This window comes from Podarcis erhardii, assembly GCF_964252035.2.
Source record: "Podarcis erhardii genome assembly, chromosome: 9".
NCBI lineage: Eukaryota > Metazoa > Chordata > Lepidosauria > Squamata > Lacertidae > Podarcis > Podarcis erhardii.
In genome coordinates, this window is record NC_138512.1 from 24,629,733 (window position 1) to 25,783,165 (window position 1,153,433).

Consider the following 1,153,433-nt stretch of genomic DNA (forward strand, 5'->3'; position numbering starts at 1 on the left):
TGAGAGATAACTAGAGCATGCACCAGTCTGGCAAGACAGTCTGCGGGCATCATGAGATTGTGATATTCAGCTGGTGATATACCATGATGTTGAAAACCATATACCACCCAGCCCTACAGGTGACTAGCAGCAGCCCTGTACAAATGCTGGTTTGACAAATGCTGGGTTCACTGCCCATGGAGGTGCTAAAAACTATGGCAGGTTGTCTTCCTAGCTGGTTTGGGGGTTGCCCTGTGTTCTGGTGCAGATCAAATAAATGAGCCCCTGCCTCCCTTGTTTTCTTAGATTCAAGCAGATGGCTAGGGCAGCCAAATGAAAGTGTGTGCAACGGTAAAGGCCTGGCTGGAAAATTTGAAGCCTGACATCACTACATGAAAGACAGACTGAAGAAAAGAACATATGAATTGGCCCTGCCCCATTGCTTGACCAATCATGGCTAGGAGAAGCTAGACAGAGTCATAGATCTATTTTTAAAAAACAACGTGTAGAGTCGCATCCGCTGGCCAGCTTCCATTTTGACTTGAAATCTTCATTTTGGGCTTCTCAAAAGTAGGTAAAGGCAAGAAGCGGTGGGGAGGAGAGCCCTGGCCCGCAATGGTGCCCAACCAAGAGGTGCTGGAACTGTGCTTTGGTTCTGACATTTAGCAGGAATTTCAAAACAGTCTCAGTTACCCAAGAATGTTTTATCTGTTTTTGGACTGCTAAAAAAATAAACACACAAACTTTAGTATTGGTGTGTTTGCCACCCTGGGTTCCTTCAGGAGGAAAGGTGGGGTGTAAATGGAAATAAATAATAATGATGATGCATTTTTTTCCCCAGCCACTGTCTTGCTGTGCTATAAAAAGCTTCATGTTTAATCTTCTGCATGATAGACTGCTGTTAAAGGCAAAACAGCAGGTTGACAGCTCCTAGGTTGGCTGTTACCACTTGGCAGAAGATTGCTGCCTGCGTCTCCTGAGCCAATTTCACCATGAGCTACAGTCCAGAAGTGTGTGTCTTTTTGGAAGCATCCGTTGGCCATTTCTGCTTCTTAATTGATCCCTAGTCTGTGGGTTCTAATGAATAGTTGATGGTAACTTAAAACCCTCCTGTGTGGAGGCAAAATCCTGTCAGCTGCCACAGCTCCTTTGAAAGTTAAGATGCAAAGAAGTTAAGGGAAAGGTTTCTAAAGGAAAGGGCAAAAGAGAATGCCAGGTTGCAGTTTGTACTGAACATTCGTGCACAATGATTTATTTTTTTATTAAAAAAATACTAATTAGTGGTGAGCAAGAAGCACTCTGTGTTCTGAAGAGGGGAAGAGATATAATTTGAAATGAAGGGAAATTCCAGACTTCAAAAAAGGGATATAAATGTCACTAAGCTTTTTCTCAGAGTTATGATTTGGCTACTAATACGGACAGTTAACTGCCCAACAATATCCATTATAATATAATATGGAACTCTGATAGTTTGGGTTTATAAACAGCCCACGGCCAGTGGAAAAGAAAGTAGGGAAAGTAATAAGAGAAATGGTTGTTAGAAGAAGATGTTTCTGAGGGAAAATGGGGAAATTTGAGATGGTGGCATTCATAAGAATTATTATTTATATACCACTATTGCGTGATTGTACTCAAGAGTGACTTATAGCACATGGATAAAAACTGTACAAATCAATAAAATGAGAGAATGTTACATATATAATACATCCAACACTAAGAAAAAGTGACAAAGCTAAAAGAAATGCTGAACAAAGCAAAATCTGCAGGCGCTTGCTCAGCTAAGACATAAGGAGTTTCAAGCGAAACTTCAGAAGGGTACAGATAAATTATAATCATCATCATCACATGTGAAACTGGCATGGACTAGAAATAGACAGATCTGGACATCCATTGCTTAAATTAGTTGAACCTAAGAATCATTGGAACAAACAGAGCAAGGCTGGATCTACACTGACCTTTTAAACATTATTAGAATGATATTAGATATATCGTTCTAAAATGTCACAGGGCATACTGGTAAAATAAAAACATTCCTTACCTGTTTCCTCCGTAACAACACAGTTTCCTCTGCAGCGTCCTCTAGTGTCATATTTTAATAACGCATTATTAACGTTACAAGCAAAATGTAGGATGTCCATTACATCATGAAAATCATTCCTTGATCCTTCCTTGACTTTGTAGACGTTGAGTGTAGATACGCCCCAAGTTAAGTCCTTTCCCCACCCGCCATAGTGAGAGTTAGTAATTAAGTAGGGATGTTAGTAATTAAGTAGGTATTTCCAGTCCATTCTAATCCATTTTCAGTTTAATCTACAATTTTTAAGTGCTCACAACATATGTATTTAATAGATGCATATTTTCTCTGAAAATAAATATCCTGCACTGCATACTTTAATCCATGGTTTGATACCTTCAAGCAGCTGCAAACTATGTCAAACAACATTCAGAGAAGTGTGAAATCTACTGGATAGCTATGTTCTGTGCATTAGTCCTTGGGTGTGGATCAGGGTGTTTCGTATGGAAATCTGCAAACATCACAGCCCTCCAGCACCCCTAGTCACGAGTAATTTTATTTGTATTGGAGTCCTAAGAGGGGGGGGACCTAAAATAATTCTGGCGTGTTGTATTTGTTCCCTTTCAAATCACAATGCTCCTTTTGCAAAACACATTTTGCTTTATTAAAAATTGGGGGCAGTTGGGTAGGTTGCGAGGGGGTCCCCCCTCACTTTCAGTGCAAATATTGCAGAAAGCAAATGTAACATTTAATTAGTAATATGCCAAAGCATTAGGGGGAAAAGAGGTACTTGTCTGTCTTCTGGCAGAGACTGAGATCATAAGGTGACCTAAATTCACAAACTAAGAACTGCAAACTCTAAAAATACTCCACCACTGAAAATATATATATAAAGAAAACTTGGAGAAAAGATTTCTGTACCAAGAAGAAGGAGCGAGTTCTGTAAATAGAAGTTGGTTTTGTGAGGAAATGGGGCTGTCCAAATCATAGGATTTGTATAGCTGCTTATTCCAGAGGAAAAAGCTACCAGAGAAAGACTTTGTCAGGGAATGAAGGTGATAAGAGATGACAGGGAGATGAAAATTCTGTGAGAGACAAACCGAAAAAAGAACATATATTAAAACGTGTGCTGAAGGGAAAAACAGCAAAGCCACTTGTGACAGAAGTGTCTCTGTAGGCTGAAGAACTTTATGTTGCATTAGATGACCAGAGCTGCGTTGACAAAGGAGTCAGAGCCTCTGTCTATAATATTTGAGAATTCTTTAAGAACGGGTTCCTGTGGGCTGGAGGTGGGAAAATGTTGTCCCCATCTTCAGTAAGGGGGGGAAAGGGGACCCAAGTAACTACTGTCTGGTGAGCTTGCATCAATACCAGGAAAAGTCCGAGAACAGATAATTAAACAGTGGGTATGTGCACACTTAGAAAAGGATGCTGTGATCACTAAAACCCAGCATAGGTTTCTCAAAAACAAGTCATGCCAGAGGAAACTCATTTCTTTCTTTTTTTATAGAGTTACAAGTCTGGCAGATCAGGGGAATGCAGTGGATGCAGTGTAACTTGGTTTCAGTATGGCTTTTGAGAAAGTTCCCTTCATGAGAACAATACCCTCCAGATAAGACTTGCACAGGACGGCAGACTTTCTAGAGAAATCCCAGTCCAAAGAGGAGTTAGACAAGGATGCCTATTAGCCCCATTTTATTTAACATCTATGTTAACTCCCTGGTCACATGCTGCCGTGAAATCGAAACCCACCCCCCCACCCCGTGTTCTCTAACGGCAGAAAAGTACCAGTTTTAATGTATGCAGATGACGCTGTTCTTCTCTCTCAAACCAAAGTGGGTCTGAAACGTGCCTTAGGAAAGTTTAGTGACCAATGTAACACTGAACTGTTAACAATTAACTTTGCCAAAACCAAAATTGTACATTTTAACCGCTCCTTCAGGAAAGATAATTGGAGCGTAAAGGGAAACGCCATTGAACAGACTAAGACCTTCCAATACTTAGGCATTACTTTCTCTTATAATGCCAAATTGTCAACACACCTGACCACAGCAGCTATATCAGCAGGAAGAAGTGCAAATGCCATCCTTAGATTATTCAGAAGGAAAGGAGCTGGCTTCCTCCCGATGGCCCTAAAAGTTTTTCAGGCAAAATCTTTAGTCCAACTCCTGTATGGCACTCAAATTAGCCCCTCTGTCAACCTTAAGACCCTTGAAACAGTACAATCAAAATTCTTAAGATCACTATTTGCTACCCCAAAGTGTACACCCAATGCAGTCTTAAGGCAAGAGGCAGGACTACCCAGAGTGGAATTAAAAGTCTGGGAGCAAGCAATATCCCTCTGGCTGAAAATCCATTACAATCCTAAGGGACTGCTACCTTGCTTCCTGGCCGCAGTTCCCTATCCTCCTTGGCTTATGCAAATAGCTAACAAGATCAAACAAATTGGCCTAAACCTTGAAAATCTTTTTCTCGGAACTCAGAACAAGGCAAAGGCAATGATCATTCAGAGACTTTACGATGTCGAATTACAACAAGAAGACGCTCTACTCCCGGAGACATATAGATGTTTAAAAGCTTGGCCTAACTTTGCAGCTGCCCCTTACTTAACTAACATCACTAACGAAGCTTATAGATGGGCTTTCTCTAGAGCCCACTTTGAGACAATGCCCTCAGCAGTGCTGTACGGCAAATTCACGCGGGTACCAATGCATGCACGTCTCTGCCCCTGTATGCCTAATAAGGTAGAATCTGTCACTCACATCCTTCTATTTTGCAAATTTTATAGTGAAGAACGAGCTCAACTCATTTTGCCGCTTTTATCAAAATTTATACCCCTACAACATTATTTGGAATCCTCCCCCGAAATTATACGAAAATACCTTCTGGAAGATTCCTCAAGCTCAATATCATATGAGGTGGCCAAATTTTGCACTTTAGCAATCAGGAAGCGTAAATTTCTTTTGTTGAGTGGCACACTGCGAAGTTCCCTTGTGTAATCTTTCTTCTTCTTCTTCTTCTTGATGTTGTTGTTGATTTCTTTTTGTTTGGTATTGTGGTGTTTGGTGTCGCTGGCTTTTGTCGCAGTAAAACTTGGTCTGGTTCACAGGAAGAGAGCCCAGAAGTCACATAGTCAGTCACCAGATATTGCGCTGCCATGATAGATATCTGACGAATAATGATCTATGCTACAATTCAATCCTAAACTGAAGGCCCATATTATTAGATCCGCACTTCTGAAGCCCAACCCATATAGCTGTGTTAACTGATCTTTTAATCTTTTAATCTTTCTTATAAATTTTTAGACCCATTGTCTATCCTTAATTAAGTACTCTATGTATATGTTTAAATCTACGTTTGGTTCTAGCTCCTATTTATTTAATAATTATTCGCCTGGATTCATACTGTTATACTATCTATGTATATGTTTTGTTTATGCTGGTCTATGACCGTAATAAAGTACTTGACTTGAAAGTTCCCTATGATATTATTGTGGAGAGGCTGGTAAGATGTGGCCTGGAGGTGGTAACTGTTAGGTGCATTTGTAGCTGGTTGACTGACTGAACCTAAAGAGTGCTCCGAAAGGGTTCCTTGTCATCCTGGAAAAAGTGGGGTGCCACAGGGTTCTGTCCTATGCACGTTGTGGTTCAGCATCTTTATAAACAACATGGATGAAGGTATTGAGGGGATGTTCATCCAATCTGCAGATGATGCCAAGATGCCACTACAATGGTACCTCTGGTTAAAACTTAATTGGTTCTGGAGGTCCGTTCTTAACGTGAAACTGTTCTTAACCTGAGGTAACACTTTAGCTAATGGGGCCTCCCGCTGCCGCCGCGCGATTTCTGTTCTCATCCTGAAGCAAAGTTCTTAACCCGAGGTACTATTTCTGGGTTAGCGGAGTCTGTAACCCGAAGCATATGTAACCTGAAGCGAATGTAACCCGAGGTACCACTGTACTAAAAAACCTACAGGTCCTCAAATATAGTGGCGGTGGGGGCGGAGGACAAAGAGCTTGGAAAAAAGCTGGCTTTACAGTTGTTGGTGATGTCACTGAGTACAAGCTTGCCAAAGAAAATATCCTTTAGAAGCCTGAAATGAGAGGTGATCTGTCACAACTCCAGTGATATGAAAATGGTATAGTATTTTTATTCTATAGTAGAGCATTTCTGTGTTACTGAAGGTGTGCTCTTTCTTAACAAAACACTTATTCAAAGATGTGTGTGTGTGTGTGTGTATTTTTAACACACTATCTTATCAGCTACTTCCTTCCTCTTCAAAGTCAAACACCAGAGAATTTTGCTATCTCTCTTTTGCTGCACCAAACCAACACCACAAGAAATTAATACAGTTTGTAAAAACTGGGGTGTTAGAATCAGAGTGAACCCTAACGCACCTCCAAAGGGATGAAAAGATTCCACCATTTCTACTGAAATTTCTGAAGTAATCAAAACTATTGTCTTGGCTGATGTTTGTGTGCAGGGAGGCATGGTTCAAGCTCAGTGTGTGTGTGGGGGGGGGTAGCATTACATGCAAAAGGTCACAGGTTCTTGGGGGTCCCTTCCAACTCTACAATTCTGTGATTCAATCCTTGGCATCTCTCAGTGGGATTGAAACCCTGTAGAGTCCCTGCTGATCAATGCAGACAATGCTAAGCTGGATGGATCAATGGTCTCATTCACTATGAGGCAGCTTCCTATGCTCCTAAGATGCATCAATGCTTTCTCTTCTTATTCCACACACAAACATTGCTCAAGGAAAACAAATTCACCTCACAGAGCTGCTGGGAAATGAAGTGACATGGTTCTTTTTGTTTGTTGAATATGCCACTAGCGCTGCCACATTTCAGCAGGACCAGCCCTCCCATTAGGCAGAATAATAATAATAATAATAATAATAATAATAATAATAATAATAATAAATTTATTTTTTATACCCCGCCCATCTGGCAGGGTTTCTCCAGCCATTCTGCAGCTGCTTCAGGAAGCAGATTTGGGGTGTCCTCCCCCCAACTAATTCCCCCCTCCCACAAACACACATAATTATGGAATCCATAGTTTTGCTCATTTCCCTTCGAATTCACATGTTAACCCAATGCCTATAGTTAAAAGGGACTGGGTTATAGTTCATGATGTGTTCTCATCTTATTACATAACTATCCTAATTGTTTCTATCCTAATTGTTCGCTTTAATTTGTAGCCTACAGTATTTTGAAATGGTAGCAATCCAGAGGCTGTTGGGCTAAAACTCCCATCATTCCTGACCAGTGGTCATGCAGGTGGAGCCAATAATCTATACAATTCCACAGGTCCTCCATCTCTGATTCAGACACTGAGTGTGCTGCTGATGTTGCGAATCCTTTAGAGCAGCTTCACGGCAAATTTGAGTGTCCCTTATGCACTCAGAGAAGAGCTAGTCTTAATAAATTTGGTTTCTCTCTCCCTCACTCACTCTCTCTCCCTCCCTCCCTCCTTCATACATACTCCCTTTGTAATTGCTAAATACTTCTTTATCGAGATCTGGTGGCGGGATTTATTTTCATGAATTTGGGTCCTAAGCCTGAAGGAGCTATCTAAATTACTTTAGCCCAGGCTAATGCTTTTAAAATGAACTTGAAACTCGGCTCCACTGTGGCTTCTTTTGTTGCTGACTTGAGTGGCATAATGAATTCTAGGATGTAATGATGATTTGATTTGAGTTGGTGGGTTGATACTCAGATATCCTATAATTAGGTAAGAAAAAGACTGAAATGGGATTGTCTCACTTGTGTGGCGTCAATCAAGCAGGCAATCTGCCGGATATATGCATACACAATCCGTTATTAAAGGATCGTAATGACTTCCTCCCTCCTCCACCCATTTCACTTTTCTGGATGAGTCAAGTGCTCCGTCTTCCACGATACAGAGTGCGTGTGACCTCACCAGTTCCTCTTTTCCTGCATTGCTTTTTGGAGACCTTAATTTCCCTCGATAAGAATCAGTTTCGTCAAGTGACAGCAGAAGTAATTAAAACATTTTCAGTCCATTGCTACTGTCTCCCTAAATATCTAGCAAGTTGAAGGACGGCGGCGACAACACTTCGTTTTTATATGAATAATGGGAAATTAGGATCACTTTATTTGCCCCAGCAGACAAAGCATGATATCGATAGCCAGATGACCGAGTTGTGCGGAATGATCTAAATTTACAGCCCACTGTTGGCTGCTGCTGTCCTACCGAAAACAGATGAAAGAATAAATAGTATAAAATTAGTGTGGGGTGAACTGGCCATATTGAGCCACTGCACAGCAAATCAAATCAAAACCCAGTAAGTCAAATGAAATGTTGGTATTTTAAAAAAGCACACACACACAGATTAACATTTGAGCGCAAAAATATACTATTTGCCTAGATTCACTCAAACAGGGACTAGCTATTTAGCTATAAGTCGAACCAGAAAGTTTTTATTTGGGGATGGGCAACCTTTGTCCCAACTTTTAAAAGCTATCTACAAGTACAGTGGATGCTCGGGTTGTGAACGTGATCCATGCGGGAGGCACGTTCGCAATCCACAGCATTCGCAACCCACAGCGCTGCATCTGTGCACGTGTGGGTTGCGATTCAGCGCTTATGCACAAAGCATGATTTAGCACTTCTGCACATGCGCAAACGCCAAAACCCGGAAGTAACCCGTTCCGGTACTTGCGTGTTTCGGCGCGTCTGTAACCCAAAAAAAGCCAACCTGAAGCACCTGTAACCCAAGGTATGACTGTAATCCATTCAGGCAAGAGTGATCTATCCATCCATCACTGGGCAGGGAAAAAAGCAGGGCAGAGGTGGGAAGGGGATAACCAGGTGTCAGAAAGAGGGAAAAGGGAGAGGAGAGAGATGGGGTGATCTGTACACAGCAGCTGTGGCCCCACCCACTTCTGGCTTTGGTCCCACCCACAGTCAACACCAGTGGTGTGTAGACAGTGGATCAGGGGGACTAGGCTAGTCCCCTAAATGTTCCCATGGTGCCTCCTTCCCAAAGCCTGGGAAGCTTCTGCCTGGCTCAGGGAGGGGGCACGATGGCCATGAGTACATCATCAGGCTATTGCAATGTCATTCCCCCTTCACCCTTGCAAACTGGTGCCTCTGGCCCTAACTGGGTTTTTTTTTTTTTTTTTAAGTAATAATTATTACTTTTAAAAGAAGAGAAAACAGAAGCAGAAAAAAAACTAAAGAAAAATAGTACAATACAATACAACATAAAAACAGTACAAAACACAACCTAAACCCATTAAAGTAAACACTATGAACTAAACTAAACAGAGCCCACTCCCTAACCCTAAATAAAACAAATCAAAAACAATTTTTAAAAAATACATCCCCCCTTTTCAAAACTCTTTTGTTCCCTTGTTTCCTTGACCTCCTCTCACCTCCCTTTTAGTTTTCCACTTCTACTAGTTGTTTCAGCAAATCCTTTCCATCTTTCTCTATTCTCTATCATATTATACATAACATATTTTTTTAACCTTATTTTAACATTAAAACTAAAATACTTATATATACTTAACTCCTTATAACAGTTCTGCTAAATCCATAAAATATCAATCCACCATTTTTCTATCTGGCCCTAACTGTTCCCCTGTGAAAAAATTCACCGCATGCCAGTGGTCAACATACAGAAGCCTCGGAAACAGACTTCCTATTGTGCCATAATCGAAGGGTCGTACACACGTGAACATCATCCATTCTTGCAGCTGGCACCATGTAATGAACGAGCCATCACACTCATTTCCCCAGCTTTTTGTTCTTCAAGGATAGGTCAAAGACATATGCGGGTCGTATGAAGGTATGGCACACACAGGGCCGGATTTAGGTTTGATGAGGTCCTAAGCTACTGAAGGTAATGGGGCCCTTCATATGTCCAGCTGTCCTTTGTCAACAACAAATTGTCACTGTTTTTTGTGTTGAATATATGCTATATGGTAATTTATGGACCTAATAGGTATCTAAAGCCATTTGCATGTGTTGCCATGCAACCAGTCCATGCAGAATGTAGGCACCCTATATATAGAAATGAGCAAACCAGTGATATTTTAGGGAGCAGACTAGCAGGCGGGACCCATTACTTACATCATAGGAGCCTACACAACTCAAAACACTGTTGCTGTATGTAGGTATATTTTATTTGTTTTTTATCTTATATTTGGAAATGTACATCCAGTTTATTTCCTTTAATTGGGGGGGGGGGCATAGCTGTCAACTTTTCCCTTTTCTTGTGAGGAATCCTATTCGGAATAAGGGAATTTCCCTTTTAAAAAGGGAAACGTTGACAACTATGCCAAGAGAGTGAGGCCCTAAGTTATAGCTTGTTTAGCTTATATGTAAATCCGGCACTGGGCACACAGGCTCTTACAGTGATGTCTAAAATTATGCTGTAGGTTTTCTGGAAATTTATATGCCATATTGTGGCTGAAAGAGTCCTTGAAAAAGAGTAGATTGCTGGAGTTGAGAGAATCTTTAAAATTGTACTTTCTGCATTAACTGATTCACTCTCACTTTGATTTTTAAATAGCTTCTCCTGGCCTGACGGGTTCTGAATACGAGCCCTTGACTGAAGAAGTTACAGGAAAATATGCTGACGAATTCCGTATTATAACAAAATGAGAATCCCTGTCCTTTTTTCTTCTCTGTTACAGAAGCTGCTAAACATTATGCTTTGAGATCAATAAGGCGGAATGGAAATTTGTTACAGTTACTGCCTACAAAACCAATTTTTCATCATAAAGTACATTATAGTTAACCTGAAAATACTGTGATTTGTTTTTGTTTGTTCGTTCCTCTCAGCAGAGCACATATGACTTAGTCTGTAAAATGCAATGGCAATCAAATTGATCATAGCTGCAAAGTTGTGACCCAGTCAGAAGCATTGCAGCTATTGAAAAAACACAACTTGTGCATCCTGAAAACTAGAAAACATTTTTTTTTATCATATTTTCCTTTCAAGGAATATATTTTCTTGCTCCCAATATTACCTTTTTCTTCTACTTTCCATTATACTTTTCTTAACTGGCCAGCAGCTCTCTTCTATAAGCTTGGGGAATGAGTGGAAATGCATTTCTTGTTCATTCACCACCTATATGACAAGCTAACTCTCTGTATAGAACCTCTATACAGAAATCACCTATTTCAGAGACTTGCATTTTTGCTGGTTCTTGTTCTGCATTTTAGTTCAGGGCTGCTTAGTTTTAGAAAGGAGATTTGTGATCAATATATTATTATGTAATTCAGATGGGCCATGGGTTCCTTCTCTGGTGTCCACTTGAAACGATGCTTCCTGCATGCAGTATGATATTATATTACAGTGGACGCTAGGGTTGCGAACATGTTCCGTGCAGGAGGCACGTTCACAACCCGCAGCACCGCGTCTGCACACACGCGGGTTGCGATTCAGCCAGTGTGGTGTAGTGGTTAAGAGTGGTAGACTCATAATCTGGTGAACTGGGTTGGCGTCTCCGCTCCTCCACATGCAGCTGCTGGGTGACCTTGGGCCAGTCACACTTCTCTGAAGTCTCTCAGCCCCACTCACCTCACAGAGTGTTTGTTGTGGGGGAGGAAGAGAAAGGAGAATGTTAGCCGCTTTGAGACTCCTTCGGGTAGTGATAAAGCGGGATATCAAATCCAAACTACTACTACTCCTCCTCTTCTTCTTCTTCTTCTTCTTCTTCTTCTTCTTCTTCTTCTTCTTTGCAAAGCGCAATTTAGCGCTTCTGCACATGCGCTGAAACCTGGAAATAACCCATTCCGGTACTTCCGGGTTCGGCGCAGTGCGCAACCCGAAAACATGCAACATGAAGCGTCTGTAACACGAGGTATGACTGTATATTAGGGATGGGGAACCTGTGGTCTCCAAATGTTGTTAGACTACAACTCCCACTATCCTTGACCATTGGGCATGCTGTCTGGAGTTAACAAGAGGTGCAGTTCAATAACTTCTGGGGAAGCCTACAGGTTTCCCAACTCTGCACTGTATAATACCATAATATTCTGAGATCCAAAGCAATCTTGTTGTAACATGAACTTGTAGGCATTTTTGAAAGATTGATTGAGCCTTTCTTCTCTGCAAAAATAATGTTAAATTCTGTTGTCCACTAAAAGCCTGCTTAATATCACCTACACCTAGAATTTAACCAGGTGGCATGTGAAAAGCCCTGTAACTTGCTCATTTGAAACAAAGAGCATTCCAAAGCTGCAATACTATAACAAATTATGCAAAATCAAATACTATAGCTTTGAGGTAAATAACACAGGTCAATACACCCAGAGTGTAACAACAACAAAAAAGCCTCAGAATGCCATGTTCTTCTCCATGCCTTAAGGTAATGTACCTCAGAAATTATATCACATGTATGAGGCCTCTCTCCTTACTTTTCAATTAAGAGATCTCTACTTGTCAAATGATCCAAGACATGGGCATTTTGTATTCAGATCATTCTCATATTTGTTGCTATAGTTAATTTATTTTTGCATCATTTAAGCAAAGCCCCGGAAGCAGTGAATGATAAACTAGCAAAGTATAATGACACACACACACACACACACCCTCATGAGGGAAAAAAAAAGATAAAACAAAGTAGGACAATACCTTTATTAGGCCAAGCAAAATATCACAAAATACCATGCAAGATTTTGAAATGCAAAAGCTTGTACACTGTTTTGTGATATTTTGGTTGGCCTAATAAAAGACATAAAAATATGGATTTCCTCATATTATATAAAATAAGAACACCAGCAGAGCAAGATACCAAAGGGAGCCAAATACAAATTTCTAACTGGCAAACAAGTACAAATGTCTCCAAGTGGAAGCCTCGCCTGAATAAAATGTTCATTACAAGTCTTTGGGAAAGAAAAGGGAAGAGTCTAGGTGAGGGTCCCATGGGAGATAATTCCAAACCTTGAAAATAAGAAGAAATCCTATGCCAGTTATACTTCAGATGATGGTGGTGGAATGTGGAACAGGACTCCCCTGGGAAACCTGAAAGGGCAGGCAGGAACATGTGGCAGCAGGAAGTCCTTTAAGTATCCAGGCCCAAACTGTTTAGGGCTTTGGAGTAGAGAGTCTTTGATTTGAGCCCAGATTGAGGCAGAATGAATAACAGGCCTGTCCAACCGGTCGATCGTAATCTGTCGGTCGATCGCGAGCTGTCCCATTGATCGCCTCCCCCCCCCACACACACAAAAAAGTGGGAGTAGATCGCAGTCTCTTGGAAGTTGGGTACCCCTGCTTTAATAGGTCCCCACGAGCAGTTTGCTCCATCAGCTTCAGTTTCCAAGCACTTTTCACAGATAGCAGCACACAAGGTGTCTTGCAGTCATCTAAAGAGGATGTGACCAAGGCATGTGTGATGTTGACCAAACCCTTCTTCTTTGACCAATGGTCAAAGAACACTAGCTGAAGACCAGCAGAGATGTTCTTAACCACAGGACCTAACCATCCAGAATCAAAGCTGGGTCCAAAAGCATTCCCAGATTACTAACTGGTTGTTCAGAGAGAACGCCACCCCATCCTAAACAGGCTGTATCACTGACCCAGGATTAGCTTTCCTGCCGATCAATAGAATTTTCACCTTGTCATTAAATCTGTTTGTTAGCTCACAAAATGAGACACTGAATGAAACTGCAACCCCAGCAGCTGTGATAAATGAAGTTGTGATACTGATCAGAAAATCTCATAGGAGACAAATGGAGCAAATCTAGGACTGTAGCCTAAGAGAGTAATACTTATTAGAAAACATATTAAGTGTGTGTGTTTTTTACAACTATGTTCATTTATGTATTACTATGTTGGTTTTAATTGGAGTTAGTAGGGCTTTTTGGGGGGGTGTTAATGTAAAAGAGTATATGTTGAATTTAGACAAATCCCACACTGAAGTGGGGTGCCTCAAGGGGATCTTAGACTTAAAGAAGTAATGTATACAGTGGCATGAGCCAAAATGGATAAAAATGTACCTGAAGTGCTTCATCATGCCTTTGTGATCCAGATGTCTGTCTGTCTGCCCCCCCTCTCTCTCTCTCTCTCATACACACACACACACAATGTTGCAGAAAGCAAAATAAAATTTCTTATGGAGAACATCAGGGTGGGGTGATAGGGGAAGAGAGAAGAAACACTAGTGTGGGAAGAAAGCTGAGCTGATAATCAGAGGGGATGGTTTTACTTTGAAAACAGAACCCTTCTTGTTTCACCTTTCCTTAAAATCAATTTTAATGGTACCTGGTTCAGAAGCCCCTAGATTTATTCGTCTCCAATTTGGCAAGTTTCCTGTCCACAGGCATTTCTCACTTGTCTGCAATTTTCAGAACAATTTGCCTTGAGAGAGAGAGAGAGAGAGAGAGGATTATATTTTCACCCACACAAAAACTATAAGGTTGCACTTGCAGATAACTTGAAATTTAACAGGATCCATGCCCTGAGAAGGGATGCACTTGTCTACAATTTCATCCACTTCTGCTCCAAAATAACGATAATAGTAATAAATAGACATTTCATTTAAAAAATAAATCAAAAGTGCTCAGAACAAATACCTCTGGACCTATTTGCCTGTAACCTGGCAAACTTTATCTGCCCTGAAGAGACTACTGTGCCCACAAATTTAATCCACTTCTGTCAAAAGAAAAAAAAGTCCTAGTCAAGTTTGTTTGTTTTGTTTTTTTAGTTATGAGGAGGGGGTACAGCAGATCAGATGGATCCCAAGTCAAATTGGCCTATTAAGTTCTTTTGATGGAGGTGGGCTGTTTCCCAGAGTCCTGAATAAGGGTCTGAACAAAATATTATGGACAGTGTACACCCCTAATACTTAATGTTAGCTTTGATATTATCTATGTAGCCAAAAATGCAACACTTTTGAGCCTGGCTGATTTCAACAGGAGACATATGCAATGCAGTAAGTTATATTATTCTATGAGGGCTTACTTCCAGGACAACGAAGAGAAATGAGGCCGGGGAGAGGCTGACGCTGCAGCATCAAGGCTGCTAGACACGCCCCCCCCACGGCACCTGATTGGACGGCCACCGGGGGGGCGTGAGCGCCAGCCAGGTGAGCTGGAGGCAGGGGGCTACGCCCCCTGCTAGGGGCGGTGTTCAGGCTCCCGCCCACAACCACTCCCCTCTCTTTCAGGGAGGAGAGTCCTTATAACATATTTCTTTTCTTGAGATAGTTCAGTTTGTTCGATGTACAGTAGTCCAACGCTGGGGTTGCTAAGCAAACAACATGAAAATTTTAATTTATTTCCAGTTATTTAATAATCCAAAACTATTCCAGAGAAGACTACAATATTTTCAGTGCAAATTTGTTCAGAGACATAAAACATCTATGCTCCATTACCTGCTGTTGATTCCGTACAGCAAATTGACAGAAAAAGCTAGCAATGGTTTCCTTTGAGCTTTATAAGGAAGTAGAAAACCAAAAAAGAAGGTTTGATACCTGTTGAAGATGTGATTGCCTGCCTTATACAGATTTTTAAAATGTGCATTATGTGTTAGTTTTTAAAGAAACACCATATCCCACTTTTCACCACACTTCGCTCTTAAAATGATTTCGGCCTCATTGATATGAACTGTGTGTCTGGTAAGGCTTTCAGGGGAAGCTTTTCAGATGGCATCTTGATTGCAATATTAGATTTTTTTTTCTCAGCTGAAATGATCTCAACCACCTTGTTGGTCTGTGGGTAAAAAGGTAAAGGGAGCCCTGACCATTAGGTCCAGTCTTGACCGACTCTGGGGTGCAGTACTCATCTCGCTTTATTGGCCGATGGAGCCGGCGTACAGCTTCTGGGTCATGTGGCCAGCATGACTAAGCCACTTTTGGCGAACCAGAGCTGCGCACGGAAACGCCGTTTAGCTTCCCGCCGGAGCGGTACCTATTTATCTACTTGCACTTTGATGTGCTTTCAAACTGCTGGGTTGGCAGGAGCAGGGACCGAGCAACGGGAGCTCACCCCATCGTGGGGATTCGAACCGCCGACCTTCTGATCAGCAAGTCCTAGGCTCTGTGGCTTAACCCATAGCACCACCCACGTCTGTGGGTAGTAGGTTCATTATCAGACAGTGTTTATAAGCCAAAGTACCTTTACGTATATCAAGCACCTTCCTTCACAAATAGTCAAAGGGAGAAAAGGCCAGGCAGTAAAGAAAAGAAAGCTGCCTGATCAACATTTTGATACATTATGTTGTGTACATGAAAGGCTCTGGTGTCAGCTACCATGTGAAGTGATTTATATACTGTTGGCTTTGACCACTGCCATCTTTACCATTAAGAAGGGTAAGGACACACTTCTTATTTAAAAGATATGAGGATCATACCTTTGTCCCAAATTGGGCCTAGGTTTTTTCTTTATTTTAAGTGGTAAACCTGAAGGTAAAGGTGTACACATAGAACCTAGAACATCAGGAAGAAGGTTAGAACAGAGCCTTTGACTCTTACATTGTTGGTTGATGAACACCTTGCGACTCAAACATTTTGGCTCCCGAAGCCAAACGTCTTACGCAGCTTCTGATTGGCTGCAGGAGCTTCCTGCAACCAATTGGAAGCCATGCCTTGGTTTCTGAATGTTTTGGAAGTCGAACGGATTTCCAGAACGGATTCCGTTCAACTTCCGAGCTACCACTGTATATATATTTTTAACGGAGATGGGTGCACTCTGTGCGAGTCCATATTTGCATACCCAAGATAAGAGTTTTATTTGTATTTAAAATGCTTAATATTCAAAAATAAGGTGTACAAAAATAATAAAAAACAATACAGTGATTTAATAAAAACAGCAGAACAGCATTATAAAAGCAGGAGGATAAAAACAGGAATTTATAAAGGTAGGGCAAGCCTGGGCAAAGATATGTCACCTCCATGAAAGATTTGCCACCTCACTGAGAACGAGGCCTTGGATATGGAAATACATATCAGAGCCCCAATCAAAAGGGATTGCTGTGTCCAGCCTGGATATGACTGTACATATCCAGCTATCCTGCTGTTTGGCTTTCAGCCTTTTCTTAAGCTCCACCAAGAAAAAGGTGCAGGGGAGTTTGGGGTCAGGTTTACAGAGGATGAAACCAGAAGGTTTTTAGTTGACAGTTGAGTCCTGTAAGAACTAGGGCCATCCTTTTAATAATGCAGCTGAGGTAAATAATCAGGCTGTGTGCTGAATGCTTCTTCACTTCTTAGGGTGGGCGAAACAAGAGTGCAATATTCTGAAGAGAAAATGGAAGGGGGGGAAAACCTGCCACAAAAATATATCTGCTACAACAGAGGCTTCTAACATCAAAATCTTGGCACTACGTGCTAACAAGCAGAAAAATGAAGACAGGGCCCAAAGGTCACCTTCAAACTGCTTTCTACTCTTCAAGGAATAGTCCTGTGGGAGCCCCCCGGACCTCAAAAGACAACTAATTCTTGACAGTTCAAGCCAGTGTCAGGTTAAAGAGAAATAAAAATATGAAAACTGGCGGAAAAAAAATTATCTAGAGCTCTGCAGGCATAAGAAAAGCAACACATTTGTAGAAACTACAGAGAAGTTGGAAGTAGGCTTTCAGGTTTGAGATCCTGTGGTGTGTTGCCTCAAGTAGGCTATATTGTTACCTACAGACATGTGACAATATCACAGTGAGACAATAGGACTGTCAGGGTTGCAGCTCCAAACAAGGGGTTCATCCTTCCCACGGAGAAGAATCCAAGCCAATTCACACTGTTAGGTTTGTTGTACAGGGATTGCAGTTGTCACATGAAAGTTTCATGCTCATGCAAGAGCAATTGCAAGCCAGGAATTGAAGAAAAGAGCTTTTCCCACTCAAACTGGCAACACCCTGTCAACAGGAACAAGCCCTCCTGAACTGCCCTACTAGTAGATCTTACACACATATATCATTGCTTGCCTTGCCATCAGCCCAATTGATTACATTTATATCTTGATGGGCTCTACCTCAGCTTTGCTGCAGCGTGGCATTTTATTTTAAGAGCCTCAGACAGGAGCAACTGGATAGCAGTTTGGCCAAGACACTTAGCATGTTGAATATAAAGTTGTGCTCTATAAACAACAGTTAATCCTGTCTCCATATTTTGTTTTCATCAAAGGGCCAAACTAGACACGATGTTCAATGCATCTGCATAATTTTTGTGTGTTTTTAAACACGGGTGCGGGGCAGGTTAGGGATGATAATTATCAAAATGATAGCAGGTCGGCAAGGAGGGGGTTTAACCCAGTCCTTCTCTGCTGTAGTTTAGACCAACATTTAACTTCCAAAGATGCTACTCAAAAAGTAGCAAAATCAGTTTAAAATACATATTTTAGGAGAGAATTATGTTCAGAAATGCTTTTTCTAAAGAAGAAATGCATTTACAGTGCAATCCTATGAATATTTGCTTAGACCAGTGATGGCCAAACTTGGCCCTCCAGCTATTTTGGGACTACAACTCCCGTCATTCCTAGCTAACAAGACCAGTGGTCAGGGATGATGGGAATTGTAGTCCCAAAAACAGCTGGAAGGCCAAGTTTGGCCATCACTGGCTTAGACGTTAGTCCCACTGAGCTCAGCTGGACTTACTCCCATGTCAATGGATATAGGATCTCCACCTTAATGTACATATTTAAAATATTTAATTGGAAATGTTTATGCATCAAACCACAGATTAAAAACAGAAATGGGACCAGACTGGACTAATTCCTCCATCCATGCAAAATTGAGTGTTCTGTCCACCTCTCAATTCTATGCATGTGCTGCAGCGATTCAGTTCTGATCCCCTAAAGACTCCATGCTGCACATAGGCTCAAAATATTCATGTGTAGAACTGAACGTGACACATTTCAGCACAGATCTAGAGGACAAGTTCTTTGGTTCTGGGGGAACTGAAGTAGAAATACATTTCATGGGGGAATCAAAGCCACACTAGGTTCTCTTTTTTTATTACCTTTTTCAGAATTTTTTATAAAACCCCTAGGCTGCTCTTAAGATTGTTGTGTGGCAGTATTAAGCTATGGCCTTGACTTGCGTATTCTATATGGATGTTTATATGGCTTGCTTCCAGCAGAATCTGAAGGAGCGATTATGAACATATGCCTTCTAGGCTTCCAGGCAGAACATATAAATCTCGGTTAGACAAATGTAAATACACTTCCATGCATTTTAGAAAGAGTTACTTTAAATATTTTTTTTGCCACACTAAGTGATAAAAAATCTTTCAGATTTTAAATGGGCCATTATAAGTCTTTTATCCTCTGAGAATAGAATTTAATCAGATTTTAGTAAGATAGTGGTGACAGACAAGGTTATTTATTTAGTGGCAGCAAATCCTTTCATCTTTGGAATGTACCATGCTCCTCAATATTAAAGAATATAACAGATTTGAACTTTTTATTTATGTATTTAAAATACTGACAGCCCCATTCTTCATTACCATAAACAACTATTTGACTTTTAAAAGACATCTACAGGCAACATAAATGCCTAATGTTTTACAATTTTTTAATGTGCTGTAAGTCACCCAGAGTGGCTGGGGGAAGCCAGCCAGCAAGATGGACAGGGTATAAATAATAAAATTATTATTATTACTACTACTACTACCAAAAAGGCATCCCACAACATTACTTCTTTGAAGCATAAACATAATAAACCCTAAAAGTAAACAGCAGTAAAAAACACAAAACTCATCAGAACAAATTAGCACTAACACAACTCATCCAAAGGCTGGCTGAACAAGTGGGTCTTTAACCACTACTGAAAACACGTAATCATTGATACCTGTTTTCATTGAGAAGGGAGGTAATTCCATTATTGGGGCATTTGAAATTAGAATGCCCTCTTTCCCTTAGTAACATAACGAATTTCAGCAGATCCTAAAGTATGGGCAGGTCTGTATGGGATGTGCTGTATCTACTGTAGGTCCCAAGATGTTTTGGGATTTGTATAAGGTAAAGGTAAAGGGACCCCTGACCATTAGGACCAGTCGTGGCCGACTCTGGGGTTGTGGCGCTCATCTTGCTTTATTGGCCGAGGGAGCTGGCATACAGCTTCCGGGTCATGTGGCCAGAATGACTAATCCGCTTCTGGCAAACCAGAGCAGCGCACGAAAATGCCATTTACCTTCCTGCCGGAGCGGTACTTATTTATCTACTTACACTTTGACGTGCTTTCAAACTGCTAGGCTGGCAGGAGCAGGGAGCTCACCCCGTCCCGGGGATTCGAACTGCCAGCCTTCTGATCAGCAAGTCCTAGGCTCTGTGGTTTAACCCACAGCGCCACCCGCGTCCCTATTTGTATATAAATTTGTAAATCTGGCATAGTAGCAAATAGGCAACCTGTCCTGTTCTTTCAACACAGGTCTAATATGATTCCAGCAGCTGTCCCAACAAACACAAATACCACAAAGGCCTCCAAGGCAGCCTAAAACTGAATACATTGTGGTAGTCCAATCTTGACTACACAGACACTTCCTGTCCAAGAATGGCCATCGTTGGAATACCAACCAAAAAGGGCAATTAGGTGCTCCTCCAACAACAGTTGGAGGTCCTGGATCCAGGAGCTCACAAACTATGCATTCATTTCTGTAGAGGGAGTGCAACCCCATCCGGAATGAGCAACCTACCCAGTTCTGAGATCTGGGAAATACCCAACCACAGAACCTCTCATTTAACAGAACTTATCCTCGGTTTATTGGCCCTTACCAAGCCCACAACTGTGTCCAGGCACCAATCAAGAACCTACATGGCCTCTTCTGACTCAGATGTCCAGGGTGGAAATGTGGAGTGGGGAAGCCTCTCTGGCCTATTGGACTGTCAGCAGGGACATCCTTACCCGGGTCACATCCTCCTTGAGTGTGTTTGCCTGGCTGGAATGGGTGCTTGAACTGAGACTGCCTCTTGCTTGCCTGGGAGGAGAATGGGATGTGTGTGTGTAGGAACCTGACTTCTACATAGCCCGGATGTCACTTCCATTGCTCTGCCTACTTTTGCCTCCAGGCCCACCCCACACCAGTATGTGGCCCCCAGAAGGGAATGTGGCCCTCAGATTCAAAAAGATCCCCTGCCTCTGCTTTAAATGGTAGTATAATATAATAACCTCATGTGAACCTACATCTTTAAAAAGAATGTACAGATGCTAAGTGTGCTGTAGCAAAGCAAAGGTAAATAATATGTTTAAGAAAGAGTCCTGAAGTTTCTTTCATGAGACTCTTCACCTGTTATCACATGTTGCCTTAAGATGCATTATTCCTGATTTACAATATTCTGACGAAGGGGAGAATTGGGCCTTCTATTTCCCTCAGAAGTGGCTGGGGGGTTGCAGCTCCGTGATTACTCTTGAAGACGAAACAAAATATAATCAACAGAAACCATCTCAGCTGAGTGTTTTTCATAGCTAACAAACTCCTGCCACTGTTCAAATAAGCTTTTTAATTAACACACTTTATTGAGGTCACCGAAAGCATCTAACTCTCTTGCTCTTCGGTGACATTGGGCCCTCGTTTCAAATCTTTCATTGGCCTTGGGATCGCATGTTTGTGAATTCTCTTTCTAGCGCTATACTGTGCCGTTCCTGATGCCTATCTATATTTTCTCATTTAGCGAGGTAGCAGATATCCCTGCTAAACTGTGTTTTTGTAAGGTGAAATGAACAAACAAATCTCAAATAGGTTTAAGATGAATTCATTGCTCTTTGGTTTCCGATTTGCTCAAATTGTTTGAGCTATATAGATCTTGAATCTCTGACACACATACTAAATTAATTCTCTGTTCGGAACAAAATTAGTTGGGCAGGGGCTTAATGTCCCTAATTATCTGCTGTTCTCTCTAAATATCATGCCCTTTGCAGAGGGTTAGCAAAGTGTCCTCCAAGAGGTAAAAATGACAGAGCATGGAAATCTGTTTCACCTGTGCATAATCTTAACTGTGCCTTTATAGAGTTCCTTCGGGGATGAATCTATGTAGTATTTTTAATCTCCCCCAAGTCTTGCACCCTGACCCAAGCATGTCAATTTTTAAAGGGCTCCTGTGGTTTTCAAACTGCATGTTAGGCAAAAGTTAAGCAGGTGCTGTTCTGCAAAAATTTAGCTATTTACTTACAGCAAAAGTAGCCAGTGTGGTGCCCTCCAGAGGTTGCTGGACTACACATCCCACAATCTCTGACCATTGGTCATGCTGGCTGGGAATGATGGGAGCTGGAGTCCAAGAACATATGGAGGGCATCACACTGCCTACTTTTGTTGTAAGTAAATAGCTAAATCTATAGCAACAAAGAGATAGCTGCTAGGAGTCTGCTGGCACAACTCAATTCTTTTGGTGGAAGCACGGCTGGAAGAATCAAAGTCATGTCCCTCCATTAGCCAACATGTAAAGTTGCTGCCTGGCAATATGAGTAGGTGAAATCACCCAACTTGCTCAGAGAGAGAGAGAAAGGTCACTCTTTACTCATACAGTGGTACCTCAGGTTAAGTACTTAATTTGTTCCAAAGGTCTGTTCTTAACCTGAAACTGTTCTTAACCTGAAGCACCACTTTAGCTAATGGGGCCTCCTGCTGCTGCCGCACCACCGGAGCACGATTTCTGTTCTCATCTTGAAGCGTATTTAACCCGAGGTACCACTGTACTGTTCAAACCAGTGGTGTAGGAAGGGGGTGCAGTGGGTGCGGTCTGCCCCGGGTGTCATCACTGAGGGGGGTGACAAAATGGCAAAAATGTGACTTTAATAATAATAATAATAATTGGGCTCACGAAACTTTTCAGTTCAGTTTACAAATGCAACGAAACACAGCAGGCACTGGGCACCACACCACGGGGACCGGCACTTACCATGGGGCCTGCAGCATGCCCGAGCTACGCATCTCTCCTGGGAGTGGCTTGGGTGCTTGCAGGCTCCACACTGCCTGAAACGGCAGCATGGAGCTTGTGTCTGCCCACCACCTCTCCCTCAGCCGCCCTACAGCTGAGGGTGAGGCAGTGGAGAGGCTTAGCGCAGTGCGCCCTGCCCTGGCTCACCCCACGCCCATGGGCGGCTCACTCTGCCCCTAGGTAATAGTAATAGTAATAGTAATAGTAATAGTAATAGTAATAGTAATAGTAATAGTAATAGTAATTTATTATTTGTACCCTGCCCATCTGGCTGGAATTCCCCAGCCACTCTGGGCAGCTTCCAACGAAGATTAAAAATACATTAGAATGCCACACATTAAAAACTTCCCTGAACAGGGCTACCTTCAGATGTCTTCTAAATGTCAGGTAGTTGTTTATCTCTTTGACATCTGATGGGAGGGCATTCCACAGGGCGGGAGCCACTACTGAGAAGGCCCTCTGCCTGGTTCCCTGTAGCTTAGCTTCTCGCAGTGAGGGAACCGCCAGAAGGCCCTTGGCCCCAGAATGATGGGGGTGGAGATGCTCCTTCAGGTATACTGGGCTGAGGCCATTTAGGGCTTTAAAGGTCAACACCAGCACTTTGAATTGTGCTCGGAAACATACTGGGAGCCAATGTAGGGCACCGAGCAGCTAGCTGTGCCGTTGGTCCAAACACAGGAGAAGGGTCCAGGGAGCCTTACCATTAGCTCCAAAAAGAGGCAAATGAGTGTGATATCTTCCTCAGCTCCACCAGGCAGCAGCAGAGGAAGCCATCGGGCCCCCATAGGGGCAGGGTGCACTGCGAGGCCTCTGGAGTCTGCCTGCCTCCTCCCACTCAGCTGCCCTACAGCTGTGGGAAGGCAGCGGGTGGACTGTTTGGGTAGCATGGAGCCTGTGAATGCCCAAGCCACCGTGTCTTACCCTGGAGAGACACGTGGCTCAGGCGCACTACAGGCCCCTTGGTGAGTGCCACCCGGCATTTTGTCACCCCCCTCAGTAGTGACACCCGGGGTGGCCCGTCCCTACTACACACCCCTTCCTCCGGCCCTGCAACCAGGTCTTTACTGGGTAGATGTGAACTGCCTCCAGACCACAGAGAAGTCAACATGGTATCCTCCAGATAACACTGGACTCCAGTTTCCATCAGCCCCAGCCAGAATGACCAGCGATCAGAGATGGTGGAAGCTGTAGGAGAAACATGTTTTGGGCACCTTGTCATGAAGGAGTAAGAAAAGCTGCTGGATTTCCTCCTTCTATACAACTATGAAATGTACAGGAAGTCTGCCCTTTCCTGCATCTTGTCACCCAGCCAAGTCAACTGGACTAGGTATGATAGTTTAAGAGTTCAGAAGGAGAATAAATGATCTCCTCATACTGTGGTTGGATTTAGTAACAATGTGGGAAGCTGTGAAGCAGTTAATGGAACCATGTAAATACTCCCAATTAGTCTTTTTCTCACTAATGCCCTGATGAAATGATAAGGTCACTCAGAACTGTCTCAAAGCTATTATTTCACATTGCATTCTCAGAAACCATTAGACATCATAACCCTTGAGGTCAGATTGTTAGAGATTTCCTTTGAATCCCCAAAAGGCTAAAAACTTTAATTATTGTTAATGGAAGTTTTACTTTATTCAGAGACCCATCAATCTGCTAGAGATGATGTTACTGTAGTTCAATAAAAGAACCTCTTGCCATTCAGACACTGACTTCAGGTATGCCACTTTTCTGAGCTGAAAAGCTTTTGTTTTAGTTCACGTTGCATAGATGTTCTTTTCCAACCCTGTAAAGCGCAGTTGAATGCATTTTAGCGCTTAGTAGAAATGATGTCAGTTAAACAGAGCTGAGCTCTGACAGTTTCCAAGCAGTCTGGTAATTTTAGAGTCTGAATTTGATGGCCTTATGGGAGCCTCACTCTTATGATGATGATGTTTACTGTGTATGTGGAATGTGGAAGGGCAACCCTTCACTGTTTTCCTGCCCCCCCACCCCCCATGCTACTCATTCTGGCAAGACTGTGGTTTACTAAGACCCCTAGATCCTTTTCATATGTACTAGTGGAAAACCAGGTGTCCCCCATCTTCTATTTTTGCCGCTGGTTATTCCTGCCTAAGTGTAAAACCTTACATTTATCTCTCTTGAAATTCATTTAAAAAAAAAAAAAAAAGTTTTGGCCCAGTTTTCCAATCTGTTAAGGCAATGTTTCCCAACTTGTTTCTGACTGTGGCCCCCTTCTGACCTTGTTTCCTTTTTGTGCTTCCCCCTCCCCCCCCCCCCACAGCTGCAACCCAAATAAGAAAAAAAATCAATACAAATCAATACAAATCTGAGGCTCTGCACCCCCTAAAAAAGCCTGCCCCCTAACAAAAAGCTTGGCTAGGCCCATTGCACACCCGCCCATCATGCTGGTAGAAAGGTAGCTATTTAAATATTTTGTTTGCAAATAGAGTGTGTTTTATTTATAATTTTTATAATTTATACAAAATACGATTACATGAAATGATAGGAACATGATGAAATATTGTTGAAGTAGAAAAACATAGAATCATAGAGCTGGAAGAGACCCCAAGGGCCATCAACTTGCTCATAACAACTTGCTCATAAATACAAGGAAGACAAAGGAGCTTGTGGTGGACTTCAGGATACAGAAGAGCACTGTCCAGCCACTTTTGATTGATGGGGCCTGTGTGGAGAGGGTAACAACGTTCAGATTTTTGGGTATTGAATTACAAGAGGATCTGTCCTGGAGTGTCAGCACAAGGGGGCTTGTGAAGAAGGCGCAGCAGAGACTGTACTTTTTGAGAATCCTAAGGAAAAACCATCTTCCGCAGAAACTGCTGCTTGCCTTCTATCACTGTGCCATTGAGAGTGTGCTCACTTATGGCTTATGTGTGTGGTACGGAAGCTGTACTACCCAGGACAGGATGGGGTTGTGCAGAGTTGTTAAGGCAGCAGAGAGCATTGTTGGCTGCCCACTCTCCACCTTAGAGCAGATTTATGCCACAAGGTGCCATAGGAAGGCACTGGACATAGTAAAAGATCCATCGCATCCTGGTCACTGTCTCTTCGAGCTCTTGCCATCGGGACGGAGATACAGGACGATGAAGACAAGAACGAGCCGTCTCAAGAACAGCTTCTTCTCCAGAGCGATCTCAGCCCTGAATGGGAAACCTGGACTTTGAAAGTCATCTAATCTTCCTTGCTGTATTATACTGTATTGTTTTAATTAGTGTTTTTATAGTTGTTCTGATTTTGTGTGGAGTGCCCTACCTGGGTGAATGGAGCAGACAAGTAATTTTCGTTGTCCCCAAGAGGGGGCAATGACAATAAAGATATCTATCTATCTATCTATCTATCTATCTATCTATCTATCTATCTATCTTTCTAGTGCAGCCCCCTGCAATGTAGGAGACTCAGCTAAAAAACATCCAAGACAAATGACTATCCAACCTCTGCTTAGAAACCTCCAAGGAAGGAGAATCCAGAACTTCCCAAGAGAGATCCATCTTCCATGTATTATAAAAAGTAAACAACACTTACTTGACCCCAGTTATTTGACACAGAGGGGGAAACCTACAGAGATAGTCCAAAAGGTGCACAGGGAGTTCTGTATATATGGGAGAATTTTAAAAGGCAAGTAGTCCTCACTGGCCTGGTGCAAAAAGATCTTGTCATCCGGAAGAGCCCTGGCTGCCTAGATAAAACACTATAGCCCCACATATCCTTACCTGGGAGTGAGGCCCACTGAACTCAATGTGGCTTTCTTCTGAGTAGACTTTTGGTTATTTACTAGATGCAAGTTAGCAGCACCAGATGACCCCACTCGGCTAGGCGCTGGGGTGGAATTCGCCCCATGCCTTGCAGTGCCGGGCCAACACTGCCGACAGACCCTGTGCCCCTTGGCAACATCTGAAGGCCCTGATCCCCTAGGCCTGATCACCCTTCACCTTGCCACCTGGCCCAGCAATCGCAGCGGCAGCAAGCAGCTCCATCTTGCCCAGCCCTACCCGTTGCCATCCCTCCACTGCACTTACCTGAACTGGGGGTTCTGGATTACGGACTCTACTGGTCAAAATGGTATCCTCGGTGATCGCCCTCTCCCACCGGAAACAAACCAGGGCTGCTAGAAGAAAACACATGTGGCAAAAAGCAGCATTAGGCCCTTACCCGTTTGTGATTGGCCAAGCACATGGGTAGGCAAACTAAGGCCCAGGGGATCTGGCCCAAGCGCCTTCTCAATCCAGCCCGTGGGCGGTCCAGGAATCAGCGTGGTTTTACATGAGTAGAATTTTATTTTATTTCCTTTTATTTTATTTTATTTTATTTAATTTCCTTTTATTTAAAATGCATCTCTGGGTTATATTATTTATTTTTAGTTCAGCAACATCTGGAGGGACAAACATTTCCCACACCTGCTATAAACCTTGTGTGGTGCTTGTGAGCGGTTGTTATTGAGAGAGATGTCAGAGGAGGCATGCTTTGTAACCAAGTACATCTATGTATCTATTATTTCCAAATAGTTTACCACTGTCACTTCACAGCTTCTAAATACAAATAATGTAGGTTTCAGCTTTGATATGGCTGTGCTAGCTTGATTTGGTCATAGCTAGATGTGCATTTAGTAGGTTGTCAATAGAAGGTACACAATGGAAGGATTAAATGTCAGGCTCATGAGTGATAAAAGAAAGGTTTCTATATATCGCCGGTCAGGAACTAGAATAAGGTGTCAGACAGACTTGAAAGCCTCTCACAAGGTAAAGAATTTAGCAATCCATGTTCAGTGTAACAAGGAAAGAAAAAGGTTTCATGCTGCTTACAATTATGTTCCACAGAGAGTCAGTACCGGACAACACAGGTACAAAACACAGAAAAGGGCTGATGCTTGTCAGCAGCTGAAGCGCTACCCTAGATGAAAGGTTGTAAGGAAAGCAAAAGTTGGGAGGGGTGCGCAATAAAGCGCAAAGCTGTACTGCAATAAACACAAAGCAAAACTCTATTAGATAAACCCAGGGCTGCTTAAATTGTAGAAGCGCCATAGAAACTCTGCACTGCACAAGCTTAAATGGTGAATGGACAATACCTTTTAAAAGTGATTTGCAGAATCCTGTCTGTTACTGTTCCCTGAAGGAAATGCAGTCAGTGTTTACACAAAGTGCTGCTGACCATACCAAGCAAGGGTGCGAGAAGATGATTTGAGACAAGTGGTTGTTTCTTGTTTTGGTTTTTTTAAAGGATGAATAATACTTACTTTGGAAAACAAAACAAAACAAAACAAAAACTGGCATAACAAAGCAAGCATTGCTTTTGTAGTTTCCCCTAACTCAAAAGAAACCCAGTCTGCAAATTCCTCTTTAAAGTAATCCACCACAGGTCTACTGAGCTTCACCATTTCCTGAAAATACAGAGAATATAACTCTGTGACGTAGGTCCTCCAACCGGCTGCATTTGTTCTTGCTGTTGTAGCACCTGCGACTCCTTAAATTAGCCACAGCTGGCCTAGTTAAGGCCTTAATAGCTGCCAAATGTCAGAAAGTTGCTGACACACTAAGCTCTTTTCTAGTTCTCCCTTCTGATAAAGCCAGCAAAAGAGAAAAAATGCTATTCTTTATCCCCTATCAAAGACAATAGGTTGTACCACAGAGACCAGTAAATGAAAGGTGGAGGGAATATCCTTACGCAGATAGATGCTCATCTTTTAGCTGGTATGCTGTTTCTCAGCAGAAGCCTCATTAACCCCTTTGTGGCAAATGTGAAAATGAGAAATGGCTTCTCATTCTTGCTGTATTATTGTGTCAGCATCAATATACTAAGCGCTGCGCAATTTCTGGCCAGTCTACTCATTAAAAGTGTGACAGGAAGAAGAGGGTCGTACAAGCATTTCCTGTACTTGTGCTTGGGACCTGGTTACTTATAAGATCACCTGTCCCCATATAGACCTGTAAGGTCACCTGGATAATCTGGGGAAAATTTACTCAGGGGCAGTCACCCGAAAATTGGCATTTTGTGCTATTGTCCTTGGACTGTGGATGCTCTTTCTTTCGCCATATATGAAGCATCATCTGTTAGTTCATGGATAGGCAAATTAAGGCCTGGGGGCCAGATCTGGCCCAATCACCTTCTCAATCCGGCCCGCAGACGGTCCGGGAATCAGCGTGTTTTTACATGAGTAGAATATGTCCTTTTATTTAAAATGCATCTCTGGGTTATTTGTGGGGCCTGCCTGGTGTTTTTACACGAGTAGAATGTGTGCTTTTATTTAAAATGCATCTCTGGGTTATTCGTGGGGCATAGGAATTTGTTCATATATTTTTTTCAAAATATAGTCTGGCCCACCACATGGTCTGAGAGACAATGGACCGGCTCATGGCTGAAAAAGTTTGCTGACCCCTGTGTAAGTTGCTTCAGACAGCTTATGAATAACTAAGCACACAGAAGAACAAGCCCCGCTGAAGCAAAGGCAGCATGGCTTCTGCAAGACAAAGTCCTGCCTCACATACCTATTAGAACCCTCTGAGAGTGTCAACAAGCATATAGATAGCACTGATCTGGTTGCTAAAATGGCAAAATGCAATTCAATGTAAGCAAGTGTAAAGTGATGCCTGCTTGGGGGGGGGGTCTCAATTTCACATACACAGGGTCTGAGCTGGAGGTAACAGAGCAGGAATGAGACCTTGGAGTCATAAGATATACCTCAATTAAAATGTGGACCCAGTATGAAAGAGCAAGGCTCAGGTCTCTTTGCTCCTATTTTCCCACTCTGTGCAGACAAGACAAGAGTTTAAAGGATTAATTAGCAGTAACTAAATCCTGAATATATGCTCTAAAGTGTGAAGTGTTTCTGTGACTTGTCTTATTGATTGCCAGAAGGAGAGTAAGAATGAATCTGGGATTGGTATTTATTAACCTGGAATAAGACTGATTATGTGCAAGGTACTTAACAGCGCATTGATGTGAGATGCCCATTAATCTGATTAAGGGGAAAGCAGATAGTTTTTACAGCAAATATCTACAGCTTCAGCACCATGTACTGACATGGGGCCTGTTCACACTTCCCCACTTCCTGAACTCTTGGAAATTCTAGTGAGACTGTGTTGAGAAATAAGACCAAGAGCACATATTGATATAGGAATGTATTAGATAATATGTAAAGAAATATACAATAATAAGACTACATTCCTTTGTCAAAAAGGAAGATACAACGGGGAAGACAGGAAGTCTAGTGTGTTGGTATGTATATGATTTTTGGAAAAACTTGTTTTTGGTTTTTCTTCTTTGTTCTTTTTTTTGTTTCATTTTCTTTTTAGGTATATAAAATTTGTATATACCGTATTTTCTGTTCTATAAGACTCACTTTTTCCCTCCTAAAGAGTAAGGGGAAATTTGTGTGCGTCTTATGGAGCGAATGCAGGCTGCGCAGCTATCCCATAAGCCAGAACAGCAAGAGGGATTGCTGCTTTCACTGTGCAGCGATCCCTCTTGCTGTGCTGGCTTCTGAGATTCAGAATATTTTTTTTTCTTGTTTTCCTCCTCCAAAAACTAGGTGCGTCTTGTGGTCTGGTGCGTCTTATAGAGTGAAAAATATGGTAATTTTTGTATACATGTTGGAAATTATATTATAGTAAGTCCTGTAATGTAATATGACAATGTTTACCGATGTAATATAAGAATGTTAATAAATAAATAAAATGGAGGGGGGAGGAAATTCTAGTGAATGGGTGGAGAATACTCTTCTGAGCCACTCCCTTCATCAGTCCTGGTTTGCACCCTCCTTGAATATTTTTGTCTAGTTGGAACATGTCCTTGAACTCTGCTTCTTGTGTGCTTAGATAGAGGATAAAAAATGGGTATGAAGAACCATACAAAAGTTTAAAGAAATGTATTTGTTGCTCTGCCTGCTTTTGGTTCCCCTGTGGCATTTGGGCCCCAGAATGGAATGGAATGGAAATAGAATGGAAAGTTAATTATTATTCTGAAAGTGGTCCTTGGGGGTAGAAAGTTCCCCCACTTTTTCCAGAGTCAGTTTCTCTATGAGCTGACGCTACTGTCGATTCTTGCGTTGCCTTCTCAATACCTGCTTATTTGCAGAGATATAAATTAGGCAAAGGGTGAACCACCCTGAGATCATTTGATGAAGGGTGGTAAACAAATCTAATTAATAATAAAATGATAATAATGAAGGACAACAGGAATGTCCACCCAAAGCAGCATGCATTACCAAGCACACAAATAAAGTTCTGCTTCTTCCAGTTAATAATAATAATAATAATAATAATAATAATAATAATAATAATTTATTAAACCCCACCCATCTGGCTGTGTTTCCTCAGCCACTCTGGGCGGCTCCCAACAGAATATTAAACAGGAAAAAAACTTCAAACATTAAAAACTTCCCTAAACAGGGCTGCCTTCAGATGTCTTCTAAAGGTCAGGTTAGCTACAAATCTCGGATTTCTGTCTCCTTTGCTTGAGCGTGTTCTCATTAAAAGAGAGCATTTGTTGCGGTTGGGGCCAGCCAAGCCACCCCCTCTGTTGCCGGGTCGGTTAGGATAGATGGCCTCTAGCAGGGATTGGTTGTTGGTGTTGCTGGGGTAAAATTGATGTTGCCATTTAGGGGGAGGGAACAAAGGTTTTTTTAAGCAATGCACACAGCATGAGAGCTTTCACTTTTGCTGCGTGCAACGGATCACCCGCCCTCCCTTATTTGGTTATTGGGTTGACCTTGCTATGCCTGTCTTGGGGTTGTCTGCCATTGGGGCAGGGGCCTGGGAGGAATTTTGTCCATTTGGCTGATTGGCTGGCACCATTTGGTTTTTGCCTACTGCGTAGCAAATTGTCACAACTTGTAAGGTTGCGGTTAGGCATTGGTTAAATAATTTGTTGGAGGAGGGGTAAGGATTGGCTGGGCCTGCCCCTCCAATGGTGCTGCTGCAAGGGAATTCCGTTAAAGGAATTCAGGGGCTTGCCATGGTTTCATCCCAACCCCTAGAATCGGGTTTGGGCCGCGTAAGCCCCTGGGAGCATGCGGGGAGAAGGTGAGGGCCTGTGGCGCAGCTCCACTTTCTCCCCAATATTTTTTCCCCTCACTGACTTTCGCTGGAATCTGGAAGTCAGTTCTGTCCCCAGGCGGGGGGACAGATAGTCATAACCAATGCCTAAGCAGCCATTCATATCCATGTATATTAATAAAGTTGTGGCCAAAATTATGCCAAAAACCTTAAACAAAAATTCTGTGTGATGTGTGTGTTATTTGGGGGGTGTCTTGGGGACCTCGACACGCAACTACATGCCCTACTTCCAAGTGACTAGGGAGAAGCCAGAGTTAGTAGCCATCACCCTTCAATGCTCATTAATGGAGCACTACTATGCCCCCACGATTAGTTAAAAATAAGGCTAGAGGAAAACTCACCTACCTATTTGATAGTCATGATACTATTGATTGATCTACATATCCATTCATTCACTTTAACACTAATGCCCTTCATTATTATTTTTTTAGAGTCAACTTTTTCGTTGAGTTTCTTTTTTAAAGTAAATTTTCAAGTTCTCTCTGAATATATATTAGTTAAATTAAAATAAGTTTCAGAAGACTGGAAAGATCAAATATACGACAACATTTGTGCCAAATGATTTGAATTCATCAGGAAGCAGAATTGGAAGTCACAAATTCAATCTGCAGTGTTTGAAGTCTTATCACAAAGTGGCAATCTTATCTAATGCTCTGTTTTGAAAAGATAATTTTTACAGTCTGAACTGCAGCAATGTATCCCCAAAAGTAAGACGCTCTTTGTTCAACCCCAATCAAAATCAGCATGACAGTTCAAAACAATTTGAATTAAACTAATTCAGTTGGAAATTCTAAGTAGGACAAAAGCTTTTGCATCCTCAAAAATTAATAAACTTTTAGTGAGTTTGATGGACCATTCATTTATTCCATGTACAAATCACAATACTTATTTAAATGCATCATCACTTAGTGACCTTACTGTACGAGTGGGGAACCTGTGGACCTCCTGTGATGTTGCTTTCATAATCCTTGACCACTGGCCATGGTCCCTGGAGCTGATGGGATCTGGAATCTGACAACAACTGGAGGGCCATAGGTTCTTCTCCCTTGTTTTGGTAAGGAACTCATGCAGGATATTTATATTTTAGATTCTTTTTAATTGAGTTATCCCCCAATGAACTGTTCCATGCCTATCAACTTAAATGTTTCCTAGATTCCTTTCTGGGGTTTTTTCTATCTTACTAGAGTGTTTTGCAACCCCAGATTCCAGTACCTCCAAGCAGGAAGCAAAAAATTGGAGGTTTCTGAGACTACTGGGGAGCAACTATGAATTAAACTGTGTGACTGAGTTTGGCCTGATGCATCACAAGTTGTGGAGGCCAGATCTAGTGGAAGCTGTACTGTGGGTTGTCTGTCTCAGTGGTGTGGAACTTGTGACACTATAGATGCCATTGGACTCCAAGTCCCATCAGCTCCAGCCAGCACAGACAATAAACAAGGATGATGGGAGTTCTAAAATAGCAACATCTGAACTGCCACAAGTTCTTAACCCCCTGTCTAACTGAATTTAATCCAAATGAATATTAACGTATTATTCACAACTTTTAAAAAGCATTATGCCAGCCAGAGGGAGGGAGTGTTCATTCCCATTAATGTGAGATATATATTCTCACAAAAATGCATCAATATGTTAATCTTAATTTTAAGAATTGTTTCCTGTCTGACGTCTGGGGGGTTACAGAGGATGGTCTCTTCTTTCCTTGCCCTATCAGAGAAGTGTGCTCTATAATGCAGATAGTCTAAGAAAGTAATCAGAAGACTGACATTCATTGTGAATTTCAGGCATCTTAATACTTGCCTAGACTGCAAGTACCTTAATGCTAAAAGGGGCTCAATTTCCAAAACATTGCAAATAGCCAGAAGGCATTTGAGGACTTGGTGCATAGAATATTTTACTCATTTATTTTAGATTAGCAGACGAAAACTTTATCTACAGTATAGTAATGACCATATTGCTGAGAAACCTGCACAACGTCTGATGGCTATAATGAGAATAATAATAATGGTGATCGTTTTATTAAGAAGATTTTTAGAGTGATGTAACTTTAAAAAAAACTGTTGGGTTGATTTGCTTCTTTAGAAGCATAAAAATGTATTTTTGTGAGGATGGGAAATTTTCATAGTAATGTAATTCAGTTTAAATGGTGAGGCACTGCTACATTTTATAGAACCCAGACACATTTTATGGCTCTTACAGAGTATACTAATGTCTGGCTGACCATCCAATAGGTAATAAAATCCTCCTTTAATGTAATGTATCCCATATAAAAAGAGAGATAAAAAAGAAATACCAAAAATGTTTTTCTACTGAGGTTGCCACCTTTTGTTTTGGAGGGGTTTTTTTGGGGGGGAGGGGTTACAAATGACTACAAGGAATAAAAATATAAAAAATAGAGTCTGGACATTAAAACACTGGCTTGGTCAGCATGTAACTCTCAAATCAGTGGAATATAGTTATTACCCCAGGCCTGTATCAGACCAGAAATGTGCACTCTGCAAACCTACAGGGATTCATAGAATCATAGAGTTGGAAGAGACCACAAGGGCCATCGAGTCCAACCCCCTGCCAAGCAGGAAACACCATCAGAGCACTCCTGACATATGGTTGTCAAGCCTCTGCTTAAAGACCTCCAAAGAAGGAGACTCCTCCACACTCCTTGGCAGCAAATTCCACTGTCGAACAGCTCTTACTGTCAGGAAGTTCTTCCTAATGTTTAGGTGGAATCTTCTTTCTTGTAGTTTGGAACCATTGCTCCGTGTCCGCTTCTCTGGAGCAGCAGAAAACAACCTTTCTCCCTCCTCTATGTGACATCCTTTTATATATTTGAACACGGCTATCATATCACCCCTTAACCTCCTCTTCTCCAGGCTAAACATGCCCAGCTCCTTTAGCCGTTCCTCGTAAGGCATCGTTTCCAGGCCTTTGACCATTTTGGTTGCCCTCCTCTGGACACGTTCCAGTTTGTCAGTGTCCTTCTTGAACTGTGGTGCCCAGAACTGGACACAGTACTCCAGGTGAGGTCTGACCAGAGCAGAATACAGTGGCACTATTACTTCCCTTGATCTAGATGCTATACTCCTATTGGTGCAGGCCAGAATTGCATTGGCTTTTTTAGCTGCCGCGTCACACTGTTGGCTCATGTCAAGTTTGTGGTCAACCAAGACTCCTAGATCCTTTTCACATGTACTGCTCTCAAGCCAGGTGTGACCCATCTTATATTTGTGCCTCTCATTTTTTTTGCCCAAGTGCAATACTTTACATTTCTCCCTGTTAAAATTCATCTTGTTTGTTTTGGCCCAGTTCTCTAATCTGTCAAAGTCGTTTTGAAGTTTCCAAACTACAATCCTTTCGGATTGGAAAGGACTATGAGGGCAAATAGGCAGTTCTGGTCTGTTGACCAGGCAAGGGTATCTATATGGCCAGTCTCAAGGTTTCACAGTGTATTTACCAATTGGAAAGAAAATACTGTTTACTGGAAATGTTTAAAAAAGAGAGAACATCATGTCAAAGGAAGATGGGACTTGAAGGGGAAAGTGTGCTATGAAAGAGGTGGAAGGATGTTTGAGGCATTGTAGAGCCAAGGTGGGGGACCTGTGGCCCTACAGGTGTTGCTAGAATACAACTCCTGTGACGCACTATTTAATTGGGATCTGCCATTATGGGATAGACCAAGTTGCAGAGATAAATAGTCATGGGGGAGGTGAGCTCTTAATTTGTTATTATATCTGTATTTCAAGTCCGATTTGGCAAACCTCCTCTGGAAAGACTAATGTTTGATGCAACCTGTCTGAGAAAATTAATGAGCAAACGTCTAGATTTTCTTTCATCGGAACTGAGAGAAGATGGCGTCTGCCACTAGAGAAGGACTTTTGGATTGATTTGACATAAACACCAGCGTGTGAGGACATACTGCAAATAATAGACTTACCAGATGCAAAAAAAAAAAAAAAAAGGAGAGTCATACAAATTTCACACAGAAGCATATTATTGCTCACTTCAACTCGCCTGTGGAAACAACTCAGAGGCCATGAAAGAAGGAAGGGTAACAACAGGAAGGTTTAAAGAAGGAACTATTGGAAACTCAAGGCAGTAGAAACCTAAGATGATTGGACCCCACTGAACTTGAAGCATGAGAAGCCCCAACAAAAATTTATAATTTGGCAAAATATTTGGACTATATGATATGTATTTGTATAAATTGGAATACTTAATGTGATCTGATTGGATTGTTAAAATTGAAAACTTAATAAAAATTATTATAAAAAAAAATAGAATACAACTCCCATCCTTCTGGCCAACTGTCTATCTTAGCTGGGACTGCTGGGAGTTGAAGTCCAACCACATCTTAGAGGGGCACAGGTTCCCCATCCCTGTTGCAAAGACTGTCTTGGAAGAATGAGACAAAGGATAGTGACCCTCAATGTGCCAAAAGAAAAATAGTTGAATATTGTTGTGAAACTACCAGCACAGTTAGAGAATGACAGTGCAACAAAAGAAAAATCCCTTTACTTTTCAAAAGCACGCTACAAACTAAACCAATCCAGATAACTTTATTGTACTAGCCATTGGCCATGACAAATCTGAATCAAAAATAAATACAAGCAAAAGGGGTGTTGCGCCACAAACAATTGTCTCTGTTTAGATCTCTTCGTCTCCCTTACAGTTCGCTGCTATATTGTTCAGAGTCTTATTTCTGAACTTTTTGGCTGCCAAAGCAAAAAGGGCGACTTTATGAATCACTGAAGCGTTGACATCGCTAAGAATCCAGGATCTACTCTGCCAGGGAGAGACATATTTCCTGTATGGATGGTAAAGTGAGAAATCGCCTCCTAGGTCCAATGTATAGTGGGCTATATAGTAAATAATGAAAGATGTCTTCCACTTGCGGTTGCTCACATATACAAAGTCTGTCTTTGTATGGTACCCCCTAGGGCAACGGAGGGCATAGCTTGAAAACGCAGCTCAGTTTGATTTCTGCTGCTATTTGTTGGTAAATCTCCACCGGGATGGATTAGTTGTTTTCAGGGGATTTGTGTAGATGCATCAGATATTCAGAGGCTAGGGTCTTTTGGATGTTGTCACTTAGTCTCAATGGCCATTTTAGTCTTTTTGCACCCATGAGCTTTCTGGAAGCAATTGTTAACTCTGGTGGGGGGAAATATTCTAACAGGGGGTAGACTGTAACAAAAAAACGGGAAATGGTCTCTTTCTGCTATCTTTAGCACCTCAAAAAAATTCACCGAGTAGAAAAAAGATGGCGACACTACGATGTAGTTGTTCACAAACTAAACACTAACAAATGTTTTGTGTACACCTCCCTGCAGATTCTCCACAGATCCATTTTTTGTTTATTTCTTCAGACACAGATTTGGTATATACTTTGAGTAATTTGAAAACACTAGCCTAAAATATGCATGCATTCTATGCATGTGAATGTTGCTCCCAATCAGCTATCAATTGTTTAGATGAAACTGGATGGTTAATCCAAACTTTTTTGTGATTCTTTCACACTGTGAATGTTCATCTTCTATTGCCATTCACCACTTTGTGAAATGGACTCTTAATGGGCCTAATGTTGGCAGACTTTATAAAAGTTACATAGATAGCTAAGATAATTATACCCCAATTCCCAATATAAGGGTCCATTTCAACTGTGGCGTGCTCACCTGGCTTATCTATTATTGGGCCATTTTTTTACACCACGGCCTAATTAGTCTTCGGTTCTTTAAAACAGTAGACTGCGCAATAATCCCATTGCCTTTGAGGTTAAAGAGTTGAACGATAGGTAGTCATTTAATGGATTATAGATTAGTCCTTGCGAGTTTATATCTCTAAATGTCTTCTATTGGCTGAAAGTGAAGGTTCTTGCAAGTTCACTAACAGAATAATTTATTCAGGGCAGTCAAATGGGAGAGACACCATTGACTGCCCACCTTGTACCATACCCAGACTTGCACATACACTATTCCTGATTTGGCTACTAAGTTCTTGGAATTCATTGTCTAACAATCTGCATTCAGTACATGTTGATATGCTGGGGAAGGCCTGTATAACAACAGCATAATGGAATCAGAAAATCCTGGCTTCAGCCCTGTCAGTAACTGAATCACATCTACAATTTATGGAAGATCATTATGTTAACAGTGTTATCCTACTAATAGATTTAAATGTGTGTGCATGTTTATAGGGCTTTTATGGCAGGCAGTTATAGTCCCTTTCTGCTGTTGTTTGATTTCAAGGCACCTATATTTAAGTGCAATTGTCTGGGGTCCGATAGCAAAATAGCAATCCCAGTTATCAGTGAATTAGATGACTTTAGTACAGATGTGTTGCCCTGATGTCAGTCTTTAATCTCCCTGTTTTTCCTTTTAGGCACTTTCTTTCTCAAATCATTAACTTTCACAGTATGCTTGAAGCTTTTGGCATCTGCTTGTTTCTCAAAGTAAAACAGATTTTATCCACCATAATCTACAACTCTCAAGTACCCTGAAATTGGAAGCTATTTTTGTTATCCTGGAAATAATAACAAACATTAGATTATTTGCACCAGAAAATTCAGTTCAGGGAAACTGCTGTTTAGAAACAGCTCTTTGATCATCATTATTTCTCATAAACTGTGTGACAGAATATCACCCTTTCAGTATAAATAAACTGACAATAAGAGCCAGAAAATAAGGGGTGGTTTTTGCGTGGACAGGCGGAGTCCCCAGATCCCGAGTGGTCCCCCCGTCATGTGGAATAACGACTCTAGACAACGTGCTATGGGATTAAATTGGCCACAACTTTATTAAATTTCAAATGTGGGTAGACCTTGGCTCAGGCATTGGGCGTTCTCCCTCCCTAGTCCCCAGCCGGGGACCTAGGGAGCATCAGGGTTATCCAGTGTGTGTGGGGGGGATGGGCCGGCTCTGGAGAACATATGTTCAAGCAGAGATAGCCGCCCCCGTTACGCCGCCGCAGGGGAGAGCAATGACGACCTTTCGGCGTACGGCCAAAGCCTCCCTTCAAAAACCCCTTTAACGGGGAACCCTGGTATCGCCGCCGCAAAGAGGAAGATGGACTAAAGGATTCCGCCCAAGGCCTGATACCGCCAAAGTTGTGACGTTTTGCTACGGGAAAGGCGAAACCTGCCAATGCAGGGAAATTCCTTTCCGGTCCTTTAACAGCGACCTTATCGTAGCAGCGCCCGCATACCTGTGGAGACAGGTTAACCTGCAAAACCTATGAAAAAAAAAAAAGTTAACCTGCAAAAGAAGACATTAACTGAGGGTGGGTAGGGTGGGAGAAGCTCTGGAGCCAAGTGAGGATTAACAATTAAGATCCACCCTCTATTGTGTGGGCAGGTAATCCCTCCCCTTACCTGGCCTGGTTTCCCTGGCAACACTTCCCCCAGGTGGGATTGGACAACTCGCTGGGGTAGGCGGGGACCTCCAGGTATCCCACCTGGGGGAAGGCAAAGCCTATGCTGATGGGGCCACTCCAGATCCAGGGCTGCACGCGTCCACGCAAAAGGCGCCCCCCGTTTTAAGTGGGGAGCGGTCATTCTTATTTTAAAAATGGTGTTAAACCATGAATCTTGAGGAAATGTATGGAGAAATACATTTTTATATAATCCCTTGACCCAATGAACACTATTTCCATTGAAACTGGCATTCCTGCTACTCACAATTTATGCAACGCTTTCGGGACAGGATCTACCCAAACGTAAGTACTTCTAATTGATTTCAATGAAGACATTTAGGCACATACAGTGGTACCTTGGTAGTCAAACGGCTTTGCTCCTGAACAAATTGGCTCCTGAACGCTGCAAATCCAGAAGTGAGTGTTCCAGTTTACGAACGTTTTTTGGAAGCTGAACGTCCGACATGGCTTATGAGGCTTCTGAATGAGTGCAGGAAGAACCTGCAGCCAATTGGAAGCCACGCCTTGGCTTTCGAACCATTTCAGGAGTCAAACTGACTCCCGGAACGGATTAAATTCGAGAACCAAGGTACCACTGTACTTAACTATTTCACAGAAATCAACTGAGCTTAGAAGTGCATACCTTTGCCAGGATCGTCCACTTAATTTTCAGTTCTGCAATCACGACTGTTTTGCCCTCATTACAACCTTGCAAGGTAGATTGCTATTGTTCACAATTTGCAGTTGAACAACGGTTGCAAAGAAGCTGTGATTTGTCCAAGGACAGAGAATGAAGATTCCACAGCAGAACTGATCCTTTAACCTAAATATCACAGCTCCAAGGACTTTCCCCCACTTCCATCCATTCGGATTGCTGCATTCAGATTGCACTTTATTCCGTCTTCACCATGTTTGCTTCCCTGTTCCTTTTTGCATTTGGAATTATCTTATGCACAACGTAAAAGCCATTTCTGGGAATCTAGTGGAAGTCCAGCACTCATTTCTGTGCTGTTTCCAGGGGGTGGAAATCCACCGGCAACCCTGTTAACTCAGAAAATCATGTCCCACTTTACATGTTGAAGCAAACGCTTCAGTGATTCATAAAGTCACCCTTTTTGCTTTGGTGGCCAAAAAGATCAGAAATAAGACTCTGAACAATATAGACTCAGAGATCTAACTAGAAACCATTATTTGTGGCGCAACACCCCCTTTGCTTGTATTACCCTGGGAGTAATTCTCATTGAACTCAATGGGGCTCACTATGTGATAAACCTTCATAGGATTGCAATGAGCCTCATGTGCATTGTTGAATCAATTCCTAGTACACCTTTCTGTGGAAAGGTGCAGTGACTTTTTTATAAAATAGTTTTATTAAAACTTTTCAACATAGAAACGAGAGAAGAAATAAGAAAGAAAAAGCAGAAAAAGCAAACAAGCAAAGAGATAAGAATAACAACAGAAGAGAGAGAGAGAGAGAGAGAGAGAGAGAGATAAAAGTGACTTCCAACTATCCACCTGTCAGTTGTGCTTGCAATAGTCCAATTTTCAATCAAGAGTTATTCCTCCCCCTGCTAGCTGATGTTTTCCCAATGATCAATCCAGGCATCACAGGTTCATTTCTTTTCCTTTCCATCCAAGAAGTCCAAAAGGGTTTCTCCAATTATTATCCATAAAAACCAGCCATAATATCCCTCAGTCCAACCTCATGACTTTACCTCCAGATTTAAGACAACCTTATCCAGGCCTTATTCTTTGTTCCTCACAAATTTCTTCACTGTGTTTATAATAAGACAATATTCATAATCGATTACAAATTATTTAGGCATTAAACTGCACCAAGAAAGGCATATCCGTCTCTGCTAATGCCATTTCCTGTTGCCATGGTCTTCCGCCTTTGTCAATTAGAACCCCCCCCCCCCCATTTTCTGTATATCCATTCTTTCAAAAGTATTGCAGGAGGCTTGATCACTTTTTTCTTCTGAAACCATTACAAATTGTACACACAGTCCTTTGACCACCTCTCCTTGAAAGACGTGATTGAAGTAATGACCAAAGTGATTGTGTGGCTTACCAGTTAATTCCCTATGCACAGGCCCTTAACCCATGGGTACCCCCAACAGAGGCCTTCCCAGAGGGTCCCATCCCTCTAGCTGAAATGAGTCTTGAAAGGTCAGGCTTGAGGGAATCCTGTCCCTCCCATGCAGGCAGCCAAGAAGCAGATAAACAAGGAGGAGATCTTACCAAGCAGTTTATTCAATATTCACAGAGAGAGACGAAGGAATGCGATCTCTCGTAGATAATGGCGTTGCTCCAAGTAAAGTCCCACCCCCTCCATCTCTCCTATTCCACATCATCCCTGTGCTGGCTGATCTGTGCTTTCTGCCTCTGAGCTTTCTGTTCTACTACTCTCAATGCACGCTTGGTCTTGGGGGAGCGGGTCAGGAATGCTTTCTACAGACACTGAGTCTGTCAGCTGTCTCTCTTCTTCCTGCTGCTCTCCCAATCTTTCCCAGCTTCTCCCCTCTGCAGCCTCTGAACTATGACCTTCTGCAAACCACTGTTCTAAATCTAGATTGTCCGCCTCTTCTCAGGAAGATGCAGGAAGAGGGGGTGGTGGCCCCCACCCACCCATCCTCCTCAGTCCAGTCCCTGACATGAAAGAAGTATTCTAGCAAGAAGAATAGGTTGTGGTATGGTGTGAGGGGGGCAGTCTACAACACTTTCTGCCCTCCATGAACAGCCCCTGGACTTGTTCTCAGTTACACCTTGCCTATTTTGAACACACCTTGCATATCACAGCAGAGAGACAAAATATTGATGAGACGAGTCTTAAAATCCTTTTTTCTGATTTCTTTTTCCCATACGAACAGAAACAGAAACAATGTCAGTGGCATATCTGCTGGGCTTGGCAAGGACTTGTCTCCTGCAGAGAATTTGGCAAAATTCACCTGTGATGCCTTTTGTGTAGCGTGGGTTCATATCAAATCTTTCAGTGCAATTGTTTGGATAGTCTGTTCTTGCTCGCGTAATACAAATTGTTTGTGAAGCTTGCCCATACTCATACATTTTCCTATCAGACCTGCAATTGCTTCTGATCTCTTGGGAACTCTGCCAGCCAGGCATTTTGTCTTTATTTTATTAACCACTCGTTCATTCAGCCTATGGGCTTACTCAGCCATAGATGAAATACAGACAAAGGCATACAATTATGCTGTTTGTTTCCCTATCAAGAAGGAGGCACTTCTGTGATTAATAAATAGCTCATTCTTCTCAATGGTCCGCAAACGTAGTATGTTATCAAGATGAAGCATTATGATTTCACCAAGCTCCAGGTTTCAATAGGCTCCAGATTTTTTTGGCTCCTGGACATGAGACCAGCTATGGGTCCCTTTCTCTCCTCCCCCCTCCCTCACCAACACACACACACACACACACACACACACACACGTAGTTGCTGCTGAACTAGACTGGTAGGGCTCCCTAGTCTGTGCCCATGTGGGTACAACAGGGAGGTGGGTATGAGAAAGTGTCCCACAGAAAGGTGTCCCATGAACATCCACACAATGATCAGGCGAGCAAGACTTAGGAGTGTCAGGTTGTATAAGAAGCAGACAGAACCTCTTTGGAAGGCAGAAGGAACACACACACACACACACACACACACACACACACATCCATGTAGGGACTAGGACAAGTCTGTGCCTCTTTGGAGACCCACAATCAACCATTCCTTATTGATTAGCAGCTACCAAGAACATCACTCCATGTACCCCTTTGAGTTAGCCTATACAGTGGTACCTTGGGTTACAGACGCTCAGGTAACAGATGCTTCAGGTTACAGATTCCACTAATCCAGAAATAGTACCTTAGGTTAAGAACTTTGCTTCAGGATGAGAACAGAAATCGTGAGGTGGCAGCGGGAGGCCCCATTAGCTAAAGTGGTACCTCAGGTTAAGAACAGTTTCAGGTTAAGAACGGACCTCCAGAACGAATTAAGTTCTTAACCCGAGGTACCACTGTACATGATTATATTAAGAGGATATTTTTCTGAAAGTATAAGGTAAAAGTATCAAGTAAAAAGTATTCTGAAAGTATCAAGTAAAAATAACATCTCTCACCCCTTTGATATGTTGGCCTTGGGTTCCATATAGAATTTATTTTGTTAGTAATCGGAAGCATTATTACCCCAGTCTTTAGCCAAATATCTCCCAGAGCAGCTTACAGTAGTAAAACATTCCCTGCCATCAGACTTGCAGTCTAAAGGTTATGACACACAAGGAAATGAGAAAGAGGAGGGAGAAGAAGAAGCAAAAGCTCAAGAATCATTTCTTAAAGTTCCGTTTCTTACCATGGCCAGTAGGGATGGAAACACCTTCATTTTGTTTGTTTTCTGGTTTTTATCTACTTTTAAGGGAATATTATTGGATTCCCCCCTCCCATAAGCTGCCGAGAGACTTTTATTCTATTAAGTGATCACACACACACACAAACACACAGAGACGATTGTTCAGGCACTGATTTCACTGATTGTTCACTGAAATGGCTGCCACTAGGTGACACTTGAGGGAGAGTCAAAAGCAGCTGGCCCCTCAGGCAGGGGCTATTGAATAGCCCTGCTTTGCATCTCTCCCACTGTTCTGCAGCCTATAGAGTGAAGGGCAAAGGAGATTTACTTGTCCCAACTACTGACAATATAGAAAACATATTGTCATTAGTGAGCATAAATCTTATTTGTGTGGGGAAATCTATGAATGCCTCACTTCCTCCCCATCCCACCTAGTTTGTTTTTCCTCTTACATAGCCTGCCTTTTTGTATTTGACAAATGAGGACTGTGTGACCCTGAAAGCTGCTGTATTCAAATTGCATTCTTGAAAATGAAAAATTAACTCCACAGCTAATGCATCTGTTTTTCAAGGATCAATATGTCTACAAGACACTTTAGCATTCGATTTTAAACTCAAGAGCTTCCATAAATATTCTCCACTGATCCCCATAATAGGATTTTGCTCTCCATTAAAAACACCTGCAGGATCTTTGCAATTTCTTCTTATGCATTCCCATGTTGAAATATTTTGCAGTCTCTTGCAGAGGTGAAACACTGTCTCTGCTTAAATAGCCCATTATTCTGATCTGCCAATACGTCAATTCATCATTGGAATAAACATACACGCTGTAGGAGACATCTCAATACCTGATGATCGTAAGTCTGGCTTGGAGGAGGAAAAATCACCGGTGGCTTGGCTTCTCTAGTGAAGTATGAAGCCTTTAATGTATTCTGTTTCCTCTCATGCTGAGCCCAATGAGTTTATTAGGTAGTAAAAGCTTACTAGAGCTGAGACTTTCTACTATCTATACCTAAGATGGCACCTGCCTCTTCCATGCAGTAGAAGTCTACCAGACTTCTCCCAGACTGACAGTTGACTCTTCAGCTGGAATACCTTCCAACATTCCTCAAATGAAAATTGGGACATTTCTCACTCCTCACAACTGACCCACCCCCCATTTTTGTGTCCCTCCCAGCATGTCCTATCAGAAGGCGGTGAGGGCCACCACCACTAAACCAACAGGCCACAGCACATCCTGAGAAGACCCTTAATCCTGAAGCCTCTCTTCCTACTTGCCTGCTCTCCAGGGAGGAGGCTGGTGGAAGCGGCCATGGAGAGGCAACAGGATGCTCCATCACTGCCACCAGCGCTCAGGAGAAACACCAGCTCATCTTCCTCAATGGCAGAAGCACTGTTGGGGGAAATAAGGACATTCTGGGATCAAATCAGAAGCCAGGATGGCTTTCGTGATTCCAGGACTGCCCCTGGAAAACCGGGAAAACTTGGAGGGTATGAGCTGGCTAGCCTAATGGCTGCATGACTCACTGCATGGCTCAAGCTATCGGTCATGCCTGGCTGTGGCTGATGGGAGTTGTAGTCCAACAATATCCAGATTGCAGCACATCGGCTACCCCATCCAACAGGGAAGAAGAGTAGCTGCCCAGCTTCACTTTGTGGAATTTCCTGCTGATATATGAGAGGAATCATGGCAAAACAGTGTCCCCAGGATACCCTACATTTAAAGCACATGATTCTTCCAAAGAATCCTTGGAAGTGCAGTTTACCCTTACAGAGCTACAGTTCCTAGCATCCTTAACAAACTACAGTTCCCAGGATTCTTTGAGGGGAAGTCAGGTGCTTTAAATGTAGTGAGCACACAGCCTCTCTCAAGGAAGGTTTTTATCCATCGAGGTGTGGGCCATTCACTTTAGCCACCATATCTTCAGTGACTCATAGCATAGATGTGAGATGGGGATATGGGGAATTAGCATACAGGCTTACCTTCGGAGACATGTTCACTGAGGCTTTCCACTGCTCTCCAGAAACAATTAGGTCGATTCCTTTTTGTTGTTTTCATAGGTGAAAAGCTCCCAGAGAAAGCAATAGGGGCACCTTCCATCTCTTGAAACTGATTCTGTTTCCGTGGCATCATTAAGAACTGAAATGAGAACATAAATAAATCCAAAATGTGAAGTAAGCTTTAATGATGTCTGGATCTTTGGCCAGCTTTGGATTGGCAAAATCACTTTTTATAGACTTTCCCCTGCTATTTTCCCGAGTGTTAAAATTATTTATTGTAACTTGGGGAGGCGTGTGGTTGTAATGGCTACAGCAATCTGCCAGAGCTTTCTTCACTATCAAACATGGGCCTTCGGGGGACTGATGTTTGCTAATAGGTTTAATGAGTTTTATAAGAAGTTTTTGCTTAAAAAAGGGGGTGCATTCTTTGCTTTGAATTTCAGAATAATAACCATAGAAAGAGAAGCACATCCATGTGGAAATGTAGCTTTTTTATTTTTTTTTTATTATCAAACCTTTATTAGGCATTATGCAAATAAAACCATAAAAGAGAAAATAACATATAAAAACCTTGAAATGTATATAAAAAGGCAGCAGATGGTTACATACATATATATATATATACATATAAAATCAGTGGTTTTCCTTGTTAACCTGCTCCTTGGAGGACTGCTGCCAAAAACTCAGCTACCCCCGCCGTTACCCTTTGGTCAGCGTCGGATAGGTAAAGTCCCACACATTTACCTTGCTGGAACCCCAGCAAGGTAAATGTAGCTTTTTAACATAAGGATTTAAACCGTCTGATCGCTGCAAGTTCCATGTTTTCTAATCTTGGTATCTCTGTCTAACCTCTGAGATGCATTCATTGGTTTATTACTCTAAGTAATTAGGATGCTGCTTTTCAGGATGAAGCCTTCTCAGGACATCTTATAAAAGATAATTTTAACAATTACAAATCATAAAATGTGAATATGTAGAATCCTTCAAAATACTCAATGTTCCCCCTTTTTTTAGTTTATTACTCAGTCTAGGGCAAGCATTACTGATACTGATTTCTCTAGGTGTCTCTCATTTGGCAGCTTCAGGTTACAGACTCCGCTAACCCAGAAATAGTACCTCAGCTTAAGAACTTTGCTTCAGGATGAGAACAGAAATTGTGCTCTGGCGGCACAACGGCAGCAGAAGGCCCCATTAGCTTAAGTGGTACCTCAGGTTAAGAACAGTTTCAGGTTAAGAACAGACCTCCAGAATGAATTAAGTTCTTAACCAGAGGTACCACTGTACACAGTATTAAAAACAAACTGACTTTTGTGATTTTAGTCTCTAGTCAATCTTTTCAGTGATCTGCATAGCAGCAAAGTTTTTACTACCTTTTCACCTTATGCAATAATTAAAATGGCTGACGCGTCTGTGTGTGTGTTAGGTATGCATTTATTCAAGGTGATAGTTGAATATCTTATACAATAACAGGGTTTCAATACTTTGGTGCCTCCTCATTGGTATTCAACATCCGCTTTTTGGTTAACCAACAGTGTAGTGATAGGGGAGGGGTTAGCAACTTTCCCCAGTGGAGAGCCAGTGTGGTGTAGTGGTTAAGAGCAGTAGACACGTAATCTGGGGAACCGGGTTCGCATCTCCGCTCCTCCACATGCAGCTGCTGGGTGACCTTGGGCCAGTCACACTTCTCTGAAGTCTCTCAGCCCCACTCACCTCACAGAGTGTTTGTTGTGGGGGAGGAAGGGAAAGGAGAATGTTAGCTGCTTTGAGACTTCAGAAGGGGAGTGAAAAGCGGGATATCAAATCCAAACTCTTCTTCTTCTTCTTCCCCCTCCTCCATAGCAATATTATTCTGTAATGTTATTTATATGCAAGTTAATGAAATTTTCCCAAGAAACTTTTAGCCATTCAGATTTATGACTGAAATTATTGCAAGATTAATATCCTGCAGCAACAATGACACAGACAAACAGGTAAGAAATTAAATTACTTATTAGGAAAGCACTTTATAATATGGATGCCATAAAATATATGCTTAAGGATTTACTGGGATTGTCATGCTAGTACCTTTACACTTATCACTAAGTTGTTGTCTGGATTGGACTGAAATGTGGTTTGAGATGGGAGGGGTAAATATATCTGAAAATACACTGTTCCAATATTTTCCATTTAAGTGCAGATGGATGTGGAAATGGGCCAGAATGGCCCTATGAATTAACTTATCCATCCCTACCTGTAAAAGGTAAAGGTAAAGGACCCTTGGACAGTTAAGATCAGTCAAATTCAACTATGGAGTGCAGTACTCATCTCTGCCTTCAGGCCGAGGGACTGCTTTTCTGGGTCATGACCTAGATCCCTACCTGTAGGTGGAAACTAGCAGAGAAAGGAGTAGGCTGTGTTCTGATTGTGGTTTGTTTCTGCTTTTACTTACAGATGCTTTTTGTTTTGTTTTTTACATGTAAAGGGTAAAGGGACCCCTGACCATCAGGTCCAGTCGTGACCGACTCCGGGGTTGCGGCACTCATCTTGCTTTATTGGCTGAGGGAGCCGGCGTACAGCTTCCGGGTCATGTGGCCAGCATGACCAAGCCGCCTCTGGCGAACCAGAGCAGTGCACGGAAACGCCATTTACCTTCCCGCAGAAGCAGTACCTATTTATCTACTTGCACCTTGACGTGCTTTTGAACTGCTAGGTGGGCAGGAGCAGGGACCGAGCAACGGGAGCTCACCCCGTTGTGGGGATTCAAACCGCCAACCTTCTGATCGGCAAGTCCTAGGCTCTGTTCTGGTTCACCAGAAGCGGCTTAGTCATGCTGGCCACATGACCCAGAAGCTGTACGCCGGCTCCCTCAGCCAATAAAGCGAGATGAGTGCCGCAACCCCAGAGCCAGTCACAACTGTACCTAATGGTCAGGGGTCCCTTGACCTTTACTTTACCCTACCTCTTGCAATGAACTTTCCTTTGAAAGAAATTGTTTCCCTCCCACAAGACCAGGAGGGGAGAAACCTCCACATAATTTTGTAAGGGACAAATCCATCCCTTTCTCTGCTGAGAGGGGCCAAAGAAATTGTAAACAACAATGGAAAAGTTTAAGGGTCCAAGGAAGGAAACTTATTGGACTGTTAATGAGTAGCATGATTAGACAAATCAATATTTCATTGCCAGTTTCTGACTTCATTACCCAGCCTTATTTCCGTCAGGAGTTGTCGCACACTTTGATGCCTTTTGCACTTATGGTCTTATTTGTATTTGCCAATTCGGGAAGAAATTGAAATGGCTGGTCTATATGTGTGTAATTGCCAACTGCTGAAATGAGTTTGCTCTCAGATGAAATCAATTGTAGCAAAATGTATATGTACTCAAAAGAGGGGAAACGAATGAAAGGGGATACAGCTATGCCTTATTAACATATATAAGCTTCACATTGGTGCAAAAATATTCATTCCTTGTAGAACGCATAGTGAAATAAAGCTATTTTCTTTCAATTATATTGAGCATACTTCTACAGGAATACCTTTATGGTGAATGCTTCCAAGAAAAAAATAACCCCTATTAGGCTGAAATTATATTTTGGTCATTCTTGTCTGCTCAATGTTAAGGATGAAAAGAATGGAAGAAGTCCTAATATGTCCAGCATCTTTTTTTCATGCAACAGCCAAATAGTTTCTTATTGGAAGCCCACAAAAGCTCTTCCTGTTCTTGTTCCCCAGCAACTGATATTCAGAGGCATACTGCACCCAACAGGAGATCTTCACAGCCTTGTGATCCATTAATTTGTCTGTAGACGAGGCCTACAGGCAACAGGTGTACTTGAGTGGGGAGGGTATACACCACCATGTGAACTAAATCTGTCATTATTATTTCTGCATGACCATTGTCAACATCTGTACAACTGCTTTTCAAAAAACCTTTAAGGAACACTATACCACAATTTCTCTAGATACTAGCTAACATATTCTCTTGCAGCTTCTTTCACTGGGAATTGCATCTATGACAAGGGACTCTTCTACTAGCCTTTAAGTTGGGGGTGGCCCTCCCAGTATTGTTGGGCTAAAAATTTCTGACCAATGGCCAGGCTGTCAGGGGATAATGGGAGCTAGAGTTTAACAGCACCTGGAGGGTCAAAGGTTCCCCGTCTTTGCCTTAAGCCAACACAAGTTGTATACTTGTTTTGCAAGTGGCCATAATGATTCATAGATGCAGTGCTATTTTTCTATATTAAAAAAAGAGGTGTCGGAACTTACCATGAACTCCTCCCTTGTTCTCCTAGAATGGCAATGGGCCCCACCTGAAAGGTGCCGGAACTGAGTTCCAGCTGGAAAAAAAGCCCTGCATAGATGTAAAGGGATTTTTGCACTGTTTGAAGATGACAAATAAGAATTTTATAGAGTCAACTTTATAGAATCCTAATAAATGCCCAGCTTGATTAAGCACAGGTCTAGTCAACTGAGCATTTAAAGTGCCATGATCAAGTATGTTTGATAGCAATGCTTAAAAAATGTGAACCACTGGCTTGCAAGTAGTCCCCATTAATATCAGTATATGTATAAACATTATTATGCAAGGGCTTTAGAACTTCATCCACTGAATCTTAACTATAAATTAGCCAATAGGGAGAGTTGAATAACAGGCTATATATTTCTTACACTCATGTTTCAAAGTTGATAGCCTGAAGGAATTAAATCCATGCATAAACACAGACAATTAAACCTATTTATAACCCGTGTCCTTATTTCAGTAAGATCAGCTTGAGATTCTAAAACTATAGAGAGTGTATACACAGAATTATAGGAACATAGTTCCACCTTATATTGTGTCACACCATTGGTCCATCTAAATAGGAACAGTCCACAATGACATAGAGTAGCTGTCCAGGATTTCAGATTGGGGTCCCAGCCCTATCTGGAGAGACTGAACTTGGACTCTTCTGCATGCAGATCAGATGATCTTCCAGTGAGCTCCAGCTAATTATCACTGGACAACAGTTGCAAACTATATTTTGTTCTTTAGAGAAGACATCTCTTGGTATCAAGATCACCTACCTTGTCTGATCCCACAGTCAGTCCGTAGCATCACTATTTAAGACTTCTCAAGTAAATGATATCTGGGAAGGTTCCCTTTTTTGAGAGCTGTTTCACTCAGAGAATACTATTGGAGGAGATGGCCACTGATCTGACTCTGTATAATGCAGGCATCCCCAACCTTTGGCCCTCCAGATGTTTTGGACTACAGTTCCCATCATTCCTGACCACTTGTCCTGTTAGCTAGGGATCATGGGAATTGTAGGCCAAAATATCTGGAGAGCCGCATTTTGGGGGTGCCTGGTATAATGTAAGGATAGGGAGCTCATTTCTCTGCAGATGTTGTTTGACCCAAACTCCTATCATCCACAGCCAAATTGGCTCAGAGATTATGGGAGTTGTAGTCCAAGGCCATGGGGAGGAGCACAGGTTCCCCACAACTGGTGTATGATGAAACCGCAAGCTCCTATATTCATATTATCTGCCAGATAGTCTCCTTCTTTTTTGTTCTTTGCAGATGTCAAATTATATCAAATTCTAGAAACCTCTAGCAGTGAATTCTATGACTACCAACCTCAGCATGATCATATCAAGGTAATTGACCCCCCCCCCCCCATATGTGACCATTAACGAAATCACATATAATGCTGCATTAATGTACCCATACCAGCTAATGCAGCAATTGTTTGGCTTCCAGCATTTTTATTAACAATGAGTAGGACTAAAAGAGGAATCTGAATCATTTAATAGATATAGTTCCCCAGAGTACTATGAGTGAGCAAGAACAAGACTCCATCTTTGTAAATTAAAAAGGGTAATCTGGAAGGAGGCTTGTCTCAACTTCTCAGAACTCAAATTATTTTCTGGTTGAAGGCATGTTTCTTTTAGCCATTGCTTAGTTTATCAACCAGCAGGAGTAGAAAAGGAAAAAGTATCTTGGATAGATTCTGACTTTAATATATTAAAAATTTTATTTCATTCCTTTAATATGCACTTTCACCCAAAGGAATCTGGAGATTGGGTAAAAGGCTAAGAATTGTATTTGCAAGATCTCTACCTTCCCCCAGTACTTCAGTTCTCAGGATTCCTTGGGGAGAGAAATTGATTTTTAAACCCACATACCTACGAGAAGAGATGTGGGGAATTGATTCAGGTTGTATTTAAAAGTGAGCCAACTTCATTGACACTTCCTCAAATCAAGTGGACTGAAATGCTTTGAATATTGCAATGCTGTTCTCCAACAAAGTCAAGTGTACAAGGTTCCATACACTCAGACAAAGTGTGTATGAGAATGTATATATGCATGGGAAAAGCTTACAAAGATGCATTTTATTAAGGAAAACTGCACACCAAAATGCGTATAATTAGGAGAAAATTGCCCTATGATGCTGGCAACCCAACCAAATGGGCAGAGGTACCTCAGGTTAATTACTTAATTCGTTCTGGAGGTCTGTACTTAACCTGAAACTGTTCTTAACCTGAAGCACCACTTTAGCTAATGGGGCCTCCTGCTGCTGCCACGCCACCAGAGCACGATTTCTGTTCTCATCCTGAAGCAAAGTTCTTAACCTGAAGCACTATATCTGGGTTAGCGGAGTCTGTAACCTGAAGCGTATGTAACCTGAGGTACCACTGTAAATATAATCATCAGCATTAGGAACTTTTTTAAAAAATCACAAACTAAAGTGGAATTGTAGGAGCAAAGGTTGAGGGTGGGGAAAAGAGAAACAGAAAGAAACCTAAATTGACGGATCTGCTCATCTCTATCTGGGAGTAAGACTCACTCAAGTCAATATAACCTACTTCTGAGCAGACGTGTACAGAATTCCCTTGTTAAGCCAGCTCCATAGATATGCCCAAAGAAATAGATGTATACTTGGCACTAGTCATTAAGCTGACTATTCTCCTAAGAATTTTACATATCGTCTTGTATCTTATACACAGTTCCCCCTTGCAGTGCTTCATTACACATAGTTGCAGAGGTACAAAACGTTCATGCAAATTAGATGCAGAGTTTTCCATCTGTGCAAGTACGAAACGTATTGCAAATGTCATGAGAAAACTTGTTCTCATTATTTTTTAACCCCGTTCTTGGAAAGAGTGGTTGAAATGGATGAGTCAACTTCTATGTGTAACCTTCCTGTCAAGGTGGAAAATAAAATAATAATAATAATAATTTTATTTATACCCTGCCCTCCCCGGCCAGAGACTGGCTCAGGGCGGCTAACACCAGTAAAATTACAATAAAAACATAATAGGGGGTGGAGAAAAGAAAAGAAAAACCAATTTAAAATATGGGTTAAAATACAATTTAAAATGCAGCCTCATTTTAATAGTACCCTATGGATCAAAACCATAAGGGGAGGGAAACATAAGGGTCAGACTGAGTCCAAACCAAAGGCCAGGTGGAACAGCTCTGTCTTGCAGGCCCTGTGGAAAGATGTCAAGTCCCGCAGGGCCCTAGGCTCTTGTGACAGAGTGTTCCAACAAGTCGGGGCCAGTACTGAAAAGGCCCTGGCCCTAGTTGAGAACAATCTAACCACCTTGCAACTTGGGACCTCCAAAGTATTGTCATTTATGGACCTTAAGGTCCTCCGCCGGGCATACCAGGAGAGGCGCTCCCAGAGGTACGTGAGTCCTAGGGTCCTAAAATGTGTTTCACTCAGTCAAACCACTAGTCCTTTCGTGTCCAATCCATTCAAAAGATTTACCATCCTAGATTTTAACACGAATGTTTATCTTTTATGGTACTGCACAGGAGCAAGATGACAGTAGATGAAATGAATAGAGATGCATTCCAGTTCTTTCAGTGAATTATACCGTCTATGGATGAAATTTGTACACAGATGGTGTTGTTCTTCATTATATCAAATCTAATCATATTTTTATTTTACCTTTAAATGGAGGAGTGACTTTTCATTTCAAACATGAAAGCGGCCAATTTTGGGTTGAGTTGCTGGCCATAGCTCAGAGGTAGAGCATCTGTCTTGCAACCAGAAGGTCCCTGGTTCAGTTCCTTACATCTCCAGGTATGGATGGAAGAGATTCCTGCCTGAAATCCCCCCAAAGCCTCTGCTGGTCAGTGTAGACAATACTGGGCTAGATGGACTAATGGTCTGACCCATTATAAGGCATATTCCACTCACTTCTTTGACCAGGGGCCTAAACCAGGGATGAGGGAAAGAATCTCTGCACCATGATTTGTTGAATTTGTTGCATATATGACTCAGTGAGATAACAATACCAATCCAACCAGAGATTGAATTTCCCATGCTCAGAAATGCATTTAATCTCTATTCATCCTGATTGTGATAGGATGAGGATGGGTAGGTATGTAGCCTTTTCTTGTTTAGCAAGCAGTAGAATGTATTTTTAAAAATGTATTTTTAATCTCTTGTTAGAAGCCGCCCAGAGTGGCTGAGTAGACCCAGCCAGATGGGTGGGGTATAAGTAATAAATTATTGTGTGGACAGGCAGAGTCCTCCAAACCCTGGGTGGCCCCCGTGTGGAATAACAACGTGCTAATTGGCCACAACTTTATTATGCTTCAGATGTAGGTAGACCTTGGTTCAGGCATTGGGTGTTTATCCCTCCCAGTCCCCCGCCGGGGATCTGGGGAACATCAGGGTAATCCAGAGTGTGTGGGGGATGGGCTGGCTCTGCAGAACATATGTTCAAGCAGAGAGAGTCCGCCCCCGTTACGCTGCTGTCACAGGGGAGAGCGATGACAACCTCTATGCATACGGCCAAAGCCTCCCCTCAAAACAACCCCTTTAACGGGGAACCCCGGTATCGCCACTGCAAAGAGAAGGGGGGGTCACTGCTACACCCCCACCCCCATTTAGGGAAGATAGACTAAAGGATTCCACCCAAGCCCTGAAACCGCCAAAGTTGTGACATTTTGCTACAGCAAAGGCAAACCTGCCAATGCAGGAGAATTCCTTTCCGGGCCTTCAACAGCAACCTTGATGTAGCAACACCCGTGTACCTGTGGAGAAAAGGCTAACCTGCAAAAGAAGCCCTAACTGAGGGTGGGAGAAGCTCTGGAGCCAACCAACGATTCCCAGGTAAGATCGTCCCCCTATTGTGTGGGCAGGGTGGTCCCTCCCCCCTACCTGGCCTGATCACCTTAGCAATGCCTCCCCAGGCGGGACTGGGCAACCGGCTGAGGTAGGAGGAGACCTACAGGTATCCCACCTGAGGAAGGCGAAGCCAAGCCTGTGTTAATGGTGCCACATAGAGTCCCGGGGGTTGCATGCGGCCATGCAAAGGGTGCCCCCCCATTAATGTGGGGAGCGGTCATTATCAATAATAATACAAAGTTGAAGATCTCACACAACTGCCACAAAGCAGCTGCATTTTAAGCAAGGAATGCCTAGGTAAAGGTAAAGGGACCCCTGACCATTAGGTCCAGTCGTGACCGACTCTGGGGTTGCAGCGCTCATCTCACTTTATTGGCCGAGGAAACCGGTGTACAGCTTCCAGGTCATGTGGCCAGCATGACTAAGCCACTTCTGGAGAACCAGAGCAGCGCACGGAAACGCCGTTTACCTTCCCGCCGGAGAGTGCGGTACCTATTTATCTACTTGCACTTCGTGCTTTCGAACTGCTTGGTTGGCAGGAGCAGGGACCGAGCAATGGGAGCTCACCCCATTAAGGGGATTCAAACCGCCGACCTTCTGATCAGCAAGTCCTAGGCTCTGTGGTTTAACCCACAGTGCCACCCGTGCCTAGCACCGTCTAATTATGTGATAAACAAAAGCAGCATTAAATTTCCCCAGCCTTTAAATTATGGCCGCTTCGCACAATGACACCAACCTTCCACAGCCACAAGGGCAGTGAAAACTCTGTACACAGAGAGAGCTGCAGTGATTCCAGTTATTGTAGTATCTGGGGGGAAACGCTTTTGTGATTGCATAAAATTCTGCCATCTATATCTTTGCATTGTGTAACTCGCAGCCCGAAGGCTGCATTCCCTTCAGTCAACCTTCCTCGTGCTGGTGGTGGGCAGAGCCACAGGCAAAACAGGGCACAGCAAACTAGGTTAGTTACTTCACATTCACACACCATTCTCTATCCTCCAGCCAGGCAAGCAAGAAGCCTTCAAATATATTTTCCAGCTAGGTAGACATACTCAAGGAGGGTGCAAAGCAGGACGGGTGTGGGGTGTGGCTCAGGAGAGTGTATGGCTTGAGGAATCATAGAACTGTAGAGTTGGAAGGGACCCTGAGGATCATCTATTCCAGTGTTTCCCAACCTTTGGTCTCTAGCTGTTTTTGGACTACACTTCCCATCATCCCTGACCACTGGTCTTGCTCGCTAAGTATGATGGGAGTTGTAGTCCAAAAACAGCTGGAGACCCAAGGTTGGGAAACACTGATCTATTCCAACCCCCTGCAATGCAGGAACGGCAGCTGTACTTATGAGGATCAAACCTGAAAACTTGGTGTCATCAGCACCATGCTCTAACCAACTGGGCTACCATGCTTGGGCCTGACAAAGAGGCCTGGAGAGCAGCATTTGGTTCCTGAGCCTGAAGTTCCCCTGTCCTCATCCAATAATATATAAATATACAGTCCTAAATTCCTAATAAATTTCATACAGTTTTTTTAAAAGAAAGAAAGAAAGAAAGAAAGAAAGAAAGAAAGAAAGAAAGAAAGAAAGAAAGAAAGAAAGAAATTTATGCACTGACATTCTGTCTATTGACCCACATTTTTTTTTACTTGGTAAATACTGCAACTTTTCTTTCAGCCTTTTATCCCATATGACTCTTGAGATAAACTCAGCTGGTAGAGCATGAGACTCTTAATCTCGGGGTTGTGGGTTCGAGTGCTACGTTGGGCAAAATATCCCTGCATTGCAAAGGGCTGGACTGGATGGCCCTCATAATCCCTTTCAAGTGTACAGTTCTGTGATTCTGGACACTCATACCATTATGCCAAAGAAAGAAAGAATCCTTCCCAATGTATTTTGTTTCAGCTCAAGGGATGTCATGATGAACAATTTTGCCATTTCTCCCCCGTTTAGAATGCATCATTGGCAAACTGGTCAGCCCACATTATTTGCCCATTTCCTGCAGCTGGTGAACAAACAGGTGTGCCATCCCAAGAGGCCCTGAACAACTTTGTACCCTCAGGAATGTTCTCTCCTCCTCTTCTGAAGCAACTCCACTTGAGGGGAGCTTGTCATCAGCCTCTCTCAGGAGAGGAGATATCCCACAAGTTTAAGAATCCAGCTTTGACTAGGATACTTGGATTTGGGGAAGCTTGTTCCTCTTTACCTTATCATACAAAAGAACTCTGTTAAATAGGAAGATGATTTTTTCCCCTCCAAGTATTCACACTGTAGTAAAGTATACATTAAATATCTAGCGTGTAATGCTGGTGCTCAACAAAATAGGTTCAAAGACTATCTCAAGGCAAATCTATAAAAAAAAGTAGTATAAACACTAACAATTGGGAAACACTGGCCTGTGAGAGCTCCAACTGGAGAACAACCTTTACCAAAGGTGTCATGGGCTTTGAAGACACTCAAACTCAGGGCGCAATGGAGAAACGTGCTAAGAGGAAGACACGCTTGGCAAATCCACACCGTGATCAACTCCTGTCCGGAAGCTTATGTCCCCACTGTGGAAGGAGGTGTGGATCCAGAATTGGCCTCCACAGTCATTGTTACGGACTCATTGTTAAAACCGTGTTTATGGAAGACAATCTTACTCAGCTACGAGTGATCGAAGAAGAAGAAGAAGAAGAAGAAGAAGAAGAAGAAGAAGAAGAAGCAGCAAACTGTGTTTCAGCATTATTTGCCTTCCAGGCTTTTCTCAGGAACAGAACTACAAAGATCAGATAAAGGGTCTGTGTGTTTGATCCAAGAAGGAAGATCTTGGATCTTCCTAGAGAGCACCACCACTGTGCTCTCTAGTCCAGTCATAACAGAGCTGTTTGTGCATTCATCTGTGTGCAAACACGGGGGGCAAAGCAAAGGTGGCTATAGGACCACATTTGCTAACTTAGGTCCAAACCTGTGAGCAGACTAGAGTGGCAACGTACACATTGCTAAAAAGGAGGGCGTGGATCACCAAAAAAGGACACAGATCTGCATAAAATTTGCATATGCTATTTAGGCATTACTCAACAATGTACAGGCTTGTTCGGATACAGAATAACCCAAGTGAGACCTGCTCAGGTTAACTCCCTGCACCTTTTGCTTCCTTCCATCTTAAGTCCTTCAAGGCTCAGAGTTTCATCTTCCGCAACAGTAATTTGCCATCTAGGTATTCTCTGTTGCTTCTTGTCTCAAATGGTTCTTCCTCCTCCTCCTCCTCCTCCTCTTCAGTGTAAAAAGAGACCCTGCTACCATCACCTACTAGCTATAGCATTCTCACTCCTCAGTTTTAAAGCCTTGTAACTTGCAAGAATTTCCACAGGATATCCAGCATTCTCAAAGACTTCCCCCCCCCCAAAAGACAGCCCCCAACGGCAAATTCATAATGCCCAAGCTATTATGTTTGTGAAGGGTAGGTTCTTTTTCATCTCTGCACCTCAAATATGCTGGAAATTTCAAAGATTTGACTGCAGTCTTTCATAATTGTCCAGCTATGTTGAGCCTACTTTGTAACCCAATCCGCTCACATTTTTTTCAGAATATACCTGTTACCTCTTACGTTCAAATCAAGACAATGTTTATATATTGCCTTCATTTTTCAGCTGAGATGACAAGTACTTCTGCTTTATACATCACATTTTCTGTGACTATAGGCTTTAAATTAAAGTATTAAAACATTTGAAACCATTTTATGAGTACAGCATTGTATAATTTAAATTAGCAGCGGGAATATGTAAAGAAAAGAATCCGGACCAATTTTGATTTTGGTTGTTTCTTCTTCCTTTCTTTATAATATTTTACTTGCTGACAGGATCCAAGGTCAGGCCAAATGAGAGACAGTCTTAGAGCAGATAAGAGCTGACAGGAAATGTAGGCAAAGTAAATAATATGCAACTGGTGATAATGGAAATGTCACTGAACTGGAAATTACTGTATGTGTGAAGGATGTTCTTCCCCTCCCTCCCCTCCAGTCTCCAATTCCAAATACTTCTAAAAAGTAAAACACTATAGCCTGGTGAAATGATAAATTGGGGAGGGGAAAACTATAGTAAGAATGAAATCATATTGTGACTGGGAAAATATTGCAGCCATTAACTGCTCCAATGATTACATCAACAGGCCTATCCATTTTTGATATTAGAAAAGAGAACTGTTAATGTCATTTTCAGTAAGAAGACAGTTTTGTTTCTAAGGCAGTTAAAGCTTCAATCTGTTCATCTCAATGAATTTTAACAAATGCAAAAATGCTGCCATTTTCTCATGTTTTCGCCTTCTCAAGCTGCAGTCCTCTGCATACCTAGAAGGGATGGTTGATCCCGTTATAGTCCAGTCCACCCTATTTCTAAAAGGGGAAAGGACTTCATCCATGCCATTCAATTTTCACACATATTTTAACATGTCCTGTGTAGAAAGATAGATTAAAAACAATAAGACATGAGGGGACTTGTGAGGTGATCCAATGGGTTGCAGTTCTGCCTCTGTTATTGATATTTTTTAATCATTTTTACAAAGTCCCAGAAGGGGAGGAGACAAGCCCGACCAAAGAAGAATGGCAGATCAAGTTGATGGACTATGCCAAAATGGCAAGACTAACTGGGAAGCTCAGGAACTAAGAAGAAATTCTAAAAAGAATGGGAAATGTTTATAATGTAGATACAAGATCATTGTAAACAGGTCAAAACATTAGCAGGATTTAAAATACACTTGTAATGTAATAGAAACTACAGATAATTTAGGAAGGTGAATAATTTGGAGAAGTATTAATATGCAGATGAAAACAGACTTAAGAGGACCCATGGATGGGATGGGATGTGGGGGAGTCAGGATATTCAGAGTAATCTCAATACACGAATGTGCATGACATTTTGATGTAACTTTATTCTTTTTCCTTTTCCCCCTTTCTTTTATTTTTGAAAATCAAATTTAAAAATATTAAAAAGAAAAAAACAAAGTCTCAGAAGGGACATTGGCAGCCTGAGTAAATTAAAATTAAAATGTATAGCTGCAAAGAGGAAATTGGGGAGCAGTGAAGTGGACTTTGCCCAATGTATATTCTCAATGAAACCGTCAAGTGGGTCTTGTGCAGTAATTGTGTCCAACAAAACTTTTAACGTATCAGGGAAGCACTATTGGTCTGAACTCACATTGGTGAATTAATGACGTGCAACAACAGGGATAATAGGTGTATAAACTCTGCAAAAATAAGACACATTGCACTCTGTTTTGATAGCTCAAAATATTTGTATTAAATTTAATACACATCCAGATCCATGTATAAGGAGCAGAGCATTCTAAATGGCTGTTTGGGTCCATTTGTTCCCTTAAGTGTTGATTTTATGAATGTAGTCAACTGGTGAGCACACAGATTTTGTGGGCATAACTCAGGCACTGAGGTCTGAAAGCTTAGACTCCATGTATTTTAAGTGAAATCTGTTCTCAAAATGGTCAGGGCTGTTTAGTTTAATGAAGCATACAAGATGGAGATCAAGCTTTGGGCCTATCACCTTTTCACTTTATACAGTGGTGGGTTACACTTGCTCAGCGGGTAAATAGCATTCCTTGAAAACAGTGTTGCCATTTCCCTTTGGCAGTCAAAATCTCTCCTCCTGATATTTCAGTTTCTTCCATTCTCAAATGCCCAGATGAATCCATTCCCCCAAGGTTCTAGCTCTGCTATGCTGTCTATCTAATAATACCTGTGCTTTTCTGTTTGAATTTCTGCTATGAGCTGACTTTAGTGTGTCTTGGGAAAATCCCAGCAAGGGGTTTTTCTGCTTACATAATCCCACCTGGGAAAAGAGAGCCCAATTAACACAGCATTCTTGCACATTAACAGAGAGACTGAATTCCCACAGTTGCTAATCAGATCTATTCTGGTGTGATAAGAGACCAGGTAGTTGCCTGTGTCAGGAGACAACTACCTAAGGAATAATGAACTCTGACTAAAAATATTAGTTCTTGCCTTTACAAGGTACCTCTTTATATATGAACTTCCAAATTCACAGACTGGAAGAAACCTGTGGTTCATTCCCATCAGTATCGGGGACATGTAGAAGAAACAGACAAGTTCGTGTGCTTTGCTTTGCTTCCATTATTCAAAGTCACTTGTGTGGAGCTATCACACCTTTCAACAGGGCATGCATCCTCTGATTATTAGCTACTGAGACTTGATCTGTGAGTTTTATTGGGTTGATTCCATCAATGATGTCTCCGAAAAACTTTACACATCACTTGGGAAGACAGGCGAACTAATACCAGTGTACTGGAAGAAGCAAAGATCACCAGTGTTGAAGCAATGATTCTTCAACATCAACTTCTTTGTACTGGTCATGTTGTGCAGATGCCTGATGATCGTCTTCCAAAGCAACTACTCTATTCCGAACTTAAAAATGGAAAGCGTAATGCTGGTGGTCAACAAAAGAGGTTTAAAGACTGTCTCAAGGCAAATCTTTTAAAATGTAGTATAAACACTGACAACTGGGAAACACTGGCCTGCGAGCACACCAGTTGGAGAACAGCCATTATCAAAGGTGTTGTGGGCTTTGAAGACACACGAACTCAGGACGCAAGGGGAGAAATGTGCTAAGAGGAAGACATGCTTGGCAAATCCACACTGTGATCAACTCCCACCTGGAAACCAATGTCCTCAACTGTGGAAGGACGTGTGGATCCAGAACTGGCCTCCACAGTCACTTACGGACTCACTTTTAAAACCGTGTTTATGGAAGACAATCTTACTCGGCTATGAGTGATCGCCAAAAAGGAAGAAGAGGAGGATATGGAGTTTGGACAAATCTTGGGATGAAGCAGAATGCCTTGGGAGGATTGCAGGCTTGCGTGAGATCTCTCTGGGGCAGCACAAATCAAAACAGGAACTCCTGAAAAAATTGAAGGCACCCCGGTGATATAAACAGCAAACTAGTGCCACAGGCAAGCATCTGCTGAAAGTGAAAGGAATGCCAAACACCATGGTTGTGATAATGGAGGAAGGGTGAGCAAAAGCTACAGTGGGGAGAGAGGGCACAGAGAAGGAGCTGCTTTGTGACCGACCAGCCTAGCTTCAGAGGAAATGGTTTTACCACTGCTCTCCAGTCACAGTGCTTTGAGTGAAGAAGCAGCTTTCTCTAAGATTAAGGGAAATGCTGGCGTGGGGGAGAAAGAGCTCCATCACATGAGACTGACAGGTCTACCTTGTAACCAGTGGGAAATATTTTAATCAGTAGCAGGTGGGGTTAGGGTCACCTGACCTCCTGACAGCTGACTCCCTGCTGCTTACCAAGAGTGAGAGTGGTGGGGAGATCACTTTAGTGCAAATGCAGGAGTACAAGATTGGTTCCATTGGTGTATTTGCACCATGCCAGCCTCCCCACTGCCTCATGCCTCCCCATTTGCTTCCTAGTAATCACCAGCAACTCAGCTATTAGGAGGTCAGGTGAGTGTCACTGCCCCACTACTGGTTTCAACTTGGAATGAGAATCCCTTTTAGTTCTTCCCTCTCCAAAGTCCACGTTAAAGCCCCTGGACCTCTTGATGTGTAATTTGGCAGGTTTCTTATCCAGGGCCACATCTCTCACATCTTTAATTTTCAGACCCAAAAGACAGTTCTGAGATTGCAGGGTGTATGTGTGCTATAGATATCAGGCTACACATCTAAAATTCTGGGAGCAAAAAAAAAAGAAAAGAAAAGAAAAAGAAAAAGAAAAGAGCAATTATGGTTTTCCAGAAGTTAGTCTCTTCTACACCATAAATGAAAACCACAGGTTTCTGGGTGAACAGCAGGCAGAAGTAAAGAGAAACATTGGCAAAGCCATAGACTAATTGTGGATACTGTACTAGAAGCAGGGAACAGGCATTGCTTCATTATGTCAGAATCCTTGGCATGTAACCTTTTATCTTTAGCCCCTGGGAGGGACATATTCAGTCTCCAATCTCTAAGAGATGACCTCACTACTATATCTGCCTAATGACTTTTCCTTTGTCCTCATTTTTTCCTTATCCCCTTCACCTACTGCTTGCCTGGTGAAGAGCTTTGGGGAAATTGTGCTTTATTATTTTATTTTTATTTTTTCAATGTAGAAAGAATCACTCTGACGTAGGAAGTCTAACTCATTCTTATAAAGAGTTACAGCCATCAGGTTGTGTTATTCTCCAAAGCAAAGGCAATCAAAGGGGAAATATTTAAGTGGCACGTGAACAACCCTTTCGTCGCGAAGCTGCTTGATCTTTAATGGCAGGCTAGATTTCCAATGCATGCATTCAAAAGGAAGCTTTTGGCTTTTAAATTTTGTTTGGCTTCTGTTTGTTATTATCAAAATCTTTTTTATAAAAACCTAAGAAGGGTATATGAGGAGTCATGACCTCACAGCATCTAGATCTGGGCATCAATGATTAAACCAGCACCCAGATGGCAGCTGCCTCCAATACGTCAGTACTGCATAGCTAAACCAGAAACACTGCAAATGGAGCCATGAGGAAGAACACTAACTAGAAAATAAATAATAAGTATTATAATTTTATTATTTATATCCCGCCCATCTGGCTGGGTTTCCCCAGCCACTCTGCTTGGCTTACAACACATAAAAAATTGTAAAACATTAGACACTAAAAACTTCCTGATACAGGGTTGCCTTCAGATGTCTTCTAAAAGTCAGATAGTTGTTTATTTCCCTGACATCTGATGGGAGGGCATTCCACAGAGCGGGTGCCACCACCAAGAAGGCCCTCTGCCTGGTTCCCTGTAACTTGGCTTCTCACAGCGAGGGAACCACCAGAAGGCCCTCGGAGCTGGACCTCAGTGTCCGGACAGAACGATGGAGGAGGTGGAGGCGCTCCTTCCGGTATACTGGGCCGAGGCCGTTTAGGGCTTTAAAGGTCAGCACCAACACTCTGAATTGTGCTCTGAAACATACTGGGAGCCAATGTAGAACAGAATGGAAGCACTGCTAGTTTGGGATGCTGCGATTTTCACAGCTAGGAAGAAACTTCAGTTTCTTGACTGACAGATATCACAGCCAGAAGGAAAGTGTGGAAGAAACTTTTCTTTGCTTCGTTGTTTGGCATAACTCATGTGGGGCTATTGCTCTGTAAGCATGACAGATCTCCCAGGGGGGGAAAACAGATTTCTCAGAATTCTCTCATTTTGAGGAGCAGTATTAACATGTAGCATTACTAAATAAGGAGCCCTTATTTTAAATAAGTTCCACAATCCTGATCTTCCCTACCTCGTACTCCACACCCAACAGCTACTGGCATGCAGCGCCCAACATATTGCCTCTGGGGAGACACATCCCTTGACAAAAGAAAGTTCACTACCCCTCTAGTACTGGAATGGGTAATGCAGTAAGAATGTTTCCACAGAGATATTGTTGCTGAAAGACACATCAAAGGATCTTATATGATAAATCAGTTGGATGTCGATGATAAGACACATATCTACAATTACAGCTATTTTGACTATTATGAAAAGGTGGCTTTCCCCTTTGTTTTTCTGGTTTACGTTTTTTGTAAGCTTGTCAGTTTAAAAAGCACCGTGTGGCTAAAATAATTACAGGTAATCTGTTTGGCCAGATTAAGCAGTAAGCATAATAAAATCTTTTCAAAGCACATCTATAAACATTAGATAAGATTGTTATCATTTGATACCTTATGTGTCTGGGATTTTTTGTCTTTTGTTATCTTGCCTTGAATTGCAAGAAGAAATGTTAATGTGTCCTAAAAATATTTGTCAAATAAATAATATTCATAATCTTTTGGGAAGAGACAGCAGTCACATTAGCAAGCTTTGACTACAAAGTGAACAGTGTGTAGTCATATGAAAGTCTACTCAGAAGGAAGCGTGATTGAGCTCTATAAGGCAAATGGTCAGGTTTGTAGGATTTTAGTCTAAGATTACCAACTATGTGTGCTGTGAAAAATGTTTGCCCTTTCCTATAAAAAATGTTTTTGTTGTTGTTGTTGTTTGTACTGTTAACAATGGATCGTTTCTAAATCTGGTAATTCTTAGAATAGACCTAATGAATTGTGAATTTTGTATTTTTGAATGGGGGAAATACTGCCATAACTCCAGCTGAGCCAAAGGTGAAGGAGTTGAACCAACGTAGGATCTTGGGAACTACAGAATCTCATCTGGAGTTCTGTCAGATCCTATCCTGCTTATAGAATTGTTCCCTAAATGAACAACGCAATGTACAGAAAAGTCATATGGTGTGATGGAATTTTCCAATACATCCTATGCAGCCTGACTTCCTAAATGATGCTTCACTCAAGACCTGAAAACGCACAGTAATGTCACGGCAATCACACTGTATTGCAGCCAAGGATTACGTCTGATACCCCAACTGCTTAAAAAGAAGAATGGATGCTTTTACAGATTTATCATATAAAAGAATAGGGGGAGGGGAAAATCAATGCATTGTGCCTTTTTAAATGGATGTTTGGGCTTATAGTAGTGGCAAACTGACTTTGCAATTCATCCAGTTCATAGGGTTTGAACTGCATTCTTATTAAATAATACTCAGGTGTCAGGTTTTATATTTCATTTAAAATAAAACAATGGCACAACCTCAAGGCTTTGTTCCTTCCACTGTCCGACTCTTTGTGACCCCATGGACCAGAGCACGCCAGGCACTCCTGTCTTCCACTGCCTCCCACAGTTTGGTCATAAGCACCATAATTGCATGTTTATAGCTAACCTGTTAATTACTATTACCATAATTTTTTAACTATAGTTAAAAATAGTTAACTTGTGAGTGTTGTTAGCTTACTGTGAGATAAGAGGAAGAAGAAGCAGAAGCAGAAGCAGAAGCAGAAGCAGCAGCAGCAGCAGCAGCAGCAGCAGAAGAAGAAGAAGAAGAAGAAGAAGAAGAAGAAGAAGCAGCAGCAGCTTGAGTTCATGGCATGCTTCTGCATTAAGAGCCAGAACTGTGTTTTTACAGAAGTTGCAATGTTACCCCAAAATCTGAACCTTTGAAGCCTTGTTGATTTCATTGGGAGAGTTAAGCCCATGGCTGACATTCCTCTTGAAACAAATAGATCTTAAAGTGCTTTCTTGGATGACGCCTAAACACGTAGTTACATCTGCACCTAGATCTTATCGTCCACTCTTGAGCCCAGCAAGTATCAGATTGCAAGACATAGGTGTCAACTTACAGATTTGAAAATAAGGGACCAGCATCCTCGAAAATAAGGGATCAGCAGCCAAAATAAGGGATCAACAATTACTTCGATAAAACACATATTTTGTTACGTGCAAATGGCTTTAGATACCTATTAGGTCCATGAATTACCATATAGCATATATTCAACACAAAAAAGCAACAATTTGTTGTTGACAAAGGACAGCTGGACATAGAAAGGGCTCCATTGCCTTCAGTAGCTTATTTAAGGGACATCATCAATAAGGGACAGCAGCGGGACATGGCGCTGGGATAAGGGACTGTCCCACCAAATAAGGGACGCTTGACAGCTATGTTGCAAGATTGTATTCTTCCTAAATGCTAGTTAAATCACTATCCACACTATCCACTAATTTCTCAATGAAATTGGAAGGGTTATAAAGGTATGAATGAATTGATTTAAAATCAGGATATTATTCCTAACATTTGTTTTGTATTCTCTGGGGATCAAATCTGTAACATATAATTTCTTTGTGTAGTCTCTTGATAATGTGCTTTATTTTATGAGGTGATGGCTGTGAAAGGTTGTACAGTTTTTTCTCTTTTCTAATTTTATTTCCTATTTTTTACTGAATTATTATTTTAAGTTCATAATATAGCTTTGAAAACTATTTTAAAAATCAGGATATTGTGATACAAAACTAGCAGTCTCTTTGTTGTCCAGCGATATAAGGAAAAATTAAAATTGTAGTGAATTATTAGTCTTCTTAACTTCAGTCATTTAGCACACCGAAGGCATTCACTTGGATGCATAAATTTATTTTAAAAAAAAAAAAACAGCAGACAAGGCGGCCAACCAAACAGCATTAAAAAAATAATGGGGAAATTGTAAGAAGCCAAGCCAACACACTACAACAATGATTTGCTAGAAATTCACAGGTGCAGGACATCTTGTATTCCCTCTAGTGGTCATTTGTAGCAAATCCATTACTGAGCAGGTCTCTGTTGTTGTTGTTGTTTAGTCATTTAGTCGTGTCCGACTCTTCGTGACCCCATGGACCAGAGAACGCCAGGCACTCCTGTCCTCCACTGCCTCCCGCAGTTTGGTCAGACTCATGCTGGTAACCTCGAAAACACTATCCAACCATCTCGTCCTCTGTCGCCCCCTTCTCCTTGTGCCCTCCATCTTTCCCAACATCAGGGTCTTCTCCAGGGAGTCTTCTCTTCTCATGAGGTGGCCAAAGTACTGGAGCCTCAGCTTCACAATCTGTCCTTCCAGTGAGCACTCAGGGCTGATTTCCTTTAGAATGGAGAGGTTTGATCTTCTTGCAGTCCATGGGACTCTCAAGAGTCTCCTCCAGCACCATAATTCAAAAGCATCAATTCTTTGGCGATCAGCCTTCTTTATGGTCCAGCTCTTAATTCCATACATCACTACTGGGAAAACCATAACTTTAACTATACGGGCCTTTGTTGGCAAGGTGATGTCTCTGCTTTTTAAGATGCTGTCTAGGTTTGTCATTGGCTCAATGGTCTGACTCAATTTAAGGCCGCTTCCAATTTTGTGTTTTTGCTCCAATGGAGGTAGATAGGCTGGACCTGTTGAGTTCATATATTTGAGGTGAAAGAAATGTTCGCAGCACACCTCACATGGGAGAGGGTGTACGCTTTTTTCCAAAATGGAGGTGGTCTTCATGAACCACCTGCAATGTAGCTCTATAAAAGTCTTTAAATAGATGGAATTTCTCTGACATGGTTTCAAAACCAACAGCTAATAGAACCCGCCATGCAATCCTCAAAATTTACTTTATCAAATAAGCTTATGATTTATTCATTTTTTTAAAAAAACTTGCCCTCTGGGTGTCCCATATGTTTATAAATTGTAGTCACTTTCCGGTACAGTGAGTGAAGGAGAAGGCTGCCTTTTCCCTAACATTTATCATGGAGTTTAGTGAAATTCTGGTAAGTCCTGATTCCTGTGCTAAGATTGCCTGTCAGAAGCTGCCTGCTTAATGTTTTTTACAATCCATTGTGAGATTCCAAGGCCAGCTTTGGAGGATTAAAATCATGCTTCTGGTTTTTATTCCCCCTCCCCATCCTTTCTTAAGGCTTTTATCTATGAACATTTGTTTTCCAGCTTATACATTCAAAGGAAGTAAAGATGCCTATCTCGCTTTCAGACCAGGAAAAAGAAAATGATGGACAAAATTTTATACTGCTAAGACTCCAGCAGAAAACACCCAGAGTAAATATGTGACATATTACAAGTAGTTAATAATGTTGAGCCAAATCAGTATCATTCTAATAGCCCATCCCTTTCCTTGTGCCCTTGAGACAGTTGAAAAGTCTTAAGCTTATATGACTTTATATTTCCAGACCCCATACAGTGACTCTGATTTGTGTAAGGAATTAGTGTTCCTTGACAGTATATTCTGATACTATCTTTCTTCGGTCTCATTTTGCATGGATTTTATATATCCTTTTCAGAATTATCAGATCTACAGTGTCCTCTTTAAGCAGCAGTAATGTTTAGCAATAGAGCTTGTCCTTTTAGGTTATTATATAGGTCATATATATTTCTCCGCCGCTGTCTTGTTCGTTGCTCTTATTTCTCCTTGGACCATTGTAGACTGCAGATGTTTTTGCACTCCAAAATTTATGTTCTTTGAGGCAGCTGGCTTTGCTTAGAACAGCTCTTTAGAGTTATGAATATCTCAGGTAATTCTGCAAAGTATATATTGCAAAGATAAAGATTACTTAGTGCCTCTAGGCTCAAATTAGGATTGACATTTCATTATAAAATGCTCCTTAGTGAGGAACTTTGAAATCCTTACAAACAGCCAGTAGCCACCGTTGGCACAAATGTGTCAGGACTAGGGGATGGAGAAGAATTTTGATTCAGTGTGCATTTAATAGGGGAATCTATGAAATTCAGACTTTCTTCTGCAGCCACAATCCTATACATCTTCCACATACAATGGAATTTTTTACTAATAGGAGAGGAAATTTCTGTGGAAATGCATCACAGAACTGAAGTTTGGAGCCTTTCATAGCATCCCTTCTTTGACAACTGAAATAGAATAACTTCCCTTTCCCCCAAATCTTCCCCCCACCCAGGCCAGATTTGAACTCTACCCATTTGCCTCCCTTTCTCTCCCATAACTTGCCTATGACATGTCACATATATATATACAGAGAGAGAGAGAGAGCATGCACATTCTCCCAGTGCATCACCTTTAAAAAACTATTTATATAATGTTTCCCACGTTCTCCGCACAAACATTTTTTGTTAAGGTGCAATTTATGCGCTCTTGCGCAAAGAGGTTGGGGGTGCTGTTGGCAAGAAAGTGGGAGAGAGTAAGGGCTGGATGCCCCATCTGGAAGCTAGATGCCCCATCTCAGCACACACCCATGCTGACATGAGACACATATGAAGGAAATGTTGGTTTCTCAAATGTACACGCCTGGACTTCACCACAAATTGAACAAAATGACAGCTCTCAAGTTGGACCCAACATGGCTAGGGAAGAAACCCATCAGACAGCAGTATTTCACAAGAAGAAGAAGAAGAAGAAGAAGAAGAAGAAGAAGAAGGGGAGGAGGAGGAGGAGGAGGAGGAGGAGGAGGAGGAGGAGGAGGAGGAGGAGTTTGGATTTGATACCTCGCTTTATCACTACCCAAAGGAGTCTCAAACTACAGCATACCTTTGGATTGTGACTGACATCTTGTATACATAGACTGAAAAACCACCAGTGGGAAAATGCTGGAGTCAGAGTAAACAGCAATGTGTATACAGCCTAATTCTACTCAATCTGACTTTTAACCAGATTCCTTGGGGAACAGCAAAGAAACGTGCTTTTAAAAAACAGCGTGGAGATTTATTTATTTTACTCTCCCATTTCTCGCAACTGGTGCATGTGCTAGCAAACATTACTACACTTGAATAATCTCATAAGCAAAGTATAAAGGTAAAGGGATCCCTGACCATTAGGTCCAGTCATGGCCGGCTCTGGGGTTGTGGCGCTCATCTTGCTTTACTGGATGAGGGAGCCGGCGTACAGCTTCCGGGTCATGTGGCCAGCATGACTAAGCCGCTTCTGGTGAACCAGAGCAGCGCACGGAAATGCCGTTTACCTTCCCACCGGAGCGGTACCTATTTATCTATTTGCACTTTAACGTGCTTTTGAACTGCTAGGTTGGCAGGAGCAGGGACCGAGCAACGGGAGCTCACCCCGTCATGGGGATTCAAACCACCGACCTTCTGATTGGCATGTCTTAGGTTGTGAGCTGCTAAAGAAAGATGGATGGCAGAAGGTTAGATCTAAAGGTTCCTTCCTCCAATGTCAGGAGCGTGTCCACTAGAGGGAGTTTCCTTTTCTTCATGGAAGGGAACTCACCCAAACCCAGATTGTCTAGCAAAGTTATGTAATGGGAAAAATTTTTAAGTAAAATGGAACCCACTGACTTCCACATCATGGTATTTAAGAATACAGTGGTACCTCAGGTTAAGAACTTAATTCGTTCTGGAGGTCCGTTCTTAACTTGAAACTGTTCTTAACCTGAAGCACCACTTTAGCTAATGGGGCCTCCTGCTGCTGCCACCGCGCCGCCGCTGCGGGATTTCTGTTCTCATCCTGAAGCAAACTTCTTAACCTGAGGTACTATTTCTGGGTTAGCGGAGTCTGTAACCTGAAGCGTCTGTAACCTGAAGAGTCTGTAACCCAAGGTACCACTGTACTCTTCTGAGCTGATAGGATACAACTGTTGTCATGGTTTCGAGGTTTTTCTTGTACAATCAAGAATCTGAGAAAATACTTTTCCCTGCATGAAACTGGCAAAACATACAACAGATTAAGACCGCAATCCTGGGAGCAAGCCAGGCAACTTAATGAGACTTACTTCTGAGTAGACATGTGCAGGATTGCACTGCCACTTTTGTACCTCAAGCCCTAAGTATTACCAAATTAGTTTCGTCATTAAGAACACAAGAAATGATACGTTTTTCATTTGGGGCAATGAAAGCTCTTGGAAGTGAGTAGGATTACTGACAGATATGTATTCCTGGGTGTAATTGTTAGCCCACTTCTCGTGTGTGTGTGTGTGTGTGTGTGTGTGTGTGTGTGAGAGAGAGAGAGAGAGAGAGAGAGAGAGAGAGAGAGAGAGAGAGTCCCCAGTGCTTTTTTTCTTTAAAAATGTTTAGGGGTACTCTCATTTTGACTCAAGAAAAATCACCATTTTATAGTTCAAATCAGGAAAAAACAAATACAGTAAATTGACAAAAGTACAAAGATTCACAAAACATTTAGGGGTATGCGTGAGCCTGCGTCCTCCCAGAAAAAAAACACTGTATATGTCTATTACCAAATCAAATCTCGTTTAACCAAGCATGCAGTTCTAAGCATGTTTTACCAATTGTAAAACTTACCAAATGCCAAAAAGAGAAAGCTGGCAAAACCTGAGGCTCCCTTTGAGCTTGAGGCCATAGGCAAAATGGGCTCCTATCCACATCCCACCCCCGATAGGCCCTGTTCAGTATTGTCTCTGCTGCATTGGCAGCATCTCTTCAGAGTGTTCCCCACCCTAACTTCAGGTGTTAGGGACTGAACCCAGGACCTTCTGCATTCAGAGCATGTGCCCTATGGCCTTTCTCCAAGTCAGTCTTTACTAGACACTGAAATGACCAAAAGGTCCATGCCAGGTACAGTGAGGTGCCACTACTGAGAAGACCATCATTCCTATATAGTAGGCCTTTCATTCTCTCGTATTTCCAATGCAGCATATCCTTAATATCTCCACTTAAAACTCCATGGGTAATCATCTATTCCCACCTGCTTCTGGCTTGCAGAGAAATCTCCACCTCACTTCCACTGCCTATTCAGATGTCCACTGATGTCCACCTCACTTCCACTGCCTGTTCCACTGCCTGTTCAAAAGTGGGTGGTTCAACCAAGGTAAATTTTGCCTTTATCCTATAGTATAAAGGCTAGTTTCTACACTCACTCGATCCCTCCATCCAGGCAGGCAAGAGGGGATATTTGAGTTCAAGGACACTTTCTATAGAGTCAGGCAAAAACACTCAAGGAGAATATGAAGCAGGGCCAATGGGGGAAAGGATGTGGCTGAGGAAGGGAAAGCCCCAAGCACTATGGAGAGATGCTTAGGGAGCAGCCGCATTTGGCCACCAGCCCTGAGGTTCACCACCCTTGCTCCAGTCAGTGGTGCAGATGGGCCAGGAAGGAAAAGGCAAGCAAGTGCACAGCAGAAACCATGATAGAAAGGAAGTTCTACACAGGACGTTCTTCTGATGGCCTCTCTACAGCTCAGCGGTAGAGCATCTGCCAATGGTCCCAGGTCCAGTCTCCAGCATCTCAGGTAGGACTGGCTGAGAAACGACTCCTGCCTGTCACTATGCAGAGCCAATGCCACTTTGCTCCAGTTTAACATAATAGGATTGCATTCCTAATACTGAAGTGCTGCTGTTCCGAAATCATTACTTTATCCAGGAAGAACTGAAAAGCGGCTTGTTTCATGGCCTGAGTGGCTTTGTTGCTTTCTGTCCTTCCCCTGTAATAGGATGTTTGCTACAGGTAAGAGTTCACATTGCTCACATAATTGTACTGGCCTTATTCCAGACCTCCCAGAATTTTTAGCACCTCACCAGATAGAAATCCCCAATTGTCTCCTGCCATCCATGTTATCTTTACTTTTTAAAGAAAGGTGTTTTTGCGGTTCACTTCATTCCATAATCTTCTAATGCACATTCATGCATAGCTGAACGGTTGGCATACAATTTGGATTCTCCCCCCCCCCCCCTTTTGAGGCAGACTCCTGAAAAATGATGTAACTGTCTACACTTGTTAAAATTAAAGCCTGCGCTATGTTGCTTTATTACCCAAGCCTGCATCTGAGGAGCTGGGTTAGTATTTCAACTTGGTACAGTGGTACCTCAGGTTACATACGCTTCAGGTTACAGACTCCGCTAACCCAGAAATAGTACCTCGGGTTAAGAACTTTGCTTCAGGATGAGAACAGAAATCGTGCTCCGGCAGCGCGGCAGCAGCGGGAGGCCCCATTAGCTAAATTGGTGCTTCAGGTTAAGAACAGTTTCAGGTTAAGTACTTAACCTGAGGTACCACTGTATGTGAAATTCAGCCCCCTGCTAGACCAATGCAAACTGGACTCAAGGACCCAAGCCACCCGTAAGTCCGATACGTGGCAAATTACTATTTATTTAGTCTAAAGGAAACGAACATAATAGTGATGTTCCACTAGCACAGTGTGGTATACAACTTTAAAATGATGTGAAAAATTCCATGCGCTATGGATGAGCTGCAGATTACACCTAGGATCATCGCCCATGTTGCCTGTGGATGTTACAACTGAAGGGCACCACATTGTCTACCCCTTTCTTTAGGATACTTTCCTAAGGATACTCTTTAGGATGTGTTCAAACATGTCTGCAGATGGTGAGGAGAGGCTTGCAGATGGCTTCAGTACCACAAACATATTGTGCGGGTTATAAAGCATCAATGGGAATGTTCAGAAATATCCATCCCTTTTAACCATCCTTATCATTTAACACAAGTATAGGGAGCTGGGGACCAATTGACTTCTGTCCTGAGCTGCACTCCTTCTCTGCAGGCCATGCCCCCTGAACAGCCCTCCACACCCTCTCCAAGTGCCATTTCCTGGCTGGAAAGTGTCTTTCCCAAAGCAACTGGCAAGATGCCTCTTCACCAGCCCCCACACTTCACAGGCCATGCTCTGAGACCTCCTTGAGTGCCTGGCTGGTAAGTGTCATTGAACTCTAATAACGCTTCTTGTGTGCCTGAATGAAGAATGGAGAAGCATGAAGAGATATATGTGTCTATGTATGCAAAGAAACCTCTGGCTTTTGCATGGCTGGAATGTACCAATTGTATACAGGTAAGAATCACATCCCTTGCTCCACTGGGGGGGGGAGTAGAGCCCTGCTGGATCAGGCCATTAAGTGCTCTATCTTCCATGAGTTTGTCTAACCATCAGCTTTTAAAGCTGTATGTGTTGGAGGTTGCCACTGCCTCCTGTGGGAGCCATAGCCACTTTTGTCTTAGGCAACGTCCACCCCTGGTATACCCACACCCAAGGTTCCCCATGATGATGATGTGTTGTCCTCAGACTGAAACAGACTCCCCTCTCTCAGTTTAATCAACATCACATTTGGAGGGGAAATTTCCAAACACATTGTGACTTTGTTGTTGTTGGACTGCCTCTCCTGGTATGTCCCACGGAGGACCTAACGGTCTTCAAACAAAAACATCTTGGAGGTCCCGGGCCACAGAGAGGTTAGAGGTTAAAGGTAAAGGTAAAGGGACTCCTGACCGTTAGGTCCAGTCGCGGATGACTCTGGGGTTGCGGCGCTCATCTCGCTTTATTGGCCGAGGAGCCGGCGTACAGCTTCCAGATCATGTGGCCAGCATGACTAACCCACTTCTGGCGAACCAGAGCAGCGCACAGAAACGCCGTTTACCTTCCCGCCGGAGCGGAACCTATTTATCTACTTGCACTTTGATGTGCTTTCGAACTGCTAGATTGGCAGGAGCAGGGACCAAGCAACGGGAGCTCACCCCGTCACGAGTATTCGAACCGCCGATCTTCTGATCAGCAAGTCCTAGGCTCTGTGGTTTAACCCACAGCATCACCCACGTCTAGGCTGGCCTCAACCAAAGCCAGGACGTTTTCGGCTGTGGCTCCGATCTGGTGGAATGCTCTGTCACAAGAGACTAGGGCTCTGCGGGACTTGACATCTTTCCGCAGGGCCTGTTCCACCAGGCCTTTGGCCGAGGCACAGCCTGACCCCCTCCTTTGGTAATTCTTCACAGAACTCTAGCCCAATGGTTGCCATCAATTTGATTTGAACTGATTTTAGAATGAATTGATTTTAGAATGCTGCATTATTTTACTGTTGTTAGCCGCTCTGAGCCCGGCTTCAGCTGGGGAGGGTGGGATATAAATTATTATTATTATTATTATTATTATTATTATTATTATTATTATTATTATTTATTATCTGCCTGTCTCAAGAGACAATGGAATGGGACTCCTGCATTAGCAGCACCAAAGTGACCTCCCTGGGGTGTATGGCTAGGGACACTGCTACACATTTGTGTAGGGTTTACTCCTTAGTCCTTTTCTTCTCCTAAAGATAATCCCGCAAAGCAACAAAGGTTTAGCATCAGACTTTTCCTTCTCCTAGATGGACTACCTTCCCAGATTGATGAACCCCATCTGCCCCTCACTCCCCTTGTGCAGAAACCGCCTTCTTGAACAGTGGACACACTATTGGTGACTAGTAAGATACAAAACTGCAAGTCACAACATATTCTTTGGGAAAGAAAAGTATATTAATCTAAGCCAGGTAGGTCCAGATGCCAAGAGTCTGTGATCTACTCCCAGTATATATATAAAAAAAAAATGGCAGTGATCTACCCATTGTATCCCCAGTTCCCAGCAGGAGATGCCAAACGACCACCCCCACTTGACGCGAAGGAGGGACAGAGAGAGGGAGGCGGAGACATTCATTCCACAGCTTTTCTCATCCAGCGCTCGATAACGGTCCCGCAATTGACCACGAACTCCCAGAGATCTACCTGTCAATCACGGTCGACTGCTTGGACATCTCTGATCTAAGCTATTGCATACCAATGAAACTAGTAGAGAAGGGATTGCTCTCCATCAGCACCAGAGTCAATTACAGTGATACCTCGGGTTACAGATGCTTCAGGCTACAGACGTTTCAGGTTACAGACTTTGCTAACCCAGAAATAGTACCTCAGGTTAAGAACTTTGCTTCAGGATGAGAACAGAAATCATGTGATGGCGGCGTGGCGGCAGCAGAAGACCCCATTAGCTATGTGGTACCTCAGGTTAAGTTTCAGCTTAAGAACGGACCTCCAGAATGTATTAAGTTCTTAACCCGGGTACCACTGTACTCCCTTTGGATCAGTGTGATAGTCTTGGTGGGTTGGAAGCTACTGCTTGATAGTGGTCTGATAATAATAATAATAATAATAATAATAAATAATAATAATAATAATAATAATAATAATAATAATAATAATAATAATTTATTATTTGTACCCCACCCATCTGGCTGGGTTTCCCCAGCCACTCTGGGCAGCTTCCAACAAAGATTTAAAATACATTAAAATGTCACACATTAAAAACTGCCCTGAAGAAGCCTTCAGATGTCTTCTAAATGTCAGGTAGTTGTTTATCTCTTTGACATCTGATGGGAGGGCGTTCCACAGGGTGGGCGCCACTACCAAGAAGGCCCTCTGCCTGGTTCCCTGTAGCTTTGCTTCTCACAGTGAGGGAACCGCCAGAAGGCCCTTGGCGCTGAACTATATAACTATATGGACAGGGTGTATTAAGAATACATTTTTAGATTAAAGGCAGATCCTGGGCCTAAAAAGGTTGAAGACTACCACTATGCATAGAGGACCTTTAAGCCTCTGTGCTTTATCACTTACAATTCCCCTTGATAATAAGACTATGAGTAGAAGCTTGTACCGCAACAAGCAGGCAAACAGAGTTGAGTGTATAGCTCTATGAAGCCTCCCAGCCTAACCACCATTAGCTCCAATCCCAAAGCAATGCCGCAATCCACTCCTGCCTACCACTAAGAATGCAATACACCACACTATGTCATTTCCATTTCACCTGGACAACAGTGATAGCAGCAGTCAATGCATTTCCTTCTAATGAAATGAATACAAGGCCAACCATATTAGAGGAACGTTGGTCAGTTGACGGATCAAATATTGTCAATATGCCAACCACAAAAGAACGGCTAAGGGAAAGTGTGGGCGGCTGCCGATATGAATAAATTAACAGACACTGTAAAGAAGAGACATTTGTCTAAACTGTTTTTTTTAAAAACAGATGGATGAATGGATTCTATTTATTACTGGACTCAGCATTGTAGAGACACAGACCTATCTGGCAAAGAAACATTTTTATATTGCTTGCTTAAGAAGAAAGCTCCTTTTGTTGAGAAATTAACTAGTCAACTGATTAATTAGCTGTCAAATATTGTCAACCATTTCATGAAGCTAAGAAAAGAATTCCTTTGTATAAGTAGCAGGCTACTTTTACAAAATTGTGTCATTGTTTCATCTTGTAGTGAGAGTGAGAAATCTCTGGTTTCTGCAGGAATGGGGTACACACACATTTCACTTAGGATCAATTCCTTCCCACTTAAAGCCAGTTTAGACATTAAGCAACGTATAAACCAACAAACAACAACAGCAGCTAAAACTAAATAGGATTGGGTCATTATGTAATTTTTCATTTTTCCCATTATCTCATTCTTCCAGTTCTTCACATTTCCACATCCATTTGTAATAAAAATGATAATAATTTAATGTCATCACACAAAAATCAGCCTTTTATTGCAAATTTCTCCTACTATATGGAGATTTTTGTATGCAAACTTGCCAAATATTTCTGCCAAGCAATTTCCCCTAATACAATGCATTATCGCATGTTACATTCACTAAATTATACATTTCTATGCACATTTTATGGTAGTATGTGCATTTTTGTACATTGAAAAAAAAATGTGAAATTTTAAAGAATCTGTTTCAGTTTGCCTATTTCAGAAAGTGTGAATTAGTTCACTTTTAAATGTGAACTGAGTTTCTCTCTCATCCATAAGAATAGCTTGCATCATAGTTGCCTCATAGCTTTACTTCTATTAAATTTAATTTCATATCTATTTTAAAAGTTTGTCACTTTTTGAGTTATCCCTGACATTCTGAGGCAAAAAGTCAAGCACTGTCATTCAGCATCTTGAATGTCATTCACATGTAAATGACATTCATATTTTATGTATTTAATTACAATTTATGTATGGTCTACTGCCCATGATTACAAAACAGTAATAGATTCCCCCCCAAAAAAATTGAATTTAATTTCATCTGCTCATTTATTCTGGTCCTCCTTACAGAGATGAGTGAACTTGATCTTTGCAATGGCCAAAAGCTTTCAACCTTTTAGAATAGATAAACTTGACCATTGTGTGCTAATATTTGACTGCTGTTTGACTGATCAAACTATCCACTTAAACACAGGTACTCTAAGTCAATGGCTGTGAAGGCTCTACATGTCAGAACCCCACAGCTTAATAAATAATAATAATAGTAATAATAATAATAATAATAATAATGGCACAAGGCATTCCAATTTAATAAACCACATCTTTCCCAAGAGCAGGCCATTCACAAATTTAGCATAGTTAAGAAACTTCCCTCTACAATCCAAATGAGCATAAAACCATTCATAAGGCTGTTATCATTTTTGAACGTTTAAACTAGCTCATTTTTTCCCCTGCAGCAAGACAGGTGGATGTTTTGTAAGGAATTTTACAACTGGAAGGAGAAACATGAAGCAAATAGATGTAAGCCACAGAAGTAGACATAGAGTACTATGGTATCATCTACTGAGAATAAAAACAGCCTCCATTGTCCTAAAAAAACAAACCCAAAGCTTTATGTTCAGAACATCTCACAAGGACTGAAAAAAAATATGTCCTCAATAATAAACCTAAGGGGACCTTGGAATATCTCTGTTGCGTTAAGAGGACTGACCTATTTTTTACTCTTTTTTAAGAAGAGAAATAAAAGAAGTCATGGGAACCTCTTCAGAAGGGCATAAAACTAAGTTAGGATGGCCAAATTCCTAGCTTGTCCATGCAGCTGTGTTTTTAACAGCAGCTTTGTGTCCACAACTTAGTTGGCGATAGGGCTTTTCTACATGCTGTGAAAAAATCTGCTTGTTTTATATCTGAAGAGCTGTAAGCATTGCAAAACCAGGCTGAGACAATGTTTTCTGGGCAGTTGGTAACTCTAGGATCAACACCCCAATGTTCTGCTACAGTAAGAGAGAGGTAAAGAGGACCCCTGACCATTAGGTCCAGTCGTGACCGACTCTGGGGTTGTGGCGCTCATCTCACTTTATTGGCTGAGGGAGCCGGTGTACAGCTTCCAGGTCATGTGGACAGCATGACTAAGCCGCTTCTGGCAATCCAGAGCAGTGCACGGAAACGCCGTTTACCTTCCCGCCGGAGCGGTACCTATTTATCTACTTGCACTTTGACGTGCTTTCAAACTGCTAGGTTGGCAGGAGCAGGGACCGAGCAATGGGAGGTCACCCCGTCACAGGGATTCGAACCGCCAACCTTCTGATCAGCAAGTCTGAGGCTCTGTGGTTTAACCCACAGTGCCACCCGCATCCCTCTCTGCTACAGTACGGTTGCCATATTTCAAAAAGTGAAAATCCGGACATAGAAGTTGTTGAGCTTTCTTTTGGCCAAACCCACAGGTTTTTTTAATTGAAATTTGCAAAATAAACCTGGGTTTTTGTCATGGGTTGCCAGATTTGCCCAGACATTTAACCAGTTCTCACCCTGACACTATTTTCAACAGCCAAATCCATCAGTGTCCAGAAAAGACGAGACGTTTGGCAACCCTATGCTACAGTTTTGTGGTTTGCTTTTTTTAGAAAAAAGAAAAGAAATTTGGCGCAGAAGATCCCTGGCTCGTTCCTTGTTCTGCAGTTCCATGATGTATCATTTTAATTTGGTTGCATTAAAAGCCTGAAATATTAAAAGAAAGGCTAATAGGGCCAATTGAAGGCAGCGTCTTGTGACATTTATGTCCTTGTTCCCAAGATGAAATGCACAATCAGCTCCATCCCAGAAGGTAACTTTGTTAAGAAGGAAGGACACATACTTTTCTGAGAAGGGAAAGGAGAGAAAACCTAACACATCTTGGCTTGCAAAAATGGCATTATCAGCAAAGCCAAGTGTTTCTGAGGCATCTCCTGAGAGCCAGTGTGGTGTAGTGGTTAAGAGCGGTAGTCACGTAATCTGGGGAACCGGGTTCGCGTCTCTGCTCCTCCACATGCAGCTGCTGGGTGGCCTTGGGCCAGTCACACTTCTTTGAAGTCTCTCAGCCCCACTCACCTCACAGAGTGTTTGTTGTGGGGGAGGAAGGGAAAGGAGAATGTTAGCCGCTTTGAGACTCCTGAAGGGGAGTGAAAGGTGGGGTATCAAATCCAAACTACTACTACTACTACTACTCCTCCTCTTCTTCTTCTTCTTCTTCTTCTTCTTCTTCTTCTTCTTCTTCTTCTTCTTCTTCTTCTTCCTTGGGTTGTCAGGTCTGTGCAAGTACAACTGTGCCTCAACCAAACAGGAGCTGTTGGTGCAAATCACCCCCTTCAAAAAGAAGAAAGCACTGATGCATCTTCAATTGCTGCCCCAGTGGAAGCTTCACAACTGTCCTGCTCCTGAAGACAACATCAAGGCAACAATGCCCACAAATTGCTTCTCTGCCCTTTAGCTGATCATACCAGAACAATAAGTGGGTTAAGAAGATATATATATATATTTCCATTTCTGGTTGAAACTGTGCAAATCAAGAATCATGACTCTGCCTTTTCCCTTTAGGTGGATGCAAATATTATGTGTCTCTTGAAAATGTAGGTCAACAGATATCCAGCATTCACTGCTATGAAATGCTGAATGTTACCAAGAAGTATGGCTAATGTATCATAAACCTCAAAAAAAATGGTGGCGAAGATGCTAAGAAACATGCCATGATGATGCACAGTGGCTATAGAAATAATAAAAAGGATCATTGCAATAGAAAAGTGTTGAGTCAGGGGAAAATATAAAAATCTGCTAGAAAAAAGAACACTTTTATGGTTATCCCTCATTGAAGCAATTACAATTAAGAGAGTTAATATGGGTAGATAATGGGTGACTTACAGGGAATTGCTGGACTTTGCAGAAGGTGAACCTAAAATGAAACCTATGGAGAACTTAAGGAGCCAAGTTACGGATTGATTACAATACCACCAGATATACAATATGTTTAAGGTAGAGAAAAAATGGGGTTGTGGACCAAAATTCACTATTTGAAACTGTTACAAAATAAGGATAAACATCTGTCTAAAATGTATAATTTCTTATTAGAATGGGACACAAAAGATGAGCATCAATGTCACATTGGGCAATAGATATAGGACACAATATAGACCTAAACCACTGGGAGAAACTTTGGAAAAGTGATTTGAAATTTACTGTGTGTTATTCTCTGAAAGGGAACAATTTGAAAATGATTCACAGATGGTATTTAACTCCCAGTAGGCTGGCTAAGATGTATAAAGCAGAATCAGATTTGTGTTGGAAATGTAAAGAAATGGGAGGAACTTTTTCATATGGGGGGACATGTAGAAAGGTGAAAGAATATTGGGAAATGATTTATAATGAGTTGAAAAAAATATGCGGAACGTATATTTAAAGAAGAGTGGAAAATATTTATTGACTATATGGAAAATAATTGTACACAGCTGAAAACACTGGCAGCATTAGGATAAATTCCGCAGAGTAAATAATATATGATTGATGTAAAAGTGGAAAATTGATTTGAATGGTTATGGTAAAATATGCAGTAAACTATGATATGTAATATGAACCATGGAAGGAGAAGGAGGGAAGTCATTGGTTATTTTAAAGTTTGTAAAATGTATAATTTGATATGTAGAAAATTGAAAATTCAATAAAAATTATAAATATATGAAAATAAAAGTGCCTGCCATTAGCATGGGTATATCTTGAAGGGATCAATGCCACCTTCAGGACTGGACGTTCTGTCTTGTGGGCCCCATGCAACATCAATGTTCTCCCACAAAATTGGGAAGCTGCCCTTTTCAATTCTCCACAATGCCCTGGAGTACCTGATGGAGGGTCAAATACTTGCTCCAGCTGCTGCCTAGTGGAGTTTAATGGAGTAGCAGAGTCATTTCTAGATTCCAGTCAGGGTGGCAGGTGGCAGGCAGGCAAATCGCTGCACCGTATGATGGCAATGGGGTGACCTCAGAATCCAACAGTGTCCTGGCTCCATCTTTGAAACGTCCCATTATTTCTGCTGGCTGCCACCAACATCTTCATGGGCTTTGGAGAGTATGACACAGGTGATGGTGGTCGATGGCTCTGTTAATGTCCTTCTGGGAAATTTCAGGAAACATAAAATGGCGGCTTCCCAGTGCGGGCAACCTCATGCAGGGCTGGTATGCTGACAATGGGCCTTGCAGAGCCCCCTCAAAAGTATCCTGGACAGTGGAGGCCTCTTTTGATTTCACTACACCAATGTTCCCAAGTATTTTTTGGCACTTTCATTTTTACTCAAGAGAACAGGGAAAGCATCTACTTCCAGCTAGGTGAAAATAAAAGGAAAACACAAAGGTTTTTAATGCTCAGAAATAAAACCTGCTCCTGTCTTTGCACAATGTAGTTAATGTAGTTAATTTGCATAGTCCCTGCCCACTTTCTGTTCTTGAAGTTTTCCTAATCACTCCAGAATGTGACAGAAATTTTGTGGGAGAGTGACAGAATATTGACAACTGGATGAGATAAACAGATGACAGCCAGACAAGCCTCAGGTGGGGGAGAAAAACATATGGACAAGGAACAGATTAGCTGCCATAATGTTAGCATTATATCTATCTGGAGTCTCTGGGTATTATTATTTATTTGTTTTACTTATCATTCAACCTCCCCGCCTTAACCATGGTTTTCTGGGCAGCAACAATTAAGACATAGCCACAAATCAAAACACTCTTTAAATAGCAGCACAAAAATCCTATTAAAAATAAATAAATCAAAGCAGAACTTCACACAATTTTAGCTACAAACAGAGCTTATAAAACAGAGTCACAAAACATCCTTGTGGACCTAAGAGCACATCCAAAAGCCATAGCAAAATGCCAAGATTAAGATGTTCCAAGACAGGATTTTCAATTATTTTTAAAGGCCTGGAAAAATTAAAATTCTTTGCCCAGTGCAGAAAAGACCTGAGAGAAACAACCCAAGGCACAAAAGGTGTGTTTTTTTCCCTTCCTCCCAACCTCCCTGCTAGACTTAAAAAAATACCTCCAATGGTTTTAGTCGGAAGGAAAATTGCTACATCAGCTCCAGGGATGGGTTGTTCGTCTCCCTTGTTAGGGATCCATCCCCAACAACAAATTCTTTCCTGAGGAGCAACGACAGAGGAGATTTCTACCATTGCAACAAGAAGGCCTCCGGGGGTGTACTTTCTTTTCCTCCCACAGATGTGGCTGCTGCAGACTGCCCTCCTTCCCAAGAGCATAGGATTTCTTCCTCAAGCAGGTAGCCGGCATGTCTTTCTGGGAGGGGCATTCCCAACCACCAGAGAAGAGGGCCTTCTCCCTTGCAACTATCCTCCATATCTCAAATTGTTCTTACTCAAAGAAGCACCTCGGTTTATTATCTCAGGACATAGGGGAAGAGGGGAACCTTCAGATCCCTAGCCATGAAGGGCTTTACAAGTCAAAACCAGTACTTTGAATACAATTACTGGTATAATGTGTTCATATCACCCAGTCCTAGTTAGAACTCTTGCTGATCTATTAAATTTACGCTCTGCAAATATATGTGTAATATTGGCTTATGAAATTTGCACCAGTTTTGCATTTCTCTGCTTTGATTCATAACTGGGGTCAGTAAGCCTCATTACTTAAAACACACACACACCTGCCAATTTGTTGATTGACCAACCACCGATATGAATCATGTCCTGCTCCTAATGATGTAATTGGGAATGCAATAGAACCCAATCCTTCATTTTACCCGATAGATGTGGCTGCTACTATAGCAAGAGAAGAATGGAAGAAATCTCACCTCTTCCCCTTTTGTGCTGGTAACAACATAGGTGCCAGGAGCCCTGGGGAAATGATATTTCCCAGGGATCCTGATGCCTTGGCCACTGCAGTGGTTCTCCAGGTCCCAAGAGAGACGAGCCAGTGAAAAGGCCTTTCTTTCTTTTATACCTGTTGCCTCTAGAGGAGCAATCAGGTAGGCAGGTGGGTAGAAGTTCTTTTCCACCTCAAATTAAAATCTAAACTGGAGAGGAGCTCAGGAGTCATAATGCTCATCTCATATTTAAGGCAACTAGTACAAGTAACTTCATATTCCAGCACCATCACTAGTTCCAAATTGGAAACTACATCTGCTAATCATATCAAAACTCTTTTTGCTTTTCTCTCTCATGCTTCTTCAGACAGCTCACCCAGATTCTCCTAAAAAAAACACCTGCTGCAGTTGAGATTTGGTGCAACTTTAGTACGCCCCCATTCCATTTAGAATACACACAAAATTTGGATGTCTCTATATTGTTCTTCACGAGCCATGATGTTGCATGCCCTTTTCCTGGTGCTTTGAGCAGTGGTATACAACATCTTTGCTTGCCTTAAAGAATTCAAATGATGTTCAGCTTGAGCATTGTGAAATCCAGACAGAAAATAATGTTGCCTCCCATTTGCAAGAGAGCAATCTGAATTAGGTGCTAAGTTTAGCAACCTTGTATTCACCTGAATAGCTCCTATAGTAGTTACTTTAAACTTGCGAGATGCAAATTTTCTTTACGATGCAGACAGAGCATCTCAAACTACTTTGGAGTTATTCTGCCACCTGCAGGAAAAATGTAACTGAAGCTGAATTTAGAGCGGCCAATATGAACTCTGGTCCTTGAAAATACGTACAGCTGGGGAATAATAAAAATTGGCAAAGTAATAAAAATATAGACCTTGCCAATATTTTATTAAGTGTTCCAGAGGAGAAGGAAAGGTTACCACGACCAGCACCCCAAAGTCTCCTGGTCACACGCAAGGATATTAGGCCATGTCAGCAAAAAATTTTCATCTATTGAATAACCTTCCCTTGAGGTAATGAAAACAAAAACCCAGTTACATATAGTTACATTTTAAGACCAGCTTGAAGAAACTATATATAATGTCATCTATTATTCAGTACAATTTACTTCGTAGCAAGAGAATTGCTTGTTAATGTTACCTAGAAAACTTGATCCGAAAACAGCATTTGGGGGTAATGAAGACTGAATATACTCTAAGCTGTAAACATCCGGTTTTGAGGACACCAGCCATCAAAAGCGCAGGTAACAACACAATGCCTGTAGGGTTTGGGTTTTGTTTTTTTAAGTGACTTGACAGCACTCCCTGGTTTGCTTTGATGTCACCATTTTTCTCTCTGCTTGCTTAAGATATTTATATCCTGCATTGCAATTTAGTAGAAAAATTCACGAGATGAGGTAGCTTCAACATTAAAACCAAGTCGTGCGTTCATAAAATACAAAACTACCTCTTGGACTACTGCCATGTGCTCCACATGGGGCTACCTTTGAAGGTGACCTGGAAACTACAACTAATCCAGAATGCGGCAGCCAGACTGGTAACTGTGAGTGGCCGCGGGGATCATATAAGACCGGTCCTGAGAGATCTGCATTGGCTCCCAGTATGTTTCCGAGCACAATTCAAAGTGTTGGTACTGACCTTTAAAGCCCTAAACAGCCTCGGCCCAGTATACCTGAAGAAGCGTCTCCATCCCCATCGTTCTGCCAGGACACTGAGGTCCAGCTCCAAGGGCCTTCTGGTGGTTCCCTCATTGTGAGAAGTGAGGTTGCAGGGAACCAAACAGAGGGCCTTCTCGGTAGTGGCGCCCGTCCTGTGGAACGCCCTCCCAGCAGATGTCAAGGCAATAGGTAGCTATCTTATCTTTAAAAGACATCTGAAGGCAGCCTTGTTTAGGGAAGTTTTTAATATTTAATGCTGTATTGTTTTTAACACTAGATTGGGAGCCGCCCAGAGTGGCTGGGGAAACTCAGCCAGATGGGCAGGGTATAAATAATAAATTATTATTATTAATTATATTATTATTATTATTATTTAAAACTATGGAACAATCCACATAACAAAATATAGCAACACCAAAAGCAGAAACCACTGAGATGGGGAAGGAAGCTTTCCACTGCTCTTCTGGCAGAAGAGAGAGGGTGGCCATCTAATTTTGTGTGTGTGTTTGTGGTTTTGTGTGTGTGTGTGTGTGTGTGTGTGTGTGTGTGCGCGCATGCGTGTGTGTGCGTGCGTGAGTGTTTGAGAGAGAGAGAGAGATGCCACCTCTACCCAGGCCACACCCCTCCCCAGCCCTGTTTTGAACCCTCCTTGGCTTGAATGTGTCACTGAGTTCTTGCTTACTGAAATGGAGGCTAGGGAGGGGTGGGTGAATCTCAGGGATTCCCAAGGGTCATCTAGTCTAGTCCAACCCCCTGCAATGCAGGTGAGTCAGTGTCAGAAACCAGCCCACTGTACAAAGGTAATATTCACATACCTTGCTCCTCCCACTTTTGCATCTGGACCAATCAACTCACCCATCCCCCCCATGGAAGCAAAATATTGTATTGAGGGGATATCTGGCAGGGTCATTCTTGTTTTCTTATGAGCGTGAATGCAGTGTAGCGGTCAGGATGTTGGACGGGGACTTAGAAGACCAGGGTTCAAATCTCTGATCAGCCATGAAGGCAAGTGGGTGACCTTGGGTCAGTCACAGCCTCTCAGCCTTGGTGATCTCAGGCAATTATAAATAAGTTGCTACACCTCTGCTTTGCTATTTACATTGGGTACTTTTGTACCAGAGTTCAAAATGCAAAGTATAAGTTAGCCCTAAGGGCTTCCTTTCACTTTGACTATTTGCAAGATCCTCTTCTGCTAATCGCATTTGGCCTGCAACTAATTCATTAACTGTTTGTCAAAACGGATCATTTTGGGCAGAGCAAGTAGCGAGCAATTGACTTCTTGCTTTTCTGTGCTCTTGGATGAAAGAGAGTGGGGAAAGTATGGGGGAAGTTTTTTTGTTTAAAAGAAAATCACCAGGTAACACGTACAGACATTTAATTGTAGCAATTAATTCGCCTATGTAACCCAGTGTACTTTTAAATGGCTTTTTTGATTGGAAAGAAATGCCGCTCTAGAGTTAAATGTTGCAGCCAGAAAGAACAAAATGCAACAGAATAATAAATGACATCAAAGAGGGTTTTTCTTGCCGGGGGGGGGGGGGAAGAGTCCAATCTGCAAGTCTCAAAACAAAAGAAAGTAAAGGAATTAAAACTTTCTTAACCTGAAACTGTTCTTAATCTGAGGTACCACTTTAGCTAATGGGGCCTCCCGCTGCCGCCACGCGATTTCTGTTCTCATCCTGAAGCAAAGTTCTTAACCTGAGGCACTATTTCTGGGTTAACGGAGTCTGTAACCTGAAGCGTCTGTAACCTGAAGCATATGTAACCCGAGGTACCACTGTGTGTGTGTGTGTGTGTGTGTGTGTGTGTACAGTGGTACCTCAGGTTACAAACGCTTCGGGTAACAGCCTCCACTAACCTGGAAGTAGTACCTCAGGTTAAGAACTTTACCTCAGGCTGAGAACAGAAATCGTGCGGCGGCTTTAGGAGGCCCCACTAGCTAAAGTGGTACCTCTGGTTAAGAACAGTTTCAGGTTAAGAACAGACCTTCGGAACAAATTAAGTTCTTAACCAGATGTACTACTGTATATGGCTTAAGCATCTAGTATAGCTCAGTTGCTAGAGCATGAGACTCTTAGGGTCATGGGTTCGAGCCCCACATTGGGCAAAAGATTCCTTCATTGCAGGGGGTTGGACTAGATGACCCTTGGAGTCTCTTTCAACTCTACCATTCTATGATTCTAATGTGATTGTTTCTCCCACACTTTTTGCCAAAAGTAAGTCCCATGGAGCCTGCTCCCAGGCAAACACCACCCATTTTGCATGTCAACAGCAGCATAAATGTGGTGTATATATCAATATGTGTGCACTATACATTGCTTATTGAAAACCTGATATGGGTCTATTATTTGAAGCTACAGAAACAGCTTGCCAGGAGGAAAGCATTATTTCCTAAAGGCAGCTGGACCTCGTTCAAGGTAAATAAAACAACAGTTGCCTGCCAGGTTTTGTTTGCAGAAGGGCTCCTTCAACTCTCAAATTAGGGTTAATTTGTTTATTTAGAATATTTTCATCCTGGTTACCAGCCCAAAAGATCTGCCAAGGTGTTAAGAGTAAAATAATAAACATTAAAAACAAAACTACAATAAAGGAATGGCTGGATCTCAAATCAACTAATATATAATATATAACCCAAATGCCTGCTGGTGGGAATGCTGGGTTTGCATTGCTTCCTGAAAGCATGGAAGAAAGCTTTGCTGCAACTTAGGGGCCATGTCTGAAAAAGCCCTGTGGCTAGTGATTAGCCAACTGCCTCAAATAACAGAGGAATGCAGGGCAGGGACTCTGAATTGAACATATAAGGAGGTTGTTTTGGGAAGAGAAAGTAGCTCAGATGTCCTAGACTCTGTCTATTTAGGGATGTAAAAGTCAGTACCATAGAAGGCTCTTTAAATTAGTCTCAGAAACTAATAGCCAACCAGAGAATATGGAATAATATTGGAGTTATATGCTAGCTACTGCCCACATCAGTTACCAAGCTGGCCATTGAATTCTGAGCCAATTGTAGTTTCCAGATGCTCTTCAAAGGTAACACCGTGAAAAGTGAGTTATAATTATCAAAACTGGAAGCTGTCTTTTAACAAATAAAGCTATAAGGGCTGTAGCTCAGTGACAGTGAATCTCCTTTGCATGCAGTCAGGCCCAGCTCAATCCTTGGTGTTTTCAAGTAGCCCTTGGAGTGACTTCCTGAAACCCTGAAGAAAGACCGTCAGTCAATATAGACCATACTGACCAAGATGGATGGGTATTTCCTAGGTTTCTAGCTCAGTACTATCTACAATGGGGGTGTTTCAGTCATGAGTCCTACTTGGAGATTTCAGGAATTGAATTTGGGACATTCTGAAGGCTAAGGATCTATGGCTCTCAGGTGCCCTGGCCTACCTGGCAGCAAGTCAGCACGTCCTGTCCAAAGTCCACATCTAGAGGTCAAGCCATATGCACGCCAAGTCCAAATGTCAGGAAGCACAGTCCAGGGTCAAGCCAAGTAGCCAAGCCTGAAGTCCAGCAGTCAGAACACAGTCCAGAGTCAAACCCAAAACACAGTCCAGTAGCAACATGGGCAGTTGAGCAGACACAGCACCTCAGCTCTGCTTCCCTTTTGACTGCTGATTGCAGCATCTGGGCTTGACGAGGCAGGTGACCCTCACCTGTTCCAAGCCTACTCCATCTGAGGAATCACCTCCCTCCTCCCAGAGCTAGCGAGCCCCACCTGGCCAGCTAGGGAGCTGGGCTGTGGGCCCTTTTCCTGCTTCAGCCTCCTAGAGCACCACTCCTGCAATTCCCTCAGTTTCAGTTTTGCCAGCAGCCGTTACACACATAAAAATAGTAACAACAAGAATACCGCCAGTAATAGTGGTTTGCCTTTCTACTGCCCGACCTTTACGGGATAAATCATTCCCCACTCCCTCTTTAAGTTTTATTACGCAAATTTGTAAAGCCTTGGCAAGAAATTTGGATGTTCTAAAGGATATATACCTATCTATATCAGACAACAAAAAACAGGTCGTTGCAAGAGACTGCTGCTCCCTATGCTTCAGAGGAACAGGGAACCCTCTCTCTGGTGATGGGTACAGCTGCTCTGGTTCCAGTGCACTGACCCCCCCCCCCATTCCCTCAGCATCGTCCGTCACTCTGTGAATACTTCCTTCCCCATTCCCTGCTTGCCCCAGTACTTCCCAATCCCGGCTACTCCCCTCACCAGCATCCTCTTCTTCAGGCAGCAGCAAAGCTAATTTACAATGCTCCTGCCAACCAGAAACACCTGGGTAGCATCTGATTCAGGACATGGTTTGTGAACAAAACAAAGAAATTTGAGCACAGACCTAATCCAACCTTTCAACATATACCTACAAGGTCCAAAAGGATGGTTGTGCAGACTCCTCTGAAACCTGACAGCAGTTCCAACATGGCTGATGATATACGGCGGCAGCTCAAGGTGAGAGAGAAGTTCATAATGCAGCAGTTTAAACTGTGAGCTCGAAGAAGGCTCCTGGAGCTTTGAATCTGCTTTTAAGGGCAGCTGAATGCTAGTAGACCTTAAGGTTTGATGTACTCAGCCCTTACCTGGATTTCAAATTGGATTGAGGAAAGAGATTTGCCATTAGTCCATTTTTAAAAATCAATATAGGAAGTAGAGCTATTTGGCAGATCTTTGGCATAAGCATTAAGCATCTTTAAATTCCATGATCCGGTGACCCCACCATACAAGGTAACAGTTAAAAACAATTGCATGATTGTTTACAAAAACCAGCAACCCTGAATATAGACATGAGTATTTGCTAGCATTTGTGGAATGATAGTTTGGATGTGTGCTTTACAAGTCAGGCAGCCAATCATCCAAAATGATATGCTGTAGACTAATTATTAGTGACATGATGCATGCAATATATGTTTTAGGGCTTTCTTGGTAATGATGTTCTCCCTTCAGATGTCAAGGAGATAAATAATTGCACAACTTTTAGAAGACATCTGAAAGCAGCCCTGTATCAGGAGGTTTTTAATGCTTGGTGTTTTTATTATGTTTTTAGATATTCTATAAGCCGCCCAGAGTGGCTGGGGAAACCCAACCAGATGGGCAGGGTAGAAATAAAAAAATTATCATCATCATTATTATTTGATAAATGGATGAAGACAAGGATGGCAGGTGACTTGCATGCTGTGATATAGTATATAGCTTTCTTTCAGCCGTATTACATACAGTCAAAAACAGACACACATGTACTATTTAGGTCCTACTCCAGGCAGGCCCTATGTATGGGGCAACTTTGTCTGGTGGCATGGGGACCCTGTTGGTGTGAGGGCAGGAGTTTTTCACTCGGCAGTGCTCTGGTAGGCTTCCACAGAACTGGTCTTGACAGCAAATGGTTCAGGACAATATTGTTCTGCAAGTTTCCCAACCTATCATTGGTGATAGAGCAGGCGTCCCCAAACTCGGCTCTCCAGATGTTTTGGGACTACAATTCCCATCATCCCTGACCACTGGTCCTGTTAGCTAGGGATGATGGGAGTTGTAGTCCCAAAACAGCTGGAGGGCCAAGTTTGGGGGTGCCTGTGATAGAGCCTCACTTTGTACTTAACAGGGCTGGAAATGATTTTTTCCCCTCCCAACCTCAATCTTGGTTGGAAGGGTTTTATCTTTCCCTCAGTGAAATGCTTCACGTTCAGATGCTGGTAGCATCCCAGCTAGCTAGACTCTCTGCCCAGTGGCCCAATAGTATTCTAGGCACTTGGCTAGCACTATGCCATGGTCCAACACAGGCCAACTTCCAAGGTGAAGGCCTGGGTGCTTCCAAACCCTGAGTGGAAGACTGTTCCATCAGCAAAGAATTGACCCTTGCTGTGTTGCCCAGTGAATGCTTACTTACTTGCTGTTTAATCAGTGAAGCTCTGGTGTGCCATCTGAGCTATTTCCACTGCACTTACAAACCACATATCTAGGGAATTTCTTCTACACTATTCTTTTGTCCTACTAGATGAAACATGAACTATTTGTGACTTAACGTGCAAAGGGTTGGCTGCGGGGGGGGGGGGGGGGACACAAGCACAGTAACAATAATACTGAAACACCATTTAGTAAAGGAAAGGAAGGCAGTTCTTCCCACCAACCATTTTAGACCATGTGAAATATCAGGAATGCTTGTAACTCTCTTTAAAAAGTGATTTGTGCATTTTGCCTGCCTGTTTAAGACACAAGCCAAGAACCTGCAAACGTTCAGGCACAATAAACAGGGTAAAGAGAGAAAACATCATTGACAACATTGCCATGGCTCTTCTGAGCCAGTATACACAAGAAAATGAATGGCCGTTGACAAGAGAGCAACATTCTTCTACCATTTTATGTGTTCCCCAACATCTTGACTCCAAAAGGTTTCCAAAGGGTTTGGATGGATAAGTTATTACAGGTGTGTTCACAGGCAAGTATGGTAACCATTATATTTTGAGCTGGGTGGAATGTATCCTTGTTGAAAACGCACTCAGTTTTTTGTTTGCTTGCTTTTACAAGATCCTTCCACACTATATAGGATACGTCTGAATCTGAACAGACCTGAATTTTAGATACTCATGCTAGAAATATTCCACAGCCTGGTTGCATTTGACATGAGCTTAACTTGCAGGTACAGTCCTGTCACTGCATGTATGTATAATCCAACAGACTTCAAAAGGACTTATGCATGAATAACCAGATTGCAATCCACATTTTTATTTTCATTTGTGACCTTTCTGTTTTTCTAAGAAGCAGTTGGATTGCTTAACCTAACTGTAAGATCATGAGGATAAATTCAGCAGATGTAGGGTCTCTGCAGACAGATTGGGATGAAATTAATTTACGGTGTATTTTCAAAATGCCTACATGGTTAAAACCAGCACTATTTTGGTTGGGTTGCTACCAAACGGTGATTAAAAGCTCAACAAAAGAAGCGTTTTTATTTTCTCTTGCAAGCTGAACATGAGACAGCTAGATATGTATTGGAAAATGATGCTCCAGAGACAGAACTTTGGATAAATTATATTTTTCACAGACAAAATTATCAAAAGAACTCAGTATGTTGTGCACCAGTGAGACTGTGTTTTGGGGGGAAATACATACACAGTGATTTGGACTGCAGATGCATATTGTGCTGCTTTATGCAACCATGCCCACAGGGACTTGGCGCAGAGTTCGATATTCAATATATACCTTGTGGTAGCATCTCTCTGTTCCCCTGACTGCAAGCTGCCTCAGGAGACACCTAGGATCTGTGGATTCTTGGCAGACGATGCAGGGCATAAAGGCGACAACCCTTCTCAGAATCTAGTATCCAAGAGCATATGGTCTTTGATCGTCCCTTAATAGCTGTTGATAGACTTCTCCTCTGTGAATTTGTCTGCCTGTGTAATGAAAGAAGCCTATTTTGGTCAGACATCCTCTGTCATTATCTCAGTGCACTTCCCACCCTCTTTGTGCTAGCATCGACTTTTGATTTTTGTCTGCCTCTGAACCTGCAAGGCAATGTCCAGCCTATTGTTGAGACTATTGATCTGCTTTTGATATGAAAGAGAAGAAGATAAAGAGCTCCTAATTACCCGGGAGCTGCTGCTGCTGCTGCTTCCTCTTCTCCTTTCCTTTGCTTCAGTTTCTAATTAACATGCACAACTGAGAGATTAACATGAGCTACAAACTACTGATGAGTGAATAAACAATGCTATCCTGCCTTTGGAACCGAACTCTACCATTTGCTGTGGTTGTTGTCAGTAAACCCACCAAATGACAGACAGCAATCCAGCTACAATTCATGGTTTCATGTTGTTATTTATTTTACATTTAAATGCCCCCTTCCTTTAACAAAAGGATTTTTTTTTTCCACTGGAGGAACACCCAACCCTGTGTTATCAGAATTATGAGAATAGATTTAAATCCCTTCCTAACTGTATACTCTGACAAGATTTAAGTAGCATTAAATAAATATTTCTTTTTTCCGAACGCAGAAGTAATTATTGAATTAATAATAATTAATAATTGAATTAATATCAATATTATTAATCATAATACTATTCCTCACCTTCCACATAAGCCCCAATGTAATGAACAAAATATAATGACAGTTACAGAACAGTTACAAAAACAACAGAAGATGAGTTCAAAACAAAAAACATCTTCAGTTGTTTCCAAAAAGTGCAGTTAATGAGTGCCTGTCGTATCTCAGCAGGAATTCTGTGCCATAGAACAAGGGCAGCCACACTGAAAGCCCTTCTCCAAGTTACTTTGGTGTGGGCTTTTGATATCCTTGAAACTTGAAGAAGAAACTCTCCTGGATATTGCATTCATGACTTTGTGGGGAGAGAGACTCTTTCTCTCAATTGACCTTAGTACCAATTTGTCTGAGTTAATTGGGCAGAAGCCCAAAAGATGGATTTACTGCCGCACCTTTAATTTCAGTTGATTTGCACTTGTACTTGCTGAGGTGAATGAATATCTCTTCAACTCAATGAGGATGCTCATTAGATTCTGGCACACAAGATATGTTATGTTCTTGTTGAGAAGACCTAAAAACGCTTAAATCACCAATATCCAGAGATTCATGAAACAGTCCTGACCATTCCTTTACAGCCTGCTGGGTGTCCTCTACTCATTCCTGTCACCACTTGCGGCCTGGTCATTTTTTGAAAAGTGGCAGGGGATGGTGAAAAAATTCATTGTGGGGTGTGTTTCTTTTCACACCATAAGATAAACTGCCTGATTGCTTTTTAACATGCACATTTGGGGGGGGGGGGAATGCAAATAACATTTGGGGGAGTGGCCAAGCAGTGGTTGGAACCACAGAGAGGGGAGACAGAGTTTAACCCTTCCCACAACTGCCACTGTCTCCACAAAACTTACCCCTCCCCAAAGATGCTGCTTGTATTTATCGTGAGGAAATATGCCAACGGTAGTTTTTCTCCTGTCACAAAGACAAGTTCAGTGGGTTGCTGGCAAGGGGAAAAGGACAAGTTAATCTCTCCCTTTTGACTCTTCTTGGTCCTACAAAATTGATACAGAGTGTAGAGTTGTTGCCAAATTTAGCCAAATTTAACATTTCAAGGCAAATCTGGGGAAATATTCAAGGGAACCAAATAGAATTATGAAAGTGCTTGGGCTAAGGGCTCTTCTTCTTCTTCTTTGGCGATCACTCGTAGCTGAGTAAGATTGTCTTCCATAAACACGGTTTTAACAACAAGTGACTGTGGAGGCCAATTCTGGATCCACACGTCCTTCCACAGTGGGGACATTGGTTTCCGGGTGGGAGTTGATCACGGTGTGGATTTGCCAAACGTGCCTTCCTCTTAGCATGTTTTTCCCTTGCGTCCTGAGTTCGTGTGTCTTCAAAGCCCATGACACCTTTTAAAGCTGTTCTCCAACTGGAGTGCTCACAGGCCAGTGTTTCCCAGTTGTCAGTGTTTATACTACATTTTTTATGATTTGCCTTGAGACAGTCTTTAAACCTCTTTTGTTGACCACAAGCCTTATGCTTTCCATTTTTAAGTTCGGAATAGAGTAGTTGCTTTGGAAGATGATAATCAGGCGTCTATCTGCACAACATGACCAGTCCAACGAAGTTGATGTTGAGGTGTAGTGGTTAAGAGTGCTGGATTTGTAATCTGGGGAACCAGGTTCACCTCTCCGCTCCTCCACATGCAGCTGCTGGGTGACCTTGGGCTAGTCACACTTCTCTGAAGTCTCTCAGTCCCACTCACCTCACAGAGTGTTTGTTGTGGGGGAGGAAGGGAAAGGAGAAAGTTAGCCGCTTTGAGACTCCTTTGGGTAGTGATAAAGTGGGATATCAAATCCAAACTCTTCTTCTTCTTCTGGTGATCTTTGCTTCTTCCAGTACACTGGTATTAGTTCTCCTGTCTTCCCAAGTGATGTGTAAAAATTTTCGGAGACACCGTTGATGGAATCTTTAGAGGAGTTGGAGATGGAGTTTATAAGTGGTCCATGTTTCACAAGCATATAGCAAGCTTGGTAGTACAATAGCTTTGTAGACAAGCATTTTGGTTTCCCTGCAAATGTCCCAGTCCTCAAACACTCTGCACTTCAATCGGGAGAAAGCCACACTCGCAGAGCTCAGGTGATGCTGGATTTCAGCATCAATGTCAGGCCTTGTGGAAAGATAAGCGCCTGTGGTCCAAAGGAAAGCAGAGCAAAACTTTTGGCACCAACTTGGCTGCAGAAGTTGCCAGATAGAGACATACAATCCAACCATCTTAGGGACTCCACTCTGGATCTCTGTGTAGGGTTTACACCTTAGCCTTTTCTTCTCTTGAAGGCAACAGAGATTTAGCTTCATTTCTCCTGGATGGGCTACCTTCCTAGGTTGATGAGCTCATTTCCCCCCTCACTACAGTACATGCAGAAACCACCTTCCTGACTGTTGGACCCACTATTGGTCTCGTCCGCTCAACCTGTCTTTACATGCAGGGGAAGTCCCTAATTCACTGAGGGTTTGAGACCCATTGGCTACCCTCACCTGGTTTAGCAGCAACTATAAGCCCATTGGGATGCGGGTGGTGCTGTGGGTTAAACCACAGAGCCTAGGACTTGCCGATCAGAAGGTCAGCAGTTCGAATCCCTGCGACGGGGTGAGCTCCTGTTGCTCGGTCCCTGTTCCTGCCAACCTAGCAGTTCGAAAGCATGTCAAAGTGCAAGTAGATAAATAGGTACCACTCCAGCGGGAAGGTAAACGGCATTTCCGTGCGCTGCTCTGGTTCTCCAGAAGCGGCTTAGTCATGCTGGCCACATGACCCGGAAGCTGTACGCAGGCTTCCTTGGCCAATAAAGCAAGATGAGCGCCACAACTCCAGAGTCGGCCACGACTGGACCTAATGGTCAGGGGTCCCTTTACCCATAAGCAGGGAAAACTTCTGTTTCAAGGGAAAAATTACAAATTATAATAGAAAGGTGGCAGTCCTGCATCAGACATGATGAGAACTCTGCAAATTGGGAAACTTTTACTTTCAAGTCTTCTTTTTAATTATCCCTTTCTGAGGAAAGTTTTAACAATTTCTGTGATGCTCAAATATTGCCACAAGATGTCTCTATTTGTTCAGTTTTGGGCCATTTCCATTTTGTTCAGTACTTCTTTGGATCTGATATGCAAACCCATGACACATGAACTGTGTTCTTTTTGTGATCTAAAACTGAGTGAAAAGCAGATATAACATCTTAGAGCCTTTTTGAATGATCCAATTTTGTCCAATGAAAAGGCCCTTTTGTTCTGCAGGGCCTGCACAGTTTTTCTTGAGTTCGTGCTTTTGCGATGGGATTCTCACAGCCTATCACAGTTATGTTTGCTCTGTTGGAAGTGCTTGCACAAATGCCACCGATATCTATTGGATATTCCCTACAATATAACTGGTAGCAAGCCTCACAAATCTCAATGCCTCAATACTCAGCCACTCTCCCAACACAACCTTTGCTTCTATCATTACTATTATTAAAAGAAAATACTGGCTATGCAATTTCTTCTGGTACAACCTCTGCTGTACAGAAGCTCCTAGTTCTTCATCTGTGGGGTTTCTTGTTTTTCACCCTCTTCTGCTTTTTATTTAAGGTCTGAGGATGAAGGGAAGAACCATATGCTCTAATTTGATATAAAACAGAGCCCCTTCTACCCAAGTTTAAGAAAGAAAGATGGAATATTACAAATAAGCCATATATTAAATAGCGGCTGCCTCATCCTTCTCCTCTTCATTGCAATACCCTGCCTTTCAACAAATTCTGTGGGCATCTTGCAGAAAGTAAAACAAGTTCTGTGGGCATCTTGCAGAGAGTAAAACCAACTATAACAAAACACTGAGGCAGGAATACTAAAACACAGTATAAAAGAGAAGCATATGGACAGAAAGCCTCCCTCTGGAGCCCATGGCTGGATGCGACCACCAATAGGTCCTGTCCTCTGTGGTCCCCTGATGCTCTGCAAATTGTACCCAAAATCCCTTTCAGCACGCTATGTGTTTTAGAACTATTAGATATGGCCCACACTTGCTACACAATGCTAAGGGGTAAGAGAGACTGTACCCCTTCAGACAGCAGGTAGCAAAATACCATATACAAATATTCATTGCTCTTGCTCTTGTGTAGGACCACTGAGCAAGGGGGAGAAATTTGGTTAACCTAATTCACTTTTGCCGGAATAATGCACAAACCAAAGCACAGCTGTCCTTGGGAATTTGCAGCTCTCAGACTTCTGCAGACTCTATCCCACCAATGTTTCCAAAATGCACACATTAGGGGAAAGAGTGCATAAAAATGCATACATTTATTAAAAAATAATCCATGATGTTATGGGAAATTACGCACAAAAATGTGAATATTAGGAGAGATGTATTGAAATATTGATTGATTCTCATGCTGACTTTAAAAAAATCAGACAAAAATATGGAAAACTGAAGATTGGGGCGGGGGGGAATGGAGAGAAACCAAAACTGACACATTTCATCATCTAAACGGCTACTGGGGTCATTGGAGCTACTCAGTGCTAAACTTTTGGGATTAAAGAATAAATCCAATCTGGATTGTTTCACGGAATTGCCAGACATGATGTACAATCAGTATACACAAAATAGCCGAGCTTCCACAAATGTACCCCTCTTTCCCACAAACAAATGCAGATGTGTAAAGAGAAGTCGTACCTGTGTTCAGTATAACATGTGAACAAGCCCAGGGGATAGGTGCACAAAGGCAGAGATAGATTTTGGGGAGCACAGCGAGTTTGGTCACACTGGGCATGGAGCCTTGGGGGTGCCACAAGTATTATGTAGAATGGAAGGCGAGAGTCGGGGGCACAGAATTTTGGTATGACACACAGGGCTGCTGAAATTTGGGGCCCTAAAGTCTGCCACTGACAAAGGGGAGAATAAGGTCAAGGGACATTGCACAAGCAACTTCAGGGTTCCCTATAGCCATCCCATAAGCAGAAGCAACAATTGTCTCATCCCAGATAATAATAATAATAATAATAATAATAATAATAATAATAATAATAATAATAATTTATTATTTATACCTGCCCATCTAACTGGGTTTCCCCAGCCACTCTGGGCAGCTCCCAACAGAATATTAAAAACACAATAAAATATCAAACATTACCTTTACCTTTACCAGTAATGACCGCTCCCCACTTAAAACGGGGGGCGCCTTTTGCGTGGACGCGTGCAGCCCTGGATCTGGAGTGACCCCATCAGCATAGGCTTTGCCTTCCCTCAGGTGGGATACCTGGAGGTCCCCGCCTACCCCAGTGAGTTGTCCAATCCCACCTGGGGGAAGTGTTGCCAGGGAAACCAGGCCAGGTAAGGGGAGGGATTACCTGCCCACACAATAGAGGGTGGATCTTAATAAGTGGATCCTAATGATCCCACTGGCTTTTCTGAGCATGCCCAAGTCCATGCTGTCTTCTCCCTCTCTTCTCCCTCACACTGTAGCTCCATCTCAGAGGAGGGGGCCAGCCGTGCAAGGCCTGCTCTCTGAGCTTCCTCTCAAGTTGCCTTGCATCGCTTATGCTGCGACTGCCCCTTTTTGGCCCATCAACCAAACGGGGAGTGGGAGTTTTATTAACAACTCGACTGCAGAACAATGACTTTAAATGTTCTGGGTAAGTTATTAAATATGTTAAACCAAGTGATTAAGTGAAAGTAATAACCTGTGCATACTTTCAGACTTCCAAATACTTCAGAAGGAATTTTGGCAGATGTGGCAAGACTAGAATTCAACACTGCGTGTCCCAAACCGGATGATTATCCTATTAAACTGGAATCTCGTATTCATCATGCCCTTTCCCAAAGGGGTTTGATTTCACTGAAACTATATCAGTGTGAGTGATAAGTAGTACATCACTCCCCAAAACTTGGAATCCAAAATAAGACTTGGAATCTACGAGTCTCCCTGTAGTCACTATCATTAAGGGCTTGTCCTCCAAAGCTTGTCCTTTCATACAGCCCCATGAAAAATGTGATTTTATTCAGGTTTCCAAAAACTCTATTCTACCCACTGCTTTTTCTGTTTGGGGGGAGGGCTTGCTTATTTTTCATTTTGGTCCATTTTCTCCATCTTGGTAGGGTCTTGTCTGGGTTTTGGGGGGAACACTTTGGGCTAATCCTAGGTACATTAGAATCTTATATTTCTCCATTGGTGCCTTTGGCAGCTCCGTCTTCTATCCCTGGAGACATTTGAAAATGGTTTCTCAGTATGAATTAAGAAATGGCTTATTCAGACAATGAGTTTTATTCTATGCTTTAAAAAAACAAACAACAACAACAGCCATGTTTGATTTACAGTTCTATCCCTTCTCAATCTTTCAGAGTTTCCTTCCCACTGACTTTACTGGGTCTGTTTTAGGGGTACCCTCCTTAGGGTTTCCCCACCTAATGATTCTCGGGGCTACCCCAAGTCTGTTGATACTTCATTCTTCCTTGTGAATGTGATTTTGGCTACATAAACATTGGCACTCAGAAGACTCAGATCACTATAAGAAGAAGGGTGTTCATTTTCACATAACATGTACCTGTGGCTACTGCACCCTGAGGAACAGTGGATCTGTTTTGTATCTGTTTTGAACCAGGCTATCTTATCCTTCATGGTGGCTGCACACCATGCCTGAGATCAGAGACACTGTGCCTCTGAATACCAGTCTTTGGGGAACAACCGTGAGAGAGGACTCATGTCATGTTTGTGGACTTCCCATTGGAATCTAGTTGGTCACTGTGCAGGGAAAGTGAGCCACTTTGTGCAGGGCCATAGCGTGGGTGAGGCGATGGCCCTGGTCCATTTTGGGGTGTGGTGCAAAGAGGATGCAATAGGCATACACCCTTCAAATCACACCTATTTGGACCAAGTGAAAAGTCTTCATCTTTGTTTATGCATTATGCCTGAACAGGAAATATAAATCGATGTCAGGGGCACCTAGCTACACATGCCAATCTCCTCCCAACATACATTTCCCCACACACTCAGTCCTCAGTCTTTCCTGCTTTATCAGAGTTCCTGCTTGCCTTCAAGTAACCATGGGCCTATTCCAAAACTTGCCTCCTCAACACAGAAGGGTTGAGAATGGAGAGCATGGGATTGGGCCTCTACAGGAATGTTTGGGGCTGCACAGGAAGCCCCAGGGCCCTTAACACAGATGGTTACAGGGGCATAGGAAAGGGGGTGTAGGGGGTGGGTCACCCCGGGTGTCACCCTGAGGTGGGGGTGACAAAATGGCGGGCGGCCGAGCACTCGAGCGGCACCGTCTGTATCAGCATCATGCGTACACCATCCGTATCAGCACCACGCATGCGCCTCCAGGCAGTTTGCCCCGCCCCTCGACACTCCACACCGGGTGCCGGAGAGCCTTCCTTCGCTCCTGGATAGTTATTTCCCGTTTGTGCATACCTCCCAGGGCGTTCATAAATGTGCTATCCGAATGTCAAGTTTTATTATTAGTACTTCTCTCCTCTTCATCCAAAGGTCCGAGAATGGGTTACAACCATTTAAAATTCATTTTTAAAAAAATAATATTTATTGAACATTTTCAAATATAACAGAAAAAAGAAAAGAAATAAAACATCCATTTTATAACCTTATTTTCATTAGCATCTTGCCAGGACTTCCCCACCCCACCCCCTCTTATATTCCAATTCCTTCAAATAGATTCAGGAAGTTCTTACCCCAAATTTTAAACTTATTATAGTTAACCCAATGTTAAGAATGTTTTTCCATCCCCTAAAATCAACCCCGCTCCCTTCCACGAGTTCCCCTCTTTAATATGCAGAACAGATTAAAATAAAAGAAAATAGAACAAAGAATAAAATATAATTTAACACCCTTTGGATTCCAAATTTCCCTCCCCCCTTTCCCAGTTGCGTTCCCCAATGTCCATCAATGCCTGTTGTCATCCTGGAGATCCCACATCTAGGCCGAAATCCTTCACAAGTCCACTTTGCCGTCTTTTTAATAGTCTTTGCCGTCTTTTTAATCATCTTTAGTTTCAAGCGTCCAATCTTGGAAAAGCTCTATCTCAAAAAGGTCCATTTTTTCCATCCAGATCTCTGTATTTAAGAGTAAAAACTCCAATTTTGTTTCTTTAGACCTTTCAAATCTGGATGTCCCAAATGTTTGGGACTCAGCTTTGTCCAATTCTTGTTGTTCATGTTGTTCTTATTATTCTCTCTCCTCACTTTCCTCTAGTTTCTTTTCCTGCTCTCCTGCAAAAATGTTCCAATTCCAAAAGCTTCTAAATCCCCTACAGAGGCTTTGTTATTCAGGAACAAAACTTTACGTCAAGTCCCTTCCATTCTTCAATAGATAAATCTATTGTCTCCTTTAGTGTAGAGACCTCTGTAGACAAAATAGTGTTCCATTTCTGCAGTTTCCCAGGAGATAAAAAGTCCAATTCAAATTCCATGCCAGCAATACTTGTAGTGTCCCACAGCCCCTCTAGAGGGATTATAGTAACTCAGTTTCCTTCCAGATCGCACCCAACAGTCAAAGTAACTTGTTATTCCTTGTTTTAAACAATTTATATCTAATTTGTAACAAATGTAACCGGCAAAGTCCTCATAACAAAGTTCTCTTTTTATTCTTCAGCTTTGACAGCTCCTTTGACAGCTGTCAAAGCCTCTGTTTCTCCTCTCCCGGCGCTCACGTGAATCGCTCCCGGTTCCCGGGGGGGGGGGTTGCATTTTAGCTCACGTTCTACTTTTCTCCTCCAGCCCAGTCTTATAATTTTCCATCATGAAATTAGTGACTTTATCAAAATAAGGTAGCACTCGATCTTAGTTGTTAAATCCTTTGCTTTAAATCCTCTACGACAGGGGGGAGACTGACTTCCTTTTTGCACCTCCCCCGCTCGCTCCGAATTTAAAATTTTTCCCTTTTTAAGTCCACTTTCCAATTACTCACGGGTTGTTCTTTTTAATCCGAATTCTCAATGGAAGAAGTCAGCGCTCTCTGCCAAATGGCATGCGGCTTCGCTCGGCAGGGGAAGCGGAGGACTCATAGCACCACACACCCCCCCCCGGCACCCGCTCCGTAGCCTTTAAAAATGCTCCTTCGCGGGTCGGGGGCACAAACGGTGCCCGCCGAGTCACCATGCCCATGGGTTTCAGCGCCCATGGTTTTTGAGGGTCGCCGCGACGCCGACGCGGTAGAACACAGCCCCTGCCGAGCAGGCTCCCTCCGGAGCTCGGAGGGAGTCCGCCATTCGGCGATGGCGCCAACCCGGATGTCCCTACAACCATTTAAAATTCAATCTTAAAAACATTTTGAAATAAATTACAGTCACAGGAATAGGGTGGGTTTTGAAAACATATATCTCAGGTGTCAGGAGACCAGAGCATAGATGTGCATCTTCAGCATATGATAGAAACTATACACTCAAGGTGCCAAATATACCCTTGTGGGGAGGGAATGCCACAGTCTGGGACCTGCCACAGAGAAGGTCTTCTCCCGACCACCACCACCCAAATTTCTGAGGGTGTTGAAACTACCAAGAGGGCCCTCTCTGCTAATCTTAATCTTTCCGTAGGAAAAGAAGCAGTATTTCTGTTACTCCAAAGTAAATATGGTACTTTTTTTAAAAAAGCCCTGCAATGTTTTATATTGGAATTAAAGTTATACAATAGCTATGCTTGTAGCAGTAATATATTAGCAAACCTCCTCCTGATGCAAAGTTCTTATTCTTTCTCAAGCTTTAAACAATAAGTGTTTTATAGATCCTAAGAAGGAATTTCATGCCTTTTGTCAGATCATTTTAAGATATCTTATATTCAAAATATAACCCTGAAAAAAAACCAAACTGTTGAAATGGGGTGTATATGCTTGCTCATACCATCTGGCAGAAAAGTTTCCTAGGGGGAATCGAAGAAATGTAAAGTCTTATGTGAAAATCAATTTGGCATACACAACCACAAATAAAGAGGCAAAATTAAAATAGCAGATGAATGGACAAATTCCAGATGTCTGCTTTCAGCATAACCATGCTTTAATATCTATAGCTACAAAAATCTAGCAAACCTTGAGAGCCAGCCAAATGTATACTACACATAATTGCATACCCCTTTATGAAATACAAATGATTCTATTGTTTTATATTTGTGCGTGTGCGTGTGTGTGTGTGTGTACATTCATGTATCTGTATATCATTTCACATTCCTCCTCTTCTGATGCAACTGACTGCTTGATACATATGGCCTAATTAATCAGCAGTTGTACCAATACAGTGTCAGTTGCAGCAGCCATAAAATTGCACTCAGTGGCACCACATGGCATGGTCAGGCAGACAGCTGTCAAGAACCTGGCACTACCTCCTTCCCATTGCTCTCTCTTCCACCATAGCCACAAGACCCCATTCACTTCCTGCATTGGCACCACTCTTGGCAACACCTCATCTTCTTCCTCTTGTTCCCCAATATCTGCAGTTTGTTCCACCCACTCATGTTTGGATTTGATATCCCACTTTATCACTACCCTAAGGAATCTCAAAGCGGCTAACAATCTCCTTTCCCTTCCTCCCCCACAACAAACACTCTGTGAGGTGAGTGGGGCTGAGAGACTTCAGAGAAGTGTGACTAGCCCAAGGTCACCCAGCGGCTGCATGTGGAGGAGCAGAGACATGAACCCGGTTCACCAGATTATGAGTCAACCACTCTTAACCACTACATCACACATGTGCCCTTCTGTTTGAAAGCAGACTTTTTATAGGAAGGGAGTTTGGAAAACAAGAGTTGGAGAATCTGGTGCCTATTATTGTGGGAACGTTCCTGGGTGGAGGGGGGCAGGGAATGTCCCAAGGACCCACACCGAAACCTGAAACTGGCCTGCATAAAATATACCCCAAGAATGGCACGTTTTGTTTAACAAAGAAACATCTTCAACTTTTAATTTGCCACACGGTCTAGTCATATGTAAACATAGTCAAAGTGCTAATTATAGATAGAGAAATTTGATTCAGTTCTCATGTCTCGGTGAATCTACCCAAGTTATACTTTCCAAACCGGAACACAGACACCCTTCGAAACTTGCGTTTCTCTGAATTTTGCAACGCAGCGAAAGAAGCCAACCAGAAATGTGGCAAGCATGTTTTAATAATAATAACCATCCCATCCATTTAAAAAGTATAAGTAATATATAGCTAATATGAAGGAAAAGCTCACAGTGTATCTAGTAGAGTTCACTCACACGAATAGCGAAGCTCACACAAATAGTGAAATGAAGAAAGGAACAAACAGCAAAGCTGTTCAGGGAGCCTGGTGCATGAGCTTTGCTACTATGTAGGTGTGACCTTCAAGGTAACAGCACTGGGATGCCCAGAAAAGATGTATTGGTGATTGGCTCTCCCATAGCAGCACACCTGTTAATGGAACATACAGTGGTACCTCGGAAATCAAACAGAATCCATTCCGGAAGTCCTTTCGACTTCCAAAACATTCAGAAACCAAGGCGCAGCTTCTGATTGGCTGCAGGAGCTTCGGGTTCCAAAGAACGTTCACAAATCGGACCACTCACTTCCGGGTTTGAGGTGATCAGGAGCCAAAATGTCCGAGTCACAAGGCGTTTGTCAACCAAGGTACGACTGTACTGCAATTGGATTGCATAATGGCAAGAGGAGAAGTGTGGGGGACTGCACAACTGGAGCTAGGAGCTAGTGGCTCCAGTAAAATGTGAATCTACATGGTTTTTCTGCCTGGAGACAGAATCATGGGACCTCCTAACCATAGCAGTACTTTGGGATCTAAATTTATTTATTCCATTTATAATCCACCCTTCTCGCCTTTCAGAGAGCCAGTGTGGTGTAGTGGTTAAGAGCGGTAGTCTCGTAATCTGGGGAACCAGGTTCACTTCCCCACTCCTCCACATGCAGCCGCTGGGTGACCTTGGGCTAGTCACACTTCTCTGAAGTCTCTCAGCCCCACTCACCTCACAGAGTGTTTGTTGTGGGGGAGGAAAGGAAAGGAGAATGTTAGCCACTTTGAGACTCCTGAAAGGGAGTGAAAGGTGGGATATCAAATCCAAACTCTTCTTCTTCAGATTGGCTGAGTAGTGTAGAGAGCTGATTGGCCACAGAACAGGAGATTTACAGACATGTCTCCAGAAACCTCTCTTAAATTTAAATGGATTATGGAAGGTTGTGTGGGACTTTGAGATTATGGGCAAAACCTTAATAAAAAGGGGCTTAACATTTCAGTTGGTAGGACTATGCCCTGGTTGCTCTAATAGATCAGCTTCCACTGAATACATGCATGTTTTTCTATTTTCCCTTATGAACGAGACTCCTGTTAGCAAATGGGTGTCCAGATAATGAAGTCCTCCATGTGGGTGTTGGAACGATTTAGTACTTTTTGAAGGCTGAGAACGTACTCATAAAAACATCTGGTGAACATAGTCTCAACTCTCCCCCCCCCCCCAACGTTTTATTTTATTTGGATAATTACCCAATCAAAAGCAAACGTAAGAAGTGGGGAATTTTCTTCTGATAAAGAGGCTGGAGGTAACCAGAAATAACACCAATTTATACGAAGTGAGTCAGAAACGTCTGTAAGCTGCTCCAGTGAATCACTTAACTGTTCACTCTTTGTGTGATCACAATGGAAATAAGTTGCTTGAGTTTTGTTTTTGTTTCCTTGGTGGGGGAGGGGGTGCTGTCCTAAAAACTTTAAATTTGCACTTTGTTACTTTAGGCCACACTTTCCGGAAAAGAAGTTCTACTGAACTCAGTGGGGCTTACCTCTGAGTAGATAAACGTAGAATTGCAGTGCTGTTGCATAAAAATTAAAGCAAATCCTTTTTTAAAAAAACAACATCATCATTTTAATGGTGCTTAATGCTAGATTTGAAGTTAAATGTCAAAGGGTGACATTTAGTTTGCGGGCACATTGCTGTAAGCTGAAATGGGTAAAAAGTACTGGAAAAGGAAGCATGTGATATAGCAAAACATGAATGCTTGTGACTTTCAGTTTAGTTTCGTCACATTACCCAGATACATACAGTGTTATAAATGAATGGACAATCATTTCTTTTTCTTACAAAAATGTATTTTCCCTCCTCCTTATAATTCCTGTTTATCATAAAAGTTGTCCTTTGAAAATCTGTAGTGTGTGTAGTATTTAGATTGCAAACTCAAGGAAATATTTATTATTATTATTATTATTATTATTATTATTATTATTATTATTATTATTAATACCCCATCCATCTGACTAGGTTTCCCCAGCCACTCTGGGCGGCTCCCAACAGAATATTAAAAACACAACATTTTGCTTATACTGTAAGCCAATGCATTAGCTGGTGGCACTAAATAAATAAATAAACAATAAATAAATAAATAAATCTGTTACACCTATTTATATATGAGTATAATAAAGCATAGCATGCTTTTAAAAATAACCATCCCCTGAACTGCTGGGAAAGTTAGATAATTTTAATTACACAATCATGCCCAAACAAATATGTTCTTCCTTTCTTTGTAATGATGCCTATTTTGTGCGGCGCTTCTGAACTCCAATCCTGTAGACTCCCTTACCTATCTCCATAGAACTTCCTTCTAAGACATGCATAGCATTTCTCAGTTAACTATAGTGACAGGGGTTTTGAATTCCATCTTATGACACAATACCCAGAAGCCTTATTGAATGAAGTCTCACTAATTTAAGTGCAGTCGGGTTTTTTCCTTGCGACCCTGCGTTATGAGTGAGTTTTAGAAAACTTGCTGCTTACAGTTTTTCAGTTTGGTTACCTGAAATATACTCAGAGTCGCAAAGTGATTTCATGCTCTTTATTCAGCTCATAGTGGTGAGGAGGAATGAATGGAAGTCCCCTCAAAGTATCTGCTTTATATACATTATTTACACAATGGGCTGCACATGATTGGCTAATTCTGGAATTCTACTGTAAGCCAATCAGGTTGTGGATTCACTTATATCTGGAGCATGATTGGGTGGTTCCTGCCAACCAATCATACTGCTGCATTGTTCTAGGACCAATCAGGCTGCTGCATTCTGAATCCTATTGTTTTAGGACCAATCAGACTGCTGCAATTTGGATCCTATTGTTCTAGGACCAATCAGACTGCTGCAGTTTGGATCCTATTCAACTCACTACATAACACCACCCCTTAGCCAAAAAGGACAATGTGTGAAGCTAAGAGAAAGTGCTTTGTGCACATGCAATTTTGCAAGAGCAGGTCCATCTCCATTAGCAGTTCACAGATCAGAGGTGGAATGAAATGTTTCTGCAGTTCTGATGCCGAATATTGGCGGGTTTATTCATCTCCCCAAGAAATGCTCAGGCTGTGAGGAATGGAAAGGGTACCTTTGGCCTTTGCCTGCAGACATGTCCTCCTCTGGGCTTAGAAGTGAAAAATCACCATTTTATAGTTCAAATTGGGAAAAATAGATACAGTCAATGGACAAAAGTACAAAGAACATGCATTACCTCATATTAGACAGCTGATGGCTCACAGTAACCTCCACACTGGCATGAGGCTGTGTGAAATACTGCCCCTCAATGAGGCCAAACTTTCATCAGTAAAACACCACACATCCACATTCTACACTGCTTCACACATTAAGTGCTCGCTTCTGTCTGAGACTCAGGAAACACCGGGAAAGGAAAGGAAGCCACCATCGGAGGTGGTAACAATGAAAGTGACCAATCACCATGCTGTATTCCAACTCCTACTTCACACATTAAACACCCGCTGCTGAGACTCAGGAAACACCATGACAGGAAATGAGGCCGCCATCAGGGGTAGCAATGGAACTGCTGATTCACCGTGCTAGAGAAGAAACTAAAAAAATTAAAAATTTTAGTTTCTTCTCCCATTAGATTCACAGAATGTTTAGGGGTACGCTTACCCCTGTGTCTCTCCAGGAAAGAAAAAAAAAACACTGATTAATTTTGTTTTTAGAGTTCCAACAGCCACTGCTATGATTTCAAAATTCCCTGGAATCTCACAAACCATTGTGCATGTCAGTCTGCATCCTGACCCATAGATATTCACACAAATGAACTGCAGCAGCGGTGGCAGCAAACCAGGCCCTAGGGAAGAGATGGTGCTAATTTCTACTTACAGGTTCCAAACCCCTGGCTAGTCACTTCAGACTACTTAGCATTTTACAAAACTCGCTTCTGTTTACCAAAAGACACTTTCCATTTCTTGAACCTAGTGCATTTGAAGGTGAAATATATGCAGATCACTAGTGAACACATTGTCCCTGCCATTAAATGGAAAAGAAAAACCTGCCCAGTTCAGTATCTCTGCAGCGGTAACCAGGAATAGAGCTCCATATAATTTATTTACATCAGGGGGAAAATGACCTCTAGCAGTTAATGCTATTACCTCTTAGAGTGATCTGGAAAGTGGAGGGGGAGGGAGATGGGGCAACTAGACAGTAATTTAATACAAGCACTATCAAGATCCGGGGGATGAAGCTGTTTGCCACCATTTAGGAGAGCAATAAAAGAAGGTCTTAAATTAAAATAGCATGGCTGATCGGGGGGGGGGGGGGAGAGATTATTGGAACTAACCTGTTTTAATGGTTCTGAGCACAGAAGCAAAAGCCTGTTGTAATAGCCTAATGTGATTAGGGATGGTTTTGTACTAAGTAAAGTGTTTTGTTCAGAATGATATTGAGGGATACACTGTAAATGCAAAGTTAATGCATGTTATAGAAAACCAACAATGGCCAAAAAGCAATCAGAAGAAAGCTATTTCAGTGGTGGGAACCATAGGTCATGGAAAGCTTGTCTCTACAGAAAAAAATCATAGCCTCTGTTTTGCTTCTTGTCTTCCCTTTTTATATCCTTATAAATTTATTTCCTAACAATTTTGATGGATTTCAAGAAAACAGAACAGAATCACTTCAAATAACCATACATAACAAAATCCAGTTATAGACACAGATTACTGAATACCTAGTACATAGACACATCAAATGATATTACCTGAAAAGAACCGTAACCAGCTTTAGCTTATTATTATGTTTCAGTAGAGCGCCTCCAAATCGAGGTGTGGGTATTGGGAGAGCCTGAGAATTTTCATTAAACCTTTTTCTTAATATATTGAGATAAAAGAAGCTAATCTAAATAAAAACAAAAACAGAGAGATAAAGAGAAATATAGAGTCCTCTCTCCAAAGTAGCTTTTAACCCTTGTATCACACAGAAAATAGTGAACCCTCCCAGCTCTCACCTGGGAGCTTTCCATGCTTCTCCCAGTCAGCACCCCAGGAGTTCCCTTCCACCAACCATCTGCTACCTTCATGTATGTGTAATCCTAGGACCCCCAATAATAGCCCAGAAGTTTGAGTCAAGTACTTTCCTACCATGGAATACCTGTGGTCTCCACATCCTTTATCTCTCTCACAGCTTTATTTCAGAAGGAAGAGATACTGGCCTATGAATGTACTGACTGTTAGAATTCCTGATCCATGATTGCAGTCATGGGATTTTTGTCTATCTCATGACGGTGTAAGTTTTGACTCCACAGAGTGGGAAGTGACGGAGACAGGAAGTTTGTGTTACTGCGTTCCATGAAGTGGGACTATTGTCCTTTGTTCTTTTTCTCTTTGCTGTCTGATGCTAGAGAGAGAGGGAGCCATGTTGCAGTGCTCCGTGTGTGCTTATATGTAAATAAAGTAAATTAGCCAACATGCTGAGTTGATGAGGTCTGTTATGCAACTGCACAAACTCTGCGGATCCCTAAGTGTGCCAGTGTCTGTTGGCATCAGTCGCTGTGATGTTCGGGCTGAAGAAAGCTTATGAAGCTCCCGAACGATCGACCAGGAGGGAGGGAACATGCCATGTGTCTCTGCCAGAGTCCTACTCAAGTGTAGGCTGAACTTCTGACACTGACATGTAAACAAGTAAACATCCTTTTCCTTTTCAAAATCAAAACATTCACCACCTCTGCCATTGGCAAGATGCAACTTTCCTTGTTGCTGCTTTAAAATCTACGACACAGATACAGATTGTTTTCAAAACTTGCTTTGACATGTTTCATTTCATGGCATGATCATCAATCATAATGGAGGGTGGAAACAAAGCTATATGCACCATGGTACAAGTCACTGGGAGCAGTTCAAGTCTTGCCCCTGATGCGTCAGAGGGGACTCTAGCTCTCACTCTTTAACCCATCTTGCTTACTGGAGTAAGCAGCAGAGATGTGGGCTAATGCCTAACAGCCTTTCTCAACCTGTGGGTACCCAGATGATGTTGAACTACAACTCCCATCACCCCTAGCTAGTAAGGCCAGAGCTCAGGGATGATGGGAGTTGTAGTCCAACAACATCTGGGGACCCACAGGTTGAGAACCGCTGGCTAGGAGCATTGCTGAAGCAAAATAATATGTCTCAGATTATTCATAAGGTAATATATGACCAGTGCAAATTGAGACATCTTTGTTTATCCCATGTACTGCATCTTCCTCATTTGGATTTGGACCTGAAAGACCAAGTAAAATTATGGGTGCATATGAGCAACCAGTTTGTGATACTGCACAGCATCATTGCTGTCAGGGAACTGCCATCGGAGCCAAGGGTGGTGGTAAGGCTCCCTAATGACGCTGGAGAGGGAACCAGCAAGGAGAGAGGGAGAGCTCCCGCTGGGGAAGGAAATAGACGTGACACCAGGGAGAAAGGGGAGGCTGAGGGAGCTTCGGAGGGAAGGCTCCAGGATTCTTCCAGTGAGACCAGCGGGGAGAGCACCTCCCCTTGGGACGCCCACTCTGTGCAGAAAGCTTCCGCACAGAGAAGCTAGGCGGCGACTTAGTGTCAAAGAACTTTTATGTCGGAAGAAATTCAGGAAACGCCCACTGACGGATTCTGCCGTGATTGAGACAGTCACGGAGTACTGACTGTCCAGCCAGGGGAAAGTTTTAACCAAACTACTCAGCTTGGAGCAGTTTGCGCCTTACGCACAAGCAACCCCAAACCCCATTACAATTGCTGATCATGGAGCATATGTGTTAAGGCAACCACTATTAGAGTTATGACCATTAGAAACTTGGCTAGTGGCTACGCAGAGCAGGTCCTTTTTCGGTGGTGGGCCCTGCCTTCTCTCTAGCAAGGTTTAACAAGGTGCAAGCAAGGTGCTCAACACTTTTAGGGTTGCCATATTTAAAAAATAAGTTGTTAAGCTTTTTTTTGCAATATCTCCATGAAGTTTTTTACCTATTTCTTAGGAAAATTGACAAAAAAATCAACACTTCTGAAACATTTTCTGCTTCCTACAGGGGTGGGGGGTGCCATGCAATATACTCCCATAGACCATACGTCCCATAGAAGGGACATGGGTGGTGCTGTAGGTTAAACCACAGAGCCTAGGACTTGCCAGTCAGAAGGTCGGCAGTTCGAATCCCCGCAACGGGGTGAGCTCCCGTTGCTCGGTCCCTGCTCCTGCCAACCTAGCAGTTCAAAAGCACGTCAAAGTGCAAGTAGATAAATAGGTACTGCTCCGACGGGAAGGTAAACGGCATTTGTGTGGGCTGCTCTGGTTCGCCAGAAGCGGCTTAGTCATGCTGGCCACATGACCCGGAAGCTGTATGCCAGCTCCTTCGGCCAATAAAGCGAGATGAGCACAGCAACCCCAGAGTTGGCCACGACTGGACCTAATGGTCAGGGGTCCCTTTACCTTTACAGGGGTGGGTGTGGTCAACCCATCTTCTTTTAAAGGGTTTGGATCATAAGATAGAAGCTGGTCCAATTTTAATGCTATTCATATTCTTCTGCTGTCCATTTTGCATGTTAACTTGCTCTATCGAAAGCCACCCTGTTCAGTGTTCCAGCCGAATGCATATATTAATAAAAATAAAATAAATAATAAACATTGCATGGCTGTGTGGGTGGAAGCTGAAGAGCCAAAGTGAATTCACATGGAATTGTGAATTGATCTGGAGACTCAATTTGCAAATGCACCACCCAGCATCCTCTCACTTCTACAACCTGAGATGCAGCTTAATACCACAAATAACAAGAGCGAAATACAGAATTCAAGAGCCTTGGCTTCAATTCCTAGTACAAGCTGATTGAATCAAATGTATTAGGTAAGATAAAATTGCATTAGATAAGACCATTCCTGTGGCTACAGCCAGGCCAGATTTAGGTTTGATGAGGCTCTAAGTTACTGAAGGTAATGGGGCCCTTTATATGTCCAGCTGTCCTTTGTCAACAACAAATTGTCACTGTTTTTTGTGTTGAATATATGCTATATGGTAATTTATGAACCTAATAGGTATCTAAAGCCATTTGCACATGCAGAATGTAGGCACCCTATACAGTGGTACCTTGGGTTAAGTACTTAAGTCATTCCAGAGGTCTGTCCTTAACCTGAAACTGTTCTTAACCTGAAGCACCGCTTTAGCTAATGGGACCTCCTGCTGCCGCTGTGCCGTCGGAGCACAATTTCTGTTCTTATCCTGAAGCAAAGTTCTTAACCTGAAGCACTATTTCTGGGTTAGCAGAGTCTGTAAACTGAAGCATATGTAACCTGAAGCGTATGCAACCCGAGGTACCACTGTATATAGAAATGAGCAAACCAGTGATATTTTAGGGAGGAGGCTAGCATTACTTACATCATAGGAGTCTACACAACACAAAATTGTAGGTAGGTTTTATTCTATTTGTTTTTTATCTTATAATTTGGAAATGTACATCCAGTTTTTTTCTCCTTTACTTTTTTTTGAGGGCCCCCAAGAGAGTGGGGCCCTAAGCTACAGCTTGTTTAGCTTATACGTACATAAATCTGGCACTGGCTATAGCCTCAAGAATGTTATCTTTCTCAAGTCGGTGATAGACATTGTAGTATCCTTTGGCTGTTGTGGACTACAATGTCTATCATCCTTGATCATCAAGTATGCTGGCTAGGACTGATGGGAGATGTGGAGGGCACCATCTTGACTACCCCTGTCTTAAGTATATATGTCCAGTATCACAAAATGAGTAGCATCAGAGTTTTCCTTCATCACAAGCACATTGACGTCTTCTGCCTGGTCTGTGCTTCTGCACACAGACATGCACATGCAGCGTACTTTAAATCCAAATGCTTGTACAATAGATGGAGTGTGGTTTCCTTTTCTGTAACAGCAGTGTGTGTGTGTGTGTGTGTGTGTGTGTGTGTGTGTTTTAAAAAATGAAAAATTCCCTGGTGAATTCATTACTACATTGGAGTCCTACCCCTTCCAATCACTATAGACACATAACCGGATTACTGCTGAAGAGTTTTCTGGGATGTAAGTAAAATTATTCCAATCAGTCCGAAGCCAGCATCAGTAGGACCAAGGTAAGAGAATGTCTTGCTACTTTGTATCTTAAATAAGATGTTGAAATCTAGGCAATGTTCACTGCAAGCCTGATTAGCTGACTGGTTTTAGTTCAGTTGTAATGGAAACATATTCAGCAGATAAAAATAAATAGATATTCAAGTTGTAAATAGATAGATGAATAGATGGATAAGATAGCTGATAGATAATTTAGAGGGACTTATTTTCATGGATTCAAGGATGCATTTTTTTATTTTTATCGAAGAACTAATGGAGAAGTCATATGAATTTATAAGTAGAAAAGAATATATATCCTTAGAAGCAAAACTGTTACTCGGGAAAATACTGTTTCTAGTTCATTGTAAATGTAGCCTTAGATAGAAACGTTGCACTGGAATTGCAATTGTGATTTTGAAAGGAAGGCTTTGTGAATTTGTTTATTTTCATTTAAACAATAATAACTTCAATTTATTTCCCAGTAAATCCATGATTTAAAAATGTATACATCAATGAATGTAAATAAACTGCATTGAGGCGCTAAATTGGAGAGCTCTTTCATAACTCTTTCTTGAGATACAGTATTTCTTTTTTAAAAAAATAAAAAAAATCTTATCATGTTCTTAGCAATTAGTTAATGCACTGAGAGCCCAGCATCTTTCTAAGAAAGTAAATTAGTTGTGCTTAATAAGCTAATGGCTTGGCAGTCCTTGCAAAATGTAGAGCCATCTAATCAATGTGGTGACAAATGGAATGATCTGTGGTCTTGAGGGTGAAGAGTTAATTGAATGAACAGACAATTTTTTTTTTTTACATCTGCTCGTATATTCCTAATGGGTACCTTGGTTTTAGCCTCCATTGAAGCAATAGCACATTCATTGTTAATTTAAAGTCTCTATGTTTTTCATCCAGTTGCTTTTAGCCAGGGCAAAGGTCTCAGGTGTTTATACTTCGGAGATTTACATTGTCAATATGATGTATAAGTGATTGAAAATCATTATGCATCTTGTTAACCTGCACTTGGAATTGTGACCATACTTATGAATGAGAAGCGTTAAGTAAAATTCAAGCAGTATAATAAAGTTGGGGTGGTGTTGTTGTTTTAAGATTACACTTTCCATATTCAGGGTCAAGAAAATCATTTTTGGAACTTCGGGATGAAATGCCATGAGTGACAGTCATCCATCTTCAAAAGAATGAAAAAAGAGTACTATTTCATTCTCTTTCATCTCCACGTAAAGAAACACCCTAATGTGTAGATTTGTCATGTGGTAGGTTATAACAGCAAACAATAAATTGATGTCAAAATAAAGGGCAAAAATTGATTTATAGACTGCCTTTCATATCAGATCAGTACAATAAACTGTAAAGGTAAAGGGACCCCTGACCATTAGGTCCAGTCGTGGCCGACTCTGGGGTTGCAGCGCTCATCTCGCTTTATTGGCCGATGGAGCCAGTGTACAGCTTCTGGGTCATGTGGCCAGAATGACTAAGCCACTTCTGGCGAACCAGAGCAGCACATGGAAACACCGTTTACCTTCCCACTGGAGCAGTACCTATTTATCTACTTGCACTTCATGCTTTCGAACTGCTAGGTTGGCAGGAGCAGGGACCGAGCAATGGGAGCTCACCCCGTCGCGGGGATTCGAACTGCCAACCTTCCGATCGGCAAGTCCTAGGCTCTGTGGTTTAACCCACAGCGCCACCCACGTCCCACAATAAACTGTACTTTTTAATTTAAAAAAAATCCACACATACTACAGCTATCTAAAATTTCTAATAGAGCCATTGCTAAAAATCACTGCTCCAGAAGACTCGGGACCCACTTATATTTGCAGGATTTTGGAGATAAGGCCGTGGCAAGTCAGAAGGAGGGTTTCTGGGAAGTTACAAGCTTCAGTGGGGACTCAAAGTTCTTGGGGGTTGGGCAAGGTGACAATTGGGGGCAATGGCTGATTAAGGGGCTGTGACTGGTGATGTGTGGACGGGTGTCACAATGCACTGAGATGATGAATGGCCTTTTTAGAAGCTGACCACTGAACTCCCAGTATTTCTCAAACTTAGGTCACTGGCTGTTGTTGGACTACAACTCCCATCATCCCTAGCTAGCAGGACCAGTGACCAGGGATGACAGCTTCTGTAGGTGCAATTTTGGGGAGCAACTAATCCTTTGCCTCAGGCAATAAATGGTCTTGAGTCAGCACTAGCCATACAGAACACTCAAGGCACAACCCCCTATGAATTTTCTCTCAGTTTTGAGTCATGTGACTGTCATGGAATTTTACTCAATATTGATCCAATGTATAGTTAGCAGAGTAAAAACTTAAACACGTTGCAGGATTCCCCAAAAAACAGACCTGAGGCAATTGTGTTTCATCCAGCAGAGCTTTACTGCTACTGAAAGCAAATGAGCATAATGGTCCCATATCCAATACATTCAGGATTGGCACTGTCCATAACAAATCCAGTTGCAGCAGACTTAACTTAAACTGACAATAACTTATAATAAGTCTGAACCTTAACACTAAGCATACCATGTACAAAACACCACACCAGAAAGAAAAGAGATAGAAAGAGAATTGAAACCCAGGCTCCTTCTGGCCTTACTTTTATGGTTGGCATGCCTTGACAGAAGAGATAACAGAACCAGTTTAAGCCAGCTGTACTCAGCTTCTCTGAATGAATAACCCAAACATCATGAACCTTCTCCTTGTTTCTTTCACACAGCGAAGCTTGCAGAACCCTCTTGAATTAATTAGAATAGGAAAGATCTCTACACATCAGATCAATACTTTCTGTACTAAGAAATGCAAACTGACAGTGACCTGGGTCTTTCTTTATGTGGCTAGAAGGCCTCTGCAAGTTAAAGCAACATTACCAATATAGTCTACATTCTAGTTTTAGCTCAACGGCTGCCTGATCCATTGGTCTAGCTAGCTCAGTTCTTGGGGGTTTCAGGCAATGGGCTCTCCCAGCCCTACCTGGAGACACTAGGGATTGAACCTTCTGCAAGCAAATTAGATGGTCTTCTACTGAGCTGTGGCCCTTCTCAATGGGAGAAATGTGGAAAGCATTAATGCTGCCAAGGGAATGATGTTCTTTCCCACCCGCATCCCTGAAAACCATAGCTGTCAAGTGTCCCTTATTTGAAGGGACAGTCCCTTATTCCAGCGCCATGTCCCGCTGCTGTCCCTTATTGATGGATGTCCCTTAAATGTCCCTTAAATGATGTCCCTTAAATTTCAAAGGAAGCAGCTCCTCTCCCTCCCTCCCTGCTGGCCAGGGAGGAGGGAGGCTCCAACTGTGTTGCTTGGCTGTGTTGCTCACCCAATAAGAAGTCTAAGAACGACTGGGGGGTGGAGCTTGCATGCCTTGTGTGTGGCTAGTTAATGCAAGCTGAGGGGGTTTTTGAATGCTGGGCGCCATTTTGTTGCACGTGCTGCAGCAAACTTCGCAGTGCAAAGCCAGGCCAGGGAGCCATCTTAAGTTGAGGCTGCATAGGCCTTGTGGTGCATGTGATTCAGATTCTATTCAGTTGAACCTCTGGTTACAAAGTTGGTTGGACAGTGTTCTCGAAGCTACCAGCATGAGTTTGACCAGACTGCAAGAGGACAAGAAGACTGGAGTGCCTGGAACAGGTGAGGCTGCAGGTCCCTTATTTTCAAGGCTGCTGGTCCCTTATTTTTAAGGCTGCTGGTCCCTTATTTTCAAGGCTGCTGGTCTCTTATATTCAAATCTGTAAGTTGACAGCTATGCTGAAAACACAAAGATATGTATGCAGAAAACGTTGGTTCTCAAGGAACCATAAGCTTCACAGCTGCATATAATTCATTTGGGGACGAGGATTCCATCAGCAATTATGCAATTATATACTTTACCCATGCACAATATATTAAAGACTAATCGTGAGCAAAGTCAGACAGCGGGCATTTTAAGAGAGAGATTTGTTTTCCTCTCCAAAATGTGGTGTTTCCTGCACAAATGTGCTTCACACAATGGCCTTGCATAGTGCAGGCTGCATCCTTGGCCAGTGACATCCTTTTCATACCTTCAGTGAGGTAGAGAACTTGAAGAGTGAGCAGGACTTTCATTCAGTGGGAACAAGATACTCCCAGGTTCCCAGTGGGGCCTTGCATTTCCTCCTAGACCAGGAAATACTTGGACTTTGATGCATCAAGTATGCTACTCAATTGCCTGTGGAAAGAGTGGATCACATCTGGAATACACATGTATTAATTATACAGTCTGCCTCAGCATCCTGCGTTTTTGCACTCCTGTTATTTAAAACAGCCTGACTTTCAAGTGGGAGGAATAAAGCAGTTCCGCTCATATGAAATTTTGATCTGATGTGCCTTCCTCAACCCAATCAAATGATACCTTTTCCTGTCATATTACTTTAATCATTGTCTTAGCTAGCCCTTTTAAACCAGATTGACTTTATGATGCTTCCACTGCCCATCTTCAAAATATTAAAAGTTGTATAGACGGTCAATTTCCTTCTGATGATATTACCTTATTAGGAATGATTTGTGTACAAAATATTTAAGCTCCTTAAAAGGCTAGCATTTCTTTCTTCATCCTTCTAGAAGAAGTGTTGTAAAACTTTCAGTTGTCTCACCGACTTGAGAGAGCTCTTGACAAAACAAAATGCTTGTTGGTGACTAAACTTCTGGTGTTTCCCACACTTGGCGATGATATGTTTGCTCTTTGGACTTCACTTCACTTTATGCTAACAGTTTTGTTTTGGATGGTCAAATCAGAGGAATTATATGGTTCCCCAGAAAACGTCAGGAGAGTTTTATTTTAAGGAGAACTGAATCGACAAAAGGCGCTATGACACTATTTTAAAAAAACCATGTCACACGTGATATACCTCACTGTCGCATTGTGTGCCTCTCCATACATATACAATGCTCAGGGAAAATACCTTTTTGAAAACTGCTGTGGAAGAAAACCACTTGACCAAATTGTCTTATACAGCATAGTTATGTGGTATATCTTACATAATAGCAACCTCAGTACTCCTATAACACCAACAGAAATGGAGTCAAAGCAGAACCACTGAGAAACAAGAGGGAATGATCAGCTTACCAGGGAACCCCAAGGTTTCCAGAAATGCAAATGGTATTATTTTTTACAGAACAGCCCAGTGAGGATTGAGCATGCTCAGTGATCTCCAAGAGCCATGGGACATTGTGTGTCAGCTGGAGAAGAAAAACAGAAAACCATAGAATAGAGTTTGGCGAGAAATTCAGTTCAGCTTGGATTTCAATGTAGACCTTACTAGCTTGCAATTTCCAAAAATTATTCAAAGTGAAGCACAGCTATCCTTTGAAATTTGCACTTCTCCAAATACTGTGGTGTTATTCTCCAGCCAAATAATCTATAAATAATATAGAAATGTCTTATCTTAGAGGAAATTGGTTGTAAAAATATCTATAAATTGCAAAATTATATTATATACAAAAGTTCATATAAGCCCAGAGTGGCTGCGGAGGCTTGGCCAGATGGGCAGGGTTGAACTTCTTACAACTTAAACTAAGCCTCATAGCAGGGGTCACCAACCATTTTGACCAGCAGGGACATTTTGAACTTTGAAAAAGTACTTTGGGTGCCAGTCACAAAATGGCTGTCACGAGGGTGTGGCATAACATAAAATGGCTGCAGCTGGTGGCCATGCATAGCACAAAATGAGAGAGAATGCAGTCAACACTGTTCACCCTGTCAACCATGGAGATCATACAGTATTGATTGCAGCCCCCATACACACACACACTGATGCTGTTGTTAGCTAATAACAATAAGCATACCTGGAAAAAATACACAAGGTGCCACACCACATTCACTCCCTCTTACACAATCACCATACACAAATAGGCCATGGACACACATGCATATCTCTCATACATCTCAAATACGCACAAGCACATTTTCCCCTCCCTCTCTGCCCAAATGTATCTCCCTCAATTACACACATGCGGAGAGCATACATGCACACATTTAGAACATCCCTTCCATGGGTTTTTGCTTGCCACAAAAAAATAGTAGCAATTAAGTGCAAGGACCACCAATGTGGCAACCATGGGTGTCATGAGACCAGCAGATGCCAAGTTGCCAATCCCTGTCTTAGCATTCCAGAGGAAGGTATATCTGACCGGGTAGAGTCCTTTCAATTCCATCAGTTATGGAAACATTTAACTGAACAGCATTAGAGATTGAGTACGGGTAACTCACACTTCACACTTACTTCACTTACGCGATTGCAGCTGTCAGGAGTGCGTGCAGGAGCCAGGCCCTGTGACCAGTAGGACTTTGCAGGACTGGGGCCTTCCTAAGTTTGTTCTGAAGAGGCAAGGTGTGGCCACACAGGTGAGGCCAATTGGTAACTCACAGCACCTGGTGGCAAGAGCCAGGAAGGGATATAAGGTCAGCATTTCCCTTTGGCTCTTTGCCACAGCAACGCATTCCCTGCCTTCCTGTGTTTGGCTCCTTGATTCCTTGCTTCTTGATCCTCGGACCCCTGACTTTGTAACTCCTTGCTTCTTAATCCTCAGACCCTTGACTTCGTGACTCCTTGCCTCCTGACTCCTGGCTTCTGGACTCCCATTCCTGCTCCCACCACGCCATCTTGCCCCCGGTCCCAACTTCCCCAGCCAGGACTTTGATCACCCGTGAACCGGACTGTCACAGCAGCTCTATGTGGGTTGCCCAAAAATAAATGAATAAATTAAAGAGACTGATTTGGGGGGAGGTAGAACCCAGAAGGGCTGTCCGAGGGCTTGTGGGAGTCCTATAAGTGATCTGGGGGGCTTAAAATCTCTCTGTCTTGCATGGCTGGGGTGGCAAGGCAAAGCACCGGCTTTGGTCAGGTAGAGATGGACGCTTGTGGGCATTCCAGGGATCATTCTGGCTTTATGTGATTTTGCTTATATGCACAATAGCCAGGAACGTAACCCCTGCATAAGATGAGATCTACCTGTATCCCAAGCTGTTACACAGATTGGGAACCTGCAGCTTTCCTGATGTTGGTGGACTCCAACTCCCATCAGCCCCAACCAATATGGCCAGTGGTCAGGGCTGATGGGACTTGTAGTTCAAAAAGACCCTAGAGGGCTACAGGTTGCTCATCCCAGATCTGTCATCTTGCATCTGCTTTTGATAGTCACTTTCAAGTCTTGTGTCACTTGTGACGAAACCATAGGGGCGTACATTTCAGTCTTTCCTTTGCAAAGGTTTGAACCCCTTTGTTTATTACATTTGTATCTCACCTTTCTTCCAAGAGCCAGCATTGCTGGAAGAGACCCAGGGAGGGAATTGCTTAAGAATTTCTGCATCGTTCTACACAGCTCTGTACTCCTTTCTCCTCCCTGCTTCTCACACCAATGGTGCAGGAAGCTGCTGTCTGGGCACAAGCTTGGGTTGTTAGTAAATACAGCCTTAAATACTTGGAACCAACTCTTCCAACAACTGCATGTATAAACATTATGGAAATACCAGGAAAGTGTTGCAGGCAAGGAGCCAAAAATTCTGCTCCCTCCCTGCCAAATGTTTTCCCTCTCCCTCGATCTCAATCCAATTTAAATAAATGTTCTATGTCAGTTTTATTTTTGGGATCTTGCTGGCTTTTCATGGAAAAACTGTTAAAGAAAGAAACTCCCCCAGCACAATTAGAAACAAATCTACAGTCAAGGAACACATACCAAACATGGGCCCTAATTTAGAGAAAATGAACCCTTTTCAATCTTGCAATCCTACACAAGCTTACCTGGAGGTTCATCTGGTAGGCTGGGCTCCCTTCGCTGAAGACCCATGTGTAGGATTTAATTATATGTCTGTGGAAATCAGGGGGAGTCAGACATTACTGACTTCCACTGGTCCAGGACCAGGCTATGGAAAGACTGACATGAGCAAGTGGACAATAGCTGGACATCTGGATGAGCTTTGAAGGGCTGATCAGTTTTTTCATAAACTGCTCCATTATGGAAATCACTGTGTTATTTGAAATGTGGGTTAAATATATGAGAGAGAGAGAGAGAGATCCTTAAGCTTGAAGCTTCAGTTATTAAAAGCTCATTGAGTTGCATGGATCTAAAATAGAGCCCTTTTAAGTACAGAAGAGTCCTTCCATGAGTGAAAGGATTTTTTTAAAAAATCTCTGTGTGTGTGTGTGTTTCTTCACAGGTGCAATCATTATTGCTGGATGAATAGCACATGTAACTTTATTTGGAATGGTATCCCTACAATAAGCTTGGAAATGGGAGAATTTATTGTGTTTATTGTGAATAGCCATGTAAATATGCATGCACCATACGTTATGGAGTGCACTGCTCATGTATTTTGCATTTGAAGTATGTTTTTTTTTGTATGTTTGATGTCAAAATTTAAAGGATGGCTATTTATTTATTTATTTATTTATTTATTTATTTATTTGAAGCATTCTTATCCCACCTGTCAGCCAGAAATGCTCCTAAAACAGAGCGTTGTTACATAATGTGAGTACGAACAGATAGTCCCTGCCTGCAGGAATAACCCCGAACTCCAGAAAAGAAAAGAAATGGCACAGAAAGGGAAATGATGAAGAGGAAAGCGCAAACAGTTTGTTGGTCCCCATCCAGCCTATCACAGTTCCCAGGCACTTGTCCAACACCTTTATAGCCTCTCTTGATTGTGGTGGAATGCAGACTTAGAGCTGTGCGTCATCAGGATACTACAAAGCAAAGGGTAGGGCTGCTATACGTCTGGTGGTTTCCTAAAAATAAAAGCTCAGCCACTTTCGGGGTGTCCTGGTTTGTACTTTTTGAAATCTGGCAACCCTAGCAAAGGAGATAGTATGGGCAATTGTGGGACCCCTGAACTCAAAAGCCATGGGACCAAGCAGCCATCTCCTAGTACAGTGGTACCTTGGAAGTCAAACGGAATCCGTTCCAGAAGTCTGTTTGACTTCTAAAACGTTCAGAAACCAAGGCATGGCTTCTGATTGGCTGCAGGAAGCTCCTGCAGCCAATCGGAAGCTGTGGAAGCCGCATCGGACGTTCACGTTCCAAAGAATGTTCGCAAACCAGAACCCTCACTTCCGGGTTTGCGGCATTTGGGAGCCAAAAGTTTGACTTGCAAGGCGTTTGGGATCCAAGGTACGACTGTGCTACTTTCTGGTCATAAGACTTCAGGAAGGAACAGTAGCACTCTACTACAGTCCCACAACTCCCACCTCCTTGAGTCGTTCAAAATGACACTAGGGTAAATTGCGTCAAAAGCCACTGAAAGGTTAAGGGTCACACACACCATTTCTCTCCTGATAACAGTCTTCAATGAGGGTGACCAAGGCTGTTTGGGTTGCAAAAGCAGGCCCGAAACAATACTGAAATGGATCTGTTTTTCCCCCATACATTTTTATTATTTTCTTTACATATTCTTTCTTATCATACTTTAAACAACATATACACCTTTTTGCTCTGCCAAGCTTGTGACTTCCCTCCCTCCCTTCAGATGGTATCCTTTATTAAATCCACTCGCGTATTTTATCTTTTCACATCTTATCTACATTGTAGGAGTTACTTCAGTCCTGCTAGTGTTTTTAAGTTTTTACAACTGTCCTTTAAATAGTCAATAAATTTACTCCAATTGTCCTGGAATCTCCGATTGTCTTGATCCTGAAACCTTCCAGTCAGTTTGGCTAGCTCCACATAGTCCGTCATCTTCGACTGCCACTCTGCAATGGTAGGAACTAATACTGGAATGGATCTAGATAGCTTGCCAGACTCTCCTGCAGCTGGCTGACCATCACCTTTCCCATCACATAGTAATTGGAAGGAGTATTAGATAGTGGACAGTACTATCTATTCAAGGAGGACCTCTGCACCAACATCTCTTTCAAGACCGTGGACATAACCCTCTCCCTTATGGATGGATTCCTGGAATCATCCAGCCAGTCCACTCATACTGCATTTTATCCATCATTATGGGCAGCGATCAAGAGGGCATGTCGCAGCCTCACCGCCTCAAGTGGCCTGACCACATCTTTAGCCTGCAACAACCGAAATTGATACTGCAAAGCATAATATGATGGTGCTCCACGCCGGGCCTCCAACACACCTGAGCCAATTGTGGCATCTTGTCCAGCAAGGAGTAATTTCACCCTCAAAGTGTTTTACAACTCTTTCACAGTATGACATGTAGTTTTGCTGCTACTGGTGGTTCCAGAAGTGTAGCTTCCTTGTTTGCACCAAAAGACGCATCCCACCAATTCAACGTGATGCTTGGATGAGGATTGAGATTGGGGTGGGCATCCTTCCAGAAACACATTTGCAAACACATTGCATGTACGCAACACACACAGAAGCATGCTGTCTAGCTTCCAGGAGGAGCAAGGCCGCTATATTCACCATAAATCACATTATATTCCTCTAATAGAAGGTGCGGGAGTCCCAGAATTCTATCTGGGCAATTTTTCGTTAAGAAAGGGGTAGGCCCGTATTGTTGAAATGGAAAACCTATTGTTTCCATATAGAGCCATCTTGCTTATATTAGAAATACCAGACATAAAAGCTGTGAAAATGCCCTTTATTATTGCCTTCCTTCCTTCCTTTCTTTCTTTCTTTCTTTCTTTCTTTCTTTCTTTCTTTCTTTCTTTCTTTCAAAATCCACTGCAGCTGTGAAGCTCCACACAGTCATGGCAGTGAGAGAAGTAGGAATCTGAGAGGGAGAGGAAAGAGAGAGAAACCATCTTAGTAAGCAAAATCTGGAGGAGCCTATTTTGTTTGAAAATACCAAATGAGAACCAAGGATTGCCAAGGAAAATAGCAAGAATTTTCAAAAGAGAAAGAACACCAGCAAGCCATGAATAGAAGACTTATTCTTCAATATGGGCAGCGGAAGTTCTTTGAGATGAGAAGCCGCATAGGATCCTATTTTCAATATAAAATCAACAGGGCATTTCAGCAAAGAAATTTTATTTTGGAGAGCAGTGTTGCTTCCGTAAGGTAATACCAGCAAATTAGAAGTATACTTTCCCCCCCGAATGCTTTTCTCTTCATAGGCCAGCACAAGCTTCCTTTTATCACTTCTGCTGCTACCTTGCCAGGGTCAGTGAAAGTTTCTCCTACAGTCGGATCATGCAAAAAACACCCTTTCCCAAATCCCTTATAACCGTGCCTTATATCTAATCTTTTATTTTCACTCATGCAAAGTCTTTGCTGCCGCCTTTGTAACTCACGGGCCATTTCTGACCACAAATGCACATTGTATATGCAGCTTTTGCTGGGCACTTTAGAGAAATGGATTTCTCGTTGCCATGGGTAGCTGTATATCTACAGCCTATTTCTGCGCCTGCTTTGTCTTGCATGGATAAGCAGGGATGAAGCAGACCTCTACACAAACAGCCTCTAAGTCCTCCACCCTATTTGTGAATAGAGACACTTGGGGTGGTGCTGTGGTCTAAACCACTGAGCCTCTTGGGCTTGCTGATTGGAAGGTCGGCGGTTCAAATCTCCACGATAGAGTGAGCGCCTGTTGCTCTGTCCCAGCTTCTGCTAACCTAGCCGTTCGAAAGCACACCAGTGCAAGTAGATAAATAGGTACCCTGCGGCAGGAAAGTAAACGGCATTCCTGTGCGCTTTGGCACTTGTCAGTATGTGCCAGAAGCAGTTTACTCCTGCTGGCCACATGACCCAGAAAGCTATCTGTGGACAAACGCTGGCTCCCTTGGACTGAAAGCAAGATGAGCATCGCAACCTCATAGTCACCTTTGACTAGACTTGGCCACCCAGGGGTCCTTTACCTTTATTTTTTCCAAATGTTTCCAGCACGAAGAGAATCCCTCTGCCATTCCTTCATTTTCATGGGGAAAGAGTCAAGCAAATTGGATTGATGTGCATGCAGCCATGTCTGGAGCAGATCATTAAGCAAACAGTCTGTGATCATTCTGGATCAGATCATTAAGCAAACAGTCTGTGAGCACCTAGAAAGGAATGCTGTGATCACCAATAGTCAGCATGGATTTCTGAAAAATAAGTCGTTTTTTTGACAGAATTACATCCCTGGTAGATGAAGGGAATGCAGTGGATGTAGCCTACCTTGATTTCAGCAAGGCATTTGACAAGGTGCCCCATGATATTCTTGTAAAGAAGCTGGTAAAATGCGGTCTTCACTATGCTACCACTCAGTGGATTTGTAACTGGCTGACTGACCGAACCCAAAGGGTGCTCATCAATGGTTCCTCTTCATCCTGGAGAAGAGTGACTAGTGGGGTGCCACAGGGTTCTGTCTTGGGCCCGGTCTTATTCAACATCTTTATCAACGACTTGGATGATGAACTCAAGGGCATCCTGCTTAAATTTGCAGATGACACCAAACTGGGAGGGGTGGCTAACACCCCAGAGGACAGGATCACACTTCAAAACGACCTTGACAGATTAGAGAACTGGGCCAAAACAAACAAGATGAATTTTAACAGGGAGAAATGTAAACTTGGGCAAAAAAAATGAGAGGCACAAATATAAGATGGGTGACACCTGGCTTGAGAGCAGTACATGTGAAAAGGATCTAGGAGTCTTGGTTGACCACAAACTTGACATGAGCCAACAGTGTGACGCGGCAGCTAAAAAAGCCAATGCAATTCTGAGCTGCATCAATAGGAGTATAGCATCTAGATCAAGGGAAGTAATAGTGCCACTGTATTCTGCTCTGGTCAGACCTCACCTGGAGTACTGTGTCCAGTTCTGGGCACCACAGTTCAAGAAGGACACTGACAAACTGGAACGTGTCCAGAGGAGGGCAACCAAAATGGTCAAAGGCCTGGAAACGATGCCTTATGAGGAACGGCTAAGGGAGCTGGGCATGTTTAGCCTGGAGAAGAGGAGGTTAAGGGGTGATATGATAGCCATGTTCAAATATATAAAAGGATGTCACATAGAGGAGGGAGAAAGGTTGTTTTCTGCTGCTCCAGAGAAGCGGACACGGAGCAATGGTTCCAAACTAAAAGAAAGAAGATTCCACCTAAACATTAGGAAGAACTTCCTGACAGTAAGAGCTGTTCGACAGTGGAATTTGCTGCCAAGGAGTGTGGTGGAGTCTCCTTCTTTGGAGGTCTTTAAGCAGAGGCTTGACAACCATATGTCAGGAGTGCTCTGATGGTGTTTCCTGCTTGGCAGGGAGTTGGACTCGATGGCCCTTGTGGTCTCTTCCAACTCTATGATTCTATGATTCTATGTCCTTCCATCGCACATTATCTTATGCATGTGTGCACATGAAATGGCCTGCCTTCATTCTCAACATTCCGGCAGGTACATGCCACTGCTGGGTGAGGCTAGTGGTGAAAAGTGATCAAAGCACCGGATGTGATTCTTATCTTTGTACTGTAGGCCACATTCCATCCACACAAAAATCAGGGTTTCTACAGCTCCATCCTTCATCAAGGAAATCAAGAGTCATTATCATAGCTCAAGGACATGTTCCAGCTATCCGAAAGCAACTGGGTAGGGCAGAGAGTGGTGACAAGTGTAGCTTCGGGGTGGTTGTGGACCTGGGTAGAGTCCCAAGCGCGAGAGCTGCATTTGGCCCCGAGGCCACAGGTTCCCGACCCCTGAACTGTAGAATAGCAAAATACTCTTTGCTTCACATGAAGTTTGGAGTGATTGAAGTGAAACAAGATAATCACTGTGACGGGTGGAAAGGACTGTCAGTTTGCATTTCTTAGTGCAGAAAGTATTCATCTGATGTGTAGAGATCTTTCCTATTCTAATTAATTCAAGAGGGTTCTGCAAGCTTCTCTGTGTGAAAGAAAGAAACAGAAGGTTCATGATGTTTGGGTTATTCCTTCAGAGAAGCTGAGTACTTAACTGGTTCCATTATCTCTTCTGTCAAGGTCATGCCAACTATAAAAGTAAAGCCAGAAGGAGCCTGGGTTTCATTTTCTCTTTCTATCTCTCTTCCTTCTGGTGTGGTGTTCTGTACATAGATAAGGTTTAGTCTTATTAAAAGTTATTGCAAGTTGATGTTAAGTCTGCTGCAACTGGATTTTTTATGGACAGTGCCAAATCATGAATGTATTAGATATATGACCATTACTCTCATTTGCCTTCAGTAGCAGTAAAGCTCTGCTGGATGAAGTATAATTGCCTCTGGTCTATTTTCTGGGAATCCTGCAACGTGTTTAAGTTTTTAACTCTGCTGACTATATGTTAGAGTTCTACTCTGGATCAATATTGAGTAGAATTTCCATGACAAGGACTACATGTCCAAAGCAAAACAAGCAGCGGCAAACAATGATGTTGAATCTTAAATGATGACTATTTTGACAATATTACCTGGTAGCACTCCACTCTACATCAGTGGAGAATGATATAAATGGGTGGTATTCAATGGTGGTTGTCCAAGGACTGAAGGAACGCCATCAGTTGAACAGAAAAGGAAATCATTTTCTGCAATCCCCCCTCTATAGTGCACTGCACTCCCTCTAAATCTACTCCAGAGGATTGAGGGACCCTTCCATGCAGATTTAGGGGGTACATGGTGCTGCAGCAGGAAGTGAGGTCACCAAAAATTGCCTCCCTCCCCATTCCATTGACAGACTCCTTTCAGCCAGTAGACAGACATAACTTAATGCTACTTTATATGCTGTTGTTGTTTAGTCGTTTAGTCATGTCCGACTCTTTGTGACCCCATGGGCCAGAGCACGCCAGACACTCCTGTCTTCCACTGCCTCCCACAGTTTAGTCAAATTCATGCTGGTAGCTTTGAAAACACTGTCCAACCATCTCATCCTCTGTCATCCCCTTCTCCTTGTGCCCTCAATCTTTCCCAACATCAGGGTCTTTTCTAGGGAGTCTTCTCTCTCATGAGGTGGCCAAAATATTGGAGCCTCAGCTTCACAATCTGTCCTTCCAGTGAGCACTCAGGGCTGATTTCCTTAAGAATGGATCGGTTTGACCTTCTTGCAGTCCATGGGACTCTCAAGAGTCTCCTCCAGCACCATAATTCAAAAGCATCAATTCTTTGGTGATCAGCCTTCTTTATGGTCCAGCTCTCACTTCCATACATCACTACTGGGAAAACCATCATTAAATACACACATACATACATACATACATATGCATATGCATATACATATATATTAAAAGAGTTAACATTCATGCATAAAGTTTATCAGGAGCTGCAATTGTCTCTTATGAGGCAAATCAGAGGCCCCAGGTGAAGTACATCAGGTCTTTTTAAACATCTGTGCGTAACAGCCACTTGTATTATAAATCTATTAAACCTAACTCACAAGAAAGACATAAATTAATACCATTAAAACTAAACCACTCTTGTAGTGAGTACTCCCTTTCAGGAAGTTTAAGGTCATCTGTGGTACAATGTAAGCATAAATTAAAGTGCCTCTTCTATTTTTAGTGCATTACTAAAATAAGCTCTCCATTTTCAGCTTGATTCAAGATTATCATCCTATCATACCAAAGTTCTACATGTATACATAAAATGTCTGTTATGGATTTTAGGATAATTTTATTATGCAGCTCAGCTATTTAATGAACAGTTAATGAAATGGAACTGAACTCCTGGGATTCTTCAGGCATGATGACCTTAATCCGGAGAAAGTTGGTTACATTATATTCCAGTTGAACTCAATGGGGCACATGCTTTGAATGAAAAACTCCCTAGGTTCCATCTGTGGCATCTCCACGTATAGTGAGGAAACCCTTCTGCCTGAAATCCTGGAAAGCTGCTGAAGGCGAGTGAAGATAATACTGAACTAGATAGACCAACAATCTGAGTATAAGCCCTCTTCCTATGTTCCTGTGAGGAGACTGGTTTCCATTCCATTCATTTCAATGGAATTTAAATTCAGCTTTCTCTGGTTTGGATCCTAGATCTATGCACAGTAAAGAGTAAGAATCCTGAGCAAGTGATGGGAATCGTCTTTGCACAAAGCAGAATAAGTTTAATAATCATACTATGCCTTCCTGTCATGGGTTCTCAGAATTCACAAATGAAATTATTTTCTTGCCTTTTCAGTTGTATACAAATGTTTTCCTATTTGATACAGTGAAGAATATGATTGTGAATTATATCATTGTTCACTGTTGTCTAATTTATCGGAAGAACTTTTCAGTATGTTGACATATTTTTCATATTACCTAAAGAGGTTGCAAACAGCATTATACACAATGTCATTTGGAAGTTGTTCTCTAGCCCTCCATGTTACTATGTGGTGAGTTGTTCATGAACTGCAACTCAACATATGGATCAGAACTTTTTTATCATGTCATGCTAAACCATTATTTTTGGAAGTTTCGTGTCAACATAGTGAAAGATGGGTGATCTCTGCAATAAATTACCTCACAACATGGCAACAGCCATCACATGGGCCGATTTGAAGCATACATCACATGTAGATCAGCCCTTAACTCAAAATTCAGCATCTTTCAGGGGTAGATTTTACATTATATGAGTGGTATGGTTGTCACTTCACCATGGTTCAGTTCTAAGCCAGGATAACATTAGAGCAGCTTTCCCTCAACTGCTGAAATGTTTTGACTACAACTCTCAGCAGTCTCGGACAGCATAGCCAGTGTCCAGGGCAATAGAAGTTGAATTCCAGAAAAATCTGGAAGACACCATGTTGAAGGAAGCTCAGTTCGAATGAGACTTGTCATGTGGGAGGAGCTGGTGACACCACTATTTTTCATTCTAGTGTGTCCTATAATCAGTCCTCAAAAGTGGGATAATCTGGGGAACCATATTAGAAAATACATTCTCCAGCAAGATGACGCCCAGTAAAGAGGAACCACAAGTTTCTAAGTTTGGTGCCACTAACAGTAGCAAAATCTGTCAAGGCTGTGGCTGCTTCACCGATTTCAACATTGTTTATTTCGTACGCTGCATGATTGTTAACAAATCTCAAAGCGGTATAGGAAGGAATAAAAGAATAACGTTATCATCACAGGCTATGTTAAATATTCAAATTAATAAAAACAATGACAAACAGATCAGGATGGTACCTACACACGGATTAATTAAGCCAGTTCTTACCAACTGTGAAGGAAACTCCCCACAAGTCAAGTCCAGGGATTTATTTATTTTCAGCCGGAACTCGCCGGAACTCAGTTCCAGAGCCTCTCAGATGGGCGCCATTGCCATTATAATAGAATAAGAGAGGTGCTTATGGTGAGAGTCCCAGGACCTTTTCCCCCCTAGCAGAATAGGCCTGATCAGGTCTGAATTATAAGACTCTTGTAAACTCCTTGAAATGGTTTTGTCTGTTGAACTGTGGAGGAGCATTAGATATCATAATGGGCATACAGGCATAGCTTTATTCCAGTACCAATTTAATGAGCTCTCTTGCTCATGTCCATGTGTGCCACAAGCCCTGTTGCCTATGGTAGAAGTCAGGGGTGAATTTAGGGCAGCACAACTGCTTCTCTCGCCAAGCGTTGCAGCTATGATTCGGTGCATGCGCACAACAGAAGGCAAGAGGTGGGGGCACCAAATTTTGGGTTCGCACGGGGTGCTGTTTAAATTTGAAAAACCAACATATGATTTCTTCTTAAAGTCAAATTATTCCAGTTTTCCTTCAGAAGGTATATTCCCTTCCACATGAGACTGTGAGTCACTTATGACGCTAATGAATATTAATCCATCTGCACTGTATTATGCTTGGCTGGGCTCCCATCCCTCATGAGAAATGTGGTCACTTCAGAGTTCATCTCCTGCTACAAAAAAGGGGGGGAAAGTATGCAAAAGAGGAAAGAAAAAAAGAGAGAACTTTGTGTTTCAAGCAGTTTATGAATAAGAGTTATGGACCAAAAAAAAGAAGAAGCAGCATAAAACATAAAGGGACTGTGTGACAAAAGTCACATTTTAGCCTTTAGCCTTAGAATAAGAATACTTTCAGCCGAGCATGCCTTTGTTTTTGTCACTGATATTTTTGGGAAGGCTTGAGCCATTTATTTCTCAACTTAAAAGAGAAGCCCATTTAGATGAAACTGGCTTCAGACCAGTTGCTGTGAATAAATAGCCCTATTCAAGCTTTCTAAACCCTTCATGGAGTGAGGGGGTGAGAGGAATGAGTGTGCTAGCTCCGCCTACCATCCCCTCCATTATCCCTCCATCAGATAATTGTGGCAGGAAGAAGCCTGCTTTAGTAATGAAGGTTCTCCATGCAATTTACATAGAACCCTGTGAAATCATAAAATTATCCCTCCAATTTGTAGAAGCTTGGAAGGGCAGAGCTAGCCCACTCTCCCCTTTACTCTCCCTCATTGCACGAGCGATTTAGAATCCCTGAACAGGGCCGAGGCTATCTGAAAATTTGTTTCTGCATCATCTTCTTTTCCAGATACAAGTGGTTAGTGTGCGAAAGCTAGACTTGGCGACAGGACCTCTTGTTTGAGTTGCTTGTCAGCGTCTTCACTTCAGTCTAGGCTGGGGCCTGTAGGGAGATTCTCCAATCAAGTTCCCACAGCAGAAAGCTTGAGGCCTGCTCAAAGTATGCACATCTGAAGACCTCACTTTATGCACCAGATGTGCCTTACAGTTCATAAGCGCTTGGCCTCTGAGAGCATTGCATCAGTGTTAGGACAAACTGGAGAACAGCAGAGCGGATGGTGCTTACATTTTAGAAGCAGCCAGCTATTTGTTAAGTCCTTCAGCTTGTGATAGCCATGTGAACAGGGTGCTGTCCAAAAAATGAAACGGGCTTGGAACAGAAAAAGGGATGATTCTGGGTCTCAGAGGAAACGCTGCATGCTGCAGATGGTCATATCCCGCTGTCGTCCAGAAAGCGAGGAGAGAGGGAAGGTCAATCTCCCTTCATGCTTAACTCATTTCAGGCCACCACAGATCAGCCTCATTGTCTCCGTGGGATATTACATAAGAAATGTTTAAACAACTAGACCCACGGTGGTTCGTTGTTCCAAGGTCATTTGGCAGACATGTCCGGTTTTATTTCGCACACACAAATTGTTAGCATGGCTTATAAATCAAATGGAGATCGAATATGTGCTAAACCTTTTTTAAAAAACAAACACACACAAACACTATACTTAGGGGCCTGCCTGTGGATTTGCCTTTGGGTGTGCCACAGTTTGCACGTTAAACTCAATACAGTAAAATGGCGGGGAGAGGTTATCTTCTGATTAGGGCTTGCAAAAGGCAAGTGTATAAATGCCAGATTTACACAGGTGAATTCCCTTAACAAAATATTAAGAATTAGTATTAGAAGCAACCTTGCATTACTTTTGGAAGTAAGCCTGTGTGTGTGTGTGTGTGTGTGCGCGTGTGTGTGTGTGTGTGTGTGGTGTGTGTGTGTGCAATTAAAAACCAGGTTAATTAGGGGCCAGTTTAGATGAAATCCCTTTTCGATGTCCCTGCTTTTCACTTCGTCATCTATTTTACTACAGAGCAGTCCAAACCGGAGCATAGCAGTATCACTGGGGGAGAGAGTGTTTAACTTTTTCCACTAAGCCATTTACCCATCTAAACCATACATCCCTCTGTCCCAAAACTGCTGTTTTACCATCTGAGGGAGAGGGGGAAAGGGATATCTGCCTGTTTTTCCTTGTGAAGCAAATGCGTGTTCATGGGTGGGAGATCTGCATTGTGAAGGGAAACAAATAAGCACCGTGTCCCCCAATACGTAACAGGTCAGCTGTACTGACTGGACTTTGCATAAACCTTCCCTCTACCTGCCCAACAGATGCTCTGTAATTTCATTGCTTCCAGGTTAAAATAACCCATTCAATTGTCCAGTGTGCAACATGAAAAGCTTTGCTTTGGCTAAGTGTACGTTAGCTTCAGAAACAATCCAGCCCCTACCTATGAATTATGCTATCAGATTTCACATTGAAGGTCTAGAGCAAAATATTGTCATAAAATATAAAAACAGAGCACGTGTGGATAATCATTCAAGATACTCAGCCTTTTGGCTCAGGTCCTCAGCACTAATGCCACACCCTAAAATCATCGATCCGAGTTGTGCTTGATTCATTGGGACAACATGCAGATGATTTAAAAATCACACTTCTTTTGCAACCACAGAAATCCCATGATTTGCAGTGATCCTGCATTTACAAAACTGCAACACTGTCCCTTTTTTTCAAAACTGCAACACTGTCCCTTTTTTCCTGGATTTACAGATGCCTTTCCGGTTTCTGATTTGATCCTGGAATGTCCCTATTTTCATTGGAAAAATGTTGAGTGGTATGGTAGGATGTCCCTATTTTCATCAGAGAAAACACAGTCACATTTTTGCATGTAATAAACATGTTTGCAAGTGGTTTTCTCTAACATAATGCCTCTTCTGTTACTTTTAATAATATATGCATTTTAATGTGCATTGCTCATGCACACAGTTTTGTACACAACTTCTGGTTTGAAAGCTGCATCAAGAAATTTGGAGAACTGTAGTTTTGAATGATAGCTGTTTTCCATTTGTGTTTTGCTTCAGTATGTGTGGATTGGGTATATGTGAATCAAAATGGGAACTGAACCCCTTCCATCCATATACAATGCCTATCAGCACCCATCAGCATAACCAATTGTCAGGGATGATTAGAGCTGTTATTATGTTGTATACTATGATGAGAGTTATATTATGTTTTTATATGTGTTGGAAGCCACTCAGATTGGCTGGGGCAACCCAGCCAGATGGATGGGGTATAAAATCAACATCATCATCATTGGCCAGCAACATTTGAATGGCATCACCTTGGCCACCACTGACCTGTGGTATATGGATTCCTGTTGCAAATGGTAGGGTTGTTTCACAAGCATGTGTCTCTAGACCATGAAGAAATGTGTCCTTTCTTTCCAACTTCTACCTGGGGGAAACCTGGGAACAATGATCTGAAATGAAATGTTCTTAGCAGCTTTGCAAAGCAGCATTTCCAAGAGTTAAAAAACAAACAAAAAACAAACAATCAGTAACAGGTAAATTCATTTAAAATTATCAGCACTGATTAACCTATGTCGATCAGCAAATGTATCACTGAGGCTAATTGGGACTTTTATTTTGCTGAATGGAATACATTTTCCACCTGTCCCAGATACAGTAGTACCTCGGGTTACAAACTCCACTGACCGGGAAGTAGTACCTCGGGTTACGAACTTTGCCCCAGGATGAGAACGGAAATCGCGTGCCAGCAGCGCAGCAGCAGCGGGAGGCCCCATTAGCGAAAGCGCGCCTCAGGTTAAGAATGGTTTCGGGTTAAAAACGAACATCCAGAATGAATTAAGTCTGTAACTCGAGGTAGCACTGTAATATAAAAGTCAACTTGTTGTATTAAATCAAGTGTCCAGGAAGCCTCTCTCTTGATCATATGCAAAAGATGTGCAACTTGCAAGCAACATTGTATTCAGACTTCTATTTCTAGTGAAATACACCAAAGATGGCCATGCTAAAAATCACATATGGTTTGCAGACCTTTGCAGATTGGGAACTCTTTGACCTCATTTTAGGGTTAGATAGTCGCTGATGGAAAGCAGCAGATTGAAAAAAGCCAGAAATACTTTCTGCAGATCACATACTTGATCCATGTCATTTATTTGTTTGTTTGTTTAGTCTGCATATTTGGAACCCACCCTTCGCCATACAAAATCAACCCAACAATTTTAAACATAATATAAAACATCCATTAAAACCACAATATAAAACCCATGAATTAAAATGGCAATCAAGAACAGCAGTTCCTCAGTATGTGGGGGCAGGGGATTGTATGCTCATTTCATTTCCATCCTCCACCCCCAAAAAGTTATTGAAAAGCATATAATAATGGGACCAGGTACACCTCAGAGAGATGTGCAGATCTTTAAGAACAAGAAAATTAGTGTTTGCATTTAAAGCACTTAAAGTGACATTGGAAAACAGAATGAAATAACTTGTAGGCTACAATCCATGCAGGAGGGGCCAAAATGCTGGGACAGATCCATGCATTTTCCCCAGACACCAGCGTCACAGAAGCTTAGCTGGATGGGACTGGGGTGGGCCAGAGCACCAGCCAGTGTGTCTATGATGATGATGATGATGATGATATATTTATATCCTAGCCACTCTGGGCGGCTTCCAATACAATATTAAAAATACGATAAAACATCAAACATTAAAAACTTCCCTAAACAGGTCTGCCTTCAGATGTTTTCTAAAAGTCAGGTAGTTGTTTATTTCCTTGACATCTGGTGGGAGGGCATTCCACAGGGTGGGAGCCACCACCAAGAAGGCCTTCTGCCTGGTTCCCTGTAGCTTCACTTCTTACAGTGAGGAAACTGCCAGAAGGCCCTTGGAGCTGGACCTCAGTGTCCTGGCTGAATGACGGGGGTGGAGATGCTCCTTCAGGTATACTGGGCCGAGGCTGTTTAGAGCTTTAAAGGTCAGCACCAACACTTTGAATTGTGCTCGGAAATGTACTGGGAGCCAATGTAGGTCCTTCAGGACCGGTGTTATGTGGTCTCGGTGGCCACTCCCAGTCACCAGTCTAGCTGCCGCATTCTGGATTACTTGTAGTTTCTGGGTCACCTTCAAAGGTAGCCCCACGTAGAGCACATTGCAGTAGTCCAGGTGGAAGATAACTAGAGCATGTACCACTGGCGAGAGAGTAGGTAGGGTCTCAGCCTGCATACCAAACAGAGCTGGTAGACAACTGCCGTGGACACAGAATTGACCTGTGCCTCCATGGACAGCTGTGAGTCCCAGGCTCTGGGAAGCTCTGACCTTGCCATCGCCCTCCTCCCAGGTAAGCTGTAGCAATGATGGTGTTTAGAAGGCAGCGCCATGACTCTGTCCTACCGCACTAGCTGCTACTGATTTCACATTGCCAACTTGACTTCTCATAGTGCTTCTCAGATGTCGTGGGGGGTCAAGCTAGAAGATCTGTGTGTCAAGCCCTGAACCTTCTGTTTGTAAGCATGTGATATCCTACTAAGCTTCTTGCTGAAAGATGCTGCCATGGTATCCATTTGGATTCACCTGCCCTTCCCCCTGTTATGGATGCAGAGGAATGGTGAGGGGAACCAGCTAGGGACCCACCAAGGAAGGGCAGAAGGCTCAGAGCCAGGGGAGTGGTAGTGGGACAACGACGAGTGGTCAGAAGGAGAAGAGCGGGAAGAGAAAGTGTCAGAAACTGCGAAGGGTAACAGGGCTTTGTGAGCTGGAAGAGTCTATGGCAGAGGGGAGTCAATAATCTGAAGCTGGCAAGTAGGAGGAGGCAGGTTGAGATACAGGCTGGTGTCACAGGGGTCTTCCCCTCCTACTGCAACAACTCCCCTCTCCCCCGGCTGCCAGAACCAGGAGAGGCATGAAAAGGGCAGAGGAGAGATTGGCTGCAAGCAGGCACAGTCTCTGATTGCTTGGAAGATGCCCTGGAGAGGAGGAGACATAGAGAACTTTGGGAAGGTGGGGACCTTTTGTCTCAGCAACTCATGGTGTAAGACACACCGGGAATGAGCTCTTGTGCTCATTAGGCCTGACACTCAGCCAAGTCTGTGTTTTTGCCAATAAAGAGTTAACTCCAACTTTGAGCTGTGGGACTTACTGACTGACAGGCTCTGTGACACACGCCCCACATTGGTTCTGATCACTTGACTCCACCAGCCTTTGAACAAATATTAGTGATATTTGAAATAATCTTATCTTGCCCAGCTGATCATTTCTAAAGCATTCCAGGGGAAATCTCTGAAGACACATCTTCATTTCATTTGTAAAGGCAAAATAGTACTCCTTGACTTGGTATGTTTTTAGAAGAGAGGCTTAGCCAATTATCTACTGTTTTCAGGTTCACACTCTTAGCTCCAGGATTAATATAATAATGTGGCGTGCTATAAATATCATGTGGCTTTTTCTACTGGAGTTGCGTATCAAAAAGGGGAGATCACATAAGGTTACAAGTTTCTTTGAAACAGTATCTGCAGCCTCACTGCGCCTATTGTTTGAAAGTTTACAGACTTGTTTTTCCACTCAATATTAAGCTACTGGCCTTGTGTTTGACATCTTCTTTCATATACAAAAGAATACCAAAAACATTTTTGTTACACTATGTCATTGCAGTAAAATCTACAGTTTGAAAAGGAATGGGCTAGGATCATAGAATTGTAGGAATTTCAGCTGAAGCATCCATGACGGATGGCCATCCAACCTCTGCTTAAAAATGTGCAAGGAAGGAAAGTTCACAACCTCCCAAGGGATACCATTCCACTGTTGAACAGCTCTTACTGTCAGAAAGTTTTTCCTGATGTTTACTTGCAACTTGAAGCCATTGGTTTGAGTCCTACCCTCCAGAGCAGGAGAGAACAAGCTTGTTCCCTCTTCCATGTGACAGCCCTTGAGATATTTGAAGGTGGCTATCATGTATCCTCTCAGTCTCCTTTTTTCCAGGCTAAACATACCCAGCTCCCTCAACCATTCCTTGTAAGGCTTGGTTCCAGACCTTTGACCATCTTCCTAGTGATCACTTTTGTGGGAGGGCCTGTAGTTCAGTAAGGCATTTGCTCTGCATTCAGATGTTCTCTGGTTTGATCTCTAGCATTTCCAGATAGATCTGGCAATGACTCCTGTCTGATACACTGGAGAACAAACCAATACTGAACTTGATGGACCAGTTATCTGACTTCCTATAGTCCCCTTTGCCTACTCAAATTTATATAACATATTTTTCCGTGTATAAGGCGCCCCCATGTATAAGACGGCCCCTATTTTTTGAGCCCCAAATTAAGAAATAATTAATTGCAACATTCCATGTATAAGACAACCCCCCATTTTAAACTTTTAAGAAAACAGGGGGAAATATGGTCTTATACACGGAAAAATACAGTATTTTTCACTTAGCATTTAACATCTCTGTGAACAAATGCGATGAGTAAATTTACTGTGGATTGTGCCTGCTGGAAATATGCCAAGGGTGCAATGGAAGTCCAACAGCTTTCAAATGCAGGCCATTCTAATCAATTTCTCACTCATCCAGAAGAAATAGGCTCTCATGAATCCAACCTTCATCACCAGATACTGATTTGTCTATAGAAAGCCCTTAATGATTTCATTGCCACAGAACAGGGGGGAAGGACCTGTGGCCCTTCATATGTTTTGGGACTCCAGCTCCACCCCATAGGCCCCAGCTGGTATGGTGAATGTCAGTTATGATGGAAGTTGCCATCTAAGAACAGATGGTGGGCCACAGACCTCACATCCTTGCTCCATGGCAATAAAGTCATTAAGGGCTTTCTCTACAGAGTATCCTCTTCCTACCACAACAGCCTGGCGTGCTCTGGTCCATGGGGTCACGAAGAGTTGGACACGACTAAACGACTAAACAACAACACCACAACAAAACACCAAATCACCTCTCAAACCCTGATGAATGTGTTGGGCTAGATGGCAACTAGAACAGCTCCTTGATTGTTGTAGTGGCCACGAGTTCCTGAGCAACACTCAAGAAGGTGGCCTTGTCACAATAGATGAAATTCACAAGGACTTGGGGTTTTCCTCTTTTTTAAAATTAATTTTTATTAAATTTAACAGTTTTTTACTCATCACAATAACATTATCTTAAGGAATGCCAAACAGCAAGAAAGAAAAATACAATCCCATCCCCACAACCCAACTTCGTTCAACTCCCTCTTCTGGTTCATTACATATTAACTTCTCCTGCTTGTTTTAATATACAGTGGTACCTCTGGTTACGTACTTAATTTGTTCCGGAGGTCCATTCTTAACCTGAAACTGTTCTTAACCTGAAGCACCACTTTAGCTAATGGGGCCTCCCGCTGCTGCTGCGCTGCCAGAGCACGATTTCCGTTCTCATTCTGAAGCAAAGTTCTTAACCCGAGGTACTATTTCTGAGTTAGCGGACTCTGTAACCTGAAGCGTATGTAACCTGAAGCGTATTTAACCCGAGGTACCACTGTATCTTAATACAGTCATGCATTCTTTAAATTGAATATTGTTCTGATCTGGTCATTTTTATATTATAATTATTTTCAGATCGGCTCTTACACTTTGTTATTTTCCAATTGTTACATCTTAATATCTATATTTGTTTTGTTAGTTGTAAGTGTTTAGTCAAACACTCTTTTTAGTTTTTTAGTTTGACAAAACTTGGGGTTTTCCAGTATGACTTTTCACTCAGGAATCTGTAAGACACTGGAATGATTGGGGTTGTGCTCATATATTGATAAAAGCTCTGTGGTGCCAGCACAAAATGGCTGCCATGGGCAGCAGAACAAACAAGAGAGAGAGGTGAATACTACCACAAAAAGGCACCTGACCTGAGTGCTTAAATAAAATACCGAAGCATAGCCTTGATCAATAGCTCAGTGGTAATGCCTCAGCCTTGCATGCAGAAGGTCACAGGTTCAAACCCTGATATCTCCATATAGGGTTGAAAGTGACTACCAGTCTGAAACCCTGCTGCCAACCTGTGTAGACAGTATTAGATGGACCAGTGTGCCTGACTCACTATAAGGCAGTTTCCTGTGTTTCTATCCCCCAAATACCTATAAAATTAGTTTTGGTACACCGTAAGTGAGTCAACAGAGTGCATACTTTGTGTAGCCTCAAAAACTTAATAAAACTCAGCATCAGCACTTCTTCCAAATTACAAGCAAATCAGCCAACGCAGCTCTGTCATACTGTTTGGCATTCCTTAAGAGAACTTGCCTCTTTGATTCTTGTTGCTAGAGCTTAAATTTTTTTTTTATTAAAAAAAAAGCAGCTCTGAGGTTTTTTTAAAAAACACGACAACCTAAAATAACATAAGTTATTATGCTCCTTAGAAATTACCTCAAGAGCTCTGGTAGCATTTGTTATGTGAATAGTTAACATTTATTATTAATTGATACTCTAATTAAAGCCATGCCAGTGCTTTCCATTAGCTTACTCTCAAATTTTTACAGAGCTGTCTGTCTGGTTTTAATCAAAACCAAATGGCAGTCCAAGTTCCCAGGCTGGAGCAACTGGGAGGAAATCATTCAGAGGAGGCAGAAGAAAGCAGAAAAGATAAACAGCAGATAGCTTCACCAAATCTGTACAGAATAGAGGATGTAGATTCTGTGGGCTGCTCCAGAGATATGATTCAGGCACCCTGTCAAACAGGGAAAGCATAGTTACAAGTGTTTTATGTCAGCTGAGTTCTAATATGATCAAGATGGAGTCTGTCCTCATGCTTTCACAGCCCTGAATCTCTGACACACTCTGGAGAATTCTCCGTAGAGGTAATGTCTTGTGTTTATCTCTCTCTCCCTATGCACACTGTTGCCTTTATATGCAAATAGCTCTCTGTTCTCATACCTCTCATTGGTTAAAATGCTCACTGGCAAAACTTTGCCTTTACCTTTTATTTGCGTATTTTACTTGCCTTGCATCTTGCATCTTTCTTGCCCTTTCCTCCTTGTGCCTCGTTCTTGTGCTGGTGATTACTTGCTTGATACTCTAAAGAAAAACTGCCTTTGAAGAGTTGCCGTATATTAGCTGAAGCCAACTTTCCTAGCCATTTGCTTGTTTGTTGCTCAAGAGAGTAAAACAAAAATCTGAAATGCTTTCAGAGTTGTGCTAGCGTTTGGCATGGTGGAGGTGGGGGTGGAGCCAATGAAATTCATATGAATGTGTGCATTAATGTGGGAATTGCCACAAATTAGGGAACAGGGTCCTATCTCAAATCAGAGTTTTATTGTGCACTGTTTCGGGATTTTCTTCTCTCTCTCTCTCTGTCTCTCTCTGTTTCACATGCCTACTACTCAACAGCAGGAAATACTTTTCAAGCAATCTGGGCCTGGTTCTGTGAGGCCCCCGTCTCACAAAACATCAGTCTGCATTTAGTAGACAGAAGTAACTAGGGAAAGCTTGGTAGAATTCCACTTAGACAAGGCTCCCTCCAGCTGCAGAACGTGTTTCGGTCAGAATCACACATATAGAGCAAAAGTGCTGAGAATAGAGCAATGATCTCAGCAATGAAATCTGAACTTTATGCTTAGTGGAGGTTGAGTCGGATTTTGGGTTCCCACCCCTTCCCTCTCTTTCTGTATACACAGGCAAAGTATTTAGAGAAGTAATTCTGGCTACTTCTACCTTCTTGCCATCTCTGTGAGGTAAACCTGGAAGGCTTCTTTTTAAATTCTTTTTTTTGGGGGGGGGGGGGAATAAAGCTTATTTGAGATATACAGACATTTTCTGGAATCGGTTAAACAAAATGCCACTGCTCAGTAGTGAAGCTTTCTGCACTGAAGATTCGAACAGTGTAACTGGGATGGAAAAAGTCGCAGTAAGTGGATGATTGCATGCCGGCTGTGTCTTTTAACTATTCTGTATGCAAGCTCCAAAGCAAAACTTTGCTTTCTAAGGTTTCCTTTGTAAAGATGCAAACAATATGCTGAAGTATCTGTTTATACGAATGACGCTTGGAAGGGATTGACTTGTGTGTTTTGCAAAGGCTACAAAATCAAGAAATGTGCCTAAATCTTCTCATTACCTTCGTGATCAATAGGCAAAAATCAGCACCCAGCTGAAAACCACATCTCCCTTAGGTGAATACGCTGGTTTATATCAGCTGTATCTCTCTTGGGCTTGGTCCCAGAGAATTTTGTGATATAGGGATACTGTACTCGAAATGAGAATGGCTGGGCATGAAGTTACCAAATGTATCAATCAAGAAGCATCAACTGTCAGAGGCATACTAACTAGAAATAAGAAAATGTTTTGTGATCGTCTATCCCAGTCGTTTTAAGGGAAGGAACAATTGTCATAGAGATAATCTTGCCTCTAATGCAGCTTAAAGTTTTGATTCAGGACACCGTGTGAATTCTTTCAAAGGGCAGAAAGTTGCACCATATCAACTTTTTATGTGAAACCACTACAAAAACAATATCGCACAGCATATATAAACTGGAGCCACATGGGAAATACACATAGGACTCCTAATCAATTATGTATACTGGATTGATAAAGTGTTAGTATATCATATAGCATTAGCTGAATTGCTGGGAGAAGCTTCAGACCATAACACTGGCGTTTAAAGGCAGATGAAAGGTCTGGGTAATAATGCCCCTCATATCCCATGCCCCTGTTTGCTTAATATGGGCAGAAAATGTATTACTCCCTGCACATTAAGGCTGCAGTCTGACACATACTTATCTAGGAGTAAGCCCCATTGAACTTTGGGAAGATACACATGGGATTCCATGGTAAAACAGTACAGTGGTGCCTCGAGTTAAGTACTTAATTCGTTCCAGAGGTCCGTTCTTAACCTGAAACTGTTCTTAACCTGAAGCACCACTTTAGCTAATGGGGCCTCCTGCTGCTGCTGTGCCACCGGAGCACGATTTCTGTTCTTATCCTGAAACAAAGTTCTTAACCTGAAGCACTATTTCTGGGTTAGCGGAGTCTGTAACCTGAAGCGTATGTAACCGAGGTACCACTGTATTGCTAGTGGACAGCTATTAGACCACTGCATGAACCAAGTGAAGAAGAATTTTTTTCTGTCAATGCTGCATCGCATCAGAGGAAATATTGCGGGGAGGGGGTTGCAAGCACTGGGTGGGGCTAAAGCCAATGTGGACCAGGGCCAGATCCAAAGTGGGTGGGTGGGATCAACGCTTTTCTCTTCCTTCTGTGACCCTGAGCTCTGTTACTTTTCTCCAGCCTATCAAGTGTTCTTGTTATTAAGCAGTGTATAGCTCCAGCATCATAGAACATTGTGAAGACAATGATGAGCTAGGTGAACCAATGGTCTGACTTGCTGTAAGGCAGTTCCCTGTGATCCTATGCCTGGGATAGTCCAGGGCTAAGCAATGTGACTTACTGAGTCAAACTCTGCTGCATGTTAGTTGTTGTGGGATATGCTTCTGCCACTTGCCTAGGATGGCACCCTGAGTCGGTTGCAAGTTGTGTGGGACTCAGATAATCCAATGAGCACAGAGGTTGGCATGGGCAGCAACTTCCTCATTCACTTCCGTGTTGATCTGAATGGTGCTTTCTATTTCCTTCTATCTGCAGCCTTGCACTGAACACCACAAAAACCATCTGCATGCAAGCCAGAAGGTTCCTAGTACAAATCCTAGTTGACCGAGACAGTTTAGGGTTTAGGATTTAGGACTCATTGAGGAACAAGTGCATTCACACTTGCATGAGTTTGCTGTACTCTTAAGGATACATTACAGTTTTGCACAATGGAATTGTGAACCTTTGGGACAGAACTGGTGAATCTTCAGTTGCATAAAACTACCATTCTGCTGAACTGCAATGGCTGCTGTTCTTTTTGTGTGTGTCCACCTGTACCTATTCTCCACATCTTTTCCTTTCTCCATTCCCTTCATGTATTCTGCTATTCTGCTAGTATGTTTCAGACATCTTTCGTATTGTAAGCCAGATAAATCATAATTGTGAATTGTAACCAGTGGAGGCATGCCAATGTACTTAGCTTGTGTAATTTATTTTGAATGTGCAATTTGGATTTCCTTGAGGCCAAATCTGAATTATTTTGGCATTATCTCGACACAGGCCTGAATCGTGGGAGCTTTCTCTGTAGAATGTGTAAAAACGGTTGGTTCAGTCTGTGGGTTGAATTCAGTGTCATGGAAATAGATCCTGTTTGCCTGATAGAACAATCTCTCCTCTACTCCCCTGTGTGCTGTTCTGGAGAATCTTATACATGCATCCCAAGCCAGTTGAGGGGCAGGGGCATGTGGTGGAAGAGCAGTGTACCGCTGGAACTCTGCACTGGCTTTCACTAGCACAACTATTTAGTTGACTCAAGTACTAGAGTTCTAGTTACAGGTAGGTAGCCGTGTTGATCTGCTGTAGTCAAAACAAAACAAAAAATAAGACCCTTATATATAGTGAGAAGGTGAGGAGGGGTATTACTCAGAAGGGTGGTGGGAATGGGTGATTGACTGATAGGTGTGGTAAACCTACGGGTCTGGTGACTTCTGTTTCAGTGTATCTGAAGAAGTGTGCATGCACACAAAAGCTCATACCAATAACAAACTTAGTTGGTCTCTAAGGTGCTACTGGTAGGAATTTTTCTTATTTTGTTTCGTACTAAAGTTCTAATTCTACATAGAAGATAGGTATAGACAAACTGATTCAGAAGTTAGCAGAGAAGATGGTCAACCATCATCTGCTCTGCCAACCTCTGAATCTTTGTCTATATCCTTCTTCAGCCATATGGGATATATGTCCTATGAGAAAGGATTGAAGGGATGGGATAATTTAAACATGGGGAAGAGAAGATTAATGAGAGACCTGATAGCACTCTTCAAGTACCTGACAGGCTGCTGCACAGAAAAGAGCAAGGACTTGTTTCTCTGTGAGCCTCGAGGGCAGGGCTTAAGATACAGGATGTCAGATTTCAAATGAACATGAGGTGAGACCTCTTAATGAGAAGAGCAGTTGAATACTGGAACCCATTGGCTAGAAGCCTGGTGGGCTCCCCTCATTGGAGATCTTCAAGGAGGTGCTAGAAAGTCATCAGTTTCTGTGTGCTCTAACTCTGGATGTCCTGCATTGATGTCATGAACTGGAACGACAACTGGAAGGAAGAGGAGGAGGAAGAGGATCCTGGTGAGGGGTTTAGGCAGGACTGGGACACACCAAAGCAAGCTGGGGTTGGGGAAGGAGAGGTTGGTGTAGGAAGTACTCACAGGGTGACAGAGGGGATGATGGTCAGTGCACAGGAACCAGAGAAGCAGGACCCATCACCAGAACCAGAGAGGCCTCTGTCCCCACAAACATGATGCAGTGGGAGGGTTGCTCCAGGAGGCTGAGGCAGGCAAGGGCCCATAGCCCAGCTCCCTAGCTAGCCAGGTGGGGCTCACTAGCTCTGAGAAGAGGGGCGTGGTTCCTTAGATCAGGCATGGCCAAACTTGGCCCTCCAGCTGTTTTTGGACTACAACTTCCATCAACCCTAGTTAACAGTGCAAGTAGTCAGGGATGGTGGGAATTGTAGTCCCAAAACAGCTGGAGGGCCAAGTTTGGCCATGCCTGCTTAGCTGCTTAGCTGGCTTGGAACAGGTGAGGGTCACATGCCTCATCAAGTTCAGATGCAAAATACAAAAGGACAGCAGAGATGAGATGCTATGTCTGCTCAACTTGCCCCTGTTGATGGACATGAGCTTGGTTACTCCAGGATCTCTTTGGGACTGTGCTTTGGTTTTGGACTTTGGACATGTGGATTGACCCTGGACTGGGGACTTGAAATACTGACTTACCACCAGGTAGCCATGGGTTCAAGACAATTGATCTAGGGGCTGATTCTATCCTTTGCCTGAAGTAGTGAAAAGAATCTCAGATAGTAAAGCTGGAAAGGTTAATACTTTGGAGAGTCACTGCCAGTTAATCTTATTAGGTTAAGTGGGCCAAAGCTTCTCAATTTAAAGCAGTCTCATATGTTGATGTGAGTCTTCATTACGAGGAAATAGTTCACCCCCTGTGATTACAGGGGATGCCAACTTCATCCCTCCTCCAGTTCAATGATAACTGCTTAGGATACACACACACACTGCATTTGGAGATTGTTGGTTAATTGAGGTTCTCACCTCCATCTGCAACTATCCCATGTATTTGCATGGCTGTGGTCAAGACCCTGCCATATTAAATGCTTTTAACTTTGGGTTCTTATTTTTATTTTACTTTCTAATGGATAAGCGCTCATGTAGTTCTTTACAAGAAAAGAGTGTGATCATGGAAAAGGTCCTGCTCTCTCACAATAGCACTTACCTATGTCATAAATGGCATTGATATGAAATAATCTGCGTTTAATGATGCTAGATTCACCTTTCCCCTTATACAGTGGTACCTCGGGTTACATACGCTTCAGGTTACATAGGCTTCAGGTTACAGACTCCGCTAACCCAGAAATAGTGCTTCAGGTTAAGAACAGTTTCAAGTTAAGAACAGACCTCCGGAACGAATTAAGTACTTAACCCGAGGTACCACTGTACAGAGTTAATAAGATTAAATGGGCAAATAGTCTTTCCCCTGCAAGGACAATCTTTGGTAGCAAGTCTCTCCTCATCCCTGTGTTTGCTCAGCTGAGTGCTATGTGAACAACCCTGATGCTCAGACATTTTCCACCTCCTGCCCCCTCTTCTGGAGCAGCTATGATGGGGAGAACAGAAGCATTCCATTTTCAGCTAACTTTTTTGTTTAGCCCAATGGTTTGTCCAACTATGGTTTCAACAAACAAGCCAAGATCAACCCAAGCTTTCTGATTCTGAATGGTTGAGATAAACCGTAACTAAACTAACCACAGTTTCCAGTTCTGACAAGGGTGGAAACAGATGCTTCCAATCTCCTGCTCAGAGCCACACCCAGAGGAAAGGGAGGGAGGATTGCTGGATGTTGCTGGATTTGTGTGCAGTCCCTTGGGTAGTGAATCATTGAAATGCAGGTGGCAGTTTCTCAGAGAAGTACATTCAGACTCTGGATTTACCCCACCCATCCAGGCCATCAGAAAAATTGTAAAAATGCTTCTTGTTCCAGATGAGCCATCCTTGAACACGGTCTTCCTGACATGGCATGTTCCCATGTTCTCGAATTCTGGGCTCTTGGATTGCTTCTCAACCATCCCTCCTGGTTTGCCCTACAGTTCTGACTTCAGTCCTGACTACTAACTGTTTCCCACAGAACCTGGTTGCCCGCTTCTGTTTCCTCCCCACCCGAGCATGGCCAAGCTAGCCATGAAGGAAGGTGAAGCAACTGCCTCAGGTAACAGGATCCACAGAGGCAGCAGATCTGACCTCCAGGGAATGCATCAGCCACTGCTGCTGACGCAATGCATTCCTTGGAGACCGGATCTGCTGCCTCCTCAGAAGCTTCCCACAATGCTTCTCTACAGCGGCCTCTTGATGAACAGGAGGCACTGCTGGTCTCCCGCTACCCTTGTTTCTGATGTAGATCTTCCACTCACCCCTACTTCCCATTTTGTGTTTTGCCTCAGGTGCCAAAGTGTCTCAAGCTGGCCCTGCTCATGGCTCAGCCCATAGGGAGCAGGCTCATGTATGTAATACTAAACTATGAATTAGCAATACAGTGGTACCTCGGGTTACAGACGCTTCAGGTTACAGACTCCACTAACCCAGAAATAGTACCTCGGATTAAGAACTTTGCTTCAGGGTGGGAACAGAAATCGCACGGTGGCGATTTCGGTGGGGAGGGAGGCCCCATTAGCTAAAGTGGTATCTCAGATTAAGAACAGTTTCAGGTTAAGAACGGACCTCCAGAACGAATTAAGTTCTTAACCCGAGGTACCACTGTACATTCAAAACAGGCCAGTGGCTGTAGCATAGGTGTTTGGGAGTTGCTAGCACTAGGAGCAAATTGGGGTCACAAAGAGCCAGACATGACTAAATGACTAAACAGCAACAAAGACAGGAGCAAATTGACTATTGTTACAGGGCAGAAGGGAAGCGCCCTCATGGTTTTGTATGCATAGCCTCCAACATTCCTCAGATGAAAATAGGGACATTTCTCACTCCGCTCCAACTGACCCTCCTCAACCCCCTACTTTCTGTTTCCACCACCACACACCAACAGGGCTCAGTACACACATTCTCCACCATCCTGAGAAAACTTATTAATCCCAATTTTATTTCAGAATTCCGGTACTATCCATGGAAAATTGGGGCACTTGGAGAGTATGGATATGTATAAATAGCATGATGTAATAATAATAATTAATAATAATTTATTATTTATACCCCACCCATCTTGCTGGGCCTCCCCAGCCACTCTGGGCGGCTTCCATAGAAACCAAAAATACACTAAAATATCACACGTTAAAAACTTCCCTGAACAGGGCTGCCTTAAGATGTCTTCTGAATGTCAGGTAGTTGTTTATCGCATCTGCTGGAAGGGCGTTCCACAGGGCGGGCGCCACTGCCAAGAAGGCCCTCTGCCTGGTTCCCTGTAGCTTTGCTTCTCGCAATGAGGGAACCGCCAGAAGGCCCTTGGCGCTGGACCTCAGCGTCTGGGCAGAACGATGGGGGTGGAGACGCTCCTTCAGGTATACTGGACCGAGGCTGTTTAGGGCTTTAAAGGTCAGCACCAACACTTTGAATTGTGCTCAGAAACGTACTGGGAGCCAATGTAGGTCTCGGCGGCCGCCCCCAGTCACCAGTCTAGCTGCCACATTCTGGATTAGTTGTAGTTTCCGAGTCACCTTCAAAGGTAGCCCCACGTAGAGCGCATTGCAGTAGTCCAAGCGGGAGATAACCAGAGCATGCACCACTCTGGCGAGACAGTCCGCAGGCAGATAGGGTCTCAGCCTACGTACCAGATGGAGCTGGTAAACAGCTGCCCTGGACACAGATTTGACCTGTGCCTCCATGGACAAAATGACTCCCAGGCTGTGCACCTGGTCCTTCAGGGGCACAGTTACCCCATTCAGGACCAGGGAATCCTCCACACCTGCCCACCTCCTGTCCCCCAAAAACAGTACTTCTGTCTTGTCAGGATTCAACCTCAATCTGTTAGCCGCCATCCATCCTCCAACTGCCTCCAGACACTCACACAGGACCTTCACCGCCTTCACTGGTTCTGATTTAAAAGAGAGGTAGAGCTGGGTATCATCTGCATACTGATGAAAACCCAGCCCAAACCTCCTGATGATCTCTCCCAGCGGCTGCATGCAAATGTTGAAAAGCATGGGGGAGAGGACAGAACCCTGAGGCACCCCACAAGTGAGAGCCCAGGGGTCTGAACACTCATCCCCCACCACCACTTTCTGAACACGGCCCAGGAGGAAGGAGCAGAACCACTGTATGACAGTGCCCCCAGCTCCCAGCCCCTCAAGACGGTCCAGAAGGATGTATTGAGCTGACAACTGTTGGCATTCTCACTGTTGGCATTCTCACTTTTTTCTTTCTAAATACACACACACATAATATAATTTTTAATAGTCTTAAAAGTCACTTCCTCATGTAATAAAAATTGATTTAACTGCTTAAAAACAAAATAATATGTATAAGTAGCCGTAATGTATATGTAGATGCATTAGAAATGCTTAAAGGGCTAATTTCATCCAAACAACATTTTCCATCGGCTATGTCCTCCCGTAGCGGCATTCCGTTTCGCAAAGTTCCCAGGCATCAGCATTTCTTCACTTGCATGGAAATGGGGAATTCTGGCCTTCCTTACTGGAAATGTTAGCTTAAGCCTCATCTCCACGAAGCAGCAAAGTCCATTTTGGCAACTGTTTTCAGTAATCAGTTACTTCAAATTGGTTTTATTAAAAGGTTTAGCTGTTAGTGTAAATGCTGTGAATACATTCTTGCCCTGTCTGGAATACATGCAACAGAAATATTTGAGAACCAAATGTCAATAGTGTTTTCGGTAATGATGTGTAGTGCAGTTCTTCCCCCCCCCCCCCATGCTACCAGTGGAGCCATTTTCAACGTCAAGTCAACACAGGTGATGACAACAGTTGTCAGCAAGGTTTCAGTTCCTTGGTGCATCATAAGACCACATTGTACAAGTTTAGGAAGTATATGCCTGAATAAGTACAGATTTAGGAAGCGCACGCAAATAAATTGATTTCAGCAACTGGGCACATGCAGGCGTGAGCTTTTACCATTCGGTTATGATTTAGTATTTCTTTTGGAATACGTTGTGGCCAGAGTATTCTAAGTGCTTTTACCTTGATAGAAATTCAAATGAACTTGTAGCTAGAGTCAGCTTTAGTCCTGAGTTCCTTTAGAAACTGGTGAAATAATAATATATATATATTTGTTAGTTAGTTTGTTAAGGGTACTGTGAATTGTATCTCTGTGAGTTCCTAGGTTTCTTTGGGGGAAGTCACACGCTTTAAATGTGCTCTGGGTGTGCTTTAAATGCGTAGTGTGGTTCTTCCCACACACTAGGAAACACAAACATTCACCACAGTTGATGGATTTAGGGGATTTCCAGACTATCGCTATTTTGCAGGAGCAATTCAAGCACAAACCAGAACTTTTGATTTGCACAGATGAAGTGGATTAAAGTGCTCTGCTCCCCTATAGGGTGTGCTGAGGGGGGCCAGGCACCCCCAAATGCTTTTCCCACCAAAAGTGGCTGCAGGCTCCATAAATGTTTTTACACTGGCAACTGGGAGGACTCCCACTCCAAAGGTGGCAGTGTTTTTTGTGTGTGGCAGGAATCGCAGTGCCAGAAGCAGTGGAGAGCTTGTTCTCCAGATGCATCCACACAGTGTGTGGTGTGTGTGTGTGTGTGTGTGTGTGTGTGTGTGTTTCTCTCAGTCTCTGCCTTTGCTGAGGAAGAGGTGCAGAGTCAGCCTGGGGTCTTGCCTCAGAGATGACTCAGAAGCTATAAAGCGTAGGTAGCAACCAGGGGATGTGTATGGGATGAGCTGATTGGCTGGGGTCTCTTGGGGTGTGTGCCTCTGGCTCCACCCCTTATTTTTATCCCCTCCCCCTTTGTGTGTATGTGTGTACACATAGGTATCTCTTAGTCTGCTTTTCTCCTGCCTTGCACTGACTCTCTTTGTTGGGCTGCATAGCGAGAAAGGTGTTGTCATTTAATTTAATTCCCTGGGTGCACACCCTAATGGAACATGCTGTGCACAACTATGGGCTAATGGGAAGCAGTGTTTAAACACCTTGCAAGCAAATCAGGATGAAGGCTGCTCATTGTCATATGACCACCCCCCAAACCAATCAGAATGAATGCTCAGTAGACCAGATATAAAATCTAGCTTTGGTGTCAGCATTGTACAAGCAAATCAGGGTGAATGCTCCATAAACAGTTTGTATGGAGGGGCCCACATAAACAGGCACACAGAGAGTTTGATGATCCAAACTCTAGGCAGGTATTAGTATGAATGTGGTGGGGGGGAGAGAAGTGGAGATGAGGCAGGGGCACTCTTTCAAGCCTCACCCACCCACAACACCCCTGTGTGCACTATCTCCATCAGAGAAGGAGTTTCAGAAAGGAGATTCTAAGTGTGTCTCCAATAATGAACACACTTCCGATACGATACGATACGATACGATACGATAATCTTTATTGTCATTGTCCCATACAGAACAACGAAATTGAAAAAATCTACATCAGACATTCAAAAACCAACAAGCCTGCTATCCCTGCTATCCCAGCCTGGTTAACCCCCTAAAAACTCTGATACCCCATAATTAAATACAATATACTCCAATAGACCATACGTCCCATAGAAGGGACGTGGGTGGTGCTCTGGGTTAAACCACAGAGCCTAGGACTTGCCGATCAGAAGGTCAGCGGTTCAAATCCCCATGACAGGGTGAGCTCCCATTGCTCAGTCCCTGCTCCTGCCAACCTAGCATTTCGAAAGCATGTCAAAAGTGCAAGTTGATAAATAGGTACCGCTCCGAGGGGAAGGTAAACGTTGTTTCCGTGTGCTGCTCTGGTTCGCCAGAAGCGGCTTTGTCATGCTGGCCACATGACCCGGAAGCTGTACGCCGGCTCCCTCGGCCAATAAAGTAAGATGAGCACCGCAACCCCAGAGTCAGTCACGACTGGACCTAATGGTCAGGGGTCCCTTTACCTTTACTCCCATAGAGACTACCTTACACTGCTTTTAAAACCAAAAATTGCATTTGGATAGAAACTGTTTCTCAGGCGGCTAGTCCAAGTCTTTATAACCCTGTACCTTCTTCCAGAAGGCAGAAGCTGAAAGAGATCATTTCCGGGGTTCACACTATCCTGCACTATCTCTGCAGCTCTCTTATGACACCTGGAATAATGAACAAGATTCCAAGCACATGTTAGCATGGGGTTGCATGTTTGTCCCTGGCTCCTCTCTGCTTTTAGCCCACAGAGTTGAAGCAAACTGCACCATCTCAAAAGCTAGTGCTGTTCTGGGGGCCGTTTTGGTGTGTCTCAGGATAATGCAGGGAATCTGGATACTGCAGGTAAACAGGCTCCCTGATATGCCTCGCACCACCAACAGGGCAGTGATAGGAGGGGAGCTTTCCACTACCCCACTGGGAAGACTCCAGCAGTAGACATGTGATCCCATCTCCCTCTCCACCATTTGAGCAGCGATTCCTTTGCAGCCTATGGTCCCTCAGCTGCCCTGCTGGGAAAAATAGGCTCGACCCCTTAATCTATCCTGTTTTCATTATTTTAAAATGAAATACGACTCTCCAGTTTTATCTTTCTATCAGCTACCCAGTTAGAAACATGAGCTATTGCAATGTCAAATAAATGCATTGCCGTAGAAGCTCTACATCCAAAAATGAAAACAGAGCTCTGTTGCCCACGTATATATAAATATATGTATTTAATCGAGATGGAAATAACACATTCACCACTCTCCTGTTCTTGACCTTTGACCATATGGGCGTGCATGAATGTCGAAGACTGTGCGGCACGTCACTTCAGAACTATAGCTTCCAGAAATTCTCCTTAAACTTGACACCGGCACACTGTCAGCCTCTAGGGAATTGTTTATCCTGTCTTACCTTATATTTCCTGTCTGCATGTAATAAAATGAACCACGCTACTGTTGTCTGGCGGACTGGCTTGTTTATGCAGTGGGCTGAATTTCTCTTGATGGACACTTGGGGTGTGAAACTATTTAACCGTAATTATTTATTTCAGCATTTAGCAAGGGTCCAGCAGCTGGTCAATGTTTGAATGTAGCCATCTCCTTGGAAGCATAAAACTCAGTTTACAGAAGAGAAAGAAAACAACAACAGTATTTTAGACAGTAACTCTCTTTGCCTGGTAGGTGTTAAATTTGCTATTAAATTACCAGTGTAGATAAGGTTTATTTAGCAGTACACCTGCAGTTTCCGATTTAATCCGTAGCCAAATCATGCGCTACAGAGTAGACTGAAATGCCAAGAGTTGCCTCCAGATCACCCAGTGAGCTTCATGAGTTAGCAAGTGTTTGAGCCCTGGGCCAAACAAGATATAACACCACTTGCACAATGTGACAATTTCCCTTGGAAGTGACTTGGAAGCTGCAGATAGTGCAAAATGCAGCAGCCAGGTTATAAAGCAGATCAGCCAATGAGAGCCATATCACTGAATGGAAAGGAGTTGCATTGGCGCCCAGCACGCTTCCCTAAATTTATGGCGCTGATGGTTATTTTTAAAGCCTTGAATGACCATGGGTCCTAAATACCTGAAGCACGTGCCCTGTGGAACGCCCTCCCACCAGATGTCAAAGAGAAGAACTACCACCAGACTTTTAGAAGACATCTGAAGGCAGCCCTGTTTAGGGAAGCTTTTAATGTTTAACTGACCACTGTATTTTAATGCTTTGTTGGAAGCCGCCAAGAGTGGCTGGGTATAAATAATTATTATTATTATTATTATTATTATTATTATTATTATTATTATCCCTATATTGTCTTGCCTGATCTGCCAAGGAGGCTCTTCTCAATGTCCCACTTCCAGGATTTATGTTTTATGCAGAAGGTATTATGTTGTGGTAACCCATTTGGGGAATGCCCTTGCCCCTGAGATATGGCTGGCACTGGTGCTTTTTTCCATACCAAATTATACAGGACAAAGCAGGGCTTCACGTACTGGCAGCCTTGATTCAAATTCCCCCTCCCTTTCCATAACATGACTTACCTCATGTCTTAATGCCATTACCATGTGAATTTACCCAGCAACACTACCTTGCTAGCTGTGAAATGGAGTTGAGGAGATGCATAACATAATGATGTCAAGACATGTCATAAGCCTATTGGAGGCAGGGTCATGGCTGTTTGACTAATTTTGCTTTGTTTGTAATTATGCAGTTATTACTTTTCATATTGTAAGCCGCCTTGAGCATAGCTTTGCTATGGAAGACTGCATACAAATGAAATGATGTATGTATTGTCAAGAGCTGCAGATTTCAGCAGGTTCCCCTGTTATTTCTTCGTGCTTATGCCATGCATAGCAAAAGTGAGTTTTGCTCATTCCCTGTTTATCAGGTCCTTTTTCTTTTCTCCTTTTTTGGCTACATCTTTCCTTGAGAGAAGGTTTTGTTTCACCATCCTCATCCTCATGCAGCCGGCAGTGAATTCTGTTAACCCTTGCGCATGCAGGGTCCTCTTCTTCAGCTTTGTAGACATGGAAAATATGGTTGTGAAATAGGAGCAGGCTGGACTTAAAAGGGAGGTTAAAGGCCTCTGAGCATGCAGACGCTCCATTGTGAAAGTCACTTTGTCAAGGCGTAATTTATGGAGGTTCAGTTGCTCAGCTATAATTCTGCAATTCTTTCAGGCTGCCTCCTTTTATACCTTCAGGCATGTGATTTGTCAGGACAGCCTTGTGGTCTGGGTGTGCAATCGGAGCTTCCCTCGGTAGACTGAAATGACCCAGAACAAACTCGGTAGTTAATCTTCTTTATTGCTGAAATCAATAAGCAGATCCATGCTAAGTGCTGACAGTTCCTATGTAGGGAGTGAAAAGGAGAAGTGGCTGTTCCTTGAACCTGTAATATGTTACAACCCAGAAATTTCCTTTATTGTCGTTGCTGTTATTTAATAAGGAGTTCCCCCTCTGATGGTGTATATATTGAAAAGGCATCATTTTATTTCCTTTCACCTAACGGGCCATGAAGAAATAGATATAATCCTGGCATATAGAATCTGTTTTTCCACATGCACTCATTTTACACATACACTTTAACATACATGGCTGCACATAGATACATTACAAATATATGTACTCTTCTCTCTCAGAGTTTTCAAAGTGATGCACATATATAATTCCATTAACCATTACAATAACCCTGTAAGGGAAGCCAGTAGTACTTTAAAGGGAAAGGTAAAAGTGACCCCTGATCATTAGGTTCAGTCGTGACCGACTCTGGGGTTGCGGTGCTCATCTCGCTTTACTGGCCGAGGGAGCCGGCGTACAGCTTCCGGGTCATGTGGCCAGCATGACTAAGCTGCTTCTGGCGAACCAGAGCAGCACATGGAAATGTCATTTACCTTCCCGCCGGAGCGATACCTATTTATCTACTTGCACTTTGACATGCTTTCGAACTGCTAGGTTGGCAGGAGCAGGGACCGAGCAGCAGGAGCTCACCCCGTCGCGGGGATTCGAACCGCCGACCTTCTGATTGGCAAGCCCTAGACTCTGTGGTTTAGACCACAGCGCCCCCCGCATCCCATATAGTAGTACTTTAACATCTTGCAAATAAGGAGAGGCAGGGGAAAGATAACAATTTGCATCAGGAGATGAAGTGAAATGAAAATTTGAGCTTTTCTTAAGAAAACCAACCCAGTTGTTGAGCTTCTTTTAGGAAAATCTGATTTATTTATTTTTACAAATACGCAATTTGACTTGCCTAAAATCCAGGACAAAACACCACCTTGCAGAAAACTAGGAGAGCATCATGTGAACTACCCCTGCTCCAAAGGGGTTTGAAGCATTTCATTGTTATGTATGATTTATTATGATAAAATATCATAACTTGGTCGGCTTCTCAATTTATTTATTTTTTTGCAACATTGTGTTGTTTGCTTCCTATGCTTACATGATTCTGAATGATAGCGTTGTCATAAATTCCATAATAAGTCTGCACAGCAGCCTCTTCTAATGACTCAGAAGCCTGGCACAGATCATCGTATCACACGAGGCTCATTGGAAAGATAGGCAGATGAGAAGGTGGCACGCAAACCATAAGCAATCACTGGCAGACATCCTTTGCATGCGACATTTGTGATGTGGTTGCCATCATGAACCCAAAGCTGACAGACATCTCTTTATATGTACATCTATGGGCACATGCCGTTCCAGATGATGTCAATCATGCTAGGGAGGTCCCTGATTGGGATGTATTTTGCTATTTTGGCATGATTCATATTGTCTCGAATGGGGCATGTGTCACTTGACATGTGAGTAATTGCAAACGCACTCGCACAAATCAAGTTTCCAACAAGCTGTTGGCATCCTTCCTGTCTTGAGAGACAATGGAGTGCACCTCCAAGGGAAATGTCAAACTGAAGTGACCTCCCTGGGGCGCAAGCCTGGGCAATTTGTATGGAGGCCCTGAGCTGCCCAATCAACAAGACACCCCCCCCCAGCCTCACTTATATGGTCCAAAGGGCAGCTGAGCATTATGTTTTGCGCAAGCTTCGCTTCAGGAGTTGCTGGAAGGAGGCATACGAGGTGCCATCCAACAGCCTTAGAGACTACACTCTGGATTTGTGTAGGGTTTACCTCATGGGTAGGCAAACTAAGGCCAGGGGGCCAGATCCGGCCCAATCGCCTTCTAAATCCGGCCCGTGGACGGTCCAGGAATCAGCATGTTTTTACATGAGAAGAATGTGTCCTTTTATTTAAAATGCATCTCTGGGTTATTTGTGGGGCATAGGAATTCGTTATTTTTCCCCAAAAAATATAATCTGGCCCCCCACAAGGTCTGAGGGACAGTGGACCGGCCCCCTGCCAAAAAAGTTTGCTGACCCCTGGTTTACCCCTTAGCCTTTTCTTCTCCCAAAGATATCCTGCAAGGCAGAAGAGGTTTAGGACCAGAGTTTTTCTTCTCCTAGATGTGCTACCTTCCCTGGTTGACGAGCCTTATCTTCCCCTATTCAATTCAAGTTTCCAACAGCATGCGTGCTATTTGGATAGCCTATGAATTGGGCCACAGAGTCAGCAATGGTTTCTCCCGTCTTACTAGAGGACACCTCCATGCTGAAGATATCATTATTCAAGTATGCTGGGACTTCCAAACTCAGGGACACTCGGAAACACAAAGACCTGCAGAAAAATTGCTGGAACAACCCAAGGCCCATTAATCAGGCCAGAGGACTGTGTAATGCTTGCTGGGATTCCCCCCCCCCTCCATTTATATTTATGAATTATTGTAATGTGCTGGCTTTCCTATGACAGAATTGCAGAATCTTTTACTGTGTTCTTTGTTTGTTCACCTCTGATTTTATCTGTTCTCCACTTCATTAATCCATGTTTACAACAGACAGCTGCTTTAAGCAGATGAACAAGGCCAGTCACTAACTGCCTATTAATCAGGCGATTAAATGGATCATTTGTATGTCACCTTTTATTTTGTACAGCAGAAGAGCTGCGATTGGGAACATGAAACCAGAACAAAACAATGGGTGGTTCACTTAATTACTATAGACTACAAGCCCATGCAAACAATTAAATTACCCCTGAGTGAGTTTTCTTGTCCTGGAGTAACTTGGGACTCAGCTACATTAGTAAAAAAGAAACCCAGCATTTTGAATTCATAATAAACATGCAACACCAGTTGGTGCCGGAGAACAACATAAAATTTCTTTGTGGTTTTCCATAGTGGTCCCCCCCCCTTTTGTTATAACAATTTAATTTCTAACTTATTTATAGCGTTTTTTCCCCTGGGTGTGGATCCACCCTTAGTCAACAGTATCGTCCTATCAAATGATAAGGAGAATTATTCTAACATACATCAACTACCAATGTGCTGTAAAATGTGTAGTATAATGGGTTCTGAATTATCATCATCATCATTTATTAAATTTATATACCGCCCTTCATCTGAAGATCTGAAAATGGTTCACAAGATAAAAAAAAAAAAAACAGGATAGAAGCACAAAATGAATAGTTGAAACAAAACAGTAACCTCCCTCCCTCAACCACATTTAAAAGGCCATAAAATATAAATTAGCCAAAGGCCTGGCTGAAGAGGAATGTTGTTCCCTGGCGCCTAACCATGTATAGTGAAGGTGCCCGGTGAACCTTCCTGGGAAGAGCATTCCACAAATGAGGAGCCGCTGCAGAAAAGGCCCATTCTTGTGCTGTCACCCTCTTGTGGAAGAGCCACATTAAGAAGGGCCTCAGATAATTATCGCAGTTTATTGGGAGAGAAGCGGTCCTTGAACTATTGTGGCCTGAATGGGTTCTAAGAGTGACATACTACACTCCTAGCTTCAAGGAACATCAGTACCTTTTAGTTAGCATGCTGTATTTAAAAAATCAAGAAGGGACAATAAGGGAAATCCCATAGCTGTGGTATACAGCACATGCTTTCAGGTCTCAGCATTTAGTAGCAAGCCTGAGAAGGACCTCTGCTAGTAGGATCAATGAGGCCCTCTAATCAAGTAGACTATGTTGGACTGTAAGGCAACTTTATATGTTTATATTCAGGTGTGTGGGACTGTTTCAAGCATATCACAAACTGAACACAACTCACATTTAGACAGCCTTCCAGTGATCTTGTAAATAGTCTGGTCATCTGAAAAGCTCCAGTACCTATTCTAAGAAAACCATCTACTCAGTAAAATGTTTCTGCCTTCTCTGATAGTGACAGTGAAGTAAGTTGGGGAACACTAAACTGTCCTTGGAAATATTCTTCTTAAAAATAATTAGGGAAGATAATAGTTCTAAATATGTTCAGCCTAGGGTCTAAATTTACCAATGTAACAAAAAAAAAATGAATATTCTAGAATGTATGAATAGTTCAAAAGGCAGGCATTGAAATTCAGCCTTTGACAATAATGTGGTGCTTGGTTATTTTCATGAATAGGAAATGTGGACTTGTGTTGTGTACAAAGACTCACAAGACCAATGGCTTTTAAACCCATGAAAATAGCTGTCTCATGACAGAGGCAGTGATGAGAGACTCATTGTCAGTTTTTGGCTTATGGAACCTGTTGTGTTCCCATAAAGTTCTTTATAGCATTCTGTTTACTTCATTTGAGGGAGTAATCAGCAAGGAGGCTATGCTAGATTATAGCTTTTGCCTTTGTTGGAAAATGATTAAAGTTATTCTGCAAAACATCTTTCTAAACTCTTCATAACTCATGCACTTACTGTTGCTTTTCCATACTTCCCTCCCCGCTAGATGCGCTTCTGTTACTTACATTGAAACGATAATTTATTTCTTCTTCTTTTTACAGAAGATATGCAAGAGGTAAAACCATTTCATCCTGCAGAGAATTTCATGGAAGTCATAATGTTTCCTCTGGCCCTCTTTGCATTACACTGTGGAACCTGTTGCTAAAGTACTATGACATGTCTCTAGCAATCAGAAAAAGAAGCTGGGAAGAACACGTGACCCAATGGATGGGCTTGCCGTTTGGGTCTATTGATTCTAATATATTATGCAGGCATGGCCTAGTAGCTGACAACTTGCAAGCAGGTATGGAAAATGACAGACTTCGGAGCGAAAGCCAGAAAGAAAGAAGTGCTTCCTTGCCGGACTGCTGTCATGGTGGAGAACTGGGAGGTTTCCCCACAAAGCTGCTTGGTAATGTTTCCAGAGAGGTAGATGAAAATGACAATCATCAAGAGGAAGAAGAATTTCCCTCCCTAGAGGCTAGCACAGAAACATTGGTGAATGTTTCCATTGGTGGTGATAATGATGCCGAGGACAATGACGTAGAGCTCTCTTTGGAGAAAGTCAACCACCAGCTTGGTGACCCTGAAGAAAAATGGTCAGCTGAAAGGAACCAGTCAGAAGGAGGAGCAGGACTCTTCATGAAGATGGACCCAGGTGTGGAAGCAAAGGAAGACTCCAGTCATGCCTTGGATTCTGCTGGGAAACTTCATAATGAGACAGATCCCAAAGCACTGAAGGAATATATTTGTGATAGCAGAGAAGAGAGACTAGAACTTTGTTACAACAGCTCCAATGAAAATGAAGAGACCCCAGAAGAAAACTTCTCTGAGCCTCCAGATGAAGGAGAATCAATGCCTGATAAGAAGATGGCCTGTGATATTGTAGCTGCACAGAGGCATGAAAAATCGAATGCTCCTAAAGATGGGAATGAAAAAACAGTCTGTGGTCAATTATTTGATGAATTTTCTCCTGGTCCGTGTAGTGACCTAAATGTAGTTATTGCAGACTCCAGAAATGTTCTTGTGCCATCACCTGGTTCTTGTTTTTTATCGGAGGAAAATGTTCTGGATGAAAATGGCTTTGCGTGTGCTCAAGACAAATGCATCAAAAGCACATCCCTGGTGGAGCGTATAAGTGATTTCAAGAACAACACAACCACACACGAGCCTACGGACGGTCAAGTCATTTTGCGCAAAAGAAAGGTAGGACGTGTAAAAAGAAAAAGTGTTGCTGTTGTTTTCAGATTTCCTGGGAAATGTGTGTTCCTAGGCAGAAGCTGACAGTTGAAATAGCTTGGGGAATGACTGGGTGTAATCCAGTGTCAAATTAAAACTTAGTCAATGAGACCTCAGTAAGCTGAAGGCAGCGGTGTGAAACCTCTAGCCCATGGGGCTAATTAGGCCTGCTAGGCCTCAGAGGTTGGCCCACCAAGGTATTTTTGGTAAGCCATGCTGACCTTTCCCCCTGCATGCTGACAGAAAATGGAGGCAGTTCAAAAAGCATTGAATTTGGCCTACAAAGAAAGACTCGGGAGTGCACTTAGAGTGCAAATCTGCTTCTTCCTTCAAGCCATAGCTTGAAGTGGTTCAAGCTGGGCAAAGGAATAATCGGCGGCTCAAGAGTACACTCCAAATTCTTCCTTCGCAGCCACAGACTGCATGCATATCATATGACGACAGGTGATTGACAAGTGAGTGACCCCACCCATCTGTCAAAGTGTCCCATGTAGGGTTGGACACCTCTGGATCCCCCTCGCCACAGCCTAACTTGAAGGCTTCAGTTGGCATATTAGAAGAAATTCAAAGTTCACAGTCAGTCTAAATTAGCTTGGGGCTGGAGAGGGATCCAGTTAACTGCTTCATCTGGCCCTAGGTGCAACCTGAGATCAGCATAGCACTTAGTGGAGTCAAAATAATTCTAGTTAGTGTGATTGGCAAAACGCCTCTATAGGGCTTCACGCTTTTCTAAGTTATCACAGTTTTACCTACATGGGAAATGGAGGGGTATTTGGAAGACCCTGCTCAGGTGAACAACCAGCACAAATCTGAAGGGAAGTGGACATTCAAGAGAAATGGGTGATTCAGGGTGGACAAGAAACTGCACTTTTTCACACAGTGCACAGTTGAGGTTCCCTGCCACAACTTGTGGTGATAGCCACTGTGGTGATCACACAGGGTCCCCAGACATTTAACGGTCTATTGATCCCTGTGTCACCACTGTGCTCACTTCCCCGCTGCCACAACCCGTTACTCTCAGGTAAAACACTGAGTCCAGACTGTTGTTAAAAGTGAACCAAATAAACAAGTTTATTTTATAAACATTAACAAGTTTATGGTTTCTCAGATAATATTCCTGTCAGTTTCTTAAATTTAGTTTCTTTACCAGCCTATACCTTCCTAATACCTTCTGACTGATTATATCAACTGTTTGACTGACTCCTCTTAACAAATTCTCTCACTCTCTCACACCAGACTAGCCCAACCCACAGACTTATCTTCTCCGTTTCTTCTAACTCCAGATTGTCTTCTCAGCCACTCTAACTCTAACTCCTAACTCCCCCCAAAACCCTCTGTGCTTAAACCTTATACACAGTTAACTCTGCCCCCTTGGGTTCCCATTGGTTAGTCATTTTACAATAAGTTAACCCTTTCCTTATGAACCTAGTATGATGTCACACCCCTAGGAGGGCAAACGCCACAGCCACCAACCTAAGTAGCTTTAAAATAAAAAGGTAAAGGTACCCCTGCCCGTACGGGCCAGTCTTGACAGACTCTAGGGTTGTGCGCTCATCTCACTCTATAGGCCGGGAGCCAGCGCTGTCCGCAGACACTTCCGGGTCATGTGGCCAGCGTGACAAGCTGCATCTGGCGAGCCAGAGGCGCACACGGAAACGCCGTTTACCTTCCCGCTGGTAAGCGGTCCCTATTTATCTACTTGCACCCGGGGGGGCTTTCGAACTGCTAGGTTGGCAGGCGCTGGGACCGAACGACGGGAGCGCACCCCGCCGCGGGGATTCGAACCGCCGCCCATGCGATCGGCAAGTCCTAGGCGCTGAGGTTTTACCCACAGCGCCACCCGCGTCCCAAAATAGCTTTAAAATAGTAAGAGACAAATGTTGGGAGAATAAGGCCATCTGAGATGGCTGTTGGGCCCACGTCCTTCTTGGGGCTTCCCATAGGCGTCAGAGGCTGTGGGAAACAGGATGCTTGACTTAAATAGGCCTTTGGCATGAGCCTTACATCCTTAGGAAAAGGCTTTTAATCAAATTAATGAAATTTCTCTGGGATGTTTTGACACTTCTTGATACGAATGTTCAGTAAGTGACTTTTGTCTAGAGACAGACTGTGCATTCCCACATTGCTGGCTCTGGCTGGGTGTCTCTAGGGTCAGGCATCAACCAGGTCACTCCCCTCTGCTCTTCTCATATCCGCTTGTACTAATTGGCCCGAAAAAGGGCAAATTTATGTCAGTATTGATTCAGCAGAGCAACCCCAGGATTAGCCTCCTTTTCAGCGCACCTGAGACTCCTACGGAATGAGGAAATGACTTATGTGAGGTGCTAGCTGGGGTGCGCATAAGACAGTTACAGTCACATTTGAAAGCAATTTCTGGACAGCACAAATAGCCCTCCCCCAGCCTGCCGCCCACAATTCTGACAAAGGAACGGCAAGCGATTTTAAATCCCTTGTGACAAGAGTCCTCCCCAGTCCCCAAATCCTTATTCATGAGGTAGGATTAATTTTGCTTGCAGCTGGGCGTTAGGATTAAACTGTAAATGTCGCTTTTTCTCTGGCTATGTTGTTAGCTCTGTCAAAGTTAGACAGTGCCTGTGGCGAAAATCTTCAAAGCCTCCATATTTGACAGCAGCGGCTAAAGTGGAATGCTGACTCTCCCATTTTCCCTGTTGCTAGGAAGCCTATGCAGAGGAACAAGACCAGGCCTCTGTGTCTGCTGCTTTCTATAAATTGTAGGTGAGATCACCAAGCTTCTCGATGATTCAGTCCAAGCAGGCCAGCCACTGGAAGAAGAATCTGTAGGCCTTTCCAAACTGCTGCTTGCTGCCTCAGTAAGTTGCCCTGCTTAGACATCCAGAATAGTTAGGCTGGCCTTCCCTATCTTCTGGAAGACATTAAGATTTTGTTATGGTTGGAATCCATTGATCCTTTGATGGAAGATTCTAGAATCCCTCCAGCTCTTGTAAGACTATAAACTCTCATCCATGAATGTGGGCCATGATGGCTAGGGCTGATAGGATGTCCGAGTCCAACAGCACACCTGGGTTTCTTATCGCTGCTATGAACAGGACAAGCACCTTCACAGATAAAATCACATGCTCCCAATCTTATACATATTTACTCAGAAGTAAGTCCAACTGAGTTCATTGAGACTTCCTCCTAGACAGGTGACTGCAGGGTTCAATTGTATGGATACATACCTGGGAGTAAGCCCCAATAAGCATAGTGAGACCTACTTTTGAATGAATACACACACACACACACACACACACACACACACACACACACAGAGGTTTGTAGTTCTCATCACCATCACCAGTGGAGGGACATTTATGACATATCCTTTATCTGCACTGTACATTGAAAATGGTATTAATCTACGCTAAACAGTCACAACTTCCCCCAAAGAATCTTGGGAACTGTAGGTAAATTTTTAAAAAGCCACTGTTCCTAGAGTTTCCTATGAAGAGGGGAGAGGGAATCACTCTGAGAACTGTAGTCAGAGATGAGAATAGAAGTCTCCTAACAATTTCCAGCATACTACAGTTCCCAAGATTCTTCGGGAGAAGCCATGGGTGTTAAAAGTGGTATGGTACTGCTTTATGCAAATAGTGCAGGTGGGGTGTAATGGTTCTAGGGGTTGCTCGTGCGTAAACCGGCGCCATACCTGGCTGGGTTGCCTGAGTGAACCTTTTCTGTCCGGACAGCCACTCGCCCGTGGCTGTCTCAATCGCTGGCAGAATCCGTCAGTGGGCGTTTCTTGAACTTCTTCCAGCAAAGAAGCTCTTTGACGCCTAGTCTCCGCCTACTCTCCCTGCGCGGAAGCCTTCTGCGCAAGGAGGGTGTGGGCAGCGGAGGACCCGTGCTCTCCCCGCTGGTCCCCGGCGAGGAGTCGTGGGACCGCCTCACCAATTCCCCCATCTGCCCCCCTTCTCCACTGGTGCTGCACTGATTTCCTTCCCCAGAAGATGGGCTGCTTCTCCCCATCCCGGGACGCTCTCCGGAATCCCTCTGGAGCCCCCTCTCTCCCTCTGGCCCTGATGGCAGTTCCCTGACATGGGGCTTTAGCTAATGAAGCTTATACCAAAAGCATAAATGACAAACTTATCAACAGGGAAAAAAAGCAGTGGAAAACTCACAATTTTGTTGCACTAACTTGTTTAATTAGAATTTATGCATTGTGGTGTTCTTCGGTTTAATTTATTTAGATTACTGTGTAATTTGTACTTGGAATTTACGCAAACACCATCATAAATATTATCTCTGTCCCTTAGGAAGCTATGGAATGCTATCCCACAGACTTCTGCCATGTTTGGATAGACCCATGATAGATTCCAAACAATCCAAAAAGAATTTAAAACAAGTGCTGAGCAAAACAGAGTCACTAATGGGATGATTCGAGGCCATGGCAGTGCAACCTTTTATGCAAATTTAAATTTTGACACATTTTTGTGACGGCAGGCAGCTATAAATTTTAGAAGCTGCCAATTTTGTCTAGACTGCAAACCCGAGAACCATACTGCAACTGCTATGCCTCAAGTCAGGAAACACTTGGGTTTCAGCTGCCTAAAATGGTAATAAATGCAGTTTTATATATGACTTTATAACCGCTTGCCAGCATCTCCTTGACTAGCATCATGGTGCTAAAGTAATTGATGTACAGTAGATTCCTCTTTAACTAAATCATCAAAACCTTTTATTTTCCCAGAAAATAAACTATAAACTATGTTGATGTGAACCTAATAAAAAAGTCCCTGTTCTAGAGGTGGATACCTTAAATCAAGAGAGTTATTCATTTAGGAACAAAGTGATATTACTAATCAAGAGTTCTCAGTAATTTCGGAAAATGAGTTGCAGACACAGATGGGGTTCTTCTCCAATTGCGCTCTAATATTGTTCTCTCTCCCCCCCCCCTTAACTCCCTGCCTTTTCCAATCTTACTTTCATCAAACCTCTAATTCTCAAGCCACTTCCTACTCTATCCACATTCTTCAGCTGCCCTGCCACCAATCCCAGTTGTCCTTACTCGTTTATTTTCCAGTTCGTCTTCCCATTTAGATTCCTAACCCTTGATGTCACTGCTTATCAGCACATCACACATCCTTCTTTGCCTCTAGGGCTGTGTGAAGATTTCCATAGCCAAACTGGTCTTTGCATATCTTACAAGAGTTATCATCACTTCTTGGGATGCTGCTGCTCACACTAAGCAACTAGAATGCTTGTGAACATTCCTTGGGACTCATAGAAGCCCATTGGTAAGAGGAGTATGACAGCAAGGAGAGAGGTGGCAAACAACTATTGGCGTTTAGCTTCTTATATCCAACCTTCAATACTGCAGAATTTTCTTTTGTGCATGCGTCCACATACGCAACACTGATGCTGACGACCATAGCTTCCAGTTTTCAAGCTGTGCGTGTATATCGCCAATGCCGTAAGATTCTCTGCGGGTAAGAATCCTAGCTCAGGATCACACCTTCTAATGCTGAACTCAGACCCAGCATGGTGACATTGTGCAACCCCTGAACAATAAGACTGAGGGATCTGCATATTAGGGACGCAGGTGGCACTGTGGGTTAAACCACAGAGCCTAGGGCTTGCCGATCAGAAGGTTGGCGGTTTGATTCCCCACGACAGGGTGCACTCCCGTTGCTCGGTCCCTGCTCCTGCCAACCTAGCAGTTCAAAAGCACGTCAAAGTGCAAGTAGATAAATAGGTACCGCTCCGGCAGGAAGGTAAACGGCATTTCCGTGCGCTGCTCTGGTTCTCCAGAAGCAGCTTAGTCATGCTGGCCACATGACCCGGAAGCTGTATGCCGGCTCCCTCAGCCAGTAAAGTGAAATGAGCACTGCAACCCCAGAGTCGTCCGCGACTGGACCTAATGGTGAGGGGTCCCTTTACCTTTTACCTGCATATTGGGGTGAATCCCACAGATTGCAGAAGTGTTTTTTTAAAAAACTTAGGGGGGAACCCCCAGCCAAGAAAACCCAGAAAGTGGGCAGGTTGTACATGTGTGCAGCCATCCGAAGAAAAGAGAGTAAAGGAACATATAATGAAAGTGAAACTTAAGCAACTTCTTTGCCCCTAAGGGGCTATATATCTACCTGTCTACGTACCAACCTATAGATTGCCCTTGGCCACATGGACAATTCTACTGAAGATCCACTGAACTCACAAAATGTTCTTCAACAAAAAGTAATGTGAGTAATGTCCCCAAGCCTGTACATTTATCTCTTCAGATCCAGAAGAAAATTCCTGGCCAAAAAAAAAAAGATCCCATGGTTTCATTGTCCTTGTTTCGGGGGGGGGGGGATGCCTTCAAAAAGACACTGAAAAGACTTCTTTTCATTTTCTTTTTAACGTTGTCAGCGCTTGGAATTTCAGAAAGGGAAAAGCAACGCTAGGGAAAGTGTATCACTCAACACCGAGCAGTTCCAGGACTGCCTTCTCATCGTGGCTTGTTTATTTCTAGAGCACTCATTCATACCAACACACTGATGCTTTGTAATTTACTGCCAGAGTAGAGAAAGAGATGAGCGAGAAGAAAGACCAAGGAAATATACAAGCGGAAATAATGTTCGGCCTCGTATGATTTGTTGGGTCATTGCTAGACTGGGCTTTGTACCTTGATACCATGTTCCTTTTTCATGTTCCATTCCCATCTGGCTCAGTTCCCTGGACATGACAACTCAAAAGATAATCTGGATGATAGATCTGGAAGCAAGGGCAGCATTTGGACTGAGACAGAGAAGCCTGTGATTGTTGTTGTTGTTTAGTCATTTAGTCGTGTCCGACTCTTCATGACCCCATGGACCAGAGTACGCCAGGCACTCCTGTCTTCCACTCCCTCTCACAGTTTGGTCAAACTCATGCTGGTAGCTTCGAGAACACTATCCAACCATCTCGTCCTCTGTCGTCCCCTTCTCCTTGTGCCCTCCATCTTTCCCAACATCAGGGTCTTTCCCAGGGAGTCTTCTCTTCTCATGAGGTGGCCAAAGTACTGGAGCCTCAGCTTCACGATCAGTCCGTCCAGTGAGCACTCAGGGCTGATTTCCTTAAGAATGGAGAGGTTTGATCTTCTTGCAGTCCATGGGACTCTCAAGAGTCTCCTCCGGCACCATAATTCAAAAGCATCATTTCTTCAGTGATCAGCCTGTGATAGAGGAGGCTGAATACTTGCTAATTTATACAGTATATATTTAAATATGAGTCCATACCTGGCGCTTTCTATTCTTCTTTTGCTTCCTTAATCCTTTCCAGTTTCCATGAATGTATTCATCGTTCTCCAATTCTTAGGTCATTCTGTACTGCCACTTAACAGATGCCAAAGGCAGAACCAGCCCAACTGCTGGGCAAAATGAGGCAACTGCCTCAGGTAGATTATGTTGCATGGCAGCATGGGCAGCCTTCTGGTTGAGCCTCCTAAGACCCCACCCCTTGTCCTGAGGCATTCCCTCTGCTGGAGGATAGGATCCTGCTCCCCTCCAAACTAGACTGATGCTTCAGATATAGTAGAGGATGATATCCTGTCACCATTGTTTCTTTCAAAGATTTTCTTGTGTAACAAAACAAAGAAAGAAACAGAGAAAAGTCTCCACTTTCAATTCACAAAGTCTTTTTCACAGTTCCTTTATGTTCAGTATGAGTCACTGTTATCATAGACATTGTGAGGTTGGTGGGAAAGAGGGGAAAGAGAGAGGGGAGAGGGGGGAATAGTGATCTTTCATTGTATTGCTTAGTGTTTGTGCAGGGTTTTTATTTCTTCTTCTTTTTTGTTCACTAAGGAAAGATACAAATACACTTTATATACTTTACAAAATAAAAACCATATTCACCAAAAGAAAATTATAATATATATCTATGTGGCTTCCCTCCACCACAACTCAACATCCTTTATACTATAATGTCTTTTTTACATTGTGTCTTTATATAAATCAATTTATATCCATTGATAATTTTACTCTAAAAATGAATCGTGTTTGTGCAGGGTTTTTGTGTCAGCTTCACATGGGTAGGTCTCTCTCTCTCTCTCTCTCTCTCTCTCTCACACACACACACACACACACACACACAGCATTGTTGAAGTAAGATTAAACTGCCAGCCAAGGCAGCTTTTGTATGTCGAATGAGGAGGGGCCGCCATCTTGTCTGTCTTCTCAGGCAGCAAATTGTCTTGGACCCAATGCTTCCATACCTGGGTTGCGACTTTGAGCTCAAGGTGCATATCTGTCTAACTATTTGACGCCACCTGTACATAAGCTGGCATTCCTGCTTTTTGAGGTGTGAACTTCCTCCTACCTCCTATATTAGGCATTGTAATGCTCTGCCCAGTTCTTAAATAGGACTTTTGTGTGTTAAATCCACTTATTTTCCCTTTGTTGACTTTCTGTGCTAAAGCTGGAACTCATCCACCCCTGTCTTTGCCAACATTTGTGAAGTCTGTCCTTCTTTCCATTCTTACTGCCAACAGCCCTCTCTCTCTCTCTCTCTCTCTCTCTCTCTGTCTCTCTGTCTCTCTCTCTCCTTACACCTCCATAGATGTAGTACAGTGTTTGCTGACCTGAAGCTCTCCAGATATTTTGGACTACAACTCATGTTGGTGCCAGCCAGCACAGCCAATGATTGGGGGGATGATGGGAGTGGTAGTCCAGTAATTTCTGAAGGTTCTCCAACCCTGGGTTATGCAGTCAAGTCAATAACATCTCCTTACCTGCTTTCTCTGGTGCCTTAGATATATGTAGGATAGGATATAAATATCCCTGGCTAATTTGCTTGATACACGGTGAATAATAATAATAATAATAATAATAATAATAATAATAATAAATTTATTTTTTATACCCCACCCATCTGGCTGTGTTTCCTAGACACTCTGAGCAGCTTACAGCACATAAAAAATTGTAAAACATTAGACATTAAAAATGTCCCAATACAGGGTTGCCTTCAGATGTCTTCTAAAACTCAGATAGTTGTTTATTTCCTTGGTATCTGATGGGAGGGCATTCCACAGGGTGGAACGTTAGTGTTAGTCACCTATTTGTAATGGCATTAATTAATATTTTTAAAAAATCAAACAAATACTTTCAAAAGCAGTGTTAGAAACTGAGATATGAAAGGCAGGAGCTAAATGGCACCTTAAACCTAGGTTATAGGCACCCCATGGAGTGTCTAGGCGTGCTTTTTATATAACAAGAATACAAAACTGAAAATGAATGAACTGCAGCTAAAATCTTATGTTCATTTTTCACATGTCTGTGAAGACTGCAAAAAAACAAAACAAAAAGCCATACTTCCCCTGCCCACCCCCCTAATATTCTTATGAGGGTCTTCATAGGGTCTTCAGAGAGTGGGTGGAAGTGAGGAGGCAGAAAAAGGTCCTCCTTTTCTTCCAGCAGTGGCAATTTTAATCTGAAATCTTAGGCTCAGTACTGTACCCAGAGCTCAGAAACAGCTTACACTAATGAACTTCCCTGTCACAAAATGCATCTGGAACAATGGGAGTTTTGAACACTGATCAAAACAGTTTAGTAATATAAGTCCTTTCATTGCACAATACAGTGGTACCTCTGGTTGCGAATGGGATCTGTTCTGGAAGCCCGTTCGCAACATGAAAAGAACGCAACCCGCAGCGGTGCGCCTGCGCACACACGGGTTGAGATTCGCCACTTCTGTGCATGCGCGTGACGTCATTTTGTGCTTCTGCGCATGCACAAGTGGTGAAACCCAGAAGTAACCCTTTTCAGTACTTCTGGGTTGCCGCAGGGCGTAACCTGAAGGAACGTAACATGAAGCGGACGTAACATGAGGTATGACTGTATAAGAAGGAAGGGAATTTAATTTAGCTACCTCTGTTTTGTAGCCTGCTTTAACTGTTAACATATAACAGCAATTTAAGTCTGAAGGAGAGCAAAGATCACCTGGTCCTACCAAAGCTATGATAGGAAGAGTGCAAAAAATTATTAAAGTGGTCAAGAAAATTACCGGCAGATGAAAGCTCTCACTAATATAAAAAGTAGATCAGGTGGGGGAAGAGCCAATGGAGAGCAATAAGGAAATGCCGGTCTTAAGTAGGCACACAATCTGCAGTGTTCCTTCTCCAAAATAAAGATGTATGTTAGAAAATGAGGAATTTACATGTTTTGAAGTAAAGAGTTGACTGAGATATTGCTTGTAAGACTGCATTTGTATGCAGTTATATAATGCAACATCATAGTTCTGTGACTTCACATATTCATCCATAGCGGGCATACCTGGGAACTATAGTTCACTTCTTACAAAGTTACAATTCCAATGCTGTTAACAAAAGTCAGTTATTGTCAGGCTTTAGGTAAATGGCTTCCTCCCTCCCTTTGGCCGTGGATAAACAGAACAAAGCAAAAAATAATCTCTTACCATTTAAAGAGATTTTCAGGATCACTGCGAAAGAATAAAGAGTCCATTCTCGGAGTAAAGGTGCTCCCAGTTAAGGTTTACACCCCGAGTCATTTCTTCATCTTGCAACTTATCTGCTTGTTATGACCTTGGGCTGGGCAGATGTAGGCTGTCCAGCGAGAGAGAGTCTGTTAACTCTCTCTCTCCCCCAGTTCTTCTTCTCCTAGCTGTTCACCACCCAGTTCTTCCCAACTTTTGTCTTCTGAACTATGTCCCTCTACAAACCACTGTTCCAAATCTATACTGTCCCTCTGCTCCTGGGCAGCTTCAGGATCCTGACCAGGAGCAGGGGTGGGGGGAGGTTCCCACCACAACCCCTTTGTGCAGCCTTCCTCAGCACGGTCTCTGGCAGTTATAGGATTCTCTGAAGGAAGGAGGGTGCATTCGATACATGGTGTGGGTGAAACCAGTGGGGATGTATTTGTTCGCCATATGTTTTCATCCCATGTGCTAATCCGATGGACAGTTTATATTTCCTGATCTATTGTAGTACGCAATCTGCAAAGCTACATGTTTCCTGTCTCACCAAGTTATAATGTTGGAATTTAACATTGCTGCTGACGTCTTGCCTACTGATGGCTTCTCACATATGTGAGAATATACAGTGTTAACAACACTGTTGTATCTATCTAACATAATTTCCAGTACTGCTGATATTATCTCCATGTGTTCTTCAGTTGTTTTCACTCACAAATAAATGAGCCTTCCAATTGCCCATCAACTAGCCCAGTTATTGTCAGTAAGGGGCATGAATGATGAAAGGACATGAATGATGGCTGGGGGGTTTCCTCCTCACAGTGAGATGGTGAGACTTCCTGAGCTGTGCTTATCAGAATTATTATTTTTAAGCATTTTATAATGCTGAAGCTGAACGGAGTAACCTGTCTTGTAGCTGTGTGTGATTGTGATGCTGAGAAGGGAAGACATGGAAAGTTTACTCCAACTGCAACTTAATTGTTGTGAGCTGCAGTGTCATGAACCATGGCAAACCTTGCTGTGTTTTTCCTAAAGATGTTTTTCAAGGGTTGAATTGTCATCCATGAACTGCTGACCTAAGTCTCAGACATGCATCTGACCGTGAGTAACTGACTGACATACTCTCTAGTCCTCAAGCGTTCAGCAGCCACAGTTACAGATATGTTCAACCTTGGGGCTGGGTGTATGAAGAAGACTGGCAGTATCGGTTCTTAGTTTTTCATTCCTAAAGTATAAGGAAAAATAATCTATGCTGAGAACAATACGATAGTTTGTGTGGCTGGAATAAAACCAAGATTCCAAAGGTGAAAGGACAACTGGATATAGCTCACTCAACCATTTCCTAGTAAAGTTAAAAATACGTTTTGCTGGCGGGAAAATGGCATTTGTCATTTGAGAAAATTGCTTTATTTCAGGAGCAGTCACACGTAGCAGAAATTTCTTTGCCATGTGTGTAGGTTTTACAGTGTTTCCATCGTAATAGCACTGCTGAAATAGAGATTTTCAAGGATACACTTTCCAGAAGCTACCACTTCAGAACTAATAATTTAAAGACTTTCGCATTCTCTTGTGATCTCCAAGTAGGAAACACCAGCAGCTTTTCGTCTGTCAGGAAGTAGCCTACACTGATGTCATTGCCATGTTGCCAGAGCAAAGCCCTCTGGGAACCTAACTGAGGGCTCTCAGGAGTAATATCTGAAAGGAAATGTGTATCTTTTCCATTCATCACTGCAGTGTTTGCTTGAAGTCACTACAAAAGCAGCCTTCAGAGAAATTACTTTGCTCAATATTTGAAGGCCAATAGGCTTTGCGAAGTTTTACAGCTGTGTGTCTTGCCTGTTTCTTTGAGGGGGGGCGGGGAGAGAAACAAACTTGAAAAGAAAACCATGTGGGTGGAAGGTTTTGCTTCTGCTTTTTAACAGAACACTGAGGGGGCAATCACAAAGGTACCATCAACCGAAAATAATAGATTTTCACCATGCGATTGTCACCTACCAGGAAGAAGAAGAACCCATGTGATTAGCCCTGAGCATGTGGCGGCAGACCTTGAAATTGCACATCCGTGCGATAGGATGAAGTATGGAAAAGCGGCTCCTTATGTTGCTGACGTAATCTCTAAAGAGCATCTCAGTCACTGTGAAAATGAAACAGAAAGATGTCCTGAGCCATTCAAATTGCCTGTATTAGCATAAGCCTCTTACCAAATTAAGTTTGATGAAAACAATAGGAAATTATGCAATGCTGCTGGGGACTCTTAAGGCCCCACCCCAGTTGAGGTGAGGAGAAATTAACACTGTGACGGCACCAGTGGTTGCAGGTGCTTGTAATGAAATGCTGATGGCATTGATCAATTGTCCACCCAAGGAACAAGCGTGTTTGCACCAATGCAGACAGATCCTAATATCCCCTCATAATGCAATGGGTATATAAGGGAGTAAATGATTTAAAAGAGTAAAGGGTAACTTATGACTCAGCTACACTGGCAAAGAAAAAGCACATTGTATGTGTTATATATGCATTATAACACTGTGGCACCAGATGGCGCTGTGGAGTTCCATATTTTGCCAACCCGATTTCTCATACAAAGTTTATAATGTGTTGAACTGAAACGCTTCTTTGATGTGTCTAGATCCAGCCTTAGTGTAGTTTTTTATCCTCCAGATCACTTTAGCTTATCTCTTTATTTTGCCCTTTGCACCCAATCCTGCTTCCTCATCATAATAACTGCAAAATAAGCAAACTCTTACTTCTTACTCCAGGCAAACACCCTTCTTTATTGGTAGCTGTGTATAGAACACAACTGAAACCGAAAAGCAGAGCAAATAAAAGTCCCCTGGGTGGGCTCCAACTCGATCCCATAATACAAAGTTCTAATATTTAACTCTGCAAGGTGATGGTACCATACAGTGTGCTTTTTTTGAGATCGCTTAAGACTCCTGAAAATTTCATCCTTGGCCAGGGAACGTCTTGAGATAATGGGGACGGCCCTCTGTCAGATGAGTCCATTATTGTGCATGCACCTTGCCTTATTCACTGAATTTTTCGGACTGTTAGAAAACATTCTTTAAGCAGAGGCTGTCATTGTCTGTCACGTCACAAATTATTTTATTTTTTTAGTCCTAGGGGAGGCGAAACACAGCTCAAGGGGTGTGTGCACCAATTTGCACCACCTTGGCCACAGGGCTGCCTATGTTAATTAATATATATTCACACACACAAAATAGAACTAATGACTAATTTAAATACGGATGCCGTGGTCACACCCACACCACACATTTAAAGCATTATTTCACAATTATAAAATATCATGGCTTTGCCAGAAGAATCATGGGAACTGTAGCTCTGTGAAGGTCTACCTTCTCAGACTTGAAGCTCACTCAGTGACCGTGGACCTGTCACTGTCTAGGACCTTGTTGTGAGGGTAAAATAGGGAGGGGAGAACCACAAACACCAAATTTCAGTTCCTTGGAGGAGAAAGTGGTATACAAATGTAATAAATAAATAGAAATTTTTTATTTTTAAACTGGTTTTGGACTGGGCAGCCCTTCAAACAGAGAACATCATCAAATGGAGGGCTGTAAAGCAGTCCAAAGATGGGATCACAGTAACACAGAAGGGTGGCCACATGTCCACCCTTCTGTATTACTGTGATCCCATCTTTGACTGGTTCCTATTAATCCGTGACATTTCTGAAATTTGCTTTTCATACCATGACCGAAGCATTAAATGTCGCCATCTTTCCACACATGCTCCGAGTCCTGGATGCATGCGGATGGCATGGCGATCCACATGTAAATCATTTTTGACAACCTGGATTTTCGTTGTTTTGAAACTGTATCACTTTGCCTGGCCCAGGAGGGATGTGGGCTTAATAGCCGTTCATTTGTTCCAGGTCCAGCAGGTGTTACAGGAGGATGTGACATGTGTGGATTACTTGGCACATTGTGAGGATGTTCAGAAATATTTGGTGTGGAAAAACATATTAAATGAACGGATTCATACGGGGAATTACTGGCAACGGTGCTTGCTTGTAATGAAGCTCTTTTCAACTTGGGAAGTTCAGCTAGATAACGTGGATGTCGAGTTTCATTTCTCAAAGGGAAAAGGGCCTCCTGTTTTCAAAGAGCCTTTAGAAAGCATTCTCAAGGAATGGCCAGCAGCCCATCAAAGAACATCTGGAGTGTATTTATGGACAGTTATTTACTTAAGTGACTCACATTGTTGTTGTTTTTGGAAGCGTATAAACCAAGGCTGGGGAACCTGTGGCCCTCCAGATGTTGCTGAACTACAAGTGATGGATTGTGAGTGCTGTGGGAGTGCATGCAGGATTCCCATAGGGATCTAGTTGGCGACTTTTAAGAACAGGATGCGGGACTAGGTGGGTCTTTGAGCTGGTGCAACACACGTTCTTATGTTCCCATCATCCCTGAGCATTGGCCATGCTGAATAGGGCTAATGGAAGTCAGAGTCTAACAACATCTGAAGGCTCATAGTTTCCCCACCCAGATATAATTCTGTTACCGATCTGGATGTTTAGCATTCATCAGTTTGGACCATATTTCCATATATATTTTTGGATTTCCTCACACTCCTTCTGTAATATCAGGGTTCTATGGTTAGTCCCAGGGAGGTGAACGTACAATCTGTTTTATACTGTTTGATTCCACTCTTGATTTTGTGGGAGTTTCATTTTATGTGTCAGGCTGAAAAGGTAGCTGACACCTGACCAGAACCATTTGCTGTAGCAGAACTTGAACCACAGTATTTTTTGTTTCTCACCAAACAGCTGTTTCCGAACTAGTTCAGTCTTTTTGTTTTTGTTTGCTTGAGCAAACGCTGTATTACTGAGAGACCTGCAGGGTGGGTTCTACCATACCTGTTTCAGCATACAAATTGGGTTGTAACAGATGTTGAAACATGGGGAGCTCACTGTTTCTCATTGCTGATTATTTTACACTGGTACCTTGGGTTAAGAACTTAATTCATTCTGGAAGTCCGTTCTTAACCTGAAACTGTTCTTAACCTGAGTACCACTTTAGCTAATGGGGCCTCTTGCTGCCGCCACACAATTTCTGTTCTCATCCTGAAACAAAGTTCTTAACCTGTGGTACTATTTCTGGGTTAGTGGAGTCTGTAACCTGAAATGTCTGTAATCTGAAGCGTAAAAAGAAGTCTCAAAGTAGCCCAACGACAGGATAAAATGCAAATAAAACCAATTAAAGAAAGACCCAGAAAAGAAAAGAACAACTTCTCACATTCATGGTGTCACTGCATTGCTCCATCCTGCCTCGCATCATTGGCTGGGGACAAGATATCAGTGGGTCTCTTGTTCCCTCCATCCAACCACTCCTCTCCCTTTTGGCCCCCCTGGCTGAGACTCACAATTTGTTAATATCTATGGGGTGGGATGAGGGATAGATTTGAATGACCTGTATTCATTCTTCCTCTAAGGACTCAGTACCATAAATATGTAACATGGCAGAATAACATAAACCAATAATACAGCAGAGTGTGTTTTCTTACCACTGTGGGAAACCACAACCAGATCCCACATATTTTAAATAAGAAAACAGGGTTTGCGCCATTGTGCATTTCTATTTACAGAATGAGCCTTGCATGTAAATAGAACGTGTTTAAAAATATAGGAACAACAGTGCTAAAATAGCATTTCTGATTCAATCTGTACTATATAGTTTGTGTGCATTGTAGCCCCAAGTGTGGCATGAAGGTAGGAACATCAAGCTAGGAAGATGCAGTAGATCCGTTTTGAAAGTCAGAGCCCCTTCCAAAATTACCTTTACTGCCCAAAGCCAAGTGTAGAAGGACATAAAGATTACATAAGAATAGTCAGCTGGATCAGAGCAAGGCCCATCTAGCAGAACATAAGCACAAGAGCACTTTCCCCTCTCACAGTTTCCAACAACTGGTATTCAGAAGCATAGCTGTCAACTTTTCCCTTTTTTAAAGGGAAATTCCCTTATTCCGAATAGGATTCCTCGCAAGAAAAGGGAAAAGTTGACAGCTATGTTCAGAAGCAATGCTGCCTTCAACTGTGGAGTTAGAAAATACAATCAGATCGGGCAAAATTGATGATGATAATAATAATAATAATAATAATAATAATAATAATAATAATAATAAAATGTTTTTTATACCCCGCACTCCCCAGCCAAGACCAGGCTCAGGGCGGCTAACACCAGATATAAAAACAATTGATTAAAATACAACTTAAAAACAAGATTAAAATACAACATTAAAATGCAGCCTCATTTCAGTAGAAACTCAAATCAAAAAAATTTGGGCGATGAAAATGTCAAATCTTCACCAAGGCCAACTATCCAGACTGGTCCTACGTGGGCCAGAAAAAAGCCAGGGAAATCCCCAAATGGGAGTTCCAACACAGAAGGAGAAAGGAAAGAGGGGAAGGGGATCAAGTTGATTCCAAGCCAAAGGCCAGGCGGAACAACTCTGTCTTACAGGCCCTGCGGAAAGAAATCAGATCCTGAAGGGCCCTAGTCTCATGAGACAGAGCGTTCCACCAGGCTGGAGCCAGTGTTGAAAAGGCCCTGGCTCTGGTTGAGGCTAATCTAACTTCCTTAGAGCTCGGGACCTCTAAGGTGTTGCTATTTATGGACCTTAAGGTCCTCCGTAGGGCATACCGGGAGAGGCGGTCCTGTAGGTTCCTTCCTTGAGAATTGACCTGGTGCCAGCTTTCCTTCGAGGAGCTCAAGGTGCATACATCGTTCTCTCTTCCCCACCCGCCATTTTCTCCTCACAACAACAACCCTGTGCAGTTGTTAGGCCGAGGGACAGTGACTGGCCCAAGGGGATTTAAACGCTGATCTCAAGGGTCCTAGCTCAACACTCTACACACTGGCTCTGCTATGAGGAAAAATGAGCAAAGAAAGGGCATGATAGCAGTTCTCTGTTTCTCGTGATGCCTTTATAACAGGGTTCGACTTCTAGGCTCCTTTCTGAATGTTCAAGCTCCAGAAAGAGAGGTAGCCACCTTGGAACATGTCATCTGCCACACAGCTGTGCAACTGCGCTTGTTGCAAACCTGGAATTAGGAGTAGAAGCCTCCCGGCTCATATGGCAAGAGCTAGATTTTTTCTTTTTAATGCCAATGTAGCAGAAAGAAAAAGGGGAGAATAAAAACAATTGCTAGCTATCTTTAACAATAAAAATATTTCATCAATCTTAATTTAAACATACAGATTGATACAGGCAGTCCGCATGTCTAAACAGGTATCTAAATGAAATTATTATTATTGTTGTTGTTATTATTATTTGTTAATTAATTAAATTTGTATACCACCCTTCATCCATAGACTCAGTGTGGTTCACAACATAAAATTACAACATAAAAACCACAAAATGCATCATAAAATTAAAAACAATGACAAACCAATAACCCCCTTATTTAAAACACATTTAAAAGGCCATTGGATGTCAATTGACAACAGTATAACACGTGTTCAAATGTAGAAAGGTAATTGAGATTTTCAAAGCAGAATGGCCATTTAGCCTTCCAGCCTTGTAATATAAGTCTGTCTGCCATGCTAAGATCTCCTACACCCACTTTTGTTGGCCATCTGTTAGTCCCCACACTATTTCATTAGCTTGTGAACTTGGGTTTTGTTTTTTTCTGGGCATGGAAGGTAGAAATTAATGGGAAAAGAGGAATACAGCAACTTTAACTTATAAGCCAGATAGCTGTGAGCTGGAGGAGGAAGGTGACAATGATATTGCCTTCTCATTTGCTAACAATTCCTCTTTGCCCCAACCCAAAAATATACTAACAAATCCTGCTATTTGCTCCCTGCTGAGTGTGTTGCATCACACCCCTCTATATAGTTCTTAGTCCATGGGAAAATGACTAGCAGGGGATCTGGGAGAATTTTATAAAGCAGGGGGAAGTGGAGAGGAAGAAGTTTAAATTTCACTTGAATAAACTGCTCTTCATTCTCAGGGGCTCCTGTGACTAGCCGGCCTCAACAAAATTACATTGCAGTGGAATTTGCTAAGCAGAAAGCTAATCCATGGGTCCTTGATGGAAAACTCAAAAGATCTAGTAATTAGCTCTCAAAGGACTCAGCTGGTTGTTTTACAGCTGCGAAGAAAACACAGCAGAGAGTTTATTTATTGACCTAACTATCTGATAAATCAGGACAAGAGCAGAGTCTTGGAATCTTTTTCAATAGACCACCTCCTGATCCAGATGAGGTCAACACCCCCACTCAACTTCCTGTCCCAGAATGTGGGGAAAGTCTGGTAAACATAAAGCTGCACAGGATTTTAAAAGTCTCCAGAGAGAAGGTTTGTGGAAGTGGGTGACTTTTAAAGGAATGGTCCTTTTGTTAGCCGTAGTACACTGGGAATTCATCAAAAACACACAAAAACTGGGCTTTATATATTTAGCACGTCAATAAAACTTTTGGAAATAGCAGGAAATGCGAGATTCAGTGGAGTAATGCTTCACTTCTCTTTCTCTCTCACACACAAACACCTCCTGTTTACATTAAAAAAAAACTAGTTCATTAATGCCACCACCCCCACAAAATTTGCTTTATCTTCAAGATTGACAGACTCGTTGACCAGTTTCCATGCACGAGTAATATGATTTGTTTCTCAGTAGGTCACATAAATATATTCCACCGTTTCCCACCATATATGGCAATAAACATTGTCCATTTCTTTGAGAGCAAGTTTGCTGTCAAGTAATAGTATGCAGCCCTCCCACCCAGCTAGGGTTAATATTAGTGGTTCCCAATTAGCTAAGTACAGGGGAACCCCTGTTTTTCAAAAACCAATCCATGGATCCCCTTCCCTTGATTTTTCCTGCCTGAAACTGTGGCCATGATTAAGGACTCCTACCCACTGGGGACGTTCACTCAGAAATGATCTTATAAACAGCAACATAAAGCAGCCTTTGGAGGAGCTGATTCAAGGTACCTCAGTACCCACTCACAATTCTCTTAAAGACATTTACCCTGAACCATGATTAGTTCCTGAAAATCTCCTGGATAGCTCCTGAAGTCTATTGAAATATGACTCCCATTATGCTAAAGGATAAAGAAGTTATGTTTTCCTCCTTTGGCCTGAATCGCCCATTGTCTTTTTCTTTTAAGATCAGGAAAACATATTATATGAGAGTTATTTTTGTTATGGGTACCCCTACAGCTGCCTAGTCTGTCGCTTGTTTTCAGCAGTACCTTCTGAAGGCAGAGTGATATAATCGAGATAACAGGTTTACCAAGTTTAAATGATGTCTGGTTACCCTTTTAGCAACATCCAGACTGAAGTCTGACGCATTGTACGGGATGCTATCATTCCCTCTGTCTTTATTGCAGCTTTGTGGCAAGAACCAGGTGTTTTAAGCTCCCACCATGTAGTCTTGGCAACTTAAAGCATGCATTTCCTTCTGTTTTGTCTCTATTTTTATTTATTAGCTAAACTGGGAAACTTAGGTATCATGTTCCTCACAGCTGTTAGGGTGTTCCCTTGTTGATACATTAGCAGCACCTTTTAAACTTTTTACATCTGTGTGTTTTGCTTCTTCTTCTTCTTTTTTAAAAAAGCTAATCTTTGTTTTCATTAGGGTTTGAAAGTGCCTATTTTTATCTGATTCCACTCCATACTTATTCCGGAAACATAACTTGTGTAAAATGTGATAAACATTCAAATTAATACAGAAGTGTGTGTGAAAATTACTGTGTGTTTATCTCACCCTTATATGTTTCCAGCTTTGAGCATAATTGGATTAAAATTTACCCCAATGTATGGATGAAGAAGGTGTTGCTTGATCCTTTGGCTTGAATGATTTGTGGCTATTTTAACTCCTGGCAACTTTTCTAACTTTGGCAGATGAGCCAAGAGATACCATACCCTCCAACATTTCTCCAATGAAAATAGTAAAGGTAAAGGTAAAGGTACCCCTGCCCATTCGGGCCAGTCTTGCCAGACTCTAGGGTTGTGCGCTCATCTCACTCTATAGGCCGGGGGCCAGCGCCGTCCGCAGACACTTCCTGGTCACGTGGCCAGCGTGACAAGCTGCATCTGGCGAGCCAGCGCAGCACACAGAAACGCTGTTTACCTTCCCACTAGTAAGCGGTCCCTATTTATCTACTTGCACCCGGGGGTGCTTTCGAACTGCTAGGTTGGCAGGCGCTGGGACTGAGCAACGGGAGCGCACCCCGCCGCGGGGATTCGAACCGCCGACCTGACGATTGGCAAGTCCTAGGCGCTGAGGTTTTACCCACAGCGCCACCCGTGTCCCTCCAATGAAAATAGGGACATCCTATTCCATACTACTACTACTACTGAACAGCCCTGGGACCTCCAGATTTAGGGCTGTATATAAATTTAATAATAATAATAATAATAATAATAATAATAATAATAATAATATCCCACCCATCTCACTGTGTTGCCCCAGCCACTCTGGGTAGCTTCCAACATACTTAGAAACATAACAAAACATTATAAAAAAACTTCATTATACAGGGCTGCCTTCAGATGCCTTGTACAGTGGTACCTCGGGTTAAGTACTTAATTCGTTCCGGAGGTCCGTACTCAACCTGAAACTGTTCTTAACCTGAAGCACCACTTTAGCTAATGGGACCTCCTGCTGCTGCCACGCCGCTGGAGCACGATTTCTGTTCTCATTCTGAAGCAATGTTCTTAACCTGAAGCACTATTTCTGGGTTAGCAGAGTCTGTAACCTTAAGCGTATGTAACCTCAAGCGTATGTAACCCGAGGTACCACTGTATAGTCACTTATCTACTTGGCTCAGGGGGTCACATAACTCTATAGCCTCCAACATTTCTCTAATGAAAATAGGGACATCCTGAGGAAAAGCGGGACATTCTGGGATCAAATCAGAAACTGGAATGGCTGCTGTAAATCTGGAACAGTTCCTGCAAAACAGAGACACTTGGATGGTCTGAGACACCGCATATGAACCTGCTACTCTCCTCTGGGACTCTTAATTTCTGAGAATTGGAAGGGAGGATGCTCTCAGCGGCTTCCAGCTGGTTGCCCAAGAAAGTATAAAGACAACGAAAAGTTTCTTACCATCCTTTTTTATTTAGGTCTTTACAGAGAGAGGCGATAGAAACCAGCCTCTTGGATAATGGCATTGTCCCAGGTGAATCTCCTGTCAGCATGCAGAGGGCCGGGAGGCCAGCTGGCAAGCCCCAGCTGGGCCGTCTCCTTCCAGCCATGCCGCTGAGAAGACCATCACTTCTGCCCGATGTAAATCAGTGACCCGGGCTTCACAGCCCGGGCACACTATCAGCAGATCGAACTGCGCACACAGAATAGGCCTGAGGCTTGTGGAAGCATACTACAACTACAGATTTATTAAGCATAAATCAGGACAAAGAAACATGTCGTCTCTCTCTCATGTTGTCTCAGAGAGAACAGCTAAAAGCAAAAGCTATACACACAACGGAAGTTCCCAGCATACTGTGCTGGAATGTAAACAGACATGTGACATGCAACAATTCCACATGCCTGTTCCTTAAGGTGGAATGGAAATCTCAACATCTCCACCCCCACCCCTGTCTCTCCCACGTCCTCATTTGTCACTTCTACTGGTGCTGCTACATGCCTTCTTTCTCTGAGTCTTTTGCTCTCCTACTTTTAAGGCTCACCAGGTTCTGGGAGAGGGAAGGTCTGGAATACTTTCTAGTGACAATGTGTCAGCCAGCTGCTGCTCCGGCTCTGTCTACTCCTCCTCTCCCATTATTTCCCAACTTTCCCCCTCATCTGCCTCTGAGCTGTGACCTCCCGCAAACCAGTGTTGTAAATCTATACTGTCTTCTTCCTCCTCCTCCCTGGAAGGGTCAAGCTGGGGAGTTGGTGTCCACCATTCCTCCTCTGCCCAGTCCCAGACGTTACCCCCTGCATAGCACCTCCTGTCTCTGCCACCAAACAGCTCTTACTGTTGGAAAGTTTTTTCTGATGTTTAGTCGGAATCTCCTTTCGGAACCTCCAGCCTCAGAAAGGAAAATAAATTAGCAGGATCTGTCACCACTGTGTCACTTTCTTTGGGTTGTTCCCAATATTTAAAACAAGAATTCCCCCTTTCTTCCAGTGGTCATATGTCATGTAAAAATGCTTCCAATAATAATATATTTCATTCAGTATAAAGATCAAGGGTGTTCTATGAGTTGGGCAATTTTTCATGTTTTTGTAGCATGGAAATAGATCTTACTAGATTATGCTTATTAATTTTTAGTTTCTCAGTATGTACAAATAACACACCCAAGGCTTGCATGAGATGATAGAAACTGCAGAACAGTTTATGATTTGTCTAAATTCCAGACTTTTACAAAGTCTCATTCAGCCTCCTGGTATTTATGAATAATTCCTAAAACTCGTGTTTTTAAGCTGTGGCATCTGATAAAAGACAGATGATATACTGTAGTGTCTTTGGGAAGCGCAAATTAGGTCTTTGTTGCATGGTCTCCCATTTCAAAGTTTAGGTCAAAATTAGGTATCAGAGAGGGCAAAATATTTCCAGATAAACTCTGAATTGCAAGATGTTCACCTTTTTATTGTGTCTACTGCCATTGTTTCATTTTTCATTGCTTCAGCACCCTCCCCACCCATCCATGTCTCATTGCTACATCTTCCTGATTGGACAAATACAGTATGTGGTCCGATACAGAGGGCCGTCTTAAGTATATCCGGCGCCATGGTGCAAAGATCCCTCCGGTGCCCCCCCCCCCATTTCCCAGAGTTGCTGACCTTTTTATGGTGCTGCCGGAAGCTTTGTGGGGCTCGATGAGGAGGGCAGCAGCTGGAGGACAGCTCCTCCGGCAAGGAAGAGGCAGAGGCTCCGGGCGCAGTGCTGCTTCAGTGAGGCAGGCGAGGGCGGCAAGCCAGTGTGGTGTAGTGGTTAAGAGCAGTAGACTCGTAATCTGGTGAACCGGGTTCGCGTTCCTGCTCCTCCACATGCAGCTGCTGGGTGACCTTGGGCTAGTCACACTTCTCTGAAGTCTCTCAGCCCCACTCACCTCAAAGAGTGGGGGAGAAAGGGAAAGGAGAATGTTAGCTGCTTTGAGACTCTTAGGGTAGTGATAAAGTGGGATATCAAATCCAAACTCTTCTTCTTCCCCCTCTTCCCTGGCACCCGTGTCGTGGTGGCCATGGCAGGTGGAGGCTCCAGGCATGGCGCTGCTTCGGCACAGCATGGTGGAGGTGGGTGATGCTGGGAGGCACCACGTCCAGCCTCCGCCTCTTCCCTGGCGCCCTCCAGAACTTGGCACCCTGGCGCCCCACACTACTTGCCTCTATGGGCAAGACGCCCCTGCCGATATAACTGTAGATTACATAGAGAACATGATGGTGCTTCATGGTCAGTTGGATTTGCTACATCACAACATCAGATGAGTGCCCCCCCCAAAAAAAGCCCACTGAGAGTGAGGGCAATGTCTCCTGGATCATTCGCAGGTGATTCCAGCCAATTGATAAGGATGACGATGGCATGACTATACAGTGCTACCTTGCCAGTCATGCTTGGCTACGTGCTTATGTCACTTTGGGGGAAAAGTTCAGAGTGACAACAATATTTTCTGAGTTGGTGGGCACTTTCTGCCGCCTTTTAAAGCAATCACCAATGAAATAATCAGGGCTTTTCAATGCTGCCACAGATGTTTGCAAAAAGTGGATCCCACTGACTGAGGGCAATGTTTTAAATGCAATCGGATAACTATAAAACTGACTACAGTTTTCTATGGTTTCTATTTTCAGGAGCTGGGCAAATACTGTTCACAGCACTAAACAGCAATAAACATTCCATATAACTTTAAAGACTTAACAGAATCAAACTATATTGGCTGTGACCAAAAGTGCAGCCTTTCATCTACGATATTTAGAGCTTTTAAATGAGATGGAAGCACATAATCAGAACAGTCACTTTAAAAACAAATAAAACACATTGCACATTGTTGTGCTTTATTAAGGTGCATGTCAGTTTGTTGGGGGTGGATGACAATGGACCAAGTAAATGAATAAAAAAGAAAATGCAAAATATATCAGATTGATAACCAAGGGTATAGGTATGTAGTTCCAAGAAAGAGGAAGACATCAATGGAGAAACTTGTCCAATCAGCAAGATACACCTTTGAGGGGCTACTAAATGTAGGGGTTCCCCCCCCCTTCTTCCTTTGCACATCCTTTCCCAGTGTCTTGTGTGAAGAGTGGTGTGCATCCTTCCTATGGAGAGATGTATGTTCTGGCCCCATGTTGAAAAACACACATCTTCTCCCTTGCATTGAGTCTTGAGAGAGGAAGCACAAATCTCTCACGATTCATCTGCTGACAGTTTTCGAAGCATTCTGAAGCCGCTGTTGCAAATTTGTTCTTTTCCCCCAAACTGCTTGGCCGCATGGATGGCTGTGAGAGAAGCGGTAGAAGGGGGAAAGAACTTCTGGACATCTGATTTAGTTTAGCAGTGTGGGAAAAATTCCTGACAAACTGGGAACCAAGGAGAACAGCCTTATTGACAGCACCTTCCTGGCTACAAGCAGTTACAGCGCTATGCTACCCATCATTTAATCAAGTTAACTTTTTTTTCCCTATTGCTCTCAAGTCTGCAGGAAGCCTCTAAATTCCAGCACAGGGTCCAGTTTCTAATTCAAAACACACAACCCATTTCCACACACAACACACATTTTGAAGGTTGTTGTGAAAGAGGCTGTGACATTTTGGTTACTGAGGCAGAAAATCCAAAGGGTGTTTCCCACAGTGGTGAAATAACAAATGACAATGGAATTTTAAAAAACACAAAAACTTGATGATGGCTGCCCTTTATAGGTACTCCAGAGTCTGATACCTGAGCCAGACTGTGCCATCTTGTACCAGTAAATAACCATGGAGAGTCACCACCCATAAGGAATTAGGGAGAAGATTGACTTGAGCCCCAGCATCTAATTTCCTAGACATTAAGTACTGTGTTAGATGATCATGATGTATCTGTCACAGCCCTACTGTGCTAATAGCCAGTGGTGCAGTTAGGTAATTTTAGCCTTTGGACTTACAGAGGGTTGATCTTTAGATGGTAATGTGTATATGATAAGTCAGCCCTGCTAGGTTTTACATCCCCTCCAACATTTGTCTGATGAAAATAGGGATGTTCTGATCCATTATTATTATTATTATTATTATTATTATTATTATTATTATTATTTACTATTTATACCATTCCTCATTACATATCTATTTTTATAGGGTTGCCATTTGAAAATCATTACACATTTGCCTGGGAGTAAGGCCCACACAACTCTGAGTAGACGCATATACTGTAACTTGTTAATATATCAGTCAACTGAAGCATAGATTGAATTTGCCTCTCAATTTATTCAAACAGGTGAAATTGAAGGGCATAGCTCAGTGTTAACATCAGAGAGCTATTAGCTCTCCTTGTTGACGCGCCAAGTTTTTCAAAAAGGGGGAAATATTCTATATTCCCAAGGAAAATAAAATAGATTACCTTTCCTTTTGGCAATGAATGGAAACTTCTGTTGTGAGGTATCTCATATGTAAGAGAAACTCTTGTCTTTCAATAGCCTCACAAAGAGAGTTGTGGTTATGAAGACTGGGGTTTTGATGATATGCACATTTTATTTGCATTTGAATGAGTATTTTGTGATATAATCCAAAGTCATATGGTTAGTCAACCCCTGGCCACAATCCTAAACACACTTATTGTGGAGAAAATTCCATAGAATTCAGGGGGATTCAGTTCTGAGTAAACCTGTTTAGAAGCAAGGCATCATATCTGTAATTTTGCATACAGTTAAGTCTCCCTAAATCCCAATTGGGTTTAAACAGCTTAATTGGGGAGATAGAATGGCAACCTAGAGTTTTAATCAGCTGACAACCTTTGATACATGGTAGAGACATTTTGTAATTTATTTATTTTTTTAAGACAGGTCATGGGCCGTTATGGTGCTGCCATAGAAACAGATGGAAATGCATTTGAAACGATTAGGGATTGCAAACCACAGGCCAGAGGAACTGGGGCCATAAAATTGGAGAGAGAGCATGAAACATAAAGCAGTTCGATATTTATGCTTTGTACAAACCAGATGGCGCAGTAACTGGAATACTTAATACCAAGTCCTCATATGATGACTTTTGCAAGGTCAACCAAGGATTGCTGACGATTGCTGCCCTCACATGACATTCAACTCTGCATGCTGCAGCATTCATTCTCTCTAAACAGCACTCGCTGAGTAAATCCAGAGCCCGTTCTGATAAAATAACAGGTGTGTCAAATGTCTCCCAGAGCAGCTAACATAAGATGAGTGCAAGGTCAACTAGATAGTTCTTGCCTGTAGACTTATCATCTAAGAGAAATGATGCAAAAGGAAGGTGGAGGGAAGAGAAACAAGCAAGCTTGCCCCCAGCTCTAATATTTCAAAATTCATATAAAGACCAGATGGAACTGAGAGAGTTGAGAGGGAGGAGGAGCCAAAAGGAGCTGATCTTTCAGCAGACCCAACAGAATGGCCCTGCCCCTCCTTCTCTTTCTCTGTTGCAGCCAGGTGGGAACTGCATGTGACTGATGTCATGCATAGCTTAAGTCCAGACCACAACGCCCAGCAAATATGTCAAGTTATGAGTCAAGCCACAAGGACATGTGAAAGCACCCAGAAGGTGGGAGCAGAATTACTGTATAGATCCCAAAATGAGGATTAAAAGGAAGCCAGTGAGTGCAAGAGAATTATTCTCTTGCTGTCACAATGCATAATATGAGAAAGAGTTTCATGAAATCACCACTGATGAATTTGGCTCACAGAGCAAAAACGCCCTTTGAAATTTGGCTTTCTACGCAGTCAGCAATTTAATCTGGAGACTAATGAAGTACAATCACTCCTATTATGACACTTATTTTTTTCTCTTTCCTTCTCGGTCTCTTGTTGAGGTTCAGGTTTGATGAATCCAAATTAACTCTGCCAAAACCACTAATACCACCTTTCACGTTTAATTCTGGGAAAAATCACTATGTGTCTCATCCAATTTGAGTGAAAGAAACCATGAATAGCTTCAGGTTTGCTAGGTGTATCCTGAAGATTCAAACTCTACTGACCTATCGTTAACCTTCTCTGCATTTCTAGTTAATAACAAACAGCGCTCTTAGTACCTACAAATAAATCTTCAGTAAGCTGTGCCAACTGAAGAATCTTGCAGCCTCACAAACCAGAACATTAAACTAGCAGAGTCAAGAAAGCCCTGTTAATTTAAGGAGAAGGCTATCACATCATGGCCTTTTTCTCAAGTCCATACTGAGATAATTAAGAAATAAAACTAAGGATATATTTATCTACATACAAATAATTTCATGGACTAGGGTGACTAAATTAATTACAGTATATAAATAATTATATAAATAATTATAGTGCTTCTGCCGCACTATATCTGTACGTTTTTAAATAAACATATCACAAAGACACTCTAACAGTGCAATTCTAACCACGCCTACTCAGAATGTTAAGTTCTACTGAATTCAGTGGGATTTACTCCCTGGTAAGTGAGGTTTGGGTTGCACCATTGGTCTCTCGTACTCTGGGAAGCCTGCCTTGAATTTCTGACTGCTCCTGGAAAGGAAAGTATGAAATCATGAGGAATGATTTTCTAAAGTCCTGTGACCGTTCTAGGCTTTGGCTGTTCCCCAAACATTTACAATCAGAAAGGGATTATCTACTGCATTGGTTTTCCTCAGCCTTGACCCTATCATACAATTGATTTCATGGTTTGCTGCACAATGGAGCAGAGCTAAGAGGCAAGAAGACAGGTGTGGGAGGAGGCTAAATGCTGGACCAATGTCAATATTCCATTTCTGAAGACTTCCTGAGTATCCCTTTTCTTGAAAACCTGTACAACAAAGCAATACACTTGCACTGCATAGTATTGGTGCAGGATCATCGGTTGCAAACTCTCTCATGGGCCCCTGCTCTGGTTACACAAGGTGGTCTGTTGAATATTTTGGACACTATCACCATGGCATCTCTTGTAGTACACTGTAATAAAATAATATCTGAATGCCAAATCTGTGATTTTCTGGAGCAGCTGCCCACAGTGACATGACGTTGGCCGATGATCAACCCAGACTGAACCAGCTTTTTAAATTTCAGAGCTGTTTCATGTTACAAATGGTTGTTGGCTACAGTTCTTCTGATATGGGCAAATCTGTGCTTATCTCAGAAGTTTGGCATAGCATTCAGTGATTAAATGTAATTCTGAACGCTGAACAGCCTGGACTAAATAGTTACCACATTTTCTTCAGTCTCTTGAAATATTTTTTCCCCATTCATGCTGTTGTCTACAGCTATCTTTACAACATGGATTCAGGTGGAATTGAGTGGTAGGAAGGAGCTGTTGTGAAGATGAACAGAAAACAATAATTTCAAACCACCCATAGAATGACATTTTAAGAGTGCTTTGGCTAGCTGATACCTTTTCAACCAACAGGATGCACCCTATGAAGGGTGAGACTCTGCCAACCCTTCTCTAGAACATGAAGGTAGCAAGCAGCATGACAGTAATCCTGTGGGAACATGTCTGTGCTTATCCTGGGAAGCATGTCAAAGGGAGTTGCATATAGCCAGTTCTGATACCAACCCCAAGAGCACCAGTGATGCAAGCCACACTCCTATGCAAGCCATAGATGATAGATAGATAGATAGATAGATAGATAGATAGATAGATAGATATTGGTGTATCAGAAGGAGAGCATCACAGTATGTTGTTTTCATCTGAGACTTATGAGAGAAGGAGAAAGGCATGTCGGTTGGAGACTGGCTGGTTGGCTTTTAGCAGCTCAAATGAACCCAGGGTTGTCACACAATGGAGACTGAGATTTCAATCTGTGTTGGTCTCCCAGATGAGAGCAACCACAGAGACAGCTAAAGCCAAGAGGTCTGCCCAACCTGGTTTATGACGCAAGGGGGCTTTGAGCCAATCACTAGAGCTCTTTGACCTTCAGAAGAGCCTCCTAGATTAGGTCAATGGCTCATCTAGTCCAGCATCTTGCTCTCATATTGGCCACCCAGATGCCTGTGGAAAACCTTCAAGCAGGGCCTAAGCAAAACAGCACTCTCGCCTCCTATGATTTCCAGGAACTGGTATGCAGAAGCAAAAGGACATGGGTGGCGCTGTGGGTTAAACCACTGAGCCTCTTGGGCTTGCCGGTCGGAAGCTCAGTGGTTCGAATCCCCACGATGGTGTGAGTTCCCGTTGCTCTGTCCCAGCTTCTGCCAACCTAGCAGTTCAAAAGCACGCCAGTGCAAGTAGATAAATAGGTACCACTGCAGCAGGAAGGTAGATGGCATTTCCATGTGCTCTGACACTCGTCACGGTGTTCCATTGCACCAGAAGTTGTTTAGTCATGCTGGCCATGTGACACGGAAAACTGTCTGTGGACAAACACTGGCTCCCTCAGCCTGAAGTGAGATGAACCTCATAGTCACCTTTGACTGGACGTAACCATCCAGGGGTCCTTTACCCTTTTTTTTTTTACCTTATGCAAAAGCATTACTGTCTCCGACCACGAAGGCAGAGCGTAGGTATCATGGTTAGCAGCCATTGATAGCCTTACTCTCCAGCTTTATCCTCCTCACTATCACCAGCCATACATCCTCTCCCTCTGGCCCATGTGCACTCGCTCTCTCTCTTTCCAAAAAAGCAAAAATAATTTCCAAAAAAGCAAAAATATATATATTTTTTTTAAAAAAAGCAAAATAATTTGTAGTTTGGGCACACCTGCCTGCCTGATGCATTAATTGCACACTACAACAGCCACAGTGACTAAGTTCAGATGATCATCTAAACCATAATACAGGTAAAGGTAAAGGGACCCCTGACCATTAGGTCCAGTCGTGGCCGACTCTGGGGTTGCGGCGCTAATCTCGCTTTATTGGCCGAGGGAGCCGGCGTACAGTTTCCGGGTCATGTGGCCAGCATGACTAAGCTGCTTCTGGTGAACCAGAGCAGCGCACGGAAATGCCGTTTGCCTTCCCACCAGAGTGGTACCTATTTATCTACTTGCACTTTGACGTGCTTTCGAACTGCTAGGTTGGCAGGAACAGGGACCGAGCAACGGGAGCTCACCCCGTCATGGGGATTCGAACCACCAACCTTCTGATCAGCAAGTCCTAGGCTCTGTGGTTTAACCCACAGTGCCACCTGCGTCCCTCATACCATAATATAATGGTCCCTCAAACCATAACCTAAATTAATGCAAATAAATGGCGGCAATTCTTGGGCTCACATTCTCACTATACTATCTTATCCTCCTCAAGCATAAGCTCTTTCACTTTTTAAAATAACTAAATCAGTTTCCTGTTACAAATGAACTTGGAAAACTGGTTTATTCTAATTCTAGCCACTTAAAAAAGCAGGGTATAGAAACACAGTAAAGGTTTAAAAGTCCAGACTCTACCATATATCCTTTGTGAGGAAGAAACTACAAAGAAAGCTGTAACCTTTTCTTTGTTTTAATCTGTGAAAATGCTTGCTTTTGCTATCTTTTCATTTGCTTTGTGAAATACTGCATTATTAGTGCCTAATATGAAATTTAAACTTCAGAGGGAGATTAAAATTCCCACGCCAGTTCCCTATTTTATCATGTTGCAAGGAAGAAGGACATAAACCAGGTTACCTCTGATTTATAGAACTGCTTGCGAAAGTCAGCAGATAGTTCGAGAAATGGGATGTATTGCATTATGCTCAACCTTTCTTGTCAGCTCAGATGAATGACTTCACAGTAGATGAAAAGAGACCTGAATACCTTTCTATTCTGCTGGAGCAGAGTGTTATTTCCCCCTTTAAACAAAGCAAGACATGGACTAGGACTTTAGGATCCTATGAAATGTATAACATTAATGTAAGATTTTAAGCTCAGTCCAACTGGCCCCAGATCAAAGGCGCGGAGAGGAATTTTGCCAGCTCTCTTTGTAAAAGGACCCTTTCTTCTGTGGGTGGGTGAGAAAACTCGCCTTGCCAGTCCAGCAAAAGAGGCTGCCTTTAAAACTGAAGGCTATGTTACAGCACAATCTCTTGCATGTTTTCCCAGAAATAAGTCTCATTCAGGCTTACTCCTAAGTAAATGTGTTTAGGACTGCTGCTGCTGCTGGAGGACAAGGGCTGTAGCTCCAGAGAAAGAGCTGTACCCTAACATCCTCAACTAGGGCTGGAAGAATCCCTTGTCAGACATCCTAGACCACTGGTGCCAGTCAGTGTGTAAATAGATACTGAGCTACATGGGCCACTGGGCTGACTCAGTATGATTTTACCATACTGGTTCTACATCAAAGGCAGATTTAGGGAAGCACTACAAGTTTGCCCGCACTGGGTGCCAAGCTGAGACAGTGCCACAGGGAGTGCCACAATGTTGTAGAATGGAAGGTGAGAGGTGGGGGGACACGGTTGAAGTTTGAAAGCCCAAAGTCCACCACTGTCTCTGTGATTTGCACCGGCTGCCGATTTCCAGGCTCAATTCAAGGTGCTGGAGTTACCGTATTTCTCTCTCTATAAGACACACCAGACCGTAAGACGCACCTAGTTTTTGGAGGAGGAAAACAAGAAAAAAATATTATGAATCCCAGAAGCCAGAACAGCAAGAGGGATCGCTGCGCAGCGAAAGCACTGATCCCTCTTGCTGTTCTGGCTCCTGGGATAGTTGCGCAGCCTGCATTCGCTCCATAAGATGCACACACATTTCCCCTTACTTTTTAGGAGGGAAAAAGTGAGTCTTATAGAGCAAAAAATACAGTAATCTTTAAAGGGGTTAATGGCTTGCGACTTGGTGCTGAAGGAACCACCTTTTCCCATGTGTTCCTCCTTGCATTCTCTGATTGCCATCTCAGTCCCTGTTCCAAACCCATAAACCTCAGGAAGCAAGATTAGTGTCAACTAGGAATAGGGCCTCCTATGTTGTGGCGCCTGTCTTATGGAATTCCATGTTCAGCGAGGTCTCTTAGGCCCCATTGCTGTACTGCTTCAGTCAGTTGATGACAACCTTGCTTTCTTTTAAAGGCCTTTGCTTATATAGTATTTGCTGGTTCAGTTCCATATTATTTTTGTGCTGGTGGAGCTTGTCAACTGGCTTGGATAGTCTTAACTTATTACTCTGAATGCACATTGGTTTAAAAAGTTATACATTTTTTCTCTCTTTTCACTACCATTTGTTCACCACCCAGAGTCTCTTTGGAGAAATACGTGGAATAATTAAAAAAAAAATTATAATAATATTTAATCCCATGCCACTGTTGTGAATTCCAGAACCATGTGCATGGGTCCAGTTGCCTGGGCCTTTCCAACCTGATGCTCAGGTGATATATCTGGTAGGAAACATCCAAGCAAGTGATTGTTGCCATCATCAACATTGTTTTGGCATCAGCATGAGATCACAATATGGAGGAGTGCTGCCATGCCACAAGGGGCTAATGTAAATGGGTCCTCAATGTACTACATTTGAACATAAACTGAAGAAAACGAGCTCATCATACGTGAGCTTTAAAATGTCATGCGTCAACATTTCATAGTAATTGATGCTACAACAACCACATGCTTCCAATGAGGTTATTAAGGCTCTCAAGAAGGCTATATTAATGGGGCAATTTGCTTTGCTTATTGTTTATTTATTCCCTTGGTGTCCCTCACTTCCTCTAAGGAGTTCTGGGCAGCATAAATGGGGTTTTCCGATTTTATCCTTGCAAGAAACCTGAGCAGTAGGTTAGGCTGAGTTACTGACTCGGGGTCATCTAATGATCAGAGAGGGAACAGAACCCAGATGTCCCTGGTCCAGGTCCAACACACCTGCTTCCTGCCAGTATGCCCAAACTGCCCTTGAGCCACACTGCCTGAAAATAAGACAACACAAAGTCATCAGGACTCCCTCTGTGCCAGGAAACTAACCCTTTGGTGGGTGCTCCTGCAACTTCCTTTCACTTAAGAAAATAGGGAACACAATGGGAAACCAGAGCTATTACAACCCCTTTTGAGTGGCTTCTAAATTGCCACTGAGAGAAGTATATTTCAGCAAGTAGCACATTTCTTTAAATTTCTCTCTAATCCTGGCCTGGAGAATGGCCCCCTGAAGAAATGCATGCATAATCCATCACAGTATAGTTTCCCTCCCCCCCCCAAAAAAAAACGCTTATCGAAGCCTTCCTCAGCCTGCTGTGCTCAAGACATTTTGGACCACAGCTTCCATTGACTCTGGTCATTGGGCAGCCTGACTGAGGCTGATGGGAAATGTAGTCTGAAACATCTGGAGGGCACCAGGTTGGAGAAGATTGGCTTGTTTTTGTTTCTCTCCATTTCTTTTTCCAAACTTTTATCCTGTTGTCTGCATTTCTGCATCAATTTATTTAAAAAATTTAAAAGTCCTGCTGAAAATTCATCAGTGTATTAATATACATTTGTCCTAATTTTATGCATTTTTGCCTAAATATCCACATTTTTGCAATCAATTTTGACTGTTGCAATACATTTTATGTTAGTCTAGCTAAAACAGGCATTTTATGAACAGTTTTCCATAAATATGCATTTATGCACACATTATCTGGTTAAAGAATTGAATTGCAAAATTCAGGGAAATGTGATTTTCAAAGCATAGTTGCATGTTGGGTTTGTGTATTGTTCTGGCAAGTGTGAATTAGCTAGATACCCATTAAAATGTGAACTGAACTGAATTTCTCTCCCTTTCCTACTTATGGAGTAATTTCTGAAAGCAAAGCAATGTCTACCAAGTGTTACATCAGAACCAGCACTTTATTTAAATATAGGAATGCCAAAAAAACCTCTGCTAGCGCGTGCCCAACCTAGTTCCTACATTTATAGTAATCAGAAGTGACATTCTTAATATCAATATACGAATCCTGTTTCAGGTCTTTAGCTTAGGAAAATATGTGTTGTGCAGAGTCTTTTCCAGAAAACCATACCGTCTAGAGCTTCTTCTTTGTCACATGTATTATATGACATTTAAAGTTGATGAAACCATCTGTAAATAATCTGAATTGATGAAATGTTGGGTGGATAGAGAAAGGGGGAGGAAATGTCAAGTTTAAGCTGCAAACAGGTCAGAGGACCAAAAAAGGCACATTCAGGAACATTCATAAGAGACAAAGACCTTTGCATGATTATGGCGACACAGGAACAGAGTATAAACACAGATGAATGATATCCCTTTCAGTGTCCTGCTCTGTGATGGCCTGGGATTCCGATTCAGAGGATGAACCAGAGGAATCCCAGCCTGCACAGGAGTCCCCGCCTCCAGGGCCGGCTGAACTGGGGCAAGGCCTAGATGCTGAAGAGCCTGCACCTGTGACAGAGCATCAGGAGCTGGCCCCAGGTGAAGCCCTTCTGGCCCCAGAGGGGCTTGACGACTCAGTGGCCACAGGTGAGCCTCCTCCAGGGCCCAGTAACCCTTCGGCCTCTCCTGATCTGCAGAGGCTTAGGGCAGAGAGGCGAAGGGAACTGGTTGCCCCCAGGAGGAGTGCTCGCCTTAAGGCCAGAGGAGGCGGGGCTCCTGGGGGTCGGGACCGCCCCCGGCCTTAGAAGAGGATAAAAGCCCAGTCAGCCTGGCCCCAGGTTGCGGGAGCAACGTCGTTGTTGGCTTTGGACCTTCCTGTGTTCCTGATCCCTGCTTGGCCTCCTGTTCCTGACTATCCGGTGTTCCAGTTCCCAGCTCGGCCTCCTGTTCCAGCGTACCTGTTCCCCGCCCGGCTCCCCGTCTTGGACCTCGCCCCTCTTCGTGTGGACTCTGCTTACACCCACGGTACCTTCCCCCGGGACCAGCACAGTTTGCTCCCGCCACACCCGCACTCCCCCTTCGTTGGGGTGCGTTCGGGAAGAGCCAGAGGCCATGGCTGACCAGGCGGCTGCGCTGGTGGCATTGGCCCAGGAAAACCAGGCCTTGACCCACACCGTTCAGCAGCTAAGCGATGTGGTTGCGGCGCTTCAGCAGCGGTTGGAAGCCTTTCCAGATCCTGGGGCCGACGCCCTAGCTCCAGGCAAGTACCCAGTGGCCTTGCCAGAGAAATTTGATGGGACCCAGGCCAGTTTTCCCATGTTCCTCGCCCAGGCCAAGTTGTACATTCAGGGGCGAGCCCGGAACTTCCCTGACGACCGCACCAAGGTGCATTTTTTAATCAGTTTGTTAAAGGACCAGGCGGCCAAGTGGGCTTTGCCACTGCTCCGGCAAGACTCTCCTTTGCTAACGGACTATGTGGGGTTTTGTAACCACTTAGAGACTGCGTTTGGTAACCCACTGAAGGAGAGCCAAGCCAATCGGGCGATTCGTCGGTTGAGACAGGACAAGTCCACAGCCGCCGCCTACGCCACAGAATTTCGGCTGTTGGCACAAGACTTGTCTTGGAATGACTCTGCACTACGGGACCAGTATCTTGAGGGACTGTCGGACGAGATACTGGACCAGTTGGCCATGATGGATCGTCCCACCACACTGGATACCCTCATTCAGCGGAGCCTGCAGATAGACGATCGGTTGGAGGACCGTCGCCAGACCCGGGACCGCCAGCACTCCCGACTCCTGGCGCCAGTCCTTCCCAGCAGGTCCACGCCCACAGCCGAGTTGCCAGTCGAGCCAACGCCGCTCGGGGCTGCGCGACCTCGGCTCTCCCCCTCGGAGAAGTCGCGGCGTCGGGAGGGGAACCTGTGCCTTTACTGCGGTGGGGGTGGACATTACGCCCGTTCCTGTCCCGAGAAGCTACCAGTCGCAGGGAAACCGCCAACCTCGGTAGCCGAAGGCCCTAGCAACGTGGGGTCCCAAACCATGCAAGAAGGGCCCTCACCAGTAGAATTGCGACATCTCATGGTACCGGTGCGTCTCTACCCTCCAGGTGGGCCCTGGATTCTTACCCACGCTTTGGTAGATTCGGGGGCAACCCGCTCCTATATGGATGCTGCCTTTGCCGCGCATCATCAGGTGCCACTTCAGAACAAACCAGAACCGGTACAGGTGGAGGCAATTGACGGACGGCTCCTGCGTTCGGGTGCCGTCACTCGGGAGACCCAGCCCTTGGTCCTGTGTCTCCAGCAGCACTGGGAGGTGCTAACCTTGGACATTGCCTCCATGCCCCGGTTCCCCCTGGTGCTCGGAATGGACTGGCTAGAGGCTCACAACGTTCAGATTGACTGGGTCAAACGGACCGTACACTTCCCAGATCCGTGTTCCCATGCTCAGTCGCAGATGCTAGCGGCCGCACCCACGGAGGAGGCAGCACCCACGCTCCCAGCCGTGTACCGGGACTACCAAGACGTGTTCGAGGAACGGGGGGCAGACCAGCTGCCGCCGCATCGGTCTTTTGACTGCGGCATAGACCTCCAGCCCGGAGCGTCCCTACCGGTGAGTCGCTTATACTCTCTAACAGAGCCAGAGCGCGAGGCTTTGCAGGACTTCTTGCGCAAGAACCTGGAGCGTGGGTTCATTAGGCCTTCCACCTCGCCTACTGCGGCACCAGTGCTCTTTGTTAAGAAGAAATGTGGGGAACTCCGTCCTTGCCATGATTACCTAGCCCTGAACAAAATCACCATCCCAGACCGGTACCCCTTGCCCCTTATTTCGGAGTTGCTGGAGCGGGTGCAAGGGGCACAGGTGTTCACCAAGCTGGACCTCCGGGGGGCCTACAACTTGATTCGGATCCGAGCCGGGGATGAGTGGAAGACAGCGTTTGGGACCCGGTACGGGCAGTTCGAATACTTGGTTATGCCTTTTGGTTTATGCAACGCGCCTGCTGTGTTCCAACGCTACATCAACCACGTGTTCCAGGATTTGTTAGATAAGTACGTGGTGGTGTACTTGGATGACATACTGGTTTACTCCCGTGACCCGGCTCGCCATGAGGGACATGTCCGGACCGTGCTGCAGCGCTTGCGTGAGCACCGTTTGTACGCAAAGCTCAGCAAGTGCGAGTTCCATCAGCGGACTGTGGACTTCCTTGGTCACCGGCTCTCTCCAGATGGGGTGCAGATGGACCCTGGGAAGGTGGCAGCGGTTCGAAAATGGGCGGCACCCCGGAACCGCAAGGACCTACAGCGTTTCCTGGGGTTCGCCAACTACTACCGGACCTTCATCGCAGATTATGCTCATCGCACCACCCCGTTGACCCGGCTACTGCGCCCAAAGACGCCGTTTTCCTGGGACGAGGAGGCAGAGGAGGCGTTCCAGGGATTGAAGGCCTGTTTCCAGAGGGCGCCGATCTTACAACATCCTGACCCCTCTCGACCCTTTGTGGTGGAGACCGACGCCTCCAGTACGGCTCTCGGTGCCGTCTTGTCTCAACAGAATGGACCTGAAGCGCCACTCTTGCCCTGTGCCTTCTATTCCCGCCAGCTCCTACCAGCGGAGCGTAACTATACTGTGTGGGAGCGGGAACTACTGGCCATCAAGGTGGCCTTTGAGGTCTGGCGCCACCATCTTGAGGGGGCACGACATCCGGTGGAGGTGAGAACCGACCACCGGAATCTGGAGTACCTCCAGACCACCCGCAAGCTGAACCAAAGACAGATCCGGTGGGCGTTGTTCTTTTCCCGGTTCCAGTTCCGGATCCGCTATATCCCTAGCTCTCAGAACCAGAAGGCGGATGCCCTGTCCCAGAAACCTGAAGACAACGCAGACACGGTACAGCAAGCAGAACCCACCACGATCCTACCTCCAGCTGCGTTCCTGGCCACCCAGGAGGCGGAACCACTGCAGGCTCGGGTGCGGGAACAGCAGCGGGTCGACGCTTGGGCCCAGGAACGACTCCGGGAGCTGGCTGAAGGGTCCAGCCCACAGTATCCGGGGCTGGTCCTGCATCAGGGCCTTCTGCTGCACCACGGCCGTCTGTACATCCCGCCAGGGCCACTGCGGCTGGAGGTTCTCCGGATGGCCCATGATGCCCCAGCAGCGGGGCACTTTGGACGGTATCGGACCACCCATCTGGTCAGTCGTGAGTTTTGGTGGCCCCGCCTGAAGGCCGACGTGGCTCGCTACGTTGCTGGTTGTGATGTCTGCCAGCGCGCCAAGGGTCCTACCGGGCGACCCCCCGGCCTACTTCAGCCATTGCCAGTTCCACCGCGCCCTTGGCACACGGTTTCGTTGGACTTTGTAGTGGACTTACCCCCGTCTCGTGGCTGTACCTGCCTTCTAGTGTTCTCCGACCATTTCACCAAGATGGTGCACTGCACCCCCTGCCCATCTGTACCCACAGCCAAGGAAACCGCTCAGCTGTACCTTCAGCATGTCTTCCGCCTGCATGGCCTACCAGAGCGCGTGGTGTCCGACCGGGGCGTTCAGTTCACATCCCGGTTCTGGCGAGCATTACACCAGACCCTCGGGACAGAGGTCTGCCTCTCGTCAGCCTACCACCCACAGACCGATGGCCAGACGGAACGGGCGAACGCGGTGCTGGAGCAGTACCTCCGGTGTTACTGCAGCTACCAGCAGGATGACTGGGTCGACCACCTGGCATTGGCGGAGTTCGCCTACAACAACGCGGTGAATGCATCCACCCAGCAGACCCCGTTCCAGGCCAGTTACGGTTATCATCCACGGCTGTTTCCAGATGTGCTGCCGGCATCTGCGGTCCCGGCGGTGACGGAGTGGCTTCAAGAGCTCCAGTCCCAGCAACAGCTTTTGGTGGAGCAACTGCACCAGGCCAAGGAAGCGTACAAAGCCCAGGCCGACCGCCACCGCCAGGTGGGGCCGGAACTTCGCGTCGGTGACCTGGTTTGGCTCTCCACTCGCCACCTCCACCCCTCTCGACCTTCGCGGAAGTTGGACGCCCGCTTCACCGGCCCATTCCCTATCGTGGACCAAGTCTCTCCTGTAGCATTCCGTCTCCGGTTACCCGCAACCCTGAAGGTTCACCCGGTCTTCCACAGGTCCCTGCTGAGTCCGGTGGCCCCACCCGACGAGTTCCACCCGAACCGTCCCCGTCCGCAGCCAGTGTTGGTTCAGGGAGAGCCTGAGTATGAGGTGGAACGCATCCTGGACTCCCGATACCGCAGGGGAAAGCTGCAGTATCTCATTGACTGGAAGGGGTATGGACCGGAGGACCGTTCCTGGGAACCAGCGGCCAACGTCCACGCACCTGCCTGCCTCCGAGAGTTCCATGCGACGTACCCCGGCAAGCCGGGTCCGGACCCTCGGTTGAGGGGGGGGCCTGGGAGGGGGGATGGTGTGATGGCCTGGGATTCCGATTCAGAGGATGAACCAGAGGAATCCCAGCCTGCACAGGAGTCCCCGCCTCCAGGGCCGGCTGAACTGGGGCAAGGCCTAGATGCTGAAGAGCCTGCACCTGTGACAGAGCATCAGGAGCTGGCCCCAGGTGAAGCCCTTCTGGCCCCAGAGGGGCTTGACGACTCAGTGGCCACAGGTGAGCCTCCTCCAGGGCCCAGTAACCCTTCGGCCTCTCCTGATCTGCAGAGGCTTAGGGCAGAGAGGCGAAGGGAACTGGTTGCCCCCAGGAGGAGTGCTCGCCTTAAGGCCAGAGGAGGCGGGGCTCCTGGGGGTCGGGACCGCCCCCGGCCTTAGAAGAGGATAAAAGCCCAGTCAGCCTGGCCCCAGGTTGCGGGAGCAACGTCGTTGTTGGCTTTGGACCTTCCTGTGTTCCTGATCCCTGCTTGGCCTCCTGTTCCTGACTATCCGGTGTTCCAGTTCCCAGCTCGGCCTCCTGTTCCAGCGTACCTGTTCCCCGCCCGGCTCCCCGTCTTGGACCTCGCCCCTCTTCGTGTGGACTCTGCTTACACCCACGGTACCTTCCCCCGGGACCAGCACATGCTCAAAATTTTCTACATACTTTCGTTTTTATGGGTATAATTCTTAGGTTTTTATGAATACATTTACTAGCTGCTTAACTCTGCAATATACTGTGTGGAAAAGTAATAAATGCACAAGATTTGTTTTAAGGCATAGTGTAATAGTCAAATAAAAACCAAAATACTTCACAATGTACTTGACTTGGTGATTGCAGACCTAAATTCTTGAGTGCCTTGGTCCACACCCTCAGTATGAGCAAATTCAAAGCACAGTCTTTTCCGTACTACATGTGCAGCACCCACCTGTGTGCGCAGCTTTGCATATGTGAAGAGGTGCCCCATAGGCTTGCACTCAGCCCTTCCTTCGCCCCCTGCCTGCTTCAGCCAGCAGGCTGCACTACCACCATGCAAAGCTTTTGGGCATCTCAAAGAATGTGAGGCCCAACCACACCCCAGGTACACTTCTCCACACCGCTCCATTCCCCCGGTATGCAGCATAATCATAGTTGTGGCACACACAGTTTCAACCCCTTGCTATTTCCCAGCAGACTGCTGCCTCTGGTGGCTGCTTGGCTATGTCTGATGGTAGGACTAGCCCTGAGATCAAGTCACACTTGGTAGTTGTCAGGAGCTCATCCTACACTCTAGTAGGACCCGGGCAGAGACACATGCCCGACTGGCATGTTCTCTCCCTCCTGGTCGTTCGTTTGGGAGCTTCAAAAGATTTCTTCTGCCCGAACATCACAGCAACCAATGCCAACAGACATCGGCACACTTAGGGATCTGCAGAGTCTTCGCAGCTTGCGTAACAGACCTCAGCGTAACAGACCTCAGCAACTCGGCATTTTGGCTAATCTACTTTATTTACATATAAACACACACGGAACACTGCAACATGGCTCTCTCTCTACCATCAGACAGCAAAGAGAATGAACAAAGGACAATAGTCCCACTTCATGGAACACAGTAACACAAACATTCCCACTTTGTGGAGTCAAAACATATACCATCATGTGAAAGACTGCAATCACGGAGCAGGAATTCTAACAGTAGTATGGCATCAGACTATCACTTGCCAGAGTGTAGCATGCTCTAGTTATCTCCCGCTTGGACTACTGCAATGTGCTCTACATGGGGCTACATTTGAAAGTGACCCAGAAACTACAATTAATCCAGAATGCAGCAGCTAGACTGGTGACTGGGAGCGGCCGCCAAGACCATATAACACTGGTTATGAAAGACCTACATGGGCTCCCAGTACATTTCTGAGCACAATTCAATTCAAAGTGTTGGTGCTGACCTTTAAAGCCCTAAACGGTCTCCGCCCAGTCTCCACCCATATTGTTCAGCTCGGACACTGAGGTCCAGCTCCGAGGGCCTTCTGGTGGTTCCCTCACTGTGAGAAGTGAGGTTACAGGGAACCAGGCACAGGGCCTTCTTGGTAGTGGCACCCACCCTGAGGAATGCCCTCCCGTCAGATGTCAAGGAAATAAAAAACTATCTGACTTTTAGAAGACATCTGAGGGCAACCCTGTTTAGGGAAGTTTTTAATGTTTGATGTTTTATTGTGTTTTTAATATCCTGTTGGAAGCCGCCCAGAGTGGCCGAGGAGGCCCAGCCAGATGGGTGGGGTGCGGTATAAGTAATTTATAAGTAATAAATTGTTGTTGGTGGTGGTGTTGTCGTCATCATCATCATGCCTCGTGGGCAAGGAATGCCTACAATAAATCAATGAGAAGCACTTTTACATGTTCATTGGGAGGGAAAGAACCATGTCCTTAAACTTGCATAAACTAGAGCACAATTTCCCACCATGAAGCTTCTTTAAAGCTCACCTGATTCTAACAATAATTAGCCATTTTCAGATATTCAGCATGTATTCAATTAACATATTGTGGGGTGGGGAGACCATGTCTATCGAAACCTGCACACATTCCTTTTGCTATCTGAAAAGCTGTACATGTGGAAAGCTCTTCTCTACATATTTTGGAAAACTTGGAAAAGCAGACGTGTCCTTCTGTCTGTGCGTGTTGCCATCTGAAAATGTACATTGTGAGTTAAGTCTGGGTTTTGATATTTGGTTCATTTATGAACGTTTTTTGGCAATCAGCAGAAGGACTGGGACTCAGTCCTGAGGGAGCAAGCTTTGGATATCAAATTCCAAAGGATGGTGTAACTTCACTGTGACTGAGGCAGTGTTTGTCAAGTCACCACAAGACTTACTTCTGAGCAAGCATGCATTAGAGGAATGTGCAGTGTAGCGGTCCAGCTCCAAAATCTGCAGCACTTTCTCGGTGTGGGCTGAGAGAAGCCGCAAGATTAACTGATATTCATCTAGCCTCTCTGCTCCAACCATGAGAGGCAGGACCTCACCAGCATTTGGGCATGCATGCCCGACACACGCATAGAAATACAAGGCTTCTATATGGAATTCCTGAGTATTTGGTACAAGACCAAAATGTTTTGAGTAGAATGCTTTGCTTCTTCCAAGGGAGTATACTTCCTTTTTCCTCTAGACATGGAATGTATAGAAAAATATGTGAAGGAAAGCCTGTGAGGTTTCCTGTTCTATATGCAGGAATGCATATAGCATAGCAAACAATATGGCCTGTATTTATTATGGTGAAAATAGAATTTGGTATTACAGTAAAATTGTACCGTTGTGACATAAATCCTGCAATGAAAATTTGTAGGTCTGGAGCATTGCTGGCTGCAAGACGTGGAGAGAGTTGGCATATTACAAGTTTATTTTTATTAGCACACATGCAGATACAATCTATCATCTATCTATCTAGTTAATATTTTTACATCAAGTTTCATTACAAAAATATCAGTGCATAACAGCCCTTGATTTGCACTGTTCATGAAATGGAAAGAGAATTTTATAACAAAAAATCCATAAAACAGTTTTTATTTATGAATATTTAGAAGAAAAGTCTTCTTCCTTTTCCAAGTCATTTGATCCACAGATAGTTTTATACGTTATCCATAATCAGAAATGTCACCCATAATCAAAAAAGAATAAATTCATCAACCACAAAAAGAGAGCAAAAGAGGAGACAGATTTACATCAAATTGTCCCTGCTCCCACCCCAAAACATGCAAATAGAGGCTCTTACTTTTAAGTAAGAAAGAAATCATTATTCATGTGAATACTGTTAGAGGTTCAGCAGCAGACACAAGGTTCAAGAGCCATGGTGCAGGAGTTTAAGAACAGGTCAAGAAGATCTGAACTGGATGGAAGCAACAAATATGCCCCAACAAGTTTCCACACCCCACCCGCCAAGCTTTTAAAGATGAGGCATTGTGCTCTCGCTCTCAATTTGATGCAAGACTACACCTTCTTGGTTTGGTGACTGTCCAGTATGTATATAAGGACTGTAATTTGTATAGAGATGCACCTCATCATAATGGGGAAGACAGGGACCAGACCAGGTAACTTGTCAGCTTGCTCTTTCTGCTGCCTAGGTGCAGTAGATAGGCTGGTCTTCACACCCTGGTCTTCCATCCTATGGTTGCTTATATTGAAAGTGGATGTGGACCAGACAGACTTTCAAAGGGAGAACTTCAAATCCTGGCCAGCCCAGGGCATTTTTCTGCCTGTGGGAGAGCAGCAGGTGGTGCCTGCTCCCAGCCCAAATGAAGATGAAAAGTTACTTTGGCACCTGGGGCAAAACAACAACAACCCTCAGAAGCATCTCTTCCCTGCTGGAAAAATAACAACAGTAACAAACAGGAATAGCTAGCAATGTGCCGTATTTAAGGATACCCAAAGTTTGTTGTCTGGGGTACCACAGCAGAGCCACCCTTGATTCAAACAGAAGACTGACCTATGAGAGTTCTTCAAACAGACAACCATCTTCTGTAAAACAGGGCACACAGCCACCTTTCACAGTGGCCCCACCACCTGCTTTCTGTGTCAGGAGAAACTCTGCACCCACCCTGTAGTGAAACTCTTGAGACCGGGGGTGGGGAAAACCATGTCATCGTCTCCAGCACTTGTTCCAGAGTTTGGTGGGGAAGGAGGAACCTTGAGAAAATGGCTGCAGTGTGTAGACGTTAGAAGCGTGTGTGTGTGTGGGACATCTTAGGAGCGGCTGTCAGTTTGCACTTTTGACAACAATGAATTACTATCAGGCATGTGCCTTCCTTTGCTGGGGTAGGGGGACTCGGGACAGTCATTCCAATCCCCCCCCCATCCGATAGCACTTAAAACAATGCCCTTTTCCCATTTGCACAGTTTTCGAGCAGAAAGGTATTTAAGATTCATGCAATATTCTTCTCAGTCAGTAAGTCGAGCCTTCGCAGTGAACAACCCATTGATGAGAGAAAACAGTGTGTTGTGGTTTTCTCCACCCATCCCTCCTCCCCACCCCCCACTGCAAATGTGTGTTTGCTGCCTATTATTGAATGCTGTTTTGTTAAATTAGGGAACAGAGAGTTTTTTATTCTTTCCCAGAAGTGCCCTTTCAGATTCTGTAATTGCATGTTCTAATCCCCAGGAAGTGAGAGAAGATCACTCGCGATTGGACTCCATGGTGCTACTCATTCTTAAACTGGACCAGCTAGATCAGGATATTGAGAACGCTCTCGGTTCAGCATCCTCGCCTTCCAGCACGCCGACACACACACGGAGACTCATACCTGTGAGCTTGCTTGTTTACTTATCTTTTATCCCAGTTGCGTATTTACCTCTGCTGCTTCTTCCTCACCCTTCCCCTGAATGTGTACACACCATGCACTCAACGTGCTTGTAAAGCACATCCCCGCCAGCAAAGAAGCATGGAAACTGTAGCATATCTCTCACAGAGCTATAATTCCCAGCACCCTTAACAAAGCACAGTTCCCAGGATTCTTGGGAGGGAGATGTGCTTCAAATGTATTTTAAATGTGTGTGCAGCGTCTCCCACTTTTTCCTACTCTTGTTGGTCTTTCTGTTTCAGCACATGTAATTTCTCCTTTCTAAAAAAATAAAAGGTGTGTGTGTGTGTGTGTGTGTGTGTGTGTGTGTGTGTGTGTGTGTGTTTGTGTCTGTGTGTCTGTGTAATGTTCCATTTCCTAGCCTCCAGCTACTCATTTATTCCTTCTTGGCCTCCCTCCACACTGGGAGAGTTCTAAGAACTACTAAAACCAAAGCAAGTGAAGGGTACAAAATTCAAAAGATATTGGACTCCCCTGTCCCCTGCCAAGCTTCTCCGTGTGTTTTTTAAAGGCAATCAGACTGGGGTTAGAGTCATGCCAGCACAATGGTCTGATGCAATGGGTGCTGAATTTGCAAGAGAAAGTGTTGAAATGTTGTGTTTTTTATTGGGTCCACATTTCAGTAAGACCCAGTGCCCCAGGCAAGGAGGCATTTATGGGCTGCTTACAAATTCTGCCTTGGTTAAAATAATATTCTGACAACAAAGCATTGTTTGTCTTTTTTAGATAGTTTTATTCAATGGGAGTATATGTTGTGATATTGGAAAGGATGAAGTAAAACACTATTCTGGCAATACACACACACACATGCAGACCGGTTAAAGAGCACTTTTAGGGGCAAAATCCTCTTTTTCCCCACAACTCCCCTTCATTTCAGTGATTCTGGTATGGAAAACATAGTGTTGTGTCGTGCGTTGGTCACTAAAATTGCAAACCTATGCCCACTTGGGACATGGGTGGCACTGTGGTCTAAACCACTTAGCCTCTTGGACTTGTCGATCAGAAAGTCAGCGGTTCGAATCCCTGTGATGGAGTGAGCTCCCGTTGTTCAGTCCCTGCTCCTGCCAACCTAGCAGTTTGAAAGCACGTCAAAGTGCAAGTAGATAAATATATACCGCTCTGGCAGGAAGGTAAACGACGTTTCTGTGTGCAGCTTAGTCATGCTGGCCACATGACCCGGAAAAACTGTCTGCGGACAAACACCAACTCCCTCAGCCTGTAAAGCGAGATGAGCGCCACAACCCCAGAGTCGTCCGCGACTGGACTTAACTGTCGGGGTCCTTTACCTTTAACTTTTATGCCCACTTACCAAAGAGTAAGCCTTATTGAACTCAGTGGGACTTTTGAGTAAATGTATAGGGGACTGCCCTGCAAGTTATTTTTACCCTTTATTTTGTTTATCCCTGAAATAAGCTGGATTTTCAAAAAAACAAAATCACAGTAGTGGCATGTGGTGACTAAATTTATGAGATTTGCTAAGCCACTGCTATATATAGATATATTGCAATGAGATGGGAACAAGGTGGTAGATGTACTGTGGCATTTCAGACAGCAGGTGAAAATCACCTTTAAAAAAAAAAAATGATGCCATTGACAGAACATTCCTTGCAAGTAGAAAACTAGGGAGGGGGTTGAGCTAAAACCTGTCCTCCTCGTGTGCTAGGATTTTTTGCTCACTTTTTTTCCAAAATGGGTTAACAGTCAAAAAATAAACATGAAATCCGTATTTCCAGTCCAAAGTGGCAGAATCTATTCTACCGCTTCCTGCTACGTTTATAGACCCATCATCAGACTTATCTGGGGCTCCTTAATAAGAATATTAGTAGCAATATTATTGTATATTACATCATTATATTATATTATATTATATTATATTATATTATATTATATTATATTATATTAATTTGTATACTGCCCTATATCCATACATCTCAGGGCAGTTCACAACAAAAAGTTACAATATACGAAGAACAAAATACATAATAAAATTAATCAAAATAAAAACAATAAAAACTTTAAAATAGACAGGTGATAGACAAGCTTCACGGAAAAACATCTTGCCTAGATATATTGATCGTCCTCTTAATGTGTGCTCATAAGCGAGAATCAGATAGGTTGTTGATTGAAGTCTCACTTTATACTGAGCAATAGGCCTGGCCATTGTGCTACGGGAACTTCATGCTGAAATCATTTCAGCATGCAGAAGTCCTTAGGTGGACCGCTTGAAGTGGAAAGGATTCTTTGAATGTGGGAAATGAAAAACAAACCAACCAACCACTGAATTATATAAAGGCAGCTCATGATCTATAAACGTCACCTCTGTAACCCATCTTACTTCAGAACCAGAACCAGTAGAAAAGATGGCAAGCCTTAAACATGCATATACATGTAACATGTAATGTTCACATTTCTGAATTCATATATATAGCCTTAGGCTAGAATCCAATACACAGTTACAATATGTAGTTTATATGCTTAGTTGTTTTCCATAGGAATTCATTGTGCATAACTACATACTGAATTGTGGCCTCCTCTGTAAATCAATGATGGGGAATTTGTGGCTTTCCAGGTGTTATTGGACTACAACTCTCCCCATCCCTGATCATTGGTCATGATATCCATAGCTAATGGAAGTTTGAGTCCACACATTCCTCAGCCCTGCTGCAAATATTACAAAAAGTTTGAAGCATTGAGACATGCATAGGGGTGAGAGGGAAATTTGATTCAGTCTGCATTAATTAGTGAACCTACCTGATTCACAATTTCTGAAACAATGTACAAACCGAAACACATTTACCCTTTGAAATTCACACTTCTTTGAATTTTGCAATACAGTTCTCCAGTCAAGTAACTTGTGGAAAAGGGCATAAGGCAAAGTGTGTATTTATTAGTGAAAGCAATGTACCCAAAATGCATTTTATAAAGGAAAACTGCTTTGCAACAATGTTAGGCAAAAGTGCGTACAGAGGCAATTTTAGGAAATGCTGCTGCGTTTTCATAAGGAGATTTTTATTATTATTATTTTAAGCAAACTGATGGAGAAATGTGAGGAACTGAACTTAAGAGTGGAAAAAATAAAAATTGAGATAAACTAAAATTGACGGATTCCCCCATCGCTAGACATGGATGTTACCAAGTTTTTGTTTACATTGTAAGTTTTAAGAAACCACAAGAGGTTTCACCTGCACAAGGGTTCAAATGATGATGTCACTCCAGCTGCATAACAATTTCCACATGGTGCTGGAGGTATCAGATGCTTCCAGAGACAAAAGGTGCGGACATAATCTGAGATGTACAGGAAATACAAGGAGAAAACGTGCCAGACTTCTGAAAAAACCTGGCTCGTAAACAAAGGGTTTTTTTAAAAAACAACCCAAAAACTTATTTTAGGGCGTTGCAGCTTTGATCTCAAGGTATATTACAGTGTCAGGGAACAACAGTGATTAGATCATTATTATTACTTAGAACAAGAATGTATAGGAATGTAGAGAAAGTTGCAAACTTTTTTTATAAAAAAAACAACATCAATGTGTGATTTAATGTATTTCCTGTAGGTAATAGAATGGTAGCCACCTAAGGAATATGCACATCCCTTAAAGAGATTTGTCCTTCTTTTCTTTAAAAAAGGATTTGGAATTGCATCCTGATTCTAGAGTGGACATTGCTATACTGAGCCACCAGCAAGCAAACGTACCACCCCCACCCTCTCCACCTCTTCCGCCGCCCTATGTTGCTGATCGAGCATTTTCCACACCAATGACTGGTTCTGGAGCTAAACCAAAGGCTGGGGTGAGTCTTAAAATTATTCTATGGTAGCATTGGTTTTCGTATGGGGAGAACTGGGAGAAAAACAAGTAGCCAAGCCCTGCTGCCTTTGGAATGTGGATTGCCATCAAGATCTTACAAGGTTTGTTCACATTTGCTATTTTGCAGGGGAGAAGTTCCAGGGATGCTCCCGGTGAAATCTGAAATTGAGTGCTTCTAAGTTGGGGGGTGGTCATGGGAAGGCAAGTCCCTCAATTAAGCAGGATTTGGTTTCATGAGATGCTCCTTGCAGTGTCTGATCAGAGAAGACCAGAACATGAGACCTGCTGACAGAGAAGGTGGGTCTGCCAGCAGATCCTCCCAGTGGGAGTCCTCCTCCCTAGTAAGGGAGTAAAATGTTTAGCCTGCCAATTCACACGGCAGGCCTAAGGTCAAACTGCATGTGATGTGAATGGCCTGCACTGTGCCTGTGTCTTTCCCCTCCCTTGCTTATAGCATTTCCAGGAGAGATTTGCATTGGAGAACCGCTGCAAGGGCAATGGGTCAAGCTTGCTACAACCCAAATCTCTCTCAAGCAGAGAGCTGCTTGTGGGAATGAGGTGAGAAAGTTGTGCCCCTCCAGAGATTGTCGATCTCCATCTCCCATGACCCCAGCCAACAGGGCCAATGATCGGGGATAATGAGAGCTGTAGTCCCCCAACATCTGGAAGGCCACACAGTTTTGTTTTAGGAGATCAAATATGATGGGAGATCTCAAGTAGCATGCAGCTGGCCCTGGGCCAGAAATGTGTGAGCAGTTCTTCTGCTCTTTGGTCAGCGGTTCCCAACCTTTTTTTGGGCCATGCCCTGCCTAAGCATCTCTGAAATCCTGATGCCCCCCACCAATGACATATAATTCTTATTATTCAAAAAGTGAACTCCTATTCATGTGGAGGAAGCCTAAAAGGCCATTAACTGTTAATAACTCATTCTCGAATTGCCCCCACCTCTTAAAAATCAAATTGCCCCCCTATGGTGTGTGTGCCCCACGTTGGGAACCACGGGCCTAGGTGAAATGGAACTGAGCAGCCGTGTGACATCAAGAAGAATAGAGGGCAATGATAATAACTTCTACTTTCTCCTCTTGAAAAAGACTTGGTGGTGTTCACAGATGTGCAGTGACACTCATCCAAAATGATTCAATAGGGCTGGATATGACCAGTTGTGTTGCTCTTCGTTCAGCCAAGGAGTGCTGGTTCCAAATGGTCTGGTTTCTGTTTAAATCCATTGGACGCATTTCCCAACACTGTCAAAACTGCATGCTTCAGCTGGCCAGCTGCGGAGGATATGTGTTGTGGAATGTTATCATGTCAAACTGAGTAGAGAACAAGGTGGATTTTATGCTTTGTGTGCCAGTGGAGTATCTGTGTGAGTTACACAGACCACAGCAAAATGTGTGACGGAGGTGAACAAGGGGCTCCCCTTTGGACTAGGAACTCAACTGTTAGCGGATGCTCCATGTGACGATTTCTTGAGTTCTCAATTCTGATATACCACTTCCTGCCTTGTAAAACGATATTTTAGAGGTAAGGATCTCTGGTGATCATGCATGATTATACTTGAATGCATGCATTAGTGGCTTTGGATTCATACATGCTAGAAGGTATATAAGAAGGTGCCTTATACTGAGTCAGATCTTTAGTCATTCTAGACCAATACTGTCTAAACTGACTGGCAGCTGCTCTGCAGGGATTCAGACTCCCCCAGCCCTACCTGGATATATTGGGGATAGTACCTTGGGCTTTGTGCATCCAAAGCAGATGCTCTACCAGCCACTGAGCTATGGACTCTTGGAATTAGCATCTCAATAATTTCCACCATTAAAGATTATGGGAACTACCAAGAGTTTTATTACCTGTCAGGGGTGGCTTCTAACTGGAATATTTGGAATAAGATTGCCGCAAGAGAAATCTTTCTCAGAATGTATAGTTCTGTATATCTCACTGGCCAACCTGTATTTCATATCTGCTCATTGTTGTTATATTTTGTACAAATTCTGAAGCCAGCCAAGGATCAATAAAAATGGATTAATATGCTTTAAAAACAATAACATTAGGAGCAGAAATGTACTAAGGTACCCAGCTAAGGGTAATTTGGTTTGTATTTCCTGGGTGAAATGAGTAAGGACACTGAGGTTTGTTGGATAGTGAAAGTCAAAAAGTAATTAAGTCCTAAGACTCAGCAGCATTTATTGCGGTTTTCAGTCAGAAGTGAATTCAGAGTTATAACTGTCCCAAATTACCCTCAATGTGAAATTTAAGCGGAAAGATATGCGTCTCCCATAGCAAAACCCAACTGGGGAAAAATCAGGTCTACAGAATCTAGTTAGTTCAGCCCAGTAGGATGTTGTAGGTCACATCAAGCATGGGTTTCATTATTAATTAATTCATTTGTTGCATTTATATTCTGCTTTTCTTCCATTATGGATTTTATACCTGAATGTAAACATACATAAGGATTCCAGATGGTCTCCCATCCAGGCACTGCCAGACCCATATTTAGCTTCAGCATGATTTCTGCATCGTATATCTTCAAGCTGACATCCTAAGATGTCATTTGTTGGCAGAACCAGGAATGAGAAATGGAGATGAAAGTCTGAGCAAGTTTCTTAATGGAAAGTCCAAGGCTGCCCACGCTTTTTTAGTATCAAACTCCATGGTTCAGTCCATCCCTAGGCTACTTGGGCCAAAACTCATCTGCAATTTAGAATCCCAGCAGCCAAAAAACACTTGTTCCAAATGATCTGGTTTATGTTTAAGTCAATTGGAAGTTCTTTCCACCACTATTGAAACCACTAATCTGGCATGTCTTATTTAATACCATGCAAAAGTAAGTTGAGCCAGACAACTCAGATCATGAAAAGAAACAAAAGGGGAGCTGGAAAGGGTTCATCAAAAAATTGGATGTCCATCAGTGGCTACCAGGTGAATCAAGCAGAGCAACAATAACAATGTGGAAATCTCTTAATAGCATCTCTTATTTATTGGAGTTTATTGTCCATTGCTATCTTAAAAATAATAAAATAAAGGTAGATGGCTACTGAGAGCTTTATTTTATATACTTTCACTCTGGAAAGTTGGACTATGTATAATATGCCCACTTAAGATATTTTATTTCGTTCTTGTGAGCTGCTATTGTAATATTTTTGAGACCAGTGGGAGACCTTTTTTTAGAAGGGTCAGGGAATGCATTTATTAATTAATTTTATATAGAAAACAGTGGAAAGTCTCAAGTTATATGAGGGAATGGATAAATATAATACACTGTTAATGCATGGTAAACAGTAAGATAATAAAAAGTGATTTGGTAAAGTGATTGATCTTACTACTTTAACTTCTGTGTATAAATCATTTTATTCAGAGTAAATATTAGGTGCCTATAGGGATGCGGGTGGCACTGTGGGTTAAACCACAGAGCCTAGGACTTGCTGATCAGAAGGTCGGTGGTTCGAATCCCCGTGATGGGGTCAGCTCCTGTTGCTCGGTCCCTGCTCCTGCCAACCTAGCAGTTCCAAAGCACGTCAAAGTGCAAGTAGATAAATAGGTACTGCTCCAGCGGGAAGGAAAATGGCGTTTCTGTGCGCTGCTCTGGTTCGCCAGAAGCACTTAGTCATGCTGGCCACATGACCCAGAAGCTGTACACCGGCTCCCTCAGCCAGTAAAGCGAGATGAGCGCCGCAACCCCAGAGTCGGCCACAACTGGACCTAATGGTCAGGGGTCCCTTTACCTTTACCTTTAGGTGTGCCCAAAACTGATAGTATCAGAAATTGAAAAATTCTGAGGTATTGCATCACTAGATTCCACAATCAGTTTCTGGGCTGGGTGTTCCTCCTCCTGAGTAGCTGATAGACCTGGTCCGTGTTGACACATACAGGGGCCACATCTGCACCAAACATTTAGAGCACCATAATACAACTTTGAGTCATGGATTCCCCCAAAGAATCCTGGGAACAGTGGTTTGTTAAGGGTGCTGAGAGCTGTTAAGAGACCCCTATTCCCCTCACAGAGCTACAATTTCCAGAGTGGTTTAGAAATAAATCCCTCTTTCCAGGAAACTCTGGTAATTGTAACTCTGTGAGGGGAATGGGGGTCTCCTGAGAACCCTCAGCACTATGATGGAGTAGGTGTTGCCAAAATTCTCTTGGGTGATAATTTGACTTGATATCCCAACCAACAGACCAAATTTCTGTTCCATTTATACAGAGGCTGTGTGTTTGTGTCTTTAAGTACATTTAATCTGTTTTCTGTTCATAGTTCAGTGCATTCTTGTTGAAGTGAGGATACATACATGCATGTACAGCAGATTAAGAGCATAGCAGAGAGTGTGAATCCATTTCATTGTGGCTGAGGTGATAAAAAAAAGAAAGCATTCATTCTGTGAAGGCTCATTCATATGTGAATGTAATTCTGATGTGTTGCATCTCGCCTGTATCTGGAAGCTAAGGAGGTTTTTCACTGTGGCTGCAAAAGAGGTGCACCACAACATGGCTGTTTGGTGTGGAATGTGCTTTTGGGGTCATCTGTAAGTTATTGATTTCATCAGTTCAGGCTTTTATTTGCCAGCCTCTGACACAGACGCTGATTTCTAAACTTTTAACTATACATTTGGCAATTGTAAGCCACAGAGGAATGTAAATCAGTCTGAAAACACAACAGTCAGCAGTCCTTTCCCCCAGTAAGTATGAGAAACATGAAGAAAACTAAGCTAACAAGGAGAAAGGGGAAGGAGTTAAGTATGCCAGATGTCACTGTCTGCTGGAGAAACTGATGTCACCCTCATCTGGGGGCAACCTCCATAGCTGTCTACTCACTGCATCCAGCAAAATGTAAAATGTCCATGTGACAGTCAATCTGCAGTTTAAAATCTTGTAACTGAGTATTTAGGGAGTAGCAACAAGCAGGAATCCTCCAAGCCCACCACAAAATACTTGTCTTTGACTTTTGCAATGGAAATTGGCTGAGATTTGTATACAGCTGTGGAGAGGGGGAGGGAAGACAAGTACTGGCAATGGAAGTGAAAGGCTGTCCATTTTCTGTATTAATTTAATGACATAAAGAAGCATTCTGTATTTAAAGGATATATCATTACAATTGTATATTCCAATCCTCCCATATCTGTCTGTTGATGGCATTTGCCCAATTCATGGCTCAGCGTTCTTAAAATAACAAACAGCCTTGTTCGATGAGCCCATTCCTACAGATATATATCTGAAATATACTTGGAGTCCTGTAGTGATTTCATGCTCTTTATTGCAGCTTGTAAAACAGTGATTGAATTGCCCCCCAAACCTCAGGCTTTTATATACATTATTTATACAATGAGTCCCATCTGATTGGCTGATTCTGCTTCCCTCCTGGAGCCTGATTGGTCTTTTCCTGCAGGCCAATCAGTTGTTGCATTCTACGATCCTACCAGCCTAATAGGCTGATTAACTTCCTCCTGGAGCCTGATTGGTCTTTTCCTGCAAGCCAATCAGTTGTTGCATTCTAGGATCCTACTTGCCTATTGTTCTAGCATCCAAGCTTAGTACATAACACCCCTCCCCTCTAAGTTCCCATTGCACCCAGAAGGTGAGGATTCATAGTTGTTGAGGTATCCCAGTTGCCTACGTATGCGTTGTGGTCTCGGGGGTCTCTCGGTAGAGGTTCCTGGTTCTGGCTCTTGTTCCGGGGGTGCCAGCTGTGATGGGGCCGTTGGGTTGGGTGCCGCTGGTCCACTCAGTCGTGGTTCTGGTTCCTGTGGCTGCTCGGACTTCTCAGTTCTGCCTCCCTTACCTGCTCCTCCTGCTCTATGGGCCTCACCCTTCTGCTATCCCCTTGGGATTCCTCTGTCCAGCCCTCTTTGCAGTTTCCCCTGGGAGTCGTTGCCATAGTTGATTGCAGGGGCGGTGCCAGGCTTGCCCCCCGTCCATTAGCACCTCATATGACACGGGGCCAGTTGCCCTGGTGACTGTGGCGGGTACCCATGCCAGGCCCGCTCTGAAGTTCTTTGCGTACACTGGGGCACGGGGCTGGAAGGTCCAGGGGTTCCTACCTTCCCCCACTGCTGCCTCATCATGGGCCCTGTTGAGGTGAAGGTGGCCCAGTCTTGTTGTGAGACGCCGGCCCATGAGTAGTTCCACTGGGCTCTGGCTGGTTGTTGTGCTGGGGGTGCTATGCTGGGCTGGGAGAAATGCAGCGAGGCGGTACTCCCAGTCTCCTTGCATCATGCGGCGGAGGGCACATAACAATATCTTTAAGAAATTTAGGACCTTTGGTAAGTTTGTTATCATTGATCTCTGCATCAGAGAACTCAATGCCATTTCTTTCAACTAGCAACTGAGGTGTTGATGAAGAAGCTCAACATAAACATGGGCCAGGAATCCTTTCAATTTAAAAACAACGCTTTAGATTGCTTCCATGGGGACAGAATGCAGGAGGCGATATCAGCCCTGAGTTCCTGCTGCAGGAGGGCACTGCAAGACTCATAGCTGACTGCTGAGACTTTTGCCCTAGTTCAGGCGATCACATGGCATTTTGAGGGAGAGAACCTTTGCAGGTGGGGGGGGGGGACTTAAATATTCTCAGACTGACTTGCCTTCCAAAGCAATGCATGTTTGCACAATTATGTTGCTACCTGTTAAAGGTATTTGATGTAGTCCAGCTGCAGTTAAACACTGTGAAGCTGAGTTGATTTCAGTGGGGAAAATTACAATGGACAATTACATCACTGCCACTGTTGGTGTGTGTGTGTGGGTGTGTGGGTGTGTGGGTGTGCATATGAGTTTGTTTGCTTGTTTTTGCTAGGTGCTACTGTAATGCAAAAAGCTTTAAAAATTGTGTATATGATGCATACATGATTTGAATGTATGCATAACTGTTATTGCATTAAGCAAGGTCATCTTTCTCCACCAACAAATATTAGGGTGCTTTCTGCAACAGATTTTCTTTGTCCCACATATTTTCTGTGAATTTTGTGCTATAAATCTGAAACATCAATATGGATCTCAAGAATTAAAACATCAGATGAAATGCACACAATAACAACACAGTAATATAGCAGCAAGCATTAATATACAACTGAAACGTCTCATCAGCTCTCCACAAAAGCCTGGGCAAAGGTAGTGCCCCCCCCCAAAAAAACCCCAGCCAAATAATGTCAGCACCAGCAATATCTCAAGGACAAGGGAATTCCACAACTCCAAAAAAAAGACGATATTCTCTATCATCATACTGTAGGTTTTCCCTGGCAGTGGGATGGCAAGAAAGACTCTCTTGCAGATCTCAATGCTTGTGCAGGCTGATATGGCAAGTGTTGCTCTTTCAGATAACGGGGTCCCCAGTTATTTAAGGCTTGGTAGCACATACAACAAAAACAGTTTGGCCAAACAAATGTTCAGTGGATTTTATAATGCAAACCAGACCAATCTTTATTTAGTTATTTTACTGATATATTTCTTTACCTTTCAGAAAGTCTTATAGGGAAGCTTAGAAAAATATATTAAAACACTAAAAATCTCAGTGACAATAAAATCAACAATGAATCTTCGCAGCAAAAAGGATTTATAAAAGCAAGTCAGCATCTACAGATTTTCATTTTAAAAGATGAATGAATCAGCCAACCCAAAGCACCTAGCAGATTAACCTCAAAGATCTTTCCCGCTGCAAAAACTCCTCCCAAATTTGGAAAAGACTGCCAGATGCAGATGCATCTATCATCATTCATATGACGCAAAACGCAGCATCTACCCCCTGGTCTATTGCTACACTCTGAGCTACACTCAGTGGTGGAAAACACACTTCACATGTAGAAATTCCCAGGTCCCATCCCTGTCATCTTCAGGGCAAGCTTAGGAAAAGACTCCTGAGAGCAACTGTCAGTTGGAATCAACAGTGCTAAGCATGATAGACCAAAAGCGGCTGGCTTCCTGTGTTCCTATTGCAGCAGAAATGCAACCTGGTTGGCCATAGCCATCTGTTGGGACCAGTACCGGATTTGCATTATGTTTCTTGACACAGCTGTAAATGTGTTTCAGGGCCTCTCACTTTTCTTGGTATGGTACTCCATTGCGATCCACCTGGGACTTCTGGGAAATAACAGGGCAATTTTGGTTTGGTACACACACACACTGAACTTGCTCTTAACTCCATGTACCAATCAGATCAAGAACCTCATTTGGTATCCATCTCATACTAATAGATCATTTAGAAAAATAAGGAGAGGAAGATAAAGTCCCGCCCAGAGACAAATGGTTGATGAAGATGATGGACTACGCCGAAATGGTGAAAATGACCAGGAAAATCAGAAACTAGGAAGATAGAAACTTTAATAAGGAATGGGAAAAAATTACAATTTACTTAAGATAACACTGTAAACAACTAAAAACTTTGGCAGGATTTGAGTAATGCTTGTAATGTATTAAAAACTAAGGTAAAAATGGATTACCTTAAGAAAAATAGGGAGAATATATGATGTAGTAGAAAAAGTTTGATAATGGAAACCATGGAGAGGTGGAGGGAAGTATAAGGATTCAGGGAATCCTAAATGTTGATGGTTATGATTAATGTTTGAGTTCAAATGTATAGTGTAAAATTGAATAAAAAAGATTTTTAAAAAATAATAGAAAAATAAAGAGAGCACTGGACCAAAATACTTTTCAGATGGGCGAAAGCTGCTGAACCCCAAAAAGAGCAGAAACAAACATTTGAAAATGATGAGTGAAATAAAGGAAGTGACTGCGGAATGGAACACAGAAGAACATAGCATTGATTAATTCACCTGAGAAGGACACCCTGGTTGGTGTCAGGTGCTGCTGGAATCTATGCCCCATGTGGTGAACCACTGAACTGCAGGAAGAAGCCATCTCAGTGAAGAATCATTTAGATTTACTCTGCCCACCAAGGCTGACCACCAAAACTTTCTGGGCAAAAAGGAATACAGTTAGCTCCCTTATCCAGTTGGGCCTTGCTCGAACAGCAAGGTCTTCCTAAACTCTGGTACGTTGCTGACTCCTGACTTGTTCTTCCTTTGTTCTTTGGTTCTGACTCTTGGCTTATTTCTGGTTTGTCCTTTGGTCCTTCCTTGCTCATCAGTTGTGACCACTAGCCTGCATCACACCTCCTGGTTCCAAGTCCTTGGCTCATCTTGGACTCATCCCCAAGAAACAGGGAGATAATGTGGAGCAGGAAGGAGAGGTGGGCACAATACCTTGGAGGTGTCCCCTGAATAGGTGCAATGAAACTGAAACCTGGATAAGCTCATTCTTTGGATGATTGTACCACTAAAGAGAATAGTACACCTGTATTGCTATGGTGACAGAATATTCAAACCATGCCAATTTCAAACATAACATGGTATGCTTGTATACAGCCTGTGAGTATTGCATACAGAAAAGCATGTCAGAAAGGAAGTGTCTTTGCAGCCATTTCAGCTGAGATGTACATGGACACTTATGAAACTTAAAATATTGGCTTAGTAGGACCACTCTGCATTCTAACCGTAGCATGTAGTCTAGCTTTCTGTTGGGTTCAGTTAACTCACTGAATGCTGCCATCTACTGCTTGCATCAAGAAAATCTATGGTGTGCAAGATACAAAAGCAGACAGAAAGGATGAAGGATGTTAAGGATCCCATTTCAAAGTCTGTTTGAATCATTTTCTTAATAAACCACACATCCCTGTGCATGTTGAATTGGAAGTAAGTCCTAATAAGTTCAGTGGGGCTTACTCTCAGGAAAGCATTCATCAGATTACAGCCTCTCTTAGTAAAATTAATTGGTCAGACAATGACTAGAATTAGTGGGCAAATACCCATTAAAATATGCGTAGAAACTTAGAAAATATGCTTAGAAAACTACATGAAAGCAGAAAGAGGTAAGTGAATGTCTATAGAACAATTTTCTGTTTCCCCCCAGTTAAGGGTGATTGATATTACATGCAGAAGTAAACTGAATAGCTTCGTTCTCTTCCTGTATTCAGCAGAATCTCCAAGTTAATTATTATGTATAACAATTTATTTAACCTTTTTATTCCTGGGTTTATAATACATTGGTTGGGCTTCATTTGTTTCCAGGTGACAAAATACATAATAGAAATAATCGGTTATGTCCAGTTAAATTATGCTCAGAGTAACCTCGTTGAAATTAATGGATCTAGGTTAGTCATGTCCATAATTTTCAATGAGTCTTCTCTGACCCATTCACTTCAGATAGTTCTAAATAGGAAATAAGAGGTATAGTTGGCAGTGACATTGTCACAATAGTAAGCAAAATACACACACACACACCCCTCCAAAGGTCTTATGTGCTGGTTCACAGATGTATTTCATCTGGTCAAACAATGAAATAAAGCACCGCCAGAATTTTCATTCAAAGTTAAGCAATTTCTTTTTGAATAAATAAAAATTTTGATTGCTTCCTTCTGCTTTGAATTAGGGTCCATCCCTTCATAAGAAACAGGTGGCAGGGTTGTCTGCCATTCAAGTTTCTGTAGGTTGTTTGATGAATAAAATCTAGCTAGAAAAGGCAGCTCGGCATTGCAAAATGTCAGCAGAAGTTTTATTTCCCAAAACTGAACAAGTAGTGGTCTGTATTTCATTTAAGCATCTAGAATATTTTTTAAAAAAATATTGAGGCAGATAAATGACTTGCTATCCATATGACAGCTTTAATAACTCTACTGATATTGTGTGGAAGTTTTTGATGCTACAAAATTAACCCATGAATTACGGCAGATTTTGGGGACCTGTGGCCTCCAGATGTTATTTGGTGCACTATATCTGCAAGCCCTGACCGTTAGCATGCAATCTGGGGCAGATGAGAGTCCAACCACATCTGGAGGGCCACAAGCTCCCCACTCTTAAATTCAAGGATCAACAAGTGGTGCAGTTGAGTCTAGCCACCACACTAATCTTGGCCATCCTTGCTGCGCAACATTCAGAATTTGATGGTGGTGAACACAGCGTATATGAAACCATGTATCTAAGATCCAAAGAATTTAAGGCATGGATAATAAAATATACTTTAGCTGCTATCCTAACCCCACTTACCCATTGAAATCAATATGACTTATGTCTGAGTAGACATGGTTAGGATTTCACTGTTAGTCTGCCAAGCACCAAGAAAGGTTCTTAGATGCTTGAGGTTATTATTTGTCCTGGCAAATTGTATTACTTGCAACACAGCACTGCGGCATCAATGTGATAAGCAGTCATGACCCCAAAATAAATATCCAGGCTTCTATCACAAACTCAGGCCCTGATCAGGCATGCCCTCCATAAGTTATCTGCATGTAGGAAGGGGAAAGTGGTGACATGTCTAACAGTTCCTTCCACCTTCACACCAGTCTCTGCACATAGAGCACAAAGATCAAAAGGGGGAATCTTTGAATAATCAGCTGAATGCACTTAGAGCCCTGCACATAAGCAGGAACCCTGTATCAGTAGGCTCTCATTCACATGGAAGCTTCTGAGTGTGCGGTCAAAGATTTCCTCTTCAGGTCTTATGACTCAAAGCCTGAAGGTCAGTCATGGAGCCAGCAGGGATGCAGACCAGGTGGGGTGTGCTAGCACATGCAAACCCTCCCTCCATACATTCCGAGAACTTATGAAAGAAACGCCTGAGTGTGCTTGACCAAAAATACTGCACGGGCCTTGGGTCCTCTAATAGCTTTCGCTTTCTTGACTCCTAATGCATTCCCAGCTTCCAATCTCTAGTATCTGCGGGTGTTATTAGTCAGAAATCAGATCTGTCAGATTATTTTAGAATTCAATATCTTTACTACGTTTCAGGTGTCAGAGAATATAATAAAACAGGAAAGAAAGCCCGCCCAAGCTTTCCAACAGTTTAAAGAGAATGATTAATCTTAAATGAGGAAGGGCAGTAGTGTGATGAAATTGACATGAAGGAATAAGTCGGATGGCTAAAAGGGGAGGGAAATCATAGCAAGTTATATCAGCAGTAAAGATTTATTTATTTTATTTGTGTTCCATCTTTCTTTCCATCATGGATCTTGTAGTGTACATGGGATTCCCTGACTGTCTCCCATCCAGGCTCTGACCTGAGACCCACTTAGTGTCAGTGTGAATGCTGAATCTGTTCAGTAAGAGAGAGGTTCCTTCTCTCTCTCTCTCTTTCTATATATATACCGTATTTTTTGCTCTATAACACGCACCAGACCATAACACACATGTAGTTTTTAGAGGAGGAAAACAAGAAAAAAAATATTCTAAACGAAATAGTGGATATATGATTTTTGTGGTTCATGCTATGGCCACAGACATGTGATCTGACAGTGAGTTTGGAGTAGCCCAATGCAAAAATCCTGAGGATCCATGTGGATCCATGCTTTGTAACCACGGAGGAGAGAAGGAAGGGGAACCATGGATCCTCTGCTCATGACTGCAGCAGATCCCCCCCCCCCTGCCATCCGCAGGCATTCGCTCCATAACACGCACAGACATTTCCCCTTACTTTCTAGGAGGAAAAAAGTGAGTGTTATGGTGCAAAAAATACGGTATATAAAGTTTAAGAGATATGTTGCTCTTCATTGGCCAGAACTAAGAAAAAGTATTATTATTGCCAGTTCCAGCAGCAAACTTTAATCCAGAGATTCAGTTCATATGGCCACTGGTGTTTGGATACTGGCCACACCTCAGAGAAGTGGACAGGTTGGGAGGTACTAGAAGCTGGAAGCTTGAGGGGTAGCAAAGAGGCAGAAGCAGGCAGGTGGTCCAGCACTGGGCAAGGTGATGAGGTCTCCAGTTTGGATGCAGGCTCTGATGGAGATGTCAGAGGGGAGCCAAACCCTGCAGCTGCCCCACAGATCCAGCTTCTCTGCTGATGGCTCTCTGGCCCCACTTCATGCCCTGATGTTGCACTTGGCATCACTGTCCATCCCAGCATCAGATACTTCACTGCATGTGAGGCGCAGCCTAGGAAATTTGAGAAGACATCCAGATTTGCAGCCGAACCCACCAGGTTCAAGTAAATCCAGCTTCTGCTCTGGTTTGAGTCCAGTACAGGCAGAGCCACAAATATGCCGCTAGGCTCTGCCTTCAGTGGAATTTGGTGGCATATCTAACAATTTCCTGATACATTTACCTCCCGGCAGACTGTTACCCACAGCAGAGAACATAATTGAGTTTAGGGGGAAGTTTACAAAAGCACTGCCATGGTTTGGAGAACACGATCTTACAGACTTTCAGAATGAGTTATTCCAAATTTTCATTGATGTTGAGGTTTCCCTTCCTAAGATAATGAAGAAAAAATTGCAGTCACTATGCCGCAATTTAGCAAGACTGAAATCTGGTCTGATTAACATAAGGCAATGAGAAGAAATCCAGAATTATCCGAGTGACACTGGACACATCAGCCAAGAGTTTTTTGGGCAATCTTCAAATGTCAGATCAGCCAAATTCATCTCGAAACATTATTCCAAGATGTTTGATCATTCCCATAGACCTCCATGAATGACAACACAAAGCCACTTACATGTTAACTACAGAATAATCCACTTTTTAATCCTGTTCAGCCATGCTGAATACAATAGCCGAGGAAAGTTCCCCCCGCTCACATGAATCACAGAGCGATGCATACTAATGAGCTCTGGAAATTGGCTTCATTAGCTTAATAAATTCTTCCATTTACCTGCCAAAGTTTGACAACAAAACTTCTATTGATATGGACTGCAAAGTATTTTAGATGAGGAAATGGAAAATTCTGTCATTCTAAGAACATTGCCAGGTTCAGATCTGCTGTGAGCGTCAACACTGGAAAATCCTATCAATGTTGTAAATATATCCATCTCTCAAAAGAAAAAGTGAACATTAAAATTACATATGCATGCATGGGGTTTTTGATGGATTTCTATTGAGAGTGAAGAAAGTTGCATCTGTACACAGTGTGTGAATTTGTTATTTTTAATTCCTAAAGTTATTCTCCATAAGGTATGTATGGGGAAGGTATGCATGCAGAACGTCCAGGCATCTTCAGAAAGAAGAATCAGTGCAGACTGTAGACAATACTGAGCTAGATGGACAAATTGGACTGATTCAAAATAAAGCAGCTTCCCATGTTCCAAAATCTGTGTCCTTAGAAAGCTACACAGTAATATGCAGAGTATGGGGAAATAAGCATGCCTGGAAATTCAGAAGTGAGCAGTTATAATATTGCGACACATGCTGGTGGTACTGTACATTTCTGATTCCACTGCTCGGTTCCATTTCTTATTCCAGGGTTTGATTCCAGATGCTGAAATGTCAATGCATTCACAAAACGCCCAACTCCCAGACTGGGTTTCCATTCATTTCAAATTAGGAGGTGGTTGCCACATGGCTTCTCTTGCACCGAATAATTGAGAACCTCACATGTGCAAACAATCTAGGCGTGTATGAGAAGCACATGGATAGGGGAGCTGGTTTCTCATCGTTTTAGAGGTTACAATAATTTTTGGATCTTTGCAAACTTGTTCTTCTGCGAATTATGGTGTTACTTAACCACCGAACGTGAAGAAACTTGCAAAAGAGTGTTCTCACATATATTTCTGGCAGCCATTGTACATTTTTCTATGTAGCCACTGGTGTAAAGGTTGTCCTTACTGAAGACGTGTGTATTAAAAAAATAAATATACAATGCACCGATACACATCAGTGAATAAAATATCCTTGACATAAAACTCACAGTTGGGCAAATAAAAAAACAACAAACTGGGTGGCCAGAGTCAGGCAAACTGGCTGAGGTCTGCGAGTCTAGAACCTAATACTCTAATAACACTAGTAAAAGGTAAAGGTAAAGGTAAAGGTAAAGGGACCCCTGACCATTAGGTCCAGTCGTGGCCAACTCTGGGGTTGCGGCGCTCATCTCACTTTACTGGCTGAGGGAGCCGGCATACAGCTTCTGGGTCATGTGGCCAGCATGACTAAGCCGCTTCTGGCGAACCAGAGCAGCGAACCAGAAATGCCATTTACCTTCCCGCCGGAGCGGTACCTATTTATCTACTTGCACTTTGACGTGCTTTTGAACTGCTAGGTTGGCAAGAGCTGGGACTGAGCAACGGGAGCTCACCCTGTTGTGGGGATTCGAACGCTGAACTTCTGATTGGCAAGTCCTAGGCTCTGTGGTTTAACCCACAGAGCCACCCGCATCCCTAGTAACACTAGTACATATCATCAAAAGGTGGAGCTTTCATTCAAATTGTAGGAACATTGGAAGCTGCCTTATACTGACTCAGATCATTGGTCCATCCAGTTCCATCCTGACGACACTGGCAGTGGCTCTCCAGGGTTTTGAGTTCCAGGTTTCTCTCCCATTCCTCTGGAGATGGCATGAACTGAACCTGGGACTTTCTGCATGCAAAGCAGATGGTCTGCCTCTAAGCTACATCCCTTCCTCGTAGTCAAAAAGAGAACTGGGAAGAGTTAATTTGCCAATGCTTCTAAATGTCTTTTCAGTCTGTTCCTAGGCTGTGCAAGTGAATCAGAGTTGGCGCGCTGTGCATCTTTGCCACACACAGCCAGGCCACATTCTTTCTTCGCAAGGCAAGCTAGCCGTTCAGTGCCAGCTATGAGTGAGGTTCGTTATGATGAAGCTTAGCAACTGAAAAAGTGACGTGTTGTTTCAGCGTGTGTGGGGAAAACCTACTGAAAAGGATAGGTGTTTTAGGAAACAAGCCATTTTTATAAGAGAGAGAGAGAGAGAGAGAGAGAGAAAGAGAGAGAGAGAGAAATAGGTAGGGTCATTCCAGAAAAGATATGGTGGACAAGGACAATTTTTTTCTGGATGTCTAGTGACTTTTCCAGCTTCCTTTCCCCTGCCTCGTTCAGAATCTCATCAGATTCCACAGTTCAAATTTGACAGAATCTGGAACATTCCATTGGCTCCAGGGTCATTATTCCTCAGTACAATAGGCCTTAGCATATACATACGGATAGGTCTCCACAGTGGTGCCTCAGTCTACAAACAGCCCAGTTAACGAACTATTTGGTATAGGAACTCTGCAAAACCAGAAGTAGGGTTCCGGTTAGCGAACTTTACCTCAGTCTACGAACGGAAGCTGAACGGTGGAAGGGCACCAGCGGTGGGAGGCCTCATTAGGGAAAGCGTGCCTCAGTTTAAGAATGGCTTTGGTTTAAGAACAGACTTCCGGAATGGATTAAGTTCATAAACCGAGGTACCACTATATAATACTGTGTACTGATATCACTGCCATTGTTTCTGTGTGCCAGAGAATAAAAACTAAGTTTTAGGTGTCTGATTGCCTACAGTTATGTCCTGAATATGGAGACGCTTTGCATAGGTGTGTAAGTATTCTGACCCCTCCCCCCTTTTTCTTCTGCTATTACAGAGGATATTGATTCAGATTGATTGGAAATGTTAAACAGCAGAGCCGGCAAGACTTTGCTGTGTCACTGAAGGTTCTGGGATGCTCTGCAGCCGTGTCAAGCTGAGATGATTGTTGCTTCCGTTCAAGACAGCAGGGCTGTCAGCTCCTTAAGAAAGCACCTGAACTTTTGCTCCCTATTTAGTCTAGGTAGCTTAACGTCTTCCAGTCCTTCCTTATGCCTCCCTGAATAGCCTTGTCTGGGTTCTGCTCTGCAGTTGTGCTGGAAAATGTCCCTGGACACCTTTCAAATATTCATGAAATGTATAGCTCTTCTTCCCTATAGGCCTCGCTTGAGACAGCACATTTTCGCTCCGACAGACAGATGCAAGCATAACAGTTCTCCTCTGGGGCGACTCCCACAACCACATTATTCTCGGCTATTACCACTTTGTATTAACCCCTGCCCCACCCTATCTCTCACTCACCCACCCATATGCATGCTGTTCTACATAATGATGATGATGATGATGATGATGATGATGATGATGATGCCTGTTCTGGCATCCATAAGGAAGCAGTGGATCCAACTGAACAGGTTGAGAAGGCATGGACAGCTGTTTTGTGCATGAAGAAGCATGTACATTGGAGCATCCTAGATCAATGTCTCTTCTCTAGGAGGAGAGATGTTGAGCCTTCCAGGATTCATGACCAACCAGGCCGAAGTAGGAAAGACAGGACTAGATTACCTGAGACATGTTTCTCAACCCTTGGAAAAAGAGTTTTCCCTCTTGCTTCTGCATATAGAGCTCTCCAGAGGTTTCTGGACTCCACCTTCCACCATCTTTGACCACTGGCCATGCTGGCTGGAGTTGAGGAAGTCCAACATCACCTGTGGGTGCAGAAATTTCCCACCCCTGCTTTAGATAGTACCAAAGCAGCATTCCTCATTATGGGCTGAGCCAGTGGCCCATGTTTACCTGGGCAAGTTAGAGAATATCTGAGAGGAATTGTCTGGAAGAGAGACCATTCTGGTTGTTCCATGTAAGAAACAAACCTTTCTACTTTGTACAACATTTGATCATGGTGAGCTGTAGACTCATCCATCCACTCATGCCTACCTTTCTGATCTTATGTTGTTAGCAGTGGGATTGTGGTGGTTTCTTCAAGAAAATGGCTGCAATATGTGTGGCAATTTCTGTTGGAATCAGAGGAAATGGAAAGCAAATGATAAATTTGAGTACAACCTTTATTCTATGATGTGATATTGCTCTAACACATGGTTGTACCACCTCAGATTTCAGGTGTGTGTGCGCGCCCCCTAACATTTTAATCTATCTAGGAGAGAACTAGAACAGAAACCTCCTCTCTGGTAGGCAAGCTTTTAATTTGAAGCATTATTTGGATGTACTTGACACACACACTTCTGAAAGCTGAGCTGGACTTTACCATGTCAGACAATTGGCCTTTGCATTGCTTCTCTTAACTGAATTCCCTCCATAGGCTTTGGACTACAACCCCTATCAGCCAGAAAGCATGGCCAATGGTCAGATATTATTGGAGTCCAAAACATTTGGAGGGCACCTGGTTGGAGAAGGTTGCCCTAGAGAATGGTTCTGGGTGTTGATTTTTCTTTCCTAGTGTCTGAATTGGCCTTCAGATAACAAATTCTTATCTGAGTGGTTGTTAAGGTTGCTTTTCTTTCCTATCCTTTAGGCATACACTGGGGTGTGAAATTGTGAAGATGCAGGATATTCAGTGTGGAGGAAGACTCAGAGGTCATTGAAAACAGTTGAAATGTTACTTGGGATTTCACAATCTTTGTTAAATCACAGGATTAGTACCAAAGGCAACATAGCTACAGGGACCAAGTAGGAATGTCCCTGAGATTGTAGAACAATTGCTTTGGGTTTAGCTTGGTTGAACTTTAATTTCTCCAGACCATCTCCTGCACAATGCGACTCTGATCAGATTGTACAAAGTTATCCTAGTTTCATCAATATTGTTGGTGAATGTGGTTTTCATAATTCCATATTCATATGACTACCATCCAATAATTCATGAGGGCAGACAACAATGTATCAATTATTTTAGCTATGCATTGTAGGAAGCTAGGGACGTGGGTGGTGCTGTGGTCTAAACCACTGAGCCTCTTGAGCTTGCTGATCAGAAGGCTGGTGGTTCGAATCCATGCGATGGTGGTGAACTCCCTTTGCTCTGCCCAGTTCCTGCCAACCTAACAGTTCAAAAGCACATCAGTGCAAGTAGATAAATAGGTACCACTGTGGCAGGAAGGTAAACATGTGCTCTGGCACTCGTCACAGCATCCCATTGTGCCAGAAGCAGTTTAGTCCTGCTGGCCACATGACCTGGAAAGCCGTCTGTGGACAAACGCTGGCTCCCTTGGCCTGAAAAGTGAGATTAGCGCCACACCCCATAGTCGCCTTTGACTGAACTTAACCATCCAGGAGTCCTTTACCTTTTACCTTTTTTACTTGTAGGAAGCTACTCATCTTTCTCATCTGTCCTCAGCTAATATGATCTGTAAAACAATTTGAACAGCAGCAAGTGTGTGTGTGTGTCATAATGATGATGTTGGTATGGGAGCTATGTCTCCATTGGTGGTCCCAGTTTCTTGGGAGTTTGCTTCTCCCCAAATAGGGGTGGACAGATATATCAATTTTGGTTACTCTCAGTTTCTCACTTGTCTAGTTTTGTCCATGACATTTCTGTATCAGCCTTTTAGTACACATTTTCCCTAATATACACATTTCTGAACGCAATTCTGCCTGATATAATGTATTCTGTTTGTTATTTACACCAATAGGTGCATTTTTATGCACACCTCCCCCTAGTGTATGGATTTTTGCATACATTTTTGGGTTAGAGAACTACAAAATTCAAAGAGATTCACATCTTGATGGGTAGCTGGAGAATGACGTGCATATTGCTTTTGGAAATGTGGCTTTTGCATTTTCTCCCCCATCCTCATCCCCCAAAAGACTTGCTGATTGCAATCCAGTCCCTAAACAACCTGAAGAACAGCTAGGAACCAATGAAAACCGAGCCCGTTCTTGTTTGCGTAGCAACAGCTTAAATTCTATTGTGATTGTGCTACTGATAGGACCCAGAAACTAGGCTGGCTTATCTTGGCATCCCCAAGGCCAAACAAATTCAGCAGATGAGCCCCACTGAGCTTCTGTTCACACCAAGCCCATCTGCCTATCCAAATGCAACCAGTTTATTGGTATATTCAGACGCAAGCTTTTTTGTTAAAGTTTGTCATCTTTACTTGTTAGCAGGTTTCAGCAATGAACTTGCATCAGTGTGATTTTTCCATTGCAATGTCCTGCAAAACCACTTTTCAAGGCAATTGCACCATGATTATGATGGCGTGATTATGATGTATCTGATTACTGTTTTCTCTTCCCCCTCTTGGCCATTAACACTAATTCAGTGCTTATTTCACAGAAAAAGGCGGGGGGACGGGGGACTGTCAGTGGTTCCACACTCTGCTTACTACCTGATTTGTGATGTTTGCCATGGATGTGGTCTGCTGGCATTATGGACTATCTAGATTCCTCCACAGCCTCCATTCTGATTAAAATAAATTCTGAGAAGCCCCACAGCATTGTCTGAAAGCAGCTGGAAGAAAGGAAAAGGGGAGAAGGATGAACTAAACCACTGTCTGATTGCACCCTAAATTGTTCTCATTTATGAAGCCACAGCAGAAGTCTGATAAATGTAACAGGCTTCAGCCAAATACTGCCTCCCCATAATTTTCAGTGTGACTGGGCTTTTTTAACACCAAGGCATGCAAATGAATTATGTCACTCTTCTCCCAAACCCTGCGTTGTGTTGTGATTCTCTGCCAACAAAAAAAAAGGCAGAGAAATAAAATAAAACCTCTTTTTAGTGAGGGTAAAAACTGTCACACATTTGCATTCCCTGCTGTCTTGTGGTCTAATAATATTATCAGCCAGTTAGACCCATGAAATTCCATAGGATTGCCTTGCAGAATGACAGGTGGCCCCCTTTGCTCTTAATAAATCATATCGCACAAACCCACATGGAATATGGGACTTATTTTACAAAGCACAAGAGAAATTCTTTCATAATTGCCTTTGGTTTCTTTATGTGCCTATCCCAAGTTCCCACAGAAGCTGTGAAAGCTGTTAAATTATTTTCTTATTGTTTCTACTGCACGTCTGGTGGTTTGATGCCTGCTAACTAGCAATCACACTGTTTTGTGTTCTTTTCTCATAGTCTCAGTGGGAAAATTAAAACAAAGCAAAGCTCAGCACTGGTTCCACCAGCCAGCACAATTATGGGAAGGTCTAGAATAAAGCCCTCAGTCCACCTGCATGCTTTGTAGCCCCAGTGAAGTCAAGAGGATTTATGAGATGTAACTTAATACTGCAATACTCCACATACTTGCTTGAGAAATGTCCCACTGAGGGGACATAGGATATTTCCAAACACAGTACTAAAAATGTGCCTTTCAAATCCTCTGGAGATATTTGTGTGCACATGTGAATGTTGTGCGACTGGAGAGAAAAACACACAGGAGAGCTTTCTTTCTTTATCAAGCATTGTGTTTTGCATCCTAAAGGTTGTTGTATTGCAGATCGCTTTTATTGTTTGCTTTGTGGACCAACTAGGGATATATGAAACTCTGTCCCTTTGTTTGCTGTGGATGTTTCCACTTTACTACATGCCAGTATCACATGTCTGAGAAACTTAGGTGCAAAAGGAAATCACAACTGTTTCAGGTACCACCTCTGCATGAGCACTGGCTGGCTGTCAGCCTGGAAACAGGCCCAAAATGCTCTCATGGGGCCCCACTGTAATAGGACTCTGATGCAAACACTGGCTCTATTTTGTTGACTAGGGATGGGGGGCGGGAATTGGATTCTGGGATGGGGAGACAAACCACAAGGATTTCAAGCCAGGGATTTAAATATGCTATATCCAAATGAATTCCTCATCTTAAATAATGTGTATTAAGGTAGAGATGTGGTGTGGATACTGCATAATGCAGAAAGCAGTGTCTAAATCTAACCAGCAGGTGATGGACCTTAGTTAAGGCACTATAGCTGGAGGTGTGCAGAGTGTCCCATTCCCTCCAAGTGCCCCAATTTTCCAGGGACCATCTCAGGAATATGAAAGCCATGCCGGCTTCTGATTTGATCCTGGAATGTCCCTGTTTCCCCCACCAGTGCTGCCAGTGCCGAGCTCAGAGAGGAGGATGAGCTGGCACTTGTCCCAAATGGCAGCAGGGCAAGCAAGCATCCTGCTGCCTCTCCATGGCTGCTGCGGCTGGCTTCCTCCCTTGGGCAGCTCATAGCAGCTAGCGGACAGTGGATGAGGAGGAAGAAGAAGAGTTTGGATTTGATATCCTGCTTTATCACTACCCGAAGGAGTCTCAAAGCGGCTAACATTCTCCTTTCCCTTCCTCCCCCACAACAAACACTCTGTGAGGTGAGTGAGGCTTAGAGACTTCAAAGAAGTGTGACTAGCCCAAGGTCACCGAGCAGCTGCATGTGGAGGAGCGGAGATGCAAACCCGGTTCCCCAGATTACGAGTCCACCGCTCTTAACCACTACAACACACTGAAGAGGCTACTGTCATCGAGGCCCAGCCTGGGCAAGAAGAAAGGGGAGGTGGAGTAGTGCAGAAGAAGTCCAGATTTTTGTTTAAAATGCTTTGTGTTTCCACCTCCAATCTTGCCCCTTTTCAGTTTTCATTTATTGGTGTGTGTGTTTGTAAATCTACCAAAAATTAAAATAGAATTGGGATTAAGGGATTTTCTCAGGGTGGTGGGGGCTTGTCCCATTGGTGATGGGGTGGTGGCATTCACATTTCTTCTTCTGGTAGGAAATGCTCTGCAGTGGGGGGGGGGTCAAGAAGGGTCAGTTGCAGGGAGTGAGAAATTTCATCTGAGGAATGTTGGTTAAAAAAAAAAGGTGAAGGACCCCTGGATGTTTAAGTCCAGTCAAAGGCGACTATGGGGTTGCGGCGCTCATCTTGCTTTTCAGGCCGAGAGAGCCAGCGTTTTTCCACAGACAGCTTTCTGGGTCATGTGACCAGCAGGACTAAACCATTTCTGGCACAATGGAACACTGTGATGGAAACCAGAGCGCACGGAAATGCCGTTTACCTTCCTGCCACAGCGGTACCTATTTATCTACTTGCACTGCTGTGTTTTCGAAGTGCAAGGTTGGCAGGAGCAGGGACCGAGCAACGGGAGCTCACTCCATCATGGGGATTCAAACCGGCAACCTTCCGATCAGCAAGCCCAAGAGGCTCAGTGGTTTATAACACAGCGCCACCCGCTCCCAGGAATGTTGGAAGGTATGGCAAAACCAACTATAGGAAGCAACTTACACCTGCTTAAGTTCTACCAGCCTGAGCTCTGCTGGTGTAGCTCCAGCTCAGCAGACATGAGCGATTGACTCCAGCATAGCCTTGGCTCTACTGGAAAGGACCAAGATGACCAGCATCAAACCTTCCCAGACTAGCAGATCTGGGGTTTGAATGGCAACTACTTCTTATGTACCTTTTTGTATTTCCTACACAAATGTATGCTTTGGCTGAGTGGGTGACCAAGAGCACTGAATTATTCTGCTATTCCCATTCAAAACCCAGGCAGCAATTCCCCACCAGGACTGGGTGGGGTCCCTTTCCTGATCCTCACATCTGTATACTCCAAAAATCATGCAGCCCTTTTTGTGGTCTTGCTCTTTTCTTATTTCTACCATTTTCCTTTACAGGAACAATCCAAATCAGTTCTCTTAGCTTAACTTCTACAGTCATCTGATCCACGCAGCGTTTTCCCCTAAACATTTCCATATTCTGTTATAACTGTTAACTAGACAGATTCGTTGCCAACCTCCTGCATATTCTATCCAGAGTGCAAAACTTTCAGAGCAGCTTTTCGTGAACACAAGGCTCGGCGGTGAAGTAATATTGCTAAAAACTTGGGAAATTGTTTGGTTTTGTCTGAATGGGATGTTACACACAAAACAGGTGCTGGTGATCGGACCATCCCCTTCACCACAAAAATAAACAATCATTGCTCATCCAAATGAGGACTCATCCAAGGTTCCTGATGTTCTAGGGTTGATTGTTCTAGGGTTCTGCATAATATCGAAGCCTCGCCAAGTAGAGGAGGATTTGTCCCTTCAGATAGTCATTCCTCCAGCTCAAAGGGTGATGGAAACTGGGGGCAGAACTAGCATGGCTGTCCCTGCACCCCACACCCCCATGTTACTTTCCCCAGTTATAGGAGGCCTGAATAGGGCTGTAGTAGTAAAAGCTAAGGTTTTCCCAGTAGTAATGTGTGGAAGTGAGAGCTGGGCCATAAAGAAGACTGATAGCCGAAGAATTGATGCTTTTGAATTATGGTGCTGGAGGAGACTTTTGAGAGTCCCATGGACTGCAAGAAGATCAAACCTATCCATTCTGAAGGAAATCAGCCCTGAGTGCTCACTGGAAGGACAGATCCTGAAGCTGAGGCTCCAATACTTTGACCCCTCATGAGAAGAGAAGACTCCCTGGAAAAGACCCTGATGTTGGGAAAGAAGGAGGGCACAAGGAGAAGGGGACAACAGAGGACGAGATGGTTGGACAGTGTTCTAGAAGCTACTAACATGAGTTTGACCAAACTGCGGGAGGCAGTGGAAGACAGGAGTGCCTGGCGTGCTCTGGTCCATGGGGTCACGAAGAGTCGGACACGACTAAATGACTAAACAACAACAACAACATGATGATGACATTATCCACTTAGACAAACAGTTCTTCTTAAAGGGAAAACATACAGTGGTGCCCCGCAAGACGAATGCCTCGCAAGACAGAAAACCCGCTAGACAAAAGGGTTTTCCGTTTTGGAGGTGCTTCGCAAAACGAATTTCCTATGGGCTTGCTTTGCAAGACGAAAATGTCTTGCGAGTTCCTGCGGGGGTTTTTTTTTCCTTCCCCCCCCCCTTTTTCTAAGCCGCTAAGCTGCTTATCTGCTTATCCGCTAAGCCGATAAGCCACTAAAAGCCGCTAATAGCGCTAATCCGCTAAGCCGTCAATGGGCTTGCTTCGCAAGACGAAGAAACCTCTAGACGAAGAGACTCGCGGAACGGATTAATTTCGTCTTGCGAGGCACCACTGTACTCAGCAAATGCTGGAGATCACAGTGGGGCAGAAGGGAGGACATGATCTCCAAGACATGGTACCTAAGACAATTAGGGATTTATGGGTTTTAAGCAACACTTTGAATTAGTGTGGCCAGGTGAAAAAGAGGACGGGGCTCCTGTAGCTTTAGTAGTTATGTGTAACAGCAGTTAAAGGTGCAAGAATCATAGAATTGTAGAGTTGAAAGGGACCCCAAGGGTCATCTAGTCCAACCCTCTGCGATGCAGGAATCACAGCTAAAGTATCCATGGCAGATGGCCATCCAACCTCTGCTTAAAACCTCCAAGGAAAGAGAACCCACCACCTCCCGAAGGAGATTGTTCCACTGTCAAACAGCTCTTACTGTCGGAAACCTTTTCTGTATGTTTAGTCGGAATTTCCTTTCTCCTTTCAATAACTCTGCCCTTTTTTCTTTCTTTCTTTTTTGTCTGGGTGCCCCACTTTGAATTGTCTTTGAAAGGGAATAGAGGGTAGATATCTGTGTACAAAATGCTTGTGACCCCCAGTCCTTGGCAGATGCTGCACTAGCCACAGTGCTCCAGTGTCTATATCTAGATATGTATATCTCAGTCTCTCCAGCAAGAATTCTGACCTCACCAGGCCAGCTTGAATTGCTGGGCAGAATTTGCTTGTATGTGAAAAGCAGCCAGCTAGTTGTTCAGGCAGCAGCACTAGATAAAATTTGTAGAAACGGAATTTGTCTAACTTGCAGTCCAGCCTTTTGTATTTCTTTCTTCCCAGAGAGAGCAGACTACCAAAACTAAGATCTGACATGTTTTCCTTAGAAAGGGACTGTCCTCTAGAGACCTAATGCTTTTCATCCATCAGCGAAGGTTCTGTTGGGGTTCATTTATGCAACAGCAGGTCTTTTTCTCCTCTCAAGCTAAGAGTCATTAGTTTAGCTAATGTTTATCTTGCAAAACCTTTTACAATCACAAACACATTAATAAAACCCCAAAATCTGGCAAACTTAATTGCTAGAAAATAAAAAGTCTACTTGTATCTTAAGGGCTGGTAATTAAAATCTCATGTTCCCTTCTTATTTCAGCAACTACAAATGTGATGTTCTCGTGAAATCTTTAAAGTTTATTGCAAAGCCTCAAGAGTACTTTACACATGGTTCAGACATGACTCTGGTGATTTGGGCTATTTCTATTGCCTCATGAATGAATATCTGTCTTGAGACCAGAAATGGTTGTTTCATGTTATTAAAATATATTCATAATCCACAATGCCATTGATCTGCATCTGCTTCATATTTAATATTAGAACAGCTGAGGGGGCAGGGATGAGGGTGACTCATAGATAATATATGCTCCATGTTTCCTCCTTTATTAGATGGCTAGTCTAATGTGCCTCCTATATGGTTTGTTACTCCAATATGACTTATAGAGAACCTAGTCTTCTATGGAGCTTGCATCTGTACATTTAAAGCAGTATTAAACCATTTAATACAGCCATGGCTTCCCCCAAAGAACCCTGGGAAGTGTAGTTTGTTAAGGGTGCTGTGACTTGCTGGGAGTTCCCTGTTTCCCTCATAGAGCTTTAATTTTCCAAGTTCCCTGGGGAGAGGGATTGGCTGTTAAATTGTAGCTTTGTGAGATGAATAGGGGTATGACGCGGGTGGCGCTGTGGGTTAAACCACAGAGCCTAGGTCAGCGGTTCGAATCCCCGTGACGGGGTGAGCTCCCGTTGCTCGGTCTTCTCCTGCCAACCTAGCAGTTTGGAAGCACGTCAAAGTGAAATACCTTCCAGCGGGAAGGTAAACGGTATTTCCGTGCGCTGCTCTGGTTCGCCAGAAGTGGCTTAGTCATGCTGGCCACATGACCCAGAAGCTGTACGCCAGCTCCCTCGGCCAATAAAGCGAGATGAGCGCTGCAACCCCAGAGTCGGCCATGACTGGACCTAATGGTCAGGGGTCCCTTTACCTTTACCTTACTGCTTTAAAGGTATAGAGTAGATGGGGCCTGAGTCAGACCATTGGTTCATCTAGCTCAGTATTGTCTACACTGACTGCCAGAAGCTCACCAGGGTTTCAGTCTTGGGTACTGCCCAACCCTTACCTGGAGATGGCAAGGATTGAACCTGCAGGCAATACAGATAATCTGCCACGGGGCTCTGCCTCTGGCCCCTCCCCAGTCCATCTTTGTCGCTTGATTCTGGCCAGCAATGACTTTTCTGACTTCCATATGCTGACCTTGTCTGTTCTTTGACAATGCAGACAAAGTTGCTGTAAGGAGCGCTCAGGTAAATGCTAGACTACTGCAATGCAGTCAGTGTGGGCAACCTATTGGAATGTGTTCAGCAACTACTGCATGTCCAAAATGTTGCAGCTGTGTTGCTGACATAGCTAACACCTAACTCCAATTCTCAAGTAATTGTACTGGGTACCAGTAAGTTTCTTGGTCCAGTTCAAAGTGTTGTTTTTAACCTTTTGACCATAAATGCTCTGGTCTCTGGAGATCTCAAGGAATGCCTCGTCATGGAAATGGGTGGGTTGGGGGATCTCTAAAAGAGAGGCAAACAATTAATCACAGGATTCTTTAATTGCCAAGAAGGTCTTGGCAATTAAAAGGTAAAGGGTAAAGGGACCCCTGACCATTAGGTCCAGTCACGACTGACTCTGGGGTTGCAGCGCTCATCTTGCTTTATTGGCCGAAGGAGCCAGCGTACAGCTTCTGGGTCATGTGGCCAGCATGACTAAGCTGCTTCTGGCGAACCAGAGCAGCGCACGGAAACGCCGTTTACCTTCCCACCGGAGCGGTACCTATTTATCTACTTGCACTTTGACATTCTTTTGAACTGCTAGGTTGGCAGGAGCAGGGACCGAGCAACAGGAGCTCACCTCGTCGTGGGGATTCAAACCGCCGACCTTCTGATCGGCAAGTCCTAGGCTCTGTGGTTTAATCCACAGCGCCACCTGTGTCCCTTGTCTTGGCAATTACATCAACATAAATCTGATGTTGGAAGCTGCCCAGAGTTGCTGGAGAAACCCAGTCAGATTCAGATGGGTGGGTATAAATACTACTACTACTACTACAGCAACAACAACAACAGGACATCCCTATTTTCATTGAACAAGTGTTGGAGGGTATGCACAAACTCTCATGTCTAAGAACCACTGTTAAGGCTTTCTTAACAGCTCATTAGAGGCATTGCAGGTGGTAAACTCTGTGGTGTTTTGTGCTCTCGCAGGTGGCCTGAGCACTGAGGCTAAGAAAAAGCCTTCTGTTTTAGGAAGGCTTTTATGACTTAAATATTCTGTTTCAGCCAGTTGGGTTTTAAGCTTGGCTCTGCTTTATCATGCCTTTAGTTCTTGTTTTATGATCTTGTTTTTATCATTTTTATTGTCTGTACTTTGCTTCAGGGGCATCTTTGGCTGGGAAGCAGGTGAAACGATAGATAGGACTGCCTCAGCTGTGTGATGAATACTTTCTGGAGGAAGCAGAGCTTCTTAATAGCTGCATGGCAGGCAAAAATAAAATAAGATGCAGGTTTATCCAGCATGGGGATGATGCCATCTCAGAAAGGTTAGGCCTGCTCAGTTTCTATATGTCATATGCAATAATTCAAGGTGTGCACTGAAGATGGCCATCTGAACTGCATTTCCACAATAGAGTTGCCTATGGAGCCATCAGACTGGTGTTCTATTGAAGGTATGTTTAGGGTTCCTGACACCTGCAAAGTTGTTAAGCTTCTTTTGGAAACCTGACCCAAAATTAGTGATTTCAAACTTTTGGGGCTGTTTCAGCTGCTTTTTCCATTGCCGTACATCCAGCTTTCCCCTAACGTTTTGCCGATTCAGCAAAATTCCCCCTGGCGCCATTTTTACACCTGGAAACCAGGGTATATCAGGAATTTTCCTGACATATGGCAAGCCTAGTGTATGTTCTGCAGCATGGTCTTGACACAATAATAGCACATTAGTGATGGGTTTATTCTGCTTCAATTTCTTCTGCAATGCTACCACATTATTGCTGTCTGGAGGGACAACAAAAGTGGGACAAGAACAAACCAGAACATTTGTGGTTTTAAAAAGTTAATAGGCTTCACATCCAATAACCTCCATTTCCCCAGGACATCGCTGATTGACAGAAGCCACCCCAGCTTCTTAGATCAATCTGTGATATCCCACTTCCTCTGCTGCTGCCTCTGCCAGGTCTCTGCCAGGGAACGCCAGCTCTGCAAGGCCTCCACCAGACCTCTGTTGAAGCCTGGAGGCCCTCTGCTCCCATTAACATGCTTCAGGAAGCCAGGCAGCACTTCCAAAAGTGCACTTCCCGTGTGGCACTGGCTTCAAGAAGTGTATCAGGAGCCTCACTGGGAATCATCGAGCTTTGCAGCGACAGTGGCCTCGTCGTGGCAGTGGCAGAGGAGGGAAATGGCACCTGTCGGAAGTATTCAGTAATGTATTTAAAGCAAAATTGACTATAGTCAATTCAGAAGTCGAACAGAATCTGTTCCAGAAGTCCATTTGACTTCCTAAGCATTCAGAAACCAAGGCGTGGCTTCCAATTGGCTGCAGGAAGCTCCTTCAGCTAATAGGAAGCCACAGAAGCTGTGTCAGATGTTTGGGTTCCAAAGAACGTTCAAAAACCAGAACACTCACTTCCAGGTTTGTGGCATTCAGGAGCCAAAATATTAGACTTGCATGGGGTGCAAGGTACAACTGTATTTCGTTAAATGGTCAGACGATTAATGAACTTTTTTTATTATTATTTAAAAAATGGTTGACAACCCTAATAGTTACTGTGTGGTGTTAACTAACTGCAACAGATATGAACAAAGAGGAATGAGCGGTTTTAAATAGTGACGACATAATTAGTAATTTTGTTTTGAGTTTCAGTGTCACATGTGTGAAATAGAAAAGATCTAGAAGAAGATTCTTTTAAACAAAAGTGTATAATTTGATCATGTGGAAGTTATTAGTACAGTTCTTTTGTTTCATCAGGAGTTTGGAATAAGGCGAAGCTGCACTGGACCCATCTGGCTGAGCAGGAAAATCCCATTTAATTGCTCTTTTGCCAAAAATGTTAAATCACTTCCTGGGAATGCATTTAATTTAAAGCATATGGAAACTATCGAGGAAGGTCCATAGTGAATTCAAAGCTATGTTTTAGCTGCAAGCATTTTTCATAAGTTACAGTAAGGCATGTTATCCTGCTGGGTTGATAGTATGTTAGCAACCCCTTCCCCACACAAAAAAAAGCCCTTAAGTTTTATGGGGCTTGCTTGCCTGAAGAAGTGATGGAATAATATGTTTTCACTCCTTATTGTGTTTTTAAGGGAAATAATACTTATCCAGTAGTTTGGTTGATATTCTTAGTTCTTAAGGAAAGCACATATGGGCCGGAGAAGGGAGTAACATGTTGTCATTTCAACAAATGTTTGAATAGTTGATCTTTTTGACATTTCATTTGCTTGGTCTAAATGACGCAATATACTATCTTATTTTCTGTGTTTCATGCTCAGACCTTCTGACCTCAACTGGTTCAATAAATTGGTTTATTGACTGGAAATGTTAAGGTCAAATTTGGCGTTTTTTGCGAAATAGCAGGGGAATTTCAAAGGAACAACAACAAAAAAGTTTTCATTAGATGTACGGTGGGAGGCCTACATGCCCCTGAGGGCAAAATTAGACTGTACTCGAGACATGTGGTAGCTACTGAAAATTGCAGCCCAGTGTCTGCTCTTCTCTGCACTGTAATGTGTGACACAAATATTGTGCTCTCCGCTTAATTGATAAGCCAGTGAAGAGGCAAATGAAGAAAAACCAGAGTTGTCGTGGCTGTATTTTGTCTCATGGGGCACCTGTAGCCCACCAGACATTTCTGGACTACAACCCACATTAACTCTAACCATTAACCATGCTGCCCAGGGTTTCCTATTCCTGCTTTAAATGCATAGGCATAGTGTTATGTACTGAAGTTCTCACCCTGGGCCAGCAGGGGGATACCGTAGATAGTTATGCAAATGAAGGATCAAAAGTTCAGTGATTGGATAGTTTTAGAAAGTTGCTACAGTAACGTTGTACTGGAGCTCTATATAAACAGGCTGACTGAGCCCTTCAGCTCAGTTCTGTTCTGGCCTCTGAATAAACAAGAGCTGTTTGAAGAATCGCTGTGTCGTCTGATATGTTCACCCACAACTTAACACATAGTATCTGGGTAATGATCTGTCACCCAAAGGAGTCTGAATGACGTGTAGAAGTATTTTGGAGTTTTGCTCAGTTTACAATGTGTCTTGTTTTATAATGGGAAAATCAAAATGGATTAGCAGTCGCAGAGACTGTGACCTTCTGCCCACAAAGTAAAATATTTAGGTTCCCTACCTCACACTGTTGCGGTGTGAGAGAGAGATCTGCAACATCCGCACAAGTAATCCATTCAGCTTTTTGTGTCCCAATATGCTAGCCCCACCTTTGTCAAATATAGAGGGCGGGACTATATTAGTCCCAAGACTATAAATACTTTGCCAGGAGGTGTGTGTTTTTTTTATCTCCCCCATTCTTCCTTCAATCTCAGAGCAATATAGAAACTGTTCCGCTTCAGAGATTAAACTGCATCAGGTATCTTCCAGCAATTCTATATGTTCTTTTACTTATGTACTTACATCCCTCACAGATTGGGAGCACCTCCCATTTTAAAACAATGAAACAATAAAATATAAAATATCAGAAAAACACTAAAGCAGAGGCTCAAAGAAGTAAATGGCAGCAACTTACTGGTAAATGCAGATGGAACTGAAAAAGGCTGAGTATATTTTAAACAATTAAGTCTTTGCCTGATGCTGAAGGAATTAAAGACATGGCACCAGGTGTCTGGAAAGTTCCACAAGTGGGGTACCACCACAGAAAAGGCTCTTTCCCCTGTCACTTCTTGCCTTGCTTCAGGAGGTGTGGGCACTTGAGAAGAGGCTCTAGATTTGTAATCTATCCTGCTTCAGTTTAGGAACTGATTTGTTAAGCTACCTCGATCCATTTGTCTATGGCAGGACTGGAGAACCCTGTGGGAGACCAACAACTCTTCATTTGCCATGCTGACCAGGGAGTTGGAGTCCAAGAATATTTAGAGGGCCACAAATTCACCTTCCATGTTTTATGTGGACTATTGAGCAGGAAGTTCATGGAATCAGCTTCTATTGTGTGTCAGTTTTAGAGTATGCTCAAAATATTATAGCTTTGAACTAAATTACTAGAGTTTCCATACCTTTTTTATGTTGAACCCTTTGTAATACAAAGAAAGAATTTAAGACTGCAGTCCTGCATCCACTTACCTGGAAGTAAGCCCTACTGGATACAGTGGGACTTACATTCAAGTAAGCATACATATCACAGACATTGGCCAATGTGAATTTATGAATGTCATGTTTTGGTGCAGCTGAGGACATGGGAGCAAAATCTGGTAATGACTCACTGGAGAGAGACTATGGGAGAGAGAGATCTGCTCTTATTCAGATGCTAATCCACATATTGGGAGAGAATAAGCATCTACACCATTATAAATCACTGTTATCTAGCACAGCTGTATATATATATTTTCTTGGGCTGCCACAAGCAGAACAACGGTGCCCCATCATGTGCAATATTTTAGCTTCGTTAGCAGACACATCTGCGCAGGAGGGCTTTGAGAAAGAGAAAATAAAGCTTTTTAAAGGGTTTTTTTTCACATTGGTTTGTTTGTTTGTTTGCTTGTGTGCTCTTATGAGATGTCCGGGGGGATGGGGGTGAACCATCGCTCTGTGGTGGAGCACATGTTTTGCAATCACAAAGTCTCAGGTTCAGGTCTTGGCAGATCCAGCTGGGAAAAGATCAGGTATCAAGTGAAGCGAAAGATCTCTGCCTGAGACCCTGGAGAGCTTCTGCCAAGCTAGATGGACGAACAGAGAGCTGCAGGCAGACAAATAAGCAGGCGAAGGTATTGTTATAGATTGGGGGGAGGGGGGACCCAAATGAACTAATGAACATGCGTGGGTGGTGAGCAGAGACTGCCTCATGATGTCACTCCTAACCAGCAACTGTGTTAATTTTATCTCATATGGATGTCTGAAAGAATACTGAGAGGCAGAGATGCATGTGTGATCATTCATCTCCATTTTTTAAATTCTGTTTTTAGAAATGTAACATCTTTTCCTTCCTTTGCAGGCCATGCCAATTTTTACAGAAAAGGAGAAGGCTGGTAAGTGGCGGGACCCCCCCCCCCCCCGTTTGTTTTTATTTTCTTTTGGTCTCTGCCCCTAACTTAATTTTTGTACAACGTTGGTTTGCATATCATCATGGAAAGAGCTGAGCTGAAATTTCAGCAGGTGGTGGAAAAACAAGAAACCCAAGAAATAATATTGTCCAACTGCAGGGTGTTCATCAGCAGCAGTGCTATTCCATGCCAGGGGAAAAGGTAGTGTCTGATTGTAGCAAAGATTTGTGAAAAGTTCACAACATGAACGGTTTTGTTAAACTGATATGGTAAGAGGCAATATGGTTGCTGCAAAAAAATTATATACTAGGATCTTGCTTTCTTATTGGTCAGTCTTTGATATTACTTGGTTGGCTGGTGGCTTAGTACTTCGGTGCTTTTGCCTGATGTGGCAGGCGAGGGGGAATTAACGGTGAAAAGGATTGGCACCCACTTTCAGAAGACTGGATGGCAACTGTTTGTGATCAGGGTCTATTCTCCACAATGTTGTACACAATATTTTAGACCCTAAATTTAGAGGCTCTTTGTGGTCAGAGGACAGGACCCCAAGCTTTTCATATTCCATCTCTTCCCCTCTTTGTTCATTGAGTGTTCATCCTGATTTGTTTGCACAAAATTTGTGGATAAGCTAGATGATGTTGACTGTTGCTTCTGATTTGTTTGTGGGAAGTTATATGACATTTGTTGCCTCAAGCAGTTGTTGTCTAATGCATTTTCCCAACACTTTCCTTCTTGCAAAAATCTGATTTTATGAAGAAAAGCAAGCTTGTTGTACATGAGTACTAAATCAGCTTTACTTGCAGTGAATCTGCTGGTATGTGATTGAAACTTTTTGGAAACAGTAATGTTCTGAAAGTGCCCAGTCCGTAGATAACGTAGGGTAACAGTAGCTCGTGTCTGTTTTGACTCATTTTGTTGCTTACTACATTGTTCATTGTATCTACAAGGCTAGACGATTTTGTAAGATGTTGCCGTTTTTTCTGTAAAAGGATATTTTCATAACCTGCTTGTTTAGCACAATAGCAGTTCCCTGCCTTTCCTTGCAAAGATATTGGAGTGGTGTACATTTTATTATTAACAGGAGCTGGGTGACATCTAGTAGATAGAGACTTCCACAAGACCACCCAATGAGCTTTATGGCTGACCATGGATTCAAACTTAGGCTCCCCAACCCAAGTCCATCTGCTGCCCTACATGGGTTCTCAGTAGACACTAGCATCTTGAACTAGTAATTTTCTGTGACACCTTTGATCTGCAAGTAGAAAAATACAGAGGCAATTAAAAGGGATCCTTAGCTGTTGGAAGCTTCTTCTAGTCTCTGATTGCAGCATCAGGCACTGTATGATCCTCACGATGCCACCAGATGGTGAGAGGAACTGAAGACTATAAAGTGACTGAGTGATGACAAGATGGGTCAAGCCGCAGTGTGTGAGCTCTCAGCAGGAAGGCCTTTTAAAAGTCACTGCCGACATGCTCCTCTGTCAGTAAACAAGATGCTTTTTTAAAAACTGCCTGGTGAGCCAGAATGCTTTAAACTTTGATCTAAGTGGAACTCTAGTAAGAAAGCATTAAAGGCTGCAATAGCTTTTACAAAAGTATTTTGATTAAATTCCCTGTCCTTTTCCCTTCTTCCAGTTGATTTTGGCTTATAAGGTTGGTAAGAATCACAAGCGTTCTGCATCCACAGTATTTTCAGATATCGCCAGAAGAGCTGATTTACTCTTTAAAGAAGTTATCTTCTTTAAGCAGGCACAGAAAATGCAAGGGATTCTGCTAAATAAATAAAAAATGTCTTTTCTCTCGGATGGAGCTAAGCACAAATGTACACGTCTTCATAAAGAGACAGAAAATTAAGACTTCAGTCAGCCTCGGTTCTTCCTCAGTTGCTTTCACCCCAGCCCAGAGTGCAGATGTGGAACAACTAGGGCAAATAGCCAGGCATATTTATTGGATATAGTGTCGTTTTATTGCTCTGGCTTGTGATAAGTGCTTTTGGCTAGCTGTAGTATATTTTTAAATGTTGTTCTTGTAATTTTAGAATTGATGATGATGATGTTTTAATGTTTATATGCTACCTTGAAAAGACTTGGTCCAGAAAGGCAGTCTAGCAATTAAATCAGACTTCCTCTTTGAAGAAATCTTTGATCAACATGCACATGTTCAGTATGGAGCCACAGTGATGGCACTTCATTCACTGATGCAGGGATGAAGTGACGCAGCATTAGCCCCCTATCACTTGCCACTGCAGCATTACATCTGTATGGAGCCAGGAGGCACAGTCCTGTTCCCCCTCCATATGCTACACCTCCATGCATAGTGCTAATATCTACAAAAAGCTTCAATGGACTACAAATGTATAAGCAATGCAATCACACTTAGTTATTTTTAAGAGCATTTCAGGTCTTGCATGTCTGCAAAAGACCCAAAACATATACAGTAATACCTCTGCGGACGTCTGCCTTGTCTAGTGTCTATTCCGGTGAACGTCCACGGCAAACCCGGAAGTACCAGAACAGATTACTTCTGGGTTTGCCACTTCCGCATGAGCAGAAGCGCTAAATCATGTGCATGCTCCGTGCATATGCACAGATGCAGCACTTTGCCCTGCATCCTTTTCAGCTAGCGGCCAGGGCTCCGGAACAGATCCCGGCCGCAAAATGAGGTACGACTGTATGCATTTCCTTTCCAAAAAGAAGATGATCCTTTCCCACTTCTCCTAGTTTTCTATACTGTTACCGGCAGTGGCGTAGCGTGGGGGTGCAGGGGGGGCCGGCCACACCGGGCGCAACATCTGGGGGGGCACGCTCGCCGCCTCCGGAGTTGCCGAAGAGCCTCGGGCGCAGGCTGTAGCAGAGCCCCATGGCTCGCGGAGCCGATGAGCTGTGCGCGCGTCTGGGCTGAAGGCCCAGTTTAATACAGTGTCTGTTAGGCAAAAAAACACACTGCATGAGCATTACATGTCAACAATCCAGATACATTTTGATTGAAAAGATTAGCTTGCTTGCTCTCCCCTCCCTTATCTCATCTTCCTTCTGTGAGTCTGATCCATGGAGGGGGCTTTCCCAGTGAGCCAGCATGAGCTATAAAGTTGGGTTGACAGCCCTGAAGTCATAGGCAGGTTTGCTGGGCCTCTGTGACTTCCTGCTTCACAAAGAAAGTGGGCAGAGGGACCTCGAGGGCTTTGCTTTGGCTGAAGGAGAGTGGCAGATGAGGACAGTGGCAAACAGGCTCTGCAGCAACACCTTGGCTGGCATGAGCAGGCCAGTGGGCACTGGGCAGGGGCACCAACTTGAACAAAATATTGTGGGGGCCCAGGTAACCCCCACCCCGCATCATTGATCATATGATGCAGTGCACACACACCATTTGAATGGGAATGCCCATCAACTTTGTGGCGGCCCAACCCCCTTTATTATGGGGGCCAAAGTTGGCTCCTATGCAACTGGGATTACAGCTGGCCAATGTAGCCACAGTTAAGTATGGAAAGGCAGTGTGAGGGGGGAGAAGAGAATGTTAATTATGTGCTTCACAATGGAAGTAATGCAGACAACAGTCTAAAGGGGGTCCCCTTCCCATAGGACGATTAACATTACTTAGATGCATCACTGTAAAGAAGGCATCAAGCATTTTTTTCTCAGACTTGGGCTGCCATGGCAGCAACCACAGAAACATCAGCACCCATACTGTTAAGTGTATGTGCAGAGGACTAGGATCAGGGAGTCCTCGACTGAAGCTTATTTGAAGGTTTTAGGCCAGGGGTGGCTAACCTGTGATAGCCCTCCAGCTGTGATGGACAACCATATCCATGAGCTCTGACCATTAGTCATGTTGGCTGCGGCTGATGGGATCTGCAGTCCCACAACACCAGCTAGGCCACAGATTCACACCCATGCTCAGAGCAAGTCATAGTTAAATCACTGTATGCTATTAGGAGGATAAAATGTGACAGACCCGGATATGTTGCCCTGAGGTCTTCACAGAAAAAGTGAGATGCAGATGTGTTACATAAACAATGGGCAGTCCCTAGAAGAATCCAGTATTTGGGAGAGAGGCGAAATGCCTTTTAGCTGAGCAACACCTTTCATCTTCCCAAAGCATTGACAAAGTACTGTCTTTGATGTGTGGTTAACATCTTGTTTGTTTGCACGCTACATTGAAAAGGCTGTGAATATAGCTTATGCATACAGATGTAGGCATTCTGTTGGCCTTTTGGTGAGATGGTTTGCATTTATTTATTTATTTATTTATTTATTTATTTATTTCACTGGCTTATATACAGTGGTACCTCAGGTTACATACGCTTCAGGTTACAGACTCTGCTAACCCAGAAATATTACCTCGGGTTAAGAACTTTGCTTCAGGATGAGAACAGAAATTGTGCTCTGGCGGCAGTGGGAGGCCCCATTAGCTAAAGTAGTGCTTCAGGTTAAGAACAGAATCAGGTTAAGAACAGACCTCCGGAACGAATTAAGTTCTTAACCCGAGGTACCACTGTACAACCTACGTAGGTCTCATCCACAACACACCTTTAAAGTACACCCCCCCCAAAAAAAAAAAAAATTCCTGGGAGCTGTAGTTCACCCCTCACAAAGTCACAGTTCCCAGCAGCATTGACAAACCACAGTTCCCAGGGTTCTTTGGGGGAAACCATTTGTTTTTAAATGTGTTTTTACATGTTGGTGTGACTATATGACTCTTCTCTGCCTAATGATGATCGTTAGAAAGGGCTTTCCAGCGAAATAGGGCAAGCAAGCATAAGATTTGTTTTAATACATAAATCAGCATATGACCTGTGCTACTGACTCTGTTTGGGAAGGTACCCATCATAACTGCATTGCCAAATCAAGTTGAGCGGTGGGGCTTCTCTTTCTTTACCATCAGTTATGCTGTCCTCCTTTTTCATGCACCCTGAGTTCTCCCAGAAGTCTAACAAGGTTTGTTCAATGCAAGGAAGGCAATAATTGCTACCAGGAAAACTACCTTTGATGTACCATGCTGTCTTGTCTTTGAAGCTTTCTGCTTGAGTGTTGTACGCTGAACAGAAGCAGGCTTGTGTTCTACATTCATGCACGCTCATTACTGAGAATTGTGCCTGGTGGTCATTGTTGGCCTGGGAATATTCTCAGCTATGTTTCTCCATCAAATCCAGATGGTCCTCTAGGGCATCTCTGTGTGTTCAGAATGTTTTCATCCTCTGCTTGCTTGGAAGAAGGAAGCCTATGTCCTTCTTGTCATTCAGTGCTAAAGCAATAATCAGGACAAGAAGAATGCAGTTCTCTATTGCCCAGAGCCCAGATTGGGAAAGACTGTTTGCCAAATTTCTTCTCCCCTGACTAGAAATATGAATATGCTTCCTTGTCCAAAGCAGTGATGTAACTAGCTAGCACTAGGTAAAATGAAAATATGTATATGCCCTCAGGTTCCGCATGGTGTTGGGGAATGTTTTGGGAATACACATATGAATGACAAATCCTTCTTTGGTTTACGTAGGACCTGGGTGAAGTTAAAGATGGCATGTAGGTTCATGTTGCGACAATTTGCAATGGATGCCTACCCATAGCTGCAGTACTGCCAGCCATAGCTCAGTCGCAAAACACGTCCATTACCTGGGAGAAATTCCCGGTTTGGTCCCTGGCAAAGGGCTGGGGAAAGACTCCTGTCTGAGAGGCTGGAAAGCTCTGCCAGTCAATGAAGACTATAGATGGACAACCTGTAGTCCTTGACCTAATATAATAAAGGATGTCAGGCTCACCTTTGGCCCCGCCCACTTGTGGCATGTGGCATGCAAGTGATTACGTCAATGGAAGGCAACCCTCAAAAGAAACAAATGATTCCCAATCCCAGGTGTAGTCAACACTGAGCTAGAGTGACCAGCAGTTTGACTCATCCGAAAGCAGCTTCATATGTCAATAACTGTTGCTGGTGTCAGTCTGTCTCAGGAAACAATGGAGTGCTCTTCCAGGCACTACACTGGCAGCACTGAAGTGACCTCCCTAGGGTGCAAGCCTGGGCAGTGTGTATGAAGATCTGGGCTGGCCAGATGACAATACCCTTCTCTCAGCCTTGCTGAAGTGGTCCAAAGGAAATCAGAGCATCAGCTTGGTTGCAGGGGTTGCCAGAAGGAGGCCTACAAGGCACCATCCAACTGTCTAAGGGACTCCCCTCTGGATTTGTGAAAGGTTTACTCCTTAGCCTTTTCTTCTCAAAGATATCCCTCAAGGCAGCAGAGGTTTCAGATCAGAGCTGTCCTTCTCCTAGATGGGCTACCTTCCCAGGCTGCCAAGTCCCATCTGTCCCTCACTTCCCTCTACAGCATGTGCACAAACTGCCTTCTTGATCACTCGACCCACTATTGGTCTTGTCCACTCTGGAGCTTGTCTTCACATGCAGAGGAAGTCCCTAACTCACCAGGCATTTGAGACTTATTGGCTACCCTCACCTGGTTTAGCCGGCCAGTCAAAGCCATTCCCAGGGTGTGGCCACTGTCACATGCTAACAGCTTCTAGGAGCTACAGGTGAGAGCTGAGTGCAGGGTGGGCACCAAAGGTGGTCAACTACTTCCAAAGGAGGTACACACCAGAGGTACTACCCCTCCCACAACACCCCATATGCCAGTAAGTATTCTCAGAAAAGGAGGTGTTGGGGGCATGGATCTTGCGTGGCGAGATCCCGCCTCCCACCAGTAGAAATAAAGACACAGGACACAGTAATTTGGGTTAATGGGCTAAAATTAGGCCACAACTTTATTGGTTACAGGTGATGAGCGGTATTGGTATTGGCTTAGGCATTGGTCCTATCAACTATTCGGCTTCAGCCTGCTTGTTTGAAGACCGGGAAGGGTTAACACCAGCAGGGGAGCCCTGCTGATGCACATCAACTAGGCACTCCCCCAGGGTCACCGCTCGGGGGGTGCCTTGGGCCCTGGCCTCCATAGGCTTCGAACCGGGCCACACACCCCAGAATCCTTTACCGGACTACCCTTCAATATCCGATTGGCTGGCCCAGGGATGACGCGGCCAAGGATTTCCCAGATTGCGCGGGGCTAGGAGCCAGCCTCCGCGCGCATGTTGGGGGCGTGATGCCCGCAACACCACCTCCTCCTGAGGTTGGAAGTGGCTTTATAAGACTGAGAAGAGGCTCGCAGGATCCTTTGGATCTCCCTCCCTCCTAAAAGTTTTCTCAACTCCCTGGGTTTGTGTTCTTTTCAGTATTGCCTAGTTTCATGAGTGAATGCTTGCCGGTACAAGATTTTCCCCTGAAATATCTGTTTGGCAGAATTGTCTCTTTCACTTACTTGGTGGTTTTTTTATTCTGAGTAGTAAATGTCAATGGGAACTCCTAGCCGAGAATTGGAGCAATTGGAGTGTGTCAAAGATGCCAGAAAAGTATGCATTTGGCAGCTGAGACTGGAGCACTGGAAAGGTGGATAACTTTTCCAAAAAATGGCATGTCAATCAAATTGGAAGGAAATAATATTGGATTCTAATGAACTCCAGATTCAGAGCATGAAGGAAAGAAGAGCCCAGCAATCAGAGAGGGGTGGAAATTCAGTTCAGAACTTACCTAATTCACACTTTCTGAAACACATATGAGAACCGAAACTCAGCTATCTTTCAGAATTTGCACTTCTCGAAATTTGCAATGCAATTCTGTAGCCAAGTAATGTGTATAAAAATGCATGTACTAGTGTAAAAGTGTGCCTTAAAATGCATATTTTAGTGAAAATAACACGTTTTACATTACAGAAAATTGCTTTGCAGAAATATACATACAAAGCAACATTGCATACAAAATGTGACTACTAGCAGAAATTCACACAAAAATACTGTGAACCTCTTCTCTTGTAATATAACTTTCTTGTTTTCCTCCTCCATCCTTCCCCACACACCCAGAATCTTCTCCCAATGCTCTTGGGCCAATTTGGGGGTAGGGGTTGTATCCAGGGGAGTAGCGGAAAGAGATGTCACATTGCATAGTCAGAAGTCTGCTACGCTGGTGCAAGGGCAGCGTTGCATACAGGCTCATAGATCATAATACTCAGAGCTTCCTGCCTTAAGTGCTGTTGTTATTTACTGATCCCTTTAGATGAGGGGTGGAGGACTTTTCTTCTGTTGACGGCCATATTGCATCAGAGGCAATCTGTTGGGTGAAGTGTGATGGTAGTGGGCAAAGCCAGAAGTGGGATCTGTGATGTTAACATATGAGAGTGCTGGAGGTGAAATAGTTAAACAAGCTACCCAATCAGAACCCTGGGGGTGGAGTCAGAGGGACTATAAAACCAGCTCTGGGAGGGGTGAAGGGAGAGTTCATTGGGAGTTGTGTGGTGGTTGGTGTGGGAGTGAATTGGGATAGAGTCTATGGGTAGGTTGAGTTAGTGTAGCGAAATAAGCTGAGTCAGGAACAGTTAGGCACTAGGAAGACAAGTATCGTATTTTTTGCTCTATAAGACTCACTTTTTCCCTCCTAAAAAGTAAGGGGAAATGTGTGTGTGTGTCTTATGGAGCGAATGCAGGCTGCGCAACTATCCCAGAAGCCAGAACAACAAGAGAGATTGCTGCTTTCACTGCACAGCGATCCCTCTTGCTGTTCTGGCTTCTGAGATTCAGAATATTTTTTTTTCTTGTTTTCCTCCTCCAAAAATGAGGTGCATCTTGTGGTCTGGTGCGTCTTATAGAGCGAAAAATACGGTGAATATCTGAGAGGATGTGTAGTAAGAGCAGGTAGTGAAAATTATAGGTCTGGATAGGCACCCCATGATTGTAATTGACCGATACCACACGCTTGTTAAACTGCAATAAATAAACAGAAGTTTATGTTCCAATTTAACCCTGACTGGACTCAGTATTGTCCCAGGTAGGGCCTGGGTGGTGGCAGCGAGAAATAAAGTGGTGGCACAGGGATCAATAGACGGTGAAACGTCCAGGGACCCTGTGTGATCGCCACAGGGTCAGTGGCGTAGCGTGGGGGGTGCCAGGGGTGCCGGCCGCACCGGGCGCAACTTGGGCGGGGGCGCACTCGCACTAGCAGCTCTCTGCCCCTACTAAAATCCACGGGTTAGGGAGCCCGCGCTCGCTCGGCTTGGCGAGGAGGTCACAGAAGGGGGAGAGCAAAGCCTTCTGCCACGGGCAAAAAAAGGAGAGGAAGCCGGGCTGGCTGGCTGGCTGGCTGGCTGGCTGGCGGGGGTCTGGCTGCGCCTGCTGCTGCCGTTGCCGCTGCTGCCGGGCTTTGACAGCTTGGCGAAGCGGAGGGAGAGGAGCTTTATGGTAATTGCGGCTCTCTCTCCACTGGCCTGCCTTCTGGGTAGCGAGCCGAGCCGAGCAGGGAGTCTGGCAAGGGGGCGGGAAGAGACTTTCCCCCCTTTTTTCCACCTCGCCTGGTCAAAAAGGAGAGCGGAGTCTCCTCAGGGCGCCCTCAGGCAGGGCAGGGCAGGGCAAGGCAAGCAGAGCGAGGAGGAGAGAGAGGGGAAGGGGGGGGGAAGCAGCCAGGAAACGCCGTGGTGTGGAGGGGGAATCATTTAAGGAGAGAAAGCGAAAAGCCTTGGAGAAAGGGAAAAAAGGAAACAAAAGAGGCAGCTCCGGGAGAGCGCAGGGGAAAGAGAAGCCTCACTGCTGCTGCTTGGGAGAGTAAATTACTGTACTTGCCTTGCCCCGGGTTAGGGGGCGCAAATTACTTGCCTTGCCCCGGGTTAGGGGGCGCAAATTACTTGCCTTGCCCCGGGTGCTGATAACCCACGCTACGCCGCTGCACAGGGTCCTCCCCGTTTCTCTCTCCCTCTTCCTCCCAACCCAGTGGGCTGCTGTGGGGAGGACAGATCACTCTTGCCAGAGATCTGGACTGGCCGCTTACAGAGAGCTTTTTTCCTCAGCTGTCCTTCCATTGCACCATTCTTTTTTTTTTTGCTTTGTCCCCCATTCTCGCCACCACTGCCTCTTGCCTTCCTTGCCCTTGGTTTGGAGTCAGAGTCGCTTGATATAGCCACCCAGCCCATGGATCCACTTTGTAGGGTGGAGAAGAACACTAAGCGGTGTATTCGCTGTGAAAAAAGTTGTTAAATGGGGTAGATTTCCTCCGTACTCTGCAGTATTATTTCTAATGAGGCAATGAATACCACACAAAAGAAATCACAGGGCTGAGATGGCAGGCTTGTTTTCATAAAGCAAGCTGGAATATAAAACCTGAACAGAGTCAATTACACTTAGATAGATTAAAAGTCTGCGAGAGTATTTTTACTTTATTTTTATTTATTTTTTTGGTCAAAGCTAAATGTTACCGTTTAAGTAAGCCAAGCTAGCTCTCTTGATCCCAGGAAAGAATTCCACATCTGGAAAATCTTTACTGCATCTGTGTTGGGTTTGAATGCTTTTTGTTGCTTTCTCTACCAGTTCCCATGACTCCCTTACCTCTGTCCTGTTTTCTTAACAGGAAAACATTTTGTTGCCCAAGTACACTCTGGTGCAACTAAAAATAGCATCATCATTTCATTTCCTGGGATTCTGTTACTTATCCTCCTTACCGATGTTTAAATCTAATTAGAGGGATACAACTTCCCCCCTTTCCTTTCCAGAAATAGGAGAGACATCCTTTGAGATTCATCAGTGCAATATGATGCAAATCATATTAATATAGGCAGTTACCTTCAAGGTAGGTTTTTGGAGGGTTTTTTGCAGATATTTACAATCATAATTTTAACAACTGATGATGATCTATCCTTAGGCAGGGATTCCTGTAAGATGATAAAGAATATTACTATGAATAATTTAAATAGTCCCATATAAGTTAAGTCACTACATTTGTGGTGAAGAGATGTGCATGACATATCATCTGTAGTTTCCCAATATTAAGATATAAATAATTTGCTAAGATTTTTATTTCCTTTTGAAAGGTAAAAAAAAATCAAACCTTTGTTCTCCAACACAGATAATGATGAGCACATCCATACCACACATTTAAAGCACATAGTTTGCCCCCAAATAATTATGGAAATTGTAGTTTGCCCCTCACAGAGCTATAATTCCCAGCATTTTTCACAAACTACAGTTTGGCAGAAGATGCATGTTTTAAATGAACATTGAATATATGGTGTGGGTGTGACCATTGTTCTGTAAAAAAGCACATCTTGTTCACCTTTGTGGCGGCAAAGATTTTAGCTATGTATGTGGTTGGCTTTTTTTTTTTTTTACAATAACTGTCTGTGTGTTTGTGTGTAAAATCCTACTTCTTTTGTGCTTTTCCGCTTTCTGGAAACAATGATTTTGTTGTGACATACTAGTATGGGCTGAACAATAGCGTACTCATTCAAAATAGAGACTGAAATGGATACACAGCATAGCAAAGACTTGACTAGAACCAAAGAGGATTTAGACAAAATGTGAACAGCCTAGGGACATTGTGGAGCTGCCCTTCTACAATGCTCACTGGATAAAAACCACACACTGGGAATGGTGTCCACAGATGTGGTTATCTAAAGCTGCAAGAAACACAAATGTCCTATCCCAGAATAATTCCTTAAAAGATTCTATCGGGCTCCTCTGAAACCAATCCAGACAAACATTTTGTTTTTGTTTAGCCTCATTGTCTAAGCAAAGAATCGCTTCTGTTGTTGCAAGGTCTCCTTTTACCAAAAATGGACAATGATTTGTGTTGTGCAAGAGAGGTCCAGGTGGTAGCTTCACCTGGGTTGTCCTGTACATCCTCTAGCTATTTTTCCTTCTATTATGCATTCAGTGGAGGAAAAGGAAACAAAACACTGCACCAAAACACCAGCTGAACCAGTCATCTGCTCAGCACTTTCTGACATTTTCAGAAAAATGCAGCCAGAGATTGTGTATGTGGCTCTCTTTCAATATTGGGCTTCACCTTGGCAGCTGGAGAAATATTAATGCAGTCTACAAAACAATTCTAGTTCCTGATCAATGCAAAGGTGTAATAATTGTTGTAAGGAATACACCAGAGTATGCACCATGGAGATAACTGGATAATCCAACTGGTGTTGGAAACACCAAGTGTTGGTGCTGACCTTTAAAGTCCTAAACGGCCTTGGTCCTGTATACATGAAGGAGCGTCTCCACCCCCATCATTCAGCCTGGACACTGAGATCCAGCGCCAAGGGCCTTCTGGCGGTTCCCTCATTGCAAGAAGTAAGGTTACAGGGAACCAAGCAGAGGGCTTCTCGGTAGTGGAGCCCGCCCTGTGGAACGCCCTCTCATCAGATGTCAAGGAAATAAGCAGCTATCCTATTTTTAAAAGACATCTGAAAACAGCCCTGTTTAGGTTAGGGAAGTTTTTAATTTTTAATGTTGTATTGTTTTTAACACTCGATTGGAGGGGGGGGAGAGAGAGAGAGAGAGAGAGAGAGAGAGATTGTTTATATACCTGAGTGGTTGTGGGTTTTTTTACAGCAGCCTAGCAGGATACATAGACATTATTTATCCCCAATAAATATAGTTGAGAGATTAAGGCTTGCCTGAGGCCCCTATGATAAAGATGAAATTTGCTCTTGGGTCTCCCTGGTTCAAGGCACAGTCTCTTAGCCACTGTGTTGCACCAGCTAAATGGAATATGTCAACAGATTTCAACTATTATAAAGGCTGCTATAAAGAAAATGGGAAACAGTTTCCCTCAAAGACATATGGCTTAGAGTGCTGGAGTATAGATATAGCTAACATCATTTTTCAAATAAGCTTTGACCATAACTGATGGACAGAGGAATAAGTTGCTCTAGGAAGATAGTAGCATCTCTCGTGCTTTAGTCTAGATCTGCATCTCTGTGGCCATTGACCTCTGTCATCCCTTCCAGCCTGATGATTTATGTCTCTAGAGCCTAACCATCTGATAAGGTTTAGACAAGGGATGAGTTGCTTCAGCCTATCTGAAATGTATCTTAATTTCTCTGCTAGCCAATCTTGTTTGCTCCCTCCTGTCAGCCGCCACCCTTTCCACACCAAATTTCGTTGTTTCTCTCAACATATGGAGTATCTGTTTACACCAGGCTTGTGTAAATTCTTCCAGGCAAACTCTACGTACTATATAAGTCTTCCTTGCAAAGCTGCTCAATTGCCTGGATCCAGTGTTAGAAAGTGAGATATGAAAGCTAGGAGCTAAATGACACCTTAAACCTAGGTTATGGGTGCAACAATGGAATGTCTAGGCACACTTTTTTATAACAAGAATACAAAGCTGAAAATGAATAAACTGCAGCTAAAATATTGTGTTTATTTTTCACATGGTCTAGTCCTTTCCCTGACCACCCCCCTAATATTCTTAAGAATATCTCTTCTCCAGTCTTCAGAGAGTAGCTGGAAGTGGGAAGGCAGAAAAAGGTCCTCCTTTCCTTCCACTCTGCAGTTTTAATTTGAAATCTTAGGCTCAGAGCTCAGAAAATGCTCACACTAATGAAATTACTTGTCGCAAAATGCGCCTGGAACAATGGGAGTTTCAAACACTGCCTGGGATCATGCAGGTGTGGTTCAGGTCCATGTCCACCTCACTTCAGCAGTTAGGCACTAATGTATGGTTTTCAGAGCACTCTGTAGGCCACAACACACAGTCACTGGACATGCGCTTTAATATACAAATTGCCGTGGGCTCATGGCAGTGCCTGTCTTTCTCAGAGTACTGTGTTTATCCTGCTCTGCCTCAGGGTAACCTTAAACGGCTTATGACTTCAATACCTCAAGGGCTTCCTCTCCCCTTATAAACCAACCCAGACTCTGCAATCATCATCTGATGTTCTTCATTGTGTGCCCTCTCCCTGAGGTCCAGAGGGTGGCAACACAAGAAAGGGCCTTTTCTGCAGTGGCTCCCCGTGTTTGGAATGCTCTCCGCAGGGAGAGGTGCCTGGTGCCTTAATTATACATCTTTAAGTGCCAGGCAAAAACATCCCTCTTCAACCATGCATTGGCTAATTAAACAATCTATAGCTTTTTAAATGTGCTTGTGGGAGAAGGTTTTTGGTTTGGTTTGGTTTTTGCTTTAACTATTCATTTTGTGCTTTTATCCTGTATTTTTATTGTCAGGGAACTGCCATCGGATCTCAGGGGGGTGGAGAGGCTCTCGGATGCTGGGGAGGGAACCAGCAGGGAAAGAGGGAGAGCTTCCGCTGAGGAAGAAGGGAAGGAGGAGGAGTCGGAGGGAAGGCTCAGGGACACTTCCAGCGAGACCAGTGGAGAGAGCTCAGGACCTCCCCTGGGGACGCCCACTCTGCACAGAAAGCTGACGCGCAGGGAATCCAGGTGGAGACTTTCTGTCAAGGAGCTCTTATGTTGGAAAAAGTTCAGGAAACGCCCACTGATGGATTCTGCCAGTGATTAAGACAGCCACGAAGTAAGGGCTGTCCGACTAGGGAAGGTTTTAGCCAACTACTCAACTTGGAGCGGTTTGGCGCTTACGCACAAGCAACCCCTAATCCCATTACATTTATGTTATGAACCACCCTGAGATAATTGGATGGAGAGCGGTACAGGTGGAAGCCATTGTGCATGGGGGTTCTTTTCCTGGCCCCTCTGCATGTTGGCAGAGTATGATAAGCCCGCCCCGTCCTGCCATGCCCTGCCCCATTTTTTGCTTGATCCAGCAGGGCTCTTCTCTGTTTGCTTGTTTCTACCATTTTCACGTGCTTTTGGATTATGGTGCTGAAGGAGACTCTTGAGAGCCCCATGGACTACAAGAAGATCAAACCTATCCATTCTTAAGGAAATCAGCCCTGAGTGCTCACTGGAAGGACAGATCCTGAAGCTGAGGCTCCAGTACTTTGGCCACCTCATGAGAAGTGAAGACTCCCTGGAAAAGACCCTGATGTTGGGAAAGATGGAGGGCACAAGGAGAAGGGGACGACAGAGGACGAGATGGTTGGACAGTGTTCTTGAAGCTACAAACATGAGTCTGACCAAACTGCAGGAGGCAATGGAAGACAGGAGTGCCTGGCATGCTCTGGTCCATGGGGTCTCGAAGAGTTGGAAATGACTAAACAACAACAACCATTTTCACATTTTGCTCCTTACATTTCTCATATCCTGTTTATTGGCCTGTTTTCTCTTTCTACTCTACAACTCTTCTTTAAGCAGGTTCATGTCTTTGCGTACACACCATACATTTAAGGCCCATTTCCCCCAAAGAATGCTGGGTATCATAGTTTGCTGGTCACAGTTGCAGTTCCCAGCACCCTTAAACTACATTTCCCAGGATTCTCAGCCTTAAATGTGTTTTAAATGTATTCTGTGTATGCAGCCTAAGTTTCTCAGCCAGGTAATATTTCATTTGTCAGCCCTCTCTCCCCCTTCCACCATTCAGTTTGGATTTATTTCTATTTTCTTTCACCTAATTTTTCCTATCCTTTGCATCACCTTAAGTAATCTAATTCTGTGCATTGGTTTTCTTTTTCTTTTTTGGAGGCAAGGTAGTCTTCAAAATGCTTGTAGACGCTTATCATTCCTCCTCTGCCTCAACTCCATTAGCTGTCATTTGGCTAAGCTGGGCATATTTTGCTGGGTTAATGCTCCCTAGTAAATCAAACCTTTCAGCTTTTAAATCATTTATGCTGCTCTTATCTGAATTCCTTCTAACTTGTTGACATCTTTGTGGTATTGAAGAGCCTGAAAGCGCACAGTGAAATCTAGGTGTGGCTTCATTTATGCTCAGGGTGCCCAGCCACATTTTTCCCCCTTCAGGAGGAATGCTCAGTATTTTCACTGCAGCTATTTCATCCTGCCATAACAGTGGGTGCCATGGGAATGGGGCTCTCGGAATCGACAAAATAAAAACTGGTGTATGTCACAAAGAATATAGCATGCATACAAGGGATATATAAGCATACACTAATCTACAGTAGTACCTTGGGTTACAGACGCTTCAGGTTACAGACGCTTCAGGTTACAGACGCTTCAGGTTACAGATTCCGCTAACCCAGAAATAGTACCTCAGGTTAAGAACTTTGCTTCAGGATGAGAACAGAAATTGTGCTCCCGCGGCGCAGCAGCAGCAGGAGGCCCCATTAGCTAAAGTGGTGCTTCAGGTTAAGAATAGTTTCAGGTTAAGAACGGACCTCCGGAACGAATTAAGTTCTTAACCTGAAGTACCACTGTACTTGCCTTGCAGGATGTGTTCAGGAGAAGAAAAGGCTACGGAGTAAAGCGTACAGAAATCTGGGGTGGAGTCCCTAAGAAGGTTGGGTGGGGCCTTGAAACCCTCCTTCCAGCAAATCCAGCAGCCAAGCTGGTGCACAACCTTTGCTCTGCTTTCCCTTGGGTCACATCAGTGAGGCCAGGAGGGGGATCTTCTCATCTGGGCAGCCCAGAACCTCCATCCACACTGCTCAGGGAGGTCCCTTTGGTGCTGCAAACAAAGTGGTTTGACTTCATCCCCTGAGGCACACGCCATTGTATCTCAGGACAAATGGATGCTAAGCTCTAACCGTACAGTTTTGCTTCCCTTTGGGAGGAGGTCACTGGGGATTAGTTGCCTATTGCCGTGTTTGCATTTATTTACAAACATACAGGTTCAGTGTAGGTGGGGACACAGTTTAAGCACCCTCAAAAGGAAGCCAAGGACCACTCTTCTCTTATCTCTTCTTGAGGGAGTCAGGCAGCACCTTAAGATCCTTCCAGAGCTCAAACCTGGCTCTTTGTCTCTCATCATCTCATTCAAATTGCAGTCTGTCCTTTATTTCCGTACATATACACCTATAAACACCTTGCTACCTCCCCCTGGGGGAATCCAGATGAGTAATCTCAGCCACCACCTAGATTTATTGCCCATTTTAGCTCTCATGCAGACGCATTGTTTGAATTTTACAAGTTGTAAACACTCTTTGGCCAAATCTAAGAGGATGCTCAGGTTTTGCTTCAGAGTAACCCACACCGATAGCCCTACCTGCAAAAATATAATAGAGTACATATGATTAAAATATCACCCCTCTCACACTTCTGCTTTTATTTAAATTGGGTGTTGCAGACATTGGACCTGGGAGCTCTGGTCTTCTCTAGCCAACTGCTCTGGAGCAGGATCATCCCAGAAATTATACCTCAGTTTCCCCCATACAGTGGGCAGAACTATGTTGTCGTTGTTTAGTTGTTTAGTCGTGTCCGACTCTTAGTGACCCCATGGACCAGAGCACACCAGGCACTCCTGTCTTCCACTGCCTCCCGCAGTTTGGTCAAACTCATGTCGGTAGCTTTGAGAACACTGTCCAATCATCTCGTCCTCTGCGGTCCCCTTCTCCTTGGGCCCTCAATCTTTCCCAACATCAGGGTCTTTTCCAGGGAGTCTTCTCTTCTCATGCAGTGGTCAAAGTATTGGAGCCTTCAGGATCTGTCCTTCCAGTGAGCACTCAGGGCTATTTCCTTAAGAATGGATAGCTTTGATCTTCTTGTAGTCCATGGGACTCTCAAGAGTCTCCTCTAGCACCACAATTCGAAAGCATCAATTCTTCGGCGATCAGCCTTCTTTATGGTCCAGCTCTCACTTCCAAACATCGCTCCTGGGAAAACTATATAGCAGAACTATACAGGCTGAAATATATTCCTAGCAGTAGACAGAAAACACTTAAGCAATAAAGCTGGAGACTCTGGGTCATTCTTCCTACAGAGTCAATCTGGCACTCGCACCAGTGCACTTGCATAGCCCCAGCATTATCTCTCCCAATTTGTGCAGCTCTGACCCACCAGATAAGCCAGTTGTGGATCTGGTTCTACGGTTTCCTGACTCCCATGAGCATCAACAAAGGGACTCACGGTGCTTGTCCTAAACTATAGAACTGAAATGAAGAATGCTTAGAGTAACCAGGAGTGGAATTTTTTATGTGTGAAAGGGCTGTGAACTCTTTTCTGATCACTCAAAAAATATTCCTGTGCCTGGAGTTTTTTTTATTCTAAGTCTCTGTCATTTCCACTAGTCCATGGATGGTGCATCGGTCAGATGAGTGGGTTATTATTATTATTATTATTATTATTATTATTATCATCATCATCATCATCATCATCATCATCATGGAATAGGACATCCATATTTTCATCTGAGAAATGTTGGAGGGTGTGAATGTGTAGGTGAGCTGCTGTTTCCATGTGTGCAGCTCACCTACCCTGCATGACAAATGTTTTTCTTTTTAATACAGCTATTTTGTGCAAACGCAGCTCTGCACAAAAGCACTGTTTTAACAACAGAAGTACCATGAAGATGCCTTCAGCAACACCCAGTGGAAAAAGGCAGGCTGCATCCTTTCCTTTTGGCTGATGAAGAATAAAACAGCCACTCAGCGAAACATCACTGCCCATGTAGAAATATTCACCCACACAATGCACTTCAGTACATCCACAGTTGAGTAACACGCATATTTGTATGGGGTTTTCTTCCCTTATTGGATTGGGAAAATATGAATTTAGCATGGGGGTACCACTTGGGCACGGGTGGCGCTGTGGGTTAAACCACAGAGCCTAGGGCTTGCCAATCAGAAGGTTGGCAGTTCGAATCCCTGCGACAGGGTGAGCTCCCATTGTTCAGTACCAGCTCCTGCCAACCTAGCAGTTTGAAAGCACGTCAAAGTGCAAGTAGATAAATAGGTACCACTCTGGCAGGAAGGTAAACGGCATTTCCGTGTGCTGCTCTGGTTCGCCAGAAGCGGCTTAGTCATGCTGGCCGCATAACACGGAAGCTGTATGCTGGCTCCCTCGACCAGTAAAGTGAGATGAGCGCCTCAACCCCAGAGTTGTCCGCTACGGGACCTAACGGTCAGGGGTCCCTTTACCCTTTACCTTTACCACTTGGATAAGAAGGACATCAAGAGGACACAGTGCAAAACAACAAACAAAACAAAACTAGAGACACAAACAGCTTCAAAACCACATCAAACTCCAGTGCAGATGCACCCACAAAATCCTAAAACAGAAAGCACTTCTATACTGAAAAATACATGAGGACATAGATCATGTATGATGACCATGCATGCCATTTTAATCTCTTTCTTTTCCTTCATGAAAGAACTTTCATTGTAGGAAATTGAAAACCTTTAAATCAGTCTGCATTTTTCTTCATGCAAACACTGCATGGATATGTTCAGTTGGTGCTGGGTATAGCATTGCTCATAATCACTTTATTGTGGGTAGAAGTACATTTTCTAGCTGATGTGATAATCACTGTATTCGTTTTAGGATAATTGCCTCTGACTCTTAAATGGTTCAGTGTGGATCTTTGCTATGCTAACCTTACTTGAAAGTGGGAAAACACATTGTTTACCATGAGAAAAATTAGCTTTAGGAATTTGTTTTCCATAAGCATTTAGCATAAGTTTTGGCTGAAAAACTAGAGCATGTTTGGATAACTCAACTCAGACGCAGAATGTGTGCAATCCCTCTAGACAGCTTAGTTTGTGCTTTCTCAGTTCTATGCATATACTGTACAGTATTTTGCAAACCTGCTCAATGAAGCTATTTGCAACAAAGTGATTTCAGCACTCTTACAGTTCTTCTTGTAACAGTTTTGCTCTTTGAATGAAATTGATGCACAGTTTTGTAAGCTCATGCTGCTTGGAGAATGCAAAAATAGTTTTTATTTATTTGTTTAGTGTTAAGTTGTGGGCGAACATAGCAGACGACACAGCGATTTCTCCAGAGCAGCTCTTTATTTGTAAGCTGGACAGAACTGAACAGCAAACAGCTCAGCCGGCCTGCTTTTATAGGCAGCCAGCTGTCAACATTGTAGCAACAACAACCCAGGGTTTCTTGCCTAAAATAACTGGCGTGGACCTGAATGAAAACTATCTACAGTATCCCCCTGCTGGCCCAGGGTGAGAACTTCAGTACATAACATTTACGATCATGTCTATATTGCCTAATGTACACAATGTCTCTCAGTGACATTAAACATTTAAAAACTTCCCTCTACAGTGGTACCTCGGGTTAAGTACTTAATTTGTTCCGGAGGTCCATTCTTAACCTGAAATTGTTCTTAACCTGAAGCACCACTTTAGCTAATGGGGCCTCCTGCCGCCGCCGCACCACCGGAGCACGATTTCTGTTCTCATCCTGAAGCAAAGTTCTTAACCCGAGTTACTATTTCTGGGTTAGCGGAGTCTGTAACCCGAAGCGTATGTAACCCGAGGTACCACAGTACATGGTGCCTTCAGATGTCTTCTAAAGGTTGCATAGTTACTTTTCTCCTTGCATTTGGGGGGGGGAGGGGTCACATAACTCAATACCCTCCAACATTTTTCCAATGAAAACAGGGACACCCTAAGGTAAAGTGGGACATTACCGGATCAAATCAGAAAGTGGGACAGCTTGTGTAAATCTGGAACTGTCCCTGGAAAATAGGGACACTTGGAGAGTCTGGTTTTGGTATTATAGCTTACAGCCAGCGCTGGGCCAATCCTTTGCTGGGTTTGAAGGAGAGGGGAGAAAAGTATTTCCTTTTCCCCTTGGAAATAGGTGGCTTGGGATCTTTAGAAAAGTGGTGATGAGGTGGTGGAAGGGAAAGAGCATGACCCTACTTGAAACCTCTTTGGGACTGAGCTGTGCGGCTTGTGGGAAGTCCCATTGAAGTCCCAATGAAACAATACACCTTGGCTGAAACTCAGCCGCCCGGCTCTGTTTTAACGCTGCTTTTGTAGGTGAACGCACTCCAATTCCACTGAAGCCGTCTCCGCCACACATGGCTTAAATGAATGAAGTTTTAATAACTTCCTTCCTGTTTCAAGGACCCTGTTTTAAGCTGTGGCACCAGTTTTCAATAAATGTCCCATTTCCTCTCATTAATACACACAACTTCAAAAGCGACTGCCAGCAATTTGGGCAAAGCTAAACGCTTCTAATTGTTTGAGGATGGCTTAAGACTAATTACATGAGAGCAGCAGGTGAGGCCACCGGTGAGCCAGGCATGAAGGAAATCGGCAGGACAACCTGACTGGCCTTTATAAAGAGTTCGAGGTTTGTCGGGAATGTTTGGTTTGTGTTTTTGTGATGGTGGCCTTGCGGCAGTTTCGCCTTCCTTTTCAGCTGCAGTGCAAAGAGATAGGACCATCTTGCCATGTAAATCATTCAGCCCGTCCATCAAAATTAGGCAGCAATCCAGCAGAGCACTTAGACAACAGGCTTCTTTCAATGGGGTTTCTTAGGCAAAAAAATAATAATTGACGCTAATCTTTCGCCTTGGCAATGTATCGAACTAGCACTGTGGAATATGCGGTTGATAGCATAGAGTATAGAAAGTGATGGAGGCTTTCTTCTGGCGCATTTGGAGCAGGGGATGGCAAAATAGCACGAACTGAAGTGCTCTTTGGCTCTGACATCAATCTACCATTTGGGGTTTAGCAGAGAAGAAAAGGTAATTATACGTACAAAAATCTGCCCAGGTGGAATGCATGGAGTGAATTGGGTTTGAGCATTTTGCCAGGATGAGTGTGGCAGTCTGGAGACAGAACTGACTTTGAAAGAGAAAGAAAACAACCAACCACAACTTGCAGCAGTCTCGAGGCCCACCGCAAAATGCTGCTAATGGGATAACCCCAGCATTGTTTTTCTGTAAAGTTAATTATAATGATTTGCATTCAGTAGTAAAGAAACCGACAATCTCTGGTGTTTGCACGTGAATGAGTGGGTATGGAAAATAAAGTCTCAGAGCGTGCAGCATGCGGAGGAGTCACGTGATACTCAAGGATTCAGATGCCCAAGGATGTGTGTGCATTCCTTACATGGCGAGCGCATTGCTTCAACAGGAGCGGGAAGAATGGAGTGTCATAAATACTTTCCTTTACTGCGAGGGCTTTTAAAGTGGGGCTGCTCAGAGAAAGCAGGCTGTGTGTTCTGCCTTGCACTTTAAAACATACGTATTTTTGTTATATTGAGGAACTTTTCACTGGATAACTATAGGCAGGAAGAAAGGAAAAGCAGACCGCCATCAATGAGACCTGAAAATATGTTTGTATGCTTTGCTTCATTGTTAACTGGGAAACCAAACAGTTAAAAAGAACTTTTTACTGCTGCTCCAAGGCATTTTCAGAGGGGCAGGGAGGGGCAACTGAAGTTTTTTTCTGTGGCATGGCAAAACCCATCTCATCTCATGTTATTTCATAGCCAGAATAACTATATTATATAAGCTGTATTTAAGTTGCCTGGCAGAGCTACAAGCTATGCAGGTATTTTTCTGCAGCCTACTATATTTCTGTTTGCAACTTGTTGGACGGGATTTTGGTGGATGAATAACCACCCACCCCACACCTTTACAGCTGGCTGTGGGAATAGATGCTTAGTAACAGCAGAATATTCCCTTTCTGCGGCATGATTCTTTCTGCCTGCTAGAGTGGAGAACATCTATCTGTTGTAATTTGGAATGAGGAATAAATTTGATTCAATTTGCATTTAAAAGCGAATCTTCAAAATTCACACCTCTCAGAATTTTGCAGTTCAGTTCTCTAGCCAAGTAACGGTAGGACAATGCATATACTAGGGGAAAGTGTGCCTTAAAATGCATGTTTTAGAGAAAGCAACGTGTAAAAATGCATCATATTAGGGGAAATTGCTTTGTAAAATGTCTATAGTAGGAAAACATGTATGCAGTAATGTGTATATTCGGAGAAATTCACACTAGAATTTTAATGAGGACTTTTGCAACAAATTTTTGCAACAAAAATTGCAAACCAATGTGAAAATGGGTAGTGAACTTAAGATTGGAAAAATGAAAAACAGGGAAACCAAAATTGATAGAACACTATAGATACAACGTGGGTATTTCTGCACCCACTTTAAAAATAGTTTTAAAAACAGCATAGAACTACAGTATACTATTTTAACGATTGCTGCCATTTATTGTCAGTGCAAACTGTACCTGGGACCTGATCAATAGAGTAAACATGTGTAAAATTTGCCTGTTGACATGAAGGTCCTTTATGACCCTGACTTGTGATATGTTGCAAAACTGCATACTCCTCTCTGTCCTCTATCTAGGTGTTGTAAGAATTATAAGTTCCCAAATATAAAATAAACGTTCATGAATTTACAAGGCAAACGCATATGGAAGAATATAAACCATGTGTCTAAAATAGTACAGGAGAACAATCCTGAAGTCATTTTGACTTTCCCAGTGGCTTCAAATATTTCTCTGCAAGGAGGAAGGAAATGGGGAAGCCTCGCCATTGTCTTTTGCTTACCTGTCTTAAGGGTGTACTTGTGTGGGTGAATAGGGTGAGCCTGTGACCTGGATTCAGGAATTAAAGTATTTACCATCACAAAAGAAGGGCCAGGCTGCCCAGGCCAAGCAATCAGTGACCATTAACAGATATCCTGGCAAACAAGATTTCTGCTGTAGACCGCCTCCTTCTGTGATGTATGTATGATATTTGGGCTGGTGGTCTCTGGCTACAGGGTGAGCAACTTCAAAAGTCTATATAAGGGCTTGCGCACCATTGTTCTGGGTCCCCTCCTGCCTCCAGCATGTGGTTGTGAGCACCCTGTTGCAACAGTTTAATAAAGATCAGGCTTACTAGCTGCTTTGCTTCTCAATATTCTCTGGTTGGCCTCTGTTATTTTCTCCTACCGATAGAGAACCTACATAAGGACTCTATACGGGCTCTTGGATACCCCATAAGGGATAAAGGAGCAGGGTTTTTTTTTTATAACATAGGAAACCAAAAAGTGTTATCAGAATTTAAGGCCACAATCCAGCCATGCAAAACAGAAAAACTTCTCAAGAAGGACATGTGAGGGGTGTGACCTGGGTAAAATTCAGAGGGCCCCACACCTGAATTTCCTTGCTCCTGTTTTTGTGGTTCGCTATCCTGAGTGACTACTGGTTTTCCCAGTAGTGATATATGGTAGTGAGAGCTGGACCATAAAGAAGGCTGATTGCCGAAGAATTGATGCTTTTTAATTATGGTGTTGGAGGAGACTCTTGAGAGTCCCATGGACTGCAAGAAGATCAAACTTCTCCATTCTGAAGGAAATCAGCCCTGAGTGCTCACTGGAAGGGCAGATCCTGAAGCTGAGGCTCCAATACTTTGGCCACCTCATGAGAAGAGAAGACTCCCTGGAAAAGACCCTGATGTTGGGAAAGATGGAGGGCACAAGGAGAAGGGGACGACTGAGGACGAGATGGTTGGACAGTGTTCTCGAAGCTACCAGCATGAGTTTAACCAAACTGCAGGAGGCAGTGGAAGACAGGAGTGCCTGGCTTGCTTTGGTCCGTGGGGTCACGAGGAGTCGGACACGACTAAACAACTAAACAAGAATCCTGAGTGACAGAAGAGCAACTGAAGCCATCTTTTTGTGGTATTCATCTGTTTACTTTATTCATTCAGAACCCTTTAAAATTCCATGTGTAGTTTAGGCATTGGTAGCCAATGAATGATATTTAATGAAATGAAAGCTTTTAAATGCTGCTTTAGTGAGATATACGTTTTCGCCGGAAGGACAAACAACAGCTTTTGGAGAACGACTTCATTCGGGAAAATGATATGGGAGTGGGAGAGAAGGGAGAAGGGATGTTGGCCAGAACTGAAAATCCTTCCACCTGCACCAATATTAATACAATCTCCTTTGTAGATCCCTGTAGCATATCAGGTTTGGCTCTAATATAATCAAGCCTTGATGTGCAGCAATGGATGGCATATCCATTTTACCGCTATATCAAAGTGAGTGATTGGATTATATTGCCTTTGGACAGATGCACTATTTTTTTGAATTATTTCCACAGGGTAAGCAAGCAAAGGCACTTTCATTAGGCTCCAAAGACTTGACTCTATCTTTTGTCTCGATGGAGTCATCAGGGATTGCAGGCGACATCTGTAACTAGGATATTGCTCTTGTGGTTCACCGTCTGGGCGGCAAAAAGGCCACTCTGCATCTGTGAGTTTGCTTGCTTGCTAGCAAGCTTATTAAAAATGCAGTTTTGCTCAGAATGCTTTTTTTAAAATCCTTCCAGGCTAAGGGGAAAATAAGATTTTGTTTTCTGAATGGTGAGATAATCCTGACAAATCACATTAAAGTTTCTCCCCACCAAAAGAAAAAGAAAATAAATTAATTGGATTTTTAAACAAAGGAGGGAAATTTGGAGCATATGTACAGAACTTATATTCTGCCTCCCAGTCTGTCTCGCTTCCCACTCCCTTAAACTACATGCTTATCACAGAATAAGGCCCATTCTTTGTGTCAACTGCAAGTAGAGATGGCCCTTTCTGTTTCAGTCCCTTGGTTGATAGGTGAAACTTGGCTTGCTCGGAGATGGAGTTTGACCCTGGGATATGTGAAGTAATAATAATGAGGGGAAAGCCTTTGAGCATGTGCAGAGCGCCCACCCTCTCCACTAATCTTCCCCACGAACCCTAGATCTAGGGCTTCCACAGATGGGCACATTCACACCATCATTTCAGCCTACAACACCCACATCTATAAATCAGTCCTTAGTGACCATAGCAAAGGTGCCCTATACTTCACCAGACTTTTGGTGCATCTAGTATACCCATGTGGTGTAGTGGTTAGAGTACTGGACTGTGACCTGGGAGAGCAGGGTTCCAATCCCCACTGGGTGACCTTGGCCAGTCCCTGCCTCTCAGCCTGGCCTACCTCACATGGTTGCTGTGAGGATAAAATGGGAAATAGAAGAAAAAGAAGTATGTATGCCACCTTGAGCTACCTCAGAGGAAAGTGAGGGTATAAATGTAATCAATAGAAATAAATATATCCCAATAGAATCATAGAATTCTAGAGCTGGAAGGAACCTTGGTGATCTTTTTGTCCAACCTCAGAAAGGAGGGGATGGATATAACCAGGGTGTTGTTGTTTTTTTAGCAGGGGGTTCCCTTATTTTTAAAAAATTAAATAATTTTATTTGGGGGGGGGCTGGTTGGGGCTGGAATAAATATACACCCAATGCCTGAACCAAAAATCCACGTATATCTGTAATCATTGTCTGCTTGAGTTAATTCATGACATCTTACATTTAACCACTGCCCTGGGGCAGGGGGTGGCAGTGTGACTGAGCCTGCAATAAACTAACTAACTAACTACAGTGGTACCTCGGGTTAAGTACTTAATTCGTTCCGGAGGTCCGTTCTTAACCTGAAAGTGTTCTTAACCTGAAGCACCACTTTAGCTAATTGGGCCTCCCACTGCTGCTGTGCTGCCGCCACACAATTTCTGTTCTCATCCTGAAGCAAAGTTCTTAAACCGAGGTACTATTTCTGGGTTAAAGGAGTCTGTAACCTGAAGCGTATGTAACCCAAGGTACCACTGTAACTAACTAACATTGTGGTGAGTTCCTCCACCCTTTTTTTTTTAAAAAAAGGAGCACTGGATATAACTTTAATAAATAGGAATACAGTGGTACCTCAGGTTACAGACGCTTCACGTTACATACGCTTCAGGTTAGAGACTCCGCTAACCCAGAAATAGTGTTTCAGGATGAGAACAGTTAAGAGCTTTGCTTCAGGATGAGAACAGAAATCACGCAGTAGTGGTACGGTGGCAGCGGGAGGCCCCATTAGTTAAAGTGGTACTTCAAGTTATGAACAGTTTCAGGTTAAGAACGGACCTCCAGAACGAATTAAGTTCTTAACCAGAGGTACCACTGTAACAGAAATGAAGCAGTGTGGTCACCCCAAAACTTTTGCGGGCGCAAACAGTAGTTGAAGGCGGGATTGCATATGGCCGCATTGCGAGCAAAGATCACGAAGGTGCCGTGGAAAGGACATCTGGGCAAGGAACCTCAGCACTGCCAGGCACTCTGATGCTTCAGAAAAGAGGACCCAAGCCTGGAAGACTGTGAGAGGCGTTTCAAATCATGTGGAAAGAAAGGAGAGAGGGAGGTGGGGGGAGACCACGAGAAGCAAAACAAACAGGCTGTAATCAGGAGAAGGCCGGCGCTTCCTATCTCTTTCTCTTTTAGTGCCCACCTCCCCTTGGAAATGAAAGATCACCTGAACTGTCAGCTTTTGCAGAAAGGCCTTTCAGAACGGGGCTTGTGTGAGAAAGCGACGAGCCCAGCATGTTTTGTTTCCCTCAGCCAGGAAGCCTGAGACCTCTGGCTATTCCCCCTGCTAAAGCTCCAGATCTAAATGAGAGTATCATCTCATTAGCTCATTGGTAAGCCTTTCCAGATGTGGTGGGCAGGAGCGGCAGCAGCAGCCCTGACTCTGGCAGCTTGCCAGTAGGTTGCCTGCTGCAGTCTCTGCGCTTCCCTGTGTCTGCAGCGAGGGGAACTGCAATGCCTGAATCTTGAAAGGGGGGGGGAGGAGAGAACGGCTGGTGGTAAACCTTTCCTGAGCAATGGACCCACCTTACAGAAAGAATATCCGGGAAATAGCTAAGCAGAGACTGTCCCTCTCTCCTGAGGCCCGACTGGAAAGATGGTGATGTATCTTTTTCTGTTGTGGACGTGACATTTTCTTCTCCGCATTATGGATCACCACCCAGTGAGAGCTCCTCTGAGGAGATCATTCAGTGATCATATCAGAAATTCTACGACCAGAGCCTTGGACGCTATTTGGAAGACCACAAGAGACCGACGTCTGGCAGGTGAGGGGGGGGGTGACTGGAAACTATTGTAATCACCCAGGGGAAGTGTCCCTAAGGATTGAAAGGAGGTGCTATTGACTATAAGAGAGAACATCACTCTCACTCAAACAAAATTATATATTTCCACATCCCTTCCCCCCCCCCGAGCCTTATTGATTATTTTTGCATCAGAACAAGATTGCAATAGTGATTTTTCTTCTTTCTTCTGTTAAAAAGAACAAGCCGTTTTCAAAGCTTATACCTCTGCTTCTTTCACAGCAATGTGAGGTGAAGCATTTTTATCTTTCAGGGAAGTCCGGCTCCTGGGCCGCTCCCTTGGCATGCTTTGGGGATTGCCTTAGGGGCTGTTTCCTCATCCAAAGGGAGGTGTTAGTGTTTTGGCAAGGTGGTAAAAAAATTGCTGGCATTTTCTCTGGCGGGGCTGTCCCTACTTTGTGGTCCAAGCACTTGCGGTCCAGGACACTGCTGAGGACTAGGAATAGAAACAGAGTCAAATACCTTGACCACCTTATTTTGGTTTGCAGTACTTAAAATGGCGAAGCCGGTTTGTTGTGTGCCCTTAAGAAGAAGATCATAACCTTGGTTTTTTTTATTTCTTAACCTTTCTGAAATTAACTTGCAAGCTGTACTGCTGCTCATTTCAGTTTTTTAAAAGTTGCCACAACATTTGAAAAATCTGAAGAAGGTGGGTGTGGTCCCACACATGATGGGTGAAGATGTCGTTGATGATCCCGAGCAAAGTGGGTCAACTAGCGCATCTAGAAAATGAGGGTGGTGATAAGAACACTTTGTTTGCGATGCTTCACTTATCCTGGAGAGGAGGCAGTTTGCTGTCAGGCTGCGTCACAGAGGAAAAACAAAGCAACACACCTGATTCAGGAGGGAATGCATGCTGAATGTTATTGGGTGCATTTAAGCTGCTGATCTTCAGCCAAACAAATTAATGCAAGTTAAATGGAGTAAATGATTTGATAGCAGTGCTTTATGCCTGGTGATGAGAGTGGATTCAGCTGCCCACCCCCAATAGTATTTTGCTACGATTATACAATTTTAATGTAATTGAAATGCTTTTCTCCCCGACACTCAAATCGTGATATTCTGGTTCCTCACCCCTGTTCTAAACTTACTTTTAAATCACATGTTTGCTTAGAAGTGTTCAGTCTGAGTTCAGTGGACCTTACTCAATGGGTAAGTTATGAGGAGGAGGCTAAGATAGCTGAACTTGGATGTCATTGAAATCAATGTGAAAAGTTGGTTGTCATGGCTGAAGCCTCGTTGATTTCAACGGGATCAAAATACAGTTAACTCCAAGTCATAGAATCATAGAATTCTAGAGTTGGAAGGGACCCTAAGGATCATCTAGTCCAACCCAGGAATATGCAGCTGTCCCACTTGGGGACTGAACTGCAACCTTGGCATACTCTAACCAACAGAGCAGTAAAAAGTTTGTCATTATGATAGATCAAGAAGGGGGAGGGCTGTATATCCGTGGGATCCTAGCTAGTGAGCTCAGGCTTTTTAAGGAAGATCAGTTCTCCCCTCCCCAAATGGTGGTGCGTATACATATATTTACATATATATGTACATTACTCTGAAAAAAGTGGCACTTAAAGTAACTCAATACACTCATCCCATTGGCTTTCGAGAGCTGGTGACCAACAGAGCCTGCTGCATTTTTTTCAGCCCTCATCATCACCACTCCATTTTAATGTGCCCAAATCAGAATAATGCAGTTACAGTGGGGAAACAGACAAGAATTCCCACCTCAGAAACCCAGTAACCATGTGACGCCTTGGCTCCCTAACCCAGGCTTCTTCAACCTTGGGTCCTAATCTCAGATGCCGAGATGTTGGACAACAAGTGCCATCATTCCTAGATGGAGCTGATGGGAGTTGTAGTCCACCGACATTGGGGAAATCCAGGCTGAAAGGCACTGCCCTAAAAACACAGCATCCAGCCCCCCACTCCTCATCTCGTCTTGCCTGCCTGCCTGCTTTTGACCTTCATGTCATGTTGTCGCAACCCTGCTTTCTCCTTGGCGTACCCTTTTCTGAGCTCTTGTCTCTATCACCCATGGTTTCCTAAGGTAGATGCTTTCCATATCTTTCTGCAGCCACCCTGTCATTCACCCACCACACTTTTTCTGCACTTCAATCACTCCCACCCCCCAACAAACAAACAGCGTTCAGCCTCATCAATGTGACATTTCAGCAAGGCAGAATCAATAAGTTTTGGTGGGGACAGCGAGGAGATACCAGAGTTCAGGGACACATTCTAGCCAAACAAGAGGGATTCCTTCCAATTTTTCCTACATTTCATCACTCCTGTCCCCTGCCCTTGAAGACAGATAGCAATCAACCACCACTCTGTCCAGGTTCCACTGCCATCCCAAAAAATTCAGGGACCTGAGTCATCGTCCATAATAGGCATTTATACATTCACAAAGCACAATTTGATGTTGCAGTTAAGTTAGCAGAATCAAAGATGAAGCACAGAAAACGTTCCTATATATTAACTGTCATTATTAAAAAGGTAAAGGGGCCCCTGACCATTAGGTCCAGTCGTGGCCGACTCTGGGGTTACGGTGCTCATCTCGCTTTATTGGCCGAGGGAGCCGGCGTACAGTTTCCGGGTCATGTGGCCAGCATGACTAAGCTGCTTCTGGTGAACCAGAGCAGCGCACGGAAATGCCGTTTGCCTTCCCACCAGAGTGGTACCTATTTATCTACTTGCACTTTGACGTGTTTATGAACTGCTAGGTTGGCAGGAGCAGGGACCGAGCAATGGGAGCTCACCCCGTCGCAGGGATTCGAACCGCCGACCTTCCGATCGGCAAGTCCTAGGCTCTGTGGTTTAACCCACAGCGCCACCCGCATCCCAACTGTCATTATTAGGTGGCCTTTTATCCAATGTTGGTGTTTCATCCCACCTGACTAGGCAGCATTCTATGAAATGCTTGATTTAAGCCAGAGGTAGAGTGAATGGATCGCCCAAGGGGGAGAGTCTGGCCTTCCTACTTATCTCAAAAGACAGACCCACCATTCTTAGGTATTATCTTGAGGCGTCAGTAAATATAACCTTTGACTTGTTTTCGGTTATTGAAATATTTAGAAAACTCAGTTTCAGTTGTTTTGTCCAAAATATTATTTAGACATCCCCAATAAATAGAGCACAGCAGGCTCTGGAAAAACCTCAGAGTTTATGTCCTATCAAAGAATTGTACAGATGGAAGGGACCCCAAGGGTCTTGGCCTGCCTGCTAAATATTGAATGACAGGTCACGAACAGCCGGAATTGGACAGAATGTCTTGGTTGCCATGTGTCAGAGGTAGGGGCGTACCATCCTCTTGAGTTGGAATTCCACCCCTGGGTAAAAGCTGTTCTGTTCACAGCTCACTTTAACTAGCTGTTGATGTCAACAGTTTCCGGGAATATCTGCCCAGCCTCTGAAAACACCCGTTTACCACTTCTCCTAGCAAGCCTGGCTCCTTGCTTTCCACTCTGCACTTCACACGCAGGAAGATATGCAATTGCGCATGTAATCTGTTCTTTTGAACCTGGTGTGACATACTTATAAAACATGGGAGGTTTTATCAAAAGAAAACCATCATCAGTGTCTATATATTTCTTCTTTCCTTCGTTTCTCCCCTCTAAGGCTGAGAACTATCAGAGGCAAGGATGACTGCTAATTATATTACTTGAGACTGTTGCATTCCTAGAAGCCAGGAATGAAACTCAAGCGCCCCCCGCCTTCCAATGCCTCTTAAAATACACTGATAAGGATGGACATGTTTATATTCTTGATGGCAGACATTTACGATCAGTCACAGGTTTTTCTTTTTCCTTAAAAAAAAAAAAAATCTGCTTAGAGATTAGCTGTTGGAAGGCTGTAAAAAAGTAGTGAGCGTTTATTTTCCAGAGTCAGACAATGATCTAAGGTTGACAGGTACAATAGTATGCCTGGATTGCTTTAGCTGAATAGTCATATGTCATTTTCCAGTGGGGCACCCTTGATCCTCATTCTAGCGTGTAAATGATGCTTGAAGTATATCCAAATATATTTATTTGTTTAATCTACATCCTATTTCATTTCTATTCTACCTTTCCTCCAAGATGCTCAGAACACTGTGTGTAGGATTTCTAGTTTTATCTGCACGTTGGGAAGCTAGGCTAGGAGACGATTCATGGCTGAGTAGCAACTGGAATCCAGGTTTTCCTATTCTAAGACTAAGACGCTGACTGCTACTATCTCACACTGGCTCGACCTGGGAGTTATAAACCATTTGCTGTGGAGGGAGGCCAAGAAAACATTGTCTTTGTTCAGGATCTTCCTTTTGACTACAACTCACATTTGATCCAGAAGATCACTCTTTTTTAAAAACAACAACAACGACAACAACTTGTGTGCATCTTTCAGTATGGGTAGAGAAAGACACGTGCCGCCCTTTGCTTCATTCAAATGAAACACTTCTAGGTATAATCCTTTAAATTATCATGGCTGTTTGCCACATCACTTTCCAAGTTTGCAAGTTTATTCCAAAAAATACATTAGAGGCAAGAAGTTCTTAGGAGCTTGCACACTCAAGTCCAAAGTAAATGAAATGCTTGGAGAGCTGAGATATTGGGGGGGGGGGCTTAAAGCAGACACTGAGGAAGCAGAGCTGGGGAAGAGCATTGGAGGATGAGGTCCTTAGCTCTTCATACACATGATTTTCCCAATCTAAATATCCCCCCTTGCCTTCCATGAAGCCAGGCATGGCCAAACATGGCCCTCCAGCTGTTTTGGGACTACAATTCCCATCATCCCTGACCACTGGTCCTGTTAGCTAGGGATGATGGGAGTTGTAGTCCCAAAACAGCTGGAGGGCCAAGTTTGGCCATGCCTGCTTGAAGCTGCTAATTGTCACACAGGGAAAAGCATACAGGCACCAAAGCAGCTTTGGGAGGAGGGTGATTTAGATTAGGGAAATGGTGCAAATGAAAGGATTAAGTACCTCCTCCCACAGCAACACTCCCTTGTACGAAACTGTACACAGCCACTTAACAGCCATCTTGTTTGGTGAAGCTACATCTGTGAAAGAGAAACGAACATCTCCAAATATTTGGGAATATGCAAGAAGTGCGCGTGTCAATGAACCATGATTGGCTCTGATGCACTGATGCATGCCCGGTGTTTGTTATGGAGATTCATATCTCTACCTCGCTCTTATCTGTTTATTTTTGCAAAGACTTGAGTAGCTGTGGCAAGCACGATTGCAACACCAGGTGCAAAGCAACCTTCAGCTGACACATTCCCAGTATGCCAGTTGTGGTAAACAGGTTGTTTCTCCTTGAACTAAGTGCTCTTAACAATAAGAAGAACACAGAATGTAAGAAGAGCCTGCTGGATCAGGCCAGTAGCACATCTAGTCCCGCGGTCTGTTTTCATGGTGTCCAATCAGATGCCTATAGGAAGCATGCAAGCAGCACCTAACTGCAAGCACACTCTCCCCTCCAATGGTTCTAGCAACTGGTATTCAGAAGCTTACCAGCTCAGACCCTGGAGGCAGAACTTCACCATCAGGGTTAGTAGCTATTGATAGCTTTATCCTTCATGAATTTGTCTAATCCTCTTTTAAAGCCATCCAGGTTGGTGGCCATCGCTGCCTCTTGTGGCTACAAACAATAAAGGCTATAAAAAGATTAGCAAAATATTTGATAATGGTAAAAGACTTATGATTACAGATTGTAAATGCAAGTCATGCTATATGTTCAAGTTGACTTTTGTATTAGTGCTTGGTGTGACATCTCTATGGCCTTCGCCATGTATAGAAAAATTCTAAAGAACTAGAGCCAGGGCTTTTTCGGCTGTGGCTCCAATCCAGTGGAACACTCTGTCACAAGAGACTAGGGCCCTGCGGGACTTGACATCTTTCCGCAGGGCCTGCAAGACAGAGCTGTTCCACCAGGCCTTTGGTCAGGGCACAGCCTGACTCCCTCCTTTGGCAATCAGCACAGAACTTTAGCCTAATGGTTGCCATCAATTTGATTTGAATTAATTTTATAATGAAATGATTTTAGAATGTTGTACTATTTTATTGTTTTTAGCCGCCCTGAGCCCTGCTTCGGCTGGGGAGGGCGGGATATAAATAAAATTTATTATTATTATTATTATTATTATTATTATTATTATTATTAAATACAGGGTTACAGACGCTTCAGGTTACAGACTCCGCTAACCCAGAAATAGTACCTCAGGTTAAGAACTTTGCTTCAGGATGAGAACAGAAGTCGTGCGGCAGCAGGAGGCCCCATTAGCTAAAGTGGTACGTCAGGTTAAGAACAGTTTCAGGTTAAGAACGGACCTCTGGAACAAATTACGTTCTTAACCTGAGGTACCACTGTAGTGGTTGTAGTATTCATGTAAGAGCTTTTATTTGGAGAAGTTTTTATAGGCAGCTGCCAACACAGAAACCGAAAGCTCTTATTACCTTGTGACGGTTTTGAGAAGAGTGCTAAGGCAGGATTCACCACAAAACTACGGAGAATACTTTCATGCTGTAAGAAATATGTGTTTAGGCTAAAGTGTGTTGCATGATAACAAGAAAACATCCAGCAATAACTGTTCCAGCATCTTATCACAAGCAAAGATGTCATGGTGACACAGTGATAATACAGAACTGATGAGAGGAGAAGAGTCTGTATCCATGTTCTTTCAGCTGAAACCCTATTTTAAAATGAGTAGTAGTAATGTACACCAACAGCACATATGGCATTTATACATGTATGTCACTAAGAGCAGATGCAACTGATATTTTTGCAGGCATCTCCAGCTTTCAAGCACACACAAACATATACAGGGGGGGGAGAGAGAGAGATGCTGAACTGGCCATTGCTACCCAACCTGCAGCTAGAGTAGGGGTGAGGAGACCTTCCTAAGGACTCCCAACAGCCCCAGCCAACATGGCCAATGGTCAGGGATAATTGGAGTGCAGCAACCTGTGGAGAACCACAGGTTCCCCACACCTGAGTTAGAGAATCAAGGTGTTTCTAGGTCCAAGCATCTTCTCACCTGTATAATAACCATCAGATATTTTCAAGAGCATTTGCCCATTATAGAGGTTTAGCTGCTGTGAATGAAGAAGAGGCTGGCTTGACTGGAGATTGAAATCTCATAGAGGGGGCCAATGTGCTTGGAGGGGGCATGAAAAGCTTGGTGAGGCCTGGGCAGTACTTTCATACAGGGTATTGGGTAGGAGGAGTGGGGAGCTTGCCTATCGAGGAGGCTGATCTCAAGCTTTAATGAGAATCTTCAGAACCAACTCGAAATAAAAACTTGTCAGATTCCCTCTGTCACTCTTCAGAGCTTTCCAACACTCCTTCACATTTTTCTCTTGCAGAGGTTGCGGTGCGAGTCTCATGCTGTTTATCTTCGGCTCTTGGAATGTTTTCTTTTTCAGAACCCTTGCCCTTCTAAATTGAAGGCTGATATGTGACGTTTCTACTAGCAGCTACAGCACCATGCAACCAGCAGTGCTGTTGCTTTATCACAGACACTATTAATGAGTATCTAGCATAAATGGCTAAAGGCTGGCTGAAAGGAGAATGGTTAGATGGACAGATATTGGTCATTTTCTGTAATTTTTTTAAACACTTGTAATGTAAGAAGTGTAACAGAATGACCCAATTCACACATCACACTAAACCATCGTTTTAAAGCAAACGATGGTTTAATGCAAGCTGGTGTGTGACGCTTAAAAGTTTTCATGGCACTCCTCCCTTACTCTTCTTGCAGTTGCACAATAAGCAAAACAAAGCAGAGTCACACCAGTACAGTGGCACCTCGGGTTACAGACGCTTCAGGCTACAGATGCTTCAGGTTACAGACTCCACTAACCCAGAAATAGTACCTCGGGTTAAGAGCTTTGCTTCAGGATGAGAACAGAAATTGTGTGGTGGCGGTGCAACAGCAGCAGGAGGCCCCATTAGCTAAAGTGGTACGTCAGGTTAAGAACAGTTTCAGGTTAAGAACGGACCTCCAGAACGAATTAAGTTCTTAGCACAAGGTACCACTGTAGTTTGTTTCCCCCAACCAAACCATGAGCCGTAAGGCAAGGACAAATCTTGGTTGCCACTCATGGTTTGTTTAGAAACAAGTGAACCACAGCCCCAGGTTTGGACAATGCAACAAGCTGGAATCTGTCTTCTTCCAACCATGGAAGGCAGCAGCAGTAGTGGGGGAGAAATGAAAACACAGGGAGAAATGAAAACACAGGGAGCTGCCTAAGTCAGACCAGCCAGCCATCTTGCTCTGTATTTTTGACACTGACTGGCCACAGCTCTCCAGGGGTTTCTCTGAGTCTTACCTAGAGATTCAGCCTTCTTCAAGTTGAGCAGATGATCTACCACAATTTTGTGGAGCTCTTTGGTGGTGGCTAAACTACAGGTTCCATAAAATTTGACCATCTTTGACCATTGGCCATTCTGGCTGGGACTGAAGGGTGTTGGAGTTCCACAATATCTGGTGGGCCACAGATTAGCCACCCTTGATCTAAGTGGATCCAACTCCCATTAGTTCCATGGACACCTTTGAGCAGTGGTCACCAGCAGGCTTCACATTAAACCAGAAATGTGCACAGGCACATTCAGCCCACAGGGAAATTAGGTTTGAAAGAAGCATTCTTTTCTAATCAAGAAAACAGGATGTAATGTGTATTTGCTTGTGGTGTATGTGTGGTGGTCACGCACTTCCCTGGTTGGCCATGGACCCACAAAGCTTGGTGATCCCTACATTAAACCCTAGTGTGTTTTTAAGCTGTGGTTTATTGTAATGTGTCAAACCAGGCCACTATAAGCTATAGTTGTCCAACAGCAAAGCTTTCTATTTCAAGAACACAAGAAAACAATCCATTATGTTGTGTCAAGAAGCCAGTGCAAGAAAAAGTTGCAATCCTATACCTACTAATCTTAAGTCCTATAGAATGTAATGAGACTTATTTCTGAAACCTGTATAGGATTGCACTCTAAATTCTGCCCATCCATCATGAACCATATATGAACTTAGTCTTGCATGCAATTCTGTGGACACTTATCTCTGAGTAGGTATTCACAGAATTGTGCTGTTCATTACTTCCTAGAATTCTGGATAGAAGGAACAAATGAGCCCTTTGAAACTATGTTTGCGTTGGGAGGCAGGAAACACAGTTATTATAATACCATATTTAACGCATGTCGTCAAATTTATTTATGCAGGAAACCCACAAGAGCCAGAATGCGCCACTGTCCATAGTCAACCATGCTAATTAATTTCATTGGCGAATGACATCAGGTATACACAACACATTAATCACACCCTGATTTGAAAAGTTTATTCTGGCAGTGTCAGTAATGGCATAGCATCAGGGTCTGATTTTGCCCTGGGGCAGTGCCCAGTTGTCCCTCTTCTGGGAATGTATATCTGGCCTGTGCAACTTTATACCTACCAAGTAAAACACAGCCTTCCAGGTATGATGACCTGCTTGAGAAGTGTCCTGTTTTTGGAGCAGAGTTTTTGTGTTTTGAGCACTTAGGAGACCACAGTACATATTTAAGGGGTTGCGTTGGGCATGAGGGACCACAGTTTTTGCAGACGTAATCTATATTTCTGCACATTTACATTTTAAGTCCACTCCCAATGTAATTTTTCTTCTTGGGGAACCTAATGGCAGGTAGAGAATTCATAACAAGCATTCTTAACAAGAATGTCATGCCCATGTATACATTTGTTAAATGAAGAATACACATGCATGGTACCTCTGTCCTTAGCCAGCCACCCCTTATATGACTGCAGACTGCAAATGCTACATTTTATGCAGGGTTACAGATGGTAATGTTTGAAGGGATGTTGGAGGCCACCCCTTTGTGAAAATCAGTTTGTTCCATGGTTCAGTTAACGAAGGAGCATTCCTGACGGGACAAAAGATAACCTGCTAGGCTTTAGGTACACAGTGTTGCCTGAACACTAGAAGACGTTTCAACTGGCAAATCGTAGTTTTACAAAAAGCAAAACGTGAAACCTTGCCAGTGCTGGGGATGTGCTATGTGTTTGAATAACAAAGTTAGCTAATAGATTTACGCATGAACAATTGCTTAGAAGAGAAGGACATCACTATTCTACTACAAGAAATAAGCAGCATGTTTACTTATGGAATGCATATATCCAAAAAACATGCCCAAGACAGCTTGTAATAAAAGCGACAACAATTAGACACAATTATATAACAACTTTTTAAAATATCTTGAAAACAGCGCAGAACAGCCAGTTTTAAGGTTCCAAGCCTTACAAGATATGTCCAACCATGCTCATACATTTTTTAATGTGTTTGCTGAGGATCTGCTGAGCATTCCTTCGAATTTTTTCTCAACACCCACTTTTCTCATAAAGCTTTTGCCAAGCTGTCTGGTACCAATACCTCGGCCCAGTATACCTGAAGGAGCGTCTTCACCCCCATCGTTCTGCCCAGACACTGAGATCCAGCTCTGAGGGCCTTCTGGCAGTTCCCTCACTGCAAGAGGTGAGATTACAGGGAACCAGACAGAGGGCCTTGTCAATGGTGGCGCACGCCCTGTGGAATGCCCTCCCATCAGATGTCAAGGAAATAAACAACTGTCTGACTTTTAGAAGACATCTGAAGGCAGCCCTGTTTAGGGATTTTTTAATATTACTATGATGATGTTGATGATGTACCGAAGAGTAAGTCTGAGAGTAATTCCAGGGACACAACACTTACCCAGGTTTGACTTCCTTCGGAAGGAGGTCATGTGGGGGGTGGGGGGGCATCATTAGCCTTCTGTATTTCTGTGGAACTGTGAATTTCTGGAATTAGAAGGTGGAATGTAGGGAAGAACCACCAGATACAGTACATGAAGCATCCCTTCCTCCCCGCTGCTGAGTCCACCCTAAACCTTCACTCTGTATTCCTACGTTTGTTTTTTCTTGGCAAACATGACTTTGGGAACACATTTGCCAATATAAAATATATCATCACCCACCAAGTCAGTCTCTTTTTTGGTTAAATCTCCCACTCTTTCTTGAAGAGAAAGTGTTAAAATGCTTCACACATCAACTTAGTAAAAGCCCTTGTTCAACAAATATTACAAACCACTACAAAACAGCAAACATCTGACAACCTCCTGACGTCACTAGTTGCATGATGCCTTCCAGATGTTATGACTTATTGATGTTTTGATTAACTTCTAAGCAGCACCGTTTCAATGTTTTGTTTGCCGCGTCCAACTTCTTTTGCACATGAGTGTTATTGGAAGGGAGTGGGAAATGAAATTAGTGTTTGGCACCAACCCAAAAGGAGCTGGACTTCCCTGTTATCATGCACATTTTCAGTTCTGCTACAGGATATGCAGCCTGTGGGAAGGTCAGTTCTAAGATAAGGAGAATTTTCTTTCTGGATTGCGAGTTTCCATTTTTTAAAAGAAGCTGTGGATTTGGCTAATTCTGTGCACAATTGAACATCAAGCTACCCAGACAACAGGAAGCATAGGAAATACGAGAGTATGAATAGATGGCATTCTAACCATTGTTACACAGCTTGCTACCCTGATGCGTGGAGCATATTGAAGAATTATGAGATGCTTTTCAAGAGCAATTTATGATCTCAGCTCCAAATGAAGAATGTTTGCTTTCCTCCTCTCCCTTACTGCATCTTACATCTGGAATTCCCTCCTAAAGCACCTAGAGTGGTGCACCATTCCTACTTTCCTTCATATCTCAGCTCAAAACCATGACCGATTTGCCTGGACCCTTCGGTTGCCATTCCCCAAAGAATTAAGACCTAAGTACAGTGGTATCTCACATTAAGAACTTAATTCGTTCTGGAGGTCCATTCTTAACCTGAAACTGTTCTTAACCTGAGGTACCACTATAGCTAATGGGGCCTCCCACTGCTGCCACACCGCCACCACGTGATTTCTGTTCTCATCCTGAAGCAAAGTTCTTAATCCGAGGTACTATTTCTGGGTTAGCGGAGTCTGTAACCTGAAGCGTCTGTAACCCGAGGTACCACTGTACATGTAAATGTCATGGCTCCAAACTAGGCCCCAGACTTTGGAGGCAACATCCTCAAGGAACTGCAGCTCTGAGGAGGAGATGCATCTACTCCCTGGTCCATCCCTTCTGCATTTCCAGGAATACCAGAGCCCAGGGACTGCTAAACTCCAATGGCTGAGCCACAGACTGCTCAGGGGATAGATAGATAATTTATTACGGTCGGAGACCAGCTTATAAAACACACTCAGGGGTACAGTCACAGTAGGAAAACAAACAATTAAAACAATGTACAACAATAAATTTAAAAACAATGTACAACAATAAATTACCGCAGAGTCACCCATGGAACTGAGTTTGGGGGTTTTCTTAACGAACTAGTTTGAGTTGGGAGATGGTCTGCACCTACAGATCTGTACACAGAATCTGACGACCATCCGGGTCGTCTTCTGATCTTTGCCTAACAGAAAAAGGTCGAATTTTTGCTTTTCCGGGAGGTCAGCAAGCCTCACCAGTAGGGGATCAATGGTCTTACTAGGTCCCTCTTCATAAAAGGGACATCTAAAGAATAAGTGTTCTGGGCTTCCTATCTCCCCCACTGAACAGGCGCAAAGTCTCTGAGCATATGGGCCTTTATAAGAGGCTCCTTCCAGGACCGGCGAGGGCAGAGCCGAGCTTCTGGCGAGTGTAAAGGCCCTTCTTGCATTTTTAGACTGCTCAGGGAATTAAGAGAGCCCGGAAGAGTTATCTGCGCAGCTGGAAGCCCCATTATCCCCAAGGAGCCAGCAGCTGCAGAAGAAGTCACCAGCCTTTCCACTGGCTATGAGGTAGCACTGGTGGGGCCACCAGTAAATGACTACCTAGCCCAGCTATAAACCCCAGACAGTTATCCCAGGACCTTGGTGAGATCACTTGGGTGTTTGGACTCAGCTTCAGCAGCACTACGTTGAGCCTTCACCTTGAACTCTCTCCAAGGTGCTGACTCCCACTCCACCCTGCCCTCCTGCTTGCCTGGGAACCAGGAACCTAGTGGTAGGTGTCCTTGTGGATCCTCCTCTCTTTTTTGTTTTCTTCCAGCACCCCAGTCAAAGTACAGATTGTAAGCATGTTATATAATGTAACATGTAAACAAACAACGGGTAACATTCAACTAGGTTGCACTTGAAGTAGACTCACTGAAATCAATCTACTGAAGCTGGTTTCCCCCCAATAATTTTGCATGCATACTAGCCAGCTGGTCCATTTCCAACACAATGCATCATTTATGTCATGTTTTGAAGGCCAAGCATGATGGAAATGGACCGAGTGCTTTTGGTGGGTAGGTGCCAGGAGGAAATAAAAGGCTTGAGAAAGCAGTCAGGGACAATGAAACATGGGATACTGGGAGGAACATATAGCTAGAGAGACTGAGGGAGGAGTGGAACCCTCCTTTCATTCTATCCTGTATAAATTTTGAGCCATTGGAAGCGGGGGGAGGGTAGTTGAGAGAGCCGTGTGAATTTTGACCTTTTTTTGTAATCAGAAGTTCTGCGTGCACTTGGATACACTTCAAAAATTTACTGCTGCTTAAAACAGGGTGGGGGATCTTCCCCTCTCTTCCAAGGACAGCATTCTCTCTAGGGAAGTGATAGAAAGACACATACCCCAAACTTAGTGTGGCTAAAGCACACTCTTTTCACTTTACACATCATATTCACACAAACATATGCCTCTGACACACAAGCACAACCACACACACAGTCCCCTGTTCACCACTGCTCTCAACGTCTAAGGGTGCTAATGTGTGGTGTGATGTCATCATGCTGCAACAAGGTAATGATGTCATATCCTGTGCTTTGTATCATAAAACATTTCCAGGCAAAGGAAAAGGGCAGGATGCAAAGCTGCTGCTTTCAGTGGCAGCCCCTGTATCTGTTCTAATGTTTAGTTCTGCCTTTAGATGCTCACCTGCGACAGACTCTCAGAGCAGGACATCTTGAAGTTCTGCAACAGAACTACAAGACACCAAACTATCCATTTAGGAGGAAAAAGTATGAATGGGATGGATCAAAAGCCCTGCAGATATAAATGCCTTTCATCCAAGAAACAAGTGTTACTTGTGCTAAACATTAGGCTAGGTGTGCTTCCATCACTTTTCTCTGTCCCTTTCAAACAATCTGAGAAGCAGTTCAGAATGTGTTTTTGCATCTCGTTTATTACTGTTCTTGCCCTGGAACTTTAAAACCCAATTATCCAAAGTTTTACAAACTGAGGCTCCAAATGTCTTAGCCTCCTAAAGAGCTAGGATCCTGATAGCCTATTAGCAGCTGACTGAATATGTCAGTACATATTGAGCCAAGGATATGATGTTTTCTGTTACATAAGGAAGATGTTTTTGTTTGATTGCATGCAATCGCTGATCTAGCTAGCTAACCTCTACTTAAGTCAATCAAAGGATTTGCTCATACAAAAGCAAGGCCTGGCTGAAACATTCATTTTTTTCATCCATTTGCTTAATTCTGCCACAATCTGCAGCTTTAGGGTGCAACCGGCACCCAAAATTAAAGTTTGGCAAAATTCCCATTGACTGGCTCTGAATTGCACTCTTATTCTAATTTATACTGCAGCAGTGTAAATTACTAACATATTTTCTCTCTCTTACTTGGATTGGCGTGTGTATATAGTGGGTTTTTATTATTAGACATGCTTTGTGGAAGAAAGGGATAAGTAATTTGAAAAGATAAATTGGTTTATTAAAGAAACAGGCTTCGAGCAGTATTCTTGGCACACACACAAATAGGATGTTTGTAGTTGCAGTGAATGTCTGCCAACTCTGGAAGGAAAGCAGATTTTCTTAAGGTACAAAATGTGAGAACAGTTGCATAAGGCTTAGTAGGACAGCAGCTTTCAAATTACTCCTGGAGGGAATGATATGTAAAGAAGAAAAGAGGGGGGAACACAGTAATAGTTTTCTCTGCATATCAGGTACTCTAATATTTATACGTGCAGTGTGATAATAGAACAAAAATTATACATTTGCTTTTATGAACTTATTTGCTTCCCAGTAGTTAGTCTCTGCTTCATGTGTTTTCCCACCCTATGCAGTTGCTGGGGGCCATTCTGACATAGAACATGAAGCAGTCTATTGAGCAACTTGCTGATAAAATGTTGCTTTGCACTCCCTGCTTCCCTGACTCCTAGGATGTAAAGCAGAGGTGATTATGTTTCTGTCTTGTGTGGTCTCCTTTTTCTTCTAGAATCCCCCAAGTCCATCAATGGGTTTTAGATTTACAAAGCAAAAGTGGCACTCAAGATCTCTTTTAAGTTAAGGTAAAGTGATGCTAAGTATGCAGTCTTGCTTAAACGCCTAAAAGGTCATGCTGGATCAATAGGCATACATTGTGCCAATAGCAGCAAGCATTGAAATTGGTCCATGGTTCACTGAATGTGCTTTCTACCCACCTCTGGTGTAAAAATAAATAAATAAATGGGAGGATCATTAGTAGCAAAAGTGCTTGTCGGATTTCACTGTAGGATGGTCATGATTTTCTTGGGCTGCCTTACATAAAATTGACCACCGCTAACCCTGTGGCCTTCACTTTGGCAGATTTTGACAGGTAGTCTGGCCATACCTGTAGCAAGAGTCCATTCAATCTCATTTCATTCGTGTGCAGCTTGGCGTTTCGTTCATGTCAGGGAATTCTGGTTTGGCAACAGCTGCTGCAAACATGGATTTTATCATCTTGAGGTTGTGCAGGAAGGAATGTAAATAACACAGCAACAGCAGCATAGGACATAATTGCTTAAAAGGAGCAAATAAAGCATCAATCACTGAGCCAATTGGGAGAAAGAAAGCAGTGGGGGGGGGTCATATGTTTGTTGGTGTCTAATTTAATTTTAATATGCAGTACATGCATCTGGAAAATAATTCTTCGGTATTTTGCTCCTTTTTAAAACTGGTTTCAAATCTCATTCCAAACTGGTTGCAAATCTCATTTGGACAGGCACCCGATCCCAAACAATCTTGCCATTCTTAACATTCTGTCAACCATGTTTGCTAACAGTCGGGAAGATCAAAAGCAAGATGCCTTCTTCTACTTCTTCACATGGCACATAGTTAAACTTTGAAATTTGCTACCACGCGAGCTGGTGATGGCCACCAATGCTAATTCATGGAAGGCAAGGCAATGTTCTGTCTTCACTGTCCGAGGTTGTACGCCTTTGAATACCAGTGAGGAGAGTGTTGCTTGCTGGCTTCTCATAGGCATCTGGTTTTCCAATGTGAGAACAGAGTGCTGGACTGTATGAGCCATTGGCCTGATCCAGCAGGTTCTTGTGTGCTTTTCTTGCCAAATTTGCCTTCACTCTTGTCTTGTGGTAGATGATAGATTAGATAGATAGATAGATAGATAGATAGATAGATAGATAGACAGATAGATAGACAGATGATAGATGATAGATAGATATAGATGATAGATAGATGATAGATAGATAGATAGATAGATAGATAGATAGATAGATAGATGATAGATAGATAGATAGATGATAGATAGATAGATATAGATGATAGATAGATAGAGATGATAGATGATAGATAGATAGATAGATAGATAGATAGATAGATAGATAGATAGATAGATAGATGATAGATAGATAGAAGATAGATAGATAGATAGATAGATAGATAGATAGATAGATAGATAGATAGATAGATGATAGATAGAGATAGATGATAGATAGATAGATAGATAGATAGATAGATAGATAGATAGATAGATGATAGATAGATAGATAGATAGATAGATAGATAGATAGATAGATAGATAGATGATAGATAGATAGATGATAGATGATAGATAGATAGATGGATGATAGATAGATAGATAGATAGATAGATAGATAGATAGATGATAGATAGATAGATAGATAGATAGATAGATAGATAGATAGATAGATAGATGATAGATAGATAGATATAGATAGATGATAGATAGATAGATAGATAGATAGATAGATAGATAGATAGATAGATAGATGATAGATAGATAGATGATAGATAGATAGATAGATAGATAGATAGATAGATAGATAGATAGATAATTTATTACGGTCAAAGACCAGTTCACATAACACAATAAAAACAGCATTCATAAAGATAAAATATACAATCAGAGCAGATTGCAGCAATAGCTCATGAGTTAAAATTGAGATATATACATACACCCATACAACTGAGATTTGGGCTACCATAAAAATTGGCCCTGAGGCACCCCAAAGGGCGATTTCCCTAGTAAGCTATTTCCCCCTAATGGGCAGGCGCAAAGTCTCTGTGCGTACGGGACTCTTCTATAGGAGCTTTCCAGAACCGGTGAGGGCAAGGCCGAACTTCTAGCAAGAGTGAAAGCCCTTCTTGCGTTTCTGGATGTGAGGAAATAGAGATATGTTGCTGGAGCGGCTACGTATCTCCCGTTTTCTATGATTTTATAATCGGGGACCCTTGTACAGTCCTGTTGTCTCTCTATGTCCATGATTCTTTGCCTAACCACGGTGTCTTGTGATATATTCCCCATCACTGTCCCCATCTTCTCAGTCTTCCTTCCTTTTGCTATGCTTCCCTCACCAACCATTCCTCCCACTTGCATACCATACCAGAGATTTTGGGGGGGAAGCCATGCCTCCCCTAAATATATGGTGTCGATGTGATTCAGATTTGTGATCTCTACCTATACTCCATTTTAAGACTGTGGTTATTATATGCAGACTTGGTGGCTTCTACATCAAACCTCCTTCATGTTTGTTTTCTCTCCCTACCCTGCTTAACATCTAGCCAGATTAAGAGTTGTGGAGAACTCAAAAGCTTTGCAAACTATTTCTTAAAAGCTGGCACACGGTTTTGCGGCATTTCGGTGGCTCCTGATAAAGGTATTGCCTGATGGTGGGTTTTGAAATTTTTGCTCACAAGGCATCCTATGTTATAATCCATCTTCAAACAGACCATTTGGAAATTGAAACCAGTAGTTTCTGAATCCTAGCAGCCAATGCCAGGTTTTCACTAAGACCTTGTGAACTGTTCAAGAATTATAGAGGTCACCGTTTTGTGTGTGTTGGGGCTGTTTGACTAAATTAGCTTGCAATGGTGGCCTGTTGGGTGGTGGGAAGCACATTTCTTTCTGTTTTATTGGACTGTCATAGCAAAATGTGATCTTGCAACCACTGAGGTTCAATATCAAGCAGCTGGGTTAAATTCTCTCAGCAGAAAGAGTTCTTCTGCCTTGGCACTTGTGCTTAAAAACTGTGTATTTAAGTGTAGCCAGTTAATAATTTTTAGATATGTGGCCTGAAGTATTTGTATATATAGATAGACCACTTATGTTCTCTATGTGATCCTTCTTGTCTGCTAGATTCCATGGCGAGACATCAGAAGTTGCACACAGATTCAGCCCAGAACTTGCTACTTCTGTGATCATGGCATACGATTGTGGGAATGTGCATCACCCAGAATTGTTTCAAGCGCATAGTTAGGAGGAGCGTTTGATTACACAAATTGGAGGGCCCTTGTCTTAAGCAATTTCTAGTTCAAAGAGAGGTACTATCTCTTTATGTTATTAGCCTGAACTAAGGAGCAAGTCACATGTGGCTTGCCTCTGAGTGCAATATTTTTTCTTTCGCAAACAGCTGGTGCAGCCTTCCACATGCAGCTATCTCCTCTAAAGCCAGCAATACATTGTGTGCAGAATACATGCTTGCAATTAGCAATGAATCAGACTGGCAAGTAGATCGCATTAACAACAACATATGGCATTTGTGTTGTTGGCGGGGAACACCCTACATCTCAGGGGTTTGTAGCTTGAAATAAACTCAAGTATTTACTGTAAGGCACCTAATTAGGCAGATCTCAGGAAATGTGTGAGGTGCCAGAATTGTGCCTTGTGGGAGAAGGGATAAATAGTGTCCAGAATTAGTGAACTTGAGAGCTATAAAGGCTTTAAATAGACTTCTGAGAAGGGAGACATCATTCAGTTAAACGAGAAATTTAATTTCAGGCAGCAGAGAAGGGCCTTCATTTAAGTATACAGCATTACTGTGGAAAAATCATCTCTTGGAGTATCTCCTGACTTTCAGACCTGGCTTATTTGGCTATTGAGCTAGTAGAATTGCCACATCCTTTACATGCTGTTTTCATGAGCAACGTCACATGCCAAGGAGATTCCTTCCATACTTGAAGAGGGAGTGCAGCATCTGAATAGAAAGTAAGTCTTTGGTTGGAGGCGGGGCGGGCGGGGGCAGTGGTAGAAGGTGAGGTGAAAATCCTGTTTTATGTCTGGAGGCTGTTTTATCTGTTCTGTACTTCATGCTCCCACAATGTAAGGATAGTGCTCTGTTTTCAGCTATAGGCTTTCAGGCAAGGAATGCAATCTCATGTGTGCAGGTGGTGGTGGGGAGCTGTACAGCAAGAATTCCCACGTTCAGCTTCTGGGTGTGAGATCATCACATGGGCCTAGATTAATATGGTCTACTTGATATGTTTCCTATAGGAGAGTGCAGACCCTCCAAGTGTCCCTATTTTCCAGGGACAGTCCCAGATTTACAGAATCCATTCTGCTTTGATCCTGGAATGTCCTGCTTTTCTTTAGGTGTCAGGAGTCCAGGTTCCCAGCTTGATAACACAGAATTACCGTAGGTAATTAAAAAGGTGGATTTATTGCAAAAACAAATAGATTGCTCCGGACAGCTCTGACAAAGCCTCCAGCATCATTACTCAAGATGACCCTTCTGAAGACTCCTTCCGGCACCAACAGAAGATATTGAACTTGCAACCCTTATGTCTCTTGTTTTGCTTCCTATCTAGCAGCCCTCCCATTCGTCGACTCTTCAGACTTAGTGGATCAGCTCCAACCTCTTCCTGTTCTGAGAGGCTTTCTCTGAGTGTATTTGCACCTATTTGTGCTTCCTGTGAGCTTTGTCTGTATTCTAGCCTGCTCTCAGCTACTGCCTTATCAGTCTGCTAATCAAAGTCAGGAAGAACCTAAGTCTGCAGCTGCCTGACTAACATCTAAGCCTCTCTGTTCCTGGCTGCTTTCTGCAGTTGGCTGCAAAACTTTGCTTGGAGCGGGCTCATTCCTGACATTAGGACATCCCTATTTTCATTAGAGAAATGTTGGAGGCTATGGAATAGGACATCCCCAGGGCTTTTTTTCCCCAGCCAGAACTCAGTGGAACTCAATTCCGGCACCTCTCAGGCAAGTGCCATTGCCATTCTAAAAGAAAGAGAAAGGTGTTCATGGTACGTTCTGGCACCTCTTTTTCTAGAAAAATAGCACTGGAGTCCCCTATTTTAATTGGAGAAATGCCGGCGGATATGAGAGTGCCTTTCATGTAATTGGTTTCTGTGACTGTTGAAGTATCTCTGAGCATAAGGATGCGGGTGGTGCTGTTGTCTAAACCACTGAGCCTCTTGGGCTTGCCAATCAGAAGGTTGGCAGTTCAAATCCCCATGATGGGGTGAGCTCCCGTTGCTCTGTCCCAGCTCCTGCCAACCTAGCAGTTCAAAAGCACACCAGTGCAAGTACATAAAAAGTACCGCTGTGGTGGGAAGGTAAATGGCATTTCCGTGTGCTCTGGTTTCCGTCACAGTGTCCCATTGTGCCAGAAGCGGTTTAGTCATGCTGGCTACATGACATAGAAAAGCTGTCTGTGGACAAATACCGGTTCCCTTGGCCTGAAAGCAAGATGAGCGCCGCACCCCATAGTCGCCTTTAACTGGACTTAACCGCCCAGGGGTCCTTTACCTTTTAGCTATCTCTGAGCATACTCACAACAAGATCCCGAGCAATTTAATAGTACTTACTCTTTAGAAAGTGAGTTTAAGACCACAGCGTCAGTATATGTATATTTCTTAGGATACGTCTGCATGATGAACGCTTTCTAATTCAATAAGATTGGCTTTTGAGTAAACATGCCTGCACTGGACTACACTGTTAATGTGGCCTACTAGCTATCCCATCTTTCTAAAGAACCCTGGAAATGTAATTTCTTTACTGAGTTGGAACCTGGGGCCTTTAACACCCTCGGCACCCTCATAAAGCTACTATTCCAAAGAATCAATGGGGAAGCCACAATAACTCAAGCAAACTAATGTAAGTCTGTGGTACGTAGATATGCAACTTAGAATATGAAATAAACTCCATCCTTGTTACTGCAGTTCTTTAAAAGCAAAACTCCATCATGTATGCCATATATGGTGTGCAGGTATTTGCTATAATTTGCACTTTCCTTGAAAAACCTTGTAATTAAGATAGAGTAGGAAAGATAAGATGTTACAACTTTGCAACAGAAATCATAGGCCTGTCAATAGGTAACAAGGAAAACAAATAGCTGATTATTTGACTCTTTTTATTACTTTCCCCAAATACTTGAGAGGCAATAGCAAAACTGAGAATCCAGGGAACTTGGTATTTAGACAAAGGCCAACAAAACAGACAAACAGGAAGGAATGTAAACTAATCTACTTTTTCCTGTCTTTAATCTGTTTGTTCAAAGATTCCTTACAGCAGTTTCCTACTCTGTACAGACACTAGCACATATAATTCAATAAGAAAATGCATGGTGGAGATGAAATGTCAGTTTGGAAAACCCAGCAATTTACTTGGTGGTGTTGTTGCTTCTTAACCAAGTCAGATGATTGCATCTAAGTATAAATACATGTTATAAAGTTCCATGAAGGTGCATTTTTAAAGGATCTTGGATGAAAGGGGCTGATTTATTGAAATATGACAGCAACTCGTTCAGCGCAATGTAGGCCTGCTATAGAAATCTGTGAGGCAAGTTCTCTCCCCAAATACGTTAAGATCACTTACTCTGGGTCACGACTTTATTGCTTGCATTTCCTCAGCCCCCACAAATTGGAGCCAGTGATCTGCAGGAGGTGAGCTGGGAAACTCATAGCATGGTGAATTGTGATGCAGCTCAAGCAATCCTACACATTCTGGAAGAACAGAGGAGAATGTAACCTAAGGATGCTGTGTTTGGCAGCAAGACTCACATCAGAGTGTATCATGTAGTTCCCCCTTAAGAAACTTGGTTTTATCACAGTGCAGGAATCTTGGCTTTAGCAATCAAGATGTGAATCACAATGTAATGTAGGCTGGAGAGCAAACTTCAGTTCTTGAAACCCATCTCCCTAAACTGGGGCAGGGCAGAGAGGAAGCATAGACTTCCTCGTGGGAACTAGTAAGCATTCCATGGTCTTCTGCAATTCTTCACTTGTTACGTGAGGTACAGTGTCCAGTTCTAACAAAAAATTCCTTCCAGTAGCACCTTAAAGACCAACTAAGTTAGTTCTAGGTATGAGCTTTCGTGTGCATGCACGCTTCTTCAGATACACATGCATGCACACGAAAGCTCATACCTAGAACTAACTTAGTTGGTCTTTAAGGTGCTACTGGAAGGAATTTTTTGTTTTGACTATGGCAAACCAACACGGCTACCTATCTGTAACAGTGTCCAGTTCTGTTCAGCATCATAGACAAATTTCAAGGAGTTCAGCAGATGCTGTCAGGATTTTGTAGCTCTGAATTTCCTGCATCAAGCATGTGGTTCGACTGGGCTGCCTAGAAGGCTTCCTCCAACTCCATGGCTTTATATCAGTGTTTCCCAAACTTGGGTCTACAGCTGCTTTTGGACTACAGTTCCCATCATTCCTGACCACTGGTCCTGCTAGCTAGGAATGATGGGAGTTGTAGTCCAAAAACAACTGGAGACCCAAGTTTGGGAAACACTGTTTTATATGATTCAGACTCATCCTCTTTTATCATTTCTTTACTAACCCTTGATATCCAAACCGGTTCTTGGCCATGGATCAAATGTAGCCCAAGGTTAAATGATGATACGCTAAACATGAAGAGATCCCCCCTTCTTGTAAAGGAATGTGTATGCTATTGGCACGCTTGTTTTGAACACGACGGCCTTGCCCCTGCTCCGAGATTGAATTCTGGGATCAGCTCAACCCAGGAATCTTGAGGAGGTAGAGAAGGAAATCTAGAGATTCTCATTCCACTTGTGGGGACTGCTGATAACCATGCCTGACTTTTGTCACGCATGACAAATTATAACTGAGCAGAGTCCTGCTGGGAAGGAAATCTCTTTGGAAAGGAAGGAAGAGGAGCAATGCACAAACAAATCAGAGCTTTATAAGTATAGCAGCAAGTAATATGATGTAGTCACTGCACCATCAATTTTATACTTTAGAAAAAAAGGGGGGATCAAAGCATACCTCAGCTTGCCTCTCATTTACGTACTCATGAATATGCTTCTGAAAATCAGCTTATTGGCATTTCTGGAATTCAGACACTACCAGTCCTTAATAACCATCTTGAATCTGTGCCATTTGTCACTTGGAAAAGCAGATTTTTCAACCAAGAGAACAGCTCTATAACTGTATACAGAATCCTCAACAATCTTCTCAGTGCACATTGGCCAGGGTAAGGGCTGTATCCCAGTGGTTAGAGCACCTGCTTTGCATGCAGAAGCTCCTAGGTTCAATCCCCGTCATCTCCAGGTATGGCTGAGAGACACCCCTGTCTGAAACCCTGGAAAGCCACTGTCCATTGGTATGCACAATACTGACATAGATGGACCATGATTCAGTATCATGCAGCTTCCTATGTTCATATGGGTAGTGGGAGGAAGATCACAGAACATGGGGAAAGGAGTGAATTGTATTCCGAGGAAACATTTCCTCCAAACTCTCTCAGTTGCTGGTTTTCTGGTCCCACCTTGCAGGAAGCGAGTCTGTAAGCCTGCAAGGGTAAAAACCGCCATGTGCAAGTTACAAGAGACATGGGAAGCTGCCAGATGTCTGCAGTTAGTTAGACTAGGGGGCTAGGCTAGACCCCTAAATGGTCCTGGTAAATTAGAATACAGCGGTACCTCGGGTTACAGATGCTTCAGGTTACAGACGCTTCAGGTTACAGACTCCGCTAACCCAGAAATAGTACCTCGGGTTAAGAACTTTGCTTCAGGATGAGAACAGAAATTGCACAGTGGCAGCGGGAGGCCCCATTAGCTAAAGTGGTACCTCAGGTTAAGAACAGTTTCAGGTTAAGAACGGACCTCCAGAACGAATTAAGTTCTTAACTGGAGGTACCACTGTATTAAAGTACTAAAGCCTCGTGCCTCCTTCCCCAAGCTTGGGAAGCTTCTGCCTGGCTTGGAGAGGGAGGCACGATGCTCTGAAAGGTCCAAGAGCCCCTCCCCCACCTTCCCAAAGCCTTCCCTGAAGGACGGCTCCAGCATCATCTCAGAGGGCTGGTGCCTCATTCCCAAAGCCTAGGAAACTCCTACCCAGCTTAGGGAGGCAGGCGGGATGTTCACACACACACACACACAACATTGGATTTCCCACACACACACCCATTGCCTTCACAAGCTGGCACCTCTGGCCCTAACTGTTCCCCTACAAAAAATTTCACTCCACGCATTATTAGGCCATCTATCTAGCTCAGTATTGTTACAGACTGGCAACGAGTCAAACAGGAGTCTTCCCAAGCGGAATCTGCCAATTCCAGGGACCTTTTTGCATTCAAAGAGTGTGCTCTGCTGTTAAGCTACAGCACTTCCCCAAACAAGGAAACGGCAACAGACAGTGCAGGTTAAAGATTCCCCTCACCCCCATCCAGTGCAAATCAACCCCTGAGGATGCTTTTTACAACAGGGAAGGATCCAGCCCTTTGTTATGTGGCTGTGCTATTTGCCCCTGCTTGCTACCCTTCCCACGCCTTCTTGATAGGTTTTAACACAGTCTTACATAGGTGCAGAGCTATCTAAAGTGGATTAAGGGTTTATTTGCAGCAGATTTATACACTCAGCCCAAGATCCGTATCTACTTTCCGCCTGTCCTCCGCGCATTGCCTGACCTCTCTATTCCCCCATGTATTTGCTAATGTTTCCAGCACAAAATTGTTTTCATGTGTGAAATGTTTTATGTGTCCACAGAGCCTGAAGCCATTCCAAAGATTACATAATAAAGATCATGGGAATTTGGGGTAAACTGGATACAGAAAGAAATAGCCTCCCAACTGTTCTGTGAGCAAAGCTACTTATTAGAGCTGATTTCTTTAGACATTCTTAACATTTCTTAGGAAATCTCTCTCCCCTCTTCGTTCCACCCCCCACAGCTTTGTTTCTGTTTCTACCTCATAACAGAAAACCTTGCCATATTGATATCCCAGAGTTATATGCTAAGTAAAGTAGTACTCTCCACTTTTGGTTAAATAATTACATATTTTGGCTCTGGCGCACAAATATGCATAGCAAGTGCACAGCATTCAAAGATCTATGCATGTATATCCACCAAACACACATCTGGTGTGGTAATAAGCTTTGGTGGCATCAGTCATCTATTCAGGAGAAGGTAGTCACCCCCCTCGCCTCAAACACAACGTGAGCCATCTTTTAGAATCTGAGATCAGGATCCTCATCCATCAGTGGACATCTGGTCAGACCTTCCAGGTGTTTGGGTCTCTTCCCCCAAGCAGACCATCCTTGTGAGACCACATCCACAACATACCTTTAAAGCACATTCAGGCTTCCCCCAAAGAATCCTGGGAACTGTCATTCTAAGCACCGTTAACAAATAAAGAAATTCTTGAAATGCTTATTGGATGTGCTTTCTGTGTCTGGTGTGGAGGTGATCTAGGTGGAAGAACCACTTTGGCAAAGCAAGTGACTTAGGAGGACCTAACCTACACCCTCCAACATTTCTCTAATGAAAATGTTGTTGTTGTTTAGTCCTTTAGTCGTGTCCGACTCTTCGTGACCCCATGGACCAGAGCATGCCAGGCACTTCTGTCTTCTACTGCCTCCCGCAGTTTGGTCAGACTCATGTTTGTAGCTTCGAGAACACTGTCCAACCATCTCGTCCTCTGTCATCCCCTTCTCCTTGTGCCCTCCATCTTTCCCAACATCAGGGTCCACTCCCAGGGAGTCTTCTCTTCTCATGAGGTGGCCGAAGTATTGGAGCCTCAGCTTCAGGATCTGTCCTTCCAGTGAGCACTCAGGGCTGATTTCCTTCAGAATGGATAGGTTTGATCTTCTTGCAGTCCATGGGACTCTCAAGAGTCTCCTCCAGCACCATAATGCAAAAGCATCAATTCTTCGGCGATCAGCCTTCTTTATGGTCCAGCTCTCACTTCCATACATCACTACTGGGAAAACCATGGCTTTAACTATACGGACCTTTGTTGGCAAGGTAATGAAAATAGGGACACCCTATTCAATAATAATAATAATAATTCTTGCTGTTGTTGTTACTGCTGCTGCTTCTGCTAACAACTGCTATTATTATTGCATGCCAAGGCCCCAGGCCCCACAGTTCCCCTATATAATCAACACACTAACACAAATGTTTTAGGTTAATAGGACAAAATAGGCCACACCATCTGGTTACAGATGTGAGCTGTTTGGCTTAGGCGTTGGGTGAAACTAGACTACATCCTGACTCCTGCCTGTCTGCAGAGAGTCTCACTAAGGGTAAACCACCAGTAAGGAGAGCCCTATAACATACATCAAATTGGGGCACCCCCAGGGTCCCCGATGGAGTCATAGCATGGCCTTAGCCTACGTCTAGGCTTTGGACAGGATCCACACCCCCGGATCACTTTAGGAGGATGTCCCCCGGCTGTGCCACAGTTTAAATGACCTGCGGTCACACCCCCAACTGCGTTGATTGGACGGCCAGGGGTGTGATGTGGCTAGGAGTCCCCATGATGTGGGCAGCATCCCTCTACCCTCCAGCCAGGTCACTGGGAGGTCCCAGGTGCTGAGCTGCAACACCGCCCACCAAGGAAAGTGAGCAGTATTATTATTATTATTATTATTATTATTATTATTATTATTACCCCACCCATCTGACGTGGTTGCCCCAGCCACTCTGGGCAGTTTCCAACATATATAAAAACATATAAATACGTTAAGCATTTTGCAAAAAACAAAACACTTTCCTAAACAGAGCTGCCTTCATATGGCTCTGGGGTCAGATAACTCCATGCCCTCCAACATTTCTCTGATGAAAATAGGGATGTCCTAAGGAAAAGCGGGACATTCCGGAATCAAATCAGAAACCATGACAGCTTTTGTGAATCCATGACTGTCCCTGGAAAATAGGGACACTTTGAGGATCTGCTAACTGCATGTGCACATTTTGGCTAAATGTGCTTGTCAGCTTAGAGGGTGAATATATATATTGATCACTAAATGAAGTATGTAGGGGATGGGAGCAAACCCCAGCTCCTCCCTCACCTTATTTGGGAGGAAAGGCTGGGGAGAGAGGAGGGTTTCCTTCCCATCCCCAACACAGGCCATATACTGGGGGGAAATGCCCTCCCCCTTCATAGCCAAACCAGTAAGCATGTGTTAAATAAACACACCCATGCCTGGTTTGGCCCAGATCTTCAAAATAAACCCAAACTCCTGGCAAGACATTGCATGAACTGGCTTTAGAATAAGTTAACAATCTCTGATGCTCTTCAGGATTAATAATAATTTGCTTCTTTTAGGAGCTGTATCTTGCATTTTGCTTGTAAAACTACCGCTCTGCTTGCTTACTGTGACTTACAGCCAAGTAATTTATCTGCTGCTCAGATTCCTAGGACAAAATTCTATTCTAACTTCCGTACATTTCCCCTCTGACCTTTGGCAGAGTTGGTTACACTTGGTTTAGGCTGCGAAAGTGAGAGTAGAATGTGTCCTTTGTTTTGTCTAAATTGCCCCAGAGACCTTCAATGTTAAAGAACACGTGGCACGGACTGACTACAGGGGCTTCATCTGAAATATGCAACAGCCCATTGGTATTCAGGCAGTGTTTGTCTGGCAGGGGAGCTGAAATCAGCGTCAGACCAAGGGCTTGTGCATTTCCCTCTATATCTCCAAATAAGGTCAAGCAGTTGCTGTCAACTGTACGGAATACTGTGCGGAATTTGAAGATATTTTGGTCTTTCTCTGGATGTGCCTTAGGAGTGACGACTCAATAATTAATATACTGTAGATACTACTGTTCAGCACCATCTCAATAAGATATGTAGGATAAATCTGCAGCTGCACTTTCATATTGCAATATCATCATCATCATCATTATTTATTACAGTGGTACCTCAGGTTAAATATTTAATTCGTTCCGGAGGTCCATTCTTAACCTGAAACTGTTCTTAACCTGAAGCACCACTTTAGCTAATGGGGCCTCCTGCTGCTGCTGCGCTGCCAGAGCACGATTTCTGTTCTCATCCTGAAGCAAAGTTCTTAACCTGAAGCACTATTTCTGGGTTAGCAGAGTATGTAACCTGAAGCGTATGTAACCTGAAGCATATGTAACCTGAGGTACCACTGTACTTATACCCCACCCATCTGGCTGGGTCTCCCCAGCCACTCTGGGCAGCTTCCAACAGGAGATTAAAAATACATTAAAACATATATACCACTTTTTATCAGAATAACCCAGAATGGTGTACAGCATTAAACATCAATGATAACACATGATAAAAACATAGTGAAAGGCAGCATCATAGTAATATAATCATCATAATAACAGTCCACTTCCCGACACTTTCACAAGCCATAGGTTATTTAATAGCCTGGGTAGAGAGGAATATTTTTGCCTAGTGCTTAAAGCCCTGTAGTGATAGCGCCAGGCGAAAGCTCTCTAGGGAGAGCACTCCACAATCAGGGAGCCACCACAGAAGAGGCCCCTTCTCTTGTTGCCACCCTCCGAACTTCTCTGGGATGGGGGACATATAGAAGAAACTCAGATGACAAGTGCAGGGTTTGGGTTAGAGAGGCAATCCATAAGGTATTGAGGTCCTGAGCCATGTAACGCAGTATTTCATCAGAAGCAGCAGGAAAGATATAGGATAGATGTGGGTTGTGGCTAATGTTGTGTGTACACCACTTCCCTAGCCAACAATAAGGTAGGTAAAGGTAAAAGACCCCTGGACGGTTAAGTCCAGTCAAAGGCAACTATGGGGTTGCAGCACTCATCTTGCTTTCAGGCCAAGGGAGCCAGTGTTTGTCCACAGACAGCTTCCCAGGTCATGTGGCCAGCATGACTAAACCGCTTCCGGCACAACGGGACACGATGACTGAAACCAGAGTGCACAGAATACTGTTTACCTTCCCGCTGCAGTGGTACCTATTTATCTACTTGCACTGGCAATTGCACTGCCCAAGAGGCTCAGTGGTTTGGATGTAGAGGAAATGGGAATGTGTACACTGCCATTAAAGGACGCAGGTAGCGCTGTGGTCTAAACCACAGAGCCTAGGACTTGCCAATTAGAAGGTCGGCGGTTCGATCCCCGCGACGGGGTGAGCTCCCGTTGCTCGGTCCCTGCTCCTGCCAACCTAGCAGTTCGAAAGCACATCAAAGTGCAAGTAGATAAATAGGTACCACTCCGGCGGGAAGGTAAACAGCTTTTCCGTGCGCTGCTCTGGTTCGCCAGAAGCGGCTTAGTATGCTGGCCACATGACCCAGAAGCTGTATGTCGGCTCCCTCAGCAAGTGAGATGAGCGCCGCAACCCCAGAGTCGGCCACGACTGGACCTAATGGTCAGGGGTCCCTTTACCTTTACACTGCCATTAAAATCAGTCAATTGGTGAGAAAATTGATTTTGGAAAACTGTTACAATGATATACATTGAAATTCAGCCAGGGGGATTTGAGGAAGTCACTTAATAATGTTACTAAGATTGGATCAAGTACAGTTAAGATGTATGTATGTGTGTTGGTTGGTTGGTTGGTTGGTTGGTTGGTTGGTTGGTTGGTTGGTGTGTTGGTTTGTTGGTTGGTTGGTTTAAATTTTTTGGGAAAACCAATACAATTTTTTGAAAAAAATAAAATCAAATCAGTCAATTGGTGTTTTGGAAATGCTAACCTTAAGATGCCCACACTTCCCATGTCATTACACTTCTGTCTCTTAAACAAAAGAAGGAAGGGTGTTCATTAAACCCAACTGTGAGAGATTTCTAACTTCTGGACAAATGCTATTTGGCTCTAGCATGAATCAGCTCACGCTTGTTGGAAGCCATTGGGCATTTCATCACTCCATCTTTTGTTTGCCCTCGCTGACGTTATCAAGCCCACCTGACAGTATCAGGTGCAGCCGTCAGGGCTCCTCTCAGCAGCTGCTCTCCTTCACACTTCCCAGCCCTATCGATTCTCATGGGAAGGATTAGCCAGCAGGCTTTCCCTTCCCTGCAGTCCAGCGTGGGCGCCTTCCGCTGGCCTTTGGCGATAATGGAAATAGCATAAGTTATTAACGGGTGCTCCATTTGGTTCCTCAAGCCAAATTATACATTGATTCTGGGAGGATTATGATTGGAGTGAAGCTGTTTTGTATTATTGGGTGTGTCTTAGTCAATAACTGAGACTCCCCGGGTATAGGGCAGTACAGTCATACCTCATGTTATGTTTGCTTCATGTTGTTTTTTCAGGTTGCGTCCTGCGGCGACTCGGAAGTACTGGAAAGGGTTACTTCAGGGTATCGCCGCTCGCGCATGCGCGCAAAAATGACATCATGCACAGAAGCAGTGAATCGCAACCCACGCGTGCGCAGGCGCACCACTGCGGGTTGCGTTCCTTTCATGTTGTGAATGGGCCTCCGGAACGGATCTTGTTCGTAACCAGAGGTACCACTGTATATAAATTCAATGAAGGAGGAAGAGGAGGAGAGATGATGTGGGTATCTTCTGTTATTGAGTTCTACGCTCATATCTTGAGTGAATTATCCCCCTGAAATTGGCCACAGTCTTATGTTGTTGTTTGTTAATTTGTGAATCTCCCTGCCGCGTATATGTCTCAAAGCAATTTGCAGACAAAACAATGTTTAAAAAGCACAAAAACAACAGAGTATAGGTTATAAACACAACTAAGAGTTATTGTAGATGAGATAATATGCTGATTCCTGGTGGTGCAGGACTCAGCTGCTAGGAATTGAGGTCCCTTCGCCCATATATATATATATATATATATATATATGAGGAGGCCACCCCCACCCCCACTGATGGGCATTGACATTCAAATGATGTTGGGACAGACACCGCACTGTCCCAAGGGTGCATTTCAGCATTTTGTTGGTGGCATGTTGGGGTGCAAGTGGGCATCTGCGTCATAGAGTAACCTGCCTGGTGAAAGCAAGCAGTCCCCATATGGGAAGCCACATTTGGGCCAAACAGACATGCTTAATTGATGTGTAGGTGCCACGTTTTCTTCTATCAGCTGGCTAAACAAGCCAGAAGTTGTGGATTGCTTTCTGCTGCAGCACACGGGCAACACCCCAAAGTCAGCAAGATTTGTATTTCTAATGGCTGCCCAGATTTTTTTATTCAAAAACATTTCGGTTCTCATAGTAATCTGTAGCAGCCGCCACCCCCGCCCCCTAACAATTGCCATACAAATTTGATTTGTATTGTTTAGCTATGGGCTGGATTGTTGTAAGTCAGAAAGAGTTTCTGGGTGTTTACACATTTCGTTTGTGTAACCAGAAGTAGGAGAGGAACCTCTTGTAGTTTCTCATGCGCAGCCCAGCTGTTCACATGAATGGATTTTATGGTGTATAATCCATGCATACAATTTTTAATAATAAAAAAAAAAACTATATAGTTTCCATACCATGGTTTGCCAGTGTTTAACATGTGATCTTCATTAAAGATTTACTGTGGAATGCTGGCATATACAGCATTGTTCTCCTCGTAGGATTAATTTTCCTGTGAGGAGTTCATATAGATTTATACTAGGTTTTTTGTTTTTAATATGCGGACTTAACTTTTATATGTGGAATGCAGCACAGCTGCCATGTTGCTGATGCATAGCTTCTCTTGGTAACCAAAGGGTAAAAAAGAACAAGCATTATTTCTGACCACTCTCTTTTTATCATAGAGCTAACTGCCTTTCACTGTGCAAAGAGTAATTTGGCACATTGCTAAATATTTTGCACACTTCCCAAAACACAACCCAGTTAAGCTGGCTGCTAGATTCTTGTTTAGCTCAAGTGGTCTAAGGCCACGCATTGCACAGGTTCACATCTGGCATCTGAATCATAGAATCATAGAATCATAGAGTTGGAAGAGACCACAAGGGCCATCGAGACCAACCCCCTGCCAAGCAGGAAACACCATCAGAGCACTCCTGACATATGGTTGTCAAGCCTCTGCTTAAAGACCTCCAAAGAAGGAGACTCCACCACACTCCTTGGCAGCTGTCGAACAGCTCTTACTGTCAGGAAGTTCTTCCTAATGTTTAGGTGGAATCTTCTTTCTTGTAGTTTGGAACCATTGCTCCGTGGTTCCAAACTACAAGAAAGAAGACTTGAAGAAGTAGGCAGTGACAAAAGCTTGGGCTGGATTAAAATCCAAAATTGCGAAATTTCCAATGGCCATTGCTCTCCTGTTGGAATCCTTCCTTCAGTGGATTACAGTTGTAGTCTTTATTTCTAGTTGCCAGATTAGCCAGAAGCAGCAAATGGTTACAAACTTCATATGAACACACAAGAAGTTTTTTAGAAGTTTATACAGCTGTACCTCGGGTTAAGTACTTAATTCGTTCCGGAGGTCCGTTCTTAACCTGAAACTGTTCTTAACCTGAAGCACCACTTTAGCTAATGGGGCCTGCTGCTGCTGCTGCCGCGCCACCGGAGCACGATTTCTGTTCTCATCCTGAAACAAAGTTCTTAACCTGAGGTACTATTTCTGGGTTAGCGGAGTCTGTATCCTGAAGCGTATGTAACCTGAAGCGTATGTAACCTGAGGTACCACTGTACTAACTTCACTGCACTTTCAGGGGTGCCAATTTGAATAAAATATTGGGAACAGGTAAGCCCTGCACTGAATAATCGATCACAAGATGCAGCACATGGACATTATTTGCATGTCACTGCCCATCAATGGGGGGGAGCTGGCCTCCTCAAATATTGGGGGGGCGGCGAAGGGACCTCAACTCCTAGCAGTTGGGTCCTATGCCACCAGTAATCAACATATTATCTCATCTACAATAACTTTTAGTTGTGGTTCGAGGACCCGACCCCGCGAAGTGAAATGAAGACACAAGGACACGTGATATAAGGTTAATGGGCTAGAAAAGGCCACAACTTTATTGATTACAGCAATGAAAAGGTATTGGCGTAGGCATTGGATCGAAACAAGTGGGTTTATTCACCAGTAGGTGGAGCCTGTTGATGCTGATCCAACTATAGGCTCACCTCCTGCTGTCACCGAGGGTCGTGCCATGGCCTCCCGCCAAGCAGGCATCGGACAGAATACACGACCACCAGATTCCTTTAAGGGAATACCCCTAAACATTGAAGGCATAGGCGATGGCCACACCTAGCACTTCGACACACCACAACACATTATTCCAATGCCAAACCGCCACCCGAGCCGAAAGGCTCGCCGCCAATACCTTCAAAGCTGTAACCAATCCCAGATGCTTTTGCTGACACTAGCTAACCAAATGTCGTTCCCCAGATCCGATAGGTGGACACCGTCATTCCGGTATAAAGCTTCGTCGCCGATCCAGATACGGTCATGATAAATGACTCGGCCATACAGAAAGTGCACCCAACGGGCTATTGCACGATTTAAGAGTTTCCTGGACTTTTCAATGGCCATACAGTTCTGTACACTGCATCACACAATTCTCTTCAGGAAGGAGGACCAGAACACCGTTGTTCCGGGACACAAGGCAGCCACCTCATCCAAATCTCTCTTTATGTGCCACGACAAGTCCACACTTCTGGTCCACTAAAAGTCCACACTTTTAGTTGTGTTTATAACCTATACTCTGTTGTTTTTGTGCTCTTTTAACATTGTTTTGTCTGCAAATTGCTTTGAGACATATACGCGGCAGGGAGATTCACAAATTAATGAACAACAACATAAAACTGTGGCCAATTTCAGGGGGATAATTCATTCAATATAAGGGAGTATAACTCAATAACAGAAGACACAAGCAGCTGCTTTTGTTTTATTATGCTATTCATGGTTTATTTGTTGCATTATACACATGTTTGGACTTGTTATAATATAAAAATTACGTGTGCACGCGCATGTGCAATCAGGGAGTAAAAAGGGAACAGGAGGACACATTCCTGATTGTGGCTCCTGATTTGCAAACCATCGTTTGCTGAAAGCCAACAATACATCTTCACAGAATTAATCACCAGTCTTAAGTGTGCCTGAATTTATGTTGGTTTGTGGTTGATGGCTTTCTGCCTGAAGCTGTAATTTCTTCCTTGTGTGGGGTACAAAGCAAACAGAAATCTTTAAGTACCTGAATGAAGATGTTGTGAGTCATATGAAATCAGATTGGAATTATCCCGCATCAGTGGCCAACTATTTGTTTTAGTTATAAACCCACCTTGGCAGCAGTGGAATAGAAGTTTCAAAAATCTGCATCCTCAGCAGAATAAAGTACTTGATTGGTTCTGGAAATTGGTGGAGACCATGATTAATAATCCAGGAAGGGGGGTTGCTCTAATGTTCCTGCATCCACAGCTATTTATTTCTAGGTAAAAAGTCAAAGGGAAGGAGTTTGAGCTTTGCCCTATCTAAACTTATCAGCTAAACACGCTCGGATGGAGTTTGAAAGACAGAAACAAATAGCATGCTTAACCTTAAGAGATGCTTGGGGTTTTTCGCTAATCTCGACCTGCCACATAGCTGAAAGTAGAAGCCTTTGAAATGGTTTTACAAAAATATTTACTTTTTATTAAAATTAGGGCTGGGGAAGATTAGCATGGATTCCCCTTTCCCTTTCTTTTTAACCTTGCAAACAGTTTAGTCACAAAGAGCCGCAGGTCGGCATGTTCTGTTGTATTTCTCTGATAACAGAAGAACGAACTTCAAATATTTCAAGGGCTTTGCACTACTCAGTCCTCCCTTCTTAATCAACAGAATGGAGAACTGCCTTTCTCCAAAGATATACATGACTAACAGGTACTTTCAAAACAACAGCAGCAAAATGTTCATGGGTAACCCATCTGTTAGTACACATGGATTTTCCCCTCTTCTCCTTTAGTTCTGCCTGGACCCAGAATTGCTTGATTATAGAAGGAAAGTTGATAATTACTGGCACCAGCGTGGTTGAAGGGCACATGGCTCGATGCCATGCATACTGAGATCACAGGGTCAAATCTCACGAACTCCACCAAAGTTAGAATCGTAGGCCCCATCTGCACTATACACTGACAGCAAAATCAAACAAATTTAAACAGTCCTGGCTTCCTTCAAAGAATATCGGGGACTGTAGTTTTTCCAAGGGTGTGGAGAGGCCCCAGGGGCAGTTGCCCCAGGCACAAAATTGTTAGGGGTGCAAAATTTCAACACCCGCTGTTGCCTCAATACAGCTGCGCACTTCCATCGCTGAGCTCCATTGAAAACAGTTTCTCCATGTGAACCAGGAAGTGACCTCTCCAGACAACTGAATGATTCTTCTTTTCTAATCTCATTGGATGTGATCTCCTGGGTAACGCAGACACAGGCAGTCAAATGTGCATGTGTACTCCACCCATTTCCCTCCCTCCACCTTGCCCTCTGCATGGCCCAGGCACTGGCAACCCACGCTACACCACTGTTTAGGAGACCCCTGTTCTCACAGAGGTCTCTTGGATTGACGGTTTAGGAGAAATGTGCTCAAATGTTTAGGAGAAATGTGCTCAAAATGAGGACAGCATTGGACTGTATGGATAACAAATCCTGTGTTCATTCAATTCTTTGGCTCTCTTGTAGGCCCACTGACCTTTCTGCTACCTTTAGTCCAGAGTGTATTTTTATGTGTCTTCATGACAACCCACTCTGTTTCCTCCACACACAGAGATACACACACACAACATAATGTTAATGTTTCTCATCATCCAAGACATGTTTCCCCTCCTTTTAAATACCTGTCCCACAAGGATCGGGAAAGACAGAAGCAAAGTTCAGCCTCCCTATAACCTCTACACCTTTCATGGTCTGTGTTCTTTCCATACGCTTCACAAACAAGGATGTACCTGCACTCTGTTCAGGTGATTTGTGCCAATCAAGCTCGAAATAATCTAACACACAGTTAAGCTCACTTAAGCCTGTTGGAATCAATGCTCTTAATCATGCCTGACTGCATTGGATTTAAGCCTTAGTCTCCAAGATCTCAGGCAGATCCTTTTGCCTTTGAGTTGAGTGCAACTGATGACCCTCATTGCAATCTCGTGAAATGTGGCAATAGCTCACACGCCTTCACAGTCAGCCTTAATTCTCCTTTTGCTAATGCTTTTAAGTGCCATATATTGGCGAAAGGCCATAGCTTTGCATGCAAAGTTCAATCGCCAGGCAGGATTGGGGACAGGTCCTGCCAAGGCTGTGCCACTACTGGGGTTCTTTCAGCAGAGGGTTGGATATACTTGAAATAAAAATCAGCCCCAAAGCCTGATGCTAAGAAGCATGCATTCACCTTGTCTATCACTAACAGTGAGTCCTGTTTCACCGCTTGAGGCAAAATGGGAAGTGCTGTGCTGCTGCTACCACCTCCACTCCCGCTGCCACCAGACATCCTGCTGCTGCCGCTACTGCTGCCACCTACACTGCCTGCTCTGCCACCACCATATGCCCTGCCACATCCACCCCTGGTGGAAAAGCAGCGCCAAATTCAGGCAAGATCACTCCAATTCTGGGTGAGACCTTGCCTGAAATTGCATGAGCTCTTGCACCCTCTGATCTCTCATGAGAGCTTGCCCAAGATGCGATCTCACCCCAAATCATTCCCCAAGGTGCCAATACATGAACAAACCCATTGTTTTTGCAAAAGGTCTGCTTTCTCCAGTGATTGTATTCATTGTAAGCTCAAACTCTCAATGTCATCTGATAAACTATGCCTTACTACATTTGAAGGGGCTCTTGTTTTCTTCCTCCCTTACTTGATGCATTATCCTTATCAAATTTGCCTGTGACCTTTTCCTCTTCCAGTGTCTTCTCAGGTTTCTTCTTATTATCCTCTCTGGGGGGAAAGCGAGAGCTCAAGGAGGCTGAAACGGCTGAAGTTATTCTCTGGTTGTGAAAGAGGCAAACATTTTTAGTTGTATGGAGAGTGTAAACAACAATTCAGTGTGTTCTGTGCCACGTATTAGGGCTGGGTTGAAAATCTTGAATTTTTCTTTTGGGGGTGCCTGCTACTGGGAGACATATTTCAGGGGAATGGGTTTTGTTTTGTTTTAACCTAAGACGAGTCACCCGTTTGGGAGTCTTGGTGGAGCCAGAGCTGCTTCTGGTGGCAGGTGACCAATAGACTCTTCAATGTCAATAGACTCTTCAATGTCGATCTTTCTGAAGGAGTCAAAACAAAACAAATTCCTTCCAGTAGCACCTTAAAGACCAACTAAGTCAGTTCTTGGTATGAGCTTTCGTGTGCATGCACACTTCTTCAGATACACTGAAACAGAAGTTTCCAGACCCTTCTATATAGTGAGAAGGTGGGGAGGGGTATTACTCAGAAGGGTGGTGGGAAACTTCTGTTTCAGTGTATCTGAAGAAGTGTGCATGCACACGAAAGCCTTCTGAGTAATACCCCTCCCCACCTTCTCACTATATAGAAGGGTCTGGAAACTTCTGTTTCAGTGTATCTGAAGAAGTGTGCATGCACACGAAAGCTCATACCAAGAACTGACTTAGTTGGTCTTTAAGGTGCTACTGGAAGGAATTTGTTTTGTTTTGACTATGGCAGACCAACACGGCTACCTATCTGTTTCTGAAGGAGGTTTGCTGCCCCACAATTACCACCACAAAAACCAACAGAAACGAAACATTGATGCTTCCCAGCCAGCCTTGTTAAGTCCGCCACTCCAAAACCCTTTTGACTCCAGCCTCAATTTCATCAGCTGCAAATGGTGGCAGTGAACTTCGCAACAACCCTGGCACATATCCTTCCTCCATACTGATGCAGACCACTCTCAAAGACAAGATTTTAAGCAGGAAGAAGCATTGGCGTGATCCCCTATTATTTAGCCTCAGTTCTGAATTTAAAGACTGTTTAATCTTATTCTTCTCCATAACTCTTGTGCTTCTCCAGAACCACACGAGTTAGTTTCACATTTATTTATTTTTGAGGGTAGAGGTGAAGAGAGATCTTTTCTCCATGTGACTTATTCATTGAGCATTGCTCCTGGTTTCCTTGCACTAAGCTTGCACCAAGGTGGGACTGTGCCCAGCCTTTCATTAGCTTTTGTTTTGGGGACTGTGAAATGAAAATGGGCATTCGTCCTGATTTGCTTGTAGGGTGTTTATGCATCTTTCTGTTAAGTGCTTGTTCGTCCCACACTTTTCAACATGCTGCCCTTTCACTTTCCAACCACAAAAAGTATGTTTCCCTTTTTAAAATGAGGGTTTGTTGTGCTTCAATTGCACAAGCCTAAATTTACAGTGTGTACTTCAATCCCTCCCACACAATAGTGATAGCCTGGAGGCACCTGAGGTCTATCGCCCATTGCTTCCTACTGATTAGGTGACGCGTGTCCGGCCTAGTGTCAACCACCAAGGTGGCTCTACGTGGGAGCCCACAATTGACCCAGGACAGTTGGAATTTATGAAAGAACTAGGATAACTTGGGTGGGGGGGTGGAGAGAGGGGTAGGAATTGCAAGTCAGGGCCTGGTGCAGCATCAGAGAAAAGATAACGAACTTGATGGCATCCAGGTGGTCCACATTCTTTGAAGTCAGTCCTGTTCAGTAAGGCTGCCTTTCTATGACCTTCGGTTCCAACAGAATCAGATTACGTCCAAGGAGGAGTATGTGTGCGTCTGTGGGAGGATACAGTGGTTTGCTGACCAGTCTCTGGAAAAAGAGCAGTGGGCAGAATTTGGAATTTTCAGGAAGTCACAAACTGTTTATGTGAGAACATGGAACAAGTTATTCAGAGGCACTAGTGTGGCCTTGCTGCTAATTTTAAGCTGTGTGTACATAGATAGAACCTGGAGAAGCTGCGCAGGAAATGGACGCATCATCATGTATGCAGCAGCCCTAACTCTAAATGTAGAATACAACTTTCAGATGGGGACAAATGATGGTCACAAAGCGGCGTTGTGAAATGGGAATTGCAAAAGGAAGCACTTTATACACTTTGCGTACTGTACAAAATTGCTCATTGTGATATTATACATAATTGCTACGTATGGCACTATAAGTATGAAGTAATATTGGAGGGATCTATTTGCCTTTTTTTCAAAAAGAAGGATTCTGTTATTCATTAGGGATTTAGGAAGCTACCTTATACCATCTAGCGCAGTCATGCTCACCAGACTGATGGCTCTACAGAGTCTCAGGCAGAGGGTTCCTTCACCTCACTCGATCCTTTCTCAATTCGAACCTGGGACCAAGTAACCAAGTCAGCCTTTTGTCATGTGGAACTACAATTACAGGCAACTCCCTGATTGCATGGGGGTTGCATTTTGGGTCATTGCACGCAGTCACACATAACTGCTTCCATCCTGTTCCGTGCCCTTTCTGGTCCGAAAGCATTGTGTGCATCAGGGGTCATGTGTCAATCGGATACACACAAATTGATCACCACCTGTACAAGGAAAGCTTCACCTGTTTATAGTCTGTCTGTTGGGCATCTTAATACTTGTATGTGGCCCCTGGTTTATTCTGGGGCATTGTTCCCCCCACTTGCCAAAGAGAGTACAAATTTGATTGTGATTTAAAGGGTTCGCAAGTTTTATGCAAATTTATGTCTTCTTTGGCATCTGTGGCAGAGGGTCCATATACCTTTTACCTTTATACATAGAACACCAGGCCCCGGAAATCCTTTTTGCTCCCCTGGTTTTAGCTCTATTCCCAGGGTACTCCAGGTTTAAGAAGACACACTCCAGGTTTGGATTTAGATACTGGCTCTGTACATATGACCAGCTTAAAACACAGGTAGATCATTATTATTTTTCCAATTCAGATTGAATCTGTTTTTTGGGGGGGACACATCAAGATGCAGCATTTCCTAAAAAACAACAGGAGATGCAGCATAGATGTGGATTGTGGTTAATGTTGTGTTTACCCTGTTTCCCAAAACCGTAGTGGTTTTGCACTGGAGTAGAGTACATGGGAGTGTGTACGCAGGCACTGTCTCCCACAGCCCAGGGCTGGCCCTAGCAAGTCTTAAGTCTGGCAATGGCAGCAAACGCCTGAAAAACGAATAAGAATATAATTCAGATTTACGCCCAGTCCCTTTGCCAAAAATCACATTTTTGTCCTCTGAATGCATCCAGAATCTTGAGATCAGGTGTGTTGGCTCATACTCGGAGCAGCATTTGTAGAAATCCTGGAGCCGTTCCAGCCCGTTGGTACATGGCTGTTCTATTGCTGCTCTGGGAATATCAGCTGCAATCTAACAGAACATTCTTTATGGCAATGCAGAGTGCTGCTGTAATATTTTATTCCAGAGAAGTTTGTAACATCGTGCTCAAAGGTGAAGGGATGAATTATGGTCATACGTTGAGCTCCCAAGGAAATTTCTAAAGCTGATGTTTTATCCCCTCACAACTAACTATGTTTGTGAACTGGTAAGCTTATCTGAGGCTGAAACAGTGGTCCCCTAAGAAGATTTCTTTCCCCATCCACCCCACCCTCCGAGAATGTAACTGGATGCTAGCCACGGACGTTCTGATTCATTTGGAATAGAGATGCCTTTTCCAATAGATTTTGGACAATGTCATAATTTTTTAGTGCTAGCCTCCTGCAGAAGTATTTGCTTTAGCAGCCAATCCAATAGCAGTTGAGCAGATGCTCAGCGTGATTGATATCAACTGAGTGGATGTTTTGAAAAGTAGAGCATCAGCTATTTTTTAAAGTTCTTATGAATGTCTGCTAATAGCATCTGGTTCTACCCTAAAAGTTATGGGAAACCCATGCTTGCCACTGAAAACAGCAGCTGGGCACCCAGCAGTAGATGGTGTGGTGGAGCTGCCCTGGTCACCTGAAATGCTTCCATCCAGGTCACCTCAGCATGCCAAGATGGAGGAGGAGGCGATATTGTTGTTGTTGTTGTTTAGTCATGTCCAACTCTTCGTGACCCCATGGACCAGAGCACGCCAGGCACTCCTGTCTTCCACTGCCTCCCACAGTTTGGTCAAACTCATGTTTGTAGCTTTGAGAACACTATCCAACCATCTCATCCTCTGTTGTCCCCTTCTCCTTGTGCCCTCCATCTTTCCCAACATCAGGGCCTTTCCAGGGAGTCTTCTCTTCTCAAGAGGGGGCCAAAGTATTGGAGCCTCAGCTTCAGGATCTGTCCTTCCAGTGAGCACTCAGGGCTGATTTCCTTCAGAATGGATAGGTTTGATCTTCTTGCAGTCCATGGGACTCTCAAGTCTCCTCCAGCACCATAATTCAAAAGCATCAATTCTTCGGCGATCAGCCTTCTTTATGGTCCAGCTTTCACTTCCATACATCACTACTGGGAAAACCATAGCTTTAACTATACAGACCTTTGTTGGCAAGGTGATGTCTCTACTTTTTAAGATGCTGTCTAGGTTTGTCATTGCTTTTCTCCCAAGAAGCAGGCGTCTTTTAATTTCGTGGCTGCTGTCACCATCTGCAGTGATCATGGAGCCCAAGAAAGTAAAATCTCTCACTGCCTCCATTTCTTCCCCTTCTATTTGCCAGAAGGTGGTGATTATTATGGTGCAAATGCACCATCAGAACCAATCTGGTGTTTCTGCTGCTCCATGTGGCCCCTCGCCCTTTTATATCATAGTATGCTGCAGTGACTCAGCCAGATTAAGGCTAGATGAACAGCACAGCCCCACTGCACTGTACGCCACAGCTCATACCTGCTCAGGGAAGTGTAGCTCAGTGTATCCCTGTTTTGCATTCCTAGGGCCAATCCCTGGCTTCTCCCCTCCATCCATACTCCACTGGAGTAACTGTCATTTGGGATGGTGGTGCAACCCAAAGTATGATATCTGGGGAAGAACCTCAAAAGAGGTGGGTGGAGCAATGAATGGGATGCTTTGGATGCCATGATCCAAATATGCAAGGGTCAAAGGTTTCTATGGACACCAGGGCTGGCCCAGCCATTAGGTAAGATGGAGTTGCTGCCTCAGGCGGCAAAAGCCCCTGGTGCCTCTGCCTGTGGCAGAGAAGCAATGCTAGCATTGGCACCAATTTCAGGCAAGATTGCGTCCATTTGGGACATGATAGCACCCAAAATTGGCACCAATGGTGGCAATGCTTTACCAGCAGTGGATGTGGCACGTTGCATGCTGCAGGCAGTGGTGTCAGAGTGGGCAGTGCAGACAGCAGAGGCAGGTATGGTGGTGGCGGGAGCAGCTGAAGTAGCGGGTGAGGGCAGCACTTCCTGTTTCCCCTCAAGCGGCAAAACAAGTTGCACCACCTCTGATAGACACACACACAATATCTTTCTATCTTAACATATAGGCAAGCAAGAGGCAATGTCAAGGTTCTAGGGAGCATTCTGGCCAGCCAAAGTGCTCAAAGAAGGTGCATAGCAAGACTGGTGATGTGTATGACTTGGGGATAAGGTGTGTGGCATAGGAAGAATCTTGAGGGCCAGATAGAAAAGGCTGGAGGGCCACACATGGCTGCCAGGCCTGGGGTTCTCGTCCTCCACTCTCAGGAGTCACACAGTTATTCCTACTCTGAAGACTGGCTTGATTTTGTTCAAAAAACATGGAGGAGGAAAACATGGAGCATTGCTCTCTCTCCCTCTCTCTTTAACTTGGGCAATAATATTGCTATGGTAATTTAAGAGGCAAAGGGAGCTGGCTGGTTTGCTGCATGGTTAACAATACCCAGAAGCCTATTCCATTCTACAGCTAATTGAACATAGCACTGTCATCAAGAAACGGGAACAAATGGTTGGACTGCTGCTGCTGCTATGGGATGCTTAGTAACCACTTGGTACAGGGAGAAAGCCAAGCCAAGTGTGGCTGGCACTGCTAATCCTAGCAGGGACTTCCAAGTTTAAGTGAAGTGTTTGCTTCGCAGGCATATGAATGGTCTCTTACTAGCATGTTATTAGGTCTCACAGTATCAATATCTCCAAGAGAGGTTGCTTTTCAGGGGAGCAAGTTCGCACATTTGGTTGCCAGCCATCAAGCTCAGTGGCAGCAATTGGAGGGGGGTAATTGTGGGAGGTTAAAGGGGGCAAGTTAATACACTATCTGGTGTATTAACCCTCCCCAGACAGAAACGTCACTCTCTCTTTCAGATGACTGCTGTAACCCTAAACATACTTACTTTTGAGGGAGATTGCACTGATTTCAATAAAGATCCATCTTGATATTACATGGACTTCCATAATTGGAATTTCCTATGTTTTATTTATTTCCTTAAAAGGAGCAGGGGGCAATTTGAATCAGGGTAGTGGGGGGGGGGGTTGCCCACCATCCTTTCCCCTGCATCTCACAGCCCTGTTCCCAATAGCCCCAGTGAAATATACTCGGAGTCGAGAGTGGATTTCATGCTCTTTATTCAACTCATAGTGGTGAGGAGGAATGGAAGTTCCACCAGAATGTCTGCCTTATATACATTATTTACACAATGGGCCCCACGTGATTGGCTAATTCCGGGATTCACCTGTAGGCCAATCAGGTTGCGGATTCGCTTCCACCTGGAGCTGGATTGGGTGGCTCTTGTGGACCAATCAGGCTGCTGCATTCTGAATCCTATTATTCTGGGACTAATCAGACTGCTGCATTCTGAATCCTATTGTTCTAGGACCAATCAGACTGCTGCATTTTGGATCCTATTCAACTCAGTATATAACACCCAGGCTTTTTAGGAAAGGCCTTCACTGCAAGCTATTAACCATGGAATAAAAACTGATGGGCACAAATTGTGCCTGCATGTTTCTCCCTTTCAGGATAGCTGGGGAAGATTCTAAGTAATGAAATAAGCATGGGGCAAAAGGTTAGGCATTCCTCTTTTTGGCCCCAGTACAAATGCCTTCCCACAACTACCTTTTAGGAGAGAAAATAATGAGGGGACTTCTACATGTTGGAATTTCTACAGATCACAACCATAGCATACATGTAAGGCACATTCAAAGTACAGTGGTACCTCGGGTTAAGAACTTAATCCATTCTGGAGGTCCGTTCTTAACCTGAAACTGTTCTTAACCTGAAGCACCACTTTAGCTAATGGGGCCTCCTGCTGCCGCCACGCCGCTGGAGCACGATTTCTGTTCTCATCCTGAAGCAAAGTTCTTAACCCAAGGTACTATTTCTGGGTTAGCAGAGTCTGTAACCTGAAGCCTCTGTAACCCAAGGTACCACTTTACATGGGTTCCCCCCAAAGGATCATGGGAATTGTAGTGTTTCCCCAGACCTACAGTTCCCAGCTCCCTTAACAAACTGCAGTTCCCAGGATTCTTTGAAGGAAGCTATTATGCTTTAAATGTATGTTGTGGGTGTGACCTTAAATCCAGTTAAGTATGTTTAGGATTGTGGAATAAATGGTTGTTGTTGTTTTTAGTCATGGGGAAATATCAGGCTTGGGGATTAAAATACCTTTAAAGTAACAGATAGACCACCTATTAAGTTTGTGGCGGAGGTGGGGTTTTAGCTGGAGACTTTCTGGCTGTTCGCCATGAAACCTTCACTACCCCCAAAAGTCTGATGGCTCAGCGGCTTGGAGAGTTTGAGAATCTGAATGGAGAAGAGCCATGAATGGGATTGCAAGTGCTTCCCCTTACATCTATCACATTGCTTTCCTAGAACACCTTTTTTTTGGAGAGCGCCAAAATATTTAACAGGGCTTTCCAAAAGCAGCCATATTAGTGTTGCATCTGTTTCATCAAACAATGACTGGAACAAGGTGAAATGAAAACTAATGAGGAAATTACCAGTCAGTTGCACCCTATGAGAGGTTTGTCCACTGCCATGTTTTAATTTTCCTGCACTGGTAAATCAAATCCAAGAGTCATGCTGATCAAAATATATATTTGATTGTTTTTTTTAAAAAAAAATCTACCTTACCATAAAAAAACCCACATTGATAACTAAAGACTTTTTTTAGCATTCCTTGTGAAAGCACACCATGTTAATTGGATTAGGAATATGGCCTGGGAGTGGGAATCAACTTCCTCCTCCACTATCCCAGAGACAAAGCATTTTGGTAAAAAGCAGCAAAAATGGAGAAGGAAGAGTAGTGTTTGCACATATCTCAGTTGGGTTAGGATTGATCCATACATTGCACTACATAATATTTGCCTTATCCTACTCTCCACCATTCACCAGAAGGCACACGGTCTTGTTAGGACGAACACAACTGCCTTACATTGTGGGTGTTGGCCTTTATTTGCATGAGAATCAATGTTTGTGAGGTGGCTACAACCACACAAGTAGCCCTCCATGGGTAGGACAACTGGGAATGAAGCCTTTGGGCTGGAAACTCTAGAGCAAGTCTAAAGTTTCCAGGGTTTTGTTTTGTTTTTTCCATTCATCCTTTCTGTTGCCCTTTTCCTAATACATTTATGAGATGACACCTAAATACTGAGATTCAGTTCGCCAGCAGATTTTTGGTTGAATTATGGGAGGGGAAGGAAAGCCTCCTGCTATTAGAAAGAGGAAAGTAGCAGCAGTCCTAAACTCACATACTAGTACCAGGGTGAGAAACATGTGGCCCTCCAAAGGTTGTTGGAGTCCAGCTTCCATCAGTCCCATGCAGTGTGGCCAATGATCAGTGTTGATGGGATTTGTAATCCAACAAGGTCTGGAGAGCCATAGATTCCCCAGCTGTGTGTTATAGATTAATAGTGCAGTCCTGTACACAGTCCTATATGTGTACTCAGAAGTAAGTCCCAATGAGTTCAGGAGGGCTTGCACCAAGGTAAACAAGTACAAGAATACAGCCTATGTCCCATGCAATTTAAAGGGAATCACTTCTGAATAGTGAAGTTTAGGATTGTACTGTATAAGATGCAACTATGAAGCAACTAGCAAGCTTAATCTGACACAAGCGTTGTGCAGAGAAACAAAATTCACTCCACATTTGCCACATTTCGTTACTCAGAGTATGCAGTTCATAGTATAACTTCTTGTTTCTCTGAGTTATTATAGTCAAGACATTGCTTCAGTCTGCTACATCTAGCCAAGATATTTTTTTTACCAATTTTCTATCACAGCACACAAGCGCCTTAAGCATCAATCATCTCCATACTGAAAATTTCATTCTTGAGGTATGATTAGCCACTCCACCCTTCTCTCTCTCCCTCTCTCTCCCTCTCTCTCTCTCTCTCTCTCTCTCTCTCTTAAATTCAACCCATTTATAGAACATCTGGTTTTAGGTGGGATGAGAGGGTGGAGTTGAGTGATGTCTTGAAGTGGTCATACTTGCTGACAACAGAAGGTTACAGTTTGCTTTCTAGTAGAATTGGCTCAAGGAAGAACAAATTTTACTTTAAATGTACGGTTTTGTGAATATACCATAGTGTATTTGAAAAGGGAAGTTACTTACAGAAACACACACACACGTTGAAAAGGTAAAGTATAGGATATGCTGCATAAATGAATTGATTTCAGTTTAGGTTGGATTTTTTAAAGTTTATCAGAACTTTGAGTAACATGTGAGCAGACTCCCTTTCATGCAATGGGACTTCCTGTTCCTCACATTCTTCCTGCAGGCTTCCATGTCTTTCTGAAAATCTACTGCCGAGTGTCCCCCAACCCTTCTGTAGCAGATTTTGGGGACACATGGCTGAAGCTCAGATAAGAAGAAAGGGAAGTCCCATTTCATGAGCAGAAGACAAATCTGAAAACGGGCTGACACTCTTGGAGGTCACCCCTTCTATTTGGTGTTAACCTACAAGCCCTTTGATGATTCATATGACATATGAAAAGGAATTGCATCTTTTCAACCATAATTTTCATAAGATGTGGAACCCAATTTTCAGCTGCAGTGTCATTTTTTCGTCATGAAAACATACCCAATAGACATCCTTTTCTTTTCATTCCCTTATGGCAAGAAATGGTTGCGTCTTTCCCAGCTTCGCTGGTGTGCTTTTTGAAAAGTCTGACGCACCATCACTACCCAGTTTAGAGGCCTCCACTCATAGAAGCTCCCAGCATAAGGAAATGCTTATCATGGCAGTGGTACCCAATACTTCATCTCTGAAATGATACTCATTCCAGAGAGGCATCCTGGAATTTCCCCCCTAAAGTTGCCACTGTCCTCTCCTCCATGAACCAGTCTACAGACATTGGGAGGCCTGACCACTCCCCAAAATCACAGCCTTTCTGTCAGGATGCAGTGCCGTCACCCCAGCTCAGAAAAGCCAGCAATTTAGCTGATGCCTAAAATTTGTCAGTTTCAATTATCGTCAGCCTAAAATAACTGGACACCTGTCAGCAGCGAATGTTGTTTTCAGAGAGCTGCAATGTTCAAATGGCTCTGAAATGCTGTACACAGCACCCCTGAATTCAGAGAGTTATTTCTGAAAGCCAAAGGCAGTCGAAAATGGCATAGCTTCATTTAACTATAATAATTTTTCATATAGGATTTCAAAAACAATGTAGCCCATCAACCAAGACACCTGTCTTTCCAAGAAAAGAAAGCCGGGCGGGGGGGGGGAAATAGCTTTAAAAATAAAAACTGCTCGGAATACATGCCCTTGAAAACATGGAAATACAATATTTTACATTCAGGCCATATTTTTTGCCTTCTTGACATCGTAGAACTCTAATAGCTTGGCTGGAAAAAACGGTATTTGAAGAAGTGGGTGCTCAATTGGCTAGAAAATTTAGAATGCAGGAACAAGGGTCTTGGCAGATCATTATTAGAGTAGGAAGGTTTGGATGATGTAGACAGTCTTAATACACTGTGACTGAAAGTTGGGGGTGCAAGTGGGGCAGAGGCTATATCTGTGGGAGCACCCACTATTCCTTTCCACTTTTAAGGCGCTGCAGTAAAGGTAAAGGGACCCCTGACCATTAGGTCCAGGTCGTGACTGACTCTGGGGTTGCGGCGCTCATCTCGCTTTATTGGCCGAGGGAGCTGGCGTACAGCTTCCAGGTCATGTGGCCAGCATGACTAAGCCGCTTCTGGCAAAACAGAGCAGCGCAGGGAAACACCATTTACCTTCCTGCCGAAGCAGTATCTATTTATCTACTAGCATTTTGACATGCTTTCGAACTGCTAGGTTGGCAGGAGCAGGGACCGAGCAACGGGAGCTCACCCCGTCGCAGGGATTTGAACTGCCAACCTTCTGATCGGCAAATCCTAGGCTCTGTGGTTTAACCCACAGCACCACATGTGTAGTATATGCGGTATATGATAGCAAAGAAAGATAGCTGATAATATAGATATTGATCCAGCACTAGCAGGAGTTAAATTACTAAATCCACACACGAACTTGCCCAGAGCTTTGGCAGGCTATAGGAGACTCTGATGTTTCACAACATTGTAGATACTGATAGATAGGTTCTTTCTAGCTAGGAAACAAAGATCTCATGGTTAACTGCACTGAAGAGGTGGAGGAACAGATTAGGATAAGCCAGTTTATCCACAATTGGCTGCTCTTTATCTAACCTTCAACTGAACTTAAGTGTCCATGCACTGGCCAGGGCCATTTGTTAGGAATTACATCATTTTGGGGTGGTGTTTGTTGTTTTCACCATTAAAACATGCTGTGAGTGGATGGGCCTTGATTAAAAAATCGTCAAAATACGTGTTACATAACTATTGGAATACCTCATCATAAAGACTTTGCAAATGAAGAACAAGGAATATGTCATATTCCCAACTTCTAGCTAAGAGTCAGAAATCTAGGACACTCATCTTGGCCTCTCAGTTGCCTTGTTTGTTTCCTCTTGTCAAATGAAGACCAAAAAAACCCACAATCACAAGTAACTGTCTTGTGGGAATTGCTTACTGTTTTAAAAGCCCTCGCTTAGGTAAGTGAAAACAAACATCAGCCAATTTATGTCTCTGCAAATCACTGTTGAGTTCCCTGGTGGTTGTTGTTGTTGTTTGGGAGGGGATTTTAAAATAGAACTTTTTGACATGGTGTGACTTAAGATTCCATCCTCTACAATTCTGTGCCATATCTATGGAAAGTTTAGGATTTATGCAGCATATATTTGCATAGGGACATCTGAGACCATTAACCATTTGTAGCAGCTTGTTTTGCAAGGGATTGTAGAAACTTTTCCTTCCACTAATTCCCATCAGATGTTTTTGCTCTGCCGTGTGCTCAGCAAAGGAAATGAGTGATGATGTCACATGGGTATTTGTAGTATGTTTTGACATGTCTGCTCATTAAAAATAAATAAAATGGGAAACTTGGAATTATGTAAATAATACCCTGCCCTTTTGGCAAAAGGCTTGGTGAGTTTCTTTAAAACTTTAATCAACATTTTCTCTGGCATAAAGAAATCCTGAGAAATATATCTGTAGCTGATGGCAATCACAATAAGCAAAACATTCAGCTTTCCAGGAAACCCAATAACATAAAGATGCTATTGCCTTGAAACCTAATCCTCTACCTACATTTAAATCAGAAAGGCAATCCCACCCACAATTTAGGGTCCCATCTCATCCTTAACTCATCACACATGAAAATGTATGTATAAAATATCTCTGACTTAACAGCATCAGTCATTATAATCTTATTGGTGTGTATAATTTTTTTTTTAAATAATAATAATAAGCATCATGTTTTCCGTTAAATGAGAGCCACTATGGTAGAGTGGAGTTTTGTACTGAACTCACATCGCAGAGCAGGGATAGTCAACGTGGTACCATTCAACTTTTATTAGCCCCAGCCAGCATGGTGGGATGAAGAGGATACCGCTGCTGTGTGTGGAGAGTCCTAATTTCATAGCCCCATTCTTCCATAAAGCTTACTAGACAGCTGGCCTCTCAGCCTTCGCTACTTTCTAGTGGTTTTGTGAGGATGAAATGAGAAGAAGTCTATGCCCCTTGAAGGGAAGTCAGGAAACAAAATGAGATAAGTAAAAGGATTACAACCCTCACCTCTGGAATAATCTTTCTGTGGGACACTCTTGGCAACAATATTCTCCAGAATTACGCCATCTGCTTGCCGATAAGCCTCACCTTGCTCCTTTAGCAGCTGTGCAACAAAGAGCCTCAGAATGGGAGTCTAGCTGTCACGCTGCCCCCCCCCTCCCTCACCTAATTGAAGGCCTAAACCTAGCCCCAGTTTTGACAAAGGAATTTGCCCTCTTAGTAACTTTTATACAGTCCTCCCCAAAGCATAATAATCTGGTGTTCTGGTAGGTCAGCTGCCCACATGGCTGCATCAAAGGACTAGTGACTGAATGTTTTTTAGAATACATCCCTGTCAATGCCTTATCATTCTACCAGCTGATAAAGGCCAGAATAAGGTCAATGCGCTGTGGTCTGGCACCTAGGAGACCAATATAAGAATTTATGTCCTTATATTTTTGTATGTTCTTAACTGGTTTATTGTACTTTCATTGGCAATAGCCTAAATCAACAGATGCACACAGAAGAGTTCGGTGTTTGCTAAAGGCCACAATAAAGCAAAGCAGATCTCTTGCTCATCTTATGCAGTTTCCTCAGTTAAGATTCTTCTTTTTTGGAGGGTCCTGGGAAAGTCAATACTATACCTCATCAAAAACAGAGGACCAGCGAAGATGAAGGGGGGGGGGGAATCTCCCATTCTGTCTTCTTCCATACTTCTGTGGAGAAATCAACAGGACTTCCATAGCTTTGCCCTCAATGTTATTTCACAGCCCAGTAGCTCCCTGTGAGGAAGCTCAACTGAACTCAGAATGAACCAACCAAGTCTTTACTTTAAGGGTTCAAAAAAGTTCAATTCGCTTTGATTTGTTTTTCTTTAATTTCCATCTGCCTCATGCTTCCTGGTGTCAAGCCAATGGGAAAAATACAACAATTCTATAAGAAAGAGGCCCTTTATGGTATTTCTGGATTAGTCAAAACTAGAAGCCCAAGGAAATTGCTTGAGGAATCGTGTTGTTAGGTTGTCCCTCTGATTCCACATCAGAGAAGAGAGGGCAAGCCTCAAACAAACATTAGAAAATGACCTTATCTGAATCCAGTCTTTTGCAGGCCAGTCATCTGTTGGGCATGAGAGTGCCAAACCAAACTTGTCAGACTGTTGTAAAATTCAAATGCTTATGGCCGAGGACTCCACTCCACCATCCAATCAAAATTAGGAACCGGCAACTAACTCATTAGATTCTCCAACAATCTAACTCCTGAAGCCCTACCCTGGCTCCATTTAAAGTCCATTTAAACCCCCATGGAAAATAACTGTTTGGCATAGCTGGTGAGTACATTTATTTACATACTATCCTTTATGTGCGCCACTCATTCCAGATTGGATTAACTTCAGGGATAAAACAGTGTCATCTGCCTTCATACCTATGCAGCTGGTCACCATGGAACAAGTCTGATTCATCATAAAGTCAGGAAGGAACCATGCAGTACCATATTTGCCCTTACTGCAAGTGTGTGGTTCTCCAGATGCTGTTGCACTACAATCCCCATCACCCCTGCTGACTGGGGCTGATGCAATCCAACAACATCTAGAGCTCCACAAGTTCCCCTCCCCTGCCTTGCTGTGACTTATTTTGGCTTTGGAAGCAGACAAACAATCCACACTGGATATTTAGGTGTTCTGTTCTGCTCCCTAGTCATGAAGGCCTACTGGGTCAGTTTGACCTAAGTTTGACCTTCGGTCAGTTTGACCTAAGGCTTGGGATGCACACAAAGCATCCTGTTTATTATCCTTTTCCACACCGGTTCCAGCCACGCTAGAGAGAAAATGGAAGAAGGAAGATGGTAGCAGCAGGCAATGTTCAAAGGACTGGAAGCAAATACGGTAAGTGGGTGGGAGAGAATGGAATGAGGAAGAGAACCGGAGAAAATTAATTTGGGTTGCTGAGTAATAGATGGAGAGGAGACTGCCGGGCACATGAAGGTTGTTGTTATCATCTAGCTCAGGAAACAGGCAAAAGCCCACAGTAGTCCTTATCTGCCTTTTTGTGTCTTCCTGTATCCATTAGGACTTCCTACTGTCCCAGCTAATTTGGGGCTACTTTTAATAAACTGGCAGGAGAAAGGACAAGTTTAGGTACTGAGGTGTCCTCAGTATAAACAGGAAAGAGCCAGCTCATCTTTAGGGTTGAGGAAGTTTTACATTGACCAGTAAGCTACTTATGAAGCAACTATAGGGAAATGAACAGGTAAAGAGCAAATATATCTCTATATAGATATGGATCTATAACTATATATGTTTTACTTCTTATTAATGGGAGGTCTATTATTTTGTCTTCGCATCAAGTGATTCCTGTGTCTCCAGGTCTGTGTACAAGTTGATGCATGCTTAGTAGTCTTGACAGCTGCTGGAGCCTAGTCACTGGAGACATCCCCAATATTCTTGGGGAGTTTTGCAATTGTGGCCAAAAAAAAAAGTATTGCTGCTGGCTGTCAAGGCAGAATTGTGGGCATGTTGTTGGGAGGGGGGCTTTAAAGACCACTCTTGTCGCTCTTGGGTCCCTGCTTACTTCATTATGCTTACATTGTAAACAAACAAACACACAAGTACAAAAATTATCTCATGAGGAAAAGGATGACCCTTGAATTTCATTCTGCTTGTGGAAACAGGAATGCAAAATCTTCAGCAGAAGCTGGATGGCCATTGCTGCAACAGCAGATTTCCTGCATCGACGGGGGGTTGACCAAATGACCTTTGAGAGACTTTCAGCCTCTATGATTCTATAATCCACTTGTGAGTGGATTATCAAGTACAAAACAGAAAATAGCCGTAGTATGTAAGTTGTATGAACCACATCTTTCTTTTCAAAATACTCAGGCGAGATCCAATCCTTTCCTGATTACAGTTGTGTGCTTGCTTTGCTTTGCTTTCTGAGAAATAGCCATACTTGCAAGCACTGATCATATAAGCAGCAACAGTAACAGCAATGAGAAAGTCCCACATACATAAGTGTCTTGTTGGATGAGCTATGAATGGAAAACATTACACAAATGTGTCTATCCCTAATTATTGGGAACAGGAGATCAAAGAAGGAGCTTATCAGAGCTGGAGACAGTTTGTTTCCATCTTGGAACAAAAGACAAAAGACACAGTGTCTTGTCTTTTCTTTGAGGTTCCTTTGTCTGTTCTGTTACACTGTTTCCCGATTGGCTGCTGGATCTTGACAGTACACCTATTGAATAACAGCATAATGATCAATTTGTGGGGTATGTCAGCTGTACTTTCACAACAGGAACAATAGAAATAGCAACACATTCTTCTTACGGGGTGAAAGCCATGCTTATAAATAACCAGTTGCATTTTCCTTGATGAACCATGTGGTACAATAAATGGGATTTAATCCAGGAAAAGCTGTCACTTTACAGACATATCCCCACCCAGCGGTCAGAGATTTGACTCACCTTTAGCCTAAGAAACAATCATAATTGGGCTCCTGGAACTACTTTTAGCTGGACTGGAAATCTCAAATTAATTTGTTTCCTTGGAATGTAACATTCCTGGGAAAACAGGAAAAATACTTTCAACATCAGGGTCATGAAAATCTGATTTGGAAATAGGTCCTGTTGACTTCAGAGGAGTTTTCTACCTACATCCATGCCCTGATCCTGATCTTCTCTGTCTTCATTGATAATTTTCAAATTCAATTTTCTTTTCTCATTAATTGATAGAGAATTATTATTTTTTATAAAAAATGTGGGGAAATTTTTTGGCACAGCTGTCTACTAAACCATTGCTTCCCATTTACTCTAAACCAGAAAATTATAGTTACCAGCTTTAGAACCAGTCAGAATATTAAACCACAGTTTGAAGTTGGTTGAATACCTTGACTTGCTTCAAAACTGTTAATGCAAATTCCCTAATTTGGACGAAATAGGAAACTATAGTTAATTTTAGCTTGCTTCCTGGTTTAATTATAGCGCATGCAAAGGGAAACCCAATGGGGTTCCACAGACAAGCAAAAGAGTTGTGCATATCTCATATTAATAAACCAAGAGATAATAATCTGAACTGGCTGTGTGCAGGTTCATAATACATTTCTGATGTGGTCCTATGCCATGAGCCCCATGGAAATGTCTTGGTGGAAATTGTTTGATGGTGAGGAGCAACGGGAAGAGCTCTGTCATCTGCTGGCATGGACAAACTTTGCATGCTCCGCTTACTGAAAGGAGTGTTGGCTTGCTTGCCCAGTCCTAGGGCTCCAGATGTTCACTTCGCAAACATCTGCGCCTGCCCCTCTCTTCCAAAGGAGAGTTTTGGGGATGTCAGGTGTTGCCTGTCTACATAGGCAGCATGTTCCTTTTCACTGCTAGAGGGGAAACAGGAAGTGCTGACCTGCCACTGCTGCCACACCACTGCCACAGAATCATCCTTTCCTAGGTTGCACACTGGTGGCACAAACCAGTGACGATGGTGGCAGGTTCCAGTGAGATCTTCTGAGATCTCACTGGAATGCTGCAAGATCTTGCTGGAAATCTGTACCAAAGCTGGCAGCAGAGGCAGCGGGGGGGGGCGTACACATGGGGGTCCACCTCAGGGGCTTCCATTGCCTAAGAAGGCTACTTCACCCTGCCTCTTGAATGGGACAGCCCTACCTATCTAGCCATGCACCTTAGGGTTCTGCTTTACCTGCTAACTTTGTAACCCGCCGTATGTTTGGACACTGTACTGAGAGTCCAAGTTCCGAGTCAACTGGTGGGAGCAAGGACACACTCTGTGCTCAAAAAGCTTTTCAACCTTACTTGAAATCAGTGGTGGCAAACTGGCAAACTCCAGATCCCATCAGCTCCAGCCAGCACAGCCAATGTTCAGTTGGAGTTGGAGTCCAGCAACATCTGGTCCCCATCCCTCCTTTAAAGCATGCATGTGTTTTCGGTCCACACACAACATATATTTGTAATAGGATTGTGGTGATGAACCATATAATAATAATTTATTATTTATTCCCCAGCCACTCTGGGAGGCTCCCAACAGAATATTAAAAACACAACGAAGCATCCAAACATTAAAAACTTCCCTAAACAGGGCTGCCTTCAGATGTCTTCTAAAAGTCAGATAGTTGTTTATTTCCTTGACATCTGACGGGAGGGCATTCCACAGGGCGGGCGCCACTACTGAGAAGGCCCTCTGCCTGGTTCCCTGTAACCACACTTCTCACAGTGAGGGAACTGCCAGAAGGCCCTCAGAGCTGGACCTCAGTGTTCAGGCTGAACGATGGGGGTAAAGACGCTCCTTCAGGTATACTGGGTATATAGAAGAGAATGCATCCCAGAGGCTGTGTTAGTATTCATGGGCCCCTCAGATTCAATGTGGACATTCCACTTTAAGGTTGACTGAGGTTATAGACATTCAGATAGGTGCAGCCTATTTTAGAGCCTCACAGACCAAATAAACAGGGCACTGTGGAAGCCTTCTTTGAGACAAGTCAATGATTCAATGCCAGGGGTTATTAGAAATTCATTTTCGGAGCTGACACGGTGACTTGCCGTGCTGGGATAAAGGCCATTATGAAAAGCCCTACTGTTCTCGAGATGTGTACTTTGATTCCTGGCATTATCGAGCAGGCATGAAGTAGCAACAATGACTGGCCAGAGGATAAGACATCAGCTCTCCTTCGCCAGGGAAAAATATAGTGGAAGAAATGAGTTTCTTAATCTCAAAAAAATCTTTTAACTACTGTATACTACAAGGAAGAAGAGGCATAAGCAATGAATTAAAGCCTGCATGGACCCAGAGAGATTTCACACAGACACAAACACTTGCCTAATGACCATCTCTAGGGTGTGGCAATTCCCATTCTCTAATTAAAACTGATAAAAGTTTAATATTTAATTGTAGTCAGCTTAATGGCTGAGCAAAATTTTTAATAATTAAGGGCACGCTTGCTTTCTTTATATTTTAGGCTATTTTGGTCTGTCTGTTATTGTAATAGGAAGAAAGGGGGAAATGCTAAATATAGCTTTTCCTTCTGACAACGAGTGGTAGCTTTTGTTCACTGAATTGCAAGTGATTTCGCACTTTCTTCAATATCTCAAAATGCAGCTGACATTGAAGTCTGGCTATGTACAAATTTAAACCGCTCAAAGTGTGCTTTGCATGAATAAGACCAAAAGTTAAATCTCCAGCATTTCCAGGTAGGGCAGGTACAGGAGACTTTGAAAAGACAGAGGAGCTCAAGAGCAATTCTCTGCCTTCACTTCTGCCTTGCTGAAAAGAACTTAAAAGGACATTGGATCAGGATTTCCCAAACTTGGGTCTCCAACTGTTTTTAGACTACGGCTCCCACCATCCCTGACCACTGGTTCTGCTAGCTAGGGATGATGGGAAATGTAGTCCCAAATCAGCTGAAGAACCAAGTTTGGGAAACCCAGGATTAGATGGTGAACACACACATACCCACCCTTAGGATTGCTCTTCGTTATTAATCCTTCCTAGTCCTATTGCCTGAGGTCTTTCCACTGGAGATGCCACTGACTGAACCTTCAGATTTATGCAGAAAAAGCATGAGCTCTTCCACTGAGTTCTGCTCCCTCTAGGGCAGACATAGGGAAAGTTTGGCCCTGCAGAAGTTCCTGAACTACAACTCCCATCATCCCTGGCTCTTGAGCTGGTGGAAGTTGTAGTTTAGCAAAATCTGCATGCCCAGAGGTTCCCCACTCTTGCTCTAGAGGAAAGCAGAAGATGTCAGATAATCCAGATTTCACTTCGGGATCTCCTACACCTTAACAGATTCCAGATTTATGTCAGCCAGTAGGAGCGAGGCCCATCCAGATCCTCTTAATTCTTTATGTTTCTGACCCTTCCCTCAGGTTGATATGCTATTCTTTCTGCAGACTTAGCATGGCCTTTGATTTGCACCTCAACGGCCTGAGAGGCATGTGTTCCTTCTCTTACAGCTTAAGGTAATTAAGTTTGTGAGGTCAATATGGCATGCATGACGGATTCTAAAGAGCTACTAGTAAATCAGTTGGAAAGGTCTACATACACACCTTTCAAGTCATTGTTTACACTTCCTGCCGGGAAATCAGATCTCCGTCAGTGCTGTATAATCTTGGATGGTTTTAATAGACCCTGGAGGGGGGGGGGTAGAATATGGTCTCTTGGCAAAGAAATAAGACTCTTTTCCTACTCCCAGTGGCTTTTCTAAGAAATATAAATCTTCTGTTTGCAAGCAGGGGAATCTCTCCTTTCCAAAAGGCACGTTTGGGTTTGGTATGGCAGCACAGGAAAACGCTCAGCGCTAATTCTACCATGGGTAATCACTTGCTTACTGGCCTTATGCAAGGATCTGCACTAAGTTTACTCTTCCTCCTTGAAACTGTGAGGAGGAAAAATGACCAGATTATTCAGATTAGATCTCTTTATCCTCCCATCCCCTTTTTAGTCATCTCTCATATTGACCCATCACTGCTCTCTGTAATGGTTTTCAGTAACCACTGCCCTACACTCAAGTTCCCTCTGAAAATATCACTACCTGTCTGTAATGCTCTGCAAACTATTGAGTAGGATCCAACATACTGCATCAAATAGATACTGACCCTTTTCCACATATGAGAAATAATGGCCCTTACCTGTATGGACTCTGCAGACATGTTCTCCCAACTGCATGGTGTTTCTTAACTTCAGTCTACACCTTGTGGACATTTATATATCAGGTAAAAAGGTAAAGGGACCCCTGACCATTAGGTCCAGGTGTGGCCAACTCTGGGGTTGCGGCGCTCATCTCGCTTTATTGGCTTCCGGGTCATGTGGCCAGCATGACTAAGCCACTTCTGGCAAACCAGAGCAGCGCACGGAAACTCCGTTTACCTTCCCGCTGGAGTGGTACCTATTTATCTACTTGCATTTTGACGTGCTTTCAAACTGCTAGGTTGGCAGGAGCAGGGACCGAGCAACAGGAGCTCACCCCGTCACAGGGATTCGAACAGCCAACCTTCCGATCGGCAAGCCCTAGGCTCAGTGGTTTAACCCACAGCGCCACCCGCATCCATATATCAGGTGGTTATTGCATATATCCCTGTCACAGAGCGACAATTCCCAGAGTTTTCTGGGAAGAGGGAGTTATTGTTAAACCACTCTGAGAACTGTAGCTCTATGATGGGGATAAAAAGGTAAAGGTAAAGGTACCCCTGCCCGTACGGGCCAGTCGTGTTCGACTCTAGGGTTGTGCGCTCATCTCGCTCAAGAGGCCGGGAGCCAGCGCTGTCCGGAGACACTTCCGGGTCACGTGGCCAGCGTGACTAAGCGGCATCTGGTGAGCCAGCATCAGCGCTGCACACGGAAACGCCGTTTACCTTCCTGCTATAAAGCGGTACCTATTTATCTACTTGCACTTAGGGGTGCTTTCGAACTGCTAGGTGGGCAGGAGCTGGGACCGAACGACAGGAGCTCACCCCGCCGTGGGGATTCGAACCGCCGACCTTGCGATCAGCAAGTCCTAGGCACTGAGGTTTTACCCACAGCGCCACCCGCATCCATGATGGGGATAGGGGTCTCCTAATAACTCTCAGCAGCCTTAACAAACTACAGCTCCCAAGATTCACTGGGGGAAGCCCTGACTGTTTAAAGAGGTAGGATACTGCTTTAAATGTATAGTGCAGATGGGAGCTTACAGTATTTTGGCCAACAAGTGCTTGAGAGAAACACTACAAAAGGCAGCTCTGAGTTCTTAACAGTGTGGTGGCCTTTTCTATACCTCCTGGTAAAGGGGAATTCATAAATCTGTTTTCTTTAGAGCTGTGTTACTGTTTCCTTTGTGTAAATGTCACTATGCAGAAGCTTTGAACTTAAGGCTTCTCCTTTCTATGTGCTAAAATGTTTGGAGCTGGATGATTCTGTGTCTTTGCTTTTGGAATTGCTTCCTTGTTTCCATATTTGCTAGTGTAAGTGCCACCAGGCGTTTAGCTATTTATATGCCATCTTTACATTTAAAAAAAAAAATGCTTAAGGGAGCTAACAAATATGTGCTTATAAATATGCACCTATAAAACCTGAACAACGTACTAGAGAAGCCGTGGCCTTAAAATACAGCATACACGCTGAGCCTGACTATGCACATGCCTTGAGGAATGAAACACACAAAATATGAATAGGTGAGCACTAGACTTATTAAAAGAACAAACAAACAAAAAGCCAAACAGCAACTCTAAAGTTCGTCCAGAAACAGGAAAGGCTTTACATACATCCTGAATGCCTGCAAGTTAGGAACAGAGTCTAGGGAGAGAATAGAGTTCCACAAAATTGGGGCGATTACATGTGTTTAAAATGTGTGTGTGTTGTGGGGGTGGGGGTGGGCTATAGCTTTGTTGTTTTTGTTTTAACTACTTATTTGTGGTTTTATCTTGCTTTTTTTCTTGCGAACCGCCCTGAGATCTTTTGATGAAAGGCAGTATATAAATATAAATACAGTGGTACCTCGGGTTACAGACGCTTCAGGTTACAGACGCTTCAGGTTACAGACGCTTCAGGTTACAGACTCCGCTAACCCAGAAATAGTACCTCGGGTTAAGAACTTTGCTTCAGGATGAGAACAGAAATTGTGTGGCAGCAGCAGGAGGCCCCATTAACTAAAGTGGTACCTCAGGTTAACAACAGTTTCAGGTTAAGAACGGACCTCCAGAACAAATTAACTTCTTAACCCAAGGTACCATTGTATATCAGCAGCAACAACAGCAACAACAACAACGGGCGACACTCTTAATGGCAAATTGTGCATTGCCCTCAAAACTCACAGCTTTTTATTTTTATAATGAAAAGAACCTTCAAGAGGTTGCATTTTTTGAGAAAAGGAACAGCAGTGGTCATGGTAGGAAGCCATTCAGTGCTTTCCTAGCCAGCTATTGGATTTTGTTTTTGCTCACCATTGCCCTCAAAAGTGATTTCCTGCCATCTACCAGGGAAGGACTAGACAAACTTTATGAGGAAGTGATCTGATCACAAAATGGAGAGGCACCCACTACCATCCTCTCCCTAGACCTCCCCCCCCTTTTCCATCCAGAGCAAAAACCAAATTGAGGGTGTCCCTGCCCTGTGTATCAGACCAGTGAAAACTTGGGGTAGCCTCATGGTTGTCATGGAGGCTATGAAGTCCTGAGCTGGAACCCTGCAGGCAACCTAGAACCTATTGTTCTGGGTTCCTTCCACACCGCACCCAAGACCAGGGTTGGACATTGGTAATATTTCATAATATGGCACCATAACCCAGCACACACAGGCTGGTGGGCACTGGCAGATGAGCAATGAAGAACCTGTCCATGGGAGTGGTGGGAGCAAGGAACAAGGTATAAATAGACTGCCCTAGGTTCAATCCCTTGAATACACAGGTATGGCTAAGTAAGATTCCTGTTTAAATTCTAGACTCAAGGGCCTACAGAGCCACTAGCAGTCTGTGTAGGTGATGCTGAGCTGTATAGACTAATGGTCTGACTTGGTATAGAATAGCTTCCTATATTATAACTGACCATGATGGGCAACTTCTGACTTCAAGCCAACTTACGAACCTGGAATTTTATTAACATTAAAAAAATATGCCTGCTCTGCATTTTCATCATAAGTCCTTTTGCCTTAAGGCCCCTGAGCTTCAATATAAATAACAGTTCTGCAGGCTAAAGCTTGACATTAATATACTACGCAGTGACAAATCTGAACTCTTCAGTTTGCTTGTAAAGTGATACGACTGGAAAAGATGTAACCGGCAAACTAAAAAAAAAAATATTACAAGATGGAGTTGACACGGTAAGCTTAGAACATGTTTTATGTGTTCCTTTTGGCAAACATATGTCAGAGTATATATTCTGACTTTTTAATAACTTCTTATTGATGTGCCTGAGACAGAAACTTGTCCAGATATTTATTACACTGCATACATAAATAGTACCATAATAAATTAATCTCATACTTTCTCACTGAAGACAAAAACTCCAAAGACGAGTGAGAAGGGCTCAAATTCTGCTTAATGGGTGTCAGTCTTTCATCACTGCGCTTGCCTTCAAATCACCATTTCTAATTATGATGTTGGTGTGACGTATTTTGAGGCTCTTAGTAAAGTATGTTGTCTTTCCTTTTGTAAGCCTGCTTCATTGTCACTATGTACATAATGGTAGAAAATCTCACATTATGACATTTCCATCATGCATTTTAGTGCAGCCTTCCTCAATCTGGTTCCCTCCAAAATTTTTGGACTGCAACTCCCTTCAGCACTAGCCATCATGGGCAGTGGTCTGAATGATACGAACCAGAGCCGGCCTGTCCATGAGGCAGCTTGAGGCAACTACCTCAGGTGATGGAATCCAAGGGGCACCACTGTTGCTGCCAGACAAGTGGCTGCAGTGGCTTCCTGGTTCCAGCAAGATCTTGCAAGGCCTTGCATGACCTTCACAAGACCCCAGTAAGTGAGGACCAGGGAAATCAGAAACCAAGAAAAGAGGAACTTTAATAAAGAATGGGGAAAATTTACAATGTACTTAAGAGAATACTGTAAACAACTAAAACTTTGGCAGGATTTGAGTAATGCTTGTAATGTACTAAAAACTAAGGTAAAAATGGTCTATTTAAGAAAAATAGAGGAAAATATGTGAGGCAGTTGAAAAAGATTGAAAATGGTAACCATGGAACGGTGGAGGGGAGTCTAAGGATTTAGAAAATCCTAAATGTTGTTGATGATGTTTAATGTTTGATGGGACATGTAATCCAGAACATCTGGAGGGCACCAGATTAGGGAAACCTGTTTAAATGTCCATAATGCGGAACTCTATTTACAGTTATTTTCTCATGGAGAGATGGTTGGGCAATGCCTGCCCCTCTATTCAAAATCATTTCAGAGACCGTGAGAATTAGTGTTTACTCTGACGAAGTATCACTTTTTCCTTCTGAGGGACACTTCCCACAAACACCTCCTCACACAAAAATGGCATGGTAAACAGTGCACTACCGGTGACTGGAGGAGGGCAGGGTGTGGAAACAGGGTTTGCTCTCTGCATGGTGTTATTGGCTCTTGATTGGTGTATCTCGTTCAGTCCCTGTTTGTGTTTACAGGCAAAATATAGTGCTTCTCAATCCTTCTCTGAATGAACTTGTTTCTGCTTTGCTTCAAGACTGAGCCTCTGGTTCAGCAGGAGGAACATTCTGCTGTAAATGTTAATTATGTTGTGGCTCCCATTTCTACTGTGTAGGCACAGCCGCAAAGCAGCCCACTGTGGCGTCACTTGTGTGCTCATTTTAAGGAACAAGTGGGTGTTGGGGAAATTTCAAGGAGATGGGAAGCTCTTGTATTTTTTATACAAAAATGAAACAATGGAAAGAGGTGGTCAGTGAGTAAGAAAGGGTAACAGGAGGGGGTTTATGCAGCTGGCAAAACAGAAGCCAATGTCCACATCCCTTAGCATAGGTGCCAACTCCCTGGGGCCCTGGGTGCCTGAGCACCCACAGCCCCAGCCACCCATGGTTGTGGGGCCAAGTTGGCACTCCTGTCCCTTAGGGATGGATCATGTATTCTTTCAGTGTGTAGGATGCACACATGGCAGGGTGCCATCACTGCTTGTAACAACTTTTGGAAACGGGGACAAGAGATCCTGACTTTAGACATTTATTTATTATGTGTCTAGGGCAGCTGTTTACCAGCTCCATTTGTTACGCAGGCTGAGACCCTACCTGCCTGCGGACTGTCTCGCCAGAGTGGTGCATGCTCTAGTTATCTCTTGCTTGGACTACTGCAGTGCGCTCTACGTGGAGCTACCTTTGAAGGTGACCCGGAAACTACAACTAATCCAGAATGCGGCAGCTAAACTAGTGACTGGGAGCGGCCGCCGAGACCACATAACACCGGTCTTCCAAGACCTACATTAGCTTTCAGTACATTTCCGAGCACAATTCAAAGTGTTGGTGCTGACCTTTAAAGCACTAAACAGCCTCGGTCCAGTATACCTGAAGGAGCGTCTCCACCTCCATCGTTCTGCCCAGACACTGAGGTCCAGCACCGAGGGCCTTCTGGCGGTTCCCTCACTGCGAGAAGCCAAGTTACAGGGAACCAGGCAGAGGGCCTTCTTGGTAGTGGCACCCGCCCCGTGGAACGCCCTCCCACCAGATGTCAAAGAGAAGAACAACTACCAGATTTTTAGAAGACATCTGAAGGCAGCCCTCTTTAGGGAAGCTTTTTAATGTTTAACAGACTACTGTATTTTAATACTTTGTTGGAAGCTGCCCAGAGTGGCTGGGGAAACCCAGCCAGATGGGCGGGGTATAAATAATAAATTCTATTCTATTATTCTATTCTATTCTATTCTATTCTATTCTATTCTATTCTATTCTTTTCTATTCTATTCTATTCTATTCTTTCTTCCTATCCTATCCTATCCTATCCTATCCTATCCTATCCTATCCTATCCTATCCTATTGCCTTTATAGCTCACCTTTCCTCCAAGGTGCTCAAGGCAAACATGGTTCCCCCCTCCATACTTTGTTCACAACAACCCTGTGAGGCAAGTTAGGCTGAGAGTTGGTGATTCATACAAGGTCACCCTGTGAGCTTCATGGATGAATGGAGATTTAAACCTTGGTTTCCCAGGTCTGACACTCTTAACCACTACACCATGCTGTGTCTTGTGGGTGCATCTCAAGCACCAGAACAGCTTTATGGCCCCATCTTCAAATTCTTCAGATTTATATCAGCAGCATCTCCACAAATGCTGGCATTACTTACACCAGGCCGATGTGTTGGCACTGGTAGAGACAGAAGAATCAATCCGCTTGTAGTCTATTACACTTTCACACGTTTTCTCCCACAAGTCCATTTCAATTTATTTCTGTTTCAATGTGTTTTTAAAAATCTGCATGAAAATTCACATTTCTAAAACTGTTTTCTCTCAAAATAAGTATTTGTCAATGTATTTTCTCACTTTTAAAACTATTAGAGAGAGAGCTGGATACAGCTGGGAAGTACAAGATATATAGATAGATAATTAAGTTCTGTTCTATTAACACATTAGCCTAGCAGGCATAGAACATGATCAGTTCATATCAGTATTCACAAAGATTGAATTCTTCAAGCATCCCTACTTATGAATTGTTGTTGTTTTGCCCGTTATCTTTATGCAGGAACTTTTCTTTTCTTTTAATCTGCTAGCTTTATGTAACTATTCCCCACCCATTCTTCAAGTTGCAATAGAAAATTCATAACAGCAGTATTCGCCTATGATTAATGCTGTGACGAAACTAGCCACGCAAGGGGGCATGTTCCAGTTACCATAGTGAGTGTGCTTTATTGAGTTATTGGTTTAAAATGATTTCCTCTGTCCTGCCGATTCCCCCAGAGGCTACAAAGGAGCAGCAGCCTTTCCTATAATTGGCCAACTGGGCCAGGTGATGCTTATGCCTATTTCCTCCAGAGGAAATAAGCTTAATGAATGAAAAACTCATTTGACTACAAAGAATTTGGTTGTCCATCATGATAAAAAGAAAGAAAATGACCAATCCCAAATGGAAACTTCCATGATTACCCGTAATACCTTAGATACTATTAACAAATCACAAACCTGCCTCATATTCTTGACCCAGGAATTGCAGCAAGGCACACACTCAGGAATTCCCAATTCAATGCAAGCCAAAGTGTGCACACTTTAGGTTCGATCCTAAAATGACAGCCATTTCAGATGGTTGTGACCAAAATGACAGCCATTTCAGCTGGTTGTGACCAAAATCAATATAATATTATACAGTTAAATCAGTTTTTAAAAATAAAAAAGGAAAGCAGGGAGAGCTGGAAAATCATTGTTTTTCAGTTTCCAATTACTTCAGAACTCTATTTAATAATAATAATAATAATAATAATAATAATAATAATAGCAACATCAAAGCCATAGCTGCAGCCACAGAACTGGCATTAGGGAAATGTACTTTAAATCAGTGTGGGGAAACTGATACAGTAATTTACAGCATAATCATTCATATACATGAAGTTGGGCGATCTGGAGAAATCATTGTTTTTCAGTTTTCCTGTAATATACAAATTAGATAGATAGATAGCCTGTGGAACTCACTGAAAATAGACACCAGCAGTGGTGAAACAGAACTGGTGGGTTAGGAAGATGTAAGAGTCATGTAAAGGGATGTTTGATCCACTCCGGGGGCGGGGGGGATGTGTTTGCTGTCTTGAGTGGATCAGCATGGAGTCACATTTTTCAACCCTTATCTGATTATCCTTTGCTTCAGACATAGCCAAAGAAATCTTTTTATTATTATTTTTAATTCCTCTTGCAAGCCTGAGCTCATCATGAGCTTTAGCCCACCTGACCTTCACCCTGCAACTGTTGGCTACTTGTGTATACGCCTCCTTTGTGATTCCGTCTCAATTTTTTGCTCCGGGTGGAAGAAAGGGTGGTCTAGGGAAAGGATGGGAGTGGTTGTCATGATCAGACATCTGCTTTGCCCCTGTCTTCACAGCTGAGCAGTTCAGCCTTCTCTCTGTCGCCCAATAGCATTTCTCTGTCTTCTCCATACAGCTGATCTATCCCTTGCTTGTTCTTCCTCTTGACTGGGGAAATCTGAACTTACGGTGGGGGGGGGGGGAGCAGCATAAGAGCTGATTGGGAGGGAGTGCCCTGTGCACAGCGCTACTGAAACAGGAGCACAAAACATCTTCAGATGCAGATTAAACTTGGGTGTAGACAAAACCTAATTCTGCTTATGATAAGCATAGTCTCTTCCAGCCTTCCAGCATAGTCTCTTCCAGCCTTCCAGCATAGTCTCTTCCAGCCTTGTCTGGTTCTGCAAGAGAAAACATCTACTGGGATCTTGGGCTGGATTCCTCTGGGTCAAAGGTAGCAACAAAGCACCCTCAAGTCAGATAAGTGCTGGCAACATGGACTCTTCAAATGCTGGATTTTCTGGGGTCAGTGGAGACATCTGGGTCAGGAGGGACCTTGGGGTCATGACAGAAGCCATGGCTTCCTTGTCTCCTGATTCAGCCCAAATGTAAAGGCTTACGCAAAATCTCCATATTCTGACCTGATAGCCTTACTCCTGCAGAAACTGAAAAAGAGTTTGAAGAAGAGTTTGGATTTGATATCCTGCTTTATCACTACCCTAAGGAGTCTCAAAAGTCACCACCTTGAAGGAGAAAGTACAATATCATTTCTAAAGAGACGTGACCTTTTTCAGATCAGATTGTATTAAGTTGCTCTCTTCTCTGTAGTGAAATTAAGAGATGAAGCAGTTTCCTATTTTGCCAAAGTTCACATGAATAACAATTGTTATAGCAAGCTTAAGAAACAGATTATAGTAGTCATAATACTTCTGGACAAAGAAGGTTTGTGCTTCTGTTACTGCCTCGCTTCTCTCTGTCCAGGCCAATTTATTCAACCTTGAAAGAGTGCTGAGATGTGCATTGCCGGCATGCACACTTCCAGTCATGCTTTTTCAATATATATGAACAGTTTGTAAAACACTTTGCAAATCAGCAGCTGAGACTGTCTCCCTTCCTTGTGCAGGAAGAGAACTGACACTGAGGCAATTAATTCCTGACCTACCTCCTGCAGGAACAGAACTGGAACTGGGGCAATTAATTCCTTACCCCTACTTACCAGAAAGAAAAAAAGGGGGGGATTGAAATCTACAAGGAGAACTTTCAACTAACATGGCATGGAAGCTTTGCTGAATGACTCATGAGAAAACAAAAAAGGATCTTGTCTATTGGAAAGGGAAGCTTTGTTGGACAACAACAGCTGTAGCTGGTTTCCTTGGGGAAAGTCTATATATTTTGAAATGCCACCCAAAGATAAGGGTCTCCCCTTTAGGTCACTCCTTTTGGGTGTGTTGAGGGCACTTCCCATGGGCAATTTATTGTGGGTAGGCTTTCTCCTACTTCAGAGATTGGAGCACCCATGTGTGTGAGAGACACTTAACCTGGCTTCCAGTGAGAGGTGGAATGCTATGCCTGTGGTGAAAACACAAATGTAGATCAGGAACACATATTTGCTGTGTAACTGGTGGACATTTTGTGATTTTGCTCTTTTATATCATTTTGGCTGATCTATTGTATTGTTGCTGCATCTTTCTTTTGTATTAATATGCTAATCACCGCCTGATGAGCCTGTCAGCCAAAAAGCAATGTACAGTGGTACCTCAGGTTACATACGCTTCAGGTTACAGACTCCGCTAACCCAGAAATAGTACCTCGGCTTAAGAACTTTGCTTCAGGATGAGAACAGAAATCGTGCGGCAGCAGCGGGAGGCCCCATTAGCTAAAGTGGTGCTTCAGGTTAAGAACAGTTTCAGGTTAAGAACGGACCTCTGGAATGAATTAAGTACTTAACCCGAGGTACCACTGTATAAACAAACCGTAAGGTAATGCCATATAACGTAACATAATACTGCCCTTTTCAACCTGGCACCCTCAAGATGTTTCGGACTATAATTTCCATCACCATGCTGGAGTTTTAGTACAAAAGATCCAGAGAGCATCAGCTACAATATGTTGTGTGGAACCTTCATTTTAACTCTCTGCCAGCTAATTGAGATAGGGAAAGGCCTTTAGTGTCTAGAAAGAGCTCTAATGTGGAAGCAAAGCTGGTGGAAGCTGGTTCAGGTTAAGCTGTGGTCTAGCATTGCTATTTTTCTAGGGGAAAAAGAGGTGCTGGAACTTACCATGAAAAAGAAAGTGTGGTTCAAGAGCTTATAATATTTGCTGGAACTCACCCTTATTCTCTTAGAATGGCAATGGCACCCACCTGAGAGGTGCCGGAACTGAGTCCCGGCAAGTTCCAGCTGGAAAAAAAGTCCTGGAGTCAGGTATGTTTTTTAGTCTCAAAGAAACAAAGAATCTTGTTGCATCTTTAATATATCTGTTTATGGAGGGTTTTTTTAAAAAAAATAACTTCCTCCTTTTCAGCATCTAAATAATTTTTTTTCTGTCAGAAACATCTTCTGCAGGGAAGTGCTCCTTTATGTAATACTCTACTTCCTGCCCCCCCCACCACCACTGTGAAGGGAAAGAAAAGAATGGTGCTTTTGTTGTCGGATGAAATGTATTATCAACAAATGAACACAAATATTATAAGCTCCTGAACCACATTTTCAAGTTGAGGGAGGAAGGTTAGAGGGAAAAGGTTCTTCAGAGTTCAGTCCAGCAAACTGGAGCGAGAGGCCTTATATCTCGTGCACAGGAGGGGTGCCCCATAATCTATCATGCTGTTTGCTGGAAGGATATTTATACCAGCACTTGGCTTTACAATCCAGGGTTTGTGTGAGCGAGTCAGATGGCCTGTTACAAATTGTGACTTCTCTGTACCATTCTGTTTCAAAGAGGCAGTGACAGAGAGAATGCAGCTAGCAATCTGGGCACTTGGACCTTGGAGGGAAAAAAGAAGACAATGAAGTCCTTATTATCAGTCCCCCATCTTGCAAATGCAGTTAAAAACAGGCAGAATACACCTCTTAGAGCGAATTGCTGTGCCTGTGGGGCAAACTTTCACAGATACTTTGCCATCCATCTTGAACTCTTTGACTCCATTACACACAGACCCTAAAAAAAGGATCTTCCTTCTGTTAATAGGCATGCCCTCCAAATCAGTATATGATCATTAGGTTTCCTTCAAGGTTTGGCCCTGTGACCCTTATTTAAATTATATTAAATGGTCAGAATACAGGGTGGGGTTGGGTGGAGGGTATATTTAGTCCTGACTTTGTTCAGACACAAGACAATGGTAACTGCGTTGTCCTGGCGGTTGCTGTTTTGTAAACATCCATACTCTAAACAGAATATTCCCTGATTTTCGAGTAATCCAAAACTGATGTCCACTTTGAAAACATACTATTCGCTTTGGCTATGCCACAGTTAAAAGTGACTGCTAGGCAGACTGGAAGTCTCCAAAAATTGATAATGAGGGGGAAATAGAGATCTTATGGAGAAATGCAGTCTGATGGGGGATCAGAATGCATACAAGGAAGGTGTGTGTAGAATCATCTAGACAAAAGTCTTGAGAGTGCACAGTTGCAAACATACACAGATACACAACAAAGCATGGAAGCTAGAAGGCTTAATAGTTGCCTTCCAGAACATAGCTGCTGCTACAGAACAAATGATACAGAACAAATATTATACAACACTTGCAAACATGCTGCTTCTGCAAATTGAAGCAGTAGAGCAGGCCTATGTGAAGCAAGAACACCACCATCCATGATCATTGGCTGTGGTTGACCAGGTTTGAAGTCCAAGTTTAAAGAGTTATAAAAGGAGGCCTTAATACCTGGGGGAGGGTCAACTTTTAAACTGCTAATTCTGGGTATGAACTGAATATTGCTGGTTCTAATTATAATAATAGTAACGAACTTCTCATTTCAGTTCATAGGAGACAACTTTTAGGGATCAAGGGGGCTTCACTCCCCCCCAAAAAAAATATCAAGGAGTGATGGACATTGCCATTCAAATGGTGTGTGTGCACCACATTATGTGATTGATTATGCAGGGCAGAGCTTACCTGGGGGCCCCAATATTTTATAGAAGTTGGTACCCCTGTTTCAGTTCCTTGAACTGCTTGGTGTCTGCTTGTATGGCACCTTGGAAATGGACCTCCATCATTTGCTGAGACTTTCAGTGGACTGCCTTCACTTCCATTTTTTAGCCAACACCAACATGCTTCCTGGATCAGACCAGGACCCTGTTTTCTAGAGAGACCAACCAGATGCCTATGGGAAGCCCAGAAACAGGAGAGAAGGGCCATTAGCCCTCTGATGCTGTTAATCCCCACCAGGATGAGTGGCCATTTCCCCCAGGAGTCCTTGTCCAGCTTGGTATAGTGAACAAGATTCTACACATGCACTGTCAATGTACGGTACATTGCTGTGCTCTGCTGAACCCACCCTGGGTCCATTCGAAACCTGGCAGTGTTCATACGTCTCATCTTCGTGCTAGGCAGTTGCCAGCAAGCAGCTGTGAAAAGGCGGCATCTGCATTCACTGGAACTCAAAAGAATGCACTCAAACTATGGCTCCCAGGGCACTGTGTAAATAATGTGTGTGAGAGAGACACCCTGTCATCATGTATCCACCAACATTACAATGGTACCTCGGGTTACATACGCTTCAGGTTACAGACTCCGCTAACCCAGAAATATTACCTCGGGTTAAGAACTTTGCTTCAGGGTGAGAACAGAAATCGTGCTCCGGCGGCACAGCGGCAGCGGGAGGCCCCATTAGCTAAAGTGGTGCTTCAGGTTAAGAACAATTTCAGGTTAAGAACGGACTTCCGGAACGAATTAAGTATTTAACCCGAGGTACCACTGTACAAGCTGGAAGAAAAGACAAGCCTTTTTTTTTCCTCAACACTTGCTGAGAAAGCTTGTTAGCCAATTCTGAATCAAGCCAAGTGGAGTTTGCCCATCACTAAATGGAAATTGATTTAAAGAACACTGCAAATGCTATGGACAACTTTGCAGATTCAACAATTTGGGAGCTGTAAAAATGAGATAAAAAATAGTGAGATCGACATGGTGATTCCCCTGATTTAAACAAATTGTGGGGCAGCATCAGAATGGATAAAGTGACAGCACCAGAATAACAGCATCAGAATGGATAAAGCTTGCTTTACATGCCTGAGTTGAAGGGGAGGTGTGACTCCTTGCTCTTTACATGTCAGATTAGTATTGGCAAATCCTTAAAAGCTGAGTTATGCTGAAAGTATGTGGAGCAGGGAAAAGGTTGCCTTATGAATCAGATCCAGGTTCCTCGCTGCAGAAGTTCCACTATGATTCAGAAGTGGATGTGTACAGCAAGGAACCAATAGGTAACGTGGAGTAAATTTCCATAGCATAGGAGTGGTTGGCTGAGAGGCTGACTGGGTGGGGCTGAAGGTACAACATGCCACTGCGAATTGAAGTGAGACACGCTGCAAAAATGCAGGTCTGTATTTTTGAAGTATTTTTGAACCTGTACAAAAGGCAGACTAAATTTCCATGCAAAGGTTTTGTTGTTGTCGTTTCCAACTCCTCCTAATCAAGCCAAGCATTGGGTGACAAGACTAGATTATTTCCCCAGAGGAGAACTCCAAGGATAGCTATAGCAGAGGTGGGGAAACTTTTTCAGCCCCAAGGGCCACGTTGTCTTCTGAGCAGCCTTCTGAGGGCCACACGCCAGCCATGGACATGACCAGAGGCAAAATTGGGTGGAGCAACCCTTATTCCACAGGGCCACATTTACATACCGCCCTGTAACCTCTATGCGGACAAGCAAGAGACATTCCAGCCAGGCAAACTTTACTTGGGCACAGAGCTGGGCCAATGAAGGGTGTGACCAGGGCCTGGTTCTTGGCCCTTGGATGTTAGATTCCCCACCCCTACCTTTGAGGAAGGGACGCGGGTGGCGCTGTGGGTTAAACCGCAGAGCCTAGGATTTGCCGATCAGAAGGTTGGCGGTTCGAATCCCCATGACGGGGTGAGCTCCCATTGCTCAGTCCCTGCTCCTGCCAATCTAGCAGTTCGAAAGCACGTCAAAGTGCAAGTAGATAAATAGGTACCACTCCAGCGGGAAGGTAAACGGTGTTTCCGTGAGCTGCTCTTGTTCGCCAGAAGCGGCTTAGTCATGCTGGCCACATGACCCGGAAGCTGTATGCCGGCTCCCTTGGCCAATAAAGGGAGATGAGCGCTGCAACCCCATAGTCGGTCACGACCTGGACCTAATGGTCAGGGGTCCCTTTACCTTTACCTTCGAGGAAAGGCTGTAGCTAAGTGGTGGAGCTTGGTGGCACTGGCTGGGGCTGATGGGAGTTCTACTTCCAAGCATCTGGAGGAAAGCAGATTTGGCAAAACTGCTTTTCAATCTCCAGGTGAGCTTGTCTCCTGCCTGAAACTCTGGACAGCAGCTTCCAGTCAGTATGCAGAGACCACACGGAGCCAGATCAGCTCCGAGAGCAAGCCATTGGAATTCGGGGAAAGGCACCCGAGGGGTGGGCGGTGGGCGGTGGGCGCGGCTTCCCCGGCTTGAGCGGCGTCGGCGAGGAGCCGATGCTTATTCTAGTAGCCGGAGCGCGCCCTGCGACGGAGTGTCTGGTTCCTTCGAAGCGCCGCGCAGGAGGCGCCCGGAGACTTCCTCTGCCGGATCTCCTCCGCGCAGCAGCCCAGCGGGGGCGGGACGGGAGGTTAGGGACGCTTCCTCGACGGGAAGGAACCTGGAGAGAGAGAAGGTGGGGCGATGGCTTCGCCGGCCAGGCGACGCAGCAGCGGGAGCAGCAGCCGCATTTGCCTGCCTGGCGCCTGAAGGGCTCGCAGCTTAGACGGGCGAAGGCGGCGCGGAGAAACATTGCGCTCCCGGGAGGGGAGGGAAAGATGAGCTGAGACGCTGCCCGGAGGAGCTATCCGGGGACGGGACGTTCCCCTGACCACCACCCCCCAGCCTGCAGCCTGGCGGCGACGTTCCTCCGTCCGATGTGCAAAGAGAAGCAGGAGATCATGATACTAACACGTAAGCTTCCGCCGTCTGTTCGCGGGTGAGACGGGACGGGCTCGGGGAGCGCGCAGGCAGACGCGCTGCTTTCGGCATATACTGTCTTCTGAATGCGCCCTCGGCTTGGCTGCCCAAAGGGGGCGGGCTCACTCCGGATCCCGGAACCTCGACGGCGAGGCCGAAAGCACTCTGCACGCGCTCAGTGGAGGTGCTCCCCTCCGTTTGTTGCTTCGCGTGTTCCAGGGCGAGCTGGGGAACAGGCAGGGAGCTGAAATGAAGGAGGATTAAGACGGAACGATTTTGCTGGAGCGCTTGCCTGAGAAGTAAATTCTCTTGCGAAGGCACCACTTCGAGGGTTGCATAAGCTCCTCGGCTAATGGGGCTTCGGCCGTGCTTCTCTTGCGGAGAGGGCGGGAAATTGACTTCAGAGGTGCATGGAAAGGCAAGCTTTGCTTTGGAGACGGTTGTACAGAGATGCTTGCCGAGGTGCGATTTAACACACACATGCACATACTTTGGCTACGAGCAACTCGCAGTCTCTAGCTTGCGGCAGATTCCCCATCGGCAGAGGAAGATGTTTCTTTTTCGCGATCAGCCGATAAGATCGACGTGGCTCGGCTCCTGCTTTTGTTATGCTGGGGGGGGGGGTCTCGAGCAAGAGGCGAAAGGGCAAGAGAGCGGAGCAAGAGACCCTTATCTTTGCACGTAGGCGAGCTCTTTGCGAGCCGTCGGGGAATCTTCTCCCCCGTCAGAAATGTGGGGCATCTGCCTTTCCCTCCGATCTGGTTTCTTTCATGTTCATCGTTTCCCTCCTGCTCAATCTCCAACTTCCTTGCCTGACATAAAGTGCTTTTGTCTTTCTGCGTTTCCTCTCAGTAGCGAATTCACATGGTATATAAGGGACTGCTTCATTCCACTCTCATTTTACAACATATTTTCATTCTTCCCTGAACTTTCCCTCCCCCAATGCCCACTGTAATTTCACTTAATTATCGTCCCAGTTGGAAGACGATTATCACCAGTAGCACACCATTCTGCTATTGGGGTAATATTATTCAGTTTCCCAATTTAGCAGCATTAACATGGGAGGGAGTCTCATTTAAGTGTATTCAAGGTTGCAGCCGAAGGCTCCTAGGGAAACAGGAAAAGCAGAAAATCCTTGAATTGTTGAAGCCATGTGGCAGCCTTTCCTTGAAATGTGTTTTCAATTAGTTGAGTCGCTGCTGCCGCCCCCCACCCCCCCCCCGCCCAGCCAAATGCTGTAAGATGCAATGCCTCACTTCGTGAGCAGCTTGTGTACATAGGTATGCCTTAAAGGGAGCAGCAGATGAAAGGGTTAAGTTGGATGTGTGTTTTGAAGTGGCGAAGAGAAGAGGAAGCTTGAATTCCCTTTTGAAGTTCTTCAATAATTAGTGTGGTGGCTCCTAGGAGCCAGATGCCCTCCCCTTTGAGCCCTGGTGCCCAGGCTCATGATGTCATGGACAGCCTTTGATCCTTTTTAAGGAGCAACACCCCCTGCCAGTTGTAAACAATGCCTTGTATTTCTAGCACAAACAGAAAACAAATTCTTTTTGTTGTCTGGCTACCTTAGGTACCACCCTCCCTGTCTCTCTTTTTCTCTCTTCACAAAAACTTGCCAATGGCATGCTTGTAGCATCATTGTGAACCAAATGTTTCCATTAAGCTAATGGAGACTGTGCCTAAATGGCCACAAATTGGGTGTGACACATTTAAGTTAATTCTCTCTAACATGTGGGTATTGCTCCCCCCTTTTTTTTTTAGTAGTCATCCATAGGTTGCTGTTGGTACAGTGGTACCTCAGGTTACATACGCTTCAGGTTACAGACTCTGCTAACCCAGAAATAGTGCTTTGGGTTAAGAACTTTGCTTCAGGATGAGAACAGATGATATCGTGCTCTGGCAGCACAGCAGCAGCGGGAGGCCCTATTAGCTAAAGTGGTGCTTCAGGTTAAGAACAGTTTCAGGTTAAGTACAGACCTCCGGAACAATTTAAGTACTTAACCCGAGGTACCACTGTATTGTCATCCTTGATCTTTGCTTTCAAAATGTACTGAATACTTAAATGTCTCTGGTCAAATGAGTATGTGAATGAGGGCTGAATTCCTGTGTTGCACTTATTTGGGAATTAGTTTATTGAACATTGTGGGTCTTACTTCTGAGCAAGCATGCATAGATCGGCACTGCCTGATTAATAGCATACCAAGAGCAAGAGTTTGCTCTTTTAGCATCCAGTTTTAAGGAGGTTTGGGATAGGATTGGTCTTCTATCCAGAGAATGAACAAGAATGAACATCTCCTACTCTCCAGTGTGCACATGCCCACAATTCAGTATCTGTCACCTTTGCTGGGTAAGGAGGGCACAACTGAACAGAGGAAACTGAGCCAGACCATTGCTCCATCTCCTCTAGTATTGCTCCCCTGGCTCTCAGTAGATTTCCAAGGTCTTGAGTGGAATCTTTCCCAAGTCCAGATTTCTGAGGTTCTTCTGGAAATGCTTGGGGTTGCACTTGGCATGTTTATGCAGGCAAAGCATCTACTCTGCAGCAACCTTTCACAACCTGGTGCCCTCCAGATGTTTTTTTTGGGGGGGGGACTACAAGCACATCATGAGGCTGGCTGCAGCTGATAGTTGTAGTCCAACAACATCTGTGCAAGGCTGCTCAACAGCTTAGCTTCAGTTGTCCTCCAAACACTTTCTAAGCTATGGGTCCCTGGCATTATTATTATTATTATTATTATCATCATCATTATCATTATAATTTATTAAATTTGTATGCTGCCCTTCATCTGAAGATCACAGGGTGGCTTGCAACAGAAAAATACAAAATAAAAATAAAATAAATCAATAACTCTCTTCCCAGAGATATTGGGCACTTGAACCTATAATCACAAAGATGCAACTCTGCAGAGACTGTATAACTGATACTACAAAGCCATCTGTTTGAGTTTCTAAGATCTGCATTGGCTATCAAAGGTGTGCAACAGAGTTCATGCTTTTTTGGCCTGGGGGAAAGGGTGTCTGTTTCCACCCACCCCTCCCCATGACTGATTTGCATTAACTTGCCAGCTCAGTAGCTCAGGAAGATGCTGAGCAGACAAGTCTCAAGAAATGCATCCCTCAGCATTAGGGAGTAGGATCCAATATGATGGATGCGTCTTAACTTCTATTAGCACTCATGATTTGGTTACTCAGCTAAAAAGTGCCCACCCCCTCACACATGTACCGTATTTTTCGCCCTATAGGACGCACCGTCCCATAAGGCGCACCTAGTTTTGGGGGGGGAAATAAAGGGAAAAAAATTATTTCCCCCCCAGGCGCGGGGCTGGGGCGGGGGAGGCCCGCCCAAGCTTCCCCCGACCCCAGCCCCCAAACAGGCAGCTCTCTGCAAGCTGTGGGAGCCCAGCGCTGGCTCCCGCTGCTTGCTGAGAGGTCCGTGAAGCCTGGACGCGCTGATCTCAGCACGCGCAGGCTTCAGCACGCAGGCAACTCTCCGCAAGCAGCGGGAGCGCTCCGGCTGCTTGCGGAGAGGTCCGCGAAGCCTGGAGAGCGAGAGGGGTGCATCCTATAGGGCGAAAAGTGCATCCTATAGGGCGAAAAATACGGAACATGAACACAACTCAAAACCTGCTTTTGAATCTCCCTTCCAAATTAGACCCAGAAGCTGCTTAAAGGGGGGAAAGCTATCACTGATGTCCCCCCCCCTTTATTTCTCCTTTGAAAGTCTCTCTCATCTAATTCTTCAAATGGATGTTTGAACTGGCATAATTTAAAGAACAATTTGGAAAGGGGAAAGGAAGCTGTAGAGAAGTGTGCATGGTAAGTACCCATCTAAATCCTGCTCTCTGCAGTTCACTTCCTCTGGAGCCTGGTGCCCTTCAGTCATCCTCTGTGACTTGGAGTTCCTTCGGCTTTGCCTGGTTTGCTAGCTATAGCCTGGTGACTGGAGTCCATGTGCTTGTAACCTCAAGGCTGGATTACTACAATGTCCTCTGCATGGGGCTGCCCTTGGGCCTGGTTTGGCAGACCCAGCTGGTGCAGAATACAGCAGGCAGACTGCCGATTGGGGAACATGACCAAAAACATGGCTTGTTAAAGCATCTGCACCCATCCACTACTGATCCAAGCTCGAGATATTTGTCTTGATTTGCAGAGCCCTGAACAGCTTACCTGAACCCCTATATCCTAGCTCAGTCACTTGAGATCATCTGCAAGTGTGTCATTGCTAGTCCCCTGAGTTAGCAAGGCTCAGTCGACATCAAGACAAAATGGAGCCTTTAGTGTCATCAGCCCAGTCCTGTGGGATGTTCCACCAAGAGAGATTCAGCAGTCAGCCTTGATTTCAACTTTTCAATGCCTGCTGAAAACTTTACTATATCTCCAGGCTTATACTGGCAGTTAAGAACACATCCTTCCATAGTGGTTAGCTGATGGTCTCTGATTCTAATTTTTATGCATTTGTACTGGATGTAGATATTATTGTAAACCACTTTGATATTTTTATGATATAGTGGTATACAGTTGACTCCCAACTGATGCGGTGGTTGCATTCCGGGGATAGCACATAAAGCCAAAATCTTGCATAGTCAACACACACTCTGCCTGCATCTCCAAATTCTCTCCCAAGGCAACTGCTATGACTGGTGGAATTGCTAGCTCCCCCCCCCCACACACACACCCAGGATGTCTGCCCCCCCCCTAAGTTTTTCGGCCAAGCACAGGAAGCACAAGTTAAGCGCACATAATTTGTGAGTCGTCTGTAGAAATGTTTTTATAAATAAAATAACCGTTGGACTGTCATGGCCACCATCTCGTGACTGTTGCAATGCTGGCTGAGATGGATGGGAATTGTAGCCCAAACCAGGTTGTAAAAGGCTGCTCTAAAGCAGGGGTAAACATCATGGCCAGAGCTCAGGGATGATGCCTATTGTAACCCAACATCTGGAGCTCCCCAGGTGTTGCTGCCCTACAGTAAATAAATAGAAGTGTCCTGAAACATGCAGGTTGTGTTGATTATAATGGAACCAGACTGTGGTGGCCCCAGGCAGACCAAAGAGGTCCCGAGATAAATGACCTTGTCCGGCTAACATTCTGCTTCCTGCTCCCCAAAGATGAAATTTCAGGCAATCGAGCAGAATGTTTTGCCTGTGAGCAGCACGCCCCAGGTTTTGACTTACGCCTTATCTAGCAATACGAGCGAGTTTGCTTTCCTTTTTCTCCCCCCAAGCGCAGATTTTGTGGTTTTTGAGGTATTGTAACTTTATCACGGTCATCAGTTAAAAGAATTATTTTCTGTCTTGAGCCACTGGGAGCTGCTGGGTGTCTCAGCTGGATCAAGGAATTCCCAACAGTGCGGATATTGTGTCTCTGATTACACTTGCAATGCAATTTGTAATGAATGAGAAATAAGGTAATAGCCAAGCAGATTGAGTGCTTTTTCTTAAAGTGTCACCAGAGCTTGATTAGGTCAGCATTTCTCTGGCCAGTAAGCAACCAATAGGCTTCATGTTGCCTCTTGTTTTCATTTGCTGAGCTTGGTATACTACGTTACCTTTCTGTTTGGAGCAGATGGTGGGAATATCTTTGAACCCCCTGTCTGAAGAACCTTTTTCATACAGCAGAAAGTTCAGTGGCTGATTGTCAGCCCTGGAAATAAGATCACAAAGGTTACTTGCCTCAGTGCACCTATACCGGTCCTTTCTGGCCTAATAGTTTGGCTTGGGGCAAGAACCAGGGGTCCTTAGTTGCCGCAGAAGACTAGGAGACATACCTATTGATATGCATGGAATATATTGTCCCTTTCAAATGCTAAAAGATTTCCCTAAAATTATTGCTGGTGGCTATGGTCTTCTGTTCCAGGCTTTTACTTGAAATGTACATGATGGAAGGTACGGTATATGGATTGGTGCTGCTTTGGGCCTGAGTATTTAATAGGTCAGAGCACTTGGCTCTCTTGTATCAGTTGCTTTTGACAGAGCTATTCAGTGTTACAAGATTCAGGCAAACCTATATTATCAAAACCGGTTTGAAGTCCATATCGTGATATTGGTTTCATAGTTTTTGATATATCGTGATTCATGGTGTGTGTTAGGGCTGGGCAATATATCATCCAAAACTGGTTTCAAGCCCATAGCATGGTACTGGTTTTGTAATTTTTGATCTCGCAATATATTGCGAATCATAGTGTGTGTGTGTGTGTGTGTGTGTGCGCGCGCACTATGCAAAATCACAATGTGGGAAACCCATGACGCCAGCCAATGCCTCTCTGTAGCTCCATCTGTATTTCAGACATTGTGATATATCCATATATCATGAGTTCATGAAATTCCTTGTTAAAAATAGGTCAGACAATACTGGCTAGATGGAAATGGTTGGACTGATTCTGTTTAAAGATGTTTCATGTGTTCCTGCATCAGTTTGTACGTATGATGCTGATCCTTCACACACAAACAAGCGTCATATTCAGAATGTATGGGTTGGGGCAGGTGTGTTTTGAGTGCCATGCAACATAAGATCTTTTGAGCCTCATCTGCTCTAGTGTGAAGCAGTATTGCAGACTGTAGCTCTGAGATGGGAAAGCTCTCTAGATCCTGCTGTCCTACAATTCCTACTTTCCCTGACCATTGGTCATGCTATTTGTACCTGAATCAAGAACAACAATATCCAGGTGGCCACAGGTTCCCCATCCCTGTTGTACCTGGATTTATTGGGGGAGGGCAACAGAAATTGAACCATGTAGACTTCTGCCTGGGACTTCAGCAGGAGACAACTGCAGTTTTTCGCCTATTCAGGGGGATAGGAAGAATGAAGGCTTGTGTCAAACAGGATGGTCCCATATTGTAAACAAAAGTTTCTCATACTTCACTAGCAACAGGAAGAAGGAAATGAGGCTATGCGGCAGAACTGACAGGCTCCAGACAATACCAGACCCACCCCAGCATTTGAGCTCCATTGCCAAAAGACCTAAAGACACAAAAATAACTTCAGATGTTTCCGCTTCCTTTTTATGCTTATTACAGAAGTATAACCAAATCCAAGGCAATGTGTCTTGCATACAGTCTTCCCTATAAAATGACATTGTTGTGAGGAACGATAAGAGGTCCAGAGCTATTAGGACAAGGGCTCTGCTGCTTCCCTTGTGCACCCAAAACATAACTAGCAGATAGTGAGAGATCCACAAATTCCTTCCTTGCACAGAAGAATGCAAAGCCAAGAACATGCATTTCTTAAAGTGCCAATCAAGCCTCAGTAAAAGCCTCAAGGTTTCTTTTTAAGAGGATTCATCAGGGTCCTGGACTTGGCCCCAGAAGTAAGAGGCTTAGATTCCTGGTGGACTTTTTTGGGTAGCATTGGAGCCAAGATTTCTTTTGGCCTCTTGTTTCTTCTCTGTGTGAAATGGAATTCAAATGGGCCTTGTTCGTTGCTTTCTTGTGTAGGATGTCTGCTGCAATGGAACACGGTCGGCTCTAAACTTTTCTAGAAGCTAGCCCAAGACATTTCGTGTTGGCTGCACTACATGGTGGTAACACGCCACCACCCTCTGAAATTGCAAGGGAGACCTTAAGCACACCTCAGAAATTGTGTACAGCTTGCATCAACATCCTTATAAACAATGGCATTCCCAAACAAGTGTTTATATGCCATTCCGCCAGCCTCTTTCATCTGTATGCTTAATTTTTTAAAAGGTATAACCTTAGCTAGAACTTTCATAGTTTTCTGAACATTTTAAAGCTTAGAATCCATGTATTGACCATGAGTATTGAGGCAACTAACTCCCAATGAGATAAGCCATTCCAGTCATGTTTCTTACCTTATTCCTGTGCAAGAAGGGTCAGGGTGGCTTTTAAATAATTCTGTGTGGTGAAGGATGTCAAGATGTCTTGTTTGCTTTTGATTCTATGGCTGATAAATATCAAGGAATGTGAAGGCTGATGTTTTTGCTACAGGGAGACCGTGAATTAGCCGGATGGGTTATGCTATTTAGGCCAAGGCTACAAACACAATTCTTGATCTGTTCTTTAGTCCAGCAAATACCATCTTTCCAATAATAATGTGCTTGGAATAAGGGGTGGCTGTCTTCAGTAGGATTTTCGCTTTAAATAAAAGACGGATAAGTTAATGAATATACCCTATTCCGCCATTCATGGGAATCCATTTTATTCATCACCCCGTACAAGAGAATTCTGTTGCCACGCTATACAGTCTTGCATTCCAGTCCTTGGGGGTTCCACAGCCACAACACACTAGATCCTCAGATTCCTTGTCTTTTAGGCATGGCTGTTTGTATTTTTTTTTTAAAAAAAAAGAATGGAGATTCTGTGCCAAAGCAGTTCAAATTCTGCATCAAGAAAGCTGAATTTTCCAACCTGCATAAAGTATGCAAATACTGTGGTGTTTCCTATTGCATCATTTATTTATGGTTTTCCTCTTAATGGGAATGTGCAAATCCCAACGCATGGCACTGAAGCTTTGATCAAGCCCTAGAAATCTTACTCTCCGCCTCAACTGCCTTTGGAGAGTCTTCTGCCAGCATCAGACATCCATTTTGAAGTATGCAGCTGTAAAGACTACAACATTCTCACTGAGCTGAATTCCATGTGATCATTATTCCAGGATTGGCCCGATAACATTGTTCTGACTGATACGGAGCAGCAAGGAGAGGCACATATTGCCCTAGACCCACTGTTAGAAACTCAAATAAATAAGCTAGGTGTCAAACAGCTCCTCAGATCAGGGTTACACTTGGCAAAACAGAATGTCTTGTTGCCGTTTGGGGTTAGACTGCTCGAAAGTCGCATGTGACTTTTTGGTTCCTGAAATTTGTTCTGATTGTGCAGATAAAATATGGGGCATAGAATTCTAAAGGATGTGTTGTTAGTGTGTGAAAACAGACAACATCCAAGGATCACTGGGCATGCATCTCCAGATGGTGGAGACATCAGGCGCCATCCTGGCATCCAGGTATCTTCACTTGGTTGCAAGCGGCTGATAGCCAAGTGCAAAATGTCCTTGGTGCCTGGCGTATTTCGAATGCTGCCATTCCCCTGCCAAGTCGAGGCACATAGTATCCTAGGCCAGTCAGGGGTTTTTGCTTGGGGGTTTTTGGGCAGCTGAAGCAGATAATCGCAGAAGCACCTCTCCCCTTCCCTGGCAAGAAAAAGGCAAGAAAAATATACCCTGCCTAAAAGTACAGTGGTACCTCAGGTTACATAGGCTTCAGGTTACAGACTCCGCTAACCCAGAAATAGTGCTTCAGATTAAGAACTTTGCTTCAGGATGAGAACAGAAATTATGCTCCGGTGGCGCAGCGGCAGCAGGAGGCCCCATTAGCTAAAGTGGTGCTTCAGGTTAAGAACAGTGTCAGATTAAGAACGGACCTCCAGAACGAATTAAGTACTTAACCCGAGGTACCACTGTAGTGCCAATCCTGCACCACTTTGAGCACCTTATGTCTATTTATGCGTGCTCTTAGCTTTCAGGAGCTGTCCAGATTCCCTGGAATCATTGCTTCTGACATGCATACGAGTTTAAAAAGCTATGAAGCTACCCTTGTACCCCTGCGAAAGTTAGGGGAGAAGTACCTCAGCACAGAAAGTGTCTGTGCAGGAATTGGGTGTATGAATTGTACCATAGCATTTGCTCATTCAGGCCTCTGAAGTACTGGGAAACATGCCAATGTGATGTGGAGAACCTTACCCGAGCTTTCTTCCCTCTCACATTGTCTTGCCGGCTTATCCAGCTGACTGAGAGGCCGACAGCTTGCGATATATCTCAGATCATCAGTGCATCCACTTGAAAGCCTCCTGGATTCCAGTGAGAAGTAGGCCTGCGGCTATGATCATGATGGCCGCTCTGCTTTTGCTCTTGTAATAAATAAATGCAGTGTTTGATTCTTTGGGACTCGACCAAATACCGTTCTCACTGAAGGGTCATGAGTTTGTCTATGAAGCTTGCCCACTGTCGCCTTCTCTCAGGCTTCCCCTGGCGTTGCTTGTTGAAGCTCAGCTGGCAGAACAAGATCCTGCTTGGATTCTGGTTAATCTCTGTGTATTTGTGGATGCTGTGAGCTGGAGCACTTGGAGAAGGAAATGGCTGTTCCTCCTAACTTGTACCGTATTTTTTGCTCTATAAGACTCACTTTTCCCCTCCTAACAAGTAAGGGAAAATGTGTGTGCGTCTTATGGAGCGAATGCAGACTGCGCGGCTATCCCAGAAGCCAGAACAGCCAGAGGGATCGCTGCTTTCGCTGTGCAGCGATCCCTCTGGCTGTTCTGGCTTCTGGGATTCAGAATTTTTTTTTCTTGTTTTCCTCTTCCAAAAACTAGGTGCGTCTTGTGGTCTGGTGCATCTTATAGAGCGAAAATACGGTATTTTCTTGTCCTAAGTACAGAGCACTAGAGTCAGGGGCAAAACTAGGCTTTATTTCACCTGGGTCAAAAGACCCAGTTTGGCATCTCCCTCACGGTATTTTGCGCGTGCGCGCACACACACACACACACACACACAGAGGCTGGGAGCCTCGATGGGGCCTCTCTGGAGGCTTCACCCGGGGCAAAAAAAACCCAGCTATCCCCCCCACAAACAATAGCTACAACTCTGACTAGAATATTCTTAATCAGGCAAGGAAGAGAGGCTGTAGAAATAAGGCCATCTGCACTCTCTAATCATAATATGAGATAAAGTATGCATTTAACAAGAATTCACCATTGTAAAGTTGTTGTTGTTGTTAATCAAGATATAAAACTGCAAAATACCTAATAAAAATTAAAAAGCAACCCAATAGGCCACCCCCCCCAAAAAAAACACATTTTAAAAGGCCATAGGATGTAAATCAAATCAAGCAAAGGCCTGGTTAAAAAGGAATGTTTTTGCCTGGCGTCTAAAGGTGTACAATGAAGGCGCCAGGTGAACTTCTCTGGGGAGAGCATTCCACAGATGGGGAGCCACTGCAGAGCAGGCCCGTTCTCGTGTTGCCTCCCTCTGGACCTCTCAAGGAGGAGACACCCGAAGGAGGGCCTCAGAAGATGATCTCAGGGTCCGGGAAGGTTCATGTGGAAAGAGGCGGTCCTTGAGGTATTGCGGTCCTGAGTCATTTAAGGCTTTATAGGTCAACACCAGCATTTTCAATTGGGCCCGGAAACTAACTGGTAGCCAGTGCAGTCGGGCCAGGATTGGTGTAATATGCTCAAACCGTCTTGCTCTGGTGAGCAACCTGGCTGCTGAATTCTGCACCATCTGAAGTTCCCGAACCGTCTTCAGAGGCAGCACTATGTATAATGCATTGCAGTAATCTAACCTTGAGGTTACCAGAGCACAACAACGCCATGGACCCACTTGGGAAACCTCACCAGGGTTTTTTAACCTAGGCTATCCTTTAAGGTAGGACCATTAACAAAGTTATAATTCAGAGTATGGTAGGGCTGGTGAGGAACCTCCACCTATACCTGCAAAGCGTTCAGCACAAGATGCAACAATCAGCTGATTGTCAGGTCCTGTCATGTGACCAAGTGAAGATGCCCGGGCGTCAGGGATTGCTCCTGATGTATCCACTATGTGGAGGTTCATGCCTGGGGATCCTTGGTTCTTGACCGTTTTCACACACTAGCACTAGTGAAAAATCTTCTCAAAGGCCACTTGCTTAATTGTCATCAAGTGTATTATCTTCACCCTAAATAAGATGCAGTTTTTATTTTATCAAGCCTTATTTCCAGTCCTTTTAAGGAGGAGAGTTCTTTGTGTGTGTCCTGCATGCAGGAAGTACAAATAGCAGAAGTTCCTCACATCATGTGTTAAGTTGAGCTGTCCTGTTTTGTTTGTTTCTTACTGGGCTTTTAGAAGATTTTTCACTCTTAATAAATCTGATAGTTCTGGACTAAGGATCAGACAAAGAAGACAGCTCCCCATTTGATCTTTCTGTTTGTTCTCTTTAAAAACAAAAAACAGTATGTACATGTCAAGTCAGCAGCTAATTCCAGAGAGTCCTAAGTAACATTTTTATCTTTACACAGGAAGTAAACTACGTTGCTAATCTGTTTTCTGTAACAAATCGGAGAGAGGTGCGCCTATGTTTTTGGCAATGCCAACTTGATTATCTTCAGCAGGAATTGGCAACATAGTCCATTTAAAAACAAAATCCTTGTTAAGATTCATATTGGCTACACTTCTGTAGAGGCAAAATCTGAATGTACTGTAAAGCCATCCTGTAAAGTGCCACTGAAATATATTTAAATATATTTAAACTGTTTAAGCTTGCTGTCAATTGCTTAAGTCCCATGATACAGGAGCAGGCATGGCCAAACTTGGCCCTCCAGATGTTTTGGGAATCAGCATGTTTTTACATGAGTAGAATGTGTCCTATTTAAAATGCGTCTCTGGGTTATTTGTGGGGCCTGCCTAGTGTTTTTTACATGAGTAGAATGTGTGTTTTTATTTAAAATGCATCTCTGGGTTATTTGTGGGGCATAGGAATTCGTTTACTTTTATTTTTATTTTTAAAATATAAACCGGCCCCCCACCAGGTCTGAGGACCGGCTCCCTGCTGAAAAAGTTTGCTGACCCCTGATATAAGCAAATCAGCATATGGGATGACACACCACTTCCTTTAGGTAGTTGGTTTCTGGAAACAAGCTCTTCAGAGATGGTACAAAGTTCTCTCAGCTGGCTAAACCCTCATAAGTAGTTGCTCACGGGTAAAGTGTACGTGTGACACAGTGTATGTCTATAATGCATTGTAATATGAGACAAGAATGCTCTCTGAATTCAGAGGGCCTGTGGAGATTTCCACTGGTGAGAGCGGCCACTCCAAAGTTCATGAGTATTCTTTCAGATATTACACATACTCATGCAAGTAGTCCCATCCACTGGGGCCAACTGAACCGCATCTGAACCAGATAGTAAGTCAGAACTGTGAGCCCTCCTGAAATGCTTTCCTTCTTGGTTCAGATTGAGCTGGCCCTCTGAATACTCAAACATGGAGCATTATTTTTATGGACAGACAGGAGCATTCGGACAAGCAACCTTAATGAATTTTTTTTACATGGTACAGTCACATCAAGATTGTACCACCTTGGCTGCAGAGTGGTGGTGGTGGTAGGAATCATTGAGGAAATGTGTGCAGTAGATGAATAAAAGGGTTGTTTCCTACCCGAAGGCAGGCAAAAGATCGAAATAATGATCTTCTTACCACAAAATGGATTCCAAAAAGCCTGTTCTTTGCATCTATACTTCATTCATGTACTTTAAATTTCACACTTGTCCTCCGTTCTGCCCCTAGTTCTAAGTAGGATGTCATATTTTTAATTAATAATGACTCTTTTCTCAATCCTTTTTGATTGGATATAATTATCTTTAGCTGTGATTAATTGTGTGAGGTGTCCGGATGGCTCTCAAGGGCCATAATATAAATGCAAAAGATAAAATTAATGTATTCTTTGTGGTTTCTGGAGGCACAGTATAGTTTAAACATGATTGCATTCTAATTTATCTAGTGAACACATTTCTCACCGTCCACAGCTTGCAAAAATCTCTTCCCCTTCTTGGGCACACCATTCTTTCAGTCATGTTTGCTATATCATCACGAGACGCTTGAGTGAATTTAATTCTTCCTTCTTCTTTTTGCCATCCAGGATTTTTCTTGCTAGAAAGCAAATTTGATTCCTGGAAAACACCACACACTGCTAACTAAGGGAGGAGAAGTTCTTTGAAGGAAGAGGGAATATGCCTTAATTATGTTTGGCAAGAAATAGAGAGAAAAGGCCTCAGTGGAGGCATCTGTCTATTAGTTTGACTTCACTACTGAAGTATGCAAAGCTTATATGGTAACTGAGGAACACCTGGCTGGTTGGTAGAATGACACACTTTGAAATACACTCTTTGAGTGTGTGGAAGAGATGGAACCAATGAGACAAAGGTGTTATGTTTATTCACATCACATCTTCAGGCTCTGTGGCAATGTTTAAATGTTGTGTCCTGGTGTGCATTTAGTTTTCAGAATACAGAGCCATTATCTCAATGAAAGCAAGGGGCAGGCATACTGTACTGTATATCAATTCTCACCTTCCTCTCCCCTCAGTGCTATGGCAAAGTCTAGACTCACATCTTAGTTAAGTGAGGGGTAGCCAGCATGTTGCAGGACCCTAACTTTTATCAGGGACAGTGATGGAATCATAATGGAGTTGAAGGTGAGGACTAGCTAGCAAAAACTGCTTGGATTCACCACAGTGGCAGTCCATCCAGGGTAGTCTGCAGGCACACAGATCAACCCAGATAATCAGGACTTTGAATACACAGTTTCTGTTTGCCTTGAGGGGGGAGTTGTTGCTGCTTTTTTTAAAAAAGAAAAGCTTTAGGTGTCAGACCTGATAGCCAAGACTTTATCAAATGAAAGAAAAAGTGAGAGACGCTTAGGAATTCCTTTCCATAGTGTCTGTTTTGGAAACTTATGGTGCCATAGGAAGCAGCATATGTAATGGTACCCAGCCATATAGCAGAGAAGCTGGCCTTTATTTCAACATATAGACCAGCTTTTGAGGGCATGGGAGGAGAAATTGAGCTGTTTCTGCTTTGTTCCTGAGGGGAAAACAAATCTCTCTTCCTAAGCTGGAAGATTTGCTTAGGGGAGTGCTACTTCATGCACACAAAAAGAGTGCAGTATGGGGATTTAGGCTGGATCAGCTTGGTCATGTGATCTAGCAATCCAGAACTGGATCCTACAGTAGGATCTCAATTTATGCTGATTTTACTTATGCGGCTGCAGCTTTACGCTGGTCACCAATAAATGAATAGAAAGGGGGCTAGAGAACCTTGCATACCAGGCTCTGGGGGCTCTCGCGAGATCTTGTGAGGCTGTCCAAGATCTTATGGGATCTCAAGACAGCCTTGTGGGTTCTTCCAGGATCCTCCAGAACCCTTGCATAACCGCCCAAAAATCTAGTAAGCAAGGCAGAGAACTTAAAGACACTTTCTGTGAAGGGTTACCAGGCAGTGGCAGGCAGGCTTGTGAAATCTCAGGCAGCGGGTATGGCAACAGGGGCTGTTCTGACTTGCCCCTGCTGAACGGGGTTTGGATCTTGTGTAACTTTATGCCAGCTTCTTGTGCATAGGATTGCTCCTTAATACTGGAGCAATCATATCGAATCAATGTAGCTTGCAAAAGGGTCTTATAATCTTTGCCTCCTTTCTACCTAAAAGTGGCCAAGGATGGATATAACCAGCAAGTTTGATTGTTCCCTTCCAGAATCTTAGTGACAGGTGCCTTTATTAACCCGAAACGTTTCTGAGCAGAAAAGATTTCTCGTGGAACTTAAGGAATATTTATAAACAAATTTTAAATTCTTGCTTTGTATACAAACTAATACTTGGGGAAAACTTTTTAAAAGTCCCAATTTTGTTTTGCATGTCATCTTACCCGCCAGTTGTCTTTGCATTTGTTTGTTTGTTTGTTTGTTTGTTTGTCTGGCTGCCCAGTTTAGTCAATGCACTTACAGTAGAGCATGAGACTCTTAATCTCAGGGTTGTGGGTTCGAACCGCATATTGTGCAAAAGATTCCTGCATTGCAGCGGGTTGGACTAGATGATCCTCGTGGTCCCTTCCCGCTCTGCAGTTCCATGCATATTTCCTCAGAAGTAAATCCTGCAGGGTTTTTCCTGGGGTTTACTCCTAGATAACACTGCATAAGATTGCAGCCTTAGTCACTTAAAAATATTTTAGGGCTGTAAACCCAATAAATAATCGTATGTGATAAGAAAGGAAGTTGTAGAAAATTGCTACTGGCAGCTGGGTGTTTTGTTTCGTTTGTTTAAAAATTAACTCTCTAACATGGGAAGCTTTTATGATTTTCCATTCTGAGATAAATGAAGCTTCAACTATTTATGAGCCTAATTGACTTTCAGAGAAGATCAGGCCTGAAGCTGGTTGCTGCCATATTTCCTCCCCCCGCCCATATTTTACTCCTACTTGACCCCCTCCACACTGGCCCATGTGTTTCTCTAAGAGCATAATTAGGAATTGTTCCCAAAAAATGGAACAGACCCCAGTTATGCTGCTGGAACTAGTATCACGGAAGACCACCATTGTTATACTTGAAAGGTCATGTAGATTTTCCAGGAAAGATCCACCCATTGTTTACTAGATCCTTGATGGCTTCTGTTCACGGATCTTTGCTAGAAAAAAAATATAGATTTACACTTCCAGAGTAATGTTATCTTCTTCATGGAAAGTCTTCCTGTAGCACTGCCATGAAGGAGAAGGAAAAGCTTCGTAAATGGGGGGTCTTGCCTGCCTTAAGCAGGCATGGTGAAATTTTGTCAGGCAGGCAGCCATGTTCACTTCTGGGCAACCTGGGGGACATGTGAAAGTGCTGGGCAGGGTTAGAGACAAAAGTGAGCCAAGCAGTATTCGTGACATATCTGTGGGCTAGTTTCTACACACACCATGAATGCATGATTAGCATCTAAGGGCACATTCTGTCCAGACAAAAGTACCTCAGGAACATAAGAAACAGGTCTGGAAAGAGAGAGTGCAGCCTGAGAAGAATCCCAGAAGCCTGAAGGGCCAAATTAGGTCCTGAGGCTGCGCACCTGTGGTCTTAGCTGAGACTGATATGAGGGGAAGGTATAAAGAATATGCCCAACCATAAAACCTTTAAATGGCTCAAGGTGCCAGATTTTAGCCAGATTTGGGGGCCCAACTACACAGTGCATAAATTGCATTACTTACAAGCCACATCAAGGGATTTAGGCTGTGTACTTATCATACCTTTAAAGCACCCACCCCACCCCCAAAGAACTGTATTTCCCCCCTCATAGACAGCAATAGCAGGGTGCAGGTTGGGAGCTCCGGTTGCCAACTGAAGCGCAGGGGCAGGTCAAATTTCCATTAGGAGCATGACTAAAACTGCCCACAAAAAGGCCCTCAAATACTGTTTCCTGGGCCGAACCCCCATTAGATGTCTGGCTGCCATTTTCAGATGCCCTGTGTGGGTTTGAGTCCTTTCAGCTGCGTCTCCAATAGCTGGCACAGTTGGCATTCTGTGTCGTAGTTTAAAAGGGAGCAAAAATATCCTTTTCTTTTCTTTCTTTTGCACCACCTTTTTGTTGGAATTGACTTAAATTTCCATTAAGTGCTGACTTGGGACCTTGGGAGAGGTTCAGTACAACCAAGGCTCCTGAGGGGTCAACTGGAGCTTTCTTATTTTCTTCAGCTAATCCAAGTTTTTTACCTGTCAGCCTTCGTCTGTATCCTGGAACCAGAACCCAAATTAATTAGACGTGTTGGCATGCTTGATAAGAAAACAGAGCATGTAACTCAACGATCTGCACGTATTCCCTTTCTCCTGGCCTCCAGTGCATACTTGTGAATGGCTGTAGCCTGCCAAATAGTATATTTTCAAGGAGCGAAGTGCAAAAAATATATATACTTGGAGCAAATAAGCGGTATGTAAACCGAGTCACTCGTAAATGCCGTGGAGACCTCCAGTCTTCCTCCACTTTTAACCTGGGTAGTGAACATGTGGTTGAGCAAATGTAAAACAATGTGCCACTTGTTCTCAGGGTTTAGATTTGTCGGTATTATTTACACGATGCAAAAAGGATGGTTATTGGCTTCACTAAGTATTTCAGTCTGAAAAATCGTGGCATCAAAAGTGACATGATTTGTTGAATGCTGCTCATTTTTATTTGGAAGTTTTCAGTGGTGTTAAATTAGCCGGCATTATCTAATTTTTTAAAATACATATATACTTTTGCCAAGGTTTCTTTCTGCAAAGAAGTTACGAGCCAGCAATTCAGACCCAGCCCAGGTACCCCAAAAGACAATGAAAAGCACCTCTTTTACTTTTGTAGCTCTGTGAAAGCACTGTGCTAGCACCAATGCTCTGGATTGCAGCCATTAAGCACGTTGAAAATTTAAGGTGTCACTTCAGGTACATCTGGAGTAGCGTTCTTAAGTAGTAGAATTAAGCTGGGAAAATATACAAGGAAATCAAAACTTGAAATAATAGCACTTGGGAAATAATTTCTGCTGCTGAATCTATGCATATTTTCGAAGCACAGTTTCTCTTTTTAAAAAAATGAATGGGAGGGGGAAACATTTTGCTTTGCACATCTCAACTATGAATTGTCTTCTCTTTATCTTCCAGAGATTGAGGCCAAAGAGGCTTGTGATTGGCTGCGGGCAGCAGGGTTTCCACAATACGCTCAGCTATATGAAGGTAAGCAACAGTGCTGCTTTCTGTGTCATTGCTCCTCTAAAGTGATTTAGGCCCATCTCTTTTATTTCCAAATAGGATAGATCAGCCTATCTCTCTCTGCATCTCTCTAACATATTCTCTCCCAACTCCCATCAGCCCCTGTCAATGGGGCCACTAGTCAGGCCAAAGCATTTGGAGGGCACCCAGCTGGGGAAAGGCAGGACAGATCTTTGGTAGGTAAGTAAGAGGCAGAATCAGGGAGCTGAATTCACTGCACAGGTGCACATAGGTGCATTTTTTCAATGCATCTGACAGAAGTTAAATCTGTTGGTACTGTGTCCCAACAGATTTGCAAGAACACTTCGGCATCACTTCATCCCCCCAGCTGTTCGTTATAACTGCATAGTGATAGTTCATTATTTAGTGGTGGAAGTTACAGCAGTGCGAAGCATGTTCTTGATGAGCGATTGAGAGAGGCTTTAATTGGCAACTGCTCTGGCAATTGGTGGCGCTAATAGCACTTGCAGAGACAACACTTGGCTATGCTTTTGTTTATCTGTTTAGCAACTGAGTTTCCTTCTATTGTGTTATTCACATTTGGTTCTGACACAGAGCCAAGAAAATTCCTTTTTAAAAAAAGAAAATCAGCATGCAGGATAGCTCTTGCTATTGTCCAACTCCTTTGTTCAAAATCCTATATTTGGACAAGTTTGGTTTTCTTGAACACTTTGATTCCTTTTCTCTGCCAAGGTGCATAATCTCTAGGAAGCCTTTCTCTAATGTAAGGATGTGCACACATACTAAACCTCTTGGTTATTATTTTCTTAATTTAAATAAATAAAAAGCTCCCCCATGAAACCTAGTTTCATGGTTCCATTGCCACACATGGCATTTCTAGCTAGCTAGCTTGTGGTCGGTCTGAGAGGCTGATGACTCACCAAGGCAAACAGAGCCCACAATTCATGGCTTGTGGCTCCCAAGGTGCCTTGTTTTTGTGGTTCTGGAAGCATAAACAGGAGGTTTCTTGAGTCCCCCCGAAGGAACCATATTTGGCTTGGTGAGTTGGAAGTCATGCAAGCCTGGCTTAGGACTTCAGTAGAGAGGGCTGAAACTTTTTGTCTGAATCTACATGGTCTGGTTATAATGATTTGTGCATAAAGACATAATATTTTTATAGGAATGTTCCTGTAAGCAATGTCAGTGATGCAAAATTGAGAAGGTCCATTTGGCGGTGCCACATTTTGGCCTCACACAGGGCGCTGTATCATGAAAGATTACCAAAGTCTGTTTCTGGATGGAGAACCTCTGTTGGGATGTTGTTGGACTCCTATCATCCCTTGCCATTTGCCATGCTGGATGCAGTTAATGGGAGTTGGAGTCCAGCAGTCCAGCAGCATCTGCAGTGCCACAGACTGCCCATTTTTACACTATGTCAATGCTAACTTCCCATTTAAGAAGAAGAAGAATTTATTTTATCCTGCCCATCTGGCTGGGTTTCCCCAGCCACTCTGGGTGGCTCCCAACCAAATAGTAGTAGTTGTAGTAGTAGAAGTAGTAAAGTGATAAAACATTAAACATTAAACATTTCCCAAAACATGCTTTCAGATGTCTTCTAAAAGTCAGATAGTTATTTATTTCCTTGACATCTGATGGATGGGTGCCACTACTAAGAAGGCCCTCTGCCTGAGTCCCTATAACCTCACTTCTCGCAGTGAAGGAACCACCAGAACGCCCTTGGCTCTGGATCTCAGTGTCCGGGCTGAACGATGGGGTTGGAGACATTCCTTCAGGTATACTGGGCAGAGGCTATTTAGGGCTTTAAAGGTCAGCACCAACACTTTGAATTGTGCTCAGAAACGTACTGGGAGCCAATGTAGATCTTTCAGGACCGGTGTTCTATGGTCTCGGCGGTGGGCCACCCCTAAAGTCAAAAGATTGTCCCTTCACATGATAGAAATTATCATACCAATTCTTGGCATGCGGGAGCCGCAAAAGATACCTTGATCTGCATCAGGTAAACGTTTACACAATAGAGTATTCATGCTTGTCAAGCAATGGGGCCTGGGGGAAAAGCCCTCCTGAGATGTCCTACATAGAACCATTCGCTGTAGCAGTGGGGAGTTCTGGCTGTGTGAGGAATGTGGAATCGACCCATCTGCCGGTTCAGGAATCTGTAGAGAGTGGCAAAAAAAAATTTGTCTGTTTCAGTTGCAGAGCAGCTGTAGATTTCCAGACTCCAGCCACTGCTGTTCCTTCCTCCTTGCTGCCACCCCAAGTATTTATCTAAGACAGGTCTCCACAACTGAGAAAGCAAACACAGCCCATCAGCCGCCTATTGCGGCTTGCCAGGTGCTTGACAAGCCCCTGTTTCTGCAATCCCAGACAGGCAGCACAAACAGGAGAGGCTTATCCAGCCCTTTTGTGGACCACCAGACACGGCGGATGGGTGGTAGGTCCCCAACGTGCAGGCCTGGCCTGCTGCATTGTTTTCAGGGAATGGGAAACAACACGAGGCTCCTAGCAGCTTGTTTCTCCCCTCTGTTCAGTTCATAACTCTTCATAACAGAGTGTCAGTGTCAGTTTATCCAAAGATAGCTGCTTGGCTACTCGCAAGGCTGTGTTTTATTTCTCCACATCATTGCCTTCCAGTGCTTTTGGAATTGCTAACCTATCGCTTACATGCAGCACATGCCGACTCCTGGAAAGCTTCCTCAAAACGTTAAATTGTTTGTTTTAAAGTTCAGTAAGGTTTTTCTCTGCTCATGCAGTTGTGGACTTGGTTTGCTCCTCTGTGCTTTGCTCCCTCTCCCTCCGCCCCTTTTCCTTCCTGTGACACATGGGAATTTTCAGTTGCCAGTCCTGTGTGTTAAAGGTTCCATATGAGAAGCAGGCTCCTGTCACACATCCAAGGCAGTATATGAAGGGAAATTTATCTTGCAGGAGCCGGTCCCTTGCGTCTGATGTCTTGGAGACAGCTGGTTGCTTTGAAATAAGTTTTATCTCTGGGAATAGCATTCTTTTTGATTGCCCATCCATCTTGATTCCTGCAGATCTGATATTTCCCATTGACATTTCTTCGGTCAAGAGAGAACATGACTTTCTGGACAGAGATGCTATTGAAGCTTTGTGCAGGTATGTGGGGGAAAGATTGCTTCAAAAAAAAGAGGATACTTTCAAGTGGAAGGATAGGGTCAGCACCAGTCTTTTTATTGTCGGGTTGTCAATTCCAAATATTCTTCGAATCCAAAGCATTTGTTGCTATATATTCATCGTAAATGAATGCTGGGTTCCTGTCAGGGCCAGATTTAAGTTTGATGAGGCCCTAAGCTACTGAAGGTAATGGGGCCCTTTATATGTCCAGCTGTCCTCTGTCAACAACAAATTGTCGCTGTTTTTTGTGTTGAATATATGCTAAATGGTAATGTATGGACCTAATAAATATCTAAAGCCATTTGAACATGTTGCCATGCAACCAGTCAATGCAGAATGTAGGCACCCTATACAGTGGTACCTCGGATTACAGACTCCACTAACCCAGAAATAGTACCTCGGGTTAAGAACTTTCCTTCAGGATGAGAACAGAAATTATGCTCTGGCGGCGCGGTGGCAGTGGGAGGCCCCATTAGCTAAAGTGGTGCTTCAGGTTAAGAACATTTTCAGGTTAAGTACGGACCTCCAGAACAAACTAAGTACTTAACCCGAGGTATCACTGTATATAGAAATGAACAAACCAGTGATATTTTAGGGAGCAGGCTAGCAGGTGGGGCCCATTACTTACATTGTAGGAGCCTACACAACACAAAACACTGTTGCTGTATGTAGGTTTTAATTTATTTGTTTTTTATCTTATATTTTTGAAATGTACATCCAGTTTTTTTCCTTTAATTTTTTTTGGGGGGGCCCAAGAGAGGGGGGCCCTAAGCTATAGCTTGTTAATATATACATAAATCTGGCACTGGTTCCTGTACTTGGAATACCATGGGAAGAAACCATCTTCTTGGATTCAGCTTCATGGACAGTCACCACTTCTGCCTCCAGCTAAGAAATGCAAGACCTGACTCAGAACTACTGCGGGGGCTTGTTTGGGACTTGAAAAATGAATAGGGCAGGATGTGTTCATTCAAACTGCCACCATGGACTCAAGGCTAAATGTGTGTGATTGCACAACCTCCCTCTGAATCTCTCATGCACCCATTCAGCCCCAAAGCAATCAAGTTAGGGTGTGCCATTTTAGGGGGCGAAAGTTAATTTTTGCAAATTTCTTCAGTGAGGAGTCTTAAAAACACGTTTTTGGATGTGAGCATGCAATGCTAAATAATAAAACCAGTCATTTTTAACAGGATACATAAATGCAGGTGTGGATTTTGCATGGTTGTCAACCCTTAAGAAAAGGAAATAATTTTTCTTTCCTTTTAGGGAGGGTGGATTGGGGAGAAATGTATCTGGAGAACCCTTTACTCAAGGAAACAACATTCAGAAGACATGCTTATATTCTATTTGGTGAAACAAACAGTATAGGTAGCCGTGTTGGTCTGCCATAGTCAAAACAAAATAAAAAAATTCCTTCCAGTAGCACCTTAAAGACCAATGAAGTTAGTTCTTGGTATGAGCTTTCGTGTGCATGCACACTTCTTCAGATACACTGAAACAGAAGTCACCAGACCCTTCTATATAGTGAGAAGGTGGGGAGGGGTATTGCTCAGAAGGGTGGTGGGATTGGGTGATTGGCAGATAGCTGTGATGAGCCTGTTGATGACTCTTAATGACTGCAATAGGTCTTACAGGAAAAAGCAAGGGGTGAGAAGGTGAAAAATGGCTTTGTCATGTATAATGAGATAAGAATCCAATGTCTTTGTTCAGACCAGGTCTCTCCATGGTTTTAAGTTTGGTAATAAGTTGCAATTCAGCAGCTTCTCTTTCCAGTCTATTTCTGAAATTCCTTTGTAATAGAACAGCTACTTTGAGATCTTGTATAGAATGTCTTGTATAGAAAGCTATAAGGAACACCATTTCAGATAAAACCACAGCGGACTTTGCTACCAAACTCTGCCAATTTGTCCTTACCCACAACAACTTCAAATTCGGTGATGACCTGTTCCTTCAGATCAGCGGCACAGCAATGGGCACCCGCATGGCCCCACAGTATGCCAACATCTTCATGGCGGATTTAGAACAACGTTTCCTAAACTCCTACCCACTCAAACCTCTCTTGTACCTGCGATACATTGACAATATTTTTATCATCTGGACACATGGTCAACAGACCCTGGACACTTCCACCAGAAATTCAATGATTTTCACCCCACAATCAACCTAACAATGAATCAATCTATGCAAGAAATACATTTTTTGGACACTACTATAAAAATACAGGATGGGCACATAGACACCACCTTATACCGTAAACCAACTGACCGACAAACATATCTACATGCCTCTAGCTACCATCCCAAACATACCAAACAGTCCATTGTATATAGCCAGGCACTACGTTACAGCCGCATCTGTTCCAATTCTACAGACAGAGACTCTCACCTAAGAGATCTACAGCAAACCTTTTTAGAACTAAAATACCCAGCAGATGAAGTTAGACAACAGATCAACAGAGCCAGACTGATACCCAGAGAGAACTTGCTGCAAGACAGACCCAAAAAAGAAAATAACAGAACACCTCTAGTCATCACATACAGCTCCCAAGTTAAAACAGTACAACGCATCATCAGAGATCTACAACCTCTCCTGGACAATGACAGTTCTCTTTCTCAAGCTCTGGGAGGAAGACCTTTCATTGCCTACAGACAGCCACCCAATCTTAAACAACTCCTAACCCACAAAAATACTACAACCAGACTTAACACGGACACTGGCACCAGAGCCTGCAATAAACCCAGATGCCAACTTTGCTGCCACATACACCTGGACAACACCATTACTGGCCCCAACAACATCACACATACCATCTCGGGACTATTTAATTGCTCATCGTCTAACATTGTGTATGCCATCAAATGCCAACAGTGTCCTTCAGCTCTCTATATTGGACAAACAGGCCAAACCTTACGCCAAAGAATAAACGGACATAAATCTGACATCAGGAATCACAAGACAGAGAAACCAGTAGGAGAACACTTCAATCTCCCAGGACATTCTATACAAGATCTCAAAGTAGCTGTTCTATTACAAAGGAATTTCAGAAATAGACTGGAAAGAGAAGCTGCTGAATTGCAACTTATTACCAAACTTAAAACCATGGAGAGACCTGGTCTGAACAAAGACATTGGATTCTTATCTCATTATACATGACAAAGCCATTTTTCACCTTCTCACCCCTTGCTTTTTCCTGTAAGACCTATTGCAGTCGTTAAGAGTCGTCAACAGGCTCATCACAGCTATCTGCCAATCACCCAATCCCACCACCCTTCTGAGCAATATCCCTCCCCACCTTCTCACTATATAGAAGGGTCTGGTGACTTCTGTTTCAGTGTATCTGAAGAAGTGTGCATGCACACGAAAGCTCATACCTAGAACTAACTTAGTTGGTCTTTAAGGTGCTAGTGGAAGGAATTTTTTTATTTAGTATTGACTTCCTATTGTTACCATAATTTGCAAAATGTGATTTGCAAATTAATCCAAGGGGGTTAGTGTTTGGAAAACTGATATTGTCAGACTGTGGTTCTGAGCTTGTAGCCTTTGTGGTTTATCTGGTGATCGCTTGCAAGACAAGAATATGTTGTGCTAAGTTTGAATGTCTCTAGGATGCATTCTAAATTTGTTTTCAGCCAAAACAGCAGCAACAAAAGTGAAATGTTTGTAAGTCAATGGATTGATTCAGTGTATGTAGGTCTTAACATTTTGCTGAAAACCCCCATCATAAATGGGTTTAGGAGTTTTTAAAAAGAAAAATCTTTAATAATGTGTCTCATCAATTGCAAACAGATTGTGTTTCCAAGTCTAACCAAGCATTGGCACTCTTCATTCAGACAAGTGTGTTACAGGACTTGATTTTGCTGCTGTAAACTTGATAGAATGAATGCACTTAGAAGGTGCTTCACAAGTTATGCACAGGCATTTTGCCTTTCCTCAGCTGAAGAAAGGGCAGCAGCAGTAGCGAGTGGCAAGGTCCCAGACTGAGGGCTGGACCAGTATTTGATTTGCTGTTTGGGGTGCAAATTTCTTTTAAACACTGAAACCAGAAGGGAACTGGGTTTGCAGTGTGGCTGAGGAATTCCATTGTGTGCACTCCCCCCTTCTGTTAAGTTTGTCTTCTCCATGAAATAACATTGGTATAAATACCCCGGCTTGGATTAGGAATAATCAGATACCTCAGTTTTCAGGATTGCCTCTTCAGGCATTCTGTTTTCTTTGTGATTGTCACTTACCAAGGGACGGTGGGCTCAGGCTGTCCCCGTTGTCTTGGTCCTCTTTCCTCCCTCCCTCCCACCAAAGCTCCCTAGAAGTTTAGGATAGGGTAAAATTCTGAAGCGGGGATCTTCCCCTATTCATCGGGGGTGCCTGCATGATTTAAACACTTGATTATGCAGGATTCTAAATCACTTAACACAACGGCATGCAAACAACATGAATCTTGTGGGTTCTTGTTTTTGTCAGGATTCCAGATTTCTTCCTTTTTTTTCTCTAGAAGCCAGCTTCCAGCCAGTTGCTGTGGTATTTTTTAGATTCTTAGGGTTAGTAGAAGGCAAAGTTGTTTTTTAAGCCACGTGGATAAATGTTTTTGTTGTTAGGCTACAACCCTGTACCTGCTTCCTTGGGAGTTGACCCCACTGAACTGAACTGAACTTACTTTGGGTTAAATATGTCCAGGATTGTACTGCTACGTCCATTTCAGGGCGTACCAGATTACCCCTTTAAGTGTGCACAGCTGCTAAGCAACATCCAAATACCTTGCTCAACCAACAGTTGGTCTCCATGCACTTAATATGTTAGGGGAAATGAAAATGTCCTTTAGTTAGTGCTTCTGACTGTAATGCCACCTCCAGTATCATCATGTTGCTGGTGGTGATTCCCAAATAGTATAGCATCAATTTTGAGATCTTTACACATAATGATGTAGGAAATTGCCTTCCCTTCTTCTGCATTAGACCATGGGTCCACCTAGCCTAGTATTGGTCCATTGGCCCATCTAGCCCTACATGGACTGCTTGTGACTATCCAGGATTTCAGGCAGGGATCACTGTCACACTACTTGGGAGATACTGGGAATTGAACCTGGACCTTCTGCGTACCAATGAGATGTTCTCCTACTGCACTACAATCTTCCTCTTATATATGCAGTGTGTGTGTAGGTATATTCTGAATCAGGGTTTCCCAAACTTGGGTCTCCAGCTGTTTTTGGACTACAGTTGCCATCATCCCTGACCACTGGTCCTGCTAGCTAGGGAAGATGGGAGTTGTAGTCCAAAAACAGCTGGAGACCCAAGTTTGGGAAACCCTGCTCTGAATGTTCACTCTTAAAACTGGGATCTTAAAATTAGGCTTACTATGTTGTGTCCTTCTTTCATTTTAAAGGGTTGTTTTGTTTAGTGTTCTGCTTCTTTTCCGTTTGCCTTTCTGCAAAGTGTATGTTTAAACTTCTGAAGGTACCTCCAAGGAAATAGTTTTCACCGTCTCTACACTTATCTATTTCAGCTGCCTAAGGGTCTTATTTTGAGGAGCAGGCTACAGATAATCTTGGTGAAATCAAAGCTCTTATCAGGCCAGCTGGAAATATGTTTTCTCTGACAGATCAAAGTGGTTGGGCTGGTTAAATGCAACAGGTTGAAACTAGAGAAAACTCCATGTGGGGACCAGTGTTGTAAAATGTGCAAATGTTTATGTAAAACAAACCTGGAGATCCAAACTGGGAGATTCTTTCCCTTTTTTCCATTATTTTTAAGGAGGAAGGCTTGCACAAGCCATCTTAATGTTGTCCCTTAATTTCATTTGATGTATCGGAAGCTTAAAGGTAAAGGTAAAGGGACCCCTGACTATTAGGTCCAGTTGTGACCAACTCTGGGGTTGCGGTGCTCATCTCGCTTTATTGGCTGAGGGAGCAGGCATTTGTTCGCAGACAGCTTCCAGGTCATGTGGCCTGCATGACCAAGCTGCTTCTGGCGAACCAGAGCAGCGCACAGAAACGCCGTTTACCCTCCCACCGGAGCAGTACCTATTTATCTACTTGCACTTTGATGTGCTTTCGAACTGCTAGGTTGGAAGGAGCAGGGACCGAGCAACAGGAGCTCACCCTGTCACGGGGATTCAAACCACCAACCTTCTGATCGGCAAGTCCTAGGCTCTGTGGTTTAATCCACAGTGCCACCAGCATCCCATATCGGAAGCTTAATTAGTTATTTTATATAATTTTTGAAATTATGTGTTTGGGGATTCCTGGAAGGGAGTCCCTGTGGGACACCTCCTGGGTTGGGAAGCAGACCTTGGTCCTCTGTACTCTCTCCTCCATGCCTCTTACTTGGAGAAGAAGTGAAAAACGAATCAGGAGATCCTGCATTTATTTAACTCCAGGTTCCTGCTTGACCAACATAGCCAACATTGTACTCTCCAAATGTTGTTGGACTCCCATTTCCATCAGCCCCAGCCAGCATGGTCAATGGCTGATGAGAGGTTTTAGTCCATCCACATCTGGATTGGCTGGCCCTGCTCTAGACCTCTTGAGATTAAGCCCTCTTGCCCCCATATTATCTCAGTGTAGGATCTCCTGTTTATTTTTCTCTCCAGTTGGTGAAGCATACATGTGTGACTGAATGTGGCCTGCCACAGGGCCCCTGTGACAGCTGGTTTCTCAGGTTTGCAAATGTGCCCATGGACCCAAAAAAGGTTGCCACCCCTATGCTAAACTGTAGCTTAGTGTTGTGTCCTACTGGGGCCAATGTGATGTACTGAGTAATGCTGGAATTGAGCCAGGTCTCAGGTACTTTGACCCCAAAGCATTGTGGTCAAGTGAAATGTTTTGGCAAAAGGTGTTTAAGGAGATAACAGAACTCACAGGGTTAAAGCTGACGGGAAGTCCAGAGCTAGCATTGTTATCAATTTATGACAGGGTGGATGGCACGCAGGCTATGAAATACTTGCTCACAAATTTATTGACAGCCGCACAAGTTATTATAGCTAGGAAATGGAAGGGGCAAGTTGAATATCAAATGGAAGAATGGTATAAAGAGGTGTGAGATATAGCTATTAATGATAAATTAATGTGTGCTATCAAGGTAAGACAGGGAATATGGAGGAGGAATGATTTTGAAGAGATATGGAAGGTATATGTACTAAGAAAACGGAAAGGGGTCAAACCATCGCAAGAGGTGCTGAAATTTTGGGAGGTTAGATAGTTAACAATGGAGTGGTCTCGAGGGTGGGGTGCACATTTTTATTTGTAACTTGTATTATTTAATAAAAATAAAAAAATAAGGAAGAAGTAGTATCTTTACTGGTAAGCTTACTTTAATTAACCACTTGCGCTTAAAATAACAACCCAGCAATCCTTTTTGTTTCATTTTTGTGTGTTGGTGTAAAATTATGAGAAAAATTGTACAACCTTGAGAGAGAGAGAAAAGTAATCTGATTTTCTTCGTTTTGGGAATAGATTAGCAGAGTTCTCCCGGAGCTATACTGAAAATAATTATATTACAGACTGAAAAGAACAATCTAGGCACCTGATGTGTGGGAAATTAGTTTTCTTCTTTGAGGCTTTAGCTTGGTAGGTGGGGGGGGGAGGAAATGAAAACAGATTCAATAAGCTGCACCACACAAAGACATACGGGTAGAAGGATTCCATCTGATCTGGTCAAGAAAAGAGTGATTTCCCCTCTGCCCCAGGATTTTGTATGTACAGTAATACTGATGATAAATTACAATTATTGTTGCCTGTTCCTTTGTTGCTGTAGCTTCTGATCATTTAAAATGGGTGTGTGCCCTGGAGAAATTAGGCTTAGAATCATAAAACTGTACAGTTGGAAGGGACCACGAGGGTCATCCAGTTCAGCCCCCTGCAATGCAGGAATCTCTTGCTCAACGTGGGGCTTGAACCCACAACCCTGAGATTAAGAACCTCATGCTCTTCCTATCCCAGCTGGACTTGTTCAGATGTTACACTGAACACTGATACAAGCTGCCTCAACACATGTGAGCAATCCTACAAACCCTTCCACATGTTCCATTCAACGAGTGTGCAATATGTGTTCCTGTGTACGCAAATAGTTTGGCTGTTTATTCGTACAGTTGTTCACATTAAGCATGTGTACAATCTGCATACACAAATCATTGAGTTGTACAAATCAACAGGTTACATTCACACCAACACTTGTATGTGCATACATAGAGGCAGACAACTGGTACTTCGGTTACACAGACTCTACACATGTTAAGCATTACATGTGAATAATTGTATGGCCCAGCTGTTGTATAAACGTATTGTACACTTGTTCAAAGTAACATGTGAACATTCCTTTTGCCTTGGTTACAGTAGGGACTACGGAGATCTGGAAAAGATGAGTTTTGAGGAGAGAGCTAAAGGAAATCAGGGAGGTGGTCACACAGAGATATTCTAGGAGGCAATTGAATGGATAAGGCTAAACAGCAGTAGCAATTTCTCCATCTCTCCAAGTCCATTTTGAGCCAGCTTGTGTGAAATTGCACCGTATTAAGGGGAAATGGCTGGCAGTTCTCAGGTGTTCTTTTTCAATTCCGATGTCTCCTTAAGGCCATTTGAGCACCGTGCTAGATGCAGACGGTTTATTCCAAAATATCTTAACTCCTGCTTGCATGCATAGAGTGCAGCATTCCAAGAAAGTTCAGTCTCTGGAAGGGCTTGGTAGTTTTCCATTAGAAAAACAAGAGCCACACTCCAATTACCCACGTTTCATGGTTTCTGGCTGAACAAGCTCTCCTTTATGGTCCTGACTCATAAGGAACTGCTTCAGGACAGCATTTTCTTACGCTTCTGCATCTGCATCCCAACCACTCTACAGAATCTGGTCTCCAGCTGATGTAACGTGGTGTTAATTAAACATATGTGCTATTCTGGGGCTCTCCTTTGGGGCATTTGCATGTAAATAAGCTTAGTGAGAGCTTCCAAGATGATCTTTTATTTGAAATAGTTAGTTTCACAGAATGACAGGTTTACTGTTAATCTTGTTTTGTTTTTTCCCCTCCCTGCATAGGCGTTTAAATACTTTAAACAAATGTGCAATGATGAAGCTAGAGATCAGTCCACACAGGAAGCGGGTAAGTGCCCTTGACGAATCTGTCACAGTACTGTAAAGAATTGGTTGATATTCTGGCTTCCTGTATATGTTTACTTGGAAGTAAGCCCCCATTGATGTCAGTGGGTCTTATTCCCTTGCAGGTGTGCATGGGATTCAGTCTGCAGCCCTAAACATACTTACTGTGTCTGCACCATTCAACAAAATGGCATTTCTTTCCAAGTATAAGCGTGCATAGGATGACATTGTTCATTCTCTTCCCTTATCCATGTGGCAAACAAAGGCATCATTGGTCAGACTGATATTCTTTCAACACCAGACTGTCTGTTTTAATGGGCACAGAGTTGTCAGGATTAAACTTGCCTTTCTGGAAGCTTCATGCCTGATGGTCCTTATTTTTCAAGATGGAATCTGAGTTTTTTCATCTCCATCAAAGCTGTTCATTACAAAATGGTGGTAAAGATCTGTTAACTGATATCCTGGTGCCAAATCTGTGTGAATTTTGGTGCTTTTGCATTGAATAGGTTTTTTTAATAATAAAAAACACAGCTGCCAGAGATGTCAAGTATGTGAAATGTCAACATTTTGTTTTTCAGTCATCTTGACAATCATCTACAGTTTTATAAGGCACATCGCTATGTTATATAGGCTGTTTTTGATCAGTTGCTTAAAGATGGCCAGTACAGATAGACCTCTGCCCCCAGGTGGGGTTTGCAGACTGGGCAGAATGAGTTGGCCTCAGTATTACATGAGGAGTTGTTGTTGTTGTTTTATTTGTATGTCACCCATCTGACTGGGTTTCCCCAGCCACTCTGGGTGGCTCCCAGCAGAATATTAAAACACGATAAAACATCGAACATTAAAAACTTCCCTAAACAGGGTTGCCTTCAGATGTCTTCTAAAAATCAGATAGTTGTTTATTTCCCTGACATCTGATGGGAGGGGATTCCACAGGACGGGCACCACCACCGAGAAGGCCCTCTGCCTGTGCAATCCTCTGTATGCAGTCTTCCGAATGCAACCATAGGACCATTCCAAAGTGTCACTGTTTTGAAAATGTGCTTGTTTACAAATTTTGTAACGCTTGCTTTTGACTCCCCAAAGTAAGTCCCCAAAGTGGCTGGCAATAATAAACCAGTTTTTAAAATATCCACATTTAAAGCAGTAAAGTACATTGGGTTGGATTGAGCAATATGCCAACACAAGACATTCTGGCAGAGATATTGTTCTGTGGACTGTTGTGCAAGAACAAGATTTTGCTACACAACTTGAATTTAGCACATTGTGATGATCTTGTGCAAGACTTCATGTACATGACTGGGCAACACTCTATATCGTACATCTATTCTGCATAGCCTCAATAACTACATATAAACCTTCTTTATACATTTTTCCATCTGAAACATTAACATAGCTACCCAATCCTAGAAACAGCAGCATGAACACCTGAACTTCCTCTGTTCCCAAATGCCCAGAGGAATGAAATTGACTTTACCAGCGGTTGAAATCTGGTATCTGAAATAGATTTGAAACTGTTACATTCCCATTCATTTAAGGGGAAAAATCAGTCTAAACTTTCAAGAGAATTGAACATTCCCCAAGAAAATGGGAGAAAGTAAATGGAGGTAGGTAACAGAAATTCCTTTCTTAGCTATACCCCCTCATTAGTCCTCCTTGGTCTATTCTCCCCTACCCCTTAAAAACAGACTCTTAGCTTTGTTTGGTTTTTATATTGTGCACCAGTGTGTGAAAGAAATGCCACAAATAAAATTATTAAGACAGTATAGCAACTAAATAAGTAAGTTACGCACTGTACGTGCTGTTCCATGTCAGCAAAAAGTGGAGGAGCCACTTCTGCAGTCTTGATGCTGCCCTAGCTTTCTAGTTTTAAAAACTTGAAGCGGATCTTCCACGTTCAAAATCTCATTTGAGCACCGCCTGGAAGATAATCAGCGGACGCCATTGTCATGTTGGGCGTGCATTAATCTGCACCCTCAGCCGACTTCTGCTTCTCCCGAGTTCCATGAAGTCAAATATTTAAAATGCCTGAAGCAATGCCTGAAAAAGCATCTTCTCGAGGTCCTCACATACTGATGGCTGCTGAGTTGAGGGAAGGAGGCGACAAGATATGGTAAGAGGCCTGGAGGCATCAACCTGCAGCAATCTCCCACATGGCCTCATTAGTCACACTTGAAAGACCTTTAAGATCAGTAAGGAGTTAAGCTGCTACAATTCAGAACTGCCTCTTAATTGCATTAGGGAAAATAAACAAGAGAGCAGGGCTTGGATGGTCCTGCCCTCGCTGGCACCAGTGGAACATTTTATGCATGCCGCACTTTTCCACTGATCTAAATGGTATCTCGTGTAACTTAATAGAACATCTACAGGGGCTAGTGGCAGCACATAGAAACCGAAAGATTTGTGTAGTTCCTTCTGTTTTGTAAAGCTGTTTTCTTTAAGTTTCAAATGCATAACACATACACACACACACACACACATATCTCAGCACCTTGTCATGGAACACACTGCTCTGTCTTCAAGCACTTTGCTGCTTCTGAAATTCATGACTGTTTGTAGGGAAAGGACCACATTGTTGTGATACAGCCCTCTATTCTGTAGGAATGCCCACCTCCAAGTGGCAGATTTCAAAAAGTAGGTCTTTCCCCACCTTTTAAAATCCTAGTGAGGGAAAATCTAGCCTTTAGGAAGGGTCTTCTACCCATTAGTCCATCAGGCCGTTAGTCCATCTAGCTCATTGTTGTCTATGCTGGCTAGAACCAGTTCTATCGCAGGATTTCAGACCTGCCTGAAAATGCCAGGGATTGATCCTGGTGTCTTTTACATACAAAACTTTTGTTTGGGGTGAGGAAATACCAGGCATGGCGAAGATGAACCACCCCCTCACCCTGCTGTTTCTTCGCTCATAATCTGCCTCTCGCCCAGCTGCTTTTCCTCCTTTTTCAAAGCAGTTTCATGTTGAGTATAGTTTTTATTTGTTGCATACATTGGGTTTCATTATTTATTATTTTTATTGTTAGTTATCATTTTCACACAATGCTGATAACAGTAAAACGCACGAAACCCCAACTCCCCACCCTCCTCAGGAGATGAGATTACATACAGTGGTACCTCAGGATGCGAACGGGATCTGTTCCGGAGCCCTGTTCACATCCTGAAGCGAATGCAACCCGTGAATGCGCATCTGCACGTGCGTGGGTCATGATTTGCTGCTTCTGCGCATGCGCGTGACATCATTTTGACCGTTTGCGCATGCGCAAGTGGCAAAACCCGGAAGTAACGCGTTCCGTTACTTCCAGATCGCCGCGGAGCGCAACCCGAAAGCGCTCGACCTGAAGCATATTCAAGTGTATGACTGTATTACCATGAGGCCAGCAACCCTTACAACAACACAATTCCAGTCAGTTGTCCAAATGAGTAAATAAATTATAGCTTGAAATTACACTAGCCAGAAAATTTTGTACAGGCAGACCTCGGAGCGATTGTGGGTTCAGTTCCAGACCACAGCAATAAAGCAAGTCGTACATTTCTTTTGGTTTCCCGGCGCATATAAAGTAATTTTTGCACTATACTATTAAGCCAGCTCCCTGCCCCCCCCCCCCGACTGCAGGGGTGGGAGGGGAAAACCCCAGGTCCAGGCCTAGGCAGTTCTACTCCCCATGGCCAGAAGTGGGGTGGTGGTGGAGGGGGGGATTTCCTTTCCTGGAAATGACTGGCATGCCTGCATCCACACCCACATCCTCATGAGGAGCACTATCTGCAAAGCACAACAAAACGAGGTATGGCTGTAATGTGAGGGAGATTCTGCCATGTCTTCTTTTGCTGTAAAGGCAGCAACCATTTTGTGTGTGTTCAGTTGACACACAACTGCTGATATATGGGTCCTTTTGGATCTGGAAGAGAGTAGAAGGGGGACATGGGTTGCCTGCAGACATAATAATAAAGCTATACCCATCTGTTGTAAGTGCATTCTTTTGTTCCACACCCCTCAGAAGCTTTAATTCTTAGAGCCACTTCTGCCCTCCAGAGGAGGTGGGGTTGCGGGCTTCACGCTCCCATCACACGCGCGGTGGCTAGAGACCAGCCCCCGTGCGATTGGGGGAATCCCTGGGCGCGTCACCCCTGGCCAGCCAATTGGCTGGCTTTGGGGGGGTGGCCTGACCTATTTAAAGGGAGCACGGCTGGGGATCTCCCTCTTTTGCCCCTTCCAGCTGATTTTCATGTGGCAATTGATGCTTTCTTTAAAATAAAATAAAAAAGTCGATAGGACTCCACTGTGCACAGTTACATGTAACATACAGCCAACATCTGAGTTGGGATATGAACCCTCGTCTCACAGACAGAGGTTGATACTGCATGCACAACTCTACACTGGCTCTGCTCTTCTAATGATCTTCTTGGATTATCACACTGACATGAAACCAGCATCCACTGGCTTACTAAAAAGAGCAGAAAATACTAAAGTGTTCACATCAGTAGGTCATTGTTAGTTGGGATAACATTGATTTGAAATGAACTGTATTGCCATTGGAAGTATTTTATTGCCATTGTTTTTTGTAATCATTGGGGATGTCCTGTTTCATTGCAGAGCGAGGATTCGGATGAAGATGAGCCTTGTGCCATAAGTGGCAAGTGGACCTTCCAGAGGGACAGCAAGAGGTGGTCCAGGCTTGAGGAATTTGACGTCTTCCCCCCGAAGCAGGATGTGAATCCTTCATGCCCAGAAGCGGCTCATCTCAGCAGTGCAGCTAGTCATGGAGGCCTGCTAACTGACCACACCGAACATCAGGAGGTAGTTTCCATTCACAGCATCAGCAGCCACCCAGATGCCTCTCAGAGCGAAGCGCCCACCACCAGAACCAACTCTGTCATCAGTGTTGGCTCCTCTGCCAACCTCGTGGCAAACGAGGACTCCTTCAGCAGCTTGCCCTCTCCTAAAGAGCTGTCAAACTTCAATTTCAACGTGAAAACTAACGAGAAGAATGCCAAGTCCAAAACGAGAAGCCTCTTGAAAAGGATGGAGAGCTTTAAAATAAAAAGCTCCCATCATGGTAAAAGCAAAGCTCCTTCAAAGCTTGGTCTTATCATCAGCGGGCCTATCTTGCAAGAAGGCGTTGATGAAGAGAAACTGAAGCAGCTGAACTGCGTGGAGATCTCCACCCTCAATGGCAACCACATCAACATCCCTATGGTACGTAAAAGAAGCGTCTCCAATTCCACCCAGACCAGCAGTAGTAGCAGCCAGTCGGAAACAAGCAGTGCCGTCAGCACCCCAAGCCCCATCACAAGGACACGCAGCCTCAGCGCCTACAATAAAAGAGTGGGAATGTACCTGGAAGGCTTTGATCCTTTCAACCAATCAACGTTCAACGATGTCATGGAACAGAACTTCAAAAACAGGGAGGGCTTTGCTGAAGACACAGTCTTCTTCATTCCGGAAGACCACAAGCCTGGGACTTTCCCCAAAGCCCTCTCCAATGGTAACTTTGCTCCCTCGGAGAACAGCACTTCGGTCAACTGGAGAACGGGGAGCTTCCACGGCCACAGCCACCTCGCCCTCAGGAGGGAGAACAGTTCCGACAGCTCCAAAGACCTGAGCCTTGGGAAGAGGCGCAATTCTTCCAGCTCCATGTGCAGCCGCCTCAGCATTTACGACAACGTGCCAGGATCTATCCTGTATTCCAGCACGGGGGACCTGGCTGGCCTTGAGAACGAAGACCTCTTTCCTGAGCTCGATGACATCCTGTATCATGTCAAAGGCATGCAGAAAATTGTGAACCAGTGGTCCGAGAAGTTTTCAGACGAAGGAGACTCTGATTCAGCCCTAGATTCAGTGTCCCCATGCCCTTCGTCTCCCAAGCAGATCCTCCTCGATGTGGACAATGATAGGACAATACCCAGTGATCTTGACAGTACAGGAAATTCCTTGATTGATACGGAAGACTCAACAGGGATCCAGGAAAGAAGAGACTCTGGGGTGGGAGCATCATTAACACGTTCTAACAGGTCAGTAAACACAGACTTTACCATGGTACCTTGGTTCTTGAACTTAATGCATTCGACTCCCGAAACGGTTCGAAAGCAAGACTTGGCTTCCAATTTGCTGCAGGAGCTTCCTGCACTCAAGCGGAAGCCACGTAGGATGTTTGGCTTCCAAAAAACGTTCACAAACCAGAACACTTCCAGGTTTGCAGCATTCAGGAGCTGTTTTGTTCTGGAGCCAAGCCAATTGACTACCAAGGTACCACTGTATATATATTGGTGTATATGCATGCTTGTGTGGCTATAGATACATATATATGTTTGTATTGATACAGCGTACATAGGAAGTGTGATGCTTTTCAACAGCATGTTGGCTTTTATATTTGAGGATGGGATATAAAGAGGAATCTTAATTTTATTATGTGTTTATTTGGCCTGTTAGTCACATACTACGAGAAGTATTCAACCAATGTACAAAAAAGGCTAAGGAGCCCAAAGGGTGTAGCATATAACCAAAACAAGACGTTTCAGTAGAATCCTTTCCATAACTCTTAAAACCCATTTGCATAAAAACTCCTCATGGCACTTTTCCGTTATAAATCACAAACTGCGATTTTCACAAAATGGCATGCACAAAAGTACCGCAAATAAAACCAACAACCAAAAAACATGGCAGAAAGGCACCAGCAAGCTATAGAATAATCGGCAGGAGCAAAACTTGTTTCCCAAAGGCCTGACAATAAAAACCCTTTTTACAACATTCCTTTTTTAAAAAATGCAGTCCTATTATAATCATGTTCTGAGTTGAAGATGCAGTTTTACTCTTGAGCGCTGTATATACAAAGAGTGACTATAGAATCCTAAATACATGTGGTAGTGACTGGAAAATTCTACATAGCTCTGTGTCTAGAAACACGTTTTCTGGACTGGTTTATGGCAAAAAATAATAATACCAAAACAAAAAAAAGAAGCCCAGTTAGCCCAACTGAGGAGTTATAGAAAGTGCCCTGTCAAATACCCACAAATCAGAACAAGCATTTTTCCTCTTCTGCATCATGGCTTCCTTGAATGAATCCTAGGAACTACAGTTATTTTAAGGGTTCTAAGAGTTCTTAGGAGACCCCTATTTCTTACAAAGAGTTACAATTTCCAGAGTGGTTTGGCAATCAATCCCTCTTCCCAGGAAACTCTGGAAAGTGAAGCTCTCTGAGGGGAATAGAGGCAACAGACTTTGGCAAATTTAGCCTTGCAATATTTTACACACACTGTGCATGCTGTACTTAAGTTCCAAATGTCATTGACATGTGAGATCTTGCAAATGGTACAGCAGGTGCCAGGCTTTCCATTTACTCTGACTTCTAACCATTAAATGTCTCTCTTTCTCCCTCTCCTGAAGGCACAGAATGAGGTGGCACAGCTTTCAGAGCTCCCATCGACCCAGCCTAAGCTCAGCACTGCTACAGATCGACTGCCAGTCTGTGGCACAGATGAACCTTCTGCAGAAATATTCCCTCTTGAAGTTAACTGCCCTCTTGGAGAAATATACACCTTCCAATAAACATGGCTTCAGCTGGTAAGGAGCTGCAAACATCTCTGGGAGGCTAGTCAGAACCTACAAACAGTAAAACATAAAGTGTTCATTCCTTTCTGCCAAAAACCAGTTGATTTTTTTTTTTTTTAGGTGTGCACTGCCTTTGAAAGTTGCTTAGACTTGGGGTTTTGGCATGGGTGAATGGGTGATAGGTAAAATTGAGAACACCCTCTTAAGTTTATCTTTAAACTTTGAGTTGGACCATATTCATGTCCAGTTACCCCTTGCCAGATAAATGCTTTTGAAAAACCCTGCACTGCCTAATCTCTATTGCTGGTTCTGTAGGATTCTGAAGCAGTCCAAAGTACAATATAAGTTCTGTGGGGTGGTATTGGTGTGTGTTTTTTTTGTTCCCAATTCTACATTTCTACCATCTGGTCTTTCTCCTCCTTCCTTTCCCTGGGAGTCACAGAGAGTATTTAAACTCCAGCATCAAAGCTCCTCCTGTTCAAAGACTGTTATTATGGGAGCTGTGCTAAATACAGAAGTTGTTTGTTCTGAAAGACAGAAATAAGTATTGACCAGTTTATCCCTGCATGCTTTGGATTCTCTGCAGATGTCGTAATGTGTGTTTCTTTTTTGCATTCCGCTGCTGTGTGTTGTGACAAAATGCAAACTATGCGAGCACTCGGGTCAATAGCGCCGTATGTTAAAACCCCGTGGAAATACAAATGGGGGGGGTATTTGCACGGGGAGGATTAGTCATTCATAAACATAAAATGCTGTTTACGTAGCTATAGTGTGAATTTAGAATTTTATGGGTTTTGCCTGCTATGCTAGTATTTGCTTTGCACGCCAACTTGCTTCCTAGCTGATCTCAATTTAAAACTCAGAACGGTTTTATTAAGTGAAATAGCAGGGCTCTGGAATTCCTGCGGGTAGATTTTTCCTACTCGTCAAAACCAAATGGAAAGGCCTTTTACCAAAGTGGGTGGGTGAAGTGATAGAGAAGGAAGGTGCTGGGGTGGGGTGGGGGGGAGAAACACGCCTGAAAGGTCATTTGTTGAACTGAAACTTGTTGCTGGCAAACGCCAGCTTATTACATCAGTTTCCTGCTGCGACACAGGCTGGTGGGTGGTGGGACAGGGTTTGAGGGCTTTCTAAAGCGAGTGGTTAACATACAAAAAGCTCATTGTTCACATGTCTATCTTTCCCTAGAGCCCTAAAGAAGTCAGATTATAAAGGGTCATTGACTGCTAGATTTGCGTTTGACTCTTACAGGGGTTGACATGGCCACCCTCATTCTGCCTGGTACCTTTTAGGCACGGCAGATTCTGGTACACAAGGTTAACTAATTAACTGAAAAGATCCATCTGCTAATGGAAGGATTCGTCTATTTCGTTGATACTATCAGATTTATTCTGTAGCTGCACAGTTAAGCATGTTTGATGCAGCCAACTTAAATAATTTGACATGGCCATATCCCCAAGGAGTTGTCACCTAGTTGGCATATATCAAATGGTTTTGCAGCAAGCGATGAGAAAGATAAGAGCTCCCACCTGCACAGAAGTGTTGTTGCTAATGCTGATCTTGCGAACATTTTGTAATACCTTTTATTCCGCCAATCTGATGGAAGTTGATTTCCCAAATAAGAGAGGAAATTATATTAACTGGGATGCAAAGACGTTGTCTCTGTTGACGTTGGAATGTTGGCTACAACTTCTTTCCCAACTTGACTCATGAGTCAACTGGGGGGTAAAAATATAGGAGCGACCTAGGATTGGAAGATTAATCTCCTAAAAGCATTAAATTGGTGGGGGTGCAAAATAAGGGCACATTTGTTGTTTGTTTGTGGTGACTCTTCCAATATGTTACAGTAAAAGAGAATGAAAAGCCATTCAAGTTGTTATTCTAAGTGAAATATAACTTTTGTTTTGTTATATCTCACTTCCTTCAGCATTTGGGATGGGGTGGTAGTTCTGATCAGTATATAGGTGGAATCCTACATACACAGCCTTGAGCTCCATGCTAGAGGAAATGCAGTATATAAAAATGCAAAAATAAGAGTAATAAAATGCATGTTTATTTAAGTTTTAATTTAATAAAAAGCAGGTGTCTAAATCAACTATATTCTTTGTTCGCCTGTCTGTCTATATTCTTTGTTCGCCCATAAAACCCCTTAAAATCTGTTAATGGTTCTTCTCCTTACCTTGTGTCTCTCCCCCCCATTTAACATAATGGAATGTCAACTCAGTGCCACAATCAAGATTTCTATATTGATATTCTCAGTGAGTCAAGTCGATGTTTTCTGGTGTGCTACTTATTCGACAGCCCGCAGATAGAAATAGAAATGTGAGATGTTTTGGAAAGAGACAGCACACTTGGAAGGTTGTTAATCTTGACCGTATTCCTTCTCTTCTGCAGGGCTGTGCCAAAGTTTATGAAAAGGATCAAAGTTCCAGATTATAAAGACCGAAATGTGTTTGGCGTTCCCCTCACCGTTAATGTCCAGCGTACAGGACAGCCTCTTCCTCAGAGCATCCAGCAAGCCATGCGATACCTTCGCAACCACTGCCTGGATCAGGTTAGATTCCTTGCTCTACTCCTGGGTTTCAGGCTGCCTCATGATCCCAGAACTTTATTTTCACAGCTGTTCACAAGACCTTTTGTCTTCTTGTTTAAGTGAGTCAAACAAATAGGTTTGGAATTGGACTATGAGCTTCAGACTCAAAAACAATTTCTGCCATTCTCCTCCATCCTATATCAGTGTATCCAACAAAAATAGCTGTGTTGTACTACTTCAGACTCTGGGGGGGGGCAGGGGGCAGCGGCATATTTGCATGTTCTTCCACATGTGGATCAACTGCTTACCTTTGGAAAGGTTTTGATGTCCAGGAAAAGCTTGTGTGATACCTTCTTCCCTGATTGTTTGACATGGCAACTAGAATTCTGGTTTCAGAATCCTCACGCATTATTAACTGCAAGCACAATATACCCTCAAATGAACATCCCTGTTCTTTTTGTCGCATAGGTTGGGCTTTTTCGAAAATCTGGAGTCAAGTCAAGAATCCAGGCATTGCGACAGATGAATGAGAGCTCAACAGGCAAAATAAATTATGAAGGGCAGTCTGCCTATGATGTGGCCGACATGCTGAAGCAATATTTCCGCGATCTGCCAGAGCCACTCATAACCAACAAACTTTCGGAGACTTTCCTACAGATCTACCAATGTAAGTCCTGGGTTGTTCGTAGTTTCATTTGTAGCCATTCTCAAGTAGCCACCTCTCCTTGCAATGCAGAGCATGTCCCATTTGGGACTGAAATGAAGTGCGAGCCCGAGATTGTAAGCAACAATTGTAAGCGACGCAAGTTGAGTGCTGCGTTCTGGTGGGTGAGCGATTTTCGGCATCGCCCCCCCCCCAAAAAAAACAATCAAGCAGCCAATCGCCGCTTACAATCTCAGGCTCACACCAAAAAACCATTCGCGCATCCCCCCCCCCCCAGCACTACCCGTGTATAAGACGAGCCTACATTGTGAACTTCATTTTTGGGTCAAAATTGCTTGTCTTATACACAGAAAAATATGGTATGTAGTATCAATGTGCATACTATGAAAAATTCACATGCCCCATGATGTGAGGGGCAGGCAGAAGTGGCTATTCCTCATTTGTTTGCATAGTGCTATGATCAGATGTATCTTGTATCATGTGTGTTTGCCCAGAGCAGTCTTGCCCAGCCTTGGCTCTTGTCCACCATCCCAGCCAGCTTGGCCAATAGTAAGGATGGTGGACATTGTAGTCCCAACAACAATGTCCTGGATTGGATAAGGCAGGTCTAGTGTTCCTCCTGCTTTCCCAGCTTGCCCATCCTTTCTGAGCCTCCTCTGCTTTCTGCTGCACCCCAGTCTGGTACCAACCATCTAGGCAGTGTGTGACCTCCATGCTATGTATCCATCGTTTGTGGATTGGGGCACTAATCCCACATTGGTGTTGGGAAGAGGAATAAAATATGACGTCTCCGACCCATCTTAAAACACACAAGAACAGGAAAACATAACCTCATGACATCAGCTTGGGCTGATATGGGTCAGGTGGTGGGAGCACCTGCCTTCATAAATACAGTGAGAATTCTCTACTACCGGACTCCACCATCATCATCTGAGGCTCTTCTTCATGTGCCTTCTCCACATAAGGTCCGGAGGGTGTCAACACGAGAGCCGGCCTTTTCTGCAGTGGCCCCTCATTTGTGGAATGCTCTCCCTGGGGAGGTTCATCTGGCATTGCTTATACTTCTTTAGATGCCAGACGAAAATACTCCTCTTCAACCAGGCCCTTGGCTGATTAATATTCTACAGCCTTTTAAATGTGTGGGACGGTGGGGTTATTATTGTTTTGTTGTTGAGAGCCAGTGTGGTGTAGTGGTGAAGAGCGGTGGACTCGTAATCTGGGGAACCGGGATCGCGTCTCCGCTCCTCCATATGCAGCTGCTGGGTGACCTTGGGCCAGTCACACTTCTTTGAAGTCTCTCAGCCCCACTCACCTCACAGAGTGTTTGTTGTGGGGGAGGAAGAGAAAGGAGAATGTTGGCCGCTTTGAGACTCCTTTGGGTAGTGGTAAAGCAGGATATCAAATCCAAACTCTTCTTGTTTCTGTTTTAGCTATCTATTTTTGCTATTACAGTGCTACCTTGGGTTACATATGCTTCAGGTTACATACACTTTAGGTTACAGACTCCGCTAACCCAGAAATAGTGCTTGAGGTTAAGAACTTTGCTTCAGGATGAGAACAGAAATCGTGCTCTGGCTGCGCGGTGGCAGCTGGAGGCCCCATTAGCTAAAGTGGTGCTTCAGGTTAAGAACAGTTTCAGGTTAAGTACGGACCTCCGCAACGAATTAAGTACTTAACCCGAGGTACCACTGTATCTCATGTTTTTATCTTGTGAACTGCCCTGAGATCTTTTGATGAAGGTATCTAAATCTAATAAATCAAATAAATACTAGCGAACATTTGGCCCACCCCTTTGCGTCTTGGCTGATGGTGAGAGGCAAGAGCTACTTGCCTCCAGATCTCATCCTTCCCTGGATTTTTGTGTTCCTTTCTTGCATGTACGCAACTCCCCCAAGTAGCTCTTGCATACTCCACAATTTGAGACCACTTCCATGATTCCCTTGAGTGGCTTTTGTATATTTTTCAACCCCTGGTGCTTCAAAACAAATCAAGATCTCTTACTATTTTGTCAGTTGTCCCCCCGCCGCCACCGGCCGTATTTTTTATTTTTTTAAAAAGGACATTTGCTATTGAAAGTATTTGTTGTACTCTGTAGCCATGGATCTGTGCAATGGTATGTGTCGGTACATTAGGGATGACTCCCCACCCAGTCTTCACTGACTACATCATTGTTCGATGAAGCAATCCTCTCTGCTTATTGAAGTACCGTCTGGATATTTTGTGGTGCCAAAGTTGGGAACTGTTTTTAAGGGCTATTTATTTTAATTGCCTCCCCAATTGAGGAGCGTGTTTCACTGGTGTGTATGAATTTTTGCTGGAGTCCAGGTTGGCTGAGCTTAGTGTTTGCATTTTCGTCGCCACCCATGTTAATAAATCGAAGGAGGCCCACCCCCCATCTAATTTAACAGCCCTTTTAGCGAGTCTGCAGAAGTGTATGGCTCTCAAAATGAAATTCTAAATTTAACTCTGGAATATGCACAGCTTTGTTTTACTGTTGAGTCTCTTGCTAGGCAGGAAATACCTGAGGGCAGTTAAGCTGTTGACTAAAAAAAAAAAGTGTGGGGGGGGGAGGGAAATCCAGTCTTGTGCCATGAATGATATGCAGCGCTCTGAAGGAAATCGCTTCAGACTCGAGTCAGAAGTATTTGAAGCTAAGAGTTTGCTTTGGGACGCATTCGTGCTATATGTGTGGAAAATCAATGACTTGACGAGAGGGTTGCTAATCTTGTGCAGATGTGCCAAAGGACCAGCATCTCCAGGCGATCAAGGCAGCCATTATGCTTCTACCAGATGAGAACAGAGAAGTCCTACAGATCCTCCTATACTTTTTGAGTGACGTCACAGCCGCTGTGAAGGAAAACCAGATGACGCCGACAAACCTGGCTGTGTGCTTAGCGCCTTCGCTTTTCCACTTGAACACCCTCAAGAGGGAAAATTCTTCCCCAAGGCAAGTCTCCCAAGTAGCTCAGTCCTCTGTTCCTTCCTGGCGTCCTCGCTGGTGGTTTGTTGAGCACTTAAATAAGCCTTTCCTTAAGACGCTTTGAACTCTTTCCCCCTTTTTTAAAAAATCAGTCTACCTTTGGGCTAGTGCAAATTCTTCCCACTGAACAGTGGAAACAGGTTGAGGGGACTTTTAAGGGAAAGGTCTAGTGATTATGCCTGTGATGATCACGCAAGTCATTTTTTAAAATTCTGCATTCAACATGATGATGAACACGTGTGCTAAATTCATCTGGCCATTCCATTACATCGTTGAAAATGAAGATCACGTTTAGATCTAGAGCGCAAGATTTATTGTCAGCGTTCAGGTGTGGTCCCTAGCTTTTTCATTTCATGTTGCTTCGTTCACACAGGAAAGCACACCTTGGCGCTCCCAATATAGTCCTGACAACTTTTCTTTCATCACAACTAATTAATGGTGATTGCGTTGACAGGGTGATGCAGAGGAAACAAAGTCTGGGGAAACCCGATCAGAAAGATTTAAATGAGAATTTGGCTGCAACGCAAGGTCTGGGCCACATGATTGCAGAGTGCAAGAAGCTGTTTCAGGTGAATATTCCACTATATACGTCTTCCTTGGGTCTTTTAATATCATGCAATATGCTAAATTGCATTGTCTAGTTATTGACCTGATAAGACTGGCAACCAGTCTTATAGTGAGTCATCGTGTCTGTAGTTTTGAACCTTCCAACCATTTTATCCTTCTTGTTCCCATACCCTCAGATCCCTGAAGAAATGAGTAGATGTCGGAATTCCTATACGGAGCAAGATCTTCGGCCTCTGAGCTTGGAAGAACTAGGCAAAACTAATAACTCTGAACCTGCCGACTACCGTTTTTACATCCAGGACTGTATGGATGATTTGCTTAAGGAGATTAAGGATAAATTTAAAGGCTGGGTCAACTGTTCCACCACGGAGCAAGCAGAGCTTGCCTACAAGAAGGTATATTAGCACAACTCCAGGACTGTTGTTAAATCTCGATGTATTTCACATAGAAAGTGAAATCACAGAGAGAGTACATTTGGAAAGGGGGAAAATAATGACTGCCTTAAACTTGGCAAACTTCAAATAATATTCCCACTCACTAGGGCTTCTCCCAAAAGTGAGAAAGATGGAACAAACTGATCTGATCTGAAATCATTTTGCAGAGCTGATTGCCAGCAAAATGTTAAGCTTGAGCCAATGATGAAATCATCCAAAGTTATTAACATTTCAGAGAAGGTCAAACCAATGTAGCATTTTATGGGTGAAAATGATATGTGGACTGAGGGGCAGTATAGAATTTAAGGCAGAAAATTCAGGTCTGGTTTATACATGGAGTCAGAAGCCTCCAGTTGACTGCAGCAGAGATATTCCAGCTCTCCTCAAGAACTGCCACCATGGTCTACTTGCTCACCCTCTAGCAACAGTCCTGCTGGCAGGATCAGTAAAGACAAGGGAACTGCAGCCAAAAGGAAGATAGCTGCTACAATCATCGAAGGGCTTCTGACCCCACCATTTCTTATGTGGTCCATGGGTTGCACTTAGGATCTGTTCACCCCCTGCAATTCTTTAACAGTGCAGTCCTAAGCATGTCTATTCAGAAGTAAGTCTTTTCGTACACAGTGGGGCTATGTTGTTGTTTAGTCGTGTCCGACTCTTCGTGACCCCATGGACCAGAGCACGCCAGCCACTCCTGTCTTCCACTGCCTTCCGCAGTTTGGTCAGGCTCATGTTGGTAGCTTCGAGAACACTGTCCAACCAGTGGGGCTTATTTCCAGCTAATTAGAATTTCAGCCTCAAGAGACTGAAGTCAATAGGTCACTTCAAAATAAGTGCTTTGAGGACAAATTCCCACAGATACTATCCACCAGACATAACTTAGACATTTGCACAGTAACTAAGGTAAAGGGACCCCTGACCATTAGGTCCAGTCGGGACCGACTTGGGGGTTGCGGTGCTCATCTCCCTTTATTGGCCAAGGGCCAATTGTACAGCTTCTGGGTTATGTGGCCAGCATGACTAGGCTGCTTCTGGTGAACCAGAGCAGCACACGGAAACACCATTTACCTTCCCGCCAGAGCAGTACCTGTTTATCTACTTGCACTTTGATGTGTTTTCGAACTATTAGGTGGGCAGGAGCAGGGACCGAGCAACGGGAGCTCACCCCGTCGCGGGGTTTCGAACTACCGACCTTCTGATCAGCAAGCCCTAGGCTCTGTGGTTTAACCCACAGCGCCACCCGCGTCCCTTGCACAGTAACTACTATATATTAAAAAGAGGCTTGATCCCTTTCTTTGTTTTCAGCTTGGCTTAGTTTTGAATTTACACTTTCAAAATTAAGCAGGCTTAAAGGCCTAGCTTGTCGAGCATAGTTAACTGTGTAAGCATATATAGCTACTTATGGTGACAATGCTTTCCAGGTTTCCGAGGGTCCACCTCTCCGGTTATGGAAATCCACGGTTGAAATCCCTGCAGTTCCTGAAGAGATCTTGAACCGTTTACTTAAAGAACAGCATCTTTGGGATGAAGATCTTCTGGATGCTAAAGTGATTGAGACTTTGGACAGCCAGACTGATGTATACCAGTATGTACAGAACAGCCTGGCACCCCACCCAGCCAGAGACTATGTCGTCCTAAGGTAATCTTGCAGATTTCACCCCTGGCAGATTTATGAAGGACAGAGCCTGCAAAACCCTTTTATCAATACAGCTAGCTAAAATGTAGATATATTGATTCATCTACTGATTTGTTTATTTTTTAAATACCTCCATTACCTGAAATGTATGAAGCCTACATTTAAGCAAGCTCTTCATTTAAAAAGAAATAGGTCAGTCCGCTATGTTAAAATTAATGGTTGCTGGCTGATACATACAAAGTTGTTTTCTACAGGGTAGATTTATATGTACTTGTAGCAAGAATGCTACCACCTACTTTTTTTTTACTGCCAATGAGATTTAAATGTAAATTATTTGGAGACGTTCAGAATTTTAAACTTTGACAGCTTGCATTTCTGAATGTTTATTTGTTTTTAACGTCCTCTTGGATTTACTTGTTCTGTAAGTTACGTTGTAAAGGCTATTGGCGGCAAACAATAAAAACCTGGCTAGCTGGCATCTACGCAGTCTTTTGTTACAAAGCTGTTCTTGTTCCTAACAGGACTTGGAGGACGAATTTATCTAAAGGCGCTTGTGCACTTTTAAGCTCCTCAGTGGACCATGACCGTGCTGCAGTCCTTGGCGTTAGAGTGAATGTGCTCTTGTCCAGGTATCTCATTGAACCTTCTGGATCAGGAAAATCCAAACTCACCTATATGTGCAGAACTGATTTAAGGTAAGCCTTTTTTCTTCACTTTTTCCTCTTCCGTTGTTTTAACTTCCAATCCCTGTTAGAAGAATTAACTGCCGTATGGCCCAGAATCAGTGTTGTCCTTCCCCTTCCTCATTTGCATAGTGCAGAAGAGATGATGATTGGTTTTAATTGATTATTTTAAATGGCCAACTTCACAAATGATTCACACAAGAACTCCTTGCAATCCCACCACAGAGATGTGCAACATGTTTGTAATGGGGTATGGGGTTGCTTGTGCGTAAAGCGCAAACTGCTCCGAGCTGAGTAGTTTGGACAAAACTTTCCCCCCAGGCTGGACAGTCAGTACACCATGACTGTCTCAATCACTGGAAGAATCCGTCAGTGGGCGTTTCCTGAATTTCTTCCAACATAAGAGTTCTTTCACACCCAATCGTCGTCTCCCTTCTCTGCGCGAAAGCTGTCTGTGCAGAGTGGGCGTCCCCAGAGGAGGTCCTGTGCTCTCCCCGCTGGTTTCACTGGAAGAGTCCTGGAGCCCTCTCTCCGCAGCTCCCTTGGACTCCCCTTTCTCCCTGGTGTCACCTCTATCTCCTTCCCCAGCGGAAGCGTCCTCTCTCCCTCTGCTGGTTCCCTCTCCAGCATCATCATTAGGGAGCCTCAGCGCCACCCTTGGCTCCGATGGCAGTTCCCTGACAATGTTCAAAAGCAATTCCTCTTGGAAGTCTGGTCCCTACATCACAAATTCCAACCCTCGCTTGTGGATTTGGGGTGCTTTCGTTTGCACTTCCATTTATTTTGTTTACAGTTGGTGTGCATATTTGTGTGAATGCATACCCTGCCCAGAGTTGCACTATAGCATGCGATGTGGAATCTCAAATCATTAACAGAACAAGAATGTGGTTGTCAAAGATCCATTGTCAGCTTAATGGTAAGACACCTTCGCTGCATGCAGAAGGTTCCAGGTGGGCATCTCCAGGGAAGGCAGGGAACGCCCCCAGTCTGAAATCCTGGAGAGCGCCTGCCAATCACTGTAGACATTAGGCAGTTAGATGGACCAATGGCAGCTTCCAAAGTTCCCTATCCCTGCTCCCCAGCAACTGAATACTTGTTCCAGGGATTCCTGTTCCATCTCTTGTTTCTTCCAAGTTACGTCTGCTATGACCAGCTTCAAGCATGCATTTTCTTTCTTGGAAACAGGGGCCACAAACCCGACTGGTACACAAAGGCTTTTGGACACATATGTGCAGCCGAAGTCATTAAGATCAGAGACTCTTTCAGTAATCAGAACCTGGAAACGAAAGAAGCAAAGTCCAGGTGACGATTGAAGCAGACCAACATGGCCGCAACGCGAATAGATACTTCCCAGAACTGTTGATTGTTAGAGAACGGGCCACAGGGTGGCCTAATAAGTCTTGCCCTGAAGAAAGTGTGTCTGGAATGGGCCCGGGATTCTCACTTCCAACGTCTGTGGCAAACAGTACATTTTCAAAGCTGCTTCCTATCGGTATTAGGCCTCTACTGTAGGCCTTGACTGGAATATATTGGATGGTGCAACCTTTTTTTTCTTTTTTTCTAATAATACTATACTATGTTGCTTAGACAGTGTGAATTGCTTCTGAGAAGCAAAACCCTTAAGACTTTAAATATATATTTCTGGATTGTAGTGGAAATGATTCTTTCCTATATAATGTTAGGTTTATTGTATGTATCTGTGTGCCATTTGTTGAGGGACTGTTGCATCCACTGGATTTGTTGGCACTCATCCATGGGGTCTCGCTAAAGCAAGTGAAGGAAGGTTTGCACAGAGGCAGAGGTGTGAATGACTGTGTAATTGTTGAGTGGAGTTGTAGAAAACAAGAGTAGGGGAATTGGAAGTGTCTGGGACACTCAAGAGCATTTGGGAAGATTTTAATCTGTGAGGGGGAGGTAGGCCTAGGAGTTTTTTGTCTGTCCAACAGACCATCGCAAGCTAGTCTTTGCTCATGTGTACTGTTATTACTTGTGTATATCAGAAAAGGAAAATGGAGGAGCTGCCCCAAACACGGCAAGGAAAGTTGAAGCTCAACACTTGCAAATGAAGATAGCTGAAGCAAATAAAATGAATGCCTGATGCATTTCAACCTGTGTCTTTTGCATGGACCTTGGGTTGTATTCCATCATGCAAGGACTTCTGTTTGCACGACAGAACTTTGCCTTCCTCTTTTCTCCCTGCACAACCCCCCAAATCTGCTCCAGAGAGTTGGGGGAAACCCCAGAACAGATTTGGAGCGTGTATGGGGAGGGGAGAAAAAGGGGGTCCATTGCACTAGCAGAAATCCTTCATGAATGGAACAATTTTGTTGGATACCAACCCAATCCTCCTAAAGATGAGTTTCCTGTTTTAAAGTTCTCAGAACCTTTTCACCTGCGTTACACCCAGGTAAATCTGAGTCTACAAAGAGTGTGTGTGAAACCTGGAGTTGTGGTTGTTGACAGCTTCCTCAAAAGTGCACCTGCAGAAGACCTGTATTTGCCATGCTCATGTTTTATATTGGGGTTCTTCAAGCTTGGGGTCCCAGAGTTGAACTGCAACTCCTATCACTCCCTGCCAGCTAAGCCACCAATCAAGAGAGGAGAGGAGTTGTAATTGTGACAACATCTGGGGACCCAAGCTTGAAGAACACTGCTTTCCGTTTGCAGGTGCACTCAGTTAGAAGCCTCTTGGGCACATGTTTCAAAAAACGAAATGCGTGTGAAGTTGACAGCACCCATATTTCTACTTCTCTGGTGGAGAATGTCTTGAGTTGAGGTCCTTGAAAAAGATATACGTTGAAAGGTATTGGGTATTTTTTTACTTTTAAACGCAAAGTATTCTCCACAGCCACCTTCCTGCACAAGTACCTGTTGAAAGTCCTGGCCATGGTCTTTTAACAATCCTCTCTTTTGAATGAATCTCATAGGAATGAACGGAAAGCTTGTGGCATGAGCTGGAACTGCTTTCAGTGGCTTGAAAAGTCAGCACTGGAATACATCATAACTGGAGCATTCTCAAGTTCTAAAGCGATTCATTGTAATAGAATACCGTGTTAGGAGTTCGAAAGACTTCATATAGTCCACTCCACTATAACCATATAACCTCATTTTATCCACTTAGTTTGAAGGGAGGGGACCTCTAAAACATTCAGAGGTTGGATAATAAAGGATACTGTGGCTATCGGATTATGTGGTGTAAAGGACTGCAGGTTAGGATAAATGGGAGGGTCAGAGTGATGAGGCCTACCATGCCTCAGGTCAACCACCTTTACAAGAAACCTAGACCTATAAACTCTAAACATCCTCTTTGGGGGAAGCAAGATAGCCATAATAAAAGAGTAACGTTATCTAGGAAAGATGTGTATAGAATTGTGCTGTTATTTTGCCTTCCTTAGAAGCTGTAGATGCAATTGTCTGGTGCTGAGGTCATGTTTGTTGGCTTCTCTTAGGCATCTGCTTGGCTGCTGTGAGAACAGGATGCTGGACTAGATAGGCCATTGGCCTGATCCAGGCAGCTTCTTATGTTCAGATACAGTTCAATGCATTCTAAGGGGTTGGGTTAAATGACCCTTTGGATCCATTCCAACTCTTCCATTCAATAATCTTGCGTTTCTGTGAATGTGAAATATGAAATACAGTATCCCCCAAAGCAGGGCTTGGACCCTTGCTGGGACTATTGCCTTCTTACTACCAAAACCCAATCTAGAGTCCCATGTAGGTCGCAGGTTCAATCCCCATATGGAACAGCTGCCTATTCCTGCATTGTAGGGGGTTGGACGAGATGATCCTCAGGGTCCCTTCCAACTCTACAATTCTCTGTGATTCCATGTGTTGTTCTTTGATGTAGAAATGCAGTATTAGCACAGAGATGTGCTGAACCAATGTAAGGCAAGACTGGGGGGTGGGGATGTAGATTGGAAAGTGATTTTGTTCAAAGCAAAGACTTTTTATGCAGTCGTCCATAATATCTCTACACTCGGACTCTGCCCCTAGAATCCAGCCTTTTAGCCCTCCCTGCAAAAGCTAGAACAGGCTGCTCACGCACACACAGGTGAGTCTTACGAAAAATGGAGTGACCTGCTGGACAGTTGGTTCCATTTTGCTCACCCTCTCAACCTAGGAAAGCCCTTGTGACCTTGTGGTTGCCTTCTTTCCCCATCCCAGGGCAGTGATGCAGCTGGAAGCAGCCCATTGTTACCATTGACAGTGTTATATTATTATTTTTTACTTTTTTTAAGGGGTTGTGTGATGAAGAATTATGGTGTGTTGGTGGATTGTGTCTTGTTCCTAGCAATCGCCTATGTCCACATTACTGGCCCATTTTTATTTCATTGTGTTTTATGTCACTGTGTCTCTCGTTTGCATCTCTCTGTTCATGTTCTGTTCTTTGCATGTTACAGTAGGACACGCATGCAAAGATCAGGTGAGAAATGATGAGAGAGAGAGAGAGAGAGAGAGAGAGAGGGGGGGGATTTGCAGTGAGGGACACCCGGGGAACTTCTTTGTGTGTTGATCTGCTTGCAGCATTTCAGGGAGAAGTTTCCAGGGAGAACAGTCCTTGTGATATCTCCAGAAATCATGAAGAACGTAGCAGGGATTTTAGTAATTCTCTTGATGTGGTTTGCGTCTCTGTACCAAACCCAGAGGTTAAACCCTTTGCCCTTGCAAGGAATACTGCCAAGGATCAGATATGGATTGGAACCAACTGTTTCAGATGTGACCTGAGGGAAAAAGCTGTGCTAGATCAGTAGTCTTCAACTTTTCAGACCCAGGACTAGCTTTTAACCCAAACACGCATGTGGAGACCCATTGCTCTCTCTCTTTTTAGCTTATATTTTGATGGTGTTAGTGCTACTATTGCAACCCACTATAGACCAGGCCGCAAGCAAGTAAATGATCCCAACCCGCCAGTTGAAGACGACTGTTCTAGATCATACCTTTAACCCTTATCCTGGGAAGAGAAACCCAAAAAGTTTCATAGGTAGTAAATCCAGTTGAGAGATTACTGCCGTGTGTGTGTGCTAAGGATTGCACCAGTAGCATATCTCACCAATAGGGAAGCCTTGTGTATTCTTTGTATACTTTTTAAATGTTCAAATGTGTGTGTAAAAAAAAAAAGTATGTTGTACATACCAGTCTGTTGTAAACATGTACACTTGCTCACAGTTTATTGTCCAACATAGATAAAGCATGAAAATAATTATTTAAAATATAGTTGTATTTATACCTCAGATATTCTTTTGAGGGGCAGGGTATTTGTACCTCAAGTTGGCTACCCTCCCCCCTCCCCTGTAAATACGTTCTATACGATTAAGGTCTAAGTAAAAGAAGAAAAGGTTTATAACTTGCTATTATATGTCTGTACAGAATATAATCAATAAATGCACTATTAAATGTTCATGTTTGTGAAACACCTCTTTTCTCCACCGCATGGTGGATAAGCCTACAGTGACTACTAAGCTGCTATGGCCTATGTTCTTCCTGTACTGTGGGAGGCAGTACATGCCTCTGTATACCAGTTGTTGGGGATCTCAAGGGGCAGTGCTATTTTTCTAGAAAAAGAGGTGCCAGAACTGAGTTCCGATGAGTTCTGGCTGGAGAAAAAGCCCTGTCAAGGGACCCAAGGGCTGTTTGCACTCAAGCCCTGCTTACGGCTTCTGTTTGCTTGGCCACTGTGGGAATAGGATGCTGGAATAAAGGGGACTTTGGTCCAACAGGGCTCTCCATGCACTCTTACTCATTTAATGTTGCCTATTTTTCTCACATGCTGTGAAAAGCTGCTCCCTAAACCAATGACAGGCAACATCCCAAATCTACTGTGCAGGCCATGTCTAGCTGCTCATAGTGAGCAGGCTGTTTATCCAGCTATGCAAAAGAAAAAGCCTGTTATAGATACAGCTGGTTTTCGTCTCTTCATGCCCATCTAGCAGAATCCCCTCCTATTTTGGTTTAATGATCTATTGAGGCCTTCAGTTGACAAGCACTCTTGTGTGAATCAGCCCTTTTAAGTATTAAGTAATCTATGGATCAGATTGCGAGTTTCAGTTTATCAAACTGGGTCAACACAACATTACATGAGGGACTTACTCCAGCTAAACTCAGGGCAGGCTATCTCACAATTTAAGGATCCCTCCGTATCTCCCAATTTAATCTCCCTCCTTTACTGGCAGAGCTGTTAAAGAGGTTTTCACAGCAGAGAGGAAAGGCTGTTGTCCTGTCCAGGAAACATGTAGGTTCCTTCAAAACAAAAGGGACAAAAGACCAAACGATAAATTGGAGAAAGTTTAATGTTTGCAAAGGAAGGAAGTCGAGAACTGGAATGTTGGGCTTCGTGTGTCACTTTGCAATGCTGTCAAAGAAAGTAGTCAATTAAAACGCCACTTTTGTGCCTCCAGAAGGAGAGATTCCATTTTTGTCTCCTCCTGCGGTAACATCCTGAATGCCACATCGATAATTAAGTAGCTGCTGCTGTGCAGCAAAAAAGGCATCTCCTTTTGCAGCTGTTCTTCCAGCTGTGAATCCAAAGAAATGTCAGTGCATCCTCTTCCCCCACACACACACACCAGCACCACACCTCCCCATCATTTCAATGGGATGTTATGGAATTATAAGGTCTAAGATATAAAATAAATGTACCAAGGGAAACACATACATAAATATATAAACCGCATGTCTGAAACAGTACAGGAAAAAGTCCTGAAACCATTTTGTCTCTCCCAAATGGACCTCAAATGTTTCTCTGCAAGGAGGGAGGAAATGAGAAAAACCTCCCCATTGTCTCTTTGCTCGCAAATCCTGCCTTAAGGGCACATTTAAGATATGAATAGGGCGAGCCTGTGACCTGGACTCAGGAATTAAGTATTTATCATCACAAAAGAATAGCCAGGCTAGCCAGGTAAACCCATCGACAGGTCAGACAGGATTCTGTTGTAGACTGCCCCTTCTCTGATGCATGTATGATGTATTGGGGGGTGGTCTTGGGCTCCAGGGCGGGCAATTTCAAAATGTCTATATAAGGGCTCACGCCCCAGTGTTCTGGGTCCCTCCTGCCTCCAGTGTGTGGTTGTGAGCACCCTGTTGCAACGGTTAATAAAGATCAGGCTTACTAGCTGCTTTGCTTCTCAATATTCTCTGGTTGGCCTCTGTTATTTTCTCCTACCCATAGAGGACCTACAAAAGGACTCTTTATGGGCTCTTGAGTACCCCATAAGGGAAAAGGAGCAGTTTTTTCTTATAACAGGGACATATCCTCCTAACAGAGGAACTCAGCAAGGCGACACGGGAAAGTGGTGACAGGTGTCCTAGATGGGTAGCCTTTTAGAATTAATTGTAATTACTTGGAAAGAGGATTCTGTTGTGCTATAAAATGACTTCACCATTCACATAATTGCACTCATCAATCTTTTTTCAAAGGGTAAACTTGATGCTTCCAAATGGGCAGCAACGAAATTGTAATAATGAGCCTTTATAACCAGTTTGGGAGAGTTTTGTGTTCCTCAGCTGGATAAGTGGAGCACGGAGTCTTGTGCAAAAGGCGTAAGACCTGGTGCAATGGCAGGGCATCAGAAGTCCCCAAAAGGAACTGTGTTCATCACCATGATGTCACAGGCCCCACCCAATAGGTCAAGAATGGGGAACTGGATTAAGCCCATAGGCCAGATCCAGAACTACTACCCCTCCACCACCCACTGGCCACTTTGATAAAGGCCGCCCACCTGCCCACCTGCAAAGCAAGAAGGGGGAATAGCCTCGTGCTAGTGTGAGCTCTTAAGGCTGATGTTCTAATACCTTCTGAATTAAATTTACTGAACTAAATTCTAACTTATCTCTCTTGTATATTTTTGTGCCTGGGAAAAACGGTCTCTTAGAGAAGAGCCGTATTACAAATCCTCCTGAATAGGCTGAGCACCCTCTAGTGGAAAATGATGTCTGTACCTATAACTGCTGCCCATAGTTATAAAACTGCTAAGCTGTTGCACTTATTACTACCCAAGAGAAAGTGTTTCCTATGAGCTGGCTCTGCACACTTGTGGCGATTGGCATCTATAAATGAACTTTCACATATGCTGCTCACACCATAGACGTAACTTTTCAGACCATGCCCCAAACGCAATGCCGTTTCATTATGCACGTGTTCATCTGTGAGTTGTTCAGTGCTGACTGGCAAACTGGTGATAAATCAAGTTATTTACATGTAGGTGTGAACCGCTCTCATATTATTATGAGCAGGGTTTATTTTTGCAAAATTGTGGTCCGGTGACTAAACACTAGAACTATGGGAAGAAACTAAATCAGCAAACAGATGTCTGCAAAAGCTTCACTGACAGACAACCTATTCGGGTCGGCATTCCGGGTCATCCCAGTTTCCAGATGGACAGTTGTTTTTTCATACCAGAGGTGAGGAATCTGTTGCCCTCCAAAGATTATTGGACTCCAACATGCATCATCCCCTTCCAGTGGCCATGCTGGTTCAGGGTTGATGGACATTGGAGTCCAGCCACATCAGAAGAGCCACAGATTCCCCATCCATGGTCTGTACCAGCAAAGAATCCTATTGCATCTTTAATGCATTGTGACTGACAGCATATGTAAGTCATAGTTGCTACCAATGTTTTTAACAAAACACACATAGACTCTGATTCCATGTATGTGTATTTTTATGGTTGCAAAAATTTGGGCATGTCTGGGTGCCACTGAGCATGGGTTTCTTTCCCCCAGGTAAGTGTGTGTGTTTAATGAGGATAAAACAACAGTACCCAGTAATACAGGAAGCCCACAACTTATGCAGGGTTTGTGTTTGAGAGATTGTGCCTAAAGCCAAAATTCTGTATAGTCAAAACACATTGAGTTCAATGGTGGGTGGGATGGCCAAAGTCATTTTCCCCAAAACCCTGCTACCTTTCCACCTTCTTTTTAATTTGTTTACATTTTTGCCTCATGTGTAAAGCTGAATGCGCACAAGTTAAATGCAAATAAGCAGTGGACTTACTTTAATAGCAAACATGATTTTTATAAATAAAATAAAATAAAATCTGATTTATGCTGGAAATGAAAAATGGTATTTCCATCCCTTTGTTGGTGGACCTGTTAGTATACAGAATATTTTTGGAAGACAATATTGAAAGCAGTTAAGGTCATCGTGGAAGATTCTAGACCCCCCAAAATATTCATATTAAAAGGAGCAGTGTCCAAATAAAAAGAGGAAAGGTTTTTCTGAGACAGCAAGAAGAACATGCTAAATATTAGGAGACTTCTCAGATGGCTAAATTAAGAGAATAATACAGGTAACTTGCATCTTATGCTTTATCATAATTATGTGACCGCAACTTTTCCTGGGATCGGTTTTCCTGGGAATGCAGGGAGCAGCAGAACAAGAAGAAATGTGGATAACCCTGAAGTTAATACTGAATTTTAAATTCTTGCAACCCACCCTGGGATCTGCTGGTGAAGAGCAGGTAACAAATACAATAATAAGCAACAACACCATTCAGATATCATCTGTTGGCAACTCCACCTTTTTGTGAGAAAAGCAGTGATTTATTTAAGGGTATCCAATTTGCAACTGCCCTGAGGGCCACACTAGGCTTCAGTACTATTTGCATTTAACAAATTGCATAAGCAGAGTGTGGGTGTGTGGGTGTGAGATGATAGGAGCAGGCATGAGAGGGACGACTTAATCCTTCCCTTCTGAGGTCTTATGGGGAATCTCTCTTCCAAAGGTGCCGTATGCTTGTGAGGCCAGATGCAATGCCAATAACTTTCAAACAGCAGCACTGGCTGATGCTATTTGCATTAAACACACACACAAACAAACATACTGCATTATTTACACCAAGATGCATTTAATGTCCTGCCCAGTTTGATCTTGATGCACTCATATTTTGTACTCAGCTACTTGAAGTAGCCCTGGGGGAGCAGGAAAATGCTCCTCATCACCATTCCAAATTATCCTCCTGCAAACCTTGGGTATTCCTGCATTGCAGGGGGGTTGGACTATGAGGCCCTTGTGGTCCATTCCAACTGTACGATTCTATGATTCTATGTATTTGTATCTTAGTAACTTTACCATAGATGATGTTACGTTGACAAGATCCACATTTCTGCACGAAGGAAGCCTGTCTCAGATGCTGGTGCGAATTCTCCTTTGCCCAACGACAACTAAGAATTTATCAGTGGGTTGGGGGGGGGGGCTATTAAATATATACAGGTCTCTTTTCAACTCTCTTCCATTGCATCAACGCTATTCTTGATGCTAACCTAAAGCTTCTTACAGGCCTCATTCTATATTTTCCCAGGTTAAATAATGAGCTAAAAAGGACAAACAACCAATTTTCAGCTGTCCTGTTTAGCAAATGTACCTTTTCAGTCCAGAAGAGGGCCACCTAACATTAAGTATCCCTTTGACTTGAAAGCTTATGCTGTGCTACACATGCCTCGCAGAACCTCCTGACAGCAGACTAGAGCCACCAATTTTAGCCACCATCACCATCAGATCATTTCCAGCTGCTAAACATCCAGAGCATTTCTACCGGAAGCGCAGGACAACTGCCGAATCACCTCTTAGGTCTGCAATCCAGGTGTGTGCATGGAATAGTCTTGCTTTCAAGCCCAGAGTTCTAGAGGAGTTCGCTGCTGTTTCGAAGCCCTGAAACAAACGTGGACAAACGCTTTTAACAACGACTGAATACAAGTCCCCTGGATCAGCCAACAAAATGATAACTCACCCAGACACACATTTATTTATTTTATTGATAACATAAATAATCTTTATTAACGTACCATGGAATAGTTGAAAACCTGGACATTTAAAGTTCAATTATGTATCATGTTCTAAATGTCAGTGCGGACAATTACAGTACACTATTTGGTATGAATTACAACACTGAATAGCTGCCAGGCTGAGCACAAGGCAAAGAATAAAATGTAATGCATTGACATTTAGCTCCAAGGTTTTATATTATTAATTAAAGTCCACACTTCTGCTGCGTTACAGGTTAATGAATATTAGCTTCTATCAGTGCATTGCTTGACCCTACAGGGTCTAGTTTAATGTCCAACTGGGTTTCGTGCCCAGTAGTGCAAATGCAGTTGCCAAAGTACAGCGAACAAAACCAAGCCCAATTGTTCATTAGCACCGCCTATACCTCACAGCCACAAAAGAACTGCCAACAAGCACATGATAAATAACAAAATGTCAACATATTGCACAAGGAATAATTGCAGCTTTGACAGCCTATTTGTGCTTTCAAGATCATCTCCCTCTGCAGCATGGAGGGAACCAATTTAATTGCATGTTGCAGAAAGCCAATAGCTTTCCTCACGTGTAAATATGTACATCTACAGTTTCATTAAAAGTAATGTAATCTGAGATTCGACATCGGTTATTCTGAAGGTGAGGTTTGTTCCACTCTAACCAAGGATGCTTTTATTGCAAGTGGCTCTTCTGGGTGAGGAAACAAAAGTAGCTTGGGACAATGAAGACAGACCATTGCTGATTTTGATTAATATATTGCCTTTTAAGCTCAATTCAAAAAGCTGATCCCAATCTAAAAAAACCCCAAATATTCCAGGTCCAGCAGATTCAGACATCACTTCCATGACCCACCATGCTCTCTTAAATACAACATATACCAAAATAAATGCCAAAGGGCATGCAGAGAGGATACTGGCACATAAGAGGCAACTTTGGATTAGCATATTGTTCCCCTGGGACAGGGCAGACTATGCCAGATAAATACACACACTGAAGCAATACATTGAGAATAACCAGTATGCCATGCTAGCAATGGGGACAGCATGCCAGGCTCCTGTTATCATGCAGGGTGTGTAGCCAAGGAAGCACACTGAACAAAGGGCATTTCCATCCAATGGCAGGAATCGAGGTGAGCTCCAACTAACATCAGTGGAAGAAGCGACATGACCCTGCTCCTTTTTGGACAGGGGTGCCCAAACTTTTTTCAAAGAGGGCCAGATTTGATGAAGTGAACATGCATGAGGCCCGACCAAAGCTGTTGAGCTTTTTTTTACCATTTTACCCCAAAGTTGAGCTTTTTTTTAGGATTTTACCCCAGGACATATACTGCCACGGGGGCCAAATTAAATCGACCGGCGGACCTGATTACGCCCCCAAGATGGACTTTGTGTCATGTGACAAAGACACATGAGAGCAGAAGCAGCAAAGCGGGCTGGGAAGTGCTGGGACTGCACAATCATTTGGGCCTACTAAAGTTATTCAGGCCTAACTGCTAACCGTTGAGTCGCTCTGACATGTGACTTAGCAGCCATTTTCTCTTTTGTGCTCTCTGTAAGATTTCGTCAGAGTCTGTCTGCCTCACCTGTGAGCAGAGTCAGTATGTAATCTCAGTCAAACTGTTTGGAACCATGTTGTTTATGAAGAAGTTTATTTTAATTCAGTAAAGCTTTTATTCTTTAAAACTCTGCGTTATTAATTTACGCTGCGCGTCACTTTGGACATGCCTGCTTTTGGACATCGGGATGGCATGCGAAGGGATAGGTTGCATATCTCATGACAACTCCTGCATGCCCATTGTGTGACTCTTGAAAAATGAAGTCAGAGCACTATTACTCCAGCAGGGCTCCCAACACACAAAGAACATGAAGTAAAAGACAGCAAAACGCTAGCCATGGTGCTCTGACTTCATTTGCACTCACTTTCTGCAGCATTGCTAAGGATAAAGGTAAAGGAGCCCTGGACGGTTAAGTCCAGTCAGACTTGACTATGGGGTGCGGTGCTCATCTTGCTTCAGGCCAAGGGAGCCAGTGTTTGTCCACAGACAGCTTTCCGGGTCATGTGGCCTGCATGACTAAACCACCTCTGGTGCAACGGGACACTGTGATGGAAACCAGAGCACACAGAAACACCATTTACCTTCCCGCCGGAGTGGTACCTATTTATCTACTTGCACTGGCATGCTTTCAAACTGCTAGGATGGCAGGAGCAGGGACCGAGCAATGGGAGCTCACCCAGTCGCAGGGATTCAAACCACCGACCTTCTGATTAGCAAGCCCAAGAGGCTCAGTGGTTTAGACCATAGCACCACCCGTTCCCTTCGGGACATGCCTTCAGTAGCAGCAGACCTACAGGCATTTGCTAATAGACCTCACTTCTGAGTAGGCAATGCATAGAATCACACTGTAAATTGAAAATGAGACTATATGGCTATTATTCTGTAAGACTCACCCATGGAAGATGCTGCCTGTTAACTGCGGGACTATCTCACAAAAACGCAACAGGGGCTTTCGACAGTTGATGATGTGGGAAGATGTAACATATAAAGGATGTGGCATCAGTTTGATTAGATGGAGGCACTCATCAGAAGGGCATTTCTATTGCAGTAAATCTCCATTTTTTAAAAAAAAAAAGTAGGAATGATATGAAGCAATAGCCCATCAAATTGTCAAGTATCATTCAGCCATTGAAAAGGCAGTTAAATCTCAGCTACCTATTAGAGGAGCCTTGCAGAGATGGAGGTCCTGGAATATTTAACCTAACTGATTTTAAGGATCCCACTCTGGGATATAAAAGCACCGGCAATCAAGTACTTCTTCACATTTATGCAATCAAGTGCTTCTTCACATTTATGCTAGTCATCACTTCATTGCCCAAAAAGTACTATCATAATGTACAGGATGACTGAACAAGCAAAGCAAGAGTTCATGTGAGTTTTAAAAAGGGGAAAACTCAGTCTAGCTGGACTAATGGAAAAAGACTGCAGAGAAAAAACACATCCGGTGGTATTCAACTACATTTTATTCATAGTAAGCCCACTGAAATTTATGGACCTAACTTAGCCATATTCATTTATTTTAATGGCTCTACTCTGAGTAAAACTGAACATTGCCTACTACCTACATCCATCCATGAAATTTAAGGAGTGTTTTGTTGAGCACTACATGGAGAAAAGATAGTCAAATGCTAGTCTACTAAGAAACCAATTCATCAGCCTCCCTTAGGAAAGCAGAAATGTTTTAAGGGTCCATTTAAAGTATGGAAGACAATGTGTTAAGGACTATGCAGTCCAACTGCTAGTCTGTTTAGGGGAAATCAGCCTGGGTCCAAGCAGCAAAACAGGCCTCTTAGGCTGTTTCCTTCATCATTATTTGAGTGAATATGATGAGCACAACCTATAGCCTCAGTTTATATATGCATCACTTCAGGAAACAGTGAAGGACACTCAGAAAGACACTCCTTCTACAGGTCATGTTTGATTTTCTCGGACTCTTTTTACATCTCTTTTATCCCTCTTGTTGTCTTGATTTTTCAGTTCATCCCTGGCTCTCACCTCACGTGTCTCTAAGATCCCACAGGAAACAGCACCTGAAACCCTCGTTTTACAGTGTCCTTTACGCTACAGTGAAAAAGTATCCTATGTATGTACAGTCTATTTGGATAGCAACATTAAAAAAAGAAAAAGAAAACAGAAAAGCAACATAAAAAGCAAAGGCCTTCAGATACGAGGTGTGTGCTCCTCTAAGCAAAAGTCCAGCAAGTAAAATGCATGCAACCTATTTCAGTGCCAATATCCTAAGGGTTGATCTTTTCATCGGGTGAACATTCATTCATTCATTTATTTTTGGGTAACTAAAAAAAATGCCTCGTTCATCTTACAAAAGGCTTTATTTATAAAATGTTCTTAAAAACGCAAAACAGATTTCCTAAAAGCAATATAAAACTATGATGGGTGTTTGCAGAAAGCCTGCATTTCGGCAAAATGTCAAGTACCCTTTTTCACAATGACATCCTTATCCGCACATTTGTTCCCACACACACAGAATGGGAGATCAGATGGGGCGGGGGGGGAGTCTCTAAAATTCCACAGGAAGCAATTTCTGAAGCCCTTGATTTCCAGAACTACGCATGCTGTTGTTCACCTGCTTTCTTCACTATAATGCACCAGTTACCATGATCATAGCTTGAACTTATTATGTGAACCTCAGGAACATTATCCTCAAGCAGAGAGCACAGCTCCCCTTCCCGAAAAACATGGTAATAGCGCATGAAGGCTTTTGTATCCTGACCACAAGCAACTCGGTCTCCCACAGCCACAGCCGAATCTACAATAGATTCACTGGAGCTCGCTGATGAAGTCCTTTTAAAGTGTTTGCCCGCAAAAGAATGACTATTGCCTGGCGGGATATAGCCGTTGTTTACGTTTTCCACAGAGCTATCCAGGAATGACATTTCCCCATTTTTGCTTTGGACTAAAGCAGGTGGCTCACCATTGAAATCTCTCAGTGATCTTGAGGCCGCCAGCCATTCCAATCTTTTGCACGCCATATGCTTCATAAACACTTCATCATAACTATTTAGTTGCTGCTCTTTCAGCAATGGTCCTCGACAGCCTAAATCTACACTGCAGTGCCTTGATGGCTGAACAGAGACGGCGTTGTTTGTCCATCCAGCTGTGCTCTTCAAAGGCTGCATCTTCTCATTCTGCTTCCCCAAGGCAGACTCGTCTAGTGATCTGGAGGAAAACCAGGAACGGAAAGATCTCCCAAGAGCACTGTAAACTCGTTTCTCTTCCTCTTCAGAGATCTTCACACAACAGGCTTCAGCTAAGCAGTTGCCAGTCCTCTGGGGATGTTTCTGGTCAAGGGTAACAGGGTAGCTGTAGTTGGAACCCATTAGCTGGTCCGGGGGCACGGTCTGAGATGTTACGGTATGAGCTGCAAGCTCCCTCTTACACGCATCCTTGCTGCGTTCAGAAAGCAACCGGGAGCAGAGCGCTTTGTCCCATGGAACAAACACATCTTGCTTCTCAAAATGCCGATTCTTTTGTTCCATGGCCCACACGTAAATCATCATCTGGCCTCCAGGTACTAGCACCCTGGCCATTTCTTTAATTGCTTTGATTCGTCTTTGTTGTGTGGAGAAATGGTGAATCACTGGGGAGAGAAGCAAAACGATATTTTAACATTCATGGATGTGGGCACTCTGTGCTAAAAATATTAAAATACTGTGCCTTTTACATGTGTGTCAATGCAACTTTACAAGTGAGATTACAATTTTCACACTATTTTTGCCCCTAATGAATAATTTCTATAATGCTGAATTTAAACAAATGTTTTAGATATGATGTTAAAAGCCCAGCATCTTGTACTCTTGACCTGTAGGCTCTATCTCATGCAAGGCTAGAAGGAGCATGGGGAGTGGTCTGAAAAACATCCAACCATCTAGTCTAGGCTCAGGTTCTTGGCTGCTGTGTCACAAGGCTTGATCCTCAGCCTATGTTAATGACACACCAACTAGCCATGTTTATCTGCAACACACCTAGGAACATGATCCCTTTCCCCTGCTAGTATATCAAGCCAAAGCCTCTCTCTTCACTGCTCCCCAAAACAAAATGAATTATTCTGTGCTGTTCAGGTACGAGGAGGGAATTGCACAGATGGCAGCAAAAATAATTTAGTGTTGCAGAAATTTCCAGATTCAATCCATGGCACTTCCAGTTAAAAGGATTAGATCCCCTCTATTGTTTCTACTGATTTTAGAAGAAGTTGCTAGGAGAGTAAGAGAAAACGTAGATATAAAAGGGGTGAAGGTGGAACATCAAAAATATAAAATAAAAGTGTTTGCAGACGATGTGGTTTTAACATTGGAAGACCTGAGGAGTAGTGTAACTAAGTTTCTATGCAAACTCATGCACCCTTCTGTATCCTCCATCCACAGAAGGAAGAGCCATTATCAGAGTTCTGGGACACATTCCAGCCAGGGAAAAACACTTGGGGGGTGAAAAAGGACTGGTAAGGGCTGTGGCCTGGAGAGAGGTCCAAGGGCCAGATAAAAAGGCCTGGGGGCCATATTCACCTCTGGACTTGAGGTTCCCCATCCCTGCTCTATACTATTCTTCATATTCTGGACAAAGTGAGCAAACAGCAGTGCAGAAGCACACATTGTATAGTGAACATATTTTACTCCCCCCCCCCCCAAACATCCAGACTCTCTTACCTCCCACAGAAATGATTGCGTTGAAGCACTGGCCCCGGAAAGGAAGATTAAGGTTATCACAGATCATCACTTCGCAACCGTTGTTTCTTGCAATCTCTACCAAAGAACCGCAGTAATCACATCCAAGATTATACACCTGGCTATTGACACCAAGGTATTTTCCAGTCCCACAACCTTTAAAAAATAAAAACAAACACACTCACACAAACACCAAACAAGGTTACAGAGGGACAAAACAATCTCTATTGTTCAGCTGACATTGGAGCAGAGTAAAACTGTGTGTTCTCAGGTTGAATATGGACCACTGAAACAGACAAATACAGTGGTACCTTGGTTTTCACACGTAATCCATTCCGGAAGACTGTTCGAGTTACAAAACATTTGAAAACCGAAACCTCAATAGCCAACAGCTAGGCCTCAGGATCTTGCATTCAGCGGAAGCTGCGTGGCACGTTTGACTTCCGAGGCGTGTTCGAAAACAGAGGCATTTACTTCCGGGTTTACGGTGTTCAAAAACTGAACTGTTCGACAATGGAGACATTCGGAAACCGAGGTACCACTGTTATCATTTCTTACAAGAATCGCCAGTAAAGTTAGGTTTAGATTGCTAGCATCTTGTTAATGCTAAAGCTGTCTTCTTCAATCCACCTTGCACTTACAACTTTAGGGGGACCCAGCATCTATCCACAGAAGCAGCTGGAGTCAATTCCTTACCTATAGCTCTCTTCATTCTAGTGACATTCTATGTAAACAGCAACCACATTACTACAAGTGTCATTCTGAAGGATACTTCAAAGCTACATGGACAAATAACTGAATTTTAATATGACGTGTATGACATTCTGCCCTAATCCAGCTCTAGTCATGGATTATGACTGGGATGGATAGGATGTAGATGAGCATCCCTATATGCACTCAGAGATGCATCCCAGTCCATCCTATGGATTGGGATACAGATGTGCATTCAGATTAACATTAACAATAATAAGGCTGCATGAAGCCTCCATCACAGATCTCTTGTTGCTGGATTGCAGCATTCTTCCATCAAAATTACTGCTACTCATATGTTAAGCTTTAGGAGTGACTACAAAACATATCTCCTTCTTGTGCGTAGGTTCAAATCCATAGCCAAGAAAAAGTACCACTCTAATGCAAAACCATTCAAAGAAACCTTTTCAAAAAGAGTTTGAAAACTGCTCCAGGCAGTCAGCAGGCGAGTGATGAAGAATAATTCCTGCCAATTTTCAGCTGGAGAGATGCAGGGAAGCAGCAAAAGGGACTAGTTTACTATAAGGAATTCAGATGAAATGCTTCCAATTGCCTTAAGAAACAGCCCTGAGTCTTTCTGACCTGCTAATAGTGTTAACGAAAAAAACTGTCTCCCAATCACTACAGAATGACAATGGAGCATCTTAAATAGTAAGAAAGCAAACGTTCAAAACAGAAGCCTGCATACTTCTTCAAGCATACTGTACTATTCAAAAACGAAGGCTGCAATCCATCACACAGTAGTAGTCATTGTCATAGTAATATGATAATATTTGGCATTTATAGAGCACTATGGGGGATATTCAGTCTGTGTCAAATGTTTTCATAGTTGTTCAGTTTGCTTAGTGCTGGGTAGGGGTGAGGTATTGGGGTGGAAGACAAGACAGCTCAGCTAACAGGGAGGATGGCTGGACAGGTATAAGCTACCCATCATTCTCCGAGCCTGGGATTTCCTGGTTGCTATGTCACCAATCCATCAGTTCTAAAATTGCAGGGGTGTTCCAGGTCAGTAACCAGCAACCATCTTCCATCCAAGATTTAATCCTAGAAAGAGACGGCCAAACACCACCCTGCTCACCTCAAACCCCATCTGAATTTTGCAAGAATCCCCACATGGTTTCGCCCACCCCGCTTCAAAAGCAAAGAAAAAACTTACCATTGCAAGGAGGTAACCAGAAACAGGAGGCAGCCAGGCTACTGGTCAACAGGCCGGCCAGCCCACCCGTTCAGCTGCAGAAATTAACTGATGCTTCTGGGCACACTCACAGAAATTTATCCATTAACATCACCAGAGAGTGGTGTGTGTAAAAGAAATGCTTGCATCGAGCTGTTCCCTTCATCAAAGTGAACACGAAGATATTGTGGACTCTCCTCACCACATCAGAGCTCAGGGCTGGAATTTATGTAACTTGTGGTGGATAAATAAACAAACATATAGTCTCTCCCCCTCCCTCCTTTTTATTGGACTCAAAATTTAATAGATATACAGTGGTACCTCGGGTTAAGTACTTAATTCGTTCCGGAGGTCCGTTCTTAACCTGAAACAGTTCTTAACCTGAAGCACCACTTTAGCTAATGGGGCCTCTCGCTGCTGCCGCGCCGCCAGAGCACAATTTCTGATCTCATCCTGAAGCAAAGTTTTTAACCCGAGGTACTATTTCTGGGTTAGCGGAGTCTGTAACCTGAAGCCTATGTAACCTGAAGCGTATGTAACCCGAGGTACCACTGTATGGCAAATCCAAACTTAGTGGTAATGTGTACATAACAGGATGTAAAATCATCTCCTCCTATCTTCTTAAAGTTATAAGGATTCTTCATGCTGTCTGTCTATCTGTATACACATACATACATGCATACATGCACACAAACATATACGTACCTATATCAGCAATGAGGCTGCCTGGCTTTTGCTCTAGGAGAAACTGTCGGACGCGAGGCCATGCTTTGCCCTGCAGATCATTGAAATAGGCAGCTGTGCTTTCATAGACGTTATGCACATGTTTCTTTTCTAGCTGGGAAGCCTCATGTTCCATCCTTCAAGAAACAAACAGACCAAACATGCACTGAACAACATGTTCCCGAGTTAAATTCCAAGAAAGAACAGCCATGAATAGAGGTCCAATCTCGATATACAGCAGCAGAACAGGCTCTTGCGAGAAATCCCCGTTGAAAAGTTACAAGGGAAGGGACCACAACGCACTCAATGCACCACAACGTCTCCATTTGCTACTATTTTGCTCATTTCCTATGGTGGCATAGTTGTCCCTATGTAAGTCAGGCTTCCACACCACTGCTATAAGATACCTACATTCCAGCCACAAACAGGGGAGTCCCCGCTTAAGTGGGGCTTCCATTCTGGGCTGCTGCACGTGTCATCAGGATGTCCACAAACAGGGATTCCTCTGTTCCACCCTTGCCCCCTTTTGGGTGGGGATTTCCCTGTACAGTCACTTGGACTGTTTGATAAGGAGCTACTTTGAAGACACTGGTGTGGACAACTCTCCTAGTTGCTACTTCCCACTGCCTCTCCTCCCATCCATTTGCAGTACCAAAGTGACCTCTCTGGGACTCCACTCCAGAGTTGTGTAGTGTTTACTCCTTAGCCTTTTCTTCTCCCGAAGATGTCCTGTAAGGCAGCGGGTATGGATGGTTCTTTGGGGTTTACTCCCAAAGCTTTTCTCACAAATGCAAGGCAGCAGAGGTTTAGGGTCAGAGATTTCCTTCTCTTAGATGGGATACTTTCCCAGGTTGACAAACCCTATTTGCCCCTCATTTCCCTTTACACCCCATGCAGAAATGGCCTTCTTGACCATTGGACCCACTACTGGCCTTGTCCACTGAATCCACCAGAGTCTGTCTTTGCATGCAGCGGAAATCCCTAACTAAGCCATGGCTGTTTCTTCTTTTCATCTATTCTCCAAGAATGAGCTGAGCAAACTTAAGTTTATTTCATGGAGCCTGAGGAGTTTAAATACCAAAGAGCCAGGGCTGCAAATACTTAACTGGAGCTTTCTTTCAGTGTTAAAAAAGGTCGAGGCTACAATTGCCGCTTTACCCTAGAAAAGCCAAAAGCATAAAAAAGCCACTACTTTTCTTTGGCCAGAGAAAGCTAAAGCTTGTTTACCCAATCGTCTCCAAGGAATCCAACAATACATAAAGAAACACAGGGGAGGGTGTGGCTTTCGGGAATTATGCAGAAGCACTAAAGCATAAATCATGTCTTAATTTGCAGAGACCTCCACAGACTGAACGCCTGGAACCATATTTTTTTTAAACTCCTGTACTATCTCCACTGCTGCTTTTATAGTCCATTAGTGTTACAGTTTAAACTAGCACAACCATCAGAAATATTTGATTGCTAAGGGTCCCCTAAGCAAGTTTGCAAGACTCTTGGGCTGGGGTATTGTTTAGGAATGAGGGGATTCAGGGGGTGTTATTGATATTATTATTTTTTGTATCTTATTGATAGGTCTTATGATTTATGTGAAAACTGTTCAATTTGGTTGTGCTTTTTGATGCTTTATTTATTGTGTTATGCTTGTTGTTAGGTTTTTTAAATGTAAAGCTGCTTTGAGCATGGTGGTAACTCTGGAAGGGCAGCATACAAATAAAATTAACGGCCTCAGTCCAGTATACCTGAAGGAGTGTCTCCACCTCCATTGTTCTGCCCGGACACTGAGGTCTAGCGCCGAGGGCCTTCTGGCGGTTCCCTCGCTGTGAGAAGCCAAGTTACAGGGAACCAGGCAGAGGGCCTTCTCGGTAGTGGCACCCGCCCTGTGGAACGCCCTCCCACCAGATGTCAAAGAGAAAAATAACTACCGAACTTATAGAAGACATCTGAAGGCAGCCCTGTTTAGGGAAGCTTTTAATGTTTAATAGGTTATTGTATTTTAGTGTTTTGTTGGAAGCCACCCAGAGTGGCTGGGGAAACCCAGCCAGATGGGCGGGGTATAAATAATTTTATTATTATTATTATTATTATTATTATTATTATTATTATTATTATTTTTGCTTAGAAGCAAATCTCACTGATTTCAATGGGACCTATTCCCAAAAAAGTATGTAGGACTGAAGTCTTCTGTCTGGTTCCCTGTATTTTCACTTTTTGCAGTGAGGGAACTGCCAGAAGGCCCTCAGAGTTGAACGATGGGGATGGACAAAACAAAATAAAAAAATTCCTTCCAGTAGCACCTTAAAGACCAACTGAGTTAGTTCTAGGTATGAGCTTTCGTGTGCATGCACACTTCTTCAGATACATGTGTATCTGAAGAAGTGTGCATGCACACGAAAGCTCATACCTAGAACTAACTCAGTTGGTCTTTAAGGTGCTACTGGAAGGAATTTTTTTATTTTGTTTTGACCATGGCAGACCAACACGGCTACCTATCTGTGATGGGGATGGAGACACTCCTGCAGGTATACAGGACCAAGGTAGTTTAGAGCCTTAAAGGTCAACACCAACGCTTTGAATTATGCTTGGAAATGTACTGGTAGCCAATGTAGATCCTTTAGGACTGGTGATATATGGTCCCAGTGGCGGCTCCCAGCCACCAGTCTGGCAGCCGCATTCTGGATTAATTGTAGTTTCCAAGTCTCCTTCAATAGTAGCCCTGCAGTTTTCACATTCAGCGTAATTGTAAACCACTTAAATTTTCCTGTGCCAAGCCTGCTTGATCTCAACAAGTTTGGTAAGAATAAGCCTTCATAAGTGGTTTGTAAATAAAACGTGTTGTTTCCACTGCTTTGGAACCCTTTCCTTTCATCCATGCATGTCTTGAACAAGAATAGAAAGCGCATAACTGCAAACCACTTTACAAAATTGCCAGCTTCTGCCAACAATGCATTATACTATCTTGGCTGAAGGTTAAAGTTTTCAAGCAAAGCCCAAAGTCAACACAAACTTGATCCAAGAGCATACACTGGAATTTCCAGAAGAGGGGCGGCAGATCTCTTTGGGAAGTATGGGAAGCCAGCCTCAGTGGATTCTGATCAACTGCAGACTGCGATGAAGGGCAATTGATGAAAGGCACTGAAGGAGAGTATGACAAAATTATTGGAGAATCTCAGCTATAAATTACAACAAAGTTCCTCAACTACAGATTGCATGACCAAAAGCTACACAGAATTAAAGCAACAGAAGCTTAGAACTCAGTCTTCAGAACTAGGCGGCTTGGACTTCCCTGAAGATCAGATGTGACACATGATATTCATGAACTGGTTCTTCTAAGATACTTTTTTAAAGCAACTGCAGGAGGACCAATTTGGATTTGGACCATAGTGCTGGGAAAGCAAGGTTTAACCCTTCTCCCCTGCTATGGTTGGGACTAGTCAAAACTGAAAATTGGCTACCTCTTGTTTGTCATATATTCCATAAGGTCAAGTGTAGGTAGCAACTTAACATTTTTAATGAATTATGGAGAATGGGGAACCTACGAGCTTCTAGATGTTGAATTCCAGCTCCCACCATCGCTGACCATGCAACTGGGGCTGGTAGTTGTCATTCAGCATATTCTGATTGTATTCTATGAACTGCCCTGAGACCTGCGGGTATAGGGCAGAATAATAATAATAATAATAATAATAATAATAATAGACACCAGGTTGGCACAGTTTGTTCTACACTACCATCCAAGTAGAGTAATTTTGGCTTAGCTCAGCAGCCAGTCAATATTCTTCCTCCCCTCGCCTCTCAGTACATGACAGAAGACTCAAGAAAGGGAGGAAACTGGTTCCTCATATCAGGCAGGGCTCTCTGCAGCAGAAAAAAGCAGGGCAAATTTATGGCACAAGAGGGTGGCAGGGAGTTTGGTTGTCTCTGTCACATTACACTTTGGAGCGGGCAGAACCTTCTAATGTTTCCAAAGCTCAGAACAGTGTAAGAGATCTTCCCCAACAGAGAACTTGGGGCAGGACGGTGTGCTTCTGAGCAGCATCTGACAATGTCAAATGGCATGGGGCGCTTGCCTTCAGCAAACTGGCAAGCAGGGGTGAAAGAAGGCTAACCAACCCCCAGGGCGGGGCAAACCGCCGGCTGCGCACGCGTTGCGCCACTACGTACAATGCATGCGTGGCACTGCTACGTACGACACATGCGTGGCGTCGCTATGTAGGAGGAGATGAGGAGTTTGGATTTGATATCCCGCTTTATCACTACCCTAAGAGTCTCAAAGCGGCTAACATTCTCCTTTCCCTTCCTCCCCCACAACAAACACTCTGTGAGGTGAGTGGGGCTGAGAGACTTCAGAGAAGTGCGACTAGCCCAAGGTCACCCAGCAGCTGCATGTGGAGGAGCGGAGACACAATCCTGGTTCCCCAGATTACGAGTCTACCACTCTTAACCACTACACCACACTGGTGTAGAGTGTAGGGCGCATGTGCAGCGTCAATACGTACAGCGCATGCATGTGAAACCACACATGAGTTGTACGTAGCGGTTTGCCGCTGGCGCCACCCGAGCGCCGTACGGATGGCGGTGGGATCCCTCCGTCACTGCTACAGTCGCAAGCGGAGGATCCCTCTGCCGCCACTGCAGCTGCAAACAGAGGATCCCACCACTGTCTGTACGGTGCTCGGGCAGCGCCAGTGGCAAACCGCTATGTACAGCGCATGTGCAGCGTCGCTGCATACAGTGCATGCATGCAACACAATGCATACGTTGTATGTAGTGGTTTGCCGCCAGCGCCGCCCAAGCACCATATGGACAGTGGTGGGATCCTCAACATGCGGCTGCGGCAGCGTGGTGGCTGCTCAAGCCACCACGCCCAGGGGTTGCAGGGCAAGCACCCCGCAGACATGGCACCTGGGGCACACTGCGCCCGCCCCCGCCTCCCTGCGACGCCACTGCTGGCAAGTGAGTTTGAGAAGGCTTGCTAGTGGCCCTCCCTGAAACTGCTGCTCTACAGGAACCACCTTCTCAGTTGAACCAAAATTTGCTCTGTTGCTTACTTGCAGACCATTTCCCTTGCTGTTCCCCCTATCACTTTAATGTGGCAACAAGGGTAGAGAATTGGAAGTAAGGTTGAAGGGCATTCAAGTGCCCCACGTCTTAAACAAGCCTTCTGGTAGAACTCATCTCAGTTTGAATTTTTAAGCCACTTATTGGAGCTCATCTTATTTTTATACAGTGCCTATTGGTTTCAGGGACAAGAGGATAATGATTAATTATCAGCAGCTCGTTCCTTTCAGACAGAAGTCTTTAGTGGACTGAAATGCTTAAGGACATTGTTCACCCGAGAGCTCTTCCATATCTTCTGATATTCTGTTTCCTTGTTTATTCAAAATTATTCTATGAGTCGGAAAGGGAAAGATGTTTAGCCTCTCTGTGAAATAAAAGCACATTTAGTAGCATGAATACTGTTAATATTTGTGAGGCTTTTCTTTGAGGAAATGAGTCATCAGGCCTCAATGTGTAATTATAGCAGAAATGCATTATTCTTTGTTCGCTGAGAGGCTATAACTACATTTCACCTCTCCCTGCAGAGCTTTTTGGGGGCGGGGATTAAAAAACAAAACTTACCACTAAATCCCTAAAAGTTGGAACTGTAACTTCATGAAATATCAGTTTCCCACAGGAAATCATTCTGCCCATCCCCACCTCCATTAAAGTTTAAATAGCTTAAGTTTCAAAGATGCCTCTTTAAAAATACGTATTTTTAAATTTTTGTTGGCAATTTTTTTGTTGTGAAAGAAAGGTGCATTTTTCTTTTTAAATTAAATAAATATTAAATTTATTATGAATAACATTAACATGTGTGCATTAATAAACCTACTTAGTATCTTAATTAAAGTGATATCCTATATACAATAATTGTGATATGCATAATTTGTATTGTTTATTATTATCTTAAGAAGATTACCTTTCAGTGTAATCAATTCCCATTGTTCCAGGTGCATTTTGTGACAGGAAATTTCATTAGTGCGAGCAGTTTCTGAGCTCTGGCCGCAGTACTGCACCTAAAAATTCACATTAAAACTGCAGTGGAAGAAAAGGAGGACCTTTTTCTGCCTCCCCACTTCCAGCTACTCTCTGAAGACGGGAGAAGAGACTCTCTTAATAATATTAGAGGGGTGGGCAGGAAAAGGATTAGATCATGTGAAAAATGAACACAACATTTTAGCTGCAGCTCATTCATTTTCAGCTTTGTATTCTTGTTCTGGGGAAAAGCATGCCTAGACATTCTGTTGTTGTGCCCATAACCTAGATTTAAGGTGCCTTTTAGCTCCTAGCTTTTATATCTCAGCTTCTAACACTGTTACCTTTGTCTTCATGCAAATCAAGAGCAAAGACTGTATTTCACCCAGTAAAATACATGGTTTTATTGCATCTTAAACGTCATTATTCCAATACAATAATAATTAAAATGATTCCAATTCTCTGACAAGAGGTCAAAGAGAAATAGCATCCAGGACAATTAAGAAAGATGGGAGCTCCAGAGTTTGGGAATGCAGATTAGGCTCTGAAAGAGGGGTGAAGGACGCATATACAAGACAGGATCTCTCCCTCTGCTGCCCACCTGGAACAGCTCACTGCTATCATTGTACCAGAATACCCTACGTGAATAGAGAAGGATATTGGAGATCTGAATTCCAGGAAGCAGTGATTTCAACCCATGATCCTTTTTCTTACCCATCTCTGACACGAGCAGGTGCCCCAGTCCAGGTGACCAGCAGTGTGTTCAGCTTTTGTGGTACAGGAAGGAGCTAAGGCATACAGTGCTACCTCAGGTTACGAACTTAATTTGTTCCAGAAGTCCGTTCTTAACCCAAAGCCACGCATACCCTACATAGGCCTCCCGCGGCCCCGGAAGCAGATTGCGTTCGTATCCCGGGGCAAAGTTCACAACCTGGGACACCTACTTCCAGGTTTGTGGAGTTCATAACCCAAAGCGTTCGTAAGCAGGACTGTTCGTAACCTGAGGTACCACTGTAATTTAAACACCGCTTTGCAGCAGAGACTTGATGCAGTTATTTAAAACTCCATGATGGAGACCAAAAAGAAAACCTTGCTGGCGTCTGCTCATTATCATACCGACTTCTTCAAATACGTGAGTTATAGAGCTTTGGTTATCAGAGTTTAGATAATCACACTCACAGAGGTGTATACTGCACTCCACTTTGTGAATTGGGAATACTTTAATGGTTTTTTCCAAGCAGAGGTCACGCTCAGAGCAGAGAACACTGTTGAGAAGTTAAGGCCAATTGAGGAGGATGATTCATAGCAGTTGCCTTTAGAAGCCAGCTGCTCAGTGTTTATGCTCTTCAAGAGGAAGACTGCAGTTCAAAATGGTCCAAGACTCTCAGGCTACAGGACGATAATCGTTATTCCCCACAAGTCAGTCCTGGGGCCCTAAACCACTCCATTATGATCTATGGTGAGTTTTGCCTTGGCCAGATCTGGATGGATCTCCCACACAACCCAAGGCATTGAAGGAAACTTAACCCAGGGCATAGATGCTAAACTTCATAGAAATGATATGTAGGGATGCAAGTTTAGGATTTAAATATTGCAGAAAGGCCAGTGAAGTAATTTTCAATGCAAAACACCCCAGATGAGTTCTACCCTGTTTTGGACATTAGATAAAGTCCTGTCTCAGATGAAACAGGGTGACTCTGGTTGAGATGTAGGGTGGAAATCATTATGTTTCAGTTTGGTAATAGAAACCATTGAAAAGAGATTGACTGTCCAAGCCCGACCTAGGTTCCACCTTCCCATTATCCATGAGTGCCTCAGCCTAATGGCAAAAACAAACAAATTAATTGAATTAAACTGCGCCCCTTGCCCTTTAAGGGCCTTCACATTTTCTGCCTGAGCAACTTCATGATAGAACCAGCTGCTCTCAACTAACTCCACTTACAGGATTCCAACTATGATACTATCACTTTTTTCATAGATCGGTCTTTTTCCCACTGGCTCAGGTACTCAGGTACTGCTACCCCTGGGAAAAGATCCAGCCTGTTCTGATCACACCTTCTGCTAGCTCACAGAACATCACAACTCTGTCCAGAATTCCCAGAATTCAACCTTTTTTTGGAAGAATTTCTGTGTCTTCAAAGGGTTAAGGAGTGGCAGAAAGCTAAACTGCACAGCTTTACTCATCACTCCGGCTGGATCTAGACACATCAAAGATGTGTTTCAGTTAAATGTGTTGTAAACTCATACAGGGAAATCCAGTTGGGAAAGATGGGACTCCTTTCCACAGCGCCGCCTGGTGTCACAACGTTATATCACATATACAACACATATAAAACGCTTTTTTTTAAGCTGAGTCCTCCGTCTCTATGCTGGGAAAACCTGCAATTCTTTGACTGCTGCCAGTTCAGCTTTAAAGTCACATGATGAGTCTCCTTTTCACTGAAGTGAAAATCCAGTAGGAATTTTATCAACATACAAGTTTAGAATCGTCCTAAAGCCTGCCTGTCTGCTAAGATTCTTAAAATTATGGCATGAACTGCATTTCTTTCTTTTTTAAAAAAATAAATGATGAATTACATAATTGATGGGCTTTATTTAAAGCAGCAATTATAGTTGGTGCTTAAAAAAAAAAAAATTTCATCCTGTTCACAGCAAGATTAAAAGTACTGTGATTATTCTTTGATGTTGCCAGGCTAATTAAAAGTGTACTTGCCGCCACTGACTTTTTAATGCGAATGAATATATTACCTCCTGTGGATGAATCATGTATTGAAGTATCCATCAAAACTTCCAAACCATTCCATTGTTTCCTGATTAGATTTTTATTATCCCATGAACTAAAATGGAATTAAATATTAACAACGCAGCACTGAATTTGGTTCTCTATCAATGAATTATTCAACACACTATTGTGTATCATTATAGATACATGGTAACATTTACCAGGTTTTGGATACAATCTTGGACTGGGTACCGTAAATCTAACTGGAGGACTGGTGGAACTGGGATGGCAGATGCTGTTGAGAGAATTCAACCTCCTCTAGCAGCCCAGGTGGGATGGCTTTACAAGATTCCCTTTACACTGTGCTTGAAATTCCAGGTTGTGGTCGTACCCTTTCCAGCAATTCCAATCACACCAAAAGGCTGGGATTCAATTGCTAACAAAGCGATTATTCCATGATAACAATTTTATTATTTACACCCCGCCCAACTGACTGGGTTTCCCCAGCCGCTCTGGGCAGCTTCCATATATATATATATATAATAATAATAACATCCCTATTAATATGTAGAGATCAGGAGTGGAGCCAAAAGTCTCCCACTCTGTCCCCCTCCCCAGTGCATACATACATTTTTATACTGTTTTACCATCTGTGCAGGGCTTGAGACATATCTTGAGCAGAAAGCAGAATAATGGTGTAAAGTGCTAACCCCGAGACAATCCATCATTTGACTACATCTGCCCTCATGTTCATTTCATAATGACAGTTATCCAAAGCCGTGCAACAGTCAGGCTTGTGAATTATATGAAGTTGGACAGTGATGTCCCTGCCGCAGGGGCCATTGCTAGTAATTAACAATTCTGGTGAAGATTCACCCAGCAACGTAGTGAGCCTGCTAATTCCAACTGATTAGATATTTTGGCATTTTTACCAGAGAAGCGACAGGACATAAAGAGTCCTACGATTTTCTATTCCCCCCCCCCACACACACACACCATTTTTTTTGTCTCCTGCTTAGAACATGAGCAATTATAGGAAAGCATTGATGGTTTATTTTCTTTTTATATATTTTTTGGAGATAGGTTTTTAGCCTGCTTTTGCAAATACTCTCACGCATTGCTTGCCTCTTTTCCATGCCTGTTTTGGAGTCCTGGTTCACACATTCAGAATTGTAATCAGCTGCACGGTTCACATCACTCGAGGCAGAGGCAAAGTAATGATGGCGCAGGAGGAATTTTATCCTCCATACCTTATCAGCCCTAGCAGCAATTCTGAAATTATTCTGCTCACCTCTTCACTTGCGTATCGGTGTTGGCAAGGTGTTTATAGGCCTTCTCTCCTACTGTGGAGCAGAAAGGTCCTCCTTGCCTTTTTGTCTTCAAAATTTCTAGAAGATAACTGGGCAGGAAGGACACAAGAATCCCATAGCCAGAAATGCTGTGATCGTGGAAAACCAAAGCCATAAGTGTCCATTTTGTGTCCATTTTGGCTCCCCTGCCCCTTCCATTAACACAGATCAGAGTGACTGCTTGTAGAGAGATAACACCTCCCATTACTTCATCTGTTTCAGCTCCATCCATTTCTGGTTTTCTCCATCCTAGCCTCCCTCTCTCTCCTGGATCTGCCCCAACCACACAGCTCACCACAATACTGGCTCACCATGTAGCAACCATTTCTCCTCTATATCTCTATCTCTCACAAACAGAGAAGAGGCAGCAGTTCTCAGAAAGATAGTCCAGAGAGCAAGAGTTGTGTGCCCACAGTCGCCTTCGATATTTGCCAGGCGCAATTTGCGCCTGGTTACCAGCCACTTGAGACCGAGTGAAGACACATGGGCCACAGGATGGGATCTGGTGCCTTCACCATCTGGAGGTGCAATGCTTGGATATGGACTGTTTTCAGATACTATCAATACATCCTGTAGAATTCTATCTGTGATATCTTACCTGTACAATCAGAATGAATTTCAGGAACCAAAAAAAAATTGTATTGGAAAAATACAACTTTCGAGGCATCTTGCCCCAAAATGGCAACTAGGGATTCTGTTTTGGCAACTGTAACCCTGGTTTAAGGAGCCATTTGGTGTCTAGCTTATATATCTGAGTTTCTAACACTACCCACAGCATCCAGAGGTCCACATGAAATTGGGCCAGTGGCTCTATGGCACATTTAAAGGGGGAGCAATGCAAAATAGCAAAAATCTAACTATAAAGTAGTCTTAACATGATACAAAATTACATCAAATAATATTAGTACAGTGCAAAGTGTTTGGCAGTCATTGCACACATTGGCCAGGACATTAGCAGAAGCAGCAGGTTTACCTCTGAGCAAATGGATAGAAATCTACCTGCACAGTTTTCCATAGATGGCCACTAGCTTAAAAGTGGGCAGAGACAGGAGAGAAATAAACTACATTTTTATAAAAATGCTGATAATGCAGGCAAGGTCTACATGTATCATGTTCTGCATTAAAGCTGAACATGAAAAATGTCGCCCATTTACTTCTGTCTTTATTTATCAAGGCATTTCTTTATTGCACTTTTGCAAAACATCAAGACAGTGTGCAACAATGTCAAAACATTCAAAAGCAATACAAAGCAATCATTAAAATGGCTGGCTGCTCCAGAGTCATTTTAAACAACTGCATAGGCCTGTTGCCATTTTAAAAAAAAAGTCCTCAAGAGACACCTGAGAGTCAAAAGTGAGGATGCCTTCCAAATCTCTGCTGGAAGAGTGTTCTGCAGTGACACTCAGTTCCTGACTTCTAGATGAGGCCAGTCCAGGCTTTGTGGCACAGAGAGCAACTAACAGTGCTCCTCTGGATGATCTCGGTGATCAGACCAGAACAGAAGGGCTCGGGCGGTACATAAGGTATGCTGGACCCAAGTTGTTCAAGGCTCTGTAGATCAACTCAAGAACCTTGGACATGACACAGCAAGGTATGGGCAGCTAGCGAAGACCTTGTAGCAAAGGTGCTACATGTTACCAGCTGTTTGCCCCCATCAGCAGTCTAACCACCGCATTCTGCACAGGCCCAAGGGCAGCCACTCATAAAGTGTGTTGCAGGAATCTAGTCTCTAGGTAATCAATGCATGGACTCCAGTGGCCAAGTTATCCTCATTCAGGAACAGATGTAGGTGGCATACCAGTTTAAAGCTCACAAAAGACACTCCTAGCCACTGAGGTTACTTGGGCCCCTAATGAGAAAGATGTATACAGAAGTACTCCCAAGCTATGTCCCTGCTCCTTTAGAGGGAGTTCAGTCCCTTCCAGAACAAGCAACTACCCTATCTTCCACACACAGGAACAGCCCACCCACAGAGCTTCCCAGGCATCAAACACAGTTTATTGACCTTTATCTAGTCCACCAATGGTCCAGAGCTTCCACAGACTCTCCTGATTCATGGAGAAATAGAGCTGTGCATCATCAGCAAACTGATGCCACTGTGCTCCCAAACTCCTAATAACCACTTATTTGATAAATACTTCCATTACGTTTATGAGATCAGGTCTTCATAAGATTAGATTGGTCTTCATTAGATTGGTCGCAACTAGGGCCAGGGCCTTTTCAGTACTGGGCCCAACTTGGTGGAATGCTCTGTCACAAAAGACTAGGGCCCTGCGGGACTTGACATCTTTGACATCTTTGGTTTATTGAAAACAACCACAACACTAAAAAGTCTACCATTAAGCCAAACAAAGAGCCAAGTTCACTTCCCCAAAGTCCTTCCTAAATAGAAATGTCACCAGAGAACCTGGGCTGTGTACACACCATACATTTAAAGCACATTTGCACATGACTTCCCCCAAATAATTCTGGGAAGTGTAGTTTGTTAAGAGTGCTGGGAATTGCTGTTCTTTAAGGGGTGTCCTGATAATTCTCAGAAGTATCAACAATCTACAGTTCCCAAGATTCTTTGGGGAGAGTAATGCGCTTTAAATGTATGTTGTGTATGTAGACCTGGTTGGCAAGATTCTCTGAAATTGAAAGGGCCCTACTCCTCAGAACTGAACTTTTTACATCCTTGGAACTGTAGTTTTTATATCCACAGGACCAGATGTTCAGAGCATGGCAAAAATACCAATTACAACTATAGTATGAGAACCATATAAATGAATGTATCTGTTTTAAGTCGGCAAAGGAAGAGAAAGCACCAGAAAGATTTTTTTAAAACAACCATAATGTATTATTTTTAAGCACTGAATTTAAAGAATTTGCTGAGGGAGAGAAATCTGAGTTAGGGAATTCCATCCCGCTCAACAATGAAAGCAAGGGACCTTATATAGAGTATTTTAATAATATATTATAACAAGATGCAACAAATGTTTTCCTAATTCTAGAAGCCACTATGCTCAGTCATCTAGTTATGCACAGTTTCATTATAGAATAACTATGTATTGTTTTAACTATCTACTGTCTCAGATTTATTGGTTTGCCTTTAACAAATTTCCTTTCACTGCTCAACGATTCCCCACCACACCCAATCAGCTTAACAAATATTTCTCCCCAAACAGGATGGTTTAAACAGAAGTGCTGTGAATCAGCCTTAAAAGAAAGAAAGGAGATGGAAATACAGTATATAGCTGCTGATAAACTGGATGAGCCAGGCACAAGTTAAGACGGGAGCATATGGCTACCATGTTCTATGGAAGGGAAATGTATTTGGTGCACAGATATGCAAACACAAAAGTGCAGGCTAGCAACAGAAGGGGAAGCCAGCAAGCCATCACCTGGCCACCTGCTACTCCTGGCACAAACACACCCACATGCACGCAAGATCACTATCACATTTCTGTCTGGAAATAAAATCCCACCACTAGACTGGGTGAAATTATTGCACCTGGCTTCTCCAGCTGGACTAGATTTGCATTCCCTTGGCACCTCTCAGGATGACACTGCTGATAATTTTCATACATGAATATCACTTATGGGGAGCGGGGCGGGGGGAACGACACATTCACCATCGCATGCAGCAAACCTGTGCCCATTCTGGCAGCTGTAAACATGTCAATACTGGCACGTGCATTCATTACACAAGAAGGCATGAGTGTAACCAGGATTTTTGTTGCGGGCAGGCAGGCCTTTTGTTGGGGAGAGCAGAACATCAGTTTGCTATGTATTTTTATTTTTATTGATTGATTTGGGGGGGTGCCAGCTGCCCCTCTCTGCCCCCCCCCCCGGGCTAAGCCCATGCAGGAAGCTTCACATCTTTTCCAATTCATATGTAATATCCATGCTGGGAAATCGGCAGACTTCAGGAACAACAAAGAGGTCAAAAGAATGAGACAAAAACTGAAGGTAACCGAGTGAAGTTCTCCAAGTCAGCTGAGAAGGCTGAGGCAAGATCAGAACAGGGTGGTTGCTTTTTTTAAAATAATAATTTAAAAAATAGTCTCCAGCCATGAGGATGCTAGAGAGCTTTAAGAACAAAACAAGCGAGCCACTAGGCAAGAGTTACACCCCCACCCACTTCACTTCAAAGATCTGGTCTATTTTAAGGTTTATTTATTTATTTGTTCGTTGCAAAATGCAAAACAGCTACAAAGATCAAAGGAGGGAGGTTGGGCCACTGCTGCCGCCCGCATGAAGACCTTCCAGCCCCAAACAGCGGAGAGGCGTCCAAGCAAGAGAAAAGGGAAGAAGTTGCGCCGAGTGGGATGGCATCTTAAATCAGCATCTCTGTTGAATTGCTGGACAGGGGAATAAAAGGGAGTTTAATGGACGGGTTTGAACATGCACCAACGACGGGGATCGTCCTGCTCGTGCGGTGTGCATAGGCAAGCACAGTCAGATTTATTCTTAAGCCAAACCGACAATGTCTCCCACCCCCACCCCCTTTCCCCAGCCCGATCCTAAACATGTCGGGAAAGTAAATCTTGCTGCGTGCAGCGGGACTCCCCTACCCGAGTCCGCTTGGAACGGTCACCCCAACTCTTCGAAGCGGGAGAGTCGGGAGGGCGCATCGCCAAATGGGGGGCGCGGGATTATACAACGCTTCGGTCGCTCTACCGTATGCATCCTAAGAGAGCCGCGAGAGGCATTGCTGAGAAGCCGCGGTCTGCCTGCCTGCCTTGCCTGGCAAGCGTCCCGAAGAGCCGCCTCGTTTCCCGCCCTCGCCCCCGTTTACCTGCACCCGCCGGTAGGAGGCAGGGTGGGCGAGAGCCGCCTCAGACGCCGCCTCTATCCGCCGCGAGCAGCAGCAGCAGCACCGCCACCAGCCGCCGCCGCTGCCTCTGCATCCTGCCCGGGGAGAAGGAGGAGGAGGCGGCGCTTAACTCGGGCGACGTCGGGGGCTGCGAGGCTCCCCTCGGCTGCCGGGCTCATTCCTCCTCTCTCTGCCCCGGCTCTCCCTTCTTAGCGCCTCTCCGCTGGCGCGAGGGGGCGCGGAAGCTTCTGCTGAGAAGATGGGAAGGTGACGGGGAAGCGGGGGGGGGGGGGATAGAGAGGCGAAGGCGGCTCTGGCGCTTAACGAGCAGGTGAGAGCGCGCGAGGAAAAAAGGTCCCCTTCGGCACGACGACGTAGGCGGAATGGCGCGCGAGAGGAATGCGAAGAGGCAGCCGGGGAGGCTGCGGGGGGCGGAGGGAGACACCAAGGGCGCGCCGGGAAGGGAAACCGGAGGCAAGGGCAACAGACTTTGGGGGCAGGAGGCGAGCCAGGACAGACCCAGGGAGGCGAGACCCAAGGCATTTGGGCACCTGAGGCGGACCCCACCATTGCTCCCTGCCAGGGAATAAGGGGAAGGGAAGATCTACATCAGGGAGGGGTGAGGAAGCGTGACATCGAGATCGGTTGTCCCAGTGGGTCCTGCCACCTGAGGGGGTCACCTCGCCATGCCTCATGGGTGGGCCAGCAGAGCTGTCTTTAGCATATTAGCCACTGGGGTGCAAAGATCCGCCCAGCGCCCCCAAATTTAGTTAAATCCGCGCGCACGGCACCGTTGAGAATGACAAGCGCCACAGTTGTGAATGTCAAGCGCTGGCGTGGCAGGTCTTTGGTAAATGGCCGCACAAAGTTGAAAGTCCTTTAGTGAAACAGTAGGCGTACATTTCGGTGATACCTAGGTATTTTGTTTTTCTAGCTTGATCAAAATTATTTATTATTTCATAACAGGTAGATAGTTAAGAGGGACGCGGGTGGCGCTGTGGGTTAAACCACAGAGCCTAGGACTTTGCCAATCAGAAGGTCGGCGGTTTGAATCCCCCCGACGGGGTGAGCTCCCGTTGCTCGGTCCCTGCTCCTGCCAACCTAGCAGTTCAAAAGCACGTCAGAGTGCAAGTAGATAAATAGGTACCGCTCCTGCAGGAAGGTAAACGGTGTTTCCGTGCGCTGCTCTGGTTCGCCAGAAGCGGCTTAGTCATGCTGGCCACATGACCCGGAAGCTGTATGCCGGCTCCCTTGGCCAATAAAGCGAGATGAGCGCCGCAACCCCAGAGTCGGTCACGACGGGACCTAATGGTCAGGGGTCCCTTTACCTAGATAGTTAAGACCTTAGGTGGCTTCAGCGGCTGGCGTGGGCACCCCCCAGAATTTGGCACCCAGGTGCCCCACACTCCTGCACCCCTGGGTAAAGATGGCCCTGTGGGCCAGCAAGCTGCCCTGCCTCACTGGGTTGCCGTGGGACTAGCTTGCCAAGCCGCCATTTTGTATTACTGGTTTGCATCCCTCCTTTTTCTCCAAGGAGCTCCAGCTTCTCCCCCTCGTGATTTAATCCCTCACAACCAGTGCTATTTTTCTATAAAAAAAATTGGTGCCAGAACTCACCATGAATGCTTCCCTCATTCCCTCACATTACAGAGCCCACCTAAGAGGTGAGTTCTGGCTAGGGGGGAAAGGCCTGCCCACAACATTTAGGCTGAGACACAGGAATCAGGGCCTGGTCATCCAGTGAGGTTCACGGCCCTGTGGGGATTTGAACCCTGGTCTCCACACACACATACCCCCAGGGCCTAGTCCCTCACACTGAACACTATAGCACACTGTGGCCCTGCAGGCAATTCTACATGAGGAGCGCTGTGGGAAATTGTGACACCTAGGCATGCGGTGGAGCTAAGGCAAGCACCATGCCTGATACCCGTAGGTTTGTGACAGACAGTGGCGTAGCGTGGGTTGTCAGCACCCGGGGCAAGGCAAGTAATTTGCGCCCCCTAACCCGTGGATTTGCACCCCCAAACCCGTGGATTTGCGCCCCCAAACCCTAACCCCCAGATGTTGCGCCCGGTGCGGCCGGCCCTCTCTGCACCCCCCACGCTACGCCACTGGTGACAGGGCATTTTTCTTGTGGCTCTACATTTGGTCCCTCACCTGTGAGTGAACCCCTATGTGCTTGGCCCTCATTGGGCTGAATGTTGTCCATTTTTATTATATTTAAGCAATATGATGCAGTAAGTTGATTTTATTTTTACAAATATTTCTAGACCACCCCTCATGCAAAATATGCCTTTAGATTACAGTCTGTCATAGTTACCTGTAAATCCACTAAAAATCAATCCTATATCTTTGCAGTGCAATAGAATCCTGTACAGCAGTAGTTCCCAATTAGCTAATTGCAGTAGACCCCTTGGTTTGTTTGTTTTTCTAAAGTCAAGCCATGGACCCCATATTTTTGAAAATGTTGATACCTCTATGGTAGTTTTTGTTATGTTAATGGTGCCACAGACCCCATGGGTGGGTTGTGCAGACCTCCTGGGGTCCACAGACCACCAGTTGGGAACTAATGCTGTTCAGGTTTACTTGGAAGCAAGTCCCACTGTGTTCATTGGGGCTTGCGTTTAGCAACTCTGTTTGAGATTGCAGCATCCTAACTGCATGTAATAGGCCAGGGAGTAAACCCTGTTAAATGGAACGGCAAACATGCATAAAATTGTGCTGTTAGTATTGGTGTTCTGAAAGGCACCAGATCACCTTAGCTACTCCTACAGAATTACATGTTTCCTGCTGCAGTAAACTGAGCTGAAACGTACTTACAGACTTTGAGAGGAATAAGAGGGCATGAAATTTGATGCCGAACTGGGGACCAGTTTAAAGGAAAGCACTTTCATCCCAGATTCTGAATAGTGGATTTCATTAAGATATCTGTGTGAGAGAAAGTAAGAGAAACAGAACCTAGACTATTTACATATAGCAGGCAGGGGTGGGCTTTGGTAATATGGTGCCTTGAGTGAGGCAAAAATTCCCCCCCCCCAAAAAAAATGTATCTTCTCAGTTATGTATCTTATCAATTTGGCACCAGCTCAGCACCCTGTTTGGGGGAACTTCTACACTGCCCTAAATCTGATGCTGCAGCAAGGAAGGAGGGAACCTGTGGTGCTCTGGATGTTGTTGGGCATTTCAGCATGATCAGAGATGATGGGGGATGCAACCCAACCACAGCCAGAGGTCCACAGGTTCGCCACCCTGACATGAAGCATTTAAGGATAGAAGCAGGCTTGGTTCTCAATGGCTACAATCTGGGACACAGTTGTGGGGAGACTAAATCTGCCTCTTACCCCAGAGAGTAGGGCCAGTGAGGAATATAGTTTGAACCATACCTCATATGCAACCCTTTGGTTTCTCTCATATAAGTCAATTGCCGCCATTCCCTTGGTTAAAAAACTTGACATTCATGGGAGAGTGGGGAGGAGATGTGGGGAAAGGAAGTGCTGCCTTTGTAGACAACACTGCCGTGTCTCTGATTTGATTGCCTGCTGTGTTTTCTGTGACCCAGACACCTGACAGCTTCATGAATAATCCTTTTAACAAATGAGAAGCCACATGTCTGACCTAACGTGATACTGAAATACATTGCAAGAATTCGTGCAGAAACAAAGAAGAAATGCTTTTAAAAAAATCTGTAAGTGTTGCCCTCATGTTCACTGCTGGTGAATATCATGCCAGGACCCTCTGCTACAACCACTCTTGGCACACATTTAAGCATGGCAAAAGATACCCATAAACATCTACAATGCATGCAAAACATTAATACCCATCCATCAACTGGAATGGTTGTGTCTTTCAATGGCCCTGTGTCTTTTTCATCGCATAGTGTACCGCTGTAGCAACCTCCCCTCTTCATTGGCAGTTTCATTGTTCTTGACAGGGACACTGTGTATCAGAACCTTTGCCCAGCGTAAGTTCAGACCTGGTGAGGAAAAGATATGACAACCTTTTGTTAGAGATAGAGTCTGGTGAAATCCAGAATTCTGCAGCCTTGGGGACTTCAGACCAAAGCAAATGTGGGTAACTTCAGCCAATGAAGGTCCACTGGTTAACATGTTAGCATTATCCTGTCTCCAGTGTTCAAAACTCCCATTGTTCTAGGTGCATTTTCAACAGGGGATGTCATTAGCGTGAGCAGTTTCTAAGCTCTGGCTGCAGTACTGCACCCAAAATTTCACATTAAAACTGCAGAGTGGAAGAAAAGGAGGGCCTTTTTCTGCCTCCCCACTTCCAGTTACTCTCTGAAGACTGGAGAAGAGACCCTCTTAAGAATATTAGGGGGGTGGGCAGGGGAAGGACTAGACCATGTGAAAACAGAATGTAATATTTTAGCTGCAGTTCATTCATTTTCAGCTTTGTATTCTTGTTATAAAAAGCCCATTCAGACATTCCGTTGTTGCACCCATAACCTAGGTTGAAGGTGCCATTTAGCTCCTAGCTTTCGTATCTCAGTTTCTAACACCGCCTATCGCTACTGAATCCTGAGTGGCTTCCAGACAACCTGTTTATCTGAGCATTCATCCTGATTCGTTTTAACAAGGCTTGTGTGGAATTTATATGATGCCTGCTCTTTATTGAACAAGCATTCATCCTGATTTGTTTGTGCAGAGGTTACAGGTCTCCCTGATAATCGATTGTTAATCCCACACTTTTTAGTGTATTCTTTCAATCACTTACTTCAAAAAGTCTGGTTTGTTTAGGGCTTTTAGGTGGGTTTGTTGCATTAGAGCACCACAATCCACATTGATCGCACAAACCTAAATTTACTGGTGTGTACTTTAATCCTCCCCATGAAATAGTAACAGTCTGCAGGCTGTTGTGTCTTTCCTGCTTTGGGGACATTAACAGGAAATGGTCAGAAGCTTGGTGTCTTAGGACAGTGGTTGGGAACCTTTGCCCCTTACTCCCATCAGCCTCAAGCAGCATGACCCATGAACCATAGGTTATAGGAGCCATAGTTCTAAAACATCTAGAGGTGATTCCTGCCCTAGGATACTGGTTTGAGAAGTTACCATAAACCTGAGAATATGACACATTTTCACTCCACATTCTCATAGAGCTAAGTCACCTTGCCACCTGACTGTCACCTTGCTGTACACTGACTGAATTAAAGTTTTGTTTTTTTTAAAGACTATCAATGTCTTTATGATCCAGTGTCATCTTAATGAACCCAAAGCAACATGTTGGTTAAACATGCATTCTACTAGTGAATAAGGCAAAACTTATTTCACAAAGAAGTGTTGGAACAGGACAGAACATTTATAATGGCTATGCAACTCACAGGAAATAATATATTTTACTGATCTTCTTTCATCGCATGGATATTGTGACAACTGAAGGGATAATGATGCTAACAAGATTTGCATGCCTGTTCTACAAATCGTGCAACTGTGACTATAAGCTATAGATTAAATGCATTTCCCTGTTTTTGATTAAGAGCTCTTAATGACTTGAGCTCACTTCATTCTTACAAAGGCCATGAAATAACCAACCTCTGAACAGGAAGGTGTAGTGTTTTGGAAGTTTTATCATTATAGTATTTATCAGTATAGTATTGGAAGATCTCATGGTGAGGTTATTGTGGTTGCAAATAATCTCATGTTTACCATTTGGATTCTCCTCTTAAGAAGTGAAATGAAAAAGTGTTTATATACCTGCTTTGATTCTGTTATTTGCAGAGTTGTTATGTTGTTATCAATTGGCATCATTAGTAGTTTCAGTTTCCTGCTTTGCATTTCCTCTCCTAGTCCAAGTTGCTCCTGGTTGCATAGATTCTATCTTTAACAAGTTTTTCTTCTTCAGGGGGCTTTGATGATGAATGCTGACTTTTATACTTGGTTCTTTGTAACTATTCAGTTCAGCCAGATAACTTTCCTTATCTGTTCTGAAATAGGTGATATGTCACTGAATCAGACAAAGTTGAAGGAAGGAGGCCAATGCTTGATAAGGAGTTAGAATGAATGGGAGCTGGAAGATGGCTAATGTCCAAATGCAATCTCACATTTCAAGAGCTGTGAACTTTACCTACTCCCCTCCTCTATCTATCTAGCTGTAGTATTTTAAATACTTTTAAAATAAGATTTCTTACCTGCTCTTCACAATATAGGCCAAGGCAGATTACAGGCAATATAATCATATGGATATAAAAACAAATACAAAAGATGCAATCATAAAAACAAGTAAAACAGTCCCAACCAAAACAAAACAGTATAGATTCAACAACAAAAAGCTGAAACTGTCAAAGGACACAGTAAAAGGGTACATCAGTATACTGAAGTAGATGTGAAAAGAGGATGCTAGACACATTTGAGTAGCAAAGGAGTTCAATAATTTAGGGGCTGCCACCAAGAAATCCTTCTCCCCTCTCCCAGTACTTTGATATTTTGGGGGTGCATCCCATTCTTTTCCAGACATCTTACCCCTCCCTCAATGATGACCCATGGTAGCTGACATATCTTCTTTCTCCTTCCTTAAATTTTAGCTAGATTCCTCCTTGTCTCCTCCTTCCCCGTGTTCAGAACTCCTCCTCCATTGTCTCTTCAGGAATAGTCTGTTCTCATCTCAGCAGAAAGGCCACTTGCCACTTACATTCCCTCAGGGTAAATCTTTTTAACCATATTAAACCCCATATAAAATAAAGTGAGACTAATTACAGGGAAGCATGCATTTTCGCTTGCTTCTCAGTGGTTCTGGGGCATGATCTAATAGGTCCTGTGAAGGGCTGGGAGTCCTGGATGAGCTGCTCTGTGCCTTGCTTGCCTTTTCCCACCTGGCCTGGGAAGGCAGGGTCCTGACTGACTCCAGCTACAAAAACTAAGGCTGCTGAACTGACTCTTGTGCTGGGGTATTATTTAGAGGGAGGTTGTTGCAGTTATTGATATTATTTTTTTGTATCTTTATTTTTAGATCTTATTAATATTTATGTGGAAATTTGTTGGTTGTGTCCTTTTTGATGTGTTTTATTTATTGTTTACAATTATTTTTGTTATGTTTGTAATTATGTATTTTTTCATGTTGTAAACTGCCTTGAGCCTGGTTTTAACTATGGAAAGATGCCTTACAAATAAATAATGAATGATTGGGGATGCTAGCCCCCAAGGAAACAAACAAACAAAAAAGTCACAACCAACTCAGTTGTGAACTCCTGGCCCCATGGCACTTCTAGGTTATGCTAAAAATAAAAATAATCCAAGCCTTTTTTCTACCTGATTTCCCTCCACCATGGGAAAAGTAAATGTGACCTTTCCCACGATATTTTAAATGTTTTAATTGTTTTATTGCATGGTTTTATGGTTTTACTGCTTTAAACTGCTTTGATATATATTTTTATGACATAGTGGTAAATAAATATCTTCATAAATAAAATTTTCTTTATTCTTATCATCTTGTCCACTTTCAGGCACTCTAGAGAAAGAAAAAAACTGCTACCTTGCATGTAACGTTTTCTCTTCCTGCTCTTCCACTTTCCTCACAGCAAAGTCAAGTCTCTAAGATGCCACCTCATAATTCCATATAAGGCCATGCCCCACCTCTGTTATCTCTGCTCTATAAAATAGCAGTTAAGCATATGGTCCAAATAACATGTGGGTGGTTTATAAACCCATTCTTCTCTGTATGTATCTATACTGGTGTTTCAAGCTGTAAAAGATAATGCTTCTAAATCAGTGTGGACCATTGCCATGTGATCTTATCCCTAAACCCCATTACTCTTTTGTAAAGAGCTGGCCTCGCAGAGTAAGCACCCTCATATTTTGTTCTTATTGGTCAGTGCTAAATGCCCCAGAGTAAGCAATCATAGCCAATGCATGTTTTTTTCCGTGTGTACACAATTGTATCCAGTAAAGATCCCAAGATGAGTATTCTTCGAATTAGAATACATACGTTAAGTTATAGGTTAGCGTGCATTTGTGTACAGATATGATAGCAAATCTAGTAGCAGTCCATAAAGCATATTTTGATAACTACCAACTGCATAGGGTATTTGAAGACATTAAGGAGCTACCTAATTTTTACCCTGAACTAGCTGGCTATAGTACAAAACATAAGGAAGAGATCTATTCCTCTTCACTTGGCACGAGAGAATAGCATAGCACAGCTTGTAATAATAACCTGTTCTTTGAAAGTTCCCACAATTACTTTGAAGCAAGTGGCACAAAGTGGGGGGAAATATACCCAGGATGCTAACCAAGTCCTACACTCTTGCTTGCATCACTTGATAGGTGTGTGGATTTTTCTAAAAGTATTTTTGGCTTTGGCACCTCTTAGGACGATGTATTTTTCACACAGGCCAGATTTGTTGTTGTTGTTTAGACGTGTCCGACTCTTTGTGACCCCATGGACCAGAGCACGCCAGGCACTCCTGTCTTCCATTGCCTCCCACAGTTTGGTCAGACTCATGTTGGTAGCTTCGAGAACACTATCCAGCCATCTCGTCCTCTTTGTATCCATCTGTTTTCCCTAAACACCTGTGTGGGATTTATATCTGGGGAAAGTTGTGGAAGAAAAGGGTTAAATTTCATCTTCTCCAGTGCAGTGGTCCCAATACAATGTAGGGGTTCCAACAGCTGTTTTAGAGGAAATATTATATATATAAAAAACCAAGAAATTATCCTAGATCATCCAGGCTGGTTCTTATAAACAGAATGCCTATATGGCAGCATCCTGGATACCCATTTGGGCACTATATTGTGACATGCACTCCAGTGGTGAGAGATTTTATGGGTGCATTGTCAATGGCAATGTGTAGATCACTGCCAGTTTGTTTTTTATATACTGGGAGTAGATGGCAGTCTCTCGGGAGTTGGATGGGCCTGCTATAAAACAACAACAAGCAGTCGTGTAGTCTCATGACGTGTGAATTATCCCCTGGCAACCATACGACTTAGCAAGAGGAATCAGCATTTTGAAAGTGCTGCTTCATACAACGAAGAAAACTCCTCACAGTTCCATCATTCACACAGCACATCTTTGTTGTTTGAAGGGTGCATGCTAAGCACATCTCCAGAAGCTGAAATGGGCCAGAGCTTTTGGGCATATGGTGTTTACCATGATTGCTCCAGATTGTGGCTTTGGATATTCTGAACAAGTGTGGGGAGAGGAAACACACCCCATATGTCCTGCCTTTGCCTCTAGTTGTTAAGAATATTCACAGCCACTCAAAAGCTGCAACTCTAAACATGCTTCCTAGTCCCACACTGAATTCAGTTGGATTTAGTATCAAGCAAACATGGGTATTCATAGTATTTAATAGGAAACCTCTGCAACCAGGCAACTGTTTTTGTTGTCTGTTAGAGGCTGTTTTATTGGTTAAGTTAATAAATTATTTTCCTTCTTTCTGTAATACTTAAACTATTAGGAGAAATAAATGTGAAAGCATGTTGAAAGCACTGGTCTAAGCAACAGTGAAGTGTTTTAGTTTATGTGCCTCCTCATTCCTGGAATTCAACAGAGATTCCTCCATTTCTGGCAAGGCAGTTCCAAAAAAGGTTTGTCTTGTAAACATGCTTGAGTTTTGAAAACACATAATGGTAAAGGGACCCCTGACCATTAGGTCCAGTCGTGACCGACTCTGGGGTTGCGGCGCTCATCTCGCTTTATTGGCCAAGGGAGCCGGCGTACAGCTTCCAGGTCATGTGGCCAGCATGACTAATCCGCTTCTGGTGGACCAGAGCAGCACACGGAAACACTATTTACCTTCCTGCCGGAGTGGTACCTATTTATCTACTTTCACTTTGACGTACTTTCGAACTGCTAGGTTGGCAGGAGCAGGGACCGAGCAATGGGAGCTCAATACAGTATATTAAATCATACTTAGAGCCAAGCTTTTGCCATCTGATTAAGGCTGACAATTTTTTAGTGCTTTCTGTATGGTAAGAATGTTGTATATCTAGTTTTCCTTTTCTCTTTTGAGATGCTATATAAAATCACTGCAGTTTTGAGTGCTGCATTAAAGCATAATAAAATCAAAATCATGATTTTCTTTTTGCAACATGTACACTTATTATTTAATAACTGTATTGCTTCTCAGCTGCCCCCTTTCAGTTCTGCCCACTGGAATGTTAGAATCTCTGATCCAATTGATTTTGCAAACTTCTGTGCCATCTTGAAGAGGCTCTTTGGTTTCAAGTCAGTGTTCCAAGTGCATAGATTGGCTTCTGACTACTTTGTATGTACGGGAGGGTTCAGAGTTTGATGGATTTCCCAGTTGGAAAGCAATGACTAAAATATGTCAGCCGTGACCAGGGAAATTTTCAAGACTTCCCACTTTAGAAGGAGGAGGTTCCTTATCTGAGAGCAAGCCCTGTACTAGCAGTCGGCCAGGCCAGCTACTGACAGCTCAGAAGGGCCCCTTGTCAGCTTGACCTGACTTCATGGCCTTGCTGCAAGCCCTCACTCCAGGGTGGCTGTTTTAGCAGTGAGCACATGGTGGTGCCACTGTTGAAAAAGAGCGAACCTCTGTAGTGGCCGACTGCCTGTCTAATTTGCCCAACATACAATGTCCTGGTCTGTCTCAAAAGACAATGGAGCGCGCCTCTGGGAATGAAGTCAAACCACTGGATAATCACAGCGCCTGCTGTGGCTGCAGAGGCTGATCCATCTATAGATCTATAGTCGGGGTTCAGCTATAGACAGAAATATGTGTTGCTGCTGTTAAAGAAACAAAAGAAGATAAAGAGCAGCCACTGTGTGAGAGAGGGGGCAAGACAGTCCCATGCCAAGGACCCCCTGAGGTCTGGCAATGGGAGTTGGAGTCTAGCAATACTTGGAGGGCCACAGGTTCCCACCCTGCTCTGTCTGGTCACCACGCTGGTGAGTTCTGTTGACCTCATATTGACTTCAATAAGTTGTGTTGACTTATTGAACTAGAGCAGTTCAATAAGTGGTACCTATCTGGGTTGCCAGAGTCTTGTCTAGCACTGTGACAGATTAATGAATCCTGACTCTCACAGTCCCATGACACATGCTTCCTACTGCAGCTATGAATGTAATTCCTTATTTTTCTAATGCAGCAATTTGTTTCCTTCCTTCGTAATCTGATTTTTCAATTTCCGCAGAACTATCTTGAAGGGTTAAGAGCATTAATAAAGTTCAAATGTTTTTAATAAAATGGGTGCCTTTAATTATACCCTTTATTTTGCACTAGAAATTATGACTCTAATAAGAAGAGGAACGGTTTGAAAATGAGTGACTCACGCTCCCTGGTTTTATGGAAGTTTACTAGTTGGTACGTTAAGTCGCTGAGGAATAAGGAAACACTAATTATATTGTCTGAGACTGACCGGCCTCATTCTTCAAGCAGCTAACTGAGTTGCTTTGTGCATTTATATCTACAATAATTGGATTCTGAGACTCAGAATAGATGCTTTAATTAAATTGTAGAGTAAGGATGGCTTTTTTTTAATGTTATACAATGTATCACTTTTTTAAATACATGAGGCTTCTACATTTGCCTCCCAATAGTTTTATAGGTCAAAGCCTCGTTTGAAGAAGCTAAATGCCATGCATGAAATGAAATAAAGCATGCCCAAACTTCCAAACACTCTTGTCAGTTGACTTGATTTCCACATTACACATGCTTCCTTATTTAAAGGGGTATTTGGATTTTCCTCCCCTATCCATGAAGGGAGCAGTGCCTTGCTTATTCAGGCTGCCTCTGCTTTCCTCTTACTTATCTCTCCTCTGGTGGTGAGTCACTTCCGCTTTGAGACTGCTAAACCTGCTGCTCTAAGGACGGGCTAATATCTGGCAGCTCCTTCTCCTTTCCATGGGGGCATAGATCAGGGGTAAGGCCCGGGGGCCGGATGCGGCCCTAAGGTAAGTGATACCTAAGGCCCGGGGGCCGGATGCGGCCCAATCACCTTCTCAATCTGGCCTGCGGACAGTCTGGGAATCAGCGTGTTTTTACATGAGTAGAATGTGTCCTTTTATTTTAAATGCATCTCTGGGTTATTTGTGGGGCCTGCCTGGTGTTTTTACATGAGTAGAATGTGTGCTTTTATTTAAAATGCATATCTAGGCTACCGTATTTGTGGGGCATAGGAATTCGTTCATTTCCCCCCCCCCAAAAAAATATATAGTCTGGCCCACCACATGGTCAGAGGGACAGTGGACCAGCCCACAGCTGAAAAAGGTTGCTGACCCCTGGCATAGATATTGGGGGGGGGGGGGAGGCAAGAGGTAAGATGATGCCAAGCGCCTTTTCGCCTTCCTCTGCCTACAATTGCTGATAGGAGAGTGCCTGTCACTGTCTTGTGGATTGTAAAACACAGTGGGAGCTCAAATACAGAGGCTCTATCCAACATGGGTGCCTAGGGCTTGCTGATCAGAAGGTTGGCAGTTCAAATCCCTGCGACTGGGTGAGCTCCCGTTGCTCGGTCCCTGCTCCTGCCAACCTAGTTATTCGAAAGCACGTCAAAGTGCAAGTAGATAAATAGGTACCGCTCCGGCGGGAAGGTAAAGGGCGTTTCCATGCGCTGCTCTGGTTCGCCAGAAGCGGCTTAGTCCTGCTGGCCACATGACCCAGAAGCTGTACACCAGCTCTCTTGGCCAATAAAGGGAGATGAGCGCCGCAGCCCCAGAGTCGGCCACGACTGGACCTAATGGTCAAGGGTCCCTTTACCTTTTTATCCAACAATTAGTCATACTCTTTTACATAGTGCATGTGCAAGGTTTTTGTGTCAGTGGTCATGTGGGTAGGTTCTTTCTCGCTCTCTCTTGCCTCTTCTCTGCTTCGCCAATCTTATATTGTCTATAACAAAGAATATCTCACATAGAATGTAACAGATCTGATGAAAAGGTTCTATGAATGGAAAACAGAGACACTGTATGTACTTTTGTAATTCAAGAAAATCTTTAATGAAAACATTTTTTTAAATACTTACACGCTTGGCACTATGACCGTTCCATGCTAAATGCAAATTGGCAGAAATTGCACCTGCATGCCTGGTTCTCACCCACCCACCCATTTCTGAAATGTCTTGTGCAAACTACACCTGTCTTCAGGTAACAGCTTACCATGTTCTCCCAGCAGTGGCAGCCAATTATTTGGAGCAGGGTGAGGAACTAAAGAGTATTCTATAATTGCGTCCCAAGTTATATTATCCATGATGATGGGAGGACCAAGACACACACGGCTGTGGTTTTCAGCAGCAGCCACCCACACATGGAGCATCACATTCAGTTTGGCCCTAGGGCAAATTTAAGGCAATGATGCAAATATACATATTTGCATACATACATACATATACATACATACACACACACACACACAGAGAGAGAGAGAGAGAGAGACATATTGGCTGAGAAGTTGCAATAGCATGCAGTGCATTATGGGAGGTTATGCTTCTAACAAAGTACAAAATTTGCATACAAACTGCTAGGAGCTGAGCACTAAGGAGAAATAACAGGTCAGATAATGCAAGTGAAGTATGGACTATACCTTCTCATGCCATTATTAGTAGCAGGTTATGTGACACACTGCTGATTTGAATGTATTTGCCCCTTTGAAAATTCACTTTACAGCAGATGTTAAAAAGAAAGCCTCTGTGGTGCACACAGAAACAGCTTTTTACAAAAACAACGCAGTCAATAGCCAAAGTGCTCTGATTCCCAGGAGGGAATTACACAAGAAGTCTTGAATAAGAACATACAGAGCTAGGCTGTAATCACTGGAGAGAGAGAGAAAGAAAGAGAGAGAGAGAGGTGAAAGCTGATTTGTATGAACTCTTAGCCCAGAGGCACTTAAGGGCTTTCCAACTTTTTCTGTGGCCTGGTTACATTTCACAATTCCTGTGATGTTTAGATGGAGAACACCATGTAAACAGAAGTCACACAGTTCACCTGCTCCAATACAGTAGTTCACACAAAAAGAAAAAAGCAGAGTTTGTCTTGCTCAGAACTCAGAGAGTCTTTGCCAGGGCTGGCCTAAGATATTTTGGTGCCCAAAGCACAGCAACACAGCAACAAATGGCATCCCTCCAAGCCAAGGGACATAAATTACTTGGGTACCTGTGGCCAGTGTTAGAAACTGAGATATGAAAGCCAGGAGCTAAACGACACCTTAAACCTAGGTTATGGGTGCAACAACGGAATGACTAGGCACGCTTTTTTCAGAACAAGAATACAAAGCTGAAAATGAATGAACTGCAGCTAAAATATTACATTCAGTTTTCACATTATCTAGTCCTTCCCCTGCCCACCCCCCTAATATTCTTAAGAAAGTCTCTTCTCCAGTCTTCAGAGAGTAGCTGGAAGTGGGGAGGCAGAAAAAGGTCCTCCTTTCCTTCCACTCTGCAGTTTTAATATGAAATCTTAGGCGCAGTGTTGCACCTAGAGCTCAGAAATTGCTCGCACTAATGAAATTCCCTGTCGCCTAGAACAATGGGAGTTTCGAATAACTGCCTGTGGCAGAAGAATTACACAAACACATATGTCTCTTGCTCCCTAGCAGTAAAAATGCAATGATTATTACTGCTTGTGCTGCTATATAACTAACCATTTGTATACACTGATATAGGTGCAATCCAAGCCCCTGGGAAATGTGCACAAATGAAGCAACCACATGAAATTAAGTAACCGCTATCAAAGTAAAAAGAGGGACTCAGGTGGCGCAGTGGGTTAAACCACAGAGCCTAGGACTTGCCGATCAGAAGGTCGGCGGTTCGAATCCCTGTGTTGGGGTGAGCTCCCGTTGCTCGGTCCCTGCTCCTGCCAACCTAGCAGTTTGAAAGCACGTCAAAGTGCAAGTAGATAAATAGGTACCGCTCCGGCGGGAAGGTAAAGGGCGTTTCTGTGCGCTGCTCTGGCTCGCCAGAAGCGGCTTAATCATGCTGGCCACATGACCCGAAAGCTGTATGCAGGCTCCCTCGGCCAATAAAGCAAGATGAGCGCCGCAACCCCAGAGTCGGTCACGACTGGACCTAATGGTCAGGGGTCCCTTTACCTTTTTATCAAAGTAAAAAGGAAAAAGGAAAAAAATGAAGAAGAGAGAGGAAGAGAGTTTGGATTTTATATCCCGCTTTATCACGACCCGAAGGAGTCTCAAAGCGGCTAACATTCTCCTTTCCCTTCCTCCCCCACAACAAATGCTCTGTGAGGTGAGTGGGGCTGAGAGACTTCAGAGAAGTGTGACTGGCCCAAGGTCACCCAGCAGCTGCATGTGGAGGAGCGGAGACGCGAACCCGGTTCCCCAGATTACGAGACATAATGAAGTAACCACATGCATCTTTCCCACCCAATCAGCACCTCAGGAACAGCTGGTTAAATCAACCTGCATGGTTGTTTAATTCATATAACATCATGTGATCACATAATGTGATAATGGTCTCCTGAGATGGGCATCTCTGTGCAATTTATCTAAGGGTGCTGATCATCCATCCATAATAATGTGTGAATATAGGGAGGGGCTTTATCCTCTGTCATTCAAACCGACAGGTCTTCTCTAGGGTATCAGGTGGAAGGCTTTCCCAGCCTTACTACAAGACTCCTTTAACCAGCAATGCTAGCAGTTGACCCAGTCTACATGGGCTGGATGTGACCAGAAATAGTGAGGAGTTGGTAGGGTGTTCACCCGTTCTTTTTGCCTTGGATTGGTGTGCCACTTTCTTACTTTCTTCATATAAAACTTTGTTAACACCCTTAATTATTAGTATTAATAATAATTATTAGTAGTATTAATAATAATCAACACCCTTAAGAATTAACACTTTTCCTTAATTCTTTAATCTCTTCCTATGTATCAGAACCATTCAGAATAATTCACTCTAAAAGGGGAACTTGGGTGGTTGAGTCTGGGGCCCAAATTAAGTTAGTAGTTAATGAACTTCAGTTTCTTCACCTTTATCTTAATTCACTTGTTCAGACCTTGCATAGCCTCACCCACCTCTGGAGGAAGGTGAAAGACAGCTGGATGCCACCAGCATACTGACAATTCCTCATCCCAAATCACCAGGGCCCAATCTCTCCCAGCACTTTCATGAAGATATTAAAAAGTATGGTGGGCAGGATTAAATCTTGCATAATAACCCATTAAGGTAAAACAAACAGAGCAGAGCGGCAGTCCCTCAGCACTACTTGTGACCCAGCTGGTCACTTAGATCTCCACAAGTAACACTCCTACTAGTGCTATATGGTCCCAAGTTTTGTCTTATGTCTGCCAAAACCAGGGCTTTTAGTGTGGTGGCACCTGCCCTTTGGAATGAACTTCCAGTGAATGTCAGCCAAGCAGTTGCAGTATTGGTAATAAGGTGTTCGCTTAAAATTCATCTGTTCACCTAAACTTTCCTTGAAGGGAGATCTAGCTAGGCTTTCCTTGAGGAGAGATCTAGCTATGATCTATTGATTTTTATTATTATTATTCATTACAAATAAAGATCTCTGTCGTTGTCACACCCTGTGGAACACCCTCCCATCAGATGTCAAGGAAATAAACTATCTGACTTTTCGAAGACATCTGAAGGCAGTCCTGTATAGGGAAGCTTTTAATGTTTGATGTGTTGGAAGCCACCCAGAGTGGCTGGGGAAACCCAGTCAGGTGGGCGGCATATAAATAAATTGTCGTTGTCATTATTTTATCAGTTTTTATTGTTAGTTTTATACTGTTCACCACCATGGTATTTTTTATTTTATTTTTATTTTCTTTGCTAATGTTGGCTGTGTGTAAATGACTGAAAGTAAACAAACAGGTATAGACATACACAGAACTTCTAAAGTTCACTGCCTCCAACTCCCATCTCCACTAAGGTACCCAAAAACGATGCAATGCTCAGTATTACTTAGTGAATTCTAGTACTCAGAATATTCCATTCTTACACCTATGTAGGCCGAATGTCAAACTGGCTTAAAATAAAAATATCTAGAAGGAGGAAAGGGCAGGTCTGGTGTTTCTGTTTACAATGCCATGCAGTACAATAATATGTAACCTTTTTGGTTTAATGTGTCTGTCAGGGAACTGCCATCGGAGCCAGAGGAGGAGGGAGGGCTCCAGAGGGATGCCGGAGAGCATCCCAGGAGGGAGAGAAGCAGCCCATCTGTGGGGGAAGGAAATCAGCGTAGCACCAGTGGAGAAGGGGGGCAGATGGCGGAATCGGTGAGGAGGCTCCATGACTCCTCGCCGGAGACCAGCAGGGAGAGCACGGGTCCTCCATTGCCCACACCCTCCCTGCGCAGAAGACTTCCGCGCAGGGAGAGTAGGCGGAGACTTGGAGTCAAAGAACTTCTTTGCTGGAAGAAGTTCAAGAAACGCCCACTGACGGATTCTGCCAGCGATTGAGACAGCCACGGATGGGTGGCTGTCCGGACAGAAAGGGTTCACCCAGGTGACTCAGCCAGGTGTGGCGACGACTTACGCACAAGCAACCCCTAGAACCATTACAGTGTCAAATGAAAATTGGATGTAGTAATTTAAACAAGCAAGAATAATATATCCATATGATTAGCACAGCACTGTCACCTTCATCTTGTTTTAAGAGAATTGACCCCAGTACTTCAAAAACACTTCAAAGGTGACATTTAATTTCTTCCACCATGCTGAGACAGAGTTTATTCAAATACATTGGAAAAGACTTGAGATGATTGTCAAGCGGGAAAGAAGCCACATTAAATAAATAAATATGTAATCTCAAAGCCCACTGTGCTCATCTACTCTGCTGAGACATCTGTTCTCGAATTCTGTTGCTAACAAGCTGTGAGTACAAATAAGACATTTCAGCCTGAAATAACTACCCTATAATTGGCATCCACACTGCTGGGGCTGAACTTGAACATTAAGTTAATTTCTTTTAAAAAAAGAAGAAGAAGAAGATAGCCATATTATTAAAGCCTCTCTGATAAGCCTATAGAAATTATCAACTTTTCTATGGTGTTTAATTACTGAGAGAAAGACAGATTCATTTTTAAAACTTTTATCTCTTTGCCTTATTATACATGGCATTTATACCCCACCTTTGAGTGAAAAAAGGCTCCGAGTGGTTTGCAAAAATCAGCTTACAATTGTTTTAAAACACAGGTTTATACACACCATGCCCCAAACAGGCATTTTTCAAGCTTGCTATCATCTCATAGCTATTTTCCCCCCATCTGAGGCAACTGTATAATACACCCAGCCAAATATATTGGGGACCATTCACTGGACACTACTGTGACACAACCTCTGTTTATTGGAAACTGATCTGCATAAAAACATAGCTGATATTGATGAAGGAATAGGTCTTGGCAGCATAAACCTGAACTCAGTGCAAAGATAGGACCCAAACCAATGAATGTAAATTACAAAAAAATGAATTTAGGCTAAAAGTTAAGAATCCACCCCCCACCCAATCTTCCAGAAGCTGTTCAACAGTGGAACAGAGCATACCTTGTTGGAAGATGATGTACGGTCCTTCATTAGATGTCAGGGACCGTGCTGAGGAGGGCTGCACTGAGGAGGATATGGTGGGAGCCTCCCCCTCCCCCTGATCCTGATCCTGAATCTTCCCAGGAGCAGGAAGACAGTATAGATTTGGAACAGTGGTTTGCAGAGGGGCATAGTTCAGAAGGCAGAAGCTGGGAAATTCTGGATGGGGAACAGCTAGGAGAAGAAACACTGGAAGAGAGAGGGTTAACAGATTCACGGTCTCTGGACAGCATTCCTCCACTCAGCCCAAGGTCAAGAAGAGCTCAGAAAGTCTCAGAAGAGAAAGCACAGAGGGTACAAACTCAGATTACAAGACGTAGGAGTGACGTAGATTAATAGGGACGGAAGGGGGTGTGATCCTTAATTGGGAGCACCTCCATTTCTAAAAGATGTGCTCTTTGTTCTCTCACTGTGATTATTAAAGTTTCTAACTGGTAAGACATTCCTTTCTTTGATCTTCTTATCTACTGCCACAGGGGCAGAGGTGGGGGAGGAAGCTGATTCGCCGAAGCCTGACATTAGAGATTTTAAAGCAGGTTTTGGGATGGCCACCTATCTGAATTGCTGCAGAAATAGATCTCCTACATCAGCCAGGAGGTGGTGGTGGACTTCCCACACTATTATTCTGTTTACCAGCAATCCAACTAACAAAGGAATGATTAGCCAGCAGCTGTAGCAATATGTATCATCACTTCATATTTGAATTCTCCTTGGATTTGCACCTTTAAAAAAAAAAATTCTGGTTATTGTCAATGTTTTAATGTTGACGTTTTATTAGGCTTTTAATATTTTGTTGAGAGCTGCCCAGGCTGGCTGGGGCAACGCAGTTAGATGGGTGGAATATTATTATTATTATTATTATTATTATTATTATTATTATTATTGGCTCAGGTCACCAAGTGCCACTAGCCTCCAAAGAATTTAATACACCAGGTAGGCCATACTGCTGATGGCATCAAACATAAGAATCTGTTCTAGCTGCAAAAAATTCAGTAATCTTCCATGCTGAGCCTTTTGAAACTTAACAACACTGTGCTGCTGCTACTTGTATCTCTATCAGAGCTGGCAACCTTTCAGGCACCAAATCACAAGAAAATACTACCTCCAATTGATTTGTTTACTTAAGATGTTCTTGGCTCCTGTCACCATAAGCCACACGGTACTTAAAAGCAGCCACATTTAAATAAGTTTCTAGGCACCAAAGCCCTCCAATCTGGACACTTCTGAAGCCTGATGATTAAGTGCCAAACCATTATTGTTCCAACATGTCCTCACAGATGCAAACTTTGGATAGGAGCCTCCCTTAATTCTTGGCAACAGAATTATGGGTTTACGCAGCTTTGCTCATCATGGCCAGTGATGTGGGACAAAAACAAAAAAAAGATTCCGCAAAAAAATTCCCAGCAGAAATGCTTTTCCAATTTCATAAGTTCATTAGTAATGATGAATGGATTGCAAATACAACACTGGCAATCATGGCAATTTCAAAGATTCTAGCTTTGCTTGCTAAATCCAAGTACAATATCCTGTAGTTAAGGCAGGTGACAAAACAAGTTTCTGCCATCCTATGTCATATATGAGCAAGTTTGTTTGTTTTTCCTCGCAGAATTCATTCTTAAAGCTAAAGTAGCTCGATGATGCTCAAGTTCATGCAACCTATAGCAGGGCTGGCTAACCTATTGCTCTCCAGATATTCTTGGACTTCAGCTCCCATCATCTCTGACTGTTGGCCATGCTGGCTGATGCTGATGGGAGTTTGAGTCCAACATTATCTGGAAAGCCATCTCTGCTCTATAACATTGAAGCCCTCGCTGCTAAACCATGCCACATTTACCACAGAGTCTGATCATTCATTCATGAGGGAATTGGTTTGTTGGCAAAATACACTTCAGGCTCCCTGCCCAATGCACAGATAATCAGAAGACCTGTTCTTTCAGGTAACAAAACTGCTAGCAATCTTTTATGCAAATGTTTCTCCTCAGCTGATAGCTGATGCTGAGCTCTCCTGTGTTGGGGATAGTACTAGCAGATGCTGCAACGCAACAAAAGGTCCCTTGACACTAACAAAACAAGCCAATTCTGCCTCTGAAGCAAGCACAGAATTCGATTTCTTCCCACCTGTTTCTTCCCTTGTGATAATAGTCTGAGTTACAAGTCTCAACAGATCTTTCCCTTTCACAGGGCTGAAAAGGCAAGATCAAATTACATGCTGCCAACAAAGTCAAAGGTCTTTTCCTTTGAAAGAGATGCAGCACGAGACTAATATGGTTTGTCCGTGGACTGGGAGCTTTGAGCAAAGCCGTCTGATGCATTTTAAAAACCCACCTATAGCTGTTCTCATGAAAAAAATGTAATGTTGCCTCGCATTTGTAGGCTGCAAATCGTGTAGGCTGGATTAAAATCTCCCTCCCCCCCAAAAAAATATTATCTTCCTGTTAAAACAGGGCCCAATTTTCTCATGCTTTTATTTTCTTTGGCATTTTTGTGAGGGGGGTTTCCACTTATTTTACAGGGTCTCACCTGGAAGTGCAGCTAGTATGAATCTGTGGAAAGAGCCACTCAGCCACTTCCCATTGACTCCACTTTGTTGAAGGCTGTGATGCGGTGTCACTCCCAATACATTCTGTGAAGCGCGGTTGGTGGTGAAATAAATAAATTAAGGTCATATATATATATATATATATATATATATATATATATATATATGATAAATGTTCATAAATGCACCAACCAAGCACATACATCAATATATAAACCACATGTCTGAAACCCCACAGAAAGTCCTGAAACCATTTTGTCCCTCCCAAATTGACCTCAAACATGGAAAAGCCTCCCCATTGTCTCCTCCTTCACAAATCCTGTCTTAAGGGTATGTCTGTGTATGAATAGGGTGAGCCTGTGACCTGGCCAGGAACTAAGTATTTGTCATTACAAAAGACTGGCCAGGCTCCCCAGGGTATCCAATCAAGTGACCATTAACAGGTCTGCCAGACAGGAGATAAACAACGCACTCAGATTTCTGTTGTAGACTGCCCTTTCTGTGATGTAGGTATGATGTATCTGGGGGGTGGTTTTGAACTACACCCCTTCTGTGATGTATGTATGATGTTTCTGGGGGTGGTCTTGGACTCCAGGGCAGGCAATTTAAAATGTCTATAATAAATAAATGATTGAAATAATAGAAAGTAAAACAAAATTATTATAAAAAATGTACAACCAGTTGCTTGAGTGGGACACCAAGGACGAAGAAGTAAAGGAAGTGATGGTGAAGTGGGCGGTAGACCTAGGGTATAACATAGAGTTTGACAAATGGAAGGCATTGTGGTGTAAAGATATGAATTTCTCAGCATGCACGACACTAAAGGAAAACATGTATAAGATGATGTACAGGTGGTACATAACGCCAGTAAAACTACATAAAATGTATAGAACGGGTGATAAACTGTGTTGGAAATGTAAGAGCAAGGAGGGCGATTTCATCCATATGTGGTGGACGTGCGAGATTCTCAAAAAAATTTGGGAATCCATCTATAATGAATTAAAAAAAATTCTTAAATATACGTTTGTTAAAAAACCCGAAGCCTTCTTGCTGGGGATAATTGGTAAGGATATCAAAGAAGAAGATAGAACCTTTTTTCAATATGCAACAGTGGCCGCCAGAACCCTCATAGCACAGTACTGGAAAACACCAAAAATCCCAACACTAAAGGAGTGGCAACTTAAACTATCCGATTATTTGGAGTTGGCTAAATTGACACAGAAAATAAGAAATCAAAGAAGTGCAAAATTTAACAATGAATGGAATAAATTTAGGATATATATGGAAATAGAGACAAGGGGAAAATCAAAATGTTGATCAGAAACACATATGTACTTACAGAAATCACAGTAGGCATGAGATAACGCTTACTACGTAAAAAGTTTTATTAAGGAATAGACACAGCAGATAGATAAACAAGGCAATATTTTCCGAAATCGAGATAAAGGGAAGTCGATCAATGTTTATTTAAAGTTGTATGTATTTTGTGTTTTTCTCTTTTTTTCTCTTTTTCTTTTCTTCTTCTTTTTCTTCTCTTTTTCTGTTTTTTCTTTTTCATTTTGTCTTTTGTACGTTTGTGAAATATATTTATGTCAAAATTTAATAAAAAAAAACACACATCAAGCAACGTTCGGGAGATAAGACTGCTGATTAATGGATCTCTGTGACTGGAGTGACGGGTGGATAAATAAATCAAGTGATGAACCACCATTAAGAGACTGGTATGTTTGGAATGAAAAAGAAGGGGGGTGGAGGAAAAAACTTTTCTTTTCTTTGCCTTATGTGATATTAATAACCCTCCACCCCAGAAAGAAGATTGTTGTGTTTTATTAATCACAAGCAGGAATTCAAGAACTGTGTGGAGTGGATGATGAACTGTGTGGATGTGGAGTTAAAGAGATGATTGGTAAACAACGAGAACGAAGGAAAATTTTATGACGCAGCTTAAAATGGCGTCTCGCTAAGACAAGCTTGCCTGAGAAAGAAAGACAGGGGGAGGAGAATCAGGACCATTGGAATGTGAATGATGATTGGAATGTGATCTTAACCTGACAGAGCCCTCCTGATATACTTGGCAAGCCTGAGAAAATTAAAGGACAGACCGAAGATAATTTTTTTATGGAAACATGGAATGGCGGCTGTCCCTAAGTGATATAATCTTTGGGGAGTGCAAAACCCACACAGAGGATGTCTGTCTCTAATCCGATTGTGAAGATTATCAGAGATCGCAAAGAAAGGAATATATGATGATAACAACAAGAAGATGAAGAAAGTAATAAAGGACTATCTGGATTGAACTGGATTGAACTGTTTAATTAAAGCAGCAATATAAGTGATGTTTGGACATGTTTGGAGCTTGATGTATGGGTACCCCCAACAAAATTTAAAATTTGGCTGTATAATTTGGAACTAATTTGATTTGGATAATGTGATGTGATTGGCCTGTTAATAAAAATTATTTTTTTAAAAAAAAAAAAAGAAGAAGACGACCATGTATGGTGTGTTAAGTGTGTTGCGACTTGTTAAGTCAATGGGCTTCCTTAGTACCATGCTTGATTGTGAGCCATACTTACTAGACCCAACACATATTTCATGTATACATTGCTAATATCAGTCACGACAAATTCTAGGAGCTGTTCATGGAAGAATAGGCCCCTGTTAAGCCTACAGCAAGTATGGTAGCTTTTATAGATGCTTTATTCATAGAAGGCCTTAAGCCTTCTGTAATAGCTTCCCTCTTATATTGTGTTGGATTCTTTCCAGGCCCCTGTTAGCAAAACCACACAAAACAATCAATGATGTGAATGAAGGAAAGAAAGAGAAGGAAGAGGGGAAACCAGCACAGGACCCTGTAGCTATATTAATTGAAAGCAAGAGCTTCATTTCTGAAAAGTTAGAAGAATTCTTTAAAAAAAAAAAAAAATCGTTCACAACAGCTCTCCATTACAGACAGTTGCTAAGGCAACTGCTGCTTTCAGATTTATTATGCTCTCCAAAACCTATCCAGTATAATATTACAAGCCCCATAGGTGGCAAGCTGCTACATAGCAAGATTCCGTTTTGTCCGATAATCATTATTTAATTGGCTCACATGAGAATAGGAGCATCAACCTGAAGTCCAGTGAGATTTGTTTCTTTCTTTTTCCTATAGAAGAGTTAAGCGCTGGCCTAGGCAGTTTTTTACAGTATAGTAAGGTACTATATTTCAAGTTCCCTAAGGAAACTTCTGTGTACACTTAGAACTGCTGGTTTATTTTTAAGAGGGAGGAGTCTTTTCATGCAAATAACCAAAGACTGAAGAGAGACCAAGTATTCATCCAAATGATTGTAAAAATTATTCCAATATGTCAATGTGTAGAGCAGGGCTTCCCAAACTTGAGTCTCCAGCTGTTTTTGGACTACAACTCCCATCATTCCTAGCTATCAGGACCAGTGGTCAGGGATGATGGGAACTGCAATCCAAAAACAGCAGGAGACTCAGGTTTGGGAAACCCTGGTGTAGAGTATAAAAACATCCGAGATTCCATTTAATGATGTACTAATGCTCATGCGAGCCATTTAATGCGGGTGGCACTGTGGGTTAAGCCACAGAGCCTAGGACTTGCTGATCAGAAGGTCAGTGGTTTGAATCCCTGTGACGGGGTGAGCTCCTATTGCTTGGTCCCTGCTCCTGCCAATCTAGCAGTTCGAAAGCATGAAGTGCAAGTAGATAAATAGGTACCGCTCCAGCGGGAAGGTAAACGGCGTTTCCGTGCGCTGCTCTGGTTCACCAGAAGCAGCTTAGTCATGCTGGCCACATGACCCGGAAGCTGTCTGCGGGCAAACGCCGGCTCCTTCGGCCTATAGAGCGAGATGAGCACCGCAACCCCAGAGTCGGTCACAACAGGACCTAATGGTCAGGGGTCCCTTTACCTTTAATGTTCATGTGATGATACCACAAAGTGGAGTATTGATACAGGTAGCCATATTGGTCTACCGTAGTTGAAACAAAATTTAAAAATTCCTTCCAGTAGCACCTTAGAGACCAACTAAGTTTGTTATTGGTATGAGCTTTCGTGTGCATGGAATTTTATTTTTTTTATGGAGTATTGATGTGAGTCTATCTCAGGCAGAATAACAGTGCAGCTTGCCTGGGATTGCTTGCTACTCCACCTCATCCTGACTCACTTCTTTGCCTTCGATAGCATTCTGACATGAAAATATTTAGTAGCTTTCCCCAAATCCCACCACATACCCAAACCCAGAAGCGCTTAATTCCTGCAGATGACCACACTGCTAATGGCACAGCACCAGGGCCTAGTGTTTTGGTTTTTTGAAAAGTTGGGAAAGCTACACATAATGCAAAACTGATGTCCTCAGCATGATGCTCAAATGCACAATGGCACCCATGAGGCTGCTGTATTCCTCCTCCATTTTGATCTCCCCCACCCCCTCTTTGGGATTGAGGATGTCTGGAAGACTACCAAAAGTTGAGAGACAAAGTAAGAGAAGTTGATAGAGGAAGTGTGTTATATTGTAAGCCATCTTGAGGTGATGGCTTACAATATACTTAGGGGAGGGCTGAGAGCAGAGTCAGTGCCTATGGATTGTGTGCAACTTGTTTCAACAGGATTGCTCATCTCTTCCATTCTAGAAAGAAGAGTGATGAAGCTGATTCCTCTGTCTGGACTTCTGCCAATCACATGACAAACACTAGTGATTGGACTGGCTTCTTCCTTTCCCAGTATCATGGCTGGATGACAGCGTGGTTTAACATTTTTATATACACCAACCAATAATGGGGCACAAAGGCAGTCAGGAGGCCACAGACTGGGGAGTTGGTTGCCACCAGGAGCTGCAAAAGAGGTGAGAGGTTTGGGACAACAGGGGATGGCATCTATGAGGGCTCTGCAAGCTTCAGACCTCCAGCCTCAGGCTAAGTATCAAAAGGCTGGTCCAGCATTCCAGCTGGTGGTACAGTAGCCTTGGACTCAGCAAGCTCCTCCTCTTGCCTTAAGATAAATTCACATGTGCTTTTTGGAGTTTATGATCATTTGGGCAGTGCATCAAGAGACACAGTGATGGCCGTTACTTGAGATGGCAATGTAAAAGGTTTTAAAATATTCATGGAGGATTGGACCATCAATAAGTTCTTAACCATGGTATCTACATTTATAAATATTAAATAATAATAACCAACAAATCTCGGCATGTACCTCTCTCAGTTTAAAATCTTGTAGCACCGTAAAGGTAAAGGGACCCCTGACCATTAGGTCCAGTCGTGGCCGACTCTGGGATTGCGGCGCTCATCTCGCTTTATTGGCCGAGGGAGCCGGCGTACAGCTTCCGGGTCATGTGGCCAGCATGACTAAGCCGCTTCTGGTGAACCAGAGCAGCGCACGGAAATGCCGTTTACCTTCCCGCCAGAGTGGTTCCTATTTATCTACTTGCACTTCGTGCTTTCAAGGTTGGCAGGAGCAGGGACCGTGCAACGGGAACTCACCCCATTACGGGTATTCGAACCACCGACTTTTAACCCACAGTGCCACCAGTGTCCCTCAAGCACCTTAAAGGCAAACCCTTTTATTGGGACAGAAATGGATTCTAGCCCACAAATTGTATGTCGTGGAACTTTGTTGATCTTAAAGCAACTACGAGATTCTTTTGTTATTTTCGCTGCAACAGACTGACCTCCCCAAACCGTACATTTAAAGCACATGGGGTCCCCAAAGAAATCCTAGGAGCTGAAGTTCATTAAGTCTGCTGATAATTGTGGGGTGTGATCTACAGTCCCCATCATTCTTTGCGGGAAGCCATTACTGCTACTAAGTGCTATAAATGTACGTAGGGGATGTTGAGAATAAACAACCACAGAAAGACCACTCCCTCCATGCTGTTCTCGTGAGCTTCCAGAGGTATTTATCCTCCTGCCGGACTGAGCAAATCTTGCTAGCGGTGGAGCAGGGCAGATGCCTTGTTCTTCACTATACTGCCAATTGCATGTCCAAATGAGTAAAATGTACCCAATTCTGGCCGCACTTAAGAGCATATAGAGAGACTGCTGAATAGCTCTTCTGGTCCAGCACCCTGTTCTTACAACCAGATGCCTGTGGGAAGCCTGGAAGCAAGACATGAGCACAACATCACTCTGCCTGCCTGCAATTCCTAGCAACTTGTATTCGGAAGCATACGCTTCTTTGGATGCCCTGCCAGTGTAAGGTCATGGCAACATTTCTAGATTTTCTCTTCTATCTCTCACTTTTTATACATTTGTGAGTCACACGAAAGCCAAAAGAATGTAAGTAGGTGAGTTTGGGTTAACAGCATGGGGATGACAATGTCTAACCTTTAGTCCTCCTTTTTATATCACTGAGGACAAAAACAAAAAGAAGCCAGTCAGACAAACCAAAAGTGATTGTCCATTACAGTTTTCCATTACAGTGGTACCTAGGTTCCCAAACTTTTTTTTATTATTCATTTTTCTTTTTCATTCATTACATACATCTCAGTTTCTTAACATTCACTATATATTCCTCCCTCCCTCCCCTCCCCTCCAGGGCTTCCGCCAACTTCCGCTTCTGGTTTGTTTCTCTTTTCACTCACTTTGCTATCTTCTAACAGAAAAAGTTATTAATAACATAACCAAACATAATCCTGTTCCAAGACCAAAGCGTTCTAAAACCAAGGCATGTTTCCCCATAGAAAGTAATGCAAAATGGATTAATCCGTTCCAGGCTTTTAAAAACATTCCCTAAAACAGCAATTTAACATGAATTTAACTATCTAACGAGACCATTGATCCATAAAATGAAAGCAATAATGTACTGTACTATAAAATAAATAAGACAGTATTGTAGATGATAAAAAAAATGTTTAAAAAAATCTTACATGCACTGATGATAGTCATTGTTTGGATGGGGGGCTTTTATCCATCAGTCAGTAGCTGAACTGGGTTCCACACAGTCACAAAAACAAGTCACAAAAACAAAGTCACAAGCCACAGTGACAAGTCAGTCCCATAAAACAAAGAACAAGTCACAGTCAAAACAAAAACAAAAAAGCCACACAAACCAAAATGCAAAAACAAAAGCTCCAAATATCACCTCTGTGTTGCATGGATGCTCAGGACTCAACAGCCGACAGACTCAACAGGAAGCCTCTGATTAGAGAAGGAAACTCAAATTACAAATGGAACACCTTCAACAGGAACACCTTCTGCTTCCAAGGCAAAGTTCACAAACCGGAACATCTTCTGGGTTTGCAGCGTTCTATTTCCAAGTTGTTCATAAACTAAGCTGTTCTAAAACCAAGGTACCACTGGAGAAGCATTAATGCATCATCCTATATTGGGAAATATGTACTTGTTATATATTTATACAGAAATAAGGATCAGCATGACTTACTTCCTGGTAATTATGCCTAAGATTGCAATCTTAGTTTTATTTATAGACCATCCTGCCCCAAGGATTTACAGCAGTCGGCAACTATTTCATATAAAATCAGAAGGATACTAGACATAAAATCAAACACAGAGAACTTCTGACAAGTTTAATGTGGGGTGGAGGGAGGGAAATACTGGGTTTATGCATTATATGTCCACTTCCAGAACTATCTGGCTCTCCTTAGACGTCTAAACCACTCCACCAATTTCTTTCAATTTCAGTCAATATTTAGCTTAGCTTTACATAAGGTTTGTTCATGTTAATCTATTGCTCCATTTCCATTAAGCAATCAGTGGTGTGGTTCAAAGCTCGAAAGGCCATCTGTGGCATCAGCTGAGCATGAGCATGATGGCTAATTCTAGGGTGTTTGCCGTCTCTTATTCCGGTGCAGCTCCATTCAATTTCAGCAGAAGCAAAAAATGGCCCTGTAGATGTGTCCAGCACTGTGTTAAGCTACATACTGGACTGCAGTGAGGGCAGGGATTGGGTGAGAGCTCTGTTTCCCGAAAACTCTGTAGCTCAATATCAGAAAGCAGCTCAACTTTCCCCCCATGTTAAGGTGAAACAAAGCAGTACAAAGCCATTGGGTTAATTTGTTGCAATGATGCGGGTCCTCAAGTTGGGGGCTACAAAAATGTTCTTTTAAAGGCCCAGTTTCTCCTAAATTTGAATACAGCAGTTGCCTAAGCTTTGCACTGAGCGACACACAAATTCTGTAGGGTAGCACGATGTCAGGATTTATTTATTTTTTACTTTGCACAAGGCAGCCAGGAGGTAGCTGGACCAGCCTAGCCACTTATTAATCTGTTACTTTGCCAGGCACAGGACACCAAAGAAAGGCAGCCCAGAAAGTTTACTAAAATGACATAATTCAACCCAAGCTAAGCACATTTAAGTGTAATTGATTTTAGCAGGAGAAAATTAAGCACGGAGCTTCACTTTGGCAAAAAGTGATGTTGCTCGCATGCAACGCACAAAAGCCCCCCCCCCAAGTATTGCAACAAGTATCAAGGGGGCCCAAAGACATTTCGGCCCCCTAGGGTTGGCACACCTGATACACATCTATTTCTTCTTGGTTTCTTTGGGGAAGACTGTAAAGGTAGTGCTACCAGTAATGTATATCATTAGAAAACCACTACCAAATTCCAGAAAGGCTAGCAATAAAATTCACAGCTTGCATCTGAAACACACACACAAAAAGACCCATTCTATCAATGTTTCATTATTCAGGATTTTATAGTTCAAATATGAAAGAAATCCATATTGGCAGGCACAAGAGGTACTCCTGGGCTAGAAACCAGCCAAATTGCAGTCAAATAGGTCCAGGGGCTTTTGTGCTAGGCACTGTTAAAGTTGATTTGGCGGGGGTAGGGGGAGAGAGCTGAAAGGAATTTGTTTTCCAGGTAACATCATTCCCTCAGATTAGAAGCCTGGCCCATGGAGCTCTCTGTGTCCCCACTCTGGTGGTTTTTCTCCATTCCACCATCACCCCACCCTGGTATTATGATAAGCTTAGAGCAATTGTAAGAAGTTAGATGAGGATCTCTGAGTCGGTGATCTGCCATAGATCAGCAAGGGCTTCTGACACCCAAGTATCTAACAACAACAACAACAACAACAACAACAACAACAACAACAACAACAACAACAACAACAACATATTTATACCCCGCCCATCTGGCTGGGTTTCCCCAGCCACTCTGGGCAACTCCCAACAGAATATTAAAAACACAATAAAGCATCAAACATTAAAAACTTCCCTAAACAGGGCTGCCTTCAGATGTCTTCTAAAAGTCAGATGGTTGTTTATTTCCTTGACATCTGATGGGAAGGCGTTCCACAGGGAGGGCGCCACCACCGAGAAGGCCCTCTGCCTGGTTCCCTGTAACCTCTCTTCTCTTAGGGAGGGAACCGCCAGAAGTGTCTGGGCTGAACAATGGGGGTGGAGATGTTCCTTCAGGTATACTGGGCCGAGGCCATTTAGGGATTTAAATTCAACACTTTGAATTGTGCTCGGAAACGTACTGACACATGCTGTGTACACACCCAAGTGTATTTAAAATACAGGGAAGATCAATTTCACCCACACATCTAAACCAACTGTCTCCTGCTTTCAAAATAACTTGCTACATTTCCACTCATTTTCTAAAAATGGCTCTATTTGTAAAAAGAAATGTGCTTTGGCCTGTCTGGAAGCATTGCTCTCCGACTCAAAGCAGCTGAGCTGAGCTGTGCAGGTGTGAGGTGTGGGATCACACTTGCCGAGAAGCTCTCCTTCTGTACACTTGTAGAGGCAGCTCCTGTGAACAACCCCCTTATGAGGCAGGAAACCTAGGTTTGCCACTCAGCATGAACTTAATAATAATAATAATAATAATAATAATAATAATAATAATAATAATAAATTATTTATATCCTGCCCTCCCTAGCCAAAGCTGGGCTCAGAGTGGCTAACAACAGTAAAAATAGCACAGTTTACATAAAATCCCAGTCAATTAATTGAAATACATTATTAAATCAATTCAGAATCAAATTAATGGCAACCATTGGGCTAGAGTTCTATGAGGATTACTAAAGGAGAGAGGGGGGTCAGACTGTGCCTTGGAGGAACAGCTCTGTCTTGCAGGCCCTGCGGAAAGATGTCAAGTCCCGCAGGGCCCTAGTCTCTTGTGACAGAGCGTTCCACCAGATTGGGGCCACGGCCGAAAAAGCCTTGGCTCTGGTTGAGGCCAGCCTAACCTCCCTGTGGCCCAGGATCTCCAAGATGTTTTTGTTTGAAGAACGTAAGGTCCTCCGTGCGACATACCAGGAGAGGCGGTCCAGTAGGTACAGCGATCCTAGGCCACAAAGGGCTTTAAAGGTTAAAACCAGCCTGATCCTGTACTCCACCGGGAGCCAGTGCAGCTGGTATAGCACTGGGCGAATGTGATCCCGTGGTGAGGACCCCACAAGGAGTCTTGCTGCGGCATTCTGCACCCGCTGGAGTTTCTGGGTCAGTCTCAAGGGCAGCCCCATGTAGAGTGAGTTGCAATAATAAAGCCTGGAGGTGACCATCACGTGGATCACAGTGGCTAGATCAGGGCTAGGTCAACAGGGAGATGCCGCCAACCAGTGTGGTGTAGTGGTTAAGAGCGGTAGACTCGTAATCTGCGGAACCGGGTTCGCATCTCTGCTCCTCCACATGCAGCTGCTGGGTGACCTTGGGCCAGTCACACTTCTCTGAAGTCTCTCAGCCCCACTCACCTCACAGAGTGTTTGTTGTGGGGGAGGAAGGCAAAGGAGAATGTTAGCCGCTTTGAGACTCCTTCGGGTAGTGATAAAGCGGGGTATCAAATCCAAACACTCTTGGATGTGCCAGTTGTAAACCTTTCCAAATCTGTTTATCTGACTCATGCAGAGAACTAAAATATATAAAAGGCAAGGTGGGCCTTGGCTCAAAACAATGATGTTCTACACTTACAGCTAAGAGCCACATATGTCCCCAAATCCAAAGCAGTTGAGGTCAAAACTTTTAAAACTAGCAGGAGACATCATCAACAGTTTATGTAAGATAGAAGCAAATAGAAGTTTCAAATCTGTGATATGACCTTCATCACCATGGGATGAGAAGTATAAAATACCACTCCGTGCTAGTATGTCAGCAAAACACAATTGGACTCAGAATTTATTTCTCCTGTATTCTATATTTGCCAACCCTCCTGCATGCAGGTACGACCATCCAGGTTCATTTAAAGACCATAAATGAATATATATGTGGCAATTTACAAATCGAGCTCCTGAAAGCATGCATTATTCATGCATCAGACGGTACTGAGTCATGCCCGGTATAAACTGGAAAACCGAAATGAGAAATAGGGCACGGAAGGAGTTTTCAGACACCCAGAGTTATTTTTAAATTTAATCCTGGCCTCGGGGGTTTGCAGTCTTATTTTATGTTTTACGTCAGAGCAGAAGCATTTCACGCAGGAGAAATGGCTTCTTGCTGACTTACTTTGGGAATTATCCTCAGCCTGGCTTGCAACGCTGACATTGTAGCAAGTGAACAGCAAGGGGAATGGATTCTGCTTTTTTAATGATGCTGTGCCTGCATAATATCAGGTCAGGATGGCAAATGAATATTTTGGGGGGGGGTGGAGGGGAAGGACAATGGCATATGGCTCTCGGGAGTGCAGTGCAATAAGAAGAAAAATGCATTTTAGATGTATGCAACTGAACCAGAAGTTTGCAAAGCCCCTTTAGCTTATGCAACCAAAGAAGGAGCAAGGTGGCAGGGGGGGGCCTTTTTAAAATTTGCGTTATATTGATTTTTAATTATTCAATATTTTATTGTGCTATTAATTTGTATATTTCTCCAAGCACCATTTGTAGAAGACTACAAATGTAAGAAATTAATAAATCTGATAGATATATGTATGAACCTTTGTGCAACTTTCTTTTGAAATGTCTTTACATTTTCAACTACAGTCTTTTTCTGAAAGCTGACGTGAGACCGACTTTGAAATAACAGTATATAAAGCAATAAACAAACATTGGGGAAGGTGGATCAATAAGGCATAAGAGCAAACAGCACAAAAATACCTGTTTGAGTACACATATTTTTAAAAGCCCAGTAACAAATACACGTCTTGAAATCAATAACATCTGTGTGGCATTTTTCATCAACAATAAGCCATTTAGATACCAGCAACAATTTTTTTTATATAAATCATCATTGAATATTGGATTGGCTGTCAGTTGATTTTAAAAAAACTCATCCATGGATAATGTTTCCCAGAGCTTATTGTATCATTATTTGACAGTAAGTTGTCTATTTTTCTATTTAGCTACCTTTTTTAACCACTATTACAAGGAGAGAAAATCAACTCTCTCCTAATTTGTAATAATCAAAAGGCACTCAGGATTTTGTGATTTTCTTAATGTGAGCAAATATTCTTACTTAATATCTCTGAATTTTAGGTCACCCCCAGCAACATTCATTTATTAAGGTAAAGGTAAAGGGTAAAAGGACCCCTGACCATTAGGTCCAGTCATGACCGACTGATCGGCAAGTCCTAGGTTCTGTGGTTTAACCCACAGTGCCACCCGCGTCCCATATTCACTTATTACTTTATATCTAAAGAGCTCCAGGTAGCATACATGATCCCAACACCAGCATTTTATCCTGACAACAGCCCAGTGAAGTTCGTTAGTCTTGAGAAACAGCGATTTGGCTCTAAAGCTGCAAACCTATACACAATGTACACTTGTTGAGCTTATTTCAGAGTAGGCATGATTAGAATTGCAGTACTAGAGGGCTTTGTGGCCGAGTGGGATTTGAATCAGAGCCTTGCCACGCCTAAAATAAATTTATTGTCCATAAGCGTTTGAGGACTCAAGCACTTCTGTCAGATGCACCACTCTGTAGGATGTTGTAGTTGCATCCTGGACTGAGCTGAGACTCTTCCAAAAGTTTTCTTCAACCTTGGGGGTTGAACTGCAACTCCCATCATCCCCAGCAATCATGGCCAATGGTGGGATGATGGGAGTTTAGTCCAACACAATCTGGGGACCCAAGCTTGAAAAACGCTAGAGGGCCGCCAAGCCAACATCCCTTCATACTTTCATTATTCTATACCAGGAAGTAGAACATGTTTTGAGATAAGTCGTGCCCCTTATATCTCTTTCTACATACAGTGGTACCTCAGGTTAAGTACTTAATTCGTTCTGGAGGTCCGTTCTTAAACTGAAACTGTTCTTAACCTGAAGCACCACTTTAGCTAATGGGGTCTCCTGCTGCTGCCGTGCCGCGGGAGCACGATTTCTGTTCTCATCCTGAAGCAAAGCTCTTAACCCGAGGTAATATTTCTGGGTTAGCAGAGTCTGTAACCTGAAGCGTATGTAACCCGAGGTAACACTGTATAGCTTTCAAGAGAGGATTATAAATCAGTATAATCTTTAGCCCCAATCTTGTTATCGGAATGGAAACAGAAGGCCCCTTTCCACATTTTTAAACACCAGGCTATATTCCTACAAATTTCTTGAGTGTCTAAAAATGTATTATGGGAAGATAGGAGTATACAAAGCTGATCATTGGGGGTGGGGTTTGTTTCATAGTTTATGAGTGTAGAACAGTTCCTGTTATTCTTCTACTGCATCCCATACCACACACAAAAAAAAGATGTGCTCTGATGCAGCTGGCTCCAGCTAGAAGGATCATAAACAATCAGCAGCATTAAATGGATCTTGACTAATGTTTGAATTGCTGAGAGACTCATTTGGAGTAGCTCCATATTGTGAATATGCCAGCCGTGTGGCTAACAAAACAGCTGACTGCCTCTGAGATTATAAAAATCTGTTTGACCCATTTTATTTTATTTTTTAAAAAATCAATGTAATCCCAACCAGAGCAAAAAATAAAAATCAAATTTATTTTTGTGACTTTGGCACTTCTGCAAACCCTGTACATAAAATAGTCCTTTAAAATCAGTCAGTACATATATAATACCTTCTCACATGACTTGGGGCAGGGGACCACCCTTGTGCTACATGGGAGGTGGTCTTTAAGCCACCAAGATTGATAGTAGTGGAGAACATGCAACACTTTCCCACAAAACTTCATGTCTGTTTCAGTTATAGAAACTAGCAGGAGTCATAGAAGTTTCATTGTCTGAGTCATAGAATCATAGAGTTGAAAGGGACCCTGAGGATCATCTAGTCCAACCCAGGAATATGCAGCTGGGATTGAACCTGCAACCTTGGAGTTATCAGCACCACACTCTAATGGTTAACCAACTGAGCTATCTCAGCTTTGATACTGGCTCATTCTATGTTATTAAGTCAGACTTCTTGGAAGAATTCTGAAATGTCAGGCTAAGAGATTCTGATACTCCCAGGACTGGATGAGAATCAGGTATGTCCAAAGTCCGTTTTGGGGGCCTAATCCTGCCTTTGGGTCAGTTTAGTCCGGCCATCACGGCAGTTAATTTCCTGGGATAAATCCTAAAAAAACCTCAATCCTAAAAAAAAGCTCAACAACCCTAAAAAAGGTCAACAACTTTGGTTGGCCCTTTGGTCAGCCCTTACGGCCCTTCATGTCATCAAATCTGGCCCTCTTTGAAAAAAGCTTGGACACCACTGGTACTATGCAAATTACCGTCACCTGATGAACAAACATGCAACTATTCTTCATTTCTCTATCAAGCTTTTTTGTCTCCAGATATTATACATTTTGACAAGATGGGGGCCTGTATCCAAGCAGAAGTCTTCCAGATGGAGGAAGAACTTGTGTAAAGCCTAAATTTGTTGCATTTGAAAGTACGGGCACAATCCTATCAGCACAGCACTTTTTAAATCCACATCGTTCTCAGTTGTAGATTTAAGAATGTTTTTAAATCCCTCCTGCTGAGAATCAGTAGGACTTGAAAAAATATTTTGGCTGGACATCTTCCCTAGGTAGTGAGAAATTTTAAGCCCCAGTCAAGTCTTACTTTATAATTTGAGAAAGTGGAATATATACCAATGGCAGGGTGGGGAAATTGAAAGGGAAAAGGGAAATGGATTTCCAAATACACTGAGATAGAATCATAGAATTGGAGAGTTGGAAGGGACCACAAACGTCATGTCGTCCAACCCCTTGCAATGCACAAATCTTGCCCAACATGGGTCTCAAACTATCCCAGAAGGCATCTTTTCAACCTTACAAAGAATTGGGGTCAGTGTGTGAAGCCAACGGCCACAATGCCATTCACACAGATCCCTTGTATTCCCAAAGATCTTTACAGGACTAGGAAGAATCATATTGGTCCTTTGCATCACACTGAGCTGGTAGCTGCTTTCAGTTATGGTTCCCTGTTCGATACCCCTGATTCTTTACATCAATATATATGGCGTACCCATTGCTTACAGAAACCATTCTCGGCAAGAATTCATTCTTGCGCTGCATCCAAACCACCAAAGGAGATGCTCCCTGATTCATCTACCCTGAGTCAACTCATAAGGATCATAAGCATTCTGAAGCGTTAAGTGGTTTTTAACTAACGCTTTAATAACAGCACCAGATCATGCATATGCCAACAGCATGACTCATAAAATGCCTGGGGGATGTTTAATATTCGACACGGCCCATTTAAATTGACAGCCCAGCCCAGCCCAAAGCAGAGCAGAACAGACAAAATTGGTTTTGTACAGCTAATTTTGTATATCCTTTACTTATCACACTCATGAGAACGTATAGCTAGCTTTGGACAGTCACAGATCACCTGCCTGAACAGCTTAGATCTCCCTTTCTGGAATACCGTAATCATTTGTATAGTCTTTGTTCCAGTAATTCAGCTCTTGAGGAGAGCATAACTCATCATCCACATGCTGTACTGTAATTCACATGGACTGTATAATAAACAAGCTATAGCTTTCCAGAAATTGCCTAACATTTCCGCTTACCAAAACATTTGATTAACCACACATGTCAGATGTCCTTCAAGGATGAAATTCCCGGGGGCAGCGATGGACAAGCAGCCCCTCATTTCAGATCAGGTGGTTTTTTTTCCAATGTTTCTGGTCAATTTGAGGCATCTAATCATAAGCCTGCATGTTTATCAAAGCTTCTATATATTTCAATCAAGGCTTGTATTTAAAAATGAGCTTAAAAAAAGGATTTTCAAATGTTTCATGCCAGGCAAAAGACCAGCTGCCTAAAAGAACCTTGGCAAGATGTTTTTCCTCCTAACACAAGAAGGGCCCCATTGATTTATAGTAGAAAAACAATTCTCAAAGTCATAAAAAGGGAGAATTACATATGCTGCCCCAAGGCTGAGAAAACACCATTAGGAATGGGGAAAGATAATACTAATGTGCCTCCCAGTAAAATGAGCCAGATCTTCTTTCTAAGGTTGAAAGGCCAGGAGCAAATGGAAGGAAAAACATTTAGCTAGAAAGAAAGAGAGCATTTTTGGGGAAGTCTCTTCTAAAGCTGTTTCTTAAACTGAGAGAGTTAAAAAAGGTTAAAATGTGTTAAATGTTGGAAAGGCAACTGGCTTGGCAGAAGAAGCAGCTTCTTCCTATTTTATTTTGAGGCTGGAGAGGAGGGGGAAAGGGGGAGGTGCAAACTGAAGAGGCTTCTTTTAAAAGCTGTGTTTTATTGAGTTCCTTCCTTTTCACTTTGAGAAGCTTTATTCTTTTAAGAGGCTACCTATGATAAATGTATGAAATATATTAGCTTAAATATATTGGCTTAAATGTAATTATGCAAAGGATTTAAGGAATGCTAGATTCTTATTTCATATGGTTGTAAGAGTTGTATTTATCCTGAAATTAAGTCAGCCACCAGCCCCCCCCTTGCCAGACAGAAGACGCCATCCGGGCAGTCTTGATATATAGTTGTCAGGCATTTTGTTTAGAAACATTAAATGAAGGAAATCTTTCAATGTTGATGTGAAACTCAAGATCCTTGACATCTGTTGAACATAAAATGTAAGATTAAACCATTTGTTTTATAAGGCAATAGGGCAAGAAGGGCAAGAGGTGAGCTGGTAATTAAGATTCCATGTAAGATATATTATTACTTATTTGTCATTTATATATAGCTCTTTGTCTCCCATATAAGGGCAAGGAAGTGGGTGTATCTTTTGTGGGTGTATCTTTTGTGATTGGTTCTAGCAAACAGCCAATAGGAATTTCAACCAGGCTGATTGGACAGAGGCAGCCACAGGAGGAGCAAAGGGGGCTGGATTAAGGGAATATAAGTGCTGGCCAGAATGGCAGGAGGCCAGGCCAGAGCTTGGTAACCACGTACCACTGAGCCTCTTATTTATTTGTCTGACAAATAAATTACTATTTTAATTTCTCTATTGCTGCGTTGAATATTTCATTCCAGCTAAGCGTTAACCACAAGCAGGGTGCTACATTTTATGGTGCCGTGACTCGGATAAGTGGTCTGCTGGAACGCAGCCCCTTCGCCCTACTGGGCAGGGTACAAGAGAGAGGACAACTGCTTACCCAAAGCGCGCACTGGTAATTTTTTTCCAGGGGGAACGCAGAAGACTCGTCTGTCTGATACCCTGCTCACTGGCGGCGACGGACCGGGGGAAACAGGGAACCAACCAAGGGTAAGTGCACAAAGGGATTTTTGGCCCTCCAATTAATTGGGAGGAAGAGAAGTCTTGATCAAACTTCTGCGTCTCAGTAAGGGGAAACTGAGTACGCTAGGTGGTTGGGTACATCAGATGGTGATCTGGTGTAGGGAAAGGGAAGGATTGGGAGGTAGAGTGTGGTGAAGTATCCAGCGCATTGTATGTGTGAGAAAGTACAGAGCAATCTGTAGCTGACCCGAGTGTGGAGTGGGCAGTACTTCGGTTCCTAGTAAGGCGACTTCACTAGGCAAGGAAACCCACGAAGCGCGTCTGTGAGTGACTGAGTGGATACTTCACAGGGCCATACAATGGGAGTTGGGGGTTCAAAGGGGGAAAATACACCTCTTGAGTGTATGTTAAATAATTTTAAGAAAGCCTTCTCAGGGGCATATGGAGTCAAAATGACGCCAGAGCGCTTGAGAACGTTATGTGAACTAGAATGGCCAAAACAAATTACTGGATGGCCATCCCAGGGAACCTTTGATATAAATTTAGTAAGCAAACTTTGGACTGATATCACCAAAGAAACTGGAGGGTGCCCAGAACAATTTCCATATATAGATTCCTGGCTGAGCACATTAAATAAAAATCCTCCATGGATAAGGGAATGCAAAGTCAAACGATGCAAATTATTGGCTGTAAAAGCCGAAGCTAGGAAAGGAATCTTGCCAAATAAACTCAAACCCATTTTTGAGGGGCCAGAGGAAGAGGTGCTTCCACCTCCACCCTATGCTCCACATCGAAGGGAGCTTAATCCAAACACTCCACCAGTTGTAACCCCAAGGCAAGAAACTGGAATGAATAATGGGAGTGGAGTCACAGAGCTTGATTCCTTGATAGATTATGATAAATATCTTCAGGAGGCATTGGAGTCCTATAATAAAGCCCAAGCAGAACTGGTTATTCCACCTGTGACTCCTAATAGACCTCCATCTACAGTCTCCTTTAGTGGAACAACTGATTGCCCACCCCAAACCCCTGTACATCCAAGTCCCAGAGAAATGTTACAGAAGTTACAGGGAGACCTTGCTCGGTCAGCAAGCAATACAGCCAGGCGTATAAAGCTGCTAAAAGAACGCCTTGCGACAGATACCATCCCCTATGATTTGAGGCCCCTAGAGCAAAGTGAAGAGAAAGATCACGTAGTAGCCCCTCTTAGAAGAGTATTTGATGCACTTGAGGAGCCTGCGCTGGTTAATGGGCAACCCGGACCACGGCCACCTCGAACTTCGACCCTGCAATATATTCCATTCACAACTACAGATCTGATGAATTGGAAAACACACACCCCATCTTTTGCAGAAAAACCTCAGGCTATGATGGACTTGGTGACTTCAATAGTAAATACTCATAGCCCTACTTGGACAGATTGTCGCCAGCTCCTAAATACTCTGTTCACCACTGAGGAAAGGAGAGACATAATTGAAAAGGCACAGATATATTTGCGTGAGCAGGCCAGAGGGGGAAATATTTATAATATTGACCGTCATCTCCAAGATAACTTTCCCTTGGAAGATCCTAATTGGGATCCAAACAATGCAATTCACCTGGCCAGACTTACCACCTACCGCCAGACACTTGTGCAAGGTATCCGCAGGGCATGCCAGAAGCCCACTAATATGTCTAAAGTCTCAGAAGGGTAGATGTGTTACCCATAACACTGTTTCGTGTTCGGTGTGCACCCACAAAAAGACTTAAGTTGTCACCTTTTGAGCTCCTGTATGGGAGACCGCCCTCCTTTGTTCAGGATATTCCAGCTGACCTTAAACAAATAGGAGACCATGTGACACAGGAACAAGTGCAATCTCTCTCCCGTGTTTTTGTTTCTCTTAACAGGTGGGCCCTCGAGCGCACGCCGTGCAGCATTGCCGAGCCGATTCATCAGTTCCAGGCTGGCGATAGCGTATGGGTGAAAGAGTGGAAACGCGATCCACTTGCACCTAAGTGGCGTGGACCTTACACCGTCTTGCTCTCTACTCCAACAGCGGTGAAGGTAGCTGAGGTGACCCCCTGGATTCATCACTCTCGTTTGAAGAAGTCTGAAGGCAGTTGGACGTGCAAAGGTGACCCCTCTAATCCTTTAAAACTAACTCTCTCCAAAAACCCCTGTATCTAGCCCTACCGGGAACGGGCTAGGTCACGGGCAACATTTGACGACCGGCCTGCTGCAGCCACAACCTGGAAGCTGGCTGACCTGCGCACGCCTGAAGCTTGAGGAGCGTCTGAACCAGCGACTGTGAACGGAAAGATTCTCTAATACAATTGATTGACTGCCCCCCCCCTTGTGGAACAATTATCAGAGATATTACTCATTGGGGATCCTCGGGATATATGTTTTGGTCTTGGTGGTTCCCCATTTCTGTCACTGGGGGAATTATATTGGGGCTAATAATTATTTGCTATCACAATAAGGTAATCTTTTGTGGAAGGAATGCATATAATAGACATCAACATGATTTTATTAATCCTGATCCCTTGGGAAGGGGAAGGGTCCTTGAATCTGACCAAATTGGCTAAATATGGATTCAGCCATGACCACAATATGTGGGTAGGTTTAGCTGAAATGGTAGCTAATGTTGCAAATAGGACCAATTGCCTTGTTTGCTCTCTTGGGCCAGATGATTCAGAGGGAGGTATGCCCTTATTACCGATACCATTAGATGCTATTGGTATGGTAAGCGAAATGCCACACCAAACTGAAATACAGAATTTCCCCGGATGGAACTCAACTAAACCATTACGAGTTATACCTGTACAAGGGGAATTCTGTGTACATAAATCATCAGATGCAGCTGATTCTCCCATGATAGGCTCTTCTCATTGTCACTATACTTGGGATTATAAGAAGAATAGTCATACCTGGGCACACGGTACTACCTATCGAACTCGGAATGCCTTGCCCTGTGCACCTCCTTTTATTCACGCATGGAAAGTGGTGTGGAACATAACTGTGACAGAAGAAGGCAATCTAACATACTGCACTGTGAACTCTCTACCCCTTTTGGTATTTCGCCTTCTGTATTCCCCGTACCAAAAACCTCAGACCCGATGGTTGTGGTGGATATGTGGAGAATGGGCATACAAGAAACTCCCTTCCAAATGGAGTGGGACTTGTTTCTTGGGTTGGGTATTACCACCAATGTGGATTATGCCCACTAGTTCGGCCAGGCGAACACGAAGGAATGCTGATATTTCTCATATAGCAGGAGGAAGTACCCAAAGTTGGAGCGGTACTGATGATTGGCCGCCAGAGCGCATTATAGCCTATTATGATCCTGCCTCCTGGAATCCTGGTGAGCTCATACAAGGGGCACGGGATCCTATTTATAATCTAAACAGAATAATTCGATTGCAAGCAGTAGTGGAACTTGTAACCAATGCAACGGCCCAGAGTTTGAGACTTATTGCACAACAGTTGGATGAAAGTAGAGCCGCCATTTTGCAGCTGAAAATGGGAATGGATTATGTACTTGCCAGGCAGGGAGGCCTATGTGGAGTCTTGAACATGACAGGGAATGCCTGTTGCTTTAACATTTCTGATAATGGTGAGGCAATCCGTGTGTTGGCCACAAAGATGGAGAATATAGCACATGTCCCAGTACAAACATGGGAAGGATGGGATATGGGATGGCTCACCAATTGGTTACCTAATGTCACAGGACTCAAAGGGATACTATTGTCTTGCTTGTTTTTCTTGACAGTAGTAGTATTGGTTTTATGTATGATGCCATGTATCATTTCATGTTTTAGAAGTACAATTAGCAAGATGGTTTCAAATGAAACTCTACCTCATATCATGGCCCTATACAGAGCTTTACCTCAGGAATATGATGAAGGTCAAGCTATCAAGGACACTTGGGATGAAGGTCCTTGAGCTTGAAAGGGGGGAATGAGGCATCTAATCATAAGCCTGCATGTTTATCAAAGCTTCTATATATTTCAATCAAGGCTTGTATTTAAAAATGAGCTTAAAAAAAGGATTTTCAAATGTTTCATGCCAGGCAAAAGACCAGCTGCCTAAAAGAACCTTGGCAAGATGTTTTTCCTCCTAACACAAGAAGGGCCCCATTGATTTATAGTAGAAAAACAATTCTCAAAGTCATAAAAAGGGAGAATTACATATGCTGCCCCAAGGCTGAGAAAACACCATTAGGAATGGGGAAAGATAATACTAATGTGCCTCCCAGTAAAATGAGCCAGATCTTCTTTCTAAGGTTGAAAGGCCAGGAGCAAATGGAAGGAAAAACATTTAGCTAGAAAGAAAGAGAGCATTTTTGGGGAAGTCTCTTCTAAAGCTGTTTCTTAAACTGAGAGAGTTAAAAAAGGTTAAAATGTGTTAAATGTTGGAAAGGCAACTGGCTTGGCAGAAGAAGCAGCTTCTTCCTATTTTATTTTGAGGCTGGAGAGGAGGGGGAAAGGGGGAGGTGCAAACTGAAGAGGCTTCTTTTAAAAGCTGTGTTTTATTGAGTTCCTTCCTTTTCACTTTGAGAAGCTTTATTCTTTTAAGAGGCTACCTATGATAAATGTATGAAATATATTAGCTTAAATATATTGGCTTAAATGTAATTATGCAAAGGATTTAAGGAATGCTAGATTCTTATTTCATATGGTTGTAAGAGTTGTATTTATCCTGAAATTAAGTCAGCCACCAGCCCCCCCCTTGCCAGACAGAAGACGCCATCCGGGCAGTCTTGATATATAGTTGTCAGGCATTTTGTTTAGAAACATTAAATGAAGGAAATCTTTCAATGTTGATGTGAAACTCAAGATCCTTGACATCTGTTGAACATAAAATGTAAGATTAAACCATTTGTTTTATAAGGCAATAGGGCAAGAAGGGCAAGAGGTGAGCTGGTAATTAAGATTCCATGTAAGATATATTATTACTTATTTGTCATTTATATATAGCTCTTTGTCTCCCATATAAGGGCAAGGAAGTGGGTGTATCTTTTGTGGGTGTATCTTTTGTGATTGGTTCTAGCAAACAGCCAATAGGAATTTCAACCAGGCTGATTGGACAGAGGCAGCCACAGGAGGAGCAAAGGGGGCTGGATTAAGGGAATATAAGTGCTGGCCAGAATGGCAGGAGGCCAGGCCAGAGCTTGGTAACCACGTACCACTGAGCCTCTTATTTATTTGTCTGACAAATAAATTACTATTTTAATTTCTCTATTGCTGCGTTGAATATTTCATTCCAGCTAAGCGTTAACCACAAGCAGGGTGCTACATTTTCACTGGTTCTACACAATGAGTAACTATTGTTATGAACCATTACATTGTACAATAATACACATGCTAGAGATGCACATCTCCCTTTGGTTAAAAAACAAACCACGCACCCCAAATGTTTACCTTGAACTGATACGATTGCTATTGTTTTTATATAAGTGTGGTGATTTATGCAGCATAGAAAGCAGGAAATGCATCATTTGAAAAGGTAGCGCACAAAAGATGACAGATTTGCATAGAATCATAGCTTTGGAAGAGACCCTGAGGGTGATTTATATGTATGGAAACATAGTGAGGACGACTGAGCTGTAAGCCTGCAAAGTCTGCTATCCAGGCACAGTTGATGAGCAACTTCAAGCCCCCTGCTCCTTCTTGCGTTTCTTTAAACTGGACTTGGACTCGCCATCCCTTCAAATAGAGAATGCCTATTGTTATGTACTGAGTTGAATAGGATTCAGAATGCAGCAGTCTGATTGGTCCACAGGAGCCACCCAATCCAGCTCCAGGTGGAAGGGAATCTGCAACCTTATTGGCCTACAGGAGAATCCCTGAATTAGCCAATCACGTGGGGCCCATTGTGTAAATAATGTATATAAGGCAGACATTATGGGGGAACTTCCATTCCTCCTCACCACTATGAGCTGAATAAAGAGCACGAAACCACTCTCGACTCCGAGTATATTTCACCTATAAACAGAGCAGGGGTGGCAGGCTTGAGGCTTGCCTGATCTACTTTGTTTTTTACTAGAACCCCAGCAGATCAGATTCCGTTCCAAGATGGCGGCGTGTTCATACGCTGTGGCTCTGAGCTCCCACTGTGTAATCTCACTGTATACACAGTGTACAAGTGACAATAAAGTATTTCAGTCTACCAACCAGACCACATGCAAAGGGCATGCAGTTAGAATTTAAAACAACAGGGTGCCTCTGAGCACTGAGCATAGGAATTTGTCTCCAGCCTCGGAACCAAACTGAGCTTACAGTTCCTTCATGCAAAAGTCCACTCCTTCTTAGCTTTCAGTAGCCTAATCTGGGTCATTTTGGCTGTGTACACACAGAAATTTAGTGGGTTCAGTGCATCCCACATGTGCCTGTTTTGCATGTTGACCACATAACATTGTCTTCATCCAAGTGAGAGTCCACACGCCACCCCCATTTATTTAGGATTTTCCCAATCCATAGATAAAGCAGAAAGTGGGTAAATCCAACATAAAATCACATGCTACTGGGTACTTTGAAGTGCATTGTGTGGGTGGTTTTTTTCATGCATGGTGATGTTTTGCTGAGCGAGATCCACCACCACGTCCCCTACTTCTGTTGTCAACGTGCTCCTCAGTGGGCTGCTGGTGAGGGCAGGAGGGACACATGCTTTTTGTTTTTTAACCAGCTGTTTCACGCATATGTGGTACAGTGGTACCTCTAGTTAAGTACTTAATTCGTTCCGGAGGGCCGTCCTTAACCTGAAACTGTTCTTAACCTGAAGCACCACTTTAGCTAATGGGGCCTCCCGCTGCTGCCGCGCTGCCAGAGCACGATTTCTGTTCTCACCCTGAACCAAAGTTCTTAACCTGAGGTACTATTTCTGGGTTAGAGGTTTCTGTAACCTGAAGCGTATGTAACCCGAGGTACCACTGTACATTGCACCTCCAAAATAAAATAACCTGACCACAGGCACAGATAATCAGACACCTGTGTACAGTGCTTTTTTCTGGGGGGATGCAGAGGTACGCATACCCCTAAACTTTTTGTGAATCTTTGTACTTTTGTCCGTTTATTTATTTCCCCCCAATTTGAACTATAAAATGGTGATTTTTTTGAGTCAAAATGAGAGTACCCCTAAACATTTTTTTAGGAAAAAAAAGCACTGTGTGTGTACATGCCCACATGTGTAGCACCCTGCTTGTGGTTAACGCTTAGCTGGAATGAAATATTCAACGCAGCAATAGAGAAATTAAAATAGTAATTTATTTGTCAGACAAATAAATAAGAGGCTCAGTGGTACGTGGTTACCAAGCTCTGGCCTGCCCTCCTGCCATTCTGGCCAGCACTTATATTCCCTTAATCCAGCCCCCTTTGCTCCTCCTGTGGCTGCCTCTGTCCAATCAGCCTGGTTGAAATTCCTATTGGCTGTTTGCTAGAACCAATCACAAAAGATACACCCACAAAAGATACACCCACTTCCTTGCCCTTATATGGGAGACAAAGAGCTATATATAAATGACAAATAAGTAATAATATATCTTACATGGAATCTTAATTACCAGCTCACCTCTTGCCCTTCTTGCCCTATTGCCTTCTAAAACAAATGGTTTAATCTTACATTTTATGTTCAACAGATGTCAAGGATCTTGAGTTTCACATCAACATTGAAAGATTTCCTTCATTTAATGTTTCTAAACAAAATGCCTGACAACTATATATCAAGACTGCTTAGATGGCGTCTTCTGTCTGGCAGGGGGGGGGGCTGGTGGCTGACTTAATTTCAGGATAAATACAACTCTTACAACCATATGAAATAAGAATCTAGCATTCCTTAAATCCTTTGCATAATTACATTTAAGCCAATATATTTAAGCTAATACATTTCATACATTTATCATAGGTAGCCTCTTAAAAGAATAAAGCTTCTCAAAGTGAAAAGGAAGGAACTCAATAAAACACAGCTTTTAAAAGAAGCCTCTTAAGTTTGCACCTCCCCCTTTCCCCCTCCTCTCCAGCCTCAAAATAAAATAGGAAGAAGCTGCTTCTTCTGCCAAGCCAGTTGCCTTTCCAACATTTAACACATTTTAACCTTTTTTAACTCTCTCAGTTTAAGAAACAGCTTTAGAAGAGACTTCCCCCAAAAATGTTCTCTTTCCAGCTAAATGTTTCTCCCCATAGCTCCTGGCCTTTTAACCTTAGAAAGAAGATCTGGCTCATTTTACTGGGAGGCACATTGGTATTATCTTTCCCCATTCCTAATGGTGTTTTCTCAACCTTGGGGCAGCATATGTAATTTCCCTTTTTATGACTTTGAGAATTGTTTTTCTGCTATAAATCAATGGGGCCCTTCTTGTCTTAGGAGGAAAAACATCTTGCCAAGGTTCTTTTAGGCAGCTGGTCTTTTGCCTGGCATGAAACATTTGAAAATCCTTTTTTTAAGCTCATTTTTAAATACAAGCCTTGATTGAAATATATAGAAGCTTTGATAAAAATGCAGGCTTATGATTAGATGCCTCATTCCCCCCTTTCAAGCTCAAGGACCTTTATCCCAAGTGTCCTTGATAGCTTGACCTTCATCATATTCCTGAGGTAAAGCTCTGTATAGGGCCATGATATGAGGTAGAGTTTCATTTGAAACCATCTTGCTAATTGTACTTCTAAAACATGAAATGATACATGGCATCATACATAAAACCAATACTACTACTGTCAAGAAAAACAAGCAAGACAATAGTATCCCTTTGAGTCCTGTGACATTAGGTAACCAATTGGTGAGCCATCCCATATCCCATCCTTCCCATGTTTGTACTGGGACATGTGCTATATTCTCCATCTTTGTGGCCAATACACGGATTGCCTCACCATTATCAGAAATGTTAAAGCAACAGGCATTCCCTGTCAAGTTCAAGACTCCACATAGGCCTCCCTGCCTGGCAAGTACATAATCCATTCCCATTTTCAGCTGCAAAATGGCGGCTCTACTTTCATCCAACTGTTGTGCAATAAGTCTCAAACTCTGGGCCGTTGCATTGGTTACAAGTTCCACTACTGCTTGCAATCGAATTATTCTGTTTAGATTATAAATAGGATCCCGTGCCCCTTGTATGAGCTCACCAGGATTCCAGGAGGCAGGATCATAATAGGCTATAATGCGCTCTGGCGGCCAATCATCAGTACCGCTCCAACTTTGGGTACTTCCTCCTGCTATATGAGAAATATCAGCATTCCTTCGTGTTCGCCTGGCCGAACTAGTGGGCATAATCCACATTGGTGGTAATACCCAACCCAAGAAACAAGTCCCACTCCATTTGGAAGGGAGTTTCTTGTATGCCCATTCTCCACATATCCACCACAACCATCGGGTCTGAGGTTTTTGGTACGGGGAATACAGAAGGCGAAATACCAAAAGGGGTAGAGAGTTCACAGTGCAGTATGTTAGATTGCCTTCTTCTGTCACAGTTATGTTCCACACCACTTTCCATGCATGAATAAAAGGAGGTGCACAGGGCAAGGCATTCCGAGTTCGATAGGTAGTACCGTGTGCCCAGGTATGACTATTCTTCTTATAATCCCAAGTATAGTGACAATGAGAAGAGCCTATCATGGGAGAATCAGCTGCATCTGATGATTTATGTACACAGAATTCCCCTTGTACAGGTATAACTCGTAATGGTTTAGTTGAGTTCCATCCGGGGAAATTCTGTATTTCAGTTTGGTGTGGCATTTCGCTTACCATACCAATAGCATCTAATGGTATCGGTAATAAGGGCATACCTCCCTCTGAATCATCTGGCCCAAGAGAGCAAACAAGGCAATTGGTCCTATTTGCAACATTAGCTACCATTTCAGCTAAACCTACCCACATATTGTGGTCATGGCTGAATCCATATTTAGCCAATTTGGTCAGATTCAAGGACCCTTCCCCTTCCCAAGGGATCAGGATTAATAAAATCATGTTGATGTCTAGTATATGCATTCCTTCCACAAAAGATTACCTTATTGTGATAGCAAATAATTATTAGCCCCAATATAATTCCCCCAGTGACAGAAATGGGGAACCACCAAGACCAAAACATATATCCCGAGGATCCCCAATGAGTAATATCTCTGATAATTGTTCCACAAGGGGGGGGGCAGTCAATCAATTGTATTAGAGAATCTTTCCGTTCACAGTCGCTGGTTCAGACGCTCCTCAAGCTTCAGGCGTGCGCAGGTCAGCCAGCTTCCAGGTTGTGGCTGCAGCAGGCCGGTCGTCAAATGTTGCCCGTGACCTAGCCCGTTCCCGGTAGGGCTAGATACAGGGGTTTTTGGAGAGAGTTAGTTTTAAAGGATTAGAGGGGTCACCTTTGCACGTCCAACTGCCTTCAGACTTCTTCAAACGAGAGTGATGAATCCAGGGGGTCACCTCAGCTACCTTCACCGCTGTTGGAGTAGAGAGCAAGACGGTGTAAGGTCCACGCCACTTAGGTGCAAGTGGATCACGTTTCCACTCTTTCACCCATACGCTATCGCCAGCCTGGAACTGATGAATCGGCTCGGCAATGCTGCACGGCGTGCGCTCGAGGGCCCACCTGTTAAGAGAAACAAAAACACGGGAGAGAGATTGCACTTGTTCCTGTGTCACATGGTCTCCTATTTGTTTAAGGTCAGCTGGAATATCCTGAACAAAGGAGGGCGGTCTCCCATACAGGAGCTCAAAAGGTGACAACTTAAGTCTTTTTGTGGGTGCACACCGAACACGAAACAGTGTTATGGGTAACACATCTACCCATCCCAATCCCGTTTCCTGGGTTAATTTTGCCAATTGGGTTTTCAGAGTCCGATTCATTCTTTCAGTTTTCCCTGAACTCTGAGGCCTATATGCTGTATGCAGTCTCCATTTTACTTGTAGGACTCGACATACATCTTGTACTACTTGATCAATGAACGCTGGCCCATTATCACTTCCAATGCATCTAGGTAATCCAAACCTTGGGATCAATTCAGTGAGGAGTCTTTTAGTTACCTCTCGTGCCTTTTCAGTTCGGGTGGGAAAAGCTTCAACCCATCCGGTAAAAGTATCTACAAACACAAGGAGATACTTGAATCCCTTAGAAGGGACCAGCTCTGTGAAGTCCACAATTAGGCTTTCCATGGGGACGTATCCCACATGCTGAATTCCAGGAGGTTGTACCGGTCCCTGCCTGGGATTGTTTTTAGCACAAAGAACACATTTCTGTGAAATGCAAGTTGCTAATTGTGATAGATTAATAATATACAACTTCCGACTGAGACTCTCTCTAGTTGCAGTACCGCCAAGGTGAGTAGATTCATGATAATTTCTTACAATTGTGCCTGCTAGATGATGAGGTACATAAATCCTATTGTCCGGCAGGATCATCCAACCGTCCTTCACAACTGCTCTTTCCTGTTCAGCCCACTTCCTCTCTTCTGGGGTATAGTGAGGTTTAACATCTTCTGGAACTACCTCTGGTATGAGGGCTGCTATAAATCCTCCCACAGGCTTTTGGGCTGCCTCTCGGGCTGCTTTGTCAGCAGCATGATTTCCTCTGGTTATTGGATCCCTTCCTCGTCCATGACCTTTGCAGTGCATTACAGCAATCTGTTCTGGAGCCCATACTGCTTCTAACAGGATTTCTACTTCAGGTCCATATTTCAAAGCCTTCCCGTGGGCTCCGATTAGACCTCTTTCTTTCCATAGAGCTCCATGTGCATGCAGGGTTAAGAAGGCATATTTTGAATCAGTATAGATGTTTGCCTTACATCCGGCTGCCAATTGCAGAGCTCTAGTTAAACCTATAAGTTCAGCCTTTTGTGCTGAGGTGCCAGCAGGCAAAGCTTCAGCTTCCACAACTTCCTCATTGGTGACCACAGCATATCCTGCTCGTCTGGCACCTTCATGCAGGTAACTGCTACCATCAGTATAATATACAACATCTGGATTTTTTAATGGTTCATCTTTCAGATCAGGTCTACTGGAATAAACTTCATCCATTATTTGGAGACAATCATGTGATTCCTCATCATCTACCTCTGGTAGGGGCAGCAAAGTCGCTGGATTGAGCATATTCACTACTCGTAGATGAATCCTGGGATTTTCACACAATAGGCCTTGGTATCTAGCCATCCTTGGGTTCGTTAGCCAATAACTACCCTTATATTCCATGAGTGTCAGAACAGCATGAGGTACATTCACATACATCGTCTGGCCAAAGGTAAATTTATCAGCTTCTTTGACAAGGCTCGCAGTGGCCGCTACTGCCCTTAGGCATGGAGGCCATCCTTTTGCTACTGAGTCCAATTGTTTAGACAAATAAGCTACTGGACGGTTCCAACTTCCTAATCTCTGGGTCAGGACTGCCGCTGCAATCCCATTCTGTTCATGTACATACAGCTGAAAGGGTTTTTCCGAATTAGGCAATCCAAGGGCTGGTGCCTCCATAAGTCGCTGTTTGATAACTAAAAAGGCTTGTTTCTGCTCAGGTCCCCATACGAATGGGTCCTTTTCTGCACCTCGAGTGCTTTCATGTAAGGGCTTGGCCAGACTACTGAAATCAGGTATCCATAGTCTACAAAACCCCGCTGTTCCCAGGAATCCCCTAAGTTGTTTTCTTGTGGTAGGTTCCTTGATAAGGCAAATAGCTTCTTTCCTCTCTGGTCTCAATGCTCGTTGTTGGTGTGAGATGTCAAAGCCCAAATATTTGACCTTTTCTAAACATAACTGTGCCTTTTTCTGGGAAACTCGGTAGCCAGCTTCCCAGAGCAAGTGGAGCAGTTCCTCTGTCCCTTCTTTACAGGTATCAAAATCCTTTGCAGCTAGTATAAGATCATCCACATATTGCAGAACCACCTTTTCTCCCGGTGTTGAGGGGTAACTTGTTAGATCCCTCGCCAAGGCAGTGCCAAATAAAGTTGGGGAATTTTTGAATCCTTGGGGCAATCTTGTCCAGGTTAGCTGGCCTTTTGTTCCTGTCAAAGGGTCTTCCCACTGGAAGGCAAATATAGGTTGGCTCTGTGGTGCCAGCCGGCAACAGAAGAATGCATCTTTCAAGTCCAATACAGTAAAAAATGTTGCTTCTGGTGGGATCAAACTCAGCAAGGTATATGGGTTTGGTACATTTGGGTGCAAGGTCTCGATAGCCTGGTTTACGAGCCTCAAGTCCTGCACTGGCCTGTATTCATCTGTCCCAGGTTTTCGAACAGGCAAAAGGGGTGTGTTCCATTCTGATTGGCAAGGCTTAAGCAGACCATATTTTAATAGGCGGTCCAAATGTTTCTGGATGCCCTCCGCTGCTCGCCGGGGTAAGGGATATTGCTTTACAGATACAGGGGTAGCCATAGGTTTTAGGGTTACTACAATTGGAGCTATATTCTTAGCCATTCCTGGTGGGCTATTTTCAGCCCATACTCCTGGTGGCACCTGTAGAGTTCGGAGGAGCTTGTTTAATTCTGTATCCAATGTGGGTTGGACTTGCAAGGCTGACATTAGGCGCCATGATTGTTCCTTAGGTACTGAGAGGGTAATTATTCCTGCTGCTTTTGATGGCAGTTTCATTTCTGGACCTCGAGGAGTGAAAGTGATTTGGGCCTGCAATTTGGACAGCATATCTCTACCTAAGAGAGGTATTGGACACTCAGGTATATACAAAAACTGATGGGTTAAACGATGTCCCCCAATCTGGCATTCCAAAGGTTGGAGGAAAGACCTCTTAGCTGACTGTCCAGTGGCACTTTTAATGATTACACTTTTGGATGCCTTTTTCTGCAATAGTTCTGGGAGTACTGAGTATTCAGCCCCAGTATCAATCATAAAGTCTATTAAATGGCTCCCTAATTGAATCGTGACCGTGGGCTCCTGGAAGCCTAACTTTATGGAGTCCGGTCGTTCCTAGTCTTGGGTAAAATCCTCTTCTGCCAGTCCAATGAAATTGTCTCTACTCCGTCCCTGTCCTGGTCTCTGATATCTTCCATCTCGGATCATTCCCCGTCCCCGTCCCTGGTTTCTTGGGCCGGAGCCGGAGCCTGGGCCTGGGCCTGGGCGTACTTCTTCCAACCTCAGGGGTTCAGGACACTCCCGCTTCCAATGACCCTCCTTCTTGCAATTTGCACATTGATTCCTTCCCAGTGGTGGATTCCTTCCTCGCCCTCGCCCTCCATTTAAGGGGCGGTGGTCTTGCTTCACTGCTGTGGCTAGCATTACCATCTTTTCCTTCTGCCACTTCTTCTTCTCTTGCTTCTCAGCCTCATCCCTATTCCGATAAACTCGGCGTGCAATGGCCATAATTTGGCTCATCAGCATCCCTTCCCATCCTTCTGATTTCTGAATTTTCTTACGAATGTCAGAAGCGCACTGGGCCACAAATGTAGCAGTAATCATTCTGCTGTTTTCAGGGGCTTCAGGGTCAAAAGGAGTCCATATACGATAGGCTTCTTGCAGCCTCTCTAAAAAGTCTCCCGGACTCTCATTTGGTTTTTGTTCTACTTCTGAGACTTTAGACATATTAGTGGGCTTCTGGCATGCCCTGCGGATACCTTGCACAAGTGTCTGGCGGTAGGTGGTGAGTCTGGCCAGGTGAATTGCATTGTTTGGATCCCAATTAGGATCTTCCAAGGGAAAGTTATCTTGGAGATGACGGTCAATATTATAAATATTTCCCGCTCTGGCCTGCTCACGCAAATATATCTGTGCCTTTTCAATTATGTCTCTCCTTTCCTCAGTGGTGAACAGAGTATTTAGGAGCTGGCGACAATCTGTCCAAGTAGGGCTATGAGTATTTACTATTGAAGTCACCAAGTCCATCATAGCCTGAGGTTTTTCTGCAAAAGATGGGGTGTGTGTTTTCCAATTCATCAGATCTGTAGTTGTGAATGGAATATATTGCAGGGTCGAAGTTCGAGGTGGCCGTGGTCCGGGTTGCCCATTAACCAGCGCAGGCTCCTCAAGTGCATCAAATACTCTTCTAAGAGGGGCTACTACGTGATCTTTCTCTTCACTTTGCTCTAGGGGCCTCAAATCATAGGGGATGGTATCTGTCGCAAGGCGTTCTTTTAGCAGCTTTATACGCCTGGCTGTATTGCTTGCTGACCGAGCAAGGTCTCCCTGTAACTTCTGTAACATTTCTCTGGGACTTGGATGTACAGGGGTTTGGGGTGGGCAATCAGTTGTTCCACTAAAGGAGACTGTAGATGGAGGTCTATTAGGAGTCACAGGTGGAATAACCACTTCTGCTTGGGCTTTATTATAGGACTCCAATGCCTCCTGAAGATATTTATCATAATCTATCAAGGAATCAAGCTCTGTGACTCCACTCCCATTATTCATTCCAGTTTCTTGCCTTGGGGTTACAACTGGTGGAGTGTTTGGATTAAGCTCCCTTCGATGTGGAGCATAGGGTGGAGGTGGAAGCACCTCTTCCTCTGGCCCCTCAAAAATGGGTTTGAGTTTATTTGGCAAGATTCCTTTCCTAGCTTCGGCTTTTACAGCCAATAATTTGCATCGTTTGACTTTGCATTCCCTTATCCATGGAGGATTTTTATTTAATGTGCTCAGCCAGGAATCTATATATGGAAATTGTTCTGGGCACCCTCCAGTTTCTTTGGCGATATCAGTCCAAAGTTTGCTTACTAAATTTATATCAAAAGTTCCCTGAGATGGCCATCCAGTAATTTGTTTTGGCCATTCTAGTTCACATAACGTTCTCAAGCGCTCTGGCGTCATTTTGACTCCATATGCCCCTGAGAAGGCTTTCTTAAAATTATTTAACATACACTCAAGAGGTGTATTTTCCCCCTTTGAACCCCCAACTCCCATTGTATGGCCCTGTGAAGTATCCACTCAGTCACTCACAGACGCGCTTTGTGGGTTTCCTTGCCTAGTGAAGTCGCCTTACTAGGAACCGAAGTACTGCCCACTCCACACTCGGGTCAGCTACAGATTGCTCTGTACTTTCTCACACATACAATGCGCTGGATACTTCACCACACTCTACCTCCCAATCCTTCCCTTTCCCTACACCAGATCACCATCTGATGTACCCAACCACCTAGCGTACTCAGTTTCCCCTTACTGAGACGCAGAAGTTTGATCAAGACTTCTCTTCCTCCCAATTAATTGGAGGGCCAAAAATCCCTTTGTGCACTTACCCTTGGTTGGTTCCCTGTTTCCCCCGGTCCGTCGCCGCCAGTGAGCAGGGTATCAGACAGACGAGTCTTCTGCGTTCCCCCTGGAAAAAAAATTACCAGTGCGCGCTTTGGGTAAGCAGTTGTCCTCTCTCTTGTACCCTGCCCAGTAGGGCGAAGGGGCTGCGTTCCAGCAGACCACTTATCCGAGTCACAGGGCACCATAAAATGTAGCACCCTGCTTGTGGTTAACGCTTAGCTGGAATGAAATATTCAACGCAGCAATAGAGAAATTAAAATAGTAATTTATTTGTCAGACAAATAAATAAGAGGCTCAGTGGTACGTGGTTACCAAGCTCTGGCCTGCCCTCCTGCCATTCTGGCCAGCACTTATATTCCCTTAATCCAGCCCCCTTTGCTCCTCCTGTGGCTGCCTCTGTCCAATCAGCCTGGTTGAAATTCCTATTGGCTGTTTGCTAGAACCAATCACAAAAGATACACCCACAAAAGATACACCCACTTCCTTGCCCTTATATGGGAGACAAAGAGCTATATATAAATGACAAATAAGTAATAATATATCTTACATGGAATCTTAATTACCAGCTCACCTCTTGCCCTTCTTGCCCTATTGCCTTCTAAAACAAATGGTTTAATCTTACATTTTATGTTCAACAGATGTCAAGGATCTTGAGTTTCACATCAACATTGAAAGATTTCCTTCATTTAATGTTTCTAAACAAAATGCCTGACAACTATATATCAAGACTGCTTAGATGGCGTCTTCTGTCTGGCAGGGGGGGGGGCTGGTGGCTGACTTAATTTCAGGATAAATACAACTCTTACAACCATATGAAATAAGAATCTAGCATTCCTTAAATCCTTTGCATAATTACATTTAAGCCAATATATTTAAGCTAATACATTTCATACATTTATCATAGGTAGCCTCTTAAAAGAATAAAGCTTCTCAAAGTGAAAAGGAAGGAACTCAATAAAACACAGCTTTTAAAAGAAGCCTCTTAAGTTTGCACCTCCCCCTTTCCCCCTCCTCTCCAGCCTCAAAATAAAATAGGAAGAAGCTGCTTCTTCTGCCAAGCCAGTTGCCTTTCCAACATTTAACACATTTTAACCTTTTTTAACTCTCTCAGTTTAAGAAACAGCTTTAGAAGAGACTTCCCCCAAAAATGTTCTCTTTCCAGCTAAATGTTTCTCCCCATAGCTCCTGGCCTTTTAACCTTAGAAAGAAGATCTGGCTCATTTTACTGGGAGGCACATTGGTATTATCTTTCCCCATTCCTAATGGTGTTTTCTCAACCTTGGGGCAGCATATGTAATTTCCCTTTTTATGACTTTGAGAATTGTTTTTCTGCTATAAATCAATGGGGCCCTTCTTGTCTTAGGAGGAAAAACATCTTGCCAAGGTTCTTTTAGGCAGCTGGTCTTTTGCCTGGCATGAAACATTTGAAAATCCTTTTTTTAAGCTCATTTTTAAATACAAGCCTTGATTGAAATATATAGAAGCTTTGATAAAAATGCAGGCTTATGATTAGATGCCTCACATGCACTGGCGGAGGAAGAGGAGTGCGGGGGGAGCGCACCGCCCCCGGCGACGCAATCCTGGCAGTGTGTCATTGCGGCTGTCCCCCCCCCCACCGCCTGCGCTGGGCGCCACGCCCCCAGGACACATGGCAGCCCCGCCCCCACCTGCTCTCTGCCCCTCCCCACAGTGCCGGACCATGAAGCTCCACCACAGCCCACATGGAGGATGATGGCAGGCTGGCAAGGCCCCCTAGATTTAGAGGCCCAAGTTTCCCTGCCCTTGCCTGAAGTCTTGGGTTTGCAAATTTGGGAGAGGGGAGGTTGCCTGCTGGGGAGCGGACAAGCTGGCGAGGCCCCCTAGATTTAGAGGCCCTAGGCTTCAGTCTACTTAGCCTATACCAGGGGTCAGCAAACTTTTTCAGCAGGGGGCCGGTCCACTGTCCCTCAGACCTTGTGGGGGGCTGGACTATATTTTGAAAAATAATAATGAACGATTTCCTATGTCCCACAAATGACCCAGAGATGCATTTTAAATAAAAGGGCACATTCTACTCATGTAAAAACACGCTGATTCCCGGACCGTCCACGGGCCGGATTTAGAAGGTGATTGGGCCAGATCCGGCCCCTGGGCCGTAGTTTGCCTACCCATGGCCTATACATAAATCCGGCACTGGGTAGCAGCTACCAAGCCTGTGCTTTTTAAAAAGAAAAGAACATTTTTCCAATAGAACTGAAGCACCACTAGGTGTCAGCACTTACACAAAGATAATGCAGTAACTCAGAGCTAGGGCAGAAAAAGAAGAAACAGGAGCAGCTTAAACACTGACTGCATTGAGAAAGATCAATACTGAGGAGGTTTTGAGGAGGTATTGATAAGATTATGAATAATATGATGGCAAATAGATTAAATCAATTCATTTCTGGGGAAATGTGTCAAAGATGATCATGCCAGATTTGTGAAAAGGAGAGTCTTAAGAATAAAAATAGTGGTTAATATAATTTATGAAAACCATTTTTTAAAAAATCAACCAGCCATTTTGCCATTGTTAAAAGTGGAGAAGGCCTATGACAGAAGTGGTCTCAAAGTAGTAATGAATTAAATTAAGAAGATATGTGCATCTAAACATCCTGGGAACAATAATTCTGCTATTATGCCACATCCGCACCACGTATTTAAAGCACTATTACACCACTTTCATTTTTTTTTTTTAATAAATATTTATTAAAGTTTTTAAATATAAATGCACAAACAATAAACAATCTTACTTCTGTCACAAACATAATTTCATCACTTCTTTGGACTCCCTCGCGTCTCCCGCTCCCATTTACATCGTTAAAAGTTTTTTCCAAACAAATTATCAACTTGTTTACAATCTCATGTCCACTCATTCAAATAAAATCTAGCACTTCTTCCAAAAAATTTTATATTTTCTTTAGTCTCACTTATCATCAAATTTAAATCTAGTTTAGTGGTGGCCAGTTTTTTATAATCTAGCATCCTTCTTAACATTCAACCAAATTACAATGTTTTTGTAGATACATCTTGAATTTCTCCCAGTCTTCCTCCATCTTCTCTTCTCCCAGATCACGGATTCTGCCAGTCATCTCGGCCAGTTGCATATAGTCCATCAGCTGCATCTGCCACTCTTCCAGTGTGGGTAGATCTTGAGTTTTCCAGTTTTTTGCGATGAGTATCCTTGCTGCCGTTGTTGCATACATAAAGAATGTTCGGTCCTTCTTTAGCACCTTCTGGCCGACAATACCCAGAAGGAAGGCCTCTGGTTTCTTAGTGAAGGTATACTTAAATACCTTTTTCAGCTCATTATATATCATTTCCCAGAAGACCTTCACCTTAGGGCATGTCCACCAGAGGTGAAAGAATGTTCCTTCATTTTCTTTACATTTCCAACATTTATTATCAGACGAATGGTATATTTTGGCAAGTTTAACTGGGGTCATGTACCATCTATATATCATTTTCATTACATTTTCCTTCAGAGCATTACATGCGGTGAAGTTCAGCCCAGTGGTCCACAACCTTTCCCAGTCCTCAAACATAATGTTATGCCCAATGTCCTGTGCCCATTTTATCATAGCCGATTTAACCATTTCGTCTTGTGTATTCCATTTTAACAGCAAGTTATACATTCTGGATAGTACCTTAGTCTTTGGTTCTAACAATTCTGTTTCTAACTTCGATTTCTCCACCTGGAACCCTAACTTTTTGTCATTTTTAAAAACTTCTTTAATCTGAGCATAATGTAACCAGTCTCGCACCTTATCCTTCATTTTCTCCAAACTCTGCAATTTCCAATTGTCTCCATCTTTTTCTAATATTTCCCAATATTTTGGCCATTTGGCCTCCATATTGGGTCTTTTTCGGGCCTTAGCCTCCAGAGGTGAAAGCCACCTTGGAGTTTTATTTTCCAATAAGTCTTTATATTTTGTCCAGACATTAAACACTGCTTTCCTGACAATAAGGTTCTTAAAGGCCTTATTGATCTTAACTTTGTCATACCATAAGTATGCATGCCAACCAAAAGCATTGTTAAAACCTTCCAGGTCCAGAACGTCAGTGTCTTCGAGAAGTAGCCAGTCTTTTAGCCAGCAGAAAGCTGCGGCTTCATAATACAACTTTAAGTCTGGCAGGGCAAAGCCCCCTCTTTCTTTCGCATCTGTTAATATCTTAAACTTAATTCTGGGCTTTTTGCCCTGCCAGACAAATTTAGATATATCTTTCTGCCACTTCCGGAAGCACTCCGTTTTGTCCACAATCTGTAGTGTTTGAAACAAAAATAACATTTTTGGCAATACATTCATCTTAATAGCAGCAATTCGGCCTAACAAAGAAAGCTTCAATTTTGTCCAACTATCCAAGTCTCTCTTAATTTCAGACCAACATTTTTCATAGTTATCCTTGAATAGACTCAGATTTTTTGCTGTTATGTTTACCCCTAGGTACTTTACCTTTTTAACCATAGTTAGTTCTGTTTCTCTCTGAAACCGTTCTGACTCTGTGTCTGTCAAATTTTTTCCCAGCACCTTGGTTTTCTGTTTGTTTAATTTAAATCCCGCCACCCGACCAAAGTCCTGAATCAATTGTAATACTCTTTTCGTACTAGATTCTGGCTCCTGCAGGGTCAAAACTAGGTCATCTGCAAAAGCTTTAAGTTTGTATTGTTTCGCTCCGACCTGAATCCCTTCCACCAACCGGTCCCCTCTGATCATGTTCAAGAGCACCTCCAGAACCGAGATAAATAACAGAGGGGAGATCGGGCAGCCTTGTCGTGTTCCTTTTTCAATTTTGAACTCTTCTGTAACCACATTGTTAACTATCAATTTGGCCTTTTGTTCTGAATATATTGCATCAATCCCATTCTCAAACCCCCGTCCCACTCCCATTTCTTTTAAATTTCCCTTCATAAATTTCCAAGAAATATTATCAAAGGCCTTCTCCGCATCTATAAAAATTAACACTGCTTTTGTATTTATATCTGTTTGCAAAAGTTCCAAAATGTCAATAATGTTCCTAGTATTGGCAAACATATGTCTACCTGGGAGAAAGCCTGCCTGGTCTTTATGAATTACTTCATTAAGAACTCTTTTAAGTCTACTTGCCAAAATGTCTGCAAATATTTTGTAATCCACATTCAGAAGGGAGATGGGACGATAGTTTTTGAGTTGTGTCTTTTCAGTTTCAGATTTTGGTATCAATGTGATAAAAGCTTCCTTCCACGATTCCGGCGCCCTCTTCCCCTCCATAATTTCATTACAGACCTCCATCATTGGTTGGATCAGATAGTCTTTTAATGTCTTATAATACTTGGAAGTCAGGCCATCTGGCCCTGGAGATTTGCCCAATTGCATGTTCTGAATGGCTTGTTCAATCTCTTGTTGTGTTATTTTGTTGTTCAGGATTAATCTGTTTTTTTGTGACAACTTTGTTAGTCCATTTCTTTCCAAAAATTGTTTAATCTCAACCTCGTCTTGCGGCCCTTGAGTATATAATTTTTTGAAGTATCTCTGGAAGCACTTTCTAATTTCCATGGGGTTCTGAATGTTTCTTCCTTCGATTTCTAGATTTGTAACTGTGTTTAATTTCTGTCTCTTCTTCAGCTGCCATGCAAGCAGTTTCCCACATTTATTCGCCGATTCAAAAGTTTTTTGTTTCATTAATTTAATCTTCCACTCTATTTCCTGGTTTATCAATTTAGAATATTGTGCTTGGTATAGTTTAATTTCTCTCAGAATCGGCTGTGACTTCGGATTTAATCTTAATTTCTTCTCCAATTCTTTAATTTTCTGCAAGATCTTATCTTTCCTTTCATTTTGTGTCCTTTTCTTTACGGCGTTCTGTTGTATCAAGAACCCCCTCATCACAGCTTTGCTTGCGTCCCAGATAGTTCTTTTTTCCACCGTAGTGTTCATATTTATCTCGAAGTAATCCTTCAGAGTTTTTTGGGCCTTCTTAATAATCTCCTGATCTCTAAACAAATTGTCATTCATCTTCCATCTAAAGGAGCCGGTTGGCAAAAGTGTCATATCCATCTTCAGCGCATTATGGTCGGAGCAGGTCTTTGGGCAGATTTCCACTTTTCTAACCTTGGGTGCCAGACCTCTAGTTATCCATATTTGGTCGATTCTTGTCCAAGTCAGCTGGGCTTCAGAGAAGAATGTTCCCTCTCTTCCCAGGGGGTTCTTAGTTCTCCAAATGTCAATCCAGTCCATATTGTCTGTCATTTCAAAAAAGGTCTTTGGTAGTCTGCCGTCTTTTGTAACATTTTGGTTTTGTGACTTATCCATATTAGTCGATACGACCCCATTCATGTCTCCCATCATAATGATGTTGTTGTAGTCCAGATAGTCCAGCATAATCTCATGCAACTTCTTATAAAATTCCGATTTCCCGTCATTTGGTGCATAAATTCCTAGTATCAGAATCTTTTCTCCTTGATGTTGTATCTCAATTGCTAATATTCTTCCGTGTTCATCTCTGAATAAAAATTTAGGTGACAGGCTCTCTTTTGCATATATCACCACTCCTCGCTTCTTTACTCTGTCCGAAGATATAAATTCTTGACCAAGTCTTTTATTTATTAACACCTTTCTATGGAGCCTAGTCACATGTGTTTCTTGTAAGCAAATAATGTCCAATTGTTCTTTTTTTAATATATGAAAAATTTTCCTCCTTTTTTCCGGGATGTTACAGCCATTAATGTTCCAACTCAAAAGTTGCAGAGACATCCTGAGTAAATCTGGTTATTTTTCAAGGGGTGGTACCTTATTCAAAGGATCTTCAGGATCCAAGGGTGCAGGTACCTCTGGTATTTCAGGCCCTGGAAGTTGATCAATTCCTTTGTGAAGGTCCTCTCCGTGTACGTTCAGAAATTTATCTCTATCTTCCAATGTTCTGATTTTGATCTTCTTCCCTCTAAAGGTGAAAGATAATCCTTGAGGGAATTCCCACCTAAAGATGATTGAGTTGTTCCTTAGCAATCTTGTCAGCTCCAAATAGTTAGATCTGAGATCCAACAGTTGTTTAGGAATATCCTTGTAAATCTCAATTCTTTTGTCCAAAATGTCCAGTGACTTTCCGTAGTGTAGGCCCAAAATCTTGTCCCTTTCCTCCTTTGACCTCAATATTATCAAACAGTCTCTGGGCTTCTCTTTCTTTATAAGTCTTCCAAGCCTGAAAGCTGAAACAATTTTAAAATCCTTTTCCTCTAAGCTCCAAAATTTGGAGAATTCTTTGGTCAAAAACTCAGCTAGGTTGCCTTCTTCCACTTCTGGTATTGCCCTTATCCTTAAATTGCTCTCCCGGTTCCGCAGTTCAATCATAGATAGATAGGTCTGGTGTTCACCTACTTGTTTGCAGAGTGGTCTTACCTCTTGTTCTAAATTTTCAAGTTTTTGGCTGGTATCTTCAGCCAATTTCCGATTTTCCCCTGCAGCCTCCTTCAATTCTCCAATTGCTTGAGTATTCTGTGCAACTTGTCCAGATAATTTATTTAAACATTCTGTGTTTTGGTCAATTTTATATGTTTGCTCATCGGCCTTCTTGTCCAAAGATTCTACTTTCTTGTCCAAAGATTCCAATTTTTCAAAGATTTTCTCTAAAATAGCAGTGCTTGCCCCTGAGGCCATATCTTCCAATTGTAATTCCTCAGTTTCTCCCTCCCCTGCCCGTGGCAGAGAGGCAGCTTCTTCCTCAGAAGGCAAAGTAGGCACAGATGATCTACGTGCCTGTGAGGCTGCGGTTAAAGTTGTCAAAGTTGTTTGTTTAGCTCTTCCTCTCCTTCTTACACCACTTATTCCAAAGTTATCTAAAAGTCAAGGTCAAGCTGAGTTGTTCCCATGAGAAAGCAGCAGCCCAGATGGTAACTGTCAACATAGGGCCGGGAAAAGGAAAGTAAAATAAAAGTCACTGCTGTAAGTCCCAAATCCTCTAGGGGGAGTTTAAAATATTTCAAGGAAGAGATCAATTCCAATTAAAATAAAGTCAGATTTCAAAGTCCAAGAACCTTCAATAAAAAATTTTTCAGCAGAGTTAGGGTTTAATACAGCAACAGTGTTTCTGATGGTGCAAACTGGTAATCCAAATGCTTCAGAGTAACAAGTTCAGACTCTCTCAGATTGTTTCAGATTCAAAGTATCCATACTGCAAACTGCAAACTGACAGCTCAATTTCTCAGGCAGCTCCAGCACCTGGGTTTTTTAGTTAAAATGTAGCTCCAAGAGAAGAAAGGTATCCCCATGCAGCTAAAATTCATAAAGTCCAGCACATGAAATTATTATTCCACTTAATGTAAAGTTCAATGGGTGCTCAGATCAGATAGTTTAAAAGATCTCTCTTTGCCTCCACTCCTCCAGCGCTTTGCGTTCAAGTTCAACGGGAGCGGAAGACGGACTTCCTGTTTTTCGTCACTCCGCTTTCAGCCAAATTTAGTACTTTAAAGTTCCAAATTGTATAGAGTCAATTATTTACTCACGGGTTGTTGTTTTCAAAGCAAAAATTTCAGGAAGAAAGGTCAGCGCTCACTGGCAACAGCTACGCGGCTTCGCTCCGTTGATTGCGGAACGACCCTCAGCGCCGCTACCCCCTCCGCGATCCGGAGCCCCTTACGGGGTTCCTTCAACGCTTTGAGGGCAGCTCCTGGCGCCCGCCGGGTCCCAGGACCGCAGGCTTCTGCCGCCTGCGGTTTTCCGATGTGGGTCTCCGCTTCGCCGTAGCGGACGACCCTTCTCAGCGGAGCTACCCTCTCCCGGTTAGAAGAGGGCAGCCATTGCCTTTTCGCGCCGCCTCCGGAAGTCTATTACACCACTTTCACACCCATAGCTTCTCTGAAAGAATCCTGGGAACTGTAATTTGTTAAGGGTGCTGCGAGTTTTTAGGAAACTCTTATTCCCCTCAGCAAGCAAGAGTGGATTAACAATCAATCTCTCTTCCCAGTGAATTCTAGAAGTTGTAGCTTTTGTTGTTGTTGTTTCATTACCTACTCAGACTGTGGTGATCAGTTAAAGGGTAAAGGAGACCCCTGGCCATTAGGTCCAGTTGTGGCCGACTCTGGGGTTGCGGCGCTCATCTCGCTTTATTGGCCGAGGGAGCCAGCGTACAGCTTCCGGGTCATGTGGCCAGCATGACTAAGCCGCTTCTGGCGAACCAGAGCAGCGCACGGAAATGCCATTTACCTTCCCGTTGGAGCGGTACCTATTTATCTACTTGCACTTTGACGTGCTTTCAAACTGCTAGGTTGGCAGGAACAGGGACTGAGCAACGGGAGCTCACCCCATTGCAGGGATTCGAACCACCAACCTTCTGATCGGCAAGTCCTAGGCTCTATGGTTTAACCCACAGCACCACCTGCGTCCCTTCGTGGTGATCAGTTAGGAGCTTTTAATTGTGGTGGAACCAAACCTTCCAATTCTGGGTAATTCAAGTTGGGCAATATATTAGGATAATTTTCAATCTGTAGTTACTGTGTTCCAGAGATTCTTCAGAGAGATTAGACAGAGGAGGTGGATTTACTCATGGTTTACACAAGCCAAACTGACAACAGAACCCAAACTGCTCCCTCACATGTTCGTAAGGCATTGTATCAGATGCTAAATTTCAGAAACTTTGGCTGCAATCCTAAACACCTTTGCCTCCACTGAACACAATATGAAATATTTCTGAACAAACATGTAAAGAAGTGCATTGCACAAGGTGGTATTGTAGAGCTATTATTTCATGTGGCAGAAATAGCTCTGATTAAAATGGCTTCCCAAGCTTCACCTGCCATCTGACCAAGGCAATGTATCATTATCATCACTTTGTAATCCACCTCTCCAAAAGTCAAGGCAATTTACAATATAAAATAAATAAATAAATTGCACAATTCGCTCTAACAGTTACAGGAATGACAACGTTTAAATAGACCTAAACAATAAGCTGGTGAAAACATCTCAGCAAAAATGTACAAGAAAATGAAGGTACCCACATAATTCAGAACAGCTTCTAGCAAAAAAATAATAATCTTGGAAATTTAATCTTGATCCCAACAAAAATTCTTAAACACCCCAATCTGATAGTGTCTAGACATTTTGAGCAGCAGGTTTTTCTGGATTAACAGCAAGATGGTCAGCAGTAGTAGACTCATTCGTCACCCTCGCAGGCAGAAATAGGTGGAAATAGGCCAGTAGAGTCATAGGTAACAGAGACGGTTTTAGGGTAGTGTGACCAGTTTGGCTGCACTGAGCAGTCCCGGCAAGACACGCCACAACAATGCTATAGAACTGAGCATGAGAAGCGGGGGGGTGGGGGGTGACGGATTTTAGCGTGGCACAGGGCACTGCTGAAATTTGAGAGCCCAAAGTCCACCACTGCAGGTGAGATGGTTTCTAACCACTCAGTTGGCTTTTATAGAACTTGGGCGGCAGGTGGGAATGGCTGCAGTTAGGAATTAACAAAAAGGCCGTTTGTCTAGAACTGGGTTTCCCAAACTTGGTTCTCCAGCTGTTGTTGGACTACAACTCCCATCATCCCTTGCTAGCATGGCCAGTGGTCAGCGATGATAGGAACTGTAGTCCAAAAGCAGCTGGAGACTAGGCAATAACTGGTTTTCAGTATCATGATATATCACCAGCTAAACACTGCAATGTATTGATATATCACGATATCTGAAATAAAGAAGGAACTATGCAGAGGCGAACAGGACAGTGTCCTGGCAACCGCTACTACTTAAGGGTCTAAAACTGCTAAATGATGATATTATCAATCACCTCACGGTCACTTTCAGCAGCAGGCAAGCCAAAATGCATCCAGATTAAGACTTTTGGTTTGGAGCTTGGCTACCAAATGGTGGTATTCTGGACAATCCAAAGTACAGTAATAAGTCATAGTGAATACAAATAATCTGCGACTGCCAGACTGTCAGCCGGCCTACCAGGTGGCAGAAGCGGCGGCAGCTCAGTGGCGGCAGAATCAACAACGGGGGGGGGGGGGCAGAAGCAGTATGATGAACCCGTGAGCAGGATTCAAGCTATGAGCAACAGAACTAATTAGATTATAATATTGTGGTTATGATTTGATAGGAGATAGGGGGCAGCAGAAGGGGAAAAACAACAACTCCATGGGAAAGGGGGTGGGAAGTCAAATAAATAAGAGAAAAGATGAAATTGTGTTTTGACTGTACAGTGGTACCTCAGGTTACATACGTTTCAGGTTACATACGCTTCAGGTTACAGACTCCGCTAACCCAGAAATAGTGCTTCAGGTTAAGAACTTTGCTTCAGGATGAGAACAGAAATTGTGCTGCGGCAGCAGGAGGCCCCATTAGCTAAAGTGGTGCTTCAGGTTAAGAACAGTTTCAGGTTAAGAACGGACCTCCGGAACGAATTAAGTACTTAACCTGAGGTACCACTGCATATGTCAAAACTGTTGAAACTTAATAAAATATAATCTAAAAAATTAAAAAAGTAAATGTTGATAGTTGTTCTGTACCATGTCCAATCAGTGTCCTCTTCAACTTCCAGCAGGAACCTCCTTGTCCCCCTCAAAAGCCTATCCCAATATCTCTGGAACCACACCCCAGGACAGATGAGTGATGCCCAAATAAAATATCCTCCTCAAAACAAACATGTGCTGTGTGTAAGCTGGCCTGATTTCACTCAGTAATGCACTTTATGACCTAAAACTTGAGATGAATACTTCTTCTGTTTTTATTGTTCTTCCCCGAACCATATAAATATCTGGTTTATTCTAGTGGTTGCTATGAAAAGAGCAAAACAGCACAATAAAATGGGGGTGGGGGTGGTTTTCCACAGGATTGCGAAGTAAACCTTGCTGCAAAAAAACCTTGTGCAAAGATAAATACGTCGCTGCCAACATGTGGCGACAGAACTGGCATTCTGCAGAATTGGGACGCAAGGCCTGTGCTTCATATTTTAAAAGTTTGGCAGGAACACAGCAAAGAGTTGGATAAGGACTCCGGCAAGAGCCTCACAAACATAACAAGTTTAAACAGGATTCAAGCAGGCTGGTGGTTTGCATTGCATAAGCATATTTTATAACCACGAGCAGAAATTGTTTAGACTCAAGGACGACAAATAACACAGGCCTTCTGTGAAGCTGAAGATACAAACGGTGATTCATTTATACCTTGGCAAAACAATAACGACTTAACGGTGGGCTAAAGGTAAAGGTAAAGGGACCCCTGACCGTTAGGTCCAGTCACAGACGACTCGGGGTTGTGGCACTCATCTTGCTTTATTGGCCGAGGGAGCCGGCGTACAACTTCCTGGTCATGTGGCCAGCATGATTAAGCCGCTTCTAGCGAACCAGAGCAGCGCACGGAAACGCTGTTTACCTTCCCGCTACAGTGGTTCCTATTTATCTACTTGCACTTTGACATGCCTTCAAACTGCTAGGTAGGCAGGAGCTGGGACTGAGCAATGGGAGCTCACCCTGTTGCAGGGATTCGAACCGCCGACCTTCTGATCAGCAAGCCCTAGACTCTGTGCTTAGACCACAGCGCCACCCACATCCCGTTAACGGTGGGCTACTCATCATTAAATATGAATATACGGTAACTGGATGAGGCTTCAGAAAAAGCTACATAATCACAGTACTTAACAGGGAAGTAGCCTTTTCAGATTAATGAATTGGGAAATAAAGCCAGTGTAGCTCATTTGAAGAGAGGAAGAGGAGGTTTTCTTCACCAAGGTCCTATCTTCTTTAGCCCTGTTACTGCACCAGGTACATTGATGGCACAAGTCAATGATTAAAAACCTACCAGTTTAAGACCGGAGTTAAGGCTATCTTACTATGGCTCAAGCCCCACAAAGCAAGGAAATTGGAAGATAAGGCTAATGGCTTAAGAGACATGCCCCATGATCAACAAGGATATTGTATGATGTAATGTGCTTACAGTTTCCTGTGGTCTAAACCACTGAGCCGCTTGGGCTTGCCAATCAGAAGGTCAGCGGTTCCTATCCGGACAATGGGATGAGCTCCCATTGCTCTGTCCCAGCTCCTGCCAACCTAGCAGTTTGAAAGCACAACAGTGCAAGTAGATAAATAGGTACCACTGTGGCGGGAAGGTAAACAGCATTTCCATGCACTCTGGCTTCATAATAATAATAATAATAATAATAATAATAATAATAATAATAATTTATTTATACCCCACCCATCTGGCTGGGTCTCCCCAGCCACCCTGGGTGGCTTCCAACAAAGCATTAAAGTACAGTGGTCTGTTAAACATTAAAAGCTTCCCTAAGCAGGGCTGCCTTCAGATGTCTTCTAAAAGTCTGGTAGTTATTGTTCTCTTTGACATCTGGTGGGAGGGCTTTCCACAGGGTGGGTGCCACTACCGAGAAGACCCTCTGCCTGGTTCCCTGTAACTTGGCTTCTCGCAGTGAAGGAACCGCCAGAAGGCCCTCAGCGCTGGACCTCAGTGTCCGGGCAGAACGATGGGGGTGGAGATGCTCCTTCAGGTATACTGGACCAAGGCCTTTAGAGCTTTAAAGGTCAGCGCCAACACTTTGAATTGTGCTCAGAAACATACTGGGAGCCAATGTAGATCTTTCAAGACCAGTGTTATGTGGTCTCGGCAGCCGCTCCCAGTCACCAGTCTAGCTGTCGCATTCTGGATTAGTTGTAGTTTCTGGGTCATCTTCAAAGGTAGCCCTGCACTGCAGTAGTCCAAGCGAGATTGTTGGGTGTTTGGTTGCACCAGAAGCAGTTTAGTCATCCTGGTCACATGAACCAGAAATCTGTCTGTGGACAAACGCTGGCTCCCTCAGCCAGAAAGTGAGATGAGCACCGCAACCCCATAGTCACCTTTGACTGGACTTAACTGTCCAGGGGTCTTTTACCCTTTTTTTATCTTCCATGCACCCACACTTTTCCTTGGTCTTTCAGGCCGAAATCTAGGTGGGGAGGAAGGGAGTAACTGAGACCAGCCAAGATGCCCCTTGTTGTCTTTCTCCTGCATTGCCTTAGGAAGTAACTCAGCCCTACTGTACTGCAAGAGAAGTCTGCCCGTGAGTTGACCCATGCCTGTAGGCTCCTTATGTAAGTTAAATGTGTTATTTCTGAGTTGTGGTTTGTGTGCGTCTGGGTACGTAGGGTTAGGGGTATGGGAGTTGTCAGAGCGTGTGAAGTTAGTGTGTGTTGGGGTGTGAGGTTGCAGGGGAGTATTGGGGTTGTGGGTATACGTGTGTCAAGGTATGGGGGGGCTGAGGGACGGTGTGTCAGAATGTGTGGGGCTGTTTACAAGGTTGCAGGAGGTTCTGTATTGGGGGTGGGGTGGCTGGGAGTGTTTGTTGGGGTGTGGGGTTGCACTGGGGGGAGTTGCAGGGACAGTAAGGTGTTAGAATTCCTGCTCCATGATTGCAGTCATGGGATTTTTGTCTATCACATGACGGTGTATATTTAGACTCCACAAAGTGGGAAGTGACGCGAGGATGTTTGTATTACTTTCTTCCGTATTGTCCTTTGTTCTCTCTCTCTTTGCTGTCTGATGCTAAAGAGAGAGGGAGCCATGTTGCAGTACTCCGTGTGTGTTTATATGTAAATAAAGTAGATTAGCCAGAATGCTGAGTTGCTGAGATCTGTTACACAAGCTGCGAAGACTCTGCAGATCCCTAAGTGTGCCGATGTCTGTTGGCATCGGTCGCTGTGATGTTTGGGCTGAGGAAAGCTTTTGAAGCTCCTGAACGAAAGACCAGGAGGGAGAAAACATGCCAGCCGGGCATGTGTCTCTGCCAGGGTCCTACTCGAGAGTAGGATGCGCTCCTGACATAAGGGGCATGTGGGACTGTAGCAGGTGCCCCCTCCCACAAGTTTTCTCATGTTTCCATATATGCCCATGGGCCCAAAAAGGTTGGCACCCCTTCATCTAACCACTGTACCACATAGTTATAGTATTTCATAACTAAAGAAATAGGCAATGCCTCTGCAACCATTGAAATACTGGCAAAAATCATACACCAATGCTGTGTATGCACCATATTATTTGTCCTTGCTGCCATAACTTTAATGGATAATAAATTGGCAGTTTTGCCGTCCCTGCCAAGTGGATGGCACCACCTTTCAGCTTTTCTTTCTTCATCTCAGTGTTGGCCTTGTATTTTTCAGCGAGGAAGAAGATGGGGACAAAATTAGAATTAACTGGCTCCATCTCTCGTTAGGTTATGCCTGTCTTTGGCTCCGTCTTCACCACTGCTGCAGGTTTTGCATTCGAAGAAAGAATTATAGTTTCTCTGCCCAAAACTATTTCAGTTCTAGGGACTGGGAAATGTGGTGCTCATCAGTGCAAAGCAATTGCTTGTAGGAAAGAATCTGGATGCGACACAGCCAGCGAGTAACAACTGCAACATGTTTCTGTTGCATGTAAAATTGCTCAAGTGGTTAAAGGCTAGCCTCTCCGCATACCAAAATAACAGCTCCCTCCATGGCTCTGTTTCCGTTTCTGTAGCCTCTGACTTTATCAGCCAGTCCACTTTTTGCATGCTTAGCGTGTGGAAAGGATTATACCAATAAACCAATTAAAGGATTGGAAGTGAAGGAGCAATGCAGAATGAGCTAAATTGGTAGTTAACGGAGTAGCAGGCTTTTTATACACTGCAGGAAACATCTAGGAATAAGATTCTCTAATCTAGTACATCGGCATTATGCAAGAGATGTGAACTAGTTCTGTCCCTTTGGTGGTGGCAAATCAAACTCAGATGCACTGCAGCTTTCAGGTTCTCCATTCACACAGAGTGAGACCATCTGCAAGATGTGACCTTGTTGTAGCAGGCATGCCAAAATAAAATAATTTACTAAAGCATCCTCCTAAATGTTACAGTGTTCAGAATTCCAGACACTCTGTTCCATTCCTCCCTCGCAACAATCAACAGCATGCTCTGAACTCACTGAACTGTTTTGCGAGCCTCACAGCTGAAGTTTTCTCTCTTTCTCTCTCTCTCTCTCTCTCTCTCTCTCTCTCTCTCTCACACACACACACACACACACACACACATCTTGGGGTTCCCGCCCCCCATGCCTGCTGCTGGTAATGCTGTTTTGGCTTAATCAGGAACAGCATGCCGAGAACTGAAAACACTATTAGTGTACAGAATGATGCCGTAAAACAGCAGCATTGATATTTTTCTAATCAGTTTGAAAGCCTTTGGTGTGCTGTCTGGAAACTTATCAGACTAAGGGTGGATCTACACTCACCGTTTTTAACATTAAGGAATGGTTTTGATAATGCAGATGGACACATGACATTCTGCTTTTTATGTTCATAATGCGTTATTACCTTGTCTTTTTTATCGCTTAATTTTTAATCGTTTTATGCTGCTATATTGGTGAAACACTGCTCATATGTCCCTATGTAGTGCTTTACCTTTGCTTAGTTTTTTTACTTCATTCAAATGCCAACTCCCCTCCAATGCTATTCGAGGGGGGGTGTTCCTTCTTCAGGAAGGAAGAATTAAAATGTGACACCAAGAGGGTGGAGCAGAGCAAGCCGCGATCAGCCGCAAGGAAAGAAACAGCATTTTGGGAAATGGTGTGACCGGGTATTACTTTACATTTGTTGGGGAGGGGAAATCAAAGTTAAGAATACATTTTAATTAACAAGTATGCCCTGTGATGTTTTAGAATGATATATCTAATATCATTCTAACAGGGGAAAATAATGTTAAACAGGTCAGTGTAGAACCAGCCTAAGTTACAAATGAGCAACCCTGGTGAGAGCATTCAGTAGTCATGATGCCATTACTTTAAAACCCCTTTTCTCCAGTTGCTATCCATAGAATCTTTGACAGTGCAGTCTATAAATTATTTTATAATTCGGAATGTCTTTAATGTGGCCTTTACTGGATTGTTAAATTGGAAAACTTAATAAAAAAAAATTTTTAAAGACAGTGCAGACTCGCAGAGAAAGGACTCTGGTTAGTATCTTAATGTAGTTTCAAATGGGAGGTCATATAACTTTTTAAAAATGTGTTTGTTTATTTTCTTGCTTGCTCTTCATTAAAAATAATCACAGAGTTGGTTAGCAAAGATTAGAAATAGCCAGCATTTACTGACCACTGCCACCTTATTAAACAAGACAATTTTATAAGACTGAGTCTGAGCAAAAGGACCAGGTTCCTGTTGTCCAATTGGATAGACTTCTATGTTTCAGAGAGGGATCTGTGGTGCAGTCCTGTGTGTGTCTACATCAGGCACCCGCAACCTGCGTCCCTCCAGATGTTTTGGCCTACAACTCCCATGATCCCTAGCTAACAGGCCCAGTGGTCAGGGATGATGGGAATTGTAGTCCAAAACATCTGGAGGGCCAAAGGTTGGGGATGCCTGGTCTACATGGATGTAAACCCCACTGAATTCCGTGGAAAAGAAAGTGCATATAAGAATGCAGTCACAATCCACTGAGCTGTTCTCTTGTGCAAACCTCAGTAAATGAGAGCAAACCAAGAGCATGGTTGTGTTGATGTGCGGAGAAATTTTGAGCAGTGTTATGGAGCCCAAAGGAAGGCGGTGCTTCGAACCACTGAAAGAGTATACAAAAGTCAGTTTAGAAGCATGGCCAAGGAACTGAAACGCATTCTGAGAATGGAATCTGTCCGCATCTGTCGGAGATTGCTCGGGGCATTTCGGTGCTTGGAGAAAATCCACGGCAATGAAAATATGATAATAAGGTGAATTAAAGGATGGCCAACTTTCAGTCCTAAAGGTAGGGTGGGGCCCTGGTTTCAGGTGTCTCAGGAGTCCTCAGATGACTTTACCACCCAAAGAAGAAATCAACACTGATAGGCACATTTTAATATTTTTGTTGCTATATTTTACATTTAAAGTTCTCAAACGTTCACAAAAATAGTGCCATTCAGATGTTCTAATGCACACACATTGAATAGCCATGGAGAGGGATGCGATCATGACTGCAAATGGTACCTCTGCTGTGCAATAAAAGCAGGACTCCCCCCCCCCCATCATGTGTACGAGCCTGTACAGTGCAGTGTGTAAGCACACGAGCAGGCTGCAGATGTGCAAATTAATACCTTAGCATGGTGATCTTGCCAAAGCAATTCTGCTCCTCCCTGCACTGTGCATTGTCTATCGTAATCTTCATCCAGGACAGTTTTAAAAGCACTTCTACTGAGGTGTTGCAATACGTAAATTTGATTGGTGCACTTGGTGGCCTTCAAAGTGTGTTTCAGAGAACTCTGGGAAGGGGGAACCACTGGAAGCTTAGCAACAAAATCAGAAGTGGCAGATAAGCGTCCCTGAAAGACAAGGTTGCCTACTGAAGTGTAGGTGGGTTCCCACGAGGCAAGACACAGCAAGAACTTTTATTGAACAAACAGAACTAGACAACAGGGGCAAAGCAACTGCTTATATACATTTCCAAAGGCCTGGGCCACTCCCACTCCCAATGTGATTGGCTATCTAAACTTCCAAGCTGCGAATCATAACTCAGAGTTTAAGGGCCAATGGCAGAGGCCCAAATCCTGGACTGGATATCATGTATCAAATCAGAACACAGGGGCTCAGAATCCTTAGTCCAGACTCAAGCTCCGGCAAACACAGACTACAGTCACACCTCGAGTTGAATGTGCTTTGGATTGAGCGCATTCGAGTTGCGCTCCACGGCAACCCGGAAGTAACGGAGCGCATTACTTGCGGGTTTTGCCACTCGTGCATGCGCACTCAAAATGACGTCACGTGCATGCGCGGAAGCGGCGAAACACGACCCGCGCACATGCAGACGCACCGTCGCATCTTGCGTTCCGTTTTAGGATGCGAACGGGGCTCCGGAACGGATCCCGTTCGCATCCCAAGGTACCACTGTACAGTGGTACCTCGGGTTACATACACTTCAGGTTACATACACTTCAGGTTACAGACTCCGCTAACCCAGAAATAGCACTTCAGGTTAAGAACTTTGCTTCAGGATGAGAACAGAAATCGTGCTCCGGCAGTGCAGCAGCAGCACCCATTAGCTAAAGTGGTGCTTCAGGTTAAGAACAGTTTCAGGTTAAGAACAGACCTCCAGAATGAGGTACCACTGTACAGTGGTACCCGAGGTACCACTGTACAGTACTGAATACATGCCTACCACCACCAAGGGTCTCCTAAAATGCAAGGAGTTACGGGGAAGCGTTAGGTGGGCTTTAGGGTGAACTTCATGTGGAGCAATAGTCAACTCCAGAAGGCCAGGCTATGTGTAAACTCAAAACACATCCTAAACAGGCAACACTCCTTCTTAAAAGATGACTGATCTGGTGAGTGGAAAGGAGGGAGCAGTGCTATTTTTCTGGAAAAAGAGGTACCTGACCTCACCATGACCATCTCCCTTGGTCTCTTAGAATGGCAATGGCACCCACCGGAGAGGGACCAGAAGTGAGTTCCAGGGACTTCCAGCTGTAAAAAAGCCCTGGGAAGGAGTGATTTCAGTAGAATAGTACTGATGGTTTCGACTACAACACCCATCGCCCTTAACCATTGGCTATGCTGGCAGGGAATAACAAGAGTTATAATCTGAAACAAGAGGCATGAGGCAAGGGAAGGCTGATATACACACTTACTTGAGAGTAAGTACAATTAAACTTAGTTGGATTTACTTCTGAGTAGACACCCAAAGGCTTGTTCTGTAAGGCTGAAATTGTAAACATACTTATTAGGGAGCCAGGCTATTAAGACAGAGTGGAATTTACTTCCAAGTAAAAATACATTGGATTGCACTGTAAGGCTGCAGTCCTATGCATTTCTGCTTTGGACAGTTGGACTTACTTCCAAGTAGATATGTATAGGATTGGACAGAATATAATATTAGTAGTCTATGGCAAGATTGCCCACACTAGCTTCTAATATATTTTCCTTCCCGTGTCTTATAAAACATATTGCATAAAGAGTTTTGCAACTGTGTGTGTTATTCAATGAACTGGAACAATCAGAGTACAGAAAATCACACCACAGTTATGGCCTAAAACGTTGTTAAAAACAGGATTTTTTTTATTGATGATAGTGACAGTAAGCAAAGGAGGTCTGGGAAATCACCTAAAGAAGGTAATGATCCCAAGAATATTCAAAAAATAAAGCAGAAAAGCTTAGTTAAATTGTTGAGAGGGCAGGACCCACTCAGTTAGCAGAGAAATCTGCAAAACAAATCCTTTACAAGTGAACAACAAGAACATTACGTCCAGTAATGTGCTTCAAGGCTACACCTCCTGAGCAATGTTGCAAACGTCGTCACAATGAAATTTATTGTTTACTTTTTAGTAGGGGTCTGAGACAAAAGATGCCTTCCAGTAGAGCGTAAGTGGAGTTTATCAAACAGATTTGTCACAAGGACAAGAGGTAGAAATAAAACATAGGGCCTAGAACTTAAGGGAAAGTAAAGTGTTGTTCAGCTACTCAAGACAGTACACGCAATCGTTTATTTTTAACTTGGTCAAATAGTACATGCTATCGTTTATTTTTTACTTGGCCATTGTGATAAAATCTCTCTTCTTGGTTATGTAACCTGTTCATATGTACGATTCTTTTTTCCTCACTAAGATTTTTATTTAAACAAAAGTGTAACCACAGAACAATACTGATGGCCCAGTGATTCACCAACCCTCCTTCTCACCTGAAGTGGGAAGGTCTGGAGCAATATGAGGCCACCATTTTTCTGAAGCAAAGCAAGCCTATGCCTAGGCTGTGCCTGGGTAAGCAACTGCCTGGGAACCATCTCTGTCACCCAGGGTTGCTTCCAATCATTGCTAGACTCCAACTCCCATATTCCCCAATTAATGGCCATGTTGGCTATGGCTGATGGGAGTTGGAGTCCAGCAACATCCAGAGGGCAACACATTGGCTGCCTCTTAAATAAATTAAAGGCCAGGGAGGGAAGGAAGGAAGGAAGGAAGGAAGGAAGGAAGGAAGGAACTGCAACAGCAAAGTAATCCAAGTAGCAATGGAGTCACCTCTCAAAGAGACAGCTAAAATCATGCCATATATAACTAGGAAGATGGCATTGATTATAAGCAACCATTTCCTTACAGTTTTTTTGACATCTGTCTGCCTCAAAAGACAATAGAGTGTACCTCCAGGGGGTGAAGTAACTTCCTCAGGGCACAAGCCTCAGCAGTGTGTATGGAAGTCCTGGGCTGCCAGATGACAAGACATCCACTCACTGATGTGGTCCAAAGGAAAGCGGAGCAATACGTTTGGCATCAGTTTGGCTTCAGGAGTTGTCAGGAGGAGACATACAAGGTGCCGTCTAACCATCTTAGGGATTCCACTCCAGACTTGTGTAGGGTTTACTCCTTAGCCTCATCCTCTCCTGAAGACATCCTGCAAGGCAGTGGATGCCCAGATTGGAGTTTTTCTTCTCCTAGATGGGCAACCTTTGCAGGCTGATGTCTGTCCTCTCTTCCTCTTCTGTCCTCACTTCCCTCTAAAGCACGCGCAGAAACTCCCTTCTTGACCATTGGACCCACTATTGGTCTTGTCAGCTCAATCCTTTGGAGCCTTTCTTCACATGCAGGGGAAGTCCCTAATCAGCTCCCCTTACCTGGTTTAGCTGGCCAGTAGAAGCCATTCCCAGGGTGTGGCCACTGCCAGAAGGAGCACAACATGTCCCTCACCAAAGTTACTACCCATCCCCTAACATCCCACACATCCTTAAATATTTAGCATACCACTAACCTAGAGGTCCACTGAGGGGAAAACATGTTCCAATACAGTGGACGCTCAGGTTGCAAACATGATCCGTGCAGGAGGTACGTTCTCAACCCGCGACCCACACGTGCACGAGTCGCGATTCGGCACTTCTGCGAATGCGCAAGTGCTGAAACCCAGAAGTAACCCATTCCAGTACTTCCAGGTATGGCGTGGTGCACAACCCAAAATCACGCAACCCAAAGCGTCTGTAACCCAAGGTATGACTGTACTATGAAGACAATCCTTTTTGGCCACCAAAGCTGCTCCAGAGCAGATGATGTTAAGGGTGTGGCCAAATAACAGGTATCATATCCCAGCATTAAAGTATTAACTTTGTGGTTTAGTGAAGAAAATGATTATCTATATCATTGACATCCTCAGGATTCAAATTTTGTGCAAGTGAGCCTACCTAGATCAAAACAGGAAAAGGTCAAAATGAAGAGTGAAGGTAGGCAGAAATATCCGTTGATGTTGCTTGTTTTATATTTCCTGTCTGGGAACAGAAAAGGTAGAAAGATCCATCATGCAGATGGAAAGAAAAATACTTGGAGCAATGAAGCTGAGGGAAGCATTAGGTCGGGTGAGGAAATATCATTCCCACTCAGCCATGTGCACCTACTGATAGAAGATTTCCTATGTTAATCAGGTTAGAAAAATGTGGCTTCCCACATAATGTTTAATTTGGCCCTCAATTTTTTTTCCATTTTAGAAGTGAAAGCAGCCAGTAGTAGAAATGCTCACCTACATTTTCTGTGATGTCATGAAAGGCTGTGGAGTAGTCACCTGACACCTGTCTAAGCAGAACTTGCCCTGCTTGTCATAACTGCACAGAAGCCAAAAGTGTATAGGGAGCTCTGCTTTCATCCAGAAGCAAACCTTTCTGCAGAGAAGCTGGGGTCTGCAGAGCAAGTTCTACGTTTAACTGGGTTTGTTTGCTTTTTGGCGAAACTTTTTTTGCTAAACCACAGAGCCTAGGACTTGCCAATCGGAAGGCTGGCGGTTCGAATCCCCGTGATGGGGTGAGCTCCCGTTGCTCGGTCCTTGCTCCTGCCAACCTAGCAGTTCAAAAGCACGCCAAAGTGCAAGTAGATAAATAGCGGGAAGGTAAACGGCGTTTCCGTGCGCTGCTCTGGTTCTCCGAAGCGGCTTAGTCATGCTGGCCACATGACCCGGAAGCTGTACGCCGGCTCCCTCGGCCAATAAAGTGAGATGAGCACCGCAACCCCAGAGTCGGCCACGACTGGACCTAATGGTCAGGGGTCCCTTTACCTTTACCTAACTTGCAGAAGAAGTCTGTAAATGGGCTTTGTTTGGAACTTAGCAAGCCTACAATTTGCAGTGTTTATTTGCACTGCCCTATGTTTATTGATTTTATTTATTGTATTGATGGAGCGCCTTACCAAGATGTGATATAAAGCAAAAAAAAAACTAGGAATACACAAACCAGGGAGGTTCAAAAACTATGTCTTGCCATAGACTTATGGATGGCTTAGAAATATGCTCTTGCCTTCTCTCTACATTCAGATCTGTCTGGCAGCCTTTTCTCTCTTCTCCTCCTTAGGGCAAGATGGTTCTTGATTTGCCACTGGGAGGGGAGGGGCTGCCTCACCTAGAAATAATAGTGAACCTCAATGAAGAAATAAATGGGGGATTTTGATTCAACTGTTGGAGGGGGGGACCCAATGCAGAGCTGAGGGACGTGGAACAGATCAAATCAAAGTTGCAAGGTAGTAAGTCTTAAACACACACACACGCAAGTGTACATATTGCATAGCGGTTGAGTGTTACGCAAAAACAGTACAGTGGTACCTCGGGTTAAGTACTTAATTCATTCCGGAGGTCCGTTCTTAACCTGAAACTGTTCTTAACCTGAAGCACCACTTTAGCTAATGGGGCCTCCTGCTGCCGCTGCACAATTTCTGTTCTCATCCTGAAGCAAAGTTCTTAACCTGAAGCACTATTTCTGGGTTAGCGGAGTCTGTAACCTGAAGCGTATGTAACCCGAGGTACCACTGTACTAGATCATGTGGAACACACTGTCCTCTCTGCATCCTGGACCTACAAGTCATAAGATAGGGATGAGGTCACACCTAGTCTACCATCTACCCATACAACCTTATATAGGCTCATAAAAAGTATGTGGTACTGATGGTGATTGTGTTTAATGCTCACCGTTAATCAAAAGAGCCCAGGGCACATAGTTCTCTGTCTCCATTTTATCCTCACAACTGCCCTATGAGATATCCCAAAAGAGATAGTGGCAGACGCCATTGAACATAATGGCTGAGTAGAAATCTGAAACCGGGTTTCCCTGCTCCTAGTCTGAGCCTGGGGGAATCATACAGCTGAAAACTCCCACGTTAAAAAAACCAAAAAGAAACCACTTCACACACACACAAACCCTAGCATGCTATGGGTTAAACTAAAGAAGAAGCTTCCACCTGACATTCTATTTTTCCACACTGATGTTGGAAAATATTTAATCATGTGATCCCTCACATGCATTATGAAGTGGCCATAATCCCCAGAGGGCTGTACCATGTGGTTGTTTTGTTGTTTTCCAAACTGGCAGATCAGCTGTAGTAACAATGCTTTTAAAACCACGGCTCTTAATGGTATGCTTAACAGCCTTGTTCCTAAACCAATGAATCCAAAATATTTAGATTTCCTGGAATATACTTGCCGTTTTTTCAGAGGTTGCTTAAGAGGCTAGCCAATCTGCCAGTCGGTGATAAATGAATGGATTTACAACATAGGATTACATTTTTAAATACTTTGGGAATCAGGGTGGCTATTCAAGAACATTTCTTAAAATGTTGAGGCAGGAAGCAAAAACAAGCATGTTTTCTACACGGGGGTGGGGGGAAATGCTTCTGTGTAGCCTTTAATCATTGATACAAAGGTTATCAAAGGTTGTTTTGAGTTTAATCCGGGCAGCCAGAAGATCACAGCAAAAACAAAAGTCTCATTTTTTATTATTATTACTTCCTTATGTAAGCGAGTGGCAGAGATCCAGCTCTTCCCTTCTAATACATTCCTGAGTCAACAGTGCATCAGATGCTTTGGAGAAATTATAAGAAAAGAAAAGAAATGTGCAATCATCTTCAAAAAAAAAAAATTCTGGAAGGGAGATACTTTGCTTCTTATGGCGGGGGGTACAAGGAGGAGGGAACAGGATATTTTCCATAGCAGGCCAATTTATACGTTCTCTCTCTCTCTCTCTCTCTCTCTCTCTCACACACACACACACACACACACATACTTTTAAAACAGGATGTTTCCCCCAAATGATCCATTCAGATACTGATTTTAATGCCAAATGGCAGTAAAAATATATATATTGGGGTGGGGGAAGAGATGGAATCTGAGAATGATTGGAAGAACCTGGATAAAAAGGATAGAAAAGAAGAAGCAAGAACTGCTAGCGGGGAAAATCTTTGGCAGTGAATTCAGGCTCTGAAATAACAAACTTGCGAGAGTTCTGCATCAACAACATAAAAACATACTGGTTTTATTATTGTAGAGTAGAAACAGCTTAGGCATGCATCTCATCTAAGTAATTCTATTACTGAGACACTGACAACATCAGATTGTGTACCATACAGTGTGGCAGAGAGGACACAGTTTATCTCCAAAAATAAATAGAATTGTCTAGAACAAAATATGGAGCACATATGCAACAGCTTCATTTAGAAACACTCAGCAAATCTCTTGACCATATCCCTATAGTGAAAAGGTTTCCAAATTTGAGAAACTTTCATGGGTACACATGGGTACTTCCTGCCCAAAGAAACACCCAAACCCACTCCCAGACCCTAAAAAGTGTCCCTATTTTCCAGGGACGTCCATGATTTGGAGAAGCCGTCCCAGTTTCTGATTTGATCCCGGAATGCCCCTCTTTTCCTTAGGATCCCCATTTTCCTTGGAGAAACGTTGGAGGGTATGGAGTTACCATCTTAAGGTAATCCTGTATAGGGAAGGTTTTTTAATGTTCAATATTTTATTATGTTTTTATATATGTTGGAGGCTGCCCAGAGTGGCTGGGGCAACCCAGTAAGATATGTGGGGTATAAATAGTAAAATTATCATTATGGAATGGGATGCCCCTAGTTTCACCAGAGGAATGTTGGAGGGTATGCACTCCCAGAAACATAACCAGGCAACTTCCTCTCACCCAAACATGACCAAGCAATATGCATCCCAAAGGACAAAACCCACACAAATACACTCAGATAATTCTATACTGTAGATCCAAAAGCCACACTACTAAACAGGCAACACTCTTCAGTGCTTCCCAGGCTTCCACCAGCCCAGGCACCAGAGGATTCCTTTTTATTATTATTTCCCCTTTCCTTCATGCTCTTAAAAACCATCCCCAGGAATTTATACAGTACTATGGTTACCAGACATCCCCGTTTCCCGGGGACAGTCCCCAGATTTACAAATCTGTCCCCAGACAAAATCCATCCCCGGAACGTCCCCGGATTTCATTTAATGTCCCGGGATTTATATTTTAAGTGTTGTAGACTTATTAGTAGGGAATGAATGTTGTGTGATTGGTTCAACGGCACAAAACACATCATATGGGGAGTTCCGGCGAGGCAAAATGGCGGGCGCCATGGCAGCGAGCAGCTCCTGAAGCCAGCCAGAGCCACTGCACTACCAGGCTGGCTCCGGGCTGCTGAGACTGCCGCTGCCACTGTCGAAGGGGAACCAGGGACGCCTGGCGTGTCAACTGGGAGAAGCGCTGACCGCCCCGCGTGACCCAAATCGAGCCAGGAGCGAGAGCACCTGGCCACGCAGCCAACTGCCCAACGGTGCTCTGGGGCCAGTAAAAACTGGAGCTGATGCAGTGAGAAGGAGGAGAGAAGGAGAAGGGAGAGAAAGAAAGAGGAAGGAGAAAAAAGAGGGGAGCCCTGACCTTGCCGCACCCCAGCCGCTGCTGCTGCTGAGGAGGAGGAGAGGTGGGGAGCACCAGGAGGGCAAGGACCCATGGCCGAGGCCCGGCCTGACCCAAGCCTACTCCACGGCAGCTAGCACTCCAAGAGAGCATGCTGAGGCCCAGAGGAAGGCCACGTGACACAGGAGACCAAGAGAAGATATTACTTCTTTATTTATTTATTTATTTAAATAATTTATAAAAATATTCCCCCCCCCTTTTCAAAAAAAAAAAAGTGTCCCCGGATTCCTTGAAAAAAATCTGGTAACCTTATGCTATATCACGTTCCTTGCTTTCCTATTGTCAAGAGTGCCTCTGAGCCTCTGTATTCTGGGGAGAAAGAGGGGAAAACTCACTGAGTGGTTGAAACCCGGAGGTCCCCCTCCCCACCTGCACAAAAGTAAAAACAAGCAAACCAAGAACAAAACTTTTTTAAAAAAACAAAACAAAACACTAAAATAAAAATGATCAGGATGGGCAGCAGGCCTATGGAGGAAGGGGACACAACCAAAGGAGATCTCTTATGGGGCTTTAAAGTTTCCCAGTCAGTAGTTAGTACTGATTACCTGATTATTAATGTCACAGGTTCATAAGGGTTGGGTGGACAGACGAGCCCCTCGCATATGCCGATTCCAGCCGTGTTGAGCAACTGTTTCTGTACAACTCTGTACAACTTTGCCTGGGCCAATGCCTGGGAGGGCATTAGGTCCCAGCATTACAATATCAGTGCTGGGATTCTCATATCTGGTCCCAGGAGGTCCAGTGCTTATGCAACAGCTCACAAGATCAATTTGCAAGAGTTTCTTTGGACATTAAGATACTCCTAGCCACAATTGCTTTGTGTTTCCAGAGGTTACATTTACAGAGGTAACATTTGAAAGGGAATTTGTTCAGATAAGAATCACCGCTTTGAGGGTTGTTTTTGGGTGTGTGTCCCCCCAAAAAACAGTAAATAAATAAATAAAAGTGGGGTATATACATCTGAAACTTGCAATTTTCTCCTGTGCAACTCCTCCTTTGTAGTTGAGACTACAACTCAGTTGCAATGGGGAATTTAGTGGCTGAAGGTGCTCTAAGGTCACACCATAAATCTAAGCACTATGATACCATGGCTTCCCCTGAAGAAATCTGGAAGTTGTAGTTTAAGGGTTTGGGGAGTTGTTATCAAGCCCGATTCCTTTTCCAGAATTACAGTTCTCAAAATTCCTTGCGAAGAGAGATTGACTGTAAAACTACTCTGAGAATTTCAGCTCTGTGAGATGAATAGAGGTCTCCTAACAACTCTCAGCACCCTTGACAAAACTACAGCTCCCAGAATTCTTTATGGGAAGCCATGACTGTTTAAAGTGGTGTCATAATGCTTTAAATGTACAGTGGTACCTCGGGTTACATACACTTCAGATTACATACGCTTCAGGTTACAGACTCCACTAACCCAGAAATAGCCTCTGGTTAAGAACTTTGCTTCAGGATGAGAACAGAAATCGTGCTCCGGTGGCGCAGCAGCAGGAGGAGGCCCCATTAGCTAAAGTGGTGCTTCAGGTTAAGAACAGTTTCAGGTTAAGAACAGACCTCCGGAACGAATTAAGTACTTAACCCGAGGTACCACTGTACAGTGTGACTGTGACTTAAAACAGCTACGCAGTCTACACTGTGCCAACTTGTTCTCTAATGGAATCATTTTCTCAAATATGGTTCAACAGCTGGTTTTTATGCAGAGAATAGGTACTCTTTTACAGTTTTGTAAGAGTTAATATTATATCACACATTTTAAAAAGATGCTTATGTAAAAGGAAATTAGAATGCTTAAATATGCACTCCTTGCCTGTTTTACCTGATAAAAAGCCTTGAGTGCATTTTGGTTATGTTTGAGTGCCCTGTACATTATGCAACCCTGCTTCAAAGGAAATAAACCATTTGTATGCTTTATATAACAGAGCGAAAAGCTGCAGTCTCAGTTGACAGATCTCCATAAATGAATTGTATTCTGATTGTGAAGCAAAATGGTTAGAAGTTAGAAACTGCTCTCTTTATGACATATACATACAATCTTAATTCTTCATGTAGGGCTTGGAAGAGAGGATGTTGGGGGAGTTCTCTACGGGATCCAAAGCTTCCCCATTCACTTGAGCTGACCCGGGCAAAGGGAGAAAAACTACACCATCCAAAAGAGGGGGGGGGGAGAAATCGCCATCCCTCCCACCTCCCGCTCTAGTCACCATGAGCCTGGCAGGGGTTAGGAAGTGGTGATTCATTTACCAATGACACACACACCCGGCCTCCATGGGATTGCTCTGTAAATGGAATTCTGGCAGCACTAACAGACTGAAGTGTGTAAAAAAAACAAAAGCATGAATGATACTTAATAGGACTGGGCACAGGTATGGTCCTAACGTAGTTGGAATGACCAACCAAGCAGTAAACACATATATATGCACACACTCCCCACTAGTCCAGATTCAGTTATGAAAATGAATTAATTTAGGACCAGTGTGACAACTGACATAATTCTGCAAATATTGCTCATGACATTTCCATGTGCTAGATTTTGTTAAACATTAAAGCTGCCTCTAAGGATTTTTCTCTGTGTGCATTATCATTAGTAATGTCACAGACACTATCCAATAGGTGCTCATGATAGTCAGAAGTATTTGACACACAGTGGGGGCTAATTTTGGCTCTCTTCCTCCAGAGGACTGCTTGAACAGCAATTTACAAATAATTGTAAAATGAAACTATGATAGGGCAGAAAAGGGTGTGTTTTTTCCAACTTTCTACTGGCTAATACTAACTTCAAAATGAGGGCCTATCAATTAAGACAGAAAAAAAATATGATGGAGGGAATTTTGCCTTCCTTTTCTTCACTTTCTCATGGAGAGAAGTTGGTCATACATGACCATTATGGGGCAGGAGAGGACACTGGGCTTGTTTGGGTGTGTCGATCCTTGGTTCACACCATTTTTGTTCTATGGCAAGCCTAAGGGCCTGATAAAGTTTGTATTTTGTTTTTAAGGGTTTGAATGTATAGCTGGAGTTACAGGCAAACACAAATAACAGACAAAAATGTTTTTGATACTTGCTAAAAACATAAACATTCTGGTTGCTTTAACCTTTCATTTTTTTCAAAAGTTTTAGAACATAAGAAAAGCCATGCTGGATGAGGTCAAGGGCCCATCTAGTCAGGGCACAATGTTCTCACAGTGGCTAATCAGATGCTCACAGGAAGCCAACTAGACAGATCTGAGTACAAACATTTTCAGTGGCTAGTATTGCTTCACACTGTGGCAATGGAACATTTTCATTGCCAGCCTCTTCCTCCACGAATCTAATGCAAACTCTGTGGCTTAGCTAAACGTTGTGCAAAAAGTACTTTCTTCTGCCAATTTCGAATCTGTCCAAATTCAGCTTCACTGGTTGTCCCCTATTTCTAATATTGAGAGACAGAAAGAAATGTGGATGTCATTCCTTCCCAAGGACAACTCGAGCTGCCATCTCTTTTCTGGCAGGGCTCTTGTGTGTGGCAAGACAAATCCTACAGGTTGAGCTTTTCCTGCTGCAAAACTTCTGTAAATGAAAATACAGTAATAATAAAAAGGGGCATCAGTTATTCCCCCCCCCCCGCCTTTGCATAGCGTACAGCGCAGGTCCCAACCCCTGCGTCAGCGGATCATTGCGCGTGGGAATGCAAACTAGTCTTCAGGAAGTCAGCAGAAAAGGAGGAGGAGGAGCGCTAAATTCCTACGACCCACCCTTCCCTATCAGGGCCGACCATCCCGCCCGCCCGCCAGCCAGCCACGCCCCTCACCGCTGCCATCCGGCAAAGGAAAGTTATGGAACGAGCGCGAGCACGTGGCCTTGTTTTATAATTTCCTCGCCCCGCCCCTTTCCTTTGTCGCGCTCCTCGCGGCGGCCCGCCGGCCAATGGCAAGTCAGCCTTGCGCGGAAAGCCGGATGACGCTTCGTTTTATGTAAGGCCCTGGCGTCGCCCGCGACGCTCTCGAGCTTACAGAGAAAGAGAGAGAGAGAGAGAGAGAGAGAGAGAGAGAGAGAAGGTTTGGTGGGGTGGGGGGCGCGGAGGCGGGGCACGTCGGCGAGATGGAATCCGGACCTTAAGGTTGGGGGGGGGGGGAGAGAGTGCGAGGTGCGGTTGAGGTGACTTGAAAAGAGGGCGGAGCCTCCCGCGAGCGCGCTCAACCGCCAACAACGTCCGAAAAAGCCTGTCAGAGGAAGGAGGGAGTTGAGGGGCTGCGCGCGCCCGCCCGGCCTCGTCAACCGCCAGCCGGCTCCGTCGTCGGTGCTGTTACCTCAAGAGAAGCGGCGGCGCTCGGGGGTCGCGCGCCACACCCCCTCCGGTGAGGCGGACGTGGAGTGGAAATGGCGTCCTCGCCGGTTCCTGAGTCGGCCCCGGAGCCGGGGGCCAGCGGCACTCATTCGGAGCGGGAGCTCCTGCTCCGTCGCGGGGAGCTCCTGGCGCTGGGCAACCACCTGAAAGAGGCTCTGGAGACTTACTCGGCGGCGCTGCGCCTGGGCTCGCCCAGCTCCCGCCGCCGCCTGGGCGCGCTGGTGGACTGCCTGGTGCTGCACTACCGCCTCCGGCAGAGCGGCCAGAGAGCGGGCGACGCGCCGAGGGAAGGCGGCGGAGGGAGAGCGGCGGCGGCGGCGGCGGAGCAGCAGCTGCAGGGGACCGCCGGCCGGGAAGACGGCTCCTCGGCGGCGGCGGCGGCGGCGGCGGGGCTCTTCCGCTGCCCCGGCTGTGAGGGCTTCCTTGGCGAGCCGGTGGTGGCGCCGTGCGGGCACGCCTACTGCCGCCGCTGCGTCCACGAGCACCTCCGCGCCCGCTGCCGCCGCTGCGGGGACCCGCTGGCTTCGTCGCCCGTCGCCGTGGCCCTGGGACACCTGGCGGAGAAGTGGTTCCCGGAGGAGTGCAAGAGGGCTCGCACCTGGCGGCGCCTGGGAGAGATGCTCGGGCAAGGGCAGCTGCGGGAAGCCAGCGAAGCCGCCAGCCAGGCCCTCCAAGAGGGTAAGAGCCACGGCCGCTGCTCGGGCCTCTGAAGCGGGGGTGGGTGGCTGGGAAAGGGGGCAAAAAGGGCCCTTTGACTACAATCGTGCGCTTTGGGGAGCCGGATCGAACTCGAATGTGCCCAGCGCTGGGCTCCAGACGATCGGAATCGATCCCGTGAAGGAATCGGGGGGGATCGTGCATGTAGGCATGCACAGGTGTGCACGCTTGCTTCGTACCCAGAAGCGCGCCGGTTACTTGATGGCTTGCAAGCATAGAGGACCGGTTTCGTAAAGAGGCCAGATGCTCCATATCGCCCTAACGCAATACTTCTGGGCGAGCTGAAGTCACGCATTCAGCCGGGAAGTGAGTGTTGCATAACCTAAGCGTGATCCAGATTCCTGTATGTGAAACAGGCCCTGGCGCGCTTCAGTTGGAAACTGTAGCTAGTTTTCCAGTGAAATTGTGCACATCAGATTGCGAATTTAACGTGGCCCTCAAAGGTGGCAACCTGTATGCAGGACTTTTGGAAGTTCCTAGAGAGTTGGCTTTTTGCAAGAATTTCACAACTGAAACTCATACTGCAGATTGTCTTCCACCGTTTCACTGAGTACTTAAGGTGAACCCTGATGGTTTCTAGGGGGCATTATGGGTTTGAGGTATCATGTTGGTTATTTTACATAATGTGAATAAAGGCTTTGTTGTGAGTGACCTGAAGAGAGTCCCTACCTTGAAGCTGTGAGTTTCCTGTTACCCTTTGTTTTCTAGGGAGGTAAAAATGCTTGTTTTGTTTTTCTGATGCTCTTTCCGTAAACTTTTCCAGAGTTTACAAAAGCTGGCATTTAGATGTACAGTGGTACCTCGGGTTACATATGCTTCAGGTTACAGACTGCTAACCTAGAAATAGTGCTTCAGGTTAAGAACTTTGTTTCAGGATAAGAACAGAAATTGTGCTCCAGCGGCAGCAGGAGGCCCCATTAGCTAAAGTGGTGCTTCAGGTTAAGATCAGTTTCAGGTTAAGAACGGACCTCCAGAACGAATTAAGTACTTAACCCAAGGTACCACTGTATAAGCAAAGAGGAATCTTTGAAGATGCATTCTATGGGATTAGCTTTGTTAGTTGATGAAGTGCTATGGGACTGTCATTTTCTGAAAGGTAGTGAAAAAGTTTCAGCTTCTAAATTTTGGAATCCATTTTCAGAGTATATTACATAAAAATAGGAACCTTGAATAAAAACCTGTATTTCCAAAAGAAGGGATGCAGGTATGGGTGAAGGAGCACTCATTCACTTGGGCTTAGCAACTGTGTTTGGGAGGTGGTGGTCAGAAGAGGCTTGGCTGTGAAACCTGTAACACTGAGGACCAGTAATTACTCATGATGAATTCACTTTTACCAGAGGCCTATTTTCAGTCTCCTAAAGTGTTACTGAGACAATTCGCAGGAGGCAGGCTAGTTGCATAAGCAGATGGGGGCGTGGAAGGGGAAAAGGTTGTATAATGCTGGTGACATCACAGATGGGAGTGTTGAGTCTTTCACAACACTGTTTAGAAAAGACTTGTATGGGGAGGTCTAGAGATATGACTAAGTTAATATTCTGGAAGCACTTCACAGGATGTTCAATACTGAGTACTACTTGTAACACTGTATGAAATAAACTAAGGAAAATTTAATTCTGCGCATGCTTTTATATCTCTGAAAGATGTTGAATCTGGGCTTGGTGATTGTGACCTTTTGTAACTATTCTGGTTTTCTGGCTGTTCAAATCATAATAGGCGTCTAAATTCTACTTCTTTGAGAACACTATATTCTGTCCTGCACTTGTGGTTCTGTGGTCCTGGTATCTTTCTTTTGAGATGCAGAGCAATGACCAGCTAAAACCATTGGGCTTCCTAGTTTCTAACTTGAAAGCCTAATCCAAATATGTTAGTACTACTTTCTGATGAAAGTTTTATCATTGTTTGTAAATTGTCTAATTTGTTCGAGAGACAGTAATATTCTTCTTTTACTACACATCAGACCAAGGACATTTGCCTGAAATAAAAATGGGTGTGTTGGAAGGATAGTTACAGGGAATGAAATGTTTATTTTACTTTGAGACAGAAACTTTGCAGAGTTAGAGGTTTGCATAGTGCACCACATGTCCTTAATTTCAAGTCAGAATATGGGAGTGAACCTCAAGGCCTAGTGCAAAAGTCTTACTCTTGATGCTTTCATCCAGTAGGCTAGGCTAAATTTGGGAAGTGGCCTATTGTGCCGTATTTATATGACCTTAGATTCAGTTCCTAATCTCCAGCATGTGACTTGATCAGCAGAAGTGTCTGAGTACTATGTGGGGCATCTGATATAATGGAGCTATAAACAGCCATAAAGAATTAGAAAGGACTTCAGCTGGACTTGTTTGAGTTGTTTTTGGTCTTGCTGTGGACTACAAGAGTGTCTCACTGTCCATTCAGATGCATATGAATACACAGGATGGGAAATGCTAGATACCAGCATTAATTACTGTATTACTACAGGCAAAACTAGCAACTTTTATGCTCTAGTTCAGCACGGAGTTGAATTTTTGATGTTTAGGTTCTTGGCCTGTCTAGTGCCTGAAGTTCATCGTGCTAATGTTATAAACTTGTCTGCTCCCAGCCAGTACCTCATGAAAATGCTACTGTATGACCCAGGAGCTTCTTTTCTTTTTCCTTGTAGTCTTTCCCACCCTAAAAACCACCCCGCCCAATATTTTCTAGAGGGTTATGGGACCCTTTGGAGCAGATTTGCGGAGCTGTTAAGGGGCAGAGAGGAAGCTGAAATCTAATCACATGAGAGGACACTTGCACAACTTTTAATATACATATCTACAGTATGCTGCGGGTCTTAGCAATGAGCTGATCTTTTAGACTGTGTGCTACTCAGTTGTGCAACATCAAAGTGGGGTTAGTTTCCTTTTTATATGATCTGTGTTGGCCCCTTTCAGTATGTGCAAACTAGCTATTAAACACTGGTGTGGCATATTAATTTTAGTAATAATAATTTTTTGGAATTGAATTTGCAAGTCATAGAAAGGAAGGCATCACAGAATTGGGGCTTAATCCTTTATGAAAATTGGATAATTATTTTAGGAGAGTTAATTTAGGAATTATTTACACACATACAGGGAGCAGGGGATAACAATTAAATATTTTTTAATATGCCACCTTGGTGGTACGTTTGCCTCCTAGATTTAAAAATGTTATTATAACTCATTCTACAGTAATTAGAAAAAGCATACATTAATATAAAATAATAATCATAAAGTGTGTTTACTCAGCACCTTGCCCACATAATCAAAGAAAAGAGAAACTTGGAAGCAGTTGATCTACTTTCATAATTACATGATGTGCCTAGATGCACTTTGGGGCATGATTAAAATGTGTCATAAGATGTTTGGAAAGCTGAGACCATATCCAGTCAGCGTCTAAAACTCTTGAGGTATTTCAAACTGTTGGAATGTAAGGGTTAGAAACCAAAAAGTTGACATCTTGCACAAAAGTAGTGTTGTCGTCTTGAACTGTCAAGCTCTAAGGGAGTTAAACAGGCAACTAGATGTGACAAGGAGATATCCACAGTCTGTGTGGTTTCAAGTAGTTCATTTTGTTTTCAGAGTGGAAGATGTGATTACAAATTCACCGATGTTGCATCTACTCTGGCCGTGCCAATATTATCCCTTTAAGCTTGTAATCAGTCAATATCTTTGCTTTCACGCCTAAGTAAACTTTACTGCTGCAAGCATAGAGGCTTGAAATACAGTGCCAAAACACTAGTAGACAGAAAACACTGAATTCTGTCCTTTTTTGAGGGCTTTCTTTAATTTATTTGTCCTATAGACTAGGGTGGTTCAAGGATTTGCAGACTGCCCAACTTGGGAGAAGAGTGAAGGAAGACTGGTCTTGTCTTACAGACTATGTCTGTACAGATTTTAAGACCACATTGGGTCCACAAAACCAACCTAAACTTCAGTTTGGGCTTTGGACTAGCATTCAGATATTTTTATTGGTCTCTAAGCATATAAACAGTTCTTGTAGTTAGGTTAATTGCATTAGGGTCTTTCAGGATCTTTACTATCACCTTATTTGCAAGGGTATTTTAACATTTAGTAAGTCACAAATCTTTACTAGCAAGTTTGTCCACATCAACAGCATGAAATAATGAACTACTTCTCTTCAAACTTAGAAAGCTTTTTTTTGGGGGGGGTCTGGCTTTTTGGAAAATGTTATTTTCCATAGGTGCATATCTATTTCTAAGTCTGCACTGCATGTGTATTTTGGATTATAAAAACATAAGCAGTTTCTATTCAGCTACATGACAAAGTCATTGGTTTTTATTTTAGATCCTAGTGATTTGATACTACGGGTTTATAGAGCTGAATCCTATGCTGGCCTCCAAGAATTTAAATATGCCCTGGATGACCTGAATGCTGTTACTGCTAAAATGCCAAATTGGTCTGAGGTAAGTCTATAAAGTGTAAATGCTTAAGATAATATCCTATTAAGTCATCCACGGAGTTGACTTATTAAAGTTGATGGACTAAAGTCCATTGATTTCAGTGGTCTTACTTTTAAGTATGACTGATATTGAATATCACATACAGTGTACTTGTATTATGAAAAATACAAAAACATGATGCTAGAAATTGTGTCAGCATTTTCAAACCCAAACCCACTTTTATCCCAGGCATGCATTTGGGAACCATTTCTTATTTTTTCCCATGCATTTGCATGGTGGTAGTACTGCTGTTTTGACGCACCTTGGATCAGGTTCACTACGTGGATTGAGTCTTTCAGCAGGCATAGTACTGCACATTTCTAGCAGAAGCCCTGTTCTGATTGTAATTATGTTTTCAAGCACAATTGTGAAGTTGAAAAGCTTTGTCAAGATAAAAAGGCGGGAGTGTTTAAGCTTCATTATAAGCACTTCAAGTCAAGAATTAAATGATCCCTCCACCCCCAGTTCTGCAACTGATTCTGCAGTTGGTTGGCTTTGTCTATGTGCACATGCACATACATATAATTTTGCATGAAACAAGAATATAAACTGCATTCACACTATGGATGAATAAATCAATTTTGCATGGTGCAAACAGGTGCTTTTCAACAGTAGCTGTACGTATATGGTGCAGACTAAGGGCTTGTTCACTCTTATGTTTGATCTGTTGCTTTCCCTTGGGGAAACCTGCAGTTTAGTGCTGAATCGGAGCAAATGGCAATCTGGTTTTCCGTGGATTGCCACTTGTTCTGATTTATCACTAAAGGGGGTTTTCCAGGGGAAAGCAGCAGGGCAAAGGTAAAACAGCTCGAACCTGTCCCTAGAAAGCATGGGATAAGCATTGCTTTCTAGGCACAGGATAAACAGAAGTGTGGATGAGTGCTAAGTATGAAAGGGTGAAACAAGGTCTGAAAGAAAAAGTGAATGGCGTTTGTTATGTCTGTATGCTGTTTATTCCAATTGGTTCTATGGACTGGAGGAAGTAGTGATGGTAGAATGCATAGGATGTGTAATCCTTTTGTTTGAGTTCTCTGCTGTTGTTCTGTCTCATTGCATAACATCAGGTATTACACTAACTCTTAAAACTATTAGTGCCATTGTAGGTTCTATTGGTTTCACTGAGGCTTTCTTCTATAGCAACTTGTAAGATCCCAATCAAATAATTCAGTGGCATACATAGCTACAGGAAGCAAAAGCTCTATTGTACCCAGTGGGGCTAACTTCAAAGGAAATATGCTTAGGCTCAGGCTTCTAAATCTTTCTGTGATGCAAACCAAATGATTAACATTTAAATACCTTTGAATCACTGTTTTTTTAGGTCTACTTTCGGAAAGCAAGAATACTTAATAATGCTGGGTCTAAAGATGATGCCTTACAGCTCCTTCTTCACTGCCTAGCCCTTGATGAAGAATTTATTCCGGCAAAACTAGAAGTTGAGAAGGTATTTATATATTTTAAAGCAATGCTTAGTTTTTGCTTTCAGTTCTAATACTTTTCAAATGTAGTTACTTCCTGTGAAGAGGAAGTTACCAATGTTCATGTAGAAAACAAAACTTGCATTACAGTTAATTTTTCCAGAGATCTGAAGCCTGGTGAACTACTTAAAAAGCTCAGCTGGTTCACTGTAGTATGTTAAAAAGTTAGAAGACTGGGATGATTGGATTTACAAAAATTTAGTAATAGCTGGCTTATTCCTTAATATTGTCCATTTCACAGATGCTGTGTGATTTGTTATCACCAGAAAGTGTGAGAAAGAGTCTGAAGGAATCTGCTATGAATTCTTCGCATGTTCGAAGTAAACCATTTATACATGGTTCTGAAATGGAAGAGTCTTGTGAAAATTTACAGCATGGTTCAGAGCCAGTAAGTAATAATTATTTTTTCCACACATGATATTTCAAATGTTGCTATGCACAATATGTAGGTTGTGCTGTTGACTTGCTTTTTGTTTCATCTTATTCTAGTTTGATGCCATATAATTTTGATATTTCAGGGTTGATAGGGAATGTGGAAAGAAGCTAGAAAAATGTTCAACATTGTAGAGATAATGCTATTTATATGCTAATAAAAATTATGGGAATGGTTTTTAAAATGACAATTGTGAAGCAATACTTTAAAAAAAAGCTTTTCCTGTATGTGCTTCTGCTCCCACAGTCAGAGTTGTTTAGCGGTGCAAGTTAAGCAAACAATGACGCAGTTTAGAGCCAGAATTTTAAGTTTGCTTGAGTTCTGGATTCCAAATAGTTCTTTGTGTCTAGGAACTCCTGAGGTTCTATTTCAGCACAGTAGAATGTTGTGCAAGTCTGTATTTTTAGGAAATTGCTTTTTATACTCCCAGGTCTGCATTCACACACGGAAGTTGTGACATGGTAAGGTTCCATCTAATGATGTGCCTAGTTTCATAAGTGAGAGTGGAATTAGAATTTTAGAAATACAGAATGACAGCTAATATTCAGCTAGGACCAGATATTATTAGTTCCCTGCAAATCATATTAATAATGTGAAACATCCTGAAGTAGTCCACAGAAATTTCAAGGTTGCCCTTTGCACTAGGAAATGTGCCTGTTCTGGATAATGAGGGTTCATCCAAAAAATTGTGATTCTGCTGGCGGATATTGTTGCCAGTTTATCTGAAATTTGATAGAGATTCCATTCCTCCCACCCATTGTTTTTTGGTAGGATTTAGAAATGCAAGAGCCTGTTGGAGGAAGCCTGCATCGTGCACAGTCTGCCCATTCTCTCAACTCAACAGAAACAAATGCCAAAGATGATGGATTAAAAAGGGTTTCTTCTGAACCTCTGCTTTCCAGCCAAGATAAAGGTGCTTTATTAAAAAGAAAGTGGTCCCTTTCAGAACAAGATGTTAAAGTTATTGAAGATGGAAGGAATAAACATAAAAAACAAGGAGGTAACTATTTAGTCATGCATATTGATGATGTCTGATAAATTCAGTATTTCATGCTTTGATAATATCCTGTATTGTTTATTTAGAAACTACAAAAAGGGATACCACCTTTCCATTCAATTATGGACCAGTTCCAGAGGATTTGATTGATGTTTCAGACTTTGAGTGTTCATTGTGTATGAGGTAATACAGTGGTTTCTTTAATCATCCTTTTTATTACCCATTTGATCATCTTTGTCTTTGATCTCTTCTCCATCTTAGGACAGCTTTTATGTTAAGATTCTTGCTCTAAAGCTGCTGAAAATTGCTTTTGTGTGCAAATTGCTCCATGCTGTGCAAAGAGAGAAGCACAATGTTTGTGTCTTGCTACGTGTGCCAGCCTTTTAGCTCCCAAACTGTGGTCCTTAGACAACCAGTGATCCATGAACTTAATTCAAGTGGTCTGTGGCATGTCTTTGGAAAACCAATAACAAAAGCAATTAAAATAATACTGCATGTAACACAGCACATTACAATTCCTACAACAAGCATTAAAATTAGTAAGTGGTCTGACAAGACAGCAATGTTCCATCAGTCCCATCAGTTAAAATGTTTGGGAACCATTGGTAAACGATAGTGTTAATGTGCATTTTTGGCTAGTTCCAATGAGTGAACTTTTCACTCAATCAGGTTGGTACACATGGTGGAAGGCTCACAAATATTTCTCTTTGGCAGTAATGTGTTGTTTCATAGACATCATAAGGGAATGCCTGCAAGAGAGTTAGGGTTTAACCAAATGGCCCCCTAATATTGCCAAAAGTACAGTTTTGGCAACTGCTTGTCAAGCCCTGTCAGGAACATAAGTCTGGTTAACAAAACATAAACAGTCAAGCCTACAGGTTCTGTGCAATTGGTTTGCATCTGACTGTCCAAGACTCAATCAGGTTGGTACACTCCATGACATTTGCTACATTTATTTGGCACTTTTTTGCATCTTGGGGGATGCATGTATGGAACATATTGAAAGCTGCTCTTCAACCCTTCTACCACACAGACATTTCATAGAGGACTGTCTTCTTGGAAGTCTAATGAACATGCATTGTCACTAATGCCAAATGTCTGCTAGGAGGAATAACAGATCAATCTTATTTCTTAATTATTCTAAGCCTACAACAGCCAAGGTGGTTACAAGATAAAAGCATCCAAATGGTTTCTTTTGTTCTGACGTGGCTTAATTTACTTGTTTTAATGTTTGTCACTAAAGTGACTGTAGCATGATTAACTTCTTGAAATTTTTTTCAGGCTTTTCTTTCATCCTGTGACAACACCCTGTGGCCATACTTTCTGTAAGAATTGTTTAGAACGATGTTTAGACCATTCTCCTCAATGTCCTCTCTGTAAAGAAAGCTTAAAAGAGGTAATATTTACCATACACGACATTGCTGTCTTCTAAAACAAGTATTTGTAATACAGAATATATACCATTAAATAAAAACTTGGTGGAAGCTAAGTCTTTGTTCGGATGTTTTTCTGCAATGGAAATGGTTTTCAGTATTCCAGTTTCAGAAGCTTCTTTTGTTCAAAGTATCATCAGTAGGAATTAGGGCTGCTAAGTTTTGCTCAAGAATAATACATTTTATTAGACATAGAAAGTGAGTGCACGTGGTAGTATATGTGATTTATATTTTTGTTTGTAAACTGCCTTAACTATGATTTTATCATAGAAAGGCAACATATAAATGGCATCACAAAAAACCCTGATGTCAGTTGCCAGAGAGAGAAAAGCAAACAACAACAATTTTATTTATACCTCGCCCATCTGGCTGAGTTTCCCTAGTCACCCTGAATAGTAAAAGCACCCAGCAGAATAGTAAAAGCACAATAAAACATTAAACATAATACCTTCCGTAAACTTCCCTTTTCCCTATGTCCATCAGAAGCCAGGTAGCTGATTTGAGTGTGATTTAAAAATGTATCCCTCACTTTTCTTTGTAAAGTTCGCCTGTCCACATTAATGAACACAAGAACAGTCTTGCTTGATCACAGTATGGTCGCCTAACCCAAATGAGTGGCAGCATATGTTCTCAGCAACAGCCAACAATTTCATACACAATAAACTGCTGCTGCCTCTCTTCTCAGCCTTCCTGCAGAAATGGCATTGCCTACCTTGCAAAAGAAAAATGGTCTCTTTTAACTCTCACTTCTGGTTGAGCTAGCTGAAGTGCAGAGCCAGAAAGTGAAACCTTAAGTGTGCATTGTGAGGTTTATGCTACAAACAGGTTGTTGCACAGAATGGCCATATATTGGGCCAAAAATTTGATTGAGGCATAACTTTTTAATTGATTGAATTGACTAATTATCATGTTGCTAATTAACCCTAATTAACCCTAGTAAAAGCTCTGTTGAAAGAAAATTTGAGGTGCAGTGGATTATTATAAATAGTTCTAAAGGAAAAACTGTATTCAAGGGAAACAAAGTGGTCAACGCAGGATTGTTGTATCACCCTGTTTTCTGCTTGATATCTAGAAATTGAATGCTAGTATAAAATAATAATTTGGATTAGCGACATCTTTGCAGTAATTAAGCTATAATGACTTAAGATTTTATTTTTTACTTCTAGTATTTGGCAAGTAGACAATATAGAATTACACAGCTGCTGGAAGAACTAATAGTAAAGTATTTACCTGTTGAGCTATCAGAGAGAAAAAGAATTAATGATGAAGAAACAGCTGAATACTCCAGGTAAGTTTATAAGCTGACTTATTAACAAGTTTAGGAACAAGTACTAAATCTTTTCAGTTGTGCCTGCTTTTGAAAAGCTTTCTTCCCTCAACTATTTTTATTTACCTCATTTTTTTGAAGTGTAGTCTCGGTCTACTTCTAGATGGATTTGTTACTGAATCACCTCACTGAAGAGAGCAAACAGAATAACATGAATTTGGTACAAGCAGGTACACTGACCTGTTTGACACTTGCAAGTGCAGGTGGTTCTTCCTGCTTTTTCTTGCAACAGTTCCTCTAAAGGAGCTCGACATCATGTGTTATCCTCACAGCAATGATTCAAAAGAATCAGTGAACTTTATAGCCAGGTAGCTATATCTCGGGCCCAAGCACTACATAATAATGGCATATTTTTTATTTTTAAACACAGATCTATTCTAATAATGTATAGAGCAAGGACTGGGGGCTTGATTTTAAGAGCAAAAGGTATGCATAGAGCAGGGGGTGTGGAGTCTCTCCCTGTCCATAGCTTACCTCCTTGTTGCCAGTCCTCTGGTGTCCCAGCCAGATTTCCTTCTAGTATTGGATTCTGGCTCGAGGGATGGAGAGAGAACACCTGGTGGGAAGGGTCCAGCACATCCTGACCATACACTTCCCTTTCTAAATCATATTCTACCTCCTTTTTATACATGGTTGGCGTATCATCACATAGATGTTATTAAAAAGCTTTCTTTCCTGTTGCTTTTTGCTATTGCTTAGAAACTTGACTAAAGTAGGGTTGTGATTTTTTTTCCTTTATTACTGATTTATCTTTTGTAAGCCACCTTAAGCTTTTTCACAGTGGTGTCTAAATTTTTTGAAATAATAATGATAATATAGTACTTTGGTTTAGAATTGCAACAAAAACAGATGAGAGAAATTTTTATGCTAATTGAATTTGGATGACTTAAAAGAACTTGAATTAAATTATTTACATAAGTCTCAACAGTGCTTTTTTGCTGGGGGGGACACATACCCCCAAACATTTTGTGAATCTTTGTACTTTTGTCCACTTATTGTATTTATTTTCCCGACTTGAACTATGAAATGATGATTTTCTTGAGTCAAAATGAGAGTACCCTTAAACATTTTTTTAGAAAAAAGCACTGAGTCTTAAGCCTTATTTCTCTTCATATTGTATACATCTTCATGCCTACTGATTTCAGGCCTTGTGCTATAGCTTAGCTTTTGTAAGAGGTTAAGGGAGTATATATGTACAAAGCACAACCTACTATTTACCTGTATCAAAAGAGAACTGTTCGGGCAATGTAGGTTTTAAAAATACTATTATATATTTTTCAGCTTGACTAAGAATGTTCCAATCTTTGTTTGCACTATGGCCTATCCAACTGTGCCTTGCCCCCTCCATGTGTTTGAGCCAAGGTATCGACTGATGATTCGAAGGAGTGTGGAAACAGGGACAAAACAATTTGGGATGTGTATCAGTGACCCTAAAAATGGGTATGTATGTGTTCCACAGTGTGTGTGTGTGTGTGTGTGTGTGTGTGTGTGTTTCCGAAGTGGATACTGACACAGTGCCTCTTTTTCTAGCTTTGCAGATTATGGCTGCATGCTGTACATTAGAAACCTTGACTATCTCCCAGATGGACGGTCTGTTGTTGATACAGTTGGATTAAGAAGATTCAGAGTTCTGCAAAGAGGGATGAAGGATGGCTACTACACTGCAGACATTGAGTATCTGGAAGATATAAAGGTATTGGATTTCACATTCATGTATTGCTTAAAACAGGATTTTAATAATTCATTTTCTAAACATTGGATGTGCAGATTATAGCCTACTTGTTCAAATGTAAAGCTACTTTGTATATAAAGCATGTGCATTTAGCATCCCCTTGTTAATTAGAATGGAAACTTGCAATTTATAATGCATGGTAAGAGGTTTTAATTCTAGATTTTAGGTGAAGACATGTTTTAGATTAGCGTTGCAAAAATAAAAATTAGGGAGCAGATGTCCACTTCTGCTCGAAAAACTTGCTTTTCTGCCGTGTGGTTGATTCTAGCTATGAAGGAATTGTTCTCCTTGCAGCCCAACCAATTTCTAGCTTTAATGTTGAAAGGAACACACATCAAATGAAACAGGTGGTCTTACCATTTGAGTACTTTCGGATACGTGAAGAAAGGGTTATTGCCACTTTAAGCATATGTATCGCAGATTATAGTTTTAGGTTACATTAAATGTGTCTTAAAACACTATTGATCTCATTCAGATATAAGAACTTTCATCTTGAAAGTGCTGTTTAGGTGCAACCATCCCTTGTATGCATGGAGAGTTGCTTTTGACATTGGAGCTCATGAACTTTCATGAGAACTCTGTGTTTTACCTTACACATGGAACTCTGAATGTGAAAGACCTGGCTTATTTAGACAATCCTCCAGGCTATGGTTTTGAAAAATCACAGGTTCAAATGTTCTCCATTCTTTTCTATGCACAGCTTAATATGTTGTTTTCTGGTCTGTTTTCCTGTTTGCCATTTTACCCAAACAAACATGCTATGGTTTCATCTTACTCTCCCAAATAGGGTTGCAGACCACTGTTTGATCCTAGTTTGAGAGGCATCCTGGAACCATAACTTGTTTAGATGTAATGGCTCTCATTTGGATTGATTATTTAAGGCAGTAATTTCTTAAGCCCATGCATGAAGGCAGTGGGGGGGGTGTGCTTGGGCCTAGGAGCTGATACCCCAAAACATGGTTTGAATTATTGACCCAATCTAGTTTTTTGTGTGAGATGCTTTGCTATTGATGGCAATATTTTGATGAACTACTTCAGCACTGAATTTTCCCCATTCTCTTTAAATATAGACTGAACTCAGACTTTTGCTTTTTTATGCAAATTAGCTATGAAAGTCTTCACATATACAGCTTGTTTTGTTTTGTGACTATACTGCACTTTCTTCATTCATAGGTTGAAGATGAAGGTGAGATGAAGAAACTTGGAGTGCTCCATAATTTTGTATATAGCCAAGCTTGCAGTTGGTTCCAAAGCTTAAGAAACAAATTTCGTAGCCAAATACTTCAGCACTTTGGTCCAATGCCAGAGAGGGAAGGAAACATACAGGTATTCAGACACCATACAGTATCTCTTTAGCAATTATTAGCATGATATGGGTTGCTTTGTTAGCAAAGGAAGTAGTAGAAAGATTGGTAGAGTAACTGATGTGGCGGTGGTAATCATTAGGGGGGGAAATGGACAGCAGCTAAAAGAGAGAGAAGCCAAGATGGTGCCGATTAATAACCCAGTGTGTATTTTAAATATGTGGTTGTGTCGGACAACAAAACCAGGCTTTTAAAAAGCCAGTTCTTGAACTCCTTCCTCTAGAAGATTATTCTATTTACACTTAAGGAATAAATCTTTCTCAACATTATTTTGAGGCTGTGAATAGGCAGTAGGCAACACAGCTGACAAAGCTGCATGTCCCTAGTGGGATGGACAAGTGCTGTTGTCACAGTGAGTGTCAGCGCAGGCAGACTGAAGCTTTGCATTGCCGAGCGGCTTTGAGATGTCCAAGACATTTCAACTAAAACATCTGATGGATAGTGTCAACCTGTCTATACTGTAATGGTAGTGAAATTTACAGCAGGGATACGCTTGCCATCTTGATCTTGTGCTGTAAGACACAGCTGTCTTAGGGCAAACACTTTCAGTCACTGACATAGAAGACAATATTTAAAACTTCAGATCGAGATTACTGCTGAAAGTTGTTTTGTGTAAGCTAATAAAATCACCTCAGTTTACTTTATCAGGAAATCTTGAATTCCTAGGACCTGGTGGTTGATAATGGCAATGGAAAATGAAACAATGTATTTAGATCTCTAGAACCTGTTCATTTCACATCTGTGTTGTAAGCCATTTGTTATCATTAGTACATTCTAATTTTTTGTTCCTTATTTTTAGGAAATGGCTAATGGACCTGCATGGTGTTGGTGGCTTCTAGCTGTCCTGCCTGTGGACCCTAGATATCAGCTTTCTGTGCTGTCTATGAGATCTTTGAGAGAACGACTAATAAAAATTCAAGATATATTGATGTATTTCTCTAGAAACCAGTCCAAATGACTATCCGGATCTAACGGAAACAATACCCTATTCTAGCTGTAACTACAGCTGGAGTTCTTGCAGCATTTGCACTTTTAGTACTGGTCTGAGAACTGTATCAGAACTGCTTTCTTTCTTCCTTTATTAATCAGTTCTTCACATGGGTCCCCTCAACTTGAAGGGCACCACTAAAATTGCACACAGAAAAATTAAATCCGGGGGGGAAAAACTATGGGAAAATTCTACTTTATTTGCACTATATACAAGTGAGAATGTATCATCCTATGGTGTATTTCCACTGATTAGTTAAGAAGCATTGGAAAGTGCAAGATTTAAAAATGTCCAAGTTTACAATATTAAGGATGCATTCAAAATCTTGCAAATCAGAACTTGCCTCTGATACAGCACCCTGTTGCTATTTGCACAAAATATTTAAAACGTAGTATTGAATGTTGCTATAAAAAACTTGTTTTGTGAGTGTCTTAACTATAAATATGGCACAAGTTAACTTTCTTGCATACTTTCAAAATAAAAATGATTGTATGAATTTGGAGCCATGTTAAAAGAACAATTGAAAAATAGGTTGGTCAAGAAGTTATTGAAACTGTGAAGACATTACCTATAACTGTGCATTGTGAAAGACTGGATTAGATACAGATGACTACTAGATGACTCTTTGGAGTGGTTGCTTTGAGCACTAGTCTTTCCAATACATAACAAAAATATGATTTAATGCACTAAGCATACAACAGTGATTCCTAAACTTCTCTGACAAATGAGCAGATTTGAAAATACTATCAGTGACTGCTTCTCTTTGCTCCATGAGTCAGCTGCAGCTCACTCACCATACCCTTCTAGGCAACTCATGAAAGTTTGGGAACTACTGAAGCATTGCTACAAAAGTTAAGGGTCTAACTAGTTTTTGAAAGTTCAAAAACATTTGGTGCAAATAGGACTTCCATGCCTTATTCATATCGCTATTACACAGCAATGCAAAGGTTAGCATTCTGCTTGCCAATAGGTACTTTTGTAGTTTTCAGTTTGTGACTGTCTGACTTGTATGTGAAATCATTTTGTAAAACTCTTGCTTTTGCTAATATTTAATTTTCAATAAACCTAAAACTTATATTTTTTTTAACTTACAACTATTATTTTTTTCTGTCTCTGTTGGGCTATTGATATAGCACCTCTACCCTAAAGGATAGTTATCAGAAACCTGAATTGTTATATATGGATCACAGTAGTGTCCGATCCCTACAGCTTGGCTATGTTCTCTTATTGGCTCAACATACGAAAAAATATTTGGGGTGGGAATGGAACAGTCTTTGGATTCTGTTGTTAGTACTTCATAATCATTAAGGACCTCTTCCTGTGTAAGCCCATATCACTGTTTTGAGACATATATTTGATGAATAAATACACTATCCTGAAATATTAAGGCCACATCCATACATAGCTTTGCTGCAATCTGGGAGTCTTGGAACTATTTGAGTGCCATTCAGAGGACACACTTGATGTTGATGGAATGGTCTCTTGGGAGTACAGTAATCTCAGGAAATGCATGTCTCTGAAAGTGCAATGGAATAGATTGGCGTCAACTTTTCTGGATAATCTGCAGTGAGCAGGTTCAAAGAACAATTGCAGTTCTTGAAACAACCCCATTTGGCATCATACCTACTGTTGCAGGCAGAGATCGAAAGATAAATTTGGGCTTATTCCAGCAAGCTGAGTCATGATAATGTTACGCCTCTGCTTATTGTTGGAAGAACTTGGAGACAGGTACCTGGATCAGATTTTTTCTAGTTCATATCTCGTGCAGTTATTTTGTATCCTTGCTAAATAGAATGAGATTATTTTATCCTTCCACCAATCCTAATGGGTAAAGTCCTTTATGATGGAGCAGGAGCATATGCTCCATTTTAGAGTGCATTGAACTTCTCATCCTATAATGTTGCTCTTAATGGAGTCCTTTGCTACTGAATGAGTTACCATCAAATATTTCTAGGTGCCAACATGCTATTCAGTAGTAGGTGACATGGAACTTGCTGTCAGCCATGATGTTTTTTGCTCCCAGTCTTCAGAGAGCAACATGGTGGCTTATACTTTAATTCAAAACTAATGATGTGAACAAGTTTAAGTGGAGCTAGGTAAGCAACTTGACCCTTCTCATGCCACCTTGCCAGCTGCTACGATGCATGCCCCATGGCTTACTCTTCTGTTGCTCTTGCTCCTGCCCCTTGCATGTGAGCGGAGAGATCATGGTAGCTGCCTCTTAGTAGCCAACAAGGCCCAATCAGACATGTGGCCTTACCTTGTTGGGTCTGTTGCTTTGTAGTCTTGACTCCCGGCCCATATCCCCCAAGTGCAGCCACCCAAGCCTTTAAAAGCATGTTTTAAAGTTTAAGGGCCCTGGATATATGATTCTTCTGTTGAGGCTGAGCAGATTAAAAACAAGGCAGCCCTAACGTTTGAGCGGACCAAACCAGAGTCAGCAGTGAACCCTCCCTCCAGGTGGGCCTATTATGTCTGCACTGTTCCCGTGGACTCCAGTGACTTCAAAGTCCCTCCATCACCCACCTGGGGACAGGAAATGCCTTAGGTTTTGTTACAGGGAAGAGGATGCTACCATGAGACCTGACATAATGTATCATTTTGACTCTCTTCAGACTTCCGGTGAATTTAGTAGCTTCTCTGCTGTTCCTGCCCTTTCGCCCAAGCAAATTCCTCCTGCTCCTGCACCAATAGTCTCTGCAGCTTGCTTCCATTGTTCTGCTTCAAATCAAGGGAGGCCCTACTGGGTTCTATTTCCCCTGAGCTGTTGCAGGCTGCATCACAGCCACCTCAGGTGTTGTCAGCTCAGTCTTCCTTACCTATGGCCTCCCCATCTCCCAAGTACCTCTCAGCTTGTGCACAAGGACAAAGATGGTTCAGGGGTGTGGAACATAAGGGGGTTCACAGCATAAGCTGCAAGCAGTCTTCCTCACCCTTCAGGATTTCAGTTGGCTTCTGGGTTTTGTTAGCTTGTTTGCCAAGTCTTGGTCCCTACAGTCAATAGGACAGGCAAAGGCACATCTGAACATCTCCTTGTTTGACCAAAGGCCTATCTCTTTCCCTCAGAAGCCCAACATACATAAGCGTATATTTTCTAAGCTAAGCATAGCCAAACTGGTGCATTCCAGATGTTGTGAACTACAGCTGCCATCCCTGATAAGTAGCCAGGGTGGCAGAGGCTCATGGGAGCTCTTATTGAAAACATCTGCTGGGTTCAACATTTGCTACCCTTGTTCTTCTAAGCACTCTTTTCCAAGGAAGATCTGTTCCGGAGCCCCATTTGCAACCTGAGCAGAACGCAACCTGCGTCTGCACATATACGATTTGCCACTTCTGCACATGCGCGTAAATGCGGAGTAACCCATTTCGTTACTTCCGGATCGCTGCAGAACGCAACCTGAAAAGATTTAACCTGAAGCGTCTTTAACCCGAGGTATGACTGTACTGTAAGAGAAAAAAAAATACCACACTAGTGAAAGCTTCTTTTATTCCTATTTGGTAAACACTTTCCCTCCAAATACAGATTTCACAATACTATCTTGAAATAATGGCTAACCTTTCTTTCCTCTGCCACATTGTTGAACAGGTTCTTAATTAGAATCTAGGTTAAGACAGTTGCTGTTATTGCTAGCTGTTCAATAGAAACTTTGAGAATTAACATTCTGTTCAGGATTACAAATCAATACAGGTAACTAGCTCTGTTTAATAAGCTATTGAGATGGATCAGTAAAAACTACTCCATAATACTGGTAGCGTTTGTGAAGTTCTACAGCTTTCAGAAAGCCAAAGATTAACCGTATGTGCTTGGAACCTGCAGGCTCATCTGTTTATGATAGAACTGGTGAGTGTGTTCTCGAGTTAGAAATGGTATGCCATATTCTGATAGCTGGCAGAACACAGAACGAAGAAGCGGTTTATAAATTGCATTCTCTCATCTTTTTGTCAGCCTGCTTGAGCGAGATCCATGTATTCAGCATACTTGAGCGCAACTTGGCCCACACAAAGTGGTTATTCAACCCAAATATCTGAGCAGCAAACTGGGCAGCACCTTCGGGTGAAAGAATTGTGGAACAGCCAAGACCTGTTTAAAAATAAAAAGGGAAATTATAGCCTTTGTTTTGTCCATCTGTATATGACTGCAGGCAAATGCAGTTACCATAATTAAGCTAAACCCTGAATTTTTCAGTTATAACCAAACCTCAGAAAAGTGGGTTTGGGAGGAAGAGATTTCCAACCACTAGAGGGCAGTACAACACTACTCAAACTTGTCCTGGTCCAATTCTAAAACTCTTCTGAAGAGCCATTATGTATAATTTTAACTTAAGTTTTGAGTTGTACAGTGCATCTAGTCTAACGAAGATCTGAAGACTCTGAAAGTCCCGCTTTTCTGTTTGTCAAGGATATTTGGAGCCCTGATAGCTCTAGATATTTTAAAAATGTGCCAGAAATATGCTTAACTGCTCAGACTAGGTATGTTTTCAGGAAATGCACTGGGAGACTCTCTTCAAAAAGCTCTCTCTCTTGCTGTCCTGCTCCCCCCCCCCCTTTCCACTCCAACCACTATTCAACACAATTCGTAAACTACGCAGAATTAAGTAGATATGCCTTATCAACATGATTGGAAAAGACTGAGCAGAATATACACAACAATGGCTAAAACTCTAAAATCTACAGTTGGGCAATACCTTTTATTAGGCCCATTAAAAGGCCATAGATTGCTTAATTAGCCACAGGCCTGGGAGAAGGAGGTAGTTTTTGCCTGGTGCCTAAAGATACGTAGTGAAGGCGTCAGGCGAGGCTCCCTGGAGAAAGCATTCGAAAAATAGGGAGCCACCCTAGAAAATGCACATTAACTTTGAAGTAAGCCCCCACTAAGTGACAAATGTGTCTGGAGTGAGTAGTTTTGATCAAATTACGGGCAACGGCATGCTCTGACCTTGAAAAATGTACTGCCTCTTTGCAAACAGCAATTTGTTTCAAGGGCAGGTACTTACCACTGGGCAGCCTCAGAGATGACCATATATCCTGAGCACCCCAGTCGGCCGAGAGTGGAGGACAGTTTACAACAGGATATGCTGTGTTTCCAGACATCACAGGTCCCAGACCATTGCTTCTTCCAGCTACTGCTACAAACACTGTAGGAATTCCATCACCTAATAATTGACACAAAAATACCTAGCATCAAACACTATGCATGCCTTCCTTCACTCTTTTCCCAGGAAAACTGTTTTGTTACAGGAATAGACATAACCTCCCATGTTAGTTATTGTCAATTGATTTCAATGGGTCTAAGCTAGGTAACAATGACTATCACTCTAGGTTTAAACAAAATCAGTTTTACCTTCATATTCAGCTTTGATCCTAAGTGTCTCATCTGGTCCTTTGTGAGCAGAGGTCACTCGTAATTCACAAGGAATGCCAAAGTTCCCACAAGCCTTTTTTATTTTTTCGCAGTGTACAAGATCTGAAGTGGATCCCATTAGCACAACCACTCTGCCTTGGCTCTGTGGTTTCAACAAAAGCTAGCAGAAAGGAAAGTCAAAGGACAATTTTAAGTACTTGCATGAGAGGCAAAGAGAATTATCTGTCTCACGCAGGCTAGTGCCAATACCTCCACTCTTTCAGCTACCCATTCAAAGTTTCTCTTCACCATCTGCAGTGCTTCAGGAGTCACTTCTTTCAGATCGCGGTAAGACTAAAAGAAACAGGAAACAAAATACATTCCACTGGTTACAGCATCTGACTATGAAGGCAAGCCAAGTTGAGTCTTAATTCAATTGAGGTGCTAATAAACCAGTTTCACATATTCGCACTAATGTGTTTTATTTATCATTGGTAAATTTGAATTAACAACATCAAATGAATTCCGTACATTTAAAAATTATTTTCACATTTATTTCACTATAAAAAAAAAATCAGTTACTCACATGGGATTGATAATACCAGTATTTTATTAGTTACATGAGGGTCATTTGGATTTTTTAAATAACCAATTATGAAAATTACATTTGATTGTGTGGAATTCATGACATTATGATTATTTTAAGCTATACTCCCACAATCAACAGCCAATCCTGCACCCCACACAGACCTTGTACCCAAAGTTGGGTCACTGGGTACGAAGATAAGAAGAGTTGAAATTCAAAACCTCCGTGGATTTAAAAGCTGGGGCTGGGGTTAGCATCCTATTCAGTTTGTCACAGGTGCCCAAGATAATAAGGACGTTTCTCGACACAGCAAGAATAACTGCTTTAAAAGACGGTGCCAAAACACAAAAAGCCAGCTTGCTGTTACGACACCAAGCAGAGGATTTTCAATCATTGTGAGAATAGAGCTTCATGGTGCCTTCACTCTCCTTTCTCCCTTTAAATACTTTTGGAAGACAGGTGTCTAGTGCAGTTTCAGTGGCACAGCTCTCCCCCACGGAGGAGGCTATGTACATTCTGGACCCATGCTGAGAACATAGTACTCTCTTTATAATGTGCCATACAGATCAAAGCATAAGTAGTTCCCTTCACTACACAGTGGTACCTTGGTTCTCAAATGCCTTGGTACTCAAACAACTTGGAACCCAAACACTGCAAACCCGGAAGTAAGTGTTCCTTTGAGAACTCTTTTTGGAAGCTGAATGTGCTCCATAACAGTGTTACGCTTCCGATTTGAGTGCCATGCTTCCGTTTTGAGTGTTATGCTGAGGTCTGTCTCTTTTTGCTATTTATTTTTAGTTTTTGCAGCTCTTTTGTTTTTGTGACTGCGTGGAACCCAGTTCAGCTACTGATTGATTGATTGTGTGACTGCAGTACATTGTTTATTGCTTTCATTTTATGGCTCAATGGTCTCGTTAGATAGCAAAATTCATGTTAAATTGCTGTTTAAAGGGTTGTTTTTAAAAGTCTGGAATGGATTAATCCATTTTGCATTACTTTCTATGGGAAAGTGTGCCTTGGTTTTGGAACGCTTTGGTTTTAGAACAGACTTCCGGAACAGATTAAGTTTGGGAAGCAAGGTACCACTGTACTTAGGGCAATCCAGGCTATGAAGCTGCAAGCACAGAGTTTCTGCAGCAGTAGGGAAAGAGCAAAAGACAGCTCAGAATACTGGCTTAATAGTAAAAGTAACAAAAAACAAGCAAACCATAAGCATAGAATTACCTGCTTGTCTTTCTGCTGTTTTCTGTCTCCAGATGGCCACAATCGCCAAGAATCATTATCAATGACATCAGCAAGAACAATCTCTTTTGTAGCTACATTCACACCAAACTCAACCTAATAATATCCCAAAGGAAAGTGGGGAAAAGTTGAAGTTAGCTAATTTATTGTTGCTTTCAAATTGACACACACTTTTAAAAGATCACTTCATTATACCTTCATGTCCACTAAAGTACAGTTCAGGGGCTGCCATGCTTTTTCAAGTATTTCAAAAATGGCTCGAGTAGACTGGGCCATAATGTCAACTTCAGTCTGTCCAATTTCAAGGCCTGCAAATTTGAACTTAACTTCAATGAGTTGCTCTTCAGACCACTGTGGATCATTGGCTGCATCATCCTGGTAAACAAACAGTGCATTTTATTTAGAACAGCTTCACATTTCCACCAGGCACCCAGTTCAAAAAGCACACCCCATCATTTTGGGGGGAAAGAACTGGAAATTTCTGGAATGTGTTATTGACTCAAGTACATTGTTTTTACTTGATGCATCAACAAGTTTATTTTGAACAAATCCTTAATCTGTCAATACCTAACAATTAAAAGCCACCATCAATCAAAATAATCATTCTGACTCTGACAGCAGTACAGACACATCCATCATTCATATTTATTCATTATCTTGCTCTTCCTCTCAAAAGAAGTACGGTATGTTTCTGTGGGAGATTTATAATGGGAAGTTTAGTTTTACCACAGTGGTTCCCAGTTAGCTAAGTACTGTAGCCACCCTGTTTTTCAAAGGCCAAGCCATGGACCCGCTACTTTTGAAAAAGTTGTTATCTCTGTGTTAGTTTTTGTTATGTGAATGGTGCAAAACCAGACCATGCATATTCCATGAGAGTCACATGAGCACCCCTCCTCCCCCCCAAAATCCAGGATGTCCCAGTCAACAGGTATGTGCCACGGACCCCCTTGGTGGACTACGCGGATCCCTGAGGTCCACACAGTGCCAGATTTACATATAAGCTAAACAAGCTATAGCTTAGGGCCCCACTCTCTTGGGGCCCCCAAAAAAATTAAAGGAAAAAAACCTGGATGTACATTTCCAAAATCTAAGATAAAAAACAAATAAAATAAATCCTACATACAGCAACAGTGTTTTGAGTTGTGTAGGCTCCTATGGTGTAAGTAATGGCCCCCGCCTGCTAGACAGCTCCCTAAAATATCACTGGTTTGCTCATTTCTATATATGGGATGCCTACATTCTGCATGGAGTGGTTGCATGGCAACATGTGCAAATGGCTTTAAATACCTATTAGGTCCATAAATTACCATATAGCATATATTCAACACAAAAAACAGTGACAATTTGTTGTGGACAAAGGGCAGCTGGACATATAAAGGGCCCCATTGCCTTCAGTAGCTTAGGGCCTCATCAAACCTAAATCTGGCCCTGCACGGACCACCAATTTTACCATGTCATGGTTTTAACATATTACTGAAATAGAATGACTTCAGTCATTCCGAAAAGTCTATTAGAATCAGCTGATGTCTGGTATCCCATGACCACCATTACAGCCAAGCCATATCTACATTACCCACCTTATAAAACATCTCAATCTTAGGTGGGTTAAAGCGGTAGCCTTCCTCGACGCCAGGGTTTCTCTTCAGGAAAGAACCTGTAGCAATTCTTCTGCAAACCCATTCAATTGGAATCATTTCACAGTGAGCAGCGATGAATGCCGTGTCACTGTGTTTCCTCACAAAAGCAGTTTTAATTCCTGAAAAAGGAATTAAACAGCACATTAGTCCTATGACTGAAACACGCTTCTAAATCCAAGAGTGGTGGTGGTGGTGGGGAAACAAAATCTATACGCCTATAACACAGAAAAGACATTTCAAGAGTTTGGCACAGCAATTTCAACCTGCACAAAATTGATGGGCGAAGCATACAGAAATAAGCAATGTTAGGAGACAAATACTATAGATATAATAAGCAAATAGCAGCTGGGAGAGACACAACTTGGGAGTGGGAAAAGAAAATTTACTTTCCCTCTTTAATCTTTGTAATGTCTGGAGTACAGTTATGGATGGTTCGAAGCCAAGGAGGTTTTATACAGCAACTTAGAAGCCCATCCCATGAGCTTCACTTCCACATGCATAGGATTTCAGCCTCAGCATTCCATGCAAGTTAATACAAGATGTTTGGCAACCACTATGGCTCTCTGAACTCAAACCTGTTAGTTGCTGTCAAGGACCAGGTAGCAGGAGAATATTATGAATCTTTGAGAAGGAGCAGGTAGTATAGTAAATAAAGCTTTAGAGCCAGTACAGTGGTACCTCAGGTTACATACACTTCAGGTTACATACGCTTCAGGTTACAGACTCCGCTAACTCAGAAATAGTACCTCAGGTTAAGAACTTTGCTTCAGGATGAGAACAGAAATCATGCTTCAGGGCACGGCAGCAGCAGGAGGCCCCATTAGCTAAAGTGGTACCTCAGGTTAAGAACAGACCTCTGGAACAAATTAAGTACTTAACCCGAGGTACCACTGTATCAGTTGGTGGAAACTGGGGGAGGGGAGAAAACTCATGTCCTGCTTGTGAGTTTCCCACAGGCATCTTGTTGGCCATTGTGAGAACAGAATGCAAGACTAGATGGACCATTGGCCTGGTTCACCCAACTCTTATTAGGTTTTTATGCTCTTTGAGGAAAAGTGGGGGGAAAGGTTAAATGACGTAGTTTACACAGCAATCTCTTCCCAAAAGGAACACCATCACATATTCTGGGAGCGCAGCATTTAGTTCAGCTTGGGAATCTGCAGCACTAATCTGGAAGAGATACAGACCTTCTTGCCTCCAAAAAGGTAGGCAATGTTTAAACCAGCAAAGTTTCGATGGTTCAGGGGGGTTCACTTTGAAGCAGGAGAAAGGGCTCTAATCGAGTTAATTTTTAAACCAAAGAGCTTGCTCAATACAGCCATTTCCTCACAGCACACTGGCCTGAAGTTCGAAAAGCTCATTCTAATATAATTATTAGAACTTTTGAATAACCTATAGTTTGCAAGGGCTATTCTTTGTCCCACAGACTTTAATGTACAAAGGTTGTAATACAAGGCTACTGGCCACAACTGCAATCATGGCCCAAATTCTTTGGAATAATCCACACACACTCAGATAAGGCATAAGGAGACTCATAACACTCACATGTGCCACAGAAATTTGCCTGTGCAATGGGATATTCAGTTTCTTTTCTCGCTCCTAAAATCTGCCCCAGAGCCTCCATCAACCCTTCAGATATGGGGGGGATACACCAGGTGGTGGGAGAAGCCTCACTGTGCTAGTGGATATTCAACTGCACTGGCATTTGGTCTCACCTGAAGTGTAGTAACTGGGGAGTCCCTGGTTCAACTCTCACCTCAAGCCACAAACTCACTAAAAGGTAAAGGTAAAGGTACCCCTGCCCGTACGGGCCGGTTGCGTGCTCATCTCGCTCTAGAGGCCGTGAGCCGGCGCCGTCCAAAGACACTTCCAGGTCACGTGGCCAGCGTGACGAAGCTGCAGCTGGTGAGCCAGCACCAGCGCAGCACACAGAAACGCTGTTTACCTTCCCGCTATAAAGTGTACCTATTTATCTACTTGCACTTAAGAGTGCTTTCAAACTGCTAGGTGGGCAGGAGCTGGGACCGAACGACGGGAGCTCAACCCACCACGGGGATTCGAACCGCCGACCATACGATCGGCAAGTCCTAGGCACTGAGGTTTTACCCACAGCGCCACCCGCGTCCCACAAACTCACTAGGTAGCTTTAAAATACTTCCCCCTCAGCCTCTGCTATCTCCCCATTAGCAATATTTGGATAATACCAGGATACCTTCTATGGCGTTTGTAAGACTTAATGTATGTGAAGTAGTTTGAACACTCAAAATGTAGTATGAATACATTTAGGGTTGCCTCTGTTTTGAACAGACAATGCGGAATGCTTTAAACTGCTTAAAATTCATTTGGTCACAAATAAGGGGCAAATACATGCTAAAGCCTACTGCCTGAGCAAGGCCTTTAAATGTCATCAGTCGAACTGGAGGACCCAGGCATTCCATGTAACCTATGTGTAAGGAATGAGTAGCTTTATCATTTTTACATGGGCGATTTCCCCCAGAAACGTTGGTGTTGCAATCTTGAGAATGAATCCCATGTGGTCAAAATAGTACTTAACACATACTAGATTCCCTATTACCAGGTGGATAGTGTATTCATAAGTTGCAAAGCGATGTAGCCTCATAGTGGCTGATTATGGTTTTATTGCTATACACTGTTTTGCCAGTAAGTGGTTTCCCCCAATGCAGCTCCATAATTCCCACCACCTACCAGCCTCCTGGAGCAACTGAAACACACAGCTTGTTGTTGTATTTGAGATTGCGGCCTTCCCTTCCATGAGATCCCTTCTAGCTGCATTTCCGGCCGTTATCTGGTCTTTCGATTGAAGCAGAACACATCCCGGGAGACTTGGCAATTCATAGACTTCTTTTGTTTTCCCCTCATTTATTTTTTTGCCAAGTTTAAGTTCTGGAGGGGATAAAAAAATACAATATAAATTGTTAGGTTCTGAAAGCAGCTTTGCAATACAATTAGGAAACCTAGCAACTTACTACCCTTCATCTTGGAACCCTATTGTATGTTTTTCCCCCCAGAAGTAATTTGCACTTTATTCAGTGGATCTTACTGTGAGGTAAACCTCAGTCCCTCCACAAAAGCAGATGCAAATCGGATGGCAAGGATCCCAGCTCAACTAATATGCATGCAACTTTCACTGCAAGGCTAGCTGCATTCACATTTTCGGATACACAGTATTCAAAACGATAAAAGAGACAAATATTAGAGACTATGAAAACTTCCCTGGAGCAAGACCTTGGGCAGAACTTGCTTATAACCATACGACTTAACAGCAGATGTAATTCTGAAGATGGTCCAGAAACTGCAATTAGTTCAAAATATGGCTGCAAGGGTGTTAGCTGCTATTGAGTGTTACAGCCACATTGTACATGTGGTTTGCAAACTACACTGGTTCCCAGTTTATTTCCAGACTCGCTTCTGGAAATAAAGTTAGATATTGAGTAGGCCCTTTAGATTTTCCTGCCGTCTGACATACAGAGGATGGCTGCAGAGGAAAGGGCCTACTTGCTGATAAAACCCTCATTATGAAATGCTCTCCCTGGGGGGCTTACTCTGATGTCATTTCAGCACCAGGGGCCTTTTATATTACCAGGTTTTTAATAATTTTTTAAAAAATCATTTGTACATTCCTTTTATTCTTACTGTTTGTTTCTATTCCTGATGCCTGCTTTTTTTACTATTAATTTAACATTAGCTTTACTCAGATTTTAACTTTTCGTCCACACTGGGAACCTTCAGAAGGATGCAGTATAAATCCCTTAAACCAGGCTTCCTCAACCTCGGCCCTCCAGATGTTTTTGGCCTACAACTCCCATGATCCCTTGCTAGCAGGACCAGTGGTCAGGGATGATGGAAATTGTAGTCTCAAAACATCTGGAGGGCCGAGGCTGAGGAAGCCTGCCTTAAACCAAATTACCGTATTTTTTGCTCTATAAGACTCACTTTTTCCCTCCTAAAAAGTAAGGGGAAATGTGTGTGCGTCTTATGGAGTGAATGGAGGCTGCGCAGCTATCACAAAAGCCAGAACAGCAAGAGGGATTTCTGCTTTCACTGTGCAGCGATCCCTCTTGCTGTTCTGGCTTCTGAGATTCAGAATATATATTTTCTTGTTTTCCTCCTCCAAAAACTAGGTGCGTCTTGTGGTATGGTGTGTCTTATAGAGTGAAAAATACGGTATATTGTACAATAGAAACTCCATTCTACACGTGTGGATCCTTATGAAGTCCATTAAAACTTGGCTGGCTGGAACTCAGGGCATGAGCGCTCCACACTGCAACGTTGAGAGACACATTCAAATTCCAGTAATATCTATGAAAATGCCCAAGGGCATTTAAACCTGCACCTCCTGCACAGAAAGCATGCAGAGGATCGCATGCAGCACTACATGCATCAAAATAACTGCATGCACTCCTTGTTTTATAGCAAATTTCAGCTGCTTGCCCAGCACACACGGACTGTGAAAACAATCTGAGGCATGTGAAATCAACACAATTGCAAGTGTTGCTTCTTATACAAAGGAACTGGGGAGGGGGGAGCAGTGCATTATTCACCTTAGTCGTCAGTAGAGCTTTTGACAAAAAGACAAGCACAACTGAAGTGAAATCTGACTAAGCAACATAAAACTTTTGAAACTCCCCTTTCTCAAGCAGCAGATCTGTACAGTGCCCGCAGAAGAATCTCAGGAGAAAATGTCCTCCATGAAAAAAGGAATCTGCCTATATAGGTGTAACGCAATAAGGCTGTGTACCAGTTTCATCCCGCAAGAAACTTTTGAAACAAAGCCCGGGGGGGGGGACCGAAGACACGATTTCCCTACAATCCACATGGGGAGGTGGGATACGCGGGCAGGTCCCTGGCGAGGGGCAACTGCTGGACGCCGCTGCCGCCAGCTCTTTCCCTCCGGCAGCGCGGGCGAAGCGACTCACCTGAGCGTATGGGAGGCATCGCAGAGACCGCCTGGAGAGACGCCTAGGAGAGAACAAAACCAAGTTAGCAGCGCGCGAGGGAAGCGACCCGAAAAAGAAGCGCGTTCGGAGTCCGGAGGCACTTTTGGGGCTGCGTACGAGGGGGGGGGGGACAGCGGAAGGGGGCGGGGCGCGGTTGCAGAAACCCGCCAATGCTCCCACCTCATTGGAAAGGGAAGGGGTTGGGCCACCTAAAACTCTCCGCCGGGGCCACATCCTGCCTTCCAGCCCCCTTTCCTCCACCCACGGAGGGAGGGATGTTTTTAACCCCCCCCCCTCCGCTCACAACCCTTTGGTGGCGTTTCTCCAATCTGAGGCGAGCGCCCGCCGACGCCCCCTTCCCCTGCTCAGTCGCGCAAAAACCGAAGTCTCCTCCCCACCCCCTATTCCCTCAAACCCCGTTTCCATAAGGGGGAAAAAATAACCCCTTCCGTCGCGCGCAGAGCCCAGCTCCCTCCGCCCTTCGCGGTCTCCTCAGCACTTCAGCCACCCATTTCCAGTCACAGAGCCACTGGGCAAAAACTCGCCCTCAGAAGCGCGTGCGCGCGCAGAGAGAAAGAGAGGGGGAAACAAAGTTAACTTGTGGAGAGCGAGAAAGAGCGAGCGGGAGCTAACTTGTGTCCAAAGGCAGATACAAAGTAGCCCCCCCCCTCCGCCCCGAAGGCGACCTCTCTTGCTCCTCTGGGGTGGGGGAAGCAACTCCACCAGGCGGGCGCGCGGAGCAGCCCCTTCGTAATGTATGCATGTAAATAAGGCGGGCGCAAGGGGTGGGCGCGGAGAGGAACTCGCGCCTCTGAGGCCGCCGCCTCCTTCTCCTCCTCCTCCTCCTCCGCCCCCGCCCCCCCCCCAAACCCAGGCGGCGGCGGCAGGAGGCAGCAGTGGCAATAACAGAAGCAGCTGCGCTGACAACAACACGTGTTCGCTCGGGCACCATGGAATTCGAGGAGCTGGGGATTCGGGAGGAGTGCGGCGTGTTCGGGTGCATCGCCTCCGGCCTGTGGCCCACGGAGCTGGACGTGCCCCATGTGATCACGCTGGGGCTAGTGGGGCTGCAGCACAGGTAGGGGACACGGCGGGGGGGGGGCAGGTGGTCTGGGGAAGCGAGGGGGAGGGTGGGTTGCTTGGAAGGCCTGGGTGCAGGTTATGGGGGGCTCGATGCACCCCGTTAGGGCAAGCTCCCTACAAAGGCAACTGTTGCATGCAACCGCACGCCAGTTCTGTATGCAACTGCTGGGGAGAAAGTGCATTTAAACCGGTGGGAGCGGGATTGGGGTTTTGGGGTTGTGCATTCTTAGGATCGGGCTGCGCCGAGAGGCAGTAAAGAAGCGCACAGCCGTGTCCCACCTCCATGCACGCGTGTGCTGAGTGGAATTGATTTCCTGGGTTTTGCCTTTGTAAATGTATGCAGGATTGCATCCTACGGCCCTCGCTTTTTGCTGCAGTTCCCTACATTAAAGTCCGGTAGTTGCAGGTAAGTTTAAAACTGCAGCGGTATGCAAAACCAGGGCTGGCATCAAACTTGCACGGCATCCAGATCCTAATTATTGTCATACTCAGAACCGTGTGAACTCCCATTATATCCTGCCACAAACTCTATTGTTTCGCCTAAGCACTTGGAACAGCTTAGTTTCCTGCTTGGCTAGTGCATGCTAGAGCACAAGCACTCTGGTTTATCTCATGATGTTTTTACATATATAGATGCAGGGCAGGAACTATGCAGAATGCATCATTGTGACTGTGAACACACCATGCATTTAAAGCCCATTGCCTCCCCCAAACACGCCTGGAAACTCAGATTTACCCCCTGGCAGAGCTACAGTCTCCAGCACCCTTAACAAGCCACAGTCCGCAAGATTCTCAGAGCTACGAATCCCGGAGTATTTTAACAATCAACCCCTCTTCTGAGGGAACTCTGGAAATTGTAGCCCTGTGAGGGGATTGGGGGGGTCTCTTAACAACTCTTAGCTTCCTTAATAAACTACAGGTTCTAGAATTCTTGCGGAGGAGAGAGCCATGACTGTTTATAAAGTGGTATAGAATTTTAAATGCAGGGTGTGACTGTAGCCCAATTGCTGCTCATGGGAAATTAGACGGGTGCGAAGAGAGATACGTAAAACTGTAGCAACAGTAGCTCTAATTCTTCTATCCAGAAGAATTCTTCCAACCAGAATTGCACTTCCAATGCGCTGACCATATCTGACAATGGCTCGTAAGGTTCTGAGCACCTGAACACTGCAATCTTATGCACATTTGCTGGGAAGCAAATCCTAGAAAAGTCAGTGGGACTCGACTTCTGAGTAAATGTGCATAGGACTGTGCTACACATCTCTGCTTGGGGCTTGCTTTGTCATCAAAATACTCGCTAAGCATTGGCTTGTCTCATCAAGTCAAATATGACCAAACACCCAGAAAATAATAATGGCACACACCACAGTGGTAAAAATAGAATAATATAATAGTTCATTTTGTGTATGTGCTAATTTTACCCTAAAACCGAAGGTGAGCTGCATCCCTCTATTGATAGGCCCTACCCCTACATATGAGGGACGTGGGTGGCGCTGTGGTCTAAACCACAGAGCCTAGGGCTTGCCGATCGGAAGGTCAGCAGTTTGAATCCCCATGACGGGGTGAGCTCCCGTTGCTCGGTCCCAGCTCCTGCCCACCTAGCAGTTCAAAAGCACATCAAGTGCAAGTAGATAAATAGGTACTGCTCCAGTGGGAAGGTAAATGGCGTTTCAGTGCACTGCTCTGGTTCGTCAAAAACAGCTTAGTTATGCTGGCCACATGACCCGGAAGCTGTCTGTGGACAAATGCCGGCTCCTTCGGCCTATAGAGCGAGATGAGCGGTCAACCCCAGAGTCATCAGTGACTGGACCTAACGGTCAGGGGTACCTTTACCTTTACCACTACATATAGCTCACACTTCCATAGCTGCCTGACCTTTTCTCCTCTCTTCATTCTTGTGCATGGACCATTTAATTTGTCATGTCACCCTGAGGTGCCTTGAATGATAGGTACCACGGGCAACATTGGCCTCTGTCCCTCTTTCCTTCCCTTCCTCCTCTAATGTCCTCTTGCATCTCTGCCTCCCCAAGACTTGGCTATAAGCTCTGCACACCTGGCTATAAGCTCTGCAGGCGAATAGTGCCTCTGGGAGGCACCTCTCTTTGGGGCGAGGGGGGGGGCAGCTCAGAGATCATGGGCATGAGCAGTAGCTGCCCAGAGGACTCCCAAGGAGAGGAGAGGAGGCTGAGGGAACACTCCATAAGGAAGGGTGTTTGAAAAAGCGTGAGAGGCTGCCAGCTCTGCAGGCAAGGGGTGACATAACAGGGGTGCTGCAGAAAGAATGTAGTTGGTTAAGGGAGCCATGGACTCAAAAAGGTCAAAAACCTCTCTAGTAGAGTACATGTCAACTTGACAGAGTAATGTATCCTTGGATGCATTCACACATTACGCCAAATCATAGATTAGTACCCCCTGCACAAGAAACAACACTAGCTTGGTTTGTGTGACACAGTAAGCCAAGCTTTAGTTTAGCAAGAGCATGTGGACTCCTAGAGAGGAGCTCACAGACACTTTGCTCCACAATCCCCTTTGCTGCTGTCTTACACTAGGTCAAGGTTTAGTTTAGCATGCACACCATCCAAACAGGGACTCATGGTTAAGCTCTGTTCCCCAACCACAAACTGGTTAGCGTTAGCCATGGTTCAGGAAAACAAAATAGTTTCAAACAGTGGTTAATGGTCCTGGCTTGTTTCAGTTTCCTAAACCATAAATTACCTTGGCCGTATTTCTTGGCTTGAACATTGTGGTCTGGTTTAAATGATCGTTCCATGATTTTTAAAGCCAAGAACAAGTATTGAAGCAGACAGCCCACCCCCTTACTTTAGCACTTCATCTATGGTTTGCATTAAGCCAGAATTCCCTGTTAGCCCAACCTGGGGAATTCTGACTTAGTATCAGGAAACAGACCAGGAATACAAACCAGGATGGTGATGCAAGTCCGAAGCAAAGCACCAAAGAGGTGCAGAAGGGCCTTATCGTTTTAGTGGGGCTTGCCCTTGGCCCCCAGTGCTCATTCCAGGCTTCACAAGCAAGAAGAGGCATCTGGGGGCGTGCATAAGCCCAAGGCTTGTGCTTGCAACACTAAACTGTGACTTAGTATTACGTATGAATAATCAGGCCAATACGTTTGCATAGTTTTAGACATCAAGACATTTCGTTTTTGGCAACAGTGATGTATTCACATGAATCGGCACTAACAATCTGATCTGTAAAAAGAGTATACAGGAGGTGGGCACCCCCCCCTCCTGTTTTTCACCTCCCTGCTGATGGTTGGTTCTCACTTTGACAGTGAGACAAGAACAGAGAAAAGAGCCTGGAGCGGTGGGTTGAGTTACGGTGAAACAGGATGGGACGGCTCTTGCATGGTACTTTTACTGTCCAAGACCCAACACTACCTGCTTGTTTCATATGTGACTTGAGCAGAGAAATGAAAGGCAGTGGCCCCGTTGCATCTAATTTGGCCCTTTTGAATGAAGTCAGCATGCAATTTGGAGAAAGACCTCTTAAAATCATGCTGAAAATTACCTGTTGTATATGTTGCTGTTTCACACAAAATGGCATTGGTTCTGCCATAAATCATATGATTAAACTGAAGATAGTGAAATGGGGAAGGGGACTTTGATGACATCTGATTTGAGAAAGGCACATTAAAAATAATGCTTGCTTAAGTGTCCAGAAACTTTTCCATACGAGATGACAAAGGTTTCAGTCTCATGAAGTGAGTGAATAGGCCTTTCAGCCAACAACAGTGTTGGATTAGGAAATCCTTCCTAAAAATAATATGATACTTGAGGTTTGGTATGTTAGGAACCTTAGGACACATTCCCACAACGATTAGTGTTTGGCTTCACCATGTACCTTATAATGGGTACATGGGTAAGTCCTTCTGAAGTTTTGTGTTGACAAAAAATGTCACAGGTCTCAACCATGTACAGGCAATAACCGATTTATGTGCATCCAATTTATGCATGACTGTGCATGCGCGCATCATGGTCGACCTGGAAGTGGCCAGAAAAAGAGGTGGGATGGGCTTATGCACAGTCCACCATTGTGCATGGTGACCCAGAATGCAACTCCCATGCAAACAGGGAGTTGCCTGTACATTAGGATGCAACTTAACATACTTGCGGAGTTCTTGGGGGTACCCTAAAGCAGTGTTTCCCAACCTTGTGCCTCCAGCTGTTTTTGGACTACAATTCCCATCATCCCTTGCCACTGGTCTTGCTAGTCAGGGATGATGGGAGTTGTAGTTCAAAAACAGCTGGAGGCACATGGTTGGGAAACACTGCCCTAAAGCCTAAATACTAATAACATCCTTTATAGAATTCATGCTTCATGCATTCATATACAAAAGCTGTCTGTTCCAGTGCCTGAAACATACATACTTCATCTGCTGTGCAAAACCACCGCAAGCTGTTAATCTATCAAATCTAGCCTTTTTGTTACTTGCAAACACGAGATAGGGTTGGTGAGTTATAAAACCTGTTACAAAACTAGGCTGTCCAACAAAGAAAGAAGACTGAGCAATATTATGAATATCTTGATCCAGTCACTTAATCCATGTTAATTAATAAAAGTTTGGGGCGGGGGGGAGACGTCATGTGAGTCCTTGACCCAGGCTGTTCTGCAACATGCCTTTTGGAACAAGCTTTGGGTTTGTTAATTTTTTTCCAACAGACGCTCCATTTTGAGAAATACTTTGGCAGGAATGGGATGTCCACAGACTATGGGAGTTTCTGAACACATTCCACTTACTCCCAATCAGAACATTTGCGAGGCTGCCTCCCAATCTGAACATCTGGCAGTCAGCATGCATGGTAACATTTTAATGGAACAGCCATGAGATTCGTTACAAGGAAAAAGGAGGGAAGCGGAGCCCTCACAGTTTGCATTAACCACTGTTGCAAAATATAAATAATTCTCAGAGGGGGTTTTTTTGTTCTTTATGTTTTGGCCCTTTTTGCTTTCTGTCGTTGTAGAGTATATAAAGAGTTACTTCATTTCAAAAGATAAGATTTCTCGTGCTTTCAGAAAATGTGCTTCATCAGTTCATTTCTGGAGAATAAAAATCCTCCCCTGACCTCGCCTACATAACTTTTCAGGTCCTTGGGGAAATGGCTACAATTTTTTCCTCTGGCCTGATTTTTAGAGGGTCGTTTTTGAGATTAAGGGTGGTGTCCAGGATTTAAGTCCCAAGCACTGCAACATTTCCTTGTAGGGGAGTCGCTCCACCCCTTTGATCATTTGGGTTGTCCTTTTCTGAACCTTTTCCAACTCTACAATATCTGTTTTGAAGTGAGGAAACCAGAACTGTACAGAGTATTCCAAAAGCAGTCACACCATAGATTTGTATAGTGGTATGATATCAGCAGTTTTCAATTACTTTCCTAATTATCCCTAACATGGAATTTGCCTTTTTCGAAGCTGCAGCACATTGGGTTGATATCTTCATAGAGCTGTCCCCTATGACCCCAAGGTCTCATTCCTGGTCAGTTCAGACCCCCACGAGCATATATGTGAAATAAAAGATTGTCCCAATGTGCGTCGCTTTAAACTTGCTTCCACTGAATCGTGTTTTCTATTTTACCACCTACAGAAGACTGTAGTCTGAGACCTTTGAATTACTGTAGTATGGAAAATTTTACTAAAGGATGATGTCTCATAGCATATAATGGAAAGTGGGGTGCTGGAAACAAATTTAGACGTGCATGGGCTTCTGACAAACTAAAGTATTTGAAATTTTAGGAATGCAAAGCACAGAGCAGTTTTGTTGCGATAGCCTGTGTAATTAACAGCAAAACCAACAGTTCACTGGCAGCTTAAAGACTACAAAACTATTGTGGCACGAGTGACTGTGTGAAGTTGAACTGGCTTTGTCAAATGTGCTTTTTTGTGTGTGTTTTCTGATCCATGAAAGGTTCTGCCAGGATTCTGTGTTAATTCCTTATTTAAACAACAGACTAGCACAATTTACTACTCTGTGGAAAAACTACAGGAGAAAGCAGGGATTTCTTCATTTTTATTAATTTTCTATGCAATTAAGTTTGTTAATCTGGCCAATAATTTCACTGTTTATCTGGCAGCAGGTGTGTGTGTGTGTTTGATTTTGGATCATGGGCTACTAGCTTTTCATTGCTGTCAACCAAGAGTCGCTTTACTTCTAAGCATCTTTTACCAGCTGTGCAAAAGCTGGAACTGTTCCTGGATCAGGAGAACTTGACCACAGCAGTTCAAGCATTGGTGACTTAAAGATTTGATCAATGCAATGCACCCTATGTGGGGCTCCCCTTGCTTCAGAGATCTGCACTCACTGCAAATCTGTTCCTGGGCCAAGTTCAGCTATTGGTATATAATTCCCCTAGCAGCTTGGGACCAATTGACTGGCAGGATTGCCTTACATCATACGTGCCCACTTAATGGTTTTGATGTGTGGACCCAGCACTGTTACAAATGCCACATAATACTTCTTCCGTACTTAATAATAAATTATTATTATCATTCTTTTAGTGTAGTAGCACCTATATTCGCTGCTCCCTGGCTATTGACATCAGGGAGATAGCTTCGCTGCATTCTTTTTGGCATGTTCTTTAAATGTTTTTCTTGTTTTCAACTGTTTGCTATTTGCAACGCTAATGTTTCTAGTAAACTGCTTAGAGAGGTTTGCAACTTTCTTTTAACAAACATGTTTATCTTTTTTTTGGGGGGGGGGGGAATTAAACCAACCTGTTTCACTGCAGGGATGCTGCTATTCATCTGTGTTCTGCTGGTATCTTGCATTTCTTCCTGCTTGTAAAATCTCTCTAGAAGCATCCTTCGGCTCTTGATTACAGTATGCATGCTGTCAGACACACTTTGCGACTGGATTGTTAAGTTATCAGAAACACTTTTCTTAAACTGAATGGGTGAGGGGTCTATAAAAGGGAAAAAAGCAATTTAAGAGATTAGTGACAATTTGAATTGAAGAGATTAACTCATTTGAATCTAGCATGCGTCAATAGTCAAGTCATGAGGACCAATGGAATGATGTATTTGTTAAACTTGCTAGAGGGTGAACAGTAACATTTATTTATCACAATTGTATCCTGCCATTCCTCAAAGGAGCTCATAGAGGTAGGTACATGGGATACTTTTGTGAGTGGGATCTTCAACGAAAGGTTGCCGTGTGGACTGCTCATGTACAAAGTGCCTGCCAGCCATAGCCCTTCCATTCCCCTTCTCCCTAGTTATCTGTTTCTTCCCCCCACTGGCCAGAAATCTGTGGCCATGAACATGCTCAGTTCTCCTTAGGTTATGTTGGGGTTATGTTTTTTCTTTTTAAAAAATAAATATATATTTTGTACTTCTGCAAACTTTGGGATTTTATGTTGGTATGCCATTGTCTTTTTGAGCTTGCTTGTTAAGTTAGTTGCATCATTGATGTAAATCACTGCTGCTTATATAGCTTCATGGCTGCGTTTGCATGTACAGTGGTACCTCGGGTTACATACGCTTCAGGTTACAGACTCCACTAACCCAGAAATATTACCTCGGGTTAAGAACTTTGCTTCAGGATGAAAACAGAAATTGTGCAGCGGCGGCACAGCGTCAACAGGAGGCCCCATTAGCTAAAGTGGTGCTTCAGGTTGAGAACAGTTTCAGGTTAAGAACGGACCTCCGGAACGAATTAAGTACTTAACCCGACGTACCACTGTAATGCTAAATCATGGTTTTTCGTGCTATGTGCATGAGTACCAATGAGTCCAAGCAAAGTACTGGGCTCACACATTACACCCAATGCATTTCCTCCCAATGCAGCAAAGAGGTAGATTTCTGCTGACTTTATTTGAAGACTCATGTCTTAACATTATGGACCCGGCTGTGTAAGGTGGGGAAGAGGGAGTGTGCAAGCCTGGCACTTTCTTGGGCATGAACCAGTGTATACAGTGGCTCTAGACAGCATATGAAGATAAGCGTTTACATTTGCTGTGGAAGGCAGAGGAGCATGTGCACCATCTTTTGTATTCTGCAGGAATGATGTGGGCTGGTTTGGATAGGGTTGCATGTGATTACAATTCAGCCTCATGAATCCATAGCTATGTTTGTCAGGTAGCTTACCTGCACGCACAATAGCATCCTTTGCAACCTGTACACACAAAAGGCAGATTTCTTTATCCATCCTTTTTTCCTATCCAGATGTTTGTTCTCTTTAGGTTTAGTGTGCACAAAGCACTTGACACAGATGAAAATGAACGCATTAGAGATTTATTCTCTTGTGAATTTGTGTCATCAGTCTACCCTTCAAAATAGTGTAACAATGCAAATAAATTCTTACCATCTTGAGAGGCTTTTCTTTTGACGCTCAGTAGCGCTGTGTCTGTGGTAACTTCTGTGGCTGTCTCTTTAAAAAGACAAGAAGTGTTCTGTGACAAAATGTTAAGAAAGATGGATCCTAATAATAAACACATAGCTAAAGTGTTAGCTCGAAGAAGACAACTTGAAGCCCTAAGGAAGAAGCAGGCTGGGACATCAGTTTTTATTAGTATAATGGCAAAATGAATACCATTCTTATTTATATGTAATACTGTTGGCCCGTATAGTAAAAGCTATGGTCTTCCCAGTAGTGATGTATGGAAGTGAGAGCTGGACCATAAAGAAGGCAGATCGCCGAAGAATTGATTCTTTTGAATTATGGTGCTGGAGGAGACTCTTGAGAGTCCCATGGACTGCAAGAAGATCAAACCTATCCATTCTTAAGGAAATCAGCCCTGAGTGGTCACTGGAAGGACAGATCGTGAAGCTGAGGCTCCAATACTTTGGCCACCTCATGAGAAGAGAAGACTCCCTGGAAAAGACCCTGATGTTGGGAAAGATGGAGGGCACAAGGAGAAGGGGACGACAGAGGACAAGATGGTTGGATAGTGTCTTCGAAGCTACAAACATGAGTCTGACCAAACTTCGGGAGGCAGTGGAAGACAGAAGTGCCTGGCGTGCTCTGGTCCATGGGGTCTCGAAGAGTCGGACACGACTAAACGACTAAACAACAACAACTGTTGGCCCAAGTTCAAAATGTAGCCAGACAGATTCTCAGTGTAAAGTGAGGTGGGTCTCTCTTCCTACAAGTTTTTTCTTAATATGCCAGTGAACTTGAGGGAGGGCCTGAATCTTTTCCATCTATACAGAAAACCTGCAGTGGGGAAGGTGGATCTCTCACTTTGTGCTCCAGTCTGCTAATGCTGAACCACAACCACATGCCTAAACTCCAGCTTTACTTGTTTGTAGCTTTATTCTTACAAAGAATGGGCTGGTTCAGACAAACACAATACCCCTAGATAATGTAATCACAGCGAACCCAGGCACTGGAGTTAGTGCTAATCAGACTTCCAGCTTAACCCAAGATTTGAGTAAAGTGGTGAGCAAGATTAATTCAGCTTATCTGGTAGCTACAGGCAATAAGTAATTCCATTCCGTGAGTGGGTTGATTGAGAAAGAACAGATATCAGGATTTCTCTTTCCCAATTCCATTTGGTTTCCATGCTGGGTGTGGAGAAAGGGAAGCCTGTCCCTCTGATCTACTCTTCCTCTGCCAGCTGCTTAGTAAAATGATTAATGGTCTGTTTGTAGGCTATATAACCATGCTCTCATTCTTCTGTATTGGTCATTGAACTACAACTTACTGTCACCTTCCTGTAATATTAACTTGTATGAGGCATATAATATTCAAACGAACTTTTACACATTGCTGCTTTAGTTAGTTATGTCCTCGGCGTCTTCACCTAAAATTAGTTTTATCAGTTCTGCAGATATGCTTACCTGAGGGCTGGCTTCTCAAAATGCAGTCGATTTCATCGTAAAACCTCATCCTCTTTCTTGCATTGCCAACCTGGTCGTTTTCTTTTTGCAACGCACGATACTCATATTTTAAGTTTTTGTATTTTGTGCGGCACTGCTTCCAGTCTCTGTCTATTCCAACCTTCATTAGCCTTCTGGCAATCTCCTCAAATATTTCTTTATTCCTTGTTGCTCCTTCAAGCATTTGCTGTATCTCCTCATCGGACCAAATATTTATCAGAGCTTTGACTTCATTGTCACACCAGTGCTTTCCTGCTCCTGTGTCATTAATCGTAATAACTCTAAAGTGATTCTGTGCTTCGTTTAAGGACATTTGATGGTCTGAAAGTTCAAAATAAAATAACCAATAATAGATTAATATTCGGAAACTAAAACAACCACAACTTTATTTTTCCTTTTTAAAGCAGAGGTAAAGTACCTGTGGTCCTTCAGATATTGGACTACAGCTCCCATTATCCCTAACCATTGGGGCTGATGGGAGTTGGAGTCCAACTGCATTTAGAGAGCCACAGGTTCTCTACCCTTGTTTTAAAGCAGTGTTTCCCAAACTTGGGTCTCCAGCTATTTTTGAACTACATTTCCTATCACCCCTGACCACTTGTCTTGCTAGCTTAGGATGATGGGAGTTGGAGTCCAAAAACAGCTGGAGACCCACATTTGGGAAACACTTTAAAGGTAACAGGAAATGTTCTGAATTAGATCCATCGTTGTATCAACGCAGGAAAGATCCAAATGGGAAGAGTAAACTTGCTTTCTGAGTGTGCTGTAGAATATTGTATCTTGTTTGGCATACTGTATTACAGTACTTTGGTACAGAAATCTTTCCGTATTGAACATGCTGCTTCTGACTTTGGCTATCCATATGCGAGAGGGGCATAGAAGGCTGGAGTGCATTTTGGTGGTGAACCAATTGTCCAACCATAGCATATGGCCAGGTTTTCAGAATCCGAGCATCCGCCTTAACATGGTTCCTAAGAGTTGGTTCACAAAGGAGAAACTGGGAAGAATTAAGGGGATGTGCAGCCACAGCTATAAGTACTTCTCTTGCTCATTGACATACTCTACTTTGCAGGGGTGGGGAACCCCAAAAGAATCAAAGCTTGTATCCAAGGCTGCCAGTACAACCCTAGCCATGTTTACTCAAAAGTAAATCTCACTTTGTTCAGTGGGGTTTACTCTCTACATGTGTGTTAAGTATTGTAACTTTCCAGTTATTCAGAAGCAATTAAGCTTTGTCAAGTTGAGCGAGACTTAAGTCTCAGGGAAGTGTGTCTAGAACTGTGGTCTTCGTGTCTCAGAAAGCTCCTTCAGACATGTAATATAATGTAACAGGGGGGACGGGATTAAATGTGACTTTATAGATATTCCCTAATCATGATAATGACTAGAGTTGAGTGTGTTTCAGGGCAGCAGCAGAATTATAAACTGCCCAGGAATCTAGAATCCTATTTGAAAAAAATTCAGATTCTGCATTGGGAAACATGCATGTTAACACTGAATGTTGCAACAATTTTGTCTGTTACGAATGTACAATACTGAGAACTAGGAATGTGTAGAGGCATAAGACCAGGGACCAGAATCCACGAAGGAGGGTCTTGACAGCCTCCTCCTCCCGCTGCCCCTCAACCCAAAGCAAAGGACCAGTCACTTACCTGCCCCTGTTCTCTGTTTACACATTGAAAACCCAGGTGTGTCCTCTGAGGTTGTACTGATAGAATCATCATCTATTTTTAAAAAGACAAAAAAAAATTTAAAAATGAAGCATAGCTTCTGTTATTGGGCCTTTCTCATCAATCTACATCTAGAATTGCAGTTAAAACAGCAATAATCAAAATAAAATTTGAAGCTGGGTTTCCCACACTTCTACATTAATATTATTGAGCAGGATGAGCAGTTTCAGAAAAAGACAGGAATGGTAAGCATGCCTCCTTTTGATTCTCTCCATAACTTTCCCCACCTTCTTTTCAAAATGTTGACCTGAACATGCAAAGTTTGTAGGTACTATCATATGTAGGCACAACCTGTTATTTCAAAAATAATTTCTCCACCTTGCAGCCTTTGGCAAATAGCATCATAAGCTAGACAGAGGGCTGCCAAGTGGCCCAGCTGTAGGCCTGGCATCCTACAAAAGGCTGCATTGCAAAAAGCCAGTGAGGTTCCTACAACTGGGCAGAGCCGCAAATAATGTCCACAACAGTTGTGTGTGAGTGGAGCTATAGCCTGGACTGTCATGGTCAGGCTTAATTTGTAGCTCCATGGCAGCCTTCACTCTTCCTTTGCATCCCTTTCACTTGTAATATTTAATAATAATAATAATAATAATAATAATAATAATAATACCCTGCCCATGTGGCTTTGTTGTCTTGTAACAAAATTTCATATTTCATTTGGTAAACAGCTGCTTTCTTAAAAATCACAAAGCATTACTATTACTAATCTGGTCTGAATCTAACCTAAGAGTTTTGTGCAGCCCAATCCAATCTATGCATGCTTACTGGGAAACAACTCCTGCTGGATTCAACTGGATTTGCTCTCCGTTCAGTGTACAGAGATCTGCAGCCTTAAACAGATACCTTGTCTTACCCTTTTAGAGGGTCATTATTTTCCAAATTTGCCTACATTTCTGATCTGATTATAACAAGCTCTGTTATTATGCTCTTTGTATGATACAGTGTATGCTTGATTTCAGTATAGATGTCCAAAAGGGTTTCTGGCACATGATGTATGGTTTGTCCCTTAGGAGGAGAAATCTGTCTTTCAAGTTGAGCTACTCAAGTGTAGGATACTTCAAAGCACCAGAGTCCAATTAATTGCCTTGGCTAAAACATTCAAAAAGCCTCTGAATGGTGTCTTGATGACTTTTTGTTTGAAGCTTCTACTTCTCAGAGTAGCTGAATATAAAAAACAACAACACACCAGTATTTGGGGGAAGGCTAGAAAACCCACTTTTCATTCAACTCACATCTGAGTTCACATTAATCTGTCTGAATAGAAACATCTTATTTTCGTCTACTCCCAAGTACACAGGAACTGTGGAAACAACTGGGGGGTTCCTTTCATGAGCAGAATGACACTGTTAATGTATAAAGTAAATGAAAATATTGTTTCCCTGTTAAAACTATCCCAAACAAAACAATATTGGCTGTGAGTCCTGAAAGACCTGCTCCCTGCCTTGCAGGCCTTATCCCCACCTGGCCTGGGAGGGCAGGGCAGGGCCTTGACTGACCCCAGTCACAAAAGCGGAGGCTGCTCAATGGACTTGGGTTGGGGTAATATTTGGGGGGGGGTTGTTTAGAGTGTGTGTGTTGCTGTTTTTAATATTAATATGTTTTCTCTTCCGCTACTTGCCAGAATTTCAAATGCAAACGTTGCAATTTGGAACAAAACATGTAAATTGTGTAACATTTACATAAGCCTTTTAGATTGCATAACCAAATTCAGATGCTTTTGGCATATGATATATGCAGCTTCAGTTATACTGCTTCATAACTTCTGAAATCAGGACAGAGGAAGGCATGCACAGAAATAGTCACAAGTTAGGCGTTACAGGGAGAAGCAAAGTTACAGGGAACCAAGCAGAGGGCCTTCTCGGTAGTGGCCTCCGCTCTGTGGAATGCCCTCCCATCGGATGTCAAAGAATTAAAGAACTATATGACATTTAGATGACATCTGAAGGCAGCCCTGTTTAGGGAAGTTTTTAATGACTGATGTTTTAATGTATTTTTAATCACCTGTTGGAAGCTGCCCAGAGTAGCTGGGGAAACCCAGCCAGATGGGCGGGGTAGAAATAATAATAATAATAATAATTATTATTATTATTATTTTATTATTTTTATTAAGGATTTGTTCATATAATCACCCAGGCATGGACAGTACTTTCAATTTTGTTCTAGATTACACCATGTGTATGTATGGTGGACATGAATATAACTTTACAGTCCTCCATAAACCTTCCTAAGTGGCTTGGGAAGTGTTTAAAACAGCAGTTTGTACTTGTGACAGACAGCTTGTTCGCTACGCGTTGGGTGTAATCTGGGCCTGTATAAATTAAGTCTCGTGGCCACTCAGCACAGAAGCATTCAGGAACTAGGGATCCATCTACATTGGTACCTCGGGTTACATACGCTTCAGGTTACATACGCCTCAGGTTACAGACTCTGCTAACCCAGAAACAGTACCTCAGGTTAAGAACTTTGCTTCAGGATGAGAACAGAAATCGTGCTCTGGCAGTGTGGCAGCAGCGGCATGCCCCATTAGCTAAAGTGGTGCTTCAGGTTAAGAACAGACCTCCAGAACGAATTAAGTTCTTAACCTGAGGTACCACTGTATTTGGGAACCTCAGATCTCTGCTACCTCATTTCCCACTTCATTTTGGTGCATGGGTAGAACAGGTCTCTTTTGTAATATGAGAAGGGGCTTGGGGCTCTTGCCTGGGTGGAGAGATGTGTGAGTTCCAAATATCTCGGTCCTCTCACAGATTTTGCTCCACACTCTTCATATGGCACAGTAGAAGTGGCACTTATTTTCCCACACTTGCAGTTCCCTGGCCTTGCTGCACTGTGTGCCTTCATACCACGCTCTCCAAGTCAAGACCATTAGAGATCATGTTGGCAAATATATGGTCCTGACCACCTCTTTTCTGAAAATAATTGTAGATTGTGGGCCACTTATAGGGGGGAGGACTGCAAAGAGGAAGAGCTTCAAATATCTCCCACCCTAGGGAAGGCTTTCTCCATGAAATGCTTTTGGTTTCAGGACCAAGGTGGTGGGAGGTATGACAGACTGCACCAGGGGAAGGCATTTGCAGAAAAGAATTGGTGAAGCCTGCTGACTCTCCTTTGCAAATCCTTCAGCCCAGCCTACATGTTTGCACTATGAATGAAATACAGGTCTGGGCCCCATGTTTGCTTTGTAAGATTTTGTTTAGCCTTCAGTTTTAGAGCCCAGAACGGGGGTGGGGGGGATACTTGGCTTGTTCTGAAGTACTCAGTATTTACCCTTTTTTTGAACTACTACTTATCATTTCTTTGGGCAAAGGGATTTGTGTGCTGCTGATTTCATGCGGCTAATTTCCTCAGATGGAGTGTACATGTCCAAAACAGAGCAGGCATTCTGCAGAAAGGGAATCAGTTCACATGATACTTTATCATTTGCATTATCTTTACTACTGTGTGGAATATTTCATTGCACTCATGTGATGTGATTCCTTCTTTCAACTTGCACAGATGTTGTGTTCCCTCTATGGAAGCAAGGCTGCATTGAGTCCAATGTTTCCTTCACTGAGCTATTTTAATGTGGTATTTCACCATAGTATTTATGTGATCTGTACACATTGCTTATTTGGTTGTCCCTAAAAACACCAAATTTGTCTTTGCGGTCCTTTCACCCTACATCAGTTCCTGGATTTAAGGGGTCGAGAGACAATAAATATAGATAGCAGAGTGCTGTATTGTAGATCCCTAATCCAGCATGCATTTCTGTGCATGTTTGTGTGGAAGTAAAGTTGATGGCATGTACAGGCATCCTCCCACTTACGGGCAATTGGCTTGTTTGTGACCACATATACCTGCGGTGCCAATAAATAAATAAATACCAGGAAATGGGAGAGAGCTGGAGAGTCCTTGTGGCTCACTAAGAGACCCTCCCCAGAGCCCAAAGAGGATTTCAGTGAAGGCGGAGGAATCCCCAAAGAGCCCTGAGAGCTACTCAGCCTCTCAACCTAGCAGCTGAAGCTCAGGGGAGCACAACCACCACTGCTCATGTGACCTCCAAACTCCAGCTGGTCCCAGAGCTTCAACTCTGGTTCTCCACTTAAGCGGTTTTCACCTATGTTGTGCGGAGGCCCAGCACGTAACTGTACAGTGGTACCTCGGGTTACAAACATAATTTGTTCCAGAGGTCCATTCTTAACTCGAAATGGTTCTTAACCTGAGGCGTGCTTTCACTAACGGGGCCTCCCGCTGTCACTGCGCCGTGGTTTCTGTTCTCATCCTGGGGCAAAGTTCGCAACCCGAGGTACTACTTCTGGGTTAGCAAAGTTTGTAACCCAAGGTACCTCTGACTCCTTTAGTAAGTGTACTTGGGGTTGAAGATTAAGGTGTCTTGCATGACCATATTTAAGGTCTCTCAGTCTTGATTTCCCCTGGAAGTTCACTTCAGAAATTCCCTGAGGTCATGAACAGAATTGTCACAGACAGCTAAGACTTAGAAATAGTCTTGATCATAGGTGTGAAGTTTGCAAACGCCCATTCTTTGTTCCTTTAGCCCAGGAGTGGCTCACCATTTTTGTCCCAAGGGCCGCATTTGCTCTTGACCAGTGCTCCCAGAGTCACATGGCTGAAGTGGGTGTGGCCCACTGTAAACCAGGGTTACTGGTTCACACATAGTGCTAAGCCAAGATTTTTTGAAACTGAAAGAAAACTCAGCAGAAATCCTCCTGACGATTTGGAACGAAGATAAGGAAGGGCGATTTGCTGAGGTTCATCCACATACCGCTGAACCACAGTTTAGTGTTGCATGAGAAGCACACTGAGTTATACATATAAAAAAGCTAAATAGTTAAAGCTGCCTATCTTTTAAACCTCTGTTCTGAAATGAGGATGGAGTAGTTTACAAGTTCACGTGGCAAATGGTAGACTTACCTACGTCAATCGGCTCTTGCTTTATGTGTGTGAGCTCTGTACCTTCGGGAGTACTGTGGATGGAATCGTCATCTTCCGGGATTTCTGTGCAAATTCAAAGTAAACTTTAGAAATGTATTTACTTATAATTATTGGGTCCAGGATAGCATATGAGATTTCTAGGTACTTTTGTATAGCACATTAGACATAACCTTTCCACGTGGGACTAATGCCTGCATGTGATGGGGTCTCAATATGGCCTTAGTGCGCATTTACCCTCTCAGCATCAGCATGCAATCAGTGTGCCAGACTGGAGACTGGAAGACATAGGGTCGTCTCCCATATAGCCTGTCCAGTTCTCACTCATGGCTCACCTGCAGGTAGTGGACTGCGCATGGGTATGGGATATGTACACAGAGTTTCCAGTTTCCTTAATAGTTTGGTGTCAAGGTGGGAGGGGAGGGGGGAATTTGGCTTTGTGATGATGACATATGGGGATCTTCCAAAGAAGTGTTGGAAACTCAGATACATAAGCTAATTGCCTAATGGCACCTTAAACCTGGGTGACAGTTGTCACAACAGAATGTCTAGGTGTCATTCCCCCCCCCCGTTATGTTTGTTGTTGTTATTGTTGCTGTTGTTATTTGTTCACTTTCTATGCTACTATAAAAAACAACCTCAAAGCAGTTTACAACACATTAAAACATCAAATAAAACAATCTGGAATAAAACAAATTCAAGCTTCAAAGGGAATATTTCAGATCCTTCTCTAAGTGACATTTTGCTTTCCCTATACTTATGTACCTGCTTAATTTATATAGCTTCCCCATAGCAGAAGTATTCTAGGAAGCCAGGGTGGTGTGGTGGTTAAAGTGTTGGACTAGGATATGAGAGAACAGGGTTCAAATTCCCACTCAGTCATGAAACTCACTGCGTGACCTTGGGCCAGTCACAACATCTTAATTTACCTCATAGGGTCGTTGTAGGGATTAACTGAGGAGGGGGGGCGAACCATATACCCCTTGGAGGAAAAGGTGGGATATAAATGCCATAAATAAGCTCTTCTGCTTCCCTGCTTAAGGAAGTTGGAGGAGGCAGCCTGGTGGAGATGTCTGTCACCAACCTGGTATCCAGAGATCTCCGCAACTGAACCTGCACCAGTCACGAAATGCACCTGGCTAATTTCTAACAGTCACACAAAGTGAAGTTGTTGTGCATAGAGAGTCCTGGTTTGCATGTCATGCTGAGCCAAACCATGATTTTACTCATGGCCAGGTAGCAGCAGGAGGACCAGGTGAGGAATGCAGTAGCCTCATGCTCACAGCTTTGTGCTAAGCAAACCTGATCATCGAAATGGTTGTGTCCCCAGAATTACATTAATTTAGTAAATGGACCAGTGTGTTATTATGCCTTTCATTTCTGGGGCGGAAACCAAATGGATTGTGAAAATCATTTTATTGACTGCCAGAGGTGTCAACTTGAATAAAAGGGGGCGGGTAAGCCCCGTCCCACAAAAAAATTGATCACCTGACACAGGACATACACATCATTTGAATGGCAGTGCCCATAAACTTCGGGGGGTAGCCCCCTCAAGTCTTTTATTGGGGGGAACCGAGGACCCCTTGGCCCCTAGGAGTTGGCTCCTATGTTGACTGAAACAGGTTGGAGTCACCATCAGAAAAAACACAGTATTCTTCCAATATTGTAGAGCTATACTCCTGCATCTTTTGATAGCACTGATGACACTGAGAATGCTCTAATGAGATAATTAATTGAAGGAAGACATTTTGGCAGCGCAATCGCAGTTATTCCAAATTGTTTGCCTCTTTCTCTATGCTGTGGGCGTTTCATCACGGCGAAGTGGGTGGAATGCTGACCTTTAATGTAATTGGTTTCTGGCTGTTTGATGATGCTCCCCTTGTGATAGATAGGATGCGACGGATCATTTTGTCAGTTGCGTCAGCAGAGGCTGACCCAGCAAAGAGGTAAATGTCCAAGGCTGTGCAGAGGGGTCAGTGACTGCGTTATCTAACTCCAAGCCATGGTCTCGGGCTGTTAGATAATGCTGTCAAACATTGAGCAAGAAAAGATCACTGGCAGCCATAAGCATTTCACTAAAGGAAATTACTCAAATCCTTTTCTAAATAAGACCTTTGATAAATAATTGCTGAATTTGGTATGTGTTTAAAAGGCATTGCTTAAATTGGTTTCTTACCTACTCACTGACAACATGGGATTTCTGAAATTGTAGCCAAGTTTTGCTGTCATCAGTTAAAGTTCCTTCACACAGAGCAAACAGGCAAGCCCATAGTTTTTTCTCTTGCATTAGAAGAGTGGGACAGTTATACAGATTTATAGGTTGTTATGGTAAAGTAATTTGGCACCCTCTGCTGGTGCCAGCATGAGGCTGTTTAAGTAAACTATGTGTAGTAACTATGCTTTTTTTTTTCTTTTGGAGAAGTATCTCAGAAACCTGCTGTGTTTGTAGGAAAATTTGAAATGCAACCAGGTTTTGGGGGACAGGAAACATATTGTATGCTCCAATATAAACACTCAAGGGCCTTCTGTAGCCTCTTAACTTATCTTTGGTGTTGGTCAGGCACTGACTGGCAATTATTGGTCAAATACGAACTAAAGAGATAGACTTCATAACCATAATAAACAGTAGCATTCTACTGAGTGCTCATTGCCAGCTAGGATGCATGATCTTAAGAGTAGTAAATAAAATTTAGGGTTGATATGCCTATTGCATGCATTCTGATTGGATTCTCTCTCCCCGTCTGGTTTCTCTCTTCCCGCCCCAGGTGGCTTCAAAGTTTTACATCTCTACCCTGGGCAGAATTACAAACAGTGTGGGGAAGGGGGAGTGAGAGTGGGGATGCAAACTCAAATTGGACATGATACATAAGGCAACTTGTGACTGTTTGAAAGGTAGTGTTTAGAACCATAGGAGAACATCTAATGATTTATGCCACGTTCAAAGGTAATGAAAAGCCTGACTTACCGTGATTTACTGTGACTGAGCAGTGTGAGATGCAACCAGCCTAGTTGCTCTCACTTTGCCCTTCCCCTGACGTGAGTGGGAGATACAAGGAAGCCACATTTAAAGCATGTCTTGTTTTGGCATCTGAGCCAGTGATCCTGGTGTTCCAAACAAGCCAGGATCATAAGCCATCTGGAAACCTTGATTTAAGCCTAGTGAGCCAAACCAGGGATCCAGGTTCAGAGAGCCTAACAAGCCATGTGTAATTTCAGCTTCATGGTTTGTTCACACAGGGGATGAGCAAAGTGTTAAGCGATCAGGCTGCATGCATGAGCATGATGCTCATTAACAATAAACCAAGATAAGCCATCAAACCTGGCTTATTGTTACAGGCAACCTTTACATGCAAAAGATTGCTCTTTAGGTTTTTCATCACTTGACCTCCATGAAGTCTTTGTTTCTGCTATGGACAAAGTATCCCCATCAGGATAGCTAAGAATGAGACTCTTATCCTCAAGGTTGTGGGTTCAAGCCCCATGTTGGGCAAAAAGATTCCTGCATTGCAGAGTGGTTGGACTAGATGCCTCTAGTGGTCCCTTCCGGCCCTACAATTCTATGACTCTATCGGGTGGGATTTGTACAGGTCTCCTCCTTGCCCACCTTTATTGTTGGCCATTGAATAAGCTTGGGCTTGGCTCACAGTTTTAAATTGTCACCTTACATCCTCACATTTAACCTTCTGTTGTTGTTTAGTAGATTGTAACTGAATGCTGCTCACCTAAGTCAGTAACTTCTTCTTTTATGTCTTCCTTCACATGTGTGGTAATGGGCTCTTCCAAATCTCCATTTAGATAATTAGTTCTGTCTACTGCACTGTGGAGCACTAGACGCACAAAAAGAGATAGTTATGCAAATGCTGACATCCTACTGCAGTTATATTTTACTTGTATTTTAATCGAGGGATTCATAAACAGTATCTCTTTGTTTACCTGGGTCTTTCACTTTCCTTGTGTCTGTGAGCGGCAGATCTCCTGACATACTACTAACAGAATCTTCCGCACCTGTGTCTCCATGTAATTCTGAGTGAAATGTTACAGGTTATGACATTAGGTTGTGAAATTATTATAAGGAGTCTTACTGCAATTATTCTAAGGAAACAGCTTTTTAAATAAAATAAAAAATAGTAAGATGCTTAGGCATTTTCTAGATGGCCCCCAGAAAATCAAAAGTGAGTTATCCAGTTTTATGTAGCACCAACCATGTGGCTTAATTCTGCAAAGCAACTTAAACAAAACCAGGACTCTTGTCCGTAAGGTCCTTGCAACTACATTTAAATGAATTAGATACATCGGAGTGAGGAAAAGAATGAAAGAAGCAAAGATAACAAGGGATGGGACTTTCTATTAGACAAACCTCTATTGTTCCCCTTCTAGTCCCTGCTAGCTTAATACTACGTAAAGTATAACTATTTATCTCTACTTTGGCCTCCAAGCCATTCTGATAAATAAGGTTTTGTCTCTCAGTTGAATCATATGCTCTTGCAAATGTATTACGTGGAGTTCAGGAAGCACAGAACTGTAGCTAACTATTTATACTGTAAATACTTGTGTTTTTCATTGCCTTATCAGTACATTGTAAATGTGTTTCCAGCAAATGACCTCTGGCATCTCCATTTTTAAAAAGGGAATTAAAGATATTTAAATATTCCCAGGTGCTTCACACACTCAAACATCCTCCACACACAGAGTTTTTGTCAGTTTCAGACAGAAAAACCAACTGGCTGGCTGCATTCATGTCAGTGAGCCACAACTTACTCAGGACTGGGTGGCGAGGAAATGGGGGTACAATGTAGTTTGGTAGCAGTGGCCCAAGGCTCCACCCCCACCCCAACAATACTTGTGTTTCCATACAATCCACTAGAGACCATTTTAAGAGTACAAATTCTACCTTATCAGCATATCATTGCGCTTTCTGACATTTGGAGTTATCATAAACAGTAGTTTTGTATTTCTATTCAGATCTTGTAATGGAATATCCTCTTTAGGGCACTAGGCAAACCTCATCACAGTTCACATTCCTTCTTATTTTTTGTACTTACGGTTTTGTTTTGTTATCTTCTTTGACCTTTTAATTATTAGTTTTAATTTATTTGTACTTTGTACTTTGAATTAAACACACTTTCATATATAAACTTTCATATGTATATATATTTACTAGTGCAAAACTGATAAAACTAATTTTGATGGCTTAGAACTCTTACCTCTGAAATTCTTTTCTGTTTTAGTTTCTACCCATTCTATAGGCTTCTCGCTGTCATCATTATCCGATCTGCTTGTTTTATCTGCATTGCTGTGGCCCAGAATAGCATCCAGCTCTCTGAAAAACTTCATACTTTTGCTTGTGTTGCCTGAATATTGGGCATTTTTTACACTTTTATATTCATGCTTTAGATTTTTATATTTTGTCCTGCACTGCTTCCAGTCCCTGTCGATTCCAAATTTTTGGAGTCTAGCAGCAACATGTTCAAATATTCTTTTGTTTCTCACCGTTCCCTCGAGTTGTTGCTGGATGCTTTTATCTGACCAGACACGTATTAGAGCTCTAACTTCATTAATAGTCCAGTGTTTTCCTCCTTCATTTGCTACAGATGGAATGTATGGCAGACTTCTGGTCGCATCTAGTATTGGGGTTGGGTTACCTGCATCAGGCAGAATAGGGGAGAGACTCAGATATGTGTTACCTGCATTGAGTGGGATGGGGACAGGATAAGGTAAAATAAAGGGTGGGAGGAGAGAGAGAGAAAAAATTGTTTTGGTGAACTTTTTAATTCCTGTGCACATTTAGGCTGCAGTCTTATACCCACTTACCTGGGAGTAAGGCTCAGTGAGTTTTACTTCTGGGCACTGTTATAAAAATAAATTCAAGGTAGAAAACAAATTGGTTTAGCATATAACAGGGTTTCCCAAACTTGGCTGTCCAGCTGTTGTTGGACTACAGCTCCCATCATCCCTAGCTAGCAGGACCAGTTGTTAGGTATGATGGGAATTGTAGTCCAAAAACAGAAGGCCAGCAAAGTTTGGAAAACTCTGACATATAAGTTCTCTGATTTAACAAAAGCCAACATTACATACATTATCAGAGCAAAGCTGTACTGACTGCAGAAACAGAATCTGAGATAATGGCGCAGACCCTCCAAGCGTCCCTATTTTCTAGGGACGTCCCTGATTTAGAGAAGCCGTCCCAGTTTCTGATTTGATCCCGGAATGTCCCGTATTTCCTTAGGATGTCCCTACTTTCACTGGAGAAATGTTGGCGGGTTATTGAGTTACCCAACCCCCGAGCCATCTGAAGGGAATCCTGTATAGGGAAGTTTTATTATGTTTTTATATATGTTGGAAGCTGCCTCGAGTGGTGGGGCGACCCAATAAGATGTGTGGGATATAAATAGTAAAATTATCAATATGGGATGGAACGTGCCTATTTTAAACAGGGAAATGTTGGAGGGTATGATGGCACCAGATTATCAGTGGTACTCTCATTCTTCTGTGGGGGTCATGGTTTTAGAATATAATATAATATAATATATATATAATATAAAGTGCGAAAGATCAGTGCAGTTTAGAAATCAGTGGTAACAATCACTACCATTTTGAAAGATTCAGAGCACTACCCTAATTCAAAATGATGTCCAATTGTATCCAAACATAGGTGAAGACCTGCTCCTTCACTTCAGGAACATAATTCAAAATTTGGTTAAGATATCTTATGTGATGTCCAAATTCATAGCACGCAAACAACTTTCCAAAACATTTTAAGTGGAACTTAGTGCAATGCTAAGGCAATCATTCTGGCAGCACAAGGGTATGCTGTGGAAAGTTCTCCTCCGAAATCCATTCTAGGGGTTCCTTCAACCCTATGGAACAGATTTGAGGAGTGGGTGTGTGGCATATGTAGGGAGGGGAGGGGAGAAGTCTCACTGCACAAGCAGAAATTATTGTGCTGACAAGGACTTGTTGGTGGAATACCACCCACAGTACATAAGAAATAAATTTACTCCTTCTATCATTTGATATGCACCTGAAAGCACCATTTATAGTCTGATTCCTATTTCATAGTTTGTTCCAAAAACACACTAGATTGACTTCTGCTTCAACAGAAGCCTTCTACCAGATGGCTCTTGAAGAGCCCTGGAAAAGTCAGAAAACCTTTGCAGCAGCTCCCTTAAGAGGTTTTTTCCTGAAACAATGAAAAATAGACACACACACACCCCTTATGCTTGTGCACACAGAAGCACTTGCACACTCACACATAGTCCTCTCTGAATCTCAGCTGATGAAACAGAAGAGTTTGACAATTTTATTTCATAGCCTTATATCAGTGCCCATGAACTGCACGTTGAGTTGAGTTTCTACTTCCTCTGCCTTCAAACCATGTTCTTGTTTCCAATCAAGAACCGAATTGTTGCATAAAATAAATAATTTACGGGATCTTCGCTGCGAGATCACATTCATCCGGTGCTATACCAGCTGCACTGGCTCCCGGTGGAGTACAGGATCAGGTTTAAGGTGCTGGTTTTAACCTTCAAAGCCCTATACGGCCTAGGACCCTCGTACCTACGGGACCGCCTCTCCTGGTATGCCCCACAGAGGAACTTACGGTCTTCAAATAAAAACATCTTGAAGGTCCCAGGCTACAGAGAGGTTAGGCTGGCCTCAACTAGAGCCAGGGACCCTGCAGGACTTGACATCTTTCCGCAGGGCCTGCAAGACAGAGCTGTTCCACCAGGCCTTTGGTCAGGGCGCAGCCTGACTCCCTCCTTGGCAATCTTTACAAAACTTTAGTTTATGGTTGCCATCAATTTTGATTTTAATTAATTTTTATAATGTTGCACTGTTTTAGTATTGTTAGCTGCCCTGAGCCCAGCTTCGGTCGGGGAGGGCGGGACAGAAATAAAATAATTTATTATTATTATTATTATTATTATTATTATTATTATTATTATTATTTTGTTTTCTTGTGTTTTATGTAGACATTAAAGCAAACACCACAGAAACTGTGCAATAAGAAACCATCCCTGAATGCCCTAACTTTTCCAACTTATTTCTTTTGTCCCTCTGACACAATAATATTCCATTCTTAACGAGTATGAGAAACAGAGAATTTGCTGTCTCTCGTTTGCCATCCTTTGTTACCTAGTTGAATGGGCCTGCAGTGGGACATAAAAAGTAGTGGATTTGCAGGAGGATCTTCCTCCTCTTCCAGCGTAACTGCAACTTCACCTGGGATGGGGGGGGGGGAGAAAAAAGAATTGTTATCCATAGGAAAGGCAACAAAGATATTATCATATGAATTATGACTTGCTATAGATATTTCTAATGCAAACTTCCTATTGAAGCTACAACATAGATTCACAGTCATCAGATATCCTCAGCCAGGCTAGTACCTTGAATATATTAATTTCAAATAATAGTTACAGCAAAACTTACCCTAACATAACACAGCATTTTAAAATGTAAAACTGAAAGAAGAAGAAGAGGCAGAAATAAAGGGTCATTAGATATAGATAGATAGATAGATAGATAGATAGATAGATAGATGATAGATAGATAGATAGATAGATAGTTAGATAGTAAGTAGATGGTGTGGTTATAATCCAAAGAATCTTGAGCAGAACTCTGCTCCTGAGATGGGGCCTTATCCAAGTGTTAGATCCCAGCCAGTATTTTCTACATAGCAATTTAATGATGTAGGCCAGGAAAGGACAAGATCACACAATCTTCATCTAATGAAAAGCTATTTAGCATCTGTGCATTTTTATTTTTTGCAGTACAATACCAGTGGGGGCTTACTAGTTGGGAAGTGATTACAGTGGTACCTCGGGTTACAGATGCTTCAGGTTACATACGCTTCAGGTTACAGACTCTGCTAACCCAGAAATAGTACCTCGGGTTAAGAACTTTGCTTCAGCATGAGAACAGAAATCGTGCTCCGGCGGTGCAGTGGTAGCGGGAGGCCCCATTAGCTAAAGTGGTGCTTCAGGTTAAGAACAGTTTCAGGTTAAGAACGGACCTCCAGAACAAATTAAGTTCTTAACCCGAGGTACCACTGTATAGGATTGAATCTGGAGTGGTGGTGCTGTTAGTAGTAGCAGCAGCAACAGTAGCAGTGGTTGTTGTTGCTATTGTATAGTTATTTATACTCTGCCTTTTTCCCTGACCCAGACTCAAGACGGCTTACAGATAAAATAAGAACAGCTAAAACATATATATATATATATATATATATATATATATATATATATATGAAGATGACGAGTGAGACCTCGTCGAAACGTCGCCTAGACACCCCAACTTTTACACGGGAAGACACCCGAGGACACCAAAACCTGCATTCCTGTACCCGTGAAAATCTACGAAAGCATATATATATATATATATATATATATATATATATATATGTTTGTTAATATCCATGCAGTTACGGGACATCGATTTCTGTGGTACGGGAAACACATGTAAGCAAAGCAAGTTGTATCACGTTTTAAAAGGAAATAAAAACTACAGCACAATTCATTGTTAGCCAAGACTGATACTCTTACTTCCCACGTACTGGTACTTCAGTAATGAAAAAGCTAGAAGAAAGATCCAGTCTTCTATTTTCCCCACAATATTTATGCATTGCAACAAATTTATTAAATATGAAAGTAATAATTTAATTATTCAAATATGTTCTAATCCATGTAGCATTAAACTATGGCTCAGTGTTGTGTGTGAATGCAGCCCTGTGTTTATTTCGCTGCACACTTCCTACATGCAACATGTAGGAAATTACAATGTATGAAGAGACTAAAATAGAAAGCAACCTGATGGCTGGTTTTCAAAGATAACTGGCCATGTTCATCTAAATTGCTGTGGTAGCAGACAGGAATTTCCCCTTGTTTCCCCTCCCCACTTGCACCCCGTGGTAGAATCTATGTGGAGTACAACAACTCGCTGCCTGTTGACTAGACTGTGGGACTTAAAATGGGGGAGGCAACAAGGTCATTAACTGATTTTATAACAGTCACCATATCTCAGAGTAACCTCCCTAACAAGACTGTTGTGCCAATAAAATGCAAGTTGCCCATAGCTTCTTAGAGGGTCAGTGGGAAAATATTATTATCATTATTAATTGGATAAAAAAGGGATATCAATAAGTTGGTGAGGGTTTAATTCCTGTTTATTTTCCATTAAATCTCTGTGAATATGATATATAGTTATAATCCTTTTAGAGTGCGGGGAGGCCAGTGTTTTCTTCATTATCATCACAAAATAATGTTTCGTACAGTGATTAAAATGTGCCTGTGAAAGCAGAACAGGAAGATGTTGGTGCTGTATTTCAAGCTAGAAAAAAAACCCTGATAAGAGTTAGCTAGGACAGATGCTCATTGTCCATATTTATTGTTGTTGTTTATGTATTTTCAGTGGATGTTGGCTCTCTTTGGGGTGGGCAATTCTTGCGTCACACATGCCCCCCTTGCAAAATTTAAGATTATTTAAAATTTGTTTTTTAAAGTCATTGTAGTGAGTTTGTCCTTTTTGCATTTAATATAAATATGCGTTGCAGAGCATTTGGGGGGGCGTTTCTGGCCTTACTGCTATCAGTGATTGGACTTAAAAAGATAAGATAGTGCTTTAAAATACTGCTGCTCAGACATCAGAATTCCAGGAGACTGAAATCACCCTGTAAGCCTAAAACTGGCTATCTGTCTCTTTTTCTGTCTAAACTGCAGTCTTCTCACACAGACACCTGAATTATCTGATTATTAGTTGGGAAGGAGGTCTGCCCCCCCCAATCTTTACCTATTCCAAACGTTCAAGGAGCAATTGTCTAACTATTTAGTTTCCACGGCAACGCATCTCTTGTTATTTACATAACAAAGGATGTGCCTGGCCAGACCTGGCCAGCAGGTTTGACCAACTTTAAGCATTAAACAGGAGAGGCCCATTAACCCTCTCCTGTAGAACCGCCAGTCTCTCAACTACATACAAATTTCCTTTTTTATATATAATAAACATACTTTCGTATTGCAGATTGTATTTGCAACGTTTGGCCTTTCCAATTTTAATTCTCTGATTTCAAGGGACAAGCAAAATATATCACATATCATCATACAGGCCTCTGGAAAACATATAATATTAAGCTGCCTTGCAATGCATATTACTTACTGCTATTATTTAAAGCGTTTTAAGCCACTTTTTAGAGCTACAAGCTCCGAAAGGGACATACAGAGGAGCGACAGACATGGCACAGATATTCACAGCTGAACAAGTTAATAGGAGGAGCTGTTCTGAAGATTACAGCTATTTTTATTATCACTGTGAAAAGGAAAGAGACTCTCTCTCTCTACTGTATATATATTTATCCAAAGGAATATTCATTAACTGCTACTTCAAAAAGGGACATCCTCTTTCCATCACTACAAATATGTGTCTTTCGACCTTGGCCCTTTTGTTTTCATTCCACCTGAGCATAAATGCATCTATGCAGCATTTTAAATTCTATTTCAATAGCACAGCTCGTTCCACAATTATTATTTCCCTTTGGTATGAGCTAGATAGCTGCAAAAAATGTATATATTATTATATGAACAGTGACAGATAAATCCCAATTAAAAAGCAATAGAAGTTTGGAAGCCCCTGCTCTGAGGTTTTTGCTTTCCTTTACAGCAAAGGCCTCATGAGTCTAGCTAGCTCCAGCAGCTGGTTTAACTACCATCAGGCTTATGTATTTATAGAAAAGCTGGTGAGCAGAACCGCCCTCCCCGCCCCCCTTTCACACATACATACACACAGATAAGGAGAGAGTGCATTAAGTCAGTTTGTTCTTCCAACTGTGCCATCTGTGGTGCAAAGTGGGGATTGAACCCTAGCAGCCTCTTAATTTATTTCAGGTAAAGATAATACAGAAACGATTTTCATATTTTTTTTTTACCTTCATTGTTCTCCCTGGTGGCATTTATGATGTCATTTGCTGAACACCTGATGTTTTCTTCCTCTGTTAACTGTGTGACAGGTTCGTGTTGCAATATGGCATCCAATTCGTGGAAAAACTTCATGGTCTTTGTAGCATCTCCTGAGTTGTGGGCATATTTAACTGTCCTATATTCATATTTCAGGTTTTTATACTTTGCACGACATTGTTTCCAGTCTCTGCAGATCCCCAGCTCCTGTAGCCTTTTAGCAATGTAAATAAATATTCCTTTATTCCTTAGTGTTCCATGGAGTTGCTTTCTGATGTTTTTTTCTGACCAGACGCTTAACAAGGCTTTAACCTCCTCCTCAGTCCAGTGCCTTCCTGCTCCACTCTCCATGTTGAAAGTGACCTGGAAATGATTCACTATTTCTAGCCAAGATTTTGTTTCCTAGGAAACCAGACGGCTGGTTGTCAGTAAGCTCCACAGAGATGAAAGGATCTAGTTTTACTGGCTCAAGCTGCCTGAGGGGAGTAACTTGAGAAACTGCCAAATAAGCAGGTTCTGTATTAGAGGCAGGAAAATAAAGCAGCTCAGGCACAAATGATTACAAAGTATGTTAATAATTGGCACTCAGAATAAGCTGTTTTCTGCTTGACAAAATGCATTCTTTAACCCTTGTTGTGCGCAGTGCTTTAAAATGAAAATTGAGACTCTAAATATATGCTGCAGACTGAATTGCAATAGGTTTGGACCCTCGTGCTGTAATACTTACTAGCAAGTAAGTGCCTTTGATTTCAAAGTATGTTCAAGTATATTAGGATCGTTGCCATAAGCCTGTGATTCACAATTTGGCATGTTTCTACGTACAGTGGATTGATGTAGTCTAACTGCAAATTTGGCAGTTTAAGTAAATTCTGTATCCACATGTTTAGGCATTTTGTGATTTGTAGCAAACAGAATGGTTGTAGTTTATATTTTGAAGATTTAAAGGTACAGTGGTAGCTCGGGTTACATACGCTTCAGGTTACAGACTCCGCTAACCCAGAAATAGTACCTCGGGTTAAGAACTTTGCTTCAGGATGAGAACAGAAATCGTGCTCCGGTGGTGTAGCAGCAGGAGGAGGCCCCATTAGCTAAAGTGGTGCTTCAGGTTAAGAACAGTTTCAGCTTAAGAATGGACCTCCAGAACGAATTAAGTACTTAACCCGAGGTACCTCTGTATTGATAATAATTTCATGTGGGTGACATTTATTTGAGTTTACCAACAATGCACAAAAATGAGCAACCAAAAAAATAAGAACAAATTAGTCTCGGAGAAACTATATTAGACTTTTTTATTGTCCAGAAAAGTAGATTTGTCTTTTCCAAATAAAAGCTTTGGTTTTTCTTAAAAATAACAAAATAAAAAATACATATTGTATTGAATTCAGACTTAGTCACACTTAGAGTTGACCCATTAAAATCAGTGGAACTTAAGCTGATCATGACTAACCTGAGTTTCATGAATTTCCACAGACCTACTCTAGCTATGGTTATGCCTATATCCAGCCCATAAATGTTGGTTGTATATAATTAAAACTACTTTAAACAGCTCTTCATTTTATTTTTATACATTCCTGTCACCGTTGCTCCATGTAGATACAGTATTTTGCAGTAGGTTTGTTTTCTCCCACTTAATTGTCAACATGCACACGTGAGCAATTTAAAAGATGCTTCAATACCTGTAGAGCCAGTTGCATGTTGCAGATACTGATTATAGGTGATATTGCTATGGTATGGTTTGTTGTTTCCAAATCTTCTCATCTGTTCCTGAGAAGGGTACATGTATATTTTATGTTCTTGCAAATGCACAAAGGTTTCTAGGGACACACTTGGGTAATCTTTGATAAGCTGGCACCCTGAGCAAGGCCAAAATTTGGCGCCCCAAAATGGATCTTCTCAATTATGAATTGTCTCAATTTTGCTCCCCTTTCGCTTGGCACCCTGTGTAGGGGAACAGCTCACTGCCTTAGGATTCCATCCCCCCTTAAGATTCTTTGTGCTTTCGCAAACCTGGCACTGTGGGTTTGTGATGGGTGAAATCATTTCCTGTTGGGTTGTACACGTAAGTCTAGCAAGAGAGTGACCTGCTTCAGGCTATACCTTGAAGAGTGGGGTGATAGATGAAGACAGGAATTGTTGCCTAAATGGCCTTCTTGCAATATTTAACATGGTGTCCCTACCTGGGATGGGGGATTTGGACAGTGTTCCAGGGAGCAAAACATCTTGAGTCACCACTGGTAATGAAGGGGATGCCTTGTTGTCAGACAGTGAAAAAGTCAATGAATGCAGGTAACAACAACAACAACAACAACAACAACAACTATTATTATTATTATTATTATTATTATTATTATTATTATTATTAATTACTTATACCCTGCCCATCTGGCCGGGCCTCCCCAGCCACTCTGGGCAGCTTCCAACAGGATATTAAAAACACAACAAAACACCAAACATTAAAAACTTCCCTAAACAGGGCTGCCTTCAGATGTCTTCTAAAAGTAAGGTACAGGTAGTTGTTTGTTTCCTTGACATCTGGTCTGAGGGCATTCCACAGGGCGGGTGCCACTACCAAGAAGGCCCTCTGCTTGGTTCCCACAATCCTTTTGTGGAAGCTAGGTGCTTTCAATGTTTGGTGGATTTGGCAGCCTTTATGGCCTCGGTAAATGACCAGCTGACTGAGCTACAACAGGGGTGGGGAAAATCGAGTCCCGATATTGGTTGGGCTCCAGTTTCCACCGGCTGCAGCCAGTGTGACCAGTGGCAAGGAATGATAGGAACTATAGTCTAGGGTTGCCATATTCCAAACAGTGAAAATCCGGACAGAAATTTTATGGATAATCAGCAAAGAATGACATTGCCAACATGGGCTGCCATGTGTACAGATTTTACTGGACATTTTGCAGATTTTCTGCCCAGACGCCACTGCCGACTGCAGCATTCCAGATATGTCTGGGAAATTTTCAGACGTATGGCAACCCCACTATAGTTGTGTGACATCTGGAGGGCCACAGGTTCCCCATTGCTGAGCTACAGTCTGGAGAGAAAATATTTTTATTTTACTTTTTTGAAGAGCCCAAGGAAGGGCTGTCTAAAAAGAGGGACCACTGCCTATGGTACGTTCCGCTCTCACATCTGGCAAACAGGTTTGGCAGGGTGTTCCAGTTGTCTCAAAATCCTGCAGAACCTTCCCAGAAGGGAAGACTAGGACTAAAAATGTGGGTACACCTTGGGAAGTAAAACCTTCAAAGCCATGGGCATAGCCAAAGGGGGGGCAGCTGTCCCCCCCATCAATAAAAATAAAAAAAATACATAGCTAACTGAGGTTCTGCCCCCCCCCCAACAAAAGGCCTACCCTGCCTAACAAAACCCCTGGCTACGCCTATGTTCACAGCCCTGCAATTCCTTTTTAGAAATGCCACACTTCTTCATCCTTAGAAAAGCACAATACAGTGCAGTGCAATATAGACAAGAAAGTGTATTGGTGTCTCCAGAAACAAATACAAATTAAAAACAAAACAAAAGCATATTACGTATCCGCTATCACACTGAACTTGTTTGTAAGATTTTGTGTTTCTTTGTGTCTCCACCCCCATATTGTACTTCCTTTCTGGAACCAGAGCCTTGTACCTGGATTTGGTGGTTGATGAGGGAAGGTGAAATTCAGGAGGATGGGGTTTCTCTTGCTGTAGGATTCCCCCCCCCCCCTTATGGTTATCTGTTTGCATACAAGTATGTTGTCTAGGCATTTTGATACTTCCATATTGTGTGTGGATGGTGCTGTTTTTGCTACATAGGAATCCACACTTGGGTAATGTGAATATATAAATACCATTTTGGTACCATCATCTGCTTTTGCTTTTCTCCTAGAGGCCAAGAGAGTGCTGGGATTGTGACAAGTGATGGCGAGTCAGCCCATTCATTCAAACTACACAAGGTAAACTGGGAAGCTTGTTTACTGTTTATATAGTTAAGAGAAGGTGTGGCTTTCACAAGTAGAAACTATAAAGTAGGGTAGCCAACTTTCTCAGTTCTACTTTGTCCCTGCCTTAAAAAGCTTCACCTTTTGTCCCTGCCTTAAAAAGCTTCTGATCAGCAAGCCCAAGAGGCTCAGTGGCACAGCGCCACCTGTGTCCCAGTATTGTGCTAGATGCACCTCTGTGAAAAGGGAGTTCCACAACTTAGGGGCTGCCATGGAAAATGTGTTTTCCTAGAATGCCACACCCTAAGCTTCTGAGGGTGGTGGAACAACTAAGAGGGTAACCTCCTATGATCTTAGCATCCCAGAGGTTCTGTAGGAAAGGGGGTGGTCTTTCAGACATTTGGGGCCTGAATCTTTTTAGGGCTTTAAACAAGAACATGAGCACCTTGAATTGGGCCAGGGAAAGAACCGGCAATCCATGCAGCTGTTTTCATACAGGGCTTATACGAAATGTGAAGGGAATCTCAGCCAGCAATCCGGCTGCTGCATTTTGTGCCAGTTTTAAGTTTTCGAGTCGTCTTCAATCTGGAAGTTTGGGGACAGGAACTTGTTTGTGTTTGCGTGCACATGTAGATTAATTTTAGCTTGCTAAAATATTCTGGGCAGTATTGGAAACTGCTTTTAAGAGCATGTAATCATTTCCCATTCTTGTTTTACAGGGGATGGGTCTGGTTAATCATGTGTTCAGCGAAGACAGTCTGAAGAAGCTGTACATTTCAAATCTTGGAATTGGCCACACAAGATACTCTACCTCTGGAGTCTCTGTCTTGGATAACTGTCAACCATTTGTTGTGGAAACTCTGCATGGGAAGATTGCTGTAGCTCACAATGGGGAGCTGACAAATGCTGCACGACTGAGAAGAAAGGTACAAATTTCCCAACCTGTAGTTCTTGTTGTCTACAGCTCTCAAGGCCATTGGTTTAAAAAGATGGGCAGGGCCGGCCCACTCATGAGGCAAGGTGAGGTGACTGCCTCAGTGGGCAGGATCCACAGGGCAGCAGATTCCGATGTAGATCTTTATCCCCCCCCCTTGTTCCTGATGTAGATCTTCACTCACCCCTTCTTCCCTAGCTGGGATGGGGGGGCACCAAAAGCTCTTGGGCAGCCCTGAAGATGGCACATGTAGTCCCACAACATCTGGAGGGCACCAGGTTGGAGGAGGCTGGCCCAGGATTCAGGATTCTAAGCATGAAGAAGCAGAACATAATAGTAAATTTGCATTTATAAGTGGCACATAACCAGGTCTTTGTTATATTTGACAGTAGGAAAATAGTCAAAATCATTAGTATGATAAGCATAAATGTGAACAACTGTTTTCGTGATATTGAGATCATCCACAGATCCCAGGGCAAGTGCCACAAAGCCACATTGCTAATTTTGAACACCCATCCTTCCCCTTCTGCAATGTACCAGATCCTTAGTTGTCTTTTATTTGCACCTCAGTTGATTTCTTATCCTCTTGTAGTTCATCCACTACCATATGCACAATTTGTGGTATATAAGCATAATAGTTTACAGCAGTGTTTTGAGAGGTACTTTCCCCCCTTCCACGACTTGCTCATGATTACGAAGGAATAATAATAATAATAATAATAATAATAATAATAATAATTTTTATTTATACCCCGCCCTCCCCAGCCAAGGCCGGGCTCAGAGCGGCTTACAAGCAATAATAAAAACAAGTTGAATGATTACAACTTAAAAACAAAATTAAAATACAGCATTAAAACATTGAAACATTAAAATATTAAAATGTAGCCTCATCGCAGGAGGAGAAGGAAAAGAAAAAAGAAAGAGAGGGAGGGAATCAAATTGGCTCCAAGCCAAAGGCCAGGCGGAACAACTCTGTCTTACAGGCCCTGCGGAAAGAAATCAGATCCTGCAGGGCCCTGGTCTCATGAGGCAGAGCATTCCACCAGACCGGAGCCAGAGTTGAAAAGGCCCTGGCTCTGGTTGAAGCCAATCTAACTTCCTTAGGGCCCGGGACCACTAGGGTGTTGCTATTTACGGACCTTGAGGCTCTCCGTGGGGTATACCAGGAGAGGCGGTCCCGTAGGTACGAGGTTCCTAGGCTGTGAAGGGCTTTAAAGGTCAAAAGCATCACCTTAAATCTGACCCTGTACTCTACCGGGAGCCAGTGCAGCTTGAAAAGCACTGGTTGAATATGCTCCCCTGACCCAAGGACTGGCTTATTTTTCACTACTGAATACGGAATGAAACAGGGTTATGATTTTATACCATTTTATATTCCAAGGGTTCTTCACAGCATTCACAGTTTAAATCCTGGAAATACGAAGAGGAAGCTGGAATACCAAAGTGACATGCAAAAATAAATGTACACCTACCGCCCATCACCTCTTTCTCTTATCTATATTATACCCCAAATTTAGTTAAAGTACCCATCTCACTGAAGAGCTGATCCCTACACTTAATTTAGTAGCTCAATCTTCCTTCCCTTGCCAAAGGTGCAAACAGCTCCTTCCTCCATGATTCCTCCTCTGAATGTATAGGATTGCTCTATTAGGCTCGAACTTTTAAGTAATGACAACTTCCTGCAAAAAAATCGTAGTGCTCAAAAGAATCCTGTTGTCAGGTGTGTGGTTCTCCCTCTCTGAAATTTTCTTTCCCAGAACTACTATTCCTAGTATTACCTCAGAAGAAGGAATAACAGTTTAACCAGTTCAAATGTGTGGTGTAGATGTCTTCTTTGTGCCCTTCCCCTTTGGATACCACTTCTTTTGATTTTAGAGAGCAGAAATTGGCCTGCGTCACTTCTGTTTTCTAGACCATTGGTATAGTTATGCATGTACTCATGCGTGTTTCTTCTACAGATGAGAGTTGCATATAGTTGATTAATGCTGCATTTTGTCCTTTGTTTAATAGCTAATGCGCCATGGAGTGGGACTGTCTACCAGTTCTGACAGTGAATTGATCACTCAGCTGCTGGCATTCACACCCCCTTTGGAGAATGACGACACCCCAGATTGGGTAGCAAGGTAAAGCAATTGGTTTGAAGGGAAATAAGTGAAATAAGCAGCACTAAGCAAAGGAGTACAGTGGTATCACTGGTTACGAACTTAATTCGTTCCGGAGGTCCATTCTTAACCTGAAACGGTTCTTAACCTGAGGTACCACTTTAGCTAATGGGGCCTCCCGCTGCCGCCGCACCGCCAGCGCGCAATTTCTGTTCTCATCCTGGGGCAAAGTAATTAACCAGAGGTACTACTTCCGGGTTAGCGGAGTCTGTAACCCAAAGTGTTTGTAACCCGAGGTGTTTGTAACCCGAGGTACCACTGTATATTAAAAGAGCTCTCATGTTCCAGGATAAAAAATCTGATGAATGAAACACCCACTTCATACTCGCTTCTGATGATGCATAAAGATATTATCTATGCTGTTCGTGATCCCTATGGGAACCGTCCACTCTGTATTGGCCGCCTTGTTCCAGTAGGTGATATTAGTGGAAAAGGTAAGACTTCATATTGTGTTTTAATTTGTTGGGAGCCACCCAGAGTGGCTGGGGTAATTGTTGGGGTGGTGATGGTGGTTGTTTAAATCTCTAAGCTTCACTGAGTTCCTGTTAGGGGAAAAGGTGGGGTATAAATAAATATATCACTATCATCATATTTGATATGTTATATGTGAGCTATGCTTTGAGTTAACTGCATCACTGTTCATTTTGAAACACTTACCACTTGTACTCTTTATGCTTTTAATGTTCAACTACATAGATAAACATTGGACTTAGTGGAAGAACAGCAATCCTACATGAAAAGAGGAAACACAAAGTGGAAAAAATACATAACTCAGGAGAAAATAGGGTTCTAGTTACAATGAATGCAGTCTTAAGTAACAGTGATAAAAGCCTAATACAAGTTGCTATTATATCAAATTACTAGGGTTGCCATATTTCAAAAGGTAAATGGTAGAATAGAGGAAATAATTTTATTTCTTCTGCTTAAGTTTCTGGCTCAGTTCGCTTGTGATTGCATCATGAATGTTTATATAGTATACACCTGAAATAAAATATTAAATTCTGGGTAATAATGTTATTCATCCATAACACCTGAGATATTAGGAACATATAGGCAACCAATAAATACAACAAGAATGTGTGTCTAGTTTCATAGGTACATCTTCAGAAACACTGTAAAGATTAATTCTAAGCAGCTCAGTCTAGACTGAATTTTTGGGACATCTTTTGGTAGTTAGATCAGCCATTAACTTGTGTTATTATGTTGGAGCAATGTCACACTTTACATAGCAGTTGTGTTTGCTGCGGTTACATCCTGTGTTGCATCTTGCAGTAACCATGAAAAATGTGAAGGAAATATTAATTCCTAAACAGACAGTTGACATGTGCTGATTAGCTATGGTTGTGTCATGCTTTCACAGACAGGCCCACTGCCTATTTATGGCTGCATTTCTGCCCTTCACAATATATATATGTGCTGTAGCAAACACCAGTACAGTTTACAACAAACAGAATTACTGTTGAATGCATGACTTGAGTTTCACGGTCATATCACTCGTGGTTGGCCATCAGTCAGATAAGATGTTTTACAAGCAATGTCACCACTGGAGTAATACTTTCAGATGCTACATTGATAAATTATCCACAGTATTCTATTTGACCGTTGTCATTTGAGAAAGGTAATGAGCATTTGCAACAGATTTTTAAAGAGTAACAGAGTTAAGAGTAACAGAGTTAAGAGTAACAGAGTTAAGTTGGTACACTGTTCTACTGTTGTTACTTTATTCTGCAACTCTCTATTACTTTTCCTTTGACAAAAAAACGTTTTTTTTAAATGCTGTTATTACTGTTTTAAACTCTGTTACAGGGAAAACCAATGCTGAAACTGAAGGATGGGTAGTTTCTTCAGAATCGTGTAGCTTTTTATCTATCGGAGCAGAGTAAGTTCTTTTGTTACGTATAGCTCAGTTGGTAGAGCATGAGACTCTTAATCTCAGAGTCAGGGGTTGGACTAGATGACCCTAATTGTCCCTTCCAACTCTACAGTTCTGTGATTCTGTGTTTCCTTACACATGAAGTCAAACCAAATTATTTCTACTATTTTGTACTATAGCAACTTGCAGAAAATATATTGTTGGTCTGAAAATTAAACTTCCATTGAAGTCAATGACCCATTGCTTTGAAGGGAGCTGAATTGTACACCATCCATAATTAGAAGACAGAACACTGACAAGTGATCTTTGACAACCAACTATTAGCCAGTTAATTATTTACTTTTTGTTTTCATGCTTTTGTATAAGTAAGTTGCATTAAAGAAAGCACTCATCATATTTTTGTGTTCAGAGAGCCATGGAATCAATCTCTCTCTTGCTCCCCAGACTTCTAAGGGTAGCAACAAAATGTGTCTTTAGAATTTGGGGAGAGAAAATGACAAAAAAAAATCTTTTGTTAATGACATGCAGAATAATGACCAGCAGTTTGTGAGAAAAGGTAAAGGCCATTTAGATTTCGCTAGGTATCTTTTCCATTTGGGAAGAAACTGCACATTACAGGAAACATGGGATTGCTGGTAAACACTGCATTCCTGACTTGAATTCTTCCCTTGATCCTTTATAATAAGTAACAACACTTCCAAAATGACTTCTCAAGTTGCATCTTTCTCTGCCTCCACTAGCCTACAGGTGGAATGGATGCAGAAAAATGCACGGCACCATGACATAACACACAATAAGTGACACATTACAACAGTGGGAATAGGAAAAAGGGGGAAACCAATATTTCACAAAAGAAGCCTGTGGGTACCTGGAATTTCCCTGTTAAGGCACCTGTTTGTTGCCAGATTTTAGAAAATGGCAGACATGTTTAATTCCATTATGAACTATTAGTCTAATAGGAACTGACAATATACTTGACAAGTCTGCCATCAGGCAAGCATGAAGGTGGCAGCTATAAATAGATTATGAAAGAAGATAAAAACTGATTTAATAATGCCACTATTTTCCAAAGACATTTTGACACCTTCAGTCAGTTCACATATGACACTAAACATAAGTCGTGTTGCATAACTGAGCCTTGCTGTCGCCAGCTCCCTCCTTCTCTCTCATGTCAGCTGAATTTAGTTATTTCCTGGTTTTTAACAAGCTTTACAACCAGACACCCAACTGTGGGTTGCATTTATCTTCCAAATCAGTTTCACATTGTGATCTGCAAACCTGGTTGGACGGCAGCAAGAAAACCCTCATAGGTTAGTGGTTGGCTGCAACACAAAGTAAGGGAGAGGAGGGATCACACTGTCTGCATTCAAACAACATCAAACAATGGTTTGGCACTGCATGTGACCCAAACCAATGCCTTTCAGTTTGCTCGTGTATTAGTCAACTTTTAATATTCAACTTTTGCTTGGTTAACAAAACTATTTTGTGAAACTCAGGATTTTTTTTTACTCTGAGAGATCAACATTTAGAGTATTATGATGGTTTATTTCTCTAAATCGCAGTAAATGTTAGTTATAGTTACATATCTCTACAATATGGGGTAATTAAAATTAAAAATTTTCACCAACAAAGCTGACTTTGGTGTTCTGTATACATTTTCCAGATTGATCACATTTGTTCTAGTTTTCCTAGTCAATAAGGAGATACTGAAGGATACTAAAGGCCTGCCTCTAACCTCTAGAAATCTCATTAAGTGTAATCTTATGCACATATACTCCAGAGTAAGCCCAATTAAGCTCAAATGGACAGTGTCAGTCATTTTCCTGCAACTGAGATTTCAGGTAGTACTGCTTGAAAACATTATCTTCACAGCTACAAAAGGACTGGAAACTGAATTTTTCAAATGAGATTTCCCAAAATCTTAGTTCTAGATCACATTCTGAACTTATTTAATATGTCTGCGAAATTGTTGAACGCACAATATTATTGTGATTTTGTTAGCCTCCAAGGAATGCACATGCCTCCAGGCTTTTCCAACTCAAAGGCACAGTGTCTATAATAACTAATGCTCTTACAATTGCAATGTTTTTAAAGATCGGTTTTATGAAGATTTACAATATCTAACTTTATTTTCCAGATATTACCGTGAGGTAATGCCTGGAGAGATTGTGAAGATATCCAGATATGATGTCCAGACATTGGATGTTGTGCCAAGACCTGCAGGAGATCCATCAGCATTCTGCATTTTTGAATATGTGTATTTTGCGAGGCCTGACAGCATCTTTGAAGGCAAGCTATGAAATTTGGTTTATCAGTCGTTCTTTTAGATTGATAAAAATTATACCCACGTATTTGAATCAAGATCCACAAAAGCTTTGGACAATTTTTTTCAGCAATTCAGGGTACATTAGCAAAGTCTCAGAAGATCGATTTTATGGCTATGTTTAATTGTATTGTGAAATCCAGTAAGGTCTTCAGCATCTATAGGGAGCAGAGTAGGGTTACTTGGAGAGCTGAGAGCTTTCCTTACAGATTCTATACAGGGACAGCAAAATAATCTTCATGATTTTCTGCTAGCTCAACTCGTAATAACACAGGTTTTTTTCAGTGTAGTACCAGAAGCTGTACTGTGGTACTTTGTGGGTGGGTAGCTGGGTTGAAAATGATTTTTTTGGACCAATGCCCTGGTTGCCCATTTGCACAATACATTTTTTAAAAAGATAAAACAGAGTAAACTATTTGGTCAGATTGCAGAGCATCATAATGAGTGGAGTGTATTACCCTTTACAATATCTATGGTCACACACATCTTCCTACTTTTTATTTGAATGTTGCTTTATTTGTATTATTTAAAAAATCATTTCAGTAAAAGGAAAGAAATAGTCCTTGTTAACAGAGCAAATGCTGAAGAGATTGGGTAACAGCAGTGAGCCAGCAGTAAATCAAGGTGGGCCTTGGGTAAAGGTAAAGGGACCCCTGACCATTAGGTCCAGTCATGACTGACTCTGGGGTTGCGGCGCTCATCTCACATTACTGGCCGAGGGAGCCGGCGTACAGCCTCCGGGTCATGTGGCCAGCATGACTAAGCTGCTTCTGGTGAACCAGAGCAGCACACGGAAACGCCGTTTACCTTCCCGCCGGAGCGGTACCTATTTATCTACTTGCACTTTGAGGTGCTTTCGAACTGCTAGGTTGGCAGGAGCAGGAACCGAGCAACGGGAGCTCACTCCGTCGTGGGGATTTGAACCGCCGACCTTCTGATCGGCAAGTCCTAGGCTCTGTGGTTTAACCCACAGCGCCACCTGCGTCCCTAAGTCAGAGTTAACTATTAGCAAAAACAGGACCTGCGCAGGAGTGTCAGGCCTATTGAGCACAGCAACGGGTCTGGCCTCCATGAAGCAGTTGTTGAGAAAGAAAGTCGCTGCCTCCCCACAGCTGCCAAAGTCTCAAAGGTTTTTCCCAAGCAATCTGAGACTGTGCCTGCATTAAGCCAGCTTCTCCTCTGCCCTCTTTGTGCCTCTCCTGGTTCTGGGAGACCGGGGGGAGGGGAGCCTGTCACAGCAGGAGGGGGAGAGACCCATGCCTCTTCACTAGCCAGACTCATCTCTGTCTTTTGGCCTCCCTCCTCTTCTGCCTCAGCTTCTGCCTCTGATCCTGGTTTTCCCTCTGCCACAGACTCCCCCTCCGCCAAGCCCTGTTACTTCTCCAGCTTCTGATACTTCCTCCCAGTCTTCTCCCTCTGACCACTCATTATCGCCCCACTACCCCTTCCTGGGCTCTGAGCCTTCTTCCCTGCTGGCTCCTCCTATCATTCCTCTCCATCCAACCAGTCCATGACACTGGGTTTACTCTTGCCTTGGATTTTTAAAGGCAGCAGGGAAAAAATCAGTTGAAGATGCTGGAATCAAAACTGTACAGAACTAATTCAATTTTTTCTCATTCTCCACAGGTCAAATGGTCTATTCTGTGCGGAGGAGATGCGGCCAACAGCTTGCGATTGAAGCCCCGGTGGAAGCTGATTTGGTTAGCACAGTCCCAGAATCTGCAACACCAGCAGCCCTTGGATATGCTCAAAAGGTAATGTGCCTGATTCTTCCCTTTAATCTGAAATCTCATATTTTTGTTGTAGGAATACGTTTTTTTTTATTAAAAATTTTAATTGACATAATACCAACTTGTACACCAAACATTTTAACGCAGATGTTTATCTTGTAGCACTGAAAGTTTAAATCTTGCCTTCCTGAGTGCAGTTCAAGCTAGCTTACAGGAAAAAGACAAATACATCAAACTAATGAATTACTTTTAAAAACAACAACACAGCATTAACATAGACTATAAATACACATGCAAATAAAATTCAACAGTCAGAGAAAAATATTACCGCACCCCCTCACCGCCAACCCTGTGTGAATTACTAGCTTTTTACCATTTTCCAAAGAAATTCCCCAGACACCAGTGAAGTTCACGTTTTCTCCAAGAGATTGTATAAGTTTCTTTGGCTGTTGTAGCTGAACTGTTCCCACTTAGTCAACTCTTTTGTGTGTAGAAAAGAAAAGGAATGATGATGGAGAATTGATCTTAGCCACTTCACTTTCTATGCTACTTTGACTTTTACATTCTCTCTTTTTTCCTAGTGTGGACTACCATACATTGAAGTACTATGCAAAAACAGATATGTAGGAAGAACTTTTATTCAGCCAAACATGAGGCTAAGGCAGCTCGGAGTGGCCAAAAAATTTGGAGTCCTGTCAGACAACTTCAGAGGGAAGCGTGTTGTCCTTATTGACGATTCTATTGTACGAGGCAACACCATTTCACCCATAATTAAACTACTGAGGGAATCCGGTGCTAAAGAGGTAAGAAAGTATTGCTGTCGGTTTTTGAGAAAGGCCTGACTGAGGGACAAGACTGGTACAGTTTCAGCTTTATAATAGTCTCTCAAGTGTCTTGATTGAGGTGCAGGTAGTACTCTGCTCTTCTCCTAAGAGCAAAGCCAGATTTATTGGCTCTGTTGCTAACCAATCAGACCTCACTCCTCCTTGTAGTGACTTTGAATTTTGCTGGTGCTGCCTGTTGGAATTGTGGGTGGTGAAGTGGGTATTGTTTTTGTTGGTTATTAAGATATGCATTTTGTGTTTTTATATTGTTAATCACCATGTGATCTTCAGATGAAGGGCAGTATAGAAATTACATAAATAATGGTAATAATACAAATGCATGGCATAATTGAAACAGTGTCAATATCATAATAGCATTCCACCCCTTCCTCCCTAGGTGCACGTTCGTGTAGCTTCGCCTCCAATAAGATTTCCTTGTTACATGGGAATAAACATTCCAACAAAAGAAGAACTCATTGCCAATAAGCCCGAATTTCATGACCTAGCCAACTACATAGGTAAAACATTATATTTTCTATCATTGTCAATAAAGGCATACATAGAAACATGTGTTAAACAGCTTGGGTGGTGACTACCCTCTGGCAGAAGCGAATCTACCTGTGAAACAGGGAGAGAGACAATTGTCAGCTATGCCTCACCCTTTTTAAAGCTGCAGTAGGGATTGGAAGATCCTCTGGAGCAGATTTAGGGAGGGTATAGGGTGCTTCAGAAAGATCACCAAAAACTGCCTCCTTTCCTATTCTGCTGACAGATTTCCATCCGCTAGAGGACCTCACTATTGAGTACCACCTTCTTCATCTTTAGGGTATGTACAATGGTGCAGCATTTTTTAAAAAATATTTATTGTCTTTTTTCTCCTCCTAGGAGCTGACAGTGTTGTTTATCTTTCGGTTGAAGGATTGGTATCATCTGTGCAAGAAAGCATCAAGGCAAAACAAGATAATGAAAACAACCTTAAATCCAACAAGTTTCGGGCGGGGAAAATTGGCCATTGCATAGCATGCCTTGTTGGAAAATACCCTGTAGAGCTAGAATGGTGAATTTCCAGAATACAGTTACCACTGAAGTTGGAACTGACAAGATGGATCACACCCAAAGGTGTGCCGTAAATTGCTACCAAGGAAGTTATCAAACCACTCATTTTAGTTAAATCTTTATTTGGGATAGTGAGGACTGTTCAAGAACTTGAAATAAAATGCAAAAATTATGCAGTATGATAAACATTAGAGCTGTAACTTGGGGTGGCAAAGTTTCTTGATTCCTTAGCTGGCCTAATCCTGCCAAGAAACTTGATCTCTTCTCAGGCTTTTATTCACAGCCTTGGTTTATTACAAATGACATTCTGAAAGAAACTGCGAGCCATTAAGACATTTCAATTTTTTGAACAGGATTCAACCAGGGCGGGCGGGCGGGGGGGAGGGATGTGAAATTTGGTTTTATATACAGTGGTACCTCTGGTTGTGAACGGGATCCGTTCCGGAGGCCCGTTCGCAACATGAGCGCGTCTGCACACGCGGCGAAACCCGGAAGTAACCCTTTCTGGATCGCAGCCTGAAAACACGCAACCTGAAGCAAACGTAACATGAGGTATGACTGTACATGACAAATTCTGAATTCATAGAATTCTGAATTCCATGCTTCCCTAGAAATTTTTATCTAGCTGTTTGAGTTCTGTTTAAGAATGAAGTAAGTGCCTGTATTTTTGCTTATGTAACTAAATTCATGTGTAATAACTTGCTTCCAAAGAGACTGAATATTATTTTTATACAATATGTTGCTGAGACTGGGAGACTCAGGGAAGTACTAAACCAAAATTCTCTAATACCTTGAGCCTTAATGAATTCAAACCTGAATATATATATACTGTCTTATTGTGATTTCATTGTGTGTCAAAGGGATTTGACAGGGGAAATTAGGCTGATAACCATCCTGAGTGCTATGATTTATTTTGCTAATTTTCTTCACTATGTTTTCGTTGTGAATACTTAACTGTAATCTGAGTGAATGTTTTTACTGAATGTAAGCCTTCAAAGAAGACTCAAAACATTGAAAAATTATCATGTGGACTTATTTTGGTAGAGTATTTTAATGTATGGTAGTGTTATATATATATAACTCTTTAATGTATATATATTACTGCTTTGTTCAGTGGGGTGTTTTTTTTTAAATGTTGTGCTTTTGTGAATGAAATCTAAATAATTCTTTGGTGGTTGTAAAATGGTGACCTAGATATCTGAGTTGAATTAGAATTGCAGCTAATTCTAACCCAATTCAAAAATCACTGCTCATGCATTGAATTGACACATGTGCAGACCTGCTCCTGGTGTCACCTAGCCCATGGCTCCTCAGAGTGAACATGCATGTCTGTTTGGAAATCTTCATATAGCATGAAGCCTTTGTACATTCACACAGAAGTCTGTGCATGCAGCCTTGCCTTAACACATGAAGCCTTGACTTTTCAAGACGCTTAAGAATTGCCATGAATGCAGAGCTTTGAGCTTAGCATACTGTTGCAATGTGGCCTGTGCTGTGCCAAAAAGTGACCTCTTCCCCCCCCCCCTTTTTTGAGAGCAGTCTCAACGTCCTGCAGGGACATGGTTTATTCAAATAGAACAGCCTTCCTAACCAGTTGCTCAGCAGAACGGATAGTTCGAAAAGGCTGCCAGGAGGCACATTAGAAGAAAGCTTATATACACAGCACACAAAGACTCATAAAATGCCACAACACTCTTCCACTTGAATCAAGAAAGGTCACAGGTCATAGGACGCCTGGCTTAATGCGGATATCGACTCCTCTGAAATTACCTTGGGGTGTCCCAGAGTGCCCAGGTCATTTGGGTCTCATATGTCTCACTTTGACACCATGCCCATGGCAACCAGGACTTCCATGGGACTGCTGAAAGCGACTTCTTTTTACCATTCTCCCATCGAGTAATGAGTAAAGAAACTGCATTCAAAAACTGGCAAAGAGGGAAGCTTTTTCACATCTGGAAGGGCAGGCAACCCAGTAACCTTTCTTCAGCACTTTGCTTTTCCTGGTTGCCTGCCCTTCCTGATGTGAAAAAGCCCCGAGGCTTACCTTATGGCAAAAACCCTACACCTCACCTTTCAGAATTACAAAAATTAGCTCCCCTCTTTGCCAGTTTTTGAATGCAGTTTTTGAATTACTCGATGGGAGAACGGTAAAAAGAGCTCACTTTTTTGCACTGCACCACCAGATTTGACCCTCTTTACTTTCCCTGTCAACTTCCTTTTTTAAATCAGTGCCTGCATTTCTGAGAAGTTTCCTCTTTTGAAGTCAAATGTGGCTGTACCAGACCTGCTGGGCAAATGTCCACTTATATATATGTTGAATTTGACAGCACTGTGGCCACTGACTCCTGTAACGACACATCTCACACCAGGTCCAGGACTCCACTTACGATGCAACCAAGGGTTGCTTCCCCTCTGGTCAGTTTCAAGACAATTTGGTTCTAGGGCTAAGTCACTTAGGGTGTTTAATATTACTTTCTCATGACAGCAATCTGCATTTATTTTTCTAGAACAAACACACAAACATGTTAATAGAGAACCAATGGGCAACAGCATATTTTACGAATATTGTTCCAAACAAATGGAGCGAAGATATAAAGGATTGAAGTACCTATGTTAGGAAGATGACTTTATACCAGGTGGCTTTATTTGTCCATCTTGTAGAATCCAAGCATATCAGCCAAGAGACTTTTCACACTACCTCCTACTGAGCCCTTTTTTAAAAGGGAAAATGCCAGGGATTAAGTCAAGCACCTTTCTTCCTGCAGAAACACGTGTTCTATCACAGAAGTATGCCACCTTCTTTGTAAGGTTATATCTCTACTGTATTAAAGGGCTATTCCTAAAGGTTAAGGGTCTTGCTTGCTCACTTATTGCCCTTGAGAAAATAAAGGCTAGTTGTTCCCATTTTACAGATGAGAAGTTGAAGTTTACTCAAGGCTGCCATGATTTTCCCTAATAAACCTACGGCCGGGCTGTGATTTACCGGTAAATGTTAACAGTACTCCTGAAGTTATGACATATTAGCTTTAAACCTAAATAATCCATGATAGTTTCAGGGATCGTCTCTTCCTCTTCCCTGCCTTTGCCAGATTTCTTCTGTTTGGTTGAAAAGTACTTCAAAATGTATCATTTCTGTGTTGTAACAAGGAAAAATAGTAACTAGTGGAACATTAACACATACTTCCCTCACCATTGTTTCATCATGTCCAGAAAATTATACACCTCCAAATGTTATGTCTGACAAATATTCTTGTTGGACGTAGAATTCACTTTGAGGCTTAACTGAGCAGACATGTATGGGATTGCACTTCACAAGAAACAACTACACTCCTAAATATGCCTACTGAGAAATAAGCTCCACTGAATTCCATGGGGTTTACTCCCTGACCCTGTTAAGTTTATAGGATCGCAGTCTATACTGGTTAATCTTAAAGGCACTATAGAAGACTGTTAACAAGAGACCTATTAAGCTTCTAGCCCATGTGGAAAACACCACCACCGCTTCACTTCTATATCTTTTCAAGAATGTGGAGTAAGGTGGAAATATATTAAGCGGACTAGGAAATGGGGAAACAAGGATTCAAATCCCCACTCAAGTCACAAAGCTCCCTGGGTGACCTTGAGCTAATCACTACCTCAGAATTGTTGTGAGGCTCAAATGGGGAAGTGGACAACCATGAATGCCACCTTCTGGTCCTTGGAGGAAAGGTAGAATATGAATGACAACCATCCAACCTCTGCTTAAAAATCTCCCAAGGATCAAGCACAAGATGAGTGATAGGGGGTGGGGATGGAGGCAGCAAAAAAGCAAAGGACTGGGGTCCCAGCAGAAGTCAGAATCCGTTCTTGATTTGTGGCGTGGGGAGGCAGAAGAGGGCTGCCCAAGATGTATAATCCCACAGCAGAAGCGAAAGGGTGTGTTTGTTCTGTCCCAAGCAGGAGAGCTAAAATTCGTTAATGTCTTCATTGAGACTGACCATCGGGGCGCTCCCTCTCACGGTAAAAGGAAGGCTGCTAAATTTATTTTTTAAAAAAAATGATATTTATTAAAGTTTCCAATAAAAACATATAAACACAGACAACAATAAAAACATACATAAACCAACAAACCAAAAACAAGTATAAATTCAAACCTTATATTCTAAACCTAATTTCCCCGACCTCCTCACACCTCCCCCTTCTGTATTCTAATCTCATTTATCTTATCAGCAAATCCATTCCCATATTTCCCATAGTTTTTGATAATTCTATTCTTTTTCCTTAACGCCCCTGCAAACCACTAATTTTTAAACCCATATCTTTCTAGCCTTCATTAATTTTATAATGTTTATTAAGATAGTCTTTAAACTTCTTCCAATCTTCTTCCACTGTCTCTTTGTCTTGGTCTCGGATTCTGCCAGGAAGGCTGCTAAATTTATGCTCCTTGCTGCTTCTGATGCAACACGGGGAAGCAGCAGGACAAACGTTACATTGGAAGGCAGCAAGGCCAACTCTTCCGCCCAGAGCGGTCCGCACGCTCGCAAATAATTACTCCTGGCACCACTTATTTAATCGTTTATTTATTACACCGCTTGATTAAAAAAAACCCGAACTGGTGTACAAAAATATAAAGCAATAATACGTATGAGAAAAATTCACAGCCGTACTTTAGTACAATGTGCGAAGTTAAAATGCTGCAACAGATCAAAATTTCCTTTGCTATTTAGGTGGGCTTGTCTAAACAAAGATTTACTTATTTTTTGCGGGCGCCGAAAGAAGTGCAGCGCAGGCGCCCGCTTGATCTCAATCAGACGTGCAATCAGCCTCGAAGACACGCGGGAACCCCGCATTCCGAAGCATCGGCACAACGCATCCGGGTATCCTAGGGCGGGGAGGGGGCAGGGAGACGGGCGATAAGTGACGGCAACCCACGCTCCTCCTCAGAACGGTATGGCGTCACGCCCTCCCAGCCGCCAGGAAGGTGCGCGCCTCCACCCAATCAAAATGCGGCCTTCCCCCTCAACCAATCGAGAGACGCCGCCGCTGCGGAAGAATTCCATTCCGGTCTTGAGGACAGAAACTGCCCCATGGGGGGGGAAATTGACCAATCGCAGCAGGGCCTGTTAAGTACGGGGCGGGGCAGAGTAGTCCCCTTTCAGTTCTTGTAGTTCGGCGACAGAGCGATTGCAATGGCTTGCGGGGGCGGGGCGGGAAAGAGGAAGGAGCAGGCGGGTGCGCGCGCAGTTGCCATAGGAACGACAGAGCAACTCGAGGGCCGGCCAAGCCGTGTTACAGGCCGCATAATAAACGGTTCCCCGACGGCTTAGCGTTCACTCTGCGGCTGCCATCTTGTATTAAGCCGGTGGTAGTGAAGGCGGCTCTTTCGTTTTCTGAACGCTGCTGTTTCGCCGTGAGTCATAGGGAGAGGGAGCCTCCTGTAGGTCGAAGTTGCGCAGCTCCCCTCTCTCCCTTCTTGACAAGAGAGTGGATGTGCTTTATAATCATAGACTTGCGGAGTTGGAAGGGACCACGGGGGGGGGGGGGTCATCTAAACCAACCCTCTGCAACGCGGGATTCGAACCCAGAACCCTTAGGAGTAAGAGTCTCATGCTACTACTGAGCTATCTCCCATGCTTTGTTTCTCTTTTTTAAACGACCAAACAAACTTGTGACTATTATTTGATGTACAGCTGCTGGTGGTTACATGTTTTCCTGTTCTTTTCGACAGCTGCAGTTTCTTAGAAAGACACTACAGTACAGTATTGTCCAACCTGTGAGATGGCCATGCCCACTGCTGCCGTGTACAGGCACCCCTTTGAAGAATTTATCAGGAGGAAATGCACCGTTGGCCTGAAAAACTTTCCCTACCACTAAGGTAATAGGACTGGGCCGGCTGTCTCCAAACAAGTATCCAGGTGAAAGCATTTTGCAGCAGGTGAAACTTCTGGCAGCCACCCATGGAGCGTTGGGCCTTTTACTCACAGCACCTCCTTGACTGAATTAGTTGTTAATTTACATGGGTATCCCTTCCTTGGATTAAAAATGTGTCCCAGGTTGGAATAGGTTGAAGACTATTAGTTTAGGGTTTCATTTAAAATACCCTAGATACGCAGAGATAAATATTTGTATATGCATTTGTGAAAATGCTTGTTTCTCTCTTTTAAAATTGCAATATAGCTTTCATGTTTTCTCCTTACTTGGAAGAATAGATCGTATTTAAAGCATCTCAACTGTTCTTTCAGAATGGCAAAAAATGTTGGGAGTGGAATTGGGATAATCATCAGAATTGATAAATGGGTATTATGTATATTTTGTGAAACAGGCATGCCTCCACATTCTTTCAAATTTATATTGAGAGTATGCTGTGTTTTACAAGGGTTTTTTATTAAAAATATTTATTATTTCCTATTTTACAGGTATGCAGTATAAATATTGGCAATGACTCTTCACGAGATTGTTCAGACTGCAGCCAGTTTATATCCTGAGAGAAGAGCAGTATGCTTTGATGAATGCATCAGTAAGGTTCCAGTTATCTACACTTACAAAACGGTTATTAACCTAGCCACAGAACTTACTGGTTTCCTGAAGAAACATTGTAATTTCACCGAACGATTTGAAATAGGCCTCTACTGCTACCCAGGAATAAATCTGCCTTCTTGGATTATAGGGTATTATTTCTATACATTGTTAATATATAAGCATGAGTACAAAATGTTATATATGCTATACTGTATATAGAATATGTTACAGTCACTGCATTAAGCTAGCTTAGTTTTTAAAACAATTGTCTGTTTGCATTAAAGTGGGCTGGTGCACAGGATAAACTATGGTTTAAAGGTGAACGTGCAGTGGGCTGGTGCCCAGGATAAAATCTTGTACGCTTCACTTCTAATTTGTTAGTCTTTAAGGTGCTATATGACACTTCCTTGTTTTTTCATCCAGAGATTAACACAGTTGCCCCTCTAGAAATCCTATAAATGCTTACTCAGAAGAATGTCCCATTGAATCTTAGAAAAGTGCTTACAGGATTTCACTTGAACCAAATCTCCACACCAGTTTAAGATTTGTTTTGTTCAGTAACTTAAGCCACTAGATGGAGTGATGAGCACACTGATGAACCAAACCCATTTGTCTTTAAAAATACTGGGCTTTTGTTACTTCAGGTAGCTTTGCTCACCTAAAACTGCTATTAATTTGGTGGGACAGGATCCAAAAGGATGCACCCAAGCCTAGAATTCTGTACCCCACCCCCCGTTATGAACAGTTACCTCCCCTACAACATATGAAATTTCTCTGTTTCAATATTAGCTTGCTGAATCATATGGGTGAAGCTGCCCACAAAACACAAGATTAGAGCCTGAGTATTATTGGTATCCATGTGTAATCATTTATAAAAGTGTGAAATTGAAGCAGTTGTAGATAATCAGTTGTATTGGATTAAGTGATGCTCAGAGTCGATCCATTTAGACCAATGGATTTAAGGCATGACTAACTTAAATCTGTTGGTTTCAGTGGGTAACTCAGAGTATGACTTAGCTGGGTGCAAACAACTTTTTATGTAAATCAGGACAGTAGTACCCTTAGGTATGAATTTCTTTGGAGAATTGTCTTAAGTAACATGTTCTCAATTTTTTTAAGTGAAAGAAAAAGTTGCAGTTTGCTCCAATGCATCTTGCGTGGGGTGGATGGGTGTGTAAGCAGATAGTGACATGCACATCCCTTGTCAGGTTGGTGTGTGTGCTACACAGTTTATTGCACATACACTGGTTTTGCATGTACAGTTCCAGGCTTAATCCAGTTTTTGGGGTTAAATGCGCAGTTCCCCTCACTGTCTTTGGAACCAAAAGTACAGCTCATAACACTTGCTTAGAGATGGAGGGAAAATAAATTGAATCCAGCCCACACTCTCCTCTTCCCACCAGATATCAGTTGACATTGATATCAGTCTTGATTGGCAGGTAGTAATGTTCACTTCTGGATTTGAAGCATGGAATGTTAAACTAAGATGCTAGGATGATGTAACATACCTGGAGTAGTCTAGCTAGTTCATTTTTCACTTGTCAGCAGTTGACGCTAGCTTTTTAAAAAATTAATCATTGAGTAGGGTTTTTGGGAAATTCTATTTTGAAACACGGGTATATAAGAGATGGCTGAAATAATGATAGGTTATATTTATATACCTAGTTGATGTCTTGTTACTAGGTAAGCGATTCATGCAGTTCGCATGCTAATCTCACAACAAATGAAAATAGAATTATAATGTGTTTGGCATTTATGAGTCTCCTCCACATTTTCTCCTCCAAATGCATGCACCCATTGAGTTATTTATTGATAACGGCTTTCTTTCTGCCTTTAGGTCAATTGCAAAAATCTTAGAAAATCTGACATTTGTCATTTATGATGTATGTCATTCATTTTCACTTTGCCTGACAGAAAAGATCTGTGGAAATTCCCAAGTAGATTTCCCTACTCCTTTGGGGCAGGGGTTCTGTTCGTTGCCCCCACATGTTGGCAGAACCCACGCAAAGCATTCTACCCCACTCCTGTTCCGCCCTTTTAGTGATATTTTAGGGTAACTTCTGTGTTCAGCGCTGTGTGCAATCACGCGCCGATTGGGCACACGTCAGTCGGTCGTTGCCTGTACAATAAACTAAAGCCTGTGTCATATTACGTACTTCCTATGCAAAGATGTGCACATCCTATTCACAAAGGTTATGTGTGTTCAGGGGGAAATCTAACACATGGAGCAGTTCCTGAAGGTCCAACTAGACATGAATAAATGCTTGGAGGAGCTACTAATTATGTCAGAGCTTCTTGGTTATTTAATAGTGCAGGAGGGGATTTTTATTTGGCCCATGATACATGGTGAGGGGAAGTTTTGTTTTGGTGTCATTGGGAGATCCCCCCCCCCTTTGCTAATTGCAGCATGGGGGAGAGATCAGTTATGGAAGTAAGGGCAAAACTTTGGCTCGCCATGCTATCCAGATAAAAATGATGAGTTTGTGCAATTTTTTAAACAAATACATCTGATGTAATTAGCAGTAATGCATTTGGCATCACATGTAGTTGGCCCTAAAAATAATTGTTTCATTATGTTAGTAAACTCCGAATGCCATAACATCTAGCAAAAAGACTATTTTTAATGTAAACCTGTGAATATGTAGATTTTTCTGTTTGGGTTGCTGAGAATTTTTGCTAGAGTGTTTGCTAGAATTTAGAACGCTTGCTAAATTAAGTATTTTGTTTTGCTAGAATTCTCCAAGTGCCAGCTGCCTATTCCCCTATTGATCCAGATGCCCCTCCAAACTTGTCTGCATATTTCATGAAAAAGTGTAACTTCCAATATGTCCTTGTGGAGAAAGACAGAGTTGATGTAAGTGCAAAAGCTTTCAACATGTTTTAATTGGGATATTAAAATGAGATTTTGAATTACACCTCACCTTTCATTTATCAAACATACAGCTTAATCTTGCTTGTTTTCTTAGAAATCACCCTGCTGAGTTCAGTGGGATGTACTCCTAAGTAAAAATCTTTGGGATAGTGATGGCATCAACTTGGATGACTTGCAAAGAGAATAAGACTATCAGTGACTACTAGTCTTAGTATACCTTGTGTTGTCGGCAGCATGCCTCTTTACACCAGTTTCTGGGAGAACTCTTTGTACAAGGGGGAAGACTACAGTTAGGCTCAGTTCCTTCTCATGGGCTTCCCATAGGCACCTGGTTGGACACTGTGAAAACAGAATTCTGGCCTAATTGGGTCTTTGGTCTGATCCTGCAAGGTGTTTAGGTTCTTATTGCAGTTGAATGCTTATTTGCTTAGTTTTAAAACCCAGTCACCTTCATTTTTATATGTAAACCTGGCATAATGCATACACATTAATTTGTACATCTGTTTAGAAAATGAAAACTTGCCTGTTCAGGTTGGAAAGAATCAACAAAATTCAAAACCTTATTAAATTAGTATACCTGGAAGTAAATTCCATTGAACTCACTAGGCTGTAGCAAACTCCTGGTTTGTCTACTTGTTGTGGAGTAGTTCTTAGGGTGCACCCTTAGGGTTAAAATGTCTCATGCCTTTCAAGTCAGATTAGGTATCCCAATTTTCTTATTACTTTAGAAAGGTTTTTATTTCTCATAGGAGTACTGTACACTGTAGAGAAAAGAACAACAGTATTTGCACACGAGTATTATTCAATTGAAACCATTCTTTCTCTCTTTCAGAAATTCACAGTAGCACATGGGCATTTGTTCTGCCATAATTCCTTTGAAATACCAAAAGTTGGTTTGATTCTTTTCCAGAGGAAGGGCAGTAATATTGAACATTTAAACAATAACAATGAAAGTTACGCCGTGCCAAGTGGCTTAGAGACACGAGCCTTGGACCAGCTTGAGACAAAACCATTCAAAGACCTGCTGGATGTCAGACAGCAATGCTCCATAGCATACATTTTACATACATCTGGAACAACAGGGATCCCTAAAATTGTCAGGGTACCTCATAAATGTATACTGCCAAATATTCTTCATCTTCGGTAAGTGCTTTTTCCCAAAAAAACTTCCATAGACTTAAAAATAAAGGTGACTAGCTAAAGGCCAGGTTATTTATTTATTTGCTTTCATTTATAGCCTGTCTTCTTTTTCACGGGATCAAAGTCAGCATACCTGATGACTTTCTGCCATAGCTGTCACCAAATTTTGCTTGTCGTAAATATTCAGAATTGAGAACTTGTATCAGAATAACACCATGTTTTTTGCCTGTCTCATTTAACTCTAGGTTTGTTTTTAAATGAGTTTGGTGGTAGTTTGTGTGTGCTCTGATAGCATGCTTGTAATTAATATTTAACATTGTCAGGGTGGTGAAAGTTTGGCATATTTTGGACAAACAGTATACCTATATATGCTATATATTACTGAATAGAAAGTGCCACTGAGTTCATTGGGTCTTACTGTCAGGGAATTGGCTATGGAATTGCAGTATAAGTGACAGATGTCAAAATGTACATCTGTACAAACACTTAGACTAAACCGCACTTAGGCTAAACTGCAGTTTATGTGGAAGACCCTCCATGAATTCTGATTACCTGCTGGACTCACCCCACCACCACCCCTCTCTCACAGAGAACTTAATTTTGCTATCAAAGAATCTCTGCTTAGCAAGTATTAACCAGGGACTTGGTTTAAAACAAGCAGTAGTTAATTGTTAAGCAAGTAAACTTCAAACCATGGATAATGAAATGGGCTTTTTTCAGTAACCATTAGAGTTTAAGTCAAAATCCTTGGTTCATATGTAATGTTATGCCAAATTCTTTAAAAGTGAAACAAAATACTGTAGACCTCCTCCTCATTGCACAGGAGAAGGTGGGAGTGGATGAGCCTGATGATTTGATCAGACTCATGGAAAATCATTTACATAGCACTAAACCATAGTTAAGTGTTATGTGCAAACCTCAGCCATTGATTTATTTGTGATGGCATGGTATGCTTGAACATTGCAAGAGTAAAACTACTGTACTGCAACTTCATACGCCTTGCAACAAATGTTGAGTTTCAGATCTGATGTCTCATTTGAGTACAGATTTTCCCAGGAGAACCCTGTGTCTGCTGTTGGTTGATTTCCCAGTCCCCTTCAGCTTGACAAGGCTGTTAGAGAAATTGGTAATAAATGAAATATGAGCTCCCACAGAAATATGGACCTCTTTTTTTAAAAAAATGAATTGGGCAGAAATTATTAGGAAGATTCCTTGTTCTTCTTTTTGTGGGCTTGTGTTTTTTACTTCCTTAATCAGCAGGTGTGTTGGGGGGAAGAGACAACTGAAGATCCCAAATAATACAGGTGTATCACCCAAGCAATGCAGATACTTCCTAGACTGGTGTCTCTTGGGGCTGGTTCACACAATATTCATCACTTTATCCCACCAAGATTTAATACTACAAGCAGAATTCCATCACCTCTAATGCTGTGCTTTTGAAAGAAGTTAGTTGGCAGTAATCGAGTGTAAAAAACCCAAACCAAACCAAGTGATGGATGGGTGAAACATCCCCTGGAAAACGGTTTTTTTTTTTTTGTATATGGTATTTCAGCTAGTTATTTAACTGCATCTGCAATTTGCAGAGTAAGGAGTAAATATCTTTTGTTGTTTTTGAAGATAGATAATCTTGGCATGTTGCTTTCATATTAATCACAACCTATCTTTTAAAGATGTTTCTAATTGTCTTTAAAACTTTTATCTTTCCCCTCACCAACAGAATTTCTGTTTTTCAAGAGCTTTGTTGTAATTCCAGTTGATTTCTTGGATGCCCTGCTTTCATAACACAAATAATAAACCATATGTTTCTTATGGGTGAATTAAGCCATTTTGAGTTCTTTAAAAAAAAGCAAAAAGCACAGGCAGCCTTGAAGAAACACTTTAGTTTTTGTATTCTTTTCTTCATTTCAGTTTATTTCCTAACATGGTACTCATTATGCTTTTAGGTTCCATTTATTTTTCTCCCATTCAAATACATGGAATTTGAAAGCGCTCGGCTTTGGCTGGATTGTACCCTACAGCAGTCAATTGTGCCCTGCCTTTTGTGATAGCAGCATTTCAGGATCTGCCACAATCACATAGAAAGTTGGCTGAGCTGAGGGTTTGCTGGGTGAGGAGTACAGAACACTTCCCATGGCCACAGATTTGCTTTACCTGCCCACAGCCCCTCTCCCCAGACACTTTTCCCCAAATGAGTGCTCTGATACCAGATGCGACTATGACTAAGGGGGAAAAGCTTGGGGGGGGGGAGTAACTACAAGGAAACAAGCTATTGGTGGGACAGGAAGAATTTGACTACAGTCACCCACCATGTCCCTTTAAAATTAACCTCATTCTGTGCTGGGTTTGTTTAATTTTACAACATTTTATTGTGCTTTGGGATTTCCCTGCAATTAAAGTAAAATCAATTGCAAACCTTCCAGTTTCATGTTGAGTTTTATTTTTAAAAGAAGTCTAGGAAACATTCTAGGTTATAGAAAATAATTATTCAAGCTTGACAGATTTTAAACAAAGATATATCCTGTCAGAGCTCGAGAACAAAAAGACCTAAGGGAGAGAGAAAACTGGACCCACAGAATAATTGAATAGTCCAGGTGGAGGAAATGAAAGTGGGTAGGGGGCAGTCGAGCATTTTCAACTTGTCATGCCCTCTTATACTGGTGGGAGGGGGTGTCACTGGCCTGTTTGATGCCTGCATGATTCTGTACATCTCCATTGTTAGATATGTGGGGGGTCTATCTGTGAAATTGCTAGTTTTGGATTCCAAATTGCATGCGATGGTTGAAGAGGTATTTGTGTGTCTTTTTTCTTTAGAGATGTATTTAAGATTACACCAGATGATACAGTGTTTATGGCCTCTCCCCTGACATTTGATCCATCTGTAATTGAGCTGTTCATTGCTCTGGCAAGTGGGGCTTCCCTGCTTATAGTTCCTAACCTGATTAAAATGATGCCACAGGACTTGTCTGAGGCTCTTTTTCAGCACCACAGAGTGTCTGTATTACAGGTAAGATACGAGAAGTGCTAACTGTTTGCTCTGAATGCTGCTTCTGCACAACACCAGAATACAATGATGATCAATCAGTACAGTCATTTTGTCTTTTTGCATTTTTAAATCTCTCAATGAAAATGTGCAGTAACTGTGAAAAATGAGACTGGCATGTTAAGGATCATCAAGAAAAGGATGGGGGGTGGGTGGGTGGAATGTGCTGTGTTTGTTTTTCCAAGTGTAGCTTCTGTCAGTGTTCCACATGAGCTTTAGACTCAGTTGACCTGCTTTTATTAAATGAGTAAAAATAAATAAATAATAAAAATAATCAGCATATTGCTTCCAAGTAAATATTTTGGATTTGAGCTATATGTGTACTTAGGATATATGCAACCTTCGTTTACAGCTTCTTAAAATTTGGACATTGACTCATAGAATAGTCACTGAGTAATTGCAGTTTGCAGAGTTTCTGCGTAGGGTTGTCTCAGAGAGAAAAGAGGCCACTTGGCCATGGCTTGTCTTCCAGCAGTGAATTAAAGCCCTAGCACTCATTGTGAGCATCATGAGACAGTGTCCAGGTGTCCAGATCTTGAGAACCTAGTGTATATGACCATAGTCCTTAACTAGCAGAACCAGTAATGGGTTCTCAGTAGCCACACAACTGATCCTGCTGATTTCTCTTTTCATCCAACATTAATAGTTTCCAAGCAGCACAAAGTACATAGAAAGTTACAGTGCTGACATTCTCACTTAGAGGGGCCCTAAGTCTGCTGCGGTCTAAATTCTGTCCACAGGGCTTCTAGTTGCTTGTTTCTGCTGTATATGGTAGTACAAGTAACAGAAATAGATTTTGGTGGATGGCAGATACTTATCTGGAAACTTATTTTCTATAATGCATAGGCTACACCCACACTTCTGCGCAGATTTGGAGTTCAGCGCATTAAATCAACAGTGTTATCTGCTGATACTTCATTGCGAATCTTAGCTCTCGGTGGAGAAGCATTTCCTGGACTGAATGTGCTAAGAAGCTGGAGAGGACAGGGAAACAAAACACACGTGTTTAATATCTATGGTATTACAGAAGTTTCCTGCTGGGCCACATGCTACAAGGTTCCCGAGGAGGTTTTTAGTTCTGATCACCGGTAGGAAATGTCATTCTGTTTTGCTGCCTGCATGCACACTTTGGTTGATGAATAAATGATAAAAAGCTTAGTAGTACAAATCCTCTGTAGATGGAATGATCTTAGTGGATTTCTGTGGGTGTTTGATATGAGAGAGAATTTCAAAGGCAGGCCCTTAACATTTGGATAAAATGACCTTAAAGAAGTAGTCACGTTTTGAATAGTACTTGCGTTGCATTTTTAATCTTAAGAAATAATTTGCATGAGCTGAAGCATCTGTCAGAAATGGTTGTTGGCGTATTTCTTTTTCCAGAGATGCTTTCTAACATCTACATGATGTTTGAGCTGAGATGTTATCAACATGCAGATGAGACATAGTTTTAAAACACTTTTCTACCTAATCCCAGGGAGGCAGTGGGAAATCTGAACAAATGTCTGGGGGCTAGATTAGGGTACATGACAATGAATAAGTTGAAAATTGAACCAGACAAGTGTCACGGTTTGGGAAATATGCAACTCTGACTGGTGGTCCGGGACAGAGCTGCATTCCTCCAAGAGGGCCAAGTACTTAGTTTGGGAGTACTCCTGGATTCTTCACTTTCGATGTTACATTTTAGAACTTCTCTCCCTGTCTCCTACTCCTACATTACTTTCCCCTTTTTTCTCCTTGGTTTTAGATTTGATTCCCTTGTACCACTGGGAACCCCACTGTCTGGAACAATAGTTGAAGTCAAAGATGCTAATGGTTCTGCCGTTGAAGAAGGTGAAGGTCAAGTGTTCATAGGTGATTTTCTATCTAATATTTTTAATTCTAGAGTTCACTACCTGAAGATGTGGTGAAAGCCATGGGCTTAAATGGTCCTTTAAAAGGATTAGACAAATCTATCAACAGTTGCTGGTCATGATAGCTACTTTGAACCCCCATATTCAAAGACAGTATGCTGGAGAAGAGCGAGCAGGCTGTTCCTATCATGCACTGTACGCTGCTGGATCAAACCAAAGGTACATCTAGACCAGCATTCTATTCTCACCATGGCAAATAAAACCAGTTGCCTATGGGAAGCCATAAACAGCACTCTCCTGTAAAAAGGTTTCTGACTTCCTGGAGGCATTCTGTTGACCAGCACTATAAACAAGATGCTGGACTAGGTGGACTTTTCCTCTGATCCAGCAGGGCTTTTATTTTATTATTAACTGTGTTTAGAACTTCTGGGAACAACCCTGTGATTTTATTTACTGGTGACTTGAAGCCTTTGAATAACATAGATAGTGGCATTTGTTTTAAAAATAGTTTTTTGTCTCCTGTTCTTGTTAGCTGGGCATAACATACTGGAACATCCAAATTAAAATGTGGTATTTTTGGTTGTCATTATCCTAAGACAACTTTTTAAAGACAGCATCAGGCAAATGTTAAATAATCAGGCAGGATGTTGCTTTTGTATCCATTCTAGTCACCTAGTGTAAATGTTTCAGACTTTTAGTATTTGATTTTTTAAAAAACTGTGCCTTCCCCCAGCTGTATGGCATATCTCTTGCTTTCTTTTTCTTTTTCTTTGTTACCTGCTCTTTAGCCATCTTTCTGGCTCTTGATGTCTGCTTGTGGACCACTTTGGTCTGCATGATCTTTTTTTGAACAGGAGGTGAGGAACGTGTCTGCTTTCTTGATGATGAAGTAACACTACCTAAGGGCACAATGAGAGCAACTGGAGACTTCGTAAGAGTAAAGGATACCGAAATGTTATTCTTGGGGCGGAAGGATAATCAAATTAAACGTCATGGCAAGCGCCTCAGTATTGAATATGTACAGCAGGTAATGTAATAAATAACTATCAAAGTTCTTAGGTAGACTGAGAGAGCCTGGTCATGATCTTTGTCCTGTTGATCTCAAGCCTGGAGTACTGCAATTAACTCTACATAGGGCTACCCTTGAAGGCTGTCTGAAATAGGCAACTGGAGCAGCAAGATTGTTGTACAAGATGGAATCGTGACATATTTCCTGGGGATTAGTTCCTTTTGATGGTCTTTCCCCAATTCGTAATTCATGTGGATACACTGGACAGCAAAATGGGGCAAGAGACTTGATTGAAAGGGTTCTCTCTAGACAAAAGGGTTCCCCAAGATATGCAAGAAAATCCTGCCTTTAAAAATCTAGACCCCATTCCCATACCAACTCTGGTGGGGAATGAGGGCTGCACATGCATAACTTTATTCTGCCTTTGAATGTTGGTAACAGAGAGTAACATACAGGCACAAACCCTCTGATAGCCATGGCATTGAAGAGGAGCAAGCAGTCTGCTTTCAGAAGGTGGTACATGGCCTTGTACCCACTGAAAACTTTCTGCTTGAGCCCTGTGCTTCTTGTGTTACTAGTGGGAAGGCTGTTGCCGTTGTCTTCTCTACTCATCCCTCTCTATTTTTTTGTACATCCGTATTTGTACTTTTCTGAAATAGTATTGAGTATTCAGTAACTCTTCTTTGATTGCTATTGATTCAATACCTTCTTTTCACGGTGTAGAATATTGTTCTACAGAAAACTCCCAATAGAAGATGCATTTGGAAGCTCTAAAATTATTCTCTCTGGTTAATAGTGGCCTAGACTTCCCCCCCCCCCCCCGGAAGATAGTTATTTCAGTCATACTGAAAAAATCAAACAATACTCAAAGCCAACAGTATTTATTGACTTTCCATTCACATCATGTGATAGGAATTTATGATATGACTATCTCATGATTAAAATATTTGTATTCATTGCCAGCGTTTTCTCCCCACCTCCCCTGCCTTTCTCTGTAGCTGACAAATAGTTACCTTTCAAGCATTCTGTGTAAGTGGAATATTTATAGACTCCTACACAAATAGAAGTTCAATAAAAAGTGCTTATGCATCTCTCATTGTCTAGGTCCAGCAGTGCAATAACATCCACCAAGCTTTTCAAATTACATATTCTGCTAGTTCTTCAGTGCAATAATTTTTATGGTCACTAAATTAGATTTGAATTATAAAATGAAGAAAGAGTTGAGGAAAATAGAGACATCTGATTTACTTCCATTATATGTTGCTTGTAGTTGTAGTTTTCTGTAATTGTTGCTAGATTAAGTCAGAGTAATCAATTTATTTTTCAGATTGTGGAAGGCTGCTGTCAAGCAGAAACATGTGCTGTGATATGGTATCAACTGGAAAAATTAATTCTGTTTGTTGTGCCCAAAGGCAATTTTAAAAAAAGAGACATTTTAAAGAAACTCCAGGAATGTCTTCCTAGCCATGCAGTCCCAGATGAGGTGTTGCTGATTGACACTTTACCATTCACATCACATGGTAAGATAAATTATGTTTAAATAAATGTCCTTAATAATTTATATTAAGCACTCTTCCATTTAAAAAATCAGCTCAAATTGAAAGTATATTTATTTAAAAAAGCATGCAGGACCGATGCAGTGCAAACATCCACGCATACCAAGTTTTAAAAGTCTGGAAAAAACACACACAAAAAGGTCTAAACATGACAGCAACGATTACATAGAAATCTCACTTGTCAAGTCTCCTTGGGGAGTCTGTCCTATAATTGCAGTGTAACTTTGCAAGCAGTATACGTGTATGTTGTATTTAAGTGTTGTGTAGAAGCCAAATGTATCCAATTCTTTAGAGAATCTCAGCAAAAGCAGAGCCATACTCAGAGCTTTAATTATCCTTTTTCTTGGAGCAACAGACATATAAGAAACAGTTTTGACACTCAGAACTGGTTTGCCACACAGATTGAAGGACCAGCTATATGTAAAGCTTCACTAAACACATAGAGCTAGCCTGAATTGTGATGGGTGGTGGTCTTTGCACACCTCCTCATCACCACCACCCCCCCACTCCTCCTCCATCAGGCGTGGAACTGATCTGGTGGAACGCTCTGTCACAAGAGACTAGGGTCCTGCGGGACTTGACATCTTTCCACAGGGCCTGCAAGACAGAGCTGTTCCACCAGGCCTTTAGCAATCCTCACAGAACTCTAGCCCAATGGTTGCCATTAATCTGATTTGAACTGATTTTATAATGAACTGATTTTGGAATGTTGTATCATTTTACTGTTGTTAGCCGCTCTGAGCCCGGCTTTGGCTGGGGAGGGTGGAATATAAAAATATTATTATTATTATTATTATTATTATGGATTGCATTAGGAAAGAAACTCCCATGGGCATTAATGTGAGGTTTTTCCCTAATGCTTATTGTCACGCTGGGAAGTGAGAGTTGAGGATTCGTTTACCAAGATCATAACTGGAAGATGTAAACCTCCAACAATGCTGTGTTTCCAGTGACTTTCATTTCCCTTGCATTGCTTCTGAAATTTTGTTTTAAAAATACGCACAGCATGATTGCTAATGTAGGTAACATAATGTGTACTTTGTCCTTGAGGTCTGCGTTGTAGTAAAATAGATGTGCATGCCTATTTGTACCTAGTGAAACTCTGAGCCTTAGCAAATATGTTGAAATCCTTACCTGTCATATAATTTTTTAAAAAAACCTTTTCTTTTGTACAAAGGCAAAATGGATGTGTCTGAGCTGAGCAGGATTTACGGCAGCCATTTGAACTCTAGAAGGAGTGACAGTAAGCTGAACGAGAATGAATTGTGGGAGAGATTGCAGCATTTATGGAAGGTAGTGTTTTAAGCTACATCTGTATCATAGCAATTGAGTTTCCATACATGTTAGGAATGCGGGAGAGGAATATAGTCTAAATATTTTTTGGCATGTGCAGCATATACTATAAATCCCTACATTAATTTGGTGTTTTACTACAGCTTTGCAATAATTACGGTATATGGAAACAATTATCCCTCTCCCCTACTGACCCTCCCGGAAGGCTTAAATGTTGGTAAACAACTGTAGCAAACAGATTGGCTTGCTGCCATCTAATCTATCAAAACCAAAACTTTCAGAAAACCATTTCATAAACTAAAAGAACTATATCAGTACTTGCCAAATGGGAGTAAATGGAGCATAGGGGTGTGTGTGTGTGTGTGTGTGTGTGTGTGTATATATATAGCGCCATTATGTGGTGTTTCCTAATATATTTAGGTTCTAATTTTTATGAGCTGGAGTTGCATACAGATGAACATAATTTTTACCCTGTGTTTCTTAAGATGTGTACACACAGTTTTGATTATATTGTTCTGTTCCAGCAGATGCCCCTGGCTAAGTTCAAGACCCCAGACCCAGGTTGTTGGCATAAAGTGAGCACAGAGAAAGGGTCTCCTTATTTCAGTGTAAGAGCAAGGGGGCAATAACAATTGCTTCCTTTTCCTTTCATCCCCACAAGTTTTGCCCTGTTTTATAGAAAAAAATCTGGAGTGAGCCAAGATTTTGGGTTGTATCCAGTGTTACTCATACTGAAATTAATGGGCAGAACTTTATTGTTTTGTACTCTTTTTGTATTCTTTTATGTTTTATTGTTGTAGACCACCTTAATATTGCAGTATATAAAAGGCAATATAAACACTTTTATTAAAATAAATAAATTAAATTAAATTAAAAAAGGGACTCCATTCCTACACGGGCAACCTTTCTGGGGCAATGTGCCAGTACTGAACAAAACAAAACGAGTAGAAGTGGGCAGAACCATCGGTACAAAATGCTGCCTTCCAGCTGTGCAAAAGCCAAAGGTTTCTATGCACGCAGCCACACCGCTCCATCAAGGCAAGCAAAGAGGCATTATCAAAGTCAAAAGTGTGTGCGTTACATGTTTTGCTGCTTCTTTTCACCCCCTAGGCTGTTCTGAATGTCCCAGATGAATCCGCAAGCATTTTAAAAAAGTCACGGTTTTTGCACAGTGGCGGGGATTCCTTAAAATCATTACAGTTCCATGATGAAATTGAACATATGGTAGGCAAGCCTGTCCCTGGCCTCCTGGAAATTATTCTCAGTAGATCCATCGAAGATGTCTACAGGCATATCTTAAAAACAGTTTTCCCAAGCGAAAACCTGAAATTAAGCTGTAACAATGCTGTAAAAAGAAAGCTGAGTGAAAGTAGCAAAGAGGAGCCCAGTAAAAAGTATGTGCAACTAAAACCTGAAAGATCCCCAATAGTTGAATCAAATATTGTTGGATTTACTGCCGTGACCCGAGGAAACCGGTTGTTGTCTATGGGTGACCCCTTGAAGAACCACAGTAATACAGAGCAAGCAGGAGAGAGCAAAGTTTTGCCGAGTGTGTGGGATAAAACAATTGTCAGCAGTGCAAATATGGCAGAAGATGATTCTATACTAAACACTCCTGTACATGAGAATCTTGGGCAAACGGCTGAAAAGTTAATGTTGCATCTCAGATGGAAGTCGGACCTGGGCAAATGTGTGGATGCATCTCCACTAGTTGTCACCGAAAAATTATCTGCCTTTGTGTATATTGGATCACATTCTCATGTGATTCAAGCAATTGACCTATATTCAGGAAAAGTCAAGTGGGAGAGAAACCTTGCAGATCGCATTGAGTCGTCCACCTGCATATCTAGGTGCGGAAACTTCCTTGTTGTTGGTACGTATTTGTCGCTTTTCTCTTTCCTTTGGCATTCTAAGCGAGGGGTGGCTAAGCCTCAGCCTGCAGGTCTTACCTGCTCCCTCAAGCAATTTTGTTCCTTTTCTCCCTCAAGGCCTTAGCCAATTTGGCAGTGGCAGAAACAAAACAAGAAAAGACATGGTGCTGGTTGATCATTTGATCAGCGGGGAGGGGGCAATTACAAGAGTGAATAAGGTCCATGGGCCAAAAGAGTTTACCCACTGCTCTTCTAATCAAAACTTACAGTCAGTAACTGAACAACTAGTGATTTTGTAAGACCGCTTCATAGTTCAGTAGCTGATTTAGTTCTTTTTCCCCTAATAAATAAATGTGGGATGTACCATGGGCTAGTAGTGTTCTCAGCATATGAAAAGCAGTGCCCATCAATGGAGACCAGTTTATAAAGAATGCCACGGGTGTTTTGAATGGACTTCCTGTATTTGAATGAACGATAAGCATGTGAGGACTTCAAAAATTCAGTATTTTTGTGGACAGTTAAAGAATTCAGTGCCTATCCAAATATATCTGCTTTCTGTGGTTGTGATTATCTGCAGGATGTTATAATGGGTTGGTATATGTCCTCAGAAGGAGTGATGGAGAAACACACTGGACATTTGCAACTGAGGATGCTGTGAAAAGTTCTCCAGCTGTGGATCCTTCCACAGGAGTAGTCTTCATTGGATCTCATGACCGTCATGTATACGCTTTAGATATTTATGTAAGTAGTCATGAATGTTTGGCCAATAAGAAATAATGAAAATGCCTCCTATATCTAATATCTATATAGCGCAAAGCAAGTCCCTTCGATTTTAGTGGAGCTTCTAGGTAATTTAGAATTGCAGTCTTAACTCAAGTTAGTAAAATGTAGCTCAAGCTCCGTAAGAAACTGAAAGCTACAAACCGCCAGCTGTTACGGGCTTTTTAAAATCCCAGTTACAGTGGTGCCCCGCAAGATGAACGCCTCGCAAGACGGAAAACCTGCTAGACGAAAGGGTTTTCCGTTTTGGAGGCGCTTCGCAAAACGAATTTCCCTATGGGCTTGCTTCGCAAGACGAAAATGTCTTGTGAGTTCCTGCGGGTTTTTTTGCCTCCCCCCCCCCCTTTTCCTAAGCCCTAAGCCGCTTATCAGCTGATCCGCTAAAAGCCGCTAAACCGCTAATAGCGCTAATCCGCTAAGCTGTCAATGGGCTTGCTTCGCAAGACGAAAAAACCGCTATACGAAGAGCCTCACGGAACCGATTAATTTCGTCTTGCGAGGCACCACTGTAGTTAGACCTGCTTTAAATGTGGTCGGCTTATTTGGTGCTTACAACCCTAACATCTTAGCCATTTAAAGTTCTTACCACACCACTATTTCCATAATTGTTACCACTCAACAGAATCGGTATGGCATGCAACCCCTCCCCTTTTTAGCTGAACGGTTAGTAGTTATCTGCCTACTGCTGCTGAATGTGTCTAATGCTGTTTATGAGGTAGAACTGTGAACCCCGTATTTTTATTCTGAATAGTAATAACTTTGGGTATAAATATCATCCCAAATAAGCACAAAGATTCTTCCACAGTGGAACACATGCTAACACTGTACCAATTTGCAGAATTTTGATACCGTGTATTGCACTTTAACATTTAGTTGAGCAATGGAATCATTAACTTGCATTTGTCTTTCTGTTATGCTGACAGAAGAAAGAGTGTGTCTGGAAATTACACAGTGAAGCTGGAGCTGTATTTTCCTCTCCTCACCTAAATCTGTTACCACATCACCTGTATATTGCTACACTTGGAGGGCTGCTGTTAGCTGTAAATCCAGTATGTAACTTTATTGCTCTTTATGGTCCAGAAATAATACAAATGGAGAATTAAGAACTCAGGGTGGGGAGAGGTAATAGTAGATGCAACAGCAGCTTGGGAGACAGTGAAATGAGAGAAATAACCCTGAGGAGCCTCCATACTGTTTTGATAATGCATGCTGTGTTAGCATACACTCAACACAAGAAACGCCATCACAAACAGAACTTGTTTGGGAATCAAAAAACTACTTTTTAAAAAATTCCATTGGCTTAGTTCAGAACCATTTCCCTATGTGATTTGTAAGGTGGTGACAAGTTTAACTATGGCCAGTTTCTTCAGCAACATATATCTCTAGTACAGGAGAACCATCCCTAATCGCTTAACTTGATTGATGGCATTGCCTTGTTTCAGCTGTACGTTCTTCCATTTTATGGCAGAATATGTACCTTGGGGCCTGTGAAGTAGGGAAACACGGAGAGCTGTGTTAGTTCGCTTGTTACTGCATTTGTTACTTACACCTCATACTGTTAGTGACAAATTCCAAATGGATTGGAATTAGAAGTAATGAAGTATCTTCATTGTAGGAGCAGCTACTCAGATGCTAAAGGAAGAATGTTCTCTCATTTTCCTAGTATCAGATACTTCTATGTCTTTGGCCAGCTGGTTCATTTTCCCATTAGCTGAAGCCATGGGATGTACTAAAACCATACATTTCACGCATGCATTTTCAGATTACGGGGAACGCAATCTGGAAGAGCTTTTGCGGAAAACCTATCTTCTCATCACCACATTGCAACAAGGACTGTGTATGTGTAGGATGTGTGGATGGAAATTTATATTGCTTTAGCCACTTTGGAGAAAAGGTAAGCACCTGTCTTTATTACCTTTTCTTGTTTTCAAAACTTGGATTAGAATTAACTCAATTCACACCTTCTAGCATCCATACAGGCCCAATGGAGCTTGTGTTATGTAAATCTGTTTTTTCACAAGTAAGAAGAGTCACACTGGAGCAGAGAAAAGGTCTATCTAGTCCAGCATTCTGTTTCACACAGGGACCAGGCATGTCTGCTATTGCCCTCATGTCATTTTTGCACCAGAGTGCATCACATTACAAAGGATTGGGAAGTTTTGGCCCACAAGCCAAAACTCACTTTTGAGTTTTCTAGTTGGACTCTTGTGACTTCATCTTCAAGCCCTAATTCACACATGCATGTACTTGGAGGTTTCAGTTGAGGACTTGGCAGCAGAATATATGGAATATATGCAAATATGTATGAGGTGATAAGAAAGTTCTGTGTACTGCTTGAGCTGTGATAGCTGCTTCACTTGAAGTAGCTACTGAATATTTTAATGAATGCATGTGGGTGAAATGAAAAAGGTGAGTCTGCTGGATTAGGCCTCAAATTGTATAATTTGTAAAGTTATTTGTGAGGAGGAGGTACGAAGGCTGGCACTCATTTGTGGCAGCAGTAAAACATGTGGCTGACACTAATAGAAATTTCAATAACTTATTTAATTTCTCAATTGTCACGCAGATATGGAAGTTTTCCAGCAATGGACCAATTTTTTCATCGCCATGTATTTCAGATTTTTCCAGCGATATATTTTTTGGATCCCATGACAACTTTACTTACTGCTGTAGTACGGAAGGTAATTTATTGTGGAAATTTGAAACAACATCAACTGTATATGCAATTCCATTTGTTTTCCATCATCCTGCCTTACAAGATGAAACTCTTCTGGCAGTGGCATCCACAGATGGCAGAATATGGATCTTGAATGCCAAGACTGGCTTTGTACAAGGTGAAGAGAAGCTTCCAGGAGAAGTGTTCTCATCTCCTGTTGTATGGGGAACAACGATCATTGTAGGCTGTAGAAATAACTATATTTATTGCTTTGATTTATGTGTTTTTAAAACCAAATAAGGTGCCTAAAATTTCCCTTTTTGGTACCGTATTTTTCGCTTTATAGGATGCACCCGACCATAGGATGCACCTATTCTCCCCCTCTCTGCTCAGTGCCCCTTCAGTGAAGCGGCAGGAGAAACAGAGCCCCTTCCATTTCTCCTCCCGCTTGGCTGAAGGGGCGCTGAACAGCTCTCCCGGCTTCAGCAAAAGGAACTAGAAGCCTCTGGAACGCAGTGGGAACTTGCGCTGCGCTCCGAAGGCTTCAGGCAGCTATCCCTGAAGCCTGGAGAGCTAGAGGGGTCGGTGCGCACCAACCCCTCTCGCTCTCCAGACTTCAGCGAAAGCAACGCGGAGGGAGCGCTCCCTCTGCGCTTCAGAGGCTTCGCGTTGCTATTGCTGAAGCCAAGGAACCTGCATTTGCTCCATAGGACACACAAACATTTCCCCTTCATTTTTGGAGGGGGAAAAGTGCATCCTATAGACCAAAAAATACAGTATTTTTAACTTTGCTTGTACAAAATAGGGCTGGGTGGTGTTAGGTTTTCAACATCACGATGTACCACCAGCCAAGCGCTGTGATCTGACGATACACTGCGATGTTGAAACAAGCCACGTTGGTCCGAGGTGTGGGGTAAAACTGCTGCAGCACTCACCGCAGGAGCTGAGGCGCTTTCACCCCAGTGCCTCACGGCAGGGACCATGCAACTTGTTTGCACTGCTCAGCGAGCCCAATGTCTGTTGAGGGGCAGGTGGAGCCACATGCCCCTGAACAGAGAAGTTTAAGGGAGGCACCCCACCCCCACGTCTGGCTTAGGTGAGGTGGGGGCTCTGTTACACTTGAGGAGGCCCTGCGAGCTACCTCTTTCTCCCAGGAGGTAGAGGCAACCCGCTCACCCCCCCCCTCAAGTGTAATAGAGCCCCAACCCCACCTCTGGCTTGCTACAATTCGCCGCTGAGGGGTAGGCAGCCATGCACCCCACAACCTCAAAGGAGCCATCTGCCTGTGCAGGCAGCTAATGGAGGAACATATTAGCTTGCTCCTCTGTCAGCAGTATGAGGGCCAGAGCGCAATGGCTGCTTCACCCAGTGGTGAAACCTTTGCTGCAGCTCATTTCTCCCTTGCCTGCTGGTGGCAGAGGGACTCAGCGGTGACAGTTTCACCCGCAATATACTGCCAGGTGAAGCGGCCATCATGGTCTGGCCCTGGGCGATGTATCAATACATTGCCCAGGCCTAGTACAAAATAGAAAACCTTGTCTTCAGAGCAAAATCATCTATTAATTTAAATCCCAGCTTCCTGACATAAGAGTTCTCTTGACATCAAGTTACTTGTGCACTTTACATAAATATATTTTAATAGCCATGGTCATCACTGGCTAATATGTTAAAATGTACTCACCATGGCTGTGGTAGATGCCATACTATATTTACCAGGGCACTTTAGAATGCGGAATAATTTTTATCCCCCTAAAAGCCAGCATATACCATATTTTTCACTTTTTTCCTCTTAAAAACTAAGGAGAAATGTCTGTGCATCTTATGGAGCGAATGTGTGGTCCCTGGGGGAGGGACCCGGGCTTCCCCCGCCCCCAGCCCCAAAGAGCAAAGAAGCCAAGATAGCGAGCGGGATCCATCCCACTCGCTGTCTTGGCTTCTGCCAAAGCCGCGCGCAGCCTTGCTGGCTGGAGAGGTTATGCGCAGCTAAAAACGAAGCCAAGACAGCGAGCAGGATCCATCCCACTCGCTGTCTTGGCTTCTTTGCTGTTTGGGGCTGGGGGCGGAGGAAACCCGGGCTTCCCCCGCAGCCCCGAGAAGCTCTGGGAGAAGCGGACAGGCTTATTTCCCCCTCTAAAAACTAGGTGTGTCTTGTGGTCCGGTGTGTCCTGTAGAGCGAAAAATACGGTAATATTTAAGAAAGTCATTTGAAATTATGGATTTGCTAATACAAAGCATTTCGAAAACAGCATCAGCTTTTTATCTGAGAGCAACATCAACCCCCAACACTGATGGCGTGATAGAAAAGTACTGAATATTGCAAGAATGGATGAGCTGATAGGGTTCAACTTTTTATCATATATTGCAATACCGATATATGTGCGGGGATAAGTGTCCCACCAGCACAAGGATTGGATTGCTGCTTGCACAACAGGACTTCCTGCCTCTTCTTCCCCTGCATAGACACCTGCACCCTCTCTAAATCTGCTTCAGAGGATTGAGGGAAGCACCAGAGGAGATTGGGGGGGGGGCGGGAGAGAGGAAAAGCCCTGTTGCCTAAGCAGGAATCCTTGTGCTGGCAGGACACTTAGTGCTGCTTTGGCTCATTTTTGTAATGCGCAGATGACAAAACAGAAGTTTACATTTGTTCCAGAAAACAGGTAGATGTTGAACATCAAAGTGCTAATGTTGTGAAACAATGTGCTCTTTCTATTACATGCTATAAGGATCATGCATAGCATACAGGACATTTTTTAAAAGGTAATATAACTACCTCCATATAGGTGCTCTTAACAGTTATGGATGAATTCTTGGGTGAAGATCACAGGTATCTAATGTCATGGGTGCAGACAGGGCATGACTTCCCTTTCCTGTCTTCCTCACTGTAACTCTCTATGCCATCCTAATCTGCTTCTAAGTCCTCCAAGCCCATAAAGCAGATTTTAGGGACACACTGGGGGATGGGGTGGGTAGGGAAAGTTCCATTTATGGGAGTACAACTCACTGTTTTTCCCCTGAATTATCACCAACAGGAACGAACGTCTTGTTATACCTTTTCATGTAACCTTAAAAAAACAAGCAGCAATGAATAACCCATAAATGAGAACATAAATAAAAAGTACTTTCAAAGCTACATAAACACGTCTTTTTTTATTGAAATAGAACAAATTTTCCGTGATTAACCATTTACATTAAAATTTGACGATCAAAAACCAAAAAGAGAAATTGCACTAATATATCCCGTAGTCATAGATCATTTTACTTAGGTTTTATTGTTGGTAAAAACACATAATTAGATACCTATAGCAATTCAGGCTTTTCTTAGAAGATAAACCTGACATTTGTAACAAAAAGACAATGAATACGTACATCTTCTGATAACTTTCAGCAGATTATAATTTAATAGGAATTAAAATGACATTAGTATAAGAAACAATTGCACTTTAAAACATTTGAAAAATTAAAAAAGTACACAAAACAAAACCCCACAATTGTACATTTGTTCATAATTTTATACACCACTATATGAACAACAGAGGTTAAGCATCTGTAACCTCAGAAATAATATTTTGTTCCCAAACGTTAGTGATGCCCAACTCCTGTTGAAATCAATACAACATAGTTTTCATAACTGGCTTAAGCCCTATTAATTTCAACAGAACTTGGATATGATTAACTTCCTATAGCTTAAGTCTTTTGTATATAAGTTACTCCACCGCCACCAAAAGTTGAGACCATATTCTACATAGTGGTCAGATCAGGTTTTTTAAGTGTTTTGAATAAATGTCATGTTTGTTCAGTAGAAAGGCTGTGACAGAGCTTAAGCAAAGTAACACTTCATTGGTATTTAGTGCAAAATTTTCAAGTTGACTTTTACATGAAATGAAAATGTTGAAAATATAAGCTTCTAAAAAGGTTTCCAAACCAATATTGTACATACCCCCAACTCTGATCCAGATACTGATTCATGAATGGAAATGGGTTTCCCCTTCCTATAAATGCAACAGAGTGCTGCTTTGGACACCCCCCTCCCCCATCAAATGACTGGGGAAATATCTGCAGGGGCAGCACACCTTGCAGTGTAACCAATACCTCAACTGATACCCTGATCATGTGTAAAGTAGAGTGAAGGGAAAGCGGGTTCCTCCCAACTTAAGTCCAGGTGTCCCTTACTGCCTACAGTAAGCTCAGGGCTATCAATGCTGATGGTATTCCTGTTGAACAGGGAATACACAGCCTTCTGGTTTCCTTGGTTCTCTGGATCAGAGCCTCTGAATACTATTTTCGTACACTAGACCCCCTTCATGCTTGAAAACACTTGGCTTCTGAAGCTTTTGAACTATTTACTCACTATACGCTCTATGCTAACAGTGTGTCTAGAATTATTTGGTAGGTCTCCCCCCCCCCTTTTATCATGCAAGTAGCACCTCTCCCCCTAAAATTATTATTCATCCCACCCAACTCTCCAGTTTTCAACCCCCCACATTCCCCTTTCCTGCTCTCCTGTTCCCAAAAATTCTTGGAAATGGATTTGAGGAAACAAAGTTGTAATTGCAGTTTATGCAATTCCCGGTTTAAGCACCACTAGATTAAGCATGCTTTAAAAACATTTTCTACCACCAGCAAGAGGCTTCTGCACCAATTAAGGCAGGCCTGTTCTTTCTTTGTATACAGGCTGTACTATGTGCTACTTATCCCAACATTCAGCAGGAGCTCTTCCTGGTGTCAGCAGCTTACCTCTGTCTAAAATAAACGAGGGTCACCAGTAAGTTTTGCATGAGATGGACATCCACAAACAGACTTTTCCCTTCATGTCCCTGCTGGCCAGAAGGAGCCCCATCTGTGCTTGTATTACGTAGGTATATGGGTTTGTGCCATGGGTTAAACATAAAGCCTCAACATACCTGTTATATTGGTTGAAATCTTTGCCGCTTAAATGGAAGCATATGAGCTGCTTTCAATTCTTCAAGTAACTGGCTCTTTTATGAACTTGATTCCCACGAAATCCTAAAGGCTGCTTTTGCCTTAAACATTTGTAATAATCCTGAAATTGATGGGTTATTTAGGAACGCTTATGGTTTGAATTTAAATATGAAACCAAAAACAACACTGATAGCCCAATAACCACATGGACATCGCTTCGTGTAGCAGCTACATAACTGCCAAAACCCCTTTGTGCTTGCAATTTTACAGAAACACAACTGACCTTTTGTTTCCTCTGTAGGATGCCTATTCATTAACAGCATCTGCTGCCTTAAAAATGTACTCTGGAGCAGAACTGCAGTTCTCAAAATGTTCCTTGGATTAATTATTGAGTTCTTCCATTATTCTGGCAAAACAAATGTGGTACTATGAGGGATCCTGTTGAATTAGCCATTAGTTAATCAAAATGCACCTTTGCCTCTTATAAACAAAAGGGGCTTTAAAAATATAACTAGTTTTAGGTGGAATAGTTAGAAGACCCCGTTTGCTGTAGAATCCACAAACCAGGCAAACTGAAGTTCTGTTTAAACCAGTTCGTATCTACTGGAACAATCTGAATTCCATACCTTGTAGACCTATTTGGTGATCCTTGAATTTGAAGCAATTTTAAAAGTAACCATAAAAACACATCACTGTTTCCTCCACATTTTAGAGATAAAAAGATTTAAAGGGGAATAAGACTTACATGCAAATAAATTACACTTATCCCTGCAATGTTCTTTAGCCAGATTTACAATCTGAAGTCTGTTCTACGACTTCCTGTACCGAGTATCTAACAGTAACGACATATTTTAAAAACATGCTGTTAACAAAAGTGCTGAAGTCATGTTCTGCCAGCGTAACATGCAGATATGCCGGCACAGATGTTGAAAATCAAAGTGCTAATTAAGTACAGAAAACAATTATTTTCCTGAGAATATGCAATCTAAGGTCCATAAGAATGAAGTCCAAACAGTCTAGTTCCTGCAGTTCAAAAATCCCCCATTTTCACAAAGTTGGAATCATGTCTCCTTTTGTTAATATTTTGGGTTCCTAATATTCAACCAGTTAGGCATAGGGATAGTTACAGTACATGGCTAAGTGGGTTTTTGTATAATATTTAAATTATGTATAATTTGAAAGATTAGTGTTTGTGGTCGTCCTGCCTTCACATGTGCTTTTAATCCTATTTTTATCTGCCGTGCGACCAATCACTGAAAGATGGAGGTATATAGGTTATTACCATATATTACCAGTATAGCTTACTTCTGCACACAACGGCAGTGAAAATATTGTAATGGATTTTGGATGAGAGCTTCTGCATGGTTTGGAGAATCATTGCAGGAAAATGCATATTTGATTCCACCCTGTTTCAGCATGTTAATTATTTATATATATTTCCAGTTAGAAGCAGCTGATAAAGGCAATTTTTGTCACAATTAAGCTTTTTAAAACAAAATACTGAATTTGTGAAAATATCTTGATGGGTTCTCATTACAGGAGAGCTAACTCCATTAATAGCTCCAAACTGAGAGAGACTCTACTATATTGCAAACTCTATGGTAGGACTGGGCGCATTGGTGCTTTCATCAGTCACAAGTTAAACTTAATTATTTTAAATTCATCCATAAATTATTTGCAACATTAAGAAAAGGTAATCATAGTATACTCTCCTTACTACTACTAAGGCAGGTTTTCCAGAATCCTGTAGAGATTTATAAATTTATCAGTAAATGGTATTACTTTCTCCATTCAAAAGTGGAAACAACATGTGCATTACATTCATTTTAGCAGCTTAAGTGGCTGGAGTATCTGCTTTGCAGCAGCATATTAAAAAAACACAAATGGAAATCCATACCATCAGAGCCAAAATTCAGGAACATTTCGGCACCGATCCTTAAAGTGATATGAACCCCTAACACATAACATCCATATGCTTTCAGGAGAGATGAAACTTGAGCTTTGTGCCTAAACCTCTATTCTATAGTCCCTAGATTTTCGATGCAAAAGATTCTAAAATGTAGGTGAAATCTGCAGTGAGCCAGGAAAAATGGGTAAAACTGTTAAAAATGTTCTTCATCCTTCAGGATATGCACTTATGTTTGTCCCAGTTGATTCTGTCATGTGAAAATACAAATAAAGAGGAGAGAGCAATTAATAAACAGCAGAAAGAGAGCAAAACCAGTATCGTTTACTTAATGATTTGGGGACAGTCACTCCAGGCCTTTGCTTTCCTCTTGGCTAAGGCCAGCCAGGCAGGTTCTGTCGACACCGGATTCGCTTCTGGCGTGGAGAATCTCTTGGTGACTTCTTTAGTCAAGGGTGACGGCGGAAGAGAATCTGAGATCTCCACTGTTAATGAAGAAAAAGAAAAAAGATCCATCACTGCAAAGTAAAATGGCAGAAGCTTACCAGAAACATTGTCATGTGCATGTTCAGTGTGGCAGGAGAGCCATTTTAACAGGCAGGCAAGAAAGTTGGAGAGAGCAAGATTTCACAGCAAAATTGAAAGGCCTGCCCAAGATTGAATTGGAAAAAGGGAGATATACTTGAAGTGCATTCTTATTCCTTTTTTTAATAATTCATAACAGCCAGAGTTATAGGTGTTTCTGAGGAATAACCACCCCCCTCCTCCATGGTGCCCTAGCTATGTAGGTTTCTTCCATTTTATACTGTATTTTATAAAATGTTCAGTGTTATCACAGGCGAAGGTAAACTGAGCCTGCCTCAATCTAGACTTTGTCTTTATTGTTGGTTAGTAAGTTCTGACTCTAAGTGAAAACCAAGTCCTTACTCTGGAAAAGGAAGGACTTTTGTGGCAGTTGAGAAGAAGTTCCATGTCTGTTGAGTCCTGTTTCAGGCTTCTCTTAAACTTTAGGAGGAGTTGTGTAAGAAAATAAAAGTTAATTGTTCACATCTTCCTCGACTCAAGTGTAACATTAAGTCAAAGCAGAATCCAACAATTTCAGCTTTTGGAACAATACCCGATGATCAAGCAGCCCTGCATTCAGAGCACATGCACCCACACATATATACACTAACTACAAAAATTGGTGCGTACCAGGGGATCAAGAGTTCCTTAAAGCAGTAGATTGCTACAAAAGCCTAAAATTGGGGGAAATAATTTTGAAGCATTTCTCCATCACCTGTTCTCTGCATGGCCACAACAATGCACAAGTTTTAATTCATCTGAAGCTGCAGAAGCATTCATCATTGGAAGCTGAATTTATAGCTGTGGACAGCATAAAGGGATTCGAACCATTCACCCTACTTTCTCATCTAAGTTTGTTGGGCATGAATTCTTTCAAAAAACATTACACTCCTAAGGAGAGGACTGCCTACCTTTCTGACATGCTATACTAATGAAAAGTTTCCTACTGATATTTGTTAATGGTTATTTTAGGGCTGGTATACTAAGTCAGTGTTGGAAACAAAATTAGTTAATTGGAGTTGAACTTATTCTCCTGGTTCAGACATGACAAATCACAGGAGGACTTTTTTTAATCGGGCAGGGACTGTGCGGGAAGGGGGAGTTGTGTATCTACCCAGGACGGAGAGATATATTCATGATTAAATCATGCTTAAGACAAATCATGTGGCAAATGTGACTTACGTTTTGTTTTTTGTCTAATGTTCCCCCTGAAGGTGGGGAGTGAACCACGGGAAATGGAGACTTCATGTTACATGCTGTATATGATCAACTGTATCATTAGGAAGCAAGAATTGGGGTGGTGGGTGGGGATATTGTAGAAGTGTTTTTAAATGCTTTGGAAAATTGTTCACTGTACACTGGGACATCTCTTGAGATTGTGTAACCAAATCTTGCATGTTGTTTCTGGAGATCAGGGAGCAGGTTTTCATCTATATTTGGATATTGTTGGCTGCCATTTTGAATTAAGATGGCAGACTGAACCTTTCAAAATTGCACTGATATTTTTTGGTGCCTTAGAATTCCCATGCAATGCCAGATATACGGCAGTTAGTAAACAGTAAAATAACACAAAACAAAACAGAATTTTCTGAGGAACTTCCTGCACAGATTATCTCTCTGTTTCATCACAATCTCTTCAAAGACATCTGTAACCTTGAAAAACAAAACCTTTGGAAAGATACAGCATGCTTTTGGGAGAAACCATAATTAGTCTTGCATTTCTCTGACCTATTTTTTTACCAGTAGGAATTCTAAGCCTGCAGAAGCTGACTCCTTTTGACTCTTTAACGTTTGAGAGATTGGTAGACTTCAAAAGCTTTTATAGCAGGGCTGAAATATCTTGTTTCCTCGCTGCACCAGCTGAATAAGCTTTACATGCAAATGCTCCAAAATACGTTGGTTTTCAAACAATATTCTGAGCTTCGGGGGTAATAAGTATATAATTATAAGGATGCAAGTAGGGTGAAGCAGGTGGCTGGAAGAGGGGGGAGCGGAGAGAGGCACTGGTACTGGGTGACATCAGACACCCTTCCTTCATTCCCTGTAAAAGCAGTTGCCTCCAAGAGCCTGTTGTTTCTGAGAGGCATTTTCATCAGGACTAGGTCCCACTGAACCTGCTGGCCATCAGTCCACATGGCTGTAACTCTTCGGCGCACTCCCCAAACTAGCCCCCATTGCATTGGTGCTGGAAAAGTGACAATCTAAGGCCAGCCTGCCAGGTATGGGTAGGTGTGTGGGTGTGGTCAGCAAGGAAACACCAAAAGGGATTGGCTATTTGGGTTGTGTCTTTGGGGTTGTGTCTTTGGGGCTCACCCCCTTTTATTGTTTTCTCAGGCATGGTATGGTGAAGTTTGCCCTTCTCGTCCTGTTTTTTCGTAGCATTTTATTAATAGCATTTAAAATACACCGAACAGACTCAAAACCTGACAAGTCATCAGCGCAGCAAAAATGCAAAAATATTCACATTAACAATTCATCCACCCATCTTTACTCTGCATAAGCTGTGGCAACAAAAGGAGATACCAGGTTTCAATTAGGCAGTCCCAACTGTCTGCATGTGGAAGCAATCTCCGCTCTTCCTCACAGAGGAAACTGAAAACGCACATACAAATTAATGATACAAGGAGCAATCTGCATGAGAAATCAGGTTTCCATGTCTGGATTGCTCCTACCTCAAGTACAAGGAGCCGATGTGGCATGAGGGTGTGTGTGAGAACGCCATACATTCAGCTTGTGGAGTAGTCCTTTCTCTCCTTGATTTAGAGTTCCCTGGGAAAAACCGCAACCCTCCCAGATCTATCTCCCTTTTGGAAAGAACACAGAATTCCTCCTTCCCAACTTTTGCCACTCATCTTGAAACAGGAGCCAGTTGGTTTCCCACAACGTTACTATCCTGAGAAAAGTTCTAAGAATTATAAGTTGTTGATACCAAAACCAACAGCCATGGTATCAGTTTTTAATGCCAGAGCTCAACCCTAGAATAGATGAGGGAAGGGCAGAAGCAAAGTGCTTCATTTATCTCCTCCGCAAAAATAAATGGTTTCCAAAGCTATAGCTCTATCACGTGAACAAGGATTGCAATAGTAAATAATATGGTGTACATAAAATTTTACTCCCCCTTGCCACCCTTGTGTGTTACCCTAACATGAAATAAAATTCATTGCCCCTCTTGTTTCTATCAGCTAATCAGCCTGCAGGTTTTAAAGGCACAGTTTAAGAGTCACACAAAAGAAGCAGTAATTAGGCAGTATAATCTAGGAACTTAATGGTTTCGGTGCGCTAGAGGGAACAACGTATTTATTATACTAGCGCATTATTCATTAGTATAACAGCTTTCTCAGCCATCTGCCAGCATTATATCCAGGCACGTACCTATCAAAGGCCATGTTTTCAAGAGGAATTTGCTAATTCCAAAAGGAGAAAGGCAGAATTTCCCTTTCTTTTTTTTCCAAGCCATGAGCAGTAAGCAGCCTATTCAAACCAAGCTGTAAAATCTGAATTCATCCAGTTTGTCAATAAATGGGTATTCAGCTCGACGGGCGTTGAGTAGAAATGACAAGAAAACTAAGCACAATATTCATCCAACCTCCATCTAGTCAAACACTGAGGCCACAACTCCCACTAAGGCATATTAGTAATTGGAGGTTAGATGAGTATGGTAAGATTTGCCTCCAGGTGACAAGATGAGAAAATGTGTGTGAATCAGAACAGGAGTTCTTCCAGGCTGCTGGTAATGTGCAACGTATGAGTAACCTAGGCATGCTAGTAATGAATAAATGATTTTATTTTTTTGTGAGCTAGTTAGCTACGAGCACCCTCAGTGTTCAGGTCAGGTCAGCAAAGTTATGGAACTTGCTCCATTTGAAAGTGTTGGTTTTCCGAAGCACTGAGCCTCAAAAGCCCATGACACCATGCTGAGAAACAAGCCAGAAAATAAAAATTTCTCTTCAAATATAGTATGGGGGAGCGGAGGACATAGCATGAGTCAACAGGGGAGCCATTCAGAAATCACAAAAACATCAAGGTTGTCAATAACGTCAATAACTGTGACAAAAAAACAACATACCTGTCACAGATGTAGGAAGAGTGTTGGATTTTTTAAGCTGTTCTCTGCGTTCAAACCTTGACAGAGGAGTCTCAGCTTTCTTCTCTTCCTGGGCTGCAGGTCTAGGCAGCGTACTAGTTCTGCTGCTGCTGCTGCTGCTACTACTTTTAGTATCTGTCTGATTGCTGATACTGGCCTAGCGCAAAGAACAACAACAACAACAAAAACCACATTACATTTATAATATTTCATTATAACATAATAATATATTTACAGTACAATCTTATACACTTGTAGCCCCACTGAGTTCAGGCTACCACATAAGTGGGTTATAAGACTGCAGCTTTGGTAATCATAGAATTGCAGCCTGGATGAATTAGCACTCACCTAGGAATAAGCCCCAGACCAGGGGTACACAACCTAAGTCCCAGGGGCCAGATGCGGCCCAATCACCTCAATCCAGCCCGCGGACGGTCCAGGAATCAGTGTGTTTTTACATGAGTAGAATGTGTCCTTTTATTTAAAATGCATCTCTGGGTTATTTGTGGGGCATAGGAATTCATTCATCCCCCCCCCCAAATATAGTCCGGCCCACCACATGGTCTGAGGGATGGTGGACCGGCCCACAGCTGAAAAAGGTTGCTGACCCCTGCACCAGGCTGACAAGCAAATGAACCAATAATGCGACAATGTCATTTCCTCCAATTTTCTCATTTGTCCAATTGTAAGTTTTGTTCTCCATCTTTCCACATTAGTTTGTGTGTGTTTTTATTTTATAAAAAAAACCCTCATGAAAATTCATCAGTCTTCTAGTGTGAATTTCTCCTAAAATACATACTTTTGCAAGGCAGTTTCATGTTATATAAAAATGTATGCTATATACACGCCCACAAATGTATATACTTTCACTAATATGCATTCCCCAGGCATACTTAATCCCCAGTAGAATGCATTTCTGTCCACATTACATGTCACTGCCAAATTCAGAGAGGTAGCAAATTTGGAGGGGCGGTGGCTGAAAAGTGAAAACAAAGTAGCTTGTCTTTGCCAGGTGTACCAAACTGAATTATTCCCTCATATCTCTGCTTCTGAGTAAACAGCATAGATTGCATTACATACTTCATTACAGCGTTCACATGGTTAGTGTCAGACTATGACCTGGGAGACCAGGGTTCAAACTTGGCCGTGAAGCTCACTGAGTGACCTTGAGCCAATCACTGCCTCTCAGTCCAACCTACCTCACATGGTTGTTGTGGGAATTAAATGAGGAAGGGGAGAACTATGTATGACACCTTGAGGTGGTAAGGCAGCAAACAAGATAAAATAATGTAAGCCACCAGAATGGCCACAAAAAGCTGAAAACTGCAGCAGAGCAAACCAAGCACAGACACAAACTTCCTCTGTCCTCACATGCTTGGCTTTCAGGGTTGCAAGAGACAGGTGCATGTTCCCTAAGGTATGGGAGGGACGCAGGTGGTGCTCTGGGTTAAACCACAGAGCCTAGGACTTGCCGATCAGAAGGTTGGCAGTTCAAATCCCCACGATGGGGTGAGCTCCCGTTGCTCAGTCCCTGCTCCTGCCAACCTAGCAGTTCGAAAGCACGTCAAAGTGCAAGTAGATAAATAGGTACCACTCCAGCAGGAAGGTAAACGGCATTTCCGTGCGCTGCTCTGGTTCGCCAGAAGCGGCTTAGTCATGCTGGCCACATGACCCGGAAGCTGTATGCCAGCTCCCTCGGCCTGTAAAGCAAGACGAGCGCCGCAACCCCAGAGTCGGCCACAACTGGACCTAATGGTCAGGGGTCCCTTTACCTTTACCTTTAATGTATGGGAAGTGCTTCAGCTCCACTTCCCTCCTAACTGTCCAGTTCCTTTTGGTTTGGCTGCACTCTGCATTTAGACTGACCCCAGATTACTATATTTTTCAGACAACCCCTATTTTGGGGGACTCCAAATAAAGAAAATGGGGGGAGACTGCACAGAGTTGTTGAGCTTTTTCTGGGGGGGATTGCCGAATTTCGCTCATCTGCCTGACCAACGCTGCCAACCGCCCGCATCACCACCAGCAGCTGCCAATCGCCCACCCAATTGCCGCAGTGACAGCAAGTCAACAGCAGGCTTTGCCACAGCCACCAATCACCCGCCCAATCACTGCTGACACTCTCCTGCTCGCGGCTGGAACCTATCGCACGTCCCCCCTCTGCACTACCTGTGTATTAGACAACCCCCCCCCCTTCTTAAAATTCTTTTAGAATTAGAAAACATCGTCTTGTACATGGGAAATTATGGAATTTACCAGAGGGCTGTGTCACATGTGGGATGGAGGGAGGGAGGGATGAGAGCAGTGAGAATTCCAGCAGGAAAAGGAAAAAGTTTGAGGTTTCCAGGATGTGATAACACAAAAGGTTCTCTTGAGATAATTTCACTTATGGACAGAAGGAGCTGTGTGCTGTTGTTGGGGAGGCCTGCAGTGAGGTGTGAACACCAGACTTCGGCATGAACCCTTGGCTTCTTTGGGAACAGTTGGCCAGCAAAATTGGAGGGGGGGGGGGACAAGCAGCCAAGTTCTGCTTGAGAGAAGGTGCCAATACACAAATCCACATGCTGTCCGTGGGAGAGGGTGCATGTACATAAGGAAAGGTGGAAAAAATCGGGGGAAGGAAGGCTTGCAATTTTTTGCCAGCTCCCATTTAGCGTTGAAGTCACAAATGGTTGCTTACCAACAGGAAACGGATATCTGCTCTCTATGTGTGGACATACTGCTCTTATTCTTTCACCAACTCCTCAATGAGTATCGTGCAATATGGAAAAGGTTGAATTCTCTCTCCAAACCACAATACAGGCTTAGAAATGAGGTCTCCAAGATTCTTCTGGTCTCTCAACAGTCCAGTTCTACTACGAATGAAGAATGGTCATGACCACGACAAAACTACGTATTTCCCCACTGTCTTTACTAGCCAAAGCTTAAATAATTTCTAAAATCTGAAGGCAGCTAGTGAGGAAAAAAAATCAAAATATTTCATACCATCAGGGATCATTCTTTTGGATTTGTTAGATCTGCTGTTGCTCTTTAAAGAAAGAAAAAAATCACCTGCAGATTTATGTACTTACATTTTCTTTAGCAAGTTTCTCAGCTTGCTTTGCCTCCCTGGCTTGTCTCCTTTCCTCTCTGGTCGCCTGCTGCTCTCGAAAGCCCTTCTGCTTTTGCAGAGCCAACGTGATCCAGAGCGGCTGTGCGGTTTCAACTTTTTCAATCAGCTTGGAGCCGTCTATGGAATGTCTGCTCTGAAGAACTGGTCTTTCTAGAAGAACACAACGTGCAAGGGTTCCAATTTGTATGACAGAGACAGAGAGGCATGCAAGATATCCAAGAGGAATACCTCACCCAGTATTCACTAAGTATGGCTTAGTGTGGTGCAGCGGTCAGAGGGTTGGAGTAGCACTGGGGAGACCAAGGTTCAAATTCCCACTGCTGTAACATTTCTTTTCAGGGGAGTCAATAACTTCCTAATGATCCCTAGCACGGAATTCACCTTTCCCCCTGCCAAACACAGGGTCAATATTTTCATTGAGCTATTTGCCATGACCCCAAAATCCCTTTCCTAGCAAGTCACTGTGCCAGCTCAGACCCCATCAGTGTATCCACCACTAAGCAGCTGATAGCTCAGTCAGTAAAGCGTGAGACACTTAAATCTCAGGGTCCTGGGTTCAAGCCCAACATTGGGCAAAATATTCCTGTACTGCAGGGGGTGGACCAGATGACCCTCATGGTCCCTTCCAACTCTACAATTTTATGATCCCACAATTCTATGATCTATTATCTTTTTAAAAAAGTAGTACACAGATGATCTCACAGCATAGCTATCCTCTCCTCTCTCACCTTCAACATTTGCTGTAAGCCAAATCAAGTTAGGCTCCAAGTGAGCCTTTCATCCCTTTCTCCTTCATTGTGAGCTTAGCTCCACACTTCTAGAAAACACTTGGGTGAGACTTCAGCAGCGCCAACTTTTTCAACAATTTTGTTAACAAGATCTTTGTATCCTTAGATCTCGGTGCAAGCTGTCCTAGAAATGTCAAAACTTGTTTTATCTGTAACCATCTATTGAGCACTAACACCTCCGTCTATTTCTAGAAAGCGTGGGGGTTCAATTTTGGAGTTATTTGACATGCTATTTTGGGATATTTGGGCAAACTTTCAAGCTTGCAAATGGCCATGCTGCAGAAGATGAAGTTTAGAAGTCCCACACAAGTCGGCTGCCCAAAAGGGCTACATCCCCTTGGAGCAATCTCTGGACTCAGACAGAACTCCACCACTGCCATTCATTTCAATGGAACACAAGCCAAAGGATTAATGCACAGATCTACCCCTCCTGTTGAAGTGAATGGGTCTGCACGCACAGGAGCTCTGTATGGGGATACTACATTTGGATGCGGGGATTTACAGCAGTAACATGACTTGCCAAAGATATAGATGTAGGAAAATGTGGAGGAGTCCTTATTGGGATATGAGTTTACTGGGATGCATTTACACACACATGAACATCTCTAGATTACTCAGATTAATTAGTTGCTTCTGTTGTCAAGCACTGTGTTTTCTGCAATGTGACATGATACAAAAAACTTGCCCTGCTATGTGTAATCTAATTTTATGCAATGAAAATAATCACTTTATGCGTCAGTCCTTAAAGAGACGTGTGAAATCACCCCTGGTGTGCACATAATAAAACTTTGATGGAATCCAGTAATGAACCTATAAAAACCACCACCGAGGAAATTATACAATACTGTTTAAGGCTGACATTTCGATATTGATCTCTCTTGCTCACCACAGAGCTGTATTTTAGGGGCTGCATTTCTTCGCCTACCTCTTTTCAACGGCTCTGGCTTCTTCTCTGTCCTCTCTCTCCATGGCATGGTGATGGATGGGAAAAAGGACCTCTTCTCCCTAGACTCTTCCTCTTCCCCCTTGCTTGCCTCGTGGGCTTGTGAAAGCAGAGAGCTCCCTTTAGCTTCAGTTTTTCTCCAGGTGGTGTCAGGCTCAGTTTTAGCCACCCTTTGCCCCGTGGATTCGGTTAAGTGAGACCTGCGCATTTTTGAGAGAGGGGATGATGGCGGAGTTTGGCTGGTGGGCTTTGGAGCCAATGCAGGTTTTTGCAGGAGTGGCGATTTGCAGATGGGTTTCTCTTGACTAGGTGCAGACACATGACTGCTAGATGCAAGAGATACCGGTGCAGCTGTCGTATAATTCTGATTAATATTAGCTGAGGAGTTCTTCGCAGAATTAACCATGACATCCTTTCTCTCTTGGCTTGGGGATTTGTTCTCTTTTAGAAACATATTATTTGCATCTTTCTCATTGTCAGGCGTAACCAGCGGGGTGGGCACCCCATCAAAACTGTCTCCCGCGCTGTACCTTTTCTTCTTCTTCTGCTCAGCTTGCTGATCATAGTGAAAGCGCAAGGAGTAGTTGGTCCTCCTTAATTTCACCCCAAATGGAGACACATTTTCTTCTCCATTTGGGGAAGCGCTGTCCGGTTTCCTTGCACCAACCTTCTGCTGTGTTTCCATAGCAGCTGCTGCACTTTCCGACTGGGCAACTTCCTTACTTAGAGAATGCGAGATGCCTGGAACAAGGAAAGAGGGGAGATCTTTGGCAAATTTACAACCCTCGGTGTTGCCTGCCACTTCGCGATGTATTTCAGGATTTCCTGTGGGTGTTCCAAGATTATTCCCTGCAGATGACAGTGCCTCGGTATGAACTGTCTCTTGGGTTGAATGGACCGTGGGTGGACCCAACGGCTTGGCTGGGGTTTCTGCTTCAAGGCCAACTTTACTCTCGGTGCTTGCATTAGCCGAAAACTTCTGCCAGGCAGGAGTTATAGAAAACTTTGCACTTGCAGATAAGGTCTTGCGCAAATTGCCGTGGGAAGCGTTTTGTCCTTTGGGTGTCCAATCATCGCTATGCCTACTGAGGCTTCCTTTGTCTCTCTCATTGCGCTGGCCATTTTCTGCACTTTTTAAGATTTTTGACCTAATAGAAGCCCACTCAGCTGGGATGGTTTGGTTGCCCAATGGCTCTTGGGCATATTTCATTTTACTATTCCTACGCTTCGCATCTGGTGACGTTTTTCGTGCGTCCATCGTTTTTCTCTCTTCTGTTAAGCCAAGGAGAGATTTGCAAGCTGTATCTTTTATCTGATTGAGGTTGACCGCAGTTCCACAGAGCTGCGCTCCAGTGACCAAAATTGCTGTGTGGGGGACACACAAAGAAGTCGGGGGACCGTGAGAACCTTTGCTGGATTTAGGAGTCGTCAGTTCTTTTGCAGCTGAAGGAGTTGGTGCCTCTTTGACAGGCGTAACTGGGCTCAGATTTACTTTCGGAAATATAATTTGCTTTTCTCCAGAGGATACTTGGAAGGTAAATCCCCTGGGCATAGTTTGCCTCGCATCAACTTCCTGCCATCGGAGCTCCTCGCCTAAGATTCTTTCCTGCTCTTGAGCTTCAATGTCCCTTTTCTGGTGGTGCCTTGGAGTTTCTTCTTCCTTCTGCTCTTTCTCTGGCTGCTTTATCGTTTGCTGACTAGCTTCTCTAAGTGGAAGATCTTTCTCAGGACTTTCCAAATGTTGCTCTCCCAAATGAATATTTTTGTCCAGTTGCAATGGGAAGGACTTGTCTTGTTCTTTTGGCTTTTCCAGTGGTCTTTGTCCTTCTAAACTAGGGGATTTCTGTTCTTCCAGCTTTCGTCCTCCTTCCCTCTCTATCAACTCTTCCTGTTGCATCTTCTTCTCAGGCCATGCCTGTGGTTCACATCTTTCATTTTCTGCTGCTGATCTAATTGGTTTATCCAGTTCTTGCTGATCTTGTTTGTCCTTATTCATTTTCTCCTTTAGATTCTGTGGTAGTTCTTCTGGTCTCTTTTGCTTTTCCAGCTTTATGGCACTCCCCTTCCTTTCCAACCTTTCTTCACCTTCTAGATTCCTTTTTTCCTCTAGATCATTTTGTCTCAGGTCTGTTTGCCTTTTTTGCACTTGAAGTACTTCCTGTTTCAGTTCATCCTGCTTTTCAGCCTCATTCATTTGCTCTTCCGGTCCTTGCGCTCTTTGTCCTAAATTCTGATGCCCTTGTTTTTCTTCCTGCCATTTTTGCGTCCCCTGTTCTTGCCTGTCTTTCCACCCTTGCTGAAAGAGCTTTTTATGTTGTTGCTTTGCCTCTAATTCTCTGTGTCTCTTTTCTTCTACTTCTTCTTGATCCTTCAGTTCCTGCCATTTTTGCTCTTCCAGTTCTCGATGCCTTTGTTCTTCCTCTTGCCTTTGCCTTTCAGTCACCAGTTCTTGCCACTTTTGCTCTTCCAGTTGCCTTTGCACCTCCAGTTCTCGGTGTCTTTGCTCTTCCAGTTGCCTTTGTGCCTCCAGTTCCTGATGCCTTTGCTCTTCCAGTTGCCTTTGTGCTTCTAGTTCTCGATGTCTTTGCTCTTCCAGTTGCCTTTGCGTCTCCAGTTCCTGGTGCCTTTGCTCTTCCAGTTGCCTTTGTGCCTCCAGTTCCTGATGCTTTTGCTCTTCCAGTTGCCTTTGTGCCTTCAGTTCCTGATGCTTTTGCTCTTCCAGTTGCCTTTGTGCCTCCAGTTCCTGGTGCCTTTGCTCTTCCAGTTGCCTTTGCGCCTTCAGTTCCTGATGCCTTTGCTCTTCCAGTTGCCTTTGCGCCTTCAGTTCCTGATGCCTTTGCTCTTCCAGTTGCCTTTGAGCTTCCAGTTCCTGCCTTTGCTCTTCCAGTTCCTGCCTTTGTGCCTCCAGTTCCTGATGTCTTTGGTCTTCCAGTTGCTTTTGTGCCTCCAGTTCCTGATGCCTTTGCTCTTCCAGTTCCTGCCTTTGCTTTTGTTCCTTTAGTTCATGCTGCTTTCCTTTCTCCTGTTGCATTTGTTCCTCTGGCTCCTGAAGGCCCTCTTCATTCCTTCTCTGCTCCTCTAGTCCTTTGTGCCTCTGCATCTGAAATTCTTGATGCCTCCGTTTTTCAAGACTTTTCTTCCCCTCTTGACCCTTTCTCTCTTCCATCTTCAAAAGCTGCTCTTCCTCCTGAAGCTTCTGTTTCTTCCCTTCTTTTTCCCTGTGGCATTCTTGAAGTCTTTTGTGTTCCGTGTGGCTTTTTGACTCTGCTTCAGCCATTTCTACTTTCTTCTCGGTCTCCAAGTTTCTCCAGCAATGTTCTAGCTTTCTTTTGCCCTCTTTCTGTTCTTGGCTTTCCCTATGCTGGATAGGCTTGTCTGCAATATGGTAGCCATCATGTCTGGAGAGCTTATCTTCATACAATTGTGGTTCTAGGATTTCTTGTTCAACCTCTGCCACTGCCACACTTTGCATCTCCTAGTGTCAGGAAACAGAAACAGTTTAGCTTAACATTTTTTATTTATGCATCCTATGCTGTGTGGAGGAACAGGGTAATAATTAATTAGTGTTTTAAGTCAATAACCCTGGAGTTCATAATGAACCGCCTTACATTTTAGTTCTTTTTGCTATAAATAAATGCATACACATACGTTTGGTCACAACACTGCGCCATAAATTATGGCTAAGTTAACTAGTCTGCGCACACAGTTCAAGTTATCTCACTTTGCTCCTTCTTTCCTCCAGCAAGAACACAAACCATGAAGCATCTGGTTTAGCATTATTTTTCAACCAGTGCTTGTGGTTCTTTTCTCCCAAACATACAATCTGAAGCCAAGCTTTGTTCTTAGCTTCCCAATCATAGTTTTTTGGAGAGAAACAAATAATGCCAAGCCAGATATTTCATGGTCATTTTCCCCCACTGGAAGAAGGGAAGAGAAAAGTGGAAGAACTTAAGCTGCATTCACTAGCACACAACTAAGCATGAAAACGCAGCCAGTGGATCATCAAAATACTTTGCTGTTCACTAGGAATGACATTCTGGAACAGAAAGGCAAGATCGTAGCAGCCTCAGGACATGGATCTATGAAATCCCTTCACCCTGGTGCAACTCTCCTATTTTAATCCCCTACATCAGGCATGTTCAACAGGTCAATCGCGAAGGTGTTCTAGGTCGACCCCCCCCCAAAAAGCTCAAGAACTCTTGATCTCCCCACTCCCCCAAAAGCTCAAAACTGTAGGTCCTCCTTTCCCAAAAAAAGCTCAGTTTTTTTTACACTGGGAGTAGATCGCAGCCTCTGGGGAGTTGGACATGCCTGCCCTACACCAATGGAGGAACTGACTCTAAAGTCACCAAAACAAAACACATTGCCACAATTTTCAATAAATGTTTAAGGAAAAGTGCATGCTGTAAGAATAAATCTCCACCTTTCATCAATACAGCCAACAAAGGCATGGTCATTAACAAAACATATGCTGGAAAACAGGAAATTTTGTCCTTCACAGAGCTTACCCTACTTTCTCAACGATTTCCTTTGCTTTCAAGCCTCTTATTTTCTTTACATACCATTATTTTCTAAGTAAATAAAACAAATACTTGACAAACAGAGTAGAAAAAACAATGCAGCAGTCAATTTATGGCCACTTACAGTATTTGAAGAATGACTGATCTTGCAGCCATTCCCAACTGATTTGAATCTTGCATTTTTTATATGTCTCAGTGCAGTAACCTTTTGTGAAAAAGGCAAAAATAAGTGGACATAGCACATGTGAGCAGCAATGTAACTGAGGGGCGGCATGTGCATGGCAAAGGCCGAAGTGCATGGCAAGGAGGTATGATTGCTTGATATACTTAAAAGCCAGAGGCCAGGGCAATCAACACAACCAATTGTTATGTTGTTTTTGTTTAATTAAATGACTGTTCTTGGGATTCTTCTAATTCTGGCTCAATTTCCATTTCAATGGTTTTCCACCATGCAAAAGAATTCCCAAGACCATCCCAAAATCCCCACAAAGCATATTTATTGGAGGGGAGGGTTGCGCCTACAACCACTCCTCAAACATGAGTGTGGGGGTTGATCTGTCAGAGGGACTAGTTTGAAAGTTACCGATTCTTGAAAATATGTATTTGTGATTCAGGATCACAAGTATTCCACCATTCAGTTTCCACTCATCTGAGAAATCTTCACATTACAGCTGATGGCAAGATCTTGTGTCTAAAGACTGGAATGAACAATGTACTTCTCTTAAATAGAAGCATGAGAATAAAAGAGCTGCCTTGCTAGAATACACAAAAACATTAGGCAGGCATATGCTCCTGGGAAACTCACAAGCAAAATATGGGGATCATCTCAGTGGTTTGCCTCCAGCATTTAGTAATTAAGCACATGCTGCCTCTGAACAAGGTGACATGATTCTAACTTTATAGCTAATAGCTGGTGGAATTGTCCTTTATAATGATCCACCTTTTAAAAAGCAAAGAAAATGTGTCTAGTTCTTTTTTAAGGAACATAATCAGTTAATGCTGGTGTATAAATAGCTGTTCACCTGGTCACCTGTAAGAAACAGGTTACCATGTAAAGATGGTTTACTAAAATCAACACTCCACCCCTCGCTGCTTTTAGATATCCACTGGCGCACATACATACAGGTATGTGGGCATACAGGCTATTAAGATAATTATTAGGCTACTAATGTTTATGGGCTTATTTCCATGATTCAATCAGTGCTCGTCATAGTGTCTGGTGGCAATGAACGCCCTAAGCCGATTGCATGTTGTCTGATGGTTAAGCAAGAACATAAATACTGAACAAAGAGTGAGCAGATAAGATTCAAATGTTATACAACGCTCTTAGTAGATCTGTCTGTCTCACAATCAATGACTAGAATGTTCATCTAAGTTATGTCTGTATCTGTGACTATATAGAAAGCAGATAAATTTCAATACCTGTGATAACCTTCTGTGCTTTTTGGAAACCCTCTGATTCTTTGGCTTAACAGAGAGTTTGTGCTTTGCTGCACTGTTGTCCAGGCGGGCAATTGCCAGGGGAATTGCATCGAGGTTGACCGTTTCAATGGTGCCAGAAGGTGAGTGATGCCTTTTCGGCCGCGATGATGATTTGACCGGTGTAACCTGTTAAATCGTCGCAAGTGGAAATGAACTTGATTTAAACAGTTGAATTGACAGGTTTAAAAGGATTAGCAGATTTAAAACAAAACAAACCTGGAATCAAACAGTGTCTTCATTAATGAACTCGGAGCAAAATCCAGAAGTTTCCTTTTGTGAAAACACAGCTTCTCATGGGGGCACCTCATTTTTCCAGTCAAATAGAAGAACCGCCTCCTCTTCTATTATGTAGCCAAGACACTCAAGCACCATGCTATCCCTATGCAACCCACCAGTTCCTGATGTTTATAGATGCAGGGCAAGAGATCTGGTCTGCTCCCAATGGGGCCACACATCATTGCTCACTGCCACACAACTTAGTCCAACCCCTTTGATCACTCCGTTAGCAGCAGCTAGTATGGACTGGGAATTAACACTGGGACAGAATCCACTTCATCAGTACAGCCTCACAAGAGAAAGGCTGACTGGATATATCCCAATCCCCTGGCCAGCAAGGGTTCGCCATTTGTGTCACTTCCTCAGTGGTCATACCAGAACCAAGAGAGCAGCAGGGAAGGTGAATTAGGGGCAAGACTAGGTTTGGTAATAATAATAATAATAATAATAATTTATTATTTGTACCCCGCCCATCTGGCTGGGTTTCCCCAGCCACTCTGGGCGGCTTCCATAAAAACCAGAAATACATTAAAATATCACAGATTAAAAACTTCCCTGAACAGGGCTGCCTTAAGATGTCTTCTGAATGTCAGGTAGTTATTTATCGCTTTGACATCTGATGGGAGGGCGTTCCACAAGGCGGGTGCCACTACCGAGAAGGCCCTCTGCCTGGTTCCCTGTAGCTTTGCTTCTCGTAATGAGGGAACCGCCAGAAGGCCCTCGGCGCTGGACCTCAGCGTCCGGGCAGAACGATGGGGGTGGAGACGCTCCTTCAGGTATACTGGGCCGAGGCTGTTTAGGGCTTTAAAGGTCAACACCAGCACTTTGAATTGTGCTCGGAAACGTACTGGGAGCCAATGTAGGTCTTTCAAGACCGGTGTTATGTGGTCTCGGCGGCTGCCCCCAGTCACCAGTCTAGCTGCCGCATTCTGGATTAGTTGTAGTTTCCGAGTCACCTTCAAAGGTAGCCCCACGTAGAGCGCATTGCAGTAGTCCAAGCGGGAGATAACTAGAGCATGCACCACTCTGGCGAGACAGTCCGCGGGCAGGTAGGGTCTCAGCCTGCGTACCAGGTGGAGTTGGTAGACAGCTGCCCTGGATACAGAATTGACCTGCGCCTCCATGGACAGCTGTGAGTCCAAAATGACTCCCAGGCTGCGCACCTGGTCCTTCAGGGGCACAGTTACCCCATTCAGGACCAGGGAGTCCTCCACACCAGCCCGCCCCCTGTCCCCCAAAAACAGTACTTCTGTCTTGTCAGGATTCAACCTCAATCCATTAGCCGCCATCCATCCTCCAACCGCCTCCAGGCACTCACACAGGACCTTCACCGCCTTCACTGGTTCTGATTTGAAAGAGAGGTAGAGCTGGGTATCATCTGCATATTGATGGACACCCAGTCCAAACCCCCTGATGATCTCTCCCAGCGGCTTCATATAGATGTTAAAAAGCATGGGGGAGAGGACGGAACCCTGAGGCACCCCACAAGTGAGGACCCAGGGGTCTGAACACTCATCCCCCACCACCACTTTCTGAACACGGCCCAGGAGGAAGGAGCGAAACCACTGTATAACAGTGCCCCCAGCTCCCAGCCCCTCTAGACGGTCCAGAAGGATGTTACGGTCGATTGTATCAAAGGCCGCTGAGAGATCCAGCAGAACTAGGAAACAGCTCTCACCTTTGTCCCTAGCTCGCCGGAGATCATCAACCAGCGCGACCAAGGCAGTTTCAGTCCCATGATGAGGCCTGAATCCCGATTGGAAGGGATCCAAATGGTCCGCATCCTCCAGGCGTGCCTGGAGTTGTTCAGCAACCACGCGCTCAATCACCTTGCTCAAGAATGGAAGATTTGAGACTGGGCGATAGTTGGCCATACTGGCCGGGTCTAAAGATGGTTTTTTAAGAAGCGGTTTGATGACCGCCTCTTTCAGCGGATCTGGGAATGCTCCCTCACAGAGAGAAGCATTCACCACCCCACAGAGCCCATCGCCCAGCCCTTCCCGGCTTGCTTTTATTAGCCAGGATGGGCAAGGATCCAGGAGACAGGTGGTTGGTTTCACGCGTCCAAGCAGCCTGTCCACATCCTCGGGGGTAATGGATTGAAATCGATTCCATGCAACTTGACCAGACAGAGCTCTAGCACTCTCCCGCCCCAGCCCTGCTCCCACGGTGGTGTCTAGCTCCTTCCGAATATGAGTGATTTTATCTGCAAAAAACTTTGCAAAATCGTTGCAGGAGATCTTGGGGTCTTTACAAAGCCCCGGTGGTAAAGGTGGTTCCGTTAAATTACGAACCACCTGAAAAAGTCTCCTGCTACTATTTTCTGCAGATGCAATAGAGGCGGTGAAGAAAGTCTTCTTCGCCGTCGCTATCGCCACTTGGTAGGCTCGACGTTGAGCTCTAACCTGTGTCCGGTCAGATTCGGAGTGAGTTTTTTGCCACCGACGCTCTAGCCGTCTCAGCGATTGTTTCATCGCCCTCAGCTCCGAAGAAAACCACGGAGCTGTCCGGGCTCCATGCAATCGGAGAGGGCGCTTCGGAGCCAGACAGTCGATAGCCCTGGTTAACTCCGCATTCCAGCGGGCCACCAGGGAATCAGCTGAAAGGCCATCAACATGGGATAAGGCATCCCCTACCACTCTCTGGAAACCATTTGGATCCATTAAGTGGCGGGGGCGGACCATCCGAATTGGTCCCACCTCCCTGCAGAGGGGAAGGGTCGCGGAGAAGTCCAGTTGCACCAGGAAGTGATCTGACCATGGCACTTCTTTTGTTTCACTTTTACTTAGTGTCAGATCACCCACGTCACTAGAGGTGAACACCAGGTCTAAGGCATGTCCATGACTATGAGTTGGGCCAAACTTATTCAGGGACAGCCCCATGGAGGCCATGCTTTCCACGAAGTCCCGAGCAGCCCCTTGTAAGGTCGTGTCGGCATGGATGTTAAAATCCCCTAGGACAACCAAACTAGGTGTCTCCAGGAGAAAATCCGCCACGACCTGAAGCAGCTCAGACAGGGAATCCTTGGTGCAGCGGGGAGGTCGGTACACCAAAAGGAATCTTGTACTGCCCCTATTGCCCAACTTCCAGAACATGCACTCAGAAAACTGGATCTTCCCAGTAGGACGCCTGGTGCAAGCTAGTGACTTCCTAAAAATCACTGCAACCCCCCCTCCCCGCCCACATGACCTGGGTTGCTGTGCGTAAGAGAAACCTGGTGGGCAAGCAGCGGCAAGGACAGGCCCATCTGCTTCCTCCAACCAGGTCTCTGTCACACATGCCAGGTCAAGTCCTTCATCCACAATCAGGTCGTGGATGGCAGTGGTTTTATTCATCATTGACCTGGCATTACACAGCAACACCTTCAGGTCATGTAGGTTTCCCCTGTTGATTCCAGTATCCATCCGGTCAAGGCCAGACCCGGAGGCAGGGATAGTCTTCAAACAACGACTAAACCTGCCTCCTCGGTAATTGAATTGAATTGAGTTTATTACGGTCATAGACCAGAGAAACATAAAACAACAATAGTTTACAAAGGGAATAATGGTGTCAATTTAAAAAATTGTAAAATTATACATAAAAAGCAACACATATGCACACACACACACACACACACATATATACACATTTATGCACTGCAATATATGTATAGGCTTAAAAGATAAGGGGGCTTGTCCAGGGGTCAAGTCTTTTACTTTTTTACAGCTAATGCCCTCCGCTTGATCGCAGCCGCAGAAAATTTGGCCACTTTCAGTGTTACTTCTGGGTTTTTATCTCCTAGTAGAATTTTCAGCCGCTGAAGTTCAGATCGACCTGGAAATTTCTGAACGATGGGGGAGATAAACAGTGACCTAATATCCCCGTAAAGGTCGCAGTGTAGCAACACATGTGAAGCCGTTTCCACCTCTTTCAGACCACATGGGCAAACTCGTTCAACATAGGGTTTGCCCTCGTATCTGCCCTTTAGTAAGGCAGATGGCAGTACATCAAATCTGGTAAGGGTAAACGCCCGCCTGTATTTTGCGATTTGTAGATCCAGCAAATATGGTGTTAGATTAAACCCTTTTCCATAATCTTGGATAGCTGGATATTTATCTATCTTGCTCATATGATCCTGAAGCTCTACATCTCCTATTCGCTGGCTCACCATCCTTTTAGCCTTTTCAAAACCTGAGGCTATAAGTTCTTGTGAGGAAAGCCCCAGGCCCTTCAATTTTTCATAAAGTGACAATCTCCATTTAGACTGGAACGGGTCTAATAGAGTCAATGGAGCCACTCCCACTGGGAAAAATATGAGTTTTAGCCAGAGGTGAATCTTCAAGATCCATATCCTGGCATTAATAGAGAGTTGACCTACCTCCAGCCTAATGGCTGCGTTGGAAACGCAGGTAGGTAACCCTAGTAGGGAGCGGTAAAATTTAGTTTGTACAGATTCCAGGGACTTAAGTTTTTGACAATTAAATATCTGGGTGCCATACATCAGTTGTGGGAGTATTTTTGCGACAAAGACCTGGGAGGCAGCAGGAACATATTGACCTCCTTTTCTGTAGAAGAATCTTATGATAGCTCTAGAAGATCTTTGCGCATTTGCAATGGAATTCTTAATCTGATGGCACCAAGATCCCTTCTCGTCAAAGATTATTCCAAGGTATCTAAAAGATGTTACTTGCTCAATAGGTTGGTTATTAATTTTCCATTTATGTCGGAGTTTTCTCTTGGAGAACACCATAATTTTTGATTTAGTGTAATTTATTATTAGGTCTTCAGCTTCGCAATACTCTGTAAGAGCTCGTAAAAGTTTTCTTAGGCCCACACAAGAGAAGGAAATAAGTGCCGCATCATCTGCGTACAAAAGGACTGGAATTGGTATATTATTTAAGTTTGGGGGGTGAGTACTTGCTTCCTCCATCTTTCCGACTAAGGAGTTTATATAGAAATTAAATAGAATAGGGGCAAGAACACAGCCTTGCTTGACACCATGGAAACTTTGGATTTCCTTTGATAGGTTCCCATAACGGTCGCATCTAACACGGATCCGAGTATTTTCATGTAATCTACGGATAAGAAGCAAAAGACGTCTGTCGATGTTTGTGGCATTTAATTTTTCCCAAAGTCTGTGCCGGGGTATCAAATCGAAAGCTGATTTGAAGTCTATAAAGGCTACATAGAGGGAGCCTCCTTTCTTTGAGGTGTATTTCTCCACTAGATGTTGCAATACCAGTCCTTGGTCTAGAGTTGATCTATGTGCCCTGAAACCAGCCTGGGCTTCCTTAAGGATGTGCTCCCGTTCCAGCCAGTCCGCAAACTTTTCACGTAAGTGAGTTGCATAGAGTTTGCTGATGATGCTTAAGAGACTGATTGGTCTGTAATTGGCTGGATCAAGTTTACAGCCTTTCTTGAATATGGGAACGATGATTGCCAATCCCCAGTCCTCTGGTATTATTGCTGTTTGATCTATGCTGGTGAATAGGCTGGCAAGGACTGGGGCCCACCAGTCAATATTGGCTTTAAGAAGCTCAGGAGAGATATTATCTGCTCCCGGGGCTTTTCTGTGTTTGAGTGCCTGAATAAGCCTCCTGACCTCCGCAACCGACACCGGAGGCCACTCGTCACCTGCCTCACACTGTGTTAGTGGCTGTGTCAAAGGCAGAGCTGAATATGAAGATTGGAAAAATGCCTCCCAAGTCCCTGCAGGTATAGTATACTCCACTTCTGAGGAGGTAGATCGCACTCCATTTGCTACCATTCTCCAGAAGGTGGCCGAGTCTCTCTCTCTGGATGCATCTATTAGGCATTTCCATTCTCTTTTCTGTGCCTGGAGTTTTTTGTTTTTGATCAGGATTTTATAATTTCGTTTATCTTCAAACCAGACCGTGGGGAGTTGGGGTAAGTTGGCAGATCTATAATTCTTGTATTTTTTCAGTAAGTTTAGCTTCATGTCCTGACATTCTTGATCAAACCAGGGTTTGGAGTTTTTATATACTGAGGATTGCCTACTTGAGCTGTTCCTTTTTTCCTTCAGGGAATCTTGAAGGAGTGAAATTAACTCCTGAAATAAATTTATTTTTAATTCATGGCTTGAGGAAGTTATAAGGTTATCTCTCTTAATGAGGAATTCCTTTGAACACAGCCTACTTGAAATTTCCTTATGCAGTTCATCTGTCCATCTGATACGAGAATATCTGAGCTCCAAAGCTGTAGGGCTCGAATGTTCGATTTTCTCAGCGCAGGATAAATCCTTTCCCGCAACTACGAGTGCACTTAATGGCAGATGGTCACTGTCTAAGCGCTCCTCCACTTTGCATTCCAAAACTTTGTTTTGAAGATCATACGACACGATTATATAATCAATTGTGGAGGCGCCATTATTAGATATAAATGTAAATTCTCCAACCTTCTCCCCCTCAGTACGGCCATTCAGTATAACCAAGTCCAACTTGTTGACCAAGTGTAATAGGCATAAGCCGGCATAATTGCAGCCTTTATCCTTTGAGGTTCTGGCTGGTATTGAGTGGGCTTCCTCTATAATGGGGGCTGTTTCATGGAAGTGGGCATACAAGGCCTCATCAGATTGTCCAGTTCTGGCATTTAGGTCGCCTGCCACCACTACAGAGGCATCAGGAAATTGATTTGATAGTTTGTCAAGATACTGTTCTAACTGAGCCCAGGTATTTCTTATCAATCTTTTCTCTCTTTGTGGGGGTAGGTATACGTTAATCAGCAGCAAGCTGTGGGTTCTCCACTGTACTTGCACAGCTGTGGCCAGATGGTCTAGTGGGTCTAGTTTTTTAAATATGGCCCTTAGCCTTGTTGAGATTAAAGTAACTAACCCACCTTTAACTCGCCCCCCTCTAGTACTTAAAAGACCTGGGAGGGAGAACGCAGAAAAGCCATTTAACTCCACTTCACTTGTGCTCCAGGTCTCCTGGAGAAACACAATGTCATGTCTCTGAATATATTTAGCAAAGGATTGGTCGGAAGTCCTCTTTTGCCAACCTGCAATATTCCAAGTTAGCAGGGCAAGGTTGCACGTTGTCTTGCCAAAAGTTGATCTTAGTCAATTTGCCTTTAAAAGGTTTTTAGGGCCTATCTTTTTATTTATTGGTTGAATTTCGTTCATTTTGGCAATGTCCATAGATGTATTATCGCCCAGATACTCAATGAAATCGATTGAAGGGTGCAACGTGCTAACATTAGTGATCAGTACTCCTTTTTTTGGCGAATCTACCTTAGGGTGTTCTATTTGTCTGATACCAAGTTCATCCTCATCCAGGTATCTCATGCTAGTCCAAGAGCGCGTTGTAGTTGTCATAGGGATGGTTTCCTTCTTAGATGGTAGTTTGTTGCTGTCCCTTACGCACTGTGTTAGATCTGTTGCTATCAGATTTATCTCTGCAGCTGCAGAGATATTGTAAGGGTAGTCTTTCATGGTTGCCATAGGGATGGTTTCCTTCTTAGATGGTAGTTTGTTGTTGTCCCTTGCGCTCTGTGTTAGATCTATTGTTAACAGGTTTATCTCTGCAGTTACAGAGGTATTATAGGAGTAATCTTTCATGGGGTCTGTCTTGGCTTTTTCAGGGAGGTTCTCTTTCTTTAATTGGTCCGTTGCCGGATCTTTCTCTCTTACTTTTTCCTGAACATTCATCTCTGTTAGCTTATTTCTAAGGGTCTCCAATCTTCCCAAGATCTCAGATTGGGCAAGGAAAGGCAACAATCCAAACTGATTTATTAATGCCTTTTCTTCTGGATAGAAGTTATCAGTCCCCTCATTAGGCAGTCTCATCTCCTGTCTTAGTTTCAAGGACCCTTGCTCAGTATGTTCCAGTTTGTCTTTTGAGTGTCCTCTCTCCTCCTTTGCTTTACAAGTAAATCTTGTCTCAGCTGTCGTAAGATCATCAGAAAACAAATTCAAACATGTGCTGTTTTCAAAATATCTTGTTACCGTTATCCTTTTCTTTAACAGCAAATGTCTTGATCTATATATATATTTAGCCAAGTTTTGATCTTTGAAGGAGGCAATCACTCGCAGAGAGTATCCATTGTAGAATATGAAATCTACTGAGATAATGTCATTTAATTTTATTTTCCCTGGCAGCATATCATCTAAAGTATTCACAAAATGCACCGAGCGTTCTTTCTGTGTGAGGAAGCCCTTTGGCTTCGGGTAGTTTAGAAAAGCCAACTTCCTATCTGCCAGTATCAGTTTCCATCCTTTATCCTGGGACAGATCTTGCCCTGCTACTGGCTCATCTTGAGATCTGCCATAATCAATGGTATGGGGTGAGTCTTCTTTAATATTTATGGGTCCTTGAGGTTTCAGCATAGAGCACCCGGGTAGTGATTCCGTTTCCTCACTTGTTTTGTTAGGCAGCAATGGTGTTTCTTTCAAGGACTTCAGCTGGATCTTTTTTCCTGGATCCACACTGTTGTTCTCTCTGCTGCCGTGTGTAGCAGGTTTGTTAGAGTTTGTTTTTGATTTTGTTGGAATCAGCTTATATAGTCTTTTCCAACATACTTTACATGCACGTCGGTTTATGACCGATTTCCTTGTAGTTTTTATGTTCTTACTTTTCTTTTTAGTTTCAGCTTTCTTCTTATGGGATCTCTTACTGATACCTTGCTTCTTTTGATTTACTTGGGTAGGAGATTCAGTTTTGGGGACAGAGACATACAACCCTATGTCCTTTCCTTGGTGTAAATGATTTTCCACTGATGATCCTTGTGTGCACTTGCTGGTTGCTGGTTGCTTTGTATATTCTGACTCTTGAGGGATGGTTGGTGGGTCAGCACCATGAGATTCTGAGCCTTTAGCTTGGAGGGAATAATTTTCCACTAGTGTCAGGAGCAGCCCATTTGTTATTGTTAAATATTTTTTCATAGCTGCCAGATCCAGATTTATAGAGAGCAGCCAGTCCTGAGGATAGCAGTCATTGTTTTCCGTCTGGGAGCCCATAGATGAAGTCTGGGTTTTCTGGGAGTTTCGGGTTTCTTCCTGTAACTCTGAGGATAATATCTCAGCCAGGACTATTTCATGGGCCAGGCTCATTGTATTTCTATTTTGGTTGTTATTCTCCGAGTCCTGTATTCCTCTAGAGAAGGTTGAGTGATCTTGAGCAGCAGAGGAAAAAAGAAGGGCCTCATCCTGCTTCAACTCAATCATCTCAGCCATCTTTTGCTCATTTCCATTTCCATTCTCGTTGTCCCTTGTATGTGAAAAGTATTGCGTGATTTTACTCTGTTTCTCATAACACTCCTGGAACAATGGACTTGTCGCTATCCCCAGGTCCTTACGTTTCTTTCTAGTAAGTACCATTTGTAAATCTTTGTTACCAGTCAGGGGTTATTCTTCCTGTTTCAGAAACTATGTCTCTTAGGAAGTCAAAAACTCCACCCAGCTGTAGACTAAAGTCCAAATTGAGGCAAGATTTGGCGTGGCTGTTTGTAATTTGATAGCTTATAGTTCAGAGCATAACACGGAGTTGGCAATAAATTAGCTGTCACCCGTTTTCCTTATTATCGGACAGACTTGAGGAGAGTGGCGGCGTGGGGAGTAGACCCTCCGGACATTAAGATAACAAGAAGGGCTTTGCTGGGGCTGGATAGGGAAGGAAGGGAGGAAAGCTTGAGAGTTCTTCCGTCGGCTCCCAGTGTCCTTTTACTGATAGAAGCTGATAGAAGCTGGGGGTTTTTTCAAGCTGCGCCTCTTATCAGCCTAATTTGCTGAAGACGCTCTTACTCATTCCGGCAGGACTCGAACGGGGACTTGTTTCAACCCCATTTTACGGTGTTTCCGATCACCCACCTTGAGTTTTTTCTTTCTCAGTGACGGGGTCCCTTCACGGCAGGGGAGTCAGGCCAGACCTCTTTTCCTTCCCCTCTCACTCGTTTCAAGAGATTACTCAGCTCCACAGCACCAAAGTACGGCGGGGGGTGCGGCAAGGCAGCAAGACTAAAGCTCGAGTCCGGTGATAAAACAATAAAACAATAAAAACGCTAATGCTAAGAAAAGCTAAGGCAGTGTTGAGGAGATGACGCAGCCACTAACTCATTACAATTAAAAGATAAGATAAAAGATAAACCCCCAAAGGGTTTGAAAAAACTACTTAAAACTACTTAAAACTATATCTAAAAGCAGACGAGGTTAACTAGGCTGCTACCTTCGTCGCCATCTTGCCCCCAAGTGTCTCCCCCTCCTCGGTAATGACATGGTCTGGTCTTAGCGTAACTCCGCCTCCTGCCCATGATCACCGAGATCGGATGTCCCAGTGCTTCCCCCCCTGTGGAACTTGTCCCAGCCATCGTGATGGCTGGGGCCCCACTCCCAGGCAGTCCCTGATCTAGCCCCTTCAAAACAAAACATAAACTATACAGAACCAATAAAACAACAACAACAACAACAAAAAGGAACAGAACAATTATGCTAAAATTAATCCCCAACCAAATATCCATCCCACCCACCCCCAGCAATGGAAAAAAAGAAATAAAAATTTAAATTGCCACCGACTGCTTGAGGACATTTTAAAGCACATTAACCCCTGGAACAGGGAAGCAATGGCAGAACACTTCCCACCCTTCCCAAGAGTTTGTTCCAAAAGTTTGTTCCTGGGCCACGCCCCCTGGGCCAGTTGGAAAAGGCCCTGGTAAGTCCTTCAAATATCTGCAAACCCAGGAGAGCTGCCCAACATGGCTCCTCTGTTTGCCAACACAGCAAATGTAAGGTATTTCAAGTTGTAGACAAGTTTCACAGTTCACACAAGGCTGTGTATAAATAATGCTTTTAAAAGTTGTAGGTCATCCTAGGAATTGGTGTTATATACTGAAGTTCTCACCCTGGGCCAGCAGGGGGATACTGTAGATAGTTTTCACTCAGGTCCACATATGCAAATAAGGGATTGAAAGTGATGTTCAGTGATTGGCTAGTTACAGAAAATGGTTACTGTTGCATTCTAGTGGAGCTCTATATAAGAAGGCTGGCTGAACCCTTCAGTTCAGTTCTGTTCTGACCTGTGAATAAACAAGAGCTGTTTGAAGAATCGCTGTGTCGTCTGATATGTTCACCCACAACTTAACACTACCCATACTTCTGTTTATTGAGCCAGGACTATAGTAAGCCTCCATTCAGACTTGAGGCTCAGTAATATATTCTAAGCTTTGGATGTATGAGACCCAGTTCCAACCTCTAGCACCTCTCCTTAAAAGAAGTCACCCACTCTACCGCTCCATAGGACCTTATCAAGCAATGCTATACTCACATTATACCAAGATAAAATCCTGCTACACCACAGTATGTGAGCATCACTGAGATTTCCTACCAGCTTATACTTCATGACATTTTGCCAGTATGGTGAAGGTTCTGTCAAATCCTATAGCTCCTCAACCAGCGGATCTACAGTAGAAGATTGCACCCTTAAAAGACCCACTCGCAGAACACACAATATCCTTTGGTCTGGATCAATATGCAGTAGTTTCTCGTTTCCTTACAAACCTGTGGCTTCCTTCTGATTCAGTAACAAGTTCCCTGGCACAGAGGTCTGAAATTTAAAAATTCAGGAAGGGGCGCTCCTTGACTTATCACTAATTACTCTACCGAGACTAAGCAAATATTAAGTGGCAGCCCTACACAAAATTTAAGAGGCTTTTTAATCTAATATTTATTTGCCCTTGTTTAATAAGCTCGTTAGATGCCTTGTAGAAATCAGCCAAAATGTCATAAATGTTAATAGGCTCATAATCAGCAATGGCAGCAGTAAGTACAGAATTATATAGAGTGTAGCACTTTCCATATTTTAGGTATTCTGGGCTTTGTAAAGCTCTATTTCTTGACTACAGAATCATATGACATTATATTTATTTTGTCACCCATAGCCAAATATGTGTGTGTTTGGTTAGCTTCATACACCACCTACTGATGCTTGGATCTCACTTCCCTCTTAAGAGTTGCCAGATACAGACCCTGCAAAAACCTGAGCCTTTAAGTGTTGCATGGAAGGGAGAATTTCCATCTGGAGCAGCCGGGGAGTTATGTGAGGCTGCTGTTTGTGGATTTTAGCTCTGCTTTTAACACTATCCTCCCCCATAGACTGGTGTCCAAGCTAGAGGCGATTGGACTCTCCAACTCCACCTGTCTCTGGGTTTTGGACTTTTTGTCAGAACATTCTCAGAGGGTTAGAGTAGGGTCACATATGTCCACAGCGCTTAGCCTTAACACCGGCTCACCACAGGGTTGTGTGTTGAGTCCCCTGCTCTATACTCTCTATACGTATGATTGTACAGCCATTTATTCCAGCAACAAAATCATCAAGTTTGCTGATGACACTACGGTGGTGGGGCTCATTTCAGGAGGGGATGAGTCCGCCTATCGGGACGAGGTGGAGCGGCTTTGTGCTTGGTGTGGAGAGAACAATCTGGCTCTTAATACGGCTAAGACCAAGGAATTGGTGGTGGATTACAGGAAAAAAAAGGCGGACATTCAGCCCTTGTATATCAACGGGGAACGGGTGGAGAGGGTGGCGGAATTCAGGTTTTGGGGAGTGACTATCGATCAGGGCATGACTTGGAGCGCAAATACCACTGCTCTGGTGAAGAAGGCCCAGCAGAGAATTTATTTCCTCAGACTTTTAAAGAAGAACAATCTGAGTGAGAGACTGCTGGTGTCCTTCTACCGAGGCTCCATAGAGAGCATTCTCACATACTGTATTTGTGCCTGGTTCTCCAGCTGTACAGCTAGGAAGAGGAAGGTGCTCCAGAAGGTCATAACCACAGCCCAAAGGATTATTGGTCATCCCCTCCCATCTTTGGAAGAACTGTACGGTTCCCGTTGTCTTAGGAAAGCAAACAATATCCTGCAGGATGCATCTCACCCGGGACACAGTCTGTTTGTACTACTGCCTTCTGGCAGGAGATACAGAAACATCAAGTCAAGGACAAATAGACTGAAAAATAGTTTCTATCCAAGAGCTGTGGCCTTCTTAAATGCAGTAACTCGATAGTGTGACCTGGGAGTTTGATGGGTGTGGGTGTGGGTGTGGCTGGAATGTGGTTTGTTTGGTTGTTGTTGTTGTTTTGCTTTTGTTGTTTTTAAGGGATGGCATCCAATTTCGTTGCACTTGTGCAATGTTGCACTTGTGTAATGACAATAAAGAATCTATCTATCTATCTATTTCATCAGGTAGAGATTTCCCCATCACAGTGATGTGTAGTGAGAGGAGAAGCCACACCTGGCAGAATCATTTTATTCCTATGTACTCTTCTTTAAGACACCCTGGTCACATCTGCACCATACATTTAAAGCACGTGGCTTTCCTCAAAGAATAATTGGAACTGTAGTTTGTTAAGGGTGCTGGAAATTGTAACTCTCTAAGGAGTGAACCACAGTTCCCAGGATTCTTTGGGGGGGGGCATGCACTTTAAATGTATGGTGTGGATGTGACTCCTATCTCTGGATTCCCTGCTCTTTATGTCCTCTACATTCTGGGACTTCTTTCCAATCAGCAGATTCCCTTCCTGCCCATACTATTCTGCGGCCTTTGGTAGAGTGTACATACAGAGGATGTGATCACATAGCCAGTGGCAGTGGCAGTGGCGTAGCGTGGGTTGCCAGTGCTCGGCACAGCACAGGGCTGGCAGAAAATGGCATGCACATTCAACTGCCTAATGGCATCTGTGTCACCCAGGAGATTGCAGCCACAGAGAGTTGTTATGTTGTATGGAGAGATCACCTCCTGGTCCGTGTGGAGAAGCTGCTTTTAATGGAGCCCATCGACAGAAATGCACAGCTGTATGGGTACTGAAATTTTGCACCCCTAACAGTTTTACGCACAGGGCAACTGCAATGCCACTGGCTAGTAGTATAGCCAAAATATCTTGGGGAGGCCAGGAGCCTCTTCCATAGTAACTACCTTCCCAAGGAAGCATAACAGCTTTAACACTACAGTAGTACTTTGGTTTGCATATGTCTTATTTGCATATGTTTTGGATTACAAACATGTCAGACCCGGAAGTGTCCCAGTTTGCAACCTTTTTTTAGATTACAACCCTTTTTTTTTGGATTACGAACAATTTTTTGGGGGAGGCTCCATTGGCGAAAGCATGCCTTGGGTTACAACCTGTTTTAGTTTACAAACGGACCTCCGAAATGGATTATGGTTGTAAACCAAGGTACCACTGTATAAGCAGACAAAGGGAAGCCAGGCAAGCAGGCCTGGAATCACATGTAGGGTCCAGGAGCAGCAAAGCAACTGGCCCTTTTTGAAAGTGGCACTCAACGAAATGAGAAGTGAAGGAAGCACGTGAAAAACTGAGAATCAAGATGCAGTTTAAGCATTGCAAACACTTGATTTGCCACTGAGTCCAAGTCAATTGGTGGTCTCATCAAATTCTGGCTCTGTGGTTACTGTATCAGTAGGATGCCTAATATTGTCAAACACCTGTTTGTTAGGTTCCAACTACAAGTGGAAACATGCAAATTCAGATTTGCCCTTAGTGTATATAAAGTAAAGGTAAAGGTAAAGGGACCCCAGACCATTAGGTCCAGTCATGGCCAACTCTGGGGTTACGGTGCTCATCTCGCTTGGTGGCTGTGGCAAAGCCTGCTGTTGACTTGCTGTCACTGCGGCAATTGGGTGGGCGATTGGCAGCTGCTGGTGGTGATGCGGGCGGTTGGCAGCGTTGGTCAGGCGGATGAGAGAAATTCGGCAATCCCCCCCAGAAAAAGCTCAACAACTCTGTGCAGTCTCCCCCCATTTTCTTTATTTGGAGTCCCCCAAAATAGGGGTCGTCTGATACATGGAAAAATATAGTAATCTGGGGTCAGTCCAAATGCAGAGTGCAGCCAAACCAAAAGGAACTGGACAGTTAGGAGGGAAGTGGAGCTGCAGCACTTCTCATACCTTAAAGGTAAAGGTAAAGGTAAAGGGACCCCTGACCATTAGGTCCAGTTGTGGCCGACTCTGGGGTTGCGGCGCTCGTCTTGCTTTACAGGCCGAGGGAGCTGGCATACAGCTTCCGGGTCATGTGGCCAGCATGACTAAGCCGCTTCTGGCGAACCAGAGCAGCGCACGGAAAAACCATTTACCTTCCTGCTGGAGTGGTACCTATTTATCTACTTGCACTTGGACGTGCTTTGAAACTGCTAGGTTGGCAGGAACAGGGACCAAGGAACGGGAGCTCACCCCGTCGCGGAGATTCAAACCGCCTACCTTCTGATCGGCAAGTCCTAGGCTCTGTGGTTTAACCCACAGCGCCACCCGCGTCCCTCAAATAACAAATGAGGCATGCAAGTGGAACTGTTCCACAACCCGTTCCAGCCGCATTGGAGTCCAGCAGATGGGAAAGTGATGTTGGAAAAGAGACTGAGGGAAGGTTAAATTATAAGCAGGGGAAAGGCTGAGCACCATCTTCAAACTGAGCCCCCCACTGCCTGCTTACTATATGACTAGCACAGATTCGGCTTAAAGACACAGATCTACCATCATCACATGATGTTTGAGTCCCATATTCACATTTTATGGCTTTGGTGTACATGCTTAGAAATTTCCAGTTGTACTTTTAAAATTGTAACGTAGAAATGTAAGAGCGCCTCCAGACTGTCAGTATTTTGCAGGGGTGATTCATGCATAAACTGGAATGCTGGGTTTGTGCAATTAAACCGGCTTAAAGGGCTCTATTGCCCTAGCGCAACAAATCCACTTTTAAAAAGAAAGGGACTGTTTGCAGTTTGGAAAAGGACAGGAAAAAGGATGTGCAAATGACACAATGCAAGCAAATCAGAACGAATGCTCAATGAAGACCAGGTATTATATAACTACCATGTAAGCAGACCAGGATGAATGTTCAATAAATAGGTCCTATGGTGGAACCTTAAATGTAATGGCTACAGAGGTCCTTGAAACAAATGCAATGAACTATTCATGACTATTACCTTATCTTCCACTTCCTGCCTTGTTCCACGCAAACTTGCTGGGCTTAATGAATCGGGTGTGCCACCTGACTGGAAAAAAAATAAGATTACATTTGCCAAATATCACTACTATGAACTACCATTACAGAACTGGTCGAAATATCTTAACGATCCCCCTCCATCTCCTCAGACTCCTCTGTTCAGCAGTGGGACCCTCTAGTTAGCTTCACTGCTCTCAGAACTTTGGTCTGGGAGAGGACATTAGAAAAACATTATTTTAAATAGTGTTGCATTCTGCCCTGGGAAAATATGGTGCCATGGGAACTGAGGGCAGATCCACAATTTATACAGCACACATTGTTGCTTGCTTACAAGTGTCATGCCAGTGCATTCAGTGGAAAACGCATGTGAGATTTCATACTCATGCCTTTAAAACCTGTGTACGCTTATCTGAAAGAGAAACGGTTCACACACATGTACAGAAGTAGGTTAAGACTGCTATTCTCGACTCCTTTGAGGAAGGATGTGATAGAAATGAAATTAATAATAATAATAATAATAATAATAATAATAATAATAATAATAGCTGTGCTTGCCATATAAAATATGGAGCTGCCTTGGAGCATTCAACTCTAGTTTACATTGACCTTCAAAGCAATAAAGCCTCAGTGAATGTACTTATTTTTTTAGAGTTTCTTACAGACAGCAGCACAACAAAGATCCACCTAGAAGAAAATTTATGTATGTACTTGACAATTTCAAAGTCTGTTCCACTGAGCTAAAGATGATGCACACTTTCAAGTCCCATTAAGAGAGACCAGTGTCAAGACAAGCCTTCGGAATATGCTCTACATATCCTTGAATAAAGGTCTCCATTTCCCGGCTGCCCTAAGAGACGCTTATAATTCATGTGTGTCCCTGAAAGCCTGCAAAGCAAACAATTTATCTCTTAAGTTCAAGGCTGTTGACACTTGTGGTTTTATAAATAAGTCTCCACATTGCAGGCTTTTAACTCCCTGTTTACCTCAATTCCCAGTAAGCAGCTCTTTAAAAACAAAACCTCTTTAGGATTTGTTGTGCTTGAATTTATACTACATACAAACGAGCTCTAAGAAATTATGTGACTCAGCCAGGGATGCATTTAAAGGCAAATCTATATCATTTGCACTTTTTGAAACAATTCACTAACTGAAAGACAGCCATCCTTCAAAATTTGAACTTTTCTGAATTTTGCAAAGCAGTTCTTCAACCATGCAATGTGTACAAAAATACATATACTGCAGTAAAGTGTGCACAGAAATGCATTTTGTGTGAATAACATAAAAAATACGTTATAGGATAAATTGTGTTGCAAAAAATGTGTCTATTAGGCAAAATTGCATTAAAGTGTGTATATTGGGAACAATTTGCACTAAAAGGCTGGTGAATTTTCAGGATTAGGATTTTTTTTTTTTTAATGTGCAAAGTGATGTGGAAGCGTAGAGAACAGAAAATTGGAAACATGAGAGAAACTGAAATTGACAGATTTCCCCACCCCTAGGATGAGCTCGCATTGTGGTCTGAGGAATATTGCTTGGATGTGTTTTGCTTCCTCTGGCACCCAGGAGTGGCATCCATCATTTTTTTCTGATACTTGGTAAGGAGACAAACACAGAAGGAAATCTGAGCCCTCCTCAAATTGATTCTGATGGATCCTACACTAACTGCCATAGAAAGGTGTCCTGTTCCCAGGGGCTGGCGCTGTCAGGCTCCAAAATTACTGGGTCAGTGCTGGGTGAGAGAGAATCACACGTGCTGACATATCGAGGAGTGCAATCTGCAAGGACCTAAGCACAAGATTTCCGCTTGCTCACCTCACCCAAAATGCTGTGAATAGGTGAGAGGGGCCAGCTCACGCGGGCTATAGTGAAAGCAATGCCAACATTATCACCAGCACTTAGCTGAAATGTATAATAGAGCTGGAAGGTCATGGACAAGTCTTGACCTTGACATGCACACAGTATGGGATAACGCACAGACATGAAGCAAAAAAAAAAATGCCGATTCACAAAACTAATCATGGGTAATGAAATGTGAAAACATATGTACCATATTTTTCGCTATATAAGACGCACTTTCCCCCCTCCAAAAATTAAGGGGAAATGTGTGTGCGTCTTATGGAGCGAATGCAGGCTCCATGGCTTCAACGAAAGTAACGTTAAGCCTCAGAAGCGCAGCGGGAATGCTTCCGCCGCGCTCCGGAGGCTTCGCTTTGCTTTCGCTGAAGCCTGGAGAGCGAGAGGGGTCGGTGCGCACCAATCCCTCTTGCTCTCCTGGCTTCGCTTCGCTGGAGAGGCGCTGCGCAGCTTTCCCTCTCTGCGCAGCGCCCCTTCAGCGAAGCAGGAAGAGAAATGGAAGGGGCTCCGTTTCTCCTGCCGCTTCGCAGAGAGGGAGAGATTTTTTTTTCTTGTTCTCCCCCTCTAAAACTAGGTGCATCCTATGGTCGGATGCGTCCTATAGAGCAAAAGATACGGTACATTTCTCTATATAGATACTGTCTTCCATTGTCTGTTGTGTTGTTGTTTTTTACATCAGGAAAATGACTCTAGACTGGACCAATATGTAAGGTTCTCAGATCAAACTTCATGACTTGCATGAGCATTGAACGTGTGAACATACAGCTGTACCTGGAGTGAATGAAGTCATGTGTACGGCATTCAACAGCCACATTGCATCATGTTTGATGATTCTGCAGCTTCTTGAAATTAGTCCCTCCAAACTCCATCCCCAACGCGCACCCAGTATGCGAAAGTACAAACTCACCACCTCCAGCTGCAAGCAACTGCTTTTGACATTTTCCCAAAGTAAGGTATCAAGGACTTACTTTATTATTGCTCTCTGGAAGGACCATGTCCTGCTGTGCAGCTGTCTCCATGGGGCTACTGAGTACCACATCTGCTTCCAAACTAGCGTTTGCTTCCCCAACTGTCTTCACTGAAACAGTCACTTGTGAAGGTTGGCCAAATTTAATATTCTTGGCCAACTGTTGCTGGGGGGGGGGGGGGAAACAACAACACCCTGCATATTAGAAAGGAAAAACATTGCTGTTCATACCCTCTCCTACACAGTTCATTCCTCTCCAACAGTGATGGGGCCCATAATATTCAGCATTGTCAGATGAAAGAGAAGGCAGTCAATTTTAGTAGCTGTATTAGAACAACAGATCACAGGCTGCACTTAGCACATCTTGATTTGTGCCAATACTTCCTACTTTTATGCCGACCAATTCCCAATGGCTGGAACCAGTTGTTTGTTTTTAACCATAGAGCATCCTATTTCTCCACAGAAGAGGCCCCTGTTCTTCTGAGTCTAGGTTTCAACAAAATCCAAATGCCTCCACTTTTCAGATTTAAAACCAGACAATCTTCATGAGGGTGCAGTACTGAAGAAACCCTACTCAGTGGACAAAGGAGTCATGGGATCCTCTCTCTCCAGCTCCAAGAGAGGAAACAGGAATAAGTAAGAGCATAAGTACAGTGCAATAGTACATACAGCGGAAGAGATAAGACTATCTTCCATTCCTACGCTCTTCCCAGACAGGCATGTGATTTACACCAATCTCATCTGCAGCATCGGAGGCGTGAAATACTAACACTTAGCACATCTTGATTTGTGTCAATACTCCCATCTTTTATGTTGACCAATTCCCAATGGCTGGAACCAGTTGTTTGTTTTTAACCATAGAGCATCCTATTTCTCCACAAAAGTAGCTCCTGTTCTCCTGAGTTTCCACAAAATCCAAATGCCTCCAGGTTTCAGATTTAAAACTAGACAATCTTCATGAGGGTGCAGTACTGAAGAAACCCTACTCAAAGGCCCTAAAACCATCAATAACAAGCTCCCAATAATGGGGGTGGGGGAGAAACAAGACCCTACCCCACAAATAATTTATGGGTAAAAATTGGTTCTGACTGTATCTATGCTTCTAAGATTCCATTCCACAACAAAAAAGTGATAAATAGGCAGCCCTAAACATGAAGCATTGTAAGTCAACAACCTTAGGTGACAGCTTATGGGCAGCAGAATGGGAGACACACTAACGTTGCCAACGAAAACTCACCTAAAAGTGAAATTCAAAGTGGATTTGAGGGAATCTGAGGAATTTGGAATCTTAAGATGGTATCTGCAGGTTCAAACCAAAGGTCCATTTACTTCAGTATTCTGCTTTCACCATGTCCAACAAGATACTTATGGGGAGCCTGCAAACATGTCAAACGAATGCTTGGGGACTTGCTTAGAGGGGGTTCTGGAGTTTGCTAAAAACAAACGTCCAAGCAAATTTGGTGGCCCCTGCTTCAGGGGAAAATCTGAGAAATTCTGGACGTGCTTCAAAAAAATTCGTAAAATTTCTCAGGAGATTTTGCACAGGTCACAGAAAGACAGATCTGACCTATGGAGTCAAATTCATGGCTAGTGCTCTTTTGCAGGTCCCATTCATTTCAGTGGAACTTGTGCAGGTGAACTTTCAAGCAGAATAATCAGCTAAAGAGAAGATTCATTCAGATTTCTAACCCAGGAACCATTTTATCTTTGTATCTCTCACTCATCCTAAAGCAGCAAAATATGGATGTCATAAGAAAGGTACATTGCTGGAAGTGTATTTCCTTGTACCTTCATAATTACTTTTTATTATTGGGTTGTTTTTTTAAAAAATGTATCTCTGTTTTCCTTTAGGGAGTGGGTGGGGGTGAGGAGAGGTGATAATTTGTATCTGAAGAGCACTATCATTTAAGACATAGAAAACGATGAGAAAACCTTCCCCCTTCTTATAACAGCGGCAGTCATTTTATAGCACAATTGCCGCTAGACCAAATATGTGGCAGACAACGGAGTGAAGCTCCTGAGGGGGAAAATATACTCTCAAGCTCTGGAAGTGCTCCATCATCAATAAAAATCATTACAGCTTGGGAATCAACTACTAAGAAAAATAATTTATTAAATTAATTAATATATACATTCAGCTGCTTTTAATAAACTGAAGTCAGCCCTATTACCTTCTTACTCCCTAGTAAGTTTGTATACTTCTGGGAGTCACAGAATCATAGAACTGTAGAGGTGGAAGGGACCCCAAGGGTCATCTAGTCCAACCCCCTGCAATACAGAAATCTTGTCCACAGCCGGTCCTGGGTGGGCTCGAAACACCAACTTTCTGATTAATAGCCAGACACACAGACCTATCATGGAGAGTAAAGGGCCAGTGTGTATACGTCCCTGCCCCCATGAATCATAATGTCCAGATTCCCAGATTTCTTTCTTATAAAAAGAAAGCTACTATCTTTTGCAGAACCTGAGACATGAGGCAAAATGTGTGGGCAATTCTCGCTCTTTTTTTGTAGGCGGGGAGAAGATAGCCTGCTCTCCCACTTCACTTCGCTCCAACCCTGGAATTTTTTTCTGTGGTTGCACTTGCTGAGGGTAAACTCCACTGAACAGTATGAGACTTTTTCCTCAGTAAACATAGGATTGCACTGAAAATATTTTCCCCAATGAAAAGCAAGATAAAGTTGTGGAGCTCCCTTTCACAGGCATGGCAAAACCAGCTATGAAGTGTATCCGTGGTTATTGGGTTATGCACCCATCAGTTCAGGGTTGAAAGAAGCATACTGAAAAGCTGGAATAAAAATAATAAGATTCAACCAATACATGGTGCTCACTATTCTTCAGGTATCATACAAGTAGGGCCCTTGCTTAGCAATCTTTAGTTATATCCTAAAGTTATACTCCTTGTTATCAACCTTTAGTTATATCCTGCCCCCACCCCAACACCAGCTCCCCTTTCCTTTTTCCCTTATTGGCTATACTGTTCAGAAGTGTTCCATTTAATTCTTCCCTCGCTGCTTTAAAACCCCTTAACGGCCTCAGCCCAATATACCCGAAGGAGTATCTCCACCCCCATTGTTCAGCCCCCCACTGAGGTCCTCCTCCGAGGGTCTTCTGCTGGTTCCCTCACTGCAAGAAGCGACGTTACAGGGAACCAGGCAGAGGGCCTTCCCGGTAGTGGCACCCACCCTGTGGAATGCCCTCCCTTCAGATGTCAAGGAGCTTAAGAACTATATAACTTTTAGAAGACATCTGAAGGCTGGGGAAACCCAGCTAGATGGGGCAAGGTATAAATAATAAAATTATTATTGTTATTATTAGACCTAGCAAAGTCTTTAGAACTGAATAATATGTTACACAGAAATGAAGAAAGATAGCGTGTGAGTGGCCTGCAAAGTCTTATTTCCTTACTTCTGCTATAAATAATGTGTGGATTAGTGGATTCCAGAGTAGGAATGACTGCTTGGAGGAGCGAAGAAAGACGAAATGCCACAGTACGCCTGCATCTGCCACGACTGCAACAAAACTTGTCTCTCCATATCAGTCTCTACAGCCACAGCAGGCACTGTAACGTAATGATGGAATGCTTCCGGTACTTGAAAATATATTTTCCCCTCACGAGCTTCACTCCTTTTTCTGCCACATATTTGGTCTAGCAGCAATTGTGCTATAAAATGACTTAAGACCAGTGCTTTTTTTCCTTTAAAAATGTTTAGGGGGTACTCTCATTTTGACTCAAGAAAACCACTGATTTATAGTTCAAATCAGGGGGGAAATACCATATTTTTCACTCTCCTGGCTTCAGCAGAGAGGGAGAGCTGTGCAGCGCCCCTTCAGCGAAGCAGGAGGAGAAATGGAAGGGGCTCCGTTTCTCCTGCCGCTTCGCTGAAGGGGCGCTAAGCTGAAATGTTCAGCTATCCTCCCCGCCCCGCCCCACCCCTCTTTGAAGAAAGGTAGCACTTCTCTGATTGGCACCAAAGGGCTGAATAATTGGACATACATTTCATGTGGAAAGTAAACTCTTTAAAAGGTATTTGGAACAGGCAAATGGAAAATTTATCCTTTCTTTCTTGAAATAGCTGGATGAATCATACTCAGCTAGGAGAGAGGAGACTGTTAATTATTTTTATTTTGTAAATTACAGGGAAATTTACCACAAGATTTTGTCTCTCTGCCTGTCATCCAATGTGTGAAAATCTACAGGAAATGCACACTCAAAGAAAAGGATACATGCTGATTTTTAAAAAAATAAATATGAGATTGTCAAATCCAGACAGACGTCTTCAAAATAGAGGTATTATTTCCAACAGGGGAGAGATAAAATATATTAAAGAAGATGGATATCTACTGTATATGAAACAGAAGTATGACTCATTTGCTGTGTGGCTTTGGTCAAGGTTTCATATTGTATCTCAGAAGAAACAAATAAACCATTCAAATTAAGCTCAGAAAGATCAGAAGACTCAATTAAAAAAACACCTTTTTAGATAAAGCAGTAGAATGCTGCAAAACCAATGCACAAAAATCAACACTACCATGAGCAAGAAATTTATTTGAATAGCATTTTAGATTTTATCTTACTCTTAGGCTCTAGATTCTGTATTTAATCACCATTCAGCCCCACTATTAAACCCCACCCAAGAAGTATTTTTTTGTGAAAATGTGTGGGGCGAGGGGGGCAAGCGCCATCTTCAAATATCTCAAGGGCTGTCACATGGAAGAGGGAACAAGCTTGTTTTCTCCTGCTCTGGAGGGAAAGACTCAAACCAATGGATTCAAGTTACAAGGACGGATATTCCAACTAAACATCAGGAAGAACTTTCTGGCAGTATGAGCTGTTTGACAGTGGACTCCTTCGGAAGGTGGTGGACTCTCCTTCCTTGGAGGATTTTAAGCAGAGTTTGGATGGCCACCTGTCATGGATACTTTAGTTGAGATTCCTGCATTGCAGGGGTTTGGTCTACGATTCTACAATTCTGTGTCATCTGCTGGCTGGAATATCCACAACACAGTGACCGCTCCAACATGCATGCACCCAATCCAGATTACTGAGTTCAATCCATGTGCTGGCTTTCAAATTCACCACACAAATGTCTGTGCATGTGTGCAGCGTAACGTGGGAACAGCTCCAACTTTCCCAAAGGATGGGAAAATCCGCAAGGGAACTAGCCGTTGTTGACAGTACCCGAGAGAATGCAGCCCAGTTTCCCTACCGAAGGAAATCTTTAGGCACCCAAGGGCACAGACTCTGCTAGAGATTTCACATAATTCGTCTGTCATATTTCACATAATGCAGCCCGGGCATCAAGGCACTGATGTTCAAATGGAGATCAAATTGTGCTTATGAAGAACTATTATCTTGCTGCCTCATTATTACACTCTGAGGCTCACATGTATCCATTAACCATGCCTTTGTTGTTCTCTTCCACTGATTCCTTAAATTCCGGCTCATTTAAAAGAGGCTAATTTTGTTAGGATATTTCCGTTCCACCTTAAAAGGGAGCAGGCTTTGTGAGTTACAGAGTCTGCGTATTTCCTGTTCACAGGATGTTTCTGTTGTGTCTTTGCTTTCGTTTCTCTCTCTGTGCCCGAGACATTGAAGCAGGCAGTCATGTTTTCTTTGTTCTGACCAACGCTGAATAAAGTTGTAAATAATGCTCTCCTGTATGCATCTTCTGCTGATAGAGCGTGCATCAGCTCTGGAATGTGGCACAACTGTGGCCCCCTTCTGATCTGGTTTCCTTCCTGTGGCCCTATCCACCAGCAGAACAAACTTTTGCCTGCGTATCTCCTTCTCACTGCAAACCCTGCAGAGCATATCAGGGAGGAGTTTTCTACTTTCAGGGAGATTTTCACATTCAGATACACACACAAACCTACAGCCCAGGGAAAGCTTTTCCATTTGCTTGTGCTGATTTTTATCAAGTTTTTCTTAGTTAACTGACAGCTTGTGACTGGATGGAACTCATCACCACCCATGCATTGGGACTTGACAGATGCGTGACAAGCCTTTTTTACTGCTTGCCTTGGACTGCCAACAGGTGGTTTCAAAGACATATACCTTAAATCGGGAAGGTTAATCAATCTTTTTTTTAAGAAGTAAAATAAAAAGTCTTCCTGTCTTCCTATCTCCCTAACTGCTCCTTTGTCCTCTGGAGATAGGAGTGCATTTTAAGGCTGTCTTGGGTGTTGGTTTATATTTTGTCATTACATCAGATAACTGTTAATTATTCAATCCTAATTTGATTGAGTTTTAACTTCTGATTGTGTTCAGTTTAGTGGGTTCTAAGTTGTGCAGACCTCATGTAGCACAAACAACAGTATTGGAACACGTGGTCAGTGCTTCACCTAATTTTATGTGTGGCCTTCATGCTGAAGTAGGGTTATGAAGAACGCTGCCAGAAACTGTAAATTGCAAATACACACACTTAGAATGAACCTACATTCCTAACAGCGTGACATTTTGCATAGCAATAGGGTCAGCAGAAGGAAGGAAAGATGATGAAACAAGAAAAATTAAAAGATTTGAACTGCAACACCTGTAGTCATGTCGCTTTCTAATTCTTACCTGAAGGGTTTTGACTTTGCCTAGGATGTTTTCTTGTGACATTGCTTGAAGAGACTCTTCACTCTCTGTTCGCCCATCAGGTATAAAAATACTTTCATGGGAAAAGGCCCGTGTTCCCATACTATGATTGGAAGACCTGAAGCAAAACACATAGAGGATTTTATTTTGTAAAAGCATCTCTGCCATTTTTCATTGCACTGCTTCCCCAAATTAATGTATGTATGTATTTAAAACCATGTCCTAACTGGTTTTGAAGGTTCATGGGGGGAGGCAAAATATTTAATTTGCATTCTGTTCACAACGTTTCTTCCACAGCTTACATTTTCCACAAGTACCATTTGGTGAATATGGAAAAGACCAATGAGCATTATATATGTCTGTAGTATACAAATCATGGCACAAAAAATATACAAGCTCTTACAAGGAATTACTACATACTAGTTTTTAGGTAATGGTACCTTACTAGATCATACTCAGAGCAGACCCACTGAAATTGATGAATATCAGTTAGTTATGACTTCAGTTTCAAATACAGAGACTAATAAATAAGCTCAGGTCAATCCTGAATTTGTTTTGTCCAATATAAAAAGTCTATCAGTGAGGCATGTTCTTGAATTAAAAAGTTTTAATTTGGACTTTGATCACTCAAAATTCATTCCATATGCCATTGTATACTCATTCTAATATCAGTTTATGGACTGTTAATATGGTCCACCTAACAGAAGCAGAAGACATCAAGAAGAGGTGGCAAGAATACACAGAGGAACTATACCAGAAAGAAATCGATGTCTCGTATACCCCAGGTAGTGTGGTTGCTGACCTTGAGCTAGACATCCTGGAGAGTGAAGTCAAATGGGCCTTAGAAAGCACTGCTAATAACAAGGCCAGTGGAAGTGATGATATTCCAGCTGAACTATTTAAAATTTTAAAAGATGATGCTGTTAAGGTGCTACACTCAATATGCCAGCAAATTTGGAAAACTCAGCAGTGGCCAGAGGATTGGAGAAGATTAGTCTACATCCCAATCCCAAAGAAGGGAAGTGCCAAAGAATGCTCCAAATACCGCACAATTGCACTCATTTCACACGCTAGCAAGGTTATGCTTAAAATTCTACAAGGCACGCTTAAGCAGTATGTGGACCGAGAACTCCCAGAAGTGCAAGCTGGATTTTGAAGGGGCAGAGGAACCAGAGACCAAATTGCAAACATGCGCTGGATTATGGAGAAAGCTAGAGAGTACCAGAAAGACATCTACTTCTGCTTCATTGACTATGCAAAAGCCTTTGACTGTGTCGACCACAGCAAACTATGGCAAGTTCTTAAAGAAATGAGAGTGCCTGATCACCTCATCTGTCTCCTGAGAAATCTCTATGTGGGACAAGAAGCTACAGTTAGAACTGGATATGGAACAACTGATTGGTTCAAAATTGGGAAAGGAGTACGGCAAGGCTGTATATTGTCTCCCTGCTTATTTAACTTATATGCAGAATTTATCATGCGCAAGGCTGGGCTGGATGAATCCCAAGCCGGAATTAAGATCACTGGAAGAAATATCAACAACCTCAGATATGCAGATGACACAACCTTGATGGCAGAAAGTGAGGAGGAATTAAAGAACCTTTTAATGAGGGTGAAAGAGGAGAGCGCAAAATATGGTCTGAAGCTCAACATCAAAAAAAGAAGATCATGGCCACTGGTCCCATCACCTCCTGGCAAATAGAAGGGGAAGAAATGGAGGCAGTGAGAGATTTTACTTTCTTGGGCTCCATGATCACTGCAGATGGTGACAGCAGTCACGAAATTGAAAGACGCCTGCTCTTTGGGAGAAAGGCGATGGTAAATCTAGACAGCATCTTAAAAAGCAGAGACATCACCTTGCCAACAAAGGTCCGTATAGTTAAAGCCATGGTTTTCCCAGTAGTGATGTATGGAAGTGAGAGCTGGACCATAAAGAAGGCTGATCGCCGAAGAATTGATGCTTTTGAATTATGGTGCTGGAGGAGACTCTTGAGAGTCCCATGGACTGCAAGAAGATCAAGCGTATCCATTCTTAAGGAAATCAGCCCTGAGTGCTCACTGGAAGGACAGATCCTGAAGCTGAGGCTCCAATACTTTGGCCACCTCATGAGAAGAAAAGACTCCCTGGAAAAGACCCTGATGTTGGGAAAGGTTGAGGGCACAAGAAGAAGGGGACGACAGAGGACGAGATGGTTGGACAGTGTTCTTGAAGCTACAAACATGAGTCTGACCAAACTGCGGGAGGCAGTGGAAGACAGGAGTGCCTGGCGTGCTCTGGTCCATGGGGTCACGAAGAGTCGGACACAACTAAACGACTAAACAACAACAACAATATGGTCCAATGCGTCTACACTCACAATGCCTGTGCTGGCAGTGGAACTGTTCAATCTACTGACATTGCTGAAATCATGGCAGCTGAGCAGATACATGGTTGCTTAAAGCAAGCAGAGCCCTGCCCATCAGCCGACAGTGGCTCCGTTTATTCCCAAAGAGACTGTATATAGGATGTATGAATCAGCCATATGTTATCCTGCACCACTAGTCACACATTAATCCACATGAGTGGTAATATATATATAATCAAGGGCAATTTACCATTTGTATTTTGAATGCTTGATTTCCTTGAAATGAAATTATGAAGCAAAACAGAGCAAAAGTCAACGGGAATGTGGATTTCAAAGGCTTTCCGATTCCCAGTTATAGGAGAGATGAAAATTTCTTCTTGCTGTTATATAATTACGATATGAAAAGCTTTTGTCTTTGAAAACTTAGTAAACCATTAATAAGAGCCTTTGGAACAAATGCAAATTGACTGAATCATTTTTCCCCTAAATATAAATCAAAGCAGAAGCAAGGAATTATATATGATATAAAATGCAGCTAGTTGTACCAGACAGAGGCCACGTCCGCAGAGTTAAGAACTCTCTTGAGCTGGACTTGGCTAGTAAGCTTTAAAATAGTTCAGTACATCATGTTATCACAATTTTTGAGAGCTACAAGAAGCACAGGACACCTTCATAAGGCTTGACAGTTTCTGCTTGAGACACTAAATAAATGTTTACTGCTGAAGTCTACCAGTCATTGAGCATAATCAAGCCAATGTAAAGCATGTTGATGTCTTACTTATTTCAGCAATGGAGGTTTAAGCACTTGCCTGGTTTTGCCACTAGAATCAACGAGCCTTAAAAGTGCTCAACTTCACTAGGATCATACCCAGTGTTGAGAATAACTCAGAGTTGCAGAGAATTCAAGACACAAGGGAATAAAATGCTATGTGTCAATAAAGACAACACAATGTACTGTATTTTTCGCTCTATAAGACGCACCAGACCACAAGACGCACCTAGTTTTTGGAGGAGGAAAACAAGAAAAAAAATATTCTGAATCCCAGAAGCCAGAACAGCAAGAGGGATTGCTGCGCAGCGAAAGCAGCGATCCCTCTTGCTGTTCTGGCTTCTGGGATAGCTTCGCAGCCTGGATTTGCTCCATAAGATGCACACACATTTCCCCTTACTTTTTAGTAGGAAAAAAGTGAGTCTTATAGAGCAAAAAATACAGTATTTTAGTACATATTGCACTATACATGCATGTAGAAGAGGACTTCGTTTTAGAAACCTTATCTTCATCTAAAGAATCTCAATTTGAAAACAGATGGGACAATAATTTAGACATAATTTATTAATATCATATCAGATTCCCGAGGGGTAGCCATGACAGTCTGTTGCAGCAGGAACAACAAAGAATATTGCGGCACCTTAAAGACTAACTAGTTTTTTAAGGCATAAGCTTTCATCCTACTTCCCACCCCCCAAAAAAGCTGTGTGTGGAGAATTGCCTGACAGTGCCAGAACTTTCTTTGAAGTTTTCTCCACAGTTCTTCAAACAGCTAAACAGTCAATCCGCTATTTGGCTTAAAAGCGGCTTGCCTTTTTGGCTGCCTTTCTTGCAGCGGTGAAGATGTCAAAGAAAATCCTGGTTGTGTGTGCAGTTCCACAAGTGACTTATCTGGATCACAAGTTCCAATTATAGACTTCATAGTGGCGCTTCCTGATCTATTTGTAAAGAAAACACATCAACATCTGACCCACTGCCTGCAACCCTACTACACTGATCTAGTGTGGAAGTATTACATAAAATAAGGAGCACTATTAGAGGCCAGAAGTACAGTTATAGGAAAATTCACTTTATCGGTTTAATTAGAGATCTGTGGCACCATTCCAGCAGGTAACTCTGGTGGCAGCAGTGCCTAATGAGTTTTTAAACTACATGGGGTAATGTCTGGAGAGTATTATATCTCTGAACAACCAATGATACTATACACAGGTGGCCAATGTTATAAATATTTATTTTAAAATGTGTAACCCATCGGTCTTTATAAAATAAGACTCAAAGTGGCTTACAAACTATTAATAAAATACAGCAAACAAAAACTGCTCAAATAATAAACCTAAAAAACTCAACATGAAATGGGGAAAGAACTTTTTGAGCCCAGTGGTTTGTTTGTCTCCAGTTGAGAGAAGATGACAATTCAAAAAATAAATAAATCATTTGCTCTTCTACATACTTAATTCTCCAGTCCATTCTGGATACATTCCATCTTTAATCTTTCAACGATTCTATGATTGTGTCCTTTCCTCTTATGATACTTTATGGCTATATCCGCTACATATCCTGGCGGGTATTTCTATATGCGACTATGTTTATGGTTCACCTACAGTGACAAGAATATATTTCCAAGTATAGCGATTTATCTATATTGCATCCTTGCTGTGCTCCTGCACAATTCTAAGACCATTATCATCTTTTGGAAACCTCAAGCTGCCACATATTTTTAGGAGTGTAGAAACCTGCCTCCCACTCCCTTATTGAGGCATTCGCAAATAGCAACAAGAAAATGAAAAAGAATGAGAGTAACATTCTGCAGTGTGCTCGCACCCATATGCCTTCTTGTTTTTACGCCCCCCCCCCCCGAGAAAATAATTCCAAAATAATATCACTTTGGGGGTGCCAAATTATTGGGGTTTGGGTTTTTTTAAAAAAAAATCCTGGCAATGAATAAAGCATTGCTTGGAGCAAGGTCCTACTGTGCACTGAACAATTCTTTTACTAAAATGGCATGATAATACTATGACAACAGTTGCCATGATACATGTGAGTGACTCTTCAGATACTTATGATCACAGCATCCAAGGCTGAGCTCACATTGGTGTTTTTATCAGAAATTTGACTGTGAATTACTGTGGTGGAATAGCCGCTTGCCTCTGTCTGTGGGGTGGCGGCAGTTGCAGTTCAGCCTGAGTCGTGGCAACAAACGTCCACCCAAGATCAGAGCAACCAGTCATTTCCTCCTCCTATGAACCCCAATGATTTTTGAGAGCTCGCCCACAATTCTAGCCAATCGCGGGTGAGCTTGGGGGTGTGGCTTGGTGAGTGGACTGAGTGCAACCCTTGCCCCCGGCTTCACTCTTGTCTGCTCTCTGGACATAAAAGTAAGCTGCGTCCTGGCATTTCTTTCAGTTAGAGCTTGGAGGGTCCAACTCGAGTGGCAGATAAGGCTTAGGGTTGGATCCTTGAGTCTGGTTAGACGGCACAGTTGGAATCCTGACAGTCCAAGGAATCAGGGTATCCCATTGAAAGCATCCAGGGTGGAGGTGCTTCTGTTCACATGCCCAGAAGGGGCCTGACAGGTGATCTCCGGCAGGGTCACACTGATTTGGTGCGTTCCATAGGGTGATCCGTTATGCCTTGGTTAACCATGGCAAGATAATCAACCAGCAGTTGGGTTGGTTGATTCACGATACACACCCAATGCTTGCACCAAAACTTGTGAAATCAATACGATTTGGGTTGTATAAATCCCCAATGCTTGTCCTGTGTTGATTGCAGTCTGGGGCTCACCAGCTACGGCTCCACTGTGCCTTGGGCCCGCAATGCACATCAGAACCGAAACATGCACTATCTGCAAGAGGCTTAACTGCCATGAGAACGATGCAATGCAAGATTCTAAAGGGAAGAAGTAAGCACTCCAAGAAATAAACAGGAAATGAAGTCTGGCAATATCTCTCATATGTATCTCATATATTAGTCTCATTGCATGAAGCAAACAGGCAAAAAAAAAAGTTTGAGAGGCCACAAAAATACACCAAAATGTACTCTCAATCATGTTAACCTGTAATTTCACCATTTTCTATGCTTGTAGTATTTGAGTTACGCGTTTGCTGGTTCCTTCATTGACTACCTTGGCCTAACTGGTGAATCACTTCCCAGCATCAGTGATCAAGAGAGCAGCTGGAGATTGTTTATTGCAGCTTCAACCTTTACAAACATGCTGTGGGATGAGGAATAGTTTATGCAACCCAATTTCACAGTTGGAAATATCCTTCCTTATGCAAAATCTTACGTTATAATAAAAAAAAGGCTGTAACTTTTTAATGATATCATACATTCTGCATCAGCGCCTTCCAGAAATGCTAGCTGTGAGAAAATAAGATACTTGCCTGCAGAAAAAAAATGTGTTTATAATCTCTTTTGTATTTTCAGAGGCAAGATTGGAGTCAGCTCATATCTGGATTATTGCAGATATGTCCAACCCCTCTGAGATATAACTGGTTAGAGCCAGGATGGAGAACATCTTCCAGATGTTGTTGGACTCCAACTTCTATCATCCTTGATCATGATGGCTGGGGCTGATGGAAGTGGCGTCTAATAACATCAGGGAGGGCCACAGCCTCCTTGTCATTGGATTAGAGTATTAGACTTGGACTGCATAGATCTGAATGTGAATCCCTCTCAGCCATGAGCCTCATTTGGTGGTCAAGTGTAAAGTTATTCTCCCTAACCTATCTCGCAGGATGGCTGGGAACATAAAGAGAGGTAAGTTTCAGACATGCTGCCCTCAGAAATACAGAATACAATTGTGACAAATAATTAAAAAGCACCTGAGTGCCAAATAGAACTATATAATGAGAAGAAAGGCAAGAAAGGGGAAATGTGCAGCTCCAGATAAATAGCATGTACAATATTAGGCTTAATATTAGATTATTACCGTATTTTTCGCTCCATAAGACGCACCAGACCACAAGACGCACCTAGTTTTTGGAGGAGGAAAACAAGGAAAAAAATATTCTAAATCTCAGAAGCCAGAACAGCAAGAGGGATCGCTGCACAGTGAAAGCAGCAATCCCTCTTGCTGTTCTGGTTTCTGGGATAGCTGCGCAGCCTGCATTCACTCCATAAGACGCAGACACATTTCCCCTTACTTTTTAGGAGGGAAAAAGTGAGTCTTATAGAGCAAAAAATACGGTAATTTTGAATTCACAGACTCAATAGGCTTTGTATGGTTCCCAGTCAACATGGTGGATGTATCAAGCTGAGAGTTCCCACAAGCATATTTGGCAGCCAGTCACTCCAAAGTTAAGCATCACGTACCCTTGCTTTTAATAATAATAAAAAATAAACGTCTAAATTTACATGCCTAAATCCTCTGTAACTAAGAGATCTGAAACAAACATTCCTCAGTATGGAAACCACTGCATTAATTCCAGTTCAGACCCCAGATCCTCCAAAGTTTGGGCCTGCTCAGTTAAGCCACTTTCTCAGCCTTCTCAACCTACTTCTTTATACCATCTGAATTTATTTGATATTGGTGGCATCAGGAACTGGAAGGGTTCTGTAAGACCCAATGTTCCAGGAACCCTTGGAAGGGCAGTTCCCATTACGTTTGACACCACACTAGGAATGTCAGGAGACCTGGAAAGCTCAGGTTCCTAGTACTTAAACATTGCTAAACTGGTGCTCTGTCCACCACCGCTGACCCTGTGGACAAATAAGAAAGTGAAGTGGGCTGTGGCAGAGAATAGGGGGGGGGGAGAAAATCGTTTCAGTTTGCTTTGAAACCCAAATCAAATTGACACTTTCCTAAACAATATGAGAACAGAAACTCAGGCATCCTTTGAAATTCACACTTATCCAGATTTTGCAGTGCAGTTATCCAACCAAATGCTGACAAGAATGAATATATTGGGGGGAAATGTGCATTTAAATGAATATATCAGTGAAAATATTATACAAAAATGCATTGTATTAGGCTTACATTGCTTGCAAGAATGTCTACATTAGCCTAAACAACATGCTAAAATGTGTTTATGGGGGGGTGGGGGTTCACGCTAAAATGTTGAATAATTTTCATGAGGACTTTTCAAATAAAATAAATCACAAATTGCTGCAGAAATGTTGAGAATTGCATTTAAGACTGGGGAAAAATAGAACCCAAGAGAACCAAAATGTACTGATCCTTCCATATCTAATAGAGGAAGGTGGCAACAGAAGAAGCCTATTCTGCTGCACATCTGAGGTGCAAAGGAGCTGAGATTCAGAATGAGTTTGAAAATAGAATGATTTCCTTCCCATTTCAGGGAGGGGAATAAATTGTTCTACCTGAGCTCATTTCAAATTGAGCAAGAGTAAGGGGAGAAACTCACCCATCATTACTTACAATTTCTTTCCTCATGCAAGTTCTGAACATTTATGTATTTATTTAAGACAGTGTATAAATGTCTAAATGGTTTCATGCATGAAGTGCCTGCTGTGAGTGTAGGGGGAGAGGAGCTATCTCCAAGTTTATCTTTTGTAAAACACCTATATAGCTATAGGGCTGCCAGTTAACTTTATAGTAATATTTTAACAAACACCTTATAATATTCAGTGTTTAGCATACAGGGATGCAAAAGCTGCAATCCTGAAATCAGTCCCTTGGGAGTCATCAAATTACAGAAGCGCTTACTTCAAAAGAACAGCACTGAAGTAATAGCTGACAAAATGCAAAATGGTCATGTTTGATTCACATAAGAATTCTCAGTATAGCTACCATTTTTCTTCCAGGCAGGCTCTGGACAAAAGGTGCATCAGCAATGGCAAAATACACAAGTTTCATTACCTCAGACCACTGTTTGTCTCTTCATCGGAAGACAGTCCATTGCAGACATTTCCAAAGGAACTGCTTGGTTTCAGCTTGGTGTCCTCTTGGTCTGGGGTCGCCTCCCGTTTTTTCCTCCGACCAAAAAACTTCTTAAAGGGCTGGAATTTGCTTGCTTTTTTCTTGTCTGCAGAGAACGAGACAAAGGTACACAGGAGCTTATCAACACTGCACCTCTGAGCACCCTTGGGTGAACGGAAAGGCAGTTAGTTAAGCACTTGCCAAGGAAGAATGAGGCCAAAGAGCAGTCAAAAGTCTAAGCAAACGTTGTGCTTGGAATTTAAATGTGTGCCTTCCACGTAACGCTGAGAAAGGCGCTATATATCAAAAACAAGACTGGAGGCATTAAAACTGAAGGCCCTGCATTGCAAAGGCAAAATGGAAAGCATTAAAAAATCTGCCCTCAAGTTTTAAAGATTCACACTTGGGTGCCAGGACCAGACTAATATTTAGAAGGGGGGAAAGCAGGATTATATGCACCAACCAGTATGCTGCAACACTGTGGATTTGATAGCAGAATTATTATTTTTGTTGTTGAAGGAATATTACCTGCAACAGATACTAAGCATCAGAGTGTGGAAGGGGAGTTGCAACTAATTTATTATTTAAATTTCCAGAGGGGTAGCCATATTAGTCTCTTGCAGTAAAAACAAGAAAAGTATTGTGGCATCTTAGTAGGCTAGTGCGTTAGGTTTTGTCAACTAAAGGCCATTTCATCCTGAGTTGCAGGTGCATATATACATTGGGGGAAGGGGTAAACAGCAAGGTCAGAAGGAAATTAAATTCAGAAAAGTACAGGCTGTGACCATAACCTTATTAACAATGGCCCATCACAGAAAAACAGTAATTAGAACACAGACATCCTGGCACTGGCAAGACAATTAACACCTGTGGTTTGATAAAAAATCCATTGTGTGGATTCACAGACACAGCATTGCGTCTGCCGAAATGGAATGCAGTCCGTGAAAGCTTATGCCATGATAAATTTGTCAGTCTGGAAGCTGCCACAAGGCTCATTGTTCTTAATATTTAAATAGTGATATCAGTCAGTATCACACAGATGGCTTGGTTAATGACAAGGTGGGAGGACTGGGCAAATACGTTGATTCAAGTTTTGCTTGTTTGAGTCAAAGCTATTCCTCAGGTTTGCTTATGGGCACCTGGGAGGTAGCTTTCTCATATCCCAAGGCAACTGCTGCCTCTCTGTGTTTATGGGCCATGATACCATTTACACTGTAATGGCATTTTGGTAAATAAAGAACCACTCCCTAGTTAGAGAGTTGTATATTTAACTCAATTTAGACACCAGTGAGCCTAAGTTAGGGCTCAGCAACTGTAGCAGCCCAGGATCTCAATTATGTCTCGGAGCACGTATAAGACTGAGTCACTGGTTAAGTGCAGATGCTCAAACAAAGATTCCCTGCTTAAATGTGTGCAAAAGTGCAGGGATACTATGGCGAGCCTTGTAGTACACTACAGTATTCTGTAGCTGGCGTTGTTGCTTCAACCCTAATTGTTGATTAGCTCTGCACTGCTGCAACCTTTGGTTGCTGCTTCCTGCTTTGTTTTGATGGAAGCCAATGGTTTAATCAATACCTTATCATGGTAATAAAGGTAATTCATACTGATAAAGGCATTGTTTCCCAAAGGTTAATAAAGCATCCCTCACCTCCTGTTTTTGGGAGTTCTTTTTGGAAAGAGGGAAAGGTTTAGAAAGAAGATTGTGTTGCTATTAAACAGAGAAACTATTTTATGTAATTACACACACACAAACACACACACACACACACACACACTAATCACCCAACACACAGAGATGGCAACTTCAGAGTTTCTTACTCTGCAGTTTCATACATAAGCAACAATGAACTTTCTATTACAGTGCAGCAATCTGATCATCATGCAGTTAAACTGAGAACCCCTTTTGGGCTGGCGCAAGATTCCAGCCTCAAGCTTCCTCACCCCATTTCCCCGTTTCTGTCCAGTATTCCCTAGAAATAAACAGTCATTTTCTTCATATTAAAAAAAGTGAGTCTAAATTTTATTTACAGATTAAAATGCATACTTAACAGCACACACCAATTCAATACTTTGAAAACTCAGGAAAACCGTGAAGGAATAAATACTACAAAATGCATAAACAACACCTGAAATAGAAATCATACATTTAAAATCTGAATGTGAAGAAAAAGCAGGAAGGACAAACATTTCTTTAAGACGGATCTAGCAATGAGACTCCATCATAATAGCTTGGAAGAATCCCATTCTTACTCTGTAACACCTGCTGTAGATGGCCATAGAGAAGACCAATTTAGTAACCAGGTGGTTAATTTAGGGAAGCCTTATCATTGGATTAGCCCCTTGACTTTTACCACATACAGTGGTACCTCAGTTTTTGAATGTCTCCGCTGACGAATGTTTCGGTTTTGGAATGCGGTAAACCCAGAAGGAAATGTTTCCGTTTTCGAACACGCTTCGGAAGTCAAACGACTTCCGCTGAGTGTATATGTTTCTTCAATTTTCAATATATTTTTCTCAATTTTCTCTATTAAATTTGCAGGCAGCCCTTTGTGCCTCAGTTTTCAAACGTTTCGGAATTCGAACGGTCTTCCGGAATGGATTACGTTCGAAAACCAAGGTACCACTGTATTACAATACATGGCTATAGAACTATCACACTATGGTTTCACTAATATTGACAAATGAGCAAATGTGTGGGTCTATGTTTCAGTGACGTCTTTATGATGTTTCCAGGTCATTTCCAGGTTCGGTGTGATGCGGTCACACACATATTGAAAAAACATTAACGGGGGGCTGCCTGTATATTCTTTTAAAATATATGCTACAGTGGTGCCCCGCAAGACGAATGCCTCGCAAGACGAAAAACTCGCTAGACGAAAGAGTTTTCCGTTTTTTGAGGTGCTTCGCAAGACGAATTTCCCTATGGGCTTGCTTCGCAAGACGAAACATCTTGCGAGTTCTTGCGAGTTTTTTTCCTTATTCTTAAAGCCGCTAAGCCGTTAACAGCCGCTAAGCCATTAATAGCCGCTAAGCCGCTAACAGCCGCTAAGCCACTAATAGCCATGCTTTGCAAGACGAAAAAACCGCAAGACGAAGAGACTCGCGGAACGGATTAATTTCGTCTTGCGAGGCACCACTGTATTTTAGTTCTGTAATTCAAAAAAAGAATAAAAAAGAATAGCCCTACCAAAAAGAGAGAAAGAGAGAGCTTTATCCATAGCTGTCGACTTTTCCCTTTTCTTGCGAGGAATCCTATTCGGAATAAGGGAATTTCCCTTAAAAAAAAGGGAATAGTTGACAGCTATGCTTTATCCCATACCAATAAATTTATGCAATCTTTGTCTTGCTGGAGATAACTATTAAAGAAGCTGTCAATTTTGCATGGTGTGTTTGAAACCACTTTGTTAAGCTGGTTGTCGCTAATGGCCTGCCAAACAGGAGCTGAAGAGAATAACTCCACTGCTTTGCCAAATTTCTAATCAGATGCAGATGTGCAGTAAAATTCTGATCACTTGCCAGAGCATTGAAGACCGTACCACACCTTGCTATATTACTACTTGATAAAGGGTTATTTGAATTTGCCTATAAAATCCCCCCGAAAAAGCACTAGCAATGAGAGCAGCTACAACTGATAGACTGAGGAGAAGAATCTGGAAAACACTGCTGCCCAGGATTATTATTATTATTATTAGCCCACCAGTATCACAACTTTGCAAGAGAACAGAGCCATGAGCCATGCAGTACTACAGCACAACAGCTGCAGATGGCATTCCGGATCTGTTCTTGCATGGGCAACATAATCTGCCTATAAATCTCATCTTATTATTGTGAGCTGCTTCGAGAACCACTATGTTATACAAATATTGTAAACAAACACTGCAACAGCCTATATTTCAATTTCTTAAGCCAGTCATTTTCAGAACAAATAAATGTGATGGCAAGTACACCTGGGAAGTGTTGGGGTGCCAGAGTTTTGTGGGTGCAAAATTCAGGGTGCTTCTGTGTTCAGCCCAGTTTAATAAAACTTTGATTTATTCTAACTTTTACTAAATCCAAGAATTATGGGTGCCCTTGCATCTTCAAAACTCTGCCACCCCAAAATGTAACTGGTGCACTTGTGTTAAACCATATTAACTATCAGACATAAAAATCTTTACTTAATTAAATTCAAGATGGAAATGGAAATAGCATGAAACTAGATATAGTATTTTTCCATTTTTCTGTCTGACCCATAATCCCATTACTAAAGCAATATTACAAAATAAAGCATCTGATCTCGCAACAGATTGCAATTCCTGTGCCTCTAATATTGCAATACTCAAACACCAGGGACAAATTAATGAGAACATTACAGCTAAAATCACATTACCCTTCAAAATGACTGGGAATATTTTTTAAACTCCCCCCCCCATATAAATACATTTTTTAAATACGAAATGGATTTAGAAGATTCTAAGAAGGTTCACATGTAACGTAAACCGTGGATTAGTAATCCAACCACTGCATTTTTCCATCTATAAGATGCCTCCATGCATAAGACACCCCCTATTTTTGTGGCAACAACCAATAGTCAGCCCACCCTTGGCACTATCCGTGTATAAGACGCCCCCTAATTTTTGACATTCTTTTAAAGGAAAAAACCTAGTCTTATACATGGAAAAATACGGTAGTAACTGGCTTTTTGTTCTCCCTCTTCCCTCTCCTCTGGGGTAACCAAAAGGAGAAGCTTCTGCTTACATTTTAGATTAGGGGCCTTTGATGTCTTTCAGAGAGTCTGTTACTTAAATTTGCTTTGGGATATGTGCAGGCTATTGGCTCGTTTGTGGGGCGTTCCGAGGATCGCCAGTTTTTCAAATGGGTATGTTGTAGTGATGACAACAGTTCCTTACATTTCCAGTGTGTCCCTGGGCCCAAAAAAGGTTGGGGGACCTCTGTTCTACCACCCTTTAAGGCTCAGCTGTGTGCCACACCAATTCCTTCAAAGAGAGATACTGTCCCCAGGTATAAAGGTAAAGTGTAAAGGGACCCCTGACCATTAGGTCCAGTCGTGACTGACTCTGGGGTTGCGGCGCTCATATTGCTTTATTGGCCAAGGGAGCCGGCGTACAGCTTCCGTATCATGTGGCCAGCATGACTAAGCCGCTTCTGGCGAATGGGAGCAGTGCACAGAAATGCCGTTTACCTTCCCACCACAGTGGTACCTATTTATCTACTTGCACATTGACGTGCTTTCAAACTGCTAGGTTGGCAGGAGTTGGGACCGAGCAACAGGAGCTCACCCCGTCGTGGGGATTCGAACCGCCGACCTTCTGATTGACAAGTCCTAGGCTCAGTGATTTAACCTGCAGCGCCACCCACGTCCCTGTCCCCAGGAATACATCGCTTCTAAAAATATATATTTCCTGTAGATATAACTTACCCAATGTCACCTCACAAGACTTAAAGACCAGAGAGCTGCAAAAAAATTTCAGTGGTTCCCTTACTAAGAATGAGGGGATGTCAGAAGAGGCTCAAAGTTGTCTAGGTGCTATGTGGCTGAAATTCTATAAGCGCACTCAAGTATTGACCAGCAAACAGGAAAAGTACCCTAGCTGTTTAATCTTCTCTATTTTGTGGATGTTACTATTGCTTCTGAAAATTATACAGATCCCTAGTGCAATTTGTTCTAGTGAACCTAATACCAACCAACACATACAATAGGAAAATAAATGGCTCACCAAGATTAAAACTGACTAACCTGAAACAATATTTGATTTATATAATTTTTACTATGTGCTTTCCACTCTAGAGCTAAGTGAATAAAAGCTCAGGGTCAAGGCTGGCTTTCTATAGCCATTGAAGAACACAGGATAAAAATAATTCAACGCAAATCAAAGAGGCCTTTAGAAGCAAATTCCATGACCTAAGGCTCCTGGCCTTCACATTTGACAAGCACGTTCCAGTATTTTATGCATTGTTCAATAAGCAACATATTTTATCGATACTTACCATAAGAAATACTATAATATCTCCCCGATATATTCCTGCATTTTCAATAACAAGTTCTGCCGTACTGCCATTTCCTCTGCCCCCATTACCTTCCATTGCCATATTTCGCACCCACTCTTAGCCCTACTGTTGTCAAAAGGGAAGGGAAGAGCAAGAAATGGGTATGTGTGGGTGGTTGGGGATATAGAATTAACTTCATGAAGTCTCCTCCTCTCTCTCATTCCTATATTCGCACATTTCTGTTAAATTGTCAGTCTTTCACATTTTTGCCTCATGACAACATTTGAGGAAATAATATAGCACCCCTAAAAATAACCAGTTGATTAAGCTTAGTTTTAATAATTACATAATTTAATGATGAAAAGCCATTTAATAAATGAACAAATGTATCAACCCATTACTTGAAGCAAACACTTCTCTGAACATATTGCTGGGTCATGGTTTATCAAACTATGGCTTCTTTGATCGTCTGAACCCAGCAAGCTAACTTTGGCTTGTTTGTTGCCAACAAAAAACAATTTGAAGCTATAGTTTGATATTGACCTACGAACCTTGATTTGTTTTATCTACAGCTTGGTGTTATGTGTGAACCCAGCACCCTCTTTTAACCACTGCATAAGCAGCTGCAAAACAAGCTATAGTTAGTCTGACCATCAATGGGACCACTTGTGGTTAACCCATAGTTTTTTTAACAGATATGGCTCAACCGTATGTACAAGCAAGGCCACTACCTTCACAGGAGACTGTAAGTAAGCGAAGAAGTATTGGCACAATGACAATCCTATTTCAAAAAGCAAACAGTTCAAAGAAAAATGTATCCCAGAGAAGCCATCATTTAATTGCATCATATTGATCTATTGAAGTCTGGGTAGCAATGAAGCATCATCATAGGCATACTATAGCCAGCTACCTTGGAATTTTGCTTTTGTGGGAGCCCAAAGTATTGCTTCCCAGTTTAGCAAATATTTAGTCATCGTTCAGAGGAAACTGTCTGTTTTATACTGTATTTTCCGGCGTATAAGACGACTGGGCGTATAAGGCAACCCCCAACTTTTCCAGTTAAAATATAGAGTTTGGGATATACTCGCCATATAAGACTACCCCTCTTCCAACGCACATCAAATAAAACCGGGAGCGATTTGGGTCGTTCTGTTGCTGGTGATTGGGGGGGGGGCTTCTGGGGCCAATTTTCAAGCGTATTTCTGCTTCATCTAGAGAGCTTGGTGTCCTCTGATTTAATTTGCTGTCATTTTGTCCTTTGGTGGGGAGTTGCTGCAGGAGCTGCTGCTGTAGCCAGCGTATAAGACGACCCCTGATTTTTCAGAAGATTTTCCTGGGTTAAAAAGGAGTCTTATATGCCAGAAAATACAATAAATGCAAAAAAAATTGTTTCGTGTTAGGTAATCAACAGTCACAGCAAATGTTTGGCTAAGTTTGATGGGAGTGGCATGCCTAGAGCTGATCTAGGATAAGATGTAAACATGGTGCTGACATTAGAAAATCACTTCCCTACCGGCAGTGTAGGCTTGCGTGTTGCTTTTATGGACAGCAAATTAACTGTAGATTGTCTCCTTATGCATGATCCAACCTCCTAGTTTACTCTACCCACCCTCTGCACCCTCATCCCTTGGCTCAGACAAGGTGCAGCAGTCTTCAGCAGCACAGCCTAGCCAGAGAGCCGTGTAAAACATTAATCAACCAGCTGAATTTTCTCTGCTTATGTGTGGGAGTGTTCCAGCAGACAATATAACTGAGAGCCGGCATAGATTTTTCCTGCAGCAGTCATATGCCAGGCTGGTTCGCAATAAGTGAAAAATCCAGTTTTCAAAGGCATCCAGTTGCAACCATTTGTTTATGCAAACATTTCTGATATGCCAGCACTGAATACCAAAGATTTGTAGAGGCAGATGTAATTCTACAGCTATGAACATCTATCTTAATTGTAAATCTCTGGAAAGAGAGAGTGAATGTTAACATTTATCGCAAGCAAAATTCCGTACACAATAAAATTATAATTTTAACTGCCCTTGTTTTTCTAGCTATCAAACAACATCAGATTACTGTCAAAGAGGTTGCCAGATTTCCCACAGCATGCTGGGAAAATCCCTTTATGTTCTGAATGGATGCATTTTCCCTCATCTCTCTTTGTACCCGCAAAGCTTTTTTTAAAAAAGCCAAGAAGCCATGTAAGCAAAAGCATTCAATAGGAAAACCTACTGAATTTAGAAATAGATTTGCACAGTCATTTATTCAAAGGCAACATTACTAGAGTACTTACAGCCTAACTATGAAATATTAACTTAAGAATGGTAAAGTAGGAACTGTAATCATTTTGGTATAGATACTCTGAAACAACTTTGGTTAATATATTCATAAACGTTTATCTGAGTGCTTATTGTTGCTTTATTTTTATGTAATAGTTGCATGTCATAGTTTTTTATTTAAACAAAGATATATAGCTCAATGCCACAAATAAAACAGCTTAGAGATGAAAATGAATAAAAATAAAAACTATGTTAAAAAATTAATAATGGTAAAGCAGGGCTCTTATTTTTCACGATAGTCCTACTTATTTAAAAATTGGTAAAATACCTGCAGTGGCATCTCGGTTTTCGAATGCCTCGGTTTTCGAACGTTTCAGAACTTGAATGGACTTCCAGAATAGATTATGTTCGAAAACCGAGGTACCACTGCATTGTGAACAATGTTTATATGTGAAGGGAGAACTAGCACACTGCATAATTCCATGGAGTCCCCTATTAATGGAGCTGGGCAATCATAGGTCGTGGGCAAGTTTTGCTCACTGCAACGATGTTCATGCAGCACTGCTAAATTTCCCCCCGTAGAAACAGGTTACAGTCATGAGTATGTAAAGGGGTGTGCTTGGGAATATTGCTATTATAGGAGCTCACTTTGCTTCCTACCTGTGGTAACCCAATGTTCTAGGAAGATGTCTCACACGCACCCCAGCCATGACCCCAAATGGTCTCCCATTTACTTCAGCTGCATGTAGAACTCAATATAGGCCTTTGAAATCAACCAGTCACTATATCAATGGTGGCAGCTGCCTACTGCAGGTGGTGGGGTGAAAGGTAGGAGCAGGTAGTGCCAGGGGTCACAACAGCCATTTTTGTCTGTTTCTTGCCATGGTTCCTTGCCTTTGCTTTAAACCAAAGCAAACACAACAAGCTCAGTCTTTCTGCTGCTTCCTAAGAAGTCTCCAAAAAGGTGTTTTGGCTCAGCTCCCTTGTCTCAGAATTGCAGAATTCTGGTTGACAAGAGCCCTGAATAAATTCTGATTGGCCCAGGGACACCAAAAAATATTTTGAACTGCTTGCAGGAGATTGGCTGAGGGCATAGGTTTAGATTCTAAAATAAACCACTTGACGCATTAACTGCGTCCCAGTTGGCTAGGTATTGGCCAGTTTCAAGGAAAGAAGGCCACTTGGTAGGTCTGGATATTCTCCCTGAATATTTTATGATCTCTTTCTCTGAAGAGTTATGGAGGCAGGGTTAGGTCATGGCAACTGAAATATACTCAAGAGTCAAGACTGGATTTCATGCTCTTTATTCAGCTCATAGTGGTGAGGAGGAATGGAAGTTCCCCGATAATGTCTGCTTTATATACATTATTTACACAATGGGCTGCACGTGATTGGCTAATTCTGGGATCCTCCTGTAGGCCAATCAGGTTGTGGATTCACTTCCACCTGGAGCTGGATTGGGTGGCTCCTGTGGACCAATCAGACTGCTGCATTCTGCATCCTATTGTTCTAGGACCAATCAGACTCTGCATTTTGGATCCTATTCAACTCAGTACATAACAGCACTGCAGGCTTCAAGAAGGAAGACAGGCAGAGAGTGCATAATTACAATGTGGGAGAAGGAGAAAGGAAGAGTTGGTCTCAAGTTCTGAGCTTAAAGGGCAGGGGCAGTGGTAATATGCTGCTCTGTGCAAGGTCATTTGATGCCCTCCCTCCAGCCCATGTGGCACTGGCTTGAGCCAGGGTTTGGGAAGGAGGCGTGAGGCTCAGGCAGCATCTTAGAGCCCTCTTCTAGGGCCCTGTCTGAGCCCCCGCGTCTCCTTCCCAAAGCTGGGTAAGTGGCCTTTGAGAAGGTGTCCTCCTTGGCTGAGTGCCCAGTGCAGCCATGCTGCTTGTACTGCCCTATATCCACCTCAGTAAAGGGGAACTGTGGGGTTGGGGGAGGCTGCTGTTCCTGTTCCTTTTGCTCTTATGAGCCAACCACCCATATGCCTGCCTTGTGTATGAAAGGAGAATATAGGGGGCTTTTGTGTGTGTGTGTTTTTAAAGCAAACAATGTCTTGCCTATTTAAAAAAACAAGCGACCAGGAGTGTTGCACAGAAACCACACAGAATGCAAAAAAGAAAAGAAGCATGTTCTTAAAAGATTCATTACAGTTTAATGTGTTTTGTCTTGTTCAGGAAATATCCTACAAAGAATTTTTAAAAAATGAAAAGTCATAGACTACAGACATAACACAGATGTATACAGTATTATTTAAAATGCTCAAAACACTGGAAAGGTAAGTGTTTTGAAAAGGAAAGAAATTCTGGCCAGCGTTTAAAAACAGTATGTTAATAGGAAAGCATTTCAAAACTCTCAATTACAGCGAAAAAGTCAGTAATTCTCATGGTGCCCGACAGAAAACAGCTATTTCATGGACCCTGAAAGTTTGAGGTATTTGTTGCACTAAGTTTTGAAATGGTAACTTATTAAAGTTTACTTAATAAATTTTTTTAGATGTGGACACACCTAGCTTTGCTCCAGCCTCTCCTCTAACCCATTACGAGCTGCCCAAGGGCAGAGGTGATGGGGAGGCGAAGGAGAGGCAGAGGGATGGTCCCTTGCAGCTGGGGCCGCTGTTGTTCAGGATAAGTACCGACTCAGCCTCCTCCCTGAGCTCTGCAGCTGGCCAGGAAAATAGGGACATTCCGGGATCAAATCAGAAGCGAGGATGGCTTTCATCGTTCTGGGACTGTCCCTGGAAAAATCAAGACACTTCCAGGGCGTGAAATGTGTAGTCCATCTGTATCAGTGGCTATCGAAAGCAGACAGACATAAATCAAAACCTGCAATCACACCATCTCCACTTATGTTTGGAGAATTTGGGATACTTCACAGCAGCTAGTACTGTAATGAGTCATTCATATATCTTAAAAGCGGAAAGGAAGCCAGCGTCGCTGCCTATGGTGCCTCAAAAGAACTTTCTTTAGCTACCGTACAAAGAAGAGAGCTTTAAGGACGTTCACCCGCTTGACAAATGTGAATCTTTTCCTTTGTTTTCCGCTAACACCCAGTACTCCCACGCACACTGACAAAGCAAACGCTTCTTTATTATTCAGGTCTGCGGTGCAAAAAGCCAAATGATCATTTAATTTACAGTTCTGACGAAGAGAGTAGTTAAGTACTCCAACGCGTTCAGATGTCTTTAAGAAAAAAAGGAAAGAAAAAATATCTCTCTCCCTGGGCAGCATTCCTGAAGATTGTGGGCGCAAGTTGCCTGCTATTAATGGGCAGTTGATATCAGAGGCCCTATTGTATTGCTCGCTTGTATCAAGTGTGCCATGGAAACAAGTAGGCCTCAAAACACATTAACCTGGTAGGATGTGAACTGAAGCCAGACTTTGACTCTGTGCTAACATAGCATGGAATGAACTAGCAGGCAGATCAGATTTGTTTCGCTTGCCAGGCGAATGGGAGTGGCTTTGGACGTTACTGAACGGGAAGTTGAGTGGGGGGGGGGGAGGTGCTATGTACTGAGTTGAATAGGATCCAAATTGCAGCAGTCTGATTGGTCCTAGAACAATAGGATCCAGAATGCAGCAGTCGGATTGGTCCACAGGAGCCACCCGATCCAGCTCTAGGTGGAAGTGAACCCGCAACCTGATTGGCCTACAGGAGAATCCCGGAATAAGCCAATCATGTGGGGCCCATTCTGTAAATAATGTATATAAAGCAGACATTCTGAGGGAAATTCCATTCCTCCTCACCACTATGAGCTGAATAAAGAGCATGAAATCCACTCTTGACTCTGAGTATATTTCAGGGCATAAGGCAAAGGGGGCTGGCACCATGCATGCAGAAGTTGCACAGTTCAGTCCCCAACATCTGCAGGCAAAATAAACTCAGGTCTGGGAAGAAACTAGAGTTGGCAACCAACAAATATTTTGCCTGGCTACTGCCATTTTTGCTTCTTTGTATCAGGCATTGTGGAGTGGGGATGTCTCCTGATTCATCTAAATCTGTCAGGCTGCAATCTCCAAATCACCAAAAGCCAACAGGCGCCAGTCTCTGACCTGCAAAAACTCACCTCCAGTTCCAACTACTGAATGGATATTTTTTTAAAAAAAATGATAATGACAACAGTAACAATACCTCCATCTAGAGCAGGCATGGGGAACCAGATTCCCAGCTGGTGCGCTGAATCCATACCTCTCCTAGCCCCTGCAGTCCACTGTATTTTGGGGAGGAGGGTGCACCCACCTGTCAGCCACATACAAGAGTGCAGCACCCAAAATGGCCGTTGCAATCTCGTTCAAAAAAGTGGGATGTCCCATTTTCTCCCAGGACACCTGGCAGGTAAGAAAACATAGGGGAAGTGGGGAGAGGGGAAAATGACGCCCTCCACCTTGAGCTTCTTGGAGGGCCAAGGTGAGGCGGGAATATAAATAAAGAAAAATAAGATGCACACAGTCACGAAATTAAAAGACGCCTGCTTCCTGGGAGAAAAGCAATGACATACCTAGACAGCATCTTAAAAAGCAGAGACATCACCTTGCCGACAAAGGTCCGTATAGTTAAAGCTATGATTTTCCCAGTAGTGAAGTATGGAAGTGAGAGCTGGACCATAAAGAAGGCTGATCGCCAAAGAATTGATGCTTTTGAATTCTGGTGCTGCAGGAGACTCTTGAGAGTCCCATGGACTGCAAGAAGAACAAACCGATCCATTCTTAAGGAAATCAGCCCTGAGTGCTCACTGGAAGGACAGATCGTGAAGCTGAGGCTCCAATACTTTGGCCACCTCATGAGAAGACAAGACTCCCTGGAAAAGACCCTGATGTTGGGAAAGATGGAGGGCACAAGGAGAAGGGGACGACAGAGGACGAGATGGTTGGACAGTGTTCTCAAAGCTACAAACATGAGTCTGACCAAAGTGCAGGAGGCAGTGGAAGACAGGAGTGCCTGGCGTGCTCTGGTCCATGGGGTCACAAAGAGTTGGACAGGAATAAATGACTAAATAACAACAAGATGCACACTTGCTACTGCCATCAGCAGGCACAGCCAAACACTTCTGTCTCAGTGGCTGGGTAAGCTAGCTGTGTTGGAGGCAGGTAGACCGGGCAAAGCACTGCCCCAGCTACCTCCTCAGAGGCTCTAGCTGTGCACCATTCTAATTTTTAAAATTTCTAACCCCAGGGCGAGTGTAGTAGTGAGCTATGTCAATCAGACCACAGTTGGGGGGATCACAGAGCCAATGAGAGCACCGGTGTAGCAAGGAGCGGGCCAAGCACCCTCACAGCCTGGCCCTTTACTCTTCTCACTGGTCCCGCAATCCCAAAATACCTAATAAATACAAGCAAGCAAGAAAGCAAACAAAGGCGGCTGCACCAAGGGCCCATCGCATTTGGCCAGCAGCATTTCTTGTCACATGCAGGAAGGAGAATTTGTTGTCCTTCCCTCCCAAGCAGAGGAAACTTGTCCCCTTTGACCATAGAGGGAAATGAACATTATTCAAAAATGAAATAAAAAACAGACTCATCCAAATGCAGACATCACTTCTGGGAGTGCTTCAGGCTACATTGAAAGCTGCCCTGCCTCTGAGCAGTTGTTCTGTCATGAAAGAAAAAAGCACAGAGGCAGGGGAGAGTCAAGAAAAGCCCTAGGTATTTGTGTGCTACGCTTGTCCATCGACACATTCTGTGTGCTTTCTCGAGAACACCAAAACCTACAAAACACATTGGTTGGGCTAGTGGGCAGACTGCTTAGGGCTATGTCCAAGTGATTTTTGTATCTGTTTTATTTATATCCTTTGCTTTAAAAAAATTATACCGCTTAATAATAAAAACCTATAAGCTGCTTCCATAAAAGCAACACGAACACAACAACATTCAATAAAGGTTTCCTAAAAACTAGAATAGAACAAAACAATATATATCACAATTAAAAGTGGGCAGCGTACAGAACAAGATTCCTTGATTTGACGCTCCTGGCAAAAACAAAGCAAAAAAGCAACATTTTTGTCATCCTCAGAATGTGGCAAAATAGTCAGCTAAATTCCATGAGTGCTCAATATTTCAATTTAACACACACACACCCCCCCCCCCCCCCGAGCATTGTATCCAATCTGGACATAGAAGAATCACGCTGAAAAAAACAGAGCCTGTCTGGAAGAGGGTGACCAGAATGGTGAGGATCTGGAAACCTATGAGGAAAGGTCGAAAGAGACGCGTTTGCTCGGCAGGGAGAAGAGAATCATAGAACTGTTGAGTTGGGAGGGACGCTCAGGGTCATCTAATCCAACCCTCTGCAATGCAGGACTCTCAATGTGCAGCCCCCCACCCAATTTGAAACCATGCCGGACCCTGCTTAGCACTGCAAATGTGCTAGACCAAGGGTTGTCACACCGAAAATAGAGCAGATTTCTCCTCTCTTGCTCCAGAGGACACAACTTGAACCAATGGGTGGAAATTGTAGGGAAGCAGATTTCATCTAAACAGTAAGACACGCTTCCTAACAGCAGGAGACAGCTTTGCAAAAAGGGTTGGCTCTCCTTCACATGAAGTATTTAATCAGAGACTGACAGCCATCTGCCAGGGATTCTGAAATCGTATCTTGCACTGTAGAAGCTGCACTTAGTACCTAGGGTGGATTAAATGGGCTCCAAGATACCTTCCAACTCTATGGTTCTATGAATACTCATTGTGGAATATATTGCGTGGTTTCATTTGATAGGATCTGAATTAAATCAATTACCTCCTCTGTTGGTGATTTTTCAGGTATGTAAAAAATAATAATATTGCAATCAATGCTTTGCCAAGAGATGCTACTGCATTAGGTTTGTGTATCAGCATGCTCATCTGTTAAGAAATGTTGCCTTCCTTTGCTGTGTCTCTTAGGCGATAATCACTTACCCAGGAGTAAACCTCATTGAACTCAGTGGGATTTGTAGTGTTATTATATCAAGATTATTGGTTAGTAATTTTTACTCTTAAAAAACGATAGTACCCAACAATGATAAAGGAGTCTACTAACACATGATTACTTGCAGAAGTCAAAGGCATATCAAGACTTCTCAGTTTGTTGCAGCATAATGGGTATGAAAGAACTGCCACCAATCTGGTAATCTAGCATCAGCACAGACAAAAAAAAATTGTAGCCAACTGTGCAGTCCCAAATCCATTGGGTATACCATTAAATTCATTTCCCAATCCTGCAGCAGTCAGGATCGAAAACATGGAAATGGAAATTAAACTATTTGTTATCTACCAGTTGCAAATCTGAATGCCAGTCAAAAGAGGTTCCTAAATTCTACAACTACAGTTGATAATAACAGAAGTTACCAGCAAAAAAAAACAAACAGCAGCATAATGGGAAACAAATTGATCCTATTACCGCTGCAGCTGAATCAGAGTCTAATTTGCACACATGCTTATGAAAAAAGCATTGTGAGCGTGGCATGAAAAGCAACAGAATCCTCAGGTTTGCAGATATGAAACACAGCAAGTCAGCAAGTTATACATTCATCAATCATCTTCCAAGAGTAATCAAACCTAAGCTACAAATCACCAGCATTATAGCAACACGCTTTTTTAAAAAAAAATTTAAGCAGCAGGCTTCTGAATCAGAGATCACTGTGTGCTTCATAATTCACAAGAAAGGCATTTTACTTACAAGGCTTCTTAAGCAAATTGATCATTTTGAACGGCAGGTGAGAGGCAGAAGCAGAGAGCCTTTCCTGCTTTGATCCCCTTCAAAGGAAAAACTGAAACTATGAGATCACGGATGGAAAAATTTATCCCCAAATTGGTTAAAGAATATTTAAAAGCAAATGAAGTTTGTGTGGGCACAGCCTGGTGGTTCAAGTTGAAAATACATGGGCTATATTTGGATTTCAGAAAAAAAGAAACGCCCACAGATGTCTTTGGAAAGTAAAGAAGCCTCTAGCAGGAATTGTTCCTACTCAGTAAAAGTCAGCAAGGCAGGGCTCAAATTATATAACAGAAGGAAAGGGGGGGGGGACCTTAACAAAATGCACAAGCCCCATCTTCAAACCTCCTCCCCAGTTTAATCAAGCCATGACAACTATATGGACCTCTAAAAAAACAGTAGCTTGAGGGGCCACCAGAAAAAGATTGGGTTGGAGATCTTTTGCCTCCGCACTAACTCAAGCACTACAGAAAGATTTAGAATATGAATAATGAGCTTGGACCCCACAGCTACCCTCAAATATTGTAAAATATATCCCATTCACTTGCGTGATGACTTAGCCTCACCACATCAGAGCGAAAACATATGTGCCTTGATCATTATGGGCTGATTGCATAGGCTGGAACTAAACTGTTAAGGAACAGAAAGAAGGTGGCTGCTGAAAATAGAAGCCCAGTTTTGTGGTATCTTTCCCTCAAGAATGTATAGTACTATTTACCTCACATCCTGACATCAGCCAGTGGCATGGAGCAGGAACAGAGGGAGATTCAGCAAAATGATATCAAGGCATGAGGTAAATTGGAGAAAGGTGGACTTAACATGCCAGCACTTGGAACTGTGCTTGAGAATGAACTGGTGACTAATATAGTAGATTCAAAACTGACTTAATAGTTGCCATCCAGCTGGCCCAAGCCAATGATCATGAAGCAGTATATATTCTGCTAACGACAGTTTCTGATCATTCCTCTGAGGCAGTCCCTACATACAGTATTGAGGACCATGGTGAGACCATTTCTGTCCCGGTGGGATTGCAGTTAGCACATCAGCCTCAGCTAGTAAGAAGTACCTGGGAGCCACAGAGGCCATTTGTCTCTTCAAAGAAAACAGCAGATCTAAGTTACATGTTTGATATTTCACGGAAAGCATCACCCAGCCCACAACAAACTCAACATCACCTCCAAGTCCAGATGAATCACTCCTCACCGCACCCTTGTCTTATCTTGATTGGGTTTAGTTACTGACCACAGCCCTATTCAGGCATTAGGGCTGATTAGGGAATGTCAACATGAGCAGGAGCTGGGGATACACATCGACTCTGTCCCCCAAAGCCCTCATAACAACAACAACAACAATAATTTATTATTTGTACCCCGCCCATCTGGCTGGGTTTCCCCAGCCACTCTGGGCAGCATCCACAGAGACCAAAATACACTAAAATGTCACACATCAAAAACTTCCCTGAACAGGGCTGCCTTAAGATGTCTTCTGAATGTCAGGTAGTTGTTTATCGCTTTGACATCTGATGGGAGGGCGTTCCACAGGGTGGGCGCTGCTACCGAGAAGGCCCTCTGCCTGGTTCCCTGTAGCTTTGCTTCTCACAATGAGGGAACCACCAGAAGGCCCTCGGCGCTGGACCTCAGCGTCCGGGCAGAACGATGGGGGTGGAGACGCTCCTTCAGGTATACTGGGCCGAGGCGGTTTAGGGCTTTAAAGGTCAACACCAAAACTTTGAATTGTGCTCAGAAACATACTAAGAGCCAATGTAGGTCAGGAGTGGAGGTGAACGAGCCTCCACTCCTGACTTTCCCATATTGAGTGGGAAGCTCTGAAGAGGCATCAAAGGCTGTTCAACTGCACACACTGAGAAGCCTCCACACGCAATCAGGAACTCTGCCTTATCAGGGCTCCTGAGAACCACATAGGTCTTTAGCCTCCTTCTGACCCCACCGGAAGTGGAGTATACAGGGTCCAGTATACAGTGATATTGGGGTGGCGGCATCAGAATGCATGCCTCCCATGGCCTCTCTTCCTGTTTACATCCCCTACTCAGGCTGGGCTAGAATTTCAGGACTGCTACAGCTTCAGCCAAGTTTGATGAAATGGGGAAATAGAGTAGGGTTCCATCAGCTTAACACTTTGCCCCTAAATCCCTGGAAAACATTACTCAACATATTAATATAGATAGGCCTATTAAAATAGCAGGAGCATCAACTGCCCATCAATGCCCATTAAAAAGCTTACATAATTAGCTGCCAAGCTATACAAAAGCCTAAAGAAAAAGATGGCCAAGTCTTCACAATAGAGCATGTCTGTGCTCTCTGACAATGTGTAATTAAGGGCAGTTTCCTTGTCCATTCTCTAGCTGTGTCTTTTATATAGGAATAGGGGGAAAGTAACAACTCTTAGCATGACCTTTGGGGAAATGCATTAGCAGCACTGACACCAATTTGACATTTTATTTCAATTGCCTACTTCAAGGCGAGCAATAGCCTCTGGGCCTGCTAAGAGCTTCTTTAACTAAAATCTAGATATAAATCTTTCATGGTCACTTTATCAGGGCTTATGAAGCTGTTTTCTTCTCTTCTTTCAAATATGCATTATGCTCAACCTTAGGCAATGGGGTAAGAGAGTTTGAATTGATGCCAGAGTTAGACCTTGAACTCAAGACAACATGCCGGTTCAGCAAATGCACACCCTGGTGAGGGGGGGGGGGAGAAGTGAGCTCCAGATGCCTGTCAGCACAGATGAATGTTAACAAAATGTAAACCAACCAAAATATTGCAAAAATCGTCCCATTGGAAACAAAGCATCAGAATGCCCAGCAGTTACACGAAGGGCTGAATGCGTTGTCTGTGAAAAGAACGCCATATGGAATTACAGTGGTACCTCGGGTTACAAACACCTCAGGTTACAAATGCTTTGGGTTACAAACTGCGCTAACCCCGCAGTAGCACCTCGGGTTGAGAACTTTGCCTCAGGATGAGATTATTATGTTTAATCATAAAATAGTTATTTCTTCATTTAGGTATCAAATTGAAATTTTATCGATAGGTTATTATTACAGCTGGGCAACTTTTCAATTTATTGTCTGAAACCGGTATGACGTTCAGATCGTGATACCGGTTGCAGACTTTTTGAGCTGGCAATATACATCACAGCTCGCCAACCACTGCCAGCACAGCACATTTTACTCCCAATCTCTTTCCTCCAGTGATCCAGCTCTGATCCAGCCTTCTGGCCATTCACTCACTGTGAGAAGTGAGGTTACAGGGAACCAGGCAGAGGGCCTTCTCGGTAGTGGCGCCCGCCCTGTGGAATGCCCTCCCATCAGATGTCAAGGAAATAAACAACTATCTGACTTTTAGAACACATCTGAAGGCAGCCCTGCTCAGGGAAGTTTTTAATGTTTGATGTCGTATTGTGTTTTAATTTGTTGGAAGCCACCCGGAGTGGCTGGGGAAACCCAGTCAGATGGGCGGCATATAAATAATTTATGATTATGATTATGATTATGTGGCTCATTCATAAGTCAGGAGGAACCTGTGCAATCATTTAAACAGTATTCCAGCAGTTCCCATGCAATTATGGTAACTTCGTAAGGACTCCACACTGATAATTGAAGGTGTTTGTCTGAGCTTGCTAGTGGAGAGAGCAGTCTCTGCTGCTAATGCTCATCCTTGCATTTCAGCAATGACATAACTCTTAAGTATTCATATTTTACTCAAAAAGAGACCTGGCACCTTGCCTTTCTTGTCTAATTAAAGTTGGAGATCCTTTAAGCTCCTTCCAGTATTGTTTTTTCTCATACATATCTGCTGACAGGTAAATTCCACTGCCACTTTTCATGGACTGGGTGGTTAAAAAAACATTCATGCACAGCCAGAGAGATAAAAACTGCAAACTGAAGGAAGTGTAAAACACCGTTGTAAGGGGTGGGAGAAAGGCAATGAATTTAGTGAGGTCACACAGCACGCTTCAACACACAATGAAATTATTCTCTTCAGCTGAATAATTTCATGTCAGTACACTGCACCAATAGTCACAGCAAAAACAAACAAAACCCACACTATTTGCAATTATAAAGAGACAGAACCATCACAATGCTGTCTGCATCCATTGATTCTCTTTATGCTTCCACTTTCTCCAGTTCCAACCCAACTATTGGACCAATGGAACATCTGCCGCAAGCACTGCTTGTGACCCAGTGACCAACGGAGAAGTACTGAGTGCCCCTGGACTCCCCTATGACCTCTCAGCAGTGTAGATATGAGGGAACTTATAATAATGACCAGTGAGAAAATAACCAGGTTCAGTCTTTTATTCTGTCTCCAGTTATGGAGTCAGCTTTGGGGAAAGTTATGAGGACAAAATCTCATATAACATTTTCCTGTGCGAAAAGGCTAAAGTGATTGGGCCTTGTCAGTTGGTTGAGGGGATTGTCTCAGGGGAGACTTGACAATATGTTTATAAATTAACGCATTGGGAAGAGAGGAAGTTTTTCTCCCCCTCTCAAAAAACTACAATTTGGAGCAGCCTTACCCCTCCCAGAGCTATAATTCTCAGCATCCGCAACACAGCTAAAGCAGTTTGCAAAATTCTTCAGGTGGGGAATGCGCTTTGAATGTGCTTTAAATGTATGATGTGTACTCAGCCACAATCAAATGTATGGCTTTCTCCACTAGGAGATGAAGTGATGCCTTCAAAGGAGAATTAGACCCATTCACGTTGAATAGACCCATCAATGAGGAACAGTTGAGAGAATTGGGTATGTTTAGCCTGGAAAAGTGGAGTCTGAGAGGAGATAGCCATCTTCGAATATCAAAAGGGCTGTCTCTGCTCTGGAGGCTAGAACCTGAACGAATGGATTCAAGGTACAAGGAAGAAGATTCTGACTAAATGTCAGGAAGAACTTTGACAGTAAGAGCTGCCTGACAGTGGAATGGACTCCCTTGAGAGGCTGTGGACTCTCCTCCTTTGGAAGTTTTTGAACAGAGGTAGGGTGGCCATGTCGTGTTGGATGATCATCTATCACATATAATTTAGTGGAGATTCCTGCATTGCAGGGGGTGGATTGACAGACCCTTGGGGTCTCTTCCAACTATACAATTCTATGATTCTACGAAAGCCACTGAACATCAGTTGCTAGGGAACAACAATGGAAGAGGGCAATTGCCTTCAGGCTTGCTTGTGAGCTTCCTGGAAGCATCTGTCACTGTGGAAGCAGAATGGTGGGTTAGAATTACTAGACAAACTTTCACCCTCTCAGCAGGAGTCTTACATCACTTATATTCTTATCCATTTTAAAAGCTAATCTTGTGCAAGCATTTTGTGTTTCCAGATTGGGACAGCTTCTGAAATACTGGAATATTTAGCTGTCTGTCAATTTGGGTCCGTTCCTGCATCAGTATGATTTCCATCCTATGCCCTTGGGCTATAGTACCATTGGCTGTTGACCTGGCACAAATCCTTTAAGAGGCTGAATCTTTTCTCCAACTCCTTGTATGAAGCAAGTGTAAGCAGGGCATCAATAATTCACAACCAGTGCCTTATTTCCACATCAGCAACAATAATATGTCTCTGTCTTAAGTGTGCGTTTCTTGTCTCCCCTCTTTCTTAGGTAGTGAAGCTGATTTCTTTGGAGAGGTTGTGTTCCCCTTCAGGGCAGAGGAAGAAAGCCTAAAGAAAAAGGAACAGTTCCTTACACATACCCCACCCTAAGTTGCTTTCTGGCCTCAGCGCAAGCTGAACCACGTGCCAAGTTCTGAAATAGCTGCTGTAGCTGTTGCAAACTCTTAAGTGTAGACAGCCAAAATCCAACAAATTATGAGCTTATATTGCAAGTATATCTGTTCAGGATTTCAATGGGAACACTTCCATGTTTAGCACTATGAGAGAGAGAACAAAACTCTGACTAAAATAGCAGCAATGGGGTACTTTTTAGCAAGAGTATGTCTCTTGATGCATGAGGGTGCAAAGTTTTGAGTGACGTGGAATGCTTCATTCAGTATGTGTTAGCCTCAAAGCTTTTTAAAACACTTGCATTGCTTGTCTTTTTTATAGCTTATTCTCTGGGGTAAATGTGGAAATAGTTGCCTATGCTCTGCATTCCTGGTTGGGGTCATCCTATCCCATTAACAGGAAGTGTTGTTCGATTCTGGCTGCCCAAATGACTGGTAGTATTGACGGCTTGTAAGTAATACCCTAAATGGGTTTATGTAACAAAAATGGTTCATTGCCCTCATAATTTCAGTTCTAAATATCTACTGTGTGACCCTTAGCACTCGACTACCTGATTTAGGAGCTTCAAGGCCTTATGTGACATCAGGGTACATAAACCAGTTGCAGCCTTCGGCTTTTGTCTTCTTGGGGTGTTAGAAAATAGGAAGGCATCTTATTTAGCTCAATACAGTCGTACCTCGGTTTTTGAACAACTTAGTTCTCGAACGTTTTGGCTCCCGAACACCGCAAACACAGAAGGGAGTGTTCTGGTTTGCGAACTATTTTTGGAAGCCGAATGTCTGATGGGGCTTCCGGGGCAACCAATAGGCTGCAGGAGCTTCCTGCAGCCAATCAGAAACTCTTCTTTGGTTTCTGAACGTTTTGGAAGTCAAACGGACTTATGGAACGGATGCAGTTACACTTCCTAGGTACAACTGTATTATCTAGTAGGGTGTGCACCAGATTGTGCTGGATCCCCAAGCAAATTGGGATTGAACCAATTTGAACAGGGGGGGGGGGGGAAGAAGTATCATTTCCTCCTCCTCACCCCTTCCCCTCCCAACTGTGTGTGTTTAATTAGGGTTTTAAAAAATCCTAATTGAACACTAGCCCCACCCACAGATTGATCCGGGACAGAATCTGGGTTGGATTTACCTGGGTTGGCCCAGGTGAAGTAAGGGCTGCTCAAGGTCCCCAGACTGAGCTTCCCAGATTGGGTTGGGAAGGGCTGTGCAAAGCCCTATTATCTACACCGACTGGTAGCAGCACTAGCTAATTTCAGGCAGGATTCCTTCACAGGCTTACTTGGAGTTGCGACAGATTGTGAGTGGGAGCCTTGGAGCCAAGTGAGGATTCCCAGGTAAGATCCTCCCTCTATTGTGTGGGCAGGTAATCCCTCGCCTACCTGGCCTGATCTCCTTGGCAACGCTTCCCCCAGGTGGGATTGGACAACTGACTGGGGTAGGCGGAGACCTCCAGGTATCCCACCTTAGGGAAGGCGAAGCCAAGCCTATGCTGATGGAGTCGCTCCAGATCCAGGGGCTGCGCGCGTCGACGCAAAGGGCGCCCCCCGTTTTATGTGGGCAGCAGTCATTGAATGTAAAACAAAAGCTCTTCTGTGTCTATGGTGACATTAGACTAGGTTCAGCCACTGGTTACAGGCAACATTTCCAGCTGTAGGAACCTGGGGTCTCTCTCTGCTGTGCCAATTCTGCCCCACCCCCCTTTCTTAATGCTTTGGTTGATTGGCATCTGTCTATCTCAGGAGACAATGGAGGAGTGTGCCTTTGGGGGTGAAGTCAAAAGGTTGGAAGGTTACATAGTGCTGGTGTTTTCCCAAGCAATTTCCAAAAGAAAATATGCACCACAAAATCAATTAAAGTAACATGGATGTGAATGTCCAAAAAGATTAACCAATTCTCAAATTCTGTCTCTTTAATTTGCATCCCAAAGCAAAAGTTTAGGGTTTTGTTTTTTTCCAATACCTGCAGCATTGCTACCCAGTCCCTCAGACTGAACATTCTGTTCTGTATCTCTTTCATCTGTAGCCATGGTTTTGCTAAATGTTACTGAAACAAATTACAGCATGACAAAGTTTACATTGATTAATCATGGAATTCAGGTTTAACACCATTAGAGTGCAGGCTCGTTTCAGCATTGTCTGATTAACAATGAAATGAACCATACCTTAGCTGGGTTACCCCTGCCCCAGAAAGGCAATGTGCAAGAAACAATGGCTCCAACTTATTTTAATTACTTTTCCTTTTTTACACAACACAGGAATGGAGATTACCTTTCATAAACAATGATGAGAGTTGTAGTTTTTCTTGTTTATACCATCATCAGGCAAAACAAATGAGCTTGGGCATAATAAGGTTTGAACTGCATAATTGTTTTTTTCATTACAACTAGTTTACGCCTGCTGCTCACCTCCCCAGGAGCCCCATGGAAGGGAGGGAAACAAAAAAACACCATGCTCTGAAATCATGACATTAAAAAAAATGCCACATCAAAAGCCAACATTAGGAAACCCTGCCTTGGAGGAAACAAGGGAGGAGGAAGGCAACTCCTGTGAACTGAGTAAAGTCTAGGACAGGCATCCCCATATTCAGCCCTCCAGATGTTTTGGGACTACAACTCCCATCATCCCCAGCTAACAGGACCAGTGGTCAGGGATGATGGGAGTTGTAGTCCCAAAACATCTGGAGGGCAGAGTTTGGAGATGCCTGGTCTAGGAGGTGGAGAGTATGGGCAGGTGGGGGAGAAATGGTAGAAGAGAGAAGGGTGAAAGAAAAGGGATGAGAAAGTGATTCGAAAGACAATGTCGTAGGGACAAGGGGGGAAAATGGGAGACAGGGGCAGAAGAAGGAAGGAACTGAGAATTAAAGAGGACACAAGCAAGGAAATGATGGTTGCAAAGAGAAAGGAAGGGTGTGTGGGAAGGGGGCAAACGGTGGGAAATAGAAAATGCTGAAAAAATTACTGAGAAAAGGAATGAGTAAGAATGGGAAAGTGAGAAGGAAGAAGGAAGGAAAGTGAAAGGAGGAGTGAAAGTGAAAGACAGGGTTGTTGTTTTTCTTCTCTAGCTCAAACTCTCCAGGAGTTCAGTGTCTAGAGCTGGGGACACTTAAAACTACAAGCTGGAGCCTGAAGCATAGCAGATACCTGCTCTAGGGACAAGGCAAAAGGGCAAGGCTCCCATTTATACCAAGTCTGGCCAATCCAGAGCATTATGGCAGAGATAAATGTTGCAGATCCCATTCCCTTTTACCCCTGGAGAGAGTGGTAGAGAGTGAACAAAACAGATCACAAAGGGTGTGCTGGATAAAATAGGACTTTAAATTTATTCCCCGCCACCCAACTGGTTTGGATGACTGTAAGGAGGGAAAACGGTGACAAGGACATTCATGGATCAAAAAGGAAAAGATAACTATGAAGGAAACAGAAAATAGATTGCTTTAATAAAACAGAGCTAAATGTAGGCTTTTTGTATTTTGCACCAGACAAAGGAATTAAGACAGAGTAGAAAGTATGCCTGTGTGTGCCTCTGTGTGTGTCTGAAACTATTACCAAAGAGGAAATGGAAAAGCAGACTTGAGAGACTAGAGGCTTGAACAGACTAAAGAGGGTGGGTGGGTGGGTGGGTGGGTGTGTGTGTAGAAAGAGAGCAATAGTAGATAGGTCATCAAAAAGCAAACCCTTAGCCTGAAACAACATACCAAATAATTTATGGCAACAATGGGTTTCAGCACTATAGCAACATGCAATAATTCAACAGACAGCTGAAAAATAAAAATTATTCAGTGTGCTGTTTCATACTGCGCTGCAGCCAATGAAAGAGTCTTTAAAAAAAAGAATTATCTGCATGGTGACATGAAATAAGTACTGTATGGTGGTAAAGTAAATGTATGTATAACTATGGCAATCCGGAGTAAACAGGATATGTTTATCCACTTGGCTCCAAATATTAAAAACTGTAGGTGATTGGGAATCAGCATATATTTGAAAGAATGCAGAAACGCCAACACAACTCGCATACTAATTCAACATGCTTGCAAAGAATTTCCTTCCACCTACAGCAGGCATCTTCTAGTATGCATGGCTTCCAGTCAGACAAAAGCACAAGTTATTTCAGCTGCAAACATAAGTTAATGCAGGAATGGTTTTGCTTGGCGTACTGGGAGGCAGTAGTGCTGTCAGAGTAGCACTTTGGGGTAGAAGGCCAGGACCCTACTCAACACAATGAGTAGGAGAACTGGCTCACCACACTTTACCAACTGAGTAAAATGATAAACATTACCATCTAAACAACTAAGTTGAGAGTCTAAAAGCTGCTTAACTGTACCACTGGTATGTCTGTGTGAGAGAGAAAGGGAGAATAAATGTCACTGAGGGAAAACTAAAGGGATTAATATCAGTTACTTTATAACATATAAAGGGCCAAAATTAGTCTTCTGAAAAATGTTTGCTTATATTTCTAAACCTTTACTTGCAGTGCAAAACACACAGAGTTCAACAGCACACGTGCGCGCGCGCACGCACACACACACACACATTCTACTAACAAAGTTTATTTTTTTATATATAAAATTTTTATTGGTTTTACAGAATACAGAAATACAAAGAAAAACAAATAAAGACAGAAAAAGAAAAAAGTAGATGTTTCAAATTTCCATATTCCCTTTATCTGGACTTCCCCACATCTTCCAGACTCTGCATTATTTATAGTACAAACTTCAGCAATTTATTATCTTGTTTCATGACTTATTGTATCTTTCAATTTATCATGTTTCCAAATTCAAAATATTGTATCCCAATTCTTGTATATCCTATTTAAAACACAATAAAGCTTATTTCATTGTTCCACCTTTACCTTTTTGTACCTTAGTTTTCATTTCATCTAATTACAATTGCTGGGGCTGGTGTTTCCTAAAAAATGCATTTTCTTAACATTCATACAACTTACAATGTTTTTGCAAATAGTCCTTGAATTTTTTCCAGTCCTCTTTTATTACTTCTTCTCCCAAATCTCGGATTCTGCCAGTCATTTCAGCCAGTTCCATATAATCCATCAACTGCGTCTGCCATTCCTCCAGTGTGGGTAAATCTTGTGTCTTCCAATACTTCGCGATGAGAATTCTTGCTGCTGTAGTAGCATACATAAAAAAAGTTCTATCCTTCTTTAACACACTCTGGTCTACAATGCCCAGAAGGAAGGCCTCCGGTTTCTTAGGTAAGGTATATCTGAATACCTTTTTTAACTCATTATGAATCATTTCCCAGAAGGCCTTCACTTTCGGGCATGTCCACCAGAGGTGAAAGAATGTCCCTTCCGCCTCCTTACACTTCCAACATTTGTTGTCAGACAAGTGATATATCTTAGCAAGCTTGACTGGGGTCATGTACCACCGGTATATCATTTTCATAATATTTTCCTTCAGGGCACTACATGCCGTGAATTTCATTCCGGTGTTCCATAACCTTTCCCAGTCTTCAAACATAATGTTGTGCCCAATATCCTGTGCCCATTTTATCATGGCGGATTTGACTGTCTCATCCTGAGTATTCCATTTGAGCAGCAAGTTATACATTCTCGAAAGTAGTTTATTTTTTGGCTCTAACAATTCTGTCTCTAGTTTCGATTTTTCCACCTGGAATCCCACCTTCTTGTCCACTTTAAAAACCTCCTGAATTTGTGCATAGTGCAACCAATCTCGCACCTTGTTTTTTAATTTTTCCAAGCTCTGCAACCTCCAATTGTCTCCAATTTTTTCAATTATTTCCCAATATTTAGGCCAATAGGCCTCCATGTTAAGCCTCTTACGTGCTTTGGCCTCCACCGGTGAAAGCCACCTCGGGGTCTTACTCTCCAATAAGTCTTTATATTTTGTCCAGACCATCAAAATTGCTCTTCTGATAATATGGTTTTTAAACAGTTTGTGCACTTTAACCTTGTCATACCACAAATATGCATGCCACCCAAAAGCATTATCAAACCCTTCCAGATCTAGGACATCAGTGTTCTCCAGTAAAATCCAATCTTTCAACCAGCAGAAGGCTGCAGATTCATAATATAACCTCAAGTCTGGCAGGGCAAATCCCCCTCTTTCTTTCACATCAGTTAGTATTTTAAACTTTATTCGGGGCTTTTTGCCCTGCCAAACAAACTTAGAAATATCCTTCTGCCACTTTCCAAAACATTCCACCTTGTCCACGATCTGAAGGGCCTGAAACAAAAATAACATTTTCGGCAATACATTCATCTTTATAGCTGCTATTCGACCCAACAAGGAAAGTTTCAATCTTGACCATATTTCCAAATCTCTTTTAATCTCTGACCAACATTTCTCATAGTTATCTTTAAACAAATTCAAATTTTTGGAGGTCAGATACACCCCTAGGTATTTTACTTTTTTAACCACATTTAATTCTGTTTCTTTCATAAATTCATCTGTTTCTGTAATTGTCAAATTTTTTTGCTAAAACCTTGGTTTTTTGCTTATTCAGCTTAAATCCCGCCACCCGACCAAAGTCAGAAATTAGTTCTAACACTCTTTTAGTACTAGAGACTGGCTCCTGTAATGTTAATACCAAGTCATCTGCAAATGCCTTCAATTTGTATTGTTTCACTCCGACCTCAATTCCTTGTACAGACCTGTCCTTTCTAATCATATTCAATAACACCTCCAGGACTGAAATAAACAATAGGGGGGATAGGGGGCACCCCTGCCGTGTTCCTTTTTCAATTTTAAACTCCTCTGTCACCACATTGTTTACTATCAATTTAGCTTTTTGTTCTGAATATATTGCTTCTATACCATTTTCAAACCCCCGTCCCACTCCCATCCCTTCCAAATTTTTCTTCATAAACATCCAAGAAATATTGTCAAAGGCTTTCTCCGCATCGATAAAAATTAACACCGCTCTAGTATTAAGATTGGTTTGTAAAAGCTCCAAAATGTCAATGATGTTTCTTGTATTGTCAAACAAATGCCTACCGGGGAGAAAGCCTGCCTGATCTTTATGGATCACTTCGTTAAGAACCTTTTAAAATCTACTTGCCAAAATGTCTGCAAAAATTTTGTAATCCACATTTAGGAGTGAGATGGGACGGTAGTTCTTAAGTTGGGTCTTTTCAGTTTCTAGTTTAGGTATCAATGTGATGAAAGCTTCTTTCCACGTTTCCGGTGCCTTCTTCCCCTCCATGATCTGATTACAGACCTCCATCAAGGGTTGCAACAAATAGTCCTTCAAAACCTTATAATATTTGGAGGTGAGTCCATCAGGGCCTGGAGATTTGCCTAATTGAAGGTTCTGAATGGCACTTTCAATTTCCTGCTGTGTAATTTTACCATTCAGGATTGTTCTCATTTCCTGGGGTATTTTTTGTAATCCATTGGTTTTGACGAATTGATCCACTTCAGATTCTTTCTGCGGCCCTTGTGTGTAAAGTTCTTTGAAGTATCTCTGGAAACACTTCCTAATTTCCTCGGGTTTCTGAACAATTCTCCCTTCAATCTCTAGATTTGTAACAGTATTTAGTTTTTGTCTCTTCTTTAACTGCCATGCTAGCAGTTTCCCACACTTATTTGCTGATTCAAAAGATCTTTGTTTCATTTGTTTAATTTTCCATTCCACCTCTTGATTTATCAATTTCGAATATTGTGCTTGGAAAAATTTCACTTCTCTCAGCACTTCCTTCGACTTGGGCCTAGTTCTTAATTTTTTCTCTCCTTCTCTTATTTTCTCCAATATCTTCTCTTTCTTTTCATTCCAGAGTCTTTTCTTGATCGTATTTTGTTGTATTAGAAACCCTCTCATTACTGCTTTACTTGCGTCCCAGATTGTTCTTTTTTCCACCGTAGTATTTAAATTTATCTCAAAGTAGTCCTTTAAAGCTTTTTGGGCCTTCTTTACAATCTCCTGATCTCTAAATAAAGTGTCATTCATTTTCCATCTGAAGGATCCGGTCGTGTTTAGTCTCAATTCCACTTTCAGAGCATTATGGTCGGAGCAGGTTCTTGGGCAGATTTCCACTTTTCTAGTTTTAGGTGCCAGTCCTTTAGTTGTCCATATTTGGTCGATTCTTGTCCATGACAGATGAGCTTCGGAAAAGAAAGTTCCTTCTTTTCCTAGGGGGTTCTTAACCCTCCATATGTCAATCAAATCCATATTGTCAGTCATTTCAAAAAAAGTTTTAGGTAGTCTGCCATTTTTCGATATGTTTGCACTTTGCGACTTATCCATGTTTACAGACACGACTCCATTCATATCTCCCAGCATAATAATGTTGTTGTAATCTAAATAGTTCAGTAAAGTCTCATGCAGCTTCTTAAAAAATTCCGATTTTCCATCATTTGGTGCATAAATTCCTAATATTAAAAATTTTTCTCCTTGTGTTTGAACTTCAATCGCCAAAATTCTGCCTTGTTCATCTTTAAATAAAAATTTCGGTGACAGGCTCTCCTTTGCATATATCACTACTCCTCTTTTCTTAACTCTGTCCGAGGAAATAAATTCCTGGCCTAACCTTTTATTAATTAACACTTTCCTATGGAGCCTTGTCACATGGGTTTCTTGCAGACAAATGATATCCAATTGTTCTTTTTTCAAAATGTGAAATACTTTTCTTCTTTTTTCTGGAGAATTTCCGCCATTTATGTTCCAACTAAGAAGTTGCAGAGACATCCTGAGTCAATTTATAGATCCTACAATGGGGTGTCTTGCTTTTCCTCTGGTCCCGGTGGTGGTAATATTGGTCCAGCTCCAGGCAATGCAGATTCTGGTGGTGGCGGTGGCCAAGAAGTTATTACTCCTTTCTGGAGGTCTTCCCCGTGATCGTGTAGGAACTTCTGCTGGTCCTCTGGTGTTTTAATCCTTACTTTCCTTCCTTTGTAGGTAAATGATAGTCCTTGCGGAAACTCCCACCTATATGGAATTGCGTTGTTTCTCAACAACTTTGTCAATTCTAAATATGAGGCTCTAAGATCCAATAACAATTTAGGTATATCTCTGTAAATTTCAGCCCTTTTGCCTTGTATCTCCAAAGATTTTTTAAAATGCAGGCCTAGTATCTTGTCTCTCTCTTCTCTTGATCTTAAAACAACCAAACAGTCTCTGGCCTTGTCCTTCTTTACCGATCTACCCAGTCTGAATGCCGTAACAATTTTGAAGTCTTTCTCTTCTTCTATTCCCCAGAATTTGGAAAATAAAAGTGTCAAAAATCCCTCCAAGTTGCCTTCCTCCGATTCTGGGATGGCTCTCAGCCTGAGGTTATTTTCTTTATTTCTCAATTCCACCATTGACAGGTAGGCTTGTTGTTCCCCTACCTGCTTTTGCAGAGGCCTAACTTCCCCCTTGATCTCATCAACCTTCTTGTTTACTTGTTCGGCTTTTTGATAAGCTTCCTCAGCTAATTTATGATTTTCAGCTGTTGCTCCCTGTAAATTCTCAATTGCCTGGGTATGCTGGGAAACTTTTTCAGATAGCTTGCTAATGGAGGATGTTGCTTGATCAATTTTTATTGATTGATTGTCCACTTTTAGGTTTAAAATTGCTAGTTGCTCCAAAATTTGTTTCAGGACTGTATCAGATCCTCCTGCTGCCATTTCCTCTAGAACAGGTTGTTCAGCTTCTCCCTCCTGTGCTGTCAGCACATTTGGAGCAGAAGATCTGCGGTGATGAGTTAAGGTTGTTTGAACAAGTTGCACAGACTTCTTTTCTTTCTCTTTCTCTTTCTCTTTAGCTTTAGCTGCTCTTGTTTTCCCTGTGCCACTCATTCCCCACCTGCCTCTATTCAAGGTCAAATTATCCTTTATTCCATGAGAAGGCAAGTCCAGAGTACAGATAACTAACCACAAAAAGTCCAAACAAAATGCGTTTCCCAGGCCTCTATATCTCCACAATCCTCTAGGGGGAGTCTCTCCAAGTTAGAAGGAAGGGAAGAAGTTTTTCCGCCATTAAAGTTCCTATATTCCCTCTTTAAATCCTTATAGTTCCAGGGCAAAAGGAGAGTTCGCAAAGCCCTCTATTTCGAAAGCAGAAGCCACAAGGTAGCAAGAGTGGTATCCGCTACTATGTTTTAAATGTTAAAGTCTCAATACATGTAGCAATTTAAACTCTTGTAACAATAGTCCGCAGTTTGACAGCTCACTCGCACTGACAGCTCGCCGGCTTATTTGCTAAGAGGAAAGTTCCAATAACAAATCTCACAAATTTGGAAAGAGTCTCTCTTTTATCCTTTAAATAAGAAAACTTTAACTTCTGTAAATGCACAATAGCTCCACTTTATCAATCTCTTTAAATGCCTCAGCGCTCTTCCGAGTCTTTGCTTTGATCTATTTAGCAGTGTCGGGAGACGGACTTCCTGTTACTCGCCTCCCGTTTTCAGTCCAAATTCAAAATTTTAAGTCCAAAATGTAGTACCCCTTACTCACGGGTATATTACTTGCCAATTTCGATGTTTCCAAGAAGAAAGGACAGCGCTCATCAGCAGCAGCCGCGCGGCTTTGCTTCCCGCAGAAAGAGCGATGAACTCACAGCGCCGCTCCCCCTTTCACGCTCCGGAGCCCCTTACGGGGTCCCTTTTATGTTTCCGGGGGGGCTTCTGGCGCCCGCCGAGTCCCACGGCCACGGGCTCACTCTGCCCGTGGTTTTTCTGGATGGGTCGCCGCTATGCCGCAGCGGACGACCCTTTTCTGCGGAGCCCCTCTTCAAAGCCCGAAGAGGACCGCCATTGCTGTTTCGCGCCGCCTCCGGAAGGGCTACTAACAAAGTTTAGGACTGCTTCTTTGTACTTTTTGTAGGGAACATGCATTCTCCAATGTCACAGGCCATAATAGTGCCTTCAAGTTAGGATTTCAGTTCATGAGAGAAAGAGCAGTATAGACCAAATGTATCATTTCTCACAGTCCCTGCGTGAGAACACTGAAATAGTACAGTCCCTGTGTAAGAGCTAGGCCACCTCAACTACACGTATCTAACGAACACTACCATTTAAACCTCCCTCTGCTTCTTTACACCCTCTTTTTATCTGTTAAGAAGCAATTCCCTCATTGTACAGCAAATGTCATTCCACACCCCCTTTCTAGTTCTCCAGCCACAGTAATAGTTGTGAGCTTACTCTCTCTAAATCATGTTTAACTAGCCACAAAATTAGCTGAAGTAAGCTCCCTTTCCACTGCCATATATACACTGGCTCTTTGATCAGCCCTGAAAGTTTATCTGCTTTAGTATAGAGTACCTAAAAAAAGGTAAAAGACCCCTGACAGTTGAGTCCAGTCGCAGACAACTCTGGGGTTGCGGTGCTCATCTTGCTTTACAGGCTGAGGGAGCTGCCGTTTGTCTGCAGACAATTTTTCCGGGCCATGTGGCCAGCATGACTTAGCCACTTCTGGTACAAAGGAACACTGAAACCAGAGCAGCGCGTGGAAACGCCATTTACCTTCCCACCGGAGTGGTACCTATTTATCTACTTGCACTTTTTGGCATGCTTTCAAACTGCTAGGTTTGAAGCTGCTAGGCAGGAGCTGGGACCGAGCAATGGGAGCTCACCCCATCATGGGGATTCGAACTGCCAACCTTCTGATCGGCAAGCCCAAGAGGCTCAGTGGTTTAGACCACAGGGTCACCCGCGTCCCATAGAGTACCTACCTGGAGTTAAACAAGTAGCATTGCCTTTTTGTTTATCATTGCCCAGCGATTTCAGCCTGCAGCCAGCTTTGTAGTGTGTGTAGCTACAGCTTTCACTGCTCTCCACGGCAAGGTTTGAGCACTTTTTGGTAAATATACACAAAGTGCATGTTTACTGGATTCTTCATACAGCACTGTCAGGAGGTACCCAAACATACATTCATAGAATAATAATAAGAGCTTAGCTGTCAAAATATCTTTATTTACAATGCATTCCTTACCTTCCCAAAGTTTAATCTTCTTATATACAGGTCCACTCAGGACTTTCCAAAGTATCAAAACTTTTCATGCACTTCTTCGGTATGCCAATTAATGCTCTTCTTTCCAGCTGTTTAGGAGAAAAAAGCGATAGTCTTTTAGTTTAGGAAGACAGTTCTCTCAGCTGTGTACATACTATTATATATATATTTACATTGCTAATGTTAAAACACAATCCATAAGTCGTCTCATCATCTAACATGATCAAACAAGCCATGATTTGTTTATCCAAAGCATGACTTGTCTGCCATAATGACAAACCACAGTGACAAACCAGCCAGAAAACAAACTCTGGTTAATTTGCTGGACTAGGTTCAGGTGTTCAAAAAACAAACCACAGTTTAACTAATCAAACCATAGTTTAGCATAGTATGTGAACCAGGTCAATGGAGATTTAATTCAATAAAATACAATCTTGCTAAAAGGATCATGGCCTCCCCAAAGAATTCTGAGAATTATAGTTTGGTGAGAGTATTTAAGAATTTCATTACAAATTCCTAGGCTTCTCATAGGAACATAGGAAGCTGCTCATACCGAGTCAAGACGATTGGTCCACCTAGGTCAATGTTCGTTACATTGACCAGAGGCAGCTCTCTTGAGTTTTCATACAGGGGACATTTCCAGTCCTACCAAGAGATGCCAGAGACTGGACTTTCTGCATGCAAAGAAGTGCTCTACCTCTAAGCTACAACTCTCCTGCAAACTTCAATGAACTAAGCTGTCAGGGTTCCTGAAAGCAAGGGGACTACTGTTTTAACTACTGGAGTACATTGAGTAAATATGCCTGAAGTGTTGGCTTCTATATGATGCACAGACAGCAGCAATAGTTTTTAGTATAAATTAAACAGCCACTAAATGTGAAAGCTGAAAACTCAAACCTCAGCCTGCTATGTTGGGACAATGTCCCTGTTTCCCAGTGTCTCTTTCCCTGACACCGATCGCAATAGCGCTATTCTAACTTTTCTGGCAGAGGTGTCAAGAGTACAGCACTCTGGCAACAAAAAACCTGTTGTAACTGAGAGACGACAATTCAATTATTTCTCATGCTTCCCTCTAGAGGTAGTGACCCTTTTTGGAGCCTGTCATCACAGGCTATCACGTTTCTTTCTATTCTTTAAACCCTGAAGCTTAAACGACTTCTAGTTAGCCAGTTGCCAACCAAAGACAATGCAAGACACCGGAGCCTCATCCAATTCTGGGTGGTTGGGAGTTTCTCTAAATCATTAGGCTATTTCCACATGACTTGGGGCCAAGTACAAGATACATAAGTTACATGTCTACATAGTTTTTAGGACCATTCAAGCCATGCCTCTTTCTTCACAAAAACCAGTCGCCAAGTTCCCCTGATCTGCATCAGGACTGCTGTACCAGGGGGAGGCTTTCAATACTTCCCTCTGTGCTCTTTTCCCACCCAAAATGTCCCTGTTATGTACTGAGCTGAATCCCAGAACAATAGGATCCAGAATGCAGCAGTCTGATTGGTCCGCAGGAGCTACCCAATCCAGCTCCAGGTGGAAGTGAATCCGCAACCTGGTTGGCCTACAGGAGAATCCCAGAATTAGCTAATCACGTGGGGCCCATTATGTTCCCTGCAGGAACAGCCAATCAGGCTTCTGGAGGAGGTGAATCCGCAACCTGATTGGCCTACAGGAGCAGCCTTGAATGAGCCAATCACGCGGGGCCCATCGTGTAAATAATGTGTATATATAGCGAGACGTTTTGGGAGAAGTTTCATTCATTGCTACTATGAGCTGAATAAAGAGCATGACATTCACACTCGACTCTGAGTATATTTCAGTCCCTGAAGGCAGCTGCGGCAAACAGCAACTTGTGAGAGATGTTCAGCAGCGAAACAACGCAAGAGAAAACTTAACCCACCCTGCTGTGTTTCCCTTTCAGATTGTACCCCTCACCAACTGCTTTGTCTTTGGAACATGACCTGCCCAGTGCCCATGCAGACTATTTAAATTCCCCAGCAATGTAAAATGCAGTTTGGCCCTTAGAAAGCTGGCATCTCTACTCGCGTGGTCTGAGACACCTTGTAAATATCTGAAAATGAAGCTGGTTGGTCACTGTGAGAACAGGGTGCTGACCTAGATAGACATTTGGCCTGAAGCAGCAGGTCTCTTCCTATCTTCTAAGGAGGCCATGAAGTGCACCTCAGCACAGTAAAAGCCCTTCCGCATCAGTCAAAAAAAGTTGGGGAACTTGTCCAAAATATCCCAATTACTAGAAGAGCCCGAAAGGGAAACATTTCCCTTAGCTATACAGTCAGGACTCAGGACATTAGTTTTACCTCATAAAAAGGAGAAGCAAGCAAAGCAAAAAAAAAGTGTACAGGGGATTGAAATGTTGGGCTGTGGAAGTTCTGTTGCCACTTCACACACTTGAATTAACATGGTGTGGGGAGGGAATTCCCTATAGCATGCCAGGAAAGTGCTTCATCTGGAGAGCGTAAGCTTTATTTATTAAAGTGTGTGTGTGTGTGTGTGTGTGTGTGTGTGGTATATATACCAGCTAAAAGGATCCCTTGATGTTTCATAAACCTGAACTGCCTCTGTAGTTAGAGAGAGTGGGGACCTTGTAAATTAATCACTCCTGACTAGCGCCAGTGAGGCTTCTTTCCTTAACAGGTAAGAAACAAAAGCTCTTCACACATTTAACTGTTTCTACTTCCTCCTGCGGTGAAAAGTGGTCCACCGACATGTGGTTATCACATCAGCAAAAAGGACTCAAAGGCAACACTGCAATATACGCTCCCAGAAGGGTAAAAACTAAGTGGGCCAATATATAGGGTATACAGAGGTCTCACGATTAGCTATTACTAGTTCAGGAGACAAAGCAGCATGCAACTAGGGGCCCTTGCAAGCCCCCCCCCCGACACTATGCTTTAATGTTAAATAAATAAATAAATCTAGTCCTGCTAGTGTTGTGTACTGAAGTTCTCACCCTGGGCCAGCAGGGGGATACTGTAGATAGTTCAGGTCCACATATGCAAATAAGGGATCAAAAGTCACATTCAGTGATTGGATAGTTACAGAAAGTTGTTACAGTTACGTTGTACTGGAGCTCTATATAAGCAGGCTGGCTGAACCCTTCAGTTCTGTTCTGTTCTGTTCTGACCTGTGAATAAACAAGAGCTGTTTGGAGAATCGCTGTGTCGTCTGATATGTTCAACCCAAAACTTAACACTGGCGACGAAGGTGGGATCGATGGACATCAGAGCACAGCCAGACGCGGCCACCCTCTGAGATGAGCTGAATCACAGAGCTGAAACACTGAGCGAAATCACGGAGCAGAACCAATTCAGAGCTGACCGTTCTGGCTAGAGCACGGTGTTCCATCCAATGAAAGTTATGCAGCTAAATGTGCAGGTATCCTTCTGTACTATTTCTGTGAGATTAGCCAGTCTGGCTGCTCCCACCTTCAAGTGCTTTTAGCCAATGAGTGAAATCAGGGCTGTGAATGATGAGTGGGGTTGTTTGGACATGAGGTGCAAGGTGTCAGGGGCTCAGGAGCAGAGGCACAGGGAAGAGAGGAAATGGAGAGCGAAGGGGAAGAATCCGAGGGGAGCGTAGGAGAAGAGGACAGTGGCCCGAGGGATTCCATGAGCCTCTCCAGCGAATCGGAAGATTCACAGAAGGGGGCGCCAGTGGCCAGGGGTAGGGGGTTCCCTAGGGGAACGCCCCAGGAGCAAGGGGGCAGCAGGGACTCCCAGAGCAGTAGTTGGAAATCAGGACCAGCTTCCCCACCAGAGCAGAGTGGGGGGGAAGAGTCCCAAGTATCGGGGCCAGTACATTCCCCACCAGGGAGAGAAGACGAGGCAGGGCTGACCACGCCTCCATCGGAGAGTCGGACAACGGAGGGGAGGTCAGATCCGGCCAGTATCCCGGAAGAGGGAAGCAGTGACAGAAGTAGTGTAACGGTTAGGAGAAAGGTCACGGGGTTGGCGCGAGAGGCAAGTTCAAATGTACAGGAGCGTGGGACAGCAGAGAATGAGGATTGGGAACCGGGTCCTAAAGCCCGCCGGAGGCAGGGGGAGGAGCTAAGCGACTCAGCGTCGGAAGAGTCCAGAAAGGGCAATGCCCCAGCGGGCAGGAGGACCCAGAGGAGGAGAGAGCAGTGGAAAAGGTGGAGCAGGGCTAGGATCTTGACACTGGTGTCAGAGGGGAGGAGACTCAGACGGGACTTTGCCGATCTAGGGTTTAAGACGTAGGGCTGCACGCTGCGGCTTTGAAATGGAAACTGAACTTCAATAAAGACTTTTGTACGTTACGACAGCCTAGCGTTGGTCCTCTGTGAGCTGGGACCTAGAGGCAGCTCTGACAGCTGCTATTTTCCTCTCCTCTTTAGTGCACTTTTCTTGCTTCTGCCTAATTTTTTAGTCCTTGGAATCTCAAGGATCTACTAGATTGCCCTTTCTTTCCACAAAGCAACCAGGATGCATTGTTCCTATGGCTGGTTTGTCTGAGATCAAGTTCAACTCCCTAGTTGTTGTTTTCTGTAAATATTACTACTACACAGTAAGTGTGAGTGGAGGTTAAAAAAAATCCCCCCTCCAAAAAAAATGCAAAGCACAAAATGTGAAAACTTTGCAAAGAGGCTTAGGCATGTCTCCTCAAATATGGGTACACATTAAGAATTCACTATATAGCTAACTTGCAGTACAGTATGATGGTATAAATCTGTTATGTACTGAAGTTCTCACCCTGGGCCAGCAGGGGGATACTGTAGATAGTTCAGGTCCACATATGCAAATAAGGGATCAAAAGTGACATTCAGTGATTGGATAGTTACAGAAAGTTGTTACAGTTACGTTGTACTGGAGCTCTATATAAGCAGGCTGGCTGAACCCTTCAGTTCAGTTCTGTTCTGTTCTGACCTGTGAATAAACAAGAGCTGTTTGGAGAATCGCTGTGTCGTCTGATATGTTCACAACTTAACAAAATCATATACCCAGAGGTATTCTTTTCTTCTTCTTTTTTTTAGTTTAATGGGAATTGCACCCAGGTAGGTACAAGACTGCAAACCTGGCTTTAGTTTTGTGGTACCTTATTTATTGTGTTCCTTTCTGGGGGAAGTGAGGCACCATTTAGGAACTTCACCGGCGACACCTTAAAGTGGCCTTGACTGATGTTTAGAAATATTTACATGCAGATTACTTCAAACACCGACTCCAATACTAAGGTTTAGCAGTTTAACAGGAACATTTCACAAAGGCTGTTCATGTTGTGGTAAGCTGATATTTAATTTGTATTTGGAGTCTCAAAAGAGAGTGGTTGCAGTTCCAGAATAGCCTACAAGACTCTCACTCAGACATGCGAAATAACCCTGTGAGGAAAGTGAATAGGATAAAGGAGCAAAGCTTAACAAAATCCAATACAGCCCAGACCTAAATACGTAGTGTGAATGCAACTTCATTGAAATGAATAGGGATTGCTTCCTTTTGCATTTAGCAAAGAGGTATGCTACCTCCCTTTGCCAAAATTGTGTTGCTGTGAGGTTGCTTATGTACACCAAGCCTAAACTTGATCAAAAATTAGCTAAATGGAGTGGTGAATCAAGGGAACTTTACTCAATATGGAAAAGAGGTATTTACAGAATATCCACTAGTTTTGTTTTATAAGTTTTCGTTTTATAAGAGAGTGGGAGGGAATAGGGTAGAGGCAATGTTACAATTGGCACACACAGGCTTTTTTATTACATGAACAAAATATAAAAATTAAAAGGTGTAGACTTAATCACTATTCATATTATCTCACTTTCTTCTGTCTCATTACTGCCCAAATGACTGGAAACATAGGTAAAATAGAGATATGATGGTATGTACCACAAAAATTATTGATTTATCTTATAACCTTCAACTCACTTAAAAAACACAAACTGTTTCCAGTCATAGGTGACAACACCTGACTCTGAGTCCCCTTAGCCCACCTGCCTGGTAGATCAAACACAGCTTCTCATGTTGACATTCCGGCATTCCATATTGGCAGCAAATAATTTGTAACATTTCTATAGCACCTGTTGTAAATCAGTTTTACAAAGGAGTTCTGTGGGCCTTATGAAGTAGTAATTCAACATAAATCATTAAAGAGAGCCAAGCAAATGGCCTATTCTTTCCTTTTATAACCAGAGGAGCATGACAGAAATACTCTCCGCACTGAGTAACTGGAAGAAAAAACCTTTTGGTAGGTAGTGCTCTAAACCACTGGTCCATGGCAGGCACACATTCATCCTTGTGTTATAGCAGATGGAAGATGCTTTGTAGCATATTCCTAATTTCAGTCTTGTCAGCCCATGATCCATTACAGCACAGAGTTGCTAAAGTCTTCTACTGTGTTGCGGAGTCTCTCTCTCTCTCTCTCTCTCTCTCTCTCTCTCTCTCTCTCTCTCTCTCTCCAGAGAACAAACTGATCCGTAGCACAGTAATTAAACATGCCGTTTGCCTGATCTGACCTTCACAAAGTATTGCAATAAAGTCATTCACCCAGGGACAATAATTTGATTAAGCTGATGGAGTAACGGATTCATCACTACCACTGGAGGAAAGGTGAATGAGTATATGATCACATAGTCGGGCTTACAGGACAGTTGTGCAAAGTTTTCTGATCAGTTGTTGATGGAGGTTGCTCTGCAGTAATGCTACATACTTATCCTAAAATAGTTATTGTATTTTATTTACACACAGAGAGAGAGAGCTCTATCCTACAGATTAAAGAATCTGTTTTGTTTCAGTTTATACAGATATATCAGATGTGTGGAACAAAGATTAAACAGGGTCAGGGGAATATCCAAAGAGTTTGGACTCATAGAAGAAGCTTCCACTTGACTAAAGTAATTTTTGCTATTCTTTCTTTGAACATTGCAAGCAAACGGCATACAAGATAAAACACTGCTTTTTTACCTTCCCGTAATTTCCAAAGAAGTTTGCCATGTGATAAAGATGACAGCTACTCAACAAAACCAACTCTAACCCCACCCCAAGCTGCATTAGTTCTTTGGCCAGTGAATGGGGATAGTAACAGGAGGAGAAAAAGATTGTACTGTAATACAGAGACATCTAGAGAAGGAATTCTCCAACCCGCATTTTTCTACATGGATACCACTACTATGGAGGAAAAGGCCTAATTGACACATCTATGTAGTACTCATGTAGGAAAACAGTCATGAGTTGAAACAATGGTAAAACTTATTATGAAGTATGATCCAACCACTGTTAAGCATCTTTTCATTTCCAAGGAGAGAGATTTCAAGTGCGCATTTACTGCTTAACTTGGTTAGATCATTCCTCTTGCGTGTTTGTCATCCACAGTCTATGTGTGTTGACTCAATAGGCACTGAGGTCAGTGGTAACTATGAAAGCTTGTATTGTACGTAAACAGAAGTTGGGCAGGACTTCAAAATGACTGATGGGTTGCAACTGGCAAGCTAGTTACAGCACCTTGATAGATGTTCCTGCTTGCCTGGCAACAACACACATACTTATTTCTTCTTTTTTTACACCAAAGATGTTAGTATTTTCCCAGACTTTTAAATATATGAATCAATGTTTTGTATGCTATTTATATGTTGTATTTTTATTTTATCTTGTTTTTGTAAACTACCCTTGAAGGGCTACTTTAAGGCACTATAGATAATAATAAAATATCCACACCACTTTGAAAACCTTTGGAAGTATCCTAGGTACCTTACCCTATAATACAACTGGGGGGGCGGGGGGGGGAATCACCGTTCATCCTTTTTGCTATTCAGGGTTGTGTCTTTCTTGACCCAATAGATCTGGATGCAGACAGAGCCAAGCAGATGATAAACATCTCTGCCATCCGTAGCTTTTCAATTTGCATATCCGTTTTCCTCAGGAACCATCAGTTATTCCAAAGAGAGGAAGGGAGAAGTAAAAGGCCATTGAATATTTTTTACAGCCTTGTAAAGCAAGCAATTTTTCATTTTAATTATATGAGGAACTCATTAACGCTGTCTACGGCTCAGATGATTTAGTGGGTATGAACTGGATGTGTTTCCGCATGGTCTGAAATCTAAATGTTAACTGGAGAAATGCATGTATTTATTTCTAGACAATTGCTATTTGACAACTCCTGGCCTGCAAAAATCAATATGTCTGGTATTAAAAACAACGCTTACTGGGGTGTTTTCAGGCACAAGCATTAAAAGTTGTTATATAAAACTGATGCAGCCCCCCCCCCCAAACAGTTCAAGCCACAGACTGGGAGAGATTGGCGAGTTTAGGAGCTGTTTCGGCATAATGTAAGTTGAACAGCAGTTGCAGTGTGGTTGTTGCACGTCAAGGCCTGGCACCCCCTCCTTTGATGAATAAACCACGTGGCCACAAGTATTTTAGGTTAATTGGCTAATAAAGGCCACAACTTTATTGGTTACAGAATGTGAGTGGTATGGCTTTAGGCATTGGACCCGAACCGACTATATCTGACTCTTGCCTGTCATGCAGGAAGTCCAACAAGGGTTAACCACCAGTAGGGGGAGCCCTGTTGATGTACATCAACTCGGAGCTCCCCCCCAGGGTCACGTGACAGGTTGTCCTATGGCCCTAGCCTCTACCCGGGCTTCCAGCAGGAACCACGACTCACGGATTCTTTAACGCAGCGGTTCTCAACCTGTGGGTTCCCAGATGTTGTTGGACTACAACTCCCATCATCCCTGAGCTCTGGCTTTGCTGGTTAGGGGTGATGGGAGTTGTAGTCCAACAACATTTGGGGACCCACAAGTTGAGAAAGGCTTCTTTAATGGAATACCCTTAAAGAGGAGGGGTAGGTGATTGCCACAACCTCCCCTCCCATAAACCGAGCTTTTCCAATGCCTAACCGCCAAACCTTACAAAGTTGTGACAATTTGCTACGAGGTAGGCGAAAACCAAGTGGCTGGTGTCAATCTGCCAAGTCGGAAAATTCCTACCAGGCCCCTTCAATGGGCGACCAACCAAAGTCCATAGCAAGGTCAAGGTGACGAACGTAAGAACGGTAGGAGGGTGGGAGATCCATGGAAGCCGGGAGCAGACAGAAGAGCTCCCGGCAAACCACGCCCCCCCAGCCAGCTGGATTGGCTGGTGGTTGTGAAGCAGACTGGGCGTCCCCTGTGACGTGGGGGACACGCTGAGGATGGGAAGGTGCGAGGCCTGCATGCAACCCGGCCCCTCTCTGAAGAGGAGTGGCTCTGTCATTCCATTTTTTCAAAATGACAGTACCTCTGCTGACCTACTATTGTTGGAGTCAACATCCACTCTGGTGGATCATTGGTAGAGTTTGTTAACTGGCTTTAAAGCAGCTATGATTGTGTATACAAACAGAATGAGAAAACAGATTATTCCACACAGAAAGAATATTAATTGAAGAAAACAAGGCTCATTTTAATGTTTCAATGTTGTATTTTAATCTTGTTTTTAAGTTGTATTCATTCAACTTGTTTTTATTATTGCTTGTTAGCCACCCTGAGCCCGGCCTTGTCTGGGGAGGGTGGGGTATAAATAAAATTTATTATTTATTATTATTATTATTATTTCTTGGAAATAATTGTGGCTTTTATGCCATGCCGTTTTCAACACCCTGCAGGAGGTGTGGCTAAGCACTTTCTGCCTACCATTGTGTATTTTTATATAGGTACATGCATTCTTCTGACAGGAAAAAAGCGAGCCGACCAAGGAATGCCTGAAGCACGAAGAACAGCCCTATGCAGATGATTAACATCTGGGTACAACACATAGGAGGAGTGAGAGCATAACTTGCTTACCGGGAGGCAAGACCTGTTTTGCTCAGGTGTTTTTACTTCTGGGTAACGTTTAGTATTGGGAACTGCAAAAATACTTTTTGTGACCAGAGAAAACCTAACCTGAAAAATAAACAATAAACGAATATACACCGAGACGGAAAAGCTAACTGAAATTAAATAGGAAGCTCATCAGATGAAGAAATTTTCCATTGTAATCTAACTCTAGCCCACACAACGTAACCTAGATTTCGACTGACTATTCCCACCCCAATAAGTGCAGTATTCAGAATATGATTAAAAGAATAACTGAGCAAGAGAAAGTAAACATGACATTTTGGTGCCTGGCATCTACCAGGTAGAAGTGAAGTTTTAATATTAAAGTGAATTCCCCTGAGCAGATGAAAAAAAATTATTGCATTCTGCATACATTTTATCACTGCTACTGTTTGCATTAAGAACCGACAGTGTGCTGTGCATCACTGGTTTTTATGGATCAAAATTAAGTGATTGCAGCATCTCATACAGTTGTAGAAAGAATAAAGATACCTTTAGTGCACTGTGGTTATGACATATAATTTCGTTTTGGACAGCACGCTATTGATTTCCATTTTTATGCAATGCAATGAACCTCTATTTGAAGGCTGCCAAATTTATCAACAACTGATCGGCAACACAACAGAAATAGAATCATCACTGCCTTGGAGAGTGGCAGCCTGGATCATCATCCTGTACACAGTTTGTCTAATAAAACCCATTTGTTGCTGTTTAAGACATAGGTGGATAACCTGTGGCTTGTACATAGTCCTTAGCCATTCTAGGTGTGGCCTACCCAGCCCTGAGATGTCCTACTCACCTTTGCCCACTGCCCAGCGGAGCAGCACAGAGACAGCCATTTTGAATGCAACAACAACAACTTTACTATTTGTACCCTGCCTGTCTCACTGGGTTGCCCCAGCCACTCTGGGTGGCTTCCAAGAGAATATAAAAACACTTTCCATCTGTGTTCCAGATCACAAGCAATTATTTCTCAGGAGCAGCTATGTAACTGACTATTTCAAAGTATTAAAAGTATCAACAAGCTTTTTAAAAATGTGTTGGTTCTTGCAATTCTATCTCGAATGCATCCAATATTGGGTACTGAAAACTTGCAATGAATTTTCCACTATTCCTGAAATCACTTTGGTCCACCCATGAAACCCTGAAAGGGTGCTTGTCAATTCCAAATGTCACAGTGCAGAGCAGTCAAGGAAGACAGTTTAATAGCATACAACAAAACATAAAATCTAGCCCTTTTGATGAGCAGATCCTCAACATTTATATTTTCCAGACCATCACAACAGGGAAGTGGGGAGGGAAGCAATTGTTGAAATGTCTAAGGGTGTTCCTATTTTCCTGAAAAACTATCTTCATTTTTGTTACTGCAGTCATCTCATTCTGTTGAATCTTAATAGACATTAAAAAAATATATTCTGGCAACATCAAATTCTGTCCCTTCTCAATGGGGCATTAATTTATGCAGCCAGTTGATTTTGGACCTGTCTTCCTTCAAGTGAAAATAGAACTGGGACACCCAGATGGGAATTCCACTGTCAGTTGCACATGCCTACAGCAAAAATTGTTGTTATGTTCTGATCTCCAAGGAACTCCAGTGAAAACGTTGCTGAATGTTTTGTTTATTGCTTACCACCCTAAAGGGAGGAGCAATAGTCTAGGGCAGAGCTACCCATTAGATGTAGCTCTGATTCGTGTGTGTGTGTGTGTGTGTGTGTGTAGAATTGATATTCTGGCAGGAAAACATTCTCAAGTAGCATTTAAAAACCCAATATTCTTTGTGTGTGTGTGTACGTATATGCATGGTACAAAATGGCCATTGCTATCTTGATCCACAAGCTCAGAAAAACTGGCAGAGCTAAAGGTTATGAGAGAAAAAATTGAGTGCCTAACCTCAAGTTTCCCTTGTAACTACAGTGGTACCTCAGGTTAAGTACTTAATTCGTTCTGGAGGTCCGTTTTTAACCTGAAACTGTTCTCAACCTGAAGCACCACTTTAGCTAATGGGGCCTCCCGCTGCCACCGCACCACCGGAGCACGATTTCTGTTCTCATCCTGAAGCAAAGTTCTTAACCCGAGGTAATATTTCTGGATTAGCGGAGTCTGTAACCTGAAGCATCTGTAACCCGAAGTACCACTCTTTAATGCAAAGCCAGATGTAACTTTCTCTGCTTAATGATGAGCAGGTAACAATAAACAGTGTTACTAAGGAACTAGTGAGGAGTACCCAGTGCTGCCTGGGAATTTGTAGAAACCAAAAAACGCTGTGATCTTTAAGTGGATAGTGCAATTTGTGAGTCTCGACCTGTCACGCCCCAAACTGGGCAAAGCCATGCCAAAGCAACATTTTGGTCCGCCATGTTGATTCAAAATTGCACCTGCCACACCAACTTTGACAGAGACCTTCATCCCCCCTCGGGAAGCATCGTGCCGAGTTGGACAACAATATCTCGAGAGGCAGCACAAAACTTATGCCAGAAAACAGACAAAGTAATACCAAAGTGATGTTTCGGTGCACCATCTGGATTTTAAAAAGCAACCGACAGCCAAACAGTGGCAGAGACTGCCGCCTTTGCCTTGGGAACACCCATGCCACCTCCTATAATGCAGGAACCTTTTGTCCAATGTGGGGCTCAAATGCACAACCCTAGATTAAGTCTCATGCTCTGGAGGCAGCCAAACCTATAGAGAACGGACAGACAGATGTATGGACAAAACCCTTTCTAACATATATGACTGAGTACAACAGGTTTTATCTCCTTTCGCTTTCTTCTTGATCTGGTTTCTAGCTTAAGGTGTGCTTAAAGATATAGGCAGGTCCTTACAGCAGGTACGCTGCTTAATTGCTTCCTCCTCTGCTGATTCTCCATCACAAAGTTCCCCCTATCGTTTTCAAGGTTTTTATTCCTCTCCATGCTCCAAAACCCAAAGCAATGGTCTGTGGAACAATCAGCAGAATTGGCAGGGGTTAAACACTCCTTTCTCCTGCCAACCAGGCCACCTATGTGTTTCCTACTTCACATTAACTTTCTTCTTTTCTTTTAGTAGATTTGGGAACACATGGTTGCTAAGATAACATTTCAACCTGTCACACAAAGATTTAAACTAATTTAGGGCTATTGACTTCTATACAATGACGTACTTCAGTCTGTGGATTGCAGATTAGGTTGTAAGAGAGAGATCTCTCTTCTTGCAGTCTAAAGGTTGCTGCTTTTTTAAAAAAAAGATTCATGAGTATTCTGTGCTCTTGTTAAGGCCACACACCTATTTTATATGCTTCACCCATGCTTGGGAGTAAGGTGTTCTGCATGCGTTTCCCATGAGAACTTGGTGTTAAAATGGAATCCACTATGAACATTACTACAGGTGTGCATAAAGATCGGTACATTATTTATTAAATTCAAACCAGGTGAATTATAAACAAAATGCATTTTCCTAGAACACCCAGTGACTACAGCTGTTACTTATGAATCACTATTTGCAAGTTATCAGATCGTACCTGTCAGCACTTGTCAAATACTTTTCCTGACAGCCGAAATCAAGACTGTGTCATAAGAAAAAAATTCATTACAAGGTGAGGTGCCAATCCTCTGCATTCATTGTGGGTGTGGCTGTTTAATAAAGGCTAGTTCTGTTCTTGGTTGGTCCAAACATTGAGAAAATGGTGGTGAAGGGAGAGAAGTCTGGGGCAGCAAATCCATTTTTGGGGCAGGCAATTTTTACTGGACCTTAGACAGGCTTTGCATGTGCTATGCAGCCATGCCTTTGCTGCTGTGGATATGGCACCACTGTAGATCAGTTTTAATGTATTGTAAATATTGGGTTTTAATGTAATTGTGTTTTGATATTCGTTGCATGCTGCCCTGACATATATTTCTTAAATGGAGGGCAGTATATAAATGAGTTAAATAAATAATAGCAATTAATGTAAAGCACATAAAAATAACGTGGTATTGAGTAGAGTTCTGCTTCCCAGGAATCTCAGCTTTCACTTTTTGAAGGACAAGTTACCTCAGGGTTCCTACATGCCATAGCTATTGTTTTCCCTACATTACCCCAACATATCTGAATCAGGAATTCAGAATTGGTTTGATCCAGCTACATACTCTGACCAATGCACTTTTGTTCTGTGAAGCTTGTGTCATTTCAATGTGTGTGTATATTTTCTCCCACATAATTCTGAATTTAGAAAATTATAATGGTGGCTTTTTACAGATTAAAAATAGCCTTTTAGCCAATAATAGTACAAATCAAACTTAGTTGTAAGATGATCCATATCAAAGACTGCCAAACAAAAATTGCATCTTTGCTTAGGTCTTTTCGAAGTGCATTTCCGATGACAGAATTGCAGTATGTTATTGAAGTGTGTGTCCTTTCTTGAATGAACTTTTTTTTTTAACAAAAAGCCCTGCAGTGAAGGCTTCAGTGAATGTTTGCAACTAGCAAGAGACAAGAAGGCAGCATTAGTTTCCTTACCTCCCATGAGCCTGGGTGAAAATCCTAACAATGGAGTGGTACCCATGTGCTGAGTCAGGCAGTTAGCTTTGTATCACATACAGACCAAGAGCATCTCTTTCATCCCCTGTGGAATGATGCAAAGGGCTATACGAACCAGTGCAGCTTCACTGTCACATCTGAGTGCCTATGGAAAGGACTACCGATGAGGGAATGTACACAAATACCTGAGGGTAGCACATGAAAATGAGCACTCACACCTTCCTTTGTGGGCGCCTTTTGTGGGACCATACACAGCACCTCTGGCCACGTGGGACTCACCAGCTGGCCCGCCTCCCTGTGCTAGTCATTGGGGGTTCCACCAAACCCCAATTAACCTATCAGCACCTTTGGGAGGCGTGGCCAGTTGCATAAATAGGAGGCGGAGCTGGCAGCAAATCAGGGTAGCACATGAAAATGCTGATGGAGATTGGTTGAAGGAAAATGACTAGGGATATCTTGTAGCAAAGGGACGCGGGTAGCGCTGTGGGTAAAACCTCAGTGCCTAGGGCTCGCCAATCACATGGTCAGCGGTTTGAATCCCCGTGGCGGGGTGAGCTCCCGTCTTTCGGTCCCAGCTCCTGCCCACCTAGCAGTACGAAAGCATGTCAAAGTGCAAGTAGATAAATAGGTACCGCTTTATAGCGGGAAGGTAAACGGCGTTTCCGTGTGCTGCGCTGGTGCTGGCTCGCCAGAGCAGCTTTGTCACGCTGGCCACATGACCCGGAAGTGTCTCCGGACAGCGCTGGCCCCTGGCCTCTTAAGTGAGATGGGCGCACAACCCTAGAGTCGGACACGACTGGCCCATACGGGCAGGGGTACCTTTACCTTTACCTATCTTGTAGCAAGGTTCCCCCCCCCATGAAGGACTAAATGGGTTTTCTTGCCCCCCCCCCCGAAAACAAAACAAGGCTGCAGTCGCATACATTCCTGGGAGGAAACCCAAATGAATTCAGTGACACTTACTTCTGAGTAGACCTGCACAGAATCATGGAAGTTTGGAATAGTTTTGGAGAAGCATTGTGGCCAGGCTTGAGTCTACTCAAAATGCCGGCAACTCCAGAAAATACATAAATGATAAATGCTGTACCTAAAAACAAAAAAGGCTATGTACACATGAGCAGCTTGAACTGCAGTGAGGTAATTCCCCACCACCACCAAATGTCCCACCTGCCTTCACTGAAGTTGCAGTGGGTAATTGAATTAAATTGCCAGTCCACTGTGCTGTGGTGAAAAACTCAACAGATATAGAGGTGGGGAAAGCTGCAGCAAAGGGCAGTCAAAGTGATCAGGGTGTTGTAACACTTTCCCTAGGAGAAAAAGGCTAAAACGCATTTGACTTTTTTAGTTGGGTATGAGGACATGAGTAAGTTAAGGACATGAACAAGGTTATAGAATTATGCACCTTGCACAGAAACAAAGAACTTGTTTCACATAATAACAACCACTCTGGACACACAGTGAAGTTAATGGCCTGTAGATTTAGGACAGAAAACACTTCTTCACACTACGCATAACTAATTTACAAGATTTAGTTTATAGATGACTTCAAACGAGAATTAGGACAAATTAATGGAGATAGCGGGTGGGAAGGAGATGGAGGGACGCGAGTGGCGCTGTGAGGGATGTGGGTGGCGCTGTGGGTTAAACCACAGAGCCTAGGACTTGCTGATCAGAAGGTTGGCAGTTCGAATCCCCACGACGGGCTGAGCTCCCGTTGCTCGGTCCCAGTTCCTGCCAACCTAGCAGTTCTAAAGCACGTCAAAGTACAAGTAGATAAATAGGTACCGCTCCAGCAGGAAGGTAAACAGCGTTTCCATGTGCTGCTCTGGTTCGCCAGAAGCAACTTAGTCATGCTGGCCAATAAAGCGAGATGAGCGCCGCAACCCCAGAGTCGGCCACGACTGGACCTAATGGTCAGGGGTCCCTTTTCCTTTACCTAATGGAGATAGCTAAAACCAGTGCACATTTTCTGAGGCAATATGCTATTCAATGCCAGTTTCTGGGGCCAATTGTGGATATTCTGTGTTCTCCTGGCTTGCACTAGCTGTCTGCCAGTTTGAACTTATATTTCTGATGAGGCTAAAATGGGATAACCCCCCCCCTCCAATGTATGCCACACTGAAGGGAAGGATACAAATGGGGGCAAATAAAGAGCTCTAGGCAGGAACCAGGCTTTATAGTTTTGCATAGCAAATGAAAAACAGGAAACGTTCCCACCTCATGGCACTTGGAGCACCGTGAAATTACAGCCATCCCCTGCCCTTTATGCTCCAAAACTTCAGCTTGCAAAAACAATGTTAGGACGCGACTGCATGGCAGAGCTTTGTAATATTATAGAAAAGAAAGGTCAAATAAATGCCAGTGCGCAGAATGACTGGGGGTGGAGAGAGGATTTCGAAACAGGCTAGAAAAGCAAAATGGGAAGCTGAGACCGTTGTGTACACACATTCAAAACACATTCTGTCTCTCAAAGAAATTCGGGCACCATAGTTTGCCCCATACAGAGTTACAGTTAACAGTGACCTTTAACAAACTACAGGGCCCAGAATTCTTCGGATTAAAGTATGTGTTTTGTATGTGCTTTAAAGGTATCATTGTGTACACAACCTATGACAACAAATGAAGTGTTGCCCATGGATAAGATTTTGAGGTAAAATGTGTCTCTGGCTAAATACAAATGACCATATACGAAATAGACATTTAGTACAGTAAACATGCTGCCACTTGGTAACCTAGAGCTCATTCTGTGATTTCTTCCTTTTGTCTTGTGATTTTTAGAAACAGGCCCAAGAGGTTTTGCTATGTCCCGTCGCTTTCCCTGACGGAAAAGTGGGAATACATTTTTTTATTTAATTATTAAAAATCTTTGCTGCCCTTTATTCAAGAATTACCGTACATGGTGGTTTACAATATGAAAACATAAAAATACACAACATAATACCAAACATAAACAATACCACCACTCCAGTCAGGTGTGGTGAATTTTTCAACTTTCAATTTCCAAGTTCCAAAAAATGAGGGGTGTGCTGGGAATTCAGCCCCCGAACTGCATAATGTATAACCACAAAATATGACTGACAAAACTAGTCCTCCTGCTCTTCAGAGAGCAAAATTTCTGGCCTGCTTCTGGGACCTTTTCTCAAAGTAGTCAACAACCATGCTAAAGTGAGCTTGTTTTCTCCCACAGAATGATGGCGGTAGCAGCCTCCAAGCGCTCAGGGAAACAGCTCTTCAATCTGCTCAGTTGTCACATATGAAACAAGTGGTTTTCTTTGATTTGTCTGAAGACTGGGGACTTGAGCTGCTTTGGAATGATAACTGACTACTATTTCAGTTCTACAAAGAATAGGAAGTGCCATTCACGACAGATAATTAATCGTATCACATATTTGCAGGCACACACTCATGCATTTGGAAAAGGGAAGGCAAAATAACTAGTAAATCTGCCTCATGTTAAGTCAGACAGTCATTGGTCCAGCTAGCCTATCTGTTCCGACAGGCAGTAGCTATCCAAGGTTGGAGGCTGGAGCAATTTCCAGCAACTGTACAAGATCTTTTAAACTGGAGATTAGAACTATGCCATGCAAAACTCCAGCTCAGGTTCATAATATTACTGACTGGACAACTATGTAGATACAGCTAGTAGGCCTGCTTTGGTGACAAAAATCTGACTACCGACACCAGATGATCATGACAGAAGTGTGACCTTATTCTGTTCTCCAAACCTTGGGAGCCAGACCGATTACAATACAGGCTTCTCTTTATAATAGGTCTTTATCCTGAAGCAGAATGAAAGTCAATTCATTGTGGCTACTTCTGTTCACTTTTCTGTAAACTCTTTCTTGTGGAAACATCATGTTAAGTGGCATGCAGGTCACTTGCCTCAAGCAGAAATGTCAACTTTGCCCACCATAACTAGTCCTTTATGCTTTTGGTCCAGAGGTAGCTAAGCAACTAACACTCTCAGCCCCACCATGAAATGTGCTTGGAAAATTAACATTAAATCTCAGTAATCAAGTTTCACTCCATTTGTTCGTAAGGCATACAAATTTTACTTCGGTATTCAGATCAAGACCATGGGCCCCACCTATTTGTTGTAAAACATACATAACCCTGCTGACAGCCTGGCTAAAAGATGAATCTCGCAGAATGCAGTTTGCTGTACTCATGGTCTGGAGAGAGCACATCACAGACTGTTATTTCTGCTTGACTCAACTTGAAAGCAGTGATGCTTCACATAGGCAACAAATACCCTTCTGCTCCACTAACTTATGCCATCCATATGAAGGAATTGCATGACAACATGTGATGTCTTCTAGAATGCTTTCAGTATAATAGCTATAATAACAATGCTTGGCACATCTGCAGTGATCTGAAAGTAATTGCACTCCTCCTCAGTTTACAACTGGGATACACAAGATACTATTGTTTTAGTTGTGAGTGGGACAGTCAAGCCTGAACTAGTATCAGCATACTTTCAGATTGCTGTGGGACATAAGTAAAATATAAAAGTGAAATACAGATGCAAAACAACATCAGCAAAAATTTAGGTGTGTTCATAATTTAATAAAAACTCCTACTCCCAGATATTTTTTGCCTCACTTACTTAATAATAAATTCTTCAGCATAACAGTGGCAGGCAGAAGACAAAATCTGAAGCCATTTCCAAGTTTTGTGTAAGACAAACAATATTTCTTGCATGTCCCAAAGATTTTGTGAGTAGTGTTTTTTTGTCACACAGTGTTTGGTTCTACTTCTTAACACACAAGACCTCAGAACTGGTGATTTCATTTACCTATTATGGGCAATATCCTTTGATAGATATATCATCTATGGATTTGACGGTCACTAAGCCATAGATGTGGTAGAGTACTCCATACATTAAGAATATATTTCTTGGGTCTCTCCCAAACTTACAGTAAATCATCTTTAGTGGATAAGCCCACTTGCTGCTATTATGAGAAAAATCCCTCACTCTATCCATTGTCTCGACACAGTCATTTTTTTTCTTTAAAAAAAAATAAATGTCTATTATGTCCTCTCTGTCATTGTGGCAGCGTCTCTTCTCCCTGTTCAACCTTCAAAAGGTTTTGCTTCCACTCAAAAGAGGGAAGGAAATGTCCTTGTAAAAGAATCAGCCGCTACTATCTGGAGAAGCTGAGCGAAAAGAATGCCCTCGCCCCACTCACAGGAGCAGAGCAGCTGCAGCTGCAAGGATGACAAAGGATAAGTGAGAGTCGGACCTTGAAATCTACCTGAGCACTGGGATGACATCAAATAAGTCTCTTCTTCCCTTTCAGTGCTGAAATTCACACATGGCTCTGCTTTCTCAGAAACGACTTTAGAGTTCAACTATGGTTACCAGGAGTTTCACATGCATACCTTGTTAAGTGACCTACCCTAGTTACGGCCGATTATTTCTTAGTCTGTGTACACATACTTAAAGTATGCCCTCCTCCCTCCTCAACTATCCTAAGAACTATAGTCCACAGCTCACAGAGTTACAATTCCCAGCACTGTTAATAAACTATAATTGCCAGCATTCTTTGGGAGACGGGGGAGGAATGTGCTTTAAGGGTTGGGTACCCACCATACATTTAAACACCTTTCTAAGTTCATTATCAAACTGTTCCAGCTGTTGCTAGAAAACAAGCTTTATCATGATGTAAGGAGAACTGAATCGACCGTTGCCCCTAACCAAACAAGATAGATAGCACTGTTTAGAAGACATCTGAAGGCAGCCCTGTTCAGGGAAGTTTTTAATGTTTGATGTTTTCTCGTGTTTTCAATATTCTGTTGGGAGCTGCCCAGAGCGGCGGGGGAAACCCAGCCAGACGGGTGGGGTATAAATAAATAATTTTATTATTATTATTATTATTATTATTATTATTATTATTATTATATCTGCAGTTATCCAGATTATCCTACAAAACAATTACATACAGTGGTACCTCAGGTTAAGTACTCAATTCGTTCCGGAAGTCCGTACTTAACCTGAAACTGTTCTTAACCTGAAGCACCACTTTAGCTAATGGGGCCTCCTGCTGCCACCACACCGCCAGAGCATGATTTCTGTTCTCATCCTGAAGCAAAGTTCTTAACCTGAAGCACTATTTCTGGGTTAGCGGAGTCTATAACCTGAAGCGTATGTAACCCGAGGTACCACTGTATTTTGAACTTCACTTGCAGCACACACCCCAGAAAGGATGGCAAGCAGTGACTTAGATTAGTAATTTGCAAACTTTCTACCATCATCAAGCACTTTCTTATGTTTAGTCAAAATCACATATTTCCTTGTAATTTGAACCTTTTGCCGGAGCAACAGAAAATAAATTAGCTCCGTTATCTTTTGAGCCTTCAAATATTTCTGGATGGCTGTCACACAGTTTCTTAATCATCTCTTTGCTAGGCTAAACATACCTGGATAGTTGAGTCCAAAGGGGAGCACCTGGGCACAGGGCCAAGGCCTTTCTGTTCTTTGTAGCTATTTAGCGGCTTCCCAAGTATTTGGCCTTTTGAGGTTTGATGATGTCCAGTGCAAATGTCATGATATTTGTTATATTTCATTTGCTTTATCCTTACATTGACTTTTTAAAATATTTGTATTTTGTTTATCTGTTTGACATTTGGTGTCAAAATGCGATCAAACAGCTACACAACTTTCCAAAGACATCTGAAGGCAGCGCAAAATTGGAAAGTTTTTAATATTGGATGTTTGCTGTGTTTTTATGATGTTGAAAGCCACCACCCAGTCAGATGGGTGAGGTAATAACAATAATAATTTAATAATAATAAATTACACCAAGAGAACCTCAGTTATGGGGCACAAAAAGTACCATTAATAAATAATCCTCAAAACAAAATACTCTTCAATGACAACTGCTGGAGTAAATGGCTTGCTACAACCTGCTGGGCATCAACCACACAGTGTGCATTTGATAGCATAGTTTTAGATCCCCTACAGTAAGGGTGGGACACCTTTGTGGCTTGCTTGGGCAGATTTTTATCTCCCTCCACCCCGCACACCAACTTTGACAGGTGGGCAGGACTACCTAACTGTCAATCATCTGGCAGTATCATTATGCCAGATGATTTGGCCACCTGTCCAAAGCTGGATCACAGAGATAGCAAACAAGCAAGACTGACCTTTTTTTCCTGCAGGGTTCAGGTGTGTGAGAGCTCTCTATGGGAACTCATGACTTTAGGTGTAGGGCACATGGGTGTGGCTTTTGAATAACAGCTTCAGTGAACTACAGTTCCCCTGCCCTTGCTCAGCTGGTTAGATATTTTAAGTTTTAGGAATTTCTGCTGTTGCCAAAGCTTATTATTTGACGTTACCATGCCTTCTTGCTGAACCTTACCATATGAGACTTTTAAAAATAGTTTAAATAAATATATCAAACTTGAGAAGCATCAAGAAGTACAGTAAACAAGAATACTGCTAATTTGCATTACTCGGTTGCATGTTGACAGGATTTGATCACCATCTGCATTGCAATCGCACACTGTTCTCTTCTCTCATCTCTTATATTCATTTTCCCTTTGTCCTTTGGCTCACCCCACTCACTGCACCATTAAAATGTGCTACATAAAATCAACACAGCCTTTAAAAACCCACCCTAGCTGTGAAATGCCATAATCAACCCACGGCCCAGTCCTATGTGTGGGAGACCTGCTACTCTGGAAGCTGATTTTCAAACACATATGATATTCCCTTATGGTTTCAAATTTTCCAAAAGAGATACTGGTACTGAGGAAAGTTTTTCTTTTTCTTTTCAAAAGAGATACAGAACAGTTATTTATATAATCAAAGAATGTTTACATCTCCTCTAAGCAATGGTGGAGAAATGTTAATTACAACCATTAATGTGGGGGCATAGTAAATCTGAGCTTGCCACAAAATGAGAAACTTCATTTCTTGGAGATAATTGTCATAACTCAGCAGAAACATTGTGAAGTATTGTCAAGAGTTATTATAGTACTTTCTAATCTGAATGATCTCCAACTGTCTGTGTGTGTGGTTTATAGAGCATTTTTTCATCCATTTTTATTTCTTCCCCCCGCCCAATGGTAAGCCTTCCAGAAATCTGATCAGCACTCTTCAATTGCTCTATTCTTTTTCATGCATTTGCTACTACAGCAAATGGGATCCGTTCCAGAGCCCCATTCGCATCCTGAGTAGAATGCAACCCTCGACTGTGCGGGTCGCGATTTGCTGCTTCTACGCATGACATCATTTTGAGCGTCTGTGCATGCGCGAGCAGCAAAACCCGGAAGTAATGCATTCTGTTACTTCCAGGTCGCCGCAGAGCGTAACCTGAAAACGCTCAACCTGAAGCATATTTATCCCGAGGTATGACTGTATATGAGGTTTCTGAGTGGCAGACTCCTGTAATCCCTAGATTCACCAAGTGTAACAATTTAATCTAGATTTGGTCTGTTAAACTAATCCCTAATCCCTGGATCCAGATTAAGCCAAAATAGCTTTCGGTGTTGAGGTGAGCACCTGAGTGATAGGCCATCAAGAGAACAAAGGCTCAAAGGGCTCCTGTGAAATAGAAAATGGGTGCCCCCCCTCCTCCAACAGATAAAGTCAAGAGTTTAGGAGTACAGTGGCACCATGGGTTACAAGCACTTCGGGTTACAGACTCCACTAACTCGGAAGTAGTTCCTTGGGTTAAGAACTTTACCTCAGGATGAGAACAGAGGCCCCATTAGTTAAAGTGGTACCTCAAGTTAAGAATGGTTTCAGGTTAAGAACGGACCTCTGAAACAAATTAAGTTCGTAACCAGAGGTACCACTGTAATGTGAGCTGGATGCAAAATGCTACAGACTGGAAAGGCAGAGAGTCAGAGCACAATGTTTGCTTTCCGCTTGAATCCAAGGCTGTGGTTATGGGAGAAGCAAGACCCTTTTGGGATGTTAATGCTGTGAACCTCTCAATCATAGGCTCAGGTTGTATTTATGTGTAACTAAAGCATACAACTGGTTTATGTGTAACTAAACCATACAAGTGGTCTGGAGGAGACTCTTGAGAGTCCCATGGACTGCAAGAAGATCAAACCTATCCATTCTGAAGGAAATCAGCCCTGAGTGCTCACTGGAAGGACAGATCATGAAGCTGAGGCTCCAATAATTTGGCCACCTCATGAGAAGAGAAGACTTCCTGGAAAATACCCTGATGTTGGGAAAGATTGAGGGCACAAGGAGAAGGGGACGACAGAGGACAAGATGGTTGGATAGTGTTCTTGAAGCTACCAGCATGAGTTTGACCAAACTGGGGGAGGCAGTGGAAGATAGGAGTGCCTGGCGTGCTCTGGTCCATGGGGTCATGAAGAGTCGGACATGACTAAACAACTAAACAACAACAACAAAAACAAACCATACAACATAAAGGCACCACAGTCTCTGCTGTGCCTCATTCCAAAAGGAAACACGAAGCCTGGGTAAGCGCCTAGAAACCTTGGAATCGTGCACCGTTCAGAGATTGGGGTGGCAGGCAACAATATATATTTAATCAGCACACCAAGGAAAAGGAAAAACAAATTGCTACAGTGAAATGAAGCAGTCCTTTTACTTGGTGAAAAAGCTGAGTGTGCCTTTTTTATTTGCTAGGTTATTATTTATATCGTTTACAAACATAACCCAAAAAAAGGCAGTTTCCTCCTCTGAGGAGCTTACAGTGTACTTTGATGAAGGAAATGGAAGAAAGGGGGAGGGAAGGTTGACATTTAGAGTGAAAGTGAGCAAAATGGGCAGACAAAAAGATCTTCTCATTTGCGAGATAAATATCTACTTCTATTCTAGTAGAAGTATTAACTAAACTGCATTAATCCACTGCCAGAATATAGGGCAACAGTTCCTGTTCGCTGAGGCAGTGATTGTGCAGGAAACATTAAATGGGCTGCTATTTTGCACTATGGGAATACAAAAATTGCCAGGCATGCTACTGACTAGGCAGCCTTTTGACAAGTTGATGGGGGGGGGGGAGGGTCATTGGAAAGACATAGTTGCAGAACTGTATCTAAATTTGCCCCCAACAGAGTCGAATTGCCAAATGGTAGCTCCATTTGAAGACAGAACGCGTTTTCTATATAGGAAGGATGTGTTGGGCTCCATATTGCGACATCTCAAATCAAACAATTCTACAGCAATTTACCCCCTTGTTTGGCAACAATTTCAACTGCTTCAATTTGAGCTCTCACTAACATCTTTGTGATTATGTTATTAATCATAAATATCTTGATGCTGCATCTTAATAGAAATTTAATAGAATTTGTTATCATAGAAAAAAGAATTGGTACACTCTCTTGTACAGTCGTACCTCAGAAGTCTAAAGGAATCCGTTCCAGAAATCCATTCAACTTCCGAAATATTCCGAAACCAAAGCGCAGCTTCTGATAGGCTGCGGGACAGTTGAAACACTCACTTCCGGTTTTCGATCGTTTGGGAGCCAGAACATTCGACTCCCAAGACGTTTGGGAGCCGAGGTACGACTGTACTTCACTCTTTAGTCCTAGTGCTCTTCTTAGCTAACACCTGCTCTTACAAAACAAAACAAAAATTGCAAAGGAAATAATAATGCTGCCAAAAGTGGAGTGCTCTCCCTGAAATCCTCTGGTTATTCAATCCCTGGAAGTGGTGGAAGTGCTGCTCTGTGGGCAGATTGTGTGTGGCAGTGGAACAAGATGCCCAGCACCAGACACCTGGAATACTTAAGGATTCAGTGGCTGGAAGTCTCTGCTGGCCAAATTTGAGTTTGCTGCAAATGGGACAGGATAGTAAAGGTAAAGGTAAAGGACCCCTAGACGGTTAAGTCCAATCAAAGGCGATTATGGAGTTGCGGCGCTCATCTTGCTTTTCAGGCCGAGGGAGCCGGTGTTTGTTCACAGAAAGCTTCCCGGGTCATGTGGCCAGCATAACTAAACCACTTCTGGTGCAACGGAACACTGTGACGGAAACCAGAGCGCATGGAAACGCCATTTACCTTCCCGCTGCAGGGGTACCTATTTATCTACTTGCACTGGCGTGCTTCAAACTGCTAGGTTGGCAGGAGCTGGGACCGAGCAACGGGAGCTCACCCCGTCGTGGGGATTTGAACTGCCAACCTTCTGATTAGCAAGCCCAATAGGCTCAGTGGTTTAGACCACAGCACTACCTGCATCCAAAGGACAGGACAGTACATCTACACAAGCTCCTCACCCCTATTACCGACTTAAGTGGGAGGGAGCAAGGTAAATAATCACTCTTCCTGCCAACCTGTTTCTGCATTCCCACTCCCTACCCCCTCTAAGATGGGGGTGGATTGGATGGTGCCAATTTACTCCCAGCAATCTGGGAATGGAGCTTGCAGCCAGAGGATTCCCAGTCATAGGACGGTAGAGATGGTTTTCCATTATATGCTATTAACAGCAGCTATTACCGGTAAATACCTGTCCAAAAAAAAGAGAGAGCACCATTCCTTTACAAACTTTGGAATGTACAGACTGAGCTCAAAAATATATTTTGTTAATTGATTGTTAGGCTTCAAAATCTGCTAGGGCAACAAGAGATGTAAATTTAATATATTGCTTACAGGCATCAACATCTGTACATAAATGGCTTCTTCTCTAGGAAAAACATTTCCTATCTATTTGCTTAGGACTCAAATTATGAACATCAAAAACACAGACTGCTTGGAGCTTTCGAACTATTCTTCTTGTTGAAATGTAATAACAGCTGCCACAATCCATGTAGCATTTATAGCGTGGTTGACCAACGGCAGTTCTTGTAATTATGGTCAAGCACCAAGATTTAAAGAAAATTAATCCTGAGGAACACAAACACTGCAATCAGTTAACACTATCACCATTGTTTTCCATTCTTAAATATATAGAGACAGAAGAACCACTACATACAGTTTATAGGAGACAAACAACATTTCTCCTTACCATGGACCATGGGCGTAGCCAAGGGGGAACAGGGGGGCAGCTCCCACCCCAAATCAATAAAAATCAATACAAACTTGAGGTTCTAACCCCCCGCTAACAAAAACCCTGGCTACGCCCATGTGCTGGACCATTTCCAGAGATACAGTGATGGCATCTTTATTATCTAGATTCATAGGGAGGAGGCTCATAAGGAACTCCACTAAAACTTTCATTTCACCATCAGTCTCAATTTCCAGATATTATTCTGTCACTACACAATGCATATATAAGCACTACCTTATATTGAACACTGCTACACATACATACATAAATACTAATTGCTTCCTCCCAGAACACACTATGAAATCCTTTGTTTTCAGCCAAACCCTATGATATAACAGCATCTGTTCCAACTCGTTAGAGATTCTGTTTCAGGATTTACACATTTTACTCCCAGCTAGAATCATTCCAGCACATTATCAGTGATCTACAGTCCATCCTGCATGGTAAAATCTTCTCCTAACTGGCCTTGGGTGGTTGATTTGAAGGCCCGGTCAAGCAGCCAGGCTTGATCAAACTTTTGCTCTGAGCCAACCAGAAAATAGGGACGGGTCATAAATTGGTTGCATGCTGACAAGAAAGACTTCCACATCCACCCAGCCTTTCTCAATCTTGGGTCCCCAGATGTTGTTGAACCACAACTCCCATCATCCCTAGCCAGCAAGGCCAGAGCTCAGGGATGATGGGAGTTGTAGTCCAACAATATCTGGGGCCTCAAGATTGAGAAACACTGACCTAGATGCTTACAAAGGCATTTTACGTATGTATCACACTGTTTATGTAGCATGTGAACAACTATAATGTAAGAGTACACGAGGTCATTAATCAATTTGTGCAAAATTCATTGCATATGCAGAATGGGAGAGAGAAAGTGGGAGACAGAGAGAGAACAATCTGACAGAACAGTCTTCAATAAACACAACTGGTGCTAAGGCGCTGAGGCAAAACCCTTTAAACAACAGACTACAGACTGGTCTGCTTATTCCCTCGAAGCCTCACCTCTGACGGACCAAAAAAGGTTCAAGAGTTGCTCTTGCCTGAAGACCAGAAATTAACCATCACCCTTTGCTAGAAGAATCAAGTTAGACTGCACTAATCCACCATTGGTGGACAATTATATGCTATTGTGGCGGGCAACCTTGGGAACATTTGCTTTGAATTGTATGGTAGCCTTGTAGGCATTTCTTGTAAGCCTGAAAATTGAGTTTCACTTTTTTCTGTTTTGTTGTCTAGATTTCTAAGTACACACCATTGCCCTGATGTCTCAGTGTTTACAGGCCTGCCCTTGCTTACAAACAGCCCCCTTACTTATGACTCGCCAGCATCAACAGGCCTCCTAACAGACACATAAGCACAGGGATCAGACCTGCAAGAAAGCCCGTCCCGTATTCACCATGGCGACACGATCACAGGTCAAAGCAACACCAGCCACAACAGTGGAGGCTCAATCACCAGGCTATCTTCCAATATGGCATCTGATATCATCTGCCAAAAATGCCCTTCTGTATTCTACACAGGGCAAGCAGGTTCCATCTCTACAGAAAGTAATAAATTGACACTGATCTAGGAGCGGATGAATCAGCCTGTTTCTGGCCCATATGATTCTTTAAGGAGTTTATTTGTAAGTTTGTTCTGTCTAATTTCTTCTCTAAATATACAGATTTTTTTAAATTTAAAAGCTGGACATAAAATTATCTTAAAATAGCTATTTTTGGATGCATTCATTCATAAAACATTCCCATGCATTTTCTCTCACACATACCCACCCACCAAAAACTTCATCATAAAATTTGAAAATTGGTGAAATGAAATCTGAAGGAAACTGTTCCAATCTGCACATTATTCTGGAATGTGTTGATCAGGTCAGTTTGCATCAGTATTTGAAAAAAAAAAGGGGGGGGTTATTCTAGCAAACCTGTAGAAATCTGTCATTAGGAAAGGCAAAATTCAGAAATGCCACTGAATATTTACGGACCTGCAAGTGCCTGTTCTTGAACAAAGGAATCTCAAGGGAAACTCTACTGAATTACAAGATTAAGAAATTCAGTTCTTTCACCTGAATCAAGCTAATGGTGTGTGTGTTTAAATTTCACTATACGTGTTAAATTAGTTTACCAATGGCAGATTGTCTGTGTTGTCATCAACAGTGAATAGTCATTGCAATGATCTTACATACATTTAAACTAGAATGTAATTGTCAGTCAGCATTTTTTTTGCATTTCATTTCCCTCTGATCTTGCTGCTTACAATTTTTCCACCTCTGCAATCATGTGTATATTTATATCTTCCACAATAGTGTCTTGTCTGTTTCTCTCTCCCCACCCCTTGTGTGTGTGTGTGTGTGTACACACACCATGGAAAAGGCACATTCTCATGTTGCTACCCTCCAACCCCTCACAGAAGAGGCACATGAAGAAGGGCCTTGGGTGACTATTGCAGGGTCTGAGACAATTCATAAGGGAAGACTTTAAGACTTTACAGTCAAAACCAGCAATTTCAATTGGGTCCAGAACTAATCAGCAAAATGGTGCCACCCACCCCTGACTTAGAACAGCTGCTCCAGAATGGATGATGGCATCAAAAGCCATCGATAGGTTGAGGAGAATTAACAAGGACACATCTCCCTGTCTCTCAACAGAGGTCATCATACAGGCCAAAACAGTTTCTATGCCAAAACTGGGCCAAAACTCTGATTGAAATGGATTTAGAATAATCAGTTTCCCCCAAGAGCACTTGGATCTGGTCGAAGACCACCCACTCAAGAACCTTCCCCAAGACAGACACTGGCAATTGGCCAGTAATTACATAGATTTTCCAAATCCAGGGAGGGTTTATTGAGGATGGGTTTTTACTAATGCCTCCTTCAAGCAGGCAGGGACCTCATCTTCTCACAAGAAGACATTAATCTCCACCCTGGCCCAGTCAGCTGTCCCCCCCCCCCCGCTCATCAGCCAAGAGGGGCAAGGGTCCAGAGTGCAAGTGGTCACCCTGACTGATGCAAGCACCTTGTCCATGTTATTTAGTCGTTTAGTCGTGTCCGACTCTTCGTGACCCCATGGACCAGAGCACGCCAGGCACTCCTGTCTTCCACTGCCTCCCCCAGTTTGGTCAAACTCATGCTGGTAGCTTCGAGAACACTGTCCAACCATCTCGTCCTCTGTTGTCCCCTTCTCCTTGTGCCTCCATCTTTCCCAACATCAGAGTCTTTTCCAGGGAGTCTTCTCTTCTCATGAGGTGACCAAAGTATTGGAGCCTCAGCTTCAGGATCTGTCCTTCCAGTGAGCACTCAGGGCTGATTTCCTTCAGAATGGAGAGGTTTGATCTTCTTGCAGTCCATGGGACTCTCAAGAATCTCCTCCAGGACCATAATTCAAAAGCATCAATTCTTTGCGATCAGCCTTCTTTATGGTCCAGCTCTCACTTCCATACATCACTACTGGGAAAACCATAGCTTTAACTATACCATACATACTATAACCATAGCTTTAACTACAGATAGGTAGCCGTGTTGGTCTGCCATAGTCAAAACAAAACAAATTCCTTCCAGTAGCACCTTAAAGACCAACTAAGTCAGTTCTTGGTATGAGCTTTCGTGTGCATGCACACTTCTTCAGATACACTGAAACAGAAGTTTCCAGACCCTTCTATATAGTGAGAAGGTGGGGAGGGGTATTACTCAGAAGGGTGGTGGGAATGGGTGATTGGCAGATAGCTGTGATGAGCCTGTTGACGACTCTTAACGACTGCAATAGGTCTTACAGGAAAAAGCAAGGGGTGAAAAGGTGAAAAATGGCTTTGTCATGTATAATGAGATAAGAATCCAAGGTCTTTGTTCAGACCAGGTTTTTCCATGGTTTTGAGTTTGGTGATAAGTTGTAATTCAGCAGCTTCTCTTTCCAGTCTATTTCTGAAATTCCTTTGTAGTAAAACAGCTACTTTGAGATCTTGTATAGAATGTCCTGGGAGATTGAAATGTTCTCCTACTGGTTTCTCTGTCTTGTGATTCCTGATGTCCGATTTATGTCCGTTTATTCTTTGGCGTAAGGTCTGGCCTGTTTGTCCAATATAGAGAGCACACTGTTTGTCCAATATAGAGAGCACACTGAAGAAGTGTGCATGCACACGAAAGCTCATACCAAGAACTCACTTAGTTGGTCTTTAAGGTGCTACTGGAAGGAATTTGTTTTGTTTTGACTATGGCAGACCAACACGGCTACCTATCTGTAACTTATCCAACATAGTATTGGTTGGCCTCTGTCTTGGGAGACAATGGAGGACTGTGCCTTTGGGGGTGAAGTCAAACTGTTGGAAGGTTACAACGCCTGCTCTACATAACAGGACTAAACAGTGTTCTGGACCCATATATATTTAGAGAGTAAGTGCGCACACAATTTAGAATAAGACTTTATGCATCTGACTTAGTGGGATTCCAATCCAGGAAACTTCATGCCATGTGCAAATCTTTAAGCTACCACAGAACTCTGTTTTTGAAAAGGGCTGACAAACCAGAGAGAAATTTTGAAAGGAACTGGAGAATTCCAAGCAGATAATTACTTGGATTATCAAAGACAACTGGAGAGTGTTTAAAAAAGAATTTGTGGAATATTAACATTTTCTGTTTTAGCACAATGTTAACAAAACCACTGTACAAAAACTGCATGTATATCTTTTTAGATTCCTGGACTCCAGGGCAAATGCCATCTAGGCAGGAAACATGGAAGAGCCTGCTATTTAAAGGGGAAAAAACCTCAAGAATGTCCTTAGACATGTTTTGAGACAAAAATGTACAAACCCAGAGACTGAGGCTGCCATGTTGGTCGAACAAACAAATATCTCAAACTACTCATTTAAATGTAATAGCCAAAAGCGATATCCATGCATTGTTTACTTATTTGTTCTAAAGATCTGATGCCGATATCTATGAGGCTACTTGTACAATAAGAGTCAGTGGGCATATACAACGAAAGAACTCGAAACACAACTGACAGAAGAAACGCTATGCCCTCAAGCACCTGGGAAAAATGTATGAACAGCTACATATAATTAACTTAAGGGAAACATTAGGGGTCCATAAGTTCAAAATTTCCATTTTTATTTTCCCCCAAAGTGCTGACTGAGGGACTATTCAAACAACTAGGATTCAGAAATTATCCCCTCAGGGTTGTCATCCTGAGTCAGCCCTGCCTACACTGGGAACTCTTCCACAGTAGTTGCTGTGGATTATCATCATCACCCATTGTCTGGAATTGCTCCTCAACCCTGCCCTGTTTTGGAATGCAGACTGGCCTGACATCTCTTGAATTCCCCTGCTCAGATTGGCTCTTGCCTCCTCCTCAGCCCTGTAAAAATAAGCAGGAAGAGGCTATTGCATGGGTAGGCAAACTAAGGCCCGGCGGCCAGATCTGGCCCAACTGCCTTCTAAATCTGGCCCAAGGATGGTCAGTGTGTTTTTACATGAGTAGAATGTGTCCTTTTATTTAAAATGCATCTATGGTTTATTTGTGGGGCATAGGAATTCATATATTTTTTTCAAAATATAATTCAGCCCCCCACAAGGTCTGAGGGACAGTGGACCAGCCCCTTGCTGAAAAAGTTTGCTGACCCCTGGGCTATTGGGAGGCTGGTCAACAGCTTGCACTGAGAGCTCCTTGGCTGTGTCTCTTCTTGTGACTGCATCCTTAAACTGGCCTGCTTTGAGCCTGTCTGTTGAAAGTTGCTCTGTAACCAAACTGTCAGCAGCCAAGTTCATTTGCTGCACCATTACCAACATGCCAAGAAAGTGCAATCCCATACAGGTCTACTCAGCAGCAAGCCCCACCGAGGTCAATGGGACTTGCCTCCAGTTAAGCCATTACAGAAATATGAAAATTAGCATGTCGACATCATCAAGGAACACAACACTTCCATCAGAGTAAGAGGATATGTGTACTTCTCAAGCGGAGAAACAGGGTGCAGGGGGGAGAGAGAGATGGGAATTATATTAATATCCCTGGGTTATAAAGATCAAACTAGAACGAGAAAAGATGTTAACAGTATGACACTCTTAAAAATTACCTTCTGAAAAGACTAATCAGAAATTTCAGTATTGCTTTGGTCACACTTCTTAACTATTTCCCATTGAATACCTTGCATATCAAAAAAATGATATGCCACTCTTCAGTAAAAACTCTTAGGGCAGCTTATAGCAAAATAATTAAACACCATAATGCATACTACATTGCAAAAATAAAACCATAGAAGCAGCATTTAAGACAAACTTGGGAAAAATCAACAGAATGAATAAAAACATACAGTGGTACCTCAGGTTAAGAACTTAATTTGTTCCTGCGGTCTGTTCTTAACATGAAACTGTTCTTAACCTGAGGTACCACTTTAGCTAATAGGGCTGCACCACCGCCGTGTGATTTCTGTTCTCATCCTGAAGCAAAGTTCTTAACCCGAGGTACTATTTCTGGGTTAGTCTGTAACCTGAAGCGTCTAATCTGAAGCATCTGTAACCCGAGGTACCACTGTACTAAAAGCTAACTGTGTTGGCCTGGTTTGCACAGCAAGGCTACACTAAACTGCGGCTTACTGAGAACATGCAAACATGTTATTGGAGAGACACTTGCAGGCATTTTCTCCTCCCCCCCCCCCCCGCCCCAGTCTTTTTCATTCTAATAACACACTGAGCTAAGCCAAGGTTCAGCTTAGTGTGTCATCCAAACTTGGGCTTCCTTGTTGTGGTCAAATGATGAGAGCGCTTAACCATGAGCCCAGATTCAGATGACATACTAAACCAAACTTTGACTTAGTTCAGCACGGTGCAAGAGTAAAAAAGACCAGAGAAGAGAAATGCTCCCTTTCAAGTCACTTCTCTCTCAGCCTCCGTTTCTCTTCCCAAATGAGAGAATAAGAGAGCTTTCATAAGGCGCAATAACTAAAGAAATAAAAATCAATTACACGGTAAACACTAGAAATCACCCTTCTTTCATAAACTAATGCCCATACTGCTGTAGCCTTTGCTGTTTCCACTGAGGTGACCTTATAGAGCTGTAATGACACGTTTGAATAATAGCACTATTTTGTAAACCAACAGAATCAGACCTGCATTGAGAAACCTGAACTCTCGGGCTGTCTTTTCTTCCCTTTTAAAATGCCAAGTTGAATGTACACAATCAGGACTGCTCTGACTGTTGGGTAAAGAAAAGGGAAAGTTTAGAGCAAATAGCCAGTTCTCACAGTGAAGGGAAATCAACATTGTGATTCCCTGAAGGATCTGCTTTGGGAAGTCAGGGGAGGCCAGTGGTGTAGCCAAGCAAAGTGTGAGGTAGCCAAGTGAACAGTGAGGTAGCTCTTCACTATCATGGATGAAGAAAATCCAATTAGACTGTGAAGAACTCTCCTCCCACCACCACCAAAAAATTTCTTACATCTTGGTGAATCAACATCTAAACAGAACAAGAGATTCTCACAGCTGTCCATGGAGGCGCAGGTCAATTCTGTGTCCAGGGTGGCTGTCTACCAGCTCCATCTAGTATGCAGGCTGAGACCCTACCTGCCTATGGACTGTCTTGCCAGAGTGGTGCATGCTCTGGTTATCTCCCGCTTGGACTACTGCAATGTGGGGCTACCTTTGAAGGTGACCAGGAAACTACAACTAATCCAGAATGCGGCAGCTAGACTGGTGATTGGGAGTGGCTGCTGAGACCACATAACACTGGTTCTGAAGGACCTACATTGGCTCCCAGGACGTTTCTGGGCACAAGTCAAAGTGTTGGTGCTGACGTTTAAAGCCCAAAACAGCCTCGGCCCAGGATACCTGAAGGAGAGTCTCCACCCCCATCGTTCAGTCTTGACGCTGAGGTCCAGCTCTGAGGGTCTTCTGGTGGTTCCCTCGCTGCGAGAAGTGAGGTTACAGGGAACCAGGCAGAGGGCCTTCTCAGTAATGGCGTCCACCCTGACCTCTATCAGATGTCAAGGAAATAAACAACTACCTGACTTTTAGAAAACATCTGAAGGCAGCCCTGTTTAGGTAAGTTTTTTTATGTTTGATGTTTTATCGTGTTTTTAATATTTTGCTGGGAGCCGCTCAGAGTGGCTGGGAAGACCCAGCCGGATGGGCAGGGTATAAGTAATAAAAGTGTTGTTGTTGTTGTTCAAGGTATGTTCAGCCTGCAACCTTAACCCAACTTACTTGGGAGAAAGTCTCTCTGAACTCAGTGAGAATGACTTCCGTGTATCCAAGTATAAGATTTGCACTCTGAGGTGTAAAGTGATTCAGATAAATCCCTAACCTCACATGCACTGAATGTATCTAACCTGGCAGTGATTATCTAGGAAAAATATATTGGGGTTATGGTAGATCCTGCAGTGAAAAAACCAATCCGATGTATATGTGTGGTGTTTGCAAAAAACGCAAATTTTATGCTAAAGATTAACATAAAGGAATTGAAAACTACAAGTAGTGTAATGCACAAGATAGCCAGTGATTTAATGCAGATCTATCAATATATGCCAGCCTGCATTTGGAATAATGGGTACATTTCTAGCCATTCCATTTCGGAAAAGAGTATATTGTAGAGCTAGATGATGCAACACCAATAGGAGGGACCTTATGGGCAAAATAAATGGCAGCCATCACCTGGCAACCCAGGAGTGCCAATCCCCTGCTCACATCAATTCCTCTAAAAACAATACTACATAATTGCTTAACATTGCTCGGAGGCCTGGTGGTGCAGCGGTGGCTCATCACAGTAATACTGGAGGGGAGGTTTGGCAAGATGGGTGTGTACCATTATGGCTCAACACCAGCAATACCAGTTCTTCCTAAGCAAATGCTAGGGGAGGCCACCATCGCCACAGGTGGAAGCAAGATGGCAGATTAAATGGATCTTGAGTCTGCTCTTGCATTCCTTGAGCTACAAGTATTCATTTCTTAATGATTTTCTGTGGCCTGTTTATTTTTCCCACCACCAAATTAGCTGAGTAACACCTAGTGAAATATACTACCCTTTTCCTTTTTTTGCAGTAATGTGAATGCTATTCTTACAGCGCAACAATACTTTTTATTAGGACAAGCAAAAATGTCACATTTAAGTGAACATTTTTGATAGCAATAATAAACTTTCCTGTGACATTTAGGTGTGTGTGTTTTTTTTAAGATTTGCACTCTACTTAGCTTGTCTACTGTGTTCCTGAATATTTATTGCAAATTGGATTTATTGTATAAAGATTCTGCTTCTGTTCTCGTATCAACCCCCTAAAACACACAGACATTACTGATATCATCACACAGCTACTTCTTTTGAGAAGGGAGACAAATGAAAAATGGGCTTTAGAGTACTCCTTGTACTCTGGGCATGCTTCCCTTCTCTCTACTACTAACCTCTTCCCCTCCCCCAGCATCTCAATTTCAGCCGCACTATTGTTAACCATATTAAAATTTCAACATGTACGGTTGTGGCTTCTAGTTTTCCTTTAACCCTCTTGGGCAGATGAGCTCAAAAAATGGAATATTTCTTAAATCCCGAAGACCACTTGCACAGTTCTTAAGAAAATCATGAATTTGCAAAGGATTCCGACCTTGATCACCTGCTTCTCTGAAACAGCAGCATTTGTGCAATTCAGACTTTCCAGTTGTCTGGAGAAAAGAAGCAGTGAGAGTAAGGGCAATCCTAAAACCAATTTACCAGGGAGTAAATTTACTCCCTGAGCTCAGTGGGATGTGCTCCTGGTGTAAACATGTTTAGGATTGTCCCCTTATGGTCTGTCAGGGTTTTTTCTGCAAAAAAATTATTATTATTAAGAATGAAAAGCCTTGACGGAAAACAGACGTCTCATTCCGGATAGTGTAACCTTTAGGGCACTTGATCTAGTTATTGGGTGGGTGGTGGGTTCGCAGGAAACGAAACCTTCCGTCTTTCAACCGTAATAACTAGCAGATTTCACAGCTCATTAAAATATGGTGACGGGAGTTCCATGATAAATGGCCTTAGAGAAGGTTAGACAAAGCAATGCAGCTCTGGAGCTTTGTGGGAGATGTAGCAAGCAAACAAAAGTCATCCCTTTCTGTCTTGCCTCCGGGAAAATTAATGCAAGAATCAAAGAAAACACTAACCCAAGGGATTTAAAAATAAAAATGGGAAGAAATTCAAAAGTCAGAGCACACTGAAATCTATAGGGTATGAAAGTACTGCCAAAGCAAGCCTTGCCAACATGCATAGCTCTGCTTTTATTTAATCCTTTTAGGAGAGCTGCCAATGTGTACGTTCATCACAGATGCCTTTCATTGATGCTCAAGAAATAGCCCGTTTTCAGAAAGCAGACACATCCTCTAGGTTGACTGGCAGCCTGCACAGCCAGCCTTCCACGCAAACACAGACCCACACACTACCCAAGGAAATAGCAGCCTGCCTGCAGTCTAACAATAGACAGGCGCGGAGTCCCCCCGCAAAAAACCAAGAATGGATTTGGGGGGTTAACGGAACAAGAGGTGCGAACGCCTGAAAGCGACAAGGTCAGGGAAACGCAAAGCAGACGGCAGGATTCAAACCCACGCCTCGGCGGCTTCTGAACAATGCTTTTATGCGTAAATACGCGCAAGAGAAGAGAAAGAAGGCAAAAGAGGGGAGGGATGCGAATGCCCTACCTGGATTTGGCGACGAGAAATTGGGTCGGGCTTTCCCATCTGCGGTCTAGCCAGCCAGCAGCAGCAGCCGCCCAACCTTGTCCCTTAAGCCGCCTCCATTGCTGCCCGCGCTGCTGCCACACCATGGCAAGGCGAGCCAATGCGATCACATGCTCGCTCTCTCCCTGCAACCCGGCAGCCTCAAGTTGAGCAGGGAGGGAACAGGCTCCGCGGAGGTCGAGGCGCGATCGCTCGCTCGCTCTCCCCCCTTCTAAACCAGGCTTCTCTCTCTCCGGCCCCACCCTTAAGCCTCGCCTAATAATAGACCAACTTGAGCGTTGGTCGATTCCCGCGTGTGATCCACCTTCGTGGAACCGCAATGCTTGTTCCAGGGCGTCCCCCCCCCCCAAAAAGGGAGGTAGGGCTTTCTGAAATAAGGGGTATTGTTAAATTTCTATGGATCAGGTGCTTCCTCAAATATCCCATAAAATAAGCTGGCATTTAGTCTCACTAGGTTACCTGCATATTGCTAAATGGACATACCGTACCCATGTCGACTGGTTTCTCTGGTGTGTGCTCTCTAGTCCCATGGTCTGTATGGAGAGTTTAAAGTCTAGTTGGCAAACTGGGCTTAAAACACCAGAATGACACAAAGCTGGCTCACCTGTGGACCTCCAGGTGTTGTTAGATTACAGCTCCCATCATCCCTGACCCTTGAATACACTGGCTGCAGCTGATGAGAGTTAACTAGATAGAACCCATCTGCAGACTCATTAGGCTGGCATTGCCTCTTTATTTTAACTATGACTGATCTTAGAAGTACACCATGGAGAAACTGATTTGTAAAAATGTTACATGGAAAAAATATAAGAGAGACATTACACATACTTCTGTAAATCAAGAAAATCTTTAATAAAAATACCAAAAAAGGTGAAAGAAACCTGGTGTATTGATCACTAGACTTAATCATAGATTTCGAGCTATTTCTAGTCAGTCGAACTACAGGTTGAGTTGCAAAGTCAAAACAATGCTTCTCAGTTTTGCCTATCCTGATTCCGACTTCCTACCCAGAGAATACCTTCCAGATCAGTTCATCTGCCACAGAACTGGTACACACTACAGAAAAACTGGAGGAGCATCATAGGTAGGGGTTTTGTAATGACACAACAGTACAGTATGCACAGTGCATTTGTTGTGTAGTTTCCACACCGAGGTATGAAAGTGCACACTGAAGGCAGTTTCTGTGGCCTTTTCTGCACGTCATCACCATGTGCATGCAGAAGGTCCCATGTACAATGTCCAGGTATGGCTGGGAAGGACCACTGTCAGTCAGTGAGCTAGAGGAACCTATAAGGCAGCTTCCATGCTCCTATCACATGAAGCCAAACTGTGGTTTATACTGGGACCACACAAAGAGTTTCTTTGCTCCTGCCCAGTCCGTAAACAAACATGTATTTTTACTCTTGCACAGTGGTGAGCTAAGCCAAGATTTGCCTGAGCAGGCCACCTGAAGCTGGACTTGTGGTTAAGCTCTCTCTGTGTGCTAATCACACACTGCATACCTTGGCTACAACTTTTGGTCAGTGTGGAGAGGAGACTGCTTAACCAGGAGCCCATGCTCTGATGACATCCTAAGCCAAACCATGGCTAAGCTTTAGCACTGCACAGGAGCTTAAAAAGACCAGGGGAAAACAAAGTTCTGTTCTTGATAAGGCATAATTTGGCTTACCGTGACGTGCAAAACATGCCTGTATAGGTATGTCCCTAGATGGATTGTTGCATAAACTTACACACAGAGAATAGGGAAGGTTTTGTTCAAAGTACAGTGACGTTTTTGCATGGGCCAGGAGAATTGTTTTATTCACAATGTAGTGCTTGATATTCATGTCTAATATTTTTCTAAAAATAAGCAAAATGGTTCATCCATTAGGAGGCTACCTTGAGCTCCCAACACTTCTTTAAAACCAGAGACACATTTTAGATGCTTTTATTTGCATTGCTTACAGCAGACATTATTATTATCCTGTCCTTATTTTGTAAGATAACATCATATCTTCAAAGTAGTTTTTAAAAGCAGAATGGAAGAAACCACCGTTTCACTCCTTCACGACTGTGGTGTTTCACATAAAAAAGGCAGCATATGGAATAAAAAGCTGTTTTTCAGCAGCGAAATTCACAACGGCCCATTTCAAATGCAACAGGAAATGTGCAGCAGCCATGTCGAACACCGGGGCTCATGTGTTTTCCCTCACCTCTCCCCATTTTCATGGTTATGATGAGGTTTCTTTAAACTCTAGGATCCAGTCTGATTCTAGTTTGTTTGAACTAATTAAAGAGTTTTAAAACCAGTTACATCCAAAGTTGGGTTACATGCTTCCAACCTCATCTGTTAAAGGGGAACACATGAACCTGAGGCTTAATAGGCTTATGCATCTTGCAGGAAACCATGGTTTCCTATTACATTTGAACTGGTCAAATATCTTATTCATGATTTATTAAGTTTTATAATACACACATATATATTAAAAACAAAAATATCTTCCCAAGGGATTTGTTCTTTTTTTTTTTTTAGTAGTAGTTTTGAACCTAAAGCCACTTGTCAGCTGAGTTTTCATCAAGTACTAATGCTGGTTTGAAAAGTCAAAGGAAATGTTCAAAAAGATCACATTTCATGGCATATTAAGAAAATGTCCACAATTTGTGTGTGTGTTCTCTGTTACTACTTTCACTGTGAATGATGTGAAGGTATGAAAACGTACCATACTAATGAACTGTCAGTACCTTAAAAACAATATATGGTCATCCTGAAATTTAACACAGTATTTCTGCTGAGACTATTATTCCAGTTAATATATATTTTATTTATTAAAACAATATGCTTTCACAGTTTTATTAAAAGCAACCTAGACACAGCCAACTTCAGGATTTGGGGCTTCCGTTTTTGTCGTATGTCATATTCCTTTTCTCTTCTTCATAGCAGTTTCTATAATGGAAACTGGAAAATATGTGCTTTTGAAGAAAAGTTTTAAATCAGTCTGCAATTATGCTTGGAAAACTGAAGTTCCTTCACATTAGACAGTATATTATTGCTGTGTATTATACCATTAAGTACATATGTTACAGCAGAAGTGTGTTAAACAAGATTAATATACTGGAAAGAGACAATTCAGATATATCCTTAATCCAGAATTCTATTCACACTGAAACACAAACAGATCAGCTTTGCATATTATGGAGGTCCCATAATTAAGATTTCTTTCTTTAAAACGAAACAAAACTAGAAAAAATGAACGAGTTGTGGGCAGAGGTAGCTCTGTGCTTAATGTATGCTTCTATGCTCTGAAAAGGTTAGTGGACAGAGATGATACACAGTCAACACATATGAAGCTGACTGTAAGAAACATATTCCAGAACCTGCTAATATAATATGACATTATTGTGACAATAACTTCAAGTTTATCAGTCTTTTTGCAATAAGATTCTTACTTCACTTACCTAATAGTTTTTCTAAACTAACCTGCCTTATTTTACGCCATTAAAAGCTGGAGCTCAGCTGTGGCAACTCCTCAAACTTTATCACTGAACTTTAAAAAAAGAAAGAAGAGTGTTGACAGATCCAAGATAAGCATATATATTGCATTATTACTAACATGATAACTTAATGCAAGCAATTGTAATTGTTTTTTATAAGAGCAAAATTAAAGTGATTTTCAAAATACAGGCTCAGCTCTGAGGAGTGATAAAGAAGTATATGAATCCTTGATCTGCTATTTTTGTTAAGTTTATAGACAATGCTAGGTTAAATTGAACATTATTTAAGACTTACAGGTCATATAAAATTAGTGGGGTGTAAACAAAAGAGCAAATAAATGGTAGCCTAAAAGGCTCTTCATGACCAGCTGCCTTCACTTGGTTTTGTAGTAAAAAGCTTGCATTTGAAAATGAGATTTACATTCACACACTTTGGTCGTAACCTAAAGACAAAGCTCATCCACATATTTAAGAAATATTGTGTGGTAAAAGAATGTTCCAAGGGTTGATCACACATTAAAAACATTCATTTTTCTCAAGGTTTTAAATGATTTAACAATGTTTAGGAGGTAGAGTTCATGTCAGTGTTGACAACAAGTCCAAACATGTTAAAACTTCTATTATTGTTCTTCTTTTAAAGTAATTGATTAATCCTTGAAGCCCACACCTCTGAGAAGGAAAAGATTACAGTTATTATATTACATTGGCACTATACTGTCCATTTAAGACATGATAATTTAATATTATTTTCTGCGGAATCTGTTACTCAGTACTTCAAGTCAGACTGCACTATAATAAAAACTATTAATAATATACACTGGTATAATTTTAGTTATCCTAGCTACCCAAAAGACAAAGCAGCTCCTTGCATCCAAGAATCTCCCCCCCGCCATTACATTCATACGGAGGGGCCACAGTGCAAAGGTTTACTGTTGTCAATCTGCAACTTACTCTTGGAAAAATGCTAACTGCAGACCTGTTCTGACATTTCATTTTACGTTTCATATTATGAAAACGAATAACATGTCAAAAAAGTAAACACCCAATCTATTCAATGGCATACTTGTCTGCTTGTTCTGTTACCACTGCAGCTGTTCTTTCTGGAGAATGTGAAGTTTTAAAAGTTGAACTAAGTGGGGATGAGGCACGTAGCGAAGTGGTAGACAGACCGTGTCGACGCATCTCTTGAATGGCACGCTCCCTGTTAAGTAAAAATAAGAAATTGTGAGCGTATCTCCATGCATTTTGCCACATTGGAAGCAAGTTGGAGCTATACAGAGAGCTAATAATAGTAATAATAATAAGCCACAGTTCTATACAAAAAGAAGAAAAAGCACTGTCAGTGAGAGAGCATAAGGCGTGGAGCAGAATATGCTCAGATTCCCTCTTTCCTCGTTCACCCAGAACCCAAGGACAACTTTCCAAACTTCACATTTATTTATTCATCTTCCATCCCAAAAGGAACCTGTTCATTAATATGTTCAGAGGAGGTGGTGAGCAAAAGGAGGTTTATTGCCCCTATTTAGCTATCTATTCTAGACAGGGGAGCTGGGGGGGGGGAGAAAAAGAATTTCTTTGTCAATAATTACTATTCCACTGTTTCCACATAGGAGGTGGATCTTGGTATGTATTTACTTGCTTTGTGTTTGGTTATGAAAGGTTTATGTATGTGCAAATCTTACTTAGGATAACATGCCAAAAATAAAATAACATTACAGAAAACAGCAAAGTAAATGAGAAACCAAACAAATATGGAGCATGATCCAGACAAAATAAAATACTGTTTTCTTTTCAATGGGAGAAGTTTGAACAATGGGGTTAAAATGTTTTAACTTTGGCTAGATTAGCCCATATTTTATTTTCTACAGTACAAGAACACACCAACTTATTTTTTATTTACCTTTCATTTGTGAATTTTGAGAGGACACTGCAGAATTTGCCACAATTTTTCCTATTGTTTTAAGGACTCCCACCACCAAAAGGAACAGTAAAATGTGACTAAATAGCTAATAAAACAAGGGGCAAATTAAATGTTTTCAAAATAATGGGCAAAATTACAAAGGGAATTGTGGTCTCTTGAGCCTCAGTGCTAGGTAAGAGGACAGAGTTGCAAGTGCAAGGCCATTTGATCCAGTGGAAAGTGTCAATTAATGAAGGGAAGATTTTTGCTTATTCTCCCTTCCCCTGCAGCTCCCAGCATTCCCAAAAAATTGCTCTAGAGATTTCTCCTGCTTCCCATCCACTTCCTCCATTAGCGGATGAATAATAATAATAATAATAATAATTTATTTATACCCTGCCCATCTGGCTGGGTTTCCCCAGCCACTCTGGGCGGCTTCCAACCAAATATTAAAAACAATACAGCATCAAACGTTAAAAACTTCCCTAAACAGGGCCGCCTTCAGTTGTCTTTTAAAAGTAAACTTGTGTTGGAAAAAACAGCATTCAGAGAACTTACTGGATTCCACTCATAATTCTGTAATCAGATTTTTAGTCAGCTGTAATATTAAATATTTTCTGCAGAATAGTATACATAGTAATTTTATATTTCTTTTCTTAAAAACATAGGATTTGTGACACTGGGCACGTTTATAAAGCAAATTCACTTACCTTTCAAATCGTTCTGTTGTCAGCTGCCTTTTTACAATATCATAATCAGCCTGCAGCTGTGCAAGTTTATTTCGAGTTATTGAAACTTCCCTATTAACGCTCGTTCTAAAAATGTTGCAAACAAAGAAAGTTCTTAACAATTGCACAGTTACAGATGGCATCTTATAGGAACTTTAAAAATAGCGGCAACAAGGCAGATAAACAAGGAGCAAGAAACAAAAACAAAAAAACCCATATACGCAGACATACAAATGTGTACACACAAATGCAGACACACACAATGAAGATATTTCTTAACTGCAAGTTTGTAACTATTATTGGGGAAGATTCTTATCAAGGTCAGTCCAGTTAAAGTATTATGCTTGGAGGCAGAGTCAGCTCAATATGGAACTTAAGACCCGCTCACAACATTTGCTCATGCTAATTCCTTCCATATCTTTTGAGATTTCAAGTGTGAGGAATCAGGATGTGAATCAGAAACCCAGGGCTACATGGGACTGCACTGCGTACCCCAAACATCTAGAGCAGGGGTGTCCAACTTCCAAGAGACTGTGATCTACTCCCACTATCAAAAAAACTGGCAGTGATCTACCCATCTAAGTTGTTTTGTGTTTTTTTTTTGTGGGAGGATGAGCCAAAGTTGTTGAGCTTTCAGGGGGAATTGGGGTTCCAGGGACACCCGCGATCGACCTGTTGGACACCCCTGATCTAGAGGGAATTTAGCACTCGTGTTCGCATGAATCAGTCTCTAAGGCAGTTTCACTAGTTCCTTTTATTTACCATGGTTGAAGTCAACATCTGACCCTATGAATGGATGTGCAGTGAGACAGTACTACAAAATCACTGTTAAAAGAAAATATGATGCTACCCTTAATTCCAAGTAAATGCCATTATCTTTGGGTGCAAGTCTAGGAGGACCGAGGGCTGAGACAAAAATAATTAGGATTTAGAGTTTCTAGCAACTAAGTTATATAGTTTGTGCAGAATGGTGTTAGAAATTTAGGATTTTATCAGGTGAAAATGGTTTTTTATATATACAGCTAGGTTTCTCATGAGGCCAGGTATCTTTGCATGAAGTTATAAACAGTAGCTTTAAAATGTTGTAAGAATAGTTGTTCTGCACTTTACAAACATACAATTTACTCTCCGAGAGTGTTAACTTGTCCTTAAGTAGCTGTATTTCTGAATCTTTCTCATGGGTTATCAAATGATTCTGAAAATCTTTGTCTCTGCTGGTAGACAAGAGTGTTTCCAAGTTCTGTATTGTAAGCCGCTCACTGGACAATTGTTTTTTTAACAGTTCTGTTTCTGCTCTTGCATCTTCACATTCTGATATCACCTAGAACATAAAAACAATTCATTCTAATTAAGAATTTCAGGTTAAATATTAAAGGTCTTATTCATTGGCATCCTTTCATATAGGCAAATTCTATGCAGATGCTTAACTTTATGTTCCTTCAACAGGTTTAGGTAGTAATGACCTTGTTTCCATGTCACATTAAATCAAATTATAGCTTACCAAGACCAAACAAAAGTGTTGGCTCCCTATTGCACCTGCTTTGTTCCTCTTTGGGCTAAGCTGTTTGGCTTAACATGCTGTCCAAACCCTTAATTGAAATATGTAGTCAAGATTTGTTCTTTGCTTCAGATCTTGCTCAATGGGAAGACACCTAAACCATTAATTCAGCCAGTATCTGAATATTTAACCATGGTTAAGTATAAACCAGTATGCATCACCATGGTTTGAAGTGGGATTGAATTTACCCTGATTAAACATTACAACTCGCCTGTCTCTCACTTTTAACTTACCGTATCTTAAGATTCAAGCCAATATTTCTTAATTTGAGGAAGTTCACATAAAAGAAGACTCGTGTCCTTGCCTCTGTGAAATGTGGGATATGATGTAGGGCACTGCAGGGGAAGGCGTAATTGCTCAGATTTGGTCTTGGACCTGAGCTCAGTGAACACATGGAAGTTTGTGGAATGTTTCCCACTTCCTCCTCCCCACAGTAGCCTCCCATGCCCATTGCTCAAGAGCTCTTCCTCCACCCTCTGAAGAGGCATTTCAACAGCCACGGCTTGCTGCAGAGGAGTGGAAGGGAAACTTTCCTTACTTGCACTTTCTCAAGTGAACAATCTTAGGATTCAAATCCTTGGGTTTACATTTTAGAGTCACATTTGACCAGCTATATTAAGTATTGAACTTATTTAGATGTGTTGTGCTGAGAGCTAAGTTCTTCCTCTTACCCTCTCAAACTCCATAGATTTGGATGTTAACTGACGGGAGAGACTTTCTTTGCTGGACTCCAGTTTGGCACACAGCTCTCTAACAGAAACCACATCAACAGAAATGGAAGACTTTTCTTCTTTTTCACGTTTGAGACTCTCCTCTAGTTTGGCCATACTTTTTGCCATTGAAGAGATCTGTGATTCATAAGCTTGGTGGGCAATGATATGCTAAGTGAAAGACAAATGCAACTCTATTATTACATGCAGGCATGTGACAGTCCATCTCACAGCATACTAACCAAAATTCAAGCTCTCTTGATTACTGAGTTAATATAAAGAAAACAACCCCCACCAACTCGTTGCCCTCCTCCAAAATACACTTATAATCATTTAAAAGCCCTAACGTGCGAGAACAGAAATAGCTCTGAAATTAGTGTTCCCATGAGCTGAAACGAATTATTAATTAACACACCTTGTCCTCTGCAGAAATCTCCAATTAATGCAAAGGCGTATGATTAAGAAAGTACATTAGGAAAAGGGACTAGGTAATAAAGTTCAGCTAGTGTCAGTAATTACCTCCTGAATTTCTTTTTCCAGTAGTTCCGCTCTCTCTCTAAGATGTCTTCTCTCAGTATCAACAGAAAGGAGTTCCAGTCGTACAGAGCTGCTTTGCCCCTCAGCTTGATGGGCCTTTACTTCCCAGCTTTCAGCTTGGCTATAGAGCATCTGGAACTTTTCCAACAGCTCCTTGTTTTCCCTTTCCTAGTTCAAAGCAGAAATATATACCATTGAGCAATGAATCACTGTATCAGATGCTTTCTACCCACAAGAAATCATCACACTGCTTCACTACACATGGTAGAAGAGGTTGACCCTGAACTTGCGCTCTTCTCCATATTTTACTTGCACCCCAACTCCCACTTCTCTCCTTCCTCTTAAATAAATCATATTTTTTTACATCCGCATCTTTGTTTACAGTGAGGCTGAGTCCTTGAGTTAGAATCTCAAAGAATTTAAAACGGATGTTGCTTTTACAAGTTGATACAAATTCTGATGATTACACATAAGAAGGGTGTCATATTTTATGCTCTGTCTGTTGTATAAATTTTCAAGGACTAAGGGGGGCAGGAATGGTCTTTTGCTATGATCCAAATGTATGCACACATAAAACCTGTAGCTCCAGCGTGTGTGTAAGTTTTAAAAGCATTTTGGAAGTTTGGTGTTAATAGATCTTTAAAGCAGAACACACAGAAACCTCAAACTCCTTCTCAGTCTAACTGAACATAAAAAGCTATCTGCTGATTCAGAATATGAGATACAGAAAGATTCCCTTTCAAAAGAACTCACGTTGCTCAGTTTTAAGGATGGATGTTTTATCACTTTTTAAATTATTATTAATATTCTGTTGGGAGCCACCCAGAGTGGTGGGGGAAACATAACCAGATGGGCAGGTTATAAGTTGTTGTTGTTGTTGTTGTTGTTGTTGTTGTTATTTGCAAGTAAGAAATTGCATGCAGATTTTGATTTTTAAATCATTTTAAATACCTTTCACAAGCAGAATTTTAAGAACAATGCTGTGCTACATTACACGATAGGCTTTTCATGGACTGTGTTAATTGCAATCACACTGAATACACACAGTCTGTTACTGGCTTCAATTTAACAACCTGAGAGTGGGCACGACTCCAGCCCTTTGCACTGGGCTTGAAAGCTAGGGCTCCAATACTCAGTACAGTGGAACTTCTATTTGCGACCATAATCCATTCCGGAGGTCCGTCCAGAGGTCGAAATGGGTTGCTGGGAGAGGCACTGTTGTGTGCAGGCGGTGACTGCCCACTTCTGCGCATGTGCAAACGGTGATTGCTGAGCATGCGCGAACAGCGGCAAACCCACCGGTTACTTCCGGGTTTGCCGTGGCCGCGGCTTGAAACAACCGTAACAAGAGGCGGTGGTAAGTAGAGGTTCGACTGTAGTGTGCATCTCAGCTGCTGAAAGAAAGCAGGAAGTCCCTGGCTACAAAACCTAATATGCTGCTGTATTGCCTGCCGAGTCAGGTCTTGAGATGCAGCTTCTAAATGCAAAAGCCCTACCCAGGGCTGCAACTTCTGTTGTAGCCAATAAAAGAGGTTGCAGTGAGTGCTTGGTTGGTGTGTATGTATGTATGTGTGGTGTCCACAACAGTTGCTCTGATTTGCAAGTATGCCGATGGGCCCCAAAAGGTTAGAGACCCTTGGTTTAGCATTATGTTTGAATGCAGGCATTGTGCTGGCAGTACATACAACTGTTAGGCTATATCAAACAGTATTAATATCGAAATCTGTACCTGAAGCCAAATTGTCACTTTTGGAATGTATAAGCTGAATGTTTATTTCACGTTTAGTTTTAATAGTTTCCAGCCATCTCCACCTCTGCAGCACTCCGCTTGTGGGTTGATGCTAGGCCATGCCTGATCTTAACTTTTAAAACATGATACACCTGATTAATAAAATATTCATGGGAACTTCCAAATGCACTTCCTCACCTTTGAGGCCATTAAACTTTCAAACCTGGAGACTTCTGTTATGTAATTATGAACTCTAATTTTCATTTCTTCTTTATCACGTAATGCTGCTTCCAGTTCAGATGAGATTGCCTATTTAGATGATAAACCATTACAAATAATATTACATGCAAATAAAACAAGGCTAGCTCTCATTTGGTAACCCTGTGCCTGAGCTGTACCAGACTTCGGGCTTCAGGTGGGGGTTTATATATGTACTTCTGCATAGAAAAGAAATTCCCTATACACAGAACTTAAGAGATCAGGGAAACACTAGTTTTCTATGTTTTGCTTTTAAATAAAGGAGCATCCTATCATGCAAGTCCCCCATCTGCAGTCTAAAATGAAAAAAGCCCTAAAGGGAGAAGTTGCCCAGTAATGGCTAGATTCTAACTTAATGTTGTTTGAACAATCACTTGATGGCTATTTTAAAATCTCACACTTTTTACAGCTAAATGTAATCCGAAGAAAACATGTAAAGAAACACAGTTCCAGGGTAGAAAATCTGGACAGATGGCATTCCAAGTGGATAGCATCACATTTAAGCAGGGTTTGGCAGTTCCTACATACATGGCATTAGTATACAGATGTCTACATCATGTTAATCCTCCAGGTGTATGCACCAGTGATCTAGTTTAAATATGAGGTTGGTTGGTTGCACATAATCCATAAATGCCTTATACATATCTAGTGTCACGTTTAAATCAGCACCCCCAAAGTAAAAAATATATAGTTTGAATGTAATGCTGCCACTCTTAACAAACGCACCAATTAAAATTACCCAAGAGTTACAAATCACATCAAACGTAATTTCAGGCACCCAAACATTATTTAAAGCAATTGTGACATGTATCTTTATGAACTATTGTACCTGGTTTTCTCTGGCCATTGTGGATAGATCATCCTGTAATCTTCTGTTCTCTTTCAAGGCCATTTCTTTCACCCTGCTGACTTCACCAAGCTCAGAATGTGCTGCCTCGATCTGGCGACGGATACTGGCTAGTTCTCGGTCTTTACCGCTTAAGGCATCCTTTAACTGGCTAGCAAATGGGGGATTTGGAAAACCTTAAACAGAATTTATCTTTTTGCATTATATAAATCTACGTAACAACTACATTCCAGTAACTAAGAAGAATCATTTCAAGTGTTTTTAACTTTACATTAGATAGTAATGATAACATTATTTTACAATTCCATCTTTGCAGTCTACATGGGCTTCTCACATTTCTTTATTAGCAACTTGATCGCCAAGCATTATGTTTGAAATTCTGGCACAGCACTATGATTGGTAACATGGGCCACATAATAATAATAATTCAGAAGTACCACCAAGCTATAGTTTGTTTTAATCATATAGTAAGCCAAGACTTGGCCCAGATGTTCAAACTGCAGTTTGCTTTGCATAATATTAGTTTGCTGTTCTTCTACTTACCCTGCAAATACTCAGTTGCTATACTGAATTCCTTTGTAGCATTTGAGTATTGGCAAGGCACCATCTATTATTATCATTGGTTGGCTGTGGAAAAGATCAGGGAACATTACATTTTCCTCCTTGGAAATATTTTGGCATGCTCCTGAGCAAAAAAACAGCCCTCCACTGATTCTCATGTAAGGTGCACAGAATTCCACCTTAAAGGACATCTGTAAGTGCCGAATTAGGATAATTGTAATTGCCTTAGGTTTCCCCCCTCCCCCAAATGGCCATATTTTAGCCTTCTTCAGAGGAACCATCTTCTTCACGTGCAAAGGTTCAATTATAAGTATATTAGCTTATTAAAATACTTTGATTGCTATAAGATGAAATTTCAGAGTCAAAAGTAATAATTTTCATTACTATTACTTACTCTAAGGACGACTCTAACTGAGTAAGAGTTTGTCGCAAATTGAGGATAGTTTTTTCCTATAGAAAGAAACATGATGGCAAAGATTATTGGTTTTATCTTATCCTATAATTCACATCAGCCATACTAATAGGTATGATCAACAAGTGAAATACGGATGTAACAAATATACAGCATAATACAGTACTGTTATCAGTGATTCACTAGCAGTCTCTTGTAGTTTAATATTTAAGGGTGGCTGAAGCTAAATTGTTGGGTACCTTCAGCTTACTAATGGTCAATGATATTCAATATTCATTTGCATTTGCATATTTATTTATTTATTTATTTTCCTTTGCACGCCATTTTTCTTTGTACTCCATTTTTCTTTTGGCCATCGCTACTTATGGCCTGAAGGAACTGAAGTGTAAGGTTACTGGTATACCACATACCTTCCCAGGAAAATATGCGGCCTCTTGTAACCATCCTAAGTTCACAATTTCTTTTCGCAATGCTGACAACACATGATTCTGACAGTAAGACACAGAGAAACTGGACAGCAGAGGTGGAGAACCTATTGCACAACCCCTCCCCTTTTCACATTTACTTCAAAGTGCTTTTCCTTTCCCCTACTCTCTCTTGACTAAAATGAAATCAGCAACTACTTCATGCCAGCAGTCAGAATGTTGGGGGAGAAAGAAGGAAAGAAATACGTGGAGAAGGTAAAGCTGAAAGAATCTTGGCAGCAGTTTCATTTTATAATTTTTATTACTAAATACTTATCTATTAATTCAAGCCTCTTTGTATTCATTTGATTGTGATCTCTTCAGAAGCATTTATAGGGCTGCTGTTTTTGGTGACTCCGCTGAAACTTAAGACTATAAACAATTTTTTCCCCTACTCATTTTTTAATCTTTAATCTACAGTTTGATTTTTTATTATGTTTTAAGGAAGCTGTTGACAGTTACTAATTTTCTTGAGTTCATAATTCTTTTGTTGTCTTTTATCAGTATGCACCATTCAAGACTTACAAGTGCTGACCTGGATCAAAAGTCAGGTAAGCAGAAATCTGCTAGTACAATATCTGCTCCTCCCAACTCCAGCCCATGTGTCCCCCTGATGTGTCTATTTCGTGCCCCGTGTACATACCTTATTGGCTAAATTGTCATCTAGATAAGCAACTCTTTCTGTCTTTTCATCTATACTTTCCTGGAGGCTGTCTTTTTCCTTAGCCAAGACATTAATTGTACTTCTGAGCACACTGATGGTCTCATCCTGTGCATGGTGCTTATTACTGAATTTACCTGAAATTATAAATAAATACTGTTTGAATTATGAAGAGCAGGAGCTCCCAAAATGTGGTCTGCAGACTACATTCAGGGGGGCTTCAGCATGTCTGTGGATTTGTGGTTGGAGATGGCAAACAGTATGTTCATTGCAATGAAAAGCCACATTTATTTCAATTATATTTTAATTGCTTCTTTTATATCCTCTTTTGTATTTTATTGTACTACAATAGGAATCTATGGAAAATAATAAAATATAATTTATGAGAAATAAAAGCAGCAATAAAATGCAGTGAAAAAAATCATACGGCATCTAGAACAGCACATTACAATTGATACAAAAGGCAGAAAAATAATAAAGCAGTTAGCAAAGACTCTTAGCAATTTTCAAGCAGTCCATGGGGCAAAAAGTTTAGGGATCTATTGATGTAGAGCTTAAAGATGACAGCTAATGTTGTGTGAGCAGACATTCACTCATGTAATGGAACTTTTCCTTCTGCCTGCCGCCTTATCTCTGACTCCTCACCCAACAATATCTGTTCTGGAGAGTTAGGGATCACCTGATGATCACCCTGAGAGTTTGGGACACCCAAAGGGCTACACCGGTGTGTGTATGGGTGTGTGTAAAGCAGAGTCTGGCTGTGCAAGTGGAAATGCACAACTTGGCAAATATCATCAGACAACTTACATTTATGTATGAGGTACCTTTTTTGCTCTGTTTGTGGCACCTTGTTCTAGACTTTAATGATTGGCAAATCTTTACTGCTAAGTTATTGTTGATGGAAGTGAAGGAAGAATGTTGGGCATATTCACCCCACTACAAACGCCTGCCAACAAAGGTCTTTTAAAGCTAGTCCCTTGCTCTTTGATGGCTTTGAAAAACTAGAACCCTGCCAGAGGGTATATGCAATAAGTGGGCTTCTCTGCAATGTCTTCCACCACCCTCTGAGTTATGAAAATCAGCATGGGAGGTATTTACATGAACAAGAAATAACAGGGAAATGTTCTTGCTTGCAGCCCTCTGGTTCCCCTCTCAAGTTCTCAGCTCCTTCTCACATTCTCCTCCCTCTGTTTCTTCATTGCCAAATAAAGAATGGCTGAGAAGGATGGGAAAAGCACAAGAGGACCCCTTCTTTCACGCCCATGTTTCTTTCCCTACTTCTAAATTTAGGGGTGAGGAATCTCCAGTTCATGGGCCAATGTTGGCATACCAGGGTGTGCAATTGGGCCTATGAGGCCATTTCCCCCAAACCATGCCCACCGGTCGATAAGGTGACATCACTGGGTGACAGCAGCTAATAGGCTGGGTTGAAGTCTGCATTGGCTGCAGCACCTGCCAATTCCCCATAGGGGTAAATCCCATTCAGACCCCTGCAGAGAGCAGGATTGAATCTCTGCTCATTAGCTGAGTGCTTCTTATTCCACATGTTCTCTGTGGGGAAGGCATTGGCAAAGAAGTCACCTGATGTCAGATGACTGACAGGCTGGCATACACATCCGCCTGTCTAAGTTAACCTGTGGGATGTGGAGAGATAAAGACCTGGCCCAATGGTTTAAATAGGTTTGCTGCTTCTGTTCTAATCCCCGTTAGCAGTTCAACACTAGAAAAGTGGGAAGCAATAGCGGGGGACCAAATTCAATCCTACATTTGACAGTTGTTGACCGCTTGAGAAGAGGAAAAGCAGATGCCGCCACTGTTCTGTGCCAAGAGTTAAACTAGTCCCAATCTCTTGACTTTTCAGATTAAGTGGTTAAGCCGTAAATTTTTCACTCTAAGAAATAAAACAGCATTCACCTGTTTTTTCTTCTAGCAATAAAATTTCTTCTTGAGCCAAATGAAGTTCATCATCTTTAAGAGCCAACTGATGCTGCACTTCATCTAAAGACTTTTGTATCTGTTCATTTAGTAGTCTGCAGAATTGATATCCATTTTGGAGGTGGGGGGAAACAGGTGCAGGTTTTTAAATGTGAATAAGTTAGAATATGATAAGCACAACCTGAAAACACTGCAAAGCACAGAATTATACAGCAAAGGGAATGACACTTTCCAATGAGCTTAAAAACAGCAATTAGCAACTGTGCCTTTTAAAGTTTTTAAAAAATAGCCTCAGAAAACTAAAGCCATGCATCAGGATATATCAGCTAGAAATGCAGAGCCACTGAACATTATACTTTTAAAGAATCCAATCTTTTATCTCCTGAAATTGGAGCACTGACACAATTTGGGGCTTAATTCAAACCAAAGCACAGGCCAAACCTCTTGCTTAATGAAATAACTGGACTGAACCCTAGGATGTGTTAAGTAATACTAAATTGTCTTCAAGCATATTCGGTGTTCCTTTTCATCATTACTGAGCAACTGGAATGTCCGCATATTATTTTGAATTAAGGAACACAACTTCCAATATGACTTTCAGGCAATTATGGAGCCTGCATCTCTATTTAGGGCCTGACAATTGATGCAAAGTTTTCCTGTAAAATGACATAAATTAATAGATTTGAGCAAGGCACCAATAAGATACTAAATACACGGCTGAACTTACTGAAGGGAGTTTATTTCTGTTTTAAATTGTGAAGCATCTTCAGACAACTGAGACAGCTGATGAGACTTAATATTTGATTCATCTTCTAAGCAGACTATTTTGTTTTTTAACAATGAAATAGCAGTTATTTGATCAAGATGTTCAGTCTCCAACTGCAGCAGAAAACAACACACAAATATTATTTTCTGAATCTGCTAAGAGCAGCATTTTTCTTGGGAGAGGGGAAATTAAGTATTTAAAAAGCTAAGCAAAATCCTAATAAAGACCAGTTCACTCAAATTCAATAAAAACTGCAAAACTACGCTGTAATCTTAAACTCCTTAGAATCGTAGTGTTGGAAGGGACCGCAAGGGTAATCTAGTCCAACCCCCTTCAGCGCAGAAATCACAGCTAAAAAATCCCTGACAATGTGGCCATCCAACCTCTGATTAAAAACCTCTAATGAAAGAGTCCATCACCCTCTAAGGTAGTCTGTTCCATTTTTTAGTTTTGGCCCAGTTCTCCAATCTGTTAAGGTAATCTTGAATTCTGATTCAATCTTCTGAGGTATGAACTACCCCTCCCAGTTTGGTGACATCTGCAAATTTGATAAGCATCCCCTCATTAGTCAACTCCACCAAAATCTTTTAGATGTTAAGGCGCAATGTAACGGCAGTAAAGCTCACAATAATGGAGCTGCCATCAGGAATATGAAAAGGAACTGCTAAAAGTTCACATGGTGTCTATTGCAAACCTGGTCTTGCAAATGATCGTGAGAAGTAAACGGACAAAAGCCATAGTCTCAATCATAATTTGAATAGTCAACACACAAACAATGACATTCCATCACTACGCATTAATAAATTCTGATGCCAACAAGTATTTAAATCACTTACCCTGTGAACAGTGTTTTCCAAGTCTGATATTTCCTGTTCTAACTTTGATTTTTCATCCTGATGGACCTTATGAAAGAAAGAAAACCAACTCATCAGAGGGCATTGTTTAATTGTCTGATTAACCTTTGAGCATCTGATTGTCTAGGGAGCATGGGAATTAGGAGACATAAAGAAAACTGCACCTACTCTCTATGCCTTTAGAACACTGAACTTGGCTAATATATGTGCTATGTGGAAAGGTGAGGCAGGAAGAACAGAGACAGAAGGCAGGGCACATGGGTTTATGTCAGGGCTGGAGTCAAAAATCATGCCAGCAAGCAAGAAGAAGAATTTATCAGAGAAGTTAACTCCTTTTTCAAAGAAATGGTATACAACTCAGCAACACTTCCCAGCAAGTCCTGCCCCTATAGAGCAGCTGCCAGGACTGAATGTCCGCACCTTCAACCTCCTCTAAAGCTCCTCCTCTGCTGGATGTTTCCCAAGCAGCCTCAAACTGCATCTAGTCATCTCTAATCTCTGTTCCACTCTACACAGCATTTTGCATGTCCTTGGAGACAAGGGTGGAGAGGGGCTTGTCACAGTAGGAGAGGCAGGCTCCCTGTAGTCTTCTGCAGCCTCTTGCCCCCCCCCCCTTCAGCCTCTGAGTTGGAACTGCTCCCTGTCATAGGCTCCCCTTTTCACTAAATCCTGTTGCCCCTTCAGCGTCCAATAACTCCCACTCTTCTCCCTCTGACATCTTCTTGGTGTCCTGCCACCAATCACCAGGAACCTGCTAACAATTACACCTATATACCAGACTCTCACTCTGGCAATGTCACCTGCCCCCACCTCACAATCTGAGGCTCTTCACTCCAAAATGGGTGCAGAGCGGCAGGGGCAGGACATCCCTTTCAAGCTGAACTGCTGCTTTTGACTGACTCCACCCTGCCTCCATTTGTTTCCTGCAGGTTTGACTGATAAAGAATTCCTTGGGAGCAGAGTCCGGGTGTCAGTTGTTGAAGCCTCTCCTCTGCTCCTGATGACTCTACTGCTGGTTCCATAGCAGCTCACATGGATACTCATGCAATGTTAATATTAACAACAATAGAAGCAGTGCTTTTTTTTCTTAAAAAATGTTTAGGGGTAATCTCATTTTGACTCAAGAAAACCACCATTTTATAGTTCAAGTTGGGAAAAATAAATACAGTAAATGGACAAAAGTATAAAGGTTCACAAAATGTTTAGGGGTTTGTGTACCCCTGCATCCTCCCAGAAAAAAGCACTGCATATATGGGTCCAGAACACTAGTAGTATTATGTGCAAGACAGCAGCTTATTGACTTCATCTGTAGCCTGGTCCCCCCCCCCCGCAAAAAAACCCTGATGCTCTAAATTTTTTATTATTATTATTATTATTATTATTATTATTATTATTATTATTATTATTATTAATTTATTTAGATTCATATACCACTCTTTATCACAAGATCTCAAGGCAGTTCACAAGATAAAAATGTGCCTTGGAAATTTTTGAATGGCTTTGGCTGAAATCAGTGACTTGACTGTCCTGTTTAATTGCATCATCCATGGGGAGTAGTGACTTTTGTGAGGTAACAAAGTAGCCCAAAGTTATCGCAAGCTTGAAACATTACAAAAAAGCATTATTTGTAAAATGATGACCTTTAACTTCTCTCTTAGTCCTTCTTTCTCTGCCACCACTCTTCTGAAATCGGACATTGCAATGTTCCGCTCCTCTTCTGCGTAACTTTGTGTCATTAAAGAAGTTTTTGTTTCTCTCCGTAGACGGTTTAACTCATCTTGAGACTTAACAAGTAAAAAAACAAACATTTTTAATGTGGATAAATAAAATGAATATATATGCAAGGTATCAGATCATGCATGGAAGAAAGAAAGGCATTAAGATGGTGGGTGAAAGAAACAAGATGGAGAACAAATAAAACACTGCCAAGTATATGAGGAATTTGATTTGTACCATGCTGCCTGCCCAACCAGAGGCCATTCTTACCCAGTTCAATGCTAGCTATGCATCTGGTGCAGGCTAAGAGATTATCTCAACAGCATAAATCTATTACCTGTCCTTTAATCTGCATACATTCCTCTTCCTGTTACTTCCATGTCTAAGCCTGGCTCTGCAACAATTACTGCATCCTATTCTCACAGTGGCAAACCAGATGCACGTGGGAAGCCTGCAAGCAGGACCTGAGGATAAGAGCACTCTCCCCTCTTGCAGTTTCCAAGAGGTATTCAGAAGCCTACTGCCTCTGACTATGGAGGCAGAACATAGCCATCCTGGTTAGAAGCCACTAATAGCCTTATCCACCATGATTTTGTCCAATTCTCTTTTGAAGAGTATTTAGATGATTACTGACAGGTGCTACTGATGTAAATAATCAGCGCAGAAATCCTGGGTTAAATTATTCTTACTTAAATTATACTGATGTAATTAAGACAGATATGTCTGATGACGGGATTATACCTGTTGCTTCTTTCTTGCTCCTGCAAATCTCGGCTCCATTATACATGTTATGTCCTGACAGTCAGTGGCCCCACCTATTAATCTGGACTTACCCGTTCATAAAGAATGCTTAGTTTGTCTCTTTCTGCAGTTAAGAGTTTGACATTAGATTGAATTTCTATCATGTGCTTTTCAAATCTTTCTAGCATAGACTGTAGCTCATCTCTTTCTCGAGTAACCAATCTTAGATCACCATTCTGTCAAAAAAAGGGGGGGGAGAGGAAAATTACACATTAAAAACTATATTACTAGTTACCTGGCAGATACTGTACTGTTACTGACAGGTGCTACTGATGTAATTAATCAGCGCTGAAATTCTGGGTTAAATTATTCTTACTTAAATTATACTGAAGTAATTAAGACAGATATGTCTGATGACAGGATTACACCTCAAACTATGGCTGAGTTCAGATGATCATTCCAGGCTTCATAAACAGCTTAGCATTATAAGAGCGGGTCTATGTGAGCCCTGGCCATGAGGAACATTTGCATTTTAGGCTGTAGTGCTACGCGTGTAGGAAAAAAATCCTACTGAATTAAGTGGAATGTACTTCTGAGTAAATATACACAGGGTATTATAATACTACTGAATAGTAATATCATCATACAGTGGTACCTCGGGTTACATACGCTTCAGGTTACACACTCCACTAAGCCAGAAATAGTACCTCGGGTTAAGAACTTTGCTTCAGGATGAGAACAGAAATTGTGCTCCAGTGGTGCAGCAGCAGCAGGAGGCCCCATTAGCTAAAGTGGTGCTTCAGGTTAAGTACAGTTTCAGGTTAAGAACAGACCTCCGGAACGAATTAAGTTCTTAATCCGAGGTACCACTGTACTGCCTCATATTTAACCCTAACGCTCCATTTTTTGGACAGTATCAAATTGCTATTAAAGCCCAACAGACACCTTTAAAGACCCAGCAGGAAGTAAAATTGATTTGATTTAAAAATAACTTGTTTAACATAAAAATACACTGTATCGACACTACGTTTCAAAAACACAGCTCAAGCACCAAATCTACTGAGATACAATGTTTACTTAAATTCTTCATTGGGCTATCTGGAAGCCATGAAAGATACAGCAGAAGAGAAAGTAAAACAAACAAACAAACAAACAATCAAAATGCTTAGGTGAAATATTGCACTCATAGTAAATAATATAAGATATATCCCCAGTGGCCTAATAGGGACTTTCAAGAATGCAAATCAGAAAGCATTGTCACAAATTTGCACTATAAGTATAAACAAGCTCCAAGCTGGATTTACAACTGATGGCAAAGTTCATTCCTGAAGTCCAACTGCACAGAAACACTTTGCAATGTTTTGGGTTTTGGGTTTTGGGTTATTTGTTTTATATTTGCAAAAAGATGAATGTAGAGGGGGGAAATATTACAAAGCGGGGGGGGGGCTATTCTAGGACTTCTGAAGTGGTCTAAAGAGGAAAAAACAGCATTTCAAATATGCAATTTTCTATACCATATTCTGAGAATTTTCTGGGAATAGAATGGATCCCAGTTAATGAAGGTATTTGACAGTTTCTCTTTTCCATTTACATTGGTAAACTAGACAGATAGCTTTGTAACGCAAACTTTTTTAAAAATTGAAAAACAGGAGTCAAGCGGGGAAATGAAACACAAATAGTTAAGTGACCCCATATTCTTTGAAGAATACATTGAATATGAAGTGGTTCAGGTCTGCTAAAAAGTTTTACAAATATTTTGAAAAGCTGCTGGGGTCTGCACTTGTATTGGAAAACATTGTCTTCCCTTACTAAAACAGTATGAATTCAGTCAACCAGTCTGACTACTTGAGAAATGCCTCCTCTTTACTACTGGCAGTCACATCTGAGTAGTACAGCAGTTGTAAACTGGGGCACCATATGAAGAAGGTTACTAGGCATTATAATATATTTATCAAAAAAATTATTACCTTTTCTGGTGACTTGCGTAATGGGCTAGATCTTTGTTTAATTATCTTTTGGAGACACTCTAGTTCACGCTTATAGTAGTCCCTGTCTTCTTCTATAGTTTTTACAAATGCATCCAGACGAGAAGGTGATTTGTCCCCAAGTGCTATACCGCCTTCTAATCTCATTTTCTCTAGTTCTACAACAAGCTCCCGATCTGCATGAGAAAATAACCAACAAGCATGAATGAAGTTAGCATATACCAGAGGTGGTCAGTTTAAAGAAAACCAGTACATGGTTGAAGATATACAATGAAGATGCTAGAAGGAGCAAAGGCAGACAGAACCGCATTCATCTATCCTCAAGAAAATATGGACTAAAGGAGGAAGAATGCATTTTAAAAATTACTATTTTAAGAGGCAGTCCAATCTTTTAAGAGTGGACAATAGCAAGGAAACAGGTTTTACCCTAGATGATAAAGAAAGGAAAAGAAAAATTGGGCTCACCTAAAGGTAGGCAAATTCTGGTTTAAAAAATGTGTAGGTAACTCACCAGCGAAGTAAGTTGTATATGTTAAAAGTTCTGTTATCTTTAGTGGATTCCCCCCAGCATTTAAATACAGGCTATCACAGTGGTCCCCAACCTTTCTGAACAATTCTCATAGGCACTACAACAGAATGGCTGCAGTGGTGGTGAGCCTAGCACAAGACACCCATATTGCAGAAGGCAAACTGTTTCCTGCCTCTCCCCACCCCATCTTTGTCACTCCGTTCCTCTTGGCCCCTTCCCAGCACTGCTGCTTCCTTCATCACCATCAGAGCCCCCCACCCAGGATAAGGCTGAGAGGGAACAAACGAATAGCAAAAGTAAAGGGGAGAAGAGGCAAAAGTAAAATCCCAAAGAAAAGCAAAATTTCAGAACAATAGAAAAGAGTATTCCATAAGGCACATTGCCTTCCATGACATCACTTGTGGATATCCCAGCTTTTGCCCTGCCTGTTTTTTTTCCTGTTGGGTTGGAGTCTGCCGGAAGACTTCCAATTGGGCCACATTGTTGCTATGGCAGCAATGGGGTGGATAGGGGCCTGAGCAACTCCAAGTAGTGAGCTGTCAGGGACCCAGGGAACATCTTGGTAAATGCTTGGTAGGTGCAGGTACTATGCTGTGGATTTCAGGGCTATCTTGTCTTAGGTACAGGAATCTGACAACATGATCCACCAGATCTCTTAAAACACATACCTATTATTTCAAGGTTTTCAAGTTTTTTGGCCAGTCTATGGTTCTCTAGTTGAACCTGGTTTAACAACACCTCAAGATTTTGTTTTTCATCAGTTTTTCCATAGAGTTCTTCGGTCAGCCTGTCTTTTTCTCGCCGATATGTAGATAACTCCTAAAGTGAAATGTATATTTTTCAAAATAGGATAGTACAATAAATATAGAGTTTGTAAAACAATATTTCATTGACATAGGTATTTCTACTTACACATGATGCATAAATCTAAATTCTAGTCATCTTCCAGACAAGTTATAATAGCAAAATGTGGCATAGTGAAAGAATGTCTCCAGTAATGGGAAAGTGCAAACAATGTATTTTTAAAATTCCAGGTTTGGGAAAAGCAGAGAATTGCTTTATCAAATTCTACATGTTTCCTGTTGAAATCATGTGACTTAACATGCTTAACTGACTGGATTGTGCAAACTATCATTAATATAAGTATGATTTTCAAAACACAGTAGTTAGTTTTTTGTTCTGTTTGCAGCAGAGTTTAATCTAATCTGAAAACAAGAATACTGTTCTACCAAAACACAGCCAATAAAGGATATCACTTATTTTCTCTTTTCTTCTCTTGTGCATTATCAGCTGTTTGTCAAGAAGTAGAAAAGCAGCACAGCTATCAAAATACTGCTACTACTAATGCTTTCCTTTCTTGTTCTGTTAAACAAATGTCTTTAGCACACACATTATATTCAGCCTAAGTATCCAAGTATTAAAAATTCATTGAGTTAAATAAACTTATTCCACTTTAAAATTGTTACTTACTGACTTAAGCTTCGCTATTGTCTCTTCACGATCCTGGATTTCACTGTATGTTTTTTTAATCTCTTCCTATAAATCATAAATGATAAAATGTTTATAAAAAGTGAAGGGTCTTTATAAATATGCCACCATATTACACAGAAGTAAAAAAAAATTCTTTTCATATTTTTAAGGTCATGTTTCTGTTTAAACATAAAATTATCAAGTAAGTCAACACGGTATCTAATATATATTATATCTATAACTATCATTCACATAATTTACAGAAAAAGAGCAGGGAAGTACAAAACTGCAAAATGTTATGTAGATTTATGTGATCATAAATGTGCTCATGTAGCAGAGTACATACAAGGCCAAGCTACAAAGTTAGTAAGTTGAAATCTAGTCTACATCTGAACTCTGTAGATGGCTTCAAGCAAGCTACTCCCTCTCAGCCTCAGGCTCTATCTGTAATACAGGAGAATCTGACCTACCTTATATGGCTGTTGTATGGTTTACAACAAAACAATACATGTTAAATGCATCAAATGTTTGAAAACGTTATATATATGCTATTTGTATTATTCCTATAAACTGTAGCAAAAAAGCTTTGCAGTTGAACTACCATCATCTGCGGGTATAGGGTGGTATATAAATAATAATAATAATAATAATAATAATAATAATAATAATAATAATAATAATTCTATTTACTTGTCAGATGGGGATACAAGGAGCAGAGAAACCCAGAAATTACTGTAAATAGTACATATTTTGAAGCCTCTATGGGACAAAGAGACCTGGAGTGCAGCAGAAAATTTGATGGAACTGGGGAGCAGTTGAATGACATCGGAGGTGTCTGGTGGCAACGGGGATATCAAATGACTAGGAAAAGATCTATGTGAGCAAATCTACAGAAAGGTCTCCAGATCCCTTCTGCAGAATAAGGGAACCCAGCAGACTAAAGAGAAGTTTTCTAGCAAATGTGCAGCATGTCCACAGTGTAACAGCTGTCCTTAGTAGGAAAGAAATTACCAAAATGCTCATCTGACATCGCCAAAGGCCTTTATGGAGGTTAAGCTAATCCTTCTTATAGGATATGGTTACTCAGTTCTACAGTTCCTTGGCCAACTTCAAAACAGACTTCATTCCATTATAATGTACACAGGGGTCTGTTACAAACATTGCAAATACAACAAAATATCAAAATCCATACATTAAAGCAAGGATATGGAAGTTATGGCTCTCCAGATGTTGCTGGTCTGCAAATCCTCTTCTGCACTACACTTTATGAAATTTAAAATACAAGGGCAAACGCATGCACTTTTAAAAGCAGATGCAACTCCTGAAACCTTTCATTGGGAGTTGAGACATTTTCTTGATGTTCTACCAAGTTACAGAATTCCCTTACCTTAGCCTGTCCAATTTCTTTATCTGCAGTCTCAAGCACAATTTCTTTGTGCCTTTCCAACTGTTGTGCCAACTGATCTATTTCACTCAGTTCTTGGCACAGTTCTTCATTTTTATTGCTTAAATGAGCCACTTCACTAGTGACATTTTGCTTACTGTCCAGAAGATCTTGTATGCGCATTTCAAGCTCTTTGTTTGTTTGCTGCAGAAATTCAATCTGAAACACATTCACAACATGCAAAATGTTTCAAGTTAATAAAACAGTAGAAACACAACTACAGCCAAACAAAAGCTAGCAGTTAGTTCTCAAATAACTTTCCATTATTAGCTGTAGTACTTTATGTTCTTAGAACGTAAGAAACATTTGAGATCTGTGGACATTTTAATTAGCTGAATAGCCAAGTCATGAATTTGGTACCCAAACATTTAGAGGAAACAGCCTCCAAAAATTTTCAGCCACATTATCATTGCTAAGTTAATCGCAAGGAGAGACAAGAAGGCCTTCTTAAACGAGCAGTGCAAAGAAATAGAGGAAAACAATAGAATGGGAAAAACCAGAGATCTGTTAAAGAAAATTGCAGATATGAAAGGAACATTTCGTACAAAGATTACCATAATAAAAGACAAAAGTGGAAAGGACCTAACAGAAGCAGAAGACACCAAGAAGAGGTGGCAAGAATACACAGAGCAACTATACCAGAAAGAAATGGATGTCTCATACACTCCAGGTAGTGTGGTTGCTGACCTTGAGCCAGACATCCTGGAGAGTGAAGTCAAATGGGCCTTAGAAAGCACTGCTAATAACAAGGCCAGTGGAACCAAGGAGATTGGGACCTTTCCAAGTAAAGGCTCAAATTAACCCAGTCGCTTTCAAGCTTCATTTGCCTGAAAATATGAGAATACACCCTCTATTTCATAGATCTTTATTGTCAGTGTTTGTACCAGCGCATAAGTATCAAATTTCAAGGGAACCACCTCCTTTTCCCACCATGATGGGGGAAGAGGAGACTGAAGTGGAAGAGATATTAGACTCAAGAATAAGTAGGAGGAAATTACAGTATTTGGTTGCATGGAAAGGGTTAGATGAGTCTGAGAACTCATGGGAACCAGCAGAAAAAATTAACGTTCCAGAATTGCAGAGAGAATTTCATAGAAAATATCCCCACAAGCCAAAACTCCATAACTGGCATCTTCAAGAAATTTTTGAAGAGATAGATAGCGAGGAAGAGGAGTTCATAGGGTTTGGTCCTTCAGAAACAGAGGAGAGCGAGGAGGAGGAAGGGGGGCTTAGGGAAGGGGGTGATGTCAGGGAAGAGTTAGAAGTTTCCAGTTTCTCAGAGGGAGAAAGCATTCCCCAAGGGGGGAAGGAGAGCAGTGAATCTAATAGAAGAGAACAGGAGGAACAACAGGGAGGGACCGGCTGTTCCCAGGAAAGGCAAGAAGTTCTAGCTCAGATTCGGAGGAGGGGAGATACAAGCCAGCTATAGCCAGGAGGTTAGAAAAAAGAGCAGGAAAACAAAGGGAAGGGCACGTTCGACATTTTGAGAGTGGCTGGTCATGGAGAAGCAGAGCTCAGAAGGTATCTGAAATAAGTGACTCTGAGGAATAATATTTAAGAACCGTTTATAAGATTGTTTTGTTAATAATCAATAAAAAGTTATAAAAGAACAAGAAGCGTTCGTGTGGTGATCTGAAGAGGACAACGACCAGTCCTGACAGAAGTGATGATATTCCAGCTGAACTATTTAAAATTTTAAACGATGATGCTGTCAAGGTGCTACACTCAATATGCCAGCAAATTTGGAAAACTCAGCAGTGGCCAGAGGATTGGAGAAGATCAGTCTACATCCCAATCCCAAAGAAGGGAAGTGCCAAAGAATGCTCCAACTACCGCACAATTGCACTCATTTCACACGCTAGCAAGGTTATGCTTAAAATTCTACAAGGCAGGCTTAAGCAGTATGTGGACCGAGAATTCCCAGAAGTGCAAGCTGGATTTCGAAGGGGCAGAGGGACCAGAGACCAAATTGCAAACATGCGCTGGATTATGGAGAAAGCTAGAGAGTTCCAGAAAAACATCTACTTCTGCTTCATTGACTATGCAAAAGCCTTTGACTGTGTCGACCGCAGCAAACTATGGCAAGTTCTTAAAGAAATGGGAGTGCCTGATCACCTCATCTGTCTCCTGAGAAATCTCTATGTGGGACAAGAAGCTACAGTTAGAACTGGATATGGAACAACTGATTGGTTCAAAATTGGGAAAGGAGTATGGCAAGGCTGTATATTGTCTCCCTGGTTATTTAACTTATTTGCAGAATTTATCATGCGAAAGGCTGGGCTGGATGAATCCCAAGCCGGAATTAAGATCGCTGGAAGAAATATCAACAGCCTCAGATATGCAGATGACACAACCTTGATGGCAGAAAGTGAGGAGGAATAAAAGAACCTTTTAATGAGGGTGAAAGAGGAGAGTGCAAAATATGGTCTGAAGCTTAACATCAAAAAAACGAAGATCATGGCCACTGGTCCCATCACCTCCTGGCAAATAGAAGGGGAAGAAATGGAGGCAGTGAGAGATTTTACTTTTTTGGGTTCCATGATCACTGCAGATGGTGACAGCAGTCACGAAATCAAAAGACGCCTGTTCCTTGGGAGAAGGGCAATGACAGGCCTAGACAGCATCTTGAGAAGTAGAGACATCACCTTGCCAACAAAGGTCCGTATAGTTAAAGCTATGGTTTTCCCAGTAGTGATGTATGGAAGTGAGAGCTGGACCATAAAGAAGGCTGATCGCCGAAGAATTGATGCTTTTGAATTATGGTGCTGGAGGAGACTCTTGAGAGTCCCATGGACTGCAAGAAGATCAAACGTATCCATTCTTAAGGAAATCAGCCCTGAGTGCTCAGTAGAAGGACAGATCGTGAAGTTGAGGCTCTAATACTTTGGCCACCTCATGAGAAGAGAAGACTCCCTGGAAAAGACCCTGATGTTGGGAAAGATGGAGGGCACAAGGAGAAGGGGACGACAGAGGACAAGATGGTTGGACAGTGTTCTTGAAGCTACAAACATGAGCCTGACCAAACTGCGGGAGGCGGTGGAAGACAGGAGTGCCTGGCGTGCTCTGGTCCATGGGGTCACGAAGAGTCGGACACGACTAAACGACTAAACAACAACAACAAAGTTAATCGGCTGGAACAAAATGACCACAAAAGGAATAAACTAACTTACGAGTAGGTGTAGGATACAGGCAGTAAAATGGGACATGACATCTCTGATCACAGTTATGGAGTCAATTCAGGTGGTTTTGGAGTTGCAGCATTTCACAAAAGCTTTATTGGGAGCTGAGAAATCTTACAAAGGTTTCTAAGTGAAAGAAGCTCAAACATGTTACCTGTAAATTTAAGTGAGCAATAATTTTTTCATTACTTCTGCTTCTGGCTTCCAAAGATATGACATCATGAGAGCGACCACCATCCAGTGCCAGGCCTAAACGCTCAATCTCACTGTCTCGCAGCTCAACCTTTGGAGACAAAATCATTATTCTTTTAAAATGATTTAGTGTTGCTGCTGTAAATGCCTGGCCAGAACTTCTCCACTTAGTACATAAGGATATGGGACTGTTCTAGGGATGCGATGATTTCCAATGAAAACACTCATCATACCAGAAATTATCCTCGACACCAGTCTGATGTATGGACCATTTGTGAATGTGTTACCAGAGAGGCTGTGATAGCATGCAAGAAGGGTCCTCCTCAAGTGTTCTAGGGGCCTGTCAAGTTCATCAAAGCCACACATGCCAACACAACACAGGTAAAGTGCAATGAGATTAAGAATAAGTTTCTTTCGAAAGGAAACTGAATATTAATAGGAATCTCTCCTTAGGAAACTGCCTTGGGGTTTTGTTGTGGAACTGGTGATGCTCATGCACAACATTTTATCATTGTAATCATCAAAATGCCAGCTAGGATTCCCCCACAATTAACTGGGACTTCCTTTTACAGGCAAACCTCGGTTGTTGAACGTAATCCATTCCGGAAACCCATTCAGCTTCCAAAATGTTCGACAACCAGGGTGCGGCTTCTGATTGGTTGCAGGAGCTTCCTGTAATCAAGTGGAAGCCGTGTTGGACGCTCGGCTTCTGAAAAATGTTTGAAAACTGGAGCATTTACTTCTCAGTTTTTGGCATTCAGGAGCCAAAACATTCCAAAACAGGGGGGTTGGGGAGCTGAGGTTTGACTGTACCACAAAAATTCTCAGGTAACCCATTGTACATGTGCGGTCACTCCTGGTGTGGATGCTCACTATCACATTTTCTTGTGGATGATTTGTCACACGTTTGGGTAGGTGGTTTCTAATACCACACACCTACTTCTGTTTGCTCCTCACTTGATACAAGTTTGACAGTTTCCACCAACTGTCTTATGCTGGAGGAGTGTCCAAATTTCGACCAGCCAGTTAGGAGAAGTTGTTCTCTCGGACATCTACACAGTACAAATAGGGTATTAACTCAGAAACTGTTATCATAGTAAACACATCAGGCACTTTTGTGCAAGTCCTCAGTATTGATTTAAAAAAACAACACCAAAATTAAATGCAAATCGATACTGCCCAGTTTCTCCCTCATCCCATCTGTAAAGAAAGCACATGCCTCGATTTTGTATTTTGTCAAATACGGTACCTTGGGCTAGTAACATTTTCTCTCCTGTGTTTTCTGTTTTATTTTGTTTTGTTTTATTAAAGGAATACATGCACATAGTTACAAAAATATTGGGTGCATGCCCAGAACAGAAAAAGGCAATGAAGGGAAGGGAGCAACAAATGAGAAGGATAAAAACTCCTCTGTATAAATTCTGTCAAGCTCTACCCACTCGGATAGATGGATATAATATAATATAATATAATATAATATAATATAATATAATAATAGCAGTGAATAGCCAGGACAGGAAAAAAAATAGGAGTTTGGTGAAAGCTAATGTGCCAAAACCATACACAGAAAAATTGGACCAACCTCTTTGCAATATAGGGACCCCAACTGAAACCACCCGTATACAGACTCAGAATCCTGACCCATCTAGTTCAGTATAGTTTACACTGACTGCAGCTCTCTAGCATTTCAGACAGGGACTGGAGATTGAGTCCAAGATGCTCTGCATGCAAAGCATGAGCTGTACCACTGAGCTACATTCCCCACTCTGTCAGTAGAATGAATACGGAAGTAGCTATGCCAAAGCAAGCCACTACTGGCTTTTAACCAGAACATTAACAAAATGCTGACAGTTCCTGGGGGAAATGCTGATCTTAAGATCCCTTCTTCAGCAAAGAGAAACTGTAGACTATACTGAAAAGTTAAGAAGCAAAATACACACCCCTTAAAATATTAGTTTACCTGTTTGCTGTAATTTTTCACCTCACGTTCCGCTATCTCTAGCTTTTCTTGCAAGTCCGACACTTCTAACTGCAGTTCATGAATTCTGAAATATATTTTATCTGAATTTGAGTTTCATTCAGGAATTCTACATAAATAAAATTATTACCTGTTCTACAGTCACTCAAAATCTCAAGTCATTCAATAGATTGCATACATTTAGAAGCAGCAAAAGTTAAAGTAATTAATACAACGTGTTTTACATTAATACCCCCCTCAAATAGGCATAGTACTAAGAAAAATATACTGAACTTTGTAACCTTACGTTGTTAAAACATTGAAACCTAACATTGCTAATCCCTTGTTTTATGATCACAGTGAAGAAGTCCAAAGGAAGGCCAAAGTGCAGTACATAAACTGTTCTGGTTTTTTAAAATGTATAATGAATGCAATAGTAACTTTTGATTTCTTGTCATTTTGACACTGGGAAACATGAATGGTGATTAAAGAACTAAGTAATTCTTCCCAAACATTTTCTCCCACAGAAGTGGGAGGGGAAGGCTTAGAGACTAATTCTCATTCATGGAAGACTGGAGGGAGATGTCAGGATGGCATTACTAGTATGTCAAGATTTTAAAAGACCACTAATCACCTGTTGTCAGCCACTTGAAGAAGATCTGCAATATATGGGTCATCTGGCTGAGGAATTGGATAAGCACCGATTCCTGAGGGAGGGACTGGTTGGTCTATCTGCATACGCTGACGCCTGAATGGAATATTTCTTTTCCTACCACCTACAAAGATAAATGCATATTACTAAGAATTAAACAGCCCCAAGAGTTCTTCTTTATATTGAAGAACCAAAGAAATTCCTTTGTTACTGGAATAATACTTTTAAGCAGTAGATAATTATCTGAGTGGCAAAGAATACATTTAACAAAATGTTCATTAAAAGAATAGCTTAAATGAAATCTACATGCTATATAGACATAAGATTACATTAAAGCCCTCAAAGACTAAGAGCATGCATCAATTTCATTATATTACTGTGTTTGGAAGCGTAAAATAGTGTAAATCTGTCCTTCATTGATTTCAACGGGAAATAACAGTGCAATCATAACCATGACTGCTCAGAATTCCTATTCAATTCAATGGTAAATGCATATAACTAACAGCAAGTGGGGTTAGGATTATTGCCTAAATTCAAGTAAATTCTATAATTCCTATGTATGTATCCTAAACCCCATTGTACTCAGTGGCACTGAATAAACATGCTTGTGATTGGGCTGTGAGTCTCCATCCAACACTATATTGTAGTGTGGCTATAAAAGTAAAAGTCTAGATTTTGCATATAATGCCCTAAGAATAAAAACGGTAATATCTCAGCCTAAGAGCACAGAGGCAAATCTTTACTAAATGCTCACAGAGCTCTGAGAGATTATGTTTTATCCGCAACATGTGTCATAATATGGCAATTCCTTGTAGGCACCAGTAGCCATTGGTCACATTGGCCATCACCTTGTGGGCTTCCCCAACAATATCAATTAGGGTAGATACGTGGAACTGACTTCTATCCCAAAGAAAGTAAATAATGTCTATTTATTTTTCCAAAAAGTATGCCTTGATTTACTTTATAAAATAAAATATTGGTTTTAATCTGTTAACAAAATGAATACAATGCACAGTCAAAATTATTTAAATCAGTTTAATAAAATAAAGCAAAATAATGAAAAAACAAATCAGCATAAAAACAAGGAGACAAGATATTTAACCTGCATAAAAATCTCAGTGAAATAAAGTTATAGCAGCTCACCTAAAGCTTAAAAGAGGGGGAGAAAACCAAACCTCTCTAAAAGGAGTTTGATAACTGAGGTTCTGCAGTTATTAATGCAGAATCTGGATCCATGGCTTGTAGTGTTTTCCATATTGACATTTGCTAAAGTCCCACTAAAACCAAATGTACTCAAGTACCAAAACGGGGTGCAAAAGTGCAGCCCAGTAAGAGAAGAGGTAGTATGATGAGCACATAATCTGATAGTGTACCTGGTGTCTGAACCACTGCTTGCAGATTTTTCTCCTGGAGTTGCTGGATCTTGTCAGTCTTGGCTTTGTTCTCTTTCTCTAATGATCTAATTTTATGTATATACTGGTTATTCAAAAATTTCATATCTGCATTCTCATGTTCAACTTTCCTCAGTGTAGTTTTCAAACCTTTAAGGAAGAAAAAAAAAAATCAACAGTATTCTTCCTTTTTGTTCTACCTGCATACTAGGAATAAAAAACGGCTCAATATTTTTTCTTCTATCTCCAGGTGCTAATACGCACATGTGCTGCAAGTCTCAATTTGCCTGAACATGTTTTTAGTTGCTTGTCTCTTTTAAAAACACGATGACAACAACCACTTCCTAAACAATCATCTCAAGGTGATTTACACATGAGATAATTAAAAACAGTTAAAACCACAAAAACAACAGATCCATTTAAAGCAAGACTAAAACCCTAACAAGTAGAGAAATTCATGGTATTCCTGCATTGCAGGGGGCTGGACTAGATGACCCTTCGGGTCCCTTCTAACTCTACAATTCTATGGTAAAACCCATCACAGTGTGCGTGTTTGCAATCAATGCAATAGAGCTAGTTAACTGTAGTTTAAAATGATGTGGCTAAACACACACATTTGTGCACTTCAAACTTAGACCAGTTTTGGGGATCGTATTCAAGTACTATTGTTGATTATTATTACTTATTCAATTTATATACCACCTTTTATCAGAAGATCCCAGGGCGGTGTACAACATTAAGAAGACATTTTACAATGAAATATTGCTTGAAGCAGCCTTAAGAATCAGTTAAACTATTTCTCATTTCCCTGACTCTTAGTATCATAGCTTCTAAGGGAGAACACTGGCATGCTGTGGTTTGAAACTTTATGTATTTATTTATTAAAATATTTATATACTGCTGTGTCATAGATGTATCACAGCAGTTCACAACAATATAAAAACGTAAAACCAATAAAATCATTAAAAGTTAAAAACAAGCAAAAAGAAATTTATAACATCAATAGACCACTGTGGCCTGCATAGGCCTGGCAGAACAAAAAAGTTTCCAGTGGACATTTAAAAGTTGGCACAGAAGGTGCCTGCTGAATCTCTATTGGTAGGGTGTTCCACAGGACTAGGCTGATGACACTAAAGGCTAGGTTTCACCTACTTGGGGAGCAACCAAAGACGTTCCTGCAGATGATCTTAGTGATCAAGCTGGTGTATAAGGATTCAGGTGATCCCTGAGGTGCCCTGGACTCAAGTTGTTTTGGGCTTTGTAAATCAATAAAAGAACCAGATGGCTTGGTAGCAGATGGGCAACCAGTGCAGCTGTTTCAACAATGGTGTCACTTCCAACAGTGATCTGGCCGCAGCATTCTGCACCGGCTGGAGCTTCTGAATCAGACCCAAGGACAGCCCCACATATAGTGCATTACAGTAGCCTCAAGATTACCAATGGACTATAGTGGTCAGGCTATCCCTGTCCAGGAATGGCTGTGGTTAGCGAACCAGATGAAGCTGGCAGAAGGCACAACTAGCCACAATAGGGCCCCTAGTGACAAAGATGCATTTGGGAGTGCCCCCAAACTATGCACTTGCTCCTTCAGAGGGAGATTCCCAAAGAACTTCCGTCTTCCCAGGATTCAGACAGTTTATTGGCCCTTATCCAGTCCACCACTGCATCAAGAAACATAGGGTGGCATTCAATGCTGCCATTCTGCTTTTGATGTAATGGAGAGATCCACAAAGATAAAAGGTAAGGTGATTTTTGCAGATTCCATCTTCCTGCTGCGTCACCAGCACAAGTGCTTCCAAAATTTAGCACAAACGGTAGAGTGCTACCACCAAACTTATTAGAGGCAAGACTTGTGGGATCGATGGCAACCACAAGTTTTGGGTAACTAACAATGATAGTCAAAATTTGTTGCCCCCCTTTCTGAGAGACAAAGAATCAGTTAGGTTTTCAATATTACCTTTGACCTGCTTTTCCAATTGTTCTTTCAGTTTCAGAATTTCTAAATGTAGTTCATTGTTTTCACGGGTGAGCCTAGCATTTTCTTCTCGATAAGGTTCTAGAACAACATCAAAGTTGCTGTATTCTTTTTCAAGTTTTCCAGCAGATAGCTTAGCACTCCGGAGGCTCTCAGTTGTATGAACAAGGTCACTGAAACAGAAGGAAAACAAATTTCCAGGCTTGAGAGATGAATCCTATAATGGCCAACACTAGTATTTTGTATAAATACCCTGCTCCAGTCACCCCCTAGGCCAGAATAGAGGCAGATTTTGGCTTGGTGTACTAGCCAACCAGATTTAAAATAGAACATTTCATCTATTTCCCTATGTCTATGCAAGTATGCATGGGACTACAATCTTAACCTTCCTTAAATGGCCAAGTTTTCATTAAAATCAAAAGGGGATTACTTGTACACACATTAAAGAAGGAGGAGGCAAGCAGGCAGCATTTCTAAGATTAATGTGCAACATTTGGTTGGCAGAATTTACCCTGACTTTGTGGCTGCATATACAAGACATCCCATTTATGCATGAAAACAAACATCTGTTTTTTCAGGATGAATGCTGCTTACAGGAACAGCATTCACACCATTCTTTAAGCTGATTAATTTCTTCAAATTAAATCCTATTTTTATTGGCTAGGACATTTAATATTGTACACCAGGGTTCCCTTATGTCACAGGAATGTTCCTGTTACAGATTTTTCTATGTACTGCACTCAGACCTCTGTTCTAAAACAGTTGCTTATTGCAGCTAATTTTAGGCCTGCTTTTAAAAGCCAATTACGATACATTCTAGTGAAATTTGAAACTGATGTCTCTAGATTGTGTAGTGAGGTTACAAAAGATTACTTTAAATTGCATTTCAGGATTAACATAGGATATTTGCTTTGACAAATCTCAAATCTCAATGCATTTCACAGAAGACTTTCACCACTAGTGTAATGTAGTCAAACAGCAAATATCAATCCAATAGCACTTATGAGTATATTTTGCTATTCCCTTTTGTTTTGATACCTAAAAAGCTTTTCCACCAAAGGCAAACTCTCCACTCCTAATGGTTGTCGATAACCCAGCTGATCCAACCGCTTCCTTAGATTAACGAACTTTCGTTCTGCAGCTGTGCTCATTGTGAAGATATTTTTGAACTGTCTTTTGTGAAAAAATGGGATCTGCAAATAATTTAAGCACATGTTAGCTTACACCATTACAACATGAACATGCAAGACCAAGCTTCTTGCTTTCTGGCACTTGGTCATGACCTGATACAAGTTAGCATGGTTTTCTGGCAGCTGAGGCATTACTTTTTACCAGGAAGAGGGTGAAATAGAAGAGTATGGACGCAAACTGGAGTGTCCCTGAAATATCAGATTCAGAAACCAATAACGGATTAGAGTTCGTGAATAAGATGTAGCCAGGGCATCGCATGAGGTGCAACCAGTCAACCACAATCCAGCGCCATTTCAGAAGACACACTAGTGACTTCTACACAAAAGGAGTTGAAGAATAAGCACTGTGCATGGGGTTTCATTTTGCGATGCCGAATCTGTGGGACCCCCTGCCTCTTGCCTTCCATTCTACATCACAGTTGCAGCATCCCCCGAGGCTCTGCGCCCAGTGCAACAAAACTGGTTGCATCAGGGGCTAGCCACTGTCTCTCAGATTGACCTACCTCATAGGGCTGTTGTGAGGATAAAGATGAGAAGCAGGAATATCACATATGCCAGCCTGAACTCCGTGGAGCACATATAAGTGTGTGAGAGAGATCTATCTCTATACACAACAGTACCATAGAATCGTAGAGTTAGAAGGGACCCCAAGGGTCATCTAGTCCAACCCCGTGCAATGCAAGGAATGGCAACTAAAGCAAACATGACAGATCACACACACCTCTGCATACAACAGTGGGGTGTGTGCTGCTGTTTTTTGAGAGCAACTGTGCTACAGCAAGGATTTCTAGGAGAAATATAGATATACTGACGGGTCAAGAAGCAAGCAGAAGAGCAATGACGTGGGAGAGAGGCGAGGCTGCGGTGAGCAGCTGCAGAGACATAGGGATCGCAGTGAAGGGAGCAAAGTGGGGAGAGGTGCGACTGGGCGGGAGGGTCAACCCAAGGGGGGCGGCGAAGAGGGGACTAAACATGAAGCAGCGATTGTGGGACAGGGGAGGAGGGTCTGGCCAGAGCCGCAAGACAAGGAACCCGAAGCGGTCGCGCTGTGATTGCGGAGGACGAGGGCGCCGACGCTTTCCTCGAGGCCCCAGGAAGCGTCACAGCAGCTGAAAGGGCTGCTCCCTTCGCGGTGACGTCACCGCCCCGCCGTCGCCATGGAAACGGGCCCTCGGTGGAGGCCTCTCTAATAAATCTCGGCCTCTCCGCCGAGGGCCGTTAAACCCGCGGCCTGGCTCTTCCCCCACCGCTCGCCCTCAGGGGCCCCTCCTGGGTCTCGGGCTACTCTACCTTCGCTTCTTTCTCCCCCGCCTTTCTCCACACGAAAAAAAGCCTCCCAGGAAGTTGGAGCGGCGGTGCGGGCCGAGGCGGCCGTTTGAAAATGGCGCGCGAAGCGTCCGCCGCCGCTCCGCTTCCGCCCGGCGTCGCCCCCAGCAACGGCTCTCCGAGCGCGAGCGCGCTCTGGGGAACCTTTAACGGACGAGCCGGGGCTCCGCCGCGCGCCGCCGCAGCGGCCTCTGGCGGCGGAGGCTGGGAGGGCAGGTTTCGAGAGCCTTTTTAAGGGTCACTCGCCCAGCAAAGGATGCGCTCTGGAAACTAGAACCTATTTCTCTCATTCTGCCTAAACGGAATAAATAGTAATCTGCACAGGGTTGTTAATGGCAGCATCCCAGAACAGCAAAAACGTTAAGGAAAAAACCGAAACTGTGTACTTAAATGCTAAAAATGCAATCAAAACTATTTTCACTGCAGCATCACTTATTTTATCTGTAGGACTTACATATTGCATTAGCCACCTCAAGTGCTGCAAGTAGGGATCTAAATATTGTTTCAGTATCTCATTCAAAACTCCCTTCAGCAATCCATTTCTTCTGCAATCCAGGTGTACAATCATAAGGGCAGAAGTTCTTCCTGAGCTTAGGCAGAAAAACAGATTCAGACAGGCTTTTTCTCCAGCTATTTTGCTGTTTTCTTCATCCATGTGATAAACTGAGCCAATTTAAAGTTTTAGTCGTTAGAATCAAAGCGTTAGTTCTGTGTTTCCAAGTGTTTAGCTTCAACTAATGTATGCATGTAAAAAGTAAAAACACATAAATATAGTATCTGGATCCCTCAGTTGACTGGCAATTTTTCCTTTTGTGTAATGCATGTCATAGGTTAGGGAAATAAATACAAGGAACTCCTTTGTAAACATTATTTTTATATTGGATCAGAAGAATTTCAACCATAAAGTCATGTAAATAGATTCTTGAAAGCATGCGTGCAAGTTCCATCAATCCATATATTAATACATTTTGATGCAGAAACCCCTTCAGCCTTTTACAATCATTTTAATACTTTAACATAATTTACTGGAAGCTACAGGAAAGACAAAGAGTTTAGTATCTAATGTACTATAAATTATACAAGGCTAATATATCAACATGGAAAATAAAACAAGCCAGACTGTGTTACATGTGAAAAAGTATGCTTTAACACTGTTTCTATACAGTAAGTAAGCAACATTTCTCCTCAGGCCATCAACTGATGGGCATAAAGATAATTAAGGACATTCCTCAAAATTCCATCTCACAAAGTAACAAGTCTTCAGTGCTAAAAGATTCTTCCCAGCAAATTCATTAGTTTATCTTGCTTTAACCCTTGGCAGGTATTAGTGAGACTGTGCAATGCTGGAGAAGTAGTCTAAAATGTCTTGGATAGTGAACTCCATAGTAATTCCAGATCCAGGATAACAGCGTGCTATTAAGCCCTCAAAATGCTTGTACTGGCGTATGAACTCATCTTGCATAGAATGCCACACCACCTACCAAAAAAAGAAGAAAAGCAGAATTTCAGTAATGTAAATATTATCCTTGGTTACTAATCTGTATCACCAAAGACCTGTCCTGCTGACTGGCTTCACTGTTGAGGACAGCTCTGCCCCTTCTAAGGAAATGTGTGTGTGGAGCCATTTCCAACATTTAGCTCTATGGTTAAGTATCTCGGCACTGTTTCTTCTGCCTCCTCCCTTTTCCTAGGACCTAGGAGGACAGTGGAGTTGCTGTTGCTATGGAGACGCAAGGCAAGACAGATGGGTAAGGGTCAATTCCTTGCACACATGCATTGAAAGTGGCAGGATGAACCTTCTCCCTGCTCAGCTTTTGCCAGGATACGTACTTGTATATGCCTTCACATGCAACAACCAGGAAACAGGAAAGCCCACCGACACCATCACAATGCTAGCCAGTTATTTGCTCAGGAGTCTGTTTACAATTGTACCATCAAGAAAGCAACAGCCTAAAGGCTTCTTTACTTCATATTATAGGTGGAGGTTCAATCAACTCTTCAATACATTTCCCCCTCCATTTACAACACTAGCAAGTGAAAGAGAAAACAAGGCTAGAATGTTTTTCTTTGGCATGCAAGCTTCCTATATAGAAAGAGAAACTGAAGTATTCCATCATGTGAGCCTCACCAAGTGACATAGCCCAAACACAGTCTTCCTTCCTTCCTTCTTCTATGTCAGTGTGGATGATTTTATGTTGTTGCTTTTATTGCTGTTAGGTACCTTGGGCATTCTCTCCCCCCCACCCCCTGCGAATGGAAATGTGGGATATAAATGCAACAGTCATATAAATTAACCTGGTTATTGTGTCTTCCCTGTGGCCTGTAAGGCTGAATGCGCCCTGCACTTCTTCAAATGTTCTCTTCCTCCCCGCTTTACCCTTTATCTGGATGTAAGTTCTGTGATCTACAACATTTTACTGCAAGACATTTTCTACCTCAAACATGTGATGTTCTACCTTAAACAAGAGACAAACCAAGGACAGCAAAAACATTTACACAGCATTAACTAGGTTTATACACACTCTTAATACCTATTATATTACCTGAAGTAGGTTTTCCTCTTCACACAAGTGTTTATCCACCTTCTTATAAAGGTTGTCCAACCCCTTTTTCACTTCCTTGCCGGGATACTCCTTTATAACCTTTCTTAGCTCCTGTTTATTGAACGCCAGCTGGTAGCTCACTTCCTCTTCTCTCACACCTTGTGCCACACGAGCTTCAACGCCCTCAAAGAAGTGCTGATGTGAAGTATTCAAATACATTAAAATCCACAAACAAAACGGTGCTCAGCCTTAAACACCTGGTATTAAGCGTGGCTTCTACATATTTGAACTACTGTCGTTGGAAAGCAGTTTTTCCTGTTTATTTTTGAAGTATGAAACTGACCAGATTTCTCTTACTTGCTATTGTAGGAGAGGTCAGGTGCCACCTAGATCAGCAAAGTGCAACTCATCACACACAAAGCTCTACATTCTATGTCTGTGCCCCATTGATATATATATGTAGCCTATATTGTTATTTCTGCTTGTAAAAAGGTAAAGGTACCCCTGCCCGTACAGGCCAGTCTTGCCAGACTCTAGGGTTGTGCGCTCATCTCACTCTATAGGCCGGGAGCCAGCGCTGTCCGCAGACACTTCCGGGTCACGTGGCCAGCGTGACAAGCTGCATCTGGCGAGCCAGCGCAGCACACAGAACGCCGTTTACCTTCCCGCTGGTAAGCAGTCCCTATTTATCTACTTGCACCCGAAGGTGCTTTCGAACTGCTAGGTTGGCAGGCGCTGGGACCAAACGACGGGAGTGCACCCCGCCGTGGGGATTCGAACCGCCGACCTTTCGATCAGCAAGTCCTAGGTGCTGAGGCTTTAACCCACAGCGCCACCCGCGTCCCTTTTATTTCTGCTTGTACACATTGCTTAAGCTGGACTTCTTCCTAGGGCCTTTGCATCATCAATTGGTCCTGCAGGAAGGATTCCAGGAGAGCGAAGGTCATAGGCAAAGACCATCTATCCAAGTGGACTTCACCACCACAGCAGCTGTACTATGGAAATCATCCCAATGGCTTTGTATAGGTTGATATTAAGAATGTGTGTGCGTGCTTAAATGAAGTTTATTTTTTTTTTAATAAGCTACCTTTGAAGGATATGCATCCTGAAGCTTGGGATATTAAGAAATTGTAATAAACAAAGCCTTTCACATTTTATTTCAGCCCATTTTCAACAATAATGTAGTTAGATAAGATGCTGACTAGCAACAGTACCCTATTTCGCAATGTGGATATTTATCAGATCAAATCACCACATATGTTGTTCGTTCTACTCCCGATGATTAAAAACTGAGATGAACAATCTACAAGCTTGCCTCTCCATAACTTTTTGAGATGCGTAGCGATTACCCATTCCTGTTCCTATCACAACTTCCATCTCTTCTTCAGTATTTCATTGCAAGAGTGTAGGTGAAACACAAGAGCTTCTGCAGCCTTTGTGAAACCTATTTTTGTTAGGGGTTTTAGTATGTACTCTATTCTTCCATCATCATATGCTATATAATATTACAGGGTGAATACTAAACTTATGAATAAATACAGGTATAAATAGGTCTTCCATACTAATTAACAAATGGAGTGTGCATATGGGGCTGTAGAAGTCTGCTTCTGACAGCCGTCTAAATTTAATATTTGTTTTTTAACCCCCAGAATTGAAGTTATAGAAGGACATGTCTTACATTTAATTTCTCAAGTGGCTGTCCCAAAGAGTAGATGACGTAGGACTGCAGATGATCTGTATATTTTTGTTTAGCTTCCTTTTTCTCTGCCTCCAAACACGAGATTTTCAACCGAGAAAGAGTTGCAAAGATATGGTGAAAATTCTCCATCATGACCACATCCCGTGGTGTCTTTTGGCTTTCATTTGCTACTTTCTCCACTAAAAAAAAACCCAAACCAAATGATGCACATGATCACACCAACAGCAAAGACGGCAAAGAATCAACACATACCTCTCAACACATAAGCATAATCCCTCAGCACGTAATTCCTGAACAGCATATATTTAGTTTCAGATAGGAAGGTAATATTCATTTGATTTTAAATTCAGACAGTAGGATTTCTGGGGTGGAAATAAGATAATCCACTCTAAAAAGAATCCTGAGGTGGCTGTGTTGATAATATACAAACACAAAAGGGACTCTCCTGTCAAGTAAAGCGCTTTTAAATGCTACATAGTTCAATGGAAAAGTTATGCACTTACTTATATAAGTCTTAAATTTTGCTAAGTTGTGCCTTAATTTTTTTGTTTGATGACATGCCATAAATACAATTATACAACTCCATATGGAAAACAGCTGTCATTGTTTCTATTACTAAAAAGGCAATATAATGGTCTAATTTGTATGCCACATGAAGACAAACCATGGCTTAGCATGAAAATGCAGGCTTCCAGAGAGGACACAGCTGTTTGGCTCATCCCTAGTTATTCTGCTGCTGCGCTTATTGTCATCTGTATCTAGATTTGCGGCTTATCTCTTGCTAGACAAATCATGAATTACAACCCAGGTTGGTCCTATGGTTTACAGCTTGTGGTTTATCCAAGGGAGTTGAACCATGAGCCTAGGTTTGATAACAAACCATGGCTCAGCTCAATGCAACACAGAAAACAGAACAACCAGGAAGGAGTAAGTGGCTGTGTTTGCCTTTCCTGGACTCTGTGCGTTTGGGTCAAACAATAATTCACCTTAGCGTGATGTGTGAACCAGGCCAATATACTGAATGCAATGCTTCCATATTAATTTTTAAACCACGTTATAAATAGCTGGCATATGAGGGCAAATAGGGGTTAAGTAACAGTGATTGACAGTGCAATCAAAGGTAAATTCCACTGAGTTCTAGTGGACCTTAACCCATTTCATCAACAGGATAACACTATATATGAGATACAACAGAAAAAGGACTTTCTGATTATGAGGCAGATTCTCACCATTAGTGAAAACTCCCCTAATGAGTTTTAGGTAGGCTTTATCCAGGTCTCCTCTGCGTTCAGCATTTCTGAAAATAGATTCCGCTAAGGCTGCAAACTCCTCAAATTCAGCAACAAAGGGGAGAATTCCAACTTTACTCTTCTTGGATATCTTTACATCTTCCATCTGTTTGATTTGGTTACTCTGAAGAGGAAAAACGAAGATTGCAGACCATAAGTTTTCATTTTAAACTAGGAAGGGAAAGAGGTGAGGCGAAGGCAGATGGATCCAAACTGCAACCATCCAGGAGGCAGTACATGTGCCATCGTTCCTCCACCCCAGCCAAACAGATAGGTTTAACTATAAGGCATCGCATAAGAAACTGAGTTAAAGGTCAATGCATGGGAGAGACCCACTGAGCCATAGGACCTCTATGTATTCCACATATAGACAAAATAGATTCACACTGCACATTCTCCTTATGTGTGATCCCGATCATCCTACCCCACCTTGTTCTGCAGGGCAGGGATTTCAAGTTATTGTGCGTATATAGGTAGGAATCTATGCACATACACTGCCATCTGATACAGCCAATTCACTGAGGCAAGGGGAGCAATCCTACAGCCTCACCAAATGTGAAGTTCTACCTGGTTTGCCCAATGTGCGCATCGGCCCAAAGAACCTAATTATGAAAGCCGCTGAAAACTTACAATGCACTTGTCAAAGTTCCTTTTGACGGTCACTAAAACGTTTCCAAGTGTTGTGCTGAGGAAGGACGTTGGATCCACGTTTTGTGCTGTCCATACGTGGTGACTCATTTTCACCAGCATATAAAGGGAATTAAAGCTATCAATCTTGTCCCCAAGAGCAATGAGGTGATTCAGTTCTGGCTCAACGCAGCGAAATATTTTTATCATCATCTGCCGGATCATGTGATTCCTGTAAAATACGGTGTGGACATTAGGCAGGTGCAGTACTTACTGAATAATTAGTTTTAGAAATCTAGGTGAACAATTAGTTCCCAGATCCACTGGTACAAAGTACAAAAGGGGACAGGGGCTTTGCTTCATTTTAATGAGACACTGCCATGGTCTTAAATAATCAGCTTTTAGAAGCTTTATCTGTCAAGATTCTAGAACTTAGGAAAATACATTATTTTGTTTTTGTTTAATATTGAACATACTCTGAAGACATTGACTGCAGACCACCAGTATTGTGTGCCCTTGATAAAGTTCCTCCATCCACCTCTTCTGCATCACTCTGAAAAAGGAAGGGATGGTTTAGAAGGAGATCGTTCCTTGCAGCAACTCAAGTTTTTGAGTCCACAATATTTAAAACAGAGTCGTACCATGGGTGTTCCAGGAATGCTAAGATGCTGTTGAAGTTTGAAGAATTTACTAATGAAGTCTTGTTCTGCCAGACACAAGGGTTCCAGTTCACTTAGGACTTGTTCAAAAATCTACAAAACATCAACAAAAAAACCCCATACATTTAGCATACAAATGACTGCCACTCTTGATGGCCCACAATCAAGAAGCCCCATTATCTATTTCCTTTGAAGGTGCATTCACCTATGGCTCGTCTGTGCAGTTAAAAAGCTTCTCTGGGCTTCAGCTTCATGCAGGTAGCATCCACACCGATGAACAAATGCCTAAGCTACTTTTTAACAATGATAGGCTCTTGGTATCCTTTATGCCATGGTTGAGCATCCCTTAGTTGGCCTTATGCCAGAGCGTGCATGTCAAGTGCAGGCCCAGCCAGCCACACAACACATACATATACACACAATTATTGCACGTATTTAAAGTCCTTATTTCACCAAGGTTTGCCAGTTGCCTGCTCCGCCATGCTTATTACCTACCACACTGCTCTGGGAGGACCCCAAACCTCTGGAGTAGGTTTTCAAGGGGCACATGGGGAAACGGGCAAAAACTTACTTCCCACTTCTGTTATTGAAGGCAGCTGCTGGATCAAAAGCCCTTCTGTGAGCAGAGGGGTGCAAATGGAGTCAGCCTTACAAGAAAATGTCTTCCGTATGCAGCCTCACAAAACCAGCACCTCTAGCTTACTGTAGTTCCCTTCTCTCACTCACATCACAGGAACTGTTGCAGTGTAGCCATTCTTTCCCATACCAGAAAAGTAACAGACAAGCACCAAGGGATGCATGATTAAGCCCCTTCTCATGCCAATTTCTAGGAGAAGTAAGACTGGCGTGAGGAGGAGCTGCAGCATGGGCTCCTCCCGAGCCACCCAGGACTTCTGATCCTACCTTTGCAGTGGGCTCCAGAGGTCCTTGTGCAACATATGTACACAAGAGCGAAGGCCACAATTACACCTAGTGTGAAATGAGCGTTGTTTAAGTGGTGTTATAACATGCAGCACCAGCCAGTGTGCTTACATTTTTACCTTATCAAACTTTGTTCTATCTGCCACATCGAGGTCAGATGCAGACATGTTCCCCATATCCAGCAAAGAGGAGGACTGAGACCTACGATTTCCTGAACTCTGAACTGAGAGTTTGTTTAGGCTAGAAGTGGAACCTGTCAGCTTCCCGGAACTTCCATGAAGACCTAAGGCGATAATGAAAGCCATGTGAGGAACTGTCCTATATGGAATAATGCGTCACAATACAAATAAGCATTGTCTATTCAAGATTAGCATTCTCCCGTCCATCTAGAGACTGCCAGTACTTCCCCTACATGACAAGCGGACTGTTGTGCTCACGCGTTTCTTCACCTAGAGGTGAAACCACATGGTTCAGGAACAGACATGTAGTGACAGACATTTGGGCTCAGCAAATACAAGGGCTACTGTAGTGCTAATAGCATTCCAGAAAAGAGCACAGATAAGGGTGGATAGACAGAACCAGGTGCGATTCATAAGGGGCGTCTTCTAGAAGCAAAGCAGAACAAAGGCAAGAAATTACTATTTTCTTAACAAGAAAATAGTAGCAAACACCTGCTTGAAAGATAAGGAAACCCTTTATCCTCTTGAGGCCTCTTTCAGTAAAATTATTTCAACTGCAGGCTGCCCTTACAGATAAACTCTGCCAATGAATATGACATTTCGTTCAAGAAGTGTTGTGACTTTTTATCTTTGACTGTGCACAAATATTCTGTGGTTTTCCACTTCAGTTGAAAACTGAAAAGCAGTTGTGGTTTATGCAACTGTACTACTTTCAATGTGGAAAGAAGCCACCATTGTGCTTTTTTTGTGAGAAAATGTAACAGCAAAAGATTCTGGCTTGAATTGTTTGTAATTTGTTTTTTTTTCTACCTTGCTCTCTCCTGCTTCACTCTATCATTGGCCATATGCAAAACCATAATTTTGTGACAGAAGATTGAATTTAGGTGAGCCTCAGCCTTGAACTATTTTCCTGCTCTTCTGTGTTAGATTAACTACACATTAAAATGCAGTTAATCTTGGTTAGTTAAAACAAGAAACCTTCATAAATTCGGTTTTGAGCTTGGTTTGTTTAATGTTCACTATGGTACGTGGAAACAAACTGAGTTCAAACCCTAGTCAAGTTCAAACCATACTGGCTTGCTTTCACTAACCATAGTTAAGATTAATCAAACTTAAGTTTCGGGCTGGGCAAGGTGCAGTTTCTCTAAAATGGAGGTGGAAGCTTCAAAACTCTTACTGCTGCAGCAGACAAGAGGGAGAATACACAAATCTAAGGCTCATCTTGATTCATTATTGTACCCAGTATTCAAAGTAATGCAAGAGGCTAAGATCACCCTCTGAATGAGGAGAAATGTCTTCCATTTGTGTAAAGGCACTGTTGGATCCAACCCAAGTCTAAACATATGGCTGCATCCAAGAAACTACCTGCTGCATGATGGCACCTTAAATATTCATCCTGCAGAACCTCGAGCATCATGAAGAGCTGGTCATTGTAGCCTCCATCCGTGTGTTGCAATGACTGTTGCCACAAGCCTGCAACCCGTCATGTGTATGGTGATTCCCTCTGCAGGAGCACTGCATGGTGGAGGTTACACATGACGGCACCCATGGGTAACCACCACGCTATAAAGCTTAGGACTAGAGAATTTGGTCATCCCTGCTCTAAGCATTTGAAACAGATGTTAAGTGAATATAAGGGGAGAGTCAGATCACTGAAGGCTGGGGGCATCTATTTTTTATAAAAAACACCAGATACGAAAGGCTATGCAAGTTCACGCAGCCACAGTTTGAATTGTAGCATAGACAAGCTCTTAGTGGAAACATGATGAGACACTCATGACTGCCATTTGCACAAAAATGGAAGAGAATGTGCTTCCCACATGGCAGCATTATGTGGTGCAGAAAAATCTCATGGCAATATTATTCCTCTGGTAGCACTGTCTGTAATCCCAAATAGGCCTGTAATCGTCAGGGCAGATGAGCAGGAACTCCCCATAGACTAAATCAGAGCTCCCTTGTGAAATTTTCATGGGGGTGTTTATCTTGCCTCAAAAAAGCATCCTGCGCAGACATGGCCTGAGTTTAAAAACAAATTGCAAAATACGTTTCTATTGTATTTTGCCTATAAATGAGTATCACACTGCAGAGCTCTTATAGCGGGGGGCAGGGAAGAGAGACCTTCAACCCATGGGTTTAACTAGGCCCAATATGGGACACTATGTGGCCTCCAAGACTGGTTCTCCAAAATCATCTGCCCCAAACCTGATGTCATATATGACATCAGGTGAGGGGCAAGTAGAAACACAACAGGAAGCTTACAGGGCAGTCCCTATTGTGCATTGGCTTCCTGGCACTGCCAATCAGCTGATGGATGGCGAAAGCAAGCCAGTTGGGATTGGCTAAAAACGAGAGCTCCCCCAGAGCTGAGCAGGTACCATTCACCCTGCCATATTTGTCCAGGGATAAGTGAGAAAAGGATCCTTCTCCACCCCGTCTTACAGGGGTCCATTGTCAGGTTTTGCTCCTTTTTATGATTTTTGTAGCACTCACAAATTTGTGCAAAAATGTTGCATCTAACAGAATTCTGGTATTAATAGGTTTTTGCCATGACAATTACGTTTTACACAGACATGAATGCACTGGCAATAACCATTTAAAGCGCTCATCATACTCACTCTCCGTCTCCTGTTTGACAGCACTTTCTTTTCGAGGCAGTGTAGCTGGGATGGATTAGGTTGCAAGCATCAAAGACAAAGACAAGTTAAAAATGCATTTTGCACAAACCATGCACGAGATGCAAGTTAAGCACTAGCTGGAAAGAAACATGCAGATAACTATGAGAAGCAAGTAACTACAAGTTGCAAACAAACATAGCTGGGGAGGTACCCATCTGGAATTTTTAACTATGCGGGGAAATGTAGATTATGTTTCGGTAGCACACTGAAGATTTTCCAGTTTGTGTGTGTGTATGTGTGTGGAAACTCGACTGTGCAGGGGGTCTCCATTTTGCCATGCTATGGCAGATGGAACACTAGGCATTCATAAGATATGACACAAATGAGAGGGCAGATGCTGAAGACATTTGGGTGGTCCAGAGAGGCTGTAGTATGTGAATTGGAGACACATGTCCCAGGATCCCTTAGGGACATCACAGGGGATTCTGCCATCGTTTTGTTAGCAGCGGCTGCCCACGATCCAGTAGTTCTGCCCCAGCATCCTCTGAAACATGGCAAGGGATGTGAGGGCAGCTCTTAATGATGCATTATTTCCTCTTGGTCACCTTCTAAGGAAGGCCAAGCGTCACTTCAAGCCACTGCTTTAATGCTTGCATGGTTTTGACAATGGGAGACCTCAACTTCTATGTACAGAGCAGCACTGCTGCACATGCACAGAAAAGCCTAAACTAACGCTCACTGTCCATAGATAAGCAATCCTCCGTTGTAGAAAAAGCAACTTCTACAATCTGATGACAGCTGGGGCATAGAAGTTGCATTGTACAAAGTCAGACCATTGGTCCTTCTAGCTCAGTATTGTCTATGCTGAAAGGCAGAAGATCTCCAGATGTCTCCTACAGAAGTCTTCCCCAGCCCTACCTAGAGATGTTCTGGACTCAACCTGCAACCATTTGCACACAAAGCTATGGCGCTTCCCCAAGACTATGTGACACTATCTAAATTTCAGTCTCCTGTACATCTGGTAAGCCTGGAGTATTGTCTCATTACTGGCAACTTAAGATGCTTTTTAATGCCATAACCATCGTTTCCATGTGGCGTATTGAGTACACTAAATGCCTTCCATGCTTTAAGTGCAATTCACAATGAAAGAGTTTAGTGTTACACTTCAAACATACATTACATCACACACTGCAGAGGATTTTTTTCTCCTCCTTCCTACCATGCTACCTTGAAGGCTGGGGAGGTGGAGGGACTGAGGCAGGGCAATATTTCTGCAGGCAAACTATGTTTCCTATGGGTTCACAACAGCTATTATTAACATTTCCATCCTGATTTTACAGTAACAACATACACCTGTCCACATAGAAACCTGGTAGGATTTATGTACTTTTGGAGAGGACAAAACTGTCAGGCCGCAAACACAAAACCACAGGACACAAGGTTACTTATTACTGAATGCGACTTGGAGGTTGAATTCCAATCTAGTAGCAACAATTGGAGAGACAGGTTGCATACACAGAAGATTTGATGTGCAATGTTCACAGTAAATACAACACTACATGTAAAATAATGGCTTGCTAAGAGCCATGAGATCTGGGCTGCAGCAGCCAGCTCAATATCTCTTCACACAATGAGCCTCTATGGTAGACTGAGGTACAGCAATAGGCTTGATTACTTTCCTCACAAGGTGAAAGGCTGTAACCTAGCTAAACCTGGCAGGGCAGCTTACTCTATGACATTAACCCCTTCATGCATTAATTAGACTTAACCATGTTGGTTATGAGGCTGGTTATCTCACACAAAGTGCCTAAAATTTCCCAAACCCTGCACATATATTAACAAATAAGATATTTTGTGAGCCTATGGGCATGGACTAATGCAAAAAAAGAATGGAGAAGAAAGAGGAAAGCATGTGAACATGACTTGCAGCTGCTAGGTCACTGTCACAGGGGCTTTGCATATGTATGTGTGGAAATAATCCTCCTCCCTCAGTGTTTTCAAATTTACACTTTCACCAAGAACATTTGGGGGTGGGGTAGATAAATAAAGAATAAACAAAATGAGAAAAGGCACACAAAATAGAAGGCTCACTCCCAAACACCAGAAATCATTCCTGTCTACTCTCTGGCATTTGGATATTTCACCAAACACTCTTCATATATGTCTGTGCTTGAGCTCAACTTAGCAGCCTTAAGGGCCAGCAGTGTGCCTTAAAAAAAGAAAAGAGAGGACAAGCTGAAATTCCCAGGATGCTAAATTCTGCACCCGATATTAATTGGGGCAGTATGATTGCATATTTACAGAGTACACAGAGGCCTGGCTATCAGAGACACCGCACTGTGGGACAGGGCGGCCTACATGATTGAAAATGCAGGGGGTCACTGTATGGAAGGAGAGATTTAAAAACAGTCAATCTGGGAAAGTGCAACACCCCATACATTGAAGATAATGGCTTATCATGGGCTCTTATCTAAAAAGGGTCCCTTTAGGCAACACATAATATTCCACTGCATTATAGCGTACGGAATCATGCCCTGCATTTCTGATGTTCAGACTGCAAGTGCCGTTTCTTATGTAGCCAAAATGGAACCTTCCATCCCAAGGGGGGGGGGAGGAGAGAGAGATCAGTAGGCTTGGGGAAACCCTGAGGTTTGTGAAAGTACAAACTATCTTTTAGGGGCTGGGGAACACCCCCAAATAACCCAGTGAGTACTAAGTGTACTAAATAGCCATGGAATGCTGCCTAACTGTTGGAGGAGAAAGACTGAAAACTGGAATAGAGAGAATAGATGAGGATGGAGTGTTTGGAATCCTTAACAGGATTTTGCTGTAAGCTCCACTTGGCTCCATGAAAATCCTTACAGGGTTTACTATCAATTGCTTGCAGTTTTCTTTTGATTTAAATCGTATTCTATTCCAAAGGGTACAAGTTACGTTACACAATTTATTTCCAGTTCTGTCTTTTAAAAGAAAAGGATGCAGAGTTTCCTTTGGCAAGATACATTCAAGTTAACATCACTTAAAGGTAAAGGTACCCCTGACCATTAGGTCCAGTCGCGGACGACTTGGGGGTTGCGGTGCTCATCTTGCTCTATAGGCCAAGGGAGTTGGCGTTTGTCCGCAGACAGCTTCTGGGTCATGTGGCCAGCATGACTAAGCCACTTCTGGTGAACCAGAGCAGCGCACAGAAACGCCGTTTACCTTCCCGCTGGAGAGGTACCTATTTATCTACTTGCACTTTGATGCGCTTTCGAACTGCTAGGCGGGCAGGAGCAGGGACCAAGCAATGGGAGCTCATCCCGTCGTGGGGATTCAAACCGCCGACCTTCTGATCAGCAAGCCCTAGGCTCTGTGGTTTAGACCACAGCACCACCCACATCCCTTAACATCACTTAGGGAAGACTATAACCAAAGAAATGTCTTAGATTCCACTATAAGCCGTTACGTACCATGTTCTCCTCAGGACAGAAATTCCAGCATCTCCAACTCCCTACTGCCGTAAGTGAAACTTAGAAAAGCCCTCATGATCCATTCCAAATATTTATACTCATGAATATTTACTATTAACTAAGACCTCTGAACATAACCCCAGCACCATCAATATGAGCTTTCATACAGAAGACTCACTGGATCACATCTTCAGAAATATCAAACAGCACTAAGCAGAGCTAAAAGGACTTGCTGCTGGTCCCCTTGCCATTTGTCAGGCACAACACCACTAGAATTTTAGTCTCCACAATTTGCACATCAAATTTAAATGGCGACAGCTGCACCCCTTACTCAAAACTTCTTAAAACACTTTTGCAGTCGCTGCTACAATATCTGCCGTCAGTCGCAAAAGTAGAAACCTCCTTCGGCTCATTCTGACGCAAAACTGAAAAAAAAGGAGCACCTGTTATATACTTACCAAACTTCTTCCCTTCCTTCGTTGCCCCTGTCATTTTAATCTTGGCAACTTCAAAGAAATCCTTTATTTCCCTGTCATACAACCGTGATAAGTAGTCCATATAGTTCTTAAAGAAAAATGAACACACATTAATTGTTTAGAGGCTTCTCGGGAGAGAAGTATATGGCAGATCACTTCAAAAGACGTAAATTTGGAATGCACAACATGTGCCGGGTGTGATGGCATGCGCGATGCGTGCCAGGCTCCCTCAGTCTTGGAGGCAACCTGGCAACTCTGTGAGGGATTTACACTCCTGGATACCACACATGTAAGTGAAATTGTGTATACTGGGAACACCATCTAAAACATCTCTAAACCCCCATTCGACCTCACAAGCTTTTGAAAACGAAAAACACATACCAGACTCCCTCCAAACCTCCTTTCTCAAGTTCCATCTCTCCACAGACCTCAAAAGGCTGATGCAAAGGCTCATGGGATTGCACCTGCAAAAGCTCCTGGGATTCCGAGCTGCTTTTTTTGTGCCATTTTTGCCCTTTCCATGCCATTTCTGGGTTTGAACTGAATTCTTTATTTATTTCGCGGCGCTGCGCATGCATGCGGTTGCAAACGAGTGGGGAGTTGCCTGGATATGCAAGTTATCTCTACAGACGAAGAAACTGAAAATGCAACTCTGAGCACCAGAGGAAGCCGGCAGCATAAGGCAAACTGTGTTGCAATTTTATCTTGAGACTCATAATCTCAATAAATCAAAAGGAATAAACTTAGACTGAAGAGGGCACAGTAGTGGTGGAAAGGAGATTTCCTATTGTGCAAGAGCTAATAGTCCCTAGACTGCTGCATCGTCATCTCACGCTGTAAACTAATTTAGCAGAAGAAAAGACTGTTTGATTACATCCCATACTATATTTCACTTTGAGCCACTCACCGTTGTTAGCCCTTCATATTTTCCATAATCTGTGTTCTTTAACCACTCCATAAGTTTGGCATAGCGCAACAAGTCTCTGTGAAAGGGATGGTGGTTCGGTAGGGTCAACTCAATGGAGTGCTGAGCAAGAGTGGAACTTTGGTCATGGCCCTTGGCAGAGGAAAGCAACAGAAGAAAGTTGTATGAACATGACAGTAGAATCGCAAACCTGGACACCCTGGGAATTTGCCAGTTTGTCAGATAAAAGATCTGCCTTGCCATTTAGCAGGTATGCTTTTGCAGCTGTTCTGTGTTCCTTTCAGTACTTTGAAAGAAAGAAAACAGACATAAAAAAACCCCACAAAATAGTCAAAGAACAAAATAAATGCTGAGCTACAGATTATGTGTTAGAAATCACAACGCATTCTTATCGGGACTTGCATTTTCTGTTTGAAATTTCAATATTGCTCTCATTAACTTTGTAGCGATAGCTAAGATATTGTCCCACCAGATTCCAAAATCATTTATATAGCGTGAAAAAAAAAGCCCAATTTGTTAGATTTAGGTTGAATTTCTTCAATATTATTTTTACACAGTAAAACAATATAAATTTGATGGTATGCTTTAAAAATGCAACTCCGGACAAGATGTTAAATACAAAAGTGCCAGTTAATAGACATCGTTCACAGACATGTAAGCCATTCTGTCACCTATTCATACATCATCACTCCATAATAAGCCCAAGATAGAGGAAGTATCTCAATTTCCCTGTTAGACACAATTTAACAAAGCTTATCAAAGCTGGTTTCACTCCCTTTTGAGTTATATTATGTTAACAAAATGCTAAATACGATCAGCCCCAACATTCACATGTAGACTTCACAGGTACCAGGAAAACCAGGTATCCTATATACTAATTGCAAACTCATTCTCTTAATGTGGATCCTTACGTATGCCAGATGGCATTATCCATGCACAAGAGGGGGATATCAGCAGGCGTGGGGGAACCCCAAGGTTCCAGAAGTACAGTACTCAAATCTTTGGAAAAAATCCTGCCAGAGGCTGGGGGGGGGGATGGGAAGAGACCCAAAACAGCCCAAAGAAGACTGACCATGGTCAGTGGGCATGGAATGCTGACTGAGCGCAGGGGTTGGGAGGGTGGTTAGGGGACAGAAAGCCTTGGGGAAGAGTGTGGCATATCCTTAATAAGGCATGGCTGGCTGGCAATTCTAAGCAGGACCACTCCAAACTGCAATATTTTGCAGCAGGTTCTGCTTGTTCTCTACTGAGGACAATAATGTGATATTCAAGAATGACTTCACTATAATTTAATTTCTAGCAATGAACTGTGATCGTCATATGAAGAGTGGTATAAAAATTTAATAAATAACAGAAAGTAAATAAAACCAGCAGTTTCCATTTGCCTTCCCTGCTACCACCCACCCACCTGTGCAAATCACGTTGACACAGCTCTAAACCAATCGATGTTGATTCAACATCTTTGTGCCTAAGTTGTGCATCTTTTACAAAGCGCATTTTACAATGTGTAGGAAGCTTTGGTGTCGAGGTAATCCTCAGAAGGACTTGTTTCCTCAAGTCACAGAAGCCCTATTTTCTATTTTGCAGAGGCAACACTGCAGGGCATACATTAGGCTTAGCAAGCTTTTTAAAAGACGGCTCAGTAAAATTAAAACAGGTTGATTCAAACTCTCTGTACTCACAGGAACTGAAAGATAGTAGGACCTGTTAATGAGACCCTTCTCCAGCTCTATAAACTATGTGGAGATAAAATGCAGGGATGTAAACACTGTATTGAATAGATATGCCCACACAACCCATTCCTAACATTAAGCTGTGCATGTGACAACTTAAAAGCTTCAGAAACAAAGGTGGTACAGAAGTTAGACCAAATATTAATTTGTAAGTGCCATACAAAGAAAATATATAAACTTCTCAATCTGGAGAAATGTTTGGTCTCTTAACAGTGACCAATTCCCCTGGGAAGCTTAGCTCACAAGGAAGGCACTGTATTCCTCCCACAATAGGCAGAAATCAAAAATATATTGGCTCTAAAACATGCTCCATTTTTGCATATTGTAACTAAAATCCAAAAACAGGCCTATCCCGGCCTCCACTCATTATTTTGTAAAGCCATCTAATCTTCTGGCCATCTCCATCTCCTAGCAGTGAAGACATGGAAAAGCAATGCTCATATCCTATTTCTTGCACTGCAGAGAACCAGGTAGCATGAGTTCACCAGAATATTTGTGCACTGGAGCCGTAGTACTGAGATGCCAGTGTTTAGTTAATTTTCCACATAAATGGTATACATACCCTCCAACAATTCTCCAATGAAAATAGGGACATCCTATTCCATCATCATCATCTTACTATCTATACCCCGCCCATCTAACTAGGTTGCCCCAGCCACTCTGGACAGCTTGCAACATATATAAAAACATACTAAAACATTAAACATTTAAAAAACTTCCCTACACAGAGCTGCCTTAGATGGCTCGGTTGGATAACTCCATACCCTCCAACAGTTCTCCAATGAAAATAGGGACATCCTAAGGAAAAGCGGGACATTCTGGGAACAAATCAGAAACCAGGATGGCTTCTGTAAATCTGGGGTTGTCCCCTGGAAAATAAGAGACACTTTGAGGGTCTGGGATATAGCCAATGGCTGGCTCATTTCACTAAATTTTCTTTGCCATTGATCATTAAGGGAGCAAAGTGATGCAAAGCAATCAGATGCCTTAAGGGAAGTCTTCAGTGAAATGTAGAATTTACTGAAGTCTCTGAAAACTGAATTGAGCATTCGTCTTCAAAAAATTTACAGTTTGGAAAAGAGTCAAGGTACCTGCTGAACAAATACGTTGTTGAGATGGCTGGCCAGTCTCCGCGCAAACTGTTCTCGCAAATCGCTAAAGCGCTGCTGCTGCTGCTTCACAGCATGGAGCATCTCATGCCCTATAATCAGAAGAGGCAACCAAAACAAAATACTGCTTCAGTAAGGGAAGTTTCAGAAAGGAGAAAAGGAGTGGGGGAAACCAGAAGACTTCAGCTGCAGAAAAACAAAGGTAAGAGGGGCGGTGGGGTCCTTAATTAGAAAAACACTTACCTGGCTGAAGAGTTACACTCATACACTGTAAGAGTGCATCTGCCGCATTAGTGCAGGCCTCAATGCCCCGGGAAGATGAGAGGTCTCCTTCCTGGAGGGCTTTGATGTGACCTTTTGCCAAATCCATATGGTTCTGCAAGAACAAACGTTTACACTGGGAGGGCAAGCGCGAAACTTTAAAGCCTTATTTATCTTTCACAGGCTACAGAAAGGAGCTCAGATTACAGTGGTACCTCGGGTTAAGTACTTAATTCGTTCCGGAGGTCCGTTCTTAACCTGAAACAGTTCTTAACCTGAAACACCACTTTAGCTAATGGGGCCTCCTGCTGCTGCCGCACTGCCAGAACACAATTTCTGTTCTCATCCTAAAGCAAAGCTCTTAACCCGAGGTACTATTTCTGGGTTAGCGGAGTCTGTAACCTGAAGCGTATGTAAACCGAGGTACCATTGTACTATTTTGCATATTCCAAACAAGCACCACTAACCTAATTTCCACCAACCATAATAACCTTGGGCATGGATGTGCATGTTAGCATTTTTATCAATTCCCACAGCTGCTGCTAACTGAACTCCTCATACAGATCGCTAAGCTGACTTAAGCACACAAACACATTGGAACCAAAAGTAAACTGCACCGAGACAGAAAGCCCATTTCGCCTGGTGAAGTGCCCGCCGCAGGCAGCACTGTGTTTGCCTTAGCATGACTTGAGAAGCAGGCCTACGGGGAGCTGCCATTGAAGTACAGCTATGGATTCAATTCAGTACACTGGTCATGATCTTTAAAACTAAACGGCTTGAGACCAGGTTACCAACAGGGCGATCTTATCCCACATGCATTTTAAGATCTTTGAAGAGACCCTGTCCTATGTTCTGCCAACATCTGAAATGCATTCAATAGGAACACAAGAAAGAGCCAGGTGTATTTAGGCTTCATAGTTCCTTTTGAGGGAGATCAATCTCTTTGCTATCCCTATGCAAAGAAGTGACGGTTTTCCTGAGCCTTTAGCCCGGCTGAGGCAATTTTACTGGGCTCCTGGTTGTTGTTTTTTAACACCTATCAGCCGCTAGTTTAAAACTAACAAATCAATTTTTAATCTGTTTGTAGAGTTTTAAATCTGTTGTTATTTTTATTACACACACACACTTTTGCGGTTATCTTTTTTGTGCGCTTCATTGCAAAAAGAGGCAGAGAAGAAATTTAATAAATATGGGGAATAGTCAAAAAGTGTACTGGGCATGCCAAAGTCCCTGGATGCACTTAAAGTAGCTCACTGAACCTAAAGCTATGCAGCTGAACAGCTAAACGTGTTTTATCGGCATTAAATATAATGGCAGTGTGACAACTACTTTTTAATCTATTGTAATTCACTCAAATTTCGGTTTGGGCTAACTGTGTGTTTGAACAAATACATAAGTATGTCACATGCTTACAACAAGGAACTCTATCTCTGAAAGTAATTTCAGGTTGTTAGTGTTGCTAAGATGAATTAGATGGTTGCTTTCCGAAATCTGGTCCATTTGCTCTTTCACGCTCTGCAGCATTTCCTCATAACTGCTCAGCTTCACTTCAATTTGGTCCACCTCTTTCAGTGCCTCATCCAGCAGCTTCATCAAGATGTTCACTTGTTTCTCAGAGGCCATGATCGAGTGGATGTTTGCCTGCAAAGGAAATAATATCCATTACCCATCTTCCATTGTATTTCAAGTGTTGGTAGTCACGAAATGAAATGACACCAAGCTGGAACACAGCTGAGTAAAAAAAACAACCGTAACTCTCTCAGAATTATTACACCAGCATTCATGTGCACCAACCTGGAGCCCTCCAGAAGTAAGTAAGTAAGTAAGTAAGTAAGTAAGTAAGTAATGTTATTGCTAAGTCCATCTGACCGGGCAGCCCCAGCCACTCTGGGCTGCTTTCAACAAATCTAAAAGCATTGGCTATGCTGGCTAGAGCTGATGGGAGTGCAAGTCTAAAATATCTAAAGGGCATTAAGTTGAGGACAGCTGCCACAAACCCTGGTAAGTAGCAATGGTAGAAGAAAATTTGGCCCACAGCCCTAATTAGGCCCACCAGGCTTCCCAATTTGGCTCCCCCTGGCTGTTTTGTCCAAGCCATTCATCACCTGATGTGAGGCATGGACAGGTAAAGGTGTAGATTCAAGCAGCCGCAAATTCAAGGCATGGCTGCAAAGGAGGAATCTTGGTGGTCCCTCCAAATGTTGCTAGGCTACAGCTCCCATTGTTCCTGATCACTGGTTATGCTGGAGTCCACAACATCTGCTGAGGACCACAATGGCTGCCCCAAGCCTAAGTCCAAAGCAAAGTGTATTCTGCATAAGATGAGAACCTTTCCATTATCTCTTGCAAAGCACACTGCCATATTTCAAAACAAATCATTACCCCATCGAGCACTTGCAGTTCTCTGGATAACTTATCTGCAAAGGCCTCTGCATTGGAGATGGCATATTCACAGCCTTCCATCATTATTTCGATGTCCTGCTCTTCTCTTGCATTTAACTCTTGGTATTCGTCCACCACCTCTTCATCTCCTCCTGCCACATTCTGATTCTCACCGCTTGGAACCGATTCTTGAGAGAGCAGGAAAAGATTGCGTTCATGAAAAATGGATACAAGGCTTAACCTAGGTGATCAAAATCTTTTTGAATGACTGACAAGACTACAATGCCAAAGAAAGTGGAAGAGAGCTGTCCAAACAATGTAAGCATCATGAGTTTTCTTCAAATGGTAAGATAGGAAACACTATTATTCTCCAAGTCCTTTTCAATATAAAAAAAGAGGCTAGTGTCATTTAATGTTTGATATTTTGCTCCAATTCATTCAGGCTCCCTTTGGTACAGAATGTGATAACTGGAATTTATTGAATGGTAAAGGCTTTGACTGCACTGAAGACCTACTCCTGGAACCTTACCTGGGTAGGTAATTTTTGCCCCTGTCAGGATCCTACCTAGGATTTAAGGAGGCATAGGCAAACTCAGCCCTCCAGGTGTTTTGGGACTACAACTCCCATCATCCCTAGTTAACAGGACCAGTGGTCAGGGATGATGGGAGTTGTAGTCCCAAAACATTTGGAGGGCCGAGTTTGCCTATGCCTGTTTTAAGGCAGCAGACAACCAAACCTTTGATACGGCAAACAAAAACTGACTCTTTTCCAGTGTCCGTCTCTATTACTTATTCCTCACCTTTAAGAAGTCACATAAAAGTATTTTATCCTCCGAGTACTAAGGTTTGATCTCTTTCCCCATACTTGCCATTTTCTGCCCTTGCTTTTTAAATGGGTGCTTGCTTTACAAAAATAAAAGTACTGATTCTTCCTCCATAGTCAGCTGAATACAATCTATGACCTCTGTCCAATACAGTTCGATTTCAGCACAGCATTTCCAGGTAATTACCGGTAAATAACTAACACCATTTGCATTGCATTGTGAAACAGTACTTTCATGACATTTCTTCACATTTGGAGATGTTTCAGCTGCTCCTTGCAGCATTAAGGCTTCAAAGAGTTATGAATTTAAAAACTCTTGAATAGTATTTCCACCTGCATTTTCAGTACATTCCTGAGTGACCTGAAGAAATGTGTTTTGCTTAACAAGATGGGCCATGTGCAATTTAAAAAAGCAAAAAGCAACTGAATTAGTCACACAGAAGAAGAAAAACAGAAAGAAAAGGTGTTACGAACCTTCTGCGACTTTAGGTAGTTCTGGAGAATTAGAAAGGATTTGAAAAGCAGAGGAAAGGAAGCAAAGAATATTAGCTAAGCAGTGAACGAACACAGAATTTTTCAGAAATGGCAATAAATCGTCACAGAGTCAAAGCTTTGAAATTTAAGTAGACTACAAAGCAGATTTCTTCATATACATGCAACATCTGGTAGACCATGAGATTTCTTATTAAGCTTTTAAACATACAAGCATGCAGGCTGTGTACTTAACAGTTACCTTAATACTCTAAACTTGTATTCAGTTGCTTTTCTCAGAATGGACAGGTTAGACCTGCCAAGCAGGACACATTAAAATTGATCTGATAACAATTTAAACTTAGCTTTAGCAACTAATAAGTTACGTAGGCTCTTCAAGTATGATGTACAGGAGTCCAAAAGCCCAAGACTGCAGAATGTCCCTGGCAAAGCATGCCTCAATCCTACACTTACCAAGCTAATTAATTTCAAAAGAACTTCCAGGAAAGTGGGCCATGTCCTAATTTAGGACAAAAATATATGAAGCCAATAAAAGTCTTAGTTACTGTTAGTAAATGCATGAATGAGGGCAATACAAACAACGTGATTTTTTACTACTTTTAAAATATGATGAAATTAATATTTTAACTAGGATACAGCATTATGAAAGAGTCAACTAAAGTTTTTACCTTCTAGAAGCTGAGAACTAACGTTTATGAAGTCGATCTTCTTTCTAATATACCGCTGATTGAGTTTCCAGATGCATGAAATGAAAGTGTTCTTTTCTGCTATACTACTAGCAACCCATTTGTACACTTTTTCAAAATGCAGGTCAAACTCGGGATTTTCCTGAAAAACAGGGACAAAACAGATGGGGAAAAATCATAATAGCACATTCCCAACATACTGTTTTAGATTCCAAGGGCAGATCTAAGAAATACATTTAACACACATTCAAATGCGCATGCATTTTCCTAAAGAATCCTGTGAACTATAATTCTGTGAACTACAATTCCCAGCATTATTTTGAGAAAATGAGGTGCTTTAAAAGCATGGTGTGGATCTATAAAAAACTTCAGCAGGCAGAAGCGTTTCATCCGGTATATTCATGGGATGCTCCCACTAACGGAAGCAGAGGTGGAGACTTTCATCACTATAATATTCCTTCTTGAAAATCTGCTGTAGAGGGGGAGGAGGACTATGGCTTGTAACTATATTGGAATGTGATTTTGGCCTGGCAGGGCCCCCTGAAAAAAATTTATGAGAGCGGCAGGTCTGCGGAAAACAGAACAGACTGTGGGAATTGTTTTGTATGGAGTGTTGAAATGATGTCTGTTTATTCTGATATGGCTCTTGGACGAACGTAAAAGCCACACAGGATATAACGTTTGTTTTCAACCCGCTTGTGGAAACTATCAGAGATCACAAAGAAAGGAATATATGATAACAACAAGAAGATGAGGAAAACAACAAAGAGAAGATTGAATAGAACTGTGACTATTATATGGACAGAACTATGTCATCAAAGCAGCAGCAAGAGAGATATTTGGATCCCGTTCAAAGCTGGCAATATGGGTACCCCCAACAACAATTTAAAAATTTGGCTATGTAATTTGGAACTGATGTGATTTGGAATTAACGTGATCTGATTGGCCTGTTAATAAAAATTATTTTCCAAAAAAAAAGAAAATCTGCTGTAGAGGGCAGGGAAGCCTCTGGAGCAGCATGGGAGGTGGTGTAGGGGGCAAAGGGGAAAGAGAGATAAGTGGAAATTGCAACCCATCCTGTGCTCCAACAGGAGCCTCTGCTGGATCCAAGAGCCCTTCTGTTTGCAGAGGGCTGGTTAGGATCCAAGCCAATGCACTTTCAAACAACACAATGCTCTTTGGGCTTCTTTACAGTACAACAGTAGCATGTCAGATGCTCACACACAACACAAAAATGACATGATCCTAACTCAAAGAGAAACGAAGGCTTACCACTTCTGTAGGAAACAAATAAAAATGCTTTTGAATATTTATCTGTTTGGAATTTGTAGGTTTATAAGCACGTCAGTATCCAGAATAAAGGTCCAAAGCGATGCTTGGTTTGATTTTAAAGGTCTATAGACAAAGAAAATTCTTGTGCAGTGCATGAAAGAAACAGGAAACCATCCCTCTGCACATTGCACCTTCTCTCCAAAGGAAATTCTCTTTTACAGAAGTTAGATGTGCAAGCTGCTTCTCTATACACTTACTCAAAAGTAAGTCTGAGCCTTCAAAGAGTTGCTCGTAAGTGCGCATATGAAGGCAACCCTGGTTTCCAAGTCCACTGAAGTTAGCAACTTGCCAAAGACATGGCAACGTGTCACAAATGAAACATGCATTTACTGCCCATGCAGAGTGAAGATTTCAAGCCATTATAACGAAGACATACTTTGATGGCATCCTTGGCATCAACGACAGCAAGATCTCGAAGCACCCACGCCGTCTGCCTCTTGTAGAAATCTCCCTTGTCAGATTTTTTCACCTTTACCACGTTTACCTGCACCGGGCGTTCGGTTGTCACTGTGGAGTACAATAAATAGCTGATCAGCACAAGACCCAAGCACCAATGTAAGATGGACAATGCCCATTTTCCCATGGCCACAAGTAAGAAATCCTAAAGTAGATATCCTGCCCCCACGTTTACTTTATATGAAAATGTAAAGCTAAGAGATATTCTGAATGCAGAAGGCAGCCAGGCCCTCTCAAACGTGGAAGTAGACATAGTCAGCAGCTGTTAAGCAGGAAGGAAACATTTTGCTGTTTGCAGATATTAAAAGCAATTATCATATTTACCTGAATCTAATGCACCATCGAATCTAATGCACACCTTATTTTCGCAACGTAATTTGGTCAAAAAAGGTGAGCATTAGATTCAAGTAAACACGGTATAAAAATCAGTGCAAGCCACTGATCTCATGCAGATGGCCCCTTGGGAAGCCTCTTTATGGCAAACAGGGCTCAAAACATTGCAGCACCTAAAATGTTGGTGCTGATGCACAGAACACTTTATATCTTCTTTTTCAGGGGATCAGACATGTTAGTCCATTGCAACAAAACACAAGAAGTCCTGTGGCACCCCAAAGACTCACAAATTTATTGTAGCATAAGCTTTCATGGACTCAAACACACTTGATCACCCTGGGTATAGGGCTTTATTATTATTCAATTAATAATAATTGATCAAAAACATGAAGTGAAATCTGAGTTGACCACTATATAAAGTAGAAAACAGCAAAGTGTGGGTTGAATGGAAATAAGATACAAAATCACAGTCAGGAACCTTTGAATTTACATATATGTGAAACAGGCACACCTTTTACAGTAGCAGATTGATGACAATTTACTCAGCAGCGCCAATATTATTGTATTAGCACTTGTATTGTGGCAGGGAGCCATTCACAAGACAGTGCTAGCAGATAGATCCTGGCATTTGTGAGCTAATTAACATTTGTAGCATCCTTTGCTACCGCTCCATAGGATGGGCCAAGGCAAAGTGAGACTTAGGAATCCCAAGTCCATAGCAATATAACCAGTCAGCTGACAGTGTTTTCCAGCTGAGAACCCAAAACTGCTTGCCTGACATGCTTGACGAGAATCCCTTCTACAGTAGGCAATAACAAAAGCATAAGGGGAGTTCCCTTTAGACATAACCTATCAATTGAAGTTAAGTGCTGAAATGCTATACTTAAATCATAAAAACACCTTTTAGAGGAAATATAGATGAAATTGTACAATTTGATAGTAAATAAAGTACTGTATCAGCTTTTAGCAATGAGCTTAATTAGGAGTTCGAAAAAACGTTTGCCCACGCTTAAAACAAAACCACATTACCTGTGGCACACAAAAAGCAGTTTCTCTTCTTTTTTCCTGCTTTGCAAACATTAACAATACTTAGTAAACGTTCATCATTAGGAGTGAAAATATCCCTCTGTAAGGCATGCTTGATTGCAGTCATTTTCTCTGAACTGTAAGATATAGGCAATAATAATAACATTTAAGTACTTTTCTGAATAGATGAACTCAGCCACCAAGAATCTGGACCCAAGAATTTAGGCATAGCTGTCTACTTTTCCCTTTTCTTGCGAGGAATCCTATTCAGAATAAGGGAATTTCCCTTAAAAAGGGGGAAACGTTGACAGCTATGAATTTAGGGTGTCTGGGACCCACAAACTCATACCAATATAAAAAGAGAACAGTGTATTTGATCCTGTGCATTGATTGATGCAGGACTTTGAATTGGGGTTGGGACGTGGCTAAAATCAACTTACAAACAAAACTAAATTTTAGCTGGTGCATGAACATCCTTAACAGGCCAAGTGTAGCACTGTATGCTGGGCTCACAAACACACAAGTGCACGTTGAAAAACATTTTTCTTTAAAATCAGATAAGATGCCTGTGGTAGAAATCGCATCCCAACTCCCTTGGAAGAGCAACCATTAATGAGTCAACAGCTGCAGAATCACATGTGAACATTTGCTACACCTAAACAAAAAACAGGCTGAGCAAGATTTAAGTGTTTAAAATACCAAAGTAGCTGAAGACAACATGCTGCTTCCACTAGCTTTAACTACACAAATGACAAATTTAAAAAGTCAAACAATTGGGGTACGTTTTCGCTGTAAGCATTCGTGGACTTGACAATACAGCGGTACCTCGGGTTACATACGCTTCAGGTTACAGACTCCGCTAACCCAGAAATAGTGCCTCAGGTTAAGAACTTTGCTTCAGGATGAGAACAGAAATCGTGCTCTGGCGGCGTGGCGGCATCAGGAGGCCTCATTAGCTAAAGTGGTGCTTCAAGTTAAGAACAGTTTCAGGTTAAGAACAGACTTCTGGAACGACTTAAGTACTTAACCTGAGGTACCACTGTACTTTGAAACAAACTGTACAGATTATCACTTAACTACAGTGTTTCTCAAACTTGTGTTTCCAGGACTACAACCCCCATCACCCCTAGCTAGCAGGACCAGTGATCAGCGATGATGGAAATTGTAGTCAACAACAGCTGGAGACCCAAGTTTGAGGAACACAAAAAGAGGTTCTAATAGTGCCACCCTAAAGTGCAATAAAACTTAAAATGTTGTAATTCTTTTTTTCTTTCTTTTTTTTAAAGTGCAATAATAGTGCCATCCTATACACATCCACTCAGAATAGGACTTACTACCAGGTAAGCACATGAAGAATTATGGCACCCTAAAGCTCTGGAAAAAGGGACTCTTCCAGGTAAGTCATTTAACTATCCACATAGAGTTTGGCCTAGTTCAAAATGCCCCTCTGAGCGGACTGACTATGAATGGCATTAAGGCAACAAAAGGTCACTTGGTTTGCTCACACCTGACCAACCATGATTTATATTCCCATTTAAAAAATAAAATAAACTTCTTGTTCGATTTCAGTTTATAATTCTTGCCTGCTCATTGGGGTTTGGTGGGGAAGGGATAGGGTTGACACCTGTCCTGTATGCCGTATTACTATATCATTCTGAATTTTTATGTAAAATGCTATGTATTGATATATAGTTTTATCCTGCATTTCAGGTCTTCTTTCTGTGCCAAGTTAGGAATCCTCTCCAAATGCCTGTGTTCAAAAGGATGCGTGAAAGTCACGTATTTAAGCTCTGGGCAGCCAAGCACAGACAGGTTTACAAATTCATGTGCAAGTGTGCGCACGTGTGACAAATTCCAGAGGGACCGTTAGGCTGCAACTGATCTGTCATGGATTGCTTTGAAGCCTACCAGAGAAGAATGGCTGATGAAGTTGATGGACTATGCGGAGATGGCTAAAATGATGGGAAGAATCAGAAATCAGGAAGTCCAAAATTTTAGTAAGGAATGGGGGAAAATTATATCTTATCTTAAAGACCATTGTAAACGGTTAAAATCTTGGCCCCCGGGCCTTAGTTTGTCTACCCATGGTCTAGGTAAAGGTAAAGGGACCCCTAACCATTAGGTCTAGTCGCGGCCGACTCTGGGGTTGCGGCGCTCATCTCGCTTTATTGGCCGAGGGAGCCGGCGTACAGCTTCCAGGTCATGTGGCGAACCAGATCAGCGCACGGAAACGCCGTTTACCTTCCCGCCGGAGTGGTACCTATTTATCTACTCACACTGGTGTGCTTTTGAACTGCTAGGTTGGCAGGAGCAGGGAGCGAGCAACGGGAGCTCACCCCGTCACGGGGATTCGAACCGCCAACCTTCTGATCGGCAAGTCCTAGGCTCTGTGGTTCAACCCACAGCGCCACCCGCGTCCCTACCTAAGTGATAGACTATGTCCTTGGAATCTTGTTTTTAACAATTAATGTTTATCTCTGTGAAATTTTAATTTGAAAAACCAAATAAATAATGTTAATTTTATTTACAAAAAGGATTGCTTTGAAGGCACCTCAGCACAAACAAATAAACAAACAAACATACAACCGCCCCTCCCCACCCTGTATTTTGCCATAACAAAGGCGGTCGCACTAGGATGGGGCCGCCTGGAGAGGGAAGCCAAGGCGGGCGAAGGCGAGTTCCCGGTGAGGGATTCGGGACCCCCTGCCGAAGAAGAGGAGCGCTTCGGCAGCAGGCCTATGGGGGGCGGGGAGTAAAGGGCACCGTGAGGCGAAGGGGCCACGGCCAGAAGCACCGGGGGGTGGGGGGGAGGGTGGTGGGACCTGCCCTTGGAGCCCCCACGACCACCCTATATGCACCGCCATGCAGAGAGACCCCTCTTACCCCGCAGCCTGGGCTGGGGAGAAAAGCCCTTTCCCGAAGCTGCTCCTCTAAAGCCGCCGGCCGCTGTCAGGCTCCGAGGAAACGCTGCCGCTGGCGCCTCCCTCCCTCCCCACTCGCCTTCCCCACTCCTGTCACCGAAAAGAACCGGAAGTACACGGAGTAAGGACCGTAACACGTGACGGAGGAGCGTCCTCTGCGGCCGCAGAGATCACTGGGGAGTGTGATAACCATAGATCTAGAAAATAAAGAGTGACACGGGGCGGGCATTCTGAGCAGCTGTATTTCCTTTTCTTGCTCCTTTCAGTGTTTCAGAACTTGGGCGCTGATGATAACTTCGAATGAAAGCAGGCTTAGAAAAAGGGCAAATTCAGTGATATTTGGAATCCATTCCTACAAATGCTGTAATAGGTTGAGATCTCGTGAAGTACAGTAACAACTTTGTAAAGTATACAGTTTTGGTTTTTTCCTCTCCCCCCTTTATTTTCCCTTCTACACGGGTTCTGTTTCTCTTTCTCTCTTTTATTTTCGTCTCACCATGTTTGGTGCATATATAATTATGTACTTTGGAGGGGGGGATATATAAAAAGTGTACACACAAGAAGAAACTAACTGACTGAATATATTCTATACTTGAAAGCGAAAATAAAATAAAAAAGGCATTTGCCCGGGATTGTTTGGGGATCCCAATCGCACTTAGAACAAAAGGCTAAATTCCTACCCTCACGCCCAATTTACGTAGATAACTCAGTTAGAACATGGTGCTGATCATGGCAAGATTGCAGGCTCGATTTCTGTACAGGACAACTACATACCTTCTGCATTGCAGGGGGCTACTTTTCAGGGTCCCTTCCAACGCTACAATTCTATGGTGGAGATTTTAACAGACAGCTGTCATGGTTTGTGTGTGTGTGTGAGAGAGAGAGAGAGAGAGAGGGAAAGAGAGAGGGAAAGAGAGCGAGAGCGAGAGCGAGAGAGAGCGTGTGTGTGGATTTTGACATAACTTCCAATGCAAGACCCGGAAACTCTCCATGCACATAATTGCATGTGTCATTCTATAATTTTCTATCTCTGTGGGAGGGAAAGATGCAAACAGGAGGCGCAGGTCCAAAATAGAGTGGAGATGGGCGTTGATTTGGAAAGAGGGCGGGGTTATTAAGCGTTCTCTTTCCTTCGCTCCTCCCACCGCGGGCAAAGGGGCGTGGCGAAAGCCCATGGCATATAAGCAATGTGGGGAGGAGAAAGGACTCCGGATATTTTTTGGGAGTAAATGCATTGCCTGCTGTTTAGTTCAGAGCAGCTGTGTACCTGGGTCCCCATCCGCTCCTCCTGAGGGCAGGCGGTTAAAGGCTTCTCAGTGCTGGGTGGATGCAGTGATGATGGCGAAGAAAAATAATAATAGGATGGTAGTCCCGCCAATGCTGCCCTAGACTGTGGTTTGCATTCAGATTTATTCCATGTTTTCCGCCATTTGCACTTTAGCTATGTTCTGTCTTGTTTCACTGACTTAGCTCTTCAGAAAATCAAGCAGCTTAATAAACTGATCCCTGGCGACCTCCAGCAAGCAATCAGCTTTCAAAAATATGCCAACCTCCAGCCAGGACAGTAGTCATGCAAGAGTATTCATTGCAGGACCAGTTTTCTTCCGTGGAGAGAACATGGGAGACTTACTTCATCTTTTGTAATAATCTGTTTATTTACAAATGTAGCAGGCTGGGTAGGTATTACGGGTGTACAGAACCAAGCACACAGTTTCAGTCACTGAAGCATCAGACCCTTCAAATTTGAAACCAGCTGTCCAGTCAAACCAAACTAGGAAATCCTTCTGTGCACCCCACCATTCTGCAAATATGCTTGATTTACAGCAGGGTGGTCCGACGTGTGGCCAGAGGGCTGCATGCAGCCCTGGTGGCCATTTTTGGTAGCCCTCAGCAACATCTGATGTTCCCCCAGCCTTCGCACTGCCTTTCCAAAGCTGGCAAGCAAGGTGCTGGACTTTGGGAAAGAGGTTTGGGGGCTCTGACAAGGCCCTAGAGTCCTCTCACCTCCATCACAATACCTAGTTAATGTTTTCCCAGCTTTGGGAAGGAGGCAAGTGTAGTAATGTCCTTTCTTAACAATGCCACTTCAACAATTTCCCACAAACTGTGTGTGTGATTCTTACTTTATAATTGAAGTACTGGAAACTAACCCTTACTTCTGTCTTTTCTTTCATCCTCGTTTTGTCTCGGCACTAAATTTAGGGCCAGTTTAGATTTTCCAGCAGCCCTGATGTGAGCATCTTGGAAATGTTTCACGCAAGTCAAACCCCAGATCTGCCACTGAGTCAGATAATCACTGCAGTGCAGTGGTTAGAGCATCAGACCACAGCTGAAGAAATCCAGGTTCAAATCCCCCACTGGTGACTTTGAACCAGTCATCATATCACAGGGTTGTGAAGATGAAAGGGGGGTTGCAAGCCATGTGCGATGCCTTAAATTCCCTGGAGGAAAGGTGGGATAGAAATGTAATAGACAAATCCCTTCTCCCTGAGGAGTGGCTGGTTTGCGCTAATGCAAAGGTGCCATTTGTGTGAAATGGCTTCTCCAAAATCAGGGTTGTAAAGGGGTGCTACAAGAACTATGCATCACAAGGACATTCCAGTTGATGCAAGTGGCACCTCTGCAAACCAAAGCTCTATTGAAGTGGTCAGAAGCAAGTGTAAGCTGGCTCATAATTATTTTTTGGGGGGGGGAGCAGGGGTTGTATTTTAAAGTACTGGCCATTCATGTTTGTTGATCCTGAATCAAACCAATTAAAAAGATAATGCTTTAAAAATTCCATAGTTGTAATGACTTAAGAATTCCTGAGCTATTGTGCCCCGAGAATGTGAATGAGGTATCATAAAGGTTTAAATCAGCTCACTTTCACAACAGAGTGTGCAGCAGTGCATATATGATAGCCACATTCATAGCAGTGGTATTTTAAGTATACACTGTATTTTCATTTGAATCCAGTTACACAAATAAAGAAGAGCCAAGCAAGAGCAAAAATAGTTGAACGTAACAAATATGTAGTTACATATCAGTTCCAAGGATACCAAACAAGTCTGTTGAAAGTATCAATTATTTGTTCATTTCTTAAGAAAGAATGGCAGGGAGTATTTACAGTTCGATTTTTGTTGTTTCATTAGAGTGTTACTAAAGGAACTTCCTCCTGCAGCCACCAGTGCTTCCATATGCGTGTTAAGTATAAAACTGATAGCAATATGTATCTGCTGCAGGCTGTTTTCACATGTAAAACTTAAAAGTTTTGTTTTGCTTTTTAAATAAAGTAAGCTGCCATCTATCAAGTTAGACCACTGAGTCTATGTAGCTCAGTATCACCCCACATTCCCATTCCCACCCCACAAAGCACATTCAAGACACATTTAAAGTGCATGGCTTCCGTCCAAAGAATACTGGAAACTGTAGTTTTCCTTTAACAGACATGCAATTCCCAGTACTCTTCTCAAACTACAGTTCCCATGATTCTTTGGGGAAGTTATGTGCTTTAAACATGTATAATCATTATATAAATCCAGACTTATACCCACTGCTCATGACTAGTTGCAATCCAAATGGAACTGCATGATTCCCAGCGCATGCTGTGCAACTCTTCTGATTATTTATTTATTCATTTTTATTGTGGTCAAAGCACACACAACTTGTGACCTGCAGAGCTGAACATTGTTCACTAGCTCTGCTTTGAGTCTGAGAAGTGCAGGACAAGCCACATTGTTTGTTCTCTTTATAGGACGCAAGAGCCTGTTCCATCTTGGCTTGGCGGGCACAAATTGCATAGGCGGGTGATACTGTGGGTTAAACCACAGAGCCTAGGGCTTGCCAATCAGAAGGTCGGCGGTTCAAATTCCCGCGACGGGGTGAGCTCCCGTTGCTCGGTCCCTGCTCCTGCCAACCTAGCAGTTCGAAAGCAAATCAAAGTGCAAGTAGATAAATAGGTACCGCTCTGACGGGAAGGTAAACAGTGTTTCCGTGCGCTGCTCTGGTTCGCCAGAAGCGGCTTAGTCGTGCTGGCCACATGATCTGGAAGCTGTACGCCGGCTCCCTTGGCCAGTAAAGCGAGATGAGCGCTGCAACCCCAGAGTTGTCCACAACTGGACCTAACGGTCAGGGGTCCCTTTACCTTTATTGTAGGAATGTGCATATTTGTTTGCTTTGTATTCTAAGGCTACTAAAGATCAGAGGTGGCAGAAATGGAAAACCATCTTATAAAAATGCATAACACGACTTGTCTTTGCCGCTCCTGCCCACTGCAGTTTATTGCATGCACAGTAACAAAGGGACGGGACACAACTCCTTGCCCCCTAAAGCACCAACACATGCCAGACTACAGTTCCCAGGTTTCTTTGGGAAAAGCCAGGCCAGTTAGACCGGTATAAAACTAACATACAGTTTTGTGTAGCTGTAGCTATATTACAATCTTATACATGTCTATTCAGAGGAAACACCATGGAGTCCAATGGGGTACGTGATTAGAGGAACGCAGCCTGAATATGTGTTTCAATTTAGGTGAAATAAGTGGTTGGAAATAGATATTTAAGCACATACATATATTGTCAAGACTCTCTCTTTGAGATGAACAATTTATATAAAAAATTGTAACCGTTTATGAAAAATCGAAACCCTGACAGTACGGAATTGAACTATTTAAAAACCTTATTTTGAAATTGTATCCAAATCTGGAGAGAGTGATAATAGTCAGACAGGCAGAGGGCACAGAGACAGACACAAAAGGTTGGATGCATAGAAGCAGATTCTCATAAGTACTAAGCAGTCATCCCCATTGTTAGATGACCAGAGTGAACCATCATTTATGTAGGTAAAATCAAAGTTGACTATCTTCAAGTCCTTCTGGAGGTACATCTCGTTCAGTTTATTTAATGTCCGTGCAAAGGCATATTTAGATGCACAGCTATAAGCTTCCCAACTATAGACTTTCTTGAAATGCATATCAAACCACGGATTATCCTGAAAAGAAAGAAATAAAAAGAGAACAATTATTACTTGTATGATAGTGTCTAAATCCTTATTGCACTGCACTCAATCGCCTTGTAGCTTGGGCATGTTATTGTGGATTAAAAAAACATTTATTGATCCAAGATAGATTTTGGAAATATTTCCCAAACTCTTGAGTGGTTCTAATTTGTACAACTTGTGCCAGTTCTTTTTGCTGCTGTTGTTGGGGGTGGGGAGGGAATCCTTCTACCAGTTAGCAGAAATTTTGATGAAATAGAAATATTTGAATAGTTATAATTTGCTTCAGATATGTTTGTTGCTATTAAAAATTAATATTTCTGAAATTTTGAAATGGTGTATGTAATTGATATAGAATCACATGAGAGCAAGAGTACTTTCCTCTCTCTGTCTCTCTTTCACTCTCTTTGACAAATCAGGCCTAAGTCTTAAAGCAGTGGCTTACAACCAGTGTGCCATGGCACCCTGGGGTGCCTTGAATAGTGCTCAGGGATGCCACGGGCACCACTGTCCCTTGTCCCTCTTTCTTTCCTTCCCTCCCTCCTCTGATGCCCTCTCACACCTCTGCCTCCCAAAGGGTTGTGCAGTTGTTTGTTGCAGCAGCCCTAGCTACAAGCTCTCCAGGCAAATTGTGCCTCTGGGGCTGGCTTTGGGGTGCTTCCCAGGCCCCTGTGGCGCAGTGTGAGAAGGAAACTCTCTTTGGGGCAGGAAGACAGCTCAGAGACTGAACTGTTGCTCAGACAACTCCCAAAGAGAGGAGAGAGGAGAGGAGCCTGAGGGAACACTCCACAAAGGTGGGTATTTGAAAAAGGATGAGAGGCTGCCATCTCTCAGGCAAGGGGTGACATAACTGGGCTCCTGAGCCCCACAGGGGTGTTGCAGAAAGACTGTAGTTGGTTAAGGGAGCAGTGGACTCAAAAAGGTTGAAAACCTCTGCCTTAAAGTATTTAAAGTTCAGTTAGGCCAAGAGGTTTAGAACTTAAAGGTGAAAAGAAGCAGGGAGCAGATTTGAGAGACATGGGGTGGAAACCCTGGTGAGGAAAGAAATTGCCAACTTTTATTTCCAACTTCCTTTTGCTCAATAAATTAACCAATTAAAAGTAATAATGTAAATTGCATGTGAATTCCTGTTTTTCTAGATGCTGTGTAATTTCCTATTACTGAGGATAGTTCTTCCTTCTTCATTCAAAATGTTTGTATTCAATTAACAAAAAGTTTGGTTTAATATGTTGCGTGAATGAATTTCCATAATTTGAGCTCCAAGATAGTGGCAGTGCTGAAACTGACCATAAGATAACGTACTATATCATTACTGCTTAAATAAGACTGTAATTTCCACACAGTTTGGAGCTTGAGAGAACATGGAAAGCCCTTAAACTCAAATGGTTCTTTTTGTTGCTGCTGCTAATTAGATAAGGTTCATAGAACTGAAATAGATTGCTTAGTGGTTTTGGCCACCAAAGCTTGTATGTGGAGCAATCATAGTATGGATATGCTACAAAATATTCAGCCTGAAATCTCATGATGCAATTTTAACATAATAACTTATTGCGTTAGCATTTCATTCCAAAGATTACATCACAAACTGCAGTACAATGATGCCTTATAATAAAAAGCAGTCCTTACAGTATCAGCTTCTTTCCCATCAATCATCTCCAAATCGTCAAGAAACCATTTTTCAGATATTTCGTAATTCTCATCGAGGCCTATCCTAAAGTGTTTCACCATAGTTATTTGTACTTCTTCACCTTTTGTTACTGCAAGACAAAAAAAGAAGAAGTTTGCACAGATGATACATTTCTGCACTTATCTGAAAATTAATTCCCTGTTATTTTTAGAAACACTATATGATTTCAATTAATGAATATGACCCAGCAGTGTCTGAAATTTGTTAAGTTTGGATACATTTAGCAAGCATATTTTATTTTGTGCAATAAGCATCCTTATTTGGAAGCAAGTTCCAAATGGAACTTACAAGTAAATGTGACTAAGATTGCCACCTCAATATACAAACACTTCAATGGCACCGAAACATCCTGTACAGGCTGGCTAATGGACATACAATGTGATTGATATATTAATATAAGATTGTGATGGTAAAGTTCACACTGCCTCCAGTGTTTTGTGCATTTGTCCACTCTTAGATTCTCTCACATTGATGTTGCATCCACTAATTTACCAAAATCTGGCGGCTGCTTCAGAGCCAGTGATTTCACCTCTTTACATGCTACTATATTAATATTATTATTAATAATAATGTTATTATTTATACCCCGCCCATCTGGCTGGGTTTCCCCAGCCACTCTGGGTGGCTCCCAACAGAATTAAAAGCGCAATAAGAATTAAGTTTAAGATATTAACAGATGCGAAAGAAAGAGGGGGCTTTGCCCTGCCAGACTTAAAGTTGTACTATGAAGCCGCAGCTTTTTGCTGGCTAAAAGACTGGCTACTTCTCGAAGACACTGACGTGTTGGACTTGGAAGGTTTTAACAATGCTTTTGGTTGGCATGCATACTTATGGTATGATAAAGTTAAGATCAATAAGGCCTTTAAGAACCATATTGTCAGGAAAGCAGTGTTTAATGTCTGGACAAAATACAAAGACTTACTGGAAAATAAAACTCCAAGGTGGCTCTCACCTCTGGAGGCTAAGGCCCTAAAAAGACCCAATATGGAGGCCAAATGGCCAAAATATTGGGAAATATTAGAAAAAGATGGAGACAATTGGAAATTGCAGAGTTTAGAGAAAATGAAGGATAAGGTGCGAGACTGGTTACATTATGCTCAGATTAAAGAAGTTTTTAAAAACGATAAAATGCTAGGGTTCCAGGTGGAGAAATCGAAGTTAGAAACTGAATTGTTAGAACCAAAGACTAAGGTATTATCTAGAATGTATAACTTGCTGTTAAAATGGAATACACAAGACGAAATGGTTAAATCGGCTATGATAAAATGGGCACAGGACATTGGGCATAATATTATGTTTGAGGACTGGGAAAGGTTGTGGACCACTGGGCTGAACTTCACCGCATGTAATGCTCTGAAGGAAAATGTAATGAAAATGATATATAGATGGTACATGACCCCAGTTAAACTTGCCAAAATATACCATTCGTCTGATAATAAATGTTGGAAATGTAAAGAAAATGAAGGAACATTCTTTCACCTCTGGTGGACATGCCCTAAGGTGAAGGTCTTCTGGGAAATGATATATAATGAGCTGAAAAAGGTATTTAAGTATACCTTCACTAAGAAACCAGAGGCCTTCCTTCTGGGTATTGTCGGCCAGAAGGTGTTAAAGAAGGACCGAACATTCTTTATGTATGCAACAACGGCAGCAAGGATACTCATCGCAAAAAACTGGAAAACTCAAGATCTACCCACACTGGAAGAGTGGCAGATGCAACTGATGGACTATATGCAACTGGCCGAGATGACTGGCAGAATCCGTGACCTGGGAGAAGAGAAGATGGAGGAAGACTGGGAGAAATTCAAGAAGTATTTACAAAAACATTGTAATTTGATTGAATGTTAAGAAGGATGCTAGATTATAAAAAACTGGCCACCACTAAATTAGATTTGAAATTTGATGATAAGTGAGACTAAAGAAAATATAAAAAATTTTTTGGAAGAAGTGTTAGATTATATTTGAATGAGTGGACATGAGATTGTAAACAAGTTGATAATTTGTTTGGAAAAAACTTTTAACGATGTAAATGGGAGCGGGAGACGTGAGGGAGTCCAAAGAAGTGATGAAACTATGTCTGTGATAGAAGTAAGATTGTTTATTATTTGTGCATTTATATTTAAAAACTTTAATAAATATTTATTAAAAAAAAATAAAATAAAAGCGCAATAAAACATCAAACATAAAAAAACTTCTCTAAAGTTTGTGGGGGAAAGGGTTAGGAAGTAGGTGCTTGCAAGAATAAGCCCATATGGGAAAACACAGTGCCCTATCACTGCCATGTTTGATATCCCGAGAAAGATGCTCTCCACCCCAGATCCATACCATTTTCTCTTCACCTCCATACTGCTCAGGTTGCTCATCCTCCCTTCGCTTTATCAAGCAGTGGGAAGGAAGCAAACAGCTCCATTTTTCTTTCACACACACCCCAGATTGCTGCCTCCTCTAACCAACTGGCTCAAGGCCAGGATCACGGTATCTTGCTTGGAGTACAGGATCTGCAAAGCCTAGGATACATATGCAAGTGCTTCCCTTTGCACACTTAGGACTTCCAAGTTTTGCTTAGTTTCAGTGGAGCTGTCCAGGGTGCTGAATGATGGAAGATTCCATATGCCCAATGAAGACCTGGAAATGGAGTGTTTTTGTTGTGGTTTACCTCACACATTGACTCAGCCTTCTGACAAGTGTATGAAGAATGATGTATGCATATGCACTTTGTAACTGATGTACTTTGTGTGATTTGCATGATACAACATGCATGTGTGTATGTTTAAAAGCCCAACTCTTAATATACTTTTTTATATATAAAAGTGCTATGAATATCCACAGGTAATCCTCAGCATACTTACTTTGAAGTTAATCCTATTAATTCCAGTGTGGTTTATTTCTGAGTACAGCTAGATCTGTCACTTTGAACCATGATCCTGAATACATTGACTGAAACCTAAGAGCTATTTTAAATACATACAAAGGATTGGGCAGGCCCCATGGATTTATTTATTTTTGACATTTCCTGTTCAGAAGAGCAGACTTCTATACCATATCACAAACTGCTTTTGGAAAATTTTCACTTACAAAAGTTTTTTGCCATGTGTCATGAAAGACAGCTGCCTGAGAAGCACCATTACAAATCCCTTTGTTTGTATGCTGCTTCGGAAACTGGCCACTGCTTTGCTAAATATAGCCTTTCCTTTTAAAACAATTTTTGGAAGACAATTACAGTGGTACCTCAGGTTACAGACGCTTCAGGTTACAGACTCCACTAACCCAGAAATAGTACCTCAAGTCAAGAACTTTGCTTCAGGATGAGAAACGAAATTGCGCGGCAGCAGCAGGAGGCCCCATTTGCTAAAGTGGTACCTCAGGTTAAGAACAGTTTCAGGTTAAAAATGGACTTCCAGAACAAATTAAGTTCTTAACCCGAGGTACCACTGTACATAGTTTTTCTTTGCACAACCCAGTTGTCAAGCAAATTGATTGAAACCAAGTTGCCTTTTAAGTTAATAGGAATGTGGGTGCATTGGCGGACCTTGGTGTCTCAAATTTCAGTGGCACCTTGTGAAGGGCCAAAATTTGGTGCCCACCGCCTCTCACCTTCCATTGGACGCAAGAGTGGTGGCATCTGCTGTGGCGCCCCAGAAGCTCTGTGCCTGGTGTGACTCCAATGGTTGCATTCCCCTAGATCTGCCTCTTGTGACTGTCAGGGTGAAGCTCTGGGTAAAGCAAAGTGAGGACTGTGAATATCAAAATGAATTTCAGAGGCAGCAGTAGGTTCTGAAACTCCATAGTGACTTACTGAATCTTGGTTTGGTCTATGTTAATTTTTGCCCAGCAGTGAAGCAAAGAACCACTGGATTTCAAGTGAGAAAAATGCAGATACTGAAGGATCTTGTTTTGAGGGAGGTTTTGCAGATGGCACCTGCAAAAGGGCAGCGTGAAGGAGGTTAGCAAGAGCAAATGTGTCTTCTAGGAAAAGAATCTCTCATGACCAGCAATTTCATATCTTCAGCTACACAGATAAGGAAGCAAGTTTTGCCCCAGAGGCATTCTGTCCTCCAATCCATTAATTCACCACCCATTCTGATTCTGTGCTTTAACATTCACTGAATCTGAGGCAAAAACAATTTCTTCACCCCCTTTTGTACAGTCCTATTGATTACAAAAATGTTGCTCCCCCACTATTTCAGAAGAAAACTCATGCCTCTTGCATTCTCTTGAGGTCTTGCATTTGGAAATATTTAGCAGCTTCAAACAATGCAACCAGCAGATCTTCATATTAGTGGCATACCTCACCCGCAACATGGGTGATAATAGAGCTCATTGACCATATATTTAGGTGATAAATATAAGCAGAAGATAAACAAGGGTATTAAAGTCTTTCAATTCGTAGGGAAAAAATCTTTGAAAGTACTCCGACTACAAAATTATTTGCTTCATGTTACAGGTGCTTATATTATCGTATTGGGAAGAGAAAAGGACAATCTTTCCCTAGGGTTTTGTAGGAAATATTACACACATACAAACTTCTGATTAGCATCTCTGTTAAACTACCAAAATAGCTCTATTGGCGATGATTTGTGGTGATAAATTATTGCATTGCAAAAACACCTAGTATCAAGGCTCAAAGCATGCAACAAAGATCTAAACAATTTGTAGTTGTACTTACATAAGAAGGAAAAACTAACAAATCCTCTACAACGGCTACCAGAACCACAATGCAAACGAAACCCACAAACTTACAATATCTTCTAGCTTCACACATTTCTCAGTTACTGGAAGACATAGGGAACCCGTAAACACTGTTATGAGTTGGGCCAACTTGAAGCATGCAGGGAGATGGCAACAAACAATTAAGATAAGTCAATCCTGAGCACATTGGCTTGAAAATGAATGCAGTAAGAATTACATCTAATCGGAAATAGGCTTAGTACTGCAGATTGAAAAGGAAGATGCCATTTCGCTGGCACAATATTAAATGCAGTCTGCCTACAGCTGACACAGTGAGATGTAAATAAGCATTTACAAACAAACTCAAGCTATCAGCTAAAACCCCCTATTTAGGAGCAGGCCCCATTAAAATAAGTACTGTACAATTGAATTCCAAGTAACCATGCATTAGAATTTACTGTAAAACTAGATTACTATTCTTTTTCTTGGACTTGTGGGAGGCACCAGCCTCTTAACTCTAAACACATTCAAAGTCCAATCCCCGTCACATTTGCTTTGAAGAAAATTTCATTGATTTCCTAATTCCAAGCAGATGTGCTTAAGACTGCTGCCTTACTTGGAAATAAATACCATTAATCAGAATACATCAGATTTATTGGAAATGGCATGAAATTGCAGCCAGGAGATCCCCTGTCAAATATGAATATTTAACATTTGTGTTGGATTTTTTCAAAGCATCCCACACACATTATATCAGAAACGTCCGTTATGTTACCTTTCTGCTGCAGATAGACTGAGGCTGAGAGAACTGTGGTTTCTCTACAAGGCGCCACATTAGTTCATGACTAAGGAGAGCTTTGAATCAGAAATTTCTGGCTCCCAACTCACACTCTTAGTCCCTACACCAGGTTGGATAGCTGTAGCCTGGACCTTGTTAGGCCCTTTCCTATTTACCTGAAGCGCAGAGGTAGAAGCGATCCTTGCCCGAACACTCAACTTCAATGAACTCATGCAACCTTTGCCCAAGGGATTTGAACAGCTTCTTGTTGAGGTCCTCTTTTACCAACGATGACATTGCCTTGGCTTTGATCACGAGCGACCGAGGCAGATGTCTTGTTTCCACACCTCTTCTCCTTCTTCCTTCTAGAGTCCCTCCAGGAGTTAGGACCTGAGTTCAGTGTCACACGGCAATCAGGCCACAGCTCCCAGCTTGTTGGCCAGAAGACCAGCGGCCCCATTCAGAGTCCTGCCCAGCAAAAGAGGCTCCTCTTCTCTGACATAGTTTACTGATGTGAAGAGAGATTGTCTTCTGTGGGTCCCAGCAGCCCCCTGACTCTCACAGGGCAGAGGCATCTTTAATACCAGAGCAGCGAGGAAGCCCCATTCGCACTAACTCATTTTGATTCCATTATCCCAGTCAGTTAACAGCTGCCTGGAGGTATTGATTGAGATGATCTTCCATTAAGGATATTACCACTGGCGAAAGAAGAGACAGGAGCAGCAGCTACATCTCCTCGCCCGCCCTCATCTGCAGTGCCGCTGCTGTTCCCGAACACTTAACTTTTGCCACAAGTCTACGTGCATCGCTTCAGAAATGAAGGGAAGCCAGACAGTTCTGGCTCCGAAACCACCTGCCAGTTCAGAAAGGGCTTCAGCACTAAATCCAGATCTTCACTTTCAGGACACCAGGGGAAAAAACATCCACCATCCGGGTTATAGTAATTCTGGAAAGCTGGTTTTTCTCATGTAACCCTTTCCATGCTAGAGTTTTGTTCCAATGCTCCTCAAATCTTGCAAAAATTTCATTTATGAAACATTTTGTTCTCCCTTTCCCAAAGCTAATCCCTTCCACAAATATTTCTGAAATCATTCAATTCTGTGTAGTCTTAATGACTTCCACCTGCTTCATTTCTCTCTAAGCCAGTGGTTCCCAGCCCTTTTTTGCCATGCCCCACCTAAGCATCTCTAAAATCCTCGACCCCCCCCATGACATATAATTCTAATTATTCAAAAAGTGAACTCCTATTCATGTGGAGGAAGCCTAAAAGGCCATTAACTTGGTCTAAACAAGCTTCCAAATTGCCCCCTTAAAAATCAAATTGCCCCCGTGTGGGGCATGTGCTTCATGTTGAGAACGATGACTCTAAGCCAAAGGTCAGCAACCTAAGGCCCATGGGCTGAAAGCGGCCCATGAGGGTCACTTAACTGGCCCATAAGCCGCTCCCGAACCAAGCCGTCCACTCAACGAGTCCCCATGTGCTGCGCTAAACTGGCACAGCGCAGTGCGGGGACTCTCTTCCGCATCTGAAAAGAAGGAAATCGCTTCTGCGCATGCCCAGATGCCGAAATTGCCGCTGCGCAGAAGCGATTTTTGGCATTTGGGCATGTGCAGAAGTGATTTCTGGCACCACGGACATGCGCAGACATGATTTCTGGTGTTGTGCTATGCTGGGCCGGCCCACGGAGGATTTCCGTGGGAGTGATTCAGGCCATGCCCAGTAAGCCTTGCTGACCCCTGCTCTAAGCTCTATATTTTGCCTGTTGGCTTCAACACAACCTATCTCCTGTTTTTCAGAGGGATTAGCCCCATTTGGGGGGGTGCTGCTCAAAAAGTGCTAGACTGGCAAGCTACCCTCAGCTGACGACCTAAGAGGAAAGAGCATCTGTAAACACTATTGATTTTAAATAATATCTTTAATTCATCTCCTTGCTCATTAGCAGAATTGCTTTCTCTTTTCTAACTCCCCCACTACTCCAGGGAGGCTATTAACAGCACATTTAAGCCATTTTCACAAATGATATTTAAATCAGTTTTGCATTTTCTCTGCTACATGGAGTATTTACTAGGTAGAATGTGCCTTCCGTTTAAAATGATCTCTCATCCGCTTTCTATGTTACACAAATAGAACAATCTGAGTAAGGAGTAAGTACCATTGCACTCATGTTCAAATAGACAAAACTAATGAAACATCAACGTGATGACCCATTTTATTTTGAAAATCTGCTCCAGGAGGAAGTTGCTGAGAGTGGGGAAGCATTAGTGGGGAGGGGGTGCCAATCCTTTCCTCACCTGACAAATCAATTATCTCCTAAAGTGGCTTTTCAAGCCAAAGGGATGCGGGTGGCACTGTGGGTTAAACCACAGTGCCTAGTACTTCCCAATCAGAAGGTTGGTGGTTCGAATCCCCGCAACGGGGTGAGCTCCCATTGCTCAGTCCCTGCTCCTGCCAACCTAGCAGTTCGAAAGCACGGCAAAGTACAAGTAGATAAATAGGTACCACTCTGGCGGGAAGGTAAATGGCGTTTCTGTGCGCTGCTCTGGTTCATCAGAAGTGGCTTAGTCATGCTGGCCACATGACCCAGAAGCTGTATGCCGGCTCCCTCAGCCAATAAAGCAAGATGAGTGCTGCAACCCCAGAGTGGGCCACGACTGGACCTAACAGTCAGGGGTCCCTTTACCTTTATAGCCTTTGGGCTGCCATTTCATGCATCATGTGTAGTTTGGCCCTCAGCTGGTCTTACTTCTAATGACCACCTCAGCATTGTAACTGAATTATGCTTCTTCTCCCTACATTTTTATATTGCCCTCAAAGACACCTGTGCATAAACATGAGTACTTTACTATTGAACTGCAAGCAACCATGTGTGAAAGGTGCATTTTCACTGAATGCTCGGTATAGAATTTTATAAAGAATTCATGTTTGAGGATGCCTTGGAGCATGGAAGGTAGATTGAGAGTATAACGGTAAAAAAATTGTTTGAGAGGGACACAACAGTGACCTTAATATGGGTGTCTGCTATAGACTTCCAAGAGGACTTGGATAATGCCTTCCTAAAGCAGATTATCAAAGGTTCAAAAAAGGAGAGAGATATATAGCAGTCATGGGAGACTTCAGCTACCCTGATATCCGCTGGAATCCAAACTCTGCCAAGAATGCAAAGTCCAACAAATGCCTCTCTCTTCTTTTTGGCAATCACTCGTAGCCGAGTTAGATTGTCTGCCATAAACACAGTTTTAAAAGTGAGTCTGTAAATAACTGTGGAGGCCAATTCTGGATCCACACATCCTTCTACAGTTGAGGACATAGGTTTCCGGGTGGGAGTTGATCATAGTGAGGGTTTGCCAGGCGTGCCTTCCTCTTAGCACGTTTCTCCCTTGTGTCCCGAGTTCGAGTGTCTTCAAAGCCCATGACACCTTTGGTAAAGGCTGTTCTCCAACAGGAGTGCTCACAGGCCAGTGTTTCCCATATGTCGGTGTTTATACTACATTTTTAAAGATTTGCCTCAAGACAGTCTTTAAACCTCTTTTGTTGACCACCAGCATTATGCTTCCCATTTTTAAGTTTGGTATAGAGTAGTTGCTCTGGAAGACGATCATCACTGTCTTGATGACAATGTCATTTCCCAGAAGGTGGAAGAAGCAACAAGGGGGGTCATCTCTCTTAAACGTAAAGGTAAAGAAACCCCTGACCATTAGGTCCAGACGTGGATGACTCTGGGGTTGCGGCGCTCATCTCGCTTTATTCGCCAAGGGAGCTGACGTACAGCTTCTGGGTCATGTGGCCAGCATGACTAAGCCGCTTCTGGCGAACCAGAGCAGTGCACGGAAATGCCGTTTACCTTCCTGCCGGAGCAGTACCTATTTATCTACTTGCACTTGGATGTGCTTTTGAACTGCTAGGTTGACAGGAGCAGGGACCAAGCAACGGGAGCTCACCCCGTCGCAGGGATTCGAACCGCCGACCTTCTGATTGACAAGTCCTAGTCTCTGACCTGGCCTAACAGAGTAACCTGGTGGCAGGCAGAAGCTCAGCTGGTGCAGCTTCTCCTCGCACTCAAATGCGGTGTAAGGGGAAGCCCCTCCACCTGTTGAAGTTCTGCCACGCGCAGCTGTTTTAAGACACAGAACCTGGCGAAAGGAAGGAAGGGGAGCCCAGGTTGTTGTAAAGATTCTTTCCCTCTCCGCGTTGCGCGAGGTATCCGCGCCCCAGGGCGTGTTCGCGTTGCCGCCCGTGCGCCCAGGGCGAAAAACATGCCCAAGGCTTCCCTGTCCCGCCTTCGTGTTGCCACAGGAATGAGCCCGAAGCTGCTCCTCCCCACGAAGTGTTGGAGACGGAGCCATGGCCGCCTCGCAGCGAGAGGCAAGCCCTCTCTCCCCTGATGGGGATCCCTCTCCCGCGCCCGCCTCCTTCGCGCTTCCTTGCCAGGGAGAGGCGCCGGGACGCCGACGGTTCCTCCGAGCAGCCGCCGCCGCCGCCCATCTCTGCGGGCTGCTGCTGAACAGGAAAAGGTAACTCGCCCCCGGCCGGCTCCACTCCGTCTCCCCTTAAGACCCGCATGCTGAGGAGGCGGGAGGCCAGTTGTTTCAGCACCTTGGCCAATGGGGGGGGTGGTTGTGCGCTCTGTGCATGCCCTGGGACTACTGCACATAGCGCGCGCTTTCTGCTGACCGCCGCCTTTCTTTAGGTCAGAAGATCTAGAACTCCAGACTAGATTTCAGAGAGCTGACTGCCTGGAATGGCTGTGGAAAACTCCTCAACCCCCCCCCCCCCCAGTTATTAAATAAACACACAGATTCCATACATTTGCGTGGATGACATAGCTGCATCTAGGCAGTCTTCTCACTTTAGGAAGTGTTCAGCCTAATGTTTACTTGGAAGCAAGCCTCACTAGGTTCAGTGGGACTTGGAGAGTCAGCAAAGTGTGTTTAGGGGTGCATCTTTACGCTGCCACCATGTTAAGGCTTTCTTCTGAGTAGGCATGGATTGCATCGCGAATAAGCCCAGGGAGCATAATAGAGTAAGAAATAAGTCACAGAGTTGGAGGGAATCCTGAGGGTCATCCAGTCCAATCCCATCCGTTTCATCACCTGTTGATGGACACGCATATAGCAGCTGTCTCTGGGATGGCTGCTGTTGGGCTGAGTGGAAGGAGGCGTATCTGAACCCAGAAAGTAATAATGAATTGCATTCAAATGCATTTGCAAGCTAGCAAGACCTATCCCCTGCAACAGCATACAAATTGATATGCTTAATTTGACCCAACAACACACATACAAACAAAACACACGCAACCTGTCACACCCAGCACCCTCCAGACTCTCACAGCATCAGCAGAATAAAATATCTGTTGACATAATGCTGACACAAAAAGCTTTGCACATGAAACTGGGAAACACTGGCCTGCGAGCGCTCCAGTTGAAGAACAGCCTTTACCAAAGGTATCATGGGCTTTGAAGACACTCGAACTCAGGACGCAAGGGAGAAACGTACTAGGAGGAAGGCACGCTTGGCAAATCCACACCGTGATCAACTCCCACCCGGAAACCAATGTCCCCACCGTGGAAGGACGTGTGGATCCAGAATTGGCCTCCGTAGTCACTTACGGACTCATTGTTAAAACCGTGTTTATGGATGACAATCTTACTTGGCTACGAGTGATCGCCAAAGAAGAAGAAGAGAAGAATGCAATTTCACTGTCTTCCCCTTTCCACCCCTCTTTTCCCATGTCTCTTTTCCGATAGCCTCATATTTCCTATAACGATAATGTCTTACCTCAAATATGACTGTTTTGTTTGACTAATTCAATGACGTGAAAGCAGAGACTCTGTACGTTCTGTTATTACCCAGGAAAATCTTAATAAAAAACATTTAAAAATACAGCTTTCAGTATGTGCTGTTTTGTTTGTTTGTTTGCGTTCCCATTATCTTGAGCTCTCACCTCGGTAACTTGGAAAAATGTACCTCGGCTTAAATGTCACGTGCATTGCTGCCTGCAGAAGTTTGTTCCCTACCATATTCAATTACCGGTAGTCTCTAATTACAGGTAGTGAAATTCTATGCTTGTTTAACTCAAAAGAAGATCCTGCTGAGTTCACCAATGCTTATTCTAAAGCAATTGTACAGAGGAATGCAGTCTGATTGCTCTTTTAACAAATATTCAGGGATGCTTTCCTGACCCCAGCCTTCCTCTTCTCCTTGTTTCTGCAACTGGTAGTTCTTCCCAGGGAACTGCAGCCTAGATGTCAAAGGAGTTCTTATGGGACCCCAAAACAGTGTGAAGCTTGCATGCTACTGCTTTGTTACAACTACACCCTGGCTGTGCATTGACACTGGTTCATCAGTGCTTTGCTTAATATGAAACTACAGAGGTACCTTGGTTGTCAAACTTAATCCGTTCCGGGAGTCCATTCAACTCCCAGAACTGTTCAAAAACCAAGGCGTGGCTTCCAGTTGGCTTCAGGAGCTTCCTGCACTCAATCAAAAGCTGCGTCGGACATTCGACTTCCAAAAAACGTTTGCAAACCAGAACACTCACTTGCGGGTTTGCGGCACTCAGGAGCCAATTTGTTTGGGAGCCAAGCCGTTCGACAACCAAGGTACCACTGTACTGTCAAAGTTTGTTTGTTTGTTTAATGTACAAATTACTGAGATGCAAGAATAATGAACAAGTGTTTCACACACTGCCTTTTTTTCTGAATAAGATGGACTAACAAAATGCCAGTTGAAAATAATCTGTTAAACTGAAAGTTTTAAAGTTTGAACACTCTGTAGACTGAAATCAGCTCAATAGTTGGTTTTAGTTAGAAGAATTCGGTGTTTACAGAACTGACAGTAAAACATACTTATTCTGGCAATTTTACCAATATGCAAGGAAGGTGAAGCCTCTTGCCGGGGGCGGGGGGGCGGGGAAGGCTAACAACAAGCAAGAATATACAAGTATATTTTTTTTTTTGTTTATTTAACAAAATTTATATAATGCTTGATTGTTAGAAACCTCTAAGCAGTTACAAAAATTCACAATGAAACATTCAAATTACTGATTAAATACAGGTGTTTCAGAATATTCAAAAGATGATACAATGGTACGCTTTTTCTCTATGGTTTAAATAACTTCCTTATAATTTACCAAGTTAGCACAGGAGCCCTGTATCTTTGTATCTGCCTTATGTAAGTATGCTTTATCTTCACCTTATTTTAGCCGTTGTATGTACCATTAATTTATCTCGATTAACACTAGGAAATTTTTGCTGCTCTCAATAATTACGGTAGAAACTTTTTTTAAAAAAATAAAAGTATACTGACATGCAAACCATGATGTCTTTTGAGAAAGTGCTAGATAAGAATAAAAATAGATAAATATTGTGTAATCTCTTTACTCCAAAACAGCCAATGCCACCCATTTTTTTTTCTTGTGCAGATATATTGAAAGGAGTCAGGCGGTGCAATGGGCAACATTTTACCTGGAGAGGCAGATGAACTTCAAAAGTGACTACTTGTTTAATGTCAGTGATTATTCTAAAAAACAATTTGTGAGTATTTTTTTATGTTTCATGAGTCCTTAAATCTCTAAAAGCCTGGTTGCTGTGTCTTTTGTTTGCTAGCCATAATCAGTCTGCCATCCTTTTATAATATGAGGATAGTAATACTGTCCTGTGCTTCAGTACTCTTGTAAGGAGTACTTAGATCATATATATATGTTAATTGCTTGGAAAACTTGAAATGTCTTCTGTTTATCTGGTGCTGTTATTACTGGGGCAATTCAGAGCTGATTATGGAATACAATCTGGGGTGCAAATGGGCCACATTTTATACCTATACAAGTTTATTTCTATATGAAGAATTCTGTTAGATTTAAATAATGTTCAAATAAAATTATTCCTACATTGTGTTTAGTTGGGGGGGGGATACAATGAACTGCAGAGCCCTGTTTAGGGAAGTTTTTAATGTTTGAAGTTTTATTCTGTTTTTAGTGTTCTGTTGGGAGCTGCCCACGGTGGCTGGGGAAACCCAGCCTGATGGGTGGGGTGTAAATGATAAACAACAACAACAACGTGTTTTCACTTTAAATAGCTTGAAGTTACCAAGCGCATCTCTAGGTTTGAAGTCAGCATGACTCATTGCCCTGAATGTTGGATACGTACCCAGAAAAACTGGATTTCCATTCTAGCTTCTGCCATTGACTGACCCAAGTGGCAGATCATGAACTCAGCCTTATTTCCCTACCTGCAAAGTGGAAGTAATGGTGCCAAGTGCTATTTAGGGGATCGTTTCTCAGTTGTAAGCATTTGCGCGGAACATAATATTTTGTAATGTCATGCCCATTCCCTATTGCTGGCTGGCATGCCCCATCCAAAGCACTTATTTTTCTGGCAGAGCAAATCAAATGATTTGACACTATTAATATAGCACTTTTATAATGAACATTAACAGATGAGGTGTAATTCTGTTAACATTTTGGGGGGTTTTTTTAAGTGGAAAATGTTGCTTTTGATGAGAAAAATTTATTCAGAAAATTTATTCAGAAAATTTCTGTCCTTCTCGTAAGTCCAAAGAGTTACAGATTTGCTCTGTTTTGATGTTATTATTGTCAGGACTAAGTTCATTACTGGGAGAAGTTAAGAACATCAAGTTTATATTTGGGAAAAGTGTGATTAGAATAATGTAGGGTGAAACCTAAAATTGGATTTGTTTCTAGTAAACAATGAGCTGGATCCAGAGAGCCCATTACACGAGCAAAAAGAACTTCCAGCTCCATTTGCCACAGCATAAGTGTTATGTTTTTGGCCCTTGTTAAAACCTGTTTTTATTTACTTGGGCTTTGCAATCCACTTGCGCCTCCTCCATTCTAGTTACTGTATATACTACTATTATATTAATCTGTTATTTAGTGTTATTTTATGTGTATACTTTATTTTTATTTAACTTCTGTGCTGTTCTATATTCAAAATAAATCTTTAAGTGATTTATATCTTATTTTTTTATTAAAAATATTTTAAGCAATGCAATTAAACCAAAATAAGGTACAAAAACAACCCCGTAAAAGCAATTCGTTAATATCCAAATCCATCAAAATGCAACATAAGTCGTATTTATCAAAAAATAATAATAGATATTACTGAAAGGCCCTAACATGTAATACAACCAGAAATTCAGGAACCATGCTATCATACCCAGTCACTCAACAACCACTTTTTTTTGCACCCACCACATCAGTCTACCCAATCAGTTTTCACTTCAATAAAACCCTGAGTATTCAGGAACCAATCATCATGCATATGCAAATAGGTCCACTGAAGAACAATCCAATAAGGGAGCAATATATATATATATATATGACTCATTTCTACCCCACCACTCACCTGGAACAATACAAACATTGTCTCCTCATTTCTCACCTAAGGAGACTTGAGTCTTTTCCTACTTGTGGAGAGTTGAGCACATCCGCCATGCACACCTGAGACTCACCTTAGACTCATGGGGAGCACCCCTGTCACGCTAACAAAAACAAAACAAATGTCTCTTAGAGAGCAAGAATGCTCCAAGAACAATAGTTTTTAAAAAGACACGATCCCATAGGCTGAAACTGGATGGTGCTCTCAGGGTCTCCAAGGGGCCTAGGCTAATTGTGGGATCATGTTTGCTACAGATAGAGCAATTTTGCTCTCAAAAGTGTTTCACAAATCTTTCACAGCAGGCTTTAGTTCTAGGCATGCTTGTTTGGGTGTGATCGTTGTTAAATTCAGTGGGTTTTACTTCTAAGAAATTCAGAGGTCTATTATATATGTGGAATACGTTCTTGAAGAATCATGTCCCTAAAGTATGTTGTAACCCAATTTTAGAAAACAGTCAAACCAATACAAATATAGAGTTGAAAGAGATACCCATGACTGCAATGAATGCCTTTATACTGTGTGTATAAGTAACTAGGGAATAGCTAGGCTACAGTCAATGAAAAGGCTATTGGATAATGTGTACATTTTCTTTGTGTAGCCAAAGAATGGTTTTGAAAAGCTTAAGCATCTGCTACATATTTGTCCAAACCAAAGAAGGCAGGAAGACATTCTAAAGGTGAGAGAAATTCTATGTACTGTCATCATACGCTAATATTGATATTAGTCGTTTTTGTGGTATTATTTTATTATTTTAATTGCATGTTATTTTGCGATATTTTAGTTGAATGACAGGCTGAAAATGCAAATAATAAATGAATAAATAAAATATTTGAAGCATTAATATGGAAATGCATGTGCTGAATTTATCATCTTTTATTTGTAAGTAATTATTGCTTTAGTGTAAATATTTAGCCACAGTACTGCATTTTGTTTACAATACTTCTTTATACATTTTTTTAAAAAGTTCTCTCTCATTTTGCCCCCTAAACCCCAAATAGGTAGCTGTTGTTTTAACAAAAGTTCTGTCAATGTTAAAAGAACAAAGAGTTCCTGCACTCAATAGCAGCTGATAACACATACAATGACCGCTCCCTGCATTAAATGGGGGGCGCCCTTTGCGTGGACGTGCGCAGCCCCTGGGTCCGGTGTAGCTCAATCAGCACAGGCTTGGCTTCGCCTTCCCCCAGTTGGGATACCTGCAGGTCTCCGCCTACCTCAGTCAGTTGTCCAATCCCGCCTGGGGGAAGCGTTGCCAAGGAGACCAGGCCAGGTAGGGGAGGGATTACCTGCCCACACAATAGAGGGAGCATCTTACCTGGGAATCCTCAATTGGCTCCAGAGCGTCAATCCTGGCAGTGGTAAACCAATTACAGGATCAGGAATTGGTTAAGTAGTTGGAAGCTGACAACCATGTTGTAAATTAAAGATAATAATACAGTGGTACCTTGGTTCTCGAACTTAATCCATTCTGGTAGTCCGTTCGACTCTAGATTCGAAAACCAAGGCATGGCTTCCGATTGGCTGCAGGAGCTTCCTGCACTCAAATGGAAGCCGCATCAGACATTCGGCTTCCGTAAAACATTCGCAAACTGGAACACTCACTTCTGGGTTTGCGGCATTCAGGAGCCGATTTGTATGGAAGCCAAGCCATTCAGGAACAAAGGTACCACTGTATAACCAGTGGGATCAAAATCTTTGTTGTTGTTATTTAGTCGTTTAGTCATGTCTGACTCTTCGTGACCCCATGGACCAGAGCACGCCAGGCACTCCTGTCTTCCACTGCCTCCTGCAGTTTGGTCAAATTCATGCTGGTAGCCTCGAGAACACCATCCAACCATCTCGTCCTCTGTCATCCCCTTCTCCTTGTGCCCTCCATCTTTCCCAACATCAGGGTCTTTTCCAGGGTCTTCTCCATCTGGGCAGCCCAGGTGGCCAAAATATTGGAGCCTCAGCTTCACGATCTGTCCTTCCAGTGAGCACTCAGGGCTGATTTCCTTAAGAATGGAGAGGTTTGATCTTCTTGCAATCCATGGGACTCTCAGGAGTCTCCTCCAGCACCATAATCCAAAAGCATCCATTCTTCAGCGATCAGCCTTCTTTATGGTCCAGCTCTCACTTCCATACATCACTACTGGGAAAACCATAGCTTTAACTATATGGACCTTTGTTGGCAAGGTGATGTCTCTATCAAAATCTTACATCTACATAAATGTGCTTAGGAATGCAGACCTAAAATCAGCATCTTGCAGGACCAGCTTCCAAAGTAGTATGTCATGACAGAGAACCACTTTGGCCACATACTTATGTTAGAGACACTAGAAAACATAGTCCTCTTGAGAAAGGTAAGAGATAGTCTTTAGTCAAAAGCAGCCTTTAGTTATTTCTGTTTCTAACAGAGAGTCTCCAGTGTTTGTCTAATATAGATTAGCGATGAAAAAATTTAATAAGTGGTGGGCGTCTTTCTCCTCTCCATCCTCTAAGGGGTTCTATGGGGAAGTTATAGTTTTATGTCTTCCTCCATAAGCAAGCTGCACAATCACCTGTCACATACTAATGTATAAAGAAACATTTTGTTAGCTATCTGTAAAATAAACAGGCTTTTAGAGCTCATAGATTTTTTTTTTGTTTAAGTGTTTCAATATAAAAAGCTTTTTTGTGAACGCAAGTCTCATTGCAAGGCATCTGACAAATATTGACAAAACTTTCTACCTCTTAATGTTGCGTAACAAAGTGTTGCTTTGTTTGTTAAGGCAGCAATCAAGAACCTAGAATGTCTTTTTGCATCAGATCCTATGCCAGATATGTATTTCTTTGACTCATTAAACATGTTTTATATAAGTAGTTGTGCTTACCTTTATCAGTAATAACAAAACAAACCATACAACTGATAGTTGCTAATGCAGTTATTTAGATAATATAATAATAATTAGATAATATAATAATAATAATAATAATAATAATAATAATAATAATAATAATAATAATAATTTTTTATTATTATTATTAATACCCCACCCATCTGGCTGGGTTTCCCCAGCCACTCTTGTAAACCAGTTGCCCACTGCCACCTCCTTTCCACCCTATTCATATCTCAAATGTGCCCTTAAGACAGGATTTGTGAGGAAAGAGACAATGGGGAGGTTTCCCACTTTGACCTTGCAGAGAAAACAATTGCTCAGTTTAGGAATCAAAATGGTTCCAGTCTTCCTGTGCTGATCTATGTACGTGCTTGGTTGGTACGCTTATGAACATTACCATATATCTAAGACCTCAAAATTCCTATCACACCAGGCAGGGCCAGCACAAGACAGTTTGGCACGTGAGGCAAACCACAAAGAACCATGCACCCATCAGGGTAGAAGGGAGGGGAATGAAGCTCTTCATTAGGAACAGGGTGAGTGGGGAGTGAAGATCGACATGGGATGTGTTCCTCTGAAGGCTAGATCTGCTGCCCCTGTTGCCCCAGCTTGCCTCATGGGAGGGCCAGCCCTGCTCCCAGGTCCAGGAGGCAAGCAGAAGTGAGAAGAGGGATAGGGCGCCTTGCATCCAGAACAGGGCAAGTTGCCACCCTTTGAGTAATTAGTTGCAAGGCTGGACAGATTTTAACCTTGGGTTCTGCCTGGTTGTACCATCATGTGAAAGACAAAAATCCCATGACTGCAAACATGGAGCAGGAATTCTAACAGTTAGATGCATACTAAGTGATATTTTTTTGCTTATCACATTGTGATATTCCTTGGAAGAAGGAAATGTGAGCCCTAATATACCCCACAAATTATTAAGCAATCTCCGGAGTTCAGAAACAAGATTTTAAACAGAGCATAGGGGATGACACTAATGGCTTTACTATGTGACTCAACACCAGCTTCTTACCCCTTTCCATTAACAATCTTGTAGCACAGAGTTAGAGAGAATGTTATAAACTATAGTTAAGGGGAAAAGGTGTTAGTAGCCTACGGTCAATAGAAAAAGGAGATGTGAAAAACAAGTATATTTAGCCAGGCAGGCTGAGGTGGCGGGAGGCATGGACAGCTGTTTTGGCAAATGAAAGTAGAATCTCAGTGAATTGGAGACCATGTTATTGAAAAGATTTTGGCAGGCAGGAATAAAAGAGCGGCGACATGGGTTTGAATGATAAAGGGATCACTGTACATATGACTGGTCCTTGCCACATTAAAACCAGTGGTTTTGGTGTGCTGTGCAATTAAGGATTTCACAGCTCAGTATCTTCTGGGGGACAAATCTGGAACTTCAGCTTGTTTAAATTTGATGTGTTTGCATATTCTATAATTCTGCCTCAGCGTCCCCTCTGTCAATGGAACTTCCTTTATTCTACATAAATGCTGTGGGGATAAATAGCACACTATTCAAAGATAAAAGAGAATACCACCATTTGGGACAGTAGTGTGGGAAGATAGGATCTTTAACAGCTGTATAGAAAAGATAATTTCAGCAGGTGTAACTTACATGATGGTGGATCACAGAGTCCAGTAATGACCAGGACACTGAGTCAGAGATTATAGTGCTACCAGCTGAGCACAGTTTATGTTGGTGGGTTAAACCACAGAGCCTAGGACTTGCCGATCAGAAGGTCAGCGGTTCGAATCCCCGTGATGGGGTGAGCTCCCGTTGCTCGGTCCCTGCTCCTGCCAACCCAGCAGTTCAAAAGCACATCAAAGTGCAAGTAGATAAATAGGTACCACTCCAGCGGGAAGGTAAACGGCATTTCCGTGCACTGCTCTGGTTCGCCAGAAGCGGCTTAGTCATGCTGGCCACATGACCCGGAAGCTGTACGCCGTCTCCCTTGGCCAATAAAGCGAGATGAGCGCCGCAACCCCAGAGTCGGCCACGACTGGACCTAATGGTCAGGGGTCCCTTTACCTTTTAAACCTGAGCTGGCTGGCAGAACACTGAACTATACCTCACAGCAGTAGGACTGAAAGAACTAGAACCAGTACTCTCATCAGCAGCTTCCTTGAGGCTCTGAGGAACCAAGGTCCTCCCAGTATGATAGCACAGGGAGTGCAGTAGTTGGAGCACAGAAAAAGTGCCCATCTCTGGGACAGAAGGCTGGCTCTTGTCTCTAGCTCTCTGAAACAAAGTGGGCTGTAATCAGAGGCTCAAAAGGCCACAATTCACTTCCAGTGCTTGCTGCAGCAAGTTGTTCACAAGAAGCTCTCTTTGGTGCTGCAATAACTGACCTGCCTCGCTCTGTGGGCTCTATGAGAACAAAATAAAACACCTCCCTCATGTCTAAATGAAGAGATGGAAGTGCAAGCCCAATGCTCTTTGTGGCTCATTCTTGAAATACTAAAGTGTAGTTCATGTCTGAATTGTACCTGCTGCAAGGGAAAAAAGCAAAATATAAAAAGGAGAATTCCTGGATGCCAAGATCCAAGTTTGGGGCAAGTGCTCTTTGATGAGAGAGAACCCTAGCAAAGATATAAAATCACAAAATAGACAGTAAACTAAAATGTGGAAATATAGGCTGTTAGACCTTAAAATATGACCTTCCAAAATTCCCTACTAGGGAAGTTAAAAATGGTTTATTTACAAACACTCCAAAGCTCAGATTCAGGTGCTTTTCCATACAGCATTCAGAAAAAGTTGCACAGGCAATAAAACTTGGCTTAGTTTCAGTGGTGGTAGTTTGTAAATGATTGTTCTAGGAATTCAGGAGTGGCTTGTAAGAACTATGTTGTCTCAGCTTGGAGCAACCAACTCAGTCCTCTTTATACGTTACGTTTCTCATGTAGACTGGGGAAGAATAATAGGCCTGATTACCTAGCTCCTCCCAAGCTGGGTGGGATTGAGCCAGCTAAGCCTCGCAAGACAGCTTACTCTATGGTGTTAACCCCTTCATGTAGTAAGTAGACTTAAGCATGTTGGTTATATGAGGCTGGTTATCCCATAAATTGAGCCACGGTCTTCATGACAGAAAGCTTCTAGTGTTGCATGCGTAGCACACAGGTAATCCAGCAGCGTCCATGAGCCCAGCTTTTAAGTACCGTATTTTTCGCCCTATAGGACGCACCAGCCCATAGGACGCACCTAGATTTTGGGGGGGGGGAATAAAGATTTTTTTTATTCCCCCCCCCCAGGCGCGGGGCTGGGGCGGGCGAAGCCCGAGCTTCCCCTGACCCCAGCCCCCAGAACAGGAGCCAGAGTGGCTCCCGGAGCTTGCGGGGCTGGGGGTGGGGAAAGCCCGAGCTTCCCCCGCCCCCCGCCCCCAGAACAGGACAGAGAGCGATGGCGAAGGTGCGTGCACGTTCGCCATCGCTCTGGGAGCTTGCGCGGCTGGGGGCGGGGGAAGCCCGAGCTTCCCCCAATCCCAGCCCCCAGAACGGGTCCCAGAGCGATGGCGAAGCTGCACGCAGCTTTGGCATCGCTCTGGGAGCTTGCGGGGCTGGGGGGATAGCTTCCTGAAGCCTGCATTCTCCCCATAGGACACACACACATTTCCCCTTCATTTTTGGAGGGGAAAAAGTACGTCTTATAGGGCGAAAAATACGGTATAAAATATTCTCTTCTTCCAGATACAAGCATGTTTGAAGACAAACAGAGCCTTTCAGTGCTTGCCTAGTGAAACACAGCTCCAACTGTGCCAAGCTTTCATCTACCAAGAGTAAGTAAGAAGCCTGGGTGCTACTTGTGTATTGAGGATGGGATCCATTCCATACGCTTCCTTCAGAAAGCTGGGTCAGAAGGTGAACATTTTTCAACAAGGCTGAAATCCTTTTGATTAAATATTTATCATACTTCAGAAATGCCCTGCCCTGTTAAAATAAAATATTGACAAGTGGAAGCTACATAATTCTTCTCTGGTATTCTATGATTTCAACAAGGAGCCTTCTAATGGAGAGCTTCTGGACCTTTGGTGACTAAGACAAAATAAAGCAAAATCCAATTTAGTTAATAGGAACTGCTGCTCTCACAGAATAATTTACAAAGTTGCATTAAAATTGCACGCTTTACAGCCCTTACTGTGTAAAATGTGAATCATGCTTTTTAATTCTCGCCACACTTAATTGAACAAGGGAAATAATAATCCTCATTTTATACACAGAAAAATGTTGGGGTGAAGACAGATGTTACTTAAGGATAAAAGCCATGGAAGGCTCTGCACCTGTGCTGTGAGCCTAGTTTTGTAATTTGCATGATAGACACACATATCCATTGCACAAATCACTGATCAGTCTTGCCACTCGTATTCAGATAGTCTGCCTTCTCTAAAAAAAGAAAAGCCCATTCCATATATGTTTATCTGTTCATCACTCATTTATTTTTTTAAAGAAACATGCATTATTTGAAAAGTCTTGCAAACCTGCAAACACTACCAAATAAGCTCTCTCCAAAGGTGTATCTTTTTAATTCAATCTGCACCGCATTGCGTAACTGTACACACTTAAATAAAATTGTTTACAAAGCAGTAAAACTGCCTCTGCCATTCTTGCAGCCGTGCCTTTGTAAACAAGACTCAGCAATTGGAAGTGACTTGTATATATTCACATATCCACGAAAATTCAGGGGTGCTATTTTAAGCCATTTCCTAAATTGCATAAATGGGTTACTAATTATTTCCAGGATTCAGTCAGGAACAAGGAAGGTCAGTCAGAAAGAGAGGATGGGACTTGTTAAAATTTCTGAATTCTCCATTTCCATTACCTACTAAGCATATGGGAAGAGGGTCTGGGAACACTTTATCAGGTTCTAGAGTGACTCAGGCCGAACTGAAAGTCCATTACAGTGATGGAAAAAACTAGGACTGAATTATGCTTGAGGGTTTTTATGTACAGTTAATAGCAACTCTGAGCTGATGTCAGTGTACTGGAAAAAGCAAAGATCACAAGTGTCAAAGAAATGATTCTTCAACGTCAACTTCATTGGACTGGTCATGTTGTTTGGATGCCTGATTATCGTTTTCCAAAGCAACTACTCTATTCCCATCATGAACTTTGAAGAGGCACAAATTCAGGACGCAAGGGAGAAACGTGCTAAGAGGAAGGCACGTTTAGCAAATCCTCACCATGAACAACTCCCGCCTGGAAACCTATGTCCCCACTGTGGAAGGATGTGTGGATCCATAACTGGCCTCTACAGTCACTTACGGACACACTGTTAAGACCATGTTCATGGAAGACAATCTTACTTGGATATGAGTGATTGCCAAAGAAAGAAAGAATAGTAACTCTGATTTCTGAACAGTGAGTAATGCAGTACTGATGCAGTACTGTGTTACAAATCTGAACTGGGGCCAGAGCAATTTTATATGAGCACTGCCTGTTGATTTTAGTTCCTAACCAATATAGTCACTACAACCACCAGTAATAGATGCTGGCGTTGTGGGAGCAGCCTATGGATAGTGTCAATGAGGTTTATGCAGGCTTCCAGGGGTCTGTAAGTGGCCCTATAAGTGGTCTGATTGACACACACACACACACACACACACACACACACAGTCTCCTGCCTGAAAATGTCCCACAGCAATATACTTCTTCATTTGGCTGATATAAAAATGCCTACCAGCGGAAGTCTTATTATTAAAATCAATTATATATCAACAGTAAGTGGTCATTGGATTGCTTCATTAGTGAGAAGGCTAATATTTTTTATTCTTTTACTTGCACTCTAAGATGGTTCTGTGGTTAGGAAGATCCACTCATAGGATAATAAATATTTTTAAAAATGATATCCATGCCTTAATGAAGGTTTTCATTTTGGTCACCAAACTACTAATAGCTGCACACGCATCCCTTTATTTTACCTGCAGTAATTTCTGTTGATGTTGTTATATTTTCAAAACAGGTATGAAGCTGGGACAATCATTATCCGTCAAGGACACGTAGCAACGGAATGCTATTTAGTGTTGTCTGGCAAACTGAAAATCGTTATAGATGATGCAACGATTTTAACCCCTGAAACATTATATGAAATTGAAGAGGGAAATTTTATAGGGGTAACTATTGCTGTCCATGTATTGTCAAACAATTTGTGGGAAGTGCTGATTTGCAGTGTAGAGATATGAAAGAGAAGCTCTTCAGTGATCTTTTCTTTTTCTGATAATTCTAATTATATGTTTTAAATAACAAGTAACCTCTCGTGTTTTCTGGATGTTTTCTCAATTGGGTGTCGGAGGTATTGTTTGTAGCTACTTCTATATTCTAATATACTGTAATTCTGGTAGTAAACTCTTGCACATACTTCTGTGCAATCCTATATGAAGATAAACTTGAAACTCTTTTTATTCCCCAAAGGAAACCTGCCTGTTGACTAATACAAGACGCCCTGCTTCAGTTATATGTAAATCTGATTCAGAACTTGCTGTGATTGACAAGGAGGTATGTACACAAATCACCCCCCTAAAATGGCACATGCATTTATTTTGATTTACATTGAAACGAACTGATTTTTCCTGTAAAAGACTTTAAATAAACTTCATAATATGGTCATACAGTGGTACCTCGGGTTACATACGCTTCAGGTTACATATGTTTCAGGTTACAGACTCCACTAACCCAGAAATAGTACCTCGGGTTAAGAACTTTGTTTCAGGATGAGAACAGAAATCGTGCAGTGGCAGCGCGGCGGCAGCGGGAGGCCCCATTAGCTAAAGTGGTACCTAAGGTTAAGAACAGTTTCAGGTTAAGAACGGACCTCCAGAACGAATTAAGTTCTTAACCTGAGGTACTACTGTATTAAAGTTGCCAGGGATGAGTCTAATGCCAGACAAACTAGCAAGATGTGATATCACAAAACTAGATAAAGAACAATATATAAACAGTTGTCCTTGCAAGGATTGAGCCAGTCAGGAAGATGCAGGCAGAAGGAACAAACTGGGATTCTTGTACTTCTTTTGGCCTGTCTATCACTGCAAGTGATTTGCTTGAAAAATGGTTCTAGACAGGTGAATGCAGAGCTCCAATTCTTGTTTGGCAGGCACAGCCCCAATCAGGATATGAGAAGTGAAATATACTCAGAGTCGAGAGTGGATTTCATGCTCTTTATTCAGCTCATAGTGGTGAGGAGGAATGAAAGTTTCCCCAAAGTATCTGCTTTATATACATTATTTACACAATGGGCTGCATGTGATTGGCTAATTCTGGAATTCTCCTATAGGCCAATCAGGTTGTGGATTCACTTCCACCTGGAGCTGGATTGGGTGGCTCCTACAGACCAATCATACTGCTGCATTGTTCTAAGACCAATCAGACTGCTGCATTCTGAATCCTATTGTTCTAGGACCAATCAGACTGCTGCATTTTGGATCCTATTCAACTCAGTACATAACAAGAAGTTCCCTCTCATTTTGCGTTAAAAGAAGTGGCTTAATGGTTGTCCCAAGTGTCACCCCTTCAACGCCCTATCAGCATACAGATAGTCACCTTCTGTTGTTGCTGTTCTAGAGCAGTTCTTACTAGGAGTAAATCCATTGTTAAATTGTTCCAGTTATGAATATTTGTTTCCATCATATGCCATAGCAAGGTTTTAAATAGCAATGGACAGGGCAGCCTTGCATTCTCATGACAGCGGATATAAATAGAATAATCAGATATAAATATGGTGGTGAACAAAAGAAAAACACATAATTGGCACAGGAGCATCTATCATTAGCAGAAAATGCAGGTCAGCTAACATCACATAGATTCAAATGATAATCATGCACATGAGGATAATCACAGTTCAGTCTTGCCTTAGCACCGGCTATCAAAATGCCACCTTATTTTCAGTTGCAAACAAGTTCTCTTTTGCAGAGTTGACCTGTGCTGATGGTTCTTCAACAGCTGGTGGAGAAATGTAGTTTAAACTGATTGAGTTATAGGCCAAGAAAACAATGTTAACCTTTGTGGCATATACAAGAGCCTCAGATTAAATGGGAACCAAATCAAATTAAACGGGACTTCCTTCAAAGTAAAGATGCGTAGGATGACACTATAGAAATTCTCTTCAGCATGTTGTGGTTCGAGGACCCGACCCCGCGAAGTGAAATGAAGACACAAGGACACGTGATATAAGGTTAATGGGCTAGAAAAGGCCACAACTTTATTGATTACAGCAATGAAAAGGTATTGGCTTAGGCATTGGATCGAAACAAGTGGGTTTATTCACCAGTAGGTGGAGCCTGTTGATGCTGATCCAACTATAGGCTCACCTCCTGCTGTCACCGAGGGTCGTGCCATGGCCTCCCGCCAAGCAGGCATCGGACAGAATACACGACCGCCAGATTCCTTTAAGGGAATACCCCTAAACATTGAAGGCATAGGTGATGGCCACACCTAGCACTTCGACACACCACAACACATTATTCCAATGCCTAACCTACCCACCAATACCACAAAAGTTGTGACGATTGCTACGAGGTAGGCGAAAAAACCAAAAAGCCTAATGCCAAATGGAAAAACTCCTACCAGGCCCCCCGGACAACCAGGGCGACCAACCTAAGGTCCATAGCAAGGCCAATGACCTAGGCCCTAACTAAAAGGGAGTGGAGGGTGGGTGACTCACAACGGGACGACGAGGAATGAGGCCAGGGAAAGGCTGGCGCTGCAGCAAAAGGCTGCTGAACACGCCCCCTCCGTGGCACCTGGTTGGATGGCCACGGGGGGGGGGGCGTGAGCACCAGCCAGGTGAGCTGGAGGCAGGGGGCAAATGCCCCCTGCTGGGCCGTGCTCGGGCTCCCGCCCACAACCACTCCCCTCTCTTTCAGGGAGGAGAGTCTTTGTCACCCATCATCTGCTTATGATACTGTACTGTAGAAAACCATATGATCTAATCTGCATTGGCAGGTGAATTACATTTTGTCATTTGAAGAACTCTAATGTCAAAGTTCTTGCTTGTTTTTACAAGAGCAGGTTTTTTTACTGCTGGGTCATGGGCACATTATGCACTCAGTTTCATGAGCGAAATAGGTGAGAAATCTCTCTTGGCGATAGGAATGGCTTACTCAAGCCAGGTATTTAAGTCATGAATCTGTGATTTGTGGGTATTGATATCATATGTAGAAGCATCTGCCATTCTCTACCCCCCCTCCCCATTGTACTCTTCATTTTTCTGGTGAAGGAGGAATGAGTAGTATTAATTGTATTAGGACGTAACAGGGTAACACGCCTTTAATAGCTGCCATATAAAGTTATGAATATTATGTTCAGGTTGCAATCCTGTGCACACTGTCCATAGGGCAAGCTTCACTGAACACTTTGGGACTGACTTCTGAATGGACATTCATAAGATTTTAAAGCAGTAACAGGGATAGGAAAAGGGACAGAATTATCAGGTTAGATTTTTTTTAACGGACACAGGGAATGCTGCAGGATTTTTTCCACTCATGAAAGAATGTACAGTATAACTCAATGTTGCTTAACCATATCTATGCCAGCTACTCGTTCCTACTGAGTGCCTGTTTCCTTTAGAAAAAGTAGAGAAACAGGGTTAAAAATAACTGTAAATATTGCTAAGATTGTATCTGTATAATGTGTTTTATGGAAAGGCCTCTCCTCTTCACAGAGGGGAGGTGTTGTGAGTAGGAACCAGTCCCACACCAGCAGGGGGGCATGGTCAGCCTCCCGTGTCACTGTCCTGGCTGCCGCGCCCTCGCCCATTGGGCCAGCCAATAGGGCTGGCTCGTGGGCAGGGTTGAGCCACATTCAAGCAGATGCGGCAGCCTTGTGTCTTCACTCTGCTTTCCGGTACCTTCAGATCACCCGCCTGCCCTCCCTTAGGTCATAATTCTTGCTTTTTGACCTTGCTATGGACCGTGGTTGGTTGCCTTGGTTGACCAGGGGACCTGGTATGAATTTTTATCCATTTGGCAAATTGGCACCAGCCTCTTGGTGTTTCGTCTCCCTCGTAGCAAATCGTCACAACTTTTCAGGTATTGGTGGTTAGGCATTGGAGTGTCTGTCGTGTGTTGGAGGGCAGGTCGTGGCCATCACCCTTGTTGGGTATTCCATTAAAGGAATCTGGAGGTTGTGGGTCCTGTCCGATGCCACATGGCATGACCCCCGGTGACATCAGGGGAAGCTTCCAGTTGTATTTGCATCAACAAGCTCCTCCCACTGGGTGTTAACCTTCAAATGACTCCCTGCTGTGTGGGGTGGGGTCATATGTTGATTGTTAATCCAATGCCTAAGCCAATACCTCTCACATGCTGCAATCAATGAAGTTGTGGCCTTATTTAACCCAATAAACTAAAATAAACGTGTCTTGTGCCTTATTTATCCCAAGCGGGTGGAAGGTCCTCGACTCACAACACATTGCTGCGTTAGTAATTACGCACATTTATTGCATTATCTTTGATTACTCCTATGTACACAAGGTAACATCAAATTTTCCAAATAAGGAGATCATTGCCAGCCTTTCCCCCTCCTTTTCACTTAAGTATCAGCAATGTGCTATATACCCACAAATTCCAGTTGCTTGAAGTGAAAAACAGAAATGAGAATTACCTTTTCCAAATATTTTAAGAATGAGAACTTCCTTGACTTTCCTGGCTTATGAAGTTCTAGGAAGAAAAACAATGAATTAACAATGAATACTGCAATCTTGTGCCTTACCTTCAGGTAAGGCCCAATAAACATAATGAATACAATATAATGAATATATCCAAATAAATAAGGATTGAGCTGCACCTCACTTTGAAATTGCTGGTAATCTGGAAAGGATATACTAATCATTAGTATTTTAACTTTGAAACTGTCATGCATCTGTAAAAAAAAAGTCTATTAAGAGTCCTTTTTTGTTTTTAAAAATGAGAGAAGGGTAAAAAGTATTTTATTAGATGAACTTCATGAGCGATATAGTTCATGATGGTAGCAATGCAAGTGTTAAAACAGAAATTCTCTTTTTAGCAAAAAAGGTGTAAGAGGTCTGATGCAAAGTCTGTAGCAGAGGAATGGCATAGAAGAATGCTACTGGAATTTTGTGTTCGTTGGTAGAATCCTCCAAGCATGTTACACATCCATCCTTAAATTTTAGTGGAACTTGTGTGGTATTCGCTTCTAATCACCACTTAGAAACAAATTGAGACGGTCCGGCAGCAACAGTAGATGAAGGCTTGTGTGCACTATATGTTCTTTATTTATTGCATTATGAAATATATCTCCCTCAAATAATTAGATTTTAGCAGGTTATCTTCTTCCGAGAAGGGGAGAGTGTTTGCCAGTCACCTATAGGAACGTTTAGCTCCACTAACTTTTATGTATTATTAATATTTTAGACTCAGCAGTGCCTTCATTCCTCTTGTTTTATATTGCAAGAGACTGAAGCTTAAACTCTATAGGAATATGCCTACTTAGGGGAATTGAATAATGGAATAAAGAAATAAAAAGGTACTTTAAAAGCCTTCTAAACTCCTGGGGCTGGGGGGAAGGAGGAGGCCTCTATAAATGTTTTCACTTCACAACTGCAAGTAGTGCAAATGAACAGCACAGAAACAAAATTCATGGGCTTTCTAAAGGAAGTTGACTGTATTACCCAAGATGATTTACTATCCTGGCACTTAGGTGTAGATTAGAGCTACTCTGTTCATCAAAATTACAGCCTAAGCCTGACCTAGAGGGAACACTTTTAAAAACAGAAACATATTTATCATTTAGACAGAACAACCCTTTGGCATTTTACAACCCCCTCAATGTCTGAATTTCAGGAATTCATTTCTATTCCACACAAGAACAGCACTGGGCTCCTCCAGATGACCTATTAATTCGGTATTCATCTTAACTCGCTTCCACAAAGCTTACGTGACAGGGAGACTATCTCTGGTCTTTGTTGAGCATTTGTTCTGATTTGCTTACAACAATGAGCAGTCATCTTGCATCCAACATAATTTGCTTGCAGGGTGTTCCCGTTAATCATTTGTTCATTCCAGCACTTTCCCCATCACTTTCCTAATTGGAAAAAGTCTGGGGGAAATTTTGTTTTGATTTTTGAAGTGGGTTTGTTGCACTAGGGTAACAAAGCACTTTAATTGGTTTAATTGCATCCACCTAAAGTTGCATTTCCTGCCAACCTAGCAGTTAGAAAGCACGTCAAAGTGCAAGTAGATAAATAGGGACCACTCCGGTGGGAAGGTAAACGGTGTTTCTGTGCGCTGAAGCTTTGTCATGCTGGCCACATGACCCGGAAGCTGTCTGCGGACAAACACTGGCTCCCTCAGCCAATAAAGCGAGATGAGCGCCGCAACCCCTGAGTCGGTCACGACTGGACCTAATGGTCAGGGGTCCCTTGCATTAGGGCTTGCTGATCAGAAGGTCGGTGGTTCATATCCCCACGATGGGGTGAGCTCCTGTTGTTCGGTTCCAGCTCCTGCCCACCTAGCAGTTTGAAAGCACATCAGTGCAAGTAGATAAATAGGTACCGCTCCGGCGGGAAGGTAAATGACGTTTCCATGTGTTGCTCTGGTTCGCCAGAAGCGGCTTGGTCATGCTGGCCACATGACCCGGAAGCTGTCTGCAGACAAACTCTGGCTCCCTCGACCTATAGAGTGAGATGAGCGCTGCAACCCCAGAGTTGTCCACGACTGGACCTAACAGTCAGGGGTACATTTACCTTTAAAGTTGCATTATGCACTTGAGCCTCTCCCACAAATTAGTGGGTTGTCTATTAACAATTTAATATTGCTTTGTATTATATTATTGCTGTAACATAAAGAACTGTAACATAAAGAACTACCTTTGAAAAGCAGGGATACTTTGTAAGTGTGGGGTAGGTCCAGTCTTCAAATCGCTATCTTAATGATAAAGCACCTTAACACTTGGCTTGAAAATATGATTCCTGTGTAGTGTTTTATTTCTAAAAAGGCATGGGACAGACGTCTGCTTGGAAACTGTATTTACGTGCCTGGAAACCCTGTTCCATAGTCACAGCTGTCTGAGAGCTGGCTTTGGCTTTTCTGTGGTACAAAATAATACTACTACTCTGTTTCACATGTTCAAAACCCTGCCTGAGACCTAGCTTTGAAACAGATTCTGGGGCTGAGCTCTGACCAGCCCTGCTTCGAAGTAAGTCTTGCGTAAGTAGTTCATGTCGTGCCATGCTGACTGTTAAGTTGAGGAAGAGCTATCTGATAATTAGACTGGATTGACATTAAGTTGATGTATGTTTTATAGAGGTCTATTAATCAGAGCTTGATGGATCCCGGAAGTTTATTCTTCAAAACATTTGGATGGAGAGTTGTTTAGAGACACTTAACTAAAATTGTTTACTAATGTTTTATGATTCATCTCATAAAATCCCTGTCCTGTGGACTTGGAAAGCCTGCTGTATTTAAAAGATAAATGGTAAAAGCTGGATTTATCATGTCTTCTCACTATGAATCGGATTAAATCATCCAACATAGTGCTCCTTGAATTCATGCGGCTCTTAGCAGGTTACACTGGGCCACCTCTCAGTTTAATTACCTTGCAGGGTTATTCAGGAGATAAAATGAGCAGCTGGAAAGAACCAGGAAAGCCAGCTGAGCTCAAATGGAGGACGTACGGAATCACAGAAACATGATTAACAGAATAAATGAATTAGTTTTGCTTCTTTCTCGTTATTCTGAAACCCCAATCAGGTTGAATAACAATACTGGCCTTTTCCAGCTTTTTCTCTTACGCCACTAAAAAACCTCCATCTTTTGAATTTTGATGTTTAGAAGATGTGACTGCAAAATGCTCATGGTGACCCTACCTCCTCCAAACTTTGCATACCCACAAAAAGACCTACAGTATATCGTTGATTTGACAAATTAGCCCTAATGGCAGCTGGATTCCAAATACCGTATTTTTTGCTCTATAAGACGCACCAGACCACAAGACGCACCTAGTTTTTGGAGGAGGAAAACAAGAAAAAAAATATTCTGAATCTCAGAAGCTGGAACAGCAAGAGGGATCGCTGCGCAGTGAAAAAATACGGTAGCTTGATTCAGTGAAAGTGGGACAGGCAGTTCATTGTGTCGTAAAACTGATTTAGGGCTTTGCCACTGGAAACTATAGACTGGGTAAATCACAATTAAATGCAGTCCTTTTGTTTTGTTTTCTTCTTTTAAAAGTTGCTTGCACATGGAAAAACAGATGTTATAAAGACATGTATCTTAACTTCTCCGACATTAAGAGTTTTGTGTGTAAAATATGAGAGGAGCACTAAAACTAGAGATCTCACACTTGCAGGTCTGAAGTGGTACAGTCCAGGAATAGTTTTACATTGTTTTCTATAATGGGATTTAAACATGATTACTCATAGGGAAATGATGTGACAATATATTAGTTTACATACACAATGTCTTACATGGCTTTTGATGCTTTATTCCTATATCACTTTCGTTTGTGAAAATATCAGTTCATGTTCTGATTTGAGTTGACAACACATTCAGCATAAACCACCAGGAATGGAAGCCGTGCGAGTTTAATATAATTAAATGAGAGTTATACAACACTTATGTCGAATTTGTATTAAATTGTGTTCCGCATTCTAAAAATTACCTTGCAAGCTGATAAACATCTTCCTGTGGTTAACTACAAGTTACAAATTGTGAATCGGCAATATAATTTTATGATTGTTACTGAGGAAAGATACTTCCAAGAGATGAAAATGAGCTTTCAGGGAAAACAAAGAGTTGGATTTTCTTCCCTTCAGTCTCTAATCCCATTCTGGTTTGGATCCAACATGCACTTAAATGTACTGGAAACGAAAGCTGGTGGTTTCTCTCTTGCACGCGGGTACATTTAGGGTCCATTAGCACATATTGTTCATATATTCCTGTAATGATTTCCATGCAGAAGTGCTGTGTGCGAATGGTAGTGGTGAAGAAACACAATACTAGTAAGCCTAAGGCTGCAATCCTGCACCTACTTTCCAGGGAGTACGCCTCATTGAACTCAAATGGATAGAGAGATAGGATTGATCTCTGGGAGCAAAAATTAAATGGAACAAAAACTTCTGGGAACATTTGTGTCATGTTGAGCTGCCTGCATCTACACCATTCACACAGTGCGTTTGCTTAGGAACACCCCCCCCCCCCCGTGGCATGAGCTGTGGAAACAGATAAGGTAACATTTGGGGCTTGGAAAGCCACTACAGTGGTACCTTGGGTTAAGAACTTAATTCATTCTGGAGGTCCGTTCTTAACCTGAGGTACCACTTTAGATAATGAAGCCTCCCGCTGCCACCACCGTACAATTTCTGTTCTCATCCTGAAGCAAAGTTCTTAACCTGAGGCACTATTTCTAGGTTAGCGGAGTCTGTAACCTGAAGTGTCTGTAACCCGAGGTGCCACTGTATTCAAGTTAAGTTTTCTGAGAAAATAAATGTCAGGATAAGGCCAGAAGAGCCATGGCTTTGAAAACTGCACCCTGTCAGATCTGTTTCTCTGTTGGGCACTAGGATGCCGGCAAAGTGGGATTGTGATCCTCCTGGTGCCAAAGGAAGGAAGTACCACTCAAAAGGAAATTGTCTGCTCTCCATCTCTTATAGAGTGTCGGTTTGTTTCCTGCCTTCTCTCAAAGCAGATAATTTTTTCATATTTGATGCGGCCTCTTTCTTCTAGCCTCTTCCTCTGTCTACAGTTGTGCCTGCAATGCTTGAAGGGGGGGGGCATGTCTGTGAAATTCTCACCCCACTCCCCGACTTCGCTGTTTCCTCTCATCTTTTTTATGTGTTAATTGCTCCCTCAGTAACAGCCTCCTCTTTAGTACTCTCTTGTGCTTGTCTGTATTTTGTCCTTCCCTTTTTTACATTTATCTGCTATGTCCCACCCCAAACGTGCCAGTTTGTCGTTGTCCTTGCACCTCGGCCTCCTGCTTCCCCAACTTTTGTCTTCTGTGTTCTTTCTCAGCTGTTGATTGTGAGACGTTATGCCAAAAGCTTTGAAAAAATATATTTCTCATTGTGGTGTTTGCCCATTCTTTGGGGATACGTTTATATTGGGGGAGAGAAAGGCTTAATAGGTTGACCAATAAGAAAGCCCAGAGGTGGAGCCTACCTGATATTAAGAGGTTTTCACAGTGAGTTCGGTTGGTTCTTTTGGGAGGGGAGATAGAGGAGTCAGAGTGAGTGAGAGACAGGGACAAGACTGAGAGGGAATAGAGTGACAGCGTTTCAAATATATGTGTTTGAAATAAACTTTAATCTTCATTGTTAACTCTACCTGACTAAGACTCAGTTCTTCACTGGGGAGCCCTGGGGTTTTACCACACTCGTGTCATTTTCTTCAGAGGCGTGCATGCTTAGAGAGCTGGCTGCTATCTTGGCAAGGTGCGGTGGCGCAAGCTGCCAAAATATGATGGCTCAGAACACACCACTCTGGCCACCATTTTGAGCATGCAGTGAGTGGCAGGAACACCGCGCAAGTCCTTGTCAGATCCACAGTGGTGGACAGGAAGACCGCATGAGGCTCAAACGGCATGGCTTGGGTGTGGTGGGCAGGGGTTCTGGACTCTTAGCACCTGTCCTGGCTCTTACTGGAGGATGAAGAACTTGGACCCGGCGTACGGTATCTGTCCCAAACTTTAATGCTTAAATTGGCATAGTAAAGGTAAAGGGACCCCTGACCATTAGGTCCAGTCGCAGACGACTCTGGGGTTGCGGCGCTCACCTCACTTTACTGGCCGAGGGAGCCGGCATACAACTTCCGGGTCATGTGGCCAGCATGACTAAGCCACTTCTGGCGAACCAGAGCAGCGCACGGAAACACCATTTACCTTCCCGCCAGAGTGGTACCTATTTATATACTTGCACTTTTTGATGTGCTTTCAAACTGCTAGGTTGGCAGGAGCAGGGATCGAGCAATGGGAGCTCACATCGTCACTGGGATTCAAACCGCCGACCTTCTGATCGGCAAGCCCTAGGCTCTGTGGTTTAACCCACAGCACCACCTGAGTCCCATTGGCATAGTAACTAGGGTTAGAAGGCACAACAGGTGCTATGCATGGCTATGCAAGCTAAGATGTTGATCCAACTAATGACATTCTCATTGGCACCCATAGTATGGGAATGGCTGGTTAGCTGGTCAGGGGGTGAGCAGCTGTTGTGGCCTGTTGCAGAGAACTCCCCCCCCCCCCCAGGGAGCAATGCCTGGGGACCAGCAGCCACCAGATTGGGGAATTCCCAGGCTGGCCACTGGGGATTGCCAGGTTTTTCCACCAGCTGATTAATTTGAATTCCAGCTGGGCTGAGTGGATAGGATTTGAGGAGCCCATAAAGACCAGCTGCCCCTGATCCCAGAGACCTCAGGTATATGTTTGTTTATGGGGCAGTCTTACATTTCTTTAAAAACCAATTTATTTTTTTTAGCATTACAGTGGTACCTTGGATTACATACGCTTCAGGTTACACACGCTTCAGGTTACAGACTCCGCTAACCCAGAAATAGTGCTTCAGGTTAAGAACTTTGCTTCTGGATGAGAACAGAAATCGGGCTCTGGCGGCACGGCAGCAGCAGGAGGCCCCATTAGCTAAAGTGGTGCTTCAGGTTAAGAACAGTTTCAGGTTAAGTACGGACCTCCGGAACGAATTAAGTACTTAACCCGAGGTACCACTGTATATTGAATCTTCTGATAATGGCTGGAGGAATTAGAACTGCATTTGACAGAAATTTACTCTGATAGGAGTATGCCGGGGCGGGGAATGTGTGTAGCAGAAACAAAAAGGCGAGAGAGCAGTATTCAGCAATTCCATGCCCTAGAAAGTGAGAGGCTCCTCTAATGTGTGTTAAGTGTTTGTTTCTCAGAGGAAACAAGAGTTATCAGGTCAGGAATGTGAAAAAGACTTCTGGAAAAAGATCACCCCTTCCACAACGCTGCTTACGTCAAAATGAACATTTAAAGAAGTGGAATATTAATACTTATAGAATTTCTTCATGCATTTTTAATAACTCCTAGCTTTTGTAGCTGAATCTGTAGTGAATGAAGGTACAAGAGGTTGAGTCATCACATTGGTAGCTGGTGCCAACTTCCAGGCATTAACTTTAATTATTTATGGGTTTTTTGCTGATAGAAGTTATGGCACATTTTAGAAAGTGAAGATTTTGCCTTGCTCAAGCAGAGGCCTATCACCTGGCTCAGTGGCTGAGGTTAACAGGGAGAAATGCTGCCTTCACTTTTGCCATCAAATCAGAGCTGCTCCTTTGTATCTTTGCCCTTTTTGGTCTGGTCCATAATCAGTAACTAGTAACAATGTTTCCTAATATCTTAATCGTTATTAAAGGATTGAGAGTGATCCACAATGTTCTCCTTGCACCTTTCTGCCATGTAAAACCCCCCTTCCCTTTCCCATATTATCCATGATGTAATGTTGCATATGCTCCGTGGCTAATGCTAAGCTCCTTCTGAGCCCGGAGTCATGCACCCAGACAAGCGCAGCAAGTGCAGGTGGTTTGTGGCGGTAGTGGCAGCATGCTCAGGGCGCTTGCTCTGCCTGCCTTTCTCCCTCCTTCCTCCAGCTGCTGCCAAGTGCCTGCATCTCCTTTGCCAGCTGCCGCTAACCAGGTGCACTCATCAGCACTCTGGCTGCAGGCACAGTATTTTGGGGGTTGGCCCTGCTGCAGGAAGGCGCCGTCTCCCCTGGCTCTCCCGACTGCCCGCTTCTGCTTAGCTGGTTGGTGCCAAACCACACGGAGGAAAGGAACATGCAAGCGGGGGAAGGAGAGTCCAGCGTTGGGGGAATGGGCAGGGTGAAACAAATATTCATAGGGCTGGACTCCCAGAGGAAAACTATGGCAGAGTAACCTCAGCCCCATACGAGTTGGCATGCCTGATGCTAAGAAACCCTGGATTCAAATTTTGATTTAATGTTAACCATTTTTGTTGTTTAGTCGTTCAGTCGTGTCCAACTCTTTGTGACCCCCTGGACCAGAGCACGCCAGGCACTCCTGTCTTCCACTGCCACCCGCAGTTTGGTCAAACTCATGCTGGTAGCTTCTATGACACTGTTCAACCATCTCGTCCTCTGTCGTCCCCTTCTCCTTGTGCCCTCCATCTTTCCCAACATCAGGGTCTTTTCCAGGGAGTCTTCTCTTCTCATGAGGTGACCAAAGTATTGGAGCCTCAGCTGCACGATCTGTCCTTCCAGTGAGCACTCAGGGCTGATTTCCTTAAGAATGGATACGTTTGATTTTCTTGCAGTCCATGGGACTCTCAAGAGTTTCCTCCAGCACCATAATTCAAAAGCATCACTTCTTCAGCGATCAGCCTTCTTTATGGTCCAGCTCTCACTTCCATACATCACTACTGGGAAAGCCATATGGGAAAGCCACTGCAGATACAGTGGTACCTCTAGTTACGAACTTAATTTGTTCCAGAGGTCCGTTGTTAACCTGAAACTGTTCTTAACTAGAGGCGTGCTTTTGCTAATGGCGCCTCTTGCTGCAGCTGCGCCGCGGGCACACAATTTCCGTTCTCATCCTGGGGCAAAGTTCTCAACTCGAGGTAACTCTTACTGGTTAGCGGAGTTTGTAACCTGAAGCGTTTATAACCTGAGGTGTTTGTAACTCAAGGTACCAGTGTACAGGGCTACTCCATAGATAATGCATAAAAGGGAAGCAAGTTTGAATTCACACAGGGGAGGTGGAAGGGAAGGGGTGTACAATCTGTGGGATCCACGTTGAACAGATTGAGACGTGTTATATCTTTACCCTGTTACTATGGAGGCCCATATTGCCTAACAACAAAAGATGTTAACAAGCAAAACAAAACAAAACAAAACAAAACATCACCCTGACACAACCAAGTTCATTGTTATCAAAATACGGAAACAAAGCCATGGTAAATTATTTTAACACACTGATTTAATTTTTTTGTTGCCTGTCCTTCGTTGTAACAACAGTCTCACAGTGGATGCATTAGATAACTTTAAAGTACAGTGGTAACTCAGGTTAAGTACTTAATTCGTTCCGGAGGTCTGTTCTTAACCTGAAACTGTTCTTAACCTGAGGCACCACTTTAGCTAATGGGGCCTCATGCTGCCGCCACGCCATTGGAGCACGATTTCTGTTCTTATCCTGAAGCAAAGTTCTTAACCTGAGGTACTATTTCTGGGTTAGTGGAGTCTGTAACCTGAAGCGTATGTAACCTGAAGCGTATGTAACCCGAGGTACCACTGAAATACATATAAGACGAAACTCAAGAAAGAAAATGTTATTCACAATATTGACCGCCAGTAAAATAATGAGCAAACAGCATTAAACCCCAACAAATGCCTGAGTAAACAAGCATGTCTTTTTGGCTGCTGCTGAAAACTTGGTGCCAATTCTATTTCAGAGGAGGAGGAGTTTCCTATTAGGGCACCACCACCAAGTAGGTCCTGCCTTGGGCAGCTACGTAACAAGCTTCAGATAACTGGCACTCCTCGAAGAGCGTCCCCCATAGGCAGGTCTATGTGGGAGAAAGCGTTCCATCAAGTATCTAGGTCTCAAGTTTTATAGTTTTTCTACTAGTCAAGTTTATATATATATATATATAATTTGGTGCAGATATATGACACAATTTAGGTTACTTCCTTAAATATAATTTTTGTTTTTCATTTAACAGGATTTTAAATGTATTCTTGCCAACTTACGATGTGAGCAACACCGCACAACTTGTCTCTTTTTAAGGTAACTTACTTTTTACCTCAAAAAAACCAGTGCTTTAGATTATGACTGTAACCCTGCGATTAATAACATGTGTAGCCCATGCTTGGCAGTTGGATAGATGACTGCTGCCTGAAAGTGAAGGAGAAAAACAGCAACTCTCTTCACATTGAACTATATTCTTCTGAGATGTTTAATATTTCATATATAGCTGGGTTATTTTTGCTTCAAGACTTAAGGTCCATAATTAATGTATGCCTGTTAAGGTGTACAGCTTGTCAAATATTCTTAAATGTTAACGGCAGTCAAGCAACACTAACAGACTTTTTATTTCTACTTAAGGTGCCTGGGACATGGGTGGCGCTGTGGGTTAAACCACAGAGCCTAGGGCTTGCCGATCAGAAGATCGATGGTTCAGATCCCCACGACAGGGTGAGCTCCTGTTGTTCAGTCCCTGCTCCTGCCAACCTAGCAGTTTGAAAGCATGTCAAAGTGCAAGTAGATAAATAGGTACTGCTCTGGCGGGAAGGTAAACGCCGTTTCTGTGCGCTGCTCTGGTTCACCAGAAGCGGCTTAGTCATGCTGGCCACATGACCCAGAAGCTGTACACCGGCTCCCTCGACCAATAAAGCAAGATGAGCGCCGCAACCCCAGAGTCGGCCACGACTGGACCTAATGGTCAGGGGTCCCTTTACACTTTACCTATTAAGGTGCCTGTATTGGGAGGCAGGAATCATAAGGGAGCGATACTTTCATTGGAACAACTTGTTTGCAAACTGCAAACGCGAAACAGGTTTTAAAACTTTGCAAAGCTCATTAAAACGCAGTTTGAAACATTAATCTGTTTTTTTCTGATTTTCAGTATATGCTGTCATTTTATTTTATCTCATGTTTTTGATTTTATAGGACATGCCAGTGTTTTCAGTTATCCCAGCAATGCATTTTTGTGATGATATTGCCCAGTAGATGGTGCTGGGCACATTCAAATAAAATACTGTTTGGACAGAAGGGGGAAAGACACAGTTTAGGAGGCAAGATGTGAAAGAAGAATGTGTGTAGCATCTTCAATAGACGAGAGAAATGAGTGATCAGCTAGTATGCAAATCTTTGAGGAAGTTGACTGTAAATAATAAATTGAGATTCCTAATTTTTCGTTGAAAAAATAAAAAGAGGAAAATTAGGTACAGTGGTACCTTGGTTCTTGAACTTAATCCGTTCCGGGAGTCCGTTTGACTTCCGAAACCATTCAAAAACCAAGGCGCTTCCAAGTGGAAGCCGCGTCGGATGTTCGGCTTTCGAAAAATGTTTGCAAACCGGAACACATTTCCAGGTTTGCAGCATTCGGCAGCCGATTTGTTCGACAACTAAGCTGTTTGAGAACCAAGGCACCACTGTATTTAGATAATTTTTCTCCTCCACAATTATTTAAACACCAACGCAGAGCAATGAAGCTGTGCGATTCCTATAAGTAGGGCTTGAGGACTACACGTAAGACAAAGAGCACTTTAGTTCAGCAAAAATAAGTTATTTCCCCCCCCCCCGCCGTTCCCATGAATATTAGAAAGGTAAGTTCTGCCACAAGCACAGGATGACAAACTAAAGGCTGAGGTTCTATCCTAGACAGACTTTTCAAGAGCATAAGCATTAGTGAGCTCATTGAAACTTATTTCCAAGTAAAGGTAATAGGACCCCTGACCATTAGGTCCAGTCGTGGCCGACTCTGGGGTTGCGGCGCTCATCTTGCTTTATTGGCCGAGGGAGTACAGCTTCCGGGTCATGTGGCCAGCATGACTAAGCCGCATGGAAACGCCGTTTACCTTCCCACCAGAGCGGTAGCTATTTATCTACTTGCACTTTGAGGTGCTTTCGAGCTGCTAGGTTGGCAGGAGCAGGGACCGAGCAATGGGAGCTCACCCTGTCGCGGGGTTTCGAACCGCCGACTTTCTGATTGGCAAGTCCTAGGCTCTGTGGTTTAACCCACAGCGCCACCCGCGTCCCTTATTTCCAAGTAGATGTGGTTAAAATTGGGCTATAAGGCTGAAATGTAACCAGAATTAACTGACATCATTCACCTCTCAATGTTCCTGTTTTTGTTGGCACGACAGCATAAAAACACTGTTGTTTCCCTTAATGCTGCTACATATCAATTTACATCTTTAACAGAGATGCCAGTGCAGTTTAAACCTCGGAGACAGCCTACCGAATAACAATAGTCTGCTCTCTATCCAGCATTGAGTTAAGCCTAAGCTGTTTAAAGGCGCTTCAGGCCATAGCTATTGCCTGAGAATTCAACAGCAGTTGAAACACTCCCAAGTTACAAACCTACTCCTTAGCAAAGTGTGTGGTCTCCTCCACAACAGTCATTTTCCCAACCTGAAAGGCCACCAAGTTTGCTACTATCAAGTAGTTTTATTTCGTGTATTTCAGCTATAGAACAGATACTTCATTAACAGTTCTAAGATACGTTCTGCCTTTTTCCTCTGCAGAAACCTCCCACTGTTTTCTACATGGCCACCAGGAAAAATAGACCACCTTGTCCATTGCTGTCTATGGAAATTTTACAGGTTGTCAATAATAATAAAAAAATCTGCCTCTGCAAAATTTTTTTATAACGAATAGCAAATTTGCTACAGTTGTCTGTAGATTTTTCTGTAACTGGGCCCATCCATTTTCCTGTGTCTCAGATGCTCTATTTCCATGAGTTATTAGATTTGTGTGTGAGTGATCTTAGAAGTTTCGTCAAGTTAAAATACATAAGTGGTTCTACAGGGGTTACTTTTTATAAGCTTATCTGCTCATTTAGAGCAAAATCTTATCTTCTTTATCATCTATTTGGGCTCGAGTTCAGACTGAGTATAGCACAAAACCAAAAATAAGAAGCACAAAAGTCTCTCAAGTTAAGGGTCCATTTAAATCAGACTTGTATGTATCTGAGTCGGACTTTAATCTGAATCATGGGCATCCGAAATGTATATGTATTGAATCGATGCCATTTCATTTCTTTCACTTTATGCAGGGCTGGTACAACTGTTGTAGCTGACACCCTGAACTCTTACTTTCTGGTTATTGTGAAATCAGTAAGTATCTTAAAATAAGCTAACCCAATAGCAATGCCATACTGAGTGGGAGGTTACTGCACCATGGAATTTATATTGGCCACATTGAAAATGAAATGTACATTTTTGGAATGCCAAAAGCCACTTTTTGAGGCTTCAGAAAGTTAGGATATCCATATAACAATTCCAAGGGGTTAGCTGTATTTGTTCTTGTAGCAAAACCACACCCAAAAAGGTTGTGTTGCACTTTAGATACCAGGTTCTGCGTTCATTGTCATAAGATATGCAAACAAACCCTATTTTTTCGCTTTTCCAAACTGATTTAAATGTGTGTGCCATTCTTTTCCATTGACGTACAGTGGTACCTCGGGTTAAGTACTTAATTCGTTCCGGAGGTCCGTACTTAACCTGAAACTGTTCTTAACCTGAAGCACCACTTTAGCTAATGGGGCCTCCTGGTGCCGCCGCGCCGCTGGAGCATGATATCTGTTCTCATCCTGAAGCAAAGTTCTTAACCTGAAGCACTATTTCTGGGTTAGTGGAGTCTGTAACCTGAAGCGTATGTAACCTGAGGTACCACTGTATTTAACTTTGGATAATGCCCAGTTTGTAATTTAGCTAATAAAGGGGAATAATTGTTAAAGTTAAGGAAATAATATTATAGTTAATGCAATACAATATAATACAAAAAATTGTCTATTCTTGTAGGGTCGTTGCACGGAGGCAGCAAAGCTGGATCCAGAGACAATTAGCACCTGGGATGGTGATTGTTCTAATCTTCTTAATCAAATTTTGCCCGAAGTACCGTATTTTTTGCACCATAACACTCACTTTTTTCCTCCTAGAAAGAAAGGGGAAATGTCTGTGCGTGTTATGGAGCGAATGCCTGTGGGTGGCAGGGGGGGGGATCTGCTGCAGTCGTGAGCAGAGGATCCATGGTTCCCCTTCCTTCCCTCCTCCGTGGTTACAAAGCATGGATCCACATGGATCCTCAGGATTTTTGCATTGGGCTACTCCAAACTCACTGTCAGATCACATGTCTGTGGCCACAGCATGAACCACAAAAATCATATATCCACTATTTCGTTTAGAATATTTTTTTTTCTTGTTTTCCTCCTCTAAAAACTACGTGCGTGTTATGGTCTGGTGCATGTTATAGAGCGAAAAATGCGGTAATTCAAAGGAGAAGATAGATTTCACTAAGTTCCTTACATAACATAAGCACATCCTGAATTAAACAACTTTTACTATACTCTGGGCACATTTTCAGTACATCATGGAAAGAGTAACAGGCTCCACTAATTTGGAAACAACAAATCGAGCAATTGCTGACAATAAAAACAAGTGTAAGGATTCAAAACTGACTGACTAATTGCAAGATTACTGCTTCTAATTTGCTAGTGGCAACCTGTCAGAATGGTCTCTACCACCTGGTGACCACTCTTACATTGTGTGCCACAAAATAGAAGCCAGATTTGTCTTTGTGTGAAATCAAGAAGTAAACACATACCATTATGGCACATTCCTTTATCTTAGTCTCTGGCATGTCCCTTCTTTAGCACCTACCAAAGCCTCTCTTTTGTTCTTCAAAGAAAGTTCATGATGATAGCCGACAGTCCTCATTTTGTGAACATGGAGCTTGGGCAGCTTCTTCAGCATGCAGAAATATTTACTACAGTCATACCTCGGAAGTCGAACGCCTTGCAGCTCAAACATTTTGGCTCCTCAACGCCGCAAACCTGGAAGTGAATGTTCTAGTTTGTGAATGTTCTTTGGAACCCAAATGTCCAACATGGGTTCCTCAGGTTCTGATTAGCAGTTGGAAGCCATGCCTTGGTTTCTGAACGTTTTGGAAGTTGAAAGTACTTCCAGAATGGATTCTGTTCGACTTCCGAAGTACGGCTCTACTAACTTTTTCTAGGATTTTCATACGTATGGATTTCTGTAATCAGTGTGTCATGCATCCCCTTAGGTAACAAGGACACCATCCATTTAAGGCACATTTAAAGCACATGGCTTCCTCCAAAGAATCATGGGAACAGTAGTTAACCCTAACAGATATACGATTCCCAGAACCTATAACAATGACTGCTCCCCGCTTAAAACGGGGGGCACCCTTTGCGTGGACGCGCGCAGCCCTAGATCTGGAGCGGAACCATCAGCATAGGCTTGGCTTTGCCTTCCCTCAGGTGGGATACCTGGAGGTCTCCGCCTACCTCAGTCAGTTGTCCAATCCCACCTGGGGGAAGCGTTGCCAAGGAGACCAGGCCAGGTAGGGGAGGGATTACCTGCCCACACAATAGAGGGAGGATCTTACCTGGGAATCCTCACTTGGCTCCAGAGCTTCTCCCACCCTACCCACCCTCAGTTAATGTCTTCTTTTGCAGGTTAACTTATCTTCACATGTATGTGGGCGCTGCTAAAGGTCCGGAAAGGAATTTCCCTGCATTGGCAGGTTTCGCCTTTCCCGTAGCAAAACGTCATAACTTTGGCGGTATCAGGCCTTGGGCGGAATCCTTTAGTCCATCTTCCTCTTTGCGGCGGCGATACCAGGGTTCCCCGTTAAAGGGGTTTCTGAAGGGAGGCTTTGACCGTATGCCGAAAGGTTGTCATTGCTCTCCCCTGCGGCGGCGGCATAATGGGGGCGGCTATCTCTGCTTGAACATATGTTCTCCAGAGCCGGCCCATCCCCCCCCCACACTGGATAACTGTGAAGCTCCCTAGGTCCCCGGCTGGGGACTGGGGAGGGAGAACGCCCAATGCCTGAGCCAAGGTCTACCCACATTTGAAATTTAATAAAGTTGTGGCCAATTTAATCCCATAGCCGTTGTCTTGAGTCATTATTCCACATGACGGGGGGGACCGCTCGGGATCTGGGGACTCCGCCTGTCCACGCAACCACACTTTCCAGGATTCATTGAGGGAAGCCATGTCTTTTAAATGTATGGCATATATATGTGACCTTGCTGTCAAATCAGAATTATTTTCTAGTATGGGAATGACTGGTTGATAGATGCAGAGGAGATAAATGTTTGTTGTACCAGTCTCTGATCTCGTTTTAGTGTATTTACTGAAGATAAGCAGGAGTTTTTCTTATAAACTGTATTTTAGTCTGAAACCACAAACAAATTACTATAATAACTAATCAAATTCATGCACACAGACATGAGAATAGCCATTGCGAATGATGATTTAGAGGCCAGAGTCCCCTATTAAAGAAGCCAGTTCTACACGCATTGCCCTAATTGGCATGGTAATGCAACCTGAATGAGCCAACTCTGTTTCCTGCTTGATTTTATTTTGTCTTTTTAATTAAAGCATAATTAAGACAAGTTCTGCAAACATCAAACTGAACCCTGCACACTGCAATTCGCAAGCCATAATTTAGTGCCATGTTTTCTTTTTTAAAAGAAAGAAGGAAAAGAAAGGCCAGGTGGTAACATGATCTGTGGCAATGATGCTGGAGCTTGGATATGTAATAAGCATTATGTATTCTGATACGTAGGGTGATGGTTTCAAAAATACGTATATTTTAAAGCATTCTGAAAACTAAAATGTTTTTAAAAGCTATTCCTTTTATTATAATTTGCTGCATCTTTATGGACATCTCAGCTCCACTGAGAATGACACATAGGTATACATCTGAAAAACAAAGGCCACAGGTAGGACAATGAAGTCATTTTATTTCCTTGAAGTTTGTGTGCATACGTATATGGGTGCTTTGGGGACCCACATCTGTGAAATAAGCCCTATACAGTGGTACCTCGGCTTAAGAACTTAATTCGTTCTGGAGGTCCATTCTTAACCTGAAACTGTTCTTAACCTGAAGCACCACTTTAGCTAATGGGGCCTCCTGCTGTGCCACCGCTGCATGATTTCTGTTCTCCTTCTGAAGCAAAGTTCTTAACCCGAGGTACTATTTCTGGGTTAGCGGAGTCTGTAACCTGAAGCCTATGTAACCTGAAGCATATGTAACCCGAGGCACCACTGTACTGCATTCCTACCAATCATGTACCAGTGATTGTGGAGTGGGGCTTCTGAAGACAGCCTATGTGAGAAGTCAAGATAATATAATATAAGAGAAAACACTCCTTTAAATGTCCTGGACTTGGGCACAATCTGTTTCATTTAAAGTTGATCACCAATACTTTGCTTTGTTCTTAGAAAAAGACTGAAAGCCAATAAAGATTGACATGCATACACACACACACACACACACACACACACTCGTACCTTGGATCCTGAACGCCCTGCAAGTCGAATGTTTTGGTTGCCAAACGCTGCAAACCCGGAAGTGAATGTTCCAGTTTGTGAACATTCTTTGGAACCCAAACATCCAATGGGGCTTCTGTGGCTTCTGATTGGCTTCCAGCGCTTCCTGCAGCCAATCGGAAGCCGTGCTTTGGTTTCCGAATGTTTTGGAAGTCGAAAGTGTTGTGACGTGGGGTTTGTGATTTCAGCTCTCTTGACATAATATGCTGGAGACAGTTCTCTAGTAACACTTCTTTATTAAAGCAACAAGACTGAGACTTGAGGAGGGGAGAGCTACATTTATAGGGACAGGGAACTAGCTAGAAAGGATACATTTTGGAGGGAACAATATCAGGCAATCACAGTCCTGCCTTTTGGAGGCAACCAATAAGACAGAGGATCCAAATACAGCAGCTTAAATGAACCAATAGTAGCTGTACCCTCTGGAACCAAAAGGCAGTTACTTTACCCTAATGCAAATACAGACAATAATAATACAGATATAAAATCCTTTGACTCAATATGCAACAGAAAGGACTTCTGGAAGGGATTCCATTCGACTTCTGAGGTTGAACCAGTGTATATATTCTAACTAATATATTCTGACAGCAGTCTAGAAGCAGTATTTTGCACTAAGCTGGACAGGCATCTTGATTGAACTCTGAAAATACAGCTGCCCCTTAGAGCCATGGCAATTTCCAGACGTTTTAATTGTATGTTCTGGACATTAGTCACCCATTAACAGCGCAAACATTTGGACAATAAGCATGCTGGTTTTCTTTATTTTATTTTTTCACGTTCTCTCCCCCCAACCTCCATGTGACCAGAAAAGGCAGAATCAGTTCTACAAAATAAGGCATGTATATAAACATGCCTAAGCTGTGTTTTACAGGACACACAATTTACGTTTCCTTGCATTCAATTTGGATTTGTTTTGCACAGAATTAATATTTTTAACACAGAGAACACAAATTATAAATTTGACTTACTTACAACTGCATTTATCTTCCTCCCTGGAAAACTGATACAGCTTTATTACTCTCTTTTATCCCAAAGGCATTTCCTCTCTCTTAATTACAGCAAATAAAACAAATTAACACAAATTTCCCCCTAGTGTATTCAGTTATGCTCTAGTTAACTTTTCTGCTTCTCCCTCAGTCCAGTCAAAGCAAAGCCCTTGGTGGTTAACCTTTTTTAACTTGACATTTCCACCATTAAGAGTAAATTGCTAGCCCATTGTGACATTTACCACATTTTTCTTTTCACAACAGGTAGCTTCATTAGCTCCCCGTTTCCTAAAGATTAGGACTCTTGAACAAAGTGATATTTTTGTGAGTATCTGAGTGGCACAAACCTTGTTGAGATGGAAACAGCATGTGTATTTGAAAAATTGCTCCAATTGGCCAAGCCTGAAGAAAAAGGCTACAGGACAAACTAAAAAATGTGCTTAGAAAATTAGTTCCATGATAGTCACCTGAGGACTTTGTGAAATGTGCATTTTTATTTTTGAAGGTAACAGCCCTCCAGAACTTGGGCTGAAGGTTTGTTGCAAACTTTAATGCAGTTCTTGGTACAAATTCTTCTGAAATACATGGAATGGCCATTCTTTTAATGCTAATCTGCTCAACATGGAAAACCAAAATGGAGCAATTGTCATTCTTAGTGGCTGACAGGAGCCTGAATTCTGAAGTGTAGCAGAGGTGGGGAATTGGAGCTACCTGCCTGGCTAGAACCAGAATTTGCCTAACCTACCCCTTGAAGGTCACTGCCCACCTGCCAGTTACAGGATGTCATATGACATTATTCAAAGCTCAAACTGTGTCTGCAAAGCTGCAATTCTTCTTTTGCATCTCCAGCCACAGAGGTGAATGAAGCGCCTTTGTGTTCCCAGCTTGAATTCAAGTTGGGGATGCAAAATAATCAATGGGAGTCCACTTAAGAGTGTGCACTGCCAATCTTCATTTGCAGTTGCAGCTTGAATTGAAGCTATAGCTGCAAGGGAAGCTTCTTCCTTGGAACTTTCCCACATCTGACACCATCTGACACCACATGATCTCAGGTGTGAGAATGGTGGGTGTGGCTTGCCCCAAGCAGCCCGTTGGGTCAACTTCCAAGCCAAGGCCTCATGGGCCTAATTCTCCCATGGGCCAGAGCCTCCTCACCACTGTTTTGTAGGGGTTGGCTGGGGGAATTTGGCTGGCACAACTCCAAAAGATTGACATGTGAAAGAAAGTAAATTGTTTCAGCATAAACGCATCTGTCTTAAAGTGTATATTTGCCATTACAGGGATTGACTGAAATAATGGACAAATTCTGTGACCTTCAACTCAGTTTGGTAAGGAATTATTTTGAACAATGCAGGAAAAACATGTTGCCCTGTCTCTCCCCAACCCCATATGCTTTATTTAGGCTTTTAAACCTTTTTAATATTAGGACTGGGAAACAGTTGTCTTATCCTCAGAAAAAAGCTCTCTCTATGCAAAAAGTTTTAATCCAGTTCCTACAAGTGGAACACCATGAATTACAAATTACATACAAATGAAATAAACAGCACCTGATGTCCCTTTTCTGTTTTAAATACTGCTTTCCAAACCTGTGTTTCCAAAGTAAACTTGATACTGGAACCCCAGTGGGGATAAACATGGCTGAAGGAGGGATGTTTTCAGGAAAAAGCAGGAGGTGGGGGAATAATTAAGCATCTTCTTGTCCTTCCTATAATGGCAAATCACCTTCCCTCCCACTATGACAAATTGTGTGGATAAAGTATCGTCAGAGTTGCATCACATACAGCTGCTATATGATGCATATCTTTCTAATAGGTTACGATGCCTCTGCATGGGGCAGGTGCACAAGGATCAGTGTGTTCTTTGCTGATTGACAGGGCGTTGTTATTATTTTTATTTTATTTATGTTGAGGGGTTGAGGCCCCAGCCTACAATTTCCTACTTTGATTTTATTTTATTTATTCAACACTTTACCAGAAGTTGGGAGGGACACACATGGCTCTTGTAGGAATTTGTGAAGCAAACACAGCGTTGGATATTTATATATTGCTTGATGAATAAGCTTTTCTGAAATACTCAAAGGGGAAAAGGCAGCCTGCCTTGGTTTAGTGGCCTTCAGAGAACATTTCTAGATGTCCATAATAACACTCAAATGGTGAAATGCAAACAAGGACATTTGACATTTAAGTTATGAATAACAAGACTAGCATCGGAGTAGTGCTCCTGCTTGCACATCTGCCCATCTACAAGTGAGAGAAGGATGTGGGCAGAACTATAGCAATTTATATTGGGCGGTTGAACCTACACTTTCTCACTTCCTTCTCTGAGTAGCCTTTTGGCAAAACCAGTAGCCGATCATAAATATATGCCTTAGATTTCTTTGTCTGCTCCGTATCACATCATTTCTTGTTAGCTCACAGCAGAAGTCCATTTTCTTCCTGAATTAAATTATTTTTGTGGCAGGCAGCAGTGTTTGTTCTAAAAATGACCAGCTGTCCCTTACCCCTTATCATTTTGTTTTGTACTTCTCGGTTATAAAGAATTCCCATTGTGTTTTACATTTGACTGATCAAACATTTGTCATTTTTCAAAATAAAATCTATACAGTGCACACCGTGTAACTGCTCCCCCAGAGTCTCATAAATTTTAGAAAACTAATGACGAGCAAGCAATGTACTGAAGAATAATATAGAAAGGGGTACTGTCTCGAGACCATAATCTTAAGTGTCACAGTTGTGCCTTTCCTTATCCAATTAAAAGCTGTGCAGTACATTCAAATAAAGCAGAACATACCAAAGATTTCAGCCCAAACCTCAGTTGTGTGCATTTCCTAATGGAATATGTTTTAGCCATGCTGTTGAGTAACTATACTTTGAACCCTAGCCAATGTATCACAACTACACATTGTGAAATGTCTTACTCTTATATAGTCTTCTGCAAGTGGGAAGACAAAACCCTTTTGAAAAGAAAAGCTGAAGTTGCATACCACCCAAATCTCTTGAGTGGCACGAAATTGCAAGGTGGGTTCCAAAGACAAGTAACTTTTCCAGGAACCTGAGCCCAAGGCAGCCCAATTATTTGTATGGTTGCGGAAGAAGTGTGAAGTTCATTCTGAATTCTGCAATGCTTTCCCTGCTTTCACAGATCAGCGAAGGAGCCGAGTGCATATTAATTCCCAAAAGACTTTTTCTTGAGGAAGCACCCCTTAAATCCAGGCAGATAGCTCTAGAGATGGCGAACTGCTGCCCCACAAAGAGTATGATCCAGGAGAGCTACATTATACAACAACTATGGAGCACCTACAAGTTGCAACTTGTTCAACAACACCTTGAAAGGTGTGCTAGGCTACCTTCAACAAATATTAGTGGCTAATTGGCATATTTAGTGGGCAGCCCTAAGTTTTCTGGATTGCTAAGAAAATTTGTTATTATATTTCATTCTGCTTAAATTAATGATCAAAGCATTTCACACAGCATCTGAATAAAAACACATGAAATCTAATAAAAATCAGCATTTAGACAAAATGTCACAGCTATAACTAACAGATTTGCCAATACTCTATTCCCAGTACAATGGCCTGGCTATGGCACAGGTCTGCTGATTATGAAAGACAACAGAGCCTAGCATGGGAATTCTTGCTTCTCTTGCCATAGCTTTACCAGTTTAGAGACAACAATTGGTTGATGCAGGATCACAAGTGTATATTTACACTACAAATGTTGATTTAACTGCCATGGCACCTGTAGTAAAGTTAGTACCTTCCTAGAAGCTGTTCTTTGGTCAAGTGGAGAGTGAGGCCTTGGGGGAAATCAGTAAAAATTATGGGAGCCGACCTGTTGCTTTAATCCGTGGGCCCGTTGGCTCCAAGGGTGTGAGAGGATTACTATGGGAAAGGAATTTTCGGGCTAAATTGAAGGTTTAACACCTGCATTCAAAGCTATGAACATACCCTCTGTAATGTTATCTATTCTTGATTGCTTGGGAATGTACATCTGCCTAAGCTCCACCAGTTTCCATGGAAAGGGAGGAAACAACTTGATCTAGGCTCTGAAGACTTAATTGGCTTAGCTGCCACAAGTTAGAATTATTAGCCCACAAGCTCGTCATTGGAGGATTCAAATGTAATCAAGGGTTCTGATTGGGCCTGGGGGTTTCTGATTCCATGTGCAAATTATGGATAAAAGATCTTGAGAATGGTTTGAAAGCGCGCGCTCTGCAATCTGCAAAAATTGCCCGGCTGTTGATGTCCACCAAAGCAGCCGTCTTTTCGTCCTTTTGCTCTTTTGTGCTGAAGATTTTCTAAGACCTCTGGATACGGATCTTTGAAGGACTCTAAACTATCCTAACTTTGCCTTAGAGTATAGAAGTGAGTATGTAGTCAGCTATAATTAACAACATTTTTATTTTTTCTGTACTTGTAATCTACCAAAAGAAGTGCCTGCTTATTAGCATGTTCTTTATGTTTTTTAAAATAAATTTTAAGAAAGAAACTTTCTCATGTATTGTGTGTGCCTATCCAGGGGAATCCAATGCCTGACTTCTTGGTTGCGCTTTACTAAAGAATTTCTGCCTGCAAGCTTGTGGAAGCAACTTGTAGTTTGGGGTTAGCCGGTAACAAAGGAGCACAGCTGGCTCCCTTGAGCTGTGGCTTCAGGTAACCCTAGGACGAGGGAGTGGTGGCAGCCTTACCAGTTCTATTTTGTCCCGTTTCTGAAAAGTAAAAGGACTTGCCAGCCTTGCTCCAGAAACCTGCTCTGGCCGGAGAGCAAAGACAGGTGAGGGAGGGGCAAGTGGCTGGGTGTCCGATTACTACAGCACCCCTGAAAGTACCTGTAACTATACCTTGGTCAGGGTTTTGAGAATAATTTTTGGTGATAATTTCTTCATTATGCATAATGTCATGCAGGGGTACTAGCCAATAGGGAAGCGGGTGGCACTATGGTCTAAACCACCGAGCCTCTTGGGCTTGCCAGCCAGAAGGTGGTGCGCTCCTGTTGCTCTGTCCAAGCTCTTGCCAGCCTAGGAGTTCGAAAGCATACCAGCGTGAGTAGAGAAATAGGTACTGCTGCAGCAGGAAGGTAAACGGTGTTTCCATGCACTCTGGCTTCTGTCATGGTGTCCCACTGCACCAGAAGCGGTTTAGTTTGACGTGCTTTCAAACTGCTGGGTTGGCAGGAGCAGGGACCGAGCAATGGGAGCTCACCCGTTGCGGGGATTAAACCGCCGACCTTCTGATCAGCAAGCCAAGGCTGTGTGGTTTAACCCACAGCGCCACCCGCGTCCCCTATAGTATAATATACTTATGAATAAATGCAGTGTAAGTCACTTTGAGATCCTTCAGTGACAAGCAACTAACAAGTTTAATTAATAATGAAACTGTAATATATACTGTAGCCTTTCTTTTGCAGAAACTCTTTAATTTGTTGATTACTTGAGTGACATTTTGCTGGCCTTTCCCATGTAATGTGAAGGTTTTAGTGCCTGTTTCCCTTGTGCAGGGTTATTGAATTTCCTCCAGAAAGAAAGCCCAGAAGTCCTGGGTCTGGGATTATTATTATTCCAAGGCTCCCCAACTCAGACCTGGAGTTTGTTGTTCTTTGACTCATAGTGTTGTGGCCCATACTAAATGGTTGTGAATCTGTTTCCGTAATGTATAATGCTTCCGGGAGGCATCCTCCAGTGCCCAATTATCTCCCATCTGGAGAGGCAGTATTCATGATTTCCCTTCCATTTCTATCTCTCCTAAAATAGCATTTTGATAAAAAAATACAAATATAATAATTTTAAAGGCCCCCAATAACCCCCTTTAGATATTGTCACTCCAGCTAATAGATAATCTGTCCTATGTTAAAAACAGATGCTTGATTTCCGCTGAGGTTATCAAGTATGCTTCATAATTTTTGACAAAATGAGAAAAGGATCAGTTGCCAAATGTGGCACAAATGACTTTAGGGGGAAAAAATACTGCACTCAATTAAAACGTTTGTGTGCAGTTATTGCTTAAAAATTGGAGAAAATCAGGATCCGCTCTAGATAATAATAATAATAATAATAATAAATTTTATTTATATCCCGCCCTCCCCAGCCGAAGCCGGGCTCAGGGCGGCTAACAACATTAAAACAATACAACATTATAAAACATTATAAAAATGAGTTAAAAACAAAATTAATGGCAACCATAAGCTAAAGTCTTGAAAAGATTGCCAAAGGAGGGAGTCAGGCTGCGCCCTAACAAAAGGCCAGGTGGAACAGCTCTGTCTTGCAGGCCCTGCGGAAAGATGTCAAGTCCTGCAGGGCCCTTGTCTCTTGTGACAGAGCGTTCCACCAGGTTGGAGCCGCAGCCGAAAAAGCCCTGGCTCTGGTTGAGGCCAGCCTAACCTCTCTGTGGCTTGGGACCTTCAAGGTGTTTTTATTTGAAGACCGTAAGTTCCTCTGTGGGGCATACCAGGAGAGGCATATCTCCTTAAACTACATGCAAAGTAACAGAAGGGAAGAGCAAGTGTAGTGATGAAATTTTATCTTTTATCAAGTATGTTGCTGAACTGGAATGGATCTAGAGAAGAATGCTGGTTGGGAGGCAGAAATGCTGAAGAACTTGGGTTGTGTTTCCACTCACCTTGAATGTACTTTGGTTCTTCTTTTATCAGCATGATTTGGGTGGGTGGAGGATGGTCCTCTCTAGACTCCTCCAATGATTTCAGAAGGGGTGACCTGCATCCAGAGCTCTTCACCTCAACCCTGTAGAATGGCTTGAAGGGGCATCAGGTAAACCTCCTCAATGGCTAGTTCCTCTCACCTTTTAAAAAGAGTGTCTCAAGGTATCCAAAAGCTGTCCAGTCTTTTGCAGGACGTATGGGACTGCTGGAACTTTGAACGGCAGTCCCACCACCAAGGCAGCATTGCCAACATCACCATCTTCTCCCACTCCACTGACCTCCGCTGACTCTTATTAGAAACAGCTTCCTTGGGTTTTGGTACAGGATACTGAGGGCATCCTTTATTCCATGGGTAGGCAAACTAAGGCCCAGGGGCTGGATCTGGCCCAATCACCTTCTAAATCCAGCCCGCAGACGGTCTGGGAATCAGTGTGTTTTTACATGAGTAGAATGTGTTCTTTTATTTAAAATGCATCTCTGGATTATCTGTGGGGCCTGCCTGGTGTTTTCACATGAGTAGAATGTGTGCTTTTATTTAAAATGCATCTCTGGGTTATTTGTGGGGCGTAGGAATTCGTTCATTATTCCCTCCCCCCCCCCCAAAAAAATACAGTTTGGTCCCCACAAGGTCTGAGGGACAGTGGACTGGCCCCCTGCAGAAAAAGTTTGCTGAGCCCTGCTTTATTCCCTCCTGTTCATTTACAGTTGTTGTGCAATTAAACTGTGTTTGCACCATTCAAGAAAGATGTTGGCTGTACCCAACTTGTAAGAACATAGTGAGAGTCCTGCTGGGTTGGCTCAAAAATCCATCATTTTGTTTCCAACAGTGGCCAGTCAGATGCCTCTGGGAAGCAAAAAACAACAACGTTTCCTATCATTTATCCCCCAGCACCTGCTATTAAGAGATTCCATTTGGTAATTGTGACTAATAGTGACTGATAAATCTGCCCCCGTGAAGTTTGTTAGACTTTTTAAAACAAGAATTTGACTAAGAGAAACTAATACTGGGCTCCACAAAGTTCCTCTAAACATCATAAAGTAATTCCAGTATAGAACTAATCTGAATTTTGAAATAAGAAAAAACTCACAATGAGGAGAAAATCTACTTTAAATGTACCTTTACAATAGATACAACAGGAATCAATAGAAAGTGAGGATGCTACAAAACTGCAGGCTACTTTGTCTTTTAAAAATAAGAAAATTAAAAGCCCAGTGGGAGAATAGTTCTTGAAATGACCTGAAGATGAATCTGAAATTGATATTACTGTTTTGACTGGAGGGCTGTTTTCCTTCATCTGTCCCCTACAGAGAGGAACTCCAACTAAATAACAAAATGAAGAATTGACTTGCTTGGTCCAAAATGCAGACATGGCGGAGTATTTAGACAGAAATCAATTTTAATCCCAGGTTTAAATCCCCAAGCTGATCAATATAGGAGGGTAGCTTATTAATATAGGAGAACACAGGAGGCTCTCCTCTTTGCTAACAGTTCTTCAGATCCTGTCAAGCTGCCATCTTGGCTGTGAGTTCTGGAGGACCTGCTCCCTGCCTTGCAGGCCTTTTCCCACCTGGCCAGGGAGGGTGGGGCCCTGACTGACTCCAGCTGCAAAAGCCGAGGCTGCTGAAGAGGCCAGAGGCCATTTTGGGCTGTCTCTTAGTGCAAACCCAGGTTAATGAGCCTGAACTTCCACAGCCACCGCCCACCATGAACCACCATTGGCAGGAGTGGCAGCAACTTCATGATTTTTTTTTTTTTTGGCCTTATTAAATATGCTGTTTTAAATGTGAATTTTATAGTTGACTGCAAGGTTTCTCCTGAAATATTTAAAATATTTTATGTTAACTTTGCTGCATTAAATGTGCATTTTTGTTAACTTTGCTGCATTAGATGTGCATTCTGTAACTGACCTCTTTCGTCATGTTTTGTTTTGAAATAACTGAGATAATATTTTAGTTTCCTGTTAGTTATGTTGCTTTGAATGTATACTTTATATTTGACTTTCTTCAGTAATGTTTCATTCTGGATTGTTTTCTTTGATGATTTAATGTGTTGTAAACTGCTCTGAGATCTTTTTTCTTAAAACTGTAAAGCAGTATAAAAATAAAATGAATAATAATAATATACCTAATTTGTAACCCACCAGGCCAAATGCAGCCTTCAAGCCATGTGTACTAGTCCTCTAAAGTCTTGACAATTTCCCTACCTGTGCCTCTGCTTTCCATCTCAGACAGGTACCAGACAGGTACCAAAAGCAGGAAGTTTACCTAAGTCCCTTGTAAATGGGGGCTATGAGCTATGGAACATCACAAGTTGTGCAGATCTAGATCCTACCAATGTTTCATCCGAGGTTCCTGTCTGGAAAGGTTATTACCCCCTAATCTCTCTGCATTTAATTCTCACTTGAAAAACAGCAATTCAATGGGCAACATTTCCCTAGCAGGAAAAGAAAGGGAGCCTGGGCCCAGAAGAAGAGAGCATAGTAAAGATTTTTTGTTAGTTGTATTCTACTTTATCCTTACAGCAACCCTGTGAGATATGGTTGGCTAAGACAGCGATGAGCCCAAGGTAACCCAGGGAACCTTATACTGTAGCTGAGGTAGGTTTTAAATTCTGGTTTCCCTATTCACAGTCTAATGCTGCACTAAACTACATCGGACTGGCAGAAATTGGGAGAAAAAGTTGCATCAGTATGTGCCAGGATGGGAAAATAAAAACCAAGAAAGGCATGAAATCAGATAAAGAACATCCAAGATCCACAAAAAGCACAGGAATGTTGCTTTCCAGTTGAATCAGGACTCCGTTTTCACTGCAAAAATGATGGCAATGTTCATGCATGCCTAATTTCAGTACCTTATTTTTTTGTAAACAAACAAAGAAACAAACAAAATCACCACCACACACAAATCATGTAGATTTCTCTAGCTCATAGCTCATCCACACACACCTGGGGTTCTGAATGTCTACCTATCAGGTTAAAGCCCTCACACATATGCTTAAAAATTAAGCATGGAGCTCTTCAATAAAGGAGATTTCACCAGCCTTAGCAATTCTCTTAGCCTCCTACAGGAAGCTTGCATCTTTGAGGCCTGCGGTCCCCAAGTAAGTGAACAATAAGCATGAAATTACTCTGTGAAGTCCACATTCTCTCTTCTGATTAATTATGATTAGGTCAACTTGCAAAAAAAGGCAAGTAGTAGCCAAAAGTAATATGCAAAGGCACTAACAATTTGAATGTGCCACCTTACTGTCATGTAGTCCGCAAAACGTTCCATAATTGGTTAGTAATGATAAGAAAAACAGCATACCAAACACCAAGCTTCTGACACACAGAGAATGTACTTTCCTACAGACTCATTACAAGAATTTGACAGGAACTTCACAGCTTCTTGGAACAAAGTGCAGTTGAGCATTTTTAGTTAACCCACAAAGCGCCCATCAAGAGGTAGTGATTGTATATAACACACCTCAGTGGGAGCTGTGTTGAGGAAAGATGGTAATGTAGACATAGAGGGCAAATTTTACTGTCACCACAAGCTGTAAACACAGCTAAGCTTTCTCCCATCCCTTATTTTAAAACTACAATGGTCTCAGTGATCGATTGGGTGGAGAGAAATTGGGAGCTGGAGGGTTCTTCATCCATCATCTCCCACTATCAAGGGCAGAATTAGAAGTGGAGTCTATTTATTAATTACATTTATATACCATCATTAACTTCCAAGGAGCTCAAGGTGGTGTGTATGGTTCTCCTCCTCATCATTTCATGCTCACAACCCTCTGAGGTAGGTTAGGCTAGGAGATGGTGGTTGGTCCAAGGTCACCCAGCGAACTTCATTGCTGAGTGGGGATTCAAACGCTGGTCTCCCAGATCATAGTCCAACACTCTAACCATCGCACCACGTGGTACTAGAACCTGAGAGGGCTGGTCCAAGACATTTGGTTGCCTGAAGCAGAACAGCAAAAGCACAGCCCTGATCTAGTCAAGATGTTTAGCATCAAGGTTATTCTGGTACCTGAGGGGCAAAATAAGTGTGCCCCTCTCCCTCGCAGTACAAATAATAAATAAAATAAAAATGAAGTAGCTAACAGTTTGCTGCCCACAACCAGTGGCCTGAGGCAGTCATCACATGGTGATAGGACAAGTCATGAGTCTGAGAAGAAAGGAAGGAATATGCTTCCACCTGCAAGCTTATAATGCTTTCTGAAGCTGCCTTCTGGTGAGTGAGAATTACGAGAGGTTTTCGAAGTGTGTGGACCCTTTCCCTATAATTCTGGAGCTACTTCTAAGAAGAAGGTGAAAAGACACCTCTCATCTCCCAAGTTATCGTTGTCTGTGGTGGCAGTTTTAGGCGTAGTGGGCAAGCTTTGCCTCCACAACAACTTTTTCTCTAGGTTCTATGCTTTTCACTAGAGTAATGAACGGCAAGTCACTCTATTCTATGTAAAAGAAACACCACTATTCACACTGAAGCCAACCCTACCCCCTGTCCCTGGTGATCTCAGTCATCTAAAAAATCCAAGCTTGCTCCTATTTTTGTAGCTCCATCCTGGGATTGAGTTCTTGGTCATGCGATAAAGTGGGATCAAATGTCAGCAAGTGTATATAAACCAAAGCAGCTCTATGGCTAAAGCAAGCATAAGCCAATGTGTTGTCCTCCAGATGTTGGATTCAAAAGCCTCAGCAGCAGCAGCCAACATGGCCAGTAGTCACAGATGATGAGAGTTGTATCCTTTAAAGTCTGGAATGTACCAATATGGACTAAAGCATAATCAGTTGTTAAATTCTACTTCTATTTTGGACCTGTCCCTTGTCTTCTTCATAAAGGATCATTAGACTGGGGGTTTACCTAAATGTGGAAATGGTCAGCAAAACCATCACACATGGCAAAGCTTCACAGATTGTAGACGTGGTCTGTAAAACCACCTTATACAACAGTTCTGTAAAGACTGATTTCTTAAGCATCACAGAGCATTTCCACCCCCGAAAGGGTAAGTAGGGAAATAAATCTCTCGCAGCCACTGTAGCTGCTTTCTTGTACACTTAGTCTTCTTTAACCATGTCTAAATTAGCAACTCCCCTTCCACATTTAGGGGAAGGACATGCTGCTAAGGTAAGCAAAGTCATTTCCCCCTAGTTTTCCCTGCATCAACAACATTCTTTAGCAACCATGCAATCCCTAACTGGCCTAGAATCTGTCAACAGGACAACACTAACAAACATGTTACATAGCGAAGCCATGCTTCATTTTTTATTTCATGGAAGCATTGTTTTGAATGCAACAGTCTCTGGGACACGAATGACTGCAGAACTGTAGTAAACTTGGGTCACTGTATAGCTGGAGTCTGTATTTATGGATGAGCAGAGAAAACTTTGCACACAGCTATATCCTCAGTGAGTTGGTTGTATTTAGAACTAGTTGAAAACAATCAAAGTGAAAAGTTAGTTATAGGTCACTTTAATCCCATTGATATCTTCGGGACTAAATGAGACCAAGTTAGTCTGAATCCAACTCACCATTATTCATTCCTGCTTTTATTTTGGTCTCTTTTTATTTTACCTTAGCAATGGCCCTTAAAGGCTGAAGTTTGCTTTCCCCGAGTGACACAGCTACATGGTAATGAGGCAGAAATAACAAGCTGACATTTCCTAAGTTTTCATATAGTGAATCTCCTAGAAAGTTACAAGTCCCACTTAACTGGACTGGCTCGGGGGCACAGTAGTGCTTACATTCAATCACACAGGAGAGCTTTTTAGTGGATTGTTCCCAGAGAAAATAAAGAACCAAGGTATAGACCAGAAAAGTTGCTCAAGTTCAAATTTTCTTTGCAATGAATCAGTAATGTGTCCTTACTCATGGATAATTTTGTCTTTTTAAAAAGCAAAAAAGTTACTACCAAAAGCTATTCCTGCAGCCACATTTTAACATAATGAAAAATGCATGATGACTAGAGTGGGCAAAATCAGACACCCCCCCCCCCATATTCTCTAGATCTGAAAAAGAGATTTAGTTTTTATTCATAGCTCTTGATAACTAGGACAGTAAGAAAAGTCACACTGAAACTACAGTAATGTTACTCTCAAGATAAAAAAATGCCATGGAAGATTTTATAATAACGTAGAACAAAATTATTATTTTTCCACTGAGCCTTACAAACAGCTTCTTGCAGAGCAAACTTAATTCCTTTTTTTACCGTGTTTCTCCAAATGGTAAAAAAACAACTCTCGAGATTTGCAATAATTTTAAAATCAGTAAATAGATACATGGTCCAGAAGAAAAACTATTGAAGGAGGAACATTCATCCTTCAACTATGTGGTAACAAGATTATCTCGCTGGTGGTGTTGGATCTGTCTATCTGTCTATCATCTATCTATCTATCTATCTATCTATCTATCTATCTGTCTGTCTATCTATCTATCTTTCTATCTATCTATCTTTCTATCTATCTATCTATCTATCTATCATCTATCTATCTATCATCTATCTATCTATCATCTATCTATCTATATCTATCATCTATCTATCTATCATCTATCTATCTATATCTATCATCTATCTATCTATCTATCTATCTATCTATCTATCTATCTATCATCTATCATCTATCTATCTATGCCTTGGGCTGGTTTGAAAGCTCCAGCTGATGCAGAATGTGGCAACTATATTGCTGATGGGGGAACAAGGCTGACAACATGTGACACCATTCTGAAAACATCTGCACTGTTGCCCATCTGCTACCAAGCCAGGTTCAAAGTCCTTGTAGCAATTCACAGAGCCCTGAACAATTTAGGACCAGGGTACCATAGAGGCTGGGGACACGGGCGGTGCTGTGGGTTAAACCACAGAGCCTAGGACTTGCCAATCAGAAGGCCGGCAGTTTGAATTCCCGCGATGGGGTAAGCTCCCGTTGCTCAGTCCCTGCTCCTGCCAACCTAGCAGCTCGAAAGCACCTCAAAATGCAAGTACAGTGGTGCCTCGCAAGACGAAATTAATCCGTTCCGCGATTCTCTTCATATAGCGGTTTTTTCGTCTTGCGAAGCAAGCCCATTGACAGCTTAGCGGCTTAGCGCTATTAGCGGTCTAACGGCTTTTAGCGATCAGCTGAGAAGCGGCTTATCAGCGGAACAGCTGATAAGCGGCTTAGCGGCTTAGGAAAAGGGCGAAAAAAGTGAAAAATAACCACGGGAACTCGCAAGATTTTTTCGTCTTGCGAAGCAACCCCATAGAGAAATTTGTTTAGCGAAGCGCCTCCAAAACGGAAAACCCTTTCGTCTAGCGGGTTTTCCGTCTTGTGAGGCGTTCGTCTTGCAGGGCACCACTGTAGATAAATAGATACTGCTCCGGCGGGAAGGTAAACGGCGTTTCCGTGCGCTGCTCTGGCTTAGTCATGCTGGCCACATGATCCGGAAACTGTACGCCGGCTCCCTCGGCCAGTAAAGCCTGTCTGTCTGTCTGTCTGTCTGTCTGTCTGTCTGTCTATTGATCTATCTATCATTAAGACGTAACAGAGGCATTTCCTGAAAATTCAGGTGAAGAAATAATAAACTTTGATCTAATGTTGTTGCTTGTTTTGGTATCTTTTGCCTACATAAAGTAGAGAGGGAGGGAGGTGGCAAAGAGTTTACATGAATGAGAATAATTTAGTTTCAATATGCCTTTTTGTATAATATTTTGCCAAACAAGTCAAGTATCAAAAAGCGGAGACTGCTTGTCTCTGGAGGCTGCACTAGAGTTCCAAGTTACCTTTTTACCATCGTATTGTGATTGCAATAACAGCATAATGTCTAAAATTGGAAGCACATTAGCAGAAGGAAAGTTACCAAACCCATTCTGAAATATAAAACAAAATCATTATTGTTTCTTTTAACATTCCAGAACTTATTCTTAAAGCTTATGAAGGGTCATGGTGTGACAATTATCCATGCTTTCAAAAATCGTTTTCTGCAAGCAAAATTGCAGTGTAAAACTATATGGAATTGTGTGTAATTTGTAAATGAGTGTTATGGGCATACTTTGTGGGCTTTACGATGAGAGATAATAACATCTTCCCACTTTTTCTTTTACAAAACTCATCTTGGCATCCACATTTCTTCTCACTGTTTCAAGTAACATAAGTCCTTTTATTTCAAATGTACCAGCCGGAAAGGTCAGTTGCCAAACTCTTTTCAGTGGTCTGATCACAACGAAACAGAGCACATTTTAATCCCATGAGTGTCAGTTTTTAATGCACTTGTTGTTTTTTACACAGCTAAGTTAGAATATTGAAGATGTGTGTGTTACATACTACAATACATAAAAAATCACTACTCTAAGGTAAACAACCAAGGTTTTATAACATGCCATTCAATAGCCTGAAAGCATGAGAAAGCACATGGCAACTTAACCTTTGACTTTTGAGATCAGGAAAATCTTTTTTTTTGTAATAGCATTTTTGTAACATAGGCGATAAATGAATAATTAGGTCACTCTTTGTGCCCAGATAAACAGCACACGAAAGCTTTAGAATGTGCTTCTATTCAGCAGGCACAGAACCCAAACCTACATATGACCGAAGCAGGGGACTTTACATCTCCTGTAGCCTTTAGCTCAGTACTATGAAAATTGCAGCCATTGGCAGCCCATAAACCCCCTTTTCAGAAGTGATATGTTCAACATTTTTAAAATGACAAATCTGGGAATGAAAATTGGTAACTTTACAGAATACAAATATTAAGGTGAAGTCTTCAGTTCCTTGGTTATCACAACAAGGCTCTAATCTTTCCAAGCCATTACATGTGTCTGAAATGCAATACATGTGTCTGTAAAGTGCAGAAACATTTTGGGATTGGTTCATGATGGTGAAATGGCGTGATACAGCAGACAGCATGCTAGATCTGGACTGAAGTTCAAATCCTCATTCTGCCATAATGATCTATGCTGCGCTTTGGGAAAATCACTGTGTCTTCCTAACCTACTTCACAGAGTTGCTTCAAGGGCAATGAATGATATTTTAACTTCAGCCCTTTGGGTTTCTTCTGATTCTGTGTCTTGCCCCAAATAGAATTTTAGCAACTTCTTCATATTGGGAGTTGTGAAATGCTGGGTGGGGTCAAAATGAATGGCAGATGAAGAGGAGTTGCGGTATAGAGAATGAAGATGAATGAAATAAGAGAGAGAGAGAGAATGATGGCATAGATAAAGAAGATAGCTGTTAAAAAGGCTTGTCAGATATGTCTAGTTGCGTGTGTAGGTCCCCAGGCCACCCCTCAAATAACTTCACACATAACACGTAATTTTAGTTTTGGTTTTTGGGCACTATTTTTGGCCACAACTTTATTAAAATACAAAATCAGTGAGTGGTTGTTTAGACATTGGTTATGACTATCTGTCCCCCCGCCTGGGACAGAACTGACATCCCGAGGTCCGATCGGTAGCCAGTAGAAGAGAAAGTCAAACTGGGGGTCCTTTGAGCTAAGCGTCGGACCCACGCCGCTCACCCCAGCAGCTCCCCGAAAGCTTGCCTGCCCGGTCCTATAACAAGGATTCCCATAACAGGGATTGGGCGGCCCTGGTCCCATAACAGGGACTGGACGAAATCATGGCAAGCCCCAGGATTCCTTTAACGGAATTCCCTTCAGTGCAATAGGAGGGGCAGGCCCAGCCTGACCCCTCCACCACCAGCATATTATAACCAATGCCTAACCGCAACCTTACAAGTTGTGACGAATTGCTGAGTAGTAGGCAAAAACCAAATGGCACAGCCAATCACCAAATGGCAAAATTCCTACTAGGCCCCTGCTCCAAAGCAGACGACCCCATGACAGGCAAAGCAAGGTCAACCGGAAAGAGGGCGGGCGGGCAGGTGATCCGATGCACTCTGCAAAGAGAAAGAGAAACCAGAGTGCACCAATATTTAAAGACTATGGTCCCACCCTCCCAATTTGCAACATACAATTTGCCCCAGCAACCCGGTTACCCAATCATGAAGCCAGGCAACAATTATTAACCTGCCTGGCAACAAGAGGCCTGGCCTGGTGGCCCACACCGCAACACGTGCTCTCATTTATTGAAGAACACGCTTTATGGTTGTAAAACTACTGGTTATTCTTTATTTTGTTCTAGTATCCTTTTCTATAAATAAACCTGTTTAATGCTCTTAAATTAAAGTGGTCTGGGAGGATTCAGAAAAAGCAACTCTCATCTCAAGTATCTTGTACTGATATACAAAATTAAACATATACAGGGAGAGTCCTTATGCTCTCAGCAAATGTTAGTAGCTAGTTGTTGAGAGGACTGTTAAGGGGAGTCTTAACTCAATGGACCAAGCGACCTAGCAATATTCAGCGCTAAGGGCCTTGTTAGGGTGCTCCTAGGATGTTCCAATACCATCTTGTACATTTTGCATCTCCCTGCACCTTGCATTTTGAAAATCAGAAAATCCATTTTATTTTTCCAATATCACTAAGGGGATTAAGTTAAATTTTTCTGGTTTGTGTGTTTTTTTTGTATTTAATGCACTGGTTCTAAATACATTTTATTGGGAAATCAGTTCTATTAAAATCAGCAGGACTCATTTGGGGGTAAATATGAGAAATGAGAGGTTAAACATTTCTTGTCAATTCCAATAAGTGCCCCTCCCCTGTCTTCTGATTATGGGTAAAGGATAAACAATTTTTGCTTCTAGTAATACTGGGGTACATTCTGCTATACTTTCTTAATGGGCTGCACAACAGCAATTTATGAAACTACATTGCTGTCAATGAAGAATGCACACGCAAACTATGGTACATCAAGCTTACAAATAATGAACTAGGTCTGTGCAGATTCTGATATAACCAGACAGAGCATAATTGTTTGTTTTTCCTCTTCAGAGCACAGTTCACTGCTCCTCTGGATACATCATGCATAAGGAAGGAAACAATGGCCTTAGAAGAAGGCCCATTAGCTATATTTGTTTTATTTGTCTTACACTCCAGTCCTAAACACACAGACGGCATTTATACCTTCACAATTTTGTTTCTGTCTGGCGGATCTGGTGCATGCATTGAGGGTACGCATTCCTAGCCTATGGGCAGTCTCCATTGATTTTCTAATGTTCCACACAGAGATGCTACGAATGGAACAGAAAATGGCAGGTTCAACACAAGTGGTATATTCTACCACATGAACTTTTCTGCAGCTCCAGCGATTCCACTGGTGTTTTCAAAGAACTTCCTAGTGAAATCCGATGCCCTTAATCTGCTTTCAGCTTGGATTTAGAGGCAAAGACCACTTATAGAAAATTTCTAAGATTCTATCATCAAGAGGATAATATCCTCTTCCTACTTAACAGAGATGACTCATTACTTTATCTTGCAATTTCTATCTTTTGAAGGGGTACTTTTATTCTAGTCCTTCTTTTTTAGACCTAGCTCTGGGTTGAAGTGCACTTTTCAAAAACCTTCTAAATTAGCCCTATGCACCAAGGACTGTCCGCCCCACTTATGAATCTTGCACAAGAAAAATTGACAACACTCTTGAAAATTTGAACTGATTTACTGTGCGTGCACAGGCTTGTTAATATTTCTGCTAGAAGTCCACAGAATGCCTCTGCTAAAAGTCTGCTGAAATGATCGAGAGGACTGTGAGTAAGGAGTGATATACTAGAAGTTAATAAAATTATGTGTGACGTGTAGAAAGTATATGAAGCTTTTCTCCCTCCTTCTCTCACAGACATGTGATGGGGGTGAATGTTGGAAGATTCAGAACAGTGCATAGTTAACTATGGAGGCAAAAATGGCCACCAGCTTGTTGTTGTTGTTGTTTAGTCGTTTAGTCATGTCCGACTCTTCGTGACCCCATGGACCAGAGCACACCAGGCACTTCTGTCTTCCACTGACTCCTGCAGTTTGGTCAAACTCATGCTGGTAGCTTCGAGAACACTGTCCCACCATCTCGTCCTCTGTCGTCCCCTTCTCCCTGTGCCCTCCATCTTTCCCAACATCAGGGTCTTTTCCAGAGAGTCTTCTCTTCTCATGAAGTGGCCAAAGTACTGGAGCCTCAGTTTCACGATCTGTCCTTCCAATGAGCACTCAGGGCTGATTTCCTTATGAATGGAGAGGTTTGATCTTCTTGCAGTCCATGGGACTCTCAAGAGTCTCCTCCAGCACCATAATGCAAAAGCATCAATTCTTCGGCGATCAGCCTTCCTTATGGTCCAGCTCTCACTACTGGGAAAACCATAGCTTTAACTATATGGACCACCAACTTAGATGGCTTTAAAAAGAAATTAGACAAATTCAAGGAAGAAGAGGATATCAATGGCTCTGTTGGAGGTGGCATTGCTTCTGAATAACAGTTGCCAGAAACCACAGGAGGTGATAATGCATTTATGCACAGGTCCTACTTACAGGCATCTGTGAAAAGTGTGCTGGACTAGATGGGCCATTGGGCTAGTCCAACAGGTTCTTCTTATATTCTTATGAGTTTTGATAAACAGAAACCACCTATATCTTTCCAGCTGAAAGGCAATATAGTAATCACTTTGATTTCTATGCTGATCAGATGTTCCTAGAAATCTTATTAGCATGGGGGCATTAATAGGTTGGCGTTCTGGTTCCTCCACTGAGACCTTATGTGGCTTACTGGACATTTTGTTGTTTGCCAGTGCCAATGTTTGCAATCTAAATGCAAGGGATATATATATATATATATATATATACACACCGGTATTTATATTACTGGGTTGTAGCGGACAAAACTGCCCCATCTGCACAAGAATTTCTGTTTATGCAGTGGAACTTCCTCTCCCCACAAATCTGCTCCAGAGGTTTTTGGGGAAAACCCCAGAAGACATCTCTGCCCTCTCTCTGGTGTGTAAAGCAATGTAAGAATGCAACTTGAAAAGTGGCAGGGGGAACGATCTCACTGCATTGCAATCCGCTAATGTGTGCATAGCCTTTGTTTCTAAAGGTCTCACTGCAGTCCAGACCACACAAAAACTGCAGTTGAAACATAAAGCAACGGACATCTTTATTCCTTACAACAATGCATGATACCATTCCAACACATTTTAAGCATGACAAGCTCCCTGTCTGTAAAAATTTTTAATGTGCTCACTGGTGTTCTGACAACTCAAAGGTCACTTGATACATTGCCACAAGGAATAGACTTTGCACCTTTTGTGAACTTCTACTATTTTTTGTTTGTACAAGGTCAGATCATACAAAATAACCCCAGCTACTTCAGATATGGAAGTGTAAAAATTTCCTTCCTGGGGGAGACCAGGCTTCAGCTATTCTACTACAGTGGTACCTTGGGTTACATACACTTCAGGTTACAGACGCTTCAGGTTACAAACTCTGCTAACCCAGAAATAGTACCTCGGATTAAGAACTTTGCTTCAGGATGAGAACAGAAATTGTGCTCCGGTGGCGTAGCAGCAGCAGAAGGCCCCATCAGCTAAAGTGGTGCTTCAGGTTAAGAACAGTTTCAGGTTAAGAACGGACCTCCGGAACGAATTAAATACTTAACCTGAGGTACCACTGTATAGTATAGTGAATGTACTAACAGCAGCCAGCCAGATCCTTCTGGAAGACCTGGAAGATGGTGAGCTCCCCAAGTTTGTCATAGTGCTTATGATTATAGGCATTCATTTTTATTTTTCCCCCTGATAACATTTATAAGCCACTTTTCACCACAACGTGGCTTTTGCGGGTAATAGTTCAGCTAGGCCCACTGGCAGAATCCTGGCTCTTAACAACAGCAGCAGATAGCCAAGAGATGGGGAGCAGGCTGTGGGGAAACCACAGGAAAGAAGGGTCTCTCATCTATCCTTCAGGCTAACAGTTCTTAAGCTTTCTTTTCCATGCACCGCTTGACAATTACTGGGAATGGACAACTTACTAAGCTTCTGTTTGTTCTTCAGGCCAGAGCACAGATATATATCTCAAGTTGCAATAACCATAGCCTTGACTTTCTAATGCAGTGAATGTGCCTTTCTTGGAAAGCAAAGTTTTTGTAGTCAAGTGCAATGTTTGTCAGTTTTAGGCTCAGGTCAGCAAAGTTACCTTTTATTTGGTAATTTTTTTAAAGGGGAAAAGTAACATATTACACCAATGCTGTATGATGAAAATAATAGGCTCTAGATCAGAGACTTGTTAGCCTATTTGACAATCTGGCCCTGGTCAAAAACAGCCTCAGTCTCAATAGTAAGAAAAAGTAAATCAAGTGCAAGGCCCAGTTCACAGGTCTTCTATTTTTCCACAGTGTTTAGTGGACCACCTGGATGGAGCTCACGGATCACAGGCTGAGAATCTCTGCCATAGTCTTTGAGAAGCACACAGCTAGCTCAGATACCATTTAAAGCCGTATATCTGAGAGCAATTAATCTAAGCACACTATCCCCCCCCCCCCAAGGCACATCCCAAATTGCTCTAAGGACAAGTATCAAAACTGGGGGTTGATCCTGGTAAACAGGGACCATGGTAGCATCTGCTGACATCTACACAGAGAAGCTGCTTAGGCAGTTTACATCTATGTCACTACTTTCATTGTCGCATCAGATGACCTGGTATATTTCACTGCAGCCCTTATGATAATCAGATACTGTCTCTGTATTTTCCATCTGTTTGCAGTTCTTTCAAGGCTACTAGAAAGGGCATAGCCTCTTCAGCAGTAAAAAAAAGATTTTTATTAAATTATAAAATAAGCACACAAAAAAAGGCACAGCAAATACAATTAGGGGATACACATTAAAGAACAATTGTTTTCACTGTCACATTACAGAGCCACACATCTAATATTAACAGTTACACAAGATCAGAAGAGGAGCACAAATTTTATAAATCACAGTTATGAGGTCCACATTTCATACATTGCAACAGGCAGATAACTTTGCAAATCATTTGCAGTAGCCTAAGTGATAAATCCCCAGCAACTGGCATAGAAATATCTCAAGTCTTCAGATCCTTTCAGGACTTTTATATTGTGTGTTATTTTCTCAGATATTGCCAAATTCCAGACCTTTTTATACCACAAAGACAACTGTAAATCATGCCATGTCTTCCATTTTTCAGCAATGGAAATTTGAGCAGCTGTCAATACCAACATTACTATTTCCATTGAATGAATATTTGCTGCCTGATCATCTAGAATGTTTACTGCAGGTTATTGCATTTGAATAGTGGTCCTAGTAATTTTAGGAATATGTCACTGAATTCTCTTGACAGCTTTGGCTCTATAGAATTACCACTCTAAGATGATGGGATTTATATTATTGCTACATGTGGTCCCACATTCAGCTGGAAGACAAAACTGCTGTGATAAACCAATAGCTTATTTACTGCTCTTGCAGATTTTACTAAGATTTTACTAAGCAGTGTGGATCTGCCCATGCAGTGAAGATTATATGTATACCAAAGAATATATTTTTTAAAATCAAATTATTGCAACAATTCTATTTAGCCAAAGCAACAGCAGAAGCAATATTAATATCAACAGCTTAGTGCTAAAATAAACTAACTACTAGGGAAGACAGAAATGTGCAATGGTAGCATATCCTTTATGAAGCATTGAGTAGGCAATCATTGCCACTAGTTGATGGAAGTCCTTTGATGTGAGTGATGAAGAGAAATGTGCAGAGATAAAGCTAGAGGGGAAAACACAAGAGGGAAATCTTCTGATTTCAACTATTTGATTAGGGAGGACAAAAAAGTGCCTGACTTACATGCGTTGTCTGATGAGGAGATCTTACAGCCCTGCTTTTTACATTGAGCTTGGCTTCTAGGATAAAGAAATGTACGTCAAATTTGTCTCCTTTTATAAGCGTGTTAGTTCTATTATAAATTCCCCTCAATTTATGCTGCAATTCATATGCCAGAACGGTCACATTAACTGCAGTAGAATTATTCTGGGTAAACTCACAGACTTAATTTTTTTGGGCTTGCACAACAATACTCTGAAATAAGTGGCTTGAAGTTCACGACATATCACTTTATTAATATTCCATAAATGTCTTCAGGTGAAATCCTGACCCCCATTATAGTCAATCAGATTTTTTTATGACTGCAGAAAGACTCCCCCCTCCTTTTAACATGCTGCAGTGAATACTATCCAAATTCTTAGCAACATTTTGTTAAAAATGAAGTGCTAAGTGGTTTTCCCCTGGCCCAACAATTTGTAGAGCATTTTTCCCTTGACATATTCAGTAGCACCCACATAAAAGCATAATGATGTGCTGAAAATATGCAATCTTTCAAAAACTTTTTGAGTTTCTCTCCTGTTCTCATTCCCTCCTTGTGTCCCCATCACTGTGCCCCCCTTTTAGTGCCATTTCCCCCCTCTGCTTAGAAAAGGTCATGACATTTCAGGGTGTTCACTTCCTCAAGAACTATGCCGAAGCCTGAACCCTTGAAGTAATGAGTTGTGTCTGCTCTGTCAATGCAATTTTGCCACAGGCAGAAACAAATACAGCAGAACTAAGACCAAGAATCATCTGCCCACTGCCTATGACAGTTTGTGGTTACTAGAATTCTGAAAATTATTGCAAAGCATTTTGCAAAGGGCAGAAAAACATGATTAGCCACCTGCTCTTGTCATTCTTGAAACCTCTGTGTGGTTTTCAACCTTCACATACGTGAAACAAAATAATTCAGGCTTTATAAAGCTTTATTCCTTATTTGTCTGTCTAGAAAACAGTACATGCATGGCTCTTTGTCATAATAAAAGCATGTGTTGGTTCTTTATACCATTTAGGACATCTTTAACAACACAGCTTTTTCTGCAAGGAAGGTTAGGGTTTATTTATATACATAATTTGGTGTCTGGTAGAACAATCCAAAACCTCTTTGCACTGGGCTGGGGTGGAGGCGGACTATGCAGAGGTGTCCCCCTGCCAGGCTCTCACCAGCCTCCTGCTGAAGAACTCCTGGCTGGTGGCAGGCAGTGAAAAGCCACAAAGAAGAAGAAGAGGAGTTTGGATTTGATATCCTGCTTTATCACTACCCAAAGGAGTCTCAAAGCGGCTAACATTCTCCTTTGCCTTCCTCCCCCACAACAAACACTCTGTGAGGTGAGCGGGGCTGAGAGACTTCAGAGAAGTGTGACTGGCCCAAGGTCACCCAGCAGCTGCATGTGGAGGAGCGGAGACGCGAACCCGGTTCCCCAGATTACGAGTCCACCGCTCTTAACCACTACACCACACTAACCAACATGGGTGCGTGTGGACAGGTGCGCTAATTAAGGCATTTCTAGGGTAGTAACTTTGGGGGACAGTTGTTAGCTTGAGATAGGCACATAAAAAGGTCATGCTATAGAGTAACAGGCTTGGGAAAGTATCAGCGGCTACAGTGTGCTTTCATTAGAGGGCAGTGTAAAAGGTTTGCAGCTGCCCCTTGTATGCTTTTACAAAAAGTTAATTTGGTTAATTGTGAAGCTGAGAGTACATTCTCATAGTTCTAATAAGTGCATGCCAAAACATGGTAGATCTCTACAGATTTAGCGTTCTGAGGACGTGGTACCTTGTGGATTAAAATCTCAGTGACAGGAATGTAACTGATGATTGTGTTTGTGGGCTGTACAATGGAATGAGACCAAACCTAAAGTCATTGCATTGAGTTTAGGATGGCAAAATTCAAAGGATACCCAGGTTTGTTTGGGCAATAGTTGGTCAGGTATAATGAAGTGACTTAGCTCCCCCATCAGTGCCTTTCAGAAGGAGAAAATGAGAATTTGTTATGAGTTCCCCTCTTTCCAATGCTGCGACCCCAGAGGAACTGCAGAGCTGAGTGTAGGTTTATCCTTGTTGAGAATCCCAATTTATTATTGTGTCTCCCACTAAATTTAAATATGCAACATCATTTGCTATTATTGTCACTTTACAAAGCAAATAAATCATTTTGTTCCACAATCTGCCTGTAAATTGAATTAATAAAGAGAATTGCAGGAAGAGGAAATGTAGCATTCCATGATATAAATAGGGTGGAAAAGGCTCATGGTCTGTGGCTGATTGTTCAGGCTGCCCATTTTTGAATGCTTCAGTATTTCCATTTAAAATAAAAATAATTTTTTAAAAAATATTTTCATGAATTACAAGAGAATGTGCAATGTCTCTTTTTGTTGAAAAAGCTAAACTGCAGCAAGAAAAAGCTAAACTGCAGCAAGAAAGACAACTGCAGAGAAGACCTTTAGAAACATTTACTGGGAAGAAGTATTAGATGTGTGTCCAGAAGAAAGGTGCAAATGCCTGTGTGATTCCAATGCTGGTTTCAGTAGGATGAACACATGGGGCAATTTTTTCAGCAAGTGTCAGGCCAAAGCATGATATTTACATTGACTCCTGTCCATGCTATGACTTTCACACATAGGTAAGTGTAGCAAAATAAACTTTACACATGGTTTTACTTTTACCTTTGTTGGTAAATGGCCTCGGGAGTTGAGTAAACAAGTAATGATGAATTGTGATACATATGCCTGAACAAAACAGCCCTAGTGAATTATGTGTTTGCTGCATAGCATTTTAATAAGTCTCCTCTAATTTTCTCGTGATCTGCTTTTTCTTCCTGTGGGTTATTACAGTGCTTTTCATATCATTTCAGTTTTTCTATAATGATTCCTAATGCATTAAGACATTTCACTGTTATATGGAAAGTAATCAAGGTCAAGAGAAAAAGGACTATTAAATCTGTTCTTATTCAGTTTTGTATAAAAATATGTAAATGTATGAAAAGGGTATTAATTAACATACGGGTGGATGTAAAAGAAAATATGTATATCCTCATCATATTCACAGGGGACTTCAGCTGAGAAACTAGTTAACTTTTCATCATACATTAGACTAGCAGGTAAACATTAATATTGTTGAAAGCCTTATGATGTTGCTGTGATGTTGCAAAATCTATGTCAAGGTGGCATTATGTTGACAGCTGATCTTCGTCTATTATAGCAGCATTTGGCACATATCCTATTATGGTAAACCAGAGACCGTGGAGAGTGCAAGTCGGGCAAGTGGTGTGAGGCAGGAGAGGGCATCCAGGAAACAGGCAGGGTTTGTTCAAGATTAGATCTTCTGAAAACAAGGAAATAGGTCTTCAGGACCCTGGACAGAGCCCAAGGAACAAACAATTTGTTCCAACAGGGTCGGCCTCAACTGAGTCTTTTTGTGCTCTCTGAACTTGAAGTCACCTCTCAGGCTTTGTCTCCCTGATGAGGAATACAAAGACTTAAGAAGGCAGCCCTCTGACCTGGAGCTTAGCACTCAAGCACTCTGCAAGCTCATGCTGCCAGCACTCATGCCCTAAATCAGTGGTTTGCAAGGCTGTTGGAAACAAGTATTCTGGCCCTGCAAAGGAACCAGGTTGTGGAGCTGCAGCCTTGGGAGATCCAGGTGCAAGGAACTTTGGCATTTTATTCTTGGTGCTGCCGGTGTGGGAGGTGGTCTTCAGCATTTCAGGCTTGGGGAGTCTCTGGTTCAGTAGTCAAAGAAAACCATGTTTTAAAAGTACATAGATGACCCTTGGGGTCCCTTTCCAACTCTACTATTCTATGACCTGAAGGCAGCCCTATACAGTGGTACCTCGGGTTACATATGCTTCAGGTTACATACGCTTCAGGTTACAGACTCGGCTAACCCAGAAAAAGTGCTTCAGGTTAAGAACTTTGCTTCAGGATGAGAACAGAAATCGTGCAGCAGCAGCGCAGTGGCAGCAGGAGGCCCCATTAGCTAAAGTGGTGCTTCAGGTTAAGAACAGTTCCAGGTTAAGAATAGACCTCTGGAACGAATTAAGTACTTAATCCGAGGTACCACTGTATAGGGAAATTTTTTAATGTTGGATGTCTTACTGTGATGTTTCCATTTGCTGGAAGCTGCCTAGATTGGCTGGGGCAACCCAGCCAGACGGGCTGCATATGAATAAACTATTACAGTGGTACCTCGGATTAAGTACTTAATTCGTTGCGGAGGTCTGTTCTTAACCTGAAACTGTTCTTAACCTGAGGTACCACTTTAGCTAATAACTGTGCCTCATTGGTTGCTGTCATAATTAAAACACACTGATCTGCAGCTAAGTAATGCTTGTATGCAGAATACCAAGCTGCATAAAGACTTAGTGAAAGAGATACAACTATCAAATTGTTTGGGTTTCTGTATGTAAGGACACTATGCAATACAGTGGTACCTCGGGTTAAGAACTTAATTCGTTCCGGAGGTCTGTTCTTAACCTGAAACTGTTCTTAACCTGAAGCACCACTTTAGCCAATGGGGCCTCCTGCCGCCGCCGCGCCGCTGAAGCCTGATTTCTGTTCTTAACCTGAAGCACTATTTTTGGGTTAGCGGAGTCTGTAACCTGAAGTGTATGTAACCCGAGGTACCACTGTACATTGATGACCGTTGGGGTACCTTTCCAACTGGACTATTCTATGACCTGAAGATAGCCCTATATAGGGAATTTTTTTTTAATGTTGGATGTCTTACTGTGATGTTTCCATTTGCTGGAAGCCGCCTAGATTGGCTGGGGCAACCCAGCCAGACGGGCTGCATGTGAATAAACTATTATTACTATTCCTTGTAATAGTCGTGGGCTCCCCTCTCCTCCCTGAGGCGTCTGAGGTCGAGGCGCCTCCCACGCGCTGGGCATGAGAACCTCCGCCCTCCCCCGGGGTTTCCAACGCCCCTCACGAGCCACCTCTGGCCACGTGCTGGAAGTCACGCGCCGTCGCCTCACGCACGCGCGCGGCAGACGATCCCAACTCCTCGGCGTCTCGCTGCGCAGAAAGGGCGGGAAGGAGCGGGGTGACGTGGTCGCCGTGAGTCAGGCTGCCGCCTGCCTGCCTGCCTGCCTGCCTGGCTTCCTCATGTCCGGGAGATTTAAAAGCCCGGGCTCCTCTGACTGGGAGCAGAGCGGCGGGAAAAGCGCGCGCGCGCGCCAAAAGCGGGGACGGAAGCCATGCAAAGGGGAAGCGCCTGCTGGCGGCGGCAAGAGCAGCCTGCGCCGCCTGCGGCCGAGGGCGGTAGCAGCAGCAGCAGCAGCAGCAGCGGCGGCACCTGCCGCCGCTCCAACCCCAGGAAGCTGCGGTCTGGCCCGGGAGCCGCCTGGGCTTTGCTCCTCTTCCTCCTCGCCTTCGGGGCGAGCGCGTGCAAAGGTAAGGGCTCCGTTTCCGAGCATATCAGGACAGCATTTCTTTATGTTGGTTCAACTTCCCTGTAGAATGAGTTACAGGTAGGTAGCCGTGTTGGTCTGCCATAGTAAAAACAAAATAAAAAAATTCCTTCCAGTAGCACCTTAAAGACCAACTAAGTTAGTTCTAGGTATGAGCTTTCGTGTGTATCTGAAGAAGTGTGCATGCACACGAAAGCTCATACCTAGAACTAACTTAGTTGGTCTTTAAGGTGCTACTGGAAGGAATTTTTTTATTTTGTTTTCCCTGTAGAATGACAGATTCAGCTCTTACTGGGTTTAATATTGATAGTAAATGCATTTACCTTTATTACTAAAGTCGTCAATTAATGCAATTTCAGCCAGGTATTTCCTTGGAGTTCTTTTAATTACACCGTGAACATATTTCGAGCTAGTTACCTCCAAAACAAAGATCTATAAAAAGAGAGACAAACCTCTGTTTTTAAAGGGCCACCGTGCAATCACACGACGGTTTGCAGCTTTAGAAATCCTGCGCTGTTAGGAAAGCAAATATTTTCAGCCCTTTGCAAAGAAGCAAAGCGACCCCCGCTTCTTTCTGGACTCTGCATTTTGTTGATGCAGGCTAGGCAGGCGGACACCAACAGGTAGCAGCTCTTTCCTGGTCCATTGAGATGCTGGCAGACAGCTGCAGATCTTTGGTTAGGGAGAAGGATGGAGGGTTATGATCCAGTTGGCTCTATGTATGCCGTTCCCGAAAATGTCTTGCCTTTGTGCCTGATGAAGAATTATGTGAAACTCAAAAGCTAATGTGGTCTCACTCCAACTTAATACCATCCTACCGACCACAACAGTTTTGTCATTTCTTGGCATGGTATATAGGTCTGTTTGTAATTTATTGCATTTTGGCTTATACGAGACTCCAAGGCATGTTGTATGGAATTGTCCCATAAGGTGGTAGGTCAGGTTTCCACTGTCAATTATTATTATAAAAATGATGTAGAGCCGATTTTAAAATCCTGTCCTGTAGTAGAAGTAGACCAGCAATAGCATTTTAGTACAGGTCGTTGTTCCCACTTTCAGAGTAAATTCTGCAGCACATAACTGAAAGTCACCTACGTCTACTTTAGATTAGTTAAAATCACAGTGAATGATATGTGTAGCATTTTTCTGTTCAGCGCCTGCCTGAGCATCAGCTCTTTACTGGATTTTAAACTAATGTGGGAGATTTTTGGAGGGAAAGTAGGATAAAAAACAAGTGTCCTTCTTTTCTATTCACAATCCATTCTGTGGTTTAGACTTTCCCCTCCCTTATTAAGCGTGGATGGAAAATGTCTACTCTTTAATCATCCTGATTGCATGTAGGATGGGCATGTTAAAGGGTGATATACACAACCCTGAATGAACATTTTAATAATAAAGTAGCTGTCAGTTTAATTTCAACTTCGAAGTTCAGAGGAATTTGTGCAGAGTATAGTTAGCAATCGTTTCTTCTATTCTAGTCCATTAGATTTACCAAAAGAAAAAGAAAAGGTATGGGGAAATGAACAAGAAGTTATGCTTATAGTCCTGAACAAAGCTATTTTATTCCCTTGACTTGAATGTAATACACAGATGTAGTTTGCATCTGTAAAATGAAAGCATGAAATGCAGAACAGAATAACCTTCAATACTTGCTGTGTATTTCCATAGTCACCTTACTTATAATTTTAAAATCTTCATAAATATGGCAAAGAAGAAAAACATAGTAATCTAATAGTATTTTACACAGCTGCTATGCATAGTATAATTGTGGGCCAATAAAAATGTAAAGGAATGTTTTATTTTTGTCCTTTGTTTTCACATTACACACTGCAAGACTGAAAGCAGCTAAAAAGTCAGAATAGACAATCTCTTTCCAAATATTAAATATAATTCTGCCCCTTCCAGTTCTTATTATCTGCCAGTGAAGATCACTTGTCACGTGAATTGGTAGTAGATATATTTCTATACTAGCTATAAAAGTGCAGGCCACTGAAGGCAATAATTACAATTTTCATATGCTCTGAAATTTTCACTAAAAAGCTTTCCTTGTGGACAGACATTTAATTCTGGGGGTGCCCACCTCTTTTTACATCGTCTCAGAAAATGGAGGTTTGGAACATGCCTTTGTTGGGACAGTGTCTTGTTCCAACAGGAGTTTTGTATAGGAGCTTATTCATTTCTAACCAATCTGCCTAAGGAAGTATTTTTTTTTCTGAGCAAGCTTAATGTTCCATTTTTTTTAGCTGAACAAAAAGAAAAACCCCTTGTTCAATACAAAGTCTCCCTGTCATTTTATGTGGAATTTAACAAGGTGCTAAATAGTAAACAGAATTAGTGACAACTTTAAATAATAATACTTTTATAGTTTCAGAAAACTTCCTTGCTTTTAAAAAAATATATATAAACAACTCTTTTCTGCGTGAAGCCCTCCTTGTATCTGAGATACATCATTAATATCTTTCATTTTTGTTCTTTATGTAGCTTGAAATATTTATTTCTGAAAATGTACATGTTTAACATATTTGCAAATTGTCTTGGTTTTGTGAGTTACATTGAAATGGCCATTGGCTACAAATAAAAACCAGACCAACTGATACAGTTCAGAACTTTATATTCAGTGCTTAAATTGTTTGTGGTGCTATTAAGTGTTGAATCGTAACATCATCCTCTTGTTTGTGACATTCATTAGTTTTCACTCAAATGCTCACACATTAGAGCTAGAGAACCCCATATTGATGTGTGCCTCCAGGGGTGAAGTCAAACCATGTTGCTTTTGCTCTGTTAGCAGCTCTGAAGTGACCTCTCCAGGGCACAAGCCTGGGCAGTGTGTATGGAGGTCCTGGGCTGCCCATACAACAAGACCTCCCTCTTGACCTTACTGATGTGGTCCAAAGGGAAGCAGAACAATATGTTTGGCACCAGCTTGGCAGCAGGAGTAGCTGGAAGGAGGTGTACAAGTCACCATCCTTAGGGACTCCGTTCTGGATTCATGTAGGATTTACTCCTTAGCCTCTTCTTCTGCTGAAGACATCCAACAAGGCAGCAGAGGTTTAGGATCAGAGTTTTCCTTCTCCTAAATGGGCTACATTCCCAGGTTGACAAGCCCCACCTGCCCCTTAACAGCATGTGCAGAGACCACCTTCTTGAATGTTGGACCCACCATTGGTCTCATTTACTCAATCCACTGGAACTTGTCTTCACATGCAGGGGAAGTCCCTAACTTACCAAGGGTTTGAGACCCATTGGCTTGCCCTCACTTGGTTTAGAGGGCCACTCAAAGTTGTTCCTGGGGTGTGGCCATTGTTGCATGCTAATAGCTTCTAGGAGCCACAGGTGAGAGCTGAATGCAGGTTGGGGGACCAAAGGTGGACAAACTACCCCAGAAGGAGCATGATGTGTCCCCCACCAGAGGTACTACCCCTCCCTTAACACCCCAGAGAACCTGTATTATAAATAATATTATGAACAGGCAATTATTTCTAATTTCCAGGTGCACCGATGGCACCCCATGTTCTACAAGGACAACCAGATTTGCAGTTATCAAATGAGGTACAGTGAAATATCTTCTGTGCTGTTTGTTATTTTTTTTAATTTTAGAAAAGGCATTTATTATCATCATCATTATAATTAGCACACCTGCTATAGTTCCTTAAGAACAATATATGTTATCTTTATTTGAAAGGAGCAATCTGCTTTCCAATACAAGAATGGCGTGGTAAGGGGCTGTTGGCAATGTGAGATAGTGTGCGCATCATACTTTCACGGTGCAGATTGAAGAAGCACAAGTGACGCTTTAGAACAGCTGTGGCCGAATACTGCTAGTAAAAGAGCTTGTATCCTGACAAGATTTAACAAGAACAGAACAACTAATGTTCATGCTTTCAGGAATTAGGCTCTTAGCCTAATAAAATTAATTAATTTTATAATGAATGATTTTAGAGTGTTGTTTATGCTGTACTTTTGTACTGTTTTATTGTTGTTAGCCGCCCTGAGCCCGGCTTCGGCTGGGGAGGGCGGGATATAAATAAAATTTATTATTATTATTATTATTAGCTCTTTTCAGGCTTAAACCTTTACTCTGGTTAGATTTGTTGTTGGTGCTGCACTTAAGATGGGTGTTAATATTAGCGTTAAAAGTTCTGTTCTCTGATCTGTCAGTTAAGATCTGGCTAGTGTCTCTCATGGACGGACTTCTCATGTGTATTACACAGGACTTGGTGTTGCCAAATGCTCCTAATCTTATGCTAAAATGCTTGAGTGAGCTCTGAGTTGCTGTTTTGTGAAGGCTTGTCACAACGTTGGGTGCAAACTTCTCTTTAGGAAGGGGTATCCAGTTGTCTGGCTTTCGGAGGGGTGGTGGTGGTGGTAAGCCTTCGTTCTCGGTCAACTTAATATTAAAAATGATGGGACCTCACATAAAATTCAACATGTTATTTTACTATTTTGCTTCTTTTTCAATCCTATGCTATGTTTGCTCTCTTGTCTATATTTACAGATAGATGATGTGTGCTCTACTTACATGGTCAGGGACACTCCATCTCAGGTCAGTCCAGTTGTTGTTGTTGTTATTATTATTATTATTAATAATAATAATAATATGCTAAATTTGTCAAAGTAGGTGCTATTGCTTCATTTATCACGTCCCTCAGATTCTTCTTCTCTCTCCCTCCCTCCCCCCCCTTTAGTCCTCTAATACATTGGAAGAACTTTGCTATATGATTCTGGAACTTCTACACAAAGCTCAGGTAAATCCACTTAACGTTTTATTTCCGAAACATGGCTGCCAGCGTATTTTGTACAGTGTAGGGCATTGCAATTGTGCAGTTCAGTGTATAATAAATACTGATACAATTCTCAGCTTTGTGGCTTTCTGGCAGCAAGTGCTTCAGGGGTCTTTGCAGAAAACTAGGTTTACTTACACGGTAGCAAAAACTGCTCTTTGATGTCTGAGACGTAGTACAGATGCAAAGTTATGTGCTGCTGTTTCTCTAGAAAGTCTAATAGAACAGAATGTGTGCCAGCTGGCGGTTCAGACTCCGCTATTTCTAATCAATACTTTTAACATTTTGCAGTTGGGAATTTGTGTGTACTTTCAGCTCAATAATTCCTTGGTTGCTTAAAAACAGAACAAACTCTTAACCTTCATATGACTCATAGACTAATCTTGTGTCTCCCCCCTCTTTAAACGTTTTTTGAGATGCTGGTGCAACTTGGTGTGCAGTTTAGAATCTTATCTCAGTTACCACGTTCTATAAACAAGGTTTCTGGTGCTAGTGGGCTATATAGGGCAGCCACAAAGATAAGCTAGTATATTTGGACTGTATCAAGAGAGAGATATCAGAATCCTTATGGTGTTAGCTGGATAAGATTTCTAGGGACAAGTCTTTAGTGCCCTGTATTGCTTGTTCTCCCCAGGACAAAATATTACCCTGAGGTAAGATGTATTCTACAATTATCCTTGGAATACTTTCATGATATAATTCTACTTCACATTGTAGTTTTTGTTATTATTGTGGTAGAACTTTCTGAGAAAGTGTGCCATTCCCCGCAACCATTGCATTCTTTAAGAAACTGAAACCATAACCGACAAGGAGAGTATGAAATGATTGTGTTTCAGTAATAATTCGTTCTTGATTGTAGTTTCATGGCCCAAAATATCTTGAAGAATTATCTAATGCCATTGCCTGTCTCTGTAAAGCAGTTGTCGCATTCCATGTAGACTCAGACCTCTGAACCAATTGCAGTGAACAGCCAGATGACAGTTCTGGGTAAAAATATTGATTCCGTGTAGTTTCTGTGGAGTATAGCTACTGTGGAGTAGAAATGAATATAAAATAATTAAAATCTTAAACAGTTAATGGTGCAATCCTATGCATGTTAACTCAGAAGCAAATCCCAGAAGTAAATTTAATGGAGCGGAGTAATCTCAAATAAGTGCCTAGGATTGCAGACCCAATCAACAATTCCAAAGATACCAAAGATGGTAAGTACAGTGGTACCTCAGGTTACATACGCTTCAGGTTACAGACTCCACTAACCCAGAAATACTACCTTGGGTTAAGAAATTTGCTTCAGGATGAGAACAGAAATCATGCTCTGGCGGCGTGGCAGGCCCCATTAGCTAAAGTGGTGCTTCAGGTTAAGAACAGTTTCAGGTTAAGAACGGACCTCCGGAACGAATTAAGTACTTAACCCGAGGTACCACTGTACTGTACCATGCTATTTTGTTTTCCCCAAATGACCACTCCTTGGTTGTTGAAAGTCTTTGCCAATTATTTCCACAGGAGTCAGATGAAAAGGACAACACCAAAAGAGTAAGCTCCTTGTTTTTTAAAAATGTTTTTTTTATTGTGTGTTAACTGTCTCAAAAATCATTACATATTAATCTGTTTCAAAGTAAAATCCACTTTTAATTTCTTTGAACAGTTCTTATTCCATTATTCTAAGACCCATGACACAGGCAACTCAGACATTCTGGTAAGTTGAACTGCCCATTCCCCTGTGAGTAAAGACAACATGATATTATCATCATTTTTGGGGCTTCAGTTGATTCCACCTGATATTGAATTCCTAATCTGTAAAAAGTTTTTAAAACCAAGAACCAATCTTGCTTATAGCCTAGTTACATAAGATGAAAGCTAAATGTCAATGCCAGAAGTTCTAAATTTAGTAAAACTTGTATAATTAGAAAAAGGAAAGAAATGGATGCCGAGTGACAGACATATATGGTACTGACTCAAGACATATCTGAGGTAATAATAATCTAAACATTATAAAGTTAAAGCTGAGTTAAAGCTAAATAGTCTTCTAATACAAATTAATGTTTTTATTCTAAAACGCAATAAGGTTAATACTAGTTCCTCTATTAAGGATTCCAGCTACAAATATAGATAGTGTGAATTCTAAAATAAAATTTTCTTCAGAAAGAACAGTTTAGAATATTTCTTTTTGGGGGTTTTATCATAAACCAACAAACAAGAAATATCCTATATGCAAACATAATGGAATAACATTTTACATAAGGTCTTTCTTTTAAAGTTCCACCAAAACACCAGTCACACACACACACACATCTGTCCTGTGTCTTACATTAAAGTTTGTATCTGTTTACTTACTGTTCATTTTGTAACATAATCAGTGTTCTTTGTTTATTGCCACTGTTGTCTGATTCCTTCATACCAATAGACAATATAATGGATTTTTTGTGCCAGCATATTACTAAAATGTTATAATTATAGAAATATTTTGTAGCAAAAAGTGACAAAGCTGTCATGAATTTGCAATTTATTTGGGGTTTATATCTTGGCAGCTACTTTGTGTCTTAATAATTCAATGTTGCAGTCCCATAGAAGTTGTACATTTTATTATGTTTAGCTTATCACCAAGTTTATACACCAATGGAAATTCAAATACATTTTAAAACATACATTAAATAAGCTGGGCTTTTGATTTATCACAGTATTTGACTAAATAACCCCACACAAATCTTTTGCTAAAAGTAATTGTAATTAAAACCACACCTAACTCATTACGAAATCACAGAATAAGAAGATGTATTTTATCTTTAGCTTTGAGCCTCATGGCCGCAAAATAGACCATTATGCAATTAATATGTTTTGTGAATAATGGTTATACATCTGCTGTATGAAATGTTTCACACTTTTTAAACAAGAATATAAATGAAATATTTTTGAGAAACATTACGCCCTGACCGCAGTGCTGTTCAGTTACGCCCTGACCACTAACATGTATATTGGGAGCACTTGCGGAGCGGCTTATTCTGATTTGGGATTCAGGTTTGTAGGGCAACAAAAATTTAGGCTTGAGGTTTTCTGGGGGAAGCGAGGAAAGCAGTAGAGCAAAAATAGACTGAGGTTGAAATCCTATACAGCTTTACCTGGGAGTGTCCCATTTAACTCAGTGTGGCTTACAGACTTGTTTAGGAATGCACTGTAAGGAATGAAGAAGAGCAGGATGAAAGAAGCCCAGAATTGTTTCAACTGTGGCCAGCAACTGCTACTTTTAAGCAATATTATTATAATAATTATTTATTGAATTTATATACCTTCCTATACATGCAGGTCTCAGGGCGGATCACAGAATAAAATAAAAATATAAAACCGCAAAATGCATAATAAAAATAAAAATAACAACAATTCCATAAATATCTACCTTGGCTGTGTGCCTTCAGACTAACTTAGCATATTGAAATTGAGTTGCCATTCAAGTATGTTGGCCTCACTAAAGCTTCAGCTTCAACTTTTCTCCTAAATATTGTACCTTGTATTGTGGAGGGCTTCTGGAAGGGGGCATATAGATTGTGGGGTTCTGTGTAGGATAAAGGGACACTACTTCTTGATTAATGAGGCAAGTTCTTCTTTGTGACCAAGACGAAGAATTATGTATGAAATGCTGTTAAACAGATATGCTAGTGCAATGATTTCTGCATGCATAATAGAAATTCCCCTCTCCTCTCTTCTCCCTATGTGCTCCCTGTGCCCTCCCCAAAGCCTTGGCGTAACATGCAGAACATATTTAGGGAGTATGTGTACATGCAGGTGAGAGAAGAGGGTGGGAAAGTTCCTTTGCAGAGCCAAATGTTCTTGCACTACAAGATCTGTTCAGTTGGATGCTGCTTGCATTTATGAGTTCTTCCTGGGTTTGCAAACTTTTCCTGTCTTGGATATCTAGGAACTTGGCATTATCCTGAGACTGTCCATCTAGCAAGAAACCATAGGGAGCTTTATCTAATGTCTGTGGTGTTACGATGGCTCATGGCAACAAGCAGAGGCAGCTCATCCCGTTTCACTGCCTGAGGCGAAACAGGAAAGTGCACACAATGCACACCGCCCTCCTTGCTGCCCTAGCCAAAGCCTCGCTTACTGGGGTCACAGAGCCCCACAAGAAGTCACGGAAGCCTCTGGAGGTATCTGTGTGATCTTGTAGGGTTCTTGTGAGATCTTGCCAGAACAGAGAATCCATTGTAGCCGCTTCTCCGGAGGCAAGAAGGTGTGTGCCCATGGATTCTGCCACCTGAGGCCCTGACAACAAACACTCAGCTATCATTTGCTTTTCCCAACAGTGCATCTTGCATACCCACGTCAAGCTTGCAACAAACACAGGATTGGTACTCCTTGACGCTAGTTGTTTCCTCGTCAAAGAAGTTTAACAGTGTGCATTTATGCAGGAAATTGCAACATCAGAAACAGCTATGGGAATGTCTAAAAATATTGTCCCATCAAACATCTTCCATCCTTTGCTTTGTGTGTTCTGTTTTTGAGTCAGTGCTGCAGTGAAGGGTTTTGTTGGTTTGTGTTTATACATCCTGGATTTCATTGTCTTTCATGTGTCTGTATTCATATCCTCTCAGTCGTCTGTCCTGCATCCTTTACTGCAACTTGTTCCACAACTGCATGAGAGGAGACTGAAGAGATACAAAGCGGACGTATGTAATGATCCATTTTTCTTTCTAAAACATGCTGTTTATTATTCTGTATCATTATACCGTCTTTCAAGATTGACTGATACAGTCTTTGTGCTTTCTTTAAAGCACGGCATTATTCTGCATGCTTCCTCTTCAGAAGAGTTATGTGTATGTTGCTCTATGTCATTTTAGAAAGTTACATAAACTGGAAAAATCTAATAATTGACCATTTTATACATCTGAACAACTGTATTATCTTTCCTTTTGAATGGTTGGATTTGAGGTTGTGCTATGCTGGTTAAAATTAAGGATTGTAATAATGTCATTCAAAGGGCTAGTCCTATGTGGGGACAGCATCTTACAGGATCAGGCTCAATATCCTGGTACCAAGGCTGCACGGAACAATATTGGTGCTCTTCAGCCTGTCCTGTGACCTGATCTTTGACCCTGGTAGTAGCAGCAAAAGTGGCACTGTTGAACCTTGATTTATCCCTGCTAGTATTTTATTAAAGCCACTGGCAGTGGGGGAGGCAAGGGCTAGCAGAAGTGAAGTAACAGTGATCAGTCAGAACAGTGATCATCTTACTTGCCTGAATATGTGATTTCAGGCCACTCTGCCTATCATAGCCACCTGTAGGAGGCACAAACCTTGGTACAAATTTTAGTTTTGTCAGTATCCTTTTTAATTTCTTGCACTAATTAGATGTCTCTGCCACAGCTTTGAATAGGTACTAGATTTCCTTGGAGCAAAATGCAAATTTGTTAGATGACTCTCATAGGGTCCACTGGGAACAATCAATTCCACGCTAGAGGGCATTGGACTGGGTAGATTCTTTTCTTTTCTTTTCTAGGCCACAAGTTTCATCTAGCATATGTTTTTTTACTTGGAAAAGCAACTAAAGAATAGATCTGCCAGTCAGTTGTGAAATATCCTTTCTGAGATACTCAGCTATATTACTTTGGACAGAAAAGTCCAGTAATTGAAAATCCAAATTTATTTCATTCTTAAAAGCAGAGCTGCCAGGATAAAAGGTAAAGGGACCCCTGACCATTAGGTCCAGTCATGGCCGACTCTGGGGTTGTGGCGCTCATCTCGCTTTATTGGCCAAGGGAGCCGGCGTACAGCTTCCGGGTCATGTGGCCAGCATAAGCCGCTTCTGGCGAACCAGAGCAGCGCACGGAAACGCCGTTTACCTTCCTGCCGGAGCGGTACCTATTTATCTACTTGCACTGGCGTGCTTTCGAACTGCTAGGTTGGCAGGAGCAGGGACCGAGCAATGGGAGCTCACCCCGTCGCGGGGATTTGAACCACTGACCTTCTGATTGGCAAGTCCTAGGCTCTGTGGTTTAACCCACAGCACCACCCGTGTCCCTTGCTGCCAGGATAGCTGCTTTTAAATCAAAAGAATTTAAACTATGAATCACATCACCAGGAAAAAGAGATTTAAATTTGTTTTTGTAATGCATGCATTTTTGGAATAAGAGTGCCTTCTAGTTGCTGGCTATAACAGCCTCACCAAGTCATCAAGTTTGAATCTTCAAGAGCCAGCTAGTTTCCTGAGGTGTGATACCATAGAAAAACACTGGGTGGAATATTGCCACATTCTATCCATTTTTAAGATGCTACTCATTTAATTAAACTTCAGATGTATATGAATAGCTACTCCCTTCTTCCTCTCCTTTCAGAGCTTCAAATTCAGTCAGTTCTAATCCCATGAGGTACTGAAAAAACAACTAAAATAAGAACTATCCAACTCTACAATTTGATGATTCTATTTAGTTGCTTGCCTTTAAGAGGAGAAATCAGAACAAATGCTTTTGTATGTGACCTACTATTAAATATTTCAGAACTCCTTTTACTATGTCAGAAAGGAAAATGATGCAAACAGCCAATACATACTTAACACTATCGCGGCCTGAGGTTATCAGATTTTGATTGGAAGCAGTTAACTAGAAGGCAAAGAGGAAAGCAATCTGCTTAGCACAAATGCTAAAACTGTGAAGAGAACACTATGTACAGCTGATAAAAAGTTGTATAATGGAATCAAGGCAGGCTGCTAGCATGCATTAACAATTTAATAGAAAATACCTGCAGTGCCCTTTGAGGAAATAGCAAGACATACAAGATGTATTTGAAATTATTTTATTAATTAAAAGAGCGAGCCATTTTATAAGGAATGACTTGCAAGACTGAAAAAGAGTCCTGCTTGTGCCCTTTAGATAATCATATTAGAAATTTATGTGTTGAATTCAATATTTGTGGAAGAGTCTTTAATCTAACAGAGGCCTCTGCTCATAGAACATGCAATTTTTGCCAATTCTCTTTCCCCCTGCTGCCCCCCGTACCTTCAACACGCTTCTGGAGAGCCCACCAATCTTTAAAAGCAGACTTTGGGTGGGGGAGCACAGAATGTTGCAGGGGAAGAGAGAGCTGGCAAAAATCATTTTCTTCTTCATGTAGAGCAGTGGTTGCCAATCGGTGCTCCGTGGACCCTAGGGGTCCACATAACCCACCCAGGGGGTCCTTGGCACCATTCACATAATAAAAACTACTAGGGGTCTGCACTACTTAGCTAATTGGGAAACCAGAGAATCAAAAACCCTTCCAGAAATGGAATGGCACAGTTCGATTCAACCCACTGAATATCTGAATTTCACATATTATTTGGCATATGCTCCTAACTTTTTAAAAGTCATTCCGTTTCCTTGCTACAGCTTTTGCAGGTATACTGATTAACTGCACTGCCTGACTTCTGAGAATATTGTACCTAATATAACAGAGTGCTGGTGTGGGTGCTTTGCTATACAGATCACTTGCCTCTTATGCAAGGGTTGTCTTCTGGGAATAGCACATAAAGCCGGAATTACACATAGTAAAACAAAAACCTTGGAATAGCCCCCGCACAAAAAATCTTACCTTCCAGAGCTGGCAACCAAACATGTCTTACCTGCTCCCCTAAGCAAGGCAAAGAGCTTTTTAATATTAATATCAATATTAATAGCTATTCTTATTGGGTTGTCTTCCTGCATACCTCTTTTTCTGGAATTATTTTCTTCTTTATAGATTGAGAAAAAGCTAAATTGTGTGTGAACATTTCTTTGTTGCTCATTCATTAAATAATTAAAAAGATTTAAGTATATATATTTTATTATACCAAGGCACTGTAATAAAGAAGCTTGTCTCTGTTTCTCATTCCAATTTCAGACAAACAAAATGTAGTTTTCCACAAATCTATGTATTCGTTGAAGTAACTGACAGCTTCTTTTGTTTGCCTATTTTTATTCCTCTTTCTAAACTGTCACCAAAAGTAGGCTGGACTCTCCACCCAACCCTGCCACTAGCCATAGCACAAATCCTAGAGATATGCAATCATTATAAATTTATATTATATTATTTTTTAATTTTTAAATAAGAAAATTCCCAATGCTGTTTATGACCACTTGTGTTGCAGCATAAATTGTTGTTACATTGCTACTGAAGTATGTGTTGTTTTGAAATCTGTTCTCTTTTCAGGAAGAACTTCGAATACCTGGAGGAATTCAAAGTAGGGGCTACTTTATCTTCCGGGTGTGTAATTTTTGTTTGTAATATGCCAGTGATTTTGAAACAAACAAATTCAAGCATTTTAGAATTCACTTTAAATTTGTTTATATTTTTGTTCACCTCTGATCTTCAGGTGAACTAGAAACTAAGAGACGTGTGGTGAATGCAGTGGAAGTCTTTTAGAATATTTTAACTAGGATTTATACATTGTAATGTTTGAAGTATAAATTTGGTATTATTATAAAAAGTATTCTTTTTCCTTTTCCTTTTTTTCTTTATCTTTTGTCTCTCTTCTTTTCTAGTCTGCATGTTGGAAAATACGTAGACAAATGTGTTTACAGTGTTATGTATTGATTTTTGTTTCTATTTCTTTTTTCTTTTTCTTTTCTTGTAATATTTAATAAAAACTAATAAAAATTAATAAAAAAATTGTTTTAATTTTTGAATCAATTTTAGTGGGCTAGTCAGTTAAAATTCTTTTTAAAGCATTCAACAAGATACTACTTATCTGACATTATTTCTTTTCCAGCCACGCAATGGAAGGAGATCTGCTACATTTCGTTAAAATGGTATAAACCTTAATTTTTCACTCAGCACAGACTTTGAGCATTCATTCTATCTGTACAGAAAATTGTCTAAAATCCACATTTTAAAAAGCAAGCAATAGAGTTGTAGTGCCAGGAAAAGTTATAAATGAAAATTATACTATTCTACTGAAAGTGTCAATAAATGAGTAGATAAGGGTCAATCAATCAATATATACACCAAATGTTTCAGAATTTTTGCCATGCAACAAAAATGAAACCCCTCGCTGAATATTAAATCCAATGTATCTCTGTGACCCACCTCCTTACCCTTCTGAGAAGGTGACAAATTATGGTGGAACAGTTTGATAACTTTGCTGACCTAAATCATTGTATTAAATGGATCGTGAACAGCCAGCAACATAACGCAGGTACAACAGGATCAGTGTTATTGTGTTAGAAATGGTCAACACTGAAATAAGCATTGTTGTGTCATCAAAAACAGAATCTATAGCATGGGCTAAGTCGCAGGCATGGCCAGACTTGGCCTTCCATTTTTGGGACTACAGTTCCCATCATCCCTGACCATTGTTCCTGTTAGCGAGGGAGGATGGGAGTTGTAGTCCCAAAACATCTGGAGGGCCACGTTTGGCCATGCCTGGGCTAAGATATAGAACTGGCCCTACACATCTCTCATAGCCTAGGCAGAATTCATATGGCCAGGTCAGTATGCAGTTTGGTTATTTGTTAGTTTGTTTTATTAGCCACCTTTCACCTTGAGATCCAACAGCATGTTATATTACAGTTTCCAACATAGCATTATGCTAGCAATAATATCTGCATTATTGCTGTGATGACTTCTTAGAATCAGGCTACCAAAATTTAAATTTAATAGTGACTTGCCCCCCTTTTAAAACAAAATTACAGATCATATTGTTTTAAGTCCAGCCCCTGCCCACCTGAGTGCAACGTTGAATGCATTTAATGTATTCTGGGGACTGAGATCATGTGGATCAAAATGCCACGAAGTCTCTGTATCCTCAGGACTCTTGGTTCTCACGTCCACCTGGCTTCAACAGCTTGTTTCACATCGGTCATACGGTGCTGGAAGGAAGAGGGATTTGCTGTCTTCATCTCTACTTGATTGCAAAGCTGGAGCCCCCATGCTCTACCCACAGATAGAACCAGCCACTGGGAGAGAGAGAAGTGACACACCTGGCCATAGTTCTCCTGGGCTGTTCTGGGCTGTGATTATTGGGTGGGACGTGTCTGTGATGGCAAGGGATCCCTTAAGACATTTCAGGAGTTTAAACAAGTTCAAAAATGGAACTTCCATCTCCTGACACTGCCAGTCTATATATGTCCTTTGCCAGGATTGTAACAATTTTTAAAGTCACTACCCATTATATAATTGAACATTTTTATCTTTTTCAGGATTCTTCAGCCTCACACCTAAAATCATCACAGGATTGCAGACAAGATGGGCATTCTTTATATGTAAAATGCGCTCTCTCTCTCTCTCTCTTTATTTTAGATACTTCATCCACTATGTACATTTCTTATAATTAAAAAAATGCAGTGTAACCCTATGCATGTTGACTAACAAGTAAGTTTCGGTGTGTTTAATGGAGCTTACTCTCAAATAAGTCAGCATAGGATTGCAGCCTAAGGTGCAGTTGTTTCTTTCCGAAGTATCTTAAAATAATTCTGTTTCCTCATCTCATGTTCTTTGCAACTATGTGTGTAATAAAATTGAAAACAAAATACTGTTGGTGTTAAGATTGTTGCATGCAAAATACCTCGACCATAGCAGTATTGCTACACGTGGTGTGTTCCCTCTCACCACCTTTTGTTGTAAATAAAGACACTCCGTAGAGAGTTGTTTTTAATGAGAATTTTTCAGTTTTTAATGTCATACTTTCAAGGTTTGGGTCTTATGGTTTGCAATTATGGTTAAGTGCTTTTGTTATATAAACCAGCATGCTAATATCTAACATGAAATCAAATGGGCCCTTCTTGTATACTAGTGGAGCAACAGAGCAGTGGAACTATAGTCAATGAAAACAAAATAAAAAAATTCCTTCCAGTAGCACCTTAAAGACCAACTAAGTTAGTTCTTGGTATGAGCTTTCGTGTGCATATAGTCAATGAAATTTAGCAGTGGGTAAAACTTTCAAAGAGGAGAACGGGTGCCATGAATTAGAATCACATTTAGAAAGCACATCTAACAATAGCCAGTTATTCAGCTAACTGGATCTGTTATTTCCAGAGGGATTTAGTTTACTGTAGAAAAAACAAGAGCCGTGTGGCCCCTTAAAGATATATTAAGTAAGCCCTTTGTCATTGTGCAGAGCTTAATTTGTGTTAGGAGTCACCTGAGGGTTAGGCTTGGGGGCTATGATTAGTGTTATGACATAGCTGTTGAATACATAAAGTTAAAATACGTGCCTTTGTTCATGTGTTCTGTGTATCTCTCCTACCACCAAGTAACCACAATATACCACCATACATCAGGGCATTGGGAAATAGTTTTGCCAGCTGACAAGCCACCCAAGCATGGCTGGATTATCTCATTAAAAATCAAGCAGAATCTTCGCTTCAGATTGTTCCCACCATGTATATAAAAAAAGCTGGCGATACCAGTTTGCAGAATGAACGCACCTTTAACAATTACACATTTTTTCATTGTGTGTGTGTGTGTGTGTGTGTGTGTGTGTGTGTATAATCTACACCTACCTACCTCCTTTTTCTCTTCTTTCTAATGTTAAACCTACAGTGCCAGGGTTGACTGATTTATTGGCCAAAATGTTGATGGCTGTTGTAAATAGCAAAGGTGAAAGAGCAGGCATCCTTGTTTTGTAGCGCCAAACAATTGTGTCCCATGACAGTCTTATGTCATTAACCTGAACTTGAGCAATGGATGGGGAATAAATAGTTGAGAGTGCACTGATAAATTTAAGGATGTCCTACCTACCACCTCTTTCGTGTAAACTTATCACTGAGACTCACCGCTACAAAAGAAGATGGAGCTCTCACAATGGCAGTTGGCATCTCATAGCTGGCTCCTCCCACATGTTCTCCACAATAAGTTGTGTTCTGAAGCAGTTGCCTGGTCATTCTATCTACCCGGCTTGCCAACTAGGCGCAGGCCTGGCCTCATATTTCACTGGCACTCCAGGGCCAGGTGGCAAGGGATCACTGCACACAAGCAAGACAACATGCAGGTCAGAAAGATAGAATGTAATCCACTGTCGTAGCAGTTCACTATAGGCAGTTCCATAGTTTAACTATGCACACTATATGAAGAACTTTCTTTTATCTGTCTTGAATCTTCCAACATGCAGCTTCATTGCATTCTAGTGTTGCAAGAGAGGGAGAAAACGTTTTCTCTAGCTACTTGCGCCATGCCGTGGAAAGTTTTAATATACTTGTATCGTGTCACCTCTTACCTTTTCTCTAAACTAAAACGTCCAAAACCTTGCAACCTCGTAGGGGAGTTGCTTCATCCCCTTTATCATTTTGGTTGCCCTTTCTGAAACCTTTTCCAACCCCAATGTGCCGTCTTGCCACAGATTTGTGAATTGCTGTTTGTGATATCGGCAGCCTAACTATCAGTTTAAAAAGTATGTCTTAAACTGTATAGCACTTTGCTCCTTTAAATATTTAAATGGTGTTTCAGCTTTTGTGCATCCCTTTAATACAAATAAGGGACGCGGGTGGCGCTGTAGTCTAAACCAGAGCCTAGGGCTTGCCGATCAGAAGGTCAGCGGTTCGAATCCCTGCGATGGGGTGAGCTCCCGTTGCTTGATCCTTGCTCTTGCCAACCTAGCAGTTCGAAAGCACGTCAAGTGCAAGTAGATAAATAGGTACCGCTCTGGTAGGAAGGTAAACAGCGTTTCTGTGCGCTGCTCTGGTTTGCGAGAAGCGGCTTAGTCATGCTGGCCACGTGACCCGGAAGCTGTCTGCGGACAAATGCCAGCTCCCTCGGCCAATAAAGCAAGATGAGTGCCACAACCCCAGAGTCGTCCGCAACTGGACTTAACAGTCAGGGGTCCCTTTACCCTTTACATTTAAGACAAATGTGTGGTAGTATTTTATGTACTTATGCAGCATGATTGCCAGGTATTTGGTGAATTTATAATTGAAGATTGCAGAGATGAATAAAAGTGTGTACAGTGGTGCCTCGCAAGACGAAATTAATCCGTTACGTGAGGCTCTTCGTATAGTGGTTTTTTCATCTTGCGAAGCAAGCCCATTGACAGCTTAGCAGATTAGCGCTATTAGCGGTTTAGCAGCTTTTAGCGGATCAGCTGATAAGCGGCTTATCAGCGAATCAGCCGATAAGCGGCTTAGGAAAAGGGGGGGGAGGGAAAAAACCCCGCAGGAACTCGCAAGACATTTTCGTCTTGCAAAGCAAGCCCATAGGGAAATTCGTTTTGCGAAGCGCCTCCAAAACGGAAAACCCTTTCATCTAGCGGGGTTTTCCATCTTGTGAGGCGTTCACTCTCCCTACCAGGTCCTTGGTGTCTATAACATCAGCAGGCATGAATACAAAACAGGTTTAAAAAGGTGTTGCATACCTTCCATGTATGCTTTAATCTTAGGAGAGCGAACGTATACCAGCCCCACTCCAGCAAATTCCCGTTGAAGGGGATTAATGCCACTTGTTTCAATGGGATGTTCTCACAATTAACATCAGCTAGATTGGGGACGTGGGTGGCACTGGGGACGCGGGTGGCGCTTGGGGATGCGGGTGGCACTGTGGGTAAAAGCCTCAGCACCTAGGACTTGCCGATCGCATGTTCGGCGGTTCGAATCCCCGCGGCGGGGTGCGCTCCCGTCGTTCGGTCCCAGCGCCTGCCAACCTAGCAGTTCAAAAGCAGCCCCGGGTGCAAGTAGATAAATAGTGACCGCTTACCAGCGGGAAGGTAAACGGCATTCCGTGTGCTGCGCTGGCTCGCCAGATGCAGCTTGTCACGCTGGCCATGTGACCCGGAAGTGTCTGCGGACAGCGCTGGCTCCCGGCCTATAGAGTGAGATGAGCGCACAACCCTAGAGTCTGGCAAGACTGGCCCGTATGGGCAGGGGTACCTTTACCTTTAGATTGGGGCTATCAAACTGATAGAGGATTCAATATCGTATGGATTTTTCAGATTTAGGTCTTAACAACTGACCTTGTGTCCTGGATTTTCCAGGCTCTCTCTTAGGGTATTGGGTGTTTCTTGGAGTCAAATATACAGTGGTACCTTGGTTCTCAAATGTAATCCATTCCGGAAGTCCGTTTGACTTCTGAAAACCAAGGCGCAGCTTCCAACTGGCGCAGGTGCCTCAGAAACAACAGTTGACAGCTGCATCAGACATTTGGCTTCTGAAAAACTTTTGAAAACCAGAACACTTACTTCTGTGTTTTTGGTGTTTGGGAGCCGAAATGTTCAAGTACCAAGGCGTTTGAGAACCAATGTTCCCCTGTAGTTTGGTTTATCTTCTTCCTATAGCTTTTCAAAATATGTATTTCACCCAACTAATCAAAGCTCCAGAATGTTCTACCTTGGTCCTGAGCATTGGCTTTCCAGAACCTTGCTGCATTTTCAGCTCAGTCCAATTACAGAATTACAGCCATTTAACCTATTCCTACCCAGCTCTACAAGCAGGACACAGAATGCTGATTGCTATAGGTGGGGGTAGAAAAAAGGAGATGGAATGGAGTATCCTGGAAGAGGATATGGTTCACTGACTGGAACCCTGAACAGGACCTCTCCACATGCAACCTTTTGTTGTATTTATAATTATCCAGTCCACCCTATTTCATTTTATAACACTGCCATTGTGTCACCTAGTTGCTCTTCCACATACTTTACATGTACTACATGTTTAATTGAAGATTCTGTGATAGTTTCTGAATCCTTTGGGATGTAAGTATTTCATCTTTAAAGCCTGTCTCAGCTTGAGTAATAGGAAACCATATCTCATCTCAAAGTAATCCAATTTCAGCATTCAGGAGAAGATTCATAAATCCTTATTAGAAGAGACAAAAGACAGGCTATTGCCTTTGCCTCTGATTTAATTTATCTTCTGTCTCAACAACATATTTTGAAACCCAACTAGAGGAATAATCTGCCAGGGATTCCGAATAAGTGTGAGACACACTGCATAAAGCACTCCTGCTAATAGTAACACTTTCCTTTAAAAAAATAAATAAATATTAAGATTTTTTATAAAAGAACAAACATACATAAAAAAGAATACTTCACAATAAAAACATATATATAACAATGAAATAACAAAGGAAAAGAAAATCCGCTTTTTAACTTACTATCTTTGTAACCTTCTTTCCTGACTTCCTCACATCTCCCTTTTCTGTGTTCCCCTTTACACAATCAAATTCAGCAGTTCCTTGCCCTCTTTCAGATCTTATTTAATATTATACATTTCGAAGACATTATTATGTCTTCGTTTTCCCTTTCCTTTTAATTCAATTTATCACATATTCTTTATAGCTTAAACCCTTATATCATTTGTTCAGCTTCGACATAATAATATTACTCTGGTCTTACCCATTTTTTCCCCTTAAAACATTTTTGCATATTTCTTTTTACTATATCACTGATGCCATGTTATCTCCACATCCAACATCATCTTAACATAGTAACACTTTCCAATCTCTTGCGATGCAAATAATATTTCTCCAAAGGGATAACTTGACTGAAAGTGAGAGTACTACAAAATGAGAGGTTTGTGGATTACAGCTAGTATCCAAAGTCGTTTTTTTGTGCAACTATGGAAAATAAACTTTAAGGCCCTGGTCTTCTATTCCTCAGGCCTACAAATGCAGTGGTCTGTTCAGGAATAAGGAAGCAGACAAGTGAATTCCAAGTCTCCCACCTGAAGGGTCCCAGGCACTAACTTGGGGTTTGGTTTCTTTAGAATGAGGGAAGAAGGGACTGTGGTGTCTTTAGGATATATGGTTTAGTTACACAGTCGAAGATGGAGGGGCTCGCAGCATTAACACTCCAAAAGGGTCTTGTTTCTCCCATAGCCACAGCCTTGGAGTCAAGCATAAAATCAGGCAGAGCTCTCACACTGACTTCTGCCTACACCCTGCTTCCAGCTCTCTCGCACAACACTGGCCCTAGCTTTTGTCTACTGACTACCAGCCACGTGAGAGGGGGGCCCCACCCATTTGCCCTCTGGCACAGAACAACTTCTTTTGTTATACTAAGGGTCTTTAACTCACAAAGAAACTTTTCCATTAGAAGAAGAAGAAGAGTTTGGATTTGATATCCCGCTTTATCACTACCTGAAGGAGTCTCAAAGCGGCTAACATTCTCCTTTCCCTTCCTCCCCCACAACAAACACTCTGTGAGGTGAGTGAGGCTGAGAGACTTCAAAGAAGTGTGACTGGCCCAAAGTCACCCAGCAGCTGCATGTGGAGGAGTGGGGAAGTGAACCCGGTCCCCCAGATTACAAGACTACCACTCTTAACCACTACACCACATTGGCTCTTGCTGGAACCAGAACCCCAGGGATAGAAGGCACTCGAGACTCTTCATCTCAGGGGTGTGAGTTCAAGCCCCATATTGGGCAAAAGATTCTTGCATTGCATGGGGTTGGAGTGCATGACCCTCATGGTCCCTTCGAACTCTAGGATTTCTGTGATCACGTGGTCATACGGATTAACTCCCCAAACTCACAACACTGTGACAATAAGCACTGGTGCCAGTCAAACCTGTTTGGAGTCAAACCTCTTCGAGAGGGTATATTTTCCCCACTTGCTGCCCTGGAATGAGTCCTTGGCCCAGCCCACCTCATCCCCTTTCCCCTTACTACAAATCAAATTTCTGCCCCAAGGCTTTATATGGGGGCATCCTCCTCAGGACTAGCTGACCTAATCCATCCAAAGTTGGCAGCAAAAAACCCCACACCTCTCTGTTCATTCTCACAATCTCCTGAGTATATCATGTACCCAAACAGAGTCAGGGAACTATCCTGGCCCTCAAAACTCACAAGACCATGGGTGACCTCATGTACATACACACATGCCTGCAACTTCTCCTGCAATTTTTCTTTCACAGATGGAATATGAAGGGGGATAGAGCTATCATCATCCACTCCTCACCTCCAGCCTGTAGTTTACTCTTCTCCGGGGCACTTTCTTCCTTCTCTGGCCTGACTCCCTCCAATTTTGGGGGCTTCAGCTTTCTGTGTCTTCCACACTGGCTGGCTCCTGGACAATCAACCTCTCCTTCTGGTACTGACTGCAACTCTTTACAGTCCAAGTTTTTCAGCTAATCATTCTGTCCGTGGATCTCTTTAGCCTCCCCTGCAGCCTGAGTATACTGCCGCTGGTCTTCAGGGTCAATCTTAACCCCTTGTAGTGGCTGATCAGGCAGGGCCCTCGGCTCCTCGCATGGAGTCTCCCTTTTCTCTTCGAAGGAGCTTTTTAGCTGCCCCATTTGCTCCTGGGTGTTCCTGGTACATAGCTTTTGTCTCCTCTTCCGGACTCTTAAATTGCTGTTTCTGCTGCTCCATTTGCTGCTGGAGTATCAACCTAAGCTGTTCCTTAGCCCATCCTTCAAGGTGGCTGTGATGAAGAAGAAGGGGCAGAATTCTGATAGTACTTCTCTAGATTCAAGCCAGATTACTGTATATTGGTGATATTTTGCATTCCTTTTGCAAAAGGATCCAAACGAAGATACAGAATGGAATGACATACTAAGAGATTTTGGTATACTGCCTCCAAAAGAAGAGGTTAAGGATGAAGTTGAAGAAATGGTTTTACGTTTACAGAAAGAAGCAGAAGGTAAGTGTAGTTGTGAAAAGTATTGTCAATTATTAAAATTAAGACCCATCATTTCAGCACTGTACCAGGTGGAATAGTACAGGTGGAATAGTACCAGGTGGAATAGTACCACTGTACCAGGTGGAATAGTACCACTACACCACATTGGCTCTTGCTGGAACCAGAACCCCAGAGAAGTAAAGTTGTCCCTGCCTTGCAGAATATAAAGGTTGATCTACACATTAAGAAAAGGCATATAGTTCAGCCTTCCTGGGATTGTGTTATTTGAGAGGACAGATAGCAGATCTATTGTTCACCAAGACATTGTTCAAGTAATGGAAAGCTAATACGCAGTGGGAAAGATTCTATTCTAACCTAGACGTTTCCTGATTGTCCAACTTTCTACAAGCAGTGAGTTTTAAACAAACAGCCTTTATTACAATTCAAACTCGCTGCTTTGTGTCCTACCCACTGGAAGGAAAATAAATTTGCTACTTCATCTATATGATCCTGAACCTGCATTTTAAAGCAGCTGTGGTGCAGAAGAATAGGCAGATACACTTTTTCTGAATGTATATATAAACAGCCATCATTAGCATATATCTGGAAATTGCCTCTATTGAAAGCTCATTGCACAATAGCCATAAACTAGAATATTGTAAGCATGGAAGTTTCCCATTCAGGTTCCTCTGTCAGATACTCCTTTTGGAAACAGATTCAAAATTTGTTTAATCCCAGAAATGTAATCCCAGAAATATGCGTGTTCATTTCCCCCCCCCCCCAATTCTTCTTTTAGTGAAGCCATATGAAAAAATGAACCTGAAACAACTCAAAGAAGCTGAAGATGAATTTGACGAGGAAGACAGAAAAGCAGTTGAAATGTATAGGTATGCCAAGCTACTAGTAACCACTCTCAAAGCCAATACTGAGTAAGAATATTCTAAACTGGAGATTAAGTATAGAAAAATGACACACTTCTTATCCATATAACCCCCCCCCAATCCCCTTCCTAAAACACTACTGCATAATTTAACTTATTTAGTTTCCTAGGGGGGCTGTAGTCCATGAAAGCTTCTGCTGCAATAAATTTCTTAGTCTTTAAGATATCACAACTGTCTTTGTTGCTTTAACTATCTGAAATCCATTTACTACAGGATAAATAAATTTTATTTCTAACGTTGATAGAATTTCTTTTTCATGAGCCAGTAGTGCCACCTAGTGATTACCATATCCAAAGTTCCTGCATGCTGTATTCACTACTCAAAGTTGGCATATTGCTCAAATTATTTTTCTGCCCTCTTGTTATTCCTATTTTGTAACCTTGTCCACACTTATGTTGACAGGCTGCATGTGTATTTGAATAAACCGTTCCCCACATCTAACAATGCTCCTTTTTCCAAACCTGTAAGGAACAGGAGTGATCATAGCCCTCCCCCCCACTGTCAAACTTTCTCTCCAGTGTCCATTAATAATCATATGAAAAGTTATTACTTCACATGACTTTTGTTAAATTAGGAAACGACGTTTAGAAGAACTGCAAAAAGGACAAAGATTTGGAGAACTCATAGAAATTTCTGGAGAACAGTATGTGAAAGAAGTTACAAATGCACAAAAAGGTGTCTGGGTTGTCATCCATTTGTACAGATCAAGGTAATAGTGAGAATTTCAAAAAGGGTGCTTTAAAATTTGGCAGAATAAAACTATATACATATAAAGTTAACTCTGGGTTATGGCTTGAATAGGCACCCGTTCTTAATAATTTCTGACTGGTTTTCTTGAGGCAAATATCTGTACCAGATTTCTTCTAGATCTGCAGTTTAGGAACATCAATGAAAACTCTCTATGTTCATATGCTATCAGCAGTTGCAATGTCCTGTCATACTAGCAAATGGGGGTTCCCTTAATAGGTAAGAGTAGGACTGTGGACTAGTTCACACATGGCCTAAGCCAATGTTCCTCAGGCTTGGGTCTCTAGATGATCTTGGACTACAACTCTCACCATCCTCAAGCAGCTTCACTACTGGTCAGAGATGATGTGAGTTGTAATCCATCAATTTACGGGGATCCAAGGTTGAAGAACTCAGGCCTAGGCTATACACATGAAAGGAGGTAGAACCATATTGTCCAAACTTCCCCACTCTGCTGCCTCCCAGATGTTTGGGACAACCTCAATAAGCCACAGCCAGCACATGGGTCACAGGTTGCCATCCTCAGCAATAGACTATTTGTGAATTTTGTAGGGCTGCAGTCTGGGATATATATATATGTGTACCTATTGTGGGGTGCTAGGAACCTCTACATAGAAGGGGATGCATCCTAGAATGAGTGTGAATACAAATGGCGTATTGGGTTTTGTTTTGGGGCAAGAAAATGCAGCACAGCTTTATATGCATAGGATGATAGCTATGGGAACATGTCATGGGTATCAGTCTCAGGCTAATGGGCTAGTGCAATGGGCTTAGAAATGTACTCAGTAAAGGGCTCAGAAATATTGGGTGCAACATGCTGAACTGAGCAGGGAAACAACTGGAGTGAAACTCAGCCATACAATTGAACCCAAAGTAGCATTCTGTCCTTCTGATGTGAAAATGTGAGTGTGAATTTAGTGGAATGGTTGATAGCGGTTTGGTGTATGTTTTTTTTTTTTTTTTTTAATCTAGCATTTCCTTATTTGTGCCAGAGCTTAACCATCAAACACATTTGCTCTTTTGGATTTTTAAAGCATTCCGTTGTGTGTGTTAATTAATCGACACCTCAGTCTGCTGGCCACAAAGTTTCCAGAAACTAAGTTTGTGAAAGCCATTGCAAACAGCTGTATTGAAAATTACCACGACAGTTGCTTACCTACATTATTTGTGTATGAAAATGGAGAGATAAAGGGCAAGTTCATTGGAATCAGAGAATGTGGAGGGACAAATCTTACAGCAGAAGGTAATGCTCAAAACACTTCAGCAAACTAGAGGCCAGTAGACAAAGATTTGGCTGGTTTTGCACATTTATGTGAACTGCAGCCTTCTTTATCTTTGCAGTTCTTAGCCATATTAATGACTCCTTTCCACCCATTCTTTATCTAAGTTTTACCTCTCTCAAGCTCTTCCTTTCCAGCCTTAACCCTTCTCTCAAATTGTTCTGTACCATTGCTTGTTTCAATCTCTATTTCCAAATCCTCTTCTTTTCCTGTTTATCTAGACCTCCTGATCTGACTGCCCTGGTCCTCCTTAAGATCTATGAAATCAACTAAACACCAATGGCAACTCTTTGGATTACAGCTGCTGAGCCAATGGCCACTGGAGACTCTTCTGGCTGTTCTGTCTCCCAGTGACTGGCATAATAGCTGAGAGATCGCCCCAGCGCTGCCACTGAATTGCTTAATGTATTGTAATATAAATTTTACAGTAAAATGTTGCAGCAGTTCATAAAAGAACATGTGAAGTGTGAAATGCTTCAATGTGGAATAACCAAGATAACTATTCACGGAATACTGTTAACTTTACCGAAAAGCTTTGGCGTAAGTTCGCAACTAAAGGCAATAATTGTTTACTTAAAGACATGTATTAAATAGCTTGTTAGAAAAGGACTAGAATGTGCTGCCTTGCTATTTATTTAGTGAAGGTAACTTTAAGGTATGTGTAGGCAATTCAGGGCTCATAATTTCTGTCTACTTATTTACAAGGCTGGTTTTTAAATTACTCTAATAGTGTTGTGCTATCCAGTGTAAAATAATAACTCCCTCCCACTATATTTTAGCTAACCAATGAGTTCTGTCTGTGAACACTATGTACATGAGTTGTATCATGAAAGTAAAAATTTCATGTACCAGCCCCTGGATTGGATGTAAATAAAAAGGCAAGCAGGTGCAGACTGAGGTTGGTGGGGCAGTGCCCCATTGGCCCAAACATACTGGATCATAATACTAGGATATAAATGATTTACTGCTAAATATATTGCTACTTCGGTTTGTCTCAACAGTCTTTGTTATTTCAGAACTTGAGTGGAAACTGGCAGAGGTTGGTGCTCTAAAAACCGATTTGGAAGAAAACCCCAAGAAGGAAGTTGTGGATATGATGACATCTTCACTTAGAAATGCCTCCATAAATGATGTTTAGACAAACATTAACAGGACATGTAAAGACACAAACACTGCTTGAGCAGAAGAACACTTGAAGAAGCACCTGGCATTTCCGTGTTTACGTTTGGCTGGATTACTGCTGAAATCAACACTGCTTAGGAATAAGAATAAGTAAATAAAAACGGCACAAATGCAACCCACTTGCTGTATTCACACTTAGAATGTATTTTCTGCTCCAGTCCAGAGCTCTCTGTGTACTCAGACATTAGCCCAACTATCTGCCAAGGGGCATAGCTGTCAAGCGTCCCTTATTTGGCGGGACAGTCCCTTATCCCAGCGCCATGTCCAGCTGCTGTCCCTTATTGATGAGGCTTTGTTTGGCTGCTGGCTGGACTTTCTGCCTTTGGCTCAGAGGGGCTCAGAAGTTGAACATACCTGTGCCCGGAAAATCCCTTATTTTGGCTGCTGATTCCTTATTTTCGAGGCTGCTGGTCCCTTATTTTCAAATCTGTAAGTTGACAGCTATGCCAAGGTGGCTTACTTCCTAAAAAAGTGTGTTCAACATTGCAGCCGTCACTCATTTGTTCATAAGTCATCTTTCCAGTGAGAGATTTGTAGGTCTCACTCTCAAACATAGGACAAATGAATCAAGGTAAAAGTATTGTAAAAATCAGATACTGGCCTTTAAAAGCTCTGATATCCATCTGAAAACAGAATTTGGTTTCTAATTATAAAATTGTCTAATATTGGTACAAGAAAACTTCATGAAATAAACTTGGATACTATGGTTCTTCCAACCTCCTTATCCAGCAAAAATGTGCTTTTACTCTCTGAGATGCTGGCTCCTAATCAAATCATTCTTTAGCTTGTGGGTCAAGCCAGAAAATGAGAGAATATGAGAAGCTAGAACTCAGAACCTCTACTATGGGTCTGGAAAGTCCCAACCCTGAAAACATGTACAGAACATATGTAGGAGCACCAGGTCACTAGTGTTGGGAATTATTGTTTATGGGTTTGTAAAAAGCAGAACTGGACTCAACAGAAGGAAATAGCTTCAAAAGATCACTGCCTGTATCCTTGGCCATGCCATAGTGAGCACCCAAAACCATGTGGGAAAGTATTGTGCAGACACACAGTTTGGTTAGAGTTGACCCATTGAAATCAATGGGTATTAAATCCACTGATTTAAATGGATCTACTCTTATGAGGTAGCTGGATATCAGTCAGTATTTTTAGTGCTGGGCATTGTACAAAGAAATAGAAATAGCACAGGCCTGCCTGCTGGCTTACATTCTAAGTCATATCTTGTTAATACATGCAGGGCTGAGAGTCTCATTCAGATTAAATCAAGCTTAAGAAGCAACAGAACATACTGTCTGAGAAAATAGTCTCAAGGTATTGAAAAAAAAATTGGCCGAGTATTTATAGTGCCTTTGTTCTTTGTTAATTTTTGAAATTTGCTAATACATGAGAAGGGTGAAGTGAGTTTCACAACCACTCCCACAGCAGATATACCAGTAGTTGTTGAAAAACACTCATAGTTATTTCTCCTGAGAACTGGATTATTAAAAATATTAATAAAAAATATTAGCTGATCCAGAGATCAGTAATTAACCCCAAATTCTGAAAGCATGTGTTGTACATGCAATGTTCTGTTAGCACCTTAGAGGTTTGTGTATACCCTATTCATTCCTAGCTAGACAAAACACATGCAGGAGAATGATGAAGCAGTACACTTCGTGGTGTATGTGTTTAATAGGGATCATTTGGCAAAGACAGATTGCGGGGCACCTTCTCTGCACAAGAGTTGTGAGCTTTGCATTCCTTAGCAGCAGCTTACTGATTCCTACTGTTCTCCCCAGAGCAGGTAAACACCATCTCAAAATCTGAATTTATTAAAAACAATAATAATTTCATGTTTAATGAACATCTACACATCTATTTATTTATGCATTAAAATATATCGCTGCCGTACATTCTCAAGGAAGAGAATTTGCCTACATCAGCTTCAGTCAAATAGTTTGCTACAGCACATAATTAACCTTTAAATAGAATGGTTTCATAGTGTGGGTGATGAATGAAATAAAAGGCGAAGTCATTTGTGAGTTGCACACTCACAAAAACTGCAGATAACTGAGCACAGTTTCAAGCTTTTATTCAGCAGTAACCTCATTTTAAGAATGAAGCAGTGACGACTAAAAAAATATTGATGGAGGTGCGTGAAAACTGCAGAAAGAGCTGAGAAGAATCTTAATAGCTGTTACTCATAATCACCGGCAGGCACTTCATACTGAACCATTACCTAAGTATATAGGCCTGCATTTGCACTTGTTCATCTGCTGTTACCCTTACTCTTCCCCCTTTTACTTGCAAACCACTTGGGGAAAGCAATCTGCCTCACTCACTACAAACACAGGTATGAGTATTGTCAGGGAACTGCCATCGGCTCAGAGGCGAGAAAAAGAAGGGCAGTTGTGTTACAGGGACCCTCTGAAAATCTTGCAAAGCAGTTCTTCTCACGGAGAGGAGGAAAGCCCCCACTTCCAGTGGAGAAGAGGTGCTGTGATGGCCTGGGATTCCGATTCTGAGGATGAACCAGAGGAATCCCAGCCTGCACAGGAGTCCCCGCCTCCAGGGCCGGCTGAACTGGGGCAAGGCCTAGATGCTGAAGAGCCTGCACCTGTGACAGAGCATCAGGAGCTGGCCCCAGGTGAAGCCCTTCTGGCCCCAGAGGGGCTTGACGACTCAGTGGCCACAGGTGAGCCTCCTCCAGGGCCCAGTAACCCTTCGGCCTCTCCTGATCTGCAGAGGCTTAGGGCAGAGAGGCGAAGGGAACTGGTTGCCCCCAGGAGGAGTGCTCGCCTTAAGGCCAGAGGAGGCGGGGCTCCTGGGGGTCGGGACCGCCCCCGGCCTTAGAAGAGGATAAAAGCCCAGTCAGCCTGGCCCCAGGTTGCGGGAGCAACGTCGTTGTTGGCTTTGGACCTTCCTGTGTTCCTGATCCCTGCTTGGCCTCCTGTTCCTGACTATCCGGTGTTCCAGTTCCCAGCTCGGCCTCCTGTTCCAGCGTACCTGTTCCCCGCCCGGCTCCCCGTCTTGGACCTCGCCCCTCTTCGTGTGGACTCTGCTTACACCCACGGTACCTTCCCCCGGGACCAGCACAGTTTGCTCCCGCCTCACCCGCACTCCCCCTTCGTTGGGGTGCGTTCGGGAAGAGCCAGAGGCCATGGCTGACCAGGCGGCTGCGCTGGTGGCATTGGCCCAGGAAAACCAGGCCTTGACCCACACCGTTCAGCAGCTAAGCGATGTGGTTGCGGCGCTTCAGCAGCGGTTGGAAGCCTTTCCAGATCCTGGGGCCGACGCCCTAGCTCCAGGCAAGTACCCAGTGGCCTTGCCAGAGAAATTTGATGGGACCCAGGCCAGTTTTCCCATGTTCCTCGCCCAGGCCAAGTTGTACATTCAGGGGCGAGCCCGGAACTTCCCTGACGACCGCACCAAGGTGCATTTTTTAATCAGTTTGTTAAAGGACCAGGCGGCCAAGTGGGCTTTGCCACTGCTCCGGCAAGACTCTCCTTTGCTAACGGACTATGTGGGGTTTTGTAACCACTTAGAGACTGCGTTTGGTAACCCACTGAAGGAGAGCCAAGCCAATCGGGCGATTCGTCGGTTGAGACAGGACAAGTCCACAGCCGCCGCCTACGCCACAGAATTTCGGCTGTTGGCACAAGACTTGTCTTGGAATGACTCTGCACTACGGGACCAGTATCTTGAGGGACTGTCGGACGAGATACTGGACCAGTTGGCCATGATGGATCGTCCCACCACACTGGATACCCTCATTCAGCGGAGCCTGCAGATAGACGATCGGTTGGAGGACCGTCGCCAGACCCGGGACCGCCAGCACTCCCGACTCCTGGCGCCAGTCCTTCCCAGCAGGTCCACGCCCACAGCCGAGTTACCAGTCAAGCCAACGCCGCTCGGGGCTGCGCGACCTCGGCTCTCCCCCTCGGAGAAGTCGCGGCGTCGGGAGGGGAACCTGTGCCTTTACTGCGGTGGGGGTGGACATTACGCCCGTTCCTGTCCCGAGAAGCTACCAGTCGCAGGGAAACCGCCAACCTCGGTAGTCGAAGGCCCTAGCAACGTGGGGTCCCAAACCATGCAAGAAGGGCCCTCACCAGTAGAATTGCGACATCTCATGGTACCGGTGCGTCTCTACCCTCCAGGTGGGCCCTGGATTCTTACCCACGCTTTGGTAGATTCGGGGGCAACCCGCTCCTATATGGACGCTGCCTTTGCCGTGCATCATCAGGTGCCACTTCAGAACAAACCAGAACCGGTACAGGTGGAGGCAATTGACGGACGGCTCCTGCGTTCGGGTGCCGTCACTCGGGAGACCCAGCCCTTGGTCCTGTGTCTCCAGCAGCACCGGGAGGTGCGAACCTTGGACATTGCCTCCATGCCCCGGTTCCCCCTGGTGCTCGGAATGGACTGGCTAGAGGCTCACAACGTTCAGATTGACTGGGTCAAACGGACCGTACACTTCCCAGATCCATGTTCCCATGCTCAGTCGCAGATGCTAGCGGCCGCACCCACGGAGGAGGCAGCACCCACGCTCCCAGCCGTGTACCGGGACTACCAAGACGTGTTCGAGGAACGGGGGGCAGACCAGCTGCCGCCGCATCGGTCTTTTGACTGCGGCATAGACCTCCAGCCCGGAGCGCCCCTACCGGTGAGTCGCTTATACTCTCTAACAGAGCCAGAGCGCGAGGCTTTGCAGGACTTCTTGCGCAAGAACCTGGAGCGTGGGTTCATTAGGCCTTCCACCTCGCCTACTGCGGCACCAGTGCTCTTTGTTAAGAAGAAATGTGGGGAACTCCGTCCTTGCCATGATTACCGAGCCCTGAACAAAATCACCATCCCAGACCGGTACCCCTTGCCCCTTATTTCGGAGTTGCTGGAGCGGGTGCAAGGGGCACAGGTGTTCACCAAGCTGGACCTCCGGGGGGCCTACAACTTGATTCGGATCCGAGCCGGGGATGAGTGGAAGACAGCGTTTGGGACCCGGTACGGGCAGTTCGAATACTTGGTTATGCCTTTTGGTTTATGCAACGCGCCTGCTGTGTTCCAACGCTACATCAACCACGTGTTCCAGGATTTGTTAGATAAGTACGTGGTGGTGTACTTGGATGACATACTGGTTTACTCCCGTGACCCGGCTCGCCATGAGGGACATGTCCGGACCGTGCTGCAGCGCTTGCGTGAGCACCGTTTGTACGCAAAGCTCAGCAAGTGCGAGTTCCATCAGCGGACTGTGGACTTCCTTGGTCACCGGCTCTCTCCAGATGGGGTGCAGATGGACCCTGGGAAGGTGGCAGCGGTTCGAGAATGGGCGGCACCCCGGAACCGCAAGGACCTACAGCGTTTCCTGGGGTTCGCCAACTACTACCGGACCTTCATCGCAGATTATGCTCATCGCACCACCCCGTTGACCCGGCTACTGCGCCCAAAGACGCCGTTTTCCTGGGACGAGGAGGCAGAGGAGGCGTTCCAGGGGTTGAAGGCCTGTTTCCAGAGGGCGCCGATCTTACAACATCCTGACCCCTCTCGACCCTTTGTGGTGGAGACCGACGCCTCCAGTACGGCTCTCGGTGCCGTCTTGTCTCAACAGAATGGACCTGAAGCGCCACTCTTGCCCTGTGCCTTCTATTCCCGCCAGCTCCTACCAGCGGAGCGTAACTATACTGTGTGGGAGCGGGAACTACTGGCCATCAAGGTGGCCTTTGAGGTCTGGCGCCACCATCTTGAGGGGGCACGACATCCGGTGGAGGTGAGAACCGACCACCGGAATCTGGAGTACCTCCAGACCACCCGCAAGCTGAACCAAAGACAGATCCGGTGGGCGTTGTTCTTTTCCCGGTTCCAGTTCCGGATCCGCTATATCCCTAGCTCTCAGAACCAGAAGGCAGATGCCCTGTCCCGGAAACCTGAAGACAACGCAGACACGGTACAGCAAGCAGAACCCACCACGATCCTACCTCCAGCTGCGTTCCTGGCCACCCAGGAGGCGGAACCACTGCAGGCTCGGGTGCGGGAACAGCAGCGGGTCGACGCTTGGGCCCAGGAACGACTCCGGGAGCTGGCTGAAGGGTCCAGCCCACAGTATCCGGGGCTGGTCCTGCATCAGGGCCTTCTGCTGCACCACGGCCGTCTGTACATCCCGCCAGGGCCACTGCGGCTGGAGGTTCTCCGGATGGCCCATGATGCCCCAGCAGCGGGGCACTTTGGACGGTATCGGACCACCCATCTGGTCAGCCGTGAGTTTTGGTGGCCCCGCCTGAAGGCCGACGTGGCTCGCTACGTTGCTGGTTGTGATGTCTGCCGGCGCGCCAAGGGTCCTACCGGGCGACCCCCCGGCCTACTTCAGCCATTGCCAGTTCCACCGTGCCCTTGGCACACGGTTTCGTTGGACTTTGTAGTGGACTTACCCCCGTCTCGTGGCTGTACCTGCCTTCTAGTGTTCTCCGACCATTTCACCAAGATGGTGCACTGCACCCCCTGCCCATCTGTACCCACAGCCAAGGAAACCGCTCAGCTGTACCTTCAGCATGTCTTCCGCCTGCATGGCCTACCAGAGCGCGTGGTGTCCGACCGGGGCGTTCAGTTCACATCCCGGTTCTGGCGAGCATTACACCAGACCCTCGGGACAGAGGTCTGCCTCTCGTCAGCCTACCACCCACAGACCGATGGCCAGACGGAACGGGCGAACGCGGTGCTGGAGCAGTACCTCCGGTGTTACTGCAGCTACCAGCAGGATGACTGGGTCGACCACCTGGCATTGGCGGAGTTCGCCTACAACAACGCGGTGAATGCATCCACCCAGCAGACCCCGTTCCAGGCCAGTTACGGTTATCATCCACGGCTGTTTCCAGATGTGCTGCCGGCATCCGCGGTCCCGGCGGTGACGGAGTGGCTTCAAGAGCTCCAGTCCCAGGAACAGCTTTTGGTGGAGCAACTGCACCAGGCCAAGGAAGCGTACAAAGCCCAGGCCGACCGCCACCGCCAGGTGGGGCCGGAACTTCGCGTCGGTGACCTGGTTTGGCTCTCCACTCGCCACCTCCACCCCTCTCGACCTTCGCGGAAGTTGGACGCCCGCTTCACCGGCCCGTTCCCTATCGTGGACCAAGTCTCTCCTGTAGCATTCCGTCTCCGGTTACCCGCAACCCTGAAGGTTCACCCGGTCTTCCACAGGTCCCTGCTGAGTCCGGTGGCCCCACCCGACGAGTTCCACCCGAACCGTCCCCGTCCGCAGCCAGTGTTGGTTCAGGGAGAGCCTGAGTATGAGGTGGAACGCATCCTGGACTCCCGATACCGCAGGGGAAAGCTGCAGTATCTCATTGACTGGAAGGGGTATGGACCGGAGGACCGTTCCTGGGAACCAGCGGCCAACGTCCACGCACCTGCCTGCCTCCGAGAGTTCCATGCGACGTACCCCGGCAAGCCGGGTCCGGACCCTCGGTTGAGGGGGGGGCCTGGGAGGGGGGATGGTGTGATGGCCTGGGATTCCGATTCTGAGGATGAACCAGAGGAATCCCAGCCTGCACAGGAGTCCCCGCCTCCAGGGCCGGCTGAACTGGGGCAAGGCCTAGATGCTGAAGAGCCTGCACCTGTGACAGAGCATCAGGAGCTGGCCCCAGGTGAAGCCCTTCTGGCCCCAGAGGGGCTTGACGACTCAGTGGCCACAGGTGAGCCTCCTCCAGGGCCCAGTAACCCTTCGGCCTCTCCTGATCTGCAGAGGCTTAGGGCAGAGAGGCGAAGGGAACTGGTTGCCCCCAGGAGGAGTGCTCGCCTTAAGGCCAGAGGAGGCGGGGCTCCTGGGGGTCGGGACCGCCCCCGGCCTTAGAAGAGGATAAAAGCCCAGTCAGCCTGGCCCCAGGTTGCGGGAGCAACGTCGTTGTTGGCTTTGGACCTTCCTGTGTTCCTGATCCCTGCTTGGCCTCCTGTTCCTGACTATCCGGTGTTCCAGTTCCCAGCTCGGCCTCCTGTTCCCCGCGTACCTGTTCCCCGTCTTGGACCTCGCCCCTCTTCGTGTGGACTCTGCTTACACCCACGGTACCTTCCCCCGGGACCAGCACAGTTGCAAGGACCAGAGGATGCTAGTGAGAGCCTTATCGCCGCTCCTGAGCAAGCCAGGGAGGGGGGAAGCACGCCCTTGCCATCGCCCATCCTGCACAGTAGTCTGGGGCGCAGGGAGGGGCGGAAACGGTTGGGGGTAACAAAACTTTTATGTTGGGGGAGGTACAAAAAAAGACCACTGCCGGATTCTGCTAGCGATTGAGCCAGACATGAGCCTTGGGGCTCTTCACTGTAAATAGTCTGCACCCAAAAGGAAGAACAAAGAAACAGTGGGGTCACTCAGAGGAGAAGATGGTGAAATGCAAACAGGGGACACAGAAAGGGCTGAACTCCTCAATGCCTTCTTTGCCTCAGTCTTCTCCGATAAAGAAAACAATGCCCGACCTGAAGAATTTGGAGCTATAATTTGGAGAATGATTCAGCAGAGGAAACACAGCCCAGAATAACTAAGGAGATAGTACAAGAATACTTGGCTAGTTTAGATGTATTCAAGTCTCCAGGGCCAGATGAACTGCATCCAAGAGTATTAAAAGAACTGGCAGATGTGATCTCAGAACCACTGGCAGTCATCTTTGAGAATTCCTGGAGAACAGGCGAAGTCCCGGCAGACTGGAGGAGGGCAAATGTTGTCCCTATTTTCAAAAAGGGGAAAAGAGAGGACCCAAATAATTACCGCCCAGTCAGTCTGACATCAATACCAGGGAAGATTCTGGAGCAGATCATTAAGCAAACAGTCTGTGAGCACCTAGAAAGGAATACTGTGATCACCAATAGTCAGCATGGATTTCTGAAAAATAAGTCATGTCAGACTAACCTGATCTCGTTTTTTGACAGAATTACAAGCCTGGTAGATGAAGGGAACGCAGTGGATGTAGCCTACCTTGATTTCAGCAAGGCATTTGACAAGGTGCCCCATGATATTCTTGTAAAGAAGTTGGTAAAATGTGGACTTGACTATGCTACCACTCAGTGGATTTGTAACTGGCTGACTGACCGAACCCAAAGGGTGCTCATCAATGGTTCCTCTTCATCCTGGAGAAGAGTGACTAGTGGGGTGCCACAGGGTTCTGTCTTGGGCCCGGTCTTATTCAACATCTTTATCAACGACTTGGATGATGGACTCAAGGGCATCCTGATCAAATTTGCAGATGACACCAAACTGGGAGGGGTGGCTAACACCCCAGAGGACAGGATCACACTTCAAAACAACCTTGACAGATTAGAGAACTGGGCCAAAACAAACAAGATGAATTTTAACAGGGAGAAATGTAAAGTATTGCACTTGGGCAAAAAAAATGAGAGGCACAAATACAAGATGGGTGACACCTGGCTTGAGAGCAGTACATGTGAAAAGGATCTAGGAGTCTTGGTTGACCACAAACTTGACATGAGCCAACAGTGTGACGCGGCAGCTAAAAAAGCCAATGCAATTCTGGGCTGCATCAATAGGAGTATAGCATCTAGATCAAGGGAAGTAATAGTGCCACTGTATTCTGCTCTGGTCAGACCTCACCTGGAGTGCTGTGTCCAGTTCTGGGCACCACAGTTCAAGAAGGACACTGACAAACTGGAACGTGTCCAGAGGAGGGCAACCAAAATGGTCAAAGGCCTGGAAATGATGCCTTATGAGGAACGGCTAAGGGAGCTGGGCATGTTTAGCCTGGAGAAGAGGAGGTTAAGGGGTGATATGATAGCCATGTTCAAATATATAAAAGGATGTCACATAGAGGAGGGAGAAAGGTTGTTTTCTGCTGCTCCAGAGAAGCAGAAACATGGAGCAATGGAGCAACTACAAGAAAGAAGATTCCACCTAAACATTAGGAAGAACTTCCTGACAGTAAGAGCTGTTTGACAGTGGAATTTGCTGCCAAGGAGTGTGGTGGAGTCTCCTTCTTTGGAGGTCTTTAAGCAGAGGCTTGACAACCATATGTCAGGAGTGCTCTGATGGTGATTCCTGCTTGGCAGGGGGTTGGACTCGATGGCCCTTGTGGTCTCTTCCAACTCTATGATTCTATGATTCAAATAAAGCCTGTAAAACACAGGTCAGAGTCCTGCCTGCTTACTCTCGAGCAACCGCAACAGCACCTGACAAGTATTCTGAAAGGAATATGACAATAAGGATGACTACAAGATAATTTTTAAACGAATGAATAGTTAGAGGAGCATTGGTGCTGCCGTGTGCCTCGCTTTGGAAAAACAGGCAGGCATGGCCCAGATCAGTTTCTGGGATGGATTATAGCTCAATGAACTCCATCCTTCTTTTTAAAGAGGAAGTGGGATTTCATGAGCATCCTACTGTTTAGTCTCTTAATGTGGCATGTTCTGCTGTGAATGAAGCTCTACACACTATGGCAAGATGAGATGGAAACTGTTATGTACTAAGTTGAGTAGGATCAAAAATGCAGCAGTCTGATTGGTTCTACAACAATAGGATCCAAAATGCAGCAGTCTGATTGATCCTAGAACAATAGGATTCAGAATGAGGCAGTCTGATTGGTCCTAGAACAATGCAGCAGTATGATTGGTCTGCAGGAGCCACCCAATCCAGCTCCAGATAGAAGTGAATCCACAACCTGATTGGCCTACAGGAGAATCCCAGAATTAGCCAGTCACGTGCAGCCCATTGTGTAAATAATGTATATAAAGCAGATACTTTGGGGAAACTTCCATTCCTTCTCACCACTATGAGCTGAATAAAGAGCATGAAAACCACACTCGACTCTGAGTATATTTCAGAAACAAGTCTAAATTAAGAATGACACATGAAACAAAAAGATTCGATGACTGGGTGGTTCATTGAGTGGCAAGACATCCAGGCAAGGCCAATAAGAGACCAATTTAACTGAACCTTTACATTGCTGACTAGCAATTTGAGCCTACAGGAACTCTGTTAGAGGGGCCCTGTCCCACTCTGTTTGTCCAAAACCCTGCATCTTCTTGGCAAAGTAATATCGCATGAAGAAAGCACTCATTTCCACAAGAGCTAAAGCTAGTCTCATTCCCTACAGACCCTCTCAGGTGTGAAGAGCTGTAGGGTTAGATAGTTCTGCTGCCCTCGGGAATTCAAAGTGACTGTATGATGGCATGGGAGATGGCATTCTCTGTAGCAGCCCCTAAGTTGTGGGATTCCCTCCCACAGCATTAAGCATATAGTGCTGATAGCACACTGCTTTACCCTGGCCTTTGACACCTGAGATCTGTGTTATCAGGAACCACTCTATTCCTGAGACTGTAGCTCTTTTTCAGAATTTTTAATATGGAATTTAAAATGGTTGTAACCTGCCCTGGGACCTGCTGATGAAGGGCAGATAATAAATATAATAATATTAATAAATGACAACTTTTTCTGGAAAACATCTTGGAGCATACCAACAGCTTATTTAATTCAATGTATTTGTGCTACTCTATACAATAATGAGAATAGCAAAACAATCTTGTACATGCCTATCCAAAAGTAAGTCCTATTTAATTCAATAGGGCCAATTCCCAGCAGGAGTATGATTACACTGTGAAGGAGAAAAGTTTGCCATTAAAAAGCATGATTTTTTTCTTTTCCGAGTCAGTTCGTTGAGAATATTATGGTATTCTATCTTCTTCTGGGTCCTCTTGGCTTCTAGTCGTATGTGTCCTTTGCATCTGGCCTTTGTATTGCATAACACGTGGAGTTATAAGTTTATTTAAAAGATGAGGGTTTGTCAAGATTAAATGGCCTTGATATGGCTTTCTTCCCCTGGATAGGTTTGAAAAGGTGTCCCTAGATCAAATACAACCACCAGTTCTTTTTCCCTTGTGCAAATTGTATTTACACATATTAAGGCTTTGTCTCAGCAGGTGATAGAAACTAACAATACTATTATTCAATACTTGCTTCCCTCGTGAAATCAAAATAAAATGTTTTCTCAAGCAGCTCCCAGAACAGTGAACACACACCCTAATTGCAACTGCAGAATAACCCAGTTAATATTGCCTTTTGAAATTCCATATTACCCTTTGTCCAACAATTGTTTATAAAATTATTCCTATTCCCCCATTTTGGATATAGCCTACACAAGGAGGCTCACCATATCATAAAAAGGATCTGATAGAACCAAAAATAATAAAGACAACAATAAATAAACAGGTCAGTTAAAACAATTATTAAGTTACATATGGAATTCTCACTGGACCTGTCTGCTGCAGCTTTGGGTCTATAAAGGAATCTGCGGGTATCCTTATGTGGGATAAAGTCACTTCCCATAGATGAGCAAAGTACTTAACATGGTGTTTTAATTCTATGCATATTTTAGCCCATTGCTACCCTACACCTTAGAGGGACGAGGGTGGCACTGTGGTCTAAACCACTGAGCCTAGGGCTTGCCGATCAGAAGGTCAGTGGTTCTGATCGATGGGGTGAGCTCCCATTGCTTGGTCCCTGCTCCTGCCAACCAAGCAGTTCAAAAGCACGTCAAAGTGCAAGTAGATAAATAGGTACCACTACAGCGGGAAGGTAAATGGTGTTTCCGTGCGCTGCTCTGATTCACCAGAAGCAGCTTATTCATACTGGCCACATGACCCGGAAGCTGTATGTCAGCTCCCTCGGCCAGTAAAGCGAGATCAGCACCGCAACCCCAGAGTCGTTCGTGACTGGACCTAACAGTCAGGGGTACCTTTACCTTTACCTTACTGAATTCTTACTTGAGTTGAAATCAATTTTTGCCCATCCCAGATTAAACCTTAAAGCTACAGTAGTTATGTATATGTTGGTCTTTACACTACTTTTTGTAAACCTTTAACGGCAAAGCTTTTCTACAAAAGGGCATGCTCTTTCTTGGCGTTTGTTTATACAGCTTACATAGCCAACCAATTCTATGTGAAACTAAAACTGTTTTAAGGCTCACCTAGTAAGTTGCTTGGCAACCTCAGTTACAAAACTTATATAGATAAGATAAATGGCATACACTGGGCATTAATTACCTCAAGTCATGTGTGCAGTAGTATTAACACATTCTACAAGGGCTAAATTGTTACCAGTGATATATTTACAAGACCTAATGCTTGAACAAGGTATGTCAACTGTGCTTTATTTCTCTGCTGATCTTTCACATAAAGGGAAGAAAAATTCAATTAAAAAACAAAATTCTAGAGCAGTGCCATCTGTTGTATGTAGAGTCAAAGGAACAGCATTTCAATCATCATTCATAATAAAAATAGAGGGGATCTAAAGCTGTTTCATAATTGTTTTAAAGAACTTACTGTGAATACATGGCATTCAAGTTCAGGAGTGAACCATGGCAACCACAGTAATAGACATGAATTGCATTAGATTTCAATATTAACCATGCTTGTAGCTTAACCATAAACTCTAAACCAGGGATAGCCAATGTGGTGCCCTCCAGATGTTGGGGATGTCAACTTCCATCTGCCCTAGCCACCACGGCCAATAGCTAGGGATGATGGGAATTGTGACCCAAAACAATTGGATAGCACTACATTGCCCCCCCCCCCCTTATGCACTGTGAGGGTGTTGTGATTACACCGTTCCTGCTCTTCCAAGAAACTCAGTGGTAGATGTTGGATGTTACATTTGCAGAGGAGAATAACCTATACCTGTAGATCTAATGCATCCACACCAGGGTGGTCCAACATGTGGCCCACAAGGCCTTTTTGATGGCCCTCAGCAACATTTGACGTCCCCCCCTGCCCTGTATTCCCAAAGCTGGGTAAATGAGGTGCTGGGCTTAAGGAAGGAGGTTTCGAGTCTTCCCTCCTACTTCCCAAAGCCTAGGTAGCCGTTTTCGAACTTTGGGAAGACAGCGTGAGAGCTGGGACATCAAATTTTGGCCTCGCTTCCCCTGCATGACAAGGCAGTGTGTGGCCTGCGGGTTATGTGTTGAAGTATTATTGCAGCCCACTTGGTATGAAAAGTTGGGCTGCCCCGATGTACACTCTGAAGATCCCAACTTTGCAGTGTACAGATTGCAGGATAGCCAAACTTGCATGTATTGGCCTCTATACAAATACTATATCTAATAAGGGGATGGTGGGTATAGAGGAAGAGTGGTATGCTAGCATGATTTCTGTTTGTTACAGCATGTAAAATACTGGCACATGTTATGTAGCTGTATAGTGTTATGCATATTAGTTAGTACTGTATACTTTTAAAATTCAGCATGCCTGCATGTATTTTTGCTGCTACATTTCCTTAGCAAGGCTCACCCTAAATGGTTGGACCAGGAAGAAGTGCAACAAGAAAAGTTTTCAGTCATGCTCACTGCATTTCTGCCAGATTACTCTGCCTACCAAATTTCTGACAGCTATTACAGCTCCTGTCATCCCTGCTGCTCCCAGATGTTGATGAGAATTGGAAGTCTAACGTTCAGAGGGACAGTTACAGATAGGTAGCCGTGTTGGTCTGCCATAGTCAAAACAAAATAAAAAAATTCCTTCCAGTAGCACCTTAAAGACCAGCTAAGTTAGTTCTAGGTATGAGCTTTCGTGTGCATGCGCACTTCTTCAGATATTTTGTTCAGAGGGACAGATAGTCCCCTTACCGTCTGTAATGGAACCTTTCAGAACCAGGCTTCACATCTGAGCAGTGGATTGTATTGAGACATCTCCAAGAATCATAGAATTGTAGAGCTGGAAGGGACTCCAAGGATCATCTAGTCCAGCCCCTGGCAAATGCAGGAATCTCAACTAAAGCACCCATGACAGGTGGCCATCCAACCTCTGCTTAAAAACCTCCAAGGTAGGAGGACTCCCTTTCCATGGTCCGTTCCATGGTGGAACAGCTTACTGTCTGAAAGTCCTTGACTCTCCTTGACTCTCCTTTTTTGTAACCTGAATCCATTGAAATGCCATCTTCCTCTTTGTCCAAAAACTCAAGGCTCGGTGATGAGGCAGTCTTGTATTGCTTGACCTTTTTGCCTCACCTGAATTTTTTATTTTGAAAAACCCTCATTCTTTGCGTCAGCTTCTGAAACACTGAACTTTTAATTCTGCTTGGGTCCTCGGCGGAGCTGTGGTGTTTGCTTTTGTTTTTAAAATAACGACACTGGGCAACATATACGTAGTTCAAAGAGCTTCTGACTGCTGCAAACATGGAACTTGCAGAAGGGCAGGAGTTTACTCAGGAGGAGGCGGGACTGACTTGCAAAGGGACTTGCGCCCATGCTGCTTCGACACTGCAGGTTAAGGGGGAGCTTTTGCGTGGCCCCTTCACTAAAATAAAGTGACAGAAACCCCCAAGTCCCCATCCCTCAGCGCGTCTCTGCGGCAGCAACGACGTAAGAAGCTTCCACTTTGGGAGGAGGCAGAGGACCCTCCTCCAATCCCGCCCATAGTCCCAAATCCTCCCTCGCTGCTCCCCTCCTACAAGGTAATCTGAGGTCACGGAAGCACACCGAGAACTCCCTGTCCTCTTCCGACGCATGCGCAACACATCCCTTTCCTCTTTTCCCCCCGCCACCTCCTGAAGGTTTCCGTGGCGCATGCGCAGCGAAGCCGCGGCCCGCTCCCTGACGAAGAAGGGGAATCACCGTCGACTCCCCATCTATGCGCGCGGTAGTAATGCGCATGCTTGGTACTGACCAGGGAAGCACAGGGGCCTGGGCCGGCTCAGGCTCTTGGCAAGCCGATATACCGCTGCAGCTTGCTTGGTGTCCCTTAACCACCGGCGCACGCGCAGTACGGCCAAGGCTCCTCCGGGCTCGGCGGCTGATTCCGCGGCTTGTTTTGCCGGTAAGCGCGAGGGCGGCGCATGCGCGGTGGCGGAGGGAGACCTTAGGGCCTGGCGGGTTGTGGCTGCTTACTTGAGAAGCGGGGGCGAGCGATCCGTGTCGCGGCGGTGGGCTGAAGAAGAAGAAGAGGAGCGCGAAGGGAGGCGGCAGGCTGGCAGGGAAGCTCGGTAAGGAGGATACGCCAGCGAGCCGCGGCCGCCGGCCTTGAGGGGGCCTCGCGGAGTCCTGCTGGCGAGTGGGCTGAGGTAAACTTTGACAGGCGGCGGGCGCGACGGCGGGTTGGGTCGCTGGCGCAGGTCTATGATCTCAGTCTCTCTGCCCCCCCCCCCGGCTCCCGACCCCGCCGCCAGTTGAGGGCTTCGCGTGACCCGCTGCCGGGGACGATTCAGGCCCTCAGGGGCTGGCCGGGAATTGGGGGACAGCCTGAGGGGCCGCTCCCCCTATCTTCCTCCGACTCCCACCCCCGAACCCGGGCACCGTGGCGAGGCGGAGACGGGGCAGCTCCGGTGTTTCATAACCGAGGCGGGAGGGGGCTGTGAGGGGCCTTGGCTGCGCCCATCCCGTTCTCCGGGTTGAGCCCGGCGTCTCCGGTTTATTAAAGCCGCGTCAGGAGCGGCACCGGTTTGGGGTATCCCTTATACAAGCGGCGCCGTTTTGGTCCTGTCAGAAAGCTGCCTTTCCCCGCCCTGCGAGCCCGGAGCGCGAAGAGGCATTTTCCTTTTTCTCTTTTCCTCCTACAGCGGCCCTGAACCTTATTTGAATACTGATGATGCAGGCGGGGAGGGGTTTCCTCGCCTCTCTGGAGCCGCTTGCTTAGGAGCGAATCTAGGGCATTAGATCAAGTTGGAGCGCCCACGTACTTTCGTTTCTTTTGCCGAGATCAGGACCCTGCCCCTTTCTTTAGAGCAAAGGGGAGAATGCTGATTTGTCAAGCCCGCTTCAAAGGTGCCAGCTGGTTTCATTTGGGAGTCAGGAATGCAATCTGACTTTTTGGTGTCGTTGGTTTCTTAGGTCTCTGGCTCAGTTTCTACTAAAACATTACACTTCAAAAATATCTAATTTAGCAGAAAGTGGAAAGTCAGCACGTAATGATTTCTTAATGTGCTTCTTTTTGTTAAGTAACATGAAAGAAAGGCTGCAAGCCTAAGCATACCGCTGGTAAATCTTGTTTAACTCTGCAAGATTTCCGAGTAACCATGCTGATGATGGTGCCGATGTATTGTGCACTTGCAGACAAGGTTTTGTTCTGGTTGGTAGCACTTGTAGCACTCCTTGAGTGAAGGACACCATAAGTGACAGGACAAATTGTTAGATTTTAGCAATTGTTAGAATTTAGACAATTGTTAGAATTTAGACAAATTGTTAGATTGTAGCAATGTGCGTAACTCCATACATGGCATTTTATAAGTGATCCTACTTGCTTTCTGTGCACACATAATGGCATATATATATATATATATATATATATATATATATATATATTGTAACCTTGACTTTTTGAGTGGAGTAGATGTGCTGGAATAAATAGTTCTCTAGTATCTACTTAGGAAGAATAGATTGCAGCTTAAATAAACCTTGAAGTTGACCATTCAGTCTAGAGTGAGTGAAAGTTGCTTGTCAGACTCTCAGCTCAAATGGCCTTTGCTGCACAGTTTCTTGGGTTGGCAACACTTTTTATAGACCATAAATTGCCCACATTGCTGCTTTATAGAACACAGTGCTTGTGTTTATTATACCTGTGCCCCACTTTTATATCAGAAAGCTCATGTACTTCCCATAAGCCTTCTGTATAGGTACAGATCATGTCTACACACTAGTTTCAGCAATGTTAAACCAGTGTTCCATTACCTGCCAAAGGCTGTTTCAGTATCCTATCATTTAAGACAAGAATAGTTTAGCTATCTTCATCAAAAAGAAGGGATTCACACAAATAAAAAATTGCATGGTCTGTTTCCTTGCCACCATGTTCTTCTGGAATATTGTTGTTAAATAGAATTGAAACACCAGAATGATGTCTTACTTTGTGGTATGATGCTGAAGTGGCATGCCAACTCATGTTCTTGCCGCCATGTTCTCCTGGAATGTTGTTGTTAAAAGAATTGAAACACCAGAATGATGTCTTACTTTGTGGTATGATGCTGAAGTGGCATGCCAACTTTGTAACCACTCCCAAATTAATAAATAATAATATAGCAACATTTATTTATTTATTTATTTATTTAATGTGTATACCACCCTATACTTGTAGATTTCAGTGCGGTTCACAACGTTATGTTACTAGCTAAAAAGTTATAGTTGTACAATCCTTCCTTACTCACACATTAAATCAGACTTGCAATGATAACTGCAAAATTGCAAATAGACTTAGACTTTTACCTCTAGGTGAGGGGGATAGAGTTGTCCATGCACCTATTTATACAGCTCTGTACTGTGTATATACTACAGTATATGCGGGTTGCTCATCTGACTTTCTTACAGACTTAAAGAGCTACAGAGAAACTTTTAAAATATAGACGTATTGTATACAGGACTGTAGTTATCTCTTTTAGCCTTTCATACTTAGTCTGAAAGGAATACCTTCCTGTTCAGCATTGCCTTCAGTGGAGGAAGCCAGAAGGGCTGGTGCCTAGGCTGTGTTGTGATAAGAAGCACAACCTGCTTTCTCTTCTTCCCTGTTTGGTGCATGCCCACATCATAACTTCATGAAATGATAGTGCAGTGCAGGTTGACAAAGTAGGCAGGAAAATTTCAGGCATAGCAGAACCTCAGTGAACACTTGGATCATTTATGCAGAAAATGCATTATCACTGGCCTGTGACAGCTTTGTATTTAAATAAAAACCACAGGGATGTATGTACTTTATTCTGGACTGCTGTTAACAGTGGGTTTTTTCTGTTTTCTGATTTTTTTAATCAGCTGTCCAAAAAAACACAGGTCTATATAACCAAGATAAGTTTACATAACTGCAGTCCTAAACTAGGTAAAGGTAAAGGGACCCCTGACCATTAGGTCCAGTCGTGGCCGACTCTGGGGTTGCGGTGCTCATCTCGCTTTATTGGCCAAGGGATCTGGCGTCCAGCTTCCGGGTCATGTGGCCAGCATGACTAAGCTGCTTCTGGCGAACCAGAGCAGCACATGGAAACGCCGTTTACCTTCCCGCCAGAGTGGTACCTATTTATCTACTTGCACTTTGATGTGCTTTGGAACTGCTAGGTTGGCAGTTAGGCAGTCCTAAACTACCTAGCAGTAAATCCTATTGGATTCAGTGAGGCTTACTCCTAAATCATTGGGGTTAGGATTGCCTCAATTATGAAACAATAGATCTTCTGTAATGGAAATAAGCATTCTTTTGATACTACTTATTGCCTGAAATAGAATAGTTTGGTGGAGGCAAATCAGTCAGTACCAGTGCTGGTATATCCTACCTATCTCAATCTTGAATGGGTTAGACGTTTGTAGGGCTTTTATAACCAAATGAAGGTGAGTAGGACAGAATTTGTAATATCTTGATGATTTCTGAACTGAGGTGGTTAGTTTCAGGACACCCCCACCCCCCAAATCTTTAAAGATTTGTATTAAATGCATGCTGGTGAGATGAGGATTAGTGATGTGGCCTCACTTTTCATGTTTTGAAATATAAGGAACAAAATATGGATTTGCGTTATTTCTGTGGGTTTAGAAGTAGTTTCAGTTCTTCATTTGTTATCCATTGTGCTTATGTCATTTCCCATTCGTATAGTACATACAGTCCTTTTAGTCTCTGATCAAATCTACTTAATTATAGGAAATTTGCCACTTCCTGTTTCTATTATTATTATTATTATTATTATTATTATTAACAAAATGTAACAGTGGGATTCCCCATTTCTAAAGGACAGAAATGTTTGATATAGCCCATTTCATATGGAAATATAACATATGCATGAGAAACATAGGTTTGCAATTGGGTAAAGACATATGCAGGGTCCTAAAACATAATTGATTTATTATATTGCCATTTGATTGCAATTTAAAAAAAACAGCTGAAAACATATACAGAACAAGTCGTTCTGGGAGAGCCTATTAAAACTGTTTGAATTATGAAAGTAGATTTTTAGAATTATTTCCTCCAATTTCATCAATTTGGATAATTAGGCCTGGTCCTAGTTTATCTCAAATATTACTGTATGTGCAAATAATTGTTATACTAGTGACATCTCAGTGGTTAACATTGCAGTTATGTCCCTTATTGTAAACTGTGTTTCAGACAATTACCCTTAGTTAAATATTTTCTTAAAAGGTCATACTTAGTACGACTTTGTAGGTGTTTTAAGTTTTTTTTAATCTTTAAAGTACAATAAAAACATACTGAGTGCCAGACCTTTCAGTATTATAAAGACCTAACACTTTATCTAGAATATAAGCACTATCAATATTTTTATACTGTTAGCCTTAGAGGTCCAATAGTGCAGAAGTTCATTGAGTATTATATGTGTATCATTGCTAACTAGGGTTCTTTGCTTACAAGGTTTTGCAAAACCTTTTCAAGCTCTGATCAGGATGGACTCCAATTAGTATTCATCATGTCTAATGCTGTTAACTGCCCTGGGATATAGGCTATGAAAGGCAGCATATAAATGCTCTAAATAAATAACTATAGGTAAGCAAGAAAGGATTCACAACAGACCAAAAAAGAGAAGGAAAGAGGGGGAAAGAGCTGGAGTCTTTGACTTTTTGAACTTTTACATGTTTAAGAGATTATACTTGCACTGGGCAAGTGTGTAAGTTTATTTGCTTAATTTTGTCTACATTTCCCTGCTACGAGGAACATTAAAGCAACTGAACAAATCATTATTAACTTGTTAAGTGTTTAAAAGTTTGAAATGAACAGTAGTAAAGTAGTAAGTCTCAACTTTCAGGAGGGATGTGAAGGAGAATAAAGATGTTAAAAGTGACACAGAAATTCTGACTTGGAAAACAACAAGGTGAAATTGCAGGAATGGTGGAAGAGTTCTTAACAAAACAATTACAATGTTAAAAACAAGTAAAACAATAAAGCTGCTTCAATCAAAGCAGAATTGTGTGAAGTTCCTGTTTTCTTAAGCCACACTTTCATATGATGTCCAATTTGGGAAAATGTCCAGATGTCCCTCCAAACCAAGTTATCAAACCAAGATCATCTCTCCTATTTTGTTTTATAGATTTGTTTTAAGAGATTTTTTTATCTGTTCAAAGGCAGCCAAATAGCACCATTAACAAAAATAATACAAACACCAATTGTATGATTATATTGTTGGAATCTGTTCTGAGACCTTATGATGAAGGTTGGAGAATAAATCTTATGAATGAATGAATGAATGAATGAATACATAAATAAGATAAATAGTTGTCAGATAACGGGCAGATAGAATAGCTATTGCCAGTTTGCTCTTCACTGTGACATGTGTCTTAGAAGTTAGGTCCAAGGATCAAATGCTGCCATCCATCACTATCACGTTCTCAGGACTCTTCCAAGGCCACACCACCCCCGTCCTGCTTTATGCCCCTCTTGCATATTTCTGCCCGGTTACAGTGTGTTTATTAGACTGTGATAATGCCTCCCTCTTGCCTGTATGGAGGATGAAGAGATGTGTGCATACAAATCTCCAACTCATACATGGTTGAAATGCAGCCTTTGGTACAAATGTAAGAGTCATAACTATTGCTCTGTCTGCTTTTGCCACAAACTCCACCTATTATTATTATTATTATTATTATTGCCTCTTTTCCTGCCCAACACTGACATGAGGTTGAATATGAGGGAATGTGGCCTTGGGATGAAAAAGGTTCCTCTATTATAGTTGTCACAGCATGACATTTTTTGGACTCCAAAGAATATTCTAGAAACTTGCTGGTCTTGTACCCAGCACTGAACAGTTCCAGATCACATTTAGCCACCACAGATTCCCTGCTGAGGTGAGAGAGACATCACTTCTGCCTTCTCTCTTGATGGAAGCCTTTCATGAATATCTGTGGGTGAGACAGGAATGTTGCTGAGTTCCATGGAATTCCTTTCTCTCTGCACAATGGTGGACCAAATGCTTGAGAGCTGTGATGTTTCACATGAAGCCTTATAGGCACTTTTTCTTAGACAAGTGATTAATAGAATGCTGTATTTCTAAAAATGCTTATTAATGCAGCATTTGTCAAAAATGTGTGAGAGAATAAGATGGTGACTCTGTTGTTAAAGCGCTGAATTGTAAATGAGTAGGGGTTTTTTTAAGTGAACATTGCAGGTCCTTGTAGTGAAAGATGTTTGATATTGCAATGGATCAGATGCTGCAATTGATTGTGCTGTTCATTTAAAAAAATTATATTTTGAGTGGTGTACTTTTTATTGTTTGAATTGGTGATGTCTTTTGGCTAAGCAATAAAAGACATGACAGGCCAAGACCCAGAACTAGATATCAACAATCTCATTTCATGATGATTAAGCCAGTATTGCAATATGAGGAGCTCTAATGATTTCAAACTTTGATGATCAAGAACCATTGTTTATTTTCAGTCTAGTTCAGTTGATAATACCACTAGGTTTTGCTTTTCTCACCTTAGTGGGCTAGCTTCTGAATATATTTGCTGTGCCAGGGCTGTAGCGGACTGTGCAGGACTGTAGCGGTTAAAAAAGCTGTAAATTCTTCATCCGTAAGCTGTTAAAGCTGTGGAAGTTGAGAGTATATCCCACTGAAGTGTCATAAGTTTGAGACAGTAATAACTGTGGATTGCATCCAACCAAGTTCTATTCAGAGTAGACCTATAAAAATTACTGGGGCTATGTTAGTCATGTTCATTCATTTCTGTGGACCTATTCTGAGTAGGGCTAACACTAGATATAAGCATATGTAAAGGAGCTGTAGTGCAAAGCACATGCAAAAGACTCCAGTCAAATAACTGGCAATCTTTAGCACTACGTATTCAGACCTGCATCATGATCTGTAGAATTTGTGGGAATGAAGTTTTGATACCAGTTATTGCTGGTGCAAATAAGCCTTTTCAGGGACTGTTTGAAACAAGAGAGGGGAACCTGGTTTTTCCACTAGCTTTGTTACTGTTGTCAAATATAGTAAAAGTAATCTTTCAGGTTACCATAGTTCATTAATTTATAATTAGATTTATCTTCTGCATTTTCTCCAAGGAGCATGAAGTTTTTAAGTTTGTCACAGTGCTTATTTGTTAGTATTCAGATGTTTAATAAATGCTATCTTTAAAAATTAACTACTAGTAAGTAGTAAGGAAAAATTAACAAGATTCAAACATTCATTAGTGAGCATTTGAATCTTAGGGCAACAAAATAAGATATTTTTAAACATGAATGTGGTGTATTACATCTATGCCAATCCCACTAATGCTGTTATTTTGCTTACTTTAAAATGGCGGGTAGTGGGAACATGCAGAATATCATTGTAGCATTCTGCCTACCAGCTTGTCCCATTCTACATTTTTCTGTAGCGGGTTGTTGAATAATATAATAAATCGAAAGTTCTCACAAAAGAAATTACAAATTCAATTTGAAATTAAAGTAAAAGTTTTTAAACATTACTAGTTTTGAAGAACTAGAGTACTACTTTATTCATATTCTTGTCAAGGTATCAGTTACATTATAAGGATATTTGTTATATTATAGAAAATAATTTTGTTGTAGATTTTAAGAAATATATATTTAGTTTAAAAAGTTATACATTGTTTCATTCCATCTCCAGTAATTCTGTAGATCAGACATTGGCCTGGTTCACATGGGTGGCATGGCAGCTGGTGCCCCCTGGTTCACATCTAGCTCTCTCACCAACCAGAGGATAATGAGGTAACCTTCTGTATTGTGTTGTTATGAAAGGTCTGGTGCAAGGCAAGGCATAAACGGTGCTATAGAGCAGAGCTGTATTGCTTCAGCAAATGTCAATCTGAGATTTGGCCCTATGTAGAAATAGCAGCTGCATCCCTGTTGCTAGTCCCACCCTCACTTTTCATGTAAAGGACTCTAGCCTGCTCCATCAGTAAGCAGTAAGCCCACAACTTATGTAGGGGTTATGTTCTGGGGATTGCACCTAAATCCCAAATCATGTACAATCAAAACACATTGGGTTCAGTGGTGGATGAGATTCCCAAAGTCATTTCCTCTGAAACTCCACCCTCTTTTGATTTTTTGCTGTGCATGTAAAGCTGAATGCACAGAAGTTGAATGCATGTATGTTCAGCTCACTGCAGTACATCTTCCAGCTGGAATGACACTGATACTGCATGCTTATCTGATGGAAGTGCTTTCTGGGGCTGCTCTTATGTGCCCTCCCTCTTCGGCTTCAGAGTGTTCAGTCTCAAACAAGTAGGGGAATCCAACTGACGTCTTGTGCCTCTAAAATGTACCTGTGTTAAGAGGGCATAGTTGCAAGGCTTTCAGGATTTCCACATCTGGGGAAGCATTTTATTAACAATCTGTTTTATGGTTGCGTAGGATATCCTGTTTAATTTGGCTTTCATTTAGCATGGGGCTCAGAGCCAAAGAACTTCACAACATTTTTGTGCAGTTTGGGACACTGTGGCCTGGTGTATGTGTTATGCAGTAGTTCCCCAAGCTGCATGGCAAATAGAGTTTTGACACTGAGGAATACTTTTCAAAAATAATTCATAACATGGCATAAGGGTTTGCAGTTCAAAACAAAATAAAAAAAACCAGAATCCCACTGAGCCCAAAGGAGCTCTTTGTAATCTGGCCATTGTTTGTTATTAACTGAGAGACTGGCAACACAGCACATTCACTTAGAACTTCCATTGTATTCAGTAAGGTTATTCCCAGGTGAGGGTGCATAGGAGTTCCACTATATGAAAGATAGTTTTTAACTCAAAAATTTTTTTGTGTGTGTGTGTGTGTGTGTGTGTGTGTGTGTGTAATCGTTGTTTTAAAAAAGCGAGTATGCTTCTTAATAAAGATCTGTTTTGCAATTTGCAAAATCTAGAGTGTCTTCTCTAGAAGTCTTACTATAAAGGAAACCCCAAGAGAGGATACTATTAGAAAATGTTAGAAGGGGAATTTGACTACAAAGAAAGAATGATTGTATATTTTAGTCTGTTTGAACTTCTTTGTACTTCTTGAACTTGAGAGACACATTGTGTGCTTTATTGATCCCACATAAATGTAGCAGAATTTTATGTTCTTGTTAGAGGTGTTGAGCATCAGATACCAACTTTTTTCATAGGGGTCAGGAATATCACCTTATACATGGCCTTGGAAGAAAGCATGGTTTGTTTCATTATTAGGTTATTAGGCATAAATGGAAACGTAATCCATATATGATATTACTATGATATTTAAAGTAGTACATTCTGGCAAAACTCAAGGTGCTACCTGAAAAATCTGTTATTTGCAGCAAAAGTTATCACCATATACTGAAAAATCTAAGGGGTCTTTCTTGGTATCAGAATGGACGAAGACGCTGAGGGTAGCTGTTATAACCAAGCTGACTGGTCTAATACATAGGCAAGAAGGAATAACAACTTGGTGCTTTATGATTATGTAAGTTGTCATCTGGTATTTACAATCAACTATATCTGAGTACTTTATATATTTACATTTAAAAAATATTAAGTTCTCTTCAGTGGGTATCTTTGAATGGTCGCTGTTCTTCTTATGTCAGCTTTTATTAGAGTCATTCAGCTTGGCTAAATCAACTTTGTCAGGTCTATTAGAATGCTATTCAGTTGCTCATTTTATGTAGACTATCAGACTGAAATTATTGGCTACTATTGTTTGTTTTGTTTACTCTAGTCATTCTAGCTTACATTTTCAGTGTATTCATAAGGATCAAAAAATATTCTAATGACTCCTTGTATTTTATTTCTATGACTTAAAAATTGTTTTAAAAATAAATATCCAAACTGTTTAATGTGTGACCTCAATACAAGCTATGTGAACAAACCAGATTTGCAAACAAGTGCTCTAAGGTTACTAGCACTCGCAAACAAAAATACTGGTTTTACTCCCTATGCATTCTTGTATCACTTGTTGAGGTCAACAGAAAAAAAATAAGTCAATGGTTGTAAAACTCCCCCTTTTGGTTGTCTAGATGTGGTTCTTATGTGTCACAGGTGACTATAAGCATAGTATAAATGCATAAAGTAAAAGTATTGGGCAAAATTTAACATTAGATGAGTAGGGATGGATGGAACAGTCATAATCCAGTTCTTGTCCCTTGAACATGAGTAGTCTAGTAAGTCTGTTCCTTTGAATGGCCATGCAGATTTATTTGGCTCTTTTTTTTCTTTAAAACACCCAGTTACAGCTGTTTAGAGCAGCTAGAAAGTGTTGTGCTTGCTACACTCATTGTTAAGATATGAGTAAAAAGCTCCTGGAAGAGGCAGCACATTATGATGTGCCACCATTTCCTGGGTGATTCTACAGCACAAAGATGGTTACCTGCCTTGCAGTAATGAGTGCATAAAACATAAAACATAATTTATTTCTGAAGACTCAAGCACCAAAAAAAAAAAAGAAAAAAAAAAAAAAGGTCTGAAACCCACAAGTATAAAGAGGTAAACTGTATAGTGCATGATGGCCAACCAGATTATGGTTTTTACTCTTATCATTTGCTTGATAACTAAAACTTGCTCTAATATTTTGTGTCTTGCCTGGTGTTATATAGTGGCCATATCTCCTTAAAAGTATTACCCTACCCACATGGCGTTTACAGGTGCACATGTACCTGCAGAGAATTTCCCTGGCACACACAGGCCCCCTCCCCAGGATATATGCCATCCCTTAAAGTTCCCTCATTATTAAAATTTGGTTGCACTAGAGATCATTTCATTTCATTCTTTATTTCATCTATTATACAGAGAAATGGAAAGAATCATCTGTATTATATGTGTACCTGTTCAAGGAGGGGGTGTTGGGGGGAAGTTTGATATGAATGAGGAGGAACAGGTTTGCAATGGAACCCCAGAAGGTTAGTGAAACATTTTAGTATCATAATACCTTTATTAACTAAATATCACCAAGCAATGAGCTATCTTATAAGTTTCACATAATTCTTCCCTGGTTTGAAGTTCAATAGAGGCAAGGGAGGGAAGAAGAGAGAAAGATATTCCTAATAAGAAACATGGCATAAGCCTCTTCTGTAATGTATGTATCTGTAATGTGACTTTCTTAAGAAAACTCAGGAAGCTGCTTGAAGACTGTAAGTTTGTGCAGTTCAGAATATCTGACTTACATATCTGTATTTTGTCCTATACCAGCAACATAATTTTCCTCTGCTCATTCTGCTCTGCATAAGTCATATGGTCTCTTTTCTTTAACATCTATTCTATTCATGTTTGCTTTTAATTTCAGAAGTCTTTCTAAGCGTTTTTTAAACATTCTCTTCCCCCCTCCGTGCCTCCGGTTATAAGCATAGGTCGGGATTCAAAGAACTGTGAAAATAGCTTCATGTGCCCAGAATGGTTTTGGATTTGTTTCCCAAACAGCAGCCGTGTCTACCCCTTAAAGCCTAATGGTAAACCACATTTGAAACTGGGAAGAATTAAGGGAGCTTTCTGCTCAAAATGGGGAGGGAAACTTAAAATTCCCACTAGGTTAGCTCAACCCCTAGAATAGCTGTTTGGGTGTCTGGCATAATAATAAAAAGTCTAGGCATTGTAAGTGAGAGTGAAACACAGTTTTGAAGACTACCAGTAACTGGATGCAATACTTGCGTCATTTATTATCCCCCACCCCGGACTTGTGTAATGTTTGGCAGAATATTCATATTCTCAAAAGTTTAAAAACACAAGCTTCATGTTACAACGTCTGCAGTCTAGATTTCAAAAGACTTCTTTGCGCATTTTAGTGGATACTCTGCCCAAAAGGAGGGGGGGGGAACTATTCAAATGGGAGATAAGGGTTTAACCACCTTAACAGGAAAAGTAGGTCAATAGGACACTAGGCTATTAGGCCAGAAAGACACAAGCAGGTTCTCTGAGTCATGCTTCACTTTGCTTTTCCTCCCCACTCCTTCTGGCAGATTGCTTTTCTTTGTATTTAGTTCTTGCTCTTTTTAGTTACTTTTAAAAACAAGTAAACGTTATTGTTTGTGTAGCTCTACTGGCAAGAGGATATATTAATCTTCTAAAAGAAAGTTCCATGTTCTCTCAGTATGATTTGCTTCTTGGAAATCTAAAAATACCAGTTAGGAGGGAGGGAGTTCTACAACTGAAGAAGCTTTTCCAGAACTCCTTGCAGCTGATAGGGGAAGAGAATGGAATGGCCAGAACAAGGGCAGTATTTCCTGCTTGGAAATAGATAGTGAGTGGGATGGAGGAGGAGAATTGAATGTAGAGATATTTTCCCCAGTTCCCAAGATCTTGGACTGTTTTGCATTTTGAGAGCAGCAAAATGTTGAAACCTCTGGAGTAATGAATTAGTCTGTATGTTTGAGGGATTTTCTTTTGCATCCTGCTCATTCTGGAGAGCCAATGTGTTAACGTAATGTTGGGGTTTAGAACAGAAGATTCATATGGCATATCTACATTCTTTTGGGCAACAGGAACAAAATAAGCCTGTGCTAGCTGGCCTGTGCTGTGCAGATACCAATATTGCGGTTGCGGTCATTGACAGTGTGAAGTTAACCAATGTTGGTTAAGCACTGTACCGATTGCATGAGTACACCAGCAGGCACCCAATAGTTTATTTCTTTATTTAAATATTTATAAACTGCAATTTCATAGATAATATAAAGCAGCATACAAAATAAAGACAATGCTACAGTAAGAACAGTTAAATCATGGATAGCATATCAGCAAGAACTGACTGGTAAAGAAAATCACATTGCAATTATTTATTTGAAGACACTTTTTGAAATTTATTTATTTAAATATTATTAAACTGCACTTTCATAGAAAGTATAACATATATAATATTAATGATACATTACAATATTAAAAAACTGCATGCTGAATTTGTGCTGCTGCAGACATAGTCTAACACAGGTTTCCTCAAACTCGGCCCTCCAGATGTTTTGAGACTACAGTTCCCATCATCCCTGACCACTGGTCCTGCTAGCTAGGGATCATAGGAGTTGTGGGCCAAAAACATCTGGAGGACCGAGTTTGAGGAAGCCTAACGTGCAAATGTTCCACCACTGTAGTTGATCATTTTTGTAGGGAAAATCTTGGCAGAGATCTGTGCTTTGTAAATAGATGTAGCAATATAAAACTATCCAGCAGTTGGAGGCAGTTTTGGTATAAAGAAACAAACAAACAGATTTGGGAACATTGGTGGAATAAAGAAGTAAGAATTCAGATATAAGTAAAATAATAGAAACAATTATGATACAGCACCTCCAGAGCTATGGGTGGAATCCAAAGATTGCAAGATTGGACAATGTTCTTGCACAACCAGTCATTAGATTTACAGTACATTGTCCATGCTGTGTCTCTGAATAGCTTCTCTGGGTGGGGAGGGGAAATTGCCCAAAACTTGCTCAGCATATTTGGAATTAAGGAAGCAATACTTTACATGGTTGTCTGGAGTAAATCTCTTTGAATTTAATAGGGTTTGCCTCAGAATAGACATATAGAATTACTTTGTAACTCACATAGAATCATAGAACTGTATATGGCTAGTACAGTGGTGCCCCGCAAGACGAACGCCTTGCAAGACGGAAAACCTGCTAGACGAAAGGGTTTTCCGTTTTGGAGGCGCTTCGCAAAACGAATTTCCCTATGGGCTTGCTTCACAAGACGAAATGTCTTGCGAGTTCCTGCGGGTTTCCCCCCCTTCCCCCCCTTTTCCTAAGCCGCTAAGCCGCTTATCAGCTGATCCGCTGATAAGCCGCTTATCAGCTGATCCGCTAAAAGCCGCTAAACCGCTAATAGCGCTAATCCGCTAAGCTGTCAATGGGCTTGCTTCGCAAGACGAAAAAACCGCTATACGAAGAGCCTCACGGAATGGATTAATTTCGTCTTGCGAGGCACCACTGTAATGGAATTCATGTACAGTAGTTGACAGCTCTGGTCAGAGAAGATTAAAGTGTAGCTGCTCAATGACTTTTCTCTTATCACAGATGAATGTTTGTTTTCTTACATCAAGCTATTACAGTGTACATATATATATATTTCTGTTCCTGTACTTAAAATAATAAGTGTCTACTTATTACATGAAAAAAATAATTAGGTGCAGAATCCTAATACTGTTATCTTTCTTTTTCTTTTTAACAGTACTGAATTAAGATATTAATGATCTTCTGCGGAGAATACATTTTGAAGGCTCTTCCCAAGTTGCTCCTTCTGGAACCTGTCATTTAGAACATTGCCATTTATCATCCAGAAAAGTATAAACGGTAAAAACCCACTGGATTATATTCAGATAATTAGGGCACAGAACCAAAAAGCACAGGCATATATAGTGGTAGCAATCCAAAGAACTATGTCCTCATTTTAAGGACATTGCCAGACAACATGGCAATTTGCTTTTGACAGTGCTCTCAGTTTCAAATACCGTTTGCCATGTGGAATTGGGGCAGGGAGCTGATGTTCAAGAGACACAGTCCCAAAGCTTTTTGGGCACGTGGAACTAGTTGCATGGTTCTTTGGATTCTGCCTATTGTTCCTTTTGTTGCCAGTAGGGAATTTTATTCAGGAAAAATAAGAGAGTGACGTTGCATTTCTTTCTTTCTCTATTCTCCTACAGTGCAGACGTACAAATGTCTACCACAAGACTAAAGTGTGATATGTTATGTTCTTTACCATAAGCACCCATAAAATGAGCTCCATTGCAGACAGGTATGCTATGTTTGAGTTTTGTAAATTATTTTTTATTTGTGCATTATTAATGGTTGCACATGGTTTAAAACAGAATTTCAAAGAAGGCCATTGAAGTTACAGTGTCTCTTTATAACAGGAGAGGTGAACCTGCAGCTGTCAAGCTGCTTTAGGTGGACTGCCAATCACCAGATGTCTCCTCTCCCTCTTGTGTAGCCCCATTGCTAGCAAGTCATTGCACGAAAATGCTCAGCAAGCAGGAAGGAGCAGTAAGACCTAGCAATATCACTGCACCAGAGGATAAACAGGTGCCTTTGGAAGCTAAGGAGATGAGGCAGTGAGGCTTTCCTTTCCTCCTAGCCCAGCACCACAGTGGAGAGGAGTTCTATCTCTACTGGTTGTTGAAAAAGTGTGTGTGTGTGTGTGTGTGTGTGTGTGTGTGTGAGAGAGAGAGAGAGAGAGAGAGAGAGAGAGAGAGAGAGAGAGAGATTGAGAGCACCTACCTGTATGTTCCTGACTGTGTGGCTGCCTGCTTGTCTGGATGTATGCAGTACATGTGTGCATGCATGTAAATGTACATTGATCTCAGCCTCTGTTGGCTTGCAGCCCTTGGAGTGGTGGTTATGAGTGTGATCCTTAGACCAAAAAGGTTATCTACCCCTCCATTAGAACATAACAGACTTCATTAGCTGTTTGCTATGAATGACTTGATTTAATGGTAATGCGGAATTGCAAAGATCCAATGAGGGTGTTTCAATATTTCTTCCTAAATTGTATCTGTGGGTACAGTAGAAAAGGTAATGTTCACAAAATTTATTTTATTTCACATCGAAACCAATCTTATAAATACCATTTTTTTAAAGATTGATATAATTAGTAATGTTGCAGACTGAAAATACTTATCAATATAAGGCTGTTCTTAACATTGTGGCTGCCCTCTGAGACTTGGTTTTTTCTTGTAGAGATGATGGTAGCATTTTTGATGGTCTCGTGGAAGAAGATGACAAGGATAAAGCGAAGAGGTATGTTTTTTGAGGTAGCTAGCACCAACCATTTTTCCTCTGGTTAGGATGTATATAAACTGCGCATTGAAATGGGACTTTATGTATAGGGCAGTTTGCACACAATGCTAAACCATGGTTCAGTGTTATAAAGATGAGCCTCAGCAAGCCTAGGTAAAGCCAACTTCAAACCATGGGGGTTTCCCTTGTTGTGAGCCAGGAGCTCTGATTTGCATAGAATGCAAAGATTCTTTGAAACTCAATGTAAAATTCTCCTGGCTGCACAGGAGAGAGTATTGGGGAGTGAATAGGAGAGCATATGAGACTAATGCTTTGTTTGGACTTGCTGAGGCTTGACTAAGTAAATAGTTTAGAACAGGGAAAGAGAACTTGTGACCTTCCAGCTGTTATTGAACTTAATCTCTCATCAGCCTCAGCCAGCATTGCTCATGATGACTGGTGATGAGAACTGTAGTTCAATGACATCTGGAGGGCCACTTCTGGTTTTGTATTACATCTGGACCAGTGCATAGATTGCAGAGATTATATCACGAAGCCTGTGAAAAGCCCTATATCCAGTGGCCTTAAGTATGCACAATGCCCTTAGTCCTTGCATATATTGCCAGGCATGTGGTCAGCTGCCTTATCAGACAATGCTGATAACATACTTGGGGAAGGGGGAAGAGAAGGGAGGACATATTCAAAGCATCTCTTTTCTCCCCACCCACCCTCTTAACAAGTGACCAAGTAGATTAATTAAAGTTTGTTCAAGGGAAGATACTAACACATAGTCCCTTGCTGAGTGCAAGGATCACTGCATGGGGATCTTGGTTTTTCTGGCTTGGAGACAGTATTAAGATATTGCAATAAAATATTAACATATTTATGTACTGTACAGATATAAGACTGTTAAATTTTCAAATGTTAGTTTTTCTTTTAATTTTATCAGGCATCCAAATAAGTCCAAGAGTCTTGACTGGCAATTGACCTCTTGAAAAGCTACTGTAATATGCTTAAGACAAAAGCTTAGATTCAAACAGGAGTAAAACTTGTTTCACAGGCTAAGGGCTTGGGGCTTCCCCCACCCCTTTTTGTTCTTTTAGCAATAGCCTATCAAGGCCGCATAACTATTGAAAGTGGAGGAAGAGTGGTGGAGTTTTAAAAAATTCCACTGGGCATGCTCAAGCACTTGTTTTTGCCAAAAATAGTTATTTGGATTCCACCCAAAAGATGTTTAAAGATATTTAAACACATCACTAATGTTTCCATGTATAGGGCTCCAAAATGGAATACTAATGTTGCAGTCCTAACCCTGCTTACTTGGGAGTAAGTTCCATTGAATTTAATAGAACTTTTGAGCTGGCATGATTAGAATTGTGCTGAAAGTATTTCTATGGCTAGTTTTGCCAAATGTTTCCTCCTCCTTACATTTGAAATGAGCATATTTTATTGACCATTGTAACTTACAGTACATTGTGTTGTATCCACTGCTTCCAGGGCTTCCGTTCCCTCTTCTTCCCTTGCATGCCCCCAACCCTCCAGCTGTTCAGGAGCTGGAGGGGATGGGAGAGGAAAGGGAAATTCTGTTATGCAGATGGAAGCCCCTTGTGCTGACAGAACTGTAGCATTGGACACAGCCTCCTAACCCCTAAGAAATTGCATAAAACTTTCCCCCTGGAATTTTCATAATTGTGTGTGTTTTCATAATTGTGTGTGTTTTTTAAGGGTGTCAAGAAACAAGTCTGAAAAGAAACGCAGAGATCAGTTTAATGTACTCATCAAAGAACTGGGATCCATGCTTCCGGGCAATGCTCGGAAGATGGACAAATCTACTGTACTGCAGAAGAGCATTGATTTCTTACAGAAGCACAAAGGTAATTTGGGAATGTCACAATTTTGTTGAATTCTTGATACTTAAGTATATATGGGTTGGAATGGTCCATAATGCACAGGTAGTTTTAGTCTGTCTGCCCGGTGGTGTTGGTGCTATATTTGCCGGGACAGGGTGGTGGCAAGGTTGAAGGGAGCCCTGGATTGGTGGTGCCAACAACCTGGTAAGGGTGTGTGTGCACATGTGAGCCACTGCCAACCCAGAACTCTCCTAGCTTTCCCCTGACCTATCTCTGTCCTGTTGAATGCAGCACCACAACTTGTTCTCTATCTTTTTTGTTTTTGAAACAGGCATGTTTAATGACTGGGCTGGTGCGGTTAATGAATGATAGTTTCCAATGGAATGGGGAAAATAACCTGCGGCGCTATACCCTGCCCCCCCCCTTTGTTCAAGTTGGCATCCAAAGTTGGGTGTGTGTATTACAGTGTGCGCACAATTTTCCTTTCCTTTTGCAGAGATCACTGCCCAATCAGATGCCAGTGAAATCCGACAGGACTGGAAACCCACATTCCTTAGTAATGAAGAATTCACTCAGTTAATGTTAGAGGTAACTTAATTATTTTCATTGTAAAATGTGTGAGTATTCTGTCATTGTAAGTATTGCTTTGTGATGTTGTGTGGTATATTTTCAGCTTTGTATTGTAATTAAAATGCACTTTCCCCAATATTCAGTTAAAATATGTGCAAAACAGATTCAAAAGATGCATGTGGAGAATGCTGCTGCCAGGGGGTTATTGGGGGATCAGTTACTTAAAATATTCTGTATCTTTGAAACTTAATTTACCCTCTATTTTGAAACCCTTTGACCTTTGATTCCTCAGTGGTTTGGGTCCAAAGTAAATTGAGCACTACCTACCTCCATGCTTGTCTGTTTAGAAACTTAGAAGGGTCTTTGCTCTCCATCCCACCATTATCTGTAGCTGTAGTCATGTTGGGTGGTATGTGGAGCCAGGCCTTCTCTACAGTGGCACTTAAACTTTGACACCACACTGGGAGACATGCTTAGCCTGTTCTTTTCCCACCGTCTGAAAGATGGTGAAGACCATTGTTGTCCATTGGGCATTTTATAGCAATGAGTTTAGTGCCTTGGTTTTGTGCTCCTGCTGTTTTGTGTTGAATTCATTTGAAACAATTTGTATCAAATTTGCAATTGGTATTTAAATGTTTTCTTTTGTATTTTAAGTTTTGTGAGCCTTTTGGCTTAGGAGCAACATCACAATGTACTTAATGTGCATAATGTGCATTTTCCCGGGTTTGAGAGCACAACCCATGAATTGATTGTCAGATAGTGTTCAGTTCCACTGTTCAGGGTGCTGGTGCAGGGAGGTTTAAGATTTTGAGATCAATTAAGCAGTCAGTCCTGGCTCTTTTTTGTATGTTGATCAAATTGTACAGTGCCCTGTTTGTCTCCTTTTAACTGTCTTTTCTGTTTAATTTCAGGCTCTTGATGGTTTTTTCTTAGCAATCATGACAGATGGAAGTATAATATATGTATCAGAAAGTGTAACCCCCTTACTTGAACACTTGCCAGTAAGTACGAGCTGCTTACAGGAAGATATCAGATTTATTTGGTCACTGGATGGACACTTTACCATGTGCCATTCTAGATTCTGGAGCTCAAATAGTATAATATCTTTTTAAAGACTTCATTTTTTCTTCCATTAGAGCAGCCTTAGTCCTGTTTCATGTATAAGGCACTTCAGTGGGTGAATCAGGAGCATCAGACATTTTTCTCTGCTCATATACACACAGCCATCACAGTATGCACATTCATTGACCCCTGATGTAATTGGTATATGAAAATAACACACATATGCCTGTGCACGATCTTCCTTCCATATAGCCTATTTCTCGCTTATCAAAGGGTATAAGCATTTTGTTTTTATCTTGCCTTAAAAAGAATATTTTTATTCTTGCACTAAGAAATGGAGACAATTACAGTTGAATCTACCCTTGTGTAGATTTGGTTTATAATAGTTGCAGACTTCGTTTCCTCTAAGGAGGAAAGGGACTTGAACAATCCTGCACATTGAGGTTTTTACCCACAATAGTTGTGCATATGGTAAAACTTTTCCTTTTGTCCAAACTGTTGGAATGCTACAGATAATTTTGCTGATTTTACTATTGCTGGTTTTCTGCTTGAATTTGATGAGAGGTTTGTATATATATTGTAAAAGCATTCATTTAAAGTGGGATCCATAACTGATCTCTGCTCATGTCTTGTGCAAACAGACAGAAGTGCTTTTCTGCCCACACAAGACATCTCTGGATTGCACACAAAATCAAGTAGGATCAGCACCAGAATATTGCAGGGTGTCCTCACTTTCTAACAGGATTGCTTCTCTTCAGGATTTCTGCCAGCTAATTACACCCCTTTCCCAGATACTGTAAGTTGTAGTAAGCTTAAGCAGGGTATTCCCCCCCCCCCCCCAGTTTCCCACCTTTTGCAATTGCTTCTCAATATCCTGTGGCTGCTTAGAATGCTCAGTCCTCATTCTGAGGTTGCTTCCTTAGGTTCAAACACATACTTCATTACTGCAATGTACCTCAATTATCAAAAGACAGGGGAGTGTCTTTTATACTTTGGATAGGATTATAGCAACGTTTCTTCACTGCATCTGAAATTAGGGCAATCCAGCTTTTTATTGTTGTAAAAATATTTGGAAATGATGTACTTAATCAGGATTATGTGTTACAAGCAGCATAATATTTTTCTCCCTGACAGCTGTGTTAGTTACTTTGTATTCAAAAGTGACATTTCACAAGATTACATTTTCATTTCATTTCTCTCTCTCTTTTAGTCTGACCTTGTGGATCAGAGTATATTTAATTTTGTCCCGGAGGGGGAGCATTCAGAGGTTTATAAAATACTGTCTACTCATCTGTTGGAAAGTGATTCATTGACCCCAGAATATTTAAAATGTAAGTTGCACTGTTGAATTATCTCTCAGAAGAAACTCCTGAACACTTCAACATGTTAAAATACAGTGAAAATATAATCACTGATTTATTCTGTTAAACTAAGAGTTTCCTGAAATCTTTTTCACATACCAGGTATATGAAAAGGCTAACACTATTATTATATTTATATTATTTATATTTATATATGCAGGAGGTAAGGAATCAAGAATTGTTTCAACTGTGGCCAGCAACTGCTGCATTTTAGCAGTTTTATTATTATAATTATTTATTTAATTTATGTACCGCCCTATACTTAGAGGTCTCAGGGCGGTTCACAGAATAAAATCAAAATATAAAACTACAAAATACATAATCAAAATAAAAACAACAACCCAATAACCCCCCACCCCCAAAAAAACACATTTTAAAAGGGCATGGGATCCTCACAACATTTAAAGTAAGACAATTAACAAACCTGGACAAAAATACTTCTTGGAAAACCATGATCTCAGAAATGTCTGCAGAAATGTCTGCAGAAATGTCTGTCAATATATAAAATGAATGTAAATGGTAACTGATCACTGCATTGTAAAATGCATGTCCTCATCTATGATACTGTCCCATGCCTTCTGCCATTCTCTCTCCCACTTGGTTCCCCCTTCAGGTTTTTTGAGGGGGAGGGGCTCTCACCCTCTTAGAGTTGTTTTTCTGAATATTTTTTGCACATCTGCAAATCTTCAGTTCCCACAGGCTTACTGATACTTCCTTCTTAAATGTAACTGATGCAATATTGGAGAGCCACACTCAACTCTGAGCTTTGAAAATCGAAGGAGTACTGGGCTGTGGACTGTCTGCAGTTGGGATGTTGACAGAAGCCTGCTTAACTTTCTTAAATGTTTGTCACTCATAGTTTGTTAAACCATGGTGTGATGATCATTATCCACAATTTTATTTTATATTGCTCACAATACTTTTGGGGAGTGGGGCAGCACAGGGTAGATACATATTTTAAGGCTGCAACCCTAGATATACCTAACTGGGATTAATCCACTTAGGCTCCTTTGGGAGGGAGGGTGGATATAAATAAATAAATAAACCAACTCAATGTGCCTTACTTCTGAGTAGACATGTAAAAGATTATATTCTAAATGTGTAGGATCTTGGATTCAAACCTAGTTGAAAAATATTGTGGTAGCAGGGCAGGAAAAGGCTGGATGCACTGAAGAACTACTCCCATGTAAGGAATCTAAGATGGCACATTGTTAAGGCTATGTTTAAGGTAGCTTCTTCCATTGTTTTGCACATTTTACTCAAGAATATCAGCTTGTAAGGTTTTGATGTTCATTTTGATATTCCATTATGTGTGTTTTGTTCTTCTAGCAAAAAACCAACTAGAGTTCTGCTGCCATATGCTCCGAGGGACAATAGACCCCAAAGAGCCACCTACATATGAATATGTAAAATTTATAGGAAACTTCAAATCATTGAGTAACAGTAAGTTACAGTATTTTTTAAAAGTGTTTTAGATTACAACTAACTTGTGAAACGTTACAAGAAATAAGAAAAATAATGCACCTCTTTTTTTAAGGAAACAGGCACTGGATTACATTTAAATGAGGATAGTGTAAATTTACAGCATGTCTGTTGACAGAAACTAGGGAAGTGTAGCAACTTCTAGTGCAGGCACCCCCAAACTCGGCCCTCCAGCTGTGTTGGGACTACAATTCCCATCATCCCTGACCACTGGCCCTGTTAGCTAGGGATGATGGGAATTGTAGTCCCAAAACAGCTGGAGGACCGAGTTTGGGGATGCCTGTTCTAGTGAGTCCTGAATCTCAAGCCTTGGAGAGATTCTTGACTGCTTTGGGCAAAGTGTGATCTGCATGAGACACCAAAGTCAAGCAGAATTCCCCAAGTGCCTAATGACACCTCAGTGATTCAGATGCTTTAAAAAGCTGCAAACAAGTGTCTGCAGAAAGAGAAACTATTGTCTCTAAGCTCACCATATAAGGAAGACAGCAGGGGGGAGGAGAGGGGCTAATTGACGTCTGTATTTTAAGGTAAACTCTCGACCAGGATGGAGGGAAAGCTTGTTCAGAACTGTCAGTTTTTAATCAGAGGAATTATTTTGTTAGCACTCTTCATTCCCAGTGTTTGAGGGAGGGATGTTGCTGAATAATATAATATACATTTTCTCTGTGTCGTTTCTTGCTCTTTTGCAAGTTCTGTTCTGCAGTGCAGCAAACGTCAGAAAGAGTTCTGTTAGACTTCGGAGGTGTCCTTCTCATTCCTGCTTTTTTCCTATTGTCCAACTTACCTCTTTAGCGCTTTCATTCTGTTTGATTACTTGTGCTTTTCAATTTATTTCCAGTTATTGTTAGTAGCCCCTCATTCTATTTTGATTTTATTTGCTGGTATTTCAAGGGTTTTTGTTCTGTTTAGCAGAGTGCAGTGTTATGCCCCTTCCCCTTATATTTCAGGGTCTGAGCACTTTGCTTCTGTGTGACTGACTGTAGTTTTTTTTTTAAAAAAATCACTTTGATCTGAAGGAAGGGCAGGATATAAAAATTCTGAGATAAGTGAAACAGGTTGAGTGATTTTTACTTTCTTTTTATATCAGCTTAGGCAGTATTTATGTTATTAAATGAAATATTGTAAGAATGTAGTTTTAATTTTTTTCTCCCAGGTGACTTTTTAAACACTTTGTTTCATAGGATCATTAATTATATGTTTGATTTTATAAGTCATTCTTAGAAATAGTAGTAATTTTCTTCTCTTCCTCCTGTCCTTAGTGTCTAACTCTGCGCATAATGGTTATGAAGGAACCATTCAGCGATCACATAGGCCTTCCTATGAAGACAGAGTTTGTTTTGTAGCTACAGTCAGGTTAGCTACACCTCAGTTTATCAAGGTATGTTAAGATCGTCATCTCTTCAAAATCTGATGATATTTGCTTTTCTTTTGTATATTTCCCAATCAAAACATTTATTGTTTAATGAACAATCATTTAAGTAACCATACTCCAATCCAGGAAAGGTAATCTGCTCCAGGATGCAGATGTTCTTTTATGAATTGCCTCCTAGATTGGGTCTTGTGCTGTTAAAAAAAAGGTCTATAGCCAGCTTCTGTAACTGTATTGCACATATGTTGGATCAGGCTCAAGCATGCATCCCCAGAGGATGATTTGGGCTGTTAGTTAACAACCTGTGTGCAGTACTAGGAAGACTCAAATCAAGTTCTCCTCATTGCTGTAGCTGACGTTCAGTGCCTTTCCTACAGGAATTTTGAAACGTGTCCTTCTGTGGTGCAAATTTAGATTTGCTGAAGGCTTCGTTGTAAAGAACTTCCTCTTTTAGAAAGGCTATATACCATGTGAATTGCTAGTAAAAAAAAATAGCACAACTGCCTCCCGTATCAATTCCCAGATGTCAAAAAGAAGTAGGGGAGTTCTGAGGGTGATGGTTCCTCTGGTAGTTCCTTGCACAGAATGCTGAACTTGCCATTCTCACACTGGTAAAATAAGCATAGTACGGGTTGGTCTGTAGTGGCAAGTTGCTTGAATTACTCCTCTTCCAAGCAGCAGTGAAACAGCAAAATAAGAAATATTTTGCATGTTACATTCACGTCGATTTATATGTATGTTTGGAAGTCTGGATTTCATGAGAGTTTTTACATTAGAGTAGAGCAGTTCTGAGAGACTTACGTTTTTTTATTTTTTAGGAAATGAGCACTGTTGAAGAACCCAATGAAGAGTTCACCTCTAGACATAGCTTAGAATGGAAGTTCCTTTTCTTGGATCACAGGTGCCATTTCTTACAATGTAGTACTAAGCGGTAGCACTCTGTTACCGTTAGTGGTCACTAATCCTCATTGGCTGTTTATAGCAAGAAATGAATTTTACTTTTTACTGAATACGTTTCTATGTAATTATAAGCACAATTTTCTGTTTAGAAACTGTGACTATTTTTTTTTCTACTCTGAGAAATAAAATAACGACTCTTATGTCATTATCCAGGGCACCGCCAATAATAGGTTATTTACCATTTGAAGTGTTGGGGACATCAGGCTATGATTATTATCATGTTGATGACCTAGAAAACCTGGCAAAATGTCATGAACACTGTAAGTAAATGTCATAATTTTATGTAAACCATACTAATATAGAATTGGTAACTTTTGGTGATGTATACAAACTAGTTACAGTGGTACCTCTGTTCCCAAACATCTCCGTTGACGGACGTTTCAGAACCCGAACGCCGAAAACCCGGAAGTAAATGCTTCTGTTTTTGAACGTGCCTCAGAAGTTGAACAGCTTCTGCTGCATGTTTTTCCATTTTCTCAGTGCAATTTACAGACTGCACTTTGCACCTTGGTTTTTGAACATTTTGAAAATTAAACGGTCTTCCGGAATGGATTACGTTCAAGAACCGAGGTACCACTGTATCTATATTTGAAAATCTTTTAACTAGGGCTAAAATACTTGTAAATTTATGTTCTAAAAAAGTTTTTAATCACAAAGTAGTGCTTAAACAAAAATAGCACTTAAGCACTTTAATAATAATAATAAATTGCACACTCAGAATTATAACTTCCCTGTTTACTAGGTTTTGCCCACTAGTGTGGATGGAACATTGTGCTATCTGTAGAAAATCAATTTTAGTTGTGCATGTAAGTAATAGATAAGAATAATGATTGGTGACATCAGGAGCTACCATTCTGGAAGCATTCATAGTAGTTCTCGGGTTGCTTTCTATTCTCTCCTTGTATGATATGTTCCACAGCTTTTAAAAATAATTTATTTTTGTATTTGGGATATTAGAATCAAATGAAGAAAGTTTTGTGTTGGTTTAAAGAAATGATGCAAACTGTTTAAATGCACATTCTGGAAGTGGCATTTTCTGAAGCAGAACCTTATTTTTACATTGTTTTTAGTAATGCAATATGGAAAAGGGAAATCCTGCTATTACAGATTCCTCACAAAGGGTCAACAGTGGATTTGGTTGCAGACTCATTACTATATCACTTACCATCAGTGGAATTCTAGACCAGAGTTCATCGTATGTACACACACGGTAGTAAGGTAATAGAATTCTGCGTGATTTTTATTACGGTTTTTTGCAACAGATTTTGCAGCTATATTTTAGTACTTCTCCCAGCTGACGAAGAAGTCATCAGAGTCTTCTGAGCTAGTCACACGTAAAAGCATATTAATGCGTTAATGCATCCATGTTATTTTTCAAATGCATTTAAATAATGTATATAAAATGTTTGCTACCATTCTGTTAAGATGAACGGACATGCTAATTGTCTGAAATGTTGGGTTATTTATCGGTAGTTATGCAGAGGTTCGAGCAGAAAGGCGGCGTGAACTTGGTATTGAAGAGTCTCTACCAGAAATAGCTGCAGATAAAGTAAGTTTTCCACCATCATCTTATATTGGTTCTGTTCATTGCTTTAGCTTTTAAAAAATAATACATTCAAAATTGGCTTGTAGGGTTTGCAGTGCCTGCACTTCAGCAGGTGTTAATAATCCACCCACCCAGAGTTATTCATTCTTTCATGTAAATTACCTAGTGATAAGTTTGGTTTGGATTTTTTGTTTTGCTTTTGGGTTGTCAGAGTGGTGAAAGAGAAGCAAACACTGATCATAGGGAGAAGTAAGATGGAAAGATGGACCGTTAAGATGTCAAACAGAGCAGGGATAAGTTAAGGGAAGGTGAAGCACATGTATAAGAAATTTGCTTTCATTATGAAAGCCCCATGCTTGAATATTTGGTGAGATACAGTTAGTTCCTGCTAATTATCTTGCTAATTATTTTGTGTGTGATGAACCAGCCAAAACATTTTTATTGTTTTAGAGTCAAGACTCTGGTTCTGAGAATCATATAAGCACAGTAAGCCTCAAAGAAGCTTTGGAGAGATTTGATCACAGCCCTACACCTTCTTCGGCCTCCAGGAGTTCAAGGAAATCTTCTCACACTGCAGTTTCAGACCCTTCTTGTGAGTGCACAAAATCAAAACCTGTTCTATAGAAGATTATTGACTTTGGGGCCTTGTGACTTTAAAATTAATGCTATTCATGATAATTGTAGCCTGGTGATATTATCAGTTCTACAGAGAGAGTTGTTAATCTGGTGCGGAATAAATCTCAATTTTTACCTAACCAATTGGAATAAAGGCTGTTTTGAATATGCATTGCTATCATTTTATTGTGATGAACTATTCACTTGCCTAAGTATAATCTGGGCAAACCCAGAATGGTGATGATGAATAAACGTATCCCTCTTCAATTTTATATTTGCTGGGACATCAGCAACGCCAACGAAGATGACAATGGATACTAGCACTCCTCCAAGGCAAAATTTATCCACTCTTGAAAAGTCTGCACAAAGGAGGGCATCGCTTGGTAATCAGGTAATTCTTTAGAAAATAGCAACTCATATTTATCTGTTAAGGTTTGTGAACGTTAGATTTCTTTTTGCTTAAAATACAAACAATACAATAAATAAATAAATGCTTTCAGTTAGTCACCTAGTTTGGAAACATCCTTTTTAAAGCTTTCAGTTGACTACTTGAGAATGTCACTATCCTGAATGTGTCCACCAAGTGCACAGTTCTACTCTCAAGCAGTCAACTGAGAGCTTTTCATTAAGTGTCATCTGGCTTTTTAAAAATAATGGAGAGTTTTGCTATGAATAGAAATTAGCTTTCAAATAGTGTAGGGTCCAGTGGTACTCCTGCATGAGCAGAACAGTCTTCCCCTTCATCTCCATTTTACCCCAAAATCTGCTCCGGAGGGTAGGTATTATGGATTGTATTCAGTAATGCACCAGTGTCATTCCACTGTATCAACAGAACACCCATTTCCTCTCATTCTTGTGTGCCCCACAAAGATGCTTCAGAAGGTCCACCATCCCTCCGGAACTGATTTTAAGGGTACAAGGGGGTCCTGAAGGGGAAGAGGAAACTCTGCTGCATACACAGAACTTTTTTGTGTCATCAGAGCTGCAGCTTTGGATACGTCCCTCTATGTGTTTGTAAAATTTGTGTCCTTTTAAAGTACTGCTGTGTTTCATGCCTTTTGTATAAAATGTAAGCATTAGCTCAGTGGATGCGTTTGGAAATGCTTACAAAAGCTACTTGTTCCACAGAAACAGAAGAGGAAGGTACATGGGAACAGAGAATAACTCTCTGAGGCTTCTGCTGTAGATTGTTAATCTTTGTCTACCTGTTTGGGGTGCATAACACTTGCATTTGGCTTTTTATGTGCGTGTATGTTCATGTGGGCAAATCAAAGTTAAAAAATGGAAATCAGCAAATGATTTAATGTGGTCCAAACTCTTTCTAGCTATCCCGTTCCTTCTCAGGTAGTTAGGGAAGAAAGGAAGATTACATTTGGGCTTGTCATTTTAAAACCTCCTCCTCTATTCTGTCTGCCTCCAAAATACATATTTGATTTGATAACTATGGTATGTATATTTCTTTTTAAATCCTAGTCTTTAAATTCACAATCTATTGGACAACCTTTAACGCAGCCAATGATGTCCCAGCCTGCATCTTTACAGATTCAGCAAGGCATGTCTCAGGTACTAATTAAATCTGAATGTGTATTAAAGCAGTTAATTTGTATTAAAGCAAGTAATTACATTTTGATCCTTTAACGGATCTTTGTTTGATCTAGAATTCAGTTCTTGAATTTGAGTGTGTTGGAAGCAATGTCCCCTGCTATTAACAGGTCCCATTACCTGACATTTGGTTCATCAAGTCCTGTTTTCTCTTTGTCTAAGATTTCTCTAAATTGGTCAGCATCCTCAGTACTTTTTTTTAAAAAAGTCTTCTTTCTCAGAAATGTCAATTTATGACTTTAAGCTAAATACAGATAATTACTTCCATATGCACAGGGTTGATAGAATTTTTTTGTAGTGGTTAATTACTTTTCCTATGGTATGTTTGCTACTGATTCAAATCTTTCTTGCGTTTTTCTTTAATATTGCTTTGTAGCCCATGCTTCAGTTTTCTGCTCAGTTAGGAGCTATGCAGCACTTAAAGGACCAATTGGAGCAAAGAACACGAATGATAGAAGCAAACATTCATCGGCAACAAGAAGAACTGCGTAAGATTCAGGAACAACTCCAAATGGTCCATGGGCAAGGACTTCAGGTTGGTTAAAGCTGATCAGATACTGACATAGCTAGTGATTCTACACTTAAAATCTCTCTCTCTCTCTCTCTCTCTCTCTGTGTGTGTGTGTGTGTGTGTGTGTGTTTGTATGTGTGATGTACATATTAACACTGATGTTTTGCATGCTGGAATACAAAATTCTTGATAAAAGACACCTTCATTATTAATAATAATAAAAATGTTGTCTATTAGCACCTTGTAGACCAACTAAGTTTGTTCTGGTATAAGCTTTCTTCTTCAGATACCATTATAACTTCATTAATAAGTTATTAATTCAGGAGATTTGTACTTTGCATTTTGACTGAAGTTCTTAAAGGAGCTTACAACATTAAGAAAATACAATGAGTATATTTTGATTAGTTGGTTCTATAGATAAAATATTTCCTGCAAAAGCATATCTTCAATGTTATAGAACTTAATTTGATCAACCGTTTCACTGGAATCCTAGATGTTCATATCAGTTACTAATAAGGGCTATGTGATATAACTGCAAGTTCTGTCACTAGTAAAATAAAATATAAATACAGGTTACAGTAGTTTAGTTGTAGGTAGGGTTTTGCCCTTTACCAGATTAACAGTATAATCTTATGCATGCTTACTCAGAAATAAGACTTGCTGAATTCAATTTTATTACTCCCAGGTAAATGAGTAATGAGTTCAGTCTAAGCCTCATATGCCCATTAGAACACTTATTAGACAAAATGATACTGTATATAATTTTCACCTCTAAGATAGGGAATTCACTGACCTTTAAACAAACAATGGTTTATGTGTTCTGAATGCTCACTAGTATTTTAAGCACTGGCATGTATTCTTTTTCTTCTGAAAGATGTTCTTGCAGCAGTCAACTCCTGGATTAAACTTTGGTTCTGTTCAGCTGACTCCTGGAAACCCATCAAATATTCAGCAGATTACACCAATAAATATGCAAGGTCAAGTTGTTCAAACTAATCAAATCCAAGGTGGCATGAACACTGGGCATATTGGTGCTCAACACATGATACAGCAACAGCCTTTGCAAAGTACTACCCAACAGGTAATGCCACACTTGAAGATAATATTTAGTTATGTGCCATTGTTTCTTAAATGTAGCCTTTGTGTCTTTATGTTGCCATGAGAGAGTGCTCCTTTAGTAGATGTTATTTATTCTTCAAGCACTCACTTCTACTAGCCTAGCCTTTGAGGGTAGGGAAGGGCTTAGAGTCAGGAAAGTGTGACTCATATGTCAAAGCCAACTTTAGGAAGTATATTGGTGGATTGAGTGGGTTGTTGCAAAAAAACAACAACCAAACACCTGTCCCACACTTTGTTTAATACAGGAAAAAAGCAAGACGTGACTGGGCTAGGAAGCTAGACCGTGACAATCCAGGAAGCTAGAGAGTTCAGATTATTGGTGGATCAATTTTTTGGCCATTCAGAAGTGAACAATTTGTCATCGCACAAAGGAAGATAGGAAGGAAATGAATGTTCAAGGGCAAACAGAATTTGCGGAGCTGTTGCCATGGTGCAAGGATTAATAGACAAGTCAACATTTACTTTTGTTACGCATAGTGCCATCTAGTGGGTGTAAAAATAAGTTGCATCAGGAGGAAGAGGTGTGGCTTCCCAGCCCCTATTTTTTCTCTTTTTGGGAGGCTGTTTCTGCCTCTATAGACAGCAATTCAGGAAGATATTTCAGCTGTAACAATAGCCACAACCAAAATATCGGTAGACCTGATTTTTCAGAAATGGCTGAAGCAGTAATTACTTTAACCATTCACTCTATTAATCATGGCCTTTAAACAAATTCTAATTGGAACTGTTCCTTGTCTAAAGTGTGTTCAGTTGTAAATTCCAAATCAACTTTGTCAATGGTAAGCTTCCCTAGCATAATAATTAGGCTGAAACAAAGCGAACCACATAACTGACAGCTCGCATCCTGATTTTGATAATTGTGGGCTATCTTTTCACTTCAAACCATGCATTTAAGATTCCTTTGTCTTGTCTGTGCATGCACATCTGTCTGAGTGTATGTCTACCCATTTGACTTCCTGTGTGTGTACGCGCACCTGATTGGCTGCCTGTCTGTGTTTAAGAGACAGCGGGCGTTGGGTGGCATGGGCACATACTTCGACCACACCCACCACTGGCATCTACTGGCACGACCAGTGCCGCCCTTGGGCTGAAAAGGGTTTGGCATGCCTGCTTTAAAAAGAAAACAAACGGGATGATTTCAAAATACCCCATGCATTGCAATTACTACATTGAAAGGAAGGCAATTCAATCATTACATACCATAAGATGTATCTTTTGTGAAATTTCAAACTACCGAGAATGTTATTAAATTATTTTTAAAAACATATTCTCCATTTTTAAAAAAGGAAAATGTCTTCTACTTTAACATTGGTCACCTTTAGTTTCCAGTCAGGATGGTGAATCATTACAGCCTGTGCAGGGAGAGTAGATGATTTCTAGTTCTCTCGTTGCATCCTTTGAACAAACTCAAACCCTCTTTCCCAGAAAGAATTTCTTCTGGTGACCCCTTACTCCTTAATAAAATCTTCTTTTGGTTGTCTCAGTTGAAGGTAAGGAGATATCTGAGCAGGGTGTGATTTCACCTTTTTCTGACCCCTGCACCTTCACAGGCCACAGCTCATTTATGGTCAGTGATTTCAAATACAAGGCTTGTGTTTTCTAGAGAGCTAATATAATATAGATAACGCACCACTACAAAATGCCCCCCAAAATAGATGACATACAATTAGCAGAAGCATTTAAAAAAACTAGAAAACCAGGCTGCTCAGCAATCTGTAGTTCCTTGCAGTTTGGTGGGGTTGCCTTAATTCTGTTCCGTCATGCTAAATAATCACATTGACAATCTATTTTCTTTGTGCAGCATAATCAACAAAATATTCTCAGTGGGCACAGTCAGCAGACTTCTCTTTCTACGCCATCTCAGAGCACACTGTCAGCCCCCTTATATAACACTATGGTGATTTCCCAGCCGGCTACAGGGAACATGGTCCAGATTCCTTCTAATTTGCCACCAAGTAATAACCAGAATGCTGCTATTACCACATTTACCCAAGACAGACAAATCAGGTAAGTGTTAAGAGAGACAAGTGAGGCTTGCTACACTTGCTGCTGTGTAGAATGCTCCTGTTCAGTGTTCCAGCCAGCCATGCCTGCCTTCAGGCTACTCCACACTTGATGTGTTGCCCATAAAGCTGTTAAGCAAATAAAATTAGTCTGGGCACTGATGGAGAGAGGATGCTGGACTAGAGGGACTCTTGGGTTGCTGTTAGGTCTTAAATGAGATTGAAAGTACAAAAAGCACCCATCAAGCTAATTTGTGGGGTGTTGGTTAAGACTACCTGAGACAGACAACAGATCTTTCTTTTCTTTCACAGATTTCCGCAGGGACAGCAGCTTGTAACAAAGTTAGTCACTGCCCCTGTAGCTTGCGGAGCAGTTATGGTACCAAGTACTATGTTTATGGGACAGGTGGTGACTGCTTATCCCACTTTTGCTGCACAACAGCAGCAGCCACAGACGTTATCAATAACACAGCAGCAGCAGGAGCAGCAGCAGCAACAACAGCAGCAGCAGCAGCAACAGCAGCAGCAGCAGCAACAACAGCAACAGCAGCAGCAACAACAGCAACAGCAGCAACAACAGCAACAGCAGCAGCAGCAGCTCACTGCAGTTCAGCAACCTGCTCAAACTCCGCTGACCCAGCACCCACAACAGTTCTTGCAGGTAAAGCCACATGTTCATTCATACGTTCGACGAGCTGGCCGTATAGGACAATGCAACTTAATGAACCTATACTGAAGGGTGTTCTTCTGTATATAGTTGATGCTATACATGTTTGGCTTTTGGAAAACACATAATTCCCTGCAGCAATGCAGGGAAGGTAATATTAATTGTAAAAAATGCTAGCCTCTGTCCTAGAAAATGTGGGTTTTTAAGTCAGACCTGGAGAGGGGGCATCCTGAATTCAGGTAAGGGTAGGGGAGAAGATGAAATAGGTGCATTGCACTCAAAAAAGTTTTCCCACATGGCTTGCTTCAAAAAAGGGAATCAAATGGAAATGCCTCCTTTGAAAGTCCTTCTTCAAACTTCCTATGCATCATTTATGGTAAGAGCTGTTTGTTTGGAAGGCTATATTTCCTTCATAGCTTATGCCAGGTATACAAGAGAACTTTATGTCTTCATACCAGATGGTCTTGGTTGGCAAGAGCCAAGGAGAAGTTTTTCTGTCTTTCTGTCTTTCTGTCTGTCTGTCTGTCTGTCTGTCTGTCTATCTATCTATGGTCTGGATGTCAGTTGTTTTAAGTGTCAATGGTAGGAGTGGGGAGCCAGTGGCCACATTTCAGAAAACAATAAACCAGATTATCCTTCCGTCTGCCTGTCTTTAAATTTGTGTGTGTGCATGTATGTGTGTTAAAAGCAGTCTGTATTGAGTGATGCAAATCAAGGACGTTGGGATGGAATAAGTGGGAAATAGGACCAAACTGCTTATATGTTCAAAGTTATTTTTCTCTGTGGACAGAGGAATGACATCATAAGAACAGTAAAGGCCCCTGTCACACAGTACAGTCATACCTTGGTTTTTGAACAGCTTAGTTCTCGAACGTTTTGGCTCCCGAACGCCACAAACCCGGAAGTGAGTGTTCCGGTTTGCAAATGTTCTTTTGGAACCTGAGTGTCCAGTGCGGGTTCCGCAACTTCTGATTGGCTGCAGGAGTTTCCTGCAGCCAACTGGAAGCCATGCCTTGGTTTCTGAACATTTTGGAAGTTGAATGGACTTCTGGAACAGATTCCATTTGACTTCCGAGGTACGACTGTATACCAGTTACTCTCATGAAAGAGGTGCCTTAACTATCTTATTTGTGTATTTAGACCTCCAGGTTGCTTCATGGAAATCAGTCAACTCAGCTTATTCTCTCTGCTGCTTTCCCACTACAACAAAGCACTTTTACCCAGTCACACCACCAGCAGCATCAGTCGCAACAGCAGCAGCAGCAGCAGCAGCACCAACAGCAACAAATTTCACGACACAGAACTGACAGCATGACAGAGGTTTCCAAAATTCAGCCGCGGTAGCATGGAGGCTCTTGCTTCCAGCAGCAATGCTGAGGAGTAGCTGCTCCATTAACAGTTGCCCTGGTGTTAGAGAAAGAAGCCTACAGACTTTGTGAAGTACAGTATTGAATATTCTTCTAACCGCTTGGAATGTGTTGTGCTGAGGAAAACAAAGCAAAATGCTGTTGGAGGTATATTGGGTATAAATCTGCAAAAAAGATGATGGGGACAGGGACATGGCTACCTTTGAGAGGAACCTAGTTACTCTGGTTTCTGTGTTTTGTTTTTCCTTCAAAGGCATGCACTGCCATCAGTTAACTTGTCCAGGTCTCAAAATGTTCAGTGGACTAAATAGGGCACTTAAATATCTTGATGTTTTTAGCAATTTTCTCAGATTAAGTGTTACAATGGACAAGCTGTCATGACAGCAGTTGGGTTTTTTTTTTTTTAAATTGTTTGCCTGCAATTATGCTCCAAAAGGAAGTTAATTTTTTCACATTTTGGGACAGTAAATATTTTCAAAATATTGTGTGGAATCAGTCTTCATTGTACAGATACTGTAAAATACTATGTATATGTCTGGATAAAAGGTGAGAGAGCAGAATATTTTATATGATGCATGAAGCTGTTTTGAATATGTTTCCCCCCTACATTTTCACACAATGCTCAGATTACTATTTTCATCCGTTTATACTTGTTTGTCTTCTACATCATGCTCCATCATTTATTCTCACCTGTAATGTGGGCACAAGTCTTCTGTTTGTGCTTTATGTGTGATTGTCGGAGTTAGTTCAATGAGGTAATATAGTGTGCTGGTTTGTGGAAGTTTTGCAGTTAAATTATTGATGAAACTCTTTGAACTTGTGGGGGGTTCAAGGCATTAAGATTCATATATATCATTTGTCATTTCATAAATACTCAAATTTTTTTCTTTGGGAAAAAAATAGGAATTTGCACTGCTCTATTGTGGATGGTTTGGAATTTTACTCCCCCAAAGCTATCTTTTGATATAATACATAGTTGGAAATATTTATGTAAAAAAAATAAGGTTTAAAAATATGAAAGTAATTTTCAAGAATGTCTCAAATATAGGAGTAATTTGCACAGAAAAATATATTTGAATTTAATAATTGTAGGCACTTTTTAACCTCTGTGGTGAGAAATACAACTTCTCAGAATTTGTTGGAATCTTTTTATTCTTCTTTGAACATTTTGACCTTCATTTAATCAGAAATGATTGAGGGTCATTTGAAAAAACAAAAACAAAAAAACCCCATAGTGCCTTGATTTTGATTCAGGTGATAGTGTTAAACATCTCTAATTACATTATCTGGAATTTGTGACCATTTTTGAAGTCTTAGTACATTGTTAACGAAGCATCCTTCATAGCTGTTTCTCCACTGTATTTGTATATATATATAGAGAGAGAGAGAGAGAGAATAATACAAATTGGGGTATGAAGTTCTGAATTTTTGGCACACCCTTTTTTAACCATTAACCATGGGATATACATCATGTAATGACTTACTTTTGAAGTATTTGTTTACCAAGAAATTAAGTTCTTTTAAATGATAGCAAAGCAGAATTGCATAGTAATCAAGTATGATCACTTTGTAAGGTGGCTCAAATTCAAATTTACTGAAATTTAATAGGGAAACAGATTAAAGATCATGAGGGCCACAGCTTCCAAAAGGGATATTGATGCACTAAGACTTCAGATGGCAAGTTCACTTAATAAAGTTAATAAAAAGATTCAACTGAAATTCTGTACAGTTTTAAAAGTAAACACTGAGTAGATTTTATGGTACTAGGTTTAAAATCCACATCTGCAGAGCAAAATATGTTTTTAATACAAAGCTAGATTTGTTACTTCAAAGAAGAAGAATCTGATTGTGATGAAGGAATATCAGAGTCAAGAAAGATGGAGTATTGTAGAGGAGCTTTATTAATGTAACCAAAGTATGGCGAGATGCTAAGAATGTAATGCTGGGTTAGCAAAGCCAACACTATAGTAGCAAATGATAGCAGAATTTTATCTTTGAGACTAACTCTTAAAGAGTCGTTTTCATTGCCATAGTCTTGCATGATCCTCCCGTGACACACCACAATCAGTAGTTTAACAGTAGAACCATAATAACAGGAGTCAAAGTTTTAAGAAATAAAGAACCAAAGAATTGGACTAGTTTCCGTTCCCTCTTGGCAGCGACTGGAAACCAGTAGGTCACTTGTCTAGGAAATCTCCTAGCTATATTCTTTAAAGGGACTTTATGGCATTCCCTAAACTAGTCTCAAAGAAATGCACATTGTGGGAAAGTAGTCGCATTAACTTAACTGCAGATAGCTTTTGTCTTGCCATACCAATGCTGCTTGTAATTCCAAATTAGGCTGTGTTGATCAAAGGTCCATGCTTTAATGGCATTGTTTTAGTGAATAGGCATCCTCTTGGGCTTTAAGCTATTTACAACAGAAACAATAATAGCACTGAATGAGAAATCAGGGGAGCTTTCATTGTGCTCACAGGACAGGACAGCAAGGCTTTTGTATATGGAGTTACTGGGAGTGCAGAGCATAATCACTGGACTTTTTTATTTGATACCAACCTCCTTTTGACTGTTCCTTGGGGGAAAATGCCGCTCATGGTAGCCGCGAGGTTTCTGTAATGAGACTTCCGGGAGGTTGCTGTGAAAGTTAGATAGCGGAGAAATGGCGAGAAACTAGAAAACGATGGCTAAAGTTTTAAGAAACAGGACTTAACGGCCACACCTTGGGCAGTCTTAACTGAAAGAGGCCAGAAACAAAAACCTTGAGGGGAAGGATTTCTTTCAGCCGTGATGCTTTTTCTCTGGTGTTGCTGGCTACTCAGAAATGTTCGATATCATTTCCCACTTACCATATTTTTTGCTCTATAAGACTCACTTTTTCCCTTCCTAAAAAGTAAGGGGAAATGTGTGTGCGTCTTATGGGGCGAATGCAGGCTGCGCAGCTATCCCAGAAGCCAGAACAGCAAGAGGGATTGCTGCTTTCACTGCACAGCGATCCCTCTTGCTTTTCTGGCTTCTGAGATTCAGAATATTTTTTTCTTGTTTTCCTCCTCCCAAAACTAGGTGCATCTTGTGGTCTGGTGTGTCTTATAGAGCGAAAAATACGGTAAATAATGGAGAGATCTTGTTAGAAGTACACTGAAAAGGATATACCAAGAGCTCTGGCCAAAGGTTTTAATACAAGGAATAATTCCTACTCGAGAGTTGAAAAGAAAAACGTGTATATTCTGCTAAGAATAACAGTTTTAAACTAATAGTAAATTTGAATACAACGTATATGTGCGGCAGTTTTAAAATAATAGTAAATTTAAACACAACGTTTAAGTGCAGAAATAATGTAGTTTCAAATATGCAGTGATATAGTATAAAGGTACATAAAATGCCAATACACGACAATTGTTTTATACAAGTCTCAATGGCAGTCAAAAAGAGTCCATGTTATATAAAGTCGGAATAAAGAATCAAATAGGGCTAAAAAGAAGTATCCGGAGTATGAATTAGATGTACGACTCAGTAGTGGTGACCAGGACAGGGCCCTGTTTCGGAGTGAATGCCTTCTTCAGCTCGGTTTTTTAAGGAATATAAATCTGTTGGAAGTCTGTATCATTCAATTCTTTTGTGTTTCTTTTTCAACATGCGTCTTGGATAAATGAATCCAAATTTTCTTGCGTTTCTCTGTGCGTTTCTCTGTGCATATTTGAAACTACATTATTTCTGCACTTAAACGTTGTGTTTAAATTTACTATTATTTTAAAACTGCCGCACATATGCATTGTATTCAAATTTACTATTAGTTTAAAACTGTTATTCCTAGCAGAATATACACGTTTTTCTATTCAACTCTCGAGTAGGAATTATTCCTTGTATTAAAACCTTTGGCCAGAGCTCTTGGTATATCCTTTTCAATAATGGGGAGATGGCTTGTGCTAATGCTGCTTTCTCATGGCTGGTCTTAGCCCAGTAGTTGCTGTTGGACTGAGTGCTCTGCCATCTTGAATTCAATGTGGCCAAATGTCTCTGTTTGGGAAGAAAGGGTGGGTGGGCATGGGGACTGGTAAGTGAATGTTGCGCTAATGAAATAGCGCTAACACAACCACACCGTAACCGGCACTTAAGTATGACAGAGTGCTGCTGAAAAAGAGAAAATGCAGTTTAGGGTTGCTTACATTGGGGGAGGGGAGAGGGAAGACGATTTAAAAATGGGTCTCTAGAGGGAATTGTATAAATATTTTTATATTATATTTAATATATATATATATACTATATTTGTACACATATTAAAAGATTATAGTCAGAGCTCTCCATATGCCTTCCATTACTTTTACTTAGAAGTTTACTGGCTGGGGCTGGGGCTCCAGTGTATCACAAAACTTCTGCAGGCTGCTTGCCTGCTGCCAACTGACAACAAAAATGACCCAACAACCAGATTAGCAAGTACAAAGCCATCCTAATTCAGGTCATCCTAATTCAGTTAGATGCTTAAGGCCATATATGATCAGTAAGCCCCTGGGGGTTCCCAATAGGAAGGGTAACAACAGTTTTGAGCAAGGGGAGGAATGTTGTCACTGGCCTTTGCACTCTTCTGGCCAAGAGAGCAGCCCCGAAGTGTGTTTATGTTGTTGGACCTTGAAAGACCGGCAAGTCAAATCTGTTTGTTTGTTTCTCTGAAGTGCCATGCTCTTATCTTCTCCAAGGTGGGTTGCCCTTGTTTCATACTTGAGTATCCTATTGAATTAGGGTAGAAAGATGTGTGCAGATGAAAGCACTTTATTGAGGGGGGTGGGGGGCCTCATTCGGAATACAGTTTATTATTTTTAGGCAATGGAACTGTTCACAATAAGAGGGGGGTGTCCAAAGGAATCGGAATGTAGACTATTGTCAAAAAGAGGCATTGCTGGAAAATGTTTCTCAATATGGGGATCCTTTGAGACTCTGAACACAAGCTTATGCAGGCATCTGATACTGGATGGTTTTGTGGGAAACGGATAAATCTACACACTTAAGCTCTTTGAAGAGCTTTTTTTTTAAAAAAAAATGTTGCACAATTGTCAGAGAGATATCAACAGGAGGCTTGTTAGAGCCTTTAAAATGATTCTAAGTGGTCCTTAGGATTAAAATGTGTAGAGGGTTTACAGATGTGGCCTTCAGTAGACTGCTTCAGTCACAATTATAGAATAGTTTGTATTTTTAGAGAGAACAGGTTTTTTTCGTGTGTGGGTTTTATTTTTTTAACGTTATGGTGTCATGTGCTGTCTGCATGTGTGTCAAACGCATAAATCGTCTCCATTGGAAATTTCTTGCTGAAACATTGTATGTGGTGGGAAGAGCGGCTTGGCAGGAGCAGCTTGGATTTCAAAGGGAGGAAAAGTTTTTATTTTTCTTTCCTTTCTCCCCCTTACCAGTAAAAAGCGTTGGAGACATTTTTAATGAACTGAAGTATATAGAGATGTCTGAAAATGAATGTTGATTGGCTCATAAATAAATGAGGCAAGCGTCGAAATAAGATTTTTTAAAATTTAACTTGGTTGTTTATGAAACTGGGTAGTTTATTTGTCAATATATATTTTTTTAACACTACATTCCTCTGTCTTTTAATAAACAAGTACTTTACAGTCAGTGTTGCTATGCTTCATGCTTTTTCATCTGCATGGGTGTTGCCAGCAGCATGATAGGTTATATTGCTTAAAGATATTGTATCTACCAGTAACACACACAAGCAAAACAAAACACTGTGTATGAACAAAATACTGTGTTGCCTGATCTACAGATCCCAGCTCTGACCGAGAGGTGCTGCACTAGTAGACAATCAAAATCTAGGGAAGACTTTGGGAGGGGGGAGGGATGTTCTTAAAGATACAGCTGCTTTGAAAGTGTTTTTTATTCTTAAAAGGAGTATTTATTTTTAAAATTGTCTAATTGGATACTTTTCAGTGTTGATTTCACATTGTCTTGGTTTTGCATTAAAAAAAAAATGGCATTAGATTTGTATATGTAGAACAACCTGTGCAATTTTCATGATCTAACTTCAGGAAAATGTAGATATGGTTCCCTAGTGTTCATGTGACCATTACCAAGTGTCAGTTTTTAACTGAATAAATATAACATTTGAAATTTCTGCTTCTTGTAGCCTTAAGGTCCTGGTTTGAATTCATTTCGATGTCTTGGCTGCTGCTTTGTTGGTATTGTTCCATCTGGCGCTACTTTCCCTCAGTAACAGTAGCTCCAAGTAAGGACCGATGTCAGGAGTGGGGTACAAGAGGCATCAAATACCGTGGGTTTGGTGATTCTGTACCTTCAGTGAATCTACACTAGTCCTGCCGGCCTCTTTGAACTAGTACATGGTGGGGAATCTTTTACCCGCAAGATGTTGCAGAACTACAACTCCCATCAGCAACAGCAAGCACGGCCAATGTCCAAGGATAGTGGGAGTTATAGTCAAGCAATACCTGGAGGGCCAAATATTCAACACCCCTTGGACTAGAGCTGAGCAGCTCCAGTTCAGTCTGCCTAGCACTCAAGGTACTTCTAAGGCAGCATTTTCTAATTTAAGCCTCTTCCAATATATCCAGATATGCTCATGGAAGTGTTTTAGAATGCCCACAATCTTCTGTAGCTACCCTCGATCTTCATTTAGGAATGAACAAAAATAGTTCCTAAAGAGGAAGTTGCTTCTCAATGTTCTGGGCATTTTAAAAATCCTATGCAGGGGATGCATTTCAAACAAGCTAAATGAAGTATGTTTTGATAATATGAACAAATGGCTTTCAAACTTCCTTTTGTGGAATCTTTTCCACAATCACGCTGGCGTCCTTTTTGCACATGTCTCCCAACAACCCTGTCCTCCCAAGTGTTTGAACTCCAGAGTTACATTCTAGGATGCCATTATTTTAGTTCAGACTAAGAGGCATCTCACAGACACTCCATGAAAAGTTAAAATACATGCCTCTGAATACATCAAATGTGACACTGTGGCTGTACATTGCAGGTAAAAATCAGCAAAGCAAAGGATGCCTGTCTGCCATCCCTCAAATAAATGGAATGCCAGGTTATACCTTTGCTCTAGCAGCCTCTCATGTTGAAAACTAGCAACGGTGGCTACATTGCAAATTGCAGCTAAGTCTTTGTCCTAGGTCAGGTGTAGGGAGATTTTGGTCTTCTGGGTGTTGCTGTCATCCCAGCTGGGACTTTTACGAGTTGGAATCCATCATCATCTGGAGGTTGCAGCAATTTCAAAGTGCACACAACTTAATAATTGTTTTAGACATCAATTCTGTCCTTGAAGCAGCAAAAACTTTTATTCAGGAACAGCAGCTGAACTTCTAGTCTGAGAGAGGTACTTCCCACTTAAGACAGAGAGGTGCCCACACTAGCTGCTCCTTGAGAGCTGCCAGGAATGGGTCACTGAACTAGGACACACCTCAAGAGAATGCTGCCACTAGACTGAAAAAGGTCACCATCCATGGACTAGAGAGAGCAGACAGCTATTCTTAAAATTTAGACGCTTCTGGCCCGTGGGCTAAATTTCTGTACTGCTTTGGAGAACCATAGGAATAGAAACAAGAATAATCAAGTCACCTTTATACAGTTTATTGTTTCAAGTAATCTTTCCATCCTGATAAAATATTACTTACAGTAATTCTTAAGTCTTTGGCTATTTCATCTGGTCTTCTAGCTAGCTGATGTAAAACGTGTGCTTGAACCTCTCTCATTTAAGGGCTAAGACTACCTCTGGATGATGCTTTGTTTCCTAATTCTGCAATAATTTCCTCATACTTCATATGTAAGCACAAGTTTACTATTCCAGACATGATGCTTATATATGAAGAATGGAGAACTACTGCACTTACTCAGTACCCAGAGATATTTATATTGTCTTCACAGCAGTCTGTCAAAGACACAGTATTAGACGACTGAAACTCCTCAAACGATCTGCTTAAGAATCATTACAGAAATGACTGAATGATTTAAACACAGTAGCAACCACAAGGAATCACAGAAATATTTGTCCAGACTAGACACTGAATGTAGCCAAAATGATTGCCTGTAGGATAAAAGTGCCCCCCCAACCAAGTAGAAATACTACACAATAACTTCCTCTGAATTAAGCTAAGCAGTCAAAGCAACTACATTTCTAAAACAGAAGACACCTAAATTTATTCATGTTCTCCCTGTTTACCTTTTTAATTTCTAAAAGAAAAACAATCAACACCTTAGTAAGTACTTTAATCTGAAAAAGCAGTGAATGTTTAGTATAAATACAAAAAAAAGAGGAATTTTATTTGGTTACTCTCTGGCTAGATTGTGTACTTGAATACATTTGAATTCTGAATCAGCATACTTGATACCAAAACATCCTGATTTTTCTACAATTCAGTTACAAACTGAATTCACAAATCCTTGAGGAAGCGAGTTAGTCCTAAGTGCAGATTTCAGATTTCCTGGTATTCATTATTGATTGTGGAATGGTGTACTTGGGCTGCAAGGTCGGAGGCAAAAGGTTCTCCGCAATACTTTGTACTAGACACTTGGTAAGGCATAACTGCAAGCCAAAGGCAGCAGCAATTCGTCCAGAATGGGGATCTTTCAGCAATGGCTAGTGGTGATCCGCAGATGAAGTAGCAAACCTCATAAAATTTCAGAAGGTGGATCTCAGTTTACCTGAGTCAGCTACAGTAAGCAAACATATTATTTGAGTCCCAAATATATAGATTATGCATGTTCTCCAGCACAGATTGTGTCCACAAAGTATACCAAACTAAATGTTACTATAAAAGTTACAGCATCCCATCTTCAGTGCTTGTTTCACTAATAGCTGTACACTATATACAGGAATACAAGGGTAGGTTTGTTGCTCCTAATTCTTGCTCTTTCAAGGAACGGGGGAAATCTCTTGTTAAAAACCAGCATCTGGGCTTATAAATAGTGCAGAAAATGCAAATGCTAAGAAAACAATGCCTCCTATGATTGTCACTGTAAGAGAGAGAGAGAGAGAGAGAGAGAGAGAGAGAGAGATGGTGATTAGATCAGAAGGACAAAGTTCACTCTGTATCTAAGGGCTCTCTTTCATCCCATAAACAACTTAGAGCACCCATTTGCCTTAAAGCACTGATGCACCCATTAAGCTGTTTCCAGATCTTGCAGAATTGTGACAAGTCTTTCACTGCCCTCAGCCAAGAGACGCCACATGGCCCCTGTATTGCACACACAATTCAAGCATGTTCAGACTCAAGAAGTCACAAGCATGCTTGTACGCAGACCAGCACGCTTGCTCACAATTGGAAGTACCCATGATGTGGTTCACATGGAACAAGTTCTTAAAGATAAGCCTTTGGGCTCACACCAGGGAGCAAAACCAGCAGACAGGAGAAATTGACTTCTGACAGTGCAGCTTTTCATTTTCTTGAAAAGTGAACATACTTTTTTCTAGCGGGCAGTATACATGACAAAGAGGTAGGGCAGTTCATGTCCTAACATCAAGGTGGAACTGGTGGAAAGTTCCTCACACAGCCTGTGAGCTTCTAGGTAAAGGGACCCCTGACCATTAGGTCCAGTCGCAGACGACTCTGTGGTTGTGGCGCTCATCTTGCTTTATTGGCCAAGGGAGCCGGCGTACAGCTTCTGGGTCATGTGGCCAGCATGACTAAGCTGCTTCTGGCGAACCAGAGCAGCACACAGAAACACCATTTACCTTCCCGCTGTAGTGGTACCTATTTATCTACTTGCACTTTGACGTGCTTTTGAACTGCTTGGTTGGCAGCAGCAGGGACCGAGCAACGGGAGCTCACCCTGTCACAGGGATTCAAACAGCCAACCTTCTGATCAGCAAGTCCTAGGCTCTGTGGTTTAACCCACAGCGCCACCCGCAACCCTGCTTCTAGAGAATGGGAAATTTGGCCCTACCCAACTCAGTTTGGGTTTTATAGCCTTGTCTTTTAGAGATTAAACCAATGGCCGCTTAATAAAAGTATTATTGTATGGCTAATGTTATGTGGCTTTATCTCCCTGTAGCTGCCACTCTGTACTTGCATAATGGAAACTGCCACTATTTTGTGAGGAGCCATTTAACACAAACTTCTTAAAAGGGAGAGGGCCACCCAGATCATATTTGAAGCAGCTGCTGGTGTAAACTTATTAAAATCTGTAACACCATTCAAGTAACAAGTTTTTTTTAAAAAAAGAGAGAGATAGGGTGCAGACACTAAAATTATAGTATCAGCAGCATGCAGGCTGCATATTGTCTGGTGCCTATGAGCACAAGCATGACTATAGCTGTCTTGAGTGTTCATGCAGGAAAAAACAGTTGTTTTGATGCAACCCTCTAGCTCAAATGTAAGTAGAACATAGTAACTCATTACACGCATTCAACACATCCCTCTCACTACTTTCAGCCCCTAATTAATCCAAGTTTGAAATTCCACTCGCTTTGCAATTATTAGGCAAATCAGCTTCCAATCAAGGGCTTACTTACCAGTCCGAACAGATATTTTTTGTGCTATCATTCTTCCTCCAATCACCGCTAGGCCAGTACATAAGCTATGGCCAACTGTTCCACCTACTGCCACACCATAGGGATCCTGTACAAATACACACGGTCAACTTTCAATGCAGTTTAAAAGCTACAGCTCTCTACAGCACCTTATCAAGGAGGTATTAATGCATTCAAGGGGCTTGATCAGACAAAGCCACATTACGAGAAGACTGTCAACCACTTCAAAAGTTGGGGTTAATGACCAGGGTGATTTTATTGGGCAGCTGTTTCCTGGGATAAAAGCAAAAAAGTGTGACCATTTCCAGTTACTGCCAATACAACACTCACCCCCTCATTAAATGATAATTGTTTTTTCCCCAACTCATTTAAATACCCACTTCTGTTTTAAAGATAGAATCGTGATAATGCTTAAGCAGTGGTGGCTCACTCCCAGTTTAGGGGCTGATATAGCACCTAGGCAATTTTTTCCTCTCTGGTCCCATGTGCTCCTACCAATTTTGCTGGTGGAAGCAAAAAGGAAAAGGTAGCCGCAGTGTTAGCCTTCCTCCTAAGCTGATTTGCACAGATCAGCAGAGGAGGCACAGATTTGCACAGATCAGCAGAGTGTGTCCCATGAGAGAGAGGATGAACCTGTACAGGGTGTCCAGACCAACTTTGAGCTACACCCGTGACTGGAATGTGGCATATATAATGACTGTTTCAGAGGCTACTGTCTAAAATCAACCTCGGATTATTTAGCCTTTGGACAAACTTTCAACCCCATTCTACTTTATAATGCCTGAAAATATAAATACAGATACATTAATATGTGTGCCTGCACCTACCGTATTTTTCGCTCTATAACACGCACCTGACCATAACACGCACATCGTTTTTAGAGGAGGAAAACAAGGGAAAAAACATTCTGAATGAAACAGTGGATGTATCATTTTTGTGCTTCATGCTGTGGCCACAGACATGTGCTCTGATGGTGAATTTGGGCTGACCCAATGCAAAAATCCTGAGAATCCCTGTGGATCCATGCTTTGTAACCACGTTTTTGCACCATTGCAGCCCCAGGCAACAGTGGGTGCGTGATTTTGGGGGGGCAGGCTGTAGCCATGGACATGCTATGTGATCTGATGGTGAATTTGGGGTGACCCAAATGCAAAGATCCTGAGGATCCATGTGGATCCATGCTTTTTAACCACATTTTAAGTGGGGAGGGAAGGAAAAACACAGAACGGACAAGGAGCACGAGAGGGGTGTGCAGAGAAGCAGCTGGCTAAGAATGCAGGAGAGGGGTATAACGGGAGGGAGGAAAGGAAGGCAAAAGTTTTCCCTCACCTACCCACCCAAGCCAGCCAGCTAGCTCTCTCTCTCTCTCTCTCTCCCTCCTGCATGTTTTCAGCAGCACGGAGCACAGAGACGACACTCTGCTTTCCCCTCTGCTTGCCTGGAGGGGAGGGGCTTTCCCTGCTCTTTGTTCCGTTTGAGCAAACACAGCAAGGAAACAGAGGTGGGTGGGCAGTAAGACCCTGAGGCAGATTGCAGGAAAGCAGCCGTTTCCTCTTTTCAGGTTTCCCTTCTCCGAGACGTGTGATTTGATTTTTGCTTGATTTATTTTGCCTCCCCTCGCGCCATTTGGTTCCAGGGACCACACATTTGCTCAATAACACGCACAGACATTTCCCCTTCCTTTTTAGGAGAAAAAATCTGTGTGTTATAGAAGGAAAAATACGGTATTTTATTTAGTAAGCTTAGCAGTTTTACCCCACTAAAAACAAGTTCTTGAAGACAGCCTCCCCCAACCTGGTGCCAAACCAATGGATTCAAGTTACAAGAAAGGAGATTCCAACTAAACTTCAGGAAGAACTTTCTGGCAATAAGAGCTGTTAGGCAGAGGTTGGGGGGGGGCATCTGTCATAGATGCTTTTATTGAGTTTCCTGCATTGCTGGGGTCTGGACTAGATGACCCCCTCAGATCCCTTCCAACTCTACAATTCTATGGTTCTATTATTGGTTCTTGAGAATGTTGCTCTTTGATTAGATACATCTTATGCATTTCACTCACCTCTCTTGCTGCAAGAACTATTGTGGTTAACTGAGAGCGGTCGCCCCATTCAGCTAAGAACGTTAAAGTAAAAGCTTGCACAAAAATTGGAGAGATAAAGTGCAGCCATTTTCTTTGAGGTATAGCAGGGCCTGTTCCTGTTTCCACATCTCCAGGTCCATTTAATAGTTTTGTTCTCTGGAGCTAGAAGCAAAAGGCGGATGTTAGAAAAGAATAGGAGCTAACTCGCTCCTATGTATAAGTAAGGAGCTACGTGTAAGTAGCACATACATCAATTATCAGAACACTAAATTTTTTTACATATAACTCAGATGGCAGCATTTATCACAAAGACTTAGTCAATTCAGTTCACCCAGAATCTATTGGAAAGGCCTAGTGACTAATATATATTAGCAATTTGGGTGAATAAATATTAACACTTAAGTCAGAACCAGTATAGTTCTCCTATGACCATTCTGAGATGGTAATGAGTTTAAAATGAGAGCTAAAGCAGAATGCCAAATCTATTTCGTACTAGCGATTTCAGAAATGATTAATAAAGCACAACAATTCTGATAATGTTTACTGTTTGAAGTTCTGCACTTATATACCAACAATAATAATAATGAAAATATCCTGAAATGAGGAGATGTTATCTAAACAACTTAACAAAACTTCTGGCTCTTAGAATACAAAAACTGTATTGAAACCAAGCCAGAAGTAACCATTGAAGGACTGTACAATATATAGCACAATAACCTACTAATAGGTTCTCACCACCAAAACTAAGAACATACAACCTACAGAGGTTAGTAGAACAATCTCAGTTAAAATACTTCAATTTCTTTCTTACTGAAATTTGTATCCAGGAGTTTTTCTTCTCTTGCTCTTGTAGCACAACTCTGTTTTAGTCAGCTGTTAAACATACTGCAGGAGGCAGAGGATATATTTTGCTACATCATGCAAGAGCTATATATCTGGTGTATCAATTCCATTTGGGAACAGGTGTAGCTAAATATCTGGCTACTTTCCCTAGACTTCCTGATTTCACAAAGATACTCTGCAGGGTGTACACATGCTCTATATACTTCAACTTACTTCTTCATCCTTCTTTTTGAGTTCTGCTTGAACTTCCTCCAGCTCTTCCTGACCCTCATCTGCACCCATCTTCAAGCCTTCCCGGAGCATTCGGATGCCAAAAATTGCAAAGAGTGCTGTCGACACGTAGTAGGTGTAAACTCTGGGGATTACTGTGGTGGCATAGCCAAATAAAACTAGGAGTGGAAAAACAAAAATATTTCAGGCTACCTGTGAGGTTGACTTTGCTCACTCCCTAAACCTAATTCAGGTTGCAAGCTGGTTAACAGAAAATTAGATTCTCTGCTAATTCAGGGAGCTCTTAATTTATTTGGTCGGATGTATACCTCATTCCCAAAAAGGAGCCCAGGGCAGCTAACATCAAAAGATACAACATACTGAACCATTAAAACTACATTCCCATTCTAGGGCAATTCATGAAACTCGTCCAGAATACACCTTCCTTTAGGTCTAACTTGCCATCTTTCTGCCAGATTTGATGCAAAACATAAGGCATGAACCACTGTCTAGCAAGGCAGTATTTAAGAGTTGCTTTCTTCATGTACACAATCTATTTTTCAAACCATTTATATAAGAAGTTGCCTTGGTGAATTGGATTAAATGTCTTATGTGAGTGGTTGCAGCAGGTCTCTAATTCCTTGGCCAGAAATATTTCCCATCCTTGCTACCCAAGACACTTTAACTCACACAATAGCTGACAGTAACATTGGCATGATTTTAGTTAAATAGAACACGTTAGCAAAAACACAATGGGGTGGATTCATGTCCACCGTTCCACAAATGAAAGGATTCCTTCCATTCATGAGAGTCAGTCAGATCCAGGGGAAGCTCCCATTTTGCAAACTGGATACAGATAGAAGGGTCCCCATCCCCGTCCCACACCCAGATCCCACCAGCCCCACTTCAGTTCCTATTGCCACATGTCATGCTGTTCTGGAGGTTCCTCCAATTCTCTGGAGCATATTTTCGGAGGCAGCAGAGGAAGGGGAAATTCTTTTGTAGGACAGAAGACACAAAAGCAAGGCCTGACTGTCTTCTCCACATATATGTGTCACTGTTTGCAGTTTTCCTACATATGTTCCAGGACAGAGAAGCTACAGCACCTACCTGATAAACATGTCATCAACCCCAGGGCAAGCATAGCCCCAGCGAGCACTGTTAACCGGTTGTAACGCATTGCCATGATGGCTGCAATGAAGAAAGTTTTGTCACCAAGTTCAGAGACAATGATGACCGATATAGCAGCCACGAATGCATGGATAAATCCCAGGTTCGTCTTATCCCCGGAGTCTTCACTAACAGAATGGATGGGAGCCACTGGAGTAGGTCCTTTCTGGGGAGGAAAGAAAAAAGTTTTATTTCTCTCACCCAAATCCATCTATTCTATAGATTTTCTTATTGCACTAGCTGCGGTCAGTAAACTAAACTTGCATTGGGTTAAACCGGGGACAGAAACCTGCACGTAAGCCACAACCCAAATAACCTTGGGTGTGCTAACTGATTAAGAAATCAAATTATTTATTGATTTCTTAGCTGCACTTCACCATAAAGTCCCAGGGCACAGTAAGTGCATCGGTTTGAAGGGTTGTTGTTGTTTTCAAAAAGCAGGTCAATATACTTTAAAAATTTCCAAAGACTGGGAAACCTGATTTATCGGAATTTCTGATTACAAGGACAGTCTCTAAGAGCATTCACTCAATGTCATTTTAAAAACTCTTCAGAACTTTTCAGATATTTGCATGATTATCACAGAGAAGCCAGTTCACCTGAGGACAGTGGGGGAAGGGTTTGCCTGCATGCTCTTGGCCTCAATTTAATCCATCACATGTTAGGGTGAATGCCTGTACATTTTACTTCAATACGTTTTCATATCTTGCTACTTGCTGCAAACTATGTCTTCTATTAACTAACTTATGCTATTTAGCTGCTTAATCATGATTTTTTTGGGGTAAATATTATACTAAGGAATGATTTTTCAGAAACAAACAAGGGAAAAAGAACTGAAGTTAATAATGATACTAGTGTTTAAATCTTCAGCTGCCCATGTTTCCCAATATTCTGGCAAATGATTCATGTAAACTCTGCAATTTTGCTATTCAAGTACAGTGCATGATTAGCCTGTCATATATGGATACAGATACAAGACTTTTCAAAGTATATGCGCTTATCAGTAATTAAAATAATTCATTCTGCTGCACAACAAGGCATTTTGAAGCCTTCTCTATACAGAGGGGTAGGAGAGCTGGGGTATATAAAAAAAATCACACCTGGAAACCTAGGAGGCTTAGTTTGGTCAGAATCAAGTATACATTTCCAGAGTTAATGCTAAATACATTACTTCTGGTAAATGAGCCACCATAGCCACTGGAGAGCTGTGAAAATTTGTGTCCCGGGCTTTTTAGACTTGTCTACCCATGTACTATCTGAAACCCAAGGGGCACATTGGTTGCCAGATGTGAAATATACTGGCATTATTTTCAGCTCTCGTGCCCCACTACTAAAATGCCTCTTCCTTAGGGTAGGACCACTTGAGACTGTCAACAAACTTGAACCTGAGAATGAAATGTTTCATGATTATATACTGATGTCAATTACACCAGCTGAGAGATAAGTTGCAGAGCTACCATTTTGTACCAGAAGAATAGCCATCCCACCCCCCCACCCCCACCCCAAATGCAGTAATTTCTTCAGCGGAAAATTTGAAGGTTAACAATGTGTTGGTCTTAACTTTTTATCAATTTGAATAGTTAACAGAATTGTAAAGAAAAACATTTTTATGTTCTTCTTGACAATAGACTGCAGTTGAAGAGATGCCCATAGGCAGATACTGTATTTGGTAAACTAGATTTTACATACATTAGAACACACTACTGTACTAATGTTTCACATCCCTGCTTACCAGTTTGCTGCTTTGTCATATTTGCATGCCAACTTTCCTCCAGATAGCCTGGAATGGCAGATATAGGGTCACCTCATTTTAGCCTCTGGTGTAGTTCAGGGAAACACTTTAGTGCCCAACATTCCTCAGTGATCTTCAGGACTAAATGAAAACATAGCCAGGTCTTCCAAATTGAACTGCAACATTCTTAATTGCATCAGACTTGATGATCCCTTAAGTCAGGCATGGCCAAATTTGGTCCTCCTGCTGTTTTGGGACTACAACTCCCATCATTCCTAGCTAACAGGACCAGTGGTCAGGGGTGATGGGAACTGTAGTCCCAAAACAACTGGAGGGCCAAGTTTGGCCATGCCTGGGACTTCCGGGTCGGCGCCATCGCCGAATGGCGGACTCCCTCCGAGCTCCGGAGGGAGTCTGCTGGGTAGGGGTCGGGTCCTGCCGCGCCGGCGACGCGGGGACCCTCAAAAACCATGGGCGGAGATGCCCATGGACTTGGTGACTCGGCGGGCACCGTTAGCGCCCCCCCAACCCGCGAAGGAGCCTTTTTAAAGGCTGCGGAGCGGGTGACGGGGGGGGGGTGTGGTGCTATGAGTCCACTGCTTCCCCTGCCCAGCGAAGCCGCATGCCATTCGGCGGAGAGCAACGACTTCTTCGGAAATTTTGGATTTGGATTAAAAAGAACAACCCATGAGTAAATTCATTGGACTTAAAAGGGAAATTTGATCTATGAATTTGGAGCGAGCGGGGGGGGGTGCAAAAAGGAAGTCCGCGCCCCCCCCCCGTTGTAGATGGCTTAACGCAAGGATTTGACAACTAAGATCGAGAGATGAACTTGCTTATTTGAAAAAGAATTTAATTTCACGAAGGGAAATTACAATAATTGTGCTGGAGGAGAAGATTGGTTTGTGGGAGCTGAAGTGCAACCCCCCCCCCCGGGAACCGGGAATGATCCGTTATGAGAGACTGGCGAAGAGACACAGAAACTTTGACAGCTGTCAAAGTAGCTGTCAAAGCAGGAAAATAAAAGAGAACTTTGTTACGATGGCTTTGCTGGTTAGATTTGTTACAATTTGGACATAAATTACTGGAAATAAAGGCAACAAGTTATTTGACTTTTGGGTCTGATCTGGAAAGAAATTAAGTTACCATATTCCCTCTAGAGGGAGGCCGGGACATTGCAACAGTAGCAGCAAGTGGAAAATACCAGGAATTTGAGCAGGATTTGTTATCTCTTGGGAAAGCTGCAAAAATGAAGAATTATTTTGTCTACAGAGGTTTCTATACTAAAGGAGACAATGGATTTATCTATTGAAGAAAGGAAGGGACTTGACGTAAGTTTATGTTCCTGAATAACAAAAGCCTCTGTGGAGAACAAGAAGTTTCTGAATTAGAAGGTTTCTGTGGCAGAACAGGAAAAAGCAACCTGAGTAATAAGAGCTGGACTAAATTCGAAGTTGGAGTACTTGGAACATCCAGACTTTAATAAGGATCAGGAAACAGAATTTGACTTAGACTCTTAAATACAGAGGTCTGGATGGAAGAAGAATGATCTTTTCTGAGAGTTTCCCCGAGATTGGACTTTCTAAAATTAAAAGCTATCAAAAGACGGCAAAGTGGAGCTGAGATATAGACGTGGATACACCAGGCTGGCAGTAGACAATGGATGAACTTTGGGGATCGGAACCGGGGAATATGGGGGGGGGGGAGATCTGGAACCCAAAAGCTGTAAAATTACATATTTTTTCTTTCTTTTCTTTTTTTCTTGTCTGTTCTTTGAAATTAGGGGAATTCGTGGAAGGGAATTGGGGTCGATTTTAGGGAATTATATAAAATATAAGGAGAAATGGTTAATTAAGATAAATAAGATAAATTAATTTGGAATAAATGGGTTAGTTAAAATTACAATAAGGCTTTAAAATTTGGGGTAAGAATTTGTGGAATCAATTTAAGGGAAATGGAATACAAGAGGGGGAGGGGAGGGGGAAGTCCGGGAAAGATGTCATTGAAATTAAGGGAAAACTATATTTGTCTTTGCTTTCTATCTTTCCTTGTTATTCTGGAAAATTTTAATAAATATTATTAAAAAAAAAAAAAGTTTGGCCATGCCTGACTTAAGTGATGTCAAAACGTACTCCTGCTACAATTATCAACACATCAGTACTACTGTGGCAACAATCACAGTTACCCAAGAGTTTTAAATGATGCCATTTAAATGGCTGGAATGTGACATCAAGTTAACACATATGTGAGAAAGAGAAGTAAAGACCATATGTAGCTAAATCTATTGTAGACACCAACAGATCAGAACAGTGTTGTCCAGTAGACATTGTGCTGCATTACAAGACAACTGTTCATTTATGGACTACCGGTAATTTTGGGTGAAAAACTTAAGAGCACTTCACACCACTTTTTGTATCTTGCTTCACATACATAAGTACACAAAGATCACTTCAAAATTGACCTCAAGACTTCCAACCACTTCAGCATATTTTCTGTGCCCTGGCATTCCTGTTAATATTTAATGTTTTAATCACTCAGTTATAATTTATCATTGCAAGCTACCTGAAGTAGCTCTATATTTTGCACTTCAGACTTTGAGTCATCTACACTCAGCTGATCACATATTTGTGGTATTTTACCTTGAGCTGCCATCTCTCCCCCTTATTACAAAGCTTAGGTTCCAGTCACCCTGGAGAGATTTCTGTTTACGTCTATGCCAAACTCATCCCACGTACAACTTTTCAACCACTTCAGCAACCCCAGATTTGCCGTACTTTATGAATTACTTCATGAATTACTATACCGCACTTCATTGTAACCTTATGAATCACCCATATTACGTCTGATAAAGCGGGTACTTGGAGTGTACAGACAAGTGTGGAAAGTGGCATTCCTTTAAGGTCAGGAGATTCTAAAACAACATCCCTTATCAGATATTACAGGGAAAAATTTTAAATTCCACTGAAGGTAAGATCAAGACAGTGACCCCATACACTCTGAATCTAACAGATCCATCAAGTCCAAATCCTATCCTATTGCTCAAACTCAGAAGAACTCAAAGAACTCAAGGTAAAATTTAAGTTGCCTAGATTTCACTCTTAATATGAATGAAGTTTTAAACTGTAAAGCTCTCTTTTCTTTAAAAAATAAAAATAAAGATCAGGATGTATGTAGAAAATGTTTCACCCTACCAGCCCTTTGTCACTGATGACACAACCGTCAAGGAAAGGTGAAAATCAGGAGTAACACGGAAAACTGGATTTGTAGATAAAGATAATACTTATGGGTTGCTTGGACTCAGTAGCCGTATTTTCCAAAAAGATAAATTGCATCATGTTTAAGCTGTATTTCAGGGGCATGAAAGCTTTAAGTCACATACAGTGTGGAGCTATAGAATCTCAGCTTCTTTTTATGAGTCATTTTTGCATTGCTCCTGAGTCATTTTTGCATTGCTCAAGCAATTTTAACTTCTAAATTACTGGTTTCTCTTAAGCACACTATTCTCACCTTATTAAAGGGTTAATTTTAGCCTGAGGGAATTTACCTGTACTGTGCTTTACTAATTACTAATCCCTTGATTAAAGTGAACACAATAAATGACATTTTCTATTTTACAACAAGAAGTTTTAATTGTGCCACAAGAGCTATTGAATGGCTACAGCACTGTATGGGAATTGTGACAGGGTTCCTAACACAGTGCCAGTTAGAAACTGGGACAGAAAAGCTAGGAGCCAAATGGCTTCTGGGACCTGGGTTGTAGGTGCCAAAACAGAATGTCTAGTCGCCACTGGGGGGCAGTGGTCAGCAACACTTTTTATTTATTATTTTGATAAGAATGAATTAATACACAATTCACATAATTGATACATTGTTAATATCACTCTTTTAGCAGAAATTGTTAATACAAAAGAAATTAGTGTTTACAATAAAAATATTGGTACCATACTTCAGTTTTCAACACACTCTACTCTTTATTGTTAAACTCCTTAACATATTGTATCCTTAACATATCCTTTGAGGCTTCAAAGCACATGCATTTCAGTAATCCTTGAGTGTCAGCCAGGTGCAAAAAATGGCACCCAGACTTTTTAAAGTGCTCGCAAATAGAGAATCTTTAGGCGCAAAATGCACCTTGCGCCCTGCTAATTTCAAACCCTGCCATCAACCTACCAATGAACTGATAGTCTAATAAAAAGCACAAGCAATCGTTATGACATCCCCTGCAAGCAGAACCAACTAGACATGTTCAGGAATTTATTAATCAATTGTCGATAGGAAAAAATGGAGAAGGAATGTTTTATGTTAACAGAATTTGAACTGTTACCATTTGTGAACTTTGTGACAAAAAGTTCACCAAAACCTCTCCACCCCTCAAGGCTGCCAAGAAGTCACAGTGGTCTGAGACAATGAGGAAGGCTTGTCATCTTGATTGTGCAGTTTGGCAACACTTTAGTCTCCAGGATGCCAAACTGAGCTAAACAAAAACAATGCATTTAGCTCACTCCTTCAACTGAACCTGCACCAATATTTGTAAGGCTTGCTTCACACTTTAGACTGCAATTGTTTTTGCTGCGGCTACCCTGACTGTTTGTGGCAGCTCATGCACAAAGTGTCAACAGAGACAGACATGAAACACTGATAGAATGCACATAACATACCAGTGGCAAGCACACTCCAGTATAAAGTGCAAAGTGGCCCTAAGTACCCTGTGTTTTATACATTATTTAAAATGAATAACTTAGGTAGTACTATATTCTGAAGGATCTCAATGGATAATCCAAGCAAGCATCCTGAAGACCAACAACAAATACAGTACACATGGCAGATCTTTGAATTTTCCTCATTGATGCAAGGGAGAAGTTGCCTTGAGGCTTCCTCTTTGACCTGGAGAACAAGACACCACATTTTAAGTCTCTGAGCTGAACAAGCCTCAAGGCAAGCAATACCCATTGTCTCACCAGAGTATCTATTAAGTAGAGATGCATGCTTTATCCCTGATCTATGCAAGAGATTCACTAAGAGGACCTGTGATTTAACCACAGATTAAAAGCACAGCGAGAACAGCGAGGCCACAGTGTTTTATGGTTATAAGAATAGGATGGTACCTACACCAGGTTATACCATACAGTACCCTACTACTTTAAACAGTCATGGCTTCCCCCAAATAATTCTGGGACCTGCAGTTTGTTAAGAGTGCTGACAGTTGCCTCACACAGCTAGTTCGCAGAGTTCGCTGTGAAGAGGGATTGATTGTTAAACAATTCGTGCAGCCTCCTTTGGGCAGTCAGCATTCTTATACAGAGAAAATAGGCTCAGGAAGTACCGTAAGTGCCTGTCATTTCAAATTATCCAGAAGCACAGAAGTGAGAAGAGCGCAGAAAAGGACCTGAATTTGCTTCTATATGCCAGTGTGTGCTGCTGCTCCTATAAGACCAAGATTGCACAAAGTAGGGAACTCTGTTGCCCATAGTCAACAGCATTAAGTTGAACTTGCTGCAAGTACAGCAGGGTGCAGAAACTTCAGTCCTCCAGGTGTTGCTGAATGACTATTGCCATTGTATCTGACCATTGCCCATTCTGGGTGGGGCTGAAGGGAGCTGATGTTCAACAAAATTTGAAAGGTCACAGATTCTCCATCTTTGAAATACAGAATAGTTTTGTGCCCTTAAGCAATATTTATGTTAGAAATATCTGGCTGCCATGGTTTCCACATCAAGCAGGAATACTGTGGAACCAGAACAGCAGCATTTGCTAGAAGTAGAGACATTCTCAAATTATAAGAAAAGAGCGAAACATGAGTGTTAACTACCTAAAAGCCAGAGGGAACAGAGAAAGGCAATGGAGATTTTCAGGAGAGGTTCAAAGTCAGCTCTCCTCACCCCCATGCCAAGGTAAAATGGAAAAACTGCCTGTCTCTTTGTGTGACTTCTTCAGGGCAGCAAGCCTCCTAGCAAACAAAGTGGCCAGGCAAGGCTCCTGTGTTGTAGATCATTGCATAATAAGCAGAAGTGCTGCAGGAGAAGATTTCCACCATCATCACAAAACCTGCCTCCTGGAGAAAAGTTTTAGCATTTTGAATTTCTACTTCCCACCCAGTTTTAAAAGTCACAGCAGCCTTTCCAGGGAGAGGGATAGCAAAGGGCTGAAATGGTAGGGCATTGAATGAGACAACCTCTTTGAAATTTCCTTACGTAAAGTAGGGTGGAGTCACAGAAAACTTCCAGGCAAATTATCCCCCATCCCAATTTTAGTGCAGCACTTCACTATTAATCACTTGCTCCCTACTTAACCACCCTGTTAAGGTCACAGTGGCAAAATGAAGTCTACAGTGCAGAAATCAATTTGTGGGGAGGAAAAGTGGGAGGTTCTAATGCACATTAGTGACTGCCAAATAGCAAGTCTCACACTTCTAATACTTTTAACAGTCACAGACTGCTAGTTTTCAGTAATGTAATCAGAAATAAAATCTGACCATTTAACACCTCCTGCTCCCATTTGTGGCCATGCTCCTTTTGTGAACAAAGGTATGCAGGTTACATAATTGAGAAAATTCTATGGACAAATGCAACATATGTTCCATTCTCTGTTGAACCATTGCACCCCAACCATGATTTTATTGGTAGATATAGGACTCCTATGCAAGTCTAAGCCATAGCACCTTTTTCTTCAAGACTGATTCCTGCTCCCACCTCCCCTGCCAACACTCTGGGAACACAGTCCACTTTTTCTTCTCGAAACTAAATTTCAAAATTATGGCGATACGATAATCTGATACAATTATGAAATTTTATGCTGGTACTCTGTACCTGATTGTATCCCTATGGCTTTCAATAAAACTCATTTTAACCATCTCCCAGCCCCATAGATGCATTACCTAACTTTATGAACGAGTCTCTCAGCACAGATGTGGTGGGAAACTTTGGCCTTCCAGATGTTGCTCAACTGCAACTCCCATCAGCTGTAGCAAGATTGGCCAGGGGTGATGGGAGCTATAGTTCAACAACATCTGGAGGGCGAAAGGCCCCCCATGCTTGCCTTAGCAGGACACCAAAGACAGCTCAAAAGTTTATAAAACGTTTGGGTGGAAAGGTACTGTGGTTTTATACATGCACCTGCAGGCAGACACACAGGCCTGGGGAGGGAATAAGAGGAGCAAAACAGCCGGGTGGAAAGACCACGAAATCCTCGAGTAAACTCATGATGGGGAGGAATAACACTCCCTGAACCTGATGAAGTGAAGTCCACCAAGCCTTTCCCCCTCCCCCCTTGCAGCTGCTGCAAGCACGCGTTCACTGAGAAACTCCCCAACGAACACGTGTCCGAAACGAAGGTTGGCTTCTCCCGTCAGGATCTCTTCCTCTTCCTCATTCCCTCCCACACACACACGAGAGCCACGTCAGGGCTCCGCCAAGGAGCGGAGAGCGCCCTCCGTTTACCGCGCCCCGAAGAACGTCTCGTGTGAGTGCGCACACACGTGTATTTTTTTGGGGGGGGGGGAAAGGGGAGATGCAGTCGGAGGATGCTCTGAATAGCCGAAGCCAGCCTCCCTCCAGGCCCCCGAGCCGCCCGCTCCCCTCACCTCGGCCTTGGCCAGCTCCGGCCCTTGCACCGCCGGCTGCTGAGGCGGCGGCGGCTTCTGCTGCTCCTGCTGAGGCGGCGGCTCCCCCCGGTCCTGGCCATTCTCCGGCTCCGAGGCGGCGAAGGGCGCGGCGAGGAGCAGCAGCAGCAGGAGCCGCGCGGGGCCCGCCATTCCCGGCGCCGAGTCCTCTCCCGCTAACAGGAAGAAGCGCGGCGGCGGCAGCGAGAGCGGAGGCGGCGCTTCCCCGCCGCCATAGCCGCTTCCTCCTCCGCGACCCCTCAACCAAACAACGCCGAAGCTGTTCCCTCCGCCACGCCACCGAAGCCTCAGAGGCAGGGCCCGCCCCCTTGCTCCGCATCCGCCTCTCTGATTGGTGGCGCCGGAACCAGCATGTTCGAAACATCTCCGCTATGCAAAGAGAGAGAGAGAGCTGCGCTCGAAGGGGGCGGGGCTGGGGAGAGCGAGCGAGCGAACCTATCTAACCCTACCTGGGTCACGTGGCGCTTTCCCCTCCAACCCGCCCCTCCCTCTGGGGCCGCGCGACTCGTCAAGAATTCTGGTAGTTTAAGTGGGTGGGAAATAAAGAGCCGGGCGTGGAATGTAAATTGTGCACCTTGGGATCCATGAGATCATGGCCACTGGTCCCATCACCTCCTGGCAAATAGAAGGGGAAGAAATGGAGGCAGTGCGAGATTTTACTTTCTTGGGCTCCATGATCACTGCAGATGGTGACAGCAGCCACGAAATTAAAAGACGCCTGCTTCTTGGGAGGAAAGCAATGACAAACCTGGACAGCATCTTAAAAAGCAGAGACATCACCTTGCCGACAAAGGTCCGTATAGTTAAAGCTATGGCTTTCCCAGTAGGGATGCATGGAAGTGAGAGCTGGACCATAAAGAAGGCTGATCGCCGAAGAATTGATGCTTTTGAATTATGGTGCTGGAGGAGACTCTTGAGAGTCCCGTGGACTGCAAGAAGATCAAACCTATCCATTCTTAAGGAAATCAGCCCTGAGTGCTCACTAGAAGGACAGATCCTGAAGCTGAGACTCCAATACTTTGACTACCTCATGAGAAGAGAAGACTCCCTGGAAAAGACCCTGATGTTGGGAAAGATGGAGGGCACAAGGAGAAGGGGACAACAGAGGACGAGATGGTTGGATAGTGTCCTCGAGGCTACAAACATGAGTCTGACCAAACTGTGGGAGGCAGTGGAAGACAGGCGTGCCTGGCGTGCTCTGGTCCATGGGGTCACGAAGAGTTGGACACGACTAAATGACTAAACAACAACAATAGGGGATGGTGGTGCGGACCGTGTAGCAGCACATCATCCCAGGTCACTGTTCCTTCTGTCCTGGGGAACAGCAAGCAAGGTGCTTTCTTTGCGGAAAGACAGGTTTACAATACAGATAAGGAACAGCAGGGAAGACAAAGCACCATCGTCGGCTTAGGATAGTTTCTGAAAAGTTGCTCGAAGCAGCTCCCCGTCTCGTGGGGAAGCATTGACTCCGCCAGATGTTGTGGAGCTGCATCTCCCCCATCATGCCTGGCCATTGGCCATCCTTCCTTGGGGCTGTTGGGAGTTCTAGGATGCTCGGCAACATCTGCATTCAGTTGCCCTGATCCTGTGAAGGAGATCTGCATCTTGTATGGCAAATAAGAGAAACAGATATTTATGGCAAACTATGGACATAAATGCACCTCTGAATAAGTACCCCGTCTATCAGCACCACACTCTTTTGCATGGAATGCACATTTTGAGGTGCTTTCAAATATGCATGCAAACAGATGCAGGCTAACAGTTTATTTCTTCGTCTTGGGTTGGGGTATTGTTGAGAGCTATTTGTTGGAGGGGGTACTGGTGGATTGGTCATGATGTGTGGATGCCTGATCATCATCTTCCAAAGCAACTACTCTATTCCCAACTTAAAAATGGAAAGTGTAATGCTGGTGGTCAACAAAAGAGGTTTAAAGACTGTCTTGAGGCAAATCTAAAAAAATGTAGTATAAACACTGACAACTGGGAAGCACTGGCCTGTGAGTGCTCCAGTTGGGGAACAGCCTTTACCAAAGGTGTCATGGGCTTTAAAGACACTCAAACTCAGGACGCAAGGGAGAAACGTGCTAAGAGGAAGACATGCTTGGAAAATCCACACAGTGATCAACTCCCGCCCAGAAACCAATGTTCCCACCGTAGAAGAATGTGTGGATCCAGAATTGGCCTCCACAGTCACTTACGGACTCATTGTTAAAACTGTGTTTATGGAAGACAATCTTACTTGGCTATGAGTGATCGCTAAAGAGAAAGAGATCTGGAAATTGTTCAGTTTGGTTGTGTACTTTTTGAAGTTTTGTTTTATTATATATAACTGGTTTTATGTTTGCAGTTATGCGTTTGTTTTTAATATGTTGTAAGCCACCTTGAGCAGTTTTAACTGTGGAAAGGCGGCATACAAATAAAATGATTGATTGATTCATAACTAGAACTGAATTATATTGCCAGTGAGACTTACCTCATGGTAAACACAGGTTGGTTGGGCTGCAAATTCTCTTTGGTTACTACTTGTAAGCAGCTACACAATCCATCTGCAAATGTTACTGTTTTTAAACATTGTGCTTAAATTGTGTCCTTGTTCTTTTAATTGACTTATTACCTAGTTGCTATTGCTTTATATTGCTTTAATTTTGTGTTTGTGTATAAGCGAACCAGAGAGCCCATGTTATGAGGTGACAGTAAATCCATCAGTAATACTCTACCTACTCTAAAGTAGCCCCACTGACATCTCTGTCTGTTCATTATTGTGATGAAGTATGCAGTTCAATGAGTGGTCTCAGCAGCTCCGACATTCTGGCTATGGAGTGCAAAGTGCTACGTTGACATAAGCTTGGTTACTTCAGCAACTTCCCTGACAGTTTATTTTGGAGACATAGAGTCTGAGTGACAAACTGGATTGTTCACTTACTGCTGCAATACATTTCTGACCAGAAAGGTGGGTGGAGGATCCTTAATTTGTCGATGTCTCGTCATACATCTTTGCCTGCCAACCTTAGCCAAACAACTTGACAGAATCAGTAATTTTTTTCTGTTTACAAGACTGTTGATTTACACCCAGAAACAGTGCCAGGGATAAATAGCCTTGAAGCAAAGCCAGGTGTCCTTTTAGGAACGCAGCCCAGTTCTTGTTACTGGAAGTGCCAAATGTAAATGAGAAATAAAAACAAAGCTGGGTTATTTTTAAAAAGTTATTGCATAGCAGCAACAACAAAACCTCCAACTGTTACTGTTGTTCTTGTGCCATTATTAAGATTACACCACCTTAGACATTTGAGTTTGAAAAATAAAGAACGCTTGGAAGCCATCTTGTTTTACTGTGATACTTACATAGAATTCAATAACTGGTTAACCTGAAAATCTTTTGGCTCAGTCCTGTGGCAGAGTGTCCACATCATAACTGGGTGATGAGCTCATTTGACTCAACTGCATGGTATCGGATGAGCCTATGAGATGGCATAGATTACAGTCTGCTAATCACTAAAATATTTAATAAAATAAAATAAATGGCTTAACCAAACTATACCACATGCATCAACTAAAAATTCCAGGGGAGCATTGGTCTTCAAGTGGTCATTATCACCACTCTCCATTATTCTAGGAGAGGGAAAGGAAAGGAACAAAGTAGAGTTACTAGGCATTTTGAGCAGAGATTGGAGAACATTGGGGGGTTTTTTTGGACAAATTTAAGGTATCCACTTGAAATAATAAAATACTGTATTTGAAATAGTTCTGGAATATGTGGAAAGGGCGTGAGTTATTCTAGAGGCCTCAAGGCTCTATCCCAGCATCCTCATCAGGTCCTCAACCTTTTTAACAGCAAAATCCTTGGCATGTATACTCAGAAGTTCTGTTGAATTCATTGTGAGTTACCACCTTAGGGCACAATCCTATGGACATTTATTCAAGCAGAAACGGAGAACCCATGGCCTTCTATGGTGGGTCAGGCTGATGGGAATGGTGGTTCAGCATCTGAAAGGTCACAAGTTCTCCCCAGTCTTGCATGCAGTGCTTTTTGTGTGTGACAGTATTCACCAGTTCAGGGTACCTGCACCCCCCCCCCCCCCGCTCATGGCAGCCATTTTGTTCTGGCACCCAACACACTTTATATAGAGTGTACAGTGGTACCTCGGGTTAAGAACTTAATTCGTTCTGGAGGTCTGTTCTTAACCTGAAACTGTTCTTAACCTGAAGCACCACTTTAGCTAATGGGGCCTCCTGCTGCCGCCGGAGCACGATTTCTGTTCTCATCCTGAAGCAAAGTTCTTAACCTGAGGTAATATTTCTGGGTTAGTGGAGTCTGTAACCTGAGGTACCACTGTACTGGCACCTCATTTGTTTTTTAAATCAAAAAAGTACTTCCTGTACTGTAGATTAAGTATCTTTGTCCTGGGAGGCAGTTCCAAGCACAGATTTGAACAAAAGACCGTAGTTAGTTCTCTTTCAACAAGATTCTCACGTTTCTGTCTGCAAGTGCAGTATATTATTATTATTAATTAAATTTATAGAAATTCTGTGGGCCTAATAAAATAGCAAGAATGGCAAGGAGTGGGGTAGAAGCCCACACCCATCAGGACTGCTAGCTTCAAAAGGCAGGGCTTCAGTGGCCTGTGTAACACTTTGCTCTTCCTCATATATAACAAACCAAGTTTAAATTGTGCAATTATATGCAAATTTTTATATAAGTAATGCTCCTACATGTTGCAGCATTCAGCTTTTCTTAACAGCACTTTCTTTTCCCCACCAGAATCGGCTCACAGCCTTCTGGGTACTCTCTGTATCTATGTGTTTTTTATAAAAAAAAAATACTTCCTTAAGTACTTTACTCTGCCACGTTACTCTATTGTGGTTGAAGAAAATAAGCAGGACAGTATGTATTTGCTTCTTTCAAAGCAGACCAGTGGTTCAGGTTTTTATTAAATATGTAAATATTACATTGGGTATTCTACATACAACAGATGGATAAAATAGTACAAAATATACACCATCCAGTTTAAACAGTTTTATAAAAACGTAAGTCATTGCTGTACCAGACAAAATTTGATCCTAAGGAAAGTTTGTGAGAACCAAATGTCTTTCCCTAGCTTTCTTGGGCTTGTTACATTATGAAGAAAATCTTTAAGCCTTTGCTCCCATGAAGTCATATGAAAATAAATAATAAAATAGATGATAGTACAGTAGTTCTATATGTTCAACTACCCTGGTGTGAAAGACATTAACAGGGTTAACCAACATCACATCTTCCATGTGTGTGTGTGTGTGTGTGTGTGTGTGTGTGAGAGAGAGAGAGAGAGAGAGAGAGAGAAAGAAAGAAAGAGAAAGAGAGATATGGTGGGGGTAGAGTACATGTTGTTCAGATTAACAGTACTCAGGAGAGCACTGATGGGACACCTGGATTTCCAAAAGCATTTTTTTCAAAACCATTACCAGGGGTTTCCAGACCCTTGTGCAAGGAGACCCACTTCACTGTGAGCTGAAAAAGACAAACAGTGTAGCTGGAGTGAGGTAGAGCACACGAACTGAGCTACCCAGAACCATATTTTGTTTGGTTGGAGGAAACACGTATGTGAGGCTATTGGGAAGGCTTATTTTATGAAATGTCAATGCTTCTCAAGCATTAACAGGTTGCTGGAAGCATAAGATATTCTCCCCCACCGGCTTCCTTTTTTTTGAATTCAGAATTTCTAATCCTTACATCCTTAGGAAATAATTGTGCATGGCCATGGGCCTGCAATGATCTTCCGGCGCTGTAACTTGCAAAGTTGCATTGGGTCAGGAAGCCTGAACCCGAAAACTGTTGCATCACATGGCTGCGGTCTCCTGAGTTTTGGATCGAAACCAAGATGTGCAACTACATTTTCTATATTTGCATTGTTCTGAACACCTATGCGTTTATCTAGAATGGTTCACACAGTGCAAAGTCTCCATTTAAACATAGGCGTTTGTGAGAAACACGACAATGTTATTCTCTGTACTACAGGGAGCAGTTCTCACATACAATTTTCTTATAAAGGAATGGCAGCAACCGAGTTATTTAATTTTCTAGGTTGCGCCTTGCCTTCAAGCTTTATAGAAGAAGCTGCAGTCGAGATTTCTGCTTCTAAATATTCAAACTCAAAATGAAAGGTAGTATAATTTTCAAGTGTAGAAAGGAAAACAGCCAATTTACACATGTGTGGTAATTGTTCCAAGTAACTATTAGCAATGTGGTTCAAAAGAGTCCATTCACATATGCAACGGCCATTAAAATAATTTTTCACCATTTCGTTATTCAAATGATGTGCATGAATATGTGAATCGGACTGAAGGTGCAGCAGTTTCTTTCAGTTCTGCTTGCTGCACAGAACGAGTGCAGAAAAATAAATACATGTTCAATAGTACCGCCTTCACTCTTACTATGTAAATAATTCCTTCTCAATAAGGCCGTATATAACAAATATGGCTTCAGGTTTGAGCATTTGGTGGGGGAGATGGACACACACAGAATCTCTTTGTTCACAGTATGATCTTAGAATACTCAGAAGTAAGTTCCGCTGTGTTCAACGGGCTTACCTGAAAGTAAGTCACTTTCAACTCAATGATACTTCCTTTTGAGTATTCATAAACTGGTTGTTTCCATATACCACAGCAGTTCATTCTAAAACTAAGTGGTAAAAGGATTTCAGACCAATCTGCATCAATGCAGTTTTAGTCAAATCTTCTGCTTATAACAGCCTCTTGACACCTAGAAAAAGATTTCCATTTCCCCAAGTTAAGATGAACAGCCTAAAAAAGAAAGGGTACATAGGCTTTCCGACACTTTGGATAGTGTTTGAAGTTGCTCAGGTAATATTCATGGCACAAAACGGCACTCACTGCCTGGCTAAAGAACACATAAGTCACAACTAGCCACCACGTTAAATTGTTAAACCCAAACATGACGGCCATCGACAGGTATATTAGAAGTTCGGCAAAGTAATGCGGACAGGACACAAACTCAAACCAGTCGCCGAAAGGAATACTGTGGTCCAAATTTAGTACTTTCCCTGAAATAGCAAAAAGTAAACAGGTGTTAGCCTTGTCTAGCTGAGGAATAATGTTGAAATACATCCCATTTTCACCAGCACTGATCTAATTTGTGGGTATTAGTGTTGTGGGGAAAGCAACAATACTTGCAAGATTATGGATGTGCAAGGTATTGTAACGTTTTTTTACCTGCAGGAGCAAAAGCTAGACTAGAACAAACAGCAAAATATCTTACCTGATTTATTTTTTCTAAGATTAGCTAGAATCACATGACATCTATGTTGATGAACAGAGGCCCAAATGAACATCAAGACTCCAAGGACGTGGTACCAGCAGACAGTCAGTCTGTGATCTTTCCCTGAATTATGCAGAAAGAGGGTATGTTTAGATGCTAAAAGAATCAGAATCTATATTTCTTCTAGCAGCTAGCTCAGGCGTTTCTCTCAATTGCATGTCTCATCTTGGATGACCCTCTTAATACCATGTTCAAGATACAGGAGTCTCAAATTCTTCTCTACAGTCCTTATTCTAAAGATCTGGCATAAAGTCATGCTTATAGTTTCTATGATATCCCCTACTAACATAAGAGGCAAAAAATTAAGTAGTGTTTGAGCTAGGAGAGCTGGCAAATCAACACATAAAGCAGGAATGAGGAACCTGTGACCCTCCAGATATTTCCACCAGGTCCAGTCATCATGGCCAATGGTCAGACATGATGGAAGCTGCAGTCCTCCTGGTTCCCCAACCCTGATTTAAAGGAACATTGCACAGAAGTGAAATAAATTATGGCATATTTCTATAGATCTGATAACTAATGGGGGAATTTTTCATAAAAGCAAATGAATTTAATAAAGCAACAACTTATAGACACTTACAGCAAATTTAATATGCTGTACTTCTGTGATTCATCAACAGGAACTAGTTTAAAATCCCAGCTCTGCAGTATGTACTATCCCAGAACTCACACAGGCAACAGAAATATCTCTGTCCCTGCCTGCTCCCAATTCTGTTTGATTTAATTCCCCCCCCCCCCCACAAAAAAAGAGCTAAAGGCATTTTACTTTGGTCTACAATAAGGGAAACAAATATTTATAAAAACACTTATGGCATAAATTTGCACAAAACTACATGCAAGTATGTGCCACAAAGTTCTACTTCAGTAACTATTTCAATCCAGTCTGCAAAAGAGTTCTGCGTAAACTAAAAGCTCACATTCTGATTTGTGAACAGAAGCTTGCCCTAGTAAATGCATTCTTTATTATCCTTGTAATTATGTTTGACCTGCGCCGAAGAATTGATGCTTTTGAATTATGGTGCTGGAGGAGACTCTTCAGAGTCCCATGGACTGCAAAACCTATCAATTCTTAAGGAAATCAGCCCTGAGTGGTCACTGGAAGGACAGATCGGGAAGCTGAGGCTCCAATACTTTGGCCACCTCATGAGAAGAGAAGACTCCCTAGAAAAGACCCTGATGTTGGGAAAGATGGAGGGCACAAGGAGAAGGGGACGACAGAGGACGAGATGGTTGGACAGTGTTCTTGAAGCTACAAACATGAGTTTGACCAAACTGCGGGAGGCAGTGGAAGACAGGAGTGCCTGGCGTGCTCTGGTCCATGGGGTCATGGAGAGTCGGACACGACTAAACGACTAAACAACAACAACAACAACATGTTTGACCTGTGCTTTCCTACATTGAACAAGTCTCTGCATTGCTAGTATTGGGGAACTAAAAGAAATGGACACCTCAAATTTTAAGGTGAAAAGATACTTATCTCTAATCTAGACCTATATTAAAAAAACTGAATAAAAATACTTCTGGGGTGGTTTTTCAATGGCAAGCTACATCCCAATGTATCTCAGAGTAAGATGTCCCCAAACCAGATCAAGGATTTGATGTTAGGAGTAGTTTGTTACTATGGTTTTCATTTGAAAAAAGGGGGCATTTTAAAATTCTTATAAGTTGATAGCTTTCTATACTCTTATGTTCCATTTTGCTGTGTGTTGACCAGGCTTTAGCCCATGAAAAACAAAGAAGCATTATATAAGATACTGATGCTAAATAAGAGACTTACCTTCCTGGACATTGGTTGGCACTTGACATAACAGAGTTAAGCCCAGCAGAACATAGTAACAGAGTCCAAAGCAGTACTGTACAATATGGATGACACCTCCTGAGAACACACTGATGTGAAGACACTCTTTTAGCCGTCTACAGCTGTTTAACCAGACAAAGAGGCAAACCAGGAAAACAGACAGGGACTCACCACCTAGAAATCCAACACAGGTTACGGTGTAAAACAACTGCTCTTTTCGCCAGACATGTCAGATTCTCATTAAAAGGCAGACGAACAGCAGGAGCAAAAGAGAAAGTAAATGCTTGCAAAAACAAGAACTCAGACACATTGCATTATATTCGCATGCAGAATTCCAAGAACTTAGCAATATCGGTAGAACCATTATTGCATCAGGCACTTTCAAAACTGTTCATTTACTTTATGAATAATCTGGCTCATCTCATCAGGGCAGCGAATAATGTATTTCATCATAATTGCAAAACATCCACCTACTATGAGATTCAAGTGCAAGGCTGCTCATCTGAATGATCTAGGTGGCGAATTTCTTGCCTGTGAAAAGCTAATGTGTCTGATACAAGGGTCCCACCCTAGCCATTTTTCAGACATGCAAGGATTTTCTCTTTTACATGAAGGAACATTCAAACAAAAAAATGCTCCACCTGCATTCTCAAGTGGTACACTTGCAGAAGAACCCAAACCCTGAAATGTGTGCTCAAGGGAAACTTGCATCTGTAAATGACAGGGGAAAGTAAAGGAAGTCGTTCTACTGCCAGTGGTGCAACTGTGAAGATATGTTAAAAAATTATAGCATGCACTGATATACATGTTCAGGGGAAATAGTTTTGAGTTTTAAGACACTGTTTAAGTGGAGCAGATAGAGACCTGAGGAAAGGATCCCACAAGAAGAAAACAGCCTTATATGATGACCTCTGTTGGGAGGGCGTATGGGGAACTGTGACCCTGTTAATTCTCCTCAACCTCTTCATGTGCCACCCCCCTCCACGAAGGTCTGAAGGGTGGCAACACGAGAATGGGCCTGTTCTGCAATGGCTCCCTGCTTGTGGAATGTTCTCCCCAGGGAAGCTTGTCCAGCACCTTCATTTCATATCTTTAGGAACCAGCCAAAAATGTTTCTCTATAACCAGGCCTTTGGCTGATTAAATATTCTATGGCCTTTGAAATATGTGTGTGTGTGCGCTACTGCTTTGTTTTTATTTATTTATTTTAATGTAGTTTGCGTTCTCATTTTGTCTTTTTAGGTTGTGAACCGCCCTGCGATCTTTGGATACAGTGGTACCTCGGGTTACAGACGCTTCAGGTTACAGATTCCGCTAACCCAGAAATAGTACCTCGGGTTAAGAACTTTGCTTCAGGATGAGAACAGAAATCGCGTGGCGGCAACAGGAGGCCCCATTAGCTAAAGTGGTGTCTCAGGTTAAGAACAGTTTCAGGTTAAGAACGGACCTCCAGAACGAATTAAGTTCTTAACCCGAGGTACCACTGTATACAAATTTAATAAATAAATAAAATTCTCAGGAGTCAACACACCTCCATCTTGGTCCTGCGATACTCCATCAAGAATGCTGAGGAAGTCCTGAAGCCAAATAGGGAAGGGCTTTGACAGAAGGTGGCTTTGGAGAAGCAACAGCAGCACGGAACCGTTCCAGATCACCGACACAACATAGAAGTGGTAGAACCACCTGTAGAAGGAAGCACTGACAGTTTACTGTTTTATTCCATACAACCACATTCCCTATACAGTGGTGCCTCGCAAGACGAAAAGAATCCGTTCCGCAATTCTCTTCGTCTAGCGGTTTTTTCGTCTTGCGAAGCAAGCCCACTGACAGCTTAGCGGATTAGCGCTATTAGCGGTCTAGCGGCTTTTAGCGATCAGCTGAGAAGCGGCTTATCAGCGGATCAGCTGAGAAGCGGCTTAGCGCTTAGGAAAAGGGCGAAAAAAACCCGCGGGAACTCACAAGATTTTTTCGTCTTGCGAAGCAACCCCATAGACAAATTCGTTTAGCGAAGCGCCTCCAAAACGGAAAACCCTTTCGTCTAGCGGGTTTTCCGTCTTGCGAGGCGTTCGTCTTGCGGGGCACCACTGTATTCTAACCTTCTGTTGCCTTTCCTTCATTTGCCATGGGCGACTCACAAAAATATTTTACCCAATACTCCCTTCCTTCCTTCACTAAACTGCCAGGGTAATATGTTCATTACCATCTCAAGTAGCAACTTTCAAAACATCTTTTTGTCATGTTTATTGGCTTTGCCCATTTAACAATAGGAAGCCACGGCACCCACCCAGCCTAGAATTAATGTTTTAGTTCATGCCTTAATTTCAGAGAGAATGAGATTGGCAAGACCATATACTGAATTGAATGACTATTTCTGGAACAACAGCAGACTCAAAACATAATTTTAAGTTCGTCCACATTGCTTGGAATGATGCCTTAGATTTTTTTTTCATTATTCTGCTGAATAAGAAATTACAATTCCGATTTTGTTCATTTTGTCTAAAACATACTGCATGGGCTGCAACCATATGCATCTTACTCAGGAACAGGGTGGATAAAAATAAATGATTTCAAAATTATTATTTTTTAAAAATGGATTAAAATAAATAAATTGGATTTTTAAATATTTAAATTGGATATTTAAAATAAAATGCTTTTGGAGGAAAAGTCTTTCTAAAGATAGTTCTCTATTTAAGTTACATTATAGTCCAAAGGCTATTCATCAGGAAATAAGGATTTGTTTTAAGTTTTTCATGTGTGCTAAACTCTGTGTAAGGTATTTTTTTTAAAAAAAAATATTGTAGCACATCAGTTAACAAACATGGATGCATATGCTATGTTATTGTTTTAGTAAAATAGTTTAAATTGTTATTAAGGAAATGATTTTTTCTCTCCTTTCAGTAAAGTACAGCAGAAAAGTTGTCCAAATATAAATAGTTAACTCATTAAACCCCATCATTTAATAATTATCTATGTATCTCTAATAGTACTGTATAACCAAATCAGTAATTTTTGATATAACTGTAAAAACTACTCTGAAAAATTATCATTCCAAAAACGAAACTTTCATCTGGTTGTAAACAGTAAGATTATACCAGGAAAAAAATGAGTCTTTCTGTTAAAAAAAATGATTTAAATCAAGTCTTACTGACTAGTGCTTTATTTTATATATTTTTTCAATTTTTTTAATTGATTTTCCAAAATTTTTAAACAAACAAACATACATCTTAACTGTACTTAATCCAATCTTAGTAACACTGTTAAGTGACTTCCTCACTGATTAGTGGTTTAAACCGATTTGATGTAAATCAAATCCACCCTGCTCCGGCATTGCAGGGGGGCCGGACTAGATGGCCCTCGGGTTCCCCTTCCAGCTCTACAATGCCATGCGTCTCATCAGGCACTCTGCACATGCCCAGGAACACTGCATTGACCCCCGATTCATAGGGTCGCTTCGGTCACCTCTTGGGCACGTCGAAGACCTGCAGCTGGGGCGGGCGCGGCTGGCAGCCGCTCTTGGTCTTGCCGTAGCGGAGGAGATCCTGGAAGACCGCCGCCAGGCTGAGCGAGGGGCGCCCGGGAGGGGGCTTCAGCCGAGGCAGCCGCAGAGCCAGCAGCGCCGCTAGGAAACTGGCGGCCAGCACCAGCCACAGCTCAGCCATCTCTCCAGCAACTGCGCAGCCGCAAAAGCTGTTTTAAAAAACCCTCACACTTCCTTATTCGTTCCCTCCCGTCACATGGTGCGTTTTTTTTTTTTTTAAAGGACCGGCACCAATCAGCTATTGCCCCTCCGCCAGCCAATAGAAATGAGGGGTGTTCGTCACCTCAAAGACTACATAACTGCCAAATCATCCATTGGGCCCGCCTCTGAAAGCTTTACATTCGCTATTTGTTTCGCCATTCGGCTTTTAATTGGCGTTCCCATTTGTCACTTAAGGTTCCGGCCGCTCAGCTCATAGAGATAAGTAAAAGTGAAGAGCGGCGTAAGCTGTTTCCCGTATTTTGAGTGTTTGTGCGCCCGGTGAGAGCAGGATTATTCCGTCTTCATTAAAGTTTGCTTATTTTTAAAAATATTTCAACCCGAGGAAGGAAAAAGCAACCAACAGCTTACAAAGAGAGCCGGGAAGGTGCCCTCCATCCTTATTTATTTAACCAGACGGCACCTCTTACCTGGTTTACAAGAAGTATCAACATTATAAATAAAATCAACGTTTAAAATCAGCATCAACTAACAAGAGATTGAAATGAGTTTCTGGATAGCCGCCCAGAGTAGCTGGGGAATCCCAGCCAGATGGGCGGGGTATAATAATAATAATAATAATAATAATAATAATAATAATAATAATTAGGTTTGCTCAGAAGAAAACGATTTCAGCAGCTGCCAGAAAGAATACAGGGAAGGGACCTGCTGGTGTTAATAGGCAGGGAGTTCAAAAGTGTAGGCAGTGCCACGCTAAAGCAAACAAACAAAAACAAACTTTTTTTTCTAAGCGTAGAACAAGTATTGTGTGCCAGTTCCACAGACTGGTCAAGCAGACCACTCTCCAATCCTACTTTCTGTACTCTGCCCCATAAGTATGATCTATGGGGTAAGGCACGTGATCCCACATGTTAAATGGATTCCAAGCCACTAAAAGATTTTATGTACCAATAGTAACCTTGAACCTGGCCCCATAACGAATTGACAGCCAGTGGCGGATCTCTTGAGCACAGGTGTCCTGTGCTGAATGGTCTCAGCCACTGTGATTCTGCATTAGCTGCAGCTTCCAAATCAAGCACAAGGGAAAGCCCCAGACGAAGTGCATTGCAACAATCTATCCTTCAAAACCCCTACCCATGTTTCTTTACATTTTGCCGGATTGCAACCTGCACTTTAAGTCTTTGTTTTGTAAGGAATGTGTTTGGAAAAATCAATATTCCTGAGAAGATGGACTATTCCGATCCGCCAGCATTCAATGAGTGGTTCCTGTGCATCTCACATTGTTTTAAATGAGCCCACTTTCCTTCAGCCTCAAAAGGGAAGTGCTAATAAGTGATAACATTGCATGTGGTATAGACACCTTTTCTTGAGACAGTCCTTGCGGCTGAGATGAATGGCGCTTGCAATAATGTACGCTAAAAACAAGTCTTGTTCTGTTGTATGGTGATGCATAAATGACACTACACATTATGCCTCACCACTAGATGGTACCAAATCCCTGTATTTGAATTTTAAAAGGGAGCTAGTATCTCATAGAGTTTGAGAAATAATTTATTGGTATCTGTTTTCTGGAGTCTAGTTGCTGTGGACTTTAATTTGATCAGATGATTGGTACAAGCAGTCCTTTGATGGGGCTCATCCATACTTCCTTTTGTTTCTAGGCACAAGTCTGAGCTTTAAAGCTCCGTGTCTGAACGGTTTTATTTTTCCCCAGGAAAACCTGTGTTTCACTGTTGAATCAGAGCAAACAGCAGGTGGGTTTTCCATGGATGGCTGTCTGCTCCAATTCAGTGGTAAAACACAGGTTTTTGCAGGGAAAGCACTAGGATAAAAAGAAAAGAAAAACCTTGTGTGGACATGGAGCTTGAAAGTGTGGACTCGTGCCTGAAATGCACGGTGCAAAAGGAAGTTTAGGTGAACTTGTGCATTGATTCATCATTAAACACCATAAAATATACTGTTGGCTAAATATTGTTTTAAAACCTTTACTAAAAACTTTATAGTAGCACAGTCCTCTAAAATACTCTGGCTGGGATCCAAAGAGCCAGTTTGAGCATGACCAATGCAATTTTTAAACTATTTCCCCTGTAAACAAGAGATGTCCAGGCATTTGACAAACTGCTTTTGAAACTCTTTTCAATGTCAAATGCGTTTTTCTGTGTGTGACATTGAAGGAGGGGGACTGCTGCTCAATATAAAAGCCCCCATAGCAACCTTTGCCAACCAGATGCTCTCCAGATGTCTTGGACTACAATTCACATTTGCCTAACAACAACTACAACTACAACAACCATTTATTTATTATATAATGCCCATCTGACTGGGTTGCCCCAGGCACTCTGGGAGGCTTTCAGTAAACCACAGTAAAGCATCAAACATTAAAAACTTCCCTAAACAGGGCTGTTTTCAAATGTCTTCTAAAAGTCAGATAGTTGTTTATTTCCTTGACCTCTGATGGGAGGGCATTCCACAGGGCAGGCGCCACTACCAAGAAGCCCCAATGCCTGGTTCCCTGTAGCCCCACTTCTCGCAGTGAGGGAACCGCCAAAAGGCCCTCGGAGCTGGACCTCAGTGTCCGGGTGAATGATGTGGGTGGTGAGGCTCCTTCTCGTATACAGAACTGAAATTCTGTGAGGGAAGAAAAACTATGTTGCTCTTCTCCCAATATTTATTTAATAATTTCTTACATTTTTCTTGTAGTTGCTGTAGAAGGAAAACCTGTGTTGTTATCAGTAGGTCAATGGATCGGGAATTTATTTTTTACAACTAGCTTTAAATTATGCAGATTACAGAGGGCAACTATCTCCCCTTCCGTTACTAATAGCAGTGGAGGTGGAAGGAAGGTAATTGCAGAAACCTCAAGGGGAGATAGCATTAGCCCCTTGCCCCCAAGCACCCCAGCCAATGCAATTCCTTCCCCCGCTGTTGCAATAAATCTTGACTGCTTTCAAGTTTATATCCAGAATAAAACATAGAGTGATCCAATCATGGGTCTCATTCCCACCATCAGTTCTAGCTTGGACCACAGTATGAGTCCTTTGGTACTTTACAGATTAACACTGCATCCTAAATTTATGCAGAGAACCTTTAGTGGAAAAGGGAATTAAATTCTAGCCTGTGGCTTCTTTCCTTGCAGTGCTAGCAGAGACTAAGGATCAAATTAGACATGGTGTTAAAAACTTGCAGGTTTTAAAAATGCAAATTGCATGGAGGTATAGGATGACAAATGGGATCAGAGCAGGCATGGAGTTAAATTCCCTCTCAATGCCTTCTCTGATCTTATTAATTATAATCCCACCCACCTGATGCAATTCCTTTTTTTTTAAAAAAAACAACCCCTGCATTTTAGATCCTAAGATGTATTCAGCAGCCTACGTCCTTGTTGTGGCAAGTAGCTAGTTTTGGCCTTAGAGTGTCAGGTTGAGTGGTAGTGGGACAAATCCAGTCTTGTTTTCACAGTGACCCTTTGGCAAGTCTATAAGTTACTCCTTTTCCCTACATACTCACATTTTTACACATACACACCAGTGCATTTGGATCTCCCAAGCACAATTACACAACTGTTTAAAGATATATGTATATACACAAATTTGTGTGACCACACGTTTATGTATTTACTGTCAGAAACACTCCTTTAACTCTCATGTGAAAGTTGGAGCTGCCATAAGGAGGAGATGTTTAGCTTAGGGATTCAGAGCACAACTTGATTTATACAGGGAGAGGTGCTGCTCCATTGTGCTGTTATTCTGCTATCAAAATCCACTGACAATACTGACAGAACATCTAGCGACAACAACCTAACTCTTTGATTCCTCCTACTTTAAAATTCTGTCTAGAAAGGAGAAGTCTCTGATAAGGGCAGCAGTTCATACACAGAACTGTAAACCTTGTGAACTTATCAGCTAGATGCATATGATCCTGCTAATCTTTTTGTGAAATACGGAGAGGCACCAAAAATGTCACTTTCTCCACAAGATGTTGCAATCACTCACAAAGTCCTTAATTGCATAACCCACCCTTGGCCCCTCTCTGCATATCAGTATGCTTAGTTTTAGCAGCAACAAAAAACTCGATTATGGATCTTTCCCAGTGCTATTTTTCTAGGGAAAAAGGTGCTGGAACGCACCATAAACACCCTGTTTGTTCACTTATAATGGCAATTGCACTCACCTGAGAGGTGCCGGAACTGAGTTCTGGTGAGTTCTGTCTAAAAAAAAGCCCCTATCTTCCAAATATTTTTCTACAGTTATTGCAGTAAATACTCAGTTTGTCATTCATACATGACATGGATCTAGACATCTTCCACCAAAGACTATCTTCTGTTGTATGAGTATCTTATTTTCTCAGCACCAAATGAATTTTTTTCTTGCTGGGAGCTTATCAACGGGATTCCTTTTACTTTGTGTGACCTCTGCCCTGGACACTCAAAAATGACAGTATCTGGTCTTCACAGAATATACAGGGGGAGGAGTGCTAGGGAACTTGCTGCTAAGAAGGTGGCTTGCTTCAAGTTGATACCTTTGTTGCTGTTTGTGTTTGACAAAGAGAAAAAAAGAGCAAGTACCTTTCCTTCCAGAGGGATGCGGGTGGCGCTGTGGGTTAAACCACAGAGCCTAGGACTTGCCGATCAGAAGGTCGGCAGTTCGAATCCCTGCGATGGGGTGAGCTCCCATTGCTCAGTCCCTGCTCCTGCCAACCTAGCAGTTCAAAAGCACGTCAAAGTGCAAGTAGATAAATAGGTACTGCTCTGGCGGGAAGGTAAATGGTGTTTCTGGTTCGCTGCTCTGGTTCGCCAGAAGTGGCTTAGTCATGCTGGCCACATGACCCGGAAGCTGTACGCCAGCTCCCTCGGCCAATAAAGCAAGATGAACGCCACAACCCCAGAATCGGCCACGACTGGACCTAATGGTCAGGGGTCCCTTTACCTTTACCTTTTTACCTTTCCTTCCCCAAAACTGCATTTCCTAGAGGTGTGAATGAACAGCTTTGCCCAATTTGTTTCTACTGTCAAACACTTAAGAGCCACACTAGATGTAACATGAGGAAGATCTATAATTATATTTCCTGGAAAATTTCCCTTAGTTAAAAGCTGGTGAGAGGCAAGTAAGGGGGATAAATGATAGAGGTATATGAAATTATGCAGAAACTGTATGGGGAGAATCTCCCTCCCTCTCTCATAATACTAGAACTCAGAGCCATCCATTCAAGCTGAATGTAGTGCCTGTCTTTTTACCCATCTCCTTTAGCAACTATAAGCAACTCAGAGAGGTACTTCAAGACAGAGGAAAGTGTGTGTGAGCCACTCAGAGTGCCTGGGAAAACCCAGCTAGATGGGTGGGATATAAATAATAAATGGGTGGGATAATAATAATAATAATAATAATAATAATAATAATAATAATAATTTGTATGTGTAAGAATGATTTAATCTTCATGTACACTAACTTGAAACCTATTCACACCTTCCCTTTATGTCCTGGGGAAAGGGAGAGAAGGGGTGGTGCTGTGGTCTGAGCCTCTTGGGCTTGCTGATCAGAAGGTCGGCAGTTCAAATCCGTGTGACAGGGTGAGCTCCCATTGCTCTGTCCCAGCTTCTGCCAACCTAGCAGTCCGAAATCATGCCAGTGCAAGTAGATAAATAGGTACCACTGCGGTGGGAAGGTAAACGGTATTTTTGTATGCTCTGGCTTCCGTCTTGGTGTTCCATTGCACCAGAAGCGGTTTAGTCATGCTGGCCACTTGACCCAGAAAGCTGTCTGTGGACAAACACCGGCTCCCTCGGCATGAAAGCGAGATGAGTGCCCCATAGTCGCCTTTGTCTGGACTTAACCGTCTAGGGATCCTTTACCTTTACCTTTACCCTTCAGTGGGGTGTGTGTTATGAGACTTGCCATGTGGAAACAGTTGTACGGATGCAAGCTCTTCCATGCAGTTTTGAAGCCCAAGATGGGTCACTGACTTCTTCATTCAGTTTAGTTTTTGAGTTCATGAATGCCAAAAAATGAAAAAAAGAGATAGCTTCCATCGTGGAGTGGAAGTACACCAGTGCCACACAGAAGTTAGCTCTCGAAGTCATTTGCAGTAGATGAGCAAGAATTCCCTCTTCCCAAAAACTGAACAATAGCAGCTGCAAGATTACTCCACCTTCCCCCTAAACTCTACTACTGACATGAATAAAGCTTGGTATGTAGCCATTTTTGTGTTGTGGGCTTGGTTCAGTCCTGACGCTCAGAACAAATTCCTGGGCTCTGTCTTCTCTAATTCTAACTCTAATCTTAGGTTTTTGCACAACGCCAAGGCGGACCCCACAAGCTTTGGTAGAAGGCCTGAACAATGGCAGGACATCTGCTTTGGATGCAGAAGTTCCCAGTTTTAATCCGCAGCATTTCCAGGTACAGCTGTGGAAGACCTCTAGAGAGCTGCTCCCAGTAGTGCAGACATTACTGAGTTAGATGGATCAGTTGGTGTGACTCAGTACGAAACAGCTTCCTGCATTTCTGTGTTCCCAAGCCTGAAGTCTCCACACCACCACAGCATACCTCAGATCCTGGAGATATTAACAGCAGAAGATGGATACCGCCATTGTGCCCTAAGTTTGAACTTCCCTGTGACGGCGGTCTGGCCAACATTAGATGGTCAGTGGTCCATTGGCCTGACTCAGCATGGCCATTCTTATGTTCTTAGTCCTTTGGCTACATGGATCGGGTAAATGCTCCTCATCCACCTCTAGCCTCTGTCCTGATCCCATGAACTTTTGTTCTCCCACCGCTTCCTTTGTGGCTGATCAGCAGATAGGAGGTTTGCACTGCAAGTAGTCCTTCCCTTCCTGGCATGGGCCGAATGTTTTCAACCTCTGTCTGCCAAGTACTTGCTTAGGAGTTTATTTTTGTAGTAGCAGGGTGGGTTTCTCCCCCTGTCTTTCTTATTATTATGCTTTTTATATATATATTAAAAAATCCCCATGTGTTTCCTCTCATGAAATGACTTTGTAAATATTTATTGCAAATGTGTGTTGTTGTGGTTTTTGGACGAGGGTTAATATGATTATCAATAAATATTTGCTAACAGTTGTCCTTACTAACCCTTGCAGATATTCATTCCAGGCAACAGGAAATAAACCAGCTAGAGCAGCAGTTCTCAACCTGTGGGTCCCCAGATATTGTTGGACTACAACTCCCATCATCCCTGAGCTCTGGCCTTGCTAGCTAGGGGTGATGGGAGTTGTAGTTCAACAACATCTGGGGACCCACAGGTTGAGAAACGCTGAGCTAGAAGAGGCTTGCAACTGGCTTTGAGGGGTTGGGAAATATAGGTGGGCAAAGAGCTGAAAGATGTGATGTTCGCAGTTGTTACACAAAGCTTAGAAATGGGCCTGGGCCTCCTTGAAAAATGTGGATGGATGGATGGATGGATGATTCTGTCTTGTCATCTCAAAGAAATGTGCATGCACACGAAAGCTCATACCAATAACAAAATTAGTTGGTCTCTGTTATGTACTGAAGTTCTCACCCTGGGCCAGCAGGGGGATACTGTAGATAGTTATGCAAATGAAGGATCGAAAGTGACGTTCAGTGATTGCATAGTTTTAGAAAATGGCAACAGTTACATTGTTCTGGAGCTCTATATAAGCAGGCTGACTGAGCTCTTCAGTCAGTTCTGTTCCATCTTACAAATAAAGAGCTGCTTTGGAAGAATCGCTGTGTCGTCTGATATGTTCGCCCACAACTTAACAGTCTCTAAGGTGCTACTGGAAGAATTTTTTTAACTGACACCTGGAAGTTTCAATCCATGGCTTGAACTTCCTTGCATCCAAAGACATTTGTTACATCAGGACAGGGAAGGGTGTGATTTTCCCAAACATCCTGGTGGGCCAATCTCTGAATTCTAATGCAACTAATTACACTTATGGAGCAGAGTTTGCTTACCCAATGGTGGCCAGTGGCTTGAATTTAATTAATTAATTAATTAATTAATTAATTTTATAATGAATGATTTTAGTGTTGTTTGTGCTGTACATTTGTACTGTTTTATTGTTGTTAGCCGCCCTGAGCCCGGCTTCGGCTGGGGAGGGCGGGATATAAATAAAATTTATTATTATTATTATTATTATTATTATTATTATTATTATTATTACCCCTGACTTAGCCGAAAGGGCTTTTCCTTGTGCAGATAGGGGCACTCAATTTTGGCTTGTCTCCTCTCCCTCCTGCTGTGACCCTCTGTGCTTTATCCCATTCTATTATCGAGGATCCTGCAAGCTTCAGGAGCCTCTTGGGTGGGTAGATGGGGCTTAAATGGGTTGGGGGAGAGCTACAAAACCTGCAGGTCCCAACTAACAGGAGTGGAAGCACTTTCTACAATGCCAAAACACAGTGTGTCCTTTTGGTCACACTGTCGCAAAGATAAATTCAAAATCTTGCTGAAAGAAAAAGATAAATTTGGGAATGGCCTCTTTTATACTTCATAGACACACAATGAAATACTATTCCCATTGTTTATTCCTGGCATCAACACTGATTTAGCAATGATACGGATCAAATTGTGGCAAGTTTAGTGTTCGTAGGAGCTTTGCTTGAGCCCTGTGTTTATTGTAAGCCACATTTTTAGCTTTATGAATTTTAAAGCTAGAAAAATAAAACATTCTGGAAAGCAAGGTTGGCTTGTGGTTGGACAGTGATCCTGGGAACACATGATTGCTAGACCGTATAGTTTAGATACTTCAAGGAACTCTAGCACTGCTGCCAATTTTGGTTGCGCACAGCTGGGATATTAAAGCGTCTTCTTAGATAGTATTTATTAATCGGTATGCACTCAAAACAAAGACTGGGTGTTTCCATAAAGACCTTTAATATGGGATTGGTGCTGCTGGTGCATGTCGGGTTTTTCACAGCATACACTGCAGTCATTGGCATTCAAATGCTAACCTATATCCTCCAGCTCCATTTAAGGGCTTGTCCACTGGGAAAAAAACACTTTTTAGTGCTCAATTGGAGCAAACAACAATTCGGGTTTTCTCTGGATTGCTGTTTGCTTCGATTTAGCACTAAAGAGCAGGTTTCCCCTGGGAAAGACGTGGGGAAAGGGGGGAACTACTTGGACCTGTGCCAATAAAGTGCAAGCCAAGCAGAAAACTGCTCTGATAAGTTAAGAGAACACAACTATGGCCAGTGACCCATTTTTGATGTACGAATGATCCGTTCGCAATATTTAGCCCCAGTCTGGGAGCACATTCCATCTATTTAAAATCAGCAGAGTAACACAACAACTTAGACATTGTTGTATTTAATCAGTGTGTATTTTGGACGAGCAAAAGACAGGTGCAGTGTGTGTGTGTGTGTGTGTGTGTGTGTGTGTGTGAGATAATTTGATGTCTAGATTCAAAAGGGTATTGAGGGGCATGTAAGTAGTGGATAGCTCCAGTTTGTAGCCTATGTGTGGCTACATATAACTATACATTTAAAGCATGTCCCCCTAAGAATCCTGGGGAATGTAGTTACAGAGCTATAATCCTCAGCACCCTTAACAAACTACAGTTCCCAAGAACCCCTGGGGGAAATCATCTGCTTTCAGTGTGCTTTCAACATATACTGTGTGTGCAGCCTTAGGCATTAATACCCTGCTTTTCTTTATGAAATAACCTCCAAGCCCCGGGGGCTGCTTCCTCCCTCCTAGACCTAGCCCCTTCTCAAAACCTCTGTACTTACCATTCTGTCTAGTGTACTGCAAAGCTGGAACAGAATCCGTCAATAAATGGCAAGACAAACTATGGCATAACCAGGCAGCTGGTTAAAGGCCACTTTTGCCCTTTTCTCTCCTCCTTTTCTCCTTACAACAAGATGTGCCATAACATTTGATTTTCCCCTGCCACGTAACTGCTTTTGTGAGGTGTCCTCGCAGTAGGAGGATGAAATGGCGCTGCTCCCTGGCGCGTCAATTTGTTCAGCGGCACGAACAATTAGAGCTGACAGCTGTATGAAGTGAGGTGAGGCTCAGTAGCGGCCTTGATTTATCCTCAGCCACCATCGAGGTCAATTGTGCGTGCTGAGATGCCTTTTGATCTCATTCAGCAGCACTCATATTTCTTGCTCCGAAGAGACCGACCCGTTCAGTAAAACACTTGACTGAATTAAGCGCATAGCGACGGGTACTGATTTGGTCTGCGTGTGTGCAGATCTATGTGCTGTTTCATGCAAGGATAGGCAAGAGAGCTGCTTGTGCCACGGCATGTGGGGCAAAGGGGGCAAAAGGGTTGGATAGTGGAAGGCAGTTGACTTTCAGTGCATCTATGATTTTATTAACCCAATGGATTTCTGCTTTGGCACACCTACCGAAAAAATCACAGTGCAGTTCTTTGCATGTTTGTTCTGAAGTATGCTGGACTGGCTGTTGGGGTGGGGCGCTACTACAGAGCCCCATTTCCTACTCTCCCACCTCCATAATTTTTATTAAATTTTCTGTTTTACATTTTAGAATATTCACTTAAACAACCTTAAAATATCAATGACTTCCATCCTTCTCTTTCCATGCTTCATTTTGCATAACATAAATCCATGCATATTTTACATAAACTAAACCATTCAGTATTCCATTATTACATCCATCAAAACATATTTACACTGTTGAATTTATCTTAATGCTGCCCATGTTTTTAAATGTACACAATCCCCCCCCATATATTCAATAAACAATTTCCAATTAAACATATGTTCTTCTTGTTCTCTTATTCTCTATGTTAGGTCCACAAGCTGTGCAAATTCCATCAGTTTAAGTTGCCATTCTTCTCTAGTTGGGACTTCACTCATTTTCCATTTGGGGGCTAACAAAACACGGGCTGCAGTAGTGTGTGTGTGTGTGTGTGTGTGTGTGTGTGTGTGTAGTATGCAAATTTCAGGGTGGGGTTCAGGGGGTGAACATGGAGTAAGGCTTGCTCCCAATTGAGCAGTGTGCTTCTGAAAGCTAGCCACTAGGGACCAACAGTAGGCAATATTCTGCCTCAGTCAGCGGCGGATTTTAGGGTAGTTTGACTGGTTCCCCCCGTACTGGGTGTCAAGCCTAGTGGGTACTGCAGGGTGTCACAACTACAAATGTAGTGAACTGAGCAAAATAGAAAGCAAGAGGTGGGGGCACCAAATCTTGACCTTGCACAGGGCGTTGCTGAAAATTGAAAGACCAGAATCTGCCCTTTAACCCAGAAATTGTGTTATTTGTTGTACAGTGCCACTCTTCTGTTATATACAAAAGAAGGCAGGCAGGCAGGCAGGTCCCGGCTAGGGCAGATTAACTTCCACTGGAATAACACACTAACTCGATCTCAAATCTTCCAGGATTTCTACATTTTTACAGAGATCCGTGTGAATCCTTAAGTGCTTCTAGTGCTGTAATGTTATCATGTACACCTAATAAATGTGACTAAGAGCTGCTACTGTGAAAGGCTGGGATTTAGGACTTATGAAATCATATCCCAGGAGGTAACCCAATAAATTCAGCATAGTTAGGCAGCCTAATGAAAGCAAATGCCATATACAGGAGAGAGAACCAAGTTTTTCAGCATCTTCAGATACATTGCGACATAGAAAATGCTCGCATGAAAATCTTCAAAAACTATTTTGTCATTATAGATCTGGAGATACTATATTGATCATCACAGTCACATGTGAAGCAAAGGTGTTTTTTGTTTGATCACACCGACTTCCCATTAGCATGCCGACACTGACAGAAAAAAAAGCAACGGAACCTTTGAGATTTCGGTGAAATGTCATAACAAAGCTAAGGCTTAACAGGTTTCTGAAGGGATTGATTTCCAGGAAGGAAGTGGTTATTTTCAGAAACTTCAAGCTAATGACACGAATACCATTTCTCCTGAGTGATAAGGTTGATAGATCTATGCCATTTGTAGGTAGCCTAATCCTTTTGCTCCAGACTTGTGCCCTTAATATAGAGACAGCGAATCTATGCAGTTAGGCTGGTTCCGGTGTAATTTAGGATCTGCTCATGACATGTTATGTGACTACTTCGTTCTGGTGTATGCAAAATCTACACTGGGATTGGGGAATAAATGAGTCGTTTTGGTCCTTACACATTTGTGCTTGCCAGATCCCCAACTCCCAGGTGTAGGTAGGATGGAGTGGTTCATAAACGCCTATGTAGAGATGTAAGAAATTAGAGAGCATGGTAAAATCAGTTTTGCTTTTCTCATTGAAGGAAAATTCATTTGAATATTCTTTCCATTACCCCATCCTCTCCAACTGATTTGCTATTCTTGTGCTTACCATCAGTCTTCCCTTCTGGTGTTTCCCTTGCTGTCAACATTTAAAGTGAAGGGCCCTTGAGGTCAGGAACCTGTTTGCCTTACACTATTCTTTAAAACCCCATGTACACATCTGACACCATATTGCACATCCGCATTTATCCTTTTGCCCATACAGTGGTACCTCGCAAGACGAATGCCTCGCAAGACGAAAAACGCACAAGACGATTTTCCCTATGGGCTTGCTTCACAAGACGAAAACGTCTTGCGAGTTTGCTTCCTTTTTCTTAAAGCCGTTAATACCCAGCGAATCCGCGCTCCGCAAGACGAAAAAATCGCAAGACAACACAACTCGCGGAACGAATTAATTTCGTCTTGCGAGGCACCACTGTATTGGGAATGAAAGGAAGAAACAATTACCGTATTTTTCACCCTATAGGACGCACCATCCCATAAGGTGCACCTAGTTTGGTTTTTTTTTGGGGGGGGGAATAAAGGGGAAAAAAGTATTCCCCCCCAGGTGCGGGGCTGGGACAGCAGAAGCCTGAGCTTCCCCCGACCCCAGCCCCCAGAACAGGCAACTCTCCGCAAGCCGCGGGAGCCCAGCGCAGGGAGAGCTGCGGGAACCCAGCGCAGGGAGAGCTGAGCACAGCGCACCCAGCCTTTGGCATGCAGGCAACTCTTCGCAAAGCCTGGAGAGCGCACCGACCCCTCTCGCTCTCCAGGCTTCAGCGAATGCCTGCATTCGCCCCATAGGAGGCACACACATTTCCCCTTCATTTTTGGAGGGGGAAAAAGTGCGTCCTATGGGGCGAAAAATACGGTACATTTTAAACAGCCTTTCACTTTGCTTTCTAAGAAAAATAACTTTTTCAAACACACACCTCCTCCTCCATTGTATCTATTTTTAATAATAATAATAATAATAATAATAATAATAATAATAATAAATTGTAATAAGTGAGGGAAAGTCAAGACCAAGACTCCAATCCTGGACAACCCTCAGCTGCTTAACTCCCACTGAAGTAAACATGGAGCAGAATTGCAGTCAAAAGTCTGCAGTAAAAATTTCAGTGAAGGACGTATGAATATGTTCTTGAAGATTCAAGTATTAGAGCAGCACAGTGCATTATGGGACTATCAGACCCTCCAAGTGTCCCTATTTTCCAGGGACAGTCCTGGATTTACAGAAGCTGTACTGGTTTCTGATTTGATCCCGGAATGTCCCCCTTTTCCTTAGGACATCCTTATTTTCATCGGAAAAAAGTTGGAGGGTATGGAGTTATGCAACCCCAGAGCCAAGGAGATACAACTTTTAGAAGACATCTGAAGGCAGCCCTGTATTGGAAAGGTTTTTTTAAAAAAATGTGTAATGTTTTATTCTGTTTTTATATATGTTGGAAGCCTCCCAGAGTGGCTGGGTCAAGCCAGTCAGATGGGCAGGATATAAAACAACAACAACAACAACAACAGAATAAGGTAGCCCTATTTTCATCAGAGAAATGTTGGAGGATTTGGGATATGCACAAGATGATGAGGTCAAACCATGAGGTAACTTTTGCCACAAGTTGTGGAGGAGAAGCAGAAGAATTCAGCATCAGGGTGGGTGTATTTTCAGTGGCAATGCCACATTTTATCATAACATAAACTTCCACCCTTAATAATACAGGTGTTCAAACTCCTTATCGCTTAAACAAATGTCCATGGTGAAACATCAACCATTATGGGCCTCGGTTATAAATCACTGCAGCAAGTACATTGTTAAGGACATTATTGGATTACAGATCTCTTTAACTGTAGTTGTTTGACCTTCTTATGCGTTTTGATATGTTTGTAACTGATTGCCAGAAGGTTCTCATTAGAGAGGAGAAATCAGCAATAAAAAAACATGGTTTTGCCATCTCCAGACACTTCTTAAAGGTCAGGAGGCCAAATAAACAACTTCCTGCAGCTGTGGCTACATCTGGCACACGACCCACTGCAGAGAGCGTGCTCTGGGAAGATAAACATATCTGCTTGTATCTCCTTGGTCTTCCTATACATTTGGATAAGGCCAAAAGATTGAACTTGACCCTATAGTTTCACCAGTAATTAACTGGGGGGGGGGTGTCTGTCAGGATGTAAATGAATAAAAAGTTTACTCTGGACACCTGGGACTAAAGGTTCGCTTCCCATGATCTTCTTGTATCCGCCTGTGGGTTTTAGATGTTCCACAGGACATAGGGTTGCTACCAATTCCTGGTTTTGCGAAGACATCAGTCTGGAAAATGGCCTCATAATTTTGAGTAAGAGTTGAGGAAATGTAAATGCCCTGAGCTGTATGGTACAGACCAAAGGTGTGGTGGAGAAACCCAGGACTGGGAGCTAAATGTGATGTGGGTGGCGCTGTGGCCTAAACCACTGAGCCTCTTGGGCTTGCCAATCAGAAGGTCGGTGGATCAGAAGGTCGGCAGTTCGAATTCCCACGATGGGGTGAGCTCCCATTGCTCTGTCCCAGCTTCTGCCAACCTAGCAGTTTGAAAGCACGCCAGTGCAAGTAGATAAATAGATACCGCTGTGGCGGGAAGGTAAACGGCATTTCTGTGCACTCTGGTTTCCATCACGGTGTTCCGTAGCACCAGAAGCGGTTTCATCAATGCTGGCCACATGACCTGGAAAGCTGTCTGTGGACAAATGCCGGCTCCCTTGGCCTGAAAGCGAGATGAGTGCCGCAACCCCATAGTTGCCTTTGACTGGACTTAACCAACCAGGGGTCCTTTACCTTTTACCTTTACCTCTCTGTCTGGCTCACAGGACTCTCCCCAGAAACACACCTTCTCCCCCAGACCATCCTTTGCATCTTCCTTGAGTGTTAATGCTTGGTTGAATAGGTCCTTAATCTCTGATAATGCTTTTTTTGCATGCTTGGATGCAGGGCAGACAGGGATGTGTCAGTGCGCGTAGAAAGAAACCGACTGTACAAAGGTAAAATTAACATTCACTGCTCTATCCACTTTTGCTTCTGGCTGTGTCCATCACTAGCACACAGGGGTGCCAACTTGAATAAAATATTTGGGAGGCCCAGGTAAGTCCCCTCCAACATAATTGATCACATGACATGGCACAAAAACACCATTTGAATGGCAATGCCCATTAAATTGTGTGGGTGTCCCAGCCCCTTCAAATATTTTATTGGAGAGGCGGGCCGGCGAAGGGACCTCAGCCCCTAGGGGTTGGCTCATATACTGGCACATGAGTCCCAGAAAGTTGCCTAGAAAGGAATGTGGTCCTCAGACTGAAAAAGGTGATAGAAATGGAAGGGACAACTTACTTGGAAGCAGAGAGCACACATAGAATCATAGAATCATAGAGTTGGAAGAGACCACAAGGGCCATCGAGTCCAACCCCCTGCCAAGCAGGAAACACCATCAGAGCACTCCTGACATATGGTTGTCAAGCCTCTGCTTAAAGACCTCCAAAGAAGGAGACTCCACCACACTCCTTGGCAGCAAATTCCACTGTCGAACAGCTCTTACTGCCAGGAAGTTCTTCCTAATGTTTAGGACATAATTTAAGTCCCCACTGGTGGTTCACTCAGGATCATTGAACATATGTAAAAAAAAGTTGCCTTTGACTGGACTTAATTAAAGAGAGGAAGAGCTTTGTCTATGGAGCTGTGGAAAAGCATGAGACTCTTAATCTCAGGGTTGTGGGTTTGAGTTCCAGCTTAGGCAAAATATTCCTGCATTGCAGGGGTTTGAAATAAATGTGCTCACTTCCACCTCTGCAATGCTATGATTCGAAGAAAGGCTTGTCCATCTGTGAGACTGTTAAAGCAATTCTAGAGAGACTGGAGGATCTGTAGAGTAACTCACATTTCTCAAGTGCATAGGGTGAGCGATTTGTCATGCATCTGGAGGTCTTGGCAGGGCTAAACTACATGAGGAGATCAAGTGGCTAAAGCCACTCTGTGATGCTCTGGCTCAAATTAAGTAATTATCCTTTTTTCATGTGTAGCATTAGTGAGCAAGTCGGACCATGCGAAATAATTGCACTGGTAGTGAGCATAGTAATTTTTTTTTTTATGATGATGCCAATTTTAATTCTGTTTCCTAGCCAATGAGCTCTGGAAGATGTACTTGGTAGGATGTTTATGCTCTGGTGTTTTTTAATTAAATTGCTGACTGAACACTTGGTAAGATGACCGAAAGTTTTGTATTTCCTGATTAGCATCTAAAAAACCTGGAAGGGAATCAAGGATGCCTGGAGGTTGCCACCAGGAAAGACAGAGGAAAGAGCCCACCAGTGGCTGATAAGCCTTAAGGGTGATAAATCACAATCCCTACATCTGATTGAGCATTGCATCTGATCAGTTGAGTTATCTTTAAGAAAAGAGGAACTGCTATGTTGGGTCTGGCAACTGTAAATGCTAATGTGGCTTTATAGCTGTGTGGACTGATGCTAGAAGAAAGGTTTGCTGCTACGTGCTCAGGTATTAACTGTTAGCAGGAATTTTCAAACTTACTGTATCTTTCTTGGTGAAGTTTGGCATAACTTGTGGATCACTTCGCTGTGTTGCCCTGTAGATTTACCAAGTCAGAATATGTTCCTTTAGGCTGGTTCATGCACAGACCCAGAGTAAGGCAGTCTGCATAATAAACCTTTAATGTAGTGGTGTGGAAATGTTAAAGGTTTAATATGCAGACTGCCTTACTCTGGGGTAATGTAGTGGTGTGGAAATGTTTTAAGCCCAAGGGATACATTCCATTCTGGGCAGCCTCCCAAGGGCCACATGGTGGGTGGGGCCATAGGCAACAGTGGCCGGAGCAGCAAGTGTAAATTTCACCTTTATACAGTGGGCTTTGTACAATGCGAAAGGCTGGGCTGGATGAATCCCTAGCCGGAATTAAGATTGCCGTAAGAAATATCAACAACCTCAGATATGCAGATGACACAATCTTGATGGCAGAAAGTGAGGAGGAATTAAAGAACCTTTTAATGAGGGTGAAAGAGGAGATATGGTTTGAAGCTCAACATATTTGAAGCAAATATGGTTTGAAGCTCAACATCAAAAAAACGAAGATCATGGCCACTGGTCCCATCACCTCCTGGCAAATAGAAGGGGAAGAAATGGAGGCAGTGAGAGATTTTACTTTCTTGGGCTCCATCATCACTGCAGATGGTGACAACAGCCACGAAATTAAAAGACGCCTGCTTCTTGGGATAAAAGCAATGACAAACCTAGACAGCATCTTAAAAAGCAGAGACATCACCTTGCCAACAAAGGTCCGTATAGTAAAAGCTATGGTTTTCCCAGTAGTGATGTATGAAAGTGAGAGCTGGACCATAAGGAAGGCTGATCGCCGAAGAATTGATGCTTTTGAATTATGGTGCTGGAGGAGACTCTTGAGAGTCCCATGGACTGCAAGAAGATCAAACCTATCCATTCTTAAGGAAATCAGCCCTGAGTGTTCACTGGAAGGACAGATCGTGAAGCTGAGGCTCCAGTACTTTGGCCACCTCATGAGAAGAGAAGACTCCCTGGAAAAGACCCTGATGTTGGGAAAGATTGAGGGCACAAGGAGAAGGGGATGACAGAGGACGAGATGGTTGGACAGTGTTCTCGAAGCTACCAGCGTGAGTTTAACCAAACTGTGGGAGGTAGTGGAAGACAGGCGTGCCTGGCGTGCTCTGGTCCATGGGGTCACGAAGAGTCGGACACGACTAAATGACTAAACAACAATAGGGGATGGTGGTGCGGACCGTGTAGCAGCACATCATCCCAGGTCACTGTTCCTTCTGTCCTGGGAGTTGGGGGACTTAACCCAGCAAGCAAGACAGGAGTGCCTGGCATGCTCTGGTCCATGGGGTCGCAAAGAGTCGGACACAACTAAACGACTAAACAACAACAACAGTGGGCTAGTTGCGTACCCAGATGCAGCAACCCTTTCCCTGGGAGCCAGGTCATTAAGGGTGACATGACAAGACCAGACAACATTCTTTGGGATTAAAATTGGCCACAACTTTAATAATTTCAGAAATAGGTGAACCTTGGCTATATGGGGGGGACAGAAAACTGCCTGCTTTCCCATTGTCCTAACGGATATTTCTCTACTTCCGATGCACAGACACTCTTGGAAGCAGGAAGGTTCTCTGCCTGAAACCTTGGGAGTATTGCTTGCCAGTTTTGTGGTTAACCCTGAAATAGCTGTTAGGGTAAATTAGGGAGAAGTGGCTGTGGAAGGGGCTGAAAATATCTACTCATCATCCAATAGTTTGCCACTTAATGTCATGATTCTTATAAGGAATAACCAAAGATTATCTAACAGTGTTGCTGTTTCCAACATTTTATTATCTTTTCATGCAGATCTGACTAATGGATACTCATTCCCCCCCCCTACAAATGGCCCCTTTGGAGGTAAGTAGCAGCTGTGGTGTATTTTGGGCAGGAAAATGGCATGGGGGAGGAGAGAGTTAATCTTCTTGTCATGCAATGTAGTCCTGATCTGGATTAGGGCTGTGAGTTGTTGTTGTTGTTGTTTTGGTGCCAAGCATACTTTTCGTAGTGACCCTTAAAATTGATTACGGAGATGGAAATTGTTCCTTTCTCAGAAACAAGATGCTGTGAAGGAAAGCAATTACTCAGCATTCTGATTCCATGTACTGTATATGTTCCTGGGTGTGCAACAAGAAGCTGTAGCTGTGTTAGGCAGAGCCAGTATGGTGCAATGGATAGTGGGTTGGATCGAGGAGAACCCAAGTTCAGATCCCTGCTGTCAGCCTTAAACAATCTCACAGCCATATGATCAGGGGGAAAAATGAGTTCATGCATATTGCTACGATCAACTCTGAAGATGCTTGGGATGTATATCTTGGTGGTTTGAAAGCTTCTTGTTGTGGTAAGCATTCTCATTCTTTCTGCATGCTAGAAGTCTTCACAATATCAAAAGATGTGAGTGTAAATAAACAGTGTCCTGATTTCTGGCCCCAGAATAATGGAGTTTTGCATAATGGAAGGCCAGCTCTAGTGTGAACAAGAGCAGTTGGAAATGGAGGTTACACCATATGGCAGGAAGCCATTTATCTGGCTTTGTTGCTGGTGGGAGTGAAAACTGACAGGACAATGCTATCTGCAGGGCTCACAGACAGCCAGTTCCTGCTCATCTCCCTCATGTGAGGACTTGCATTGATCTTACCGTGACAACTAATGTGGATAAGGTGAATGAGCTTTGTGCCTTTAATTATAAAGGTTCAGTAATTGGCTGTCCTGGTTAGATCTGTTTCACTGCAGACTGGAAGCCAGGGGATTTCATGGTATAATAAAGAAATGCAGAAAAACCACCAGTGTCAAATTAAAAGAGAGAAAACAACTTTGTGTGTGTTCTGCTAGATGCCCCCTTTCTGCAATCTCCGTTCAAAGCAAGGTGTTTGAGTGAATTTTCTGAAGATGTTTAAGCATGAGACATAGCCAGCCTTCCGAAACACTCAGCTCACTTTGAAGCATCTTTCTCTTCAGCCCCGCTGAGATGATCAACAGCATTTACTTCCATGTAAGTGTGTTTAAGATTGCACACATAACCTTTGCAGTGTAAGCAATGTTGACAATGATCTCCACCGGCACCATCCTGGTGTGATAAATGTTGTTACCTATTTGTTGTGGGAAATCCACATGTCCCACAGAGGGTACGTTCATATGTGGTGGGCCTGTAAAAGGGTAAAAGAGTATTGGGAAATAATTCATAACAAATTGAAAAAAATGTTTAAAAGTACTTCCCTCAAAAAACCCAGAGTCCTTTTTGTTGGGGATAACTCAGATGGAAATTCCCAGGTGTCAAAAAAGGTTATTTATGTATGCCACTACTGCGGCCTGTGTTCTGTTAGCCTCCAAATGGAAAATGAGTAAAGTCCCAACTAAAGAAGAATGGCAACTTAAACTGATGGAATATGCGCAGCTTGCTGACCTAATATATAGAATAAGAGAACAAGAAGAACATACGTTTAAAGAAGGTTGGAAAATGTTTGCTGAATATATGGGGGGAAATTGTGTGCACTTGAAAACGCTGGCAGCATTAAGATAAATTCAACAGTGTAAACAAGTTTTGATGGATGTAATAATGGATTACTGAATCGTTTATGTTATGTACTGAAGTTCTCACCCTGGGCCAGCAGGGGGATACTGTAGATAGTTTTCACTCATGTCCACATATGCAAATAAGGAATTGAAAGTGACGTTAAGTGATTGGATAGTTACAGAAAGTTGTTACTGTTGCGTTGTAGTGGAGCTCTATATAAGCAGGCTGGCTGAACCCTTCAGTTCTGTTCTGGCCTGTGAATAAACAAGAGCTGTTTAAAGAATCGCTGTGTCTTAACAGTTTAGTTTATGTAAAATATGCAGGGATTTATGTTATGCAAAACGAACCATGGAAAGAGAAGGAGGGGAGTCACTGACATTTTAAGGTTGTTTAAATGAGTATTCTAAATTGCTAACACAAAATTTAATAAAAATTATACACACACACACAAAAAGAACTTCTGTTGTGGTGCTTTTGCATTTCCCCCAGGACCCTGAACTGTCATACAGAGAAATTGCCCTTCCCACACCAGCTACCATAGTTGTTGCAATTGTAAATGATATCTGGAATGAGGTTGCTTGCCGCTACTGCAGAGCTTTCCAAACCTTTCATGTTGGAGACACACTTTTTAGACGTGCATCATTTCACGACACAGTAATTCAGTTTTACTAGCAACCTGGAGGTTAAACTAACCCCTTTCCAGCCCCAGGAGGAGTGCAGGGAGCTTTTGTATGACACACCTACACACTGCAGCCAACACACCAACATTTCACGACAGAGTTAGAAAATCCCTGCTCTATTGGATAGAGCTTATGAAATTACCATCAATATATCAAGGTCCCAGTTATGGAAGGAAGGATCTGCTGGTTTTTATTTTTAAAAATCCTCTTTGGATGTCCCCAAGTTCTAGTACAGTGGTACCTCGGGTTAAGAACTTAATTCATTCTGGAGGTCCATTCTTAACCTGAAACTGTTCTTAACCTGAAGCACCGCTTTAGCTAATGGGGGCCTCCCACTGCCGCTGCACCACCGGAGCACAATTTCTGTTCTCATCCTGAAGCAAAGTTCTTAACCCGAGGTACTATTTCTGGGTTAGCGGAGTCTGTAACCTGAAGCGTCTGTAATCCGAGGTACCACTGTATTATGAAAGAGGAAGATCAACTTATCCTAATTCACTTTCTCCATATTACGAATACTGTAGTTTTATACACTTTGATCATATAAGATATGCATCTTATATTTGGTTTACTTTCATCACAGTTAAGATACGATTTGCATTATTCTGAATTCATTCTTCCTGGTGACATCCAAGAATGATTTTAAAGAGAAATTAAGGCAGTTATTGGCTTCCTGGTCCCACTCTGAGTTGCCATTGCTGTTTTAACAGGATAATTAATTTTAAAAGCTCACAATGGGTTCAGCTCTTTTTCCTTTAGGAACTGACATGATTAATTAAAGAAAAATGTATCTGAAGTGATGAGATATTTGCAGCATATTTTATTGTATTTTTATTACAACTCCATGTGCTTTGGGGTGAGGGAATCTATTGTTTTATGTTATCACAGAATTCAATAGGAATTCCCCAAAGAAATGTGTAATTGGTTGAAAACGTTTTTCATGGTTTGCAAAGAAATAACTGTAGATGGGATAAGATTACGGGGTTAGGAGGAAACAATAAAAAGTTCAGATATTGTACTAGGCATGATTTGGTGGAATAATACCAGTTTTTCATTTCCTTTAAAAGTGTTCTTTTCATATCATTATTTCAGGCTTCATATTTCTGCCAGACCTTGTAGTGTTGGTAAATGGTTTCCATGTATCATGTTACTATAAATTAGACATGCCACACTAAAAATTAACTTATAAAATGAAATTGTGATACTTATAGTATTTATAGCTTTCTCTGAGGATAGCATACATGATTACCCCCCATTTGATCCTTATAGCAACCCTGTGAGGTACATTAGGCTGAGAAACTGTGGCTAGGTCACTCATGAACTTCATGGCTAAATGGAAATTCTAACCCTGGTCTCGCAGGTCCCCCATCCAACCCAAAATCCATCAGGCCACACTGACTTTCATACTCTTGCCAGAGTGGTGCATGCTCTGGTTATCTTGGACTACTGCAATGCACTCTACGTGGGGTTACCTTTGAAGATGACCCGGAAACTACAATTAATCCAGAATGCGGCAGCAAGACTGGTGACTGGGAGTGGCCGCCAAGACCATATAACACTGATTATGAAAGACGTACATGGGTTCCCGGTACATTTCCGAGCACAATTCAATTCAAAGTGTTGGTGCTGACCTTTAAAGCCCTAAATGGCCTTGGCCCAGTATACCTGAAGGAGCGCCTCCACCCGTATTATTCAGCTTTGACACTGAGGTCCAGCTCCAAGGGCCTTCTGGCAGTTCCCTCACTGCGAGAAGTGAGGTTACAGGGAACCAGGCAGAGGGCCTTCTTGGTAGTGGCGCCCGCCCTGTGGAACACCCTCCCAGCAGATGTCAAGGAAATAACTACCTGACTTTTAGAAGACATCTGAAGGCAGCCCTGTTTAGGGAAGTTTTTAATGTTTGATGTTTTATCGTGTTTTTCATAATCTGTTGGGAGCTGTCCAGAGTGGTTTGGGAAACCCAGGGTATAAATAAAAAATATATTACTGTAATATATTACTGTTTCAATCCCTGGCATCTCCAGGCAGGGCTGGTAGAGATCCCAGCATGAAACCCAGGAGAGCCAATGCCACGGAGGCTGCATCTACACAGCTATTTAAAAAACGCTATAAAAATGCTTTGGGAAAAAAAGTTGTAAAGCTCACAATGGAAAATTTCAGAGTTCTGATTTCAGCTCTACACCGCCTTCTGGTGTCACAGTGTTATATCGCATTTATAACATTTTATTTTTACTAATGTAGCTGAGTCCTGAGTGTAGATTGAGCTAGACAGTCAATGGCCAATAAGGCAACATCCTATGTTCCTATGATACAAACCATCTTGTACCAACCTGCTGGTTTTGAACTTTTACCATGGACACAGCCTTCTTGTAACATCAAAGGAGGATCTGTCAACTAGAGGCAAGTCTGCATGTGATCTGTGGCCATTTGAATCCACTATTAAAAGCTTCAAAACTCTGAGTAGAATCGTACGGTTATTGATGCTGAAAGCAAAACTCCCTTTGACCTCATTAAATCATGGCTTTGCCCTTTTTGGTGTAAATCACACTCCCACTTTTTAGTCTTGGATCTGAAAAAGATCCTCCTTTTTTCCAAGATAGAAACAAAAATATCTTATTAGACCTTCAGTGCTGAACCTTATTTCCCCTGGTCCCATTATAAAAGGAAGTCAAAGGTCAGTTGTAAGCAACAGCTTCTTAAAGTATGTTTTCTTTTTGGAAAGTGGAGTTTTGACTTGATCTCTAAGTTTCGTTTTGTTCATTGGCCCCTGAAGTGGCTTCAGTTTCAGGGTCAAAGGAGGTCTCCCTTGGAGAGGGCCATCAAAATAAGATAGGAAAATGATCAACAGTGCAACATGCTTTGAAAGCCAGATGACAAAAGGAAACCAGATGACAATGGCCATTACAGGATCCACCCTCAATTCATGTAAAAGTGTGACTGAGGTAAAATATTTTAACTACAACAACAACAGCAGCAGCAGCAGGGACAGAAACTACTTTCATTGGAAAGATTGAAGGACTTCACCTGTAATACTATCTTCTTTTCCCTCTGTTTGTGTAACTAACCATGTCCATATGAGCAAACATCCTGAGGGGTTCTCCCCTTTTAGGGTATCCCTCATTAAGATTTTTCTCTTCTGTTGAATTACACAGGTTTAATGCTAATTGATTCCACCTTAGTTTTCACCAGGGCTTTTTTTCCCAGCTGCAACTCACTGGAACTGAGTTCTCCGGTGTGTGCCATTGCCATTGCAAGAGAACAAGAGAGGCGTTCGTGGTGAGTTCCGGCATCGTTTTTTCTAGAAAAATAGCACTGGCTTCTGTCGTCTTATCTGAATCGTGTCCTTTCTGCTGGAAAAAGGCAGATAAATATTTTGGTACTGTCTGTCCTTGGGCCTACCATTTAATGTTCTGTTCTGTCTGGATGTTCAAAATCCTTGCACATGCATAGAGGCACTGTTGTTCATGAATACTTCACATATTCCAGGACCCAGCCTGGTATTGAAAACAGATCCAAGGGCTAAATTCTGGGGAACCCTGGCACAGATCTCGTCCTCAATCTTCCTTGCAATGTCCTTTCCCCTGCATGTTCTCTCTCTCTCTCTCTCTGCAAATGTTTCTACAATAAACTACCTTAAAATTAGTTCTTTCCCTCTAGGCAGGTCACAGTATCTTCAAATGGTGTGGGCTGCTGGGCTGCACAGCTGGATGAAATTCTGCCCCGAGCATTGCACATTATTCTTGGGGATGTCTTAAAATCATCATCCCAACCCCCCCCGACACAACCCCCCCCCTCAATGCACAGGAAGACACGCTTGTTCACTGGGGACAAACATCTAAACATGAACCATTCTTTGCACGAACAGAACTTCCATATAACTGATTTAATTGTTCAGTCCTACAGAAGAAGTTTCTGCAGAGTTTCTCGGCTGTTTAATCCAGGTGAGAAATACGGTATATCAGGGTCTGCTTTTTTTGCTTTTAAAAATAGTTATAAAAGCCAATCACAAACAAACAACCACACCCTAGGCCAACCCCAACCTCTCTCACCACCAAAGGAACATAAGCAAATACTAAAGAGAACCTGCACAAGTAACGCTGACACAACCCCCCCCCACATCAAGTAGAATAGAAACATTGCCACCCGACCCCACCCCCCCTCACCATGGCCTCCTCCACCTCTTTCCCCCTTTTCTTCATAATGTAACACTAATGTCTCAACAAATGAAACTGATCTGTAGAAAATGTAACTTGAAAAAAGACATTGCACATACTTTTGTATACCGAGAAATCTTTAATAAAAAAATATGATTTTTAAAAACAAACAAACTCATGAAAGCTTCAAATGCGAAAGAAGTAATAAATAAATGAAATAATTATAAACAACAAATCTGCAACGGGGAAAAAAATGTGTCGGTCCATTTTGGGAAACTCAGGGAAGCGTCGTCATGAGCAGGAAGACATTTCGGAAGCAACATTCATAACTTTTGGCTCAGCTAGCATCCAGCTTTGTTTCTGACACGCAACACATAATCTCCCAAACAGCGCGCTGTGTCTCTTGTCAATAAGCAGTGTCTTATCCTAAACTTATCCTAAACTGTTTACCTAAGAAATAGACATCACCATATACCAGCCAAAGTTAAAAGCTACCTTATACTCAGTCAGAATATGGGTCCAGTTAACCCAGCCTTGTGTACTCTGTGGTAGTTAACACGGTGCCCTCCATATGTTGCACCTGAACTGCCAACAGCTCCAGCCATCATGGCCAGGGATGATTAGAGTTGGAGTCCAACGACAACATCACATTTGCTTTCCCTGATCTCCACTGACTGGTAGTGGCCTTGGGTGTGTGTGGGGGTGTTTTATTGATTTATTGTGCTTAGGGCAAGAGTGTTTTATAACCTACTTTAATCACACAAAACCTAAATTCCCCACTATGCACTTCACTCCCTCCTACAAAATTTTGACAGCCCGGAGGCAACCTAAAACTGACAACTTTTGCTATCTTACAAACCTGATCGAAATCTCGGTCTCCTTCCCCCCCATCTTGAAGAATGTGGCAATACAGTCAAATTAAATGATTAAATGAGGGGTGGGGGTGGGGAGAATAATGTGTGCCACCACCTTGAGCTCTTTGGAGAGCATATGCCAAGCTTCGAATATATTGTGCCCTTACACTCGCTTACATCCTTTACTTGAATATTCTGTAAAACAAAAATGGGCCAATCGTGTGTGGGAGGGCTGCTGATGTAGAATCATAGCTGTCAACTTTTCCCTTTTCTTGCGAGGAATCCTATTCAGAATAAGGGAATTTCCCTTAAAAAAAGGGAAACGTTGCCAGCTATGTGTAGAATGGCAGCCTGGGATCCCCACATGGTAAACAGCATGTGCAGGAAGGGAAACATGGTGGGAAATGAATCGTGACCTTTGTTTTTCATTTACTTTCTATTTTGAGATCTGTAGATGCAGCCAAGATAACTGATCCAAAATAGCAGCTGCTTTTAATTTGGATTACATTTTTTTTTTTTTTACACCTAGCAATTCTTAAAGCATTGAATAAATTGTGCCTGGAATGTATTAGAAAAGTTTGGGCTCATGACTTCCTCAGGTGCTTAACTGGGAACAATAATTTTGAAAGGCCAATGAAGAGAGTTTATGGGAAAATATCTATAAATATTTTGCCATTTGTCTCTCTATATTATTTTCTCATACATATATAGTACATGTATAGTGCAATCCTATACTTGCCTACTCAAAAGTAAGCCCCACCAATGGGACTTACTCCCAGGTAAGTGTTCATAGGATTGCAGCATTACTGACCTTTTTAAACTGTTGAGTATCCTTAATTCTACCTGATGCCACTGAAAATTATAGGCACATTTTACTCTTGGTCATGAAACATTTGCATTTTACACCCAGATATACCTTGATACCACAAATTCAACAAATGTTATGACTGGAGAGTTGGAGTTGAAAGCCTGTCCTTGACTCTGTTTCTTCCCTTTAATGTTCTGACTTTTGGTAGTGGTTTACTACAGGAAGTAATAGCCTAATCAGACTATAAAAGCAGCCAGAAAGAGACGGTGATTTCAGCCACAGACTGTAGCCGATAAAGTCCTTTGCCTCACTCGACGTGAGAGATAAAAAAGGCGGCATTTTCTTCCTCATTATTCAACCAGTCCTGAAAAGCGTTTGCCTCCACTTTCTTCTTCTCCTTTGCTCTGCTGAAGTTACATAAACAGTGTAAAGTGTCATGACAAGATGGGGGATGCTGTCAGGGACAACCTATAACTAGAACATTTCCACACCTCAGTCCTAAAAAGGGGAGGGTGGGTGTCTTTATGCAACTGATCTGTCTTTATAAATCAGAAGATCAAGTCAGTTTCACCTGTCATGAGGGCAGGACTGCAGGCACTAAAACAACCGAGGATGTGTTGATGTTTTCCATTGCTACAAAGATGCTCTGCTTCATGTCTAATGTTGTCTCTGGGGCAGCTCCACTAGGGCAAAGGAGGCACTGCCCCAGTTCCCCACCAATACCAGTCTGCACTTAACCAGCCACACCTCCTTACCTTTGAAGCAGTCCAGGTGGTGGCAGTGGCAGTCAGCTTCCTCTTCCCCAAGGTTGCCCCATTGTAGAACTTAGCAGGGAGGAAGATGGGGTCCAAACCAGAATGACATTGGCTCTGTGTGTCATTGGCTTTTGGATCAACTTGTTGCAGATTATTGATATTGCACAGTTTGAAGCAACTGGAAGCATATGAATGGACTCCTTTGGGAAGAAATCGTTGCCCAGGCCCATAAAAGTATTATTCAAACTTTTACAGGCTGAGCTCTTCAAAATAAAACAGAACACAGTAAACGATGCATCCAAAACACCCATACAATGTCTTGTGCTATTCAGCACAGGCTCAGCATCTTAGAAAAGATGAAATAATCCAAACAGACCTAGAAACAGAGATCTGTCTCTCCCCACAACCTGCTTTCCAGCCTCCGTTGTCCTTTGGTTGTTTACTCTCCCTTCCAGAGAGCTTCCTTTGCATCCTTACTCCACGGAGTTTGGGAGACAAAGACTCAAAGGCAACTCTTTTCAAAATGGAATTTTGCAACTCAATACCTTCATCACATGATCAAAGGTTCGCTCTCAGCACAGAGTAGAAAACAATCGACAGTTATTCATTAACCCATCAAGCAGCTTTGGATCCCTTAGAAAACTGGTTGGGGGCGGAGAAATCCACAATGTTAGCAATACACATTGAACCATTTCTCCCCCTTTTAAACCTTCATTAATACACATACATTTCCCATTTCTGTGTCAATTAAATCTATATTCCTGCTGATCTCCCTGGCTCCTGCCCTGCCAGTCTGAAGAGGCACCAGCCACTCCCCTGTGGCAGATGAGACTATAAATGGCCCCAATGACTAACAGACTATATCCTCCCTCCACTGTGAGAGGCAATATGTCTCCGTATAACAGTTGGTGGGAATCAGAAGGGGGGACAGTGCTGTTTCTCTCAGGTCTTGCTTATGGGCTTCCCGAAGGCATCTGCTTGGCTACTGTGAGAACTGGAGGTTGACCGAATCCATAGGGGTTCCCATTGGTTCTTACATACTGAATTAGCATGCACGCATGATGTCGATGACTAGATGTCATGAACCGGCAAGACGATGGGGAGGAAGAAGAGGATCCCAGCGAGGGGAGTAGCTGGGACTGGGACACACTGGGGCAAGCAGGGGGTGGAGAAGGAAGTACTTGCAGGGTGACGGAGGATGGCGAGGGAATGGGGGGTCAGTGCGCAGGAACCAGAGCAGCAGGACCCATCACCAGAGATGGAGGGGCCCCTGTCTCCACGAACAAGATGGCCTCTAAGGTATAGGGAGCAGCAGAAGGCACGCTCTAGGAGGCTGGGGCAGGCAAGGGCCCACAGTCCAGCTCCCTGGTTGGCCAGGTAGGGCTTGCTAGCTCTGGGAGGAGGTGTGTGATTCCTCAGCTGGAGTAGACTTAGAACAGGTGAGGGTCACATGACCCATTAAGCCCAGATGCTGCAATCAGCATGCAAAAGGGAAGCAGAGCTGAGGTGCCTTGTCTGCTCAACTGCCCATGTTGATAGACATGAACCTGGTTGTTCCCAGATCTCTACAGGACTGTGCTTTGGGTTTTACTCTGGACTGACTGCCGGACTTGGCTACTGGAATTGATCTTGGACTGCGTTTCCTGAACTTTGGACTTTTCTTGTGTGGATTGCCTTTGGGTTTCGTATAATGACTTGCTGCCAGTTAGGCTAGGGGTTCAGAACACTATTCTTTGCCTACTCTCTAAGAAAGGTTGGCTGCTGCAAGTCTTCAGTTTCAGCTTGTTTTACTCTCGCGCTGTTACAATAATAAATACGTGAGTACAACATGGTGTACCTGGAGAACATCAACTTGTTAAGTGACTAAGAAGGCTGTGTGAAATCTTTGTTTCCTTCTTTAGCTTGGGAACAGATATGGGCTGTAGTCTTTGGGTGGAGGAAATATTGGTTCTGTCTCGCTGAAAACATGAACTCCTTAAGGATGCAAGAACCCTTTCTAATTATGGAAGCCAGAAGCTGAGAGTCTGTGTTAAGTGGAAATGAGCACCTCAGACTTGGCACAAGTGATATGATTCAAAAGATACATGAGGAACTTTGTTGTTGTTTAAATGGGGCTGGGGAAGTAAGGGGGCAGGAGGGGGAGAGGGGAGAAGAGAACGTTTGAGGAATGTTGCATTGAGTAAATATAGGGAGACATTTTGAAGTAAATAATAATAATAATAATAATAATAATAATAATAATAATAATAATAATAAATAATAATATTTATACTCTGCCCATCTCGCTGGGTGTTCCCCAGTCACTCTTTAAAAACAAAATTGTGGTCATGAAAAGGCGAATAGAAACTGACAATATATCCCCCCCCCCAAAAAAAACCACACCAAAACAAATTGTCTGCAACCCACAGGGGGAAAGCATCAAGAATGATGTATTGACTGTGCCAGTGAGATAAGAATGTGAACATTTACAAACTGCAGTAAACCCTAGTGTGGACAAGCCCCCAGTTTATTTGGATTTATCCCATCCATTTCTATGCCCAAGCCTTGATTCATGACATCCACAGTCTCACCCACATCTGATGGAAAAGAGAGAGAGGAGAAGGTAAAGGTAAAGGTAAAGGGTCCCCTGACCATTAGGTCCAGTTGTGGACGACTCTGGGGTTGCAGCGCTCATCTCGCTTTATTGGCCAAGGGAGCTGGCGTATGGCTTCTGGGTCATGTGGCCAGCATGACTAAGCCACTTCTGGTGAATCAGAGCAATGCACGAAAACGCTGTTTACCTTCCCGCTGGAGCAGTACCTATTTATCTACTTGCACTGCGTTGCTTTCGAACTGCTAGGAGGAGTACTAGGTGACAAAGGGAGAAGAGAAGCTGGCAAGAAGCAGATGAAAAGAGACCTGAATAAGAAAATTAATTATTATAGCTGTTAATTAACTGATTGCATCAAGTGCCTTTATGGGTAATAAATGCTCCTACATATAGCACAAAAGGGACTTGTTTTTTAAAAAAATATATTTATTAAGGTTTTAGAAAAAGAAAAGGATTACAAAATAGATGTCGAAAAAATAAGAAAAGATACAAAAGTACAAAGATACAAAAAAGAAGTTAGGAAATACAAAATAGGGGGAAAAAACAATTAAAAACAAATCCATCTTTTCATAGCTTATACTTCATTTACTTATTTCCCTGACCCCCTCACACCTCCCTTTTCTGTATTCCAATTCACATATTTAGTTCAGCAAATCCTTTCCCTCTTTGTTTTAATCTTAATCCAATGTCTTAACACATTGTAACTTTATATTTTCATCTGTTATCAATCTATTTTTGCAAATTCATTCTAACCTTATTGCTAAAACCACTTCGTTTCAATCCAACATCATTTTAACTTTCATTAATTTTACAATATTTCTGCAAATAATCTTTAAATTTCTTCCAGTCTTCTTCCACCAACTCTTCTCCCTGGTCTTGGATTCTGCCAGTCATTTCCGCCAATTCCATATAGTCTATTACTTTCATCTGCCATTCTTCCAGGGTGGGTAGATCTTGTGTCTTCCAGTACTTTGCGATGAGTATTCTTGCTGCTGTTGTGGCGTACATAAAGAAAGTTCTATCCTTTTTTGGCACCAATTGGCCGACCATGCCCAGGAGAAAGGCCTCTGGTTTCTTCAGGAAGGTATACTTAAATACCTTTTTCATTTCATTATATATCATTTCCCAGAAAGCCTTAATCCTTGGGCACGTCCACCAAAGGTGAAAGAATGTACCTTCATTTTCTTTACATTTCCAACACTTATTATCGGGGAAATGATATATTTTTGCAAGCTTGACTGGTGTCATGTACCACCTGTAAATCATTTTCATAATATTCTCTCTTAAAACATGCCGTAAACCTCATACCTGTAGTCCATAACTGTTCCCAGTCAGCAAACATAATGTTATGTCCAACATCTTGTGCCCATTTAATCATAGCAGATTTATCTTGAGTATTCCATCTCAACAGCAAGTTATACATTCTTGATAATACCTTAGTTTTAGGATCTAACAGTTCTGTTTCCAATTTTGATTTTCCCACCTGGAAGCCAATTTTTCTGTCCAAATTATAAGCCTCCCTTATTTGATAATAATGAAGCCAATCTCATACTTTGTCTCTTAATTTCTCAAAGCTCTGCAATTTCAATTTGTCACCTTCCTGTTCCAAAATCTCCCAATACTTCGGCCATTTGGCCTCCATATTAGGCCTTTTCTGAGCCTTCGCTTCCATAGGTGGCAACCACCTTGGGGTTTTACTTTCAAGTAAGTCTTTATACCTTATCCAGATGTTGAACAATGCTCTTCTAACAAGGCTTGAGGCTTAAGGTCTTGTGAACTGCTGAATAAATTGTTACAAGTAGTTTACTATTGCTGCCATAATTTCCAATGGAAGGCATTCCATTTTAGCCTTTGACATTTTCCGGTGTATCTACCCTGATCCAATGCTTCTGCATATAGAAATATGTCACCCAAACCTTACAGGATATGAAGTAAGAGCTTTGGATGTTTCTCACACAAGCCCTAACTTCCTATATTGTATCCCTAGGGCGGAAACTCACAAAGCAATAGTTAGTTCCTTCTCTAGTGCATTCATGTGACCAGGATAAGCAAATTTCTCGCAAAAAAGAATCCACTATTTCATATTTCTTCTTAAAAATGGGAATAGCTTGTACTGAAGTATGAATCTGGTCATAAAACTGTGATTATAAAAAGGGTACCAGCCCTAATTTACTTTGAATGGGAAGTCTAAATCTAACTTCCGTGGGGGCATCTCAGAAAGACCAGATTTCAAATAGCATTTCTCTGTGCAACTCTGCCCTGAGAGGCACGTTTTAGACATTTTTTTTAAAAAAAGATTGTTCTGAATTTTAACTGATTTTGTATCTACTACTTTTTGGATTTTTTATGTTGCTATGATAATTACTTTTGTTTCTGATGTTTTTGATCTGTTTTATATTTGTTTTTTGGGGGTTCTCTTTTGTAGACTGCCTTGAAAATCTAGATTAATAAAATTATATTCCCAAAAACAAACAAAAAAACCATTTCTCTAAATAGCCTCTGGCCAATCCACAGTTTGTCTCAAGACAAAAATGTCTCAAAATGATTGCTGTTCAATCTAACCTAACATAGGGGTCAAGCTACCTTGACTCACCTCCTTTCTGTTTTCCTTAACACACTGCTCTTTGCTGATAGGCGGTAGGAAAAAGCTACTCTTGGTTGGATTTAAAAAATCCACAGTTTATGATCTTCTGAAAGTTTTCATTGATACTGAGGTCCACGCACACAGAAAGATACAGATTTTTGGAAGCATTCCATGTTATAGCAAACATCCCTGAGTCAACAAAAATTAACCATGCTGCTTTTGAACAACTGATATTCCAACCTTCAAGCGTTCATTTGACGACAAAAGTTCTCTATGGGTTCTGAACATGCTAAAGTGGTTCTTTGATGTATTTTTATCCCTTAGTTCAACACTTCACCCATTGAAATCTATTTTTCTCCTCCTGGAAGTAAACATAACCTTGTTTCCCTGCACTTGGAAAGTCAAGTCTTGTTTTTCTGTGAAGGAATCCTTTTAGAATACTAAAAGAATCAGAGTCACTAAATTCAAATGATAAATATAGGACCTTATTTATAAGTTTTTTTCAGATGAACAAACGTTTACAATTTGGCAAATGATTTGTTGGTTGCAAACAGCTTTGGTGACCTTTCATGCACACAAAGCAAATACTTGTAGGCTACAGAGAACTACAAACAGAACATATATTATAAGTGGAAGTGGAACAAACCACTTCAGGTTTGTTGTTGGTTTTTTTAGCTGTTTTAGCTGTAAAATATTAGGCAGCTTTTTTCTTTCTTTCTTTTTGCTGGCCTCTGCTCCGCTCCCCAATCTGCCAACGAAACGTGTGCCCCATTCCCACCTCCACCCTTTGATCTACTCCGGATCCCAGAATTTCTGGTTTCATGATCTGGCAGCCGTAGGATCCACCTGGAAACAACAGTTCCACATCCTTAGCACAACACCATGTTGTATTTGGGGTGGCGGGGGAGTTTCATAGCAAAGTTTCCAGATTTTGTTGTGTCTGCAGGGACCTTTCGAAGTTCTACTGCTATGTTCTTCTCGCTGTTTTCAGCAACCTACCTGTAAAAGTTACCCTGACTCAAACCGCTGGAGTTCAAAATGATTGTGGTCAAAGAGCATCACACAGCACAGGATGACACCTTTAGAGCCAGCTCTCCAGCTGCTGCCCTTGGAAAAAAAGGCCTCCATCAGCTCTTATAAACTTGCTGAGGTTACCGAATTTTCACTCAACAGGACAGGAAACACCCATACCATCCCCTCCTCTTCCTGTGTTCAAATATCTATTCAAAGGCTTTGCTGTGGTTTGGGCAGCACTGGCTATTCTCAGTTTCTCAGGTTTCTCAGCTCTCCACATCTCCACATCGGTTTGCTTTTTTTAAAAAGTCCTCATGAATATTCCTCAATATTTTAGTGTGTTCTGATTTGGTGTGTAATTTGCTCTAATATACATGTTTGTCTAAACCAACATATCCTAATACAGTACAGTGGATTTTTGTATGCTGCTTCCTCTTATATATGCATTTCTACACAGAATTTACATGTATGCATTCTTGCAGAACTGCACTGCAAAATTCAGAGAAGTGTGAATTTTGAAGGATGCTTGTGCTTCAGTTCTAACACTGTTTTGCAAAATGTAAAACAGGTGGATTTGCCTTTAAATGAGAACTAAATTCCATCCCCTGCCCCAGTTTTGTATATTGTATTTCAAATTTCACAGGCAATTCAAGTACAAAAGTCATTCTGATTTTGTGAGTGTGAGAGAATGAGAGTAGCTTGCCAGGTTAAATCCTCATGTAACTTGTATTTGAGCTTTGTTGGGAAACAGAAATGTTCATTTTGGGGGGGGGGGTTATTCTTAAATATTGATCTACATTTTCTGCTTGGATTTTTGGAACATACAGATATACTTGCTCTAGCCACAATGATACTGTAGATTGCTTCATAAAGGTAACTTTTAATGCAGCAGCTTTTATCACATTTGAGATGGTCCCAGGTAAATTTGGGATGCAGGTGGCACTGTGGGTTAAACCACAGAGCCTAGGACTTGCCGATCAGAAGGTTGGCGGTTCGAATCCCTGCGATGGGGTGAGCTCCCATTGCTCGGTCCCTGCTCCTGCCAACCTAGCAGTTAGAAAGCACGTCAAAGTGCAAGTAGATAAATAGGTACCGCTCTGGCGGGAAGGTAAATAGCGTTTCTGTGTGATGCTCTGGTTCGCCAGAAGCAGCTTAGTCATGCTGGCCACATGACCCGGAAGCTGTACGCTGGCTCCCTTGGTCAATAAAGTGAGATGAGTGCCGCAACCCCAGAGTTGGTCACAACTGGACCTAATGGTCAGGAGTCCCTTTACCTTTACCTTACAGGTAAATTTATCTTAACCTAGCGATACTCTAGAGCTGTTAATCTCTTTAGTAACAGATCTGGATAGATTTCTACCTTTATCTCAGTATGGAGAAGTTAAATCAAATATTGTTTCTTTAAAAGATTGAAGACAGAATGCAGTACAAAGTCTGCAGTCAATATGTTTGCAATACTTCTCCCTGGGGTGAACAGTTAATAATGGTGTCCAGGAGAATGGGACTGGTTTTCTAATCAATGTTTTTGGTTTTGAAAAAGTACCCTTCCAACATTTCTTTCAATATTAGTTGTTTTCAGTAGCTTCTCGTTAAAGAGGAGGAGGAGAAGGGGAATCCAGGAAACAAAAGTGAAACAGAAATATCTTCAGATAAGCAGAAGGGTTTAAGACTCCTTTGTCACAGGGTTTCTTTTATGCGTTGTGATATATTTATTAGACCTTGCCTGCTCACTGTGTGAAGGAGCCATTTGAACTGGCGCTCCCTTTAGGGAAATGAGAAAGAGGAGGGAAAGTCGTGTTTACAGAGAAAATGGTGCTTAATCTCTAGGAGTGACAGGGAAAGATTATGCAAGCTATAGATAACTCACCTTATCATAAAAAGTAAACATGCTGAACGTAATGTAAAATAAATACACATTTGTCATTTAAACACTTTCTGCATCAAAGTCCCTTGGAATCCCCAAAGACAGGCATACAATTTTATACTGCATCCTAATTATTCTAGTCAAGGGGTGTGTGTGTGTGTCACTTACTCAATCAGGTGAATTTGTGTTTTCCTGGATGTTTTCCTGGTATTTTCAGTGTGGTTAAAGCAGAACCTTAAAGATCTCAATCTTCAAAATACTTTTGTGGGTGTTTCTACAATGGAGTTGCGCACATGGGGCTGCCATGTGTAGTAAACTCTCATGCATTGGACAATGTTTGGGTATGTTCTCCATATCCAGAGTTCAGCACATATAAGCTTGATCTGTGGAACTGTTGACTATAGTACAGACCCATACTACCATATCTACCTGCATATATATATATATATATATATATATGTTTTTAAACAAATACAAGAACCATGAAACACCTATCCACCAGCACATCTAATTGAGTTTGTCCTATTCATTGACATTAGACATAAATTTGCACATTCAACATTCAAACATATTACTTAATGTAACCTCTCCACTGAGAATATTGAGTGGTTGGTATAGCAAGGTCTTGATTTGTGTCCTTAACATGGTTCAAGTGTGCTGGCTTGTCCCTATGATTCAGGGGCTGGGAGGGGCTGGCACTGTGCGACATGTGTAGCCGTGCATGCACAATGTGCTGATGTCGCGTGATGAGAGCACAATGCATGGCGTGTGCAAATGATGCAAGCATGCTACGTAGTGCGCACAGAGGGTGCACATGGTCATCACATTTTTTTTGGGGGGGCAGACCCCTCCTTGAATTTTTTTGGGGAGGCATGGCCCCCATCCCCCTAAATAGCGCCCCTGACGTAGTTAAAGTAAGAGGTCTATGTTTCTTGGAAATTGTCTCTATTTGTTATGGCTTTATTTGCCCTTCTGTGTCTGGTGAGAAGCTCAGACACCACTGTATCCCAGATACAATTTTCCCATATGTTCATTTCCACACAACCACCCACTTCTTATAAAGCGCCTACTGGTATTCCTTCCTGCAGACATTAGCACATGAGGAAAGAACACTAATGGTTGTTCCACCGTTATGCAACTCTTCTCCTGGAGATTCATGGGTTCATAAAGGTAAAGGGACCCCTGACCATTAGGTCCAGTCGTGACTGACTCTGGGTTCGTGGCACTCATCTCACTTTATTGGCTGAGGAAGCCAGCGTACAGCTTCTGGGTCATCTGGCCAGCATGACTAAGCCACTTTTGGCAAACCAGAGCAGCGCATGGAGATGCTGTTTACCTTCCCACCAGAGTGGTACCTATATATCTACTTGCACTTTGATGTACTTTCAAACTGCTAGGTTGGCAGGAGCTGGGACCAAGCAATGGGAGCTCACCCCGTCGTGGGGATTTGAACCGCCCACCTTCTGATTGGCAAGTCCTAGGCTTTGTGGTTTAACCCACAGCGCCACCCACATCCCTCATGGGTTCATACCTGACCATATATGCAGTAGCTGTCAGTGGGGAAGGGCAGGTGATACCTATATAAAATGGGTAGCTTTGAGCACTATGCACCTTGGGTTTAGGGGTTGTTGTTGTTGTTGTTTTGAAGGAGGGGATTTGTAGTTCAACATAAGGCAAAAGAAATAAGGGATGATTCTAAACATGTGCTAGATTTGCTGAGAGAAGGTCATTTTATTTCCAGGCCACTGAAAACCCTAATTCAACTACTTTCAGTTTCTGGACCTTCCCCCCCCTTTGCCCCCCTGGCTGCTGACCTTCCTATTTTAATGTGTTTTTTCCCATTTCAACTATGAAGGCTAAATGTCTGCTGTTTCGGGGGGGGGGGTGAAAGTAAAACAAGGCACAAGATGCTGAAAAAGTCTACCAGATGCTGTGCTATAAAGTGCAAGCGTATGATTTGTGACGTGCCCATAGACCTAGACCTGCAGATTACAGCTAATCCACTATCTGGCTGTCTTATCTTAAACCTCTACTTTCTGCTACTGCTCTCCCTCTATGTAAACACAATTAGGGTTTTGCAGATTATATAGTTATAAATAAATAAATAGATAAATAAATAAATGGTTTTTTGGTGTGTTTTTTTACTGCAGAGCTGGTGCGCGCTTGACGTAGAGGACATCCTTGGACCATACGCATGTCTGGCCAACCTAATCATAATGGGCTTCCACCTATCGAGCTGTGCACATTGTACTTGGAAAGCAATAAATCAGTGTCAGTCTTCAAAGAGGGGGTTTATTACAATTTCAGGGGATTTGTCATTTGCAGGCTAAGGAGTCGTGAGCATTAGGGTCTGCTGGGTGGCGGGAGACAGGCTTCTTCCACCAGATATGCATCCTCGCCACAGCTAGCAGGCTGTGTCCGAGCTTTGTCTGGGATCCAGTTCTCACATACAATTGCTTGCATGATAACGGGTTTCCTTCTGCAATAGAGTGGACGCTGGCCCGACCTGTGTCTCCGCACATGCAAAAGCGTTTGTGTGCAAGAAAGCCCACAATTATAGCTCAGCCGTTGTGTGCCCAGATTGTACACTCATTGAAGGTTATGAGTATGAGCTTGCAGCTCAATTACGTGTGTGCACAGGCACAAAGACCTCGCACTCACGGAATGTAATGTTGAACAACCTGAGTGGCGCTTGGGAAAATAAGGCAATGGGTGGAGGAAGTTTCACACAGAGGCATAGCATGGAGTGGGGGCTGCTGGGGCAATGGCCCCGGGAGCATTTTTGGGGAGGGGAGGCGCTGCTCGTACTGCCAGCCCTGTGCAGCCCTGGGAAGCTGGCATCTGACTAGATCCCTCACAAAGTAGTTTGAGGAGGGTAGTGTAAGAAGGATGCCACATGCCCTTTGACCCCAACCTTGTCCTCGATGGGCTGGGGTCAAAGGGCACATGGCTGTTGCGTGCTTCTCACGCCACCCTCCACGAGCTGCTTTGCAAGGCTGGGATCTGATCAGATCCCCGCCTTACAAAGGGGCTCAGGGCTGGCGTCTCTCCGGTGGCAATGGCAGCACCGAAGGATGGGCTGTGTTTGCCCTCTACACCTGGCACCTTGCGCCCCCTCTGGTGCATGTGTGTGTGCCCCAGGCACTATGAAAACTCACTCCGCTGCTGGTTTCACATCTTACACCGGGGTGGAGAACCTCAATCTGGGGTAGGGGGCTAATTCCTCTCTATCTGGCTCTCAGAAGTCTTCCCCTCTCGGTCCCTGCTTCACAGCTCAAGTGTTTTTACCTAGCTGGAATGTGTCCTTGAACTCTGACCCTGACCCTTGCTTCCCTGGATGGAAGACAGAGAGGGGTGTGCAACTGTGTATAGATACTAAAATAGGGACGTGGGTGGCGCTGTGGTCTGAACCACTGAGGCTCTTGGGCTTGCCGATCGGAGGGTTAGTGGTTCGAAACCCCGCAATGGAGTGAGCTCCTGTTGCTCTGTCCTAGCTCCTGCCAGCCTAGCAGTTTGAAAGCACACCAGTGCAAGTAGATAAATAGGTACCGCTGCGGCGGGAAGGGAAACGGAATTTCCATGGGCTCTGGTTTCCATCACAGTGTCCCGTTGCACCAGTAGTGGTTTAGTCATGCTGGCCACATGACTTGGAAAGCTGTCTGCAGAGAAATGCCAGCTCCCTCGGCCTGAAAGCGAGATGAGTGCTTAACCCTCCAGGAGTCCTTTACCTTTTTACCTAGAAATTATCCTACTGCAGAAAGGTAAAATGCCCATTTTTTTGCTCCCCCTCTTTCCCCCCTCTAGTCTCACCCACCACTTGGAAGGCTGTCAAGAAGGGAATGTGGTCTTCTGGGTGGAAAAGGTCTCCCACCTCTGTGCCAAGCCATTTGCATGAGAAGTTGCTTCGCAGGAAAAGTCTGCCATGTGAGACTGCCTTCTTTACAGTTCAGGTACCTGCCGCATCATTATTCACTTACGTGAACGGACCTTAACTTTATTGTCACTTGACCTGCCCAGCTTTCCCTAGCTATGGCACAGACTTCACCTTTTGCCTGAGCCATGTCCTATTGGTGCCAATGTTACTAGTCAGTGTGCCAAAAATTATTATGCAAATCAAGCGCCAGAGCTCAATTTCACAGGGGCAATGAAAATTTGCACATACGAATGGAGACTGAAATAAAAATGTCCCTGGGTTGAAAAACAAGACCAGTCTGAAACTGCTGGATTCATTTTTTTATTCCTAAAACGCGAAAACAAACTCATTTTTTTGGCCCAGATATTTAGTTCATTTGCATGGGAAGGGCACCACGAGCATCAAGCCCAAGGTGAAGGAACCAGAAATCCAATAAATGCCCGCCTGCTGAATAACCAGAGTAGTCCTGCATGGTCATTTTTGTTGAAATAACAATTTCTGGACATGTGACAGGTACAGGACGTTGTAGTGTTGACAGATCTGAAGCGCAGGTGGCAAGCTTCCCTGCTGAAAAAGCCAACAGGTCAGGAAACATGTGGATCTAATGGGGAGGAAGTGAAAGGAGGGATTCCCAGCTCATTTTCCTGATGACAGGGCTGTTTAAAAAGAAGGCAAGGGGCATTGGAAAACGACTTTCACTGATTCGGGACATTACACAGTCATGATGAAACTTTAGTTCATCCATGTCTCGGCAGCGGTGGTCTAACCTCAGTTTTCTTCTGTGGTTTATTTCTTTCCTCTCCTTTCCTCTAGAAATCCCGCAAGCCACTAATACATGTTAAATTTACAAAGCAAGGGAGTATACTCATGATCATTTAATTGTTAAAGCATAAGTAATCACTATTAAGTGATCCTATATAATCTTAAGAGTACATAAGCGGCAAGACGCTTGGGGAAATGGCTAAATTTACTTCATACAGTGTAATCCTATACATGTTTACTCAGATGTAAGTCGTACTGTATTGAAAGGGGCTTACATTCAGGTCTCTGCATATAGAATTGTAGCCCCAATTGCCCCATAGCAAACAAGCTTCTATCACATCCAAAGGTTATTATGTGAAACCCACCTGCTATATTTCCATTTAATAAACCTGTTTATCCATAGCAGTACAGAAATAACATTCCCCAGACCTTTTTTAGGGCCCATTCCCTTGGGTTGCATAGATTTGTTTCTATTTTTTGCACCATCCATCCTCCAAAGTCAAAATATTTTTGCTGGTTGGACCAGGGGAAAAATAATTACATTATCTCCCTTGAATATTATCGCTGCAGGTTGCAAAGCAGCAGTAAAAATATGCATATCTATACTTTAACCTAAGAGCAGCACAGATGTAAATCCAGGTGGAAGATATGTCAGCACCCGGATAGCGTATGAATCAAACATGTTTCATGTCCTTTTGCAACACCACTTCTCCCTGTATGAAGTTATATGGAAGTCCTTTGGAAGCTGAAGCAAGCAAGCCAAAGTCTTCAAGGCAAAGGGGGGGGGGGAAATCCTATTTTCTGGGGTGAGGGGATGACTAGTATGACCATGCATTGTGCTCTGTCCTAGCTCCTGCCAGCCTAGCAGTTTGAAAGCACACCAGTGCAAGTAGATAAATAGGTACCGCTATGGCGGGAAGGGAAACGGAATTTCCGTGGGCTCTGGTTTCCATCACAGTGTCCCGTTGCACCAGTAGTGGTTTAGTCATGCTGGCCACATGACTTGGAAAGCTGTCTGCAGAGAAATGCAGGATGACTAGTATGACCAAAAGCAAATCTCAAAGTCCAAGCAAAACTCAAGCCCTATTGAGTTCCATGGGTTTTACTCCCAAGGAAATGTAAGATGCCAGCTTCAGTGGCTTTCACATTCCTCATGCCTCAACAGTTCTGTAACTTCATTAAGTAGGACAGTTATAAGCACAGTACAGAGGAAAGGGAATGGCTCTACCATTTTTTCTGAGTTCAGAGGGCTAAACAGGAAGCTGTTCATGTTGCCCACAGATGCCAGAAATGATAACGCAGACGGCAAGTTAGGATCTTCTCTGCCTGGATCTCACTTCTGAACTTGTTGTTTTCAACAATCAAGGAAACAAAAGGCAACTTGTTGTCCTGGGCTCCTGCTGCCTCCTGTCCTGTCCAGACTCCTTCAACCAGACCCTCCTGCCTGTCTGCACGAGGTGTTTGTGGCAGGTCTGAGGAAGAGAAATCGTGACTGATGCAGAGGAACAGCAGGAGCGGAAGAAGGGCACTGGGAATGGCTGGGAGGGGTCCGCTCTCCCCTCATTCCCTGCAGAGCCTTCAGAGCAGAGCTTTTGCAAGTTGCGTCTAATGAGATTTGGGCCACCAGAGTAGCAGAGATTGAGTTTCCAGTGTTAATGGGAGAGGTGCAGGTCTTTCATTTCTTTTTTTAAACAGACTTAAGTCAAGCTAGAGATCTTGGAAATGAGTCTTAAGTAACAAATCTTAACACGCAGGAAGTCACTCCTGATTCCGAGAGCAGGATTAAGATGGTCTCCTCATGCTCAACCAGAGTACAACACTTCATGCATTTGATGAGCTGGGCTCTAGTCCACAAAACATTATTTATTATTTTTATTTACAGTGGTACCTCGGGTTACATACGCTTCAGGTTACATACGCTTCAGGTTACAGACTCCGCTAACCCAGAAATAGTGCTTCAGGTTAAGAACTTTGCTTCAGGATGAGAACAGAAATGGTGCTCTGGCGGCACGGCAGCAGCAGGAGGTCCCATTAGCTAAAATGGTGCTTCAGGTTAAGAACAGTTTCAGGTTAAGTACGGACCTCTGGAACGAATTAAGTACTTAACCCGAGGTACCACTGTATTCATTAAAATATTTGTATGCCACAATTTCATTTAAAATATCAAAGCAGGTTACAAGAACCCATACATATATGCAATAAAAAGCAGGCAAAACATTTAAACCAGATATCACCCACTGACTAATGTGCCACAATAATTCTGTTGGGCTTCACTAGATGAGGAATGTTTATTTAGCATTCATCCTAATTCTCTTGCATAAAATGCGCTGGTTAGACTATGTCCGGTCTATATGGAACATTTGTTTTGATTTGCTTTTAGGGTGTTTATACATCTTCCCATGAATTCATCCCATACTTTTCAGAATGATTCCCCATCACTTTCTTAACTGCAAACAGTCCCCCTTTTTTTAATGTGCGCTTTGTAGGGTTACCATATTTCAAAAGTGAATATCTGGACACACAAAAGTTGTTGCAGGTTCCACTTGTAGTCATTCATATATAGAAATATGCTTTTACTGAAACTAGTTTCAGTCTTACTCAGGAAGGTATCAAAACTGCCAGGGTACAACCTATCAACTGGACTTTGGCCACACAGTTGCTTGAAAACTTTAAAAATAGGTCAGTTTCACACCTCTCTATCCATCACAACGGGGAAGAAGTTTGCAGAAACATGTGGTTGAACTGCAAGCCAGTAACTTTCGATTTAGTTAGAAAGCAGAACTTTGACACACGTGTAGTCCCAGAGGGAGCTAGAAAAGCGTGGAAATGAATCTCAGAAGTACACCTCCCAAAAAGGATTTTTATTTTATTTTATTTTTGCCTCTGGGTCTTGCGGCTGAAGCTCCAAGAAATGCACCCCAGAAGAAGAGGGGCGCATTGGGGAGAAACATCAGGGTCGGAGGCGGGGCTAGCGTGTCAAGCCCCTCCTCCGAAGGAGCGCTGGGCCCGGGGATTGGTCAGCACGGATTTGCAAAACCCCGCCTGGCGGGGAAGATTCTGGCCAGGCTGCTTGGGTATCGGAGCGCCTCGAGGAGAATCCGCAGAAATATTGTTTCTCTGCCCCGCCTAAGGAAGTGCGCTTGTCGCGCCTGCTCCGCGGATTTTCTGGCTAGCTGAAGCGGTCGGATCGAAGGCAAAGCGGCTGAGGCTTTGGCCCCGCAGCTGATGTCTGGACTATAATAGAGATCACCCGGGGTTGGGTAGCTTCCCCTGGACTTGACCTGCTCTGCCACCGCGTTTTGTTGTGGTTCTTGTTGCTCCGAGGAGACATGGAGCTGGCGGCGGGACTGGGACTGATCCTGGCGCTGTGGGCTGCCGCGGAGCCCGGGCTGGTTGAGGCGGGTAAGAGGAGCGCATGAGTGTGTGTGTGTTGTTGTTGTTGTTTATTGTTGGGTTGGTTGGTGGATAACTTAGCCGATCTCCTAGGGGCTCCCCTTCCCTAGGATCCAGGGAATCAGCTCAGCCAAGCTAGATTGGCACAGATCACACTCACACCCCCCCCACCCGCCGCCTCCCCAGGTGCCGAGGAATTCCCTGGGTTTGGGGGAAGAAATAGCCTGTCGAAGGATAGATGAATTTGGCGCGCGCGGGGGGTGGGTGGGGGGCTTTTTGCACAAAGAAAGGTGACAAGAACCAGCTGGAAGCGTAGCCCCTTCCACTGGAACTAAGCCCCACCGAATTCAGCTGCACTTACTTCCGAGTAGACGTGGCCGGGATTGCTCTGCTGAGCGCCGATGTTCCGCGTTGTCTTGCGCAGCGCCTGGCGCACGGAGCGAGCCGAATCCAAAATGAGCAGGTGATCTTGGCGACCCGACCCTTCAGCCACATGTTGGCTTCTCTGGTCATAGAATCATAGAATTGGAAGGGGGTCCCGAGGATCATCTAGTCCAACCCCCTGCTATGCAGGAATATGCCGCTGACCCTGACTCGGGGATCGAACCTGCAACCTTGGCGTTGTCAGCACCGCGCTCTAGCCAACGACGGCCAAGGCGGCGACGCCCCGTAGCTGGGAATAAGCCCCATTGAATTCAGGACGAGTGATTTCCGAACAGGCAACGCTTAGCCTTGTGCTGTATGCACCGGGCTGAGAGAGCTGACTTGAAGCTACTTTGGTTATCTGGATGAGCTGGAGTGGCCCTGCCTTGGGGGCTTTCTCTGTCTCCCCCCTCCCCTCCGTATTTCAGCTGAGCAAGGATGTGGCTGGCTGAAGGGCTCAAACTCCTTGTTGGGTCTTTTTTAGCAGCAGCAGAGAGAGGCTGAGGTTGGGGAATAAGGAAGAGAGGATTTAGGGCCCTGGCTCCAAATCTCCTCCTGCCCCTCCAGAAGGATCACCATGGGTTCTCCAAGAAACCCACTTTCAGGTCCTTTTCACACAAGTGCCCCCCTCCCAATCCTTTTTTGTGTAAGGGTTAAAAAAATTGTAATCGATATTTAGATTCTGTGAACCGCCCTGAGACCTGCAGGTATAGGCCAGTATATAAATTCAACAGATAAATAAATCTATTTTAATATTTTAAATAGATTTTAACTTTTCTGGGACAGGAGCCCGCCCTCTTTGGCCTCCCTAAAGTACCACTCACACTGATGGTGCAATATTGACCATGGCACTACGCCATCATTTGCAAATAATGTGCATGTCTGCACATGTTCATGTTGGTATGTTAAAAAAACAAAACAACGGACCACAGGGAACCACTGTCAATTACAGGGGCAGGGATGGACATGCATGCAGTCTTCACACCATCCTTAATAATTGATGCTATTATCACAGGGTTGCTATATTTCAAAAAGTGAAAATCCAGACACAAAAGTTGTTGACCGTTTTTTGGCTAAGTTGGTGAGCTTTTTTGGGAAGGAGGGGGACTAAGTTGGTGAGCTTTATCGTTGTTGTTGTTATTATCATCAGTGTGTGTGACGTGCTGCTTTTTATACATCTTTTCCCTGGCTCAGAGGTGACATTCATTTTGTGAAATACCTCCCAAAGTCCTTGCCAGTCTTGCTTTACCTAACCCTTTGGGATTATTAACCCATTGACACTGCAACCAGTGATACCAGTAGTGATACCACTGGGACCCGGGGCAGGGAGCGTGCAAAAGGCAGGGAGCCCACCAGTAGTAGAGAGAACGATGCAATGATAAATGGAGCCGGAACCAACAACAGGCTGAGACAATAAATTCTAGATTCACCACCATCCATCTCCCATCTTTAGTTCCACAAAGGGCATCACTGAGACTAAGGATGACAGCAACTAAAACTGATGGAATACGCAGAGATGGCGAAACTTACCAGAAGAATAAGTGATCAAGTTGAGAGACTTTTTAAAGAAAACAGAAAATGTGTTGAATATATGAAGACAATTAAAAGCATTAGCAGGAGTGACATAAACCCAAGCAGTAAGAAAGAACTTAAAGGAAGTATAAAGGATACATTTATGAACAGGTTTGAATTGGTGATGCAGTACAAAATATGATATACAGTAAAATAAGAAACTGCAGGGAGGGAGGGAGGTCCCAGAAAAGGTAAGGGAATAATTTCTATTGTTGAAACATTGTAAAATGCAAAAATGCAAAATAAAATTTAAGAAGAGACTTAAGGATGAGGATGCTGACAGGTTGTGCCAATCTCTGGGCTGGTAAGAAGGCAGACAGGTGGGGCAGGCTCAGGGCAGGCTGAGGTTTGTGGCACAACATCCCATTTGCCCTAATGGGCCAGCCTTCACTGAGCGCTACATCCTATGGCAGCAAAGTCCATGACAAAGGGCATGCACTTGCATATTCTAAACCATTAGCGCCATGCACATGCAAAGGTGACAGTGGTGTGAGTTAAAAAACAAAAGAGAACGCAACAAGGGAAAATTCAGCCAAACAGCAGTATGCTACCTGGGATAGCTCAGTCGGCAGAGCATGAGACTTGTAATTTGAAGATTGTGGGTTCGAGCCCCATGTTGGGTGAAAGATTCCTGCATTGCAAGGGGGGTTGACTATAGAAGACCCTTGTGGTCAGGGCTGGATTTAGGTTTGATGAGGCCCTAAGCTACTGAAGGTGACGGAGCCCTTTATATAGCAGGTGGGGCCCATTACTTACATCATAGGAGCATACACAATACAAAACACTGTTGCTCTATGTATGTTTTATTTTATTTGTTTTTTATCTTATATTTTGGAAATGTACATCCAGGTTTTTTCCCCTTTAAATTTGTTGGGGGCCCCCAAGAGAGCGGGGCCCTAAGCTATAGCTTGCTTAGCTTATACATAAATCGGGCACTGCTTGTGGTCCCTTCCAATTCTACAATACCACTGACCAAATGCTAACCCAGCAAGTTGGGTTGGCGGAAGGAGATTCTTGGGAGATTTGAACTAATCATTCGAACTGCAATGAGGTTTGTACAATGACAAAAGAAAGCAGCAGCAAAACAGAAGGACCGTGATTATTTGAAGGAGGTCCCCAGGACACAGCGTCTGTGGCCATAGGTAGATTGAGGTCTACCAAGTGGCCTCTAGTTTTAGGTTGTTGGTGCTAATGGTGAGGTGGTGAGCATTGCAGGTAAGGAGCAAACCACTCGTGCTGTTAATGGTCTGAAGGGCTAAAGGCAGTGGCAGACCTTGGCTCCTCAAATTTCAGTGACACCTTGTGCAACACCAAAATCCAGCACCCCTGCCTCTCACCTTCCTTAGGGTGTCATAGTTGCGGTGTCTGCTGCAAAGCCCCAAGAGTTCAGCACTCGGTGCGAACCGACCAGTCACGCTCCCCTTGAACTGCCTTTGCTAAAGGACTCTTTTGGCTTGCTTATGGTGCTTTCTTATTGAAAGCTGGATAACTGGAGTGTTATTGTTGCAGTGCTGTTCTATGTGCCGCATAAAGTATGGTATGTGCTGTGCTTAAAATAGGTGCTTTCTCATATTGGTGAGCAGAGGATCAAGGCTCTGGGAATATCACCCCCTAATTTTCCCATTAAGCCTGTTTTAAGAAGTTAAGAAAAGACCTGCAGGATCATACCAAAAGTCTATCTCAGGCATAGGCAAACTCGGCCCTCCAGATGTTTTGGGACTACAATTCCCACCATCCCTGCCCACTGGTCCTGTTAGCTAGGGATCATGGGAATTGTAGTCCCAAAACAGCTGGAGGGCCGAGTTTGCCTATGCCTGGTCTATCTAGTCCAGGCTTCTGTTTCATACAGGAACCGATCAGATGCCTTTCAGAAGGCCACAAGCAAAACCACTGGGTCTCTCCTCATGGTTATTCACCAGTGACTGATATTCAGGGTAAGATCAGAAAGGAAGAGCTAGACTTCTTGACTATTTTGAACAACTTTAGGTTTCATATAATTTACTTTTTCTTTTCAAAATCCCCCCCTCCTCTCACACCCATTATTGCTTGTTTGGCTTTCACTGGTGATACCCAACTGGGAAGATAAATCTATGCTTGGCACCATTCCTGTCTTCTCTGAGCTTCTGTGACCCAAATAAATATGTGAATTTGGCAGGTTTGCTCCAAGGTTACCTGAGTTGAGGGATACACTTTGAGCACAATCTTAGCAAATGTTTTGTGGAAATCAATGGCAGATAGCAGTGCAGAGTCCTATGCCTGTTTACTCAGAAGTAAATCACAGTAAGTGGGCCTAGGGCTGCAGCTGTACAGTTCTTGCTGGATGGCTGCTGAGTTTTAGGAATCAGTGAAACAACAATTAAATAGTTAAGATGATAGATGTAGTGCCGGCAGTCACATGGCTTGGAGAAGAGAAATGCAAGCCGACTTCACCACAGAGCTGATAATTTAGAATGTTTATTAATATATTTACTTTAATGCTAGCAAAAAATAAGTTAATATGAGAGAAGTAATTTCATATTAATAATAAATTTAGGATGAAAGGACAATGTGAGGTTGCAATCTTAGTCGTACACTTACCTGGGAGTAAGTCTTTCTGTGCAGACATGCTAACAATCCTATAGCTGTTTTCTAGCATTCATTTTCCCCTTTGAGCCAGTGGCTGCCAAAACGGATTATAAAATCTGTCCGAGTGACATACATTCAGATGAAAAGCAACTCATGATTGAAATATTACTGCCATAGCCTAATAATGATAGAATAATGGTTTGCCAGTGGACCTTATGACATTCCATTTTGTCTTTCAATTACAGTTTTTTATAGCAGCGTATTTACCGTATTTTTCGCTCTATAACACGCACCTGACCATAACACGCACATAGTTTTTAGAGGAGGAAAACAAGAAAAAAATATTCTAAATGAAACAGTGGATATATGATTTTTGTGGTTCATGCTGTGGTCACAGACATGTGATCTGACGGTGAGTTTGGGGTAGCCCAATGCAAAAATCCTGAGGATCCATGTGGATCCATGCTTTGTAACCACGTTTTTGCGCCATTGCGACCCCATGAAACAGTGGGTGCGTGTGTGTTTTGGTGCAGGCTGTAGCCATGGATATGCTATGTGATCTGATGGTGAATTTGGGGTGACCTAGTGCAAAAATCCTGAGGATCCATGTGGATCCGTGCTTTGTAACCACGTTTTAAGTGGGGAGGGAAGGAAAAGAACTCAAGGGACAAGGAGCTCGCGTGGGGGGTGTGGAGAAGGATGCTGCTGATAATGCAGGAGAGGCTCCTCTCCAGCTTTGCTCCTTTAGAACAAGCAGGCTCTGCGTCTCTCCCTCCTCCCCGGCAAGGAAACCATGATAGTAACCACTCTGAGACAAATCAAGAAAAATTGCGACCAACACTCTCCCCCAAGCGCAGTGAGGTCAAAACACACACACACGCAGAGAGGGAACTGGCCCTAAAGTCGCAGGGCGCTGGGGGAGTGAACAGGAAGCAAGAGAAGGAGAAGGAGCCCTCACACACACAGAGACACACAGAGTGTCAATTCTAAAGTCGGAGGGACAGCGCAGGGAGAGTGACGGGAAGCAGGAGGAGGAGAAGGAGCCCTCTCTCTCTCACACACACACACAGAGTGTCAATTCTAAAGTCGGAGGGACAGCGCAGGGAGAGTGAAGGGAAGCAGGAGGAGGAGAAGGAGCCCTCTCTCTCTCACACACACACACAGAGTGTCAATTCTAAAGTCGGAGGGAGAGTGCAGGGAGAGTGAAGGGAAGCAGGAGGAGGAGAAGGAGCCCTCTCTCTCACACACACAGACACAGAGTGTCAATTCTAAAGTCGGAGGGAGAGTGCAGGGGCGCAGGGAGAGCGAAGGGGAAGCAGGAGGAGGAGAACTATAGCTCAAGCACACACACACACAGCCCCTACAGTGGCTAATCCAAAATCGGACAGCAAAAAACTGCAGGCAGGGACAGAGAGTACGGTTTTTTTTAAAAGCAGCCAACCCCGCTCTGCTTCTCTCCCTCCTCCCGGCTAGGCTGGCTGAAAAGCTTCGCTGCTACTTAGCAGCTCTGTGGGGAGGAGAGAGGAACATAGAGGACGGGTTTTTTTAAAGCAGCCAAGCCCGCTCTGCTTCTCTCCCTCCTCCCGGCTCGGCTCGCTGACAGGAGCCGCTTACACCTGCTTTGCTGTTTCAAAGCAAGCCACGGACTGCTCACAACTGCAGCAGATTCCCCCGCCATCTGTAGGCATTCGCTCCATAACACGCACAGACATTTCCCCTTACTTTCTAGGAGGAAAAATCTGCGTGTTATGGAGCGAAATTTACGGTACATTGCATTTCCCCTTCCTCTCCTTGTGTTTGAGTGTTTCTTTGGTATTTTTTTTTTTATAAATATTTATTAAAGTTTTTAAATATAAATGCACAAATAATAAACGATCTTACTTTTATCACAACAATTTCATCACTTATTTGGACTCCCTCACGTCTCCCGCTCCCATTTACATCGTTAAAAATTTTTTCCAAACAAATTATCAACTTGTTTACAATCTCATGTCCACTCATTCAAATATAATCTAGCACTTCTTCCAAAAAATTTTATATTTTCTTTAGTCTCACTTATCATCAAATTTAAATCTAGTTTAGTGGTGGCCAATTTTTTATAATCTAGCATCCTTCTTAACATTCAACCAAATTACAATGTTTTTGTAGATACATCTTGAATTTCTCCCAGTCTTCCTCCATCTTCTCTTCTCCCAGATCACGGATTCTGCCAGTCATCTCGGCCAGTTGCATATAGTCCATCAGCTGCATCTGCCACTCTTCCAGTGTGGGTAGATCTTGAGTTTTCCAGTTTTTTGCGATGAGAATCCTTGCTGCCGTTGTTGCATACATAAAAAATGTTCGATCCTTCTTTAACACCTTCTGGCCGACAATACCCAGAAGGAAGGCCTCTGGTTTCTTTGTGAAGGTATACTTAAATACCTTTTTCAGCTCATTATATATCATTTCCCAGAAGACCTTCACCTTAGGGCATGTCCACCAGAGGTGAAAGAATGTTCCTTCATTTTCTTTACATTTCCAACATTTATTATCAGACGAATGGTATATTTTGGCAAGTTTAACTGGGGTCATGTACCATCTATATATCATTTTCATTACATTTTCCTTCAGAGCATTACATGCGGTGAAGTTCAGCCCAGTGGTCCACAATCTTTCCCAGTCCTCAAACATAATGTTATGCCCAATGTCCTGTGCCCATTTTATCATAGCCGATTTAACCATTTCGTCTTGTGTATTCCATTTTAGCAGCAAGTTATACATTCTAGATAGTACCTTGGTCTTTGGTTCTAACAATTCTGTTTCTAACTTCGATTTCTCCACCTGGAAACCTAACTTTTTGTCATTTTTAAAAACTTCTTTAATCTGAGCATAATGTAACCAGTCTCGCACCTTATCCTTCATTTTCTCCAAACTCTGCAATTTCCAATTGTCTCGAGTGTTTCTTTGGTATTGCTCATGGAACAGAGCTCCTGTTTCAAGTGACATATCAGATATGAATTACTTAAAGCATCGTTTTGGAATCTCAAGCGTATTTAGAAACGAGGGCGTCAGTTCTGGAAAGCCGTATTCTTGACTTCCATATGTAAGAATGTGACTTCCATTATAGGAAGCTGTCTCATCCCTGAGTCAGAAAATTGGCCCGCCTAACTCAGTATTGTTTACAATGACTGGCAGTGCTCACCAGAGACTCAAGCAGGAGTCTTTCCTGGACCTACCTGGAGATGTTGAGGGATTGAACTGGAGCAAATGAGGTCCTTGACCACTGAGCTATGGCCATCATTGAACTATGGATGCACTTTCATTCTTGTGGGGCACTAATCTGGCTTGCTGGACTTTGCCATTGCCATGAGAGCTGACTGTGTGCCCTAGAATGGGCCCAGTTATTTTCCACTTTATTGAATATTGTGGGAGAAGGATCAATAGTTGCCTTTTAAAAAAAGCTTGCCTGCCATTCCATTGAGGGGGCATCATTTGAAAACCACTTGTTAATTTAACCCACACAATTAGTGCAACGAATGCTTGGAACATCTTACCTAAACACTTAGAACATCTTCCTTGAAATAGGTTTTATAGTAAGGTTGCCATATTTCCCGGACATAGCCGAAATACATCATTCGGAACCAGTGACTGGGTGAAAATTGCTTCAATGTGTGGGAAAATCCAGACATATGGCAACACATGTCGGAAGTCTAGCTCAAAAAACGTCATTTGTTTTAGAGTTTTTGCAAAAAAAAAAAGGAAAAAAACCCTCAACTTTTGTGTATGGATTTTCACTTTTTGAAAGATGGCAGCCCTATTTTATAGGAACAGATGAATTTTAAGCTCCGTGTAATTCTCAGCTCTTGGGTAGCAAAAGAAGCATCCTCTAAAAATCTGAGCAATAGGATTAAGTTAACTTCGAGAGGAGTTACTACAGCTTCCATCAACTTCTGTTCTGGACTGCAACCCCTACCAGCCCCCTGCCCATGCTAGCTGGGGCTGATAGGAGTTGCAATCCAAACCACATTCATATACAGTGGTACCTCGGGTTACATACGCTTCAGGTTACAGACTCCGCTAACCCAGAAAGGTGAAGAACTTTGCTTCAGGATGAGAACAGAAATCGTGCTCTGGCAGCGTGGCAGCAGCAGGAGGCCCCATTAGCTAAAGTGGTGCTTCAGGTTAAGAACAGTTTCAGGTTAAGTACGGACCTCCGGAATGAATTAAGTACTTAACCTGAGGTACCACTGTATGTTCATCTTCACATACACAAACTTTGCTGTTAATAGCTGCAGTGGGATCAGCCAGCTATTTTGCACACCAGACTCTCCCAGTTTAAAGACCCCTTATTTAAGTCAGTGGTCTAACGCTTATATTGATGTGTTCCTCAGAATAATGTTGAATGAGGCTAATTAATTGGAAGCACTGGCAAATGATGAATTTATAATTAATTGGTTGTTGTTGTTTTTTTAAAAAAGTAAGAAAAGAATTAAGTTGTTCCTGAGAGAATGAGATCATCATGTAGAGTCAAGTTCACTTCGTTTCAATGCCCCACATCCTTTAGTTAGACCTTGAAGTTAGCGGTGCAACAAAACAGGAACTCCACCCTTGCTGTATGAATTGCAGAGCTGAGTTGCTAGCCTCTGACCATCTGCCCATTCTTCCTGTTATGACAGAGCTCATGAATTTCTGTATGATGTGTGAAATCCTTCCTAATTTAACTCTTCAAATGCACAACCCCTATCCCATTGACCTGCGTGGATCAGGCATGGGAGCAAAATTTTCATACGAGTGAGTTATGTATGACACATATAATCACATTTTTGTTGAGTGTGTGTAATTTGGCATGTTTTTTGGTCTGGGGCTGGGGCAACCCAGTCAGATGGGCAGGGTACAAATAATAAAATTGTTACTTTTATTGTTGTTATTTTGCAGGCTCATCTGTTTCATTGGATCCACCATCCCTTAGCATCCAAAAATCTGTTATCACTGTAACAGCCAATGATACGCTACAAATTAATTGCAGGTAAGGATGAGGCATCACATTGATGGTTGTGTTTATAAAATGTGTGTTTTTCTGAATCACCTTTCCCCCCCTTTTACTGTGACTTTCTTTGCTATCTTTGCATAATAGATGATAACCAAAAGAGAAAAATGTAAACAAGGAACCAAGGAAAATCCAAGTTTGTCTAAGCATTCCTGGTTCACCTGTTTAAAGCTTTAGGACAGAGATGGAGAACCAGAGGCCTGGGGGCTACATGTAGCCCTCTAGGCATCTCCTTGCAGGCTCTCAAGATTCTCACTTAGCCACACCCTTCCTTGGCCCTGGTTTACCCCTTCCTTGAGCACTTTTGCGTGGCTGGAATGTGTCTTTTAACTGATAATGTCTCTTGCTGATCCCCATATTGAGTAGGTCAACACAGCTCCCTGCAGTTTGAGACTCTTCTTTAGGGTGCGTGACTATGGACTCCCTTGGGGGCATTGCTATGGGGTCTGCCATGATAAATTCCTCATCATGTCAGAGTCTACCATTACTCATACCTCTCATTTTTTCCACCTTAGTGGTGAAAGAGCTTTGGAATGGCTTTGGCCTAACAACCAGACCAGTGCTGAAAATCGAGTGACGGTGACAGACTGTATAGACAATGTCTACTGTAAGATGCTCACTCTTACAAAAGTAACAGGCAACGACACGGGAGCCTACAAGTGCCTTTACCAAGACAACCATACAATGTCAAGTGTGTATGTTTATGTACAAGGTAGGTGCTGACCGGAGTGGTGTTTCCCCCCCTATTTAACTGTTTGGAAAATTGAAGATTAAAGCTGCAGTTCTATACCTTTGCTTGTCCTGTTGGAGAAATGGGACTTACATCTGAGTAAACATGCATAAAGTTTTAAGGGGCTTCATAGAGCCTCACATACCCACACTCTCTTGTGAGCAAAGAAACTTCTTTGTTGACCCTGGCATTTCCTATAGAGAGGACTACAGGTTCCATTCTCCAGGCAGATAATAGGTGCTTGGGGCTTTCTATATTTATGTTTATAATTGATGATCATAGAATTGTAGAGTTGGAAGGAGATCATCTAGTCCAATGCCCTGCAAGGCAGAAATAGGCAGCAATCCCATACGGGGACCAAACCTTGGTGGTCCCAACACTATACCCTAACCAACAGAGCTATTGAGGCTCACTAAATTTATTAAAAGTTTCTATATATTAAAATAATACCAAGATGGTGTACAATAAAACCACTCAGTAGAAAGCAACGATTCAAAAACAATTCCATACCCAATAAAAACAATTCAATAAAAGATACATATCCCAATCGCAGGAATTATTCGGTATCAAAATAAATTGTTTCCTTGGTGCTCGTAATCAGCAGTTAACACAGTAAGCTGGAAGAGCCATAGCCGACCAAAATACTGTAGCTGGGTTTAGCAGCAGTGGGTAAACATTCTGGACCTGAAGGCTGCACCACCAGGTGGTAGATGTGACCAAACCCACAGCATGTGTGCTGCTGCAAAGGCCACACACATCACATGCACACACTAGAGCACGCAAACATGCTGGTGTCTGCATCAACCACACATGGACATAGGCCAGACACAAGGCCTACCTAGGAGTTGTGCAGGCCCAGTGGGGCACAAAAATCACGCCTCTCCACTCTGGCTCAGCTCCTCTGGCAAGAGAGCAAGGATGCCTCTGGCCAGACAGGATGTAGATCACTCTTTCTCTCATCCTCAGATCAATCATCTGGTTAGCAGGGGAATGAGGTAATCACAGTCCTAATCATTGTGTTCAGCTGGGCAGAGAGTTTGAAACATGCCCATCTGCCCCCGTGCTATGACCAGGATACAGATCTGTTGGGGGTTCCACCTGCCATTAGTTCCACTGTATTAGGACTCCAGCTTCCTAACATGGAATCACTCATTTACACTGTTGTATATCATTTTGCTTTTCAAATTAAGAAGTATTTGCAAACTGCTTGTACTGTATTTATCTGATCCCCACCCCTGCTCCCCTGCAGATGTTACAGACCTTCCCGATGGCCGGTCTCCGTTTGTGACTTCCGTTAGTGATCAGATTGGTGTGGTATATTTAACTGGAAACAAAACTGTGGTGGTACCGTGCCTTGGCTCCACGTCAAATATGAACGTATCTCTGTATGCGGTAAGACAAAGGAATTGCTGCCTTTTGTCCATTATTTTAGTAGTTCTCACTCATGGCATCATGAAGGGTACCAGAGCCATTACCATCCTCCCAGTGATGCTGAGCTCATTGGAGTGGGGATGGAGTAGGGCAAGGAGGCAGTAGCCCCACATGTTCACATGCACTGTCATCCTAGAGCTTTCCTGACCTAACCCTTGACCTCCTCCTTGACCTGTCCCATCCTTCTTCCAACAAATGCAGTGCTGCCACCAGAAAAGCATCTGCTGTCCCCATGACTAATTGCTGCTGACACCTTCACACTTTCTTTACATTTGGAGGAGGGGTTGATGGCAAGAGACTATGTTGGGGGGTGGGATGAGAATGTGGTGGACAACTTGGACATCCTTTCAATCCTCTGAGACAGTTTAACCGATTGATATATCCTGGTGTCCATGCAGAAGTACCCGGAGAAAATATTTGTCCCTGATGGCAAATCGATTACATGGGACAGTCAGAAAGGCTTCACTATTCCCACCAACTTGATCAACGATGTGAGCATGGTCTACTGCAAAGCGAAGATAGATGGCAAAAGTTACCAATCTGTGATGTACATTGTGGTAGTTGTAGGTAAGCCGTTCTGTGGCCATCTTATTTGTTACTTACATTTTGTTTAGCTTAATGGAAGAGGGTTCAGCAGAACAGCATGAAGTTGTGTTGCTTAACATAACCATCATCTTTCTAAAACTAAAATGGTATGGATTTTAACTAACGTGGCTGTCCAATACTGTCTGGGTGAGAGTCAGAGGAAGAAACATGTCAGGGTACTGCCATTGGAACAGGGTAGGGAAGCAGAGGGGCAGTTGGGTTACAGGGAACTTCTGAAAATCTTGTGAAGCAGTTCCTCTTCCTGTGGTGGGGAAAGCCCCACCTCCAGTGGGGAAGAGGGGAAAGGACCAGAGGATGCTGCTGGGAGCCTCAGCACCGCTCCTGGCCAAGCCGGCCAGGAGGGAAGCACGTCCCTTCCATCGCCCACCCTGCACAGAGGTAAAACGCAAAGAAGGAAGGAAAAGCTGGGGGTGACGAAGCTCTTATGTTGGGGGAGGTCCTGGAAACAACCACTCCCGGATTCTGCTGGTGACTGAGGCAGACATGAACTTGTGGCTCGGCACTGTAAATAGTTTTGCACCAAAATAAAACCTGTAAAAGACAGGTCTGAGTCCCGACTGATTACTCATGAGCAACCACCACAGCCATCTGACAAAACCCAACCAGTGGTGTGCAGTCAGTGGACTAGGCTAGTCCCCTAAATGTTCCTCTGGCACCTCATTCCCAAAGCTTGGGAAACGTCTGCCCAGCTTAGGGAGGGAGGTGCAATGCTCGCATGTGAAACATTCCCCGCCCCATCACCCTCTCAAGCTGGTCCTCTAGCCCTAACTATTCCCCTACGAAAAATTCACTGCATGTCACTGAATCCAACCACATTCCTTAAATTAATGTGAAAACCAGCAGAGGAGAATCTCTGGTCTGCCAGGTCTTCCGATTTGGCTGACGCTGTTTTTTTCCAAGCGATGACCACCTGCTGTATGCCTGAGGATCAGTTGGTTGTCAGGGCTTGCAAAGGCCTAGGCACTGTTTGAGTGCCACACTTGTAGTTCTATAAATCATTTAATGTGTTAACATGAATAGAAGTTATTAATGTTGCAGTTGTTGTATAAGGGATTATGTATTATGTTGTATATGGGAATGTAATTGAAATTAATAAGATTTTGGAACGCAGAAATAAAGAAAATATCAAACCATCAATTCCGTATTTGAATGATTGGTATTAGTAATTGTATTATAATTTGGTACTGTTATAATGAGGCTATTATTGGATGGTAGTTGAAAATTAATAAAAATTATTATCAAAGCAAAGGCCTATGCACTCTGCTTTGCATGTGCTCTGTCAGGGCACATGGTTTTAAACCATGGAGGCAAAAATGAGTTCCTGGTGTAATTATGACACCAGGTGTGTGGCAGGTGGGCAGAGTGGTAGCTTTGGGAAGTGAGCCATTTTATAGCTGATTATTTTCATTCGATTTGTTGGGTTATATCAAACTTAGCCAAACTCAAAGAAGACCCACTGAAATCCACAAACTTAGTCAAGTGCTTTTTATTTCAGTGTGTCCTCTCTGAAAATAACTGAAAATAATCAGCAGTAAGATCATTCCAGGCCCCACTTCCCAAACCCCCTCATTTATCTGAAATTTCACTGTTTTGGTTGCCTCCAGGAATGGAGATAATTTTACTATGTGTCTTTCGTTCAACTTGTTCTTCCTTCATTTTTCCCTTTTCTACCCAGGATATAAAATTCATGACCTTATTATGAGCCCTCCTCACCAGGTTGAGCTGGCTGCAGGGGAGAAGTTAACGCTAAACTGTACCGCAAGGACCGAGCTGAACGTGGCAATTGTGTTTGAATGGGCCTACCCATCAAGCAAGACAACAGCAAGCAAGGTAGCTTCCCTTTAAAGATAAAACTCATGGATTGAAGCCCAAAGGGTTGCTAGTCCTTTGCGTTGTTGCTGTCTAGCTCTCAGAAATGCACGGATAAGAATGATTAGAGCTCCCAACTTTGGAGTGATTTGTATGTAACTTAGTGGCAGTCATTGAATCATTTTCTAGTAGGAATTGCCTTAGGATCGTGGTGGGAGGAATGACTGCCCTCCTCAATGGAAGCTGTGGAGCACCTCAGCCAGCCCCATGCAAGTGTGCAGTTGGTAACTGGCTAGCTGCTCTGTTGACATCATCAGTCTGCACCCATGCCAGAGACAGCTAGACAGTTGGCAACCACCACACACTCATACAGGGATGACTGATTCACGTCCTTCCTCCATTGCTGCCTTCTCAGCGGCACCAGTAATGCTAGGAATTCCTTTCCTTCCTGAGGGTAGCCAATAATCCCTACTAACATAGTGCTCCATCATAGTGCTGGAGAAGATATATTCAGAAAAGCACATGGTGCTAAGAATAAGGGCAACCAAATGCGAAAGAGGACATGTTTCATAGTTGTTTAATAGCTGTTGAGGCCATTTTTTCCCCACAAGTGCCGATGTTCAAACATAGTACCTTCTGCAGAAATCTGATTTTCCTACACAGTTGTCAAATGGTGGTAGCAGTAAGTTCACAAAAGTTACTGGTGTTGCAAATCCACCTGGATGTGCATTTCCAATATAAATCATTAGTGGCATGCCAACAGGAAACCCATTTTTATCCAGATTGCAAAAGCTTCCGTACCTACTCCCCTGGGAACAATCTTTGTTCACCCGGGTGAGTAGCTGTTTACAGATCTGTCTATCTGTAGACACTGTCGTCCACCCCGTCTGTTCAAAGTAGAAAAAGTCCTCTACATTTTATGTTACATGGGTGAGAGGAAGCTAAAGAGGTGATGTTGAAATCAATCCCTTTGCACTCCGTTACAGAAAAGCCATGTTGTAATCAGGGATGCAAAGACTTCATCTGGTAGCGAAGTGAAGAAGACGTTTGTGAGCACTCTCACCATAGACCACGTGACCGTAAATGATGGCGGTCAATACAGCTGCACCGCCTCCAGCAGCAGTATGACTAAGGAAAACAGTATTTATGTCATCGTCCACGGTAAGGCATCCCCCTGGATTTGATACTTGTGCAAAGAAGATTCTGAGGGAGAAGAGACTCTGATTTAAATAAACCACAGTAAAATCAAGACCAGTAAAAACCGACATGTTGGGGTGACAACACTTGCCTGATCGCTAGCTGGTTGAGTCGCTGCTGGCAGGTAGAAGAGGAGGGGATGAGTTGACAGCAAGGTCGATGCGGTGCAAACACGTTGGCGGGAGCACCAGATTGGCTCTGCTGGTGTGTTTGCACTGTGCTGAAATTGCTAGCCTCCCCTTCTGCCTCTTGGTAAACAGTAGGTGACACAGCTGACCTGAGGTGAGCAGGACCACTATGCTGATTGAGATAGCTATTAAACCAAAGTCCAAGGATTTCCTCAATCTTTTATAATTACGCTGCTTTGTTTTTGGAGGAGAATGAGCTGGAAACAATGGAGATGTAAAGTACAATCCTATAGGCTCAGCAGGGAGAACCCCTGTCCATTGGGTCAAGTTAGTCCACCAGACCATCCCACTGACAGCCATGCACACCTAATGTGTGGCAGGCAAGGCCATAGTTGCAAAGGAACAATCGGTGGTCATTTTCCAATTGAAGCCAATCCCTGTTTATTCACCTTTATTCAGCCAACTATTGTTTTCACTGCTGCCACGCATGGTTGAAATGAACAGGAGAAGCAGACCCAAATTTCTGTACTCTGGCTTCCAGAGTACAGAAGGTTCCTCTTGTTCAATAGATGTTGCCATTAGTCTCATTTTTTTTTTAAAAAAAATCTACATACAATAAGAAAACCTCTACTTCTGGAAAAGAAGAAATCTGCTATCTAAAAACTCTTGCTGCCTTCTTAAATTCCGACAGAAAAACCTTTCATTGTTACGGGCAGAATGCAATCTTTGGTGGAGACAAGACTGAACGAGCTGGCTAAGATTCCTGTGATATTCAAAGGGTACCCACCTCCAGATGCAAAATGGTAAGAATTGGAGCAGGTTTATCTATAACAAGAGAGCCAAAATTGTATAATGCCTCTGGATATACATTGTCCAGAAGAAGACACTGCTTTGCAGAATGCTACTTATACAACTGCTTTGAAGGTTTTTTGTTTGTTTTTACAATCAAGAGTTTCTTTGATACTTTATCCCTGAGATCTCCAGAAAAAAATGTAGGATATCGACAGAGGCTTTTAACCTGACCTTTGATAGTTAAGATATTTAGCTTTCTGGGATCCACCTCCTTTTGATGACTCTATACTGTTTGCTTATTATAATGGTTTTATGGAGCTTACTGGTTTTTATAATTGTAATTGTTTTGTATGTTTTTGTAACCCTATTTAATAATTCTGTAACTCACGCCTGGAACCTTATGAAGAGTGGGCAAGTATTCTTATGATGAAATAATTCAGTAAATCTATTCTGCCTAATTGCATTCTATTTTTTAAAGCCCGCCAAGTAAACACTTACGTCTTTGCTTGTTTGTTTGTTTGCAGGTATAAAAACGGAAAACCCATAGCTGCAAACCGAACTCTTAAACTTGGTTACTCCTTGACAATCACCGAAGTGAGCGAGAGAGATGCTGGGAATTATACCATCATTCTGACCAATCCCATTAACAAAGAGCAAGAGAAGCACACCTTTCATCTGGTTGTGAATGGTAAATTCATCTCTCCTAAATCCTTGTTTTCTTCAGAGGGAAAGTCTTCGTCCACTGAAGTCAGTGACAAGCTGCCAATGTGTGGGCCTGCTCTGTTTATATCAGGTGCTGTGGGGAGTGGCTTTTATGTGCATGTCTTGATAGGTCAAAAAGTTGGAATGGTGCCCCTTGGAATACAGAGCTGTGGCTGCCAATCATTATTACCCTAAGGCAGAGATGGATGCAGCTCTTAATTTTGATTTCTCTCTGTTTCTCCCCCACCCCCAATCATTTGTTTGGCATGCATTTCCCTTAATATACAATTTTTGCATGCAATTTTTTCTAATTCATTTTTCCCTAAGCAATTTCCTCTAATGCAAAGAATTTTTGTATGCTATTTTCCCAAGTAAATACATTTTTTGTGCATTAGTAATCCTAATAGGATTTTCCTACCTTTTTGGAGGGGTGTGGTGTGGAGAAGTGTGAATTTCAAAGAATAGTGGTGCTTTGGTTCACACATTGTTTGGGGAAGTGGGAATTAGGTAGATTTGCATTAAAGTTCAGAGCGAACCAATTTCCCCCCTCTTCCCCGCCTGGGGGAGGGGGAACAGCAACATACATATATATTAAAATAACCATCCCATTAACACATTTTCTAGAGTGGTTCTAAACACAGCAATCCAGTTTCATTTATTTCTTAAACACATTTATAGCCCCACTTCACAGGCCAAATCTACCAAAGCAGTATACGTGGTATACGGAACGGAATAAAAACCCAGAAACTTAAACTCTAATCTGTTAAACAAACTCTGAAAACAGCAAAAAAAAAATTGTCAGATGTAAAATTGATCTTCTAGAAACTACACAGTTTGCACCTCAGAGAAAGCTCTTCTGAACAACAACAAAAAAGTCATCAATTTGGGTGCCTAAACATTGTGCTAGGCACCTGTCTAATTTTGGCTGGTAACTGATTTCTGAGAGCTGGAACTGCTACACAAAATCCCAGTTTCTAGTACAAGCTAAAGCACACTTCTGGGGCATCTGGTACTCTCAGCAGTGCCCCATCTGATGAGCACAGTTGCCAGAGATACAGTGGTCAAGTTGGGTTCCAAGTTGCTAAAAGCAGAACCTTGAACTGTGCCCAGTAGCACATTGGCAGTAGTGTTGGGTGCCAAAGCATTGACTCAGTAAGCCTTCTGTTATTCTATTTTTTCACCACACCTCTCTTTGTGTTGCCTCAGACAGGCAACAAAAGCTGTTGGTCTCTCAAACCGCAGGTGGGCTGCCATTCATTGCGCTTATTTTGCTTGACTCCAACATCCACCTCAGTTTATTTATTTGGAAGACTTTTGATTATCCAGTTGTTTCACAAAAAGATTATTTTTTCCATCGCACTCTGTGTGTATGTAGGAGTTGTCTTTGTGTCCTGCTCTTTTCCTGTCTTCGTTGCTCTCCCTGACTTCCGCACATCGCGTGTCCTTCCCCTGCTGTCCTCCTGCGTCTCGCCCATCCTTCCTGACACCCCCCAACTGCCCCATTCAGCCTCACCTCCTCAAATTCCCCCTTCATTTGGCTGCTCAGGAAATATTTCTGCCTGCTGCATCAAAAGTATCAATTTTTTTTTTTTTAGCACAATAGTATCCCTTGGGTTATAGGCACGTGGGTGGTGATGTGGTCTAAACCACAGAGCCTAGGGCTTGCCAATCAGAAGGTTGGTGGTTTGAATCCCCGTGACGGGGTGAGCTCTCGTTGCTCGGTCCTTGCTCCTGCCAACCTAGCAGTCCGAAAGCACGCCAAAGTGCAAGTAGATAAATAGGTACAGCTCCATCGGGAAGGTACCCCTCCGCCAATAAAGTGAGATGAGTGCTGCAACCCCAGAATTGGTCACGACTGGCCCTAATAGTCAGGTGTCCCCTTACCTTTACCTTTATCCCTTGGGTTATTGTCAAACAGTGATGGTAGTTTTGTGTCCTGTGTTTTGAAGAATACCCTTCCCTTCTTTCGTAACTGCTCACTGTGAATCACTGGTGATTGCCGGAACCCACAAATGTAATTGCCTATCCTTTCCTCCTGCAGTTCCACCTCAAATTGGAGAGAATGCCCTTCTAGCCCCTGTGGATTCATATAAGTATGGTTCCACCCAAGCCATAACATGTACAGTCTACGCTGTTCCAGCCGTGGCCAGGATTCAGTGGTACTGGCAGTTTGAGGAAGAATGTACTTTCAACCCACAGTAAGTACAACACGACTTGCCATTGATTCAACCCTAAAGTTGGTATTGCTTGGAGACTCTCTAAAAAGGGTCCAACTACTTTAGTATCTAAGGGACGCAGGTGGCGCTGTGGGTTAAACCACAGAGCCTAGGACTTGCCAATCAGAAGGTTGGTGGTTCGAATCCCCGCGACGGGGTGAGCTCCCGTTGTTTGGTCCCTTCTCCTGCCAACCTAGCAGTTCGAAAGCGCGTCAAAGTTCAAGTAGATAAATAGGTACTGCTCCGGCGGGAAGGTAAACAGCGTTTCCGTGCGCTGCTCTGGTTCGCCAGAAGCGGCTTAGTCATGCTGGCCACATGACTCAGAAGCTGTACGCCAGCTCCCTCGGCCAATAAAGCAAGATGAGCGCCGCAACCCCAGAGTCGGCCACGACTGGACCTAGTGGTCAGGGGTCCCTTTACCTTACTTTAGTATCTATTTTTCCTGGTTTGGATCCAGTATGCCAAAGAGGCTGCCTTATCCCTTTATAACAATCCATAAGATCAGCTGGGAGTGCTCTCTCTTGTAATGCTATCTGTATGCCAAATCAGAAATCTCTGAGAAGCACTGGCAGTGTTATCAGACCCATCTCTGGCTCCCCAAATTTCATTGGGCATTGTTAGCTGCATCAGCAGCCTAATTCAGACATGAAAGGATATCATGGTTTCTAGCTAGGTAAGCAAGTCACAGTGAGTGTTGGATTGGTGCATTCTTCATTTCCCTTCTTTAGCGAGCCTCTTCTTTCATCTGCTTCAGGTTTCACCCTAACCACAGTGTCTGGTGAAATCCAAACTCTCACCTCCTATTTATCCTCATCCCTAGAATGCACACAGCCCTGACTTCTGGCCAAAGATGTTTCTTTCAATTTATTTTGCTGTACCTTATTCACTGAAATAGCTCTTTGGTGCAGTGAAGCGGGAAAGTAAAACCTAACTTTGGGCTAGACTGGAGGAAGAGCAGAGGCTGTATAAAAATATTCATTTCCACCCCTTCCTGGCAGTCGACACAACTTCCTCCAGCTCTGTTATGACTCTGTGAATGTGAAGCACTTGGGAATTGGTTCCAGCAACACAGGCAGCTAAACACCCAAATATTTTCACTCTCAAGGGCAAAACATGCATCATAGGAGTCTCTAAATGTGTATCTATCTATCACACGCTTCTCTGTTAAGTTTGGGAAGTATTATTTTTAACGAATGGCTTAGTGCACTGTTAGGATTATTTGTTTGCTTGTTTTAAGCTGAGCTATATATATATATCCCAGCCTTCTGTACAAAGTTGCTCAAGATGGCTGACAGTATAAACGCCACAAAACAATTGTTTTAAAAAGATAAAAAGCTACTAAATATTTAGGAAAGTTGTTTGTTCCCTGTGTGTTTGGACACTTCTTATGATATCATAACCAAATTTTGCATGATGGTTCCTGAGATCAAGGAGTGGATTGTTGTCTGTTTGGATACAATGGGAAACCATTTTGAATCAAGATGGCAGGCTGAACCTTTCAAAACTCTACTATTGTTAAGCATTTATTTCTACACTGATTTTTGTGTGTGGCTTCTTAGAGTTCCTGAGCAATGCTGTTAGCATTTAATAAGCAGAACTCTTACGCTTTTACCCACAGTCCTCCTGGGCTATGGCAAACCCTCCAACATTTCTCTGATGAAAATAGGGATGTCCCATTCCATAATTAAAATTTTACTATTTATACCCCACACATCTTACTGGGTTTCCCCAGCCACTCTGGGCCGCTTCCAACATATATATAAACATTTTAAAAAACCTTCCCTATACAGGATTGCCTTCAGACGGCTCAGAGGTTGGATAACTCCATATCCTCCAACATTTCTCCATTGAAAATTGGGACATCTTAAGGAAAAGTGGGACATTCTGGGATCAAATCATAAACCGGGACGGCTTCTGTAAATCTGGGACATCCCTGGAAAACAGGGACACTTGGAGGGTCTGGCTACATTCTAGTTAATAGTGTAATCATATATATGTGTGTACTCTGAAGTAATTAAGCTCCCTGGGACTTAGTCCCAGGTAAGTGTCTATAGGATTACTGTCAATTGTATTTATGCAGTATAGGGTTTTAACTCTGGACAACAGCTAACTCGCAATTTTGTTGTTGTTGTTTGTACTCGTGACAAATCTGTCTGTTTTCTTTCTCTGATTTCCCTTATGGCGACCCACTGCTGAATTTGACACTGTGCCTTATCTCTGTGAAAGGGCATCTCAGAGGAAGTGCCTTGATTGATGTTGGGGATGATAGAAAGAGCTTCTGACCAAGGGCCATTCCACTTCCCTTATCTGAGCTTCACACAAGGCCAGACTTCCTTTCGGATTATTATTATTTTTTCAAGAAAGAAAGAAAAAGGAGTCAGCTTTCCTGTTGTTGTTTTAAAAAATGACTTCCACTATCTTCTTCCTTTGGTGCTAGTTATTTCCTGCACAAGGCCCAGAATCCTAAAGAAATACTTTAAGGAATCCAGTAATTTCTCTGCTGCTCTCTGTCTGCCTTTAGAACGGAATCAACTCAAATGGTCAAAGTTATGAATCGACGTTTGTTTCCAGAATAGCTTCTTGCCCTCCCATCAGTATCCTGATTGAGTTGACCTAGTTAGTGGTCTCATGTGGGACTTTACCTCTAGTCTAGGCACTGGGAATTTCTATTCTTATGCCAGCAGCAACATCTTGGGAGGCTGAGTATATATGTAGTTTGATATCTTCTTTATTACAAATCGGATATGCAACAAAAAGTTGCGGTGTATCATCTCCTCCTGAGTAGAAGAACTTCTGTTCAGGAGGCTGGCCAGCCAGCCTGGGCCCTCCTTCAAGACATTGTAAGCAGGTAGCTTCAACCTTTTAAGACCCAGGATGCACTTTTAACCCAAACATGTATTTGGGGACCCATTTCTTAATATTCTTCCATAGTAAACTAATGTTCCTGCATCACGCTGTGACTGGCTAATGGGTCCCGACCCACCACTTGAAGCTAGATGGGAATCACCCTTCCTCCAGTTGGGGGGTTTTCTTTTCAAATGGACACTCAACAGTCCATGGTCCTAGGAAGCCACTGGTCTAGCTAAGGCCTCAATTCGCTGTTCTTTTTGAGTATGGTACTCCCTTTGTTGCTTACTCCAGAGTTCACCTACCATGCTGATCTACCCCTCTTATTTCTTATCAGCTCCGTTATGGCTCCTGTCTTGTTGACACTCAGCCACCTGAGTTCAATATAAGAGGGACTGATGTTCATTTCTCACTCCTCCTTCACAGCTTTCATAGGGAGTCTAGTGGCCTGTAATCCAAGCCTACAGTATCAGAAAGTTCTGTCCTGGTGCCCGATGTACCTGTCTCTACCTTATGGGCATACATCTTGGGCATTTGACGATACGAACGAACGGAAACTTGAAGGGTCGTGTTTGTTTATGTGTTCTTTTCCACTCAGCCAAGCTGGACTGGGGAACAATCCTTACGCCTGTAAGAAGTGGAAAGACATAAACGACAGAAGAGGTGGAAATCGAATTGAAACAGAAAAAACACAGTTTGTCGCTATTGCAGGGAAAATGAAGGTGAGGCCGTCATTATCTAGCTCGTGTTTGAAATACAGAATATGAAGGAGTGTGGTCATGAAACTGAGAGCCGTGTGGTCCAGTGAGGGAGACTTGGACAATGGAGACTTGGTGTAAATCCAAGCCCTGTTATATGTCAAGGTGGCCTCAGGTTCTCTCTTTCAGCCTCAATTTTTCACCTGTAAAATGGGACTGATAGTGGCATACCTCGTGATCTTGTGTGTATTTACTCCGAAGTACATCCCATTAAGTTCAGTGGAACTTGTTCACAAGTAAGCATGCAGAGGATTGCACCTGTAATATTTTAATATAAATCCCTAAAATGTGTCGACACAGACACATGCTTTGAAATGCACGATAAAAATGAGCAAACAAATTGGGGGAAGACAAGGTAAATACAATTACAAATTAGAATTAGAATTGCAAATTATAAAAGCCTTCGGAGGTGGAAATGTTTAAATCATGGCAGGAGGGATTTCAAAGTGATTTAACTGCAGCTTACGGCATGCGAAACTATGATAAACGGCATTTGACCCTTCCTTGGAAGACTTAACAGCACAATCCTAGGCCTCTTCCCATTGACCAGGCTCACACATGTAATGCTAAGGCAAAGTATGACAGTGTGAAAGTGGTGGTTCCTGAATAGGAGATTGCAGCTGCTTTGCTCCTTTTCTTTTCCTGCTCTGTCTGTGCTCCTGTGAGTGAATTAAGAACCCTCAAGGAACATGGGAAGCTGCCATATACTGAGTTAGACCATTGGTCTATCTAGCTCAGTATTGTTCACATTGATTGGCAGTGGCTCTCCAGGACTTCCCTGTCCTATCTGAAGATGCCTGGGATTCACCCTGGGAGCTTTTTCATGCAAAGCAAATCCTCTACCAGTGAACTTACAGACCTCCCCCTAAGTGTGATTAGGGCTGACGTTTATGGCTGAAATCCTAAGAAGGCAGTACATTTTGTTGAAGACTTTGGTATAAATAAGCTTAGTGATGACCATCATATCACAGAAAGAATGCTGGAGAAAGTTGTCTATTTTCAGTTTTACTTGGTTCAATATCTGTACTGACAACAAGATCTGTGTTGGCCATTGTAGGAAGATGGTTTAGGGAGGTTAAACAGTTTCATTTTTGTTTGCCAAAATGGGTAACCAGCTGGGCAAGGAAGCTTCAGATACCTAAAACAATGGTTTGGCTGTGTTGCCTTGGGACACGATAGCCTATAGCTCCATGGTGATGTATTCGGCTGACTTACTGTGTGAGATTTAACCAAATCATTTAGTGCCTGTGAGGTATGTAATGGCTCGACTTGTTCTCTTGTAGACTGTAAGCACCCTCACAATTCAAGCAGCAAATGTATCTGCTTTGTACAGATGTGTGGCTAGTAACAAAGTTGGAGAAGGCGAGAGGGTCATTTCCTTTCATGTTACCAGTAAGTATAGCTCAATGAATGTGTTGCCGTTTGCAAAATGGATATGTGTTTCATTAATGCTGCAGGAAAATAAAAATGTCTCCTAAATATATGTAAGATGGCTAGGATATGTGCAGGGATGTTCAACGTTTGCACTAGATTTTCTTTTGAAACTTGTGCTATTTATGATTTCCTTTAAAAATAATGATATCCTAGAATGGTTCTGTGGAAGTGCTGTTTGTCTTTAGGATCATTTTTACTCTTTTAAGATGGAAACCGAACTTAGAGCACTCACTTCCTATTCTGATTGTGAAATGTGAAACGTCAACTAAAATTATGCTTTTGATGTGGCAAAACAGAAAACGGTGCTTTTATATGAGCCATCATGTTAAAGCTGGCGTAACTTCAGTGAGAGTAATCCAGGATTGGAAACCGATTTTTACTCCTAAATTATCCATGGTACAGATGCAGAGGTAGAACAGGATTGGATCTAACCCAACCAGTATCTCTGATATACTGTCAAGTCCAGGAATGCTATAGTCAGTGCTGACCATGGATCCAGTTGCCCCTTTCTCCCCAGAGAGGAGTTCAGTCACTCACTGCCCACTTTGGACAGAATGATAAGTCAGAGTTTATTGTTATGGAAACGATCAGCAGCAAAACTCATGCTCATGCAATCCCCTTCTCCCCTTTACTACTCTGGTGTGGCCAAGAAAAGGAGTTTGGAAGCTTTCACATCTGTTTTAAAACAGCCACAGTTAGGTATCATATCCTAACTCAGACAAACTAACTCATATCCAAACTCAGACAGTTAGTCTTAACTAACCATAGTTAAGGTTTAACACAGTTTAGAGTTCAGAGGTAGAGTGCTATTAACTGTGGTTCATTGAAATGAGAACCAAAAGCTTCCCATCTCCTCATGGGTTAAAAGAGGAGAGCAGGATGGACGATCCCCAGACATTGCTTATTGTTGCGTTCATACCAGGCCTTTGTGTGAGGTAGGAAAGATCTGATGATTGGAGTTACCAAGGGGTGGAGCCTGATTAGAAGTATGTGGTTGTCTGTCTTTACATGTAGTCTTCTCACAAACACTTGGTGGAAGGGCAAATCCATTTCGACTGTTTTGGGTACTACACTATTCATTAATGAGTACAGAGGAGAATGTTATATTTCCTGAACATTTGATTCAATCAATCAGTCTTTTCCAAATGACAATCAGTGGGCATTCTGTTAGCAGGTATTTTTTATTTTGAGTTTGGATTGCTTTGTGTCAGCACCAATACAAACCAATCATATTAGGCAATTCACATTGTGAAGATTCATTCACTGTATTGTTTTCATTGATTGCCATTTTTTTTATTATGCATATCCTTTAAAAATGGTTGATTTTACTTATATTTAGATTATTAGTTTTTAGCTCATCTTCTTTTTAGCATCTGATTTTATTGGTAGTTTAATGTCTATTTTATATTGCTTTAAGAAAACCGCTTAGAGTTTTTGATGATCAAACAGTATAGACACAATTAAAATAAATATAGTAATGAGCTGGAAATTGATGTCTAGCCGCTTCCAGAATGAAAGTGTTAGCTGCACATCTCAATACAAAATGTTTCTCAGCATGACTGATCCCAGTTCCTCCATTTGTGTTTGCAGGAGGACTTGAAATTAACCTTCAGCCTAAGAGTCAGCCAACTGAGAAGCACAATGTCTCCTTGCAGTGTATGGCAGACAAGTTCACTTTTGAAAACCTGACTTGGTTTAAGCTGAGTCCTCGCGCTTCCATGGTGCGGCTTGGCAGGCTGCCTTTGCCTGTCTGCAAGAACCTGGATGCTCTTCAGAAGCTGAATGCCACAGTTGCGAGAGCCAATGGAGAGAACATCACCATGGAACTCATGCTCCGTAATGTTTCCCTCCAGGACAGCGGGGATTATGTGTGCATAGCCCAGGACAAAAAGACCAAAACACGGCACTGCCTTGTCAAACACCTCGCTATTCAAGGTAACCCATGGAAACTCTCTTGTGTCATGATTGTGACTAAACTCATAAAAAACTCATTTTTATGAGTTTAGTCATAATAGCTCAATTCCAGATTAATCTACAGGTTTAGAAATCTGCATAAAAATGTTAGTTTAAACATTCAAATGTATTTCCTCCCCCTCAAAATAATTCATTTTAAAATGTATTTTGATAATAGTTGGGAAGTGCAAAGTCCAATCTGCTATAGATGTTCATTTTGTAGCTCATGCTCCAACAGCACCATGACTTACCAGCTGCTTCAGAATTGTAATTCATAAGCTGCATTTTTAAATCCTGAATTTTTTATCCCCCACCACCGCAACAGAACCAGTGGCACCTGCCATCACCCGAAACCCTGAGAATCAAACAACAAATATTGGTGAAACTATAGAAGTATCTTGTGTAGCAAATGGAATTCCTTCTCCACTCATCACATGGTTTAAAAACAACGTAACCCTTGTTGAAGATTCAGGTGAGGCTGAGTGTTCTGTTCTGTGGCTAACCCTTGTTGCTTAGTTTTACATTTCTCTATTGATTTTGTAATTCCTAATTTATTCCTTGACCAAGAAGTACATTTTGCATAATGTGCTTTCTGTGCTCCTCATATTTGGTGGGACACACTATTACTTTTATCAGCCTTTATTTTTACCATACCTGTTGCTTTGGTGAATGAGCATTGGCGTGGCTTTAGGCTGTGCCCCCAATCTACACATATGCGCTGAATGCCTGGGCAAGATCTCCATGCATACAGTTATGTGCACAGAGGGCTCTGTCTGTGTGCTCAGAGCCCAGCAGAGGAAGGGTTTCTGATTCTGCCAACAGACCCTTCAGTGTGTACAGTGGAGGACCCTGTACATGCATTCAACTAACCTGCTTAGATTGGTTTTGAAACATCCTGCTTCAATCTGTGCACATTCGTTTCAATATTAGCCGCCCTGGCCCTATACTGTTTTGAGGATCAGATGCATCATGCCTCTGCATCCCAGAATAACAGTGGGAGAGGACCATTGCCCTCCTATTCTGATTTTGGGTTTCCCATGGGCATTTGGTTGGCCATCATAAGAAACAGAGCTGGGTTTGGTAGGTCCAGCAAGGCTTTTCTTTGGTTCTTAGAGAGCTTTATAAGTGCACTGGATATGAGGAATTCTGCAGGTAGATCAGGGCTGGCACAATACATTTGGCTGCCTGAGGCAGCCATCCCATTTCAGCTGCCTGGACTGTCAGTGGGATAATGCAATGGCATAATGTCCTCCAGTGCACTTGAGGACAGCAGGCTACTTTAGGGGCTGAATGCCTCTGATCAGGGGAATTCGGGAAAGCGGGGAGCTGCCACTGCTGGCCCCCAGCATCTGTCACCTGATGCAGTTGTCTCACTGTCTAATGGTAGGGCCGGCCTTGATAATAAAATTCCATCCAGCCATTGTAAAATTAACCAAAGGGAATATATAGAGAGATAGCTTTTGCCTGTGCTGAAGACATGCCCTTTGATCTGAAAGCCCTTTCCTAATGCAAAATGTGTGGTTAGGCTTTCCTTGCTCACATTCTCAGAGGAACTCCCCTCTTTATCATTGGGGTGTTTGGCTAATCCTTATCACTGAAAGCAGGTTCTGGGCTTAATCCTGGTGAGCTCTGGTTGAGATTAAACCAGGCTCATGGCTGGATGGAAGAGTCAAAGTGGGGGTTTGGAGTGTATAAAATACAGAGCTTCTGTACAAGCCTCATGAAAGATAAGAAAACCTTTACAAAATTCCACATTTATCGGCGTCTTTGTCTGAACAACAAAGACCAAGTCAAATTAACAAAGGCAATGAAAGAAACATTTGTATCTGTGTCTTTTTTTTTAATAAGGTATTGTTTTGAAAGATGGGAACAGAACTCTCACTATACGGAGGGTGAGGAAGGAAGATGAAGGTCTCTACACTTGCCATGCTTGTAATATCCTGGGCTGTTCAAAAGCAGCTGCGTTTTTTGAAGTAGAAGGTTGGTATGAACCACGGGTCTCTGGGTTTTGCAAAGTGTTGCTTTCTGCTCCATTTATATTTCATTCTCATAGAAGCATAAAATTTGATAGTACCTCAGAGATCATCTAGTTGATGCAGAAAATCAGTTACTGCAGGGTCTCGATAGTCCTTTCCCTCCCGGTTTAAATGTAAATATATGTTGCAAGCTCTTCTTGCAGAAAACCATTGAGCTCACTGAGACCTACATGGTTTGTTGAGTGGAATCAGGGCTGAAGGGAAATAAGTTTGTAAGAACTGTAGACCAGTCAGGGAGACTAGAAACTGTGTGGTAGCCAAGAAACAAATAAGCTGAAGTGTCAAAATCCAAATAGAAAAGACTAGGAGGATGCTAGGTAGACCGAATGGACCGCAACAAGATATCTGAGTGGCTCCTTTGACTTCATTGAAGTAAATTGTGGGAGCAGTCATATGTGTAAGTGGTCCCCCTAAAATAAATATTTCCACTGAATCACATTCACTCATCAAAGATCTCACCCTTCTGTTAAAATCTCTGATCAAATTTCTTGTTTTGCATATTAACAAGCCACCCTTAGACACATATTTTTTTAAAAAAGAGTTGTCAGCTAGTGAAAGAAACCTTGCCCCAGCGTGATGACCTGCTGAGGGTTTTGTTTTTATTTTTATTTTAACCAAGCAATCCAAAGCTATATCCTGTTATTCTTACAGTCCGCAGCAGGATATTGAAGTGATGTGCCATGTGACATTTTTTTTTTTTTTTTTTTTTTTGTGGGATGGAAAGTGCCTGTAAATAGGCCTCCATGTAAATACGTTCTTTCGGTTATCCAACAAACATGACTTGCTGGAGCGTAGCCTACTTTGGCTTGTAGAAATTGAAACGTGATTGTGAGAGAGTGATTCGAATGAGGGAATTTATCACCTGCCTCATCGCAGGCTTTCGATTGATGTTAAAACAATAAACCAACGTGAGGCACAGATTGCGTGATGGAAGAGCTGAAATATACAGCCATGGGGTGAAGAGTGAACTTCATGGTAGAAATGAGTTCTTTTGATGTTGATTGCAGAACCGTTTTTGGTGCTGATAAGCTTAATCAGTGTTTTCCAGGGTAAACTGCCCCACAAGAAGCTGACTTAAATAAGACTGCTGGACCATCTATCTTAGTTTTGTGTACATTGATAGACACCAGTTTTTAAGTATTGCAGGCAGGAATCTTCTCAGCTCTACCTGAAGATGGTGGGAATTGGACCTACATCACCTTCCCTGAGCTATAGCACCTTGTCTATAACAAAATCAAGTTTAGGCACTTTGACATCCTAAGAAAATATTAAGATGGAGTCTCACACTATATCAGATACTGAAACTCTTGGGCATTCTAATCTTTACACCTGGTCAAGTTCCTTTGTATAGATCCTACATCTGTTTCCTATGCTGGTGAGGTCAGCCATCAACCTTCTGGGATCTTGATTCATTTACTCCCAAGGAGCGCTGTCTTCCTCTAGCAATTGAGTCCTCATTTAACAAAATCTCATGCCCAGCCGGGATTACCTTTCCCATTTGCTTCCACTGATCACTTACTAGTAGGGATGGGAGATAAATTCACTTCAGTTTGCATTTAAAAAAGCAAACTTAGCCAATTTACACTTTCCAAAACACAGCGGTCCTTCAATATTTGCATGTTTCTGAATTTTGCCATGCAGTTCTCTAGCCAAGTAATGCTGACAAAAACCACATGTATAAAGTATACACTTAAATACATATGTTGGTGAAAGCAAATGCATTTTATTGCAAGAGATTCCTTGCAGAAATGTGTGTATAATTGTCAAAAATGTGTTAGGAGAATTCACACTGAAATGTTGAGAAATTCATGGAGAATTTTTCAAAAAAAGAAAATCAAATTGATGTAGAAGTGTGGAAAACTAAATTTTAAGATAATAAAAATGAGAAACTGAGAGACCTGAAATAAACAGATGTGTTCCTTCCTCCTTATTAGTTACCCAACCTTTCTTGATATAATACTGCTTGTTGGCTTCTATCAATTCAGAGCAGTATAAATAAGTAATATTTTGGAAAATTTATCTGGAGACAAAAGGCACAATCCAACAAAATTAAAGCACTTTTTAAATCCCAGGGCTTTCTGTGGGAACATATGATTACGTCTAAAAGTGCTTAACTTTGGCTAGATCTGCTCAGTTCTTTACTCCCTGCTGGGAGACCAATATTACCACATACCAGTGTGCACAACTTGGTTTATTTCATAGAGTGAGGAGATGAATCAGAGAATTCCTTGACTGACTAGTGTTATGGACTGCTCTTGGGTCAATTCACCTCGAGTTCCAGTGGAGGGATTTGTGCTGTGTACTGAAGTGTCCTACATACACTTTCCCTTTAACACATTTTTGTCTTCATTGACTTGCTACGTGTTGGACTCCTAACATTTTTGTTCTCAGACAAGGAACCTCTTTCAGTACTTCAGCTGATGACCTGCCCCAATAAGCTCTGGGCTACTATCAATGAACTGTTCGATTGTCTCTTCCCAGGCACTGATGAGAAAACGAACCTCGAGCTCATTATTCTGGTTGGAACGGCGGTAATTGCCATGTTCTTCTGGTTGCTCCTCGTAATCATTCTCCGGACCGTTAAGCGGGTAATGAAACCATTCTCCCACTGTCCCATCAGCATCAATCTTGCATGGCAAATGAAAACTGATGGGGACTCTTTTGTGTTGTTTCTTGCATTGTCTTTAAATCAACAGCCGCATTTTTTCCTCTTGGTACCATCACATTCTTTCCTGGAATTTGAGGGCACATAAATTGTGCTTTTTAATTGACCAGGCATTTGGTGGAGGGAAAAAAGAAGAAGAAGACCTTTTCCAGAAATTAATAAAGCAAGTAATTAACAATGATTTGTGGGCACATGTCCTGCAATGTTTCTGGGGCAAAACTGCATACTTGCATTCCTGTGGACAAAAAAACAAAAAAAGTTCCAGACTTCCATAATGCCAGTAAATGTGACCCACCGTTCATTGCCCAAGCATAAGGATAATTATATTTAATTTGCACTATTACTGCTTTTATTTTTTCAGGCCAATGGAGGAGAACTAAAGACTGGCTACCTATCTATCATCATGGATCCTGATGAAGTCCCTATGGATGAACAATGTGAACGTCTCCCTTACGATGCCAACACATGGGAATTCCCCAGAGATAGGCTAAAGCTAGGTGGGTCTCCTTATGAATGAACAAGTGAAATGTCCCTTCAAACTTAAAATCAGAGACTGCTTTAATTACCGTATTTTTCGCTCTATAGGACGCACCTTTTCCCCTCCAAAAATGAAGGGGAAATGTTTGTGCGTCCTATGGAGCAAATGCAGGCTTCTTGGCTTCAGCGAAAGCAACGCAAAGCCTCCAAAGCGGAGAGGGAGCGCTCCCTCCATGCTCCGGAGGCTACACATTGCTTTCGCTGAAGCCTGGAGAGCGAGAGGGGTCGGTGCACACCGACCCCACTCGCTCTCCAGGCTTCAGGGATAGCCGCCTGAAGCCTTTGGAGCACAGCGGGACCTCGGGCTGCACTCCAAAGGCTTTGGGGTTAGCTGCGCAAAGCCTCCACAGGCGGCTTGAAAGGCTGTCCCCGAAGCCAGAACAGAGAGACGGAGTGCTGTGCAGTGTCTTGCTGTTCTAGCTTGGGGATGCCAGGGCTTTATGGGGAAACCCCGGGCTTCCCCCTTCAGCCCCGACACTGATTTGATTCAGAATATTTTTTACTTGTTTTCCTCCTCTAAAAACTAGGTGCGTCCTTTGCTCGGGTGCGTCCTATAGACGCTGGTTTTGGAAATGTGTGATGGAATCATAGAATTGTATAGGAAGAGACCCTGAGGATCATTTAGTCCAACCTCCTGCAATGCTGGAATACAGAACTTGTCCTATACAGGGATCGAACCTGCAACATTGGCACCACACTCTAACCCATCTGAGCTATCCTAATATCTAATATGGAGGTCATTGTGTGCTCTGATTGGAGCTTGGAACTCCTGGTTCACTATCCACTGGAGAGCACCATGTATGCGCTGAAACTTTCAGGTTTGCAAGAAATACCTAGAGTGGAGTTGGAATTTCCCAGGAGATTCCTTAGGCTTTAATTTCATAACCAGACCTCAGCACTGGATTCCAACCAGGTCTTGGGAACACAAGATTTTTTGTAATTTTTTTTTATAAAGGAGTAATCATAAGTGTATGCAAAGTAACATTCCATTGTCTCAGAGCGTCACTTCTGGGGCGATGAAGCAGTGCTTACAAATTGGAGGGCCTAGTTTCCCTGATTCTGTTGAACTGTGCTGCCTACTGTTCCCCAGTTCAACAGCCTAGAGACAAAATCACTTGAGCCCAGTGGTGCCCAAACTTTTTTTTTTTTTAAAAAAAAAAACATAGTCTTGGCAGACCATATAATGATTTTTCTGCCTTTTGTAGCAGTTGCAATGCAATGCTGTTTGATTTTTTTAAAAAAAAATTGCATTTATATAGCTGCTTTTATGTACTGGATGTTTTGTATTATAATTTGAATTCCATGGATTTCAGGTTGTGTGTATTAAAATTCAAGAAATAAAAGAAGCAATAAAAAAGACAATTAAAAATCAATAGGAGCAGTGCTCCCCCCGCCCAGGGGTACTCAAGGTTACGCAGTCTCTCTTTTCAATTAAAAAGTGTGACATTTACTGTAACAACTTCACAGTGAGTACCGGCACCTCCTTTTCTAGGAAGCAAAGAACTGAATATGAGCATTTAATTTACTAGGTGTGCCATCGTCTCTCTATAACTGCAAAACCCTAGACAGGTCAAGGGCCTAAATGAAGCTTGCAGACCATTGGTGGTTTGGTGGTGTAGACCATTGGTGGTTAAGAGCGGTAGACTCGTAATCTGGTGAACCGGGTTCGCGTCTCCTCTCCTCCACATGCAGCTGCTGGGTGACCTTGGGCTAGTCACACTTCTCTGAAGTCTCTCAGCCCCACTCACCTCACAGAGTGTTTGTTGTGGGGGAGGAAGAGAAAGGAGAATGTTAACCGCTTTGAGACTCCTTCGGGTCGTGATAAAGCGGGATATCAAATCCAAACGCTTCTTGGTGGACCACAGACCACAATTAGGAACCCTGTGCTCTAGACTTCTTGTTTTGATGCCATTTCCAGAAACGTTGGTCGACACTGAGGTGTATGTTTTGCTGGAACACAACATGTGAGGAGGCAGGATTCTGCTTTTATGATTGCTCCCTTTATAGCTGTGGCGCTCTCTGCCTTCATTGCAGCGCGATCCACCAGCCTTGTTTGCTAAATACGTAGCCAGCTCCCTTCAATTGCTTGGACAGTAGAAATATTCAAAAAGTTTATCTTTTTGTTTAATTTTGTCTCCAGGTAAGCCGCTTGGTCGGGGAGCCTTTGGCCAAGTGATTGAAGCAGATGCATTTGGAATCGATAAAATGACTACCTGCCGGACTGTTGCAGTCAAAATGCTTAAAGGTGAGGCTTGAGAACTAAAATTCACCTGTGAAGGATATTCTGGGCAATCAGCATTTGTTGATGACATTGTAAGACCTCAAATGGTTGTAGCTATTGGATATAGCTACAAGATATAAACTTGCCAATCTTTTCTCACTTAGTTCAACCGAGGGGGTGAGAAACTTTCATAACAGTAATAGAATAGAGTACAGTGGTACCTCGGGTTAAGAACTTAACTCGTTCTGGAGGTCCGTTCTTAAACTGAAACTCTTCTTAACCTGAGGTACCACTTTAGCTAATGTGGCCTCCTGCTGCTGCTGTGCCACCGCCGTGCAATTTCTGTTCTCATCCTGAAGCAAAGTTCTTAACCTGAGGTACTATTTCTGGGTTAGCAGAGTCTGTGACCTGAAGTGTCTGTAACCTGAAGCGTGTGTAACCCAAGGTACCACTGTATATTCATTTTATTATATCAATTAAGCAATGAGTTTCTTTTCCCAGTTCATTAGATTGTTTTGAACTTGGTTAGATATTTTGAACTCCACACATGCTTTCTGCCCACTGTTTATGCCAGGCTTCCTCAACCTCGGCCCTCCAGATGTTTTTGGCCCACAACTCCCATGATCCCTAGCTAGGAGGACCAGTGGCCAGGGATGATGGGAATTGTAGTCTCCAAACATCTGGAGGGCCGAGGTTGAGGGAGCCTGGTTTATGCCTATTCTCTGTTATATTTCCATTAAGCACATTAAATTCACTATGCTTTCTTTGTTAAACTAAGATAAAATACCATCTTGCTCCCTCTTGTGGCTTCCTTCAAGCAAGGAGCTGACCCCCACAGTAGCTCTGTGGAAGAGTTTTGCATTCAGAAACAGTGGCATAGCACGAGGGAGGGGTGGGGAGGGACATGGGCCCAGGTGCAAATTTCCGAGGGGGTTCAACCAGGTGCCCCCATGACAGGGTCCTTCACTGAGACTGGAACTGCCAGGAGGCAAGCTGTGCTTGGCCTGGGTCTTTGGGGCTGGGGTGTCTCCTCCTCCTTCTACCTGTGGCCAGAAAAGGGACGCCTGCATATGACCACCCCTTGGCTGGCTGAGAGGGAGAGAGGGAGGAAGAGGAAAGCAGGAAAGCATTGCCAGAGCCACATGCATTGCCCAGAGCACCTTATGGCAAGGACAGGAATGTGAGGCGACACAGCAGCGCTCTTGGCTTCGCATTTCTTTGCCTTATCTCTGCTCCCAGGTTGGGGCTAGTTTGCAAAGAGAAACTCACTTGATTAGATGCTGGCTGGCGAAGGGACTGGCCACTGCCTGGTCCACCAGGGGGTGCAACACTTTCCCTGCCCTGAGGCACCAGTAACCTACGCTATGCCCCTGTTCAGAAAGTCCCAGGTTCGATCCTCTACATCTCCAGGTTGGGCTGTGAAAGACTTCTCTCTAAAATTATAGAGCCATTGTTATTGTTGTTGTTTAGTCGTTTAGTCATGTCTGACTCTTCCTTTTTTTTAATAATATTTTTATTAAGTTTATAAAGTACAGAAAAAAGAAATAAAGGCATAGATAGAAAAATACAATAGAGAGATTACAAATTTCCATAATCCTTTTTTCCATCTATTGGACTTCCCCACATCCTCCAAACCCTGCATTCTCTGTAATACAAAGTATCAGCAATTTGTTAACTTATTTCCAGACTTATTGTATCTTTCATTTTATCATGTTTCCTAATTTCAAAACTGTTGTAATCCAAATCTTATATGTTTTAACTTAAACATAATAAAGTTATTTCATTATTCCACCTTTAACTTCTTGTACCTTAATTTCCATTTCATTAGTTTACCAATGCTGAAGCAAGAATTTCTAAAAAGAGCATTTTTTAACATTCATACAACTTGTAATGTTTTTTCAAATAGTCTTTGAATTTTTTCCAATCCTCCTCGATTGTTTCTTCTCCCAAGTCTCGGATTCTGCCAGTCATTTCAGCCAGTTCCATATAGTCCATCAACTGCGTCTGCCATTCCTCCAGCGTGGGTAAATCTTGTGTCTTCCAATGCTTAGCAATCAGGATCCTTGCTGCTGTGGTAGCATACATAAAAAAAGTTCTGTCTTTCTTAAGTACTCTCTGGTCCACAATGCCCAGAAGAAAGGCCTCCGGTTTCTTAGGTAAGGTATATCTAAGTACCTTTTTTAGTTCATTATGAATCATCTCCCAAAAGGCCTTCACTTTCGGGCAAGTCCACCAGAGGTGAAAGAATGTCCCTTCCGCCTCTTTACATTTCCAACATTTGTTATCAGACAGGTGATATATCTTAGCAAGTTTGACTGGGGTCATGTACCACCGGTATATCATTTTCATAATATTTTCCTTCAAGGCACTACATGCCGTAAATTTCATTCCGGTGTTCCATAACCTTTCCCAGTCTTCAAACATAATGTTGTGCCCCAAGTCCTGTGCCCATTTTATCATGGCGGATTTGACTGTCTCGTCCTGTGTATTCCATTTAAGCAGCAAATTATACATTCTCGAAAGTAATTTATTTTTTGGCTCTAACAGTTCTGTCTCTAGTTTCGATTTTTCCACCTGGAATCCAACCTTTTTATCCACTTTAAAAACCTCCTGGATTTGAGCATAATGCAACCAATCTCGCACCTTGTTTTTCAATTTTTCCAAGCTCAGCAGCCTCCAATTGTCTCCAATTTTTTCAATTATTTCCCAATATTTAGGCCAGTAGGCTTCCATGTTAAGTCTCTTACGTGCCTTGGCCTCCACCGGTGAGAGCCACCTCGGAGTCTTACTCTCCAATAAGTCCTTATATTTTGTCCAGACCATCAAAATTGCTCTTCTGACAATATGGTTTTTAAACAATTTGTGAACTTTAACCTTGTCATACCACAAATATGCATGCCACCCAAAAGCATTGTCAAACCCTTCCAGATCTAGGACATCAGTGTTTTCCAATAAGATCCAATCTTTCAACCAGCAGAAGGCTGCAGATTCATAATATAACCTCAAGTCTGGCAGGGCAAATCCCCCTCTTTCTTTCGCATCAGTTAGTATTTTAAACTTTATTCGGGGCTTTTTGCCCTGCCAAACAAACTTGGAAATATCCTTCTGCCACTTTCCAAAACATTCCACTTTGTCCACGATCTGTAGGGCCTGAAACAAAAATAACATTTTCGGCAATACATTCATCTTTATAGCTGCTATCCGGCCCAACAAGGAAAGTTTCAATCTTGACCATATTTCCAAGATCATGTCTGACTCTTCCTGACCCCATGGACCAGAGCACGCCAGGCACTCCTGTCAGACTCATGCTGGTAGCTTCGAGAACAATGTCCAGCCATCTCGTCCTCTGTCATCCCCTTCTCCTTGTGCCCTCCATCTTTCCCAACATCAGGGTCTTTTCCAGGGAAAAGAGGGAATAGAGCCACTATTTTCCAGGGAAATAGAGCCACTAGCAGTCAATATATAAACAACACTGAGCTACATGGACCATGAGCTGGTCTGATTTGATATAAAGCACCTTCTTAGGTTCATAAAAACGCTTTAATGAACATAGGCTTTAAGTTCGATCACGCAAGATTTTGCTCTTTAGTTAATAAAGAAGCCACATGGACCTGTTGGATTGTGTAGTCCCTTCCCATCCTACTTGGAAGGAAGATGGTAAGCGGACCTTTATTGCTACTCTATAGACAGGACAATATCTATCTTTCTTTTTCATTTATAGAGGGTGCAACACACAGTGAACATAGGGCATTGATGTCGGAGCTCAAAATCCTCATTCATATTGGTCATCATCTCAATGTGGTCAATTTACTTGGGGCCTGTACAAAACCGGGAGGTAAGTGTTGCTTTTTGCTACTTTGTGGAGAGGGCATAGCTCAGTGGTGTTCACTGCTTTACCCCCCAGAGTCTGCCATTAACGGGTTTCAAGCAGCTAGGCCTGCAGAGACTTCTGTCAACAAACTGGAGGTCAGCAATCAAGAAAAAAAAGCCACAAAAATTGGTGTAACAACAACAGGCACAACGTTTCGTAAAACAGCAATGCAAATAACAACAAATCAGAGCTTTCCTTCCTTGGTTGCAATGTGTATGTGGGGTAGCGTGCATTCACCCTGCCCATTCCTGGCCTGTTTTATGGCAAAGCTAGGCCTTATTGCAGCAAATGCATGAACCCGGTTTCTCATTGGCTGAATTTTTTTTTTAAATAATATTTATTAAAAATTTTCAAATATAACAGAAAAGAAAAACATCCAAATTTAAGGCCTTATTTTCAATGTCATCTTTCCAGGACTTCCCCTCCCCTCCCCCTCTTGTATTCCAGTTCTTTCAAATAGATTCAGCAAATTCTTACCCCAAGTTTTAAAGTTATTATCATTAACCCAATTTAAAAAATATTTTCCCATCCCCTAAAATCGACCTGTTCCCTTCTACGAGTTCCCCTCTTTAATATACAATACAGATTAACATAAAAAAATAGAAAAAAGAATAAAATGTAATTTAACACCCTTTGGATTCCAAATTTCCCTCCCCCCTTTCCCGGTTGCGTTCCCAATGTCCGTCAATGTCTACTGTCGTCCTGGAGCTCCCACATCTAAACCATAATCCTTCACCAGTCCGCTTTGCCGTCTTTTTAATAGTCTTTGCCGTCTTTTGGTCATCTTTGATTTCGAATGTCCAATCTTGGAAGGGGTCTATCTTCCAACTTTGTCCAGTTCTTGTTATTCTTGTTGTTCTTGTTGTTCTCTCTTCTCCTCTTTTTTTTTTCTTCCCCCTGCTCTCCTGCACAAATGTTCTAATTCCAAAAAGCTTGTAATTCCTCTACAGAGGCTTTGTTATTCAGGAACAAAACATTACGTCAAGTCCCTTCCATTCTTCAATAGATAAATCTATTGTCTCCTTTAGTGTGTAGACCTCTGTAGACAAAATAGTGTTCCATTTCTGCAGTTTCCCAGGAGATAAAGAGTCCGATTCAAATTCCATGCCAGCAATACTTGTAATGACCCACAGCTCCTCTAGAGGGATTATAATAACTCAGTTTCCTTCCCGATCACACCCACCAGTCAAAGTAACTTATTATTCCTTGTTTTAAACAGTTTATATCCAATTTATAACAAATGTAACCAGCAAAGTCCTCGTAACAAAGTTCTCTTTTTGTACTTCAGTTTTGGCAGCTCCTTTGACAGCTGTCAAAACCTCTATTTCTCCTCTCCCGGCGCTCTCATGGATCGCTCCCAGGGGTTTTTTTGGGGGGGGGGTTGTATTTTAATTCACATTCCACTTCTCTCCTCCAGCCCAGCTTATAATTTTCCATCGCGAAATTAATAACTTTATCAAAAAAAGATTGCACTCGATCTTAGTTGTCAGGTCTTTTGCTTTAGCTCCTCTACAACAGGGGGGAGGCTGACTTCCTTTTTGCACCTCCCCCGCTCGCTCCGAATTTAAGAAAAAAATTGTTCCCCTTTTTAATCCAGGTTCCAATTACTCACGGGTTATTCTTTTAAGTCCAGATTTTCAATGGAAGAAGTCAGCGCTCTCCGCCAAACGGCATGCGGCTTCACTCGGCAGGGGAAGCAGAGGACTCACAGCACCCCCCCTGTCACCCGCTCCGTAGCCTTTAAAAAGGCTCCTTCGCGTGGTCGGGGGGCGCAAACGGTGCCCGCCGAGTCACCATGCCCATGGGTTTCAGCGCCCATGGTTTTTGAGGGTCCCTGCGTCGCCGGCGCGGTAGAACCCAGCCCCTGCCGAGCAGGCTCCCTCCGGAGCTTGGAGGGAGTCCGCCATTCGGCGATGGCGCCAACCCGGAAGTTGGCTGAAATAATGGTGAAAGGTGGAAGCCAAGGTTCAGGTTCAGGAGGGGAAGTTTCACTAGGCAAAGAACCTATTGATTCTTTGTGCCTTTGAGGTATTTAACTTTAAAAAGAAGCTCTAGGTTGAGAAAGATACAATGGAGATTTATAGAATCCCGCAGAATTATGCTGGGTCTATTGATTTGCCCTCCCATTTTAATGCTGAATATTTTGCCACTGGGTCCCCCCCCCCTTTTATACATTTTCTCACTGTTTTATTATTATTAATAATTTCTGGTAAGCTAATAAGTGTCTTTCCGGTGGGGATCAAATATTTAAAATACTTACAAGAATGTTGCATGGGAAAGTGAGAGCAACTATATAATAAAACATGTACAGAGGAGGCCTGCACAATTTGACACCTACCAAACAAAACGAAAGGCAAGAACAGGTATTTTCATTCATCCCTGGTGCGTTTTCAGTGATGGTAAGGAGGGTCTTATTCTGCTTGCTGGACCACACATTTTCCAGGCATGATATGGAGCAGGGGTGAGGAACTCCAGATGTTGCAGGACTCCAGCTCCCATCTCTCTGAACATTGACCATCCTGCTTGGAGCCAATGGGATTTAGAGTTCAGCAACATCTGGAGGGCTACAGGTTAGCCACACCTGATATAGGCAATTGCTAGAGGAAAGGCTGTGAGAAAGTCCTCTAAATCTTGTTCCCATTTTGTTCCTTTAGGGCCACTCATGGTGATTGTTGAGTACTGCAAGTTTGGAAATCTGTCGGTGTACTTGAGAAGCAAGCGGAGTGATTTTGTTCCGTACAAGGTGAGGCCTGCATGAAATGTAGGGGGAAGGATGCTCTGCTTTTCAGTTTTAAGATCCTTTTGACTTCTCTACTGTGAGATCTTTTGGATGTGAATAGGAGTTAAAATAACTGGATAAATACAATGATATTTGGAATGCAGCTATCAAAAGGCAGTTATAAAAATTATAATGTCTCATTAGTAATTTTTCATTAGTTGGAAAAACTATTACTTATATACCTATATTTTGTATTGTGTCACAATTTCAAGTATTCTTTTTGTTTGGTTTTGGTTTTTTGCTTTCATTTTTGTCTGTTGCTTTATTTTCTCACTGAAAATTTTCAATGAAATATAAATATTTAAAAAATAGGAGTTAAAATAACGATTTAACATTTCTAAGTGAAACCTACACTTCTGTAGGCTGCATCATGGCCAACATGGGTTTATACCTTCCTTAACACTTTACATTTGCAATTACTGTGTGGACATTTCCATTATTCTCATGGTAGATTACTAAATTATACTCTATCATTAGGAAACCCTGATGTATACAGTGTTCTAGGAGGCTTAGTTTGGTCAGAATCGAGTATACAGTTCCAGAGTTAACACTCAATACACTACTTCTGGTAAATGAGCTGCCATAGCTGCTAGAGGGCCTTGAAAATTTGTGCCTTGGGTTTTTAAGACTCGTCTACCCATGTACTATCTGAAACCAAAAGGGCACGTTGGTTGCCAGATGTGAAATATATTGGTATTATTTTCAGCTCTCCTACCCCACTGCTCATCCATAAAAGGTAAAGGGACCCCTGACCATTAGGTCCAGTCGTGGCTGACTCTGGGGTTGCGGCGCTCATCTCGCTTTATTGGCCAAGGGAGCCGGTGTACAGCTTCCGGGTCATGTGGCCAGCATGACTAAGTCGCTTCTGGCGAACCAGGGCAGCGCACGGAAACGCCGTTTACCTTTCCGCCGGAGTGGTACCTATTTATCTACTTGCACTTTGACATGCTTTCAAACTGCTAGGTTGGCAGGAGCAGGGACCGAGCAACGGGAGCTCACCCTGTCGCGGCGATTCGAACCGCCGACCTTCTGATCAGCAAGTTCTAGGCTCTGTGGTTTAACGCACAGCGCCACCCGCGTCCCTTCTGCTCATCCATATTCCCTTTCTAATAAGGTGTGAGTTTTCACCCCTTTATTTTCTGTCATGATCGAATAATGCAAGTTCTGTTATCTCCCTCCTTTCTTCTTTCTTTCTTTCTTTCTTTCTTTCTTTCTTTCTTTCTTTCTAAAAACTTTGTAGGCCAATCATGCTCGGTACAGGCAAGGAAATGGTGAAGTCTCTGCAGACCTGAAGAAACGCCTGGACAGCATTGCAAGCAGCCAGAGCTCAGCCAGTTCCGGCTTTGGAGAGGAGCGATCTCTCTGCGATTTAGAAGAGGGGGATGGTGGGTTTTTGTCTTACATCATTATCCATGGCTTTAGAATATTGAGATCAAAGTGTGTTTCCTTGGCTTCCCCATTCTTATAGGATTAGGTGTTCCTGTACCATTCGCTGATAAAATACACAATTTATGAATGTATTTTAAAATAAAATATGTATTTTGTATCTAAAATCCACATGTTATATCCTTCATTGTGCAGCTATTGGTGCAGCATGGAAGTTTACTCTAACAATATGACATTCTGACTTGCTTTTCCATGCTGAATCACTGAGGGTGACTCCCGCTGCACAGCTCCAAGCATCCCTATACCTGGAAGCCAGAAATGAAGGAAGGAATCTGAAGGATAGGGTTTCTGTATACTAAGTGTTACCTGGTGCTAATCAGGATGTGCAGTGTATTATGCATTTATATACATTGACCTTTCTCTTTGCAGCAACATCTGAAGATCCTTGCAAGAACCCACTAAGCTTGGAGGACCTCATCTGCTATAGCTTCCAGGTGGCCCGGGGGATGGAATTCCTGGCCTCGCGGAAAGTAAGGCATTCCTCTTGGGGGGAAATGACATTTGTTGGATGACTGCATGTCACTGGAAATGATTGTGATAAGGATAGTGCCAGAGTGCTGTACACTCTGATTTAAAGCAGTTGATATTGTAAAGTTCTTTGGTAAAGATGTCAGCACGTGTAAATTCACCTGTCACCAGGCATACACTGGCCTTTAATTCAGAGTTTTTTAAGTGCCTTACTTACAACAGGGGTTTCCAAACTGTTGTCTGAGGACGTGGTCCATGAGCTTCATTTGTCAGCTCTGCAGCATGTCTGTGGATTTACGGTTAAAGATGGGGAGATGGCAAATCCCTCGCTTCAAATACTCATATTGATTTTTGTTGTTGCTGCTGCTTTTATTTCTTTATGTTTTATTGTATTGTGGTTTGAATCCTACGGAATTCAAATTGTAATACAATAAAATACAGTTTATAAGAAATAAAAGAAGCTATAAAATTCAATTTTAAAAAAATCATACAGCATCTAATGCAGAACATTACAATTGCTAAAACAGTCAGAAAAATCATTAAGTTGGACCACCAAGACTATCAACAATTTTCAAGTGGTCGGTGGGGTGATGGTTCTCAAACTCACATCATCTGTAAAATACAGTGGTACCTTGGTTTAAGAACAGCTTAGTTTATGAACAACTTGGATGAAGCATGCTGCAAACCCGGTGTTTTGGTTTGTGAACTTTGCCTTGGAAGCAGAACACGTTCCACTTCCTGTTGTAAATTGAGTCCCCCACTGCTATGGGAAAGCACACCTTGGTTTAAGAACGCTTTGGTTTAAGAACGGACTTCCGGAACAGATTAAGTTTGTAAACCAAGGTACCACTGTACACTGGATTCACCAAGAAACACACCTTCAAAACAAAACAATTGGCCCCACTGCAGCGAGAGCCAGCATCTAATGTTCTACTCCACAGAGCAGTTGTTGGTAGATGTCTCTCTATGTGTGAAGAAGGGAGAGTCCAGGTGGAGCAGGCTCTGAAGTCTTCTTCGTCTGTCTCTCTTGCCATGCCTACCCCATAATTTCGAGCTGTTTGTGTTACATGTACTATACCTCCACAGTTGGTCCTGCTTGTTTGAAAGCATTCTCATGTCAAGTGGAAGGTCTATGGATGTGTTTTCAACTATTTATCTTCTCTCATTTATCTTCTAAGGCAGTGCAAAAGACTGTGTCTCAACATGAACTCTGAGTTTCATTTAAGCCTTATTGGGACATTCATTTTAATAACCCACAAAGTGCTGAGCCTTGCAAGGAAGATACCAATTAAGACAAGGTTAACAAAGCTCTTTGGAACAACCCAAATAACAGGCCCATTGTTCCTCTCCTTGCAGTGTATCCACAGAGATCTGGCAGCTCGCAATATCCTCTTATCGGAGAACAACGTGGTCAAAATTTGTGATTTTGGATTGGCCCGAGATATCTACAAAGATCCAGATTATGTCAGGAAGGGAGATGTAAGTTTCCGAAGTCTCCGAAATAGTGGGATGTTTACTTGAAAAAGATATTAACAATGACATTGTGGCATATATTTAATGCTTCCTTTTGTCTATTGCTTTGCTAATAAACATTTAGGCTAGACTACCCCTAAAGTGGATGGCACCAGAAACCATTTTTGACAGAGTATACACCATTCAAAGTGATGTTTGGTCCTTTGGTGTACTGCTGTGGGAGATATTTTCCTTAGGTAAGTCACATTACTTTGGGTACCCAGGGTAAAATCCCATGGGCCCTTGGAGGGCATCTCATGGGCCATAGGATGCCCCCAACATCAGAGGCAGAACCCTGACTTCTGAGAGGGAGATCCTGCAAACCAGGTGTCAGAACTCCATTGTTGGAAGTGCCAAAAAATGTTTGTTGAGGTGGTTCAGGGTCATTTGAAGGAGAGCACATGAAAATGCTTGGATTCAGAGTCATTTCGGTTCCCCAGTAGGCCAGGGAGACATTTAAACCAGCTTAGCAGCTAAGTCTTTTCTGGTAATTTTTCTACCATTGTTCCCAGTGGGAGAGAAACTGCTTAGAGAAAAACAAGGCAAAAACAGAGCAACATTGGCAAGGCTTTAGATGGCTGGTTAAACGACCTTTGCATCCCCTCCCTCCTTGCCATAGGATTTCATGGTATACTTCTCACATTTTGATAACAGAGTTCATGAATGCAATCTCCTTTAGATGCCTACCTATGTCTCCATAAGTTGCAGGCAAACTAGTTCATGTTTTTCAGTTACATACTGCTATATGCTGATAACATGGCGGTCATGGCACTCACTCGAAGGGGCCTACTCAGCATGCTGGAGGGGCTCGCAGCTTATTGTTCTCAAAACTCTCTAAAGATAAACTATGATAAAACAAAAATTGTGGTGTTTACTAGAGCTCGACATACATTTAGATGGCCTCTAGATGAACACAAAATTGAACAATGTCTCCTCTTTAAATATCTTGGTATCACTTTCCAAGCCACATCTAGCTGGCTTGCCCACTTCAAGACTGTAGCCCTTCTAACACGTAGGACAACTGGTGCTCTGCTCAGCTTTTTTTATTCGAGGGGAGGGCAATTGGTGATCCCGGCACTAAAAATTTTTGTTGGAAAAGTGATTCCACAGATGTTATACGGAGTAGAACTCTGGAGTAGGAATCAGAAGCCGTTAGAACGGCTTGAAATCTTCCAAAATTTTTATCTCAGAAGAATTCTAGGCCTCCCTCAGAGTACTCCGGCAGCTCTCCTAAGAGTGGAAGTAGGATTACTTTCTGTGTCTGCCAGGGCACACTTAAGATTCCTGCGTTTTTTTACGAACCTCATAGATGCCCCGAACACCTTATTGGCTAAACAAGCCTTTGTATCATTACAAAATAATACCACTTGGCATAAAAGCCTACTAGACATTCTATCCAGATACAATCTACCTGAGTTAAATACTCTCAAATTGTGGAGCCCTGATAAAGTTCGGGAAAGGATCTTTGAAAAAGACGCCTTTCTGGACTCCACCAAGATAAAAAACTCTGGGTTTTCCTACTGGCTCCCCCGAGTAAAAGCAGTCAAAATCTGTGCCAACTACTTGGTGGAGATCACTGATCCCACCCTTCGGAGAGCTTTTACTATGGCACGGTTTCAAACATTGCCAACTGCTTACCTGACCGGTAGATACACAAAAACCCCAGTAGAACATCGTCTATGTCCTTGCCTTATGAAAATTAAAGAGGACCTTACACATTATTTCCTCTATTGCCCCATTTATTCGGGCTTTAGAGATGCATTGCTGCAAATTATACCCAACTCTATAACCAGTCCTGAAGATAGAGTAAAATTTTTGTTAGTTGATGCAAACCCACGCATTACCCATGTGGTAGCGGTCTTTGTGATGAAGGCCATGAAAGCCAGGGAAAGATTTATGAACGACAATGTAAAGACCCCTCCATCGTCTGTTTGACTCGCTGCTCGTTTTCCCTCCTTTTCTATTTTGTGGGAAGAAGGTTTTGTCGGCATAGTATGTAATGAATTTTAACAATTTTTAACTACTGTAGTGTTGATTTTTGTGCACAGGCATGGTCCTCACAATAAACGGATTTGTATTTGGGTATTTTGTATTTTTCAGTTACAGAGTAGAAAATGTATTTGTAGTCTGCACTCTGTTAGTCCTCAGTGAGAAAGCAAGATGGGGATATAGAGTGGGCTTTAAATGAGCATTACCAATATTCCATATTCTTTTTAATCAAGATAAAGAATTGCTTATAATCTTGCTCTAATAAAACATACTGATATTCTCTATGGATAAGCAGTTGTATAATTTTCTTGATGTACCCAATCTAACTCAAGGAGACTTTGCCACTGCAGTTCTCAACAGTTCTCACTTCTGGCAATAAGCATCCTTTTCCTGGTTGGAAATTGGATAGTTTTCATTGATGGTGATTTACTGTTGTTATTAGTAATATGATGATGATTGTTTGAATTTATATACCACTCTGTACCCGGAGGTCTCGGGACAGTTCTCTGTTTGATGATGATAAGGATGGTGACACTCCTCAAATTTTACTTAATCTCACCCCCCTTCTTTTCCTTGCAAATTAAAATTTACAAATTAATAATAATAATAATGAAAAATCAGAGCTTGGCAATATGAAACTCAGATCAAATATCTGCACATCTCAGGGACATTCTATGACTGTTGTTCATGCAAAAAGTCATTTTATTTTCCTGTCCAATGTAAGTGAGTCTCTCTAGATCCAGTCTAATTGAGCTGCTATCATTTTAGTTAGCTCTTATTTCAGTGAATTGACATATATTCAGCTGAAAATCAACAGCAGCATCTTAAGCACCTTACTAAAAGGAAATCTGTCATTTCAGGAGCCTCGCCTTACCCTGGTGTCAAGATTGATGAGGAGTTCTGTAGAAGACTGAAAGAGGGAACGAGGATGAGGGCGCCAGACTATACAACACCTGAAATGTAAGAATTTTTACTGATGCAAACATGCCTTGTCTCAGAAATGGATAATTTACTTAGGAGAGGGTCAGAAAAAAAAATCTCATTCTAATTCAGCCACTAGTGGCCAGTGGACTCTTTTACTAATGGCAGGGAGGAAGGAAGCGCAATAAGTCAAATATTTGGTCACAGTCAGCTCATACATTTAAAGAACATTCAGGGCATATTTATAGCACATGTCTTTGCCCAAAGCATCCTGGGAACTGCAGTTTACTCCTCACAGACCTACAATTCCTAGCACCCTCAACAAACTACAGTTCCCAGGATTCTTTGCGGGAGGCCGTGTCCTTTAAATGTGCTTTAATAGTGTAAATGTGACTTTTCTCTTGTTCTGGCAGTACAGTATTGACCAGCTTGTTGCCCTTAGCTATTACCTACCACTATGGGACACAGGTGGCGCTGTGGGTTAAACCACAGAGCCTAGGACTTGCCAATCAGAAGGTCGGCGGTTCAAATCCCCGTGACGGGGTGAGCTCCCGTTGCTCGGTCCCTGCTCCTGCCAACCCCGCCCTGTGGAACGCCCTCCCATCAGATGTCAAAGCGATAAACAACTACCTGACATTCAGAAGACATCTGAAGGCAGCCCTGTTCAGGGAAGTTTTTAATATGTGACATTTTAGTGTATTTTTCATCTTTGTTGGAAGCCACCCAGAGTGAGTGGGCGGGGTACAAATAAATAATAATAATAATAATAATAATAATAATAATAATAATAATTAACCTAGCAGTTCGAAAGCACCTCAAAGTGCAAGTAGATAAATAGGTACTGCTCCAGCAGGAAGGCAAGCAGCGTTTCCATGCGCTGCTCTGGTTCGCCAGAAATGGCTTAGTCATGCTGGCCACATGACCTGGAAGCTGTACGCTTCCCTCGGCCTATAGAGCAAGATGAGCGCCACAACCCTAGAGTTGGCCACGACTGGACCTAATGGTCAGGGGTCCCCTTACCTTTACCTGTGTCCTTTAAATGTGTTTTAATGGTATAAATATGACTTTTCTCTTGTTCTGGCAGTACAGTATTGACCAACTTGTTGCTCTTAGCTATTACCCACCACTAAATAGCAGAATATGATATTGTCCTGGGGCATATTTTGCTTTGTAACACTGCTACCATTCTCTTATATCTCCCAGGTATCAGACAATGTTGGACTGCTGGCATGGGGAACCCAAACAAAGGCCCACTTTTTCAGATTTGGTGGAACATCTGGGAAACGTATTGCAAGCAAATGTCCGCCAGGTAAAGTCATGCTCTAAAAACTAAACTCACTGGGGGGGGGGATGTGCCTGCAGCCACAAATCCTATATATATATTAAAAAACCCTATTTTTGTCTGTCTTTCTACATCAGGATGGTAAGGACTATATTGTCCTCCCGCAAACTCCCCTGCTGAACATAGAAGAGGATTCTGGGTTGTCCCTGCCAACCTCACCTGTTTCCTGCAGGGAAGAAGAGGAAGTGTGCGATTCTCAATTCCATTATGACAGCACGTTAGAACTGAGGTTTGTAGCCTAATGAGAATCCCATAGGGACTGCTAGGCATTTCCCTCTCTGCCAGATTTTTCTTTGAAAGTGGGGATCGTGGTGAGAAAGAGGAAGGAGTTTGTGCTGCTGTGTCTTTATATTTAGCCATGTTCACTAGGCTGCAATATTTGTAGAGCAATTCCATACTCTGATTTCGCTGGGACCAGAGGGGTGTGTTGCCGCTACGCCAACGGAGGGTGGTCACTGCATCCAGCTCAGGAGGTGAGGAAGGAAGCACCCAAATTGAAAATGTAAAAATGACAGGCATCCACAGAAATGCTGCCCACGGTTCACCAATGATCCCAGGCAGAGGTTCAGATCCCTTAATGCCTCTCGCAAGGGAAGCTTTTGGAGCAAAACTCGGAAGGAAGAAGGGACACAACAAGGGAGCCATATAGCTCTCCGAGTCTTGCAGCCTCCACAGGCAGTCGTCATGCTCAGCATGGTTGTGTCTGGAAGAGTATATGTTCTACAAAATGGACGCCCCTGGCTCAAACCCCATACTAGAAAAAAGGGGAAGTTCTACACCTGTGTACCATGCACAGCCTGAGCTAATCAGGATGAGTGCTGCATGGACCTGGTGCTTGTACCTAGCAATCAGATCTTTGGGTCCATCTTCTTGCCCTCATGTGGGATCTAGGGTGGGCCAGTCCCATGCTGCTATTATTATTATTATTATTATTATTATTATTATTATTATTATTATTATTAACAATTATGCAAAAATAGCATGAATATTTATTATTACGGCTAAACAACCAGCATACAAAAATTTCAGCATAAATTTCACATAAACATTAAAATGGTCAATGTGGAACTTAACAATCAACATACTAATTCCATAGACTTAAAATATGTACCCAAGGAAATGTAAACTCCATTAAAAGTTTTCAGAAATGAAAAAAATTGACCCTGCTGCATAAGATCCCAGCAAGCCAAAATAGTCCCTTTAAACAAACAAACAAACAAACAAACAAACAAGGAACTTCAGGATACTTTTTTATTCAGGTGAGAGAAATAATCAGTAAGCATTTGCAAGACTTACTATTCATCTGTAAAGCACCAAAAATTGGCCACACGCTGTACCAACTATTGCCTTAAGTGATGTCCGGTAGAGTATATGAAACATCCTTGCTTTTGAAGGCATTTATTCCCCCCCACCCCGCCATCAAGGCCCCAAGATAATATTTTAGCAACGTAAATATGCCATTTGTTCAAATGTTCTGCCTCCTAGAAAGAGCTTTTCCGGTTTATCTGTCAGAGGTGCCATTCTCAGATCACCACCAAATCTGCCGTGGGCAACTTCCATTTTAGGCTACCTTTCAGCGTTCAATTTCAGTGCCTTACTTTGGCGATGGAGGTAGCTGTTGAGGCCCTCTGCAAGGAGAATATGGAGCGCTGATTGTCAGAGCATTGGGAATGCTTCCAGCTCAGATGGTTTTCTTTGGCGAAGGGGAGTTGTGGAATGTTCGGTGCCAACTTCAACAATTTGCTTGGAGGGCGGAGGGTGTGTGCGTGAGTTTGCTGAGTCAGCTGCTGCTGCCGTCTCCAGCAGAGTCAGTCCAAATGAAAAGAATTATGAGCGTGACCCAGACTTCTTTGTTAGTTTGCATCTTGAAAAAGAGAAAAGATGCCGAAAAACAGTAAGCCACTGAAGTTTATTTTTTATTTTTAGAAAAGATTGTCTCTTAGGTTTTCTTCAGAAGAACTGCTTTCAGAATCAAAAGTAAAAAAAGAGACTGTTTCATATAGACACTTTGTCCTGTAATCAGCCATGGTTCCCCCCCCCCCCCCGCCTGGATTTGCACATGATTGTGGCAGATGGATCACCTGAAATTATTACAGTGGTACCTCTGGTTACGAATGCTTCTGTTTACAAACTCCGCTAACCCAGAATTAGCTGTTCCTGGTTGCGAACTTTGCCCCAGGATGCGAATGGAAATCGTGCGCCAGTGGCTCACTCGCGGTGGGAGTCCCCATTAACAAAAGTGCGCCTCAGGATAAGAACAGTTTCAGCTTAAGAACGGACCTCCGGAATGAATTAAGTTCGTAACCAGTGGTGCCACTGTATGATTATGATGAAGTGTCTGCCATAAACACAAACCGGAAGCCTGCCAGCCTCTGCTCAAACCTTACTTACGGACTTGAAGTGGGATGCAAAAAGTTCGCTACAAATGACTCCAGATCAGTTCAGGTTACCAAAAGCATGGTCAAAGCTATGGGTTGGAGAGAAATACCTCATCAGAACCAAATGCATATTGCTTTCCCTGAACTCATGGATACAGTGAGGGGGGGCGGATATTTGATCCCCTGCTAAATTTGCCCGCTTGCCCTCTGACGAAGAAATGACCAGTCCATAATTTGAATGGTAGGTTTATTGTAGCTGTGAGAGACAGTATAACAACAGGAAAAACCCCAGAAAAGCAGAAGACAAAAGTCAGAGATTGATGTGCATTATAATGAGTGAAATAAGTATTTGATCCCTTTGCAAAAGATGACTTAGTACTTGGTGGCAAAACCCTTGCTGGCAATTACAGAGGTCAGACGTTTCTTGTAGGTGGTCACCAGGTTTGCACACATCTCAGGAGGTATTTTGTCCCACTCCTCTTTGCAGATCCTCTCCAAGTCAGATTTCGAGGCTGATGTGTAGCTACTCGAACCTTCAGCTCCCTCCACAGATTTTTGATGGGATTAAGGTCTGGAGACTGGTTAGGCCACTCCAGGACCTTAATGTGCTTCTTCTTGAGCCACTCCTTTGTTGCCTTGGCCATGTGTTTTGGGTCATTGTCATGCTGGAATACCCATCCTTGACCCATTTTCAATGCCCTGGCTGAGGGAAGGAGGTGCTCACCCAAGATTTGATGATACATGGTCCCGTCCATAGTTCTTGCTGTTATCACTGTGTCTTGCCTCATGGGAACCCACCTACACTTCAGTGCCTGCAAGGGTCTCAGTAAATAACCCCTTAGAATCCACAATGTGTGAGATATTGTTTGCTCTTCCTCCTCAGTTCCTGTTTGCATTGGTTGGGCCTATGCTCCACCAAACACCCCTTCTTAAACATGCCCACATTTCATTAGATTGCAGGAATGGGCACCCTCCCTTCTATTCTGAACAGAACAGAGGTGCCAAGAGTTGCTTCCTGGGAATGAATGTGATGGTGGCTGATGTCAGTGCCTTTTTCCTGTTGATGGGCAAGTGGGGAGGGATGTCTCTCTCATTTTGTGATTGGTGGAGGTTGGTTGGTCTACTCGGGTGAATGGGGTAGTGCCCCACCAACTTCTGTCTGCCCTCAGTTGGCCTCCAAATTACCACCATCTTCTTTACAGCAACTCAGGGGATGACTCTGCCTATTATTCACTCTGGCTCCACCTGGTACTAATCTCCCTGCCTTCCACTCTACCAGGGCCTTTGGCCACCAGCCAACACTGTTTGTGATACTCTTAGGCATGGCAGCCATTTTGTGTTACTTCATGCCCCATGGCAGCTGTTCCGTTATGCCACTCCACCATGGCAGCCATTTTGTAATATGTTCTCATAATTACAAAAAGTGCCCATTGGTGCCCACCTAAACATTAGCAACCCCTGAACTTACAGGAACACTGACAAAGGCAATATATTTGTTTTCCAGTCAGCACCGCAAAGGAAGTAAAAGAAAAAGCCGTCCTGTGAGTGTAAAGACCTTTGAAGACGTGCCTGTAGAACCAACAGTAACAACAGTGGTTCATGACGTAAGTCTTTGAATTTGCTTGTGCTCTTCAGTCCTCATTGCACTTTGCCATTTATTGATCAATTTGACACATGTCTTTCAGGATAACCAGACAGACAGTGGGATGATTCTTGCCTCAGAAGAGCTAAAGGCACTAGAAGATAAATCTAAACAGCTGATGTTGCCCTTTAGGTAAGAAGGGGCAAGTGAGCAATAATGTATGTGTTTGTTTCAGAATGGTTTAGAACAGAAGTGGCCACCTGAAGATTTTATTTTTTTTAAGACTGAAGACAGTACCTGCCCACAGACTTACAATCCAAAAGACATGGCCCAGAAGGAAAGAGGGATGGGTAGGGAGGAGGTAACAAGGGAACCCAGGCACCTATACTTAAAAGTTACATATAGTGACAAACTTCATGTTGGGGAGAAGAGGAGCCAACTGGGAACAGGTATCTCAGCAGGGTCAGTGGAGCCTCCCACCCCTCCCAGTGCCTGATGCAATGGTGGTGGGACGCGGGTGGCACTGTGGTCTAAGCCACTGAGCCTTTTGGGCTTGCAGATCAGAAGGTTGGTTGTTTGAATCCCTACAGCAGGGTGAGCTCCTGTTGCTCTGTCCCAACTCCTGCCAACCTAGCAGTTTGAAAGCACACCAGTGCAAGTAGAGAAATAGGTACCACTGTAGCGGGAAGGTAAACGGTGTTTCCGTGTGCTCTGGCTTCCGTCATGGTGTTCCGCTGCACCAGAAGTGGTTTAGTCATGCTGGCCACATGACCCAGAAAGCTGTCTGTGGACAAACGCTGGCTACCTCGAGATGAGCCCCGCAACCCCATAGTCGCCTTTGTCTGGATTTAACTGTCCAGGGGTCCTTTACCATTACCATTGGTGGTATATGCTTATTTGCAAAACAAAACAAAAATTGAACTGGAAAAAAAATTGCAGAGCGTGTTGTGCAATTGCTAATTCTGTATTTTTATTTTGCAGTAGCCTGGTCTCCAGTAAAAGTAACGAGTCTGTTATGTCTGAAGCTTCAGATCCAACAAGTGGCTACCAGTCAGGATATCATTCAGACGATACAGACACTACGGCGTACTGTAGTGAAGAAACAGAACTTTTAACTCTCCGGAAAGATGCTTCTCAGACTTGCAGTGCACTGGCCTATGGTGCTGGGATGCCTCTTAGCTCACCTTCCGCTTAAGAAATCCTCCAAAAGAAGGAATAACTGGAACTTGCACCAAACACGGCCTTTTTCTGGAGCCAGTGGCATGTGACACCCAAAACATCTACATTCACTGGACTGGAAAGTGTATGTGTTCTTTTACTGCATCTTATTTGATGAGAAGGACCCAAAGTGCTCTGTGGAATACTGGATCCAAACTTATTCTTCAAGAAGCCCATCAGTCACCACCAAGCACTGCCAGGGCTATGCCTGTTTTAGAGTACCTGGTGACAGTGTTGTGAACTGGTGAGGTGTACATGAAGTGGAATATTGATACACTACATTTCTATGCAATGATATGAACATGGAATAGTGTTTGGCCAGAACCATTTGGATTTTCCATTTCGCCAGTGCCTTTCTTGTCTTTGGGCATCTGTCTTCAGGAAGGTGCTATTGCTACTTTGCTGGGCTCGTTGAACTATTTTCATTTATTTCTCTTCAATTAAAGGGGCCTTCAGTCTAAATCTTCCTGGTGGATACTGGCAAAAAGCAGAGGGACTATCCCTCTTACTGAAAGAGGTCATGTTTTGCTGTGTGGTCCTTGATCAGCTGAGGTTCTCGTGTGCATGCACACTTCTTCTGGTGTATCTGAAGAAGTGTGCATGCACACGAAAGCTCATACCAAGAACTAACTTAGTTGGTCTTTAAGGTGCTACTGGAAGGAATTTTTTTATTTTGTTTTGACTATGGCAGACCAACACGGTTACCTATCTGTAGCTGAGGTTCTATCAGTGAATATTTCACACTGAAACAGACAATTCTGTCTTAGCTTGGTCAGTACATATAGGCTCAGTTAAATGATCCTGGAGTTTTACCTTATATTTTTGTGATCCTTGTTTATTTGGTCGCTCTTGATTTACAGAACCATGATTCTTGCTGGGGAGAGGGGAAATCCTGATGTAGTGCCAATGTAGCCCAGCAAAAAGCATTATCAGTAAGGTCACATGTATCGCAGACATGTTGCATAACTAGCTGCTCAGATTTTGACTGATGCTTTTCAATCTAGGAGTTGTTAGAAAGTTTTCTGTGTGTTTGTATGCCAGAGTTTTTAACACGTGCTGTAAATTACAATATTTCCTTTTTTTAAAAAAAGACATTGTGAAACTATTTTGACTGCTCTTACCTTTTGTATTTTTTTAATTCAATACTTGTATAAAATTTCAAAACTTGGGAAGCTATGAGTTATCAGAAGTGGCACATAGAGTATTTATAGCCTGGTTGCGTAGAAAGAAATGTAATATATTGTTGAAATAAATATATGTTATATATAATGAAAAATGTGCTGTTGGCTTCAAGCATATTCTGAAAACTTGTCGTGAATATATATGTGTTAGGGCTGATTCCCAGGTTTCTGTTTGTCCTGCCTCATGTTCTTGGTAAATGCTGTAAAATTTGAGAAGACCTGAATTAAAATGTGTAAGAGGTTCACTTTTACATCAGAATCATGGCTGCCTCCATGGAGGATAACCATAGAAATATAGAATTATATATATTTATACAGTTATATAACCTTATACAGAGTTAGAATATTGGTCCATCTTGCTCTCTACAATGACTAGCATTGGCTCTTCAGGGTTTCAAGATGGAGACATCTACCTGGAGACGCCAGGAAATGAAAAAAAGACCTTCTACACGCAAACAAGTGTTCTACCACTGAGTTATAGTCCTTCTGCAAGTTTGGGCGTGTGCCAAGGGCCCACTGCTGTAATGGTGCTGTCATTCTCGTTTTGGGCAGAGTATTCAGTAAGATTAGATACAGCCTGAGGAGTCTCAGTTTGATTGTCCATCTTCTTCCACTGAAGGTGCTGTAGCTGAGAACCAGCACTGAAATAACCTAACACCTGGTTTTGAAAGGAAGTTGGTCTTACTTCCGGTCTGACATGTAATCCACATCAGGAACAAGTCAGAAAATGTGTTGATCTATTTAGCACTCATCTGCAGTTCTTTTCTTAGGCATTTTCATGGAAAGGCACCTGGCCTTTCAATAAAAACATATATATTCTCAATGCAATATTTTTGGCAAAGCATCTGTTGGGTCACATCTGGCTCAGCAGGTGTCAGATTATACAATATTTTATTATGAAATGTAAAGCAACTTCAACTCAGTCCAAAGAATTTTGACTCATAATAGACTAGCTAGCCCTCTGTCACGTAATTTAAACATTTAACTATGGAGATTTAGGTCATATGATACACGCTTTTGGAGCTTTGGGAGGGGGGGATTGTTGACTCTCACAGCTCTAGTTTATGTATGTTTACTTAGGTGTGTAATATGATATAATCAGTTCGAAATGTACCTTTCCAACCGTAGCTTGGGAAATGGAAGTGTGCATCATGTGGTACTATAGCCATGCACACACATTTACATTTGTGTGCATTACAGTATAGACAAAATGCAGATACTCACACCTAGTTAGAGATTTTACTTCTAGAGCAGGGGTAACTAATGTGGTAGCCTCCAGATGTGTTGAGCCACAACCACTGTTATCCCCTGACCATTGGTCATGGTTGTAGGAGTTGATAAGAGTTGTAGACTAATGTCAACAGGAGGGAACTATGGTATTTATTCCTGTTCTAGATCGGCACATAAGAACATAGGAAGGTGTCTCATATGGAGTCCATGTAGCCCAGTATTAATACAGGCAAGAACCGATTTATGCGTGTCTGATAGACAGCAATCATGCACGTGCACACAGTGCCAAATCTGGAAGTGACCCCAAAATGTCACAAAATCATCACTAAAAGAGTGAAATAGGGGCTGCCCTATTTATTTGTTCTATTGTTAGCTGATGTATTGCATTCATCAACCTGCTATTGATTGTTATTGACTCAAAAATGACAAATACCTCTACTGCTGAGGACATTTTTATTCTTCTGTAGCTAGATATTATTCTTGACGATAAATAAAAATATACAAAAAGGAAAAACAGCCCCCTCCCCCAACAACTTAAACAAAGTGCTGAACACGGACACTTTGCCCAGTTGGTTAGAGAAAACCTCTGACAGAACACCCTCATAATATTATTCTCAGTTTTAGGGCTGGGTTTTTGCTGGGCTGGGAACTGTGATTTAAATCTCACAGCATCCAGCATCTTAGGCTGATTGAGTCCTGGGAATACCTCCATGGGGTCATTTTGGAAACTAGCAGGAGCTCTTTAACAAATGGTTGGTTCTGATAAACATCTCAGCATCTCTGAGATAAGAAGTTGTTTAATGGGATTATGGGAAGTTTGGCTTTTGTAACCACAAAGCTGTGCAGTGTAAAACATAATCCTCACACAGATGTAATGAGCTGTTAACCCTATCAGGATCACAATGAGATATATTCTGCTAACTCACAAGTTACAGGTCAGATGGGCCCCAAACATAAAGGATTACAACCTAGCATCTTATTTAGGCAGTCATGTGACACACAGTGCAAAGTGGAATACTTGAAAGCGTTTTGCTTGCTTTTTAAAATATTATTTTATTGTGTTTTACATTGCAAATTTGAATTCAAACATTAAACATCAACACAATCCTCTAGGATTCTCTGAACCCTTTGACTCCCCTCCATCCTTCCATGGTTACCATTTTTAATCTTTTTCAACTGCTTCACTTATTTTCTCTGTTTTTCTTAAATAATCCATTTCCCCCCTTTATTTTTAGTACATTACAAACGTTACTCAAATCCTGCCAAAGTTTTTAGTTGTTTACAGTGTTCTCTTAAATACATTGTAAATTTTCCCCATTCCTTGTTAAAGTTCTTCTCTTCCTGGTTTCTGATTTTCCTGGTCAATTTTCTTTGGTATCTCTGCACCTAAAATTCCCAATTAAAAAGCCTCTGGTTTTTCCACAAACAATATTTTAAACATTTTTTTCAACTCATTATATATCATTTCCCAGAATGCTTTTGTTATCTTGCACGTCCACCACATGTGGTAGAACGTGCCTTCCTTCTCCTTACATTTCCATTTGAAGCAGTTATATACATCTTTGCTAATTTTATAGGTATTAAATACCACTGATACATCATTTTCATACTTGAAAATGTTTTGAACCATGAACATTGACTGATGAGTTATCTCAAGAAGTCCAGGCTTATCAGCCACTGTTCTTAAATGGCTATGCAAAGTTATACCTCTGGTTTATGTCAGTTTTGTCTGTGTTCTGTCATAACCCCATTTCCATACCCTCCGATTAAAATAGGGGTGTCTTATTCATATTGTTGTTGTTGTTGTTGTTGTTGTTGTTATTACTTCATCCACTATGGGCTGCTTACAACATATACAAAAAGATAATAAAACATTTAACATTTTAAAACTTCCCAATACAGGGCAACCTTCAGATGTCTTCTAAAGGTTGTATCGTTGAACTTTACTTGCAGAGAAAGGCACAGGTGGGATTTTCTGCCTCAGGTGCCAAAATAAGTTATGTAGCTTTGAGAACAATGCACCTAGAGGGTCCCCCCCCCATCCCTTGGAGTTGGGGGATTTTCATTTCTGCCTTAGGCAGCAAAATGTCTTGGCCCAGTTCTGGTAAGAAATGCCCACCTAGCAGATAACACCGATCAATGGCAGAAAATAGAACTGACTTATTGTTGATGTTGCAGTGATGAGTTCTTGGTTGCTCCTTGACTTAATTTTGCTCAGTCAAATCAGACTAAAGCCACGGCACTCTGTTCCAGACTTTTTTTGGAGCAAGACTTGGGAAGCTGGGAAGAGAGACATGCCCACAAATCATCAATTTATTTCCAGTTTACATAATTCCACTGGCTGTTTTAAAACAACAGAAAAGCACATGTTTCTTAGTTTCACAGGGTAGCAATGGGTGGTCAGATGTAGTTTAATCACTAGGTTAAGGTTACCAGATTTTTTCCAAAGAATCTGGGGACACTTTTTTTTTTAAAAAAAAGAGAGAGAAAGTTATTTTTTTTTTTTTTAAATTAAGAAGTAATATCTTCTCTTCTGTGGTCTCCTCTGTCGCATGGCCTTCCTCTGGGCCCTGGCCTGCTCTCTTGGAGTGCTAACCACTGTGGAGTAGGCTCAGGCTGGGCCTGGGCTCAGCCACGTGTCCTTGCATGCCTGGTACTCTCCTACCTCTCCTTCTCAGCGGCAGTGGGGCTCCCCCTTTTTTTCTCCTTCCTCCTTCTCTCTCTTCCTTCTCCTTCTGCTCTCCTCCTTATCCCTGCATCAGCTCTGGGGTTCTCCTGGCCCTGGAATGCCACTGGGCAGTCGGCCAGGTGGTCAGGTGCTCTCGCTCCTGGCTCGATTTGGGTCATGGGGGTGGGTCAGCAGTTCCCCCAGTTTATGCTCTGGGCATTCCCAGTTCCCCCTCGGCAGTGGCAGCGGCAGCCTCAGTAGCCTGGAGCCAGCCTGGTAGAGCAGTTTGCTCTGGCTGGGTTCAGGAGCTGCTTGCTGCTGTGATGCCCGCCATTTTGCCTTGCTGGAAGTCCCCATATGATGTGTCCTGTGCTGTTGAACCAATCATGCAACATTCATTCCCTACTAATAAATCTTGTTGTTTAGTCGTTTATTTGTGTCCGACTCTTCGTGACCCCATGGACAAGAGCACGCCAGGCACTCCTGACTTCCACTTCCTCCTGCAGTTTGTTCAAACTCATGCTGGTAGCTTCGAGAACACTGTCCAAACATCTCGTCCTCTGTCGTCCCCTTCTCCTTGTGCCCTCATTCTTTCCCAACATCAGGGTCTTTTCCAGGGAGTCTTCTCATGAGGTGGCCAAAGTATTCGAGCCTCAGCTTCAGGCTCTGTCCTTCCAGTGAGCACTCAGGGCTGATTTCCTTCAGAATGGATAGGTTTGATCTTCTTGCAGTCCATGGGACTCTCAAGAGTCTCCTCCAGCACCAGAATTCAAAAGCACTAATAAATCTACACCACTTAAAATACAAATCTGGGGACATTAAATGAACTCCGGGGACATTCCCAGGATGGATTTTGTCTGGGGACAAATTTGTAAATCCAGGCACTGTCCCTGGGAAAGGGGGACGTCTGGTAACCATACACTAGGTAGCTCTGGACTTGTTGTGTCTGGGTGGAGCCAGGAGTCTTCTGTCACTCTTCAGTACTTGTTTCAAGAGAGACAATAAAAGTTCTTCTCTGGTTTCCTGACTGGTGAGTCGTTTCAGCATTCCATGATAATAGGATAAAGCACAAACCACCCGAATGCTAGCAGGCCTTGATAAATCCCCACCTCACCATGGGCCAAAGTGGGAAGCACAAACCATTAGGATGGGGAAATGCAGCTATTAGTCTGCACTAAAGCTTGTTCAATGAGCTTTGCTTTGCGGCATAAAACTTAATGCACTGGCTACATGGGAGCCTTCAGGAGATAATTTTACAATAACAGCTCTTGGGGAGCACTTAAATGTTTAGTTTTAAATTACAGTCGCCAAGATTCCTATACATTTTCTGATAAAACTATTAAACTGCCAGTGACTGTTTAGTGTCACAGCTTGGTTAAGTACTAAACCAGCATGGCTTATGCAGATAAGGCAAATGCAATTATAAACACAAAGACCGGTCATATTATTAAATCAATGGCTTTTCCAACCACCTCCTCACATTAACTCTGCTATTTCCTTGATGAAGATAATTAGGTCTTATTAGCAATTTGCAGCTCACATTAATTTTATGGATATTGCAGATAGTGCAGCTGTATAATAACGTTGATTTGCCACAGTGATTATAACCTGGCCGACGCCATCTTAAACGTGAAGATTTACGCTGAGAAATATTGACGCTCTGGAAGAGAAGAGGTGGAACTGCAGGCTGAATAGCCATTTCAAAAAGTTATGGATCGCTTCAAAAATAGATGCTTCTTCCCAATTTCCTTTGGTCCCATCATGTTGTGGTGCTCTGCTGCACTTCATAGCGTGATGTACTTAATGATATGTACAATGTTATGTTATGTACTTAACTGATAGGCATGAAGGGCCATTGCTCAGTGGCAGGGCAGCTGCTTTGAATGCAAAAGGTCCCAACTTCAATTCCCAGCATCTCAAAGTAGGGGTGGAAATATCCCTGCCTGAAACCCTGAAGACCGGCTTCTAGTCAGTGTTGACATTGCTGAACTAGAAGGACCAAAGGTCTGACTCAGTTTTGGGAAGCCTCCTCTGTTCCAATAATAATAATAATAATAATAATAATAATAATAATAATAATAATAATAATTTATACCCTGCCCATCTGGCAGTTGGACTGGAAGTTTAATCTGACTTCAACACTGGAAGCAGCCTGCTTCCAGTAAACCTGAAGGAGCATCTCCACCCCCATTGTTCTGCCTGGACACTAGGGTCCAGCTTCGAGGGCCTTCTGGCGGTTCCCTCACTGTGAGAAGTGAGGTTACAGGGAACCAGGCAGAGGGCCTTCTTGATAGTGGCAACCGCCCTGTGGAACACCGTCCCATCAGATGTCAAGGAAATAAACAACCACCTGACTTTTAGAAGACTGTCTGAAGGCAGACCTGTTTAGGGAAGTTTTTAATGTTTGATAATAAATAAATTATTATTATTATTATTGCTGTGTCTGAGATCTACAAAACCTACAGAGCTGCATGGCAGGGAGTCATGGCTAATCCCCACTCTCAGCTGCATGAAGTTCTGAGTGCGGATTCTGCTTGCCACATGCAGTGCCTTGCCATTTTAGAGGCACACATCAAAGCCTTTGCTGCTGGTGGAGACAGCAGTATGAAGAAAACAAACCGTAGTAAAAGGGTAAAAGAAAATGGGGAAATAATCCATAATGAATTGAAAAAATGTTTAAAAGTACTTTTCCAAAAAAACAACCAGAGTCTTTTTTGTTGGTGATAATTCAGACGGAAATTCCCAGGTGTTAAAAAAGGTTATTTATGTATGCCACTATTGAGGCCCATGTTTTGTTTGCCCCAAAATGGAAAACGAGCGAGGTCCCAACTGAAGAAGAATGGCAACTTAAGCTGACAGAATATGTGCAGCTTGCAGACTTAACATATAGAATAAGAGAACAAGAAGAACATACATTTAGAGAAGAGTGGGAAACGTTTATTGAATATATGGGAAAAAATTGTGTACATTTGAAAATGTTGGCAGCATTAAGACAAATTCAGCAGTGTAAATAAATTTTGATGGATGTAATAACGGAATGCTGAATGGTTTAGTTTTTATAAAATATGCAAGGATTTATGATATGCAAAACGAACCATGGAAAGAGAAGAAGGGAAGTCATTGATATTTTAAAAACGAGTATTCTAAAATGTAAAACAGAAAACCTTGGAACTGGACACAGAAATGAAAAAATGTCTACAAGATTCCATTAGGTGGCTACCAAGTACCCAATGATTTCTTTCTCTTTCTTTGACTGGGGTGTATCTAGTACATCTGGAAAAGAATTTAGCCCATGGTTTTCAATCTTTTATTTGTGAATGAACAATGCATTCTTAACATTTCAGAGATATGGCAAGGACATCAGGACATCAACAACCTTCAACAACTGATGTAAAAGGAAACCTACTACAGATACAGGAACCACTAAGTTTCCCATGCATTCTAAACAGATCGGGAAGAAAGCAATTGTTCTAACTATAGATATCCTGTAAATTTCTACTGTCTTGGCAATGCTATTATATATATAGATATATATATTAAGAGGTTGGAGAGGGAGCAACAAAACCATTATTTAATGAATTTGGTAGACAAATTGCTCTGCTACCCATTCCACATTTTCATTTGTAGATTTTAAACACCAGAAATATTGGCACAATTCTTTGTGTGAAGTACAGTATTGCTAGAAAATGTACAATTCTGTTGCATGACATAAAATTCTAGTTCCCCAAAGGTGAATGACACAGATGCATTCTAACTCCGGCAAACTCCCATTTCTTTCAAAGAGTCTCATTCCTTGCAACTAATTAATATAAGAATTAGCATTTATAGAATGTTTTTCCTGGGTGCTCAAGATTACCCGAGTGCACTTACCTCAATAAGCCTATAATGCAGACTGTATCATCATAATCTCCATATTAAATATGAAAAGCTGAAGCGCAGATCTAACAGCCTTCCTAAGACCAATCAGTCACTTCACAGCTGAGTAAAAAGTTAAGCCAGGGAGCTCAAAACTCACGTTTTTAATCAATAAGCTTATTTATAATGTCAATGCTCCTCATTTCCAGGTATTTTCTTTCCAATAATATCTAATTTAGGTCTTCTATAGGCAGGAGTTTTTCTCCCTCCCACCCCACTTCTACTCAGCGCTTGAGGTTAAATTCTAAGAGTGTGTGGGACACCCCTAACCAAACATTTCACCTTGGAGCCCATCCTAGGCTCACCATTTCCCCCATCTGATCTGTAGTGGGGCTGCTCTTGAGACTGACCCAAAAACTCCAGTGGGTGCAGAATGCTGCGGCGAGACTACTTACGGGGTCCTTGCTGTGGGATCACATTCACCTGGTGCTATACCAGTTGCACTGGCTCCCGGTGGAGTACAGGATCAGGTTTAAGGTGCTGGTTTTAACCCTTAAAGCCCTATACAGCCTAGGACCCTCGTACCTATGGGACAGCTTCTCTTGGTATGTCCCACGGAAGACCTTACGGTCTTCAAATAAAAACACCTTGGAGATCCCGGGCCACAAGGAGGTTAGGCTGGCCTCAACTAGAGCCAGGGCTTTTTCGGCAGTGGCCCCGATCTGGTGGAACGCTCTGTCACAAGAGACTAGGGCCCTGCAGGACTTGACATCTTTCCATAGGGGCTGCAAGACAGAGCTGTTCCACCAGGCCTTTGGCCAAGGCACAGTCTGACCCCATCCTTCGGTAATCCTCATAGAACTCTAGCCCAATGGTTGCCATTAATTTGATTCTGTATTGATTTGAGAATGCTGTGTTACTTTTATTGTTGTTAGCTGCTCTGAGCCTGGCTTCCACTGGGGAGGGTGGGCTATAAATAATTGTTGTTGTTGTTGTTGTTGTTATCAGGGCTAGCAACCTGTTCAGGTCCTGGCAGTGATGAAAACACTAAGGTTCAAAATTGCCCAGAATGAGCAACCAAAATGCCCCAAAGAAAGCCTTATGCTCAGGGCGAACAAAGGATAACCGATATCCGGGGCAGGGCAAACCTACCGGCTGCACACACATTGTGCCGCTATGTACGATGCATGCATAGCGTTGCTAAGTACGATGCGTGCATGGCATCGCTACATAGGGCACGTGTGCGGTGTTGCTACAAGTGCCGTGCAGAAGGTGGTAGGATCCTCTGCTCGTGGCTGCAGCCGCGACGGAGGGATCCCACCACCGTTCGTAAGGCGCTTGGGCGGCGCTGGCAGCAAACCACTATGTACAGCACATGTGCGGCATCACTATGCATAGTGCATGCATGTGGCGCCACACATATGTTGTACATAGCAGTTTGCTGCTGGCGCAGCCCAAGCGCCGTACGGACAGTGACGGGATCCTCTGCTTGCGGCTGCAGCGGTGAACAGAGGACCCTCCACATGGGGCTGCGGCGGCGCGATAGCTGCTTGCGCCACCGCTCCCGGGGGCAGTGGGCAGAGCACCCCACTGGGTGCCTTCTTGTCACCCCCCTCCAGACATGGCACCCGGGGCATACCACCTGCCCCCCTTGCGACACCACTGCTTACGCTTTCATGTCCCATAGAGCAGTTCACACATGCACACGATCAGGTCAACGACTACAACGGATGACTCGTGTGCAAAACACCATCACAGATTAAACACCAGCTCCCTTCAGCTGCAACACTGTTCACACATTCAGCAATTGGTGGTGAGATACTGAGTCTTGCATATATGCCAATGCACCAGTGCTGGCTGCCCTGCCCTGTTGGGACCGGTAGGGCAGCAAGCAGAGAAGTCAACAGGAGGTGGAGCCTGGGGCAATGACAGGCAGAGCCACCTGACTCTAGTTTTGCCCCTGTCCTCCTTCCTGCAACCTTGAGGCTAAGGGGCAACCTTGAGACTTAGGAGAAAGCTGATGGGCACTCACTGCCATCTCTTGGGCTAGATGGGAGGAAGAAAGCAGGCAAGTGGAGGCTAGCTGAGGACAAAATGAGGTTCGTGGAGCAGTGCTGCATCCATCCTCATGGACCAGCCTCCACTGCAATGCTTATTTGTGGTGGTGGGCAACCATACAGAACATGCTTCATGTGCAGAAGGTCCCAGGTGTTGACAGCTCCAGTTTAAAAGGGCCAGGTGATGAGAAAGCTCTGTGTCAGAGACATTGCCAATCAGAGCATCCGGTGCTAGGCTGGATGGACCAATAGTCTGACTTCATATTCCTTGGAGTTATTCATTCCGATGAAGGTCAATTGTGGCATATTTTTATCTGTCAGATGTGGAAAAAATTCCCCGCCTTGAAATTTTCCCTACTGGGTTATTGGGTAGAGTTGTTTTCTTTTTGTTTGCAGCGGAATCCCACTGGGGATCTTCAGTGGAAAAAACAACAATGTGGGCTGGAAAACAATACACTAAGTGCTCTTGCTCCCAAACAGCCCTGCACTTCCCTATCTAGTTAAAGGAAGCAACACAAACAAGACGACGAAGGTGAACTAAGGAACTAGAGGAAAAGGCTTCTGGTATTTATAAAAGGCCGAGGTTCACACGGAAACTAAATTACAACATTGAACCACCCAAATCTATTTGAGGATGCAGAGCAGCTTGCTGGTTTTCACGTAGCAGTTCCTGAGGCAGTTTTATAATATCTCTTGGCTTTCTCGTCATTTAGCATTTTTTTAAAAAATGGTCATCAATAAAACCTCTTTATTGCTTTCAATAGTAAATAGCTAAGGGGTTTACTAAATGGGAAAAGTGTATGGCGCTGAAGTTTCTTTTTTAATTCACAGTGTAAGAATTTTACGCATGCACATAGAAAAGCAGATATAAATCCCATGTAAGTTGCCAACTCATAACTTCCTGAAGAGACTGGTTGCTTAACATTTTCATTTAAGCCTTGGGAAAACAACCACTGAGAATTTTTGGAGTGGCCTTCTAGTTGGAAGGATTTGCCCCGTCTAAAGTCTTTGTTTTTGAGCCTGCTGTTAGTGGCTGCACCCCCTTGTCATCTTCTGAAATAAGAGCATCACAGCCCCCTTTGCAGTTTGTTTGGTTTATTTGTTGGACATTTAGCCTCTGTACTGCACAAGTCTCAAGAGACTTATTCCCACCCCCTTCAGAAACCTGATTCGTGGCCTCTGGTTGTTTGTTTTGAAAACAAAGCTGTCAGTACAGTCCTCCAATGGCAGAGCAGTGCATTTTAATTGGGTTGTTGCAGTGCTCTTACTCAATATCATGGCCAAAATGAGTGTGCTTGTCGGTGTTAATTGAGGTTGGCTTTAAATGTACTTTAATGGCGTCTACGTGCTACCATTACAACCATTCGTACTACCAGAGCAGAGCAAAGTTGTTACGTTTGCCACAGTAGCTGTGCCTTTCAGCAGAATTGTAATAAGCAGAATTGTAATAAGCTGGTGTTAGCAAGTGAAAAGTCCACACAGTGGTACCTCAGGTTACATACGCTTCAGGTTACATACGCTCCAGGTTACAGACTCCACTAACCCAGAAATGGTACCTCAGGTTAAGAACTTTGCTTCAGGATGAGAACAGAAATCGTGCTCCGGCGGCATGGCAGCAGCAGAAGGCCCCATTAGCTAAAGTGGTGCTTCAGGTTAAGAACAGTTTCAGGTTAAGAACGGACCTCCGGAACGAATTAAGTACTTAACCCGAGGTACCACTGTATCTCCTTTATTTATTTATTTTCTTTAATAATATTTTATTTGGATTTTTCAAACTTAAATGCAAAAATAAAAAACAGTATAACATATATCATAACATCTTTTCATAACATCTTTGGACTTCCTCGCGCCTCCCGCTCCCATTTGCATCATTGCCAATTCTTGCCAGCAATTTATCATCTTGTTTACACTCTTATGTCAAATTCATTTAAATATAATCTATAAATTCTCCAAAAGGTTTATAATTTTTCCTCAAATTTACTTATCATCTTAATTCTCGCTAATTTAGTGGTGCACAATTATTTATGATCTAGCATCCTTTCTTAGCATTCAACCAAATTACAGTATTTTTTAAAGTAAATCTTGAATGTCTTCCAGTCTTCTTCAACTCTCTCCTCTCCCAGGTCCCACAGTATCTCCTTTAAAGAGCCTCGTAATAGATGCAAAATAAGCAAGTGGATTATTTTCACAGCAAGAGTAGGCAAGGCTCTTTTCTTCTGGACAGCTGTCAACCCTGTTGGTTATCTATTTTGCTGTAGCCAGAAGTGGACAATGTGGTAATGTGTGCTGCACACCGGATCTCTGTCTGGCTGAGCCTGTGCAGCATACCAAGATGGAGAGAAGGTCAACACAGTACAGAGGTGCTGGCAAAAGTGCTGGGCTGGCTCTGCCGGCGTGTTTGCACCATGCTGACCTTACCACCACTGTACTCCTCCTCCTCCTCCTCCTCCTCCCCCCAGTATGCCACAGCCAGACAGAGGCCAGTGAACAGCATCGCTTTGCCATTCCTTCTACTGCTTCCTGGAACCTTCTCAAATTTTGCTCCACTCTGCATTATGACAATGGGCAATCTACCATCTTGTTTTCTCCTATGGCCTTTGTCTTTTTACCCAAACTGCAAATGTGAATTAGCTTACCAGGATGCTTACATTGTCATCAATGCTTCTTCGTGAAGGCTTGCTGTAATGGTTTTATAAACATTTAAGCTTTAAATCACCACAGTTTGTTTACATTTCCTTTCCTTCTGACCTCATTGACTTACGTTTTTCCGCTTCTGCACCCGAGTGCCAACTGAGGGCAACACTTCTGGCAAAATGAACTCTAGCGCATGAAAAACTAGGCCATAATAAATGCATTAGTCTCTAGGTGCCACAAGACCCTTGGTTGCTTATGATACAGAATTCCACACTTTTTCCTAAGGAGATGCACAATATAATTTTGTGCTTGCTGCTGCATAATTCTTATATCTAGCCTTGAATCTGGAAATGGCACTCTCCCATCTCATTCTTCTTTTTTGTCCTGAATCCCCAATGACACAAGCCTAGGATCCTGTTTGCTAGCAATTCACTGGTGAAGATAATACAGACTTGTCCATACTGGAATTGAATGTGGACTTGAAGTTGGTTGTGTCTCTAGATTTATTTTTGCGGCATCCATACAAGCTCCTCCTCATTCAAGTGGCAGCCCACACTTTCCCCTGGCTAAATTAAGATTTTTCCAATCTGTCAATAATCCAATAAGGGAAGAAGATCCAGTATAAAACTGCTTGTTACCCAACTGCAGATATACAGATGCACATTGTTTGGGCAGGGTTCCTTTCACCAGGTGTCATCTATTGCTATACCCCTGGCGTCCATTTTGTTTTCAACAACCCAAAGGAAAAGATGCAGCCTCCTTCTTTGACTAGTTGTTGCTGAAGGCACACTCATGAGATTTTTATTTTGAAAACAGCACTTTTGTGCAGAGTGGCTTTTACACAAAATAGCTGTATTAAAAGTAAAATTGCCCTTGCAGGTACAGGAGGCAGGAAAGAATAAAGAAAGGAACAGAAACAGCAGACTTTCATGTGCCCAGTCTGGAATGATGCAGTTTTGGGTTGTTGTTTTTTTTACTGCTCCTTTGTGCAAATCTGGTATTTTGAAAAACTAGACTTTCATTATTTTTTAAAAAAAGGGAGCACATGAACAGGTAAGCAAATACCTTGTGCAAGCCCATAATAGACCTCCAGTATCTGGAGGGGAACCACCCATGCTTTATGGGGCAAAGCACTCAAAATAATCTTGCTAAACCTCCACCTTAGATGAGAGTCATAGAAGGGCCTTTCCTTCTAATCTTAGGGAATGGGTAGGATGGTATCAGAGGCAGTCATCCCTTATGTGTCCAAGACCTCTGCATCACAGAACTGTAGAGTTGGAAGGGACCCCAAAGTTCACCTAATTCAACCCTCCGCAATGCAAAAACCACATCTAAAGAATCCCTGGCAGGTGGTCATCCAACCCCTGTTTCAAAACCTCCAACGAAGGAAAGCCCACCACCTTCTGAGGTAGTCCTTTCCACTGTTGAAGAGCTCTTACTGTCAGAAAGTTCTTCCTACTGCTTAGTTAGAATCTCCTTTCTTGTAATTTGAGTCCGTTGCTTTGGGTCCTACCCTTTGCACTTAGCTTTGTTAAAGAATAATTTCATAAACTGGGTGCAGCCTTTGGGAAGGTCTTCCCTCTCATCCCTCTCAAATGTCCACCTCAGATACGTTACAGATAAAGGCCTGGACCAAAGCTGTTCAGGGCTTCAAAGGTTATCACAAACATTCTGAATTGCGCCTGGAAGCAAATGAATCTTCCTGTTCACATGAATCTCAAGTCACTTTAAAAGTAACTTTAGACCCAAACTGCATGCTGAATCGAAGCCCTGGATGTTTTAAACCATTTTTTATTGTGTACATACTTAAGGAAAATAACAGATTGAGCTCTGACATCTGCTCAGTGTGACTGATAATATTTTCTGAGAAAATATTTTGACTCGGGAAAGGTTGCAACTAATGGCAGCAGACCAATGACTCTTTTACAAAATTAAGCTTCAAACTTTCCAGAGCAATTCCTTTAACCTCTGCTTGTTGAAGGACCCTTGGGGGGGGGGGGGAGAGAGCACTATGTGTCTTCAAAGTTGCGTTCCTATGGACTGGAGTTACTTTAAAGATCATCTTTCTGTAGGTAAACAAACTTAGTTTATGAACCACTTTAGCCAGTGTTTATCCAAACTAAAGTGTGAAGACCACAATTTAGGTAAAAGAGCATCAGTCGATTTCATGGGATATTAGCCTGTAGTTCCATAAACCAACAAAGTAGTAAGTCCTGAGTACTTCAAGCTGCCACAGGATAGTAAGAAGAGTTAGAGGGTGCAAGAAGAACAAAATAATATTTGTGAAATATACTCGGAGCTGAGAGTGGATTTCATGCTCTTGTATACATTATGGGCCCCACGTGATTGGCTAATTCCAGGATTCTCCTGTAGGCCAATCAGGTTGCGGATTCCCTTCCACCTGGAGCTGGATTGGGTGGCTCCTGTGGACCAATCAGACTGCTGCATTCTGAATCCTATTGTTCTAGGACCAATCAGACTGCTGCCTTTTGGATCCTATTCAACTCAGTACATAACAATTTGCTTTAGTTTTTCTAGACAATTAAAAATCAGTTGAATATTAGAACCCTGACGCAATCTTCGGTAACTATATTTTAGCTTTCTACTTGTCCAGATACTGGATAAACATACTTGGTAAGCAGAAATCTCACCATAACATGAAAGACTTGTCAGACTACCTATGTGCTTGCTCAATCTGCTGTCTGGGTGTTGGCTGTTGATCGGCAATGTCAAGAAGCAGTCTGTTCTTGTGGTTCTTAATCTTGAAATTGGTCTTGGCTAAGGGGCTGACCTCTGCAAACATGGCCATCTGATCAACAGATGGCATGATAATACATTCTGTGACCTCCTTTACGCATTGGACTGAGCACAGGTATAAGACACCTATGACACATCTACAGGTGTTTGTGTGAAAGTGTATTAACTTGCTGATATACCGACCACTTCCCATGATGCATCCAATACCAATACCCATTGGGATAAATCTCTCCCCCCCTGAAAAGGCTTGTTGCCTTATAGCTCAACTACCATGTAAACAGACTATGCACTTCTTGAGCATGACACGTGCAGTGTACAGCTCAAGTATTTGTGCACATACCTAAGGCGTGCAGATTGTACACTTGTTGGATGCAACACCTCTCTTGTCTGAGCAAACAACGCTGCAACCAAATCAGATTTCAGATGTAATTCAGTTCAGCTTTTTCTCCAGCAGTTTAGTGACCTGTTACCACCCAGTTACCAGGGTTTCCCCCTCCTTTAATAACCACAGCAGGGCTAAGAGAATGCAGTGTGTGTGTGGTGTCAGGTTTACAAACATGTTCCCTTTCCCCGTTGTTTGTCTTTCCCATTTTATCATATACATATTTTCAAATGATGCTTGACGTTTCAATAATTTTGAATGAAACTGGCTTTGCAAGGTATGCCAGGAGAATGTTATATAAATAAATAAACAAACATCTGGACGCACTGCCTCATAGAGGAACATAGCAGTATGAACTCGCTTGCCAGAGCTCCATTTTGCTGTTCTTTTGCCATCCTGTGTTCTTTGTAAATCAGTTCCTTAAGCGCTTCGGTTATTAAAAAGAAACAAAACAAAAAACAAAAACCACTCACACAAAACAAACCTTGGCTACTTTCACACCATCAACTACCAACCGTGCCGCCTGCCTTTTGCTTTGTCATAAGCACCTGCTTTTAATTGCATTCTTCTACCTCATTTCACTCTGATGCACAGCATCAAAGCTATTTTTAATTAAACTTCTCCTACTTACGCCTAAGAGGCAGCTGAACTAAAGCAAAAGGCAACTGTGCCTGGGCACCGTTTTTGACAGTAATTAATTGCATGTATCATAACTGGAATATTTTCCCATTCACCAAGCTCGTGGTCATGGGAAGTGAGCAACCACAGCTGGTGAGAAATAAATGTATAGAGCAGTTACAAACCATTGTTTCAGAGTAAAGCTATCGCTCCTGCAGGAAATATTTGCATTCTCAACTATGGAATCTGCTTCCTCTAGGGCTGGCGATGGCCACCAAGTTAGGCTATTTTAAAAGGAAATCAGATAAACTCACAGAGGACAAGGCTCCTAGTCATAATAGCTGGTCAGGACCAGAGGCACCATATGTCTGAATGCCAGTTGCTCATGAACAACAGCAATTGAACAAGCCCTTCCACAATCAGCGTTCATCTGCCCGCGGATTAATATCAGGCAAGGCCATAGATAAAGTCAATGTTCCATCAGGTTCCATCAGCTGAGTAAATAGGTCTTTGCCAGGGTTGTCTATTTCTACTTGTTTTGATTTTGTTTTGAATGTATCAGCAGTTCTTTGTATTTTAGTAGGGTTTTGTGTTTTGTGTTGTTTTGTTTTGCTGTTTTGCTTGCATACCACCTTGAGATGATAATGCAGAAGGTCTTCCTTACTAATATGGTTAAAAGCAAAATGGAGTAAAACACAAGAGATGGTGGAAGGATGTTTGAAGGAGACAAAACAAAACAAATTCCTTCCAGTAGCACCTTAAAGACCAACTAAGTCAGTTCTTGGTATGAGCTTTCGTGTGCATGCAAAAAGCTCATACACACGAAAGCTCATACCAAGAACTGACTTAGTTGGTCTTTAAGGTGCTACTGGAAGGAATTTGTTTTGTTTTGACTATGGCAGACCAACACGGCTACCTATCTGTAACTGAAGGAGACAAGGTAGTGAAGCAATAGGAGAGGGTGCTTTGGGTAGCTGGGTAAGGAGGAAGACACCTTAGGCCATGTTGCAAGTGATGTCAGAGCCACAATTTAGGCTAGGGTGACTGATGTTAATGGTTAATGCGGAAGAGAGTCAATTTAGAATCAGATGTGGAAGTGTTATCCCATTTCAGTTGCTAGAAGAAGAAGAGGAAGAAGAAAACCATGGGAGGTTTCTGTTTTTCTGATCCTACATGATTACACAGAGGTAAGACCAATTCAAGGGGAGTTATGAGGAATTAAGTATGTGGAGGTTTGCCACTTGAGGAGACAAAAGCTAACTCTGTGGTTATGGAGACACCTAGTGTTTGAGATGAAAATTTAGTTTGATTCCACAGCATGAAAGATCCATGCCTCCAGTTTTACAAACGTATTCATTGCTAATGAGAGCTATGAACTCTTAACATGTATTTTCTGCTTTGCAGCCATGTTTTTAACTGTCCAGGAATCCTTTACATCTTTACTTATCACTTTCTGTACAATAGATGTGGCTGACAGCCTGACCACTGACTATTAAAGAATTTCAAGCACTTATTCAGTCCCCTGAAGCTCTGTTGCTCCCCAGCAAACCAACATGATACTGTGGTCAAAGAAGTTTGTAGTAAGAACACTGAAATCTTTGGCTTTCAATGTCAACAGCTAATGCATATGAATCAAGCCGATAATAATTCCAACCCAAATGGTAAAGCGAGGGTTCGTTCATTTTACTACACCAGAGTGCTCTGATTGTTTCAAAATAAGTAGGAGCAATCAAGACCTTGCATCATCCTGAATTAATAGAGGTGATCATCGGCTGAGAGCTTCTCTTCTGAAATAGTGTGGTTTGCTTCTTGTGGAAAACAGGTCAGAATCTGGCCTGTTTTTAAATAGAGTCATCTTGCCTTAACTCGATTCTTCAGGGTCCATGCACAGACAAATTTACCTGCTGATATCTGCAAATCAAGCTGCCGTTAACAACCGTGTGGATGTGTTTGTGTCTCTCTGTCCAGGTCCCTACCTGGAAACTGTAAAATTTAGAACAGGAACCCTACTCAAGGGGATAACTACCATGGAAACATTATTTTCCCCCACCTCATACAATACATAACTACAATATTCATCACTGTGCTTTGCCACCTCCTCCTTGGCTGCTGGGTACCTTTTCCCCCATGACATCCAAGCAAATAATAAAGTGAGTGTTTACTAAAGACTTGATTCAGTTCATATTAACAGGCAAATTTGAACTTCCAGAAATAATACATGAACCAAAACGGAGCCATCTTTTAGGATTCGCTCACAGATATCTGAATTTTGTGATGCAGTTGTCCAACCAAACCATGTTCACAAAAATGTATATGTTTGAGGGAATTAGGCATCAAAAAGAACATGCAAAAATACATTATATTAGGGGGAAAATATGGGCTCAGCTACATTCGTAAAGATAAAGCACTTTATACGTGTTATAACATTGTGGCACCAGTTGGCGCTGTGGAGTCCCGCCTTTTGCCAACGGGATTTCCCTGTATGAAGTTTAACTGAATCACTTCTTTGATGTGTCTAGATCCAGCCTATATTAGTTTAAACTACATGTAAAATGTGTTTTACATTTTACAATTTACTTTTCTTTTTTTTTTACATTTACAGGGACGCGGGTGGCGCTGTGGGTTAAACCACAGAGCCTAGAGCTTGCCGATCAGAAGGTTGGCGGTTTGAATCCCCGTGACGGGGTGAGCTCCCATTGCTCAGTCCCTGCTCCTGCCAAGCTAGCAGTTTGAAAGCACGTCAAAGTGCAAGTAGATAAATAGGTGCCGCTCCAGTGGGAAGGTAAACGGAATTTCCGTGCGCTGCTCTGGTTCGCCAGAAGCGGCTTAGTCACGCTGGCTCCCTCGGCCAATAAAGCGAGATGAGCACCGCAACCCCAGAGTCGGTCATGACTGGACCTAATGGTTAGGGGTCCCTTTACCTTTACCTTTAAAATGTGTTTATGAGGAGAAATTCATGCTAAAATGCTGATGAATTTTCACGAGAGTCTCTCTCTCTCTCTCTCTCTCTCTCTCTCTCTCTCTCTCTCTCTCTCTCTCTCTCACACACACACACACACACACACACACCACAAACCAGTACAGAAATGTGGAAAACCAAATTTAAGATTGGAAAAAATGAGAAACAGAGAACTGAAATGCACAGATCCTTCCATCCCTAATGTCCACAAACATAAGCAGAGTACAGTGGACCCTCGGGTTATGTTACCTTTGGGTTATGTAAATTTCGGGTTGTGAACGCGGCAAACCCGGAAGTGTATTCTTCCGGGTTTCACCACACGCGTATGTGCAGAAGCGTTCTATCATGCTGTGCACATGTGCAGAAGCGGCACCTCTACTCGCAGATTTTTTTGGGGTACATATGGACCCCTGGAATGAAATACATTCGTATTCAGAAGGTCTACTGTATTCTTCTCATGAATGAGGAAACCAGAACTTGCTCATACTGATCTGAGATTAGGAAAGAGATCTTCTGGATAATATAAATTCCCAAACGTGTTAGAACTTAAAAAACCCCCCACAAAACTAATTAAGCACCATGTGAGATGAGACAGAAGGCTTGCTAGTGACTAGATCACCAATTAGCTAATCAAAGCCATTAAGGAGTTCAGTTGTATGTTGTTGTTTACCAAGACTTTGGCTTCAAGTGCACGTGCATATAATTATATCTATTTATATTCTACTGCTTCCTTTTAGTGCTCTTTGGGGGATATTAATGAGTGGCATAGAGTCTTTGCCACCCCACTCTGCTGCTTGGTTGCCACCTTTTAAAGGGCAGTGATTGTGCGCCTTTTAATAGCCAAACAACAAGCTGAACGCAACAGATAAAGGATTTGTCTAGTAGAGCACTTTCTTAGGCCAGGAAAGCTTCACCTGTTGAATATCTGTTTGCAATATAGTTCTTAAAGACGCAAGAGCCCTGCTGGAACAGAGGCAGCAATATGATCCTGATTCACAGAACACACAACATGTATAAAAAAAGTCCTAGTCTTCATTTGCTGGTAACATAATTGAGTTTTAAAAGGTCTAGAGAAATTAATTAAGGGCAGGACTATGGTAGATATTATTATCTTCCAGTGAAGGTAGCTGGGAGATGAATACATGCACACATGCAAGAAATTAAAAATATATTATCCCCCAGAGTAGGAATCCATCAGATTCCATCAGCCTCTGAGGGCAGACCAACTCAATGGGTCCTCTACCTTTGCAGAGTAGAGTAATTGCATTCAGCCCATATCTTAGCAGGGAATGGCATGTCCATGACAATGGACTCAAAGCAAGCTCCCCAATCAATGGGGCATTTCCCCTCTTTTGTATGTGGCCACCCTAGGACAAATTCTGGATTAAATTTTCTAAATGAGGGGTAGCTCAAATTGAGTCATTATGAGGCTATGCTGAATATGCCTGAGTATAATATGAATAATGATGCTCGTGTTGGTGAGGCTGTTTCCAAACAAAAAGGAACTTCTGTCAACAGCTTTGTTTAGCATATGCTTTAGGCTGAAATCCTAAACACGCTTAAAGTAGTTCCTCTAAATACAATGGAACTTGACTCTGACTAAGTCTGCATAGGATTTGACTTAAAGCAGAAAGGTGGGAATATCATATTTTTTGCTCCATAAGATGCACCTGACCATAAGACGCACCTAGATTTTAGAGGAGGAAAACAAGGGAAAAAAATATTCTGAACGAAACAGTGGATGTATGGTTTTTGTGGTTCATGCTGTAGCCACAGACATGATATATGATTTGACGGTGAGTTTGGGGTAGGCCAATGCAAAAATCCTGAGGATCCATGTTGATCCATGCTTTGTAACCACGTTTTTGCGCTATTGCGGCCCCACGAAACAGTGGATGCTTGATTTTTTGGTGCAGGCTGTAGCATGGACATGCTATATGATCTGATGGTGAATTTGGGGTGACCCAGTGCAAAAATCCTGAGGATCCATGTGCTTTTACCTTCCCGCTCCCAGGCAGCCTCTTTTATCTATAGAGTCCCTTATGTCTCTCCCGATCCCTTGCTGATCAGCTCAGCGGCTTTGTTTCAACACTCCCTTCCCTCTTGTTTGCCTTAGTGTCTTTTCCTTAGCTGGAGCAGTATTTTGCTTCTCCTTTTCTTCTAATTTCTCTCCTCATTGCTTTACTCTTCCTGTCTCCTCTCCTTGCAAGTTCGCTGTCTTTACCTCCCCTCTCCCAGGCAGCCTCCATTATTGCTAGAGTCCCTTATCTCCCCTCCCGATTGCTTGCTGATCAGCTGCTAAGCAGCTTTGTTTCAACACCCCCTTCCCGCTTTCTTAAAAAAAAAGCACGATCTGCTTTTTGCCCCTGAGCAATATGGCTCCAGGGACCATGCATTCACTCCATAAGATGCACAGACATTTCCCCTTACTTTTTAGGAGGAAAAAAGTGCGTCTTATGGAGCTAAAAATATGGTACTTTGGCGAATATTTAAAGAAATATAACAATCAGATGAACTTCTAAGTAGGGTTAGATATATGAGCAGCGGTTAAAAATAACACTGCAAACCCAGAAGTATGTGTTCCGGTTTGCAAACTTTTTTGGAAGCCGAATGTGCTACATTTTGAGTGCCACACTTCCGTTTTGAGTGTTACATTGAGGTCTGTCTGTTTTTGTTATTTTGCGTTTTTGTGGCTCTTTTTTGTTTCTTTTTGTGACTGCAGAACCCAGTTCAGCTACTGCTTGTGTGACTGCAAGACATTGTTTATTGCTTTCAGTTTATGGATCAATGGTCTCATTAGATAGTAAAATTCATGTTAAATTGCTGTTTTAGGGGTTGTTTCTAAAAGTTTGGAATGGATTGATACGTTTTGCATTACTTTCTATGGGAAAGCGGTTTTGGAACACTTTGGTTTTGGAACAGACTTCCGGAACGAATTAAGTTTGAGAACCAAGGTACCACTAAGATATGTAAAATACATAAATATATACATTTTTTAAAAAAAGATTGGGCTTAAAGTATTGTTATCTCACAAGAGAGCATCATGTGGTGCCATCCAACTCTACAATTCTATGAGTCTATGGAGCTTTAAAGGGCATACCTGTGTCTAGAAACACAGTAGAAAAACAAATACAGTATGGAAGAGCCCTGAGTCAATGGGGTTTTGTGTTCTTAATTCGGTATTGAATTTTAACTCTCTCTATGTGCTATGTTTTGGAACAGACTCATAACATAGGTGGTAGGTGTTTAAGTGCTTACGATATATATTGGCGACATCAGTTAAGGGTCACTGTTGAAGTGCTTGCTGTCACATTGATTTCAGCTGTGCCTGTATTTATTTGTTTTTCAAAGAAAGGTACTTACTCGTTCAATAGCACCTAACTCCATATGCATTGATCCTAGAATGAGCAGAAGGATCAAAGGGTCCCTAAGAGCATTTTCTTGACTTTACTGTGTGTCTTAGGTAAGATCCTGCCACAAGGAGGCAGTCTCTACCAGTGTGAAGTGGTAGCAACTGAGAGCCTTGGAAGAAACACATACATGAAAAATTCCACGGCTGGTGAAACGAACTCCATGTGGTTTGTTTAAGCAAATGTTTTGGAAGCATCTGTATTTATTTATTTAGATTTATAAACCTGCCCTTCGTCAAACAGATCATAATACACAATCAAGTTGCCCAGATGTCATAGGGAAATCAGCGTTCCCACACCTCGCCCCTGGTTATATTTATTTGGAAATAAATGCCATTTATTGCCATGGAACTTCCAGGTATGCTCTTTGAGATTACTTTGGATCCAAAATGGGAGGTGGTCTTTGTGGACATTTTCTCTCTCTCCCCCACCCCTTAGACACCCACTTTTGCCAAGTTTTCAGGGGCATTAATATGGTCAAACCCCTTCACTTCTTTCTCCCCCAAATTTATATGTAAAAAAATATGTCTGCAGCCCTAAATAACTGCTGCAGCAAAACCATTAAAAAGGATCTTCTGTGGCAACACGAGAATGGGCCTTCTCTGCAGTGGCTCCCTGCTTGTGGAATGCTCTCCCCAGGGCAGTTTGCCTGGCACCTTCATTATACACCTTTAGGTGCCAGGCAAAAACATTCCTTTTTAACCAGGCCTTTGGTGGATCCAATTTACATCCTATTCCCTTTTAAAATAGTTTTTTTTTTTGTGGTGGTGGGGGCTATTGGGTTGTTGTTTTTATTCTTATTGGGTATTTTGCGGTTTTATATCTTGATTTTGTTCTGTGAACCACCCTGAGACCCCTGAGTATAGGGTGATATAAAAAGGTAAAGGTAAAAGGACCCCTGACCATTAGGTCCAGTCATGGCCGACTCTGGGGTTGCGGCACTCATCTCGCTTTATTGGCCAAGAGAACCGGCGTACAGCTTCTGGGTCATGTGGCCAGCATGACTAAGCCGCTTCTGGCGAACCCAAGCAGCGCACGAAAACGCCGTTTACCTTCCCACCGGAGTGGTACCTATTTATCTACTTGCACTTTGACGTGCTTTCGAACTGCTAGGTTGGCAGGAGCTGGGACTGAGCAACGGGAGCTCTCCCTGTCGCGGGGATTCGAACCGCCGACCTTCTGATTGGCAAGTCCTAAGCTCTGTGGTTTAACACACAGCGCCACCCGCGTCCCATAGGGTGGTATATAAATTCAATAAATAATAATAATCTTCCTTCAAATCCTGTAGTGATCCTATAGCCAATCAGATCCACTAGACTGGACAAGATGCCAGTGTCCCAACGCATCTTACACATCCAGCCAAATGTGTGACATCTAAACTGCACACAGTTCTATTTGTAAACTGTTTTCCTTGTTTTTCAGGAGTTCCTGTTTATCCACAATCTTGCCTAAATCTTGCCTGAAGCCGATAATATTCTTTGTTGGGGGGGGGGTGTAATAACTTTTGTGTGTCAAGACATGACAACTATTGCAACCCAGGAACAGATTGCCTTCAGACGAAGATTATGCATGGACAAATTTAATGTATTTGTCAAAACCAAAATGACACATGGATTAGCATATACTTGATAGAAACAATAAGTTTATCCATCTACATATACTTTTGTAGCCTTCATTATTGCTGTTTTCCTCTGCTTCTCAAAATAATAATAATTATCTCTTCTCTTCCCCCCTTTCCTATTCTTTCATTTCTCTTCTTTCTTCTTTACTTTAATTTACTATAATAATCTCAATAGCATTATTTTTAAAAAGACTGTTAATGCGTTAAATAGCAATCTTGACTAACAGAAATTGAATAACTGCTAGGTTTCACTTGAGGTACACCGGATGACAGATATTATAATGTAGTGAAGAATGTTTATCAGGGACGTTATAAGAATGAATAGCCAATCTCCTTGCACTGGGGGAAAAATACATTTGTTGCTCATATTAATATAAAAATGCTATTGGAGAATGGGATGGTATTTATTCAAAGACCCACCTGAAAAGCTATTTATCTGATGCAACAACAAAACCATATTACCTCTATACAGGCACTTCCATCATTCAGAATGTCTTCCTTTCCCATCCAGCCAAGGCAGGAAAAGCTATCCTAGTTGTCTGAAGATAAAACCCTTGAACCTAAAGGAATTATTTTGCATGTCAAAGGTGACTCCACAACATGATCAGTCTTATTGCATGTAAACACAGCCAGGCCAGAAGTGATGTGGGATCAAGACTTCAGCATCCCAAAATTGCACTAACCACTACAAAAGCCATTGCTGCAGCAAGGAAGGAGAACAGTGAGGACAGCAGCAGGCAACCAGAGCTCTTAGGACATCAGATATGATGAATGGCGACAGAAGCTCCCAGCACTGTCTCTATGGTCCAGAGATCACAAGAAGATGCAGAGATAGAGATACCCAAATCCACATGTTGCTCCCAGGTTTTAGCTAGCATCAGCCTAGTCTCATTATGTTAGTGCAGTCTTCCTCAACCTCGGCCCTCCAGATGTTTTTGGCCTACAACTCCCATGATCCCTAGCTAGCAGGACCAGTGGTCAGGGATGATGGGAATTGTAGTCTCAAAACATCTGGAGGGATGAGGTTGAGGAAGCCTGTGTTAGTGCATAAAATTGCTACATCCACAGTTACTGAAACAGCAGGGATGCAGGTGGCCCTATGGTCCAAACCACTGAGCCTCTTGGGCTTGCCGATCAGAAGGTTGGCAGTTCGAATCCGCACGATGGAGTGAGCTCCTATTGCTCTGTCCCAGCTCCTGCCAAGCTAGCAGTTCGAAAGCACACCAGTGCAAGTAGATAAATAGGTACGGCTGTGGTGGGAAGGCAAACGGCGTTTCTGTGCACTCTGGTTTCCGTCACGGTGTCTCGTTGTGCCAGAAGTAGTTTAGTCATGCTGGCCACATGACCCGGAAAGCTGTCTGTGGATAAACGCTGGCTCCCTTGGCCTGCAAGTGAGATGAGTGCCACAACCCCATAGTCACCTTTGACTGGACTTAACCGTCCAGGGGTCCTTTACCTTTTTACTGAAGTAGTCTCTTTTCAGAAGCTCATCCTCACCTTTTGAGTAAAATTGTCAAATACAATGCATGAATCAATATATCCTGAGATGGGTTCTAAAATTATCCTGGCCCCATAACTATTGGCTTTCCTGTTGGTAGAAAACCTAAATTGATACTTTTTTTGTAAAATGTTAAAAAGTTGGATTTTAGGGAGGAAAATACATACAGTGGTACCTCGGGTTACATACGCTTCAGGTTACAGACTCCGCTAACCCAGAAATAGTGCTTCAGGTTAAGAACTTTGCTTCAAGATAAGAACAGAAATTGGGCTCTGGCGGTGCAGCGGCAGCAGGAGGCCCCATTAGCTAAAGTGGTGCTTCAGGTTAAGAACAGTTTCAGGTTAAGAATGCACCTCCAGAACGAATTAAGTACTTAACCTGAGGTACCACTGTACCTCCTTGCCAGGGCCTCCTCCAGCACTGGCCTTGATGAGGGATAATGTTGATTTGGCCGTGACCTGTAATCTAATTATCCTTTCATTTCTTAAACGAAACCTACAATAGCACTTCTTTTGTCTGCTGGATTTAGATGGAGGCATCATTTTGTAGCAAGAAAAGCTCTTCCCCACCTGGCCATCTTGTTCTTAAAAGATCTTCCTTGTTGATTGAGGGCTCTCAGAACTAAGCATTCACGTACGGTAATATTATGATGGGTGCTGGGAGAAAATCATTAAAAGGCTTTCCAGCAGAATCTCGAAAAATTCTCTTAGGCACAACAGGCTAGGAAATTACATGTTTTATTTATTCAAACCTTCACAATAGAACAAAGAAATTTGTAAGCTTAGTATCTCAATATAACAACCCCCATTTCTCTGTTTTTCTGAATATATTTTTTGAATGAAAGTTAAGCTCAGGAAGGTCACCTACTGATGGATAAGGCAGGGAAGGGGAACCTTTGAGCATCAGATGTTCCTGAACTACAACTCCCATCAGCCCCATGTAGCATAGTCAATGACCAGGGATGGTGGGGTTTATAGTTCAGTAACATCTGGAGGGCCAGTGGTTTCCCACGCACCTGTTAAGGGGCATTTGAAAACTTAAGGGAATTGTTCATAATGGACAATATATTTATGCAAACTAGGGATGCTTTCTGCACCGTAATTTCAAATACAATGTCTAGGGGGAATGTTTCCCACTTCTGGTTTATGTCAACTCTAAACAGGGTATGTATAAAAGGCTTGCTAAACTCCACTTCATAATATAGATAGTGATTTTTAGTATATTATGGGTTATACTTTCAGTGAAGTAGATCTGCGCTGAATCTGAAAAGCAAACATACAAGTAAAAAATCAGTGATTATGTTGGAAGCAAGTGCTTAATGTAATCCTCCTGTGTAAATAAAAAACCTTCAAATAAAGTTGTTAACTGTAAATGCTTATTTTGTAAATAAGAACTGAGAAGTCCTTATTAAACCACATATTTGTCAGTACTTGATGTCTCCTCGATAGGTAATAGAATTCAAAATACTAGCTCACATAGAAGGAATAATTAACCACTCACTCTTCTTTGCCAGCAGTGAATAATTCATATATTTATTTCTTAAATTTTATCCTGCCCTTCCTCCCATAGATTCAGAAATGACCCTAAAAACATGAACAGAGACTTGGAAGTTTGTGTCTCCATTTAAGAACTCTTCAATTCACTCCAGTTCAGTGGGACACCACTGTAAACCCCATTGAACTCAAAGAGACTTACTTCTGAGTAGACGTGTCTCAGATTGTGCTGTGTTTCTCCATCCATTAGTTAGGTACTTATGTGACATAGAAGTGGAACATATAAAGCTGGAGATCGTGCCTGGTTCACAGCAATGAGAGATGCTCTCCTCATCCCATTGCTCAATCGACTGCTCTTACAATGGTCCTGTGCCCCCGTTCAAGTTTTAGTTGAGATGTGGTCTGAAATATGCCTAAGGAAAAGAGAAAGTTGTCAGATAGGATTATTACATACTTATAGAATCATAGAGCTGGAATGGACTCCAAGAGTCATCTAGTCCCTGGCAATGCAGGAATCTCAACTAAAGCATCCATGACACATGGCCATCCAATCTCTGCTTAAAAACCTCCAAGGAAGGAGAGTGCTCTACCTCCTGAGGGAGTCCATTCCACTGTCGAACAGCTCTTACTGTCAAAAAGTTCTTCCTGATCTTTCATTGGAATCTCCTTTCTTGTAACTGGAACCCATTGGTTCAGATCCTACCATCCAGAGCAGGAGAAAACAAGCTTGCTCCATCTTCCACATGCAATCCTTTAGATATTTGAAGATGACCATGATATCTTCTATTTTCCAGGATAAACTTACCCAACTCCCTCAACCTTTCCTCATAAGGCTTCTAATGTTGCATCTGTTTTTGAGGGGTCTATGTAATGCCCCAGGGATGCGGGTGGCGCTGTGGGTTAAACCACAGAGCCTAGGACTTGCCGATCAGAAGGTCAGCGGTTCAAATCCCAGCGATGGGGTGAGCTCCTGTCGCTCGATCCCTGCTCCTGCCAACCTAGCAGTTTGAAAGCACATAAAAGTGCAAGTAGATAAATAGGTACCACTCCGGCGGGAAGGTAAACAGCATTTCCGTGTGCTGCTCTGGTTTCCCAGAAGTGGCTTAGTCATGCTGGCCACATGACCCGGAAGCTGTACGCTGGCTCCCTTGGCCAATAAAGTGAGATGAGCGCCGCAACCCCAGAGTCTGTCACGACTGGACCTAATGGTCAGGGGTCCCTTTACCTTTTATGTAATGCCCCAGCCAATAACTGCCAGAAGACTTTATTAAAGAGCCGGATCACCCAGGACAGGGGGCGGGAAGCTGTTTTATATGGATTATAACATGGGTCCCAGGGGTGCCAACTTGAATAAAATATTGGAGAGGCCCAAGTAAGCCCCAGACCACTAATCAATCACCATTTGAATGCCAATGCCCATCAACCTGGGGGGCTGGCCCCCTTAAATATTTTATTGGGGGGGGATGAACACCCCTCGGCCCCTAGAAGTTGGCTCCTATGATTGGACCATCTAGCTCAGTATTGTCTCCACCCCCATCATTCAGCCCAGACACTGAGGTCCAGCTCTGAGAGCCTTCTGGCGGTTCCCTCCCTGTGAGAAGTGAGGTTACAGGGAACCAGGCAGAGGGCCTTCTCAGTGGTGGCACCCGCCTTGTGGAATGCCCTCCCGTCAGATGTCAAGGAAATCAGCAACTATCTGACTTTGAGAAGACACCTGAAGGCAGCCCTGTTTAGGGAAGTTTTTAATGTTTGATTTTTGATGGTGTTTTTAAAATTCTGTTGGGAGCCGCCCAGAGTGGCTGGGGAAACCCAGCCAGATGGGTGGGGTATAAATAATAAATTATGATGATGATGATGATGATGATGATGATGATGATGATGATGATGATAATGATGATGTCTACACTGACTGGCAGAGGCTCTCTAGGGTTTCTGGCAAAGAATTCTACCTGGGCATGCTGGAGATTAAACCCGAGGACTTCTGCATGTAAACCAGATGCTCTATGACTGAGCTGAAGCTCTTCCCAGGGGTCTTATTAGTGAAAATGCACTTCCAGAGCTTATCCATGTGTGTCCTCTAGGTCAGGGGTTTTGGACTACAACTCCCATCAGCCGCAGTCAGTGCCTTAGAATCCAGAAGCTGATCGTCCTTCATGTAGATGTTTCTCATGGTTGGATTAAGTACTAAAAATCAGGGCCTGCGTTTTATTTTTATTTTTAAATCTAAACTCAGGAAGAATAACATAATGCTTTTTGTTCTTACTGATATTGTTTAATGATTAAGCATATAGAGTCATCCTTTTTTTTAAGGGAACTCAGTTTCATTCATAAGGGGGGGGGGAGGTAGCCTTAGATTTCCACCTGCAAAGCAAGGATGTCCCCCCCCTCCATGCATATAATGTTACCAATTAGGTTCATTCATTGTTTCAGAATGAACAAGGCACAGTCAGAACGCTGATGTCCACTGATTAAAAAAAAAAAGCTAGGTAAATAAATCCACATACAAATTATCCCTCTCAGCAAACACCAGCTGCACAGGAAAAGGAAAACTGTTAGCCATCTCTCTCGCTGATGTGTTGTGCGGATCCAGTCGATGCCTCTTAAGTAACCAGATCACAGTTGTGAGCTACGCTATCCGACCCTCTACAGGAAAAGACCAGGCAGGAAAACAGAGCCGGCGAAACAATGGTGTGAATTGAACCCCCTCTTCTTCGTTCTGGCAACATCTGGTCTCTCTGAGTTTCATTCATGCTCTTATTTATTTATTTGCCTCAAAAACCTGCCAATAGGTCACCGAGCTGCCAAAATTTTATTAATGGGGGGAGGATGTTGTGGAATTCAACGACTTTGCTGGTTTTTAAATTAAGTTGCTGGGGAGGCAGGCAGGGAGTGAATGTGTTGATGGGATTGCACACTTTAACAAACCGGGGTCCTTGGTTTGTCCTCTGCCTTTAGGGGCAGTGAAGTCTGCAAAAACCACCAGGTGATGCTTTCACAATATAGAGATAAGCGTTATCAGCTGGTAGCGTTCCCCGCCTCCATCCTCTGTGTACATAGTTATATGAGTTAGACTCAGTTCATTCATTGGGGGTGGGAAGCAAGGAACAGTTAGCACACGCGTAGCTATTTTCTCTCAGAGGGGCAATGGGTGGTCTAAAACAGTGTTTGGAAAGAGTGGAACGAGAGAAAGTGGATGTCTGGGATTGGCTGGACGAAGAGGAGGGGTGGGAGGCACCGGCTGGAGAACCCCCAGAAGAGGAAGTCTCAGAGCCAGGGGTTTGGTGGTGGGACACTGAAGGAAAAGATTGGGAGGAGGGGCTGGGTGCTGAAGGGGCAACAGGGTTTAGTGAGCAGGAAGAGCCTGTGACAGGGAGCAGTTCAGACTCTGAGGCTGAAGCAGAGGAGGAGGGGGGGGGGTCTAGAGGCTGCTCAAGAATCCAGGGACTCTCCTCCTGCTGTGACAAGCTACCCTCCACAGCAAGGATAATGAGGAGGGCGGACCAGAGGTGTGCAGGTGCAGTTTGAAAAACTGCTTGAGAAACATCAAGGAGAGGATGAGCCTTAGAAAGGGTGGAAGGCAGCAACCTTCAGTCCTGGCAACTGCTCTATAGGGGGAAAACCTAGTGGAAAAGGTTGCTGAGTTGTATGCCATTTCCTTGAAGAAGGAGTTAACTTTGCTAACAACTGACTCTGCCACTTGGTGCTGACCTGCATCTGACTCCGCCCTGACAGTGGACAAATTGCTGTTAATTCTAAACACTAGAGATGTACAATGGTACCTCGGGTTATAGACGCTTCAGGTTACAGACACTTCAGGTTACAGACTCTGCTAACCCAGAAATAGTACCTGAGGTTAAGAACTTTGCTTTAGGGTGAGAACAGAAATTGTGCGGCGGCGGCCACGGCGGTAGTGGGAGGCCCCATTAGCTAAAGTGGCACCTCAGGTTAAGAACAGTTTCATGTTAAGAACAGATCTCCAGAACAAATTAAGTTCTTAACCCAAGGTACCACTATACTATTGGTTGGGGATTCTGATGACCTAAAAGTAGCTCTTCATCCTTTTTTCTTTTCTTTTCTTTGGATAACACTGCTGGCAGAAGCAAATAGACACTGTCTTGTTGCCTTGGAAAGAGGTGGGCCTCAAAAACGTAGAGGTTCTCAATAGCCCTGTCAACCTCTGGCTCAGGACATTGACATGCTGGATTAATAGGATGTTAACGTTGTTAATAGGAGTGATGTTAACCTGCCTAACGAAAAGCTTTTGTGTACTTTGAAAACTGTCCATCATCCATCCTCAGAAGCCATTGCTGTAAATAAATCACCTTACTCATCATATGAATCTCATATCTTTCGAGTCACATAAATAGAGCACCAATTTCTTTACAGACCCACTCCATTCCCGTGGCATTTTCAACTTTGGACTTCAACAAAAGTGGGAGAATTTGGGAGGCGGGATCATTCAGAATACTCTGAGCTTATCTGTGCCTCAAATGTTATGTCCATTTCATAGCAGTTGGACTGCCTTGGTTCTCCTTGAACAATCTATGGAATTGTAGTAAAATGGCTGAGAGTTCTCTGGTGAGAGCCTCATGCCCTTTTTGCATGGGGAGGGAGCATGTTCTTGTTCAACTACAGCTCCCATCAGCCCCCACCAGCATGGCCAATGGACAGGGATGATGGGAATTGGAGTCCAACAAAGATCCGGAGCGTTGCAGGTTCCCCAATTCCCAGGGTGTCTGGGGTGTGTGTGTGAAGAAAATAGTGTAAAACCTGTTTTTAAGTCTCTAGTAAAGATACACTGTTCTTATCTCAAGGTTGTGAGGAATGAGAAATACTGAAAATGTCTGCAGAGCTTTGTGAAGCTGGGCATCCTTCCTAGGAATGTGTTCTTGCTGACAGACAGATGCAAAATGCTTTCTTTGCCTTAGGGTTAATCAGCTGACTTCCCTGAGAAAGACTGGTTCGCTTTGTGTAGATAACATAACAAAGCCTGGAAATGCAACCATATTCGGATAATAATAATAAAAATGACTTTGCCTTAAAACTTTTCTGAAAGCTATCACGTTACTGAGGCTTAAGAAAAGCCTGTGCTGTGTATTATAAAGTGTTTGTCGCTGCAGATGTCAATGAATAGCCGGCAAGTTTATTTTAAAGATTCCGGACTCTGCATTTTCCCAGTTGCTACTTGTCCTGCTCAGTTGCTTCCTCTTTGCAAAGGAAAGGGATTACAGCGATGCATTTTGGAGCATGCAGCAGGTCAACCCTGGTCAACGGTGGTTGGGAAACCAATACTGGCCTGCAGAAATTAATTTGACAGCCCACAAATATCAAAGCCAATTGGCTGGCATTGTACTCCACTTGATTTGGCTTTAACATGCCGTCCGCTTTAACATGCCGTAGGCAACTGAAACAGTGTTGAATTTCAGAGTGCTTTTTATAAAGATTAGCTGTTTGTTTGCAGAGTCCCTCAAGCTTAATCGCATCTTCGATCCAATTGAACTGTAGCTGAAACCATTGTTTTCCCCCTGCAAAATGCTATAACAGAGACATTTGGAAGAGCTGCAAAACATGATTAGGCAATTCTGATTGATAGTCTTGTGTTTTTATGTTGTGAACCACCCAGTGATCTTTTGAATGAAGGGTGGTATGCAAATTCTAATAATAATAATAATAATAATAATAAGTGGTGTGGCTATGGATGTGGCCTTTGAGAAACAGATAACACTAGCACTAGGCCCCAAGACTGCCTGTTGGGGCACAGTAACTGCCCCCACCCACCTTGCTGCCTCCTTGTACAGTGGTACCTTGGGTTACATACACTTCAAGTTACAGACACTACAGGTTATAGAGTCCGCTAACCCAGAAATAGTACATCGGGTTAAGAACTTTGCTTCAGGATGAGAACAGAAATCATGCTCTGGCAGCGTGGCAGCAGCAGGAGGCCTCATTAGCTAAAGTGGTGCTTCAGGTTAAGAACAGTTTCAGGTTAAGAACAGACCTCCGGAACGAATTAAGTTCTTAACCCGAGGTACCACTGTACTAGTCATGTAAAAACCAACACTCTGACAACATCTGTAGTAGCTTTCTATGAACATGTTTCAATAATCAGAAAGGTCCTTTTCTCCCCTGCAAAGTACCAAACAATTTCTGGCAATACAGAGAGCTGACGCAACTCTCACTAAAGCCATTTGGAGCCTTTCCAAGACATTCAGTAGGACTTGGACTGGACCTAAGTGAGCGATTATCGCTGGGCACCAAAGAGGGTGTTGTGTGCCAAGCCTAGACAGGGCTAGGCAACAAATACCTGATGTCAGTCTTGGAGTACAGTTCTGCTGTAATGCATATCCCTCAAGGAATAGCCTCTTTCCATAGTTTGTAAGTGAATGCCGGTGCACTTAAGAGTATGGCATTACATTGATGTTCAGACATGAAAGTGAACTGCAACGGCCTGCCACCGTGAACTGAAGTGGTGCAACAAAAGGGATTAGCTGCCAGATGTTGTTTCATCACAATGGAACACAACTGAATAGTGATAGGGATGGGAGTTCTCAACAGCAGAAACAAGTGACATAAAAGTACACTGTCCTTTGTACCACTGAGTGTGGCAATTGCAGGTATTTCTCAGCGCATTTCCTCAGGAAGCCAATACTGTTTTCGGAATGAGGCCAGTTTCTCAAAAAGAGCTTTTGATGGGGACAAACAATATGTAGGGGGGAAAGTACTCTGTCTTCCTTGATTCTAGCATAAAATGCCGTGTGTACACAGCCGAAGAAATACCCTCCATAGCAATTTATACAAGAAGTCATATTAAGCACATGGCCAGCACAACTCCACAGTACTTACAACTGACATTTTGATTATTTAATTTCTATAGCACTTAATATATTAACAATATATATTTTTAAAAAACAGAAGCAACAACAGACAATTTAAACAAAAGACCACAAAAACACACAGTTACATGTAAAAATGTTACCTCCTCAAGAAGTTACTAATATTCACAAATCAATATCAATTGGTTTTCCTTCTGAAGCATTTTGTAAGTTAGCTAGATGCATTTGGACTTGAATAGTGACAAGCCTTCTTTCGAAATATGCAACAGTTTCAAAGAAAGAGACCCAGGGGATTCTTCAAGGCCAGCAAGCAGGAAGCGCCATGCATAATATCCTAGACAAAGAGAATACATGCTTCTCTTTCCATATTGAAAAGTATTACAGGATTTTCCTGGCTGACAGTACAAGGTAGTCTGAAGTTTCCTTATCATCTGAAGCCACAGAAAAGGTTTTTGACAGGGTCATACAAATAGCCTGGAGAGAGGGAGTAGAGAAAGGGAGAAGCACTGATGATGTCTGGAGGAGAATAGCAGGGTCAAAACCAAGAGTGGTTTTCAATGAAGCAGGTATTTTGGGATGCACAATAAAAAAGAGCGAATATGCATTCCATTTTCTGCATCTTTCTGTAGGGACAAACTTGAAAATATAAGCAGCCTGCTTTGTCATAATCCGTGTCACTCGAACAATTAGTGCCTTGCATACACAATACTGAGTATACAACTAGGGTGCTGCTTCGAAGACCAAATTTTAAATCTGTCTTTTTAGGAAAAAGTTTTAGGGGGGGAAAACTCCCTTGTGGATTTGCCAGCTCGATTTTGCATGATGTGATCATTGCCCAGTTTAAGTAATTAGTTGAAGAATGTCCCATGTTTCTCAAGTTATCATGCTGAAAACTATTTCTAGACAATGCTTTGTGAGTTCTGCCTGTCAATGCTGCTGCTGCTCTGCCTGTGAGTATTGGGGAGGACTGCTCCCCCTTGAAGCCCATTTTCCACCTTGGGCCTGGGGGCGGGCCCCATACTCACAACCACAGCTTGTAAGGCTCTAATAATAACACCAATGCTATCAAAGGACGCAAGCATGGGGCTTGGAATTACTACCGTGGAAGAGCAAGGGAGGTAGGGTGGTGGGGGCAGATCTTATAGGTGAAGGGATATGATATATGGATATGCTCGTATCCCTTCCAATCTGCACCCCATCTCGAGGGACAAAGGTAGGGTGAGCAAGGACTACCCACCTCTGTCACTGGTGTTGTGCAATGCCAGGTCTATAGGCAACAAAACCGCCACCCTGCGGGATTTCTTTACCTTGCAGGGGGTTGACCTGGCTTGCGTGATGGAGAGCTGGGCGCACCAAGGGGAAACAGTTACCTTACAAGAGATGGAGCCCCCGCGTTTCTCCATCCTCCACCAGTCACGGACCAGGGGGAAGGGGTGGCATTGTTAAACTGGGAAGATTGTTCTTTCAGGGCTCTGCCATTGCCGTCAATCCCTGGCATTGAATGTGTCGGCCTGGTGTGGGGCTCCGAGGAGAGCTTGGCTGTCTGGCTGGTGTACCGGCCACCTAGTGCACCAGCAGCCACCCTGTCAGACCTGCAGGAGGTGGTGACTGGCTGGGCCTTGGAGTTCCCCAATTTATTAGTATGCCTCTCCTTTTAAAAGTCAACCACATCCTGGCCTTATTTAAAGAACAAACCTAGTACACAAACCAGGGACAAGCAAGCTACACAAAATCACAGATGCATTTGTTTCCACACTCATTAGTGATTTGTAAGTTTAGTCAGGCAGGAGTCATGCCACAGTCTGGGCCTCTCAGTCTGAAGCTCATATAATTAGCTTGTGATCGCTCATGACATTCTGACCCTTAAGCATAATAAGACAAAATAATAACCTTTCTTCTCATCTGTGGCGGGCGAATGGATGCATACATGTGACAGGGGCTTCATGTGGCTGCTAGAATGTGTTTGATTGGCTTCCCACAAGGGAATGTTCGACACACTTCATGCAGTGAAGCAGCAGGGATGTTCCCACCCCTCACAATGTGGGGTGAGGTGATTCATGCAGTGGTTCAGCATCTGAAGGCCCAGTTTGTGTGTCCTATCCAAAAAAACGAGGGTAGGGAAAACCATACAAGAGGGTTTATGAATGTACAAAACTCTCTGTGAAACATTTGTCCCACATGAAGCTTCAGGGGTAGAGTGGTAGAGCATCTATTTTGCATGCAGAAGATCCCTGGATCACTGGCATCTCTAGATAGGGCTAGAACACAACCTCAAACCTGGGAAAACCACTGCTGATCAGGGTAGAAAGTACAGTGATAAGGATTTTTGGAGAGGGTTAGAGTTAATCAATAATAATAATAATAATAATAATAATAATAATAATAATAATTTATTATTTGTACCCCGCCCATCTGGCTGGGTTTCCCCAGCCACTCTGGGCGGCTTCCAACAGAGATAAAAAATACACAAAAATGTCACATATTAAAAACTTCCCTGAACAGGGCTGCCTTCAGATGTCTTCTGAATGTCAGGTAGTTGTCCATCGCCTTGACATCCGATGGGAGGGCATTCCACAGGGCGGGCGCCACCACCGAGAAGGCCCTCTGCCTGGTTCCCTGCAACTTGGCCTTTCGCAGTGAGGGAACCGCCAGAAGGCCCTCGGAGCTGGACCTCAGTGTCCGGGCAGAACGATGGGGGAGGAGACGCTCCTTCAGATATACTGGACCGAGGCCATTTAGGGCTTTAAAGGTCAGCACCAACACTTTGAATTGTGCTCGGAAACGTACTGGGAGCCAATGTAGGTCTTTCAAGACCGGTGTTATATGGTCTCGGCGGCCGCTCCCAGTCACCAGTCTAGCTGCCGCATTCTGTATTAGTTGTAGTTTCCGGGTCACCTTCAAAGGTAGCCCCACGTAGAGCGCATTGCAGTAGTCCAAGCGGGAGATAACCAGAGCATGTACCACTCTGGCGAGACAGTCCGCAGGCAGATAGGGTCTCAGCCTACGTACCAGATGGAGCTGGTAAACAGCTGCCCTGGATACAGATTTGACCTGTGCCTCCATGGACAGCTGTGAGTCCAAAATGACTCCCAGGCTGCGCACCTGGTCCTTCAGGGGCACAGTTACCCCATTCAGGACCAGGGAATCCTCCACACCTGCCCGCCTCCTGTCCCCCAAAAACAGTACTTCTGTCTTGTCAGGATTCAACCTCAATCTGTTAGCCGCCATCCATCCTCCAACCGCCTCCAGACACTCACACAGGACCTTTACCACCTTCACTGGTTCTGATTTAAAAGAGAGGTAGAGCTGGGTATCATCTGCATACTGATGAACACCCAGCCCAAACCTCCTGATGATCGCTCCCAGCGGCTGCATGTAGATGTTGAAAAGCATGGGGGAGAGGACAGAACCCTGAGGCACCCCACAAGTGAGCGGCCAGGGGTCTGAACACTCATCCCCCACCACCACTTTCTGAACACGGCCCAGGAGGAAGGAGCGGAACCACTGTATGACAGTGCCCCCAGCTCCCAGCCCCTCAAGACGGTCCAGAAGGATGTCATGGTCGATGGTATCAAACGCCGCTGAGAGATCCAGCAGAACTAGGAAACAGCTCTCACCTTTGTCCCTAGCCCGCCGGAGATCATCAACCAGTGCGACCAAGGCAGTTTCAGTCCCATGATGAGGCCTGAATCCCGACTGGAAGGGATCCAAATGGTCCGCTTCTTCCAGGCGTGCCTGGAGTTGTTCAGCAACCACTCGCTCAATCACCTTGCCCAAGAATGGGAGGTTTGAGACTGGGCGATAATTGGCCATCGTGGCCGCATCTAAAGATGGTTTTTTAAGAAGCGGTTTAATAACCGCCTCTTTCAGCGGGTCTGGGAAGGCTCCCTCACGGAGGGAAGCATTCACCACCCCACGAAGCCCATCGCCCAGTCAAGGTTTGATCAAACTGTGCCAACCATGGATTCAGTTTCTGCTAAGGAGCCAGGCTAGCTTTTCAGAGCCAGCGGGATGGGGGTCGCTAGAAGCACCATTAAGAAGGTCATTGACAAATATTTCCTGGGCTGACAGAAAATGGGGAAAGCCCTTCCCTGAGGGGAGAGATACATACCCAAAACCTGGACATGAGGCTTCCCGACTGTGCTCCCTTGTGAGTCACGTGACCTGTGTGAAATCACAGAGCCCCCAAAATGTGCTTTTTTGGAGGGAAGCGTTTTCTTCCAGGTGACATGATGGCACAAAATCGCACGAGATCGCGGCACCCAAAATGGCCGCCGTGCTCTCATGTGAGAAATGGGATTCCCATTTTTTCCTGGGACATTTGTGGGGTATGTAGTTAGCAGAGACAAAAAACAATCCTAGTGTTGGGAGGGGGAAGTTTCCAGACTTGCATTGGGCAGTGAGGTAAGCGAACAAAGAAAAAGTGCCCTTTTTGCAAACTGGGCAAGTTTAAAGCTGCAGAGAGGGCAGACATGATGTTCGGGGTCTCTTTGAATCCAAGGCTGCAGCAATGGGAGAAACAGGACCCTCTTAGGATGTGACAGACAGCTTGGCTGTACTCAGAGCAGACCTATTGGAATTAGTCACACCTGTTATTTTCAGTGGGTCTTCTCTGAGTAAAGCTTAGTTGAATGCAACCCTAGTTCTGTCCCCTTCTAGTTTCCGTCAAAGTCTCCCTCCTCAAACTTCTTTTCTTCCTTCCCCCCATGCATGAAAGAGCAGCTTTCTTTCTCTGTGTGTCTGATTGTCACCTAAAGAATATTTTCTTATTAAGTGACTTGTTAATTTAATGAAAAAGATAAATAAATTGTATTTTAATATTCTGTTAGAAGCTGCCCAGAGTGTTAGAAGCTGCCCATATGTGTGGGGTATAAATAAAATAATAATAATAATAATAATAATAATAATAATAATAATAATAATAATATGTAACAGCTGACCAGAGGAGAGAGCCTTAACCCTCTTCATGCTCTCAGTCCTTCCTCTGAAACATGCAGTTTGCTGAAGTCATTTTTGGTGAAAAGCAATGTGGAGGAAAGCATCATAGACCATCTCTGTGTAACATCTAGTTTGATCCTTCGTAATCTCCACAATTCCACCATAAGCTACAAAGCTGCCTTTAGTTATGCTTGAGAAGGCTCAAACTATTTCTTTTGGACTCATAGAGAGGTTTAGAATGACACAGTTTAAGAATCTCTGGTTTAAAGGAATGATACCAGAAAACTACACCAAAAGTTTTAATGGGGGGTCCTCCATTTGTTTGACACAAGTGCAAACTTTGCTATAAGTTCTCCGGAAGAAAGCAACAACTTTTGATGTTAATAAACCAGCAATTTTAAAACCAGCTTCCCCATTTGCTTGTTCAACCATGCTGTATGAGGACAAAGGACCCATTTGCTCGTCCATCAGTCTGGAAAGCCTGACATGCCTCACCACATCAAATGAGGCCCCTTACTCCCATTTTGCTCACCGATCAAGGCGACTCTCATTCCTTCCCAGGCCCCCTCCTGCCTCATCCCACAGCAGGGGAGTGGAAGCGAGTCACTGAGTGAGAAGATGGAGAGAGCTACACAAGAGCTTACCCTGCAGATTTTAGAGGCATTGTTTACGCACAATTGAAACTGGTGTACATGAGTGCATACCCTCCAACATTTCTCTGATGAAGAACGTCCCATTCCATAATGATAATCTTATACCCCACACATCTTACTGGGTTTCCCCAGCTACTCCGGGTGGCTTCCAACATACAGTGGTACCTCTGGTTAAGAACTTAATTTGTTTCAGAGGTACGTTCTTAACCTGAAACTGTTCTTAACCTGAGGTACCACTTTAGCTAATGGGGCCTCCCGCTGCCGCCACACAATTTCTGTTCTCATCCTGAAGCAAAGTTCTTAACCCAAGGTACTATTTATGGGTTAGCGGAGTCTGTAACCTGAAGCGTTTGTAACCCGAGGTACCACTGTATATATAAAAATAAGAAAACATTAAAAAAAAAAACCTTCCCTATACAGGATCACCTTCAGGCGGCTCAAGGGTCAGATAACTCAGTACCCTCCAACGTTTCTCCAATGAGAATAGGGATGTCCTAAGGAAAAGTGGGATATTCCAGGATCAAATCAGAAACCAGGACGGTTTCTGTAAATCTGGGATGTCCCTGGAAAATTAGGGTTCTTGGAGGGTCTGCAAGTGCACTGGAAGTGAAGAGCTGGCCAGGTGAAGAGCAGTGCATGAGAAACTTAGGAGCATCTTCCCATTTGGCCCCCTCGCCTCCCTCTGCTTTGCCAAGTCAAAAGAATAAACAGGCCTCTTTTGAGCCTGCTCGCTTGGCCTCTGTCTGACTTGACAAACGCTGCAATGGAGGTGAGAGGTCTGACTTGGCAAGGAGTTTGCTTTTCTGGAAGCATCTCTATAACTGGTGTGTGTCAATCTGTTTTCTCCTAGGCATGCAGATTTACTGAGGCGGGCGTTGATGGAGTTTTTGCATGCCAAAACTGAACATACAAGAAGCTATCCAACATCCTGATGGGGGGGAGGCTGGTAGCTCACTTGCTTTGCCTAAAGAAATCCCCATAATGCCTTTCTTCACACTCACATCCCTTTCCACCATCCATCCAGGAAAGCAAGAGGTATCAGAGTTCAAGGACACATTCCAGCCTGGCAAAACCACTCATGGAGGGTGCAAAGCAGGACTGGCGAGAGGCATTGCCTGGGAAGAGAGTGGGTGGCCAGGGAGGTGGTGTGGCCTGGAGGGAGGCCTGGCTGGATGCTGAGGAGTGGTGGGAGGCACCAGCTATGGAGCCCCCAAGGAGGATGGGATTTGGCCCTTGGGTCTTACGTTCCCCATTCCTGCTCTATGTTCAGGTCTCTGAAAGACAACCACATTTGAGGACTTCCACCACTGCTGCAATCCTATGCATACATACCTGGGGCATAGTCCCAGTCAACTCACTAGGATTTGCTTCTGAGTAGACATACACTGTGAACAACTGGCGGTCTTTTGGATTAGCCAGTGAGATGGATTGAAATTCCCTATTGACATTTGGAGTCCTGTCACCCCCTTTAAGGGGAGGGTATAACTGTCTAAAATAAACAAATAAGTTCCCGTGAATTGCAGCTAAAGCAATATTTTAAGGTGAATTTGACTCAGGTGAAGCATCTGAGGGATCTCAAGGGATAGAAGCGCAGCTTACACAGGTCTACAGCGGTACCTCTGGTTACATACGCTTCAGGTTACAGACTCCGCTAACCCAGAAATATTACCTCGGGTTAAGAACTTTGCTTCAGGATGAGAACAGAAATCGTGCTTCGGCGGCAGCAGGAGTCCCCATTAGCTAAAGTGGTACTTCAGGTTAAGAACAGTTTCAGGTTAAGAACAGACCTCCAGAATGAATTAAGTTCATAACCCGAGGTACCACTGTATTGATATTTCTGATTTAGGGCACTCCCTAAATTGTTGCTGAGGTTTGCTGAGTAGGGCAAGGATGTTCCTGCACAGAGGGCTTCTGAGGGAAGCAAAAAGAGCTTTGATTAGCCATGTTAAATTTGTCAGGAGGGAAATTTTCAGAGAGCAGAGCGTCCAGACTAATCTGAATGAAAATACAGAATGATATACAGCTGAGACATGAAAGAGAAATGAATTGACCACAAAAAGGGTGCAGCTAGATATTACAGGGAACATGTGCCTCCCAGTAATGCCTACTAAAAGAAGTCTGTGACATGATGCCATTGAGTTTGTGGTTTGCCCGCCCCCTTCGGAGAGCAACCAATCAACTGAACTGGGCTGACTCCAGGTTGGAGGGAACCCTTGGCAAGGTGCCTTCTGATAGGCCTCCTTGGCTGTCAGTGGGCCCCGCTGGGCTTACCTGGTCGCAGCAATGCAGCAAGTAGCAAGGGGTTGGCTGAGCTTTGTCATTTTAATTTCCCACAATGCCCCAGAGTGATGCTACATTTAGGGGTATTGTGGGAAAGGAAAATGTCCCCTAGACCCAACCGCTCGGAGCATCAATCTCTAGAGAAAATAATCAGCCCTGGAATCTGCCCAAGAATCCCAGGTGCTGGAACTGGAGCAGGAACAGGGAGATGCTGGATGCAGTGACATCATCCCACCACATGTTTCTTTTCCTAGACACTACCAAGGGAGACAAATAGGTTGAAGGCAGCAGCCACGTGCCCCACACAACGTCTCCTTAGGACACCGTTTCTCCCCATTTGCTTCCTAGCAACACGTAAATGAATGCTGCTTGTCGAAACTGAGAACGTGGCTTAGGACGTGCACTTCCGTTTTGTGAGAGGCAGATCAGGTGGGGGCATATTTGGCTGGGGAATGATGCCGAGCGATGTGGCAGAAAACTGACATGTGACACGGCTTTCCACAAAATTGGCAGGCCCGCCATATGCTGTGAAATCTGGGGCTTTCGGCACAAACAGTACCGTTTCAAAAAGACAAGGTTTTGGCAATTAGCAATTTCTCTCACTGATGGTGACGTTTATCACTCTAGAAATCATTCCTTTCAGATGTGAGCTTGGGCATCGACAGAAAATTGGGGAAAGCTGATGAGAAGGAAGCAGCTTCTGCTAAATGAAAAGAAGGGCACACAAGGCAAACTACAGTTTGGAATGTTGAGCTGGGAAATTAAGCAATTTTGCTTTCCCACTAGTATAAAACAATTACTATTACTGGAGAAGCATTGGGACTAATATTTGAGCTGTGATTATGAGCAATATACCTTGGAAAAAACAGACATCACATCTGATCAATGAACCTTTCCCAAGTAGTTTCTAAAACTCTGTATCAAAAGCTCTCTTGAGCTTTCGTATCTGGTGACACCTGAGACATATCTCTTAGCTACACATGGCTCTTAAGGCCTTATCATAATTTAAACTATCACTATGGTACTTCTTTTTCTTTCTTGGGAAAAAAAGGTTTCTAGCCCTCATTATTGCAAAGAGAAAATTGTGAAATTGTAGAATTATCAGAAAAAGATGTAGAACATGATATACCATCTATATCTATCTATCTATCTATCTATCTATCTATCTATCTATCTATCTATCTATCTCTATCTATCTCTCTCTCTCTCTCTCTCTCTCTCTATCTATCTATCTATCTATCTATCTAATCATCTATCTATCTATCATCTATCATCTATCATCTATCTATCTAATCAGGGATGGAGAGACCTGTGGTCCTCCTCATGTTATTGGACTTAATCTTCCATCATCCTTTAGTGTTGTCCATGCTGATTGGGGCAATGAGAGTTGCAGTCCAAAAACATCTGAAGCCACATGTTTCCTACTGCTGCCTTAGACATTTATAGAATTTTTCTTCCGGTACGATAGATATCTGAAGAGCAAAACTTTTCTATGAGGACATGACTCTTATGCACTGTCTTCAAAAGAGTTATCTTGTTTTCTATATGGTTTTTTAAAAGGATGATCGTGCCTTCCCTAAGTGGTCAGAAATAATAAGATACAAAACAAAGAAGCAGTCCACCTCAGTTTGCACCCAGTAGTGTTCATTATACTAGAAAGTAATTAGAATGAGATGCGATTTCAAAACCTCCCCCCCCTACAATTTTCTAAGAGCTGGATACTCTAACTAGACCCAAATTTCCTGCGTGTCAGAGAATCAGAATTCCAGACCCTATTAAATTAGTGCTAAAATTAGTGGCGAGAGAGATGGCAGTGAAAGCAGGACACTTTCAATAGAAACAGAAGGAACTGTGTCATCGTCTCCAAAAGGCAATTTGTAAAGTCCAGCACTGTGGCTCTGTGACTTTCTCTCAGGGAATGTACGTGCTGCATCCCATGCTGTGCAACTTCACAGTGCAGCTGTTTAAAATCAAATTAGGATCTTTGCCATCTACCCTAAAGTCTCAGATCAGGGTCAACAGAGGAAGGCTAAAAGCACTACCCTGTGGCATGTTTCTTTCCTGCATCAATGCAGTGCCATGGGAATCTGCACCAATCTCCAAGAGAGAACTGCTAAATTTCTGTAGTTTGCATGTATCCATGGATCATGTTGAGAAAGGTAACTGTGAAACAGAAGGTGTTCGTGAAGGTGTTCGTCAACCATTTCCAGGATTGCAGCTGCTGAAAAATTTGCAGCTGTGATCCTGGAATTGGAGAGACTATTTCCAGAGGTTAGGAAGATTGTGTATTTCAAAGGAGTCCAAAAGTGGCACCATCAGGTTGCAAAAGGCAAAATGGAGGTGTGAGAGAATACTTGGTTTGGTGTGCTGTACATCTTCTGAGTTAAAACTGCAGCTCTCTAGACTGTCGGCGCTTACCATTCTGCAGAGTTTGCTTAGGCAAAATTCCAAAATACCCTCTCAAATGTTCTAGTGGCTGCCACAGGCCAGTGACAAATGCCAATAGCTGTGTGCCAGCTCTGCTTTGCCACCTCAAAGGACAAAACACCTGTATCAAAACTCCCATCTCAGCTGCTCCTCGTAACAGGAATGGGTTTGATTTGTCCCATTGACCAGGTCTATGCCATTTTATGGTGGCCAACCACAGCTTTTGCAACAGCCTCTGCCACGCCACGTGGTATTGGTTGAGGGAGAGCAAGGTTGACAACCCAAGACCACAATCATAGGTTCTCCAGGCATGGGGGGTGGGGGTGGCGACAGAAATAGTGTGGAGGCTTTTGACAGCATTCATGCTTACTAGCTAGGGTGGCTTACTAGCCTATGGCTTGCTGATCGGAAGGTTGGCGGTTCGAATCCCCGTGACGGGGTGAGCTCCCATTGCTCGGTCCCAGCTCCTGCCAACCTAGCTGTTCGAAAGCACTTCAAAGTGCAAGTAGATAAATAGGTACCACTCTGGCGGGAAGGTAAATGGAGTTTCCATGCACTGCTTTGGTTTGCCAGATGCGGCTTAGTCATGCCACATGACCCAGAAGCTGTACACCGGCTCCCTCGGCCAATAAAACGAGATGAGTGCCGCAACCCCAGAGTCGGCCACGACTGGACCTAATGGTTAGGGGTCCCTTTACCTTTACCTTATGCTTACTAGCCAGGCTATCATTGCTGATTGCTGAGCGGAAGAGAAACAGAAGTATGAAGCAAGTCATGTGCTTCCTATTTCTCTCTCTGCAGAGAGACTTTGCAATCTACCATTTATACATGGACAGAACTAGCCTCCTGAGGTCGCCATATTTGACTGTGTGTGGACTGCCTATAGGGCCGTCACTGCACATAGGTGGCAGAACTGAGACCTTGTCTTGCCCATTTCTCATCCCGTTGGTGCCTCCTGCTGTTCTTCTTCTTGGTGATCAGATTTGCTGCAGGGATAATATAGCAGCCTACTTCACCTTTCCAATAAGGCTTTGGATCAGCAATCCCAGACTCTTAGGAGTTCTGTGGTTATTAGCCCCCCAGGCTGCTTGCGTTTCTTTGGCTCTCCACCTTGCCTTGATTCCTCATCTGATGTCTGCCTGCCTGCATTTCCTGTCTGGTTGTTTGTCTGAGCTAGTTGACTGCACTAAGTTTTCTTATCTGTTTCCTGGTCTGTTGATCTGAAGGGTAGGAATGAGGTTCAACTGGTTGGTCTGGTCCTGGATTGACAAACTGGGCTTTATCCTGCAAAGGCTGTTGTTCAAGTGGCCATGTGTCCTACTTTGCAAAGGACAGACCTCTATTTGAGGGGCTTTTCTAGCTGAAGAGCTGTTCCGTCTTAAGCCTAGCTTAAAGAAAAAGGACTCTAAAACAGAAGCCTTGAAGTTACACCCGAATAGCAGACTGAGTAGGCATACAGGTCTGCTGGTTAAAGTTCCCCACACTATGATGAGACATATTTAAATTACAGAGATAGTTTCTAATTCTGCATCTATACCCATAAATAGCGATACTCACAAATCGACACGTGCAATTGCGTACTCAGACACAGCAAGCCTCGCTTGGGGGCCAAGCCTTCATGAAAGGAAAAGACATGACAACGTATTTGGGATTAAAATGGCCGCAACTTTACTGAATTCAGGTGCAGGTAAACTTTGGCATAGGCATTGGGTGGGTATCCCTCTTAGCCCCCTGCTGGGGGCATGGGCATGGCAGGGCCAGTTAGGGGAAGATGGCACCAACACAAAACACATGTTTACACAGCTGGTCCCTCCCCGAATCGCTGAGGGGAGCTCTGTGGCCCTCCCACCATGCACTTTGGACAGAGATTCCCCTCATGACCCCTCTAATGGGGTACCCTGTTATTGCTGCTGCAGGAAGTGGGTGAGTCACCACTTCACCCCCAACTTCAGATGTTAGACTAAAGGAGTCCACCCAAGGCCTAAACTGCCAAAGCTGTGACAATTGCTATGGGGAAGGCAAAATCTGCAGAGCAGGGAAAATTCCTTCCTGGCTGTGAAGACAGCAACTATCATACGACCATAGCAATGCGCGCATTTCTGGAAAGAAGAAGGTTAGCCTGCAAGAGAATGAGATTAGATGGTGGGCTGGATGGATGATACTCTGGGTTGACTGCGCTGCCGTGAGCAGCCCCAATTTAAGCTTGAGGAGCGGAGCCTCCTGCAATGCGGTCAGCTCCTATTGCCCTGCCACGGATTTGCCAGAATTTGAATCTGGGTTAGGCGGGAAACCAGTAGGCTTCCCAGCAACCAGGGAGGAAGAACAACGGCTGTGGAAAATGATGTGGCTCCAGGAGGAAGGGAAAGCGCCATGCCAGGTCGCAGCCACCGCCCATCCCTCGTACTGGGTAAGTGGTCAATTTCATGCAAACCTGCATCCATTTTTGTCCTCTTATTTTGTGGCGCATTTCCTCATTTTCGGTGATGTGTAAGTAGCCACCCTTGCTGTTGTACTTGCCCGGAGAGGCCAGACATTTATCTAGGACAGACCTCTCCAAAACTGTGCACTGTGACACATTAGTGGGTCAGCTGCAGTATGTAGGTGTGTGTGAGGCTGGAAAGGGGTTAGTTTAACCTCTGGTTTGCTAGTAAAACTGAATTACTGTGTCGTGGAATGATGCCTGTCTAAAAAGTGTGTCACCAACATGAAAAGTTTGGAAAGCTCGGATCTAGGGACATGCTTTTGTCTACTGCTCGGGACCTGGGCACTACTGGCGTAACATCTAAGCAATGCATACACATTATTGGACTGACAGCTCATTTCACAGAAGGATTTAGTACTGGATCTTGACCTTTCAGCTGATTCCACTAGATGTGGACTTCAGGTGAGCATTACATGTTTGTTTTAAAAAGTGGAGCATCACACTTCCATCGCACATGAAAGCTTATTAGCCACAAATGATACATAATGTCAGAATCAATTACCAAGAGATCAATGATGAAATGGCAGTGAGCATCTGATTTCAGAGGGGTTTAAAAGCTTTCCTAATACGCCTATAATTAAAGCCATCAAGCTTCTCTATGAAGTTGTGTATGACTATCTGCAAAGGTTTGCCAAATATATCTTTTTTTTTTCTTGGCAGCTGCCACAAGCTCCCTCTTGTCATCTAACATTTTCTACTCTTACGGATGCGAAATTCTTGGGTAGTGACTGAACTCATACTTAGCTTTGAGAATGCACACAGGAGTCCTATGAATGGTACCCAAGTGAAGGCCTGGAGCCTTTAGTGAGTGATGCTTAACACAGTGTTCCCTGAGGAATCATTCTGGCAGCTAACTCAAATGCATATTTGGTACCCATGCCAGGAGTTTTCTAAAAAGGCCCTGTCTTCTAGACTGGAGACAGATGTACTATTATAAGAGTGGTGAAGGTGACTTGATAGCATCATCACTGTCTCCAGATGTCTTCTGACCCCTTACTCCATCTCCCAGAAACTCTGCTGAAACAAGTTCCGCAGGTTTTCACCAAGGTTCACAGGAAAAACATTCCCTACTATCATGGGGAGATAGCTCTCTCAACTATGGTGTATACAGCTGTTTGAGATGCCTTCTTCCTAGTGCTCACAATACCACTAGAGCCATGATACCATCAAGGTAGCTCTCTCCTGCTGCAATGGCTAAGAGTACCTACCAGGTGACACACCTTTGTCACATTGAGTTTCCCTGTCCCCATTCCATGTCCTTTGCTGTCAAAAGCATCTGGCCCCAGCCCTACCATTAGACAGTGTGAGACATTTCAGTTTTGTGTATTGTTTCAGCTGGTATAAATTAGGTGAACCTCACTGAGTCCCGCCAGCAGTGTTTTGCATCTGGACGCAGATTGTGTGCCAAAATGCACTTTTATTTTTATTCATTTATTTTTGCAAGTAGAACTTCTGGTATTCTTCTGTTCTTTCTGGGTAGTTATTCTGTAAAAGAACTTTAGGATCAAAAGCAGAATGCTTGCAAGTATGAAAGCAAATCTTCTGGAATATGTTGAATACTCTTTTGCATTTTTGGATTGCATAAAAAGTTTGCTTTCAAAGAACAATATCTTATGAATGGGTATGCAATGCAGAACTACCAATTAAGTCAAACAACTGCTAAAAATAGAGGATTGACCAGGACATGACTATTTCTGGTCTCAGATAATTAGAGTTCTGAGTTGTTGTTTTTCTGAGAGGGAGGTGTTATCTGTGAATATGTTAAGCAGGATTTTAAAATCAGTCATGGACCATGTAAGGAACAAATCTCTCTCCCCACCCCCACCCCCAGTTCCCCTCATTTAAAAACTGTTTACAATAACCAGACTTCTCTAACTGTGCCTTTCGCATGGAGTGGCAGTTATGTACTGTTAATTATTTTATCCTTTCTTAAGATCCTCTGAGGTAAGTGGTTTGTTATGCAACAAAGAGTCAAATTGCCACATGTCACATGAGAGGACGAGGAAACCAGGCAAAGCCTTAGATAAACTGGGATTCTGCTGGGTTACAGTTGTTGTTGTTGGGCACAGAAGCAGTGAGTGAAGTCACCCTCCTTTTGGAGAGGACAATATATTAGCTCAGAAGTTCCCTATAAGTAACCCACACAAGTGCCACATTTCCTGAGCATCTGTGCTTCATGACACCTTCAGGCCTCCTAGATTTCCTCGTGGAGGCCTCCAGCTTCCTCTCTTGTCAACTCAGAACATAGAAAACTACCTACAATGTTGGTGCAAGATTGCAGAAGCCTGTGTGAAATGGAAGGGTAGCTTCAGTTGGGCCACATTTCACTTTGCAACGTTCAAAATGCCATAGAAGCCTGATGATGCTGAACCACAAGACTGAATAGTCACTGGTCCAGCAGTTTGACCACTCACGTATGTTGGTTCTCATGAATGAACCATATGATGTTGTTGAGGACATCTTAATTAAAATATCATCTTCCCCAAGTCACATGAACTGATCCCACGGTTGTATGACTTGGGGAAGATGATATTTTAATTAAGATGTCCTCAACAACATCATGTGGTTCATTCATGAGTTTGGTTGGTGGAATATTAGCTATTATTTGTATAACCAGTGCTTTTTATTCTGCTGGAGTGTGCTGAAGCATAGTTCTGGTCTGGCTCCTCTCAGGTGGGCACCATTGCGGGCCGGCACTCTGCCTTCCCCCTTCTTGCCTTTACATACTTCTGAGAAGTGGAAAATGAGCATTTCAAGTCAAAACAGAAGCTGGCCAGCGTGTGTGAGTCTTGCAGGAGAAATGGGACAGAAGCTGGCATCCAATTTATGGGCTGCCACTTCCTACCCCTTATTCAAACATTTGGCTCCAGTTGGTGGATCTCAGGGATCTAATAAAAACAAAAAAAAACTCCCAAAACAAAATATATATCATAAGACAAAAGTCTTACCACTCCTAATACAGTGGTACCTCGGGTTAAGAACTTACCGGTAATTTGTTCTGGAGGTCCATTCTTAACCTGAAACTGTTCTTAACCTGAAGCACCACTTTAGCTAATGGGGCCTCCTGCTGCTGCCGTACGATTTCTGTTCTCATCCTGAAGCAAAGTTCTTAACCCAAGGTACTATTTCTGGGTTAACAGAGTCTGTAACCTGAAGCATCTGTAACCTGAAGTGTCTGTAACCCGAGGTACCACTGTGTATATATATATATATATATAGTAAATACAAATTACTTCACCAGCTACTCAGATAATGTGCACAAATTACATTATCTGCTACTCACATGGAACAGATAAGATCTCTTTTTGTTAAGGAAAGCCCATTTAGAGATAAAGAGATAAAGAATTACCTGACGTTCAGAAGACATCTTAAGGCAGCCCTGTTCAGGGATGTTTTTAATATGTAATGCTGTATTGTTTTTAATACTGATTGGGAGCCGCCCAGAGTGGCTGGGGAAACTCAGCCAGATGGGCGGGGTATAAATAATAAATTATTATTATTATTATTATTTAGGATTCATCGACGAACCAACCAGGCAGGATCGTCAGTTCCCTAAGAGAGAAGGAAAATCAAGGCTCCTAATTTATTACGAAACCACTTGCATCTTGAATGCAGGACTTCAAAGTGAAGCAGCATGGCAAAGTCCATTTGCCTTTGAAGTCTTTGAAGTCTTCAAAGCAGCCGCTTCTCAGAGATCAGAAACCGGTGATTTGCGGCAATATACAGCCTAGCGACAGACAGGCAGAGGGATGCTCTCGTGGCTGCTTTTTTGGAGACAAGTCTCATCCTGTCAGGTAGGGGGAAAGCCCCAGTGAGTAGTTGAAATAATGGAGATGGAGGCGGTGCAAGGAGATTGTACAGATAGGTGGAGCATAGGATGAGGGCCAGACCAGGACATTTTGCTGCCTGAGGCAAAGATCAAGATGACATCTCCATCTCCCCATTTGATGTTCAGAAGTCAACCAGACTTGCCGTTGACTTAAATTATTTAATTTAAATGTTTACAATCCACTCTTTGATAAGTGTGGCTTGCAACACGCAAAACAGAATATAAACCAGTCCATAAATATCCATAAAGCATAAAATTAAAAGCATCAGTAGGTAAAGCTAAAGATAAAGGGACCCCTGTCCAGTCATGGCCAACTCTGGGGTTGCAGCGCTCATCTCGCTTTATTGGCCGAGGGAGTCAGTGTACAGCTTCCGGGTCATGTGGCCAGCATGACTAAGCCGCTTCTGGCGAACCAGAGCAGCACACAGAAACGCCGTTTACCTTCCCGCCGGAGCGGTACCTATTTATCTACTTGCACTTGGACGTGCTTTCGAACTACTAGGTTGGCAGGAGCAGGGACCGAGCGACAGGAGCTCACCCCGTCGCGGGGATTCGAACCGTCGACCTTCTGATCAGCAAGTCCTAAGCTCTGTGGTTTAACCCACAGCGCCACCCATGTCCTGATATCAGTAGGTACAGGTTGGTTAAAAGGAGAAATTCATATTGGTTGTTTGCAGCCATGCAGCATATTGGCTGTTTCGTGAAGCCGCACTGCATTTTGGCTGCATGCGCCTGTTCGCAGCAAGGGAACACACATATGCTTTCAAACAGAGCAGGATTGCAGGGGTCTGGGAAAGCAGAGCCTAGCAGAATGGAATCCTCTGCTCACCAGCTGGCTAGCAGAGGATTCGGTCCTGCTGGCTGCAGGCAACTCTCTGGTAAAGCAGCAGCCAGTAGGGTTGAAGTCTTGTCTTCTCTGCAGTGTGCAGGAGATGGCAGAAGCAGAAACATACTCTCCTTCCTTTCCTATTCCTGTCCTGACCGTATGTTCAATTAGGCTTAAAAATAGAAAATTTCATCCCATCCTGAATTGATTTGGGGCTGTAACTGGGCTGGCTACTTGGGCTGGCGGGAGGAAACATGTAGAGGGCCTTCTCGGTAGTAGCACCCTCCCTGTGGAACGCCCTCCCTTCAGATGTCAAGGAGATAAAGAATTACACTTGACATTTCAAGTTCAACAAGAAGACTTTGAACACACACACACACACATACACACACACACCAAAGGCAGCATTCATGTGCAAGATGCTTCAAGCATCATCATCATGGGCCACTGAAAGAAAAATGCTTTCCTCCTAGTGAGAGCCTCTTTTAGAGTTTCTTTGGTAACCTACATATATCAATATATGACTGCCATTCTGTTTGGAGTGACAGTTTGACATTCATATGTGGATATATGTAGGTTACAAAAGAAACTCTTAAAAAACCCCAATTACCTTCTTTATACTGGTGAAGTAACATGACATTTCAAGTTCAACAAGAAGACTTTGAACATATATATATATATATATATATATATATATATATATATATATATAGAGTCTATCAAAGGTAGCATTCATGTGCAGGATGCTTCAAGATGCTTCAAGCATCATCATCATGGACCACTAAAAGAAAAATGCTTTCCTCCTAGTGAGGGCCTCTTTTTCATTAAAATATCAGCAAAGCTCCTGCTACGCTCAGTAGAATAACAGTTATACCATGACTTTGTTTGCTTAACAGTATGTGGTAAAAACACTGTTCTGGCAATACGATTTAATGGACAGGGGGGAACCTTTATTCCTGCTCATTCATAAATACCTCGAGTCATTAGAAAGCCAGGTTACCAGAGAAGGGTGACTCTGTTAGCATCCAAAAGCCCAGGAAGTGCATTGCCACAAAAAAGAGCAGCTTTGCATAAAATCTGCATATGCAAATATGTGGAGGCTCCTTGTGTAGCTTAGAACCGTGAATGAGCATAGCATAGACACCAATGTACTAGCTTGGTCCACAGAGCTGCATTTTCCCAGCAATAAAATCCTGTCAAGTTAGGTGCTGGTGTGCTGTATTGTTGGGGAGGTGTGTGTGTGTGTGTGTGTGTGTGTGTGTGTTATTAAATTTGTATACAGCCCTTCACCTGTAGATCCCAGAACAGTTCACAGCATAAAAATACAAGATAAAAGCACAAAATACCTAATAAAAGCAAGAACAGAACAGAACAATAACACCCTCTCTCACAAACACATTTAAAATGATATGGGATGTTAGTCAAAAGCCTGGTAGAAGAGGAACATTTTTGACTGGCACCTAAAAGTGTATATTGAAGGTGGCAGCAAACACAGTGCTCTGGAAAATACTTGCTTGGATCCTGTGCAGTTATCACGTATCTGTAGCATGATAAAACGGTCGATTGGAAAAGGCCTGTGCAGGATCAATCCAGATCTATTGTCCCCTCCCTTCCTTCCCATCAAATCCAATGGAATTTTAAAACTGAATATGGCAACATTTCTTCCTCATGTGCCTTCACCTTTGAGGCTGGGCTATCACACACGCCAGAAAAGATGCTTTTACAGAAACATGCCCCCTCCCCACTGAATACGTATTAATAATGTATAACCATAATTTGAAGATAATGCAATAATTGCTTGCTTGATTATGTAGCCAAAAGAATCATTTCTGAGACGTTTGATTTCTACATGGTGACTGCATTTTGTATAATTTGGTGTGTCTGAAGGGCTGGGAAGTGGGGTGGAGGGGGGTAAAAAAAAAGCAGATGCTCATCTATTTGTAATGGTCCAGAAAGCAGCGCTAAATTGAACTAGAATTACTTTCAACCTTTCCAAGCACCTAATTTGACTTTAAAAATAATCACAGCATAAATGGTCTTATATCACTTGGAGAAAATCTATGTACCATTTATGGATGAAGAGAACAATTTCCTCTGCTTAATAATCACTGAGTAATGTGGACCAAAAAATAAAATAAAAATCCCATAAATCATAAAGCACCTCATTTCTTCCCACTCCTGCTTTTTACCCTCTCCTCTGAGGACCATGTTTATGTATGCATTTCAGTGGAAGGAAGTCCAATTAAACTTACTGAAACTTCCTTCTGAGTAAACATGCACAAGACTGCAGTAAATCCCACCCATTTCAGCTAAGGAGGATGAACTGCATGCTTAAGTCTACCATGAAACCAATGGGATTTTGAAGTCCTTAACTCTGACAGGATTTCTCCCTGTACTTGAATACATATGGGTTGGGCAGGGAGTTCAAACATGCTAGAGGTATGTTTATTTGGTAACTCCCATTTTGGATTGCAACTCAGTTGTCTGTTTCCTCCAAAGCAGATCTTAATTATTATTATTATTATTATTATTATTATTATTATTATTATTATTAATTATTTATACCCCGCCCATCTGGCTGAGTTTCCCCAGCCAATCTGGGCAGCTCCCAATCGAGTGTTAAAAACAATACAGCATTAAATATTAAAAACTTCCCTAAACAGGGCTGCCTTCAAATGTCTTCTAAAAGTCAGGTAGTTGTTTATCTCTTTGATATCTGATGGGAGGGCATTCCACAGGGCAGGCATCGCTACAGATAAGGCCCTCTGTCTGATTCCCTGTAACCTCACTTCTCGCAGTGAGAGAACCGCCAGAAGGCCCTTGGCGCTAGACCTCAGCGTCCGGGCAGAACGATGGGGGGTGGAGACACTCCTTCAGGTATACTGGACCGAGGCCGTTTAGGGCTTTAAAGCATCAACACTTTGAATTGTGCTCTGAAATGTACTGAGAGCCAATGCAGATCTCTCAGGACCGGTCTTATATGATCCCGGGGGCCACTCGCAATCACCAGTCTAGCTGCCGCATTCTGGATTAGTTGTAGTTTCCGGGTCACCTTCAAAGGTAGCCCCACGTAGAGTGCGTTGCAGTAGTCCAAGCGTGAGATAACTAGAGCATGCACCACTCTGGTGAGACAGTCCGCAGGCAGGTAGGGTCTCAGCTTGCGTACCAGATGGAGCTGGTAGACAGCCGCCCTGGACACAGAATTAACCTGCGCCTCCATGGACAGCTGTGAGTCTAAAATGACTCCCAGGCTGCGTACCTGGTCCTTCAGGGGCACAGTTACCCCATTAAGGACCTGAGAGTCCCTTTACAGAGGACAAACTATTTAAAAGGCTGTCAGAGACCAGCCCTGTCTTCAAAGGATTCCTGTTTTGAAGACCATCCTGTTAAAGGTCTGATTTAAAGATTTAAAAAGAAAAAGAAAAGAAAGGACAGCAGGAACCTTGAAGTTGCCCATCAACTGCCTGGAGAGCAGAATGAGCAGGCGCACAGGTCCCCTGGTCATAGTCTTCCCCACCACAGTGAGATGTATTTTTATTTAAATTATATTTCTAAATTTGCACCTGCACTTATAAGTCAGTATGTGAGGATTTTATGATGGCCCCTCCCGTCAACTTTGATGGTTCTTTATCTTTAAACTGGACTCGGGCTAGATTTTCTTCAAATGGGGAGTATAATCTCTGAAGTATGACATGTGGCCATCTCGTGCCTCACTTCTTCTGCTTCCCCAGCATTTTCAACACTAAATTGGGTCAAGTCTGCCGGGCACCTAGTTGAGTTGTGGTCACTTCTGATCACTGGGGAAAGGGAATAGGGAAGATGAGGTCATTAATACCAGTTTGCATACACAAAGACTGTTTGGTTGCAGAAACCTCCTGATCCTTCAAGCGCACATTGGAAGAAGCATTTAAAAGGCCGAAGCTTAGAAGAAGAATTAAGAATACATCAAAGCCCTCTAGTAATTAAAGTCAGAAATGAGCTTTTGTGGTGTAAAGGGAAAATGCTGGGTCCAGGAAGTGGTCAATTTGGTTTCATGAAGGATAGTTCCAAGCCTGTTGCTAAAAAGGAACTTGCTCTGGCCACGTGAAGGTGTGAAGCAGAAAAACAAGCAATGAATTATGGTCAGGCTAAAGATAACGTCAAAAACGAGAATTAATGCATCACAACTGAAGGGAAACAAGTGTTTCTGGAATAGGTGGTTGAGAAAGGACAGCTCTCTGGGATGTTTTTTTGAGGGCTTCTGGTTCTTGTAGGTCCCTCCCCACTCAGATGTATTTAAAGGAAGGTAGCATATAAACTTAACAATTTGGACAAAATCCGCACACACATTGCTGTTTTGTCATGGTGGGGTAATGCACTACTACTGCCCTCCACATGCTGGAGGGAAAACCAGAAGTAGCTGCACATATGTGGCCTCATTGCACTATGTAGAACCCTGCAATATTCATTAATTTTCTATCTCACCTTCCTCCTGAAGGAGCCCAGGGCAGAACTTTCCATGTCAGAACATTCCCTGCCAATGGCCACCAAAGCAGTCATGAAGGAGGAATGAGGCCAGGGAGTGTGGTCGCTGTTGTCTCCTTCACGTGACAGCAATCTCACACATGATGACACCTGTCAGGGAACTGCCATCGGAAAGGCAGTTGGTGGAAGGGCTCTCGGAAGCTAGGAGAGACTCGGCAGCAGAGGAAGGTACCAGCAGGGGGAGTGCGGGAGATCAGAGAGAAAGTGAGTCGAAGGGATGGCTCAGGGAGTCTTCCAGCGAAAACAGTGGAGAAGTCTCAGGACCTCCTATAGGTACACCCACTCCTCGCCGGAAACTGTCGCGCCGAGAATCCTGAAGACGCGTTTCCGTTAAGGAGCTTTTATGTTGGAGTAGATTCTGTAAACGCCCACTGTCGGATACTGCCAGCGATTAAGGGAGTCATGTTTAAGGGGGCTCCGCTAAAGACAGAGCCTTGAGAAGCATGCCCAAGCTCTGAGGGACTAAGCTTTTACGCACAAGCAGCTCATCATCCCATCACAGCACCTAAATATGGTCAGTGCTGTTTTTCTAGAAAAAGAGGTGCCGGAACTCACCATTAATACCCCCCTCATTCTCTTAGAATGGCAATGGTGCCCACCTGAGAGGTGCCGGAACAGAGTTCCGGCAAGTTCTGGCTGAAAAAAACACCCAACCTGGTTATGGTTGCTATAATTCATTCCCAGTTTCTCTTGGTGGTGGCTGGTGCCAGTTGGGAAAGGTAGGGCAGAAGGCAAGGAGGCCAACAGTAGGTGGAGCCAGAGGAAATGACAGGCAGGGACAACTAATACTAACTGCATCCTCATCCTCCTCCCTGCTGAGCCCTACAAGGGCAACACTGAGACTAAGATGGAGAAAGCTGACAGGCAGTTGGCAAACCCTGGGCTGGTTATAAGTAAGAAGGCAGACAGGAGGGGGCTGGCTGAAGTTGGTGGGGCAGCGCCCCACTTGCCCTAATAGATCAGCTTTCACTGGTTTCTCTCTTCCCTATAGAGCCAAGCCATACAAGACATTTGTTTAATGCAGCCATTATAGATCTGTTGATGGTGGCTTCTTAATTCATACAACCTCCTGAATCGGCTATGCGGGCACATAAGACTTGCACACAGCTGGATTGCACCACAAGTCTATCTCCATCTTGTGTTCAGTTTTCAACAGAGGCCAGCCAAACATAGGTTAATGGCTCCAGTGCAATACCCCAATCTCCCAAGTTGCCACGACACAGCAGTTTTTTGTCTTCCTCCCTAAACAACTATTTGCTGGTCCAGCAGCTCATAGAATTGGAATGCCAGCTAATGGAATTAATTGATTGAGCAAGAATGGTGTGAGAAGCACATTAGTACAAAAATTACAAAAAAAAGCAATTAGGATGCTGGTTTCAGAAGAGAGAGACAAAAAAAAATATCTTTCAGATAATTATTTTCTACTCACCTGTTAAAGTTGGCTTCACTGCCTAATAAAATGACAGAACAAATATTAAAAGAAAAAAAGAATATCAATAAGCGCACAGAGGGGAACAAAATATTGACTCAGAAGCAAGTGTTGGACAGAAAACGAAAGGCATGTGATGACTCCAATGAATCGTGAACTCCGTGGAGGTTTTATATATCAGGACAACCAGAATTCTTGTTAGTAGGTTCGCTGTGGTGTTAGCTGAAGACAAAGGCCTCATATATACACAGACCAACGTCTGCATTATTACTGCCTGTAGTGTTTGGTCTTGTAAAGTGCAGTCTGGGCTGTTGTTGTTTGGGTAAATAAAAATAAAATACACCCTAGTTAATTATGGAGGGCATACACACCACAGTAATAAATACCGAGAGGCTCCCATTGGTTGCTTTTTCTGTAGAATGTCCAGAGTGGACTTACCACTTGGTAATGTTGTCATGGTGAGAGGGGAGACTCAGAGCATCCCTAAATTGTCACAATTTTGCATGAGGGAGTCAAGTGCACAATGAGAAATTTAAGTTTGCACAGCTCCAAGTAGATTAAAGCACCCTGTCCTCCTTGCAAAACAAATCCCAAAAAAAGAAAACAGACTTTTTTCCGGTTAGGAAAGTGACAATGAAATGCATGGAAAGTGTGGAATGAGCAAGTGATTAACAGGAAACAAAGCAAGCAAATCAAGATGAATGCAGGGTGACTGTTCATTGTCACATAACTTTTCCACAAGCAAATCACAGCAAATACCCAATAAAGAAAAGACCAGGTGTAATCTAACCTTTGCATAAGGTTAGTACAAGCACATCAGAACGTAGCTGTCAGGGGCTCAGGAGCAGAGGCACAGGGAAGATGGGAGATGGAGAGCGAGGGGGAGGAATACGAGGGCAGTGTAGGAGGAGACAGTGGTCCGAGGGATTCCATGAGCCTCTCCAGCGAATCGGAAGATTCACAGAAGGGAGCGCCAGTGGCCAGGGGTAGGGGGGTCCCAAGGGGAACGCCCCAGGAGCAAGGGGGGAGCAGGGACTCCCAGAGTAGTAGTTGGAAATCAGGACCAGCTTCCCCACCAGAGCAGAGTGGGGGGGAAGGGTCCCAGGCATCGGGACCAGTACTTCCCCCACCAGGGAGAGAAGACGAGGCAGAGCTGACCACACCTCCCTCAGAGAGTCGTACAACGGAGGGGGGGTCAGATCCGGCTAGTGTCCCGGAAGAGGGAAGCAGTGACAGAAGTAGTGTAACGGTTAGGAGAAAGGTCACTGGGTTGGCGCGAGAGGCAAGTTCAAATGTACAGGAGCGCGGGACAGCAGAGAGTGAGGATTGGGAACCGGGTCCTAAAGCACGCCGGAGGCAGGGGGAGGAGCTAAGCGACTCAGCGTCGGAAGAGTCTAGGAAGGGCAATGCCCCAGAGGGCAGGAGGACCCAGAGGAGGAGAGAACAGCGCAGAAGGTGGAGCAGGGCTAGGATCTTAAACTGGTGCGGAAGGGGAAGTGATTCAGATAGGACTTCGCCGATCTAGAGTCTAGACGTAGGGTTGCACGCTCTGGCTTTAAAATGGAAATTATACTTCAATAAAGACTTTTGTACATAATATCAGCCTGGCGTTGGTCCTCTGTGAGCTGGGACCTAGAGGCAGCCCTGACAGTAGCCCTCTGAGTATATAACATACATTGAAAGTAACCACTCCAAAGAATCTGTAGTTTATCCCTCACAGAGCTACAATTCCAAGTTTCTCAGTAAGAAGCTGAAGAAGGGCGGACAGGCTCCCTTGAGAGACAACTCGCTCACTGCCACTCTTTCCCAGCAATCTGAAATACTGTTATGAGATTGTGGGTGCCAGACCCCTCTAAATCCCTGGATTCAGCAAGAGTTAAAATCTAATATGCCAGGTTATCTTCCTGATAAGCTAATTACCTGGGTGCCAAACACAGAAAGGGGCGCTCTGTGCCAGATGGCAAATGGGTGGGATCCCTTCTTCAACTCTTGGATAGTTAACAGGACAAAGCCTGAGTTTTAGAGCAGAGTTTGCTGTTATGTGGAAGAAAAGCTACAGGATAATAATAATAATAGTAATAATAGTAATAGTAATAGTAGTAATAATAATAATAATAATAATTATTATTATTATTATTATTATTATTTATTTATACCCCGCCCATCTGGCTGAGTTTCCCCAGCCACTCTGGGCAGCTCCCAATCAAGTGTTAAAAACAGTACAACATTAAATATTAAAAACTTCCCTGAACAGGGCTGCCTTCAGATGTCTTTTAAAGATAGGATAGCTGCTTATTTCCTTCACATCTGAAGGGAGGGTGTTCCACAGGGTGGGTGCCACTACCAAGAAGGCCCTCTGTCTGGTTCCCTGCAACCTCACTTCTCGCAATGAGGGAACCGCCAGAAGGCCCTCAGCGCTGGATCTCAGTGTCCGGGCTAAATGATGGGGGTGGAGACGCTCCTTCAGGTATACAGGATGGAAAGGCAGAGAGAGAGAGAGAGAGAGAGAGAGAGAGAGAGGGGGGGGACGACTGATTTTTGCTGGAACCCAAGCCTGCAGCTATGGGAGAAGCAAGACCCTCTTGGGGGTGTTAATGCTATGAACCCCTCCATCATAGGCTCATCATATTTATTTTATGTAAATAAAACCATATATCATAAAGACACTACGGTCTCCACTGTGCCACATTTCCAAAAGGAAGCACATGTTTTGAACTCCTGGAATCTTGCACTGATCAGAGATGGGGGTGGTGCACAACAATACATTCTTCCTTGATATGTCATTAGATGGCAAACTGGCAAAAGAGGTGCCCCACATTAGCTGAGTAGTACATACAATTGAACCCCTACCCCCGAGTTCGCCTACTGTGTTCAGGGGAAAGTTCATAGAATCATAGAGTTTGAAGGGACCGCAGGGACCATCTAGTCCAGCCCCTTGCAGTGCAAGAATCTTTTGCCCAACATGGGACTTGAACCCATGACCTGAGATTAAGAGTCTCATTGCTCTACTGTGTGAGCTATCCCAGCTCCTGTGGCAGATATGCAAGTGTTCCTCAGCAGACCAACTGATGTGGGAAAAGTTCTTTGAAGACCTCTGCCAGAGTCAGCTAAATCAAGGGAAAGAGGATTCCAGAAATATTGGGAGGGTTGGACAGGAAGTCTCAAAAGCATGACTCTTGTTTAGGAATAGATGGGCAAACAACATAAGCTGTGTGAGAGAGGCCAAATTTTCTGGTAACTATGAAGTGGTGAGCACTGAGAAGTCTTGAAACATCAACAAGAAGTGACGATCTGAGATGGCCGTGGGTCCAGTTAGGTTTTAGAAAATCCATCTCTGTCAGTAAAAACGTCTAATTGTCTAAGCTTGCTAGAAGCTTCTAAATAAAATAAGGATGCTCCAGGGAAAATTTGCCTAGGAACCTGTTTTCATTCACCCCTCGTGACTGTGTTTACTGTT

General features: G+C 42.7%; 18 protein-coding genes and 8 long non-coding RNA genes across 89 annotated transcripts; 16 read left to right on the forward strand and 10 right to left on the reverse strand.

Moving 5' to 3' along the window:
• Nucleotides 1-140,494: 140,494 nt before the first annotated feature.
• Nucleotides 140,495-394,693, forward strand: DLC1 (DLC1 Rho GTPase activating protein). Of its 7 annotated transcripts, none has more exons than XM_081875618.1 (18): nucleotides 140,495-140,742; nucleotides 159,346-160,489; nucleotides 205,211-205,354; nucleotides 209,037-209,198; nucleotides 241,837-241,870; nucleotides 359,975-360,046; nucleotides 363,076-363,157; nucleotides 372,196-372,259; nucleotides 376,844-378,261; nucleotides 379,634-379,810; nucleotides 382,193-382,352; nucleotides 382,800-382,998; nucleotides 385,729-385,951; nucleotides 386,427-386,544; nucleotides 386,719-386,937; nucleotides 388,398-388,615; nucleotides 389,134-389,307; nucleotides 390,481-394,693. In XM_081875618.1, exons 2-18 carry the CDS (start codon nucleotides 159,461-159,463, stop codon nucleotides 390,599-390,601), a joined length of 4,614 nt encoding a protein of 1,537 aa, XP_081731744.1. In that variant the 5' UTR covers nucleotides 140,495-140,742; nucleotides 159,346-159,460; the 3' UTR covers nucleotides 390,602-394,693. The 7 variants fall into 7 exon arrangements, with proteins under 7 accessions (XP_081731744.1, XP_081731748.1, XP_081731747.1 ...); XM_081875621.1 differs by having other exon boundaries at nucleotides 140,496-140,742; nucleotides 385,729-385,942; nucleotides 386,430-386,544; XM_081875620.1 differs by lacking the exon at nucleotides 140,495-140,742 and adding an exon at nucleotides 141,254-141,615.
• LOC309349745 lies at nucleotides 161,566-161,982 on the reverse strand. The gene is made up of 2 exons (XR_014160159.1): nucleotides 161,885-161,982; nucleotides 161,566-161,840 (listed from the first exon to the last, which is right to left on the reverse strand). It is a non-coding gene; the product is annotated as an uncharacterized lncRNA (long non-coding RNA).
• Nucleotides 394,694-400,008: 5,315 nt separating the features above from the next.
• TRMT9B (tRNA methyltransferase 9B (putative)) lies at nucleotides 400,009-423,893 on the reverse strand. Of its 2 annotated transcripts, none has more exons than XM_081875880.1 (4): nucleotides 423,796-423,893; nucleotides 408,912-409,066; nucleotides 406,265-406,438; nucleotides 400,009-405,201 (listed from the first exon to the last, which is right to left on the reverse strand). In XM_081875880.1, exons 2-4 carry the CDS (start codon nucleotides 409,063-409,065, stop codon nucleotides 404,168-404,170), a joined length of 1,362 nt encoding a protein of 453 aa, XP_081732006.1. In that variant the 5' UTR covers nucleotide 409,066; nucleotides 423,796-423,893; the 3' UTR covers nucleotides 400,009-404,167. The 2 variants fall into 2 exon arrangements, with proteins under 2 accessions (XP_081732006.1, XP_081732007.1); XM_081875881.1 differs by lacking the exon at nucleotides 423,796-423,893 and adding an exon at nucleotides 423,572-423,709.
• Nucleotides 423,894-424,023: 130 nt separating this feature from the next.
• On the forward strand, nucleotides 424,024-501,003 carry LOC309349691. Of its 3 annotated transcripts, XR_014160086.1 has the most exons (4): nucleotides 424,024-424,144; nucleotides 449,428-449,639; nucleotides 500,480-500,546; nucleotides 500,808-501,003. It is a non-coding gene; the product is annotated as an uncharacterized lncRNA (long non-coding RNA). The 3 variants fall into 3 exon arrangements; XR_014160087.1 differs by lacking the exons at nucleotides 500,480-500,546; nucleotides 500,808-501,003 and adding an exon at nucleotides 464,158-464,744; XR_014160088.1 differs by lacking the exons at nucleotides 500,480-500,546; nucleotides 500,808-501,003 and adding an exon at nucleotides 450,241-450,373.
• Nucleotides 427,783-431,229, forward strand: LOC309349722. The gene is made up of 2 exons (XR_014160134.1): nucleotides 427,783-429,577; nucleotides 429,618-431,229. It is a non-coding gene; the product is annotated as an uncharacterized lncRNA (long non-coding RNA).
• On the forward strand, nucleotides 440,636-442,693 carry LOC309349738. Its single transcript, XR_014160152.1, has 2 exons — nucleotides 440,636-440,749; nucleotides 441,227-442,693. It is a non-coding gene; the product is annotated as an uncharacterized lncRNA (long non-coding RNA).
• An 8,177-nt stretch (nucleotides 501,004-509,180) lies between the features above and the next one.
• On the forward strand, nucleotides 509,181-524,466 carry LONRF1 (LON peptidase N-terminal domain and ring finger 1). Its single transcript, XM_081875765.1, has 12 exons — nucleotides 509,181-510,057; nucleotides 514,395-514,513; nucleotides 515,868-515,990; nucleotides 516,266-516,412; nucleotides 517,229-517,457; nucleotides 517,541-517,637; nucleotides 518,736-518,850; nucleotides 520,054-520,175; nucleotides 521,496-521,654; nucleotides 521,745-521,907; nucleotides 523,120-523,272; nucleotides 524,110-524,466. Exons 1-12 carry the CDS (start codon nucleotides 509,412-509,414, stop codon nucleotides 524,266-524,268), a joined length of 2,232 nt encoding a protein of 743 aa, XP_081731891.1. The 5' UTR covers nucleotides 509,181-509,411; the 3' UTR covers nucleotides 524,269-524,466.
• Nucleotides 524,467-527,768: 3,302 nt separating this feature from the next.
• Nucleotides 527,769-538,200, reverse strand: LOC309349625 (multifunctional protein ADE2). Its single transcript, XM_081875883.1, has 9 exons — nucleotides 538,042-538,200; nucleotides 535,811-536,008; nucleotides 533,045-533,223; nucleotides 531,663-531,842; nucleotides 531,450-531,563; nucleotides 529,910-529,993; nucleotides 529,640-529,820; nucleotides 529,293-529,451; nucleotides 527,769-528,379 (listed from the first exon to the last, which is right to left on the reverse strand). The coding sequence occupies exons 1-9, from the start codon at nucleotides 538,058-538,060 to the stop codon at nucleotides 528,213-528,215; spliced, it is 1,281 nt and encodes a 426-aa protein (XP_081732009.1). The 5' UTR covers nucleotides 538,061-538,200; the 3' UTR covers nucleotides 527,769-528,212.
• A 657-nt stretch (nucleotides 538,201-538,857) lies between these two features.
• Nucleotides 538,858-585,307, forward strand: PPAT (phosphoribosyl pyrophosphate amidotransferase). The gene is made up of 11 exons (XM_081875843.1): nucleotides 538,858-539,140; nucleotides 571,445-571,511; nucleotides 572,216-572,422; nucleotides 574,441-574,553; nucleotides 574,881-575,026; nucleotides 576,399-576,471; nucleotides 578,603-578,754; nucleotides 580,415-580,542; nucleotides 581,100-581,321; nucleotides 581,740-581,860; nucleotides 582,228-585,307. Exons 1-11 carry the CDS (start codon nucleotides 539,013-539,015, stop codon nucleotides 582,401-582,403), a joined length of 1,533 nt encoding a protein of 510 aa, XP_081731969.1. The 5' UTR covers nucleotides 538,858-539,012; the 3' UTR covers nucleotides 582,404-585,307.
• LOC309349588 (uncharacterized protein) lies at nucleotides 545,667-569,816 on the reverse strand. Of its 3 annotated transcripts, none has more exons than XM_081875779.1 (10): nucleotides 567,550-569,816; nucleotides 563,769-563,855; nucleotides 560,837-561,274; nucleotides 559,566-559,655; nucleotides 559,355-559,459; nucleotides 555,615-555,698; nucleotides 550,626-550,697; nucleotides 548,935-549,294; nucleotides 547,457-547,522; nucleotides 545,667-546,056 (listed from the first exon to the last, which is right to left on the reverse strand). In XM_081875779.1, the coding sequence occupies exons 1-10, from the start codon at nucleotides 567,926-567,928 to the stop codon at nucleotides 545,752-545,754; spliced, it is 1,986 nt and encodes a 661-aa protein (XP_081731905.1). In that variant the 5' UTR covers nucleotides 567,929-569,816; the 3' UTR covers nucleotides 545,667-545,751. The 3 variants fall into 3 exon arrangements, with proteins under 3 accessions (XP_081731905.1, XP_081731904.1, XP_081731906.1); XM_081875778.1 differs by having other exon boundaries at nucleotides 560,837-561,316; XM_081875780.1 differs by lacking the exon at nucleotides 567,550-569,816 and adding an exon at nucleotides 566,259-566,361 and having other exon boundaries at nucleotides 560,837-561,316.
• A 2,294-nt stretch (nucleotides 585,308-587,601) lies between the features above and the next one.
• Nucleotides 587,602-607,281, forward strand: AASDH (aminoadipate-semialdehyde dehydrogenase). 7 transcript variants are annotated; one of them, XM_081875683.1, is made up of 16 exons: nucleotides 587,604-587,787; nucleotides 588,106-588,292; nucleotides 588,794-589,045; nucleotides 591,630-591,750; nucleotides 592,601-592,911; nucleotides 595,720-595,912; nucleotides 596,795-597,036; nucleotides 597,693-597,799; nucleotides 598,653-598,825; nucleotides 600,135-600,327; nucleotides 601,541-601,656; nucleotides 602,767-603,529; nucleotides 604,105-604,268; nucleotides 605,231-605,356; nucleotides 606,070-606,201; nucleotides 606,874-607,281. In XM_081875683.1, the coding sequence occupies exons 3-16, from the start codon at nucleotides 588,816-588,818 to the stop codon at nucleotides 607,261-607,263; spliced, it is 3,261 nt and encodes a 1,086-aa protein (XP_081731809.1). In that variant the 5' UTR covers nucleotides 587,604-587,787; nucleotides 588,106-588,292; nucleotides 588,794-588,815; the 3' UTR covers nucleotides 607,264-607,281. The 7 variants fall into 7 exon arrangements, 6 of the variants coding, with proteins under 6 accessions (XP_081731809.1, XP_081731808.1, XP_081731810.1 ...); XM_081875682.1 differs by lacking the exon at nucleotides 587,604-587,787 and having other exon boundaries at nucleotides 588,106-588,312; XM_081875684.1 differs by lacking the exon at nucleotides 587,604-587,787 and having other exon boundaries at nucleotides 606,926-607,266.
• A 390-nt stretch (nucleotides 607,282-607,671) lies between these two features.
• Nucleotides 607,672-610,099, forward strand: LOC309349728. Its single transcript, XR_014160140.1, has 2 exons — nucleotides 607,672-607,739; nucleotides 609,621-610,099. It is a non-coding gene; the product is annotated as an uncharacterized lncRNA (long non-coding RNA).
• Nucleotides 610,100-610,338: 239 nt separating this feature from the next.
• On the reverse strand, nucleotides 610,339-734,679 carry CRACD (capping protein inhibiting regulator of actin dynamics). Of its 3 annotated transcripts, none has more exons than XM_081875616.1 (11): nucleotides 734,392-734,679; nucleotides 697,466-697,572; nucleotides 663,837-664,002; nucleotides 654,884-655,019; nucleotides 648,320-648,484; nucleotides 645,478-645,546; nucleotides 629,223-629,408; nucleotides 623,263-626,755; nucleotides 621,509-621,699; nucleotides 618,420-618,594; nucleotides 610,339-614,274 (listed from the first exon to the last, which is right to left on the reverse strand). In XM_081875616.1, the coding sequence occupies exons 4-11, from the start codon at nucleotides 655,001-655,003 to the stop codon at nucleotides 614,114-614,116; spliced, it is 4,560 nt and encodes a 1,519-aa protein (XP_081731742.1). In that variant the 5' UTR covers nucleotides 655,004-655,019; nucleotides 663,837-664,002; nucleotides 697,466-697,572; nucleotides 734,392-734,679; the 3' UTR covers nucleotides 610,339-614,113. The 3 variants fall into 3 exon arrangements, with proteins under 3 accessions (XP_081731742.1, XP_081731743.1, XP_081731741.1); XM_081875617.1 differs by lacking the exon at nucleotides 734,392-734,679 and adding an exon at nucleotides 733,326-733,344; XM_081875615.1 differs by lacking the exons at nucleotides 697,466-697,572; nucleotides 734,392-734,679 and adding an exon at nucleotides 679,800-679,920.
• Nucleotides 734,680-737,207: 2,528 nt separating this feature from the next.
• CEP135 (centrosomal protein 135) lies at nucleotides 737,208-771,696 on the reverse strand. 5 transcript variants are annotated; one of them, XM_081875667.1, is made up of 27 exons: nucleotides 771,533-771,668; nucleotides 770,091-770,245; nucleotides 769,035-769,225; nucleotides 767,060-767,227; nucleotides 765,669-765,810; nucleotides 765,038-765,122; nucleotides 763,040-763,168; nucleotides 759,650-759,865; nucleotides 758,263-758,328; nucleotides 757,461-757,611; nucleotides 756,246-756,439; nucleotides 754,371-754,514; nucleotides 753,462-753,605; nucleotides 751,804-751,869; nucleotides 750,929-751,080; nucleotides 750,181-750,296; nucleotides 748,249-748,403; nucleotides 747,124-747,179; nucleotides 746,151-746,319; nucleotides 745,262-745,372; nucleotides 743,317-743,502; nucleotides 742,759-742,968; nucleotides 741,648-741,850; nucleotides 740,512-740,616; nucleotides 738,965-739,102; nucleotides 737,888-737,954; nucleotides 737,208-737,365 (listed from the first exon to the last, which is right to left on the reverse strand). In XM_081875667.1, the coding sequence occupies exons 2-26, from the start codon at nucleotides 770,201-770,203 to the stop codon at nucleotides 737,906-737,908; spliced, it is 3,459 nt and encodes a 1,152-aa protein (XP_081731793.1). In that variant the 5' UTR covers nucleotides 770,204-770,245; nucleotides 771,533-771,668; the 3' UTR covers nucleotides 737,208-737,365; nucleotides 737,888-737,905. The 5 variants fall into 5 exon arrangements, with proteins under 5 accessions (XP_081731793.1, XP_081731795.1, XP_081731797.1 ...); XM_081875669.1 differs by having other exon boundaries at nucleotides 737,866-737,954; XM_081875671.1 differs by having other exon boundaries at nucleotides 737,208-737,954; nucleotides 771,533-771,696.
• On the forward strand, nucleotides 747,766-757,449 carry LOC309349715. Its single transcript, XR_014160126.1, has 3 exons — nucleotides 747,766-748,156; nucleotides 753,925-754,094; nucleotides 756,420-757,449. It is a non-coding gene; the product is annotated as an uncharacterized lncRNA (long non-coding RNA).
• Nucleotides 771,697-772,422: 726 nt separating the features above from the next.
• Nucleotides 772,423-800,619, reverse strand: EXOC1 (exocyst complex component 1). Of its 6 annotated transcripts, XM_081875698.1 has the most exons (21): nucleotides 800,467-800,619; nucleotides 797,587-797,720; nucleotides 796,145-796,275; nucleotides 794,419-794,578; nucleotides 793,733-793,753; nucleotides 792,436-792,623; nucleotides 791,467-791,694; nucleotides 790,036-790,168; nucleotides 789,775-789,884; nucleotides 788,633-788,686; nucleotides 786,933-787,082; nucleotides 786,008-786,113; nucleotides 782,101-782,145; nucleotides 779,426-779,589; nucleotides 778,368-778,478; nucleotides 778,203-778,279; nucleotides 777,730-777,958; nucleotides 777,040-777,223; nucleotides 775,790-775,989; nucleotides 774,112-774,306; nucleotides 772,423-773,045 (listed from the first exon to the last, which is right to left on the reverse strand). In XM_081875698.1, exons 2-21 carry the CDS (start codon nucleotides 797,708-797,710, stop codon nucleotides 772,893-772,895), a joined length of 2,763 nt encoding a protein of 920 aa, XP_081731824.1. In that variant the 5' UTR covers nucleotides 797,711-797,720; nucleotides 800,467-800,619; the 3' UTR covers nucleotides 772,423-772,892. The 6 variants fall into 6 exon arrangements, with proteins under 6 accessions (XP_081731824.1, XP_081731825.1, XP_081731827.1 ...); XM_081875699.1 differs by lacking the exon at nucleotides 793,733-793,753; XM_081875701.1 differs by lacking the exon at nucleotides 788,633-788,686.
• On the forward strand, nucleotides 772,994-775,779 carry LOC309349704. Its single transcript, XR_014160110.1, has 3 exons — nucleotides 772,994-773,081; nucleotides 773,260-773,316; nucleotides 775,003-775,779. It is a non-coding gene; the product is annotated as an uncharacterized lncRNA (long non-coding RNA).
• A 3,865-nt stretch (nucleotides 800,620-804,484) lies between the features above and the next one.
• EXOC1L (exocyst complex component 1 like) lies at nucleotides 804,485-924,021 on the reverse strand. Of its 24 annotated transcripts, none has more exons than XM_081876031.1 (4): nucleotides 877,218-877,292; nucleotides 876,197-876,252; nucleotides 807,105-807,235; nucleotides 804,485-805,472 (listed from the first exon to the last, which is right to left on the reverse strand). In XM_081876031.1, the coding sequence occupies exons 3-4, from the start codon at nucleotides 807,204-807,206 to the stop codon at nucleotides 805,203-805,205; spliced, it is 372 nt and encodes a 123-aa protein (XP_081732157.1). In that variant the 5' UTR covers nucleotides 807,207-807,235; nucleotides 876,197-876,252; nucleotides 877,218-877,292; the 3' UTR covers nucleotides 804,485-805,202. The 24 variants fall into 24 exon arrangements, 3 of the variants coding, with proteins under 3 accessions (XP_081732157.1, XP_081732155.1, XP_081732156.1); XM_081876030.1 differs by lacking the exon at nucleotides 877,218-877,292 and adding an exon at nucleotides 923,885-923,960 and having other exon boundaries at nucleotides 804,512-805,472; XM_081876029.1 differs by lacking the exons at nucleotides 876,197-876,252; nucleotides 877,218-877,292 and adding an exon at nucleotides 812,788-813,093.
• LOC309350573 (cGMP-dependent protein kinase egl-4-like) lies at nucleotides 816,954-857,578 on the forward strand (the record flags this gene model as incomplete). The annotated part of the gene is made up of 14 exons (XM_081877536.1): nucleotides 816,954-817,123; nucleotides 820,033-820,144; nucleotides 822,606-822,683; nucleotides 828,544-828,632; nucleotides 830,813-830,963; nucleotides 831,262-831,345; nucleotides 845,506-845,570; nucleotides 848,033-848,110; nucleotides 848,563-848,623; nucleotides 849,311-849,365; nucleotides 852,215-852,264; nucleotides 854,125-854,184; nucleotides 855,141-855,188; nucleotides 857,002-857,578. 14 exons carry the CDS (start codon nucleotides 816,954-816,956, stop codon nucleotides 857,227-857,229), a joined length of 1,329 nt encoding a protein of 442 aa, XP_081733662.1. The 3' UTR covers nucleotides 857,230-857,578.
• Nucleotides 881,389-897,011, forward strand: NMU (neuromedin U). Of its 7 annotated transcripts, none has more exons than XR_014160047.1 (10): nucleotides 881,389-881,607; nucleotides 885,115-885,173; nucleotides 886,120-886,167; nucleotides 886,310-886,369; nucleotides 887,909-887,938; nucleotides 888,051-888,101; nucleotides 890,995-891,069; nucleotides 894,563-894,616; nucleotides 895,122-895,839; nucleotides 896,551-897,011. XR_014160047.1 is itself a non-coding variant. In XM_081876013.1 (10 exons), the coding sequence occupies exons 1-9, from the start codon at nucleotides 881,412-881,414 to the stop codon at nucleotides 895,155-895,157; spliced, it is 609 nt and encodes a 202-aa protein (XP_081732139.1). In that variant the 5' UTR covers nucleotides 881,389-881,411; the 3' UTR covers nucleotides 895,158-895,161; nucleotides 896,551-897,011. The 7 variants fall into 7 exon arrangements, 5 of the variants coding, with proteins under 5 accessions (XP_081732139.1, XP_081732141.1, XP_081732140.1 ...); XM_081876013.1 differs by having other exon boundaries at nucleotides 895,122-895,161; XM_081876015.1 differs by lacking the exon at nucleotides 890,995-891,069 and having other exon boundaries at nucleotides 895,122-895,161.
• PDCL2 (phosducin like 2) lies at nucleotides 898,214-908,164 on the forward strand. Its single transcript, XM_081875994.1, has 6 exons — nucleotides 898,214-898,340; nucleotides 903,796-903,916; nucleotides 904,692-904,782; nucleotides 905,411-905,545; nucleotides 906,618-906,826; nucleotides 907,880-908,164. Exons 1-6 carry the CDS (start codon nucleotides 898,335-898,337, stop codon nucleotides 907,999-908,001), a joined length of 684 nt encoding a protein of 227 aa, XP_081732120.1. The 5' UTR covers nucleotides 898,214-898,334; the 3' UTR covers nucleotides 908,002-908,164.
• On the forward strand, nucleotides 923,550-959,783 carry CLOCK (clock circadian regulator). Of its 7 annotated transcripts, XM_081875707.1 has the most exons (24): nucleotides 923,887-924,057; nucleotides 931,539-931,628; nucleotides 933,187-933,332; nucleotides 938,009-938,130; nucleotides 938,481-938,572; nucleotides 939,514-939,573; nucleotides 941,278-941,426; nucleotides 941,899-941,990; nucleotides 942,884-942,973; nucleotides 944,245-944,365; nucleotides 945,725-945,838; nucleotides 947,137-947,255; nucleotides 948,065-948,147; nucleotides 948,360-948,466; nucleotides 949,277-949,424; nucleotides 949,680-949,755; nucleotides 950,203-950,344; nucleotides 950,658-950,758; nucleotides 951,841-951,930; nucleotides 952,346-952,504; nucleotides 953,355-953,561; nucleotides 955,401-955,606; nucleotides 955,915-956,263; nucleotides 957,410-959,783. In XM_081875707.1, exons 5-24 carry the CDS (start codon nucleotides 938,526-938,528, stop codon nucleotides 957,611-957,613), a joined length of 2,664 nt encoding a protein of 887 aa, XP_081731833.1. In that variant the 5' UTR covers nucleotides 923,887-924,057; nucleotides 931,539-931,628; nucleotides 933,187-933,332; nucleotides 938,009-938,130; nucleotides 938,481-938,525; the 3' UTR covers nucleotides 957,614-959,783. The 7 variants fall into 7 exon arrangements, with proteins under 7 accessions (XP_081731835.1, XP_081731837.1, XP_081731838.1 ...); XM_081875709.1 differs by lacking the exons at nucleotides 923,887-924,057; nucleotides 931,539-931,628 and adding an exon at nucleotides 923,550-923,813; XM_081875710.1 differs by lacking the exon at nucleotides 931,539-931,628 and having other exon boundaries at nucleotides 923,878-923,979.
• Nucleotides 959,784-965,204: 5,421 nt separating this feature from the next.
• Nucleotides 965,205-982,103, reverse strand: TMEM165 (transmembrane protein 165). The gene is given in 7 exon segments (XM_081875895.1): nucleotides 965,205-966,603; nucleotides 968,102-968,207; nucleotides 970,176-970,358; nucleotides 971,253-971,428; nucleotides 972,360-972,585; nucleotides 981,731-982,063; nucleotides 982,065-982,103. Coding segments are annotated over 7 exon segments (1,125 nt in total). The 5' UTR covers nucleotides 982,089-982,103; the 3' UTR covers nucleotides 965,205-966,526.
• Nucleotides 982,104-985,861: 3,758 nt separating this feature from the next.
• Nucleotides 985,862-987,451, forward strand: LOC309349689. Its single transcript, XR_014160084.1, has 2 exons — nucleotides 985,862-987,052; nucleotides 987,108-987,451. It is a non-coding gene; the product is annotated as an uncharacterized lncRNA (long non-coding RNA).
• Nucleotides 987,452-987,762: 311 nt separating this feature from the next.
• Nucleotides 987,763-994,560, reverse strand: SRD5A3 (steroid 5 alpha-reductase 3). Its single transcript, XM_081875934.1, has 5 exons — nucleotides 994,338-994,560; nucleotides 992,410-992,561; nucleotides 990,859-991,053; nucleotides 989,022-989,144; nucleotides 987,763-988,806 (listed from the first exon to the last, which is right to left on the reverse strand). The coding sequence occupies exons 1-5, from the start codon at nucleotides 994,535-994,537 to the stop codon at nucleotides 988,547-988,549; spliced, it is 930 nt and encodes a 309-aa protein (XP_081732060.1). The 5' UTR covers nucleotides 994,538-994,560; the 3' UTR covers nucleotides 987,763-988,546.
• Nucleotides 994,561-1,037,898: 43,338 nt separating this feature from the next.
• Nucleotides 1,037,899-1,092,832, forward strand: KDR (kinase insert domain receptor). The gene is made up of 31 exons (XM_081875632.1): nucleotides 1,037,899-1,038,247; nucleotides 1,047,713-1,047,803; nucleotides 1,048,340-1,048,536; nucleotides 1,049,804-1,049,946; nucleotides 1,050,384-1,050,552; nucleotides 1,052,267-1,052,421; nucleotides 1,053,387-1,053,561; nucleotides 1,054,417-1,054,528; nucleotides 1,055,042-1,055,205; nucleotides 1,057,261-1,057,417; nucleotides 1,060,881-1,061,004; nucleotides 1,062,324-1,062,432; nucleotides 1,064,065-1,064,409; nucleotides 1,064,753-1,064,899; nucleotides 1,066,276-1,066,407; nucleotides 1,068,945-1,069,051; nucleotides 1,069,490-1,069,625; nucleotides 1,071,806-1,071,910; nucleotides 1,075,608-1,075,721; nucleotides 1,078,412-1,078,500; nucleotides 1,079,777-1,079,921; nucleotides 1,080,352-1,080,452; nucleotides 1,081,807-1,081,929; nucleotides 1,082,048-1,082,159; nucleotides 1,084,812-1,084,911; nucleotides 1,086,076-1,086,181; nucleotides 1,086,292-1,086,443; nucleotides 1,090,097-1,090,196; nucleotides 1,090,278-1,090,366; nucleotides 1,091,156-1,091,944; nucleotides 1,092,113-1,092,832. Exons 1-30 carry the CDS (start codon nucleotides 1,038,175-1,038,177, stop codon nucleotides 1,091,367-1,091,369), a joined length of 4,086 nt encoding a protein of 1,361 aa, XP_081731758.1. The 5' UTR covers nucleotides 1,037,899-1,038,174; the 3' UTR covers nucleotides 1,091,370-1,091,944; nucleotides 1,092,113-1,092,832.
• The last annotated feature ends 60,601 nt before the right edge of the window (nucleotides 1,092,833-1,153,433 follow it).

Bases quoted from the DNA above. Each gene is read 5' to 3' on its own strand.
- SRD5A3 (XM_081875934.1), bottom strand. From the start codon at position 994,537: ATGGCTGAGCTGTGGCTGGTGCTGGCCGCCAGTTTCCTAGCGGCGCTG. The intron at 992,562-994,337 runs GTGACCGAAGCG...TTCCTTCTACAG, and splicing joins GTCTTCGACGTGCCCAAGAG to GTGGTTCTACCACTTCTATG. The intron at 989,145-990,858 runs GTAAGTCTCTTA...TGCATAATTCAG, and splicing joins GCCAACCAATGTCCAGGAAG to GGAAAGATCACAGACTGACT.
- EXOC1 (XM_081875698.1), bottom strand. From the start codon at position 797,710: ATGACTGCAATCAAGCATGCCTTACAGAGGGATATTTTCACTCCTAAT. The intron at 778,280-778,367 runs GTACGACTCTGT...TTCCTTTTTCAG, and splicing joins GCATTCCTGGAACACCCATG to AGTGATGCAGAAGAGGTGGA. The intron at 777,224-777,729 runs GTAAGTTTTCAG...TTTCCTCTTCAG, and splicing joins GGAACTTTGACAAGTGCATT to AGTAACCAAATCAAACAGAT.
- LOC309349625 (XM_081875883.1), bottom strand. The intron at 533,224-535,810 runs GTAGGTGGTGGG...TTCCTTTTTCAG, and splicing joins TCAGTTGCTCCAGGAGGCTG to GAATTAAAACTGCTTTTGTG. The intron at 531,843-533,044 runs GTGGGTAATGTA...TTTGTTTACCAG, and splicing joins AGATTGAGATGTTTTATAAG to GATGATGCAGCCAATGATCC.
- NMU (XM_081876011.1), top strand. From the start codon at position 881,412: ATGCAAAGGGGAAGCGCCTGCTGGCGGCGGCAAGAGCAGCCTGCGCCG. The intron at 881,608-885,114 runs GTAAGGGCTCCG...TCTAATTTCCAG, and splicing joins CGGGGCGAGCGCGTGCAAAG to GTGCACCGATGGCACCCCAT. The intron at 885,174-886,119 runs GTACAGTGAAAT...CTATATTTACAG, and splicing joins ATTTGCAGTTATCAAATGAG to ATAGATGATGTGTGCTCTAC.
- TRMT9B (XM_081875880.1), bottom strand. From the start codon at position 409,065: ATGGAACATGAGGCTTCCCAGCTAGAAAAGAAACATGTGCATAACGTC. The intron at 406,439-408,911 runs GTACGTATATGT...TATTTTTTAAAG, and splicing joins CAGCCTCATTGCTGATATAG to GTTGTGGGACTGGAAAATAC. The intron at 405,202-406,264 runs GTAAGAGAGTCT...TTCTCTCCCCAG, and splicing joins CGCAATCATTTCTGTGGGAG to TGATTCACCATTTCTCCACA.
- PDCL2 (XM_081875994.1), top strand. The intron at 903,917-904,691 runs GTAAGTGTAGTT...TTCTTCTTTTAG, and splicing joins TTTACAGAAAGAAGCAGAAG to TGAAGCCATATGAAAAAATG. The intron at 906,827-907,879 runs GTAATGCTCAAA...TTGTTATTTCAG, and splicing joins GACAAATCTTACAGCAGAAG to AACTTGAGTGGAAACTGGCA.
- CEP135 (XM_081875671.1), bottom strand. From the start codon at position 770,203: ATGAGCACAGCTGCAGAACGAAAGTTCGTTAATCTAAGGAAGCGGTTG. The intron at 750,297-750,928 runs GTAAGTTCAGCC...TCAATTCTGCAG, and splicing joins ACAGAAATAAACTCCCTTCA to ACTACTAAATGAACAGATAC. The intron at 743,503-745,261 runs GTGAGGAAGTGC...GCTTTGAACTAG, and splicing joins AAAGTTTAATGGCCTCAAAG to GAAAGGGAAAACAAGGAGCT.
- PPAT (XM_081875843.1), top strand. From the start codon at position 539,013: ATGGAATTCGAGGAGCTGGGGATTCGGGAGGAGTGCGGCGTGTTCGGG. The intron at 539,141-571,444 runs GTAGGGGACACG...CTTTTCTCCTAG, and splicing joins CTAGTGGGGCTGCAGCACAG to AGGCCAAGAGAGTGCTGGGA. The intron at 581,322-581,739 runs GTAAGAAAGTAT...CTTCCTCCCTAG, and splicing joins GGGAATCCGGTGCTAAAGAG to GTGCACGTTCGTGTAGCTTC.
- CRACD (XM_081875615.1), bottom strand. From the start codon at position 679,824: ATGATCAATTTGCTTAAGAAGCCTT. The intron at 629,409-645,477 runs GTAATAGTCATG...ACGATTTAACAG, and splicing joins GGCAGGAAGTGGAAGATAAG to GTTACACCGGTCAAATCATC. The intron at 618,595-621,508 runs GTAAGTACATAA...TCTTTGCGCTAG, and splicing joins AGAAACTTGCTAAAGAAAAT to GCCAGTATCAGCAATCAGAC.
- AASDH (XM_081875683.1), top strand. From the start codon at position 588,816: ATGACTCTTCACGAGATTGTTCAGACTGCAGCCAGTTTATATCCTGAG. The intron at 604,269-605,230 runs GTAAGTAGTCAT...TTATGCTGACAG, and splicing joins TATACGCTTTAGATATTTAT to AAGAAAGAGTGTGTCTGGAA. The intron at 605,357-606,069 runs GTATGTAACTTT...ATGCATTTTCAG, and splicing joins TGCTGTTAGCTGTAAATCCA to ATTACGGGGAACGCAATCTG.
- LOC309349588 (XM_081875778.1), bottom strand. From the start codon at position 567,928: ATGGAGAGTGGAGCAGGAAGGCACTGGACTGAGGAGGAGGTTAAAGCC. The intron at 561,317-563,768 runs GTAACAAAGGAT...CACTCAATGCAG, and splicing joins CTGCAGGCCCATTCAACTAG to GTAACACATATCTGAGTCTC. The intron at 559,656-560,836 runs GTAAGAGTTCTA...CATTTCACTCAG, and splicing joins AACAGAAAAGAATTTCAGAG to AATTACATGGAGACACAGGT.
- CLOCK (XM_081875709.1), top strand. From the start codon at position 938,526: ATGTTCTTTACCATAAGCACCCATAAAATGAGCTCCATTGCAGACAG. The intron at 941,427-941,898 runs GTAATTTGGGAA...TTCCTTTTGCAG, and splicing joins TTTCTTACAGAAGCACAAAG to AGATCACTGCCCAATCAGAT. The intron at 948,467-949,276 runs GTAAGTAAATGT...CATTGTTTTTAG, and splicing joins GGCAAAATGTCATGAACACT to TAATGCAATATGGAAAAGGG.
- EXOC1L (XM_081876029.1), bottom strand. From the start codon at position 812,908: ATGTCATCGTTGGTAAAAGAGGACCTCAACAAGAAGCTGTTCAAATCC. The intron at 807,236-812,787 runs GTAAATAGGAAA...TTTGTCTTGCAG, and splicing joins CTTCTACCTCTGCGCTTCAG to TAACAAAAGGTGAAGAAGTA. The intron at 805,473-807,104 runs GTAAGGACTGCT...CTTTCTTTTCAG, and splicing joins ATGGGAAAGAAGCTGATACT to GATAATCCGTGGTTTGATAT.
- DLC1 (XM_081875618.1), top strand. From the start codon at position 159,461: ATGTCTCTAGCAATCAGAAAAAGAAGCTGGGAAGAACACGTGACCCAA. The intron at 382,999-385,728 runs GTAAGTCCTGGG...AATCTTGTGCAG, and splicing joins TTTCCTACAGATCTACCAAT to ATGTGCCAAAGGACCAGCAT. The intron at 389,308-390,480 runs GTAAGCCTTTTT...TCTTGGAAACAG, and splicing joins ATGTGCAGAACTGATTTAAG to GGGCCACAAACCCGACTGGT.
- LONRF1 (XM_081875765.1), top strand. From the start codon at position 509,412: ATGGCGTCCTCGCCGGTTCCTGAGTCGGCCCCGGAGCCGGGGGCCAGC. The intron at 517,638-518,735 runs GTAATACAGTGG...AATTTTTTTCAG, and splicing joins GAGTGTTCATTGTGTATGAG to GCTTTTCTTTCATCCTGTGA. The intron at 518,851-520,053 runs GTAATATTTACC...TTTTACTTCTAG, and splicing joins GTAAAGAAAGCTTAAAAGAG to TATTTGGCAAGTAGACAATA.
- KDR (XM_081875632.1), top strand. From the start codon at position 1,038,175: ATGGAGCTGGCGGCGGGACTGGGACTGATCCTGGCGCTGTGGGCTGCC. The intron at 1,057,418-1,060,880 runs GTAAGTACAACA...TTTTCCACTCAG, and splicing joins GAATGTACTTTCAACCCACA to CCAAGCTGGACTGGGGAACA. The intron at 1,090,197-1,090,277 runs GTAAGTCTTTGA...CATGTCTTTCAG, and splicing joins TAACAACAGTGGTTCATGAC to GATAACCAGACAGACAGTGG.